The 1,153,433-nt window shown below is 38.7% G+C and overlaps 3 protein-coding genes and 2 pseudogenes across 5 annotated transcripts; 2 read left to right on the top strand and 3 right to left on the bottom strand.

The window, feature by feature from the left end:
• Positions 1 to 125,270: 125,270 nt before the first annotated feature.
• Positions 125,271 to 130,392, bottom strand: LOC308518342 (large ribosomal subunit protein uL11-like; annotated as a pseudogene). Its single transcript has 2 exons — positions 130,344 to 130,392; positions 125,271 to 125,784 (listed from the first exon to the last, which is right to left on the bottom strand). The product of its transcript is annotated as a large ribosomal subunit protein uL11-like (transcript).
• Positions 130,393 to 165,209: 34,817 nt separating this feature from the next.
• Positions 165,210 to 874,664, bottom strand: UNC13C (unc-13 homolog C). Its single transcript, XM_081108846.1, has 34 exons — positions 874,348 to 874,664; positions 852,457 to 852,568; positions 846,821 to 846,919; positions 682,609 to 685,841; positions 566,443 to 566,465; positions 565,801 to 565,865; positions 485,198 to 485,276; positions 482,392 to 482,463; positions 460,080 to 460,299; positions 448,115 to 448,342; positions 446,646 to 446,787; positions 414,147 to 414,316; positions 411,263 to 411,378; positions 409,207 to 409,370; positions 398,120 to 398,276; positions 388,544 to 388,612; positions 385,506 to 385,595; positions 382,803 to 382,931; positions 350,233 to 350,366; positions 330,550 to 330,635; positions 271,046 to 271,172; positions 268,855 to 268,951; positions 267,776 to 267,919; positions 259,122 to 259,199; positions 255,749 to 255,826; positions 241,295 to 241,383; positions 236,578 to 236,727; positions 231,515 to 231,638; positions 228,768 to 228,824; positions 224,044 to 224,124; positions 209,460 to 209,607; positions 170,976 to 171,068; positions 169,408 to 169,567; positions 165,210 to 166,985 (listed from the first exon to the last, which is right to left on the bottom strand). The coding sequence occupies exons 4-34, from the start codon at positions 685,583 to 685,585 to the stop codon at positions 166,700 to 166,702; spliced, it is 6,633 nt and encodes a 2,210-aa protein (XP_080964972.1). The 5' UTR covers positions 685,586 to 685,841; positions 846,821 to 846,919; positions 852,457 to 852,568; positions 874,348 to 874,664; the 3' UTR covers positions 165,210 to 166,699.
• On the top strand, positions 399,580 to 403,518 carry LOC308527450 (GEL complex subunit OPTI-like; annotated as a pseudogene). The gene is made up of 2 exons: positions 399,580 to 399,666; positions 403,043 to 403,518. The product of its transcript is annotated as a GEL complex subunit OPTI-like (transcript).
• Positions 510,087 to 512,044, bottom strand: LOC308520902 (olfactory receptor-like protein DTMT). Its single transcript, XM_081093595.1, has one exon. It carries the CDS (start codon positions 511,918 to 511,920, stop codon positions 510,934 to 510,936), a length of 987 nt encoding a protein of 328 aa, XP_080949721.1. The 5' UTR covers positions 511,921 to 512,044; the 3' UTR covers positions 510,087 to 510,933.
• A 19,920-nt stretch (positions 874,665 to 894,584) lies between the features above and the next one.
• WDR72 (WD repeat domain 72) lies at positions 894,585 to 1,078,530 on the top strand (the record flags this gene model as incomplete). Its single annotated transcript, XM_081108857.1, has 19 exons — positions 894,585 to 894,737; positions 900,994 to 901,100; positions 905,889 to 905,967; positions 907,043 to 907,217; positions 907,889 to 907,965; positions 909,021 to 909,140; positions 910,087 to 910,232; positions 910,619 to 910,715; positions 915,328 to 915,469; positions 916,831 to 917,076; positions 919,627 to 919,847; positions 922,431 to 922,626; positions 946,964 to 947,166; positions 983,031 to 983,848; positions 986,780 to 986,871; positions 990,850 to 990,929; positions 996,459 to 996,654; positions 1,071,405 to 1,071,509; positions 1,076,952 to 1,078,530. 19 exons carry the CDS (start codon positions 894,585 to 894,587, stop codon positions 1,077,005 to 1,077,007), a joined length of 3,309 nt encoding a protein of 1,102 aa, XP_080964983.1. The 3' UTR covers positions 1,077,008 to 1,078,530.
• Positions 1,078,531 to 1,153,433: the final 74,903 nt, after the last annotated feature.

Below are 1,153,433 nucleotides of genomic sequence, written 5' to 3' on the forward strand. Positions count from 1 at the left end.
TTCCTGCCTGCCTGATTGTCCCTAACCGCTTCTGCCTGCCAGCCTGATCACCCCCTAACCACTCCCCTGCCAGCCTGATTGATGCCTAACTGGTCCCCTGCCAGCCTGATTGCCCCCAACTGCCCTCCCTTGATGGCCCGGTTGCCTCCAACTGCCCCCCCCCACCCACCCTCCCGTTGGCCTGGTCACCCCTAACAGCCTTCCCCTGCCGGTCATCTTTGACCACATGGGGACAGCCATCTTGTGTGAGTCATTTGCTTATTACCTCTTTATTATATAGGATTTCTTAAAGAATTATACTATACCATATATTGAATCGTCGCATGCTGATTTTTTTCACTTGAATTATCATGCATATTTTCCCCTGATATTAACTGTTGTTCAGAAGTATATTTTTGTGTGCTTAGTAATACTTAATTTTATTGATGTAGTACAATTCATTTAATCAAATCACTATTTTGTTTCCAAGTTTTTGCTCTCATAAATTATTCAATTTATTCAATTATTACTCTTTTGCACAGGGCTTAGATCAAATCTCTGACGATGGCCTTAGGATACATTCCTTAATGTAGAATTACTAAGTTAAAGCTCATGCATCTCTTTCGTCCTTTTCAAAGACTGGGCCAAGTTGTACTCTCACCAGCACAGTATGAAAAAGGCTTATTTGCTGTTACTAACGTTTTTGTGGCCTGTATAAGAATATGAGATCTCAGTGGTGGGAAACTGAGCAAGCGGGCAGAGCGGACCTTGATGAGTTGACTGTCCTTTTTCTCCTGGGTGGGCCTCCAGCCTCTTAGAAACTGAGAAAGCCCCACCGTATCCTACTGTTCTCTACAGCCTGTCCCCGAGCTACCAGGTAACTGATTCCTGAAGGCGTATGGCTTATGGAAGGCTGTGAGCTGAGGGACACTCTGTCCGTGGATGCCTAAAGCTGGTTGCTCTCTGGCCAAACCTTGGAGTTTCCGACCAGCACCAGTCTGTCCTGCGCCACTGCTGGGAGGGCTGAGGCAAGATTCCCATTGGTCTCGGGTATTTGGACTGCCTTCACATCACCACTGCGATACTCCTTGAGGTGTGCTGAGCCTTCAGGAGTCAGGAAACAGAGTAAAATTAGCCAGTGGAGTGAAGAGATCCCAGGGGCGATGGAGCACGTGGTTTTCTGTGTCTGCTTGGCTTTAGTTTAGCTGTGCATTTGTCACATCTTCTTTGATGCTGATGTTGTTGAGAGTGAAATATTGTAACGTTCCTCTGTGTATTTAAGTATTGGCCACTGATATCACTTCTATGTTATATTTATTTGGTGCAGACGCCTAAGTAAACATTAAACCTGGTACAGTATTAAGCAGTTAGTCAGCAGAAACCCATGAGAGTCTTGTTTGGCAGATTTGATATAATATTTTTCTGCATTCATTTATTAGGAATTTTTTTTATAGGCCACTGTTTTGACAAGCTACTGGTACAACGGTAATTTGCCAGCAAAGTTCACCTCATAATTAAAATGTTCTACAAAGGATAATTTTGTGTGCTGCGTTTAAATATAAACTTTTAGGCTCAATTTTCTTAAAAATATTTTCTGAATCACAAGATTAATTTTATGTTAATTTAGGAAAATTACCTGATCATCATGTGGAAATACAGGTATAACTTTAATTCAGTAGTTTACCAAATGATCTACTAAAAATATGCTGTATGTTTGTATGTTTTATAAATTTGTCAAAATCAAAACCGTATATTTTCAAAATACAGCAAGAGCTCTTATTTCTCTTTTTCCTCCTCTTCTACTTCCCTTCCCCATCTCCTTTCAAGTCATGATTCTGGGTCTATTTGATATAAATAAACCAAAGAGAACAAAACTGATATCACTGTCACTTTTTTCTTTTTCAATAGACTTCAAAGGCATTTTCTAATAAAATTAGATACAAAAAACCCTTTGAATATTTAAATATTATTTTTTTGTCTCTAACCATAATGGAATTTATTTATAGTTTTAAATAACTTAAAAATGTTAGAGATAAAGAGTAGTCTATAGAACCAAAGAATATTTGAGTGGCCTCAGGAATTGTCTAGTTTAAATGTTCTTGTTTTATAGATGTGGAAACCAAGACCTATTTTTGGAACATTTCACATATAAGATCAAAGGTTCTTTTTCTATTGCACAAAACAGATATCACAGATTTGATTGACTCTCATAAATTCTCTACAAAGCTCTTTCAGAATGTGTGTGATGAACTTCAAATGCTTTGTTTTTTCCACAAAGTGTCTTTGGGCTGTCATTAGCCAGCTCAGTTTTATGCACTTAAAACATTAGACATTTTTTCTGGTACTGAAATAGAGTACACACAATCAAAGTGATTTTGTTTTTGTTTTTTAAAATCTATAGTTTTATATATAAAAAACTATAGCCATATATATATATATATATATATATATATATATATATATATATATATAAATAGTCATTTAGAGAAAGGTTTTAAAAGACACTTATTCCTCCCTTAACACACAGATCATACCAATTCCTCAAATTCTTGCAGCAGATTGTAGAGATTTGGCACTAATATCCCAAAGGACTCCTCTGAAAAAGAAGCTTTATAGGTGAACTTGCTGTGATAGATGTTAGAAATTGATTCTTTTCCCTTTTATTCCAGGCCTAGCAAAGAGAAAAATCATGGGTCAATTTAGAAGTACTTTTATAGAAAAGCTGGAGCTTTTATCAAAGAATTACTTGTACCTAAATCCCCTTTAGAGTCTCTTTTCCTGATAGAAACATAAGTTTTGTACAGTAGGGAGTGGCATTTTTAAGAAATATAGTAATATATTTTATTCTCTACAATAGTGGTTTTAGAAAAAGAATTAGCACAGTTCATTATGTAGCTATTTTTTAAAGTTATGCTTTGTAAAAGGGGATTATAAGACGTTTCAATTATATATATACATACACTTGATGAATTAGGAATAGTGGCTAATGGAAGTCTGTGTTTTCAGATAACCAATCATTAAATAACCATGGAGAAGCAGTTCGTTAAATGTTAGAATTTGAGAGTGTGAAGTATTGGGAGCCACATTCTAATGCTGAGGGAGGTAGATGTTGGATTTATAAGTTCTCAAGGTGAATCTAAAGCTTAGCAAAATTTAAGACCTTCCGCCTTCTGTACTTGATCCATCATCTTCCTCTTTTCTGCCCAGGCAATGGAAGGAAAACTGCAGAACTCTTAGGACTCAGGAAACTAGGAAAACCCAAAAGACAAATCATCAAAATGTTTAGAATGTCAAACTATGGCTTCCTCTAACAAAATCCACAAAAAGCAGAGAAAAGCTACTGAGAGTCTAAATAAATGCAAGATAACCATTAAAGAAAAACTAGGCAGAAATTCAATTTATATTTGGACAAAGAACTAAGAAAACAGTGTTAAGTATGCAGTGATTGATGTGCTCATTAAGAGGAAGGAAGGTATGAAAATACATTCAGGTTTTCATATTTTATTTTTTTTTCTACATATATATCAGCTTTGGCAGGACTGCAGCAAAATTCATGCTAATTGTTCAATTAATCACACCTGATTTTTCAGACACAAGGCCATATCTGAGGTCATTGTGATGGCATTTTCCGTTGCCCACCATACTTTCTTCATCTTATCACCACCCCTCTGATGGCACTACCTCCCTTCCTTTGAGGAACTGGTCAGACCTGTTTCAATGGTTCCAATCACGCTAAACCTGTGACACCCTCCTCCTCATACTGTCAGCTCTTAATATGTGACTTCAGAGCAGTCAGTAGCTATGTTCTCTGCCGGAGACCAGCACACAGCAAGAAGCTGAGGGGGGAGATAGGGAGCCCTAATGCTCTTTGAGTCCTTGGATACAACTAATCTTGAAGCCAATGTTACCCCAATGTCACCGTGTCCTTAGGAGTTGTTTGTGAGAACTATGGTGAGTAAGTTACTTTTATAACTTTTTGTCCACTGCAAAAAGAGAGTTCTAAAAAAGGATTCTGATTAATACCCAGTGAGAGCTTACTCCATTAGCACAATTATCGCTTTAGAAGAAATACCAACCTTAGATTAGTAGAACTAGCTGATTACAAAGTAAAGAGAAAATAGAATAAACGCTGCATAAAGCTCCCAGTGTTGGGAGGTGGAACTGGTGCTTATTTCAGGCCGACTCAGTTGCTTCTACATACACTTTGCTGTAAACAGAGGGGTTTTTGGAAATGTGATTTCACAAACTTACATTTGAATCAGTGCAATAAAGGGGTCATATTGTAAGTAAGTTGCTGGACTAGCCAGGGAACAGAAGGTCAACGAGAGACATACGTGCTTTCAAGTGTCTGAAGAAAATAGACACTTGAGAATATTTACTTGAGAAAATAGACCAGTTATTTCCAGTCTCTTGTTTTTTATTTGTTTTATTTGTTAATGGTTTAAACAACTGGCTGGGACAGCTCTGCTTCACCTCATTGTATCATTATCATTATTATTTTTTTGTCCTTAGGAGGAAACGTTCTTTGTATGGCTAGCATTGTCTAGGTAATATTTTCACCAAAGGAAAGGGGTACATTAGACCAAGGGTAGAAATGAAGTCTCCAAAGATATTAATATCCAAGAGCTACTTCCTCTTGGATAATATATCATAAAATCAGTGTGTTTGGCTGGAAAAAAAAAAACCCTCTAGAACACGAGGGGAGGTAGTAAAAGGGGTTTGGTGAAAAGTTAAAAAGTTATAACCAAAGACCTTCAATGATACATTCTTTCTCATTAAGCTGACTTAATAAAAGCCAGGAAATTCTCAGGCAGTGGCAACAAAGGAGGACAGATAGAGAAAGAGATAGGAGAGAGATCATCTGGAAGGAACTTTTCCCTCTGAGGATGCTTTTTGTTAAATAAATATGTAAAGAAAATATGTAAAGTTTTTGAAAAAAGAAGAGTTTTTTTCTTGGCCCAAAGCATGCTTTCTCAATACTCATTTTCATAGGGTTAATGAAGTAGATTAAGAAGAAAAAGAAAACATTTTATTAGTTAAATTTATCTTTGCATTTAAAACCACTCACCCACGCTTTGCCCACCGATGGACTTCTGTTTGCACCTATGGGTTAATGATGGACAGAATTGTATTTGCTAACCCAGAATTACCAATTGTCCTGTACTCCTTCTCCTCATATCAGCTTGGAAACTCCCCGGCCCCCTACACACATGCCTGCTGCTCTGTACTCACACCCATTTAATAAACATTATTTCTGCTTTCATGAAAAGGCCAACTTGATGTGTTCTGCCCTGGGGGTCTCTTATAAGGCTGATAGTCTGAGTATGCCAGTCTTTGTGGATAGTAATGGCAGAAATGGGTTGGAGGGAATTGAATTTGTCACATGAGCAGAGAAATAGAGTAGGATTTAGAAATGCTGAGTAGACTTGGGAGCATGATAGATTGGTTGGTAGGCATGGACTTGAGCAGCAAGAAAGCTGTGTGGGTAGAGGGTGGGGATTTAACTCACAGGGAAACTGATTTGGATGATGAAGTTTGGTAAATGTAGAACAAGTTAGAGGGCCATTGAGCAGCTGGTTCAGAGAATGAAGGAAGATGAGCTAGTAGAGACAGGGAAGGTAGGCAGAAGTAGGTTGTTTGTGTGGGTGGTGCGGGTCATTTATTAACTAACCTTCTGAATATTTAAAACAGTAGTTTGAGGTCATGAATGAAGACTTTTGCATTTTTTGGTAGTTCATGCATGATTTGGTTGCTAGCCTCCCTTTGACATGATAGTGTTTGATTTTATGTTTGGATCATACATCTAGTAGGACCAATATTATTAAGCAAACCTTATAAGTCTTTTAATTCTCAAATGAATTATTTTCAGTTCCCATGGTCAATTACTGTTTTATTTGCTTCTCTAGTACAACTTGTGACATCTTCTGGCCAATATGTGTTAGCAAGACACAACATTTTGGGAGCTGTAACAGCTTTAATGGTGCTATGTAGAAGAAGCTGGTAGACCTATCCCACTCAGGGATGTCAATGTAGCACAGGGAATACATAAAATGCATTATTTTCAAAGTGGTCTCCCAACTACCTACATAAGAATCACCTGTATATGTTTCTAAAAGTATATGTTTCCGGGCTTAAACCCAGATAAGGCCATATTTAGAGATATGAATTTTTTAACAGTGTCTGATTCATGTTATTGTTTGAAAATCTCCAATCTGATAAGTTAATGCATTCTCAATAAAAGAGAGTTTTTTTAATTAAAATAATATATGTTACCATTCATATTGACTCTTTCTACTGTAAAAACCTCAAGTAAGAATTGTGTAATAGCCCTATGTTCAATGCAGAATTATTTTCAATAGCAAGATATGGAAGTAACCTCAGTGTCCATTGATAGATGAATGAAAAAAGAATATGTGTGTACACACAAACACACACACCACACGTACACACAATGACATATTACTGAGCCATAACAAAGAACGAAATTTTGCTTTTGTAACAACATGAATGGACCTAGAGGCTATCATAAAAAGTGAAAAAAGTCAGAGAAAGACAAATACTGTATGATAGCACCTATCTGTGGAATCTATAAAAACAAAACTAATGCAAAAGCAAAACATAAACAAACTTATAGATAACAGAGAACAAACTGATGGTTGCCAGGTGGGAGGAGTGTGAGGGGATAGGTGAAAAAGATGAAGGGGACTAAGAAGTACAAACTGCCAGTTATAAAATTAGTCCTGGGAATGTATTGTACAGCATAGGGAATATAATCAATAATATTGAAATAACTGTGTATGGTATCAGATAGTTACTAGATTTATCATACTGATCACTGTGTCAGTTTTATAAATGTCTAATCACTTTGTTGTACACCTGAAACTAAGATAACATTGTATGTTAATGATACTTTAAAAAAAGAGAATGTTAATTGGCTAACTTTGGCATATGTAAAGCTGGAATGACCTATTACACTAAGTTGTGCTTATCAATGAATCATTTATTTCATGATTTCTAGGCATAGGTTTTTATTAGAATTCTAATTAGCTTGAAGCAATAATTCAAAGGCTGATATGTAAAGCTAGCTGATCCTATTTCCCTGTTGCTTAATTCTTGAGCTTTTAAGTATTCCTCATGGCACAGCTTGTAATACCATTAGTCTTTGCATTTGGGATCTGTCTCCTGCAAAGAATATTCTTTTGACACAAGTTCATATGGTGGAGAGGGTGGAGAGGGTGGTGAGTACGTGAGGATAATGTCAGTACCTACAGGTAGGAGTATATTTATTTTCTCTCCTGAAATTGGTCACAAACTAATGGGTTAATCTTATCTCTAGACCATTTTTATTTTGACATAAAGCCCATGGAGTACAGAAAGGATATGTATTGACTTTGCTTTTATAATATCCCCTCATTTGACTAAAGGATGTTCTTCTTTCTTGAGTTGTCCCAGGAAGATGATCACTCTGCTGGCATAATTTATGAACCTTAATTTAGTAATCCAGAGAGGTGTCTCCATGCAAAACCTCTCAGCACTTTTTCATTTGACTTTCTAAGTCATGTTTCTTTACAGCACTTATCCTTACATTATAAACACAATTTCAATATTTACATAGTAATCCCAAGGGGAAATCCTTGGCCAGAATTGCAGGAACCGCCTGTCTGGTACTTGCCCTGGGTTTGCCTCAGATTGCCTGTTAGAGCAACTGAGCCCGGTGTGGTCTGACTACAGGCCACCTCCATCTCAGATGTGTGTAAACATCTGGCCTGTGTTAGAAAGTTCTGGCTCCATTAAAGAGAAATAAACCATAAGACTCTCTTTCCCCAAGATCCTAAGAAAGCTCTGTGCTCAGCTTGTGATTTGGATTCTTTGATGTCCTCTCTTGTGAAGATTCAGCCTGACAGCGCCTCAGTTTCTCTGATATATTAGTCAGTAGCTTTTATATGCTTTGGTGTGTGTTTTTTCCCAAGGACTTTGCTTAACTTTAGTAATAACATTAGTTTTAAAGGATTTTTCTTCTTTTGCAGTGTTGTTCAAATTAACTTTTCAAAATTTATTTTTCTTCTGTTTTTATACATGGAAGCTATGCTAGTGGCAAGCCCTTGTCCATTGGAAGAGCCAGTATAGACCTTGTTCTCGTTTCCCTGAGGAATAATCTCATATGTTCTCATCTTAAAAAGGTTATTTTGTGAGGAACGAGGATGCCCTATGCCTGCCCTTAAAAGCTCCAGGGATCTTCCCAGTAGTACATGCTAAATATCTCTCACGCAGAGAGCCATAAGGACAGCCTTAAATATAGTTCATTAAAGCGATGAAACAGAATTTTTTTACATTCTATGAATATATCATCAATTGCCTGGGGAAGAAGTAAAGAGGAAGTCCTTGTAATAGAAGGCTCTCGGCGCACTTCTTCCACAAGTTCAATTTTAGAAAAGAATCAAATTGTGCCAAACCTTTCCATGAGACTTGGGGAAAGAGATGCAATAGAGAATCGTTAAATAAGTAATTAGAACAGGTGGTACACTGTTCTGCCTCTAAAACAAACCTGACTTCTTGATCTGCTCTCTTATTACAGGACTTAAAATGGATTATTTTATATTTTGTTTGCTCAATTACTTTCTCTCATCATGAAATGCAAGGAGATATGGAAAGCGTCATGTGCCCTGCCTAGTTTCTCCTACTCAAGAGCAGAGGTAGACTATGCCACGTTTTAAACAAAGAGCCCCAAACATTATCTGATATGTCAAGAGCTGATTGACAAGGTAGGGTTTTTTTTTTTTCCTTTTTCAAACAGATAACCAATTGTTAACAGTATTGTTCATTGAAAAACTATCCTTCTCCCTTGTTGTAAACCATTTGACCACATTTTGGGTGGGCCTCTTTCTGGAATCTATTCTGTTTCATTGGTGTAAATGTTTCTTGCAACACTCCTGTATTGTCTTGATTACTGTATTTCATATTAAGTTTTGAAACCAGAGTATAGCAATTTAACTTCAATCCTTTAAAAAATTGGGGGGAATTATCTTAATCATGATATATTTCCCCATTTATTTAGTCTTCATTAACTTCCTTTAACAATATTTTGTAGTTTTCATTAAAGAGGCCTTGCATGCAGGGGTTCTTGTTCCAGCATCAAGAAGGGTTCAGGAAATCTGGAGAAGGCTGTGCGTAGATTAAATAGGAGTCCAGAGATGAAGTATAATTTTGAAAGGCATTTGAGGGTCAGAGGAGCCTAGTTTAAAGGAAACTAAGATCTAAATTCTAAGGTCTCCTCGTCTCAGGACCCCATGCTTTTTATTAACACAATTTGTCCTGAGGCGATGCAGAGATATACACTTCAAAGGGTATACACAAGCATTGTCAGAATGGGAGAATTAGCCTATGGCTGTTCAGGTGTTTGGCCAGTAGGAGGCAATAACATGGAGATTAAGATGCCCTGAGCTGTCTGGCAGCCAAGCAATCATTTTAATGTATCCTATTCAGGTTTGGGGAAATGCCTTTAGCCATTCCCAACAGGTGACTACATGTATGACTCAGCCCTTGTTGAGTCCCCAAGTTCCATCAACCTTTTGATGAAACTTTTGCAATTATGACATGCTGGAATTGGCTTCTGGCACTTGCACATATTTTGCTTTTTTTGATAGAGTTATAACATTTAAAAAAATTGGTTCTTGACTCTTCATTGCTACCATACAGAAATACAATAGGTTTTTAGTATTAATCTTGAATCCTGCCCTTTTACTAAATTCTTATGTTTTAGTTATTTTTGCATAGATTTTTATTTATTTATAAAAATCTGCAAATTTATTGAAATACTTTTGGTGGTGAGGAAACACATTACACAAGTTACCATGTTAACAGAGCAGCCTGACAGGGTTAAAAAAAGTAAAAAAATTATTAATGTGATTATAGAATCAACCTTGCATAAATTCTTTAGAATTTTCTTTGTGTATGATTGTCATCTGTAAAATTTATACATTTTTCTTCCTTTTCAATGTCTGTCTATCTATCATCAGTATTTGCTTTATTATACTGTCTAGAGCTCCAATACAATGTTAAATAGAAGTAGTGAGAGTGGATATCATTGTTTCATGCTTAGAAGAAAGCATTCAATGTTTGGCAATTAAGTATATTAGCTGTAGAATTTTTTTTTTTTAGATACCCTTTACTAGAATGATATTTTAATTTATTCTTTGTTGCACTTTTTCTATCATAAATGAATATTAAATTTTGTCAAACTTTCTAATAATTGAAGTAAACCTTTTTCTCACTTAAGCTATTAAAATGGTAAATTACATGAATAGATTTTCAAATGTTAAACCAATCTTACATTTTTGATATAAAGTGTACTTGGCCATAAAGTACTATATTTTAACATATTGTTTGATTTTATTTGCTAATTTGTTAAGGAATTTTGCATCTATATTCACGATAGATATCCTATATAATAAAAGCTTAATACACTAAGTGTCTGGTTGACTGGTCAGTCGTTCAACCAGTCAAAGTGTAATATGCTAATGATATGCTAAGGCTGCTCAACTGCTCACTATGGCGTGCACTGACCACCAGGGGGCAGACACTCAACGCAGGAGCTGGCCCCTGGTGGTCAGTGTGCTCCCACAGTGGGAGCGCCGCTCAGCCAGAAGCTGGGTTCACAGCTGGCAAGCACAGTGGCAGTGGCGGGAGCCTCTCCCGCCACCAATGCTGCAGGAAGGTGATAAGGAGTGAGTGGTCCTGGACTGTGAGAGCCCTGGACTGCGAGAAGGATGTCTGACATCCCCCAAGGGGTCCATGACTGTGAGAGGGCACAGACCAGGCTGAGTGACCCCACTTGTGTACGAATTTGTGCACCGGGCCTCTAGTTATATATATTTTTTCTTGATGCTGTCTTTGACTAGTATTGTATTAATGTAATGCTGGCCTCATAAAATGAGTTGGCAGGTGTTCCCTCATTCTCTGCCTTTTGTAAGACTTTATGGTTGGTAGAATTTACTAGTGAAGCCACCTGGCCTGGTGTTAGACACTTTTTTTTTCTGGAAGGGAAGAAAGTTTTTAATTATGAACTCAATTTCTTCAGGGCAATTCAACTTTTCAGTGTGTGTTTGAGTCAGTGTTGGTAACTTGTGCCTTTCAAAAATTGCTCCATTTTTATCTAAGTTACTGAATTTACCTGTATAAAAGTTTTAATGATATACTCTTACTATCTTTTAATATCTGAATAATCTGCAATAATGTTCTTTTAAATCCTGATATCAGTAATTTGTTCTCATTTGTTTTCTCAGTTTAGCTAAAGATTTATCATGTTGTTTAATATTTCCTAAAACTCAGTGAATACTTCAGCATAATTCATTCCCTTTAGTTTTCTCAAGACTTATTTCATGTCCCAGAATATTTAATTTTTATGTTGCTGTTTTATACATATTCCATTCTTGTTGGGTGGTGTGTTCTATAATTGTCATTTAGGTCACAGCCCATATTATTGTCCATGCTTTATTTTTCTGTACTTCCTGTACATTTGTTCTATCAATTACTATGGGAGTATTGTTGAATCTAAAAGTCTAATTATAGATTGCCTATTAAGTTCTGTCCATTTATTTTGAAGTTCTCTTATTGAGAGCATGTGTTTTAGGGGTATTATGTCTTTTTTGATGAAATGTCTTACTTTATCCCTTACAATATTTATTTATTTGAAGTTTTATTTTTTTTCTGATATAGCCATGCCAGCTTTCTTACAGTTAATTCTTTCATAAAACACATTTTCCCATTCTTTTATTTTTAAACTTTTTGTGTCATATTTAAAGTGTGTTTCTTGTAGACAATTAGTAATTCGATCTTGCTTTATCAACCAGTCTGGCAATCTCTGCCTTTCAAACAGTATTCAGAATATTTCTATTTTATATATACTTATCTGTATGGTTAGGTTTTAATCTACTGAATTACAGTATTTGTTTTCTGCTTGTCTTCTTTCTTTCTTTTCTTTTCTCTTCTTTTTTGTCTTCCTTTCTCTCTTTTACTGTCACCTTTTGTATTAACTGAGTAGGTTTTAGAATTTTTTTTATTTCCACTATTGGGTTACTAACCACATCTCTTTGTTTTAAATTATTTTTAGTGGTTGCTGTAGGTTTAGAATATTCAACTGCAACTTTCCACAATCTACCATAAAAATATTAAAATAATATTCTGTCACTTCATGAATAAAAACCTTGCAAGACTATATTTTCATTTTTCCTCTCTCATTTTTGTCCTATAGCTGTCATAAAGTTTACATCTACATATTTTATAAACTTTGTGATACACTGTAATTTTTGCTTTAAACAGTCAATTTTATCTTAAAGAAATTTAAAAATGAGAAAAGGGTTATATTTAATCAACATAATTTTTATTCATCAATTTTGGTTATTTTTTAAAAAATATATTTTTATTGATTTCAGAGAGAAAGGGAGAGTTAGAGAGAGATAAAAACATCAGTGATGAGAGAGAATCATTGCTTGGCTGCCTCCTGCACACCCCTACTGGGGATCGAGCCCGCAACTGGGGCATGTGCCCTTGACTGGAATCAAACCCAGGACTTTTCAGTCTGCATTCCGATGCTCTATCCACTGAGCAAAACTGGCTAGGGTGGTTATCTTTTTTGTAGATCTAAGTATCCATTTGTAATTTTGTTTTTCATGAAAAAATTCCTTCGCTATTTCTTGTACTATGTGTATGTTAGTGAAAAAGTTTCTCAGGTCTTATTTGTCTGAAAAATTATTTCATTTAAGAAGAATATTTTTTTGTTGTTGAATATAAAAGTATAGGTATTTAACTGTACTTTTTTCTTTTAGCTCCTTAATAATGTTTCATTTTATTTTTGCTTGAATGGTTTTTGTTTTGAAATGTGTAATACTTCTTTTACTTATCAAAATGGTTCCACCCCCATCTTTTTATCACTGATTTTTATCAATCCTATCTAATAAAAGAGTAATATGCAAATTAACCATCACTCCATCACTCTGTCACAAAGATGGTGGCAGCCACGGAGCTGGAGCGAGCAGGAGGCTTGGGTTGCTGCCAGCAATGGAGAAAGCCAAGCTTCCCACCTGCCCTGGCTGGCACTGGGCTCTGCTCAAGGCTACAAAATTTCAATTGTAGAAGATAAATAAATCCCAGATACCTGCTGAAAAAAAGAAAAAAGAAAAAAATAGGAGAGGCTGGGAGCTTGTGTCCGTGGGGGACATGGCCAGCCTGAAAACGGCCCTCAACCCCTCACCCAGGCTGGCCAAGCACCCCAGTAGGGACCCCCACCCTGAAGGGGGTGTGGCCAACCTGAAAACGGCCCTCAACCCCTCACCCAGGCTGGCCAAGCACCCCAGTAGGGACTCCCACCCTGAAGGGGCTGTGGCCAGCCTGCAAACAGCCATCAGCCCCTCACCCAGGCTGGCCACAACCCCATGGGGTGAGGGTCCCCATGGGGGGGTGTGACCAACCTGAAAACAGTCCTCAGCCCCTCACCCAGGCTGGCCAGGCACCCCAGTGGGACCCCCCCACCCTGATCCAGGACACCCTTCAGGTCAAACCAGCTGGCCCCACCCGTGTACCAGGCCTCTATCCTATATAGTAAAAGGTTAATATGCAAATTTACCCTAACAGCAGAATGACTGGGAATCACTGGTCACTATGACACACACTGACCACCAGGGGCAAGACGCTCAATGTAGGAGCTGCCCCCTGGTGGTCAGTGCACTCCCACAGGGGGAGCTCTGCTCAGCCACAAGCCAGGCTGCCAGCTGCCAGCACAGCAGTGGTGGTGGGAGCCTCTCCTGCCTCCTCAGCAGCGCTAAGGATGTCCGACTGCAGCTAGGCCTGCTCCCCGCTGGCAAGTGGACATCCTCCGAGGGCTCCAGGGCTGCCAGAGGGATGTCTGACTGCCAGCTTAAGCCTGATCCCCGGGGAGCAGGCCTAAGCCAGCAGGTGGACATCCCCCAAGGGGTCCCAGACTGCGAGAGGGCACAGGTTGGGCTGAGAGACCCCCCCCCCCCCGAGTGCACAGATTTGTGTGCACCGGGCCTCTAGTTTGATTATAATATTCTTTGGTATTGTGTCTGTGTATGTGCATATGTGCATGTATGTATATGTTTGTCCTGCCTGAGTTTCAGTGAGCTTCTTTGGATGTGTTGGTGTATAGTTTTTATAAAATTTGGGAAAAATAAGCTATTGTAAACTTTTTGTTTCCCTTTTCTTTCCTTCTGGGTATCCAATTATATGTTGTATATTAGATTGCTTGAGATGACTCTACAAATCACTGAGGCTCCATTATTTTTTTCAGTCTTATTTTTCTCTGTGCCTCCTTTTGGATAATTTCTATTGGTATATTTTCAAGTTTACTAATATTTTCTCCTACAATTTTAATATGTTATTTAAATCTAATAAAAGTTCATTTCAAGAATTGTAATTTTTCTCTCTAGGAATTAATTTGAAGTCTTTAGTATATCTTCCATTTCTATTCTTACCATGTTAATGTTTTCCTCTAAGTTCTTGATTATCTTTCTTTTATATAGACTCATGGCACTTTATACTTCCCTTTCTATAACATCCAGTACAAATTACTGGACGTTATAGAAAGGGAAGTATAGTTACTTAATTCAAACCTTATGTTTATTGATTTTTCATATTGAGGACACTGACCAAGTCTGTCTTGTTCCTCAAGATACCCTCAGAGTTTAGCACTGTCTGGCACAGAGTAAATTCAGAAAATATGAAGTCAAGGAAGTCTTATTTTCTATTTCTCAAATTCTAACCTCCCTCACATGGAAACTTTAACTATGGCATAAGGCTGCCAGAAAGTCTGAGAAAAAAAGGCCAAGGATGGATAAATAATTCATCCTAATGATTAGAATGAAAAATTACTTTCTTAGCTGTTGGAGAATGAATTGATAGTCTTGGGAAACAGGTTAGCAGGAAATAGGGCTAAAAGGAAAGACAACTTCTCTCATGTGGAAATGAACTGGCACACAGCGAGAGCATATGGGAAAGGAGAGAGATGGAACACCACCAAGCAACACTCTGGAGTCTGGAGCTTGAACTGCAACACAGGCCAAGGGACTTTTTAACAACCAAGATGGCTAGTACAGATTTCTAAGTTGTTCACTTTGCCACAATATAAATACCATCTGTTACACAGAAAGGACTTGTCTAAGTGATGCATGTATACAAGCTGTGTGTGTGTGTGTGTGTGTGTGTGTGTGTGTGTGAGAGAGAGAGAGAGAGAGAGAGAGAGAGAGAGAGAGAGAGAGAGAATGAAAATACAACAAAGCAATTGAAGGAACTGAGTTTCATGTTTAGCAGGTGCATTTGGGAGTAGGAATAGCATACATGGGAGAGCAAGACAATTCATAAACTAAATCAGTTGAGTGATAGTTTGGGGTCCAAGATAACAATAATATAAGCTCTCCCTGTCTTCCTAGGAGTTGTTAGAAATATTGGGAAGTCATAAGACTTTCTACTTATATAAAAGTGGGAGTTTGTGCCAATCTTACCTAGATCTTAAGAGACCTGGTAACTCCAGGCAACATCTGAGTCACACATAATAACTATCAATTGGGAACTTACTACATGTCAGGTTAAGTGCTTTATAAATGATATTTTATACTGTTTTTAAACCCTCCCTCCAAGGAAAATGCTGTTAAAATCCAGCTTTAGTGATGAAGAGATACAACGTAGGGAGACTGTCACTTATTCGAGATCACACAACTTGATAAAAAGATACTAGAAGGAAATATTCTGGCAGATGAGTCAAGGTCAGGTGGTTAAAGCAGTAGAAAAAAGAGGTGAAAATGAAAAATTATAATTCTTTTCTCAGGGGCAAGACCCACTAAGGGGGAATATTTGACAAGTCAATTTTTTAACTTTTTAAATATATCCAGAGAAGAGTCCCAAGGTTGCCATTATTTCATTGCACGTGCCTTGCCCCCGATGCAGGTATCTCAGTGAGGCAGATGGTATGGGGACTGATAGAACAGGTACTGAAGTTAGACTTAGATTTGAATCTTGGCTCTGACACTTATGGGTGTGTAACCTTGTTCTGGCCACTTAACTTCTGAGCCTCAAAGGAGAAGGCACTAATATTAACACGGACTCTTGTGAAGATTAAACAAGATAATGAGTAGAGAGAGCTTAGCGTTATGCCAAGCACATAGTAATATCTTAAAGTTTTTATCTCCCCTACTACATTCCTATTTGATTGAGGGGAAAAAAGGATTGGTAAGAGAACAATACTGAGGACCTATATGAGTCCGGCAACCTTTTAGACCAGCCGTGGGCAAACTACGGCCCGCGGGCCGGATCCGGCCCGTTTGAAATGAATAAAACTAAAAAAAAAAAAAAAAGACCGTACCCTTTTATGTAATGATGTTTACTTTTTATTTATATTAGTTCACACAAACACTCCATCCATGCTTTTGTTCCGGCCCTCCGGTCCAGTTTAAGAACCCATTGTGGCCCTCGAGTCAAAAAGTTTGCCCACCCCTGTTTTAGACAGTTTGTTACATTATTTTATTTGACTAGAGGCCTGGTGCACAAAATTCGTGCACTGGAGGGGGCGGGGTCCTTCAGCCCTCAGCCCAACCTGCGCCCTCTCGCAGCCCAGGACCCCTTGCTCCTTACTGCCCACCTGCTCACTGCTCCTTACTACTTGGCTCCTTGCTCCTTAGCACTGCTGTGGAGGTGGGAGAGGCTCCGGCCACCGCCACTGCACTTGCCAGCTGTGAGCCCAGCTTCTGGCTGAGCGGTGCTCCCCCTGTGGGAGCGCACTGACCACCAGGGGGCAGCTCCTGCATTGAGTGTCTGCCCCCTGGTGGTCAGTGTACATCATAGCAACTGGTCGTTCTGCCGTAAAGGTCACTTAGGCTTTTATTATATAGATATTCACAGAAACCCTATGCTTCGCTCCCTATAAACCACATTGTGCAGTGAAGAAAACTTGAGATAAAAAGATGTAAAGTAATACCCTGGTCAGATAGCTCAGTTGGTTAGAGCATTGTCCAGATATGCCAAGGTTGTGGGTTTGATCTCCGGTCAAGGCGCATACAAGAAGCAACCAATGACTGCATAAATAAGTGGAACAACAATTTGATGTTTCTCTCTCTCTCTATATATATAATCAGTTTTTTAAAAAAGAGGCAAAGTAACTTATCCAAAATGACTCCTCTATGTGAGGTTGGCTATTAACCCAATTTTCAGATTAGAAAACTAAGGCTGAGAGAACTGAAACACATTTATATTCTCATAGTCATTCAACAAAGATGTGTTGAGTGTACATTTGGGCCAGAAGTTCTCTAACATCAAAGCTTATCCTATCCCACTCTTACATGCCAGTTACCGTAGGCTGTATTCATGTTTGAGGGCAGGTAAGTCTGAGCACTTTTGGAATATTAGTGGGAAGCTGGAAAATAGTCTGTTTGCATGAGATATTTTACATGAAGGCTTTGTGTCTGAAGGAGGGAGTTCAAACATGACTTCTTGGGAGACATACTTAAGGGAACAGTATGTTTTCTGTTCCCAAGTCTAGCCAAGGTTGAATCCCCATGGAAAGACCACCTATGGGAATGAAGGTACTTCAGTTCCCAGTTGACAAAGCACAAGCCAGGGCTGAGGAGGTGGACCTACTTGCTGTAACTATGTATTGAGTACAGGGACATTTAGATGTAAAGTTGACTAAAGACAATACAGGCTTTATACCTACTTTAACAGAATTCTCATTCTTCTGGAGGATATTGGCAGCTGTGGCATTGGTGCTGTATTACACATCAGGGCTTTTGTGGGCAATGAGCTTTGAGAGGAGAGGAGTAAGAACCTGGTGAGATTGGAGGAAATCTTGTTTACTAGCTCCAGACTGAATGCCCAAGTGTGTGAGAGGGTAGTTTGATTGGTGTAATGGCATTGTGGTGGAAGCCCTGATAGTATTTCTACTTCTTCCTAATGTGATTTGAAGATTTGTCCTCAGCTCTAGTGGTGGGCTTGAGTGTAGTAAAGTATTTTTGTCTCTCTTATCAATGATTGCTTCAGAAAAGGACATGTAAGTTAATGAGATGCAAGGAAAAGTATACTGAAGCTTCTCAGAAAGTTTTCTTCTTCAAGGAGCTTCATAGGAAACTGCTCTTTCTTCAACCAACATATAAATGAGAAACCTATAGCCCCAGCTGGTTACTAACTTTTAACTGCAAGGAAAATCAGAGTTAAGATGAAGCTGTGCACAGAGTAGGGATAATGTGGTTGAAATGCGAGGTCAACCAGTCTTGAACCTGTTCTACTTCTCCTTTTATAAAAAATTTTTTTTATTAGATAAACTGATTTGAGTTGACTCTTTTTTTAAAAAATATGTTTTTATTGATTTCAGAGAGGAAGGGAGAGGGTGTGAAAGATAGAAACATCAATGAAGAGAATCACTAATCGGCTGCCACCTACACACACCCCCACTGAAGACCGAGCCCGCAACCAGGGTATGTGCCCTTCACTGGAATTGAACCTGGGCCCCTTCAGTCCACAGACTGATGCTCTATCCACTGAGCCAAACCAGCTAGGGCTTGAGTTGCCTCTTTATCTAAGCTGAAAGCATCCTGATTTGGATAATGAAAACTGACAAAAATTTTCCAGTTTTGTTTTTGCAATTTAGGTATTAGCAAGCTTATGGTTAACACATGGGCATAAAACTGGAATAGCTATGATATTTCTACTAAATCAGCAGAGGAGTTGAGCTTGGAACAGATTAAAGAGCTCTCATTTTGAGATGGAAGTAAAAGGGAAAATTATGCTTGGAATTAAAACTGGAAGCCAAGGGGATGACAAGTTAATGTCTTGGTAAATGTTGAGACTTGGTTATTCACTGAGAATGAGAGATGAGGTCTGGAGGAATTTAGGAGGATTATAAATGTTTTAATTGCAGCTGTTTGGAATGAGAAAGGAATATATGAAAGATCAATACTGAGAAGCATGAAGGGCTAAGCTGAGGTTGGAGATCATAAATTTATAATGGAGCTAATCAGTGTCTTTATGAAGTTCTCCCCAGCATTGCTATAACAGAAGCTGAAGGAGACGAAAAGGACAGTGGGAGGACTTCATAGTTGGGGATTGGAGAGCAGGTGCAGTGAAAGGCCTGGGGCCAGAGAATTGAAAGTTGTAAAAATAAAAAAAAAGCATCATCTTTAAAAAAAAAACTTACATTCTTTGGAATTTTAACTTTCAACAAAGTTTTGAAAAATGTAATCTTATTTGGTTGTTACAATGATATTGTGAAGCAGATTATTAATTTTAATTAACTGATGAGAAATTGGAGACTTGGACATCAAATTCAGTCATTCACTCATCTTACTAAGTTTTGAAAACTCTTCTTAAAAATATGCTTTATGCCAGATCCTGCTATAGGCACTAAAAATTCAGAAATGCAGGGTATGGAACCTGCCCTCAAAGTGCTCACTTTTTGCTGGGAATGCAGACAATGTAGGAAAAAAAAAAAATAAAGTACAGAAGAAGCCATGACTAGATTTTTGAAAACACAAAGAATGTTCCCTCACCCAGGTTATGGAGTGAGAAAAGTTTTACTGGATGGTAACATGTGAGTGCGTTTTGAATGAAGAGTGTGAGTTGGCTAAGTGAAGAACAGGGTGAGGAAAGAGGATTTAGTGAGAGGGAGTAGCAGGTATGAAGATATGGACTTATAAGAGAGAAGGATGCATTCCAGGAACCTAGCAGTTCTCTGTAACTGGAGAGTACACTGCAGAAGAGAAAGCATTGGGAGTGAAGTCAGGAAATGTAGGTAGAAACTAGGTCACAGTCATATGAAGGGTTTGGATTTTATCTTAAAGAAACCTGGCATCTTCTGAAGGATTTTCAAAAGGATGTGTAATCATATTTGATAGCAGTGTAAAAGATGAAATGTAGGTATTACATATGAGTTAAATAAATCAATTATGAGATCATTGTATCTGGTGACAAATGAAGAATGGGGTTTAGAAGACTGGAAGACTTTGAGAGCCATTAAATATAATTGGATGTAGATAGTAAGAGAGGGAGGAGTCTAGTATGACTCTGGAGTTATTAGCTAAATTATTGTGCTTACAAGTCAGGGGGAATTTGGAGGCTGATAATTATTTTAATGCTCTCTTCATGGTACCACACTTGATACCTTAAAGGCATCCTTATAGTGTGGTTCTCCCCAAAGGAGCTACATTGATGCAATTTAAAATGAAGGAAAGAACCAACTTTTGTAAAGTCTGATATTATAAATGAATATACATTAGTGTCATTAACCCTCATGTAGAGTTAATGTCATTAACCCTCATGTAGGACCTCTGGTCCCTGAAAAGTCACCTTGAGATTTCTGGTAATTACTCTCAGAGCAATAATACCAGAGACTTGTGTTCTTGCCTCAGCATCCTTGTGCCTCCTACTCTCTAATCCATTTGAAGGAATTTCAGTATGGTTTGAGCTGGAACATAAGAATACCATTGACTGTCTCCAGGGTGCCTTCTCTTGGTGTCCTCAGAACCACTGTCTTCTGTAGGCGGTGGGAGGTTGGGTCTCCATGAAGGTAGCTGTGATCTCTGCTCTGTCTCATGTTGTCATCTGGCTCCTGAGCACCAACACAACTAGTGCCAATGGACTCACATAGTCCTTCAGCCTCTACCCCCAAGTCCTCCTTCTCTTCATATTTAAAACCAGATCCAAGGGCTCTATGGGGGAGCATCTCCCTTTCCTAGTCTACCCTAGTTTTCCAAATTAGACAACAACCCCAAAGAGCCTTTAAACATTTTATCTATTTCATGCAAGGAGATCCCAGAGGAGTCTTTAGGTTTCCACTCGTTTTTTTTTTTAAAACCATACAGGTTGTCTTTGGCTCCACTGAGTCATCCTGGTATATTTTGTTGTCCTTTTTTAATCTCCAACCATCACCCCTTCATGTTTCTACCCATTCACATTCTTCCACTTGTGTTTTCTCCTTCAAAATATACTTTTGTTATATTTTGTACTGACAGTGTTGTTCCCTGAGGGGACTGGCCTTCTCCACTGCAGATTTTAAGAGAGGGGAAGAGTGTCCTTTGTAGCAGTCTCTTCCAAAGCTTCTCAAATTCTTCCTTAAAGATGTCTTTGCTATCTTTTTCCTCTGGGGCATCTGATAAGAAGCTGTAGCTGTTTTTTGGCATGCCCCTGTTTCTTCACTCTTCATAGCTTTGCTGTATTATTATCAGTATGTCCAGCTCACTTACAGTCTATATAGGCTATCCATGCTCTAAGGAACCCCAGCAAGAACACCCTGTTCACCCCTCCTCTTTATCCTCTCTGTTTATAGGTAGCAGAGTCCCAGAGTGAGATCCTTGGGGTCAGAACCACACTTCTGACCCCCATGCCTGTGTATTTCCAGTACATGGGACTGATATGAATCAAGTTGGATCCTTATAATAGCACTGTACGTAAAGAACTTATGAATTAATTTTATAAGTGAGAAAATCATAACTCAGAAACTTTCCTTCTTCAAGTACATGAGTCATTTCAGATCCATCTTCTTTACAGTGGTTCCCTCTGATTTTATGAAAAATTGAGAAACTGTGATTTTAAATTAAACTTGTAACCCAAGGTTCATATTATCTAAGCGTGTTGTGACAGATACACACATATATAAAACCACACTTTTTTGTGTGTGACTAATGCATTTCCTGAAACCTGGAGCTTTTTCTATGAATTTGCTGAAAAAGGAATGAACTGTTAATTTATCTGAAAATCTCAAAAATGCCATTGGAGAAAAACCTTAATAAAAATCCATCAACTTGACAGAAGGATATTTTATTTCTGAAAGCTCACCTGTCATGCTGGATGAACTTTGAGGCTAGAGACAGAGAAAATATTTAAAGTTTATCATTTCCATTTTCTTCCCAAAGATGGCAAGTTTTGTCTGATTTGGTCTGGTTACATCTTTATGACAGGCTGATTGACATGCCTACTTATAAGTAAGGATTTCTATAGTTTTTCATTTTTGAGGGAAATTAGGTCTGTTCCTCAGAGTGTGGAAATGTGCGAACATTTCCATCAGCCTCCCCATACAGTTAGGAAGTCCAACCAGTAAAAGGATCCTGCAAATTTAATCCTCTCTAATGGGACGGAGAATCTTTGACCTTATGCAAGCACTAGTTTGCAATAGAACTGACCTCTTCCCTACACCACTAGCTAGGTTTGTGACCTTGGGTAAACTTGAGGCTCTTAGGGCATCTGTTTTCTGTTCTCAGAAACTAGATAATCTCTGAGGTCCCTTCCAGCTGTAGGGTAGTAAGTTCCTTGCCTTTCTGTGGTGTTAGCAGACTGCAAACTCAGAGTAGAAGGTCTATCTTGCCCAGTTAAAGACTGCATAGTTGTTATCAAGAATAAATAATATAGTGGATATGAAAGATATTTGAAAAACAAAAATCATGAAGCAAATGATAGGCATACTTACTATTTTAAGTAACCAGATTATTTTTCATTTTGTTTCGAAGTAGCTAGCTGCTTAAGTAACAGAATCTTCTAAGAAAACTTGATATGAGATGTAATTTTCTTCTCTTTTGGAAGAAAAGGATTGCAGGGGTTGTGTTCTAATTGATCTATAAAACTCTGATTTTTTTAAAAAATGATTCCGATTATATAATGAACACAAATGAATCCCACCTTCCACTGATAGGGGAAGTGTGTTTTGTGCAGCAGGACTCAGCTGCTGGGAGTATAGTCACACAGAACCAGGTATATTCTGGGTTTCTGGAAGGAACAACAACAGAATTGCCTAGGGAGAGGCCCAGGGTGTGAGAAGACAAGGGTTAAAAAAAAAATTTACAGTAGAAGGAGCCATAGAGATCATCTGATCAAAGGTTCATAAAATCAAGTGTTGTGTGGTCCAGTGTGTTATGTCAGTGTGTGAAGTGGGACAGTGAGGGACTGTGTTGTACTAATGGGGACAGCTGCAACTTACCTCCAAATAACTGATGCCATGCTGGGGATGTGGAACCAATGCTGATGATACTTGAAGAAAAGCTGAAAATCTGGATTTTGGGGGTGAACTCTTCTGATTTCCAAATGTTGGAGAATGTGCTTCAAATGAGGGCAAGATCTAGTGTATGAACTACTAATTTTAGGGCTCTGATCTAAACCAGACTCTATTGCTTAAAATAGTATTTTTCATTCTCTTAGCCATCAAATGTATATTGAGTGCTTAATATGTGTTTAGAAATTTTTCTAGCTCTAGGGTACAAAGAGGAGTAGAGTCCTGCTCTGGGGAAATCAGCCATACAAGAAAGGGTAATCAGCCTGACTGGTGTGGCTACATGGATGAGCATTGGTCTATGAACCAGGAGGTCACAGTTTGATTCCAGGTCAGGGCACATACCCAGGTTGCGGGCTCGATCCCCATTGTGGGGTGTGTAGGAGGCAGCCAATCAATGATTCTCTCTTACCATTGATGTCTCTCTCTCTCACTCTCCCTTTCTCTCTGAAATCAATAAAAATATATTTATAAAAAGAGAGTAATCATATAATATAGGGGGTGCAATAATATGGTGTGTCCAAAGTAAAAACATGAATATAGTCCACTGTATCAGGTGTCCTGTATCTCTCGCCACAATTTGGATTAGTGTTGTTGTTTTTAAAATGCTATTTTTGCTAACTTCTGCCAGTGGTATGAAAATTTAACAAAGCAACTTCAGAGACAAAATTCCTATTTCATGAGGTATGACTATTATTAAAGATAACTTTCCTTCTGCTTGGAAAAAAAATATTTTACCTATTAAAAAATAATATAGGAGAGGAATACCAGGGCACCAATAATTATAAACTTTGGGAAAGAAATGATCAAATAATTAAATGCAGTTAATACTTGTGAAATGCTTCACATTTTAAAAGGTGCTTTTTTTTAAAAAAACAATAATGACAAATAGTTTGTAACTAGTCACAGTTGAAAAGTTTCTGAAAACCTGGTAGCTGAACTGGTGGGTGGTTCTAGCTGAACTATGTAGGGATGAACATGTCTGATATTTCAAGGTACATGCAGGAAAGATTTTTTTTCTCTTTAGATTGGATGAGAAAGGGGAAACTGTATATCTCAACTTCTGGGTAGGATGAAAATAGAGGGACTAAAATGATCAACCTCATGTACTTTTTATTTCTTATGTATTTAGTTCATAAGGTAGAGCTATCCCAAGCAAATCCAGAGGGAGCCAAGCTATTTTATTTTTATTGAAAAATATTTGACATATAACATTGTGCATATTTAAGTTGTACAACATGTAGATTTGATATATTTTCATATTGTAATATGATTGCCATTATAAAAATAATTAACACCTTTTTCATATTGCATAATTATTTCTTTTTGATGGTTGGAATAATTAAGATCTAGTTTCTTATTGAGCTTGATGATTATAATACAACTAGAGGCCTGGTGCATGAAATTTGTGCACTCGGGGGGTCCCTCAGCCCGGCCTGCGCCCTCTTGCAGTCTGGGAGCCCTTGGGGGATGTCCAACTGACGGCCTGCTACTCGTGGGGAGCGGGCGTAAGCCATCAGTTGGACATCCTTAGCACTGCCGTGGAGGCCGGAGAAGCTCCTGCCACTGCCGCTGTGCTCTCCAGCAGTGAGTCTGGCTTCTGGCTGAGCGGAGCTCCCCCTGTGGGAGCACACTGACCACCAGCGGGCAGAACCTGCATTGAGCATCTGCCCCCTGGTGGTCAGTGAGCATCATAGCAACCAGTTGTTTCACTGTTTGGTCGATTTTCATATTAGCCTTTTATTATATAAGATAGAGTCTATAATCATTATATGGTGCGTTAGATCTTCATGCTGTTTTCTTGAGTAGACATTAGCTTGTAGGGCCTGGGCAGATTGTATAGGTCTATCAGGAAACAAAGCATGACAGTAGGGTAAAGCAGGGAACATTTTCCCTGTCTCTTCTAGGAACATAGCATTCTGTATTTGAGGAGTAATGGTTTCAGGGATGTGGAGTGCACAGCTCCTTTGCAGACAGTGGCGCTATCTGGGGATAGGGACCATCAGACAGTGGAAGCCTGAGGTACTGTCATAAAGGTGACTGAGCAAAGGACATCTGCTGTGGCAGAGCAGGAAAGAAACGTCATGGCAGCTGCTTGAGGGTAACTGCAGAATGTCAAACCCCCTAGCCACTTCCAGAAATACTGGGAGTCAACAAGGGGGAAATATTTAGATCACACACCTATAATAATAAAAGCATAATATGCAAATCGACCGAATGGCTGAACAGCAGATTGACTGTCCAGACAACCTTCTGGACGAAGCTGGGGCTGTGAGGGCTGAGGCAGCCAGGGCTGCGAGGGCCTACTCTTGCATGAATTTCGTGCACTGGGCGTCTAGTGTCTTCATAAATGGATGAGGGAAAGGGTCACAATTGGGCTTGTAGTTAAATTAAACATGAGGCATTTGGACTGCTAAATTTCCAGAGTATATTCACTTTTTGCTCACAGCATTGGTATATCAACACAGAGTGCATGAAGCTTTTGTATTTAAATGAAAGACTACATAATTTCCTGGTATTATACTTCCCCGCCTCTTGGTGCAGAGAGCAGAAACTCCCTACTCCATATGGCTGTAAGACTCATCATTTGGAAAATCAGTCTACCTGAATTGCATGGGTGCTGCCTTCTTAGGTAAGATTTTGGTGTGCTCCTCAGGATCACTTGGGAAACTGTCTCAGGGCTGTGGTATCTGCTATTGCCAAGTTTGCACAATCCTCACATCAAAAGATGCTGTGGGGTCAGTCCAGGATTTTGTAGTCATGGTTGATATAGAAACTGTTGACAGGTGGTTGCTTGACAAAGATTTATGAAAGCTATTAAATGCCGGAACATTTACCTAGTAGGAATAGAAGTTATTTGGGGCTGATGTGTTTGTTTTCCCCATGGGATAATGGTGAAGTAAGCAATATATAGATATCCAGTCTATCCTCAAATATGTTCCTGACTCAGAGGCATCGTATTTGGTCTTTCCTTTGACTACATTGCTACCTGTTGTTCCTATCTCATATTTTTCTTACTTAATATATTTGTTCCTTTTCTCTCTCTGATCCCCATAAGAACATGTCTCAGAAAAGTGGACCTGAACCTTCCCTGTTTTGCTCACTACTCTATCCCTGTCATAAGATTATACTTGGCAAATGGTAGACAATCAAAAATAATTTTAATACCATTTGGAAATATTTTAATAGAAGACTTGGTAAAACAAAGTTTCATGTTAGGTTGTGTTTTATTCTTTCTTTTAAAAAGTTATTTTGAACTCATTTTAGAAAAATTGCAAAAATTCTGTAGAGGATTTTCATAAAATTTTAGCCCATCTTTCTCTATTTTAACATCTTACATAAACATAGTATAATTATTGAAATCAGTAATATCAATTTAATACGTATACCAATAGTAACAATGTAATACTATTAACTAATCTACATACCTTATTCAAATTTCATTAGTTTTCTTATAATGACCTAGATTGGTCTAGGGACCAATATCGAATTCCACATTGCTTTTAGTTATTGGGTTTCCTTAGTTTACAATCTGTGACAGTTCCTCAGGCTTTTTTTTTTTTTTTTGTCTTTTCTCACCTCAATCCATTTGAGGAGATTGGTCAGTTTTTTGGAGAATAATCCCCAATTCAGGTTTCCTGATGTCTTCTCATATTAGATTTAGGAGAATGGAGATGGCTTTGGGGAGGAGATGTCATCATTTCCACCTCCCCTCCCTCCACCTCCACTTAGTCTTCTTGCTCTAGAGTCTTCTCTCCCCTGTCTCTAATTTAACCATTGCCTGGCTGTGACTTTGTTCTTTAAGTAGCCCAGGTTTCCCTGATCACAAAAACGTTGAGCTGGCCTGTCACCATTATTCAGGGGGCCCTCAATTCTCCACTGAATTCTTTGTTTTCATCTGGCTGTTTGTAACTATTATTATTTTGTTTATGCAGCGGGAGGGGAGGATGTAAAGCTCTCATCTCTGAGTAGGATATTTAACAAACTCTTGGCTGAATTGTGAACCCATCCCATGGATTAAAGATTGACTGAAGGAACCCTATGAGACAAAGGATATTATCCTTTGTGTCGTTTCAAAATGACAGAATTTTTGGTAGATTCTCCTGGAGGCTGTGATTTGGACTTGAGGTAAGGGGAGATTTTGTTTTACCATTTTAACCCCTAACTTTAGACCTTGGGGGCAGTCTAAAAAACATAAAAAGTACGCTCTTAATCTCATCTCCTCGCCATGTAAATAGAGGTTTGAAGTCTGCCTCATTAGACTTGAAGGATAAGGGAGAAAGTAGATGGACTATTATTTTTTTTCAAAGCATTGGTACTTACCACCGAAATAGTGAGGCCCAAAGCACCTTGTTACCATCCCCTCAGCCTGCATTGTTCTTTTCAATACTGACCTTTTCTGGGGAGTGTGATATAGGAGGGAGACCTACGCAGAAACATGAGGACAGTGGAATATGGCTCACAGCCCGGTACAGCCCGTCTAACCTATCTTCCATGCCTTTGCACAGAGCTGCCTCTGTGTGTGTCTGCCAAACAAAAATATGGCTGAAGCCATAACTGTTAACCTTTCAACCTGTGCCAATACACAGCTTTATTTTGACTTTTATTTCTTACTAGGGACCCAGTGCACGGATTTGTGAACCTTGAAAGGAACTGTAGACTGTGAGGCTGCGGTGGGTCTTGGCCCATCCTCTGCACCCCTGCTCAGCCCCTCCCACTGCTGCCCCTGGTCCCCTGTCTGCTGGCAGCCCTGATCCCATGTGCTGATGGCGCTGGCCCTGCTCGTACTCACTGATGGCACGGAGTGATTTGGGCCGGTGCGAGCAGTGGGTGCGAGCAGCGGCTGCTGCCCTGATCACCCCTCAGGAGCAAGGGGAGGTAGAGAAGCCCTCAGGGGTGATGGGGGGGGGGCTGGTGGTGCCAGCAGCGGGTGCGAGCAGGGCCGGCACTGGCAGCAGGTGTGAGGACCACAGTGCGCAGGAGCAAAGAATTTTCAGTAACCACCAGAGGCTTGCCCGTATGACAGCCACCGTTGCCTCACCTTGGTCTGGCACCCCCGCTCACCTGCTCCACCATCCCGCCGCGGCCGCCACCTGTCATGTTCCGTGCTCTGCTGCCTGCTGCCGATGCCCATGTGTATCCCCTAGTGGTCAGCACACATCATAGCGACAGGTTGTTCAGTTGTCCCGCTGTTCGGTCTATTTGCATATTAGCCTTTTATTATATAGGATAACTCAGATAATAGCTCTTTCCAATGATTTACCTGGCAAATAATTATAGACTAGATCATGTCTAGCTTAATTAGGAAACTAACTTGTGTGTATGAATTTTTTTCTCCAAACACTGGTTTGGAATGTTATGGAATTTGGGGGAGGGGGGGGAAGGAGCAGGCCCCATACCACTTTTAAGATAGCATCATCTCTGAAGGTATTTCATGGAATTTGATGACACTGTGTAAAGCCCCACCCACCTGGTTTTATGCTTTCATATCCTCTGGAGCCAGGGAAAGTGGTCATAATTTCTCATGTTTATAGAGTATTTCTAGACCATAGTCCTCTTTTCTTTTTAGTCCCCAAGAGCCGAGGCTTTTAGGTGTCCCACATGGATGTTTATTTATCTTTTCTAACCCTGTCTCAATTCTTTTTTTACATTTAAATTATCTATATCCTTTTGATTCTCTGGTTTCTCTATCACCCCTTCAATGACATTAATTTTCACTGTCTGACTTCATTTCCCCTCTTTTTTTGTCTTGTAATCTTTTCTTCTCTACACATGAGCATGGAGTCCAGTCTTCTGCACCTTCAGCTAAGTGTGAAAAGAGGGTTTCCTTCTTCCTTTCTTTTTTCTTTTTCAATTACCTAATGTCTGTACACTTTGCTATAATGAGCATTAATGTTTTCCAAAGGCCAGTTCATAAGAGCAGTGAATGTTTCTTCAATTAACACACTCCCTACAAAATATTCACTCTGGTGTTAATATGCTAATGACAGTCACCTCCTTACCATACAGGCTTTTATTATTAAATGTCCCTATTTTGATGGAGAGTGCCTTTGTCTAACATTTTATATCTTCTAAGACAATTGGTACAATCTCCCAATAGATTTCAGATTTTATTTCCTTAAATATCTTCCTTGTTTGAAGATATATGCATGCTTAGGCTTAGATAATCATCCTATGCTGTAAATTACCATTACCAAGAATATATTATGAACTCAGTTTTAATTAAGAAGAAAAACAGAGATTCTTCTCAATCTTTTTGGAAAACCCCAGTAGTTTGATAGGATGGATATAACCAACAAGCATCCAGGGAACTCCACTTGAATAATAATGATTCAAAAGAATTGAATTATTAATGCAAAATAAAGTAACTACAAACCATTTTATTTAAATTATCTAGGAAAGCAGTGTTGCTAGGCACTGAGTCTCATATCCATATATCATTTTCCTGGAAAACCTATTATAATCTGTTGTTCAAAGGTATTTGTGCAGTGTGCAATTCTTTCACTGGAAATTTTGAAATATCTAAAACATCAAGTAATTGAAATTAATGGATTGACTACCTAGCCTGTAAGAGCACAAATTTCTGGCTCATTTAGGAACAGTTTGAGTGATGGTAAAGCATTAAACAACTTTCAGCGTATGATTAATTCTATCCCACTATGCAAATAAAGATAATAGAAATGTTTCATAAGATAAATGTGAGGCAAAAGGAACGCGTTCTTACTTCTCATAGAAAAACTCATCCATGAGTAGTAATGTTCCATGAGTAGTAATGAAAATAGGAATCTTGAGTTCTAACTCTTAGTACAAGGACTTTTCATATATTTCATACCAAATACAGTTTTATAATGTGTTGTGAAAGCTTAAAATGGTAGTATTTTTCCCATTGAAAGTTTGAAAGGTTTATGGTTCCAGCTCATTAGTCAAAATTAAGGAAAAAAAGTGTTCTGATGGTATTTTTCAGTAAGATTGGTAGTAAAACAATAGTGTGCATGAACAAGCAAAAAGCTTGTCAATATAAACTTATCATTTAGGTGAGGAACAAAAACAAGAACCAGAAACAAATAGAAGAACGAACAAAAAACATATAGCCTTCGTGAAAGGTCTTTTTAAAAAAATTTATCATTATTGTTGAAAGTATTACAGATGTTACCCTCCCCCTCTCCCCCCACCATTGACCCCTTCTAGCCCCTACTCTCTCCTCCCCCCATCCCAGGCCTTCACCACACAATTGTCTTTGTCCATGGGTTATGCATATCCTATATATTGGGAGTTCTACCAGGGGGCGGGGCCAGCCAGGGGAAGGAGGGAGGCCCTGGCCAGCTCAGGCAGCCGGGGGAAGGGAGAGAGTACTTGGCCGGCTGCCACCAGCCATGAGGGACCCTACCAGTGCACAAATTTCGTGCACTGGGCCTCTAGTATGTGTATAGGTTCTTTGGTCAATCACTTCCCATTCACCCAACCACCCACGTAAAAGTACTCACTGTCATAAGTACAATATATAAATATCAGTACAATATAACAGAAAAAAAAACTGAGTGCTTAAGCTTTTATTTTTTTAAAATATATTTTTATTGATTTCAGAGAGGAAGAGAGAGGGAGATAGAAACATCTATGATGACAGGAATCATTGATCAACTGCCTCATGAATGACTGGGGATCAAGCCTGCAACCCCAGGCATGTGCCCTTGACCGGAATTGAACCTGGGACCCTTCAGTCTGCAGGCAGACACTCTATCCACTGAGCTAAAACAGCTAGGGCTGGACTGGTCAAGCTTTTCAATGAATTTGGATGAGTCACCTAAACCCTCTGGGTCACAGCTACCTCACTGAAGATAAGTCTGAAGTAATTCCAAGTGGTTCCAAAATGTAGTCCACAAGTAAGTGCTAATTGATGATAAAATCTTCAAGGATAGAAGGTGAAAAATGGGCAGTAGGAAAAACATAATTCTAAAGATTGTTCTCTAATTTGATATTTTGTTCTTGATTTTTCAGGATTAATAATGCCAAAGGGTTTTTTTTTTTAAAAAAAAAAAACACCTCAGATTGCTTCAATAAATGAAAAAAAAATCATAAAACTTTGGGTTATGGGATTTCTACAGGATTTTCTTTGTATGTACTGTGAAATCCTAAAAAGGCAATTGCTATGAGTAATATGTCTACAATGCAAGCAAAATTTTTGGTAATACATTGAAAGTTGAGGTAATGGTAGCTATTGAAATATAAATCTCTCCAAACCTACACTGCTTCTACTCTACAGAATTATACAGATCAAGAAGGTAAAGTAAAACCACACAAAACTTATGCCTTTAAAATACCTAGAATGCAGAGGACACTAAAACTTAAAGCTAACCTGCAAATAGAAAAATAAATACTAATTTTTAGTAGAACTGGGTGATCACAGCCTGGATACAGAGAAGGGTTTAACAAGTTTGTAGGGATTTAGGAAGAAGTCTTAGGGAAATATTTTAAGAGAAGAAGAGAATAGAAATGAAGAAGAAGTAAGTCTATGCAAACTGAGTGACAAAGGGGAAAAAAAAAGCATAAGATGAAAAATTAAAATCTTTCCAGACAAATCTGTAAAAGGTAAGGACAAAAAATTACTTCTCATTGACCCCTCAAAAAAATTCACTCATTAAGGAAAGTGCTATACTGATGGAGGAGAACATTTTCAAACCTAGGCATCTTGAAAACCACCCTAAATGTTAGCTCTGTTCATGCAATGTAAGGATGCCCACAATTTTATCTGTATAAAGCTATCTAAGACAAAACAAAACAAAATTAAAAAGTCAGAAAATAGGAATCAAAACTTTTGAGCTGATGATAAATTTCTCACAAAAGCAACCATGAAATATAAAGAAAAGTATCATAATATCCCAAACTGAATTAAATATCCTCAAATAAACACATGTGAAGTAACACATCAAATCAGAAATTCAAAGATTAATAACATGAATAGATAATAAAGAAAAAGAAATAGAATAATTGATTGGACTCACTGAAAGATAATAAAGAACAAATGTCATAAATGACTAAATTTGCCTAAGAGAGAATTGGTATAGGTGAAAATTGAATAAGGGGTATTGAATGAAGCCAGCAAAAATAGCCAACAGAATAAAAATGAAAAAGATGTAAAAATTATCAGAAAGAAAGTGATTAAATCAGAGTCAGACAAAAGAGATAAAATATATGTATAATTGGAATCCATAAAGCAGAAAGAAAAGCAAAACAATGAAACAATGAAAGTACAAATCAAAGAATCTTTCCAGAAATAGTAGACCTGCATAAACATATTGAAAGGATCTATAGGAAACCTTAGAAAATTCATTGTGAACAACCAACTCTAAGACATACCCTAGTAAAACCATTAGACTTTAAAGACTCAGAAAAATTTTCAGGGCCTGCAGAAAAAAATATTATGTAACTTATAAGGCCAAGAGAATTATACTTGCATTAGACTTCCTAGAAATAGTAAATAAAGCAAGGAATATTAGAGCAGCATTTTTAAGAAATGAGAAAACTGTGAACAGTAGATTTTTACATTTAGTCTTTCAAGTATCAAGAATAGAGAAAAGATTTGAGAAAACAAGCACTCTGATAGATTGCTAGGAACTACTGCTGGTACAACATTTCCAGTAAGCAATCTAGATTAAGATCCTTTTACCCAGAAAATTCAGTTCTGGAAAAGCAAAGCTTAATAAAACAAAAGCTCTATAAAGCTTTGACCCCAGAATGTTCATCTCCCTTTTGTGAAAAGTGGAAAGAATCTATGCAATGACAGGAAAAGTTAAGTAAGTTAAGATAAAACAGAACCACCAGAAGGAGTACTCCAGTAATTGTGGAATAAGGATTGCTGCTTTTTTTTCTTTGTGCATTTACCCCCTAAATGTCTAGTATGAACAATGATACTGCTATATAATCATATAAGAAATAAAATTTTATACTACTCTGGTAAGGAACAATTTGACAACATTTAAGAAAACTAAATATGTATGTGTCATTTGATATAGCAATTCTGCTTATAGGAAACATTCCAAAGGTATTCTTTTTTTTTAAATATTTTTATTGATTTTTTACAGAGAGGAAGGGAGAGAGATAGAGAGTTAGAAACACTGATGAGAGAGAAACATCGATCAGCTGCCTCCTGCACATCTCCTACTGGGGATGTGCCCGCAACCCAGGTACATGCCCTTGACCGGAATCGAACCTGGGACCTTCAGTCCTCAGGCCGGCGCTCTATCCACTGAGCCAAACCGGTTTTGGCTCCAAAGGTATTCTTATAGCAATATGCATAAAATGCATATGCACAAGTACATTCGTTACATCATTATGTGTAATTGAAAAATGTTAGGAACAATGTGAATAGGCAACATAGAGTAGTTCCATAATCTATGCTACATTAACTCAAGGGAGTATCACAGGAGTATAAAAAAATGAGGAAGATTGCTATGAACTCATATAGAGCATTTCCAAGATATGCTGTTAGGTGAAACAAAGTAAAAAAGAGTATTTCTAGTATGCTAACTGTTGTGTAAGAGATAAGGGGAAATGGAAAATATATATGTATCTACTTATTTTTGCAAAAAGTGTCAAAGGAAGGAAAAATAAAAAATGGGCACATTAGATTCTTAGGAAATGCATTATGCTGCACTTATGGACAAGGATTTCATGTCAGCAATTTATTCTCATAGTTCAGGAAAAAATGTGGAGAGGGAGAGAGATAAAAGAAGTAAAATGTCAACAATGGAGACTTTTGGTGAAGGTAAATGGAAATTCTTTGAAGTCTTTTTTTTTTAATATATCTTTATTGATTTCAGAGAGGAAGGGAGAGGGAAAGAGATATAGAAACATCAATAATGAGAAAGAATCATTGTTTGGCTGCCTCCTGCATATCCCCCACTGGGGATATTCCAGCCATGTGTCCTTGGCTGGAATCGAACCTGGGACCCTTCAGTCCGCAGACTGACACTCTATCCACTGAGCCAAACCAGCTAGGGTGTGGGCATCCCTTTTTAAGAGGAAAAACCCCCCACAAATTTGTCATTATCTTTTTAGCAAGAAAGAGAGAGAGAGAGAGTGAGAGAGGGAGAGAGAGAAACATCAATCCGCGTGCATCCTGCACGCCTCCTACTGGGGATCAAGCCCACACCCCGGGCATGTCCCCGGCTAGGAATTGAATGGGCCAGCCTTTGGTGCATGGGAGGACGCTCAACCAACTAACCCACACTGGCCAGGGCCCCAGCATCACCTTTTAATGCAAGTTCATTCAGAATCTTGTGTTCTAAGAGAAGCCTTTGCAATGTTTGTGTCAAAATTCATGTGTTGACATCCCAAGCCCCAGTAAGATGGTCTTAGGAGGTGGGCCTTTGGAAGGTGATTACATCATGAGGGTGGAGCCCTCATGAGTGGGATTAGTGCCCTTTTAAAAGAGGCCCCAGGGTCCCCCTCACCCCTTCCACCATGTGAAGACAAAGCAAGAAGGCACCAGCTGTGAATCAGAAAATGCGCTCTCACCAGACAGCAAGACAGCTGGGGCCTTGATCTTGGGCTTCCAGCCTCCAGAACTGTGAGAAACAAATTTCTGTTGTTTATAAGTCGCCCAGTCTGTGGTGTTGTTGTAGCAGCCAGAGTGGCCTGAGACAGCCCTGGACAAACTGGCCCCCCAGTGACTCCACATGAGCTCGTGTGTTCTACAGACAAGACCACTCACTCGCTGTTCTAGCAACCCCCCGTTTTACCAACTCTGTCCTCTCCCTGCCGGTACATCCTCTGACTAACTCTAGACCCGAGCCCTGTAAGTGCTGTTCCGTAACTGACCCCACCGTGGAGATGCACACCCAGGTCCCCAGGTTGGGCAGCTTGCTGCCACAGGGCAAGCCCGACTCTGTTGGCTAGAGACGGTCCCTGGGCGTTTTTGTCTGAGGGACATCGATGCTGGTGAGACAAAAGAGTAGGGTACACAAATGGTAGCTTTGAGAAGCTGTAATGAAATTTTGATAAATCTGACTGCATAAACCTTCAAACTTCTCTATGACAAAAGACACCGAAACCTAAGTTATAAGAGGACTGGTGAGCTGGGGGCGGGGAGGGGGGGGGAGGGGGGCAGTGTTTGAAACATGTATAACAGGCAAAAGCATTGCTAGAGGAATTGATAAAGGATCATTCCTTAGTAACAGGAAGACTGAGTACCTAATTGCTGGGGTCCAACCCCAGCAGGTCCAGGGGTCCCCAAAGGTGTGGACGGAGTCGGCGAAGAGGGAAAGACTCGGAGGCAGCGTTCAGTTGATCAGCATGGTTAGGTTCTCTTGCCTGGTTCTATTGCCAGGTTCTGTAGCCAGGTTCTGTCTCTAGGTTCTTCAGCCAGGTTCTTTCACTAGGTTCTGTGTCTAGGTTCTGTTGCCAGTTTCTGTCTAGGATCTTTTGCCATGTTCTCTCCAGCGAAGTTCTTCTGTCTCTAGGTTCTGTGTAGGTTCTGTGTCTAGGTTCTGTGTCTAGGTTCTGTGTAGGTTCTGTCTCTGGAAATTCTTTGAAGTCTTGAAGCTTTACTTCAAATTTGAAATTATCCTATATAATCCTATATAATAAAAGGATAATATGCAAATTGACTGATTAGTGGGATGACCGGTTGCTATGAAGTGCACTGACCACCAGTGGGCAGATACTCAATGCAGGAGCTGCCTCCTGGTGGTCAGTGAGCTCTCACAGGGGGAGAACCACTCAGCCACAAGCTGGGCTGACGGGTGGCGAAGTGGTGGTGGTGGGAGCCTCTCCTGCCTCCGCAGCAGCGCTAAGGATGTCCGACTGTGGCTTAGGCCCACTCTCTGTGGGTCTAAGGGCTCCCAGACTGCTAAAGGGCACAGGCCGGGCTGAGGGACCCCCCTCCCGAGTGCACAAATGTCATGCACTGGGCCTCTAGTTTCAATATAAAAAAGTAAAAACCTAATGCAAAAAGTCAATGCATATATCTTTAGTACTTGTGCTTGCAAATAGTATCTGTTTACCATTTTCAGTTATAATATCCTTAAATAATTTAAATTCAGGTGGTATTTTCTATAGATATAATCTTATAAGCCTAGAATGTGCCTATGAATTATATAAATAACAAGAGAGAATATATAGCAGTATTTGCATTTCATATCTAGTTATAAATTATCAGTTGAATAACCTCTGTGTATTCTTCTGCCTTATTTGATTATTGATCAATACTAAACAGTTAAAGACAAAATTAAAAAAGCCAGCATGTGATATTTGCATATGTGCTATCTAGGGAAAAAAGATAACCCTGAAGTTTATACTTTTAAATGAGAGAAAGAAGATTGGTGCGTAAGTATTTTAATTGCAGCTTGTTTTTCTTTATTCTCCAAATTTGTTTTTACTATGATTATTATATACAGTCCATGTTTTTATTTACTGATATGTTCATGATATTTTTGCTCACAATTTCTTTTTCTATTTCAGTTCTTCTTTTGGAATTTAATAATTTTATTTTTTTCTAAAATCTATATGTAGTAATTTTTTAAAGTAACAATCCATTGTTAAACTTCACTTTAGCTTTTGTTTGTCTGAAAAATCTTAATTTTGTTACCATTTATTATCTGTCAAGGTAGTTATAGAATTTGTGCTTAATAATAATTTTCTGTCAACATTTTGAAAGTTCCATTTTAAAAATCATTTTGAAGATATTATCTAGTATCTTCCTGTATTTTATTGCTATCAGTATAATTATGGCTTTCCTATAGGTCAACTGTCTTTTCCTCTGCCTGCTTTAATGCTATTCTCTGTCTTTGGTGTTCTGTGTTTTGATTGTGATGTAGCTAGGCATAGATTTCTTGTTATTTACTTTGTTTTAGATTAGTAGCTTATATCAGAAGTTTCACATGTTTCAACAAATATTGAAGATTTCTCAGGGATCATCTCTTCAAATATACTGTGTGATAGAATCCAGGATCTAACAGGTGGAAGTCTTTTGCATTCTGTCCATCACTGTCTCTGATGTTTTCTGTATCTTTCTGTGCCGCATTCTAGGCAATTTCTTCAGCTACATGTAAACCAGATAATCAAAGCATGATCTGTGGACAAGAGCTGGTTTAATAATTTGTTTGTTCATGAGATAAATACAGAAAACAGGAGTATACAGAAAGTTTTGTACCCATTTGACATTGTGTGACCTTATTGTTGTTATCTATATATATAAAAAAACAGTGACCACAAGGCCGTAACGACTGGAAAAACCAGTCTCTATGATGCCCACTGAGGCCAGCAAACCAGCCTGATCAGGGGGCGGGGCCAGCAGCTAACCCCCCATGGCCCTTCCCCCCGGTCGGCCCTGCCCCATCCTGATTGGCCTGAAGCCCCTCCCCCCAGCCAGCTCTGCCTCTGATCAGCCCCCAACCCCATTTGGGGGTGGGGCCAGCCAGCCCACCACCCACAGTCCCTCCCTACGACCAGCCCGGCCCTCACCGACCCCCCACCCCAATCGGGGGTGGGGCCTGCCAGCCAATCACCCTCGGCCCTACCCCAGCCGGCCTGGCCCTAATGGGCCAGCCAGCCAACCTCCCACTGTCTCCTCCTCCCAGCAGGACCGGCCCTAATCTGTCCTGATTGGGGCCAGGCCAGCTGGACCCCACCCGTGCACGAATTCGTGCACTAGGCCTCTAGTTTTAAATAAAAGTGTCAGCCTGAAGTAGTTCGCTTTACCAGATTTTGAAGTGCACAGCTGCTTATACATTTACACTTTTCCTGGACTATCATTGCAATTATCTTCTTCGGGGAAAAGATTTAGGAATTGGATCTTCTTTGTGTTTATATCTGCTATATTCTCTGTTTTTAACTCTCCCTTGTCATTTATTTTGCTTATTTTTTTTTCTCATTTCTCTTATCCTGCTTTTAATAATGTCTGCTGGACCTTATATTGGTTTCATTGTGATATTCATCTCAAAAATGGTTTTTAATTTTTCCTCCCACATTATTTCTGACTTTGGCATGTTTTCCCCCCATCTTGTTGTTGTCTTATTCACTTATATTTATAGCTGTTAGGCATCTTTTGAGCTATTTTTAAGGAGGCAATTATTTTGATGCTTCTAATTCAGTTGCTGTCTTTTACTTTCATTTTCTCTATGGCAGTATTCTTTATCATAATTTTTCTTCTATTTACTACTTATTCTTTACCTCTAACATTAAAAAAAAATTGTGACCAGCTTCTACAACTCCAGTGCTGGTTTTTTTCACTCACTACTCATCTTTGAATGAGGTGAATTTTTTTCTATACTACCCATTTGAAGAAGGTTCAAGTTGGGAAAGAATCAAAGTTATGTTTTGGCTGGGCACCAGAAATATTCCTTGTTTACAAAGAGGTCAGTTCTTTTTTTATTTTTAAAGAATAGTTTATTATTATTTTTAGAGAGAGAGAAGGGAAGGTAGAAGAAAGAAACATCAATGTGAGAATGTAACATGGCCTCCTACATGCCCCTACTGGGGATTGAGCCCACAACCTGTATGATCCTTGCTTGGGAATCAAACCAGCAACCTCTAGGTGCATAGGATGGCACCCAACCATTGAGTACACTGTCCAGAGCTAGAAGTCAGTTCTTTTGGCCGTCTCCCTGGACATAAAGAATCAGAAGCTGTGGAGCCTGGCAGACATCGTACAGATCAGATTCCTGTGATTACACTCTATCAGCGGTTCTCAACCTGTGGGTCATGACCCCTTTGGCGGTCGAACAACCCTTTCACAGGAGTCGCCTAAGACCATCCTGCATATCAGATATTTACATTATGATTCATAACAGTAGCAACATTACAGTTATGAAGTAGCAACGAAAATAATTTTATGGTTGGGTCACAACATGAGGAACTGTATTTAAAGGGCCAGAAGGTTTAGAACCACTGAGTTTTGCCTTTTGGGTGTGCCACCTATTTGGAGACTTCATTCCTGCCTTCTGTCTCTGAGATTGCAACCTTTGATGTCCTCATAGCATCTTTTTGCTTGCTTGTTTGACCGTGGGACTTTTGGAAGCTCTTTCATATATTTTGTTGTTTGAGGTTGACTTATTTAGTTAGATTAAAGATTGTTTCCATTTGTGTTTCTTGTTATACTTATTTTGGGATGATTTTTAAAAGGAAATTGACACTATTTTATAATTAGAATCTGATAGTTTATTCTTTTCTAAATGTGATTTTTATGGTACCCCAGAAAAGTAACTGGAAAAAGATCCTATCTAATAAAAGAGAAACATGGTAATTAGCCATACGTCCACTACCCTTCCCATTGGCTAATCAGGGCGGTATGCAAATTAACTGCCAGCCAAGATGGCGGCCAGAAGCCAGGCAGCTTGAAGGGAACATGAGTCTTGCTTGCTTCAGTGACGGAGGAAACCAACGTTCTCCATCTGCCTTGCTGGCCTCTGAGCTTGCAGTTTGAAACATTGTTACAAATATAGAAGCTAAACAAAATCCCAGAAACATGCTTTCAGCTGGCCGGGATCTCAGAGCTGGAGTTGATATAGTGTTTTGATTGTAGAACCCAAACAAACCAGATACCTGCTTTCAGCATCAGAGGCCTCAGAGCTGGAGCCAGAGCTAAAGCTGGCCCAGAATAAAAAAAAAAGAAAAAAAGGAGCGGTTGGGACCTTCAGTCACCCGCCAGCCTGAAAACAGCCCTCAGCCCCTCACCCAGAATGGCCAGGCACCCTAGTGGGGACCCCCACCCTGAAGGGTGTGTGACCAGCTGAAAACAGCCATCATCCCCTCATCCAGGCTGGCCAGGCACCCCAGTGGGGACCCCCACCCTGATCCAGGACACCCTTCAGGGCAAACCAGCTGGCCCCCACCTGTGCACCAGGCCTCTATCCTATATAGTAAAAGGGTAATATGCCTCTCAGCACCAGGATCAGCGTGACAGGGGGCAGCGCCCAAACCCCCTGATCGCCCTGCGGCTCTGTGTGTAACAGGGTGCGGTGCCCCAACCCCCTGATTGGCCCTGCTCTGTGCGTGACAGGGGGTGGTGCTGCAACCTCCCCATCGACCCTGCCTTAAGTGTGACAGGGGGTGGTGACCCAACCCCCCAATCGACCCTACCCTGAGCGTGACTGAAGGTGGCATCGCAACCTCCCAATCTGCCCTGCTCTGTGCATGACAGGGGGCTGCGCCCCAACTCCCCAATCAGCCCTGCTCTGAGCCTGACCAGGGGCTGCACCTAGGGATTGGGCCTGCCCTCTGCCACCTGGGAGCAGGCCTAAGCCAGCAGGTCGTTATCTCCCGAGGGGTCCCAGACTGCGAGAGGGCGCAGGCCAGGCTGAGGGTCCCCCCTCCCCCCTGAGTGCACAAATTTTTGTGCTCCGGGCCTCTAGTTCATTTTATAAAAATTTAAAATACACCACATTTATTAACACCTCAGTTAATACAACATACCTATTGTTTTTTAAATTTTTTTTATTACCACCTCTAGGTAGAAGTGATATCTCTATTACCTTTTCAGGGATGCTTCACTACATAGCTATCTAGAAAAGTGTGCCATTTACATTACCACAAGAATTGCATTTGCCGGAGATTTCATAACTAAGAAGCAAACAATTTGATTGGTTTGAATATCTCACCACTAAGATTGTTAGTTCAGTGTATTGAGTAACAAAGTTCTGTCAGTTTCACTTAAATAATTTTATATTTTTTTCTACATGTATCTTAATCCTACTTCTGCTCCAGGTATTCTGCTAACAAAGGCCTATAAAAAGTACAAGGGAATGAAAACTGGCTATCAGATAGTTGGCAACTGGTATAATTATGGTGAGACCAGTGAGACTGGTCAGGTTAGAAAATGTGAGTTGTATAAAGATTCACTAGGAGGGATGACACTTTCTTGTGATAATATTCTGGCACCAGAGTGGGATGACCAGGTATTTGACCCTTATACGAGCATGAATACTGGGTCTCACCAAAAGGCTAGCTTCAGATTCCCAGATTGGGAATTTGTTACATATTTAGAGATTTCACATCAATAACCTTATTTAATTGACATAGTGACTCTCAAGGTAAATTCTGTTACACTAAACGTTTTAAATACTGCACATGAAAGTCAGAGAAGTCATATGATCTCCACAAAGTCACACAGGCCAATTCTTGGCAGGACTGGGCCTGAACCTCCATCCGGAGTCTGGGGGCCTGGTTTCCTGCTACATGATTCATACACCAAATGTACTCTCTTGACTTAGTTCAGTTTCCATTAAACTTTAACTTTCTGACTCTCAGCTTTTGTCTGATCCTCAGTGATGGCAGAAACCTCAACACCACACTGAAGTTAAGTGACTGAATCTGTCCCCAGGAAGCTAGAGGAGGGAGCTGGGAAATGACACTTTTTCTTTTCTGTTCAATCTTGATGTGCCTGAGGCTGCTTAGTTTATTGTTCTTTTCTTAGGCCCCTTCATATCTTGAAAACTGTGTGCATGAACAAAAAAATCCTTTGAGGCACTGAGGGCATTTTAAAGAAATAAGTGTGAAGCTGTCACAGTTTGAACAGGTAACACCCAGGACAAAAGAATGACAATTCAAGAGAGGCAGATGGGATGAGTGCATGGTTCTCAGCAGCAAAGCCCAGGGAAGAAGTCCTTGTTGAAGGAAAACCCGCAAGTGATAGAGCGTTTGCTCTTTTCCCCTCTAGTTTTAGAATCTCGGGGGTGACTTTTAATTTTAATTGTGCGCACAAGGAAGATAGTCTTTTATTACTTCCTCTCTGTTTATTAGCCGATGTGACTTGTGATATAAAAGGTTGGAAGAGCAGTGTAGGGATGCTAAATGTATAGTGACAGGGCTCTGCTTTCCTCCAAGTTTCCCCAGAGGGGTCACGGTCTCACCATGTTTATCTCCCGCGAGTCATCCGTGTTTGAAGAGTATGTTTGTGAGTATGCGTGGCAGTTGTGGGTCCAGAGAAGAAAAGCACGTTGCTTTGGTGATTGTATGGTGGCACACTCCCTTTACCCCAGATGCAGCTTTCTGTGCAGAGGAACCAAATTCTTCTCCCACTTCACTCTGAGTAAGCGCTCTAAGAGATTGGGGGTCTCTCCTAAACTTTTTTTTTTTTGAGATCTGTTAGTTATCAATAAGGAGACATATTTATAAACATAAGGCCACGACCTTCAAATAACTACTCTCGGGCAAGTTATGGGAGAAGATAGAGGGGACTTCAGAAGATGACCTGGCTACAGCAAAGTTTTCTAGGCACCATGAATGGCATTTATCAGGCTCAGCTGTTGTATTGCACCAGACACACTGCATGTTTTGTTCTTTGCTTTCCCTCTTTCACAGCAAGCCCTTCACTGGATTTTTGAGGCCACGAAACTGCTTTTAGGATATTCCTTCTATGGGATGAGGATCACCTACAATTTTTTAAAAATTAAACTTTGAGGTATTTATTTACTTTCCACATCTGCAATTATGGGTGATTATGAGTGAGCCGTCCTGATTATGAAAGGCTATGTCTCCTCAGGAACACACAGCACTACTGAGTGACTGTGGCATCCCATGGAGAACTTCCGTCTTTGGCCGCAGAGTTAAGAGCTCCTGGTGTCACAGTCCTGCAAGCCCTCTTTGAAATGACCTTCATTTATATTTCATTGAAGTCTGTTTGTATAAGGCTATTGGTAAAAACCTGAATTCTTGTGCCAGATGCTAATAAGGCACAGGTGACAAAGTGTCCATTTCCTGGCATCTTCAGACTGTTGGGATCACTCTTTCCGGAAATATTTGGGTAGATCATTGTGGGCAATCCAGTTTCTCCCCTAATATCCCTAACGCGCTTCAGGGTGTTTGTTTCTTCTGACCACATTTTGCTCTGGTCTCCTCCATCCAGTGAATCCTGGATCTTCACATGTTTCTTGTTTTCTGTGATTGCTGTTCTCTTTCTGCACTATCTTGGTCATGTTGAGCACTGTGTCTATACCTTCATTTCTTTACAATACCACCTCTCCCAAGGCTAACCTCTAATGAAACTTTGGGGACTGAGATCACTGATTAATGCACAACACCAATTAATGCATAATCAGATAATATGCTTATTGTTGGATTGATAGACAAGTTAAAATTGAGTCTTAGACAATGTCCTAAAATTTCATCCATCACTCCTCTGTCAGGAAGGGAGCCCTTGCCCTTCTTAGGTCCTGGGGGAAGGGTACCCATTATCTTTTAGGTGCTTCTCTTTTTCTCTTGAGACCTTCTTCCTCACTTCGTAAGCTGCCAACCCACTCCCCTGAATTGTTGTTCTCTTGTTTAGAGGCATTTAGGTCTTTAACTGTTTCTCTCCAAACCATGTCCACAGTTTGCTTTTGTGACTCAAATATTACATATGCTGCTCTGTTTACCAAATGGAATTTTCTACTCTTATTAATATGAAACTTGGATATTAAAACTTTTCTTTAATATATTCCAGAAACATTCTCAGAGCTCACACATTCTCAATGAGACAGAGTACATCTGAGGTCTTGGTGTACATAACTGTCATTTATTGAATATCGATCATGGCATTGTACATCTATTCCATTGAATCCTTTTAAGCCTTTCATTGTGCACTAAGACATATACTTAAAAGTGCATAAAACTTGAGTGCACAGTCTAATGAATTATTATAAAGTAAACACTTATATAATTACTGCTCTGGCCAAGAGATAAAAGTACCAGCTCTCCTCGTCCTGAATCCTGCCATGTAACCATTTCTGATCACTTTCTAATGCACTTCTTCATGACACTGACAGATATATACAACTTTAAATATTATATATTCATTTCAACTGCTTTTGAACTTTATAGAGATGGAATCATACAGTATGCATTCCCTTTGTGTAGTCTTATTTCCCTTAGCATTAATTTTTGTGAGATTTATCCATCTTGTTGCATGGAGGTACATCTTACATATTTTCTGACTGTGGAATTACAATGTGTAAATATACCACAATTTTTAATTTGATTATTAATGTGTGTGTCATAATTAACAAGGCTGAGGGAATTCTTAACATGTTTTCTAGAAAACATATGCATTAAATTTTATTTTTGTGTATATTTAATAGTAAAATTTCTGTTCATCCAATTTAGTCTTCTCAATATCTGTCAGGTGGGTGAGAAATAGGGAGATATTGTTCAAATACAGACTCTGACTCAGTAGGTCTGGGCTGAACCTGAGATTCTGCGTTTGTATAGAGATCACAGGTGATGCTGATGCTGCCTGTTAACAGACTGCTCTTTGAGTAGGAAGGATGAACATAGTATCATTTACATAAATTAAAAAACACAAGACAACAGTGATGAATATTTTGGAACTCATATGTTCCGGTTAACTTCGTGTCAACTTGGCAATGGTACCAAGTTGTTTTTTCAAAAACTAGTCTAGGTGTTTCTGTGAAGATACACACTGTGGATGTGATAAACACAATTGGTTAACTGGAGGTAAAGCAGTTTATCCTCTATATGTGGGTGGGCCTCACCCAATCAGTTGAACACCCAAGGGTAAAGACTGAGGTTTCCTGAAGAGGCAGCAACCACTCCAGGTTGAAATATAGAAATCCTGCCTGAGTTCCACTATGTAGATTTGGGACTCAAGACTACATCAACTCTTACCTGAATAACCAGCCTGCTGGCCTTCCTGATTTCAGTCTTGCCAGATTCCATAATTACTTGAGTCAATCCATATAATCAATCTCAATTCCTATTATCTATCTATCTATCTATCTATCTATCATCTATCTATCTATCATCTATCTATCATCATCTATCTACCTACCTCCCTATCTATCATCACCTCCTCTTTGTTCTGTTTTCCTGAAGAACCTTGACTAATACAGCATACAAACACAAAGGAGAACATTGAAACAAAATGCAATGGTTGCCTTTGGGGTGAGGGATGGGAAATGAAATGTGAGAGAGGAGACAGAAAAATAAGGCTTTTGCATGGGTCAGTGATGAAAGTGTGCCATGAACTGGGAATCATTAAGACAACCACTAAACCTAGAGCTTTAGCAAAAAAGAGAATCAACAGTAAACATGTCCTCAGAAGCCATAGGCAGAAGATTGGCTTTAGGTAAAAGGGGCTGTTCATCTGCTTTAATGGAAGGGAGAACAGGATGGATGATGTCCCACTTTACTCCCATGGAGCCCACTGCTCCCATTTTCATAGTTTCCACAAGATGGAAGTTGGAAGCCCATTATTGTCTGGAGGCCTGAACTGCATAAAGAGGGTGAAGCAAGCCATTACTTGCTGCTGCGCAGTTCTAGATGGCATTAAAAGCAGCAAGTAGCTAACAGAAGGAAAGGAGGCTGGTACAGAAGGCAGCTGATGTTCTTTTATGCACTGAGATGAAACCCTGGTGAGGGAAATACAAGGTGATGCAGGAGGAGAGGTTGCACACCAGGTATTGGAGGAGGGGGGCTCAGGATGCATCCTTACTTAGACAACTGGTATTTATGTGGTGGTTCTAGAACCAAAATCAACAACCTTTCTTATGAGAACAAAGGGCATATGTCAAGCGTTTCCATCCAAAGGTGATCGGTCTAAGCAAAATGTCAGCATTTCCCTAATTGAACCAGACAGTTTTATCCAAATTTTATAGATGAAAAGATTTCACAGTCTTATAGAACCAGTGGCAAAATTAATATTTGACATTTAGTTTAGCTCACGCTAACACTTGTTCTTTTAAGAATGTGAATGGTGAAGTGAAGCAGGCCCAGGTTATTTTTTTTAGCTTTGTTTTTGAAATGTAGAATTCTTTATTTTTGCCTTCTTTAAAATTAATTATACAGACAAAATAGAAAACAAAAAACTCAAATTTTCCAATATTAAATGTTCACATTGATACCATTGGGAGTTTGTTTGTTTGTTTTAAAATATATTTTATTGATTTTTTTACAGAGAGGAAGGGAAAGAGATAGCGAGTTAGAAACATTGATGAGAGAGAAACATCGATCAGCTGCCTCCTGCACATCTCCTACTGGGGATGTGCCCGCAACCCAGGTACATGCCCTTGACCAGAATCTAACCTGGGACCTTTCAGTCCCCAAGCCGACGCTCTATCCACTGAGCCAAACCGGTTTCGGCGGGAGTTTGTTTTTTTAAAAAAATATTTTTTAATTGATTTCAGAGAGGAAGGGAGGAGAGAGAGCTAGAAACATCAATGATGAGAGAGAATCATTGACTGGCTGCCTCTTGCACGCCCCCTAATGGGGATTGAGCCCGCAACCTGGACATGTGCCCTTGACCAGAATCAAACCTGGGACCCTTCAGTTCGCAGGCTGATGCTCTATCCACTGAGCCAAACTCTTGGCTTCTCCAGTTACTTGGAATGATCTTGAACAAACTTTCTATGCTTTAGTCTCTTTATAACATGGGCATGGAAATAGTTCCTCATAAAATTGTTGTTTAAGAAATAAATAAATTAACCCATGCAAACTGCCTAGCTTTGCTTTCAGAATGCCTAGTGCACAGTAACTGCTTAATGCATACTATTTCTTAATGTTAGCTCTTAGAAACAGTGGTCCCAACATTAAGAAACATGGAAATTAGTTTTTTCAAGTGGGACCCTGTGTGTTCTTGTCTAGTCTGCTAGTGACCAATGGCAAGCTTTAGTTTACTGAGACAAGTAACCCACAGTAACAGTTAAATTAGGAACAAAGCTCTTGTCGTTCATAGACTAAATTTCAAAATCCTGAAATACTTGACCTCTTATAAATAAAAAAATGATACAAATCTGTTCCATATTTTCTTTCCCTAAAGCTCTCAGTTAAAAGTACTTCCATCAAGCAAATAATGAGTACATTATGATGAAGGCATTAGGCCTTTTCAGAGACAAAGATGCGAAGGACCAGGAAGTACACTTTTTGCTCCTCGAAATAGTTATTATTTATGCTGAAGGAATATCTACTTTTGAGCTCAATCTATATTTTTTCCTATGTTAAGTTAATGGATGTTTTTATGTGAACCAGGCTTTTAACATTAATTCTCTATCAATTGGATAAATAGAAAGATGTCATCATTTTACCTTTTGTTTTTGATTATATATATATATATATATATATATATATATATATATATATATATGTAGAGAGAGAGAGAGAGAGAGAGAGAGAGAGAGAGAGAGAGAGAGAGAGTTAATCACTGAATTCTTGGTCTCCATTTAAAGGGGTTTTCACCTGTGTGTGGGTTGAATTGTGTTTCTCCCATCCCCTGCCTTAATTAATATTGAACTTCTAACATCTAGTACCCCAGAACGAGGCCTTATTTGGAGATGCCTTCTTTTTTCAGAAGTGATGAGTATGTTCATTACTTTGACTGCAGTGATGGTATCACACATGTATGCATATATTAACTCATCACATTGTATACATTAAACACATACAGTTTTCATTACATATTAATTATATCTCAAAGCTATTAAAATCAGTGTAAATATAAAATCAAAGCAAAAACATCAGGGAAGAACTTAAGCATCCTCTGGGAATTACAATGAATTCATCTATAGCTCAGTTGTTAACATAAAGGACTGGGAGGGGGGTGGGGGATGTTTTAGCCATACTAAGTCCATAGCTTGAATTTAATTTGAACAACTTTACCTTTGGAAAGACATTAAACAGTGGCCAATGACAGTTTTTGAAATTCTTCAGTAATTTATGAACCAGATAAGATGTTAATAATCTTTTATGGTGTAAAGAGCAGTGGGAAAGTTTAAATGCATTATCAATCTCCAGAATGATATATAGGCACCTGGTAACAATAGTTCCTCAGGGAATGGTGACTGGGGTGACTGAAAGTTATTGCATTTGTGACATTTACAGATGTTGGACCCAGAATATAGGGTTTTATAGAGATAGAGCCAAGTTAAAGACTACATAATTGGGATGGACTTGCATCCAATATGACTGATGTTCTTATGCACAGGGGAAATTTAGAGGCAGATACACAAGTAAGGAGAACACCATGTGAAGATGAAGGCAGAGATAAGGGTGCTGTGTCTACAAGTTAAGGAATGCCAAAGTTTTCCAGCCAACCCCAGGAGCGAGGGGAGAAGCATGGAACAGATTCCCCCCCCACCCCCCCCCGGCTCTCAGGAGGAGCCAACTCTACTGACACATTGGCCTTGGACTTCTGGCATGTAAAACTATGAGACTATAAATTTCTGTTGCTTAAGCCCACTCCATACGTGGTAGTTGTTACAGTAGCACTGGTGAACAACCTGTGTACAGTGATCTGAGAGGTGGCATCTTTAGCAGAAGGCCCAGACTTGTGTTCACGTTCCAGCTCTGCTGTATACTAGCTGTGCTACCTCAAGCAACTTAACTTCGAAAAGCATATTCCTTGCAATATTAATAACCTGACCAGCAGTCATTCTTTACATCCTTCTGCTTTTTTTTAAAAAAAGGATTTTTTTTTATTGATTTCAGAGAGGAAGGGAAAGGAAGAGCGAGATAGAAACATCAATGATGAAAGAGAATCATTGGTTGGATGCCTCCTGCATGCCCCCCACTGGGGATCATGCCCGCAACCTGGGCATGTGCCCTGACCGGGAATCAAACCATGACCTCCTGGTTCATAGGTCGGTGCTCAACCACTGAACCACACTGGCCAGGCCCTTCTGCTTCTTATTTATTGGCAGAAATGATACAAGAGTCTAAGGATCTTGATAACTTGCTTTCCCAGCTTCCCTTATGGTCTGAGGGACATAGGAAAAGTTTGCTGGGGAAGACTTTCATGTTAAAATGAGAAGCATGGGAGAAAACAACTTTCTTCTTCTTTTTAAATTTTTTGGGGCGGTCAGATGTCATTTGTACATATGATGCTTGAAACTGTGGCTGCCATCTTGTCACATGAGAATAACAGTCAACACACTGAAGATGGCAGGACAGGAAAATAGGAAGCTGATGTCACAGAAACAGTGAGCCAGCCCTGGGCGTGCCTCACCCTGGGCTTCCTGGTCTTACCGGCTCTGTTCTAATTGCTTTGCATGCATTAACCTTTTCATCCTTGCAGAAAGTCTAGCGTGGAGGTGCCATTATTTTCCCATTTTAAAACTGAGGACACCAAAGCGAAAAGTGCTCTAAGTAAATTGCCCAAAGTTCTGCACATGAGTACTTAACAGAGAGCAAGGGTTTGAAACCCGTCAGAATGTCTTCAGATCCTGTGCTCTTAATCACCACACCAACAATGCATAAGCACTCTCAGTTGGGAATTCTTTTATGCAGAGTGGAAGGCATCCTAATGCACAGCCTCCCCCCTAATATGAAAGCAAGAACCCTACTCAGATTTGCTGTGAGAATTTAATGAGATAATATAGGCTCAATGCCTGGCCAAATACCTGTGCACAGTCAATGCTCAATGAATATTCAATTTGTCTTCCATCCAGGAAGCAAGTTGCCTAGATTGGAGGAACTTTCGCTGCTCCTGCCCTCCTCTAGAATACAGGGCCCAGCACTAGAGCCTGGCCCTGGGTGGGGCTTCCACTTTCCGAATGCCTGTTGGCGTGTGGCACTGGGGCAGTAACAGCGGCTGCTCCTTTTCGGTGTGGCCTGTCGGAAAGCCTCCGGGGACTTCTTCCCCAGGAAAGTGTCTGGGCCACTGGAGCCTCACTGTCCCTCATGGATGGTGGCAACCTGACTGCTGGGGGCAGAGATGCTCTGCCCATGATGACTCAGGAAATTGCCCTTTGATTTTCCCTCCTGCTGTGTGAGCTCCAGACCAGGCTGGGAACAAAGTGGCCTGAAATGGCTGGAGAAATTTGTTTATGGGGAGAAGGTATTAGAGGAACCTGGAGAGGCAGAGGCACCCTGTCCTCACATCCTGGAATTCGTCACACATACTGTCAAACACCACCGTCAGTACGAAAGGGAAGGCACAGAGAGGTTTGCCCTTCACCTACCGTGGGAAATGTGAAACCGTCCCAGGTGCACAACTCTGGTGCCAGTGTGATTGGGGATATGGAACAAAGCCAGGGCTTTGAAGACTGGAAGGGACATTACATCCAGTGACTGTCACTCCCCCACTGTGGGAACCTTGCTCAGAGGAAGGAATTAGTATCTTATTTATCATGTACTGGCACCATGGAGATGATTCCGATAAACATAACTTAGTTCTTACGTGCCAACCCTTTCTGAAAGGGATCTGGAATTTTTTTAGAGAGATCTTTCACAACGGTATTACACAGGGTATCTCAGATTACATTTTTGGGGAGTGATTTCTTATTGCTTGTGTTCTAGTGGAAATTTTAGTCTCTTTCCAAGTTATATGGCTGGAAATGCTCTGGTTATAATTTTTGCAAATTCTAGTTCTTGCATCTTCCAGTTTCAGAACCTAAGCTTTTATCAGTTTCCAGAAGACACTCCACTAAACAACATGTTTGATTTTGGTTGACTTTACTAAATATTGGGAGACTCTCAGGAGGAGTTCTTCTCTGGTCCACCGTCTTGCTCACTTTTCTGTTTTCTCACTTCCTTCGCTGCCTGTCATCCGAATCACATCATTTCTCAGCTAGCAGCCATTTTCTCTTCCTGTCACAGAGAGTAGGTTTTGTTTTGATTTTCCTATTACTCTGCAGCCGAGGAACAAGCTGAAACCCATGCCCTATCACCACTAACCTACCCTTGTTAGAATGGTTGAAACATTTCCTCAGCAAACTTAAGTCTCTTCCTAATGGATATTATTACAATAGTCACTCAAATACATACCTAAAAATTGACTTTCACAGTATGTTCCTGCTTTTTCAAATAGTATAAGCAAAACCTAGTTGTTTTGTCTTAGGCATTAATGTGGACAGCCGTGCTATCCTCGTGGTAATTCTCTCAGCACTTCAGAGACTATTGATGTGTGTGGATTATACAAAAGGAACACAGATAAATAGGCTTTATGAACTCTAGCAAGTTTCCTTCTGTAGTCCTTGATTTATTTTACATATTTAGCCTCCTTTTCTTCTAACGCTTGGCTTTTGTTCTGCTGTGAGGCAGAAAACCAGGAAACAATAAGAACAATAATAGCTGGTCTCAATCAAACAGGTGCCAGGTTGTGCTAAGCATTCTGTCTGCACTAGTGCACAACAGCCAGATGTTCTCATTCATTCTCATCTCCCTCCCCCCCCCCCCCGGCCCATATGATAAAAAGACATAGGGAGTAGCTCCTTCCAAATAAGCTGCCACAATTAGTAAATGGAGAAGCCAGGATTCAGACCCAGGTGCCTGACTCTGGAACTCATCATTTTAACTACTATTCTGTGCTGTTTAAATTGTACAAAAAGTGAAAGTAACCATTTTTCAGAGAAGGTCTAGGAGGTTTTCCTACAAAATAGATTTAGTTTAGTCCATGAAATCTGTGACATTTACGTTATCCATGCAGAACAATTGTTAGCTCATTTATAGGATCTAAGGTTTGGGGCGTTGGGATGGTTGAAAATCAGGGAGGACTTTCTTGAGAATGTGGTATCTGTGGTGACTTTGGTGCTATGATTACTTGAGTTTTACAATGTCATTTATCATCTACTCATTCATTCATTCACTCACTAAGCACTTACTATGTAATGGACACTATAATAGATGTGTCTATTACACTAAAAAATTCTTGATGACTTAGTTGTTGTCTTTTAAGACTTCCTCACCCTTTCTCTACCCTGTCATACAATATTATGTTTTCAGCAACTAGGAGAGTGAAGATAGGATGTGATGAAGAAGAGGTATAAGAATGGGAAGAAGGGTCTACTCAAGACTATAGGTATAAAGAGAGTTTAGAAAGTTGAGTGAGTTTAACAAAGAAGTAAAACTTGAGTTATGTCTTGTTAAGTATATGTATTTTCTGCATGTAGCTTTTTAAAAACTCAACTTATATCCTAGATAAAATTTATTTTTAATAGCACATACTATGAGTACATATAATATATGTATGATACTTTATGTAACCATTCCACTATTGATGATTTTTTTCTTTAGTCATTGCAAAGAATACTGAAATGAAGTCTCTGCAAACATGTGTAGGTGTGTAGGTAACAAAGAGTGGAATTTCTGGGTCAAAATAATTATACATTAAAAATACAAAAAATACCAGCAAATTGCCTTTCAAAATGTTACCTAAAAAAATTGAGAATATTTATTTCTCCACATTATTCAGGACTCCATATTATCAATCTGTATTATTAATTAATTTTTGATAAAGTGATGAACAAAATGGATTTTTGTTAAGTTTGCCTACATATTATGATATTGAGCATATTTTCACGTGTTTATTGGTCACTTGGGTTGTTCTGAGTTTCCTGTTCTCATCTTGTATACATTTTTAATATTTTGTTGTTACTAGTATCTTTTTAATTTGTAGTGTTTTAAATAATATTTAAACTCTTGGACAGAAATAGTTTATTTATGGTGACAACATATTTTTGACTCTATCATTTCTTTTTTAACTTTCTAATAGTATATTTTGAAATTTCTAGTTTTAATTTTTATGTAGTATGGTGTATTGATATCCTCCGTTTAGCTCTTATGTTCTGGGATATGTTTGAGAAACTTTTCTCTTTTCTCATATGTGTTTATTGATGTGACCATATTCCTCATTCCAACAGTGAACTGGAAGCTAATATGAGTAGTTCAACCCATTTTCAAAGCTGTAGAATTCTGATGAATTCCTATTAGCACTTATAAAAATAAAATAGAATGTGAAGAAAGAGGACATAAGGAGATTTAACAAGTGTATGTTATCCATCTGTTTCTATGGACTAATGAAATGTTTTATATTAGTGAGTTGAATTGATGAATCTCAATGTTGAGTTGACTAAGTTTTAAACAACTGTTGAATAACCCAGAGAGAGGAACAAGCATTTCATATTATTTTCAATATTAGTGACTGTGAACTCCCTTCTTTTTAATACTGATCTTCAACTGCTTGGCTTTCTGTTTGTATATTGATCAGTAAAGAGGATAAATCATTTGTAGATTTTTGAGGAGAGGTTTGGCTTCCAACTTCAGGTGTCAATGCTGAATTGACTCTCAGTCTTTCCTGAAAGCTACTTAACAACAAGATGTAAAGTAAATGACATTTTCCACCCCATTATCTTACTATAAATGGGAACAAAGCCTAATTAGACTCTAGCTAAAGTATTTTAAACATGAATTCAAATACTGGAGCAGGTAAGGAAAAGTTCTCATATAAAAAGTATATATATATCAGGTATATACTAGAGGCCTGATGCACAAAATTCATGCAAGAATAGGCCTTCCTTTCCCCAGCTGCCGGCACCGACTTCCCTCTGGCACCTAGGACCTGGGCTTCCCTCGAAGCCCCAGCTTCATCTGGGAGGTCGTCTGGAAGGATGTCTGGTCTAATTAGCACATTATGATATATATATATATATATATATATATATATATCATATATATATCATATATATATATGATGTATCGGTTAATAATGCGGATTTTGTAATCAAAGAAAACACGATAATTTCAAGAGAAATATCAAAAGTGCTTTATTCAAAGTAATGTCCATCACTAGCTACACATTTCCCCCATCTTTCAGGTAATTTGTGGATACCATCCCAATAGAACTTTTCTTGTTTTGAGGCAAACCATTCAGAGACCCAATTTTCCACTTCTTCGTATGTTTTGAAGTGCTGCTCAGAAAGTGCGTGTGCCACCGATCAGAACAAGTGGTAATCTGAAGGAGCAAGGTCTGGTGAATACAGTGGGTGGGTTAATACTTCCCAGGCAAGATCTTTTAACGGTCTTTAACTGGTTTTGAAGTGTGTGATGGTGTGTCATCATGAAGCAAAATTACTTTGCCGTGTCTTCTGGCACATTCTGGTCTTTTTATGATCAAAGCGTTGGTTCAAATTGATTATTTGTTGTCAGTAGCGATCAGTATTAATGGTTTCACCCGCTTTTAGAAGCTCATAATATACCACACCTTCCTGATCCCACCAAACACAGAGCATTATCTTTTTTCTGAAGCAATTTGGCCTTGCAGTTGATGTTGATGGTTGACCTGGATCAACCCATGATTTTGTGCGTTTGGGACTCTCAAAATAAATCCACTTTTTAAAAAAAAATTATATTTTATTGATTTTTTACAGAGAGGGAGAGGGATAGAGAGCCAGAAACATCAGTGAGAGAGAAACATTGATCAGCTGCCTCCTGCACGCCCCCCACTGGGGATGTGCCCACAACCAAGGTACATGCCCTTGACTGAAATCAAGCCCGGGACCCTTGAGTCCGCAGGCTGACGCTCTATCCACTGAGCCAAACAGGTTCTGGCTAAATCCACTTTTCATCACCAGTCACAATTCAATGCAAAAAAGACTTTTGTGCCGTTGAAGCAACATTTTACTGATGACTTTTCGATTTTCCATTTGTCTTTTGTTCAGTTGATGTGGCACCCATTTTCCTTCCTTTAAAATCTTTCCCATTGCTTGTAATTGATTGGAAATTGTTTGCTGAGCAACGTTTAATCTTTCTGCAAGTTGTTTTTGAGTTTGACACACATCTTCATCCAATCATGCTTGTAATTGTAAGTTCTGACTAATATTTTAAAAGGATTACTCTGACACTATGTAGGGGAATAGACATAGGTGGGCAACATAGTGTTGTAACTTGGAGGTTATGAGGTGCTGGGCATCTACAGTAATAAAAGTGTAATATGCTAATTAGACCAGCAGTCCTTCTGGACAACCTTCCAGATGAAGCCAGGGCTGTGAGGGAAGCCTGGGTCCTGGGTGCCTGCTGGCGGCTGGAGGGAAGCTGGTGCCAGTAGCTGGGGGAAGGAAGGCCTACTCTTGCATGAATTTCATGCATTGGGCCTTAAGTCTTTAATAAATGTTAGGCACATTTTTAATGACTTATTTCCAAAGTCCTACTGGACCACAGTTCTGAGACTTAATCAGGAAACTGTATTTACTAGATTATAAGAACTGTGATAGGCTTTAGGGATCCAAAACTGACCAAGATAAAGCAGTTTGTACCATTTTGTTTTCTCAAGAACATTTATAACAAGTGTTTTTATTAGCCACGCACCGATGTGAGGCAGGGTCAAGGCCTTCCTGCCCACCAAGAGCAGGATTCTGAGACACATGGTACAGGGGTTACTCCAACCAAGGCATAGATTTTGTTAATTACCTCAATTTCCTGACTTCTTTATTGTCCTTTTGGGGTGAACTTAAAAACACAACAACAGCAGAAACCTCATTAACTAGAATGACATAATGAAATGTGGGGACATGCCAGCTGTTGTTTCTTGGCCCTTAGCCCCATGCCTGCTGCTTTTATGGTCTCTCTTCTCTCTAGGTGTTGCATGCCTGCGAACTTCCTTTGCCAGCATGGTGAAGAGAGTTACTTGTGTGATGTTTGGAAGACAGGAGGGAGGTGGGCATTCTCCCTTGGGCTGTGTTGGATGCAGCCAGCGAGGGTACCAGCCATGGCTTCCTTAGGCTCTGTGGCTCACTGTCCATCTCCAGTTTGGGGGCAGCAGACAATGGTGTTTTACGGAAGCTCCTTACCGTTTCCTGATTTCAGGGTAGAATGACATTAACTCCTTAACTTACATTCCTCCAGTACTACTAGAAATTTACCAATGACGTATTTCACTGAGTTAATTCCTGTTCTGTTTGAAATATGACTGAGCCTTCCCTCCGTGTCTCAGCGTCTTCCCTGAGGCCTGGGGAAGGCTCCAATCCTTCCTCCCTATTTCCCTTCCTCTGCTCCCAACCCTGGATCTTTTCTCCAAAGGTAAATGGTCTGCACCAAAAGGCCCCATCTGTCCAAAATGAAAGGAAGGATGGGATGTTAGGAAGCCTAGGTGGAGACAGAGGATCATGGGAGAAAGGGGCAAGACTCAAGAGTGAGAGGGAAAGGGGAAAAAAATCCAACCCTGCTAAGCTATCTGCATTTCTTACACCGCTTAAATACTTGCTATCCTAAAGCTCTTGATTTAAAAGTGATTGGAGCCTATCCGGTTTGGCTCAGCGGATAGAGCATGGGCCTGCAGACTCAAGGGTCCCAGGTTCAATTCCGGTCAAGGGCATGTACCTTGGTTGCGGGCACAATCCCCAGTAAGGGGCATGCAGGAGGCAGCTGATCAATGTTTCTCTCTCATCGATGTTTCTAACTCTCTATCCTTCTCCCTTCCTCTCTGTAAAAAAATTAATAAAATATATATTTTAAAAGTGATTGGAAAGAAGTAGAGAGCGGTCTCTTTTATCATCGGCTACACTTTACCTTCTGGATTCTCCCAGACTTGGTGTTTTTTCATCGTGTATGGGGAAACAAACACTATTTCATTTATCCAACATCCTCAGTCATATTGATATACATTAATTCAAATAATTATCACATGTGCTAGGTTTAATGTTTTATATTTAATAGAAAGAAAATTCTGTTACAGAAAAATAGAGTTGGGGGAAACTTGAGAACTTGCATGGGTTCACAAAGTAGATCTAAAGCCCAGCCAGTGTGGCGCAGTGGTTAAGCACTGACCCATGAGTTATGACATCATGGTTTGATTCCCAGTCAGGCCACATGCATGGGTTGTGGGCTTGAACCCCAGTAGGGCGTGTTCAGGAGGCATCTGATCTATGTTTCTCTCTCATGACTGATTGCTGTTTCTATCTCTACCCCTCTCTCTCTATCTTTCTCTCTCAAAAATAAAAAAAGTAGATTTAAGTTTTGGGCCCAGATATCAGACCCTAAACCCAGGCTTCTTTCCATTAAGACAGGGTTGCTTTTCTGGTGGAAAGAGCCCTGTATTTTGTATCCGGGCCAAGAATAAATTGGAAGTAGTTCTGGGATATTTTCTTATACTTTGTGCCTCAAGAAGAGTAGCATAAATAGTGTTCCTGGGGTGCCCTGGGAAAGGTCTTTGTCTATAGAATTAAAATATATTAAAAATTAATCTAAAAAATACAAGATTAAAAACTATATTGCATTTGTTGTAATTCAGAAACTTTGGCTTCGAAATCTAAGTTTGGTCATGCCCTATCTGTGAGGTTGTTTTAGAACTCTTTTTTGGAAGGACAAAATGTGGCTAGGAAAGCAGTAGGATATATGAGAAAAATAGGGTCAGACCCAAGTCATAAATAAGCTTACAAAAACCCTTATCAATATGGTTTTGTGTGTTTACTAAATGAAATAATTAGTACAGCAGAATAAAATTAATATTGCTTCACAAGTCTTAATTTAGTGATAATGGTTAATGTGCAATTAAATTCCTCCTACTCTTCCTTGCCTGCTAGAATTCTTTTTGTATTTCAATAAGTTGTTTTAGAAATCCATTGGGCATTGCTGCAGCTCATGTGCAACTCAGGTGTTTACAGAATGGAGTCTATTTTGTTAACTGTGTAAAGACTTTTTTTTATGGCTATTGTTGATCTGTATTCTAGGTCCCACCTGGTCATAGAAACAAAAGCATCTTTGATGTCTGAGGTGAAAAAAGCTTGAGAGACTCTTATTTTAATTTACTCTTGATAATTATTTCTCAATTTTATTTTTCTTCAAAACAAACCTAAAATGCTTTGAGCATGTATTCTTACTGCATACTGGGCACTATCCTAAGGATTTTACCTGGATAAACTTATTCTGTTATCTCAGCAACCTTTGGGGTAGGTGTAATCAGTACCCCCCTTTTGCAGATGAGGAAAGAGGCACAAAGAAATGAAATAACTTACCCAAGGTCACACACCCAGTGAAGAGCAGACCCGGGATTCCCCATTTCGGCACCTAGACATGAGAGCCTGTGCTTCTAACATGGCTCACAGAGCCGCTGTGTGTTCAGGCGGTGCTGTCCCAGCCCCGCCCAGCCCAGGAGGACTTCATGCCCGGAGCCAGGCCTCCCGCTTCTTACCCTTCTGACGGAAGAGGAGGGTCATCTAGATCTGACCTGGTGGTCTCTGAGCTCTCTGTCCTTCTCTTAAAGTTTCCTTGCAAACATTCTACTTTTGTCGTCTTTTCTATTCTTAAACCCTGGCTATTCTCCCTGCCTTGCTTTCTAACAACCTCTTACAGAAGTGATTCTTGGGTCCTATACACTATGAGTGAAATTGTATTTCCTGAAAAGTCTTAGAGGTAAAACCTCTGTATTGAAGAACTTAATATAAGAGATATTCAAAATTAGAGAGCTCTACTTTTTTTCTCACTGAGACCTAATGTCCAGAGAGTGCTTACTCATAATGCTCAATTTAAAAATAAATATAAAAAGCTTTTTATCTAGTTATAAAAATAGTGTATGGTTGTGTGTTATTTTAAAGTAACATAGGGCTATGTTGCAGAAATTCAGGCAATGCATAAAAGTATAAAGATTGTAAAAATCAGCCCACATGACTACCTCCCAAAGGTATCCACTGTTAGCATCTGCTGATGGAGTCACAGGAAGTGCTGTCCCAGCAGCCTCCCTTGAATGCACACTTCCAGTGACAGGGAAACTTCATCCCAGGGTAACCCTCGCTCTATTTGAATAGCTTTAGTAGTTAGAACTTTCCCTTTGGAAGACAGATGGAAATATGTGATGGGCTTTCATCATTTTTTTTTTTTTTGGGCTTTCATCATTTTTATTCCCACACCTTGGCAGACATCACTAATTGATCATGATACTTCATCATGGGTCCTCTAGACGGCCACTGCCAAACCTTGGAGATGGCATTCCAGAAGAGCCCTCTTTGGCATTCTTGCTCTGTGCTGACACTGGGTCACTAATCTGTTTTGAAGACTTTTATTGAATTTTCTGCTGATATCTAAGAGTTCTGGGAAAGTACTCCAAAGTGTATAATGTGCTTTGTATCTTTTTATAGGAGCAGAGTAGCAACTTTAAGGCTTTTTTTTTTTATAGCAAGATCCATTACCTAGATTTTTATCTTTCTTTGTCATTTGATAATATTGAAAGCCAACAAATAACACCTTTGTGAGATAAAGGGCTGCCTCACCCTAGCTCTGACTTCTCCACTGCTTGCAGAGTGTGTGCCTCTGTTAGATGGACTTCAGATCTGTACGGTGGGGAGAAAGCTGGGTTCTGCTCTCAAAGCCGACAGTCAGGCCTTGTGAATACAGGTCTGCAATGATACGTACCCCTGGCAATGAGACAGAACCGCTTGCTAAGGTGGGCAGCCGGACTGCTCTTTGCTACATGGCTAGTTTACTTGGAGAAGTTCTCACTTTTGTTCACAAAGAAAAGGTTAAAGAACTGACATCTGTAACATGGTAGGTGTACTTCCTTGGGTCCTATCACCCCAAAATAGTATGTGCAGGAGTAAGACTAGAGTGGGTGGAAGAGTTGGAGTCATCTCTGAATCCTCTTTTTCTCACTCCCACATCCAACCCAGTAGCAAGTTCTACCTGCAAATTTTACCCTGACTCTGAGCGTTTCTCACCATCCTCACACCACCCCTGTTGATATCTTGGCTCTTTTACTGACCAGCTGTGTAATCTTGGGCAAATTCCTTACCCCTCTCTGCCTTGCTCATTTATAAAATGGAGGTAATAAAGTCTCAACCTCATAGGGTTGTATGAGTATTACACGAGTTAAGACAAGTACTAAAAAAGAGTAGCTGCATATAGTGTTATTTCTATAACCGTAGTTCAAACTGTTGTTCCTTGTTTTTGCCTGTAGCCTCCTAACTCATCAACTCCATACACTTTCCACCCCCTTCCACCTTACCTTCTCTGTGGACCAGTCTCAAAAATCCCAAGTATTCTCTCAAGTTCACAATCTTTGCACATGTGATTCTCTCTTCTCAGAAGTACCTTCCCCAAATCTTTTGAATAGTGTACTTCTTCATTTTATTCACTTATCTGCTGAAATGTTATCTTTTCAAAATGGCTGTGTCTGGTCATTGAAACTAAACACTGTCTTTTCCTGTTTTATTTTTCTTCATGGCATTTGTCACTACCCGGTGTTACATGGACCATGGACTTATTTGTTTTCTGCTTTTCCTATTGGAATACGAACACCACGAGAGCAAGGCCTTTGAGAGTTTCCCATTGCTGAATCATCTGTGCCTCCATTCCCAGCGCAGACTCTCCAGGTGCATGACTGACATGACTTTTCATGCTCTTACAAATCAAGTATGGATCATAAAATATCAATGTTAGAAAGGACCTCAGGGCTTTTCTGGTGGAAAGAGCTATCTAAAGGGCTCTACTTCTGTAATCACCAGTCCAGGGTTTTGGCCTGTCCAGTGAGATTCCTGACCATCAGTCATCAGGGATGTAGTTTTGAGCATAGCACAGCCCTGCACAACTTTGTAAGAGCCCGCTCCTGTCACCTTTCCTGTGGGATGCCTTGGGGCTCATTGGTACAGATTTTCTGTTTACAGATAAACTCCTGATTAGATGGACCTGATTCATACTTTCTTTTTTTTTTTTTTTTTTTAAATATTTTACTGATTTTTTACAGAGAGGAAGGGAGAGGGATAGAGAGTTAGAAACATCGATCAGCTGCATCCTGCACACTCCCCACTGGGGATGTGCCCACAACCAAGGTACATGCCCTTGACCAGAATCGAACCTGGGACCCTTGAATCCGCAGGCCGATGCTCTATCCACTGAGCCAAACCAGTTAGGACCTGATTCATACTTTCCACCTCAGTTTCTCTATTGCTTTGGTGACAGAGCATATTCCCACTCGCCTATATTCTGATTCTTGCTGAGACCCAGCACTTGGAGCCTCCACACAACTTCAGTCACCCAGGACTCTGTCCCTTAGGGCGGTGTTTCCAGCCAACCTGTCCCCAAAATACAAGTGGGGCCCAGGCAATCTCCTCAGTGTGCCTAGCACTGTGCTAGAAGCTGGTAGAGACAAAAGACCGAGTAAACTTTATCACAGCTTTTGATGAGTTGCCTCAGAAAAAAGGCTAAGTTTTTAGCATGGCTTAGAAGACCCTTTTTTTATGAACTGGGTCTGACTTTGATAGGAACAAGTCACGGTGTTCCCTGAACAAATTATAGTCCCTCCAGTTCTAATATCACAGATTACATTCTAGTCTTTCCTCTTTCCATGCTTGAAACTTCCTCTTCCAACAATAAGAAACTAACTCCCCTTAATAAATTCTTTAAAACTTTTGATTTCAAAATAGTTTTTGATATTTTAGAAGTAATTTTTTAAAACGTTGCAGATAGTATGGAGAGTTCCTATATACTTCTCACCCAATGTCCCTTAACATTATCATCTTGAATAACCCTGATGCATTTGTCAGAGTAAAAAAAAACAAAAAACATTGGTATGCTACTTACAATTTAAGTCCAGACTCCCTTCAGATTTTACTACTTTTCCACCAATGTCCTTTTTTTTTGTTTTGTTTTGTTTTTGTTCCAAGATCTAATCCAGGATGCTGCCTGGCATTTAGCCCTCAATATTTTAAGGTACTGTCCAAATAGTGCTGGTTCTGCAGCCTATAAGTGAGGTATGGGCCAATTTTGTGTGCCCTTTGACATAAAAAATTCAAATCTATGGCTTTTTGAATAAAACTGAATTTTTATCTCAACTTGAAGTAGATATGTTTAAAGATGTCAAGACATGGTAAAAGGAAAAGTAGGCACTTATTTTTCACTAGTAATAGGACATTAAGATTACAATATTATTTTCATTACAAGAACATGACCAATGTGAATGGCGGCTTTATTATCACTGAGGGTTTTCTGGGGCACACTTCTGAGTCAATTCATGTTTTAAAATTCTAGACACAGACAAAGTGGGGTTGGCTAAGGTTGGCAAAGAGAACTCAGCTCCCAGTAGATTGTTACTGGCCCTTTTCCCTAAAATGAGCCAGAAATGGTGCTGGAAAATTCTTTTTAAAGTTTATTTTTCAGTTACAGTTTATATTTAATATTATTTTGTAAATTGGAAAATTTTGTATGTAGTATTTTAATGTGCAAAACATGGTATAGTTAAAATACTTTCTTCATTTGTGGGATGAGAAATTTTAGCCATAAAATATTTTTAAATTCTCAACATTATCTAGCAAGCCGGCATCAGAGAGGAGAGACATCAAATCCAGATTTCCCTTATTCCTAAGCTGTGTCCTTGCTACCTCGTCACTTGGTCACTTCCCACCATGGGACCCATGAGAGCAGCATTTGTGTATGTGAAAGTACTTGGAACTTAAAAATTAGGGTTACAGTTATTGCAAGTGTTAATAATTTTTTGAATCTATTCAAGAACCTTCTTAGATTCTGTTATTTGTGAACTTAGGCATCAGTAAACCATACTTAGGTATCACGCTTTGAAGAAGTTTTGAGCAAATACTTTGTCCTAAAATGTAAACGTCATTGTCTTATGTGTAAACACAACAGAGAGCCTCCATTTTTATGTGTTATAGAATTGTAGAAACTTCTGCTAAAAATTAAACAACAAACTTAATATAAGATGATTTCTGTTCTCAGAATGCTAAAAATATTAAAATCTCTATTAATTTCTTGACTTTTAGACATCATGTTAGAGAATGTGTTACCATAATGTTGTTTAATAGTTTTACTTTTGTTCTTTCCCTTACCAGTGGGCACATAGTTAATTGCTTAAATTTGATGAGGCTCTAGGTGAGGATAAAGACACTTGGCTTCCAGAATATCTAGAGACCTACTTCTGAATTAAATTTATATACCACCTGTTACCGTCAGGAAGGTACATAACCTCTCTGGTCCCATTCATTCATCAGAAAAATGGGATATAATAATCATAACTACTTGATCGGGTTGCTATGATGATTCAGTACAATGATATTTGTAAAGCTTCTTGAATAGTGCTCACTAGGCATATAGTGAGCACTACATAAATCATTTGTTAACTAATGCAGTGAGACAAAAGCTCCATTAGCGTAACACCATTGGTGATAAACCATTGATTTTTCACTATATGCCATATTTTACCTGAGTGCAGTAGAGGAAAGTAACTTGTCTCAGTTGTGCAAATAGTAAATGCTGGGATTCTCATCAATACCTTGAATGTCAAACTTCCTCTCCTTCACTATAAACCTTATACTTTCCTGAGATGATGAGACAATTCGACATGCTTCTTCAGCTTTTTCTTCTCTCTACCTCAAATGTTTCTGTCCTGGCACTTTCCTTTCCACCTCTGCACTCCTTCTCTCTTATCTCAGAGGTGCTGTATCCCCTTTCCTTTCTAAAGGGAACTACTTTTCTTTGTGGGTGGTTCCCTTCTTTGAGACTCTGCCTGACCAATCTCTCCTTTGATCTCTGTCTGTCATTTCACCTGTACCTTCACCTCTTCCTTCCTGTTAGGCTCCCCATCTTCAACTTTCTGAGCTCATAGGAGTCGTGTTCTAAATCCAGGTCTGTCCTGGCTATGTTCATTTAGACACAGAAGGTCAAAGGTTCTCAATACCTGCCTTAAACAGAAAAAGATGACTCCAAGTTTGTAATTTATTTATTGTTTAGAACAATTTAACCTATGGCAAACCTCTCACATCTGAGCTATGCCTGAAGGTGGTGGCCTCACCATTCATAACCAAGCAGTTCTCTTCCTGTAGTTACCTAGGTAAAGTACAGATTCTCTCCCTAAGAGTATTCTGCCCTCCTTCTTTCCTTCCTAGCTGATTCAAACTGCAATCATCTTACCATTGATGAATTTTTCTTCTTATACAGTTTGGGGGCACAAAATTACATGACTTGGTACTTTAGGGTACACATCAGAATATTATTAGATTCAGAAGACAATGAAGAAATGTGCTCTATCTTATTCAAACTAGAATTTCCTGAATGCATTTGTCCACTGAATCATTTTTGGGGGGCATTAAACTAATACAGGGGTGGATAAAAGTAGGTTTACAGTAAGTGAGTATGTGAAACACAGAGTTTATACTTGTCATATTATTTATTATTATTTTTATTTATTTGTATTACAACTATACACCTACTTTTGCCCACCCCTGTATATTAATTAGGGTTCTCAAGAGAAAAACACACACAATGGGATCTGGGAGGAAGGCAGAGAGCCAGAGAGAGAGCTTTTAAGGCATTAACTCTTACAATTAATTGTAGATGTTGGCAAGCCCAAAATCTACAGGTTAGGGTGGGAGGGGAAGAGCTGGTGCTGTAGTTTAAATCCAAAGGCAGTCTGTTGGAAAAGTTCCTTGTTACTCAGAAGAGTTGGTGTTTTTGTTTTTGTTTGTTTTTTTCAGTATAAGGCCTTTAATTGATTGGATGAGACCCACCCACATTATGGAGGATAATCTGCTTTACAAAATCTACTGCTTTAAATGTTAATCTCATTTAAAAATACCTTTACAGAAACAATATGACCAAATATCTACTAGCCAAATTGACACAAAAATTTAACCCTAAACTAATTAATTCAAAAATTGACCCAAAGTCAATGAACCCAAATTAGTATTTTATGGATAACCTATTTTAGAAATACAGAGCAAAGGTCTTTAGTGCGAGGCTAAGGGGATTTGGACTTTATTCTGTAGGTAAAAAATAATTCTAAGTTTTCAGTAGAGCTGTGACATGTACTTTGGATGATTATTTCAAAGGTAGCTATATTTAGGATGGTTTGGAGAAAGAAGAGACTAAGTAGGGAGAGAAAAACAGGAGTCTGTTTTAATGAGCTAGGCAAGGTGGCATTCTGGGTGAGTAGGGGACAGATGCAGAAGTGGGGAAGGCAGAGTGACTTTCTAAAATGTTTTGGAGGTGCAGCTAAGCGATTGGGTCAAAGAACTAAATTTGGATGCCAGAGAAGGGAAAATTCAGCAGTAACACTAAAACTTGAAGCCTTGGCAATTGAGAGGATGCCAGTGGTATTGGAAGAAGCAGGAACATTAGAGGAGGAGCAGACTTTGTAAACATTGGCAGTACTGCATATCTGGATAGATAAAAAACATTTCCACTTCGTTAATTGAAGATATATTTGGTAGTTTATAAGGGAGTTGAGAGCTGGGATTAGTAACTTCATGGGAACTCCATGAGAAGAGTAAAGCTATGCATATCACTTGATTATTTTGTCAGGCCAAGCCTTTTTTATTTATTCCTAGAGATAAGGAATAGAATAGAAATTGTCAAGAAAACCAAATGGCCCACTGCTATCAGATTTTTGCTCACAAGTTGAGAATGCTGATGACCCAGGTCCTCAATTATCAGGTAGGGCTGCCTAATTCATCACAGTAAAAATTTTTGAGGTGGAGAATTGGGGTCAAGAGGCTTGTCATAACTTGATAAAGAAAGCCACTGGCCCATAGTAATAACAGTTCGACTTTTCAATTCGTTTCGCCTCCATTTGTTTTCATTCTTTGTTGCAATGAGCAATTTCCCAGTATTGACTTAATCCACTGGCTGCAACAAAGATACTCATTTTCTACACTGTTTTCAGTTATTTTACTTTTGTAAGGTATCTTTGACCAACTGAAAATCATACTAGCAGATTTGCACAAAGAAACTCTACCAACCCATGTTCTAAGATGAGGCTCAGAACGTAATTTGCATAAGTCTATTACATCAATGAGCATGGGTTGAAGGAATTCAGGAGAGCACAAATTAGAATTGGGAGAGGGCATCTAGAACATTCCCTTCATGGCATAGATGAGCAAGCAGAGGCAAGAAGTTAAAGGACAGTCTTTTTTTTTTAAAAAAAAAATATATTTTACTGAATTTTTACAGAGCGGAGAGGAGAGGGATAGAGAGTTGCAAATATCAATGAGAGAGAAACATCTATCAACTGCCTCCTGCACACTCCCTACTGGGGATGTGCCCACAACCAAGGTACACGCCCTTGACCAGAATCAAACCTGGGATCCTTTAGTCCGCAGGGTGACGCTCTATCCACTGACCCAAACTGGTTTGGGCAAAGGACAGTCTTAAGGGTATACACAAGACTTGGAGCAGGAAGTGTTGTCTGACTCTTGTCTGAGAGTCTTTCGCCGTGCCATGATCTAAGCACCCAGAATTGTGCTAGACCCTATGGAGGATAAATAGAAATACAAGCATGCTCTGCCCTCTTGGAATTACATATCTGAACCCAAATTAACAACAAAATGTTTCTCTAATATAATAAAAGGCACTGGCTCTTGGTAATACTTCAGAAGTTAATAGGAAAGCTTTAGGCTCATTTTTGCCAGATCATCTCAGTCTGAATTTTTCCACCAGACTTACAAAGCATTGTTGCCGGGGTCCAACCCCAGCAGGTCCAGGGGTTCCCAAAGGCGTGGACGGAGTCGGCGAAGAAGGAACGACACGGAGACAGCATTCAGTTGATCAGCAGCCTAGCCAGGATCTCCAGCCAGGATCTCCAGCCAAGTTCTGGTCTGGATCTCCAGAGAGGTTCTGCTTAGGATCTCCAGCCAGGTTCTGTCCAGGTTCTCCAGGTTCTCCAGCCAGGTTCTGTAGCCATGTTCTCCAGCCAGGTTCAGTCACCAGGTTCTAGTCAGGTTCTCTGGCCAATTTCTGTAGTCAGGTTCAGTCCAGGATCTTTTGCCATGTTCTCTCACTAGGTTCTTTCTCTAGGTTCTGAGGCCAGTTTCTGTCCAGGATCTTTTGCCATGTTCTCTCCAGCGAAGTTCTTCTGTCTCTAGAGAACGTTCTGTGTAGGTTCTGTGCCAATTTCTGTCTCTCTCTCTCTCTTGCTGTCTTGTTACATCTGTATTTATACCAGTTGATTCAATCCTATCAATCTCTATTACAAAGGTTAGGGCGTTTCTTATCTCCATTCCAGGGAGTAAAGATTATGTAGCTTAAGCATGATTGTTCATAGTTAAAGTGATTAATTACCCGCCTGGCACTTAGTTAAGAGGTTTTATTCCCTCCCTAACTTCAGGGGAAAATCCCTACCTGGGGAAACAACCTTTCTCAGAGACCTTGGTTAAAACACATAGTGCCAAGAAGGTGAGCAAACATATTAAGAACAGTATGCCATATATGCCAGGTCCCTTGAAACAGCAAGCATGGACCAGCTCCCGGCAAATTCCCCCTTTTTTATTTTTTAAAAGCGGGCATTAAAAAGAAAAAAAAAACCAAATGCTCTCTTGTATCCATTTTAAGAATAGGATTGGCGCTTTCCGCTATTACCTGAGTCCTGATCTATCACCCCAGGGAGAGCTTGCCAATCCTGCACTTTCCCGGGGTGGAAAGGCTGCAGTGGGGTTAAGGATAAGGCTCCTTGGGCCTACCTTCTCCCATGCCTTTACATTTACCTTTCGGGCACCTTTCCTTCCTCAGAAAAGCATGGACATACTTCTTGTATAAAATGTTCCATCTGACTGGGAGTAACCTTAACTCCTCTGCTAGCAAGCATATGTGTTAAAAGATCAATACGAAGTCTTATTTCTTTAGACTCAGTATGGCATATCTTCTTAATGTAAAGATCAATACAGAGTCTTCTTTCTTTGGACTCAGTATGGCACATCTTCTCAATCTAAGAATCAATACAGAGTCTTCTTTCTTTGGACTCAGTATGGCACATCTTCTCAATCTAAGTTCTGTTCTATCCACCTTCTTACCCTACTTATCCTCTATAGGGGGGTCTGTAGCACCCTGGTGGAGTCCTATCCGTCCCGAGTGTGGGGGTTCTCAATGGGGAGGGGGGCTTACCTAGGGGAATCCTGTTTCAGGAGTTCCCAAAGGTGTGGACGGAGTCGGCGAAGACTATCCACCCTCTTCCTATGGTGGAGTCCTATCCGTCCCGAGAGTGGGGCTTACCTAGGGGTCCCTGTTCGGGCGCCATATGCCGGGGTCCAGCACCATCAGGTCCAGGGGTTCCCAAAGGTGTGGACGGAGTCGGCGAAGAAGGAATGACATGGAGACGGAGTTCAGTTGATCAGCAGCCTAGACAGGATCTCCAGCCAAGTTCTGGTCTCAATCTCCAGAGAGGTTCTGCTTAGTATCTCCAGCCAGGTTCTGTGTCCATGTTCTCTTGCTAGGTTCTCCAGATTCTCCAGCCAGGTTCTGTAGCCATGTTCCCTCGCTAGGTTCTCCAGCCAGGTTCTGTCCAGGTTCTCCAGCCAGGTTTAGTCACCAGGTTCTAGTCAGGTTCTCTTGCCAATTTCTGTAGTCAGGTTCAGTCCAGGATCTTTTGCCATGTTCTCTCGCTAGGTTCTGTCTCTAGGTTCTGAGGCCAGTTTCTGTCCAGGATCTTTTGCCATGTTCTCTCCAGCGAAGTTCTTCTGTCTCTAGAGAACGTTCTGTGTAGGTTCTGTGCCAATTTCTGTCTCTCTCTCTCTCTTGCTGTCTTGTTACATCTGTATTTATACCAGTTGATTCAATCCTATCAATCTCTATTACAAAGGTTAGGGCGTTTCTTATCTCCATTCCAGGGAGTAAAGATTATGTAGCTTAAGCATGATTGTTCATAGTTAAAGTGATTAATTACCCGCCTGGCACTTAGTTAAGAGGTTTTATTCCCTCCCTAACTTCAGGGGAAAATCCCTACCTGGGGAAACAACCTTTCTCAGAGACCTTGGTTAAAACACATAGTGCCAAGAAGGTGAGCAAACATATTAAGAACAGTATGCCATATATGCCAGGTCCCTTGAAACAGCAAGCATGGACCAGCTCCCGGCACATTGTGACTATTTACAAATCTTTTTCTCATTAAATTCCTAGGTTAGGGCCAGGGATAGTGACTCCTATTACTTATCTAGCAAAGAATGAATTGCTACATTGCCATGTGCTTTCCCCAGTTTACTACTTAAGATGCTAGCAGATCTTTTGACCTCTGTGCTGCCTGGGATGTATTAAGTCAAGAATTATATTAGTTAGGCAAAATATATTGACCTCCCCTATAATTGTGGCATATTTTTGACTCTAGAGGGTGTTTACAGTTATTGACTTCTATTGACACCTGCTGTTGAGCTGGGAACTTCTCTATAAAATACAGATGGTGAGATGTGTTTTTGTGGGCGGCAGGGAGTCAGTGTGACTGGTTATATCTGTGTGATCTAGAAACAAGCAAAGTAACTCCATTTAGGTGTGGAGAATATATACCAAAAACATTTATTAGTTTTAGGTGGCATTGAAAATGTGAATTATTTTCATAGGAAACTGTGTTGAAGGACTAAAAGGAGCAGTTTTATATAAGAGCCCACTATGCACACATATGCCTGAAAAGGTTGTGTGGAATGTGAAAGTGAAAAGATGCTGAATTCTTTGCAAAGGGTAGTGTTTGGGGCTTTAGGCCACCTGGAAAGCCACAGCCATGAGTGAGAGCAGAAGTGAGAGGGGAGGGATCAGTTTTTATGTCTTCTGAGGAGGATGAAAAACAAGGGCCCAGGAACCAAGGAGAGCTTCTAAGATGTCAAAGCATGGGTTGGATGAGCAGGGAAGGCTATGCAATTGGGGTTAGCAAGACCAAAAGGAGCAAGTCCAGGCTGATGGACCAGCAGAAAGCACAGCTGGAGAGAATGATATGCCTGTGGCTTTATCCGTGGTGGAGGAGGGTGTAAGATGGAGTATTAAGGGTACCAACCTGACTGCAATAGTGGGAGACAGAGTTTTTGGGTGGAGTTGAAGCTCTAGTATATTTAATTGTGTGACTTAAATTTATGATAAATACAATTCATAAAAAAATTTCAATTTATCTGAAACTCAGTATTCTCATTTAAAAAATGTGCATAATGATGCTATTCTAAGTTATTAATAAAATTAATGAGATTATGTATGTAAAAGCCCTTTGTGGCTAGTAACAGACTATATGAATGAAAGATGTATTCTATTTATTATACAGTAAAGGTGAATGATATTCACAGGGTATATGTACCCATTCCTTTTCAATAGGACTATTAGAAAATAATTGTAAATTTGATGTATTTCCATTACATGCTGATAAAGTGGTATGAGAGGCTAGTTACCTGTCCAAAGTCTTCTTACCTAATCAGAAAATAGCTTCTAAATTTTGAAGAGCTGCACTTCTCTTGTAATATATTCATTTTGCTCCCTAAAGTAAGAAGACATAGGTATACAATGGCAATTCAAAAGGCAGGACTTATGGATTTCTTTAGTGCAGAAATCATCATACCCTCACAGCACCAGTAGTATCTATCATCTATGTATTTTTTATAGACTCATTGGGGAAATGTCATGATTTATCAGAGCCATATAAATCAAAGTTTGCTGGATTTAATTTAATCTTTAAATGTCACCTAGAGATGAGAGAATAATATTGAGTCAAAATTTTGTGTGAGATTAAATAAAAGCAATAAAAGTAGTAGAGAAATCAACCAAATTTGAAGAAATTACTTGAGCTAGGAATAGATATCACTAGGTATAAGAACTTGCATTTTTTTTAAAAAAAAGTAGGCTTCACTTTCTTTTTATACACCTTGAGCTAGTGATTTTCACCTGGTGTGCTGCAAGATTTTTAAAAACATGAAGTACCTGACTATTTAGTCAGGGACACTGACCTCTCTTCCCTTAAATTGTCAAATAAAAAAAAATGACAACAACAAACACAATGATAGCCATCCTGTGCAAATGAATCAAAATTATACCTAGTTGTGTGAATGTTTGGCAAAAAATATATTTTTGGTGTGCCGCAGAATTTTAGTAATTAGTTTATGTGTACCATGAGATGAAAAAAGGTTGAAAATCACTGCCTTAAGCAATAACAGTTTTGAATGATTGCTCTTTTTCATAAATATTTCCAGAGTTCCAGAATTATCTCCATTTATCTGCAGTGTCTCTCTTGCCACATATTGAAATCCTGCTGAACCAGACAAGATAAACTATGCTGCAGTCATCAACTGTCCCCAAGTCTCCAACTGTGGTTTATAACAACAAAGATTTACTTCGCCACTCCCATCACAGGTTCATCCATTGTTACCCAGTGAGCAGGAGCCCCCTTGGCGGTAGATTAGGTTTGGGGTCTGCATAAGGCCTGAACTTGGCACACCCAGTCCTGACAGGAGAAGAATGTTGGCAAGTGAGGTTAGCAAACATGGGCTGCTGGTGAGGACAGTGAAAACGAGGAGGAAAAATTGCTGTATGTGGCCTTGGGAAATACTCTCTTCATGGGCTGTGGGTAAAGGGAGAAGCCAGAGGGGAAGAGGAGAGGCCTCGGTGGACATCACTGGTATGTGGTCGCTGATAGAGCAGCCTCCATTTGGATGTCTGGAGGTCTCCCGAGCACAACGGGGAAAGAGCCAAGACCAACAACACACACGTCCACTTCCATTAGTGGCAAAACAAGCCACGTAGATATTTCTGAATTCAAAGGGCAGGGATGTACTAGTGTTCTCCTCCTGTGTGGGAAATTGAGAACAATTATAATTGTGAACAATACCCTGTTCCATCCTGCAGGTATTTTCTCAAGTGGCATTGAATCCATGAAGTAGTCCCTGGACCTTAACCAAAGTTTACCCTCCCTTCTGTAGACCCCTGTAATATTTTCTCCCCTCTTTCATGGGTCATGTCATTTTCCATCTTGTATTATGGTTATTTGTGAATGTCTTATGTTTCCCCTGATAGGTACTGAGTGAGCTATCAAGAAATTATAGATTACACCTTATTCATTGACCTATGCTTAGTAATAGACACTGTACTTGGGACAAATCAGTGTTTAATCTTTTTGATGAGTGAATGGGTCCAGGTAAAAAAATACTCTTTTGTGTCTCTATGCATGTATAATTAAGGCATCTTATGTTCATTACACCCAGGTATTTTGAATTAGGTAAGAGGGCCAGTGTTTTAAAGGGTCGCGGCATTTAGGGGCATTAGGGAGGTTAAGAACCACTTCTGTAGAGCTTTGAAGTTTAACAAAGGGCTCTTCCATTTTGCCTGCAGACATGCCTTGTTTTATTGCCCTTCACTTTATTGCATTTGACCATGTTGCATTTTTCACAAATTGAAGGCAAGACCTCCACCAGCAAAAAGACAACTCACTTAATTGAGGTTCTTGCTTTATGGAGGTAGTCTGGAACTGAACCCACAATATCTGTGACATGGACTTTTATTCCCCTCCAGTAAGAAGTTGCATCATTAAGAACCAGACTTTTGGGGCTATATAGGAAGGGGACTAGCTTGAATTTGGGGAAGATAATGATAAAATGACATTTTAGAGTAGAAATATTCTGAATGTCACACTCTAGAAACTCTGTTGGAATAAGACCTGTTTAATGAGTGAAGGAATCTTGGTTAATGGGTCTTATGGATCCAATTACCCATTAGAAGTATCATTACTTATCCTCCCCTTTCTTCCCCTCTCAAACAGGCTTGGAAAATAATAAGAGTTAAGCAAACAATACATCCTAAAAGTATTGTCATCCATAGGAAACTATTCTGGTTTTCTAATAAAATGGCTTTGTAATCAGAAAACAATTTTATAGTACTGACTTTGAAATTTCTTCCTTTATGTTCTACCACATGATCTAGGCCGGTGGTCGACAAACTGAGGCTCATGAGCCACATGTGGCTCTTTGGCCCCTTGAGTGTGGACACGGAGTTTCAATTGCACTGTACGTGTGTGCCCGCACATTGTATTTTGTGGAAGAGCCACATTCAAGGGGCCGCAGTTTGCCGACCACTGATCTAGCCTTATAAATAAATATTCTATGTGTCATTATAAAAGAATGTGCATTCTCTAATTATTAAATGTGCCAAAAAATCAAAATGCTAATTGCATTGCTTACTTTTTAATATTTGCATAGTTGACCTATCAGTTATGGAGAGATGTAAAATCTCACACAGTAAAGGTAGATTTGTCAATTTCAACTATAGTTTTTGACTAAAATGGCTTCAGTTTCACTAAACTTTAGACAGACCTTTCCCCTAACCCTGGGTCCCAGACCACTTTTCTTCTTAGAGCATTTATTTTAGAAAACATAACTGTAAACCCTTTTTCTGTCCCTGTGACAAAAATTTAAAAATTCTCTTGCCAGTTCTATAACGCAGGGTGTCTTTCTCAAGTACCTGGGAGCCCTCCCTTTGAAATGTAATCATCAGGAAAATAGCGCCCTATGGGAGGGTAGGAGCTTAACTTTGGTGGGTGCCTTGCTCCAAGTTGCATAATTGCCTGAGGATTCCAGAAAACTTACTTTTCCTTTGGGTTAAGCCAGTTAGCAGTCACAGATGGCCAACAATCCTCCCAGCCCACGCCCATTCCTAAAATCTCTCCCTCCTTTGTTTCAACAGAGTTGAATTCGGACTGCATTCTGGTCTGTGTCCCCCATTGCAATAATCTTGAATAAAGTCTTCTTTCTTTATTTAACTTTGTGCAGTACAACTTTTTCTCTTGTGAGGTTTGCAGTTAATCTAATTGCAATTCCTGTAGGAATCTGACTTTTCTCTCTAACAGCTTCTAAGACCTTCTCAGGACCACTTTATGTTTTGACCAGACATTCCCTTCTATGCAGATGATGTAAATTTGGGTTGCATGTCCATTTGAGAGAAGGCTTATGTTTACAATCCTCAGGGGAGACTATTATTATTGCTGTTACTTTCCATGCATAGAGATAAACAGGTTTCCTATGACTATAGGCAGGTGGACTTTTTCTACCCTCTCATAGTGATGTGGCCCCTTTCAGGGTCTTGTGTATAGGTGCTCATCTTAAATTTATCACCTTTCTCCCCCCATATGCAAACACTGGCAAACTCATATCTAGTTTTGTTTTCTTATACGAGACAAATCCCCAGAGCTCTAGCTTCCAGCATCAATGTTGTTCCAAGAGATCCCTAGTGTCTGAGATCACTTATTGTTCTTATTTCAGCTTCCTGTTTTTTGGTCTTTGCTATTTTTGCCTTTTGGAAAATTTTGTTTTCAGGACTTGGCAATGCATTTAAAGTACCTTTGATATAATCTATTTACAGGCATAACTCAGAGATATTGCAGGTTCGGTTCCAGACCACTGCAATGAAGCAAACATTGCAAAAAAGTGAATCATAATCTTTTTGTTGGTGGAGGGTATTGCCTTCAATTTGTAAAAAAAAAAAAAAAAAAAAAAAAAAGAAAAAAAATGCAACATCTGTGGAGCACAATAAAGCAAAGCGAGGTATGCTTGTATTACCTATGTACTGAACACAAAAGTACAGAAATGGACATAATGTATTAAAGGTTTGATTTGATCCAAAAGGTTTTAGGAATCTTGCGAGTGATTTTCTATGGGGAATGCAGTATTTTGGATAAAACTGTGGTCTGGAATGAGAATTTGTGGGTAATAAAAGTTGTAGTGATTAAACTTTCTCTGACTAGATAAGAAAGCATACTGGGTGAAGGTGGCCTGAGGTGCATGTTCCTGTATGCCAGAGAATGCATTGGTGACAAGCTCCCAGGGACAGCAGGGACAATTGGTTCCATTATAATCTGACATTTAGTAAGCAAGTATGATTGTTCTATTTACTTTTCATTTTATTAGCATTAGAATCAAATGCAAAACTGTAACACCCCCCCCCCCCCCCCCCGTTTTGGTGGTGGTTTAGATCCTGTCAAAACACAAAAGAGAATACTGGGCCCTTGGGGTGTTTTACCCCAATACAGGCACAAACTATTTCGAGGCATGAAGTGGGTCATTTTATAACCACTCTCTCCCGTGGGGGCATGTTCATGATAGTGGTCTTGCAGTTCCCATGAACCATGACACTGAGACTCAGTTAATCGGTGACTGACTGTACTGAAGGAATGTGTCTTCTTCCATCTGAGTGCTGCCCCAGAAAATGGTTTATTAGTGAACAGAATTTTTATATTTTTTACAACCAGTCAAAGGTGAACGATGAAAAAAAGAAACAGTCTAGAGTCTCAAGAATTACAAGGACAGAGGAATGAGGCATATTAATTATGAAAGTAGTTCAAAATTTTCTGATGTCTGTTCATGTGACAGGACCTTAGACATTTCAAGATTTGATTGGATTGCTGTTGAATGAAGATAACTGGTAAGTAGATAAAACAAGACTAAAATAAGTCTCACATGGGTTCACTTTTTGCAGAAGATTGGCAGCAGTATATATGAAATATTAGTTCAAAGTGGGCACTGCCTTGTTCTTTTGGCTGATTGCTTTCTGTGGCTTCATAGAGATGCCCATATATTGATGATTTTGATCAGTGTTTCTATTTGGAGATATTAAGAGTCCTTTCAATGTTGGATTGGAAACAGCTTGGAAGTGTCTATGAAAGGAATTTTAGGGATAAAACAGGCAGGTTTAAGGAGTTTTAGGAATAAAGAGGGTCCATGGGGGAGGAACGCGTAGGTGAGGGCGTGGAGCCACCAGAAGGCATACATTCACAGAGAATAAAAAGGTGCCTCAGGATAAGGGGAGAGGAAGGCATACAATCACAGAAGATAAGGAAATGCCACAGAGTATGGCAGAAAGAGGAAACACACTTTCACAGAGGATAGAGAAATGTCCACAAGTGGCAAAAAAAGGAAAACAGATTTTCACAGGAGATGGAGAAATGTTACCAGATAAAGGGAAGGGGAAGAGGAGGGCACCATGTGGGTTTTGGGCTTTGAAGCTGATATTCTGCAAAAAGAGTGACCAATTAGAAGAGCATAGGATCGTAAAGTGGGGAAGGGATCCAGTTAGAGGAGAGTTGAAGAGACAAAGAGCTACAGCATTTATAAGCCTTAGAAAAAGGGGCCTTGTGGGTTACCCCCTTGGGACTCCCTCCATTCGTGGGAGTTTGTATTTGCTTCCAATAAATTTTCACCCTTTTCATCTACCACCTTTTGTCTGTGGCTTCATTCTTCCAATCCATCTGGACAAGAACCTAGGAAAGAAATCACCCTTGTATCCTGCTCAGGAAAAACAACCCGAATCAGTTACAGGTGACTATGATTAAAGCATTACTAGGAACCTTAAATACATGACAGCTAAAAAATTCTTTGTTATGTAATGAATTACTGTGGGTAAAGCCTATGAGTTTCTCACTCCTCAAGTCTATACCAGTGGTGTTTCCAGGATATCTATGGGGAGAGGGCTTTTGGCCATCAAGAGTAGTGGCAGTGGCAGTGGTGGGGTGGCAGGAACTCTAAGGGGCTTGCTCTAAAGCTACATTTGTTTCTTTAACAAGCAGACTATTTTAATATGTTACAGATCAATAAACATAAGAAATGTCTAAAGTTATTTTTGTTCATGTTTAGTACAGGATTGAGGAAACCTCCATGGTCTATATCAACAATGTTATTTTAATTTGGAGGTCTTAGGGAAATAATGAGGATGCTTACCTGCAAAATACTCATTGCTATTAACACTGGCTTAGACATATCTTTAACATTACAAAGTTGTCTTTAAAGAATTTTAAATATATATATATATATATTTTTAAAATACTGGTTTACCTTCACTCATTTCCATATTTTCTTTTTCCTCTGATGGTGTAACCCTTTGAAATACATGTTTTGGCATTTAAATAATTACAAAGTGATAAGCTAAATATATCAAATTTGTTTTTTAACCACCTAAAACTCTACTTATCTTCATGATAATAATTAAATAGGAAAGAATTGCAAGGGTACTTAGAGAACTCCTGGTCCAACCTCTTCATGTTTCAATAAACTAAAAAGCAGAGAAGTGATTGAGTTGGTATCTGATTAGTTTTGGAGGTAGATTGCCAAATGTTCCTAGTATGGATAGAACCCAGAGTGATAAACACCTTAGAATATGTGCTCATCTGACTAAGTTCTAAGTAAGCTAAAGTGATATGTAGTATTTCCAAGATGCCATCTTAAGGGAGGTTCACTTTTCCTTCTCCTCATCCATTCTATTTCTGAAATATGCTAAAACATCAAAGTGATGGTTCGAGTAGTAATTCCGTTTTAAACTATAAAGACAAGAGTCACATCATAAGGATGATATAGCCGAGAGTCTGAAGAAGTTGAGAGCTTGAAGAAGCTGTAGTCCTGATGACAATGATGGTAGAACGGCTCTATTGAAACTTGACTGCCTAACTCGAGACTTCTACTGTAAGAGAGAAACACTTCTAACTTGTTATTTAGTGTTTTCTTTCCATATCCCGTAAGATTGAACCTATTCTTAAATGGTATATCTGCCTAATAATTTTTATCATAGTGCCATACAGCTTCCCAAAAACAGATTTAATCTGTGAAATGATGAGTCATTTTATAATGCACTTTATTTTGCTCAGCCATTAATTCAATATTTCCTTATTTCTTATTTGATGTCGGACTCTATGCTATGTGTCAGCAGTGCAGAGATAAATAAGAATTAGTATCTACCTTCAAAAAGCTTATGGCTTAACCAGGGAAAGTGACATGTGAACAAATAACTGTGAAATAGAGTTACAGTAATTCCAGTGTTTTGGTGGAATAGAAAAAGTGAGCAGTTCTGCTTTTTAGGTGATAAGGGGGGTTTCACCAAGGAGGGAGTAACAGGGTTGGCGCTTAAAAGACTTGTAGGAGTTCTATAGGCAAGACAGGATGGGGAGGTAAAGTTTTTATCAAAGAAATATTTTCTAAAGACTTGAAGGTATGACACATTAGGGATCTCTAAGTACTTCAGGATTGGTACAACTAGAATTACTGGAAAGTGACAGTAGATTATGTTGTAGTAGCCCAGACCATTTTATATCTGCTTCAGTGGTCCATGGAAGGAAAGAGTATCATCTGTCTTCTAAGCAACATACACTCTCATAAGATTTGCACTTTGGAACATTTGATACTTTTGATTAAATTAAGGAGTTATAAGCACTTACTATATGCCAGAATTATGTAGTTAATATAAAGAATTCAAGTATTTTAGAAGTAGATGATCATATGTATATTGGTCATTGAGATAGCAATTTAAGAAATATTATTAAACCAAATTTGGTGATTTATGAAGACATATTTGTGTGTGTGTGTGTGTGTGTGCGTATCTAATCACAAAAAACGTAGATCTGGAAGGAATCTTAGAAACCAATACAGTGAATCTCTCAAAGCTTTAGAAAAACAAGTCTTCCAAGATGACCTGAATTTTTAGTCCTTTGCCATATGGCTTACCATTAATAAACACCTGCAGAGAATTTCCGGGTACAGGCATGATTTATTGGTGAAGGTAACTCATTTGGAATAGCAGGAAGCATTTATAAAGTCATAAATAATGCAATTTAATAAAGATGTTGACTGGATGATAATGATTATTCCAAGGAGTTAAGAGTCACTGCCCATAAAATGACATTTTGGTTTCTTTAGGAGACTTAATTCTTAAACATTTTCTTGGGAAATTGTAACTGGACAAACCAATTCTGGAAAATGTTAGAATCATTTTGCAAAAGGTATGGGTCTATAATAAAGAGGCAGACAACTGAGACTCTGAATATTACAGAATCCGAGAGCTGACTGACACCTGTACTTTTGCATTTATGTTGTTGTAAAATATGTAACTTTTCATTAAACACCATTTTCTAGTCTTCTCCAGTTATTATATTGTGACCCTTATAACTTCTAAAGGATCATAACTTCCTTGAGGGCATTGATTGTAATTTTGTTTGTTCTGTTTTGTATATTTATTATTTTTTATATTCTCATGTTAGAACCAAGCTAAATATTTTTGAATTTAACTCCAAAAAACTTGAAACAGTTAAGCCTTTAAATCCTACAGAAAAAAATATTTACACAACAAGGAGACAAAGAGAAAATGATATTCTTTGACTCCCTACTATTGTTTTCATTTATTCACTTCACAAATATATATTGATAATCCTATATAATAAAGACGTAATATGCAAATGGTCATCACACCCTCATGACATCACGCTGTAATGGGGACACTCAACACTGGGGAGAGAGGAATGGGGACCAGAGAGGCACAAATGAGCTCATGAGGGAGGAATGGGGACCAACCAGGCTGTGGCCTGGGAGAGGGATAAGCCATAGTCCCGGACACCTGCGCCTGCGGCCTGGGTGAAGCCGCCGCCCATGGTCCCCTGTGGCTGCAGCCAGCCCAGGTGAAGCTGGCCCAGGTCCTGGGTGCCTGCGACCGGCTGGAGGAGGGAATCCTAGGTCCGGGGTATAGGGCGAGGCACAGGTGGTTAGGGGTGATTAGGCCAGCAGGGGAGCAGTTAGAGGTGATTAGGCGGGCAGGCAGAGGTGGTTAGGGGTGATCAGGCAGCAGACAGAGGGGTTAGGGGTGATCATGCAGGTAGAGTGGTTAGGGGCGATCAGGCAGGCAGAGGTGGTTAGGGGCGATCAGGCAGGCAGAGGTGGTTAGGGGTGATCAGGCAGGCAGAGGTGGTTAGGGGCGATAAGGCAGGCAGAGGTGGTTAGGGGTGATCAGGCAGGCAGAGGTGGTTAGGGGCGATCAGGCAGGCAGAGGTGGTTAGGGGTAATCAGGTAGGCAGGCAGAGAGGTTAGGAGTGATCAGGCAGCAGACAGAGGGGTTAGGGGTGATCATGCAGACAGGCAGGTGAGCAGTTAGGAGCCAGTGGTCCTGGATTTCGAGAGGCAGTTGGACATCCCCCCCCAGGGGTCCTGGATTGGAGAGGGTGCAGGCCGGGCTGAGGGACCCTACCCCCCCAGTACATGAATTTTGTGCACTGGGCCTCTAGTAAACAGATAATTGTGGTAAGTGCCTGACATCTTCACATAAGATGTAGCATTCACGTTTGATCAAAAACACTGAGCTACAATTTGTCAAGTAGAGAAAAGGATGGCAGTGAGGTTAGGCAAAGGAAACACAGAGAAAATGATAGGTGTGGAAAAGGAGAGAAGTTGACTGGAAGAGAGAATATTGGTAGAAAATATAGGGTGTCCCAAAAGTCACGCAAGAATTAATTTTGATAGAAAACACAGGTTTATAATTAAAAATTGTAATTTTTTTATTGATTCATAAAGTATACAGTATAGGGTTATACAGTGGGGCCTTGACTTACGAGTTTAATTCATTCTGAGACCTAGCTCGTTAAGGAGCTCGTTAAAGAGTTTGTTAACTCAAATTACTCTATCAACTCAATGCAAAAAATCGGCCGAGAAACAACTGGTATCTCAAAAAACTCATTAGTCCGGACACTTGTAAGTCAAGGCCCCACTGTATATGGAATAGCACATCGGGTAAATGGCCTCCACGGCTTTGCTGGCACATACGCAAAGCCGTGGTCTTCATTGGTCTTCATTGTCCCTGCTCCTGGGCCATAATTGGTACTTGGTAATGCTTATCAAATTGAAGGGATTGAAATCAAAGGGCAACAGATATTAGAATCTGATTCAATAAACCAAGTAAAATTAGGCTTTTATTTTTTGCTGTTGTTGTTAATGCTCACACAAAATTCAAATCTTGCGTTAATTTTGTGACACCCTATATTTTAGGTGAAGCACTCTGTTGATAGTTAATGTTGGTAACTCTGGTCTCCACTGTAAATGTGATGGGCAGATTTTTAGGCTGGTTATCTGTGTTTATGCATCTGGAAACGACCTGTCTCAAATTTTTTGACAAAAGTTACTCCAAATTCGTCAATAACATTTTAGAAATACCAAAGTCAAATGGCAGAAATATGAGAATATTCAAATAACTTTTATAATTTGGTATAGTTTTAAATGCATAACAACAAAATTATGTATTCAATTTCTATTCTACTTATTTTCTATTTTAATATCTAAGTCCAAAGTAATAAAAATATTTTGCCTGAAAGAATTCTTGGCTATGCCAATTAATGCCTTAAACTGTGATTAAACATTTACAAATTAAATGTCTCTCCAGGGAGTCTTACACCTGGGGGACATCTCTTCCTCAGGCATCTGTTGTCATCTAAACATATTTTATTATTCAAATACAATGTGGTTTTTAAACCATAATTCTCAAAAAGAAAAACAAGATATGGAAAAGTTTGTTAACTTTTTATTATGTATTTTTAAGTTGCTGAGCTGAGAAATATAATAACAATATAAATATTTAATGAATCCTTCTGCCATAATTAATAATATCAAAGGTTTAGCTTAACATGGCTATATAAGTCTAAAAAATCTTTCTTAATCAACAAATAATGAGAAATTAATTGGAGTAATTGCCATCATACTGACATCTGGACTAAATGAATTAACACAAATAAAACGTTTAGAACAGGATTAGTCACATAGTATATGTTTCATGAATTTTAGTTATTGTTGTTACTCAAGTTATTTTTATCTTGCATCACATTTTATTTTTATAGAATACATTTTTCTTCATACTGCAAAGCTGAAAGATTTTAGATTTCCCGGAAGATGCACCGAGGAGATAATGTAGATACAAAATGATTTGTAAATACAAATTGTATATGAATAAAATTAATACTTTTGATGAATAGAGATACAGTGTGGTAGAGGACAAGTTCAGCTATGGAGTCAGATAAGTCAGGAAAAAATCTTGGTGACCTTTAACAAATTACTTTCAACCTTAGTTACCTATTCTTAAAAATGGAAAAATTAACATCAAAATTCACACATTATCTATGATAATTGAATGAAATAACATAAAATAAGTTTCCAGTATTCCAGCACAAATAAGAATTGTTTCTCTTTTTTTTTGATTATCACGTATCAATAAAATGCCTGTGTATTCATTTTCTATTTTTGTCATAACAAATGACCACAGACTTGGTGGCTTCAGACAACAGAAACATGTTCCTACAGTTCTGAAGGTCAGAAGACTGGTATGGTCTCTTGGGCTAAAATCAAGATGTCAGCAGGTTGCTTGCCTTTCTGGAGGTGCTAGGAGGGACTTCTTTTCTTGTTCCTTTGGGCTGTGGGTGGAATCCTTGCCATCGGAGGACTAAGATCCCATTTCCTTGCTTGGTAACATCTGGAGGCAGTCCCCACCTGCATTCCTTGGGCCATCCCCTTCCTCCATCTTCAAAGTCAGAAATGGCAGATTGAGTCCCTTTTATGCTTTGAATCTCTCTCTTTCTGCCATATGATTTCCTCCTCTGATTTTAATGACTGGTGATTAGGTTGGGCCCACCTGGACATTGCAAAATAATCTCGCTAACTGGAAGTCTGCAACCTTGATCACATCTGCAAAGTCACTTCTGCCATATAAGGCAGCATACTCACAGGTTCCTGGGAGTAGGGGCCACTATTCTGTCAAGCACTAGGAGGTATGATGCTAAGCAATGTGAAAGAGATAAACAATGTAATAATACCGTTAATATTTAATAAGCCCTATCTTAAAAATTCTACCTATACAGTTAATAAGCCAACCCAGTGAGGAAGGTACTAGTATGGGCCTTATTTAGCAACCAGGAAACTGAGGAATGGTAGGACAAAGCACTTGCCCAAAGTCACCAAACCAGTAAAGTAGGGTTTGAACACAGGCAATCTGGTCTTGGAAAGAGAAACTAATGTCCCCTCTCCATTCATTGTCAGATGGGTTTTGGGAAGATGGGGAAACAATAATGAAGTCACACATAAATGCAATGTTGCAATTGTGGTAAGTTCTAGAAGATGCGCAGGGTACTAAAGAAAGCCTGAAGTTGAGGTATTTGGCCTAATTAGAGAAATGCTAGAATGTGGCAGTTGCCTGAATGCCTGTGAAGAAAGCATAGCAATTACCTAAATACAGTCAGCATAGAGGAGCATTCCAGTTAGAGGATTTCTGCAAATGGCCCTTGGCAAGAGGGCACTTAGCCAGCATGGGAAGACTGAGAGGGCTGTTATGGGCAGATGAGAGGGAATAAAGGGGGAGGGGGTGTAAGCATGAAATAAGGCTGGAAAAGAAGGTGGGAGCCAGACCACAAAGGGTGTGAGGCTGTGAAAAAGGTTTGTGTTTATTGTAAAAGCTCTGGGAAATATTTTAAGTTTTGAGTGACATGATCAGATTGAGGTTCCAATGGCTTTCATGGGGTGTTAGCCAAAAACCCCACGGAGCCTATTGCAATAGTGCTGAGGCTTGATGTTAGGAGCTTAGACTAGAGTGGCGACGAGGGGCCAAGAGATAAGTAGAAGTATTTCAAAGATATTTTGCAGGTAAATTTTAAAAAGTGGGTGATGTAATGTATGGGGTCAGATGATGAGGGGAGATTCAAAGACCCCGATGTGTGTTTATTTCCTTTTTCCTTTCTCATCCACTTTGTAGAAGGTACAGATTTCCCATATTCTCCCTGCCCCAGCAAACACACAGCCTCCCCCATTGGTAACATCCCCTACTGGAATGACAAATTTGTTACAACTGATGAACTTACATTAATACTTCATAACTACCCAAAGTCCATAGTTTACATTAGGGTTTACTCTGGGTGTTGTACATTCTATGGGTTTTGACAAATGTATAATGACATGTATTTATTACTATAGTATCATACAGAGTAGTTTCACTGCCCTAAATTCCTCTGTATGTTACCTATTTATCTGTCTCCGTAATTTTGTTTTTTCCAGAATGTTATATAGTTGGAATCAAATGGTATGTAGCCTTTCAGATTGGCATCTTTAACTTAGCAATATGATTTCAAAGTTCCTCCATGTCTTTACATGGCTTGAGAACAAATTTATTTTTTAGCCATGAATAATATTGCACTATACCACTGGCTGTACCACTGTTTACTTATCCATTATCTTACTGAAGAACGTCTTGGTTGCTTCCAACTTTTAGCAATTATGGACAAAGCTGCTATAAACATTTGTGTGCAGGTTTTTGTTGGATATAAGTTTCAGCTACTTGGGGTAAATACCACAGAGTGTAATTCCTGGATCATATGATAAGACTATGTTTAGCTTTATAATAAACTTCCAAATGATCCTACAAAGTGGCTGTACCATTTTGCATTCCCACCAACAATGAATGAAAGTTCCTGTTGTTTCACATTCTCACCAGCATTTGGTTTTTACAGAGTTCTGGATATTGGCCATTCTATGAGGTGTGTGGTAGTATCTTGTTGTTTTAGTTTGCATTGCCCTGATGACATATTATGTGGGACTTTTCATATGCTTACTTGCTATCTGTATACCTGCTTTGGTGAGGTGTCTGTTAAGGTCTTTGGCCCATTTTTAAATCGGGTTGTTTGTTTTCTTATTGTTCTGTTTTAAAGAGGGTTTTTTGTGGGGTATATTTTGGATAATAGTTGTTTATCAGATATGCCTTTGCAAATTTACTTCCCAGTCTATGGCTTGTTTTTTATTTTCTTAACAGTGCCTTTTGTAGTGTGTTTTTAAAAGAATCTTATTTATATCAAACAAGTTTGATTCTTATATCAAACAAGTTTGAAAAACACTGAGATAGAAAGTGTCTTAAGTCAGTGTTTATTAGCATTTGACTGTACATTAGAATCACTCGAGGGTGTCTATAAAAATTATTTATACTATGGCCTTGCCTGAATAACTAAATCAGAATCTATGTGAGTTGGGTCTGTTTCTATTTTGTTTTGTTTAGTCATTTGTTTTTTTGGTGTTTTTTTTTTTTTTTTTTAAGATTCCATATATAAGTCAAATCATACATTATTTGTCATTCTCTGTCTGGCTTATTTCACTTAGCATAGTATCCTATAGGGCCATCCATGTTGTCACAAATGGCAAGATTTCATTCTTTTTTTATTACTTGTGATTGTGTATTTTTATATTCAGGGTGGCAAAAGTAAGTTTACAGTTGTGAGTATGTGAAACAGTTTATTCCTGTATTATTATTTATTAATTGTATTATTTTCCATATAAGCAACTGTAAACCTACTTTTGCCCAACCCTGTATATCTATGTATATCTTTATATCTATATGTCTATGTCTCTATATCTATATCTATCTATCTCTCAATATCTACCTATCTCACATCTTCTTTATTAGCTAAAGTTTCTCAGAGCTCTAGACATAGTGCCAATGCCAAAAGCATTCAGTGCCTGCCAAAGAGTGGCGGTGTCCTCCCTCACGTATGGAGTCCACCAGTCACCCAGGCACTTGGCCATCTCTCCAATCACTCATTCACCAAACATACATCAAATTGCAGGGTCTTTGGCACTGCTCTATGCCCCGGTGATGCAAATGTAAACAGAGCATGCTCTCTTCACTTTAACTGCAGCAAAGATGAGATGTTACCAAAGCTGAAGATGGCACTGCAAATGCTCCAGCATGAAAGCTGTGTGACCTTGAGTTCAAACCTCTCCAATATTAGTTTCTTCAATTATTAAATAGAGATAATACCACCTATCATAATTATTTTGTCTTCAAACGATCAGATAGGCTAATGCATGTGGAAATACTTTGCAATGGGCAGTACAAATATAAGATTAAAAGAAAAGTAACACAGCAGCCTAGTGATCCATAAGACTTACAAGTGTTCCTCCTCAAATATCCAACTTGCTGGAGAACCAGGATAATTTGAATTATGTCATTGGATTGAATGTCTAGTGTCCTTTTTTCTCTCATATTATTATTATTATTATTATTATTATTATTATTATTTTGTTGATACTATTACCGATATCCCCCATTTTCTCACCCCACCCTTCACATTATGGTCCATGCCCATGGGCTATGCGTATATGCATATATGTTCTTTGGCCAATCTCTTTCCATTTCACCATCCCCTCCCTTCTGAGATCTGTCAGTTTGTTCCATGTATTCATGCCTCTGCTCCTATTTTGTTGGTCAGTTTATTTTGTTCATTAGATTTTACATATAAGTGAGATCAGAGGGTGCTTGTCTTTCTCTGACTGGTTTATTTCACTTAGCACAACACTCTCCAGGTCCTCATGCTGTCTCAAAGGGTAAGAGTTCCTTCTTCTTTACAGGTGCTTAGTATTCCATGGTACAAATTTGCCAGAGCTTTTCTATCCACTCATCTGATGGGCACTTGAGTTATTTCCAGTTCTTGGTTATTGTAAATAATGCTGCTATGAACATAGAGATGCAAATATTCTTTCTGATTGGTGTTTCAGGATTCTTAAGATATATTCTCAGAATTGGGATTGCTGTGTCAATCCCAATTCTTTTTCTTTTTTTTTAAAAATATATTTTATTGATTTTTCACAGAGAGGAAGAGAGAGAGATAGAGAGTTAGAAACATCGATGAGAGAGAAACATCGACCAGCTGCCTCTTGCACATCTCCCACTGGGGATGTGCCCGCAACCAAGGTACACGCCCTTGACCGGAATCGAACCCGGGACCTTTCAGTCCGCAGGCCGACGCTCTATCCACTGAGCCAAACCGGTTTCGGCCCAATTCTTAATTTTTAATTTTTTGAAGAAACTCCATACTGTTTTCTACAGTGGCTGCATGAATCTGCATTTGTACCAGCAGTGCACGAGGGTTCCCTTTTCTCCACATCCTTTCTAGCACTTGTTGATTTATTGATGGTAGCCATTCTGGCATGTGTGAGGTGATACCTCATTGTCATTTTAATTTGCATCTCTCTGATGATTAGTTACAGTGAGCATTTTTTCAGGTGTTTGCTGGCCACTTGTATGTACTCTTTGGTGAAGTGTCTATTCAGGTCCTTTGCCCATATTTTAATGGGATTGTTTGTCTTCCTGGTGTTGAGTTGTGTAAGTTCTTTAAATATTTTGGAAATTAGCCCCTTATCTGATATATCACTGGAGAATATGTTCTTCCATACAGTATTCTTCCCTTTTCATTTTGTTGATGGTTTCTTTTGCTGTGCAGAAGCTTTTTGGTTTGATGTAGTCACATTTGTTTATTTTTTCCTTTATTTTCCATGCCCCAGGAGATGCTGGTATATTGGCAAAAATATTGCTACATGATATTTCTGAGATTTTACTGCCTATGTTTTCTTCTATGATTCTTATGGTTTTATAGCTTACGTTTAAGTCTCTGATTCATTTTGAATTTATTCTTTTGCTTAATGTCAGTTGGTGGTCTAGCTTTATTTTTATTTTTTTGTATGTCTTGTGTCTTTTAAGCTAGATTTATCACTAGAACTGTTGTAAACAAAAGCACATGGGCAGCAGAGAACTTAAGCCTGTTAGAAAAAATAATAGAAAAACACTTCTTTTCAAATCTTTAATAGTATTAGGGACTTTAGTCTTATTTTATTTTTCACAAATGTAACATGTTTTTGCATCTTAAGAACTGTATAACTCTTAAGATCATCCAATATGCTCCTGAATTTTCAAGCTATTTTCTATCATGTGCTTTGAATTTTCAAGCTATTTTCTGTCTCTCCATTTATTGCACTTTGGAGCAAACATGAAACTCATGAACACAGAGTAATGCTTTCAGATATCCACTCATTTATTGAGTAACTTGTTCTCGCAATGGTAAAATATTGAACTAATGTGACTTAAACACACACACGCAGCTTGGTAAATTTAAAGGTCATGAATAGATCTGACCCCCGGGATATTTTTATAAATGTTCAAGAAAATAGGAAAAATACATTACTGAGAGGAAAGGATGCTATTATCATGTATTTGATTACAATTTATTAAAATAATATTGCCCAAATTAATTACTGAGTGGATGAATTTTAAAAATATCACACAAATAATGTGTTAGAATGAACTCTTATAATTAAAATGTGGTTTACTAATTCCATTCCTCACAATATAAATTATTGACATTGTGATTGCATTAGTGCAGCTGTGTTAATCTCTCTCATGTTTAAAGTCTGCCCACAGGGATAGATTTGCTTATACCATTAATGAACTAAGAGATGGATTTTGAGACTTCACTGACAGGGCTGATCTGATTTGTAAAAAGCTAATGTGTTTATGTGAATTCAGTGTTTATTTTTCTCTTCTGTATAATAATTCAATAGCTAAATGAATGGGCCCCTTTGGGGGTTGATACCCATACAGAATAGCAAAATTGATTTTCTGGTCACAGGCTGAGGTTAAGTTGGAATGGGTAAAATTATGTACATGGGTAAAAATTAGTGGTGGGGATATGTAAATTGAAAGAATCTGGAAGAGTTGAATATGTAAATTGAAACAATCTGAAACAAGTAAAACAAGTTTGGGGACAGGGTGTCAGCAAGATGCTGCATTTGCACAGGTGAGATCCTGACAGAGGCGAGGGTGAGCTGATCTCATGGTTATCCTATACGTGTCAAACCCATTGGGTCACATTGCATGAATGCACTTAATTTACAAGCAATCAGATATTTATTATGACCAAAACAAATGAACCAACAGAATAAAAACAAAAGGAAAAGAATCATTTACCTTGTGCAGGTGATCACACATAAATTTCCCTTATGGCAGGAATGGCCTTTCCCTCAGAGGGTGTGAAGTCTTATCCTTGTTGTAGTGTAAGCATCTTGCCAAGCTTAGCGGGACTTTAGTATTTAAACACAGTAAAGACAGTCCTCGGGGTATGTCAGACACAACGTAGGTGGTTTCATGGTTATGTCCCCATCTCCCATCCTATATAATAAAGAGGTAATATGCAAATTGACCATCATGCCCTTGCACAAGATGGCTGCCCTTATGTGGTCAAATGTTGGGCACCACAAGATGGCCGGCAGGGGTAGGCAGTTGGGGGGGACCAGGCCAGCAGAGGAGGGCAGTTGGGGGACCAGGTCAGCAGGGGAGGGCATTTGGGGGTGATTGGGCCAGCAGGGGAACAGTTAGATGTTGATCAGGATGGCAGGGAATGGTTAGGGGATGACCAGGCTGGTATGCAGAAGTGGTTAGGGGCAATCAGGCAGGCAGGCAGGTGAGCAGTTGGGAGCCAAAAGTCCTGTATTGTGAGAGGGATGTCCGGCTGCCGGTTTAGGACCCATCCCACAGGAATTGGGCCTAAACCAGCAGACGGACATCCCCCGAGGGGTCCCAAATTGGGGAGGGTGCAGGCTGGGAGGAGGGACCCCCCCCCTTTCCCCAGTGCATGAATTTTGTGCACTGGACTTCTAGTTTATTTATAAAAAGAAGTTCCGTCATTTCGACATATATACATATGTGCTTTATGTTTTTTATTATTTATTTACTACAAGTAAAGGTCAGGAGTTGTTACCTTTATTTTAATTTTTTTTACTGTTTCACTTCATTACTGCTGTGTATGTGTTCCATATGAGTGACATAGGTGCTTATGTAGGTGGGTTCTGACTTATGGCAAAAATCGCATTAAGTCATGCTGTAGGAACGGATCTCCAACGTAACCTGAGGACCTACTCCAGTGTTTTAAGGGTACAATGTGCCCTCTTAAATGAAAGCCTTCATTTCAGAGATTTCAGAGAGGTTGTGCAAATGCTGGAATTATAAACAGCAGTGATGCATTTCTTAAGATGTCTGTGTGTGCGTGTGTGTTCTGTTCTTATTGGATTTTCAAGGGTTCTATTGGTGATATTTTTTTGCCACATGGTTTTATGTCAGCACCTACCCTGGGAGTAAGCTGTGACTCCTCTGTATTATAATTAAGAAGAAATATAGTTGGGAGCCGAGCGCGGCTGGTCAGGATGATTACCGACGTGCAGCTGGCCATCTTTGCCAACATGCTGGGCGAGTCGCTCTTTCTGCTTGTCATTCTCTATCACTACGTGCCCGTCAACAATCCTAGAAGCAGGAATGACAGTGGCGCTTTCTCTGCCCCAGGGTCCCAGGACATAGTCTGAGGCAAGATGGAGGGTGTGAGGGGCCTTCACACTTCACTTCATCCTTTCTACCCATCTCAGCATATAAAGCAACTACACCTGGATTTTTCCAAACAACTTTTATTTCCTCAAAGTCTTCCTTAACCCTATGGAACAAGAAGCTGCCACTGAGTAGGGCCCAGTATAGGGGCTGCTTTCTTTTCTACTCCCTCTCCCCAATATAAAAATATAGATTTTTTTGTGGTCTCCCCCCCCCCCCCCAAAAAAAAAGAACTATAGTTGAGCAGGAGGAGGTGTCTAGTTAAGGCAGATACCAGACACTGCTGGATAGTGCAGGTGTAGGCAGTGGGCGCTTCAAGGCAGAAGATACTTGTTGGAAGGAGAAGTTTGGCAGGTCCAGCCGGGTAAACAGGTTTTAGAGATAAACAATAAGTTCCTGGGATTCAGGCTTGAAACAGATTCCAGAGATTGAGAGATGAGCCAAGACCAGGAGTAGAAAACAAGAAAGAAGAGCTAGCAAGCTCTTCTTTGTACTACAATCTGATTCTGGTATAAAAGTACCTGATTTCTGATCAATTGGATCAATTTAAGTTTATGTGCCAATTATGTATATCAAATACATCACCAATTTGTTTTGGCCACAAAGACCCAAATCTTTTACTCCACAGCTAGATTCTTTTATACTGTTTGTCTTGGTTCTTTAACTTCCTTAACTATGTGACTATATTGATGGTATCAAAAATTATTTTATGGGAATTTTTTGAAAAAGAGTTAAAGGCTTAAAATTCTATTAATTACATCAAGACATAACATTGACCTTTTGAAAACACTTTCCTGCCTTGAGAACTTCCTGCTAAATCACTATAGACAGTGCTTCTGTGAACCATCCCAGGGACACTAATCTGTTCTGGCCATATTGCCTGTGCATATAACATTTCCATTTTTTAAACAAAGAATTTGATTGTGTATGCATCTTACTTTGAAGGAAAGAGTAAAAAGCAGATACTAATTTAGAGTCAAATTTGTCCTCAGCCTGATGATGTTAAAATGTTTAGAGATTTCTTTTTTTACATTACTAGAAATAGATGTCAGTGTCATGCAAAGTTTGTGGACACTGCTCTGTCTATACATGAACCAGTAGGAATGCTAGGAAGAGCTCCCAGGAGCAAACAATTTAAATAGAATTTTCCATTGTTTCTTAAAAACTATTGATGGATACAATTTCCCAGTGCAAATAATATACATTATTTGTCTTAAAAATTTCAACCTAGGTTTGCTCCACAGTAGAATTAGAATTTAAAACACAGTGCCTGCCAATTCAAGGAAGGTAAGTTGTGAGTAGAATTTCTGCTCCCAACTTCTTATAGTACTTCAAAAAAATGATTTGTCAGTTATAAGCTTCAGAAATGTCATTGAAAATGCCTGGGCCAAGAAATATTGCTCTAATTGCTCTGTTGAAAGAGTGCAGACATTACAGGTGATATGGATGGATATTGAATCACTTTGATTTAAAGCAAAATACAGTAGAAGTTTGATGAAATAAACTCATGAACCCAAACTAATAAAAATTCTCAATGAGCTTTTTATTTTTTTTGCCACATTCAAATTTCATGAGGAGGCAAAGAGTAAGAAATAGTTCATACTCAAGATTTATCTCACTCCTGAACAGCTTCTTTCAGGGATGCAGGAGCTCTGTGTAGATTCAGTCCAATGTTAGTTAGCACATCCCATCTCTTCAATCCTGTGCAAAGGTATTGACATTTCAAATAACGACGTGGAGGTACCGCAGGACCTAACATGATCAAAGGAAGATTCAATAATGTTCAGGAGACTGTCCCTATTTAGAAAAGAAAACTTGCCTATGCGTTTTTATTTTATTTAAAAATACACTTTGAATAGTGATGAGTTGGGAGACTAAGTTTTCCAAATTAACTCGCTGTCAATCAGACAATCCATTTCTCAAGCATTCTACATACCTATGGTCTTACTGTGTTTGAATAAATCCGTACTCACTTGGGGGCATCTACATCCTCAGAGGTTTAGGCAAATTTTTCTGAAAACTAAAATTTCACAGTATTTGGGCCTTTCTGACTTTACTTCTCTCCCCTTTGTTGGGGGTCTCTTAAAATTCTGTTGCTACCTGGCTGCAAAGTATTTTTAGAATGCATGGTAAAAAATATCTAACCACACCAAAGATATGAGGATTTCTGTGGCTCTAGGTAGAGAGGTCCTATCAGATAGTCAGTGGCCATCCTTCTGGGCTAGTCTAATTTCCACTCCTCCTCTGGGGCTCTCTCTTACCCTGAACTTTCATAGGCTGGCTCTTTGGCCAGGTGATCCTCACCACAGAGCACAGCCCCTAGTCTAGAAGTGAGTGACTCCCCCAGGCTAATCGGTTTTATGTACATCATGGTCTCCTCCCCTCTCTGCCCCATTGGATTTTAATGAATAATATGCACATCAAATTGAATTTTTATTTCTAGTAAAATAATTATTTTAGATTGCCTCCTCCTCTCCCATTCCTTGAAAAAACAAACAAACAGCCCTTGAGTCTACAGTTCTAACGATCTTAAATCAAAGCTCAGAGAAAACTAAGTGATTTACCAAAAAGTATGGAGCTATTTTAGAAGCAGAGCTAAAGCCAAAACCTCAGTCTTCTGCTTTATTGGCTACTGCCCCTTTCTACATGTGTCATTGTTTGCTCCACCTGGGATTGGGATGATTCTAATGATGAGGGATTGTAGGATTGCTTATATACCTTGCATACCTGTCTATTAGAACTATAAACCTGAATGTATCTTTCCTGCAATATCTAATCATATAATGAAAGGAGGTAATGTGATTTCCTGTGCTATAAATCATAAAAAATATTCCTTCTGTATCTTCTTTTATTAATGTTTGGCATATTGTTATTCTCAGAGTATAAAAATTTTGCCATGTGTAACTGGACAAAAATTATGCCTGTTTCTCTCTTCCTGTTAGTAGATGCTGACATAAAGCAATAATTGGTTACATTGCATTAGGAGAGTAACGATTTATTAGAATACTAGAGGCCCAGTGTCCCCTCAGCTCAGCCTGTACCCTCTCCAATCCAGGACCTTTTGGGGGATGTCTGACTGCTGGGCCTAAACCGGCAGTCGGATATCCCTCTCACAATCCTGGACCACTGGCTCCAAATTGCTCACCTGCCTGCCTGCCTGGTTGCCCCTAACTGACCCTCCCCCCGCCGGCCTGATTGCCCCTCACTGCCTTTGTGTGCCGGCCTGATCATCCCTAAGTGCCCCCCTCTGCCAGCCTGGTAGCTCCTAACTGCCCCCCGCTTCTGGCCTGGTCGCCCCTCACAGCCCCCCCCCCACCCCCCCGCCAGCCTAGTCACCCCACGCAGCCTGCTTGTTCAGTTGTTTGGTTGTCCCTCACTAACCCCCCTGCTGGCCTGGTCATAGGCAGCCATCTTGTGAGGGTGTGAGGGTTAATTTTAATATTACCTCTTCATTACATAGGATAATTTGGCCCTGGCTGGTGTGGGTCAGTTGGTTGTGCACCAAGAGGTTGTCAGTTTGATTCCAGGTCAGGGCACATACCCAGGTTGTGGGTTTAATTCCAGGGTGGGGTGAAGCTAGGGTATGTACAGGAGGCAATCCGTCAATGTTTATCTCTCACATCAATGTTTTTCTCTCTCTTCCTCTCCATTCCTCTGTAAAAATCAATAAAACATATTTTTAAAAAATATTAATGTTGGTGGTTTTTTCTTTTCAGTGGAAAAATTGTTTGACTTTTGCTTTGACACTGGTAGCTTGGTTTTCCTTTTGTGGCTGAATTTATTTTAGTCATCAGATAATGACTAAACCAAACTAGCAGTTAAACAAAACCTAGCAGATAAATTGGAAACTAAAACCTAGCAGATAAATTGAAGACCATGTTTACTCTGAATAAACAAAAACCTTTAAAAATTTCCCAACTTTTAATAAAATTTTGAAGCCACAGAAAAGTTGAAATAGTACAATAAGGATACATATACCCTTTACCTATGTACACTAATGGCTAAATTATTCTGCCATTTATTTCTTCTTCTTCTTCTTCTTCTTCTTCTTCTTCTTCTTCTTCTTCTTCTTCTTCTTCTTCTTCTTCTCTCTCTCTCTCTCTCTCTCTCTCTCTCTCTCTCTCTCTCTCTCTCTCCACACACACACACACACACACACACACACACACACATGCATATGTACACACATGTGTATTAGGGGTCTGTACTACTTGAAAGTAAGTTGCAGACATCAAGACATTTCACCCCAAAATATGTGAGCTATTTTTTAAAAAGAACAAGACATTCGCCTATTTAACTACAAAATAATAACAGAGAAGACATTTGTCACTGATAATTAATATTATGTGGTGTACAGTTTAAACTTAAATGTCTCCATTTGTTCCCAAATATTATTTGTTAGGAATCACACATTGAAGTTTCTTGTCATGTTTTTATAATCCCTTTGATCTAAAACGTAGCCCATTCCCTCCCTTTTTTTCCTTTTGTCTTCCAAATACTAACAGTTTGCAAGTCTGGACCAATTGCCTTGTGGAACTTTCCTCAAACTGGATTTGTCATTGTTTCCTCTGGATTAGATTATGGTTAAAATGTCTTGGCAAAATATTATGTATTTCCCATTGCATCACTTCAAGCAGTTCATAATGTCAGTTTGTTTCAATATTAGTGAAGCTATGTGTGGTTTCTTAATTTTATTTTATCTTTTAAAACTGTGAAACCATGAAAATACATTTTTAAAAAAGTTTTCAGGTATAGTACAGAAAAGCAAACAAGTCTATCTTTAAAAATATCAAGTATCGCATCCATACACTCTTCCTAATTGTAATTACTTCTTAAAGCAACACTTGTCTTTGTTTACAAATATAGCAGCAGGTGTTAAAAACCTAATGTCTCAACAGATTGCTTACTTTTAAATATAGCTTTGCATCTTTGTAATTAATAAAACTTAGATGAGTAAAAGTTGGAAGTATATGACTATCCTTTCTTTTTTCTTTTCTTTAAAGCAATCTTTTAGAATATGGATTCATTTCTTGCCTGCATCTTGTATTGCATTGGTGGTTGCAAAATGGTGATTATTTACTACAGTCATTCTTCTAGATCACAGGTCTGCAAATTTTTAAAGAGTCAGATAATAAATGTTTTAGGCTTAGTGGCACATGTATGTCTCTGTCGCATATTACTTTTAAAATTTTCTTTAAAAATGCAAAAAGGTATACTTAGCTCATGGACTGCACAAAAACAGGCTGCAGCAGGATTTAGGCCATGGGCACTAATTTGCAGACATCTGTTCTAGATGATAAAGAAGAACTTTCCCTTCCCTCGTGTGTGTGTGTGTGTGTGTGTGTGTGTGTGTGTGTGTGTGTGTGTGTGATTGTAGACTCATGGATTCTTTATTTCTTCAGTGTGATATAATCCACTATAATCAGTGTACCTTTGGATGCTCAGTTTGTTCCATTTTTTCCAGTAGGAGCAACAGTCCCTTTGATTTTGGTAGATCTTTGGTCTTTGGTCAATTCCTTTCTTTTTTTTGAGTAATCTAATATAATGATAGAGGAACATGCAAATGAACAAGGATGTCATAATGTCACGACTGATCTACAAATGGCGGAGAGCTACAGGAGGGCGGGGCAGCGAGCTACGAGCGGTGGAGAGCTCCCAGTGGTGGTGAGCAGGGTGGCCAGGTGAGGCAAGCAGTAGTGAGCTACTCATGCAGGGATTCATGCACAGGGCTACCAGCAGTTACACATTATTTCCCTACTCAGGCTTGGAAACACACACATTTCTTTAAGGAACCCACTTTCATTTATTGATGATTGTATTTAGAAAACCAACTCTAGGAGCTCATTTCTCTGAAGTGTCATTAGTGTCATTGCTTCGATGTACTTCCAGTGAACAGAGCTAGGAAGTGTGTATGTGTACATAGTTTATCATCTTCTCTTCTGTATTGAAAATTTTGGTTCTCAACATCATCAACATATTGCTGTCTCCTAAAGGACATGAAAAGAGTTTCAGAATTACTAACTGCAGTAATAATAAAACTACTAAGTTAATTTCAAGATTTCTTTATATCTATTTTCTTCTTATTAAATACCTTACTTAAGCTATATAATCAGAGTACTGTTTTTCTGTGGTTGTCAAATGAATGTACAGCCGTGTTGTTACTGCTATTTCTTTTTTTATTTTTCCTTTTTAAAAACATCTTTATTGTTGAAAGTATCACATGCGTCCCCTTTTAAAAAAAATTCAGGGTTTGTTTCTCTTCATTCTTTTTTTACTTAATTTTATCTTTGGATATGAAAACTATATAGCTCAAAATCAAAACAATAAAAAAAGCATACTCAGAGAAGTCTTCTCTTATCACCATCCCTTTTATTTCTCATCTACTCTTTATGTAACCATGTTCATTACTTTTTGGTTTATCATTACTGTTTCTCTTTGCAAAAACAGCAAAAATGCTTGCAGTTGTGTATTAGGGCATGCATACATATACACATGTACATATTTTTATTTTACATAATAATGACTTTACATGTATGTGTGTATGCTGTTTTATACATTACCTTTCCATTTAGCATATATCTTGAAAATGACACCTAATAAAAATCTTACTCTTTGATGGCTGGGTAATTCTCTATGGTGTTAATATGGCTTAGAAAATTTACCCAGTTTTCAGTGGATAAGCATTTGGGATTTTCAGTATTTTGCTATTACAGATAACACAATAAGTAAGTACATATATATGTTTCATCACTGTAGAGCTATATTTTCAGGGTGAAATTCTTAGAAATGGAATCTTAGGTCAAGCATAAAGACTTATTAGATTTGCTAAATCCCCCCATGGTGGGTGCACCATTTTGAATGTCCACCAGGACTGTATACAAGTGTCTGTTTTCCTTAGGCTCATCAATAGAATGTTTACTAAACATACACATTTTTTTTTTTTTGCCAATCTGATGGGTAAAATTTTATGTTGATGAAATTTTAATTTGTTTCTTTTATTAAGAGCAAAGTTGAAAATTTTTCCATTTTTAAGAGGTGTTAATATATTTTTTTTTCTGTGTCTTGTCTATTTATAGCTTCTGTCCATTTTCTTTTTTGCTCAATTTTTAACAGGTCTTTACATATTCAAGAATTAGTCTTTTCTTGGATGCATAGTACAAATGCTTTCTCAAAGTTTTTTATTTGTCTTTCTGTGGTCATGATTAAGATGGTCATATTTACAAATTGAAGTATAATTGACATAAACATATTAGTTTCAGGTGTACAACATTCTGTATTCGTATATATTGTGAAGTGATCACTACGATAAGCCTAGTTAATTACTGTCGTAGTTACAACATTTTTTTCTTGTTATGAGGACTTTTATGATCTACTCTCTTAACAACTTTCAAATATGCAATACAGTAGTATCATTATCTATAGTCACCATATTGTACATTCCATCCCCATGACTTGTTTTATGACTGAAAGCCTGTACCTTTTGTCCCCCTCAACTCCTTTTGCCTACCCCCAGTACCCACATTTAGCAACCATTAATCTGTTCTCTATATCTATTGCTTTAAATATTTTTCAAATTCCACATATAAGTGAGATTGATCATATGATATTTTATTTCTTTATCTATCTTAGTTCACTTAGCATAATGTCCTCAAGGCATTATGTTGTCACCAATGGCAAGATTTCATTATTTTTAAGGCTGAATAGTATTTCATCATGCCATGATTTCTTTATCCATTCATTCATCACAGACATATAGGTTATTCCCATATCTTGGCTATTGTAACTATGCTGCAATGAACATGGGTGCATATATCTTTTTGAATTTGTGTTTTCATTTTCTTTGCATAAATATCCAGAAGTGGAATTGCTGGATCATATGATAGTCCTATTTTTAATCTTTTGAGGAACATCCGTACTGTTTTCCATAGGGGTTGCACAAAATTTACCTTCTCATCAACAGTGTATGAGGGTTCCCTTTTCTTCACATCTTCACCAACACTTATTTCTTGTCTTTCTGACGATAGCCACTCTAACACGTGTGAGCTGATATCTCAGTGTAGTTTTGATTTGCATTTACCTGATTATTAGTGATATTGAGCATTTTTTCATGTACCTGTTGGCCATTTGTATGTCTTCTTTGGACAAATGTCTATTAAGCTCTTCCATCTATTTTAAAATTAGATTTTTTTTTGCTATTGAGTTTTATGGCTTCTTTATGATATTTGCATATTCATTCTTTTCCAGATATATAACTTACAAATAATTGCTCACATTTGGTAGGTAGGTTTTATTTATCAGTATCTATTTCTTTTATTGCACCTGAATCCTTTATAATTCAAGGTTTAAGGAAGCTACCCATATTTTCTCCTAGTACTTGCATAATTTCAAATTTTTTACATTTAGATCTCTGATTCATTGGAATTTATTATTATTTATGGTATGGAGTGACCTTAGTTTCTTTCTCTGCGAAATGGAGATGATTGTATGTCTGTAAATTCCTCGGTGCTAATGATACACATGACATGGGAGATGTAAAGTGGCTGACATAAAAGTTAGCAGAGACAGACAATACAAGAGGTTACTTGCTTCCCACCACCATCCTCTTTCACCAGCTGATCCTCACAACATGCACAGTGCATGCAGGACTTCCTCTTCATGTGACTCCTTCCCTGTTGCATTCAGTTTTTCATTATGCCCTCGGGGCCTGAGGAAGAGCATTGGACTGAATAATGGGTTGTAAGTAATGGTCTCTATTTTGATTGGGAAGTGGGGATATAAGTGAGAGAAATCCTATGATTTTTGGAAAATCTATTTTCCATGAAATTCAGTTATTTATGTAATGCAAAAACAGTCAGTTGCACTCTATTTCATATTGATTCTCTATTCACTGAAAAAAAAGATTAAGTGGCTGTTTAGCAATTTAGCTGCCCCTAGCAACAGCTCTTGGCATCAGGAACGTCTTTTCTAACAAGGTGTTCCCTGTACAGAATCAGAAATGAATATCATGACAGCGTTCTTGTTTTACAGCCCCACAATGTGGCTGTTCTGTTTTGCATAGTCTTGCTTCTGGTAAAATTGTGAGGCTTAAATATGCAACACATCTCCTATAAGTTACTCGACTTTGTAGTGCAAATGAGAACTTCAGTGTTTCAAAAGGTTAAGTGCCATTGCTTCTTTAGTATTTAATAGACTAGAAAACAGGACAACAGTTGTGCTAATGTCCCAGTGTTTACAACAGCCAGATTGTTAACTGGATTTGTTTCTGAATTGTTGGACTCACCGCAGTTATCAATGAATTGTGAAGTTAATAATAATCCTGGAGGTATTTATGATGAGGGAGGGAGATTAGCTAGTACTATACTTCTGCATGAAGCATGTCAAACTCGCGGCCTGCAGGCGCATGTGGCCCACAACGAATATTTCTGTGGCCCAGCCAATATAACAGTATGTAAGAAACGTTTTAATAAAATGTTTGTAACTTAATTTTTGCAATATCATGTTATACTTAATTATTAATAACAAACTACAACGTTCGCTAATGACTGATTACTATAATTGTGTTGCATTCATTGCCCTTACATGCCTTATACACAGGCACACCATTTCTCTCCACTAATACAAGCAGCGAATATTTTAGCAGCTGATGACCACGCCATTAGTCTTGGACTGACTTGTTTGGTGTGCACAACAGGAAATATTTCGCTTTCAGAGAACAAGAAAAATAGGTTTACTTGTGTTATGCTTATTAATTTGTGCAGCTATTCAGTGTCTGGTGAGTGAATTTTCAAAAAAAAATTTTAATTTTTATTGAAATGTTCTATTATTTTATGTTAACGATTACTCATTTATTTCAGCCCTTTGTATTCAGCATGTCTCTATTGAAATAAACCTACATTTCTATGAAAATGGAAGCTTTTGTTTTTTGCGGCCCACGTAAACTTAAACCTTGTATATTTGGCCTGTGTTAGCCTTTGAGTTTGACATGCTTGTTCTACACCCACATAATCATACCCACCTAGACACCCCCCCCCCACACACACACACACACAATCATATAAGAGAGAATGCAAAGAACCTAGATAAGAGGTATTTATCCTGCCCTTTATCATGCTCTCAGTAATCTGATACTTCATCCTTACTTACTTTAAAATATGGGTTTTCAAACTTGAGGAGTGTGCACCAGAATCACCCGCATGGCTTGTTAAAACACAGGTTGCTGGGCATCACCCCCAGTGTTTCTGATTCAGCAGGTTTGGTGTGGGACCCTAGAATTTGCATTCTTACAAATCCGCAGGTCCAGGACTGCACTTTGAGAAATGCTCATGACAGGAGCCTGATAGAGCTCATGCTTTCAGATGGTGCTGTCAGCTCAGACACACTATACTTTAAATACTCACCATCTGACCTAAGACAGTTTCCTTTCTCTATGCCTCGTTATTTTTCCCTCTGAAGAGCAGGAACAGCACATCACAAGGCTGTTGTTGCAAGTGTCACATGGGATAAGGGTTTAAGCATGGTGCCTGGATTGGTGAGTGTTCTATAGTTCTTATTGTTTTTAAGAATTCTCTTCCATTCAGAGTTGAATTCTCTGTGTGTTTACAGTGTGGACTTTTTATGTTGCTGATGGAGAAAACATATACCTATCAGATTTGGATATCCAACCAACAGGTGGAGAGACTGACAATGCAATAATTGAGACTGGTTTATTTTTTCAGTGCCAGGGAGGGCAAACAACCTATTGCATCTTTGTATTTTTTTTCAACCTAAATTATAATGTTAGCTTTTCCACACACCATACAATATTTTGGTTCAAAGTGAACTGCCCAAGTGCCTTAGCAATTATTAGTTAGATCAATTATTTTCTGTGTATTTTAGATTATCGCATCAAATGTGGGCTCTACTCTAGCCTCATGCATCATCAGTAGGAGTGAAGGGGGAATCCAGGGCTTTAAATTCTTGCTAAAAACCTACCTCTCTCGTCCCTTCTCACCAACATTCCCTGCCTCCCCACCGCATCCTGCTTAAAGATCGGGACTAATCCGATTGTGCCCTTCATTCTTGTTTCTGTCAATACTCTGTCAGAACTCCAACATTTCCAAGTCCCCCCATCATCCATATTCATCCCTCATTCCAATAAATCTGTTTACTTTTTGCAAAATCTTTCTTCCTTCTTAATTCCCCAGACTTTCCAATGAGTACTCCGGGACTGTGTCTATTATCACCAAAATGCTCTGAATTCTTAACTAAGTGCCCCAATTTTGTCATCTCCTTGCTCTCTGAAACCTGACTCTCTCTACAAAAACAGCTTCCCATGAGGCTTCTTAAGGAGGTAATTTTTTTTTACTTCTGCACTCTTTTGCCACTGGGCCTAGAGATAGGTAAATATTCCCTGGGTACCTTTTGGACCATTCTCCTTAACCTCCTATAAATACCCAGATATGAAGTTCAAGCTATCAGATTATGTCATTCATTACTCTACCTTGTTGCAAGCATCTACAGACCCTTGATCTCTCTCTCTCTCTCCCACATTTCTTCAAATTTTTAGTATCTAGCAAATTCATTTTCATTCATTCATTCTCTCTCTCATGCTTTCTCTGGATTGTAAACTGAGTGTGTGTGTAGAGATAGAGAATAAATTTGCTATGTGTAAAAATATATAATTTAATACATGTAATTTATATTTATATGTATATGTTGAGAGAGAATGAAATTGCAATATATATATCTATAATTTGCAATATATATATGTATATATAAAATTTTTAGCAATTTCATTGTCTACACACCTGCCATCTCAGATCCTTGACCTTCTCTCCAGTGATCATGTCCTTTTTCCTGTTCCAGGCCCTCACATCTATGATTATAACCTAGACTTTGGCATTACCAGTAATTGCACTCTTTCATAATTTTCATTTTAAGCATTATGCTCTCCAAACACAACTCCTCTTTTTCCAGCTCACTTCCTCTAATGCCCTGAGCCCAAGAATTTAAACCCTTCTAAGATCTATAATTCATTAATTTTATTACTTTTACAATATTCCCACACACATGTTCTTACTTCCACTTTCACACAGAATTCTTGGTCTAGCTTATAATTACCCCTTTGCACATGACTTCACAGCCTCTTTGCAACTGTATTGTGTGTTTACAGAAAATTCTCAAACCTGACTAAATCCAATTCTCTTGCTCCTTGGCAGAGCTAAAACAATGCTGACTGCTTTTGTGTCTATATTCACTGTTCTTGTTCTTGTTATTGGTGAGATGTCTGCGCCTTTAGTGAAGGCCAACCACTTTTACCCTGGATCTCATCTCTCAAGGGCATGGCTTCAGTAATTGTCCTGCCTCTCTTTCTTGCAGCATCCATTTCCCCCTTTATTGGTTATTCAAATGAGCAAAAATATTCTCAATTAAAAATAAAACTTGCTCAACCTTACATTCCTTCTCAGTTCTTGTTATATTTCTCTGAGCTTCTTTTAGCAAAACTTCTAAATAGAGTTGCTTCAGGATGCATAGTCATCTTTTTCTCATTCTTTCTTGCTTAAATTCACATTAATTACGCCTTATCTCTACCACTCAATAGAAGTCTTCAGTTACTTTGTACGTTGGTAAACCCACTGGTCAGTTCCTAGTCTTTGTCTGACCTGATTTACCAGCACTATAAGATCACTTTGTTTTCCTTTAAAATATTTTTAAAGTAGGATTTCTGGAGACTCACTTCTGTTTTTTCTACTTTACTGGCAGTTCGTTTGCAGGTTTCTTTTTCATTTTTGTAACTTCCTAGACCTCTGGATATTGAAATATTCCCCGGTACTGTCATCACACCTCTCCTATTCTGTTTCCACACTTGCTAACGAGGCAATCTTATGCAGTGTAAAGACTTTACATACTATCAAAAAGCTGATGACTTCCAAATTTATACTTCTACATTTTGCAGGATATAGAATTACACATTTTATGATGTGCTCACCCATCTCCTTGTAGATATGTAAAGCTATTAAAATTTATCATGTCTGTGAACCCAGCCACATCATACCACGTTTTATTCCGCCATCCATCGTCCTCACGCTCCATTGCTCAGCAAAAGCTGTCAGCTCTATCTTCAAAAATATTTAGAATCTGACCACATCTTACCATTATTATGCCAACACTCCAATTCAAGCACCAAAATCTCTTAGCTGGGCTGTCGCAATAACTTCAGACCTAGTCACCAGGCTTCTTTTCACCCCACACCCTGCTATTTACTTCCAACGTGTAAATTTGAGTGGTCCTTTAGCAACATAAGTCAAATCACATCACTTCTCTGCTTAAAATATTGTTCAGTGGCTTCTTATATTTCAGGGTAAAATTCCAAGTCTTTATAATAACCCTCATGGTCCTAAACAATGTAGTTGCATTCTTTCCACTGTAACTCACTTAGAGCACATGTGTTCTGGCTTCTATGATGTTCTCTGAACATAGAAGCATGCTTCTACCTCAGGACCTTTGCAGTTACTTTTTCTCTGATACCCAGATATCTGCATAGCTCACTTTTTCAACTCCTACAGGTATTTTTAAAATGTCACTCTACCATCCTGACAATAAGATAACATCTCTCCTTGCCCACTTCTGTGAGTTCTTTTTACCTTATTTTCTCTATAACCCTTGTCACCCTCTGATAAAATGTGTTTTGTATTTACTTTAGTGCTTATTCACTGTCTGCCTTTTTAAATAAGAATGCACAATCCATGAGGGCTGAAACTTTGAACTCACCACTGAATCCTCAGTACATCGAGCTGTCCTTGGCACATACTAGGTGCTAATTTCTGTTGAGTGAACTGGATGAAATTGGCAGACTTGAATAGACAATTCACAAAAAGAGGAAAGTTGACTCTTAAGCATATAAAAAGATGGTCAATTTTACTCCTAAGAAAAATGCTAACTCTAGGGATCTTTTGATGAGAAGCATCATATTTGTTTACTTTTAAAGTGTTTCCTCCAAAGAATGGTTATTAGTTCCAAGAGGGAAAGGTGATTATACAGTGATCAATTGGGCCAAGACATTAACTAGGCGATAAAAAATTAGTATCAATAATATTAAAGGAAAATTGCATAGTGTGATGCAAGCATTCAACGAGTAATAATAAGAACTGCATAGTGCACCCAATGGGATAATGCTATAAAGAACCAGTGCAGGATGTTAGAAGGGATTCTTGAGTCACTCTTTAAGTGATTTCACCAATTAGCTGTAACTGATTGAATGGGGAAGGAATGGGGGGTCCAAGCCAGGCAGGTCACTTAGAGTACATGCTGGTCATTCTTCTTTGGTCTCTCCCCAATTTCCTATCCCACCACCCTTCTTCATTCTCTGCCCTGTTCTGTGCCCATGGGGCTGGCCCCTTTACACTGGATTCTCGGGGGGTCCCTGGCCCTGTGGCTTTCAGTTCAGAATGGAGGACAGAGGTCTGGATATTTCATCCTTTCAGCCTCATCACTATGGTTCTTACAATGGTTGTGTCTGTCTTTAGTTATAGCTTTGTTGAGAAACCCCAAACCCTATATTTTGGGTGCCTCAATCTCCCTGATGGATTCTTTTCTTTTGTCCCCTCTCATTGCGAATATACCCCTCATTAAATTCTGCTGGAAAAATAACGGCTAAGTCTTGGTTTTCTGTTGGCAACTTGATCAATACAGAGTTCTTCTCCATTGATTTGGAATTAGGAATAAGATTTAAGCAAATTTGCAGAGACAAGAGACAGAAGGTGAAGATCATCTGAGTTCTTATTTCTTTCCAGGTGCTGATCCAGTCCCGAGAACCAGCTACATTCCTACACTGTGTGCAACGAGACATGCCAGTATTATTGTCACAAGTTACCCCCTTTGTTTCCTTAGGATAGCCCAAACTGGTTTTGTTTTTAGAGCTATGACATTTTTCTCTCGTGCTTGAACTTTTGCTTTTTCTTCAAAAATTCTCAAAACTGTGATATTGTTCTCAACATCCTTCTATTAATAGTTTCATTTAGAATAGAAAAGTAAAATAACGTAAAGCAATTTAAAAATAATCTGGGAGGATATATAACAACTTTTAACAGTATTCTATCTCTGTAGATAGGACTAGAGCAGAATTTTTCTCCATATTGTCTTAATTTATTGATAAGAATCCATAGTTTCAAAAGTTAATATATTTTCATTTTAAAATTTATTCAGACGATAAGTCTATATTTATTTGTAAACATACTTTAAATTTTGTTCATGGATGGTTATTATAAAAATAACATTAGACATAGCTTTATTTGATCTGTTCAATTTACAGGTGAGAAAAAGTAAGCAGATATGAGCAAAAATGATAAATATATTTTACATTTTAAAATGAATAAAACATATATTATGTTACAAAATGGTATGTAAAATACATATATTCTCCACGTACTTGAAATTTTCCCATAGCTTCAGTATTGATGGGAATTTCTTATTGCTAATGATGTGTTTTAAAGCATTTTCTCCTTAAATGGTCAGCTCACAACAAGCCTCATGAATCATAACTTAAATGAGCCTGGGAATAAGTTTCATCTATTGTAATTATGGAAAAAGAAGCAAATGTTTTTGTAAACCTATGAACACTTATGGGTTGTTATAAATCTGCAGATAACCTGCTATAAACAGTTGTGGACGTTAATGTGCCGGTGGGAGCTATTGTATTAGGCAGAGAACTGGCTTCTTTGTGTGTCTGCCATCAGCTAATGGCTTCAGCTTCCCCACCAGTACATTTGGAAGGAGTCACTCCCTTACCTATTCCATCCAGTAATTTTGAAACTGCAGTTACTGTATGTGTAAGTAAATTACATGTGTAAAGTTCATTGTAACCAACTTATTATAATGATAATTGTTCTGTTTAGATTAAAATGTAAAAACAATCAACTAGGGGCATTTAGTTTTATATAGCCTATTAATATCTCATATATATATATATATATATATATATTCACATACATACATACATATATAAAAGCTTTATCATGTTTAAGGTGCTTTCATATGCATAACTTTATTTGATCCTTGCAAAAGTTCTGGGAAGTGGGTGCAGCAAAAAAATTTCCCCTCTTGTTTTCCACTCTGATGAAACTGAGGTCCAGAATTTCTAATTACTATGGCAGCAATGCTGCTAAAAGGTAGTATTTTTGAGTATTTGCCAAGGTCTGGGCATCGTTGTGTGGTTACATCATTTGGTCACAGTCATGCAGTCATCCAGTGGTGGTGCCTGGGCCTGTAACAGGATCTTATGACAAGTCTCCTGTGTTTTCCACTAAGCCATTGTGGATTTGGGGTTTATACTCTATATTTGATTATTTATTACATCTATTCATCCAAGTACATTTGGATTCATATTTATTGCAACAGGAGTTTTCTTCTTAAATCCCATTGGAGAAGCAAGAGTCACTGTGTTAGACTGCTGAAGTGTGTGAAGGGAGAGCTGGGTGCGGGGCTGACCCGCAGACCCTGAGCGACAGAGGAACGGTTGCTCTGACACACGTTTCTGTGAAAAAGAGGGCTAAGGCACCACTTGGCTATCGCTGCCAAGTGGCCCTGTTCGCCTGCCTCCTTTGGCTTCTATTGTCATAGCAGCAAGAACTAAAATTAACCTCTAAATACCATCAGCGAGGTAAGCATCCTTAAGAAAGTAAATGCTTACAAGGTGGAGTCTTTAAAGGCTAAACGTAGAGATTCTAGCAAAACACCCCGGGGGATCAGACTTGTTCGGAAAAGTCAAGGTAGGGGCTGTCGCCTTCAGCAAGGTCCCCTCAGAGGCCCCCGACCTTTCGGAGAATCCTCCTCACAGACATTCCAGCCAGGTCCCTGCTCCCCTCACTGGAGAAACTGGCTACAGTGGGGAGATGTTACTGGTGTTCCTGTGCTTAGCCAGGCTGTGCACAATATGGGATACTTGTCTGAGGACCACAAAACTTCCACCATCCTTACCTGCTTTCTGTGCTAACTTCTTTGATCAAAGGAAATAAGTGATAAACTATTTCCTAGGAGTAAATACTTGTTTTTCAACCTTTTGGGAAAAAGTAATAGGTATAAAATCTTGAGGTGCCTTATGGTACTGGGAGACACAGTAAACCCAGTTTAAGATAGACAAGGGTAATCTATTAATGTCTCATATTTGTATTAGACTTTACTATGTGCATAGTCATTCATATTTATATTACTATTTGAGTCTTTCATGAGTTTGAGATATAAATATAGTGGAAATAATTCTTTGAATAGTGAAAATGAGGTGCAAATGTTGTCATTGCTCTATCAGTAGCAATACTAATAACTACTATAAATACTAATAACATTTAATGAAATGGAAGGACAAAGCAGGCAGACAAAGTAAATGCAATGACTCATGATCCATCTTCAGGAAGGAAGAGGTACGAAGAGATAAGTTTCAATTTGTTCCTATTGTTCAGCAGTCTTCAAAATTCTCATTGCACATGCAGACAGGAAAAACATTTTGACCACGGACCTCCATATTTCAATGCAAGTACCAAGCGTACATTTTCTCCTATGTCAGTTACTTTTTTTCACAAAGTAACCAGAAGGTGCTGACTTTTTATATGTTTTCAACAAGTGATCCCAGAATCCACTGAGCATTTGAAAGATGTCGAAATCACAGTATTCTGTTTCTAAAAATTTAGAAAGTGAGTAGATATGAAATTTTAAAATACTCAGCACACTTACTAGTAGATTATGCTAGGCATCAAAATGATATGAGCCTAGAAAAATGTTCAAACATCAGTACTCAACATATTTTTGCTGAAGCATGATTTAATAAAACAGCAACACACTACTTTTTCTTACTCATTATTAAAGCATTACCTTTATCTTGTCATAAAAAAAGGTGAAGGACTATTCTCTCTGATGAAGAATGTATAACCCATCTCTAAGTTTTGTAGGTCTCTTCAGTGCTTTGCTAAGAGCAAAATTTCCTCCGTATAAAACTTTAATGCTATATCCCTGACTCATTATCAGATATTTTAAATATTTCACTGTATTTTAAAATTCTAAATTTTTAAAAATCCTCACCCAGAGATATTTTCCCATTGATTTTTAGATAGAGTGAAAGATAGAGTGAAAGATAGAGAGAAATATTGATGTGAGAGAAACACATTGATTGGTTGCCTCCTGCATGAGCCCCCGACCAGGGCCCAGGCCAGGGATGAGCCCTTGACTAAAATCAAACTCAAGACACTTTAGTCTGCAGGGTGATGCTCTTTCCACTGAGTCAAGCTGGCTAGGGCTAAAATTATTTTTTTTACACAATTAGCCACAGCATGACAGCCTTTAGTATTTAGTACTTTGTGCATTATTTGATTCTAACCTTTTGGCTGAAATTGCTCTCCTATGCAGTAAAATAATATACTATTACCTTGGGATAAATGATTAGATGTATAATTGAATGGGTCTTAATAATCTTATATTCTATTTCTATATTATTTAAAGTTTCTAGTTAAAGTAGAACTCTATTAGCGGGTTGACTTTTGGGTGTTTTCAAAAAGCTCTGTATCTTTTAAAATTATAGACTATATTTACTGTTGAGAATGTGTGTGTGTGTGTTTGTGTGTGTGTGTGTGTGTACTCTTTCGTTTGCTGTTTCACAGAAACTTGTTCATGTGTTCCTTTATCCAACTGCATAACAAACCTCCCATACTTACATAATTTACTCCAGTGCTTGCTTCTTCAGAATTTCAGTAATGGGTCTATGCGTTCTCTGAAAGCGTCATCAGCTAGAAATGCATTTTAGTCACTATATTGCGTTCAGTGTGTTGTTTCAGCCATTTCTTTTTTTTTCTGCTTTATTCCGATAGACCAAGTGCTGCTCCCCAAAGCTATGTGCCCTTTTGGCTTGTACTATGAAATGAGAAATCTTGAAAAGGGCCTTTTATCTTTTTTATTACATTTCATAAAATATTGCTGTATCTTGGATTAAGTATCACACGTCTTGCTGTAACATTATAGAGATTTGTCTTCAGACTCTGGATAATTAAGTTTTCAGTGTGGTGATGGCTTCGTACATCATTAGCTGCTATCTCAAAGCACAATGGATACTTAGGACAAGGTTTGCTTGTAACAATAGTGGATATAGATGTAAATCTATATTTAAAATAATCTTAGTAAATATAAGCTTTTGGAGCCTAGTTTTTGTCAGATGTGATTAGATTTGTCATATTTTTTTTTTTTACCTTTAAGCTTACAAAGAACTTGTACTTAGAGAAGGAAAAGTGTTGGCTCTGCTTTTGTTGCTCATTTGTGTTTTCATTTATTTTATATCCAAACTGTTTTTTATTTTTGCAGAAATTTAAAAAAGTTGTTATTCTCTTTGTGAGGGTTCATTTGGCCAAATCTATACAACATAAACTAAAAGTTCATTTACTCAGTACATAAAATGTAATATATTGCAATATATGTAAAGCAAGCACATGAGTGGGGGTGCTACTCTCATCTACTCTGTGTGGCCGAACTTCCCCTTCTACTTTAGGGAGGATGGTGCTGGAAATGTGGTATCTGACACACTGGTGTGGTGTTGATTCATATCAAATGGAATTTAGTTGTGTCCATTTTATACAAAAGTAACTATAAATGTATACATAAATAAAAATTATGGTGTTTTATCATGTCCAATGAATCATTTTGTTCATCCCGTAGGATAGGATATAACCCAATTTTGGACATGGCTGGTCTAGACAACTTCATATGGGAAAGACCAGCAGCAAGTGCATTCAACTCCAACAAGTCTGGTTCTGAATCTAGAGGTTTCCTAAGGCCGTTTTCTTTGGTCCTACTTTCCTTCCTTCCTTCCTTCCTTCCTTCCTTCCTTCCTTCCTTCCTTCCTTCCCTCCTTTCCTCTTTCCTTCCCTTCTTCTCTCCTTCTTTCTTTTCTTTTCTGTTCTGTCTTTCCCTTTCTTTCTTTCTTTCTTTCTTTCTTTCTTTCTTTCTTTCTTTCTTTCTTTCTTTCTTTCTTTCTTCCTCCCTCCCTTCCTCCCTCCTTTCCTTCCTTCCTTCCTTCCTTCCTTCCTTCCTTCCTTCCTTCCTTCCTTCCTTCCTTTCTTCTTTCTATCTTTCTTTTTAGGTAATAAACTTTTTTTCTAGTTTTATTGAGATATAATTGACAGACAATAGTATGCAAGTTTAAGATGTACAATATAATGATTTGATATATGTATATATTGTGAAATGATTACCACAATAAGTTTAGTTAACATCCATCACCTTACATATTTACCATTTTTTTTCTTGTGATGAGAACTTTTAAGATCTACTTCCTTATCAACCTTCAAATATACACTGAGTGGCCAGATTATTATGACCGGCCAGATTATTATGAACACCCCATCAGTAAAATGAAGTGAATTAGTTATGCAAATAATAATAATAAGAAAACCTTGAGAGTATTTGCTTAGGGAGTTTTCAATATTCAGCATTTTTGGAAGTGTCAATGAAGTATTGATGGGGTGGTCATAATAATCTGGCCAAACATAATAATCTGGCCACTCAGTGTATACAATACAGTATTGTTATCTACTATAACACTGTACATTATATCCTCAGAACTTATTCATCTTATATCTGGAAGTTTGTACCTTTTGACCACCTTCACTTATTACTACACCCCTCACCCCCTGTCTCTGGCAACTACGAATCGGTTCTCTGTATGAGTTTGGTTTTTTTAATTTCCACATATGAGTGAAAGCATACAGCCTTTTAATGCACCAGGGATTCCTCAAGGACCGAGCTCTCAGAAGACAAATAACTACACATTTGTTCTTGTTATGAGTATTCTCCGAAAGGAGGATGTGTGCTTGCGATTTGTAGGAAATCCTTTTCCCTAAACCTGTCATTCTGGTTTCAATTTTATAATAGATTCACTTCATTGCCTCAGCAGGAGGCACGTGCCCCTTAGGGATCATCCCCTACACAAAACCAAACTTATTTTTAACTCTATTCTTTTATTGATATTCATGCATAGGAGTTTTTTCTTTATCTTATGTTGTCTATGTCAGACCAGGCAGAGTATAAAAATGAAGCTATTATAACTAATATAAAGCCACATATTTCCTGCCTGCATCCACCTACTCATCATGAGATTGAGTCTTCTCTCAAAAAATTCTGGTAGCCTCTAAGAAAATGAAGCATCATAGCTACTTTGTAACCATAGCTCTTTTCATTATTTCCTGGTTTCTTAGCTTTAATGATAACTACTCCTGCATAACACTGATACCCTCCAAAAGCACTGCCATCCAGGCCTGACATTGTTGCTTCTGCTCTCTGCCCACAACGATGGTCTGTGCCCAGTGTCCAGAGAGCTGATATCTGAAAAGCGGGCACTAAAACTGCATATTCTCGCGGCAGAGCACTGCTTCTGCGGCTGTTTCCACTTACTGGTGTCTTTACTGAGGCTCTAGAAGATATGAGAAGAGGGTGGCGCCCTGTCCATGGGAAGAAGCTTTGTATTTCACTCTCCTGAGGACTGTAGCATCACAGTGCCTGAACCCAAGTAGGCAATCACAAAGTATTTATTGAGGAAATGAATGAATCTGTGACAAAAATCACATCGTAGGTTTTAACCAACCCCATGCTTCTATTTGTTGAATTTATCAAAATTATAAGTAGTTGGATTTATATGTAATTGTTTACCCACCCTCCAGTTCTAAACCTATCCCCCCGCATCCCAAGTAAGGTTCATGAGTCTGGAGACCAAAGCCTATGGCATCAGTATAACCTTATTTCCTTTCACACAGGCATTTCCTCTAATAAAACCCTTCCATGTTTAATCCCATCCCTGTATTTTCTTCTTGGGAGATCATGACTAAAACAGGAGAGTTAGCAGAATCTTTTCTCTTGGGCTGGCCCACTGAACTTGATTAAATGTGTGTGTCTCAGCTTTTGTTTCTCAGGATGGAGCTCCCCCATCCCCCATGAGGCTGCTTGGTCCTTATGCACATAAACTCCAGAAGTGCTTGCTTCCAAATTTCTCCAGACCTGCTTAGGCCCCCACATCTATGGCCTGAATATGCACTAGGACTATGAATGTGAAAGCACAAACTTCTGTGATTACTAATGAGACAGTGGAAGAAAACAGACAATTTGTCTTGTAGGGCTCTGAAGATAGAGGTGCGAGTTATCCAAAGTCTTATGCTAAGTGCTAGATGACACATTAGAACTGGAAGGTTTGAGAAAGCACATATATACACTTTTCCATAAATTATGACCAGTAAGGATGATGTACTTTTTCTAATCCTTTGTATCTTCACATTTATTGCTTTGAACAGATATAGGCAGTTTTGTAAGAAGAGAAGGGCAAGACAAATGTGCTATGTGAGCAGCAAAGTGACAAAACATTAATGGCCAAAATGAGAATATATGGGGTAGCCAAGGGCAAAGTTAATATGATGGAAAAATCCCAAGTTTTCAGTATTTGTGCTGATAATTTTGTTCTGTGAATTAGAACAGTGTGAGGTAGCTTTCTAATATATATTGATTACTGGATTGTACTGGTCTATTAGTAGTATCTGCTGCTGTAAATTGGACTTCACCATTGGGAACTTATAGAACTGTAGTCTAATAAATTCCAGTTGGATTGGGTGAGCGAGGAACTTAGTCAAGGATCAACACAGAAAAACATGATCAACCGAAACTGGGAATTTTGATAAGGTGAACAGCTAGCTTGCAAAAATGGCTCTCACTCACTGCCTGGAAATTAAGGTATCCTCATTTAATGAGACTGAATGGTCCAAGGTACAGTGCATTTCCAAAATTCCTCAGAGTTGCCCGAGATAGGACCAGTGGCTTTCAATGTAATTGTTATTTTGCATGGTTTCAGTGGATATTCAACAGATGGTGAAAACCTTTGGACTGTTTGGGAGAGATGGTTGATCTCAGTAGAGATATAGCGAGGGTATCCTCTTTAGGCCCAGGAGAAAAGGACTGAGCTATTTTCTGAGCAGGCATAGACCTATTTGGGAGTGATCTGAAGGAAGAGAGATGTGTTGCCACAATATCACTACCCACTTCCCAGATCTAGAAGGGAGCTCTAACTGGCAAATACTATGTAGTATCTTTGGGAAACCATAGCATCATGCCATGGTTGGTGCATTTTAACAAGCTCTAAGTAAAGTGAAATGTGGGCACATAATAGGACATGTGGTGATGCCCAGGACCTGACCTCAAAGAACCATGGACAGGACTAGAAGCTAAGAACTGTGAGTTATAAAAAGATGTAATAATTGAGGGATACTAAGTGTTTTGTTCTTTTAATCCTCATCTGAGGATATTTTTCCCCCCATTGCTTTCTAGAGAGAATGAAAGGGAGTGAGAGAGGGAGAGGGAGGGGGGGGGGGAAGAGAGAGAGAGAGAGAGAGAGAGAGAGAGAGAGAGAGAGAGAGAGAGAGAAACATCGACATGGGAGAGTCACATTAATTGGTTGCCTCCTGCATTCACCCCTACTGGGGCTGGGGAACCTGCAACTGATCTACTTGCCCTTGACCGGGAATCAAACCCATGACCCTTCTGTCTGCAGGCTGATGTTTTGACCATTTAGCAAACCAGGCAGGGTAAGTTTTTATTTTGTTTGTTTGTTTCTTTGTTTTCTGTTAGCCTCTTGGGTTAATCTATTTTTATTTATTTATTTTTTTTTTTAGGTAAGTCTAGGCCTTGATTCTTGCAAAGTCTGAGTGAATGATTTTCACTCAGGCTACCAGGCTGTCTAGAAAGTGGATCAAGCCAATATATATATATGACCTTTTTGAAAGACCTACTTGTTTCTTAAGGCCATAAAATCTATAACAAATAGATTAACTTGTGAATGAAAGCACTTTTTTTCCCTGTATTGCATCTGATGTATTGCTGTGGGCTATAAGAAACAGAGCAATAGAATATTGGTACAAGTACTTGGAGATTCAAGAGGATTGTTTAATTGCGGGTCTGCCAGTAATCCAAAGGATGGTTGAGATTTTAAGATAGTAAAAGTTAGACAAAAAAAGAAATAGAGAAAAGAAGGAAGGAAAAAGCCCTGATCGGTTTGGCTCAGTGGATAGAGCGTCAGCTTGGAGACTGAAAGGTCCCGGGTTCGATTCCAGTCAATGGCATGTACCTTGGTTGCGGGCACATCCTCAGTAGGGGATATGCAGGAGGCAGCTAATCGATGTTTCTAACTGTCTATCCCTTCCTCTCTGTAAAAAATCAATAAAATATGTTTAAAAAAAAAGAAGAAGGAAGAAAAAAAAGGAAGAAAAGAGAACACAAAGAAAATGAAAATTAAAAAGAAAGAGAGCAGAGGAAGAAAAAAATATAATGTATTCCCTTTGGCTCTCATTTTACTGCCTAAATATATTTCAGATTATCAAAAAATTTAATTTGTTTTTTTTACTACTAATGATAATTTTTAGTCTTTCTCATTTTGGGATCTATCCTAAGAAGGTTTTTGTCTCCTGACTACATATAATTTATGATATACTATTTCTGTTGGCTTTTTGATATATCTATAATAATAAAAGCATAATATGCTAATTAGACTGGACGTCCTTCCAGATCACCTTCAGGATGAAGTCACTGCAGCGGGGACCGAGGCAGAGGCGGCCACTGTGGCAGCGGGGCCTGAGCCCCTTGCACGAATTTCGTGCATCAGACCTCTAGTTGACTATAAACTGGGGCCTATTATTTCCACTCTCAGAAATTCTATAGTCTAACTTCTATGTTAGTTTGGAAGTTAAACCCTTGTAGCGGTGTAAGAGATAGCACTGCTAAGAGTTCTCTGGATTTGACAGCATAGGTTGTTGGCCATTGGGCACTGCCTCACCCTGCTGATCATATGAATTTGCTGATTTGACTTGAGCCAGGACCCTTCTGTTCCCCTTAAACAAGGAGGTCTGAGGCAGCAATTCTTTCACCTTTCCCCCTTTGAGTCCCTGAGAGGCTAATTATACTCTCTTACTCTTAGAAATCTTCTCCTTAGCATTCAACATTGTGAAAGTAGGATTTGAAAATAGATAGCTATAGTATTGCATTATTTTTTAAGTAATTATTTTTGTAAGCATGAAAGGAAAATGGATATTTGACTCTTAAAACCACATTTTAAAGTTATATGGCTTCTAAAAAGCAAGACATATTCTAATTTATGTAGTCTATCATGTGTCTGCATTAAATTATTCAGCATATTGATCAGAGATCCTGTGTGAGGTGTAAGTGGATGCTACTGCATTACATCATAGTTATCTAACTAAGGGAAAAATGGCCTGAAGTCACTTTCTCCCGGAAAATCATGAACCCTCGTCTCATTTTAAAATTATTTGATTTTGAAATGAATATTCCTTGCCTCTTTTTTCCACATATTTTTTTTTGTATTTAAAAAATAATTAGTACTTACAACTTTCTTATAGTAAGAGGGAATTTTACTAGCTTATTTAATTATCAGTTTTTTGGTGAAATTAGGCTTATGTGACATTTAAATAAAATAGTAAAAATTTTGGCCAAAATCCAGATATTTTCAAATATTTTGATGTTTATCTTTTAGGAAAAAAACTGTGATAAATATAATTTTAACCTTTTTTTTATAATGTTACTTTTCCTATAATTATCTTGAAATTCAGAGGAATGCTAGTCCAGAATTTTTTGGTAGCTGTAATGATGAAGTTGAAACACACACACACACACACACACACACACACACACACAAACACAAAACCTATATGGCCTTATATCAACTCTTTTTGGAATATTTTGCTTACAATAATTTCCAGTTCAGTAAGCCTTCTTGATGGCAACACTAAATGTTTCATGTTAATTCAATGTGTAATTAATTTCACTTTCATTAATCTTGCCACATGTAGTTCAAGAATAAAGCCAGATGCTGCAAAAATATTGTTTAAAGTACAAAGTAAGAAACTTTCACAAATGAAAAAATCAGTGGAGATTCAGAGGTATATAAGGTGGTGATTGGTTAATGCCATAGTTCTGCATACAATTTTATAAAAAACGAAGTGGTAATTCACTTCACAAAAATAACAGGAAATAAACAGAAATAGAACTTTGAGCAGTTAAAGGTAGAAGAAAAGAAAATGTAGTTGCCTGCTATTAGACAAAATGAGTGTACCTGAACTCCAGATCCTTGCGTATATTTATCATTCATTCATTCCACAGATAGATGCCAGATATTATCCTATCTCCTGATTACACTATATATTAATTCACAAGAGAAATAGCAATCATTTTATTTTATTTACAAATAAAAATAAATTTCCTTAACCTTATGCAAAGTCAGAATTTAAGGACTCCTGTTGGCTTGGAATTATAAAATTTTAGGATTTTAAAAGATCTTACAGTGAGCTGGCTTGGCCATTTTACATTTGAGGAAACCGGGGCCAGAACCGGATGTGGCATGGATCAAGAACAATGTGGTTCTGACTGTCATGCAAACATCCTTCTTTTTCAGTTACAGGTGTCCAAGTGCTCTATGGATTCCAGATCAAACATTCCCCTTCTCCCCATTGAAGTGTATGAGAACTATTATGCACACAAGCACTAAATTATAGACCATAGCCACCATTTATTGGGTGTCTCATAAATACTACCCACCTGAGGATATTATTAATAATTCTAACAAATTGTAAGCTGGTAACTATTGTTCCTCATTTTACTAATGAAAACATTAAAGCTCAGAAAGGCAAATTACTTTGTTCAAATTCATATGCACAGTAAATAACAGTAAATAGCTATGCTAAGGCCTGGTCTGACTATTCCCAACAGTCTCAGAGGAGGAGTCTGGAGGAAGAGGAGATATGAGTCTTCTCACAAGTGTATAAAATATCACCAGGGTGAGAATTCACCTAATGGAAGACTTCCTGTCACTGAGGAAAACACCAATATCAGACAAAATATATTGGTTTTTAAAAGTTGGTTAAGTTTAAATTTAGGACATGACACATTCTATATAATTAAAGATATGTAAAAAGCAATGTATACATATATAGTATTAGAATTTTCTGTTTGCCACATAAAATTTAAAAGTAATATGCACTATGGATATGGAATCTGGTCATATCTATTTCCAGCATTTCATTTGACTATTTTTTAGGTTTTTATCTCTTTAATGAATTTCTCATTTGTTTATGCATACATAGATCATTTAACTTATTAATCATAGATATTTTTAAGTCCTTGTCTATAAGTTCCAACATCTAGGACATCTCAGGGTCTAGTTCGATTGATTGCTTTTCCCTTGACAATGTGCAGTTTGCATGTTAGCCTTTTTTTGTGTCTCATACTTTTTAGTTAAATGACAAACATTGTGTAAAAGAATGGTAGAGACTGAGATAAATATTTACGCCTGGACGTTGGCCCACCTCTTCTATCAAATCATTAGTGTGAAAGTTGAGCGAAAACAGTTGAGCTGCACTTGAGTTTTATTGTTATAGTTATTTCAAATGCTGTGGGTTGCTGCTACCTTGGTTTGAGCTTGGGCTTGGGCTTGGGCTTGGGCTTGGAGTGCCACATTTTCCTCACTGTGTTCATACTTCCCTTTCATGGTCCACTTTGCATATCTGGGCCACAGTGGGGATTTCTCTCCACACTCTTACCCCTCCACCAGCAGCAGACAACTTTTGTTACTTTCTTTCTCTCAGGCTGCTAAAGACAGATAGTATGATTTCCTAGATCTTCTCCATAGCTCAAGGCTTTTGTTTCATGGAATGCTTCAAAAAATAGATATATTTTGTGCTTGTTTACCACCAAGGGGGCTCTTTTGGACCTCCTGCTCTGATCCCAATATCTTTTGTGAGTACCTTGTGGAGGCCTATGGAAAAGAGTTTATGAGACACCCCTTGTGTCCAGGGTTTACAAACTGTCTCACTAATCCACAGCCAGCCTAAGTGTTAGTTATTTCACTGATTTTTTTCTTATTCTCTTTCATGGTAGGTGCCCCTCTCTCCTGTGTTTTCTCGAAGGTGAAACAGTTCTGGTGCCCATCTCGCCTTAGGAGCTCAGGTCACCAAATTGTTCTGAAGCCTTAGCTCTCCTACAGGCTCAAGAAAATTTATGATTTTATAGATTTTCTAACTTTTTCTTGTTGTTAGAGTGAATTACATCTTTCCCAACTTTCTATTATTGGCAGTAGAACCCTCTGCCTCATTCATATTAAAAGAGGTATCTACCTATTTTGCTTATTCTTGGTTCTAGATATTTATGCAATAATAGCTGAATGAACAGTCTAAATTTGGGTAATTTTTAGCCCTTAAGGAGATTCCCTTGTGATTTAAAAAACGTAAGTCTGGGAATGCAATGAGGTTGGATGCTACAGTGAATCTACATACTTGTGTTTGTAGCAAGACAATACTATCTGGAAATTACGGTTTTGCCACTGATTATCAGGGAGCATTGACAAACTTAACCACTTTGAGCAATAGTTTATTACTTTGTAATGTAATTTTAAAAATTGCATCATTTTCATAATGTTGTGAGGAGTAGAATATACTTATTCATTCATACTTGAGAATCTACAGTGTGAATCAGACACCATTGAAGGTGCTGGGGACACAGGGGTTACATAACAGAAGAGATCCCTTGGCCTTACAAAGCTTGCATTCTATTGGGAAGAGACAGACTCTAAACACATAAAATAAAATATGTTCAGATAGTAATAAGTGCCTTGAAGAAAAGTAAAGCAGGGATCAGCATCTCTGAGTAGGTGACTTTTGACTAGAAACTGAATGACAGAAAAGACAAAAACTCCCTCATACTGTCAGTATTTGATTGACCAGGGTTTTTTTTTTTATATATAAAAGAAGTATTTGGTTCCTCTTTTCCTTTGAAATCTAGTCCCTTTCTTTACCCAACAATCTTCATATTGTTATTGAAAATACATCTTCCTTCTTATCCCAATCCCATAAACTCATTATCATTTTTAATTTCTCCCACTTCTTTCTGAATTCCCTTCTTGAGATTTTCCTTTAGCATAGGAGACTATCCTGCATTTATTAGGAAAAAAATTACCTACTGGTTTTTTGTTTTTCTCCTCCTGAGTTCTGAGCCCTGAACAAATATCTGTATCATTCTGCCCTAACTGGTTTGGCTCAGTGGATAGGGCATCGACCTGCGGACTGAAGGGTCCCAGGTTCGATTCTGGTCAAGGGCATGTACATTGGTTGCTGGCACATCCCCAGTAGGGGGTGTGCAGAAGGCAGCTGATGGATGTTTCTCTCACATTGATGTTTCTAACTCTTTATCCCTCTCCCTTCCTCTCTGTAAAAAATCAATAAAATATATTTAAAAATATATATCTGTATCATTCCATGGTCTTTACAACATGAACAGTTCAGTACTTTCCTAAAACATAAGTTATAAAAAATTTTGCCCCATAGTTTTCAGCAATAAGAACAGTGGCAAAGTTGTTTTAAGAAGAGCTGGATGTTATTTACTATATATTATGTTCATTGTGTTTCTAGATCCATAAAACATGGTTTTTTAAATCCTTACCTCAACCTAATTGAAAAGCACCTGGCATTGGTTAATCTCTCTTCTTGCCACAATTTTAGTCTGTCTTTTTTCCCCCCTAGATCCAAAACTGACCATTTTTACTCAGATCTCTCTTACAACAAGCATTTTATTCCAAAGAGAATGAAAAAAAAAAATCTCCTTGGCCCCTTTCTTCCTATTGCTATAGTTTCCAAAATTATGTATGTATTTACTCAATGCTGTGTCAAATGGTTTAATTCCTAAGCATTTTTAGGTGCTGTGGTAAGACATTAGACTTTAGAGGCAACTAGAATGCAATTCAAATAACTCCTGGGTTCTGATCTATGGGGCCTGGATATCTAGCTTCTTCAGGCTTCAATTTCTTCCTTTGTAAAATACAAACAATACCATTCAGAACACTGAAATAATAAAAATTAGAGGCAGTATATATAAAGGGTGATTATAAACACATTTACATTTTAGAGCAAATGTATGTAAAGCATCTAATACAACATCTGGCCCATAGAAAGTGTTCATTAAGTGATCAGTGTTATTTGTTATTTCAGTAAATGAGAGCTCTAGATACATTCCAATTAGGAAATGACAGAGATTACATAATGTCTTGTACCCGGTGTCACAGCTTATTTTTATCCTGTCCCAGCAGTTTTATCGATTTTCTTTACCTTGTTTCTTGGTTTACCCTTTTCACTGGAATTTCTAGGATTCTAAAAAGCAAAACAGGTAAACCAGATCTTTGCTTCAGATTTTCTTTCTTTGACTCCCTTGACTTTTATTTTTCCTTTGTCCTATTTCAGGTTTCTGGAGTTGAACTGTCTTTTCTCTTAGTCAGTTTCCATTTTATGTGACTCTGATCCTTTGCCTTTCATTAACTGGGGTCTGAGAGGATGCGAGGAAGGAACGGATAATATGAGGTCTCAGCACAACCAATCCTCACCAATGTACCTGTGTTTTGTTTTTTTGGTTTTTTTTTTCGTACTGTTTTTCTGTCTCCTTTGGAAAGAAAATTCATAAGGCTCCTTCCTGCACTGTGGCCTTCCAATCTTCCCCCTATCAGTGATCACTTTCGTTTTTTTGTTTTGTTTTGTTTTTTTGTTTTTGCAGGCAAAACGCCTTAGTTTAGAAAACTTACACCCTACAAGTGTCAATGTTACTGTCTTAAATTTACGTATTTGCAACTGGCAAATAAAACTGGCAAACATATCTGAGTCTCAAATGATTCCTATCACAGGACATTTCTACCTGACCAACAGATCTCTCTGAGGCAATGTTTCTGAAACCTGGCTAACCATGAGAATCACCTGGAGAGGTTGTAATCTACTAAATGCCTAAGACTCACCACGATTAGTTCCGAATCTCTGAGGGCAGGGCTCAGGCCTCTTTATTTTTTAAAACCTCCTACTTGATTCTGATGGACAGACAGTTGAGAAACTGCTATAATGCATTTTCTAGTTTCTAAGCTCACTTTTATTTTTAATTTCCATTTCAATGGTTCTAGAGTCAAATAAATTATTTTCCAAAGACTTTTTGTTTTTTTTAGTGGATTTTTTTCTTTAATAAAACAAGAAAAAGTGGAGCTGCTCTGGGATGAGTGTGTGGAGGTCTATCTAACCAGGATCCCTCAGTCTGTATGTCAGAACCAAGGAAGCCACTCACAGAACTTTTTGAAAACCTTCAGCCTAGGATAGTGAGGAGTAGCACTAGGTGTATAGTGAATACATTATGAGGCATCTGGACAACTAGACTTCCTGGCCAATTGGTGTAGAGCTGTACAAACATTCCCATTTTCTATTCTATTCAAGTCATGATGTGAAAAATATTGGCAAGTACTAGTCTACAAAATTGTTTTTAAGTTAGTTTTGTCATCATAGATATGACTACAGATTTACTGCACAAGCACCACAACAATTTATAGCTTAATGAACAATTTGTAGTATCTTTAACAACTTTTACAAGTTTACATGTTTGCCGCTTCTGCATTCTTTTCTGTTGCGTTCTTTCCAGTGTTTACTGGTAGTAATTTCAGAAAAAGTATGTACTGTAATTAAAAATTAATCCACAACTGGTTATAATAGGTGACACTAAATCGAGGAATCTTTTTCCATCACCGTTTCTCAGGATTTCTCAGTGGGTACGAGCCTGTTTATGTGTGTGTGTGTTTTCAATGGAAATCTTTCTACCCAGAGTGGAATAGATTTTTGCTTCTGGCTTATTGCCTGATTTTTGCCTGAGATTCCCAGCAGGCACGCACACGCTGGGCCATTGATTCTCATCTCATTTCATGCATATAATAAATTGCTGTTGGGTGTAGTTTGAGGGTCTGAGTGAATTTCAGCTGTCATCTCTAAGGCAGCTTACCTAGAATTAGATCCTGCCATTTCAAATGCTATTTGTCTTCATTAATCTTCACTCTTGTTCCATTTGTCCTATACAGGTAATGTGACCTGAATAGCTTAATGGTGTCTCTGTACTGGCAGGCTGGCTGGGACTGAAATATAGACATATTCTCCAGACACTGCTACCTGTAAAATCTAAGTAATATGAAATCTATTCTTTTCATAGACTTGTTGTTAATTTAGCTTGGCTTTTATTATTATCTTTTTGGTAATTTGATACCGTGATTGCTGCTGTCCTCTTATTTCATGTTTATAGCACAAGAAGCATGACAGGCTCTTGAAATCTAAACCAGTCTAAAAATTTCTGTTTAATTCAACAAGTATTTAATAAGTCCCAACTATCTCCTGGGTAGTGGTTTTTCTAGATTAAAAGTGCTTTGAGATCAGGGAGCAATGTCTTAATCTCCTTCATATTTCAACTCTAATAGTGAATGACACATAGTAGGCCCTGGAGTAAAATTTAATGATACGCTAATGAAGTGGGGAATACAAAAGAAGTGCATGTTAATTGTACTTGAGTATAGAAATCCCTTCGCAGAGGAGACAATCCCCTGATCTGGAAGCCTTACACATTGGTTTGTTTTAATGCTCTTAACATCACCATGTGGTAGGCATCGTGATTTTCATTTAAGCTGACTAGCAAGACCCAGAGAGGAAGAAACTTATGCAGGTCACATAATGTATTACTTGATATACTTGTTTAATTTGAAATATAATTCATACAGAAAGGCAGGATCAGTTTTTAGATTCCTTAACTTTCCAGCTTTCAGATGAATATGTTGACATCCTGGCAGCCTCCAAAGGGAACTAATAGCTTTAGTTTTAAAAATATTACTATTAATTCATAAGTTTGAACTAATACATTTGCTGCTTCGATCAATTGTAGCCATTATTCTTTTGATGCTTAATTTTTCCACTTTTAGCCACGGTGTTTCTTTGAAATTGCTTTGGTGCCCTTTTGATACTAGCCCAGTAAGTGCTCGGATATTTTTCTTTGTTTCTTGTACAAAAACATGCAGCAGGTTCATTTTGTATATTTCCTGACTGAGATCTGGAATTATATATTTCTCTAAGAAGTCCTGGTTGTTGTTTAGTTTTTAGAGACCATAATTTGAGCAGTTGTGATGTTTTTCTGGCTTTTCATTACTTCTGGGTTATTTCAATGGGAAGAACTAAAAAATACCTTTTTTTTTTTTTTAAAGAAAGAAGGAAATTATGGGTTAAGAATGATATTTATAATTCAGGATTAAAAATGCAGGTTTTTACTTAATAATATGTTTATTTTTTTCTCTTTCAACTGAATGTCTTAGTTCTGAATAATATTAGTATAATTATTTATTTCCATTAAATAAATTATATGTATAATAATTGCAAAATAACAATATTACAAACAATAGGCATACATGCCTACATTTTGTTTTCACTTAAATATATCCTGAAGATTATTCCATATCTGTATATAGAGATATTCCTCATTACTTTTTTCATAATTTATTTTGACATCTTTTCAAACTACATTAATTAGCAATAATAGTAAAAAAAATACCACAAAACATAAAAACCTCTTATACTCCATTATTCCCTTCACATAAATGCCTTGATTATTGATATTTTACCAAATATGGTTTATCACTTATATTCCCTTTTTGTTTCCATATATTTGTACATGTATATACTATATATTTTATGCTTATTATCATTATTTATTGAACCACTTGAGTGAAATTGCAGACATAGTACCTTATTACCCCAAAATATTCCACTCTCTATTCCCCCTACTTTCTCATAAGTATAATATAATTATCCAAAGAGGAAGTCAACATCCAGCTCACAGACCCCATTTACATCATAACAACTATCCCAACAATGTATCTGTTTTTTGGTCTGTCCTTACTCCAATCCAGTATTACATACAGATTTTAGTTGTGGTGTTTCTCAAATCTCTTTTGAATTTATCACTTTCTCATGATTCATGAATTTTATTGATTACAGGCCGCTCAATCTATAAGATGTTATTCAACCTAGATTTCTTCATTGTGTCCTCATGAGTCTTGGCAGGAATGTGATAAAGGTTGTGCTGTGTTCTTCTCAAGGACATCAGGTACAAATAGCTACTCTCATCTCAACACTGGTGATGTTAACCTTCAACATCTGGCCATGGTGGTGTCTGTCAACTAGCTCCACAATGATGTCACTATTTTCCATTTCTAATTAATAGGTATCCGATGGAGAAGAACTCTATGTCAATATCTGGTTCCTTATCAAACATCCAACCACCAGCCATAGCCTTTGTTGATGATTCTGGACTGAATTAACTAACCCTCATCTTAGTTTTAAATAGTGAATTTCTATTTCTATTATTCCTTTTTAAATTCTTTAATTGATATCCTGCTGTAAGGAAAAGATCCTCCTTATTCCATTTATTTATTTATTCGTTTATGTAGTATGGACTTATAGATTCCCATTTTGTCAACATGCTATAATCCATTATTATTATTAATTTTGGTGCTTAAATTATTGTAGATTTGGCCAGTGAGTATCCATTCAAGCTGATTTCACTATCCTTTTTATTTTTTAAATTATTATAATAGTGTGTATTTTGAGTATGCATTAAAAAAATATTGACAAATGTATACATCTGTGTAACCATTGCTATCAACAAGATATGGAACAAATTCCATCACCCTCATGATGTACCCTGTGCCCCATTCCTCTATCCCCAGCCTCAGGCAACAATTTGAAATCTGAAGACATGTTTTAGAAAAAAAATGGCTTTCATTGAAACGTGTATTCCATTTATATTTACTATACTAATGGACATACAAAATTCTCTCTGCATTCTTGTCTCCTTTACAATTCATTTTGAAAAATGTATTTCCCCTTTTTCTCTTCTATTAGCTAGATAGTTATACTCTTTTTTATTTTCTTAAATTGATTAGGGTATTACATATGTGTCCTTATTCCCCCATTGCCCCCTTCCCCACCCCCCTGCTTATGCCCTCACCCCCCTGGTGTCTGTGTCCATTGGTTAGGCTTATAGGCATGCATACAAGTCCTTTGGTTGATCTCTACCCCTTACCCCCACCCTCCCCTACATTCCCTCTGAGGTTTGACGCTCTGATTGATGCTTCTCTGTCTCTGGATCTGCTTTTGTTCATCAGTTTATGTTGTTCATTACATTCCACAAATACACTCTTTTTAAAACTTTTTTCAGTGATTACCATGCATCATTGTTTCATTAAAGTCTAACATAGATTAAAATGTAATTATTTTTGGACAATTAAAAGAATTGAGAATACTTGACTCCATTTACATCTCTCAAGTTACATATTAAGAATGTTCATTTAATTCCCATTAACTATAATCCACACAAGAAATCGTTATCATTATGATTGTTGTTCCCTACAATCAATATTTATCCTTTTCATTATTTTTCCATCCTGCAACTCTGACCTTCCATTTGGTATGATATTTTAATACTCAGTGTAATTCGGGTGTATTGGTAAGCTCTGCACTCAGTTCTATTTATCAGAAAATATATTTATTTATCTTTTCATTCTCTTTTTTAAAAAATATATTTTTATTGATTTCAGAGAGGAAGGGAGAGGAAGAGAGATATAGAAACATCAGTGATGAGAGATAACCAAAGATTGGCTGCCTCCTGCACGACCCCTTCTGGGGATTGAGGCTACAACCCAGGCATGTGCCCTGACTGGGAATGGAACCCTAATCTCCTGGTTCACAGGTCGACACTCAACCACTGAGCCACACTGGCCAGGATATATTTTCATTCTGGAATATTTTTACTGCATACAGAAATGTAGTTTGGCAGCTACTATTTCTCAATATTAAAAAAAAATCACTGGATTGTTTTCCATTATCCATTGTTTCTGTTGAAAAAATCAATGTTATTTTTTTTTCCATTGAAGACATTCTTTATTGGCTACAATGGTTAACATGCTTAAGAGAGACAATATTCTGTGTATTTCTTTCTTTTTTTTTTTTTTTGGTTATCAAATAATCTTTAATTTAAATATTTTCCTCTGTAGTTCTTAACTAGCCCGACATTCCACTGCACCACTGTTGATATCATCTATGATGTCATGAGGGTGGCGGCCATCAACCTTGTAGTCCACAGACTGGGCAGTCCCCAGGATCTCTTTAATGGTTTCAGAGAGTTCTCTAGCTACAGATCGGTGCCGCATCTGTCGGGCAATGCTGACAATCTCATCAAAAGTGATATTTCGACTGTGGTTAATGTTTTTTTGCTTCTTTCTGTCGCTTGGCGGTTCTTTGAGGACTTTGAAGATCAGCGAAAAGGCAGAGGCACTACCTCAATCTGGGCGTGTCTGTTCTGAATGGTCAGTTTCACAGTAATCCTCAGACCCTTCCAATCACTGGTCGCTTTGGTGACGTCATCACCAACCTGTTTTGGAGACAGGCTCAGGGGGTCAGTCTTGGGGTCCAGAGCAGATGTGGCATCCACTTCCCCACCGGTGCACCTCAGGTATACGAGTTTGACTTGAACTTCTGCGGAATTGTGGAGGCAGCTGGTGTCGGATGAACCTGGATCCGGGACGACCAAAGAAAGTTAGTTGCATCTGAGCCTCCTTCGAGCCAAAAGCCTAAAGCTGGCTCTGGAAGCGCTGCCCCAGCTTTCCAGCGGAGCAGACAAAAAGTTACTGGAGAAGCTGCTGAACAAGTTCAAGAGCAGTGTGCACCTGCAACTCACCTGTTTCCAAGCTGCTTCTTCAGCCTTGATGAAAACAGAAATGCCTCCAAAGTAAGGGTCATCCAAAGATAATAAGTGATGAAGTTATTCTCTTTAAGTGCCCTAAAGGTATTTGTATATAAAGCATTACATTTGCAGTTTTTCTCCTTTCTTCTCTCTCCTGAATTAGTAGCTTAGAAAGATGTTGGTATATGTTTTATTTCAACCAAAATACCCTTGTTTGAAATGCCAAGCTTATTAAGAAATACACAGCTTTAGGCTTTTGGCTTGGATCCATGTTACTTTTGTTGTGTGTTTTTTTTTTTTGTTTGTTTGTTTGTTTTCGGATTATCTCTCATTTTATCTTGCTTCCTACAAATATTTGTCCTTGATTTTGTGCGGCTTACTACAATGTGGGTTTATTTCTATTTATCCTTATGGAGGTGCATAGTGCCTCTTGGATGTGTGCCTTGGTGCCATTCATCAATTTTGGAAAATTCTTAGCAAATTTCCCTCCACATATTTACATTCTTCATTTTCTCTCTTGTGATTCCAAGTTAAAATGCTGGAGTTCTTTGTTTTATCATATTTAATATGTGTCATACTTTTATATTCCTATTTTATTGTATTTTCAATTTTAAATATTTTTCTAATAATTCAACATTTGTCTCTTTAGCAATGTCCAATTAATTCAGTTCTTTATTTTATTATTATTATTTTTTTAAAATACATTTTATTGGTTCTTTACAGAGAGGAAGGGAGAGGGATAGAGAGTTAGAAACATCGATGAGAGAGAAACATAGATCAGCTGCCTCCTGCACACCCCCCACTGGGAATGTGCCTGCAACCAAGGCACATGCCCCTGACGGGAATCGAACCTGGGACCCCTCAGTCCGCAGGCCGACGCTCCATCCACTGAGCCAAACCAGCCAGGGCTCAGTTCTTTATTTTTATTAGTTGTATAATTCACTCCAGAATTTCTATTTGACTCCTTTTTATACTTTCATTTCTATGAGAAATTATTGTTTGACATGTCATTTCTAAAACATATTATTCTTCATTATTTTAAAATTTAAATCTTCATACAACCATTGCCTTGATCACCCTTTAATCTGTTTAGTTTTTCTATTTGTTTTACATTACCTCATACATTTCACAGGCCTAATTATTTTCTGTTGTGTGCTGAACATTGTTTAGGAAAAATTATGAAACTAATTTGAAGCTCTGAATGACATTCTTGTAATATGGAGTCACTCTTATTTGTCTTGGAGGCAGCTAGGCATAGAGTATCATAATCCAACCAGGAAATGAGATGATTCTGTACTATGAGGCAGATCTATTTCTACTTTACCCTTATTACACTAAGGTGAAGCTCTGGATGATTTACCAGGGCTTACTCTTTTCATTGGACCCTGAACTCCAAAATTTGTCCAACAGGATAATGATTCCATATGCTCTGTCCTTAGCCTCCAAACTGGTGTTCCGAATCAACACAAAATCTGAGAATAAACATTGGTGCACGTGCAGGGCTTACCTCTCTGTGATTACCTACTCTTCCCTGTCTTGGCTCCACAATTCTTCAATGCCTTGGTAGCTTTCTTATGCCACTAAATATGACTTTTAGAATACATTTCTCCACGTTTCTAATTATACTTTCAGCAGGATGTTTGGTTCAATAATAGACTGCCATTTCCAGAATTAAAGCTCAGAATCTTTCCTTAAAAATCATATTTTTTAAAAAATGCCCCTTGCTAGTATTGAGAAATACATTTTCTATGTTGTTCTTCCTATATAATAAAGAGCTAATATGCAAATGATTGTCAAACCCTAGTGCATTTGCGCCCTCAGGACCTTGTGCCAGGGCCGGGGATTCTGAGGCCGCGTTCCCTGCCCTGGTGCCAGGGCTGGGGGACCTGAGGCTGGGGAACCTGAGGCCGTGCCCCCCCCCCCCACACCCAGCGGGGCTTGACAGGGGATCTGAGGCTGTGTCCCCTGCCCTGGCACTGGGGCCAGGGGACCTGGGGCCACGTCTCCTGCTCCAACACCGGGGCCGGAAGACCTGAGGCTGCACCGGGGGACCTGAGGTTGAACCCCTGCCCACAGGGCTTGACTGGGGATATGAGGCTGCGCCGCCCGCCTGGCACCAGGCCGGGGGACCTGATGCTGCACCTCCTGTCCTGCAGGGCTTGACGGGGGTGGGGCTGGCTGGGTCTGGGTCTCACGCAATTTCGAGGTGCATGTGGCTGGGCAGGGACTTGACTCTGGGTCCCGTGGCGTGCCCCAGACTCTGACAAGAGGTAGATTTTCATATACATTTTATTAATTTTCTTCCAACTGTGACACTTCTATTATAGAGAAAGGGCAAATAGCAATATTAAAATATTTCCTCTAATTAATTCCCTTTTATTGTGCACAAATTTTGTGCACTGGGTCACTAGTATATTAATAAACTTGTTAAGCTTTCTTAATATTTTGTATTTTTATACATTCTGTTGTCTTCCCTTTGCTGGTGATTATAGCTACCTGACTGGTATTCTTTAGAGCCAATTTAGTATATCTATTCCACGCACACCCACACACACACAGTACATAGATATTTAAAAAATAAATTTGATTATGTTACTCCTTTTCAATGATTTATCAGCATAACAAAATAAGACCGAATTTCTTTATTTCCTACATAGTCCTGTGATATCAGGCTTCTGTATTTTCTTGCAAACTAGGCTCCGTCTTCTACAAACTCCAACAAAACAGACTTTTCCCTAGTGCTGTCTTGAGTGCTTCCCATTAGGAAAAAAATAACTCCGACAGCTGAGCAAAGAAGGCTATGTATTCTTTGTATTTCAGCTTAAATGTCATACCTATAAGGTTTTCTTCTCTGATCATCTTATCTAAATTGTATCTAGGTCTCTCCCACTGGCCTTACTGTTTATTCTTTTTCATTAAATCTTGTTTGTTTTCTTTGTAGCACTTCCATTTTTTAAGTCCTATGTTGCTTGGGGAGTTTACTTTTTTAATTTAAAAAATTCTTGTAAGTGGTCTTCTTATTAGAATGCTAAAACCACTAGGGCAAGATTACTGTGTTTTGCTCACTCTTGTGTTCCCAGTATCTGGGATTGTGCCTTGCTCATAGTAGATGCTCAATAAATATTCCTTAAATACATTATTGTGGCTTTAGATTTCTCTAAATATTACTTACTCTTTTTAGAAAGATACAGCTTGTTCATTTAACTCAGGGTTTAAAGTTATGGATGAGTCCTCTTTCTGTCACTAGCAGCATATCACATTCCCAACTTTATCTATAAATAACAGGCTTGGTTTCTCCAGGTACTGGGATCATTCTCCCATTAACCAACTGCCCTTATGGTTGTGGGGAACCATACCGAGGGAGAAAAGTTAAAGTATCTTTTTTTCCTACCATGTAGTGGGAATCAGACTATGTTTTTCTTTTTTTAATCTTTATTGTTGGGAATATTATAGATGACCCCTCTTTTTTCCTCTCATTTTCCCCTTCCACCTGGTTCCTGCCCCATCCCAGGTCTTCACCACCCTATTGTCTATGTCCATGGGCAACACATGTTAACATATAAGTTCTTTGGTTCATCTCTCCCAGCCCCCACCCCACCTCCCTTCCCTCTGAGATTTGTTAGTCTGTTCCATGTTTCTATGTTTCTGGTTCTATTTTATTCATCAGTTTATTTTGTTCATTAGATTCCATATATGAATAAGATCACATGATATTTGTCTTTCTCTGACTGCCTTATTTAGCTTGGCATAATAATCACCAGGTCCATCCATGCTGTCTCCAAGGGTAATAGATCCTTCTTTTTTACTGCTGCATAGTATTCCATGGTGTAAATGTACCACAGCTTTTTTATCCACTCATCTACTCATCTACTCTTTGCTCATCAGACTATGCCTTGATCAATCTAATCCTGTCTTAGAAAGAAGAAACTCCATGACTGTTTTATAAGTTTAGTAATATGATTTTTTTTGTTTTCCTACTAGGTCCTTTTTCCCTTTAAAGCCATATAACAAAGGGTAGAGAAGAGGATCCTGATGTCTATTTTTATCTAGAGCAGTGGTTCTCAACCTGTGGGTCGCGAACAATGAAAATACATCCTGCATATCAGATATTTACATTACGATTCACAACAGTAGCAAAATTACAGTTATGAAGTAGCAACGAAAATAATTTTATGGTTGGGGGTCAAAACAACATGAGGAACTGTATTAAAGGGTCACAGCATTAGGAAGGTTGAGAACCACTGATCTAGAGCCTTGTCTTCTTTGATATTCCGTGATTTATGACTGAATTAAACAGGACAGAGAGTACTCTATATTTATGCCAGGCATCAAAACTCCCAACTTACTTATATTTTACATGTCATAGAGGGCATTGTTCCATCTGTACCTCTGTTGACAGAGCACTGTAATTGGGTCCAGGAAAGGTTGGTCACCATCGTATTCTGTAGAGGTAACAGGCACTACTGAAAACCTTTCAACAAATATATGCCCTTTCAACTCTACAATGCTTTGAAGATATAAAATCAAATACCAAGTAGAGAATAGGCCAAGGGTCAGTTTCTACATTTTTCTGTTTGAGTGCACTCCCATTTTATTTTAATACTTGAACTCATAAGTAATTTGTGAACTTTTCAGTAAGAAGCTTTTGAAATTTCCAATTGTTGCTCCATCTCTAACTTCAAGAGATATTGCTTTTAGATCTAATATTCTTTTATCCTACTCTGAGACATACAGATCAATTTTTGCTAAAATGGATTTAGAATATAAGTTAGGTAATAAACAATTTGTTTACATGCTAACCTGCCAGTTAAACTTTTCAGAAACAAGTCAAATTAATGACTTATTGAGAATTAAAGAGCAGTGTAGGGTACTGTGTTCTAGATTAGAGTGTAGCAATACATATTTATATTGTTGTGGTAACAAAATACATTTCAATAAGAAAAACCTACACTTGAATTTCATTTCTAATATTTTATAGCTAAGTGACCTTGAGATACCTATGTGATACACTGTGTCTCCTACCAGATTCCTAGAGACCTTCCTTCTTCATTTTCTACTGAAAATGTTAAGTACTGTTTTTAGCCCAGGACAAACAACCATCCTATATAATAAAGAGGTAATGTGCAAATTGACCATCACTCCAACACACAAGATGGCCAGAAGAGGAGGGCAGTTGTGGGGGACCAGGCCTGCAGGGGAGGGCAGTTGGGGGGGGGCCACGCCTGCAGGGGAGGGTAGTTGGGGGGGACCGGGCTGACTGGGGAGCAGTTAGGCATCGATCAGGCTGGCAGGGGAGTGGTTAGGGGGTGATCAGGCTGGCAGGAAGAAGCAATCAGGCAGGCAGGCAGGTGAGCGGTTGGGAGCCAGCAGTCCTGGATTGTGAGAGGGATGTCCCACCGGGAGCAGCCAGACATCCCTCGATGGGTCCCAGATTGGAGAGGGTGCAGGCTGGTCTGAGGGACACACAACCCCCCTCCCTGCACTAATTTCGTGCACCGGGCTGCTAGTCCTATATAATAAAGAGCTAATATGCAAATGGTCATCATGCCCTCACGCCATCATGTTGTAACGGCTCAGACACTCAATACTGGGGAGAGAGGAATGGGGACCAGCCAGGCACAAATGAGCTCACGAGAGAGGAAGGGGAACCAGCCAGGCTGCGGCCTGGGAGAGTGACAAGCCGCCCACCCTGCGATCCCAGGTGCCAGCAGCTGCACCTGCACCTGCGGCTCAGGAGAGGGACAAGCTGCCTGCCCCGCGCTCCCAGACGCCTGCAGCTGCAGCAGGTGAAGTCACCCACCCACGGTCTCTTGCAGCTGCGGTTGGCCCTGGTGAAGCCGGCCCAGGTCCTGGGTGCCTGCAGCGGCCAGAGGGAGGGAATCCCGGGTCGCAGGTGCCTGCAACCAGCTGGAGGAGGGAATCCTGGGTCCTGGGTGTGGGGTGAGGTAGAAGCAGTTAGGGGTGATCAGGCTGGTGTGGGAGCAGTTAGGGGAGATCAGGCAGGCAGAGGGGTTAGGGGTGATCAGGCAGGCAGGCAGGCGAGTGGTTAGGAGCCAGCAGTCCTGGGTTGTGAGAGGCAGTCAGACATCCCCCAAGGGGTCCCAGATTGGAGAGGGTGCAGGCTGGCCTGAGGGACCCCCATCCCATGCACAAATTTCGTGCACCAGGCCTCTAGTTATAGTCATATGCTTACGGGTTAATGAGCAGGCTTATATCATTCCTTTCATTGTTTAAATGACTTCTGTTAAATACTGTTTAAATACTTCTGTTAATTTGAGGAATGGCTCCCAAATGTACATTGAATCTATTAGATTTCCATTCATTTCCATAAATTGACCTTTCTTAGAGGCATTATGAATGGAAACGGGTAGAACACTCAAATTCATATCAAACTCGTGCATTTTTAGTAAACTCAGTAGTAACTTGTTTTTACTTAGTGGAAGCTGCAGAGCATGATGCTTGATAGCTAAGACTGTGGTGTGAATTCTAGCTCTGCCATTTGTTGGTTTACTTATTTGTTTAGGATGAGCGACTTGATCCGATGTGGCGGACATGGGCTGAGAGAGGTGGAGTTCTTGTCTGAAATAACAAAGTTGTTACTGACGGTGGGATGGAGCATAAGCATTCTGCCCACTCCACTCCATGCTTTAGAGAAAAGTAACATATTTACCCTTAAGGAATCTCCTATGTTAATCACGGAATCTCACTGAAGGCATTTCAGGCATTATAGTAGTCTGATCCTGGTGGCCCCCGCACGGGTGCTGTGAGTCCTAGGTCCTGGGCCCTTTCTGGTCTCTGTGTTTCTTGGTTATCAGACCCACAAACAGCATTGCAGTGTGTCAAGGCAGGTATGAGGGGTATTTTGCTCAATTGTTTGTCTTGAAAGAGACTTTTACTATTATTGGCACCTCTCGTGGCATCTGAGAGCTGGCTGTGGACATACTTTTTTTGTGGGGGAGGGGAGTTTTAACCTATTTAAGAAGTTTGTCAAAGGCAGGAAAACTGTGCATGATGTGAAGGACGTTTTCCTAATGCAGTTTCTGAGGCAATGAGGGAACTTTTGTCCATTTTTGCTGAAATCGGAGGTTTGTCCTTGTCCTCTCCATGCTCCCTCTTCATCTGGTCGGCACTGGGCACAACCTGAACTCTAGAGCTTCCTTCCTTCCTTCCTTCCTTCCTTCCTTCCTTCCTTCCTTCCTTCCTTCCTTCCTTCCTTTCTTCCTTTCTCTCTCTCTCTCTCTCTCTCTCTCTCTCTCTCTCTCTCTCTCTCTCTCTCTTTCTTTCTTTCTTTCTTTCTTTCTTTCTTTCTTTTAGTTATTGACCTTTTGGAGATTTCTTTAATATTCAGATATCACACAAAATGGCTACTATTATTTGTAAAAATATTCAGAAATGTGTCCAATCATACATTCTTTTAGATGTGTGGGATCATACCAGTATAGTCTGTACATTTATGAGACAGTGGTGGTCAGTGACTGTTTTATTATTTTGCTCACACATTAGGTCCTAAGATCCCTAAGGGTCCCAGTGCTATTTAACAATGTCTGAAACCAGCAGTTTCTTATTATCACTGTCAATAGGCCTGTTCTTCAATTATCATTTCAATTGAACTCCATTTGGAACTCTATGCTTATTCTGCAAAGGTTTGGTCAGATACCCAGAAGCTCACTATTCTTGTACTTAACACATTGCGGACCAGGACCAGTTGTTTTATTGCTAGCTTTACCCAGTGGCCAGATAAGTTTCTATTGAACGAGTACAAAAAGCGTTTTACATAAATGTTAAAGGCACGCTTTAAAATTAAATACCCATTGCACTTTGAAGTTATTTATTACATGTTCTTATAAGCTAATACATTTTTAAAGTATGATACTTTGTAAAACACTGTATAATATGAAGTGGGACTAAACAAAGCTGGCAAATTCTCATGATCCATTTGCAATGTGTTAATTGTTTTTTTAATTAATATATATATATATATTTTTATTGTTCATAGTATTACCGATATCTCCCATCCTCCCCCCCACCCCCGCCCTTTACCCAACTTCTCCCAGCCCCTACTCCCTCCAGGTTTTCACTACCCTATTGCCCATGTCCAAAGACTATGCATATAAGTATACTAGAGGCCCAGCGCATGAATTTGTGCATGGGTGGGGTCCCTCAGCCTGGCTGGTGATAGAGGCCTATGTGGGGGAGGGGCAGCCAGCAGGGAGGAGGGCTGCAGGTGGCCGCCCCTGGTCATTCCGGTTGTTTGATCATAATGGTTGCTTAAGCTTTTATATATATACTAGTAGATAAGTTCTTTGGTTTATCTCTTCTCATCCCCCCACCCCCACATCTATGTATGTCAGTCTGTTCCATGCTTCCATGCTTCAGGTTTTATTTTGTTGGTCAATTCATTTTGCTCATTAGATTCCACAAATAAGTGAGATCATGTGATATTTGTCTTTCTCAGATTGGCTTATTTCACTTAGCATAATACTTTCCAGGTCCATCTACTAAGAGGAAATATATTGAGAGAAATATGCTTTGGCATCATCTCTCTGTACATTAACAACCTCTTGACTGTCCTTCCTAGTTAAGTGGATATCAACTGTTTGGGACATCCCTGATGAGAAAGCATTATATCCAAACTAGACAAGGAAAACCAAGAAATCCCTGGAAAGGAGACATGAAAAATTCAAATCTCACTTGTGGGCTCATGACTCTTATGGTGTTCAGGGATCATGCAAAGTTAATTAAGGCTTTGTCATAAAGAAAGAATAACAATGCCTAATGTTTGGCTGTTGTGTTACCACTTGTGTATGTAGTTACATCCTCTATGCATGGCTAATCCAGTCCTGTGAGGTTAAGAGATTGGTGTTTTACCAGATGGTTCGTTGAGCAGACAAATACAGGATGGCTAGGAATATGGGCATCAGAATCAGCCCAACCTGCATTTGTCCCGACCCGCAGGACAACAACGGGGGAACCAAGAGACACCCTAGGAGAATGAAACAAACAAGGGACACGAAAGAATGGAGGCAAGACAAGTTCTGATCAAGCCTCAAACTTTATTCTCACAGCGGCAGGATATATACTGTTTTAGGGACGGGGGGTGGGTAAAGGGGTCTATTACCTTATCAGCAGGGTTGTAGCAGGCTCCGATGTGGCGGTAGTTGCTTCAGGGAATAGGATGGTTATCTTTAGCTGCTGGCCAAATCGCAGGACACATGTAGTTTCTGGTAATTAGGAGTTTCTGGAAGAACCAGAAACTTATAATTCTTAAGATGGCTTTGTCTAAGCCAATATCTCTAATGGCTCCCAACATGCATTCTAATCCAATAGGGCTCAACCACTTACTGGATGCTTGACTTTGGGCAAGTTATACCACCTTTTATTTTATTTTTTAAAAAATATATTTTATTGATTTTTTACAGAGAGGAACGGAGAGGGATCAAGAGCTAGAAACATCCATGAGAGAGAAACACTGATCAGCTTCCTCCTGCACACCCCCCACTGGAGATGTGCCTGCAACCAAGGTACATGCCCTTGACTGGAATCGAACCTGGAACACTTTAGTCCGCAGGCCGATGCTCTATCCACTGAGCCAAACCGGTCAGGGCTATATCACCTTTTAAATGTCAGAGTCTCAGCTGAGGAAGGATGATACTGCTGTTTGTTTCATGCATCTGTCATGAGAATTAACATAAAGCACCGAAAAGCTTAGCACAGTTTCTGGTATGCAGTAGGTGCTCTTTTAAAGAGGAATAATTATTATTTAGGAAAGAAAATAGCCCAGTCTTCTAAAATATTACTCAGGCTCTATGTTTATTGTAGTTTGCAAAGTAATCAGAGAAAATCTTTCATCCTAACAAATTGCCGAACAAACTCAAAAAGAATCTGGAGGTTTCCCTAGAAATAAATGATAGATTTATTCAAGGGTTTTAGAGTTTGCAAACTATGCGAAAACTCAGAAGTGTTTCAAAGATAAAAGAGAAGTTGGTAAAAAGTGCGTTCCTGAGAACAATCAGTCCTGCATCCTTAGCCCTTGGATTGGTCCAGATGGTTGTCAGCCAGATGTTAGGCAGGGAGGATGATGGATATCCGTTGGTCTGGAAGGTGGGCTCAAGGAGATCTGGTCACTCCCAGGGGTTTGGATAATGGCTGTCAGGTGAGCGTATATCTGAGTCCTTCAGGGACAATGAATCTTTCATGGGGTAGAGGGTTACCTGGCATTGGCTGACATGTTACCACTTGTGTACATAGTTACATCCAGATATAAATCCAGGCATTGATGCAGGACTGAAAAGTTAAAAAAAAATTACATTCTGGGGTGAATTAAAACAAAAATGGAGTTTTTCCTCATGTCTCAAACTGTTATTGGAGAAATTGGGGTAAGAGACTTTTATTTAAGTAGAATTACATTACCGTGTTTCCAAAGTCCCATTTCCCTTAGCCCAGGCATAGAACAAATGCAGCTAGGGTTTCAGGAAAGCTAGAAGCAAAGCCAGTGTCCAGAGTTTCTGTTCCAGCTTGCAGCCGGGTCCAGTTCAGCATCAGGATAATAGCAGTCCACTAGTCATAGCTGTGAAGAAACTATTTTCCAAATCCCAAATATTTTTTTTTCAAAATTGTGAAGGTCAATGGGAGTAGTAAAATATTTGAAAAGGGACTGCCCCAAAGATGTAGCTGGAGTTGATTCCTGGTGGCCAGTTACTACCCTCCCTTCTTAAAGAGAAGACAGGATTGATTAACACCCATCACTGGAAAAAAAACTTAATTTACAGCAGCTACAAATAGACCTCTTCTAATTGCGATGTTGCCCAGTGGATCCTATAAAGGAATGTACTTATCAGTAGTCAGAACAGATTAGACATAATACTAGGCCAGTCACTGGTTGACTGATCCTAAAGTAAGTGCTGAGACAGACCACAGTGCTGGGTGTGTGTTGGCAGCTGCCCCAGAATTCTCCTCCATTTGAAACACACCTAGAGCTATAGTGAAGGCCAAATGCCCAGACATATTCAATCATAGTTTCCTGATGTCCCAAAAAGTACTTGGATAGAGTTATCCAACTATTTTTAGGAGTTCGGATATCATTTTCTAGCATTTTTTTTCTATAGTGAGTCAAGACTGAACTGATAGCCCTACAGACCGGAGCTAAGCAGCTTTTAAAGGAAGAGTAAATGTCACTTAGGGTTTCATTTCAGATCCATGTGTCAATCAGCCTGGCTTAATAGGACCCTAGTAACAAAGTCAAGGAGGAAAAACAGATGTTTTTAGTGCTAGTGGGAACAGAATATCTATTTTTTCAAGTATAGTTCACTTTCAACATTATTTGATACTGGTTTCAGGTACACAGCATAGCGGTTAGACAATCACATACTTTAGAAACAGACTATCTTTAATTTGTGGCTTGCATCTTCATGAAAAAGATGTATCCGTGGACACAGTCTCATTCTGTTCTTTCAAAGCTGGCGATTTCAATGTTAAGGCTTGGAACTTGCGTAGAAATTGATGATGTGCTGTCTTTGCTGAAAATTCTCAATCCGCCCTGTGGGTTTCCCTCTCCAGCTTCCTTTTGCTCTGTGTTTCAGGAGGTTGACCTCTATGCATTGTGTAAACCAAGCTCCATTGCCTTTCAGCTTTGGGTTGGGATGGCCCACGGGAGGAACCAAAAGGAGCTTGAGAAGAAAAAGAGGTTGGAGTGTTTATTTCTTTGGTGCTTTCTCTCTGCGTCTCTCTGTCTGAGGCCACAGCTCCTGTTGAAGGGCCCTTTCCTGTGACTTTCAGTTGTTTCCGGTAGCCATTCCTTCTACTTGCTTCCTGTTGTTGCTTGCCCCAGGGTGCCTCACCATCCTTTGTGACTTCCCTTAACTCTGCCTGCCTTTTGTGAACAGTCCCTTTATCCAACCAACTTCAGTCATCCCTTTTGGTGGAGGTGCTCCCTGCTGTGCCGTTGTTTCTGAAGGAGCTGAAGACGGAAGAAAGGAGGGCTCAGTGTAATCACGGCTTTCTAGCAGTTTTCACTCAACTTCTGTTAGAAATAAGAGAGTTTAGGAACCTCAGCCTCTATTTACTCCTGACTGTTGGCTCACAGCCTGAGAGGAATCAAGCACTAGAATATTTGGCAGTGTGATGCTGGGAGCAAAATGAGGAAAAACAACACATATTTGCAATTTAATACATTTTTAAATAAACCATGGGACAAAACAAATCATGAAGGAAAAACTCAAAATGGAAACAAAGCATAAAATTTATGAGGCTAATATTTTTTTTCAGAATGCAGATTTATTATATAAAAGATCAATTAAATAGTGTAGCAAAAAACAAATGGAAAATCAAATTCCAAATATTACCATTTAAAGTGGCATCAAAAATAAGAAATAATTAGGGAAGTTTTAACAAGATATATGCTTGACCTGTACACTGAAAACTATAAAGCATGGTTGAGAGAAATGAAAGAGTTACATAAATGTTCATGGATCAGAAGATTCAATACTGTTAAAATGCCAGTTCTCCTGAAAATCCTTTACAGATTCATCAGAAAGCCAGCTAGAACACTTGCAGTCTTTTCTTTCTTTTTTAAAATACAAATTTAGCTGCTTCTAAAATTTGTATTGAAAATATAAGAGAATTAGAATATCCTAAATCATTTCTAAAAATAAAAACAATGTTGGAAAACATTTACTATCAAGGATTCCAATACTTTCTGTAATCATATTAATCTAGACAGTGTATTATTGATATGAGAATAAACATAAATCAAGGAAACAGAATAGGAAGTCTAGAAAGACATGCCTGGTATGTGTATATAAGTATATATATATATATATATATATATATATATATATATATTCTAAATTTATTTTTTAAAAATTTATCTTTATTGTTGAAAGTATTACAGATGTCCCCTTTGTTTTTGTTATTATTTTCCCCCATTGATCACCCTTCTAAAAACAAAATCAAACCTCCTTCCAGTCATGGTGGATTTTGCTAATTAATTGAGTTTACCTTAAAATTTTGTTTTAGTGTAGTGTTATTTTTGGGGGCTCGGGGCAAGGGAGGACAGGGACTAAATAGTAAAAAAAATAATGGCATATTTCATGATGTGAAGATATACCAATAAGTTTAAATAACTTGTTTACTCATGGCATTCATAAATCTCTGTGCATAAAAAAATAGAGGTTCTCATTAAAAATGCAAATTTTTGGAACTTACCCACCTCCCATAATTATAAATTGGAACCCAGTACTTTCTACCTTTAAACAGGCATCCTCAGTGGCTTTAAAACATACATTCCCGGAACCAACTTTAGGGAACACTATTCTTAATTATACTGGGCAAGTTGCATAACATTTTTGAGTTTCAGTTTCCTCATTTTCCCGCACAAGAATGTAAAATCCACCAGGGTGAATAGTTTTTATCTGTTTAGATTACTAATGTAGAACCTAGAACCATGACTGGCACATTACAACTGATAGATCCTCCCTCCCCCCAACTGGTGGGCGGGGTATGATGTAACCTGCAGCCCAGAAATACCTGAGTGACTAACCAGGTACCTTATATGGACTATACATTGGACCACCAATCCACACCTGCCAAATACCCTTAGCCCTTGTCCTATATGGACAATGCAGTAAGCCACCAATCAGTGTGCGCCGAGTATACTAAGCCCCCCACCCCTTCCCACTCTGCCCCTCAAAAGGCGTGCCCACCCCTGCACGTGTTGCTGTCTTCCCCTTGTGAGGCAGCCCGGCAGGTGCTTCTCCTCTAATAAAGCCTGTAGTCCTGGTTTTAGGCCTCCGTCTGATCTTTCAACAACACACACATATTTAATAAGTAAATAATGAATAAATGAATGATTAACTTTGTGAAATGGAATTAATACCTACTACATAGGATTGCTTGTAGGTTTCCATGAAGCAATTCATCTAACGTTATTGTATGCTATAGCACGTAGTAAATATGAGCTCTCTTTTTCCCCTTGAATTTTCAGTCATCACAGTACACAAAATGCCAGTTACAACTCAATGGATGGTGTTATTTAAAACAACAATAATGATAATAAAACAAGGAAAATGAGCTTGCCAGTTCAATGGCACAACCATGATATGCTTTATTTTTTTTAATGGAAGGGTTATAAAGATCAGTCCATACGTTGCCCTTTCTTTACCAAAGAATCTATCAAGACAGGAACATTAACTTACTTCAGTAGCTGTATGAAAATGTGAAAAATGAGTCACAGAGCACTACACTAATGTTGCAAGCTACTATAAATCATACTCTGAGTGTGTGCTTATAGAATGCAAGGGGATGTTATTGAGGATGATGGAAGACCTATTTAGTTTTAGAAATTATTTTAACTAGTCAAAATTTAAGGACAAAACATATTCCATATAAACTGACATAAATTATTTATGCAGGTCTTAAATGACATTAGTTTTGTCTAGGCTGTCAAGACTTTCCTTACCATTGTTTACCTTCGAAATGCTTTGGTTTAAAAAGTAGACAATACTTTGCAAAATTTTAGGTCTCCAGGTTATGACCCAGAACTTCCATTTCCCATTAATATCAACTTACTATTTAACTGGGCATTTACCTTTACACTCTGGGAACTTCTGTGAAACAGTCTCCTCATTTAAGAGGTTGCGAATACAATTATATTGCAGGAAAATTACTGGAATGCTAAGTTCCACAGAGAAAAAGTTAAGCTGTAGCCTTAAGAGCTTTGGAGGTCAGCATAGGATTTCAGTGCACCAAATAGGTATTGTATTGAAAAGAGGAAAATAAACTCATAAGTCTCTTTTGTGTGTGTGGCAGTGGGGGAAGGTAAGGGTAGTATGTTTTATCACAAAAATAAAAGATAGTACTTTCAACGTGTCAGCTATTTCTCATCAAAAATTAGATAAAGGTGACTTATTTTAAACAAGTACATAATGTTAAGATCATCTTTTCACAGAGGGACAAAGTGAATATTATGTAACTAGAAGCCCAGTGAACAACATTTGTGCACTGAGGGGCTGTCCCTCAGCCCAGCCTGCGCCCTCTTGCAGGCTGGGACCCCCCGAGGGGTCCTTAGTGTTGCCGCAGAGGCGGAATGAGCCTGGCTTTTGGCTGAGTGGCGCTCCCCTGTGGGAGTGCACTGACCACCAGGAGGCAGCTCTTGTGTTGACCCTGGTGGTCAGTGCACATCATAGTGACATGTTGTTCCTTTGTTCAGTTGATTTGCATATTAGCCTTTTATTATATAGGATATCTTGCCAGGCAGACTAGTTAACTTAGTCCAGGTAATTGAGGGAGTCTTTTGGGAAGATGAGATGATGTAGGGAGTTTTCATCATGACTTATGAAGGATGTAATTTCATAGAGCTGATGTTGGTTAATGTAACAATTCACAAAAAGTAGAAATGAGCAACATTTTTTGCCCTCAGCAGGACTGTACTCCATCACCACATTTTATTTCAGAGGTGAAAGTAAAATCTAATCTAATAAGAGAGAAACATGCAAATTAACTGCACCTCTGCTATGCCCCAAGCCACACCCACCAGCCAATCAGAGTGACTATATGCAAATTAACCCAACCAAGATGGCAGCTGGCAGCCACGGAGCTGGAGCAAGCAGGAGGCTTGGTTGCCCCGGTGATGGAGGAAGCCAAGCTTCCCGCCTGCCCTGGCGGGCTGTGGCCTCTGCCCAAGGCAACAAAGTTTCAATTATAGAAGATAAATAAATCCCAGATACCTGCTTCCAGCCAGCCTCCACTGGGAGCTTGGGTGGCTGGGGGCCATGGCAGCCTGCAAACAGCCATCAGCCCCTCACCCAGGTTGGCCAGTCACCCCAGCAGGACCCCCCTCCCTGAATGGGGTGTGGCCAGCCTGAAAACACCCATCAGCCCCTCTCCCAGGCTTGCCAGGCACCCCAGCAGGACCCCGACCCTGGTCCATGACACCCTTCAGGGTAAACCAGCCAGCTCCCTCCCATGCACCAGGCCTCTATTCTATAAAATAAAAGGGTAATATGCAAATTAACCCTAAGAGCAGAACAACTGGGAATGACTGGTCACTATGACACACACTGACCACCAGGGGGCAGACGCTCAATGCAGGAGCTGCCCTCTGGTGGTCAGTGCACTCCCACATGGGGGAGCTCTGGTCAGCCACAAGCCAGGCTGACGGCTGCCAGTACAACAGTGGTGGTGGGAGCCTCTCCCACCTCCTCAGCAGTGCTAAGGATGTCCGACTGCAGTTTAAGCCTGCTCCCTGCTGGCAAGTGGACATCCTCCGAGGGCCCCGGGCTGCCAGAGGGATGTCTGACTGCCAGCTTAGGCCCAATCCCCTGGGGAGCGGGCCTAAGCCAGCAGGTGGTCATCCCCTGAGGGGTCCCAGACTGTGAGAGGGCACAGGCCGGGCTGAGGGACCCCCCCCCCCCCAAGTGCACAAATTTTTGTGCACTGAGCCTCTAGTTAATGCATAAAGAAGCTAAACAACTTGCCCAAAATATATAGCTCTTAAGAATCACAGCCAGCACCAAAAAAATCCTTGAACTATGATTCCTATTAGCTTTATAAATGAAAATGGCTGCCAAACAACCTTATATCATTTCTTGGGTAGAGAAAGTTACTTTAGTCAGCTTGATATGGTCTCCTAGGTACCTTTCCAGGGGAAAGGTAGGCTAATCTGGACTTGATCTGATTCCACAGATGGTGATTGCCAGTTCACACAAGTAGGGCTGCCTGGTACATTTGTGGGATCCAGCTGCCCTAATCACATTGCCTCATCTAACTCCTCTCCTTTTTTTTTTTTTTTTTTGGTTAGGCTAACTGTCTCAGTTTGCAAACTCTTCTGCATTTGTTTTAGACATTAAATATTTTGATGTTTGGAAAGAATTGTGTGTGTTATATAAAAATGAAATGTATACTTTGAAACTTCTATGTGAGAAAGGAAGTTTGGATTCTTCCTTTGAATACTGAAGTGAATTCTCACACTCATGACAGGCAAACCTATCAATGCTCTGTGCAGACAGAATGTCCATTGGTCCCTGATACATCTTGTCAGAATGTTCTCTATCCTAGTTACCACCACTATGGAATCCGTACACTCAGTTTAAACACAGCTGGGCCAGGTTGAGCCAAGAGGATGAGAACTTGATCCAGATAGACAGGACTAGATGATGCTACCAGCTGAGATAGCACTTTGAACAGAGGCTCTGAGGTGGGACTAAGCGTCATATGAGTTATAGGTGGTGGAGAGGAAGTGGGGAGTGCAAGGAGGAGATCAGCTTGGTTAAAACAAACAATAAATATATGGAAAGTGGACTTATGACTCAGGTGGTGGCACAATTCTGCCAGTATTAAATTTCAGGCAAGGACTTTCAATATGGAGTTGTAAGTAATCCTTCAGAATGATTTGGAAATAAAACAGAATATATGCAGACCAATGTAGTAGTAGTATCATGTTCTAGGCTGGAAGTAATGGGAAGAAAAAGCAAATCTCAAAGCCTTTATTGATAAATAGAGTAAGAATTAGTAGTTCATATATTATCAAACTCATAGTCAATATGTACCATGTATTCATTGGGCCAGCTTTGCTCATCAGTAAGATAGTTATTATTGTGACTTGGAGATTAAAAACAACAGGATAAATAAGCTGTTACTAGAGAAATGACTAGTCCATGGGGGATCTATTATTATACCTAATGCAGACCACAGACAGGACTGCCTACAGGAACTTTGAGAAAAAAAATAAAAAAGGACCTCCCAATTCACTCCTTCCCCCCAGCTGGACTTCAGATGCCAGAAGCCTACTTAGCTATCAGGCCTCTCATCCTGATGAGAGAGAATCGTCCTGAAGGTCACACACTTGGAATGAAAAGTTACTACATTGGCAACTGAGGATTTGAAAGAACTTGACTTGGCTAAAGAACTATGAAAATAATAAGGAGATAGAACTCTTGAAACATATGACTCATATTAGAGTTCTATATACTGGCGGCCTAATAGTGAGTCTTAGGATGTTTCTTGGGGAAAGTACATTTGTCAGGTCACCTCTGGATACTGTACTTAGATAATGGAAAGTGCAAATATTTGGGGCTTCTTAGTCCTGTCCTCTGTACAGATGTGCCTAAGGGGAGCTTCTCATTTGTTCATTTGATATCTATTTGCTGAAAAGAAGCTTTGAGGATGCAGAAATGAAGTTTTAATGGTTGAAATGGGTAAGTAAACAGGAGCATAGGACAAGAAAGAGGCGTGTGTGTGTGTGTGTGTGTATACTAAGGTTTCCTACAAAAATATGAGTTCTGGACTTAAGTTAAAGGAAGGCAAGTGGGAGCTGACCAGGTCAGAAAGGATGAAGGCAAAGACATTCTAGGCTGAGGACAGAGCTTGAAGTCAATTCCTACTTGGACATTTTGTTTTACCAGTTGAGAGAGATGTTTGCAATATCATCAGTGCATTTGAAAGGCATTTTGTTCCCTGAAAGCTTTCTTTTACTCTCATTCAAAAATAAGTGAGTTATGGCTCCATATGAAGGCTGATGGCAGAAACTGTCTGAAGGAGAAGAGCTCCTTGAAACACTAATGTAACAGGTCATGAGGTTATGCTCTCTAGGACATTGGAGGAATTGGTGGATCTGAAGTAGCAATGGGTTCCCTAATAATGATGGAAGACTTTTCTGAAGGGGGAGGAAGGGCTTAACAAGTGCTTTCTTCATTAGCGTTCTTAAACCTACTGTTTGTATCTGTTTCAAAGGAGACACTGTTTATTTGGCGAGGATATGTGGAATTTCTTACTCAGCAGGGGGGGACAAACCCTGATTGGGAATTGGCTGTCCAGTGGGAAATACATGCATGAGAATCTATCTTCTAAAGTGCCTTCACTGAGTTTTTATAGAATCCAGGAAAAATAATCTTTAATAAAGAAAGTTATCTGTCTCTTACACATTATCTCTCAGGACTTTGGATTCGTTCCTTCCATAGTAACAGAATTCTGTGTATCTTCTCCTCTAATCCTATATAAGAAAAGACTAATATGCAAATTGTCCCCTCTCTCCACCAGGAGACTGGGAGTTCGATCCCTCACTATGACACTCACTGACCACCAGGGGGTGACGCAGAACATGGTGGGCAACCAGCAGAGGCGGGGTGCTGAGGGAGGGAGGGAAAAAGGAGGTGGGGAGGCAGGGAACCTGATCAGCCCTGATCGCAGGCCAGGCCTAGGGACCCTACCCGTGCACGAATTTTGTGCACCAGGCCTCTAGTTAATAATAACTACATATGAAAGATTTTTTCAGTCACAAACAGACTGGCTTTGGAGCATTTAAAAAAAAAAAGACAATATTTCCAATATGAGGAAACAGGTATGTTGTATTTGTTCAATAAACAATGTCATTAATTAGCTCATTAGATAATTAGGCTATTAATAACTTGATTAGCTGTTAAAGTTTTATTAGATTTGTCCAATTTGTTCAACAGTAAAAGACAATAAAACTTTGATGGCAATTGTATATATGATATTATATGAAAGGCCATTTTCAAAGTGTTGTGTGATATTTTTTTCTGAGATGAACTTTAGCAATTGTCATGCTCTGTTCTCTAGAAGTTGTAGCTCTCATTAAATACTTCACACATCCTCAACATCAAGCTTCCTATGTTATGTTGTTTGTGACATGTTTCCAATCACAGAATGTTCTTTAAAAAATGCTCCTGTTCTAACATTTCTATCTTGACATCTCCTATTACAGTTTAACCCAAACAAATATTTTTTTTCATACAACAACTAGAAACTTATTTAAATCTCTATTTTAAATGCCTCATAAAATTCTTTATTTAAATGCTACGCAAAATGTAGTGATTTTTCTGAAAAAGGGGGAAGGGAGCTAACATTTACTGAGTGCCTACATGATTTATATGTTTCTAATCAATTCTCAAAACAATTTTATGAGGTGCGTATTATTATGCTGTCTTTTTACAAAAGTGGAATTTGAAACCCAGAGGTAAGACAGTTGGTCAAGGTCACACAGTTAGTTAATTCTGAGCAAGGATCTGGGCTGGAGTCTACATGATACCAGAGGTCATCCTCATTCTCTGACACACTATCCACCAATAGGAAAAACCCCAAAACTTGAGGGTGCCAAGGACTCTCCAACTGCAAAGAAAAGTGTTAACATATATTACTGTTTCAGGAAACAACTTAGTACCTAGCATCTCAAAAAATTAAAATCAAACAACACAAAGCAAACAACAATAACCCCCACTTTCATTCCTCCTGACAAAGTATGAAATTTGAGATGTTTCGTCTGCACAAAACTTTTGATTGGTTTTAAAATCCTTTAATTGATCTATTTTCATTAACAACCCCGAATAAAATTATTAAAACAAAAAAATAATACTCCCACACAATACCCAAAGAAGGGAGAGATTTGTTTGAATCAGTTAGTTTTATTCCACCAGCATTCATATAATTATTTGGCAATTTGATAACATTTTAGTAACTCATATTATGTTTAATAATAAGAATTGTAAATGTTAAAAATCCTCAATGTCATTATGGGCGCACAAGAAACCTAGGCACTCTTGTGGATGCTTTTTAAAAAAATGGATGATAATGAAATATTGTTCTATTCAGCACTTACAAAACATTTACTGAGTATCCAAGATAGATGCTTTTTATGGCAAGACTGCACTGCAGTTAGGAAGAGGGAGAAGGATCCAAATAGAAAAGCAAAGGTCAGAACCATCAACAAAATCTTAGCACAACAGCTGCTTATATGGAAAAAACCCACAAGCTATTTGACTTTAATGGAAGTTCCTGGGGAAGGGTTAAGTAAAGGGGCATTTAAGCTGTGTATATTCAGACAGGATCTCGAAATGTCACTAAGCACTATGTTGAAGCTTTACATGGTTCCTTTATTCCTGAGGAAGTCCTTTTATTCCCTTTTACAATGATGTTGGGTAAAGAAGCACTAAGCGAGTTGTGAAGATACTGAAGGTCTTGTTTGAGAATAATTAAAGCTCTCTTATTTCTAGCTTAAGATTAAGCTATCAAATGTTTATTACATACTAGGGGCCCGGTGCACGAAATTCGTGCGCTGGGTGTGTGTGTGTGGGGGGGGGGGGGGAGTGTCCCTCAGCCCAGCCTGCCCCCTCTCACATACTGGGAGCCCTCAGGCATTGACCCCCATCACCCTCCAATCACTGGATCGGTCCCTTGCCCAGGCCTGATGCCTCTGGCCTAGGCGTCCGGCCTGGGCAGCGGGGACCTGCAGTGGCAGCGGGGGGTGGGGGGGGGGCGCGATCAAGTGGGCTCCGCCCCTGCCTCTGCAGGATGCCTCTGGCTGAGGTGTCCGGCCCGGGCAGCGGGGACCCACAGCTGCAGCGGCCCCGCGATCGTGGGCTTCGCTTTAGGCCCAGGCAAGGGACCCCTAGCTCCTGGGACTGCCAGCTTCGACAGTGCCCAGCTCCCATTGCTGGCTCCACCCCTACTTCCTGCTATCACTGGCCAGGGCAGCAAAGGCGCCTGATTCTCTGATCATGGCTGGGGGGCAGGGCAAAGGCGGCCCCAGGGCCGCCTTTGCCCTGCCCCCCAGCTCTTAGCTCCCCCCTGGGTTTCTGATCACTGTCAGTGGCAGGGGGCTTCTTCCTGCTTTCCCTTTCGCCTCCCTGCATTGTGCCTACATATGCAAATTAACCACCATCTTGTTGGCAGTTAACTGCCAATCTTAGTTGGCAGTTAACTGCCAATCTTAGTTGGCAGTTAACTGCCAATCTAAGTTGGCAGTTAACTGCCAATCTAAGTTGGCAGTTAATTTGCATATAGCCCTGATTAGCCAAAGAAAGGGTTTCGTCGTACGCCAATTACCATTTTTCTCTTTTATTAGTGTAGATTAGTGTAGATGGGAAAACACGTTTCTGTGGACTTTTCTGGTTATTCAGTTTTTCTATGAATTCCTTGACCTTTGCAAAGGCTACTGCTATCAAGGAATAAGAGATAATATTGTTGGTTCAATTATGATTCCCTACCTACCTGATAGATTTCAATTGTCTGGTTCTTTCTCAATTTAGAAAAATAAACTATCTTTAAAAATTACTATTAATACTAATTGTGGGGAATGCAAAACACAGAAGAGTAAGCAAAATATCATCCATAACCTTATTACTCATTAGTATTTTAGAATATTTACTCATTCATTTATTACATTTATTTAACCAACCTATATCTCCACATTTACATCTATATCAGTACCTACTTTGTGCCAAGTACTGCAAAGGAGTGCCATAATAGGCAAAACAGGTATAATCCATTCTCTCAGAGTATCCACTGTGAGTTTTGGGAGAGAGCACAGATAAATATTAACCAAATAATCACATATGTAAATAACTGCCACTGTGATTTGGTGCTGTGGAGAAAAACATATGACATGAGATATCATAAGAGAAAACTATTTTATCAGATTTAAGATAAGATCTTAAAGCTGAGTAGAAAAGAAGAAATAGAGAGAAAGTATAGAGTAAAGAGAGAAAGGAGGAAAAGAACATTCAGGGAAAGGGAACATCCTATGCCAAGACTTTGAAAGGGAGTGAAGAAGGTACATTTGATGAATATAAAGATGATTAGAGAATCTGGGGCATAGAATGTGATGTTGAAGAGGTATTAAGGGCCAGATCATTGCTTTTTATTTTAGGTCGTGTTATTGATTTTGAACTTTATTGTATAGCCAATGTGAAAACATTATGGTGTTTTAATCACAGGCCTTACATGAGGAGACTGATTTTTAAAAAAGTCACACTGGTTGCTAAACTGCAGAGGAGATAGGAGGAGAACGATTAGGTAGAAAGGTTTGGAGTTTTTGGTATCCCATATAATAAAAACACAATATGTAAATTGTCCCCTTGACTGGGAGTTCTTCAGGGAGTTCGACCAGGGGCCGGAGCTGGCCAGGGAAAGGGAGAGAGGCCCGACTGGCAGCCAGCAGCAACTAGGGACCCTACTGATGCACTAATTTCATGCACTAGGCCTCTAGTCCTATCTAATAATAGACAAACATGGTAATTAACCATAACTTCGTTACCCTTCCCATTGGCTAATCAGGGTGATATGCAAATTAACTGCCAACTAAGATGGCGGTTAACCGCCAACATAGATGGCGGCTGATTTTCATACTGCAGGCAGATCCCACTGCGCCGCCCAAGGCGAGATCCTGGCCTGCTCTGTCTTGGGTGGGGTGGGTGGGGCGGGCGGCAGCATGTCCGAGCTGCTGTCTACCCCAGCGTGGATCTGGGCCTGCCGTGTCATGGGCGGGGTGGGCGGCAGCAGATCTGAGCGGCCGCTTGCCCCAGCGTGGGATCCGGGCCTGTGGTTTCTTGGGCGGGGTGGGGGGAGGGGGCGGGCAGGGCGGGTAGGGCGAGCGGCAGGGTGATCTGTGAGAGAGCACAGGTTGGGCTGAGGGACCCCCCTTCCCTGCCAGTGCACAAATTTTTGTGCATGGGCCTTCTAGTCTACATATAAAAGCATAATATGCAAATCGACCGGACAGCAGAACTACCAGTCGGCTATGATGCACACTGACCACCAGGGGGCAGACACTCAATGCAGGAGCTGCCCCCAGCCCACAGACCCTGATCATCCGATGGGGAACGGGGAACCGTGGGTGTGTGGCGGCAGATGCGTGCGCTGGGGCCCCACTAGTTACCCCATACACAGAAGGTGACCAGCAGTGGTGGAGGGGGTGGGACCAGTGAGTGGGTGGGAATGACCAACCTTTTCGTCCCTACCCTCAGCTGGCAGGCTCCAATCCCCGATGGGGAATCGGGAACCAGAGGTGGGTGGTGGCAGATACAGGTGGTGCCAGGACTCCAATCACCTCACTGGTGGCGGTGGCAGGGGACAGGGCCGGCTGCCAGCAGCCCATGAAGACTGACCCTGATCGTAGTCCAGGCCTAGGGACCCTACCCGTTTATGAATTTCATGTTCTGGGCCTCTTGTTAGTACATAAGAGTCATGACAGTCATGTAGACCTGGGTGGTGGTGGAGAGAAAAAAAAAGGGGGGGTGGGCAGATTTGAGAGTTATCTGGGAGCTTAAAAGGGTAGTAGTTAGTCATGGATTGGGTGTGGGAATTCCTTACATTGACCTTTAAGTTATTGGCTGGCTTAATTAAACAGAAGATTATTACTGTGATAGGAAAGAGTTAAGGTAGCCAGGTTTGAAGAGAAGTCTAGTGTTTAAGACATTTATGCTCAAATGTCAGTAAGCAGTTGGGTATTGATGTTTAGGGTCCACAGATCTCGTCTAAGATAGTAAGATATATTTGGGGGTCTTGGGGACAGATGGTAATTGAAGTTAATAGGTATGGTTGAATGTGCACTGCTGGGATTTTTTTTTTCTTCTCCACTCCTCCTCCTCCTCTTCTAAGTCACTTCCTCACTTAAAGTAACGGTGCTAAAAGAAGAATGTCTAATATGCTTCTGATCAGATGCAATTTGTTTTAAATATTTTAAAGTATTTTTGTCCTATGCTTACAATAAAATTTGATTACTTAACCTATGGTATAGAAGAAATAGCACACATCAGTTAGAATTTGATTCTGTTCTGTATAACAGTGACTTTAATGCACAGGGATTATTTTTCTTCATGTAAATGGAGTCTAGAGATTGCTTTCTGGGGCCAGTATACTGACTGCACAGTTATCAGGAATGTAGACTTAGAACATAACCCAGGATCTGAAGGTTGCCTCATGGTTTAAGATGACTGCTACCCCTCCAGCCATTACAGCCAGACTCCTGGAAGCAAATACAAAGCAGAAGGAAAGGTCACGGTCACCACAGCCACGAGGGAAGCTGAGAAATACCACCTTTTAACAGGGACCTTTGCCACCTGATATAATGTCTACCCAGTGGTTCTCACCCTTCCTAATGCCGCGACCCTTTAATACAGTTCCTCATGTTGTGGTGACCCCCAACCATAAAATTATTTTCGTTGCTACTTCATAACTGTAATTTTGCTACTGTTATGAATCATAATGTAAATATCTGATATGCAGGATGTATTTTCATTGTTTGCGACCCACAGGTTGAGAACCGCTGGCTCTATTCTCTTCTTCTTTTAGTGAGAAAGAAGAGGAGAAGGAATAGGAGTAGGCAAGAAGATCATTAGATCTCTTTGTCACAGAACACATTTAATTCCAGAACCTGCTGTAAATGGGCTTTGTTACCTTAAAAAGAATCAAAATTCTCTGAGAAGAATACATGGCATATTACCTGTGAAAATTGTGTTTTGTAAATGCTATAAAATTTTAGTTTTGGGGGTTATTTTCAAAGTGATAGGCTCTGTGGATACTTGAAAAGTAGCAAAGTTTTTATTATAAACTAGAGGCCCAGTGCACGAATTTGTGCATGGGTTGGGTCTGACAGCCTGGCTCTGATCTGCCCTGATTGGGAGGAGGAGAAGGCAGGAGGTTGGCTGGGCTGGCTGTAGGGAGGGGCCGAGGGTGATTGGCTGGTGGGGCCTGCCCCAAATTAGGGTGGAGGGCTGATTGGGGGTGGGGCTGCCTGTGGGGAGGGGCTGTGGTCGGTGGGATGGCCATCCCTACCCTCGAATGGGGTGGGAGGGGCGATTGGAGTTCATCAGCTGGGGGAGGGGCCATGGGTGGTTGGCCGGCAGCCCTGCCCTGATTGTAGTGGGGGCGCCGATTGCGGGCAGAGCTAACTGGGGGAGGGGCTGCAGGCCGATTGGGGTAATGGGGGCCCATTGGGGGCAGGCCAGCCTTGGGGAGGGGCCACAGGCAGTTGGCCAGCTGGCCCTGTCCCTGATCAGGGTTGGGGGTGCCAATCTGGGGTGGGGTTGGGCGGGGGGAGGAGCCACAGGGGGTTGGCAGGCCAGTCTGTTCCTATTGGGGGAGGAGGGCGATCAGGGTGGGGCTGACTAGATGGAGGGGCTGTGGGCTGATCTGGGGTGGGGCCAGTTGGGGGAAAGGGCTGTGGGGGGTTTGGCTGGCTGGCCCCACCCCTTGATCTGGCCAGTTCGCTGGCCACAGTGGTCGTCATAGTGGCTGGTCATCTGGTCGTTCTGGTGTTCTGGTTGCTGACTTTTTATATATATAGATACTAGGGGCCCAGTGCATGAATTTGTGCACCTTGAAAGGAACTGTGGGCTGTGAGGCTGTGGTAGGTACAGGGGCGGGTCTCGGCCCATCCTTCATGACCCTGCCTAGCCCCTCCCATTGTGGCCCCTGGTCCCCTGTCTGCCAGCAGCCCCACTCCTGCCACCGCTCCCACACACTAATGGCACTGGCCCCAATTTCTCCACACCATCAGTGGGTGTGAGCAGGGCTGGCGCCATCAGAGGGTGTGGGCGGCGGCTCCTGCCCTGATTGCCCCTCAGGAGCAGGGGAAGGTGGAGAAGCCCTCAGGGGTGATTGGGGCTGGCAGCCGCCACTCGCATCCACTGATGGCACCAAGTGATTAGGACTGGCACTGGGCACTGGCAGTGGGTGTGAGCTCCTGATGGGACCGGGGTGCACGGGAGCAAAGAATTTTCAGTAACCACCAGAAGCTTGCCCCAATGACAGTGTCCAGCACCCCGCCTTGGTCTGGTGTCTCCACTCACCTGCTTCACCATCCTGCCATAGCCAATGCCCACCATGTTTCGTACACACCTCCTGGTGGTCAGCGCATGTCATAGCAACCAGTTGTTTGGTTGTTCAAGTTGTTCTGCCGTTCAGTCTATTTGCATATTAGCCTTTTATTATATAGAATTGAAAGTCCACTTGGATTTCAAAATTATTGCTCTAGAAATAAGTTCTATTAACTGTATGAGTATTACTTTTTTGTAGCTATACTGAACTGTAATTTTATATCTTGCTTTCCTATTTAAGCTTACATGCTAGGCATGGTCCCATGCTTTCACATAATACTCACAGCCATCAATTTTATCAATAGCTGTATAAAACAATATAATCATTATTTTGTAAATCTGCTGCTATTTCAGTAATTTTTATGAGTTAAGCAGGGAGCATACTTTTTTTCTTTGATTCATGCATTATTGCATTCTCCTAAAATAACAGAAAAGCCAAGGTGGCATGGCTCAGTGGTTGAGCATCTACCTGTGAACCAGGAGGTTACTGGCACATGCCTGGGTTGTGGGCTCAGTCCCCATTGGGGCGGGGGGTGTTTGCAGAAGGCAGCCAATCAATGATTCTGTCTCATCTTTGATGTTTCTATCTCTCTCTCTCCTTCTTCTCCCTTCCTAATTGGAATAAATAAAATATATTAAAAAATAACAGACAGGTATTAAATATTGCTAAAAGTAGGAACAGTTGTCTTTTTCCTCATTTAAAAGTGAAAGTTTCTTATGTTGGAAGATGTTAATTTACTTTTTTTTGTAAACTTTTAACTAGTATTTGTTAAATCTCATAATTTGTAGCATTGAAAGAGATGATCCTTTTATTTTGTATATCAATGTGATACATTTTATTAATGGATTTTCTAATATTTGATCTTTGTATTCCTAAAATAAATTACTCTGCTAGATAATTTTCTTACAATGCTATTGAGTACAGTTTGAAATAATTTTACTTGCAATTAAAATGTATTTAAAATTGTGATTAGTCTATTATTTACTTATGGCATGGTGATAATTTTAGAACTATATATAATATTTATCATGTTGCATTTATTATTTAAGCACTTTAAAAAATTTATTTAATCCTCTTAGTAACTCCAACATTGGGAATATTGTGATCCCTACTTTAACAAGATAGTTGAAATAGTTGAGACACTATTTCTATAACAGTAGAAATCAGTGTTAAAGTAGCTTCATAAAACAAATTGAGTAGTTTTCTTATATTATGTAGCATTTCATAGGGTATGGAGAGGAAATCCTTCTTGAATATTTGAATGAACTTAATAAATTAAACCAGTGATTTTCAACTGGTGTGCTGTAAGAATTTTTAAAACATGCAATACCTGATTGTTTAGTCAGAGGCACTGACCTCTTTTCCCTTAGAGTGACAATTTAAAAATGATAATAGCCAATAAACAATAGTCATCCAGTGTGTATGAATCACAGTTATAATATACTAGAGGCCCAGTGCACGAAATTCATGTAAGGGGTACAGCCCTCGCAGCCCCAGTTGTCTTGGCCAGCCCTCACAGCCCCAGCTGGCCCTTGCAGCCTTGGCTGCCTTGACTGGCCCTCACAGCCCCAGCCAGCCCTCACAGCCTCAGCCAGTCCTTGCAGTTTAGGCAGGCCCTCACAGCCCTGGCTTCGTCCAGAAGGATGTCTGGAAGTTCATTTGGCTGTTTGGTCTAATTAGCATTTATTATATAGGACTAGAGGCCCGGTGCACAAATATTTGTGCACTCGGGAGGGTCCCTCAGCCTGGCCTGTGCCCTCTTGCAGTCTGGGACCCCTCCGGGGATGACCACCTGCTGGCTTAGCCCCGCTCCCCAGGAATTGGGCCTAAGCTGGCAGTCAGACATCCCTCTGGCAGCCCAGGAGGCCTTGGGGATGTCCACTTGCCAGTGGGGAGTAGGCCTAACTGTAGTTGGACATCCTCAGTGCTGCTGAGGAGGCAGGAGAGGCTCCCACCACCACCGCTGTACTGTCAGCCGTCAGCCTGGCTTGTGGCTGAGCAGAGCTCCCCCTGTGGGAGCGCACTGACCACCAGGGGGCAGCTCCTGCATTGAGCATCTGTTCCCTGGTGGTCAGTGTGTGTCATAGTGACCAGTGATTCCCAGTCACTCTGCTGTTAGGGTCAATTTGCATATTACCCTTTTATTATATAGAATAGAGGCCTGGTGCATGGGTGGGGGCTGGCTGTTTTGCCCCGAAGGGTGTCCTGGATCAGGATGGGGGTCCTGCTGGGATGCCTGGCTAGCCTGGGTGAGGAGCTGAGGGCCATTTTCAGACTGGCCACACCCCCTTCAGGGAGGGGGGTCCTGCTGGGGTGCCTGACCAGCCTGGGTGAGGGGCTGATGGCTGTTTGCAGGCTGGCCAAGCCCCCAGCGGGGACCCTCACCCCATGAGGGTGTGGCCATTCTGGGTGAGGTGCTGATGGTTGTTTGCAGGCTGGCCACAGCCCCCAGCCACCCAAGCTCCCAGTGGAGGCTGGCTGGAAGCAGGTATCTGGGATTTATTTAGCTTCTATAATTGAAACTTTGTGGCCTTTTGCGGAGGCCACAGCCAGCCAGGGCAGGTGGGAAGCTTGGCTCCCTCTATCACTGGGGCAACCAAGCCTCTGGCTTGCTCTAGCTCCGTGGCTGCTGGCTGCCATCTTGTTGGGTTAATTTGCATATAGTCATTCTAATTGGCTGGTGGGTGTGACTTGGGTATAACAAAGGTACAGTCAATTAGCATCTTTGTCTTTTATTAGTGTAGATTTTTTGGTGTGACTCCGAATTTTAGTAATTAGTTTACTTATTTATTTTTTGCAGTCGACAACTTTTAATCTTTGAATTTGTGTTTTTAACTTTATTTTTATTGCTTACACTATTACAGATGTCCCTATTTCCAACCCCTTTGCCCACCTTCACCCAGCCTTTGCTTCCTCTTCCCTCTGGCCAATTCCACACTGTTAGAAATTAGTTTATGTGTGCCATTAGATGAAAAAGTTTGAAAATCACTGAATTAGATTGTATCCCCCAGAACCTTTGGGGACAAGATTCTTTTATAAGAATTTTAATGTCATTCATAGTTATAGCTCAGCCATCTTTTCTGAGTTATCAAGACAACGTCGATATGGCAGAAATTGGCTACATGCTTGGTAATTATGGGTTCCTTTCAAGGAACACAGGGTACTGACTTTGTCAGCCTTTTTTATAGTTAAGTCGTCTTGCAATTAGGCCAGATGAAAATGGATGATAATGATATATGCTACCCTCATGACTACCTTGAAATAGTCCTTATAACTTCCATTGTTATTCTTTAACTTGTCTAGGTGTCTGCAAGTGGAGGAAGAACACTGAAGTCATTGCTTATAGAAAAACTGTCCTGGTGTCAACCAACCCACATTGGGATTCTGTAAGAAGTAAACCTTTAATATTTTGAGCCACTGAGACTTTGCATTGCTTGCTACAGAAGTTACCATTATGTACTCTGAGTAATCTATACTAATAAAAGCCAACGTTGTCACAAGATGCCACCACAAGATGGCCGTGCGCACAGTGGAGGTGGGGCCTGGTGGTTGTTCTGCACGGTGAGGCCTGGAAGTCCCACGGCTCTGTGCAGCGTGGAGGAAGCTGGCCCTGGCGTCTCTGCTGCAGCAGGGGCGGGCAGTTGGGGGTGATCAGGCCAGCAGTGTAGCAGTTAGGTGTCAATCAGGCCAGCAGGGGAGTGGTTAGGAGCCAGTGGTCCTGGATTGTGAGAGGGTGCAGGCTGGACTGAGGGACACTAGTATATTTAGAAAATAAAAGTTTGCCAGAAAAGTAGATTTTTTATCACCACTTTCGTACTTATCATTTTTAAAATCATTAAGTCTTGGTATCATTATAAAATCACAACTTTATCATTCCCAATTTTGCTTATTATTTTGCCTATATTTTTATCCTTTCACTTTGCTTAAGGTAAGTTAATTTTATTGTTTATTTTATTACCTTTAGTGTGGGTCCAGTATGGCCTATATTCTTTCTCCTTTCCCCTTTCCTTCCTCCCTTTGTTCCTAGCTATTTAATGATATTTCCTTTGTGGCAAAATATTTGATTATTATTGCAAATGTTCTATATGAAGAAAATACGTGCACTATTTATAATATTTGCAATTTAAAACTGATTTAAGTGTATTATTCAAATATCTTGTATTTTTTATTCTATTTTGGTGTGTCAGTATCTTTGTAAATTACAACCAGGGTTTGCTTTTAGTCCTTACTTCTATGGCCTAGGTTTATTCCATTTATTTTTTAATTGAAATATATTTGAGATATAACATTATATAATTTTAAGGGGTACAAATGTTGAATTGATATATTTTTATGTTGCAGTATGATTGTCATTGAAGCAGTAGCTAGCACCTCTATCACATAATTATTTCTTTTTTTGTGGTGGGATTAATGAAGGTCTAGTCTTTTAACAAATTTGATGTTTATAACAAAATATTGTTATCTATACTCACTATTCTGTGCATTGGGACTCCAGGACTTACTTACTAGTTGCAACTTTGTACCTTTAAACAATATCTCTCCTATTCCCCCTCCCCCATCCCTGGTAATCACCATTTTATTCTCTGTTTCTATGCGTTTATATATTCAATCTAAAAAAAGTAAATAATATTATATAGTATATTTGTCCTTCATTGTCTGGCTTATCTCATTTACCATATCCTGAAAGACCATTCATGTTGTCAGAAGTGGCAGGATTTTCTTCTTTCTCATGGCTAAGTAAATTTCATGTGTGTGTGTGTGTGTGTGTGTGTGTGTGTGTGTGTAGATTTCTCATGTATTTTTCTTTTTTATCCACAGTTATTGGCAGACACTTAGGTTTCTCTCCATATCTTAGGTGTTGTAAATAATGCTACAATAAATGTGGGAGTACACATCTCCCTCCAGTATTTCTTTTTTTGGATATGTACTCAAAGAGGAATTGTGGGATCATATAATTCTCTTTGTAATTTTTTTTTTTTTTTTTTTTTTTTTATAGAGAGGAAGGGAGAGGGACAGAGAGCCAGAAACATCGATGAGAAAGAAACATCGATCAGTTGCCTCCTGCACACTCCCCACTGGGGATGTGCCCACAACCAAGGTACATGCACTTGACCGGAATCGAACCCTGGACCTTTCAGTCCGCAGGCTGACGCTCTATCCACTGAGCCAAACTGGTCAGGGCTGTAATTTTTTGAGAAACCTCCATACTGTTTTCCATAGTGGCTGTACAAATTTATATTCCCATTGGTACCAGTTTTTCACCACTGAGTATGACATTAGTTGAGGGTTTGTCATATATGGCCTTCATTATGTTGAGGCACTTTCCTTCTATACCCACTTTATTAAGTGTTTTAATCACAAATGGATGTTGTATTTTATCAAATGCTTTTTCTGCACGTATTGATATGATTTTTATCCTTTATTTTGTTAGTGTAATGTATTACACTGATCCATTTGTGCATGATGAACCTTGTGTCCCTGGGATGAACCCCACTTGATCGTGATGTGATGTTGTATTGATTTGCTAGTGTTTTCTTTAGGACTTTTGCCTTTATGTTCATCAGAGAAATTAGCCAGTAATTTATTTGTTGGTGTTGTATCTGTCAGTTTTTGGTATCTGGGTAATGTTGACCTCATAAAATGGGATAAGAAGTATTGCCTCTTTTTCAATTTTTTGGAAATTTTGAGGATAGGTATTAAATCTTTGAAGGGTAGAATTCACTGATGAAGCCATCTGGTCCTGGACTTTTCTTTGTTGGGAGGTTTTTGATAACTGTTTCAATTTTCTTACTGTCGATCGGTCTATCTAGGTTTTCCAATTCTTCGTGGTTCAGTCTAGGAAGGTTATATATTTTTAATAATTTATCCATTTCTTCTAGGTTATTGAATTTAGTGGCATATGGCCTTGTATACTATTCTTGTATTATCCTTTGTATTTCTGTGGGATGTGTTCTAACTTCTCTTTCATTTCCAATTTTGAGTATTTCTGTGTGTGTGTTTTCCTGAGTCTAGCCAGAGGTTTGTCAATTTTATTTATCTCTTCAACAACCCAGCTTTCTGTTGCATTAATATTCCCCATTGTGTTTTTGTTCTCTATTTTGTTTAATTCTGCTCTAAATTCTATTATTTTATTTCTTCTACTGGCTCTGGGCTTCATTTGTTCTGCTTCTAGTGTTAAGGTAAAAATGTTAGATTGTTTGAGATTTTTCTTGTTTCTTGAGGGTAGGCCTGTAATAATATAAACTTTTCTCTTACTACCACTTTTGCTGAATCCTCAAAGTTTTGATATGTTGTATTGTCATTCACATTTGTATCTGTATATTTTGAGCTTTTCTTTTATTTCTTTTTGACCCAATAGTTGTGCAGTAGCATGTTGTTTAAACTCCATATATTTGTGATTTTTCCAGTTTTTATTGCAGTTGATTTTCAAACTATTGTGGTCTGAGAGTATGCTTCCTATGAGTTCAACCTTCTTAAATTTGCTAAGACTAGTTTTGTGGCCCAACATATGGTTTATCCTTGAGAATGTTTCATTTGCACTAGAAAACAATGTATATTCTGGTGTTCTGGGGTAAAAACTCTGTAAATATCTATTATGCAATTTGGTTTAATGTGTCATTTAAGGCCAATATCTTCTTACTGATTTTCTGTTTGGATGATCTACCTGTTTGCTGTCAATGAGGTATTTAGATCCCTTATATAATTGTGTTTTTGTCAGTTTTTCTTTTTTGTTCTGTTAGTACTAGTAATTGCTTTATATATTTTGGTGCTCCCAGATTGGGTGCGTATGTATTGATAAATATTATGTCTTATTAATGTATTGTCCCCTTTATCATTATAAAATGTCCATCTTTGTCTCTTGTTACCTTCTTTACCTTGAAATCTTTTTTGTCAGATATAAGTACAGTTACACCAGTTTCTCTGGATGCCATTAGCTTGGAGCATCATCTTCCACCGATTCACTTTGAGTCTATGTTTGTCTGTAGATGAGATGGGTGTCCTGAAGGCAGCATATAGTTTGGTCTTGTTTTCTAATTCATCCAGGTACTCTGTGCATTTTAACTGGTGAATTTAGTTTGTATACATTTAGGGTAATTATTGATCTATGAGGACTTTCTACAGCCATTTTATCCTTTGTTTTCTTGTTCTTCTGTGTCTCCATTGCTTCTTTTCTTTTGTGTTTCTGCCTGCTATTTTCATTTGGTGGCATTCTATGAATTTTTTTTAAAGTATATTTTATTGGTGTTTTACAGAGAGAAAGGGAGAGGGATAGAGAGTTAGAAACATTGATGAGAGAGAAACATCGATCAGCTGCCTCCTGCACACCCCGTACTGGGGATGTGCCCGCAACCCAGGCACATGCCCTTGACCGGAATCGAACCCAGAACCCTTTAGTCCGCAGGCCGACGCTCTATCCACTGAGCCAAACTGGTCAGGGCATATTCTATGAATTTTTATTTTCTTTTTTTTAAATATTAAGGGTCTCAGTTATAGATTTTTGTTTTGTGGTTACCATTATATTTATGAAAAATGTTTCGTATATACACTAGACCTTTTCCTTCTCATTGCATCTTATCTCCATTCGCCTGTTCAAATTTAGTCCTTTTACCCCTCCCCTTTTATGCTTTCACTAGGAGCCCAGTGCACAAATTTGTGCACCTTGAAAGGAACTGTGGGCCATGAGGCTGTGGTGGGCACAGGGGCAGGTCTCGGCCCATCCCCTGCGCCCCCACCTGGCCCCTCCCACCACAGCCCTGGTCCCCTGTCTGCCTGCAGCCCCGCTCCTGCTGCCGCCACTCCCACGCACTGATGGCACCAGCCCTGCTTGCACCCACTGACTATGTGGAGTGATTGAGGCCGGTGCCAGGTGCTGGCCGCAGATGCGAGTGCCTGGTGGGACCGCAGCATGTGAGAGCAAAGAATTTTCAGTAACCACCAGAGGCTTGCCCCGCCTTGGTGTGGCATCTGCACTCACCTGCTCCACCATTCCACTGCGACCAATGCCTGCTCTGCCTGCTATGCCTGCCATGTTCTGTGCTCTGCCGCCTGCTGCTGCCGCCTGCCATGTTCTGTGAGTGCCCCCTGGTGGTCAGCACACGTCATAGTGACCAGTTGTTCCGATGTTCCACCATTCTATTTGCATATTAGGGTTTTATATATATAGAAGATTGTCACAAATGATCTCTTTTTATGCTGTGAATTCATTTTACAAATTGCAGTAGCTATTATATTTAAAAAAAGATGTTTACCTCCTTTAACATTTATGCTATATTTAAGTGTTTAATACCCTATTCTGAACAAGAGTTGCAATTTCCTGCTTTTGTCTTTCATCTTACATTTTTGTGTCTTTTTTTTGTTTTGTTTCAGGTACAAGAGCTCCTTTCAAAATTTCTTATAATGCTGGCCTTGTGGTAATTCACCTCAACTTTTATTTGTCTGGAAAAGCCTTTATTTTTCCTTCAAATGTATAGGATAACTTTGTTGGTTATATTATTCTTAGTTGGTAATTACCCTCTTTCAATGTTTTAAATGTTTGCTTCCATTCTTTCCTAGCTTGTAAGGTTTCTGCTGAAAATTTTAATGCTAATCTAATGGGATTTCCTTTATAGGCTGCAGTTTTCTTTTCCCTGTTAGCCTTGAGAATTCTCTCTTTGTAAAACATTTGATAGTTTTAATATAATGTGCCTTGGAGAGGTATTTTTTGCATTGAGATAATTAGATGTTCTTTTAGCTTCTTGGTTTCCAAGGTCCTGATCTTTCCATATATTTGGGAAGTTCTCACCTATTATTTGTTTGAATAGCCTCTCTGTTTCTTTTCCTCTCCTTCTGGTATACCCATTATTATTTTTATATTGTTCTTTGTAATGGAGTTAGATCTCATAGAGTTCTTTCATCCCCCTGCCCCTCTCAATTCTCTCCTTCTGCCTGAGCCACTTCTAGATTTCTATCTTCAATATCACTAATTCTTTCTTTCATCTAGTCTGCTCTATTTCCTAAGGTCTTCATTTCATTTCATTTCATTTCCTATGTTCTTCAGCTCCAGCACTTCTATTTGTTTTTTATAGTTTCAATCTCTTTGGTAAAGTACTCTTTTTGTTAATTGATTTTATTCCCGAGCTGACTGACTTTCTGAGTTTTTTTGTATCTCATTGAATTTTTTTCAGAACTGCTTTCTTGAATTCGCTGTCATTGAAATCACAATCTCCCATGTCTTTGAGTTTACTTTTTTTTTCTTTTGTTAAAATATGTTTTATTGATTTTTTTACAGAGAGGAAGGGAGAGGAATAGAGAGTTAGAAACATCAATCAGCTGCTTCCTGCACACCTCCCACTGGGGATGTGCCAGCAACCAAGGTACATGCTCTTGATTGGAATCGAACCCGGGACCTTTCAGTCCGCAGGCCGACGCTCTATCCACTGAGCAAAACCAGTCACGGCAACTTTCTTGAAATTTTTCATATACTTTCTGAACTGCCTTGGTACCTTGGTTGTTTGTAGTACTTGATACATTATTTCTTTGTTTTGGCATTTGAGGAATGGAAATTTTTTAAAGTACCTGATGCCTTTAACCATGTAGGGGGTTGATTGGTAGAGACCTTTCTTTTGTTTCGCAGTAGATTGTGCTACAGTGCCAATTTTTTGTTTTCTCTTACATTGCTAGGGCTTCTGAAATCTTGGTGGGGGTGGTATTGCCTTTAAAATGGAAAATGCCCCATATTCCCCAACAAGGTTGGTGTCCTCTATAAGACCTGGTCACCTAGGTCTTAGGGCACCACCCCCATGATGGGTGTGGTGGGCAAGAGGGATCATGGAATGTGAGTTCCTGGCATTGTTTTCCTGGAACCAGAATCCACCAGCTCTGCCATGCTATCTAGGTGTCCCAGATACCTCTACTAGGTTCTTCTCTGATGGTGAAAAAGAGGTGATTGGATGGAGGGAGGCTGGTTCACATGTCTGTGGCTTTGTTTTTTTCCACTGGGTTTAGCTGCAATGAGTACAGGCCACTTAGGCTGAAATGCTGCTTCTGCCCTTTGTGACCTCCCTCTGTTACTGCCACATCTGCTGAAGTCCAGCAGGCCATGGGAGAGAGAGGGGGGATGGATTCATGTGTCTGCAGGTTTGTTCCCCCCAACCCCTATTCACCTGGTGATGGCAGCTACTTGATTACAGCCTCCACCCTTTGCATGGTTTCTCTGTCCTGGTCCCTGGGCTCAGCCTCAATGTGTACCAGTCACTCAGGGCAGAATGCCCCCTCTGCCCCTCTGGCCTTCCCAGAGGAGATTGTAAGCTGACCCTCCACTACTACCATGTCCACTGGGGCATGTCAAGTGCCAGACTGTGTCTGTGGCACCTATCTCTGTCCTTCCCCCGTCCTGCCTGCCCTGTTACTCTGATATACCCATTTTCATATGTCCCAATGCATCAGCCCTTCAGACTTGTTTGTGTGTTGCACAGGGAATCCTTTGTTGAATTATAGTTGTCCAACTTGTAACTATAAGGGGAGAGACCAAAAGGTTTTCTCACACTACCATGATACTGATGTCCTGTTTCATCAGAGGTTTATTTCTAAACTCGTAGAAAGAACCACCAGTAGAGGGACAGCCTCCTTGGGTTGTAATTTTTTTAGCCCTGAGTATTTAGAAGGGTGGAGACTGAGGAGGATTGTTATGCAACCAACCTGTTTGCACCTGGTTTACCAGTTCTTTGACTGTGCTGGGTGGTTCCTGACAACTTCCAAGGTGAAGGCCATGATTATTAGGACTCAGGGAAGAGACCAGTGATGCTGCTAAACATCCTATAATACACAGGACAGGTCCCCACAACACAGGAATGTCCTGATACAAAGTTAATATTTTCATTATTTATTTCTCTTTGCTGTCACCTTCATTACAACGTGTGCCACTTATTGCTTCTAACATATATTTGCTTTAGCTCTTGTCTCTTATAGTTCATAGATACAGTGTATACTTAGATCTTGTTAACAACATTGATGAGGAATTGTTCAAAATATTATGCTGATTCTTGAATCAACTTTTTAACATCTTTGCCAATTTGATGAGAGAAAACTTTTGAATTTTTATTATTTCCATAGAGAATATCTCTACATATATTTACTGTCATTAGTTTTTCTCTTCTGCGAATTGCTTTTCCTGGTGTGTCCAATAATTCTGCCTAGTAGTAATGGGGAAATCAGATATCAACCAAGGATATTTCTTGAGTTCTGTATAAATATGATTATTTTTAATTATTTGAGTGCAAAAATTAAAGCCACTTACTATATTAGTCCATTAAAAAACCAGTATAGTCATATCTTTATATAATTTAGAGAAAAGAAGAAACTAAACCTCGCTTCAAACATTTTTTTAGAAGACCAATAAAAAACATTAAGCTAGCCTTAACCGGTTTGGCTCAGTGGATAGAGCGTCGGCCTGCAGACTGAAGGGTCCCAGGTTTGATTCCGGTCAAGGGCATGTACCTTGGTTGCGGGCACATCCCCAGTAGGGGGTGTGCAGGAGGCAGCTGATTGATGTTTCTCTCTCATTGAGGTTTCTAACTCTCTATCTCTCTCCCTTCCTCTCTGTAAAAAAAATCAATAAAATATATTTAAAAAAACATTAAGCTAGAATTGTCATTTATAAATGCGTCTCATTTAAGGGAAATTAAATATATAAATTATCTTAGAATAGAGCAGATGTGATGGGGACAACTGATTACTTATATTAAATAATCATTTATTAGAGTTCCTTCAAATAATAAATGCTCCACTATGGCTTTAAGCACTTTATTTTGGCCAAATTTGATTTTCACTTATTACTTTAAGAGCTTCTAATGAGAGAGGTTCATCTGTATATGAATAACAGATGCATTTTACCTAAAATAAGATAAATTGCCCAACACTTTAACAGAGCCCATCGTTGATGGAGATTGCTCTGAGCCTCAGAGTGATTACTAATTTGAGTATGTAAATACAACAGGCATTTTTCTGGAGACAAGAGAAATACTTGTCTTGGGAGAAACAACAAGGACTGTAGAATTTATAACTATTCGAATATTAGTACCTATACTTGATGATATTAATAGACTTAATTCATGCTGTGATTAGATATACATTTTATACAAAAAAGAGAATGAATAGGTATAATTAAGCGATTGCTTGGAAAAAACACTTAGCTTAACATTTTAAGTAATCAACCAATGCAAACCCAAAATATAATTTATTCAAGTATATCATGCCTTATGACACTAAATGTGCTCTTAAAGAGCTCAAGTTAATGTTCTGTAAAATCATTATAAGATAAATCTAGAGTGAATCCTTCACTAAAATAATGAAACATTTTTTCATGTTGCTTGTTTTTATGATGAATATTGACTTTCTTATAGTGCTTAACAGCATTGAGAGACACACTGTTAGAGACATCAGTTCTTCTTTGTTTTCAGGGTCATTATTTTATAGTATGTAGCTGTTTCCATGAATACAAGTCCTGGAAAGTATCTTTCAAATTCTAATAAGATATTAGAACCAAACAATGTGAAGATTGTTCTAGCTAGTATAAAACAAACAAACAAAAAACACTGGAGTTTTTATTCCTAAATAATGAAATGATGCTTCTTGAATTAAATAAGAAGGCAGCAAATACAATAAAGTGTTGCATGTTCTCAATATACATCCATTTATTAATGCATATGCCACAGGACCAGATTGCACTATGCATTTGGAGAAGTCATTAACAAAGCAATTGCCTAACAATTTAACATGAATTAGTGGATTTCACTGGTCTGTGTTTTCACATCCAGTAGCAGAATGGGTCTGAGATTCAGGATAATATTAATTTTGTTCTTAACATACCAGACCAGCTTGTTCACAAAACACAATCATTGTAATTGGTTCTTGTTTCTGCAGGTATATGTTGTCCACTAACAGTTATGAGCATGTTTCAAAGTACTGTTCTACAGCCAACTATTTAGACAGACTCCAAAAAGTCAAACCATAAAGATACAGCAAATGCAAATATTCATGAAGTATTTCATATTCAAAATCCAACTTAGTTATTGTTTTCCTATTTCATCTGATGCATCTTGGTCTTATAAATAACATAAATTACAAGATTGTAAGCAATTTCTTTAGATTCTGTTTTACATTTTTCATTAAGTAGATGAAGACAAGGCTTTTCGTTCCAGTGCAATATATAGTAATGCTGTATTTAGTACAAATCGTTGAATATTTTTAAAAGAAAAAAGCATTTAACTGATTACAGTGCTAAGTAATTAAGGAGTTAGTCATATCTGTCAGAGGGAAAACACTAATGGTAGTTACTTATGATAGATATTTTTTTAAAAAAAACTTTCCATTACATGACTTTGTAAAGAATTAAATTTGATAAAGCCAAGACATAATGCTAGGTGGCAAGTGCATCAACTTACCTTTTTAACAAATGTGATGCGGCTGTGGCAGTTTTGAAGAACAAAGTTTTGTCAATATATCAAACATTGTTAACAAACTATTTAGCATTGCTTTGTATAAGTTTGCTTTAATAGCATTTCTTCACAGTGATATTTCAGAAAGGTTGGAAACTGGTCAGCATAAAATATTTTCCACCTTTTCTATTTTAATTTGTATGCAAAAATCATCACAATATATCTTCAACTATAAAATTACAAATGCTTTCTAGTGGTGACTGCATTTCTAGTTATAATAGAAAAGGGTATTTCTAAGACATCTACAACGAGGTAAGTCTAAATAAAACAGAATTTGAGTAACAAATCTTTCTGATCTATGGGCAATTGAAACTAATTTAACGAAAACAACTAATAGATGAACTGAAAAGACTTAATTGTTTTTCAGTATGCTTAGTGGGTGAAAAATTGTTAATGAGATGCAATAAACATTTAAAAAGATCTGGATATTTCACTTTACATCATAAGTTTGGCACTTTATGGAACATTTATTTCCCAAAGACCAGTGATGGTATGTATACAAGTTCAGCAGGTTTTCCACGTACCTTGTAGACATTGTACGTGATTACTGGCAAACACCGAAATGTAGTGAAATAAACATTCCCATGTATTTGCACATGCATGCAGTAGTCAAACAATTATAGTTTATGCATTCTCGAAGATGGTATCTTCAGTATTCCTTTCAAGCACTCTCTTCAGCAGATCTTGTTTCAGATTTAAGTCTTACAAATTCTTTAGCCACATCATCGCTGGTCCTCTGAGAGAGTATTCTAAGAATAGTCAAACCGGTGTCATCCATAGAAACATTTTTCAAAAGGGGATACCATGCCCCATAGCTTCCCTTTTCTGCTATGCTCTGTAGCTGAATCACTGTCATTCCGATAATTCGATCTTCTCGGGCAAAGCAGTAATCCTTAACTGAGAGATGAAGTTCATAGGCTCCTGGGTGGTTTTCATTACCCAGAATACTGTGTGGATTAAAATTATGAATTTTCAGCAAAAATTTTATTTCACCTAGGGATCAACACAGTTCTAAAAGTGCTATACATTTTTATATTGGGAAATAGAGTCTCACTTTATTTTAATTCTGATATGTATATTTTTAAAACTTTACTTAGACTGTCTTTACTTAGATATTACTTATAATGTAACTTAAAAACTTCTTCTTTCCCTAGATATAAAAAGGAACTCCATCTAAATATGAATTTGTGCCCTGATGTTAAACTTGTCAATAGAAGCTGGAATTAAAGCATTGTGCTGTACTTAATCATTGAAGTCAGGAACTCCGCTCAGATATAGGTGTAGGATAGGGTTGCTGGGGATCATGGGAGCTAGGCTTGGGTAAGGGGTATGCTGGAAGAATTTCGGTGTCATCTCAACATCATTTATTAAAACCTCAGGCTCCTGAATACGTTGTATCTAGGAGACTTGTCTCGGGGGGATACACAGCACAGACCACCAAGCACTATTCACAAGATGCTAAATTGGATACAAATCTCCAGAGCACATTAGTTCCAGCAGAGGCTGATTCTTTAATGCCACTTCGTTCATACAGCAACAGTTAGGCTGCCAAGTGTGGGGCTGAGGGTGCCTCTACTATAACAACGCAAGACAGCTTGTCAGGGCACAACTGAGTGTAATGTAGAAGGCTCGGCCCTGATATGCTGAGAACAATTCTCTCCTGCACTTTCTTTCAATTCATTCTCAGATATTGATTTTCTCATAAATGCACATCTATTGCTCAGCAGAACAAGCGTCCACATTCCTTCCTATTAAAGTGACTTTTTCTAATCAAGCATGTTATAGACACAAACTTCCATGAGCTTGACCCTATGTCTCCCTCTCTTCTTTATCTGTCTCTAGTTCAGATTATCCAGATTTGTGGAATGAATTTCATCTATATGCAGATCATTTGCAAGTCATATTCAACTATACATTTGATATTTCCTCTTGGGTGTCCAATAGGCATTTCCAAATCAAACAAAATCTCTGATCTCCGTATCTCTTGTCCCTATGCCCCCATCTCAGTAAACAACTACCTCAAAATCTAGGGGGTATCCTTTATTTACTTCAGTAACTTCCATTTTCCCTAATTGGATGTACTCTCCATCTTTCTTTTTACACTTTATCGTAAATGGAATGCTGGCCTGCCAGGACTATAATAGAGTTTCTCTGTGTTCTGGCTTCCAGTGGTTTTGGCCAAAAGGAAGTCCTATCACGAAATCAGAAGTGATGAGGAGAGTAAGATCAGAGTCTTTGTTTCTGGCTCCTTGCCTGGGAGGCTGTTTCCTGACATGGAAGGCCACTGCTCTTTTAAGGTGGCCCACTGCACTGGAAGTTTTCACTTCCCCAATTTTAATAGTATCTCATTCTCTCCTTTCTCAGTGCCCTAGGGGCCACATCCTGGCCACTACTTGCCCCAGGTTGCATTTCTTGTAGTCCCTCTACTCTTACATCTTTGTAAATTCCTTTGTACATAAGTCTGTCTTAAAATATTCTAAATTGAATGTTCTCAGGAACCTAATCATATTCTCTTTCTTTCATGTTCTACCTCCAGTCCACTGCAAGTTCTCTAGAACCTACTTCCAATACATACCCAGAATCTTTCTACTACTTGCTTCCATTTCCTACTACCATCTCTCCAGTCACTGTTATCTCTTACCTGGACCATTGCAAAAACCTTCTAACTTACCTTTACATATTTGGTCTTGATTCCCTGTAACTTTTCTCTATACAGCAAACAAAATAGTCATTTAAAGATGTAAACCAGATCGTTCCTCCCCTAATCTGAAAATCCTTCAAGGTCTCCTGTTGAACTGAGAGTGTAACCTAGTCCCTTTTACTCTGACCGCGAAGCCTTGTACCCTGACACTCTCTTCAAATTCAGTTCACCTCACTCTCTTGTCCAGTATATACTGTTTCTTAAATTGGCCAGGCAGGCTTCTGCCTTAGGGTCCTGGCACTGACATTTTTGATTGGCCTGAAATGCTGTCAACACTCCTCTGCAAGACTGACGTTTTACTTTTTTTAGGTTTCAATTTAAAACTCAGAGAGGCTTCCCTGAACACCAATGTAAGTAGCCAAATAATCACTCTATTGCATTGCCCTGTTTTAATTCTTTGCATAATACTATCATAATAGGTTTTTGTTTATCATAAGTTCCTCATCTCTAGAAAGTATATTCCATGAGAGCAGAGAAATCCTATTATACATAGTCAATGCTTATAGTATTTCCTGATACGTGGTAGGCACCGAACAGATACTGACTGAGTGGAAGGGACCAAAAACATAGCCTTTTTCATCTGCCAGGGATCAGCAATGCTCAGTAAGTAAGTTTAGTCACACAGTGACTATTGCCTGGTGGAATAAATGAGTTGGGTCATGACTTACAACTGAAATGTTTCATTGTACTTGGGTGACCAGGTGTTGCTTTTTGTCTTTGTGCCTTGTTTTCTCTTCTTGTCTCCAAGACTGGGTCCCAGAATACAAACTTCCACAAAGGGGCGGAACATGGCGGTGGTCTGCCAGTTCAGGTTATTAATAGCCATCACTATAAAACCAAAAAGGGGATGGGATACAGAGTGTTAGCCAATGGATGTGTGGAATCTCTGCCTCTCCCTTTTGGTCCTTACATTGAGTTTTTGTTTTAAAAAATGATGTGTGAAGCCATAACTTGTATTTGATAGTATCCTAACTCCAATGATAATATTCTTGAAGAAAAACATTTCACTCTCTGGAATGCACACTTGATGGGACTTTCAGCTCTTAGTTGTGTGACACTGGAGTGGTGAAAGTTATCATTCCTCTTGTGTGGGTAAAAACATGATGTTTCTCATATTAAAAATAGTGTTTATATCTATCATTAAATATTTAGAAAATAGATTTAAAATCTATAATTTTTCAGAGGCAATCCCTTAATATTTTGTGTATGGTTTCAACATTTCATTCATATATAGAATGGCATCATAATATATTGCAGTCTTATAAGTAGCTGTATTTTTTAAGTTCGTTATGGATATCTTTCTAATTCAACATATTCAATATTTTCCAACTGTAAATAATCCACTATATATATATTCCATCCTATATTTAACCAATAACCTATTGTTAAACACAGTTGTTTCTTAATTTCAAGCATCACACATAATTCTTAAGTGTACCTTCTCATATTTATACTTTGCCCATTCTTTAATGATGATATTCTTAAGGAAGGATCTTATAACTAAAATTCCTATTGCAAAAATTTCATAAAACTTTGAGCATTTGCTCTACAGTGACAAAATATTTTAGGATACTGGCATGTATAGGCATTCACATTTATCTGTATTTTTCTCTACATTGCAGGTAATTTGTTATAGATGATAGATAGGAGTGATATTTTTATAATAAAAAGATACATTCAGTAATGCAATTTTAAATATATTAGAAGGGCATAGTTTTGATTGAAGTGGATATTATTTAGAATATGGTTCTATTGAGCAAAATATTAACCATTTAATTTCATCTTTGAAATGACCCTTGCATTCAGGTGATATTTTTACAATATAAACCAATAGATTAAACTATCATTTAAAAACTCAAATCAGTTGTTGCAAATAACTTAGAGAAATAATTAGGAAGGTTATGTGAATATTAAGCCAACCAAAGCACTAATATTCCATATATATATATATATATATATATATATATATATATATATCTCACAGGATTAACCACAGATAAAATATACATTTTTGAAATGTAATCACCAATGTATTTAAATATTTCAAATTACATACATTAATTATCTGTGGCATATATTTGCTTTTAAATAAAAGTTCCGGTTCAGGAAGACATTCTAAACCCCTAAAATGATTTAATACACATATTCAAACACAGATAAAAATGACATTTTAATATTAATTTTGCAGACATTAAAGTCTGATGAGCTGCTTGGCCTATCTGGATCCAAAATGTACCTTTCACAGTGACTTTATGCTCTCCAGTTCCTGGGGTGGTGGTGATGTCCACATGAACAGATATCTGACCCACTGAATCTTTGGAGGAGCGACCTGCAAGTAAGCAGAAGCTTAGGGCCTGAACGTTCAGATACTTAATAACGGACATCTACATTATCCACATAAGGTGCTTGAAAGTGTTTCTTCCTGGAATTGAATGGTTCTTTGTATTAATAGCAGATAACATTGATATATATTCACCAAATTCAATTTGCCGTGCAGGTTTGAGATTTGGATAAAATTATATTTGCCCAAGGAGTTAAAATTTTATATGATCCTCAGATATTGTGTTACTATTACAGGAAGATGGCTGTAGAGCACCTGCCCTCATGAAGCTCACAGTACGCCAGGCAAGACCAACATATAGCTACAGTATAGTGTGATAAGGTCTGCTGATGGCATAAAAGTTAGTCAACTGTTAAGCATGTTGTATTGAAAAGTACCTGTGATTTAGGGTCAGATTAACTTGAATTTAAATCATGGTTATGCTACTTCTGGTTCTGGGATAAGAATTTGCTGTGTTATCACATCTCAATTTGCTCATTTGTAAAACAGGGACAATAACACCAACCTCTTGGTGTTATTACCCTATACCCTAACTATCCTTTGTCTTATATTTTTCACACACCCCCCCCAAATATAAAGTTATCGCTCATTCTTTAATGAAGCCTGGAATATCACAGCACTAACTACAAAGTAAAGGTTCAAAGAGCATTTGCTTAAAAATAAATTACTGAGCCCTGGTCAGTGTTGTTCAGTGGTTGGAGTGTCAGCCTGCACAATGAAAGTTCGTAAGGGTGCATTCGTCAGGTGGCCAATCCAATTGATGTGTCTCTCTCATATCAATGTTTCTCTCTCTCTCTCTTTCTCTCTCTCTCTCTCTCTCTCTCTCTCTCTCTCTCTCTCTCCTCCTTCTTCCTTCCTGCTCTCTCTAAAAATAAATGGGAAATAATATCCCCAGGTGAGGATTAAAAATAAATAAATAAATAAATTACTGAGCCATTGCTTATAATAATCAAAACAGTAAAATATTTAATGTTTGGCCATTGATCCATTATATGAACATATCATAATTTAACCATATTTCAGTTGTTTCCAATCCTTTGTTATTATAAACAAACTATAATAATTATTTTTATAAGTTTATCTATAGTATAATTCTTAGAAGTAAAATTTGTCAATTTTAATTTTGCCCCAGAGAGATTTTAACAATTTACACTTTTATATGCAATATAGAAGATCAACAAGAAATGTACTTTTCTAAAATAAATGGCTAATAATTGAATCTGAAAATAGACGATTCTAAGAAACCTTCGGTTTCTAATCTCAGATAATTGCTAGTTTGGGGCCTGAACCTCTCCATAGGACCTGCTGATAAGAGCCAGTTCATCACCAGGACCCCTCTCCCTCGATAATAAAAGAATTAAAAGATAGAAAGTGATCACTCAGGCGTTAGTAAAGGAACTATTCTTTGCTCCTGGGGAAAGGAAGAGGGGAAATGTCCCCTTTCCCGGAGGTGAGGAAAAGAAAATCCTCCCCCCCCCCCCGCAAATACTCCTAAACTCTGGAAGTGCCAGAAAGATGGGCATTTCACTTTTGAATTGGCTGCTTACTTAGCAGACAATATGCCCCGAGCATGGTTGAGTGAGGGACAATTAGCCAGAGAGGGGGCCAGGGACCAACTCCTTAAATTTATGGTTGCTAAGACGTATGGGAGATGGTTCCTGGATGGGCTTGAAGTGCCAGAATTGGGGGCAAGAGAGGGAAGATGTGATCATGGACTGTGGTCTTGTCATGGATTGCACAGATGGGGCAAGGAGGCAGGCAGCTCGAAGCTCGTAGCATGCCAGTACCAGCTGAAGTGCAGTGGGAATGAGTAGCCCAGGCTTGAGTTTGGAAGAATCCATCAATGCTCCAGCTGCTATTTGGAAATGAGTCTCACACTGCCAGCTTCACAAGCTTCTAGTTCCCCCAAAACAATAAACTGGAAGAGCTGTAACCCTACTCAATGACCAGCAATGTTCACACAGACATTTAAATAAAGTGTCATTGGTCTTGTTCCTCTCTTTTGTTCCTTCCCAACACCAGGGGACCTACCACCAGGAGGGAGAGGAAAGGTTCACATGAAAGAAGCCCATGCCTTCCTTCTCCTTTTCCCATTTCTGTCTGCTTGCAGAGAGAGAAGGGACCGTGAAGCCAGTAAGAGATTAAAGATGTAAGGTGACCAGGATGAGGTCTTAAACACTGGAATGACTTTATAATCGTGCAAGTCACTGATAGGGCAGGGACCTGGACTGTGATATCAGTGGGGGAGGTGTCTACGCAGTAGAAAAAGGGCTCCTTGCCAAGAGATAGCCTTTCCTAGTTCTACTGCTTTTTCTTCCCTTGTTACTGTTGTGTGAGGGAGGTTAGTTTCCTCTTCCTTCTGTCTTTTTTATATCCTGTTCATGCCTTTGTGTATATGTATTAAATCCTTATCAAAAATCTTAAATTGGATGTGCCATTTGTCTGCTGAATCCTTAGTTTATAGAGTTGACATCTGTGATTTGCTCATAACTTGAATGAAAATGCTCCTGGTATTTTCTCAATACTCTTAGGTTTTATGGAATAATGAGCCAATCTTTTGCGGGGAAGGGCAGAAACTTTTATCATTATAGGTTTCAGAAAGGAGAAAATGCGTAAGGAGGCTCTTTAAAATTGAGTTAGAATTCATCTTTTAAACAAGGAAGCAGAAGAAATAGCACACGTGTGGATGAATAAAACAGAACAGTGTGTCCTGAAAACTGCAAGAAGTTCAGTGTGGATGGAGCATATTGGTGGTGCCTTGAATATAACTTAAAAATCTTCAGACATTATCTTAGAGCTGTTGAGAAGGCTCTTAAATTTTTGGCTATGGGTGGCATAGTCAGATTTATTTTTAGAAAAAAAATTCATTTGTGTAAAGTATGGATTACTCTGACCATCCCATTCTTCCTGAAAGCTTAATATTTGCATCTCATTATTCCATGAATCAAGTCCTGCAGTCCAGCCCTTCATTAGGGAGCTTTCGATTACTTTCTACTTCATCTGCATGGCTGGCCATGCTATCTTTAGTCTGATTCTTCAAAACTTACTTCATATTTTCATCAAGACAAACCACAGGTTTGGAAAATCCTTTGCCCATTAGCCTAGGAAGCCCTGTCCAAGTTCCTCTACCATAAAATAATTTTTAAAAATTCTATAAATAATCTGCAATTATGTTCTTGATTTCCTTAATACTATGACATAGTACGAAAACCCTGGGCAATGGAATTGACTGCTCTGATGAATATGGTCTCAGTCACTTATTACGGGATAATTAAAACTCCACAAACCTTGATTTTATTATTTTTGTAGCACCAACCTGACAGCTTTGTGGTGAGAATAAAAATAGCTAATTTTGCCCGACTGGCGTGGCTCAGGGGCTGAGCATCAACCTATGAACCAGGAGGTCACTGTTTGATTCCCGGTCAGGGCACATATCTGGGTGCAGGCTTGATCCCCTGTGTGGGGCATGCAGGAGACAGCTGATCGATGATTCTCTCTCATCATTGATGTTTCTATCTCTCCCCCTTCTCCCTGCCTCTCTGAAGTCAATAAAAATATACAAAAAAATAAAAATAGCTAATTTAAAAAAATGTACACTATTTTCTACCTTCCTATGTAACAGCTGTTATAAAGCCTATATAATAACTGCCAAGCAAATGAATCCAAGTTTATTAGAATTCAATAATTAATAACACAATGTTTCAAAGTTAAAAAAACCCCTTGAACATTCATGCATAATGCCCACATATAAAAATGGTTTAAAAATCCATGGATATTGTGGTTACCGGGGTCAAAGACTGCAAGAAGACCACTCTGGAGTGACTGGAGTTCTTCCTAACAAATTCAGAATTCCCAAAACTTTTCTGGGTTCAGTAGAATAATGATGGCAGATTTTTAGAACCCTCAGATATCTAAGAGGGAAAACTGCTCCCTTCTATTACAAACATTCATTAACCATGAATCTGATAAAAGGCCTCCAGCATCTCTGAAAATGCGTGCAGGTTGCATAATTGCCTCTGGTGTTATACTAAGGTTCAGAGCCTGCTCAGTGCTTGGGTTTGTTGTTAAAACTTTTATGGGTGAGCATCATGTGTTACTACAAGCAGCAAGGTAGCAATGGCTGGTTTCTGCTAGTGTAGCCATAAAAAAATGGTCAGGCCAGCGCTTGATATTATTTTTAAAGGAGAAAGCCTTCCACCAAAGCACTCACTGGGTGTTATTTCTTCACCGGAGTTTCCAATTGCCAAGGTAATGTAAAGGCTTTAGTTGTGTTGTGATAGAATTGGAGAGATTGCTATGGTAGAGAATGTAAAATTCTAATTAGGGAAATAGGTGAGCTGCTGTTTGGTGTCTTTGGTTATGGATGAACTATCCTGTGCTGTTTTAAAACAACTAACAGCTAAAGTATCTAAAACCTTTTACAAGGTGCTCTTTCAATGCACAGAGGTAAGTGTTCCTCTTTCACAAATTGCTGTTCTGTGGTCTCCCACCTGTACATCCTGTGCGTGCGCTTTCTACAGAAACATGGGCTGCTGCATTGGGAGGAAGAAAACATCAAAAATCCCACCTAGGCACTCCGCAGCGCCTGAACACTGTTGTGAAACCTCCTGGGTGGAAACATTTCCCAGGCTCTCAAATGCACATTTTCTTTTCGAACACACACTGTGAAACTTACTGCTCAATCAAGGCAGAGAGTCTTGAGAACTGACTGCTTAATGTGACACACCCTAAAACTGTGGAATTAGGAAAGTAATAGAGTAGGAACAACTGGTTAAAAGAGTTTATTGTTATTGCAGTTATTGCCTAATAGTCATACTATTAGGCATGAATAGTCATGCTATTCATAATTGTCACTTTAAAAAATGCCAGGTTTCTGCTTTCATGGCCTGGAGTTATACCACTCCTAGCACCATGGTATGCCTTATTTTGCAGTTAATTATGCAGATTTTTTTCTTCCTAACTACCTTCTATAATCAGGAAACCTCTATTAATCCATACTTATTGCTAATTCATATAATAAACTTGTAATATTCTTTTGATATATATTAAATGACCAATTTGTATTTATTTGTTGATTAATTATGCAAGCTGCCCTCATGATGCATGATATTTGTATAAGTGATATGCCTGGATTCCAATTCCCACCGTTTAGTTCAATAATGCCTGTCTCCCAACCAGACATTCAAATTTCAGTCATCGTGGTATATTAAATGCATAAAATAAAAAGTTTGCTACTAGTATTTTAGCACATAAGTCGCTATGTAAAGAACAGATATGTATCATCAGTCACCAATCACATCACTTCTTTCAGAGTCTGTTGGTGATCTAGTCAGTTCACACATAACAGAGGATAAAAGGGCCACATTGAAATGGGTAGGAAAGGCAGAGGCACATTTTCGCCCAAAATACCACCCCTGGCACAGCAACCCACAATGGGGAGGGATCTGAAAATCTCCACAAATACCGCCAAACAGAAAAACAAAACAAAACACAGCTCCCTTCTTTCTGAGGAGCAAAGTGTCTCCCATATCGGGGACCTGCACCAGAGAGACAAACTCCCAAAGCAAAACATTGTTATTCCCAGATTTCAAAATCCCCCAAGACAGACCACTAGGGATCCGAGTCCGATGCAAAAGCATAGAGTCTTGTATTCAAGCCCGGGCTTGGTCCCCCTCTGCCTCCATTACTGGATGCGAGAGCCAGCCCCGAGTCCCAAGAGAACAAAGGTTATATAGGGCTAGTCATTTGGGTGGGCTTAGGTAAGTGACGTGGGTTACAGAGATTGGTCACTCTGGTCAGGGTTTTTCAGCACAAAGGTCAGGAAGTGACTAACACATTCTGAGGTTTGAGCCGTCCCCCACTATAGCTTTATTAGGACCTTAGCTGCGTTCCTGGAGCTTCATTGGTCCACTTAGGTGGCGGCTGGGGGAGTTAGGATATTACTGGCATTCCTGCGGTCACTCTCAGAAAGGGGAGGGGGTTTAGGCTGAGGGTCCAGCCCTACAAGATAAAGTGAGGAGAGTTCGTTTCTGCTTTGTCCTTTTAACATGTGACTCTGAAAACCAATAGGCCAACTGAGCTTACAACCTGGAGAACTGCAGGGCTGTAGGGAACAGAGATTCTGCTCTTCAAGGGCTCACACACACACTCACTCACCCTGGGACTCAGCACAAAAGCAGCAGCTGGAAGAGAGCCTAGATCATATGTGAAAGAGATTTATTTGCTAACTTTACAGCTTCTTCCGAAGGGGCAGAAGTGTTTTGAGACTCTTTCTAGGGATGCAGGTGCTGGCAGGAGCCATTTCTGTGCTGTCCTTCTGCATTGCTAGCGCCAGCACTAGCGGGGGCCACTTTTGCAGTTTTCCTTTAATTTGCTAACGGGGGTGAGTAAGCAGCCCACTCCCATGCTTTGCTCCCAGGAACAGCCCCTCCTGAGGCTGCAGGCATGCAGCTGCAGTCTGCCATGCTGCATTCGCCAGAGGCAGTGGGTGAGCAGCCGGCTCTGCCCACCCTGACCCACTGCTGCAGCCCCACCAAAACCAGCAGGTGCGGGCAGGCGGATTGCTTTCTAGGCCCCGTGACTTTGAAACAGAATGTTCAAGAGACAACTGAGAACTACGGCAAGATTAAGCATTGCGTTTTATCCCCTGTGCAGGGCTACTCCTTCAAAACTGAAAGGGAGAGCTGATACATAGAAACTATCATAGAAAGTTAAGCAAAATAAGGGGAAAAGAAATATGTTCCAAATAAAAAAATGAGATACTGAAACAATGATAAGTAATTTACACCCTCCTTCCCCCAGCAAATAAAGTTCAAAGTAATGGTGTTAAAGATGCTCACCAAACTCAGGAGAACAGATGGACATAGTGAGAACTTCAACTAAGAGAAGAGGAGGTCCAAGATGCTGGAGAATAGGAAGATGGAGAACTCGCCTCCTCCCATGAGTAAAATCAAATATACATGTATATAGGTAGCAATTACTCCCATGAGACAACAGAGCATTGAATGAACAGCTTCTGACATCAAAAAAGAGATGGAATAGAAAAGGGAGGGGAAGCCCTCAGGGAGCTGTGCAAACTCTCCAGTGCCATTATGTCCCCCTCCACTTTGAAAGGAGAGGCAGGTCTAGCTACTGATCACATTGCCTGGAGTCTTTTGCCTCTGAACAAAGGGAACAAGCAGGAACAATAGGTCCCCACGCACCTGACCAAAGAAATACAAAGGATCATAGACCACTATGAGCAATTATATGCAACAAGCTGGACAACTTAGAGGAAAGGGATAAATTCCTTGAAACATACAATCTTCCAAGACTGAATAATGAAGAAAAATAATATCTGAATAGACCAATCACTAGTAAAGATATTGCATCAGTAATTAACCCTCCCACCCCTGGGACCAAATGGCTTCACTGGTAAATTCTACCGGACATTTATAGAAGACTTAAAACCTATACTGCTCAAAGTTTTCCAAAAAAATTGAGGAGGAGGGAATGCTCCCAAACTTATTTTACAAGGCCAGCATTTTCCTGATACAAAAACCAGACAAAAACAACAAAAATGAATGTTACAGACCAATATCCCTGATAGACATAGATGCAAAAATATTCAACAAGATAGTAACAAACCAAATTCAACAATACAGTAGAAGTTAATACACATGCTTAAGTGGGATTTATTCTAGGGATGCAACAATGGTTAAAGGATGCAAAGATGGTTAAACATCTGCCAGTCAATCAATGTGATACACCACATTAACATAATAAAAGATAAAAATCATATGATCATTTCAATAGATACAGAGATGCCATTTGAAAAAATTCAACATCCATTTATGATAAAAACTCTCAACAAAGTCCATATAGACAGAACATACCTCAACATAATAAAGGCTGTATAAGGGACTAAGAAGCACAAATCGGTAGTTGCAATATAGTTATGGGGAGGTAAATAGAGCATAGGAAATATAGTCAATAATATCGTGATAACCATGTATGGTGCCAGTTGCCGTACTGGAAATATCCAGGGAAGCACTATGTGAAATATATGACTGCCCAACCACTAAGCTGTATACCTGAAGCCAATACAGAATTCAAAAAAATAATTTCTCCTAAATTTTTTTTAAAAAGAGTCCTTATATTTTAAAAAGGGCCATATATCACAAGCCCATTTCTAAGACCATACTCAATGGTGGAAAGCTCAAAGCTTTTTGCTCAAGATCAGAAACAGGATAAGGATGCCCACTTTTATTTAACAGCATTGGAAGTCCTAGTCACAGCAATTAGGCAGCAAAGAAGAAATAAAAGGCACACAAATTAGGATGTAAGAAGGAAAACTGTTACTATTTGTGGATGATATCTATACAGAGAACTCCAAAGATTCTACCAAAAAACTATTAGAATTAATAAATGAACTCATCAAAGTGGGATACAAAATTAATATTCAGAAATTGCATGTTTACATACCAATAACAAACTATCAGAAAGAGAAATTAAGAAAATATCCTACTCAATACTGAAAAGCTGAAAGTTTTTTCCTTAAGATTGGGAATAAGACAAGGATGCCTACTCTTGCTACTTTTATTCAACATGCTATTGGAAGTCCTAGAAAGAACAATCAGGCACGAAAAAGAAATAAGGCTTACAAATTGGAAAGGACAAAGTGAAGCTGTCATGTTTTTGGATGGCATGATCTTATATATAGAAAACCCTAAAAACTCCTTAAAAAAAACTGTTAGAATTAATAGACAAAGTCAGTAAAGTTGCTGGGTACAAAGTCAGTCTGTAAAAATCTGCTGTTTTTCTGCACTCTAACAACAAGCTACCAGAAAGAGAAATTAAGAAACAATCCCATTTGCCATAGCATCGAAGAGAATAAAATACTGCCCAGCAGGTGTGGCTCAGTAGCTGTGTTGACCTATGAACCAGAGGTCTCGATTTGGTTCCTGGCCAGGACACATGCCTGGGTTGCTGGCTCGATCCTGAGTGTGGAGCACGCAGGAGGCAGCCAACCAATACTTCTCTCTCAGCATTGATGTTTCTATGTCTCTCTCCATCTCCTTCCCTCTCTGAAATCAATAAAAATATATTTAAAAAAGAAAAAATAGAGAATAAAATACTTAGCAATAAATTTAACCAAGGAGGTTGAAGATGATACAAATAAATGGAAGGATACTAAGTATTCATGAACTGCTCTTCTTCTGTCTTTGTAGCCTCCTCATTTCTTTCAGCTTTCTGTTATGTGACATCCCCCAATATGAATCCCTAGATTCCTCCTCAATACTCCTTTCCCAGGTTTTATACTGACATCTCTCACCTCAGTTCTATTAATTTTTAAATCTATGTTTCTAGTCCTTATCCTGATCTTTATATTGACCCCCATTTCTAATAGTCTAACAGATATTCTTGCTTAGTATTTTCATTTTAGCTTAACCACATCAAGTCAAAAAATTAACTTATGGTGTTCTCAAACCTCCAGTTTTCAACTTCCGCATTTCCAGCCTTGTTCACACCATTCTGCTAGCTAAGCTCAAGTCACTGAAAACCACACAGAGCTTTTCCTCTGCTTTACCTATTAATCCCAACCAATGAACAAATCTTGCCCATTATTCTTTACATAGTTTGATTCACTCTCTACTTCAACATTCTGTTCTTTTGTTTAAGACCTTCTCATTATGTGGATATGTTACATTCTAAGAGTTCACTTTGCTTTCATATACTTTCATTATATTTTATATAATTTAGCAGGACCAAGCTTCCAAAGTTAAAGATTCCATCCTGTTACTCTTCTCCTTTTAATGCCTATTGCTTTGAGGGGAAATTTCAAATTCCTTGAGTAACTTTTGGCTTTAAAAATCTTCCTCCATTAAGGACAATCAAATGTCTCTCTCATGCACTCAACAATATCCCTTTCCGCTACCCTTCCTTTCCTATACTGCCCCCTCCAAGCTCTGCCATCCTTACATAGCGTCCCCAGGCACGCTAGTCCCCATTGGTCACTGTCACTTGGAGCCACTTCTGTGTTCTTATTCATAACACTCATGTTGGCATTTAATAATATTATGTCTCATCTCGTATTGCTGTGATTTTTTCCTACTGATTAACCTTTATTGCATTGCGAAGTTACACCAAGATTAAAAGAGTTGCAGTGTTAAATTTAAAAAACAATATCCACAACTGAAAAAGCTGGTAGATAACTAGTGTTAATTGGGAACTAAGTTCTGGAGATGCAACATAACCATGAGGCAGTGTGCACAGAAGGTAAGAGCTCAGTCTCTAAGCCATATTGTCTACATTTGAATTCAGGCTCCACCACATAGTAAGCACAGGGACATTGGGCAAGTTACTTAGTCTCTCTCTGTTTCCATTGTAAAATAAGAATAATAGTAGTACTGGACTCATTCAAATATTGTAAAGATTAAATAAGTTTTTCCCTGCAAGGGACTTATTAAAAGTACCTGGCACAGAGACAATCTTTCATATTATTGTGGTTGTTGTTTATTAAAATATTGAACTCTTCATCTCCTAGCAATTTCCTTTCTATGAGTCTGTCATACAGAAATACTTGCAAAAATACACAAAGATGTATATAAACAAAGATGTTAATGGCAACATTTTTTAAATAGTTAAAAAATTACCTATAAAATTACCTATCCTATATAACAAAGAGGGACTATGCAAATTGACCATCACTCTGCCACAAAGATGGTGGCACCCACAGTGGAGGCTGAGTTCCCATAATGAGCCTTACGAGCAATCAGCAGGGACCTGAGGATGTGCCCTCCCCACCACCCCCATGGGGCTTGACAGGGGACCCCAGGCCATGCCACCAACCCTGGCGCCAGGCTGGGGTACTTCAGAACATGCCCCCCACCTGGCGGGGCTTGATAGGGGACCTCAGTTCACGCCCCCTACCCCGGCACTGGGCCAGGGGACCTGAGGCCACACTCCCAGCCTGGTGGGGCTTGACAGGGGACCTCAGGCCATGCCCCTTGCCCAGAAGAGCTTGATGGGAGACCTCAAGGTGTGCCCCCCCTACCCCAGTGCTGGGCCAGGGGACCTTAGGCTGCTCCCCTCACCCCAGGCCTGGGACCTCAGGCTGCACCCTCTGCCTGGCAGGGTGTGACAGGGGATCTTAGGCCATGTCCCCCACCCAGCTTGACAAGGGTGGGACCGGCCAGGTCTGGATCTAGCCCAATGGGGAGGGGGGTAGCCGGGTCTGGGTCTCGCGTGATTTTGAGTCACACATGGGTGGGTGGGGACTTGACTCTGGGTCCTGTGGTGCGCCCCAGACTCTGACAAGAGGAAGATTTTCATATACATTTTACTAATTTCTTTCATCTCTGACACTTATATTATAGAGAAAGGGCAAATAGCAATATTAAAATATTTCCTCTAATCCCCTTTTAATGTGCACGAATTTCATGCACCGGGCCACTAGTATATTTATAAGTAGTGAAATAGTAAGTATATCTCATGTTATTATGAAATATTATAACTCCCACACTAAAAAGGAAATCTGTATAAAAGATATGAAATGATGAGTGTGAAAGGTCAAATAGTCTAACAGTATGCATGTTATACAATTTTTTGGGGGGGTCGGGGGAAAGAATGTAAGTTTTATATGTGTATAATTGAAGGTCTGGGAGAATAAACTTTAAAGTACACATAGTAGGGATGGAATCAGCTGAGATTATTAGCTTTCTGATCACACACTTTCACATTATATGATTTGTTTTTAGTGAGCATCTACCACTTCTTAAATAAAATGTTTAAATATACAAAAAGAAACAGAAGATTAGAGTGGAAAATTATAGATGACACGTTCAGTTTATTGATATAGAACCCTGTGCTTTCCCTCTCTGCCCTGATGTGGTTGTCATTTTGACCAGTATGTTATCTATTCTGCCAAGCAGATATCAAGAAGAAATTGCTGAATGCAGCATGTGATCAAGTAATTTAATGCATTGAGAGGGAATGTGTAATGTGCACTGATGGGTAAATGGAGCAGTGTCCATGGTGATCCAGTAATAGATACCTGTCTGATAACAGAATTGACTTCCTTAAATAATCAGTCAAGAATGCTTACCCAGCAGAATATTCTCAAGGAGCAACATTCAAAGCCATTTTAAAAAATTAGCTGTGTTATGGACAACACAAACAGATCCAAGAGATGACTGCAGTTATCAACAGTAGGTCCCAGGGTCAGATCTCCGGCTGAGAGATCATTTAATACTAAAGACATTATTGCAGGCCAAAAAACAAGAACCAGAGGCTGGTGTAGAAATAGTAAAATGTAATTCTCACCATTACTTTGAGGCAGCTACTCTGCAGGAGGCAGCATACACAAATTAACTCTGCTGTAGAAAAGGTGTCAGAGCTTGGTAATAATAGATTGCTCTGACATTTTAATCCAGAATTGCTCTAATCTAATGTAATTTAGCAAGGACAATATATTGACATAGAAGGGATTGTTATGGACAGAATGGATAACATGTGTCAGAAGAGAAATAAGGAACCGATAGCTTCCACTTCCCAGCAGATATGTGAACAGAAAAACTTATTGCAAGAAACCCTGCATTTCCTTTTCTTCTCTTTTTTTAGTCTATTTTGCTTATTGATCATTACATTGTACTGAATAAGACTTTAAAATCTGGAGTATGTAAATATGGAGTTACTGTATAGGTTTTAAAATAAATGAAATAAACATAAACATCTTCATTTTGTTATTAATATATTTAACTTGGCACATTGCTAGCAAAGCACTGAAGCCATGGAGTTATATACGACTGACCAGTTCCTGCTCTGTTCTAGCTGAATCCTAGTTGACTGAAGCCATCATTGAGTCACTCATTCATTCATCCATTCATTCATTCATTCATTCATTCACTCAGGTATCCATCAACCACTTACTGGGCTCCTACTTCTCAGGCACCAAAGGTAGTTTAAGTCAGTGATTCCCACTCTTCAGGTTGTACATTAGAAAGACCTGAGGACTTTTAAAAACATATAGATATGAGCTTCATTCTGGGCCAATTAAATTAGAATCTCTGGGGTAGAGCGCCAGCATTTGTACGTTTTTATAGTTCTGCAGGTGTTTGGATATGCTGCTAAGAACAGGCGCGACAGGTATAGTGGCTCCCAGGCAAGACACACAAACCTTTGTAGACGCTCATAGGCTCATGGAGAGGTAGAGAAGTAGACAGGCACGCACAGTCCAGTGGGATGTGTGCTATGATAGGGAAGGGAGGGAGCTTGGGCAGCACACAAAGGAGAAAGGCAAAACGGAGACTAGACATGGACTTGCTCAGGGAAAGCTTCCTCTGGGAGCTGGGTCTGGAGCTGACCCTCAAAACCCAATTTGAGGGATCTTACTCTGCATCACTGAAACTGCCCTTTTCTAACAGTGGCCCCTCTTGGCTCTCAGCCACCTGATCCAGACCAGGACTGAGAATACTGCCCTGCTTTCAGGCACTGGATGTAGATTATCTGACCCCTTTCTGGGGCCACTGTTTGCCTGTGTCTCCTTTCTTCTCTGATCACCTCTTCCTACCTAGTAGGTCCTGTGGCCTGTGTCTAAGGCAGTGGCTCCTAACCCCCAGCTGGAAACAAACCCCTGACAGAGTCCCCTGTTGATGCAACATTCTTTGGAGATGAGATAATTATTCATCTCAACATAGAGAACAAAGCTGTTTTAAGGTAGGCCTGGGTTCAGGACATTTATTAATCAAGCTTTAGCTCTTCTTTTTCTTAAAGCATGGGAGGACTCCATTTTTATTTTTTTCTACTTTTCTCATGTCATCTATTATAATGACATTTCTCTCCAATGACCTTTCAGAATACTAGCATCTGTGAGCAACTCAATGTCTTCCAGGACATTGCTGCCACAGGGCTGCTCTGTGCTGGCCCCGGAAGATGTTCAATGGAAATATTATCCCGCCAGAAATAACATAGTCTTAAGAGGAATTGTTGACTTTAGAAAAATCAGAGAGGAGTCTACCCTCACAGGAGTGGCCCTGTTAGTTTCTAGAATCAAGAATTAGAACTGGAGAATTAGGGAGTCAGAACCCCTTAAAGATAGAGATATCAGTGATCCCAAAATAACTTATATCACCCCAATCAAAATAAGGAGTTTACAAGAAAATGTGCACCTGAACCTGGAGGTGTTTCTACTGTGACATTTTCTGGTTTAAGGATAAATATATTTCTCTGACTTATTTCACTTAGTATAATACTCTCCAGGTCCCTCTTTCACATGATCTCACTCATATGTGGAATCTAATGAACAAACTAAAATGATAAACAAAATAGATCCAGAGACATAGAAGCGTGGAACAGACTGTCTAATCTCAGAGGGAAGGCAGGGGTGAGTGGCTGGGAATAGATCAACCAAAGAACTTGTATGCATGTATGCATAACCCATGGTCACAGACAATAGGGTGGTGAAGGCCTGGGGCGGGGGTAGGGGTGGACCAGAAGGGGTCAATGGGGGGTGGGGGGTGGGAAGGCCATATGTAATACTTTCAACTATAAAGATTAAAAAAAAAGAATAAATGTAATTTCAAACTTTTAGTTTTGTTTTGTTTTTGTTTTTTGTTTTTTGTGGTTTTTTCCCCCTAAGAGACAGGGTCTCGCTGTGTTGCCCAGGCTGGAGTGCAGTGGCTATTCACAGGCGCGATCCCACTACTGATCAGCACGGGAGCTTTGACCTGCTCCGTCTCCGACCTGGGCCGGTTCATCCCTCCTTAGGCAACCTGGTGCCCCCCCCCCCCCCGCCCCTCCCAGCTCCCGGGAGGTCACCATATTGATGCTGAACTTAGTGCGGACACCCAATCGGCATAGCGCACTACAGCCCAGAACTCCTCGGCTCAAGCGATCCTCCAGCCTCAGCCTCCCGTATAGCTGGCACTACAGGCGCGCACCACCGCGCCTGGCGAGTTTTGGTTTTTTAAAATTGAAAGTAGCCTAGAAGTGTTAGACACATGGTTAAGTACAGTTTAGCCCATCTATATGACAGGAAATTACACATTCTTTAAAACTCACACTTTCAGAGATTTTTAAATGACACATGAAGGTGTCATTTATATCATGTTATTGGGAAAAATCAGGCCACATGGGTTGTATGTGTTTCTATATATCAATGATATACAGTATGGTATATATGATGCTGGGACATAGATAGCAATGAGTGCCAGCTGGTCCAGTGTAGGATGAAGGAAAGGCTGACTTTATAAAGAGATGGGCAGGGATCCAGGTCTCAGGTCAATAAGCTAAGAATGAAAGCCTCAGAAGCAGATCAAAGGTCTGGACACCTGGGCATCAGCATCTTTGCACAGAGAAGATCTAAGACCTATGAGTAAGTGGGCATGAACACTTAGATTTCGGTAATAAAGACAGTGGAGGTGTTGTGTCCAGGAAGGCAGGTAGAGAAAAGTCATGCTTAGGAGTGAGCTTTCTTCAAGGTCTATTTAAACAAAGAAGTTCGCTGTCTCCTTACCATCCACATGTGAAGGGGCTTGGGATGGAAATGGTAACAGATTTGAACTGGAATATTAGCAACTAAAATGATGTTTATATATGGCTAAGAATGATACCTACAGACAGGATTCAAGCAGCAATTTATGGAATGATAAACAATCAGACAATCATATCTCAATATAAAGAATAAGCACATTCTCCCAGCGTTGCCAATAAAGTGATTTTCTGAATATTGAATAGTTTTCTCATTAAAAATTAAAGAATCTATTTATTCAACAATACATAAAACATGATAAAATAAATCACACAGGATTCTCCAAAGATGGCTGAGATAGTGGCAGCTTAGTGTTGGCTCTTCCTAAATTTACATAAAGACATACAGAGCAACTACTAAGGGAAATAAGAAAACTATTTACATGAAACAGGTGCCAAGATAGCCCCATAACCCCCTAAATATGAGAATACCAGAGGCACCACTAACAGCAACAAAGCTTCTGTGTAATGAGTGTCTGTGTGGGAGAAAACATGGGGACATCTTACAGACTTGAGAACCAGAGAACCCTGGATTGGCCAACTTGAGGTTACTGAGGGCCACTTTGAGATAACAGCTGGGAATTGGAGGGGATCTCCCCTACCAAGAATAGGTGAGTGTGCAGGGAACAGAGTAAGGACTGAAGGGGTAGGAGCAACCTAGTTCCTATGAACTCTCCATGCTAACCCTAACCCTAGTTCCTATGAACTCTCCATGCATATTGTTCTGCAAAGGGATGGAACTTGAGTCCACTCAAACCTTGGGACTGAGCAGCCAATTGGCAGAAACACAGAAGGACATGTTAAATCACACTCCACATCCTCAATCAGGAAAATCCAGACTTTGAGAGACTCTATAATAAGGCAACCCATGTTCTTCAAAAAATAAATTGTAAAGAAAAGAGATGGAGGAGGAACTTGTAAATAAAGAGACATTGAAAACATCAGATTAAAAAGAAAGAGCAAGATGAAACTCTAGGGTATAAAACTATAAGGTACAAGGGAGTGATTATTATCAAAGTCAGGACAGTGGTTATATTTGAAGGGAGAGGCAAGTGTGCCTGGGACAGGGCACATGGGGTGACTGATAAAGTTCTGTTTGTTGACTTTTGTGGGCCTCGTCTTTGTTGTATGTGTTTTTATATACCTATTTCCTAAAGGAAAAAAAAATACTTCAAAACATAAAATCTGTTGATATTATATTCTAAAAATCAAATATATTAATATGTTCTACCTACATGATATTAGAATGCTGGTAACCACTTAAAGGCTATGCCTGTGTCTTATTTCTATACAGTTGGCTGGGGGTGGGAGGATTCTCTTGCTTTAACTCTGTCTCACTTTTAGCCCAGTGAAATTAATCTATTGTTCTCATTGAAGACTGGAAATAATGGTGTTTATCACTCTGGGTAGTGTGTTAAAGAGCTATTATGGTAATTAAAGTGTTTCAGAAATAAAGTTATCCCTCTACCTCCAGGCTGCACAGTTCCAGCAAACCACCTAGAGCTTTGCCTCCTTTGGATGCTTTTTTGGTCCCCAGAGGCCAGCAACAAACTAATCTCTTCTCAATGGCTGTTAATGGATGGAGAAAATGTTGCCTGTTGGGTGGAAGCCTGGCAGAAGCAGCCAAGGAAGGGGCTAGTGAGGAGGGCAGGCATAGAAGGCGGGGAAGCAGCTGGCTGTGGGCTCACAGGAGTGAAGCAGGAGAGAGAGTGCAAGTCAGTCCTCTCACTCTTCCCAGGTGGGCAGTGGGGGGAGAAATCACTGCAACAAAACTGCAAAGACAAGGCAGTTCTCATCCTCACCATTTCCTTATCTTTGTCTGTGTCCACTTCTCTGTTTTGAGGGGGAACAGGAGCTTAGATGAATGGAGGTAGCCCTAGAATTGCATCTAGATGATTTTTTTTAAAATATATTTTTATTGATTTTTTACAGAAAGGAAGGGAGAGAGATAGAGAGCTAGAAACATCGATGAGAGAGAAACATCGATCAGCTGCCTCCTGCACATCTCCCACTGGGGATATGCCCGCAACCCAGGTACATGCCCCTGACCGGAATCGAACCTGGGACCTTTCAGTCCGCAGGCCAACGCTCTATCCACTGAGCCAAACCGGTTTCGGCACATCTGGATGATTTTATGTCCTTCTGCCAGTTGTTAAACTCAACAGGACTGGCAAAACTCCGTTAGGTTAGGTTAAGGGGGAAGTGAGAGAGATGTCTGGACTGTTCAACCATGCCCTGAAATGAAAGAGCATTCAGGTCATAGTCAGAGTAAGTCTTGTACTCTCTTGATCAGCAAAACTTTAATACACTTTTCTGCTGACAAAGTCAATGAAAGTCAAAGTTAATTTTTATTGGTTGCCTATAAAATAAACTGATGCAAATAAGGCAATGCTATATCTCCTTTTATGTCTTTTCTACTCTTCTTATTGACGACTATCCAAATCCTACCCATCCTTCAACACCAAGCTAGGTCTCGCCCCTCCTATGTCATCTCAGCCCATTCGCACCATCAAGCGCTCTCTCCCTCCTCTAAACCCTTAGCACTGCCCATAATGCTCTTATAGGCCTGGCTTGGAATTTTGTTTATGGCCTATTCCCCCAGGAAGTTATTTTTTCCTTGATGTTACATACCCTATTATCTAGCCCCCTAAATTCCGTATTGTATCTAGCAGAGTTTCTGGCATGTAGATCATCAAAATATGTCTGTTGCTTGGTTTATTTTACTCATAGCCACTGCATGGCATGCCAAATACTCTTTGAAATTAAAGAATTAATTGCTAGGAATAATGCAGTAATTCACTCTAATATAACTTAATCTCTTAGATTGTTGATTAGTTGAGAATAGGGGCTGACGTATTCAATGCTTTGTCACCAACATCTTGAGTAGTGATTGGTTCACAATAAACATTCAGCTAACTTTGGTACCATCAATAAATGATCAATCAATCTCTGTAGTTCTCTTAAAGTATAAAAGAGCTGAGTTGTGTTATTTTTTAGAGAAAAAATATTCTTGCATAAGAAAAAACCTGATATGATGAGAAGGATGTTCCGTAATTCAGAAATGTTGTTTATCAATAAACATCTGAAAAAATAAAACACCAAAAATGTAAATTGTAGTGAATATTCAGTTGTTATGATTATGATGCATTTAGCACTATGAAAGTACTAAATAGATAAAGAAATCTAATAGGTCTCCTATAAGCTAATTTCATCTACCTGAGCTCATCTTGTTTTCAAACTAGACCTTCTGTTTCAGCCAACCTGGCCTGCTGTCCATGCCTTGAGCACAACCTGCCTATTCGTACATCTTTGTCTTTGGTGATACCATTTGGTGTCCATAGAAAATCCCTTCTTCTCTTAATTATAATCAAGATCCTTCCCTAGACTTCTCTTTTCCACCCAGTGTTCCTTGGATAACGATTTTATTCTTTGAGGATTTATGGAGGCTTCATTCTAATAAGATCAAGAAACAGTCCAGGATCTGCCATATTCCCATACTAATATGTGCTGCCTTGAAATGACCCTCTTATGGTCCTATCCTTACCTATGCCGTGGTGAATTAGATCAAGACACACTAGAGTAGATGTCCATTATTCTCTTTAGCCCAAACCACAGTAGAACAAGGTGTTAATAAATATCATATGCCTACTCAGTTACACCTATTAAATCTCTTCCTAAAAAGAAAGAAAAATAACCAAAACAACAAGTACTGTTTTGGTGAGAATGTGGAGAAAAGGGAACACTCATGCACTGTTGGTAGGAATGTAAAAGGTGCAGCCACTGTGGAAAACAATATGGAGATGTTTGATTTGCATCTCTCCAATGATTAGTGACGTTGAGCATGTTTTTCATATGCTTCTTGGCCGTCTGTATGTCTGCTTTCAAAAAGTGTCTATTTAGGTCCTTTTCACAATTTTTGATAGGATTCTTTATCTTCCTTTAGTTAAGTTGTATGAGTTACCTATCAGTTTTGGAGATTAAACCCTTATCAGATGTAACACTGGCAAATATGTTCTCCCACACAACGGGCTCTCTTGTTGCTTTGTTGATGATTTCTTTTGCTGTGCAGAAGATTTTTATTTTTATGTAGTCCCATTTGTTTATTTTCTCTTTAATATCCATTGTCCTAGAAAATGTTTCAGTAAACATATTGCTATGAGATATGCCTGATATTTTTCTGCCTATGGATTCTTCTAAGATTTTTATGGTTTCCCACTTTATGTTTAAGTTTTTATTCATTTTGAGTTTATTTTTGTGTATGGTGTAAGTTGGTGGTCTAGTTTCATTTTTTTGCATGTATCTGTCCAATTTCCCCAACACCATTTATTGAAGAGACTGTCTTGACTCCATTGTATGCTCTTGCCTCCTTCGTCAAATATTAATTAAACATAATGGCTTGTACCATCTCACACCTGTCAGAATGGCTACCATCAACAAATCAGCAAATGACAAGTGCTGGTGAGGATGTGGAGAAAATGGAACACATGTGCACTGCTGATGGGAATGAAGACTGGTGCAGCCACTGTGGAAAACAGTATGGAGTTTCCTCAAAAAAAATTAAAAATGGAACTCCCATTTGACCCAGTAATCCCACTTCTAGGAATATATCCCAAGAAATCAGAAACACCAATCAGAAAGGATATATGCACCCCTATGTTAACAGTAGCATAATGTACAATAGCTAAGATTTGGAAACAGCCTAAGTGCCCATGAGCAGATGAGTGGATTAAAAAACAGTGGTAATCTACACAGTGGAATACTATGCTGCTGGAAAAAAGAAGGAATTTTTACCATTTGCAACAGCATGAATGGACCTGGAGAGCATTATGCTAAGTGAAATAAGCCAGTTGGAGAAAGATAAATATCACATGATCTCACTCATTTGTGGAATACAATGAACAACATAAACAGATGAGCAAAAATAGATCCAGAGACAGAGAAGCATTGATCAGAACGTCAAACCTGAGGGAAGGTGGGGGGGGGGGTAAGAGATCAACCAAAGGACTTGTACGCATGTATGTAAGCATAGACCATGGACACAGATAGTAGGAGGGTGAGGGCATATGCTGGGGAGTGGGAATGGCCGGGAGAGGTAAATGGGGGGAAAAGGAGACAAATGTAATACTTTAAACAATAAATAATTTAAATAAATAAATAAATAAATAAAATACATCCTCAAAAAATAAATAAAACAAATATTATTGGGGAATCTTATCTTTCAAAACCTGGACAATCTTACCAGAGTTAGAGAAAAGGCTTTTACCTTTTATACAATTGTAGTTAAAAATGGTAAGAATGATTGCAAGGAACTACTGAGGAAATATAAATTACATTGTAGGTTTATAAAAGATACAACACCAAAGCAAAAGAAGAGATAGTCAAATGTAGAGAAAATTGCTCAGGCTTTTAACATTTCCTGCTTGTACCTCTGAACCTGGCATAAATATTCATGTTTAGTAGAGAATGTACTGGATGTGGAAACTTGAAACAGATTTGTGCCTATTGATAAGATAGGAATGACAATATCTCTCTATTTGTGTTTCCAAGAGAATCAAGTAAGATTATGAATACAGATATATTTGATAAACTCTAAAATCTACTACTCCTATAGGTCTGATTATTATTACAAGGAGCTTAAGCGGGAAGAAGTCAGATGGTTTCTCTTTTTGCCATAGCACATTGCTGATTGCCATTCAATACATATTCATTGAGTATCAGCCACCAGGAGTACAAAAAATGAACAAAACAGAAAAATAACCCTGCTGCCATTTTTTTTAAGAAAACCTCTTTAAAGTCATGCGTATGAGTATCTATGTGTGTGTTTTAGTTTAATCAATATTTATAAATGGTATTATGAGTCATCTATAACAAATAAGATTTTAAATAAGAGATCTCCATAAACATATATTTTAAAATATTACACTATGTACATTAGCAAATTAAAATTTAGGGAAAATATTTAACTTTTAATTTTAAGCCAGAGGTCCCAGAACAAATTTGACCGCCTAACCTATTTTTTTGTTTCTCTATTTCCCCCATTATATCCTCTATAATAATCCTAAAGAACAAATGGGAAACACTGAGCTCCTCTTTACCTGGTAGCTCTTAGGTAGAGTAACTCCAGCATCCATTGATTTAGCCTAACAGCCTAACAATCCGCATGTCCTCTCAGAGCCTGGCCTCACAATACAGCAAACATCTTCTGAGCACCTGCTTGGTAACAAATGCTTTATAAATATTTTGACATAAACTTTAGGAGCTGAATCTTTATGCTTAAAGTAGTGTCTGATATGGAAGCAGCCCAATTTTTCTAAAAATAGAAGGAAAGTTTAGGAAATTTAGTAGAAGTTATAATACCAAATCAACAGAAATGGACTTCATTTTTAGAACTTGAATTTTACTGTGCTTAAACTAAATCAGGATATCTCTCTCTCTTTCTACCTTCCAACTTTACTAGCTCTTAGGGAAATGCAAATCACAACTGCAATGGCATGGCTATTAGGTTGGCTATTATCAACAAAACAAATAATGTGTGTTGGAGAGGGTGTAGAGAAAAAGGCACCCTCATCACCGCTGCTGGGAATGTAAACTGTACAGCCACTATGGAAAACAGTATGGAGGTTCCTTGAAAAAATTAAGAATAGAGCTAGCATATGGCCCAGCAATCCCTCCTCTGGGTATCTATCTGAAAAAGTTGAAAGCATTTATTCTCAAATACATATGCAATCCTATGTTCATTGCAGCATTATTCATGGTGACCAAGACATGGACACAATGAAAGTGTCTTTCTATAGATTATTGGATAAAGAAGATGTGGTACATGTATACTATGGAATACTACTCAGCCATAAGAAAAGATGAAATACTGCCAGTTGTGACAACATGGATAGTTCTTAAGAGTATCATGCTAAGTCAAATAAATCAGTCAGAAAAAACTAAGAATTATATGATTTCACTCATATGTGGGATATAAAACTGAAACTCATACACACAGAAAACAGTATGGTGTTTACCAGAGTAAAGGCCGTGGGAGGCTAGTAAACGGGAAAGACGGTCAAATAGATGGTGATGGATGATTTTATTTTTGGGTGGCGAGCACACAAAGCAATAATAATCATAAAAGAAAATAAATAATAAAAGAAAAAATTCTTCCCCAAACAAAAAAACAAACAAAAAAATAAGTAACAGTAACACTTACTTGCTAACCTCCAAATTGTCTTACTCCAAAGGAAAAGAAGACTTCATTTTCTTCTTTTCAATTTTCATTACATCTGTCTTTTCTTCCACTCTTTTGAATTTTTTCAGAGTGCCTTTGCTGCCTTTCATCACCATTTTCTTTCTTTTCTTTAATGATGTATGGCATGTTGCTATATCATAGTTTTACGCTGTTTAATTTGCTTCTACCTCGGGGATTATTATTGCTAAGGGGGATGCTCTATCAAGTTCCCTTGCCTTTTCAGTTAAAGAGAATTCAAGGTGTTTATAAACCAAGAGAATTAAGTGACTTTAAGTAGAAAATAAAAAGAGGCATAACTGCATACTACAAGATAGCAATTCATTTTAGAGCTAGAAATAATCTAATGTATTCTAATTCCATCATAAAAATTTTACATTATAAACACAGGCAAACGCCAAGCTTTCCACAGAAACTGGATTTCAGGTCCTTCACTGAACAAAATCTAAACTGAAAACAACTGAAAATAATTCCTTTTGTTTGAAATAACAGGTAAGGATCAAGTTTCTAGGTCCTTTTATTATATGTAAAAAGTAATGTCATTTTAAGTGAAAGCTATAATATGAGGAAAGTGTGTAAGCCTGCATGTTAACTCCGGCGAGCATGGACGTGTTTTTGTTTTTCTTTCAGAAAGGCCTTCCTTTCTTTTAGCTTTCAGATTCTTTTATTGTTTTCTTTTATTTTTGGTGTAGTGTACAGGAGGATCTTCCTTTGAGGCTGTAAAACACAGGCTTTCATTTAGAAAAGGACATTTTTATTGACTCCACATGCTCTTTGAGTGCTCCTTTTATCTAGAGGTTTCAGCCTGGAAACACATTGCTAAAAAGAATTGCCTGCAGTTATAATTTGCAGTTGATAAGTCAACCTGCAATAGCTACTAGTGGCCCTCACTCATGGGAGTACCTCTGTGTGAGGGTTAACAATGGTCCCCAAAGTGTGGCCCCTGCCCCAGCAGCATCTGCAGCTCCTGGGAACTTGTTGTAAATGCAAATTTTGACTCTCCACCAGACCCAGTGAATTCAAAACTAAGAGTGGGTTCCAGCAATCTGTGATAACAAACCCTCCAGGTGATTCTGATGTGCTAAAGTTTGAGAACCACAGGCTTACTGTTACAGAAATGAGGTGACACTTTTAAGTACATATAAATGGCCAACATCCTTAGGTCCTTCAGATGGTGCTGAAGGCCATTGCCCTGTTTAACAATGAGCCAGGCTAGTTGCCAGTGATGGTCACATTACCCCTCTCCCCTCAATTGGCCCTATTCACAAGCACAATAATTTACTCAAGGACTCACAGTGAGTTACAAACATGTCCCTTCTGAAAGTGCTCACACACAAATTAAAGACCATCTGAGGTGCTAGCAGCAAAAGTGTTTAAATGGCACTGATATTTACCCTGTCCTGATGGCACTGATATTCACCCTCTATTTCCGGGGACTCCTTCTTCGACTCTGCTTATCCTCCCTCTCCGTGTGCCATTTCTCAGAGCTTGCACCCACTCCCCAGAATGCAAACTCACCCCCTAAGTGTAGTTTCAGAACTAAATGCCTCTTAACTCCATCTCCCATCTGCCCAGTGGACAGATGTCCTGCTATTAACACTGACAGAAATAAGTTACACTGAAATGATCATTTGCCTCAAAAAACCTGGTAATTTGCATAGATCTACAAGTTACCTAAGTTTATCACTCTTTCTCCTTGTAATGGCTTGTAGGTTTTTCCTTCATAATATGTCTCATATTCATCCTTTCTTGTCTATTCCTACTATTTCTCTATTTAGACTCTCAATAGTTAAGCTGCAAGTCTGTTTTCCAAAAGGTTTTCCTCCTCTCTCCTTCCTATGCAAAGGTAGGTGGTATAGCATGAGTGTTTTGTGTTACCTGTTTGACCTCCTCTCCTTATGGGCCTCTTTCTAACTACAGATCAGTCTCCACACTCCTGAGCCTGACATGCAAAGCTCTCTAAGTTCTTATCACAGCCTACTTCTTCCCTCTCTCCTCCAATCACTCCTCCTTACAGATTACTTACTCCCCTGGTTCTCAAACTCAGAGTCACCATTAGGGCTGGTTAAAACACAGATTTGGGGGCCCTATTCCTGAAGTTTTTAACTCAGTTGGTCCTGAGGTGAAACCCAAAATTTTGCATTCTTAACAAGTTCTCAGGTGTTAATGGACCAAATGCTTGTGTCCCTCCAAATACCCCCTCAAATTCATATATTGATGCTCTAACTTCCAATGTGACTGTATTTGGAGAGGGGGCCTCTAAGGAAGTAATTAAGGTTAAATGAGGTAAAAAAGAGTGGGGTTCTGACCCAATAGGATTAGTGTTCTTATATGAAGAGATCTAGAGAGCTCACTGTCTCTTTCCGCCATGTGAGGACACCTGACATGTCAGGCATTTGCAACCAGAATCAGGGCTCTCACTGGAAATCCAATCAGCCAGTACATTCAGCCTCCAGAACTGTGAGAAAATCAATCTCTGCAGTTTAAGCCACCCAGTCTGTGGTGTTCTGTCAGAATTGACTGACACACCAGGAGACCCTGATGCTGCTGCTCCCAGGACTACACTAAGCAGCACTTTTTTAGTTGTCCCTAATGGGTGTCTCTGTCAACTTGGCCTCCATGACTTGCTGACATGCCTTTCTCTTCTCCAACCATTACTTGAATCTCAATATCCTTGTAGGCCCACCTTGAGCCATGCTTCTCCTCTGAAGCCTCCCAACTCTCCTGCCCACAGTAATTTCTCCCTCTTCTCAAAGTCCCAGTACCTGTCTTTAGCTTCATCTGTATTTAATGTAAGCTACCTTGTATGATTCCTTTCCCTTCATATACTTGTCTTAGCTTCACTGTAAGCTCCTTGGGGGCAGGGGATTTTCTCGTGTTTCCTACCCAGCACAATGCTTTGTGCATAGCAAGAGTTCAATAAATATATGATTATTAGAGGCCTGGTGCATGAAATACGTGCACGGGTAGGGCCCCTAGGCCTGGCTGGCGATCAGGGCCGATCAGGTTCCCTGCCTCCCGGCCTCCCGCCTCCTCTTCCCTCACTCCCTCAGCACCTCGCTGCCTCTGGTTACCCGTCATGTTCCGCACTGCTCCCTGGTGGTCAGCATACGTTATAGGGAGTGATTGAACTCCCAGTCTCCTGGTCTAACTCCCTAGGGGACAATTGCATATTAGCCTTTTATTATATAGGATTTAGCAACCATGGCATGCATGGAGAAGTTAATAAAAACTGCAGGTGTGAGTTCTTCAGATGTCAGTGGTTTCCCAGTCAGTCTGAGAGCCTCTTGGTAGTGTGGCTTCCTTCCTTAGAGAGCTGCATCCTGAAAGAGTTCCTCTTTTTTGTTGTTTGGAGAAGAAAGAGGTAATTTTTAGATAATACATCTAATGATGATGATGATGATGCAATAAGAATTCACTTTTATTGAGAGATTGCTGTGTGCTAGGTGTCTCACATCTATTACCACTTGTGATCCTCCAAGCAACCAGTGGGCTTAAGAATTATTATGCTACCCATTTTACAGATGAGAAAATTGAGGCAAATAGAGGTTAAGTGACTTATCTCAAGGTCATATAGCCAGGCAAAGGTAGAGCAGGTGCTTGAGCCATGACTGCATGGTTCCCCGCTCCCCTGTCTTAACACACCAATTTCTTGCCTCTTCTTCTCTTTAAATAAGCAGAGACCTTTAAGCCAGAGGTTTATACAAGCTTGGTTTCTAACTATTAAGATTTAGATTTACTATTCCCTTGCCACTTAATACAATTCATTTTTCTTTTTTAAATATAATCAGGCACTTAATAACAAGTCTTAACTTCTAGTGCTAAGGGATAACTGAAGGAGAAATCATCCCATATCTTTTTTGGAAGTTAGTTATAAAGGGCATATGGAGGTTGTGTGGCAACAGTCTGCAATTTTCATTAATGCCACTCACCCCATTGCTCACAAAACCTGTTTTCAGTGAACACAAACAGATGTTATGGCTCAGTGGGTCCAGAGAATTTGTATTGCATTTTGCTTGTTTGACTCAGTTATTTGCAGAATGCTCTTCTGACATCTCAGTTTGTCAGCATTTCCATAAAATTCCTAAACAACTGATTTTAACCTGTTTTTACGTTCCAATCAAACCCAAAACAAGAATAACAGCAATAACCAAAACTTTGGAGAATATCAGTTACCCATAATAAGAAAATATTAGACAACTTTGGGAACACCTAGTTTATAATTGACTTAACTTTTGCTTAATTTCAATCAATGCAGTATATAATCATTCTGTTGGATGAATGTCTTCATAAAATATGATTTATAAATCATTACATCACATATACATACATAATGTATATGTGTGTGAAAATATAATGTGTGTGTAGATCCCACTCCAGATAATTCTCTTACCTACAGAGCAGTTTTGAGATCCTTTGATTCCTAAAGAGAGAGAGTTTAATTGGGCTGTTTATTAAAAGCCCACAGATTTAAATCCAAGGCCTGGAAAGGCTTCAAAATCTACAACATTTAACTTAGTTATACCTTTGTGTTCAATTAAACTAATTTACCTTGCATAGCAAAATGTGTTATTCATATTTCTTTTTAAATGAAAATTATGATTAAAAAAGAAATACCTGGACATTCTGAATAATTGGAAAGTGCAGAAAATTATGAGCAGGCAGAAAAAAACCACCATAATGTTAGCACACAGAAGTAAGTATTGCTTTATTTTGGAATCTAAAAGAAATTTAGTATCCTAAATGTTGATTAATTTAACAAGGTTTATTTCACTAGTGCTTATCTATTCTGCTACATTTTGAATCTGCCCAATTTCTCCATCACTCTTCCCACCAGCCCAACCTCTAATTTGTCTGCCCACTTCTGTCTTGCCTCCCTTCAGACTTTTCCCACACTGCACCCTTGCTGAAATCACTTCAATGACATCTATTGCTTTTGGGTGAAATGATCATCTCAAAAAAGCACCGCGAAGCAGAGTGCAATATCAGGCCAATAATCCAAAGACCTTTGAATGACTTTGCAGGGTTATTCTGAGACTCAGGTATTTGTGAGAAAAAGGTATGTGAAGAAGCCTATAAACTCGCAAGCTGCAAGTGTGAGTGGGTATTGGTTAGACCTTGGAATGGAATGCCAAATGTAAAGTGTTTTCCTTGTTTTGATTTAAATTTTAATGGTTTGGTTTTGTTAAATTTTAGAAAGTTATATACATTATTTTCAGAATTATTTGAAACAATGTTAGCCTTTGAGTGGCAAGTAGCCAAGAACAGCGTAAGTCAGAAAACAGGGTTCTAATACCACTGATAATTCTGCATGGCCTTGGAATGAAACCTGGTTCTCAAACAACTGAGAAGTGAAAAGATGCAACACACACACACACACACACACACATGCGCACGTTGATTTGATATGGGTAATGTTATAAAAAATTAACCTTTCAACTATTCATGGAAAAAGATAAAAATAAACAATAAAAGTACACCTGTTCTGACCTAGACACATACTGAGATTAGTGCACTAAGAGTGACAATTTCCCCATTGCATGAGATACAGCAAACACCTGCTTATTCTGTGCTGTGAAGACTCTTAAATTCTGCAAATGATGTCACCAGTGACTCCCAGTTGTCTCAACTTATCAGGTTTCCAGAGAAAATGAGATGCTGGGCAAGAAAAACTGCATCATGAGAAAGTGAGATCTGGTATTTGATGACATGACCAGAGTATAATGGAAATATCCCTCTAAGTGAAACGCTACCATACCCTTTTGTTCATTCTGGACAGCTTGGCCATCAAAATACAGTGTTTTCCCTCACCCCAAAGAGAGTTATTCTGACTTGATTATTTTAACATGTTAATCTTTGATGACCAAAATGAAAGAGTCATGGATGCAAAACAGAACAGAGCCATGAACATTAGCCTTTGTGTCAGTCAGGATATCAATAACAAATAGATTGAAACTGAAATAAGGGTAATTTGAGGAAGGGTTAAGAGAGACTATTTATGCAGGTTTAGGAAAATACAAGGAATAGTGTATCTGACACTCTTGGTCCATAAAACGTAAGGAGTGGAAGTGCCACTGGGGTCTAGAAGGAGACAGTTTTCTAGGGAAGGTAACTTTGAGAGTTAGAGTCAAAGCACACAGCCAGCTTGAATAAATCAGAGGGAGCCTAGAGAATGAATACCTGAACTCACTCCTTCCTCCCACAGAGCTTTGGAGGGTCTCCCTACTGGCTGAACCTGAATGGGAAACAGTAAGTAAGAGAGCCCATAGCTGTAATCCATACAACCCAACAAGGTGTACTATAGGGGCAAATGGAAGGTATTCAGCATAGCCATTCATTGTAGTTTACCCAGCATCTAGCACAAAGGTTAGCACATGGTAAATGTTCCTCAAAATTAGTCCAATGAAAAGGCATATGGAATCTGTCAGTGGTCTACACTGAACACAGTGACATACATTATTTTTTCCTAATTCCCATTGAGTTTCATGCTTTAGATTGACTATAAACCCATGATTTCAATAATTTTAAAAGAGTAATTTTATTCTCCCTATCTAAGTTTATATACCCCTTTGTATTTATCCAGTGGCACTTAAAATTTTCTTCCTTGTGTGAAAATGGCTGAACAGAATCAGTGAGAAAACGGTAAGTTTTCTCCCTAAGGGGTCTCTCTCTCTCTCTCTCTCTCTCTCTCTCTCTCTCTCTCTCTCTCTCTCCTACACATACACATTTTGGGTGCTCTATAGTGTATAGCGTAGATGAAAGCATACTTTCAATAAATGTTTGTGGAAAGGTTTGTAATTGTATCAATTCAAATATGATGATTACATCAAATCACAGTTTTTAATTTTCTGCATTTACTATTCTAGCATTTATTCTAAAATTTACTAAGTACCTTCTTCATATCTAGCATTGTACTAAGCACTTAGATTTCAAAGATGAGTAAGGTGTCTGTCCTTGTAGGGCTTAACATTGGGAGAAGAGAGACATACAAACTAGCAATCCTGTATGACTCAATGTGTTGGGGTGGGGGAGGGGGTGTTACAAAATGATCCTTTTGCTGGTAGGGAACAAGCATGGAGAAGAATGGGATAGGGAGGGAAAACTAAAGCAGCAATGTCCTATACCCAAACACATTAGGCTCTAGAAGAATGAAAGGCTATATTAGAAGGGGTGTTCTAAAAGTAGGATGCATTTTCTTACATTGCACTTGCATTCCTACAACTTAAGTACTTCATTAATATTCAAAAGGCACCCTGACTACTGAGCATTCTCAATAACTGAGGCCACAATAAGAAGAGACGGGGAAGCAAAGGAAGAAGAGAGAAGTTGGGGAATAGGACCAGAATAGACACTTCTCCAAAGAAGACATACAGATGGCCAATAGACATATGAAAATATGCTCAACATCACTACTCATCAGAGAAATGCAAATTAAAACCACAATGAGATATCACCTCACACATGTAAGATTGACTATCATCAATAAATCAACAAGCAACACCTGCTGGCGAGAATGTGGAGAAAAGGGAACCCTCGTGCCCTGCTGGTGGGAATGCAGATTGGTGCAGCCACTGTGGAAAGCAGTATGGAGTTACCTCAGAAAATGAAAAATGGAACTGCCCAATGACCCAGAAATCCCACTTCTGGGAATATATCCAAAGAAACCAAAACACTAATTAGAAAGGATATATGCTCCCCTATGTTCATTGCAGAGTTATTACAGTAGCCAAAATTTGGATGCAGCCCAAGTGTCCATCAGTGACTGAGAAGATAAAAAGGATGTGGTGCCTTTGCACAATGGAATATTACTTAGCCATAAAAAAGAAGGAAATCTTACCTTTTGCAATAGCATGGATAAACCTGAGAGTATTATGTTATGTGAAATAAAGCCAGTCGGAGAAAGACAAATATCATATAATTTCACTTATATGTGGACTCTAATGAACAAAATAAACTAACAAACAAAATAGAAACAGACTCCTAGAAATAGAGAACAGAGGGGAGGGGAGTTGGGGATGGGTGAAAAAGGTGAAGGGATTAAGTAAAGAAAAAAAACCCCTCATAAACACAGACAACAGTCAGAGGGAAAGGGGGATGGGGGAGGTAGAAGAGAGTAAAGAGGGGATAAACAGTGATGGAAGGAGATTTGATTTGGGGTGGTAAACACACAATAGAAATATACAGAATTGCATACCTGAAACCTATATTATTTTATTAACCCCTGTCACCCCAACTAATTCAATTAAAAAGAAATAATTTGGGGGATAGAGTTTGTTGCAGACATAGAAAAAAAAGTATTAACTTAAAAGATGATCTCCTGAACAGAAGGGCTAGTCACAGTAAAATGAAAAGTGAAGTAAAACCAATTATTCAGAACAAAGGAGAAGAAAATATGGGCCATAGAAAGTTATACTTTTACATTCTTAGTTCTTTGTTGATTAAAATAAGTGAGATTGTGGGAAGGGCACTGTCTCTGCCACTTATCTACATAACTCTAGCACATCTCTCAATCTACTTGTGCCTCAGTTTCTTACCTTGAGAAATATGGATACGTTACTGGCCTCCCAGGATTATTTTGGAGAGTAGCAAAGTGGTAGACGACATGCCTGGATCACAGTGTTGCTGAGCATTATGTAACCTTACCTAATATTTGCCATTTTTACTTTGGGAAAGTATTCGGTGTTTGCAGAACCCTATCACATATCAAACAAATGCTCCGATTAAAGGTATTTGTGCACAGCCTTAGGGCTGCCCTGAAGAGCCTCATCAGGCTTTGAACGTCAGCAGACTGACTGCGACACTGAAAGAGCCAAACCTCATGAGTTCTCCACTTTCCCACTTGTGCCTCCAAGATGTGCTAACCTCTGGTCTTGGAAGGCAATGCTAGCTAGTATCCCAGGGATGCGACAGGCGTGGAGAGTTGCTGGATGGGATTGTTATCTCTGAAAGGCTTATCAGATAAAGTGAGAAACTACTTCAAACAATGCTTTCAAATCAGTATTAAACTGAAGGTGGCCAAGTGGACTTCACTATTATTTCTCTGCATAAGCTGAAGCCATTCCTGGGCCTTTTCTTCCACAGGTGGCACCCAGCTGAAGTTTCAGCTGTAGACTTTGGCTCCAAAGCTCATTTCTTTATTTTGGTGCCAGTCCTTCTACCAACTAAATATTATTAATGATAAGTTCTCCTACATTTCTGGTAAGAAGAGACCAGAGTGAGCCACTTCTGAAAAGAGTTTCTTTTCTACTGTGGACATATTTTCAATAGTTTAAGGAACATAATTAGAATAATTAATACTTTGTATATATAATTCGTATATTGAAGCATATTAATAGATTCCAAAATGTGAATCTGTAGCTCTCTCATTTCCATTTCAAATTAAACTATATTATACTTCACTTTAGCAGAAAATGAGTTATTAAAATGATCAAAAGGATATGATTTAAATTTTTAAAAACTTTAAATAAGCAGGGACTCAAAGTTGTTACAAAAAGTTAAAAAGAGGATAGATCATAGAATTAAAAAATTAATCTCATATACTTTAATTTTTTAGTTGTTAAATATAAAATTTTTTAAATTTGTGAGCCAGTTGTAACTTAGATATAAAATACCCCTTTTGTGTGTAAAGTTTTTGAGGCTTGGAATCCTCAAGCTGTAATAAAAGCTCAACTAAGGAAACAATATGACACGGATAGCTTAGCAATTAATCATTCTGAGCCTCATTCCAAATTGTGTTATCCACTGGGAAAAACTTTACTTAACGTGTTTTTGTTTTATACATTTTCACTGTCTACTACAGCATGAAATATTCAAGAAGCCCTTGGTATAATGAAATAAATGTTAGAAGACTTTTTTTATGATGAATATTATAATCAAGATGCAAGAAATGAGTTTTGTAACAGCTTCTAAAACTATAAGTAACACATTCTTGAGAAACAACTTTTCAAGCTAACTACCCAATTTAAACTGTTGGGTCAACTTTAAGAGGAATAATATGTGATAATTATTATAAATATTAAAATAATTCCTACTCATGTTATACAAAGCTTACCTATAGTATTTCTGTATATGTTAATGGCATAGGGAAACCTAAGGCACTTTTAACTATATATCTTTATCAAAAATAGGTGGTGATATGGTGAGTTTTATTCTAAAAGCAACATAAACGTTTTTGTCTTAATAAAAATATATTGTGGATATGTTTGACATATAGGAACTTTAAAATGAAGAATGCAAGCATATACTTTCCTGCAGTTTCTTCATTCAGAACACCCTTCTCTTTCTACTTCCTCATGACCCAGGTAACCCACTGACTTCTGTGTTCTCTTTCTTCTCAGGTCAAATTTTCCCCTCTTCTAACATGACCCTTGTTATATCACTTCTCACTTGCTAGTCTAGTTTTAGAGCAGGATGTCCCAACCTCAGCACTATTGCCATTTGGAGCCACATGCATTTTTGTCGTAGGGAGCTGTCCTATACACTGTACAATGTTTAGTAGCTTCCCTGATCTCCACCCAAGAGAAAACAGTGACACAACTACCACTCCTAGATGTGACAACCAAAAAGTTCTTATGATATTGCCCAAAGCCCCTGGGTGAACAAAATAACCTTGCTTGAGAACCACTAATTTAGAGCAACTTGTGCATATAACTCCACTAGAGGACCAGTGCATGAAAATTCATACACTGGAGAGGGGGGGGGGTCCCTCAGCCAGGCCTGCCCCCTCTCACAGTCTGGGAGCCCTCAGGGGCAGGAGGTGACCCATCAATCAGGGAAAGTGATGCCCCATCACACCTCTGCTGCTGCCACTGCCGGCAGCGCAAGCCTCGGTCGGCCCTGGTTACCTGAGCCTCAGGCAGCCCTGGGCAGCTGGGGGGCTGAGGGGACTGGGGACTCCGGAGGCAGGCTCGTGGCAAGGCAGGGCTGAGGGGACTGGGCGCTGCTGGTACCACCATCTTGGGGCTGTTGTTACCACCATCTTTGAGGGTGTGGCAGTCAATTAGCATATTCCCTCCTTATTCCCTGTGGTGCTGCCATTTTGAGGGAGGGGAAGTCAATTAGCATATTTTCTCCTTATTGGCTGTGGGCACCTCTATCTTTGCAATGGTGTGAGGGTCAATTAGCATATACCCTCTTTATTAGATAGGATGTTCACCTTTGAATATATACCTCACTGTATGGGACTTTGTTCAGAGGTGATGCTCAGTAAGTACTTGTTAAAGAATGCAGATGGTGTTTTATTGCTGCAGTGCTTTTCTAAAATAATAAACATGCTACTCTTATAAACTGAACTTTCAGTTCATTTGAGGACTTAAGCTTCTACATCCATTTTGGATTTATTTTTCAATATTTGGACTAGAGAGAGGAGAGAAGACAGTGTGTTTTCCATATTGATAGATCTCATTTGTCTCATAAATTTCTAATGGGACTCAATTCCTTATAGTTTTTTTTAATGACTTTCTTTTTTTTAACTACTAGAAAAAAGATGACATAGAAATCTATGTAAAAAGAGAAGAAAGCAAAAAGCAAGGTAAAAGTGAAAAGGAGCTAAAAAAAATAAAAGGAGAGGAAGAAAAAATGCAAACAAGATCATCAGGTTTTTCTATACTTATAAACCCATTTTAAAAAAGCTGAATTCAAATAAAAATACTTTTAAAGAAAAATAGACCATCCAATTTGAATATAAAAATTTTAATTGTAATTGGTTTTTAAAATTTTAATCTTATAGTTAATTTCCTAACACAGACATACAAGGAAAAAACATAACAGAGAAAAAAATGAGAAAGAAAATTTTAACAAAAAGTAGACAAGGAAGAAAATGAAATAAGGGAAGATTTTATGAGGAAAAAAAAAGTAAAATATGAATGTTTCAAAAAGCACACTTATATTTCTAACTAGAGGCCCAGTGCATGAAATTTGTGTACAGGAAAGGGGGGGTGTCCCTCAGCCCCGCCTGCACCCTCTTGAAATCTGGGACCCCTCAGGGGGTGTCCGACTGCTGGATGTAGAAGTTTAAGCCCTCAAATGAACTGAAACTGGCAGTTGGACATCCCTCTCTCAATCTGGGACTGCTGGCTCCTAACTGCTCGCCTGCCTGCCTGCCTGATCGCCCATTACTGCTCGTCTACCTGCCTGATTGTCCCTAACCATCTCTGCTTGTCTGCCTGATGTCCCTAACTGCCTCTGCCTCTGCCTCAGCCCCTACACTGGGACCCAGGCCTCCCTTCTCCAGCTGGCTGCAGGCAACCGGGACCTGGGCTTCCCTCTCTCTGGCCAGCTGCAGGCACCCAGGACCTGGGTCGGCCACAGGCACCTGAGATCCAGGCACCTGGGACCCAGGCCGGCTTCACCTGAGCTGGCCGCAAGCACCCAGGACCCCGAGTGGTGCCGCCAGGGCCCTGGCTTTGTCAGGAAGGATGTCCAGAATGACGTCTGGAAGACATCCAGTCTATATGGTCAAATTAGCATATTACCCTTTTATTAGTATAGATGGATCCCAAGTCCTTTCATATAATATGTAGATCTATTAAATAACACTTGAATAACTTAAGACAAGTATTTCCTTGTAGAATATGAGTTAGACATTAAGGGAATAGAAATTACTTTGTTTTACTGATCATGAGGTAAATGAAAATGTACTTATTTATAGATTGAATTTCATTTAGTTCTGTATTGTTAGCTTGAAAAATCACAGGGAGGGGGGGTGGGGAAAGTCCAAGTAATGTCATTTAGAGTATTTGGCCTTCACACTCATTATCAAGAAGATGAACACACAATGGCTAAGAGCACTGAATCTAGAGGTCTAGGCTAGCTGAGTTTGAATCTGACTCCCTGCTTACTAGGTGTGTGATCTTGGATTTCTGTTCCCCCAGAAGCAGACTCTGAGACAAGCACTCAAGGTAAATGGTCTACCTGGGAAGGAATCCCAAGAAACACTAATGGGGGACTGAAGAGGTAAGAAAAGGAAAAAGCGATATGGTATCAAGCCAGCCTTCCGAGGGAGAATGGAGCTCTGTACTATAGGGGAACTCGAGTCTGTGCAAAACACAAGTTAGAATTGACCCAACTGAGGAAGCTGGATTTTATATTTTTGTTTTTTAAATTGCCCATTTCCTATCTTTCCCTGGTTGTGGGCTGCTTCCTGGTGCATTAACTCGTGGCACTGAGCATGCTCCTGTGGCTTCTCAGACAGAAAGTGGCAGGGTTTGCAGTATGCAGTGCTAGCTTCCACTTCAAATGGTGTATTTGAAAGTTATCATAACACCAGTGTGACCTTTCTAAACTGAATTAACAAAATATGAGATTTTGAGGAACAAAAATTCAATATAATAAATATTAGAATAAATGTTTAGATAACTGAAACAATATTTACACTGGAAACAGACTTCATTTGGTCGTTTTGGACTCTTCATGCCACCAGGATATCAGCTGTTTGAAGGGGATAATTGATCCTACCATTAACCTCTGTTTCTGATTGAACAATGGCTATGTTATATTACGCAGTAGGATTCCTCTCTCCAACCTCCCTCAATTTGGAAATATAAACCTCTATTTGAGCAGGTGGAGAAGAGAACCGTAAAGAGATGGCAGGTGACAGTGGAGAATCCTTCATTATCGCCAAAGATGTCGAAAGAATGTTTGCGTTCCCTCTGGCTCAAGTGAACTCCAAAAGAGGAAGCTGGGCTTCAGCCTCTTGCTGGAGCCCCATTCCAGAGGGCTGGCCACTAGGAGCAAATATCAAAGGAGCAAGAAGCTATGGCATGTGCTGCAGGAGGCATCACTGAGGAGTCTCTGAAGGGAGCTGGAACAAGTTACACTCATCAAGGAGCTGAACTGAACATATACAATGGCCCGTAACACTGGGCCCCTCAGAAAGCCAGCATTTGGATGCAACCATACAGAGAACTCTGAAGACATTTTCCTCCTTCCCTTCCGTGTCTGCCCCCCAACTGCTGTAGCAGAAAGGGATCTAGAAGAGGGCAAAGAAGGGGAGCAAAGAGTACATCAAGCTCCCTTTACCCCTCAGGTCCTTGGGCCTGATCACGCCAGTTTAGGGATGATGAGGTTGGTAGGGATACGTTTCCACAGAGCATGACTGAAGGTACCTATTGGAGAAAATGCAAAGCTGTTTCATATCTATGTCTTGCAAATTTTAACTATGCCCCTCCGCACCAAAAGACATACTCAGTAAAGCCAGAAAAGTAGAGTAAAAAAGAAAAAGGGAGACCAAATCTGAAATAAAGTTATGTTAAATTGGGTGGTTACTGGGATTGCAGATCCTCTTATCTGCCACCCTCCGTTTTTAATGTTGCCATACAATACATAGTATAAAAATAAATACATGTGCCAAATTCCATATATCAAAATTGATATAGATGCAGTTTTTTTGGTGTGACTCTATGCTAAAACATAGGCTGTATACATGTGTATATATACTATAAATGCATACCCATAAAAACAAAGCACAGTTTTATATTCTTAGATTCTCTGGGAATAAAGCTATAATACTATTTGTATGATATATTAGAATTGCATTGATATCTATAAAGTTCAGAAAAAATTCAAAGATCATGGATTCAGGGGAAATGTTCTGAATATTTCTGTATTTCTTGATAAGCTCTCATGAACTCAGCTTATTCTTCCTTTCTGGAACCATCCCAAGATGTAGGCTAGGTTTGCATATCATATGAGGAAAAAGAAAAAGAGCATTTAAGTGGACAGTATCAGAACGCACCAAGTGTGAAAGACAGGCCAAACACCTACATGGCAATTACCTCGGCATTATCTTTGATGTAGTTAGAAAAGTTAAATATCTGTGGAAAAATAAGTCTCGAGCATTTTCATCACAGGAAAGAAAATCTATTCTTTCTTTTCTGAGGATCTCTCATGAATGAAAACCATATCCTTTTATTTATATTTATGATTTCTGTGGTGTGATTTATTATGTTCTAGAGTTTGAGTCTGCATTTGGGTCTTTTTGACTCATACTGACATTTTCAATAATCTCTCAGAAATGCCAGATCATAAATGCACATAATTGCCAAAATATAATCAATCACAAAGCAACTTGAAATAAAGGTTAACAGTAATATCTTAGAAGCTTATGAGGTGGGAACTTTGCCATGTGAAACAGATTTGAGTTTTAAATAAAATACTTACCTCTTGGCCCATTTCAAAGTAGAAGTTGAAACTTTTCTCATATAAAATTAGGATAAGATTAGATTTCCCTTCTGGAAACACTAAAGGAGGAGATTTTACATTTGAAATCAGGATTTGGGGAATTATCACTTTTGGGAAGTTGCCCAAACCAACAAACACTGAATCTTTTATACTAAATTGAAGAGACTATCACAGCTATGGATATTCAAATCTAGGTTTTGCTAAATTTTTTGAAGTTAGTTAAGAAGAGTCAACCATTAAATACAGTTTTAGTATTTATCATACCCTACTCATATTAAAATTATTCATAAGATTATAACTTATGAATGCTAAAAATTTGGTAATTTTATATTAACCATATTCTCCATTCTTAAAGCTTTAATTTATTAAAGTAAAATTATTAATACTATTTATAATAATTCTTATGTTGAATTTTACCTAGGTGTTCACTTTATTATCACACTCACTGTGTTACTTACTCTGTGAGGTTTGAGTGTCTATGAACTTCTTTATCAAGGCATCAGTCGTTTGGGTATAAAGACTGAGAGCATATCTCAGAGATTGAAGATCTGGGCTTTTCTCCAAGAAATTCTTTTTGAGGCCATTTCCTCCCGCATGAAAGTATTGCTAAAAAGGAAATAAGTAATGTAAGCAAAGGCATTTGGAATAACACTGGAGGAGAGGTTTTATTGCTGTAATAATAAAGCCCAAATGGAATGATACAGTAACATCCAATGTAAGGTAGTTACAAAGTGCTACTACATTCTCATTGCTAAGTCATCACCATCTAGTTCAGTTTTCCTCAGTATCTCTGAAATGATGCTCTACACCATGGACCCCAGATCCTTGAGGCTTAAGACTTTTCCTCTCACTCAAAACTTTAAGCATATGAGATCATGAAGATGCAGAGGTCAGCAATCTATAGACTTACACATTTAGGTAATAATTGAGTTGGTTATTGGCTTCTGTTTTCAGAAGATGAGAAAAATGTCCAGGGTTAGCAAAATTTCACAAGGAAGGTAACTTAGTCACATAATTGCAGACACTAATTTGTCTTTCAAGGCCAGATACCTGCTAGTCCAACTTTCCCATCTGTAATCATGCAATGGTGTAGATATAGGCCAATCTAAAGAGTCAGAGTGGACCTTAGAAAATCAACATCCCCTGACCCTTATACCTTATGTCTGATAAAATCAAATAGGTTTTTTTTTGTTTGTTTTGTTTTTTGTATTGCCATCCAACAAACTCAAAAACAGTATAGTTTAGGCAAGATAATATAGACGCTGTAAGCTCTTTGACTATTAATATGGTCATCGAAGGATGTTAGCATTTGCCTGCTGCAAGTATTATGCATGACATCTTTTTGGAAAGCAGAATATGCAGAGATATGTAATAGAAATAAAATTTTTTCCCCTAATGATTTACAGATGACAATACATACTATTTATAATATTCTGTAATTGCTAGATAAATAGTTTGCTTTCTCCCTCTGTACCAACAATGCAAAACTTCACATTCATTGCAACATGGCTCACTATGGTCTGTGATCCCACAAATGACATATTTTGAAAAAACTCAACAAATAATTTTGATACATGTTCTCAAATGAATGTGTGTCATCCCTCTATTCCATTCATAAATATCTCAATTTTCTCCCCTAATCAAGGGGAGATGTAAAAAAAATTCTGTGCATTTATAGGCTTCTGAGTGCACTTTTAAACAATATAATGTAGAGAAGATTCAGGGGATAGATCAGAGAAAGGAGGAATTGGGGATATAATCCCAAGAAAGATGGCTCCAGAGGACAACCAAGATGGTGGCATAGGTAAACACCTGTACTTGCTGCCTCTCACAATCACATCAAAACTACAACTAAAATACAAAACAAAAATAATCCAGAACCATGGGAAAGCTGGCTGAGTGGAAGTTCTACAACTTGAAGGAAAGAAAAAAGCGCATGAGACTGGTAGGAGGTGTGGAGGTGCGGAGATGCGGAGGTGTGTGCAAAACGGTCTGGCAACTGGATGCGTTGTTGTTTTTTTCAATCAGGAGGAGATACAAGCTCCTGATTGCTCTGAACTCCAGTTCCGGGCGAGACTCTGGGGACACAGACTCATATGGGGAGAAACTGGACTGTCTGGCATCGGGCCAGAACGGCTTTATTTCAGAGGTGCTCACAGTAATCATTGTTCCTGCATGGGGCTGCAAGACACAGAGACCTGGGGACCTCTCTGGTCTAGGGCCAACTGGCAGCCATTGCTGTTTGCTTTGCCCTGGTGATTCCCTGAGACCCCGCCCCACCCAATTTACAACCCTACCCAAGCTGTGTGCATCGGCTTTTGCATATGAATGGCCTGTCCTTTTACAACTTAAAACCTAACAAACTGCAGCTGGGTCAGAGAGCTCCAAAGCTTCCAAAAGAAGGCCCAAGGCCCAGCAGCAGCAGCAGCCTGTCTTGCTTCACAGCTGGGCCCCATCTGGGCACTTCCAAACTCCAAACAAAGAGGAGGAATCTGAAGATCTCTCTGTAGCTCCTGCTGGGTGGCCTCAGGGAGTGGCTGACTTTGCACCTCCTTGGAGATCCAAGAGCCAGTGTACCCATTGGTCAATGTGAGACCATACCAGATTACAACTCTTTACATCCATAAGCGACACACTCAAGGGGCAGACTCAGTGAGCAGCAAAGTCCCACTGAAGCAAGTCCTGCCCCATAAGGGTGTCTCCAGTACAGCAGTTCTTCCATTGTAGACATAGCTGATCCTCACAGCCAGTTGGCCTGGAGGTCAATTCCTCTCAGTGATAAAAATAGCAATCAAGACTTAACTACAACAAGGCTATGAACACAGCTCACAAAGGGGTGCACCAAGAGTCTACCTCAGGTGATTGGGGAGGCTGAGCCACTGGCCCTATAGGACACCTAGCACACAAGGCACTCACTCTATCAACACAGGGAAGCAGCCAAAATGCGGAGACAAAAAAGGATGTCACAAATGAAAGAAATGGAGGAAAGCAAACTACTGGATATAGAATTCAAAACCACGGTTATAAGGTTACTCAAGAATCTTCTAGAAAACTCCAATAAATTTAGTGAGACCCTCAAGGATATGAAAAAGGACCAATCAGAAATTAAGCATACACTGACTGAAATAAAGAATATTATACAGAGTTCCAACAGCAGACTAGAGGATCCCAAGAATCAAGTCAAAGATTTTAAATATGAAGAAGCAAAAAACACCCAACCGGAAAAGAAAAAAGAATCCAAAAATATGAAGACAGTGTAAGGAGCCTCTGGGACAACTTCAAGCGTACCAACATCAGAATTATGGGAGCGCCAGAAGAAGAGAGAGAGCAAGATATTGAAAACCTATTTGAAGAAATAATGACAGAAAACTTCCCCTACCTGGTGAAAGAAATATACTTACAAGTCCAGGAAGCGCAGAGAACCCCAAACAAGAGAAATCCAAAGAGGACCACACCAAGACTCATCATAATTAAAATGCCAAGGGCAAAAGACAAAGAGAGAATGTTAAAAGCAGCAAGAGAAAAATAGTTAGTTACCTACAAGGGAATACCCATACGACTGTCAGCTGATTTCTCAACAGAGACTATGCATGCCAGAAGGGAGTGGCAAGAAATATTCAAAGTGATGAATAGCAAGAACCTACAACCAAGATTACTCTAGCCAGCAAAGCTATCATTTAGAATTGAAGGTCAGATAAAAAGCTTCACAGATAAAAAGCTAAAGGAGTTTATCACCACCAAACCAGTATTATATGAAATGCTGAAGGATATTCTTTAAGAAGAGGAAGAAGAAAAAGGTAAAGATAATAACTATGAACAACAAAGTGACAACAGATACTATCTATCAACAAGTGAATCTAAAAATCAAGTGAATAAAAAATTTGATGAACAGAATAAACTGGTGAATATAACAGAATCAGGGTAGAAAGGGAGTGGACTGACAATTCTCAGGGGGAAGGGGGTGTGGGAGGTGTGGAAAGAGATTGAACAAAAATCTTACACCTATGGACGAGGACAGTTGTGGGGGGTAAGGGCATGGGGTGGGTTGGGAACCTTGTGGAGGGGAGCTATGGGGGGAAAAAGAGGAACAACTGTAATAATCTGAACAATAAAGATTTATTAAAAAAAATAAAACTGAAAATATAAAGTGAATATATATTTAAAAAATGCATGATAAACAAAAGAAAAGAGAAAGATTGCTCCAATTACAGACACCCTCCCCAAGGAGAAAAATTATGGCCACTTAAAATTCCAATAGAAAAATAGAAAAGGCCCTTTTCTTTTTAAAAAAAGAATAAGCATATAATATTTAAAGTTGTTTTACACTTTGATCTTCTTATAAAAATGTTAAAATATTTTTCACAAGTATAAGTATTTATTGAGGTCTATGAATCCAGAATTGTTTCAGGTGCTTTGGTGAATAAAAGAAATATAATCATTCCTTTCTTCATGAAACATGATATGCTATTTGAGATGAGAAAATATTAAATAGATATATTGAAAGGGAAAGTTTGTTCTAGACAGTTTGGCTCAGTGGATGGAGCATCAGCCTGGAGACTGAAGGGTCCCAGGTTTGATTCTGGTCAAGGGTACATGCCCAGGTTGTGGGCTTGATCCCTAGTGGGAGGCGTGCAAGAGGCAGCCAATCAATGATTCTCTCTGATGATTGATGTTTCTATCTCTATATCCCTCTCTTTCTCTTTGAAATCAATAAAAATATATATTTTTTTTTAAAGGGAAAGGTTTAATTTGGTCTTGACATTTCTGCTAGAGGAATGATGGGGTTGGGGTGCTCTCTTGAGGTCTGTTTACATAACGGACCATGGAGCCATCAAATGCAATAATTCACAGTAAATTGCAGTGGGGTAAATTGAACCAAGCAGAGGCAGGATATTCTAAAAGAAACACATTCTCCCTCTCAATGTTTCTCAAACAAGCTCCAGTTTTATTAAACCTCAGCATAAATACTAGAAGATTGTAATAAAAGACATATAAGAAGAAGCAGCTGTAATGGTATTTTGTCATCTCTCAGTACTAATGAGAGTTGTTAGGAAAGATTGTAATTCTATTGGGGACTGAGTCAGTAGAGGTTTATAAAGTGGTGACATCTGTGATGTTTATAATTTTATCTGCACTGCCATTTTAAATTTCAGCAGCACCTTGTTAAGTCACTGGAGTGGACTAGAGAAAAAGGACAATGCCCCTGGGTAGCCAAGAGAAACCCTAGGAGTCCCAGAAACACTTAAGAATTGAGGTACTTGTAGTTCTCAGAATAATGTGTTTTTAAAATTTTTATAAGAATTTATTTGGGCCAAACTGATGGCATATGCCTGCCAGGGAACAAGATAAATACTCCCAGAATAATGTTTCTTTGGTATACTTATTTGCTACTATTATTCTATTCTCTGCACTAAACTTGTGCTGCCTTTAAGCTTCAAGTTAAGAGATGACATTGTAGTCTTAAAGATTTATAGTGCTTACTAACATACTAAATGCTCTGAGACTCACTGTGGTAAATAAAGTCATAAACGATGTTTTCCTTCTTGCACCCCTTATTTATATATATAAAAGCCTAAGTGACCATTATGACGGAACGACTGGAATGATGGTTGCTATGATGCGCACTGACCATCAGGGGGCAAATGCTCAATGCAGAAGCTGTCCCCTGGTGGTCAGTGTGCTCCCACAGCGGGAGTGCCACTCAGCCAGAAGCCGGCCTCATGGCTGGCGAGCACAGTGGCAGTAGTGAGGGCCTCTCCCACTTCCACAGCAGCACTGAGGAGTGGTGAGCCAAGTGGTAAGTGTGAGCAGGCAGGCAGGTGAGGGGTTAGGTGCGAGCAGGCAGGCAAGCGTGTGGTTAGGGGCAAGCAGGGAAGTGAGCAGTTAGGAGCGAGCAGTTCTGGATTGCAATAGGGATGCCCAACTGCTGGATGTCCAACCACAGGGATTGGGCCTAAACCAGCAGTCGGATGTCCCCTGAGGGGTCCTGGATTGCGAGAGAGTAAGGCCGGGCTGAGGGACGCCCTACTCCTGTGTGCATGAATTTCATGCACTGGGCCTCTAGTAATTTTATAAGAAGACATGTTTTTAACTAGGAAGGCATTATTTTGTAGGTCTCTGGGACATGGGGGATTAATCATGAAATGAAAATGTAAATAAGGTATGAGTGTGTTCCTGAGGAAAGCCTAAGGGTCTCTCTAGAGTTTTCGGTTATGACACTGAACTGCCTTCTGCTAGAGGCTCTAGCGGGATAGAAAGTGAGCAAAAGATGTGTAAGGGCAGAAATGATGCCTTTGTATTTTGGATGCATTGTATAATAGGGGATGTTGCAAGACATAACCAGGACAGAAGGTACCAAAGTCAAGGGAGAAAACAAGAAAGTAAGATGCTATGGATGAAAGTCTCTATTCAGTGAACACAGACAAGTAACACATGCTATAGGCTCCTTACTCAAAGAGCAAAGGAAGTGACTTCTAGGTTTAAAATGCCACCCTATGGGAAGCCTTTCACAGTGTTCAGAACCTGGCCATGTCTCCTAAGAGCACAGGTCTTTATATCTCACAGCACAGGCAATCAACAGAAAGGAGGATCAGGCACCGTGTACACCTTGTTATTCCGAGATTTCTCATTCAGTTTGACTCTTTGCAAGCGCCCTGAAGGAGCAGGAGAGTAGACTCTGTATTTTGCTGAGGCTTGGGTTTGAAGGATATGAATGTGAGGCTGATATGTGGGAGTGAATGTCTTAGCTATGAACATCCACTGTCCACAGCTCAGTGCAGCTGAGTTGCTCTCCATTCCTTTATAGTAAGCATTTTGGAGGGGAGTTATGTCCTAGAGGGAATTTGTGAATGCAGGGTTTGGAAGCCTTCTCAATGTTCCCTTTATGCACACGGAAAGTGGATTATTCTCCAGTAGTTCTAAACAAGAAAACTATGACTCAGTTTCTTGTTGTTCCTCTGAAACCTGCAAAATCCCTGAACATTTCTGATGTGCTCAGCTGTTTTGCTTAGGCTGGTGCACAGTAGCAGAAAGTAACTGGCAAAGTAGCACATCGGGACAACCCATTTCCTCCTCATTCAAGAAAGGAATTTCCAAGCAGCGAGAGGACCCTGGAGAGGGTGGCTGCTCAGTGCTGTGAAGGAAAAGGATGTCAGCTGGGTGACCTTCTCCCTACCCTTGGCCCCGCCCTGGCTGATATTTTCACCTCAAACATTGACAGACAAAGACAGAAAGCATGTTTTCCAAGTGCGCACTTGAGTCAAAGCTCAAAGTTATTACGTTGAAGGACAGAATCTGGCTTCGGAGAGGTCTTGGCAGCCTGGAATGGTGGGTCAACATTTATATGATCAGATGACAAAGAGGAATAAAAAAGGCCTTTATTTATGATACAATGTTTTCCGCAAAGTACAAGATAGGGATGACTTAGCTTAACATCAGTAAAATTTAAAAAGCGATAAAGCTTTATTTGCTCTCAACTTCAACATGATTTAGCAAGTGATAGGGCAGCTCTCAGAGCTTATGAAATCTTATGCAGTCATATAGGCAATCAGGTCAAGACAAAGGGCCTGAGAGAGCAACAACACTCTCTTCTGGTTAGAACAAAACTGGGATATTCGAGTTATTCCTAATTCATTCCTAGGCTTCATTTTTTTTAATGAAAAATATAAAAAAGTGAAGGGCATCCAAAGTAGATGAGCAGGGTTTTGCAAGGTGTAGGAACATGCTATTTAATATATGGCTGCAACAGCTTCAGGGAGCATGATAGTTTTCTTCTATGACTGAAGGGCTATCCTATACAAAAAGAAATAGAATTTTTCAAAGGACTGGAGAAGGACCAATGCAAAACTACAAGTATCAGGGAAGCAGGTTTTTGGTTCAATATGACAACCTTTCTCATAATAAGTGCATCTTAAAATTGGAGCTGTTGCTTATGGGTTAGTGCGGTCCCGTTACTGGCTTTTATTTTTATTTATTTATTTATTTATTTATTTACTTATTTATTTATTTTCCGTTACTGGCTTTTAATGGTGGCCAGTTGACCACGGGCCAACACTGCAGATGCATCTCTTTGTACGAGTAGGAGAGGGGAGATGTTGGGTTATGAATCCAATTCTAAGAGTTTCGAATCCTCTTCATTTCTTTGACTCTCTGCCCTATATTTTAAGATGTAATTCCTCATCTTTCCTCTGTGCGATGTGATTTTTGCAGAGATGATTTAACCTCATAGATTATCAGTTCATTTATTTTTAGAATGGGAATAAAAATATCCTCCATTCCCGAGTATAGTGTAGTAAAAATGAAATTAATTACTGTAATGGCTTTGTGAACTGTAATGATTTTTCTATTTGTAAGAAAATATACCTAATTGGTAGAATAACTCCCCAAATGGTAGCCCTGCTTTGTTTCCTGAGCACCAGTCCCTGCCTCCAACAGTCCACTGGGTACTTATTTTAATGTTTCTGCCACCATATCTAACTCCAACGTGGCAAGAAGAAAATGACCCTCCTGCCTAAGTTGCCAATTTTCTCAGTGGAGCCATGCTTCCCACTTCCCTGATACCTCGGAGTCACCCTGGGCCCCTCTCTTTCTCTTCCAAGATCCAAGTTCCAGTGATGTCCCTTTCTGGTGCCACTCATGTTCATCTTTTACTTTCTGCCACCCTGGTGATAGCCCTCATCCATCTTATGCACTAAATAACTGTAACTGACCTCTGTAACCATAATCTTGAACCATTCAATCCAGTTTGCGCATTCCTGTAACATCTCCATTGCTAAAATGGTCCTTCTGGCATGCCATATATTTTCAAAAACACCAATGGCTCCTCATTTATAGAATCCACTGAGGGTGTTAAAGGACCTCTGTACTTTCAACCCAAACCTCATTTTACACTGTCTTACTGTACAAATATCCAGTTAAATCCAGTCTGGCGAGTAGAATGTTCTGGTCACTGACTCCTAGCCCTCTGGTCCTATGCCTTACTGTGGTGAAATCCTTCTCCCTGATTATGTTCAAGTCATGAGTCTTTCTCCACTGTTCCGGCCCTGATGTCTTTCCCATCTGGCCTGGGGCTCCCTTCCATCCATCAAGACCACTCCTTCAGCTTTTCCCAATCCTTTGAATTCATAGTAGTGGCTTATTCCTCTAAATCCTTACCACTTTTTTTTTTTAAACACACATATATTTTTATTGATTTCAGAGAGGAAGGGAGAGGGAGAGAGAGATAGAAACATCAATGATGAGAGAGAATCATGGATTGGCTGCCTCCTGCATGCCCCACACTGAGGATCGAGCCCACAACTTGGCCATGTGCCTTGACGGGGAATCGAACCGTGACCTCCTGGCTCATAGGTCGATGCTCAACCACTGCACCATGCCTGCCAACCTCCTTACCACTTTTTAATCTGTGCCCCTTGGTTAGCATCTGTATCACCCTGTTCTACCCCTTACACTGCTGTCTCATAAATTAACACATATCATTATCTAATTTTTAATGTGCCTTTTCCATCGTTAAATCCAGAATAAAAACTCCTTGAGAGAAGGAACAGCCCTGCTTCCCAAAGGGAAGTCTCAGGAAATACTGAAGAATTTCAGGGTGGGCAGAGTCGGGGGGTTGTGTTCTTTATAGTGAGAAGTTGCTGTGCACAGGAAACCCTAAAGGCCAGAGCACAAGGCCTTGAGGACTTGAGCTATTGCTTGAGGCAAAGAATCAGATTTAATAGGTAGCTTCCCTGAGAGAGAATGAAAGGTTATTAAGGAAGGGGGGAAAGTGGTACGTGGGCTCTGTGAGTTTAGCAGCAGAGAGGGGCTCCCCCAAAATAACCCAGTTTCCGGGCAACATGGTAGTTATGTTGAAAGAGCTTTCTATATGACAGGAACCGTTTTCACTTACTTTATATGTGGTAACTCATTTAGTTTTCTGACAATAACCTCTTCAATCCTATTTCCATTCCCATGGGCGAGGGCAGTAATGTGCACACTCGAGTTTCTCCCTCTTAATCACCCACATCCTGCTACCCTAATTGTCCATATAGTTTCAAGTATTTTATTTACATTTTTACTTATATTCATTTTCTGATATTGGTAAAGGCTTCCATCCTTCACAGTAATATGTTGACTTCACTAATGTAAGGGTGCCTGGTGAGGAGCACTGATATTATATCTGAATGAAAAGAATTATGAATAAAGTATCACTTCCTTTTTCTTGATAAGTATCTAGAGATATTTTTCCTTTTTGTGTGTGTATGTTCTGCATGAAACTGCAAAAAATAAACCAGTTCAGATCTGATTTTAATTTGTGAGGGTGAAAAATAGTACTGCTAAATTAAAAAAAAAATCAAGATAAATATTGCCTGCATGCTTAGCAAGACATTCCTTTTATAAACCCAATTAAAACCTTTCTAAATTCTTCAGCTCTTCATGTTTGTCACATATTTGAAGATCTTTCACAGTCTATTTTTACTGACTGGAGGGAACATGATAATGTTTCTTCACGAATTTGCAGGAAGTATTTACTTTTCTGTTACATATACTATTTTGGTAGTGATTTCCCATCATCATCATTTTTTTTCCTTACAATACCTGAATCTCAATTTTGGTAAATTCTGGCAGACAGTTTATCTTGCAATCTTGTAAACTTAGATATAATAGTAGCCTGACTTTAACAGCTGAGGTTTAAGAAAATTATTTGATAGATATTTCAAAATCATTTTCTACTACAACTGGATTCCTTTTTTCCATAACAGGTCAGAAGTTCAGATTCTTTACTTTGATGCTTAAGCCTCAGTATTTTGGCTCCAATCCAATGTTTCTCTTTTTGTCGCTCTTTTCTTTTTTGGATGGGAGCAAACCTGCAGCCTAGGTATGTGCCCTTGACTGGGAGCCAAACCCACGACCCTTCAGTCCCCAGGCCAGTGCTCTAACCACTGAATACAACCAGTCAGGGCCAGTGTTCCTCTCTTATTCCCTATAATATGCAGCCCGTCATGACCTAGTCCTCTTCACTAGACTATGTGGAGATTTCAGGATGACCCACAGCTTCTCGCATTTCACTCATGCTTTTCTCTAGGCCTGCAACAACTTTCCCCTTGTTTTTCCCCAATTTATCTTCTAAACTCCAAATTTGTTTCTCTAGGAAACTTTTCCCTAGGTACCCACGAAGAATTTATCACCCTTTCTGCATCCCTAACCACTTTTTCCACATCTCTTTTATCAATTGTAGATGTTTTTGTTCATAAGTTAAGAGCAAGGTCTCGTAACTTATGATACCTCTTCATTGCTCACCATACTTGCTATATGCAGTAAACCTTCAAATACTGGTAATAATTTTTGAATTATGATGCTCCAAACTAGGTAAGGCATGTGTTCTTTTCATAAGGATTTTAAATAATGCAAAAACTATAATCATAATGATAAAAAATAAGATGCTGAGAAGCAGCCACCAAATTGCCATGCGAAAAACAGGTAACAGGATAGGGTAAGACCTTAGTCAGGGTTACAGCCTCAGGCATGACATTGCATATCCCATGATTTGTCTGGAATCCTGAGTGGCAGAAATGGTGTTATCTAGTATTAAATGAGCAAGTATGTTCCAAAGCTCTATTTGAATAGATATTCATATTTAGTCTAAATTCTTTTCTTTATACCAAGAAATGCAGATTCCTAGGGGCCCTGATCCCCATGTTTGTTATTGTTAAACTCCCGTATCGCCACTGCATGAAGTCAACCACATCTGCAGCACACATTGCAGAGTCATGTCGGGTCCAAATGACAAGTGTTCCACGGGAATTGGAAAGGTGGGAAAAATAAAAGCAGCCAGCTTTTTTTTTTCTTTTCTTTTTTTTCTGAGTATTTAAAACTTCATCATAAAATAACTTGAGGAATGTTCAAGATTTAAGAATTTCCTTAAGCCTGGAGATTCATGTTCAGGTTCAGTATCTGCTGTTGGAAAAATGTCTCCAGTTTATCTTTGAAAGAAACCCACATTTCAGGGAATCCTACAGCAGTCCTGAGTCTTCTGACATGTGGTCTAAGACTCAAAAGTTCAACAAGGACCCTTTCAAACTAGGGTTTCCCAACTGGACTATTAGCTTGCACATGCTGATTAAGTTTTTGGTTGTCTGCCTCATAGCTGTCGTCTTGCTACTTTTATTTTCAAATGCTATTGATTTAGCTGTGTTGACAGGTAATGGAATGTCTCAAAGCCCAAGCATGCTACCTGCAGCATATCATTATAACTTCTGTTACTTGTATCATATTCTAACCTCTGGCTTATAATTAAAACTGCATGTGACTGATATTAGAAAATTTCCAGCCCAGGCCCCGTGGCTTAGTGGTTGAGTGTCGACCCATGAACCAGGAGGTCAGGTTTCTTCGATTTATGGTCAGAGCACATGCCTAGGTTGTGGGCTCGATCCCCAGTAGGGGGTATGCAGGAGGCAGCCAATCAATGATTCTCTTTTATCACTGATGTTTTTATCTCTCTCGCTCCCTTTCCCTTCCTCTCTGCAATCAATAAAAATATATTTAAAAAATAATTTTTTATTATTTAAGAGAGTTAATATTTTGTATTCATACTTGCATAGACATTGAAATATTTTAAATTATTTTTAGATAATTAGAAAATAATTTAATAATTGAAATATGATATTTTAATTTAGAAATCATTAATTACTCTGAAAAAAATATCCGTTTTGGCTTGCTACATTTTATCTACACTTTGTTAACATTTAGGGAAATAGTGTGACATAGAAGCAAGGACATTGACTATAGCGTTTGGAGATTTTTCTCTGCTCTGCCATTACTAGCAGGTCGGTGTCCTTAGACAAATAATTTAAATCCTTTTAGCCTGTTTTCTCATCTATAAAATGTGAATCATCAATCTTGATCTATCTACCACCCAGGATATTTTTAAGAGTCAGGCAAGGTGAATCTGAAAGATATTTGAAAAAACTTAAAAACACGATTTTAATCTATATTCCACAAACTCCATAGCATTCTCCTTCTTCTTTTCTTATTCCCAGCTTACTTGCTTAAATTGAACTAAAGAGAAATAAAGGTTCATCTCGCTGGCAGCCTTTGCGTGTTAGTCTGGCTAGCATCTGCTGGTTCCAAGAACATCTTCCTCCTGAGGTCTCTGCTTGCCTTATGGTATTCCTTTTGCTAGGCTCCAGGCAGACATTAGGGTTACAACTGGGTTACAATTATTTTAAGTACTCTTCTTCTTTCTTCTGAGTTCCTTTGTAGTAAACATGAGAAGTAGTGCTTGCTATGACTGTCAGCAGGTACAGATATCAGCTGCAGGCAAGATAAAGGGAGTCCTAGCTTTGGCTAACTGATGACAGGGCAGGTACCAGGGGAATGACCTGGCAGATGGGCAGGGCACAGGGATAAGAGTCTAATAGCAAGCCTAGCATGGAGACCCCTGAGAAAGAGGTGGCATGGAAGAAGGTGGGGAATAGGAGGACTGGAGACGTGACCTCAGATTCTGAGGCTCAGGAGTACCAGGGTCAGACTCTAGTCCTAAAATAACAAGATAACGACACAGACCCTTTTATTCAATCGTGGATGTCAGATAAGTCCAGAAGAACAAGGCAAGTATTTGGTGGCTGAGGCTGAATCAAAAGATCATCACAGGTGACCCAGACAGGAAAATGGGATAGTTGAGTTGTCAAGATGTAGATTTGTAGGGGTTAAAGTTGTCCCAGAGTTTGGGCAGAGTTCAGCCTACAGGTGTTGGTCAAGTGTCCTGACCACAAAGAATTAGAGAAATATTAGGGTTGTGGGCAGGAGCCAGGTCTGGTAATGAATGTCAGTCCTTTTCACAGAACACATTTTCCTTTCTCTCTTAAAGTCATACATTGACCTAAAAAAATCCATAAAGGATTAGATTCTATAGATTTTACTCCCCCCCCCTTCATGGTGTACTGCAGAGTTCTTTTTTTTTTTTTTTTTTCTACTGGCATTTTCCTATGTCTAGCTCTTAGCACTGCCATCACTCTTATTCACATTTTCCCATTTCTTCTGAAAATTATTTTGTAAAATTTCCATACTTCCAGACAATACTCTTGCTGTTTCTTTAGAAACTCTATTTCTATAATATCACAGCCTAAATTCTCACTCCCCAGCTTCCACCAGGTGTTACAAAGCTTTCACCTCACTGATTTCATTTTGCAGTTTTTGACATTAAAGCCGTAAAAGATGGCCTCTTATTGAATGCTGATCCTGCAAAACAAAAGCCATGAGGTGATAGTTTTGTGAAGGTGTCCAATTGTTAGACAGATAGAACTCTGTTCTAATGAATTATAAAGTCTGTTTCCATCCAGTGAGACTATTCTGTGCTCTGAAAACAGCTCCTGGTAGCTGACACTTTCTGCTGCACTGTTCACTCATCCTGAATAATAGATGCTTCCTACAGTGAAGTGAGGGGACATTGGACACAGTTTAAATTTAGGAGATAAATTGATTTTTCACTTTAACAAACTTTAACATATATGTACAAAATTCATGTACATAAATATATAAGGGATCTATGAAAACAAAGAAATTCTAAGTGTAAATTTTGAGATCGTCCCACATCTAGCCCACACTACCACTTTTGGTCAACCTTTGGCTATGAAAAATTGATGCACACAGCACAATGCCTTTGAGTTTTGAGCAGAAAATTAAATTATTGCACTAAGAGAGAGGGGATTGATCTTTTAAAAACCATTTCAACAAGTATAGAGCACATAAAAAGAAATTCTGTTAACCTCCAATCCCATGAGGCATCTGTGTAAGTGGGCTTTGGGAATAATCCATGTCTTTCTTTGAAAACATGTTACAAGATAGGTTTCACACACATTTTTTAGACATAGACAAAGGAGGCAAATAAAAGGGCAGTAATATGGATGTAATAAGGTGATACGGGATAACTGGACACACTTCAGGAATTCATGTATACAACTGTCCGTGGACGGCACAGCTCTACAGAGATGCATCTGGGGTACATTTTGCTGAGGGCACCTGGGGGATTCCAATACATATCCAGAGGCACTGTAAACTTACCTTGATGGTAGCCAGGACCACCTCCATTATGGTGCACTGTCTTAGCGTCAGACCCTTGGCATCCTCTCGAATCATGTGCTCCTGTTAAACAGGTTAATAATTGCTTATAAAATAACCAGTTCATTAACTTAACAACTATTTTCAAACAAAATCTGTATAATCCCCATATGAAAACATTTTTATTTTAAATACTTTCTTCTTATTGACACTTTTCAGATGATTAGTTTGTCATATATTAAATACCCATTTTGCCAAAAGAAGAAATGCTACTAGTAAATATTTACTTAAAGAATAGTACTTTGATTCATTATGGTTTTTTCCCCACTTACAAGTTAATGTTACAACAAAAGAGAGAAACCTGAAAAATGTGAGTCAAAGCTTTTTCACCTTAATTCCTTGCTTTATGTTCTTTAAGACTAAAGCAGGTCAATTATGGAAAAGATTTAAGATATGAATTTTAGTCTCTCTCAATTACTACTGATAAAGACTATGTATCATGCCTTCAATTTATTCTCTTTCTTGGAGCCCCTTATTGCTTAGTCATTACTAGGAAAAGGTTAACTGAATCTAGGACTAGATATTTCAATACTTCAAAAGAATTTTTCAATATTTTAGAACTGATTTCCATATTTTACAATGGATTTTTCTCATTGTTCAATGTGGACTATCTCAATCCATTAGTCAAAGCTTCTGTAGGGAAATGATGGTAGAAAATTGAAGACAAAAATAAAAATAGAAATTTGTCTAAGAGAAAAATTTTAAAACTACTGAATTCCCCAATTAATACAATCTCCCCCAGGCTGCCACTATTCTAGTCAATAAGATCTAACAAATATTTATTGAGTGCTCATTATGTGCCAGTACTGTTCCAGATGATTGAGACATATGCCGAATAAAGAAAGACTTTTGCCCCTCTGGAACTTAAATTCTAGCTTCTACAGGTGCCTTTGTATGAATTTGAGGAAATGGCCTTACGGGTGTACACAGCTTTGGGAATGCATGGCTTGATGCATGGTCAGTGCCTTTGGTCAGTAATAAAAGGTGTCTTTTTTTCTATGGGGCACAGCTCCACATCAGCACGTATGGCTTGGCAAATGGAGCCTGGGCTTTATTTAGACCATCATTTGCTACCTTAGCCAGGAATGGTTATAAAACAACCAGTTCATTAACTTTGTTCAATTCACAAATTGTGCCATCAAAACTAGCGGCTCATTGCTCTGTTCTGTCCCTTATGCTGTTAGTAGATGCCATGACTTCCTGAAGGTGGTTTCTGTGTCTTATTTCTGCAGCCTTTCAGTACCTATCTTGGCAATCATCACCTGCTAGGCATTCAATATATTTTTTGGGACTGAATTGCACTTCTTTCACCTTATCTTGTAAAGTTCAACATGCTTAAATAGAATCACATTCCTTTGAATATTGAATGTTGAAACCACGGTATAATGTTTCATGGACCCATGGTATACATGTCTGCATCTCACTGCATCTTTCTGATACAGGGATTTCAACTCAAACATGTGTGTCCATTTAATATTTTTAAACATAAATATTAAATAACCATTGAGGCTCAAAGAGTAATGAAAAATGTCTGCTGAATTATAGGGGGGAATGCTTTAGGATAGGCAAGTAAATACAAATCTTTTATATTAAATAAATCTTGGGCTTCATCAGTCTTGACTAGCTTTACAATGTGTTCAAACTGTTTAATAGATGTTAATCAATAATATATGTGATGCTGTAGAAAATCATAATTCTTGCTAGAAAAATTTTTCTGGGATTTAACAATAGCTCATTCAAATAAGGGAGTCTCTGAAAGAGGCTGGCAATGACTTATTGCCCAATGAGTTACCTTTGCTTATGATTAACCCGTAGTCTCAGATGTATTTTTCTCCATTGGTTTGATATTGTATTACCACTTGTCTATAAGATGTATTCATTCAAAACATTATGACAAATCTGATCCCATTAAATAGTCAAAAGTTGGGTATACATAATATCCATACGTTATGAAGTTCCAGAAAAAGGAGGTAATAAATATATATCCAACTGCTGAATAAATACTTGTTTTATGAATCCATTCAAAATTTTAGTTCCCTCATTATTCTATTTTCTTTGATCCTGTGTTCTTTTAAGTAAGCTTGTTTTTTGTTAATATTTCTGTATAGGATTTCTAAATTTATCCATCGGTATAATTATTTTAAATAGTACTTTTCCAGGAAATCAAATCTGCTTTCATACTACCATATAAACAATGCAAAGGCCCAAAGGTTTAAGAAATTAGTAGTAATATTCTAGTGACATAAGGGAAAATAGCTTTGTAAATTTTCAAGTTATTTTTTATGGCTAGAATTTTAAGTTTTTGCATATGATTATAGAGGATTTATTGCTTTGGAATTCAAGTAATAATTAAGTGGACTAATAATTTAAAAACTAAAAAAGCAAGGGTCAGCAATAGAAAAATATGATACAGAACTAAGTTATTTTTCATCACCTATGGATACCAAGATTCTATTTTTAGTTCTTCAGATTATTACAGTATTGATGCACTAACCCTTTTCAGACATATTATTCATAATTTGTTACTAGTTTATTACAATCAAAAGAGAATTAATTGAATTGATAAAATATGGGGGCTCCAAAGGGACCTAACTTAGCATGAACTCTGATTTTTCTCACCTAGCATGCATGTACCCTCTGAGGAGCCAGTCTCCATCCCATGCAGAGTTTATAATATTTGAATAGGCCTGACTGTAAACCAGGGGTGCCTATATGAGTTAAGGCAAATGGCATATGTCATTCCCCAGGCTACAGTTGTTGGTTTGGGAATGGTGATAACACTCCATCAGAGCTGATGATGTGCCAGTGGGCTTTGCTGGAATTCCTTGCATCAAGGTGGGTATTCCCTACAAGATTTCTGGTTCAAAGATGTTAGATACTGAGCAGAGACAGCTATGGTACAAACAAGAAGGGAGGTGTTACAGCAACACATCACATAAGGAAAGAGCAGCTGAGAGGTTCTATAACATCGTTTGAGTTCTTAATCAAGCAGTGATCGAAAACAGAGTTGTCCCAGGACTATAAAGTTTCATGTGGAAATAAAAATCCTTCTTTGCTTATGTTACTATGGCTTTTCATCACCTGAAATTGAAGCACTTCTAGCTGATGTAACGATCCATTCAGGAAATGGAAACTTGGGGAGATGGAGTATGTTTCCTAATATCACACAGATGCTAGCAGCGTGGCCAGGGCCAATTCTTTTGTAATGACACACTATGCTGTTTCACCTTCATGGTTTTATAGGAGCAACTTCAACACTGTAAAATTCATTTTTCAAAGTAGAAACTAGAAAGCCCAGGAAGGTGTACGAGGGATAAAGTAAGAGATCCGAGATACAAAATAATAGTTTGGCAGTGACATCTACCTTCCCTTTGAACTATCGAAATCACTGAATACCTGTAAAAACAATCTTAGGTGATGGTTATGTCTTCTAAATGGATTATTGGATTTTTATTTTCCTGAGGAAGGGGATAATGTAGGTAATAAAACAGGATTCTGAAATTACAGGGTAGCTATTTTTATCAGAATAAGTAATTACACAGTCAAATGGATTATCCTCCCTCTGTGTGTTACACACAAAACAATTCTGTGGTACCTAACTGGGAGCTGCCAGCTGGGGGAGGAGACAAATAGCTGTTTCTGTGAGTAAGAGATGTTATTCTCTTTGTAGTTACTATGCAAAGATAGTATCCCATGATCTCACTTAGCCTCACAACAGTCCCATGGACCTGGTGTTAAACTGTTTTGCATTTTACAAGTCCCACATCTGAACATTAAAGAGGTTAAATACTTTGGCTGGTGTCACCATAGTTGGAAGCACCTGAGGTAGAACTGGAGCCAAGGTGATCTGTGTCTGGAACCCACCCCCATGTGACACTCTATTCTAATCCATAAAAATGAAACAGAACAGCATGTATTTTGACTATAGTCACAATGTTGGCCTATATGTGATCCACTGATGAGTGAATGAATGGATGAAAGAAATGTGGCATATACATACAATGAATATTATTTGGCCTTTAAAAGGAAGGAAATTCTGTCATATGTGACAGACAACATGGATGAAATTGGAGGACATTATAAGTGAAATAAGCCAGTCACAGTGTTTTAACCAGTCAAGTTCCTAGCCTGACTAGTCAGTTCCTATCATAGCTGCAAAGTATTAGGGATCTCAAGAGATAATAAAAGGCAGGGTTACTTAGCAAATTCTCATTTATAATGGTGTTTCATATGTTAAAAATTTAATATCTGCTTTGAGGAGTTTCATTTTCCCAATTAGACCTTTTGCCTATAAGACCGCTAGACTTTATTGGATTTCTATGACACATTGCAATTTGCATTTATTCACATAAAGCCATTCTAATATATGAAAGGAAGTACATTCTCTAACTTATTCCAAAAGCAGTAATGCTGCTACAATACAAAGTCAATTAGTAGTTGCCTTACTAATTGGAAAATGTGAGCAACATGGTGGAAAGGGACAAAAAGCAAAATTCAGTTCCTAAATTTGACCTGATTCCTCCTTCAAGCGACTGTGAGATCCCAGACACACATGTTTAGTCCTGCCATGGTAGATGCCATAACCGGTAGGAGGATCGTTTCTTGCAGAGCTGCAGTTAGCTCATAACTTTTCACAGACAACCAGTAATTTTATGAATTCTTATTACCTTTAGTTTCGATAATTGTCCAAGATCTTTAGCAGTGATGAAAATCATCTGGGGTCCCTAGAGATACACATTAAAAAAAGAGAGAGAGAGAGAGAGAGAGGGAAGATTTAGTCTTAAAAGCTTTAGTAATAGTTGCATTAGAAATGTGGTCAATAGTGAATTTGCTTTATTTCCCTATATTATTGGTGACTTTTATGCCAGATGCCCTTAGTAGGTCTATTTTACAGATTGGGTCAAAGATATCTAGTACTGCTAGCTTATAATTGTCCTCACAGGTACCCTACTTCTGCAGGCTGTGAGTTTCGGTTACTGAATGATTTGTTGCTTCCATAGTCAGTTTAGCATGTGGATTCAATCAGTGATCTTTACATTTCATTAATTTACCTTCAAATGAGGCAACTCCTTTATTCCATTCCTTCCCAAAATAAATCTGCAAAATTTTAAGATACAGAGCTGAGGAAGGTGAGCCGTTACTCCTGAGATGTTGTGCCAATTCTCAGAGACCTGCCCTCCCAAGCCCTCCCTCAGCTGTAGCCTCTTCCTAGAAGCTTAACATCCTGGAAATAAAATACTGGAATAAGCCATCTACCACACTACTAGAATAAATAGATAGAGGAATATCTATATGTAAATGTGACAAGAAAAGTAATAACTTTGACTAAGTTCATTGGTAATCTAGAATATCTTCACAGTAAGAAAAACAATCATTCTGGAGTAACAAATCTCCTTTTTTTTTTAGTGGAGCCTTTATATTCATTAGGAAATTAGAAATGACGAAGTTCATGAACACAGCAACTGATTTATTTTGCCTTATTTTATCTCCAGCACCCAGCACAGTACCTAGTGTACTGCAGTAGAACCTCAAAGAACATATATGGAATGAATCAGTAAGTGGTATAGCTTCATACTGAGAGATCTCAATGCTAGAGAAAATTGTTATGGTCAGCTTTCACAGGGAAGGTCTATATCAAAACTGAAATGTCGTCGATAGTATTTTTGCTATGTCATGATTTATGTCTTCTCATACTCTACAGAATTGTGCACTAGAAACAGTAGGCCTCATGGGGGAAATAGCAGTGGGCAGCATTGCTGAAGCTTATGTAATTTTGTTAACAAATAACTGTCAAAAACAACAAATGCTTCTTTGGGAGGTAGCATGCAGGTTGCTCATTGAGGCTAGTGGCTGCTTCAAGGAATATTAAAAATTCAAAAACATACCCAAACAAAGAACAACAAAACAAGAGAGTACAGTTATGGGCTGAGACAATACCCATACAAGCAGGGGGAGGGTAGCCTGCCATGTGTGAGTCATGAAAGGTGCATCTTTCTGGATCGAAGGCTTATGGACAAGTGGACTCTCCCCCGCCCCAACACTTGAAATTATTATTTAAAATATATTTTTATTGATTTCAGAGAGGAAGGGAGAGGAAGAGAGAGATAGAAACATCAATGATCAGAATCATTGATTGGCTGCCCCCTGTACGCCATACACTGGGAATCAAACCCTGATCTCCTGGTTTATAAGTTGATGCTGAACTACTTAGCCATGCCAGCCAGACAAAATAATTTTTTTAAAATTGGGGATGAAAGGACACTTGCCTATGTAATAACCAAGCTTAGTCCTTTTTTTTTTCTGAAGTTTATAGTTCTTCTATTATATTCCAAAGCCTCTCACCTAGAAAAATTCTATATAAGTCAATTACATGATCACTAACTGGTGTTCTAGAAATGCCTTACATATTGTAGCAGAGCAGGGTCTGTGTGGGGGTGTGGTGTGTGTGTGTATGTGTGTGTGTGTGTGTGTGTGTTTATGTGTGGGGGGTGGGTGTTTACATGTGATTTGGCTACACATATGTACAAATGATGATACCACACATTAATGGCATGAAGCAAAACTTAATTTATATTTTATCACCCATTGTTGGCAGTAAATCAATAAAAACATATGTATCTTTGCATCTTGAAACACTTTACATGAAAATATTTTCTATATAATTTCACTGGATAAATATGGACTGGGTGTGCATAATTAAGGGCTCAACACAGATTTTAGTTTAAATTACACATTATTTTCATCAGCTTGTCTTCTTCACAGAAAAAAAAAAAGAAAACTACTCTATAATGGGTGCTTGTTAGGATTATTTTTTAACTTACTTGGCTCAGGATCTAGGAATTGAGAATCCTAGCACTGTGTATCCATTTGGCCATGGTCTAACTTTGCTGCCAATCGACCTTTCCGGTTCTTTTTCCATTTTACTGTGTATGATACAATTACGTGCTTCAAATCCTCTAAAAGATGTCTCCTCTATTAACCTCCACGGGGGGAGGTAATAGATGAAAGCAAAATGTACAGATGGAAAAAACATCCCATATGGTAGTGCTGAATTTATCTCCTTCAAGAGTGAGGTTTCAGAAAGAAACACAGTGGGGATGTTCTAGCCTAAATCGAATTCTTTGGAGGTTCACAGTAATATTTAAAAAATTATGTGTGTAGACCAGATAACCCTATAAGTTTAACTTTGCTACATTTTTTCAAGAGATGAAGTGTGATTGCTATTCCCATTATGTAAAATTGATTTGCATAGAATAAGGTTATTTGAATGATCATTATTAAGACATTGTATACCAAACACTTTTTCTCAAAGTGGGTTTAATTAATACTTCATCTGGATCAAATCCACTCACTAAAACAGAAATCAATTAGATGGGTTATTGAAAGTAAAATCAAACATAGTTTGAACACTTACTGTTTGATCTGTCAGAGCAGGGAGAACAATCTGTTTTTCTATTTTGTTTAGAACTAGCTTCCACAGCTCTTTCAAAAGTCGCTTCAGAACTGTTTTCTCACAGATTTTTGCTGAGAGACTCAATCTGAAGTAAAATAAGACATATAATCACTTATGAATCTCCTATCCAGGTTTCAACTTATTTTATTGATTAGAGATTCCCATTTCTCAATACTGTGGTTCAAATACCCAAATAGGCCTTTACAGTATCCAAATGCTAAATTTCAAATAAAATATACCTATCAAAAGTCTATTTCATCATATGATACATTAGGTAGAAAATTAGTAGATAGTTAGTAGAAAATGAATTCAGACCATTTCTTTCCTTAAATTGTTTCCCAAATTGACACCAAGGCTCCCAAAGTACATGATTTTCACCCTCATTCCTGACTTGTGTTTACCACCTGCTCTGTGTTCATGGTTCAGGCCAAACACCAACCAAACACATTTGCTCACTACCTGGCTCTGAGCCAACATAACAACATGGCAAAGATGCATACAATTTCCCTCAAGAGCCGATATTTATCAACTTTATTAATTTTCCAGTTTTATTGATATACAACTGACATATATAACATGGTGGAAAGTTTAAGGTGTACAATATAATGATTTGATATATGTATATATTTTGAAATGATTACCACAATAAGTTTAGATAGCATCCATTATCTCACATATTTATAATTTTTTTCTTGTGATGAGAACTTTTAAGATCTACTCTCTTAGCAATTCTCACATATATAATCTATTATTGTTAACTGCAGTCACCAAGCTGTGTGTTATATCTACAGGACTTATTTCTCTTACAACTGGAAGTTTGTACTTTTTGACCACCTTCACCCTTTCCCCCACATCCTCATCCCCACCTATGTCAACCACCAAAGTTATTCTGTTTCTCCGAGTTCAGTTTTGTTTTAAGATTCCAAATTTACCAACTTTAATAGGTTTAAGGCATCTGTTACAAATTGTTCCCATGGTGAGATAATGATGGTGACATCATCTAACATTTATATAACACCATTGTTTGGTAACCTCTTCTACAGATATTTCTCACCTATTGTATACATTTCAGAAGTCAGAAACAGACTCAGAGAGATTAGGGAACTTGCCCAAAGAAGGGAAGCTGGTAAGTGAGGGCTAGATTGAAAGCCAGGCCCTTTCTCTAAATCCACATGCCCCACACAGTCCTTGATAAATGTGTTTGTGTATGAAGGCCCAGCAGTTCATGAAGACACACTGCTGCATAAATATTTACTGAATGTCCCAAAAGATGACAATGAACTGTGAGACTTTAAGAAGAGCTAATCAAACATATTTCACAGTGTGCCAAAGGTGAGTCATAGATGTCATGAAAACTTCACTGATGACAGTGTGCTAAATAGTCTGTATACTTTTGGACTCAGGAATTATAACCTGGGTTCTGGCTCTGAGAGAGGTAGAATTGACTGCTTTAAATATTTAAATATATAATTAACATTTAAGTAATCAAAGTAATAATTAATATTTAAGGGCATGTGACATGTGAGAGGCAAAGGGAGAGATTTCCAAAATGCATTTTCACGTAGAAGTATTTCTCCTAACACTATAGAGTGTGAATACTGAATATATAAAAATGCATGGGCCCTAGTTGGTTTTGTTCAGTGGTTACAGCATCGGCCCATGGACTGACGGGTCTTGGGTTCAATTCCAGTCAAGGGCATGTACCTCGGTTGCAGGCTCAATACCTAGCCCTGGTCAGGGCGTGTGCAGGAGGCAGCCAATCGATGTGTCTCTCTCAAAACGATGTATCTTTCTCTCTGTCTCTCTCCCTTCCTTCCACTATCTCTAAAAATCAATGGAAAAAAGATCCTCAGATGGATTAACAACAACAAAAAATGCATGAAAACACCTCCTCTGGATGAAGAGGAGAGTTGGGAACCCTGAGGCATATTCATGAAACTCTGTAGCCCCTGTCATTTAGCAACAGTTGTTCAAGGGTAACGTCTGGACACAGGGCAGAAGCCAGCAGATGTCTCACAGCAGAACACCAGGATGTCTCTAGCCTCAGAGGAATCCCTAGGATAATGTAAGATGCAAAAAATCTGCCACGTTGTCAGCAGATGTGTAATTTCCATTTTTAAAAGATCCGAGTTTAAGAATTGATATTGTTTTTATGGGCAGCTCATGTACTTGGCATGCTAACTACCTCTGCTTAGACTGGAACTGAATGAATGGGTATAGAATCATTGACATGTTTGCAGCTCTGCGTGAGATTTCTGCCAGCTGGAAGTTTACAGCTCGTTTTAGAGAGTGGTGAGGTTGTGGTAGAAAAAATGAAACATAAACAAATAAGATGTCTTATTTAGAGAAGCTGCACAAAGACAAAGAGAGCCTATACAATTTCTAAGGAGACTTTCTCAAAGCTACCTGGAAGACTTTCAGCTCACTATTGCTGATTTTAAATAACAGGAAAAACAACAACACACCCCAAGTTGGGGCATCTAGCAACTGCTTCCTTAATTTAGTCAGAGATAATCAACTTGATGATTTAAGCCAAAAAGCATATATTTGGAACCAGAGCTGTCTAGATTCTCTGATCACAGAACCAATCAACCAGAAAATTGTCAAATGCCCTGTATATTAGTTACCATGGAGATATCCTGTCATATAGTTGATAAGATTTTCATGATAACATATTCAACTTTTCTCTCACCCCCTGGAAATGTTCGCCCCTCATTTCCCTATATTCAAACCCAATCCATCTTTAAAAACCCAAACCAAATCAGCCTTGGTTGGTGTAGCTCAGTTGGTTGGGCATTGCCCAGGGTACTATAGGATTGCCAGTTTGAAGGCAGCTCTCTCTGCCCCGCTCTCTTTTCCTTTCTCTCTATAAAAATCATTAAAAAACAACAACAACCCAAATCAAATTTATATTGATTGTCTGACCAGGAGATTATTTCTTTAGACCTTATTGTGTTTACTTGTATATCTTCCTTATTTTTCCCCCCTAATCTTGAGAATAGAATTAATATGATTTTTAAAAAATCTCCCCTAATAAGTGGCTTTAGGGTTATGCACTCTGAATTCCCCCTAGAATTCTTTCAACTCTTTATGACTCATATAATAATTCTTGCCAAAATTTTCAAATCTCTGTCACAAATTTTTGAAGCTCATAGGTGTTTTTTCTATCTTTATACACCGTCTTTACTAATACTTATAATTATATGTATGAAGATATAATAAAGTATAATAAGAAATAGAAAATTAAAACTGAGTAAAATAGGACTCTAAAATAAACTAAAGAGAAGGGTTTACTCACTTCATGTATTAGCCCCATTTTATAGACGGTAAAATGGATTGAAGGTCCCTCAGCTAGTAGCTGACAGTATCAGGATAACTTAAAACTTTCTGTATGTCCCACAACTTTTGGTTAAAGTATATCCAAAAACACAAAGTTTTGCTAATGATAAATACATATCTACACACTGCTGTTATAAATCTAAAAACATAAGGCATTCCAGTAGGAGTTTTCAGAGGATCAGAATTGCTTTGTCCTGCTTTTGATTCACCTTCACATGGGCACCCAAATGGTATTGTGTTCATGTGGTTCAATCCTGTGTTGCCCATAGTAGAGATCCATACAATAAAATAAACATTTAGGGGTTGTATAAGGTATTAGGTGGTAGAGTAAAAGTCTACATTAAGAAACAAAAGAAATGAGAAGTCTTTCTCCCTGCCTTTCTTTCTCTCTTTTCTTCCTACCTTTATTTCCTTCTTTCCTTTCTTCTTTCTGCTACTTCTTTCTTCCTCCCCCACTTGCCTGTCTACCTCCTGCTAAGCTAATTACCTACTCATCTGTCTTCTAGACATTTCCTCATAGAGGACAGAAAAGAAGACTTAACATACCTACCAAATACTGAAATCAAAGTGATGGGAACATTAGTTTTACTCATGTGTAAGATTATAAGCAAAGGGAAGTGGAATTAAAATAGAAGTTGTAAATATATAGAAGAGGTTTCCCCTAGGTTTTCCTTTGCTTTTATCTTTAAAGAGAAGTATTGCATCCTTCTCATTTGTCTTGGTCCCTTTGGCATTAATTAATTTGCCACAACAATATTAAATGAAGTAACACATGTAACTACCAGGTATGACACCGGTCCCTTGGTAGGCATTCAAAATTATGTTTTGCCTTTCTCTTCTACCTTCCACTCTGGTTTCAAGTATCACTGTTTAAGAAGTCACGTCTCCGGTCGCTTTAGATCAACAGTTCCCAATTTCGGACACATGTTAGAACACAGGAGCCTGGACTCTACTCCAAACTTATGAAATTAGAACTTCTAAGAGTAGGGACCGAGCAGAAACTTCAAAACAAAACAAGACAAAACACACACACACACACACACACATGCACACGCACACACACGCAAGCAAACAAAACTTTTTGGTTAAGAACACTGTCTTAGTTGGCCATAAAGGCCTCCATTCTCACCCACTCCCACCAACTAACCTGTACTTTCCACGGAGTCAGGGACTCTGCTTCTCTTTTTCGCTATCTAATGCCTAGACTAAGGCTTGGTACAGGTGGGCACTCAATAAATAGTTGCTGGAGGTTGCGTTGGGCAGCTATTTACTTGCCTCTGAGCTGAATTAATTCTAGTCACATTTGTGCTCTTCTCTTCCTCAATAGGTTTCTGACACAAACTCAGATATTCTGGACTTAACTCAGTCTTTTTTTTCAATGTTCAACAGGCTGTAAAATGATATGCTTTCTGAGAAGCATAATATCCTCAATCTTTTCCCCCTAAGAATAGCAACCTCCTCAGTTACCAATATTTAGTTCCTTTCCATGATTCCTTTCCTATTCAAAATCACTCCTGCTTTTTGGCCACTAGTAATGGACTAAAAGTGTTTTGCTTTTTGATGAATTAATATTGTAGGAGCCTTTTTAAAACTGTCCTACACAGAGGAAAACAATTGTTCCCCTTCAAACCATATCAGTCAAATTTAGGGCAATTCATAAAGAGAAAACTGGGTAGAAAACTTACGTTTTGTCCAAGAAGTCCATGAGAGGTCTTAATACAATCTCTGCATCCATTGCTGCACTGTTCTTATTAGATGCAGTATTTCCATTTGTTCTCATTTGATTTAGTTCAAATCCCATCTGTTTTATACACTCCTTAATGATAAGCTGGAAACTAAAAATAAGGAATATAAATACCTGAATAAAAGCATTTATGCCTTTCTTTGCTCATGTTTTTAAATTAAACCCACGGGAGTTTGATCTGTTTCAAGTAGTGTGAATTCCCTTGCTCATTAATTTTCAAACTTAATTGTTCAGCTGAAGAAAATGTTGTTGCAATAAAAGCTTACTTGGAACTCACACATATAAAGAAAGCTCTTCACATTGAATGAATTTGAGCGGGGGTTCGTTTGGCCCTTATCTCTCACAGTAATAGCTGAGGTGTTCGTCTGAGAATTATTTGGGAAAATGACTGTTCTTGAAAGACACTTGGTGTCTGGGTTCACATTCTTCACTTGGCTCCTGGGATGCCACTCCTTCTTGGCTTTCCCCGTGGTTGGCAAACTGCGGCTCACGAGCCACATGCAGCTCTTTGGCCCCTTGAGTGTGGCTCTTCCTAAGCCTTAGGAGTACCCTAATTAAGTTAATAACAATGTACCTACCTATATAGTTTAAGTTTAAAAAATTTGGCTCTCAAAAGAAATTTCAATAGTTGTACTGTTGATCTTTGTCTCTGTTGACTAATGAGTTTGCCAACCACTGCTAACCTCACTGGCTGCTCCTTCTCAATTATTACCTGACTGTTAGCCATTGGAGTAGGGTTGCCAAACTTAGCAAATAAAACACAGGATGCCCAGTAATGTGAATTTCAGATAGTGAATATTTTTTAGTACAAGTATGCCCCATATTCATACTAAAACTTATCCATTGTTTATCTGGAATTCAAATTTGGTTGGGCATAGTCTATATTTTATCTGGCCTCCCTACACTGTAATCATCTAGGCTCAGTCCTTGGGTCACTCCATAAAAATCACTTTCTTGGAAATCATAGCTAATCCCAATGGCTTTTATGAAATCAATACACTGGTAATTCCCAAATATACATCTGGAGACATAACCTGTAATCTGAACTCTGGACTGTTTTTATTAAACTGATTAATAGGGGAAATCTATTATAAATTTTAAACGATCTCAACTTGGGTGTTTTTCTTGTTCCTGGACCTGTTATAGCAGGTTTATAAATATTGGTCCATAATTTTGAGTGCATCGTCAAGGCTTGATTCTACTTCTGCTGTCATGTTGGCCTGTTTCCATCTTTGCTTTGTGCCGTCTTCATGACTTTCTTTACCTTTGACAACATTCTTGCTCCTCTGGACTCGGCATTTGTATCTGGTTCCTTGATTCTTGGATATCAGCATGCCCCTATGGACGTGGCTCATTTCTTGGCTCTCGACATATTTATCTAATTCAATGGAACATCCTCTTTCAGGCTCAGGGCCAAAGGAATTCAAATGCATGACCATCTGCCTTTTACCTGGCTAGACCTGCCTTTGGGGAGGGTCGATGGGAGGGTGAAGAAGGTGAGAAAGCGGGTGGTGGAGATGGTGGTATGCTTATTTAGTGAGAGTAGAGGTGGAGGATATTTGGGGCAATGGAAAAGGAAGGTAAGTAATGTTGGCCATTTGATCTGTTGATTTACCATGGGTCATCAGTGGTCCTGTTGAGCGTAGTGATAATCACTTTTGAGATAGCTACTTTCTTTTGCACCAATTTTCAAGTCAGTAGAGGATAGACTGAGCAAAAGGTATGATACTCACATTCCTAAAATGCATAAATAGATTTCTACAACAGACCCATATGGCAAACCCCCACCAGAAATGAGCTCTGTGTGTGGGATCAGGAATATGGAGGAAGGGGATCAGTGCCTGAGAGATAATGGCCTTCTATCTTGGCATTAGTCCAGGGTGAACTAACATGTGTATTTCAGCTAAAAATCTCATTCTATCAATTTTTGGTAAAGTCACCTAAAAAGATTTTTTTTCTGTCTATTTATTTGGTTGAAAAAAAGTCTTTACTAATCAGCTTGAGTTATTACCAGTTAAAAATGACAGACTCTGTGAGCACCCCAAAAGCCAAACACTAACTTTATAGAAGAATTCCTATAAAATGTTCCTGAATTATTTGTTTACTTAATCCAGCCAGCTGCTGGTACCAAATATTTCATTCAAATAAATATAGAAAATCCAAAAAAAAAAAACCTGAAAAATATATGTGCAAGCAAAAACCCAAGTGGCACAAGCTGTGCAATTTTAAAAACATCTATATGATAGCATTGAAGTGGTATTACTGTGTCTCAGTTCCCAGGTGGGTGCTCTGTGACCATGTCAGGAACCCAGGAACCCAGGAACCCAGCCTTTAGATGTGCGGTTTGGCTTTCCTGCAAAATCATCCTAGTAGGTACATACAGTAGAATTATTTTGTTGTGGGTTTTAATAACAAGAGATAAAATGCAGTTTGGGCAATTAATTATGCACTTAATTTTGAAGCTCTAGACCACTAATTGAGACTCTAAGATTCAGATAAAAGTGTCCAGTTTAACTTCACAGCATGATCTCACTGATCAGTACGGGCTTCCCACCTACCCCATGTGTGTGATGTAGACCTGGTTAGTAGTGTGGGAAATCAAACCATAGCAACAAGGACATAAGAATTACTCTTTTTATAAGGAAAGCATGACATGTGGGTTATTTATTCCAATAATTCTAGCCCTAAGTAAGCAAAGTATTAGATTTTTCCTATTTGCAAAGACTAAGGAAGAGATAGATATTGGGGAAGCAGGAGTTTCACTATCTAGGTTAAAATAGCTGGCTTCATATGAGGAGAGTACTTCAAGTGCCCGCCTAAGGACACCACTCCTTATTTCATAACTGAAGTTTGCTCCAGTTTTTTCAAACAAAATAAAACGGTCCAAAGTAAAAGGTACTTACTCATAAAGATGACTTGGATATATTACAGAAAGTTAATTTAAATATATTTTTCTATTCATATTCTAGTTTCTATTCTGTTTAGTCATCTTATTTCAGAAAAAGTTCCAAACACCCCTAGCTATTCCTGACCACTTTTTTTTCTCCCCTTCGCCTTGCTAAATAATCTCTATTTTTGCCTTCCTAGCTGACGGTAACAGTCTTCCTGCTAATCACAGATTCATTCACAACTGGAATAAAGAGGAAAGCCTGAAGTAGCTGACTGAAGGCACCATCGCTAGGTGTCACCCCCAAGTCAGAGCCAATTAGTTTCCAAATGTCTGGGACAATGTCAGTCTCTCCAACTGCAGGTCAACAAAACCTTCAACTGCCTTATGCACATCGAGGTCAAGTCAGCAGGATCGCCCAGGTCAGCTAGCAACACAGACAGAAGGCAGAGTGGCCGCCCCACGCTGGTACAGCAAGGCTTCTGCTCCCTCAGCACCTGGACTGTGAGGATGGGCTCCGCAAAGACAAAGAACACACCCCTCACCCTGAAGAGGAGGCCAATAGGGATTTTTCTTTACTTTGCCTCATTTCTGTATTTGAGTGAAAATACGATACATTCAAGTGTCATTTACTTTTTGGTCTCTGATCTCAACTGACATAACTAATCCATAAAATGCCCATTGAAACGTACCTTTCCCAAACACAATGAGTAATGAGTGGAGTTCAAAGAGCCCATGCCATAAGAGTAATTTTTAAGCTTCATTGTATAACTGAACGCATAATTTATAATAGTAAGTCAACATTTATTGAGCTAATATTTAAACCAATTCTGGCCCTGGCCAGGTAGCTCCATTGGTTAGAGCATTGTCCTGATAGGCCAAGGTTGTGGGCTTGATCCCTGGTCAGGGTGTCTATGACAATCAATGGAATGTATAAATAAATGGAACAACAAATTGATTTCTCTCTCTCTCTCTCTCCCGCCCCTCTCTCTCTCTCACCCTCTCTCTAAAAATCAATAATCAAAACTTTTAAAACAAATTATATATGAAATTAAAGAACCTCTTCAAAGATGTGCTTGCTTTCTTATCTATTTTAACAGTTGATGATGAGACGGTAGTGGTTTTTTTCTAGAGGACCAAGTGAATCTTATATAGGATAAACTTCTCCCTCTTTAGAACAATGCCATGGACAAGTAGAGCTAATTTTTTAAAAAATGGGGAAAATATGAATGTGTTAGTAATTTCCCACAGAAGAGTTTCATTTAGATTTCTAAGCCCTAAAACCTAGAATCTGGACTTAATTCAATTATGGGGATGCAGTTCAGTTATTTGAAAGTACAACCACATTGAGATGTATGACATGAATGCAACTTGGACTTATGTATGTAAAGGTTTTCTTTCTTCCTTCCTCCCTCCATTCTTTCAATAACCAGTTGGTAAGCTCTCAACACTAGAGTTGCAAATAGGAATGAGATATGGCTTCTGCCCTTAAGAAGCATATAGTAAAGGGAGGGAATCAAGCAGTTAAGCCATAACTGAGCGCAGTGTTGTAAGCGCCACCCCACTGAAGGATGCACAGTGTCCTGAGGATCACAGAGGGAGGTAACACAGTAAGATTGCAGGGTCATGGGAACTTGCCAAAGGAGATGATGCTTAGATTCAGTCTTCAAGTGAAATGGATTTAGCCAGTGAGGGGAGAGAAACAGCACTGAAGGCATAACCACTATGGACTGAAACGTAGTATAATATAATAACTACTCAGGCCACTTACCTTTCCCCGTAAGTGATGCTGAGCTCATCTAGAACCCCACTGAGTTTAACTTGAAGTTCCTTCAGAATGGCACTAGCTTCAGGATCTAACTGCAGAGAGACCACAAGCAATGTTACTTTGGAGTTCTGAGAAAACATGCTTTTCTCCTACAAGAATTCTGCTTGTTATAAAGTAATGTTAAACAATAAAATACTTGTGAATTTTTTCCCCTTTATCTTTGAAGTCAAATGCAAAATTTAGGAAATCCTACATAAATCAAAAGAGTTTTTATACATGAAACAATCGATCGAAATGCATCTCATGCATACAAATAACAGCTAGATAGCAAAGCCTTAGCTGGTTGCAGCAATGGGATGCAATGCATAGCAACATCAGCTTCAAGGGTATGATTATGTCATAACTTTGAAAAACTATCAATGCATTAGTTAAATATATGTGTTGCTTCAAAAAACATTTTCATCTTTATATCTCTGTAAATGAATAGGCCCATTAAAAAAAAAAAACTGGTGAAAATTAATTTTTGAGTACTGCATTGCATCTCATTTAAAATATGTTTTCATATTTTTCTAAGTATGGAATTAAATGTAACAGTATAAACAAATTATCCAAGCTCTTCAATGTTTCTCTGAAAGTGTCAGGCCTGACTTCTCTTTTTGGGGGTCAATTTGCGACTCAGAGTTCAAGATTCAAAGTTTCACACATTTATTTTTTAAAGTTTCTTTTTTAATATTTAAGTACTTATATCTTGGAACTAAGCTGTTCAGCAAATTTGGGGGAAAACATACTAATTAAATCAAAATAGGTTTTTTATATGTTTGTTCTTACAGGACAAATTTTAAAAGCCAACTTGTTTTTTTATTAGAGTTTAGTTTAGTTCAGTTTTTTTATTTCAGAGAGAGGAAGGGAGAGGGAGAGAGAGAGAGAGAGAAACATCAATGATGAGGTAGAATCATTCATCAGCCTCCTACATGCCCCCTACTAGGGTTTGAGCTTGTAACCCAGACATGTGCCCTGACTGGGAATCAAATTGAGACCTTCTGATTCATAGGAAAATGCTCAACCACTGAGCCACACTGGCCAGGCAGATTTAATGTGATGCTCTAAAAATAAACAAACATCAATCTATCATCTTGACAGAATATTTTTATGATTTGTGTTTAAGATCAACACAAAATTTACCAGCATTTAGAATATTTCATCCTGTTTTTAATTATGGTTTTGCAAGTGGGTTGTAAATAGGATGACTTTTCATAGATGTGTTGTATCAAGCTGCTAGAAATTCATATAAAGGGAAATCTAGACTATTCTCTGAAATATAAGCCAATCTTCCTTTGAGTCTTGAGAAATTCAGTTTCCTATTATTAGTACCTATAGCTCTTATAGACGTGGGTCTACTCTTGAAAACAAGAGGATGGGATAAAGCCAACTTTTGAGAATAGAACAAATTAAAGGAGTACTTACAGCAATAGAGTCTAAGGACTATGATTCTACCAAATACATACAGGACCCAACATCAGTTTAAACACTCAGAGCCAGCCCTAGGACAAAGCCAGTATACACTGACCCTGTAATCCTCCCAAGAACATTTTTTAATATTAAATAACTGTTAGGGAAAAGTATTATTTATATACCTTAGCCACTGGGTTGCTTTAGGTTGTAATGATGTGACTGAAAACATTGGAACAGAAATTTAAAAAATTGCATTTGACATCTGATGCTTTATTGGTTATATCAAACTAATCCTTGATGTCAAATTTGACTCAAATCCAGATTATTTCAGGATTGATTAGTTTCTACTACTCTATTAGAGCCAATATGATTAGTTTCTACTTCTCTATTAGAGCCAATATGATTAGTTCCTACTTCTCTATTAGATTCTTTTGGACTCCATTTTTTTTTTTTTTCAGATAGGCTCACAGCTCTTACCTATAGACACACAGGCCACCATAACAAATGTACTAGTAGGCTTTTCTAGGAGTTGGAAAACCAGAACGTCCTTGAGAGTTGTATTCAGCTGCAACTAGTTGCAAGGAGTGGTTCATAAAGACAACTAGAGAGTACCTATGTAATAAGGCCTCCACTAATATGCATTGAAGCACGATCAGTCTAATAAACCATTACTCCTCAAATTTCAACCAAAATAAGTATGTGGATTGTCCTACCCAATCCTAGAGAACCATGCAAACTGAATTTTTTTGTTGTTATATTTTACTGCTATTGTCCTAAGACCAACTTTAATCTGATTTTATTTGGATGAAAATGTTGCAGAATAGGGAATATAAGAGAAGCCCTGGAGGGTTCCCCACATCTTAGAAAAAGTGGGTGTAGGTGATAGTTTCTTACATATCTGCCACCTTCAAGGAAATGGCTCAGATAGTAGGATTCCCTTCAGGAAATGTGGTTGGTTCTTATTTAAAATCAGATTGTGTTTTCATGCTAGTTTGACATCTACTCTGAGGTAGTTTGTTCATCTGTTAAGAAAATGATTTTAAAAATCACACAAAATGATTAAATAGGTCAGTTGGGTAAAATTATGCTTTTTTCCCATAAATTATTTTAGTCCACTTTAGGTATTTTGTGAATGGAGATTTCTTATCAAATAATTGGCTATTACTTGAAAATCTGAAATGGCCTAACGATAGAATTTTAAATATTGGTTGACAGTTTTCATTTCCTGAGAGAAGTGTGGGTTTCTAAGTAGGTGCTGACAGACAATGCTTATAACCAGGTCAAAAGGGGGATAAAAGAAATCTAGAAAATGTTTAGTTTCAGTTAAGTATTCAATGTTTATCTTATCCAAATCATACCATAAACCATTAAAATAGCAACAGTAATTTTGAGTCCGATATTCAAATTTTAGGTCTTTTGCAATAATAATGAGCATAAATACCATACTCTAATTATAAAACAATCTCTTCAGACTGCCTGAAGAGATTGTTTTATAATTAGAGTGTGTTATAATTATAATTAGTCTGGTAGGTTTCACACGCTCCTCAAAATTTTTGCAGAAAGTCCTTTAATAGATGCTCACTATTTACCAATTCTTGAGTAATTTTGCATTTCTTTATATGACCAAATTGAGGAAATTTTCCTTATTCCTATAAACTCCCTAGAGTTTATAAGAAATAATAATTTGGGCTTGGAGAGTGTATTGCCTAAATTAACAAAAGCATATATTATAAACTATTGGCTACTTTGGAAAGGTCAGAAGCTACCTAATTTTTTTCACAAAGGTTTAAACTTCGCCTAGTTCAGAAGTTATATGATGTCAAACATAAAAAATTAACTTGCACCTTTTTTGTTTAATTATGAAATTATTAAAAGCCAAAAAAAAGAAAAAAAATTCAAGCATTCTCAATTCACAGTTAATAAATTTATTTTAAATTAGAAACTGAAGTAGTGTCCCTGAACAACTTAAATGGCTGACAAAAACGAAACAACAAATGGATCCATGCAAAGAGGAATATACTCAATGAAAACTTAAGAATACTGAATCCAATTCTGAGTTTAATAAAGATCACAAAAAGATTTTACAGACACTCTATGAAAAGTTTAAGAATTCCAAAATCTAGGCTAGTAAAGTGTGGCTCTAATGACCAGAATGAACCTTAGTCATATATAACTAATATCTGAATTTTACACCATTGAGATGTTTTATACCATCCAGCCTTGGTAACTTGTCTGGAAAAGAAAGCTAGCAGGAAAGCTATCTTTTAAATCTGTGTCCTTAAAGCTCTTCTACTTTTCTTTTAAAAGAAAATTCACTTATCACCTCCTTTTGCAAATCTTCCTCCACATGTTCACCCTAGGCAGTTAGTAGCTTTAGCTTCTGCACTAGCTCTGCTTTTTCCTATTACTGCCCACACAACACTCTCTTCTGACTGTTCTCTCATAAATCTCTATCTTCCATGGTGGAACTCTATCTTATTTAGCTTTCTATCTAGGTGTCTGCCTCAGTGCCTTGAATGCCTTGGCATTTACCAGATATTTCAGGAGGGAGGCAAGGACAGAAAGAAATAAGTATGCACAGACTCCCTCAAAGAAAATTCTGATGTCCAGAATGCTCCTTTTCCTTGAAATGCTTTTTTGCAGTGACTATTAATAGAATCTTTCATTCCTTGGCAACCATATATTCTGGGGTTACAACTTAGTGAAATATTTTCCTGCTTGCCAGACCATGTCAGAAAATGTCCTGATATTTCTTTGGCTCAAAAAATATGGTTATCATACCCACACTGCATGTTTGTTTTCCAGCACAAAATCTTTCCCTAAGAGATGTAAAGGGAGGATATGTTATCTCAGCCTCTTACAACAGCAATTGTGAAACCAACCATTAAGGTCTTAGTGAGATTTATAACTCATTGGTTGGGAAGTGGCATTTAAACTCCTTTGAAAACTCATTACAAACTCTTGAAAAAATAAAGACTGTATGGAAGAAGTTAAGGATCTTTAGTGTGAATTTCATTCTTTTTCCAGTGTGCATTGCTATCTCATTTCCTTTCTCTGTTCTACAGGCTACTAGACTACCTTTTAGCATGTTCAACTCATCAGTGTTAACTTTCCATTACTTGTTTATTTAAAGCAGTGCAGATTAGGGAGGCCGATTGCCCTCATCTTCACAGGGTCCAAAATTGAATAATTAGTCTAGTAGGTTTCACACACTTCTCAAGTTTTTTGCAGAAAATCCTTTAATAAATGCTAACTGCTCCACTACTTCTCTGAGAGAGTAAGCCTCATTTCCAAGAAAAAATGTTGTTCAACTTGAGCTCTTGGTTCCTTCTTTTGGATTTTGTTTCATCAAATATCCCTTTTTCTGTTTTCCATCTCTCCATCATTATTTTTATTACCCTATTTTATAAATATGCTCAAATAACATTTATGTTAAAATAAAAAGTAGAATAATAAAAGGGGAAAAAACAACTTATTTGGAATTATCTTCCCATTGACATCTTGCTAATATCTTTTCTACTCTTTGAATTGCTCACAACATAAGTGTAAATTTCACATCCTAATTTTAAATATGCATTAAATCTCTGTGGTGTGGCTTCTGTTCTAGATACTCCACAGATATGTTCACATATAGGTCACCAACAATCTCTTGGTTACTAAGTCCAATGACTACTTATCCTATCCAGCCTGCATTCAGACTGTTGTTTCTCAAGCTCTTTATTTTCTTACTTCTCTACAGACTATCTTCTTCAACCACTTTTATTTTTCTGTCCATGATTTGTCTATCTCTTTTATTGAATTCTCTCTATTTTTCCTTAAATACTAATGTCCTTCAATTTTCCATTCACAGTCTTTTTATCACTATAGTTTCTCTTCTTGAAAAATCATACTCTTCCCTATGGCATCAATTATCACCTCTATACTAATGATCCCCAAGACTATGATCTTATACTAGTAGCTTTAACAGGATACCTGCCTGCCATATCATGTCTATATTCCCCTGTATCGATTAGCCTTTTCTACTTTGATGACCTCAAGCTCAACATATGTAAGAGTCATTTTCTAACTTGCCCATCTTTAACTTTTATCTCTTATTATTGTCTTTAATTTGATTGATAGCATACGATTGTTTAAGGCAGAATTGTGAAAGTCATTTTTGACTCCCTTCTCTTCTTCCTTTCACAATCACTTAGATACCCTATACAATTGATAGTATCTCTGAAGTATTTTCTCCATCTTTCCTACCCTCTTTTTTTTCTACTGCAAAATTTTTCTCATTCAGATTATATTGTACTAGTAATCATCTCTGAGTTGTGTTCTAATCCTTGCTTTCCCACTTCTATTTCGTCTTCTTAACTGTTCCTGAAATTGTTATGATAAAGCCCAAATCTGATCATAGTACCTGCTGATTCTCCTAGTAGTTTTCAACCAGAGAATTATTTCAAGCAATTTCTTATAAACTGATCTTAGCTTTGTTATTTCTTTTGTTTTGAAAAGATTACTTCTCTCCAAACCTTCTATTTGACCAAAAATTTACTTATCCTAAAAATGCCTGGCTCAAATTAAAATATATTATTGAGAAAGTATTAAAAAATCCCTTGTGATTCCAGTATGAAGTTACTTGCTTTGGAATGCCTTAAATCACTTTGTAGATCTACAGTGTTCAGCATGGATCACATGGTACATTATCCTATATAATAAAATGCTAATATGCAAATCGACCGAACAGCAGAATGACCGGTAGCTATGATGCACACTGACCACCAGGGGGCAGACATTCAATGCAAGAGCTCTCTTCTAGTGGTCAGTGCGCTCCCACAGGGGGAGCGCTGCTCAGCCAAAAGCCAGGTTGACAGTTGGCAAGTACAGCAGTGGTGGTGGGAGCCTCTCCTGCTACTGTGGTAGTGCTAAGGATGACTGATTGGCAGGCCTAAGCCATTAGTTGAACATCTCCCAAGGGCTCCCAGACTGTGAGAGGGTGCAGGCCGGGCCAAGGGACCCCGCAAGTGCACGGATTTTATGCACTGGGCCTCTAGTCAGAAATAAAGACTATATGTTCTTCTCTACTACAAACAAACATGCCCCAGATCTACCAAAGTTGCCCCGTGTGTTTTTTGTTTCTTTTTGTAGTCCTCTGAGGAGATACCCTCCCAAAGAATGTACAAGATAATTTTTAGAATTAGACCATGGCATTTTCCTTATGCTATTCATAATTAAATGAAGTGTTATAGTAGAGGTATTTCTATAAATTCATGCTTCTAACTTCTTGCTTTCAAAACGTTGAAAAAAACATCACTAGCTGTCTCTCATTCTAATTAAAGAGAGTATGCAGTGAATCCAACTGTCTCTGTGCTTCAAATCAACCAAATGTCTTGAGATGGTAAGCCCTATTTGTTAACCAATTGAGGAGATGGTTAGGAGAAATTAACCAGGCAATATCTGCATACTGCTAAAATAAAAGGCCAACAATGAAAATATTTAGTTCTTGTTATCAGCTGCCATGAAACTAAAAATAACTGTCATTCAGCCAAAAGACATCTCACCTTTGAGCCTTATTTACATAATAACAGGCTAAGGGTTTACAGTGTACTCTTTTGTTAGAATATACCATATAACAACTACAACTTTCATTTGAAGTATATTTTCAAGTTTAGAAAGTGTTGGGGGGGGGGTCCTCCACCAATAAACCTTACCTCTTTAATTGTTCTGACTCCCCATTAATAAACTTCGAGTTCTTTGAGGGTGAGGTCTATATCTTAGTAATTATTGTATCTCTGGTGTCTAGTAAAACTTATAGTTCATAATAGGTGCTCAGGAAATAAATGTGTGATGAATGAACTAATACATTCTGTCTTCATATTCAGTGTGCTCGAACCTCTGTTTTTCATGAAGTGATCAACTTCAATGGAAGTGATGCTTAAAGAGGTGCAGACAGAACAGGGAGTTGGCTTTTAAATAACTCTTTCAGTGGACACTAAAAGGAATATTGGCTCTAACTGTTATTTTACAAGGTCTTACTATTTGTAAGCTTCTTGAGGCACAATGCATTTGGTTTGAGTTCTTTTTATTTTTTATCTCAACACTTATCCCTCTATAGATAAAAGTAGGTAACAATAGACCCTTCAATTACTTAGGAAGAACTTTGGAAATTGCCTTAGGAGACATAAAGGAAGACATAATACAGTTAAAATTGTCTATTCTATTATGTAGTGACATCTAAGAAATATTTTCTAATTTTATTTTGTAATTGCTATAAAAGAGATAAAAAAGCAGATTGATTCTCCTTATGTATCAATTATATCTCTACTAGAGGCCCGGTGCACAAAAATTTGTGCACTCGGGGGGGAGGGGGGCCCCTCAGCCCAGCCTGTGCCCTCTCCCAGTCTGGGACCCCTCGGGAGATAACGACCTGCTGGCTTATGCCTGCTCCCGGGTGGCAGAGGGCAGGCCCAATCCCTAGGTGCAGCCCCTGGTCAGGCTCAGAGCAGGGCCGATTGGGGAGTTGGGGCGCCACCCCCTGTCATGCATAGAGCAGGGCAGATTGGGAGGTTGTGATGCCACCCTCAGTCACGCTCAGGGTAGGGCCGATTGGGGGGTTGGGGCACCGTCTCCTGTCACACGCAAGGCAGGGTCGATGGGGAGGTTGCAGCCCCACCCCCTGCATGCACAGAGCAGGGCCCATCAGGGGGTTGCGGCACCGCCCTCTATCACCCATAGAGCAGGGCCGATCAGGGGGTTGGGGCGCCGCCACTCTCACAATCAGGGCAGGGCCGATGGGGAGGTTAGGACTCTATCCCATCACACACAGAGCAGGGCCCGTGGGGGGGAGGAGTGGGTTAGGGCGCCGCACCCTGTCACACACAGAGCAGGGCCGATCAGGGGGTTGGAGCGCCGCACCCTGTCACACACAGAGCTGCAGGGCAATCAGGGGGTTGGGGAGCTCCCCCCTATCAGGCACAGAGCAGGGCTGATCAGGGGGTTGGGGCGTCTTCCCCAGTCACAAACAGAGCAGGGCGGATAGGGAGGTTGTGGCCCCGCCCCCTGTCACACACAGAGATGCAGGGCGATCAGGAGATTTGGGCGCTGCCCCCTGTCATGCTGATCCTGGTGCCTGGAGGCCTCGTGGCTCCACTGATTCTGGTGCTGGGAGGCATATTACCCTTTTACTATATAGGGTAGAGGCCTGGTGCATGGGTGGGGGCCAGCTGGTTTTCCCTGATGGGTGTCTTGGATCAGGGTGGGGGTCCCCACTGGGGTGCCTGGCCAGCCTGGGTGAGGGGATGATGGCTGTTTGCAGCTGGTCACACATCCTTCAGTGTCGGGGTCCCCACTGGAGTGCCTGGCCAGTCTGGGTGAGGGGCTGAGGGCTGTTTTCACGCTGGCAGGTGACTGAAGCTCCCAACCGCTCCTTTTTTTCTTTTTCTTTTTTTATTCTGGGCCAACTTTAGCTTTGAGGCTTGGCTCCAGCTCTTAGGCCTCCGCTGCTGAAAGTAGGTTTCTGGCCTTTGCTTACATTGTTATGATCCTGCTGGCTGAAGCCCGGGACTAAAGCAGGTTTCTGGGGTTTTGTTTAGCTTTTATATTTGTTACATAGTTGCTTAGAGTTGCAGCTCAGAGGCCTGCAGCAGCAGGCAGGGAACGTTGGAGTCCTCCGTCACTGAAGCAAGCAAGCCTCATGTTAGTTTCAAGCTGCCTGGCTGCCGGCCGCCATCTTGGCTGGCAGTTAATTTGCATATTGCCCTGATTAGCCAATGGGAAGGGTAGCGGTCATACGCCAATTACCATGTTTCTCTTTTATTAGATAGGATGTTAAGGAGTAAAGGTGAGACATCATTTAGGCTGAACATTTAGCCTCTTTGACTACACCACCTTTTTTAATAAGATTAAATATAAAATGTAAGCTAAGTCCCAGATGCTTAAAAATATGCTGGATATTTGTTTATGACTACAAATTGGCTACCTGTATTTTGAGAATATTATATTCTTTAATCCAAATATTTTCCTGCACTATTTCACACTGACTTAAGGTGCATTCAAACAAATAAATCCCATGTTCTCAAGATTCAAAATACAGGAAGAAGGTCAGTTGGGATATGACAAAGGTATTCTGAGCCATTTCCTAAATACCTGATTGCTACTCTAAAAGCAAAGAGCAGTAATTTTCAAAATGTGGTCTTCTGACCAGTACCATCAACATCATGGAAATTTATTATGAGTGCAAATCATCAGACCCCACTCCAGACCAATTTAATCAAATACTCAGAGGATGGAATTCTGCAATGTTTCCATAAGCTCTTCAGGTAGTCCTGATATATGCTGAAGTTCAAGAACTACTGGCATGGAATAGTGTTTCCTATAAAGCAGTGATCTTCAATCCCCTATTGCCCAGCAAGTATAAAGTTGAGAGGATAGTGCTAAGTAAAATATGACAGAAGATAATTTCTGTCCTCTCTGGTCTACGTAGCCAAAGACTGAGTCCATATGGCTAAAATATTCTATAAGGGATTTTAATCAGCTACATGTATATGCTTTGGCAGTCAGATGCGATTTCTAATTGATACATCAAAGTCATCATTGAAAATGAAAAGTAAGCCCAGGCCTGTGTTGCTCAGTGAATTGAATGTTGTCCCATGCACCAAAGGTCACTGGTTTGATTCCCGGTCAGTGCACATGGGTTGCAGGCTTGATCCCCAGTAGGGGGCATGAAAGAGGCAGCTGATTGATCTTTCTCTCATTGACGTTTCTATCTCTCTCTCTCTCTCTCTCTCTCTCTCTCTCTCAAGTCAATAGAAACATATTTTAAAAAGAAATAAAAATGAAAATTAATATAGATATTCATCTCTGAAACAAAACAAGTATTAATTTGCTCAATAAAATATATACATTTTAAGGTAGATGGAGCTATGTTCCAGATTCCTTGGCCCTGTTCAGGAAAGATTATCACAATGAGATGAGTAAAAAAATTCAAATTTTTGAAACACATTAATAAAAATAACATTGTTGTACCTAATTGTTTTCCTCCATGTTTAGCAGAATGAGAGAATTTAGGTAAGCAAACAAACCCCCTCTTTCCTCTAAATGTCTTAATAATGGCTAACTTCTAGAATCTGAAGTGCTGTCAATAGGTTAATAGGCCTGGTGATAATTATGGATTCTACCATTCAAGAAGATTGCACCAGCACAGGTTTGTGAAGGCGTGAAGTGCCTTCTGCTTACACAATACAGTTATAATTCTTCTAAATCAATAAGTTCTGTAGAGTTTCATAATGACTATTATGAATTCCTGAAATTAAATTTTAGATTTTATGATTTTGTTTTTCATGTACTTGTACAAATTATATTGCAGATCAAGAAAGTACAACTAAGTCCTGTCGATACCATTATGCATTTATGAAAAAATGCATACAGACTAGGTATTTATTTGCAATTGATATGTACTGAAGTTATACTCATGAAATAATGAAGCTATTAAAATAACATAACCAAAATATATCTGTTTTGCTTTTGAGCTATTAGTGCTTTTGTAGGATAATGACACGATCATTCACAATGAATGCAAAATATTACCTGGCATCCTGATAATCACTTTATTGTTATTGTGTGATAAAGGGACAGATAATATAGTTTGGAGATCGTGATATAAAAAAATGAAAATTCTATCTTAAGTCACCCCATATTATGGGTTGGCCATTTTATTTGTTTCAGTATAAGGATTCCCAAAACTATATGCACATTTAAAAAAATCACCTGGGGTGCTTTTTAAGGAAAAGACTCTGGGCATCATTCCTAAAGGTTACTTTTGCTCCAGAGTTTGTGTGACATTAAAAAAAACCCACAACTTTTCCATAGTCATCAGAAAGTTGTTATGCCAAAACATGCTCTTCAGTTGTATGCAGGGAAGCATGTTGGAAATTAACTTTATAGGAGAAGGAATTTCATGGTTTGCTTTTTCCTTTAGATATTTTTTTCTAAATTGGAAAAGAATGTGCCAACACGGGGCACAGGGTACTGTGCAGGCAGATGGACTGCTCACGTGACTGCTTTGGGAGCCACTGTCAACAGCAGCCTCCCCAAATTGTCCTCGTGTTAGGCAACGTTTTCATCTTGCACTCCGTACAGAGAGTAACCCTTTCCTCCGCCCCAAAGAAGGTTTCAGGCATTCTTCCGGTTTGCAGGAGGAAAAGGCTCACCCTGCAAAGAAAGAACAGCTGCCCCACCCTTGGTTGGGTTAAAGGGGCTGAGAGCTGCAGCATCAGGAGCCAGGCCTACAAGCGGCCAGCACTACGCAGACAGTAGGGGAGGCAAGCAACACTGTGGTTAGAAGCCAACTAAGTAATACATGGCATCAAAGCTATTTTGAGCAAGTGCACAAGCAATCATTTGCTAATTAGATTTTTGTGGCAAGAAGTGCACATTCTAGCACAGATGGTAGAGGATGAAAATAAGAAGAAACTCCGTAAAGAAGGATAAGATCTAGGTTGGAAAGTTTCCCTTAGCAATGCCAGTCAAGATTTTATAGGCAGTTCCACTGTGAGGAAAAACTGGAAATTGGCACTAGTGGGCCTTTAAAGGCTTGAATAAGCCTGCTTTAAGTGCTACATATATTTTTGATATGAAAGGATGAATTCTGTCATTCTTAATAAAATCCTTTTCATCTTTGTAAAAGTCCCGAGTAAAGACACTGCTGTTTATAGATAACTGCATTGGAAGGTCTCTGCCCGTTATTTTGAGTTTCTGGTGCCCAGGAGAGGCCACGTGTAGCAATGAGCAATCTTAACATAATTCCGTATTAATAATAAAGCTTATTTCTGTCTGGGAGGCTGCATGTTACACTTAGACTTGGGTTCAGGACTTGCTTCCTCTCACATTTTATCAGCCCATGTGCAATACTGACTGGGTCTGCCTAAAGCTTTTTCTTAGCAGCAAATTACAAGATATAAAAATGGAAAAGAACGAGAGAAAAGAAACTTTGTGCAGAAAGGGAGACAGGAGAATAGAAGGGAGCAAAGAAAAGGAGAGGACAAAGAAAAAATTTTTAAATGTTGGAAAGAAAGGAGCTAGGGTCCATGCTGTGCCTCTAACAGATTATATTGTTAGAAGCTAGACACTCATTTACTTAATTGACTTTTCCCTTTAAATTATGTATAAGGAATTTAGCAATGGGCATTGCGAATGTTATGAAGGGAAAAGGCCCCAAGCTCAGTATTTCCAGTTTCATTATCTTCTCTAATAAAGAAGAGTCCTATGATGCAGCCATTAATTTGCAACTAAATTTAGAATGTGAAACATGCACAGTTCAAGCTGGAGATTTTAATCTGAAAGAAGGAATCCATTTTTGATTAGTGAAGAAGCCACCCCACAATTTTCTGGTTAGCAAGTGGTTTGGCCCACACAGTTTATTTAAGTATAGATATGATTCATCTGGTTAATATGCAGCTTAGCAATATATCGCTCACATTAGAGTTCAGCCACAAAGAGTAATAAAATAGTGGTAGGATTAGGAGAGATTTCTGGAAGTAGGACATTTTGTATAACTTCATCCATAAATGATTTGTGGTCTTTCACAGCCGCTAAAAGGAGGTAGAATTTCCCACAACTTATCAGTAATTTCTTCACTGCTTTTCAAAACAGCAAGTGAATTTAAAGTCTGAATATAATACATAGTTAAAAACACAAAGGGAATCTTCACTTTGTATTTGCTTGTGCTCTCCTAGTTCAGTGAAAGAATACTAACAATGAGATTGATTCTCTCAAAATGTGCAAAACCAATAAATGACATGCTTTGGGGAAGAGATTTTTATTTTATACAAATTAGACCCAGTCTGCAGGGGCAGGAAGCACAGTGCATCGAAGTTCATCTTTGAACTGCTTCACCTTCACAGATGTATCCAGTGCTTCTTGCCTGTAGGATGCTAAATAGCAAGTTCATTATTCAAAAGACAGGCTCACGGAGGACAAAAGGACATTCAGGGGGGGTGGGGAGGATGTAGAAAGGTCTCCTTGGAGTCAACCTCACATGGGAAGAGGCCCAATCCTTAAAGCAGCATTTGGGGCCTATAAATTTAGACATAAAAGAGATCTTTTGCTTTGAAATCAACCCACTTTTATGTATATCTCATACAGTTACTCTGGCAAGTGTATGAGATATACATAAGGAAAAATGTAAATAAAATCTTGACCAGAAATATTCCCCGCTCTAGCTACCCTTGGGATATTTTTCTGGAGGGAGGTGGGGGGAGAATGCCAGCCACCTGCCTGCCCTCTTGGCACTGTCTCCGTCCTCATTCCCCAGGCGCTCCTGTGGGTTTGTGAAAGGAACTGCGGCAGCTGGAAGAGGCAGGTACAGAGCGAGCACTGCCCTGTCTGCCTGATCCAGACAAGCAAATGAGAATAAGGAGGAAGCGCGCTGGGCTTTAGGTTTAGTGGGGGCATCAGCCAGGAAAAGGATACGACGCTTACTATCACAAACCTCATAAGAGAATCTTTCTCCTTCCTTCTTCTGCTCATGGGATTGCAAGTCAAAGATGTTGGACAAAGACACGACACATTACAGACACAGCACACAGGACGTTTTTCACAGATATTTTCAGACATGAATAAACCACCAATACCTCAAAACCACCAGCACCACAAAACACATTTCAGAATGAACACTGATATCAAGTTGGGATTGCACAATATGGAAAAAAAAAATCTGCACTTTGTAAACTTTAAAGATCATTAGCATATCTACTTAATTGTGTATGTATATGACTATATATATATATACACACTGTAAAAAGCTATTGACCATCTTCCTCATCCTATTCACACTGCTAATATATTTACTAAAGTATTCTGTTGTGGACATAATAATAAGCTCAGCTATTGAGTTTTATATTATTATCCTTTCCTGTTCTTTAGCTAAACCATGTAAAACTTGATTATGAACCTTTAAATAACAGATATGCTGCTAATGATCTCTAAGTAGGTATTTGGCAAATGTAGGCATAAAAACATACCCACCTCTTTTCCTCCCATGGATTCAAACATTTTTTCCAACTGGACCCGTAATTGCTGAATATTGTTCATCAGTATACAGGGCTTTAAGTAAAGAAAACACAAAACAAATAGTGTGAGAATCCTTTATACACTAAATTATGGGATGAGTTTACCTTAAATGTAAGAGTATACAACCTATCACTGAAGACCTATTGTATTTGGCAAATGTAATAATTCCGTACTTTAAGATTATGCTTTTTAACAGTTAAATGGAAGGAGAATATATAACATCAACTTTAAAGAATGAAATTTAACAATATACTCAGACAATAAAGCATCGAAGAATCACTACTAAAGTTTCTTTTAATTCTTAACATCTTGGTATTTTATACTTAGAAATTAACCAAACTCTGTTTTTTAAAGATTTATTTCAAGGAAAACAGATTCGTTTAAAATTTCATTATTTCTCTCTTTTAAAAACCAAAACACTATCTGAAATTTAAAACCCAAAACAACAACAACAAACAAAACAAGAAAGCCTTAAGTGGATTCTCTTAGGCTACAAATTCCACATGTTGGTTTTCACGGCCCTTCATTAACTGGCTCCGAAGAGCGATTCCTTCTCATCTCCGTCTACTGCATTATGATTATTTCCAACTCTCTGCAACTCATTCCCTCCAAAATACCTGCACTTTCCATTTGCTGTGACCTTGCTGAGTTTGCGGCCTCTTCCCTTAGTCTGCCTACTTGAATCAAATCCATCATTCAGGTTTAAGCCTTCTCTTTCCTGCACTGTATCCTTCGGCCACTTACTTGATATTTGTTTTACTTTACTATACATTTGAGTTGCTTTTCACTCTCTCATGAGCTGGTGTTCAATCCACTGTATGTGTTGCTGTGCCTTTTAGTTTTTTTCCCTCCCAGAGTATTGCACAGAGCCTTAAGTATAAACTTGTTTACAATGTGTTTCTTTTCTTGTTTTTGTTTTTCCAAGAAGGCAGAAATATAACAATAAAAATTCAAAGCTTTGTGATAGGACTAGATGTAACCTTTGAATAGTAAGAATTAATTTATAATTAGTAAAGAGAATTCAGGAACAGTTCTAGAGTAATTTTTTATATATTTTATTGATTTTTTACAGAGAGAAAGGGAAAGAGATAGAGAGTTAGAAACATCGATGAGAGAGAAACATCGATCAGCTGCCTCCTGCACACTCCCTACTGGGTATGTGCCCACAACCAAGGTACATGCCCTTGACCGGAATCAAACCTGGGACCCTTGAGTCCTCAGGCCAACGCTCTATCCACTGAGCCAAACCAGTTAGGGCAAATTCTAGAGTAATTTACTCTTTACTGCATACTGATCCTAAAGAGCCACTACATCAAGGGAAAGAAAAACAGGAAAGAAAGGAGAATGGATGTATCTTCCAAGTTGCTGGGAAATAAGCCAATAATGAATCAGAGAGAGGTGTGCAAAGGACTCATAGGACATCAGGAAGGCATCAGCTCTCATTGGTGGAAAGATTTTATTTTTGCTTTAACCGCATTACTGACCTTTGGAAACTTTCCGCTTTACTCTTCAAGTGACCACATCCTAACTTTGAATTTATGAAAATGATTTTAAACTTCTTTTCTGTTCCCTTGATTACAGTCACATAAATATTTTATTGTTTAAACACAGATATCTATTTATCTCCTGTAGATGCTGTTCAGTAAGCTGAGCCACATATACCACAAGGAGCCCGATCTCCTGCCGTGATTGAGAGCCACTTGATCAGACTTAAGTCCTTTCCGAGGCATGCATGGTCACATTTTCAGGAACTCAGCAGCTGACCCAAAGTCAGCAAACTGAGCTAATCCACTCTTTCCCCAATAGGCAATAAGGTTATTGACATTTTAATTTTCGTTGCAGAGGGGGAAGATTGGCTGGGATTTGGGCAATCCCACCAGGGTGAAAACTAAGATCAAAGTAAGACCATGGCTCTGAATGAGAAGCAAGATATCAGGAATTAGGGGGGGAAGCAGTGAAGAAAAGAAAAAGTTAAGTTCCTAGCATGTCATATTTGCAAGGTTGTTTTTTTTTTCTTTATAAAAATTTGATTTTGAAAATTATAAAATATACAGAAAAAAACAAAATAATACAGTAAACACTGATTTATGATTTTTTTCCTGTTTTTAAAATATACGCTGAAACATTAAAGTGGAAGTCGGCAGGGGCCTTTAAAAAGTAATATTCTTTCTGAATGACAGGAATTAGCCCTGGTAATTCAGAGATACCTTTCAAAATCTTCAGTTTGGCTATCCTAATAAAATCAGAATCTTTTCTGAAATTTTCTAGTGCTGTTTTGATTTTCAGTATGTTACTTTTCAAATGTATAAGCCTTTAATTAAAAATATGTGTTTTCAATAAATAAATGCTCTTTCTTGCCCATTAGAGTATTTATAACTGATGGCAATTAAAGATATCTGCTGAGATATCAGAGTTTTAATAAAATTCCTAGGCAGCATATAAAAAGAAAGAAGAACCTCTGGGACCTTCAAAAACAATCAGAACTGACCTACCTTAATGAGCTGTCAGCAAGAGGTCAACGAGTTTTCAGGGAGAAGACTAGCGACTTTAGACTTGTCTGGTAATACTGATTTTTTTTGAGGGGTTGGGGATGGTTTTCTTCTTTAAAACAATTGCACTGATTTTTAAATACTATTTTCGGTGCTTTCTAAAAAGTTCTATATTATTACCAACATATTTCTTCTAAGACTATGTACATATAGTGAATAAGAAAGATTTCATCTTCCACCATATAAAACACAGTATATTCTAAATCACTTTAGTTTATCTTGCTTCTCTCTATGCCTGTTATTAACTTGCAATGTTGGCTCAGTTTTTATAAACATTCTCAATCATCCCCCAAATGGAAAGCTAAATTAATAATTTAGAGTGGAAATCAGCATCATTCCTTAAATTAACAATCCTTCTCAATTTATTTTAAAACTGAAAGAATAAATTTTAGTTGAAATAGACATGGAACGTTTACTCATTTTAGTACTGGTACAAAACTAAACTAAACTACTTGGTGTCAACACTAAACAACTTTTTAACTCCCTAGTTCTCAGTTCCAATGCTTGGCAATAATGTGGGTTTTCAATGAATTGTCTTGTTCGTTATCATCTTGGAACCACAGGTTGCCTGGCATTGAGATGCTCTCAACCTTCCTCTGAGTTCTGTGTTGTATCCAGCTCATGACTACTAGGGAAGTATTCAAATAACGTCTTGAAATACCTCTCAACTGTCATCCTGTATGGAAACCGAAAGAACACAATGCCTCTTGCTTCTTTACTAGCTGGAAGAAGAGGATCTCAAGGGAAGAATACTTGAAAGTAGAGACAGCTTTACTTACCACATTTTCCTTATCACAGTAGGAACTAAAATCACTTGATACAATTGCAGCATACTGAAGCAGTACTTTATTGATAGTCTAGGAAAAACAACAACAAAAATACTGTCAAATGTATGCCGGTAAGTACATAGTTTTATATACATACAGTAGGGGTTAATGCTCATCTGGCAAACTTTCCATGTCTTTTTCAACTTCCATTAAGCAATGATTAAATTTATACTCTCACCAAAAAGAGAAAAAAAAGAAAAAAGGAACTCAACTAAACTGTTTAGATAAAAATTTATTATATTTATGAGTATATTTGGAAGATATTCCATGTGGATTCATCCCATTTTAATATAATATGCAATATGTACAAGGTTCTGTATCTCTAACTTTAGTAAGTATTCTGAAGATATGCCAACTATTTTTGTGGCAACCTCCTCCAGGGTTGAATACTTATTAACTAATGACCCACAATGCTCTTTTTTTTTTTCTTTCCTGAATAATTGACACCTTATGCTTTGAACCATCTCTTTTGGTTTCTAGTTACCAACCTTGCACACATACACTATGCCAAAATTCTTTGTCATTTTCTCAACTTTCTCCATTGTTCCTAAATACCCCTTTCTAAGTGGGGTCAGAATATTCTAATACATGTCACTTAGCAATAAATATTTTCAATAATTTTCTATGATAAAGAAATTTACTGATTATATCAAAGACCACTTCTTAAAACACAAAACTTCTGCTTCTGTTGTATCACAAAATCTCTATACACTTACCTTAATTTGTTAAGTTATTTATTGATGCATTATTTGCTAAAAATACTGCCTAATCTTTCCCCTCTTTCTGTTCTTTTCACCTAATTTCACACTGTCCTTCTCCATCTAATAACTATTTCTGAGTCTATAGATGCCCTCTGCTTCCATAATTATGCAAAACAAGGAAAACAAACTTTCTTACATTTTATTTCAAGTACTTAAAAATATTGATGACTGCATCCTACTGCTTTTCTTAGACAGCTTGAGTGACCATAAGTCAAATATGGATGTGATTTTCTTAGAAGAGAGGAAACAATAATAACAGTAGATATATGCCATTTCTTTTAATAGAAAAAACAAGGACATAAAAGCTCTTATTTTCTTTTTGTATAATATATTCATCTTAATTTTCTTTATGGCTTAAAATAAGCTCAGGGAAACACTCTAAGGAGTTAAACTAAAGGAGGCATGTTTAATCTACTAAATTGAATTCACCAACTTTAACTATGTACTTGTTTTATAGACTTTTAAGATCACAATGAAAACCTGAAATTAGGGACAACATGAAGAAAGAAAATCAATATTCTGTGGAAGTACAAACTAAAATGATAATGCGTGTCCATTTAAATAGAAAATCAGCAATGGAAAATATAAAATCTTATCAAGCAGCAGACCAATAAATCTAGGGAAACAGATGGCTGATCAGGCTGCAGTATCTTGCAAGTGCAGCTGTTCAAATTTTGCTTTAGATATAATGCTGAAACTTGAGGACTTACCTACGGAGTACTAGTTCACTCATACATATGGACACTACTCTCAATTTATACGTTCTAATGACAATGTAAACTGTAAGAATCATTTCACTAAATTGCAAAAATAATAAAATAAACATCATTTTAGGAGCTTGTTGCAACACAAACATTATCACTTGTTCAAGAGAAAGTTTGGGCATGGAACCCAGACGTATGTTTCTGATCATCTTCAAGGTTTACCCCAGAGGCTAACACTTGACTTTACTTCATAGGACAACCTTAGTCCCTTGAATTTTTGCTGGGAGACAATTGAACCTAGAATCTCACACCCACGTGCCTAAAAATGCCAGTGGTTAGCAAGTCAGCATGAGTTGTAAGGAAAAGTGCTCAGCCATGTAGGATGTGCCCATAGAGTTGTGGGTGCACTGGCTGTAATAACATCCATTTCTTTACTAACATACAAAGTATACCTGAATGAAAATGTATATATACATTTTAGGAGCAACTTTGATTTCACTCTAATTTATTCAACAAAGTAAATCACTATATTACTTCTTTAGTTAATACTAGTAAGTAGTTACTTAAGACACATCTACCTAAGACATGTCTCCAGCAGCAATAGGGTTACCTGGAAACTTGTTTGGAAATGCAAATTCTCTGATTTTATCTCAGATTATAGAGTCAGCAATCCCGGGGTTTGGTCTCAGCAATTTATGTTTTAAAAAGTCTGCAGATGATACTGCTGCAAGCTGAAGTTTAGGAACCATTGTGCTAACTAATCACAGCAGGGCAGAGGCAACTCTTCAGAGAGAAGAGCTGATGGAAGGGGCACCTAGTAAAGCATGGAAGGTAGGACTTCTGAGTGTGTCAACTTAGGTCATTATTTTATCTTTGGGGGCTACTGGGGTTCAGAAGTGGTGACAGAATATATAGAGAGGGGACAGATAGCCTAGCAGGCTGTTTGCATCATGTTCTATAATAAAACAGTATAAATGAAGAGAGAGTCCTGAGTTGGAGACAGTTCTTTTATGGATGCGGCAAAGGAACTGCCATTCAAAGAGCTCCAGATTCAATAAGATGAAATCCTAATAGGATTGCGGCAGTGAAGACAGGGCTTCTGCTGTACTTAATGGATCGGAAAGAGTGACTCAAATATCCACGCTTCAATATACTGTGATTTGACATGTAGCCTCTGGTATTATTGAGTGGGATGGCCATCAATTTCTCAAAGTCATTTATGGTCTCCTAAGCTAATGCCACACTAGTAGGAATAGGCTAAATAGCCTGTCAACACTACCGGTAGCTTCATCGAGAGATTTACTCTTATAATCAGTAAGATAAAAGCTCTGGTCCAAAATCCATTCCTGCAGTCACATTTTAGGCAGTATCAGAGCAACGCAGAGAAGACAGGAAGACTGTTTGGTATCTGTTAAGTGACATTAGAAATGTCACTTCAGGACCTGATAAAAGTATATTTTAATGCATCCATTAAAGATACCCCCCCCCCATAGATTCCTAGGTTTAACCCAAAGGGTAAAAAGAAATGGTGAGAATATGCTCTTTGACTAACCAATTTTTGATGACACAGAATGCGAAAGTACAATAACTTAGTGGTTAAAAACATTTCATATGTGCGTTTATAGATGGGTGCCTTGTTTGTGTTATTTAAACTTTCTGGGTTTTTGTCATTTAAAAAAATAGGGAAAATAACATTATCTATCCCATGCGGTTGTTGTAAAGAATAAGGGAAACAGAATAGGTAAAGTGATCAGTACACAGTGGTACTCAATGAATTATCATTATATATATATTAGAATTAAGTTCCCAAAGAATAAGGAATATATGTGCATCGATCACCATAGCATCTCCAGCCCCTGGCAGCCAGCCAGACTTAGATCAATGAGTGAACTAATAGTTGATTTGTTTTTAAGTAGTACTGAATATATTATTTCATCTCTCTCTCTCTCTCTCTCTCTCTCTCTCTCTCTCTCTCTCTCTCTAACCATTAAACTACCCATACTTGTCAAGAGCAGCAATATTGCCATAGGAACATTCAGTACCTGTATGTCATTTTACCACTTATCACAGCTTCTGGATGTACCTGCTATGAACTTTAAAGCATTGGTTTGGCATCTTATTTAGTCTTATACACACTTTAGTCAGAACAAACTATCCATTTAAGTTCCATTTTAGAGCCCTGACTGGTTTGGCTCAGTGGATAGAGCGTCGGCCTGCGGACTGAAAGGTCCCAGGTTCGATTCTGGTCAAGGGCATGTACCTTGGTTGTGGGCACATCCCCAGTAGGGAATGTTCAGGAGGCAGCTGATCGATGTTTCTCTCTCATTGATGTTTCTAACTCTCTATCTCTCTGCCTTCCTCTCTGTAAAAAATCAGTAAAATATATTTTAAAAAAAAGTTCCATTTTAGAGTTTGAAGTCTTCTAAAATGTCTGAATATATGTATCATTAATATGTCTTCATTACAAGAGATGGTTTACATCAGTATAAGTCCCAGAAAGAGAATATGATTTCAGTATATTTTGATACAAGGAACCCAATCCTTAGAAAGATCAGGTTGTTAAGAACAAAGATCACATCTGATAAAATAAACTCCAGTTGCCTGAATTATTGCAAAATAGCTAACTAGATTAATCACATCTCATTTTTGTGATTAAAAAAAATCATTCCAATAAAATAGAATCTATTTTTCAATGAAAGTTGCCAATTTTTACTTTCCCAGAAAATGTTTACATTATTTCCTTGTGACAATAATTGGGTATTACTGAATTCCCATGGATTAAAAATGTGTTACTTAATTGAAAATAATTTTTGTGCCAATAAAAGCTCACATTTCCTCAGTGACACATGGAGTCTATTTATTTTCTTTTTTCTTTGGAGAATGTGTTTACTTGAATGTAATTCTAATACAACCTTCTTCGTGACCCCCTCACCCCTTTGTCTTCCCTCCAGTCCATTTGATTATATCCCCAGTGGTGTCAACATGGTTAGGTTCAGCTTTACAGCTGGAGAAAGGTCAGAGCTACCAAGAGGTGGATGATGGGCTGGAGCCCAGGGCCTATGAGTCTCAATTCAGCTTTCTTCTTTCTCTCTCTCACCTCACATAACCTGCTACCTCACTATTCTGAGGGTGAATTCTAGTTACTTTTCTAATATCATGTGCAATTATAATAGTATGTTACTAAATATATTAACTCTGAAGTTATTAAATTCTCATATGATCCTGCTTCCACTGAATGTCCTGCAGTTCCAAGAATTGCATGTGACATACCTTTTTAAAGCAGTATCCCTGATGGCCCCATTTTATTCTTTTCTTGGCAGTCACCCAAAAGAAAAAAGTTACTCAGAGAATATTTTGAGCAATTCTCTTGCAGAATGACTGCAAATTTCAATATATTTGGAAATTGAAATCAGCTATTACCAAGAAAGTCCCCTCTAGGAATGATCCCAATAAATGATTTTTAGCTATCATCTTTAAAAGTTGAAGGTTTTTTAGTCTTCATAATTAACAGTCATAAAAACTACAAATATTTCATAGCAGATAAATAATGCAATACTGTTTAGACTGACAGATGATCTCCTGGAAAGCTTTCATTGGCTTTTCATTTTCTACTAAAGAAGTTCAGCCATTTTGCCCATTCTTCAAAACTCCTTACAATTTATGGATCTAGCTTTCTAATCATAGTTGCACCTGCTCTCTCTGAATCCTATGCTCTGTTTTCATTGGGACCTCTCAGGATAGAACCCCTGAGTCACTGAATGGTGGGGTTGGGCGGTGACAAAGATTCTTTTCTTTGACCAAACTCTAGCCAGGTTCCTCCATACCCCAACCTTGGCCTATACAGACTTGAACAAATACTAGAGCTCCTTAAAGTGCCTGCCTGCAAAAATGCAAGGCTGCCAAAATGATTAACTGTTGCAGCCAAAATCTGAAGTTGGGTCCTTGTCTCCCCACCTCTGTGGGAGGGTAGGAACCCAAATTAGATAACCACCAGGGAGCAAACCCAGATGGGTTTTACATAAACCAACACCCTGACTCTACTGAGCCCCACTTGCCCCTACTCCCTCTTTCTTCCTTTAAAATACCCAGTAACCTCTGTATAAATCAAAAGTGAGTCAAATTCATTCTGGACTCTTCTCTATTGTAATAGTATATTACTGATTAAAATCTGTCCTTACCACTTTAGAGTGTGGATTTGTTTATCTTTGATAAACACTCCTCTATAGGGTTATCCAATCCATATCTGATGTTGTATGAGCAGGAACTAAACTAAATCTTTGTTTCAAATCTTAGAGTTTCTTAGTTTACTAGTTACTTCAGCATAAACTGTCCTATCATAATTAATAAACTGTTTCCCAAGAAAGTTTTCTTAATTCCTCTATTAATGAACCAGGTTTATAGTTTTCTAAGAGCCTGGTCAGGCTCAATTCTCCACCCATAAAGGATTTCAAAATTAGACTTTTTGTGAGAATACAAATGAAGTTATATACCCTTGTGTTTGTGTCAGTGGCTAAAAGCATGTTAACTATATGCATCTTTTATGGGTTGAATTGTTTCCCCTCAAAATTCATATGTTGAAACCCTAACCTCCAGAATCTCATAATGTGACTGTATTTGGAGATAGGGCCTTTTAAAGAGATGACTGCTAAAATAAAGTCATTAGTGTGGACTGTAATCTAATCTGACTGTTGTCTTTATATTACAGCGGTTTGCAACCTTTGGGTCGCGACCCCTTTGGGGTCGAACGACTCTTTCACAGGGGTTGCCTAAGACCATCGGAGAAAAAACATATATATTACATATTGTTTTTGTGATTAATCACTATGCTTTAATTATGTTCAATTTGTAACAATGAAATTGGGGGTCACCACAACATGAGGAACTGTATTAAAGGGTCGTGGCATTAGGAAGGTTGAGACTGCTTTATAAGAAGAGAAAATTTGAACACACATAGAAAAGCCAGGGGTTCATATGCACAGAAAAAAAGACCACGTGAGGACACAGTAAGATGGCTGCCATCTGTAAACCTAGAGAAGACTCAGAAGAAAAATACAACACCCGAGATAAATATATGTATATATATGTTCTGGGCTCTTTTCAACCTCTCAGATACCCTGATTATATAGCATTCAACTTGGTCATAGTTGTTTACAGGTTTGGCATTTCATTATAAATTTTCTGAGGTCAGAGATTATGCTTATTCATGACTAATCTCTCAAAGGGGCTAGTCAAATGTGCAAGTGAGGCTATGAATAAGCAAGCATTTGAATGAACAGCTGAGACCTCTGCTATCATCAGACCCAGGTGGCTAGATTTATCCTTAGGACAGTAAAACAGAGGAGTGCAGGTTGTTCCCCTATATTATTCCACTAGAGGCCCAGTGCATGAAATTCGTGCATGGGTATGGTCCCTAGGCTTGATCTGTGGTCAGGGTCATCTTCCCCAGCTGCTGTCAGCCAGCTCCACCACCCACCACCACCACCCTGGTTCACTGTTAACCATCGGGCAATCAGAGCCTGCCAACTGGGGGGAGGGACCGAGAAGTGGTCAGTGTGCTTCATGGCAACTGGTTGAGTGGTCATTCTGGTCATTCTGCCATCCAGTCGATTTGCATATTACTCTTTTATATATATAGTCATATCACTACCTGACTTAAGTATCTATAACAATCTATAACAATAAAAGCATAATATGCTAATTAGACTGGACAGCCAAAAGACCTCTGGACATCCTTCCGGATGAAGCTGTGGCAGCGGGGGCTGAGGCAGAGGCGGTTAGGGGTGATCAGGCAGGCAGGTGAGCAGTTAGGGGCAACCTGGCAGGCAGGCAGAGGCGGTCAGGGGTGATCAGGAAGGCAGGCAAGCAGTTAGGGGAGATCAGGCAGGCAGACAGGTGAGTGGTTAGGAGCCAGTGGTCCTGAATTGCGAGAGGGATGTCTGACTGCTGGTTTAGGCCTAATCCCAGAGGTCCCGTTTTGCAAGAGGGTGCAGGGTGGGCTGAAGAACCCCCACTCCCCCCATGCATGAATTTCGTGCACTGGGCCTCTAGTCTCCAAATGTTTAGTGTTTATTAAATTGTTCAAAAGTCTAAATTTCTGAACCTGGAAAGAAAGACTCTTCAAGATCTGGACCCATCTTCACTCCCCCAACCTTTCCCACTGCTTTTCTTAGAATAGCTGTTTTTCCTCTTTACATGGCAAGCTCAGCTTTACCTCTTCCTCCATTCCTGCTATTTCCTTGGCTTAGAACACTTCTATAACTTCTTCTTTTTTTGGTTGAATGAGTCCCATTTTCCCATAAAACCTCTGGCTATTTCAGCTCTAATTATTTTTCATTACCCTCGACTTACTGTAGATCCCATTATACTTGAGATCAACTTGTGTCCCTCTTCATGTAATCTTCCAATTAGTTCATTTCATATATATATATATATATATATATATATATATATATATATATATATATACTGGGGTCAATTCATATATGTAGATATATGATTTGAAAGGTGGAGACCTCATCTTTTATTCCTTATATTTCTACTGAAACTCTTGGCAAAGTAGTAAGCATTGTGTGAGCCTTCTTAAACTCTAGGAGGAATAAGAGGTCTTAAGAGGAATCTGGTTGATCAATATAAATCTGTCAAGTAAGAATACTAACTTCATAAAATTCAAAGGAACTGCTTAGATCCACACTACAGTTACTGAATGATATTAAATCAGAATGCAGTTGTCATGACTGCTAGTTCAATGTACTTTCCAGTGTGCTGTAGTGTTGGCTAAACAATAATTGCAGTTTGAATATGAAATGCCAAGGCTTATTTTCAGCCCTAAAGCACCACACTTGAGATAGAAATAATTTGAACATCCATGGCAATGTCTTTAATTAAAAAGGACTGAGCCATTCATTTAAATAACACATAGATGTTTTTAAAGATGATAAGTCCATATTCAAGAAACAAGAAGTGAAGGAAGATGACAGACCTGAAACAACAGAATCTCTTAATACTTGAATTAAACATTAAATTGGGATAGTGGTGTCAGGGAAGATATACTGCCAAAGAACAACATTATTCAGGTTCTGTGTAGGTAAGTAATAGCATGGCGCAGTTTCAGCAAAGAAAGGATGCATTCCACTTAACCTACCTTTGCGAATCTTCTCATTAAGTGAGATAATGCTTCAGGGTTAGGGCATTCCAGTTTCTTAATAATCTCAAAGCTCTGATTAAGCTGAGCAAATACATCAACCACGGAACAAGAGAAGAGGGCATGATCAGATGTCTGCTGAAACTGAGGGGAGAAGGTGAAACCATTCCATTAAACACATTAGCAGGACTGTGGAGACAGTCTTCATTGTTTCACACAAACAACTGAATCTCCTATATCATGGGCCTTCATATCACATACTTTCATTTTCCAGTAATAAAGTGCCTATCCATTTTTAAATTATTCATCTCCTTTTCTGGAAGATGTAGTGAAACTAATATCATGGGGCAGGCTGCTATTAATTGGTCTCTCCATTTCTAAATTGGGGAACTGCTTTTTGTTTGTTAGTTAGGTAGTTTGTTTATTTCTCATTCCCCATAAGTATTGGGATGATTTTAGTAAGCAGACTGTGGTTCAAGACTTTTGAGTTGCTTCAGAGGCACAGGGAGTGCATAATTTTGGCATCTTAGAAAAGGTTATAGAACCACAAGGGAGTTTTGTACAAGTCTGTTCAACTTGTAGATTCTGACCGACTCAATAGGAATCTTGGGGCAAAAAGGTGATTGATTATCTTTTATTTAATTTTTATTTAAGCAATTTCCTAGGGTTCCAATCAGCCAATTAAAATTGCTTTAAAAGTGCCCTGACCGGTTTGGCTCAGTGGATAGAGCATCGGCCTGCGAAATGAAGGGTCCCAGGTTCAATTCTGGTCAAGGGCATGTATTTTGGTTGTGGGCACATCCCCAGTGGGGAGTGTGCAGGAGGCAACTGGTCAATGTTTCTCTCTCATCAATGTTTCTAACTCTCTATCCCTCTCCTTCTCCCTTCCTCTCTGTAAAGAATCAAGAAAATATATTTAAAAAAATAATAAAATAAAATTGCTTTAAATTTATTTTGGTCATCAGAGGATTAAAATGAACTTTAATAAATAACAACAGCCTAACAATTCCCAATAGCTTAAAGATGAGTGATGTGACTGAATCTTGACAATAAACAATCTTAAAGTAATTGAGACTCACTCCATCTTTTTTGTCTCTTCCTAGTGCTCCATGAAGAAACTCCATTGACACATCTTCATTTTCATCTAGCCACTGCATGACAAAAGGCTCAAACCACCTAAAAAATTAATATTATAAACTATAAAAATGTTATTTACATCTCAGCAGTGAATGCTGTTCCCAAATCTCTTCTCATTTTCTTTTTCCAGTTCAGCTTCCTTTAGCTTTACTTCATTAAATACATTTCCCTCTCTTTTACCTTCAATCTCTCTTTCTATATCTCTTTTAGTCTACAAAAATAAATGCTTTTTTATTCTTTGCTACATTGCTGTAATTTTATTTTGTGTCATTTTTCCTTCTATCTGAAGCATGGTTCCTAGTATACATTTTTGGTGAGAGTTAACTGGAAATGGGTTATTTCAGATTCTCAGTTAGATCAGTGTCTTTATTTTTCTTTATTTTTGAAGGATATTTTTGATACTTGTAGAATTCTAGGTTGACTTTCGCTCTTCAGCACTTAAAAGATATCAGTGTATTATATTCTGGTTTTAGTCATTCTCATTAAACAGTCAGTCAAGAGTATAGTAGCTCTGGTAAAGTGTTTCCCCTTTCTTGACCCCCAATACATTTAAAGATTTTCTTCTTGTTTTTAAGCAGTTTTCTATGATGTATCTATAGGTAGTTTCTTTGCATTCATCCTGCTTAGGATTTACAGGAATTTTTGAGCTATGCCTCATGTTTTAATTGGTTTTATAAAATTCATACCTAGTATCATTTAAAACATTGCTCTGGTATTATTTTTTTCTCTCTTCTATTTTTTTGTGGGGTCCAATTTTTTGTATATTAGACCTCTATAATTTTACTCATATATGCCTTGCACTAAACCACTAACAGCAAATCATTTATCCACTATTATGACTTCTCCACTAAAAGGACAAGTTGGGCTAAATTCTTCCCCTCAAGGGACATATCAAATCATGGCACATACCATGGTGTTGCATGTTACCCTTCCTCCTAAAGCTCTATGCACATTTTTATATCCCCAGTACCTCACACATGACCTCAAACATTTTTGGTATTCAATGGAACTGGGTTACCCTTCCCTTCAAGATTCAGTTAATGTGCAAAAATTGGAAGAGTGATACATTACGTCAGGCTCACCATCACATTTGCAAAGGCAATAGCACAAGTGGAGGCCCACATGCCGTAGACCTAAATACTTATGATTTCTAAACTAAGCTTATAAACTGCTGTATAAATGTGTTGTGGCCCTGGCCTAGTGGCTTAGCTGGTTGTAGCATTGTCCCAGTACACCAAAAGGTTTAGAGTTTGATTCCTAGTCAGAGCACATACCTAGGTTGTAGGTTCTAACCCCCAGTTGGGGCATCTATGGGATGCAACCAATCCATGTTTTTCTCCCACAACGATGTTTCTCACTCTCTCTTTTTCTCCCTTCCTCTCTCTCTAAAATTCAATAAAAACTTATCCTTGGGTGAGGATTACAAACAAAAATGTGTTCTATGTTCTAACTCAACAACGTATAGCACTTTGCACAGTGCCTGGCATATGGAAGATCTCCCTTGATGGAATAAAATAGAATTCTGATAAATATCAATGCATAGTATTACAAGTCTGATTGTGTGATTACAAATGTATCTGATAGAGATATGTTTATGAAAATGTTACCTGTTTAATAATGACTTCAATTTTAATTTCTAACACATTTTTCAGGTTGAATTAAAGAAAAACATCTGATTGAATAGCTCAATATACAGAGTTGGGCAAAAGTAGTGAGGTCAAGAAACACAGTTTATTCTTGTATTATTGTTTATTAATTATTGTATTATTTTTTAGATAAACAACTGTAAACCTACTTTTGCTCCACCCACTACAAGCATCCTCATTTTCCCAAGAAAGTCTGAGTTCAAGCACTTTCACAGAAATTAATTTCATCATGTGAGCCACATCCTGTCATGTATTTCTTTCTCTTTGAGTTTAGTAATAGCCAAGTAAGACATACTTGAAGAATGCAACACATTTCAATTAAATATGGTTCCCAAAGACCTGAGAATCATTTAATGCTAATGTTATAATAGACATGTCTGTATTCAGAAGACAACTACATGAACAGATTTCAGGGCTGCATAAATCAGGTGTAATTATGTGGGACTTTGAATTGAGAACAAACTTGGGGTTGAAAATCACTACTTACAAGGAGTATTCAGGAATGGCATCCTTGAAGGCAGGAAGTTCTCGCACATATTCATTATAAAACCATTTCACTTTGAAATGCAAATTCATATAATCGGTGCTCTTACACAACCGCTGCTTTTCATGTTCTAGAACAGATAAAATCAAACATTTAATAAAGTTTGGTTTGCCAACAATGCTGCGGTGTTCCAATTTACCTTTATTAGTAGTATTTCCAAAAGGAAGAAAATTGTGTATTTGATATAAAGGCAAAGTGAATGGCTGAAGACAAACCTGAAATTTTATGAAATGTAAAAATCATTATAAATCCTATGCCAATAGGTCAAGAAGTAATGAGAAATAATTTGAATGTCTATTGTGCCTTCATGGAAAAGGTGAGAACTCTGACTTTTTTTTCTATTTATCTGCAAGCTCTCATATTTTTACTACTTTGGGCCTGGTAAAAGTGCCAGAAAGCATTAAAACTCTAAGCATGAATAAAACATGAATTCAACTGGGAGACATAATCCCCGATTAATACTGGATATGTGAATGAGTAGCTCACATTTCTGGTCTGGATATTTAACACTTAAAACACTAAGATAGTTGAAAATGAGAGGAAATATATCTAACTTTTAAGCCAGATTATTTCTTCTTCATTTTTTTTAAGTTCAGCTAAAATTATTTTATGCCCTGTGATCTTTTTGACATTTCTTGAGCAGATTTTCCTAATATGTGATGTTTTTTCTCTCTTGGTCAAAAAGTATAGCTTAAAATTATATTTTGATCTGGACATACAGTACTGGGGAATAGAGACAAATAATATTACTAAACATGTTTATCTATTTTCCTCAGGCCCCCAATATTAATATCTTGGCCCATTGGGGCTTCAAGTGTAGATACAACCAAACCTAAAATATCCCTAACTATATTCAGGCTGAAAGTGTCCTCTGAGAAGCTCTGGTCAAGGTCTGTGAATTTCTTTTAAGCTAAGGGTTTTGACTTACAGTAGAAACATACCAGTACTATACCAGTACTTTATATTCCAGGATAAAAATACCAATTGAAGCAATTATATTGTTGTAAACAAACTAGAGGCCTGGTGCACAAGATTCATGCACGGGGAGTGGAGAGGGGGTGTTTCCTCTCAGCCTGGCCTGCACCCTCTCACAAACCAGGATTCCTCGGGGGAGTCTGACTGATGGCCTACATCCTTAGCAGTTGGACATCCTTAGTGCTGCCGTGGAGATGGGAGAGGCTCCCGCCATTGCCATTGCACTTGCCAGCTGTCAACCTGGCTTCTGGCTGAGTGGCGCTCCCCCTGTGGTGCACACTGACCAGCAGGGGGCAGCTCCTGCATTGAGTGTCTGCCCCCTGGTTGTCAGTGTGCATCACAGCGACTAGTTGATTTGCATATTAGCCTTTTATTATATAGGACTGAGGATATCCTTGCCTCTCAAAACCTGACTATAGAGAGATTTAAATCCAAGTGATAAGCAAAAGAAGAAACAACCCCAAATAGAACATTTTCAAATTGTCTAAACAGTAATTAAAGACAATCTGTAGAACTAAGAGAGAGAACACACACAGAGAAACAAGAGTAATAAACTAATACTCTAGAACAAACTCCCAAACAAAATTATGAACTATGTGATATTTTGCTTCAAGTCCCTCCAAATTACATGCCACCTTTGCCCCTATCAGTGTTGTCTCTCCCCTTGTCCTTACCCCTTCTGATTTCTAGTGTCCTTTCACACCTTATGAGGAAACGTTTATCTGATAAACTCATAGATAATAATGTAATGCAATACAACCCTGAAATCCAGATGAGGGAAGTCTTTTGCCCTGGAGCCCACACATTAAGAGGGTTCTCTATTTATCACAAATGCACACTCAAAAATTAAATAGTTTCTGGCATCCTCTGTCACTTGGGATCCCATACCTGGTGCTGGTACAGAGCAAGTCAGACTCTAAACATCTGGCCTTGTAACTAACACCACCTGCTCTTATGATTAACACCCGCTAAGCCCAAGAGAAACACTTCGGACTGCCTTTTGTTCTCTATCCTAAAAACAGAAGGTGACTGTGAACAAATGCAACCAGACTGCCATTGCTGACAACAGACACAGATACTGCTTTGGAGCATGGGAAGGATTGGAACCATGGAAGCATTTAAGTAAGAAAAAAACAAACTAACTCATCAGGTTCTTCCTCTGGATAGCATCAATACAATCAATTGTTGCATAACCAAGCATTATTTTCAAGTATTAATAACACCCGTTTTCTTTGGTCTAATTCACGCATTCAAAGGCACTCGTCCAGCAATGTGGCATGCTGCAAACAGGGGTACATGCTGCCTGGAAACAGCTTTAAATATTAAATGATTCATATTACTCTCAAAGTTTGTGTGTATATGTATAGTTTCAGACATAACATACATGAAGACTGGTATTGATTCTTTGCCAACTAGATGACTATTGAAGAGTTTGTTTTTGAAATTTAGATTAAAGAAATTTAACTCATTACATTTTAGCTTTATTCAAATAATTTACATAAACATTTATATGAATAATTACTTGCATTTGTCCTCATTTATTGACTAGTTTTAATATTTTAGAGGGCAATAGCTTTCTAAAAACTATTTAGGAACTATATCTAAAAGCACATGGATGTAATTTAAATTTCTAATATTTGTATTTATAGCTTATTTTGAATTGCATCTTTTTATAAAATACATATTCAAATCATGTCCATTTTGAATACAAAACCTTTTTTTTAATCCTTTAAATGTCAAGAATGTGCATAAATTGAGATTGGATGGAAAAAAATAAATGAACCTCAGGAAAAATGCTGAAAATAGAAAAAAGTTCAATAACAAGGTATTCTTACAGAAAAAAAAGAGAATAGAAAGGTTATATTTCAATTATTTTATTATAAGAACAGAATTAGTAATTTTGCTGAAATAAAGGTGAAATATATATTTTCTGAAGGGATATCACATTGATATGAAAGTAAGTTTATGTGTTGAAGTAGAACATTGAACACACTTTATATAACAGTTTATTAGCTTGATTTGGAAATCATAAGCATTTAGGTCTACCGCATGTGGGCCTTCACTGTGCTCCTGCCTTTGTAAATGTTAGGAGTGAGCCTGACTTAATGTGTTACCTCTTTCAAGAGTGTTTGCACATTAACTGAATCCTGAAGGAAAGGGTAACCCAGTTCCATCCAATACCAAAAATGTTCACTGAGCATGTATCTTGTGCCAGGTCATGTGTGAGGTACAGGGATATAAGAATAAAGGACTCATAGAGCTTCAGGAGAAAGGGTACCATGTGACAATATGGCAAGTGCCATGTGCCATGATTTAATATGTACAGGAAACTGGTCCATTAAGGAGATTAATTTAGCCCAACTTTGTGCTTTTAATAAATGATTCAATAGAGAAATGATTTGATATTAGTGGTTTAGTGCACAAAGTAGAATTTGAGTAAAAGGACACGTGTTACATAAAATAAGATTTCTAATTTATAAGAAATACTACTTAATATGTATTTGTCTCTTTGTGAAATGAAATAACTGTGCTTTCAATTAAAACCTTGGGTTTTTTCCCCTTCTCTACTTATATTTTTACATGTTTTATTATTAGGTTTGAGTGAACCTTAAATTCATGCTGTGCCTTAAAAGCAAAAGGGTCACCATCCTGGCCAGGTGGCTCAGTTGGTTGGAGTATTGCCCATACACCAAAAGCTGGCCGGTTTGATTTCCAGTCAGGGCACTTCCCAGGTTCGGGCACATACAGGGAGCAACCAATCCATGTTTCTCTCTCTCTCTCTCTCTCTCTCTCTCTCTCTCTCTCTCTCTCTCTCCCCCTCTCTGTCCCCCCCTTCTTCTCTCTCTCAAATCCTATATAATAAAAAGCTAATATGCAAATAGACTGGACGGTGGAACGACCGGTCGCTATGACGTGCACTGGCCACCAGGGGCAGACGCTCAACACAGGAGCTACTGCCTGGTGGTCAGTGTGCTCCCACAGGGGGAGCAATGCTTCAACCAGAAGCCAGGTTGACAGATGGTGAGTGCAGCGGTGGTGGTGGGTGCCTCTCCTGCTTCCACAGCAACACTAAGGATGTCCTACTGATGGCTTAGGCCTGCTCCCATCAGTCAGACATTCCCCAAGGGCTCCTGGTTTGCAAGAGGGCGTAGGCCAGGCTGAGGGGCCACCCCTCCCCCCTCCCCCCAGCAAGTACAGAATTTCATGCTCCAGGTCTCTAGTCAACTATATTTATACTATGGCCCAGTGCACAGATTCATGCACATTGAAAGGAAATTAATTAGAAGAAATATTTTAATATTGCTATTTGCCCTTTCTCTATAATAGAAGTATCAGAGATGAAAGAAAATTAGTAAAATGTATATGAAAATAATATATAAATTGCTAAATAAATAAATAATAACATGATATAACAACAACAAAAACATGACATAAAAACAAAAACATAATATGAAAACAACAAAAACATAGTATAAAAACAACATTGATAAAAACAATGACTGATAAATTTATTAAACTTATTCTAATATATCCCTGTATACCACATTAAGAGTAAAAAGACTTTCAGAGTGCTTGACTAATTTCCGTTGTGATAAAGTATTTAACTGTAATATCATATGCTCTTTGAACTCCAGAGAAAGCAACATATAACTGCCCATGTCCAAAAATGGGTTCAGGTAGGAATATTCCTACTCTCTCTAGAGTTTGTCCTTGTGATTTATTAATAAGCATCACAAATGCTGGCATCACAGGAAACTACCTTTGAATTAATTTAAATGGGAGGCCAGTGTCAGAAGGGGACAAACATTGTGCATGCATGAGTCAACGTTTATTTTTAAATTGCCAGTGCGCATCATATGTACCAGCCAGTTGGTCGGTCAGATGGATGGTCGGTCACTTAGCTTTTTATATATATAGATCCTCAGGTGAGTATAAAAAAGAAAAAGAAAAAGAAAAAGAAAGGCTCATCCATCTCTGCCCCTTGCAATGAAGACACCTCTATACTTTGGAAAGCAGGTAAAAGGTAGCTCTGAGCAGTGTCCCAGTTAGTTTTATAGGCACGACCTTAAGTTTATTTGCTTAACGCACTTACAATTGACTTTTCCACAATTGCAGAATGTCTTTCCTTCCTCCTTATCTGGGCACTCTGCTTGGAACTTATAGGCCTCCCCAAGCCCATTCTCTAGGACTCTGCAAGCTCCCTAGATTCTCACAGTTCCAGAAAAGAAACACTTGTATATGCCTAATGTTCTGTAGCCACACATTAGCCAGGCCAGGTCCCCTTTCCCCCCAAATCCCATCTAGCCATTGTAAATTGATATGGGAAAGGAGATAGAAAGGATACAGATTGTTTTTTAAAAGAGGAAATCTGGCCCAGCTGCCATAGCTCAGTGGTTGAGCATTGATCTATGAACCAGGAGGTCACAGTTTGATTCTGGGTCAAGATGCATGCGTGGATTGTGGGCTTGATCCCCAGTGTGGAGCATGCAGGAGGCAGCTGATCAAGGATTCTCTCTCATCATTGATGTTTCTGTCTCTCTCCCTCTCCCTTCCTCTCTAATATCAATCTTATCTAATAAAGAGGGAATATGCAAATTGACCATCATGCCATAACTGCATCCACAGTGGAGGCATAGATTCCATAACACAAGATGGCTGCACCCACAGTGGAAGCCCATAGCGAGCTTTAAAGAGCAATCAGCAGGGACCTAAGATTGCATCCCCACCTGGCAGTTCTTAGAGGGGGACCTTAGGCTGCACCTCCTGCCCTGGTGCCAGGCTGGGGGACCTGAGACTGTGCCCTCTGCCCACAGGGCTTGACAGGGTACCTCAAGGCGTGACCCCCACCTTGGCCTGGGCTGGGGGACCTCAAGGTGCAGCCCCTGGCCCGGGCCAGGGGACCTCAGGCCACAATCCCTGCCCTGGCACCAGGCCAGGCAACCTGAGGCCGCACCCACCCCCCCCACCACCACCACCTGGCTGGGCTTGATGGGGGTGGGGCCAGCCAGATCTGGATCTAGCCCAATGAGGGTGGGGCCGGCTGGGTCTGGGTTTTGTGTGATTTCAAGGCTCATGTGAGTGGGCGAGGACTTGACTCTGGTTCCCGTGGAGTGAGTCAGACTCTGACAGGAGGAAGATTTGCATATACATTTTACTAATTTTCTTTCATCTCTGATACTTTTATTATAGAGAAAGTGCAAATAGCAATATTAAAATAGTTCCTCTAATTAATTCCCTTTTAATGTGCATGAATTTTGTGCACCGGGTCACTAGTAAAATTATATTTAATAAAAAAGCAATTCTGGTTTTGCTATAATCTAGAGACCATCCATTCTAGTTCCTAAGACTATACCTGACATAATTTAAACTCTCAGGGTTTCACCCAGTTCCTTTGTGAAAAAATAACTTGGAAGAATTACTAATAGTTTTCTCCTTACAGAATTGCTTTCACACTCATAGCAACTGGTTCCTACCACTTTAAGTCATGTATCTCTCTTGCATTGTCAACTGATATTTACTGCTCTCTGTAGGCAGAACAGGAGACTAGTATCATCTGTTTTCATAGTCTGTCAAGTAAACAAGAGTAATTGACATTTTTACATGCATTATGCACTTCAGCTGATACAGCCAGAGTTATTCAGTTTATTTAGTTGGTGATGTAGGTTTGATCTTAGGGAAAATGGAAACAAAAATGGAAAGGGTATGCAATTGTATAATAAAGCCTGCCTGTAATGCTTGTCCTTAAGTAGCAAATACTCACTATAATCTAAACATTTTTCAGTAGTGGTTTGTAATCATCATGAACCCCAGTATTTGCAGCAGGTTAAACTGATTACCAAATCATGTCCTTTTTCTCCCGGGCACACAACCAGACTACATTTTCCAATCCTCCTTGCAACAGGTATATCCTATAACTGAATTTTGGGCCAAAAGTGACATTGCCACTTCCAGTCATGCCCTAAAACAGCTCCTGTAAAATTCTCCCTATTTTCCCACATTAACTGGCCACATATAGAAGATCCAGCTGAGGACTGGAAGGAACAGAATTACAAACGGATACAAATCTGGGTCTTTGAGCCACTTCTCAGAGGAGCTCCCTAATGTGAAATGCAGTAACCCCCTCCTTATCCACGATTTCACTTTGCATGATTTCACTTACCCGCGGTCAGAACATATTAAACAGAAAATCCCAGACATAAACAATTCATAAATTTTAAATTACATGCAGTTTTTCTTAGCGTGATGATGTCTCACACTGCACTCACCCTGAATAGGAATCATCCCTTTTGTCTAGCACATTCACACTGTCTATACACCCTGCCCACTAGTCACTTAGCAATCGTCTCTGTTATCAGATCACTGTCAGTGCTATCACATGTTTGCATTCAAGTAACCATTATTTTCCATACTAATACCCCCAAAGTTCATGCTGGCAAGTCAAATATTCTAAAGAGAAACCATAAAATGCTTCATTTGAGTAAAAAGATATGTATGTTTAAGAAAAAAATCATCGTATGTACAGAGTTTGGTATTATTTTGGGTTTCAGAAACCTATCCCTAGTGGATAAGGGGAGACCACTGTGCCTACTTTACTTGTACAAGTAAGAAATAAACAAATGGTACAGTGTTAAATTGTATGGAGTTAGGCTACATGGGTTAATGGTCTATTGTATCACAAAGATATTTTCAATTTATTAATTAACCTCCAAATTACTCTTTCTAATTTACACACACACACACACACACACACACACACACACACACACACACACGTTTCCGGCTGTCCTCTTGCTTTGTGATACTATATTAGCATAAGAACCTCTAGCAAACCTCGCTATGAATTAATCCATCATCACAGAGGAAATCAGTTAATAAAACCTGTTAAATTGATGTTAAGAAAATACTAGGTAGGCTCTGAGAGAAGAATAATCATAAAAGTAAAATATATAGACATTGTGGGTAGAATAATATCACTATTTATCTTCCTGTCAGCCTTGTTTTATACTTGTGTGCTCCCAGCTATATTCTCAGTAGTTATTATTATTATCACTTAAATGATTCTATAAAAATAACTATCACTGTTCCAAATCCATGTCTGTTTTTCTTATGTCCTCCTTTATTCCTCCCATGTATAATTATATATTATGAGATATTTTAAATAAACTAAAGTACATCCTAACTATTGCCTACCAAATATCAATGTAAGAGATTATAATATCACATTCAGAAACATACTCTAAATTATCTTTAATTCTACCTAAATTATCTTCTGCTTAGTAGTAGACCACATTGACAAAACTGTATCTACGGGTATCTCATATGATGAAAATGACTCCTAGAATTAATTTAGCCATCAATCCTCCTGCAGTTTTAATTTTGGCAACAAAGATTTAACTAGCTAATTACATTTACTAACTACAACATTTAATTAGTTTTCCAAATAGTAGTATGATAATTTTATACAAAATTTAATTTTTGAATTTCAGTGAGAATTATGAATATGTTACTATCAGAATAAAAATGCTTTATTAAAGTTGTGCCAAAAAAGCTTAGCAATTTAGAAAAATTTTCCTCTTTTGTTTTAGATGGTATGAACCAGTATTTATTGAAAAGAATATATTGTCTTCTGAAAGTTAGTGTTTATGCATAGAGTTTTGTGTAAAATACATAAATCTACAATTATGTATCAGTTACGGAATAGGAGTGGTATACTCCTAATCCATTCTTGTATTAAAAGCAAATTGGCTCTGCATTGATGAGTCTGTTTCTATTTTGTTCTTTAGTTTATTTTGTTCAGTAGATTCCAAATATGAGTGAAATCATATGGTACTTGTCTTTCTCTGACTGGTTTCTTTCACTTAGCATAGTACTATCCAGGTCCATCCATGCTGTCTCAAAAGGTAAGATTTCCTTCTTTTTATGGCTGAGTAGTATTCCATTGTGTAAATGTACCACAGCCTTTTTATGCACTCATCTACTGATGGACACTTGGATTTTAAACAGAGAACAGACTGACAGCTATCAGAGGGGAGGAGGTTTGGGTAGCTGGGTGAAAAAGGTGAAGGGATTAAGCAAAGAAAAGAAGCCCATTGACACAGACAGTAGTATGGTGATTACTAGAGTAAAAGAGGGCTGGGGTAGGTACAAGTGGGTAAAGGGGAGACTTGACTTGGGGTTTGAACACACAATACCATATACAGATGATGCATTATAGAGTTGTACTCTTGAAACCTATATAATTTTTTTAACCAATGTTGCCTCAATATATTCAATAATTTTTTTAAAAAAGCAGTGCACATCTGGCAGGTAGTAAGAGCTCAGTAAATGCTGATGATTGGGATGTGAGTGGTGATAATGTTGGTCTACTTAGTCAAAGATAGAGTGTGTCTTTGAGGGGACAGGAAACTTCAAAACACAAGTCCTTTCAGAAAACAGTTATTTAATTTCACTTTTAATTAATCAGTTCTATAAAATGTATGGATTGTCTATTATATACAAGAGTCTTTCTAGGCACTATTCATGTCTCCAAGGTGTTTAGAAGTGGGGATAAGACAACTCCATATATAATTCTAACATCATGTAGAAATATTTTTTTTTCTTGAATAATTGCTCTGACTAGATTACAGTAATGGCAAACCTATGACACGTAAACTCACTTTTTTGGTTGATTTTTCTTTGTTAAATGGCATTTAAATATATAAAGTAACTATCAAAAATATAAGTCTTTGTTTTACTATGGTTGCAAATATCAAAAAATTTCTATATGTGACACGGCACCAGAGTTAAGTTAGGGTTTTTCAAAATGCTGACACGCTGAACTCAAAAGGTTCGTCATCACTGGACTAGAACTTCTAATACTATGTTGATCCTGGAGAGCATTATGCTAAGTGAAATAAGCCAGTCAGAGAAAGATAAGTATCACATGATTTCACTCATTTGTGCAACATAATGAACAACATAAACTGATGGATAAAAATAGATCCAGAGACATTGAAGCATCGAACACACTATCAAACTCAGAGGGAAGGCAAGGGGGTGGGGGGATAAGAGATCAACCAAAGGACTTGTATACATGCATATAAGCAAAACCAATCGACACAGACAATATGGGGTAAGGGCCTGTGCTAAGCAGGGTGGGCTGAGAGAGATCAATGGGGGAAAATAGAGACATATGTAATACTTTCAACAATAAAGAACTAAAAAAAAATACTGTGGTGAATACAAGTGGTAATAGTGAGCATCCTTATTTTGTTCCTGATCTTAAATGAAAACCTTTCAGCTTTCACAATTGAGTTTGACCTTTGCTACTGTATATGGATTTTATTATGTTTAGGTACATTCTTTTATACCTAGTTTCTTGAGGGTTTTTATCATGAAAGAATGTTGAATTTATCAAATGCTTTTTATGCATCTATTGAGATAATCAAGTGATTTTTATTCTTTATCCTGTTAATTTTGGTATATCTCATTAATTATTTTTTGTATGTTCATACAATGTTGCATCCCTGGAATAAATTCCAGTTGATCATAGAAAAATAGAAGCAAATTGGCTGCCAAAAATCATCACAGTGTCATTTTCTATTTCTTAATTTGTGGCATCATTTTATTGCATAAGCACTGTGCTGTCCTATAGTTAGTAGCATACAATTTTGTAGGACTATCACAAACATCTGTCTAAATGTTTAACAGCCTGGAAGTTCTGGAAGGAATCTACATATATATATTAAAGGCTAATATGCTAAGTGTCCTTCCCACTGTCTGACAGGTCACTATGACGTGCACTAACCACCAGTGGGCAGACGCTCAGCGCAGGAGCTGCCGTGACGCACACTGGCCATTTACAGAGAAACAGCAATGTGGACCTGGCCGTCAAAGCAACACTTGGCTTCCCCCAAGTAGAACACAGGCCCCACCACGACCCTGGAGTGACAGCCCACCAAATCATAGCCAATGCTGCCTTGACCCCATGGCCAGCCTGAAAACGGTTGCTATGGTCACTGGGTAATAACATCACATAGCAACACCCGGCTTCCTCTCCCTAGCCACTAGCCTCCTTGTAGTTTTTTCAGCCCAGGAACACGACTTGCTTTATAGCCAGGTGGAAACATTTACACTGTAACCAAATGTCTGTGAAGTGTTTTCCCATGCCTCATCTCATTTGATCCTCACAGAAGTCCTGGAGTAGATAGATAGGAGACTCGATGGAATCCTATTTTCATTAGCCAGAAAATGAAGATTTAGAAAGCTTAGAAACTTAACCCAACTGAAAAGAAGTAAGAAATGGTGGACCTTGAAAATTACTTCAGGTTTTCTCACTGTGCAGAATATAATCAAACACTGATGCAGTTAAATATTTTACCCTTTGTTCTCCCTGCATGATCTACAATAATAATCTGCTTTGTGTTGATATTTACTGCTGTGTTGCTGACAATTACCTGAAAGAGAAGTTGGGGTGCTTCAATGGGCTGGAAAGAGTTTAACTAAATCAGAAAGCAGGTCTAATTAAACAAGTTTATTCTATACATATAAAAGGCTAAGTTGACTCGTGCATGCACGATATATATAAAGCCCTCGCTGGCACCAATTGCACACATGTGTTTCAAACTGCCATTGTTGATCGTGAATTTGGTTGACACTTCTATTATAGAGAAAGAACAAATAGCATTATTAAAATACTAGTAGCCCGGTGCACAAAAATTTGTGCACTCGAGGGGCGGGGGTCCCTCAGTTATTAAACATTTATCGGCACAACACTGACCACATTGGTGGTGGTGGTGGTCTTGTCAGAATGTGTTATATTATGCAGATGAAAATCTATTTAAACAGATTTGATATAGATATTTTCAAAGATGGAAGAATTGTCCCTGTCAACTATTTTAGTTGATTCATATCTTCACTAATTGTCATCACTGAAAAGTTTTCAGTCCCCATATGGATTGCTGGATATAATAGGCCATGCGCTGCCCCTGTCCTTTGTAGCCTTTGTTATCTTAAGGACTCTAGTTTTCCATTTATATATTTAACCTTACCAGCTTAAAAATGTAAGCTTTTGACACTGCTCTCTCTGTTCTGTATCCTTCCGATGAAAAGTGGAATTGGGTTGCAGCACAGGAGAGAAATTCAGAAGGGGAATATTGAAGTAATGACTGCAGTAGGAGAAGAGGGAGCCTATTTCCCTGGCCACAGGTGCTGGCGACCTGGACCACAGGGCTGGCAGCTTCTCCGGGTGGCTGCAGCCTGGGACCTTCGGTGGGTGGCTTGTCCATCTCCTGGGCTTCAGCCAGTCGCAGGTGCTAGCGCCTGGACCAAAGGTGGGCAGCTTCTTCTTCTGGCAACTTCTTCTTCTTCTGTGCTTCCAGGAAGGGCAGTCAGTTATGTGTATATGTGTGTGCATGCAAACATAGGCGTGTACACGTGTGTATGTGGAAATCTGCTGGGCAAGTCAAAACCATAGAAGAGTTGCCCCCTATCTCTTGAATCTTCTAGAGATATCCCCCACTTTTTTATTCTATCACTACTGGAGAGTCAGTATTTGCAGCCAGCCAGGCAGTGACTCTCTCAGTGTCTATTTCTGACTTCTTCTTTCCCTGTCTGTCTTCCAACCCCTAATCATATTTCCACCTGGATGCATCATTTTTACTTCCAATATGCTGTATAGAGAAGGAGTCAGGATGCTGTCTGCCCATAAATAGTATTCAGTAACAAACCAATTGCATTTTAGTTGAGCAATGCCCCTACCCACCCTTCAAATCCCTTCCACCATGCGTTTCTGTTTCCCTTTTTGTTTGTTGGATTGTTCTGCTGCTCCTTCTCCTCACCCCACCACCCTTGGATCGTAATGTAAAATTATTTTACCATGTCAAGAAATTATTAAAAATACAGGTACTTTGAAAAAAAAATACAGGTATTTCTCTGATCACCAGCCAGGAGGTGGGTAAAGGCGGCCCCGGTTCTCTGATCACAGGCCGCCTTTTCCCTGCCACCCAGCTCTTGCCTGCTGCCTGGGCCACCTTTGCCCTGCCACCCAGCTCTTGCCTGCCGCCTGGGTTTCCGATCACCATCAGCGGCAGGCAGCTTCTTCCGTCCTTCCCCTTTCAAGTCCCAGTGTTGCACCTATGTATGCAAATTAACTGCCATCTTTGTTGGCAATTAATTTGCATATCGCCCTGATTAGCCAATGGGAAGTGTAGCGAAGGTACAGTCAATTACCATGTTTGTCTATTATTAGATAGGATTTCATCTAATTAGTTTCCTTTCAATGTGCACGAATTCATGTACCAGCCCACTAGTATAAAATAAAAAGCCAATAGTAGGCCCAATGCATTGAGGCTTTGTGCGATATTATGTGCTCACCTAAAACCTCATTATCCAGAAGTTTTGGTTCTAAAAACAAATATGGATCAGACTTTTATAGATAACATGCACATATAAACAAATATTAAAGATAATCATAAATTCATATTAATAGTATATTGATGAGATCATGGTCTCTTTATATACTTACAATGCTAAGTCATTAACTAGAAGAAAACAGAATAACAGTTATCTTTTTCCATTTCAGAGTAGCTCTATAAAGGTCTTATAATATCAGCACATCTTTAGAGTGAGAAAGTACCTAAACTCTGGCTTCCAAAGTAAGCTATGGTATTAACAAGGTATGAAGCTTGGAGAAATAAACATTTTAATAATAAATGACTATGCATAACATGTTTGCAAAAGGTAACTTAGACCAATGTGAAATGTCAAAAAAGAAAAATCAGCAAACAAGAAAATAACCCACTATTCCACAATAGTACATTATTGTACACAACTTAGGAATTAATGACTCTGAAGGAACAAATATCATTAATTTTTATAGGGTAAGAAAGAAGATGCTGAAGTTTCTTTCAAGACACATTTCTGATAACTAAGTCTTAGCAAATCACTATTTAAAAAGCCAAGCAAATTAATAAAATATTGTCTTATTCCATGACCACTGAAACTGATGCCAGAGAGTTTTACCCCTGAAAGAAGTAGCTGAGTAGTCCTATTCATTATTACAGCCAGTCTTTCTGCAGAATCCCAAGGTGAAGTCAGGCTCCCAGATTCATTAAACCAGGAAGGATGGGGTCAGGCATACTTCATAGATAGACACCATCTCTGACATATCTGCTTAGAATTCTGTTGGAAATCAATAACTGACAAATCTAGACTAGTGAGTTTAGAGTAAGATCTTTCTGTTGAAAACAAAAAACCTTTGGAATGCTTTTCTATTTCTGAATAAAAATATTCATCAATAAATGGGCTGTAGAATGCTATCATGCTTTTTGACCTCAAACTTTTCTTTGCCAAAATTAAACAGTACAACATGAAAATTTCCCTATAATCCATCTATGACACCAATTCCTACATCTGTGAAGTATTTTGCAGCCAAGCAAAAAACTGGAGCTACTCTCCCATAACACAAGGAGGAAAGAATATACCATCTCATGGTATGACTTGGAAGAATGCTGCATGACTTGTCTGAGCCATAGACCTTGGAAAATCAGAAAGCAGTATGAAGGCAGACCCACATAATCTGGTGCTAGGAAACTAGAGATGGATAATTATAAGGTAAAAAATTGGATGAAATGGGAAAGAGTGTTCAAAAAGATAGAGACAGCCAACAACCTGGAACATAATGGTAAAATAGAGGCATCCAAAGAAGCTATTGTCATTAATTGACAAGTCACTTAGCAAGGGTATAAAAAGAGCAACAAAAAACAAGCTTCACTTACACTGTATTTTTACCCGGAGTCCTAGCCATAGGTGTACTGCAGGGTATTTCTGCAAGAATTAGAACTAGGAACTAAAATGTAGATTTCCATAATTCATACAACTTATATTTATTGTTTATCTAATATGAACCAGGTACTATTCTATATACTGAGAGTACAGCACAGAAGAAAACAGTGTATCCATCACCTTGGAATTTTTATACAGTGAGGAGAGGCAAACAATTCAAACTGTTTAATATAATGTGAGGCAGTGGTAAGTGTTAAAGTGGAAAGTAGGAAAATTATGCATAATAAGGAAGTAAATGAGCTCAGAGTGCCTTTTACGATAGGGCATTCGGGAAAGATCTCTAATGAGGTGACACGAAAGCAGAACTGAGTGAGCATTTCAGGGAGAAAATACGCAAGTGAAGTGACTCTCAAGCAACACAGTGTGCTTAAGTTCAAACAGATGCAAGGAGGCCAGTGGGGCGAAAGCAGAGTCAGGGAGTGAAAGTGGTGAGAACCGACTTCAGAGAGAAGCCAAGGCCAGGACACATAGGACCTTGTGGTCTATGAGACAGACCACTCCCTTTAAGGTTTATATATAACCCTGGAGGATTTTGTAAAACGTCACTTTGGGTGCTGTCTGGGAAAGAGATTATAAGGATGCAAAAGTGAAAGCAGGAGTTGTTTATAGGAGACTATTGAGCAGAACAAGCAATGGATAGCAGGGCAGCTTGGACTTGAGCCGTAATAGTGATGATTGTGTTGGAAGTGAGGAGGCAGAGGGTCTAATCTTGGCTCTGTGTCTTAACATTACATAACCGTGCTTCTCACCGCTTCCCTTCCTTGGTAAGCTCTCTAAGAACAGATATAACAACTTACTAAAAGTTTTATTTCCCACACCACCTTGTCTGGTTAGAATCACAGATGGATAGAGGGAGGGATAGATAGATGGGCAAAAATGTAAACAGCTCTTTTGCCATGTTGATTCCCTTATTTTCCTCACTCTTACTGAAAACAGAATGGTTCATCAATCATACTGGTAGAGGACTTGTTCAACATTGGACTTGGTCTACAAGTTTGCTGGTTTATAATGTCACATGGGGAAAAGTCACTGCTGTGTCTTCAAAGATAGGTCTAATTTTCTGTATTAACATAAAAGGCCCTGTCTATGTCAATAAAAGTCTTATTAAGAATTGCCAATAAAATATAAACATAATTTTTCTTCCATATACACATAGCTCATATAAACTACTCTTAATCAGTTTCATGTATTTCTCAGAAGTATGTAGATTTTATGGCAAAATCATTGTCTGTAACTTTTCCTTTAAAGACTCAAATCTTTATGGATTTCACATCTTATAGTTTCCTGTATATTTTCTCATTACTTATTTAAATGTACCTGTAGTTTAGATTCCTTTTGTAAGATAAAATTGATTTCTATCAATTATTTACAGCATACAAAAATAAAAGATAGGGCTTTTTCTTTGTGGTGGATATTAACAAAGCTATTTTTTCCTCAGCTTCCTGAGTTGGCATCACTTCTTTATTACTTACAGAGGAAATGGAAACAATTGATAAGTCATGAACAAAGGTGAAAAATGCTTTACATAATTTATATTTTAGCTAGAAGTGGTTAAAACATCCTAAATATTTATTACTTTTAGTTTTATTATTGGTGATAATATTTATTTTTAACTTTACTGATTTCTTTAGAATTATCCTTAAACATATGAAAAATGCACATCTTCATTCCTATTTAAAGAAATAAAAATGTATTGAGATGGAATTTCTCTATCAGATTAAAAAAATAGAAACTATATCTTTTGTTTTTTAGGGAATAATTGGCAATATATGTCAAAATTTTAAATGCCAAAACTTTTGGCAATTTTACTTCTAAGAATTCTACTTTTAAATATATTTGCAATGTAAACAAAAAGTATATTCCCAAAGGTATTTATCTTAGTAAAATACTAAAAATAATCTATGTATTTATTGATATGGAAATAAATGTTTTTATGCATCCATTCTATGGAAAATAGAAGTTACTCCAAAGAATGAGGTAGATTCTAAATGTGTTTATATAGTATGAGCCCCAAATTATACTGTTAAGGATAATAGCAAGGTACATTGGAGTATTAGCATAGATAATATATTACCATTTGTGTGAAAACAACAAATATATGTACATACATACATGCATATGCTTGGAACATTTTTGAAAATACACAAGAAACTTGAAATAGTGATCATATTTGGGGACAATGACTGATCAGGTATCCAAAAAAAACTTTATACATAAATTTTTGTCCTAATTTTACATCTATTACATTTTCAAAAATGAATACCTTTTTTTAAAAAAAAAAATACCAGAAATGTAAAGAACAAAACAGAAAATTTAGAAAAACAAGCAAGTAATTTGAAGAACAGCTTAAAATTTTTCAGCATGTAGGAATAATTCTTAGAAGATTAGACAATAAATGACTGACATGGAAATCAGAGAGACTTCTTCTACTGGACAGCAGATCCAACATAAGAGAAAAAGTTAAACAAATGGAGCAGAACAATAAAAGGCACAATTAAATTATTTTGCGGTAGGGGGAGGGGAAGAGCAAAACAAGTATGAAGTTAAGGAATTCTCCACTAGTAAAGATACTCACATCTACATACTAATGAATAGACACATTTGGCAAAATGTTTGAAGGAATAAAATAAGCAATTCTTACAGGATTCTAAACAGGAAGAAAACACATATACAATTACAACAGGCTGGACTGTGATTCTTGTATTCACTAGAAGCTGTGGGATAATGAAACAACATATACAGAGTCATGAGAGGAAAATTAGCTGAGCACTGAAGAATTGTATATTCAGTCATATTTTTGACAGGAAGACAAAGTACACACAGCTGAACTAGCTGGCTCCAATAATAAATATGCAAAGATATTGAGGTATTGGTTCATTATTTTGTAACATCATGGAGATAAAGATTAAAAGTCATACATTTCTATCATGAATCACTATTTTTCATTACAGGAATAAATTTGTTTTTGGGCATAAGGAGTTCTTATGTTAAAGCCTCTCTCTCCCCAGATTCAGAAATCTAATTAAATAGGAATTACACTTATTACAAAAAAATGAAACAGCCACCTATCTTTGCCAAGAAAAAGGATGAAAAAGGTGAAGGGATTAAACAAAGAAAAAAAAAAAACACAGACACAGACAACTGTATGGTGATTGCTAGAGGGTCTGGGAGTGGTGAACACACAATCTATATATATAAAAGCCTAAGCGACTGGAATGACCAGAATGACTGATTGCTATGACACACACTGACCACCCGGGGGTAGATGCTCAATGCAGGAGCTGCTCCCTGGTGACCAGTGCACTCCCACAGCCAACCTTCCATGGACAGCCAACCTCCCCCAGTCCCTCCCCATGGCCGGCCAGCACTGATTGGCCCCATTGGGGGGGCTGGTAACCAACCTCCCTAGGCCCCTCCCTCTGGCCAGCCTGGCCCCCGATTGGCCTCCCCACCCTGATTGGGGGTGGAGCTGGTAGGCCAACTTCCTGTGGCCCTCCCCCACTGCCAGCCTGGCTCCGATGGGCCCCAATTGCTGGCCAGGCTGAGGGACCCCACCTGTGCACAAATTCATGCACTGGGCCTCTAGTAAAATATACAGATGATGTATTATAGAGTTGTACACCAGAAACCTATATACTTTTATTAACCACTGTCATCTCAATAAATTCAATTAAAAATAATATACAAATTCGTGCATGGGTGGGGTCTGGCCAGCCTGCCCCGATTGGGGCCAATTGGGCTGGGCTGGATGGGGAGAGGGGCCATGGGAGGTTGGCCAGCTGACCCTGCCCCCTTAATGAACTCCTAGTCAAACTCCCAGTGGAGGGGGAAATTTGCATATTAGCCTTTTATTATATAGAAAAACATTTTAAAAGGATAAAAACAAACAAACAAAAATATTGAATGGAAAAATCCTAAAGGTTATGTGGTTTTCCCTGGATGATTCCTTTCCTCTATTGTAACTCTGAAATGGAAATTATATGTCTAAAATTGAAAAGTAAAACAATAAAGCTTTTGGAAGAAAACATGGGAGATTATTCCTTTATGTACTTGTATATATTTTAATAAGAGTGATTTTTCATATTTATTTTGGGATGTTCATTAAAAAATAATCATTGAAAAAAAATTCAAACAACAAAATACAAAGAAGAAATAAAGATTATCAGAAATTCCATGATTCACAGATATGATGTTAAACTATGACTGAATACCCTTCAAATAACACTCTCTGAATTTATCTATTTATAAATATGTGAGAATACAATATGTGTAAATATTTTATGTTCTATAGCCCACTCTGTTTAATCAACAATTTTTGTCAATAAAATGAGAATTACCTCATCATTTTAAATTAGCTTTAGATCATCATTATTCCTAAGAAAATATTCTTGGGCATGCAGTTTTACATATGTTATTATTCATTAGATCTGTCTGGCTTTAGGATCTAAGCTTTCTCTTTACATCATACAACTTCCTTTAACATGGTTTGGCACAAAGAAAAATGAATTTTAGAGGAATTATATCTCTAAAATTGCATTTTGGGAGGAAATATGGGAGATTATTTTCATGATCTTGGGTATACAATGATTACTTAAACAGGACAAAAACAGCATTAATTATAAAGGGAGTTATCAGTAAATTATCTTATATAATAAAGAGGTAATATGTAAATTAACCCTCATGCCCTCACAAGATGGCTGCCTATGACCAGGCCGGCAGGGGGGTTAGTGAGAGACGACCAAACAATTGAACAAGCAGGCTGTGTGGGGTGACCAGGCCAGCAGCGGGTTTAGTGAGGGATGACCAAACGACTGAACAGCAAGCTACATGGGGCAACCAGGCCAGCAGGGTCCCATGAGGGGCAACCAGGCCAGCAGGGGGAGCAGTTGGGGGCAATTAGGCCGGCAGGGGGGGCAGTGAGGGGTGACTAGGCTGGCAGGAGGGGGGGCAGTTGGGAGAGACCAGGTCAGCAGAGGGGGGTAGTTGGGGGTGGCCAGGCTGGTGGGGGGGGGGGTAGTTAGGAGTGATCAGGCCGGCAGGGAGGGGGCAGTTAGGGGTGACCAGGCAGGCAGGCAGGTGAGCGATTAGGAGCCAGCAGTCCAGGATTTTGAGAGGGATGCCCAGCTGCAGGTTTAGGCCTGATCTCCAACTGCCAGTTTAGGCCCGATCCCAGGGATCGGGCCTAAACTGGCATTTGGATATCCCCCAAGGGGTCCCAGATTGGAGAGGGTGCAGGCTGGGCTGAGGGAACACCCCCCCCCCATGCACAAATTTTGTGCACTGGGCCTCCAGTACTGTTATAATTAAAAACTTCTATTTATAGTAAGACACAAAGAGTAAAAAGCAAGCAATAGGCTGGAAAAATATTTGCAATACAAATATTCAACAAAATGCTAAAATGCATATTTATGATACATAAAGAATTTTAAAATATTAAGATGTCAGACAACTCAATAAAAATGTGCAAAAAATAGAAAATGTAGTTCACAAAAGAAATCCAAATAGCCAACAAGTGTATTTTAATTAATTCATTACATACCTACTAAAATGGCTACAATGAAAAAGAGACAATACCAAGTTGGTGAAGATTTGGGGTAATTAGAAATTTTATACACTGTTGGTGGGAAAAGGAATTGGTGTAACTGCTTTGGAAAATTATTTTGCAATATGTACTATACTGAACATATGCATCCCTAGTAAGTCCACTCACTGAGAATATCTATGACAGATATATCTATGTATATTGACTGAAAGATGTGTATAAGAACATTCATAGAATCACAATTTATAGTAGCCTAAAAGCAGAAACTATCCAAATAAACCTCAAAAGTAAAATCAATAAATGTGACATATTTTTGCATTGGCATACAATACAATAATGAGAATGAGCAAACTATAATTTGATGTAACAATATGCATCAAATATTTTTGTGTAAAATAACAAAAATAATGTTGAATGTGCAAAATAGAATATATACTATAATTTGATTTGTATAAAGTTTCAGAACAGGCAAAACTATTGCATGGTGTTAAAAGTCAAAGCAGTGAGTAACTTTATTAGAGGGATTTAGGTAATGACTGGAAAAAGAGCATGGTAGGGGCTTCTACAGTTCTGTTAACAGATAAGTTCAGCATGTGAAAATTTAGCCAGCTGGACACCTATGATATGTATGCTTTATATATGCTATCCTATATAATAAAAGCCTAGCAACCATAATGACAGAACGCCCAGAATGACTGCTCGACCAGTCACTATGAGGTGCACAGACCATCTTTGGGTCCTTTCCCCGGAAGGCAGGCTCCCAACATTCAATGGTGAACAGGGACCCGGGGGTGGGTGGTGGGGGATGCGGGAGGCACCAGGCCAAGGCCCCTGCCCCATTGGTCGCCCCACACACAGAGAGCAACCCATGGTGGGGGTGGTGCCAGGGAGCAGGCGGAACAGCTAATCTCTTGGTCTCTCCCCCCAGCCTGTGGGCTCCAATCGCCCAATGGCAAACTGGGAACCTGGATGGGTGGCAGCGGGGGGTGGGGCCGGCTGCTGGCAGCTGAGGAAGATGGCCCTGATCACAGGCTAGGCCTAGGGACCGTACCCGCACACGAATTATGTGTGCCAGGCCTCTAGTTGTTCAATAAAATGTTGACTTAGTAAATTTTAACCTTGTCTCTTAAGCAATGGTCAGTGACTGACAGTCCTTCATGTAGCTGAAGATTAATGACCAAAAATTACATGATGTTAACTACCCTGTGTCTAGACAAGCACTTATCAAAACAGACTGTGTGAAAGACCTAGCGAGCTCCTTGGCATATTTCCCGTATTTAGAACTCACTGTCAATAGAATTCCCACCTCAAAGGTGAAAATACTAGTAAAATATTTTGCATCTTTTAATTACATTTTAAACACTACCTTTATATAACCAAACTTCTACTCATATTCATTTATCTAACTTTTTCTTTGTGTTAGCTAATACATTTTACTCTTTAGGCAAAAGTTCAGACAAATAAACACTACCTTTAAATAATCAATCTTCCACTCATATTCATTTATCTGACTTTTTCTTTGTGTTAGCTAATAAATTTTACTCTTTAAGTGAAAGTTCAGATAAGCAGAATCAATATACCCAGAGAACTAATTCAGGGCAGACTTTTATTCTTTTCTCTTCCCCTTTCTATTTATTCACACTATGTTGTAATATAATTCATTTCAACAGTGTTATTGTTTATTATGTGCAAACCACCATTCTATGACCTATAGGGATGCAAAAGAAGCCTAGGGCATGGTCCCCATGTTTAAATAAAAGTATATAGAAAGACTAATCTGTTTTATGGGTTAAATGGTTACATTGGAGGAAAGACTGCAAAAAGCAAGGAAGCCAGAAGACATGGACTTCAGTCTAGGCCAGGGGTGGGCAACCCCTGTCACGCATGCCAAACATGGCACGCCAGTAACTTTTGCTGGCACGTGAAACCCTCTCTTATAATCTTCCATTTACAACTTTTTTCTTAATATTGACTTTTTTATTTTTCAGATAAATTCAGTGTAGGTGCATCCTAGATAAATAATTTTACATAACAAGTTATCTTAAAGACCATAGACATGGATTGACGAGAGAGGGGAAGAGCAATTTCTATACCTCTGCCTTAACTCTCCCTGCCTTCCTAGATCCAACCAGTGTTTTGGTTTCATCCACATACGCTTGTGAATCTTTGTTCTCAGTGATGAATTTTGTTAAGTCTCATAATAGGAGTAGCCTGACGGATGAAAGTAGTAGCTCATACATATCTCTGAAGGTCACGAAATATCAACCTGATGTAAAATCTCTGTCATCAGTGATGCAGCAACAAAAGTTCCACTGATAATATCAAACGGAGTTTTCTGTTGGACTATCAGTGTACATGTATACATTAAAAAATAAATGTATTTTTCATCATCATATACTGTATTTTTGTCACTCAAACGAATTTTATTATTTCTTCAAGGTTCTTCACATACGTACACCTTAAGAGATATCAAGTAGGCGTAACATGTTCTCAAAAAATTAGGGTTGGCACGCAGAAGAATTTTGAATCAGAGATTTTGCTGGTTTTGGCATGCACTCACAAAAAGGTTGCCCACCCCTGGTCTAGGCTGTATCACTTACTGGTCTAGTCACCATCAACAAGCCATTTTGTCCCTAGAAGGCTCAGTTTCTTCTTATATAAAACTAGTGGCCCAGTGCATGAAATTTGTGCATGTATGAAGTTTATGAGGGTGTAGGCTGAGCAGGGGGAGTCCCTCGGTCCGGCCTACACCCTCTCCAATCCGGCACCCCTTGGGGGATGTCTGACTGCCAGTTTAGGCCCGATCCCATCAGGCCTAAACAGGCAGTTGGGCATCCCTCTCAGAATCTGGGACCGCAGACTCCTAACCACTCACCTGCCTGCCTGCCTGATCGCCCCTAATCCCTCTGCCTGCCTGATCACCTCTAACTACTCTGCCTGCCTGCCTGATCACCCCTAACCTCTCTGCCTTCCTGATCACCCCTAACCATCATTGCCTGCCTGCCTGATCACCCCTAACTGCTCTCCCTGCCGGCCTGATAGGCCCTAACTGCTCTCCCCTGCTGGCTTGATCACCCCTAACTGCCTCTGCCTCGGCCCCTGCCACTGTGGGTTGGTCCGGACGGACATCTGGAAGATGTCTGTTCTATCTGGTCTAATTAACATATTACCCTTTTATTAGTATAGACGGAACTGTAACTCCACCATCCTATCAGGTTTTTTTTAGTGTTTTTTTTTTTTTTTTTTGGGGGGGGGGTGTGGAAAGCCAGTGATGTAACATTATATGTCAACATTGAAATATACTTAATAAATGGCAGTAATAGCGACTGTGGTTGTAACAGGAACCACCAGGTGAGGAGTCTATTATAATAACACTAGAGGCCCAATGCACAAAATTTGTGCACAGGTAGGATCCCTAGTCCTGACCAGTGATGAGGGCCAATCTGTGGGCGACCAGCAGGGCAATTAGGGGGGCCCCTGTTGGCACCCACCCTGGCTGGCCTGGAGCCTGCTGGCTGGGGGCAGCACCTGCATTGAGCATCTGTCCCCTGGTGGTCAGTATACATCACAGCAACCAGTTGTTCCACTGGTTGTTCTGTTGTTTGGTCCATTTGCATAGTAGGGTTTTATTATACAGGACTAGTGGCCTGGTGCATGAAATTCATGCATGGGGGGGGCGGGTTATCTCTCAGTCCGATCTGCACTCTCTCCAATCTGGGAACCCTCGTTGGGTGTCCAGACATCCCTCTCACAATCCAGGACCACTGGCTCCTAACCACTCGCCTGCCTGCCAGCCTGATCGACCCCTAACTGCTCCCCTGCCAGCCTGATTGCTCCCAACTGCCCTCTCCTGCTGGCTTGATCACCCCCAAGGCTTTTATTAGTATAGATATGACCCTTCACAGAAAATTTCACTAACCCTGCTTTACAATAAGGGCTTGACAATGGAATCATTGGGGCCAGACACCAAGATTTCCTTTCTTTGAATAGTGGAGGGAATAATTATCTTGTCTTCAAATTGCCCTGAACATCAAATGAGACAATGACTTAGAAAAGCATAAAAGCACCATATAAAGACAACTGTCTTTTTCATATACTGAAAAGACAATAAAGTGGTAAAATGAAAAACACTATTTTTATTCTCCCCCTTCCTTCCTTTACAGCCTTTATTTAAACTTTACAATTTAGAAAAATTTCACTATTTTCATTTCTTTACATTAAACATTATTTTGTATTAGTTTCAGGTTTTATATTAGTTACAGAATAGTGGTTAGACAACCATATACTTTACAAAGTGTTCCCTGATATTTCCAGTACCCACCTGGCTTCATACCGTCATTACAGCACTATTGAAATATTCCCTATTTAAGTGACAATAGGTTTACAGGTTCCTTCCAATCTTTCTTTTGTGTTGCTCATCTTTCCTTTTCTTTCTCACTTCTTCCCTCATTTTCTTTATATAGTATCTCAGTTGGCCCTCAAAGCTCAGCGAAGGCACTGGGACATGCTTAACCCATTTTACAGACCAGGAAACTGAGGCCAATTCCAGTTGCCGGTGGAACTGGACTCAGCGTGCAGGGAGCCCTCACAGCCGCGCTCTCCGCCCTTCCTAAGGGACGGCCGCGGGGAAAACAGAACAAACCTTCCCATCAGGCTTCTGAGCCTCCTCCTCAAGCACCTCTTCATCGCAGATGCTCCACATTCTTTCCTCTCCCCCGCCCCCTGCCCCCATTCTTTACTGCCCCCCCCCCCCCCCCACACACACACACACTTCTCCAGAGCAGGTGGTAGGCTTCGCACTCGCTGTGCAGGCTTATGCTGCAGGTGGGCAGGGAAGGTGTGGGCTTGCTTTTGGGCCAAGGCGGGAGCAGGAGTTGCCGCCTCTGAAGTGCGGAGGTCACCTGGGCAAGGCCCGGTTAGCACTGGGAGCTTCTCTGAATTGCATCAGTCAGTTGGGTACCCTGCAGTGCGGCACCCCTCCGCTGAGGTGGTGCCACCCCTCAACCCCCTTCTCAGGGCTTCAGGTCTGCACCCCTCCACCCAGGCGTCCTTCCATGCCCCTTGTTCCCCACCGGGCTGACCCGCGTCTTGGGGCCACTGCAGAACCTCCCTCTCCACTCTCTGCAGGTGAGGCAGATCCCCGACCACTGGCTCCCTGCCCTGGCCCAAGCACCCTCCGGTGGAACCCACCTCGCCAGGTTTTTGCCTTTGATCTGTGGCATTGGTGACAGCACACTCCTAGCAAGCCCGGTACCCAGAGGGGCACAGGGTCAGTTCTTTGCCCAGAATGTTAGAGGTTGCAGTTGCATTTGCTGGTGAAGGCTGCGTCTGTGTGGGGTGTCCTCATAGAGGGACGGTGCTGCGCTGCTCTGCGCCCCTTGGGCGGCCCGCCTCCTGGACGGCTGCTTCGCCAAAGCTGTGGTGCTCACCGGGGAGCCGCAGTCAGGCAGCCCCGCAGCTGGGCCTCCTGCCTCTGCTAGGTCTCCACCCTCAGCTGGGTCACCTCCTTTCTTCCACGTTGGACCTTCATCCATCCCTCTCTCCTGCAGTGCTTGCGCTCCAGGCCCGAAAGAAAAGGACCAAGGCCAAGAAGGACAAAGCTCAAAGGAAGTGAGTCTTGAACCCCCACATCCCATTCTCTGGATTTCCTCCTGCACCTCCTCCCTTTATCACATCTTGAATGGGCACCATGTGGCCCAACCACATGCACTCTGGGCGGCCTGATAGAGTCAGTCTGTGGATCTGTGGCCAGAGGCCCTGTCTGGGTCTCAGCAACCACATGCCTGCTGGAAAGGGCTGTTGGAGGGGGACCCGATCCCCTCGGTCATTAGCTTCCCCAACTCCAAATGAGGTACCACAGGCTCAGGTCCTGGCTGCAGGCCCGGCTCCCCCTCCACCCCCAGCAGTTGTGAAGTTACAGAGTCCCAGCCTAATTTGCATACTCCTCTCTTATTATATAGGATGGTTAAAAGGGTCAAAGGCAAGGACTGGATAATAGTAGCAGAAAACATTGCTTAGTCTATTCTTTATCTCCAGTATTCAGAAATAACGAATTTTGTAATATTTTACTGTGATGCAATATACAAATTATAGACAAGTTGTAAGAATAGTACAACAAATACTCAGACAGACTTTACTCAGACTTTACCGTGGCTAAGATTTGCCAATTGTGTGTTATAAATCAAATTTAATATAAATAAAATTTCAGATATACACACTTACATAGACATATAATCACACACAGACATGCAAACATATATAATTCTTTTTATGAACTATGTTAAGGAAATATCCATCAATTTCTACTTTCTTGAATGTTTCTTCAGCAATGTGTATTGAATTTTGTCATATGTTTTTTACACATCTATGGAGATTATCACATGCTTTTTCTTCTTATATCTACTAATGTGTTATATGATATTACTGAATTTCCTAATATTAAATTAAACTAGCCATTTGTCTTAGTCTATTGGCCTGCCATAACAAAATATCAGAGATTGGTGGCTTGTAAACAACGACATTTATTTCAGTCTGGGAGCTAAAAAGTCCCAGATCCCGGTGCCAACATGGTCATGTTCTGGTGAGGGCCCTTTCTTGTTTTTGCAGACTGCTGACTTCTTGTATCCTCACAGGATGGAAGGGGCAAGGGAGTTTTCTAGGATTTTTTTCATATGGGCAATAATCCCATTCATGTGGCTCTTTCCTTCTGACCTAATCACCTTCCAAAAGCCCCATTTCCCAACATCACATTGGTCATTAGGTTTCAACATGTGAAATTTGAGGGGGGAAAAATATTCAAACCATAGTACTTTTCAACCTTGAAGCAAATTCGATGTGAGCATGATGAATTATTTTTCTAATATGGGTTTGGAGTCTGTCTGCTAATATTTAATTTAATGCCTTTGCATCAATATGTCAAATTTGACAACTAAAGGGATGAGAGGTTTAAACAGATAAATTTCCACAAAAGAGATAGAGCAAGTTGACATTTGTATTTTCTAGGAAATTATCAATTTCATTTAGTTTTTAAAACTTATTTGCATATAGTTTTGCATAGTAGGCTCATAATTTTTTTATTTGTTTTATTGCTTAAAGTATTACAAAGGGTATTACATATGTCTCCTTTCTCCCCCGCCCTTGACAATCCCCTGGCCTCCACTACCCCCAAGTGTCTTGTCTATTGGTTATGCTTACATGCATGTATATAAGTCCTTCGGTTGATCTCTTACCTCATAATTTTTTAAAAATTCTTTGTTTCAGTGATTATTTTTCACTTGACATTTCTTATTTAATATAGTGTTGCTTCCTCCTTCTTTTGTTGATTAAATTAGTTGATAGCTTTTAATCTATATATCTTCTTCCTTTGCATGCTTTTGGTTTGCTTTTTTCTAGATATTTAATTTGATGATACAATTTATTTATTTTCATTTATATATTTTTATTGATATAAATATTTAAACCTATATACTTCCTTCTGGTCAGTACTTAATATATAACCTATAAGTAATGTAGACATTATTATTATTTTTTACAAAATTTTGTATTTTGAGTTTTTATTTATTCTTTCATCCAAGAATACAGGTTTTTGTTTATTTTAATTTTCATTAATTTCTATTTTAGTGGATTTTAATCAGAGTATTTTTTCACATTTTAACCTCGTGGAATTTACTAATGCTTTCTTTGTGATCTAATGAGTGATACATGTATGTTCTATATTTTTCTTTGTCAGAACATATAACATTTATGTACTGTTTTTCCTCTTGTTGCTATCTTTATTATCTTTCTTTTAGTCTTAGCTTTACAATTACATTGATGTAGTGCACACCATAAATTCTTTAGCTGGAGTTTCCTCACACGTCTCTTAATGGATAAAGCTCTTTCACTGATAGATTCCTCACGAAGGGCTCCTGGATATAAAATCCTCGGTTCACACTTTCTTGAGTGTCTTTAAAATACTGCTTTATTGAGGGTGCCTTGATGTATTTCTTGAGACGTCTCGGGCAACATAATTTTTTTCCCTTTGTTCTTTGTGTCTAGAGACCCTTAAAATATGTTCTTTATCTTTTAAAATCTGGTAATTTTACTAGGATGTGTTTCATAGTTAACAATTTTAGGTTGATTTTTTTACTATCAAGTGATCCTTCTCAATGTATACCCTGAAGACTTTTTCTTTGCTTTTTATAAAGTTTTTTTCTTTATTACAGTTTTAAATATAAGTTTTATTTGTTTCGTTTTCCTTCTTCAGTGACTCCAATAACACATTTTAGGTTTTCTCTCACTCCCTTCCATTTCAACAACTGCCTCTGACCTCTGTACAGCTTCAGAAACCCCAATTACGTATACAGGGTGGGTCAAAAGTAGGTTTACAGTTGTTCGTATGGAAAATAATACAACAATTCTATATAACAAAAGCCTAATATGCTAAGTGTCCGGTCGCCTGGTCATCTGTTCAACCAATCAAAGAGTAATGTACTAATGATGTGCTAAGGCCGCTCAACTGCTCACTGTGACGAGCACTGACCACCAGGGGGTAGATGCTCTGACTGGTAGGTTAACTTGCTGCTAGGGTCTGGCTGAACAGGACAAGCAAGACGGGCCGGACATTCCCTGGAGCCCTCCCATGTCCCTCCTGTGTCCTTCCCCAGCCCCAACTGTGCCATTGGTGGGGTCCCTTAGCTTGGCCTGCGCCCTCTCACAATCTGGGAACCCTTGGGGGATGTCAGAAAGCTGGTTTTGGCCCAATCCCACAGGCCAGGCTGAGGGACCCCACTGGTGCATGAATTCATGCACCGGGCCTCTATTTAATAAATAATAATATAAGATAAATGGTATTTCACCTACTCACAACTGTAAACCTAGTTTTGTCCCACTGTATTAGAAGTTTTATCACTTGCTAGTACTATTTCATACTGACCTCTTACTCAGCAAGGGAGTCATGCTAATGAAGTCCTCCTATTTCCTTATTAACTCTTACCCTAAACAAGCTATTATGCTGAGATCCCTATTTTTATTATGTCAACCTTTGTGTTTACGTTATTGTCAAAAACTTTGAATAAATGAGTTGGAATTCATCATTCAAAGGACAAAATAATTGGCTAACCAAACTATGAATACATTATATAATTAATTATCTTCTGATGTATTCTTGGTGACTGAATATATACAGGTTAATTTTAAGATGAGTGTTGTCAGGAAATAGTTCAATTCATTTGAAAGCTGGCAATTTATTCTCTTCACTGAATCATTAGTTGTCTCCTTTTGGTTCATTTATGGCGTCTTTCAAGCTGAAGTACCAACAGACATTTTCCAAAAGCAGATAACAAGAGCAACAATACCTATTGATAAATGCAGGATACTGAATGCTGGCAACAGATATGTACTATCAATTTAATATTCAAAAATTATATTGTTTTATATAGAAAATCAGATGCCATTATTATTGGAGGTGGGCAATAAATGAATATTTTAGTGAAACATACTATTATAGAAGTTCTAAGATTTAGAAAAAAATCAATGATGAATTCCTCTGAAATTATTTTTCCCTTAAGAGCATTTCATTTGTGAATCCTAAATACCTTCTTGGCAGTCAAGGTTAAAGTCAATAAAGTTCCATTTCTCTTAGCCATACATTAATTTACTCTCATTTTCTACTGGAAAAAAAAATTCTGAAGCAGTACTATCTATAATAGGTAAATGGTTGCTATTGAGAACCTAAGCTATTCAAATGAAATTTTAATTAAAAGGCTTTCAGACTTAAAATACATCCTTATTCTTGAGCTAACTACAGCCACTACGGGATTTTAAAAAAACATATTTAACTTATACAATAAGTTTGTATCCTTCAGAAAGAAAGATTTAATCCAAGTAAACAAATACATCAATCTGATGCCTTATCGACAATTAGTTAATAAATACATTCATTGCAATGTTTATTTTCAAAAGTGGGAACATTTATTAATACTTTACTAAAATATCAATATGAAAATAATAGGAAAATACTTGTAAGATAGTTGATAGTTCAGGTGGGGTTTTTCTATTCTAGGAGGATTTCCTTCAAATGAAAGGTGAACACACCCACAGAAAAAATGGGCAAAGGTACTGTATGGAAAAGAAAATATCAATGGGAAAAGACGATCAACTGCATTCATTCTTAGAAAAGGAAAATTCAATCCTAAAATATTGTTTTTCACACAGGAGGCTGATAAAAATTAAGCATATTATAACACCTGCTGTTGGCAAGATATGAGGAAGCAGGCACTTCCAAATACCCTCAATGGGACTCTTCAGTGAAACAAACTTATTGGAAATTACAGTTGATATTAGATTCCATAGCACACTACTTCTTTCTCCTCGCCATCACTCCTGTCATCATGTTGTGTGTGTGTGATCTTAATAACCATATAGAGGGCCAATTCAGTGTCCTGGTTCTTAGCCTTGAACCTCTCATTTTGGCTTGTCCTCCATCCCATCACAGTAAAGACTCTAGATCAGTGGTTCTCAACCTTGGCTGCACATTAGAGTCACCTGGGAATCTTTTTAAAATCCTGATTTCTGGGCCTCATCCTCCCAGAAATCAGGATTTTCAAAAGATTCCCAGGTGATTCTAATGTGCAGCCAAGGTTGAGAACCACTGCTCTAGATCATGTCTTTACCAATGAGGGCAGTTCCTCCGAAAATCTCAGTTTCAAGAACTCTACTCTTTGAAAAGCATTCAACTCTTTGAGTATTACCTTATCTCACTCCCTCTTTTATCCACTGAGACTCAAGATTTCTCTCTGAGTGAAGTCCTTCGTGGCTTTATTTACCCTTATTTAACTAAGAGCCTGTGCCCCATGATCGTAACCTGTCTTTTACATACACCCTCAATTACTTAGCCTTGCTTTGTCTTTGTCATACTTACCTGCAAAAGGCCAGATCTGGGTAAATCCAATTCCTTATCTATTCTGTGCCTGTATCCCAGTGCCTCAGCGTGACAGAGACAAATACAAGCATTATGACTGTTCTATAAAGTGATGGTCACAGAGCTCAAAAAGGCTTCAGCACTGACAGCAATCTCCACATTTAGCGAAGTACGTTGTCTCCTATGCGGAGTTATTATTTCATACTCGTTCTTTTTCTATAAATATTCAAGAACCCCTCTCCTCTTTCACTCTCAGTTGACCACTTAGATTCCACATCTCTAACTACCACATTTGATAACCTGCCTTCTTCTATGACAATATGCTTTGCTTCCTCTCCTGCTACTAGGGCTGAAATATTCAGACTACTTTCTAAAGCCACTTGTGTAATGAATCATACTGAATTTGTCCCACTCAAAGGCTTCCCTGTTACAATGGTATACTATCTCTTCTGACTCATCAATTTTCTTCTGCCCAACTGAATTATTCCCACCACCATAAAAACATATGAGATTTTTCTATTACTAAATGAATTTTTAATCCTAAAATCTTACTCTAGATCATGCAATCATGTTAAAAATTAAAAGCTATATTTTATAAAGAAAGCCATAGAGATTAGAATGGTGTTTAGTATTCATTCATTTACTGTAGGAGTTTTTTTGTTTATGTTTTTAAGACCTCTCCTTAAATACAATATTTCATATTATTAGCCTACTCAATGATATTTATTGAATTGAAGAGCAATATTTAAAGGGCAGGGGTATGTATGAAAAAATATAAGAAGAAATAAAATTAGTCAATGAACAAAAAAAATTCAACTTTTTAGCTATGAAAGTCAAAATGTAAACGAACAATGAGGTACTACTTTATAACTATTACAACAGCCAACGTAAAATCATTTCAGTATTCTATTCTGTCAAAGGTATGCTGAAACAAGAACACTGATCCATCTCTGGTGACATGCACAGTTGAAAATTTTGGTGCATTAACAGCAATACATTAGAAGAAATATACAATGTTAATCATCTTTCTCAGTAACTCTTGATAATATGCCCAGGGATCCAAACAAAATGAAGAAAAAGCATACTATAAGAACATTTTCATTGTAGCATTATTTATGTGTTAAAGAATGCTAACAGCCTGATTATTCAAAATTAGAGGATTAGTTAAAAATCTGATGTTTATGGATTTGGTGGGACTATGTGCAACCATTAAAATGACTCAATCTCTGTATCCATATGCCAAAATCTAGAAAAAAGGGGGTGAAAAAAATGCAAAAGTACATTTATGCTGTTATTATAATTATATAAAATTTGTATGCATATGTAGCAGTAGAAAATGGAGTGGTATGATCATGGTTAATTTTTTGTTGTTGTTATTCCTCATCCGAGGATAATTATTTTTCCACTGATTTTTTTAGAGAGAGTGGAAGGAATGGGGAAAGACAGAGAGAGAAATATCTATGTGAGAGAGAGACATCGGCTGGTAGCCTCCTGCATATGTCCCCACCAGAGCTGGGGATTGAACCTAGGTATATGCCCTTGACCAGAATGGAACCCGGGACCCCTCAGTCCTATCCACTGAGCCAAACCAGCTAGGGTGATCATGGCTAATTTAAATTTTGATTTCTGTTATAATAATTAAATAAAAATAAGTTAAGTAAATTAAAAATGATCAACAAAGGAACTGGTTTCATCTACCCTGAAACAGAGAAATTCTGTTTCTATTTTATGTATTTTATTTTTTTAAATTTATCTTTATTATTCAAAGTAATACAGATGTACCCTTTCCCCCCCCCCCCCATTGACCCCTTCCAACCCACCGCCCACCCCCTGCCCCAGGCCTTCACCACACTATTGTCTGTGTCTATGGGTTATGCATATTTGCATTTAAATTCTTGGGTTAATCTCATCCCAACCACCCACCCTTTCCTTCCCTCTGAGATTGATCAGTCTATTCCATATTTCTGTCTCTGGATCTTTTTGTTCATCAGTTTATTTTGTTCTTTAGATTCCACATATCAGTGAAATCATGTGATACTTGTCTTTCTCTGACTGGTATTTTATGTATTTCAATTCAAACTTTCGATTACACAGGGTAATGAAAAGTGACAAAGGCACTTGGTTATGACTGCTGTTTCAAGAGTAGTAATATACATACACATAAAAAGCATTTTCATGAAGAGTTAGGTATCTATTAAATGCAAAATATAGACTTAATATTGTTATTAATGGGATTCCACTAAAGTGTTTTATATTTAGAACAACTGTTGGTAGGGGAGGTGAGGAGAGATGTTTTGAGTTTAGAGAGATTTCATGTAGTAGGAGAGAGGCAATTTGAGAAGCCTGGCACCTAGGAAGGAATCCATGCGGAAATTATGTTGTCCTGAACTAGTGCAGTTGTGAGTGGCTGTGAGAAGAAGAGAAAAGAAGATACTTAAAAGTGAGAATTGATAGAGCTTTGACTTTGGAAGTGAAGGGTAAGAGAGAGGGGAGAAGTTAGTCTGATCCAAGGATGTGACTGGGGTTACTGGGCTCAGAGTGATTCTGTCAAGTCCAATAAGAAATGTAGGAAGAATAAAGGGGACATATGTAATACTTTCAACAATAATAATTTTTTTTAAAAGTACAAATTATCAAGTACAGAATAGAATGGGAATGTAAAGTACAGCATAAGAAACATAGTCAATAACATAATAACTATGTATAGTGTTAGATGGTATGAGATTTATCAGGATGATCACTTTGTAAGTTGTATAAATGTCCAGTCACTGGGTTATGCACCTGAAACTATACTGTACCTCAACTCTAATTTAAAAAAATATTATTTTAAAAATGTAGGAATAAAACAAGATAAATTCTTGATGTGCTTTTGGGATTCTAGAGATAGTTCCCCACCATCAACCCTCAAGAGAAGCTAATTGCAACTCAGAGATATATAGATAAAAGCAGTTCAAAAGACTGAGAAATGATATCTAGATATCAAATCAGAGATCATGTGCTTTTATGGAGAGGGTGTAAACAGTAAAGTATATTCTATTTACCATTTTAGAGTTTAGAAGACAGATCTGATTATATGAACCCAGGAACTTAGAAAGAGGGCTCCTCATAATGACCAGAATAGAGGAGTCAATCACACTTACATCTATAATTAAAACAAAGAACTTGTATTCATATATGTATAACCCATGGAAACAGACAATGGATAGGGTGGTGGAGGCCTGGGGCAGGGGGCAGGGGCAGGCTATAAGGGGTCAATGGGAGAAAAAAAAGGAAAGAATGTAATACTTTCAACAATAAAGATTTAAAAAATAAAATAAAATTGTGCATGCTTACAATTGATGAGTACAATGCCTCAGAAACAAGAGAACTGTATTTTAAAATACAACTCTTTTGTAACATTCCATTTTATACTAGGAGAAAAGCAAAGAGATGGACATCTGTGTATCACTGATCCCCTTTTATTCCTTAATAGAAGAATCATGGCCATTAGGAGACATACTTTGGGGAATTAATGGAGTTTATAAGGATTTAGTCACTAACTTTATATAGTTTAGAATTTACTGTGGGATCACAGCTGCTGGTTGGGTGACTGAAAGCTGATCTGAGTTAGGCCAGTAACCTGGCCTTTTTTTGGGAGGGGCGTGTCTATAGTCCTTAAGAGTAAATTTTATTAAATGTTTTATTAAGGGATTAAACTGGTGATTGCTTACAATTTGCTTTACCCTATTTCCACTTATGAACCTCCTCACTCTGCTAACTAGAGAAATGTAAGGGTTAGACCATCAAAGAATATAAGAGATCTAAGGGCATAAGTGTAGTTACATTCACATGTACCCACAATGTAGCAGGGCCTCGAGCTGCTTTGAACTATCTTAGTCAAAAACAGTTTTTAACTTCATGGGTTTCAAACGTTGATTTTAGCTTGGTTGGAATGGCTCAGTGGTTGAGCATCAACCTATGAACCAGGAGGTCACAGTTAGATTCCTGGTAAGAGGACATGTCTGGGTTGTGGGCTCAATCCCTAGTGGGGGCTTGTCCAATAGGCAGCCAATCAATGATTCTTTCTCATCATTGATGTTTCTATCTCTCTCTCTCCCTCTTCCTTCCTCTCTGAAATCAATAACAATATATATATGTTTAAAAGTTTATTTTAATCATTATCCTATGAAATGTACAATACGATCTATAGTGCACAGATTCTGGAGAAGGAGGTTCATATGCCACACTGTGTTCTGACCACCTGTGTGACCCTCAGAAGTCATTTAATGCTCCTGGTCACCGGTGTCCTTGTTTGCAATAAAACAGAGTTGGGCTAACTTGCTTCCCTCTGATGTGTCTCAAATTCAAACTGACGCTATTCTCCTCATAAAAGCTTCCCTATCACTAACTTCACCCATGGCCTGACTCCTGGGAAAATGGCCCAACTCTGATGAAATGGAACATATGGGAACCCAGAAAATAAACAAACTATCCAGATCCAGGGAAGGGAAGAGAAGGGCTATAATGTGAACAATCGAATCAATCATAAATAGACTCAGATTTTATGATAAAAACACCAAATGTTTTGAGAATTACAAGTTTTATAAAATTTGGAGCATCTGTTGAGTGGGTTTCTTTGTAGCTTATGTAATAGATGCAACAATAATATTCAGATGCTGTTGAATATGTATGTCAAGCTGGAAATTAGTTCATGACTAAAATATCATGAACATAACCAAATAGCTAAAGATGGGCATGAATTTCCCCTTTTGGAATTTTCTGGGGACTTGCCAACACAAAAATATAGTTGAGGCTAAGTGGTAACCAGTGAGAGCAATTATCTAGGGGAAGCTAATTTTGCATTGGGGAAAAAAGCAAGTTTGCCACCAGACCTGCCAAATTAGTGGATGAATATGCACAGAAACCAAATACTCTCATTGCAGGCAGCCAACAGACACATGTAAATTCTAAATTTCACAAGCTATTGACTTATAGCAGCGGTTCTCAACCTGTGAGTCGCGACCCGTTTGGGGGCCGAACGACCCTTTCACAGGGGTCGTCTAGCCATCGGAAAACACATATATAATTACATATTGTTTTTGTGATTAATCACTATGCTTTAAATATGTTCAATTTGCAACAATGAAAATACATCCTGCATATCAGATATTTACATTATGATTCATAACAGTAGCAAAATTACAGTTATGAAGTAGCAACAAAAATAATTTTATGGTTGGGAGTCACCACAACATGAGGAACTGTATTAAAGGGTTGCGGCATTAAGAAGGTTGAGAATCACTGACTTGTAGTGTCTGTGTCTATGTTTATATTTATAATTAGTAATTTAAAGGAAAAGATCTTGCCATATATTTATTGGTTTTTAAAGTTTTTCATTGAAACGGATTTTCCCATTCCTTTTCAATTGATTAACTCCTGCTTATTTTTGATATATCAGCTCAAAAATCACTTCCTTGGGGATTATTTTTCTGAATCGCCTGAAAAAATCAAATGCCCCTCTCAAGTGTTTTTAAAATACAATATACTCATCTTTTATAGCAGGTATCATAGTTACTTTTACTTTAATATGCATGAATATTTGATCCATACCTATCTCCTTGACAGGACTCTGAGCTCCACAAGGGTAGTGATTCCCTCTTTTTGGTCCCAAGTACCTACCACAATGCCTGACACAGAATAAACATTCTATATAAGAAACGGCTAATATGCAAATTGACCAAAAGGCAGAATGACCAGTCACTATGATGTGCACTGATCACCAGGGGGCATATGCTCAACACAGGAGCTGCCTGCCCTCTGGTGCTCAGTGCACTCCCATAGGGGGAGCGCCACTCACCAGAAGCTGGGCTCATGGCTGGTGAGCACAGTGATGGTGGAAGGAGCCTCTCCCACCTCTACTGCAGGCAGGTGATAAGGATTGAGGCGTTCCGGACTGCAAGAGCTCTGGACTGCAAGAGGGATGTCAGACTGCCAGCTTAGGGGATCGGGCCTAAGCCGGCAGGTGGACATCCCCCAAAGGGTCCTGGACTGTGAGAGGGCCCAGGCCAGGTTGAGGGACACCTCCACCCCTAGTGCACGAATCTCATGCACCGGGCCTCTAGTTTAAATATAATTAGCTTATTGGATGGTCAAATAAATGAGTAATTTTTTGTGTAAATGTAAGGAATGCAAGGCAATATAAATCATAACTTAAGAACATTTTTGGAGACTTTTAAAAATGATTTTACAGAATGACATTTGGTACTTTCTAGTATTATAGATATGGAGACCATATGGTCTAAATTTTCTGAGGTTGCTTCAATTTCAAATATGTTGTTCTACTTCATATGGAAGTATTCTCTTACTTGTTAGACCAGGTGTCCTGTTATTGTGGTTTGAAGAAATAGTCAACAACATCACTATAGGATATTCTGAATTCTTGATTGCTACTTTAATAAAAAATGGTAATTTGCATAATATAAAACCAACTGCCTTCAAAAATACTACTTCAGTTGCAATCAACTCATATTACATAGATTGTAGCATGTACTTTTTAAAAAAATGCATATTTTTTATTTATTTCAGAGAAGGGAGAGAGATAGAAACATCAATGATGAGAGAGAATCACTGATCAGCTGCCTCCTGCACGACCCCCACTAAGGAGGCTGCGGGGGAGGATCGAACCTGCAAATAGGGAATGTGCCTTTGGCTGAAATCAAACCTGCAACCCTTTAGTCTGCAGGCCAACGTTCTATCCACTGAGCAAAACTGGCTAGGGCTAGCATGTATTTTAAGTAGATGTTTTATAGAATGTGAATCTTATAAAAATGGTGAAACAACAAAAATTAATTTTACCAGCTTTAGAGTTTAAAATAAATAAAACCAGATGGATGTATATTTTAAAGTAGTGGCATGCAATGACAAGATGAGATATTGCATTAGACATTTTTCAATATTATAGACAGAGAAGATAAATTCTGAGAATTACCCTGTAAAGACAAAGTATTGAATTCCAGGTAGGAAAAAAGTCTTGGGTTTCAGAGAAGTAAAATTGGCAATGGTGGTCCATGGTGACACAGCCTTCAAGCAAATCAGAGACTTAACAATCATAATTGTTCCAAGAAATCTGCTCATGTTATAATGCTTTACACATTACTTTTCTTAAGTACATAATTTAATAAAACCAAATATTCACCGAAATAAACCTCCAAATCTGGTACTTCATTTGCAATAATTCTGAATGTTTCTCCCTGAATAGTGAGTTAACAAATTACTTTCTTTGCAAGGATAGTGGAAAGCAAAAAAAAAAAAAAAAAATGCTAATGTTACTACTCGGGTATTGCTATTTCCTGTGCAGGTTTTCTCTAAAGAGAATTTGCCACATGGTTCATGATATCTGAAATTTCCCATGGGAGGAATTGAATCACTAAGTAGGCAAAATCTGTCCCAACCCACGTTTCCAAGTGTTCCCTTGGTTACATTAGCTATTGGACATAGTTGCCAAATTCCAGAACCTCTCAGTAGAATAAATGAATGAAAGACCTTCATTACCCAGCAGGCTCATTTCATTTTGTTTCTTAAATTTCCAGAGATAGTATTTAGTGTAGTTTATTAATCTCCTGGACTTGCTCTTCCATGTAGTGAAAAGAAAATGTGATTTAAATTCTCATGCAAACAGTATTTATTCAGTTAGTGCAAACTTAAGCAAGATAACTCTTTTAAAAACACTGACAGAGGAAATATGGTTTGACAAGTCACTTAACCTTTGTATATTCTAATCTCTATTAATTGTGGGGAAGTACGGGAGTTGTTTGGAAAGTCTGTAAGGAGGAATCTCCAAAAGGTCAGGAGCTGCTCCTGCCTTGACTTTTCCAAATAAGTCTGAACCCTGGGTGCTTTACTGGAATCTTTATGTTTAGTCTTTAGACATCCTCGATTAACGGACACTGCAGACACATATGTCTTCTCAAGGATGCTTACCCTGCTAATAGTTAATTTTAGTTCAAGCTGTTGTTACAATAAAAGCCTAAGAAGACAGGTGAATGGGGCTATTTGGTTTCTCAAGCCAAGCAGTCCCTTAGCCCTCTCTTTCACAGAAATGTGTGTCAGAGAAATCATTCATCTGTCGCTCAGGGTCTGCGGGTCAGCCCCAGCAATTAATAATATTTAGTACTGATTTACTTCATAGTATATTGGAAAGCTTGATAGGCTAATGAGTATGAGCAAGTAGCACATTATAAAAAATGTCTAAACATCCATGAAAGGATAATTTAATAAGAAGGAAGCATGCAAAGGCTATTAATAATATAATTTTAATATTTCTCTACATTTTATCACAAGTGACCTAAAAAATTTTGTAACTGATTCCTGTTGGGTGTAGTTATCAACTCCTAACCAAAATGTTGAAGAAATTATCATAATTTGAACAATAACAAATATGCCACTGTTATCGGGTTGATATGAGTCTGAAGTTTCACCACAAACCACTCACAGGTAGTTTCTTAATAGGGTAAAGCATATGTGCATGTTGTCTATCATGCTCACAGAACTCTGGTCTAAAGCATAAAGGGACTTTATGTAGTGCCTTTCACCTTCTCCTCAGGTCACATTTATATGTCATTCCTAGGCTATATGATTGGCATTCCTCCCAAAGGAACCAACAGGAGGCCATTCTTTCAATGCTTTCCTTAGAAGGTTTCAAACAAAACAAAACAAAAACCATGGCAAAAGTATGTTTTCCTGGACTTCTCATTAGAAAATAGTTTTTTGAAATCTGATTTCATACCAATTGCATCTCCTTCCCAGAATTCCTTCGTTGCCAAACATTTTCACTGGTTGAGTATCAGCAATCTCCAAACACAAACATCCTTAACCAAAACATTACCAAAATAAGGTGATAGATATTTGTATCTTTGGTTCCATCTATATATCTGCATGCATTGCTGCACTTGTGACTGATTTGATTCTATATAATGAAATTGAATTTACAAGTTCCACAATTAAAGTCAAGTAGTTTAGATAATGTTCATGTACTTCATTAATTCATTTTGTCTTCTTTAATATCTACCAGGGCAGTGTAGCAATTAGCATCTAAGGCCACAATATATTAATATTTTAATTTTCTGTTTAAATTGAGTTTCTCGAAACAGATTTTAGCACTTACTTCTTTTTTTTTAAATTAAATCTTATTGGTGAAAGTATTACATATGTCCCTCTTTTTCTCCCATTGACGCCTTCTAGCCCGCCCCCATCCCCTGCCCCATACCTTCACTGTGTCCATGGGTTATGCATATATGCATACAAGTTCTTTGGTTGACCTCTTCCCACCCACCCACCACAGCCTTCCCTCTGAGATTCCAAAGTCTGTTCCAATTACTTACAATTTGTTATTTCTCTAACTTTTTAAAAAGAAACTGCTAATAAGGAAGAAACAGCTAAGCAAGGTTTTATCACTTCTTATTTATCTCTTAATTTCTTCCTCTATCTTTTCCTAGGTGAGGCATGGCTGAAAAATTAATAGCAGTAAAACAAAAGAGGAAACAATGAAGAGCTTCATACTTTTCTTATAAGTGATAATTTACTGTTATGATATTGGTATATGCATACCCAGTCCTTTGTTTTCAGAAAATGCCAACTTCATTCTTAATTGCACTCTTACTACATTTTTCTTCTGGCAATTATGATCTACTACAGATTTCCATTTACAATTCTCTTTTTAAAAACCTTGCAAAAGAGATGTGATAGTTGTCCAGGAATGTCTTAGTCTTAAGAGAACAAATTTAAAGCTTAAATATAACATCCTATATAATAAAAGGGTAATATGCAAGTTGACCAGGAATGACTGGTCGCTATGATATGCACTGACCACCAGGGGGCAGATTCTCAATGCAGGAGCTGCCCCCTGGTGGTCAGTGAGCTTCCATAGGGGGACCGCCATTCAGTCAGAAGCCAGCTCATGGCTGGCCAGCACAGCGGCAGTGGTGGGAGCCTCTCCTCCCTCTACGGCAGCACTAAGGATGTCCGACTAACGGCTTAGGTCCACTCTTCGCAGGTGGACATCCTCCGAGGGCTCCTGGACTGCAAAAGGGATGTCTGACTGCCACCTTAAGCCTGATCTCCTGAGGAGCAGGCCTAAGCTGGCAGGTGGACATCCCCTGAGGGATCCCAGGCTGCCAGAGGGATGTCTAATGGCCAGCTTAGGCCCAATATCCCAAGGACTGATCCTAAGCCGGCAGGTGGACATCCCCCGAGGGATCCCAGACTGCAAGAGGGCACAGGCCGGGCTGAGGGACTCCCCTCCCCCCGAGTGTATGAATTTTCATGCACCGGGCCTCTAGTTATCATTATAAATACTTAAAAATAAAGAGTTAGGTAACACAAACAGGCCCCAATTGGGTCACATGCCCAAATATTATTATAAAATGTATGTATATACTCTGTAGGTATTGGCAAATTTGTGACTATGCATATTCTTTTGTGGTATTTAAGGCTTACTGCATAGTATATTTTTAAATTATTCAAAAATTATTGTTTGGATAACTACCATTTTTTAGGAGTGAGAATTCAATTGTAAATGGGATTAGAAGGCTCCTGAAGCCATTCAGTTTATTTTAAAATTTAAGAGTAGTGTTTTTAAACTGCTGGCCTCAACTCATCAGTAGATCATGAAATCAATTCAGTGGATTATAACCAGAATTTAAATATATAAATATAAAATTGAGAAAGTAAGATAAGAAAAAAAATTTCAGAATTTATCTTCTCTATTCTTACAAAAATCCACATTTCATAGAAGTTTTGTTTTGGTTTTGTGTATACCTGGGTGATTGTGTATATTGCATTGTTGTAACAATATACTTTTTACTTTGGATTGTGACCCAAACACTTTCACAAACAATATTATAAAAGAAAGGAAAAAAACCACATTGGTAAACAAGTGAACAACTAACTAGGCTAAATAAAATTATTAAGATACAATAAGAGTTTGGGGAGAAGGGGGTATTGTGGGAGTGTAGCGAGGGAAGGGTTGGTCAGGGGGGTTATGAAAAGAGATGACATGTAACTGAGATCTGTAGGATGGGGAAGAAACTGCTATACAGCATGTAGGATAGAACTTTATAGGTAGAAGGAAGAGCGAGTGTGAGCGCCCTGGTGTGGAAATAAATTTGGTCCATTTGAGAAACAAGGATGAGGGCAGTGGGCCTAGGGCAGTGATGGCAAACCTATGACATGCATGTCAGAGGTGACACGAGAACTCATTTTTTTGGTTGATTTTTCTTTGTTAAATGGCATGTAAATATATAAAATAAATATCAAAATATGTCTTTGTTTTACTATGGTTGCAAATATCAAAAAATTTCTATATGTGACACGGCACCAAAGTTAAGTTAGGGTTTTTCAAAATGCTGACACGCTGAGCTCAAAAGGTTCGCCATCACTGGCCTAGGGAGAAGGAAAGAGAACATGATGAAGTTGGAGGGAGGGGTAGAACCCGTCCTAGACTATATATTGCAATATAAGCCATGGGAGGAAAATAAAAAAGGATTTGGTCTATGGAAAGGAAAATGATTTTTAAAACTTTTATAAGTCAAAGAAAGTCTTGATCTAATTTATATTTGTACAGATCAGTCTAGATGCTATGAGAACAGTAAATTATAGGAAAGCAAAGTAGAAATAGGCAAACTATTTGGGCCTATTACTGCTATCACAGCAAATGAGGTCTGTGGCTAGAACTAGTTGGAGGTAATGGAGCTGGAGAGAAAGATACAAAGGCAGACATGTTTTGGAGATGGAGCAGGTAGCATTTATTTATGAATTTGCATGTGTTGTATCACTGGGGATGTTGATACAGTAAGAGAAATAAAGGATCAAAGATAATTTCTAAGCACTAAACAAATGGTAACATCTTTTTCTGAAATAGGAAAGGCCAAGATAGAAATAGGGTTTGGGTAAAGATGTTTTAATTCTAGAGGTTAATTTTCAACATGTTTTTCTAATATACTTTTCACCCATAGCACTTATTAAATTTTATAATTACACATTTACTTGTGTAAGTATTTGCTTATTATACAGTAAAAATAACCTTAAAGCAGAGGTCATGCCTGTTTTGATAATTTTGTGTGTTTCATTGAGTCTTGCATGCCTGGCACAGAGTAAGCATTCAGGGAGTATCTATTGAATAGATGACATATATGTGCTAGTATTAATGAACTAGAGGCCCGATGCACAAAATTCATGCAAGGATCTTGGCCCCCACAGCCACGGCGGCTGCCTCTGCCTCAGCCCCCGCTGCTGTGGCAGCTACCTCAGCCCTCACAGCCCAGGCTTAGTCAGGAAGGTCATCGGAAAGACTTCCAGAAGGGCGTTTGTCTGTCTGGTCTAATTAGCATATTATGCTTTTATTATTATAGACTAGAGGCCCCGTGCACAAAAATTTGTGCACTCAGTGGGGAGGGGGGGGTCCCTCAGCCCGGCCTGTGCCCTCTCGCAGTATGGGACCCCTTGGGAGATAATGACCTGCTGGCTTAGGCCTGCTCCCAGGTGGCAGAGGGCAAGCCCAATCCCTAGGTGCAGTCCTTGGTCGGGCTCAGAGCAGGGTCGATTGGGGAGTTGGGGCGCCGTCCCCTGTCATGCACAGAGCAGGGCGGATTGGGAGGTTGTGATGCCACCCTCAGTCACGCTCAGGGTAGGGCCAATTGAGTGGTTGGGGCACCGCCCCCGTCACACTCAAGGCAGGGTCAATGGGGAGGTTGTGGCATCACCCCCTGTCACGCACAGAGCAGGGCCAATCAGGAGGTTGGGGAGCTCCCCCCTGTCACTCACAGAGCAAGGCCCATCAGGGGAGTTGGGGCACCGCACCCTGTCACACTCAGAGCAGGGCGGATCAGGGGGTTGGGGTGCCGCCCTCTATCACCCACAGAGCAGGGCCTATCAGGGGGTTGGGGCGCCGCCACTGTCACACTCAGGTCAGGGCCGATGGGGAGGTTATGGCTCTACCCCGTCACACACAGAGAAGGGCCCGTGGGGGGGGGGTTGGGGTACCACCCTCTATCACCCACAGAGCAGGGCCTACCAGGGGGTTGGGGTGCTGCCACTCTCCCACTCAGGGCAGGGCCGATGGGGAGGTTATGGCTCTACCCCGTCACACACAGAGCAGGGCCTGTGGGGGGGGTTGGGCACCGCACCCTGTCACAGACAGAGCAGGGCCGATCAGGGGGTTGGAGTGCCACACGCTGTCACACACAGAGCCGCAGGGCGATCAGGGGGTTTGGGCACTGCCCCCTGTTACACTGATCCCGGTGCCAGGAGGCCTCGCGGCTCCGCTGATCCCGGTGCTGATACCCTGATACCCTTTTACTATATAGGATAGAGGCCTGGTGCACGGGTTGGGGCTGGCTGATTTGCCCTGAAGGGTGTCCTGGATCAGGGTGGGGGTCCCCACTGGGGTGCCTGGCCAGCTTGGGTGAGGGGCTGAGGGCTGTTTTCAGGCTGGCGGGTGACTGAAGCTCCCAACCGCTCCTTGTTTTCTTTCTTTTTTTTTTTTTTTATTCTGGGCCAGCTTTAGCTCTGGCTCCAGCTCTGAGACTTCCGCTGCTGAAAGCAGGTATCTTGTTTCAACTGTATCAACTCCAGCTCTGAGATCCCGCCTAGCTGAAAGCAGGTTTCTGGGGTTTAGTGTAGCTTCTATATTTGTTACAATGTTTCAAACTGCAAGCTCAGAGGCTGGCAAGGCAGGTGGGGAACGTTGGAGTCCTCCATCACTGAAGCAAGCAAGTCTCATGTTAGCTTCAAGCTGCCTGGCTGCCAGCCGCCATCTTGGCTGGCAGTTAATTTGCATATCACCCTGATTAGCCAATGGGAAGGGTAGCGGACGTACACTAATTACCATGTTTCTCTTTTATTAGATAGGATACTTAAATGAATACCACTAAATTACTTCCTTTTGGTAATAATCTTTTTTTCAAAGAAATCATGTTTTAACAGAAGAAAATTTTTATTCATATGCTGATGAGCCAAGAACAATGAAGTGTCTATACATAACCTATATAAAACTAGGATTCTCTCATTCACTTGCGTCTACACACCAGACCTAGATTAGTGGTTCTCAAACTTTAGCACGTATGAGATTCATTTGGAGGTCTTGTTAATGCAGGGAGGGATTGCTGACCCTTATTCTCAGAGTTTCTGATTTCATCTGAGGTGGGGCCTGAGAGTTTGCATTTCTAACATCTTCCCTGATGACACTGGTCCAGGAAAAACTAGTTCTCTAGCAAGCCAAGATTCGTAGTCTGGGATTCTTAGACCCTTGGGGAAAAAAATCTACAACTGGGCTGCAAGGGGTTTATATGTGCATCCCTTGATGGATATATGCAAATGTTTTATGTATATGCTTTGTGCATTTTGTCTGGTAATAGAGGTTGCATATTTCATCAGGATCTCAAAGAAGGCCTTCAAAATTTAATTAATGTTAAGAGTAGTGGTTCTCAATTATGAATATATATTAGAACTCCTTGGGCATTTGCCTCTACCATTCAATAATTGTGTGACTTTGAGCAAAACACTTAATCTCTCTTTGCCTCTAGTTCATCTATAAAATGGGGATAATAGTGGTACCTGCCTCATACATTTGTTTTGAGGTTCAAATAAGTTAATGTTTGCATATAATTTAGAGCAGTACTTAATAAGTGCTCATTAGGTGGTGCCTAAATAAGATTAAAAACCTGGGAGTGTTTTTTTGTTTGTTTGTTTGCTTGCTTGCTTGCTTTTTAAAGTCTAGGCTCTAACCCTGGTGATTCTAATGTACAGTCAGAGCTGAACACCACTGCACCACAATGAAGAGGGAACAAGAAATAAATGCTCTTCCTGAGAGCATGGGGTTAGTTTCCTCTCAGGGAACCAGATACATTCCCAATGAATTTATCTTCATAAAATTTCAAGAGTTGGTTCATGCTGATCTCTTAGGGTTCAGCAACTGCAGCCTCACAAGAGACCCCAACCTAGAACTTGCTGTTCACAGAAATATTATATATTTATGTTTTAATTCATGAAATGTTGGGATAATTTGTTACTCAGTGGGAGATAACTAATGTGCTATAACCCTAAACCGTATATTTTTTAGAGACCTGAGCTGACAATTTTACTTTTGGTATTTTGGTGCTACTACAAATGATCTGCTCATTTTATTCTTTTGTGACCCTTTAAGACTACCTAAGATATAATGAAATAATTAGCTGGTAAAGTGGTTATGCCCTGCAAGGAGAAAAAAGGCAGTATCCTGCCTTGTATTTTCCTGAGGCTTCAGTCAGAGAGAAAAAATGTCATAAGACTCTTGAGCTAAACCAAGCTCAACAGTTAGAGGCCAATTATGCTCAATTCAGGGACACTGAATTGAGCCAACAAAGAATTTAAATTCTGATAGCATCTTAGAAAAATGGAGGAAAGCACAGTGTTTCTTTAGGGACACAGGTAGCCTGTTTGCTTATCTAAACCCTTGAATTGTCAAGGTCCATTGTTGTTCTTTATTTCAAAGGAAAATAAACAACAGACTTCTGTGAGGTAGAACTAGAATTTTTTGTTACAGCCTGAATTTTGGGAAAGAGAAAATGACCATGAAGACTTAATGTGCTACTTATATACTGGCCATGGTAACAATTTAAAATAATTGACTAGGTAATGCTCCATCTCTTGGTTCTAATTAACGTGGTCACTGGGCTTTTAAGAAAATCATTTCCATTTACCTGATATTTTGCTAAAGGTCATCACTATGGGAAGACAGGATTACAAACAATTGAAGTTAATTTCAGGACACACGTGAGGTGTGTTTGGCAAATGGATTTACTTATACTGCTAGCAAGACCACATCCGTAGCCTAAGATAGTTTAGGCCTGTTTTTGCCATGCAATAACTTTTGAATTGGGAATTTGGGAAACCACAGAAAGTGACTGACCAGTTAATGATATCCTACTCTGATAACTTATTTCTATAAAAGGAACACAATATATTACTCTGGTCAACATATTTTAATTATCTTTTACTGAAATAGATTACAAGGTGAGTTAGTAGATGGTAAGGTTAAGATGAATAATAGCATTGCAAACACTCCTGAATGCCTATTTTTCTTTTCTGTTATTTAGAAGTTAGATATTTAGTCAGCATGTTCTAGATTGATTACACACACAACTTACCCTCTGTCTACTCCAGGAATACAAAACAAGTAGTTTCAACTTAATTAGGAGGATTAGGGGAGGGAACTGCCAGAGAGGAGGAAACTGAGAAATGCATTTATTATTAAGTGTGAAAAGGCTCTAAGCCTCCCATTTAGGTCATTTGAATTAATATTGATGCTTTCCTTCAGAGTAAAGATGAAAGGAGGCAGGAATCCCTTAACATCTGAGAAACAGCATGTTTACAAGGTGAAAAGCAATGGGTTATAACATTCATTTTAGTTCCCTTTATGTTTGTGCCCACATGGCCATTTCCAGATCACCACTGTAAACAGGATTTGTTTGCCATCCCAACCCTTTCAATTCTTAATTTTAATGCCTTTTCTTCCTTATTTTAATTTCATATATTTTGGAAGAGGATAACCAAGATGTCCCAAACATCTTAGTGTATTCAATCTGCTGGGAAGCCCTGAGTGTACCAGGGATTCAAGAGGATGATAAAGAAGAGAGAAGTGTGGAGGTAAAGACCAACAAGTAGTTAGCATAATAAACGTGAGAGGTCCATCAGAAGGCTGATGGACTTTGGGGCTTTAGCAAGGGCTAAAAGCTACGCACCCATTATTCTGTGGAGACAATGGTGGCCGAAGGCAATCTCCTAACCTGATAATCTTTTACTGTTTACCAAACCTTACCTTTGATATGTCTGTTTGCTTTGCTGAAGGGCAAATGTGTATTCTAGTAAATAAAAAGCCATGGGTCCAGAGATGCAGGGAGCCATTCCACTAGAGGGTGAGTCCTCCGCCTGGCTTTCCCCCATGCCCTTTAAATTTATATTTCTTGTCAAATATATCCATTTGTGCGTGGCCTCTTCTCCAGATTCTGAATCCTTGCTGCAAAAGGTTGCAGCAGGGAAGGCCTGGTTGGTGTTGCTCAATTGGTTGAGAGTCAACCTATGAACCAGAAATTCATGGTTTCTTTCCAGTCAGGGCACATGCATGGGTTGCGGGCCCTATTCCCATTTAGGGGAATGCAGGAGGCAGCCAATCAATGATTCTCTCTCATCATTGATCTTTCTATCTTTCTCTTCCTCTCCCTTTCTCTCTAAAATCAGTAAAACATATTTTAAAAGAAAGAAGCGGGGAGGGAAGCTAGAAAGTAGGAAGGAAAAAGCAGAACTAACATAGGAGAGTGTGGCTGTAGCTCTTCTGTAGACTTTGGTCTTGCCCTGGTTTTTGAGATTTATTCTCACTGATCTCTACTTCCCCATTAAATGCTGTGGGGATTTAATGGGAATGTCTTTTTACGACAGATTATACAGCTTGACAGCTGACTTTTATTAACCAGTTTGTGAAATTTATTTGATGGCTAAAATTTGGCTCTATCTTTTAAAAGTAGAGTTTAACCATATGTTTTGTGTGCTGTGCTTGCTATTATAAAATAGATTGTTACATATTCAAAAGCTTTGGCTAAGGATTGAATCACAAAGGTTATTCCGAGGAAAGGTATCCTGATGAACTGAAGCTTTACTATGTTGTTGTCCACATATCAATATAGACAATTAAATTGATGAATAATGTACTATAATAGAGAATGTAGTGGAAAACCTAGAGAAAGTATTAACATTGTGCCATCCCTGGCTCCTGTCAAGATAAAAATCATTCTGGATTATATAACTAACCTACACATGTGCATTGAGATACACACTAGAGGCCCAGTGCATGAATTCATGGACCAGTGAGGTCCCTCAGCCTGGCCTGCGGAATTGGGCCAAAACCGCTCTCCGACATCCCCTGAGGGGTGCTAGATTACGAAAGGGTGCAGGCCAGGCCAACGGACCCCACCGGTGCATAATCAGGGCTGGGGAGGGATGTGAGAGGTTGGCCAGATGGGAGGGACCACAGGAGGGCCCCAGGGCGTGTCCGGCCTGTCTCGCTCAGTCCCAATCTGTCAGACCCCAGCAGCGAGCTAACCTACCGGTCGGACTGTCTGCCTCCTAGTGGTCAGTGCACATCATAGGGAGTGGTTGAGCGCCCCTAGCATATCATTAGCATATTATGCTTTGATTGGTTGAACAGCCAACAGGTCGACCAGACACAGCATATTAGGTTTTTATTATATAGGATTGTTTTTGTGCACCTTGGATTTCCATTCAATGATTATTTATTAAGCAACTACATGTGCCAGGCTTGTATTAAGGAATGAACATGGTCAATGTGGTCCCTTTTTGCCAAAAAACTCATGTCATATAACTGGGAATGTCACTAGTATAACCATCCCACTTAAAAATAATAAAAACATTTACTCTATAAAACACAGGAGTGGGAAAAAGTAGGTTTACAGTTGTTCCTATGGAAAATAACACAACACAAAGCATGCTGAACAGTTTAATATGGAAAACATTGCCATGCAAAACTATGCAAAGTTTCACCAAAATCCCGTTAATATCTCACTGATAAGATCAGTAGAATATAAATAAATGGTAAAGCTAGTTATCCACATTGTATAATATTTGATTTTTGTAGTATTATGATACAAAAAAAGCATTAACTGTTTTAAAATGCATTGAGTTTTGTTCTATTAAAAAATAATAAAGACAATAAAAGATGTGAACATTAGCAGAAATTTATATGCTCTTGTTGGAATTTGACTCCAAGGCAAAAAAATGAAAAATGACTTGACATAAGTGCAATATGAGTTTCTATTTTTCTTTTAAATAGAAGATTAGGCGAAATAAACAATATTTTCATACTTTTACAATGGAGGTTCATTTTCCTCTATGTTACTGAGTGCTCTAGGGGCTTTTCATAACAAAGGACTTGTATGCCTGCTTGCCTGAGTCATCAACACCTTTCCTGTCATTTCTCTTACACTGAGTTAATAAACTTGGCCTAGTCTATTCCCCTTCTCTCTTTATCTCCTTGAGATTTTTTATTTATCTTCTTTTTCTTTATTACTATTTTATTCTTCTCTCTTTACTTATCTTTTTTAAAAAATTGATAGCCACAATTAATTTGCTTTTTTAACTGTTTTTCTTTCATGATTTGATTCCTTTCCTGGTTTGTTTTTACGTGGTTAATGTATCCATAACAGCACCTCCATTTTTTACTTTCACTAGAAGAGACATTTCTGACAGTTAAATGTCTTCAAAAATCACTGCATGTTCCAAACAACAGTGGAAGAAGGCGCTATGCTAATTATATATTCTCTAGATTAGGAGTACTCAAACTTTGGCATTCATCAGAATCATGTCAAAAAAAAGATTGCTGGGCCTCAATCTGAATTGGCAGTTTTGGGGTGGGACCCAAGAATTTTCATTCTCACATCTTCCCAGGTGATGCTGCTGCTGCTGGTGGAAAACACCTTCTGAGAACCATTGGCCTGGTGAATCAGGAAAACTGAAGTGCCAGTAAATAAATTTTCTTCTTGCCTTTATTTGGGGGTGGGGAGGGCAACTATAACAATTGATTTCTCAAATAAATAGTCTCATCTAAATAAATATATTAATCCAGAAATCATATTTCAGTTCGTGGGTTGATTCATATAACCTGCCACTGAAAATGTAAATGCATAGAACTGCTCCTTTTTGCAGTACTGAGCACTGAGAATTACTAACCACTGGTATCAGCTTTGTTTTCTTTTTTTTTTTTAATCCATTAATCTAGACTTGGAATTCTGTATAAAGATATGTTAATAAAAATTAATGGGATGTTATAAAAACGAAGGTAGGGACTAATGAACAGAGTGTGACTGGAAGAGCTATCTCACAATTTCCCAAGGAAGCATAGCTTATACTTCATGTAAACTTGTCATATTTTGTTATAACACCTGAGTAACACATACACATAGAGTCTCTGTGGGTAAATAAAAGGTATTTGGAGTCTCCCTTCCCCCATATCTATGATTATTAAGCTCTTAAAACTGCTACAACCACATGTGGTGAAAATAATTGTTGGGAGTTGGGACTACAGACTTAGAAATTTTTCTCTGTATGAATGATTGCTTCAGGTTTGTGTGATTCTGTTGAATTGCAACTGGAAATTAGAATTTGGGAATGGAACAGATATCTATGCTTTTGCCTTTTTGTAGACATGGGCTTATATTCATGCAGGCGATTACTGGTTTACAACATTTTCTATTAAGTGTCAGAAAGGGGAAAGAGTAGGGACATTCATAAAAGATGAATATGAGCTTAGGATATTGTGAGTGATGTATTTTATTTGTGAAGTATAATACAAGGATAAATGTTATCATAGGATGAATTATGGGAAAATAGGAAAGAAGTACTTATTTCTGTCTGAGAATCTCACAAAAAATTAACACAATAAGTAACATTTGAATTGGACTTTGAAGAATAGATGTCTTTGCTAGGAATGACAAGTAAGGAAAAGCTTAGGTGAGGTGAGGGGAATAATGCACAATTTCCTGAGGAAGAAACTTATGTAAGGACTTCAGGGAAACTTTAAATCCTTAGATATAGCTAAAGCATATAGTATAGTATGGGAAAAATATTAGCACTAGGTCTAAGATCAGGTACAGAAAGGAGAGTAGGTTACAAGTAAGTCCAGGCTATGCTAAGAAATGGTCAGGGAGGCATCCACAAAGGAAGAACTTATCATTCAAGGCAGAATTAGGAAAGGTGATATGTCTGATGAAGGTCAGTTGTAAGAAGCATAGGAAGAAAATTGTTGAGAAAAGCTTATATAGAGCTTATAGTATAGATTTGCTAAATGAATGCTGAAGAGAAAAAAAGTCAACCATGTCTTCCCAATTTTTAGCTTAGGCCATTGGATTAATTGCAATGCTCTTTTATTATATCAAGAATGTGAATGTTTGCTGAAGTAGCATGTAACTATCTCTGTGGTATTCTGATATTCAAAGTAGCTAAATCTTAGCAAATAACTTTAAGAACAGGAAAATGACTTGATTATTAATCATATGGTATACTGGAGCCCCAGTGCATGAATTCATGCACCTTGAAAGGGAACTGTGGGCCACTAGGCTGAGGTGGGCACAGGGGGAGGTCTTGGACCATCCTCTGTGCCCCCACCTGGCCCCTCCCACTGCTGCTGCTCCCATGCACTGACAGTGCAGGCCCTACTCACACCCGCTGATGGCGTGGAGCAATTGGGGCTGGTGCCAGCAGCAGGTGCGAGTGGCGGCAGCAGGAGCTGGGCTGCTGACAGACATGGGACCAAGCAGGAGCCCCATCACCCCTCAGGAGCAGGAGGAGGTGGAGAAGCCCTCAGGGACAGTCAGGGACAGTTTCTGTACCTCTGAGGTATGTTAGAGCAGGGGAGAAACACCAAACAGGTTGAGAACCAGTGCTGCAATAAAAGGAGGCCATATAAGTCCTTTACAAAGTGCAATCACTCTCTGCTCCCTCCATCCACAGTCTTTGAAGTGAACAGAGATGTAACTTTAATTAATGTCTGTCATTCTGGTTAAGAAAAACTAAAAATAGTAAATAGAAGAAGAAAGCAATTGGTTGTTTCTAGGGAGGTTTTAATTCATTGTAGATATTAGTCAGAATCCAATCTTTTCTATCAAATGAGGATCTACATAAATTGACAACCAGTGACTTATGAGGGTAGACTTGAAAATCAGCAGAAAATTGTTGGTAGGTAGACCAGAAAGATGAGGTGTGAGACAGACCAAGTATGAGGGAGACCAGAAAAATGCTAAGTATGAGAATACTCTAAGTGAGGTGAGATAAATTCATGAGGCAACAAGTCAATTATTTGGGCATAGCCAAGGCAGTCAGGAAGATTAGGAGAGATGTGACCATGCTCACTGTCTTTGTGGCCACAAGGTCAAGGGCAATGTTCTAGATGCACAGGGTGACCTGAGACCTGTATTTGGATAAAGGGTAATAAAAAGAGAGCATATTTCTTTCATAGAAGAGCCAAAAAATAAATGTGAGGAGAGTAAAGAACTTTCTGAAAGTATTTAATATGTAAATATTCAAGTTTATAAGCCAAAAGGAGATAGCTCATAAAAATTGTGAGGGCAGAGTTGTGCTTATTGGAATGATGAGACCAGGAAAACTTACAAAGGCAGTCTTAGAATCTTCACATACTAGTGAGATCCAACATAACTAAGCAGTGGACAATAGATTGGTGATAAAAAGATAGAATGCCCAGAATTATACATTACTTTAATAACAGTGTTAAAGCCTCACTGCTACTCGGTGTGTGGCACACTAACCAGATGCCTAGGCATCATCTCACATTTTGTTAGAAATGAAGAGCATCACCCCCTACACACACACACACACACACACACACACACACACACACACACACACAGAGATCTACTCATTCAGAATCTGCCTTCGAACACTAAAGTGCCACTAAAGTTTGAGGAGCACTGATCTGGGAGACTTTACTAATGCCGGTTTAAAGATGATTGTGTTTTACATATTATAATTAATTCTATCTCTGCCTAAGTCAATTAAGTAAAACAATCATTTTCAATTAATTTATTTTCAGTGACTTTTGTTCATATATTCAAAATTCATCTGAGAATTTGGCAGATGCCTTCAACACCCCTTTTCCATCACCCCTACCCCTAAAGGTGAATGCAATTTCAGAATGCAATTTGAAGATCAGCCACAAACCCCAACTAAAAAAAACCCCAGTGTTTTAAGGCATCCCAAGCGCTCTTTTATGGAATTACTAGAGGCCGGGTGTGTGACATTCGTGCACTGGGGAGGAGGGTCCCTTAGCCCAGCCTGCACCCTCTTGCAGTCCGGGATCCCTTGGGAGATAGCCAGCAGTCGGACAACCCCCAAGCAGTCTTCATTGCTGCTGTGGAGGCAGGAGAGGCTCCTGCTACCACCGCTGCACTCACCAGCGATGAGCCCGGCTTCTGGCTGAGCAGCACTCCCCCTGTGGGAGCGCATTGACCACCAGGGCGGGGGCAGCTCCTGTGTTGAGTGTCTGCCCCCTGGTGATCAGTGCGCATCATAGTGACCGGTCATTCTGTCGTTCAGTCCATTTGCGTATGAGCCTTTTATTATATAGGATCAATGGGAAACCACCTGAATCTTGTGGATCTAATCCATTGTCTAGTGGCTATCTTGAGGCCTTGCAAGATTTGCTTTTAATAGAGACTTTGAAGACAATTATATGTTATACAATCAATGCCCTGGTCAGGAATGTCCTGATATAAGAACTCCCAGGCAATGAAGTTCTGTGGATACCAAGATGATAAATGAAATACCTGCAGTCAATTGGAATTGGCAAGTCAACATTTCAGTCACTTAGAGGCATCTAGACATTTTGATGGTATTATAAATTGCCTCCAAGTTCTTGTTTACTAAATTATAATCCTCAAAATTGTCATAATAAATACTCAATAAATACTAGCCTTTATGTGAAAGGGAAGGAGGGAGAGGTAGTGAACAGATTCACAAGCATTTGTAAACACTCTGCTAGGAGTTTAAACCTTAAATGACCCCTAAAGGAGCCTGCTTTGGAACTCGGTCAGGACATCCTTGCCTTCCTTAATAATAACAGCAATGGTCTCCTCCCACCAGCACAGTGCTTTAGAGTCTGTAAAGTACATTTAATGTGCCAGATGATCCTCACATCAACCTGAAAACTCTTATCACCTTTTTATAGGAAAGAAAACTAAAGTTTGGAGAGATTATGCATTAACTGTCCAAGGTTGTGTAGCTCATACATGACGGAGCTTTCTGAAACTGGTTTTTCCAGACTCAGATCTTTGGCTGCCTTCCAATTTGCAATACTACAAATTGTAAGTCTGAACATGGCAAGTGTTCTGGCCTTGTTTCCAAGGCTCTTTGTATAGGGTTGTCATATTTGAGTCAAATAAACAAGCACCTATTGAATTTATATTAAGATTCAATGAACACAAAGATGACATATATAATCTTTGCACTCAAAAGCCCTCTCATCTGTGTAAGAAGATGCATAAACCATGAACTGCAATCCAAGTACTCCCTTACAGGCCTTCTTGACAATGTGTATAAATAAGCAAATGTAACAACTATTGACTGTATACTTTAAGTAGGTAAGTTATATGGTATATTATTTAAGTATCAAATCTGCTATTTGAAAAGTCAAACTAATAATAAAACTGTCTCCAAAAGAGCTAAGATAATCACAAAAATGATTAATTACCATTGATCTTAGACCTGATTCTTAAAGATATAATCTTTGCATTTTGGGATACTGTTATTGCACAAAATTATTAACTTATAATCCATAAGCATCTGTTCAAAGTTACAGATGCTTTACTTGTAACATTTCTAATTTCATTGTTGTCTCAAACAAATAATAAATTTTTGAGCTTTAAATTTTTTAACACAAACATTACACTTACGTTTCTCAAATTAACACACAGTTTTATAAGTTAAGGGAACATAAAATACCCAATATTTGCACACATGCTACCACATAAGCAAAGATATAAGCCTGCTCAAATACAATGTGCCCTGGCAAGCAGTGCCACCTTGGAATAGTTCCAAGCAATCAATTTTCTCATAAGTGTGGGCAGTAGCCTCCCTGCCCATGGCCCAGCCCATTGATCCAATGTGGACCTTTCATTTTACAGGTGAGGACGATGAGACACAAAGCTGTTGATTTCTCAGACGGTTCCCAAGATCACATAACAAAAGAAGATCAAAGTGGAATTCTTCACCACTGCCCTTTTCATTCCTCCATTGACTTGGAATCACCTGGTAAACTTTTTATGTAACAAATAGTTACCGAGTAGGTTCTATTTTCTAGGCATTGTTCTAAGCAATATAGCTATGTTGGTAAAAATCATAGACAAAATTATACATTGCAGTGAGGAATACTGTTAAGAAATATTCAATTGAACAAGCAGAAACACACAAACAAGCAAATAAAAGATAGTAATTCGTAGCTATGCTAAGGATTCAACTAAGGTTACTCCTGGGAATGATGTTCGATCCCGAGGAGGTGGCATGAAGCGGAGCCCTGCACAGCTGCTGTGAAGATTGGTGGAAAGAGAAGTCCAGGCAGTAGACGACCTGGCATAAAGCCCAAAGCTGGAATAAACTGAGTGTGCTGGGGAAAAGAAAGGAATCCACGGTAACCCTACGTGTTTGACTTAAGTAACTGCACGAATGGTGGTGCCAATGATTGCAATAGGGAAGGGGGCCAGCCAGAGGGAAGGAGCAGGTTCTGCCAGGGGAGATTCAGACTTCTATACTGACCATGTGAAGTATAAGATGCCTGATAGACATGCAGGGAAGGCAGAGGAATGTAGTGGATAGGACTAGGGGAGCAAAATTGCTCTCTGAAGAAATTCACCAGTTAGTCCACTGGTGGTTCCCATTTGACTTAAGAGACTTGTTGGATTCCAAAGAGACAACCAGAGCAGAGTGGTATAAAGGATGTGATTGGTTGGAGGCAGAGAAAAAGCAGGACTGATAGAAACTACAGAGAAGGAACACTGCATTGCAGAATATAGACTTTGCCCCTCTGAGCAGTTCTGCTACAATCTTAAGGATTAGCTAAATCTCTATATTTGTGGGGTGGTAGATTCAAACTTTACCAGAAAAGTCGATCAGATAATTTACTGTGTACCTTTTTTTTTTTCCAAACAAGGAAAACATCTTTATGTTCCTTCTGTGTCCCTTAGTAGCAAGCTTACATTTTTAGCAATGCTAGAAAATGGTGGCATGAACTCTGAACCAGTCTTACCCTGTTTACGGTACTAATCTATTTTCCACCCTGCAGTCAAAATGCTTTATCTGGAAAGACCTGACCCTGATGAAGTCCCTTTATGGTCTCCTGACTAGGCAGAGAGTCACACACCTCACCATGGGGTACAAGGCCTTGCATGCGGGGCCCCATCATTTTCCCCAGCCTCACTCCTTGCTCTTTCTGGCTCATGGGCCTGCTGAGTTCTCGTGACCAGGGACCATCGCTATCTTGTTCATTGTTGTATCCTCCACACTGAGTGCAATTATGTGAATTTAGCTTCTAGGGCAGCCGTGGGCAAACTACGGCCCGCGGGCCGGATCCTGCCCGTTTGACATGAATAAAACTATTGAAAAAAAAGACCATACCCTTTTATGTAATGATGTTTACTTTGAATTTATATTAGTTCACACAAACACTCCATCCATGCTTTTGTTCCAGCCTTCCGGTCCAGTTTAAGAACCCATTGTGGCCCTTGTCAAAAAGTTTGCCCACCCCTATAGGGGCTCAATATATATTTGTTGAAAAAGTGCGAAGATAATTACCTACTAGACTATTAAGTTCCTAAAGGACAGAAACCGTAGACTGGTTTGTGGTTCTATCTCTCACTCTAAACATGGAAGTGCTCAAATAATATTTAGAGGATTTTTAAACTCAGAGCTGCATTCCCTTGCTTTACATTGTATGACTTAGATTTATTAAAAGTGAAGTTTCTGGTGAAGAGCCTTGCTATTGCCCTGTGCAAGCTTCAACTGGACTTTAACCTGCCTCGCCTTGGCTACCATTTCCACGCCCATGCAGATGAATATCCACACTCTCAGCATGGCCTGCTTCAGTCAATAAACTACCATCAGGTAGTCCTGCATCTGAGCATCATCTTACAATCACTGTGATCCTGCACCTTAGACCATTTGATGAAAATGGATGTACTTCTTATCGCTTTTAAATACTTTGAGAAAATTTTCTTACTATATTGTAGAAATACTTTTTTAGAACTAAACTGTTCACAAGGTTTTGGGGTTGTTTTTGTTTTGTTTTATTTTGTGATGATATAGTCGATAAGTGGTTAACACGCAAAATATCTAAGGAACTTACATACTTTATCACCAAGAAAACCAAACAATTCTGATTAAATGAAAAGGCCAGAGGACCTGAACTGATATTTCTTCAAAGAGGACATTCAAATGGCCAATAGACATAAAAAGATGCTCAACATCACTAATCATCAGGAAAACACAAGTTAAAACCACAATGAGATATTACCTTACACCTGTCAGAATGGCTATCATCAGTAAAACAACAAACAACAAGTGTTGGAGAAGATGTGGAGAAAAGGGAACCCTTTTCTGTTGGTAAGGGTTTATAATCCCTATTGCTGGGATTATAAAAGGTGCATCAACTATTAAAAACAATATGGAGTTTTTTCACAAAATAAAAAATAGGATAACATGCTTAAATTCACTAATCATCTGAGAGATGCAAATCAAAACAACAATGTGGTACCATCTCACACGTCAAAATGGCTATCATCAACAAATCAACAAACGACAAGTCCTGGCGAGGATGTGGAGAAAAAGGAACCCTCATGCACTGCTGGTGGGAATGCAGACTGGTGCAGCCACTGTGGAGAACAGTATGGAGTTTTCTCAAAAAAATTAAAAATGGATCTCCCATTCGACCTAATAATCCTATTTCTAGGACTATATCCCAAGAAACCAGAAACACCAGTCAGAAAGGACATATGTACCCCTATGTTCATAGCAGCACAATTTACAATAGCTAAGATTTGGAAACAGCCTAAGAGCCTGTTAGTAGACGAATGAATTAAAAAACTGTGGTACATCTACACAATGGAATACTATGTCGCTAAAAAAATAAAGAACTCTTACCATTCACAACAATATGGATGAACCTGGAAAGAATTATGCTAAGCTAAATAAGCCAATCAGAGAAAGATAAATATCACATGATCTCACTCATATATGGAATATAATAGACAACATAAACTGATAAACAAAACTAGACCCAGAGACAGAGAAGCATCAAACAGACCATTAAAATTCAGAGGAAAGGCAGGGGAGGAGTAAGAGTCAACCAAAGGATTTGTATGTATGCATATGAGCATAACTAATGGACACAGACACCAGGGGGGTGAGGGCATGTGCTGGGGGGTGAGAGTGGCTGGGGAGAGGTCAATGGGGGAAAATGGAGACATATATAATTTTTTAAACAATAAAGAATTTAAAAAAATAGAAGTGTCATATTAAACAATCAATGTTTTAATTAATAAATTATTGCATTTAAAAACAAGAACAAGAAATAACGATTTCAATAAAATGTGTGTTCTAATGTGAATGGATATTTGGAATTACCTTCTAGTGCATATTTCATATCCAGAGCAAAAAGGGTCCACATAATCTCAGCACTTATTTTTCCCATGTTCAGTTCTTGAGGAAACCTAAAATCAAACACATATTAGAGTATCAAAAAGAAGAAAGTGCCTAAAAAACCCTCAAAAAGTGCCTTATGTTACCTATATACCACATTAATTATTATATAGATCATAAATACTTTTATTTGTGTGATTTCTCTTTATGAACTTTCCTAGGTAGGAAAAAACTACGCAGTGGAATGTTGTGATAAAACAATATTGGGTGTCAGGAAAATAGACTCCATTAGATCAGTGACAATGTGATGGTGCTTGTAGCTCCTGAGGGATGTCCTAGAATGTTTGTTTGTGTCTAAAGAGACTCTTCAGTTGTTTCATACACTCCATCTTCATATGTTTCAATTTTGAAGATACATCAGATGAATCTGAGTAGCAGATACCATGTAATACCAAAACCACACCTCACATTCACCTGTTAACAATTTTCTTGAAACAAACTTAAATATTTTCATTTCCTATTTGCTTACAATGAATAATTTCAAGAAATATTCCTCACTCCTCTGATAAATGGCCCATAGTAGACCATTAGTCAGGATTTCAGAGCTCCTTGGAAGTCTTTGTTTTAGATTAAACAAGCGTAGGCTAAACACAAGATTCCTACTGCTGCTGAACATGTACTCTGTATGTGTTTTCAATCTTGCAATAAGGCTCCTGGTAATACAAGCCCAGTGAATATACCAAGCCTTTTTATTACCTTGTAAACACTCACCCCATGCAAATATGTAAGACTGATAGCATTTTCTTTCTAACATATACATACTATATAAATATATAATGCATGCATATGTCAATATACTATATGTAAATATATAATGCATGTATATATGTGTATACATACACATATACACAAATGACAAATGTTAAAAAAACAAAAATAGCCTGGCTGGTGTGGCTCAGTGGTTGAGTGTTGACCTATGAATCTAGGAGGTCGAGGTTCAATTCCAATCAGGGTATATGCCCAGGTTGCAGGTATAATCCCCAGTAGGAGAAATGCCAGAAACAGCCAATCAATGATTCTCTTATCATTGATGTTTCTATCTCTCCCTCTCCCTTCCTCTCTGAAATAAAAAAAAAATTATTAAAAAAAAGAGCAAATAGCTCTCATATCAATTTATATTTTGGGGTCTAAATAAAAAAGAATAATACAATTCTGAATGAGATAGAAACTATTACCTAAGTAAATATGACCTCGATATAACCTCAAATAAGAAAAAAACCATTGATACGATATGAAATATTTCAGCCCAAATTTCCACCAAAAGCAAAATATATGACATCAAATATCCCTTACCAATCACCATCTCCCAATTTATCTAATGATGTTGATTAATATTTTAAAATGTAAACGCAGATGTACGTTCATCAATTATTTACACTCAGGATTTCTTTAAAAATCATAATCACAGTTATTATAACATCTGTCCCAAAATTCCACTATATTATCTACACTAATAAAAGAGAAACATGCAAATTGGTGTCACTCCACTATGCCCACCAGCCAATCAGAGCAACTATGCAAATTAACCCAACAAAGATGGTAGTTAATTTGCATAGACAGGTGCAGAGCAAAGACTGAAGGCTCCAGCTGGAGTGAAGACTGAAGACTGAAGACTGAAGAATGAAGACTGAAGACTGAAGAGGCTTGGCTTCTCTACTGCAGCCACAGCAGAGAAGCCAAGCCCCGCTGCGGCCGCAGTGGAGAAGCCAAGCCTAGCTGTGGCCGGACCAAAGGCCTGGGGCCCGGGTGCCGGAGGAAAACCGATGCCAGCCGCCAGGAGACAGAAGGCCTATTGCGCAAATCTTCATGCAATGGGCTTCTAGTTCTTTTATAATGCCTGCTTCTTTTTTGATTGAATAAAGGACTTTTTGTGTGTGAAAATGTGCATATAATTTGAGTGTTTGGATTATGTTATTATTCTTTCAAAAAGAATTTGTTTTCTTCTGGTAGTAGTGTTTTACGGTTGTGAGAGATAACCTAGAGATGAACTAGGGTCTAGGTCAGGGGTGGGCAAACTTTTTGACTCGAGGGCCACAATGGGTTCTTAAATTGGACCGGAGGGCCGGAACAAAAGCATGGATGGAGTGTTTGTGTGAACTAATACATGTTAACACTGCTGCTGGTGAAGGAGCGGAGGGGAGAGCAAGAGAACCCTCCACTCTTTCGGCTCCGCGGCCCGGATAGAACAGCCGAACGGGCCGGATCCGGCCCTCGGGCCGTAGTTTGCCCACTGCTGGTCTAGGTTCATTCAACACAGGCCAATATTTATTCCTCCTCCTAGGATGTACCCTTCACAACCTCAACTTATGCTTGGGGTGTTCACCTATCTTCACTGCTTTGTAGAGCCTGAATTTTAATTATTCTCCTGTTCTTGTATTCAGCTCTCTCCATTTTCAGCTCCTTTCTGTCTAGCTTCTCACATTCTCAGACTTTGCCTCTAGGTAAATCAGTCAGTGCCTCTAGGGGATAGGTTGGCACATATCTGACATGTTTTTCTAATAAATACATGCACATAAAATAAAGATATAAATAAATTAGGGGAATAAAAATATCAAATCTATTCTCATAATAATGTTTGGGCAAGAAGTAAAGGGAATTGGACTCATAAGGCTTCAATCAAATTTATAATGCTTTATTTATTTTAGAAAAAAGTCTTAAAAACTATAAATTTGTGAGAAGTAAAATAAGAGGTAGTTTAATACAAATGGCTGTAATGCATTTAGCATTTAATAAGTGACATCTATAATAATAAAAGCATAACATGCTAATTAGACTGGATGTCCTTCTGGATGACCTTCTGGACAAAGCCTGGGCTGTGAGGGAAGCCTGAGTCCCAGGTGCCAGAGGGAAGCCAGTGCCAGTAGCCAGGGGAAGGAAGGCCTACTTTTGCATGAATTTCATGCATCAGGCCTCTAGTTCTCTAATAAGTAGTTATTAATTGAAGGCCTAAGATGTGTTGTGTACTGTGCTAAGGGCAGATTTCATACTAATAAAACAGGCATGGTCCTTGACTTTCTGAACTTTACAATCTGGTATCTCACAAATATAAATATACATATATAAATTAAATATAAATAATAGATAGATATAGATATAGATATAAATATCATGGTAAGTCGCATGAAGAAACTACAAGGTGAAAAGGTAGAGATGGTTGTGGAAAACAGTGGTTTTGTTATATCAAGTGTTTGGAAAACAACAACAGCTCATCCTTGGTTCTCAGGAGCTGTGTCAGCTACTTATTTACAATTGAGGATCACTCCTGTGATCTCTGTGGAAATGGGAAGAAGCTGCATGAACAAGTTTGGGGACTCAGAACTTTGCTATCATGCACCAGCAGTGATAGGAAACTGGGTGTATGCTGTAGGAGGCAGTGATACACAGGGGAACAGAAAAAGAGCAACATGGGGAACAGTTCCATGGAGAAGACATAGGAAAGGAGAATGAAGAGCATTAAACTGTAGCTGAGAGGATAATGAGGAGCTAGATCAAAGCCAGGGTGCAAAGAGCCAAAAATATACTAAGTGGATGTTGTTTTTCTATTTGATTTTCTACCCTAAGGTTGATGTTACTTCAAGAAACATGGGTTATAATTAAAAGTATTACAGCAATAAGTGAAAACTACTGAACAAAATGAAGCTAAGAGTATAAGGCGCAGAAGAATATACTGGGGCAGGCATTCCCAGAATTCGCTTGAAAAATGTAAGAGTTGTGTGTACTTTTGAAGGAGGATAAATGTTAATTGGTGGAATAGATGAGCTGTGCTTCTCAGTTATCTGAAAGTGACATAAAATATTTTTTATTTAATCTAGAAGCTTCAATGAGATAACTTCAAAACAAGGGATCTAAAAATAAGCTGTTAGTCTCAGGATTTTCTCAATTGCATAAGCAATGTCCAGTTTGATTTTCATTCCTGGAGAACTGCGGTTTAAGGGCTCTCATCAGTGCTATTAAACCCTCAGCATGGCAAAACCGTAACCAAAACCAAACTATCATTTAAAAGAAAAATGACACATTAGAAAAAAAAACATTCAATAGAGAAGAGGCAATGAGGTAATAATATTCATAGGAAAAGAACTGTCACAAACCTATAGGAAAAAGATGAACTTAGAAAAAATGGCTAATGAGATCAATGGGCAAGTTAAAAAGAAAAACACACACAAAAGCAATGGGAAAGAGATATTCAATCTCTCTAATATTCAAAGAAATTTTGATTGCAATAATAGTGACCTTTATTTTTTCTTTCTTTTTTTTTTTTTTAACTGAAAAAAAAATTCAAACTAGAAAACATGAAGAAAAAATTAGGGCTTGGTTGAACCTGATTTCCAAAAGTTATCTAATTACTATAGGCTTCCAGTTTTTATGCTATTCAAATACCTGTGATATCCCCACACCCTTCTCTCATGTACCCTAGAAGTCCCCTCTATGGGCTGTATGAATACACAGAATAATATACAACTATTAAAAAGAGCTAGTAGATCTGCTTGTATTGACATGAAATGATATCTATTAGGCAGTGTTAAGTCAACAAAGCAAATTACAGATTAACAGTGTGCAGAATGTGTTCCAATATTTTGCAAAAAGAACAATATAAAATAAACATTATTAACTGAATATCTATGCTTGTATGTGTAGAAAATATTAGTTGAATTACTGAAAACTTATAAGGTTTGGGTGAGGGGAGTCTTAGTTTTGTTTTTTACTTATTTTCTTCACCAAAGTGATACATAAAAATTGAAACTTTTACTTTTTATTTTATACAGTCTTATGAAACTGAATAAGATTAGTTTTGTGACCACAAAGATTTTTAAGCAATATCTCTTTTGATATAAATAAATGGAATTTTACTATGCAAGTTTTTTAAAGATGAATTAACATTCATTTATTTCTCACAAAATTCCTATTTGTTGTTGTTATTCTCATTTTACAAATGAGAAATTGGTGGTCAAGATTTGAGACTTGAACTGCCTTTTCAAAGCTCATGATCTCTCCAATAAAGAAGAAAATATTCAATTATATATCTATTATATATCTATCTATATCTATATATTTGATACTTGGAAAAGACATAAAGATAACTTTGTTACATTCATTTTAGACTCCGGACATGGAACAAATCAATGGCAGAATCAGAAATTGAGCTTATGTTTCTTGGCATTATTTCTTATTCTTTTAATGACAATAACAATAATTCCCAAGCATTAAACATATCTTCACAGCTTATATTTTCTTACTTTTTTTGTATTTGCCTACTGATTTTGCCTTAAAATATTTAGAGTTCAAAATACTACCTTTATATTTATGCAAGAGTTCCTATTTAAATCTAAACCTCAATCTCTACCACTTGCTAAGCTCTACTATGCAGAAGACAATCTTTGGGGTCTGAGATATTTTCTGATAGCTGCTTTAGAAGAAGTGTTGCTTAGAGCTCACTATGATATGCTGATTTCAAATTTGGTTGTGCTTGCTGTTACCTATGGAGATAATGAATATTCTATGCTAGAAAAACAGAACTCAAAGCTAATTTATTTACTTAATAGTTACACAAGTTCTTCTGAAGTCTATATGCCAGTTAAAAAAACACACCCACATACAAAAAAAAAAAAAAAAAAAAACCCAAACACCCGTATTTAATCCAAAATCTAGGCAGCAAACTGAGTCATTAACTCTGCCACAGTCCATAGCATCTTCCCTTTTCTACTCTTCTGTGGATTCTTCCTTTGATATACCCGTGGAATTGCCTGTCCCTTTCCTTTTGTTACTGTAACATCCCAAATTCAAGTCTTTACTCTTACTTGCCTCAAGAATTGCATTAGTCTGTTAGTTTATCTGCCTCCATCCCTTCCTCTTCCATCACATCCTTGTATTACCACCTAATTTACCTTTTGAGAACACAGGGTATAATATTTGGAGCCACCATTTAAAACCATCAATTGCTTGCCACACTTTCATTATTAGAGAAAAGTTGCAACTCATTGTGACTTTCCTCGCCAGTGATGACTAGACCCTAGCTTTAACTTTTTAAAAAATATATTTTATTGATTTTTACAGAGAAGAAGGGAGAGGGATAGAGAGTTAGAAACATCGATGAGAGAGAAACATCGACCAGCTGCCTCCTGCACACCTCCTACTGGGGATGTGCCCGCAACCAAGGTACATGCCCTTGACTGGAATCAAACCTGGGACCCTTGAGTCCACAGGCCAATGCTCTATCCACTGAGCCAAACCGGTTAGGGCTCTAGCTTTAACTTTTGTCTCTACTCTCAAACACTGTCCATGCTCTAGCCACCCAGATTACTTATAATTTCTTAATATATCTGAGGCTGATGATCATTTTTCCCTGTCTGTTCTCTCTCCTCCTCAATTTTCATTTGATCATAAATACTCTCTTCCTTCAAATTACAGATCAAGTATCACCTCACTCTAAAGTCTTCTGTTGGACTTAAGGCAGAGTTAAAAGTGATTTCCTTATATCTGAACCACAAGAGCAAAAAATAATGTATACAATGGCTACAAACTGTTTTATTGCTCGCTTAGGATTAAGAGCTAGTAATAGCATTGGAGAACAAATTTTATAATTTTACTGTTGACACTATTATAATTTTATTGGCATTGGTTTTATAGTTCAAAAGTGAAGAAAATATAATTTTGCTTTAAGCAATTTTATATAAAATTAGAAAACATTTTTTCTTCATTTAACAGCTCTTCACTACCAAATAATATGAATTATGCGTACACAGTCATTCCTATATCTACAAGATTTAAACAATTCCAGAATGCAGGATATAACCTGGAGGCCACATCTGCAAAGCTGACAATTTTTAGAAACCTACCCAGGTAGTGGAAAAGAGAGGAGAAACAATTTACAACTATGAGCAAAATACTACAGACGAAAGAAGCAAATCAGTACTTCGAGCAAGAGGAGAGACATCTAGTATTTTTCATAGCAGATTTTTTTCAAGCTGGCTACATTTTGTTTCCAACTTTTAACAAGGCCACAAATAACCATATTCCAGTAAGAGTGCTATTTGCACTGTGTCCAAATTTCCTTTGTAGATTTGCAAATACACAATCTCACTCTGGCATCAAATTTATAAGTTTTATCTGTGCTATATACCCAGTACCAAATCATGATTCAAAGGCAGAGTTGTTTTGTTCCAACACACTCCACAGTGGAGTATTTTTGCCTTTTCTTTGAGTTGGCTAAGAAATCTACACCATCTGCATGTTTGCTAGAGGCTTATTTTCTGCAATTTAACACAGTTCAGGTTATTTCCTCTGCACAATCTACACTAGTATAATGTTGTGGTTAAACCTCAATCCAATCCCAAATGATATAGATTTGATTTCTCCCCTGCTATTTAGTAATTTGCCCAGTGGAGCAGGGAGTAGTCTCTTTAAAACTCAATTTCCTCATCTGTCAAATGGAGGTGATAAAACTTGCATAATTTGGGATTATTTCTAGGGCTGTGGTGAGGATTAAATAGATTTTACATGTAAATACTTTGTACAGCCACTGGAACATAGTGGATACTCAGTAAATGTTTACTGATAATAACATTTTAACTCTAAATGAGATATATAGGAAAGTATTATTTAGATTCCATTGATTTCTAATGTGAAAATTGCCACAGAAACTGAGTGGAAATTTACATTTGTTAGTTTTAATACCTAGAAAAAAAAGTTGCTAATAAAATTAATGGCAATAAATTGATTACAGAGGGAATTTTTATGTTCTCACAGGAGTAAACTGGTTTCACAAACTTCAGAAATCTCTAGCTACACACTAACAGTTTATATGCTAATTATAGATAAATTCCGAACTACCATACAGGCAGGACTGAAAGAGGTTTTAACTTTCCACAACTGTTTCCTAACGCTGTAGGAATTTATATATAAATTTGACACACATGGCAAAACAAGTACATATATACTATGTATACTAATTATCCACATTTAAAAAAAAAATAAGCCATTCTCATACTAGTCTGAATTTGTGAGGTTTTACTACACACAAATTAAGTTTTCAAATGTATAGCTTCATGTGTTCATTTTCAATGCAGCTGTAACAATCTATCATTTATAAGAGGTTTAATGAAATAACCGACCCACACCAACATTATTTGAATGTCTCCTGTTTTTAATTTGCAGCAATTAATAGAAAGCATAAACATTTTAAACCTTGAATCCTGTGAGACACAACAGTTTAATAACCCAATTAGTCTTGCAAATCTCTTAGTGAAATAAGAAAAGCAATCTACCACTCTCAAAATTTGATAATACTGATTCATTATTCACAACAGATAAAATCAGAATTCATTAAATGTGAAGTATTGTTTTGATATGCAAAGTCTGTCTTTGAAGAAAAGTGTGTTCATTGCTACAAATGAGTCATAGATGAGAAAGCAACGGTGTTGTTATAGTGTGTTGAGTATGCAACTGAAGCTTCATTATCATAGCCAGAATTCAAGAGACATTTTGTTTGCTGTGTTTTTTTCACACTATTAAAATTTTAAGTCAGCTTTTGTTACTGTATTCTCCATTTAAGAATACTTGACATACAATTAACTACCAGGATCAGGAAGAGAACAGCCAGGGAGAATGAACTTTATTTAAGCATGACTCTACTACTAAATGATCAACTAGCCTGTCAAGTTAAAACCATATACAAGGAAAATTAGAACATATCATAACACTGCAATTAAGGGTGAAAGTCAGCGTAAGCATTTGGAGTGTGAATTCATCTAACTGAACATTTCCCATGGTGATAATTTTTCCCTTTGTGTTTAAGTTCTCTTGTACCAAGAACAAGTGGATCACCAATGCCATTTAAATCCAATCACTCTTCCTTTTGTTTTTGTTTTTTTTCTTTAATTGTACATTTACAACTAAGGCATTATTTTCACGAACTAGGATATTTAAAGACATATTTAATTTAAATGTGCAAAATAAAATTGTGGATGGATCCAGGTTAACTTAAAATTAGCATTTGTAGGAAAATGAAAATGCCACCTGGCAGTGGCAAAGGAGGTGTAGAGGGCCAGAAATAGACTACAAACCTTAGGTAATATGCCTATGGGGGAATAAGTGGAATTTACTGGATTCAAATAATTATTTCTGAAGCTATCCCAGCACTTCCTGACTAAAGACCTGGGGAGAACAAGTCTTCAGATTCACACTGCAGGGCAGGAAGCTGGAGGCAGTAGAAGAGAGATGAGAATTACCATCTGAGGAGCTTGTAGACAAAGCCAGGGCTAGGTGCTTTGCATGCATTATCTCTTCTTGTCCTGATAATTGTCCTACGGGTTACATTTCACCTCCCAATTTGATTTTGTAACTGTTGAAAACAGTCTTAAATATGTTGTAAAACTTTTCTAATATATGATGGATCAGTCTGTCTCACTCAAATACGTTAGGTCACTAACTAAGCCACTCAAGCTACCTTTATCTTTGCATGGATAACACAGTCCTTTTTCTTTATTTTTACTGTTTACTTATGTATAATAGTCTCCCATTATCCATGTGAGAAATGCTCCAAGACCCCCAGTGGATGCCTGAAACTGGATAGTACCTAGCCCTTTATACACTATTTTTTCCTATGCATATACTCCTGTGATAAAGTTTACTATAAATTAAGCACAGTAAGAGCCTAACAACACTAACTAATAATGAAATAGAACAATTGTAACAATCTATAATAATAAAAGTGTAATATGCTAATTAGACCAGACAGCCGAACAACCTTCTGGATGTTGAGACATCCTTTGGGATAAAGTCAGGCAGAGGCGGTTAGGGGTGATCAGGCAGGCAGGCAAGCAGTTAGGTGTGATCAGGCAGGCAGGCAGAGTGGTTAGTGGTGATCAGTCAGGCGGGTGAGTGGTTTGGGGTGATGAGGCAGGCAGGCAGAGGGGTTAGGGGCGATGAGGCAGGCAGGCAGGTGAGCAGTTAGGAGCCAGCAGTCCTGGATTGTGAGAGGGTGCAGGCCAGGCTAAGGGAGCCCCCCCCCCTTGCCCCATGCACGAATTTCGTGCACCAAGCCTCTAGTATACTATAATAAAAGTTATGTGAATGGTTTTGGGGCCATTATTAAGTAAAACAAGGGTTACTTGAACACAAGCACTAAGCTACCACAACAGTAGAACTAATAACCCAGACAGTAACCAAGTGACCAATGGGCAAGTAGCTTATTCAGTGTGGATCCTCTGAACAAAGATGGGATTCACGTCTGGGGCAGAAGGGAGTGGGACATTGTGAGATTTCATCATGCTACTCAAAATGGTGCACAAATTAAAATTTATAAATTGTTTACTTTTGGACTTTTCTACTTATTTTAGTACCACAGCTTACTGCAAGTAACTAAAACTGCGAAAAGCAAAAATGCATATAAGGGGGGACTACTTTATATACCTCATACAAAAATATTAAGATTTTGTAAAAATGACTATAATAAAATAAGATTTGTCTGAAAAGTAGAGAAATTAAAGAAAAATGAGGATATAAAATAAATGAAGGTAGACATAGAAATGTATGCTGTCAGATTCCATAGAGTTATTAAATGGGGGCCTCAATTCTGACATCTCTGGCACCTAATCCATAAAGGAAATCCCAATTTTTCTGGAAGCAAAGTACTTAAAAACAGTGAATTTTGAGGAAAAATTCTGTAAGGGTGCATACATTTTTTTTTCTATTGGTTTATATGCCACTGTACATGGTACTGTATGGTATGTCTGGTATTTTTATCTTCTTGTGAGTAACTATTATTAATTGTTTATCATGATCAAATCTAGATTAATCATCAAAGCATCAACAATGTTTCAGTTGGACTAAAGGGTTGATGCCCAACCTATCTAATAAAAGACAAAAAGGGTAATTGACTGTACCTTCGCTATGCTTCCCATTGGCTAATCAGGGTGATATGCAAATTAACTGCCAAGAAAGATGGTGGTTAACTGCCAAGAAAGATGGTGGTTAACCACCAACAAAGATGGCGGTTAATTTGCATAAGTAGGCGCCAAGCAACAGAGCAAAGCCAGCTGGCCCCGGGCAGGAGCAGCAAGCAAAGGCTGGCATGGCGAGCGAAAAGCAAAGAGGGAAGCCCACCACGAAGGCCTCGGCCACGCCTCCAGGGCCCACGCGTAGTGAGCCAGGAGCTAAGCCCCTCACCCACTGCGCTGGCCCCTCCCGGCAAAGAGCAAAGGCCTGGGTTCCGGGAGCCGGAGGAAAACTGGTGCCAGCAGCCGGAGGAAGGGGCCCCAAGGGGCCCCAAACTGTGAGAGGGCACAGGCCAGGCTGAGAGACCCACCCGAGTGCACACATTTTGTGCACCGGGCCTCTAGTCATCTTACATATGGGATCTTTTTCTTACAATTAATCATTTTTGTTTATTCAAAGGGTTGCTTAGATTCTGATTCTGTCGCTTACTAGATATGTAATCTTGGAAAAGTTACTTAGCCCCACTGTGCTTCAGTTTTATCACCTGGATTTGGGGATAACAGTACTGATGTCATTAGAATTAAATTTAGGATTAACTTAAACATTAAATTGTAAAAGTGCTTAGTACATTGCCTGGTTCCAGTTAATTCCCTATAGTTCCCTATACAGTGATGATAATGATAACATATAGATGTCTAGTTTTGCCTAAATCATCTAGCTAACATGATAAACATCAAAAAATCCAAGATGAACCTTTTCTTTCTTCCTTTGTGTACAGTTAGGGAGGGAACTAACTGAACACTGAAATCTTCAGAAGTGGTTGACTTAGTACAATTCTTAGTAAGCATTCTTAGAACAGTGTTCTTGTGCTCTTAAAAAAATATTCTTATTCTTTCCAGATAATGTATTATTTGGGGCATTTGTAAAGAAAAACGTGATCTGTCTTAAAATTCAAAAATGGCTGTAGTTAGCATGAAAAAACAACAACTTGATTTACAAAATGATTTACATTATTTTTTTGTACCTTTATTCGGGTAGTTTTAGTGTAGATTTTAGATTTTAAAAGATTTTTTAAAATTATCCATTCTCCCATTGTAAACCTTAGCTCTACAGATTGCTTGTATAATATAAATTGTTTGTCTATTCAAATTAAAGCATTCCTTTATACTTCAATAACAACTTGCTGCAACTATAGTGGAAATATATATGTTGTTCCATATATTATCATGCTGGGTTAATTATTCTATTTTGGTTATAAGTGACATAGACTCAAGTAACTACAAATAATTAAAAGGTAATTTTTGTAAGCGTATTTAGCATAATGGAGAAACAAGACTACACTACAGTTCCATATTGTTCTAGAACCTAAGGAAAGCTGAACTCAGTCTAACAGGTGGGACAACATCTAGTACAGTCAGATCTCATGAAACCATGGACAAGAATCGCCTTCAGAATTGAAGGCAGCCTGGCTAGTGCAGCAAGTGACTGCAGATGGGATCCTCACTCAAGATGTCCAGCCACACCATGACTCAGCTATTCTCATCATGTATGCTTTTCCATTTCATCCTTTCTGTTTTTCCACTGACAACTGCCTTCTCTTTCAACACTGTTAATCCGCTGGCTTCTATCTATACATCATTTTGATTTATTGTTAATTTTGGATCACTTATTACAGCTGTTTACAAACTTGTAAACTTTCAATGCCTATTTGTCAATTGTCTCATTCCCTGGATTTCTCAGTCTAGGTAGAGAGAGCAAATCTAGCTTTTCTCACTAGGTTACCTCAACAAGGGACTGTGAGGGGAGGAATTAAATCCCAGAATGACTTGTGAATGTGGAAGTCACAACGACTAGCCAGCTTAAGACCCATATTTAATTTTGTATTTATCTCTTTCCCAATTAATTTTGGGGCCACAACTTTGCATAGTGCCTGGCATATATAGTATATTCAATACTATTTGTCAAATTTAAATGGTAATATTGATGAAAATGATAAAATAAAAAGAGTAGGAAAAGAACAGAAGGAAAAATATGTAAGATAAAATAAATAATTAAACATTTTCCCTATCTTTCCTGTACTTATTCTACTTCAGGATAACCAACTAAATATCCTGAATTAATGAAGGGAAGTTCTTTTCAGAAAAATCAATAAATGTGGAAGGAATGATATTATAAAATCATAATTTTGTAGTCCCTAATAGAATAACTGATTCTGAAGTGATTATAAATAAATAAGTACAATAGAAGAGAGATCAACAGAAAACTTGGGAATTGAGGGATCAAGCTGTCAGCACTGATCAGTCTTAGCCTCACCAAGGGGAACAGTCAGACTTAATGTGACCCCTGATGTGATGAAGTATGAAGTACAGAGTCACCTGTGATGTATTCTTGGGGAAAAAGAATAAAAGGAACCTGAAAGTTTAGCCTCTAGAGCTATTAATGCTAATTATGTAAATTACCAAATACAGAGGAACAACTTAATCATAAATTGGCAAGCAGAATGATCTAGAATGTGAAACATTCTAAAGGACAATGAACATAGCTTCTTTAAGTCAGTAGCATGGATAAACAAAAAGGGATGGGAGCTGAAGCCCAGGGAGAGAGACTTCTGACACATAACAACCATAGGTAGCATGTGGACCTTACTGAACCCTGACTAAAACAATCCAAATGTAAAAAGGCATTTTTAAAGAAAAGCAGTGGCATTTGATTACGGAACAGGGAGGACATGCTACCAAGGCATTACTATTAATGTTAATTGTAATTGTGACATTGTGATATGCAAGAGAATAGCCACCAATATTTTAGAGATGAATACTGAAGTACATAGGGATAAAATAATGTCTGAGGTTTGCTTAAGATAACAGCAAAGAAAAGAAAAAGAAATCTCAAGAATATACATGAAAATATGACAAAATCTTGGGAATTGTTGAATTTGGGTGATGGATATATGACTTATTTATATAGTCTATAATTTTTAGTATGATGAATACATTTGCAACAATTTTTAAAATATAGAAATAATTTATGGAAGCCATAGTGCAAGCAAATAAATCAATAACTTGAATACTTTGAACACCTTTAGTTCCAAAACAGAAAGAATAAGATGTAAATCCTTGGTCAAAGTAGCTTCAATCCACTCCCCTCACTGTGAAAATGAAATATACTATCTCTTAAGATGTCTAGTTCAAAACTCATGTTCTGACTCATCCCACAGCCATGAGAAAATAAATTCATGATATATTATTTTTTTGCAAATAAAATACCATATTTTAGAAAATTGGAACCTTTTCTAGTTAACACATTGAGTCCTCTAATATGTACTCTTACTCAGAGGGAAACTAAATTGAGTCTTAACTGTATGTATAGCTTTAGAGGAAATGAAAAAAAAAAACTACAGACAATAATAAAATACATGTAAACAAACAGGATCATAGAATTGATTAAACATATTTTTGCTAATATTTTGGTCAGCATTAGAAAAAAAAGTAATGTAGAGTCACAATAATTTAAATGAACTGAGAGTAAAATTTTCTGAGTATTTAAAAAAATAAGATTTCATACTTCCAGTCATATATAGTGAACCCCCCGCCCCTATATTATACATGTGGTTGAAGTCAGTCTAAAGGACTTTTGCATCTAAGTATAAAATTTCCTATTGCATAGAATTCATGGAAGTCACACAGGTAGCCAAATCTCTACATGTCCAAGTGTAGCTCACTAAGTACTTCCTTTTTTTAAAATCTGTACTTTTCAAAATCTGATACCTCCTCCTAAATTTACAATCTCAATTAATGGTGCCTTCGTAACTACAGCATCTTTATTGTGTCAACCTTCTCCCTAAACACTCCATTTAATGCAATTAGCAATAAAATAAAATAAAATAAAATAAATTTTTAAATTTCCATTTATCTCCTTAATATTTCTCAAATGTGATCCTATTTCTCTATCATCTTACATAAAGCCCTTAAATCTTCTTACTGGATTACTGCTGTAGCCTTTTAACAGTTATCTCCACTTACAAATAATAATAATAATAATCCTATATAATAAAAGGGCAATATGCTAATTGACCCTAACAGCAGAACTACTGGGAATCACTGGTAACTATGACACACACTGACCACCAGGGAGAAGACATTCAATGCAGGAGCTGCCCCCTGGTGGTCAGTGTGCTCCCACAGGGGGAGCTCTGCTCAGCCACAAGCCAGGCTGATGGCTGCCAGCAGAACAGTGGTGGTGGGAGCCTCTCCTGCCTCCTCAGCAGCACTAAGGATGTCCGACTGCATCTTAGGCCTGCTCCCTGCTGGCATGTGAACATCCCCTGAGGGCTGCCGGGCTGCCAGAGGGATGTCTGACTGCCAGGTTAGGCCCTATCCCCAGGGGAGCAGGCTTAAGCCAGCAGGTGGATATCCCCCAAGGGTTCCCAGACTGCGAGAGGGCACAGGCCGGGCTGAGGGACCTCCCTGAGTGCACAAATTTTTGTGCACTGGGCCTCTAGTAGTAATAAAGAAGAGAAAAGAAACTGGTTTACTTTAAAACAAAAACAATAGAGTTTTAATTAGCCAAAATGTTTCATTTTCAGAAGATTAATAAATGTCTAGCCAGTTGGACAGGAAAAAATGAGAGGCTATATAAAATATCAATAATGAGGATCAATGAGGGGGGAATGATGGGAAAAATAAGACATTTTTTGGGGGGTGAGGGCTAGTAATCTGAATCTGTGCCAGTAATGTAATGCACATTCCTGTTAGCTTATAGTCTAGTCACTGCCCCTTCCTCCATTATCTGGTCTTACAAGACCTGTTTACCTAAGTACTCCCATTTTACAGAGGCCATAAACCATGAACAATACACAATCCCCAGAGGAGGTTTTCAGTGCTGGTGACAGGCCAGACCTTTAGGTGTGGTCTCACGGCCCCCATACCAACACATGGGGCTTCTTGCAAAGCCCGCAAAAGGTCTGGAAGTCTGATCCTTATCTGGGGGACAAAGAAACCAAAAAGTATAAAGGGAGAGCTTCCTCCATATTGGTTTGATCAGGATTTGGAGAGAAACAGTCTCCCTTGAGTCATTGTACTAGTACATGCGAAACATCTGAAAATAAATGGGTTTTTCCTGTGTCTCCTAGTACTCCTGTGTATATTTCGGTCCCCTGGTAAATTCTGTAACAAGATGAGAAAGGGGAAATTATTCAGACATTAAAAGGGGAAATTATTCAGACATTTATAGACATTAAAAGAATAATACAAAATGTCCTGAGTAATCATATGATAGTAAATCTGACCACTTAGATTAAATAAAAAAATTTTTTTAAAGACACAAACTACAAAAACTTAAGAACAAGTAGGTTTGGGAAAACCAAAATGGTGAAAAGGAAGCTCCTGAACTTCCCTCACCCAGGGATGTACTAAACATATGACTATACATGGAGCAATTCCTCTGAGAAAAATTGAGACACTAGCTGAGTGACTCCTACATATCAGGTAAATGAGAAAATTCCCACGACAAAATGACATAAGGCTGAGACACAGTCTTGCTATTAATCCCTTCTCCCCCACCCCCTCCCCACACAGTGCCATATAGCTAGGAGGGATTCCCCAGCCTCCAGCTTCTCCGAGTACTGAAGTGTTTGGACTGCATACTTAGTACCTCAACTTTTAAGACTCCCATCTGAGGGATGGACTCCTGAAACAACTAGTTCTGAAAGCTAACAGTGCTTGTGTACATAAGACTCATAGGACCATAGCAAATAAAGAAGCTGTTATCAATGTGTGCATGAGCACTTCCTGCAACTGTCCCCCGGAGGCTCAGTCTAGAAAGAATAGGCAAAAATGTCCATCTCCCAGTCTTTCCCTGGAAGGGGCTGGACAGCATTCTTTGCAAGCTGATGCCTGGGGGCTTGGGTTCTAATTTAACATGCATCTAGGCGCAGAGGTTCTCAACTTGTGGTTCACGACCATCAGAAAACACATATAGCATATCAGATATTGACATTATGATTCATAACAGTAGCAAATTACAGTTATGAAGTAGCAACAGAAATAATTTTATGGTTGGGGGTCACCACAACATGAGGAACTGTATTGAAGGGTCGCGGCATTAGGAAGGTTGAGGACACTGATCTAGGGCAGTGATTGGCAAACTCATTAGTCAACAGAGCCAAATATCAACAGTACAACGACTGAAATTTCTTTTGAGAGCCAAATTTTTTAAACTTAAACTATATAGGTAGGTACATTATTATTAACTTAATTAGGGCACTCCTAAGGCTTAGGAAGAGCCACACTCAAGGGGCCAAAGAGCCACATGTGGCTCGCGAGCCGCAGTTTGCCCACCATGGAGGATGGCTGAGATCCTCCCCAGAGCACAGGAATGCCGATGGGCACTTCTTCTGTGTTCTCCCTTTAGCTTGTTCCAACAACAAAATTACAATGCCAGCACCTCCTAAAAGGAGAGTGCCCCAACTTTTCTGGCTACCACCAGAGAGACAGGTCCTCAAATCACCCAGCTCTGATACTAATAGGGCTTGCATTCACAAGTCCCACAGGACTAGAGCAAACAAATAAGCAACTTTGCAGTAGGTGCAGGTGTATCCTCTTCCCCACCTCCTACCCCTGTGGCTGTATTCCTGGGCTCAGTGTAGAGCAGAGCAGGAAAAAGTGCCCATCTTCCAGTTTCTCCCTGGAAGGAGCTTAATTATATTCTTTCCCAGCTGTTGCCCCAGGGTCTGGCTTCTAATTAGCCTGCATCCGGGCTGGCTGCATTCCTCCCCTTCGGGACAGCGATAGGCCTGGGTACACCCTCAGCTGTGGGAGCCACTAAAAACAAAGACAGAAGCTTGGACTATCATAAAGGTTTGAGAGACAACCCAAGCTCGGGCTGCACTGATTGAGAAGACCACTCTGTGAAGTCTAGGTGTTACAGAAGACGGGAGAAAACCAAGCAATGCTCAGAGAAATGGAGTTACACTTTATTATTATTATCATTATTATTACATGTGGGCCCAGAGAAAAATGTCTTTCAAATTCTGGGCAAAAAACATGGAGGACCCTTTCCTATTTATACTTTTTACAGCTCTTTGTCTCCCAAATAAGGTTTTTTTTCTGGTCCCCTTTGCAAGTCCTTAAAGAGCCCTATGTGCTGGGGTTTTGAGACCTCAACCAAAGGCCTTGCCTGGCACCAGCACTGATAACTTCATTTGGGGAAGGTTAATGGCCTCTCTGGAATGGGAGTAGTCTTATTTTCCTTATTATTTAAATAAGCAAACGTTTACAGGAGCCAAAATAGCAGGGTTAGAATTTCAAACAGCAGTTTTTATATAAGATGGATGCTTCATAGGCAATTTTATCTAAAGTTCAGAACTGACACATAGTCAAGAAAAGTGAAGGTGCGAGGGGATATCTAAGACAAAAGAACAAGATAAATTACCAGAAACTGATCTTAATGAAATGAAGGTCAGTGATTTGCCTGATAGGAAGTTTGAGATAATGGTCATAAAAATGCTCACTGATGTCAGGAAATCAATGCATGAACACAGTGAGAATTTCAACAAAGAATATATAAAAGACAAAGAGAGACTTTTACAAGCCGCAAGAGAAAAACAACTTGTTACATACAAGGAAATCCCCATAAGGCTATCAGTGGATTTTCAGCAAAAATTTTGCAGGTAAGAGGGGAGTGAGATGATATATTAAAAGTGCTGGAAAAAAAAATACCTGTCAAACAAGAATATTCTATTTAGCAAAATTTTCTTCCATAATTGAGGGAGCGATAGTTTTCCAAACTAAAGCCAAAGACATTTATCACTACTTTACCAATGTATGAATCAATAGATCAATGGAACCGAGTACAGAAATAAACACACATATACTTAAATTGATAATTTTACAAAGTTGCCAAAGTAATTCAAAGGGGGAAGGATAATTTCTCTAACAAGCAGAGTTTAAGATATTAGATAAACATATGAAAAAATTCCAAAGAATCTTAAACTCTATATCACAGCATATACAGAAGACAAACATATAGAAAAGCACAAATTAAAACCACAGTGAGCTACCAATGTACACTATTTAAATAACTACAATTAAAGTCCAATTATACCAAGGGTTGGCAATGTATAGCCACTTTGTAAAGCATGTTGGCAGTTTAAAGAAATATCAAAAATGTACCTACAACATGAAATGAAATAGTGTGTCTATGCAAAAACTTATAAACAAATATTCAAAGCAACCTAATCTAAAAAACAAACAAACAATGGTGTCACTAACCCTAAACCTAACCCTAATATTTGAATGGACACACATTTTGTGGTATATCCATGTAGTGGAATATTACTCAGAAATAAAAGAAGATGAAATATTGACAATATGATCTGGATGGATCTCAAAATATGGGTGAAAAAAACAAACAAAATAATATATATAATTTATGATTCCTTTGCTAAAAAGGATAAAATCTCTAAACTAGTTTATAGTATCAGAAAGCAGACCAGTGGTTAACTCACAGAAAGAAATGTGACACTAAATCTGACATTAAAAACAACAATAGAAACCAAAACAAAGATATTTCCTTCTGTGTGCCACTGTCATTGTCATGAGATTATAAACTGTATTTAAAATACTTATTTTAATTTAGTTGAATAAAATCAATTCATTTGTAAAGCAGTGTACTTACTGATTCAGGACAGGTGTGTAGGCAGTTTTATCCTCATCAATAATAGTGACCATCAGGGTAATAAGTTGGGGCCAAAAATCCAAATTCTTGGTGGTTGGTCCCTGCTCTTCCCGAGGAATGTCCTGTTTCTTACTCTGCTCACGGGTCACATAACATAAAAAAAAAAGTTAAATGGTGTGACTTTAGTTAGACGTCACTGTCAAACAGGAGGATCAGAGAAAAATGTGATGAAAAAATTCTTAGATCATGTGAGGCAAAACTACAAAATTCAGATTTCCTTTCTACATTAAATAAGACCCCATAAGATAGTGGCCAGGCTTTATTTCAAAATGCTTTGTTTCTGGAGTAATTGTTTCTCTTCTTCTGACTATAGTCTTAAGAATTATTATTGTGGAAATTATCCTTTTTATGGGGCTTCACCCACAGAGAAAGGTTGAATTCTTTGTATACAAAGGTGTGTGTGTGTGTGTGTGTGTGTGTGTTATGGCTGTGTGTGAAAATTTATCCTGCCGAAATATTTTGTTCAAAGTCAAGTTGGTAGCAAGTGGGCAGAACGCAAGGCTGCCTGGTAACAAAGTCAGTACTATTAGATTCTATAATATATACACGTTACATGCATGGCCCATAACTCTCTTATTCCACTTACAAATGTATCTAGTTAACTAAAACTTCGGAAGACTGTGTGTGTGTGTGTGTGTGTGTGTGTGTGTGTGTGTGTGTGTGATATTTGAATCCTTGATTTACCATACCGACTGAATCTCCAACTCTCACCTCTAGAAAGAAGAGTGTAGCCCATGATGGTCTAAATTTACATTGAGATTAATAAAGTACAATAATAATCCTGAAAGTTTCACATATAAACTTCATATTGAATGCATGTAATTCTTTCAAACATACTGAAAAGTTATGCTAGTTATTTTGTTTGGTGGATAATCTTCTTACAGCACTTTTACATTTACTTTTTAAAATTAGGCACAAAAAACTGATAAAGGAAAGATGGCTTCGTTTACTGTTTTTTGCTAAATTATTTACAAGTTTCTAGGTCCAGAATATCTGAAAACTTTAATTTGTGGCTCAGAAATTTCATGGGATTCCTGTTATAAAAGGTAGATTAGATTATATTTGGCCCAACCAATTGTCATATTTAACTACCAAGTCTTATCAGAAAATCTGCTACCCTCTGCTGAATGGTTGTATGTAGATCTTTTAATGCTGCCAAAGACATGTAACCAGATTTGGCTGAGTCATCACCCAATTATTATTCTCACTTAAGTTAAAATACAGCCCTTTGTGGAATCCACTGACTATTACAGACCTCCACACACAGACTATAATGTTCCTTTAGGGACACATAATTTTCTAGGGTGCCTTCAAGTGCTGCTGATTAACCTTTGTGCTCAAAATGCAACAGATATTAAAAGTTGGAAAGCAAAATTAAAATAGTCAGGAAATTAGTGGCTGGCACAAATTATTTCAAATTGCCAGAGTGAACAATACGCAGCGTTCAAAGGATCTTAAGAACCTTGTATGTCTGGTCCCTGCGAACCACTTGAAAGTCCTTGGCAGGCTTCCCTTTACAATTCCTGAGGTACATGAAGGCACATCAGTAGATCTTTTAGAAGATAAAAGCAGCAATGCTGGCTTACAAATATTCAGCCTTGCCTACTTTAAATTTTTATATATTTCTTTTTTAATTGATTTCAGAGAGGAAGGGAGAAGAAGAGAGAGAGAGAGAGAAACATCAATGATGAGAGAGAATCATCAAACAGCTGCCTCTTGCATGCCCCCTCCTGGGGATCAAGCCCACAACCCAGGCATGTGTCCTGACCAGGAATCAAACTGGTGACCTCATGGTGCATGGGTCTATGGACAACCACTGAGCAACACTGGCTGAGCAAGCCTTACCTACTTTTAAATTACATTTTCTATTAAAATTTCTCTTTCTTTTGTGAACAGGACATTGTTGTTGTCATAATAATGTAATTATTTACTCATTACATTAAGATCAATAGATTTCCATCTCTATGATGTAGTTTGAAATCAGAGAGACTGGTGAGTTGTGAAGGTTATAAATAAAATTAGTTCTGATGGCCATGGTAGACTATATTAGAATATTATCATTCATCATCATGATGTGCACATAGCCAAACTGTATGTCTAACTTATGTCAAGTAATATAATTAAATGAGAGGAAATGACTATAGATGACACATTTAACATCACAGTCACTTATCATCATTCTGCAGAGTATCATATGGAAAGGAGGAGAGACTAAAGTACATAGTTGAATATGCATTAATTCTAAAGTCACAAATTATACTCCCATTACTCTTTTTCGTGACATTAGAAGATTTTTGATAGTACAATGTTTTGCATCATATTCTGTATGTTGCACCAAAATAAACCAAATGGAATGCTGAATCACTAAGTTTTTACATACCACAGAGCAATATCATAAATCAGGTTTTCCCTATTTTATTAGTGCATTGTTTTTAAAGATTTTAAATTGAATTTTAGAGAGAGAGAGAAAGAGAAACATCTATGTGAGAGCAAAATATTAATTCACTGCCTCCTGCACACCACCTACCAGGAACCCAGCCCATAACCCCAGCCTTGACTGGGAATTGAATAAGTAACATGTGGATGCATGGGGCGATACTCAACCAACTGAGCCCCACTGGCCAGAAGGACTAGTGCATCTTAATATAATATGTTTAAAATAATGGGGTACAGGCCTGGCCAGTGGGGCTTAGTTGGTTGAGCATCCTCCCATGCACTAAAAGGTCCTTGGTTTGATGCCCATTCAGTGTACATACCTGAGTTGCTGTTCAATTGTGGTCAGGGTGTGTAGGGAAGGCAACTGAATAAAGTTTCTCTCTCATATTGATGTTGCTCTCTCTCTCTCTCTCTCTCTCTCTCTCTCTCTCTCTCTCTCTCTCAAATGAATTAAAACATATTTAAAAATAGTATTTAAAAAAGTAAATAAAAAATTAAATAATAGGGTACAATGAGGTATATTAGAATATATACCTGATATATTAAGGATTACATTTTCTAAGTAAGACTTTATTATTCTCCTTGAGGTCTACTAGGGCATTTGACTTAGGATTGGAAAAATTAAAATAATGATAGTAAACATTTTTAAAAAGATAATAAGTACATTAATATTTATTGAAACTTATAAAAATTAGTACTTATAATAATATAGTTTATAATATATTTACATGATATTCAAGTATTATAAACTTAATAACAACAAACAAAGTACAATAAATATAAAACTATGATTTAGTACTTCAATTTTAATTTTGGTCATCATTATTACAGCAACTAAAATATATTTTGTTAATAGACTATTGAGGAAAAAAACTTGAAAGAAAATCTGTGACAGTGTAATGAGGAGAGGAATTTTTGAAAGTGCAAAGTTGCTGGGGTCAAATGAATAAAGTATTCAATAGTCATGTTTAAAAAGGATAATTTAGCACCAAAAAAAGCGTGTACAGACAAGCTGGTAAGATGTATACGATACCTTCATAATTTCAAATAAGAAAATATGAAGATGCTCCAAGAAAAGATCAACATATAGCAAGAACTGTTATGTGAAAAAAACAAAAGTGTTGAAATAATAGATGATACCTTCATGATAGTAAGACTTATGCAACACTTCTAAGATTGCTATATTTCTGTGACATTCTATCTGTTTGTTCAATGGGCATATGTAATTTTTTAATCCTTACCCTAAGATATATTTTCATTGATTTTATTTTTTAAAATATATTTTTATTGATTTCAGAGAGGAAGGGAGAAGGAAAAAGAGATAGAAACATCAATGATGAGAGAGTATCATTGGTTGCTGACTCCTGTACTCCCCACATCAGGGATTGAGACTGCAACTGGGGCATGTGCCCTGACTGGGAATCGAACAATGACCTCCTGGTTCACAGGTCCACGCTCAACCATTGAGCCATGCAGCAGGGCTATTTTCATTGATTTTAGAGAGAGGAAGAGAGAGAGAGAGAGAGAGAGAGAGAGAGAGAGAGAGAGAGAGAGAGAGAGAATTGAAGAACTGAACAGTTGCCTCCCAAATGTTTCCTGACTAGGTATCAAACTCAGAACCTTGGCATGTGCCCTGACTGGGAATCAAACTCACAACCTTTTGTTGTATGAGATGACATTCCAACCAACTGATCCACCCTGTCATGGAGAGCATAGGTATCAGCATTGCTGGGAAGGCTTGCTAAAATACAGATTGCTAAGCCCTTCCCACAGAGTTCCTGATGCAGTAGGTCTAAGGTCAGGCTTGAGAATATGCATATATAATGAAGTCTCAAGTAATTCTGTCACTGCTGATTCAGATTGAGAACAACTGCTCTGAGAGCTAATACTAGAGCATTAGTTTCTCAAATGTATTTGAACTTGATAAACCCTGTGCTCCCTCCTATTTTCCACACTCCATGTTGCAAAATTTTCCTCAGAATAAATGTGCCTCTGAAAACACTTGGGGGAGGGCGGAGGCTCTAGAGAGAGATGCCTTTAAATCCTGAGGTACTTTGTGTGTCATGTTAAGGAATCTGCATTTAAACCAAACTTCATTAAATGATTTAAAACATGGGAATATTTAATCACATTTGTTTCTTTAAATGACTTGGTAGTAGCAGTAAATTTAATGAAATTAAATGTATAAAAGAGTCAAGTAAAATTGATACAACTCATTGCCTAGTTGGTGAAAAGGAAGAGAGAGAGAAACCAAGTGGAATATTCAGAAGGTAATTAAGTAGATTGGTCTTGCATGAAAAAGTATTCTGGACTATTCAATATAGATAGAAGAATTCTAGGATATAAATGGTAGTTGAAATTATGGCGTAAATAAGATTACTCAAAGAGAGGGAAGAGAATTGATGGTTATAAATAAAACCTTGGGGGGAAATTCTAAAACACAGAAAGAATAAAAACATTTGAAGAGAGGCATAGACAGGAAACGAGGCCTCTGTTGAAATGGGAGAGAATGGGATCTAGTGTGCATGTGGGAAGATTAGCCTCAAATATAAGTGAAAAACATACTATCCCTGGAGTTGATAAAGAGTCTTACAGATAAATCTTGTTGATTGGGAACAAGAAATGCCAGGAATTTCCATCCTGCGAGAAGAGGAGGAGTAGGGAGTAAAGGTTTGAAATAGCTCCTTAAGGAATAGGAGAGAGCCTTGATTGAACCCATAATGACACTGCCAGGCAGCTTGGGGGCTCTGCTGAGAGGGGGTCACGAACGTAGGGTGACACGGCTCTACCTCATCGTGAGTTCTCTCCAGTACTAAATGCAGATGCCAAGGAAAGAGTGTTGGGTTTGCTACTGGAGGGCAATGATGGAGGAAAGGAGAAACAAATTTGAGTGTTTGACAAGAATGGTTGAAATGCTGGAACAAACATTTACTTTGGTCCAGAGGAAGAAAGAAGGGAAATGGAAGGCAAGAGGGAAGAGGGAGTAGGAAGTGAGAAAGGTAGAAAGACAGCAGATGGTGTTAAGCATTTAGATCAGGAGTCCTCAAACTTTTTAAACATTGTAGCAATCACCTACTTATACACATAAAATGAAGAAAACTACATCAAGGCACATCATAAGCAAATTGGTCAACACAGGTAATAAAGAACCAATTTTTAATAAATAAACTTAATTATACTTTGTATTTAATAGAATACTAAAGACTTGGTGCATGAATTCATGCACAGGTAGGGTCCCTAGGCCTGGCAGGCGATCAGAGCTGATAGGGGCCTTTGGTCTGCTGGCTGGGGCCTTCCTTCCAGCTGCGAACCAGGGCCTCCCTTCATTCCACGCCACCCCCTGGTGGTCAGCACATGTCATAGCGAAAGCAATCAAACTCCTGGTCTCCCAGTCAAACTCCCAAGGGGACACTTTGCATATTAGGCTTTTATATATATAGATGTGGTGATTGGGGGAAGACACTAAATCAGGGGTCCTCAAACTTTTTAAACAGGGGGCCAGTTCACTGTCCCTCAGACCAATGGAGGGCAGAATTTATGTGTATAAGTAGGTGATTGCTACAATGTGCATAGGGAGATAACTGGTTCATGGAAGGTAAGTGGCAATTGAAGGTTTTGGCAATAAGGTTTACAGGTATTAGAAATTTGAAAAATCGGGATAGCATGGCTATAAAGACACACACGCGCACACACACATACACACACAAATAGAGGTGGCCTGAATATTTAAAAAGAAAGAAGCTTAAAATATGATAACAAAAAAGGTTGGCAAGATGGATTCATATTAAACTGTTAATTAGATATCTCATATATGTTTGGAACTTCCTATGACTCTGAGTTGGCTGTATACCTCCTTTGAACAAGGAAATCTTAGCCCTGGCAGTACACTGGTTAGAAAAATGGAAAGTCTATCCATAGCTTTTGACGTAGATCAAAGTTTCAGGTGCTCAGAAGATCTGAGATTCTTGTGAAGAGCGAGGTGGACAGTTTATTAGCTAGGAGAAGGAAGGACATTTATACCGCCCTATATCTAGGTAGGCGTGGACCGAATTTCTCTAGGTACCCCTTCCTCTGGCCCGGGGTAACCAGTTGGAATTTTCTTTATGTCAGTGGAGTAACCCTTCTTGTGTCTCTCTCCCAGATACTGCTGCCTTCTCTTAACAATCTAATACTTCACCACCCCCAAAAGCAACAACAGAGGCATCTTTTCAACTCATTTCTGATTCAATTCCTCACAACAAAATCATTAGCCTTGAAGATCGAATATTCAAATGAACAATGGCCAGACCATGTATGACAGAAATCTGACCCACAATCTTTGTAACAACCAGTCTGGGGAGCCAAACCATAGCGTCTGCAGCAGTCAGCTGGGAATGGTCAGGACTTGGTAATGACTACTAGTTTCCTCATATTTTGTCCCCCTCCCAACTTGATATGCTCCCTGAACCAAGCACATAGAACACCCTTCTCATTAGCTGACTCCCAGTTTCCCCCCTCAAACAAGCTCCAATCACATCAGTCCTGATGCTTTCCCTGCTCTTCACTGTAAAGCTGTCCCACTTCCCTGCCTGCCTTTGAGTCTCTGCCAAATAAAGGTGATGTTGGCTGCCTTCCTTCTTATAACAAGATCTGAATAAATAGCCTCTGCTTATTCTCATTTGGATGGTCTTCATTCATTTCCAATATCAAAGGCAACTATTAAAACCCTCATTTCAGAGATAAAGTAACAGAGTTACCTTAATTCCCAGCCATCTTCTTAACTGAAAACAAGCATATAGACCACACTTAAAAAACTCGTTTTTTTGTTGTTCCTTTATAGCCTCAACTCTAAGACTTGGTTATATAGTTTATAGACACATGAGAATCATTACCTCCCACTAATAATATTGAGCTGATTTTTATTCTGAGTTATATCTTGAATGGGAAGGAAAGTATTCAGAGAATAATGTTATTGTTGCTTATATGAAATCCCTACACACTTCCTAGATTCCTGAGACTATAACAACTTCTCTGCACATATTTGCAGTTTGAGAGCTATAGGCACAAGCAGGGTATTCTCCCCTCCTCCACACACACCCAGTTTTAGAGCTTTCTTAATTGACATTGTTTTACCATTAGCATCCTGTTGCCCCCAAAACTCCTACTAAAGTTATTAATAAACGCTTACTGTTCATATCACCATAGTTCCTTCATCTGCTTGTCCCAACTAGTGTCTGTTAAATTCCATTCAATTTTAGGTAATATGGACAATAAGACATTGACATAATAGGAAGTTCCAGAGAAAGCAGTTCTGAGCTCTTCACAGATTTGCTACTCTGCTTGCCCAAATAGAAAACCAGCAGAATACTCTAGTGTCCATAATGACTTTACTGAAATTGCTTGTCTTGGTAATTCTGGAAGGCTAAATTTACATTTGACTAATTATACTTAAGCAAAATGACATGCATTTCTGATCAAAGTGTGAAGGTATAGACAGGAAGTAAAAAAAAAAAAGCAGGATGTGAAAATATTTCAGAGGCTTACACAGAGAAGAGGAAAAAATGACAAAGGAGAATGTTGTTAAGATGTATTCACTTTATGTGAACAACCTGATCACCGTACCAGAGAGTTCCACAGCTCAGACAAAGGCGGTCCTGAGGCAGCATAGAAAGAAGTTAGGGGAAACTCTCAAAGGGTGGAATGAGGAAGTGCAAGTAGATACCTCAGGCCAATAAGCCTCTCGGTTAGTGGTTCTCAACCTTGGCTGCACATTAGAATCACCTGGGAATCTTTTTTAAATCCTTATTTCTGGGCCTCATCCTCCAGAAATTCTGTTTGTTTGTTACTAATGTGGTGGCCTCACCCCATAACAAAGAAATGAGCCCAGAAATCAGGATTTTAAAAAGATTCCCAGGTGATTCTAATGTGCAGCCAAGGTTGAGAACCACTGCTCTAGGTCCTCTCACCACAGCCCCCACCTCTAACAAGTAAACCCCATTTTCAGGCTACCTGAAGATTGTATTTAAAAATGTGGGTTAACATTGCTGATAAAATATATCTTTGTCTTCTAAAAATAAAATAAAATAAAATAAAATAAAATAAAATAAAATAAAATAAAATAAAATAAAAATAAAATAAAATAAATACATACATACATAAATGCTAGAAATACATTGTGGCCAAAACTGAATAGCTCTTCACCATAACTGTTTCTCTCTCCCTGGAGTACAGAGCTAGGCTACTGCGGAGGACAAACGATGACCGCAAATATGGATAACCCTTCTGTTAAAAGGAATGTCTATATTTTCTTCCCTTGAATATGGGTGACTTTGACCAATAGAACATAGAAGTGACATGTGTCATCTTCTAGGCTAAGTTTTAAGAAACTGGTCACTCCCAATGCCTGTCTCTTGTACCATTTGCCCTTAAAATCCAGCCACTAAGCTGTGAGAATGTCCAAGTGGCCCCGCGAAGAGGCCCATGTGGAGAAGGACAGACAAGTGTTCAGATCTCACTAACAATCAGTCTCCTTGGAGGCCTTCGCTTCTGCCTACCACCATTCAATTCCCAATCACTGTCACATGTTTATCACACAGCAGTGGATAACCAGGACAACTATATTTCCTAGCATCCTTTGCAGTTGGAAACAGGACTGAGTTCTAGTCAATAGAATGCAAGAAGTGCTACAGCCTAAAACTTTCCCATGCACAATCCCCTGTGTTCCTTTTCTTTCTCCCACTTTGCTACACACAAAAGCACAGCCATTTCAGTATCATGTTTAAGATGGTAGAATCACAGAGTAGAAGAAATCCAGTTCTCGTAAATCACTGATTGGAGGAGTAAATGGTCGCCTATGGATAATAATCGTGTCGTATTCTGTCAGCTCTCCTGATTTCAATGTACCTATGGTGAGTGATTCCATCTGTGTTACCAGGGTCCCACATTAAGCACCTGTGTCAACCTCTCTCTGCTTTGCTGCCTGGGGCTTTTTATAAAGTCATAAAAGGCCATTCTGTCACACTCCAGTTGTGGCCGAGGGTATGGAGGAATCAATGGCTCGACCTCCCTGTATTAGATTCCTAGGGCTGTCACAACAAATTACCACACACTTGGTGGCTTAAAACAACAGAAATTTATTCTCTCAGTTCTAGAGCTGAGAAGTCAAAAATCAAGGTATTGGCTGGGTTCATTCTTTCTGGAAGCTCTGGAGGATTTTTTCTCCATGCCTCTCTCCCAGCATCCAATAACTGGGGGCAACCCTGATGTCCTTTGCTTTGTGGATGCATAACTCCAATCTCTGTCTCTGATAATCACATGGCCTTCTTTACTCTGTGTCTTAGAACGCCTATCATTGGATTTGAGGCTTACTCTCATCTCTAGATACTTTAATTATATCTGCACAGGTCCTTATTCAATATAAAGTCACATTCTGCGGTTCTGAGTGAACATGTCTTTTGGAGAGGTACCTACTACACTCCTCATCTTCTGTTGGTACAATTCAAAGGTATCTATACTAATAAAAGGGTAATATGCTAATTAGACTGGACATCTTCCAGATGTCCTTCTGGACAAAGCAACGGTGGCGGGGGCTGAGGCAGAAGCAGTTAGGGGCGATCAGGCCAGCAGGGGAGGGCAGTTAGGGCACTATCAGGCCAGCAGGGGAGGAGTTAGGTGGTAATCAGGCCAGTAGGCAGAGGCAGTTAGGAGTAATCAGGCCAGCAGGGGAGCAGTTAGGCGCATCAGGCCGGCAGGCAGAGGCGGTTAGGGGCCACTAGTCCCGGATTGTGAGAAGGATGTCCGACTGCCAGATTGGAGAGGGTGCAGGCCGGGCTGAAGCCCCCCCGCCCCCCACTCCATGCACAAATTTCATGCACTGGGCCTCTAGTATTCTATGTGTTTTCCCAGCAGGTTTCCCAAGGAACAGAACTTCAGATGGCCACAGAGATAACCAGCTCATTGTAGTACCCTGTATTATCTTTCTTTCTTATCTAATTTTCCCTATATATTCAACTTCTCTTTCCTGGGTTCATGTCGCAAATAAACTACCTACAAGTTCCTCTTTCAGGCTCTGCTTCCAGAGGACCAAATTATGACAAAAAGAGCCATTTAAATATCAGGAACATCTATTTGTATAGAATTGACATAGAAGAGAGTAAAACTTATCACTACTATTTGAGCTTTTTGTTTCAGAAGCTGGTTTGAGCTGCAATAATACACACCTATTGCTCTTTATAAAATGTAAACTCTCCACAGGCTTTTTATCTCTGTTTCAGGTGTCATCCACATTTTCTTTTCATGTCTGTTCCCAAAAGTACATTCATCCATGGAAAACACACAATTTCTTTGAAAGGAAGAAATTACTGGGTACTACACTATAGTAATTTGAAGTATACTTAGTGTTTGTTTTCAATGGATTAAGAATTATCTAAATAAAAATAAAGTTTTTCACTCTAATTAGAAAAAAACACCATGATAATGAAAGAGTTAGGTGGAGGAAATAAAATGGTGTTATTTATAAAAAGAGAAATTTGCTGCTAAGCAGGCATATTTGCTTTCCATTTCTTTATAACAAACTAGAGGCCCAGTGCATAAAATTCTGCACGGGTAGGGTCCCTAGTGGCTGCCGGCTGCCGGCTGGGGCCTCCTTTCCCCTGGCCACCTGCTGGCACTGTGGCCGCTGGCCAGCTGGCTGGCCCCACCCCCTGGTCGAACTCACAGTCAAGGGGACAATATGCATATTAGACTTTTATCATATAGGATAACCACAATTTTAGCAGCTTGAAACAGTTTCCATGGGTTTGGAGTCCAGGCATGGAATAACCAGGTAATCTGCTCCGTGTTCCTCCCGGCTGCAATCAGGTGTTGGTCAGGGCTGTGATCTCACCTGAGGCTCAGGGTCTTTATGCAAACTCATGTGGTTGTTGTCCAAATTCATTTTCTTGTGTTTTTATAATTCATGGAAGCTTGATTTTCAAGGCCAGCAGGACAATCTCCTTGACCTCAGAAAATTCCCAAGCTTCCTTTTACAGTGCTCACTTTATAGGCCAGTTTAATCTCTCTTTTCCTTAATTCAAAGAAAAACTGATTAGGGAACCTTAACTGCATCTGTAAAACCCCTTTGCCTTTAACATATACAAATATATTAGAAGGTTTAGGTTTTGTTTTAGACTTATGGTATTTGCCATACTCTAATGGCTGGAAGCAAGTCACAGGTTTTGCCCTCACTTAAGGGGAAAATATTATACTAGAGCACGGCTCATTGAGGGTCATCTTAGAATTCTGTTAACCACTATAGGGTGAAAGTTATTTTAATACTTTACTCAGGAGGGAAGTGATCACATATTTATCACGCAACAATGGATGTGCTATAGCCTATAAAGTTTCCATGTCTTCTGAATAATAGAATAGATAATCTAAATAAACTCCTCAATTGACAGAACTTTGACACTGAGTGAAAAGTTGTCATTTGTAAAATAGACTGCCATTTTGGGAGACATATTGGCATTTTATGGTGAAGTCAAGTATGCACATGTTTTAACTCTCTGTAATCATACTTGTAGACATATTTCCTAGAGAAACTCTTATGCTTACTCACCAGGAGACATACAGAAACGTTTAGAACAACATCCTATATAATAAAGAGGTAACATGCAAATTGACTGACACACCCTTGCATAAGATGGCCACACCCATGTGGTCACAAGATGGCCACGCCTATGTGGTCACAAGTTGGCTGCCCCCATGTCATCACAAGATGGCCATCACAAGATGGCTGGCAAGGGAGGGCAGTTGGGGGCAAACCGGCCAACAAGGGAGGGCAGTTGGGGGTGACCAGGCTGGCAGGGGAGGTCAGTTGGGGGTGACTGGGTCTGCAGGGGAGAGCAGTTGGGAGGGACCAGGCCTGCAGGGGAGTGGTTAGTGGGCACTCAGATAGGCAGGCGAGTGGTTAGGAGCCAGCAGTCCCTGTGGGGATCAGGCCTAAACCGGCAGTCAGACATCCCCTGAGGGGTCCTAGATTGGAGAGGGTGCAGGCTGGACTGAGGGCCCCCCCCTCCCCCAGCACATGAATTTCATGCACTGGACCTCGAGTTGTTTATAATAGCCACACTTCCCCAAACTGGAAATAACCCAATTCTCTAGCATCTGTAGAATATACAAATAAATTGTGATTTATTTATATAATGGAATTTCCATAGAGTACTGGAAATGAGTGGCCAACTGTGTAGGGGATACAGTGGTGCTCTGGTAACATTCCCTCTTTAGGGCCTAGGCATCCTCTTGCTTCTGGTGATACTGGCTGCTGAAGGCTGATAGTTGCTGTGCTCTTCACTGGGAATTGCCTTAGAGGCAAGGATTTGACACCCACAAGGTTACTCCTTCTTCCAGGAGGAAGCACCAGTGACTGGCTTATTCTGTGATACTAAAGTTCAGTTGTTTTGCCTCAATTGGGGACAGGTTTGAAGGTCCATCCAAGCTCCAGACCTTTCCATAGGATTGGCTGAGGTTATAGCTATAACCATATTGCAAGTCAGCTCCTCCCTCTACCTGATCCTGTGCCTGATTGTGCTCTTCTCACTTCTTTACAGGTATGTATCTCTAGAGCTGTGCTGTCTAATACCATACCCCACTAACTAGACATTAATATTTAAATTTATACTTAAACTAATTTAAGTGCTCAATACTCTTATGTAGCTAGTGGCTATGACTACTTTAGTAGGCAATATAGGTATAGAATGCGTTCACCATTCCATAAAGTTCTATTGGACAGCACTGCTTTAGGATACTTACTTCTGCATGCAATTCACTTAGAATCCAGGGAACCTGAGCTAAAACCAACTGTTACATACAGCAGTACATATAATTCTCAAACGCATAATGCTGAGGAAAAAGATGATGGATGACACAGAAGAATATATGCAGTATGCTTCCATTTATATCAATTTAAAAAGAAGTAAAATTATATTAATTAATTTAGAGACATATCTACATGTGTACTATCAAAAGTAAAGGGATCATTAACATAAGCTTCATGAAAGTGGTTATTTCTGGGGAACAAGATACTATCAGGGCAATCTCTTTCTAGATCTGGGTTGCAAATACTTAGGTGTTTATCTTATTATTTTTTAAAAACATAGATGTTCACTTTTTTTTATTTAGGACATTTTTCAAAATAAAAAGAATTTTAAAAATAACCTGGGCTCTTAAGGAAAATGAGGAAGTTGATTCTTTTTGTATTATTAATAGAGAACAGGTATAAGTAAGAGAAAACCCACTGATATGACATAATACCATTATTAAGGAGTTTTTTACTTTAAACAAAGCTATAGTAAATTATAAACAAATCTTGAGAATCCAAAATTTACAAATGGAAATAAGATTAACGATATCAAACAGAATTATAAGACCTACTAGAGGCCCGGTGCATGAAATTTGTGCACTGGGCGGGAAGTGTCCCTCAGCCCAGCCTGCACCCTCTCCAATCTGGGATCCCGTGGGGGATGTCCAACTGCCGGTTTAGGCCCAATCCTGATCCCTGTGGGATAGGGCCTAAACTGGCAGTCGGAAATCCCTCTCACAGTCTGGGACTGCTGGCTCCCAACTGCTCACCTGTCTGATTGCCCCTAACCGCTTCTGCCTGCCAGCCTGATCACCCCCTAATCACTCCCCTGCCAGCCTGATCCATGCTTAACTGCTGCCCTGCTGGCCTGATCACCTCCAACTACCTCCCCTGCCAGTCTGGTCACCCCCAACTACCCCTCCCCGCCCCCCGCTGGCCATCTTGTGACCACATGGGAGCGGCCATCTTGTGTGATGGTGTAATGGTCAATTTGCATATCACCTCATTATTATATAGTATAGTTTAATTATATCTCATTAAAATTTCTATAACACATCTTCCTCAGAACAGAATAGTGAACTAAGAATTGCTAATAAACCTCAGACCAGTCAAAAACCTTTTGAAATAAATTTGGTATGTTTATTTAACTTGGGAACTTGTTAGGGAGCCATGTTAATGGCAAGAATGGGAGATAAGTGCATTTGTTTAATTGGACCAAAGAGCTTCTATTCTATGTATTTCCTTCAAATGCTTGACATTCATTCCAAGTAAGAAAAATAATGATTGGTGAAATTTTGCATTTTTAATGAAGATTGATATTTTAATTTTTATGCTTATGTCAGTGTTGGTTTTCTTCCCTCCAAATTTTAGATTTCTTATACCTATAAGACATTTAGATGCTTATACCTTATCCAGATACTAAGGTGTGAGGTTCTTACTATAAGCCAAAAGACAGAAAGCTTTAAATAGTCTTTGGGATGCTGGCTTAGTTCTGAATCTATAAATAAAAACATGATAAGATGTCAGCTTAGAAATCAGAATGATCAACTAGAAAACACCAAATTCCTGTTTTGTCAAAAGTAGACTGAAAGTCAAGATGCAGTCAGGAGATATTTGCGAAGAATTAGCACTGAGGTACATATAGATGCTGTCATGATGTCATATAACTGTCAGATAGTTCAGAGTCAGAGAGTTTAAAGTTGAAAGAAGCCTTAAAGATTTCAAGTCCTGCCGAAACCGGTTTGGCTCAGTGGATAGAGCGTCGGCCTGCGGACTCAGAGGTCCCAGGTTCGATTCCGGTCAAAGGCATGTACCTGGGTTGCGGGCACATCCCCAGTGGGAGATGTGCAGGAGGCAGCTGATCGATTTTTCTCTCTCATCGATGTTTCTGGCTCTCTATCTCTCTCCCTTCTTCTCTGTAAAGAATCAATAAAATATATTAAAAAAAAAGATTTCAAGTACTATTTTTCTCTAGGCTTAATGATAAAGTAAGCAAACTTTATCTGTATGCTTAAATGTCTATATTTCATTAGGAGGAATTTATTGATTTTATGTAGTGAATTAAATTGCTTGAGAGTTATTAAGGTTCCAAAATTTATGTCAGATTTAGCAAATATAGACAATCACTAGTGCCTTGCTTTTCTAAAATTGACTATTTCTCTGTTTAACAGCCATGTCAAATGTGGTCAGTAAACAATTGGATCAGCTCACTTCGATCACATACTGCATAGGTGCTGCAAGCTACAATACATTTTCTTTGTTTTGTTGTTTTAATCTGCATTTAGAGAGAGATAGAACTAGTTAATGTGGCAATAAGCAAATACTAAGTGGCATAATACATCAGTGATAACAGCACAGAAAACCTCAACAACTGATAGTTTCTTATGAGCTCATACAACCAATGAGCTCATAAGAAACAAATGTTGCCTATTATTTCTTATTACAAGGCCAAACACTGCCCATACAAACTGAGACACTCTAATCCAAAGATTCCAATACAATCAACTCTCATTTTTCTTAAAAATGGTAGGAAATGTTAAGACACACAACTACAAGAGCACAAAACTGGTCCCCATATCCTTTTGTTCTCTTTAGCTCCTCTTTGTTTATTTAATTGACTTCAGAGAGATTAAGGGAGAGAGTGTGAGGGAGAGAAACATCAATGATCAGAACGAACATTGAATGGCTGCCTCCTACACACCCCTTACTGGGATTGAGCCTGCAACCCTGGCATGTGCTCTGACTAGAATCAAACCGTGACCTTCTGTTTCATGGGTCAATGGCCACTGAGAAACACCAGCTAGGCCTTAACTCCTCTTTTAGAGTGAATTTTTAATTGACTAATCTGAGTACCACTTCTTATAGTTGTTTATAGACCATTAGTAAAATAGCAAATCAGTAAAACTGTCATAAACAAAAGGGAATCTAAGGATTTTTTCAATTAGATAATTTATCTGCAAATAACCAAAAGTAGGCTGTGCTTTCTTCATACTCTACCTTAAATTTTACAGATGATAACACCCATCTAGAATTTCCTTCTGGATTTAACAATTCATTGGGTAAGCATAAAATTTGTGGTGCATTTAAAAAATTGTATTGCTTCTTATTAATGTCTGAATCATTAGTTATGAGTTTAGTGTTGCTTAGGGAACAGTGATCTAAATAGTCAATTACCAATTTAGTTATAAGTGTGGCTGTTACTGTATATTGCAATTAGCAAGTAAAGAAAGAAAAAAGCTTCAGAAAAGGCAATATTTTGTTGAGTTAGGAAAGTCTGCCAATTAACCCTACACCAATTAATTGCAGTCCAAAACTACCAACATTAAAATAAAAATGTAATACCCTACCATTTAAATGGTGGACACCAATACTCAAAACTCAACTTTTTTTCTGGCTTATTAAAGCACAAATCCTTTAAAGCACAAAATCCTTTAAAGCACAAAATCCATTTCTGTAATTTACTTTTGGATATAAAAATACAAAGATGTTCAATTGTATCAATTGTGGTGACTAGAAAAAATTTATTGTTTTTTCTTCATTTTTAGTGCTGGGATTTCTTATAAGGTATGTTTAAACAAATCATTCCTTCATGGAACATATGATTCTAATGGTTCTTCCTATATTAATAAACAAACTGAAATAAATCTATAGTTGTTTAACACAATAAGGCTATATGACTTAGTCATTCTCTGGATTTTATGAAATAGACTCTTCAGCTTTAATAATAATCAAAGGGATAATACTAAAACTCAATACTTAAAAGTACCTGTTCTGTTTCAGTTACTAAAACAGAAGCTTTGCAGCATACCATAGACACATCACAACTGCTCATTTAATTATTGACCTAGATCTACTATGTGCAACAGAAGGCCAAATATCCTTTGCTGAGTGAATTATCTGAATTTGGTGCAAATTCTAGGCCTACAAAAGGCACTCATTAAGTAGTTATTAGAAAATAAACACGAATTAGATATATCACCATATTGTGGGGCAGGGAGAGAAACTGAAGCTGAGAAAAGATAAATACTAACTGATTAGATCACACTGCTTATTCACTTTTAAAATCCAATTTTGTCAGAAGTGAAAATACAAAGCACCAAGAGTCACTTCAGAAAGGTGAGATCATTAATTTGATTATAGGAAAGAGATGTGATATTTAAGAAGGCACCAAAAAAATGGATGGGGTAAGAAAACATGTCTTGATTTCCATGAAAGCAGAAAGGCCCTTTCTTAGGTCTGTGAACAATCCATTCTGTAGATGACGTTGTTCTTAACTGTAAAGTAGTGGTGCCCCAGTGCCATCTGTGGCTTAGGAGGGGTCCACCAATATAAAGCAAAATGTCATGGTGAGAAGCTCTTGTTACGTCACTGAAATGCAGGGCTGGGACTAGGTTAAGACAAGTGAGATGCCATGAGTGTAAATTTAAGGGACAACTCTACACCTGCACATTTCAAGGAGTCTTATCCTAGGGCCGTGGTCGGCAAACTGCAGCTCGCGAGCCACATGTGGCTCTTTGGCCCCTTCAGTGTGGCTCTTCCTAAGCCTTAGGAGTACCCTAATTAAGTTAATAACAATGTACCTACCTATATAGTTTAAGTTTAAAGAATTTGGCTCTCAAAAGAAATTTCAATCGTTGTACTGTTGATACTTGGCTCTGTTGACTAATGAGTTTGCCGACCATTGTTAGGGGATCCTGGTCCTTACCCAGCTGTAGCATTGTAACACAGCATGAATTTCAACAGTTGCTTTGAGTTCCAGAGATGCTTTTTTTTTTTCCTAATATGGTAGCCACCAGGTTAATGTGGCTAGTGAAACTTAAATAAAAATTAAATAAAATTGGTTCCTCAATTGTTTTAGCCGCAACAGCTATAATTTGTTGAATCGTTTGCTTTTTTTACTCCAGAAACTTTTAAATATTGTATTTATATTGAATTGATTTGTTGCATCAGTATTTGTAGAATAGATACCATATACAAGGCACTGTGTGTAGGGGAGGGAGGAGGAAAAAAGAGATTCTCAGACATGCATGAGACTCTGTCTTTCCTTTAAAGGGCCTGCTGTGTAATAGGCGATCTAAGACTTGCAAAAAATAACAATAGGAAGTGGAACAAGTTAGGAGTTAAAAATAGAAATTATTTACTACTAGATCTGTCAAGAAATTTTTATTAAAAATATGGCATTGAAATTGAGCCGTTAGGGATAGGTAGGGTTAGGAAATGTGAATATAGTAGCTGGAGATCTATATAAAAAATCACAAGACAGGAGAAAAATGTGAGCCATATATGGGAGGAACTCTGGTTCGCTTAGAATATAAGGTGTGTGGGAATTGTTATACTTTTTATTTTCTTGGTAACTTCTGTTCTGATAACTATTTTTAAAATATGTTTTTTATTGATTATTAGAGAGAGGGAAAGGGAGAGGGATAGAGAGATAGAAACATTGATGAGATAAGAACATCATTGATTGGCTGCGTCCTGCACACCCTCTTCTGGGGATGGAGTCTGCCACCTAGGCATGTACCATGACCAGGAATCGAACAGATGACCTCTTGGTTCATGGGTCAACACTCAACCACTGAGCAACAGTGGCCAGGCTGTTCTGATAACCTTTAAGAAAAAGTTTTAATATAAATAGGCTTTTAATATAAATAGATTTAAATGAATAATTTTCATGTCATTAACAGCTGATCTTATGCATAATTAAATTCCATGAATTCTAAGGCCACTTTAAACTCCTTGAGGTTGATGGCATACAGCCAGTTTTCACATGAGAAGATAGCAGTGCTAGATCCCAATAATTCCTGATCTAACTGGGTTTTGAGAATAGCATCCTGCTTTGTTTTATGGAGACGTTAGTGGATTGCAGGCCTGAGATGACTGGATGTATTATATACATACAATCAAGAGCTGTCCAAATATGCTTTACAGAAAGATTAGCCATTTTTTTAGAAAAATGAAGAATAACATCTTCTTTGGATTTTTCTGTAAAGTACCTTTGAGAGCTCAAGCACATTGCCACAAAGAAACACCATCTGTTTTCAAGATGGTGTTTGATAGAACTATCACTGAGAGGTTTCTTCTTCTCATCAATGTCAGACCTGTTCCTCCTAGCAAGCTGGAATTACAATTACTGACAGTATCCTGGCTCAAACAGTCATCTTCAAAACAATTGAAAGATAATATTTGTAATGCTAGTACACAAACCTCTTAGAACCAAGAAATCAAAAACAACAAAAAGTATATTTACCAGTATGGATGTGTCTGCGTGCATATTAATAGAATATAATAAAATGTCTTCAGACAAGAATGCTTTTTATCCCACGGATTTGACTTTGGACTAGAAAATGAATCTAAGACAAAATACAAAGCAGGATTAAAATCCACACTGCAAAGCCATAGGGGAAATCTGGAAGGGCTACACATAAGTACTCTAAGCTGCCAGCTTCTTTATTATGTTTTGCCATGTTATAAAATAAAAACTGTTGTATAACATGTAGAAAACACATCAATAAAATTATACGTAGATGAAACATCAATCATTAATTCTTAATGATAGATAATCATGATCATAAGATGCTTTTAAAATAAAAATAAGGAAAAAATAAAATAAAATAAAATAAAAATAAGGTCTTTGCACCTGAACAAGAGATTCTTGATTTTAAAGAGAGCCATTAATAAAATTAGAAAATAAGTGAACACACGTAGGCATTGTCCCAAATTGCTTTCCCTCTATGGAACAACTAAACAAATTCTCCTAGAACACTTTTACTTAAAGTTCTGCAAAGATCAGAAATGTTAACATAATTCTAAAGTATCTTTTAAAATGTGGAATTGGAACAGATATTTATTTTTATTTCCTTATAAAAGCCTGTGAAATTTTTACAACAGAATAAGATGGGCACATCAAGGACTGAACCTTTAGGAAGACAGTAACTGAAGAAGTTCTAAAGAATGTTCCTACTATGTTCACAAAGACAGGGCTGCTTCTGGGGGGTTCAAGGTGATGGGGTAGAGCACAGGTGGGGAGTCTAAGAAATCTATCACAAGAGAACTGACCAGAAAGACTCAACCTCCTTTACTATAAAGCTTAAGTCTCCCAGGACACATAGCTGACATATGTAAAATTGTAAATCAACTGGACTTCCGTGCTATCCCAAATTCCTAAGGAGTACAAAGGACATCTTGCAAATATAAAGAAATAAAATTGTGCAAATAAAAAAGAAAGACTACTTCAGTGTAGGCACTCATGTAATGCCTCACTGGGCATTACATGAGGGCCTGTGGGCAGTAACACGAGACTTATCCTTCCCCAAGGAACTATGAAGATGATGGGAGACTTCCAGCAGATGAGGTGACTTAGCCCCTGTAGGTCAGCTGGCCAGAGGGGAAGAAAGCAGAGAAAACAATCCCAGCAAAGTCACCGCATCCAATGAAATCAGGATCAGAGTGGAGACAGGACAGGACTGCAAGGACCACTAAAACAGCCCAGGTTCTGGCTGGCTCTGCTGCTCTGACAGGGACTAGTTTAACTTTCCAGGTGAGGTCTCCTCTGCTGGGCAAGACGAAAGGACTGTCACAATTAGGATGATTGTGGGGCTGCACCATCTCAGAAGTTAGAATTTTTTGTAATTCAATGAGAACTACTGTTCCAGACACAGTGCTAGAGTCAGCATCAAGTATGGAAATGCAGTAGCCAGCCTAGGAGTTATGACCCACTTGGATTGTTTTTACATCCCGCGAAAAGTCCTCCTAACATGCTACAATTAGACTCCTTCATGGTTTCCTAGTTCACACACTCATGATCAATGAGAACCAATCACCAGATAAGTGTGTTGCCAGCACTTTCTAGATGCAAATCACAGTGAATAAGGTCCATTATGTCATTTAATGAGGAACACGGTAAGTACAATCAGTGCCATATGACACTGCTGGTGCTCTGAGGTGAACCTGAGATAGGATAGCTCTCTTTGCCATAAAGTTCTTTGACTTTTTATTTATATTCATATGAGTTTGTTCCCATAAAAATTATTATTAAACTAAATTATTCCTGTTCCTCACTAAAAGTACTGACTGTCATCAGCTCAATCAAACTGCAAAAGCATATGCCACTCAAAAAAAAACAAAAAACAAGAGGAATTGAATTTAAATATGAACAAAATGTCATTAAACCCCACCAGGCTCCCTACCTTTAAGAAAAATAAACATTGAACTGGGGCCCTGCTCAAATACCAAGAAGGCCAGGCTTGCATAGAAGCTGATGCTTTCCCATCTCACAGCAGCCCTGCATGTAATTACTTACAAATACAATACAATTTTTATCTCAAAAACTGAACTGTTTTCATGCATTTAATTTTTTTTTTTTTTTGCATTTCAGGTCAGTTTTGTGCATAAATGCTTGAGTAGCCACCTAATTCACCTGGGTCCAGAACATCACATAATTGAAAACATGTCATGGTTTGTAATCTTTAAATATCAAGTACACATATTTAGTTTTCTCTCATGGATCCCACTTCATTTTCTTTCATACTGCATCAGCTAAGCAAAAAAACTGTTTTCTCATATTTTTGTTCTCTAGTGAGATGTAAAGGTCAAGCTGGAGTTCCTAATCACTATTAAAGAACAAGAGTATCTACACTGAATTGCCCTAACTTCAGCCCAAATGAAAGAAACATGAATTTTTAATTTTGCTTTGACAGAATGTTTACTTTTGTTGGACATTTGAATAAACTGAATATATCATAATTTTTCTTACTTCCTACACACACCTGCAATTGTCCAGAATCCCCCAAACTGAAAGACATTCTTGAAGAAATAAGACTTTAATCTTTCCATATGCATTATTCTTACTCAACATACATTGATGACCTAGAGCACATTTTTGTAAATAAATTATTATAGCAAGAACATGTCAAGTTCTATTACAAAATATAGCTCAGCCAGATTACCCAAATAGCCTTTTAGCTGCTCTTCTTGCTTCTAGTCTTACCCCTCCAATTAATTCTCTGTTCTGCAGCCAGACCCATCTTTATAAAACACAAATCTGATCATGCCATGCTTTGACTTAAAATTCTCAGTGGATTTACGTTTCCTGCAGAATAAATTCAAACACCTTAACTTGGTTTACAAAGCATCTACTTTTCTCTTCAGCCTCATCTATCACCAGTGAAAGGAAACTATCTGTGGTCCCTGTTACTTTCACTATTATTGATATCAAATAATTTGTGAGATTCCTCACACCTTAAGCCTCATGATCAGCTCAGCACTGTGGTTGGTCTGTCACAGTTGCTCCAGCCTTCAGTTCTGCGAGGGGTCAAACCCTCATACATCTCTGAGGTTTTGCATATGTGGAATACTCCTTCATTTGTAAAACTCTTCTGCCTTTTGTCCCTCACCATCCTTCTTTTTCCTAATATCCCCTGTGTGCTCAACTCTTACTTATCCTTTACATCATCTTAGAAGTCACTTCTTCCTGAAAGCCTTCCCTGATTCCTCACCCCCACTGGGCATTACATGAGCCTCCTATGTGCTCACACAACACCCCATCTTTTCTCTCTCAGAGCACTTTCCACACAGTGTTGTACTCGTCCCCTTACTTGTCTGAGTTATGCAGTAGATTAGTGATTTTCAGACATGAGTGTGATCAGAATCGCCTGTAGGGCTTGCTAAAACACGGTTTGCTGGATCCTACCCTCAGAGTTTCTGATTCAGTAATTGCTGGGGGCTGAGGGAGCCTCAGATCTGCATTTCTATCAAGTTCCCAGACGATGCTGATGCTACAATCCATGACTACACATCGTGAACTCTTTAGTAGAAAATAATCTTTGAAAGCAAAGATTTGAATTATTTACTCTAGTTTACCTAGCATCTAGCTTAATGCCCTATCTGCAATAGCAGATACACAAGTACTTATTACACAGATTGGTGAATTTGGGGGCTTAAAGTCACCCTATTTGTGGAGATAATAGTGTAGTAAGGAAAATTTATCCTTGGTGCTTCCCTAGCTCAGTATTGACTATTTCCTAGTCCACTACATTTTCACATGATTAAATGTTGAACATTTAAATTGATTAAGAAAAGAATCTAGATTGCATATTGATTAAATACAGAATCCCCTTAGGCCATTTTAAAAACAAAAACAACTTTAGGAAACACCATAATTAGCATAGTGAGGCCTACATGGCTTTTTATAATAATCAAGGAAAGACAAACATTATTTTTTTTTAAAAAGGAAGAATGAATTTTGCAAGAAAATGCTATGCCAAGAACAAGGGTAATTTACATGTTAACCACAGAATAGTCTACTAAAAGGATGAAAGCATTTGTATTCCTTTGTAGTCTGTTAGCTTGTATTCCCACCTCCACCTGCCATCTTAGTAATTATCTAAGTCACTCTCCTAAAAAGTTTACACCTTCACTTTATCTATTTTTATAGCTTTAGAGCCTTAAAGTATTTTTAAATATAGAAGCTTGATAAAACCTCTTAATTTCTGCTTTATCTTTTAAAAAACATTTATACAAAAGCTATGTGAAAATATGTAGTAATAAATATTAACCTTTTTTTTTTTTTTAGGATTTCAGGTATGGAGGTTAAAATGGAAAAAAACTAATTTTATTACTAAAGCTGAGATTGACAACTATTTTCAAATTTAACATTTCATAAAAACAATTTATAAACAGACCTTTTATGTACTGTAAGAAAACAAGAGTCTTTATACAGTTCTCTAGGCTGTATTTCAGAAAGAAAAGGGAAACAGCAAAAAAAGTGTTATTGGTTGATTTAATTCTACACTATAATCCACTCTTAGCTTTTATTTCTAAACTTGCAGTAAAATATTCTTCAAGATAATGCTTCCATCTTATTTTACATCAAAATAAAAAAGACTTTTAGTGAATAAGTAGTAATATTTATTTGTCCTGGAGCTTTGGCCTGAGTGACAGGCTTGGAGTTTGTCACACTTGTAGAGGCCTACAGAATGCTCTCGGGAACCAGGCCAGGGGTCCACCTTTTGCTCTCTGGCCTCATTATTGCTCACTAGGCTCTCAGAAAGCAGCTTATGCACTTGCTAGAACCTGCTATTTGTAGTTGTCACCCAGGGGACACCTTCAGATCACTTAGTTTGGAGGCCAGCAGGGCTTATGAACGTGGTCCCACAGGACTGTATGTTATTTTCATACTTTAAAAGCTTCTGTCTGAGAGTGTGGCTTCCAATCAGCCTGAATCTAGTTGCTGAGTGAGAGTCCCACCTTTGGAGCACTCACAAGCCATTTTTTAAAATATTCTTTATTGATTTTTAGAGAGAGAGGAAGGGAGAGGGAAAGAGAGAAACATCTACATGAGAGTGGAACATTGATTGGCTGCCTACTGCATTCCCCCACCAGGGATCGAGTCAGCAACCCAAGCATGTGCCCTGACTGGAAATTAAACCAGCAACCTTTCAGTGCCCGGTATGATGCCCAACCAACTGACCCACACCAATCAGGACAATTGATATGTCTTGTCACACCCTCAACAACCAGAAAAAATTAAACATAAAATAGGCTGCTTGGACAATCACAAATGTTTGAGAGATAACCAAAAGCTGTCTAGGTTTGAGAGACAACTTAGGTAGCATAGTTGCATGATGAGGTAGAGAACAAACTGATGCTTGTTAGATGAGAGGGGCATTGCAGTGATGGGTATAAAAGGTGAAGGGATTAAGAAGTAAAAGTTGCCCTGACTGGTTTGGCTCAGTGGATAGAGTGTCAGCCTGCGGACTCAAGGGTCCTAGGTTTGATTCCAGTCAAGGGTATGTACCTTGGTTGCAGGCACATACCCAGTAGGGAGTGTGCTGGAGGCAGCTGAATTGATGTTTCTCTCTCATCGATGTTTCTAACTCTCTATCTCTCTCCCTTCCTCTCTGTAAAAAAGCAATAAAAAATATTAAAAAAAGAAGTAAAAGTTGCCAGTTATAAAAATAGTCATGGAATTTATAGTACAGAATAGGGAATATAGTTAATAATCCTATATAATAAAAGGGTAATATACAAATTGACCCTAACGACAGAATGACTGGAATGACCAGTTGCTATAATGTGCACTGACCACCAGGGGGCAGACGCTCAATGCAGGAGCTGCCCCCTGGTGGTCAGTGTGCTTCCATAGGGGGTGCACTGCTCAGCCAGAAGCCGGCTCATGGCTGGCCAGCACAGTGGCGGTGGTGGGAGCCTCTTCCGCCTCCTTGGCAATGCTAAGGATGTCCAACTAACGGCTTAGGCCTGCTCCCTGTGTGCAGTGGGCCTAAGCCGGCAGGTGGACATCCTCCGAGGGCTCCTGGCTGCCAGAGGGATGTCTGACTGCCAGTTTAGGCCCGATCCCCTGGAGAGCAGGCCTAAGCAGTCAGTTGGACATCCCCAAAGGGTCCTGGACTGCGAGAGGGTGCAGGTCAGGCTGAGGCCGCCCCCCGCCCAGTGCACGGATTTTCATGCACCGGGCCTCTAGTATTATAATAACTATGTATGGTGCCAGATAGATACTTAGACTTATTGGATGACCACTTCATAAGGTGCATAAATATGTAATCACTATGTTGTATACCTGAAACTAACATAATGTTCTATGTCAACTGTAACTAAAAATAAATTTTAAAAATGAGGTTTTTGTATCAAAGTTCCATTAAGTAAGCAAGCATTTATTGATCTCTGCTACTGTATGAGAAGCACACTGTTTTGTGCTATAAATTCACTAGTAAGACAAATAGAGTTTTTGTTCTCATTAAACTCAGTGTTCTTGTAGGAATCACACAAGTGAAAGGGCATTTTAACTCATGAAAAAGTAGAGGGTGTTTTTGGCCACATGACACGAGATGGCAAGTTTATTCTATTTTTAATGGAAATGGGAGAGCAGAGAAAAGGAGGGCACGCTCCTGTTCTTTAAGATTATAGACTGGAAGTTGCACACATTACTTCCACCACAAACCTATTCATTGCACTATTTTTTTGTAAAAATGAGACACTGGAATTGATTTGCAAATTGTGGTGTAATAATGTGATAGGTAGCTGAAAAACTTCAGTAAAATGTAACAAACTGTAACAGCCTAGGTTCTTAAAAAGGAATATTGAGCTTTAAAAAATTTCAGAACTACCAAATAACATTTAGGCAGTCTGGTTCTGGAGTTAGCACATGTAACCATACCACTGTACTACTTGTCTTTATGAGGTAGTATATGAGAAATTGATGGAGATCAGACAGTACCACAAATAGATAATAGATATATAATAAAGATACATAAAGATGAACCAGAAAGCTAATATCAAATTCATAATAGAGATTTCCTCAGAGGTAAGAGACAGGGGAATTTTATTTGGAAGGGAAAAAAAGAGATTTCAAGCAAAAATATGAAATTTTCCATGGATGGATGGATGGGTAGGTAAGCCAAAATATGGATGGATGGTGGTCAGACAGACAAACAGATAGATATTCAGTGCTATTAATGCTAGGTACTAGCATAAGTTCTGAGGACAGCTTAGGGAACAAATTAGTGTTTTTTTAAAATAAAAATACTATACTTGAGATCTGTTTTGTTTTATCCTCCCCTGGAAGATTATCCATATAAAAAGAAAATCTATAGGTTGCTTTAGGAACATGAAATAGCACCAGGGAAATTAGTTGGGTGATCTTAATTAATAGTAATTATTCCAAGCTAGAACATATCCATTTTATTGTCTATACAAAGAGATCTTTTATTTGTGGGACGAGTAGGAAAGACTTGTTAAAACTCAAAAAACAACTTTTAAAAAGAAAAATAGATCAATTTCATTAGATAATTATATGCTATGGCAGACAAAGATAAAGAAAGATGACAGGTTGCGAGAAATCTCTACCATGCCAAAAGTTGACAAATGACTAACAAATGCCAAATATCAACCAGAAATAAACAACACACAGACAGAGATTCTAGTTTTTCAAAATTGGCATAAGAAAAGGCATTTTATAAAATGGTTACTCAAAAAGCTAATAAGCTTATAGGAAGATTATTAGAAGCCATTATTATTTAACAAATATAATTGACAACACTGGTCTAACTTATAGTCTGATCTCTTAGGTTATCTTTATGCAAGAGATCAGTCATGTATGTCCACATCGCCACATTTGAAGGTAAATGTTCTCCATGAGTGAGCAGCCAGCCTTTAGAGACCGAGTTCCTATCCTGTTCTTCTAACTGTGATCATTTTGACTTTCTGTCAAAAGTAATTTTCATTTTTATTCCAAACACTATTTTCATCTGGCTCTTCAAAACCCCTTTGGAGAAAGTATGCTTCTCCATTTAAATAATCAGAATTATACTGTGTCTAACAACCCTGAAATTCTTATTTTTGGGCTTCAGGCATTAAATCATCTAGAGAAAACTCAGATAAAACAGAAGTAGCATGAATATTAAAAATATGTCTTAATGAAGAAAGTGAGATGTGAAGAGGCTAAGTAGCTCATCCAATGCCACAGAACTAATAAGCAGTAGAGTTGGAAATTAAACTTTTGATCAGAGATCAAGTTCTAGACCACAGGTTTGCAAGCGGAGTTGTTGAAGGATACTAAATAACTAAGCAACATAAAGCTATTTTTATAAAATTTATTTTTTATTAATTATTTTATCAACCCTATTCTGTGTCAGGCACATAACTGAATATTGGGGCTACAAAGCTGAAACTCACAGCCTACTTGGAAAGATAGGTAAGACAGATATTACTTTATGCACCTCATAAATTCAGCATGAGCGCACTGGTGGTGATATATCAGTGTATTGTGGGCACTGAGAGCAGGAACACCTAATTCAGGTAGGAGAGGTCCTAAAAGCTTTCTGACCGAACAGTTCAGATGAGCTAGAGTTAGCCATGAGGAGGCTTGAGGAGGCGAAGCAACTTAAAAGGCATCCAAAGACAATGTAGACAAAAGCATCAGCAAGTTTAGTATGCTGAATCATAGAATATAAAGTAGAAACGAGGTTGAAATGAGAAAAGATAGAGCTCAGCTCTTGGAGGGCTTTTGGATACGGCAAAGTTTGGACTTAGTTCCATGAATGAATGGGATTATAGAGCTATAGATAGGAGAGTCATATAAACATAAATAAACAGTAAATAGTTCAGGTGGCAGATTGGAAATAGATTTAAAGGTCTATTAGTCAAAATAAGCCAAGTTGTGCTGTGGTAATAAATCTCTAAATTTCAGTGAGTTAATGCGATAATGGATTATTTCTTAAATATCCAAAGACTAGAACTGGCTGGCTAGCCTTCCTCCATCTGGGAGCTATACCATCTGGAATGTGTGTCCTTCCAGGTTACTGAAGCAGAAGAGACCTGAAGGATATTGCAGGAGTGTTTACAGGTTGGGACTAGATGAGGCTTTCATCAATTCCTCTCAGAGAGCACGTTCTTGCTGCTCTGTTGAGAGTCCAGCACAGAATAGAGTACTTCTTTCAGTCTTGTTTGTAATAGGCCCAAGATACTTGTATGTTCTCATTGCTTGAGAAAAATTGTATACTCCTTTATTCACTTCACTCAATAAATGCCTTTTAAAAAAATATGTTTTCATCAATTTTTAGAGAGAGAGGAGGGAAGAAGGAGAGGGGGAGAAATATCAATGTGAGAAATAGCGATTGGTTGCTTCTTGTACACACCTTGACTGGGGATTGAATCCACAACCTGGGCATGTGCCCTGACCAGGGGTCAATATGGTGACCTTTCGGTGCACTGGATGGCGCTCAATCAATTGATCAATTGAGCCACACCGGCCAGGGCTCAATAAATGCTTTTTTGAGCATCTGCTGTGATCCAGGCACTGCCATCACACCAGGGATACAACATTGTTCATGTTACTTTCCTGTGGGTAAGCTCTTATTTGGCTCTCCACTCACAGGATGATATGTGCAAAGGATAGAGTAATAGAGTAAGTGGGGTGGAAGGTGCAATATGGGCCAGATTCTGTATCTCATAGGCCATTTTAAGGGATTTAAATTTGACTAAAATGAAGGTACTTTAGAATATTCTGTGCAAAAGAGTGGCATGGGCTGACTTAATTTTTTAGAAGGATCATTCTTGCTGCTCTATTGAGAACAGACATAAGGTGGTAGGGTGGAAACATTGAGATCTATTGGGAAATTATATAGTAGTCCAAGTGAGTGATGATGGTGGCTCAGTCCAGGGTGGACACATGGAGCTGGTGAAAAGTGGTCAGACTTTGGACGTATCATGAAGATGTCTAATTTTGTAAAGGTATTTAACTTTGAAGATACCATCATCAGAATTTGAGGGCAATTACATGTGTGACTTAAGTTCCCAGGACAACAAAGCTGCAGTCAACTGAGGAGAGATGAACCTGAATTATTGAAATTGTGCTGAGATGGTTTCAGAAAGGCTTTAGAAAGTATTAGTTTCATAAACTATTCAGATCTAATGGGTGTTCCTTTAAAATTTGAAATAATAACAATGTTTACAAGAAAAATATTTTTATTAGAATTAATGCTTAGCTGCAAACATTCCACACAACTGACCATCTATCCTATATAATAAAGAAGTAATATGCAAATTAACCCTCACATCCTCACAAGATGGCTGCCTATGACCAGGCTGGCAGGGAGTTAGTGAGGGACCACCAAACGACTGAACAAGCAGGCTGCATGGTGTGACCAGGCTGGCAAGGGGGGTAAGGTACAACCAAATGACTGAACAGTAGGCTGTGTGGGGCAACCAGGCCAGCTGGGGGGCAGTTGGGGGCGACCAGACCAGTGGGGTAGGGGGGGAGTTAGGAGTGACCAGGCCAGCAGGCAGGGCCAATTGGGGCGATCTGGCTGGCACGCAGAGGTGGTGAGGGTGTGATCCGGCTGGCAGGGGGGAAACTTAGGGGGTGACCAGGCAGGCAGGCAGGTGAGCGATTAGGAGCCAGAGGTCCAGGATTGTGGGGATCGGGTCTAAACCGGCAGTCGGAAATCCCCTGATGGGTCTCAGGTTGGAGAGGGTGCAGGCTGGGCTGAGGGGACCTCCCACCCCTGTGCATATGGCTAATATGCAAAGTGTCCCCTCAGGAGTTCAACCAGGAGACTGGGAGTTTGATTGCTCGCTATGATGTGACCACCAGGAAGAGGTGTGGAATGAAGGACGGTCCCAGCCAGCAGCCTGCAGCCAGGGAAGGAAGGCCCAGCCGGCACCTGGAAGACCTCAATTGGCCCCGATCGCTGGCCAGGCCAAGAGACCCTATAGGTACATGAATTTCATGCACCAGGCCTCTATTTTACATAAAATCTATAGATCTTTCTACTTACAATGAAAAGAAGTTGGTTAATAAATTGCATATCTTTTTTGAAAGCCAAGTCAGCAAACAGTGCGGTATATTAGATTAGATTCATTTTGATATAGCAATTTATTGACTTTTTGTTAGGGGCATGTTTGCTTTATGGGAACTCCCCTATTTCTATAACTCTCATACAAATAAGACTGTCTATTGTTATTAATTATTATTATATTAGAAAGACACTAAATAAGGTATGCCAATTTACCTTGATTTGATTCATTCGCTGGGTACAATTTAGCAGAATGAGATCATATTTAAGTTTGATTATAATGAAGGCAGAGAATGGAAGAAGAACATTTTAGGCATATAGAACAGGAAACATAAATGCATGGATATGAACTTATGGTAATAATAGACTATAGGGCCCATGAAAGGGATCAGTTTGGGTTTGGAGTTGCAAGGAGTAAGGAATTAGAATTAGTAAGGTCTGGTAAGGTTGATTATTAAGTTATATGTGGGTAACTTATAAGGTATAATAAAAGTTTCAATTTTATATTTTAGGTGAAATAAAGATAATGATGTGAAAATGTAAAAGAACAATTGAAAAATCCTCCAATGGAAGATGGAAAGTAGAAAACAGACAAAGGAAAGCCAGTAGAAAGCCACCCAATGGGAGCATATAAGTGAAAGACAATTTAATCCCTAGAGATCTCAGAGAACCAAGTTTCTAAACTAGAGCTCATCTAGCATGAATGACAAACTAAAGTTATAAGCAATTATGTGGTTATATATTGTTTTGTTTATACACTGACAAACATCAGCTTTATTTTTCTCTTCTATTAGGCTAAGGAATCAATGACCCCAGAAAGATTGAAGGATCTTTTTATAGATACATCATAAAAAGCCTACCACTCAACTTCATATAACATATGCTTTCTAAATCTGCCCCACTCAATTAACCAGGAAGTTCACATATAATTGTACAACTTTTATACCTAGTGGAAAAGCTGCATTCTTTGGGGAAGTAGGCAATAGATATATGTTAAAAAGCCATACTCTAACACTAGTTTTTTAGAAGCAATAGCAATGTATAAATCATAGCATGTGTTAGAAAACTTCAATGCAACCAAAAGACACCACATCTAAAGAAGGAAATAATATATGAAATATCATAATCAACAAACAATATTTAGAATATGTTTTAGAATTTTCTAAAAGTTAATAAGTAAAATATAAGCTAGTCAAAAGAAAAAACAGCAAAGTATTAATAGGTGATTCACAGAAAATAAATCTGAAGTTTTCATTGAGCATATATGGAAAGATGCTCAAAGACCAATATTAAAATAGTGTTCATCTCTTAAGGATGAGGAAGAGAGGGGAATGAAATTTGGAAGAACTGCAAAGTGAATTGCCATTTCTTGTGTAACATTTAATACCTTTAAATAATAAAAAGCAGAGTGAATATTGCTAAATATTAACATGTGGTTATCTAAGTGTTAAATATATGCATGTTTGACTTACTCTTTGTATTTCCTTTTATATTTATAAAATATTTCTTAATAATAAATGTACAAAATATGTATGACAATTTTACCATTGAATTCTATAAAAATTTCTCTATCTATAATTTTTGTGAGAAAGCGTAGTAAGGGAGGCAGTATGAAGTAAGGGAAAAACATACGAGGAGGAGTTAGAATTCTAAATCTAGTCCCAAATCTGCCAATTGCCCACTGTATGACCCTGAGTAAATCACTTAATTCTTTTAAAACTGACTTCTCACCTGAAAACTGGAACAATAAGTCCACCTTTACTACATAAAGTTATTGTAAGAAGTGAATTATTTCATGTATATAAAAAGTGATGTTCAAATATAAAGAAAAAATATATGAAAATTCTTAAAACCTCTAGGTAATTGAAATGAACAGACTTTCCCATGTATTGTCATTCTGAACTTATGGAAACAGACATTGAAACAGAAAGACACACATCTCTTCTTACCGGGTCTATTAGCTGGGAATAGAGTTCATGGCAATTATCAAAAATGTACTTGTATGTAGCATCCAGGCAAGCTCTGACACAGTCCTTTACCACCATGCTGGCCTTTGGGGGGTTTTGCAGCTCCAGAACCTGACAGAGAAATTGTTTTCTTAAATTGCAAAATGGAACATTGCAATCTCATATAAACAACTCAAACCATTTCACTAAAGGCTTTTAGTTGATTTTTCTATGTTCAGGAAAAATGTGGTCATAGAAATGTTACGAATGAGTAAATATCCCCTTTATCTAATGTGACAACTCATTGAAAATGTTCATAGTTGTAAATATTCAAATAGAAACACTAGATGTGACCAATCACATTATTTATTTATTTATTTATTTATTTATTTATTTATTTATTTCAATCATTTGACAAATATTTATCACCTATTATATGCCAGATAATGGTTATATTGCAATGAACAGCAGAAACAAAAATTCCTTTCAGCCCTAACTGGTTTGACCCAGTGGATAGAGCGTTGGCCTGCAGACTACAGGGTCCCACGTTCGATTCCGGCCAAGGGAAAATGCCCAGGTTGCAGGCTCAATCCCCCTCTGTAGGGGGTGTGCAGAGGCAGCCAATCAATGATTCTTTCTCATCATTGATATTTCTATCTATCTCTCTCCCTTCCTCTCTGAAATCAATTAAAAATATTTTTTAAAAATCTCTTTCATTATAGAGCTAAATTTTAGTAGATAAAAAAATCAGTAAAATATATTACACTAGTGATCTGGTGCATGAATTTGTGCACATTGAAAGAAAATTAATTAGAAAAAATATTTTAATATCGCTCTTCACACTTTATAATAGAAGTGTCAACCAAATTCACGATTGACAATGACAGATCAAAACGCAAACATGCAATTGGCGCCAGCGAGAGCTTTATATGTATCATGCATGTGAGAGTCAACTTAGCCTTTTATATATATAGAATAAACTTGCTTAATTAGGCCTGCTTTCTGATTTAGCTAAACTTTTCAAGCCCAGTGAAGCACCTCAACTTCTCTTTCAGGTAATTGTCAGCAACACAGCAGTAAATATCAACACAAAGCAGATTATTATTGTAGATCACCCAGGGAGAACAAAGGGCAAAATATTTAACTGTAGGAGTGTTTGACTATATTCTACACAGTGAGAAAACTTGAAGCTATTTTCAAGTTCCACCATTTCTTCTTTTCAGTTGGGTCAAGTTTCTAAGCTTTTTAAATCTCCATTTTCTGGCTAATGAGAAGAAAATAGGATCCTGCTGAGTCTCCTGTCTACCTACTCCAGGACTTCTGTGAAGATCAAGTAAGATGAGGCACGGGAAAACGCTTCATAGACATTTGGTTAAAGTGTGAAATGTTTCCACCTGGCTATAAAGCAAGTCATGTTCCTGGACTGAAGAAACTGCAAGGAGGCTAGTAGCTAGGGAGAGGAAGCCAGGCGTTGCTATGGGAGGTCATTACCTGGATGGACACTTAGCATTTTAGTCTTTTATATACATAGATGATGATGCATGTTGAGAAGAAAAAATAGAGAAGACGATAAGAGGTATCTCAATGGAGTAGAATAAATACAGAGGATAGCAATAGTATATGAACTCAGAGAAATAAGAGGATGGAACTGGAGAAAAACTATATATATGCTATTGTAAGAACCTTAACTTTGATCAAGGTGGAAAGAAACTGGACTCTTTGAGTGGAAGAGCAAAATGACCTTATCCTTTAAAAGGTCCCCTTATGCTGTCTTAAGGTGGGCTATAGAATAAGAGAAAAGACCAGTGATGTGAATAGTGCTGTAATCCAGTCAAGAGAAGACAGTGCTTGGACTATAGTGGTAAGCTAAAAGCTGGCTGTTATAAAAAATCCTATTTGGGTTAATTTTGAAATGAACAGCAGGATTTGCTGTCAGTATATGATTGATGTGAGAGAAAGAGAGGAGTCAGATCCCAAGGTTTTAGCCTGACTGGTTGTTCCGCTGTTTTGCATATTACCCTTTTATTATATAGGACTATTTACAATATCCAAAATATTGAAGCAACCTATGTGTCCACAGATAGCTGAATGGATAAAGACGATGTCACACACACACACACACACACACACACACACACACACACACACACACGTGTGCACTGAAATATTAGCCATAAAAAGAATAATATCTTGCAATTTTCAACAACATAGATGAAACTGGAGGGTATTATGCTAAGCGAAATAAGACAGAGAAAGACAAATACCATATGATTTCACTTATGTGTGAAATCTAAAAAAACAAAACAGATGATCAACCAAAACAAAACAGAAGCAGACTCATAGATAGAGAACCAACTAGTGGTTGCCAGAGGGATGCGGTGGGGAAATGGGTAAAATGGGTAAAGGGGATTAGGAATACCAATGTCCAATTATAAAAGAAATAAGTCACAGGGAAGTAATGAACAGTATAGAGAATATAATCAATAATGCTGTAGTGACTGTATGGTGACAAAAGGAAATTAGACATTTCATGGTGATCACTTCATAATGCATATAAATATCGAACCACTATGTTGTACACCAGAAACTATTATAACATTGTATATAAACTATATTTCAATCAAAATGAAAGGTCAAACCAGACTTTAACCAGAGAATAAATGCGTTATATCTCACTAAGTCGGTGACAGAAATAAAATAAGGTACCTTCAGCCTAAAAAAGGTGATACTTGTCAGCAAGTCCACAGTTGATTTCAGGTCCTGCAGTCTTTCAGCATTGCCAGCAGGAAAGTTTTCCTGGTCAATTAGGAAACAGAAAATGGGTAAATTGTCAGCAATAATGTGAAACATCACAGAAAGTAAACAATTTGGAAATATACTCTTCTTATTCTTAGGAAGCTATACCTTTTTATTTATTCCCATAATGCAATAATAATATACAAAATGATATTATGAATGCAATATTATTCCTGGTTATTTAATAGTGTTGCTACTAAAAGAGAGGAAGACAGCATATATTTGAAAATATTTATAATTTTCTCAATATAGGTAATTTTTACAAAAATACTCTGGGAATATTTACATGTGCTACATTGGCTTTTAATCACAAAGAAACTTTATTAAAAAAAATAAGACTGTACTGCAAAGTCTCTCCCTGAAGTACTGTGGATTTTAACAAAAAGCTTCTATCAGTGAGAGTTGGTGAGATATGTCAACAAAAATGGAGATGTTTTCAGATTAGCTTCTTAAATGGCGATCTGGAAAAATCATAGGTAACTTCTAGCTATTAGTGAACTGGAGCAGCGTTGGGGTGTCTAAATGATGGAGAATGAGTGAACTCAAGTCCCTGTTTACTCTCAAATATCTTTTCATTGCCTGGCGTGGCAGTTCTCTTCTCATAGTGTTGTCCCCAGTTGCAATATAAAGGGTGAGTTTGACAAAATTTGGTATTATAATTTCTATAAATATGCAATTAAGGTGTCCATCAATAAGGGACTGAAAGTTGAATACAGGAGAAATACATGTGTGCAGATATAAAAAGATGTTTAGGGTAAACTGCTAAATAAAGAATGCAATCATTATTACTATAGTTTAAGATGTTTAGGGTAAACTGCTAAATAAAGAATGCAATCATTATTACTATAGTTTTTATGTGAATAACAATTATAAATTTTTAATAACTAAAACTATATGTGTGTGTGTGTATATATATATACATATATATATACTAGAGGCCCGGTGCACAAAAATTTTTGAACTCGGGGGGGGAGGGGGGTCCCTCAGCCCAGCATGTGCCCTCTCGCAGTCTGGGGCCCTCGGGAGATAACAACCTGCTGGCTTAGGCCTGCTCCCGGTTGGCAGAGGGCAGGCCCAATCCCTAGGTGCAGCCCCTGGTCGGACTCAGAGCAGGGCCGATTGGGGAGTTGGGGCGCCGCCCCCTGTCATGCACAGAGCAGGGCGATTGGGAGGTTGTGATGCCACCCTCAGTCACGCTCAGGGTAGGGCCGATTGGGGGGTTGGGGCACCGTCCCCTGTCACACTCAAGGCAGGGTCGATGGGGAGGTTGCGGCGCCACCCCCTGTCATGCACAGAGCAGGGCCAATCAGGGTGTTGGGGCACTGCCCCCTGTCACTCACAGAGCAGGGCCCATCAGGGGCTTGGGGAGCTCCCCCTGTCAAGCACAGAGCAGGGCCCATCAGGGGGTTGAGGAGCTCCCCACTTTCACTCACAGAGTAGGGCCGATAGGGGAGATGAGGCACTGCCCCCTGTCAGACACAGAGCAGGGCGGATCAGGGGGTTGGGGCACCTCAGCCTGTCACACACAGAGCTGCAGGGCGATCAGGGGGTTGGGGAGCTCCCTCCTATCAGGCACAGAGCAGGGCTGATCAGGGGGTTGGGGCGCCTTCCCCTGTCACAAACAGAGCAGGGAGGATAGGGAGGTTGTGGCCCCGCCCCCTGTAACACACAGAGCCGCAGGGCGATCAGGGGGTTTGGGCGCTGTCCCCTGTCATGCTGATCCCGGTGCCGGGAGGCCTCGCGGCTCTGCTGATCCCGGTGCTGGGAGGCATATTACCCTTTTACTATATAGGGTAGAGGCCTGGTGCACGAGTGGGTGCTGGCTGGTTTGCCCTGAAGGGTGTCCTGGATCAGGGTGGGGGTCCCCACTGGGGTGCCTGGCCAGCCTGGGTGAGGGGATGATGGCTGTTTGCAGCTGATCACACATTCTTCAGGGTGGGGGTCCCCACTGGGGTGCCTGGCCAGTCTGGGTGAGGTGCTGAGGGCTGTTTTCAGGCTGGGGGTGACTGAAGCTCCTAACCGCTCCTTTTTTTCTTTTTTTTCTTTTTTTATTCTGGGCCAGCTTTAGCTTTGAGGCTGGCTCCAGCTCTTAGGCCTCTGCTGCTGAAAGTAGGTTTCTGGCCTTTGCTTACAATGTTGCGATCCTGCTGGCTGAAGCCCGGTGGACTAAAGCAGGTTTCTGGGGTTTTGTTTAGCTTCTATATTTGTTACATAGTTGCTTAGAGTTGCAGCTCAGAGGCCTGCAGTGGCAGGCGGGGAACGTTGGAATCCTCGGTCACTGAAGCAAGCAAGCCTCATGTTAGTTTCAAGCTGCCTGGCTGCTGGCCACCATCTTGGTTGGCAGTTAATTTGCATATTGCCCTGATTAGCCAATGGGAAGGGTAGCGGTCATATGCTAATTATCATGTTTCTCTTTTATTAGATAGGAGATATATATATATATATATATATATATATATATATATATATATATGTGTTTCACCTGGAGAGGCAGTATAGAATTGTTAACAATGAACTCTGTACAGCTTAAAGATCACATTGTACTGATCCAGAAGGAATGCCTTAAGCAGCAAGTATCTCAAAAGTTAAGGAAATATTAGCAGGATATCTCAGAAACAAGGACTGAGTTTTCAAGGTGAGGACTGGGCCATATATCTACTCCATAAATTAACTGACGGCCACTCAATCTGATAGTTATTGAAAGAATCATAAAATTAAGCTACACACACAGTATTGCTGTAGGCTTATGTGAGGCTAGGACGGGTACATGACCAAGGGACAAATGCTTGCTTATTTAGCAGACCCTTCTAATGTGACAGGAAATGAGATCTCATAATCAGGATTTTTTTGCTTTTCCCTTACATAATGAATATCTTTTTACAATATGACAAGAAATCATCTGAGCCAAGCACAATATTTTACTTTTAGTCAAATCGTTTTGTACATACCCTATACTTTGACAGGTCAATCCTTAACGAGTTGTGCAACTGGTCTAGCAGTTTTATGAATCTTTCCCTCTGTCCAAAGAAAACACAAAATAGGAGAATGGAAATAAATGGTCAGTATCAGTTATTGTCCCCACTTCATAGAAATCAAGGTTCAAACATATCAATGACTTGTCCAAGATTATAGAGCTGGTATGGGACATAGCACTGTCTCAAAATAAGGTCTCTTTGACACCAAATTTACATTCTTTCAGTAAGTCACACTGGCTCTCTGTGATGAATGAGAAAGTATCCAGAGAATTATGTACTGTAGAAAGAGAGCAGGCAACTGAATTGTACTGATTCATGACAATATGAGTCAGAAAGAGAAAATATAACCCATCTCTCTACCCACAAACACCAGCCCACCTCCCCAGAAATAAATTGTAGTGTGTGTGTGTTGTTTTTTTTTTTTTAATATTTCTCCCACCTATGGAAGTGGGGACAGCTGCTGTTTTTTCAAAAACCATTTCAAAAAGCATTTTCCTTTTGGTAACGTGTACAGACTTCACAATCTGAAAGGATCTATTGCTTTTAACTTATGTTTATGTTTTAAGCTAAAAAAAGTATAAAATATCGGGCAACAACAACAAAACACTAATGCTTCCCCTTGATTCTGTGTTGGTATTGGACCGACCTCTTCATAGGGATTTGAAGATGATAAGAATAAGAAGTCTTGCTAATAAACATAAGGATAAAGTTGTGTGGATGAAAAACATTGAGTAAAAATATCAGTCTCATGCACGAACTTTATAGGTAGATAGTCCCACAATTCTGAGTCTCAAATTTCTAACCAAAAATTACAATAAAAAATATATGGGGGTAGGAGTAAATTATAGTAAATGTCTCTGCCTACATTAATATTCTGTATATACTAAAATACATTTTGAAGATACTGGCAAAAGTGAAACATTTTTTTAGTGTTTTCACATACAAGGTGGATTTATGGGGTATAGAACTCTTATTCCCTTGAAATTACTGATCTTGATGAAGTGAGCTGAATATTAATTGAGTTGATGAATTGTTCCTAAGTTGAAATTTCAATTTTCTGAATAAAGTAAAAATTTATCAGGTTTACACATTCGTGAACACAGTTTGAATATTGCTTCTGTGTTAACCCTTATGGAGGCAATAAAGCAATCTAATAAATGAGCCTTGCTTTTCATAAGTTTGCCATTTGTTCAGTGGATAAGACTTTCCTATAAAACAACTGAAAAATATTGTTGAGTTGACGGTATAAAATTTTTCTTTTCCATTTCCATCATACCTTCCCAGGAAAGGACCTGGCTTACACTGTCCTTTATTAACCTTTTATTCTTCCCATATTAGTACATGTGGTTCAGTGGCTCTCAATCAAAATTAAAAAAAATAAAAGAGCTATTATAATAATCAGTTTAGTCCATAGCAAAGTTAATTATTCAATGATTATAAAGGAAAATGTGTTGATGTCATATCTCTGACCTCTTCAACTGACCTTTGTGATTGGTACAAATCATCAAGACAGCTGGCGTGACCCTAGTCACTCTCTGGCCCAAATCACTGGCCCTGTTATATACACTGGGACCAACCATTCCGGTTGTCTGCTCTATATCCATTCTTCCACTCTTCCTTGCTAATGGAATCGCATGAGTCAAATGTGTCCATTATAAGATGCCCACTTTCCCAGACCTCTTTGCCTCTAGGAATGGCCATGTAGCCTGGTTTAGGTCAGAGGGTGAACTCAGCCTATTATCAATGAATTCCTATTTGGAAAGATTCAAAAGCGTGCGTGGCAGGCAGTGTTTGCTGTATTACTGTTTGCCACGTAAGTCTTTGTTAGTTTTTTGTCTTTGTTTTTCCCATTTGCTCTTTTTGTTTTCCTTTTCCCCACCTTAAATGTTGACTAGATCCTAGAAGGTAAAGCAGTCATCCTGTGGCTATAAGATGAAAAGCTATATAAATGGTAACAATAGTGTCTGGAGCAAGAAGCTAGGAGTCCCCACACCTCACCCTTGCCATGTCTGCCCACCCTTTCAAAAAATTACAATTCTGAGCAGCTACAGTAGCCCTGGGTTTCTATTACCTCTGTCCTTAGGTTACATGGAGAAAAAGAATCTTATTTAGTTAAGTTTGTTTGAGTTTCTGTTTCACGACGCTGAACAAAACCCTGACTGTTACAGATCACACATGTGGTTCCTACCTAGGTCTTCAGTAACCAGCTGGAAAATTTTACATTCAAGATAAATAGAAAACTGTGGAGAACACTGCCAGGCTTGTCACAAAATCTCAAACAATATCAGATAACGTGAAATTAAAAGTGCACTGCTGATTAAATTTTTATAGAGATCCTTTAAACAGCAGGACAGCTTGAAATTTAATTTTAACTTCCATATTTCTATTCAATTTGAGTGTGATTACCTTTGCAGGAGCAGAGGAGGCCTACTGTCTGCGCAGTGTGATTTGAGGAATAAAAGACTGGGAGATTAAAGACTGTTTCCCCTAAAGGGCATGCCACAGAGTCAGAAACTGCCATATTATCCAGTTCTTTGCTTTGGATAAGGACTCCATGTCTGGCACTTGGTAGGGATAAAATCAATAACAAGAATACTAAGTATTATCAGTTATCAAAAGTGTAGATTTAACTAGTTGATAAGAAAAACTAGATCCAGATAGTAAATATTTTCAGCATTGTAGCCTTTGTCACAGCTATTAAATTCTGTGTTGTAGCATAGTAGCTCCCATAGACAATATATAAACAAATGGGGCTGGTTTTTTTTTTTCCAATAAAATTTTGTGTATGGACATTGAAATTTGAATTTCATATCATTTTTATGTCCCACAAGTAATAGTCTTCTTTTGATTGTTTTAACAGTTTAAAAAATCTAAAATCCAATCTTAGCTCATGAGCCACACAAAATCAGTCGTTTTGGCTCTTGGGCAACGGGGAGATTTTGAGTAGGGGGAAGCTATTGCTACTGCACAACTGCATTCTTAGTAAGTCTCCTTTGGATCCTGGAACTGTGGAAGGAAAAGCCCTTACAAGGAAGGGGTGTAAAAACCTCTGCAGCATCCTGGGCTCTTCTCTCTTCCATTCCTTTCTTCTCAGTGCCTCACCCAATGGCAGGGATGATTTAACTTCAAGATAAAGATACCTAAGCTTTGGGCGCACTCACTGCCCTCAGCTTTCTTGGGAGGAGCCCTGGTCAAGTGCTCACCTGATCTTAGGTTTTTATAACATTTGCAAGAATAGGAGTAAAAATTATTCTGACCTGGATTGACAAATTGTGAAGACTTTTTTTTCTAGATGATACGAAAAGTAATCATTGAATAAGAAAAACAGAAACATTTCAAATAGAAGTAATACAGAGGCTATTTTGATCATTTTTGATAATTTAATGAATGTTGGAATTAACTGATTTGAAGTTAATATGGATACCAACAGAGATTCTATAACATTTTAAAATGCCACTACAATGTTGCTATCAAGGATAAACATCTTAATACACTAGTAAATGTCTTCGATTCAAAGAGCATTTAAGAAGTCCCTTCACAGGCAAACTTGAAAAGCAGTGAGATGTTATTCACTGACCAAGAGAGCTTAGTAGCTTCCCTCAGTTTGACTAAGCTTCACACAGGCTTCTGTTCTTGACTCTAGGTCCTGACCTCCCTTTTTTATTTTTAGAGTATTTTCTTTAGAAACTGTATAATTGCACATTTCTTCTCTACCCTTTTGAGATGTAAATCTTTTTAAATGATGCCTCTTACCAGTTTTATAAGCCGCTAATGTCTTTCTCAAGTACTTGAAAGCCATCTCTTTGAAATGTAAGTATTAAAAAGATAGCAACCCTATCTCCCAGTCTTGGCAGGAGGGTAGGAGACTAATTTTGATGGATGTCAATTAGCAAACACAGAAGGCCTAGCCACAGAAAGACTTTTACAAACTCAATATGCTGAACATATCCTACTGATCATCCTTCCCCCTAATATCTTTATGTACATTTTTTTCTATCTTATTCCAGCCCTTGTTTCAGGGGAGTTGAGCTCCAGCTTGCCTCTCTTCCCTATAGTCTTAAATGAAGTCTTCCTTAACTGTTTAACTTCATTGGGTTCAATTTTTGATTCGACATCACACAAGAAAAAAAGTATAATAAATGTATTCTCAAGTTTGATAAGTCATTAAAAGGTATGTGGCATTATCAATGAATTATGAAAGTGAAAGAAACTTTTCTAAAGTATCAATTTTCAAAGTTTGATCAACTGTGCTAGAAAAGAGTGAATTATCTTTTTATCAATAAAAATAATATATTTCAGAATTTTCTTTCATACAAAGAAGTGATCTAGCATCTGCAGCCAAAAACTTTAAAAAAAACTTTTATAGACATCTGTCAGGAAGTTAATTAATAAAAATATTATGTTGTTTTTCTAGAAATTGTAATATTTGTGGAATTTGTCTTATAATAACTTCTAATTCATTGTGATTCATTTTTATTAGAAATAAATATTAAATGTATATCAAATTTTTCATTGACAATTTTACATTCTTCTTAATGAGAGTCTTACGAAATAGTCTAAGGTTTAGGCAGCACAAAAACTAGAACTAATCACTTAGCAAGTCATACTGAAATAATTTCATCCCAAATGTTTTCCACATTCATTCTCTCTTTTGCCACATCACTTCATTTTCTCTAAAAAATTGTCTACTAGATGCGGCATTACTTTGTCTTACCAGGGCTAGCGCATCAGCCTTCTCACTGATTTCCATTTAGTCCTTCTGTGTTCAATGCCAGGAACTGGTTTACTCATTTCTCCTTTCTTCAGTGTGATTCCCTGTAGTTTTGAGACTAGACAACTAAATGCTGTATTTCTCAAACTCCTTTGCAGCCAGGTTTCTGCAATTATCTTAGTTTCTGCCTATTAGATGCATGGGAGCTACTACCTTTGGAAAGCAGACATTCCTGCTTCTTGGTTTACTTCTGCTGCTAAGTAAAGTCCTGGAGATATTTACTTCTCAGTCCCAGGTCACTAGCTTTGTGGTTTTATAAAGACTGTTGCATTGTAAATAGAAGCAGCCTTCAGGTTCATCTTTCTGACTGTAGGAAAGCTCATAGCTTCTCTTGCAAATCAGTTTCACTGTGATATTTTAAGAATTATTACAGAAGGATCCTCCTCCAGTCCTTCAGATGATAATTGTAAGCATCTAATTCTCTGTGCCAAAACCCTTTCAATTTAAAGTTGCTTGGATGGTTTCTATTACTACAACTGAACTCTCTGTCTCATACTCATTTTATCTTTCCCCTCTGTAATATTTCCTCTAAAGAGTGATCTAAGTAAAAAATTCTATCAAAGTATACCCTTTGCCTCAAGATGAAGCCCAAACATATTAGTGGGCAATTTAATATCAACCCCAAAACATGGCATTGTCTTATACTTCCATTTTTTATTCTATCTGCCATGCTCAGTAGGCAGGCTACCTTATACAAACTTCTTTCAGCTTATTTTACATCTTTACTTCTCCTTTCCTTTCCTCAAATGTCTCCCATGCCTGATATAGTATTTCTACTACTTCGTGGACATCAGAAAATATTACTCATCCCTAAAGCCTTGCTCCCTTTCTACATTATTTTTTATAAGTTTTATAATAAAAATGTGAAAACAAGGGTAAAAGTTGGTGAAGAAATAGAGGTTACTGTCTTATTTAAAGCTTTGTATCCTTTGCTTCATTTATCATTATAACATAGGCATTGCTCAATTATATGAACGTTTCTTTAAAAACTTGACTTTAATGATTACATTATATTTTAGTGAATAAATGAACCCTAGTTCACACAACCATTCACCTCTGTCCTTCACTGAGGAACACTATGACATTAGACTTTAACCTCAACTGTTTCACTAAGCAATGACCTCCTAATTGCCAAATCCAATAGGCTCATTTCTTTGCCCATGTTATTTGAACTTTTTTTGCAACACCTGACAATGTTATATACTCTCCTTTTCTCAAAATAGTTACATTGCCTTTCATAGTATCATGTTATTATCATTTTTGTTCAATTTCTTTAACCATTTTCCTCAGCAAAAGTTGCTTTGCCCATCCTCTCCAGCCCTGAAGATTCTGTCTGTTTCACTTAATTATTGAATATTTTCATCTAAACTATGACTTCAAATAACACCTATACCCCAAAATGGTTTTCTTCCCTTGAGTATTTGTTTTTAAATCTTCATTAGTAAAATAGCTTTTCCCATTGGTTTAACTTTTGAAAACTCAAACTGTCTCAGTTACACCTTTGTGAAGGATAAAGAAGGTCCAATATAATGGTTACAAGTGATAGTATCAGCTTCAAAAGCCAGGTAAATAAGAACGTCAAGCTTTAAAGTGCACGTACGAGACACTTTACCTACATATTTGTACAAATAACCTTATTTTCAATAGGTAGAGAACAATATAGTTGCATTTGCATACCATCTCACCGATGTATCCAGATGCAGTTTGAGATTTTCTTTTGACACCTCCTCTACAATAAATCATTTGATTTACAAAATGAAGTTTGTTATAACCATTTTGCCACTGAAACACTGAAAAGAACTGAAATCAATTTGATTTTTCTTCTTTGGGTCAGCGTGAAGTGAAAAAGCATGCTACTTATTTCCCTCCAGGTAGCGTTTATGTTGGATATTAATCATGTAAACACATCTTCTTTCTCAGTGGTAAAAGGTTCCGTGTTCCACAACGTTGGCTTATTTTGCACAATGTACCCAGGCAGAATATTAAAAGCAAAACAATTTCATAACACTGAATACTTTATGTTTCAGGTAAAATCCTGGGACAATCAGTGCTGTTACCAAAACGAGGTGTTTATAACAAAATTACTCTATGATCTGGTATTACTCATGATCATATTTTCTTGGGCTGGTTAGGGAATGTTCTTTGGTCCCAGCTGTTGCAAGAGTCAAACTGTATAACAAAAGTACCTGGTGGTGTAATGTTTAGACCAAGCATATCAAATTTAAAAGCTAACACAGGCCAAACAAACAAAGTTTAAGTTTATATGGGCCATGAAAAAAGCTCAAATTTTCATAGAAACAGGTTTATTTCAATAGAGACATGCTGAATACAAAGGGCTGAAATAAAAATGAGTAATCGTTAGCATAAAATAATAGAACATTTTAATAAAAAATAATATTTTTTCTTGAACATTAACTTACCAGATACTGAATAACTGCAAATTAATAAGTGTAACCCAAACAAACCTATTTTTCTTTTCTCCAAAAGTGAAATATATCCTGTTGCACACACCAAACAAGTCAGTTCAAGACTAATGACATGGCAATCGGCTGCTAAAATATTCGCTGCTAGTATTAGTAGAGAGAAATGGTGCACCTGAACATAAGGCACGTAAGGAAAATGAATGCAACACGATTGTAGTAATCAGTCTTTAGCGAATGTTGTAGGGCGATATTAATAATTATGTATAACAGGGTATTGCAAAAATTAAGTTATGAATTTTTTTTCTTTTTTTAAAAATATATTTTTATTGATTTCAGAGAAGAAGGGAGAGGGGAAGAGACATAGAGACATCAATGATGAGAAAGAACCATCAATCGGCTGCCTCCTGCACACCCCCCACTGGGGGTCAGGACCACAACCCAGGCATGTGCCCTTGACTGGAATCGAACTTGGGACCCCCCAGTCCAGAGTCCGATGCTCTATCCACTGAGTCAAGCCAGCCAAGTCAAGTTATGAATTTTTTATTAAAACATTTCTTACATACCATTATATTGGCTGGGCCGCAAAAATATTTGTTGTGGGCTGCATGTGGTCTGCAGGCCACGAGTTTGACATGCTTGGTTTAGACTATAGGTAGGGCAGGAGAAATGAAATCTTCATATCTTATTACATAGAGCACTTTCTATGTTTACAAACTGGCTTACCACCTCTTCCTAATTTTAATTTGAGAAACATGTTAAAGAAATAATTATTGTCCACATAGAGCAGATTGAGAAACAGGTTTAAATGACTGAACTGACTAATTTTCTTCTACTAGTGTTTATTTTGACTTGTCATTAAATAACAATCACTTTTTCCTTTGATTCATTCCACCTCATCTTACCCACCTCACATGCATTTTCTTTTAGATGGAAAAGATAAGAAAATAGTAAACACAGCAGCACATTCCCCCGCCCCTCCCCCAGCTTTACACCCTTTTATTTGCTGGTTTCATTTGTTTCTACTCTATGACACATAATGTCCTAAATTTGATTTCTAACACCACAATCAATCACGAATTCTATTCAGTGAACCAATTTGGAAGTTCAGTGGGAAATGTAACTGCAGTCTCATGGAAAAATACCTCTCCCTCAGGGATATTGAACAGAGCTACTGGACTACCCAGGTGCCCTGGCCCAAACCTTGGGAATCTTTCCAGGCATTTTTCCATTTCCCTCACTGTCCACATCCTTAAAGATACTTAATGAGGTTGATTTTATACCCTGAAAAGCTCTGAAATTTGTTCTTCCTTCTTGATCTCCACTAATTCTTTGTTTAGATCTTTACCACTTTACTAAGATTAGTTCATTTATATCCTATTTCCAGTTTTGTCAATTTCAATTTTTTCAAAAAATGTTTTTATTGACTTTAGAGAGGGGAAGGGAAAGGATAGAAAGATAGAAACATCAATGACAGATAGAAACATTCATTGGCTGCTGACCAGGAATTAAACAGGGGATCTCTTGGTTCTTGGGTCAATACTCAACTACTGAGCCACATTGGCCGGGCTCAATTTAATTTATTGCTTATGGAGAATGAGCTACAGTGACAGGGGCAGTAGATAATAATTGAGATTCCACAGGATCCCTGCATTTTTACTTTTCAATGTGTTTTGGATGCATTTGAATACTTCATGTGGACAATCTTAATTAGATACAAGTAGTTTTGTTAGACTCTTTATACATCTACCAGAGGCTCAATGCATGAAATTCATGCACTGGTAGGGTCCCTAGCAGCTGTTGGCTGCCGGTTGCCAGCCGGGGCCTCCCTTCCTTCCCCCTGGTCAAACTCCCAGGAGAACTCCTGTCGAGGGGACAATTTGCATACTATGCTTTTATTATATAGGATTATTATTATTTTTTTTTACTTAGAAGATATGCTGTTCTCCATCAGTACCAGTAGAACGAACAGAAAGTATAAATGAAGGCTAATAGAGAAGTCAACCAAGCTCACATTTACCAGGGAAAAGTGTCTGCAATGGTGAATCCCAAATTTGCATACATGGAGAATTTCTTAAAAAATACCAATGCTCTCACAAAATGTATGTATTCCCCCATTGGAAAAGGTCATTCCAGATGTGGAGACTTCATCTAATGAAGATGCTTACTGACTGTCAAAATTATTTCACTGAATATGTTTCAGATGGACTTTTAGCTTTAGCCCAATTATAGTAATTGATATTCCCTAAGATGTACCTTCTGCAATGAGATTCCAAGAATATCTGGAGTCCAATGCCCCTTTAATATGTAACTCCTATAAGCTACTAGAAATTTTATAATTAACAAAACAATACTTACACCAAAATTGGTAGCGGCAAATCGATCTGAGGCAGAAACCTGCACATTTGTTGAAACTGTCGTGTGAGCATAGAAAGCATTTATATTCGCCAGCAAGGTGCTCATGATGGCAGGGACGCCAGGGCACATGTATTTAGAAGACAGACATGAGAAGTGCCTGCAAAACAAGAACATCGAGCCCTTTAAACAAGAATTACATAATTCAAACAACAGCATAACTTCTAACACCAGTAATTAAATAATTCCTCAACTGCATCTGAAAAGGACCAAACACTCCCATAGCTCTAATTGAAATAGAAAGCAATTTTGGCCCTTTAAAAATTCCTCACTCACAGATGTGAAGTGGCTTAATTAGAATATGATTTGCCACAGGGTGTGTGCATAAACCCTTTCAACTGTGAGAGTGTTGTGTGTAGACACCAAAAGTGCAATTTCCAGAGACTCTAGCACCGTGGGGAAGCAATAACACAGGCGTCTCCTTTTCCCCAGCAGCTGTGCCCTGACTCATTTCATGGGTAAAGCAAGAGGCCGTCCTCAGACTGCACATTGATTGAAAAAGTAAATGTAACATCTGCCTTGAGTCCAGCTTGTGAGCTTTTGTCATAACGGATTAACATCCATAAGCAGTTCTGTCTCCCAAGCATTTTGCTAAAGCCAGGATTTAATTAAGCCAACAGATGAGTAGTGAGGGCAGGTTGGATTACGCCAGCTTTATCCTTAAAGACCATTCCTTTTGAACCTTGAGCGATAGTATCATAGGATACACACATGAGAAGCAATAAGTGTTCAGTTCTGTTACTCCTCTCAAGAGAACCTGTTTCATTGGAATCATAACAAACGACCTGAGCACGGAAAGCACGGCTTAGGGATGAAAGTGAAAGATAAGTTGTACATGGAGGAAGGAAATTTTCAGGACATAATCTGGACCCATGTTGCTGTCCTACCACAGTCATGTGTGCTCCACCTAGACATCAGTGGATTTTGTAGTAGTGAGTGCAAGCACAGAGTGCACATACATACATAAATGGACCGAGTCCCACCTCAAATGAAATGGCTGGTGGTCCTTCAAAGGGTGGCTTCTCTTAGATCTCAGCCAGGCCACTCTCCTAGAGCTTGTTACGATGCTAGCTAATAAAAGTAGGTTAAAGTTTTAAACGTGGATCTTTGAGGATCCTGAATAACAAACAATATATACCATGAGAGTTACATAACTTGTGCAATTTAACCCTGGAATTAAATGATCACTGATTGCTTCTTTTGGGTAAATATTTTGACTTTACTATACACTAAGTTAATTCTCATTACTATCTATTAAATACTACAAATTTACATAAAGATATCAAATATAGAAATTAAAATTCTCTAGCACTATGATTTCGCATTTCTTTCTCCCCCCTACAACTCATAATTATATTTGTTAGGCCCAAATTAGAGGTCAATCCATAATTGTGGTTTATGCGATGCCTGAGGCATCTTTGACTTTCTGCGTGTTCAGCTACCAGGCTTATAATGGGCTTCACTCTGGCAATGTGTCTGCCTCAGAGCTGGTGTGCCCTTTCTTTGTGTGTGGTTACTGCCAAGGCCTGCTTTTTTGCTTCTAACCATCTCTTTGAAAATCATTTCCTTTTAAGAGCTGCAGTTCCAATACTACTTAAATTATCCTAAGGGGAAGAGATGAAACAGGATTAAAAGTACAATTAGCAATTTAAATGACAGAGTATATCCTTGCAGCAAACCACCCCTTCAAAAAGTATACCTTCAAATAAAATAGGTCAAACAGTACTACTATAATTTCTAGAAAAGCATAACAATTCCTACACAGACTTGATTAAGAACAATTAATTAATAATGTTAAAATCACTTGACTTCATTTTTGCAAGAAAGTAGAGTTAGTGTCAAATCAATTTAGCAAATGGAATTTTAGTGCCATGGGAAAAGTTGAAGTAACGAACTCCAAAAAGACAATGCTTGAATTGGCAATAATGAGATTGTTACTAGGCATGTTTTTAGCTCAAGCAACTGCCATAATATTGTCAACCATTAATTCTCAAATTATGACTGGGAAAATATCAGAAGTCATGTGTACTTCAAATAACACATGTGGATTCAGCCCACTTGCTTTTGTTTTGTCAGTATCATAATGGAGAAAAAAATATCTAACTCCCCTGTCTTTTCATGGATAACTGTCCCTAATGACACCCATCTTGTGGTTTTCAAGGGATGAAAATGCCTTTGATTAAAATATTTTAAAATCTCTCAACTATTTTTAATGACCACAATAGCAGGGTGACTAGAAAGCAGCACTAAAAAGATAATGATTCTTAAATCCTTATAAGGGTTTTCAGAGAAACAATACAAGATGAAAGGAAAGAATTTCTGTATTCTTGATGTTAGAAATATACTAAAGCAGTATTTATCACATTTGCTCCAGAGAATTCAGAGTAGCATGCATTTCAGTGATGAATAAATGTTTTATCCATTCTTTTTGCTAAAGACTTTTTAAATATTTTTTATTTTATTGATTTTTTTACAGAGAGGAAGTGAGAGGGAGAGTCAGAAACATCGATGATGAGAGAAACATCGATCAGCTGCCTCCTGCATACCCCCTACCGGGGATGTGCCCACAACTAAGGTACATGCCCTTGACCAGAATCAAACCTGGGACCCTTCAGTCTGCAGGCTGACACTCTATCCACTGAGCCAAACCAGCCAGTGCAGGGGCTTGAACTTTTAAGGATCACTTCTCTTTTGGTCAAAAGCATCAGAGTGTTTCGTAGGTGCTATTGATTGCTGGTGCTCAATTACAGAGGTTTTTGAATTATGTAGGAGAAATCCTATATAATAAAAGGGTAATATGCAAATTGACCTAACAGCAGAACTACTGGGAATCACTGGTCACTATGACACACACTGACCACCAGGGGGCAGATGCTCAATGCAGGAGATGCCCCCTGGTGGTCAGTATGCTCCCACAGAGAGAGCTCTGCTCAGCCATAAGCCAGGCTGACGGCTTCCAGCAGAGTGGTGGTGGCGGGAGCCTCTCCCACCTCCTCAGCAGTGCTAAGGATGTCCGACTGCAGCTTAGGCCTACTCCCCGCTGGCAAGTGGACATCCCCCGAGGGCTCCCGGGCTGCCAAAGGGATGTCTAACTGCCAGCTTAGGTTCAATCCCCCAGGGAGCGGGCCTATGCCAGCAGGTGGACAGCCCCTGAGGGGTCCCAGGCTGCAAGAGGGCACAGGCCAGGCTGAGGGGACTCCCCCCTCCCCCCCCCCCCCCGAGAGCACACATTTTTGTGCACCGGGCCTCTAGTAAAGTAATAAAATGCATAGGGTTTAGAGAAATGATCAAAGTTGGATAGCAAGTCAGAATGGGACATGCAAGCTGCCCATGAGTTCTCTGTCACCTCTCTTCGTATGTGCCTTAATTTGCCCCCATGCCTATATTCTTATAGCACACATGCATATCTCTATTATACTGTTTTATTATTTAATTTCTTCTTCCTTTTCCCCCTAGATTAGGAACTCAGTGGGCACAAGAGCCATCTTTTATTATTGAATCCCCATTGCCCTGTATAAGTCCTCTTTCTTAGATACTTAGAAAGTGTCTATCAAACAAATACATTACATCTTCTGAAATGTGGCTCTGTGAAGAGCTGGACCTTGCCTTCTTGTTCACTGATGTATCCTCAGTGCCTAGAGAACTTCCTGGCACATGGTAGGTGCTCAATAAGTATTTCTTAAAGGAATGAATGCCTTCATTGAGCAGCAATCTCCTTAGAAAGCAGATTCCTGGCTCAAGCAGCTAAAATAGACTAGTGGCATTAAAGTAAACTATTTCCCAACAGTTCTGGTTTAAATATGAATTCGAGTAAGATGATTAGCACCAAAGTATAGGTTGTTAAGCTCACCAATGGAAAAAAAAAATGACCTAATGCTTTTCTCTTATTTGGTATTATAGAGGGATGACTATGGAGCCTAATAGAATCTCAGATTTTGTAAGAAACCTTGGGTTTCATTTTACCATAAATGAAAGACTCATTAAGTACTCAGTTTATATGTATTTGCTCAACAGAGATCACCTCCAGAGGACAATTTAAACCTTAACGCTTGACATGAAATTTCCTGCATGTGTTTAGGGGTGAACAGTTGGTCTGTCAGAACACTGTTAAAATATATGTTTGCATAAATAAATGCAAAGCATCAAGGATTCCCTAATTCTCATAGTGGAAACAGGATCTATGCCCAACCTTATGATGTGAGATACATGGAATAGTGTGCTCCTTTGAAAAATAGATCACATGCTCCTATTACTGTCATAAATTAGAAAACGGCTTTTATTTTAGATGGATGGGTGCATTTACCATCTGAAAACAAATCCCCCAGGTCCTTGATCAATCACTTGTCTAAGAGGAAAACTGCAATCCCTTTTCTCTTTCCCATGAATGCTCCAAAACAAACGATACATTTTTATGCAACAAACAGGGCTAATAAATTGTGCCCTCATAGAAAATGTTCTGTGGTAAAATGAGAGAGCATTTACAATAAGTAAGAGGAACCCTGAGGACGGGGCAGTTCCGCATTAACAGTCAGGTTACTTACTAGCAAAATAGATTCAGCCTCTTTCTTATGATGAGAAATACACAAGAGGAAAAGTCAATAATGTACAACCAGATGCTCTGGGTTAATACACACTTTCTTCTTATTTATTTGTGCTCCAAATTCATCTTTAAAAATATGGGGGTGTGCCTAAAGAAACCAAGCAATCTCTAATGTAAGAGGAAGGTTATGAAGTTACCTGGGGATTTGGCTAAGCATAAGAGGATGTTAAATATTAAAAAAACAAAATAAAACACAAAACAGGCTTGGCCAAAAAACTGCTGCAGCGCGCCCCTGAGGCAGACTGCAGAGCCTCCACTGCTTCCAGGAACGCTGTGACCCAGGACCCCAGGCCCCGCCTCCTTTTGGCTCGGCCGCGCCCCAGGCCGGGGAGGGGTGGCGGGGGCGCGCCGATAGGCTGAGCGGCGGGAGGCGGAAGGAGGAGCCCCCTCAGCCGCAGCTGGCCAAGGGGCCCGCAAAGTCCCTGCGTGGAGCAAGGTGCTGCGAAGCGACGCGGCCTGGGAGGACAAGGATGAGTTTTTAGATGTGATCTACCGGTTCCGACAGATTATCCCTGTGGTCCTAGGTGTCATTTGGGGAGTGTTACCATTGCGAGGTTTCTTGGGAATAGCAGGGTTCTGCCTGATCAGTGCAGGAGTCCTGTACCTCTACTTCAGCAACTACCTACGGATAGATGAAGAAGAATATGGTGGCACATGGCTCACGAAAGAAGGGCTTATGACATCTTTTGCTTTGTCCATGGTCATCTGGATTATCTTCTACACTGCCATCCACTCTGACTGATGGTGCACCGTCCCCACCTGCTCCCGTCGGGTCCAAAGGACTCTCTTAGTTACAGCATGAAACATGGTTATAGGGGCACCTCAGCCACATGGGACCTGGAAGACCCACGTTTCCTGGACCGAGAATCAGTGTGTTGGGCGTCAGTGTTTTCTGCAAGGGTTGTGACCTGAAACTTTTTAAAGAACCATCCACCTTTGGGAAAGCATTTCTAATTGTCCATCACCAATCATTTCTTCTTGGATACCATCATTGGAAACACTTGTTTGCAGATTGAAGCTGTCGTTTAATTTGATGCATCTCTGGATCCGGATGAAACATTAAATTGTCTTCCTCACACACACACACAAAAAACAAAAAACAAACAAACAAACAAAAACACCCCAACCCCCCCCAAAAAAAACCCAATAATACTGTAATTTGATTTATTTTCCTGATCAAACGGTGTATAGAAAAATCCAGAAGAACTAAGCAGTTCTTTTCTTTCCCAACCTTGTAAGTATCTTTACCACACAGAGAGGACACATGTTTCTTTTTTAAAGCTGAATTCCCCAATTTTGTGTTTTTAAAAATTAAGAGCAAATTCTCCTGAGATAAGCTTGCCATGTCTATTTGAGTGTTGTTGTTGATTGTTTGGTTTTCTGGTCCCCTGAAGCGAGGTTTTTGAAAAGCAGAAAAATATTGATTCAGTAGGTACCCAGTTTAAATTCAAAGATATGGTTGGTTATTCATAAACTGTTGTTGAGTTACTCATTGGCCAACAATAGGTTAGGACTCAAGTTATACTTCAAATACAAGAGTATTATATGGAAAATATTGTCAAAAGCTGCTCTTCAAGTTATACTTTGCACCTGACAGAAGAATGTCAGTATTCTGAAACTTATCCAAATTATTAGAAATAATCAACATAATATTTTCTAAAACACTCACATGCAACACAAATGGTAAAACAGATACCTAAATCAACATAAATATAATATTCAGTTCCACTTTGCTTGCTTTTGACAACTGAAAATAGCTGACATGAAAAGAAATGCCAGGAGAACGAGAGAATAAATACAATTTTTATAAACATGATTATACATATAATTATAATGTTAACATCAACATAAAATTTGTATTTTCTATAAAAATTAATTTCAACTAATGATCATCAATGAATAATAAATGAAGACATCATATTTACATTGATAGTAAAACTTTTAAAGTATTATTAGATTGTCAAATTTCTCTTAGCAATATATTTTTGGATATGTCTCCTTGAGCAAGGCTAAAAAAAGGAAAAATATGTACAAATTGGACTAAAAAAACAAAAATTTTACACAGCAAGGAAAATCATTAAAAAAACAAAAGATAACCTATTGAATGGGAAAAGATATTTGCCAATGATGCATCTAATATCAAACATATATAAGCAACTAATACAACTTAACACAAAACAATAACAACAACAAAAACACCCCAAAACAATTTGATTTAAAAATGGGCAGAGAACCTGAATAGACATTTCTCCAAAGAAGACATATAGATGGTCAATAGAAACTGAAAAGATACTCAAATAATCTAATCATCAGGGAAATAGAAATCAAAACCACAATGAGGTATCACCTCACACTGTCAGAATGAATGGCTATCATCAAATAGACAACAAATAAGTGTTGGTGAGGATGTCGAGGGAAGGAAATCCTTGTGTCCTGTTGGTGGGATAATAAATTTGCACAGCCATTATGAAAAGTAGTATGGAGGTTTCTTAAAAATTAAAAACAGAACTACTATATGACGCAGCAATTCCACTTCTGAGTATTTATCTGAAGAAAGCCAAAACACTAATTTGAAAAGATATTTGCATCCCTATGTTCATGACAGCATTATTTACACTATCCAAGATATGGAAGCAATCTAACTGTCCATTGATAGATGAATGGATAAAAAAGATGTGGTATAAGTATACAGTGGAATATTAGCCCATCCTAAAAATAATAAAATCTCCATTTGCAGCAACATGAATGGACCAGAGGGTATTATGCTAAGTGAAATAAGTCAAACAGAGAAAGACAAATACCATATACGTGGAATCTAAAAAGCAAAACAAACTAACAAAACAGAAACAAACTCATAGCTACAGAGAACAAATTGATGGCTGCCAGATGGAAGGGGGTTAGGATGATGGCTGAAAAAGGTGAAGAAATGAAGAAGTAAAAGTTTCCCATCATAAAATTAACCATGGCAATGTACAGTAGAGCTAAGGGAAGAGAGTCAATATTGCAATAAATATTTATGGTGTCAGATGGGTGCTGTCAAGACAAAAATGACAGTGGACAGAATTAGGAAAGTTTTCTTCAACGAAAGAAAATCCAGAATTCAGTCTGAACTCAACTCTACTGACATAAATGACGGAAAAGATTTCAAGGCCTGAGGTGGGGAATGGAGGGTAGGGATTCGGAGTTAGAGTAGAGGAATCCTAGTCATCTGCATTTGCGAATTGGCCTTACCCAAAGGAAAAATAAACGTTCTCTTATCCTCATGTCAGGAGGGAGCATTACAACTTGGGGCAAGGCTCCAACCCAAGTTAGAACCCTCCATGGAGACTGGGCGCAGGGGCCTATTTTCTTGATGATTATATTCAAGAGCTCTGGCTCTCCCACATCCTTGAGAAAGCCAGCCCTGGGTTGTAAAACTGGCAAGTGTCTTTTTAAAAGTTTACATCTTAAAAGGTCAGAGAAAGAATTTACAATTCTAAGGTTTCCGAAGGAAATGCTCTAAGAAAAGGGAGGTTAGAGCCTCTGGGGTTAGGGCTCTGGATTCTGCAAGGACAAAGGTGAGGGGGAGAGCGGGGCCTGACAGGCAGAAAGAAGCCTAGAGTTGTGCCCAGCTGAGGGAAATGTTAAGGCCATTTTGGTTCATATTTAACACTAAAAGAAACATTTTAAAAATAAAATATCAAATCAAATCAAATGTATAACCAAAAGTAGAGATAATCTACCACATTGTGTTATCATCAAAGTGCAACAGTCAATGGTCAATTTATCACACAAAAACCAGGCATTCTTTTTCCTCCTGCCTGTCTGCCTTGCTTTCCCTCTTTAGACCAGCAGCTGGCAATCGAGTGCCCACCGCCAAACCCAGTCCGTAGTTTCTGTTTTAAAATACAGGTTTATCAGGATACAGCCATACCCATTTGTTTACTTGATGTCTTTGGTTGTTTTTGCACTAGGAGTGCTGAGTTGAGCAGTTATGACAGAGATTTTAGGACTCACATAGCAGAAAATATTTATTATCTGGCCATATATAGAAAAAAACATTTGCCGACTCCTGCTTTAGACTAGTTCCTAGAGTGACAGGAGCTTTGTCAAAACTGAGTTCTCAGATATATCATAGAACCCTAGTCACCTGCAGGTCACTTGATATCAATAAGTATCTAGAAATATCATCTGTTGTTGTTTACATATGTTAAAGGGTAAGAAAAATACAAGCGATAAAAACAAAGGAGGGGTGATTCTCCTCTTTTAAACTATCATACATTTACCATGTTTTTCTGTATTAACATGATTGGGCTTCTCAGAATATAAGAAATATAAAACTAAAGAAATCTGAATCAGCTCACAGAGATATTTTATAATAAATATAACTTTCTTTTACTGGGATTATTTCCGGATGTTTTTTTAAAATTTATTTTTAATTTTATTTTAAGCATAGCTCTCTTTTGGCAGAACACTTCACTTACTTTAGAGTGCATTTTAATTGCACTCAAATTTTATAGAAGGTGTCCTGCTGAATTATTACAGCCACTGACCTGGGACAGAGCAGATGGCAAATCACAGACTCCATTATGGCTACTCACTTACAAATAGGTTGCATCTAAAGGAGCAAGAGCCCTGCCAGTGGACGTGAGCAAGCAGAGGGATAATGACTACCAGTCAGGGATGCAGTCATAGGGATTTTGAGGGAGGTTCACCTGGGTAAATTCTAAGTTCTCTTTCATATTGCGGCTAAGAATCTGTAAGTCTTTATTATTTAACACTACAGGCCTGGTGCATGAAATTTGTGCATGGCGGGGGGGAGGTTCCCTCAGCCCTGCCTGCACCTCTCCAATTCAGGACACCTCAGGGCATGTCCGGCTGGTCAGACATCCATCTCGCAATCTGGGACCAATGGCTCCTAATGGCTCACCTGCCTGCCTGCCTGATCGCCCTTAACCACCTCTGCCTGCCTGATCACCCCTAACTGCCTCTGCCTCGGCCCCTGCCACCGTGGCTTTGTCCGGAAGGAGTACTGAACAACTGGAAGATGTCTGGTCGACTCAGACTAATTAGCATATTACTCTTTTAGTAGTATAGACTAGGACATTCTGTAAACTGAAAAAGCACACATTTTATCAGAAATTTTAAAGAAATTTACATATGCTATTCTAGAATTATGACTGGTGTTTAAATGCTATGAATAGTAAACTTTGACGAAGAACACTGATTTTGGTTCAGTATACATCCATCAGTAAGGCGGTTGAAAATTACTGATTATCTGGGCCACCATCTATGCAGCTCATGTGTAAATATAATCAGATCATTAATATAAAAGAACAGCCCTCTACTATTTGTACATAAGTAGTTTATATATTATATACAGTATATATCTGAACAAAATGCAGTTACAAACTTAGACCAGGTTTCAAAAGGTAAAGGATAGGCAAGTATTAACCCAATTCTAAATCCTTACTGAAACACCTCAGTCAGGTTATGTGTCTGTATGGCTCACCTCTGTAGTGCCATATTTACTGTGGCGTTTGGGTTCTATGGGTGCTCAATAAATCTTGGTTTTACTGAATTAGCATCAATGATATCAATGTAGGCAGAAATGATATAGTCTAATGTTAGGGTTAAGGCATTATAAAGGCTCTAGACCAGTGGTTCTCAACCTTGGCTGCACATTAGAATCACCTGGGAATCTTTTTAAAATCCTGATTTCTGGGCCTCATCCTCTGGAAATTCTGTTTCTTTGTTACTAATGTTGTGGCCACACCCAAGAGGTTCTGGGTTGGCAGGAGGTGCCCACTCTTACACCCCTTCCTCGGTAGCTTGCTTGCCTGCTGCTGCCGTTGTGGCCCCACCCCATAACAAAGATACAGAATTTCCGGAGGATGAGGCCCAGAAATCAGGGTTTTAAAAAGATTCCCAGGTGATTCTAATGTGCAGCCAAGGTTGAGAACCACTGCTCTAGATGTATCCTGGACATTAATAAGCTTTATAACCTTGGATCATGCACTTCAATCATCAGGCTTTACCTTTCTCAGATATCAAACAAGGCACTGGTTCTCAAACTTCAGAGTGTATGAGAATTACTTGTAGGGTTTGTTAAGGCAAAGATCATTGGGCCTCACCCTCAGGTTTCTGATTCATTAGGTCTGGGGTAGGGTGGTAAATTTGCATTTCTAAGTTCTGAGGTGCTGTGAATGCTGGTAGTGCAGGGGCCACACTTTGAGAACAAAATAAAAGCCTGAGAAGATAGTGGTAGCGAATTACCACATCATTAATATTTTATAGCTGTAAAAGAGAGGGTATACTAAAATGGCCCATGAAAATGTAATTGTCTTTTACATAAAAATTTCAATTAAATTAGAAGAAGAGCTATGAATGTGTGTGTGTTTTTAAGATCTCAACAGAATTTTTGAGCACATAAATGTTCTATGGTACTTACGTCATAGCTTGATAAATGGATTCAATCCCATAGCGCATGGCAAACTCATCAACTATTTCTTGGGAAGCATCATCAAAGAAAACCTTCCAGGCTTCATCCCCTTTGACCTCTGGGATTTTCACTGCACCATTAGATTTCACTTCAGTCAAGTAATGGAACAGATTCTAAAAGTAAGTGGTTTTCAATTGTTCAGTAATTCATTAGAATAGGCCAAAAGTAATTAACTGTAACTTTCAGTAAATTATACTTGCATTGCGATTACCTCTAATGTTTCATCAGTATCTGTATGCAATAGGAATAGCTTGGATCTTAATTCTAACATCAAATTTATGCAAATTCTGATTATATTTCTCCCTGGGTCTATACAGGATCAATAATTAAAATGTTTCATATGTACCCAATTGTTTTAGAAGAAAGTAAAAGGTTTTACATGCAAAGATTTCTAAATGCTTGAACATATTTTGCACTCATGGGCTCTGAGTAAATTTTAGAGCCCTGGTTGAATAATCTGATTTTGGCTGTGTTAATACAGAATCTAGGTATGTAAATGATACTAAAGGGCTTTTGCTGCAAAATGTTACAGAATCAGGGCAATGAACTGAGGTTGAAATGCGTGTTTGAGAATTCTATCATAGGAAATCTCACTCCATAGAATTCCTTCTGTTTCTAACAAGTTTGGAAACTGTTGCATGGATGTAGCCTGAAGGAGTCCTTCTTGGATTTTAGGTGTTTTTTTTTGTTTTGTTTTTTTGTGGGATTTTTGTTTGTTTGTTGTTATTATTCTTTTACCAGCAGGTAAGTCTCCAAAGAGCAAAGCATAATGCTGTCCCCCTGATCCAAATCTTCTCTGCCCACTTCTGAAGGCTCCCATTTTGCCAGTTCCAGGATTTTTTTTTTTTTTTATTGGTCTGAAAACTGAACCACTTTTCTTGCAGGAATGATAACACTGGATGGATAGTAGTCAGGAAATTAAGCCTATGTCCTATATCTAATTACTGTTTAATATATAAAATATTTAATACTGTTCCTCATTACTTCTTTAGTAAATGGAGGTGCCAATAATTGCACATAAATATTTATAGATATTTAGAAAAAATAATATGTGACAATTCTCTCAGCTTATTTTTCATCTTAGGGTACTTTCTCTTTACCTCTTTGGATATAGAGAAAGGTACATTCCTCAATTTCTCCTGGTATCTTTTTTTAATATATATATGGGACAAGTGTCATTTGTATCAGAGAATGGTTTTGTAACACTTCTAACTAAGCTCTCTGATGCAAAGCATCCAATAGAAGACCAAGATTATTTGTATATCTACACCGAGACACAAAAAGGAACTAGTGAGTCTGCCTGTTAGAATTACATAGGGTGGTCTTCTCTCTAACCCAGCCAGGCCCTACCTTTTGGGTGGGTATGTTGTCTACTACTATGAGTGGGTAACTACATTCTGACACTCTCATACCCAGATATGCTTGTGGAAAGGGTAGATAAAATGCAGAGGATCCAATATGTATGAAGCCCTTTATTGTACTCAGAAAAAGGAAGAAAAAATTATTACACTGCCTCCCAAATCCTTTGGTACAACATCAGCATTTTATATTTCTAGTTGTAAACAGTATTATTAATTAAACCTTCAATAAAACCTAAACACTAACTCAGAGTTCTCAAAAAACGTTCATTAATTAGATCCTCGCTTCATTACTAGAGAACTACTATATCTTTTATGCTCCCAAAATATTCACCATGACTTATTTATGCAATAAGTGCTTTTTAACATTCTTTGTTCTTCTTGCAAGAATGGTAATTTCATTTGGTCTATTAGTTCATTCTCTCATTGCCTTGTTTATTCATACCCATCACATGTGCTTGTTCTAAACTCCCATTAGAGGACACCCACCTGCATCCTTACTCCTAGAGTACAGAGTAAGAACTCCAGAAAAAACTCCACAAAGCTAACTCAATTATATATTTTAAACCAAAACTTTTATTGTATGATTCACAATCCAGACCAGTTTCTTTTCTAGGATTTTCAGTAATACAATTCCAGTTTCTTACCTCATGTAAACATGTATATTGTATATGATATGGAGCAACCTTCTCCTCTCCTTTTATTTCCACATTGATTTTCAATCGAATGGCCCCAGATACAGCAGACTTATCTGTCCGTTTCTCTGACAAAACAAAAGGAATTGGTCAGTCATTTGTGATAATCCCATATGCGCATACAAGTTCTGAGAGGCTTACATTGCTAAACGCCATTCTTCTAGATCAGGCTTGATGATCCCACCATAATGATTCTGCTGAATACAACTTAAAATAATATGCCTATTGTGTCACTGTGATTGTCAAACTACATTATAGATACTTCATATAGAAAAGCTTAATCAGAAGACCTTGCCATTCTGAGAAAAATGTCTGGGTACTGGTTAGAATATCCACTAAAATTAAATTATTTGGCCAATTAAAAGCAATATAACTTAAACATAAAATTAACCAGGAAAGTAATTTATCTAAAATCTTCTACTCTTTCTTACTGTGATTGGAAAGATGAGTCAAAGCTCTGGCTAACAAAAGAAGAATTATTGTTTTCTTTGTTAGTGATTCATCAAGACCTATAGTCTACCACCTGTGTTTGCTCATGAGTTTTGGATTAACTGTTTACTTGAATGAAATTAATATGTAGTTAATTCAGTCAAGAAATGTGTATGTAAGCACACACATATGTTCAATACTAATCAGTAGCTTTGAGAGAAATAAAAGCACAGTCATAAATTTCCTAGAGTGTGAATGGAGGTAGGGGACCTACGTTTGTCACCCACTTCACAGATGAAACATAGAGAGGCAAGCTGACCCATTCATTGCACAAATGAAGTGTCAGGAGGGAGAGTGCCACAAATTGGTGGTGATTTGCCCTCTTTCTAAGTATAACTATTTTTAGTCATGAGATAAATTTAAATTATGAAATCTACTTTTTTTTCTTATGAAATATCTGCTGACTTTTTATTGTTAATATTTAATAGTCACTGTGTTGTGAAGATTCTTCCCTCAGGAATGTCAGAATCATGAGCGTTTCTCTTACTGGCTGAGAGATTGTTGAGTCTCAACAAATATTAAAATAAAATTAAAAAAGTTCTCTGCTGGGGCCAAGAGAAATTCAACTCCCAGGGCTTGCTTTTTTGTTTTTGTTTTTGTTTTGTTTTTTATCACAGAGCTCTTTCCATAGTGCCAGGGAAACACCACTGGTCCTGTAACTGTCATCATCCCAGTGCATTCAAGGGGTACAGGTTCTGCTTGGATGCCCAGATTTTGGCCAAGTTCTCTTCAGCCTGGTGGAATGAATTCTAAGTGATAAGGAAGGAAGAACGCTATACAAAGAATGGAAATATGGTGCTTATGTGGATTGAACCACTGAAGGATTTTACACAAAGCTAAAACTTGTCCTCCATCCCTCCTAGTTTAAAAATTTATAAACCAGGTAATAGGGCAAGAAGTACAAACTGAGGATGAGCAGGCAGCAAAGCCTTCCATGCTGTGTAATATCATGTTTTCCTCTCCATAGATGGGAAGCCTTTTTAGCATGAGAGCTGGGTAGCTGACTTTACTAACAGCACATTCAAATTCCTTGGCAAATAATATACCCATGTATCTTTTGTCAAAAAACAATTTGAGAAATTTCTGTTCTGAATTCTAACTGCCTCAATTCAAGGATATGCTAACTTATTACAGGAAAATGTCCAAGTATAGGCAAACCTCTTTAATTAAAACACAATTTGTGAGTATTGCACAGAGTTAATGGCCTGAAGTTTACCCTGGCTTAACATCTCTATTTTCATATATAAAGCTATTTTATAGTATAAATAAGATGTGGGAAGATGATGACTATAACTGAGGTAAAAATTGTATACCAGTAATGTGGATGCACCAATTCTCTTTCAGGAAGACTTCTTTAAAATAGTTTTTGATAATTAATTCTTAGTGTAGTTTGAATTTTGTGTGCAGATAACTTATATATAGTTCCTTCTTTAAATTATTGTATAATTTAAAGTTTTATTAATTCTATGACCTTATCTCTCTATTTGTCAAATATTATATTACTTGAAGTATGCACATTTTTAAAAACCCAGAAGCACTCTTCAATTTGCTAAAATATATTGATATCTTAAATGGAAACTCTTTGTAATCTTGGAACTGTGTAACCCCTTTGATTCACCACAACCCTTAATAATTTAATTAAAACATTTAAGATGACATGATGAAGAAATTTTGGATCATGTCCTTTACAGAAACTGAGGTGATCCATATTTTTTACTACTATTAAGTCAGCACTGAAGATCCTAGACTATTATTCAATTATAATAAAAGTAAAATTAAAAGTTATCCTTATTTAATTACTGGTTGCAAAATAAAATTTCATTTAACAGCCATGCCAATTAAACATATTCTCAATATTGTCATTATTAGAGTAAGCATAAGTTCACAGATGCACTTGGCTTTGTCAGCTAAAGATGACATTTATATCACCATTTGAAAAATATCTAAAATACACATTTCCTTTATTTCCAAAATTCATTAAGGGACCAAAAGGAAATAACTCAAACAGTATCAAGTCATAGGTTGATTATTAGTTTTTATTACATTTGGCAAAGGTTTTTGGAGCTACATTTTTCTGATTTAAAAATTAAGAATGGGCTAATATTTTTCTCCTAAAATACATCTAGTTGATTCGTTGACTTTCCTCTTTTCATCTCAAACTTACCGATGTCTTCCTATAATACTGAAGTTGAATAAATAATTATCCCATTTTGTTTCTAATGAAACTAGACCACATACAGTCCAACAGAATTTTCTAGAAAGGCATTGGTCATTTTTGCCTATATGGGAATAGAATATATGCCACAGATATTGTGGAAATTTACTTAACTTTTTATCAGATACTCACCTAAGTTGTACCAGACATCCATTTCTCCACTCAGGGTCCTCACTTCGACAATTGTTTGTCCCAGAAAATCATCTGATTCCTTTTTGAAATGTTGCTTGACTCTGGATTTGATATCATCATCTTCATCCCACACTCTGACTTTGATTCGATCTGTGGAGTTATGGCACTCACTGAAAATAAATGTGGGTAAGTTAACAACCACTGATAACTGCTCTAAATGGCATTTGATGTTAGCAACTTATTTTAAGTCTGTATAATCCAGGAAGGCATAATATACTACATAATAAATTATAATTACCACTGACCCATTCAATCCATGGTATATTGTAGGTATCAGAGATATTGAAGAAAGTTGTATTAGTTAAATAATGTCAAGTAGAGAAAAATCGTATCCCATCCCATATATTTCCTTTAACTAAACTAGATACAATTAAATTTGGGTCAGACATATTTGTTTGGGGTATTTTGACTTATTTCTTATTCACAACAGTTGTCTACAACAACATATTTATGCTAAAAAATTCTGCATCATAGATATAAAACTAATTTTATTGCAATGGGTGTTGTAAAAGCAGATATCACACAATCCACTTGGTAAACTAAAAGTCCCAGTAAGTATACAATATATTGTTAAATCAAGTAGACTTACAACAACATTCTTTTGTTTTTAACAATAAGCTGCACGTTTTAGTTCATTCATCATTTCCAGGATTCTTTCTCTCTATCTTGTTGATACAAACTATTTAATATTGGCCATTCATATTACAGTCTTTATTAATACTATGGATTTTGTATATACTGTTCCTTATGCTTTTCTGCTGCTAACTAATCATTCTTTAGGTATCAACTAGTCACCTGCTCTTTATAACTTTTTCTATAGCTTTTGGAGCCAGTTTGGATGATTAACCCTGAATCCCAATTTACTCTGTACATGCATTCACTTTAGCACAGGGGTCTTTAGCTGGGGGTTATTGGCTGAGTTCTGAGCATCACTGAAGTTGGATTTAAAAATTAATAAAACAACATCATCTTTCTTTTCCTTCAATTATGAATATAGGCACCAGACCACAGCAGTATTATCAGTATCTGTGAGATATTTCTCACCATTAAAGCCACAGTTATTTACATATAACATTACATGTGTTATAGAATTTAAACTATTGTTTATAACCATCTTTACTATACTAAAGCTAAATCAACATAATTTGTTTGATTTTAATTCTATGTATTTTATCTTATGAATCTAAAAATAAATTTTGAAAAAAAGTGTTTATAGTCTTCACCAGCTTGCCAATGGGCTCATGGTACATAAATTATTTAACAACTTCTGACAGTATACTCTCTCTCCCATTAACCTATGAAGCAAAATAAGATAGCATATACAAGAATGAGATTTGAGGTCTGACATGTCAATGTGCAAAACTGTAGCACCCTATTTCTGCTTAATGTAAGAGTTTTCAACACAGAACATTCTGCCAATTTCTGGGACATTTTGGTCTCTTCAACAAACCTTGAAGGGCACTCTTGTCATTCAATGGACTAGATAAGGGATTAAGACACCCTACCATCTAATGGACAGTTCACATGATTTAAAGTGACCCAAAGGCATTGATGAAAATGCAAAACCCAAACCTCAGTTTGGAATTTAACTCTTTATATAAAAACACCAACTCTTTTGTATGTTTTACAAGATGCTAAAATTTTCTGGCAAACAACGAGTACATGAAATCAATAGTAAGTAATTGTTATTATCCAGAACTTTACCATGAGTTGTTTTCTATTTTGAGAAATTACATTACCAATGTCAAAACCATGTGAAATATTTGAATCAAAATATTTGTATCAGGTGCACTTGAGATGATCACAGTCATGCTAATTCTACTTACAGATGAAAGTATGTTGTCTACTAACCTATAGGTTAGTTGTGTCTACCTTTATATACTTAAATACATGTTAGGTCAATGGAACAGAATAGAGAGCCCGGAAATAAACACACATCTGTATAGTCAACTAATATTTGAGAAATGAGGCAAAAAACATACAATGGATAAAGATAGTTTATTCAATAAATGGTGTTGGGAATATTGGACAGATACATGCAAAAAATGAGATTAGACAATCTTCTAAGACCAAATACAAGTATAAACTAAAAATAGATTAAAGACTTAAAAGTTAGACTTGAAACCATAAAAATCCTTAAAAAAAATATACAGTGAAACCTCAAATATTTCTCATAGCAATATTTTTTCTGATCTATCTCCTTGGGCAAGGGAAACAAAAGAAAAAATAAACAAATGGGACTACATCAAACTAAAAAGTTTTTGCACAGCAAAGAAAACCATCAACAAAATGAAAAGATAACCCACTGAATGGGAGAACATATTTGCCAATGATACAACTGATAAGGGGCTAATTTACATAATTTATAAGGAACTTACATAACTCAACACCAAAAAAACAAATGATCTAATTAAAAGAATGGGCAGAAGATCTGAGTGGACACTTCTCCAAAGAGTGCATACAGATGGCCAATAGATATATGAAAAGATGCTCAACATCACTAATCATCAGAAAAATGCCAATTAAATCCACAATGAGGTATCATCTCACACCTGCTGGAATGGTATCTCTATATATAAAAGGCTAATATGCTAAGTGTCAGTCTGACCGGTAGCTATGACGTGCACTGACCACCAGGGGGGCAGACAATTGATGCAGGAGTGACATGCACTGGTCATTTACAGAGAAACGGCACCACAGACCTGGTGTCCACAAAGCAACACTCGGCTTCCTGCAAGTGGGACACAGGCACCGCCACCACTCTGGAGTGACAGCCCACCAAATCGCAGCTGACTCTACCGAGACCCCCTGGTGCAAAATGTGGCCCACAACCCAGCCCAGCCCAGAAACAGTGGCGGTGGGCGCCGGGTAAATAATTTTAGCTAAATAAATACAGAAACAGTAATCTGTATAAAAAAATAGTAATAACATTTTAGTATAGTATCAACTCTCCCTCTCTGTATATAATTCATTATGTATGTATGTTATATAGCAAGAGGGAACAGAGATAGTACTATCTTTCTTTCCAAGTGTCTATGAGAAATAGCTTATTTTTGTACTAGGGAGAAGTACACCTTCCAAATGCCCACTTATTTTTCCATTAAGTTTCTGCATTAATTTGGTTTGTATTTTTTTGTTTTTATTATGATATCAAAATATCAAAAGTTCACTATGCCCTCATTCATATATCCATCTATTTATTCTATCACCCACTAAGCAGTTACTTATTGAACATCTACTAATGTGCTAGGCACAATGGAGGCTTATGGAGAGGTTATATAATTTAATCAACCAAACTCTTCCTTTTTTAAGGTCAAAATAATACATATATGAAATTGATTCATTAAAAATATAAATAATTAATAACCTTCCCCTAAAAATATATTTGTGCTTTTGCCAAAGGGAATTTCTATCTCTCTGCATTTCTCATTGATTCTATTTTATTATCATTTTTAATTAAGTAAAACGTAACATTTAGAATAATTTTAGATTTACAGAAAATTTGCAAGGAGAGTACAGAGACTTCTTCCTTGTGCCACACCCAGACTCGCCGATTGTTAACATCATTCACTAATAACACTGGCTCCACTTGTTTCTCATTAAGACGTACTAGTTCCTACTTCATTATGTTTTCTCAAGAGCTATTTTTGAGGAATATTAAAAATAAACAATTTGAGGTTTAAATGGTCAGAAACTTATATTTTGATCTCTTCAGTGTAAAGACAGCGGTGGGACTCATGTTTCTAATACAGGTACTGAAAATTAGTGAGGATTTCTCAGTGGGTATAAAATCAGAGATTTAGTCTAAGATAGTGTGGTGGAGAGTCATCCTCTACAAATGCCTGATATCTCTAAACATTCTCCTTTCGTTTGTCTCTATCCTTAATCCTTTCAATAATTAAGTTGGATAAACTCATGTTGCTAGATTCCTTTGCAACTATGGTCAACATATTTGACCTGCGTTCAAGTAAGATCTGGACTCAAAAGTTAGCAAAGTGAGGCAGTATTCTGGGTTTCGTACTTTGATGTAGAGTGTCTGGTATTTAGTCCTCAGGGGCAAAAGTGTTGATCAGTGGTGGCAGTGGTGTTTTCTTCAAAGAAACCCTATGATATAATTGGACATTGTTTCTGCATAGTAGCTTCAGAGGCTGGTACTCTGACCTCTCTAAAAATTCTCAAACAACCTAAAAGACTATGAAATAATATTTTTCTACATAGGATAACTGAGCAAACTCTGTTATTTGCAACTAAGGATACTGACTAACAGTAATTTTAAAAGAATTAAGGGAGTTGCAATAACAGAACTTAAAATGAGGAACTGACTCTGTGAGAGGATATGGGAAGACAGTAAAGATTTAACTACCTCAGGCTGAAAAAACCAATGCACTTAAAAATGCAATGGCAGAAAAGTTAGTCAAAATGTTGCTCGCTATACCTTGGAATTCCAACATTATGCCAAATGAAGCTTTTTTCTTAGTATGAATGGTAGAAATAAAATCCAGAATGTTGGCGTATGCTTATTAAACCTCTCTGCTTTCAAAAATATACTACAGTAGAGGTGCACTCAAAGTACAGCTAGACAATCTGTACGTAGAGATACAAGGGAGCACAGCTATGCCAAGAGGGGATCACTCTACCTGTGTCCTGCCATGCAAATTGACTGAGAAGATCATGATTTGGAAGCCTGCAGGGGAGAGAAAAGCCAGTTGCTTCTGGATATAAACATGCACTTATACAAGCAGAGGTTTCCAAGTGCAACTTCAAAAAAGAGATAAAATTATTGCCTCTGAGCTTTTCAAACATCTTCCTTTAGGAAGTCTCTCAGTGACAATGAAGGAGAAATTGATGGCAAATATCCAATTAATGGTGTTGTAATTTCATGCTGACATACTATATTGTAGGGCTCGAGACAGAAGCCATTAGATTGAGAGGAATTGGTTAGAACAGAGGAACCAGTGGCAAAGAGTTAAAGTTTCTCAGCTATGTGATTACTCTTAAGATTGGCTTGAAGCCCATCTCCTGGAAGCCTGGTAAATTTTCCAGGGAATTGTGTTCCCAAATGTGCCTCTGCTTTGGCTATAACCATACTTAAAGCAATGTCTAAGTTCTTGAGTCACAACAATAGAAAGTGGGGTCCAAGTACATTATCTTCACAATTAGGAAGACCATACGCCAGGATTTCCTGGAATGGTGCCAATATATAGTTATTGTAAATATATAATGCCTTTCAGTCAATTTTAGAGCCCTCATTCATTTACTGTCACTTCACATGGTCCCTGCTTAAAGTGTGTAAGCATTGCCAAACTGTGCAAGGATGTTCTCCTAAGAGGTACAACCAAGGAATTGGAGGAAAATGGATAATAAAAAATTTACCCTCCCAAAAAGTACCAGGGCCTGCCATGTTGGCTAGCCAAGTAACTACTTCTGCTGCTAGGATAGGAAGTCCTGAGTATATCTGTCCAGCAGGTATATCTATCCAGCAGGACAGATAGACCAATAACAGCCATGAATTTCCCACTTTCCGTCTTACTGAATGAGACTTTTACATGGTTGTGTTATCCTGTTATCTTCCCCTCTCTATAATAATACAATGGGATCATTGCAGGAAGATGTCTTGTCTCTAATTTAGGTCCAAGTATCACAAAGCGAAACATGGAAGTAGTAGAGAGACTACCATAGATTCTGGACTTTAAAACTAAATGCAGTAACTGCATATAATTTTGGATTACCTGCCATGAAAGTGAGGGGATAAATTAATTTGATTTAATTATAGAGGTATAAAGTTTGCATATACATTTTAGTTAGTCAAAGGTGGAAGGTGGCAATACTGTAAGTTTGTTCATACAACAACCTTTCAACCCCTCTTTTCCCTTTCCTACTTTTATGCAATATCCCAGCCTTCCTTGCAACTACAGATGATCACTTGATATAGTTCTTCCAATGAGATCTAAGCAAAATTCTTCTGGTCCTGTTTCTTCTATTTTATTTTTTATTACCCTGGAACATGCATGTAGAGTAGCCTACATGGATTTAAGACAGGAAGATAGAGTAAGCTTTGTTTTTCAATGAAATAATTGAGTTAAGATAGGGCCCTCAAATGCCTATTCCTGGAATTCTTGTTGAATGAAATAAATCTCTTTTTGACTAAGCCACAATTGTGGCTTAATGGGAAACTGGGTGAAATTCTACTCCAATCAAATGGGAAACTAATTTGAAGGACCGACTAAGTTAATTTTTAGTAGTACATAAAGTGATGTAAAATGTGTTTAATTTATGAACTGTTACTATATTTTTCAGGCTTTAAAACTTTTTGCGTATTAAAAATTGTACATTTCAATAATTAACATCTTTTGCATAAGAACAACAAAAAGGGCACTCTTGATCAAACTGCATTTTACACCCCGCAGGACACCTTGGACCAGCTTCATTTTTACTCTAGATTTCGCTGCCTCCCACCCAGCTTCTTCCTTCACCAGCAGGCATGTTCTGTTCCTCCCCTGCCAACCAGACGGGCAGATGAGAGAGGCAGGCGCGGCCTTCATTGTCAGTTCTCTGATGTGAAAAGGGGCAGCAGCGTTATTTAAACCGATTCAACCTCCTTGCAGCTTCCAAAGTTAAATGGCTAAAAGAAGGAAAATGAGAAGGCAATGCTTGTGGGTGCAAGTGCATCTTGCCAGCGTGTGCCTCCTTATGATTCACCTGCTTGCTTCTCTGATTCAATCCTTCCCTTTGAGGGCAGTGGACTTTTTTCTTGCATTCTGTCTTCTTCAGTTTTGACTTAGTGAATTTCCCATCTCAGTCATATCACGTTTGCAGACATGGTTGCACTATTTTTTATCCTTGCCATGTTTTGTATTCTTCCTTAAATATTTAACATGAATGTCACAGACCTTGACTTTTATGAAAATATAAAGGTTTGCATTTCAGTAGGCTCATGTACTAAACAAAATTTAACAAGAGAAATGTCTTCACACACAAGAGAAAAATCTATCACATACAATAGAGAGAAAAAGCACAGTCCCATTAAATCTTAATCTGCTAGACCATTTTCAAGCTGATTTATTAGCTAATCATGACTCCTGGTTTAATTTTCCAGTTAGTGAATTTGTCTTTTCTATTATTAGAGAATGAGGTATTTTATTGTACAGACTCTTGATAAATAAAATAAGTACTGCTAGAACCATTTGCTTTTGTAGTTTTTCTTTCATTAAAAATAATTCCCTTTGAATAGAGTGGTTCATGTCTAGCTTTATGATTTGTCATTCTTAAAGAGAGGACTCGTTTTGTTTATTTCTTTCATTGTTAAGAGAAAACATTTTGCCTTTTGGGACTCAGGATTATTGTGTGTGTGTGGGGGGGGGGGGGCGGGGGGGGGCGACGCACATGCCCGTGCGCTGTTTTGTTTTTAATTCATAGGCACCATATCTCTGCAGAGCCGATCACTATTTGTCCAATTTCCTTTGGGCGGCCATCCAAATAACTAATTTGTAAAAATAATTATTTATTCCAACTTAACAAATGGTTTCACTGCAAATATTTTTATAGTAGAGTTTCCTGGATATGGCCCAAATGCATACCTCTTCAATAAATGGTGATGGGGAAATTGCCCAGATACATGCAAAAAACTGAAACTAGACCACCAATCTATACCATACAGAAAATTAAACTCTAGATACATAAAAGACTTAAATGTAAGTCACAAAACGATAAAATACTGGAAGAAAACAGGCAGTAAAATCTCAGACATCTCAAGAAGCAGTATTTTCACTGATATATCTCCAAAGGCAAGGACGAAATGAACAAATGGGACTACATCAAAATAAAAAGCTTATGCACAGCAAAATAAATCATCAACAAAATTAAAAGGGAACCTACTGTATGGGAGAATATACTCGCCAATTATACTTCTGGTAAGGGGTTCATTTCCAAAATATACAAAGAACTCATACAACTCAACACCAGGAAGACAAATAATCCAATTAAAAAACAAGCAGAATAGACACTTCTCCAAAGAGAACATACATGACCAATAGAAAATGAAAAAATGTTCATGGTCCCTAATCATCAGAGAAATGCAAATTAAAGCTACAATGAGGTATCACCTCACACTTACCAGAATGGCTACCATCAATAAATCAACAAACCACAAGTGCTGGTGAGGATATGGAAAAAGGAGAGCCTTCCTGCACTGTAGGTGAGAATGCAGATGGTGCAACTACTATGAAAAACAGTATGGAGGTTCCTCAAACAATAAAAAATGAAACTGCCTTTTGACCCAGCGATCCCACTTCTGGGAATATATCCTAAGAATCCCCAAATACTAATCGGAAAGGACATATGCACCCCTAGGTTCATAGTAGCATTATTAACAATAGCCGAGATCTGGAAACAGCTCTTGAGTAGAGGAGTGGATAAAAAAGCCGTGGTACATTTACACAATGGGATACTATGTGGCTATGAAAATAAGGAGCTCCTAACCTTTGAGCCAGCATGGATGGATCTGAGGAGTATTATGCTAAACAAAATAAGCCAGGCAGAGAAATATGAATATTACATGACCTCAATTATATGTGGAATTTAGTGAACAAAATAAACTGGTGAACAAAATGGGTCCAGAGACATGGATGCATAGAACAGAATAACAGCTCTCAGTGAGGAGGGACATGGAAGGGGCGGGAAGAGATTAACCAAAGAACATATATGCATGTATACATAACCCATGGACACAGACAATAGTGTGGGGAAGGCCTGGGCTGAAGTAGGGGTTGAGTGGAAGGGGGAAAAAGGGGGAAATAGGGGACATCTGTAACAGTATCAACAATTTAAACAATTATATTTTTTGAGAATATGTAAAATTCTAGCTACATATTATAAGCATAGCAAGGGAAATTCTGTAATATTTTCAATGACCAGGGTTTGTTAATAGGCAAATTAATAAGACAGATATTCAATATGTATACACACACACACACACACACACACACATTGAAATAGTTATGAGTGTATATAAAAATGTAGGTTGTATAATTAGTAAAATTTTTGATTTTTTAATATTTTTCTTTTACATTTAATAAAGTTGTATTTTAAAATATTTAATAATTGTAAATAATTCCATTTTAACTCAGGCTGGAGGGCAGGGCACTGATTAAGAAATCATCAGCCAGAAAACTGCAAGAGCCATCCTGAGGCAAAGCAGCAGCAGTCTTTCAAACAGTAATTTGATTCTCTAGTTACAGCTTAATTCCTTAAACTCTGACCCACCAAATGGAAATACTATTAGATACTCAACATACAAATTTCCTCTCAGTGCCTTATTATAAATTATGTAAACCACTTCCCTTGCAAAAGTGATGTCTGATTTGTTATTGAATCAAGATCCCCAACACTATTATCTTTGAATTCCATGACAGGAAATGGACAAACCCTAAGTTTGAAACCCAGTGACAATGCACAGCAACTTTTCCTACCTGCATTTATCAAGGACAATTTCATTATGGAAGTTAGGAATTTTTAAAGAGACAGTACCTAACATTTTACTTTTGTTTAAGTTTTATTGAGATTTTTCTTTGTAAGATTTGGGCATTGTATATCCATTTTACAAATCAATTATATAAAAGACCATTAAAAATAAAAAAATAAACTTTATTACTAGCATCACTTTTGAAAAATGAAAGTGAAGAGGAATTTATGCATGAGCAGCTAGTGTTGGCTAAAGCAAGTCTTTGTAGTGGATCATAAAACCAAGGGGCAAGTACGACCTTATAAAGTACATCCATTTCCCTGCCCCTGCCAGCTCCACACTTAGATCAGAGTACCTGAAAGTTTCACATTTTGTTTTTATATCTAATATTTCCTCCAGATATTAATGTTGCAAAATAAACTTATTTTAACAGCTGTTTTAGTTATTAAATATTAAAACAATATTAGTATTAATAATTAATGTTTACAAAATTAAGGTAAGAAACGTGTTTGTTTACAAAATACTTTAGTGTTTATTTTGCTATGAAAGAAGAGAAAACTTAGGAAAAGGGAGATCAGAAAACAGGACTATCTGATATCACTCATATGTGGAATCTAAAATTCAAACTCATAAAGATGAGTAAAATGGTCATCAGGAGCTGAGGGTAGGGGGATAAGAGATATGCTGTTTAAGGTACAAGCTTGCAACTAGTAGATAAATAAGTACTGTTGTCTATTTTCACACAGGGTAGCGAAAATAGACAACAGTACTGCATTATAATTAGCAAACCTACTAAGAGATTAGATATTATTTATTCCTACTACCTTAAAATAAATAACTATGTGATGCAATAGAGGTGCTATCTATAACTACAATGTCAATCATATTGCAATATATAAATGTAGCAAATCCATATGTTGTACACTTTAAATTTCCATATTTCCACAAATATGTTTCAAATATATATACATATATATGGAAGGTCAAATTGCTCTCACAAAATATAGGATATCGCTATAGCTATTTGGGGTCTTTTCTGCTTACATATAAATTTTTTGGAGTTTTTGTGATAGATTTGTGAAATATGCCATTGGTTTTTTAACAGGATTGCATTGAATCTATAGATTGCTTTGGGTATTATGGCCATTTTAATGATGTTAATTCTACCAGTCCATGAACATGGTATATCCTTTGAATTGTTTGTACATCTTTATATCTCTTTTTTGAAGGCCCTGTAGTTTTCTGAGTACAGGTCTTTTATCCCCTTGATTAAGTTTGTTTCTAAGTATCTTAATTTTTTTGTTGTTGCAATGGTAAATGAGATTATTTTTAGCTTCTCTTCCTGAGAGATCATTATCCTATCTAATAAAAGAGAAACATGGTAATTGGTGTACAACCGCTACCCTTCCCATTGGCTAATCAGGGCAATATGCAAATTAACTGTCAGCCAAGATGGCGGCTGGCAGCTGGGCAGCTTGAAACTAACATGAGGCTTGCTTGCTTCAGTGACGGAGGACTCCAACATTCCCCACCTGCCGCTGCAGGCCTCTGAGCTGCAAGCAACTGTGTAACAAACACAGAAGCTAAACAAAACCCCAGAAACCTGCTTTAGTCCACTGGGCTTCAGCCAGCAGGATCGCAACATTGTAAGCAAAGGCCAGAAACCTACTTTCAGCAGCGGAGGCCTAAGAGCTGGAGCCAGCCTCAAAGCTAAAGCTGGCCCAGAATAAAAAAAGAAAAAAAAAGAAAAAAAGGAGCGGTTGGGAGCTTCAGTCACCCCCAGCCTGAAAACAGCCCTCAGCACCTCACCCAGACTGGCCAGGCACCCCATTGGGGACCCCCACCCTGAAGAATGTGTGACCAGCTGCAAACAGCCATCATCCCCTCACCCAGACTGGCCAGGCACCCCAGTGGGGACCCCCACCCTGATCCAGGACACCCTTCAGGGCAAACCAGCCGGCACCCACCCATGCACCAGGCCTCTACCCTATATAGTAAAAGGTTAATATGCCTCCCAGTACCGGGATCAGTGGAGCCGCAAGGCCTCCCGGCACCGGGATCAGCGTGACAGGGGACAGCACCCAAACCTCCTGATCGCCCTACGGCTCTGTGTGTGACAGGGTGCAGCGTCCCAACCCCCTGATTGGCCCTGCTCTGTGGGTGATAGAGAGCGGTGCCCCAACCCCCTGATGGACCCTGCTCTGTGAGTGACAGGGGGAAATGCCCCAAACCCCTGATTGGCCCTGCTCTGTGCATGACAGGGGGTGACGCCACAACCTCCCCATTGACCCTGCCTTGAGTGTGACAGGGGATGGTGCCCCAACCCCCCAATCGGCCCTACCCTTAGCGTGACTGAGGGTGGAATCACAACCTCCCAATCGCCCTGCTCTGTGTATGACAGGGGGCGGCGCCCCAACTCCCCAATCGGCCCTGCTCTGAGCCCAAGGGCTGCACCTAGGGATTGGGCCAGCCCTCTGCCACCTGGGAGCAGCCCTAAGCCAGAAGGTCGTTATCTCCCGAGGGGTCCCAGACTGCGAGAGGGCACAGGCCCGGCTGAGGGACTCCCCCCCCCCCCCCCCGAGTGCACAAGTTTTTGTGCACCGGGTGTCTAGTTGGTGTATAAAAATGGCATTAGTCCAGCCAGCATTACTCAGTAGTTAAGCATCGACCTATGAACCAGGAGGTCATGGTTCGATTCCAATCAGGGCACATGCTCTGGTTGCGGGCTTCATCCCCGGTAGGGAGTGTACAGAAGTAGCCAATCAATGATTCTTTCTCATCATTGATATTTCTATCTCTCTCTCCCTTCCTCTCTGAATTTAATAAAATACATATTTAAAAATTTTTCATCTGAGCCACTTACTAGCAATATAACCTCAGCCAAGTTACATAACTACACTGAGCCTCTATGCCCAATCTATTAAATTAGAATATCAATAAACACCTTTAAAGATGATTATATATACATATAGACCAATGCTGAGCACCTAGTAGCTTTTTACTTACTCCTAGCTAACCAGTTGATAATTATATCATTCAAACATATAAATGTATTTTTCCTTTAACAGCAAAGAACAAGTTCCTGAATATACTGTATATAAAATAGGGAAACGATTATCAGCTAATTATCAAAACACAGAAACATGATTAAATAACTAATTCATCAATCTCACTTAGCTATTAATGGTTTACTCTGGAGCTCTTTATTCTGTCCCATTGGTCTATATGTCTGTCTTTAAGGCAGTACCATACTGTTTTGGTAGCTCTATAAATTTTTGTGTCCAGTACAGTACTATTGATTAAAGGTACATGTTGTGCACCAAATCTTCAAAACTTATTTTTCCTGCTTAATTGAAACCTTTTGCCCATTGATTAATAACTCCTTATTTCCCCTTCTCTTCAACCTTGGGAACTACCATTTCAGTCTTTGATTCTATAAATTTGATTATTTTAGAAACTTCAAATAGGTCGAATCATGCAGAATTTGTATTTCTGTGACTGGTTTGTTTTACTCAGTATAATGTCTTTAAGGTTCATCCATGTTGTTTCATATTGCAGAATTTCCTTCTGTTGTACAGCTGAATAATATTCCATTATATGTTCATATAACTTTTCCATCCATTTGCCTGTCGATGTACATTTAAGTTGTTTTCACATCTTGGGTGTTAGTAATGCCGCGATGAACATGTGAGTCCTAATATCATTTTAAGATTCTGATTTCAACTATTTTGGATAAATACTCAGAAGTAGGATTGCTGGATTTTATTGTAATTCTATTTTCTTTCTTTCTTTTTTTTCCCCTGAGGAAACGCTAACTGTTTTCCATAGTGCCTGCACCAATTTGCATTCCCACCAACATTGCACAAAGGTTTGTTGACAAGGGCACCCAGACTAAATGGGAAAAGACATATGGGAACTGGGACCATAGAAGGGGTCCCATCCAATGAGAAATTAAATCATGGAGGAGACCCAGACATTGTTTTAGGTCAGGGGTGGGCAAACTTTTTGACTCGAGGGCCACAATGGGTTCTTAAACTGGACCGGAGGGCCCGAACAAAAGCATGGATGGAGTGTTTGTGTGAACTAATATAAATTCAAAGTACACATCATTACATAAAAGGGTACGGTCTTTTTTTTCAATAGTTTTATTCATTTCAAACGGGCCGGATCTGGCCCGCGGGCCGTAGTTTGCCCACGGCTGTTTTAGGTATTCTCCAGGCAGAGAGTCAAGGGAAGAAATATTTTGGCTTCTCCCATCTTCCCATATTTAATTTTACAGCAGTATTTCCTCATGTCTAAACATAGTGGGCAAGGAAGTCTGGGGAAGGTAGCCTTCAGAGTTCAGGTTCCTGAGATACAGAGCATACCAAAGACACTTTAGGGAAAGAATAGAAGAGCAAACAGGCAGACGACCAACACACGTATATGCCAAACTCACATAGAAAATGCCATACAGAGATACATAAAACTATACACTTAGCTTGTGTTTCTTTTGTTCCCTGTCTTGTTTCTTTCAGTATTTCTTTGTCCTTCCCTGAAAGGCCTTAGAATCTGCATCTAGATAGATACAACTCTTTAATGCTAAAAATAATTTTTCTAGAGTGTTATCATCTAACTTCCTAGTTCAGGAAAGGAAATGAACAAATAAAGAAGGATAAACATTTCTGCACTAGATAACACAATAAGTGATCTAGAAAGAAAATTATTGGCATGAAACTGCTTTGGAAAAATTATAGTGTTTTATAAATATGAACTATTTTGTTACTATTTGATACCTATATAGTCACTGTATAAGTATATGGATGCTTTAAAGACTAAAAATAACAGAATATTTTCAGAAACATGGACCATCCCCATATCCAATTTCTACCTGTTATAAGCATAACTCATATTATTATATATTTATATTCAGTGCATTATCTGACAGAATGTTATTATCAATATTTTAATAGATATTGTGTAGCATTAGTATTTATCTTTAAAAGTTTGAAACATTGTTTTCTCTATGTGTATATCTTTTATGAACTTGCAAAAATATTTTAGTCTAGCTAATTAATAAAAGTGGGTTTTCTAGGCCAAAAGGATTCTATATTGATTACATATATATCAGTAGACAGATAGACATACATTCACACACACATTACTAATGTGTCCTGCAAAAAAACATGTTTACTGTTGTACCTATTTCTCTATACTCTCATTAGTCCTGAGCATTATCACTTCTTAATCTTTGCTAATCATATAATGAAAACTACTTTTTCATATTATACTAGAGGCTCAGTGCACAAAATTTGTGCATGGAGGGTCCCCTTAGCCCAGCCTGCACCCTTTCCAATCCAGGACCCCTCAGGGGATATCCAACTGCCAGTTTAGGCCCAATCCCCAGCAGACCATCCCCCTCACAATTCAGGACTGCTTGCTCTTAACTGCTCACCTGCCTGCTGCCTGATCCCCCCTAACTGCCCCCCTGCCAGCCTGATCACACCTAACCACCTATGCCTTCCAGCCTGAACACCCCTAACTGCCCCCCTCCCCCGCAGACCTGGCTGCCCCCAACTGCCCTCCCACTGGCCTGGTCACCCCCAACAGCCCTCCTCTACCAGCCTAGTGACCCCTAACTGCCCCCCTTGCCGGCCTGGCTGCCCCTTACAGCCTCCCCTTCTGGCCTGGTTGCCCCAACTGCCTTGCCGCCCCTGCTGTCCAGTCATTTGGTCTTCTCTCACTAACCCCCCTGCTGGCCTTGTCACCCCACGCAGCCTGCTGGTTGTTACTGAGATGGTGTCATGGACAATTTGCATATTCCTCTATTATTAGTATAGATTGATTTTTAAGGAGCATATATATTATATATACATTAAACAAAATATGTGTATATGTTATTTGTGCAATACTTTCCACTTTACCATACCAGTCCATTTGAAAAAGGAAAAAAATGCATGAAAAGCACTCTCACCTCCTTCCTGCATATAGAAGAGACCTTTAAAGAACTTATGCCTATTTCATGACAGAGAAAAAGGGTTAAACTAAATAGCCAGAATGTATCCCTGACAAGAAAACAGAATTGTCAGCATTCATTTCTATAGCCACCTAGATTGCCTTTCTCTTAGGTTCTCCCCTCCACTCTTTGCTAGAAGAGCTGCTATTCTCCCAAGAACAATGAGCTGCTATTCTCCCAAGAAACTTTAAAGTAATGATGGAAATGTCAGCAGCAAGTGGCAGTTGCATCAGTTGTCTGACCAACTTCATCTGAACACCATGCTTGAATCAGAAGCAGCAATCATAGAGGCAAATACTACTTATCTAGCATTCCAAATATCAGCAATACAGCATAGACTTATGGAAACTGCACAAATCACCACGGAATTGCTAAAGAAGAGAAGAATTGTGAGGAAACCCTACATTTCAATGAATGTTTCCACTTAAATCAAGCTTCAACCAATTATTAGGAATGGAGCAACTGTGCTTAAGAATTCACAAATAGCCGAAACCGGTTTAGCTCAGTGGATAGAGCATCGGGCTGCGGACTGAGGGGTCCCAGGTTCGATTCCGGTCAAGGGCATGTACCTGGGTTGCGGGCACATCCCCGGTAGGAGATGTGCAGGAGGCAGCTGATCGATGTTTCTCTCTCATCGATGTTTCTAACTCTCTATCTCTCTCCCTTCCCCTCTGTAAAAAATCAATAAAATATATTTAAAAAAAAAAAAAAAAGAATTCACAAATAGAACATCGGTTATACTTCAGTCCTCTCTGAACTCTTCCGCTGGATGTTATAAAAATGCAAAGAGATGGAATTTAAAAGGGAAAAAGTACCAAGCTGCTGCACAAACACAACAAACCACCTGACAGCACCCGTGGTATTTGGGCATTTGGTCCCTCTTTATTGTTAAAATGCAAACTCAAGTGTCTTGAAAACTAAAGTTGAATCTACATCATTATAAATATTTATTCAAAAATTTAGATGAAAAATATAGCCAAACATGTCTTGCAATGTTTTTCAACTTCTAAAAGTTTGTGTAACAAAAATAGTGTAACCTAATTTGATCAATGAAAAACGTGTTTTAAAAAGTACAAAAAACACTACACTCCAGAGGATGAAAAGCTAAGATTTTTATTGTAATAGAAGACATGACTGTAAGAGGGTATAATTTTAAATAAGGGATGAAAAGAGAGTATGGTGTCAGCATAAAGAAAAAGGCACAGTAAAGGCTAGGCAAAATAGTCAGAGGTCTTAGGTCATGGCCAGTTGGCCATAGATAGTCAGAAAGTTGGCCAGTTGAGTACATGGCATTCACATAAGCGGTACTCTTAAGTTCCATGCTGCACTGATCCCCTTCCCATAAACAATCTCCTAAGGGGACTGATTCTAATTGCCAATTGGCTTCTACCTGTACTTAAAAGGTACCTCACTCTATAGAGGGTAGGCCCCGACCTCTGAGAACTCCAGTGCACAAATATATCAGCAACTTAATTCTCCCCAACTTCCCATTATTGCCACAACTTCACTACTGCATTACAAAATAGTTTGGGTTTGAATATTTTATTTTTCATTCCAATCAGTTGTATTTTTCACACAACTGAAAAATAAAACCGGACTGGTTGTTTCAATGCCTCCCTTGGAACAAAGGAAAGTATAAATAACCATTGACTGAAAACTAAATATTCAATTAAGGATGCTTTAAAACACTTTAAATGTGGCCCTTACATTAGCAGTGATAAAAACAAACAAAAACAAAACAAAAAAACAAAAAAAAAACAGTGTCCCCTTTTTGGATGGAATTTTCCCAACGTGTATACATACTTAATTCTCTGTCAACAGTAAAGTTTCATAAACTAACAAACCTCTCATGTAGGAAAGAGCCCTGGAGATCTCCCTGAGGTGGGAAGAAATGCTAAATTCCTCCTAGTTAGTGGTAGTTTTCCATCCCATGTTTTCTTAACTTTCCCCTTAGTTCTGTGAGGACAGAGTGAGAGGATGGCAAGATCTAGTCATAACAATAGCTCAAGAGGTTGCTTCCTACTGCATTTTTCAGTGCTTCACAACTAAGCCAAAATACATGTTGTTCCTTTTATTGTCCCTTCAAGTCCAATTCTAATCCAATGCAGCACCCAAGTGTATTAGGTAGAAACATAACTGAAAGAAAATAACAAACAAATCGTGAAGTCTAAAGTCAAAATTTCATTAGGCAGAAAAAATTCCATTATACTAGAGATGCTAATTCAAAATTGAATATCTGAGTTCACCAAATAATACTCAAGGAGCACACACAGAGAAGAAAGATATACCTTTGGAATTCCTCTGAGAATTAAAAAGAACCTTTTTCAAGTACAATGAAAGGAACATTAAGAGGGGAGAAATAAGGATGAAGCAATAGTACAAAATGAAAAGAAAAAATAACAATGAATGTTTATAAAAGATAGTTTCATTGGTAAAAATAATGTCATTTGAAAAAAATTGATTAGACTTTTAGGTTTACTTTGTACCCAACATTATTTTAGGAGGTTCTCACCCTGAAGGAGATCAAAATCATTAAGGAAAACATGTATTTTTTAAAATATCTGAAATGTTGGATAACTAATGGAATGGTCAATGCACATACATGTGCCTAAGATAGCACATTCTTTTAATTTTGAGTAATGGCTTCCTACATAAAAGTTAATGAGTAAGCTGTGATAAGTGTAGATTTTTATGTGCAAAATAGCGCCTCCAGAAACCTCTAGTGAGAGTCCAGTGCTTAGCGGGAAAGGCAGAGGCTGGGGCTCTACTACTTATAATTTCAGGAAAGTCTGAGACTCATTTTCCTCGGCTGTAAATGTGAGGATACAAATGCCTATGGCGCTGAGTTTCTTCTAGGATTTAAATGATACCAGATATGTAGGCAAACACTGTAAACTACAAACTGCCACAACACAAGGGGCAGCGGTGATGGGGGTCGCTGACACCATCATTGTGTGGTTGTCATCATCATTATAATCCCAGAAGTAGCCGTTCTATATCACCTTAAATTTGTAGAGTATATATAGTTATTGGAGTACTGACTCTATTAACAGAGTGATAATATTTAATCAAAGGTTGATTTAAGTTTATTGAGATATAACTGACATACAATAAACTGTACATACTTAAATGCATAATTTGATAGGTCTTGCCATATGTATTTACCCGTGTAACCACCACAATCACAGTCTGACCCATAACACAGAACTTGTATGGTTTGTCCTGTTACGATGAATTGGACTATTTGGCAAAAAATGCAAAGACACTTCCTGGCAGCAAACTGTGAACATTAGACTTGAAAGACACATGGCCACAGGGCCTCGGCTACTATGACTCACACAGAAGCTCATAATAGGAAAGCTATTGAGTAGTGATTAGGATCACACCAGAATACAGAGGGAAAAGGCAGGAAGAGGGAGAGGGGGAAGGAAGAAAGAGGGGCAGAGTGACAGCTAAGAGAGAGACGGACAGACAGAAACAGAGGGAGAGAGAAAAGAAATATAATGGAGAGGCAGAGACAGAGAATAAGAAATGCATGTGAACAAACAGTCAGAGAAAAATAAAAAGATAAATAAGGGCATAATAATTGCTGCCCTTTGGAGTTCTTGCTGTTTGGATATTCCTGGATTCCTATAGGGGTTTTCTGTGTCCACTCAATAAAATGTGCTCCATGCTATGGACCATTATGGTTCTTTTCCATGGACTATTTTAAATGCAGGCCTTCTCTTTCTTCTCAGTAAGGATTCCTACAGGATAGTCCTCATTGCCCTAAGAGTTTGCTCCCTAACCATTTGGGGGATTTTATTTGAATTCTATTTGATCCTTTGTATAAAACTGTGAATTTCATGTCCCTTACATCTTGGCCAATTGACTCTCACCGTGCTGTTTCAAAGCATTTGTTCTGATCTAAAATTGTATGGTTTGTTGATTGTGAGTCAATTCTCTTTGGTAACCCTAAGTTCATACTTTATTGAATTCAGTCCAGGTCTCTTTTCACACCCGCCTCCCTCTCCTTATTCCAAAGCCTTTAGGTTTTGGTATGAAGCAGTAATGAAGTAAATGATATCTGGCACTCCTATATGGATCAGTAATGACTCAATCCAAATTACTAAGTGAAAAGCAGTAATGGTTATGATAGCTCCCTAGTACCTGGCATATTTATAACATAGACAAGAATCAGTTAACAAATTTCTAATCCCATAAGCTGTGACTAAACTCCGTCTTGCTTTAGACAATTGTGGGAACTTCTTGACAAATGACTTTCCAATGCTCAGACAACTGAGGAATTGCTCCCTTCCCACGTAGCCCAGGAAAAGCCTGTGCTGGAGAGGCAGGCGATAAATCAAACCTCTGATTACATTCAGGCCGTCATCTTAAAATATTAATCTGCAGTGCAATGAAGATATTTGAGTTAAATTGTAATATTTAAATAAGCTATCTCCTAGGAAGCTTAGTTTAGGCTTAATTTATACTCAGCTTTGGGCCCAGCAGCACATGGCACGGTGGCGAGCCATGGGCCTGAGGCACTCTCCATGCCACTACATCTGGGTAGCTGTGAAAGGAACGCAGCCACCATACGCTCCAAAGGGCTGGGGAAATTACAGCCCTCTACGCAACGGCATTATGAATTTCTGGAGCTTATGTGTCAAAAGAGCTTCCATGCACACTGTCTCTTAACAATGCCGCCACTGAGTCATAATGGACAGTATTCTTTTTGCACATTGTCCACTGTAAAAATGAGATTCACATAACTTAAGGGGTTTCCTGGAATCAAGAAACATGTTAGGCCCTAACCGGTTTGGCTCAGTGGATAGAGCGTCGGCCTGCGGACTGAAGGGTCCCAGGTTCGATTCCGGTCAAGGGCATGTACCTTGGTTGTGGGCACATCCCCAGTAGGGAGTGTGCAGGAGGCAGCTGATCGATGTTTCTCTCTCATTGATGTTTCTAACACTCTATCTTTTTCCCTTCCTCTCTGTAAAAAATCAATAAAATATATTAAAAAAAAAGAAACATGTTAGATCCTGAACAATCTGGAACTTGGGTTTATAAACTTGCAGGCCAGGTAGCTCTTTGGTATAACATGAAGTCGCTCTTCAAGTCTGTACTTGCTATGGACCTAGTACAGTCCTTTGCATATAATGGACACTCAGAAAATGTGGGTGGAATTGAACTGATACCCCACTAAGCAAGTGGAGCTGGCTGTCTAGTCAGTTACATAAGTAGAATGTACATGTCTAAATAAATAAGGGCATGCTTGCACTCCTCCCATAGGTGCTGTGTTAACTAGACTTTCTGTTTTTAAAATCATTCTTTACTTCAACGCATAATACCAGTTTTAAAAGAGTAATCGACACATGTCTGCTATTGCAGTTATGACCTACATCCCCTCTAGGTAAGAGTCAGCATGAACTTTTGTTTTTATTTCAGAAATTAGCAAAAATAAAGCACCCAGGATCAACTATCGAGTTCCTTACAAAACATACTATCAATCAATACATACATAAATCATAAGTCTCCTAACACAACCTTTCTTATTGAAACGGGCAGACTACACTGCCATGTTCTCTGTAGAAGCCACTGGGAGAAACTTACTTCCTTTCCTCCTGAGGCAATGAATGATATATGATAAGCATAAAATATTTCATTACCCGCACACAGGAAAATAAAATCAAGTGTCAAATTAATTATGGAATGATCAAATATATAACTTACTAGGACCAAAGAGCAGGATAACAAACACCTTAGATTTGTGTAATACTAAGCACGTTCATATACATTATCTTAATTAATCCTAGTGATATATTAAAAATTACATGAGTTTACAATGCCTCTTAACCCATATTTCTTCAAAGGCTTAATTCGTCACACCTCCATTCTCTGCAAATGCTCTCCAGAGTACCGAAAGGACAGAGCAGGACTGATGGCTGTGTCCTTAACCCCTCTTCCAAGAAAAAGCCGCAGGGTGTATCCGTTACTCAGCCTGCCCTTATCTCGGCCAATGGGAAAGCGGGGGAAACTAGCCCAAGGCCAAAAGTATGCTGGCCACCCCCCTGTCTTTGTGTAACCAGACCCTAGCTGCACCCTGCCCCCCGACCCCAAGCCCTATAAATTCTTTGTTCTCTTGGGATTCGGGGCTCTCTCTTGCACCCAGTAATGGAGGCAAGGGGGGGACCAAGCGAGCTTGTATAAGAGACCCTCTGCTTTTGCATCGGACTGGCTCCCTGGCATGGTTTTTTGGGGATCTTGAAATCTGGGCATAACAAGTACCCCATTTTTGAATCACACAACATTCATAGTTTGTGAAGATTAAAATTTCAAGCTACTTTTTTTAAACCATTGGTGAGTGAGATCAAATTAAAATAGAAATTACTTAGCATTAACTCTTGAGAGCATCAAAGTGCAATTGTGGGGGGTGGGGAGATAATTAAGCTTTCAAACATAAAAAATTAAGAAATTACTTCATTTTCATTACCAGCTCTGTGATTACCTGCCTTGTTCAAATCAAAGGCACCTTTTCCAAGGGAAGAGTTTGGATGCAGGAAAAAAATACACTTCTTTATTTCTACCTGTATCTTATTTGTGGCTTCACAACAGGCAGTAGCTTTCTATCCCTGAGTTTCTATTTTTTTCATCATTAAAATGAGGGAGTTGGCTAAAACAATCTCTCAGACCCTTTGCCTACACTGTTATCTAAATCTTATATCAGCAGCATTGTCTTTTAACAGCACTTTGTTCACTGGTCTTCTCTCGGTCTCACTATTCAGGTTGGAACTTTATTGAAATGAAAGCAATACTGCCAGGTTTGCATTAAAGTATAGAATCTCAGCATAAAGAATGGGATTGTGCTACTGATGCCCAATAATAATAATAATACAACTACTACGTTTAATGCTTACCAAGTGCCATGAGATCTATAGATATTATCTCAACAAACACAACAATCTTGTATTATTATCTCAATTTTTCATATTAGAAGAGCTAAAGTAAACTGCCCAAAATGCAAATTAAAGCCATACTATTAATAAAACACTCTATTTTCAGAATGTTGGGACACACTTTTCCACTCCAGTTCACAGGGCAGAACTGTCAAGGTAATGGGAGGCATGGATGAGTTCATCCGGGATATGTATGCATTTTTATAAATCTGCACATAAATTCACTATGAATTTATTTCCTCCTGCAAAAGAAAACCCTTTGTAATGGAAGATGGGTTTGCAACTGTCATGCCATTTTCATTGTAAAATAAAAATTCAAGATAGTATTACTGGAACCACAGTGATATAAAACCTCAGTACTAAAAATGGAATCTTGTAGTTCAGAAAACTAGCAACAAAGAGAATTACTGTTGAAAATTTAGGCATTCATGTTAAAATTCTAAAAAAAAATAGAAGATAATTGTGAGTGTAACTTCCCTTAAAGATAATATTTTGTCAATAAAGTGAAAAAATACTGTGAAAATTATGTAAATCATATCTACACTAATAAAAGAGAAAAATGGTAATTGGCGTACGACGATACCCTTTTCATTGGCTAATCAGGGCTATATGCAAATTAACTGCCAACTAAGATTGGCAGTTAACTGCCAACTAAGATTGGCAGTTAACTGCCAACAAGATGGCGGTTAACTGCCAACAAGATGGCGGTTAATTTGCATATGTAGGCACAATGCAGGGAGGCGAAAGGGAAAGCAGGAAGAAGCGCCCTGCCACTGACAGTGATCGGAAATCCAGGGGGGAGCTAAGAGCTGGGGGGCAGGGCAAAGGCCCCAGGGCCGCCTTTGCCCTGCCCCCCAGCCATGATCAGAGAATCAGGCGCCTTTGCCGCCCTGGCCAGTGATAGCAGGAAGTAGGGGTGGAGCCAGTGATGGGATCTGGGCACGGTCAAAGCTGGCAGTCCCGGGAGCTAGGGGTCCCTCGCCTGGGCCTAAAGCGGAGCCCACGATTGCGGGGCCACTGCAGCTGCGGGTCCTGCTAACCGGGCCGGACACCTCAGCCAGAGGCGTTAGGCCTGGGCAGGGGCAGAGCCTGAAACCGTGGGGAGCTGGGGGTCCCCTGCCCAGGCCTGACACCTCTGCCGGAGGCCTCAGGCCTGGTCAAGGGGGTGATCCGGTGATTGGTGATCGGAGGGTGATGAGGGTCAACTCCTCTGGCCGAGGCATCAGGCCTGGGTGGGGGGCGGAGCTGGGGATTGGGGGGATATGATGGTCCCCTTGCCCAGGCCTGAATCCTGGGTCAGAGGCCTCAGGCCTGGGCGGGGGCCAGAGCCAGTGATCGGGGGGAGATGGGGGTCCCCTGTCCAAGCCTGAAACCTCTGGCAGAGGCGTCAGGCCTGGGCAAGGGGCCGATCAGGTGATCAGAGGGTGATGGGGGTCTACGCCTCTGGCCGAGGCATCAGGCCTGGGCAAGGGGCAGAGCCAGCAATCGGAGGGGTCTGGGGGTCCCCTGCCCAGGCCTGATGCCTGGGCCAGAGGCATCAGGCCTGGGCTGGGGGCAGAACTAGTGATGGGGCGAAATGAGGGTCCCCTGCCCAGGCCTGACGCCTCTGTCAGAGGCATCAGGCCTGGGCAAGGGGCCGATCCTGCGATTGGAGGGTGATGGGGGTCAACGCCTGAAGGCTCCCAGTATGTGAGAGGGAGCAGGCTGGGCTGAGGGACACTCCCCCTCACACACACACCCAGTGCACGAATTTTGTGCACCGGGCCCCTAGTATATATATAACATTCACAGTAGTGCAGTTGATTTATTTATTTATTTATTTATTTATTTATTTATTTATTTTACTTATTGTTGACATTATTACAGATGTTCCCCAACCCCCTCCTTTACCCACCTCCACCCATTTTTCATGTAATTTTTTATATTGTATGCCTTCACCCCTCTCTCCCCGGCCATCACTACACTATTGTTTGTGTCCATGCTATCTATATATGATATTTGGCTAAGAGAAATAAGCCAGGCAGAGAGAGCTAAATACCATATAATCTAACTTATATATGGAAACTAATGAATAAAATTAATGACCAAAATAGAACTAGAGGCATATATACATGGAACAGACTGACAACTGTCAGAGGAAAGGGGAACGGGGGAGGGGACTGGATGAAAGATTGCAATAGTTTTAAATTAGAATTCTTTTTCTTTGAAAGTAATTCTGTTTAAAAATAGGTACATTGTTATTGACAGTGTAGATGATGCTTTCTAGCAAAAGGAAAACTGCCAATTATAATATAGAATATAGCCTGTCTAGTGGGAACAAACACTATTCTTGCCCTGAAATGAGCACTGGGTACTGTCATATCTAATTCTTTTTGGTAGTAGTTATCTTGGTCTTGCCTCACATGCACTTATTCAGCTGATTTCTCAAGAACCCTTTGCAGGATTAAAAAAAAATAGAATAGATATTTGTACTACTGCATTTTGGGGGGTGGATGCTTTATTTCACAGTTTCAACCTTCAATCTATGTATCAACTATCTCCAAAAGTTGTATGTTGTTTTCATATACATATTGGTTCTCATACTGTTTTGTTTTGCTTATCAATTAAATTCAGATTTCAATATTTTCTATTGTAGTCAAGATGGAATAATAGGGACTAGAGATTTCTCCCATATGAAAAATCAAGAAGTGAACCAAATATATCAAACAATGGCTTTAAATATACTGGGGATCTGTCAATGAAGGACGGTAATAACAAGGAGATAAAAACTAATAAGGTGAGCCTTTCTATTCATTACTTCAGCTTACTGTCGAGAGAATTTCTAGGCACTGTGAGGAGAGGGAACCCAGATGGAACCCACTGAACTCTCTGAGTTAAAAAGACAGAGCTGAAAATCTGAGAAGACAAAGGCACCAGAGGTCACAGGGAATACTATCAAACAGAAGAGAGCTAAGAGAAGAAAAACTCTAACAAGCTGCAGAAACTTCATCTTTTTTTAAAAGTTTTAATATGTTTTTATTTATTTTAGAGAGAGAAGAAGGGAGAGGGGGAGAGAGATGGAAACAGAGCCCAAATTTGGGCATGTGTCCTGACCGAGAATTGAACCTCTTGGAGCATGGGATGATATTCAACCAACTGAGCCACACCAGCCAGGCCAGAGGGTTCATCTTAAACAATCATCTGAGGAATGATAAGTATATGTATGTGGTGAAACTATCCAAGGCCAGGTTAAGAGCCATGGAAATGAATTGCATATAACAGTGCTCAGCATTCCCAAAGGCCAGACATAGTGCTTGTTTCTACTCGGCAAACTAGAAAATCTTGTCATTCATGAGTTAGTAGACTCAGAAGAGTCTTGGTTCAGGACTGAGGGAAAATTTTCCTTTTTTTAAAAGCACTATTTCATTCCCACCTAACAAAGTTCAAAAGCAAGTTTTAAAGTATCAAACTATTTCTATGTAGTCCCAGAACAAAGCTCAAGAATATGCATAGGATGCCAAAAATACCCAGCCACCTTCAGGGCAATATTTGCAATGCCTGTCATTCAATATAAAATTACCAGGCATATAAAGTAGCATAAGAATATGACACATAATGAGAAGAAAAAAATATATCAATCAAAACTGACTAAGAATGGATAGAGACACTAGAATTGGCAGTCCAAGACAATTAAGCAGTTATTAAAAGTTTTGCATGTTGAACCTCATAGAGAAGGCAGAGGAGGGTGGGTGGGAAGAGATAAACCAATGAACTTGTATGCATGTATGCATAACCTATAGAGACAGACAGTGGGGTGGTGAAGGTATGCCAGGAGATGGGAATGGGCTGGAAGAGGTTAATGGAGGAGAAAAAAAAAAAGTCTTGTATGCATTCAAAGAATTAAGTAGAGAAAGAAAATGTCAAGGGAATGAGAAGATAAGCCACAGATGGGGAGTAAACAGTTTCAAAAGGCGCATGTAATAAATGATTCTTATCCAAAACATTCAAAGAACTTGTAAAACTCAACAATGAGAAACAATCTGATTAAAAATGGGCCAAAATTTTTAAAAGACACTTCACCAAAGAAGATATACAGATAGCAAATAGCATATGAAAAGATGCTCCACAACATATGTCATCAGCAAAATGTAAATTAAAACAATGAGCTACCACTACACAGCTATTAGAATGCAAAATCCAGAACTGTCAACACCTAATGTTAGAGAAGATATGAAGCAACAGAAATTCTTCTTCATTGCTTATGACAAAACAAAGTGATACAGCTATTCTGGAGGACAATTTGGCAGCTTCTATAAAACAAAACATACTCTATTCATAAGATCCAACAATCATGTTTCTTGGTATTTATGCAAAGGAGTTGAAAACATGTCCTCACAAAAACCTGCATGTGGCTGCTTATGGAAGCTTTATTTATAAATGCCAAAACCTGGAAGCAACCAAGATACCCTTCAGTAAGAGAATGGACAAATAATCTACACAATGGAATATTAGCCTATATAATAAAAAGTTAATATGCAAATTGACCCAATGGCAGAACAACCAGTCGCTATGGCATGCACTGACCACCAGGGGGTAGACATTTAACGCAGGAGCTCCCCCTGGTGGCCAGTGTGCTCCCACAGCCAACCTCCTGCAGTTTCCCCCTGCCCCCTGCCTGTTGCCCTGAACGGCCCTGATCAGGATCAGGACTGGGTGAGATGGCCCCAATCAGCCCCGATTGCCGGCCAGTCTGAGGGACCCCACCTGTGCATGTATTTGTTCACCAGGACTCTAATTTAGTGATAAAAAGAAACCAGATATCAAGCCACACAAAGACAAGGAGGAAGCTTAAATGCATATTACTGAATGAAAGACGCCAATCTGAAAAGGCTTTCTGAGTACAACTGCAGTTGACATTAGTGGCAACATAGGTTTGAAATGCAAGGATTCACTTATTAGATCTAATAAAGAGGGAATATGCTAACTGACCCTCACACCATCGCAAAGATGGCAGCACCCACAGCCAATAAGCAGGGAAAAGGCTAATTGACTACCCCGCCCTCAAAAATGGCAGCGCCCACAGCCACAAGATGGCCAGCAGGGGAAGGCAGTTGTGGGCAATCAGGCCAGCAGGGGAAGGCAGTTGTGGGCAATCAGGCCAGCAGGGGAGGGCAGTTGTGGGTGATCAGGCTGGCAGGGGAGCAGTTAGGCGTCAATCAGGCTGGCAGGGGAGTGGTTAGGGGGTGATCAGGTTGGCAGGCAGAAGCAGTTAGGGGCAATCAGGCAGTCAGGCAGGCAAGCAGTTGGGAGCCAGCAGTCACAGATAGTGAAAGGGATGTCTGACTGCCTCCAAGGGGTCCCAGATTGAAGAGGGCGTAGGCTGGGCTGAGAGACACACCCCCAGGGCATAAATTTCATGCACCAGGCCTCTAGTATGCCGATATTTTTCCAATAAATACGATTGGCTCTTCTTATCAGTGGGTTTCACATCTGCTAATTGAACCCATCATGGATCAAAGCCGGCATTTTTTTATTCCTAACTGTGGTCTCCCAATTGCAGATTCCTAACTGTGGATCCAAAATACTGTTTTGGATCCTTAGTTGATTGAATTTGCTGATGCAAAGGGCTGGTTATAGAGTCAATAGTTATATTCAGATTTTCAATTGTGCAGGTTCAGTGCTCCTAACCCCCCAGCTGCTTAAGGGTTAACTGCATATGACCTGGAAAAGGCAAAAATATGGGGACAGTGAAACAATCAGTGGTTACCATGGGAGTGAGGAGAGATGAATACGTCAAGCACAGAGGACTTTTAAGGCAGTTAAAATACCATAATGATGAATACATGTAATTATATATTTGTTCAAACCCACAGAATGTACACCAATAGTGAACAAAAATGTAAACTATGGACTTTGAGTGATAATGATGTAGATGCATCAGTTGTAACAAATGCACCACTCTGGTGGGGGAAGGCTATGCAGATGTGGGGGTAGGTGTATTGGAAATAACTATACCTTCCCCCCAGTTTATCTGGGAATTTAATTCCTCTCAATAAATAGTCTTAATAAAAAGAAGAATGCTGCCCTAACCGGTTTGGCTCAGTGGATAGAGCGTCGGCTTGCGGACTGAAGGGTCCCAGGTTCAATTCTGGTCAAGGGCATGTACCTGGGTTGCGGGCACATCCCCAGTAGGAGATGTGCAGGAGGCAGCTGATCGATGTTTCTCTCTCATCGATGTTTCTGACTCTCTATCTCTCTCCCTTCCTCTCTGTGAAAAATCAATGAAATATATTTAAAAAAAATAAAATAAAATAATTTTTTTAAAAAAGAAGAATGCTATGTGGAGACATGGGAAATGCAAAAATCCAATTTGAATTTCCCTAGATTGAAAATAAAATATATGAGGTAAAAAATACAATGGCTTGAATTAACATATTAGATATTATAAAATAAAAAGTTACTAAATTTAAACACATAGCAATAAAAAATAATCCAACGTGAAGTACAGAGAAAGAGAGAAGGAAGGAGAGGGAGAGAGAAAGAGAGAAACCATTTGGGTTGTGGGGCAACCCTAAGAGGTCTAATACATGTGGAATCTCCAAAAGGTAAGGGCAGAAAGGATATTTAAAGAAATAATGGCTAAAAGTTTTTCAAATTTGAAGAAAACAGCAGACCTACATTTTCAAGTAGCTCAACAAACCTTAAGCACAAAAACATAAAGAAAACTACACCATGGCACACCATAATTAAGTTGTGCAAATGAATAAAGAAAACAAAGTCATAAACTGAGGGTGGTAAAGGGCAAAGAGGGTCAAATATATGGTGATGGAAGAAGATTCGACTTTGGAGGGTGGACACACAATAAAATATACAGATGACATATCGTAGAATTATACACTTTAAACATATAATTTTATGAACTAATGTTACCCCAATAAATTTAATTTTTAAGAAACCAAGTAGAGGAAAAAATAAAGACATGTACAGAGGAACAAAAATGAGCACCACAGATTTTTTATCAAAACAAGAAAATAATTCAATAAAGACACTGGAGCAATATCTTCAGAGTAAAGTTTTAAAATGGCATTCAGAATCATATGATCTTTTCAATAGATGTAGTAAAAGCTTCAGATAAAATATAAAATCTATTTCTGAACAAAACTCTTGGCGTATTGGGAATAGAAGATGGCTGTCTTAACTGGATAAATGGCATCTACAATAAACCTACAGCTAATATCATAGTTAATCAAGAATGTTTCCCATCTAAGGTTGGGAACAAGGCCAGGATGTCTGGTCTTATCACTTCCATTTAGCGTCATGCTGAAAATCTTAGCCAGGGATATAGGGCAATAAAAATTATATCAGGCTTTTTTGAATGCAAGTGTGTGAAAAATGGTAAGTCTATTATAAAATTCATATGAAAATAATTCAAAGGTTCTAAAATAGCTAAAACAACTTTGAAAATGTTGGAGGAATAACACTACCTGATTTTGAGACATAAAGTAAAACTGTAGTAATCAAGACCTTGTGGTATTGGCATACAGATGGATAAATACATCAATGGAAGAGAATAGGTAATTCAGAAATAGATACACACATATATAGAGAAATGAATTTCATTAAATATACAAAAGCAATTTAGCAGAGAAAAAAGATGGTACTTTTTAATGTCCATAAACAAATTGATGAGATTGAGCCTATAACTTATACTATATTCACAAATTACATCAAAATGTATCATAGACCTAAATGTAAAACATGAAACTATAACATTTATACAAATGCAAAACCAAAAATTGGTATAATATTTGAACAGCATTTAACTAAAAAAGATAAAGGATAGCACATGAAAAGATGCTTAAAGTCATTAGCCATTAGAGTAATGCAAGATAAAATCACTGTAAGATACCGCTACACACATATTAGAATGACTAAAATTTAAAACTGGTCTTATTAAGTGTTGGACAGATTTTTATGATCTAGAATCCCCATATAGCGGTAGTGGAAATGTAAAATGGTGAAACCACTGAGAAAGTGTCTTAAAAATTAAACATATTCCTATTATATGTCCAGCTATCCTTCTCTTAGGTATTTATTCAAGAGAGATGGCCCAAATAGCCACCATAAGATGAATGTATAAACTGTGATATTTTGATATAACAAAATGCTGCCTAGCAATAAAAAAAAAATATAACTGCTCCTATGGATGGATCTCAAAATAACTGCTGAGTGGAACCACATAAAAGAGTGCATACTGAATTGCCTATTTGTATAGAATTCTAGAAAATGAAAAATTCCCGATAGCATGGGAAAGCAGGTCAATGACTGCCTTGGCTTCCGGGAAGGGTGGGGGTGGGGGGGGGGAGTTAAGTGATGGCTTCAGGGCATGAGAAGCTTTTTGAGGGGGTGGGTATGCTCATCATCTTGTCTGTGGTGATGACTTCATGGAGGTATACATAAATCAAAATGTAAACTTGTACACTTTAAATATGCAGATTTTATGCTTTGTCAGTTATACCTTAATAAAGCTATTTTTAAACTTTAAAATTTCCAGCTTCTCCTGAGAAAGCTCTAGCTGCATTGCATCTGCTGGACTGTGCTGTGACAGAAGCTGTCCCTTTTCTATCAGTCACCGGCTGTCAAGCTTGCCACAGTCCCTGTCCCTCCCCTTTGTTGCTGTTATCTTGTCTTATTCATTTACTTGACTGCCTTAGGAATTTGAATTCATGTCTAGTGATTAGTTTCTTGTCTTCTGTTAAAAAGCAAAGAAATATTATACGAAGTGAAGCAAGCCAGACAGAGAAAGACAAGTACCACATGATCTCACTTATACGTGGAATCTAATGAACAAAATAAACTAACAAAACAGAAACAGACTATTAGACAGAAAACAGACTGAGAGCTGTCAGAGGAAGGTGGGTTGCAGGGATGGGTGAAAAGGCGAAGGGATTAAGCAAAACAAACAAACAAACAAATCCCCCCAAAAACTTTTAGACACAGACAACAAAATGGTGATTACCAGAGGGAAAGCAGGGTGGGGGGAGGTCAAAGGGAATAAAGGGGAGATCAATGGGTAAATGGTGATGAAAGGACTTGAGGTGGTGAAAACACAATATGCAGAGGATGGACTATGGAATTGTACACCTGAAACCAAAGTGTTCCCAATAAATTCAATTAAAATATATTAAAATAGTTTCTTCCATCAGACTTTAAGGGAGAAACAATCCAACTCCCTTAACTCAGTCTATGTTATCCTCTGTTATTTGGTCTCTACTGATTTTCCAAACCCATTTCTTATCAGCCTCTATCTGCAAGATGCTCTATATCTCTTACACACAATTGCCCACATTCCCAAATAAGCTGTTTGTGTCGGGTTTGCTTACTTAGCATGCTAATGAGATCCCTGTTGAAACTATTAACAAAGAGAGTAGGGGGGGAAAAAAGGACTGCCTTTATATTCATGGCTAGGGACTTTTCGTTTCTACCAAATGATTATTGGAATTCATTTTAGGTCTCTTCAAGAAAGAGTTGTAAAAAGAAAAGAATCCTTGAGAGAGAAAAAATGATTTCTTGCTGTTTGGTACAAGACATAGGAGATTTAAAAAGAAATGACCTGGGAAAATGAGAGGTTGTAAAAGTTATGAGCAACCATTTCATCAGCACAGCCTGGCAGAGATGTGATGGTTCAGGTGTTATCCAAAGTCTCTCATTGTCTTTAGCCATAAATCTTCAGATGTCAAAGTATTGTTGAGTCAAGCCTGTAATTCCTAGCTGTTAGGTCAACCTGTTACAGATAAGGTTGTAATCTTTTTTTTTCCCCTGCAAAGTCACCCAAACCCTATCAGATTTTCTTATTTGAAATATTCTTCTTACCACTTGCTTCCAAAGCTGTACAATAAATACTAAATATCATGAGAGTATTAAGCAAGTTCATAACATTCGTTTTATTCTTTTTGTAATTTGCATAAATACTGTCAACATGAGATAACTGCTTGTATATCTTGCATGCCTGTCTCACATGTATACTCAAATATTATATTATTTGTAATAGTTTCACATTGTATACTCACAAATAAAACTTCTCATCCCATACTGGATTCAAATTTCCAAAAATGGTTTTAGTTCTTCTTTTGTTCTTTCCAACTTGAACTGTAACATATGGATCACTGGACCCCGTTTTGTCTTTTGCCTGCAACCCTTGTGCAGAAACCACTGAAATAACAAAAATAAACATTTTAATATAAAGGTTTCCCCAGAAACAAATAATAATGAAGGAAACTTTTCTATCACTTTGTCCCTGGTTTTGAAGATGCATCCCCATTGCTTTTATTCTTATGAGCAGCAGGACTTTAAAAAAATGTTTCATAAAATTATGAATACACTGTACATTAAAGTCTTCTTTTGGACTAATATGCTTTTGCCTGTAGTAATAGTAAAATATATATATTAGAGGCCCGGTCCACGGATTCGTGCACTGGTGGGGTCCCTCAGCCTGGCCTGCGCCCTCTCGCAATCTGGGGGCCAGCCTGCTGGGATCAGGCCAAATCGGCAGCCCGACATCCAGGAGGGATGTAGTAGTGTGCAAAGTGGCAGGCAGCTGAGGAAGAGCCTGAGCCAGGACCAAGCGCCATGCTGCTCCCACTCATGTGGGCCCTGTTGTGCCTGCCACTATGCCAACAGGTAGCACTGCCATGGAGGTGGGAGAGGCTCATGCTGCCGCAGCTGCCCTCACAGCCTTGAGCTGGACTTCTGGCTGAGCAGCACTCCCGGTGTGGGAGTACAATGACCACCAGGGGGCAGCTCCTGCATTGAGCTCTGCCCCCTGCTGGTCAGTGCATATCATAGCGACCAGTTGAGCGGTCAGTTAGGCATATATAATCCAAAGACCTATAATTTAAAATTACTTATTTATTTATGAGTTTGCTGTCAGTACAGATCAACTCAACCCAATAAAAGAATTATCTTTATTCTACCTTGTAAATACTCTGTCAGTAAGTTAAGAGCTTTGGTAAATCTTAACATAATAAATAACACACCTACTGTTAATGTTACAAGCAACCTCAGAAGTTCAAATTACTAGATATCACTAAACTCAAATTTTCTTGACTCAAAGATCAAATGGATGAGAGTTATTGATCCAGGAGTAAGTAAAATGTTATTTGTTTTCTTATTAAGAAAAACTGACTGAGGAGATTATTGGGTACTCTTGCAATTTATTTTTTGCAGGAAGCAACCAAGCTAATAATCTCTTGTAAAGTGCAGGATATTGATGGGTATATTGTAAAACAGAACCTTCTTCCGCTGGAAGAGCTTTCGATTAGACCAAGACACAGCTTTTGATTAAACAAGACACAGATAGGACAAGACATTACTTCAGTTATCCATTATATATTTTAGAAATTTGAAGTACCAACTAGACTTCTTGTCAATATTGACAAGATTGAAAATTATATTTATTTTATCTGCAATTATTTTAAGCAGGGATTCCTAAGACATAAAAACTCAATGCTGAATACAAATTTTAAAGACTTATTTTTACCTGTAATGGTTATTTTTGCTGACCACTTAGATGTCCCATCCAATACACTCTGTTTGGCTGCCTTTGTGTACTGAACAAAATCCTCTTTAGAAATCTGAAACATTTCTTGAATTACTTCAAACACCTCTGGCCTATTTTTTTCCCTGATCTTCATTCTTTCTTTCATAGCTGAAATAATTGTCTGAGTCTTGTCTTCTGCACCATGCTTAGAACTCTTCTCCGCTGCTCCTATAATGGAAACATCAATGGTGGTGTAAGTGTATGTCTGGTTACTTTGAGATGGCCCAAGAAAGGGAGGAAAAGGAGGAGGAACATGAGAATGAATGAATGCTTTTATGCTGAGGAGTCAGAGTGGCTTTTTTGGAAAATAGGAGTACAAGTCAGAATGCTGAGATTCAGGACTTGTGTTTTTGGCAAGTGAATGCACCTCAATGAGCCCTAGTTTTCTCACTTGTATTATTGGACTAAATCAGGGGTTGTGCAAATATTTGGTTTGAGTTTTCAAAAACAACTTTGCAAACCCCCCAAAAGAATGAACATAATCAAATGTATTATATACTGCACACATCTACTAAATGGGTAACCAAATCAAATTGGGAAATATATATGGCAAATGTCACTCAAAATCAATATCACAAATACTTGTGTCCATCCAAAGTGTCTAATATTTTTGCTGATGGAATTTATCATAATTAAATGATTAATTTTTTCTTATAAATTAAAAGCCACCACTATTTGTTGTATTTTGATATACAGAGTAAGATTATATTTGAAATGAAAGTGATTCTGCTTTTTAAAAAAGATTTGAAAAGCACTGGGCTAGAAAACCTCTGAAGTATCGAAGAGACCATAGACTTGACTTATTAATCTATAATAAGGCCATGGTTTTGAACAGACTGAATTCTCACTTTCCACTCAAAACTTTTTTTTTTCTCTAAGACATTGTGTGTTTTTTATGATTGATCTCAAATTTCTGGGCTTTTTTTCCCTGTTTTTAACACAAATCCTTCTGGCAGTGAAGTATTTCCAATAGTTCATTCTTGGATCCCTCACCTTTTCCAATTACCAGGCAGATATTCTCTGTGCTTTGTCTAGCCTCTGGGTTGCTCAGTATTACAGAACAAGTAACTAGTGAACCATGATTTCGACTCTCATAGTTTTTTAGTGAGTTTGAAGTGAGAGAGTTAAAGCCCATCTATAGGAACTGCCACTGCTGAAAACAAATATTGTTTTGGCACAGAAGCAATTAAGATGTAGTGAAAAGAATAAGAAACTTGTGTTCATAGCTAGTAATTGTTCCAATATGCCTCTACCTGACTAAGGATTCCCAACGTGTGTTAGATTTTTTGAAATATTATATTTCAATACTCATACAGTATTTCATAAAACGTTAAGATTAAATGGGATGAATTATCTGCACAATTCCTTCTAAAAGGATAGCCTCACTAAGCTTTTTTCAATCGAATTCTGTGAATCTTAAGCCAATTTAAGTATAGAAGCTAAAAGAGAAAAGGTCAACTACCAACTTTCCTTTTTATAAATTCGTATACAATTCGACAGCGGTCATTTAGTGAAAACCTTTATTAATTTGAAAGTATAACATTTATTCACTAAAGTGGAAAAATTTATTAATAATAATCAAGGTGTAATTAGAGACAGTTAAAAGAGAGGTGCATTGTACTAGTAGAAACAACAAATTCCCAGTCATTATCTTAAATAATAATATTATAAAAAACACACAAAAGAACCTTTGAGGACAAGTCACATTTTTTTAAAAAAGTACTATAAATTAGTGCATTCCATTTAAAGTAATTTGCCATTCTAAATGCCCTAGTCCTCTGTTAAAACATGCCCTAGAACAGCTACACATTTGTACATTATGTACCATTAAGCAATTAAGCATTTTTATAATTTATCAATAACTGTGGACTAAAAGGGGCCACATACCAAACCTCACAAGCTCAGGGAAGGCCTGCATGGCTGCTGTACAAACTCAGAGACCTAAAGTAACCAAATAGGATGATCTGAAATTAACACTCTTTTAAAAGCAATTCATGGCAGTAGTCATGTCCTAGGGCAGTATTTTTCTCTAACAAAAGTCAGTCTTAACTGATCTAGTCTGTCCTGCTTTTGCATCTAGGATAACATACTCGATAAACATGTCTTTGTACCAACAAAGTAATTTCCCCTCAAAGCACAATCACTGTACCAGAGCATAGAACACAAATACCCTCATTCTTACTGTTACTATGTTAATTGTTAACTGTTAACTTTCCTGCACCCCCCTGTGTAAAATAAATGTGTCTATCATTTTACTTTTTATCCAATCCCAGAGGTTTCCTCCTGTCCCTCACTTTACTTTCTCCTGCCTCCCTCATCTATCACCAATAGATTTCATGTAACCTACCTATGCCTCCTCTTTTGATTTTAATGCATAAAAGAAGATGCACAAGTGTCATTTTCTGGAGCATTTTCTCAGTCCCGCGAGGTTTTGCTTCCTGGAAATTATCATGAGTTTGCCTCAAATAAACTCATAAAAATTCTTACAGGTTTGGATGTTGCTTACATTGGCAAAACTTCACAGCACATAATTCTTACACAGCAAAGTTAATTTAGGCTAGACTAAACACCAGTTGCAATAGTCACCACTTTAACTAGCTAGTTAATATTAATAATAGAAAGAGAGCAAAGGAAAGGGCAGACATTGTAAACATAGTCCTCTGGGCAGCTTCGCCAGGAAGCTGTAGTTTTACACACCCCCTAGGGAACCACAGGTCTATTCCCTGTAAATCACTGGGGTTAGGGGCCCAACACAGGGGAAGATGGGCACATGTGCAGTGAAGTCAAGGTGACATATGACAGGTGCGTGCCAGTCAGTGAAAGCTGGGAGAAAGACCACTGACTAGCAGTGATGGCGAACCTTTTGAGCTCGGCGTGTCAGCATTTTGAAAAACCCTAAATTAACTCTGGTGTCGTGTCACATATAGAAATTTTTTGATCTTTGCAACCATAGTAAAACAAAGACTTACATTTTTGATATTTATTTTATATATTTAAATGCCATTTAACAAAGAAAAATCAACCAAAAAAATGAGTTCGCGTGTCACCTCTGACACGCGTGTCATAGGTTCGCCATCTCTGGAATAGAGGAGTGGAGCCACTGCAAGCACACACAATCCTGAAGGGTTGTTTGGCTAGGCGCCCAGTTTTAATCCCCAAGAACTGTGTTTCTCTTGTTTGTTTGCTCTTGCTCTTCTGCTTCTCACTTGCTCTGTAAGCCACACTTGCCCATGCACGCCCCAGCCATGTGGACCCCACGTGCGATGGACTGCAGCTGGGAACAGGAGCTAAGCTGCCAGATGCTGGCTGGACTGTGCTGGAACATGGAGCTGAAACTCTTGCCCTGTGAAGACACCGCTGGACTTTTTCCGCGGGGAGACAAAGAGAGATGGGACCTTGGAGGGGAACCCTCTTAATTTTACACCAATAAAGCTTTCCATGGTACTTCGTCCTCCGATGGGGTTTCAGGGAACTATTTTCCCCGTGGCACGCCAAGAGCTCCACTTTTACCAGTAGCAGGTGGGGACAGAGAGGCCACCCCACCAATAACAGGATTATTCAACGAGCAGATTTTATAAGAACTGGAATAGCAATTCAATAGAAAGAACAGTGATGGCTTGAAAAGTTACCTACAAGATTAAAAGTGTCCCAAATGTTTGGTTTGCAAAGGCCATTCTAAGAATGTTCAAAGAGAAGTATCTTAAAAATGTTGACTCCCTCCAATACTCTGAGCAACTATTATCTTTGTGATAATGAGTGTTTCCCAACAGCTCCAGGAAAAAGTATTAAAGTCTCCAAGAGTTAAATATATTTTTGAAGTGTTTTTTTTTTTTTCTTCTAAATTTAGGAAGAGCCAGTTGACCACCACCACATAATAAATGCTCATTCAAGTGAACACTATTAAATTCAAGGCTGGAATGTCAAGAGATGTTTCATTTAAAGAAATCAAATCTCTGTACTTAACAATTGCTCCTTGAATTCTTTTAAAGAATTAATTAGGAAAGCATCACATTCACAAATACTCTTGATGTTGGAGTAGAAAATCTCTAACTTGTACAGACAATAGACCCACAACTTGTGAAAATGCCAGGCTAAGAGAATAAGTTAGCAGACACATATATTTAAGCCTTTTATCTGTTATTTCTAGGAAATATACAAGGTGTCCCCCCAAAATGTATACACACCTTAATAGCTGATAGCTCAATTTTGAAAATAAAATGTATTTTAATAAAAACTCCCTTTATAATTACCCAAAGTGTATGTATACAGTTTTGGAGGACATCCTATATATATAATTTTTAAAAGTTCTACTTTTATATTTTTGATCTGAAGAAAATAATTCAACTTTGATTTGTTTAGTTCAGAGATACAGAGACAATTCATAATTAAGTTTAGTCACTAACCTATAAATACTTTTTATTGCCCTATTGTGTAAATCCACATATATTGTCTTAAAACACACACACACACACACACACACACACACACTATTTTTTAAATAGGTACAAATTGTCCTGAATATTTCTCTCAAAGTCATCAGAGATAAACTTACATTTGCATTTATATGAGTCTTCCTTCAAAGTGTCTAGTACCTAATTGAAATATAGTAATATGTCAACCAGAGATAAAAAAGAAATCAAATAAAAAGAGATAATGTCCAGTAAAAGCACTTTGTAAAGTATAATACATTGTACAAATGTAATGCAATATTGTTATTTTGAAAAACAATTAATTGACAGATCATTCAATACAATGATGAACAGCAAAACTGCAAAAGAATTTGACTTTAAACAGAGGCAAACTTATCCCACACAATTCTCTTCTACATAATTTAATGAGACAGCCAATTTTTATTTATTACCCAAAATATAAATCTCATGTGAAATTCACAATTTCACCACCTTTATATGGCAATTTACAATTTTAGTGCATCTTCCAAATAATTATCTATCTGTACGTACCAACTGCAATATTCTCCCTGGACTCAGCCTCTTCTCACCTACTTTCCTCAACAGCTGTTCCAAACACTTCAGCTCTCTCCACCTAGCTCACCCCCTTACCCTCCAATCTCAGCAAATGATCTTATATTTTCCTTAACAGATGAAGAGGTTTTCTAAACTCAGTGGTCACATCCACTCCCACCCCCATCGCCTCCACACACAGAAAAAACAAACAAACAACAACAATAAAACAACAAACTTGATCTGTAGCATTAGCAGATGTTTATGGTGTAACTATGCTTAATATGTAGGATTTCAGCAAATGCCTCACAAAATTATTGAATATGTATCAATCAGCACTGTCACAGCTACCTGAAAAATACATATATCCTATATGCTAGCCTGCAAGACCAACCTTAATTAACTTAAGTGGGCTTTCCAGGTCTCTAGCATACTGCTTGGAAAATAGGATACACTCAATATATAAAGAAGACAAAATATTTCTTAGGGGAGCCTAAAATAAAATGATTGCTATATTTAACTAATTTAGTGCTGGGTCTCATTTAATGTGCTAGGCCATAATCCTGCAATAAGCAAGAATAAATGTAGTGTAAAATGATGAATGTGTTGTGGGAGCACATTATGTAGATATAAACTATACCTCGCCCCTGGCTTTGAATTTGGAATTTTCTGAAAACAAAAACTGTGTGCCCATCACTAGAAAGCAGAATTTGGTTGGCCTATATATCTCATGCACTTAGTCATCAGTGTAAAACAAGGGCATAAGTCCAAATATAAATGGAAGGAATATAACATGAAAATCAATTTTAAATAAGGTAAAAAAAAGCATAGTGGCTCATGATGCTTTTGTATAGAGGAAACAGTCTTGGGTGTGAATCCTGGTTTGTCATTTAATAACCATTTGAAATTGGGCTAGTTACTTTGTCTTTGTAAACCTTAATCTCTTCATCTGAAAAACAAAAGGAAAAAATAATAGTATCCTCCTTAACAGAGTCTTTTTAAGGATTAAATGAGAAAATGACTATAGTTTTAATACTAATAATTGGACATGTATAGGGATTTCAGATTGTCAAAAGGGTGAAGATACAAGCACTTATTAAGGAATTTCACATTGAGAAATTTTATGGTTTTGTACTTGACCCATGAAGCAACTCCTTGAAAACTCTCCCAAGTACAGGGCCACACGCAATGTCTACCATATGCTAAATGCTCCATAACTCTGCTCATTGGCAGCCAATGAAGTGCTTGAAGATAAAAGAAAAAAGAGTTCAAGAAACTAGAAAATATAATAGTGATAATAATAATAATAAATATTTATTATAATATTGAGTATTATTTATATTATACATGGTATTTATGATATTTTAAAGGAAATAATACATATAATGGTAATAGTAAATGTAATGATTGTTATTTTACATTCATAAATCCTTACCTGCATTCGGGGCTGGTGAACCCAGAGGAGTACGTTGTTAGCATGCATGAAAAGCACGAGGGCCCGGGACTGAGGCATTTCCCTGTCGAGGACTCTGTATGTGAAAAACTTGGTTGTTTTCATTTCTTTGCCAGTAAAGTCACGTAGGTGGGCTTGCCTTTGGTGCCTCTCTGTTTTTATTTCCCATGCGATCATGTAGGTGGACATGTACTTAGTATTTCCTACCCTTTCCCTTTAGTTGCTTCACACCCAAGATAATCTTAACCCTCCTCTTTGAACATGTCTTTATTCTTTTCAAGGACCAACCTGCCACTCCCCCAGTCTTCAAGGCAGCCACCTCCTTTTTTCCTTCTATAATAAAAGCCACACACTCCACAGGATTTCTGGCAAACCGACAAAGGACTGACAATTAGCAGAACAATAATTGGAGGAACACAGTTCTAGCACAGCATCGTCCCCCACTCCCAAGGGTGGCCCCCTCACTGCCACCTTCTATGAAGTGACTTCACTGTTAGTGAACTTGGGTCCAAAAACCAACAAAAAGCAACATTTCTCCCCCCTCCACCTCCACCACCTCCACCATATTCAATTGTCTCATTAACTGTAAACACTGACATTTAGTATTGCATATTAAAAGAAGGCAAAATCAGGAATCCACTCACAGCATTGTCTGTCCAAGCTACTACATCTCATAAGCATTATCCAGATACTTTCTTTTTAAAAATTTCAGAGTCAAAAGCTATATCCTCTCACTGAGACACTACACAGCTCACCCTGCTCTGCATGCTCCCTTCAGCAATGGGTAATAAACTAAACTTTTAAAACTCTGAGTATGTTCCTGCTAGTCTTTAGCTGGAGGGCCTTAAGAGGTATTACCAGCTCTTTTCACACCTGTGGAAAATGATACTCAGAGAGGTTTTAAAAAATTCCAGTAGTAGCAGGATGAGAAACTAGATTGTTCTTATGTTTATGTTGACACCTGTATGACGTAATATAAGACATAGTTACCCTTTCATCCCCCTACAGAAGCCCCCGCAACTGAAAATACTCCATTATTAGTTTATTCTTTTGGGTTAAGGAACTGGCCATTGTATTAAAGTAACTTAACTACTGATTCCACTTTTACCCACAGTAATGCATCAGGTTATTTCCTCTTTAGTGTGGTTGAAGAGTCAGTGCAATAGCATGTTGTGATAGGGCTGTGCTTGAGGCATCATCATGATGGGAAGTTCTGTGAAGCCAAGATCTGCCTGGGCAGCACGGGATGTCTTACAGACAGGGAAACTCTATGCGAGACTGGAAAAGCACTACCAATAAAATTCAACAACTTTCATTTTCTTCCCTTAGGGCCAACTTTGTATATTTCTTTATAAATTAGGAGAGAATACTGGGCTTGGAGTGCACAAACCTGAGTTCTAACTCTAACTATAATATCCACTTGATTCTTTTTATTTTTTTGACAAGATACTAAATTGTGTGAACTCAGTGAAATCCAATCCACTGATCTTAAAGGCTCCTCTAAAACTCGATGGTTCTATGAAAGAATGATCTTTAAATCATTACATGACATTTCTAACTATAGTTCTTAGGTCCTCATTAATAAACTGACATTTGCTAAGCAGCTACCAGTGCTTAAATGTGTCTAAGTTCTGGGGGAAATAAAGGCTATGGTCTCTTTGTATAGCAGTGAATATGCAGAATTCTACTTCTAAGTTTCTTGAGTATTCATCACATTAGCATATTTTGTATAATTGCTGTTGAAAGAGTAGATGTCAAAAGTTTCCAAGATATGTGTTCACATCTATTCATCTGAATTAAGTTTTAGAAAATAGGTTGGAGTTGAGGGACAACATCAATTACTTCCTTTGGTGCTCTGAAAGCCCAGCATAGAGCTCCCACCCACAGAAGCTGCTCGATACAAATAACCATCTTAAGCTATCACTATTGCAGAATGCGGCAACACAAATTCAAAGAAAGAGAATCAATATCTAGTTTGCAGACAGGAGTACCCGAGCCAGACTTCCCAATGTTATGAACTTGCACTGGGTAATAATTAGGACACATGAGCTTTATACAATGTCAGCGGGGAACACAGAGAACAACAAAAACAAACAAACAAACAAACACGCCCATGAGATGCTGCCTTCTGTAACTTTTGGAGAAATACTTTCCATCCTTATTAGGCAGAATGCTTACTCAGTGGGACTCTGGGATTCCTTCCTTGGAAATATGTAAGAAAGTAAAGGCCCGTTGGGTTAGATACCAATATTTTTTCCCATATTGAAGTTGTCTCTTTTCCACTTTGAAAAGATAAAGAAAATATTTTACATATGATCTCTCCTCTACATATGCTTCATGCTGCACACATCCTCATTCCAGCCAACATATACTTTTTTTCTAGATTAAAGTTGCTACCATAACTGTAATAGCAAGTTTCTTACGGGTTATATTAACATCATTCAAGGTCACTAACATCTCAATTCTTCAACCACCTAAGGTTTTACAAAAATCAGAAAGAAAAAAAGGTCTTTTTAGATAGCAAGACCCAAATGAGTTAATTAAAAAAAGGGGGGGGAAGGGCAGAGAGACCCTGGCTACTGCCACTGTCTGGAACTGAAACAGAAAGAAAAGCCAGTTCTCTTTCTCAGGCCTCTGTTCCCACCTATAACTATATAGCTAAGAGCCTTTGGGCCAGGAAGACAGACAAGTATAAGAAGCACCTCCAAGTAAACTTAGTCGAAGAGGAGCTAAGATGAGACTGTTCGGGGAACTTATTTGATGTTTTTCTATAGCTCCGAACCTTCAAAGAAGTACTGAAGCAGTGAATGGGATTTTATAATAATCTGATTTGATCCCACTTGACTGCAAATGTATAAGTCACAGACCCAACACTTGATGGAAATGAAATATTAAACTCAACTCAATTCGAAGTAAATTTAAATACTCTCTCTTTTGCATGGGTCATTGGTCAGACCATGTGTAAAGTCTTTTTATTTCCTTTGTGCATGTGAGAGAAAGAATATGTGTGTAAATTGACAGACTGCAGAAAAGGATTAACCAATAAATGAGTCCTAGAAACCTAAAGAAAACTTATTTTCAAGTATGTGAAACTGTTATATGCAATGGAATCAGTGTATTAAATGTTTTCTCTAGAGGTAAGATTTGGTTTAAATAATAGAAGTTAAAGGAGGCAGGAAGGACTCTGTTCAAATTTTAATTCATACACTAGTGATGAATTTAGCTGTCTATCAAGGTATTAAATTTTCCTTGGAGGTGTTCAGAGACTGAATGACCATTATGAGAAGGAGGTTGCATTAGCTACACCTTCCAACTCTGATATCTCTTAACTTCTTAATTTTTTAGTCCTTCCTTTTCAATGATGGCATACATGGAAATATCTGACGCAAGGTGTTCCCACTGTAAATATCTAGCTTAAAGCAATGATCAAGAGAAATTTATTAAAGAAATGTCACTAATTCCATAGGGAGAATTTTAAATTTGATAGTTATTGTGAAAAGTGGTAAAGCTGAATTCATATACTTGAAAACCCATTTGTGTTCAATGAAGTGTACATTTTTGCAAAAAAGGGAGGTGTTAAAAAAATACCCTCTTCCTGGAACATATATATCTACTCTCATTTTTCTGAGCTATTGTTGATTTTTCCCATTTATATGTGCATGTATATGAATAACCTCAGTGAAAAATTTGCCTACTTTATTGGCCAAAATCCATTCATATATGCTGTCTTAAGAAAAGGAAATGGATTATGAAAATGTTTCTAAAGCTTAATAAATGGGTGGCATTTCTGTTCTTTAAAAGATTGAAAGAAGGATAAGCTCATTTCTCAGGTATGATCTGTATAATTTTTTAAAGGGATTCAAGCCATTTGTTTCTAGATGGCAATACTTTTCTTATCTGTTTTTCAAACGTCCTTGACCTAATAAGCTTATTTCTTAGATGCCTATTTTACAGTTCATTTTCTAAACAAATGGATTGGATTTTAATTGAATTATGAGACTTTAAGTAAACTAGCTGAGCAATTTTTACTCAGAAAGTTATATGTATAACTTTTTTTTTTCAGTAGTATCCCAGAGGAATACTACTTTTTTTTGGTTAAGAAAATACATTTATTACTATTAGACTCAAACTGATCGGACTGTATAGGAAGAATACTAATCAGGTAAAGAAAATTATAGAATGTATGTTCCTATTACTACAAATGCCAGCCATGAAAGCATTTCTTATTTAATCCTTACTTTGACATTTTCCTCTGTCCCTTAGCAACCCATGAACCTTACTTACATTGACTGCATTTATATAAACAATGAACAGAGGGGACAGTGTTTAAATGTGAAAAAACAAAACAAAACATTATTTGCAAATAAAAATCCATGTTTAAATATATTTCTCAGGCAATGTTTTTTTAACTTATTTAAGGTCAGCACACATGACCAAATAAATAAGGCAGTGAAAGTCAGTAATATGTACTGTAGAGTGTGATATTTTGGCATTTCTGGACTGGATCTAAAGTATCAGTAAAAATAATTATTATTTTTTGAAAACAGAAAATTTAAGGTAGCACATGTCATGAAGGTTGACACAACTAGCACCTATTTGGAAGTGTGAAAGCGTGGAAGGGCCACTAAGAGTCATTGAGCACCTACTGTGTGCCAGACAATTAGAAGAGACTATTTCTAATAACTCTCTGAGGCAAATCTGTGATTCCTGTTCATTTGGTGGAGGAAAATAAAGCCTAAAAAGTTAAAATTCTTGCCGAAACCGGTTTGGCTCAGTGGATAGAGCGTCGGCCTGCGGACTGAAAGGTCACAGGTTCGATTCCGGTCAAGGGCATGTACCTGGGTTGTGGGCACATCCCCAGTAGGAGATGTGCAGGAGACAGCTGATCGATGTTCCTCTCTCATCGATGTTTCTAACTTTCTATCTCTCTCCCTTCCTCTCTGTAAAAAATCAATAAAATATATTTTTTAAAAAAAGTTAAAATTCTTGATTAAGGTCATGTATTTGGTAACATTGGTTTGTCTTTGACATTCAAACACAAGACCTCCCAATCTAAGGCCTGTGCATGGGATGTAGAAGAAGATGGCTCCTTTAATCAGACACAAATAGTCTTGGAAAAAATTCCAGTTGCTGGAATCACGGGGGTGTGTGTTAGCCCCTGTTTGAGGAACATGACTCTACAAATTCTCACTTACCCCCCTGGAGCTATGATGAGGTAAAATGAGAAAATCAACTGGGAGTCCTGTAAAGTTTTCTACTGGATGTCAGTGCAATTGTACTCTAGGTACTCACTCTGAGAAATCTAATTGCGCCAAGTGAGTTCAACACTGTAGGAACTGCACCAAGTTCAACTACATGACCGAATGGGCAGTATGTGTTTCTTTGCATACGTGGTAGGAAAACTAGCAAGAGCTGAAGAGGACTAACCTGAAAATATATAGGATAAGGAGGGCGCCACAAAACCACCTCTTCAGCCTAGCCAAGTACTCACTCTGCAAACAGTCAGCGTTCAAGAGGTCCTGGCACTTTTCATGGCACTTCACTCCGCACTCCAAGCACTTCATGCCTTGCCGGGCAATGCCCCACAGGAGCCCTTCGCACTCATAACAGTAGGTTGGTGTCGTGGCTGTCCAGACCTCAAAATTGTGTGGGGTGGTGGAAGACATGGGGTAGATCAATGCCTGCAAGGTCTTCTTGAAGACATGTATTTTCTGTGAAGAAGAGAAAAATTCCCCAGGCAAGCCAAATCAATGCATTTGGAAAATTTCAACATAAAACAAACTATTTGTATCACTTTTCCCTGAAAATGCTATTTTTGACAGAGTCCCCTGATTACTGATTTAAGTGAAGACAGTGAGCACAGTAATTCTGCTCACTCACTCTTCTCTTAGTGTTCTAGGGCCCAATTCAATTAGATGAACTCAAAGAACTCCCTCATCTACCAGATTGGACTGGGCTCTACTGTATGCGCTTCTTGAATAGCACTAACGAACTCAAATTACTTGACAATGTCCATGTCCCTGCTATACTCTAATCTCAATGAGGACAAGGATGAAACCAGTCTAGTTCAAAGCTACATGGATCCTCAGAGCCTAACCTAGTCTCAGGCTTAAATATGTGCCCAGGAAATATTAATTTAAAAAAAGAATTTATATTAATATCCTTAGTCTAGGTTCATTCATGGTAAATTGTAAAGTGGATGAACTGTATTCTCAATGCTGACCCTTACCTTCTAGAATCATCCTCAGCACTCTTTTGGATCCTACCCAAGCCTCTCTAAAATGACTTTGTACCCTCCCTGACACTTCACACCTCCCCATCCCTAAACTATGTTTCTATAGTTCTTTCTGCAAAGAACTGCTTTCATTGCCTACCCTGTAGGAAAGAGCAGAACAACTAATTCACAAGAAAGGAATTGCAGCAGATAAAGGTTAAATGTGGCACACTCCCATGGTAATTTGTATTTTAAAAGGAGATAGTTTTTCATAGCATACGACTTTCTAATAACAAACCTTTGGTGGGGTGGAAAAATCTGAATGGGTAGCTAGGAGATCTGAGACCCCTAGCATAGGTCCCATCACATGACATTTCAAATGGGCTATGCTAGACAATAACTATATAGTGCCTATCATTGACCCTGGCACATAATAGGGGCATGACATATTATTTTGTGAAGTGAATGAGTGTTCTGCCAAGAGTCTTAAAATCTACAGAACGATTTAAGGTCTCTAAGCTTCACTTTCCTCTCTACCCTATCTATGGTATTATCTGAAGATCCAATTGTATGAGGGTAACATTTACAGACTTCAAAAATCGAGTAAATACAAAATAATAGTGTTGGTGATAAATTTTTCTATCAACAAATGTCAATCAATAGAAAAAGAGGCTTGATTGGATAAGTCTTTCTCTAGACTTCTCATATCCCACTAAGCAGATCACTTCCTGAGAGAAAGACTAGCACTCCCTGAAGTTACATTTACAGGTAATTTCACACAACTGCCTGATGCATAAGAAATAGATATTTACATAAATCCTGTAACAGCCTAGCTGATAAGTAATACTAGAAGTAGGCCATTTATATTTTGCATTTATCATCCTTCAAACTCATTGTGGAATATCTTCTCACAGCATTGAAATGACCAACTTCCCATTATTTTTCAATTCCACATTATGGTAACAGCATTTTTCCCGCTGCCTGCCTGCTTGCCCCCAACTGCCCCCCCGTCAGCCTGATCACCCCAAACTGCCCCCCCTGCTGGCCTGCTTGCCCCTACCTTCCCTCCCCACTGGCCTGCTCATCCCCAACTGTCCCTCTGTTGGCCTGCTCACTCCAAACTGCCCCGCCCCCACTGTCCTGATGGCCTACTTGCCCCCAACTGGCCCCCCTGCTGGTCTGCTTACCCCAATGGCCCCGCCTCCCACCAGCCTGATCACCCACAACTGCCCTCCCCTCTTGGCCTCTAATCGCCTCTACCTTGGCCCCGCCACCATGGCTTTGTCCAGAACATCTGGAAGGTCTCCTAGAAGGTCTCCCAGTCTAATTAGAATATTATTCTTTTATTAGTATAGATTTTTCTTATTATGTGTTTTCCAAGAATATGTTTGGTAATGGCCCTGAGAGATTCTCTACTAGGGAGTTAAGCTTGACTAACAATTTTTCTAACTTTGAACAGCACGATCTAGGTTTGCTACCCATGAGGGTCTAGTCCAGCAGTTCTCAACCTGTGGGTTGTGACCGCTTTTGCGGTTGAACGACCCTTTCACAGGGTTCGCCTAAGACCATCCTGCATATCAGATATTTACATTATGATTCATAACAATAGAAACATTACAGTTATGAAGTAGCAACAAAAATAATTTTATGGTTTGGTCACAACATGAGGAACTGTATTTAAAGGGCCAGAAGGTTGAGAACCACTGGTCTAGTCAGAGCTCTTTATGCTTCAAGTGAGTCTACAGAGCAGCAGGATGGTCAAACAAGGGAGTACATCAAGTGGGAGACCTTGTATTAGGGTTTATATAGGCAGAACAACTGGATCTATCACTTTTCAAAGGTAGTTGTGCCAAGTAAATCTCTTAAGTTCATTTCATAATCAAGATGTGTTGCAAAGAACTGTTAAGAGTTCCTTTAGGTTCATGAAGATGGCGGCCAATGGGACGGCAGGCTGCAAGATAGTGAGTGAGTGAGAGAGTGAAAGGAGAGTGTGTGGACATGCGGAAAGTGTATGTATGTGTGAGTGAGGGACAGCTATATTCCACAGGACTGCTGGGGACTTGCGGACCAGGCTCCACTGGCTGGGTAGCCTTACTACTGCTGAAATCTCTCCTGAAGTGGCCGGCTCTGCCGCAGAGACTGCACCATCTTGAAAGGGAGAGTGGCTGTGATTGGAAGCCCAGCCTTACCTTTAACAGGGGAGACCTCGGATACCTCCCAGGACCCTACAACCATAATGCCCAGTTGCCTCAGCTGCAAACACACAAACACCAAAATTCCAGCCTTCCTGGCCATGGGCACCTAAAATGCTTGTCCAGGGGGAGACAAAATGGCACTGAATACGCAGATGGGCCCTGCGCCTTCTCACAGATCAGATAGAAGGAACACCTGAATGGAATTACATCCACCCAGAATTGGTGAATTAAACACAGCTGGTGAGGCAATCCATGGATAGAGAGGTCAGAGATCGTCTAGAGCAGTGGTTCTCAATCCTAATGCCGTGACCCTTTAATACAATTCCTCATGTTGTGGTGACCCCCAACTATAAAAGTATTTTCCTTGCTACTTCATAACTGTAATTTTGCTACTGTTATGAATTGTAATGTAAATACCTGATATGCAGGATGTATTTTCATTATTACAAATTGAACAGAATTAAAGCATAGTGATTAATCACAAAAACAATATGTAATTATATATGTGTTTTTCCGATGGTCTTAGGTGACCCCTGTAAAAGGGTTGTTCAACCTCTAAAGGGGTCGCGGCCACAGGTTGGTGACCCACAGGTTGAGAACCACTGGTCTAGAGAGAGGTGAGATCTGGGATCCAGGCTGGAGGAAGAAACACGCGTATTGGGGACTAGAGTTTCAGAGGGAGACTGCGCCTCACCAAATGAGTGGCCCTTGGGGTCGGTGTAGCCCTCGAATGTGGATGGGGGGCCAAAGCCTGCTGGCCAAAGGGGACTCTAAATATAAGCTCACAGCCAAACTGTTTCCAGAAAGGCAACCTGAAGTTATATACCAGCTACGCAGTGCTAGGGGAAAAAGACGCAAGTCAGTGGGGTTCCTTTGTTTTTCTGGCTTGTTTTTTTTTACCTCCTTGCTTTTGCTTGCTAAGTCCAGTACATAGGATCTTCCAATTAAAAACACTCATGGAGACTGCAGGAGAAAGTTGTTTTTGTGGAAACTGAGGATCAGAATAAGGAGAGATGAGCAGGAAATCAGCTCTGGATCAGTTTGTTCTGCCAACCCAGTATTAAGTGCAGCAGGAAAAGAAGAATCTAAACACTGGGTAGATGTGGCCATTTAGTTCCAGAAATTAATACAGAAACACCATCACCCAAGGGTTTCAGAAATTGACTCTTATATAAGTACAACTGAAGGCAGGCAGAGAAACAAAGTGAGCAGAGAGATCCTACCTGCTTGAAAACAAGGTTGTGGCTTATGACACAGAGAAGTGGCGGATCACAGGGAACTTCAACACTATGCTTACTACCTGACAGGAAACAGATGAGCCAGGCAGAACAGTAGAGGAAGTGAACAACCTTCACTACTTCACTTTTTTATTTTTTATCTTTTACTTATGAAACTAATTTTTTTTTCTCACTTGATTTTACTTTTTTATTATTATATTTTTATTGTTAATTATTATTAGTACTATTATTTTACCTTTTTAAGTTTTATTTTTTCTTTATTTTATATTATTTGGGATTAGTGTTCTACATTCTATTTTTATTTTTATTTTAGGATTATTTTATTCTATCTCAATTTTTTTTTTGCCAACTCTCTCTTCCTCACTTTTCCCATTTTTGGCCTGTTTCTCTTACACTGTTCCTGCTTTAGTTTTTCCTCTATATTTTCTTTTTACTCCCTGTTAAAAATTGATCTTACTTATATATCTAATTTCCTCTACCCTGCTCTAAATACATGTATACTTCTCCTCTTTCTTCACTAGCCAATTTTTTTCCTTTTTCTTTCTTTCTATCTTGTTGTTGTTTGTTTTTCTCTTTTTTTGCTTCTGTTTTTTCACTCCTCGCTTGTTCTCTTCTTCTACTAATAGCTTAATTAATTCCATTAACCCACTCAGACCTACCTACTCTCTTTTCTCCTTTTCCAATAATAGAGGAATACATAGATATATAGATTAAAGAAAGAGGAAATATTATATATATATATATATATATATATATATATATATATATATATAATTTTCTGATGTATATTTTTTTTTGTATTTTATTTTTTACTTTTCTTCTTATATGCTAATTCTCTTTCTACCCCCTCTATACTGATTTGTGGACATTTCACATTCATTCAATTCCTTAACCTTACCTTCTGGAAATAAGCTCTGCCTCCTCAGATTCATCTGGGTGTTTGCTGTTTGCATTTTTTGGATTAGTTGTTTGTTGTTTGCATACATATCTGGGTGTTTGTTGTTTGCATTTTTTGGATTAGTTGTTGGTTTATTGGAGTTTTCTCCCCATATACATATATTTTTCCCCTTCTTTTTTCTTCTTTCTTTTCTCTTTTGCATTTTGTACTTTTCTCAATATCACTTTTGCACTCTTTTCGCTCCCCTAATTCTCTTTGTTCTGGTGGTCACATTTGTTTGGGGTTATTGGTATAGTGAATACATTTGTGTTTGGTGCCCTGTGCATTGTGTCTTGTCATGTTGTATTTTGTGCCTTTAAGTCAATGCAGGAGAGACAGAGCTACATAACCAGATACACTGAGAGGAGCGAACATGGGGAAACAAAGACACATCGCCCAGACAACAGAAAACGATGAATCACCAGGAAAGGAAGTAAATGAAATGGAGGCAAGCAATATGTCAGAGAAAGAACCCAGAGCAATGGTCATAAGGACGCTGCAAAGGTTGGAAGACAAATTCAACAATATGTGTAAGAATCAAGAAGAAATGAAAAATGACATCGCTGCAATAAATAACACAATAGAAAGCATCAACAGCAGACTAAGAGAAGTGGAGGAACACATCAGTGAGCTAGAAGACAAGGTAGGAAAAAATACCCAAGTAGAGCAGCAACTGGAAATAAAACTTAAAAAACAGGAGGAGAGCCTAAGGGAACTTTGAGACAGGAAACAATACAACGCCCACATAACAGGGGTCCCAGAAGAAGAGGAAACTGAGCAAGGAATATAAAACCTGTTTGAAGAAATAATAACAAATAACTTCCCTGACATTGGGAAGAAGAGAAAACTCACACAAGTCCAAAAAGCTCACAGAGTCCCAAACAAGATGAACCCAAAAAGACTGACACCAAGACACATTATAATTAAATTGGCAAAAACTGACAAAGTAAGAATCTTAAAGGCTGCCAGAAAGAGACAGAAAATTACCTATAAGGGATCTCCCATCAGACTATGGACTGATTTCTCAATGGAAACACATCAGACCAGAAGATAATGGAATGAAATATATTAAGTCATGCAGGGTCAGAATCCAAGAATACTGTACTCAGCAAGGCTAACAATCAAAGTTGAGGGTGAAATCAGGAGCTTCACAGACAAAGGACTAAGGGAGTTTATTACCACCAAACCAGTAATGCAAGAAATGCTAAAGGGTCTGCTGTAAAAAGAAGAAATAGGAAGGGAAGAAGGAACACAGGCATAAAGAATATAAATGGCAACAAACAAGTACCTACCAATAATAACCTTAAATGTAAATGGATTAAATGCCCCAATCAAAAGATATAGGGTAGCTGAATGGATAAGAAAATATGATCCATATATCTGCTGTCTATAGGAGACCCACCTCAGAACAAAGGACTCACACAGACTGATGGTGGAGGGATGCAAAAAGGTTTTTCAGATGAATAGAAATGAAAAGAAAGCTGGGGTAGCAACACTTATATCTGACAAATTAGACCTCAAAGTGAAGGCCATAACAAGAGATAAGGAAGACCATCTCATAATACTAAAGGGAGCAATTCAACAAGAAGATATAACTCTGGTAAACATATATGCACCCAACGTAGGAGAACCGAAATACATAAAAAACTTCCGGAGGATATAAAGGGATAAATTGAAGGCAATACAGTCATAGTAGGGGATTTTAATACCCCACTAACACCACTGGATAAATCCTCTAAACAAAAAATCAGCAAAGAAACATTAATCCTAAATGACTCACTAGATTAGATGGAATTAATTGATATCTTCATAACATTTTACCCCAAAGCCACAGAATGTACTTTCTTCTCAAGCACACATGGGTCATTTTCAAAGATAGACCACATATTAGGACACAGGCAAAGTCTCTTCAAATTCAAGAAGATAGAAATCATATCAAGCATCTTTTCAGATCACAATGGCATAAAATTAGAAATCAACTACAATAAAAACAATGAAAAAAATCAAACACCTGGAGGCTAAATAGCATGCTATTAAACAATGATTGGGTTACCAGAGAGATCAAAGAAGAAATAAAAAGCATCATGGCAACAAATGGCAATGAAAACACAATCCAAAATCTATGGGACACAATGAAAGCAGTTGAGAGGGAAGTTTATAGCTCTACAGTCTTATCTCAAAAAACAAGAAAAAATGGTAATGAATTTTCTAACCCTCCAACTCAAAGAGATATAAAGAGAGCAATAAGAAAAGCCCAGCATAAGCAGAAGGAAAGAAATAATAAAGATCAGAATGGAAATAAATTACATAGAGTTAAAAACAAAACAAAACAAAAAAACAATACAAAAGATCAACAAAACCAAGAGCTGGTTCTTTGAAAGGATAAACAAGATTGATGAACCTCTAGCCAGGCTCACCAAGAAGCAAAGAGAGAGGACTCAAATAAACAAAATCATAAATGAAAGAGGAGAAATAACAACAGACCCCACAGAAATACAAAGCATTATAAAAAAATACCATGAACAACTCTATTCCAACAAAATGGACAACCTAGATGAAATGGACATATTCTTAGAAAAACACAAGCTCCCCAAACTCAATCAGGAAGAATAAAAAAACCTGAATAGGCCGGTAACTACTGAAGAAATTAAAGCAGTGATCAAAAATCTTCCAGCAAAGAAAAGCCCTGGTATGGATGACTTTACAGGGGAGTTCTACCAAGCATTCAAAGAAGAACTAAAACCTATCCTCCTCAGACTATTCCAAAAAATTCAAGAGGAAGGCACACTTCTAAGCTCTTTCTATGAAGCCAGCATTAACCTAATCCCAAAACCAGATAAAGACACACACACACACACACACACACACACACACACACACACAGAACTACAGGCCAATATCCTTGATGTACATAGATGCTAAAATCCTCAACAAATAAGAATCAGCATTACATTAGAAAGATCATACAAGGATGGTACAATATCTGCAAATCAATAAATGTAATATATCACATAAACAAATTGAGAGAAAAAAATCACATAATCATATCAATCAATGCAGAAAAAGCATTTGACAAAATCCAACACCCTTTCTTGATAAAAATTCTCAGCAAAGTGGGACTAGAGGGATCATACCTCAACATAATAAAAGCCTTATATGACAAACCTACAGCCAACATCACACTCAATGGACAAAAACTAAACTCATTTTCCCTGAGAATAGAAACAAGGCAGGGATGACCACTTACACCACTCTTGTTCGATATAGTACTGGAAGGGCCAGCCATAGCAATGAGACAAGAAGAAATAAAAGGCATCCAAATTGGAAAAGAAGTAAAACTGTCCTTATTTGCAGATGACATGACACTATACTAGAAAACCCCAAAGACTCCATCAAAAAACTACTAGATGATTACTAATAAATGAATTCGGCAATGTAGCAGGACACAAAATTAACACCCAGAAATCTATGGCCTTTTTATACAGCAACTAGTGGCCCGGTACACAAAATTCATGCACAGGGGGGAGGGGGTTCCCTCAGCTCAGCCTGCACCCTCTCCAATCAGGACCCCTTGGGGGATGTCAGAACGCCGGTTTAGGGATTGGGCCAAAACCGGCAGTTGGACATCCCTCTTGCAATCTGGGACAGCTGGCTTCTAACTGCTCACCTGCCTGCCTGCCTGATTGCCCCTAACTTCCCTCCCCTGCTGGCCTTATCTTGCCCCCACGTGCCCTCTGCTGCTGGCCTGATTGCCCCTAACTGCCTCGGCCTCGGCCCCCACCACCATGGTTTTGTCCATAAGGAAGTTGGACATCTGGAAGACGGCTGGTCAACCCCGTCTAATTAGCATATTATCTGTTTATTAGTATATCTAGATTATATAGTTTAGGATTGCTTAAATGGGGGGGGGAGCCTTTTTCAGCAGGAGGTGATGCTCTTGGCCGACAAAAACACATATATCTAGACTGATAGCTAGCCATACGCCAAAGCATTCATTAAAAAATTGAACCACTTTCTTACACCTTACACCAAACAGTTGTTGCCCTTAAAACCCTTCCTCAGCCCCCACCTTAGGTTTGCCTACACAGTTCACCCAGATTAGGTTCTGATTGGTCGGTTTCTATGCCAGTCGGCGTCAAAAACTCCACTTCCTAGGCAGCCATTGGCTCCTCACACTTCACCCACATTTGGTTCTGAATGGTTGGTTTCTATGCCAGTCAGCATCTCTAGGCCTGTCTCTGGGCCTGATCAAAGAGGCGGGGCTGATCAGCAGCCCTCCCCCTGGAGGCCTGGAGAGAAACAGAGGTGTGGCTGTTGGCAAAGCCCAGAGAGAAAGAGAGGCAACGGCTGATCAACAGCTGCCACAGAGGCTGTGGATCAGACCCTGCCCTCTTTATGCAGGCCTCTCTCTGGGCCTGATCCACAGCCCCCTTGGCAGTCAGTGCTGGGTCACTGCACCAGCACCGGCTGCAGTCAGTGCTGGGTCACCAAGGCAACCCAGCACTGACTTCTGGTGTTCGGTTGAGCCTTGGTCATTGCAGACATTTTGGACGCTGGCATATATATATATATATATATATATATATATATATATATATAGAGAGAGAGAGAGAGAGAGAGAGAGAGAGAGAGAGAGAGAGATCTATATATATGGCACTCACAGAGAGAAATGAAAAAAACAATACCATTTACCATTGCACCAAAAAAATTAAGATACCAAGGAATAAACTTAACTAAGGAGGTAAAAGACCTGTACTCATAAACTATAGGACATTGAAAAAAGAGATAGAGGGAGACATAAACAAATGGAAGAGCATACCATGTTCATGGATTGGTAGAATCAACATCATTAAAATGTCCATACTACCCAAAGCAATCTACAGATTTAATGCAATCTCCATTAAAACACTAATGACATACTTCAAAGATCTAGAACAAACTCTCCAAAAAGTTATCTGGAATAAAAAAGACCCCAAATAGTCACAGCAATCCTGAGAAAGAAGAGGGATCACAATACCAGATATCAAGCTATATTACTAAGCCACGGTTCTCAAAACTGCCTGGTACTGGCACAAGAACAGACATATAGACCGAGGAAACAGAACAGAGAACCCAGAAATTGACCGAAGCCATTATGCTCAATTAATATTTGACTAAAGGAGACAAGAGCATACAATGGAGGCAAGACAGTCTCTTTAATAAATGGTTCTGGGAAATTTGGTCAGATACATGCAAAAAAATGAAACTAGATCACCAACTTACACTATACACAAAAACAAACTCAAAATGACTAAAGGACTTCAATGTAAGATGGGAAACCATAAATATCCTATAAGACTCCATAGGCAGCAAAATAGCAGACATACATCATAACAATATCTATATAGACACAGATCCTAGGGCAATGGAGACTAATGAGAAAATAAACAAATGGGACTCCATCAAAATAAAAAGCTTCTGCACAGCAAAAGAAACCATCAACAAAACAACAAGAAAGCCCACTGCAAGGGAGAACATATTTTACAATGATATTTCAGATAAGGGTTTAATCTCCAAAATTTACGGAGAACTCACACCACTTAAAGAAAGGAAGATAAACGATCCAATCAAAAAATGGACAAAGGACCTAAATAGACACTTTTCGAAAAAAGACAGAAGAATGGCCAAGAGACATATGAAAACATGCTCAGAGTCACTAATCTTCCAAGAGATGCCAATCAAAACAACAATGACATACCATCTCACACTGTCGGAATGACTATCATCAACAAATCAACAAACGACAAGCGCTGTCAAGGATGTGGAGAAAACGGAACCCTTATGCACTGCTGGTGGGAATGCAGACTGGTGAAGCCATTATAAAAAATAAGGAACTTTTATCATTTGCAACAGTATGGATAGAACTGGAGAGCATTATGCTAAGCAAAATAAGCCAGTGGGAGAAAGATAAATATCACATGCTCTCACCCATATGTGGGATATAATGATCAACATAATTTGATGAACAAGAGTAGATCCAGAGACAAATCGCAGGGGAAGTGGGGGGATAGAGAGCAACCAAAGGACTTGTATGCATGCATAGTAGCATAACCAATGGACACAGACACTGGGGCAGTGGAGGCTTGCCCAATTGGGAATGCCTGGGGGCAGGGGTCTAGTGGGAAAAAGGGGACATATGTAAAACTTTAGACAAAAAGTTATTTCAGAATTAGGAGCATGTATTATTTATCTTTGCTCCCCCTTTACTGCTTAGCAAGGTGGGTATCTTTAATATTATTAAAGTGAATTGAATGATTCTTGGCATTACATTCTCCATGAGCTATCTATACAGTTACAGTTTCCTGTTCTAGCTGAGTTGAGCGTCTGAAGAGGGAGGGAGGGAGGGAGGGAGGGAGGGAGAGAGAGAGAGAGAGAGAGAGAGAGAGAGAGAGAGAGAGAGAGAGAGAGAGAGAGCACATTTCTGGTTTGGCTAAAATAAAGGAGGGAATTTAGTTATATTTGCAATCATATCAGGTAATTTGTTGTTTCTTTTAGTAAAGGAAAAATAATTATAATTCTAACTCAAAGGAACACTGGGTGGAAATACAAGTCAGTGTTACTGAACATAGAAAAGTAAGAAATACATATGAACTTAGAAAGCAGAGTTGAGCAAGAAGTTATTTTTTTAAGATGAATTTATATTTTAAGATTAAATAAATGATTAGTACATGTCATCTAATCCCCATGTCCATTTTCTTTTTATTGAATTCAAGTGATATATAGTCAGTGCTCTACATCCATAGGCTATCATAAGAGTAATAGATATAAGAAACATTTGATAAAAATTAAATATTCTGACAGAAAACAGAGTTTTGGATAGACAGCTGAGATAATTTCATTGAAATGCTTTGTTTGGTTTGGTTTTGTTAAAGAGCCATGATCCATTTTATGAAAAGAGAGTGAAGCTAATTTCAAAAAATAAAAATGTGAAACATTTATTAGACATTGCATTGAAAATCAATTGAATGGAGTATTAAAACAAATGCCAACATTTAAAAGCTGTAAGATGCGGGAGGAAAACATTCAATAATCTACTAGAGGGTATATTTCCATAGTCTCAGGAAAATGATCGTGTGAGTCTTTTTCATTCTTGATTTTTGGGATATTGACATATTGAAAATTACTCTAAAATAAATGACACATAAAACATTTCTTACTCCAGCAAAGCATAAAATGTAATTATGGTCAGCTTAAAAACTTGTTCAGTGAATTGTCAAGGACATCGTTTAAAAATACACCTCAAAGAAGGGGATTCTTATATCTCAGAGGCATATTGCATCTTGGGGGAAAGAAGGTGCTTTCTTAGCAGCAAAATAAGCAAGATTATAAGAACTGAGAGTGTGGGATTTTGTGGAATAAGGCAAAAAGATAGGTTAAGGGGCACTGAATAAAAGCAAGACGGAAGAAAACAAGGGGACACACTAAAACTAGCCCTGGGAAATGGAAGTGTGTAACTCACCACAGGAGCTGGATTAAAGGGAAGAGAAGATAATTTTTAATGTAGCAGTTTGAGCGGCAAAAAATAGGTAGGTACAGCTAATAGGATCCTAGCTGAAGTGAAAGGATAGAACTGGATGTGTTATCACAAGAGGGTCTCTGGCCTCCGAAAACCAGGAACCAAACACATGGAGAGGGTGGCCCCAAGAACAAGCAGAGCTCTGATTACTGAGACTAGGTCCCGAGGACAAAGTGAATTCAGAAATTACGGAGACTTGATGCTAATCTATTTTAAAGGTTTCTAAAGTTTCCAAATCTTCTGCAGCAAGCATATGTATGTACCTTCCGATTATAATAAAATATATGCTCGTTGTAAAAATTTATAATGCACAAAAATTAAAAAATAAAGTTTTTAATTTTTTCAAGTTAGGAATGGTCTTTATCTCTTTTTTTCCTATTTATAGATAGAATGAGAGATTGCAATTAGGAAAAAAGAACATTTTTACATTAATAAAGTGATTCAAAAAAAGGAGGCAGTTTTATGGTGTGCAGAACCCCTTTTAATCTGTAGAAATGAAAGTAAGAGAAATGCCTTAACTCTAGTAAACCTTTGTAGACAAGTACAAACTACAGACTACAAAGTGGAGGATGCTCACATTCTAGAAAAATATTTTGTTAAGGATTTCTGATCCAAGAAATAGAAATATAAGGTGAGTTCCCTTAATATGTCACTTTTTGAATAATTAGGACACTGGAAGGAAATGAATTGATTTTTCTATGTGAGGAAATTAAAATGAGTCCAAGAAGTAAAGCAAACAGGCTTCCTGCCAAGAGTAGTGACTAGTGTTTTTAGACCATCAATATTCCAATCTACCAACTGTTAGTACTTAGGACAGGAACACAGCTCATCTACCTCTGTCTGCCATGTGGCTTTTCTCTTTTCCTCCCCACGATGTTAACCAGTGACTTGGCTAATGAAGGTTTCTTTTCCTCTTCATCCTGTGGATTTCCCTCACGGAATTATAAAAACATCCCTAGCCTCAAAAAATTTTCCACTGTTTTGAAATATTTGTTGTGTGCTTGCTGCATGCTCTTCAGGGGAAAAAAAATCTATTTGCTGTCCTATAGGTATCATGTTATTATTTCTGGACAAAGTCATCAGAAACATTTGCAGAGCAAAGATTAGGTGCGTGCCCTTTAAAATTTGTTATAAACATGAAGACAGAGTAATGGTAGAATACAGGGTGGGGCAAAATACAGTGTAGGCTTACAGTTTAAGTACACAAAACACATAATGTCTTCCTGTATTATTATTCATTAATTATTGTATTACTTTCCATATGAACAACTGTAAACCTACTTTTGCCCCACCCTGTAAGTTCCAGACATAATTTAGGGACGATTTACTCATCAGAATCATCACCTACAATTATAGAAGCTAAAATTACTCAGGTAAATTATTTTTTGTTAGATAAAATACAAATAGAGATAAAAGTTTTGTACCTATCCATGGAAGACTATTAAGTAATTTGTTTTTACTTAACAGATTATTTTATAACGGATACTAATTATCACTGACCTAAGTAACTTGCAGGGTGAGTCCAAATAAAAAAGGCAGAACAATGATAAAGTGGGTAATTAAATAATTCAAGGAGAGTAGAAGTTGGGATGTGCCTTGTATTATGACAGAACATGGTCTGAAAAGAAATTAGGGTAGATTTGTCATGTTCTATAAGTAACAATTTTTCTCCAATTGAGACTTTTAATAAAAAATGTATATATAAACAATGGAGGTGATAAATGATGAGTAATTTATTAAAATAAAGCCAAATATAATGGGAATCCCTCCAGTGGGGACAACTTTAGTCATTTTAACATGGAAAGAAATTTGATTACTTGGGGTAGAGACTGAGTTCTTACAAATATTCCTTTTTTTTTTTAAGCTTTAGGGCATATGACTTAAGGAGGTTTTGTTTTTTTCTTTATTGATTGAGGTATTACATATGTTTCCTTAACCCATCATTGCCCACCCCCCCCCCCCCAACTCATGCCCTCACCCCCCTGGTGTCTGTGTCCATTGGTTAGGCTTATATGCATGCATACAAGTCCTTTGGTTGATCTCTCCCTTTACCCCCCACCCGCCCCTACCTTCCCTCTGAGGTTTGATGGTCTGATCGATGCTTCTCTGTCTCTGGATCTATTTTTGCTTATCAGTTTATGTTGTTCATTATATTTCATAAATGAGTGAGATCATGTGATATTTATCTTTCTCTGACTGTCTTATTTCGCTTAGCGTAATGCTCTCCAGTTCCATCCATGCTGTTGCAAATGTAAGAATTCCTTCTTTTTTACCACAGTGTAGTATTCCACTGTGCAGATGTACCACAGTTTTTTAATCCACTCATCTGCTGATGGGCACTTAGGCTGTTTCCAAATCTTAGCTATGGTAAATTGTGCTGCTATGAAGAGAGGGGTGCATACATCCTTTCTGATTGGTGTTTCTAATTTCTTGGGATATATTTCAAAAGTGGGATCACTGGGTCAAATGGGAGTTCCATTTTTAGTTTTTTGAGGAAACTCCACACTGTTCTCCACAGTGGCTGCACCAGTCTGCATTCCCACCAGCAGTGCACGAGGATTCCTTTTTCTCCGCATCCTCAACAGCACTTGTCATTTGTTGATGATAGCCATTCTGACAGGTGTGAGATGCTACCTCATTGTTGTTTTGATTTGCATCTCTCGAATGATTAGTGACTTTGACCATGTTTTCATATGTCTCTTCGCCTTCCTTCTGTCTTCTTTCAAAAAGTATCTATTTAGGTCCATTGCCCATTTTTTTATTGTGTTGTTTATCTTCCTTTTGTTAAGTTTTATGAGTTCCCTGTAAATGTTGGAGATTAAACCCTTATCGGTGATAATATTGGCAAATATGTTTTCCCATGCAGTGGGCTTTCTTGTTGTTTTGTTGATGTTTTCTTTTTTCTGTAAGAATATTTGTAAGAAGAGAGTCCTTACAAATATTCTGACAGAGGCCATGAAAGAGCAGGAATATGGGTTAGGATATTGCCCAAGGAAGAGAGGGAAGGGAATAACTATCTGCCTTAGAGAAAACTCATTCTACTGTTCTATTGTGTGACCAAGCAAAGCCAGTCATTTAGCCATACAAATTTTTGTGATGCAGTTAATAATAAAAATAATAACTAATATTTACTACATGTTTATGTATCAAAAATTGTTGAAGTGTTTTCTATTTGTTATCTATTTGATTCCCCCAACAATGGCTCTAGAAATAAAAGTACATTCATTTTACATATTGGAAAACTTATCTGGCAGCATGGCAGACTAAGTTAATATAGCCTACTTCAGCAGTATTGGAAAAAAAGATTTAATATGTAAAAGAGCCAAAAAGAAATAGATTCCCCGGGTACCTGGAATGAAAAAGAAAAAAAAAGAAAGAAACAATGTCAGAATTACAAACATTGTTTCTATGGAAACCCAAGAGATGTGCTCGTGATTTAGTTAAAACACATGAACTGGGAACTTGGGGTTTTCAGACCATTTCCAGACATGATATTTGGACTTGCCTTCCTCCTAATGTGGACAGAGAGGGTAGTAATGGGAGCCTAAGCATTTTCAGACCTTTATTTATATCTTTTTTTTCAGAACAGAATTATTGACTATTTTATTTTTAAATCTTAATTGTTGAAAGTATTACATATATCCTCTTTTTTCTCCCCTTGGCTTTTTATAACCCACTCGTGTTCCCTGCCCCAGGCCTTCATCACCCTATTATCTGTGTCCATGGCTTATGCATATATGCATACAAGCTCTTTGGTTAATCTCTTCCCACCTACCTAGCCACCCCAGCTTTCCGTCTGAGATTCAACAGTCTGTTCCATGCTTGTATGTCTCTGGACCAATTTTGTTCAACAGTTTACTTTGTTCATCAGCCTTTAAATTTTGAGAAGTAAAGTATGCTTATTAAACATTTAAGAAATATATTAACTATATTACAAGAAATAGTATAGATAACCCATTTGATGGAGAAAAGGGAAAATAAAGAAAACTCAATCTATACAAAGGAAGATTGGAAAAGAGATAAAGAAAAAAGAGTCAATTTTTTAAAAGAAATAGCACAAAGCTCAAATATAAGTATAAACAGACTGAATTTATCTGTAAAAAGATAACTTCTCAAATGGAATTTTAAAATAAAGCTGTGTGTTTATGAGATACACATATAGCATTAAGATATTTAAAATGGGACTAGAAAATATATCAAGAAAAAATTGACCTAATCAATCTAGTGTAGCTGTATTAATATCACATAGAATATATTTAAAGGAAAAAGCATCTAAAAGATAAGCCTGCTAGCAAAACTGAATGAAACAGTTTATTGGTAGTATAAAACTCCCAAAATTAATGTACCCAACAAGAAAGGCTCATATGGGATATCTACAAAATTGATTATGTAATAAGCCATAAAACAATTCTCAATTAAATACTAAAGACTGAGTATACAGTCCATGTCCTCTGAACACAATCCAGTAACGAAAATTAAACCCATATGACTTATCTTTGGAAGATTAAAAAATATTTCTATGTAATTGAGGAGCCAAAATACTAACCAGTGGATCATTTATGAAATAACTATATGACAATAGTAGAAGCATTATATATACAACTTGTATGATGCAATTAAAATGAACTGAAAGGAAAATGAATAACTTTAAATGCATATGTTCAAAAAGGAAATTATGTTAAAATAGACAAGTGTGGTAAGAAACAGACAAAATATTTAAGGCTGGAATAAAAAAGAAAATGAGGAAGAAATACACAGGATGGAAATATTCTCTTTCTACAACTGAGCCATGGATTCCTAGGTGTATGTGTTATTGCTATTTATTTCCTTCACTTATGTTGTGAATATTCTCTGTATGTATGCAATAGTTGATAACAATGAAAATTATTAAACTACATATCCAACTTAATAAGTTACAAAAGTAGCATCAGAATGAATACAAAGAGAATAGAGGGTGAATCTAAACATTACAAGAACAGAAATAAACAAAATAGATAACAAAGAAACACTTTGGAATCAATAAAACAAATGTCAGATATACCTCTTATAGTACTGATTTTACAAAAGATAGAAAGTATGAAATGATAAGATAATGATAAGATTATTTGAATTGATATGATTATTTGAATAATTTGGTGGTACTAAATTAGAGCATTTAGGGAAAAAAACTTTCTGAGAAAAAAATTATCAAAATTGACCCAAGAAGAAACGTTTAAAAAACATGGATAGGATTATTATATTAAATAAATTGATTCTGTTGTCAAATCGCTACCCTAAGAAAATAAAGATGGTTTTAGTAGCAAGTTTTGCTAGTCTTTCAAGGTATAGCAGCATTTATTTCATGCAAACCATCACAGAGAAGTGACAAAAAGGAAATTTCCCAACTTACTTTATGAAGCTGATTTATTATTGATGCCCAAATTGCTCAAAGACACAGTAATCAAAGGCCATTGGAACACAGATGCAAAAGTCTTATATAATTAGTAAACATATGAGGAAATCAAGGTCAAGAAAGTTTCTGTAACTTCCTCAGGTTACCATAGCTACAGGTGTGGTGGACCAACATCTACCTCAAGCTCTTTGGAAGAAGGACAAAAGCATGACCAATAGCAACACTTGCAAATGAGATGGTGTTTACATTTGGCGTCATTACTGCTGGTTTCCAACTCAGTACTCCCTGGCATCAGACCCTCAGCTGCCAAGTGACAGGGAAACCTTGAACTTACTATATATCCTGGATACCTCAACACAAGTCCCTGTCCTGCTTCCCTGACTGCCACCTGCTCTGCCTGGCAAGGCATTTTTTAATTCCCATAAATTGTGAGATAAGTATTATCACTTTCATTTTCAGGATGAGGTGAACAAGTCTCAGGGAGTCAAGGAGTACTGATAAGAAACAAGCTTTGAGAGGCAGTAAGAGGTGGAGCTGAGGTTGTAATTCAGGCCCATTTCACTTCAACACTTGTCCATGTGGCTTGCAAGGGCCCCTGCTCCTGAGCAATAGTCCAGAGCAGCTGTGTGCATGTGAGCCTACCACATCTGGATTGAGCCCCAGAACAGACAGGTGTTCTCACCGGCTTTAACCCTCCATGTTATCTCTCTAGTATCATGCTAGGAATATGGCCCAGGTCTGATCTCCTGGTTAGTCCCATACCTAGCTCTTGTGAGTCCCTTTTACTGGCCCTGAATCCCATTACTGGAAGAAGGACCCACAGTCTCCTAGACAAACCAACCCTTACTTAGAAGGGAAAATCCTGGAAGCATACCAATAGACCAGACTCCTAAACAGAGTCCTAAACCCAGATAGAAAAAGCAGGGTTCTAGAATCTCTTTTAGGCTTGGTGAATTGTATTCCTCACTCTGCTTGAGTTTCTATAACTCCTGCCTGATAGAAGCTTCCATCATGACCTGCAGCAACAATATAAAACATAGTATCGCACCTCCTCTACCACATATACATATACATATACATATACATATACATATACATATACATATACATATACATATGTATACATACATATACATATACATACACATACACATACATATATATACATATTCATATATATACATATATGATTTAATTGTTCAATTAAAGTTTACATTGACTATTATTTTGTATTAGTTTCAAGTGTACAGCATAGTGGTTAAAAAAATCATATATTTCACAATATCTCCCTGATATTTCCAAGACCCACTTGCACCACACATAGTTATTACAATATTATTGACTAGGTCCCTTATGCTGTGTTTTAGGGAACATGTGTTCCCTGTGACTATTTTGTAACTACCAATCTGTACTTCTCAATCACATCACCTTTTTCACTCAGACCCCCAACTTCTGTCCCCTCCAGCAGCCACCAGTCTCTTCTCTGCCAGCTCCCCTCCTCCTATATTAAAGCCTCATGGAAGCAGGAATTTTGAGCTGAGTTGTTCACTGCCTTATTTCCAGAATCTGAAACAATGCTTGGCACATAGTAGTCAATTAATATTTATTTAATTTTGAATGGATCTACTCTGGTTGTCCCACTGTCGGGTCCACGCTGAAGAAACACGCTGAAAGCAAGGACAAAGCTAGGTAGTGTAGTACCAGGCAGACTATTGTTGCCGTATATGGACACTAGATTGCTATCCCTTCTTGCATTATTAAGCTAGATGGAAATGCTCAGAGACCTTACTCCTGAAGGGTTTCCTAGACTGAGATTCCCAGTGAGCTCCACCAACTCCTCACGGGTGAGTGGGGACTGAGATGGAGGGGCACCTGGCATGCTTGTCCCACTGCCAACAGTGCTAATGGGGCCTGTGCTGCTGACCCCCTGGTCTCTCGCATCACGCTTTACAGCCTTTTCCTTCTTCGGAAGAGATACCTGAGCTTCTTACATACATCTCTTGAACGAAAATAGAAGAGCTAACATTTGATAGTTTCCACATGACCAAGCCGTTTTCCTTCATGTAGAGGCCAGTATTTCAGGCCTTCACTTTGAGGGTGCCTAGGAAGACCTCCAACACCAAGAAATGGACACTATCCTCTTCAGCATTAATGTTAGTTGCCCATGTAATGAATTAACGTGATGGCTTGTCAAGGGTGACACTTAATATGCCTGCTTTATCGTGGCCATATTTCATTTACTTTTTGAGACATGGGTTCTAGGGAAATGGGCTTTATGAATTTGAGAGGGAGCTGATGGATGCTACGTATCTACCCAGCATCTGCACAGAAAACAAACAAACAAACAAAAAACTTTTACATCCATCTTCTAAAACTAAAGAAGTGAAGTGATAGTTAAGTTGGTGAAAAGTAGATCAATAGTTAATTTAACCATAAAGTGAGGGTAGGTTCCCTGTCAGAGCCTCAGAAATTGTGGTAACATTCCTCTAATCTCTATTGCTTTCCTCTTAGCATTTTTTAAAAAAATTTTAGGGGTAGGAAAGGCAAGAGAGAGAAAGAGAAAAAATGGGAGAGGGAGAAGGAGAGGAAGAGAGAAACATCAATGATAAGAGAGAATCATTGACTGGCTGCCTCTTGCACATCCCCTAATAGGGATTGAGCCTGAAACCCAGGCATGTGCCCTGGTCAGGAATCAAACTGTGACCACCACTCTACCACTGAACCACACTGGCTGGGCTCCTCTTAGGTTCTTATAGCAATGAGTATTTTCACTTCAAACCAATTACCATATTTTAAAATATAAAAAAGGAATAGTGTAGGAATATATCAATAGAGGATGTTTACTTTCTCTTAAATCCAAACTATATTCAGAATATTGGATGGTGTCCCATCCCCTGGGGAAGCAGCCACAGTATTTCAATTCCCTGGCACAATAGAAAATGTTTTAACTTGCCTTAACACTCAGATATTCAAATGAACATGTATTGTTTTGCTGATGTACATTGAGATTGGGGAGTTTGCTGATAAGACACAGGAAATGTGAGCTTTTGAAAGATGACAATGACAAGAAGAAGAGAATAAGAAATATAAATAATGTTTAAATGTCAAGGGTATAGAAATTTATAACAAGTAATGTTTTGGGGAAAAAATTCTATAAGAATGACAAAATCACTAACTTTGAGAGAGGTAGAGTATATTAATTTCCATATGAAAGGGGCACGGATACATTGTCTTAAGTGAAAGCCTCAGCAGTGTCTGTGCAGGACGGAGCTACATTTCACAACATCCACTGCACGTTAGAATCACCTGAGAGTTTTCAAAACGATGCAGGTTACACCTGAAGCCAATTAAATCAGAATCACTGGGAATGAGACCCAGACAGAAGGTGTGTTTCAAAGCTCCCCCCAGTGAATCTGAGGAGCCAAATTAAGAATCCCTGACCTAGATATTTGCAGCTTACTTGTATCTTCTTTCATTCAGCAAGAATTACAAAGCTTCCACCTCATGCCAGACAGTGTACTAAGCAACACAAATGAAAATATGGATCAACAAACAAAATATTATGTTACCCTCAGAGATATCAGTCTAAAAGTAAAGGGTTATGCAAGTTGATTATACAAATAATAAAAATAAGTGTAATAAGAAAAATAATAAAGAAAGACACCTGTATTTATTGTCAACTATATCTTAGGCTACGCTGGGTGTTAAACATGGATCCACCTCCTTAATCCTCTTATTGTCACCTCACTATACAGGTGAAAGAACTCAGATTTACAGCAGTTACATAACTTGCCAGATACAAGAATGATAATTTAATGGAATATATGGGACTCACCCCAAATAGCCCCCACTCTTAACTATATTCCTTTACGGAGGTAGTGATTAAACGCTAAAAACAAAACAAACAGAGAAGAAACTAATAGCTCAGCCAGAAAGGGAGGATGGTGTTTTGGAAAGCCTCATAAATGCGACAAAATTTGAACTATGTAAAATTTTAACAGGATTTTTTTCAGGGGGAAAATAAAAGCTAAACTGTGTTAGGATGGAATCACATTTCTAAAGATGGGACATTTTATGCATAGCTGAGCAACAAAGGATAATTTGTAAGATAGTGAAGCTAAGGCCCAGGGGAAATTTGTTTTAGGGTCAGACTCTTCCCATGCTTCCAGTTATTCCTGGAGTGCTGGAGCAAACATTATAAATAACTGCATCAAACAGGATGGCCTTCCCATTGGACTGTGAAGGAGACACAGTAATGGACTTTGCACCTACCAGTTCCTCATTGTTCAGTGACGTCCTAATCACCATAGCCAGGGAGAGTCCAGACTTCCGGGCAGCCAAGGTCTAAAACAGACAGAATTATGAATTATTGGTACATGAGGTGACTGCTCAGCAGAATGTAAACATGGAAGAGTATAAACTATTGTTCATGTTTTGGTCAATAGAGACCTGCCATTTTAAGTAGTCAGCCAATTCATCTAGAATGAGGAATCATAGGACATTAAAGGGGAAAGAGTCCCGTTAGATCATCAAACCCAACCCCTACATTTTATAGAGGAGAACACGGAGGTCCCATAAGGCAGGGTCATCAGCGATGGCTTCCAGGCTAGAAGAGGCTTTTAGGATTTTTCTCCCCAAGGTGGTCATGAGCACATTCTTGCATAAAACATGACCATTGGCACAGAGCCAGCTGATGTGTGTGATGACCCTGAGTCATAATTCGTGCTAGATCATTCTTGAGTTGTTCACAATTCCCTGGAATATTCTGGCAAATCTAGCTAAGATATTTTCTTCCATGGGTCCATTTTATCAATTGAGGACCATTCTACTCAGAGGTTTTTTCTTCACTCAAGCTGGTAACTTAGGTGATTTTAAATAAGAGTCAAGTTCCTTTAGTTTCCCCTGTGAAATAGAACCATTATACTGCTTCTACTTGAAACATATGTAATACTAGAGGCCCAGTGCACAAATTCGTGCACAGGTGGGATCTGGCCAGCCTGGCCCCAATTGGGGTGGATTAGGGCCTGGCCTGTCAGGAGGAGGAGATGGGGGGAGGTTGGCTGGCTGGCCCGCCCCCAATTAGGGTGGGGGGTGGGGCGATCAGGAGCAGGGCCAGCCCAAGGTGAGGGGCTTCAGGGCAATGGGGTGGGAGAGGCCGATCAGGGGCAGGCCGACTGGAGGGAGGGCCCTCGGGAGGTTGGCTGGCCAGCCCCACCCCCACATTGGGTCAGTTCGCTGGCTGCAGTGGGTGTCATAGTGACCGGTCATTCCAGTCATTATAGCATTCCAGTTGCTGGCTTTTTATTTATATAGATAATAAACTCGACAGTACTATAGGAAGTTTTGGAAATCAGAAGTTCTATATGGGAATATTAGATCTGCTCTCCCATTAGAAGCTACAGGAAGTCATAGTAGTCATGCATCTGGTCATAAATACATCTCCTTGTAGCTACAAAGTCAGGCACCCAGATCAAGTTCAGCACAATCCTAAGTGAGGAAGGGGTCACTCTACCCATCTGCACTGCTACTGTGTAAACCTATTCGGGCCTACATCCAATGGTTTATCTGAGATTATCATCCATCTCTGACACCTACTGTCCCTAAAATAATGCTTTACCCTATTTTAGTCTGTACCTGTTTATAGAAGTTGGTCTGTCTTTCACAATTGAACCAGATGTTAAGTTCTTGGAGAACCCAAACATATAATCTTTGTATGTCTCTCTTTATTTTCCTTATCTTGCCCACTTTTATTCCATGAATAAGTGTATTGTACAATTGAGAAAATTGGAAAATAGTAATTAAATAAATAAATAATCACTTACCATGGCCTGAAGATTCCATGTGTCAGAAAAAACAAAGTATAAATAATTAGACATAAGAAAGGTGAGAAAAGAGTATAATGATGTTAAATAAACCTAACACTTTAAAATAACATCCACACTACAATGGCAGTATTCTGAGCTAATAGGACAGACATAGCATGCTTTTCAGTAAAAGATCGTCCCAGTCATGATTGTATCTTTCTACTTTAAAACTAAAGTGATGGCTTTCAGATGAAGGTTTTCATAGCAAAATTAAAAATTACTGATATCATCGTGGCTGGTGTGGCTCAATTGGTTGAACATCATCCTGTACACTGAAAGGTCATGGGTTCATACCCAGGTTGTGGGTTTGATCCCCTATTGGAGCACATGTGGGAGTCAACGGATTGATGTGCTCTCACATCCATCTTTCTCTTTCTCTCTCTTCCTCTACTTTCCTCTCTCTCTCAAATCAATAAAGGCATGTCCTTGGGTGAGGACTACAAAGAAGTTACTGATATAAATAAATTTTGGTTTCTCTGGGAAAAAATATATTTTCATGTCATAAACTATTAAAAATATGCCTCCAGAAAAAATGTGAAGACATTGTGGATGTCAGAAAACACTCTTTGTTATGCTGATGGGCTATTTGTTTTCATAATATAATACAGAACATTATTAATTCTTTGCATCTCTAGATGTTCCCCAGTATGTCTCAGTATAGGAGAGCTTGAGTTACCCAGAGTTCTGTTCAGGGCTAATGAAAGTTACAGTGACTTGGGAGCCATGGTTTTCTTTAGGCTGTGGGAGAGCTTATTCATTTGGCTAGAGTTGATATGAACAGAAGAGAATAAATTAATATTATCAGCTTACTTTATAACTATTAAAGTCTACTGAGTTAAGATGAATAAATTCAAAGCAAGCCTTGAACTGCAAATTAAACTTGTGGTCATTCATAACATGGAACACATCCAAGTCAGTTGCAGCAGCTTGCTTGACATGCTGTGTGACTTCTTTTTGCTCAATTATAGGGTCATTTTAACTCCATTTGTAATTTCAACTAATATCTAGAGCTGTCAGAAGGTTACAGTTATTTTCCCCATCTAATAGATTTTAAAGAAATAATAAATATAACACTTGCTAGAATCCAGCTTCTTATATGTTCTATTCTATGAAATATTTACTGGTCAGTTATTTAATGAGGACAATATGGCATTCAATAAAGACAAAGAGAACACATGCAATCAAAGAGAATTCAACAGGAGTGACTGACTTACCACATCTCGTACAATAGGCAAAGTTTTTTTCCTTCTGAGATCTGGCATACTGTCAATACCATAAAGTCCCCACCCAGCCCTGATGGAGGGAAAAAGAAATGATTTCAATGAGTAATTGACTTCCTAGAAGAGACTTCCAGTGTTCATAATAAAAGAGCTGTGAAAAAGATTAAATAGAGCCTTGGTTGGTTAGTTGGAGCATCGCTGTCTACACTGAAAGGTGGTGGATTCTATTTACAGTCAGGGCACATACCAGGCTGTGGGTTTGATCCCCAGTTGGGGCACATACAGAAGGCAACAGATTGATGTTTCTCTCTCTCCCTTCTTCTAAAATCAATAAACTATCACCTTTCCAAAGAGGAGAGACTCTAGCTACCACACATAGTGATTATTTCTCTTATTAGATAGTTTCATACATTGAAACTTAAAAATATATACAGCCTGTTTTGATGCATTGTTTTATTTTCAGTATCAGAGGTAGGATAATCAAAATTGTTAGGTATATGGATCTTTGTACAAAACCATTTGATGCAATTTTGGTCTGCTTGCAATGGTACACACACACACACACACACTAAAATATATATTATATTATATTATATTATATTATATTATATTATATTCATATATAATAAAAATACCATTGTATACATGTGTGCTTAATTTTCACCGATTAAACTGAAAAGTGGCACCTCAAGGATATCCACTGAAAAAATTAGTGATTACGCTAATACAAGAATTTCTACTTATCTTAATTTATCCATGGATAAAGGCACAGATTAAAGTAATTTGTTATACAAGAATGTTTACAGCAATATTTTTTATAATAGCAATAATACAACCTAAATATTCAGCAATAGCATATTGATTAAATGAGTTATTATATATTATACAATGGGAAGAGCCCAATAATTAAGGTGAATGAAATAAATACTTGTGTTTATATGAAAAAATACTCATAGTATATTATGTAAAAGAAACACACCACAATCTGCATGTTAGTAAATTTAATATGATCCCATGTGTTTATATAGACATAGAAAATATGTAGAGCAATATTCATCAAACTAATAACTACAGTTATCTCTGTAGAATGAAATTAGGTGAGAGAAAATGAGAAGACTCTTACTATGTTATAAATTTGGTTATGGTCAATGTTTTTCTAATAAGCATATGCAATTTAAAATATATTAATAGTTATACTTATTAAAATGAGTTTAATACATTGAATTTAATTTTTATTCCATCAAAACTAGTTTTTTTTATGCAACCAAAATGGTGCTAAAATACAGATGATAGCTTCTCCTTATGCTCACCTAACATACAAAATTTTGCTAACCTCCACTTTAGAGTCAGCCTTTTTTAAAACTGATTTCAGAGAGGAAGAGTGAAAGAGAGAGAAATAGAAACATCAATGATGAGAGAGACTCATTGATCAGCTGCCTCCTGCACACCTGCATTGGGAATTGAGCCCACAACCTGGGCTCTAACAGCGACTAGAAATCTAAGAGTGACTTCCTGGTTCATGGGTTGACACTCAACCACTGAGCCACACTGGCCAGGCTACAGATAGCCTTTTCACTAGGAACAACACAATTCATAACTCTGGTTGTTAGCTGGGCAGCTCTGTCATTGGAACAGACTACCACAACATTCTATAGTCCAGTTTTCCACTGACACAGAGATGGCCTCTTTGCTCTTGCTGCTTGGTTTAATGAAGCGAGACCTTTGTCTTATTGGATATTTCTTAGTAGCCATGGTCTTAACTCCAGTATTCTAGTTGCATTAATTATTACCTTGGTGATGTTGGATAATTTATTAAATGCATCATACAACCCATGTAAAATATTAATAAAAGAAAAATATCAATAAAGATAAAAGGGTAATAAGTAGTAAATAATGCCATAACTTATATGCTTAAAAACAAGGATCAAGTGTGGTGGTAAATGTAAAATGTTAAAACCACTTCCCATGAATAAGATGGATATTAATGATGAACAAATTATGCTTAAGGTCAGGCACTCCAACTAAGAGTTCCCTTTAGTTTAGATCATAGAGTACATAAAAAAAATATTGTGGGGCAGAGATTATGGAAAAGGGAAGAGAAAGAGAAGGAAAGGAGAAAATATAGACTGGAAAACAGTGTACGTGGTGGGAGGAGGTGACATTTAAGATACTGCCCAACACTGATCCTATGAGAAAGGACTTAGCTGGTAATATAGTTTCCATCATTGCCAGAACAATGCCAATTAACGTTCTCTAGGCCAAGTGCTTTATTAGTCACATGACAGCCAAAGGTCAGGAATTGGCATAACAAAAGAGAATCATTGGCAGCATGCTCTTATGGACTGCAAGAAACTGCAGAGTGGAGCAGAAAGAGATACCAGTGAATTTTTATTTTGTCTTCTCAACACCCATCTTCAGAAAATGAACCAACCTCTCTATGAGAGTAACTTCTTGCTTCCCTCCTAAGCTCTCTCCACATTCTTCCCCTCTCCTTGCCAGTTCATGTTTGACCCTCTCACATTCCAAATATTAAATAAAAGGGTAAAGGATTATTGAGGGGGTTTTTGTTCACAGAAAGAAAGGATTTTTCCAGTATTATTTGCTCTAATCTAAGGCTTAGATTCCAAACAGTTTCAACTTTTTCCCCTCTGTGAACAGAAATAATAATAATGGCATAAAGTATGTATTAATAAATGTCTTTCTACATTATTTGGAAATCATACTAACTGCCCTCAAGTGTTTTGAAATATTTTGACTCCTAAATAATGTGAATTTAATAACTATGTAAAGAAACACTGAATTGTGATAATGGTTGAGAAAGTGATTTATACACTGCAGAGTGTTATAGGAGTTGTGCATTTTTTCCCCATCAATAATGATTTATTTTCTTTATGTTTCCTTCTCATGGAACTTAATTCAAACTCACAGGTACACCGAGAGAATCTTGAGCAACTCTGTAGACTCACAAATTCAGGAATCAGTTGAACCTATACTTTGTAATTTATAAAATTGCAATGAAGTAAAAAAAAAGTTCTTTTAACTTTCTGGTAACCACAAAAGTGTTTTCTATCAGGTTGTGTTTTCCTATAATTTTACATTTTCATCACTCCTCAGAGAAGTTAATATAAACAAATACTTTCATGAGCTTATCCATCAATTAATAAGCTTTTCTTTCAACCCTAAATCTTAAAAAAATAAATCTGCCCTTCTCATAGTAGAGAAGAGCTTGGTAAATACTGCAAAGTTCCACAAAATGTATAATATATGTGTAATATTTATTAAGAGACTCCCTAACCAGAAGAGATCTGGGACAGATTAAATAACAAAACATGGTAAAGACTGTAAATGTCAGTAGATAAAGAAATCATTGACTTTCCAGGCAAGAGTTAAATTTCAGGGATATATATCCAAGAACTTAAATCCAGAAGAATTTAGCTAGACCAAATGGTGAGAAGGTGAGAAGTCATCCACCCAAGTAATAGAAGACAAGTAACTCTGATGGTAAGATCAGATTCTCTGAAAGCTATTGATTTCATCCCTTTGCTGTATAGCTGATTAGATTAGGCTGTTCTTAGCTGTAGCCAGCAAACTAGCCAAGCCTAGCTAATATTTATGCGAAGCTTACAAGGAACCACGTATAATGTTAGCAATCATACAATCTTTACATGTATTACCTCATTTAATTCTCAAAAATCCAGTGAGATATAAATACAATTATTTCTCTCAATTTTTAAATGTGGAAATGGAAGCATAGAATAGTTTAGAATCATCCCCAAGGTCATTATCTAAGTGAGAGACCAGTGGCAGGATTTGAACCTAAGCTCTATGGCTTACCATACCCTACTATTGACAGGATTGGATTAGTCCAAATTTATAACAATAAAATGAGTTGAGGCTTCCATTAATCCCATTTTACTGTTAATGAAAATAGAGTTAAGCAATTTACCCAGGCTTAGAACTACATGGCAAAGTTTAATTTCCTTGAAGCCCTAGCTGTTTTTGCTCATTGTTGGCCCAAGGACTGAAGGGTCAAGAGTTAGATTACAGTCAAAGACATGTACCTCTTTTGCAGGCTCAATCCCTGGCCCAGGTCAGTGTGTGTGGGAGGCAACCAATCCATGTGTCTCTCTCACATCCATGTTTATCTCCCTCTTCCTCTCTCCCTCCCTTCCACTTTCTAAAAATCAATTGAAAAAAATATCCTCCAGTGAGGATTAATAAAAAGAAAAATAAATTAATTTCCACTGCAAGACTGTCTTACCTCAAAACTCATATGCTTTTTTTTAAAAAGTGATCTCATAGTGGTTTATCTTATATCTGTATTGTTGAAAGTATTACAGATGTCCCCTCCTTCTCCCAATATCTTAATAACTAAAACAAAATTGTTAGGAGGAAATAAAAAGACTGTCCCAGTTCATCTATAAGTAATTATTTGAAAAATTTTCAACTTATTTCCAAAATAGTATTATCATTGGAAAATAGCTCCAGTCCTTCCCAAATAGTTCTTCTCCAGCCATTAAGATGTACTCCTTAGGAAAAAAAGAGTCTTTTAGACTACAGGGATTGCACATGGGATAAAAAGACAAGAGATCTACATATCTAGAAAGTCAATGATCACATAAAATTGGTAATATGGCTAAATTAAGTGAGATGTATTCTAATTCAACATTTGTTCTATTACATAGTCTTAATATTTTTTATTGCTTATTTATCAGTTCTTTGCATAATTACATTAAAGATTGTTTACTTTAATGAAATCTGAGATAAAAGCACATTGCTATATATCTTGACTCAGGTTCAGTTATAGAACATACATAATACAAATGATCTAAAGCAGTGGTTCTCAACATTGGCTGCACATTAGAATCACCTGGGAATCTTTTTAAAATCCTGATTTCTGGGCCTCATCCTCCAGAAAATCTGTTTCTTTGTTATGGGGTGGGGCCACAACATTAGTAACAAAGAAACAGAATTTCTGGAGGATGAGGCCCAGAAATCAGGATTTTAAAAAGATTCCCAGATGATTCTAATGTGCAGTCAAGGTTGAGAACCACTGATCTAAAGGATATATATTCTGTACTTTTCAAGATATCTGATATTTAGATAGAGGAGGTACAAGTTGATTTTACTAAGTATATTAATTATTATTTTCATCTAAAATTGATCTGAAAATACACTGAATGTGTATAGATTGGAAGAGAATTCTCAGAAGGCACCAGGAGCGGATTGCAGAAAGCTATCAAGCAGACTTTCCAAAGGTAGATCTTTCTGATTATGAGACAAAGGTGTGCTATTTCCACAAGTGGATGGTTGATGGTTAATTAGTCATACTCTTAGACCAGCTAATTTTCATTAGAAATCAGAATTGGTAGACACTGTTTATATCCAAGGGAGTTTTTAAGTTAATTGAAGACTATAGGCCTAAAAGAAAACAAATCATAGTGCTTCTGTTTATTTCAGTGTCTGCAAGACAATTATTGGGCAGGACTATATAACTAATTTTTTTTAAAGCATTGTGGAGCATTAGGAAAAGAAAAAGATTAATAATAAATCACTCTAAATCCCTCTCCTATAATCCTTCAGCTGTGTTCTCTTTCAGACTTTTAAAAATAACTCTGTATTTATTTAGTTACTTAATGGTAAACATAAAATACTCTATTTTGCTTTTTTTGGCTTATCATTATATCATTTTCATACATTTTAAGAACATTTTCATTGTTGAAAGTATTACATATGTTCCTTATTTACCCCCATTGAACTTTTCTAGCCTGCCCCTGCTCACCACCCTGCCCCAGACCTTCATCAGCCTATTGTCTGTGTCCATGGGTTATACATACAAGTCCTTTGATTGATCTTTTCCCACCCACCCACCCACCCTCCCCCGCCTTCCCTCTGAGAACATATTAATATAATTTTCCTGATGCAAAACAGTAATAAAATTCAAAGCATAAAGCTCCTCCCCAATACTAATCATTCCAAATTTCTTCATCTTTTATATATTTTACTTGTTTACCTGCTGCACATTAAGTTATATTACTTAGGACAGTGGCTGTCAAACGACCCTTTCACAGGGTTCACCTAAGACCATCCTGCATATCAGATATTTACATTACAATTCATAACAGTAGCAAAATTACAGTTATGAAGTAGCAACGAAAATAATTTTATGGTTGGGTCACAACATGAGGAACTGTATTTAAAGGGCCCGAAGGTTGAGAACCACTGATTTAGGATATTTTCTTTTCCTCTTTTTTCACCTTTTTAATTTATATTATTGTCAACAATGAATATTTGTGTCTGTGTAACTGATGACACCCCCTACATAAATAAATATTATTTAATTCCATATTTCATCACAATGAAGACATCATCTGTTATAGAATATAGCTATACTATTATGAAAAAAACTCAAATTAATCTCTTGATGCCATGCCTTCTTAGCACTTAGAATTTAATTTTTATGATTAAGTTCTCTCTTAAACTGACTTCATCTATGACACAAATTTCTTTTATATATCAATCATATTTTCTATACATAAAAAGAAAATATAAACAAAATAGCTATTTCTTAAATTTCTCATCCTTAGTCCAACTTTTTAGAATTTACTCTTCAACCCAGAAAAGGAGGAGAGGGCAGAATCATGGCTCTTACCTCAAAGGTGGGCTTCTCAGCACTGCATGGGTTAAAAGGTAAATGTTTCTGACAGGAGGATATCCTACTTTTTGGTTGAACTGGGGCAGAAAAGTCAGAACAGTTCTTCTAAGTCTTTTGCCATCATCCCTGTGATGCATCATATGCATTCTGTTTGTTTGCATGTTTTTCCCCACTAGAATATGTTTTTCAAAAAAAGAAGAAAACTTACTCATCTCTACTTTCCTACAGCCAACTCTAGCATGAAGCAATGAAGAATGAAAAGTAGAGGCGAGATTAGACATTTAAAGAAATCATGGTCTTGTTTTTTGTTTGTTTGTTTGTTTGTGTTTTTTTAAGATTGTAATCTTTAAAATAATACCTGGAAAGAGAAAGACAGAAGCCTGAGGACCAGGAAGAAAGTCAAGGAACTCCCACTAAAGTGGTTTTAATAGGAAAAGGCTTAATCACTGGAAGAAGATAAGTCCTAGTTACTTTTTAACCCTTTTTAATCCCAGTTATCTCATATAGAAATGGAAAAGTTACCTTCCTTGCAGTATTGTTGGGAGCATTGAATGGGATAATATATGTACGTAGACTATAAACTATTGGTAGCAATTAGTTTGTTATAAACTTGTTTAGACAGGAACATTTTTACCCACCGCTGTCCCAGGGCTACTCACATTTCTCAATCGAAGGAAAAGATTAGTGACTGTTACCGGCAGACATGAATATATAGGTAACTATCTACTTAAAGAATTCAAGAAAGAGATGGGAAGAAAGCCACAGTTGAGATTGCATCCTCTGTTGTATTCTATTAGCTTTTCTGACTCAGCTCTTGTCTAGGCTCCTTTCTTCTGATCCCATTTGGTTAGCACTTCAGCCCTGATAACATATCTTGGCTAAGCTTATTATTACTTGCTTAATTCTTATCTACAGTCCTGGTCCCAGTTATTTCATTTAATATCCAACAAGGGTCTCATAGATGCCCAATCAAGTTTTTTTTCTGTTAACACCAATTTCTGTGTGGAGAACAGCTACAGTGTTTGGACAGGTTCAAGCCTTGGACTAATGAGAGGGCACAGTCCTCTCATGGCCATGTGCAAGTCCCAGCTTGGAGGGCAGAGCCCTCCCAGCCCAATTATAGCCAACAGCTATAGTTGTAAGCTTGAACCTATGGTCCGAACACGTGCCTGAGTAATGTGAGCTTGATAGAGTTCAGACACATGTAATTGAGTAGGATCAAAACCCAAAAGAATGTTGTAAACATCTTGACCATGCCCTTACTTTGCCTCTTGGAATCTGGCCATAAAATAAAGACACGGCTTGTAGTCCATGGTGCTGTCACTAGCTCTCCATCAGAGAGGACATTGTCCCAGCCAGACCCAGCTTTTATTCTCTTGTCTGTCTTTTCTCCATCCTTCACCACCCCCACTCAGGCTCACTGAACCTGGCTGAGCTGGCATGGCACATAAGGCGCCCAACATGGGGCTGAGTATGCCATGGCTGTGCCGGCTCGCCACACTCTGAAAACCAGTACTTTTGTACTCTCAAATAATTTCCAAGCCCTGTTGCAAAGAGTAATAAATTTCAAAGCATAAAACTCCTCCTATGTACTAATCATTCCAGAATCTTCTATCTTTACTTTATTTTTTATTTTATTTTTAAAATACATTTTATTGATTTTTACAGAGAGAAAGGGAGAGGAATAGAGAGTTAGAAACATTGATGAGAGAGAAACATCGATCAGCTGCCTCCCGCACACTCCCTACTGGGTATGTGCCCGCAACCAAGGTACATGCCCTTGGCCGGAATCGAACCTGGGACCCTTCAGTCTGCAGGCCGACGCTCTATTCACTGAGCCAAACCGGGTAGGGCCTATCTTTACTTTATTGCCTCCTGGATTCTCTTAACTGTGGCCATTAACTGGTGCGCTTGTTTTTAGTGGAGACAGCGTATAGTTCTCTAAACTACCCTTGGTGACCTCATTAGAGGGATCTACATTAGAGATCAACATGCCACCCCCTAATAAAACCAATACAGCCATATTTCCTCTTGTCTTGGAGTGATCACTAGTTCCTTTGTTGAACATGAGATGAAATAATGTGCTTGAGTTAGAGTACATGGTTGTATGAAAAATTCATAAAATTATGGAGAATGGGACAATACTGTTCATGTCTGAGAGGCAAAAATAAAATAATTATTAAATAGGGTACAGCATATTCATATGTTCAGATTCTTGTGCATTCTGGGCATGTATTAATAAAATAGTGAGCCGGCATGTTGAATTGCCCATTATTTTTATATGGTTTCCTTTTTCTTTCTCTGTCTTGCTTTCACTCTCTTACTCTTTCTCTAGTCCATACAGTAAATCTGTACCTGAAGTGACTCCACTGAAGTAGGCAAAGAACATGTTTGTTCTGCTGAGTGCCTGGAACACACTGGGGATCAAGAATAGTTTTGGTACCCACTGCATTCCAGGCAGAATCAAATGAACAAAAGAAACATACAAATAAAATAATAGATCCAGAGGCATGGAAGCATGCAATATACTGAAGGTTCTCAGAGGGAGAGGTGGGGAGGGGAGATATTAATCAAAGAATTTATATGCATATACATATAATCCAAGAACACAGACAATGTGCAGTGAAGGCCCTAGGGCAGGGGTGGAGAGGAAGGGTTCAATGGGGACAAAGGGGGCCATCTGTAATACTTTCAACCATAAAGATAAAAAAATTTAAAAAATAATAGTTTTCAAATGTTCTTGAATATTTCTACAAACCTATTAGCACTTTTAAGACAAGATATCCATTTTAGAACCAATTTTTAGAACTAAAATTTTGCCTGCAATTTCTTTTGGCTGTTTCCTTTTGATTTATCTATCTTTTATACTATCACCAGTTTCCCAGTTGTAGGGAACTAAAATCTGTACTAATAAAAGGGTAATATGCTAATCAGACCGGGCAACCTTCTAGACATCCTTCCAGACAAAGCCATGGTGGTGGGGCTGAGGCAGAGGCCAGGAGGGGAAGGCAGTTGGGGGTGAGCAGGCTGGCAGTGGGGGGCTCTTGGGGGTGAGCAGGTCAGTAGGGGGGCAGTTGGCAGAGGGGGCAGTTGCGGGTGAGAAGGCTGGCAGGAAAAGTGGTTAGGGGTGATCAGGCAGGCAGGCAGGTGAGCGGTTAGGAGCCAGCAGTCCCAGATTGTGAGAGGGATGTCCGACTGCCAGTTTAGGCCCAATCTTAAACCTCAGGTTCCCCCCTCAACTGCCCCCCCAATGCACGAATTTCATGTACAGGGCCTCCAGTCCTTAATAAGAACTAATCCTAGTTGTAAAAGTCAAGCACCCTAAGAAATTATATATTCCAACATTCTTGTATTTTAGGAATGTGGAAATTGAGCTGCAAATACTTGTCCAAGATTATTGGCGGCAACTTAGAAATACTCAAGGCTCACTGTGGTCTTTTTCTTCTTTGCTTCTAATATCCAAGAGGTATCAGGCCTTTTCACATCCTAACTCATTTGCATATTTCTTTATATTTGGAGGATCATCACAATTTTGTTGTGGGTTTTATTGTGTTATGCCTGAAATGCTTTGACTTTTTTAATTACCAATTTCCCCCTCTCCAGTTTATATCACCTTCAGTTAGCCTGAACAAAACCGCTGCATCCTTATTTCTGTAGGTATGTAGCCACGAGACTAACATGATGAACACGATGTTCTAAGACCAGTCTGGCAGTGCTATTCATGATGGATCAGAGGACAAATAAATGAGAAAAAGAGATGGTCTAAAAAATTTGTTGAAATAATCCTGATTCTGTAATGGATTCCTTAATTCGGGTCTTGACTGAGGTTGGTTTCACCACTTCCTTTTTCGACCCCTTCATTCTACTTCATGAACTCTGGTAGAATTCCCAATTCAAACTGCTATAATATTTTACAGAGTAAATGACCCCGTGTCGGAGAGAGCCTTTGTATTCTACTAAATTACTTTCTCCTTTCCTAGGCATTTGACCTCTTAACACTCCACAACACTCCTGAACACTTTAAGCAGCTTTTTCTTTCAAACACTGGTTCCTTTGAAACCTGGTTTTGGAAATGCTGACTACTTCATTATTCATCTGTACATTATTATTATTTTAAAGCTAATGCTATTTTTAAGTTCTTAAAGAGATAAAAGAGATGTGACAGATTTATTGTGCTGGTGGTAAGGGGGATTTCAAGTTATATTTCCTGTGATTAAAAATAATTTTCAGTGAGGACTGTGATGTTCCTTTCCTTTGTACTTCCCCAAGCATCTACCACTCTGTGCTGCATTTATCACAAGATCAAATAGTGCTCAAAATTATGGATGCAGAGTTATAACAGCAAAAGAATTTAAGGATTAATAATAATAATAATAATAATTTTCATAGGAAAACAACCAAATGGTCCTAGGTGTTATTATAATGAGTTGCCCCGGTAAAAACCTAAAAGGCAGCTGCTAAACACTCCCCTGAAGGTTTCCTCAATGTTAGGTTCAAGGGGACAATGTCAGGTGTCAGGGACTGACTACTCACCACTCAGTTACAGTATGTACCTTCTAGGGTTCATTCCCTTAGTAGATTGTTTATCAAAGAGGCAAAATAGCCTTTTCCAGGACTTGCAATTCCCTATACCGAAAACCTTTCTTATCTCTTCCAGAACATTATCTATACTAAGTTAACCTCAGAAATGATCACATGAGACAGAACAGAAAACAAATTAAAAATGCAGCCCCCAAACTTGCTCATAATTGAGCATCCAATATTGTTTGAAAAAAGTGTCTCTTTAATTAAAATTCATGCTACATAGGATCTCAATTTAGAGTGTAGCTTAAAACTCCTAAACCATGCTTCTGTGGCTCAAAGCTGTAGTAAAGATGAAATTGTGCCTATTAATGTTCCTTGGTTTGAAGCGAATTTTCTTAGTAATCCCTCTCTGGAAAATCTCAACATCCATTTATACATAGTTCATAAAGTACAATTACTTGTAAGTTAATGAAAGACCAGTTTCTTAATATGCTTTACTTAAATGCCATAAACACAACCAAATATTCAATAGCAAAGAAACTACATTTCTCAAAGCTAAACCTCAGGTTCCTTTTAATTATACTGTTTTTTAGATGTATGCTGCATACTTAATCCCCTGAAATATTTTAACAATCCCTCTCCAATCACTAATGAACATTAGTAATAACTGGCGGCAGAGACTAAAGCCATTAGGTGGTCACCAGACTTTCACAGCCCAAGTCCCTCTTATTCTTAGACAATGTTTCTTGAATCCTTTTTATAGTTTGCCTGCTCCATGCTAACAGAAACACAAAACAATATCCAGAATTCAGCTCAGAATAAAGGCACATCTCAGAACACCAGGGGTCTGAGCTTTGATAGACAGTACCAAGGAAGGCCTTGAGGTCCTGCTCACCACAAAAGAAAAGGGATGAAGAGCAAACAGAACTCATGTTTATGTGTATCTCAGGAAGCACCTCATTCATGTCAAGCCCATGGTTGTCTCATTATTTTAAGGCTGTTACAAAATTCTTAGAGTAGAATTAAAATCTAATTTTAGAAAAACAATGAATATATACCAGGTACTGTTTTAATAAATTGCCTACCAGGGGGTGGATGATAAAAGGATTCCAACTGAAGCAAACATGCTGGGATAGAGAATAAAAATATTGTATCATCAATTATATTATTTAAAAAATGTTTTACTAACTACTGATTCTAAGTCTGTTACTTCTCTGCCTTATTAGCTCTGTCTGAGTTCTGAAACCCTGGATATATTATCTCAAGTCTTATAGCTAGCAGACCCCTGGCAAAATCAAACTAGAGAACATTCTACCTCTGAACGTTTCAAGCATAGCTACCTATCATGCTTGGCAAGTTAAAAAGAGGCTTCTGTAACCTATCCAGCTGCTGCAAAACCATTCCTCTGCAACCAATGAATGTATCCAAAGGAGTGATTGCCCAGGGTTGTGCAAGTAATAAAAACTTACTAAATTATACATTTACACAATGAAATACTACTCAGTATTACCCTTTGCGACATCATGGTTTGACCTGGAGAGTATGCTAAGAGAAATAAGCCAGTCAGAGAAAGACAAATACCATATGATTTCACTTGTATGTCGAATCTAATGAATACAATGAACTAACAACAATGTATATGTTAATTTGCCTTAGAAATGAGTGCCTAAAAATAACTAAAAGAAATTCGCTATCTAAGAGTGTTAGAGAATAGACTGATAGCTGTCAGAGGTAGGGGTGTTGCAGGGCTGGGTGAAAAAGATGAAGGAATTAAGGGGGAAAAAACCCTGATAGACCCAGACAACAGTATGGTGATTACTAGAGGGAAAAGAGTGTGTGGGAGGTAGAGGAGGATGTAGGGGAGATAAATGGTGATGAAAGGAGACTTGACTTGGGGTAATGAACACAGAATACAATATACAGATGGTGTATTATAGAATTGTACAAGTGAAACCTATATAATTTTGTTAACCAATGTCACTGCAATAAATTCAATAAAAGGAAAATATTGAAAAGCTTATGAAATAAACAAAACTCAACTACATGCTCTTAAATTAATAGCCAAGACCAATTTGACCATTGCACTCAAATTATTCCTTTTATAATGCATTGTGCTACAATTATTTACACAAATCTGACTTTCCCCAGATTTTGTACTCCTTGAAAAGAGAAAACATGTACAATTTGTCTTTTTATTCTTAGTGTTTATTATAGGATTTTACATGTATTATTACTAGTATGGATATTACTTAGTTAATAAGTAACTGTAAAATTAACGATTGGAAGAATTCCTTTTATTTACTTTGTAGGCACTCATTTCTAAGGCAAATTAACATATACATTTAGAATCTTGAGTAATTAAAAATTTAAAAATTGTCCCAATTTTTGTACCCACCTCAGGATTTAGAACAAAGACTACTGTTCTAACAGGTATGCTTCTCTGAAAATTGAAAAATAAATCGATTAGCATTTTTAAAATCCAAAATGTTGCTTCTACTGTTCTTAGCATTGAAGCATTTTATCTACTCAATGCAACCAGGGGTTAAATAGAGAATTAGTGTTTTCTGTTCTTAATGGCTATGCCTTGCACTTTTAGGTACAGTTATTGGAACTGAAATGGAGCTTTAGAAACATACATCTTACCAAAAGGCAATTACAGTTATTTAAACAAAGGCAAATTCATCTCTGTTTAGCATAATGTGTAATCAACTATGCTAGCAGACTATCAAACTAGTATTCTAGAAACACTCTTTAATCCCAGTATTTGAAACAGAGAAACCAACAAACATAAATCTAACTAGAATGAAAAGAAGAGGGAGGGACCAAACTGTATAGATGAAGGGCATTTGGCTGTGCTGACTGAAGAAGCAGAAAGAGGGAGGACCTAGCCTATTCTACTCAGCCCCTATGAGGAGCTGCTTATCCTGTGCATAATGTGTAGTCTTCTTTCAAATGTGCATGGATATTGGAGCTGGGTTTTTTTTTTTGTGTGTGTGTTTTTTAAAGAACTTATGAGTCTCTGGATTTGGGCAAGAACCATCTGGCTAGAGGTTTTTAAGTAAAGTTACTTGAAAAATGGGCAAGTTTCTGAATATTGTAATTAATGCAAAAATGATACAAACATCTACTTGGCATTTGTCCATCACATGAATCTCTCTTCAGCAGTTGGGCACAATGAGAGCTTATCTACTCATGTTTTTGTGATTGTTTTTTCACCATGGGAGATGAGGTAAAGAGAATATGTGTCAAATTTGTTTATAAATTCCATGATATATGATAATGGAACAAAAGTGGCAAGTGCTGTTTTCTGTTCTCAGTGTCAGAGAACATATTAGCTCCTGGAATCATAACGTATTCATTGGCCTCCCTATGCAAGCTAACACATCGGAGCCAATGACAATTAGGACCCCTTATAAAATAAATAAGTCCTGAGAGTGAATAAGCCATTGAGAAGTAATCTACTGGCTCTATCTTATAACCCTGGGGCAATATATCAGGGAAGGGCAGACATTCGCCACTGATCAGAACAGTGTTGTGGGGGAGCTAAGTTTGCATCTGACCTGAGTTCTACTCATAGGCAAGGGAGATGTCATGGAAGCACATTCTCTTTGATTTTCCTCAAAAACAACTAAGACTAGATCTGTCAAATATAGTATATCCCCCCAGTCCTACTGCCATTGCACTCGTTACCCTCATAACATTGAGGGAGAATATTGGGATAAAGACTGAGAGTTGGGAAATGAGTATTTGGTACTGTTACTTCCATTTTGTCCAATGCAGCTAGTGGTGCACTGAATCTGGACTCATACCTCTGGAGAACAAATTGTGAACATCATTCCCCAACGCCACATTCAGAAACATCACACTGATAGCTTAAAATTGTCCATAATGGAGTAACTTAGACCAGGAAAATAGGCAAACACTAAAAATTAGGGTCTTTTTAACTGTAGGGCCAGCATACACTAATCACAAATCTTGCTAATATTCCCAATAAGCAATTCCTATAATTTGTCATTTCTCTAACTGAATTCACCTTGTTGTTCCTATTCATCTCTATCTTTGATTGATGTCAGCATTCAGTGTCTTCCTTCATCATCTTTGGTACAAATATTTGAATTCTTAATCAGTATCTTCCTCAGCCACTCAATTCAGTACGCATAAATAGTCATGTAATTTATAGCAATGATTTTATGATTTTTTGGTCAAATTAATTCACTTCAACATCAACTGAGTTCCTGCTATGGGCTCTAGAGCAGCGGTTCTCAACCTGTGGGTCGCGACCCCTTTGGCGGTCGAACGACCCTTTCACCGGGGTCGCCTAAGACCAACTTGCATATCAGATATTTACATTATGATTCATAAAGTAGCAGCATTACAGTTTTGAAGTAGCAATGAAAATAATTTTATGGTTGGGTCACAACATGAGGAACTGTATTTAAAGGGCCAGAAGGTTGAGAACCACTGCTCTAGAGTGTTGGGAGACAATTCTTCACGCGTCTTTTAATTTTTTGTACATCTTATGAATGGCACTGACTTTTGTTCTAGACGAACTCTTCACAGATGGCCGTACCATATACATTGATATAGTGTCCTCTTCCGGAGTAGAGGACAAATTTGTGTGCTGACAAGGGTAATAAAAATTGGTTTGGCTTGCTTTTAAAAGATTAAGGTTTCCTAAGCTTGAAAACGGACACAAATGCACTATGTACCTTGCACCCACCTAGGTCTACTTCCATGTTGCCCCAGTGGGGCTGACGCAAACACCAAGCTCATGCTAACCTCCTGTTGTACCATGAGAAAGAAAGGCCTTTGTCTCTGACCCAGAAGTCTCGTGTCTTCCGCTAGCATCTATGGAACTGTGGTAGGCTGGGTAATATCAGACCCTTCCCAGTTCCTGACATGGAGGACATAAAATAGCTTATTCTTGACCTTACAGAAACATATAAAATTGTTGAGAAGATATGTGATGATGTATGAATGTATATAATTACAAATCATAGAATTGCATGTAACCAAAATATATAAAACTATATCACGTACTTCAAAAGGGGAAGATTTTTATCATAAATGATGGGAACTCTCATCATGAAGAAATTTATGGTACTGAATTGCATTTCATTATAGAAATAAATGTTTTATGCCACACAACCTTCTTCATGATAATGTTTGTAAGATAGGAGCATTGATTATCTAATTAGTGACATAGAACTAATTTAAAGAACCAAGATAGAAATGACTTTCAAAAAAATGACTGACTAGGAAAGTTAACACTTGTTTTGCCAGACAAAAAAAAAATGTATTTAGTAAGGTTTTCTTGCTTAATAAGCGATATTAAACATTTCTTCAATTTTTTGAATTTCGATATATGCCTGGTAGTGCATGAGGCTTTTTAAAAGTAAATTTGTAATACTCACAATAACATTTTCAAGTAACAATTATTATTTCTACTAGAGGCCCAATGCATGAAAATTCATGCAAAAGTAGGCCTTTCTTCCCTTGGCTGCCGGCACCAGCTTCCCTCTGGCACCCGGGACCCGGGCTTCCCTCCTCCAGCAGGCTGCAGACACCTGGGACCCCGGGCCACTTCGCCCAGGCTTGACCCTGGCTTTGTCAGGAAGGACGTCTGGAATGATGTCTGGTCTATCCAGTCTAATTAGCATATTACCCTTTTATTAGTATAGATTTTATAGAAGAGGAAACTGTGGTTTAGAGAACCTAAAGAATTTGTTCAAAATTAGTACAGCTACTAAATTGCAGAAAATTGATTCAAGTAATATTATACAAGTAACTATAAAACAGTATCTTATATATACTTTTTTAAAAACATATTTTTATTGATTTCAGAGAGGAAGGGAGAAGGAAAGAGCAATAGAAACATCACTGATGAGAGAGAATCATTGATTAGCTGCCTCCTGTACACCTCCTGCTAGGGATCGAACCCAGGCACGTGCCCTGACCAGGAATCAAACCCGTGACCTCCTAGTTCATAGGTCGATACTCAACCACTGAACCATGCTGACTGGGCTTATATATACTTTTAATAAAATAAGCATAAATTGATTAACATGTGCCACTCTATCTCTGGACTATTTAGGATAGTTTATAATTGGAACGTAAAATTGGGGCTCCAGGTTGCCCATAATCTCCACTCAGATATCAAATAAAGTTAAAAGGAACTTCATATGGGCGTGCTAGCATGACCTCTTGTCCCTTCATGAGGTTTCTAGGACATTCCCCCACTATGTTTCTTCTTCTTCCCTGAAACTCTTCTTCCTCAGGCACTTAAGTCTCCATACAGCTAAACATTCAGAGTGGAGTGAGACAGAGGCAAGGAGGGGTGAGAACAAGGTTGAATACTGGCGAGCAATATCTCACTGACACTTGCTTTCAGTACAGGAGCCAGAGCCATGAGGAGGGCAAGGACAAGGTGCTCAAGGTTCAGGGACTGGCCTTGTTAATGGTCTTGGCAGCGCTACTCACACAGAGTAATAGCCATTGTTCCATTTTGGTTTGACTATGTAGATAAATGCTGACAAGCATGAATACAGGATGTCCCCCCCCCCCAAAAAAAAATGTATACACACAGCCGAGATCTCAATTTTGAAAAGAAAATGTATTTTAATAATGGTGCCTTTATAATGATTCAAAGTGTGTGTATACAATTTTTGGGGACACCCTATATTTTGGGACCAAAATAATATAGAAGTATAACCCAAAAGCAATTTTATTTTTTTCCATACAAAGCAAACACAAGCACTCAAAAATACGATAGCTTAGGGCTATTTATAATACATGGTATATATAGTTTAAATCTCAACTTTTCAGTAAAATTACTTAACCTTGACACTTTATTTAATATCGCAACCTATGGATTGCCCTTTCTACCCCTCCAAAATTCATTCCCACCTCCCCACTCCCAATTCCTTTATTCTGCTTTACTTTTTTTTTTATTTCCACAGATGTTTTGACCCTCTTACACATTACATAATTTACTTGTCTGTTTGTTTGTTTATTTATTTTGGGGGGGTATGTTTTTACTGACTTCAGAGAGAGGAAGGGAAGGGAGAGATAGATAGAAACATCAATGATGGGAAAGAAGCATCGATGGCTGCCTCCTGCACACCCCCTACTGAGGATGCAGCCTGTAATCTAGACATGTGTCCAGACTGGGAATAGAACTGTGACTTCCTGGTTCATAGATTGGTGCTCAACCACTTAGCCACATCGGTGGGGCTACTTGTTCATTTTCTGTCTGTGAACCCTACTAAAATTCAAGTTTAACATTTGTTTCCAAGTGCCTTGAATAATGTCTGGCACGTAGTTGCTCAGTAAATATTATGGGAATGAATAAGTCAGTAAACAACCTTTATTGGTCAATAATAATAATAATTATTTATTAGATTTTACTGTGTGCCAGATACTATCTTAGCTGCTTTATAAGCACATTAATTAATTTAATCAATATAATAAATCTGTGAGATGAAACTACTGTTATCCTCATTTTATAGGTTAGCATACTGAAGTGCAGAGATGTTAAGTATCTTACTCCAAAATTACACAACTAGCAAGTACAGAGCTGAGTTTTAAAACCAGGTAGTACATATGGCTGATTCCGTACTTATCCTTCTAACTACTACATCAGGGATTTATCACAATGGTGACCTGAGCCATTTTAAGAAAAGACAAATGTAATGTTCTGAATATTTTAAGAAGTTAGAGATGTATGTTTTACTTGTTAGAAAGATACTTAATCAAATTTATTCTAATAAAATATTAATTATTTAGGTATCTTTAATAGGTGCTTTAGTTACCTGGATACTTAACTTATACAGATTATCCCATCTTCTCAAATACTTGGTTAACTGTAAAATTATAGTAGGCATATTTCTGTTTCTATAATTTCTTCTCCTTCTTTCCCTCTTCTAATCATTATTCTTTATTGCTTCACACCTATCCTTTCTCTTCTTTAATTCTTTTTAAAAAAATATTTATTGCTAAGAGTTGAGAGTATTACAGATATCACTCTTTCCCTCCCCCCATTGCTCCCCTCCACTGGTTCCCATCCCACCCCAGATATTCACCACCCTATTGTCTGTGTCATAGGTAATGCATACACACATATAATATTTTTTATTAATTTCTTCCTGTCCTTGTCTCCTTCCCGCCCCCCCCCCCCCGCCAAGTTCCCTCTGAGATTCATCAGTCTGTCCCATATTTCCATGCCTCTGATTCTATTTTATTCATCAGTTTATTTTATTCATTAGATTCCTTGTTCATTTATTTTGATTTTTGGATTCAATTGTTGATATGTATTTAATGCCATTTTCTTGTTGGTATTTTGATCTGTTTTCTTCTTTTTCTTCCTCTTCTTAAAGAATACCCTTCAATATTTCATGTAGTACTGGTTTGGTGGTGAAGAACTTCTTTACCTTTTTCTTGTCTGTGAAGCTCTGTATCTAAACTTCAATTCTAAATGATAGCTTTGCTGGGTAGATCTTGGTTGTAGATCCTTGCTATTCATCACTTTGAATATTTCTTGCCACTCGCTTCTGGCCTGCAAATTTTCTGTTGATAAATCAGCTGACAGTCATATGGGCACTCTCTTGTAGGCAACTAACTGCTTTTCTCTTGCTGCTTTGAAGATTCTTTATTTTTAACCCTTGGCATTTTAATTATGATGTATCTTCGTGTGGGCCTCTTTGGGTTCCTCTGGTTTGGGACTCTCTGTACTTCATGGACTTGTAAGTCTATTTCTTTCACCAGGTAGGGAAAGTTTTCTGTCATTATTTCTTCAAATAGGTTTTCAATATCTTGCTATCTCTCTTCTCCTTTTGGTACCCCCATAATGCGAATGTTGGTTCTCTTAAAGTTGTACCAGAGGATCCTTACTCTATCTTCATATTTTTTTGGATTATTTTTTCTTCTTGCTCTTCTGATTGGGTGTTTTTTGCTTCCTCATATTCTAAATCATTGATTTTATTCTCAGAATCCTCTACTCTACTGTTGAATTCCTGTAAATTATTCTTTATATCAGTTAGTTTATGCTCAATTTCTGACTGGTCTTTTTTCATATCTTTGAAATTTTTACTAAGATCCTTGAAAGTCTCACTAAGTCCCTTGAAGCTCTTATTAAGAAGCTTTATCAACCTTATAACCATTGTTTTGAACTCTATATCCAGTAGTTTTCTTGCTTCCATTTAATTTACTTATTTTTCTTGAGATTTTTTTCCTGTTCACTCATTTGTGACATGTTTCTTTGTCTCCGCATTTTGGCTGCTTTCCTGTATTTGTTTCTATGGATGGTAGAGATGCTATGTTTCCTAGAATTGGTAGAGTGGCCTTGTGTAGTAGGTATCCTGGAAGGCCCAGTGGCTCAGCCTCCCCAGTCACCTGAGCTGAGCACTCTAGGTGTGCTGCTACATGGGCTGTGTGCACAGTCTTTTTATAGTTGAGCTTTTATTGCTGTTGGTATTACTGAGAGGAATTGACCTCCACATCAACTGGCTGCGAGGACCAGCTGTGTCTACAGTGGAAGAGCTGCTGTGCAGGAGACACCGTATGGAGCAACACTTGCTTCAGTGGATCTTTGGTGCTCACTGAGTCTAATCCCTGAGTGTGTTGCTTGTGGGTATGTAGAATTGTAATCTGGCATAGTCTGAAGCTGTCCACCAGGTGCACTAGCTCTAAGGACTCCTTGGAGGTGAAAAGTCATCCACTGCTTGGGGCCACCCAGCAGGAACTAAAAAGAGATCTGCAGGTGGCTGCTACTTATATTGGGCTTGGAAGTGCCTAGGTGAGGTTAAGTTGTAAAGAAATGCAGGCTGGTACTAGTGCTTGGTCTTGGAATTCTTATTGATAGGTATAGGGCACACTGATACCAGGAGCTGCTTGTTTGAGAGATTTTAGGAAAGTCTGAAGGCTAAGCCAGGATAGACCATTATATGGAAAACCCACTGTAAACAGCATGGGTGAGGCTGTAAATTGGATGGGGAAGGGTCTCAGGGAATCACCAGGGTAGATCAAACAGTATGAGCCATGCTGATGGAAATTCAGATATGGCTGTGAGGTCTGTGACAGGGGAAGTCCCAGCACAGGAACAATGACCCCTGAAGCACCCCCGTTTGAGAGAAAGCCACCCTGGAGTTCCTGCCCTGATGCCAGACAATCCAGTTTCTCCCTGTATGTCCCTGGATCCCTCAATGCTGTCGCCCAGCACAAGAGCTCAGAGGGAACGGGACATGTAAGTTTGTGTGCCGGCCTTTTAAAAGGAACTCTTTGGGTCTCTAGTAGCCTCCACGTCACTCTGCCACAATCTATTCCCAGCTCTGGAACCCTGAGCTGGGACCCCTTGCTTCTGATGGGAGATATCTTCAGCAGAGATATTCCTCCCAATTAAAAAAAATACCACATGTGTGTGTTTGATCATCCTGTTCTGTGCCTCCACCCCTCCTAACAGTCTCAATGTACTTTTTTACTTCTCTATGGGTAGGACTTCTATTCAGCCAGATTTCAGGCAATTCTGAATGATTGTTTTTCTGTATGGTAGTTGTATTTTATGTGGTTGTGGGTGGCAGTGAGTACCAGTGTTTACCTATGCCACCATCTTGGTTCCTCCCTCTCTTCTCTAATTCTAAATGGTCACCATCATCACTATAACTATCATCGATATTAATAATGTGCCACTGCTACTTTAAGTTGGCTCATTGCATTGGATGTGAATGTTCCCTCTCTGATACTGTGAGATTAAAAATTTTAGTTATAACTTTTATTTAGGGCCCGAATTATTCTTGCTACTTCAGATACCTCAGCTTTTATTAGAAGCAGGTTATATTTTAACAAACCCGGTACAAATAAACATAACCTAGGTCACCACATTATAGGCTTCTGACATTCATGAATTGTATTCTTGCCAGAGCAATTTTATAAGCCAAGAGCCTTTTCCTTGTAGTTTCATTTTGTTGTAATTTTCCAGATCTTATTGTTTGACCATAGTAAGATTTGAGTCCTTATAATCACTCTATTAGAAAGAAACACCATGAAACTCCCATTTTTACCTTGCAGTTGTTGACAAGTGCTGCAAATACCTTTTTAACCCAATTTACTGTCTGGTCTAAACAGAATCATATCTGACAGGCATTTCCTTTACCTATTACCTAATTCTGCTTTATTGCTGGACTGTGAGGATGATCTGCTTTTCTTTAGGAAGTAAAAACAAGGTGATAGAGCCCTTAAATACCATGAACACTGATTTATGGACCGTGCTTTCATAACTATCAATCACTTGAATGTCTGAAGAGGCAATATAAAATTTCAATCACTATTTTTTTTTAGGGATGTTATGCTACATCAAACTGCTTTAAGAAGGTAAAACTGAGTTCAGAATAAGTCCAATGAAAAAATAAATAACCAAGCCCTTGCTATTATAGGCAATAACTTCTATTCCTGTAAATGGACACTTAATTTGATTGGAGAATGAGGGGTAGGAGTCTTAGGGGATCAACTTATTAGGCAGAACAAGTGAATGAATAGCACAAGGAGAAGAAAAAATACTATTAGAGGACTCCCAAAAAAACACAGAAATATATTGATATTTTTAGGATGGTAATTTTTTAGTTTTTGTAAAGAGCATAACAACATCATGATTATTGGTACCTTTAAGTTTTGACTTATCTACAAAACCAATCTGTTATGCATTAATACTGCATCATTGATTTTATTATATTCTGTTATCTCAGATGATAGTAGATGCAGTATACTGTAGTATAGGGAATCCGATATAATAAAAGGCTAATATGCAAATAGATCGAAAGGTGGAACAACTGGAACAACCGATCACTATGACATGCACTGACCACCATGGTGCATGTGTGGAATATGGTGGGCGTTGGCAGCGGCAGGATGGTGGATCAGGTGGGCAGGGGCACCAGAACAAGGCGGGGCGCTGGTCACTGTCATTGGGGTGAGCCTCTGGTGGTTACTGAAAATTCTTTGCTTCCACACACAGCAGTCCCGCCCGGCACTCACACCTGCTGCCAGCACCATCCCCACTCACACTCGCAGCTGTGCCAGAGCTGCCAGGCACATCTGCTGCGAGTGCCTGGCACTGGTCCCGATCACTTGGCGCCATTAGTGGGTGCAAGTGGCGGCTGCCAGCCACAATCGCCCCTGAGGGCTTCTCCAACTCCCCCCAGTCCTGAGGGGTGATTGGGGCAGCAGCCACTGCTCGAACTCACTGATGGTGCTGGCCCCACTCGCACCTGCTGCTGGCACTGGCCCCAATCGCTCCAAGCCATCAGCGGGTGTGAGCGGGGTTGGCGCCATCAGTGCATGGGAGCGGCAGTGGCAGGAGTGGGGCTGCCAGCAGACAGGGGTCCAGGGCTGTAGAAGGAGGGGCCAGGCATGGCATGAAGGATGGGTTGAGACCCACTCCTGTGCCTATCGCAGCATCGCAGCCCACAGTTCCTTTCAAGGTGCATGAATTTGTGTACTGGGCCCCTAGCATAGTCAATAATATTGTAAAAACTGTATATGGAGGTTTTTTGAAAGATCAAAGGGGGCCATTCGGTAAAGTATTATGATTATCTAACTACTATGCTGTACACCTGAAACTAATACAAAATAATACTGAATCTCAATTGTAATTGAAAAATAAAATTTTAAAAAGAATAATTAAATTATGCCCTGATCCCTCAAAGTAAGAACTTAATAGTTCAGCTGGAGAAATTTGTCTTTAGATATGCCTAGCTTAATCCTATGCCAGTCATAAATTCTCAGAAGCACAGCTGTAATTTCAGCTGATTTAATGATTGCATTGTCACCTCACTGGTGCCCTGATTTTGGAATGTTACTACAATACACTCCCTTCCTGTGCTATTGTGCCCTACAATACAGACTGCTCAGAAAGTCGAGGGGCATGCATGCCAAATCATACTGTACATCAGGGGTCCTCAAACTTTTTAAACAGGGGGCCAGTTCACTGTCCCTCAGACCGTTGGAGGGCCGGACTATACTTTAAAAAAAAAAACTATGAACAAATTCCTATGCACACTGCACATATCTTAGTTTGAAGTAAAAAAAAACAAAATGGAAACAAATACAATGTTTGTATTTGCATGTGGCCCGCGGGCCATAGTTTGAGGACCCCTGCTCTACATGGTTGTAAGTGAGGAGTTTGGCTCCTGGTTAAAAACCTATGAATGCTCTTTAAACCTGACCACAAGCAATTCTGAAGGCTTTACATGGCGGTCCTCATGGGAGAAAGCTGCCTCCCTGCATCAGACCTGCTGCATAGCCACTGCATTGTAGTCTCTGGAGAGAATGCATTCAAGAATTCAGGTCCCTGGTGGGACGTGCTCTTTCACATATTCACATTCCCAGCCCTGGTGCCTCATTCCTAGTTTCTTTATCTGAGGTGCCTTCAGGGTCTCAGGGAGGAGCAGAAGACCTTGAAGACACTTCACCCCACTCTGACTCAGTACTTTTCTATTCCTGAGCCTTCCCTCTTGCCTCCTCCCCAAACACTCCCCTCAGGTTCAGTGCTGCTGAGGCCCTTTGGTCTGGACTCCCTCAACTGTGAGGATGACATGTTTGTATCAAAACAGAGGGAGTTAGCATTTCCTCTGGTTTTAGACTCTTGCTTATACCATCACAGTAAGGGATGAAAGTCTTAACTCTCTTGTTTATTCTTTTTTTTTTTTTAGGACACACTGAATCAGATGGATTTAATTGACATTTATAGAACATTTCACCCCAACCTGGCAGAATGTACATTCTTCTCAAATGCACATGGATCATTCAAAAAGATAGAACACATATCAGGACACAAAACGAGTCTCTAAAAGTTCAAGAAGATTGAAATCGTATTAAGCATGTTCTCAGATCACAGTGGAGCGAAATTAGAAATCAACTACAGTAAAAACACCGAAAAACAAGCAAACACACGGAGGCTAAATAGCATGTTATTAAACAATGAATGGGTTATAAGCAAGATCAAGAAAGAAATAAAAAAACTTGCTGGAAACAAATTAAAATTAACAGACAACAACTCAAAATCACTGGGACACAGCAAAATCAATCCTAAGAGAGAGAATTGTGAACACTTGCTGAGGAAGACATATGTTAAGAATTTATAGTCAACAACAAAAAAGTCTAGCTTAGCAGAGGTAATCAAGAGAGTGAGAAGTTTGTGTTTTATTCAATATTGACTTGGGAGAACAAATATTTTTAAAGCAGAGTTTTGGTTAAAAAACACATGATAAATTATTGCTTTAATAACTGGAGACACATAGACCAGTTCAAAGTTTTTAAATAATGCTTCTTCAGGATCACCTGCAATAATAAAAAGGAAGACTTTGCTAACAAGTCACTGAGATCCTGTTTCTGAGTTCAACTATGCACCTCCTCATCATCTCTTTTACTTACTGTATAATTGTTTAGAATGTAATCTCTTTTAAAAACATCAACACCAAAAAAGGAAGTGTGGATTATTACCCCAGTATTAAATTTAATATGTCTACTTAATAAAAGTATGCAAAAATACTAAGTTTTACCATCATACAGAAAAAGAAGTTTTATTTTTGAAAAACACTTTTCCCAGGGCTCCCTTCATGTCTCTGTTCCTCAGGCTGTAGATGAAGGGATTCAGCATGGGTGTCACCATAGCGTACATCATAGCCATGACCATCTCCTTCAAAGTAGAATTATCAGTTGATGGGCATAAATATAGGCCAATAACTGTACCATAGAACAGTGACACCACAGCCAGGTGGGAGCCACAAGTGGAGAAGGCTTTGTAAATACCTCTAGCAGAAGGGACTTTGAGGATGGACAACACAATTCGTGCATAGGACAGAATGATAAGTAGGAACGGGATAACAAGAAAGAGCCCTCCCATGATGAATATCACCAACTCATTGACTTGAGTGTCAGAGCAGGACAGCTTCAGCAGAGCAGACATGTCACAGAAAAAGTGAGGGATTACATTGCCAGCACAAAAACACAACCTGGCCATGAGCAGTGTGTGTAACAGGGCATCCAAAGTGGTCAGCACCCAGGACAGCGCCACCAGGGAGAGACAGAGCTTGGGACTCATGATGGCGGTGTAGTGCAGGGGAAAGCAGATGGCCACATAGCGGTCATAGGCCATGGCCACAAGGAGGAAGCTCTCCAGGTCTCCAAAAAGCATGAAGAAGTACATCTGGGTCAGGCAGCCTGTGTAGGAGATGGATGGGCCTTGGCTCTGCATGTTCTGCAGCAACTTGGGCATTGTGACAGAGGAGAAGCAGAGGTCAGAGAAGGACAAGCTACTGAGAAACAAATACATGGGTGTGTGGAGTTGAGAGTCCAGGCAAATCAGGAAAATGATGAGGAGGTTCCCCAGGACGGTGGTAACATACATGACCAGAAACAGGACAAAGAATAGGTTTTTCCGCTCTGACTCCATGGGCAGGCCCTGGAGGAGGAACGCTGTGATGGCAGTTTGATTCCTTCCTGTCATATCTGTCTCCAGTATCTGCTGTACTTTGGGTTGAATTTTCATTTAGGTTTCTCTTCATTTCTTTCAAAATCCAAGTCTATACCTTTGTCTTTACTACATGAAGTTATTGGACTAAACCTGCAGGTTTCGCCGCCTCAGTCAACGGTCGCCTCAGTCCTAATCAGCTATTCTTAATGCTTGGCAGTTGAGCTTCTCTCTTTCCCCCAGCTCAGCTGAGCTCCAGACAGTAAGAACTACTAATATTTTGCAACAAATAGAAGAAATTCAGAGATGACATAAGATTCTTTAAATGTTTAAAGAAAAGTCCCATAGCAGAGAAAAGGGAACTGTCCTCTGTTGCTCCAAAAAGTAGAACTAGGACCAATTGGGAAATAACAGGGAATTATAAATTGAATCATCAACAATAACTATAATTATAATAAACATAGAAATAGTAACATTTCTATTCTTTACCGCATGCCAGGCATGAGGCACAATGCTAAGAGCTATACAAAAAGTACCTCTCTTTTTTTCTCATTGCTAACACTTTTGAAAAATATAAACATAATGTTAGTAGAATTGCTTAATGAGCTTCTTACCAATGGAAATATACAAGTTGAGACAGATTGACTGCCTATTAAGATAGTACAGAAAAAAAGTCTTATATTGCAGGAGAGGAAGAATTAGAAAACTGACTGATCGTCAGAATCAGAGATCATCAGATTTCAGAGAGAGAGGAAGGTAGAGGGAAAGAGAGGAATACTCAACATTGATTAGCTGCCTCCTACATGCCCCTACTTGGGATCTATCCAGCAACCCAACCCAGAATCTAACCGGTGACCTTTTGGCACACAGGACAAGGCTCAACCAACTGAGCCACACCAGCCAGGGCTGCATGTTTGTTTGTTTGTTTGTTTGTTTTTAATATATTTTATTGATTTTTTACAGAGAGGAAGGGAGAGATAGAGAGTTAGAAACATCGATGAGAGAGAAACACTGATCAGCTGCCTCCTGCACATCCCCCACTGGGGATATGCCCGCAACCCAGGTACATGCCCTTGACCGGAATCGAACCTGGGACCTTTCAGTCCGTAGGCTGACGCTCTATCCACTGAGCCAAACCGGTTTCGGCTGCATGTTTGTTTTTTAAAACAGAGTACTACGTTATCAATCATCACTCTTTTTACCCCATAATCCCCTGACCCAAGACCTGGTTTAGCAGAATGCTGATTAAAAAGATCTCAAGAGAGCCATGCCATCTATACTTTTAAAAACCCCTCTGGTACTTTGGTTATGAATCATGATTAGGAAAAATTACCTCTAATATTTCTCCTAATTCTAAGATTCAAGGTTTCTGAGAGCCAATATTAAAGTAGTTATTAAAAGAATAAAGCATAATTTAATACTAATATTTTAACATGAAATTTAAGCAGTTTTATTATTAAATAATTCATATGTTACAATGTAGGTAACATCATATCTAATAAAATAGTAATAAGTAAATTAACCATCACTCTGACACAAAGATGGCGGTGCCCATAGCCACAAGATGGTGGTGCCCATTCCTCTCAGCCCTGCTGGAGTCCTCCAGTCCCAGGGGGTGGCTGCTGAGAGAAGGGCCTTCTTGGCCTTCACCCGTGGCAACCTGGGAGCAGCCAAGCAGGCCCCCCAGACAGCATAGAACCACAGGGAGTGGGCCTAAGCCATCAGTAGGACAGCCCCGGAGGGCTCCCAGATTTGAGAGGGTGCAGGTCGGGCTTAGGGATCCCCCGACCCATCCTCTATGCACAAATTTCATGCACCAGGCCTTTAGTATTTAACATAAGTAAAAATAAACACTCTTGTATTTACTATTCAGTTCAAATATTATTTCCTTATTGACTGTCCTCCATCTCATTCCTCTCCCGCTTCTGCAAAAGTTATTATCATCCTAAATTTTATAAGTACTTTGATCTCCCAACATTACTCTATTTTAATTACTATAGTTTTAAAATCAGTTAATTATCTGGTAGGATAAATACCTCTATCTTGTTTATTTTATTAAAGATTACTTAGCTATTTTCTCCTTTGTCTTCCATAAAAATTCTATAATGATAGCCCTGGCCAGTGTGGCTCAGTTGAGTGTAGTCCCATGCACCAAGAGGTCACTGATTGGATTCCCAGGCAGGACACATGCCTGGGTTGTGGATTTGGTCCCCAGTAGGAGGTGTGCAGGAGGCAGCTGATTGATGTTTCTCTCATCAATGTTTCTCTCTCTCCCTTCCTTTTTCTCTAAAATCAATAAATAACTTATTTAAAAAATTCTATAATTATATTGAACCTAGAGATCAATTTGGAGAAAATTGATATATTTACATTGGGTCATCCTATCCATCAACATGGTACATAGTTTCATTTATTTTTTCATTAAGTGCTTTTAATTAATTTCTTTAATTTTCAATAAGTAACACAAATATAACCTAATAGATTATCTCTATAGATTATTCTTATACTCTTATTAAGATTCTGAGTTCTTCATTTTTATCAAATTACATGTATAACTCATGTTGCTAATATATAGAAACTCAATAGAGTTTATATATTAATCTTATCCAGTATTTTTTCTAAGTACACTTATTAAAATTAATAATTTGTTTGAAAATATTTTTGAGTTTTCTATGTAGATGTGTGTGTCATCTTCAAGCAATGAAAGTTTTGTTTCCTACTTTCCAAAAATTAATTGCTTTTATGTTTTTTTATCTTGTGGTGCTGTTCAGAATCTTCAAAACAATGCTACATGTAACAGAGATATTTTCTCATTCATGGCCTTAATGTGTAAGTTTTACCATTAAGCATGACATTTTCTCTAAGTTTTTGTTATATAAAATTATGAAGTTAAGATATTTGTCTTTCTGATAGACTAGGATTTTTTTTCAAAAATGACTAATGAGTTTAAATCTTATTAATTAAATTTTATTAAAATGCTCATATAATTTTTCTTCTTTATTCAGCTACTAAACATTTAATAATCTGCTATTAAACAAAACTTGAATATCTTGGATAAACCTTACTTGGTCATAATATATTGTCTTTTTATACATTGCTGTATACTATCTTATATTGTTTAGTAATTTTCTATCTACAAACGAGTGAACACGGCCTGTAACTTTTCTTATTATATTCCAGGTCTGATTTGAATACCAAGGTTATACCAGTTCCATAAAATGACTTGGAGAACATTCCCTCTTTTACTGTTATCCACAAAAATAAATGTAGCATGGGTCTTTCTGGGGTCCTACTTTTTGCAAGAATCTCTACTACAGAGTCTTATTTTTGAAGGTGCCCGATTCTTTTCTCCTGTGGCCTGCATACTGCTGAAGCTAAAGTCTAGGCTTCTGAGATCAGCAGACTGCCTCAGGCAGTGATTCTTGATGCTTGCTTCACTCTGTATTTGCAATCCCACATCCTGTGGGACCTGAGGATTTTCCTTACTTTCTTGACAGCTCAGCTGTACATTTAAGATGGTGATTTTCATATTTTACTTAGGAAATGAGAGCATGTCATATTTTTAGTAGAGAAAAAAGTAAACCCTATCTACTATTCATAAAAAAGCTTTCCTTCTTGGTGAAATATAATTTTGAATGAGTACAGGGAAATATTCTTAAGAGTTGGTAAGTTGGGAATGAAACAAGGAAGATGGCTATGACTGTGCAGTTTTATGAGAAAGGCGGAGAGCATGTGCATTTGCAGGATGACAATAATGACAAAGTAAGATGCAGCTCTGATACTGCAAGCTGTGTAGCTCATGTTAAATTAATTCAACTATAATATAATATAAAACAAGTTAATTTGAACTGCAACAAGGCTCCCTCTGCAGTCATCAGCACTATTTCCTTTGGCTTCACTTCCCTGAAACCTCATACTCTGCCACTTAAAACGAAACAATATTAGTAAGCATCCCTGAAAAGAAAGTACCAATAGGATGGTGATGAGGCTGAACCACTAAGATTATGGAGACTGAAGAACAAGGTGCTGAGGATTTTGAAAATTGAGAGAGAGAGAGTTTGGATTTTGTGACCTTTGACTGGCTTTGTACCTGTGAACCTTTATGATATGAATGCCTGTATCTATTGATCCATCCGTGGTACATAAGGGGCTACTTCTCTCCTCCTCCCACAACTCTACCTCTGTGGTCATAAAGTGTAGGGTTGGCCACTTAACAATATTTACTGAACAAATAAAGGAAAAATTGGCACATCCATGGCTCTCTTCAAAACCATTCTCAATTATTTTATGTTGGTTACATATCAAAGCTACAATGAAATGGTGTCTTGGAAAAGTGGTGATGTTATTTTTAAACTTATCAAATAACTATTCTCCCACCTACATTTTTTTCTCCTAGCCAGGATTCTACTGATACGATGATGTAGAACATAATCCTACCTCCTAGTGAGGGCATAGGCTTTTTTTTTCTCTTCTAGTAGAATTATTTATGGAGTGGTTACCTATTGGAGAAATCAGGATTGAAATATTACCTTGCTTGTATGAGCAATGTGAGAGAATTTGAGGAAGAACAAAAAAAATCATAAACATATACACACAAAACTCTCTCTATGCTAAAAGGCTAACTAAACTCAATATTCTACTCATGAAACAATAGAGAAATGTAATTTTTCATTAATGATGACAAATGACATGGAGAGGAACTTAATGGATTCTATCATTTCCTATTTGTGTTTATTAAAGATTTTGAGCGGTTTCTTCTTTGGTCCCTTTTTCTCAATAAACCTGCTTAGTGTTTAATGTTGTTTTAAAAATATATTTATTTTTTATATTTTTGTACCTAATCTCAAGAGCAGAGCCCCACTCAGCTGTGCCTGTGGGGACAAGCAGGCTGCATGGCTGATTTAGGGCTCACTAAGCAGGGAATGTTTCCTCTCCAACATGTGGGAGTGTATGAATGCCTTCTATTCCTGGACAGCACCCCGCTCCATTTCACCTCTGCACCCCACACTGGACTCCCAAAGCAGTGGTCAGTGCACCCTGAGGCATTTACCCAGGCTTCACATTTAAATTTCACAGACAACTACTGAAGCAGTTTGGATTTAAAAGCGTTTTGCGTCATTTTGTTTTGATCCAAAGAATCAAGTAACATTATCAAATTCTTACATGTCAATGTAGAAAAGTACATTAAAGCATCAATCTTCATTACAGACGTTAATCTAAAAGCTTCGATTTTTTAAATTTCTGTCTTTTATTTAACACTAAGAACACTGTTTAATTAAATTATAGATTGATATTGTTCTTGACACAAAATAGGTCAAAGAACTTTGAAAAAAATTTTTTCAGTTAGACAAATAGAGTTTATCATTATCACAAGCAAGAAATCATCCCTCCACATATGACGCTGATGAAGAGTATGTGTCATAGAATAAAAGAAGTGTTTCATAAAATAGGATATGACTAAAGACCTTAAAGAATTTCAAAATGTGATCAACTATATCCATCACTGCTCTAGTCTAAACGGTCCTTCTCTCTAGTCTGGATTTTTGCATAGTCTCCTACCTGGTTCACACAGAACTGCCAGAGTGATCTCTACGCATGTGTGTCAGATTCCCTAATTAAAATTCCTAATCACTTTCCGCTAAATGAAGACTAAAGTCCATACCCTGTGTGAGGGCACCCCGGCCCCCAGTGTTCTAGCCTTTGCCTTACTCCAAACTCATATTCAGACACTCCTCCTCCGGGGCCACTATATTTGAACTACCTGGGACACTAGGCTTCTTTCTGTTGCCCTGCTTGGCTAGGCTTATTTCCACCCTTGTTCCCTTTGCTAAATAAAGCCTTTTTGGCTCCACATCTAATTATCAAGGTATCAATTCAAATATGTTATCTTGAAAAACATTCCAAAAAGCTAACCTGGCACTCTCTAACACATTGTCTTATGATATTTCCTTATATCGCTTAATATTATCTGTTAATTCCTAGTTTGTTCATTTATGTTTATGTTAGAATTTAAGGTCCATAAAAGATCTTGTTTATGACAGTTTCATGAGAGGCGAAAACAGTGCCTGAAAAATGGCAGGAAGTTAATAACCGCTTGTTGAACAGGTGAATTAAAGAATATTCTCTATTAACCAATAGAGAACTACTGTAGCTTCTGAGCAAGGAGTTATTTGATAAATTGTTCACAAACACATAGCAGTTGTGTGAAATTATGATTAGATTTGGAAGAGATTAAAAATAGAATAGCTAGCGGAAATCCATGATGAATTGCCTTATTAAATTGAATTTAAATGAAGAGAGGCTGCTCAAAAAATGTATACTGTCAGGGAGAAAAGATGGAAGAGCTTAGTAGTACTAGCAGGGTTTTAACCCTTAGGATGCAGGCAGGTGGGGTTACAACTGTTAGAGAAAAAGTATAATTGTAAAATACATTTTCTGAAGATTTGACTTTGGGTAGGGGATACACAATGCAATATACAGATGATGTATCATAGAATTGTTCACTAGAAAGCTATATAATTTTATTAACCAATGTCACCCTTAATTAAAAATCAAAACATTATTTTCTGTGTATGAAAATAAAGTGGATAAAACATTTTAGTTAAATATTTAATTTTTATTTGTTGAATAACTCAATTTTAATTCATTAAAAATAAAGGAGACTTAAGTGGGAATGAGAAATCAAATCCAGAAATGTACATTTAAGGAAGCAGTGTATATAGGAAGATGAATTTCCCTGAGGAGAAGGCCTTATATTGAAGTAAGGTCATTTTACCTCTTACTGCCTCAGTTGCCTTATCTGTAAAAGGAAGTTAATGATAGACACCAGTAGACTGCCTACCTCAGCTGGTTAATTTGTAAAGGGTAAAATAGAAATGGCGGGGTAGACTGAAGAACCAGAGGATATGAGCGCGAGATTTTTGGTAGTTAGGACAAGAGGAAATACTGAAAAGGAGTAAGGCTGATGGTGACAACACAGATGGAAGCTCCTAGGATAGAAGTGAAGAAGAGGGAGAGAGGAAAAGAATGTGGTGGGAAGTGATGGGCTTTGGGGAAAAAGTAAAATGTATTAGCTTTTGAAAGAAAGAAGTTATTTTTTCAATGAGGACTTGTCAACATGTATTGGGTAATGGGTATGATGCTGTGCTGTATACACTCAAGATTCTTAGAGAAGGGATTCCTGTGGTCATTAGTGACCAGTGGTGATTAAAAACAGATTCCTGGTTCTTAGGAGATACGTGGTGAATCTGATCAGAACTTCAAAAACAACAATTGTTCTTAAAAAGTTCAAATCTTTAATTTATTTCTTACTTGATACATATTAAATATCACCTCAGTACTTTATAAAGCAAAAGAAAATAACAACTTTGTAAATACCATGAGCCCCAGTTGAAATGATCATGAATCTAACATGATCGGTTATTTAGAAAAACAATAGTGGGGCATTAATACTGCAGTGTAGTAGTATAGCAGAGTAACTGAGAATATAAACTTTGAGTTACTTAGGTTTCTATGGTGAAAATGGAAAAAAAAATAGCACTTCCTACTTTCTCCTTTCATCTGAAATTAATGAAAGAAAAAAGAGAGAGTCAAATTTGATCTTAGATAAAACCTGGAGATACTGTAACTCAAATCGCAGTATATGAGGAAAGGCTACGAAATATAGTGAAGGTGGAATAGGGTACAGGGAGAAGCTCAGAAAGTAATCCTATAGCTACATCTCTCAGATGAAACCAACAGAACACAATGATCAAAATTAGATATCCCACTCTGAGCAATGAAGTCAATAATCCTTTACAGTGGTGAAAAAGATATGTCCCCAACACTGTATAATGGTCAAGGAAATCAAGAAGAACCAACAAAAAAGAAATTATCTAGACATAATAGCAAAATGTGATCAGTCTGGCAGCTGTTAATCTCAGTTGTCTGGAGAGAGGTAAAAGCTAAAAGAATTTATGAATGCACAGCCCTGTGTCATCAGGTATGTTTGTGAATTAAGGATAAGCTATTCTTGCCTGGGACACTCCTCTATCCATAGATGATTCAAAATAACTAATTTATTTTTTAAATTACTGAATAATAATCATAATAATAACAATAGAAAACTAAGACAAGATCAACATTACGACACTACCAAAATAAAGTTGAAAAGAATAAGAAAAATGACAAGAAAGAATGCAACCAAGATATAAAAAAGTTTCCCTGGATGATAGAAAAATTGTGACAAGCACACTATTTTGTATTCAAGAAATATAATGAAATAATTTCCTGTTTAAAACAAGATTTTACAGGAAACATGCACAAGCTCAGAGAAAACATAACTAAATAGCATCTAGATGTAAATCATTAGAAGACAGAACTAAAGAAGAAAGGAAAAGAAAACAGAAATAAAGAACTAGAATAAAAGGAAACAGACACTGCTGAAAATACAGAAAGAAACAAGGAGAATAAGATGGAAAAGAATGAGATAATTATGGTGAAAATAAATTCAGCATATAAAATAATTACAAGTAAAAAGGTAGATATAAAAGTCCAACACAAAGAGATTCCATCTATGCATATTCAATGCTCCAAAGGTAAAGGAATAGAATAATAATGATAGTAATAATATATTTTAAGATAAATTATAATATCTCAGAAATAAAGTTTTAAAAACATGTTCCAGAATGAAAAAGGGCTCAGAACAATCAATATCAAGGTCTATCTTATTAAAATTACTGAACTAGGAGTAAGTAGGTGAAGACATTAAATTACCAATACAAGAGAAAAGGAATTTTCTGCATTGAATTATGATGAATAAACCAGTTAATGTTCAATTATAAACATAATAAGCAAACATGTTTTTAAATGTTGAGCATTCAGAGAATATAGCTACATATGGAAATAGTAGTAAAGATAAATTTCAATTAACCAAGAAGTGAATGAAGAAACTATGGTAAAATGCATAGGATGAAACATTGACTCATTTTAACTGTCATACAAACACAGCAATGGATAATGGGTATAAACATTAAAATTACCAAAAAAACAAGAATGTAAATATATGCTCTGATGACACAAAATGATGCAATTGATAAAAATTGGGAGGGGAGCCTACCCGGTGTGGCCCAGGGTTGAAACAGATCATAGTTGGATTCTTGGTCAGGGCACGTGCCTGGGTTGCGGGCTCAATCCCCAGTAAGCAGCATGCAGGAGGGAATGGATTGGTGATTTTCTCTCATCATTTAGGTTTCTATCTCCCTCTCCTTCTCCCTTCTTTTCTCTGAAATCATTTTTTTTTAATTGGGAGGAGAAGGGAAACAGAAGCTGAAAAGTGGTTTGTTTGCTGAACTCATCTATAATAATAAAAGGGTAATATGCTAATTAGACTGACATCTTCCAGACATTCTGGACGTCTTTCCTGACGAAGCCGGGCCAGAGCGAAGCCAGCTGGGTCCCGGGTGCCTGCGGGCAGCAGGAGGAGGGAAGCCCAGGTCCCAGGTACAGGAGGGAAGCCATGCCGGCAGCCGGGGGAAGGAGGCCTACTCTTGAACGAATTTTCATGCATCAGGTCTGTAGTTATTTTTAAAATCATGGGTAAGGCTGGTATTCAAAGCTATGTACAACTTCATAAAATATTTAAAATAAATAAATGATAAATTTATATTTGGGTGGTAAGAAAAAATTGAAGGAATAAAATAATCTGGACTAAACTAATTATATGTGATTTATTAGGGATGAATTTTAACTAAGAAGTGAGTGAAGAAACTATGACCAAATGAATTGGAGGAACATTAAACCACTTAAACTGTCATACAAACACAACAATACCTACATACCACCCAGATACACACACTAAAAATAAAAGAAATTATAGGTTAAAAAGACAAATCATAAAATGAAAAAAAATGATAGAACTAGGCCTGTTGTATCAATAGTGTAAATGGTTTAAATATTATAACATTAGGTCAAAATGCAGAATTCAACTCTATTATATGTAGAAAGATACATCTAGAACAAAATTACTAAATGGTATATATGGTATAAAAATCATAGTCCTTGCAACATTGTTACTAATAAAACAAGACTGGAAGCAATGTAAATGTTCCTCCCAGATACTATAACAAATTATAAAATGAAATATTGTATAGCTTCTAGAGATTGGAGCAGCTCTATACCTGTTAGCATGGAAGAACCTCTATGATACATAAAGTTAAAAAAACATGCAGAATAGCATATATGGCATTCTATCATACACTTTTCCACAGACATAAAAATGCCTACATAAAAGCATGTTTAAAATGCTTATAATGTACAGAATATCACTACAAGGATACCTAAGTAAATAGGCAGTAGTGGTTGTCTCTAAGAAAAATGAACTAAAAGTGGGGGATTGGGGGAATTAGTTATCACTATGTTCTTGTGCTGCCTTTTGAATTTTTGCATATGGATGGTAGGGCAAAAGTTGGTTTACAGTTGTTTGCATGGAAAATAATACAATAATTAATAAATAATAATACAAGAATAAACTTTGTTTTGCATACTCACAACTGTAAACCTACTTTTGCCCCACCATGTATGTATTGACAATTTTAAAAATAAGCGATCTTTTAAAGAAATAACTTTTAAGTCGGTAGGTCTTGGGTTTAAGTCTTGATTCTGCCACTTACTCATGCAGCAGTTTATCATAAAAGAATGGAGGTGTCTTACGGAGATTGAGCTGCTACCACAAAATACCATAGACTGGATGGCTTTAAAAAAAAACAAAAAACAGAAATTTATTCTTCATAGTTCTGGAGGTTGGGAAGTCTAAAATCCAGGCACCAGCAGGTATTGGATTTGCAGACAATTATCATTTTCAATAACCTCACATGGTGAATGTTCTCTTTGGGGTCTCTTTTATAAGGACTCTAATCCCATTCATAAGTGCCCCGTAGTAGGGAAATGTATCATATGGTTAAGTATCTCTCTGTCTTTCTCTATAGATACAGATTCATATACAATTGTTTTAACCCTCACAAGTAAGGCATTGCCACACTGGACAAGTTCATAGAATTTTTCAGAATCAGTTCTGGCCCCAAAGCCTTACACATGCAAAACATTAACTAAAAAGTAGACCATTTACCTGAGTGTTACATCACATTTAGATAAATTTTCATTATAAATTATCTAAGTCAATTCTATCTTTATAATATTATTCCTTCCAACATGGGATTGTTTTTTAACTGAAATGGGTATGTGGTGGCATCAAATGCCATAAGAAAACAGCTGTGGATAGCATTGAAAACCTGACTTGCACATGGTATTATAAATTTTGATGTAACTAATATTGACTCATGACCAGGAAACTTCTTGAGCTACATAATTTAATTTTTCTCTTAATGATCTTGCTTCTATTTGCCCCAAATATCTAGAAAATTGCCTCTAATGCTCCTTCATTCTGTCTCTGTTGACATATCTCCACATCCTAATATACTCTTCAAATTTCCTAATAATTTCAATTTAAGTAGGTACTACTTAGGGGACATATTTTCCTAATAGGCATCAAAGATTCAGTAGGCAACTGGTGCTAAGAAGGTATTGTTTTTCTTGAAAGTGCTATTAAAATAAATTGAAATTTTAAAAACGGTAACATCAAAGAGTTCACTTTTTTAATAAAAGAAATTATAAGTAGAATATGAACAGCAAGCTGAACACCCACATCCTTCAACTCATTTTTCTCTTGCATACTGAGGGAATGTTGATTTTCTGGATGAGGAAACGAGATCATCTCCTGCGTCATTTTTATACATTCTACACTCACTTGTAGGATGAAGAAAATGAGTTTCTCATATCTAAAGAGCAGATGACCATATTCTATCTATATTTTGTCGATGCAGAAATCTCTAACTTCTAATAATTGATTTTTTTTGGAATATCATTTAACCAAAAGCAACCCACAAATCAGTAACAGTCCTGGTCATTAATGTAGTTTAATCAAAATAGTATTATGTAAACATTTGCATTGCTGTTAGAGAATTTGTAAACTATAACAATGAAAGAATGAGCTTGCATCGCTTCCTCAGAAAAGCCCCTATTTAGAAAAGATAATAAACATTTAAGCATTGCTCATTTCCACTATCTGTTATAACAACAATTTTAAATTTCTAATACATGCAAATACACAGAGAGGATTCTAATAGATAGGGATAACTTAGCAATGAGGTTTAAGTGAGATCAATTACATAAACCCTTAGCAGAGTGCCCAGCATATAACAGATGTTTAACAAATGATAGTTAATATTATACAAATATAATTGCCATAGCAAAGCAGTTGTATATTTAAGAGCTTATCCTTCCAGAGCCAGGCAACCTGGTTTGAATCCAATTCACAGTTGCACATATGAGGATTAAACTAATATTTGCAAATTGCTTGGCAAATACCAATCACATAATGAACTAAAATAGTTGGCTGTATTCTATCATCATTCTCATAAAATCTTTTTATCAAATTATCCTATTAAAATTACATATCTGATCAGACGATAAATAAAAATTCCTTCTTATAGAATTACAATTTGCCTGTTTCCAGTACATGAATAAGATAAAAGCTCAACAAGTATTTTACTTTCATATACAGCACAATTGAAAAATTAACAAATTTTTGGTTTATCAAAAACAAGGTCATTTTATGCCTTTTTATTCTATTGAATTCACTTCAATTGCAATGCATTTCTACTTAGTTTAAGTGATATGATTAAATATTGTTTACTGAGTGCTATGTAATGACTTTCTATTGAGTCGTAAGAAGATTAAACACATTTGTTCAGTGCTAGTATATACCAGGCACACTCGGATGTTGAGGAGCTAATGGTAAGTAAAAACACACAGTCTGCATCATTATGGCTTAGTGACATGAAAGAGACAGTGTTGTGAGGACTTATAAAAGTTAACTATATTGTCACAGATATCAAGAAAAGCTTTTAATGAAGAAACACTGACTGAGATTTGATGGATAAATAGGAGTTAACTATGCAAAGAAAATAGTAGGCAGACTCCTCTGGCCAGAGGGGAACTGGGGAAATGAGCACAGGTAGAGAGAGCTAGACGCATTTTAGAAGCTGGAAATTCAGTGTTCCTGAAATGCAAAGAGCAGGCCATTTTACGAATGGTTTTGATATTTATTTTAAGACCAGGAAAGGCCATTAAGGAATTTTAAATGGTAGGATAACATGCTCACAATTTCATTTTGAAATATCCCACTCTGGCTAAGGCAGGGAGAACAACTTGGTATGGTGCAAGAAAGGACGTAGGCATGCCACCTAGAAGGTCGTGGCAATCCAGGTCAGAGCAGTGGCGTCGTGATGTAGATACACAGAGATATTTAGGAGATAGTTAGAATTTTGCTTTTATTTGAAAAATTACTCTCAGAAATGGATAGGTACCCATTTTCAGAGACACTTTATATGTATAAATATATAAATACCAGATCAACATTATATGTGTAAAAATGATACCAACTGATTTTTGTGTGTATCATAGATCATAATATTTTGGTAATTAAGGGTGATGTATTTTTAAATCAAAGATCTACTCTTCTTTCTCAACCACCTAATAGAAATTTTCTCAAAAGCTTAAAGGTATTAAGTTGTGTGTTTTTTTAATATGGAGATGGTATTGATTCATTCTTATTACTAATCTACAGCGGTGTGGGTTTATTTTGTTATAAAAATTATAACAAACTATTCACCTTGAGAAAAGTTACATTGTGTGACATGAATTTGTTACAAATTTGATTTTAGAATCCCCAAATATGTTGTATAATTGAGGGGGAAATATTTTAATACAGTCATGTACCATTTAAAGACAGGGGTACGTTCTGAGAAATGCATTGTTAAATGATTCATCATTGTGGGAACATCACAGACTGCACTTACGCAAACCTAGATAGTACTGTCTTCTCCACACCTTGGTTATATGGCATACCTATGGTTCCTAGGCTGTAAGCCTGTATAGCATGTTGCTGTACAGAACATGAGATGAAATCAAACACAAAAGAGAATGATGCAATCAAAAGACACACATGAGATATATGAGGCTGCTGCTGGTGTAGCAGGGCGTACTATGTTAAAGTAAACTTTTTTATATGTAGAAAGAATGCACTCTAAAATAACAAAAGGTATAGCAAATACATAAACTAGTAACAGTCATTTTTTACCATCATCAATGGTTATGTACTGTACACAGTTGTATGTGCTGTACTTTTGTATGCCTGGCAGTTCAGTAGGTTGTTTGCACCAGCACTGACACAAACACATGAGTAATGGATGCATTGCACTACAGTGTCATGATGGTTATGACATCCATCACCAGGCCATAGAAATTTTTCAGCCCTATAATAATTTTATGGGACCACCATCATAGATGTGGTCTGTTGTTGGCCAAAACATTAGTGCTGTACTTGATTGATTCCACACATTTTGTCTATAGCTTAAGACATAACTTTTCAGGTGGCAATTATATACTAAAATTTATTTTCTCCATCCACTTTTAGTGAAATAAATTTACATCACAGAGCAAATGGATAGCAAATCAAACAGAGAAACACTAACAAATTCAACGTAAGAAAACACCTTGACTTTGCTTTCTTGTTACCTTTCTTGTTAGCATCTACTACTTCAGAAACAAAACAAGACTAAGGAAACTAACTCTGTTTATACTGTTAACACTTCTTGCAATGGCTGAAAATTTGTCATACATTTTAATATTATCTTTACACTTTTTATTCAGAACTTTTTAAAGGTTATAAATCTATTTGCAACTTTTTTTCAAAACTGTTAAGTATTCCTTCTCCAACTAATTCATCTACTCAATATTTAAGACACAGCTAAGGTGTCTATCCTTTGTAAAGACTTCCATGTCTCTAACAAAATCAAATTTTCGTTTTTTTAAAAAAAATATTTTTTGAATATATTGAATTTTTTATTGAATTTCTAAAGAGAGGAAGGGAGAAGAATAGAGAGTTAGAAACATCAATGAGAAAGAAACGTTGATCAGCTGCCTCCTACACACCCCCTACTGGGGATGTGCACGCAACCAAGTTACATGCCCTTGACCGGAATCGAACCTTGGACCCTTCAGTCCGCAGGGCGATGCTCTATCCACTGAGCCAAACTGGTTAGGGCCAAAATCAAATTTTCTTTTCTTTGTGCCCCTGCTCAATCTGGGACGTACCTCTCCTGCATTACTTTCACAGTCTGCAATGATGCATCTCCAGAAATAAATTGAAATGCTTTTATTGCCTCAGTATGTCTGGTGCCTATCACAAAGACTGGTGTGTATGTATCAGGTGCTCAATAAATACTCATTGCACGAATGGCTGAATTTTATAACATGGTTCATTACTCTCCTTCTCCAGAATGTGATTTCAATAACTCATGTCAGTCAATTTTGTAATTCTGTATGTGGGTAAATTTCTTTTTTTTTTAACACACAGAAAAGCAATATATTGATCCTTAAAAACCTTGTCATTACATGTGTAAATATTTAGGCAAGGCAAATAATGGTGCTCATTTTCTCAGAAAACCAATGGAGGAATTATATATGCATTAAAAACAAACTTAGAGAAATTATCTTTTGTTTTGTCAAGACAAGCTGCTATCCCTGGTTATACAGATAGTTGATAGCACAGTCAGTATTAGATCCAGTTTGCCTAAATTCAGAAAGTATTTTCTCTTCTCCCCTGGAATATTTAGTGCTAGTGTTTTCCAAATTTGTATAATCTATGTACAATCAGTATCACTTTGTATTTAATATTTTTCTTTAAGTCAACTTACTTTGAAAATTTAAGTAAGATATTTATAAATAAAATTTATTACAATAGATGAAAAACCAGTATATTTATAATAAGTCTTAATATTTTATATTCATTGCCATAAACACTGAGTGGCCAGATTATTATGACCACCTGACGTTTGTAGGCAAATTAGCTATAATTTCCCGCTGAAGTTGCTAGAGGGCCAGACCATTATAAATAGGGAAGCAGGTTGTTTACCACGACAGTAGAAGTGATTTTTTTTCTGAAGAGAAGGGTAAACAACGCGTTTTAATAGCTTTTATTTATTTTTTATTTTTTTAATTTATTGCTTAAAGTATTACAAAGGGTATTACATACGTGTCCATTTTATCCCCCCGCCCTAGACAGTCCCCTAGCCTACCCTATCCCCCAATGTGGGATGAGTGTTGGCGCTGGGTGCCATGGAGCGAGTATCAGCAAAACAGCCGAAGGCCTGTTCGAACACCTTTGCTGTCTGCAGTTACCAAGATAAAACGTCTCCAATTTGCACAGGAACACAAGGATTGGACAGTCGAGCATTGGAAAAAAGTCATGTGGTCCGATGAAACATGTTTCCAGTTGTATCATGCAGATGGCAGAGTGAGAATTTGGCAGAAACAGCATGAAAGCATGCACCCCACATGAATGAGTACAACCCTTCAAGCTGGTGGGGGCAGTGTTATGGTTTGGGGCATGTTTTCTTGGCATGATTTTAGACCTTTAATTCATGTGGAACAACATCTGACTAGCACAACATACCTAAGTATCATTGCTGATCAAGTTCATCCCACCATGTTGATGGCGTATCCCAATGGAGATGGCTTCTTCCAACAAGACAATGCGCCATGCCATGGTGATAATATTGTGCAGGAGTGGTCTCAAGAACATGAGGGAGACTTTACCTTGCTTAGGTGGCCCCCACAAACACCAGATCTCAATCCAATGGAGCATTTGTGGGATGAAGTTAAAAGAGCCATCAGCCAGCTGGTTCCACAACCATCAAATCTCACAGAACTGGGCAGTGCTACTCATCAGGCATGGTGTCAGATTCCTCGCATCACCTTTCAACATCTCGTGGAGTCAATGCCAAGAAGAATTGCCGCAGTATTGAAGGCAAAAGGTGGTCCAAGGAAGTACTGATGGGGTGGTCATAATAATCTGGCCACTCAGTGTATTTTAGTTGCTTTTTTCCCATCTTTCTTACCTTCTTTTAATGAGGCAAATGTTTTTATTATTCCTCTTTCTCCATTTGCTCTTTTGTATTATGTTATTTTATTATAGTGGTTATTCTAGATATTAAAACTGCATCCTTGCTTATTAAAGTCAATCTCAAATTAGCACTTTTAACATTCCCTGAACAATGAATGGAACATAATATTTTAACTCCACTTACACCATATCATTGGCCTTTATTTTATTGCTGTATATGCTATAGATCACATGTGACATTTTATTTATTTTCCATAGCCAATTTTACTTTATAACAAAATATATATTTCCTTTCTGGTGGTCTTCAGACTTTCCTAAAGTTTCATGCTACTGTTGGAATTATTTCCTTCAATATGAAGAACTTATAGTATATCTTGCAGTAAAGTTATGTTACTAAATTCAATTTTGTTAAAGAAAATTTTCTCTGTTTATACTGTTATACAAAATTCTTGGTCAACTTTTAAAATATTTAGGAATTAAAGATGTCATTTTATTATCTGACTTCCATAATTTGTTGAAAAACTGTAAATCTTATTGCTTCTCTTTTTAAGATAGCATATATAAGATATGTATTTATTTTAAAAATATAAATATATAAAATCTACTTTTAAGATTTTATCCTTTTCTTTTGCATTCAATAATTGGACTATAATGTATCTTAGTGAGATTTTCTTTTTATTTATACTGTTTGGGATTTGTTGGGTTTTTGAATCTGTGATTTGATGCTGTTAATCACTTTTGAAAATTTTGTGGTTATTTTATTTTTAGATATTAATTTTTCATCTATTCAATGTCTCTCTCCTGAGATTGCAATTGCACATATATTTGAATTTCTCGCTATAGCTCATATTTTTATGGTTTGCCTTGTTTCTTTAATTATTCATTTCTCTAAAACTTTCATGTTGAAATTTTTATTTTTAAAAAGAGGGGGAGAGAGAGAGTGCAAGCATGATAGAGAAATATCTACTTGTTCCACTTATTTATGCACTCATTGGTTGATTCAATTTACTTGATAGTCTATAGAATTTTTATTCATGAGACTAACCTGCTTTTTTTTACATTTTTAACTTTATTTGTTATTGTTGACACTATTACAGATGTCCCCACTGCACCCCTTTGCCTCCCTGCACCCGGCCCCTGCTCCCCTTCCCCCTGACCGTCACCCACACTGTTGTCTGTACCTATGGGATGTGCATATATGTTATTTGGCTAATTCTTTCAACTTCTTATATCCAGTACCTCCTTCGCCTTTAATAGCTATCAGTCTATTTCTATTTTATTTGTCAGTTCATGCTGTTAATTAGATTCCTATATAAGTGAGATCATGTGGTATTTATCTTTCTCTGACTAGCTTATTTCACTTAGCATAAAAATTTCCAGGTGCATCCATGCTGTCAAAAAAGGTCAGATTTTCTTTTTTTTATTGTTCAAAGTATTACATGTCTCCTTTTTCCCCAGTTAACCCCCCTCCCCGCTACTCCCACCCCTGAGGGCAAGCCCCCACTGCCTCAGTATCTGTGTCCATTGGACATGCTAATAAGCATGCATACAGGTCCTTTGGTTGATCTCTAACACCCCGCTCCCCTGCCTTCTCCCTGAGGTTGGACAGTCTGCTCAGTGCCACCTTGTCTCTGGTTCCATTTTTGTTCATCAGTTTATGTTGTTCATTATATCCCACAGATGAATGAGATCATGTGATATTTATCTTTCTCTGACTGGCTTATTTCACTTAGCATAATGCTCTCCAGTTCCATCCATGCTGTTGCAAATGGTGAAAGTTCCTTCTTTTTTACTGCAGCATAGTATTCCACTGTGTAGATGTACCACAGTTTTCTAATCCACTCAGCTGCTGATGGGCATTTAGGCTGTTTCCAAATCTTTGCTATTGTAAATTGTGCTGCTATGAACATAGGGGTGCATATATCCTTACTGATTGATGTTTCTGTTTTTTTTGGATATATTCCTAGAAGTGGGATCACTGGATCAAATGGGAGTTCCATGTTTAACTTATTGAGGAAACTCCATACTGTTCTCTACAGTGGCTGCACCAGTCTGCATTCCCACCAGCAGTGCACAAGGGTTTCTTTTTCTCCACATCCTCGCCAGCACTTGTCTGTTGATTTTTTGATGATAGCCATTCTGACAGGTGTGAGATGGTACCAGATTTCTGTCTTTTTTAGGGCCACATAGTATTCTATTGTGTAAATATAACACAGCTTTTTTTATCCATTCATCTCCTGATGGACACTTGGGCTATTTACAGATCTTAGCTATTGTAAATAACACTGCTATGAACATAGGGGTGCATATGTTCTTTCAAATAGGTGTTTTGGGATTCTTAGGATATAGTCCCAGAAGTGAGATCACTGATCAAAATGCAGTTTCATTTTTAATTTTTTGAGGAAACTCCATACTGTTTTCCACAGTGGCTTCATGAGTCTGCATTCCCACCAACAGTGCACTAGAGTTCCATTTTCTCCTCATATTTGACAACATTTGTTTGTTGATTTATTGATGGAAGCCATTCTGGCAGGTGTGAGGTGATATCTCATTGTGGTTTTAATTTGCATCTCTCTGATGATTAGTGATGCTGAGCATTTTTTCACATGCCTATTGGCTATCTGTATGCCCTCGTCGGAGAAGTATTTATTAAGTTTCTTTGCCTATTTTTAATTGGACTGTTTTTCTTCCTGGTGTTGAGTTATATAAGTTCTTTAGGTATTTAGGAAATGAACCCTCATCAGATGTATCATTAGAAAATTTGTTTTTCCAGACTCTGGACTCCTTTTTCATTTGATTGATGTTTTCTTTTCCTGTACAGAAGCTTTTTATTTTGATATAGTCCCATTTGTTCATTTTTTCCCGTTTCCCGTGCCTTAGAAGACATCTCAACAAACATATTGCTACATGAGGTGTCGGAGATTTTACTGCCTACGATTTCTTATAGGATTTTTATGGTTTCATGACTTACATTTAAGTCTTTTGTCCATTTTTATTCCTTTGTATAATGTAACTCGGTGGTCTAATTTCACTTTTTTGCATGCACCTGTCCAGTTTTCCCAGAACCACTTATTGAAGAGACTGTCTTTACTCCATTGCATGTTCTTGCCTCCTTTGTCAAATATTAATTGACCATAAAGACATGGGTTGATTTCTGAGCTCTCTGTTCGGTTCCACTGATGGATATGCTTATTCTTGTTTTGATTAGAATAGCTTTGTAGTAGAGTTTGATATCTGGTATTGTGATATTTCCAACTTTGTTCTTCTTTCTCAAGATTGCTGTGGCTATTAGGGGTCTTTTTTGTTTCTCTATATATTTTTGGAATGTTTGTTTTAGATCTGTGAAGTATACCACTGGTATTTTAATAGGAATTGCATTGAATCTAGGCATTGCTTTGGGTAGTGCAAGTATTTCAATAATGTTGCTTCTAATCCATGAACACGGCCTATGCTTCCACTTGTTTGTGTCTTCCTTTACGTCTTTCTGCAATGCCCTATAGTTTTCCAAGAACAAGTCTTTTACCTCCTTGGTTGCTTTATTTTTTGTTGCAACAGTAAATGGGATTCTTTTCCTAGTGTTTTTTTTTCTGATAATGTATTACTGTTGAATAAAAATGCCACTGGCTTTTAAATATTAGCTTTGCTAAATTCATTTATTAAATATAGTAGGTTTTTCTGTGTGAAGTCTTTAGGGTTTTCTATGTACAATATCATGTCATTGGTTGATTCTTGTATGTGCCATGACTGGTGATTGAACCCACAACTCTGGCACATTGGGATGACAATCTAACCATCTGAGGTACTCATCCATGGACCATTAGACATTTGGAATGATCTTTAAGTAAATTTATATATCTTCCTCATGTCCCTCCACTTAAATCCATCCAATGAATTCTTAATATTATATATTATGTTATTTAGCTCTAGATGTCAATTTATATGTTTCAATTCTCTGGTGAAATTTTCCATCTACTCACATACTTACTGTACCTTATATATTTTAATATATTATTATTAGTTATTTTAAAGTCTGTCACCAGTAAATCAAATATTAGATCATTTGTCTGCTTATTTTGTTTGTTTCTTGTAATCATTGGTCACATTTTTCTGCCTATTCATGAGTCTAGTAAGTTTTTATTACATGTGCACATTGTGTACAAAGAAAACCTAAAAGTTCTAATTGATTTTTTTTCTAGATACAGTCTCCATTTTCTTCTATAAGGGACCTAGAATGGGGGTGGTTAATCACTTCCACACAATAGTGGATTGAAATGGGTCATTTGTTGGGTAAATGATTAATAAAAATTTATTTCTGATTTTTGTTCCTCAGGCTTTTGCCTCTAACCACCTTACCTTATGTCTAAATGACTACGAAAGACTCAGTCAGCCTTTGTAGCTTTTGAGATTTGCTATTTGACCTTCCCTTCCATGCTACTTCCAAATTTGGTATATGTCTTGAGAAGATGAACTGTGTGTTTGAGGCAGACCTGTTCCTCAAATGGAATTTTATTTTGTTAATTCTGTAAAACTATGGAAAAATGTCAGACTTACCTTTACAGTTTCGTAGCTTTCATCATGATGCCAAAATTCAGCCAATGAACCAGGGAAAAACAGGGAGACTTTTGGAGTTTCTAGAGTTTCTAAAATGTTGCGCTTACAACCTGCACAGAATATTTGTTCATTTCACTTTGCTATTTGTGTAAGCAAAGTCTGATCTTTAACTCCTACTGAGAATTGGTAATTACTCCCAGGGAGGAAAATAACAGGTGTCCAACTTTGTACCTTGGAAAGGCTTGTCCCTCTAGGCAGTTCTGTTCACTTAATCCTCTGTGTCCCACACTCTCTTTTTAAAATAAACTATGTATTAAACACAGGTTATTTAAGACTTCAAGTGTTACTCTTCTATGTATTAGCAGATGCCTTTTGTTATGAAATTTGGGGATACCTCAAATCTAGCGATTTTTAAACTGATATTCTTGAGGAAACCAAGACTGATTTAAAGCCTTATTAAGGCTATCCTGACTTAGGTAGGGAAGAGCATGGGGAGAAAGGACCCCTATATCTTTAGAATGGATTCCTAAATCCCACTTCAAACAAACTATATCTACTTTAAGTGGTTTTACATATTCAACTTATATGCAGTGACCCATTTAATACAGGATTTTATAGCTTGAAAACCATGCTTGATGATCAAATACATCGTTTACTGTAGGTAAAAAAACATACTATAATATTCCTGCTTAAAATAAAAATATCATGGTGGAAGCTAATTGGAAAGATGGAGGAAATCATAGCTTTTTTTAATACTGAAAACTGTGTTAAAAAATGCATAGTCAGAGAGGTTTAGAGTAATAAATTCCTGTAGAATTACAGCCCACAAACTATTAAAAGAGTCGACTAGCAAAAAAGTAAAAGGAAGATAAAAGATGTTTAACAATACTTCCTACACATGAGAATAAAACAGAATTTTATCTGTGATGAAAGAAAATCATTTTTAAATATTAATTTATCTTAAATATAAAAAAAAAATGTTTATGCATGTCTGAACTTTGGAAGCAGCAAGGGGAGGTTTTTTCAAGGAAAGACTGCATTTTTATCTTCATGGGCTCATGACTTGTGTTAATTATCTTTAGGGTTTCCTACCTCTGCTGTTGCCACCTCCATGTTATCAAGAAACCTAAAAACACAGGTATAAGACCTCTAAGTTAATTTTACCCAGGATCTCTAATGGAATATTCAGAAACACCAGGTGGCTTTGGGGGTGGATGCACTATTTCCAAGATTTATATAAGAATTTACTATGTCTGAGTGGATATATGTGATCCTTAAACAAAAACTTACTTTTTTAGTTATTAGAAACAAAGAACCACAGAAACAAGCATACGTTGGAACAAAAGTGAAGAAATAAGGTCCTGTTTGCTTCATTCTGCTTTTCCTCTGACTTGGTTTATGGCCTCTCTTTAATCTCTTAGTGAGGAGAGTCTGCTGACTCATGTCAGAACTACACCATAGTTATATTTACTTGATCCTTTCATATATGTTTATATTAACACCAGAGGCCCGCTGCACGAAGAGAGTCGTGCAATAGGCCTTCCCTTCCCCTGGCTGCTGGCACCGGTTTTCCTCCGGCACCGGGGACCCAGGCCTTCCATTTGGACGAGCCTTCAGTCTTCACAGCTCTGGACAGAGTCTTCAGTCTTCGCTCTGCCTCGCTGCCCCTACGTATGCAAATTAACCGCCAACTTTGTTGGGTTAATTTGCATACTCTCCTGATTGGCTGGTGAGTGTAGTGGGGGGATGGTTAATTTACATGTTTGTCTATTATTAGGTAAGACTAGAGGCCCAGTGCACAAAAATTTGTGCACTAGGGGGTGGGGTTGCATCAGCTAGGCCTGTGCCCTCTCTCAGTCTGGGACCACTCGGGGGATGACTGCCTGCTGGCTGAGGCCTGCTCCCTGGGGGATAGGGCCTAAGATGGCAATCAGACATCCCTCTGGAAGCCTGGCAGCCCTTGGGGGATGTCCACTTGCCAGCAGGGAGCAGGCCTAAGCTGCAGTCAGACATCCTTAGCACTGCTAAGGAGGCAGGAGAGGCTCCCACCACCACCGCTGTACTGGCAGCCATCAGCCTGGCTTGTGGCTGAGCAGAGCTCCCCCATGTGGGAGCACACTGACCACCAGAGGGCAGTCCTGCATTGAGTGTCTGCCCCCTGGTGGTCAGTGTGTGTCATAGTGACCAGTCATTCCCAGTCTTTCTGCTGTTAGGGTCAGTTTGCATATTACCCTTTTACTATATAGGATAGAGGCCTGGCGCATGGGTGGGGGCTGGATGGTTTGCCCTGAATGGTGTCCCAGATCAGGGTGGGGGTCCCACTTGGGTGCCTGGCCAGCCTGCGTGAGGGGCTGATGGCTGTTTTCAGGCTGCCCGCACCCCCTTCAGGGTGGGGGTCCCCACTGGGGTGCCTGGCCAGCCTGGATGAGGGGCTGAGGACTGTTTTCAGGCGGGGCAAGCCTGCAACTGAAGCTCCCAGTCTCTCCTTTTTTTCTTTTTCTTTTTTAATCTGGGATTTATTTACCTTCTGTAATTGAAACTTTGTTGCGGCTCCAGCTCCAAGGCTGGCTGGCTGAAAGCAGGTATCTAGGGTTTGTTTAGCTTCTATAATTGCAACATTGTTGCTTAGACTGGAGCTCAGAGCCTGCTGTGGCAGGCGGGGAACCTTGGCTTCCTCCACCACTGGATCAAGCAAGCCTCCTGTTCACTTCAGCTGCCTGGCTGCCGGCTGCCATCTTTGTTGGCAGTTAATTTGCATATCACCCTGATTAGCCAATGGGAAGCATAGCGGAGGTATGGTTAATTACCATGTTTGTCCATTATTAGATAGGAAGATAGGTAGCTGCAGGTAGTCTTTTCCCAGAGTATGAGAAGTTGCCTTAGCCCATTTGTGTGTGTGGGTGTTTATGAAATCCTGAATTGTAAAGGACCTCTTCTGGTATGGGAAAATCCAAAGGATTAATGTAGTCATCATCCCAGTTTATAGACACAGTACTGGTACTTCTGGTTAACTATTAGAATCACCATTATTTTTATTACTATTGCTGGTGGGGCCATTAGCAGTTGCATCTTATAGAACAGTACCTGTATAGAATGATTTTTCTTTAACTGTGTTAACCCTTACTCATTTGCTTGGTGTGGTCCTAAAATGTATTATATTGTTAAGCATAGATGATTTTTAAAGATCATTCTTCTGACTGTCTTTGAAACATTTTGTTTTCAGGTTTTTGGGTTATAACCAGAGAAATGTATTCACTTGGAAGGTTAGAGCTAGGCAATCCAATCACATATCCAGCCAGCCAATTTAAAGGTAGTTTAGTAATGTCAGTCTCAATGTTCTTCATTCGATAAAGAATATTATATGCTCTTCAGCTTAACTTGATATTTTCTTCCAAACATAGCATTTATGCTTCTTTTATAGCACTGTAAGACTTTTTATTAAAAATAAACCATTCTTGTTGTTGTTATTGTTGCATAGAGCAAGGTGGAAATAATGCTTGCATGGTGAATCAAAAATGTAATTCTAGATCTAGTATCTTAGTCTTCAAGTATTAAACCCACATCATATTTGTGCTTTTAAAGTACTATTTGATAATATTAAATCTATTCTTCAATGTCAAGCTTTTATGAAACATAGCTCTATAGGCTTAAATATTTTATTTTCACTCTCTTGATCTTACTGTGGATATAAATTATTAGAATTATCATTTTCTCTTTAAGAACTTTTTCACAAAGGGTTTAAGTCTTTCAACAATTGGTCCAACCTTATTATTTGATATAAATATATAAACATTATAATAAAAAGTAAATAGGGGTTAAAGGAGATATTAAAAAGGTGATGGTAGGTTATAGGGTCAAGGTAAGCCAGATCTCAAAACTCAAAAATATTCAGGCAGAAAGACATAGTTTCTTTTATGAAAGTTGGTAATCCCAGAACTTTCACTGTAATTGGCTGTTATCTTCCCAAAGTTCCTGATTCACAGTGTGATTTAGTGATGCTACTATAAAGTGGGAAGCACTTTCTTATACATCGTTGAAAATGTCCATTAAAAAAATGTAATTGAACATTTTAAAATCCACAACTTTGAAGATTATGGGTAAAAAAGAATATTAGACTGCCTATCTGTTGAAAGATTCTTTTCAGGATGATTCAATCTATGATCTCATGAAGTTAAAATAAAGAAGGATAATATAAAAATACTAGAGGCCAGGTGCATGGAAATTTGTGCACTCAGGGAGTCCCTCAGCCCGGCCTGCACCCTCTTGCAGTCCAGGAGCACTTGGGGGATGTCCACGTGCTGACTTAGGCTCACTCCCCAGGGGATTGGGCCTAAGCTGGCAGTCAGACATCCCTCTGGCAGCCCAGGAGCCCTCGGGGACATCCTTAGCCTTGCCACGGAGGCGGGAGAGGCTCACACCACCACTGCTGCGCTGGCCAGCCATGAGCAGTGCTGAGCAGTGCTCCCCCTGTGGAAGTGCAATGGCCACCAGGGGGCAGTTCCTGTGTTGAGCGTCTGCCCCCTAGTGGTCAGTGCTTGTCATAGCGATTGGTTGTTTGGCAGTTAGGGTCAATTTGCATATTACCCTTTTATTATATAAGATAAGCAAAGAAAACAGTGGACATCTACATGAGTCTAAAGGGCAAACAGTCTGTCTAAAGGGTGGGGTAAAAGAAAATCTGACAGACATTCTTTTAGGCACTAATGATATGTTCTATAGTAGTGCTTCTCAAACAAACTATAGCGATAGTCAAAATTTAGTTAAGTTTTCATTTTTCTATCCATGATAGACCACACTGTGTGTCTTACTGCTCAAAACTACTTTAGAGCTTACACCATATGATTCATACCCCTATTTAATAACATCAGTCCACTGATCATGAATTTGAATGTTGGAACAATGTCAAATCTCTATACCATTGTCTAAACGCTTACTCTCAACTTCTGTATATATCCTTGTGAAATGGTAAGGATTCTTTGACCACAATAGGGTTTTTAAAGACAAAATGCCTCTTTTCCTCTGGCCTCTTCTGTTTAACTGCATCCTAATTTCTTCACAAAAGTAGAGAATCTTATGTCATTTTGGTCAACTTCGCAATGTTAGGTTGTATATATTTATAACAGTCTAGAATCATTTTGCATTAAAATATGGCTTCCATGTAATGGTTATATACTCAGGGAATTATTTTATTCTCCCTCCCCTTCTCCTTCTCCACCTCTCTTCCATCCCCTCCCCAATTTCTACTCCATAAGTTGGTGATTTGGTGGATGCATGTCCAGCCCAGCTGGTGCTGTTATCCTCTTGAAAGTCTAAGGTGACTGTCTGTGAAGCCAACACAGAATGGTATGATTTCAATATTTACATCCTGACTTCACAAAGAGGTTGAGATACACTTAGATCTCCAGTTTAAGCTATGTGCTTTATATGAGATTTCCAAAGAATCCTACATTAAGGTATCAACCATTAGTCTACTATGTATTTAGAAAGTAATACCTTGTTTGTATTGGCAACTTGGAATTTCACATAAAGAAAAGCTGATGGAGCCTGACCCGTGTGGCGCAGTGGACTGAGTGTAGTCCCATGTACCATGAGGTCACTTGGTTCAATTCTCTATTGAGGCATATGCCCGGAATGCAGGCTCGGTCCCTGGTAGGGGGTGTACAGGAGGCAGCGCATCCATGTTTCTCTCTCTCTCCCTCTCCCTTCCTCTCTATTTCTAAAATCAATAAAAACATATTTTTTAAAAAAGAAATAAATGCTGATGGAGAGAGAGGGGGGGCTTAAGAATTTTAAAGATTACTAGCTATCATGCCATCAATATAATTTAAAATTAAGTAACATAAAGGTATCTGGACAGCTAAGTTGATGAACTAGCATTTGAGAGCAAATTGTCTCATTGAGAAACAAGTTAAGCAACTTATGACTACAGCTGATATTATATACACATGAAAGAGAATTCTTTTGGCACCAAAGAAAACTAACTTTCAAATTATAGCACTTTGGTCTACTTTTTTTTTTTGGGGGGGGGGGCGTGCGGGGGGTACTGATAGGGAGAGTAAGATATTGCTATTGATGCTAAAGTAGCCATCACGAATTCTGCTCCTCTCGTGTTTGTTTTGAACATCTCCTCCACCTACTTTTCTCAGCCAGGGCTGATGAATTGTTTGCTTTTCCATGGAAAGTTAGTTTCTGTTGCAGCAAAAAAATAAGTGGTAGAAAAGAAAATATTTTGGCCTAATTAAAGTAATGAAGGTTAGTTAGCCAGCGCCTGAGGAATTGAAGAGCTGAACAAAGACAGACCACTTTGCTTCTCACTACCACTGGGAATCACAATATTGGGAAATTTAAGTAGAAGCAAGTGAGTGAGGAAAATAGACCTGAGGTTGGCAAAATGATTTAGCAGCAATTAGCAAAATCAAATTTAATCTTATGTGTGATTTTCTCTAAATAAATTTAAATACAGAGCTTGTGCACTTTGGACAATTGCCATCTTTGTGAAACTGACCCCAAGGATACTGACCCCAAGGACACTATTACTATTCTCACATGCTCTGTCTATAGAGCCAAATTATTCATGACTAGAAAAGTCAACATGAGAATGCTATTTTGATCATTAAATGCTGCACAATTTCTAATCTAACATCCTAAGAGCTTAAGGTACAGGATGCATAATGGATAAAATCCTATAACCTGTTCAAATGAAATGGCTTTCTCTCAGAAAAATAAACAATTTTGGGGGGGGAAAGGTAATTAAAAAATCCTTAGCAATGTGTTTAATCTATTAAAAGGATTTTGACAGTCTCTCAGTACCACATATAATGATAATAATGGCACTTTTTAAAACTATATATATATATACACACACACACTCTTTTTATATACATATTTATACTCCCTCTATCCTAGTTATATTAATAGATATTTCCCTTTGCCAAATGTGGAACTTGGAATTGGTAGTCACTTATGCGGCTATGAGCTGAACAATATTGCTTTTCCCATTTTTCTACTCTTAGCTCCCTGCAGTTCTATGTCTGAACATTCTATCAACAGGACAGCTCTCTATTCCATTAACATATTATATAGTTCTCAACTACAAATGTGTCTCCAGTAGAAATCTATTAAATCAGACACAAATATCATAATAGAGATAAGCTTTTCTTACTCCTTCCCCCTGCCTTTCTAAATAGACAAGGGGAAGCAAGGACTTATCTGAAAGAAATAGGTATAGATTTTTATAGCAATTCATTTTTTAAGAAATATTTAAGGAGCTCCTACTATATAATACAACCGTGCTAGGTATAGAAGTATAGTGACTAAAAGACAAAATATATATATATACCCTTGCTCATGTAAAGCTTACAACCTTGGGAGAGGAGGTAGATAATCAAATACATCCTATCTAATAAAAGAGAAAGATGGTAATTGGCGTACGACCGCTACCCTTCCCATTGGCTAATCAGGGAGATATGCAAATTAACTGCCAGCCAAGATGGCGGCCAGCAGCAGGCAGCTGATGCGAACAGGGAGGCTTGCTTGCTTCAGTGACAGAGGATTCCAACGTTCCCTGCCTGACTTGCCGGTCTCTCAGCTGCAACTCTAAGCAACTATGTTGCAAATATAGAAGCTAAAGAAACCCCAGAAACCTGCTTTACTCAGCTGGGCTTCAGCCAGCCGGACCACAACATTGTATCAAATACAGATGGTAAACAAAGGTCAGAAACCTGTTTTCAGCAGCCGAGGCCTCAGAGCTAAAGCTGGCCCAGAATAAAAAAATAAAAAAGAAAAAAAAAGGAGCGGTTGGGAGCTTCACTCACCCGTCAGCCTGAAAACGGCCCTCAGCCCCTCAGCCAGACTAGCCAGGCACCCCAGTGGGGACTCCCACCCTGATCCAGGACACCCTTCAGGGCAAACCAGCCAGCCCCCACCCGTGCACCAGGCCTCTATTTTATATAGTAAAAGGGTAATATGCCTCCCAGCACCGGGATCAGCAGAGCCACGAGGCCTCCCGGCATTGGGATCAGCATGACAGGGTGCAGCGCCCCAACCCCCTGATCAGCCCTGCTCTGTGTGTGACAGGGTATGGAGCCCCAACCCCCCTGATGGGCCCTGCTCTGTGCATGAAAGGGGGCAGCGCCCCAACCCCCTAATCCGCCCTGCTCTGTGCGTGACAGGGGGTGGCGCCGCAACTTCCCTATCGACCCGGCCTTGAGTGTGATAGGGGGCGGTGCCCCAACCCCCCAATTGGCCGTACCCTGAGCGTGACTAGGGGTGGCATCGCAACCTCCAGATCTGCCCTGCTCTGTGCATGACAGGGAGCGGCGCCCCAACTCCCCATCGGCCCTGCTCTGAGCCCGACCAGGGGCTGCACCTAGGGATTGGGCCTGCCCTCTGCCACCCAGGAGCAGGCCTAAGCCAGCAGGTCATTATCTCCCGAGGGGTCCCAGACTGCGAGAGGGCACAGGCCGGGCTGAGGGACCCCCTCTCCTCGCCGAGTGCACAAATTTTTGTGCACCGGGCCTCTAGTTATTACATAAAAGATATTGATTCACAAACTATAAAATTTTCCCTGAAAGAAAAAAAGCACTGGCTGCAATGAGAGAGACAGGCAGACTTAATATAAACTACAGAACCAGGTAAAGCTTCCTGCAAGGAGGGTCCCATAAGCAGAGATCTAAGGTGTGGACTGGAGATGGTAGAGAGAAGTGAAAAGTTCCAAAGAGCCAAAGAGCACTCCAGACAATGAGAAGAGCAAGTTCAAAGTCCTAAGGCTATCAAGTGCAATTGAGGAGGAAAAAAAAACACAAAAAAACAGGCCAGAATGGTAGGCAGTGCAGTGAGGGAAGGAAAAGAGGGCCATAAGACAAGACTGATGACATAGCCTGGACCTTTCCGGTTGTGTTAGGTGTATTGGTTTTAATTCTACATTCAGTGAGATGCCATTATTTAAGGAGAACGCCCCATAACACCAGTTGCCAACTGAGTAACTATTGGAATCAACAAGATAACTTCGTAAGGTGTCCAGTTATGTGCAAAATACTACAAAATCAATAGTTTTATTTTACATAGAGAAAATCCCATACTTAGGAAGAGATTAGGTTCTGAAAAGATGTTCATAGTTCCATTAGCACATGATTTCAAAATGACTAGGAGGAATTTAAGCTTATGAGATGCATCTCCACCAAATAGTCTTGTGAATTAATCCATCAAAGATGTTTAACCAGATTTAGTCTGCTAAACATTTTTCAGTCTTCCTTAAAAGGACCATTTTCATCTACATAGGGGAAAAAAAAAAAGTTAAGCAAATGCCTACTCCCTCTGATAATCTCTGACACATCTTATTTCTTCAATAGCTGGGTTACCCGCAAAAGTTTCCTTTCCATTTGCTTTGATGTTGTGCCTGTTTGGATGGCCTTTAGCCTGTGACAAAGTTTCATCAGCAGGACTCAATCATGCTTACCCTTCTTCTGAATTAACATTGTTAACATGACCAAACTGATGCAGATGTTCCAGCCACACCTTTAATACCGTATTTTTCCATTTCAATAATCCCGTGTACTGATTCTGATTCCTGCTGATCATTGTTGATTGCATAAACACATGCCTTATGTGTTGCAAGATTCATTCATGTCTCTCCAAATGTTTAGCTTCTCAAAAAATGTATTCCATATGCATGTATAATAATTATATTTTCAATTTTTTAAAAATTAAATTTATTGGAGTGACATTGGTCAGGATGATCATCTGGATTTCAGGTGTGGGTTTCTATGTTACAAGATCTGTATATTACACTGTGTGCCCACCACCCCAAGTAAAATCTCCTGTCACTTCATATTAGGGCCCCCTTCTCTCCCCACCCGCTTCCCTCTGGAAACAACCACACTGTTGTTTATTTTTGTGAGTTTCAGTTTTATATCCCACAAAGAGTGAAGCCATATGATTCTTAGCTTTTTGTGACTAACTTATTTCACTTAGCATAATATTCTCAAGGTCCATCCATGTTGTGATCAATTTTTCTTTTGTTTTCTCCTTTCTTTCCAATTGAATGCTATAACTCTGCTTTCAAAAGCAATAAAAGTGCCAAAAAGTGCATTGCATTGATATACTTTCATTTTATGACAATTCCCACTGCTTGATTATTGCAGCTTTAGCATTATATTATATCTTGAAGTCAGTGCATGTCCTCAAACTTGTTCTTTGACTAAATTGCTTTGAATATTCAAGTCCTTTCATTTCCACATAAATTTTAGAATCAATTTGTCACTTTGTAGTAAAAAAAAAAAAGGTGGATAGTATTATGACTAAGATTGACTAGAAATCTGATTTGAGAAAATTTCCATTTAAAAAATTTGGCATTTTCCAATCCAGAAACATGACATAATCATATTTTAGGTCTTCTTTAACTTCATTCACCCATATTTATTTGGATACAAATCTAGCACATCATTAAAAATTTTTCCTATATATTGTGTGTGTTTTGATGCAATTTGATAAAATATTAAACATTTCATTTTATAATTGTTTACCAATAGTGTATAAAAATAAATTTGACTTTGGTTATATTGAACTTCAATCTCTATTACCTTGCTAACTTTACTATTAGTTCCAGTAATTGTTTTGTAGATTCCTTAGACTTTTCTATATAACCATTCAATTTACAAATAAATAGCTCTCTTTCTTTCTTTCCAAAATTTATGACATTTCATTTTTACTTACATGTCTATAATTTATTTTTAAAAGCTCTGAAATTGACCTTAAAACTGATAGAAAAATGAAATTCCAGAAATAACCAAATATGATTTGGTTACAAATAGATTATGATAAATACTCAAATTTAAAATATCTGGAGAATATATTCTTCATCAAATGTTCTTCATTATATTCTTCATTAATTACACAAATAGTTGAAAAAGTAGCTTTTTCCATCTCTCATACCATACACTTAAATAAGTTGATAGATTAAAGATGCAAATGTTTGCCTTAAGAGGGCTAGAAGAAAATCATTTTATAATCTTGGTATGGAGAATAGTTTTATAATTATTATCCAAAGAAACTAAGGGAATATTGGTAGATTAAAATTTCTTCAAGGTGAATAAGACCATAAATAATATTCAAAATATGATAAAAAGTAAAATATTATGATATGTAAGCCCTTAATCTATAAATGATTTTTACATAGAAAAAAGCCTTAATAAAAATTATAATTTACCAGAGAAGATCAATAGGAAGAGCAATCACAAAATAAAAAAATAAAAAATGCAAGTCACAATGATCATAAGAAATGTGAATTCACTAGTAATATAAATTCAAATTAAAGAAATGAGATGCATTTTGACCGTTGAGATTGCCAAGAGAAAGAATTATGATATAATATAAATAATCTATATATATCAAAGCCTAAGCGACTGGATGACCAGACAGTAGCTATGATACACACTGACCAACCATGGGGCAGACACTCAATGCAGGAGCTGCCCCTTGGTGGTCAGTGCGCTCTCACAGTTGGAGCGCGGACCTCCCCTTGTGCACCCCAGTGCTGGAGGCAGGCCCAGTAGGGCCTGGATGAGCAGGGGATCCGTGGGCGGCACCCAGCCTAGGCTCCGGCTCCTCCCTCTGGCTCCTCCCTGGCTGCCCTGCTGCTTCGCGCACTACTTCCTGTTGTGTGGGATTGACGGGACAGCAGGCTGGAGCCAGATGAGCTGGTGGGTAAGGCTGGGTTGAGGAGGTGCGGAGGTCCACTGATCCCCGCAGGCCAGGCCTCTAGTAATATATCCGTGCACCGGGCCTCTAATAATATGTAATAGTACAAGTAAATAATTGATAAAATCTTCATTGAGGATAATTTACTAACCTAGTAATTACTGGTATGCTTCTAGTAAATTAATTTAGCAAAATTATTTAGGAAGAACATTACTTAGAATAATGAGAAGGAAATAACCTAAATATCTAATGATAAAGTTTGGCTAAATTATGGTATATCATGATATTCTAATGTTATGCCATATTAAATAATAATTGTAGACATTTATTGGCATGAGAAGAAGTCTACAATACCTGAGTTCTGAAATAAGCCAGGGCTGGAATCAGAACACACTTCTATCTTTTGCTCGCTGTGTGACCTTGGACTTAATGTCTAACTCTAAATTTCCTCATCTGTAAAGTGGCAATAATGGGAACCACCTAAAACAGTTGTGAGAATTAAGTAACATAAGGTAAAATAAATACAAATACCTGGAACATAGTTCTTATAACAATTTTGGGTTGTTTTCTATTTTTTTGCATTCTTCCAGAAATTTTCTAAATATATGTTTATAACTATATGTTGTTATTACTAATACCTTTAATGAAAGTAGATTTTAAATATAATACTAAATATAATTCTATTTTGTTAAAAATTATATATATAGATATAGATATAGATATAGATATAGATATATAGATATATACACACACACACAGTGAGAAAGAATAGGGATTTCTGGAAGACTGTGCAAGAAAATGTAAACACTGGTTAATCATGGGAAGTGGGAAAGAGAAATTGACTTGGGCTTTTTATTTATTTCACCTTTGGGCTCTTTGAAAGTTTGAACTGAGAATGGATTATTTTAAAATACATACACACATACATACACACACATCCCAAAATGTCCACTGTAGTTATCTCTGGATGGTAGGATTATGCAATTAATTTTGATTTATTCTTTTTTATATTTTCCATTGTTTAATAAAAACAGATTTAACAATCATATGAGATGTACAAAAACCTTAAGGCAAACAAATTATTCCCTTATTGGTTAAAACATCAAATTATAAATTATCATGGTAAAACCATCCCAAACTAGAGCTACCGGTTATTTTTTTTTTTTCTGCTTGAAAACCATAAAATTCTCATGGTGTTTAGTCCTTCAGTGCCTACCAGATTGGTTGCTAAGAAAATCCGAAACAGTCTGTAGGAATCTAGAGCATTGCCACTGAACTTCAGATTTGGTAACACACATGCAGAACACAGTTATTAGTGACAGTAGCCCCTCAAGAAGGCCCGTGATTCTGGAAACCCTGCTGAGGTGACAAGATAAAGGCTGCTTCCGCTTGCCATACCTGTTCTCATTTAGGAGATGTGAGCCTCACGCTTCCTTTTCAGTTTAGCACTGTCCTCCTGACATTGCAAAGAAGCAAATAACTTTATGAGTAATAACTTCCAGAATGAAGTGGTCTTAGAATTTCCAGTTGAGAACATAATTCTCCAGATAAGAAAAGAAATGTTTTTCTACGCCAGCTAATGGAAAAGATAACTGCTTTTTCAGGTTGCAAGTAATTTCACTCTCCAAGTTTATTTCTCAACTCATGATTGCAAAAGACATTATAACCTCTTAGAGAAGAAACATTAAAACAACATAGCAGAGCACTGAGTACCTAGCAGACACTGGATAAATAGTTTGTTAGATTGATGATAGATGCAATCCCAATTCTCAGGAAGTGTCAGTAGTGAATTTGCACAAGAGGCTCTGCTATAACACAGATGCATACACATATACATACCCACACATCCCAAAATGAGATAAAAGAGAGGAAACTAAAAAGAACAGGTGTTCCAGAAGCTGCACAGTGCTCTGGTGACCAAGTTTAGAGATTATTTTGACCTACTGGAAAAAAAATAGAGGGGTAGTATATCGGTTTCCTATTGCTGCTATAATGAAGTCCACAAATTTAGTGGATTAAAATAATGCAAATTTATTATCTTGCAGTGTGATCAGATGTCATAAAATCCAGGGGTCAGAAGGACTGCGTTCCTTCTGGTGGCTTTAAGGGAGTTTTTTTTGTTTTGTTTTGTTTTGTTTTGTTTTTGCCTTTTCCAGCTTCTAGAGGCAGAAGCTGCCTATAGTCCTGATAATTTCTCCATTTCAAGATCCAGAATTTAATCATATCTGCAAAGTTCATTTTACCATGCAAAGTAAAATATTTACTGATTTCAAGGATTAGGATGTGGACATTTTTGCCAGGCAGTCTGTTGAACATAGGGTAAAAAAGAGAAAAAGAAGAAAATGCTAAAATATGGCAAAACTTAACTTTATCTAAAGATTTCTGACCTGTTCAAAGAACCAAAGTTGAAAAGTTAAAATTGAACAGTGACCTTGGATCACTCAACATGTATTTTCTCTAGATCTTTTCATCATGCTGTCCCTAGCTGAGTTTGAATAAGGGATTATTTAAGTATTTTAAACTAAGAGTAGAATTTTAAACATACAGCTCTGTAAGAGATGAGAGAGCTAATGAATTAAATGAAAACCGAAGAGTATGTTAACCAGAATGTAAGTTAGTTTGCATTGGATGCAGGGAAGGGAGGTGGCAGAAGATTCCTGAGGGCAAAGATCCCAGGAGAACTTTCTCACTAAGAGCCAGAGAACTTTCTGTTTTCTGGAACTGGTATAAAAGGAGAGAAGATGTAATGAGATAAATGGAATTAAAAGCATGACTCTGGTTTTGACAAACAGAACCTTCATTAGATAGTGAAGGTGATAAAATATGAGAATTTATTTGAAAGGACTAGAGGCTTTGAAATCTCCTTTCCAGGAGCCCTTCTGGCATGAGACCACAATAGACCATTGTTCTCCCTCTAAATGCAAAGCTGACCCATTTTGGTGATCTGTCCTGAATGCCCTTTTGTTCCTCCATGATTTCATAATGGCGCAAGCCAAGAGAGTCAGGGCTGTAGATTCTGCAATCACAGGAATGAGCCCTACAGTGAACCAAACAGGGAAACAGATGAGTCCCTACCCTTTTAATGAAATTACCAAGGACTACACTTAGTCACTTGCCTGAACTGATTTTAGCCATTTTGAAATTACAGGTTGTTATTTGCCAAAAGAAAGAAAAAAGTATTGAACAGTAGGCACTTGTCATATACACATGAGACTTACAAACAACAAGAAAACTCTATCATATGTAATTTCCAAGTGACCAGAGAGCAAGGAAGCATGAAAATGGGGATTTGGGAACAACAACATAAAATTTGTGCCTCAGCAAAATCACAAATCCCTCTATGACACAGACATGGAATTTCTTGGAAGAAGCCAAACTTCAAATAACTGACCTACTATACACACTATAAAATAAAACACCAAATAAAAAAGAATAAAACTCTGAACTTATTAAATAATAGTAAGATGTTTATTCCCATCAAAAGAGAAACTGTGGCAGTGTTATTATTAATTCTCCCAATACATTGAAATATTATAAAGTAAATAATTGAATTGGCCAGCCTGCTGGACAAAACCATTGGTCTCAGGAAGTCTTACACCAATGTCAAACTAAGCACATGCCTACAATGTCCATTCTCTGTGCCCAAATTGTCCAACTTTATTTTGTCTGTTTATTGCCCAATTTATACAAAATAACTTTGAAATTGAATATGGATCAAAGAGTTATTTTTTGGAAACCCATTGGGTGCAGACCAGCTGAGCTCTTGGGTTTAATTGTGGGGCTGTGCTGTTACATTGTTGTTGTTGCTTTTTTAGAACATTCAGAATGATGTATCATAGTCCAATTTGAATATGCAGATATAGGGATTTTTTACATTGAAAGGGGTATTCTCTGATGCGAGCACATAAGTTCTCATTAAAATATAGTTTGATCTTGAAAATCTAAACTTATTATCAGAGACATACATGTTGAAGCATATTTGAAAACATGGAATAATTATTAATGTCCAGCTTGTAATGGACATTTGCTTTCTATGTGCTATAAACATTAAGTGAAATGTTTACATATGTAGACTTATTTAAAACTCATAGCAATGGAATGAGGTGGAAATTGTAATTATTTCCTTATACAGATGAAAAAATAATTTTAGAGAAATCAGGTAACTCATCTGTGGTTATACTACTGAATAGCTATTTAGCTGGAATTCAAATCCATGCATCAGAATCTTATACCAGATTTAAAGCTCATGAATTCCATTTCTATATCAAAAAAGAAGATGAAAGACTAGAGCTTCGTAAGTTAATATGGTAACATAAGTAAGTCAAAAAGATCCTGGATCAACAACTTATTAAAGTCCCTACATCACAGCATGATATGGTAACTTTCTGTTACCTGACAGGGAAAATAGTAGTATGCATTTTCATGAGAGTTTAGCAACATCCTTTTTTCATAGTTATTCAACCTATGTTTCTATACTCAATCTGTGCCACTTCCATCTAGCTATCTTTTCTGCAGAGTTGAATCTCAAATTTCTATACTAATCCTAAACTTTCACCAATGATCTAGTCCCTCACTTTTAGAGGTTTCCTTAAGATTTCTGTTAGACTATATCCAGTTCATATTTTTCCCAAACTGAAGATGCTGAAAGCTTAAATCATCATTTATTATGATAAAGGAGTCCCTTTGCTCTCTTTTTGCAAATAATAGTCCAAGTCTCCAAATTGTCTCATTCCAGTATATATTATATACAACTTCCACCCCAATCTTCATAGAACAGAGATTTAATTTTTTAACCGACTGTTCAAATGTCTTCCCTGCCACCTAATTGCCTAAAAATGGTGTTTCATCAAGGAAGAACAGGTGCTATAATATGCAGGTGATACAATACTATCTAAAGGAAGAGGAAGGTACACATGACTCTTCCCTGCCTTCAGAAGATTCTGGTACTTTCTCTAGTGCACCACTGCCATAATAGTAAACCAACAGATTATTTGGGTATTTGCCGTTGGAAAAGTGGGTTAGGAAACAAACAAAAACCCCATAGTTCTTAGCTGTTACTGAAGGCTCTTCCTGGTCTAGCACTGGCCTATCTTTAAAATCCTCATGTCCCAGAAATACACCTTGTGAATTGTATTCATCTACCAAAATCAAACACTAATCCCCATGTCCAAGCATTGTTCGTGTCAGAAGTAGTATCTATCTTAAATATGAATTAAGATAGAGATCATGAATTAACATTTTGGGCATAAGGCCACCTGGTTTTTCTTTTCTGTTTCCTATGATCCATTATGATTCACATGACTGTCTTATCCCCTCAACTATGCTCTCTGCTAAATGCAATATCCACAGGAGATAGATGAACTCCTGCTTCTCCATCCTATAATAAAAAAATGGCCCATAGGATGAAAAGTGCCTCTGCTTTGGTGTGCCCTCAATGAATGTGCTGACTTGACCTTGAATGAATTTATATAGTCTCTCTCCTAAGTTTTTCCTCTTTACTCAAATCCACTGATATTTACATTGTGTTGGATTTTTACTATGTTTATTCTGCCTGGCTCTGCAGTCTCAATAGGATTTAGATGCCAGAGAAACTTGGATCAGCATCTTTATTAGACAGTTCAATTGTAGCCTGCACACAGTGAGCATAAAATAAAGTATAATAAAACATATTTTCATTAGAGAGATGTTTAACAGTGTGATGCAGAAAAGTATCAAGTTTCTGAGCAGTGGTAAGGTCTGTTTTCAGCTTTGACCCTTCAAGAAGTTGGCCCTTCCTGGCAAAGATAATGAAATAAAACCTTCTCATGCTCCAGCTTGCAGTAACTGTAAGGAAAAGACTCATCTCAGTTGAGAAGATAAAGCTAATATCTAGCAATTAAAAACAGAAAACTGAATGTAGGACACACTGAAAGGGGAGAAGTTTGTCAATATCTGCCATAGCTTCACTCAAACATCAAAGATTTTAGAAACTAGAGGGAGCCCTGCTAAATTCTCCTCATTATGGCTTCTTCAAGGTGGAAAGAAAACGAATTTCTGTTCTACCCACGATCCTCTTCCCCACTATCAATTCAGTTCAGAAAAGGACTCTCCATTTTACCTGTTATGGCTCATTTCTTCCCTGTCTCTTTCTTTCTTGAGATATGACCCTTGTATTTTCCAGGGCAAACAGTCATGCCTAATGAAATATACCAAATTCAATTTGTAGGCAATTACCTTACAAGCTTGAATCATACATTTTCTCAGGCAGAAGCCCAGAGATACCTGGATAGACAGAAATATAACACCTAATTTAATTCTCAGAGTTCTAGTGAGCTACACATGTGCTACAGATATGCTAATCTTCTCAGAGAAACCTTCTATGTGGCCAATTAGGACAGCAAGAATGTCTTAGATCTCATAAGGTGGCCAACTAATCTTGGCTTGCTCAGAACTTTGCTATTTTTAGAATTGAAGTCCTGTGTTGTACAAAACCCCTTAGTTCCAGAAAACCCTATTTCTGGCTACCATGACCGAAGCTTTTAATTTTTCTATAACATATCACAAACCTATTATTTGTGCATATGTAGGTGGAAAAGTTTAGATGAACTTAGTGACCTTATGAGCTAATTGTTATAATAATCGGCATTTTTCAAGAGAGGCAGTATGACTCACAAGTTAAATGACTTGTCCAGCTAATAAATGGTGGAGTCAAGACTGAAAACTAGACCTTTTAATTCCGAATTCTGTGTGTTTACCATTTTATCACGTTATTGCCTGTCTTTTTTGCCCAGAAATTATGTAGGATTTCCCCTCCTCAGGCCCCAATGACCAAGTGGAAAGAGGGAAGATATTATTTGCCTTCACTTAGTATTTTATATTTAATTTGTATGTTTTGAGATGCTCACATCCATTTGGCAAGGGCACTCAGAAGTCTTGCTTAGTTCCTAAAAAAATAGCCCAAAGCCACATATACCCTTTTTTTTCTCCTTAAAAGTTACTTATGCAATGAGAGTAGCTGAGTTAAGGATAGCATATTCACAGTAACCACAATTCAGGTCTCACCACTGAGACTCAATTGCCACATCAAGCTCTTTGTTCCCTTATGATAAAACTTCTTACAGGAATCCCACTCTCCTTCCCTCAATTCTGTTGCCCAGCAATTTCATTCCTCTAACCCAGTCTTCCATCAAATATGTCTAAGCTTGGACCCTAATTGGGAGAGCTGTCCAAGTACTCTCTCTCCTCAGACTGTATAAACTGATGGAGGCAAACATGCATTGGAAAGAGCTTGCACAGATTTCATCATGTTGGTCAAAACTGAGTCTCAGCTCTGCCCAGATAGAATGCTCTGTTGCATGCAATCCATTGCTTCAGTCACTCCTATCTTATAGCTTTGGCATTTCTACACGCGATCAAAATAAATGCATCTTATCATTAATCTGGGGGAATCTTCTGAAACATAAGATTCTGTAGTTGTCGCTCCAGAACAATCATTGCAAGTATTGCTTTCTGAAGCTAATTGTATGTCAAGATTATGTGGCAGATGGTGTCACCTTGTGCGAGAAGATTTATACTCAGAGCGTTCTGAGCAGTGATGGCTTCCACCAACCTCATCCTTTGGCCTTTCCTACCTAGGACCTCAGAGTCTAACCATGAAGATAATGAGCAGGAATTACAGTGATGTTTATCATGGCTGACAGAGTTACATAAAAGTACTCAAAGCAAAATAGATGTCTGCTATGCTTGAGTACACTTGCTTCTGCAGACTAATGTCTTTCTGAAAATTAAGTTTCTTGTACTTTTGGCAGGTGAATCTGCACTGGTTAATGAAAACTATATACAATATTGTGGATATAAATTTATAGTTTCTTTCCTCTCATTGTCATTATACAGTAGCTGTTGTTCAGCCACTATGTTCTCAGAACACCTGAGTCATTTTCACAAGACACAGGTATTCAAATTTATAGATATATTACTCAAAAGAGTAATATATTTAATATCTTTAGTCAGGTATTCGGAGTTTCAACTTACCTTTCCAAATACATTTTTCACTTTGCTCCTTCATATACTCTGACACATTATTGTCTAGTACATGCTCTTGCCCATGATGCTATGGACTACTGAAGTTTTTGTACTTCTTCCTGCTCTGCCTTTTCTTTTCTATATTTACATATCAAAATTCTAACCACACTTCAAATCCTGATTCAATGTCATCTTCTCCATAAAGTCTGCCCTGATAACTCCAAGTCAGAAACACGTTCCTTTCTTAAAATTTCAGAGCATTTTATCCACTGGAAAGTAAATCAGCCTGTACCTTGTATGGTAGCTGAGGTAATTGGAAAATGCCAAGTGAGATTCTGATATTTTCATGTAATTGCTATTTTTTTGTAATTCCAAGTACTGAAAATGTAGTTTAATTGAAGATGAATATATGCAATAACATTCTATTTTCGTTAAGTTATGAAAAATATGTAATTTTGAAGAACACCTAATTGTAGGTATACAGGATTATGGTAGATCATAGAAATGGCCTTCGTGCATTCCTCCCATAAATAGGCAGGGTCTACTTCAATGTTTTTGAACCTGTGCAGAATTTATAACTTGCTTTGGACAAGAAAATGTATCCAAAGTGATGGCTGTCAGTTCCAGCCGTGTGTTCAAGTGGCCTTGTATGCTTCCTCTTGCTCCTTTGCAGTCCTCTCACTGCCATAGGAACAAGCTTGGTCTGGCCAGCTGGAAGATGAGTGATACATAGTCCAATCCCGTCTGTTGCCCAGACAACAGCCAGACACCCACAGCCATTTGAGAAGTAGGCCCTGTCCAGTGGACCATAAGTGTGAAAGTGAATGCAAACAAGATCAGTGGATTCATAGTTTTAAACCACTGAGTGTAAGGGTGGTTAGTTGCAGAACAACATCTCTCTGATACAGTGATTATATTAGAATAGGATGGAATATTAGTATATGATGTAATAAAACCTTAAGATTAGGAGAGGTTTTAAGGAATCCAGCATCTAATGTTTAAATTTCCTTTGCAACATTTCTAACAAGCAACTCTTGGGCAACTTCGTTTTTATAAAGGCAACTCTTATTGGAAATGTTTCCTCATATTGAGAAGTCTGCTTACACATAATTTCTCTAATGATCCATGTTTTGCTCTCTGGGAAGATCAGGACAATTTAATTTTTCATACCTAATCTTTTCAACTGTTTGAAGACCTTGAACATACTCTCACCTAAACCTTCTCTTTTCCAGATTCACCATCCTGGGGCTTTGGTGGTTTTTCAGATGGCGTGCTTTGAGACCCCTTTTCAGTCTGCTTGTTTGATGGGCAAGCTTTCTCTGTTGTATAAACCCTGTCCAAGTGCGGTGGCCTGAACCGCACACAGCAGCCCTGAGAGCAGCAGAGCTCCATATGCAGCAAGCTTCCCTCCGGTCTTCCCACACTGTCCTCCTCTCTATGCCCTCTCAGGTCAATTGCTCTCCACCACAATTTTACCTCATTTGCCGCTAGAGTCAATGCATACTTTTGATATTTTTTTATGCCATGACATTGAATTGCACTTTCTCTCTTCTGCAGAGTCTGAGTTTAAGATCTCCACTTATCCCTAATTGTGATAATTAGGGCTGTTCAGAAACATTCCAGTCCTATTCTCCTTTTAGAACATATGACAGGGTAGCATTCCAATCCTCCTCTCAAACCTAGTTATGGCTATGTAATTTGCTTTCTCCAATGCAATATGAACAAAGGTATGCCCTGAGCAACTCTAAAGAAAAAGGTTCATCCAGCTCCCCTGCAACTATATGCGCTTAAGGTGTAGTATGGGTGACAAAAAATGTTTGATTTATACACTTAGATTTGGTAGTTGTGTGTTACTGAACTATAACCTAGCTTATCTTGACTGATACACTATGTATACTTCATCCAGTTTGATTCAGCTTCTTGTTGTATGCTAAGATCTTTCAGAAAATAATTCCATCACCTAACACACTAGTTACGTTGCCCAGCCTTATATCATGCTCAAAGCCTATAATTGCAGCTTTTATGTTTGCATCTGGTTTAATTAAAAATAATCTGTCTGAAGACAACTCCTGAAGCACTCCACTAGGAGATTCCCCATGATACAATCCACTCAGGAACTATCACACTTTGGATCCAGTCATTCAACCCATTATTGACACATTTAGGTAATGTTTTTTTAGGAGGTATTCTGAAATTACTTAGTAAATGTCACTCTGGAACCTAGATAGGAATATATATATATATATTTAGAGGCCTGGTGCACGAATTTGTGCATCAGTGGGGTCCCTATGCCTGGCCTGCGGGATCGGGCCAAAACTGGCTCTCCAACATCCCCAGAGGGGTCCTGGATTGCGAGAGGGTGCAGGCCAGGCTGAGTGACTCCACCAGTGCACGATTGGGGCCAGGGAGGGATGCAGGAGGTTGGCCAGGTGGGGAGGGACCACGGAAGGGTTCCAGGGCATGTCTGGCCCATCTCACTCAGTCCCAATCAGCCGGACCCCAGCAGCAAGCTAATCTACCAGTCAGAGTGTCTGCCCCCTGGTGGTCAGTGCACGTCATAGCGAGCGGTTGAGTGGCCTTAGCATATAATTAACATACTAGAGGCCTAATGCATGAATTCATGCACAGGTGGGGTCCCTCAGCCTGGCCCGCCATCGGAGTCTATTGGGGCCGTCTCGCCCAGTCCAGGGGGAGGGATCATGGGAGGTTGGTTGGCTGGGGGGAGGGGCTGCAGGAGGTTGGCCAGCCACCCTGATAAGGGCCAACTGAGGCTGGCCGACTGGAGGGTTGGGACCAAGGGAGGTTGGACGGCTGTGTGGGAGGTTGGCTGTGGGAGCACACTGACCACCAGGGGGTAGCTCCTACATTGAGTGTCTTCCCCCTGGTGGTCAGTGCACATCATAGCGACCAGTCAACCGGTCTTAACAGTCACTTAGGCTTTCATATATACAGATTACGCTTTGATTCATTGAACGGACGACTGAACAACTGGACACTTATATGTATATGTGTGTGTGTATAATCTCACATTTTTTGATATATCTTTGTAGAAACCTTGTCAAACCAATACATGATGAAACATTAAGTTTAGAATATAATATATAATTACAAAGACCTGATGCAGAAATAAGATTATTTGCAAATTATATCAATTTGGCATAATAGTGAAACAGTCAAGCCCTGGAATCATGTAGACCTAGATCAATTCCCAGCTCTTATCTCATGTCACTGCTTGACCTTGAACATGCTTAATGTCTTTAAGCCTCAGTCACCTCATCTAAAAAATGGAATAATTATCTAACATCTACTTCAAAAATTTGTGAAGATTAGAGGGGATAATGTATGAATAATGCTTAGATACAGAACTGTTATATTGTAACCATTTAAAAAGTATTATTATATTATTACAATAATTTTGAATTTGACATATTATTGTTATTTTTAAATGACATTCAAATTATCTCTATGTATCCTATAATATTTTATACTGTTTCTAAATGCTAAGGTAGATTAAAAACAAAGACCTACTTCATCTGCTAGTTTTCAATTTAGAATTAGTCATACCTGAGAATTATGGTATGGTTTGGACAGCAAGCTGTTTAATATCTAAGAAAGTATTATGGATTGAGCAAATTTGTTACTTTAAATAAGAAGTGAGTACAGGCATACCTCAGAAATGTAAGTTCAGTCCCAGACCACTGTAATAAAGAGAGTATTACAATAAAGTGAGTATTATAATAAAGTGTGTTGTAACCTTTCTCTTGGTGGAGGTTCTTGCTTTCAATTGATAAAAAATGCAACATCTATGAAGCATAATAAAGCAAAGGTCAAAAAATGAGGTATGCCTATAATAACAATGTTACAGAAGCTTGCTACTTTGTTAGCAGTGATTATTTTATTGTTCTACTAGAGGCCCGGTGCACAAATTCGTGCACAGATGGGGCCTCTCTCCCCCCAGATGGCTGGATGATTAGTGTACTCCCACAGCCAACTTCCCGTGGCCGGCCAACCTCCACCCCTGGCCAGCCCCATTTGGCCCTGATTGGGGCCAGTAGGCCAGCGGGAGGGACTGCAGAAGGTTGGCTGTGGGAGCACACTGACCACCAGGGGGCAGCTCCTGCATTTAACGTCTGCCTCCTGATGATCAGTACGCTTCATAGCGACCGGTCATTCGGTTGCTTTGGCATCCTATCTAATACTAGACAAACATGGTAATTAACCGTAACTTCGCTACCCTTCCCATTGGCTAATCAGGGCAATATGCAAATTAACTGCCAACCAAGATGGTGGCTGGCAGCCAGGCAGCTGAAGTGAACAGGAGGCTTGCTTGCTTCGGTGATGGAGGAAGCCAACGTTCCCCGCCTGCCACTGCTGGCCTCTGAGCTGCACTCTAAGAAACAATGTTGCAATTATAGAAGCTAAACAAGTTCCAGATACCTGCTTTCAGCCAGCTGCAGCCTCAGAGCTGGAGCCAGGCCTCAGAGCTGGAGCCAGCTCTCAGCTCCAGTGACAGCTATAGAAGGCAAATAAATCCCAGAATCATAATAAAAACAAAAAAAAACAAACAACAACAAAAAGAAAACAAAAAAAAGGAGAGGCTGGGAGCTTCAGTTGCCCGCCAGCCTGAAAACGGCCCTCAGCCCCTCACCCAGACGGGCCAGGCACACCAGTGGGGACCCCCAACCTGAAGGGGTGTGACCAGCTGCAAACAGCCATCATCCCCTCATCCAGGCTGGCCAGGCAACCAAACGGGACCCCCACCCTGATCCGGGACACCCTTCAGGGCAAACCAGGGGGCCCCCACCCGTGCACCAGGCCTCCATCCTATATAGTAAAAGGGTAATATGCAAACTGACCCTAACAGCAGAATGACTGGGAATGATTGGTCCCTATGACATACACTGACCACCAGGGAGCAGACTCTCAATGCAGGAGCTGCCCTCTGGTGGTCAGGGTGCTCTCACATGGGAGGAGCTCTGCTCAGCCACAAGCCAGGCTGATGATGGCTGCCAGTACAGTGGTGGTGGTGGGAGCTTCTCCCGCCTCCTCAGCAGCGCTAATGATGTCTGACTGCAGCTTAGGCTTGCTCCCCACTGGCATGTGGACATCCCCCAAGGGCTGCCAGGCTTCCAGAGGGATGTCTGATTGCCATCTTAGGCCCAATCCCCCGGGGAGCGGGCCTCAGCCAGCAGGTGGTCATCCCCTGAGGGGCCCCAGACTGCGAGAGGGCACAGGTCAGGCTGAGGGACCCTCCCTCCCCACCGAGTGCACAAATTTTTGTGCACTGGGCCTCTAGTATATAATATATATATATATATTATATATATATTGCACTACTCTTGTCTGCCTATAAGAGGAAAGCTATATTATATACCTTCATGAAATATGATATTCATTTATTAAAAGATACTAAAAAGCACTTAATATGTGCTTTATTGGGAAATAAAATGGTTACGCTCTGATTCCCCCCCCCCCCCTACGATATTTTAAAAATGTTAGATGTACTCAACAGCCCAATCAATTACATCTTGGAAGTAACCATCAGGCTTAGAAACCATGTTATTAATTATAATTGCCACCTTATCTAGTAGAGTTATTTTCAATGTTTTTGTCTAATAACTGGTAATTTTCTAACAAGTGATTATTCTGCTCAATGTGACAGATGACATTTTCCATGGTTATTGAACTGGCACTGTTTTAAGACTGACTACTCAAATACTGTCTTCATAAAGGATGTAGCAGTGATGTTAATTTGCTTCTCCTCAAACACATAACATATCTGGGAGGCATTGGAAGATTAAAATTGATTCTGTGTGATGTATCCATAAAGATTTACAGATTTTCTAATAAATGTACGCCAAACCAGAGACTGAGAGGTCATGATTAAAAATCCATTTTAAAGAACTGAAAATGTATAGTAACATATAAGTATTCAATAAGCAATTTGAACACAGAAAGGCTTTAGAAAAACATAGCATTATTTTCTCCAGCATATATGCTCTCCTTAGGTTTCTTACCTCAGAATTTTATTTTTCTGAGACTGTATTGTCTACTGTAGCTGCTACATTAATTAGCTGGGTCTTCCTGTGATTCTCAGCGAAGAAAGTATGACAAGTACTGGTGTCAGAGTATTTGTTGTTGTTGAGGTGAAGCCAAGAGCAAGAAAAATGATTTTGAATGGGAGTCATGAGAGTAGGGAGGTAGAATTAGCATCGTGCTAATAAGGAAAAGATTTAGCCTCAGCGGCTGGGTATAAAATACAATTTCTATTGCTAAAACACTAGTCTTTGGAAAGTCCACAATTTGTGGTTCCTTTAAAGTGTGTCTCAAGTACTATGGTGTAGAGTTAGCGCTCTTAGAAGCTAGGGAAAGGTAGCCTTCTTGCTGGGTTTGGTTTTAGTTGGCAGTCACCTAAAGGTAAAAAGGGAAAGCAGTTCCTTTCTAAGGAGCCAGTCATTATGTGCAATAATTATGGGTGGCTCCGGGGCCAGGAAATGGCTAAAGGAAAGCTATGGAGAGCTGATGGTGGCTGTGTTTTCCTTCCCTGAAATGAAGACATTATCTGCATCCTGGGTTGATATGTACAGGGATCATATGCATCTTCTGGATCTACAATGTAACCCCATCAGCATAAGGATAAAAAGTAGCCTTTATGTGATGAGTAAAATTTGGAGTTTCCCTTGCCTGCCACCCAGGATGATCCTGAGGTTTCATAATCTTAACTAATATTAAATAACAACAAAAAAATTAGATTCTTCTCTATCCCCTCAAGTAACTTCCTTATTTCTTGAAGAAAGGGCCAGAGATTATCCTAAGCCTAGAAAATGGGTGTTTCTACTGCTGTAATACCTTCCCTGGGTTAATGGTTTATCCTGCACAAACATCCTTTCATACTTGAATAAGTGTGCCAAATATTAAGGAAATGACATAACAGTTTGTGTCAATCTCAGTAAGAGGTTACTCTTTGGAGAAAAAGGGAAATACTTGTTTTTCTTTGACTTTTCAGTCAGTTGTTTTTTATGGAAGAGATCTTTTTCTTCCAGGGGATTTGGTATAGGAGTTCACTACTATAATGGCTATCAGATGCAAACAGGGTCTAGTTTCACAATCCATTATCATACAGCAATTCAATCTTACACTAATAATATTTTAACTTACTGTTACTCATATTGCCATCAGTCTAGTTTTAGTCCTCAATACCTCCTAGGCTCCTAGACAATTGCAAACTGATCTTTCTTCTTCCATTCCTTCCTCCCCATTAAGTCCAAGCTACATACTGTTAAAGATTAATCTCCTTAAAGTACAGTACTTTTCCATTTAAGTGTTTTTAATGGCTCCTCATTTATGCAATGTGAAATATAAACTCCTCTATATGGCTTTAAATATCCTTCTTGATTTCTATTTAACTCTCTTTACAATGGAGAAGTATTAACACAATTTTTATGGTCCTACATGTTTGTCATTCCTATGGTACCTATGAATTTAAATTGTATAATTTTGTAAGATTTCTATCCAACTTGATATTAAACTTAGAGTTGGTCTTTGTGGTTTCTTTCCACAGAGCTATGCCAATGCCTTGTCCATAGGAGGGCCTCATTCATGAATTAATCTCGCTTTAGAATGGCTGTCTCTTAGGTCAGTTGGTTTGAATCACATTTTAAGAGATTCAGGTCCACTGCATTTTAAGAAAAAAATTATTTCTCAAACAATCAAGGATTCAGTATGAGACACACATGAGGAGCACTGTGAGTTTTAAAATAAATACCATATGATTTCACTTATATGTGGAATTTAGTAGACAAAATAAAAACAGAGGCATAGATACATGGAACAGACTGACAGCTGTCAGAATGGGGGAGTCTGGGGAGTTGCATGCAAGAAGGTAAAGGGATTATCCTAAAAAACATATATATATATATATATATATATATATATATATATATATATATATATACACACACACACATACATACAGTGGGGCCTTGACTTACGAGTTTAATTCGTTCCGAGACTGAGCTCGTTAATGAGCTCGTTAACTCAAATTACTCTATCAACTCAATGCAAAAAATCGGCGGAGAGACAGCTGATATCTCAAAAAAACTTGTTAGTCGGGACACTCGTAAGTCAAGGCCCCACTGTGTGTGTATATATATATATATATATATATATATATATATATATAGAGAGAGAGAGAGAGAGAGAGAGAGAGAGAGATCGCATAGATACAGACAACAGTGTGGTGGTAGCCAGAGGGGAAGGGGGATGGGTGGAGGTGGAGGTAGGCAAAGGGGGGATAAATAGGGACAGAAAGAGACTTTGCTTTGGGCAGTGTGTGGGTGATATGGTGTGTAGATGTTTGGTTGAGTTGTACACTTGAAACCTGTATGAATTTTTTTTTATTTTATTTTTTAATTTATTGACTTCAGAGATGGAGAGATAGATAGAAACATCAATGATGAGAATCATTGATCGGCTGCCTCTTGCACGCCCCCTACTGGGGATCGAGCCCGCAACCTGTGCATGTGCCCTTGGCTGGAATCGAACCCAGGACCCTTCAGTCTGCAGGCCAACACTCTATCCATGAGCCAAACCAGCAAGGGCGAAACCCGTATGATTTTGTGAACCAATGGTACCCCAATAAAATAAATAAAATAAAATAAAATAAAATAAAATAAAATAAAATAAAATAAAATAAAATAAAACAAATAAATAAATAAATGAAAGCAACGTAACAAACACCCAAAGTTAATGTTACTAAGTCCTTACTGGGTTGGGGGCAGGATTATCTAGGCATTTTTTTCATATTAGCTCTAACTCCAATTGATAAGGAAACCACTTCGCTTTTGATCATGAATCCTCTTTTTTTGTTGTTGGAGAAACTTTTTAGATATAGATATTTCAATTGTATTTATCTGAAATTGAAGTCAAAACAGAACCTTCTCTTTTTCTATTTGGCACTCAGAGTGTCCTGCCCTTAATCAGTATTTCTTTATTTTTCTCTATCTCTGATTTTTCTTACTACTCTCAACATCACCTCTTGCTTGACAAGGTTGACTCATCCTGGCAGTGCATTGGAAAACTATCACCAGATTCCTGGAATTAAGGAAAGCAGCTAAAGCCTAGTTCAGGACCATGGACAGAAGCCAAACCTTCCTTTATACAGGCTCAAGGAGCTTCGTTCTATGAGAACTATCCTCCAGAGTCCTTAGCAGGCTAGAGAAGAAAGGGAACGGAGGTCAACATCTCTTCTTTCACACTATCTTTCTTTCCCCTTATCCCACCACTGTTTTACAAACTCCTCCCAATTCTGGTACAGACAAAGCTAGTACCTTGAGACTACAAAGTAAAAAAATACATAAAATGGCCTTGAAACCATATTCATCATACAACCAATAAAACGATTATTACAAATGACCAGGGAAGGGTGAGATTATGTCATATGGGTAAGGTGTATCATTTTTATTAATAAAGTGGTTCATATTTGGAGAAGGCACTTGTCTGACTTCATTTACTATTAGTTACTAAAGTAATTTCATCAAACTGACTTATCAAATTCTGGGTAGCCATGAGCACGCATCACTCAAATATCCCTCAGAGAAAATCTCCTCAGAGAAGTGTAGCTGGATGACAGCCTTCACCTACAGAATACACTGCAGCATTAACCCAAGGCCACATTCCTCAAGCTGCTCCCAACCAATGATTGAGCACGTGGAAGTAATAGAAATGTGGGACTTCTGCTCAATGTGGGACACCTCTAACGTGCAATCTCCTTCTAGGACTCCTCATAGATTTGACTGGCACTTTCTTATAGCCTCATTTAAAACTTTTCATACCCAGTCCTTCCTTCTCTCTCCCCTTTTTCCTCTCCCAGATGTCAGGCCCATGTCATGGTCCAAAGGCTCTTCTTGCCTGCTCTTGCTGTCTCTCTACTTCATCTCTGGGATGTTTCCTCCAAAAAGGCTCTTGAACCTCTCTAACACCATTGTGGTGTGTGCTTCTAGTATGCCCTTTAGCTTACATGTTTAACAAAAGTTACCAAGCTACTGTAAAACTACTAATGGATGTAAAATGTTAAATTGAATAATTTCACTGAAACATGCATCCATCCAGTCTTCTCTCTCTTTCAATTTCCTGTTTATCTTTTCTCTCTATATCTCCCAATTCCTTTGCTAGAACGTGTCTAAATTTACTGTGATACATGGGAAAAGTTTGACAGAATAAATTTTGGCATGTTTTTTTTTCCAGCAACATTTACAAGAAATATATGAAGAGATCAGCAGAAACCAGAAAACAGCATGGCTAGCTTCATTATCCTATTTCAATGAGTATAGACTATTCTTTCACTGCCACTTGAGAAAGGGGAGGGAATGATGACTTGGATTGGCTCTGAACTGATCAGGAATGTTGAAGGTAAAAGAGTGAACTATAAAATAGTATTGTCAAGAAGAAGCAATGGCGCCCTATTTTGAAAGTTTGCTCCAGTCTTAGTATCCCAGGACTGTAGACATTATAATATTTAGAAGAATTGTAATAATATTTCATTTTATTAAAAATAATTTTTAATAAAGAAGCAAATCTTTCTGAAAGAGGTTGTGATTGAAGGCTTTACTTAAGGGAAGGGTATCTTCAAGATTCTTCAAGGGGAAATACAGATTCAGATAATGACAAATTGTCCTAATGGCCCCTTCCCCATAGCATCAGAATTTTAAACTCCCTTAGAAAGTCCTTGAAATGAACAGTCTCTGAAGAAAACCATGTGGAAAGGATCTTTTCAAAATGCAAAGATGACCTATTTTAGCTAGGCATTTACACAGCTTGCACTTAACAAAAACATGAATCTAGACTAACTCTGTTGCTCTGACAATAATAAAGTCCATATTCAGACATGAGTTAGGAAAGCAAGTTGTTATGAAATGAAGGATGCCATTGGCAAGGAGGAGTTGCAGGAACTATAAGACCAGAAACTCTATTATTCTTCAAGATCTTGACATACAACATTTTTTTTCATAATTAATTGAAATTCAACTTAATTATTTTCTATGGTAACCTGTCATTCATTTTGTCAAGTTATCATGTCTAGTAAACTTGGAGAGACAGTTTGTGTGAGATAGGGACAAGAGAGTAATCCATTTTTCACTTGAATTTTCTATAGATACTTTATAATAAGCTTTTATGTAAGCTGGTTTTCTTAAATTTAAATCGTTGTGATATTACAGTAAGACTGTGAGTAAATTCTTCACCTATATAAAGACAGAAAGGTTTAAGACATAATAACACCGTAATTACTTTTACTTGAAAAAAAAATGCTATATGTTATTTTCCAGGAGCTTTAAACTTAAAATTTTATATGTTTATTTAGGTGGATGTACTTAACAGAATATTCATTTTCGAAGAATAAAACTATTATAAATATAACTGAAAGTATTTATTTGCCTAAAAACTCCCTAAAATATGCATCTAAATCTTGTTTGTATTTATATTAAATACAAATGTGTTCAAATGTCAACTCTAATAAAGCAACTAATCTGCCTGCCTATACTATGAATAAGCTTTAGTCCACCCATAACAAATTAACAATTTGTTATGTGTTTGCTGCAGTATCATTTACAATAATACCACCTATAAATATCCTTAAAAATCAATGGAAAAATGAACAAATAAATATTACATAAATATTTTAAAATATTTGCATCACTTAGAAATAAGGAAGTGAAAAGTTTCCCAAGACATGCTGTTAGATGGAAAAAATAAAATGAAAGGGAAAAGGAAACCATGAGTTGCAGATACAATATAGCACAGTAAGACTCTGGAACTAGACTAACAGGGTTTGAATATTGATTTTGTCACTTACTGGCCGTATGAAGGGGAAGTTTGTTTTTTAAAACTATTTTATACATAGGTGCTCTCATTTGTAAAATGGAAGTCAAAATAACACTTACCTCATAGGGCCATTGTAAGTATCAAACAAGTCATTATACATAAAACAATTGTAAAAGTACCTGCTACAAAGTCAACACTAAACTAGAGCTTGTTTATTTATACACAAAATAGCCTAATTTATGCTAAATATATAGCGATACACAATATAAAACAATTTTCTTTGAGCTTAGATATGTATGCAAGCACACAGAAAAGGTCTGAGAACATAAATGGCAAACGGATACCAATGTATAATTATGAGCATTCAAGGCAATCTTTTATTTTGTTTGCGTATTTTACATATAGAATATAATTCATACATTATTCTGTGATTCAACTTTAAATACTTTTGATCCATCCATTAAATACCACTCTAAAAATGTTAGTGGAGATTACATTCATTAACTCGTTGACATAGAAAACTGTTTACACACACATCACTAAGTACCAACAAGCAGATCAAAGTTAGTATTAACTGTATGAATATGAACACATTTAGTAAAATTATGTGTTTGTATTTGTGTATGGAATGTTAATGTTAATACCTAATCTGGTTAGGTGATTTTGATATAGAGTCTTTGTATATAGATACACATATACATAATTATACATATATATTTTTTTTAAAAAAAACACTCTAAGAGCTACTTTATGGTGAAAAAAGAAAGCAACAGTGAGGCTATCTAATTAAACCACATGCAACATCCTGCATTCAAAATATATGCTGAGAGCACGGCCAAGTACTACTGACGAAAGGAATACTTTAGAAAGGTTACGAATGTACTTACCCACCAAATGCCTGGAGCGCAGAGAATTTGGAAGCATCCAAACCATTGCCACTTACTATTCGAGCCTTAAATAAAACATGAGGAAGAAAAAGAAAGAAAGAAAAGAAAACAGACTTTTAGCATAGAGGGGAATTTGGGACATGGGTCAACTGCACTAGACACATAACACCTGGTATGACAAATGCTAAGCAGGGTCAGCTCCAAGTCAAAGCTACATGTTTTTGTGAGCGGAGGTTTTGAAATGAGCTGTCAGCATTTAAACAAAGGCACTGGCAGAGTCCAGGAAAGTAAATCATATTACAAATACTGTTCGCCCTTAAAACTCAGTATATGCAGTGAAGATCATGAGTCAGTCCAGGAGATCATGATTAGCCAGACTTAAGAACAGATGCTGAGTTTGACCGTAGCAGACCCCTAGGTTGGCAAGTGTAAGCTAGAGAAGCGCAGCTGGCAAGGTGTAACCTCTTCATAAATGCAACATATCGGGGGCACACTTACAGGACAACCAAAGGATGGAAAGCTGTGAAAACATGCACATTTCACAACTAAAACAGAGGAACCAAAACAGGTCTAATATGTCACAAACAAACATGTACAAAAGACAAGATCCCTCAGCAGGGAAGAAAATGCATGATTGAAAACCTTTTCATCCACAGAACTGCTATCTGAAAGAGAATCAGGAAAAGAAGGGATAAATGTTACATGGAGTACTTTTCAAGAAATCACTTAAGCATGCACATGAACAAAGTGTTACTACGTTACATTATTTAAAATCATAAATGAACAGAATTTCAAGGTTGAACTCCAAGGGGAGATGGCTAGTAGGTCCTCATAATTTCAAAGAGTTGAAAAATGTGCCAGAATGCTTGAAAAGTAGCACAGGGTGATCACGGGATTTAATGAGAGACAATGTGTCATACAAAGTAAAGAACACAGTTGAAGAATCGGAAGTCCTAGGCTCCAGCTGAGGTTCTGCCACTTACTAAGCACACTGGGCACACCACTAAATTCTCTAGAGTCTATACCTAACTTTAAAAAGGCCCCTGATACGATTCCTATTTGCTTCCAAACTTTGCTGAGAGGGTCGACTGAGATCCATATATTCAAAAGTAAACCTCAGACAACTAGATTAATTGAGGATATTTTACTAAGGGGTTCTTTATTTATGGATTCTCATATCAGAGAACCTAAGAGCTACAAGAGTAATTAAATGCATTCCATTTTGTACATAAGAAAACTGATGCCAGGAGGGGGTAAGTGATTTGGTTAAGATCACAAGGCTAGTAAGGGCAGAAGTGGGGCACAAATCCAAGGCCCCTGGTCCCCCATATGCTGCCCTTTAGGTCCAAGGTTTCAGGTGTGTTGAACAGAACAGAGAGGGTTGGCTGGTCCACGCTTCTCCAGTGAAATTTTAGATAAGCCACAAAGTCAACATTTTTCAATTTCAACAGTTCAAGGGCCCAAGTAGAGAACTATACACTAATAATTTTTTTTTTTTTTTTTTTAGAACTCAAGTCTAAATCTTCCCGGCTCATTATGGCATGATCCAATTCCACCTTACAGAGTATTATTGCTCTTAAACTTATTAATTCAGCTTCGCTTATTACCATAAAGCTGAAACTATCTATGAATACAAGTTGACAGAATGAGGGAGCCAGATTGACCTTGGATACATGTAGTCCAAACCCTCATTTTTCTAGTTGAACGACAGAGAGATAAAGATTTACCCAAGTTCACAGAGTTCGGTGATGACTTTTATTGATGAAAATCTGAAATCTATTTGTTTTCTTGAATCATTAAGTATAGAATAATTACTGTAGCTAAATAATTTTGTTCAACTTTTAGAAATTTTACAGTATCTCAGGGTTATATCTTTGAAGACAAAACAACGTAAGCACAATATAAAGTAATACTAGACCACTCTTATTTATGGCCATAAATATTTTAAAATACTAAATAAAATATCAAAAATAAAATTCATCACTATTTCTGAAAAAGAATTATAATACCATATAGATTTTATTTCAAGCATGACTTAAAGTCATGGAATAACTAATGTAATAGGGCATATCAACTGGTCAGAAAATATATATCTGCATTTCAGTAGATCCCAAAAAGTCATTTGATAAAATTTCACAACCTTGTGATTTTTAAAAAATATAATTGGAATGAGTTTTTCTTAAGTTTAATATGTTTTTTAAAAATGAAAGTTATTAAAGTCATCAACTTCGTGTGAAATATTAGGGCATTGTTATTATTATTAAAAACAAAACAAAAATACCTACTACCATTAATTTAACAGATTTTTGGAAATTCTGACCAACATATTAAAACATGAAATAGAAAAAATAAACAATGTAAGTATTAAAAGACAGGATACAATGTTGTTGTTATTTTCAGGAATTACAATTTTAAACCCAGAAAACAAACAAACAAAACCCTGGTCAGCTATTAGGGTTACTAAAATAGTTATTAAAGTGAATATACATAACCAGTTCATAAACAAAATAAAACAATAATAGTATGTTATTTCACACATACTATCAGCAACTAGCTTGAAAAAACAATGACATGAGATATGATTTCAAATACTCAAGAGTTGACATCTCCCACTGAAAACTGATTTCTATTCCCAATAACTGGTTTTTATATCAACCATCTCACTAAAATAAGGATAATCCAAATAAAGTATTCAGTTATTTTTCAGCATCTGATTCTAATCATACATTCCAGTTCTTTCATTCAATGATTAATTCAATGTTTTATTCATTCACTGAACACATTTTTATTATCAACCAACCCTTTTTGTTCATTTCCACTCTTTTCTTGTCTACCTGTGATATTTCCCCCCTTGAAACCTTTCTAAAATACAGGCACAATCACATATCTTCCCTTTTTAAAACCCATCAATGTTATCCAATGCCCACATGAGAGAAAATCAGATTTGTGTATACTGCTGGCTGATGGCTGGTCAGACCTCATTCACAACCTACCTATACTTTTGTCCCAGTTAAATTCTTGCCCTTTCATGTTTATGCCATGCTCTTTGATACTTTGTGCCTTTGTATTTTCATTTCCTTTCCTAAAACAGATACTCCTCCTTTTCAGCTAGCTAATTGCCAGTCTGCCTCCAAAACATAATTAAAGCATAACCCCTCTGTACACTGTGCATTCTTCCTCTTGGTTAATTCTTACCCTTTACTGGTTTCCTTATCTGCAATCCTCCTAGATACAAGCTCCTCAGCCATATTAATGATCTTTTCTTAACTTCTACTACATTTCTGAAATATAGATGACCAATAAATGTTTGCTGAACACTCAATAAACAACTTTAAATAAGGCACATGACTTCATGGAAGTATCTAAAAATCTGAATCAAGGAAACATTTCATCTTTCTGAACAGGGAGGAAGAATTGTCTTCAAACAGATTTGTAGATTTAAGAATTAAAAGCATAATGATAAGTTGTTGCAACTTGAAATTATCCTAATTTCAAGTGTAACTGAATTAATAAGTAAAAATTCTAAGGGTTTTTAAAATTAGAATTGTGAGGAGAGCATATACAAATATTAAAAATTCATAAAAGCTAAAACTTTATGGGCCCAGCAAATAATAGGTCAAAAGCTCAGTGAAACACAAAATATACCTTTGTAATAAACCTTTATACTTAAGAATTCAATGAATAAGAAAGGACATATGTTATTAAAGAGAAGCACTAGTCAATAAATGATGCTTAGATCATAGGTTAAATATCTGTAATATTCATTTGTATCTTTATCTTACACATATCCCGCAAAGTTCCAGATGTATTAAAAAATTAAATACAAAATAAAGAAAAGCAAGTAAAACTAGAAAAGAATATTAACCCTACGGAATGAGAAGGTATGTTTTAAACTTAGAGGTAAAAAAGTGATACCAAAAAAAGTTTGATAAATTTGTTATATTCCTTCATTACTTTTGTATATAAAACAATAAAAAATAAAAACATGTATTTGCTAATATGTTCAGCATATAAAAAGAACATACATGTCTATAAAAATGATAATACTCCCGTAAATAGATGCTTAGGAATGCGACTAGATAATTCACAAATTAGAAGGCAACAAGAGTAAATAAGCACGAAAAAATATCGAATTTATAAAAGACTATCTAATCATGATTATAAAATTAACAGACTTGAATAATGATAACTTTAATGATATTACAAATAATTCCCAAGGCTGTTGATAGTATTGAACTTGACATTATGATGCATGGTTGATGACAAAGAAAATGATAATAAAATAGTCATGAACTTTTGGTGATGTCTAGTGATTGTTTTGATGAGGAAATTCCTGTTTTGGAAGTTGATGCTACAGGAATTATTTTTGTTATGGATTGAATTGTGTCCTCCAAAATTTATATGTTGAAGGCCTAACCCCCTGGGCCTCGGAATGTGGCTTAGATAAGATGAGGTCTTACTGGAGTAGCCTGGTCCCCAATCCAATATAACAAGTGTCCTTAGAAAAGGGAGAAATTTGGAGATAAATGTACACACAGAAAAATATTAGGTAAAGATTGGAATTATGCTGCCACAAGCCAAGGAACTATCTACTGGAAGCTCTGAGAAAGCCCTGGACAGATCCTTCCCTAAAAAGAGGGAACATTTCCCTGTCAATTTGCCTTGATCTGACTTCTACACTCCAGAACTGTGAGACAATACATTTCTGTTATTCTGTGTCACTCAATTTATGGTACCTTGTTACATCATCCCTAGAAAAATAATATAATTTTAAATACTGAAAATAAATGTATGTGTAAAGATCTGTATTGTTTCATAATTTACAATAAAATATTGGAAAAAAGGTATATGTGAACAAGTATAGACATATGGATTGAAAATTATGCTCTATGGTCTTGATGTAATAATTTGAAACTATTAAAATAAATAGATTTAAAAGACTATCAAAAATGTTAAAAATATTTATGGTGTATATACATCTGTTATACATGATACATATATATGTACCCAATACACACACAGGATGGCTTTATTCTCTAATAACTTGCCTTTTATTCCACATTAGTTGTTTTGTTTAGTCAAATTCTGGCTAAACCTCTGAAATGACATACAGAATACTTCCTATAATGCTGCTCCAAATGCTTCTTGTCTTAGAAGTCATATCATCTACCAAGGTCATTTTGTAGTTCAATTACTTAATATCATTAATATAGGACCGTAGTATCTCTATCTACTTTATAGTGAAACCTCCTCTGTAAATGGGATTAAAACTAGTTAAATATTTTTAAACTTAGAAAATATTTATAAGGTGAACATCACTATTCAACCATGCTGCACGAGAACCTAGAAAGCTAAAACTCTAACCTTATAGAACTGCACACCATATGCATGCATCTCCTGAGTATTAAACCTATCAGAGGTTCTTGTGTTTATATCCCTGAGAAATAAATTCAAATGTGATTTAAGATAACATATGACATCCTTAGCTCTCAGTTTATCACCATATATGAGCGAAATCAGAAAGTTTGAGCAGATTATATCTAAAGCTCCTAGCTCTAAATGCTATCATTTTGTATATATAATGAATTTCAGTATAACAAAAAATATTTGCTGATTACCACCAAAAGTAAATGTCTTAAAGTAATACCTAATGCCTAAATTTGAGATATTTCACAATTTTCTAAAATAAAAGTAAAAATTGTGTTCCTTCTCTTGTTTTTTTCCATTATCTAACATACTTTTTGAAGGGAATTTGCATGGAAGAGATCTTGACATTTGTAAAGATTGATTTCTATACTCATGTATTTTAGCAATTTTTCTTAAACTTCTTTGTTCTAAAGTCCTTCAATGATAATATAAATCTTACACTGGGGATAATATTGCTCACTAGCTGCTTTGAAGATAGGTTTGGTTTATCAAAATACATGTGACTTTTAAAGTATGTATAGTATGCCTGAAAGTCATGAGATGGGAGCTGCAAACAGTTCAGAGGAAAACCTATAATGTAATCAGAGGGTTGCTGAGTTGCCATTACTTTTAGTTATTTTTTATTGTTAATTTTTACTTTTTTCTTTATTAAGGTATTATATATGTGTCCTTATTCCCCCATTACTCCCTACAGCCCCCAGCTCATGCCCTCACCCCCCTAGTGTCTGTGTCCATTGGTTAGGCTTATATGCATGCATACAAGTCTTTTGGCTGATCTCTCCCCCTTCTGCCCACCCTCCCCTGCCTTCCCTCTGAGGTTTGAGGGTCTGATCGATGCTTCTCTTTGTATCTATTTTTGTTCATTAGTTTATGTTGTTCATTATATTCCACAAATGAGGGAGATCATGTGAAATTTATCTGTCTCTGGCTGACTTATTTCACTTGGCATAATGCTCTCCAGGTTATTAAAATGTCCATATTACCCAAAGCAATCTATAGATTCAATGCATTCCCCATTAAAATACCAATGGCATATTTCACAGACCTAGAATGAACTCTCCAAAAATTCATCTGGAATAAATAAAGACCCCGAATAGCTTGAGCAACCCTAAGAAAGAAGAATAAAGTTGGAGAGATCTCAATAGCAGATATCAAACTATATTACAAATCCACTGTTCTCAAAACTGCCTGATAATGGCATAAGAACAGACATATATACCAACAGAATAGGATAGAGAACCCAGAAATTGACCCAAACCACTATGCTCAATTAATATTTGACAAAGGAGGCAAGAGCATACAATGGAGTCAAGACAGTTTCTGCAATAAATGGTGTTGGGAAAATAGGACAGATACATGCAAAAAGAAATGAAATTAGACCACCAACTTACACCATACACAAAAATAAACTCAAAATTTATAAAGGATGTAAACATAAGACAGGAAACCATAAAAATCTTAGAGGAATCCACAGGCAGCAAAATCTCAGACATGCCGAAGCAATACCTCCACTGATACAGCTGTTAGGGCAATGGAAACTAAAGAGAAAATAAACAAATGGGACGACATCAAAATAAAAAGCTTCTGTACAGTAAAAGAAACCATAAAAAAAAACACAAGAAAGCCCACTGCATGGGAAAATATATTTGCCAATGTTATCTCCGATAAGGTTTTAATCTCCAAAATTTACAGGGAGCTCATACAACTTAACAAAAGTAAGATAAACAATCCAATCAAAAAATGGGCAATGGACTTAAATAGATACTTTTCCAAAGAGGACATACAGAAGGCCAAGAGACATATGAAAACATGCTCAAAGTCACTAATCATCCGAGAGATGCAAATCAAAACAACAATGAGGTACCATCTCACACCTGTCAGAATGGCTATCATCAACAAACAACAAGTGCTGGAGAGGATGTGGAGAAAAAGGAACCCTCGTGCACTGCTGGTGGGAATGCAGACTGGTGCAGCCACTGTGGAGAACAGTATGGAGTTCCCTCACAAAACTAAATATGAACTCCCATTTGACCCTGTGATCCCACTTCTAGGAATATATCCCAAGAAACTAGAAACACCAATCAGAAAGGATATATGCACCCCTATGTTCATAGCACCACAATTTACCATAGCTAAAATTTGTAAACAGCCTAAGTGCCCATCAGCAGATGAGTGGATTAGAAAACTGTGATACATCTACACAATGGAATACTATGCTGCTGTAAAAAGGAAGGAACACCATTAACCTTTAGAATATACCTCTACTAAGTGCTAAATACTGTGCAAAGCCCTTTATTGCTTTTTTTATTGAATCATCTCAACTGTCTTGAGAGGTATCAATATTTTGTTACATGCTGCCAGTCAGAGAAAGCACTTTGGCATTTCTCACATTTCAGTCCATTCTGGATGTAATGGGTGGGTGCTGAGTGAGAGACTAATGCTAGTGCAATGCATATTTCACTCTTTTGTTCAGTTCTATCCTAGGGGTAATCAGAAAAATTGAGTCAAAATAATGTTTACTATCCTATCTAATAAAGAGGGAATATGCTAATTGACCCTCACACTGTCGCAAAGATGGCAGAGCCCACAGACAATAGGAGGGAATATGTTAATTTACTGCCCCACCCTCAAAGATGGCAGTGCCCACAGCCAATTAGGAGGGAATATGCTAATTGACTGCCATACCCTCAAAGATGGTGGCGCCCACAGCCACATGATGGCAGCACCCAGTCCCTTCAGCCCCACTCTGCATGCCTGCCTCTGGAGACCCCCAGTCCCCTTGGCCCCCCAGCCGCTCAGGTTCGGCCCGGGGCACATGCAAGCCTTGGATGGCAGCTGCCCAGCCACCAAGGGCCGGCCAAGGCTTGCGCTGCCAGCAGTGGCAGAAGCAGAGGTGTGATGGGGCATCGCCTTCCCCTAATCGCTGGGTCACCTCTCACCCCTAGGGCTCCCAGACTGTGAGAGGGGGCAGGCCGGACTGAGGGATCCCCCCTCTCCAGTGCATGAATTTTCATGCACTGGGCCTCTAGTATGATATAAATATGAGAACACAGATCTCCTAACTCTATAGCCAGAAAGGATGTTGGTTTTGAAAAAAAAAATCATGCAGAAGATGATTTATGAGTGGGTGTTTGTCAGGTGAATGAAAGAATTCTTGGCAGAGGGAAAAGAACTTATCTATCCATTGAAGCCTGGCAGAGTATAGAGTATTAGGAACTGAAACATGGAAGTGTGATAGTAAAGAATTTTAAGAAATGAAAGGTGAATGGAGTTCATAGCATTAAAGTCATTATATAATCTATTAAGGAATTTAAAAACACTATAATTGCAATTTGAAATCACAGACTGTTTTCAAGCAACACAGTGACATGTAACATAATCAGACTTTTATTTTCTGTTTTTGAAAATTCAAGCCAGTCTTCTGGATAATAAAGCAGAATAATATATAAAAGTATTCTATGTTCTGGTTCACCTAACCCACAATTCCATACATATGCACAAATTCTAGGTAACAATTTTTAAACTTTAATACATATCCAAGCTCATTAAAAAAGCAAAAATAATCCCCCAATCACTACAAATGAAGTGGCAACTCAAAACTAATGGAGAATAAAATAAATGCCAAAAATGCATTGAAAAGGGTTATTGGAAAAATTCATTCATTCAGCAAACACTAAGCAAGTGCCCCCGAGTGCAAAGGGGTAAGAATATAACATTTGAAAATAAAGATAAATGCCAATATTTTTCATGGAACTTTAATAGTAAGTCCACATCACAAAATCTGTGCACAGGAAAAAGGTAAAACTATTATTAGAGCTACCTGGATAGAGCATGAGTCAATACAGTGTAAATACAATCACAATATAAATTCAAGAGATAAAAATTATCTAGGAGCATGAGAAAAAACAAGAAAAATTTCATCCATCTAGAGACATAAATGAAAAACATTTACCCATGAAAAATGGAACTTCAGGCCTGTACCAAGTGTGGGTTCAGGATTCACATCAAACTTAAATACATTTATTCTTTTCACATAAAATACTATTTAAAATGATGATGCAGGAGGCAAGTCCAAGATGGTGGCATAGGAAAACCCTGAACTCATGCTCTCCCAGACATACTAAATACATAGTTACATATCAAGTAATTCCTTCTGAAGAACAACTGAGAGCTGGTTGAACAACTTCTGCACAACAAATAGGAGAGCACATAAAGAAAGGTAGGAGAGATAGAGAAGCAGTAACCATGGAAACCCTCCCTCAAGGGAACAATCAGTAGTAGGAAGGGATATCACTGAGGGGCTGAGTACAGACTCAACTGTCCTGGGGCACAATGATAGTAATTTAAAGAGCACCTCGGCTATACATGGGGAAAAATAATTTAATCACTCTAAGACCTTTGCCAAACAGATGGGGAGCTGCAGAAACTCAGAATTTGTGGGAACTCTCCAGGATCAGAGGTGTCAAAAGCACAATTGTTGATGTTCCCCTTACACCTAGGTAGCATCATTGGAGCAATATCCAAGAGCCCTAACCAACCTGAAAGCCCACCACAGTGCATCCTGGACTACCTTGGCTAGTGCTTGCACCAGCCCAAGCCAGATGTTCCATCAGGGTGCCACAGGAGCCATATTCCTTGGGCCAGCCCTCCCTCCCCCCACCCGATATGACCTCCAGATCTTGCAACTCCTTAGCCATGTAGCCTGAGAAACCCTGGTGGGTGCCTTGTCCCAGCTCCAGCCAGGACACCATGGGTGCTTCATTTGACTGCTTTGGCACTAGCCAGCTTGCCAAAGCCATCCAGTCCATATAGTCTACAGAGAGGCCGGTCTTATACAAGGCCACTCCTTCAAGATTAGGAGAGGTAGCTATTTGTTTAAATCATAGAAACAAAATGAGGAGACAAAAGAATATTTTCCAAATGAAAGACAAGAAAATACCCTATAAAGAAATGGAGGTAAGTAACCAAGAAGCTTGGGAGAAGAATAAAGGAACACAGTGAGAATAATAAAGAATTAGAAAAAAAATAAAAAAGAACCAATTAGAGCTGAAGTATACAATAACTGAAATTAAAAAAAAAAACAACAACACAAAACGAAACAAAACACTTTAGAGAATCAACAGCAGTCTAAATAATATAGAAAAATTAGATTAGTGACCTCAAAGACAGAATAGTGAAAAACACCCAATCAGAACAGAAAAAAAAATGAATTTTTAAAAAAGTTTAAGGAACCTCCAGGACAGTATCAGGCATACTAACATTTATATTATAAAGGTTGCAGAAAGAGAAGAGAGAGAGAAAGGGGCAGAAAACATACTTGAAGAAATAATGACTGAAAAATTGAAGAAGAGCACAGGCATCCAGATCCAGAAAGCACAAAGTCACAAATAAGATGAACCCAAAGAGACCCACATCAAGACATATAATTAAAATGCCAAAAGTTAAAGACAAAGAGAGAACCTTGAAGGCTTCAAAAGGAAAACAACTAGTCACTTACAAAGGCTCTATTTATATATATCTAAATTTATACTAGAGGCCCGGTGCACAAAATTCATGCGGGGCTGAGGTCCCTCAGGCTGGCCTGCACCCTCTCCAATCTGGGACCCCTTGGGGGATGTCTGACTGCCGGTTTAGGCCCTATCCCATAGGACATCCCTCTCGTAATCTGGGACCGCTGGCTCCTAACCGCTCGCCCGCCTGCCTATCTGATCATCCCTAACCCCTCTGCCTGCCTACCTGATAACCCTAATTGCGTCTGCCTGCCGGCCTGATCGCCCCTAACTTGTCCCCCTGCCAACTTTATGTCCCTTACTTTGCCCCCCTGCCAGCCTGATTGATCCTAATTTGCCCCCTGCCAGTGTGATTGACCCTAACTTGCTCCCCTACCAGCCTGATCACCCCTAGATGCCTCTGCCTCAGCCCCTGGCCTAAGCTGCAGTCTGGCCAAATGACAGGTCACCATGAAGTGCATGGAGCACCTCTTGGGCCCTCCCCCACAGCCCACAGGTTTCGATTGCAGCAAGGCTGATGGCCAGAGGGCAGGTGGCAGTGGGCTTGAGGCTGTGAAGGTCCCAGGCTCAGGCATCCATGGGCAGCTATGAAGAGCCAAGGCATGGCTGCGAAGGGACAGGCTCAGGCAGCTGAAGTCTGGCCTCCCTCTGCAGGAGGCGACCTGGCAGATCAGGGGAAGGCGCGGCCCTCATTACCCTACTGCTGCTGCTACTGTCACTGCTGGCCTGAGCCTAGGCCCTTCGCAGCTGTGTCTCGACCCCTTGCAGCCACCTGAGGCTGCCTGAGCCTGGCACTTCACAGCAGTGCCTTGGCCCTTCACAGCTGCCCATGGCTGCCTGAGCCTGGGACCTTCACAGCCTCAAGCCTGCCGCAGCCTGCCACCAGCCTTGCTGCAATCGAAGCCTGTGGGCCATGAGGGAGGGCCCAAGAGGTGTTCCGTGCACTTCATGGTGACCAGTCGTTTGGTCATTTTGGTCATTGCCTTTGGTCATCCCTCATGGCCCCCCTGCCAGACTGGTCACCCTATGCAGCCTGCCTGTTTGGTCATCCATCTGTTCGTTTCTGTGTGATGACCCCTGGCTCTTTATATATATATTCATATATATGCCTAAGCAACCATTATGACCAGTGGACCAAACAACTGGTCAACCAGTCGCTATGATGCGTACTGACCACCAGGGGGCAGATGCTCAACGCAGGAGCTGTCCCCTGGTGGTCAGTGTGTTCCCACAGCTAACCTCCCATAGCTAGACAACCTCCCATAGTCCCTCCCCCTGGCTAGCCAGCCAACCTTTGCGGTTCATTTTTCAGGACTGGGCGAGACATCCCCGATTGCCGGCCAGGCTGAGGGACTCCACCCATGCATGAATTTGTGCACTGGGCCTCTAGTATTCTATAAGGCTCTCAGCAGATTTGTCAGCAGAAATTTTTAGACCAGAGTGGGTGACAGGATCTATTTAAAGTGTTAAAATAAAGAAATATACAATTTTAAATACTCTACCCAGCATGGTTATTATTCAGAATTGGAAAAGGAGATAAGTGCTTCCCAGACAAACAAAAACTAAAGAGTTCATCAGCACAAAAACAGCTTTACCAAATCCATTAACATTTCTTTTTTTAATTGGAAAAGAAAGGTCATAACCAGTAATAAGAAACTATATGAAAAAAAAATCTCTTGTAAAGGCAAAATATATAGTAGAGGTAGTGGATCAGCCACTTAAAAGCTAGTATGAAGGTTAGAAGACAATAGTGGCAAAATCAACTATATCTATTTAAAATAGGGGATACAAAACAAACATTTATAAAGATGATGTCAAAAACAAAGTGTGGAAGGAGTGGATAAAAATGTAGTGCTTTTAGCCCTAGCTGATTTGGCTCAGTGGATAGAGTGTTAGTTTGCAGACTGAAGGGTCCTAGGTTCAATTCCAGTCAAGGGCACGTACCTTGGTTGCAGGCTCCAGGGTGAGTGGAGGAGGCAATCAATTGATGTTTCTCTCACATTGATATTTCTCTCTGTCTTTCCCTCTCTCTTCCACTCTCTCTAAAAATCAATGGAAAATACCCTCAGGTGAGGATAAAAAAAAATGATGTTGAAAAACAAACAGATAAATAATAAAATAAATTTTTAAAAATGTAGTGCTTTTAGAATGCATTCCAACTTAAAAGCTTACCAACTTAAAATATATATATATTGATATTTATGAATCTCCTGGCAACCACAAATCAAAAACTAATAAAAGATACAAAAGAAATAAAGAGAAAGGAACCCAAATATTACACTGAGGAAAGTCATCAATGTACAAGAAAAGAGAACAAGAGAAGAAAAAGCAGAGAGCTACAATTTTTTTTTTAAATGGCAATAAGTAAATACATATTAACAGTTACTTTAAATGTAAATGGACTAAATTTTCAAATAAAAAATATATTGGGTGGTTGAATGAATTAAAGAAAAAGACACTTTTACTAGTATATGCTGCCTACAAAAGTCTCATTTTAGATATAAAGACACACAGAGACTAAAAGTAAAGAGATTTAAATAATATTCCCTGAAAACTGAAATGAAATAAGAAAGTTGGGGTAGCAATACCCATATCAGAAAAAAAAGACTTTAAAACAAAGACTGTTAAAATACACAAAGGACATTGCATCATGATAAAGGGGTTAATACAAGAAGAGGATATCTATACTAATAAAAGGGTAATATGCTAATTAGACCAGATAGACTGGATGTCATCCAGACATCGTTCCAGACAATGCCACAGTGGCAGGGGCCAAGGCAGAGGCAGTTAGTGGCAATCAGGCAGGCAGGGGAGAGCAGTTAAGGGCAAGCAGGACAGCCAGGGAGAGCAGTTAGGGACAATCAGGCAGGCAGGCAGAGGCGGTTAGGGGCGATCAGGCTGGTAGGGGAGAGCAGTTAGGGGTGAGAGGGATGTCCAACTGTAGAATCCGGCCTAAACCAGTAGTCAGGCATCCCCAACGGGTCCCGGATTGGAGAGGGTGCATGCCAGGCTGAAGGACCCCCCTCCACCCCCGCTCTGTGCGCAACTTTTGTGCACCAGGCCTCTATTAACATTTATAAATGTCTATTCATCTAACATAGAAACACCTAAATATGTAAAGCAATATCAAGAAACATAAAGAAAGAAATTGATAACAGTTATATATACTAGTAAGGGATTTTAATAACTGACTTAGATCATCCAGATACAAAAGTAATAACAAAACAATGGTCTTAAATGATACATTAGATCAGGTAGACATAATGATTATACACAGAATATTTCATCCAAAAAAGATCTGGAAATAGTACAAGTACCCATCAGTACTAGTAGATGAGTGGATCAAAAAGCTGCCATACATTCACACAGTGGAATGCTATGCAGCTGTAAAAAGAAGGATCTCTTACTCTTTGAGACAGCATAGAGGGACCTGGAAGATACAAATGCTAAGCAAAATAAGCCAGTCAGAGAAAGACAAGTATCACCTGATCTCACTCATACGTGGAATCTAAAGAACAAAATAAACTGACAAACAAAACAGATCCAAAGACACAGAAGCATGGCACAGACTGATGAATCTCAGAGGGAAGGGAGGGGGGAAATTAACTAATGAACTTATATGTATATATGCATAACCCTTGAACACTGACAATAGAGAGGTAGGCCTGGAGGATGGTGCAAGGTGGAGGGGATCAATGGGAGGGGGAAGGAGACATCTGTAATACTATAAACAATAAGGATAACTAAATTAAAAAGCGATTCAAGGAAAATAAATGATTCAAGAGGTATGATTATTGGACAGTGTGGTGTTATCACAGAACAACTAAAAATCATTGGAATAAAACAGAGAGTCACACACACACACACACACACACACACACACACACACACACACACACGGACTTATATGGAAGACATAGCAGTAAAAAAATGAGCAATTATTGAAGTTAATTGTGAAAAACAACCATTTTTTCACATGAAAAAAATAAAAGAAATTCAGACTAATTTTTCAAAGCATGTAAATGAATACATTTTTGATATATTAAAACCTAAATATGAACAAAATTTTAAATTTAGAAATATTGTATCTATGGTAAACGTACAGCCACATATATATTGGTATGAGATAAAGATACAGAAAGCATAAATCATGAAGAGTAAGAATGATAAATTTATCACCTCAAAAGGAAAAAATGAACTGGAGAAGACATTTATAACACATATAACAACAGGTAGAAGATTAGCTTAGCATCCATAATAAAAGAACATGAAGAAAAATAACTTAGAAAAAGAAGAAATGCATTTTAACATGCAATTCACTAAGAGGAGTTCTGAACTAACACTATACATTGAAAAAGATGCTAGAATTCTTCAGCTATGAAAATTGTGCAAATATAACAGTGATATATTATTTCACAGCCACTGAAACAGAACAAAATTAAATATCTGAGGCTGCCATGTTTCTATGGCTAGAAACTTCATGAAGAGTTTTTGGTAGTAAAATTTATAAGACCACTTTGAAGAACAAAATCACAATTTCTAGTAAGGTTAAAAGATGCTACCTTTTTGCCCAGCAATTCTGCTAGTTGATATTTGACATTAAGGAACTCTTGCAATATATCAGATTACATGTAGAAGATGTTTACTATAACATTATTTGTAGTAGCAAAAAATAAGTGCCTACTCATAGGGAATGGGTAATTTTGGATAAATTCATATTGTGAAATACATTAAAATAAATAAATTAGACCAGTAAGCATCAATGTGAAGAGTTTTCAAGAACATTACAGTGAGTTTAAAAATTTAGAATTATCTAGTGTGACATCATTTACATAAATTTTTTAAATCACAAAGCTCCACTTCTGTAGTACTTATGGAGAGTAAAATTATGACAACACAGCCTGGAAGGCCACTCTTGAAATGTTTTCTAGTCATGTCCCTGGGAAAGGAAGGGCATGGGACCAGCGGGCCAAAGAATCTTTAGAGTATTATCTGTGTTCATGCCTCGCTAACACCAAGCACAACACTCCTCTCTGCCTTCCATACTGGCCCCCACACACCCTCAAGTGTTCTTCAACTTTCCATTTTCCCATCAAAGGATGGTTCCATTGATGAAAGGAACCTCTTCTGTCAATTTTCCATGTGGTGTAGCAGAGTATAGAGTAAGTAACCTGGGCACATTCAGTAATTACTTATTGGAATTACAGTATATTGGAACCAAAGGGCTTTTAGAGATCATATTGCCTAATGGTTTTCAAAATGTGTTCTGAGAAGTCCTAGGCTTCCCGGAGAGGCTTCTTGGAGAAAGGGGTGTGGCAGCTAGGACTCCATACCCATCACCTCTCATTCAGGTGCGAAAGTTCTGGTTTTATCTGCTTTCTAATTGGGGTACCAAATAAGATTTTGTTTACTAAAACACTTTCTCTCTTAGAAAGGAAAATAAAAACCACTGGGTTTAGTTTATTTTCTTTTTGAAAAGCAAAATAAAGGTTAGTTAAAGTCGTTTTCTAACAAGTCTTCATGCTCCCTCCATGTTTAATTGATTTGATGTTTATAGGATTCTGGGCAAATGAGAAGCTGTTAAGAAAGACAGGTGGGAGCCTTTGGTTTCTATGTCAATCCTGCCATATCATATAAACAGGAGGATGTTCCTCTAAGTATCAAGTCAGAAATGAAAAGATAATTATGTTTAATTTTCCAACCCAGTAATTATGGTATAAACTCAGGGAGGAAGGAGAAGGATAATTTCTCAATTTTTTTTTCTTTTTCTTGGGGTGACACTGGTTAACAAAATTATACAGGTTTCAAGTGCACAATTCCAGAACACATTATCTGTACACTGTTCTGTGTGTTCACCACCCCAAGTTTTCATCCATCACCATTTATCCCCCCTATACCCTCTTCTACCTCCCCAGCCCCACGCCCAGTAATCACCACACTGTTGTCTGTGTCCCTGAGTTTCTTTCTCTTTAAAAAATTAAAAATGGAACTGTCTTATGACCCAACAATTCCACTTCTGGGAATTTATCTGAAGAAACCTGAAACACTAATTCGGAAGAATATATGCATCCCTACATTCATTGCAGCGTTACTTACAATAGCCGTGATTTGGAAGCAGCCCAAGTGCCCATCAGTAGATGAGCAGATAAAACAGCTATTGTACATGTACACTACTTGGCCATAAAAAAAGGAAATCTTGCTCATTGTGACAGCATAGGTGGACTTGGAGAGCCCTATGCTAAATGAAATAAGCCAGTCAGAAAAAGACAAGTACCAAGTCTTTCCACCTATATGTGGAATCTATTGAACAAAATTAACTAACAACCAAAAATAGAGACAGACTCAGAGAGAGAGAGCGAGCAGGCTGACAGCTGTGGAGGCAGGGGACAGGTGAAGGGGTGGAGGGGTTGAGCTCTCTCAGATTTTGCAGTGTGCATCACTCCCTGCTCTAACAATCGGAAGAATTAGAGTCTAATCCATGGATATAACTTTTGGGTTCATTTTACCTAGGAATAACCCTGAAAATAAGCATTATGCATTAAAGACAGTGCAGTGATGTGTGAGCTTTTGGAAAGCAATTGTTTACTATTGTCTGAAGTTGCAGGAAGAAGGACTAAGCCATGAAGATTCATTCCTGCCTCTGTTAGCTTGGTAATCTCTAATGAAGTCATTCATGAGGCTAATCAGTTCTCTTCAAGGAAATCACTAAAAATTATGATAATTATATTAGGCACCAAAACTTGTGAGGAAGAAAATTCACAAAACCAACTTTGATCTTTACTCCAGAATCTGCTTAATGGTCTAGAAAACTAATAATCATTAATTTTCACAAGAGACGTCATATGGCTAGAGCTATAGTGTTCAGATAACATTCAATTATAATTTTTTCTAATGCATGGGAGCCTCTTTTAATAATTTTGAAACCAACTACCACAAAATGAGTTCTTTATTCCTGTAATACCTTCACCACAAGTCTTCAAAACGCAGAAAGCAATCCCACTTCCCAGGTTACATTGAAGAGCCAGAGTTGACCTGCCTTCAGACTCATTTGACCCCACAAATAGAATAATGACAACATCTCTCTCTACTGTTCCTGGAATAGAATATTTGAAAAGTAATGTATGTCTTTTATAGAATTCACCAGGTTAGGGATTATCTATTTATGTTTCTAGTTTAAACAAAAGGACCTGCAACCATACTTGGAGATAATGTTTAGAATAGCCCTTTTCTTCCCTGCTAGAGTCCAAGGAAGATGGTATAGCCACCAAACAGAGTGACACTGATGGGGAAAGGGTTGTCACAGTCTGTCTGAATGGATTTTGTAGGAGAGGGAAAACAGATCTCATAATATTTATCCCAATAATGTACCCAATAATATCCCAAATACACCCATATCCCCATCATAGCAACTCACAGTGTTTCATAAAATCCTACCTCTTATCCAGAAGTACTGTACACACAGAGTTTATAATGTCTGGATTATTCTGAATGAAAATGAAGAAATACAAAAATTATTTGTATTAGTCAGAAAATCTAGTTTATAAAAAGTTCGCCTCTGCTGGAAGAAAAGTTGCTAGCTACTTTTAGCTTTCAGTTTTGTAAAACGTTAGTTGGAAACTGAGACAGCTATAGATGAAAACATTTTTTTCAGCCTAAGTAGGAACCATCTCTCAATGCAGGCAGTGCAGAAAATAGCAGGTGGGTGCTGTATCCCCATGGGCGGGCAGGTGGAGAATACAGGGACTCCACTCCAGGTAAAGGAACTAAAAGCTCGCACCATATTCCAGGTTTGACTCTCACTCCATATATCAGAATTCCTCCCAGATGAATGTGTCATAACAAACCATCCCAAGATAGAATGGCTACATGGAAGGCTTCTTACTCTGAGTTTGCTGAGGAGTGCCTTTGTCTGATGAGTTGCTTGTATGTATAGTATCCCCCACAGCAGACTCCTTCCCTTGTAATCAATCACTAAATCAACCAATGGAGAGAAATTCAACTGGCTCTATAGCTTTACTTCTTTTAAATATACTATTATATTTTGTCTAAAATATATTTTGTATATTTTCGACAAAATAAAAATGGAGAGAAAATGTCAAGTTACAGCATAAAGAAGGACAAGCCCCTTACTATAAACATTAATAATTCTTATCTAGCTTTGCAGGTAAATCTATATGCTATGGGGGGAAATTAAGGTAACTTAGTATAATTTAAATTTTGAAATAAAATCTACCATAATATTATGATTATACCAGATTCTTTTTTCTTGATTTTATATTGTTTGATATTTTAAATAAAGCATTATTTAGTAAAATAAATTTTTTGTTGAAATAACAGAAAAACTATCAAGCCATTATCTCCAAAAATCTGCTACAGATTCTAAAAGAAAACAGTCATTCCTACAAAACAGAATAAAAAAACAAATAATTCTTGTACTTTGTTAGACACTTGAATTTTTCTCTGAAGTATGCATTTTCCTGTTTTACAGTGTGTGGTATCAAAGTCATAGAAACCATCGTGATCTTCTTTGCTCTGACCAGTTTTTGGTAACTTTTAGTGAAAAAAGATTAAAATTTCAATCCTCTCAGTACCCAAATCTTCTAATGGAAAGTTTCATTTTAAAGGATGCTTCTGCCCTTTTTATGTAACCTTAGAATGAAAATAGAGACCTTTATAGATGATCTAATCTATTCTCATGTTTCATTAAAAGTGGAGGGCAAAACCATCCCAAAGTAACAGGAAAAATGCTATCCTAGATAATAATCCTATATAATAAAGAATATGCAAATTGACCATCACACCGTAACAAAATGGAGGCCCCCACAGCAGGGGGGGGTGGGGCCTGCTGCTCTGAGGGTTGGGAGGGGGCACAGCGGGAGTCCCGGTGGCCGCAAAGAGGCCAAGCCAAGCCAAGCCGCCCTGCGGTCCCAGGGTGAAGAGGCCAAGCTGCCAGAGGTCCTGGGCAAAGAAGCTGCTCCACCAGCCGGCCTGCACTATGGACCTGTTCGGGCACATGGTGCGGAGTCCGGGGCCTCTGGCCCACAGCCCTCCGGCCTGGGTCTGAATCGCTTTTCTCTTGAACAACGTTTTTCCGCGCATGTGTGTACAAGTTCAGGGTTTTGTTTTGGTTTGGTTTTACACCAGAGATTGAAGGAATCGCCAGTGTTATCTTACGTGTTTTTTGAGTCATCCTCTGTGCTTCTCTGATTTTTCGGTTGATAGTTTCCTGGGTCATGGGAAGTCTCCCTTTCCCCAGAGTTAGGAGCACCAGCCCAGGTCCACCCATCGGCCCGGTCCTGACTGCGGCGGTGAGTTCCTGCAGGCTGGGGTTTGATTCCCCACGCATTAGCAGCAGGAGACCAGTGCCTTTGTTATTGCTGTGTGTCCAGGTTTTAATTGGACAAATGCTCGGTGGTCCTGGGCGAAGAAGCTGCCCGGCAGTCTTGGGCACCAGCTTAGAAAAATCTTGCAGGAGGAGAATTCTGTCTGGGTTTCCCCAAATTCCCTCAGCCCCTCCTCACCCCGCTGTAAAGGCGCAGAACAAGTGAGGCTCCTTAAATAAAAACCAGAGGTCTCCAGCAACGGTGGGCCTCTCTCAGCACAGTCATGTGGACTGGATGGCATTTGAGTATTTATCTAGGCACCATGACAGGGAACAGACAAGCTCAAGTCATGATCTCTGCCCTTAAAAAATTCACAATCTTATTAGAGCGCGTGGATGATAAAATTGCAATAATGACATCAGAATGTAAGGCAACAATACAGAGAGGAAGAGAGAATATCGCTAGGGTAATTTTCCAACAATTAGTACAAAGAGTATGTGCTGTGAATTAAATTAAAAAAATATATATGTGTGGAAGTAGCTGCTTCATGAGTATGGCATCCCTTCCTATTTTAAAGGAAGATGAGTTCCATGTGAACTGTGTACTACGCTATGATACTTGAGGCATAGGACAAGGGAGGCCCTAAGGGTACTGTGCTTTGATATTTGAGAGATTCTTTATTGTTCAATGTGATTTATTTCTGCACACCTCAGTTTTGTAATAGCTAAATTACTAGAATAATACATCTTGCTATAAAATATTACTAGAAGATCAAATGATCAGGTGACATTTATTCTTATTTCCTATAAATGAACACAATCTCTGGCATGCTAAAGTGAAAGGTATTATAGAAATATTCAGATAGGGAGATCTACAGGCTTGATTACAAGTGAGGTTTACTATCGCAACCTGAATTTATTGCTTATGAAAAAGCAGGGAGCCAACTAGAAACTGAACCAAATATAAGCCCTTGAAGGGCAAATGTAAATTGGATAAGCTTCACTATTACTAGAGCAACAAGAAAAAATTCAGATGCAAGAATGAGAAGCACATTGCATCTACTCTAAGTTGCTGCTAAAGAAAAAGAATGGTATACTACGAAAATACTTAATATACATATAAAGAGATTTGTTCAAAGAGGATTTCCTAGAGTAGGTGGTATTTCAGTTAATTTTTTTAAAATGTGAAGAGGTTAGCTAGATAAGAAAAAGGTGTAGGGGTCCCGGATAGCAGAGGGTGCAGGCCAGGCTGAGGGATCTCCCCCGCTCCACTGTGCACAAATTTCGTGCCCTGGGCCTCTAGTTTAATATAAAAGCTTGAGCAAAGACTCTACTTCCTTTAAGTGTTATACATCACATTAATTCCTTCTAAACTAACAGCTCAGTTCTCATTCCATAGAAAAAAAGGTAGTGCTATTAAAGCCAATTCTGCTCCTGTTTTCAGCTGAGTTTTAAAGTTCAATTAAAAACATAGATTTTTAAGCACTGCCTTATTTCACTGCCTCTCTTACAAGTACAGCTCCTTCAAAAATAGAAACCAGGTGGTCATCTTTATAGCAGACTCTACATTCTAACTCAGTGCCTGGTACACACTTGTGTATATCAAACAATACATAAAAATACTGCATGTGTGTCAGAAACTACATTAAGCTACCATTTTGGAATTATTAAAATTGATATATTTAAGTCACTGTTTAACATATAAATATTCCTGTTTTTGTTATAGCCCTTTTACCCCCTTGTTACCTGGGTAGCTCTTATTCTCAGCTTTATTCTATTTAATTATTTGTGTAAAATTCAGACAATGGATCAGGCATCTAATTGCAATATGGAATTGAGGTTCAAAATTTTTTTTAAAATATATTTTATTGATTTTTTACAGAGAGGAAGGGAGAGAGATAGAGAGTTAGAAACATCGATGAGAGAGAAACATCGATCAGCTGCCTCCTGCACATCTCCCACTGGGGATGTGCCCGCAACCCAGGTACATGCCCTTGACCGGAATCGAACCTGGGACCTTTCAGTCCGCAGGCCGACGCTCTATCCACTGAGCCAAACCGGTTTCGGCTGAGGTTCAAAATTTAAAAAACTGTCAAATATATCAGTCAAAAGTTTTTTATATAAATTAAAATAGATGTTGTAATAATGTGCTTTCTAATTTTCTGACATTACTCTGAACAAATATATATTTAATTTCTACATGGTCAGATGATGCTTATTGCATACTAACCTATATAACAAACTAATTTGGAGGATTTATGTTTCTAGGAATGCAACTTCACTCCAAAAGCAGCTTTCATTACACACACACACACACACACACACATATATACACACACAACGCACAATAGGGAAACATACATAAGCAAGAGTAGTTCCTGAGCCAGAATTTGCAATGTGAAGCTTAGTCTAAAAACTAAAGAAAAAAAAAGGAAAAAGGAAAATTCTCTTTCTATCTTGTCAGACTACCGACTGACAGTATCACACTTCATTCAACTTTCAGTATTGTCCAGTTGCCATTAAATACAGGCTGATTTAATATCTTGGCCAACTTAAGCCTGAGTCATATGGTAGATATCAATTAAAAGACTTTTCAGAGGAGGAATGGAAGAGAATAATGACTGAAGAAAGACATTTGTTGGGCAAAATGATATGAAGAGATAGTACATGGAACACACAGTAAAGAATTAATTTTGTTTGAAGAAAGAATGGTTGATTTTTTTTCTGCCGAATCTAAAGAAAATAAGAAGAAGTATGTATGTGAAATAATGATTATATGCTACTTTTTATTCTGAGCAAGTTCACCTCACGTAATTCTGTGTAAACTCCCAAATCTGAATCACTTTTTCATAGTAAACCTGAAAATATTTTCATTTAGTGTGCTTTCTTAAGGTTGAGAGGATTTTGGTTGGTCACTGAAATATTTCAAGTCCTTGTTTTAATATTTATTCTCTTCAAGATGACTTGAGATTCAGTAATGCTTTATTTTTATAAGAATGGAAATCACACACTCTGACAAACCTAAACTCTAAGCTTCAGATCCTGGTCCATATATATCATCCCTTATTTCTATAAACATGAGTCTCAGAGCTCTTATATTTCTTTCTCATTTCAAATAAAGGCAGATGTTTCTGAAATGGAATTACTGTATTTCTTAAATCTGCTGCTGAATGAGTCAAGAGCTCTAGAAATATTGCTATACTAACAAAATATAATTATCTGAGCTCATCACAACCATGACATTGGGGACGACTAGCAAACACTACAGTCCCTGTCCTTCAAATCTCAAGAGCCAAGTATCTATCTAGAGCTCCTCTACTTGGGTGAGCCTCAGGCATCTCAAATTTAGTAAGTTTAAAATAGAGCTGATCTATTCCTCTGGCAATCTTCCTCCTGTGTTCTCTTTAAAAGATGGTGGCAGCTTCCCGCCCCCCAGTCATTGAAGTCAAAAACCTTAGAATCATCCTTGAATTTTTATTATATTCATACTCATGTTCAACCAGTCACTAAGTCTGGTTGAAACCACCTCCTAAATCCCTCTCCCATTAACACTCTTCTATTCAGTCCTGTCACTGTCTTAGTTCATATTTTCATGATTTCTGCAATAGTTGATATGATTTCCCTGCTTCTGGATTTTCATCACAAGCTGGTAAAGTGGTTTTTTGTTTGTTTGTTTTTTTTCATTTGTGGTAGAGGGTGTTGTTTTGTTTTAATCTCTCTACTCCTTAATTACCCAAGGACTTCAAAATGCAACACAGAACTCATATTTAAACTTGATGCAATTGACCAAAAACATGTATCTCTTTGCCCTTTTGTGACTCTACCAAAGTTGTAATAAAATATTAAAATATAAAAACCCTCCAGAATGAAAGAAGCAACAGGAAAGAGCCCAAAAGTGAGTAGTTACTATCAGAAGTAACTTATTCATGTCACAAGAACCCCTGACAGTATCCAAACTGCAAGGCACCGGGTGGCAAGGGCCACAAATAATCATAGATACACACACACACAGTGTTTGACCCCCCAGGTCCTGTTCACCATCAAGTTGTCACTGCCTCAGGAAGGAGACCCAAGGTTTATACTCATGAGAACTTGAATCTGAGAGGCTATGAACCTAAACATCAGGCAAGTGATGCGAATGAGATAAAACCATCAAAGTTAAGTAAAACTCTAGCTATGAACCGCTGGACTATCAGACCCTATGCTGCCCTTCTCCCAGAACCACACGAGCAGGATATGCCCTCAGTTAGGAGAACTGGAGGCTTCTCTGGGCACAGTGTAGAGCCTCAGAGATGAGATTTCCAGAAAGTGACATTTGCACCCCTTTCAGACACACACACACACACACACACACACACACGCACACGCACACGCACGCGCACGCGCACGCGCACACACACACATCAGTGAAAATTCAGTCTTATGACCATATCACCCCACAGTAAAACCCACCAGTTATCAAAACACATCCAAGGGCAAAGAGCTTTCAGCCATCTTCCCAGCGCCTCATTCTTACACATGCACCCATAGAAAAACAAACAGCTAATATGAAAGACAGACACAAACAACCCAAATGATAAACCCAAATGAACCATAGTCAATATATGGACAAGTCAGGAAGCACAACTTAAAAGAAAACTATAAATATAACTTCTTTAGAGAGAATAAGAAGCCATATTTTATAAAAAATAAAATGTAACTATGAGAGAATAAGTAAGAACTGTTATATATTAAAAATCTGATAGCTATAATAAAATAATTCAATTAAAGTATTGAGGAACATAGTTCAAAAAAGCTCTCAGAAGTCAGAACAGACAAGAAAAAAAATGAAAAAGAACAGATTAAAAGAATTAGACATTAACCTTGGAAGTTCAACTTCAAGTTAAAAGAATTCAAGAGAGAAGAACAAAGAAATCTGTGAAAAAATAAACACTTGAAAACCTTTATAAAAAGTTACTATGGACAAAGACATTTCCAAACATAGTGTGTGTTGGTGGTATGAATATGCTGCCCCCCTCTAAAAACAGACTAAAATGTGTCCAATGAAGACTTTCTCAGAAAGCTACTGATCTCCATAGAAACAGAGTCAAACCCCAAAAGAGACAGGATCCAGGCAGTATATGAAGACAATGAAAGGAACTCCTGGAATGGTTGCCAACACAAGTCCCAGGAAGAACAATAAAGCAGGGATCCAGAGAATCCAGCCCTGGCCCAAGCCTGAGGAGATAATATTGGGAAATAATATTGACGGTTGTGAGCTAGGTAACATAGTGCATGGGGAAAAAGTAGGGTAATAGAAAATTATGGAAATGAAGAAACAGGCAATCAACAATTCTAGGAAAAACACAAGATGTTCAACTAAATAAACTTAGGAGAAGGATTCTACTGGGTTTGCAATAAAAATATGCATAGTGACCACCCACAAGAACTATTTCAATAAAAATGTGAGAAATGGAGAGGGTGAAATAGATGACAATTAATAATGAGAACCGAGGAATGGCAGTGTAAGCACATTATTTTGACATATGGAAGTAAGCCCCAGAATCTAAAAGACTTTTGAGAGATTGTTGTGCAGTAAAGTCCTGAGAAGAAAGAGAAGTAAAGCATATTCTAATTTCACTAAAGATCTTAAAGATCTTTTAGATCACTGATTAAGATAAAAATACATTATTTTAATATATTAATTTAATGATACTTTATTAGGCTGACTTTGCTGAATAATAAATTGCTCCACCCAGCTCTTTACTTCCTAATGAGTTTGAATCCCTTATGAGCAGAGACGCTCTTACGCATTTCCCATAAAACTGACATTTCATTCTTTTGTGTGAATTTATATTTCTATCTGGTATAATTTTCCTACTTCCTGAAAGACTTCAACATTTCTTGGAGTGTGGCTCTGTTGGTGTCTTTTACCCGTGCCTGTTTTTAAGGTTTGTTCTTTCACAGAAGTACAACAAAAATCCTGAAGTTTCTAAGAAGCCGCAAAAGACCCCTAAATAGTCAAAGCAATCCTGAGAAAGAACAAAGTGGAGGCATCGCACTTCCTGATTTCAAGCAATATCAAAAGCTACAATAATCAAAATAATATGGTCCTGCATAAAAACAGACACATAGAGCCGAAACCGGTTTGGCTCAGTGGATAGAGCGTCGGCCTGCGGACTGAAGGGTCCCGGGTTCGATTCCGGTCAAGAGCATGTACCTCAGTTGTGGGCACATCCCCAGTGGGAGATGTGCAGGAGGCAGCTGATTGATGTTTCTCTCTCATCGATGTTTCTAACTCTCTATCTCTCTCCCTTCCTCTCTGTAAAAAAATCAATAAAATATATTTTAAAAAAAATTATAAAAAACAAAACAAAAACAGACACATAGAGCAATGAAACAGAATCAAGAGCCCAGAAATAAACTCATGCATATATAGGCAACTAATATTTGGCAAGGGAGCCAAGGCTACTTACTGGACAGTCTCTTCAGTAAATGGTGTGGGGATCATTGAAGCTTCATATGTAAAAAAATGAAACTAGATGCCTACCTATATATCATCCACTAAAATGTACTCAAAATGGATTAAAGACTTAAATGTAGGATTAGGGTTAGGGTTAAGGTTAAGGTTAGGGTCCTAGAAGAAAACATAGGAAAAAAGGTTCCTTGACATGGGTCTTGGCAATAACTTTTTGGATGACACCTAAAGTACAAGCCTCAAAACAAAAACAAGCAAGTGGGACTCCATAACACTAAAAATGTTCTGCACAGCAAAGGAAACCATAAACGGAGTGAAAAACAACCAATGCAATGGGAAAAATATTTGCAAAGCATATATCTGTTAAGGGGTTAATCCCCAAAATTTATAAAGAACTCCTATAACTCAATAGCAACCCCGTCCCCGCAACACACAAAAAAACAAACAAGCAAAACACAAGAACAAATAATCCTATTGAAAAATAGGCAAAGGACCTGAGTAGACATTTTCCCAAGGAAGCTACACAAACGACCAACTGGTACCTGAAAAGGTGCTTAACGCTCTGATTATTAGGCAAATACAAAGCAAATCCACACTAGATATCATTTTACACCTGTTTGAATGGCTATCTTCATAAAACAAGAAACAGCAAATGCTGGCTGGGATGTGGAGGAAGGGAAACCCTTGTGCATTGTTGGCAGGATTGTGAACTAGCATAACCACTATAGAAAACAGCATGAAGTTTTCTCAAAAAATTAAAAAATAGGACTGTCATATGATCCAGAAATTCCACTTTTGGAAATATATCTGAAACAAAAATTCTATGTCCAAGAGATATCTGCACCCCCATGTTCACAGCAGCATTATTTACATTAGCCAAGACATGGAAACAACTTAAGTATCCACTGATGAATGGATAAAGAAAATAATATGTATATAATGATTATTCAGCCATAAAAAAAGGAAATCCTACCTTTTACAACAACATGGATAAATCTTAATGGGAATTATACTAAGTGAAATAAGTCAGAAAAAAAAAACTGGATGATTTCACTGATATGTAGAATCTAAATAAAAAACAACTACAACAAAACCACTCATAGAAGAAGAAATCAGGTTTACAATGATCAGAGGTAGGAGAACTGGATTAAAGTAATAAAAAGGTACAAACATCTAGTTATAAAGTGAATAAGTACTAGTTATAAAGTGAATAAGGGGTGTAACATTCAACATGATGACTATATTTAACCATGCAGTATATTTGAAAGTTGTACAGTATATATGAAAGATGTTAAGAGAGTAATGCCTAAGAGCTCCCATCACACGACAGAAAAACATTGTTTTTCTTTTTCTTTTTGTATCTGTATGAGGTGATAGATGTTAACTAAACTTATTTGGTAATCATTTCACAGTGTATGTAAGTCAAATCTTATGTCATACACTTGAACTTATACAGTGCTATATGTTAATTCTATTTCAATAAAACTGAAAAAATAAAAATTAAAAAAATAATGTAAGGAAAATGAAATCTATAATGCTGAGTCATTCTTTAAAAGACTGGGATGTGTCCTTCCATTGTTTCAGAACGCCTCCTTACCTATCATACTACATTTTAAAATTCCTTTCCATATGCTTTAGGAGTTGTATTTAGTGTTCAGGAATGTGATAACACAAAAAAATGGAGATAATATATGCCACGTTCTATGCAGAAAAAAAGAGACCAGTATCTTAAATGCTAATGTGACTCCCACAGTAAAAGATGCTTTAATAATCAGTAGGGCTGATGGACCAACGCCTTTGATGAAATTTTATCCATTTCAGCTGCAGAGAAATGCTGGGGCAGCCAGGAAATGCCACAAACACAGGTTTATTTTCTTTCTTGGATCTTCCTCTCAGGGCCCTGCACGGAGCTGGACCTTTCCCACCTAAACCATAAGAGGCCAAGGAAATGGAGGAGGAGTTGAGCCAAAGGGAGAGGTGCTGTCACTCTGGAAAAGATGCTGTAGATCAGGGAGGGGTGTCCCTTAGGTGTAAGTAGGGAATCAACACAGGGAAGAAAGCCTCCCTTTCCATCTGTCCCTTCGCACGTAAGCGTATCTGTTCCCTGCTTTGTCAAAAAGGGAAAACTCATGGCAGATTTTAAAATATCTTTGCATTTTTATTGAAAAGATATAAAAATGTGTTCATGTCTTTGGACAGTGCCTTGTCAATCACAATTCTCCAATTTAAACTCAGGAGTTCTAGAATCTCTTCTCTTTCCTTCTCTGCCATTGCAGTCCTAGACTTGAAAGTATTTGATCACTGATTTCTTTACTAATATTTGAATGCATCCTGATGGGATTATGATTTGCATATACATCTGGCAATAATAATTGGGATAAACAAACATCAATCTTCCTTTATCCCACTTACCTATGTGCACACATTGAGTGATGATTGTGAAAGTTACTGTGAAAATTCCAGGTATTAAGAATCACATTATTAAAGAGAGGAAAATGATTTATTGTTTATTGACAAATCTCAATGACATTGTTCTCAAGTAAGAAGAGAGACCTTTAGAAGTTCCTTCTCTCAGTATGCCAAGGCATTTGAAAGTTCAGTCCTATTAAATGCTAAAATTAGCAGCTACTAATTATTAAGCACTTACTCTGTAGCAGGCAGTGCAGTGTGAAGTTTGAATCTACTATCTCTAACTTTTATAAAGACCTTAAAGGCTTTATCTCCATAGGCATTATCACCAATACAAAAACTGACTTCTCCAGATCACATAGCTGGTAAATAGTAAAGCTAAATTTCTAAGAAAGGAATCTTGTTCCAAAGCCTGACATAAGTCACTTACAATTTTTACAGAATATGAAATAAATCATACTCCTTTAGCCATTAAAATTTAATCAAGCCATTACTGTCATTACTTTAACAATTAGTTAAATCACCTGCAAACAATGTTTCTTTTTTGCTACTTTACAAAGATTTGGGTAAGATATCCTGAAATTTGTTCCTCTGAAGTGGAAGGAAATTATTTTTTGTGAAACATCTATAACAGCAGATGGTGTGCTAGGTTATTTCACATTTATTATCTCATTGATTTTTACTAAAATAAACGGCAAGCTGTGTATTATTGTTTTCATTTACAGATGGGAAAACCCAAGCTCAAGTAAATGATTCCCCACCAAACATAAGTTGCAAAGTCTGAGGCAGAAGTAGAGGCCAGAGATCGCAAGGTCAGAGTTCTTGCAACTGTGTCTACTATGTGTTATTGTAGCAGCGAAAGAGCCTAAATGATGTAAAAGGATAATAATCCCTCAGGTGTCACTCACCAGCAAAGTCTCCTGGCCTCATTTAAGTAAAATAGTGTCCTTGGTTTTTCAGTAATTCTAAAGTACTGAAGGGAGTGGTCACTTTTATTTTATTTTCTTTTTTAAAATATATTTTTATTGATTTCAGAGAGGAAGGTTGAAGGAGAGAGAGAGAAACATCAATGATGAGAGAAAATCATTCATTGCCTGCTTCCTGTGTGCCTCCTACTGGGGATCTAATCCTGCAGCCTGGACATGTGACCTTGACCAAAATAGAACCTGGGATCCTTCAGTCCGCAGGTTGAGTCTCTCTCTCTCTCTCTCTCTCTCTCTCTCTCTCTCTCTCTCTCTCTCTATCTCTCTCTCTCTTATCCTCACCCGAGGATATTTTTTCCTTTGATTTTTAAGGGGAGTGGAAGAGAGGGGAAAAGACAGAGAGAAACATCGATGTGAGAGAAACACATTGATTGGTTGCCTCCTGCATGAGCCCTGACCAGGTTTTGGGCCTGAGGGGGAGCCTGCAACCAAGGTATGTGCCCATGACCAGAATTGAACCCAGAACCCTTAGATCCTCAGGCCGACGCTCTATCCACTGAGCCAAACGGGCTAGGTCCACAGGCTGATTCTCCATCCACTGAGTCAAATCATCTAGGACAGGAGTGGTCATTTTTAGTTAGATGAATTCTGAAACCTATACCATGTGCTTTATAGGGTAGTTATCAGCCTTACCATTTATTGAATACATTAAAAACACATACAGAAATCCAGATCCAAAATGGACCTCCTTGATGAGACAAAAATCATATACTCATAAAGCTGAGAAAAAAATAGATAAAATAAAGAGTTTTATTTTATAGGAAGGTCAGTTTAGAGTGATGAAAATAGTATGAAAATAAAAATGTTCATAGAGTTTTTCATCAAATTTGAGAAGATCCTTAAATTTTTATGAAAGAAGACAGAGCTGGACATATAAAAAGAAAATTATCATAAATATTACTTTATGTGATACTTAATACATAGATAAAGCAAGTAAGACTGTGGATTTGGTTTAGAGACAAATGTAGCAATGGAACAGAAGAGAAAAACTCCAGTTGATGCTAAGTCTATCTTATTTATCTATCTATTTATCTATCTATCATCTATCTATCTATCTATCTATCTATCTATCTATCTGTCTGTCTATCTGCTTACCTACCTATCTACTAGACACAAGACAGAAGTGGCATAAGGAAAGGAAGATCGAATAAATTATACTGAGATAATTATATACACACTTGGGCCCAATGCACGAATTCATGCACCTTGAAAGGAACTGTGGGCTGTGAGGCTGCGGTGGGCATAGGGGCGGGTCTCGGCTCATCCTCCATGCCCCCACCTGGCCCTCCCACCACTGCTCCCGGTCCCCTGTCTGCCAGCCCCGCTTGCACCCATTGCTGGTGCCTTCAGCAGGTGTGAACAGTGACTGCTGCCCTGATCGCCCCTCAGGAGCAGGGGGAGGTGGAGAAGCCCTCAGGGGCAATCAGGGCCAGCAGCCACCACTCACACCTGCTACAGCGCCGAGCGATTGGGACCAGTGCTGGGCACCGGCAGTGGGTGTGAGCGGCAGCTCCAGCGCTGACAGCAGGTTCGAGCAGCAGCTCTGGCAGCAGCTGTGGGTGTCAGTGGGGCTGGCACCGGCAGTGGGTGTGAGTAGGGCCATTGCTGGCAGCAGGTGTGAGAGGCAACTGCCGGGCCTGATCGCCCCTCGGGAACATGGGGAGGTGGAGAAGCCCTGAGGGGTGATCGGGGCTGGCAGCCACCCCTCTCACCCGCTGGCAGTGCTGAACGATCAGGGCTGGTGCCAGGCACTGGCAGCGGGTGCGAGTGGGGCCAGCACCAGCAGCAGGTGTGGGCGCTGGCAGTGGTGCGAGTGCCTGGAGGGACCACGGCGCACAGGAGCAAATAATTTTCAGTAACCACCAGAGGCTGCCCCGATGACAGCAACCGGCACCCAGCCTTAGTCTGACGCCTTCGCTCACCTGCTCCACCATCCTGCTGCGGCTGACTCCCACCATGGTCAGCACACGTCATAGCAACTGGTTGTTCGGTTGTTCCACCATTCGATCTATGTGCATAGTAGGGTTTTATATATATAGATATGAAAAAATAAAAACTGGATTTCTATCTCATTATTCCTTAAAAAACAAATAAATTAGAGATCTATAAAAATTAAAATTCAAAAAATTTTAGAAGAATATTTAAGAAACTATATGACCTCAGGATAGGAAAAAAAAAAATGTCTTCATTTAAACCCCACAAAAACATCTCATAAAGGCAGAAAATGATAAATATTGCTACATTAAATATAAAATTTATAAAAAAGTAACCATAAGAGGGTGAAAAAAAGAGTAAGAAGATATAATTAGCCAATCTATAATAATAAAAGCGTAATATGCTAATTAGACCAGACATCCTTCCGGACAACTTTCCGGACAAAGCCAGAGCTGTGAGGGAAGCCTGGGTCCCGGGTGCCTGCCAGCAGCCAGAGGGAAGCCCAGGTCCCAGGTGCCAGAGGAAAGCCGGTGCTGGTAGCTGGGGGAAAGAAGGCCTATTCTTGCAAGAATTTCATGCATTGGGCCTCTAGTTTAAATATAAAAAAATTATAATCAAATATATGAAGAATTTCTACAACTGGGGTTCAAAATGTACATATCCTTGACTGGGCAATTAAATCCTTCTATAAATTTCTTAGAGGATCTCTTCCAGGGTGACATGTATAAGAATGTTTATAGCAGTATTATTTTAAAAGAGAAAAGGTATAAAAATCCTAATGTAATTGTAATAAAAAGTGGCCTACTAGAAAGTGGAGGAAATGAATTAACTAAGATTACATGTATCAAGATGGGTGAACCTCAAACCTATAGTGTAGGGAAAAAATTAGAAGTAGAAAAATCCATGAGTACTTTAAAACATTTTAAACAAAATCTCATTGTAAGTCAAACACTTTTTATCACTTATACTCTTGACAACCTAATAAAGTAGATATTATTATTTCCATTTTATAAATGACAAACGGAGACCAAAAAAAAACTATGGAACTTGTCAGAAAACGCACTAGACATTGGTTAGAAATCCATACATATGTAATAAAATTTTAAAAATGAGAAAATAATAAACACCAGATACAGAATAGTGCTTGGTTACCAGGAAAATAAAAATAAAAATGGATAAGGAGAGCTATACACAGGGTTCAATTCTATTTACAATATTCTATTTCTTAAACTGAGTGATGTGTGAATGAATACTTGTTACATTATTGTTTTTATATTTTCATATCTGACTAATTCTTATGTTACAATAATCCTATCTAATAAAAGAGAAACATGGTAATTGGCGTATGACTGCTACCCTTCCCATTGGCTAATCAGCGAGATATGCAAATTAACTGCTAGCCAAGATGGCGGCCGGCAGCCAGGAAGCTTGAAACTAACATGAGGCTTGCTTGCTTCAGTGACGGAGGACTCCAACGTTCCCCGCCTGCCTTGCCAGCCTCTGAGCCTGCAGTTTAAGAAACATTGTAACAAATATAGAAGCTAAACAAAACCCCAGAAACTAGCTTTCAGCGAGCTGGGATCTCAGAGCTGGAGTTATACATTGCTTCGATTATAGAACCTAAACAAACCAGATACCTTCTTTCAGCAGCAGAGGCCTCAGAGCTGGAGCCAGAGCTAAAGCTGGCCCAGAATAAAAAAAAGGAGCAGTTGGGAGCTTCAGTCCCAGCCTGAAAACAGCCCTCAGCCCCTCACCCAGACTGGCCAGGTACCCCATTGGGGACCACCACCCTTAAGGGTGTGTGACCAGCTGAAAACAGCCATCATCCCCTGACCCAGGCTGGCCAGGCACCCCAGTGGGGACCGCCACCCTGATCCAGGACACCCTTCAGGGCAAACCAGCCAGTCCCACCCATGCACCAGGCCTCTATCCTATATAGTAAAAGGGTAATATGCCTCCCAGCACTGGGATCAGTGGAGCCGCGAGGCCTCCCGGCACTGGGATCAGCGTGACAGGGGGCAGCGCCCAAACCCCCTGATCGCCCTGTGGCTCTGTGTGTGACAGGGGGCAGGGCCATAACCTCCCTATCGGCCCTGCTCTGTTCCTGACAGGGGAAGGCGCCCCAACCCCCTGATCGGCCCTGTTCTGTGCCTGATAGGGGGGAGTTCCCCAACCCCCTGATCGGCCCTGCTCTGTGGGTGATAGAGGGTGGTGTCCCAACCCCCCCCCCCCATGGGCCCTGCTCTGTGTGTGATGGGGTAGAGCCATAACCTCCCCATCGGCCCTGCCCTGAATGTGACAGTGGCAGCACCCCAACCCCCTGATCAGCCCTGCTCTGTGGGTGATAAGGGTGGCGCCCCAACCCCCTGATCAGCCCTGCTCTGTGTGTGACAGGGGGGAGCTCCTCAACCCTCTGATGGGCCCTGCTCTGTGCATGACAGGGGGGAGCTCCCCAACCCCGATCGGCCCTGCTCTGTGTGTGACAGGGGGGAGCTCCCCAACCCCCTGATCGGCCCTGCTCTGTGCATGACAGGGGGCAGCGCCCCAACCCCCTGATTGGCCCTGCTCTGTGCATGACAGGGGGTGGCGCCGCAACCTCCCCATCGACCCTGCCCTGAGTGTGACAGGGGGTGGTGCCCCAACCCCCCAATCGGCCCTACCCTGAGTGTGACTGAGGGTGGCATCGCAACCTCCCAATCCACCCTGCTCTGTGCATGACAGGGGAAGGCGCCCCAACTCCCCAATCGGCCCTGCTCTGAGCCAGACCAGGGGCTGCACCTAGGGATTAGGCCTGCCCTCTGCCACCCGGGAGCAGGCCTAAGCCAGCAGGTCGTTATCTCCCAAGGGGTCCCAGACTGCGAGAGGGCACAGGCCGGGCTGAGGGACCTCCCCTCTCCCCCGAGTGCACAAATTTTAGTGCACCGGGCCTCTAGGCTATATTATAAAAGGCCAGTGGCCGTAATGCTGTAACACTGTAATGACCAAACGACCCATCACTGGTGCATTGATGGGCCTTGCGGTGCGGTGGGTCTCTCTGGGTCTCACGCAATTTTGCGTGCTGGGCCTCTAGTTTGTAATATTTTAAAATAAAGCACCCTGAATTGGGGTATATGTAAGATACAGAAAGAAAGAGAGGTTTGTCATATAAAATGCTATGTCCTTGCCAGGCTGACATGGATCAGTGGTTGAGTGTCGACCTATGAACCAGGAGGTTATCATTCGATTCCAGGTCAGGGTACATGCCCGGGTTGCAGGCTCAATCCCCAATGTGTGGCATCCACAGTGTGGGGCAGCCAATCAGTGATTTTCTCTCATCATTGATGTTTCTATCTCTCTTTCCCTCTCCTTTCCTCTCTGAAATCAATAAAAATATATTTTTAAAAAATGATGTATCCTTGGGCTTTGTTTTCATTTTAATTTATAAAAATAAAACAACACTCTTGTGTTTTTAAATAAAATAATTAACTTGAATATACTTCATAAACTATAAAATATTCTATAAACACTACCAGTTAGGGCTTTTACTTGGAAGAAATATTATTCATCTGTGTCAGGAAACAGAGCAGGTGTTGTGTCTAAGAAGGTAAAATTTCAACTCTCAAAAGGCCTGAATATTAAGGTGATGAAGACAGGCTGTGCTAAGTCACCCTGGTGCACCCCTAAGGACAAGTGTAAGTGTAGGTGTGTGTGTATGTGTGTGCATGAGTGTATGTGAGAGTGTGTTCCTGTGTGTGTGTGTGAGCACGAGTCATCAAGCAGCCATAATGGATAGTGTCTAATGGTCATAAAACACCACTGCTGAGCAAACACTGTAGAAAGGACTTGCTCTCCCAGGTTTGCACCCTGAGAAAATGCCAGACTATGACCGTCAGGCACAGAGGGCAGAATCTGCCTTCCTTCCCGGCCACCAGAAGCATCCATCTGCTAAAGCCATCAACAGGCTTCCAACAGGAGAATCCGTGCACCTGGCCACGGACTCTTATTTTCCATGGGACACCAGTACTGTGGCAACCACAAAGCAGAGAAGGCTGCTCTGCAGGAGAACTAATCACATTTCCTTTTCATTTTTCTCCCAGGAAGCAAGAGGCACCAGAACTGAGTGAACACCCCGGAGCTCTTGTTCTTGGCATACAAGGAGAGTACAGTTGGAAAGAGATGAAGAGGAGGAAAGACAGACATTTCCTCAATAGTACAATGGCAGAGAATCATATAATTCAAACACTTAAAAGGATATGGCTTTTAAAAAATACTCCAAGCTAAGAAAGTAGAAATATTAGATGTATCCAGAAAAATTATTTACGATAAATTTCAAAATATTTGTTCTGCTCTTGCACTCCCCCAAAAGAAGAGTAGTAAAATCTCTTAATGTATTCAAAAGAGAAAGTCAGTTTGTCTTTATATAACCCAAAACCCAAAGCCACTATTTTACTTATTTTATAATTTATTCAAATAAGAATCTCCAGAAATTATCGTAGAATTCTACACATCTATACTAATAAAAGTGTAATATGCTAATTAGACTGGGAGACCTTTCGGATGTCCTTATGGACAAAGCCATGGTGGCAGGGCCAAGGCAGAGGCAGTTAGGGGTGATTAGACCAGGAGGGGAGGGCAGTTGGGGGTGATCAGGCCGGTGGGGGGGGGCAGTTGGGGGTGAGCAGGCCGGCAGGCAGAGTGGTTACGGGCAACCAGGCAGGCAGGCAGGTGAGTGGTTAGGAGCCAGTGGTCCAGGATTGCGAGAGGGATGTCCCAGATTGGAGAGGATGCAGGCCAGGCTGAGGGACACCCCCCCATGCATAAATTCCATGCACCATGACACTAGTAGTTAAATAAAGCAGGATGCCTTTTCACCAAGTTAGGGTGCAGATAAATTATTTTGCAGCCTGGGGATATTTCTTTATGTTTGTGATTTACAGAAATTTGCTTAACCTGAGTCTTAGTTTTCTATTTTATATACGGGTATGTTATACTCCCATGCCTTAGATACCTCATACAGGCTGCAGTGAGCATCAAATGAGATAATATAAGGCGTCCCTCCAAAAGTGTATACACACTTTAACAACTAGTAGCTCAATGGATATTTCTTTCTTTTCAGACTTAACCCACTGAAATTAATAATTATTCAAAGTGTGTATACATTTTTGGGGGATACCCTGTACACATGCCAAAACTCTGTAATGCAAAAGCACTGAACAAAGATAGGTGGTTTAATATTTTAACCGATTCAGTCTACCAGTGTTTTTTTTTTTTTATTTAATTTTCAGTATATATTTTTTCCAATGTAAAAACAATGATAGAACTATTGTAAAAATCTGTTCCATAAAGCTGTATATTCATGCAATAAAGTGACATACAGTTCTAGGCCCCGAAGAATCTTCTCTTTTTTTTTACTTTCAATTTCTTCACTTATTAAGGTATTACTTATGTGTCCTTATCCCCCCATTACCCCTCCACTCATGCCCTCATCCCCCTGGTGTTTGTGTCCATTGGTTAGGCTTATATGCATGCATACAAGTCCTTTGGTTGATCTCTCCCCCTTACTCTCACCCTCCCCTTCCTTCCCTCTGAGGTTTGATGTTCTGATTGATGATTCTCTGTCTCTGTATCTGTTTTTGTTCATCAGTTTATGTCATTCATTATATTCTACAAATGAGTGAGATCTGTGATATTTATCTTTCTCTGACTGGCTTATTTCGCTTAGCATAATGCTCCCCAGTTCCATCCATGCTGTTGGAAATGGCAATAATTCCTTCTTTTTTACCGCTGTGTAGTATCCATTCTGTAGATGTATCACAGTTTTCTAATCCACTCATCTGCTGATGGGCACTTAGGCTGTTTCCAAATCCTAGCTATAGTGAATTGTGCTGCTATGAACATAGGGGTGCATATATCCTTTCTGATTGGTGTTTCTAGTTTCTTGGGATATATTCCTAGAAGTGGAATCACTGGGCCAAATGGGAGTTCATATTTAGTTTTTTGAGGAAACTCCATACTGTTCTCCACAGTGGCTGCACCAGTCTGCATTCCCACCAGCAGTGCACAAGGGATTCTTTTTCTCCGCATCCTCGCCAGCACTTGTCATTTGTTGATTTGTTGATTTTCTTTGGTTCTTTTGGCTACTAAAGAGGAGTGTGACAGTGAGGAGGATAATGAGGGTCAGTGAATGGTGAGGACTCCATGACCCACCTGCACTTGATCTGAAGTTAGCTCCACTTTCATCTTGTCCATACATTAGAATTATGCATAAGATTTTATGTAGTAAAAAATACAGGCTGTTCTGCTTTAAAAATATATAATACAATCATAAACAACAGACGATGGGGTTGGGGACTCTCCCTAGTGAACAGACCAAAGGAAAAAATCTCTAATCTAATATAATTCAACACAGCAAAGAGAAGCAATAAAAATAATAGTAGGTTGTGAATCAGGAAACTTGTATTAAATTCCGTACCAGCCAAGTATATGATTTTAGATATGTCATTTAACTTGTGAAAACCTGTAGGGAGCAGCTATAGGTTAAGTCTTGGATTGACCTGTGGCAGAACCACAAACAAGTCCCAGCTTGGAGGGCACAGCCCTCTTAGCGTAATTAAGCTTGACCTTATGACATCCCTAGATCCTCCCTAGGTAGCTAATGGGCTGTGGGAGGTGCAGCAAGTGCTGCCAAAACAAGAGAAACCCACAAGAACATTGTAACTATGGTGACCACTACCTTGTTTGTCTCTGACTATAAAATAAAGCCTCAGCTTACAGGTGGGTTCTTTCTGTGTCCTCATCCAGGCATGGAAGATCCTCTGAGCCCCAGCTGTATTCTCTTTGTCTGTCTTTTCTAAATTCTTCACTGCCCTCCCTCAGGTTTACCCTTGGCCATGCTAGCATGACACACAAACCTCTGTTTCCAGACATGTAACATGAAGGTAGTGTTCTCTAGTTTAAAAAGTATACATGTCAGTTCTGGAAACATTTGATTTAAGCAATTCCAGTATACCTATAAATTTATCTTTGACTAATCATTAACTGTTGATGAAACGTGCTAGGAGGAAAGGGGAGAAGGTAAGAAAAAAGAGGGAACTGGTGTGTGAGTGTGTGTGTGTGTGTGTGTGTGTGTGAGAGAGAGAGAGAGAGAGAGAGAGAGAGAGAGAGAGGATGAGGTTGAGATTTAAATCACTACTAAATATAGAGATAAATTCAGATAGTCAGAAGCCTTGTGAATAACTTGGCAGTGATGCTAACTTTGAAGAGATCATGGAGACTTCTTCTATAAAGCAGGCACCTTGGTAGTTACTAGGAACACAAATATTACATTGTTAAGCCCTATATGTTCCATGTCTAGTGATTCTTCTTACAAGTTTCATAATTTGTCTCAGTTTCATCATTTATAAAATGGGAATAGTAATAATACCTACTTTATTAGTTTGTTGAGAACATAATTTAGTATCTATAAAAAATAATAATGCTTGACATATGGTGAGATTTTTGTTAAATAAAAGTTTTAAAATATTAACTCTAATTAGAAATCAGGAAGTGAGATGTCCCCAGTTTTATTCTTCTTGCTCAAGATTACTTTGGCTATTCAAAATCATTTGTGGTTCTTTATGAATTTTAGAATTTTTTTCTATTCCTGTGAAAAATGCCATTGCTATTTTAATATGGATTGCACTGAATCGGGAGATCACTTTGGGTAGTATAAACATTTTACCAATATGAATTCTTCTAGTCCATCAACATGGGATATCTTTACATTAATTTATGTCCTCTTCAATTTCTTTCCTCAAAGTTTTATAGTTTTCAGTGAGTGTACAAATATTTCACTTCTTTGATTAAGTATATTTCTAAGTATTTTATTTATTTATTTTTGATGTTACTGTAAAGTGGATTGTTTTCTTCATTTATTTTTCACATAGTTTATTGTTAATATATAGAAATGCAACTGATTTTGTATATTGATTTTTTTCCTACAATTTTAATGAATTCATTTATTAGTTCCAGTAGGTTTTGCTGGAGTCTTTAGAGTTTTCTACATAAAGATCATGCCATCTGCAAACAGACACACTTTTACTTCTTTTTTTCTGAATTGCATGTTTTTTATTTCTAATTGCTCTGGCTGGGACTTCCAGTACTATAGTGAAGAAAAGTGGCAAGAGTGGACATCCTTGTCTTGTCCTGAATCTTAGATAAATTTAGCTTTCTAGTGTGGAGTATGATATTAGTTGTGGACTTGTTATATAAGACCCTGATTATGTTGAGGCACATTTCTCAATTAAAAACATGGAACTATTATATAATTCAGCAATTCTATGTCTGGGTATTTATCAAAAGGAATTAAAATCAGGATTTCAAAACAGATAACTGCATCATGTTCAGTGCAGTGTTATTCACAATAGCCAAGAGGTGGAAGTAACCTGAGTGTCCATTGACAGATGAATGCATAAAGCAGTGTGGCATAGTCATACAGAGGAATATTATTCAGCCATTTGAAAGAAGGAAATCCTGCCACTTGCAGCACCATGGATGGACTAGGGCGGGGGGCGGGGGGGGGGGCATTGTGTGAAGTGGAGTAAGCCAAACACAGAAATACAAATACTCTATGCTATCATTTAAATGTAGAATATAAAATAGTCAAACCCATAGTAGCAGAGATTAGAATGGTGGGTTCCAGGGGTTGGGGGAGAAGGGGATGATGATCAAGGGGTGCGAAGTTTCTGTTATGCAAGATAAATCAGTTCTGGAGGTCTGCTGTAAAGCATAGTGCCTATAACTCACAATACTGTGCTGCCTACTTACAATTTGCTAAGAGGGTGGATCCTGTGTTGTGTGCTCACCACACACACAAAATAATAGAGTGGAAGGAAACATTGACTGATGGGTACATTTACTCATTGAATTGTACTTGTTAAACATGTACAGCTTTTTCCATGTCAATCACACCTCAATAAAGTAGCTTAATTTAAAAAAAATAATTTATTAATTTAAAAAGACAACATTGAAAAGGAGTGGTTAATGAGGCAGGAGGAAAGTCGGGTAAATGTTGTGTCAAAGAAGGCAAGAGTGCACAATATGTAAAAAAGGAAATAGTAGTCAATAATATTGAATTATAATGAGACATTGAGTAAATACAGACTGATATTTTAATGAAAAGAGGTTCATTATTGATGAGAACATTTCAGTGGGTGGTGATAACAAAAACCTAAAAATAAAAGTTAGCTAAGTGAAAATAAAAGGTGAAGAAGTAGACACAACCAATAGAGATAATCCTAAAGGACACATATGTAATACCTTAATCAACAAAGAAAAAAAATAAAAATATAGAGATAGTCCTTCCATATTGTTAAAGGGAGAAAGGAAATTAGGTGGTAGATGGAGGAGTATAAGAAGAACACTTGGTTTTCTGTGTGTTTTTAAAATATTTTTATTGATTTTTATAGAGAGAGGAAGGGAGAGGGAGAGATAGAATGACAGAAATATCGAGATGAGAAAGGAACATCAATCAGCTGCCTACCACAGGACCCCCATTGGGGATCGAGGAGGAGACCCAGGCATGTGCCCTGACTGGGAATTGAACCAGTAAAGGACACCCAACCAACAGAGCCACACCAGCCAGGGCTTTCTGTTGTTTTTAATATGAGTTATATTAAAGTCTGTTTCCACTTTATAGAAAGAAAATGTTTGGAAAAAATCAGTGAATGAGTGAAGACTGCAAGTGGAGGGGAGAAACAGGCTTTTCTTTCATCTTAATCAGAAGGGAAATTCTGTGATAGCTATATGATGGGTTCCTTATTTGAATGCTTCTGCTTTCTCATTAAAGTTTAAAAATTTTTTATCATTGTGGGGGCATGAATATTCAAAGAAAGAATATATGAAATGGTCATCTTGGACATCTTGGAGAATTAGGAAGGAATTTATTAAGAGATAAACAGAGATGCTGGAAAGGTCTCCTTTGGGATGCATGGTACATAGATTTAGTGATACCACACATTGCGTTTTGCTCTCTTCTCAAAGTTCAATACTGCAGGTGTGGGGCACAGTATGGGAGTCAGGGGATGTTAGATCGAGCCATGGCTTTGATTTTTCCATAGGAGGCATGTGAAAGAAAAGTGGGCATTTTATTCTTTTAGATGCTACAGCTTCTTACACAGATATACTGCAGAAAGTTCTGTCACACGATGCACAGAAAAGCCAGGAATGGAGAATCTGGATTTGCTGTCACTTATCATGGTTCTACTCTAACAGAATTGCCTTTTTCCAAGTAAAGAGCTGTACAAGTTTATCAAGTGATATCAGATTCTTTGAACATCGTTGGTTAAAGCAAATGGACTGCTGAGCTTTGATAAGTCTTCTCTTAGAAGAATTATTTAAGGTCAATAAAATACACAAGGCAATCACAAATTACAAAGTTACAGAAATGACAATCCATTTTCTAACTCTGAGTTCCAGAGGCAATTGTGGTCATACCTAAATCTTGAGTGATTTCATATTCTGCTGACCCACCTTTGCAGGGTATTGCAGGATAAAAATGCCCTTTCGGAACACATTGACATTGGATAAAGATGGAAATCTCTATTAGGAAGATCATTATTTACAAGTTATAATAAGTGAAATATTTAACTTTTGGTTAACACGTATTTTCTGGTAAGATGTTTTAACAATGTGCCCATGAAAAGGTTCAACAGAGTATATCACTTGCCTGCGGTGATATGACTCAGAAAAGTGTAATTCCTTGTGACCTATATATCTACCTTAGGCTCATGTGGCATTCTTTTTCTTTTCTTTAAAAATCCATTGAAAAACACACACGTGGAATAAAAACATAACATCCTTACTCTTGGAAAGAACATGGGGCATGTGTATAAATAAAGATTGGGGATCCAGTGCTTGTTGCAGTTCCAGGAATTTGGGAGGAAAGAAAGGAATCTGTAAGGGAGTCACCACCCCCAACTATCCCTACAGGACCTCCCTAGACCACTCTGTCTGCTGGAGACCATCCACCTTGATGTGGTACTGACCTCTGTACTGGTAAAAACTGTATTCTTCTAGAACAGTTAGTGCAAATTGAAACACTGTCCTAGTTCTTTAGCATATGTGAAATGTGGCTCTACTGGAGAGAGACTTACTTTTTTCTTAAAACTCCAGTGTCTACACATACAAATAAATGTTATTGCCTTCAGAATACTCATTTTGCATACAAGTTAATCCAACAATGATCTCATTGTTATTTTGATGACTACCTCTTAGAGATGGTGTATCAGTCATCTAAGGATGTTAGTGTCATTAGGAGACCCAATTAATCATTTTAAATCCTCTATGGCCCCAACGGGACAGACAGATGAACCACTAGATGAATTACTGATAGACTTGAGGCCACAGCTCCCTCTGGGTCTATTCCTAGAATTTGCTACAAAGATGAGTGGGTTATTCGATTTTCTGAGTCTATGAGATTTTCTGCCTGGAAAATAATCCATTATTCTGTGCCCCAGATTCCTTTATAAGTAAGTTAATTAATTAATTAATTAATGATAAAAGTGTCTGAAAATCATCAGAATAGCCAGCATACTGATTTCTTCTAACCAAGTCTTTTTAAAAATCTAACTTAAAAATTTGCCAAAGGACATAAGAATTTGTTTTTAAGGTGGTATGAAATAATAGAAAATATATATACACTGAGTGGCCAGATTATTATGAACACCTGATGTTTGTAGGCAAATTAGCTATAATTTCGCACTGAAGTTGCTAGAGGGCCAGACCATTACAAATAGGGAAGCAGTTTGTTTACCATGACAGTAGAAGTGATTTTTTTCTGAAGATATGGGTAAACAATGTGATTTAACAGCCTTTGAACATGGGAGATTATATATATATATATATATATATATATATATATATATATATATAGAGAGAGAGAGAGAGAGAGAGAGAGAGAGAGCAGATTATAATGACCACCACAGCAGTACTTTGTTGGGTCACATTTTGCCTTCAATACTGCAGCGATTCTTCTTGGCATTGACTCCAAAGATGTTGAAAGGTGATGAGAGGAATCTGACACCATGCCTGATGAATAGCACTGTCCAGTTCTGTGAGATTTGATGGTTGTGGAACCAGCTGCCTGATGGCTCTTTTAACTTCGCCCCACAAATGCTCCATTGGATTGAGATCTGGTGATTGTGGGGGCTACCTAAGCAAGGTAAAGTCTCCCTCATGTTCTTGAAACCACTCCTGCACAATATGAGCACCGTGGCATGGCGCATTGTCTTGTTGGAAGAAGCCATCTCCATTGGGATACGCCATCAACATGATAGGATGAACTTGATCAGCGATGATACTTAGGTATGTTGTGCTATTCAGACGTTGTTCCACACGAATTAAAGGGCTAAAATCATGCCAAGAAAACATGCCCCAAACCATAACACTGCCCCCACCAGCTTGAAGGGTTGTACTCATGCATGTGGGGTGCATGCTTTCATGCTGTTTCCGCCAAATTCTCACTCTTCCATCTGCATGATGCAACTGGAAATGTGATTCATTGGACCACATAGCTTTTTTCCAATGCTCAATAATCCAATCCTTGTGTTCCTGTGTGAATTGGAGATGTTTTATCTTGGTAACTGCAGACAGCAAAGGTGTTTGAACAGGCCTTCGGCTTCCATATCCCATACAATGCAGTGTACAGCTAATTTGCCTATAAATGTCAGGTGGTCATAATAATCTGGCCACTCAGTGTATATATACTAATATATATATATATATATATATATATATATATATATATATATATATATATATATGTCTCTTCCTTGTTCTTTGCACAGAACTCCTAAAATGCTTATACTTTCCTAATTAGAAAGAGCTCTAAGAACATGTTTTGTTCTAATAAAACATCATCTTTGACCCCAGTTCCTAAAAAAGAGTTCCCAAATCCCTTGGAATTTCCTGGGTGAGAGAAGTGTCTTTGTTCTAATGAGGTGACCCTTGGTGGGCTCCTGAACAGCTTCAGGATCATGGCTGGTCACCAGAAATACAAAGATATGAATAGAAGCTTAAAACTTTCAGCTCCAGGAAGGGGATAGGAGCTAGAGATTGAGTTAACAATCATGCCTAAATGATGACGCCTCCATAAAAATCCCAACAGTACAGGGGTCAGAGAGAATGGATGCTGAAGCACGTTTACATGTCAGGAGAATGGTGCAGCCCAACATCACCAGGATAGAAGCTCCTGTGCTCAGGACCCTCCTGGAACTGGCCCCATATAATCCTCTATCTAGCTGTTCATTCATATCCTTTATAACAAACTGGTAATTGTGTTTCCCTACATTCTGTTAGCCATTCTAGCAAATTACTAATCCTAAGGAAGGGGTTGTGGGAACCCTTACTTATAGCTGTTTTGTAAGAAGTCCAGGTGACAACCTAGCACTTAAGACTGGTGTCTGAAGTGATGTCAGCCTTGCAGGACTGAATCCTTAACTTGTGGAATCTGATGCTGACTCCAGGTAGTGTCAGAATTGAATTGGATTAGAGGACACCCAGCTGGTGTTTCAGAGAATTACTTGAAGTGTGAAAAAACACCCCATATATTTGGTGATCAGATGTGCCATGTAGTAATATAAGAGTAAAGGAGAAACCCAGAAGTGTGTTTTTCCTGTACAGGTAATGAATTAGATTCAAATACAATAGGTAAAGCATTACAGATAGAACAGAACAAAAATTTCCCCCTCTCCATCTCAATCTCTCCCCCACCTCCAAAATAGCCACAATTATCAATGTATTATATATCATTCTCAATAGTAAAAAAAAGTATTTATATACATACATGTACATAGAGAAACATACAGAATTTTCCTTTTCTTTTAGCTTACATCTCTCCTACTGTGTGTTTTATTCTAATTCTGGCCTGGGAGACCAGAGTAGAGTGAATGAGAAGTGGGAATATCTGAGATAAGCGTGGAAAGGAAGGCAGGAAACAGACCATGTTACATTTTAGGCAATGGTAAGAAACTGGTGTTTATTCTACATTGTTTTTAAATCCTTGAAGCAGAAAACTGTCATAATCAGACTATGTCTAAAGAACACTCTGGCAGCTGAGTGGAGACTATCAGAATGGGCTTGGTCCATACTGAAGAGGTACTCAGAGCTGAAGGATTAGAGAGAGTAAATACAGACAATTAGCGAAGTTTTGTTGTGAAGGGGAGCAGAAAATTGGCATTCCTCCAAAGCAGGCTCCCAAACACTTTATTCAGCATGTTCTTCCTCTTCAAATTCCCCTGGGTGTCCTTGAAACCAAAGTTTTTAGTTTATCATGGATTTTTTTTTTTTCAAATAGAGAAATGAGCAGCATCACAAGATGGTGGGGTCAATGCTGGGATCACTGACCTAGCACATCCCAACCCTCATCTCCAGATTGGTAGTTTCTGTCCAGCTAGATTTTAACTCAGAACTTAAAGTCTCGAGCTATTTTTCCAAAACATTAGTATTTGCTGAAGAATCTTCCGTACATCACCTGAATAACCCCTTCTCTTCTTCTCTAAATGAAACATAAATTCCAACTCAACATTCAAAGCTCTGCTGTATTTTCCTTAGTGATGCCCTCAGTATCACCTTCACATACCCTCTCTTTCAGTCAACTATAGCTACTCTCTGTATATGTGCCTATGATTTGCCTCCCTGTGCCTTTGTTACTTGAATCTGTTTACATAACATAACCAGTTCCTCAACTCTACATGGCCAAGTGCTATGTGTTTTTTTAAGGCTTAATTCAAATGATTTCCCTTCTGAATTTCCAGCCAAAAAGATCATCTTCCCTCCTTCCAAATCCTACAGAACTGTATTCTCTCCTAGCATTTTAATTTTATTCTTTGCATTTTGTTTATGTATGAGGCTGTTCACGCTCCCCTTCAAGTTTCTAGTTAAGCCTTTTCAATATGTCATGTATCTAACAGTAGCCAATAAATATTTATTGGATAAATATTAAGTACAGTGGTAACAGAATGTTAAAATAAGATACTTCTTACCCTGTCTCAGTGTGTCCTCTAGGCTGGTGCTTTTCAGAAGATTTTGTGAATACAAATCACCTGGGGATCCGATTAAAACACAGATTCGGATTCAGCACGTCCTGGATGGGGTCTGAGGTTCAGCATCTGTACAAGTTCCTCATGAGGATGCGGCTTGGACTACATTTTGTACTTGGACTACATTTTGAATCTCAGTGCATTGAATGGGTGCCAACAAGTGCACATTCCAAAGTGGGACCACAAAAGCAGGTTCTTTAACACTACAAAGAAGGATGCTTGATGCTAGTGACATGGAACATAAAATGAACCTCTAGCTTGCAAGAAAGGTTAGAGTGGCCAAAGGGGGGCTTGAAGTTTAGAGTAATTTTGGTAAAAAATGTTGCATATGGAGGGATCTGTCCCCCCCACTCACCCCTAACTTATGAGAAATAGAGAAAAGATGCTCTTGAATCGCTCAAGCCTTGGGAAAGGTCTAGAATGAGACTAAAATAGAACTTGATTTGAATCCTCTTGAGTGTAAGAAACACAATGCCTGAGAAAGCCAAAGAAAAAGAGACTGTGTTTGCTGAAGTGGACAGTGTTCCTCAGGGAGCCTGTGATGTTCAGGCAGCTTGCATGCCCAGATTTTGCCAAAGGATCTGTGTCTCCTATGGAGCAGATGTAGACACAGCGATGACAGTCAGTGTAGGGATGTCTTGGGTGTTGCTCAGATGGGCCATCAGAATGTGTCTAGGGACCTCACCAGAAAGCTACTGCAGCTGCTTGGATAGATCCCCCAGAGATGAACGAGGATTTGAGCAAATAACCAGACATCTTGCATTTGACCCTATCAAGAAAACAGGAGTGAGAGGCCTCTGGTACCGACACGGTGCCCCAACTATCATAGAGAAAAAGACTCAGCTTTAAATACTTGCTAAAACTCAAGGATGGCTCCACAGACCTACACGGAAGGGGAGGAAGAACGTTAATAAAGCTCTAATAGATCTTTGACTATTACGTGGGAGTGGGCATGTCAATTGATGCCCTGAGACAATTTGGTAAACTAAAATGTTCAAAGAACTTCTTGGTTATCTGGGAATAACATAGAAGTCAATGACATCTGCCCAACCTTACTCTAAGAGGGTGGGAAGGAAAAAGCCCCCAAAATAAGTTTGAAAGGCTAGCTTGAGACAAAAATAAAGTTACTTTAAAGTTTCACTCTGTGAGTCTAGCTTGTTTAAAGACATAATTACACAGTGACTTCAAAACATGATATAAAATTCACAAGTTTATAAGTTCCAGTTGGCCTTAAAACTAAGCCAGTAAATACCTTAGCTTGAAAGGTGATGGCGTTAGACCAGGTCTTCCACGAAGCAAATGTCAAGATGGGATTCATTAGCTGCATAAAGATTTGTTAGGAAAAATATAGAGGGAGACAGGAGCAGCTGAGAGACCTGTCAGAGATGCACAACTGCCCCTGGGTGGAAGGGTCTTAGACGGCAGTATAGTTCTAAGTGAACTTGGCAAAGCCTTTGGAGAGTCCTGACATCAAAGTCATTTGTCAGAGGAGTCTCCTGTCACCCAGCTAGTAGGTCCGCCTTTGCATCTCTGCCCTGCTCAGTCATTCACTGGCAGAGCCCACAAGAAGCATGGCCTCAGTGGAAACACAGTAATGGATTGCAGAGCACAGCAGCAGGTCAATCATGCTCTTAGTAGTCAGAGATCTGAGAGGTGCATTATCATAACTTCTATAGTGGTTATACTAACTTTTAATTTATTTACCTACTTATTTTTTCCCTGGGACCTTGAACTAAGAAAATAGCATTTCAGGATGAAATATGGCTCATGCTGTCATATTTTGAGAAGGTATTATTGGATTACTCTTGGGAAATGTATTTATAAAGCTGAATGTGACTATTTCTCTTCATCAGAATTGAAAGGGTATTATTACTATGGGCATACATTCAACAGTATCAAGAGGCAGTCATATTGAGTCCAGAATATATCTCCATGATAGCAAGAATCTGAATATGGCTTTCCAAGACTTCCAGATGACTCTAAGTCAGACCAATGAAGCACCCTGTATAGCATTTGGTTATTATCCACTAATATGAACATGATCTTAAAATACAAACTCATTTTAAAATAAAAGATATTCTCACTAAACTGTTTATTTCAAGAGAGTATAATTAATATCCAGCTTTCCAAACATTATAATCTATAATTTTTATTAGTTGCTAATCATCAAATGACTCCTTTACTAAAAGCAAAGAATAATTTAAGAAGTAAGACTGATGCAAAGCAAACACAACTAGTTTAACTCTTCAGTCATCTCTAGAGAAATGTTCATAAAACTAAAGGGCCCAGGGAGAGTAAGAAATTAATTCAGTAATTTTATCTATGCAATAAGAAATAAATATGTTAAATATATTTGACCGACTCAACTATTTGTTTCGAAACTGCCTTTGATTGTATTGTAAAAATAGCCAGATTGACATATTTTTGAAAAACATTTTACCCATAATTTTAGCAGCCTGTAAACATAGCCTTAGGGGTGAATAATAGCAGCATAAATATAAGTTGGAGTAGGACTAGAAGATATGCCAAATAAGGACAGGATCCTAAGGAACTTAGCATAATGGGGCATGAATAAGTGAAGACTAAAGGGAACTGAAATAAATACTCTAATCTTGAAAGCTAGGGGATTCTTACAGATCATTTCATCTTCCTCTGAAAGGAAGATATCATCAGATCCTTACTTTGTAAGCAAAGAAAAAAATGTTCCCTATCTTTGTCATAGAATAACTGGAAATTCAAAAACCATTTTCCTTTGTGGCCTCCCATGAGGTACAGTTGACCCTTGAATAGCAGGAGTTTGAACCGCATAGGTCCACTTACCTGCAGATTTTTAAAATTTGTGGTATTGATAACGACAGTACACTATTATAAGTGTATTTTCTCTTATAATTTTCATTCTAACATTTTCTTTTTGCTAGCTTACTTTATTGTATATAATACACGTAACATACAAAATATGTGTTAATCCAATGTTTATGTTATGGGTAAGGTTTCTAGTCAACAGTAGGCCATTAGTTGTTGAATTTGGAGAGTGGCCAAAGTTATATGTGGATTTTTGACTGCACAGAGGGTGAGCGCCCCTAACTCACATGTTGTCCAAGGGTCAACTGTAATGTCAAAGTTCATACTAAAAACCAAATGTTGCCGAAACCGGTTTGGCTCAGTGGATAGAGCGTCGGCCTGCGGACTGAGGTCCCAGGTTCGATTCCGGTCAAGGGCATGTACCTGGGTTGCGGGCACATCCCCAGTAGGAGATGTGCAGGAGGCAGCTGATCGATGTTTCTCTCCCATCGATGTTTCTAACTCTCTATCTCTCTCCCTTCCTCTCTGTAAAAAATCAATAAAATATATTTAAAAAAAAAACCCAAATGTTATACTATCATAGATAACTAGGCCCTCTATAAGTCCATTATACCTGTATATACTTCCATTTTCAGTATCTTTATTTTGACATATAACATGTTAATTATAAAATGTCTATATCCTCAATAGACTTCTAAATGTATTGACGATATTGAGTACTCCTTTGCATTACCAGCAACTAGTAGTGTTCTTGGTAATTAAGAAGGATTTTTCCAAGTTTAAATTTTAGCTCCACACTAAATGTGTTTTCTTTAACAATTTAGAAACTTCTTCAAGACACAGTTAAAAGTGGGTTTATAACACTACCTCACTGTGTTAGTGTGAGCATAAATGAAATAATGTATGTAAAGATTTAGAAAGTACTATATGTAGTTATTACAAAATGATGATAAATTAATACTATCATCATGACCTTATACCAGGTAGCAGGTAGCATGTAAATAATGATTGAATTCATGGGTTTTGTGACCCTAACTATCAGCCCAATAATAGTCCCTAATTGTAAAGACTGTGGAAGTTCATAATGAAAATAAATCATGTTAAATACCTGACTCTGTAATACCGTACCCTATCATTCTTGAATTATTTGTGCAGGTAGCATCCTAAATCATGCACATCATAGCCAAGACCTTGAATGGTGGCAATGTGGGAGGGTAAAATTAAAAAGACAGAACAGTTCCTAAGAGAGAAGCTGCATGTCCAATTCTTAATTCTAAGAGGTATAGTAAATTTGAATTCCATATAAGCCAGTGCTGATATCAAGTAACTGATATCTAAGGAAAGAAACATGGTTTGATGCATAATTAGCAAAGCTTGTCAATGATGAGAACACTAAAAATTAGGGACTAAGTCTCAACAGGAAAATGCTGGTAGCAGAAATATTACAAAATAAAAATGTTTAAGTCCTGTGAAACACAGATTCAATAACGTGATGCCTCCTGAAAAATCTAGCAACTGAAAAACTTCAAGATCTAATAAAAGTTTTCAGAAGAGAACAAGTTACAAAATAAATATTTAGACATTGATTGTTTCTCTATATACTAGCAATATATAGTTAGAAAAGATAATGAAACGATTCCTCATTCAAAGGAGTAACAAAAATATAAAACATATAGAAATAAATATATCAATAAATACACAGGAACTACATTCCAAACCTACAAAAATTTACAGAGAGACAGAAAATAAACCTTGAGTAAGTGTAAAAATCCAGAATAGTAGGGATGAGAGGATTCACCATTATAAATATATCAACTCTTCCCAAATTAATTCACAAATTTAAAGCAGCTCCAATATTAATCTCAATGAATGGTTTGGAACCTATGAAAACACTCTAAAATCCATCTGTAAGAATAAATGAGAAAAAAAAGTCAAGAAAAAAAATAAATTGAGGTGCTACAAGAAGTGCAGGAGGAAGAAGTGCAACTCTAAGTGAAAAATCAGAGGCAGGATCAAACCAGCATCACAAAGTAAGTTCAGTGGCAGAGGAAATCAATGAGAAGGGCCATGGGAGGCTGCTGGGGCAACCCCTGCTGGCCTTTGTGGAAGGTATGTCATTCTTGGGTATTTGGAGATGATCTTTAGAGGTTAGAAACAAAGCAAACAGGGCACCAACAGCATTCTCACCCCTCTGAACAAAGGCTCCAAATTCTTCTAGTGCTTCTTGGTCTGTTATCATATACCTTCTAACATGCATTTGTCCCATCATGCACTGTCCATCATGGAGGGGCAGAATCAGGTTGATGCTTCCCAGAGTTGAAGCACCTGCCTCAGGCAGCTTAGACCAGCCATAGGATTCCAGCCCCCCACCTGTCCAAAAGGAGCCACTATCCTCCACCATCTCCATAGCATGTCAACATAGAGATGGGAAAAGGGTGAGGATAAGTACTGTCCTTCTGATTTTTTCAAACATTTCCATTCATGTTTGGCAGTGTGCACAATCAACTTCTTAATGACTGGCTGCATATAACATAATTGGTTAAGAGCACAGAATTGAGCCAGAGAGTGTGAGTTTGGATCCCGACTCTGTCACTTACTTTCTAAATGTGGATAATTACTTAATTTTTCTTTTTTTTTTAAAAAAATATATTTTATTGATTTTTTTACAGAGAGGAAGGGAGAGAGATAGATAGTCAGAAACATCGATGAGAGAGAAACATCGATCAGCTGCCTCCTGCACATCTCCTACTGGGGATGTGCCCGCAACCCAGGTACATGCCCTTGACCAGAATCGAACCCGGGACCCTTCGGTCCACAGGCCGACGCTCTATCCACCGAGCCAAACTGGTTTCGGCAATTTTTCTAGGCCTATCTTGGGTTAACTGGGGACACTATCCTATAAGACTGTTGTGAGGATTATAAGCAAATATACAAAGCCTTTAGAAGTATGTTTATTACATCTACACTAATAAAAGACAAAGATGCTAACTGAGCGTACCTTCACTATGCCCCTAAGCCACGCCCACCAGCCAATCAGAGCAACTATATGCAAATTAACCCAACCAAGATGGCGGCTGGCGGCCGGCAGCCACAGAGCTGGAGCAAGAAGGAGGCTTGGTTGCCCAGGTGATGGAGTGCTGGGAGCTGGTCCATGCTTGCTGTTTCAAGGGACCTGGCATATATGGCATACTGTTCTTAATATGTTTGCTCACCTTCTAGGCACCATGTGTTTTAACCGAGGTCTCTGAGAAAGGTTGTTTCCCCAGGTAGGGATTTTCCCCTGAAGTTAGGGAGGGAATAAAACCTCTTAACTAAGTGCCAGGTGGGTAATTAATCACTTTAACTACGAACAATCATGCTTAAGCTACATAATCTTTACTCCCTGGAATGGAGATAAGAAACGCCCTAACCTTTGAAATAGAGATTGATAGGATTGGAATCAACTGGTATAAATACAGATGTAACAAGACAGCAAGAGAGAGAGAGAGACAGAAATTGGCACAGAACCTACACAGAACGTTCTCTAGAGACAGAAGAACTTCGCTGGAGAGAACATGGCAAAAGATCCTGGACAGAAACTGGCCTCAGAACCTAGAGACAGAACCTAGCGAGAGAACATAGCAAAAGATCCTGGACTGAACCTGACTACAGAAATTGGCAAGAGAACCTGACTAGAACCTGGTGACTGAACCTGGCTGGAGAACCTGGAGAACCTGGCTGGAGAACCTAGCAAGAGACCATGGACACAGAACCTGGCTGGAGATCCTAAACAGAACTTCGCTGGAGATCCAGACCAGAACTTGGCTGGAGATCCTGGCTAGGCTTCTGATCAACTGAACGCTGTCTCCGTGTCCTTCCTTCTTCGCCGACTCCATCTACACCTATGGGGAACCCCTGGACCTGCTGGGGTTGGACCCCAGCAATGGAGGAAGCCAAGCTTCCCGCCAGCCCTGAGCCAGCAGTGGCCTCCGCTCATGGCAACAAAGTTTCAATTATAGAAGACAATTTAAACCCAGATACCTGCTTCCAGCCAGCCTCCACTGGAAGCTTGGGGTTGTGGCCAGCCTGCAAACAGCCATCAGCCCCTCACCCAGGCTGACCATACCCTCATGGGGTGAGGGTCCCTGCTGGGGGGCTTAGCCAGCCTGAAAATGGCCTTCAGCCCCTCACCCAGACTAGCCAGGCACCCCAGCAGGACCCCCCACCCTGAAGGGGCTGTGGCCAGACTGCAAACATCCCACAGCCCCTCACTCAGGATGGCCAGGCACCCCAGTGGGGACCCCCAAACTGAAGGGGCTGTGGCCAGCCTGCAAACAGCCATCAGCCCCTCATCCAGGCTGGCCAGGCACCCCAGCGGGGATCCCCACCCTGAAGGGGCTGTGGCCAGCCTACAAACAGCCATCAACCACTCACCCAGGCTGGCCAGGCACTCCTATATAATAAAAGGGTAATATGCAAATTGACCCTAACAGCAGAACGACTGGGAATGACTGGTCACTATGACACACACTGACCACCATGGGGCAGATGCTCAATGCAGGAGCTCCCCCCTGGTGATCAGTGCGCTCCCACAGGGGTAACTCTGCTCAGCCACAAGCCAGGCTGATGGCTGCCAGTACAGGGTGGTGGTGGGAGCCTCTCCCGCCTCCTCAGCAGCTCTAAGGATGTCTGACTGCAGCTTAGGCCTGCTCCCTGCTGGCAAGTGGACATCCCTCGAGGACTCTCGGGCTGCCAGAGGGATGTCTGACTGCCAGCTTAGGCCCAATCCCCCAGGGACTGGGCCTAAGCCAGCAGGTGGTCATCCCCTGAGGGGTCCCAGACTGCGAGAGGGCACAGGCCAGGCTGAGGGACCCCCTGAGTGCACAAATTTTTGTGCACCGGGCCTCTAGTAGTGTTACATAAGCACTTGCTCTTATTTTAAATAGAACACTTAGTACTAGGTAGACAGAGTTTTTTGTCCCTTCATCCTTAAGTCTATTTGTCAACAATTATTTTTCTACAGAAATGGCAGACTCCTAACTGAAAAATCTTTTTTTTTAAACAGTATCAGAAGAAATAATTCAGAATGCCCTACAAAGACCCAGGAGAAGTCCCATACAAAATGTATCCTACCCATGCAGTCCTAAAGTGGTTCCATTTTCACTGATTGGATACCCTTTATCTAGCACAAAATTATCACTTGACACTTGCAGGTGATACACATCCTCAGAGAAACAACTTTAACCAAATATCAGAGTTCTTTGGTACAACAGCAAAGAAACCACCGATGAGCCCCTGGCTATTTGTGTCAGGGCCAAAGTGCTTCCCAAGAATAGGAGTTAGAGCTCAGCTGTGACTTGCACTCTCTCTGTCATACATGCCATTCAAGATCAAAACATCATATTTGGAAGTCCTACTCCCTGCCATGGCCCCGTGCCCACAGGAGCCGGAAGGAGGTGGAAAAGGGAGGCATTTTAATGAAGCAGAGGAGAAAGGTGGGACAAGGTTGCTGAGATGCCCCAGAGCAGGGAGGTGTGGGAAAAGATGGAGCCATGACAGTATTGCCAATCCAGCATCAAGTTTCTGGAACTTCCAAGGCTGTTTTTCTCCCCAGTCTCAAAGCTAGGTGGATCAATCCCCCAATTTTTTGTTTCATTGGTGCAGAACTAGTTTTTTCTTGTCCTCCCCTGCCCCAACACTGTTAGAAAGAAGAGTAAATTAATCATGAAAAAAAAAACAAACGCAAAAAAACAGAAAATGTTTAAGTCCTTATTTATTACTTGCAATAATTGAGTGGAGTCAATTTATATATGGCATTTTCTCTGTTCTCTATATGCTTAGCAATTAAAGATTTAAAAATAACATGAGGGTATTCATTTTCTTCCTAACCCATGATCCTAACTCCTGTGTTGAATTTAACCTGAAGAGAATCTTTTGGAGAAAAGAAGTAGCATGCACCGGTAAGAGTTACAGTCCAGGAGTGGGCAAACCTGTTTGTAGCTGAGCTCTGATCTAAGCAAGGACAGTATCAACAACAAGAAATTACCTTCTTTCCATTTGGTCTACATTTTAACTAGTTTTGTCCCAATAATAACAACAGTGGTTTGTGAGAAGAATTAAAATATCCATACATTAGCACAGCCTCCCATCCACTTAAAAGCCTTTATTGTTTGAAATGACATCTACAATCACAGTTTGATAGATGCTGCCTAAGAATTCTACCCTCCAGTCACAGTCAGAACAACAAGTCCTCCTGCTGCCCAACTTTTCCTGAGATGGAGGGCCCGCTGTGCCTCACACTGAAGGTCAGTGGCATAGGCCAGAATAGGGACAGGGAGGTGGAGAGGAATGATCCCAGGGAACTGGATCCTAAGAATTAGGTCTGTGAAAAGAGATGATCTGGTTAAGAAAAAAAAGATAAGAAGTAAAAGATGGAGCTTACATCTGCTTCTATGTCTATGCCTAATGCATTTAAAATAAAGGACAATTCAGCCCTAACTGGTTTGGCTCAGTGGATAGAGCGTCAGTCTGCGGACTCAAGGGTCCCGGGTTCGATTCCGGTCAAGGGCATGTACCTTGGTTGTGGGCACATCCCCAGGAGGAGGTGAGCAGGAAGCAGCTGATCATGTGTCTCTCTCATCGATGTTTCTAACTCTCTATCCTTTCCTCTCTCTTCCTCTCTGTAAAAAATCAATAAAATATATTAAAAAAAATAAAGGACAATTCAGTTGATACAAACAGATGTATGTAATATTCTGAATTCCTAGAGTATGATCATTTATATATTTTTCAATAATGTCTTAAAAACAGATGGGTGTGTTTTTCAATATTGGATGTAATTTTAATAAATGAAATTATATTCTTTCGACTTGCTCTTCATTTTAACTAGCTTTGTTCTAAACAATATTGGAAATTATCTCTAGGCTTCTCGCTTCTCAATATCCAAGTTCACCAGAATTGATTATCACAGCTGAAAATTATTTGATTATTTTCTCAGACAGGGCAGTCCCTGGTAGAGATGAAAACTTGGGTCACTAGAGAAAATGAGTTGGAAGAATATGAAACAGAAAGTTGTTTCTATTATAGAAAGCTAATCTATAATCATTCTACTCTCTGCCTAGACCAGGCTCTGCCTAAAGCACCTGCTGTGCAGGCGTCTGTCAGTGAAAACTGAAATAGTCTTAGCGCAGGAAATCCACCTGTGGTGTAACATCCATCAAACTAATTTAAGTCTGTAACTGGCACAGGTGTGGACTTGAGAGAATCTTTGACAATCCCTGTCCACCAGTTGCCAAATGCTCATTACTGGAAAAAAAAAAAAAAAGAAAGAAACATGATCACAAATGTTATAATAAGGATTTAACAAAGGGGGTAAGAATGAGGGTAAATTCAGAGTTGAATATTTTTGTTTACTACAGAAGATGATTTTTTCATAAATAGAGCTTTGCAAAAATGCAGAGAGGAAGAGAGAGTACGTTTGTGTTTTATAAGTTAATGAGCTTCCCATATCAACTGTTTTCAAGTATAGGTTAGAAACACATCCGTCATATTTGATGAACTAGAGGATTTCCATGGACTCTCTAAACCTCAAGATGCCATAAAAAATTAAATTGATTTATTGCTCCCTCCCAAAAGCGTAGCATATGCAAAAACAAATAATACACCTCCAGAAGTTAGAATTAACATAATACTTAACTCAGAGAAAATCAGACTTTAAATCTGTTCCACTGTCCAGAGTAACATTTATATAACTAGTGCTTAAAATGGAAACATTAAGAAAAATGCATCAGAGGAGGTGAATGACACTTGTCTGAATCAGGTAAGTTCAATTTTTGTTGCTAGGAGACGAGTAAATAGTGCTTGCAGCAATGGAAAAGCACGGAGGTAGAAAATGAGTAACTCCTGTGGTGCGTTATGAAGTCAATGGTCATGTTTCAAATCTACAACAAGTAAGACAATTTCCATGGCAACATACTACTGAATTTCAACAAATTTATGATTCCTTTTTCACCACCATGCTCTCCCTCTTAAAAACTCTGATTTTAGGGAGTTTACAAAACAACAGCTGAGAAGAGATGTACATTCTTCCTTTGTTAGAGGAGTATCACACCCATCTAATCTCCAGGCCCTTTGACTAACATTTTATTTTGAGGGAATCAGCAGCCTTGATTTTATCATTTTGCTGTTAAAGTTTTAGCTATGCCATGAAACCCTTAAGGAGATAGGAAGCATGGTTTCTGAGAATATTAGAAATAGATCTCTTCAAAAATATTTTTGGATGCTCTGTACAATCTGCATACATTTCTCCAAGAATGTCATCTCATTTGGGATGACAAAAAGGAAAGGCTAAACAACTCCAGAGCTCTCCAATAAGTTTCACTTTTTCAAATTTACTTTTTTTAAGCATATTTAATAGTGCAGACAGAAAAATGCATTGCACAAAATAGAGTTAAAAATGTATCATAGTGTTAAAGCCTGTGTAACCCCTCTCCCCATACACACAGGTTAGGAAATAAAATATTGCTAGTACCCTTCAAACTCTTCTTGTGCCTCATTCAAATTACTATCTCCTCCCACTCCCCCAAAGGTAACTACAATTCAGACTTCTATGCTTATCACTTCCTTGCTTTCCTTTCTAGTTTTACTTCATAAGCTGTAGTAAAGACCTGTGATTTAGATCGGTTTTTGAACTTATGTAAATTGAATCATACAGTTAAGCATTCTTTTGAGATTGGCTTTATATCCCTCAAAATTATGTTTGTAAGAGTCATTCAAATTGTCTATGTAGATGCTCTTCATTGATTTTTATTACCAAAGAACAAGCTTTCTCAAACTTGGTACTATTGACATTTTTAAGCCAGATAATTCTTTGTTAATTAAGGTTGTTCTTTGCATTGTAGGGTATTCAGCAGAGTCTCTGGCTTCTACCCATTAGATGCCAGTGATATCTGCCCTAGTCTGTTATAACAACCAAAACTGTCTTCATGAACAGTATGGAGTTTCCTCAAAAAACTAAAAATGGAACTCCCATTTGGCCCAGTGATCCCACTTCTAGGAATATATCCCAAGAAACTAGAAACTCCAATCAGAAAGGATATATGCACCCCTATGTTCATAGCAGCACAATTTACAATAGCTAAGATTTGGAAACAGCCTAAGTGCCCATCAGCAGATGAGTGGATTAAAAAACTGTGGTACATCTACACAATGAAAGGCTATGCTGCAGTAAAAAAGAAGTAATTCTTCCCATTTGCAACAGCATGGATGGAGCTGGAGAGCATTATGAAGCCAATCAGAGAAAGATAAATATCACATGCTCTCACCCATTTATGGAATATAATGAACAACACAAACTGATGAACAAAAACAGATCCAGAGACAGAGAAGCATTGATCAGACCATCAAACCTCAGAGGGAAGGCAGGGGAGGGTGAGAGTAAGGGGGAGAGATCAACCAAAGGACTTGTATGCATGCATATAAGCATAACCAATGGACACAGACACCCAGGAGGGTGAGGGCATGAGTGGGGGAGGGGCGAGTGGGGAGATAAGGACACATATGCAATACTTTAATCAAGAAAAGAAAAAAATACACACAAAAAAAAACAAAAAAAAACAATGTCTTCAGACATTGACAAATAACCTCTAGAATTCCAAATCACATCCTGTTGAGAACCACTGCTGTAGAGTATCTCACTGTATGACTATACCATAATTCCACTATTAGAGAACATTAGATTGTTTGCAGACTTAAGGTTATTACAAATAATATTTCTCTGAATATTCTTATTCATGTCTGTGTCTTATTAATGGTCTTAAGCATATCTAGGACCAGAATCACAAGGCCATAGTGTATTGGTCTCTTTAACCTTGATGGAGAAAGCCAAACTTTTTCTGAAGTGGTTGAACCTATTGATACTCTTATCAACAGTCCATGAACATTCCCACTCCTCTATACCATCACATTTGCCATTGGTGATCATTTCATTTTAATTTTCCTAGTGGCATGCAAATGTATTTAATTTGCAGTTTTAATTAGTATATCACTGATTACTAATGGAAATGAGTGCTTTTATTTATAACTTTATTGGTGAATTGACTCATTTTTGTGCAGTGCCTATTCATAGCTCTTGGACATTTTTCTATTGAGTTGTTTGATTTGTAGAATTCATCATGTATTATGAATGCAAGCTCTTTTTCAATTACATGTTGTTTAGTCTTTGAGTATTGCCATACAGAATACCACAGACTGGATGTATTAAACAATAGAAATATATTTTCTTATAGTTCTGGAGGCTGTAAGTTCAAGATCAAAGTGCTGGCAGGGTTGCTGTCTGGTGAGACCTCTCTTCCTGATTTTCAGACATATGCCTTACATGGTCTTTATGTGTGGGTATCCCTAGTGTCTCCTTTTTCCTGTAAGGACACCAGGCCTATTGAATGAGGGCCCACCTTTATGACCTTTTTAAACTTTAATTCTTATCTAAAGGCTCTATCTTTGAATATAGTCACATTGGGGATTAGGGCTTCAACATACGGAATAGGGGTGGGGTTGGAGGTACAATTCATTCCATAATGTATGAGTATCAAACATTTCCTGTAATTTTGTGGCTTTTTTCATCCTCCTAATGCTATTTTGATGAATAGAATGTCTTCAATTTAATGGCATTCATCCATCAGTCTTTTCTTTATAATTAGTGCTTCATTGTATTTTTAAAAATATGTTCATAACCAAAAGATGTAAAGATAATTTTCTGTATTAACTTTCAGAACTTTACTATTTTGTCTTTTACAAATAATAAAATTGATTTGTGTGTGTAATATGAGGATGAAACTAAGGTTTATTTTTCCCATATAGATACCCTATTTAACCAGCAGCATTTTTTTTTCTAATATCACCCTTTCCCCACTGCTCTGTAGGCCCTATTCTGTTGTTAATCAAGTGTCTATAATATATTGGTCAATTTCTGGATTTTCACACACACACCCATTGTTCTATATTTTTTTTTTAAATATATTTTATTGAGTTTTTACAGGGAGGAAGAGAGAGAGATAGAGAGTTAGAAACATCGATGAGAGAGAAACATCGACCAGCTGCCTCCTGCACACTCCCCACCGGGGGTGCGCCCGCAACCAAGGTACATGCCCTTGACCGGAATCGAACCTGGGACCTTTCAGTCCGCAGGCCGACGCTCTATCCACTGAGCCAAACCGGTTTCGGCCCCATTGTTCTATATTGTTTATCCTAGGATCAATACCACTCTGACTTTATTACTATAACTTTATCATACGTCTTAATACTCAGAAAGCAAATCACACTTTGTTCTACATCATGAATGTCTTGGAATTTTTTATTAGAGGTACAAACTAGTGTTTGAAGGTGAAATTATCTGATGCCTGGTAATTATAATATATAGGCAAAATGGTAGGGGGATAAATAAAATAAAATTGGTAAATTGGTAAAAATGTTTGAATCTAAGAATTAGGTACCTGGGGGGGGGGTCATTATATAATTTTCTACTTTTGTAAATCTTTGAAAGCTTTTATAATAAAAAAAATTACAATAAAAATCTATCATATATATCTCCAAAATAATATATTAAATATTCTTTGACATTGCATTTCAAAAGAACTCATTAACTAAAAACCATTGCCTTGTACACTTTAAGTAGGTAAATGGTGCATTGTGTTTTATATTTTTTACATATACAACTATATCACCTGTGAAAGATAACATAATATTTTTATTTATTTTTGTATATATTTTATTTTGTTTCTTGCCTTAGTTCATTGCCCAGGATCTCCAGAACAATGTCGAATTGGAGCAGTGATAACAGGCATCCTTGTCCTGTTCTTGTTCTAGGAAAATTTTCAACATTTCACCCCTACATATAAAATGATACTCCCTGTGTCATTTTATAGATACCCTTGAGATTGAGAACGTTCATTTTGTATGAGTTTGCTGGAGGTTAATAAAAATGGATGTTGATATTTATATAATACTTTTTAAATGTTATCTAATGAGAGGATTATTTATTTTTTCTCCTTTTTTTCTGGCAATTTTGAATTCCATGACTTGCTTTTAAAGTCTTCTCAAATGTGTATTCTTAGAAGAACTTCAACTTATTTATGAGAGCTTGTTTGGAGGTTCTAGCAGGGGAGCGCAGCTACTCGTATACCCCTGACCAAACACTAGTCCTTTCATCTGAGGGGAAGGTCGTCCTCTTCAACTGAGCACTCAGCTTTGGGAGGGATGCACATGGATCTGTGAGGGAGGAGGGGGACACCTGCCTAGCCAGCCAGATCAGCCGAATCAACCCTGGTGATCAATGGGGTGACAGATGTCGCAGCCAGATCGCCCTTACAGTGTGTCCTTATTAGATATATTAGGTTTGGTTTGCTAATATGTATTTAGAATACTTGTGTTTATATTTATGAATGCTATTATTCTGTAATTTTTTTTCTCTCATAATGCCCTTGTTGGGTTTTCGTATCAAAGGTGTACTTTTCTTATAAAATTAGTTGGATTATATCCTCTTTTTCAGACTGCAAAGATTGTAAAAATTGGCATCATTTGTTCTTTGAAAATTAGGTATAATTTTTCAGTGTGCCATCTGGGTTTGCAGTTATCCATGTAAAAACATTTAAAATTAAATATTTAATTGGATGGACCTAGAGAGCATTATGCTAAGTGAGATAAGCCAGTCAGAGAAAGATAAATATCACATGATCTCATTCATTTGTGGAATATAATGAACACATAAACTGATGAACAAAAATAGATCCAGAGACATAGAAACATCGAACAGACTGTCAAACCTCAGAGGGAAGGCAGGGGAGGGAAAAGGGGTAAGAGATCAACCAAAGGACTTGTATGCATTCATATAAGCATAACCAATGGACACAGATAGTAGGGGGGTGAGGGCATGTGCTGGGGGGTGGGAGCAGCCGGGTAAAGGTCAATTGGGGGGCCGGGGAAAAGACATATATAATTTCTTAAACAATAAATACTTTAAATTTTAAAAAAGATTTAATTGCTTTCATTGTTACTGGATTATTCAGACTTCCTATTTATTATGTGTCAGTTATAGCAATTGTATTTTTCTAAGTATTTTGTCTATTTTATTTAAATTTTCCAGTTTATTGTTATAAGATAAATAATATCCTACTATAATCTTTTAAAGGTCATGAAAAACTGTGGAAATTCCTTTTTAATTTATCACTTTAATTGTTTTATTCTTTCTTTTGTTCTTGATCAATTTCACCAAGTGTTGAGCAGTTTTATTAGTCTTTTCAAAGAACCAATGCTCAGTTTTGTTAATCTTACTTTTATAATTGTTTTTTTGCCATTAATTTCTACTCCTACCTTCATTTCTTTCTTTGTATTTTCTTTGTGTGCTTTTTCCTAATATCTTAGAGTGAATGCTTATGTTTGTGATTCCAAAAATTCTGCTTTTCTAATATAGCCATTAAAACTATAAACTTTTCTCAAAACCTGGCTTTATTACATTCCAGTTTTATATATCATTTTAAATTATCATTTAGTTTAAATTTTTGTTAATTGGCATTGAAATTTCTTCTTTGATTCAGGGGTTATTTCTAAATAGCTTTTTTATTATGGAAAATTTCAAACATATATAAAAGTTGAGATAATAGTTTCAGGTCCACCTTGGGCTCATAATCCAGATTCAATAATTTTTAACTCATTGGCATTTTTTTCACCTTTATCTCCCATCTATTAGTCCACTTCACTCTCAGGACTATTTTGAAACAAATTATTGATAAATATTGCATTTGTAAATAGCTTAAAATATAAGAACTCTTTAAAAAAAATGACCACTATAATTCTTTAATGTAACCCAACATTGAGTTGATTGAAATTTTTCCAATTTTTATAAATTTTAGTGTAATAACCAAATAAGCCACAATATCCATATTTCACCATTGATTGATATATTAGAAGTATATTTCTTAATTTTTAAACACATGAGAATTTTTAATGGGTCTTTACTTCTTGCTGAATTTCATATTCTCTGAGAACACTATAATTTCTTCCTTTGGAATTTGATGAGATTTGTCCTATATTTGGTTAAATTTTGAAAGTATCTCAAGGACTTAAAATGAATTTGTATTATGTGTGTTATGCAGCCTGGGGTTGCAATGCTCTATGTGTATCCATTATATCTAGTGTTTTTATTGTGTTTTTCCAATCTTTAATGTTGTTACTAATTTTTTTTTTCCTGCTGGTTCTACCAGTTATTGAGAAAGATGTATTCAATATCAACCATTTTGATTATAGCTTCTTATATCTCTATAAAGTTTGAGTTGTATATTTTATAATTAACTTATTAGGTACATATAAATTTAAAATTATTTACCTGTAAATGACCCCAACCATTCTGTTACACATGAGGAACTTAGACCCAACTGACTAAATAAACAGAATAATAGAAAAGAAAGAGTACAGAAACAAAGAAAAGGTGATGGGAAAAGAAAATCACACAGACTTATTTGTTTAGGTAGCAATTTCTTATTTAGAAAGTTAGCTTATAATTATTGTTATTGAATTTAATTAGATATTATGGGAATAATAAAGTAGCAACTATTTGTGCCAATTACTGAATTAGATGTTTTAAGAATTAGTCTAACTGGGGAAATACAATCTGCAAATAAGAAGATGCATTGAAAATGTAACATAAAAAGTAACATGTTTAATAATATGTATTAAGAGGCATATTTGACATTTTCTAAGACAGATTCAGTGAGAAATGGCATAGTCATGCTGGGTGGTCTTCCCTCTTTTTCCTTTATCCTAACCTCCAAGGCTATTTGAAACCCTCATAGAGTGAGGAAAGAAACCTCATGGTCTTGCTGCCTAAAGACGGAACCCTGGACTTGCTGCCTAAAGACAGAAATCTGAAACCCAGTTTAACCACTGACTAAATATGTGAACCTGATAAATCACTCATCTCTCAGATGCCATTTTCTTATCATAAATACCAGAGGCTCGGTGCATGAAATTCATGCACTGGTGGGGGGGGATCCCTCAGCCTGGCCTGCGCCCTCTTGAAGGCTGGGAGCGCTTGGAGGATGTCCAACTGATGGCTTAGGCTTGTTCCTATGGGGAGCAGGCCCAAGCAGGCAGTCAGACATCCTTAGCACTGTTGCAGAGGCAGAAGAGGCTCCCGCCCCAAACTGCCACTGCACTCACCATCCTGAGCCCATCTTCTAGCTGAGCTGTGCTCCCCCTGTGGGAGCACACTAACCACCAGGGGACAGCTCCTGCATTGAGCTTCCACCCCTGGTGGTCAGTGTGTGTCATAGCAACTGGTCTTTAAACCCTTCGATCGATTTACATATTAGCTTTTTATTATATAGGAGGATGGGGTAAAATGTCCAATGTACAGACTAGACAAATATATTAAAATAATTTGTACAGATATATTCAAAGTGAGTGTTTATAATCATTTATTTAAATCACTCTAATAATGTTAAGTTAAACTTTCATGGGGGAAAAAAAAATCAGGTATAAATATTTATTCAGCTATATCCATTTCTTTTCCCTTCATCCATCCTTTATAGCAAAGAATATTCTCACAAGAATTTGACCTAAAACAAAACATGGTAGTGAAGTGAATGGTGTGTGTGCATTTGTGTATGTGTTGGGGTGAGAGGTAATGATTACAATTCCAGTCCTCTTTTCTTTATATTGAAGCAAAATCATAATGAATTAAACGTAGAGTATTTCTTTCCATTGCTGACAGCCTCCTGGGCACTTGGTAGAGAACTGAGCTACTTACATTTCAACTATTCAGTAAATGTGGGATTTTCTAGGAAATTGTTAGCATTTGTAAGATTCTGTCATAACTGTGTGACTGTGAGAAAATTACAAAGCAGCCTCATCTATTATATGAAGCCAATTAATGAGATGTTCTCTAAAATCCTCTTCAGCTTTTAGTTTTAAAACAATTATTATTTGCATGCTTATTCATCTAATATTTGAAAACTATTCTGTGGCAATATTATATCTGGAGATAGTAGTTACACAGAGAATGATTTTAAATATATGTACATATGAAGCCATAAATGAAATGCACACTGATGTGACTTTTAATTGATCTAGATTACCCAGGAGTTATTTGAAATAATAAATTGCAGTATAGTTGGCCAGACTTATATTACACAATGTACTTCTAATAGTACTGACAACTATCATTTAAAGAAAGCTCACTAAGTCTGAGATGCTGGGTGAAGCAGTTAATTTATACCCTCTTCCTTAACCCTCTCATTACTCTGTGAGGACATTCACAGAAGAGAAAACTGAATCAGTCTACTAGCAAATGTTGGAGCATGGGTCAGCCTGACTCCAACTGCACAATATTGATGACCCTGAAAAGCTACATAACTGGTAAGACAGGTCTGTAAGGCAATCAGTTCTTTAAAAAATGTGAATCAGAAGAGGCTGGATCTACTAAAGTTTAAATTGTTGGCAAGCACCTAAGGTTTGGTTAGTAAGTTCATTATTCAATGATATAATTACACCTACACGTAGTAAAATGCCCCTGTATACAGATCAGACTGGAAGACTCAAAAGTGCATATTACCCAAGAGAAATGAGGACAGAGGCCTCTTGTTATGAGTTTCTAGATCATTCAAATCCCTTTCTCAATTTACCTCCGCCTACCCCACGCTGAACCTCCCATGAATATCACCGCTGTATGAAAACAATAAATGAGGTGGCTTGATAGAAAGGGGGGATAAAAAGGCCTGTGTTGTGTGCCAATCAGGGCCCAGGTAATGGTGACATGGCCAAGCCCCACACAGTTCAGGTGATGGGTACAGTTTTCCCTTTCTCCGGCCATATTGGCTCCAGTTAGTAACAACTGGTATAAAGTACAGCCTCAACAGTTAGCGCTTTTTCTATTCATTCTGATGGAGAATTCAGGTTGCCCTAGATTTGTGTTTATCATCAATTTTATCTACAGATAAACTAGGCTGCAAAACACCTATAATGTAGAAAGTTAAGATTTTCAGAACGGGATCTAGCAGGCTTATTTTGGGCTGCGGTTTTGACTTACTCGAAATAACAACAGAAATTGCAGACGGGATTATCCCAGAGTAAATTCACCTCTGCTCCCCACCCTCTGCCTCCAGAGATCAATCATAGATGAGCCATAGATCAGGCCCCTGGTTTCCTGGAACTGGGAACACGGGGGGATATAAAGTCCATGGTCGAAGTGATAAGGAAAGAAAGGTGAAGGTCGAATTCTGCAACGGAGAAAGAGGATACCCCACATTATAACAGAAGCAAACCCAAGGTCATATTAGAAAACCAGGTAGAGTGAAATGGGTTTACTCAGCAAAGCAAGACAAGGGAGGACAAGGGCAACCAAGTCAGGAGCCAGAGAAACTTGGAGCAGGGAATGCGTGACCTGAAGCAGGTCAGAGCAGGGACTGGCTAACTTCTATAACAGGAACAATTATAGACATTTTAAGATTAGCAGGACATATGATCTCAGTTGCAGCTGGGTAACTGCCAGAACCGCCATTGAAATCATGAAAACAGGTAAACGCAGCTGTGTTTATTAAACTTTACATATAGGAACTGAAATTTGAATTTAATGTAATTTTCACGTTACAAAATATTATATTTTTATTATTGTTTTTATCCACTTTGGGTCCATGGGTCACTGTTTCCTGCCAGGGTAAGCATTCAGAATTGATTGTATCGAGTGCCTTGTGAACTTAAAAGTCGATACTTATGGGGTGGTTATAGAAAATAAATCAAGAATCTGATTTATGAAATAAACTTTTAAAACAAAAATACCAATAATAGAAAATAATAATAATTATTAGTTATATAGATCTTATTATATTCTATAGGTTCAGTGTTCTTCATATATATTACATCTTTGATAAAGTAAAAACTATCATTATTTCCTTTTATAGATAGGAAAACTGAGCCAATAAAAGAGTATTAAAATAGCTATAGTGCCCTGGCCAGTGTTACTCAGTGGTTAGAGCAGTGGCCTATGCACTAAAAGGTTGGTTGAAGGTTTGATTTCCAGTCAATAGCAAGTATGTGGGTTACAGGTTTGCTCCCCACCCCCTGTCAGGGTGTGTGCAGGAGACAGCCAATTGATGTGTGTCTCATATTCTCATATCTATGTCTGTCTCTCTCTCTCCCATGCCTCCCTTCCACTCTTTCTAAAAAATAAAAAAAAGAATCAATGGAAAAACATATCCCTGGGTAAGGATAAACAAAAAAACAAACAAAACAAAACAGAAGATAGCTAGAGCTATCTATAAGCCATTTTCTGTTATTCTGAAATCTTAAAAGTTTAGAAATAGAAAAATTTATTGTAAAACCTGGCCTAACTTGAACTGATTTGATAACAAAAACTTACTTGAATAGACATGTAGTTTGGCATCGTCATTATTCCTCACACTTAGGGGTCACATTCATACTTTCAGAGCAGAAATATTAATTTGTTTTATTTAAGATGCTGTCTCACACCCTGCTGGACTTTTTCCACAATAGTTGATATATGAGTAGCATTACCTTCCTAAGGTTTAAAAATTCTGACTCTCCAAATGTACCTGGTCCCATGAATGTTAGTTAAGTAATGCATTGCACACCTGCCTTAAGTCCATATTTTCTACAAAAGAATAGAATGATTGTGATGAATGATGATATGTCTTATAAAAAAGAAAACTAGACTAACAGTCAGGAGTCTCTGAGTCTAAGCCATCCTGTTTCTAATTAGTTGAGATATTAGAAAACTTACTTCACCCTCTCTGGGTCTCCTTTTCCTCATCCTATCAGAGGTTCTAAACTCAATACCCCTCAGGCAGGCAAAACATTAAGGGGAGAAGCAGAGCAGCAGCGGCTCCTGGGAGGGCAGAGGCCTCGGCAAACTGGAAAGCACAAGATTTGACTTTGGCCATGGGAACATACATGGCTCAATCTAAAACTTTAATCAGAGCAAAAACAAAAAGCAGATTTTTATGTGAATTCACCTAAAGTTTTAAAAAATGCAAAATGATGCAGATCAACAACAGGTCTTTAGGCCAAATGTGATGTTCATGAGCTGCCCTCAACTGGCCCTGGGGTGGAATAATGTGATATACTACATCCAGACTCTAATCCCGTTCCCTGCTGATAGCACCTGCAGCTGAAAGTGACTTGCCCTTCTCTCACCTCCGAATCACTTACACATTCCACTTAGTCAGCTCTTGGCATGGGTCGCCTTCAATTTTCAGTTATTTTTTCATATTGTCATGTCTTTTGTCCTTAATTAGATTATAAGATCCTTGAGGGTCCTTGAGGGTGACGATGTATCTGAATTCCATAATAACTGGCACGGTGCCTTGAGCACAGCAAGGGCTTAATGAAAACCCTTGGATTGATGTGAAACTGGCTATAAATAGCTCAAGCTAAATCAGAACCGCCCCAAGTCCCAGTTACTTTGATTCCTCATCGCAAGTGGGAGACATGGTGGTAAAATCACCTAATAGGGGCTTTGGAATCCAGCAGACCTCCACCCGAAAGCCAGCTCCTTTGCTTCAAGTTCTCTGACCTTGAGTTTATCACATAATTTCCCTGAGAATCGGTTTCCCCACTTGTTCATTGAACGGTTAACAATACTTAACTCAGTCTGTGGATTAAATAATGTATAAATTATGCAGCATAAAACAGATGTCAGTATCTGCTGAATCTCCTTCTTGCTTATGTGGCCTAGGAAAGAAACAATTTTACAGAAGATTGAAGACTACCCCCTTCTTATGGCTCTTCATCACCTACAGAAAATCAGGTCAAACAAGTCCTGTGAAATGCCCCGGGGGGTTACCTATATCTTACAAGCAGGTTGAAACATAATCTAACTTTCCAGTGGATCCTGTGTGATTTTTAAATCAGCTACGATTTTCTGAATTGCCTTGAAAAATTATTATTTTCATTCGAAGCAATCAAAATACTCCAATTGCAAGGCCTGTGGCTAGAAGATATTTGTAGCTTCAAAGGACAAAAAAAGTTTGAGGCAAGCTTGGCAAAGCATAAAGCCATGTGAAATTTTCAAAATATGCATCGAGGTATTGACTCAAGGACGTGGATCCCAGGATTATTTTATGCAGGAAGTAATAAATTTGTAAAATAAAGTCTCCTTAGGAAAACATGTGCAGCGGTTCAGTATTCATAGACACACGTGTGATGGTATTAATGTCTATCCACATGGGCTGCATAAACAGAAGATTACCAATGACTGTGATAAAAAGGAGACAGTAAATAGGAGTTGTAAAGTGTCACAGGCTGTTAATCATAGAATCTCAGCATAGAAAGGGCCTTTAACAGCCACCTCATTCAGCTCTTATGGCTACAACTTCCTAATGGTGGTCCCGGAGCTGCTTGAACACTGTCAGCCTGTAAAGGCACTTCCTCCTGCCTGTGGTAACCTTTACCATATTGACAGAAATAAAACCGAGACAAGACCAGCTACCTTGGAGCTGCTACCTAATTTTCCATTAACTGGTCTCTGCTTTAATGTGTACGCATCCATATTTATATGCATATAAAATATATATCCTATTGTGTCCCTGGAATAATTTAAGATGGAATAGATAATACAGAATAAATCTAGTGGGGTTTTTTTGTTTTTTGTTTTTTTTAGATGTTGTCATCTTGATGGCAAAATCCATGCAGTGTGCCTTGGTATAGATTGCCTAAAACAGGCATAAGGTTCTGTGCACAATGATCTCTCCATAAGTCTTCCTCACTAATCATGTAGTTTGCCCTCATTATGGGGTCAAAAATATAAAGGGGGAAAAATCAGTCCTGGCAACTCCAGTGTGTCTTACTGAAATTAAATGTCTTCTACAGTTACAGTAATTCATGTACTCATTCATGATTGTATGCAGCTTATTAGGTTTTGTCATTTTTGAAAATGAAATTCTACATTTAGTATGGTCTGCCTGCAATAATAATTAAAGTGCAAACCTAGTTATAACCTTACAAAAATGGGGTGAAGGAAACCCTTTCTCCTTTGGCAGCAATCAACAGACTGTTTTTGTAAAAAGTCAGCTAAATAAATATTATTGGCTTTACTGGCCATACAGTCTTTATTGCTATGATTCAGCTCTGCCATTATAGAGTGAAAGCAGCTATATACAATATGTAAATGAGTGGTTGTGGTTGTGTTTCAAATGAAACTTTATTTATAAAAGCAGGTGACTATCTGGAGTTAGGTACAGGATGGTGAAGAAAATGTAGTTCTAGCTGTGGTCCTTTCTCTAGCTACCTGTATGATGGCAAGCAGTTACTTCACAACTTTGGGCTTGAGTCTTTATCTCCAAATGGAGCAAATTTATACGGGCAAACAATTTTCAACAAAGGAGTTAAAACCATACAATGGAGAAAAGAAAGCCTCTTCAATAAATGGTGACGGGAAATTGAAAGGCCACATGTAAAAGAATGAAACTAGGAACTAGACTGTTGCTTGTCATGTGAGCGAACTCCTGGTCTCCTGGTCGAACTCCCGAGGGGACAATTTGCATATTAGGCTTTTGTATATATAGATTACTTATTTATATTACAGCCGTAACCTACTTTGCCCACCCCTGTATATATAGAATACTACTCAGCCATAAGAAAAGATGAAAATCTTGAGAACATCTTGCTAAGCAAAATAAGTCAGGCAGAAAAAGTCAAGAACCATATGATTTCACTCATATGTGGGATATAAAACTGAAAGCAACAAATAAACAAGCAAGACAAACTAACAAAAATTCATAGACATAGACAACAATATGGTGGCTAACAGAGGAAAAGGGAGATGGGGAGGAAGTATTAAAGGGTAAAGGTGGTTAAATATATGGTGATAGAAGGAGGTTTGACTTTGGGTGGTAAACACACAATGGATATACAGATGATGTTTTATGGAATTATACACTCAAAACCTGTATAATTTTATTAACCAATGTCACTCCAATAAATTTAATTTTAAAATTATAATAAATTAGATAATTTTTCATTGGACTTCAACTTCAAAATATCTATGATCCATTTCTCACAATCTCTCAAACAGCTGTGGCTACTGAATTATTCAGGTTGCACAGCAGCTACATTCAGAATGGTTTATCAATATTTTCCTTAAGACTGACTAAAGGGATTCCTGAAGGGCCCCTCAGAGTTATCAGTGATCAATGTAGGTGACAGGAAGGACAGGAAATCTCTCTTTCCTTTGACAAGTGATAGAGACTGGCCTGTACAGCTTCTCGATAACCGCATTCTAGAGTTTCCAGATTTACCAAGTAGAAATTATTGGTTGTTTATATAACATTTACATTTAACTGAACATCCTGTATTTCATCTGGCAACATTACTCCAATTCTTTAATTTGAGAAAGAAGTCGGACCATAGGCACCTTTACAGATGTATTTTTACATGGATTGATCACGTTATGTTTCACAAAACTACACGTGCTTGCCATAGGGAGCACTGTCTTTATTCTAATCAGAGAAAAGCTGAGGTACAAAGACATGAATTACTAAAGGTCAGAGAGTTTGTGACAAATAAGTCTGAATAACCAAAGCAACTCCAGACAGATACATACATTTAATTCATAATGGAGTTGCCATCTCCTTTGTACAATAGGGCACTCACAAAGATATACCTACTTAAAATATAAAGCCTTAGTTTCCTTCTATTTTATTTTATCTACACAGTGCCATCATTTATAGTTATTTCTTAAAATAATATTCATATAGGTTATCATTGGGACAACCTTCACCTGTCACAGCATGGCTTACTGACTGAATGAATTCTCCTTCTCTGGGAGAAAGGGCAATTTTTTTAACCAATTGAAGAAAGTTAAATATTTAACAATTTTATAACACATTAATTAAATCTAAGAATAGAGAATCCAAAATTAGGTGTGGAGTGTGTTGCCCTAAAAGACAATCTAATAGATACACTTGATCTCTCAAAAGATTAAGCAAATGATTAAAAGTCATTTTAAATATGGCATTGATCTAAAATATTCAATAATGTTTATATAAAGACAACCTTGAGGTAAAAGTAATTACCTGGGAGAACATCACTTTTAGGAACACTCAATTACAATTAAGAAAATAGTCATCAACTTTAACTAAATAGGAATATGGAGAAAAATTAGTCTTAATAATTTTAGAAATTCATTTACCTTGAGAAATATCAGCAGCATCCAGGACTATAAACTAAAACATTTCAAAACAAACAAATGTCAGATGGAGAATGGTAACACCTTGAACTAGCATGGCAAAATCTATTCTGCCTAGAGTTAAAACAACCAAAGGCAACTCTGTGTATTTCCCTTCAACATTAATGCATATATTTCAGTGATCAAAGTTAGATATTTCTGTGGGAGGAGTTCTGCCTTCTGGAATATTATGCTGAACAAAATCTGCTGGATGTGCTGACACTAACATATCTAGGACTTCTCTTTTCCCCCCTTTTCAATTGTGGGTGCTCAACACCCCCATTTCTGGTTTCTACTTCTCACAAGAAAAAAAAATAGTCTGTCAATTTGGTCGTGATTTCCTGGAAATGGTTATCAGAAGGGATAGAGTGTGACCTCCTCTGAGCATCACAAATGTCACTGCAGTGGGCCTGCTTCCTCAAGAGGGGAACTCTCTGGGTGAGAGGCCCTAGCAGCCACCTAAGGGCGGGGCTGGAGGCTGAATAAAACCCTTGGCTCCTAGCATCTTTCTCTGTGTCTATTTAACATAATAACTGTGACAATAACATTGAATTTCAATATGAACTTCTAAATCTAGCCTTTTTTTTTTTTTTTTTGAACAAACCTACCAGGAAAGGATTTCAAAAGACTACCCCAGATTCATTGGAAAAATTAGTCATCAGAGATGAAGAAAATAAATTTAGTTTTTCCAGTACCTGTTCTGTACCAAGCTGCTGACCATCATGATAAGACACAGGAAAAGCCTTAGGTAAAACCTTAATAAATCTACAATTACTTACTTATTAGACCATCCATGAGCATCTTTTAGTGACACTAACTATAACCGTGACATCAACTATTCCCAGAAGCTGTTCTGGGCGTACTTTGCTGGGTTAATGGGTTTTTGGAATTTTTTTCCCATTTGCTTAAGACTAGCTCAAGTTGCATTAAAATCATAAACAGAGATAAGGTCATTCAGATCTCCAGAACTTTACATGGAACACCCATTCAAATATTGAGTAAAATTTGTGAGTATGGTTAATTCCTCATTGAAGAGGAGAAAATAATGGAAATCAAATTGCTTGCTTTTCCCCTAGTTGGTATTATAATCACTTAATATTACTTCCCATATTGGCAGCTATTAAGTCATTCAGTGGCAGGTGTAGTTGAGAGTGGCTAGATGTTCACCAATAGCATTTCCTCTTCCCAGGCATGTAGGAAGAGTACCTTTCCCCATCTCACTTGTTATTAGATTGAGGTCCTGGACTTTCTCCCACTAAACTGGGAGTAGAAGACTCCGAGACGGTAAAGCCACCCTAGAGAAAGTGCCCAGATGCCTGTGCCCCATCTGGGTGATAGCCTCCCAATCTGCGCTGAACTGCATGTGAACTAGAAAGAAATTCTTGTTGTGTTAAGCCACTGAGATTTTGTCATTGTTTACTACAGTTTACCACCAGCATCACCCTGACATCAAGGAAGGGGCTCGCTTAGACCCAGAATTCTGAGTGATGATAGCACAGCTCATTGTTGTGGAAAAACAGTCGCAGATCCAAAAGGGTGTAGTGAGAATATAGTAAACAGTAAAGGTTGGCAGCAGAGATCATGTCATTCAGAAAAGCAGAGCGAAGAGTGGAGTTGGGAACCTAAAAAATCTGAGACTGTTGGCAAATCAAAGGCAAAAGTAGCAGAGGTTGAGGCAAGCTGGAGAATACATCCTGAAGCCAACTCCCTTGTTAGGCGTGGGAAGGCAGGCTACCATCAGAGAGTAAGACCCTGAGGATTGTCCTGACTGTATTTGGTATTTACATCTCTGATCGGGCAAGAAGGTGAGCATCTGTATAGCCAAACCAACTGGCCTGCATACTGTAGTCCAGAGCTTGGAGAAAGACACTGTGGTCTGCAAATCTAATTTGGAGGCCCAGATATTAGCTCAGAATTCCAAGGGTGCCATGAAATTGGAATGAATGAATCTTAAACCCAGGCCATGTTCTAAAATAAAAGTAATACTAGTCAGTTAGAAATCCTTGTGGAACAAATTTATTTATTTGCATATTTTACTTCTTAGATATTCTCAGCCCTCACCAGTGAAGAGAGCTCTCAACATTGGTGCACAACAGTAAATTCAAACCTCTAAGGTTTTAACAAGCACATCCAAAAATACGGGAACTCTTCAATAAAAGCCTGTTTCCTGGAGGTAAATTAAAAAGTACCTCTAGTTGCTCCCATGTAACTGCTCTTAACAAGGTTTTAGGTGGTGGCTCCTGCTGACAGATTGAGTGCCCAGGAGTGAGAAGCACAGGAAACAGGAGAGGGAAGAGTCTGATGTGAGTAAATATGTATTTGGAAGATTTCCATTTAACTCTTCTGAATAAGCTTATCGCTCATGTTAGCATCACCTCTTGGGAAATCAGTCACATTGCCTTTGTTTCACTGCTCCCATCTGCATATTGAATGAAGCAGTTCAGGCTCAGTACAAATTCTTTCCCTGTTGATCCTAAGGGGAGCACAGATTTTGAGGCACTGATCTGCCAGCCTCCTCTTAAGTAAATTATTTTTTCAAACTTCAAGGATGTGATCATTTTTAATAATGTGCTTTTAGCAACAAACTGACCACATTTATGTAGTACCAGTAGATCTGCTCACAGGCAGAAATGGTAACAGGAATGAAATCGTGGATCGCTCATGGAGCCCTGGATCTCTGTGTCACACAATACAGCCCTGTGACTTTAAGGGAGTATCTCTAAATAATTCCCTTAGTCTTACCTTTGTAGACTATGCATCTTTTGTGAGAGCAATTTCAACAAAAATTAGACACAAAAACTTGTATACCTTAAGAATCTAAAGGAAGGAGATGAAACTGAGGCAGAGAGGATACAGATAAAGGCAAACAAGCCTCCATCTGGCTCCTTTTGTACCTGGCGAAGGAGAAGTTTTCAGAAATTCATGGGTAGCAACAAATGGTAATTGTTCTCTCCATGAAACTCCAATTGCCCTTTATTTCTAGGTTGCAATGGAGTTATTTATCCACTGTCCTTTCCCTCATCCTCAATGACAGATGCCCCAGGGAAGCTCTTGTGTCTCCCGCTTGGTATCCCCTGAATTATCTGTGGTGGATACCATTAGCATTTTTCTGCGCGCGTGCACACACACACACACACAAGTTCATACACACACACACATTTCTGGAGCTCAATGGAAAGATAACATTTCTTTCACACATTGAATACAAAGAGTGGTCATTTTTTAAAGAGAAAGTTCTTCTCATAGTATTTACCAAGTACCTTGAATTTATTTATCAGAGAATTCCCTTTAAAATTTTTCCTCCATGCCACTGCCAGAAAAATACTTCTTTGCTTTCATACTTCTCTATCTTTTGAATCCAGGAAAATAAAAACAAAGTGACAGGGATGTAAGTAGGAATGCTAAAAGCAACAAGACAGAGATATACCGACTGAGAACTGATGGCTTTTAAGAGGAATCTATACGTATAATAGGGTAATATGCAAACTGGTTGGGATGCCATCATGTAATGACCAACAGCAGGAGGATGGGACAGCAATCTACAAGCAGTGGAGAGCTACAGAAGGGCGGGGCAGTGAGCTATGAGAGGCGGTGGGCAGGGCGGCCAGCTGAGGCAGGCAGCAGAGAGCTACTCACGCACAGATTCATGCGCAGGACCACTAGTATAAAATAAAAGTGAGGACCAGTACAGCAGGTCATTTGCTATTCATTTTATTTGTTATTTCCTTATAACACTGATGAGAAAATATAAAAATCAATTCCTGGACCTAACCGGTTTGGCTGAGTGGATAGAGCGTCGGCCTGCAGACTCAAGGGTCCCAGGTTCGATTTCGGTCAAGGGCATGTACCTTGGTTGTGGGCACATCCCCAGTGCGGGGTGTGCAGGAGGCAGCTGATCGATGTTTCTCTCTCATCGATGTTTCTAACTCTCTATCCCTCTCCCTTTCTCTCTGTAAAAAATCAATAAAAAATATATTTAAAAAAATCAATTCCTGGCTTGGGGCCACTGTCTGCCTGGACTTTGCCTGTTCTCCCCACATCTATGTGGGTTTTCTCCCACTTCCCATTTATTTATCAGAGAATTAACTAAAGTTGTTCACCTTTAGTTAACTGCTAAGTCTGAACTGTCTCAGTCTGGGTGAGTGTGGGTGTGAGTGAGTGTGCCCTTGGGTAGAAGGGGGTGTCCTTTCAAGGGCTGGGTCCCACCTCATGCCCTGAGTTGCCAAGAGAGTCTCTGGCATCTATGACCCTGAACTGAAATAAGTGGATTGGAAAATAAGGGTCTTACTTATTTTCAATAATCTTTTAAAAATGTATGTATGACTCACTTCCCCTTCCCCCAGATTAGAGGTGCTTGAGGTCTTTATTTAGAAGTTTGGTGATGTTCTTGTGACCAGAAATATGCCATAGGAACTTAGCCCTTGTTTATATCAATTAACCTGTGGTAAAACTAGTTTCATTATATGTCAGTAATTTGGCTTAAAGTCACAGTTTCCAAGAACCTACTGGCAATGCTAAGTGGGACTTTGCTTTAGCATATACCTTCAGTACCTGCCTCATACCTTGGTGCCCTGTGCTAGCTCACTAAAGCCTCTAATGCCTGACTCCTTCCCCATTACCCTCTCCCAATTCCCCCTGGAAGCCTTGCTCTACTCGTGTATGTCTTGCTTTGGAATTTCTCTTTCCCTAAATCAAACTCTCATTTTATTTTAGACATCTCAGCCAGGTTAGAATGAGAGCTAATTAAAGTAATTCACCTTAAGTTTATGACTAATCATCTCCCCATATACTCTTTAACCTACTCAGGAATATTTTATTAACTCTAATTAATGACATTTTAGTCTGTGTGCAGGAGATGTTTTGGAATAGAAAGGAGAAAATCCAAAACCCCAAACCACAGGTTTTTTTCTTAATCCATCCCCACACCAATTCCCAGCCTACCCCTGATAGGAATGAGAGAGCCCTTTTCTTACCTCTCACCAACTTCCTGATTCAAGACCAGTGAGCTTCCTAATGACAATCTTGTCTCTCAGGGAAAGGGTGGGGGTAGAAACACTGGGATGTCTAGCCTTACACACACTACAGCAGGGCCTACTTATCTTAGTTCCCAATATTTGCAGCTGCCTATCATTAGACAAGAAGTTCTCAAAATGTATGGTTGATCAAAATCACCTGAAGGGCTTACCTCCAAAGTTCCTAATTCAGTATGTTTAGGTGGAGCCAAATTATACATTTCTATGGTGATGCTGATGCTGCTGGTCCCAGGACAACATATTTAAAATATTTATTTTATTGGTTGTTCAGAGAGAGGAAGGGAGAGGGATAGAGAGTTAGAAACATTGATGAGAGAGAGAGAAACAACGATCATCTGCCTCCTGCACACTCCCCACTGGGGATGTGCCCGCAACCAAGGTACATGCCCTTGACTGGAATCGAACCTGGGACCCTTGAGTCCGCAGGCCGACGCTCTATCCACTCAGCCAAACCGGTTAGGGCCCAGGACAACAAATTAAGAATCACTGCCTTTTCAATGAAACTCCCCTTTCATATGGAAGAAAAATAACATTCCAAAAGGAGGGAGAGTATACTCAACAACATTGAGATGTAAAAGAGCATGATATGTTTGGTAATGGTGGCATTTTTCCCCCCCTGGAAATTGAATAAATTTCAGGTACCCAGTAAATGCTATGAGAATAGCTTGCCCTTTAAAAAGTGACCACTCTTGATATTCAGTGTGTGAAAGAAATGCTACTTTTCCATTGAGGCACACAAATGAGTGTGCCTGTGCAGAAAAATGCTATTGGTATTCACCAAAGATAATTCAGGGGAAGGAAAATGAAGTTGAGGGAGTTTGGAGCAAGTAGTGAATAACATATCAATTTAGAAAGTGGTGCTTGGATCATCATCTTAGGAAACAGTGACCTCTAAGTTGTTAGGAGAGTAACAGAGAATGGGAACTGTTAAAATACATGTGTAGTAATCTTGATTCATTGCACATCTTGACCTAAAAATCAAGTTACTGGTGTATAATACCAACAGCCTCAATTCTGAGATGTAATTTTAAATTTATAAACATCCATGATCCTGACTGAACTGACATATCTGTGGTAAGAGCAAAGGGTGAGAAGGTATCTGCCTTGTTTACTTTCCACTCCTTTCCCCTTCCTTTCTCCTTGGTTCTTCTGACATCTAAGGCATTCTAGAACATTATTCATGCTGTATTTACACTAAGCAAGGCCATCATGCATGAAAAGCTTTTGTGGAATGAGATTCTCCTCCCCTAGATTCTCTTATCTCCATGTTGGGGCACTCACACACTCTTTTCTTCACTCTCTTGCTCTTGATTCTTTCCCACCTATGCGTGCCTAAGAAACTTATTGCACCACTTTTGCTAACAAGAGAGGCTATACTCCAAGATCTGGACTTGTACATTTTTGTCTTTTTGCTCCAACCCAACTTTACCAGAGAGAGATCTGGTATCTGGTATTAAGGGAAATTAGGCAGTGGTCCAATTAGTAAAACAAAACACACACACACACACACACACACACACACACACACACACACACACACACACTGATCTACTTCAGGGCAAAAAGTAGGCAAGCTTCCTAGAGCAAAAATAAAGTGTTCCTTCTGTTTGTACAACCAATGTCTACTTAGTAGAGTACTATTTTTCTTCCAACAAACTGGATTCTGAGAGAGCACAGTCATTGGTCACCATCTCAGATTGGATGCTCCCAGAATCAGACCCTGAAGTAGTTTAGTTGGGAGGCAATTCTAGAAAGACATGACAGAAGAGTAGGCAAGTGAGAAAAGAAAGAAAGGAGAAAGCTACTACAGAAAAGTTAGCTCCATGGGGTAATGGGTTTCATTCCTGTTGTGAAATCTAGAAAATGGTATAGAACACAACTCAGAGTTGCCTCCAGTAAGCGCAAGGAAGTTGGGAGGTGTATCTACCAACTTCCTCTAGTCCAGGGTTGGGGAACCTTTTTTCTGCCAAGGGCCATTGGATATTTATAACATCATTCTCAGGTCATAAAAGTTAGCAACTTAAAAATTATGTTGCTGTGAAAAAAGCTCCTAGATTTAGTAAATTTCAAGTCCCACCTGCAGTTGCCTTGGCAGAGCCAGAGTCAATGCTATGGCTCACGGGCTGAATGTTCCCCACCCCTGCTCCAGGCACTGGTTGAGGAATGCTCCCAAGATGTGAACTCACTGACATTTCTGGTTTGTCCTTAGTTGGGCCATGCATGCTCCTACAGCCAGAGAAATGATTGAGATTCACAGAAGCAAATGTGGGGTGTCCAGTGGAGGTGGAGAGAGCACCACAGCTCTCCTACAGTCATTTTGGAATTTCCTCATCTATCATTCGGTTGTCCTCAAGTTTCTTGGTATGAGTTATAAATTGTACCAATTGGAAGCAAAACATTTATTTCAGATTCATGACCTTTTAGTTTATATTAGAATCACTTTAATTCTGTTTTATTCTGTTATTTGATTGACTCTATCAACATTTTCTTCGAAAATGTATGCAGGAATAAATTTATCCTGAAAAATAAAACAGCACCTATGCCAGGATGTCTTAAAAGCCTTGAAAATTAGTTCTATAAAACAGTAAACTGTTGAGAAGTATGCTCAACATTTTCCAAATGCATACTGACAGTAAAAAAGGAAAAAAATCAAATACCCGAATTTGCATTTTGTCTAGACATGGTTACAGACTAAAATCCCTCAGTTGATCAGCCTGAAGTACCAAATAAAATATTTGTCAATACAAGAGTACTTACTTGTGTGTTTTGTAGCAGTACAGATCAAAACAAGAATATGAAAACGAATCTCAAGAAATATATTTCCCCCAAGGTGAATACTTTCCAAAATATAATTGAGTGGTTAGATTGGTATAACTTTACTAGAAAAATTCCAGAAAAGAAGACAGAATAAAGTTGGCAAAGACCAATTCCTAAGCAGTTAATTTGGTGTTCAAAAAAAAAAATCCAAATATACAGAAACATAATTTTTCCATGGGTATCTTGTTCACATACCACCAATATGTTGTTTAAACCAATTTCAAAGTGAGGTGTGAGTATTTTGTTATAACAAATTAATTATATGGAATTGCATTTTAATGAATTTAATCAAATCAATTTGCCTTTGTAGACAGAGTGATTCCAGTACTGGGACATGTGGTATAACCAAGGTCAACCTTTCTAATGCCGTGACCCTTTAATACAGTTCCTCATGTTGTGGTGACCCCCAACCGTAAAATTATTTCCGTTGCTACTTCATAACTGTAATTTTGCTACTGTTATGAATCGTAATGTAAAAATCTGATATGCAGGATGTATTTTCAGGGGTCGCGACCCACAGGTTGAGAACCGCTGCTCTAGAGTGATGTCTGTTTATCTGTGGACTATAACTATGGAACAAGGAAGTAAATAAACCAATCTAGCAACCTTGATCGAACAATGAAGACCACAGTGGGTTTAGATAGTGCAGTAGTTGATCCAACTCATTGGGCAGCACACATCATGATCATTAAAGAAAAAGAAAAATTAACTCTGCAAAAGCCAATTGAGTTTATGCCTAGCTTTCATCAAAAGCCAATGAGATAAAATAAAAAATAAATAAAAAAATCTTGGTGAAAATTTTATTTGGACTCTCATCCAGATGGCAGGGTGTAGAAAAAAAAATACATATTTGAGACAAATAATTGATATTGTGATATGATTTTATGATAGCAAATATTTGACTTAGTACATTTTAGAACTGACAGGGAAAATGGAAAGTTATTAAGGAGTGAAGAAAGTCTACCAAATTTGGATCACACATCCATATTTAGATTATAAAATATAAGTGGATGCTGAAAATTCAGTTTAAGAAGCCTATTTTCTGGATTCTGCAAAATTATCAGAACTCTTAAAGTACAACATCCTTGATTTGTAACATTTAACTCTGTTCACAAAATTCTGTTTGCACCAAATCATACAATGAATATTTAACAGGGTCCAACCCTAAGACAAGCATGTGATGGGAAAATGCAAAGACCCATAAGGAATTGTCATTGCCTTCCAGGAGCTTACAGTCTAAGAGGGAGAAATTGACAAGCGCAAAGGAATGCATGTGTACTTGATGGTAGTGTCTATAGCAGGCGTGGGCAAACTACGGCCCGCGGGCCAGATCTGGCCCGTTTGAAATGAATAAAACTATTCAAAAAAAGACCGTACCCTTTTATGTAATGATGTTTACTTTGAATTTATATTAGTTCACACAAACACTCCATCCATGCTTTTGTTCCGGCCCTCCGGTCCAGTTTAAGAACCCATTGTGGCCCTCAAGTAAAAAAGTTTGTCCACCCCTGGTCTATAGGGTAAGTGGAGACCCTGAGAAGGGAGCTGTAAAATCACAGGTGGGTAGGGAAGCATGTGTCCCAGAAAGAGTTATAAAAATTATTATGCTCTCTCTGGCTGGGTGGCTCAGCTAGTTGGAGTGATGTTATGTACACCAAAAGGTTTCAGATTTTATTTCCAGTCAGGTCACATGCCTAGGTTGTGGTTCAATAGCAGGTCAGGGAGTTTATGGGAGGCAACCATTGGATGTTTCTCTCTCACATCAATGTTTCTCTTTCTCTCTCTCTCAAATAAACACACACACAGAGACATCCTTGGGTGAGGATTTAAAAAATATATAATGCTTGAACTTGTGGGATTTATATTTGTGTACATACTAATCAGACCAAAATTCTTAGGACACAGTTCAGGTTAAAGATGAGAGAGTTTGAGTCACTTGGATTACTAAATTTCCTCTTTATACCTTTTTATTAGATGGTAACTATTTCACTGGCATGTCTATGAAAAATACCAACAAGAATTTTTGAGGTTAACAAACTGAATTTAAAGTTCATATAAACAAGCAACTTACAAATAGATAGAAAGCCAGAAAAAGAAAACCACCTCTCAGGTAAGCAGCAGGCCTTTCCAGATTGTAAAATATTTTACAAAACCTCTATAATGGAAATATTATGATATCGCACATGAAAGAGAGATGAAGCAGTGGTAAAAAATAGAAAGTCCAGAGATAAAAGCCCAAGTACACATAAAGATTTAGTATAGTATATTATAAAGATGTCAACTTAATCTGCTAGGTAATAAAAATACATACTTTAAATAATCAATGCTGGGACACTGAATAGTGATTTGAAAAATGATGAGTCAAATTCATGTCTTGTACCATACACCAGAATAAACTCCAAATGGATCTGGATATATATGAAATCATAAAACTACTAAAAGAAAATATGGGTCCATTCCTTTAAAACCTTGGTATAGAAAAAAAAGCAAAAACACCTTTCCAACTATGACTAAAATACAGACACAATAAAAATTTGATAAGTGTGATTATATAGTATGAAATTTTGACATGGTAAAAGTCATAATAGGAAAAACTAAAGAAAAATTAAAACTAGGAAAAAATATTTGCAACATACATCACAAGTAAAGGAATAACACTCCTATATAATAAAAGGCTAATATGCAAAATGACTGAATGGCAGAATGACCAGTCACTTGCTGCACATTGACCACCAGGCAGCAGACATTCAATGCAGGAGCTGCTCCCTGATGGTCAGTGCACTCCCACAGGGGTAGCGCTGCTCAGCCAGAAGCTGGACTCACGGCTGGAGAGCACAGCAGTGGTGGTGGGAACCTCTCCCACCTTTGAGGCTTTGCTAAGGACCTCTTGGGGGATGTCTGACTGTTAGCTTAGGTCCACTCCCCCTGGCAGTCGGACATCACCCGAGGGGTCCCAGACTGTGAGAGAACGCAGGCCTGGTTGAGGGCACCCCCACCCCCCTCAGTGCACAAATGTGGAAATTAAACTTACATTAAAATGTCTTATACCTACTGATTGGCAAAAATATAAATTTGACAACACATTGTTGGTAAGGCTCTGGCCTCTACTCTACATATATAAGTGTCCCCTTAGGAGTTTGACAGACCAAGAATTTGATCACTCACTATGACATGTGCTGACCACCAGGGGGCGGTGCAGAACAAAGGGAGGCCCCAACCGGCAGCTGACAGCCAGCAGCCACTAGGGATGTACCTGTGCCTGAATTTTGTGCACTGATTCTCTAGTATAAAAAATCCTATTGAAGTGAAAGTGCCCTAGCAAGTTTGGCTCAGGGGACAGAGGGAAGGCCTGCAGACCAAAGGGTCCCAGGTTTGGTTCCGATCAAGGACACATACCTCCATTGTAGGCTCCTCCCCAGCTTGGGCCTTGGCCAGGGTGTGTGCAAGAGGCCACCAATCGATGTGCTTCTCTCACATCAATTTCTGTCTTTCCCTCTCTCTTTCACTCTCTCTAAAAATCAATTGAAAAATATCCTCAGGTGAGGATTAAAAAAAATACTATTAAAGTTAAAGAAAAACAACTATAAAAATGGACCAAAAAGTATGACTGGGAAGTTTACAAAAACAGATCCACAAGTAATTTTCAAATATGTAAAAAGTTGCTTAATTTTATTCAAAATAAGAGAAGTGAAAATTAAACTTACATTAAAATGTCATATACCTATTGATTGGCAAAAATATAACTTTGACAACACATTGTTGGTAAGGCTCTGACAAAACAGGCATACTCAGATATTACTGGTAGCAAAATCATAGTTAAGGTTACATCTCCACACTTGCATTTTCAATAAGTTCACTTGCATTTTCAATGGTAAGTTCCAATGTTCCAATGTGTTTTTATTTGACTATGTCAAACATAAATTTTTTAAAAAATAAAAAAAAATTCTAACAATTATTTGTATCTAGAGCTGTAACACCTGACTCTGTAGTTTGTGGTTTCTTATAATGCCAACTCTATAATACTAAATTGAAAAGTACAAAACCAGGTTTTGAAACATTATAGTCTCCATAAATCTTACCAAATACTCTCTTCCCCACTGACAGCGCTATACTCCAGGACAGACAAGATTCAATAAGGATGAATAACAGAAATGTTCCATTACCCGGAGTGGTGCCCAGCGACAGCCTTTCAACAGATGACGTCAAAGGATTCATATGAAGCCAGGCCTTTTGTGTGCACATGAGGATTCTTATTCCATAGCCTCTCCCAGAACCGACCCCCAAGTTAAAACTCGCAGCTATGAGAGAGTTAATCCCTCTGCCAGTTAAAAATACCATGGGTATTTCACACTGTCGCTCTGAGGAGCACCCTGGAGTAATTGCAACATGTTGAAAAAGTGATTTCCTATGCTTGAATTAGAGAATTCACCCAATTTCTCCTCTGCTTTTATTTAAATATCCTCAGAAACAGTAGGCTAACTTGAAAATAAAAGCCAAATTAGAACTTAGCTTCTAAAATACGCTAAAAGGCATTTTAGGGAGATATAATAAGCAAAAAATAATCCAATAAAAATAAAAATAAATCTAAAGTACAGGTAAATATCTCTCTGATTTCTGAATGAGAAAAATTTCCTAAACTTAAAAATAAAGACTTTATAAAGGAAAATATTAATATGTTACCATATGACACATACAACTTATGGGTATCAACAATTAATAGCAATTTATAAAAAATTTGCCCCAAATATAAAAGATTAATATCCTTACTATACAAATCAATTAAAAAATCAATAGAACATAAAATTCTCAAAAGAGAAAGTATAAACACCAAATATAAAGAGAAGAGCTCAACTTTAAGATGAAACTTTAAAATGCAAATAAGGCAAAAGCAAAGCACTACTTTTTCACTTGTCAATTTAAAAAGGACTCAAAATAATAATAGCTTTTAGCCACATGGAGTTTAGAATGTACCAGTTACTCATCTAAGTGCTTTAAATATATTAAATAATTTAATCTACACAACAATTTAATTAGGTAAGCAGTATTATTTTCATCATTCCCATTTAACAGATGAAGGAAGTAAGGCACAAGTAAGTGAAATAACTTGTCCAAAGTCACACAACTCCTCAGTTAGGGAACTGGTATTCAATCCAAGCCAGTTTACCAGACTTGCTCCTAACCACTATGCTTTGCTGCCTCAGGTCAATAAAAAGGGTACGGTGAGTCAAGCATATTTATTCACTGCTGGTTAGAAATATTTGGGAACAAAATTTCTGGAAAACAATTTCATATGTATCTATTAAGAGTCTTGACAGTAATTTTTAGCCTTTGTCTCAATATTTTGACTTCCAGAAATCCATTCTAAAGAAAACATATTGAAAAGGAAATACATTTAAACACAAAGAAGCTCATGACAGCATTATTTATAATCACACACACACACAAATAGAAAGAACCTAAATGCCAAAACTTTCAAGAATGTTTAGAATAATTATAATTTATAAGGACAATGGAATATTTCAGAGTTAATAGGAATGACACTGATTAGGAGTTTTCATGGTATGGAAAATATTGATTATACAATGATAAGCAAAATGCAGGATACAAAATTTTATGTATACTACTACCTTATTTGTATTTAAAAATACAGACATTTATTCAGGTAAGTACGCAAAACAGTTTTCCACTCTAATGGAGCAAACTTTTTAGAGGATCAGGAAAACAATTAGCATAGTAAGTAAATGGATTATACAGCGAATGAGAAGGATAGGTACAACTGGAAAAAAGAAAGGGAAGAGCAGGATGAGAATTTGGTAATCTGGGTTGATGCCTGCAGATTGCAAAGTTAAATAAAGGAAAGCCTCATTGAGCAGATTTAGAGGAGGGGGAGCATGCAGCCATGTGAACACCTGGGCGGGGGAGAGCATTTCAGGCTGAAAGAATAGCTAGAGAGGAAGCGCAGTAGCAGATGCTGTTGGTACCCTACTCATAATCTGGGGGTGCACCTCTACACACCTGGAGACAGTTTATTGCAAACATCTATGACTCAGTTCCTGCAGGCTCCTATTTTCAAGCCATGGAACATGCTCAGTCAGTATGGCAGGCAACCTGGAAATTAATGGCTCTGAAATCAGGACTCTACCAATAACAGGCAAGGAGCTGATGGGTAAATACCTTCAGAGCCCCTGCCTTTGGGTAGGATAACTCCTAGAGCAGTATTTCTCAAACATCAATCAGGACATAAGAATCATTGGGAGTCCTTGTTAAAATGCAGATTCTAATTCAGTAGGTCTCAGGTGAGGCCTTAGATCAGTGATGGCGAACCTTTTGAGCTCGGTGTGTCAGCATTTTGAAAAACCCTAACTTAACTCTGGTGCCGTGTCACATATAGACATTTTTTGATATTTGCAATCATAGTAAACCAAAGACTTATATTTTTGATATTTATTTTATATATTTAAATGCCATTTAACAAAGAAAAATCAACCAAAAAAATGAGTTCACGTGTCACCTCTGACATGCGTGTCGTAGGTTCGCCATCACTGCCTTAGATTCTCATTTTAACAAACTCCCAGGTAATACCAATGCCAGCAGAATTCACAGACCATACCTTAGGGAGTGAGGTCCGAAAGTTATTTAGTGGGTTTGGGCCCACTTGACCACAGTAATAACACACCCTTTATCAGCTTCCTTCCTCTCCGTGACATTTCTGCTCTCTTACACAGTGTTAACCCGGCATCACCTTTAAAATAAACTAGTTGCACTCACATATCATACCTGAGGCAGGAATGCTCTGGTGAACTAGAGGAACTTTTTAACCTTAGGAATACTGGAAGTCAGTATGCTCAAAGTCACCAGTATCCACGTCTGTGTGGAGGGGTTCTGGGTGGTGGTAATTTTTCTCACTGTCATTAGCTTGGCTTCAGTGTTATGTCTGTGGAGTCAAAGACCAGAGGGACACACCATGTCCAATTCCATGCCATTTATCTCATTGTGGCTCTGCCAGTTGCGAACAATATGAAAAGAATACAGAATTTCAACACAAATCAGACAATAAAGTTAAATGAGATTTCAAACATATTCCAGATGTGTGTGAAATATTGGATGGCATAGGAAAAAAGTGTGTTTTGAACCAGATGGGAAAACATTAAAATGTATTAAGAGAATCAAATAAGTGTAAAACCTAAGCAAGCCATGAAGGGAATTATAATCAATCTCAATGGGAGCTGACAGAAACGTCACGTAACAATGACAATGTCTTCCATAGGACACAGAGTCCCTGTTGTTATAGCAACTATAAAAAGCAGGTCAATTTGTAGGTAAGTGACCCAGGGGGAATCAAATACTGCATCTCGGCCCAGAATTGCTCATTGATTTGTAGCCTCAACTGGCTTTAAACAGGAATGTTTAGGTTTTAGTACAGAGATGATAAATCAAACCCATAATTAAAATATTGGGTTAAGTTTAGAAAACTGGTTTCTGTAAAAATATAGTCAATCTGTCTACCTTTACTAGTTAATGTATTAGAAATATTTAAGATTGTGGAGCTAACTTATAAGCCTCAGGATTCTAAATTTAAATATAATTGATTTTGGAATGGTGATCTTAGTTATTCAAAGAGAATTTAGTTAAGTTTCTAAACAGTGTTGAGATGTTTATGAGAACTTGATATAAGTTTAATTTATAATATTTTAAAGAATTATTCACTTGGGAAGGTTTTGTATTACAGTGCTCAAAAAGGAAATCAATGATTTAAATCTTTAAGTGCAGTTTGTATAGTTTAAAATTGTTTAGCTAACCTAACTTATAAATGACAAATGACATTAATTAAAGCATCCTTGATTTCAACAAGTTATTGCTAAAATTTACTACATCTATAAGTACAATAAGATATACAAGCTGAGCCCTAACTGATTTGGCTCAGTGGATAGAGTGTCAGTCTGCAGACTGAAAGGTCCCAGGTTCAATTCCGGTCAAGGGCATGTAACTTGGTTGTGGGCACATCCCCAGTAGGAGGTGTTTCTCTCTCATCCATTTTTCTGACTATCCCTCTCCCTTCCTCTCTGTGAAAAATCAATAAAATATATATTTTAAAAAAGGTATACAAGCTGAACTTAAAAGCATAAGGAAAGCTATGTCTCTTAAAAATTCATAATGATAGCCCTGACCAATGTTCTAAGTGGTTAGAGCTGTGGGTTCGATTCCTGGCCAAGGGCATGTACCTGGGTTGTAGGTTCAATCCCCACCCTAGTCAGGGTGCATGGAGGAGGCAACTAATCAGACATATTAATGTTTCTCTCCTCCCCTCCCTCCCTCCCTCCTTCTCTCCCTCTCTCCCTCCCACTCTCTCTAAAAATCAATGGAAAAAATATCCTCGGATGAGGATTAACAAAACAAAAACAATTTGTAAGGATAATACTGAATATTAATTTTAAAACACTATATGTACATGTAAATATATTTTTTTCCTCAAAAGATGTCCTCAAAGACACCAAAAAAAAGGGTTAATTTTATACTTCCTCCTTTTTTGGTAAAATGATACATATCCATTTGTACTCATAAAATTTCATATAATAAGCACATATGAGTTTGATTCAGAAAATGCAAGCAATAGGACCTAAAAATAAGTTAACCAAAATGCTGAATGTATACTCTCAAAATATTTTTATGAGTAATAATAAACCTAACCATCCTGTCTCTAACTACTAAGTAAATAGCATTAGAATAGTTATAAAAAATTCATGGGAAAAATGATATAAACTGGACAATTTAAAAAAAAAATGAACACTACATCCAAACACAGGTTTATCTAATCTCTAGTATTAGAAGTCAGGTTAGTAGTTACACTGTCAAATAGGTATCTGCTACCATTTTTGAAATGTATAAAGATGCTAATGTAATTAATGAATTATAAACTAATTTAAATGTATAAATGAATGCGAAGTTGCTTTTGCCATAATCAATAGATGCTAAAATAGCAAACAGATTATTGACATTCTCTGATTACTTACCCAATGACAAGCATTATGCTACACATAATAGATAGAGTTTTATTTCTGCATAATGATCCAATGAGGAAATTATCATTACTACCCCATTTTTTAGCTGAAGAAGGCAGTGATTAGGGAGTTTAAACAATCTCTCCAGAGCACATTCTGAACAAACTCCAGTGGAACACCTAGGTCTTTCTGACTATCAGGCACTTACTTTGAACAACTACTATCGAAGGGCAAGCCTGCAATATTACCTGAAGGCTTAAAACAGCGGTTCTCAACCTGTGGGTCGCGACCCCTTTGGGGGTCAAATGACCCTTTCACAGGGGTCGCCTAAGACCATCGGAAAAACACATATATAATTACATATTGCTTTTGTGATTAATCACTATGCTTTAATTATGTTCAATTTGTAACAATGAAAATACATCCTGTATATCAGATGTTTACATTACGATTCATAACAGTAGCAAAATTACAGTTATGAAGTAGCAACAAAAATAATTTTATGGTTGGGGGGTCACCACAACATGAGGAACTGTATTAAAGGGTTGCGGCATTAGGAAGGTTGAGAACCACTGGCTTAAAAGGATAGCTAGTACTCAAAATACCATAGCTGGAAGCAGTGATGTTATGCTTGAGGCAGCCATTTCTCTTTCAGGAGCCTTCCAGGCTTGGGAACACTGTTTTCATTGCAAAGCACAGAGAGTACACAGGATAGGTCTCCTCTTAATGCTAAACCCTCCGGTAGCCCAAACAATACAAAATAAATCCAATTCAGTCTTCCACCAGGCTCAGTTCCTGGGCAGTTCTGCCCTTCATGTGGGCAGAGCGACCTGCTTCTGGAAATGAAGTAAAGTAAGGGCGGAAAGTTTATTAGCTTAGTGATTCTCCTTGCTGTATCCAGGAGCCTCTCAACCGAGACATTGGCGGTTTTCCAAGTTCAGTCAGAGAAATTCAGAGATAAAAGAAGTTGGTAAATTATCCATTCAGTTCTGATCTTTCACCACCTCAGATTACGTTACAATGAAGCAAACTGCCACAACTCCCTAAGAGGAAGGCCAGATTAGGGAGGTGGGGAGACGAGAGGGAAGAGAATGTCATGGCATCTTGGCTGCGAAGGAGGGGGTAGTGCAGGGATGCAGAAGCCTGGCGACAGTTGCCTGGACAGGTGCAGACCAAGGCAGAAATTACTGGGGCTCCAACCTGCTCCTCTCTTTATATATGGGGAACTGCAGCAAAGAGTGGATTTATTATGCCTAAACAGGTTATTACTGGCACGCTGAAATGTGATCCCAAAGAAGCATCTAAAAAAAAAAACACTAAAAAAGAAGTGTTTTTGAATGTGCTGGATAGGAGATATTTCTTAGTGCCTTTAGGAAATTCCTAAGCTCCCTTCTCTCTGGGTAAGGTGAAGGACTTGGATCAGATCAAGATTCCTCCACCTGAGCTGGAGCTTTCTTTGTCTGGGGCCGTCCTGTGCGCTGTGGGATGATGGGCAGCAAGCCTGGCCTCTGCCCACCAGCACCAGCAGCGAGCAGCCCCACCTCATCACAGTGAGGCCTCTTCAGCTTTAACATATTGGGGTTCTGGGAATACTTTCAAGCTTTTATCAGTAATAACCTTTAACTAGCTTATCAAATCCTGGAATTCCAAGTTTCTATGGGAATGAATACAAGACTGAAGCTATGTAGAGTCCCTGCAAAGGAAAGGGGTTGTGCTATGGTGGCAAAGCTCTCTTCCCTTAGCTTACAAGCCCCTAGCAGGATAGTCATTCTTTGTAACCTCAAATCCTGGAAGGCCAGCCTACAAAATTGCTGAAGTGTTACTACTGGAACTGCTTGTTAAGACAGAGGGATTTATGACCACATCTGCATCTTTTCTGTCTCTTTTCTGGCAGCTAAAGACTTTGTCTAAATATGTAAACCCTCAGCGAGTCCTCGGGCTTTTGGAGTCTTGTTCTGGATTCTCTCCCTGTTTCCTGGCATCGTGCTCTCTCATTCATTCTCATTTATGTCACTGACATCTTGGATGATGAAAACCTTCTCATCACCTGCAGAAAACAGCTTCCACATTCCCCTCTGAGTGATGGTGCACACACGCATTTCCCAGTAAATAAAGTCAGAGCTGGAGCCACCTCCCTAGTGACAGAGGTGCGTGCATCCAGCCATAAAATAGGCTTTAGGTTGAACGCAGTTGCAATGAGGGCAGGGAAACTGGAAGGGAGATCCCATACAGACGTGTCTCTCAACTGGAGACAGTGAGTTCCTATGAGGCCAGCTGATTTATCTGCAGTAAGTGTTTGCTGGGGGCTTCTAAGTTCTCACTACCATCACTGGGCATTACGGTTTCTAAATTACACAAATAATATGTGTTTATGATTTTTAAAAAAGGAAAGGAAAACATAGGGATCTGTCTCACATATAGGGTCACCTCTCACATGCTGTTCTGCATCTTGGGGTTTTTTTTCAACTTATATTTTAAGCATTTATATATCTCAAATTTTTTTAATAACAACAAAGCAATCCATTGGAAACATGGCATTTTTATGGCTGTTGAAGTGCACACTGTGTTTCCTCTGAAAGTGCTGAGATGAACGGACTTACATGTATATCTTAAGCATCATTCATAAAAGAAAAAATAATGGGAGAAAGAATATGCCTATGTGCAACTTTGGTGGGTATTGCCAGATTGTTTTTGAAAGTGGTTGCAGCAATTTATACTCTTCTGGGGGACGTTTTGAAAGGTTTTGTTTCAAACTTCTGGGACAAAGTAAATTGCAGGTCATGGGAAAGACAAGTTGAATTTCTTTTACTCTGATACTTTCATTCTATATTCTCCCTCCATCTTTAATATATCTTATGATACGCACAGAGAAATTGCACTTAACCATGAAAGGAAGTTCTGAAGTTGTGTCTAAGAAGGAAAACCTATGCAGTCAAAGTTACCTTTAAAAACATCTTAAATAGCTCATAGAGTACATAGTGTGTAGTTTTATGTCAACCAATTTGTACGTTAATTATGTATTCAAAATGATAAATGTACAGTCATGTCCATTGCAAATCAAGTAAATACATGCAAAGTAGAATTTCACATATATTCTTAAAGATAAATCTCTTTTAGTTCAAGGAGATGCCGGCAACTGTAAAGGAACTCAAGAATTTAGAATTACTGAGGTAAACAAATAATCTAATTGCCTGCAGAAAACAAAATCAATACCAGTGATTCAATGGGTGTCTTGGAGAAAGGGACGCATTACAGAGGTAAATTGGGTAAAGAAAACAAAATAGGAATGGTAACGTCCCCAGAGACTGGATAGAGTGGGAGGTGGTTACTGTGCCCAGGGTTTAAGGACAAACGGGAGGAAATAGAGTGCCCAGTGCGTGGTGAGGGCTGCTGTGGTGGTTGAAAGAAGCTGTGAACCAGGGAGACAGCTATAAGTACTGAAGTAGGGAGTGAGAAGAGACACCCTGCCTGACCTCCTTTCCCTCCTGCCAGCTGACCTCCTGCAAACTGGACCAGAAGCCAAACATCTTAAACAGCTCATAGAGTACATAGTGTGTAGTTTAAAAGAGAGTGGATGCAGGAACGAAGGTCAGAGAACAAGCCAGAGAAGTCCATTCAGGGGCAAAAACACACTGAACGAATTGGCAAGAGGAGTCACTGACACTATTTAAATCTCTCTCTCTCTCCTTCCCTCCCTCCCCAACAACCCACCAATGGAGTTGTACTAATTCAATGACCCTATAATGAGAGTCCTCTGTATACAATAGAGTTTTTACCAGAGAGCTCATTCCTGTTGGATACTTTTCCTAGCCCACAAAAATAAACGGTAAAAGGACATACAGGCTGCATGTACTCAACAAGGTCAGTAGGAGAATGATCATGAGATTGTGCTAAAAAACAAGAAATGACCCAGGCATGTAATACCTGGATTTTAACTTCTTTTATTTGCAAAACAAGGGGATTGGTTTACCCTGGGAGCTCTCCAACCCAGCTGGTATTCAGAAACTTAGAGAATCCTATTGATAATACACATTCCCAGGTCCTTCTCCAAATTAGAACCCTCAGTAGTGAGATCCCAGAACCTCTGTATGTAATATTCACCTAGTGATGCTGGCCTGCATCCAGGCTTGGGAATAACTCTACTCAATAATCTATAAGATCCATTCCCACTCTCAAATTCCAAGATAATGAGATATAGTTAGAAGGTGATCTAAAGAATCATACAGATGATGTATAATAGAAATATGTAATTTAAATCTATATGGTCTTATTAACCAATGTCACCCCAATAAATTTAATTTTTAAAATAATCATTGTTCTTATCACTCAATGGAGAAAATTAGGAATTAAGATACATCCAAAGTAATGCTGACTCACTAACTAACATAATTCAAAAATGTTTTAACAGTTACTTGTTTTTATTCTTGCATTTTCAGATTTTCATTCTAATATTGGTAAGTAGAAGTGCATTAAGTATTTTGCATTTGTGTTTCTTTCTGTAAATTAAGTGATAAGCTCTGAGGTAATTAGTCGTATTATTAATTGTATCTATGATATTATTAAAGAACAGCTATTTTGTCAGCAGCATCCTTTTAATGCAACTCAGCATGTAGTTTACAAATGACTACATGAGGAGAACCAGTTTCTAGTAAGTTCTTCAGCACAACTACTGTGTGATTCTGGACAAACATTTCACCTGTAAGCCCTTACTTCCTCAACTGTTAAATGACAGAATTGGCCTATAGTAAATAATTTAGAAAAGTCCTTTTTAGCCTAAAATACCATGAGTCTAAAAATTGCAACATGAAATCTACATGTTTTCCTTTGTTTTCTGCTATTGCACTTTAAAAGAGTGAGTCTCTATTTTCACAGTATGCCTTGTGCAAAAGGAGCATGACAAATAAACAACTCTCCAATAGTTATTTGCACTTCAAACCTGAGGAATCATTCCCCGATGCAATGGGGAAGCCCAAGAGGGTGGGCAAAGTTTCTTTGAAGAGTCAATTTCTGGGCCGGTCCAAGCATCCCTCATATTTATGGTCTTATAATCAAAGGAGCATTTTCTTTTCAATCTGATTTTATTTACCTTGACATGGAACTGACTTCCTTTCCCACAGCTTCCCTTTCTAAATCATTTATACTCACACTGAACAATGCCAGAGAAATCAAAGCTACCAACAGAATCTAATTACAATAATAAATGATACTCATAACTTAATACTACTCAGCACAAAACAATCATCTGATTCTGAACTGTAAGTTAGATCTATTTCCTCCTTCTATAGTCTTCCTCAGCCTTTAATACATATAGAGTCTTTTCCATAAGAAAAGAAAATCCTTCTAATTACTAATCCACTGTTAGAGTTGTGGGAGGAACAAAAGTTACCTAAGCAGAAAACAATAAAAATCAAGCAACCGTGTAATAATAATTCAGTGTTGCAGCAAACAGAATTTATGACAAAGTTCATCAGTGATATGCAAAAACTGGTTTTGCTTAATAATTGGTTTTAATAATGTGGTCATGTTAACACACTTAATAATGTACTTGACTGTGATTACGGTTACTTTTATGCAGCCAGATCAAAGGTTTACTGTATGTGATCCTTATTTCTAGATTGTCTATAAAAGGAATCAGTGAAATCCATTTGCCCAGTGGCCTGTACTGTTAGGCCATGATGCCTCCATGCGCATCCACACAGGCAAGCACATGTGTCCCTTCTCAAATATTTGGACATAAATAATTCTCTGATTCTTTCCAACTCGATCAGCACTTTCAATTCCACCTGAGAATGTAGACATTTCACACTGTTAAAAATGCTTTTATTCAGGCCTAGCCTTATGTGTGCTCAGTGGCTAAAATGGTTTGATTTTAGAATAATTGAACAAGTTCCGCCATCCCAAAACTATACCCCACCTGCCTGCCAAAGCTTAACATGCCTTTATCAGCAGGAAAATCTGTCACTGTGTAATGGAAAAGGAATAAAAATGCAAACATCCCCAGGAGATGCAGCTCATTAACCGAAAATCAATTACAATAAATGTCGGAGTCCTTCTACAAAACAACGTCAGACAGGGAAGAAAGGATGAAGCGGAGAACAAGTGGCTACAGGACACTTAATAACCAGAGGACACAGCGCTGCCAGGCCAGGAGGCTGGGCGTGGGTGGAGCCTGGGGGAAAGGAGAGGGCGGGGGAGAAGCCCCATTCCTGCTACACAAGTTTGCCTTCATGCTTTTCAACATATATGCAAGTGGTTTTGCTCGCTTGCTATGTCACTAACAAGAATTTCTAACCCAGTTCACCTCACTGCGAGATCACGTCCACGGCCTCTTAAAGCCTAAGCACTCTGGTTGCAATAAGCTAGGCCTTTTTCACTAGCACCTTTATAGTGTTTGCAAGAGATTGGATGGTGATTAAGAACAGGGGCAGGTATTCAAACCCTGGTTCTGCGTAAGGTGAGCCAGGTAGGGAAGTGACCTTCAGCTGACTGGCCTCTGGCTCTGTTATTTATCTCTTCTGTAAAATGACTATTAATAATCATGACCTCCGGTCTTATTTGGGGCTCCCCCCAAAAGTAGAAGCTGGACCAGGACAAGAGGGCAAGTAGGTGTTTGGGGAGGGGGTCCCTGGAAACAGGAATGAGGAGCAGGGAGAATAAGACAGGAGAAAAAGCCAATTGAGGGGCTCATTGCCGAGGCTGCTGCCACAGACAATAGGGGTTGAATCAGCTGGAACCTCCAGCAAGTGGAAGCTGCGGCTTTGAGCTAACAACCCTGAATGGGTGCCCCTCCTTGAAGGTTGCTGAGGGGAACCCCTAAACTTGAGGGGATTAGGAGGTAGAAATCTCAAAGAATGAAGGTGCCCAGTTGAGGGAGGAGGCTGTCGGTGAAAAGGGAGGCTGGGCTCCCATGCTGGGGCCCACCGCCCCTGCAGCTGCAGCAGGAGGAAAGCTCAGGGGGGTGACCTGGAGCTCCAGAGACAAGAGCTGCACCTCTCGAGGGTGCGTGGAGGCTTCCGTTGAAAATGGCATGCAAAGCACTCACCTCCATCATGTACCTGGGGTTGAATAAATGTTAGTTATTATTATTAATGCTATGCACCATTTTTCTCTCCTAAGCTTATTAAGAGTAATAATTATAGCTACGAATGAAACAATAATTAATAATTAAATAGTAATTGGTGGTAGCCATCTAGTTATAAATTATCTTTTCTGTGTCTTCTCTTCTAATTATAACTGTGCGGTCCTTAACAGAACCATACATCTAGGTAAGTGCTAATAAATGTTGTTAAATGAATGATTGAATAATGATCATCTTTGGTTAAAAGCCACAATGTCTCTCACAATACTTCGCTCAAGAAATAACTTTGAATTGAACCAGACTGTCACCCTGTCAATGAAAGGATTCCTGTCTTTGTATCTTTTGTTTTCTCCCTTTCATGGCCCTAATCTTGAGCTCACCACCCTGCTAGCAACCAAGGAATGTTGATGGACTCACTTGGGTCTCCATGTTGAAAGTGCCCCAAGGCAAAGCAGTTAACAAGCCAGAGAGTTCAGGCGGTTGCATGTTTTTGTGTTTCATGAAAACATTAATAACGGTAGCTATGAATACATACAATGTGGAGCAGCTGGTGCCAAGCTGCCTGTGCCCAAATTCTTTCCAGGATTCAAACCACAAAAATAATCACACAATTGGTCATTTCCCCAAATGCATTCTGGATGGTTATTTTAGTTCAGTTAAGAAATATATAGCTATGCAATTGTAGCATTTGCCATCTGGCTCACATTTTACAGTATTTAAATAGGTTAAGATCAAAGGAAGAAGTCTTAATGCTTTTTAGGTAGGTTGGCTCCCTATGTACTTGTTTGACTGAAAAGCTATCTTATTTTTATTTATTTTATCATATGGAGATACTATTATTATTTGTACTTTGTTGGTGAGGAACCTGAGCCTCAGAGAAATTAAACAACTCGCTAAAGATCTTACAACTTGTAGGCCAACTCCAGAGACCATGCTCTTAACCACTATGCTCAGCTGCCTCATTGCCAGTCACTGGTGGCACTAGGAGAGATGCCAGGGTACAGGGCATCCTGGGTGCTGACTCCCAGGAGCTTACAGCCTAGTGAGGGTGGCAGCAAGGAAATAAGCATTTTCAACCCAAGACTCTGCTTACTTGGAGCTCTTCCTGAAAGTACTATATATATATATATATATATATATATATATATATATATATATATATATAAGTTTTGCACATTTGTATGAATCTCTAGATACAGAGAGATGACAGATTGGTAGAAAGATCAGTGTGGGAGCAGGGCAAAGAAAAAAAAGACTAGTGAGGAATTTCTAGCAATAGTCCAGGCAAGAAATGATTGTTACTAGAATTATGGTAGAGACAATGGAAAGTGAGAAAATTTGCTATATTTGAGAGAGAAGTGTGAATTGAAATTGTCAGGTCTTGCTAAATGATTGATACAAATTCAAAGTCCTGGGCAGAAGCTTTCAATCAGCTAAGTCTATGATAATCACTGGGGAGCAATTATTAAATTACTCAAGCCATGACTGCCAGGGGTTGGGAGAAGGAACTCCCAGCTCCCTAGGGCTTCTGCGGCCGGCACTCCATCCCTCCAAGGGCTCACAAACTCAGGATCACCAATAAGAAAGGAATTCAGATGCTGAGCAACCAAAAAAGGTGGTGGTGGTGGGGGGGGGGGGACAAATGTCCACTACAGTGTAACCAGAAAGGAGCCAAGAAGGGTGACTCTGTGACCTGAGCAAACAGGTGAATGGCATGGATGGCAGTTCCATTTATGGAGACAGACAACCCAGGAGGAGAAGCAGGATTAGGATATAGAGGAAGAACAGAGATCAGTGTTAGATATGATGAGTTTGAGACCTGAGGGAGGTCCTACTTGGCACATGACTTTCCATGGTTACTTGGAGGGGGAAACAATCCCCAAGTGATTCACAAGATTCAGAAAAATTTGGCCTCTGAAAATTGCACCAGATGTGTCTCACAGCGCTCTCTATCTTGTTTGATGTACTCCAGCCACACCAGGCTTTAAGTTTCTCAAATATGTCATGTCACTTTCTGCTTGGGACTCTGGTCCATGCCTCGAATGCTTCTTTTCCTTCGTCTTAGCTAAGTTCACTGTATTCATTCTTCAGAACTCAGATTAAATGTCATTCATTCCCTCAGGGAAGTCATCTCTGACCTCCGAACTATAATACGCTTTCTTAACACTTTGTATTTACTTCTATAGCAGTTATCAAAGTTCAAAATTATATCTGTGTAATTTTTAGATTTTAAATTAATCTCACCCACTTAACAAAGACATAGAGCAAATAAGATTTGGCACTTCTATATACCAGATGCCAAGCCAGGCAATTAGATATTTATTGAAGAACCAGTGAATTAATGACTGAAAGAATAGATGTATATAATAGACTATGTTTGAGGAAGAGACAGTTAACCCAAAGACCCTGATTTGGGATAATCAGTACACAGATGGTAACTCAAGCCAACTGAGCAAATGAAATCACTCCAAAAACATTGAAAGGAAAACAGCACTTAGGATCTATTATTAACTACTAGAGGCCCAGTGCACAAAATTTGTGCATGGGGGTGAGGGGGTCTATCTGCCTGGCCTGCACCCTCTCCAATCCGGGACTGCTCGGGGGATGTCCAACTGCCAGTTTAGGCCTGATCATAAACCAGCAATTGGACATCCCTCTTGCAATCCGGGACCGCTGGCTCCTAACCACTCACCTGCCTGCCTGCCTGATCGCCCCTAACCAATCTGTCTTCCAGCCTGATCACCCCTAACCACTTTCCCTGCCAGCCTGATCACCCCTAACCACTCTACATGCCAGCCTGATTCCCCTAACTGCTCCCCTGCCTGCCTGATCACTTCTAACCGCCTCTACCTGCCTGCCTGATCACCTCTAACTGCCTCTGCCTGCCTGCCTGATCACCCCTAACCACCCCTAACTGCTTTCTCCTGCCGGCCTGACTGTCCCTAATGGTCTCTGCCTTGGCCCCTGCCACCATGGCTTTGTCTGGAAGGACATCTGGAAGACATCCAGTCTATCCAGTCTAATTAGCATATTACCCTTTCATTAGTATAGATTAAGGTTTTCTTAATATGATATCCATGGGTCATCCTGCATTGGAATCAACTGGAAATTGAATTCTGGAATTCATATTTTTAATAATTACTTCCTGGTGATTATCATACATTGTAACATCTGAGAACCACTAACTTTAGAAATCAGTAGAAATATACTCTTGACACAGCCCCAGAAGTTTGTATTACAGCCCAGGTGTTTGAATGTCCAGAAGAAAAGTATAGATGTGAACAAGTTGCTAAGACATGTAGTTGTGCAAAGACTACCAAAGTAGGATTTAGAAGTCCTTGGGCTACCTGGTCCCATCACTTGCTATTTTTACAACCTATGTAACTACTAGTAATTACCTTGAGGGAACAGAGACTTGGAGAGATTGGCAATAGTCTATCTCGTTGATGTTTTACGAGGATTAAGTATATGTAATAGTTAACTTTTAAAAATATTAAAATTGCTGTATGTGTTATGAAATGCAAAGGGAGTATTGATCAACATGGAAATTTCCTATTGGTTTCCTTCATGTAGTAAAATACCACTCTGTTAATTGAGTGAATTCACCTTTTCTGTGTATGTGAACATCCATAAGATTGTATGTGTCTTTAACTAAAATCACTGGAAAACAGAAATAGAAAACTAAAACCAACAGCTTTCCACAAGACATCGCGAAGCATCAGAAGAGGCATTAGAAAAAGGGGAAGCTTAACCTACATAAGATCATATTCAACCTGTCACTTCTTGTCACCACAATTATATACAGTCAACAATTTCTTTTATCATGTTACACAATGATGATGCCTGGGTAATCATATTGCCTGTAAAATGAGAGAATGGTCTGGTAGCTTGAGTGCTGGTTTATAATTCTGGATAATTATATACAGCTTAAAATTGTAGCTCTGTTTTCAAATTGGTACTGTCAGGTAAATAAGCATTTTGCCAACGCAGGTCTCCATATTATAATTTAAATATCAACATCTAATTTCTGAAATCTTAAACTAGGCTGCAGTGAGTAAGCCCATGGAATCTAGGAATAAAATGCCTATTTATGAATCCTGGTTCTGCCACTTCCTGGCATGTTTGTTTTGTTTTTCTCTCATGGGTAAGTTACCGTGTCTCTGTTTCTCATCTAGAAAATGGAGATAATAGAGTTATTGTGAGAATTATATTACTTAATATAGTGTAAATATTTAAAATAGTTGCTGACACTTAATGAAGGACTCAATAAATGTTGCTACCTACCTTACAAGGTTCTTAAGAAACTGTGTGTGTTGTGTCAATGCTACCTTAAAAAAAAAATGTCCACACAAACATCAAATTTTATACTTCAAAATGAGGATTATCCTTTTCAAAGAAGTAATCATGGTTGAATTGGGAAAGAAGTGAGAAATAAGTTGAAGGCAGTGAGGATGGTTGAAGGGAATGGGGAGAGAAGCATTTACTCAAATAAAATGACATTGCACAAAGTATCTTTGGGAGCTTTTAGGATTGCCTACAGAGTCACATCACAGTTGTTTGAATCTGACAAATGTTAGCCATTTTTATTCTCTGAGGGTTTCTTTTATTTTTGAAAGTACCTAAGAGCCAGCATGAACCAAGTTTGATAAATGAGATAGTTGACAAAATTTCATAGTACACTTTCCCTAAATGAAAGGAGGAGGATAAAAAGTGTACCATAGGTTGAAATAAGCCACAGGATGCCCGGGTTGGGGAGCTCAGTTGGTTGGAGCATCCTCCCATGCACCAGATTTGATTCCCAGTCAGGGCACATACTTAGGTTGTGGGTTCAATCCCCATTTTGGTCACGTGCAGGAGGCAGCTGATCCATATTTCTCTCTCACATCAATGTTTCTCTCTTTCCTGCTCTCCCTTCCTCTCACTCTAAAATCAATAAGAACATGTTCTTATGTGAGGATTCAAAAGAAAGAAAGAAAGAAAGAAAGAAAGAAAGAAAGAAAGAAAGAAAGAAAGAGAGAGAGAGAGAGAGAGAGAGAGAGAGAGAGAGAGAAAGAAAGAAAGAAAGAAAGAAAGAAAGAAAGAAAGAAAGAGGGAGGGAGAGAGAGAGAAAGAAAGAAAGAAAGAAAGAAAGAAAGAGAGAGAGAGAGAGAGAGAGAGAGAGAGAGAGAGAAAGAAAGAAAGAAAGAAAGAAAGAAAGAAAGAAAGAAAGAGGGAGGGAGAGAGAGAGAAAGAAAGAAAGAAAGAAAGAAAGAAAGAAAGAAAGAAAGAAAGAAAGAAAGGAAGGAAGGAAGAAGGAAAGAAGGAAAGAAAAAACAAATGAGCCATAGGGAAGAAGTCTATTCAGGCATTTAGTTCTCTTTGTTCTTGTAATCTATGGCGACAGCCTAAGCCAGTGATTTTCAACTGGTGTGCCATAAGAATTTTTAAAACATGAAATATCTAACTATTTAGTGACGGGCACTGACCTCTTTTCCCTTAGATTGCCAAATGAAAAAAAAAAATGACAACAGGCAACACAACAATAGTCATTATTTGTGAATGGATCAAAATTATACATTTTTTTTGTCAAATTGGCAAAATATGTTTTTGTGTGTGTTCGGCAGAAATTCAGTGATAGTTTATATGTGCCATGAGATGAAAGAGGTTAAAAATCTCTGCCTCAGTTAATAACAGCATGGGGAATAGTTCTATTTATGGTTAGGCAATCCCAGCGAACTGGGACTCAATATCACATCATCCTGCCTGCACATTGGGCTCAGTCCTTGGATGCCAGTAGAACAATCAGGCTTTTTTACCTGAACTAGAGATTCATTCCTGACCGTGAGCCCCAGTTCAGGTAACTAGGTCACTCTCTTGATGACCTGTTCAGTACCTAATCCTCTGGGATTTGCTTTCCTCCTAACAATTCTTATTCTGGGATGTTTAGAGCCTTCCCTAGTCCCTAGCCATGTAATAAAGTCCCTATCAGCAAAAAGCCTTCCTAGAAGCAACTTACTGCTCAACCGTAGTCTGAGGGATATGCTCAGGTATAGCCCAAACTATGGTCGCTCCCTTTGTGTGATAAGAGACTAATGCTACAGCTGCTAACGCAAAACTGGCTGACCTAGAAAGCACAACTTACTCCTATGCTTAAATGCATGAGCCATGTCCCTTCATGACAAGACTTGATGTCATGGAGACAGCAGCAAACTTTGGGTTGTGTCAGATGTATATCAGAATCCATCAATACTCTTTTTTTTTTTTTTTTTTTTTTTTTTTTTTTTTTTTTTTTTTTTTTTTTTTTTTAAATATATTTTATTGATTTTTCACAGAGAGGAAGGGAGAGAGATAGAGAGAGTTAGAAACATCGATGAGAGAGAAACATCGATCAGCTGCCTCTTGCACATCCCCCATCGGGGATGTGCCCGCAACCCAGGTACATGCCCTTGACCGGAATCGAACCTGGGACCCCTCAGTCCGCAGGCCGACGCTCTATCCACTGAGCCAAACCGGTTTCGGCCCATCAATACTCTTATTAGCTGCGTGAACTTAGATCTGCTTTGGCCTCTGGGACTCAGTTGCCTCATTTGTAAAGTGGAGCTAATACTACTTTCTTCCCAAGATTATGGTGAGGTTTGAATAGGTACTTAATTTTCCAGATCTGGATCTGATAGGAAATCCTTAGATATGCTTGATTGCTCTTCCTTTCTCTTAGTTGCATTTCACACCAGAGTATACTTTAAGACCTTTGGCTGTACCTGCAACTAACCTCCTATACACAGCCCCATTATCTATCTCCCATCTCAACTGATTAATAGACACACATGTTCTTTGAATCTCAACCCTGTCCCCTAGAAGAATTGTGCCCTTGGGCCTTTTGGGCTTTATGCTTATCAAGAAGTAGAGACACCGGAGGGAAAAAATGGCGGAGGTATAAGCGGACGTGTCCTGTGCCTTGTCCTGGAGCAGATAAGGGTGAGCAGCTGAAACGGGTAACATTCAGCCCGAATAGGTAGAGGATTTTCAGCTGAGAGATTGTCTGCAGCTAGGAAAGACTGAGAACCCCCCAGGGAAAAAAAAGGACGGTTGGAGACTGTGGCTGAAGCCTCTCCTGGTGCGCCAGCTAAGCAGCGGAGACTGCGCCATCTTGGGTGATTGTTGCCGGCATCCAGAGACCAGCTACTAACCTGGAAACAAGGGATCTCAAGCAGCGTGACTGCGTGAACTCAGAAGAGCACTGCTTCTTCTCACAGAAAGGTTGGACATCCCCTAAAGGTGCGGTTTGCAGTTCGGGTTGGAGGGAGGACCGAGCTCGCGCGCGCAGGGTGGAATCTGCGCCCCACAGAGTCCGCAGCCGTTGGGATCAGCGTGACCCGTGAGTGGGGAAGGGGCCCCACAGGGCTGCTGGCAGAAGGGAACGCGAAAAATGAGCCCATAGCTGGACTGGATGTAAAGGAGCAGCCTTGGACTTTGCCAATCTGCTGGCTGCTTGGTGCCAGGGGCGAGTGGGCGCGCGGAGACTGCGCGCGGAGACTGTGCGCAGACCTGGAAGGTGGAGGCTTGCGAATTCGCACAAGTATCAGGCTCTTGTTACAGTTCCCCTTAGATCCGTGCATTTGATTATTAAACCCAGCGCATGGGATTCCCCAGTTGGGGTCATTCGCAGAGCCTGTAGGGGAAAGTTCTTTTTGGGGAGCCTGGGAAACAGCGGACAGTGGCAAGGAACCAGCTCTGGGCAGTGGTCTTTCCTGAATCAGTTCGGAAATACCATAGAGGACAAAACCCTACTGATAGAGAGGACTTAGAGCCTCGGTGGTAAATCCAGACACACTGCCACCCAGAGGCAGAGCCACGAACTGTCTCTTTTGCGATCACAAATAAAGGCAGTCTGGTAAAAAAATACAACCTGCCTTAAAATCAGGTCTGTGGTTTACTGCACGGAGGGACAGTGTATCGCAGGGAAGTTCAACACTCCCCTGAATGCCTGGCAGGACTGAGGCGTGCCAAAAAGAAGAGTGGAAGATCTGAAGCACCTTCACTTCCGAATATTTTTATATATATTTATTTTAATTCTTTTTTCACCATTTCATTAAGAACCTATTTTATTTTTTTTTTATTTTTTATTTTTTTCATCACCTGATTTTACCTTTTTAATTACTACATCTTTTAACCAGTATTACTGCTATCCTTTTACCATTTTTTCAAGTGTCATTTTATTTTTTATTATTATTTTTTTATTTTTCTTTATTTTATTTTGGGATTAGTGTTCTACACTCTATTTTCATTGTTCCTTTAGCATCATTTCTCTCTATTTCACATTTACCCTTAAGCCAAAACTCTCTAACTCACTTTTCCCCTTTTGTTGTCCTGTTTCTCTTACCCTATTCCTGCTTTGGATTTTACCTATTCCTTCTTTCTACCCACTGTCTAAATTTCACCCTACTTATATATCTAATTTCCAATCCCTCGCTCTCCCCATACAAATAGCCTCTTCCCCACCTCTATTTCATTCTCTTAATTTTTTTTGGTTTTTTTGTTTTTGTTGTTGTTGTTTTTTTTTGGTTTTTTTTTTTTTTGGTCTTTTTGTGTTTTTTTTTTTTTTCTCTCCCTTTTCCCAATCTCATTTCAGCACTCCTTTTTGTTTTTTATTTTTCTCTCTAATATTTTTCTCTTTTTTCTTCTTTATCCCCTAATTCTCATCGCTCGGGGGGGTCACCTTTATTTGGGGTTATTAATATTGTGAATGCATTTAGTTTGGTGCCTTGTACGTTGTGCCTTGTTGTGTTGTATTTTGTGCCTTTGAATCAGCGCAACAGAGAGAGATCTACATAACCAAACACCTTGAGAAGAGAAATCATGGTAAAACAAAGAACCAACCCAAATATGAAAGAAAAACAGGCATCTTCAGAAAAGGAAGTAAACGAAATAGAGGCAATGGAGGCAAGCAACCTGTCAGAGAAAGAATTCAGAGTAATGGTCATAAGGTGGATGAAAAGAATGGAAGACCAATTCAACAATATGTGTAGGAACCAAGAGGAAATGAAGAAGAACCAAGAGGAAATGAAGAGAAACCAAGAAGAAATGAAAAACGACATCACTGCCATAAAGAACTCAATAGAAAGCATCAACAGTAGACTAGAAGAAGCAGAGGACCGTATCAGCGAGCTAGAAGACAAGGTAGAAAAAAATACCCAAACAGAACAGCTTCTAGAAAAAAAAATTAAAAAGCAGGAAGAGAGCCTAAGAGAACTCTGGGACAATGCTAAATGAAACAACATCCGAATAATAGGGGTGCCAGAAGGAGAGGAAACTGAGCAAGGAATAGAAAACCTGTTTGAAAAAATAGTAACAGAAAATTTCCCTGATATAGGGAGGAAAAAACTCACACAAATCCAAGAAGCTCACAGAGTCCCAAACAAAATGAACCCGAAAAGACCGACACCAAGGCACATAATAATTAAATTGGCAAACACCAACGACAAAGCAAGAATCTTAAAAGCAGCCAGAGAGAGACAGAAAGTTACCTACAAAGGATCCCCCATCAGACTAGCGACCGATTTCTCAACAGAAACACATCAGGCAAGAAGGGAATGGAATGAAATATACAAAGTCATGCAAAGGAAGGGTCTGAATCCAAGAATACTATACCCAGCGAGGCTATCAATCAAAATTGAGGGTCAAATCAGGAGCTTCACAGACAAAAATGGTCTACGGGAGTTTATTACAACCAAACCAGCAATGCAAGAAATGCTAAAGGGTCTGCTGTAAATAGAAAAAACAGGAAACAAAGAAGGAACGCAGCGGTAAAGAACAAAAATGGCGACTAACAAGTTTCTATCAATAATAACTTTAAATGTAAATGGATTAAATTCCCCAGTCAAAAGGCATAGGGTAAATGAGTGGATAAGAAAACATGACCCATATATCTGCTGTCTACAGGAAACCCACCTCAGAAAAAAAGACGCACACAGACTGATGGTGAAGGGATGGAAAAAGGTTTTTCAGGCCAATGGAAGTGAAAAAAAAGCCGGGGTAGCAATACTTATATCTGACAAATTAGATCTCAAAGTGAAGGACATAAAAAGAGATCAAGAAGGCCACTTCATAATACTAAAGGGAGCAGTCCAACAAGAAGAAATAACTCTGGTAAATATATATGCACCCAATATAGGAGCACCCAAATACGTAAGAAAGCTTCTGGAGAAGATCAAGGGAGAGATTGACAGCAATACAATCATAGTAGGGGACCTTAACACCCCATTATCGCCACTGGACAAATCCTCTAAACAGAAACTCAGCAAAGAAACATCAATCCTAAATGACTCACTAGATCAGATGGAATTAATTGACATCTTCAGAACATTTCACCCCAAAGCCACAGAATATACATTCTCCTCAGGTGCACATTTGTCATCTTCAAAGATAGACCATATATTGGGTCACAGACAAAGTCTCTTCAAATTCAAGAAAATTGAAATCATATCAAGTATCTTCTCAGACCACAAAGGCATAAAACTGGAAATCAACTACAACAAAAATAATCCAAAAAAATCAAACACATGGAGACTAAATAGCATGCTATTAAACAACGACTGGGTCACCAGTGAGATCAAAGAAGAAATAAAAAACATCATGGCAACGAATGACAATGAAAACACAACAATCCAAAACCTATGGGACACAGCAAAAGCAGTCTTGAGAGGGAAGTTCATAGCTCTACAAGCCTACTGCAAGAAACAAGAAACAATGAGAATAAATGACCTAACTCTACAACTCGAAGAATTAGAAAGAGAGCAACAAAAAAAGCCCACTGTAAGCAGAAGGAAGGAAATAACAAAGATCAGAGCGGAGATAAACGACATAGAGACCAAAAAAACAATACAAAAGATCAACAAAACCAAGAGCTGGTTCTTTGAAAGGATAAACAAGATTGATACACCTCTAGCCAGGCTCACCAAGAAACAAAGAGAGAGGACCCAAATAAACAAAATCAGAAATGAAAGAGGAGAAATAACAACAGACCCCATAGAAATACAAAGGATTGTTAGAAAATACTATGAACAACTCTACTCCAACGCACTAGACAACCTGGAGGAAATGGACATATTCCTAGATAAATACAACCTTCCAAAACTTAACCAGGAAGAATCTAAAAATCTCAATAGGCCAATAACTATGGAGGAAATCGAAGCAGTAATCAAAAAGCTTCCAGCAAACAAAAGCCCGGGGCCAGATGGCTTCACAGGGGAGTTTTACCAAACATTCAAGGAAGACCTAAAACCTATCCTCCTCAGACTATGTCGAAAGATCCAAGAGGAAGGAACACTTCCCAGCTCATTCTATGAAGCCAACATCACCCTAATCCCAAAACCAGATAAAGACAATACAATGAAAGAGAACTATAGGCCAATATCCCTCATGAACATAGATGCCAAAATCCTCAACAAAATCCTAGCAAATCGGATCCAGCAGTACATCAAAAAGATCATACACCATGACCAAGTAGGATTTATCCCAGGGATGCAAGGATGGTACAATATCCGCAAATCAATAAACGTGATACATCACATAAACAAATTGAGAGAAAAAAACCACATAGTCATATCAATTGATGCGGAAAAAGCATTTGACAAAATCCAACACCCTTTCTTGATAAAAACTCTCAGCAAGATAGGAATTGAGGGATCATACCTCAACATAATAAAAGCCATATATGACAAACCCACAGCCAACATCATAATCAATGGGCAAAAACTAAAACCATTCCCCCTAAAAACAGGAACAAGACAGGGATGCCCCCTCTCACCACTCCTGTTCAACATAGTACTGGAAGTACTAGCCATTGCGATCAGACACGAAGAAGAAATAAAAGGCATCCAGACTGGAAAAGAAGAAGTAAAACTGTCCTTATTTGCAGATGACATGATACTGTACATACAGAACCCTAAAGACTCCATCAAAAAATTATTAGACTTAATAAATGAATTCGGCAATGTAGCAGGATACAAAATTAATGCTAAGAAATCCATGGCATTTCTTTACACCAATAATGAACTTACAGAAAGTGAAACTACAGAAGCAATCCCATTTACCATTGCACCAAAAAAATTAAAATACCTAGGAATAAACTTAACTAAGGAGGTAAAAGACTTATATGCTGAAAACTACAGGACACTGAAAAAAGAGATAGAGGAAGACATAAACAGATGGAAGAATATACCGTGTTCATGGATTGGTAGAATCAACATCATCAAAATGTCCATACTACCCAAAGCAATTTATAGATTCAATGCAATCCCCATTAAATTACCAACGGCATATTTCACAAATCTAGAACAAACGTTCCAAAAATTCATCTGGAATAAAAAAAGACCCCGAATAGCTGCAGCAATCCTGAGAAAACACAAAGTAGGTGGGATCTCAATACCAGATATCAAACTGTATTACAAAGCCACTGTTCTTAAAACAGCTTGGTACTGGCACAAGAACAGACATATAGATCAATGGAATAGAATAGAGACCCCAGAAATCGACCCAATCCACTATGCCCAATTAATATTCGACAAAGGAGGCAAGAGCATACAATGGAGTCAAGACAGTCTTTTCAATAAATGGTGTTGGGAAAATTGGACAGATACATGCAAAAGGATGAAACTAGATCACCAACTCACACCATACACAAAAATAAACTCAAAATGGATAAAAGATTTAAACGTAAGACGGGAAACCATAAAAATACTAGAGGAATCCACAGGCAGCGAAATTGCAAACATATGCCGAAGAAATTTCTTCTCTGATAATGCTCCTAGGGCAATGGAAACTAAAGAGAAAATAAACAAATGGGACTACATCAAAATAAAAAGCTTTTGCACAGCAAAGGAAACCATCAAAAAAACAACAAGAAGACCCACTACATGGGAGAACATATTTACCAATGATACCACCGATAAGGGTTTAATTTCCAACATATACAGGGATCTCATGAAACTTAACAAAAGGAAGATAAACAATCCAATAAAAAAATGGGCAACAGACCTAGATAGACACTTTTCGAAAGAGGACATACAGAAGGCAGAAAGACATATGAAAACCTGCTCAAAGTCACTAATTATACGAGAGATGCAAATCAAAACGACAATGCGTTACCATCTCACACCTGTCAGAATGGCTATCATCAACAAATCAACAAACAACAAGTGCTGGAGAGGATGTGGAGAAAAAGGAACCCTTCTGCACTGCTGGTGGGAATGCAGACTGGTGCAGCCACTGTGGAGAACAGTATGGAGCTACCTCAGAAGACTAAAAATGGAACTCCCATTTGACCCTGTGATCCCACTCCTAGGAATATATCCCAAGAAACCAGAAACACCAATTAGAAAGGATATATGCACCTCTATGTTCATAGCAGCACAATTCACCATAGCTAAGATCTGGAAACAGCCTAAGTGCCCATCAGCAGATGAGTGGATTAGAAAACTGTGGTACATATACACAATGGAATACTATGCTGCGGTAAAAAAAAAGGAACTCTTGCCTTTTGCAACAGCATGGATGGAACTGGAGAGCATTATGCTAAGTGAAATAAGCCAGTCAGAGAAAGATAAATACCACATGATCTCACTCATTTGTGGATTATAGAGAACAACATAGACTGATGAAAAAGGACAGACCCAAAGACTGAGAAACAGCGATCAGGCTATCAATCCCCAGAAGGAAAGTACGGGAGGGCGGGGGTAAGGGGAAGAGATCAACAGAAGGACTTGTATACATGTATATAAGCCAAACCAATGGACATGGACAACGGGGGGATGGGAGCATGAGTTTGTGTGTGGGGGGGAGGTTGGGGGTTAAAGGGGGGGATGAGGACACATTTGTAATTCCTTAACTAATAATAATAATAAAAAAAAATTACAGAAAAAAAAAAAAAACAAAAAAAAAAAAAGAAGTAGAGACACCAGCCAAGGCCGGTTTGGCTCAGTGGATGGAGTGTCGGCCTGCGGACTGAAGGATCCCGGGTTCGATTCCGGTCAAGGGCATGTGCCTGGGTTGTGAGCATGTTTCTGGCTCTCTTTCCCTTCCTCTCTGTAAAAAATCAATAAAATATATTTAAAAAAAAATAAGAAGAAGAAGTAGATACACCAGCTGTTTCTGCTGCTTCAAAGGGCCCTCGGCTATTTCAGCCCTCATAGGTCTCCTTTCGAGTCATAGATTCTTTCAAAAACTAAGACAATCCTTTTATATTATAGATAATTCGAGAGTACATAGAAGCAAACAAGACTAAGCCAAAAGTTTATGGCTACATGCTTCATTTGCATGGAAAATTTTACAAATGGGTTGCCTTATACTATTACTAGTACTGCTATGTTTGCTTTGAAGAAAGATATAAGTAATAATAATAATAATACAAACTTCAAACTTGCAAAAACAGATAAAATTTGGAATATGTTGGATGATGAGGATTTATTCATAGGCAAAGTAATGCATTCAATGGTTCCTAGAAGAATCTCTGAGAACTTTTAAAATAGTTGATTTCTAAAATTTTCAATTTACACACATCTTTCAAAGATGCTACAAACCCCATCACTCCTGACCTGAACTCTCTGAAGGTGAGACCCAAATACACTTCAGAGTTTGATAGATTTGGGCCACCAAGGCCTAAACATTTAGTCAAAATATGTATTCTTCTTAATAAATTTGACTAGGTTTTTGGGGATGTGTAGGTTATACCAGCAGAAAGAATAGCTAGCCTTCTCATAGATGTGATTAACTGAGCCAAAGGGAGGGCATGTCATGTTTTCATTTTCAACTATGTTGTACTCATTGTACTGCACTACAATATATAATCAAAAATGTTCTTTTAATTGAAAGAAATAAAACTAAAGTTATTTGGATTCTGAACATTCTCTGCCTTATACGGAACCACATAGCCCTTTAGAGAGGAGGCTAGCATTTTTTATTTATTCAACAACTCTTTAATAAAGATTTACTCTATATCAGATACCTGGGCAGGCTCTGGCATTATAATAGCAATAGAATGAAAAATTCACTCATTGAATTTGCAATCTAGTATAATAGCAGAGATCTACAATAATCAAAGAATCATATACCTACATGTTTGCATTCATGAAAGGTGCTATGATATAAAGTACTTGGAATTGACCTAGAATTCATGAGTTCCTAACTCTCCTAAATTGGATTAAATTCATTGACCCAGTAATTCTACATCTAGGAATTTATCTTACATATATGCTATCTCATTTTCTTAAAGATAGGTGATGGAGCTGTATTGTTTGTGAGTTTGTAAGAAATTTAACTGTTCATGATAGGAGACTATGCTATTAAATTATGCAATAACTATATAGTAGAACCATTTGTGTCATTAAAAATATAGTAAGCAATAAGATGAGTTCTTCTAAATATATATTACATGAAAAACATTTCAAAACAACATGAATACATCACAGGTTAATACAACGTATATTAAAAGGAAAAAAAGGAATGTATAGGTATTTATACTTATAGTCTGGAACAAATTATCTTTCTCTGAAGAATGGGAGGAGCTATTTTACTTTCACTTTTAATCTTTAGCATTTGGTATTATGTTTTTTATTTGTATATGTGTGATGGTGGTGGTTGTTTTATTTACAAGGGCACCTATAATTTGTTAATTATAGTAGAGGCCCAGCATACAAAATCGAGTGGTAGCCCACCACGGCTCACAGCCCTGCTCACCCGCCCACCGCACCGCCCCACTTGCAGCCCCACCCGCCTGCCCTCATGGTGACTGGTTGCTTGGTCATCACAGTCATCATGGACACTGGCTTTTTATATATATAGATACAATTTTGGATACATAATGGTCATTTAATGAGCTCCATTACATGACCATTACAGAATCAAAATGTTCAGTGAGAGAATCCTAATAATTTATAATTTTACACCATCTAGGGGACAAAAATTACTACCTAGAGTTCCTTAGATGAATAGAGCAACTAGAATGAGAACCACTAGTCTAAATATCAACTTCAGGAAAAATTTTTATTTTCAAGTTCATATAACTATTCAGAAAACAAAATGTATACCATGATAAAAATATTAGTAGTTATTTCAATTGCTGATGTCATAGTCCTTTTCATAATCTACAGAAGCCCGCAAATGACATTTGAAGACAAAACAAGGTTTTGTTCTTCTGCTAGAAACATTTACTTCAAATTCATCATCCTTCAAGCAGCTGATTGTACAGTATTACTAGGGCTCTACCAGTCTTAATTTATAAGATGAACCAAGGATTTGAAGTAGAAAAACTGAGAATTAACTATTTCATATCAATACCTCATTGCTTTTCATATTATTACTAATTTCTCATGAAAATCCTTTAGTTGAAACAAACCTCAGAGTCCATGATAACTTCCATCTTTAATCATGTTTCCCCACCTTAGAACGTGAATAAAACAGCATTTGAAGTGAGTAAGCATTTGGCTGCTTGAAACAGCCAAAATAAGTATCCATTTAATTCTAGATCCACCCATTACTAGCTGTATGACATTAAGTTACATAAGTTTGTAGCATCTCAGTTTACACATCTGCAAAATGACAATAATGGGATTAAATTCACAGTGGTGTTGTAAGAAGTAAAATAAAACAGATAAACTGCTTAGAAAACCCCTGGTCTACAGTAGGAATCAGTAAGAAGCTTTTATCTCTAGTCATACTTCTGAACTCTCAAAAAGACATAAAGTCATAGTCTTAACAATTAAGGCCACAGCTTGGATTTGCCTTTGACTTTGAAGCTTGTATCTTTTACTTAGTATCCTACGTCCCTTAATTATCTCAGTGCCATCTCTGGATAAAGCATTGGTCTAGGCACAGGGCATATGAAAGGATGAAAAAGATAAGACATCTTTCCTCTTAATTAGAGTTAAGTAAAAAAATAAGAAATGTGCATAAATTATCATTACATAGGTAGAAAGCCATGCCATCAGAGGCAGGTATATGGGACACAACAGTTCATTCCAGTTGATAGGTGGTGCAGGGCTGGAGGTGGGAATCAAATAGTAACCACCACGGTATGGAGTCCAGGCCAGCTACACAAAAAGGCACCACTCAGCAGGGTCTGGCCATGAGCGAAGACTATGACCTCATAGAGTTTCTGGCTACACACACTCTAAGTCTCTTTCCACACAGGCATGCTGTTCAGGGTGAAGTTTCTCAGAAACACCAGTGCCAAATATCTCAGTATATAAACATGGAGGACTTTCAAATTCCTCTGTACCAGGACCCCACAGATAAAAGTTGAAATAAATAACTCAAATCTATGAGTTTAATCCCATAAAGCTAGGTCAGCATCCCGGCTGTTTACAGTGAGAGCTCCGCGGTCCATCTCTCCAGGTTAGTAGTGGAGAAAAGCAGCACTGCTACCAAACGGTGACTGGATAGTCATAGAGAGAAAAATATGTTGACATTTATCCAAAGCCCAGCAAGCAGATGGCAGTGGGCACAAAATCTATCATGACAATTGGCACCTCATTGGGGTACTCTGAGCAAGGAAGGGGACAGTAAAATGCCTGTTTTTGGCTGCCCTTCCATGAGGCATATTGGCGGCACAGGAGGGGGACAACTGCCTGACTGGTGTCAAGGGGAGAAGAGATGGCCTTTAAAATCTAGGCTACGGCAGCCTCCTGGGTAGTCAATCTGGTGCCTTTTGAGCATCCAGAAAGTGACTTAAAGATGTGTATCGGACTTCCTCTAGGATAGATGATATCCAACAGATTCCATTCAACAGTGGCTCACAGGATAACAAACAAAGCTCTGAGATAGAGGGGGTCTGCATTTTCTGTAGCCAGGCCTAGTATGTCAAGTAAATCACATAATATTTTTACCTATTTTAGAATTCTTAAGCTGCTGGTATGTGGATAACCAGTGCATTTGTGTTTTCTAAGCATAAGTGCCAGTGGATGACTAGGGTTGATAGCTAGTTGAATGAGAAGGGTCATTACCAGCAACACTCTACTTTGCAGAGGCTTGATAATTTGAAATTTTTTAAAAAGTTGATGAAGATCCATTTTTTTTTCTGAATCATGTAGTCTTGTTGTGTTTATACTATTGCCTAACATGCAGATACCTTAACCAATTGGCATTAATACATGTATAGATTGCATCACAATACACACACACACACACACACACACACACACACACACACACACACACACACACATTGCTTAGTCTTAAGCCTTTGATTGGACTTATCTGAATCCACAGAAGATAAAATATAATGCCAAACTGCTGGCCTATATCCCAAGAAACTGTCAACTAAGTTTTAGTAGTAAGAATACCTAACTTTTTAAGTCACTCTGAAATAAAATAGATATTATTCCAATAAGAACTTTACACAAAATTTGACTACTTTGAATTTTCAAATCAGTTTTTAATATAGAACTCTACCCTCAAAAAAAGAAAAAAACCCAGTCAATGCACCTAAGATCCCCTTGACTTATAGTGTTCTTTAAATAAATTACATAGAATGTGCAGTTTTATATAGACAGACTTTTAGGTAGGAGAACTCAAGTTGTTATTTCAATTGTCTTAGCACTTACAACAGTTCAACAATAAAGGTATCTGATTATTCAACAACCCACCCATATCAAACAGAAAATGGCCAGTTTTGAATAGTTTCTGATCCCAACTGTGGTCAAGACAAAGAAACCATAATCAGTTACTGGCTGCAGAAATTATTATATTATTTCATAATAGCAAGTAACATAAATATCAATATCAATATTACATAAATATATACCTTTATGAAATATCATGATGAGTAAATATTTTAATTAAAGATAATGCTATAATCAAGGAAAATATTAACAATATATAATTCATTAAAATTGAGATATATAAAACTATCCCAAAGATATAAAATGATAAGCATGCAAATAAAATAAATGGTAAGGGATTAAAGTAAGTGAAGATGAATTTTGGTTGAGAAATTAAAAGTCAACATATCATTTATTTATATGCAGCTACTTTTCCCAAGAGTATGATCTAAAAATTCCCCCCTCCCCCCAAAAAATCAAGTAAAATTTTAGGTAAGGAACTCCTTTCATTTCCATAATGGGCAAGAGACTTCTGCTCTACTCTTTATGAGAAAACTTCTTGACTCTGCCACCTTACTGAGTAGTGGAGTGAACTGTGACTGCTCAGGCATGGCCTAGGGTTTGGGCCCTATTACACTCACTCAGCTGCATCAGTGCATGGGAAGGGAGGCTGTGGTCCTCCATGGGACTGGTTAAGGTTGGTTCTGCAGACCCAGCTCTTCCTACTGGCAGCCCCCACAGTGTAGCGTTGATGGGACAAGGAATGGTAAATAAGGGAGTCCCTCTTTCCTAACTATTTAAGATTATCTATACCTTTTTCTTCAACTGTAAACCCACTAGCACCAAGGAATAGACCCCAGGCTGCTCTTTTATTTAAATCATCCTTTCCTTGGTAACTGATGCCACACCGCTGGTTAATATGACATGGGGTTTATATATAATCCTGGCAGAGAAATATTGATCTGCAGAGTGCAGGGTTCATTTCAGTATGACCTGTTTTGAAACATTTTGATTTTAAATCATCAATCCCAACTTGTTGGGAGAGCTGTCTGAGTAAAATAAAATCCTTGCCAGAATAAACATGCACGTTCCTTGCAATAAATTTTTCTCCCACAAATAAACACAGGACATGCTCTAAAAAAGCACCACCCAATGTTAAAACACAATCAGCTAATAATGTATCATTTAAACATGAGTACCTCCAGCCAGGATCTTCTCTTCCAATTCTGCCATTTGCTTCTTATAGGCTTTTAAAGCTGCTTCTTTGAAAGAGGGACGGATTCTCTTTGGCTTTGTGATTTCCACGGGCTGTTCAGGAATGTTTTGGTTTTCATCTTCTTTTATTTCCATTTCAGGTACTGTTTCATTTAAGGGTTCCAACCCTCCTTCACTAACTACATCATCTGCCTGCCCATCATATCCCTCATCCTGTGGGGTTTCATAAGGTGTTTCATAAGAAGAGTGATCATATTCCTGCATTGGCTCATCTGTTTCAGTAATACTAGTCCTGTTTTCTAGCTTAGCAAGAACTTGTTCTATCACTTCAACATAATCTGTTTCATTATCTGCCACTGGTTCACTGTAGTCCTCCTCATCTTCTGCTTTGTAGTAATAAGGTTCTGTGTAAACATCAGAGTCCAGGGTGGTACTTGATTCATTTGCAGTTGATTGTGATAATGTCCGAAATCTCCCCATTAAGGAAGAGCCACTGTCCTCATACCCACTGAGACTCTGTGTGCTTTTGTTCCACACCACCTCCAAGGCCGATTTAGCCCGCTGTAGTGTAGATCCAAATTTTGGGAAGCTGAAAGCCTTATCAGAAAGGTCAATGCTTAATCGACTATGCCAAGATTTGGGTGGAGCATCCTCTGAGTCATCGCTTTGCAATTCACTTTGACTTCGATACATTATGGACAACTGGCTTTGATTTTGGTACAAATCATTAGAATTGGCTTCCTGATAAGAATCATATTGGCCAACCCATTGGCCTTGTGGTTCATTATCCAATCCAGGGCATGGAGATGAGTTGTCATCTTGGGTTAAATCATAGCTCTCAGAGTCATCCTGAAGGTCACTATGGCACTTCCCCGAGTCTTCTTGGTCTTTATTGTAAACATCTAGTTGTTGATCAGATAGACTGTTTGTGTCATAGTCCAAAGCTTCCTGAGTGGATGAATCCAAACCTAAATCAGCTCCTTGCTCTATTTGATTCCATTCCTTCCATGGAGAAAGATCCGCATGCAAAGAGAGCTGAGAATCGCTGTAATGACTCTGGTCTCCAGACGCACATACCATGCCATTACTCATCCCACTATCCACAGTTTCTGTGTTCCCTTGGACACCCTGAGCAGCCCCATCCAAAAGCAAGTCCTGAGGACTGTCATACAAGGTAGGCGTGCCCTCCTGCTTCCTTTGCCAAAGTTCCCGGTCTGAAGATGACAAGAGGGAGCTTCCATTCGTCCTAGTGAAAAACTGATTTTCTGAAAAATCCTCAGAGTAAGATTGACACAGTTTGGAAAAGTCTGATTCAGAACGACTAAGCTTTGCAGTAAAAAAATCACTCTGTGAATGCCAGAGGGGTGTTGCATCTCCATAGTGGGCTGTAGTTTGCTTTTCCAAGGTATCTGATTCTGGCAATTGTGAGGAAATTTTATTATAATCTGATTTATTTGAAATTTTGCTGCTACTAGCAGTTTTATTTTTGGCTCTAGCACTGTGTGATTTTGAACTTGACTTGGAAATACTTCCCTTTGTTGGAAACTCTGACTTGGAAAGCACAGCGTAACTGTTTCTATTGAGGTCAGATTCCAGCTCTCCATCACTGTCATCTGGTAGCTGCCAATTATTCTTCTTGATTTGGGGCTCTGGAGTAGACAACTTTATATCCATGCTCTCATATGTCTGCGAAGATGGTATCCCTTTCTCTTTTCTTTCTCTGATGTCATGAGTAAGGATATCTGTTGAGATTCCGATACCTGTTCCTTTGAGTTTATATGATTTTTTTAAGACGGAATCCCTTTGCTTAGGAGTTTCAAAGTACACCAGTATGGGCCGCGGCTTTGCATTTGGGCAGTCCCTTTGGTGTCCTATTCTCTGAGCAAATTCAATTTTAATTGCATTTGGTGCATCTGAAAAACCCATTTTATCTACTAGAATTTGGTACACCACAAGTTCAACATATTCAAATCTTTCTTCAGGCACATTTAGAAATCTCAGGCTTGCCTTGCTACCCATATGGCCTAAGTGCTTAATATAATCATGGATGTCTCTGGTTTCCCTCCGAGACTGGACGAACCCTGTACGTAGCTGTTCAATTTCATTTTGTACAACCTCCACACTGCTGGAGATCTCATCGATGGAATGCTTGAGAGCATTGACATGCCCTCTTAGCTCAGAAAGTTCTGTCTCAATCTGACTTATTCCCTGAAGTTCCTTAAAGATCATTTCCATGACATCATGTGTTTGACTAATACAGCCAGAGGAACTGAATCCTGGCTCCAGGGCATTTGTCTTTGGGTTTCGGGCAGTTCTGTCCAAAGATTTGCTTCTTATTCCCCAGGTTTTCTTCATTGTGCTCAACTCTGAATCTGAGGAGACACAGTCTTGACTCTTTTTCCATTTCCTCAGTTTACGTAAAGCTCCTAGTTTTAAGCTGTGCAGAGTGCGCTCCCCATCAGAGCTGCCCTCCGAAGGAGCCAGGCTGCTTGAACTCTTCCTATTGCGTTTAACCGGCATCATGAGTGTTGACTGTGGCTGGTTTTCTGCACTACTCCTTAGTTCATTGAGGGATTCTGAGTAGGAACTCTCAATGGAAGATAACTCTTGAAGCAGATCTTCATTATCACTGTTGGTTACATTAATATTTTTTTGTAGGCCATTGGCAATAGCTACTCGGTAACTGAATGTTGGTGAGAGGGAAAATTCTTTGTTAGCTTCGTCTTCTTCAGTGGATAAGTTGCGAGTGGATGAACACTTGGCAATCTTCTTTACGGTACTTTTCAAGGTATTAGAAAGTCTGGGGGTTTTGGTGTGGCCGGCAGCAGGAAAGTCTTGATCCCTTTTCTGCTCACGATTCTCTTTTTTTTTGTTTGTATTTCCCAATTTCTTTGTAAACATTCCTTTGCAAAGCTTATGTATGTAAGGTAAAATCAGGCTCTTGAAAAGATTAGCCACCATGGAGAGCAATTAGCGCAGGCTTCTCTACTCCAAAAACATAAACAAGGTGTCAGGATGAAAATCTGTAAACCCAAGGCAGGCATCACTGTTCAGATGTTCTGTGAATCATTGAAAACAGCTGGAAGGGCAGCGTGGCTCTGCCACAAAGTCAATGTCCTGTGAAAACCAGAACCAAAGTTCCATTTATGAAAGACATTCTCTTTTGGAGGAGGGGTTTCATGAGTTGCTCTCATTTCCGCATGACTTCAAGTATTGTCTAAAAGAAAGCAATGTAAAAGTGAATATCAGAAATTAATTCTAGACATCCCATTTCTAACATTTTTCAAAAGTATTTAAGATACATAATGTGTGAAAAATTGCAGGGGGAGCAGGGTAATATATTAATTTCAATACACTGTTACTTTTAAAACAACTATAAAACAAATAAGTAGCAGTATCTGTGTTTGAATTATATTTTTTTCTAAATTATTTATGGGCAGACACAATTGAATGGTAATAAAAGATAATGATAATTTGCAAAGTTTTGTATAAGGTGACAAATTTAAAAGCTATATTAACTGCATATTATCATTTCCCCATTCTTTTATTTCCTAAATTGCATTTACTTAGAAACACATAAGCATTTAAATTTAAATGTATAGCCCCTACCCCAGACATTTAAAATTAATCAAATTAATATTATCCATATATGTAAGACCTTTTCTTATCCAAGTAATCTTTTACTTTTCTAGGCATTCAATGACTTGGAATTGCTTAAATAATGATTAAAGTAATCCAAGTAAGACATATGTCATATGCTGAAGTAAATACTAAGAGGAAATACATCTTTTACAGCCATCAAATTTGTCAATGAAATATAATGGTTGAAAAGAAATAGAAGGTTATATAAAATTAGGTATTATAACAACAATAAATCCCATTAGAAAAATATATTTGAAAATGCAGAAAGCACATCCAAGTTTTGAAAGGATGTGACTTGAGAGAGCAGCGCCATGCTCATCACCCAGTGCAGCCCTGCGGCAGATGGCAGGAGGCTCATCCCCAGGGTTAGCACCAGGAACAGCCATAGGTTATCAAATCACAAAAAGAAACTGTGCCACAAATAAAATGTTCCTACGGAGAATCAAGAATTGGTTGGATACAGAAGGAGGAGGAGGAGGAAGGAGAGGGGAAGGAGGAGAAAGAGGAGGAGAAGGAGGAGAAAAAAATTATACGAATTTTGCTGGTTCACTAGCAGTGTGACTTGTATGTAATTTCATTCAAAGAAAATGTTGTTACATTTAACTCACTGTTTTATTGTTGAAATAGATCGCAGAATAAGGGTAGCAGCCAAAAGTCTGTGCTGACATTGGACTACATATGTGGGTAGATAAATAATCTATTTAATTCTTTAAAGTTACATCATGAACTGCATATCGTTTTAGGAGTCAACTGACTCCTTACCAGCTCCCTTCACTTGGAAACCTGCCATTTCTCTTCACTCAGGCTCTGCAGGGACTTAGAGAAAACATGCTCTGGCGGGAGCCAAGCTTCAGGAGAGGCAGGGCTATGGAATGAGAAGGGGAAGCGCAAAGATGAAGGAGAGAAACAGAGTAACTCTAAAGAAGTCCAGGTTCATGGGTTTCATATGTTGTCAGAGACCAGCTCCTCTTGTCTGAAACAATTTGCTGTTCATTCAAAAGTATAAGCCTGAATCTGTTTTCTACTAATAAAAATGTCAAGGAGCCGAGGCCGGTTTGGCTCAGTGGATGGAGCGTCGGCCTGCGGACTGAAAGGTCCCAGGTTCGATTCCGGTCAAGGGCATGTGCCTGGGTTGCGGGCACATCCCCAGTGGGAGATGTGCAGGAGGCAGCTGATCGATGTTTCTCTCTCATCGATGTTTCTGGCTTTCTGTCTCTCTCCCTTCCTCTCTGTGAAGAATCAATAGAATATATTTAAAAAAAAATGTCAAGGAATTGACTCCTGAATTAATTTAAAATAGTATTTATTGTACCCCATGTGACCTCTCCTTGTGGAGAAAAGACTTTGGAGAGTTAAGTAGTGGGATGGTAAATAAATTACTTTCAAATCAACGTTGATAGAATAAATTGTTCTATTTACTAATCACTCCGTCCAAGATCCCGGGTCTCCCAATTCTAAAAACAAACACCTACTTTTTGTTTAAATGAAAGCAGTAATTTTGTCAATGCTTCTGATATTTTCATGAAATTATGTCTGGACTTCCTGACTTTTATTACTAATTCAGTACTATTACTTTACAAAATCATTGTTGAAAAAAAAAATTTTGAGCAGAAAAATTCAACCCGAATTGAAATCCCATTTCAGAAAACATGAACCCACGGGCATGTATCCACGTTTGCACACGCCACCACTTGTTCTATACTCCAGTCACGTACAGTGGCTTGGTACTCACTAAGGGCTCCACGCTCTTTCACACCTCAGTAACTTTTCTGTTCCCTCTCCCTAGAATATCACTCATGCCAGCAACCCTGTCTGTAAAAACTGTGTTTAAACTCCAAAATCATTTGTCCTGTGAAGACTTCACCAACCGCCCACACTGAGCTTTTGTCTCTCTTTGCCACATTGTCCCCACAACCTAGCTCATAAGCAATTAGAATTCTGTAGTATAATCTCATTTCTGTCTCCACTTGATGAGCAATGTCCTCTTTAAGGGTAAAAAAATATGACTTATCCTATTTTAAACATTCTGAACCCAGCATGCATGATAAGCACTCAAGAATCATTTGCAGAAGAATTGGCCCAAAGGGTACAAAGTTTCAGTTATGCAAGATGTATAAATCTTAGAGCTCTACTGCACAGCTTAGTGCCTCTAGTTAATAATGAGACTGTATTGTATACTTAACGTTTTTGCTAGGAGTGTGGGTTCATGTAAAGTATTCATGTCAAAAAGTAATAATAAAGCAAGAAGGAAAGGCAGGAAGAAACTTTTGGAGATAATAGATATGTTTATGGCATAGACTATAATGATGGTTTCACAGATGTATACTTATATCCAAAGTCATTTTAAAAGCTAAAACAATTGTCACTTACTAAATATCTTCATCTGGTTGCTCCAAATCAAACTCTATTCAAAACTAGTCATTTTTCTTAATTATTCATCTCCATTAATATCATAATAAGTATCTGCTTACTCAAGACTTATACCCAGGACTCATTCCTGGGAATATTCTAGATTTATATCATTCTAGATTCATATAATCTATACCATATCCATATCCAATATATGTTATCTCATCTCACTAGTAATGCCTTAGTTCTGAACTCCATTTCTTATCTGGACTATTAAAAATGTATCTTATGTGGTCTTCCTAAATCTAATTTGGCCCTTCATTCAAATCCTCCTCTCTAAAATTAATATATTTTCCTTTTTATTGAATTTATTGGGGTGACATTGGTAAATAAAATTATATAGCCCTGGCCGAGTAGCTCAATTAGAGATTGACCTGGTGTGCAGCTGAAGTTGCAGGTTCAGTCCCTGGTCAAGAAGCAACCAATGGATGCATAGTAAATGAAGCATCAAAATTCTCTCTCTCTCTCTTTCTCTCTCTCTCTCTCAAAAAAAAAAAAAATTAAAAATATATTATTAAAATAAAAAAATTAAATTACATATTACATAGGCTTCAGGTGTACAAAAACATGAATATATTCTTAAAAGATAAAAATTGTCCCACTTAAAATACTACCTGTCTTAGGAGACTCATTTCCTATCACTCCCACAAGCACATCTGCCCCAGCCACATTGAGGTAGTAACAGTTTCCTGATTACCACATAGTTGCCTCACAAATGTGCCTTTTTTCAAGCTGTTCTCTCTGCCTCCATTCCTTCTGTGAATATCTCTAGAATTAAGATAGATCTTCATTCAACTACAGTCCATCTGTATTTTTTACTCACTTCCATTGCTGCTCTTTGATTTAGTAGTAAACAATGACACTAATACTTCTACTAGTACTTTGGGATCTACAAAATATTTTTTTGTGTGTAAAGTTATATGATCTTCATGGTAACCTTACAAGTGTATTATCTACAGTTATTGTTATAGACAGTGAGTCTCTTAGATGCTCAAGTGGTTGCTGGTGTCTCCTGACTTTAAAGTTTGGTTTCTTCACTATAATAATTTTTTAAAATATATGTATATATTTTATTGATTTCAGAGAGGAAGGGAGAGGAAGAGAGAAATAGAAACATCAATGGTGAGAGAAAATCATTGATTGGCTGCCTTTTACACACCCCCTACTGGGGATCAAGCCCATAACCCTGGCATGTGCTCTTGATCAGAATCAAACCCAGGACCCTTCAGTCCTCAGTCTGATGCTCTATCCACTGAGCTGAATCAGCTAGGGTGACTTTAATAATTTACATTCTCCTTACTTTAGACCTTTAATAGCTTACTGGTCTCCTAAAGTAATATTTTCCACCATTACAAACCATTCCATGGACTGATTTCCATCTTACCTTCCTTAAATGTCATTTTCCTTTTTTTTTTTTTTTGATCTCCTACTAAATACTATTGCATACCCTGTACTCTGGACCATTCATGGATCCACTAAGCTTATTTTTTGTGGTTTATTCACTCTTCTTAGAATGTCCCCTGGTTTCAACCATTGAGGACAGATCAAAACTAAACTTTTCCATGAAAATTTAGCTACTCAAGTCATCTTCCTTTTTTCCTGTCCTTATTGTCTGAACCATGAAATTTATTCCTTAATTATTCTTCTAAACTATTTATCAAAAATAGTCTTTGCACATGTTTTTCTATTTTTTTGTCTATTATGTGCCAGACACTTTCTTGAATGCTCTGTATAGACTATTACATTGATATTTGACCATAATCTCTGCAGTAGGTACTGTTATTAATCCCCACTTTATAGATGAAGAAACAGAACCTAGGTAACTAGCCCCAAGCCACATAGGTGGGAAGTGATGTGGCAAGAACTGTAACCCAAACTAACTGGCTTCAGGGTCCATTACACTAAATAAATCTATAACAAGAAATTATGAATATTGCTGGCAAATTGGTACATTGATTAGATGTCCACACATCTAATTAATGAAATCTAAAGAGCTCTGCACTTTCAGCGTCTCAATAAAAACGTGTTCACAAAGTATGCTTCACAGAAGATTAGGCACTGCTAGCTCATTTTGCTCAGTTTTATTATTTCTACCTGCCCCAAAATTAACTCTAATGCCAAGAGCACATCCTTAAAAGCAACACAACAGGTAATAATTAGTAATAACGTCAGACTAACTTCTAACTGACCAATAAGCACATGGAAATGTGTTCTATGGTATTATTTTAATTACCAGAAAAAATGCAAATTAAAAAACAAAATGAGATACCATTTCATACAGACAAAAGTAACTAAAATATAAAAATACCAGCTACCCCAAATGCTGGAGAAGCTGTGGAACAACTAAAATTTTATACAGTACAGAGAACAATGTAAAAGAATATAATCACTTTAGAAGCTTTTGGCAGTTCCTTATAAAATTAAACCTTCATTTACACTATGACCCAGCAATTGCATTCCTAAGTATTTACCCAAGAAAAATCAAGGCATATTTTTTCAAACAAACTTGTATGAGAATTTCCATGGATACTTTATTAATAATATCTCAAAAGTAGGAAAATATCCCTCAGGAAAAGAATGGATACACAAATTACAGTATATTAAAATAATGGAACAGTAATCAGCATAAAGAAGAATGAGCCCCTATTACACGTGGATCTCAAAGTATTACATAGAGCAAAAGAAGTCAGATACAAAACAGTAAATATTCTATGATTCTGTTTATATTAAGTTCAAATCAAGACTAAGCTATGATAATAGAAATCTGAAAAGTTGTTGCATATGAAGGGTGGGGACTGATTTGAATAAAACATGAGAAAACATTTAGGGATGATAGAAATGCTCTATATCTTAATTGGGGTAGTAGGTATATTTTCATTTATAAATTCTTCTAGTTATAAATTTGAGATCTCCCCATTTCACTGTTTATAAATCATATTCCAGTGAAATAATATAAAAAGAAAAATGAAAAATGGAACATGTACTTTGATAATGGAAGTAGCACATGAGAAGCAATTTCCTGGAATGGTGGAAACCGGTTTACTTGTTTGTTGTATAAAAATTAGGTCCTCTTTCAGTTGCTGAATTTAGTGCAATTTCAGAACATGCAGAACACATAAAAAGTGTTGAACAATGCACTCAAAGTTCTAAGCAGAAGACAATATAGTTAGGGAATAAAGCTTCTTTAGACATTCAGCTTCATCAGAAAGGCCAAGCCGCAAATCTCATATCTGTTTGGAAATCCTCGAGCTGATGCAGAAAAGCCTCCATGACTGGGGACAGACTGAAGCTGTCCAGAGGTTCCCTGTCATCCAACTGGAACAATTATTCAGAAAGATATTCATTTTAATGCTCTTTGTTTGCTAAGATACAAGAATCTCTTCTTCCCAAGGGCCATATATCCTCCTGTGCTCTTAACTGTGTCCCTTCTAAGATGACGCTCCAGAAAGTATATCTTCTCTTGATCACATCTGAAGTTTCTTTCTCTCTAGCAGTGGTTCTCAACCTTCTGGCCCTTTAAATACAGTTCCTCCTGTTGTGACCCAACCATAAAATTATTTTCGTTGCTACTTCATAACTGTCATGTTGCTACTGTTATGAATTGTCATGTAAATATCTGATATGCAGGATGGTCTTAGGCGACCCCTGTGAAAGGGTCGTTCGACCGCCAAAGGGGTCGCAACCCACAGGTTGAGAACCGCTGCGAGGGTCCATCCAACCCAAGCAATAAGCATGTTCACATCGTATTTTATTGTAAATAAAAAAAAACCCAAACAACACAGACTTCAGCCTCCCTTCAATGTTGTCACCGTCTCAGGCTACTGCAACTTCCAACTGACTCCTCCAAAGCACAGAGGAGACCCACTGTCTGCACTTTCTCATGAGTCTATTCATCTTCAATCTCTTGATGTCTGGCTCCAATCCCAGAAGTCTACCAAAATTTCTCTTTTCTGAGATATGGATAATATTTGTATAATCTTCCCCACCCTGCCTACTGCATCTGAAACTATTAACCATGTTGTCTTTCTTTAAACATTTCTATATACTTTTGTGACAACAAGGCCTACTTGAGCCTCTCTCTGAACACAGTTATTTTGACTAGAGTGGTCATATAATAAAATCTGGGCCAATTACGTTTTCTTTCTTGGGAATTGTAAGTTGAAACAGGCATTTTGACAACAGAGCAACATAAAATTCTGACCTGAACAGCCAACTTTTAAACTTTATAAAAATTTAGCAGTAAAAAAAACATTTAAAAAAAGAAAAGTGTGCAGACAAATGGTGAAAAGCAGGAATGAGAGAAAATATGGGAACAGAGGAAGCGGACCCCTTTGTTTCTGATTGCTGTTTAGGCCTCGGTGTGGGGCCATTATTAATTTTGTCTAATTATGGAGAGATATCAGTCTAAGTAAGTGTTTTTCTTTAGAAACAAGTCTTAGCAACACCCTCCACTGGCCTCTCTTCCTCTTTTCAGACTTCTTTTACTCCCCTTTCTTTTAACTACCAAATACATATACTTCCATCTAGCTCAGTAGTTCCCAACCTTCCTAATGCTGCGACCCTTTAATACACTTCCTCATGTTGTGGTGACCCCCAACCATAAAATTATTTTCGTTGCTACTTCATAACTGTAATTTTGCTACTGTTATGAATCGTAATGTAAATATCTGATATGCAGGATGTATTTTCATTGTTATAAATTGAACATAATTAAAGCATAGTGATTAATCACAAAAGCAATATGTAATTATATATGTGTTTTTCCGATGGTCTTAGGCGACCCCTGTGAAAGGGTCGTTCGACCCCCAATGGGGTCACAACCCACAGGTTGAGAACCGCTGATCTAGCTTCTCTTTTTGTATTAGTTCCTATTTGTGTTTTGACCAGCTTTGTCTGAAAAATCATTATCATCTCAAATTCAATATTTCAAATTCATCTTCATTACATGACAATCTTCTCTAACTTTCTCATATAGTACTTATTAACAAGAGCAACTGTTCTTATTTATACAAATGGGAACTCCAGTTTCACCACTAATTCCTCTATTGCTTTGTCCCAAACTTACCTTACAGGCTTTAAGTTTACAGTTTCTCCCATCCCTATAGCTCCTTTCCACTCCCAGAGCCACCATTTTAGTTCAAACCCTCATCAATGTTCACCTCAGGTCATTACCTTCTTTTAGAAAATAAAATTCGCCAAAAATTAAACATTTTTAATGTAGGTCCTAAAATATTCCAATCATTATATTATATTCATTAAAAAACTATATTACTTAATCCTCACTGCAGACAGTTACACTTGATTATGAATATGACTTCCTAGCTGTTCTCACCTCACTGATTATGCACAACTCTAGATGTATCTTTGTTCTGTAGTAAAAGCAAGAATTTAAAATTTTAATAAATTTTGTGCAGCGTGGCAATGGACCAAAACTCAGATGCTTAGATAATTAGTACCCTCCCCCCTTTCCATTAGAGTATCCAATGCAATTCTCCTCACACAATGGAACTTCACTTGATTCTAACTCTTGGGTGAAAGCCAATTACTCATGCTTCAAAGCCTGCAAGCAAAATGGATGTGATACTTATAGCTAAAAATTAAAATTAATGTCTCACTAAACAGAGCTGCAAGTTCATCCTTTTCCTAAATCACAGGGTGCTTTTAAAGAAATTCCATAAAGAACTCATTTTAAAATGCCTAATAGCAATACCTATTTTAACTTGTTCAGCAAAGATATAGCCCATTCTATATAATGACAGGTAATATATGTGCCATGTACAAATTCAATTATCAAACTTCTTTAAAAATTCTTATATTTTATTATGGAATACTAAATTATATGTGTAAAGTCTCTTCAACTTAAAACTGAACATGCTTAGCATCAGTCAGCTCTTACCTCAAAGTGCATCTGGAAATAAATAATCACAACAAATGCATTTGGTAAGTTGATCAATGGCAAGTCAAGGTGCTGTTGTGATTGAAAAAAAATAGGAAGAAATTAAGAAGGCTACACAAAAATTTGTATATCTCTAAATAACCACAGAGTTAAACATATGTAATGTCCATATATCTAAATCCAGGTTTCCCAAAGCCCCTTCACACAGCAGAAGGTAAGTTCTAAGATTCAAGCTCTGATTGTACCTGTGTTTGTCTCTCCTGATCCTAACTCAGCCAGACCCTTCACTTAGGTTTTGATGACAGTTAGAAAACAAAGATGCAGAAGAATGCTGTGGGAAATGAGATAGTCTATTGTTGACACCATCTGCTAATTTTTTAAAACATTTAAAATATTTTAATAAAGTAACCAGTGAATAAGCCCTCTAAATACACTTCTGTGCCTTAGGAGGGAGAACGACATACAAGGGTACCCCAGGGAGCATGCAAGTTCTGTATACCCTTAAGACCAATGTAATTTCAACACTTCAGCCTCCCATCCAAATCTACCCTTAGCCTTCACTCCAACTGTTTACACTTCAGCCTCCCATCCAAGTCTACCATCAGAATCAATGGAAATATATTGTGTGGCATAGCTGTAAGTGTGCCACACAGGTACCCTCTTCAGGACTGTCACTAATTTCTTCAACTGCTGAGTGTTGTATTTATTGCCACAGACACATAGCTGAGTCACTATGAGAATGGTCCATGGCCAAAGGGTTATTCCCCTCCTCTGGGGCAGCCCAAATTGAATGACTAATTGATAAGTGCTCAAATGCCTAGCGCTAATTGATAGATGTTCAAATGCTCTGTTGATTTAATACAGGGCCATACCCGCATCAGAGTTTTCTGTCAGATTGGCTGAGGCTTCTGTTACAAATACATTGCATTTCAGCTCCCACCTCTAACTATCCCAGAGAAATTCTATACATATATCTCTGTTTCATAGTCTGTTTCCCAGGGAAAATTACTTAAGAAAGTTGGTGTCAAGGGAGCACTGAGGAAGTGACTCTAAATTGAGATATTTTATCTGGATCCTCCCTCTTGGACTAGCAATGAGAATCTAATCACTGATGCTATGTGGAAAATTGAATAGCCTGTGTGTACTGTAGCAGTCCAACTGCTAAAATATGCACTACTGATAGACTGAGTGGGATACCAGTGTAAGGGAATGAATTCATGCATAAAATGTCCCATGTTATTTGATAGGTTGAAGAGAGAGGAAGTGATTAGCATTTTGGAATAGAATAGCTGTTTCTGGAATCTCTTGATGTAATAAACAAAGACAACAAAAGACTAAGAACAAAAGGCTAAGAGTGATGAATCACCAATTTATGGCTTAGTGTAAAGACGACTGGAAATCCATGTCATCAGCTAAATAAATTCTCACCTCTTGCAAGAAATGCAGGAAAAGCTGAGCACCAGACCCAGGAATTGATTATCAGAGAGGCAGAGCTCCAGAGAAGATTCCTCAATTTAAATAGGATGGCTATGCCAAGTTCAGGCCTTAATAGGGAAAAAATAGGACTGTGAGTTATGGGATGAGGACATGTGGGTTAACTCACTTAGAACTTTTTTTAAATATATTTTTATTGATTTAAGAGAGGAAGGGAGAAGGAGAGAGAGATAGAGACATCAATGATGAGAGAGAATCATTGATTGGCTGCCTTCTGCATGCCCCGCATTGGGGATCGAGCCCACACCCTTGGCATGCGCCTTGATTGAAATCAAACTGTGACCTCCTGCTTCATAAGTCGATGCTCTGCCACTGAGCCATGCTGGCCAGATTTAGAACTCTTGAATCCTCAGCTTCCCTGAATCCCAGACTGCAAAAGTGACTTGCTTCTTCCTTTTAGTGATTAGTACTCCACCTTCATTTGAAGACAATACAGAAGTCTCTGACTTGCAAGAAAAGCTGTGCATCCTCCATCAAGATCTATGACAAATATCCCCATGGGCCTCCAGAACAATAACAAGAGCAAAGTCACCACATAATCTAGCTGAGTAAATGTACGGTCTGTTAAGGAAGGAAAGAGACTGTATGTTGAAGAAACTATAGGATCCCACCAACATATATGCACCAACAGGAACTAAGAAAGTACTTATGAACTGAATTCTGTGGCTGTTAGATCAATGGGGAGGTATATAAACTTAATTAGGGAAGAATTTATTGCTATGGAAGCACTGTCCTATTATATTGAATTTAACACCTGACAAGGACTATGGAAGACGCTATTAACACAAAGCTACGTTGGTTCTTTGAAGCTTGGAAAAAACAATGGCCTGCACTCAGTAGAAATAGTATAGCAAATAACAGAGAAAGATATCACAAGTCTCTGAGAAGTAGTTGTGATGGAGTGGATATACTACATAAAACCATAAAACTCACCAGCTGAAAATGTTCCATGAAAGGACATACCATTTACCAATGTGATAAGTAATGGTAAGTTTCTCAGTGACATCATTGAGCATCTCAGTGGTGACTATCCTCTATAAGTCAGGGATGCTATAGAAACAGGCTCTAATAACAATGGAAATAATAGGATACCAAAACCACTGAGGTTAGGTAGTATTTAACTACCAGAAAAAGCTGGGTACAATTATCATGATGTGGCACCAATGAAGCAACTTAAAGGCAGCTTTTTAGGGTTAAGTAGACTAGAGAATATGTCAATATCACCTCCAAAGTAAAAAGTAAATCACTGCCCCTCACATCCAAAGTGTGGTTTCCTTTTCAAGTTTGGAAATCATATAATCCATACGTGAGAATGCTATTCTGACTCATATGCTGGTGATACAAAAGGCTGATATAGTTCACACTCTGTGAACAGAGGTATCTGTGGTAAGAAAGTCACCTTGTGGAATTTATGGTGATATACAATAGGGGAATCAAATGTTGACCCGGTTTATTGGATAGAGTTTATGCCATGTGAAGTGGAAACCTAGTATCTATTCAAAAAATATTTCTCAGACTGCAATTGGATTTGAATATCGACAGAAAACTTGAATATGTGGCAGCCACTAACCATGCTGCCAGAACTACCTATCATGAATTGAGTTCTGTCCAACCCATCAAATAGTGACACTGGGTAAACCCAATAGCAATCCACTGTAAAATGGAAATTGTATAGCTGGGACATCAGGCATGGACAGGGTCACAGGGCACAGGTAAGCTGCATGAGGATGTGGCCTAGACCTTTGTCATCCATTACAATTGCAGCAGTGGCTCTCCCTCAGTGTGTGTGTGTGTGTATGAGAGAGAGACATACACACACAGAGGTAGGAGAGAGGGGGAGAGAGAGAGAGAGAGAGAGAGAGAGAGAGAGAGAGAGAGAGAGAGAGAGAGAATGTACAGTTGATCTTTGAACAACTCAGGTTTGAACTGTGTGGGTCCACTTATTTGAGGATATTTTTCAATAAATACTTGTACAGTTTGGGGTTCATGGTTGGAATGTTATGAATGTGGAAGGCTGATGGCATGCATTATGCCATTTTACATAGAGGACTTGAGTATCCTAAGACTTTGGTATCTGCGGGGAGTCTTGGAGAACAACTGCAGAACAACTAGTTTTGGGGGGAGTCAAATATATCCCCTATAAACAGCTAAGGGAAGAAGGAAGAAGTCTAAACTTAGTGGTTTAGAGTCTGGACAACTTATCCCAGTATGTGGGTGTCTCAATATGTGAGAGTACATGAAAATGGACTATGATACACAGTCCCACTCAACATGTCACTGAAACACAGCAGTGAAGTAAAATCCGCCCAATGGACAGAATCTGAGACAGGTTATCTGGGCATCCACTTTGTGTGGAAAGAGAAGTGGCCCGTGGTAAGAATACATGTGGACTCAAGAACAATGGTGAATTGCTTGTCTAATCTATCAGGAGCCCATAAAAAGAAAAATTGGAAAATCAGGGTCAAAGAGAGCTAGAGAAGAAGCAGGTGGATGGCTTTAAGGGAAAGGTTCAAAATGTGAAATTTTCTGTGTTTGCATATTGAGGCTCACCGGAAAGTATCCACCTGGAAGTAGCGACAAATAACCAATTAAACAGAATAGGTTGACCAGTTGTGGTTGAGATGGAGAGTGTGCATGGACTCAATAGCATGGAGTCCTATTCACCACAGCTGATCGAGGCACAGCTACTGCTGAATGTCCAACCTGACAGCAACAGAGACCGACGCTGAACATTTAATACAACAACATCTTTCAAGAAAATCTACAAGCCACTTGATTAGATGCAGCAATTGATTGCATTGAACTTTTACTCTGGAAAGGGCAGTACGTCATTTTAACTGGACCAACACAGTTCCAGATATAAATTTGCCTTCCCTACCCACATACTTCCATCTTAGACTAAGGGGACTATTTCACAGTAGTGGATGTGCAACAGGGAGCTCCTGGTTTCCATGGGGGGAACTGCTTCTATGAAGACACATAATGAAAGTATCATGAAATCTTAAGATAGAATTGTCATCTGGTCACTTGAGACTTACAGCAGGAGAAACTGACGCTGATTATTAGGAGAACGTAGGACTGAACTTACACTTAGGGCCAAGGAGAAATATGTTTAGCACCCAGATAAGCCACTGAGAAAATTCTTCATAATCCTTTTCCTAACTTGATGGTAAATGGATAAAAATAGCAAAATGACGAGGGCCTCATTCAGGAATGATAATCTTGGTCACTCCAGGCGTACCTGAAATGGGAGGTTTAGCAGGGAGATGATGTCTGTGGTCTGGACAGCAGCTACAATTACAAGGGCTCTAGTTCCTGCCAATAACCTTCACGTAAGAGACCAGCCAGCCATCCCAGATGGTCTTAACTTGCCATATAAAACAAGTGGGTTTGAGTGGCATACAGAGCAGACTTGTGGATGTCAAGGTGTGATACCTTCAGCACCAAGGTACTCAATCCAGAGTTCACCTCTGGGAATGGCCCTCAACGGAAGGTGGTCTTGGTTTCTGGATTGCCACAAAAACCAGCCCACAGCTTTTCCATACTGTCTTTGAATATGCTCTAGTTTTGACCTGCAGACTATATAACTTCAGATCTACACAATATATAACCTTTATTTTCACAATATATCACAAGTAGCAGAGATAGCTAATGGTTAACAAAGAAAAATAATTATAGTTGTCATTTAATATTTGCTTGCTTTGTTCCTCCAAAAATTTTACTATAAAATTCCTGTCACAGAGAGAAACTATTTTGGGCTGGCACAAGTAAGCACCTTGCCTAACACCACAGTTCTAGAAAGTGGTAATATCTACATCTGAATGCAGGATGTTAAACTCCAAAGACTTCACCTTCCATCACTAACCTGCGAAATGGAAAAATAATGCATACATATGTCAGAGAGAACAAACTTTGAATTTAAACTGCCTGATCATCCACTTAAGTATACTACTCAATATGGTAAATAAAATGTAGTAAATCTTCTATTGAAAAGACCCTCTTTTGTACAGAACTTGAGAAACCATTCTTGATGAATCTTTATTAGAAATTTCATTTCCAAGGCAGATTCTCCATCTGCCAGCTGTATTCAAATATGGAATTTAGAATAATCAAACATTTTTCTAGCCATCCAATGGAACTATCAGTTGGTTGGTCTGAGCCTAGGAGCTGAGAAGTACAGAAATGCCTTGCCCTAAAAATACAAAGTTTGTGAAGTAAATAAATGTTGTTCCCAACAGCCTGGTCTACTCTTTGGTCACTTTTTCTGTCTTACTTAATGATTTTTGGTATGTTTGGGAATTGTTAAGACTAAATAATATTTTTTTCCATTTTTATCCCTGAATTATATTATTTTAGGTAGAAACCAAGAAAGACTGCTAGTTTTCTCAACAATTAAGTAGTACTTATTAATCAGAATTTGTTGACAGTTTTCCAAGATTGTAATTGAGGTTGCATAACCCTGTCTTCATTGATAAATGCAAATTGAGCCATAATGTTCAGATAAGAAACATGTAATCACAATTTGAAGAGGAGCTATTTACCTAACGAATTCTAAAATATTAAACAATATGCTGGCATTAGGGAAAGAGCTCAGTTTGCTCTGTTTTATTCACACCAAGCATGGCATCTGTATCTGGCTTCTCTCCCTCATAAGGTTATGAGCCCCTCCTTTGAAAGACAATTCTTTCTAATCCCCGTATCTTCACGGTGTTCTACACAGAATAGGTTACTAGTAAAGAAGTGAAAATTATATTCAAGAAAAATCAAACCAATTAAAAATTTAGATTATAATTCAAAAGTTTTTTAAAAATAATTATATTGTGGAGATATCAGCACTTTACTCATTCCCCCAACAAATATTTATTGATCACCAGCTAAGTGTTGTTACCTGCACTAGGTTTGGGAGAATACAATGGTGAGCAAAACATAAATAGTCTCAAAAACAAATAAACAACCAAAAAAAAAAAAAAACCAGCAATATGCTCTTCCCTCTGTAAGAGCAGAATGAACAGGGAGAGTTTTTTAAACAAAATATTTCAATAAGTAAGAGTATTTTCTTGCTAACCATTTCCACCACAAAGTGACTCTTTGGTGCCTATTCCATGCATTTCAGACCTACCAACAGCCCTAATCCTCACCCCATGGTCTCTGCTCTAACCCAAGACATCTCTTTCCCTCTCTGCGTGAATAAAATATACTTTTATTGCCTCCTCGCCAGACTACCTCTGTTGCAATCTGAATCTTATATTTCATTCCTTCCATTTGTAGTTCATACTTAGTCCACATTCACTATTTCGGCAAATGCCCCCCTCCTTTAATTCACTCTTTGTATAATAATTTGTGTTCCTGTTTTTCTCCCCCAATAAATATAAAAGCTTTTGATGGCAGGTCCTCTTTTTATTCATTTTCACTTTTCTTTTGTGGAGCCTAGCAAAGTACCCAAAGTCATCTTAAACATCAGCAAAAACAGTTTGTTGTTCTCCACTCACAAACACTGGTTATTTCTATTTACTCACAAGCATTTCCTCTGCCTAAAATAGTCTCTCTGGCCAATCATCATAATCTATGTCATTCTTTTCCTTTAAAATATGAAGAAAAACTCTTTTAATCACTATTTTTTGTTACTAATAATGTCAAACACAGGAAACTGTTTTGTGTATTCCATCAGAATCACTATAATTCTCCCGAGGTTTTGCTTTTTGTTTGTGTTGTTATTTTTCACTCTGCAAGTAATAAACTACCAGTTTTGCAGTACAGAGAATAGCACAGCCTTGCCCTCAAGAAGCTCACAATCTAGTGAAGAGAAGACAGGTACACGCTCTGGAAACTCAGAGCGGACTAGATGGTGAAAGAGAGAGGCATCAGAAAAGCCCAGCCTTTGGGCCTCTGCACAGGTCATCACACATTACAGCACACAGGCACATCTTGTCTGAAATTGAACTTGCTTTACTTCTCCAGCAAAGCTGCTCACAGCCCTGTAATTAACCCAGAAGGAATCCCCTGGACTCCAAGGGTTTTCTAGCTGGTCTAATTAGGACAAAGGCAGCAGCTCAAGAGGCAGGATATACAGCTCTCCATCAGCTAGGTAGAACAAGAGAGGTCCCTCAGGTAGTCTAAGGCGTACAGCGAAGTAGAAAATGTAAACACGGTCACCTTGGTGTGCTGGGATTTCTGAAATGTAAATTTTGTGGACATGTTTCAAGTCCAAGCTTGGCTTTCTTCCATTGTCTATGACACTCCACCTTCTTCTATAGCCACCTGCTGAGTCCTCCAGACCCTCAGACTAATGTCAGTAGTAATCTAAGCAAAATGTAATTAAGATAAAAGTGCCAGCACTCAGAAATATAAAAAGTGTACTTTCTTTCTAGCATAGACTTGATGTTCTAGTTTCTGCTGTCTTTGAATTGCTTTTCTGGAAAAAGAGATGGATTCTGCAAAACAGTAATTGCTGTTCTATTTCTCTTTATGACCAATTGTTTTCCTCTTGCAAAATTAAGTCTTGGGATCCAGTGCTGTGATCTTGGGTCAGAATATTTCAGTGCTAATAATCAATCCATATAGAAGTTAACTTACTTTCAAAAGGTCATTTCTACTACCTCCCATACCAAATCAATAGAATCCTAATTACCCAGGCAGCCATCCGTCATCACTAACATGGTTATTTTACTAAATAAAAAAACACCCATTTCTCTACAATATCTACTTATGAATTTCAAATAATTTGAAAGTAGTGACTAATGACCAATTATACTAAACATAATTTAATAGTTTAAAATGCAGAAAGCACTAAACGGAAACCTTGAGAATATGCCATGCCATCGTAATGAATATAATAATATTGTACAGATAGGAAACTTAATCTGTAAGTCGTATCATCACCCATAAATATCTATTGTGAAAGTTATTGCCACAAATTAGTTAATTGTTTAAAAATTTTTGAATTCCTGATAAATAGGAGTTCACCGTATCTCTCCATTAGATATTGCCTGGTTTTACCACTCATTAATATTCACAGACATATGGTAACAAATGTTTTGCATTAAAATATGAACAGCTTTACTTTGTGGTATATTTTTATCTGGTATTAAGCAGTACAATAAATCATCTGTCCTATAGGAGTTTTAGGTAACCAGACTAAGAGATTGGGTTCACAATGAAACATAAATTAACTGAGAAATAATTGAAAAACAGACATTCAGAAACTGTAAGTACTTTGACAATTACTTTTTTGGTGCTTCTATAATTTTCACAGTTGTAATTAAATTTGAGACTTGAAACTTGTGTCACATCTGATAGACTTTTTTAATTTTCTGCATTCTAAGAAACATCTTCTCCATTCTCATGGAAGGAAGTTTTATATTCCATACACAACAATCAGCAAGTAATATCTTGTGGGTAGGGCCTAAAGGACAGACAGCTGGAGCCAACTATGAGAGAAATTAATGAAGTCTTATAGTTTCAAGTGTCTTAAGAGGAAGGTAATATAAAATCCAGACACTCACAAGAAAAACTTCAAGGCCAAGCTCAAGTTTTTGCTCAATAGATTCTAGAGTTGATATATATTGTCCCAACTAATGGATATTCCCTCCTCTTAACATCATTATTCAGGAATTTAGAGACTTCAAGCTTAACCAAGAAACTTAGGGAAGATTTTTCTTAGACTCCTCATTCTAACTTTTTGGGGAAATTTTCCTCCAATTGGAAAAATTGCAGATGAAAGCATCTATATAATCATCCACACTGCCTCTCACCTGAAAACTAGAGGCCCGGTACATGAAATTTTGTGCACTAGAGGAAGGAGGTGTCCCTCAGCCAGGCCTGCGCCCTCTCGCAGTCCAGGACCCTTTGAGGGATGTCTGCACCCTGCAGAGAGTGGGCCTAAGTCGGCAGGTGGACATCCCTCTTGCAGTCTGGGAACCATTGCTCCTTATCACCAGCTTACAGTGGAGGTGGGAGAGGCTCCTGCCACCACCGCTGCGCCCACCAGCCATGAGCCCGGCTTCTGGCTGAGCAGCACTCCCCCTGTGGGAGCATACTTACTACCAGGGGGAAGCTCCTGCATTGAGCGTCTGCCCCCTAGTGGTCAGTGCATGCCATAGCAACCGGTCATTCCACCATTAGGTCAATTTGCATATTAGGGTTTTATTATATAGAATAAGCAGATACACTAAGAATTCCTTCTAGGAAACCACAAAAGACCATGAGGGATGCTCTGGATTCCTTCCCACACTGTGGCTATTGCTTACTTTATTGGGTGCCAGACGCAATAAAACAGGAGCCAGGATGATAAAAACCAATAATGTGGACGGAAGTTGGATGTGCTTCAGGACTAAATAGAAGAGAGGTAAAACACATACTAGACTATCAGCTAAAGTTAAAAGGGGAAGATTTAGATCAAAGAAAGTGAGGGAGGCTATGGACACAGAGCTAGTGAAGGAAATATTTTTTCTAGAAACACCAAATTGAAAAGGTAGTACATAGTCTCAAAACCCCAGATCGAGAATAGGAAGACAAACCACTGCAAATTGACATAGATCTATATGTGATATGGTTCCGTCCTAAAGGCAGGCAGGCTGCTCCCCTCTATAGTTTGTCTTCCACCCCTCTTGAAATTACACTTCCTTTGCCTTACAGTAGATGTTTGACTTTTCCTCTCTTATTTTTTTTTATTATTTCCTACTCTGTACACCAGTCTCTCTCCTTCCTTTACTAGTCTTTTCCTCTAATAACTGATATTATAGAATTCAAATTATATATAGAAGTAAAAAAATTTTTGAGCACCCACCGTCTATACACAAGATAGTGAAGAATACTAACATAACTATAATTAGTAATAGGCAGCATTCTTTGGGCACTTAATCTATGTTATTTAATTTAATGCTCATGAAAACTGTGAAGCAATGCTATTTTATAGTTGAGAAGATAAAGAAATTTTAAGTAACTTGACAAAGTTTACGCAGATACTGTACTTAATGGGTTTATAATCTTGCTAGGAATTTTTTTTAAGTTACTTACAACAGTAAAGGTTTAAACTATAGGTCAAGACAAAAGGAGAAATCTCCCAAGAAAGTATATAATATATCATTAAATGAATAATTTGTGCAAATAACTTGGTATTATAGAATTGCATAAAATTTCAGGATTTGGAAATTGTGAAGACTCTTTTGATTGGAGCAGAGAGTGGATAAAGAACTAGAGTAAGAGAAAGTTAGAAAGGCAGTCTGGGATCTCGCTATACAAGGTGGTGTGTTGTTTGTGTTTTTTTTTTGCCACACAAAGTAGATTTGGATTTATTTCATATACAAGGTGGTATACTTGAAAGTTTTTGAGCAGGGAGTGACATGTGCCATGATTAAAGCATTTTAGGACAATGGGTCTGGCAGTAGGATGCAGAACAGATGCTCAGAGGAGAAGCTCATAACAGATAACCATTGGAAGATTAGAGCAGTATTCCAGTCATAAAGTGATAAGAACTTGAACCAAGGTGGTGCCAGTAGGAGCAGGAAAGAAGGCATGGCTGGAAAAGATGTATAAAAGAGGAAACAAGATCTGGTGAATAATTGAATAGGGGTCATGAGGAAGAATAAGACAGTAAGGATGACTACAGAGATTAAGGGAAGGAGGAAATCAGAAAAAGGAGCTGTTTGGGGGAAACTAGAGAAGTAGTATCTCTTGACCCTGGTGAGGCATGTAACGTAAATCCCCTCAGTGAGAGTAGACAGAGAGTATCAAGAGAATGCTCCCATTCAAGGCTAAATGGAGAAAGACAGCAATTGATGTATGTAGTTATTGCAATTTGTTGTGTTTACTTATCAAGATCTATGTCTTATCATTTGCTATTTAAAAAAAAAGAAAAAAAAAGTTGTTCTTGCCCAGCCAGTGTGGCTCAGTAGTTGAGCATCAACCCATGAACCAGGAGGTAATGGTTTGATTCTAGGTCAAGACACATGCCCCAGTTGTGGGTTTAATCCCAGGAGGGGGCATTCAAGAGGCAGCTGATGGAGGCTTTACTCTCACATCAATGTTTCTCCCTCTCTCTCTAAAAATCAATTAAAATATTTCTTAAAACTATTCTATGGAATGACTAGTAAAGTGAGTGGCTAACTACCTAAACACCCATTTGTTTCTTGTAACTAAATGGCAGCATTTCAACATCTTTCAAAGTGCAGCAAATATTTTATGACCCACATATACAGGGCCTTATACAAAATATTCAGCTAAAGTGAAATATTATTCAGTCAATACTTATCATTGCCTAGTTGTACAAAGGAAAAAAAGTTGACAAATTTATGAAAATTTACAAAAAGATTAATATTGTTTCTCCAGCATCTCAGGCAGCTCAATGATATTTACAAACCACTAGCCTCGGGAGAAGCAAACCAGAGTCAAGTAATTCTGTAGTGACATTTCAAATTGAATCAACCCTATAGAGGCTGCAGCATGTAGATTTTATAGAATTTCTGAGTCTAAAAACTATAAGGGCTTTTCATGACCATCAAACAAATAGTATTCTTTTACAGATGAGAAAACTAATGCTTAGAAGGTGACAACCCACATTCATGCAGCCAGTTGGAGACAGAGCCAGTATTGACTAATTCCAGTGATTTTCTACTAGATAGCAAAAGCACCAGACTCCTGTTGTAGTGTGTGCATGAATTCTCTATTTTATTTCATTGTCAATTTTGACTAAATAGTTCTCATTGATAGATAGGGGAATTGCTTAGGTTTTTCTCAGCTATGTGCCACTTAACAATGACATGATTCAAATCACATCCATTCTTTCTCCAGATTTTCTATGATCAGATCAACAGTGTCCCTCTCTCAGAAACATGCCTCAGTGATCATGCCTATGGTAAGCCATCGGTTCTTCCAACCTGTGAGATAGAAACAGTCATCCTGTCTTATAGTTATTTTTTTTTCTTTTTCTTTCTTTTCCCTTAGGTTCAATATACCTGAAAAAGTAACTTCTAGAATAAGTCATTTCAACTTATAAAATACATGGAGCAAAATATTTTCACTCAAAACACTTTTTGTCTATAAAAAACACACAAACACATTGCACCCATATTCTCAAGATCCAGAATGCTGAGAAGCAAAGCATGTTTCACCTGGAGCGTAGGAGTTGGACCACTGGAGACTGGCTGTTGGGAATAGAGATAGGCTAAAGGTGAGGTTGTAAAGGTCTAAGAAAGATAAGAAAACATTGGATTACGTCTCTGATTACTTTTTTTTCATACTTGGAAAGCTCTGAGTACAATTTATAACGTTGAGTTTCTATCTTGCTAACCAGCATTTATTTCACATACTATTTTTTAATATCCTATGTAAGAAAAAGAAAATATTTTCCTGTATCAAGGTTACAATAATTTCTATAGGCTGAGTCCAAACTGTACAATATAACTGGGATATGCAAGAGATAGGAAAGATTTATGTCCCTTGGATCACAGCCATTTTCACAAGAGAAATAATATGATTTTGTGTCTTCATTGCTACTTCTACTCTGGAGGACTTTTGATCTAGAGGTCACAATAACATCTGTCCTCCTAACATTGCCTTAAAAGACGACAAGTGGAGCATCCATTATCTCCATAGAGACTACAGAACTGAGTGCTTAAAACCTGCAGACTGAGGGCTATTAATAACTCCCCACCTTTTTGTTAATCTGGAAGGGGATAGGAACCTAACCATTCAAGCAGAGACAACTTAAGATCCAGATATTACTTGTAACAACAAGCACCAACAAATTTAATTCCTTAAATTTACCATTAGTGCTTGAGTGATATTAATTTAAATGTATGTTTTCAAATAAGTTAGCATTAGGTATAAACCATAATATAGTCAGAAAGTGGCTTCTTTCTTTCAAAGTGCATTTTGGAAACAAATTTGGCATGTATTGAAAATGTCCAAAATTTCTAGCTGGAAAGCAGAAATATTTTTCCTCAGGTGAGAAGGTGATTCCCATTTTTCAACCATTCTAGAGAAAGCCTTTATGTAGTAAAAACGATGGGATAAAAACAATGAATAAGAAGCAGATAGTATTGAAATGGGAAGATAATGTACAGGTGGCATAATGCTCCAGAGAACTCAAAGCAGGGTATGTGCATTGCATTAGCTGAGATGGTCAATAGAAATGAAAATGCCTGGAGCATTGGGAAAAATATATTATGCCAAAAGTGTACTGATATTCAAAATCACAGATTTTCCCTAAATCAACAAAGACAAGCAGAACATTCCCTTCTAAGCTGGCCCTTAAACCCCCCTCCCTACACACACACACACACACACACAGATTTGTCTGCAAGAGGAATCACCACAATTGTCATCTGTTTTTAATGATTAATGGGTTCTGAAGCAAGTAGTTCTATGTATCACAAATAGGGTGGGGCAAAAGTAGGTTTACAGCTGTTCATATGGGAAATAATAGAATAATTAATAAATAATAATCCAAGAATAAAATGTTTTGCACACTCTATAAATGTAACGCTATTTTTGCCCCACCCGGTATTTCCTTGCTTCATGTTTAAAGACTAGCAACCATAGAAAGGTGTTAGATGGCCTAGAAAAAAAAAGTTTACTTTGTTAATAATAAGCACATGGAAAGTGAATTATTTTGGCTATCTAACATGTTTACTTCAGAGTTCACCCAGGCATAGATTTGTCTAAACACATGGTGATGATGATTTCTGGAAGAAAATTCCAAATTTTGATGATTGAAGTCTAACAACAAATAATCAAATGCTAGAAAAGAAACCCCTACCTGCTTATCGACCTTCAAGCCCAAGTACACATTGCTATTGAAATTACTCTCAACAGAATTCCACTGTGGTTTGAAAAGGCAACTTTGTGTCTGAGTGTTTCAGATATTCTTTAAGAGAATCTTAGCCCAGTTTATTTATTAGTTTGAAAGCAATCATTTGATGGATTCCGTAAAAGTACTGTTGTATCATTGCTATCGTGTTTCATCTACAGATATTAAAGCCCTCCTCATACATCAACAGAGAAGACAAATATACAATGTTTTCCACACCCTACTAATGAATGTAAACTCGACTCTGTTCATCTTTCAAACACTCTGCTGGCCCAAAAACTGCTGGCAGTTACTTATAACAATTGTGATATTGTTGTTGTTATAGTAATGTATAGTAAACCACTGATTTCCTGATGGCCCAATTCAGTGCTCCAGATAGCTACCACTTGGCAAAAATAAGGTTTTCCTTTTAAATGAGCAAGTTGGTGACTTACTTTACAGTGTGCACAAATTATAATTACATCTTATTTGCCTCTATTGCATCTTGGGCTTTTAAATCATAAGCAAGTAGGTCCCACAATATTTAAAACTCAGGGTCCTAGAGTTATGGCATCAACTATTTGTATTAGTGAAACACTTAAGATATCTATAAAATATTTTGACATATATAAAAATGTAGCAAAATTTCTCTCCTATTTCTCCTTTCCTATAAAGCACATTTAATTTCAATACATGTTTAATTTATTACCAATTTTACCCACTTTATGAAAATAATGTATTGAAGTGTAAAAAATAGCATTATTTTAAAAGTACTACATTTATTATTAATTCAAAAATGAGACAAACTTATCTCCTTGGCTTTTTAAAGAAATGCAGAGTATTTCTAAAAATGCATTTCTATGTGTTATCCACCCACCTCTTTCCTTTTTCTCTTTAAAAGCCTCAGAAGGAAAATTGACTTTAAGCTTTGTCATCTCAGCCTAGGTCCTAAAGGCAGCCAACATCACTATTGTTTCCATATCTTTCTCTTTATTATACAAGTATATCGATGATGTAATTGCAGAAGTTAGGGTTCATTCAAGCTGTTGGAGCAAAGGGATTTTTTTTTTTAGACTGCCTCCTTCGGCACCACAGAACAACTGTAAAACAGTGCCAAGTTCCCAATTTAAGCAATTCATCTCTTGAAAGCAAATCTGCAGGATCTTCATCTTAAAGGACTGATCAAGGGGTCAAAATGCAGAACCTCCGGAAAAGCTCAATTTGCTCCAGACTCAATGCTGAGCTGGAAAAACACTTGGGTGATACACAGCTAGTCTATGACATCTTGGCTTTTAACCCCTTCTGAAAAGCCCTGAACTTTTCTTTTTCTGTTTGGCTCTAATTTTCCCCCCAAATCCCAAGAGATTGGGAAATATCCCAGCCTTTCATCCCATCCCTGTTTTCCCCGAAACAGACATTCCCCTGAAAGTTGAGCGGAAACTAAGCAATCATGTATTACTCTGCATTCAAAATAAAGCAATGACTGAGAAGTCCGTGATCCTTAATAGAACCATCCTTATTATAAACACAGGGCAACTAAGCATTTTACAAATGCATCAGCTACATTAGTAGAACCCCGGGGTCTATGGTGTGATTCAAAGTGCTACCAAAAAGAAGAAGAAAAAATCAGCAAGAAAAGGCAAACACACACACACACACACACAAATTCACATGCAGATAAGGCAGCGCATACCGGGGAAAGAGAGAGAACATACCTGAGGGATTCGCCTTTAAAAAAAGTGTACACACCAGCTAGGCTGTTCCTCCCCTCCTTTTGGAGTATATGTGTTTTCCTTTCAGGAATACCACTTGCGATTCCTGTTTCTAGTCTGCTTGCCTTTATTCGGCCCCAAGGAGTTAGAGCAGGAGCAGAGGCTGCGACCCAGCGATCGATGGGACTCAAGTGCAGCCAGGCATGCCTTTGGTCTGCAACGGTGTCTGTTCTTTTCAGCGCTATCGTGCTCCCCGGGCAGCCTCCAAAGCAATTTTACAACTTAGCTGCTGGCACGAACCTGCCTTTCCCTCTCCTCATTGCCAAATTCCTCCGGCAGCTCATTGCTCATCCCTATCTCTAAGAAAGCAAAAATCAGCTGCTGTGTTGACGAGCGCCAAGGCTCAGCAACAACTGAGGGCGCGGAGCAGCGCGCTGAGTGCGTGCGGGGAAGTTCCCGGAGCGCGGGCCGCGGCCAATGCTTTGGGGAATGCAGCACCGACGCGGCGACCGCCCGCCTCCTCTGCCCGGAGCTCCCGGGCTCCCTCTGCCGCCGCCGCGGCTGCAGCGCAGAGCCGCTCGCCAGGCGGGGACACAGCCCGGCTCACGGGAGATGCGCTGCGGCCGCTGCCAGGTGTGGCCGTCACCACCGCACTGACAGCTAACTGTTCCGGGCGTAACCTCATCACTGGGGAAAACGCCCGGAGGCTGGAGCTTTCTCGGCCTAATTTTCCCTTTATCGCTGAGCGATGACCCCGAGGAGACAGCCCTACGGCCCATTCTGCTGGCCGCGTTCGCAGCCTCTTGGATAACATGGGTAATTTAATAATGACTTGTCTAGGTGTAGCTGGCTGTGCTTCAGATCATGAAAAGCACACCGCACACGGTATAATTCCCAATTAGCCACGGAGAGGCAGCTAACGGGGCCCGTGTTTCCACAGAGGAGATGCTGATATTTCATCCCAGGTGGCTTTCTTTTTTTCTTTTTAATGTGTGGAAAGCCATTTGAAGGTGATTCCTCAAATATCCGAATTAAAGACACACACACACACACACACACACACACACAATCAAAGTGGGAAGAAACAGTGGAAAACTTATAGGGATGCAAAGCTTTTGCTTCTCACTTGGAAATAATGTCTACTACCCATTTGATGTTAGCACGTTAAGGAGCTGGCTAGGAATTGAATGGGCTTGCTTTCTTTTTTAGTTTTGCTGAGGTGAGGGGAGTAGCAGCTCCCACTTTCCATCCATAAAGCTTTTTTTTTTTTTTTTTATCCTCTTACCCTCCTGTTGAAACAAGCAAAACAAGTACTGGATCTTAAAATAGAGCCTTTGGGAAGCTGAAGTCCTGAGATGATGTGTAGGTTGTTAGATGCATCTGGTCTGTTGGCTTACTTCAATTCACTTGTCTTTGCTTTTAATAGGATCTGTTTAGGACTGAGGAGCAGTCAACTATCAGCTGAGACCAAACAGGACAAGAAGCATACACAGAGATTTGTATGGCATTTTCCTGTACATTAAAGGATGAACAAGAATTTAGAATTGACTCTACTTTACCCAGATAATATATAACAGCTGCCAGCAAAATGAACCGTGGAGCCTGATAGAACATTTTTGGCAAAACACATCCCACCGACTATCTGTGTGGCAGGTGCTGGTACTGAGGCTTCTTGTTCCCGGCTCTCAGCCCCACCTTTAGCTCCTAACAGCACAGCTTCCTCAACCTGCTGCTTAAGTGACTGTTAATGGACTTGAGCAGCTGCTCAAGGTCTAATGAGCTTCATCAGCAGGCAAGCACGCAGCAGAGTGATCACCACATTCAGCAGCCACCAGCGTGGCAGGCAGGACAAAGCGCTGCCGCCCGGCTGTAAGCACGCAGCAGTGGCAAAGGAAAGCTGGTTAGACCTCAGAGTAGATGATGATCTGGCCAAACCTGGCTAGCCCACACACTGTTTTGAATTCTCTTCAACACACAGAGGAAAAAACACCCATTCAGAGTTTTTTGGGGGTTTTTTGTTTGTTTTGTTTTGTTTTGTTTTTGTGAGCAATACCCAGGCAAAAAGATATGCTCAGCTAAGAACCCCCAGCACCCCAAATAGTGTAATGTATACAAGTTCTCAGGAAATTGAGATATAATGTCATTGGTTTAAATCAGCGGTTCTCAACCTGTGGGTCGCGACCCCTTTGGCGGTCGAACGACCCTTTCACAGGGGTCGCCTAAGACCATCCTGCATGTCAGATATTTACATGACGATTCATAACAGTAGCAACATTACAGTTATGAAGTAGCAACAAAAATAATTTTATGGTTAGGTCAGAAGATGAGGAACTGTATTTAAAGGGCCAGAAGGTTGAGAACCACTGGTTTAAATGTTTAAACCTATAGAAGGAAATACAAGTAAGATAATCCTAACCTTGAGCAGCCTCCAGGATGTGTATATGATGTAATAAAAAGAGGTGTGAAAATATTGCTCTAAATCAAATACTCTCACAGGAAAAGTAACAACAGGGATGATGGTCAGCAGTCTTTGCTTTTTAAGAAGAAATGTTTCATGAATGCTCCAAAGCAGTGTGTACTGGTAGATTCACTGCTCAGTTCTAATTATCTGTATTCTGGTTGTATATTTCAAAATGGAAATAGTTTACACCTCTGAAAAGGGCAGGACTCGTGTATCTGAGGGACACTGGCTGCTAATAAGTTATGTCACTGCTGGAGAGAGTGACAGAACTTTATGACTTGATTGATGTGCAGGGACACCAAAATCCCTCACAGAACTTTCTTGTCTCTAGATGGGTAGTTTTCACCTGCTGAGCACCTGATATGATCTGATATAGCATTCAGAGTACTACACATTCTTATCAATAAATCACATTCTATTTCTGCAAAGAGCTTTTCAAATAATTGGATTAATAACATTAACAACACAGGATATGAAATTAATACACGGATATGCTCACAGCACACAGGTGCATGCCCCAAACTTACAGAATGATTGATTAAGAAATATGATCATTTCTCCTCTACATCTTTTAGCAGCGATTTTAGGAGGAATAAAACCTCTAGGGTCCCATTCACCTCCCATACCCCAAGACATACACTGGGGCCGGTCATTTGTTTCATTTATGGTTCGGGTGGGAGAAAACCAAAGTGTCTGGGTCATTGGTCATTTTTTATTGGTAGGAAAGCTTGACTAAAGCAAACGGATCAAGTAAAAGGATCATTCTTAAATAATTCTATTACTGCCTGTGCACTTGGCTTTAAGCAATAGAGGAATTCTTGAAGAAGCATAAATCAACCTTGTGTACACTGAATTGTATTTTCCGCATTCTAGAAGACCCCATTCTTTATTTCAGGGAATAGGTAACCAATCATTAGGCCTCACTATTTTTCAAAAATTGTGACCAGCATTGGCTCTCTGCATTAATTCAAATGAATTGGTGAAATGGATTTATTTTCAAGATAATTGAGGACAACAACAGGATTACATCCAAAATAGGAAGTTGGTGTGTCTAGCTCTGTGTAATTGAATAATGGATAAGAGAACAGATAGTTGGGAATAAAGCATCCAATGCAATTTGGAAAGATTCACAAAATGTTGATTTCATGATAGTAAAGAACGCACTGATTTCTGTTCTTAAATTAAAGCTTTCCATTCAAATGGGGTTACTTAAAACCAGTGTTAACTTTGGAGACTAGATTGTACACAGCACCGCAGCTTTCTCTTTGCCCACTCTCCCTTGGTTTGCTTACTCTGGGGAAAGGCAGCTGCCATGACCTGAGAACATTCAAGCAGTCTAAGAGGAAGCCCATAGAGCAACCAACTAAAGTCTCCTGCCAGCAGCCAGATAGGAACGGAGACTCTATGCCAACAGTCATGTGCATGAGCGATTTTGGAAGTGGAACTTCTACCCACATTCAAGCTTGGAGTTGATTGCAGCCCCTACTGACCATTGTATGAACCCCCCTGAGCTGTTTCCAAATTTATAACCCACAGAAACTGTGAGGTAATAAATGTCCATTGTTTAAGTAATAAATCAATCAATCAATCAATAAAAATCCAAAGAAGAGTTCTGGCCTGTGTGGCTTATTTGGTTGGGGGGGTGAAGGGGGGGGGAGTGCATGCACACCAAAAGATTACAGATTCAATTCCCAGTCAGGTCACATACCCAGGCTGAGGGTTCAACCCCTGGTAGGGGTGCCTATGGGAGGCAACTGATGTATGTCTCCCTCCCTCTCTCGGCCATTCTCTCTAAAATCAATAAAAACATATCCTCAGGTGAATATTAAAAATAAATAAATAAATACATGAATAAATAAAATCAAAAGAAGAAAAGAAATATATCTTTGGAAATTTCAGTCTGCAGTCCGACGCTCTATCCACTGAGCCAAACCAGCCAGGGCTTATCTTTGGAAATTTCAAATGATGAATTAGATGAACTATTATTTAATATGTAGATTTAAGTGCACCTAAATGTTTTAAAATGTAAAAAAAATTTGGTTCAACAAATTCAGTAACAAGAGGAGAGTTCTACCCTTCTCTATTCAATATTGATAGTTCTCTGTGTCCTCATACACTTTTATAAACCTCTATTGTAGCATTAGTTTATTATAAAGTACATTTACTCATCTGCCTGCCTTCCCTGCTAGACTGTGATCTCTTTGAGGACAAAGATGATGGTTCATTCAGCTTTGTATCACCAGTGCCTAGCTGAAGGCCAGACTCATGAAAGGTAGGTTGAGTGAGTGAATAATGTGCTTAGTTAGTAGAGCACCGAGTTAATGAGGCTAAGGACATGGGTTGCATCCCTGTGTAGCCAATTAGCTTTGTTCTATTTCTTGGTCCACATGGCACCCTTAGTTCACACCAGCTGTCTCATAAATGTCCGCCAGAACAATCCTTCTAACTACATAGCCCAACAGTGGTGAGTCAGTAACACAATAATAGTGGCTAAAGTTTAACACCCTTATAAACTGTTTCTGCATATGTATATTCTCATTAAAAACTTATCTTTACAAAGCAGCAAGACAGAGCTAGCTGGTTTGGCTCAGTGGATAGAGTATTGGTCTTTGGACTAAAGGGTCCTGAGTTTGATTCCAGTCAAGGGTACATACTCGGTTGCGGGTTCGACCCCTAGTAGTGCAGGAGGCAGCCAATCAATAATTCTTATCCTTGATGTTTCTATCTCTCCCTCTCTCTTCCCCTCTGAAATCAATAAAAATATACTTTAAAAAAAACACAGCAAGACATTATAGTAGTCTTATTGTTGTCCCCATACTAAATGTTAAAACAGAGACTCAGAAAGGCTACATGACTTATCTGCTTGGTAGAACCAGTAAGTGGTGGATTCTAGATCAGAAATCAGGCATTCGATGTCTACTTCAAAACTGATTCCACCATAAATTTAGCTAGTGATAATTACTATATCAAACTTCTTACCAGGTAATATTTACTATTACTAACCAGCCCTCCATTCATTGTGGTCAAGTTTTCAGGAGTATTTTGAATTTTCAATAATACATTTTTAATCAAAGGTTTAGAATGCCAAAGGACATGCCTCTGGTTCACAGCTCTGCTGCTTTGTCCCTCCATGGCCTTACACCAGACCTGAAACCTTCCTGAGCCTGTTTCCTGAGTTTGTATGTGCTGCGTGCTCTCTATGGCTATAGGTCAACTCTAAACTAAGCGAAGCTGGTATATTTCTTTTCTCCTTTTCCATGCTTTACGGATTTCCAAGTGCAAATTTCAAGTTTGGTTTAAAAAAACTAAAAATGATCATTTTAATGGTTTATATTTGCTTGCTAAACGTTTTATGCTCACTAGACATTTTTACTAGTACATAATTAAAGTGCATATATAAATTGAGATTTCTTGTTCAATTTCTGAAGGAATAACTGTCTCAGATAAAATATTTATGTATACAGTGATCAATTATTTGGGGGTTTTCTTTCTTCAAAGAAAACCCAGCAATGATGTCTTTTATCTTGAGAAGATTAATTTTGAATCATATTACTTGCCAGTGTTTCAGAAGTTAATCAATATGTGCTGGTCATGCCAAGAGAAGTGAAAATGACCCGAACAGAAGCTCCATGCTGTGGAGGTAAAAATCATTATTGACAAGAAACTGCCTAGATTTAAACTTTGTGAAGATACATACTTTGTCTAACAGATTTTGGAAAATTGTATTTGCTCCTAAAGAGATGTTAATTTCCCAGTTTCTGATTATAAGCAGTGGTTCATGTCTCATACTCAAAGCCTTTTCACCCAACTTAAATAACTATCTAGGGCAAATACAAACCACGAAGCAAGTCAAGAATATATTCCTTTAAATTTGTGTAAAATACTTGCATCAAAAATAGACGCACTTAGAACATTTTGTTTAATACGATCAGACATCAGATCTTTCCTCTTCATGGTATTTCATATTCTGCTCAGGCTCTTGGTTGTTTTCTCCGGAGAGCCCATCCACACTCTGCAGAGCCTGGAAGTGAGGAAGCAAAACCACAAACCCCTCCTGGTTCCCATCAGAGGGTTGGCTCCAGGTCAACTGTGAACGAAGCAAAGCTTGTCTTCGGAGCCGTTCATTTTCCAGGTCTTTGCCCCTTTTTGTTGCTCCTTCATCCGCTCTTTGCTTACTTTGGCTATCCTACAGAAAAGGGGCTCTATGAGAAAAAATGCTATGATGTAAATTAATAGAGTGTATCACATGAGAGAAAGAGGAAGTTAGGGCAATGAACCATAGTCTTTTAAAAATAATTCTGATTTAAGTTCAGTCAGTAATTTATATTTAAGGAGCACTTATAAAATGTGGGACAGTAAAGAGAAGCTACCCATTCCTGTGTTTGTATTGAGAATTAAATGTGTGAAAAATATAAAGAGGTTGGTAGAGTGTCAGCCATTATTGTTATCATCATTGTCATCATTATCATTTTTAATGGGTGCTGGAGGAGATGCTATACTGCTGGAAGTGGTGGAAGGAAGTATCCAAGAGCATCAGATACGAAATAAAGGAAAAGAATACAAGCCTTCCTCATGTAGATGAATTTTTAAATATATTTTTATTAATTTTAGAGAAGAAGGGAGAGGGAGAAAGAGATAGAAATATCAATGATGAGAGAGAATCATTGACCAGTTGCCTCCTGCACCCCCCCTACTGGGGATCGAGCCCACAACCCGGGCATGGCTCATAGATTGACACTCAACCATTGAGCCATGCAAGTGGGGCTGTGGAGGAATTTTTAACCAGTTAAAAATATATACCTAAGAATAAATATATATATACCTAAGAACATAAGTATGTTATATGAGAACATAAGTATTTTTAAAAGAATTCCAGAAAGATCTTCTGCTTAAAAACATTACTCTCTTATAATACCTGAAACTCCTACAGCTAATGGAGATTTTTTTAGATTAATAAATCACCCTATATTAAAATACTGCTACCTGAAAATACTTTCTCCCATTCTGTATGTTGCCTTTCACTCCATTGTTTTCTTTGATACTGAGAAGTTTTTAAGTTTTATGTAGCCTCGTTTGTCCACTTTTTGTTTTGCTGCCTATGCTTTTAATGTCATATCCAATAAATCATTGCCAAATTCAACATCTTGAAGCTTTTCCTCTATGTTTTTCTCTTAGGAATTTTAGAGTTTTGGGCCTCGCATTCAGGTCTTTTATTCATTTTGAGTTAATTTAATCCATTTTGGTGTAAGGTAAAGGTCCAGCTTCATTCGTTTGTATGTAGAGATTTAGTTTCCCTAATACAATTTGTTGAAGATACTGTTGTTTTTTTGTTATTATGTGGTCTTTGGCACTCTTGTCAAAGGTCATTTGACTATATATGTGAGACATTATTTCTGGAATCTCTATTTTATTTCATTGGTCTATATGGCTTTATTTGATGAAGAGTTAATATCCAGAATACATAAAGAACTCCTAAAACTCAGCAGCAACAAGAATAGCAACAACAAAAATAATCCAGTCTAGAAATGGGCAAAAGACTTGAATAGACATTTTGCAAAAAATAATAATAATGATAATAAATTAATAAATACAAATGGCCAATGTATGAAAATGGCAAAAATATGAAACATATACAAATGGAAAACATGAAAATATACTCAATATCATTACAAAATGCAAAGCAAACTACAGTGAGATATCACCTCGCATCTATTAGGATGGCCATCATCAAAACAAAAACACAGAAAACAGGTGTTGACAAGGATATGGGGAAATTGTAGCTCTTGTGCACTGTTGGTGGGAATAAAGAAAGGTGAAGCCTCTATGGAAAATGGTATGAAGTTTCCTTTAAAAAGTTTTTACTCAAGGTAGAAAATAAAAGACTGAAACTGCCTCCATCCTGAGATTTTTAAGAGGAAGGGTCATCCTGAGGTGCCTCATATTTCTCATAATTTGCAAACAGAGGCCCTTCTAAAGGTCAGAAAGGTCACAGGGATGGTTCAGGTAAGTTTAGTGATAAAATTCAGAGATAAGCATGTAGGACACTGCAGAGTACAGCGCTATGTAAAAGGGAAAGCTGCTTAGTGACAGAAGTATTAATGAAATCTGATTCTTTTTCAAAATAGGCCAGAGATATGGAAATTTGTGTAAAAACATGCAATTTTAAGACAATCTTCATGCAAACAACAAACACATACAAACATACAACAACAACAATTCTGTAGGTTCTTTATAATTTACTGGCCACCAGCATTTAATTATTGCTATTAAAGCTCAAAGAGACAAGGAATTCTGATCCTGTCCTAATTCCAAATTATATACAAAGAGAGGACTGACTCCTTTTCTTGTGACCCAAATATGAGACCTTATGGGATCCTTCCTTAGCCCAAAATCCTTTCTGATGTTTCATCTCATTATCAGTGACTTCCACGGTCTATTGTTAGTTGATAGGCTTTAATTCCAAAAGATCCTCCCTTCCCTGGCCGGTTTTGTTCAGTGGATAGAGTGTCGGCCTGCAGACTGAAGGGTCCCAGATTTGATTCCAGTCAAGGGCATGTACCTTGGTTGGGGATGTACCTACTGGAGATGTGCCAGAGGCAGCTGATCTATGTTTCTCTCTCATTGATGTTTCTCTCTCATCGATGTTTCTAACTCTGTATCCCTCTCCCTCCCTCTCTGTAAAAAATAAATAAAATATACAAAAGCTCCTCCCATTGACTTTCTCTTGTTATACTGAGGCCATCTTTCCTTTATCAGCCAATGTCCTGGTTGTATCTGCTTCTCTCACTTTGCTCCCTGGGTCCTTCCTCATCCTGATAAACGATTGATATCTTCTATTTTTCCACTATTCTTATTGATGTCTGAGAATCTAAGACTTAGATCAAGAGAACGCTTCCACTCACAAGGGCCACTGCATTATTCACTAAAGGCCACTAGGATTACCTTAAGACATTAGCTTCTGCAATATAACATAATGCAATCTCTATTCTCCTCTATAAATTACTGTCTGATTTGCAATAAGTTGGGTCACATACCCCTTCGATCCAGAGCACAAGTTTAGTTTTTCATCTTTGAATCCAGACTCCATCTCCAGAGACATGAAAACAATCTTATTTTACCATAAGAGACATCTCTCATTATGCACATTTGCATGTACAAATCCAAATCCAAATATGGACTTCCAGTTAGTTTTTCCAAGTTAAGTATGCAAAATATTTTGAGATATATAAGTCAGAGGGGAAAAAAATGAAGCTACTTATTTAAGAACAAAAACTTTATAGGAGCCACAGATATATATTTTTTCCAAAACAACCCATCACAATAGATATTATTCCATAGTATTACTATCTACACAAAACCACCAAACTAATTTTAACAAACTGGCTTGTACCAAATATAGTTATTTAATTTCAATAAAGGCAAATATTTCATTAAAGCAAAAGAACTTAATATAATTTATGCTTATTTTCCTCCTGCCCAATCTATATGATAAAAGCTGTCCTTTAAGACTAGTTGAAGAGAACACCAGTTAAAACTAGACAGAGTAATAACAATAGTAATAATTAATTAATAATAAAAATAAAAACACACAGAAAACCAATATGCAAAAATAATTGACAAAATATTATCATTCTAAAATATAAATGGCTATAAGACCCTCCTGGTACAGGTTTTTGTATGAGAGGAAATAGAAGGAAGCAACAGAAATATAAAAGACCTACTATTAAACAAAGGTACTCACTTGAAAGCACATTGAGTCATTTGAGAACAGTAGCTGAATACTTCAACTCAGGATGATTGAAAAAAATCTGTTCTTGAGAATTAATTTTGTGAAAAAGTGAAAAATAGAAAAGAAATCTATCAAATCCCATACAGAATTATTACAAGAGGAAATAAAGTATATATGAAGCAATAAATCCCTCTATAAAAGCATGACAAGCTCACAAAACAGTTCTAAAATAGAAAAAATATTTCAAAAAAGTTTTTAAAATGTTAAGACAATGATATAAGATATAAAAGAATAAAAAATTAGAATTATAAATAAGGTTATAGAACTAAAAATGATTAGAAATAGAAGTAAAATTATTTCAGAAATGAAAGAACACAAAGTTTATAAACACAACTGATATTACCTTAACAGAAGAAGAAGACGAAGATGAAGAAGAAGAAAGGAGGAAGAGGAAGAGGAGTAGTAAGGTGAGAGAAAATCTTTGTGAGATAATTGAAAATTTAAGCATTCAAATGCATATCCTATATAATAAAAGGGTAATATGTAAATTGACCCTAATGGCGGAATGACCAGAAATAACTGATCGCTATGACAAGCACTGAACACAAGAGGGCAGATGCTCCATGCAGGAGCTGCCCCCTGGTGGTCAGTGCGCCCCACAGGGGGAGCTCTGCTTAGCCACAAGCCGGGTTGACAGCTGCGAGAGCAGCGGTGGTGGCAGGAGCCTCTCCCACCTCCTCAGCAGTTCTAAGGATGTCCAAAACCGCAGTCAGACATCCCCCAAGGGCTCCCAGGCTGCCAGAGAAATGTCTGACTGCCAGCTTAGGCCCAATCCCCCAGTGAGCAGGCCTAAGCCTGCAGATGGACATCCCCTGAGGGGTCCCAGACTGTGAGAGAGCACAGGCCAGGCTGGGGGATGCCCTCCCCAAGTGCACAAATTTTTATGCACTGGGCCTCTAGTTCAATTATATTAGAGAATCAATGCTAACTTATGAAGCAATGGTATAGAAGGTTGTATTAAAAAGAGGTCAAATTTTAAAAATGTATACTAAAATACTTAAGGGTAAAATTATGTAATGTCTGAGATTTGCTTCAAATTAGGCTGAAGAAGCATGGATAGAGGTATAGATGAAAGATTGGTCATGGATTCATAACCATTGAAGGCAGTTGATAGGTACATAGGAGTACATTATCATAATCTGCCTAGTCTTTATGTTTAAAATGTTAGCCCTATCCAGTTTGACTCAGTGGATAGAATGTCAGCCTGTGGACTGAAGTGTCCTGGGTTTGATTCTGGTCAAGGGCACATACCCATTGTGGCTTGAACCCCAGCCCTGGAGGGGATATAGGAGGGGTACAGGATAGATGTTTCTCTCTGTCTCTGTCCCTCCTTTCCACTCTCTCTAAAAATCAATGGAAAAATATCCCTGGGTGAGGATTAACACACAAAAATGTTTTTACATAATAAAACACAGTTCAAATCATCTTATGCCTAATGATTACATTGTAACTAAACCAGCTTATTTTGGGCTATATTGCCCTTTAAGTAAATATACAAAACATTTATATATCTTCACAAATAAACGTTATTTGGGATTGATTAGCATAATCAGAGAGATAACATATAAGATGTTTAGTATTACTTTCCTGTGCCATTGCATTTTTGTTGTTGTTTAAAAGAGGTACATCTCGGGGCAGAACATAGGCCAAACTATCTCAACCTTGAAAGGATCAGAAAATATTTCTAAACACCATGACACATGACTTCTGAGGGTCCTGATGCAAAATTTAACAAGCTTCACAAAGAAAAATCTTAATGCCAACTATATCATGACAACAGTACTGTAAATGACGAGTGCCCCTCCATCACTGGAGGGAAAAGTCTTTTCCAAGAGGCTGCCTCCCAGAAAGTGTGGAAATTCAGAAATCATGTTAGCACGCAGTACATGTGGATGACTGTGGCTGACAACATGGCTTTAAGCTGTACTACATCTCCCTCCAGCGACAGAGGCTGCTGTCAGAGCCTCTGAGGAGCCAAAGGGCTTGTCAGAGCTTCCTCTGACGCTGACTCTAGCTGAGATGCTCTTCTAAAACACTACCTGGAGTTTCAGGAAAGTATGGCATTTCCTATGTCATCTTTAGCAATAAAATTGAATTCTTGATTTAATGTGGTAGATGTGTGGCTCACATAAGAGTGTAGGCCTCTTTTATTTAGATGTGTATTTAAATACCTCCGAAGAATACCTGAGCATCACTGCAGAATTTATTTTGCCTGATTAAGTTGCATTACATGCCCTCAGAGTGCACAGAAATATAGACGACTCAGTTATTATTTGAAGAAAGACCATTTTTATCTACTTTTCACAGATACCCATAGGGATAGCTCTGGACAAATAACTGTAAAAAATATAGTGCTTGTACTAAATGTAATTCTTAGACTTAAAATACTGCTTCTACAGAGTGTTCAGGATTTAGGGAGGCAGATCAACTGTATCGACTCTTTCCAGCAAGTAGGTGAACATCCACGCAAAATTGTTAATTTGCTCCCAAACCCTCTTTATCAAGCCCTGTGATTTAGTGGTCCTCTGAGTACACTGTGCAGGATGAAGAGGTAGATACGGTCTTTCCCGTGAGATGTCTCAGTGCTTATTCTACTCCATAAACATGTTGGTCCTTCCTGATGTTATTTCCTGCCATTGTAGTCCATCCTCGCTCCCCAAAGCTGACATCTTTCATCTGTCAAGCTTCCAATCGGTAAAAGAGCAATGGGGAAAGACTATTTCCTTCCAGAACAGATGGGCCTATTTGGGATTTGCCAAACTCCAAAAGATTTGTTCTTCCCCAAATCCTGCCAGAAAGAACTTGGGTGCTAAACTAGATGCAGAAAATCCCTGTCCTGACACAATTGCTGGACTGTAAATTCTGTTTCTGGATATAAAACCATCCAGCCTGTTTTATTTCCATTTGCATGTGCAGCACTCAATACCCCTGACTATTCTTTAGTCATTTTAGGTTTGTGAACCATGAACTTGAGTCCCTGGCTCCATACTCCTGGAGATTTACTTTTGCTGACTGAAATGTGCATCAGGTTTCCTTGAGCACCTTGTTTGTCTTTCATTTCTGCAGACTCATCTTCCCAAAACTCAGTCTTAGCAGGGCTTCTCTAACAGGTACTATTTATGTTTTTATGTGTCCACTCTTTCCCAGGATCTGTACTCATTGCTAGTGATATACAACACCAGGATTTTACCACGTGGCTGATAGAGCTAAATCCTTTGCACGTGATATCTGATTCAAGCATCTCAGCAACACAATGAGGTAGATGCCCTCAGCATCCCAATTTTACCAGTGAGGATGCTAAAGTTCAGAGAAGTCACAAAATTCACTTCAGGTCACACAGCTCCCAGGGGTTTAAATCCAGGCAGGCTTGATTTCATTCAAAGCTTTGTGCCTTCAGTTATAACAGCCTGTTTTCCAAAAAACTGAAAGAAATTGTACAACAAAAGTTTGGGTATAATTTGGTGAATGAGGAAGACACCAGTTGAAGGTCTTCATTAACAGAGAAAATATAATGCATTAAAATTTGATATCTTTTAAAATAAGGCCAACAAAATAACCTAGTATAAATGTGTGAGTACACCTAGGAGCAGCAATTTTCAACCTTTTCATCTTGTGGCACACATAAACTAATTATTAAAATTCTGTGGCATCTCAAAAAAATATATATTTTTTGCCGATCTGACCAAAAAAATATAGGTATACTTTTTGATTCATTCACACCAGACGGCTATTGTGGTGTTGGCTGTTGTCATCTTTTTTATTGGGCAATCTAAGGAAAAGACAAAATATTCAGGTATTGCATGTTTTAAAAATTCTGGAGGCACACTAGTTGAAAACCTGCTGCCTAGGTGAGAGTGTAAGTCTGTTGGCCTTTATAAACGGGAATGTCAGCCAGAGCCTTTCTTGTGGCTAGTGCCCTGGCCCCGCCCCCTGCTGGCGAATCTAAATTGTGTTTCAGATTAAATATAACTTACCTTCTCTGTTTATAATTAGGACAGCAAAATCAGCTTTCTGACCTGCATGAGCCAATATGAATAATTGTGAAATTCAGAGAACTGCACAAATATGCACTATTATGATTTCTTTGCAGGTGGGGACATTTGCTGTCTTTGATTTCTAGGCAATCTGAGTTTTGTCATTTACAAAAGATGGCAAGTGAACTCTTATTAGTTCTTCCCTTCAGGTGACTCTGATGAGGGCAGCAGAGAAAGATAATATTCTAACTAAGATAAGAATTAATTAGAGCAGAAGCTCACCTCTGTGATTCCATTTTATTTCTGAGGCGAAAAAAGACACTAAAAACCTTGGCATTTGTCCCATCTATTTCTCTATCCTCTTTAATAATGCAATATTCTTTTTTTGCAGCCAGTTACTTGATTAATGCTGCAACACTGAAATGAAATAGTCAGCATCTTTTAGTGTTGTCTGCTTCTTGAGACAGATAACTGTTACTAAATTTGCTAAAGTCTTCATTGGAGCTAAGGGAATCAATCAGACATGTGCTCTCCAAGAAACAGGAGTGAGCCCAAAGTGTAACAAACTAACTCTCTCTCTCTCTCTCTTTCTCTCTCTCTCTCTCTCTTTCTCTCTCTCTCTCTCTCTTTCTCTCTCTCTCTGACACACACACATGAACCATTGAAAAATATTAAATCACATACTTAAAAGAAATATATATATTTATAATGAGATAGTGAGTATATAAAAATATTAATTTACTTAAATATCATCAATATGTAAAAGGGCAATATCTAAAAATAATTAACAAATTAGTAGCTTTCAATCTGTGCTTCCTGTTCTATCTTTCATCTAATAACCTCTTCATTTATTCATCTGATCTGCTCACTACATTTGTTAGTGTATAAAATGATATTCCTTAAACCAGCAAAATGCTTAGCATTGTGAGATATTAACTCATTCCTAGAGTTTAGACAAAATACAAGCAAGGATCTAAGATTACTCCTAAAGTTTGATAATATAAACATTAGTGAAGAAATAAGGAAAAGCATTAACAATAAGAAAGAGGAATAAATAAAGAGGAGGAAGGTAGGTTTGTATTCCTCCCAAATTCTTGACACTGTGAGGTTGGTTTATAAATTCTTCATGCTGATGCATCATACAAAATACAATGTATCCTGCTCCAGCACATCCTATATAATAAAAGCCTAATATGCTAAGTGTTCGGTGACCGGACAACTGTTCAACCAATCAAAGCGCAATATGCTAATGATATGCTAAGGCTGCTCAACCACTCTCTATGACATGCACTGACCACCAGGGGGCAGACACTCTGACCAGTAGATTAGCTTGCTGCTGGGGTCTGGCTGATCGGGACTGGGAAAGACGGGCTGTACATGCCCTGGAGCTCTCTGCTGGCCAACCTCCCGCGTCCCTCCCCGGCCAGCTGGCCCTGATCGGGAATGGAGAAGATGGGGCTAGACATGCCCTAGATCCCTCCCATGGCCCCTCCCTGGCCCTGATTGTGCACCGGTGGGCTCCCTCAGCCTGGCCTGTGACCTCTCACAATCCAGAACCCCTGGGGGGATGTTGGAGAGCCGGGTTTGGGCCCAATCCCACAGACACTCGCATTTGGAGGGTGCCAGATGCAGGGGTCAGTTTGAGCCTCTCCCTATTGGGACTGATTGGATGCAAGCCCCCGTGGCAGGCGCAGCGGGGCTGGGATGAGTGGGAGTGGCAGGTAGGAGCTGCAGGCGGCGTTGGACTGCGGGTTTTGGCCTGATCCCTGCAGAGCACCCCAAGGAACCCCACCCATGCATGAATTTGTGCACCAGGCCTCCAGTATTTGTATAAGGAGCATGATCTCAATGTTTGTGGTAACTAATTACCACATAACTCAATGATCAATACTATATGCTAGGCACTCACATGCATGAACCTTGTTTCATTGTCCGGGGTGCTCCGAGAGCTCCAGGGAATTGTTCACCGACTGAGCTGTAGCAGAGCCTCAGGAAAGGCTGAGGCCAGGAGACTTGGAGGCCATAAGAAAGTAGTCCCTCAAAGGGTGATTGTTTTGCCCACCTATACATTTTAGGTAAATGAATACACACACATGCACATGAATAGAAACTTTTGAACTTTTAAAAATAATTTTATAACTTATCCATCACTAAGGATAGTTTAAAATACCTGCATCATGTTCTTTGCCTGTTATGTACTACATAAAACTAGGGAATCTGCCGAAACCAGTTTGGCTCAGTGGATAGAGCGTTGGCCTGTGGACTGAAAGGTCCCAGGTTTGATTCTGGTCAAGGGCATGTACCTTGGTTGCGGGCACATCCCCAGTAGGAGATGTGCAGGAGGCAGCTGATCGATGTTTCTAACTCTCTATCTCTCTCCCTTCCTCTCTGTAAAAAATCAATAAAATATATATTTTTTAAAAAACTAGGGAATCTCACTTCTAGTGGAATCTAAACAGCTGAAATCATAGAAATAGGGAGTGGAATGGTGATCACCAGAGACCAGGGGGTGGGGGAAATGGGGAGATGTCACTCAAAGGGTACAAACTTCTAGCTATAAGATGAGTAAGTTTTGGGAATTAATATACAGCATGTTTACTGTAATTAAAATACCATATTATATACTTAAAGTTGTTAAGAGAGTAGATCTTAAATGTTATCATCATGTAGAAGAAAATTGAAATTATGTGAAGGGATGGAAGTGTTAACTAACCTTATTGTGGTAATCTTTTCACAATATACATGTGTATCAAATCATCACATTGTACACCTTAAACTTATCTTAATATCTCAATAAAACTGGAAGAGGGTAAATGCAAAACAAACAAACAAAACTAGGGAAGATCTGAGGGTAAGAAGTTGGTTGCAGAAAACGTGAGAATATCTGTGGCATAAAGCTCAATGGACACACTTAATTTAAAATTAAGATTAGTTAAAATGGATATGGAATGATTCACTACTAAAATAATAAAACTGGGCAAATATGCCACACCTTCTACAAATAATCTACTTTGAGATCTAATTGTATGGGTAGTTAGTTACTGTTGAACTCGTAATCTGAGTCATTTCCAGACCACATTATACCAATACATGTTCATAGTAATCTTGAATAAGAAGAATTTTTGTCAGTTTCCATGTACATTCCAGTGTATAGCTTTTGGGCCTCTTATTTACAAAAATTTTCTTTAAATGGTGCATTAATGGTCTAAGAAGTTTAATCAAACTTTGAACACGACAGAGTATGAAACAATCTCTCAAAAAATCGCTACAGTCCAATTTCATTCCTGTGATCTTACAAAACCCAGGCCAGCAATTAGAGGAAAGAGATACAGTGTGGTGGGCTCCATACTCAGAAGTTGACTGTAAAATTCTATACAGTGTTCACAAACCCTCTAAAGTAGTTGATAGCCCATCACACAGATAAAGAAAAAAAGACTTAGCTTATTCTTTTATTGAAATGACATGGCAGCATGGGGCTCTCAACCCAGGCTTGGTTCTACTCAGATGCAAATGGCCCTGAAGCAACTGCATGAAGTGGGTGAAAATGGCACCAGTACTTAGCGATAGTACATCGCCTCATCGCCTTAGCGATCGCGATTAGGCTAAGAAGGTGATTGCCATGTTCTCAATAAGTATAAACTATTTTTGAAAATGGGAAAAACAATGCTTATCTAAGAAGTTCTAAATGTCACCTTCTGGCCACTTCATTACATTTCCTAAAATGTCATAATATGCCCTAACCGATTTGGCTCAGTGGATAGAGCGCTGGCCTGTGGGCTCAAGGGTCCTATGTTCGATTCCGGTCAGGGGATGAACCTTGGTTGCGGGCAAATCCCCAGTGGGGGGTGTGCAGGAGGCAGCTGATTGATGTTTCTCTCTCATTGATGTTTCTAACTCTCTATCCCTCTCCCTTCCTCTCTGCAAAAAAATCAAAATATATATTTTTTAAAAAGTTTAAAATGTCATAATATTTTCTCTTCTACTAGTAAAAGTGATCTGTAAAGATGTGGGTTTTTTTATTTTTCAATTATAGTTCACATTAAATATTTTTCTGTATTAGTTTCAGATGTACAGCCTAGTGAGTAGTCCCCCTAATATTTCCTGTACCTACCTGACTCCATACATAGTTATTATGATATTATTGACTGTATTCCCTATGCTGTAATTTTTATCTCTCTGACTATTCTGTAAGGATTTGCTTCTTCCGTTTCATTTTATTACAGGGATACCCAGCTCAGATTTTGTAAGTCTATAGAAAAATGTAAATGGAAACATATTTGGCTGTAAGATTTATTCTGATTAACATGTACTATTGAGACCATATTGAGTTTCTATTTTAATACTGAAGCTTGGATCTGTTTTCTGTTGTGAGACTTAATACACAAAATATTGCCAGGAAATCTCTCTTAAGTAACACTGCATACAATAATTTAGCAAACTGGGTTAGAAAGCCTTTGTTTGATTTCTGAAAGCCTTAAAAAACTGTGGGGAAGCTACTAGGCGTGGGTGAGAAATCAACAGTGAGGGTTAAACAAAGATGCCCCCCCCCCCACTCCCGCATGAACACTAACAGGGGCAGGAGACAGGAGGCAGGGGTGGCAGGAGGAGCCTCTGATGGGTATCAGAGAACTAAAGTCGTATCACAACTCATCAAAAGAATGGATAACTTCAGGCAAGTTAAGAACTCCGTTTCCTCATCAGTAAGTTGAAGCATCTGTATTCGGTGCATTTTAACTTCCCTGGGAGCATGATCTCTGTCTCTGAAAGAAAGACAGCACAAACGATTCCAGACCAGGCGAAAGGCAGCAAGGGTGAGCGCAGGCGCTCAGATCAGCCCGACCTTGGCGGTGAAGGAAACAAGAATAGGAGTCCCCCTAATGAATCATCATTGTGGAACCCCGAGGCTGAGCTGGTTTGAAGTTTAGATTGAACTTCTGGAGAGAAAGGAGGACACTGTGATGGGTCTCCAGAGTTTGTATATATATATATATTATTGTTTTACAGAGAGGAAGGGAGAGAAATAGAGAGTTAGAAACATTGATGAGAGAGAAACACCGATCAGCTGCCTCTTGCACACCCCCCACTGGGGATGTGCCCGCAACCAAGGTACATGCCCTTGACCGGAATTGAACCCGGGACCCTTGAGTCCGCAGGCCGACGCTCTATCCACTGAGCCAAACCGGTCAGGGCGGTCTCCAGAGTTTGATGATGGTCCAAGTTTGAGGTGGTTCAGATTCTAGAAGCCTAACCCCAGTCCTTTAAGCATTGGTATAGCTAGCTAAAAGAAACGGGCCTGAATGACAAACCCTGTCTGAATTCTCTATAGCTCATCAGTGCTCTGTAAGCATTGGCTCTAGAGATTTCATGCTCCTACTAATGCATATGGCAAGCATAGAACTGTTTCGCCACCTCTTTAAAAATGCTCTGAAAATAAGGAACAAGGTCATCCTCAGGCTTCGCCTTACCCACTCACCAAAACACGCTGTTTAGGCCCGTGTAGGAAGCTTGAATCCTAGGTTGCTTCCTAAGAGATCTGTGTATTGACGCCTCTTTCTTTCCCAAAAGACTGCGAGCTTCTAAGGGGCAGGTACTCTGGTATTTCCTCCTGCCTTCTGCACAAGGCTTAACACTGTTTCTGGCATCTCCCGGGAAGTTCCCTACATGTGTATTGACTGGAACCAAATTTAAAATAAGGCCAAATTCCCCTCTTTCGCATATTCATGTAATATGCTATAATTGAAGGTTGACCAATAACTACAGAAAGAAAGTGGTGTTTATACCAAGCTAGTTAGAATCTCTGGGATATCAAAGAAAATGATGGAATAGGGAGGATCTATTTTTTTATATATAATACAATACACATAACAAAATATAACATTAACTCGATTTAGTACATTTACAGTGTTGCGAGGATTTTTAAGATTAAACTTAAAGTCTATTAAACAAAAAAGTATCTACAATGAAACACACCACCACCTTTAAAAACACAACTTTGAACATTGCCATGTCTTTGAATTCTCACATTGCATATGCTAGAATTTCAGAGTAAGGACTGGTATAATTAATACACATGTAGTAATATATATGTTCTTTGACATTTGTTTTAGTGGTAAAATATTTTTGTGAAGGCAATAATAGAGTGTTTCGAGCCTTATGGGTAATATTCCGAGTTTCTAAATTACTTATAAACCTGAAGATGCAGAGCGTCCATGTCTTACACACCCACGTATGCACATATGTACACTCTGCAGTGTAACTTTACCAGCACCCCATGAAAAGCCCAGCCCAAAATGCTGCCCCACAGTGCCATGACCTCCTTAACCCTGACGATATTTTCCTCCATGCTCTGTCCACCATGCATTGCCTGGGCCACACCATGACATAGTCATCATCCACAATTCTTCCAGCTACACCAAGGCCGCGAATTTGACATGCTTGAGCTACACAATCATTATCTGCTCACAGTTTCCTTGGTTCATCTGCTCCCAGTATAACCAGTGAGCTATCCATCTCTTTGAATCCCTAATTTTATCCCAATCCACAACTTTTCCCTTCCTTTTTCCCTAGCCAACTTATGCAGTTTATATATTTTTTTAACTTAGGGAGTTTATATTTTAAGACCCATCATACCTTGCCAATACCCTAAATTTCTTTGTTCCTATATTTTGTTTTGTATACAAACATTATCTAAGACACATAATACTTCAGGGGTCTGGAGCAGGATGGTGCCCCCTGGTTTGCCCTGAAGGGTGTCCCGGATCAAGGTGGGGGTCCCGCTGGAGTGCCTGGCCAGCCTGGGTGAGGTGCTGATGGCTGTTTGCAGGCTGGTCAAGCCCTCCCCAGTGGGGACCCTCACCCCATGGAGGTTTGGCCAGCCTGAGTGAGGGGCTGATGGCTGTTATCAGGCTGGCCACACCCCCTTTAGGGTAAGGGTCCCCAATGGGGCACCTGGCCAGTCTGGGTGAGGGGCTGAGGGCTGTTTTCAGGATGGCCAAGCCTCCTGGCAATGGAAGCTCCCAGCCTCTCCTTTTTTTCTTTCTTTTTTTTTTTTCTGGGATTTATTTACCGTCTATAATTGAAACTTTGTAGCCTTGAGTGGAGCTCAGAGCCGGCCAGGGTGGGGGGGGCAGGGGGAGGAAGCTTGGCTTCCTCTATTGCCAGGGGCAACCCAAGCCTCCTGCTTGCTCCAGCTCCATGGCCACGCCGGCTGAAAGCAGGTATCTGGAGTTTATTTATCTTCAATAATTGAAACTTTGTTGCCTTGGGTGGAGCTCAGAGCCAGCAGCGGCAGGTGGGAAGCTTGGCGTCCTCCATCACTGGGGCAACCAAGTCTCCTGCTTGCTTTAGCTCCGTGGCTGCTGGCTGCCATCTTGGTTGGGTTAATTTGCATATAGGCACTCTGATCGGCTGGTGGGTGTGGCTTAAGGTGTAGTGAAGGTACAGTCAATTTGCATGTTTGTCTTTTATTAGTGTAGATGGGTGAAATCCTTTTATTTTATTTTTTAAATATTTTCATTGATTTCAGAGAGAAAGTGAGAGGGAGAGAGAGATAGAAACATCAATGATGAGAGAATCATTGATCAGCTGCCTCCTGCATTCCCCCTACTGGGGATCGAGCCTGGATCCCAGGCATGTGCCCTTGACCAGAATCAAACTGGGAACCCTTCAGTCTACAGGTTGACACTCTATCTATCCACTGAGCCAATCCAGCTAGGGCTGGATGAGATCTTTTTAAAATAACTAGCATGAGGATGTATCAGGTTGGGGTAGGTAGGTGGTTGTGGGAATGCCAGACCACACAGCGGATGGTGCGTGTGTAAAGCACTGCGAATTTTAGTTCCAACTGCTTCTCTCTCTGTGTGTGCACTCTGCCTTCCATGTATTTCTTGATCTGCTGCCACCATCCACTTATGCCTCATCACATTATGACTACGCTAAATTTCTGCAGAGAATACTCTAATTGTATTTAAATGTTTGGGAGGTAAAATTTCAACAGCCCTGTCACTTTGATTGTGTTTCCACCAAATGCAGATGTCTCTAGTTACCCACATCACGTTGGCCGGAGCAGTTTCAATTTTTCTCATTTCCTAGTTCCTTTCATTCTTAATTGAAATAACAAGAATACAGCCACTGAAAAATTATATCTCTTACTGACCCTGTCTCTTAAATTTTGTATCCCTTCATTCAACATGTTCAATATTAAAGATTATTTCTAAGTTGCTTTTTTCTCATTATGACTTTTTTCCTAATTAGATTGGACATATATGACTCTTTGAAAAAATCATAAATTTTGATTCCATTGTATGAAAAGAAGTAGAAATCTTCACAGAGCAGCCAACATCTATATCTACACAGAAGAAATACTATAGATAATTGAAGATATTGTCTAGATAATTCACACTATATATATAGATAGATAGATAGATAGATAGATAGATGATAGATAGATAGATAGATAGATAGATAGATAGATAGATATATGCTTGAAATTGCCTTATGCTTAATAACACTGATATTTTGGTGTTTCTGTGATTAAACATACTGTATATACTCCAATTCTCTTTTATTGGCCAAAATATCAGAAGTAGAACCAAAAAGTTAAATTTCAGATGTTCTAATCAGCTCACCTTAACATCATAACTGAACTGTGAAAATATAATTATTTCTTAATCACTTTGACCTTTAGCATTGACCTTTCATCTTGACTTCGGTATCACCATAAATCATAATAAAAACCGTAAAGCACTAAAATAGCAGTACAATGGCATTTCATGTAAGACTAGAAACATATTATTTATTTATTATAATGTTTGAAATATAGTCTTACCCATAGAATTTTATCACTTACATAGTTTCTCCCTTAAGTTTGAGAGAATGAGAATGTCCTATTCCTTAAACATAAAGCAAACCATCTAGGAGAAATCTTACTATTACTTTCTAAGCGTGCCTTGGGAGCCATCTACATTTATATTTTTGTAACTGATGAATCTAACTCATAACTTCCTTTGAAGCCTACAGATGGAAAGTTCATGCAATAGCATGTTGTGAAAATGTACAGTAACATCTACATTTGGATTTCCTCTTCATCCAAAGAGCCTGGATGGTCCTGGAAAAGCCCTGAGGCGTGAACCTGGAGCTTTGGGGTCTGAATCCAGGTTGATCAACTTATAAATGTGTGTTACCTTGTGCAAACTACTTCAAAAGTTCTTGGACTTTAGTTTCCCTTACTCATTTAAGTAATACTTTCTTTGCAGATATCAGTCACTGAAATTAAAAATAAATTTTAATTATACTAAATATCTATTATGTGAATTTTCAATGCTAAACAATGAGGGTTCAATGGGAAGCATCGTCTCTACCCTCAAGAAGCACACAGCCTACGGAGACACTGTGCCAACAGAACTTTAGACATGGAGTAAGTTGTGGGGATGCAGCAGGAACACCTGGCACAGACAGCGGCTGAGGAGGCGATGATGATAATCGCTCCTGACAGGTTTATTTGAGCTAAATGACATGGCATATGTAAAACTGACGGGCATGTAGTAGTCATTCCTCTTAGAACCCATCTCTACAAGAAATCCAGGCTCTTTAAACAACGAGTAGGAAATGGCAAATGAGAAAGCCAGGAGGCAACGGTGGAGGACAAGGAGAGCGTCGCTGCCCTGGTGCTCCTTCCACTGGAAGCTCCGAGCCATGCAGCCTTTCCTGGCTGCCATGTGTCCCTCCACAGTCACAGCGTCTGTTCACACCCAGTTGGCATCTGCCAGCTAGTTAACAGGAAGCTCTGGAATCTGCTGACATTGCTTCCAAGAATGTAAGAGCAAGGAGAGATTTGTGATAAGAAAACCTATCATTCCTGAATGACTAAGAGGCAATTAGCAGGATACCAGAACGTTCTAAGGTCTTTTCATATCCCTTTCAATCCTATGATTTCACAAGCAAAATTAATACCTAATGTGTTGACAAGTATATTCAAAAATGCTATGGGACATGTAGATTTTATCTAAATATCTGTTTGGCCTCTGAGTCACTGCCTCCAGTCCCTGCCACAGAGCACCTGCCCCAATTTGTAATGCATCCATTTTTAGAGCAAACGTGATTAAGCTTCAGCCAAGTCCGAAAAGGAGAATGTTATTTTGCTTGTCTTGTAATACTCTTGGATGATGTCAAAATATTGCTGCTTCAGAAACATCCCTGGGTCTGAAGATTCCCTAGGGTTGAGTCGGACAGAAGCTGAAAATTTGCTGCTACTGTGCCTTGACTTTGGGGCCATCCTAAGGGGAAGCCCCTGGAGCACCACGCAGTGCCCACTTATAGGCTCAGCCTAGCTCCCTTCCTTAGAAAGAAAGCCATCAATTTCTCATGTCCCTGGGGATTCGAGAGTGCCTGCTCTGCATCAAATTAATGGAGGCTTCCCATGTCGAAATAAAATGTGATCTCTGATCATTTAGCCTATGAATCTGAGGAAAAGAATTCTCAAAGGGCATTTCAAAATTCTCTCAGCACCTCGAAATCTGAAGCATGATACAAAAAGAAGCCTAAATTACCCCCTGAGAGCAGCTGTTGGGAGGTGCTCATTCTGCTCTATTCTCTCTACTATTTTCCTTAATAGTTTGAATGTAGAAATGACACGTATTTCACATTTCACACTTCACATAAATGCAAGGCACTCCAGCAAACCTATTTTCATTTTCTATGTTCTTCACCAAACCTTTCTCAAAGAAAAAAAATCAGACATTCTAAGAGATTGTAAAATTTTCCAATTTTTATTATATTTGCCCTGAATGTTTTGAATATTTGGTCCCTGTGCTGTAATGATCTCTCTGTATACGTGGGGTAAGAAAGATGGGGTTTGAATTCCTATTTCACTGCAATTTTTAAGTGTATAAATTTGCCTACATTATCTTTTTTATTCTAACTAAGTTCCTAGCACAGTGGACCTCTAATTTGATTATACTGTAGAATCACCTGGGAAGCTTTTAACACTCCTCATCCCCAAAACACAGCCCCCCAATTATATCAGAAAATCTAGGTTGGCAGCCAGGCAAGAATCAACATTTATAAAAGATCCATCATGTTTCAAATAGACATCTACAGTTGGAACCACTGGCCTAGCTACAAAATCAGTAGTCAACAAATGTTTGATAATAACTGATGATATAGATTAATTGATAACTGGGAAGGTGGATTGATGAGGAAAGAGAGAATGAATGGCAGAATGATTTAGAGTTAGAAGCCCTGGATTCGAGATCTAGCTTATTTACTTCTAGCATTGGGCACCCAGGGCATGAGTTGTATGAACCTATTTCCTTTTCCATATAATTGAAGTAATAATATTATCCTAAAAGTAACACCGTCATTATATTAACCACCATTACTCCATTTACTTCTTCACCACCTTATGAAGCTCCCACTTTCGTTCAAATATGCACCACTTTAGGGCAATGACCATGCTTCCCCAGGCCATTCAGATCTTTAGAATCCTTAATCTTCCGAAAAGATTCCTTTCTTCTTCTCAGAACAGTGACTGCTCAAGGGATAGCTTACGCATCATTTACCTTCAGAATATCACGTTAGCCCACCGTTACAAGCCTCGACATGGCCTAAGCTCCCACATGGTCCTCGGGCAGATATGTAAACCGAAGGGGTATATTATCCTATGCAATCTCTACCCTTTGTTCTTTGCAGCCAAAGTCTTCCATTTACTGAGACTTAAGAGATAAAAATACCGTGAACAAAGATGAAATCCTTGAGACCAGCTGGTCTCTAGCTCTGCTGGGTCAGAACCATAGAATCACTTGAATTTGCAACGAGGTAGATTTGAGTTTAACATGGGTGAGGGGGGAGGGGGTGTCCTAAGGGTGAAGGTTATTTGTACCTAAAAAATAATAAAAACAAAGAACGAAATACCCTTTTAGTGTCACCTTGTAAGTAACCATTTTTGCAGTGTTTGGTAGGGAAAGGAATCCTTAAAGGCAATGGTGAAGAGGATTGGTCTTAGCATAAGGCAGAGCTGATTTTCATCTTGGCTTCACTAGCTGCTAGCTTAAGCACGCTGCGTAACTTTTCAATGCCAACTACATTTTGTGTCTGTGGGATGAGGAGACCAAGACATACTTTACAAAGGTGGTGTAAGAAACAGAGTGATCATGTAATTTATCACTGAAACCAGAATGCTTTATGAGAGTGAAAAGGGATCATAAGTAATTAATGGGTTTTAACTAACCGGTCACAAAGTTAAACAGGGCCTGTCCCTGGCAAACTGGGATATATAGTCAACCTGTCCACCCCACATAGTGGGCATCCCAAAAATGTTTTGGTAATTCACATTACTGTGTTAAACACCAGGAAGAGGTCTTCATAGATAGACAGATGTGCAATCAGGATGAAAATGTTGAAATGAGTCAAGTTAGAATTCAGTCCTCCTGGTTCAACTTGTATGTGGACTCCTTAACAAGGCATTTCTTATGCCAAGTCACCCATCAATGTAGTTTTACTGAGTTAAATTGAGGTAAATCAGGATTAAGAGAAAAGAAAGATTTTCACATTTGTTATAGACATATATAAATAGTCATTAAATAAGTATTGACAAAAGGGACCTTAGAAATTATCCAGTCCATTGCTCATACTTTATAGTATAGGAAACAGATTCAGAGATAAGGTATAATCTTCCCATATTCCAGAGAATGGAGAATACGCCAGGGTTTTATTTATTTATTTATTTATTTGTTTGTTTGTTTAATTGATTTTAGAAAGGGAGTAAGGGAAGAGAGAGAGAGAGAGAGAGAGAGAGAGAGAGAGAGAGAGATTGATTCTGCCTCCAGTATGTGCCCCAACTAGGACTAAACTCACAACCTAGGCATGTGCCCCTACTGGGAATCAAACCCACAGCCTTCTTGTACACAGGACGGGATGATGCTCCAACCAACTGAGCCATACCAGCTAGGGCTCTAGGGTTTCTTTTTTTTTCTTTAATCCAATTATTGTATTAAATGTGTCTTTATAATATATTTTTAAAATGTTGTTACATAAAATCCTAAAACTTTTGGAAATATGTTTATGAAGGAAATGCTTTTGCCTTAGCTGGCTTCCTAAAAGCCTCTTTGAACACAAATGTGTCTTATATACTAGTATACTCTAGAGGCCTGGTGCACGACATTCATGAACTAGGGGTGGGGGGGTCCCTCAGCCTGGCCTGCACCCTCTCACAGTCTGAGACCCCTTGGGGGATGTCTGACTGCCAGCTTAGGCCCGTTGTGGGGAGCAGGCCTAAGCCGGCAGTCAGACATCCCCTGAGGGTTTCTTAGCGCCACCGCAGAGGCAGGAGAGACTCCTGCCACCACTGCTGTGCTCACCAGCTGTGAGCCCGGCTTCTGGCTGAGCAGCTCTCCTATGTGGGAACACACTGACCACCAGGGGCAGCTCCTGCGTTGAGTGTCTGACCCTTGGTGGTCAGTGTGCATCATAGCAACCTGTCATTCCACCATTAGGTTGATTTTCATATTAGTGTTTTATAATATAGAATAACAAAGTGTTGTAGTCTAATGCTAACCCCTAGCTTTCTCTCTCAGCTAAGAGAAAAATACACAATCCCTGGCTGCTAATCACTCTTTCTGTGTCCCCAATCCAGAATCAGACATGGCTTTCTTCAATCAGTTTCCTGTCTTATAGAAGCATTCCATGTTTTGCAGTATGGATGCATACTAGAAGTAGACCTACTGTGTGTCATCCAAAATTAAATATAAAAACTTGGTGTGTCATTTGAAAACTTTGATTTCCCAACAGTTGTCTTTTATTGTCAAAGATGAGATATTACTACAAACTTAGGTAACTGCAGAATGACATCAGAAAAATTAGCATCAAATTAGCTACTGGACACAAATACTACAGAGCAAAAGTCTTTGTTAGCATCTGTTTTTGTTGTTGCTGATACTTTTTTAGATGGGCAAAGAAAAAAGGAAAAGGCTATTTGTTTTTGTAAAAAGGAAAAAAACAAAGAGACCTTCTCTGGGCAAATGACTTGACCTCTCCAAGTTTAAGTTTTCTTTTTAAAAAATGAGAAGAAATTGTCTATCTTATATGACTGTTGCAAAAATAAATTCATAAACATAAGGTGTGTGCCACATGGTGGTCTCTCAGTACCTGAAAATCTTTACCCAGCCACTTTTTTATATTTTAAGTTGCCTTCGAGATGACTTTCAGGGCCTGAGTAGGACTAATGTGAATATTTGCCTTCCAATGTGTACTGATATAATATACTGAGGTAAGAGTGTCACAGATGTTTTTCTAGATACATTTCTGTATATTGACGTTTGTATCTTCTTCCTGTGAGTGTTTCTGACATTGATGCTAGTGGTGCCAAATATATGAAAAGAACAAAAATAGGTAGTGGGGATTTTTAAGGTCAAAAATAATTTTAGCTAAACCTGAATTCATTATAACATACCTTGTCCAGTCAAAAAGAATACGTTCTTGAATATCAGTTCAGCAACCAACATTTTACTGAGTCTTTATTCAATGCTTCTCAGACTTTAGAATACATCACAATATTGTGAGCACTATATTTAAAATGCAAATCCCCAAGGCCTTCTCATAAAATCTAATTCAGTACTCTGGAGCAGGGCTCCAAGAATCTGCATTTTTGAAAGCCCCTCAGATAGTCTTGGTATGATACTTAGAGAATGATATCCCTTTGATATCCAAGGTCCTCTGCTGAGGATTCACCTTAGAGTCCTGAAGTGCTCACAGTAGTCCAACCCTGGGATGTGTAATCAGAGATCACGGTACTGGAGCAACTACTAATGGGCATCTGCACAGGATGCTATGGGGAAATGGAGGAAAAACCGACTAAGCACTCCAGATTGGAATTAAAGGAATTTTTGATAAATTAGTCTACAAAAATTACTTTAGTTAAGTTTTCTTCCTTTTTTCTCTCTTAAATGACAGACATATAAGCACAATATGAAACCAAAAGAAACCTGTATGAATTTTCTGGGTTATCTCCACTAATAATTCCTAGTCAAGTTAATTTTTTGAAACATCTGCCAATCTCCCTTCCAACAATTAGGAGGTGGCTAGGATTTGGGGCATTAACTAAGTATCTGCTATGTAGTAGCAGATTCTTTACTTAAATAACATTAGCATCTTATGCATCTCATGTGTGCCAGCCTGTAGCCATCTCCAAGCTGTACCAAGAGTGAGCCATCTAAAGTACCCATAGCTCCTACAAGGTGCCAAGTCTCTTCACTGCAGACAACAGTAACACATTTATTATATTTTAATTGCCTATTCATTTCTCCATACCCCTCATTAGAATATAGTCCCGTGAGGAAAGGTACTGTTTCCTGCCCTCTGCCATATCCCTAACACCTAGAACAGTACCTAGCACAAAAATAGTTATGAGTGGATAAATGAGAAATACCTTATCTGGTTTAATAAAACATAGACTCGAAGCTCTTTAAGCACCTCTAAGGCTCTGAATTTATCTCTCTCATTTTATTTCATGTCATTCCCCTACCTTTCACTTCAGTCTGAGGTCTCTTTGTACATCATACCCTGTATCTGCTATATAATTTTACTCTCCCCATTTCTTCCGGTTAAAAACCTACTTCCTCACCTGGCTAATTCCTACACATCCTTCTAAAGTCATTTCAGTGCCCCCAACACACACACTTTTTAAAAATCTAAGACCTCAGAAAATAAAAGGCCCTGGTCCTAGGTTGCTGGAATATAATAAATACATTGCTGTTTGTCTACTATGACTCTTTCTTAGGTAAAGGCTTCTTTTACAGAGTACATTCTTCTGAAAGCAGTATCATTTCTGTCCTTAAAATTTTCAGGAGAACCTACTTCAAAAAATAACATTCAGTAAACTGGCACTTTAGACAATTAAAAATAAAAAGAGTAAACAAGAATAATTGTGTTAAAAAGTCTAAGTAGTTTTTGCCTGGTTAGTTTTTGAGATGGATAGTTTTTTAAAATCCATATTTTGGATTTAGTCCATAACTCAATCTTTTTAAAATATATATTTTTATTTATTTCAGAGAGGAAGGGAGAGGGAGAGAGAGAGAGAGAAACACCAAGGATGAAGAAGAATCATTGTTAACTGCCTCCTGCACACCCCCCAGTGGGATTCAAGCCAGCAACCCGGGCATTTGCCCCGACCAAAATCTAAAGGGCAACCTCCTGGTTCATGAGTGGATGTTCAAACACTGAGCCATGCTGGCCAAGCCATAACTCAGTCTTTTTGTTACTTTCAGTTCTTGCTTATTTATCTTTATGATATAGCTACCAAGTTTCACTACTGAATGACATAGCAAACCAATTCTGCTGACAAAGTCAAAACTGCAGTTGACATCTTATTCTAGAGATACTGTCACCTTCCAAAATTTATGTCATAATATAGTTCTGAAGACAAAGCCATTGCAATGTCATTGACAAAGTCTTGTTTTAGATGTTGTTCTGACCATCTGTTTCTTTGCAGATGAAACCTGAAGGGTCATCTTCTAACCTTGTCAATCCTTCACCATCATCACGGAACAATTCCAAGACAATAGCAGCATCCACCTCATGCAGTCACAATTTTCAATAGGAGACATTCAACAACAGCCTCGGAGGGGCACACAGTACCAAGGGCTGTGGTGATAACAGAGACGGATGCTTATTTCAGGGACTAAAGAGAGCTGCAGGGTCATAACAAGACATGTGCATAAATATCTCCAACAAGAGGTAGAAAGTGATGTAAGATTTCAGGAAGGGTAGAGACTCCTTCCAGTTGGGAGAAGATTCAGAAAACGTGAAGGAATTGAACTTTGAACTGTGCCTTGAAGGATGGGGAATTGGGATGGACAAGAGAAGATGCAAGGGTATTCTAGCAACAGAGGACTGTTCTTGAGCTGAGGGCTAATAAATCAGTTCTCTGCTTCATTTGTTCATTGAGTCACTCAACATATATTAATCAAATGTCTTCTATAGGCCACACTATACTATGTTTTCAGCATAAAATGGTAAATGCAAGTGACACAGTTCTTGCCTTAATGGAGATCAGAGTCTAAAATCCTCTATCTCCTCTCTGCATTTCCGCTTTGAAGGGTTGAGACGATGTACAGCCCTGGGAATCAGAGCGTAGATTAAAGAATCCATATATTTTATTTTTTTTAATTTTTTTTTTAATTTATTGCTTAAAGTATTACAAGGGGTATTACATATGTGTCCATTTTATCCCCCCGCCCTAGACAGTCCCCTAGCCTCCCCTATCCCCCAATGTCTTATGTCCACTGGTTATGCTTATATGCATGCATACAAGTCCTTTAGTTGATCTCTTACCCCCCTACCTCCTGCCCCCCAACCCTCCCCGGCCTTCCCGCTGCAGTTTGACAATCTGTTTGAGGCAGCTCTGCCTCTGTATCTATTATTGTTCAAAAGTTTATAATGGTCTCTATTATCCATGAATGAGTGAGATCATGTGGTATTTTTCCTTCATTGACTGGCTTATTTCTCCTAGCATAATGCTCTCCAGTTCCATCCATGACGTTGCAAATGGTAGGAGTTCCTTCCTTTTTAGAGCAGCATAGTATTCCATCGTGTAGATGTACCACAGTTTTCTAATCCAGTCATCTACTGATGGGCACTTAGGCTGTTTCCAGATCTTAGCTATGGTGAATTGTGCTGCTATGAACATAGGGGTGCATATATCCTTTCTGATTGGTGTTTCTGGTTTCTTGGGATATATTCCTAGGAGTGGGATCACAGGGTCAAATGGGAGTTCCATTTTCAGTTTTTTAAGGAAACTCCATACTGTCTTCCATAGTGGCTGCACCAGTCTGCATTCCCACCAGCAGTGCACAAGTGTTCCTTTTTCTCCACATCCTCTCCAGCACTTGTCATTTGTTGATTTGTTGATGATAGCCAGTCTGACAGGTGTGAGATGGTACCTCATTGTTGTTTTGATTTGCATCTCTCGGATGATTAGTGACTTTGAGCATGTTTTCATATGTCTCTTGGCTTTCTGAATGTCCTCTTTTGAAAGGTGTCTATTTAGGTCCTTTGCCCATTTTTTGATTGGATTGTTTATCTTCCTTTTGTTGAGTTGTATGAGTTCCCTATAAATTTTGGAGATTAGGCCCTTATCAGATATGACATTGGCAAATATGTTTTCCCACACAGTGGGTTTTCTTGTTGTTTTGTTGATGGTTTCTTTTGCTGTGCAGAAGCTTTTTATTTTGATGTAGTCCCATTTGTTCATTTTCTCTTTAGTTTCAAGTGCCCTAGGAGCTGTATCAGTGAAGAAATTGCTTCGGCATATGTCTGAGATTTTGTTGCCTTTGGAGAAAGAATCCATATATTTAAAAAAAAAAAAAAAAGCCGAAACTGGTTTGGCTCAGTGGATAGAGCATCGGCCTGCAGACTGAAAGGTTGCAGGTTCGATTCCGGTCAAGGGCATGTACCTGGGTTGCGGGCACATCCCCAGTAGGAGATGTGCAGGAGGCAGCTGATCAATGTTTCTCTCTCATCGATGTTTCTAGCTCTCTATCTCTCTCCCTTCCTCTCTGTAAAAAATCAATAAAAATATATTTTTTTAAAAAAATAAAGAATCCAGAGCAGCCACATAGATTGCTGTTGATCAGACTGCACATCAGTCATCATTATAGGTTTTAGATGAACTTTTCATACTTACATTTGGAAAGATATAAAAGAAAAGAAAAGAAAAAAATTGCATATTTTATGTTTGTCCCCATACAAAGAATAAAAATCTAGAGGCTTTATTACAACCTACTAAGCTTTGTGCTAATGAAATTTTTTTTTAAATTAAGCCAAACAAATTAAATTGTAAAAATCATAAAGTAACTAATTTCTTTCTTTCTTTCTTTCTTTCTTTTTTAAGCTTTAAGAGACAACAATTAGTAAGGCTAGAGCCATCTTAGTATGGCAGACATAAGCCATTTTATATTAAATATAACTGTAGTAAATGTAAGTCATCTAAATATACCAATGAGAGACAGATATTTACAGAGTAGATTAAAAAACATGACCCTGATTAAAAACAAACAAACAAAAATCACCCTGGCTGGGTAGCTCTGTTGGTTGGAGCATCATCCCATACACTGAAAGGTTGTGGTTTCCATTCCTAGTCAGAGCACATACCTAGGTTGTGTGTTTGGTCCCAGGTTGGGGCAGGTACAAGAGACAATCAGTTGATGTCTCTCTCTCTCTCTCCCTTCCTCTCTAAGATCAATGAACATATCCTTCAGCAAGGATTTAAAAAACAAAACAAAAAGAAAATCAAAGACAATTTACACAGAGACACATATACATATACTAGAGGCCTGGTGCACAACAGGGGTAGGGGCCCTAGGCCTAGCCGGCAATCAGGACCAATCGGGGCTTTCTGGCTGCTGACCAGTGCCTTCCTTCATTCTGCGCTGCCCCCTGTGGACAGCTCACGTCATAGCAAGCGGTCAAACTCCCTGTCAGTTGAACTCCTGAGGGGACAATTTACATATTAGCCTTTTATTATATAGTATACTTCATAATACAAAGTTCATGATTAATAATCAAAAGAAGAAAAAACACCTTTATACCGGAGATGGCAAGCTCATCTCGCTAAGCACAAGTCACTGTCATTAATGGCATTAGACAGTTGTCATGCTCTGGTTCTTTCCCGGGGAAACCTCTTGATTAAACACCAGTTAGGCACATTCAATTTAGAAAAAATCCATTAGACAATGACTAGATAGTATTTTTCATTTGACATGATAAAGTGCACTCTGCAGGGGTTGATGATAACTTTATTTGGGTTTAAATCTTGCCAGAGAAATTTTAACAGCTCTCAGAACTAAAATGCATGAGGGCAGCAACTATGTCTGCATGGTTCATGGATGTTTCCCCAGCATCCGACCTAACATTTAATAGGCCCTCAGTAATTGCCAAATGAAGGAATTAGAGTGCAGCCTTAAATCTGTAAATTGTATTGATTCTGTCAAGTAATGAGTATAACACATGAGTACAGAGGGCAAAGAGACAAATAAAATTCAGCAAAGATTACTAAGAAGCAATCCTCCCCAGTACATATGGGCCAATGTGGTTCTTTTTAAGACCAGTATTCTATTTATTCAGTGTACGGCCGCCCTAAGAGAAGTCTTAGCAGCCTCTTCCCAGAAAATCTGTGTTTTTATGATGTGGCTGATTGTCTCCACAACTGGCCGCCAACAATTCCTCCAATCCTTCTAGACACAGGGTACTCCTTCCACCAAGAGACAGAGATTATTTTCCCTCCCTTTGAGTCTGGTCTTGTGATTTGCTTTGATAGATCTAATCCAATGGCAGGGAATGTGTGAGTTTGGGACCTAGTCATTGAGATGACTGGTAGCACCCGCTTTTGCTCACCAGCCATGCTATAAAGAAGTCCATGCTGCCCTATGGAGAAAGTGGTCACGTGGAGAAACCCTGGGAGATAAGAGGCCGTGGAAAGAGGCCATATGAAACCCTGAATGAGAACCAATGTGGCCCAGCTGACAGTCACCTTTAAGGCCCAAGCATGAGACAGGCTTTCCTGGATGTTGAAGCCCAGCCCAGATTACAGATGAACACAGGGAACTGAGCGACTCTACCTGGAGCAGAAGGAACCCCAGTCAACCATAGACTGGTGAGAAATAATAAAACCATTGTTGTTTTAATCCCCTATGTTTTAAGTGGCTTGTTACATAGTAATAGATAACTAATACAAACGACATCATAGTCCCCTCCTTCTACCTCACCATTGCCTGCCTCTCTCTCTCTCTCTCTCTCTCTCTCTCTCTCTCTCTCTCTCTCATACTTTTCTCATAGAAATTCTACCCTGTTTTCTTCAGCTGTAATGTTGAAACTAGTTTCTAGAATGAAGAGCTATACTTCGAAAATGCTGATTTCTAAAACTTTCTAATGGGCACAATGCCAGATAACATGACTTTTAATATAATGGAGACTGTCTCGGAATAGTTTATAATAATATTCATTGTACTTGAAATATTCAAATGGATAGAAGTTTTGTTCTTAATATCCGGTTGATATTTAAATAGTCAGTTCAAGAAGAACAAGGCCCTAATCTAATGTAGCCTGCCCCTCCTGCATGCACCTATAAAAATCATTGTCTTAAGGTGATCCATTATATAGTTAACTACATATTTAAATACAAATTTTTTTTTCTAATCACAAATATCTTCTCCTCTGTTATTCTAAATTTCAGTATGAGATGCTTTAAAATTACTAGGATAGATACACTCAGCAAAAAAGTCTCTAGTCCAGCCAGAGTGACTCAGTTGGTCGAATGTTGTCCTATGCACCGAAAGGTTGGTTCCCAGTTCTATTCTATCCCCAGTCAAGGCGCATATCTGGGTTACAGGTTCAATACTCAGTTGGGGTGCATAGAGAAGGCAACTAATCAATGTTTGTTTCACATCTATGTTCCTCTTTCTCTCTCTCTCTCTCCCTTCCTTTCTCTCTAAAAAAAAATCAATGAAAACATATCCTCTGGTGAGGATTAAAAAAAAAAAAATCTCTAGCAACATCACCTTACCTAATGGTATTTTCAAATAATATGGCATGCTGCGGTAAACTCTCTATCAAACCCCCTGGTGAACGCTAAGCAGGATCTGCTTTTTAAGGACTCGTGTCCCGGTGTAAGAGTCCTCATCCCTGTTTTTTTCAGGCTGAATTTCCATATGAAGGCTTCCCAAGCAGAACATAAAAGCCATGAGCCACTCCTGGAATAACTTGGTCTCCCACACTCGTAAAGACACTTTTGTACATTAAGATTACTGACACAATAGGTGAAATTCTAAGTTACTCTTCCCTGTACTGTGAGAAAGCAGCATGCCTTAGGAAAGCGTCCTAACCTGCCCCTAGAAAGCGATTCACTGCAAACCTCACTACATTACAAATCCCAACTGCAAAAGCCTACAGTGACGCTTTCTTAGAACAAATGTAAAAGCAGATAAACCAAGTGTCCTCCCCGGGGAGTCTAAATAGAACTTCCCTTTTGACTAGTCAGATATTCGATGTCCATGCTGAAATGCTCAACATATAAGCATGCTTCATTCCTTCTTTTTATAAACTACTAGAGGCCTGTTGCACGAAAAGATTCGTGCAATAGGCCTGGGTCCCAGCTGCCGGAGGAAAACTGTTGCTGCTCCGGCCGGAGCCGCCTTCACAGCCCTCCCTGCTCCAGCCAGAGCTGCCTTCAGTCTGCGCTCCGCTGCTTCATGCCTATGTATGCAAATTAACTGCCATCTTTGTTGGATATTTGCATATCTCGCTGATTAGCCAATGGGAGGCGTAGCGAAGGTATGGTCAATTTCAATCTTTGCCTATTATTAGATAGGATTATTTCTGCAGTTTTCAAGCTCTAACTGAGCGGTTGCATCTACCTGTTTAACACTCCAGAGCCTGTGTTGAAACCAGGTTCTGTCACTTACTACCTGTGTTATTTTGGCAATGTTACTTAACCTATCTATGCTTCACTCTGCTCCGAAGTTAACTGGGAATAAAAATAATATCTACTTCACCTGGTTGTTATGAAGAAAAAATGAATCAACATCTATAAAGCTCCTGGAACACCACCTGGCATATAGAAAGTTCAATGTTAGCAATCCTATCTAATAAAAGAGAAACATGGTAATTGGCGTATGACCACTACCCTTCCCATTGGCTAATCAATGAGCTATGCAAATTAACTGCCAGCCAAGATGGCAGCCGGCAGCCAGGCAGCTTAAACTGAACATGAGGCTTGCTTGCTTCAGTGACGGAGGACTGCAACGTTCCCCGCCTGCCTTGCCAGCCTCTGAGCCTGCAGTTTAAGAAACATTGTAACAAATATAGAAGCTAAACAAAACCCCAGAAACCAGCTTTCAGCGAGCTGGGATCTCAGAGCTGGAGTTGATACAGTGTTTCGATTATAGAACCTAAACAAACCAGATACCTGCTTTCAGCAGCTGAGGCCTCAGAGCTGGAGCCAGGCTAAAGCTGGCCCAGAATAAAAAAAAAAAAAAGGAGCAGTTGGGAGCTTCAGTTCCAGCCTGAAAACAGCCCTCAGCCCCTCACCCAGACTGGCCAGGCACCCCAGTGGGGACCCCCACCCTGAAGGGTGTGTGACCAGCTGCAAACAGCCATCATCCCCTCACCCAGGCTGGCCAGGCACCCCAGTGGGGACCCCCACCCTGATCCAGGACACCCTTCAGAGCAAACCAGCCAGCTCCCACCCATGCACCAGGCCTCTATTCTATATAGTAAAAGGGTAATATGCCTCCCAGCACCGGGATCAGTGGAGCCATGAAGCCTCCAGGCACTGGGATCAGCATGACAGGGGGCAGTGCCCAAACCCCCTGATCTCCCTGCGGCTCTGTGTATGACAGGGGGCGGGGCCACAACCTCCCTATTGGCCCTGCTCTGTTCCTGACAGGGGAAGGCACCCCAAACCCCTGATCGGCCCTGCTCTGTGCCTGATAGGGGGGATCTCCCCAACCCCCTGATCTCCCTGCGGCTCTGTGTGTAACAGGGTGCAGCGCCCCAACCCCGCCACCCCACGGGCCCTGCTCTGTGTGTGATGGGGTAGAGCCATAACTTCCCCATCGGCCCTGCCCTGAGTGTGACAGTGGCGGCGCCCCAACCCCCTGATCAGTCCTGCTCTGTGGGTGATAGAGGGCGGCGCCCCAACCTCCTGATCCGCCCTGCTCTGTGCGTGACAGGGGGGAGCTCCCCAACCCCCTGATGGGCCCTGCTCTGTGCATGACAGGGGTGATACCGCAACCTCCCCATTGACCCTGCCTTGAGTGTGACAGGGGGCCGTGCCCCAACCCCCCAATCAGCCCTACCCTGAGCGTGACTGAGGGTGGCATCGCAACCTCCTGATCTGCCCTGCTCTGTGCATGACAGATGGTGGCGCCCCAACTCCCCAATTGGCCCTGCTCTGAGCCCAACCAGGGGCTGCACCTAGGGATTGGGCCTGCCCTCTGCCACCCCAGATCGGGCCTACGCCAGCAGGTCATTATCTCCCAAGGGGTCCCAGACTGTGAGAGGGCACAGGCCGGGCTGAGGGACCCCCCCCCCCCCCCGCCCCGAGTGCACAAATTTTTGTGCACCGGGCCTCTAGTTGTTAAATAAATGGGTGCCACTTACCTGCTGAAAAACTTTCTCGAGAGGACAGTGCTTACTTGGGGAAAGTGACCCTCCAAAATCAAATCTGCCACCTGCTCACCAGTCCAGCCTCAGTTTACTCTTCTTATTCCACATAAGAGCGGGGTTTCAGGCACAGGGCACTACTGGCAGATCCGTAACCTGCCCTGCCATCTCATTCTTCTGTGCCTTTCTCTCTGGAATGCCCTCTTCCCCACAGAAACCCGAGTTAAATCTTACCTATCCTTCAAGCTTCAAAGGATTAGGTATCTTCTTCCTTTGAAAGCCCTTCCACACTCACTCAAACCAAACAATTCACGTCCTTTTTGTCCTGTTCTGGAATCTAGTAGACATCTCCATTATTCCGTTTACCACATGGTCTTTCAATTATATTTTTGACAAGCCTGCTTCCCCTACCAGGCGTGCTCTCTGAGGTCAGGGATTGTGTCATGCGTCCTTATGTCTTTAATGGATAACATAGTATCTAGTATGGAACATAGGATACAACCAATGTTTGTATTTATTTACTTTCTACGTTCTCTTCTATCCCAATGGCATTATTAGTAATAGTTAATAATAATAATATCTTGCTGCTTTAATAGTCATAAAACACTTTGAAACCACATTATATTATTTTATTTTGAGCCATAGAATAAAATACAAAAACGTTATTCCCACTTTACTAGTGAGAAAACCAAGGTCTCAGGAGTTATGTGGTTTCCCTGGGATTGTGTAGCCATTATTCAAATGCAGGGCCTTCAATTCCAACTTGTATGCTTTTTGTTTGTTTGTTTGTTTGTTTTTTTCACAATCATCCCTTCAAGATGACCAGTTTGTACTAGTTACATCCTGGGAAATCAATGATACTGCCCCTCCACCTCTTTCAAAAAAATACCTCTGCCTTAGTGTCTGTAAGACACATACTAGTACTTCACCATAAAAAAAAAAAAAAAATGACTATCTTGTTTTAATCAGGAGGAAAAGTATTGTTCCTTGTCAAATGCATTCATCTCTTACAAGTATGTCCTGTAAATTCCCAGATGGGTGTCATTTTAATATACAGTGTGTCCCCCTGGAGGTGATATCAAAATCCGTGGGTTCTATCCAAGGGCACCAAGTCCTCGAGCCAGATAAGGATGCCTGGTCTGTGAAGTCATTTCACATTTTGTATCCCAGGCAGAGATGTTCACAAAAGACAGAGAATCTGGCCAGGCATGGAGGTTTCTTATAAGATCTAAAAAAGGAAGCTCTTTCTTTAAAAAACAGTTTTTGGAGACACCTGAAGATTAGGCTCAGAGCCAGTGTCACTGGTGAATAATAGTCAGGTGTTTATGTTTTCACTGGGGATTGTTTCTCCTGACACCACAAATTAAACGAGGCAGCCAGGGACTCTCAGAGCCTGCAGTTTTACCTGGAGAGTTGTGTGTTTGAAATCTAAACAAAAGGGCCTTTGGTTGGGGGGAGGGGGGTGTAAGAAAAGCCATAAAGGCATAAATGTGTATATTCTGCTTCTATCCTTATACCAAAGCCCCAAAATGTGTTGTTCTTTTTCTCCCCTCACATCAAAAGTCCTTCCAAATTCACATGGCAAAGGCTCATCGCCACAGAGAAACCAGCCTTTCCCTGGGGGAGGGGAGGCTGTATTGCCAGACACAGAGCCTTGGGGTTTGAAACGTTCACAGGCCCCAAACAAGTGTCTTGTTTTTGTCTCTCTTGATATAGATTTCAGTGTTTAGCTTTTCGTAACATTAAAGGATATGATATGGCATGCTTTATTTTAAGAGAGACTACTGAAATGTGATTGCCATAAAAGTCCATGATGTGCAATAACCAGGGGTGCCTTTACCCCTTCCACTGGATAAGCAGGATTATGCACATGGATTTCTTTTCTTCTGGGACATTCCCTGTGAAACTAAGTGCTACTTTTTCTTTATAAAAACCATTGATTGAACCAATAGTCTGATTCAATATTTGGCCCCCTGAACAGCTGTGAAAGCACAATTTTCAATTGATAGCTTAATTCCCATCTCACCCTGTGATTCTTAGTTATAAGCAGGCTTGTAAACACATATAGCCATTTGTGTTTATAAACATTCCATCTTCAAGGGAAAAGATTTTTTAAATCAGCAGAGTTTACTTGTGCTGAAAGAAGTCAAATTTTGACTGTGACAATACTCAGATGATTCATGTTCAAAAGTCTATGATGTAGTCAAGTGAAACACAGGATGTTTTGGGAATTAGGAAAGGACCTCTCTTACTTTTGACGTTTCTGATTCAAAGCCAGTATATATGGCACACCAAGGCCTCCCAATTCACAGTGAAAAGTGAATAACTATTTAGAGTAAACTGAGCACAAGATTATAAGCCAGTATTACTGTCTAAATTATCCCAAACTAGAATCACCCTTAACCACAAGCAAAAAATATAGCACAGTGAATTATTTTCTTAATTCACGAAAGTAAAATATGAACAGGAGAGGTAAATAATATCTTACATTTTTCAAATACTTACCTGTTTGTTTTTTAAACAGAGCCTCATAGCAATTCATTGAAAGGGAAGAGAAGGGATCATTACTCTCTTTTGAGGAGCTGAGTGTCAGAAAGATGGCACGGCTCCTGTGTGGTCACCCAGCTGGTAAAAGGCAGAGCTGGAAACGAACGCATTCTATTGGCGCTGAACTGCACCATGCAGCCTCTCTCGAATAAACTTTACGGATACCAGCTAATCCACTGAGCACCCAAACTGCTATTGGTGGCCAATCTGCTCGAAGTGAACTCCGGCAGTAGTTCTACAAATTCGGTGAGCATGAAAGAAAAGTTTCTGAGGAGCAGCGGAGGAGCACTTGTGAGCCAAGAGAAGATGCTGAGGGGGATAGTTCCATTCCAAGGAAGAACCGCACCCTCCCTCCGTATGCCCCAGGCCCTCTGTGCACTCATCTCTTTCCAACAGAATCCTATTCGCCACAGCACTACTGTTGAATCGTTCCCACCAGAAAGCAGATAAACAACGTGACCTTTCTAGTGACAGCTAATTCTGAGGCACATGCAATGCATTGTGTTACAGAGTTGCTCTTTGTGTATCAACCAAGGGTCACAGGGGCAGTTTCCTGCAAATCATCAGGGTTGTCTGTTTACTCCAGTTGTCACACCCTCTTCATTTTTGTTTTTACCACAAACATCACATAGTATCAAATATGCAATGAAGATGATCCTAGAATAATCTGAAATTTCTTCCGTTTAGGACAGTCAGTGACAGAGAGCTACCGATTTTTCCAGAGTCTTCATTCAAGCAGTAAATAGTTATTGAGAATCTATGTGCCACGCTCTGGACTAGATCCTGGGGATACATGAGTCCTGTATAGGAGAGAGACATAAACAGCCACAGCGCCCCATGCTTCTTGGTGGATGTTGTAACTAAGTGCTTTGGGCGTGATTGCTTCCACTTGGTGAATGGGAAGGCTTCACAGAAATTATGTCATTTTATCTAGTTCTTACAGATTAAGTAGTAAATCAGTAAACAAGAAGTAGAAATGGTAGTATTTTATCCCTGCTGCAGTTCACAAACATCTGTAATAATAAAAGTGTAATATGCTAATTAGACCGGCCGTTCTTCCAGGCGTCCTTCTGGATGACCTTCCGGACGAAGCTGGGGCTGCGAGGGCCGAGCCCCTTTGCACGAATTTCGAGCATCAGGCCTCTAGTACAAATATAAATGAATGCCAGTGGGAAGTCTCTATTAAGCTAATGCTGAAATATTTTAATAGAAAGAAAAGCCTCCGGAACAATGTACTGAACATCTTAGTAACTAATAACTACAGAAACACATCTCATACATTTCACTGTGTTACTACATCTATGCACAGATTCTCAAAATATCAAGGGTAGAAAAGTTCTTAGTGGCAGGCCAGCAGAGGACATTTGGCTCAGGCGGAATAGAAAGTCCTAATGAGAAAGTGGCGCTAGCCTCATTTCGTGGAACAGCCAGCGGCCACCCTATCCGGCACAACACGAGGCAGCCGCACCAAGGGCGAGACAGCAGGCCAGCGATACAACAGCCACATACAGCCCACAGCCTCAACCGCCAGCACTCATCGGTCTGAAGGACAACGAACTCCATCTAATCAGACTAGGACCCTTACACCCCCCAGCCTCCTCCCCTTGCGGTTTTTACGCATAAAATTCAACCCCAAGAACAATGGAAACTGAGTCCTATCTGCCCGGGTTGGGGCTCCATCTCCATTCCAATTACAAACTCCCCTCTTGCTCGCTGTGTCTGCCTATATCCTTGAGCGACTCCAACCTTACTAGTAATTAGCTCTAGCTCAGTCTGGTTTTTTGATAAGTTAAAGAAAGGTTAAGTGTCTTATTTAAAAGCACACAGTTAATCACTGAAATTTTAAAGAACAAAACACTAAAACGTTGGTTTCCTGTTGTCTACTTTAGATTCTTTCTGCAACATTGTATGCCCTATTGTTGTAAGTCAATAGTTTATAGTTAGAGGCGGCTTTTGTAAAACATAGGAGGAGTAGTTTGAGGTAAGAGGGTCATGAAAATAAAACTCATAGATGTTATTTATTACATACTTAATACAAAAAGAAATAAATGCCTGAAGAAGAGAACATGGGGAAGAAAAAGAAATTCCAAAGGTGAAGGACAAAAATGGAGGTAACTGTGAATGAGCAAGAGTCGGGAAACCTGGATGGTACTGCGACTCATGTTAAGCGGTTTGACTGAACAGCAGTTTTCCCCTGTCCTTTCCTATTTATCACCCATACAATTGAGCCCTTTCCTGGCTGGGAACCATTCACTTGTACATTTCCTGTCTTTGCGTATGAACATGTGTTGCATTTCTAAACCTATTTATGTAGATTAAACATCTCCTGAGAGCCTTTTTTCATGTATGCACGCAGTGATTCCTCAGGCGAGTCTCACACATTTCATACGACTTAGCCCCAGTGTAGAAACGGGCAGACTCTGCTCCAGGGACTTGATGGGACTTACCAAAGCCACTGCCCTAGGAGGTTACAGAGCTTCAATTTGAACACAGCTTTAAAACTCATTGCTTTTCCGTTAAAACCATCTTCAGACTGAAAAAATCCTGAAAGTCTGTCCTGGTTCTACAACTGGACTTTTAATACAACAAGAAAAAGAAAAATAATTTAGAAAATTTAGAGTCATGAAAATATGAGGCAGCCATAACAACCCCATAAATCAAATGGACCCAAAGCTGTACAAATTTCACCCACCAGTGTCCACATGCCAGAGTAAGAGGGCAAGCTTTTTCAGTTCTTTAGAGCCCAGAGAAAACTAAGTCATAAATAGCCATAATTTGTCCTGACATTTAGGAAGTTGATATCCCAGTGAAGAAGTTATTACATTGGAAAACTCTAAATATAACAGACGTTTAAGCAATTTGACTTCCTTTCATAGGCAATATATAATCTCTACAGTGATTTAATGTCAACTTTAATGTCAACCAGAATATTTATATTTGCTTTGATTGGTTCGGAAGTCATCTTGAAAATGAAATATCTTTTATTGACATAAAGTCATTGATGTGAGTTTCCTCTCTTAGAAATAATATGGCCACTTTTTTACTTATTTATTATAAATGGAATGTTATTGCTTATCTATATATATATATAAAAGCCTAAGCGACCATTACAACCAGTCTCTATGATGCGCACTGACCACCAGGGGGAGGACGCTCAATGCAGGAGCTGCCCCCTGGTGGTCAGTGCACTCCCACAGCCAACCTCCCATGATCCCTCCCCTGATTGGCCCTGATAGGCCCTAATTGGGACTGGGTGAGACGGCCCTGATTGGCCCAGATCACCAGCCAGGTTGAGGAACCCCACCCATGCATGAATTCGTGCACCAGGCCTCTAGTGCTAAATAAAAGGTAATCCAAACACTGACTCACTTTAGCCAGCTTGGCATCAACCTGCAGACTGAAGGGTCCTGGCTTCAATTCTGGTCAAGGGCATATACCTCAGTTGCAGGCTAGATCCTGGCCCTGGTTAGGCCTCATGTGGGAGGCAACTAATCAATGTGTGTGTCTCTCTGTCTCTTCCCTCCCTTCCACTCTCTCTAAAAATCAATGGAAAAATATCCTCAGTTGAGGATTAACAACAACAACAACAACAAAACATTGACTCTGTTCTCTCATTTACATCCAGAGTAAATATTCTAGAACAGGGATGGGAAACCCTTTTTCTGTCAAGGGCCATTTGGATATTTATAACATCATTCAAGGGCCATATAGAAGTATCAACTTAAAAATTAGCCTGCTCTATTCCGCCAAACATTTAATTAACTCACGTCTAGTGCCTTGGCGGGGCCAGACCAAACGATTTCTTGGGCCTTATAGGGCCCATGAGCGGGACATTCCTCATCCCTGTTCTAGAGCAATATGCCCTCCTATCGCAGAAAATTAAGGATGCCTCAGTGTCTGTGCTCTAGCTTCCCTGGCATGGCTTTCTTATCTGCAAAGAGCCCTGCTCCTCCCGCCCCAGGACCAATCCAAATGTCCTCCTCTCTGCTCAGAAAACAGCCTGCCCGCCTCATTTAATTTCTGTTCGCACTTCACCACTGCACTCAAATATTACTTCCTCAGAAAATTAACCTGAGCCTCAGGTCTTGGTCACTGTACATGGTTAGACCCTTATGGCATATACACATTTTATAGTTGCAACTATTGTGCAAAATTGTGATTTATTATTTATTTGTGTAATTATTTGATTACAAATGACTTTTTCACTAGATTCAACTCTAACAGGCCAGGGACCAGATCTTTTTTGTTTTTTTTCCACCATCATATCCTCAGGGCCTAGCAGAGTGCCTGAGACATGCAAAATACTCAGTTAATATTTTTATTTTTGAGAGAATAAAGGGTTTCTCTTGGAGAAGACTCCACCCACCCGTCCCCAGTTGACATGCTTGGTATACTCCTTCAAACTGGGGTCTATTTCTAAAGCGCCCAGTACACCGAGGAGCTAATGCTTTATAAGAATAAGAACACGTAGCTAATAATTATGAATATAATATTACTTTTTAAGTTGATGTCTATAGAAAGAATCCAAGAGAAGGGAGAAAAGGTTATGCACAAATATGCTGTAGTTTTATCATGACAATAATATAAAAATTACCCCAGTAACCAATAAGGAAAAATGGTTAAACATAATACCTAATACATAACAGTCTATCTATACATTAAAATAAATATTATGAAGATTATGTTATAAAAAGAAAAATTTTCAAGTAAAGAAGGCTAAGCAAATAAGAACAAAATATAAAATTACTTATTATCTTCTAATATGCAAAGATTATATTTATTTAAAGTTTGGAAAAGAACCTGGAAAAGAAAGGCCACCTGATACAGAAGTGTCATATAACCTTATAATAAGATTATGTGTGGTAAGATTATAATGATTTTATTTTGCCGTAATGTTATTTAAATCACGTTAATCATTTAAACATTTACGTAAAGTAATACTCAGAGGCTGACTGCAGTATGTTTTCACCAAAATTTTAGATAATGATTTTGAGATACTATATCATGTTATATGAGGCATATTTTCCAGTGTAAAGAACAATTGGATTATGTCTTTGAATGAAGACTACAATACATGCCTACTCTGATTCTCAGAAACTCTGTGATTTACAACTACTGAGCATGCTTGGCTAGAATCTAAAATGAACATTGTTTCAAGACTAAAGACTGCGCCAGCTTCTCAAGCTATCACAGTGTGCCTCCAATCACATGTAGATATGATTGTAGATAAGCTCAGTTGCTTTCTCTTTAGAAATCACCCTAGCAGCCACAGGGATCCATCTGCTGGGAACCCCTGTCTGGTTCCAACCAGGGAGCTAATTTATATCCAACTAAGGAAGCTCTCCCCTAAGAGCACCGACAAACTGCAGGGTGTACAGTCTCCTGGGAAAACAAGCACCCCCTTCTATATTCACACTAAGGTCTGCTATGTTTGCTTATTATGGGCCAAACACATCTCTCAGCACACCAAACATGCTACCCCATTTCTCCCTCCACAGGTTAGGCATTATTATCACACACACACACCCCCCTTTTTAAACAAAAGGAATCCCAAGACCTTAAGGGTTACATAACCTGCTCGAAAGCACAGCACCTGTAGGTGTCCTGGTGAGGAACTGGACGCAGAGCCATGTAACCATTGCACTGTGCTATATATTGAAACTGTGCGGTTTTCAAAGTTCAGAAAAAAATGGCAAGTTAGAAAATACCTGCTTCAACTCTATATTATTAAATTTACATAAATTATAGCGTTTCTTATATCTCTACACATGAAAAAAAATTAAACAGATAGGAAAAGAAAAGAAATCCCACAGCTCACGTCTCCCTCCGTCCCAGTCAGGGAGGCACATAGGCTGTGACTATAGAAAAGTCCCTCGTGCTCCTGTCTTTCTCAATACTCTAAAGCACCATGCAATCCCCACACACAAATTCGCAAGCCTATGACTGTACTACAGACAAATCCATGGTGTGTGCGTGAGAGGCTCTCCGATGCCAGGCACTTGCAGACAAGGATCTGGCTCCAATATCCTTACTTTACCACTAGCCTTTGTCTTGGAAAACGGCCAGTTGCCAAGTCCCTGTGGGTCCCAGCAGTCACCAGGCAAGGGGTGTGTGTAGCTTCCAGTGGCTCCAGACAGTGTATACTCTCAGCTACAAGGGCTGGGATAGTCCCTGAGCTCAGCATGGCCTTGGGTGTCATAGCAGGGAACAGACATAAACAAGACTCACTAGCCAGAGACAAAACCATCAATGTCACAGCCTGATGCTCCTCGGGGGGGAGGGAGGAACATTTTATGAGCTATGAAAGGTTGAAGGTTAAGATATGATGTTCACCTCTGCCTTAACCAAAAAATAGAATAAAATTGTTAACAAGCAGTTATTAAGTGTGAGTTGCGACAAGAGGGTGAGAAAAAGAATCTTAGCAGGGAAATAAAATAAACAGTTATTGACAGAGGGAGGAAGGCAACTGGGCCTGAGGCCAAATACCTGCTCATCTCCCTGGAGCCCACATGGCCTATGAGAGCAGCTCAGGCAGGGCAAACAGGGCTCCGCACACCACTGATTCATTGATCCTGTGGCTTCTGCTGGTGAGTGGCTTTCATAAGCAAAACAAAACAAGCAACAGCAACAACAACAAGTCAGAGTAGAAAGTAAATAATCAATCATCCTTATTAAAACAGAATTTAAAAACCACTCACGTTTTAAGCAAATACCATTCTGGTGGGAGACTTATTGGGGCAGAGGGAGAATTTGCTGTGTGAGCACCGTATTCAGTCCCTTCCTCCTAGTCTTACTTCCCCTCTGGATTCTCCTCTTTTGACCCTTCTGGGACCACCACGCCCAGCACCAGGATTGTCTGACCCTCCTCAAAACATGCTAAACGAAGGCATATGGAACAAAATCCTTTCATTCTCTTCTCTCAGCTAAGACAGGTGACCCTGTTTTAAGTTAAAAAACAAAAAACAAAAAACTTAGGAACAGCAAAAAATGAAATAGTAACCAAATAATAAAAATCAAATGCTATTTCTCAAAATCAATGACAGCAGCCAAGCACTTCATACAGCCTCCAGTCCTGTTGTCCTAAGCCCAAGGAGCTAGCTCTGCTTACTAGTAGTGCGTGCCTTGTCTGCTCCACTTTCCTCTGTTCTGGAGGAAAATAACAGTGCGACCAAAATGCGTGAGTGAGTGTGTGGGGCGGGGCGGGGCGGGGCGGAGGTGAGGGAGGAAGGGGGACGGAGATGGAGATGAGGCCCTTCCTCTGTGTTCCATTCTGTCCACAGTCAGAATTGCCATCGAGCTAGAACTGGTGGACTCACTCAGACACGTTCCCTCCTGGGGCTACTAAGGGAACTAAAATTGTTTTTATTCCTCCCTTTAGCATTTTCTTTATTAAAATCTCTGACAGCATTGTGCCTCCCCCGCCCTCCAGCCCCCAATCCTAATGGCATAGCCATTAAGCAGGGTGTTCAACACCAAGGGGCTAGCCACCTTCTGACTCAGGCATTCACGGCAGCCACCTGTTAAAGAATTCTGGGAGGCTCCCCTGGATGAAATCACTTCTCACATTCCAGAAGTGAGCTCATAAAAATAACTGCTTTGCATGATAACCAGTAATGAGGGTGTGGGGATGAGAAAGGACAAGATTCTCTTACAAAGTTATCATATTATGTTTATTTAAATAAACAAAGTTAGCAGAACTAGACCATCAGATAGATAGGCAGGTAGGTAGGTGGGTAGATAGATAAATAGATGATAGATAAGGAACTTAGATTCCATTCTTTGTTTGGTGGTTGGTGACAATTTTTACTTTATTCCAAAACCCTATAACATTGTTTCCCTAAGTAATTCGTGAACCACCTGCCTCAAAGCCCCAAGGTGCTCGCTTTAAAAAGCTGCAGTGCATCGGAATCTGCAGTGATAGAACTGAGAGATGCGTAGGTTTTATAAGCTTCCTGACAATTCTTAAGCATGCAGCCGTTCGATAGTTCTCACAATTTAAAGTGCATGAAGCCTAGCTGGTATGGCTCAGTGGTTGAACGTCAACCTATGAACCAGAAGGTCAGGGCACGTGCCCGGGTTTGGGGCTTAATCCTGAGTGTGGAGTGTACAGGAAACAGCCGATCCATGATTCGCTCTCTCATTATTGAGGTTTCTATATCTCTCTTCCTCTCCCTTCCTCTCTTAAATCAATAAAAATATGTTAAAAAATAAATAAAGTGCATGAGAATCACTTTGAGAAGATGTATGAAATGGATACCCTCAGGACTAGGATTAGGTTTAACACCCTGAAAGTTTAGGAAAACTGGTCCTCCTGAAGGAAGGGCCCACTTTTCACTATATGCACAGAGTTCCTAAGAGCTTGACAAGGCAGCAGCTCCACTTCCCAACCCTCTGAGGACTGGCAGGTCTCAGCGTCCTTCTGTCTTGCAAGCTCTGGCCTTTACCATTCTTCTTCTGGTTCCTTCCCCAGCACTGCTTTCCCCCATCCTTTCTGTCCCAGGACAGCCTACTCTTTGATTCAAATGCAAACGGAAACTTCTTTAGAGAATGGGGATATTTCAGGGAACATGCAACTATAGTAGAGACGAAAGAGGATTCTCATTGCTCAGGATGTCCTCCCACGAATCATGGTTACCACCCTCACTGAACCTGAATGCTTTGTACAGGCCCTAATCTGGGACAGACTCGGTAAGGCTAGCTCCCCAAGCAGCCTTCCTGGCTCAGGTACAGCTAATGACAGGTTGTACTGAAGGTCCCTGCCTTGGGCTGCCAACTCTTCTATTACCATTCCCTGAAATGTGAACAACCCTAATCTTAGATAACCCTGCTCTACTGGCCCCTGTTACAACAATCTATGTCTAATTTAGACAGAGATACAGATAGAGATAGAGATAGAGATAGAGATAGAGATAGAGATAGAGATAGAGATAGAGATAGAGATAGAGATAGAGTTAGATAGATAGATAGAGATAGAGATAGAGATAGAGATAGAGATAGAGATAGAGATAGAGATAGAGATGGATGGGATATGGATATGAATATACATATACACATATATTTAGTTCCAAAGCCATTATTTTTATAGATTTTTCTTTCAAACATATAAGAAATATAATAGTATAACAAAATTTGGGAAAACAAATTAAAAGAAGAAATATTAAAAGTAACACACATTACTTTTCCTCTATTTTACAGCTAAGGAAACTGAAATAAAGAGCAATGAACATCGCTCCATAAATATTTTTTCATAAATATATTATTTTATTTATATGCATAGATTTCTTAGTATAAAATAATTTGTATCTTCTACTTCCCCTATATTCACCAATCCACCTTGTCATTTATTTATTCATTCAACAAATACTTATTTTATACATTACAGTGTGACATTATTGACTTATATGTTTATTAGAGACCTGGTGCATGAATTTGTGCACGGGTGGGGTCCCTCAGCCTTGCCTGCAATCAGGGCCGACTGGGGTCAGCCGGCTGGGGGGAGGGACCATGGAAGGTTGGCCAGCTGCCGGAGGTTGGCTGTGGGAGCACACTGACCACCAGGGGGCAGCTCCTGAATTGAATGTCTGCCCTCTGGTGGCCAGTGTGCATCATAGCTACCAGCCCATCATCCAGTCATAAGGGTCGCTTAGGCTTTTATATTCATAGGTCATTTTTGCAGATGTAATAAGCAAAATATGATACAAACTTGCTTAATTTGCATTACTCTGCTGGTTAGTAAAGTTGAACACAGTTTTCAAATATTTATTTATTAATTGTATTCCCTCATTTATGAAATATCCACTTAAATCATTTTTGTCCATTTGTCTTTTGAAGCCTTTCTGACTATTTATAATTTTATATGGACACTTTATGTATAAAAAAGGTAATTCTTTGTTGGCCATAGTTGTTAAAATATTATTCCACTCTATAGTCTATATTATTAATTTTGTTTGAAATTTTTCATATGCGTAAGTGCAGTCTTTTGAAAATCATAGTATTTCCACTTATAAGTGTTTTAATTTATGCTCTGATTTTTTTACATGATATGAAAATGTATTTTCTTTCCAAATGTTTGATAAATATACAGGACTTTTTCCCCTCTAGTTTTCATTTTATCTGCTAGAATCTGAGGTAAGGTTCACCTTTGTCTCACAGTTTCTCTTTCTGTCTCTATAATACCGGAGAACCTGTCTTCTCTACAGCATGGCTATTTTATCCACTTTTAAAACCCAGCAGGCAGAAACTAGCATGAAGTGTCCTCTCTGTGTTACACCTAATTATTCATGGCTTGGACTCCTTGCTTGAATGTGAGCTCTGTGGAGCAGAAACTATATTATATTAATTATTCACCCTGTCCACCAAGAAACTTATGCCAAGTTATGTGCTCAAAGTTATCTCGAAGTTAAAAATAATGCCATTAATGGAAAGATATTGAGTAGCTCAAATGCTTGAAGAAAAGGTTCAGAAACAGGCTTTGAATAAAGCAGAAAGCAGAACAGCTCAGGGGTTCTCGGGTGGAAAAGAGAAGAAGCGCACAAACACACAAACACACAAACACACAAACACCACCTCTCCGGGTTCCAGGTACTGCCGTCTGGAAGAATCAGCGACAACCTTTTCAGCCCTTGAATCAGTCCACTCAAGATTCAGTATCTGGAGTAAAAGTTTAACTGCCCTGGCCGATCCCTCCGCTAGAGAAAAATGGGCCATCTTGATTGACTATTCTATCTACATGCCATGCATAAGGAATGAGGAAGCCATTACTAGAAGACTGGAGAACAGTTGCCAGACAGAATCTGCAGATGCAGCCTAAGCAGATGTTGCTAACATGGACGTTGAACACCAGAATTATGTGGAAATGCAAGGCATCAATTAAAACAGCCCATGTTGCATTGGTAGACCTGGAGCAGGAGCAGGGCCATTTACATAACTCCATTAGAGAGACTTTTCATGGTTTCTCATGGTCCCTCAGCCTGTAGCAGGACTTTGGGACAGTGGATATTGACATGTTCTCTACGTCTGTATTACAATGTTTGCCATTTCAATCTGCTTAATGTGTCAAGGGTAGGGCATGCCCTATATTTTGAATGCCTCTACCCCGAAGCAGGGAGTTCCATGTTAACCAATGAATATGAATCATGAATCATTTCTGCTTGTGATTTCCTCTCCAGGCACGCCTCTGTTTCAAGGCCATTGGAATACATATTTCACTTAGAGATATTTTTTAATAAGAAATATCTAACATTCATTATATAAAATTACTGTTTTATTTTAGTTCTTATTTCATTGAACCTCACAACAACACTTATAGGTTGGAAGGACCATTATAACCACTCTTCAGATGAACACGAGGCATCATAAATTAAGTGAAGAGAGTGTATAAAGCCAGGAAGCTGATTCCAAAATTTATGCTCATGAACATGAAAATGTAGTCTTCTCTCAATGATCTGATTTGATTTGAAGTTGGTGAAAAGAACATTTGATTTAAGAATAAGAATCTGCTGCCAGAGGCGAGGGAGCAGGGAGACTGGGTGAAAAAGGTGAAGGGATTGAGAAGTACAAATTGGTAATTAAAAAATATTCAGGGACATAAAGTACAGTGTAGGGAATGTAGTCAATAATACTGTAATATGTATGGTACCAGGTGGGTACTAGAAATATTGCAGGGAACACTTTGTAAAGTATATGATTGTCTAACCACTATGCTGTACACCATAAAGTAGTACAAAATAATATTTAATATAAATTATCATTTAAAAATATTTTAAAATATATTTTATTGATTTCGGAGAGAAAGGGGACGGAGCGAGAGATAGAAACATCACTGATGAGAGAGAATCATTGATCAGCTGCTTCCTGTACATCCCCTACTGGGGATCGGGCCTGCAACCCCAGCATGTGCCCTCCTGACCAAGAAACTAACCATGACTTCCTGGTTCATAGGTCGATGCTCAACCTCTGAGTCACAACAACCAGGCTGAAAAAATATTTGTAAAAAATTTTAAAAAAGAATAAGTAAAGTTTAGTTTCCCCCAACCAATGGTCTCTTTATTGAAGTGTTAAGATTTAAAACCATAATTCTAATGCTTGCATTTGGTCAAGTAAACCAATCAGCCAACTAATCAATTAATATTTATTAGGTATGAGGATATTCATGTTAAAGACCCACTGAGGTTCACATTTTATGTACCTGCACAACATCATCTCTCCTTCATGTTATCTTGCTTTTCTTATGTGCTTCCAAGGTCTAAAAACTCCTCTCTATCTCAGAGGGAAACTGCATTATCTCCCTTTTCTTTCACTATCCCACAACCACCAAAGCAGCTCTCAGAGAGGTCTTCAGTCACTAAATCCGTTTGTCATTCACAGCCAATTTGCTTGTACATATGATTTCCTGCCTGATCTAAACTTGAATACAGCCCTTCAATTTTCAGTTTCCCCATGTCAGATTATTCCTCCTGCTTGTTTTCCTCTGCCCGCTCTCAGGTTACACATTGCTAGAAAAAGTCGCTGGACAGCAGTGAACTTGGTCAGGTCACTGTGAATAGCTTGGAGACTGATAGGATCCAGTCACTGTTGATTTAACTGAAGGCAACGGGATTGAAGACAGGCTAATTATCTGGTCAGCCTCGTGGCCATTCCGTTCCACATGGAGATACCATCACAACCTTAAATTAGTGAAGAGGACTCTGATTGGATTTGTCTTGCTCTGGGTGGATTTCAGCTTCAGGAAACTTAATTAGAATGGAAATTATTTTCTCTTGAGAGATTATACTCTGAAATATTTCAAATGACATTTGATGAATGTGCATCTCATTTATTTTGATAGGCGCCATCAAGAAATCTTGTGATGTAGAACAATGTGTCTAGGCCTTTTTATTTACAGTAGGAAATTCTAATGTGTCACATCTGTTTGGGTCAAGGCAATCTTGAAATCTGAGTTGATTTGCTGTCATTCAGTTTGCATTAGATTAACAGTTCCAAAATGGAGACTTATATCTACATATCATCATAACTTATTTGAATTTTTTAATAAAACCATGTACTAAATTTTTTATTTAAAAAACATGTTTTGAATTATATAGTTCACATTTTCTATCATTCTATGTTAGTTTCAGGTATATAGCATAGTGGTTAGACAATCACATACTTTACAAAGTGTTCCCCCTGACATTTCTGATACCCAACTGGCATCATAGATAGTTATTATACGATATACTAAAGACCCGGTGCTCGAATTCATGCACCAGAGGGGTCCCTAGGTCTGGCCTACGGGATCAGGCTGAAACCGGCTCTCCACCATCCCCAAGGGGGTCTCAGATTGTGAGAGGGTGCAGGCTTGGCCACAGGACCCCACCAGTGCATGATGGGGGCCGGGGATGGACGCGGGAGGTTGGCCAGCTGGGGAGGGACCGTGGGAGGGCTCCAGGGCATGTCTGGCCCATCTCGCTCGGTCCTGATCGGCTGAACCCCAGCAGCAAGCTAACCTACCAGTTGGAATGTCTGCCCCCTGGTGGTCAGTGCAGCCATAGCGACTGGTTAACTGGTAGACTTTCTGCCTCCTGGTGGTCAGTGCATGTCAGAGCAAGCAGTTGAGCAGCCTTAGCATATCATTAGCATATTATGCTTTGATTGGTTGAATGGACACTGGATGACCAGACACTTAGCATTATATAGGATTATTGACTATATTTCCTATGCTGTACTTTACATGCCCATGACTATTTTGTAACTACTAATATGTATTTCTCTTTGTTTTTTATTGGATATAATGTCTCTATTCTTTTTTTAATCATTTTTTTATTTTTCAATTATAGTTGACATACAATAGTATTTGAATTTTTATGAAGACTTTATCCCCTGTGTTAGAGAATATGTTGTAAGCAAACAAATTATTGCATCAGCATTACCTTGTCTTTATTTCAAACAGAATGAAACTTCACACTGACTATGTGATTTCCATTGGCATCTGCCAAAGGTACTTTTATTAGGACCCATGTTCCAGCATTCTAGCCTTGCCACTGCCACTGTTAAAGCTTCTACTGTCTCTGCTTATTTTTTCTCTATCTCTCCTATAATCTCGTCTTAAACCATTATTCCCGTCCTTTATACCTTATATTATTGTACTAAAATGAGTTTCTCTTGCCGTCTCTGCTGCTGTTGATACCAGGATCCAATTATGCTACAGTCACTATGTGTCTTTGTCCTCCTAAATTCTATAACTGCAAATTTCTTGGTTCTGCTGATATTGGCAATGACTTATCTATCCATGGAAACATGGTATCTCCTGTGCTTGGCATATAGGAAGTGTTTAATATGAGTTAATTAAGTAAATGAACAAGTAAGTAAGTCAGATTTGTTAGTCTCCACTATTTTCTGGTGTCCCTTCTGTCATTACTAGTAGGTCTCTTTTCTTCCTAATAATTCTCCTGGTACTATGTTGGATTCCTGCTACCCCGTTGGATTCCTGCTACCCCAAACTACTCATTAGGTCCTCGTGTTCCACAATCACAAGCTGATAGCACAATTCCTTTCTTAGTCCACTTTCTAAATACATCAGTCTTCTTTCTCTTCCATTAGTGCCAGTCCTTGGCCACACCTGGCAACCTTGTTGAGGTAAAAATGTGGCTGCACCTTCCCTCAATCTGTCTGTCTGCCATCTCCAAAAAAAAGTACATTTAGAAAAGACTAGGGTCAGAGGGTATTAAAGAATCATAGCAGACAAGTAAGATGAGTTCCAAACAGAGCCCACTTCGATGTTCACATAACTTGGTGCCCAGGAGAATGTGGGAGGCGGAAAAAGTAAAGGAAGGGAGTTGAGACCACTCTTTCAAATAAACTTGGCCAAAAAAGGAAAAAGAGAAATAAGAATGCAACTAGAAAGAGAAACTAGAATGAAGAAAGGATTTATTAATAAAACAAGTTCTTGTATGGTTATATATAACCTATGAGGAAAGAACCATAAGAGTGGACGATACTGAAAATACTGAAGACAGAGGTTGACTGAGAGAGTATGATCTTGGAGGATATTAAAGGGTGTCCCAAAAGTGTATACACATATTTTGAATAATTATATAGGTAGTATTTATTAAAATAAATTTCATTTTCAAAACTGAGCTAACAGCTGTTAAAGTGTGTATACATTTTTGGGGGGACACCCTATAGAATAAGAAGAGCGCTAAAGCACCCGTGGAAGTATTAGTCTAAAACAAATAGAGAATTTCTTTCATTGAGGCAAGTGGAAAGGAACAAGAGTGAGTGTGGCTATGGGAAACTTTATAGATGAAGGGATAGGAATCCTCAATTTTCACTTTAAATAGGAGTAAAGGTCATCTGCTAAGTCAGTGGCAAGAGAGAGAAGTTGAGAAGAGGAGAGAGACATGAAATCATCAATTACCTTTACAATTTTTTAATGGAATTATCCATATGTTTGGGGTACAAGAAAACAGACACCAAAACTTCTGGCAGCACTGTAAATTGGCAAAATGCTTTTGGAAATCAATTTGGCCTCAAAAATATTAATATATTTGAGCCTAATGACACCATTTCTAAGAAAATAATTCAAACTATAGATGAAAGTTTACGTATAAAAATGTTCACAATATTATTTATCACGGGGGATAACCTGGAAACAACCTAATTGTCCAGAGAAGTGACTAAATTATGGTAAATCCAAGCAATAGAAATCTATGCAAACATTAAAATAATGCTTACCAAGAATTTTAATTCTATGGCGAATTTCTTTTATGAAAAAATAAACCCAGTGATTTCATTATGTTAAATAAATAGGCCATTGCCGGGAGCCAGTCCATCCTTGCTGTTTCAAGGGACCTGGCATATATGGCATACTGTTCTTAATATGTTTGCTCACCTTCTTGGCACTATGTGTTTTAACCAAGGTCTCTGAGAAAGGTTGTTTCCCCAGGTAGGGATTTTCCCCTGAAGTTAGGGAGGGAATAAAACCTCTTCACTGAGTGCCAGGTGGGTAATTAATCACTTTAACTATGAACAATCATGCTTAAGCTACATAATCTTTACTCCCTGGAATGGAGATAAGAAACGCCCTAACCTTTGGAATAGAGATTGATAGGATTGGAATCAACTGGTATAAATAGATGTAACAAGACAGAACTTAGAAGACAGAACCAAGAAGACAGAACCTACACAGAACCTAGAGACAGAAGAACTTCGCTGGAGAGAACATGGCAAAAGATCCTGGACAGAAACTGGCAACAGAACCTAGAGACAGAACCTAGCGCGAGAACCTGGCTGAAGATCCTAGAGACAGAACCTGGCTACAGAACCTGGATAGAACATGGCAAGAGAACCTGACTAGAACCTGGTGACTGAACCTGGCTGGAGAACCTAGTGAGGGAACATGGCTACAGAACCTGGCTGGAGAACCTGGAGAGCCTGGCTGGAGAACCTAGTGAGAGAACCGAACCAGAACTTTGCTGGAGATCCTGACCAGCACTTCGCTGGAGATCCAGACCAGAACTTGGCTGGAGATCCTGGCTAGGCTGCTGATCAACTGAACGCTGTCTCCGTGTCATTCCTTCTTCGCCGACTCCGTCCACACCTTTGGGGACCCCTGGACCTGCTGGGGTTGGACCCCAGCATCTGGGGCCCGAACAGGGACATGAACCCTGGACCCTCAGATGCCATATAACTTTTGTTATCAGAAAATGCATATACATGTTTTTAAAGTATTTGGTAAAGTATTGAGACTACTGCTGCAGAATAGAAAAAAAGGAATATTTGCTAAGCACACATGAAAAGGAAGATCAAGTGGGGGAATACAGTGCTGATTCCTGGATCTCAGCTAATTAATAGAACATTGCCTGAGTCAGCATTGCAAAAGTACAAAATAAAAGTTGCAGATTTTGGTCTCAGATATGTTGATCATTTAAAAATTGGGTGATTTAACACAAAAGATATGAATTTCTGATCCCCTTGAAAGAAACCAAAAGTTCAGTGAGCACTGGGCTCTGTTTTTCTATAGTGAAAATCAAATCCCCTGGCATGTCCTGTGCTGCCCTCCTTAGGTGAGTTACATGATTGCAGTTGTCCATAACCTCCACCTGCATACCCTGTCATTTTCCTGACAATTACGTCAAACGTCAGTTGCCTTTTGTCATCACCCTTGCCCTGTCCAATAAAACTGGGATTAAATAGATGTACTTTCTGTGGAACGTTGTGCTAGGAGACTGAGATGGCTTTTTTATATTTTATTGATTTTTTACAGAGAGGAAGGGAGAGGGATAGAGAGTTAGAAACATCGATGAGAGAGAAACATTGATCAGCTGCCTCCTGCACACTCCCTACTGGGGATGTGCCCGCAACCAAGGTACATGCCCTTGACCGGAATTGAACCTGGGACCCTTGAGTCCACAGGCCAACGCTCTGTCCACTGAGTCAAACCAGTTAGGGCTGAGATGGCATTTTAATAATTGGATTCAGTCTTCACTTTCAGGAGGGTTACTTACACATAAATAAAATAGGCTAAGAATGTATTAGACCAACCTGATGACAATATAAAAGATTAGATACATGTAGCAGAAAAGGAAGAGCTTTGCACAGGCTTGGGTAGTGCTTGGTGGGGAAGGGGACATTGAACCACGTGGAATTGGGTAATAATTTCTAGTAAGAGAGAAATAGCAATGGTAAGAGACTGGCAAGGGATGTTTCCCAGGACAGGGAAAATCAGTTTTCCAGCCCAGGGTTCATGTAGGAAAAAGTAACTAAAATGTAAACATGAGAAGAGTTGGTTAGGAAAATTAGTATATTGGAACTTTAATATTTGAAGAAGCCATTGTGTGCTTTGAACACAAAAAAATAATCTTTCAAGAAGTTTAATTAGGAGAAAAATGATTTGAAGAAAGAGATTATAAACAAAGATGACGATGAAATGCCCATAAGGATACAATTCATTCAGACAGTGTACTTATTATGGGACGCTCTCTACCAAGCACTGGTGATGTTAAATAATCAAATTCCTTGACCTTAAAGATAGAGTTCAGTGGACATAGACAGATAACAAGTATGCTCATAAAGAAGTAAAGGAGTGCAACAAAATAGAGTGACTTATGTGCACAGAACCTACTGGAGGTAATGAGATCAGAGGAGACCTCTCTGCGAAGTAATCTTGATCCTGGGTCTTCAATGGTGAAAATGAGACCGCTACATGAGAACACATCAGAAGACTATTCTAGGCAGTGGAAATAACAAGCCAAAAGGCCCCGAGAGGAAATGAAGAAGAAGGAGGAGGCGGAGGGAAGGGAGAGGAGGAAGAAGAGGAAGAAGAGGGGGAGGAGGAATGGGAAGGGGAGGGAAAGGAAGAAGAGATGGAAGCGGGGGAGAAATCTAAAATTTCTTATATATTGAACTGATCAACACAAATCTCACAGCTGGAAGAGTTAGCCCAATAAGAGAACACTTACATAGAGCAGGGTTTTTAACATCAGACACCGATGTTCATCAAGGCTTTTATCATACAAAATTGATGGACACAAATTACCCAACTAGAACTACAGTGGTCAAGACCCACAGTTTTTCAAAGTATAACATTAATTCCTTGGTATTTTTAGAAGGGGTTAGCCATAAAATGAAGATAAGGCAGGGCATTTTTTAGAGAAAATCAATTTGGAAAGTGTTAAGCTAAAGTTAAATGGACTATTTTTTTTTATTATACTACATATCAGAATATTTAATATGCATGTGATTGTGATTTTTCCAAGAAATGGATCCACATATAGAGTCCTTTAAGGGATAGTTTCTAGCCATGGCAATCCAAGAAAAGTGGAAAAACTGCCGTTATATGAGTCTGAAGAGATGAAGCTATAAGAGTTTAATGACATAGTGAGTAGATTCAATTGAACTGTAAAGTGTTGTTGTTTAAGTGTGTATAGAATTTTCATTGCTATCCAAGGATTAGAAAGAGCTCTCAGAGCACCAAGTAGTATAATGAAGGATTACTGAGCTAGTTATAAAGGTATTGATTTTCATGCCTATTTTATCATTTTGTTGATCCAGTCACTGGAACCCGGGCTCACTGATTCATTAATTTATTGAATGAATATTGAGCATCTCTGCTATGTGAGACTGTACACTGCTCAAGGTGCTAGGGATATAGCAATGAACAAGAAAAATCTAGTCCTTAACCTCATAGAATTTACAGTAAATGAAGAAGATAGACAGTAAGTAAATTAGTATATAATTCCAGTTGATTTTAGGCACCTTGAAAATAATATAATTGGATAAGATGTTGCAAAGGGCAAGAGGAGAGTCAGGCTCAGTCTCTCTGAGGGCTGGACTCCATCACAGCCTTTAAGTAATTACATGTACTGAAATTCAAACAAATGAACCATTTGTCTTTCCCAAAAAATATTATTTTTTCTCCTTTAACAAAAAGGTAAACAGTATGTAGCCTAGGACTTGTACAAAGTTTCTCGACATCCCTAGTGTCCTGGTGCCTTCAGTGTTTCTGTTCACTGTCCTCAGGTTATAGTTTATATACTCATGACCATCATGCAAGACAGCTATCTGACATTCATGCTCCAGGCATGGCAGGAAAAGGTGTGCCAAGGATTTCAGAAGAGTGCTGCATTAGGAAAGCCTGAGTTTCCTCAAAATCCCCCACAGACACCCCTTGCATCTTCAGGGAGGCTGGGAAACATAGATAATTTTCAGCTGCCTGAGTGTCTCTGCTGAAAAAGATTTCGTTGCCCTAAACCAGGTGCACTTAAGGAAGAGGGATAAAGGGGGAATGGGAAAAGCAATTAGTCTGCTGTAATTCTTAGGTGTGAAAATGTATATCTACTTCAGTATCCAAACTATTAATGTAATTATATTAGATATTATAATAATACTAGAGGCCCGGTGCATGAAATTCTGCACTCAGGAGGTCCCTCAGCCCGGCCTGCACTCTCTTGCAGTCTAGGAGCCCTTGGGGGATGTCAGACTGATGGCTTAGGCCCGCTCCCCACAGGGAGCAAGCCTAAGCCGGCAGTCGGACATCCTTAGCACTGCCACGGAGGCAGGAGGGGCTTGCACCACTGCGGCTGCACTTGCCAGCCTGTGAGCCTGGCTTCTGGCTGAGCAGCACTCCTCCTGTGGGAGCACACTGACCACCAGGGGGGCAGCTCCTGTGTGAGAGTCTTCCCCCTAGTGGTCAATGCATGTCATAGCAACTGGTCATTCTGCCATTCAGTTGATTTGCATATTAGCCTTTTATTATATAGGATTATTATACTGGTATCTAGCATGAAAAAGGAAATACTGATTTATATACAAGTATGTACAAGTGATACCTTTGAAAACAAACAATCCATGAAATCTCAGAGAAATCTTCCACTAAACTGAACCAGAAATGCAAAGTAGCACAATGAAAGAGTCAGTGCGAAAATTAGGATGAAAGGTTAAGACACAATTTACTATTAGATTTAGACTTACTCTCACTTAACTGGGTTTGACACATATGGCCCCTAGTAGTATATTGCTCAAGTTTATCACAACTAAGTTAAAAATAAAACAAACACTAAATGAAACAATGATAATTACATGCTCTTCAATCAAGAACATGTTTATAAGGTACTCAAATGTATTTCTGTATATGACTAGAGAAGTGTTGTTTTTGAGACTTCACAAAAGTATATTACATTGGCAACTCAAATTAACCTGATGATGGGCATAATGGGCCATAGTTGACAAAAGCATACTTAGATCATATGTTTCTTTTATTTTCTCATTATAACTTTAATCTGTGTCAGATGTAGTTTTAAGTAAACTTCAAATAAAATGTTTGCACAACACTGAAAGACCTCAAAGAAATGCTAAAAGGAAAAACACTGGACTGAATGGCCTCAACCTCACCTTCAGATTCAGACATTCTTAATTTTTTTGCAACTTACAAGAGCCCTATCTTTGTTAAAGACATCAAGATTAAACCATAGGCTAAAATTTGTTCATGCTTTCAATGCTCGTCAAAGAGCAGTGATTTTCAAATCTTTGAAGAAATTGAAGTAGATGTGATAAAGCTGGTTGAAAATATTAATGATACTAGAGGCCTGGTGCATGAAATTCATGCATGGAGGGTGTGTGTCCCTCAGCCCAGCCTGCACCCTCTCGAAACCTGGGACCCCTCAGGTGGGGTCCCTAGGCCTGGCCAGTGATCAGGGCCTATCAGGGCTTTTCTTCCCCCAGCTGTGGGCAGCTGGCCCTGCCCTTGTCACTGCCACTGCTTACCTTCTGTGTGGTGCTGCCCCCTCTCCCCTGCCACCAGTTGCCTCCCTCTGTGGGTGACAGGCGTGGGGTGCAATCGCTTGGCTGGCCTGGGCCTCCTTCTGTGGGGTGATCACTGGCCTGCCCGCACACCTGCCAAAGTGTTGCTGGCTGGTGGTCTGGGCCTTCCTCTGCAGGGCGACTGATCACAAGGCTCCATGATTGATCACCCAGCAAAGGGAAGCCCCGCCCACCCAGCGGGGGCTCCATGATCAATTGCTGTGCAGAGGGTGGCCTGGGCCTCCTTCTAGGGGACGATCGTGGAGCCTCCCTTCGATTAATTACCCACCTGGCTGGTGGCCTGGGCCTCCCTCTGCAGGGCAATTGTGGGGCGAGGGCGGGGCCCCCTGACCAATTGCATCGCACCCGCGTTGGCTGGCCTGACACCAGTGCGTTATAGCATGGTCGTCTGAAAATCGGCCAAAAGGTCGTCTAGACGGTCATTCTGCTGTTCGGTTGTTCAGTTGATTTGCATATTACAGTTTTATTATTGTAGATAATGAATTCAGATATAGATAAACCCTTCTCATCTACAATTCCTAAGAAACACCGAAAGCAGTGTTCCTTCTTCAGCTATCTGCACACATTCTAATCTCACAGACAGTTGGAGAACACAAAACTTATCTACAAGGGATTATACATATTATTAGTTAGATATATAGCTTACTTAGGCTACAATAGATTTTAATTAGGTTATAGAAGCATTCTGAAATTTATTTTACAGAAAATGCTTTTATTTGTCTATTTAATTACATATCTAAAATTTAAACAGTATCATATCATGCCTAAATCTTCAACAGACAAAAACCATTATCCATTGACCCAATAATTTCATTTCTAAGGAAATACCTTTAAGAAAAAATTCTAACACAAAAAAATCTTTATTCATGAACATTTTCAGTGGAGAATGATACATAATATTTAAATTTGGATGCATTATCATTATCAATATAATTACTCATATTCTACTGCATAGAACAGAGTAAAAAAAAGAAATATTATGTAATAAAGTATTGGGAGAATGTAGATGATAATGGACATTTTTATAATATACTTCGTTAGATTTATATTTAAGTATATCTTTTTGGTGCTATAACAATATAAGTGGTATTATGTTTTTAACTTAAGATTGCAATTATGGCCCTAGCTGGTTTTGCTCAGTGGATAGAGCATAGGCCAGTAGACTGGAGGGTCCTGGATTCAATTCTGGTCAAGGGCATGTGCCCGGGTTGCAGGCTCGATACCCAGTAGAGGGCATGCAGGGGAAAGCCAATCAATGATTCTCTCTCATCATTGATGTTTCTATCTCTCTCTCCCTCTCCCTTCCTCTCTGAAATCAATAAAAATATATGTTTTTTAAAAATTGCATTTATGTATTGCTGGCATATAGAAGAGCATTTCACTTTTATATATCAACTTGTGACATTGTAACACTTACTCTTTAATTCAAGGAGGTTTTGTTTCATTTCTGTCTATTGTGTCATTTTCTTCATAGACAATCAATCTGCAAAGACAATTTTATTTCTTTTCCCCAATCTGTATGTATTTTTGTAACATAGTTGCTTAGAGTGCAGCTGAGAGGCCAGCAAAGCAGGCAGGAAAGCTTTGGCTTCCTTTGTCACTAAAGCAAGCAAGCCTCATGTTAGTTTCCAGCTGCCTGGCTGCCGGCGGCCATCTTGGCTGTCAGTTAATTTGCATATCTCACTGATTAGCCAGTGGGAAGCGTAGTGGTCGTACGCCAATTACCATGTTTCTGTTTTATTAGATAGGATGTTTTAGTCACTAGTAATATTGATCAGTTAGGTATTGAAATCTTGCTCAAGCCTAATAGAGATCCTGCTAAAAAAAAAAAAAAAACTTTTAGGCTAAATGAATACTTTTAAACAAAAAAAGGATTTGTTCACTTTAATTGGAAGATGTACTCATGATTAAAACATCATATATATATATATATATATATATATATATATATATATATATATATATAAAAGCTTAAGCGACCAGCCAACCAGCTGGTAGCTATGATGCTCAATGATGCTCAATGACCACCAGGGGCAGATGATCAACTCAGGAGCTGCCGAGTGACAGCAACTTCACAGAGTGTCCTGTTGCACTCTGGGACCCATTAGGGGATGTCGGACTGACAATTTTGGCCCAATCCTTGCAGGCCAGGCTGAGAGACCCCACCTGCCAGAGGGACCCCGCTCACTCTGCAGGTGCCCTTTGAGCCCCAGCACTGCCCCAGGTGTGGCCAGCCAGGGAGGGACTGCGGGAGGTTGGCTCCAGGGTGTGTTTGGCCCATCTTGCCCAGTCCTGCCCTGCCGGCCACCCTTCTAATTAATTTCCTTTCAATGTGCATGAATCCGTGCACTGGACCTCTAGTAGTTATTATAAACAAATTATTGCCCAATAATAAAAACATTTAAATTCAGTGCATTTCTGGCCCTGGCCAGCTAGCTCAGTTGGTTTGAATGCTGTCCCAATAAACCATGGCTGCAGATTCAATCCCTGATCAGGGCACATTCAAGAGTCAACAAGTGAATGCATAAATAAGTGGAATAACAAATCTATATCTATCTATCTATCTCCCTTTCTCTCTCTCTCTAAAATCAATAAAAAATTAAATGCAATGCATTTCTGTATTTTATTCACATTGCCCTAGAAAACACTAACATCATAATTTAAAAGCTTGATGCTGTATATAAAGTACTTCAAGCATAGGCAAACATAAACATAGATTCTTACATTGGTCATCACAGAAGGCAAGATGATATTGTGCTTTATAATTCCTGTTGGGGAAAAAACTTACTTGTTATTTCTACGAAATGTCATCTAAAAATTTAGTAAACCTTTCACAAATTTTTGTAGATGATGTTATAATTTATCAGTTCTCCAAAAAAGTTCTTAACATTTAGGCTACTTACAAATATTATCATGTTTATGAATGAATTATTTAAAAACAACACTTGTAGCTTTGCATGTATCTAATAATCTATTTCACTTTCTACTACATTTAAATTAGGCAGGTGGTATCCTTGAGAGAATTGTAAGAAAATTCATCCTTAAAAATCTCTAATTCTATCATAGATAATTATTTTAAATCATTTCATAAAATTAGAAAAGCCCTCCTACTTTGGTCAGTTCTCTAAACAACATGCTTATTTGTAACTCTAACAATTAAGATATTTATGGCTTTCCATCTTATGTATCTTTCAGAATATACCATCGAAGTTTACCCAAAGCCCACATTACCAACTGGGGGTTGAGGGGAGGAGGATATTTGAAAGAGTAAAAAAACTTGTGTATTAGATTGATGCTACAAAATACAACTCAAACAAAAGAAGAATGGCAATCCCAAGTCCTAAATCTTATAATAACTACTAATTGGAAACTAACTTCAATTTAATTCAACAAATATTTATTGAGCACCTACTTATGTGCAAAGCAAATGTTTGGATTTTTGCCCTCAGAGTACCTGGCATGTTCAAGTGATAGCAATAAGGTTGACTGGCTGAAACAGAATGAGTGAAGGTAAGAAGCAGAGAGGTGACAAGGCAAGTCTGGAGTGGTAGTAAGGGAAGGAGGCAGGTCATTTAGAGGCTAGTAAATCATGTAAGGACCGTGCCTTTCACTATGAGTGAAATGCAGAGCCACTGAACGTTTGGAGCAGAAAAGTAGCATTATCTGATCCATGTTTTAAAGGGGTTACTTTGACCACTTTTTGAGAATAGGAAATAAATGAACAAGAATAGAAGGAATGTGATTTTGTTTGTTTGTTTTGTTGGTGGTGGGGTTTTTTTGTGGCCATTATAGTAATACAGGTAAGAAATAATGGTGGAGTGATCTGGCATGGAGGACCCGGGAATGACTCCATGCTTTCTGGCCTGGTCAGATGGAAAGATGAAGTTGCCATTAGTAGAGATGAGGAGGTTTTGTGGAAGAGTAGACCAGTGGTTTACTTTTTGATATGTGAAGCTTAAGATGGCTAAAAGAGATTGAATGCCATACTGGATAGGGTCAAAAATCCAATATCCATATAATTTTTCCCAAATAAATCTCTATTGTAGGGAAAGCACATAATGCCAATGAATCCATTTATTCCACAAACACTAATTAATTAAAAATAAGTAAAAACATAAACAAAATAAAGACCACTGATTTTGAAACTCTTAAAAATGCTTCTCTGGACATAAAATCACATGTGGTTTTGAAATTTTGAGGGCCATTTAACTTCACCACTGTAATGAGATAGAGCTTGTTTCTGAAAAACTAAAGGGAAAAAAGTGTAGACTATTCAGATACAATGGTTTTAATTCTCACAAATTAAATTCTATATTATAAAAACCTCATTAGAATCTGAAAGATTAATAGTTGGTCTGAGTGTCTAAAAAGTATACAAATGCCTATAAAATATTGAAATAGAGAAAATTTTTAAATTGCATAATTTGAAATATATAGAGTGTTAATATTTTCAACTTTTGTTAATTTTTGAATTATAAAAATAGCAATCTAATCTATAATAATAAAAGTCTAATATGCTAATTAGACCAGACAACCGAATGACCTTCCAGACGTCATTCCAAACGTCATTCCAGATGAAACTGCGGTGGCAGGGGCTGAGGCAGAGTAGTTAGGGGCAATCAGGCAGGCAGGTGAGTGGTTAGTGGTGATCAGGCAGGCAGGTGAGCAGTTAGGGCAGCCGTGGGCAAACTACGGCCCGCGGGCCGGATCCGGCCCGTTTGAAATGAATAAAACTATTGGGGAAAAAAAGACCGTACCCTTTAATGTAATGATGTTTACTTTGAATTTATATTAGTTCACACAAACACTCCATCCATGCTTTTGTTCCGGCCCTCCAGTCCAGTTTAAGAACCCATTGTGGCCCTTGAGTCAAAAAGTTTGCCCACCCCTGAGTTAGGGGCATCAGGAAGGCAAGCAGAGTGGTTAGGGGCAATCAGGCAGGCAGGCAGAGGCAATTAGGGGTTATCAGGCTGGCAGCAGAGTGGTTAGGAGTGATCAGGCAGGCAGGAAGAGTGGTTAGGGGCAATCAGGCAGGCAGGCAGGCCAGAAGTTAGGAGCCAGTGGTCCTGGATTGCAAGAGGGATGTCCGACTGCTGGGAATCGGGCCTAAACCGGCAGTCGGACATCCCCCAAGGAGTCCCGGATTGTGAGAGGGTGCAGGCCAGGCTACGAGACCTCCGACCCCCATGCATGAATTTCATGCACCAGGCCTCTAGTATATTATAAAATTAAAAAGAAATAATCATGTGATTAGACAAAGGGCATGCTTTGTCCATTCTTTCTGAACTATAAATATTGACTTCCCATTGCTAACACACTGGTACCAAATAGTAACTCAATAATTCATTTTAGCCAGTGTTTGTTGAGCACTCATTGTCTGCAAGGTCCATGATAGATGCTGCTGGGCAAACTAAGACAAGGGAATATAGTGCTCGAGAAGCTCACAATATAATTAAGATAAATAGGGTAACTATCAAAGTAACTGCACCAGAAGTTTGAATAAAAGGAATGGGGTTTCAAAAAGAGAACTGTCCAATTCAATGGATAGTTCAAGAATGTTTTTATATAAGAAGTGATATTAAACTGGAAGGGGGAGGGTGCTGCAAAGCTGCCAACAAGACATTAAATAAATCTAAGAGACAGCAACCCTGAGCTTTAAAACTGTATTTAAGGATCTTTCAGGAAAGAAGGAAGAGGGGTTTTATGAAAGAGAAATTTCCAGGATGTGTTTTGGCTTAAAGTGGTAATAAACAAAACTAAGAGTGAATATCAGGACTGAGAATCGCTTATTTACATATGCTAAAGAATTTCCAATGCTTTATTTACTTGTTTCATCTTAGTCATTAATTATTCTGTGTTTCTGGAATTACTGTGGTACCTAGAAGGCAAGAGTCAACAATTCAATTGCATTGCTTTTGGAACAAATACCAATTTAGTAGGATAATCCTACATAATACCTTCCAAGCTAATTAAATTACTAAGCATCTCATTAAAACTTGGAGAACTAAAATGGCTAAAATGGATTTCTTTGAGCAAAGAATGCTTTATTCTCCTTTAATTTAAGATGTGCAAACTCTTACTGACTTTCTCTTCATTTAATTGGCTGTCTTTACTATATTATCTTAATGAGTATAAAATATATTAATAAATACTTTCCTAATTCATAAGCAACCTCAATTATTTAAGCATGTTTTTCCCTATAACACAAAATTTCTTAAACACAGAATGGAGGCTTTTAGAATACTAAATCTTGTGACTGGACATGGATACTTTTGAAAACAATATAAAACTCAGTAGGTAAGTATGTTATTTCTTCCTTTTGGGTGACTAAACTGGATAACTAACATGTCATATATATATTTTCTTATTAAAATTCTTATTAATCTATAACAAAGAATACTTTCAAAATCATATTTTATTTGCACATAAAACAAATACAATAAAGATCCTTTCAAAAGGGGAGACAGATTAATAAAATTACCTCAGGCTTCTCTTTCTACAAAATTTTCTACTTGATGAGATTGTACCACCAGAATGGAAATAGCAACCATCACAGGCCTTCACATGGTTGACACTAAACAAACATTGGTTGAATTTAATATGATCTGATGAAATTTATAACAAGTTTGAGCAGCACCAGCCTTAGTAGGAAAATCAGGAGAAAATTGGGGTCATAAGCCCCTGAGGGCAGAGGCAATGAGAACTGTGTGACTAGAAAAGAATAAAGGAACGATAGAGAGAATGGATGGCTATGAAGAGGACGTGGAAAGGAGGCTCTGTAAATAGAACCTGAGAGAAATGGCAACAACCCTCTGCCCCACAGCAGTGGACAGAGGCATCACCCTGTGGCTGGGGAGCCCACTGCTCACATTTATGCTGGGTAAAGAATTCAAATTGCTCCTTAAGGCTCATTTATCTTAACCTGTTTTAGAAACACATTGAGTCCTGAAATGCTTTCAACTTAAACCTTTTTATTTTAAAAGAAAGAAATTCACGTTTAGAAAGGTTACCTACATTATAAAAAAATAATAATAATAATCTAGGTTCCACTTCTTAGAAAGGAATGTCTTTTAAAAGAAGGCTCGATGCATACTGGCCCTGTGTAGGGGCTCAGGTGTTGTGGAGATGGAAAGAGCTTGTCATAGAGGATGAAACCAGGAGGGGATCTGAGGGGAAGAGAAAGATCACAATGGTTAGGAATAGAGTTCTCTTTCTTTTCAAGTTCAGGCATGGAGCTATCGATCCAGAGTAAGAAAAATTTGTCAGCCACTCTAGTTAGATGAATTTCTTCCCTTGGGACTCAACACATAGACAAAACAGATATTGCCTTGGTTTTTCATCAAACCACCAGATGGAAGAATCCACTGGGTCTTTGCCTACCAGGGTATCATTCTTCACCATAAGTCTACACAGTCACTGAGTGGGGTGTGGAAAATAGAAACTATAGGAAGTTACAGATTTTTAATTTAGTTTGTCTATGACAACGGAAATCACCATTCTTTATTAAACTGTGATAAATATTTGAATGATTAGAGAAGAACCTTTTTAGGATTTATGAAGCTAGGGTCCCTGTCTAACCCTCATAGGGTGACAGTAATGATGGACAGGATGACAGACACCTGGGTCCAAGCCCCTGGGAGTATTCAGGGATAACTTAGTCATATACATAGAGTCAGTCTGACCCAGATTCAAATGCCAACTGTACTCATTTCTAATTATGTGATCTGGAATAAGCCATTTAATGTCACTCTAAAATGAGAATAAAATTTCATATTTCATATAATTACTGGGAAAATGAATTGAAATAATATATGTGAAAATTTCTAGTATATTTATATGCACATTATAGGTAGTCAATGAACATTTTTTCCCTCCTTTTCCACTCATGCAATGAAGTAATTTACCAGGAACTCCTTAATGAAAGGCTGTCACATGAGAGCCTTCTAAGTCCCTTTAACTCTCAGGTAGGGAAAAGTAGGTAGATGCAACCTGTTTTAGCTACAAGACAGCGGATATGCTTTGGCAGCTATTGGAACAAGGGCTGCCAAGACCCCTTCTGACCGTGCTGCCTTCAGGATAGTGAATGTGAAATGATTAAAAAGAATTGTTCTCTTGAGCTGCAGAAGTGGCAAGTAGGGAAGAACATGAAATCAATTGTGTTACCTCAAATATATCACAGCATTCTATAATCTGTCCATTGAAGGGTCTGTTTTCAGCTGGGGTTTCAATCAGGAAGTTACTGTTTCAGCAAAAAGGAGTTCCTGTTTTTGTTCAGCCAATAGAATGACATGTAATATGGAACAGAGCCCTAAGAGCGGAAAGCTGGGAAAGACCAGCACCAGACAAGCCCAATGATGGAAGCCTCATACAACTTGCCATGGTTTGTTAGTCATGATCTGAGCTGTGAGCAGGTCAGAAGGGATGAAGGTGTCCTGGAGAGGGAAATGGGATTTGGACATGCCTGGGTTTTGATCACAGCTCACATTTACCACGCTAAGTTGATGGGAACATGATCTAACCTCTCTGAGTTTTTATTTCCTCAACTGCAAGGTGGTAAAATATCCGCCTAAAGTGCTGTTGTGTGGAGTTCAGAGCTTGTTTTTACAAAGTGCCAAGCACAATCCCTGACAGAGGGTAGTAACTGAACAAACCATGGTGGTGGTGGGAGCAGACACAGCAGCAGCACAGTAGTAAAAGCCCACAGATGAAGAAGGAGTCCTTCTCCAGGTCGTCAGGAACTAAAACCGCCAGAGGCGTTCAGTCCAAGACAAGGACAGCTCAGAAAACGCCACGGAAATCCCACTGAGTAAGTATAGCCAAAGGGCAGGGCTGAGGCCAAAGCCACATCGTGTCAGAATCAGGGACCCGTGGGATGGAGAGGGATGGAAGCAAATCAAGAGGGAAGTAAAAAGGACTCTGGGGAGTTACTGAGAAGATCACTAGATGGAGAGTCAGTTTGCCCGGATCACATCTCTGACACTCGCGAATAACAGGACCTTGTCAGTCCCCTTCATCTCCCTATATCCCAGTTTCCCATTTGAAAAGTGACAGAATTCTACATTTGATTTGGACAATCCCTTCCAGCCTTAGGCGTTCAGTGAATCTCTTTGATTAAACACTGACACAACAGCAATGGTCTCCACTGGTCAGTGGTCTCCTGGACTTGGGTGTACACAGGACCTGAAGCCCTTCGCCCAGACTCTGCATCAAGGCAACTCAGGGAAACTGGGAAAGTAGAGAGAAAAGAGAAGACATCTATCCTCAGACTCTCCCTAGGACTATCTGGAAAAAAAAAAGCATTGACACCAACACCCTGAAATATTGTGTGTGCCTATTCCAAATGTTATACTGCTCAGAGGAAGTCTGAACTTGCAAAGTCAAAACAAAATCTATTCTGAAAGAAAAGCCTTACTCTTCAGGTTTATGTACTTCTTAAAAGTACAATGGAGCCTGGGAATTTTCCCTCTGAGATTTCTGCTACAGCCACAAACAAATATAACCTCTTTGACAAATAACAGCTCTGTATTATGACTTAAAAATATCTTGTCATAAAATTTTAATCTTGGGAAAACACATACTCTGTCTGCATAAAATGGCAATAATGGAACCAGTATCTACCATGGCTGTCATTTACGAAGTTAATTGCTTTACCAGCAGCTCTCTGAAAGGACATGTGATAAACTGGAACTGGCATTTGGCTCTCTCCTTTTAGGTTAAGAAAAGCAAAATAGCTCAACTCTGATGCAAAAAGACAGTTGTCTTTTAAGAGTTATCTTTTGCTTGTGACTTCACCCAAAAACCAAAGTTTGCTCCATTTGTCAGTCCTTGCAGGGCCATGACTGATAGCAAGAGGAAAGATGTCAAAGCAAAAATACTCAAGGTCAGAGTGAAAAGAAACAAATTCTCCATTTTTGAAAGCCCCAAAGTTACAGCCTGCAGACCATATTTACCACTGGCTGTCTTGTCTTTTTCTAAGGCTTGTGTTCATCTATGATAAGATAATACATTTGTGTTATTGTAGTTTTAAAAAGTCAGTTGCTGGTTCTCCATTATATCTTTTCCTACAAGACTGGGTTATTTAGATGCTATAGCTACATAGCTCTTCCCAGATTCTGTGAGGACTAGAAAATGATGACCAGAAGCTATCTACTAAAAAAATAGTAATATCATTATTAGTGGAGAATAGCATTTTTCTAAAGGCTGTCCAACTAATGCTTAATAATCTCTGTAGAGATTATGCCAATCCATAAATGAGAATCTCAGGAATATTACCTCCCACAAAACTATTTCTTGGATGTATTGGTTGAACATAGTTTTGGGAAGAAAGTGGGCAAAAATCAGTAAATCTATATTCCATAAATGTAAATTATGTCTCAGTTAGCTCTGTTATCCTATCAAATGATAGAAAAGTGTTGAAATGTAAAAAAAGGGGTAAAATATCTTTTACTGGAGGGCCATGGATGCCATTAGGCTTGCCAATATAAATGATTTTGGTTCCCTGTCACGAGACATATGTCAGATGCATTTAAAATTAATTGTACACAAACACAGATACAAATAGAAATAATTACTTGGGGTCACACAAAGTGTCATGAACAATGAATTACAATATGATTACCTTAGGTATACAAAAAAGCTATTATAAGCACAGGTACTAAAGTTACTGGTACATTTCCAGGTGTGCAAATCCCAAAGACTATACCATATTTTTAAACAGAACTGTAAATAAAAACTAAACAGAACTGTAAATAAAAACTAAACAGTAATGATATGATGAAAGATTCTGAAGTTCATAAATCAAAAACGTATTCAATTATGTGAAATATTTTACTATCCTATGTAATAAAAGGCTAATATGCAAATTGACCGAAGGGCAGAATGACCGGTCGCTATGACGCACACTGACCACCAGAGGGCAGACACTCAATGCAGAAGCTGCTCCCTGGTGGTCAGCGTGCTCCCATAGGGGGAGCACCGCTCAGCCAGAAGTCCTGAGACAGGCTCATGGCTGGCAAGCGCAGCGGTGGTGGCGGGAGCCTCTCCCGCCTCTGTGGCAGTTGGACATCCCCCAAGGGCTCCCAGACTGTGAGAGGGCACAGGTCGGGCTGAGGGACCCCCCAACTGCATGGATTTCATGCACTGGGCCTCTAGTTTTTATTATAATAGCAATGTCTGACATTTGCTGAACATAAAATAAGTGGTAGGCACCATTTTCAATACCTTAATATGTATTATCCCAGTTAATTATCAGACAATCCTCAGAGCTAAGTGTTATTTATGCCCATTTTATGGAAGTTAACGTCCCATAATCATACATCTGGGCATCTACAAACCAAAAATTTATTGTTTCAGGAATGATCCTTGTTTCAGGCCTTTCTTTTCTTTTGCAACTAACCTGTGCTGATTTTTCTAGCAAGACTCAAAGATATTGATAACAGACAGATAGCTACTGTTAAAGTTATCACAGAGGTTAGATAACTGATGTGCAGTCCTTTTCAATAATATTTGTATTTTAACAGGGTCCTTTATTGTTTGATGCAACTGTTATAGAAATAGTTCTTATTCAAATTCATTGAGGCTTTTGAGAACATAACTTCTATAAATATCCCCCAAATGAATAAATGTATTGCCCAGGACTCTGATGACAAGGGACAAAATCAACATTTAAACCTCACAATTTCCTTGAAGAGAGAAAACTGACTAAAGAACTTTCTAAACAGATGTTTAAAAGTTCTGGTTGGCAAGTGGTCACCCAGGAGCCCACAGCTGGATAATAGGACTGTGACCAGGAAGAGGATTGAGACAAAGCTGACAGCCCCTCTTCATCCTCTACAGCAAGCATGTCAAACTCAAAGGCTAACACGGGCCAAATAAACAAGGTTGAAGTTTATGTGAGCCGCAAAAAAACAAAAGCTTCAATTTTCATAGAAACGTAGGTTTATTTCGATGGAGACATGCTGAATACAAAAGGCTGAAATAAACGAGTCATCATTAACATAAAGTAATAGAACATTTTAATAAAAATTAATATTTTTTCTTGAACATTAACTTACCAGACACTGAATAGCTGCACAAAATAATAAGCGTAACACAAATAAACCTATTTTTCTTGTTCTCCGAAAGTGAAATACTTCCTGTTGTGCACAGCAAACAAGTCAGACCAACACTAATGACATGGCCATCGGCTGCTAAAATATTCGCTGCTTGTATTAGTGGAGAGAAATGGTGCACCGGTGCATAAGGCACGGAAGGGAAATGAATGCAACGTGATTATAGTAATCAGTCATTAGCGAACGTTGTAGTTTGTTATTAATAATTATGTTTAACAGGATATTGTAAAAAGTAAGTTACAATATTTTTATTAAAGCGTTTCTTACATACCGTTATATTGGCTGGGCTGCAAACATATTCGTTGTGGGCCGCAGGCAGCCTGTGGGCCATGGGTTTCACATGCTTGCTCTAAAGGATGCTCTTTACATTATTTCTCACTCGCATTAACATGGCTTAAGGTGGCTGCAATGTTTGTATGTGTGGGTGAGCAAAACTTCTTAAAAATTTGCATAAATTTGATTTCAAATGTCTTCCAGTCCTAAGTTATGATCCCAACACAAGATGAAGCTTTTTAACTTTAAGATATTTAAAATGGCCACTCTGACGTCGGGATAGGGATAGAGTACAGTTCCTCAAACATGGATGCAATGTTCAATTCTAACGTTCCCTATAACCATGACAAGTTGGGTAAGCAGCAATGTCTCCAACCAGAGAGGCTATTTTGAGGTTCAGAAGAACTTAGGCACTTATTAAGTTCCATGTCTCCTCCCTTCACAGAGCAAAACAAACAAAATGAATTAGATTGAAATTCACACACACACACACACACACACACACACACACACACACCTTCTCCAACTAGCTTAGAGCAGTTAATGCAGCCCTTTAAGAATGGGCTTCTTCCTTGCTGTGGCTGAGATACTGCTGAAAACCGTGATGCATTTGACAAGGCCAAGGTCACCGGGGGTGATACAGAAAAAAGATTACTTCCTTCCTATTCTACTTCTTCAAATTCAGCCCAAAGTTCCTTTTCCCTCTTGATACTTCTCTACTGCCTTCCAAATTCAGACTCTTATTCGCTGGCTCCTTCTTTTATTCATGAACATTAAAACCAAGCCATTGTTACCCTAAAACCTATCTGAGTATTCTCTAAGGGCATTCTCTAAGAGTATTCTCTGAGCAATGATGCAGGGAGGGGCAGTGAGCAATTGCCTACAACTCCTTTTGTCTATTATCTGCGGCACCTTCTTCAGCAGAACAACCCTCTCAGACTCTTCTTTTGTGGCAGTTTCAGTAAAGGAAGGATGACAAAGCAGCTTGCTTTGTAAAGAGAAGAAGGAGAGGGTGTGGTTCATTCCTGTTAGAAATCTCATTTCAAGAGCAGACTGGGTCATCCTGGTTAGAGATCAGGATTCGATCACTGGAGAGCCAGCACCCAACTAACCTCACAGAAGCTTCTTGACTTTAAAGGCCTTTTGTGCTGTCACCAAAATGCAGACCTCTAAAGCACGGCACACAATGCTGTCTGCAAACCAAACAGGATCAGCCCATGTCTTCAGCCCTTTGGAAAACATCTGCAAAGCTGCTGCAACACACATTAACTTCTTTGAAATTTAAGTAATTGGTCAATAAAGTTTATTCTGGTTAAATATTGATTTGCCATCCAGTTTCGTCAATCTTCACACTGCAGTTTTTCAGCCAGCTTTCTAGTTCTCAGATCTGAGTAAAATTACTGTTTATCCAGAGCTTTCATAATGACATTTGCAGACTCTTTCTGTTCTTGGCTTTGCTCCTGAACCTCTCCTTGGGTGGCTATATCCAAAACTGAAAGGATAAGCGGAAAAAGTGTAGCAGGGAAAACACTGGAAATCTCTTAGAGGGGTTAAATTTTAATTCCAGTCTCACCTATTTCTAGCCATTTTATACAGGGTGGGGCAAACATAGGTTTACAGTTGTTTGTATGGAAAATAATACAATAGTTAATAAAAAATAACACAAGAATATGCTCTGTGTTTTACATACTCACAACTGTAAGCCTACTTTTGCCAACCCTGAAATGCAGGGTTGTCTTTCTGTCCTGGAAAATGGTAGGAGTACTTGTCTTGTCTACTTCACAGTTTTATAGAGAAAATGTATGGTTTAAACAAAAATGCCAGTCATCCTTAATAAAATGTGTTTCCTGAAAACAAAAAATCACAAACACACACACACACACACACACACACACACGGATGCAGCATAAGAAATGTATTTAAATGTATTATACCATGTGCATTATATTATATGGTCTATATATAATTTTTATTTAAAAAATCAGGATTTATTTTTTAAAAAGCCATAGGTATAAAACTAGACCACCTTCTTACACCATCCACAAGAATAAACTCAAAGTGAATTAAAGACTGAAACGTTAGACTCAAAACCATAAAAGTCCTAGAAAATAACATAGGCAATAAAATTGCAGACATTTCTCATAGCAATATTTTTTCTGATATATCTCCTCAGGCAAGGGAAACAAAAGAAGAAATAAACAAATGGGACTACATCGAACTAAAAAGTTTTTGCACAGCAAAGAAAGCCATTAACAAAATGAAGAAGAAAAAAAAACCACACTAAATGGAAGACCATATTCACCAATGATACATCCAAAATTTCTAAGAACCTATACAACTCAACACCACCACCCAAACAATCCAATTTAGAAATGAGCTAAAGATTTGAACAGACACTTCTCAAAAGAGGACATACGAACGGCCAATAGACATATGAAAAGATGCTCAACATCACTAATCATCAGAGAAATGCAAATAAAAACTACAATGAGGTATCCCCTCACACTTGTCAGAATGGCTGCTATCAATAAATCAACAAACAAGTACCGGTGAGACTGTGGAGAAAAGGGAACCCTTATGCGCTTTTGGTGAGAAAGCAGATTAGAACAGCCACTGTGGAAAACGTTATAGAGTTACCTCAAAAAATTAAAAAAAGGAACTGCCTTATGAGCCAACTATTCCACTTCTGAGAATATATACAAAAAGACCTGAAACACTGATTCAGAAGAATATATTCACCCCTTTGTTCCTTGCAGCATTATTTATAGTAGCCAATATTTGGAAGCAGCCCAAGTGCCCATCAGTAGATGAGTGCATAAAAAAATAAGTTGTGCATTTACACAATGGAATACTACTCAGATGTAAAAAGAAGGAAATCTTACCCTTTGAGACAGCACAGATAGACCTGAGAGCATTATGCTAAGTGAAATAAGTCAGTCAGAGAAAGACAAGCAACATATGATTTCACTTACATGTGTGCTCTAATATATATATATATATATACACACACACATATATATATGCAAATAGACTGAACAGCAGATCAACCAAACAACAGAACAACCGATTGCTATGATGTGCTCTGACCACCAGGGGGTGCATGCGGAACATGGTGGGCATCGGCTGCAGCCGAATGGTAGAGCAGGTGAGCAGGGGTGCCAGACCAAGGCAAGGTGATGGTGCTGTCATCGGGGCAAGCCTTTGGTGGTTACTGAAAATTCTTTGCTGCCATGAGCTGCAATCCTGCCTGGTGCTTGTACCTGCTGCCTGCGCCAGCCCCACTCACACCTGCTGCCAGCTTCAGAGCTGCCGCTCCCACCCACAGCTGGTACCAGAGCCACCGTTTGCACCCATTGCTGGTGCCAGCCCCACTCACACCCACAACCGGTGCTGGAGCTGCCACCACACCCACTGCTGGTGATGGTCCTGCTCACACCCGCTGCCGGCACCTGGCACCAGTCCCAATCGCTCGGCGTCGTCAGCAGGTGCAAGTGGTGGCTGCCGGCCCTGATCACCCCAGAGGGATTCTCCAACTCCCCCTGATTCTGAGGGGCGATCGAGGCAGCAGCAGCCTCTTGCACCCACTGATGGTGCCAGCCCCACTCACACCTGCTGCTGGCGCTGGCCCCAATCACTCCGCACAGTCAGTGGGTACGAGCAGGGCCAGCACAGTCAGTGCATGGGAGCAGTGGCAGCGGAAGTAGGGCTGCCAGCAGAGAGGGAATGGTGGGGGTGTGGTGGGAGGGGGCAGGCAGGGGCACAGAGGATGGGCCGAGATGGCGCCTGTGCCTGCCGCAGCCTCATGGCCCACAGTTCCTTTCAAGGTGCACAAATTCGTGCTAATAAGACCAGACAGCCGAATGAATGTCCTTCCTGACATCCTTCTGGAAAAAGTCACGGTGGCTGCGAGGGCTGAGGGCAGATCACCATGGCAGCCAGCAGCGGCAGCAGTGGCAGGGTGATGGGGGCGGCACCTTCCCCTGATTGCCTGGTTGCCTTCCACAGAGGAAGGCCAGACTGCGGCTTAGGCCCTCTGCACCAGGCCTCTAGTCTATAATAATAGAAGTGTAATATGCTAATTAGACAGGACAGCCGAAAGACCTTCCAGATGAAGCCAGGCCTGCAAGGGCCAAGGCAAACTACCATGGCTGCAAGGGCCAGGGCAAGTTGCCACAGCTGCGAGGGCCAAGCCCCTTGCACGAATTTCATGCATCGGGCCTCTAGTGAATAAAATAAACAAAAATAACAAAATAGAAACAGACACTTAGATACAGAGAACAGACCGAAAGCTGTCAGAGGGGAGAGGGCTTGCAGGGCTGGGTGAAATAGGTGATGGAATTAAGCAAACACAAAAAAACTCAGACACAGAAAACAGTCTGATGATTTCCAGAAGGAAAGGGGGCTGGAGGCGGTACTAGAGGGAAAATGGGGGATAAATGGTGATGGATAAATGGATCTGACTTTGTGTGGCAAACACACAATACAGTATCCAGATAATGTATTATAGAATTGTACACTTGAAACCTATATAATTTTATTAAAGAATGTAACCCCAATAAATTCAATAAAAATGTCACAGGTATACTTAATAGAACTAAATGCACCAAGCTCATTACTTACTTATAGGGTCTATAAATGTTATTTCCACACATACATTTGACAAAAATTGAACCTATTTAAAATTATGGAGGAATGTTTTCTGTGCTACAAAAAAGTTTGTACTTTCCAGCATGCTACTTTTCCAAGATAATCAAGAGTACAAGGCATCTCTTCTTTATGAAAAGAGGCTGGTGGTGACTCTTTTTTTCCAGTGGAACCATGACCAGATTTGACTTCATTGTTCACATCAAAAATTGTTTTACAGGAGCCAAAACCGGTTTGGCTCAGTGGATAGAGCGTCGGCCTGCAGACTGAAAGGTCCCAGGTTCGATTCCAGTCAAGGGCATGTACCTTGGTTGCGGGCACATCCCTGGTAGGAGATGTGCAGGAGGCAGCTGATCGATGTTTCTCTCTCATCGATGTTTCTAACTCTCTATCTCTCTCCCTTCCTCTCTGTAAAAAATCAATAAAATATATTTTAAAAAAAATTTCTTAAAAAAAAAATTGTTTTACAGGAAAAGTCAAAGAGCTCATTACATAAGATAGCACATTTTCTAAAGGTCATCACCCTCCAGGCATCAAATGATTTGTACAGGCAATAGGCACATTCATTGCTCCAAAGGTTCCTTTATTGGCTGGTCCCATGAACAAAGCAGCAGTTGTCTTTCAGTAAAGCAGTAGGATACTTAAACAAAAGTTATTTTTTCCTTAAGTGATTATAGAACCAAATTGGATTAAAAATATCTTGATTTTAGGGAACCAGCTCTCCCATCCTATCTAATAAAAGACAAAAAGGGTAGTTGACCTTACCTTTGCTACGCTTCCCATTGGCCAATCAGGGTGATATGCAAATTAACCGCCAACCAAGATGGCGGCTGGCAGCCATGCAGCTGAAGCAAGCAGGAGGCTTGCTTGCTCCAGTGATGGAGGAAGCCAAGGTTTACCACCTGTCGCGGCCTGGCTCTGAGATCTGAAAGCAACAAAGTTTCAATTATAGAAGCTAAACAAACCCCAGATACCTGCTTTCAGCAGGCCATGGCCTGAGAGCTGGAGCTGGCTCTCAGCTCCAGTGACAGCAACAAAATTTCAATTATAGAAGGTAAATCCCAGAATAAAAAAAAAAGAGAAAAAGGAGAGGCTGGGAGCTTCAGTCACTGGCCACCCTGTAAAAGGCCCTCAGCCCCTCACCCAGACTGGCCAGGCACTCCAGTGGGGACCCCCACCCTGAATGGGGTGTGACTAGCTGCAAATAGCCATCAGCCCCTCACCCAGGCTGGCCAGGCACCCAAGCAGGACCCCCACCCTGATCCAGGACACCCTTCAGGGCAAACCAGCTGGCCCCCACCTGTGCACCAGGCCTCTATCCTATATAGTAAAAGGGTAATATGCAAACTGACCCTAACAGCAGAAAGACTGGGAATGACTGGTCACTATGACACACACTGACCACCAGGGGGCAGATGCTCAATGCAGGAGCTGTCCCCTGGTGGTCAGTGCGCTCCCACAGAGGGAACTCTGCTCAGCCACAAGTCAGGCTGATGGCTGCCAGTACAGCGGTGGTGGCGGGAGCCTCTCCTGTCTCCTCAGCAGCGCTAAGGATGTCCGACTGCAGCTTAGGCCTGCTCCCCGCTGTCAAGTGGACATCCCCTGAGGGCTGCCAGGCTTCCAGAGGGATGTCTGATTGCCATCTTAGGCCCAATCCCTCAGCGAGCAGGCCTAAGCCAGCAGGTGATCATCCCCCAAGGGGTCCCAGACTGCGAGAGGTCACAGGCCGGGCTGAGGACCAGCCCCCCCCCCCCCACTGAGTGCACAAATTTTTGTGCACCAGGCCTCTAATCTATATATATAAAACCCTAATATGCAAATAGACCAAATGGTGGAACAACTGAACAATCGGTTGCTATGACATGTGCTGACCACCAGGGGCATGTACAGAACATGGTGGGCAATTGGTGATGGTGAGATGGTGGAGCAGGTTAGCGGGGGCGCCAGACCAAGGTGGAGCACCGGTTGCTGTCATCAGGGCCAGCCTCTGGTGGTTACTGAAAATTTTTTGTTCCCGCATGCCAATGTCCCGCCTGGCACTCTCACCTGCTGCTGGTGCCTGGCGCCATCCCTGATAGCTTGGCACCGTCAGCGGGTACAAGTGGTGGCTGTAAGCCCCAATTGTCCCTGAGGGCTTCTCCATCTCCCCCTGCTCCTGAGGGGCAATCAGGGCAGCAGCAGCCATTCGTATCTGCTGACACCACTGGACCATCTTGCATGTGCTGCTGGTGCCAGCCCCAATTGCTCCATACTGTCAGCAGGTGCTAGCAGGGCCAGCGCCATCAGCACATGGGAGTGGCAGCAGCGGGAGCAGGGCTGCCAGCAGACAGGGTACCTGGGGCCACGGCAGGAGGGGCCAAGAAGGGGTGCAGGGGATGGGCTGAGACCTGCCCCTGTGCCTACCACAGCCTCACGGCCCACAGTTCCTTTCAAGGTGCATGGATTCATGCACTTGGACCCTAGTTTTTTAGTGTCCAAATATTCCTCAATTTTATTTTATTGTTTATTGGTTTCAGAGAGTAAGGGAGAGGGAAAGATAGAAATATCAGTGATGAGAGAGAATCATGGATCGGCTGCCTTCTGCATGCTCCACACTGGGGATTAAGCCTGAAACCTGGGCATTTGCCCTGACCAGTAATTGAATCATTACCTCCTGGTTCATAGGTCAATACTCAATCAATAAACCACTCCGGCCAGGCAAATATTCCTCATGTTTAAAAAGCAATGTGTAAAATAACAAAGGACAGCACACACAAGATGCACGTGCCCATAAACATGCCCCTCAGCAAGCAGTAGAGTTGGATGCACTGAAACCCTAGCCAGGCCCTATGGCCACACAAAGAATTAGAAATTCCTTTTACGGGTCCCAAAGAAACCTGACTGAGCATCACATCCCAAAATTTTAATATGGGGGGGAAAGAAACAGAAAGTCCGTGTATGTGACTCACCATTTCAAAGTCTGGTCCCCAGAAACACTCAATGCTGACCAAGGTAAAAGAAAATGCTGGGTATGAAAATGCTTAGTAAACTGTAGAGTCTGGCATAAATGTGACATATTATTCCCAAGTGGAGCCAGACACTTCAGAGAACCCCAGCCTTGGTTTAAAGTTTGGTAGTGAGGAGGTGATAATAATGGGCAGTTCAGCAGTTTCTAAATTGACTGCAGATTTTAATTATTATTAAATAGAGGTCCAGTGCATGAATTCATGCACCAGTGGGGTCCCTTGGCCTGGCCTGCAGGATCAGGCTGAAATCGACTCTCCAACATCCCCCGAGGGGTCCCAGATTGCGAGAGGGTGCAATCAGGGTCAGGGAGAGATGCAGGAAGTTGGCCAGCCGGGGAGGGCTCCAGGACGTGTCCAGCCTATCTCACTCAGTCCTGATCCCCCAGCAGCAAGCTAACCAACCTACCTGTCAGAGCGTCTTCCCCCTGGTGGTCAGTGCATGTCATAGCAACTGGTTGGCGGGTCAACTATCTGCCCCCTCGTGGTCAGTGCACATCATAGAGAGCAGTTGAGTGGCCTTAGCATGTTATTAGCATATTACGCTTTGATTGGTTGAACGGACAACCGGACGACTGGACACTTAGCATATTAGGCTTTTATTATATAGGATTTCCAAATGATCTGGTCTCTCTTTGTGTTCAGTGTGAATAGTGAAATTGCAGCAACCAGAATACAATACAAAAAGCTCAAATAAAATGAAACATAAAGACATGTTCCATGGATAAATAAATATGGTAATTTATAAAGTGGAATCAAACTCACCATTGAAAAAGAAAGAATTATGATGCAAATCAAACAACATGGATGAATCTTTAAAACATTATAAGAAACTGAAAAAGCCAGACACAAAAGAGAACATACTGTATGATTCCATTTATATGAAGATCAAGAACAGTCACAACTAATCTATAGTGACAGAAATTACCAGAGTTGTAGGGAATAGGGGACAGATTGGACTGGAGGTAGAGCGAAGAAACTTGTCAGAAGTGAAGAGAATATCTCCATCTTTACTGGATAGTGTGTAAACATGTGTATACACATGTTAAACCTCATCCAATTCTACAGTTGAGATCTGTCTTCCCTAAGCCTGAGATTCTCAGAGGCTCGCCCTAGGGGAGGGGTTGATGGGGCAGGAGACCTTGGAGAGGGTCAGGTGAAGGAGAACAGGACTCTTTTCCAGCTCTGCTACAAACTACTCAGGGAACACTGAAACATTTTTTTTCTTGATTCATCTAATCAAATTGAATAATTATCTGGAAACACATTTTTTAACCTGACTTTATTATCCCAGAGGAAACTTATCTTGGCAACTTCCTAAACTATCCAGGGAACCCACTTGCAGAATATTCATGGCCAGATAAGTTATCCACAAAGTCACCTCACCAATAATGTAAATTACTGCCCAGAAGTGCTTAACAGCCTGAAATCTAAAACTCTAGTCAGTGGGCAGGCCTTCAATAGCCACAGTGTTATATAACATCCCCCACTGAAGTGGTTGGATCTTAGACCAACATAAAAGTCAGAGATGAAACAAATTGAATTATTCCTGAATAATATATCATAACTGGACTTACAGAAATACCATTTCCTTTCCTTTTGGTCAATGCACTAAGATTCCCATTTATCTGTTCCTCTAGACCCGTGGTCGGCAAACCACGGCTCGTGAGCCACATGTGGCTCTTTGGCCCCTTGAGTGTGAGTCTTCCACAAAATATCACCACACTCAAGGGGCCAAAGAGCTGCATTTGGCTCGTGAGCTGTGGTTTGCCAAGCCGCAAGTTTGCCGACCACTGCTCTAGACAAAAACAGTGGAACAGTTGACAGTGGTTACATCTGGGGAGAGGAACACAGGCAGCCATCTCTTTCTTACCCACCTCTGTGTTTGTTTTTAAAATTAGTATGTTGTTTTTATAACCACAATAAAAGGACCAAGGATATAATAAATACTTCTAGGATAAGACAGAGATGACTAGATAATTATTACAGTCAACACCCACTTTGTTGTCTATATTTTGTAAAAAACATAAACCTGGACAGATTTGTCCAAAGATAATGTTATAAAAACCACTTAGAACAACAACAACAAACAACATTGACAGCAGTTTCTTTTCTTCTCATTCAATTTCTGAGACAAGTTGTTATGTGAGTAGTATGAAACTTAAGGTTTTTATAGAAAAAAAAAATCAACCGATGTCCATAGGATTTTCTTGCTATTTTGACATTCTAGTTATATAATGTAGCAGATAACATCAGGCAGTTGAATTGCCAGGCTTGTTCATTCACTATTCCTACAAAGATCAACAACATAACAATGAGTGAATCCTTCAAGCCTTTACTTTAAAATATAATATTGAAATAAAACAATTCAATTTTGAGTAAGACTCAATTGAAAAGGTGCCTCCCTGAAACCCAGTAGAAGTTTTGGTACTTGGGCTTTTACTAGTATAGCTTTGAACTTTCCACCAAATTAGGAGCACAGACTCCAATGTATTAATGAGTAAATTTAGCATCACAGTATGCCAAGATCTCTGTGCATGTTGAACTTCAAAATGCAACATGAGCAAAAGCTAAAAATAATCACAAATAACTCAGATCACATCATATATGTCAGACTAGAAAGAAAGATATTTTATCTTGAATGAGAAAGAGTACTTAACACAAAAGGTTGTTATATGGGATCAAGCCAAACAAAAGCATTTTAGAACACATGCCCTGTACTCAGGCATCTGAGATTACTTCTTTAATAATGTCAAATTATATAATACTAGATGCCTGGTGCAGGAAATTCCTGCACTTTGGGGGGGGAGGGGGAGTCCCTCAGTCCAGACTGTGCCCTGTTGTAGTCTGAGAGCCCTTGGGGGATGTCCGACTGACGGGGAGCGGGCCTAAGCTGGCAGTCGGACATTTTAGCATATCAGGGGGCAGCTCCTGCATTGAACATCTGCCCCCTGGTGGTCAGTGTGTGTCATAGCAACCAGTCGTTCCGCCATTCAGTTGATTTGCATATTAACCTTTTATTATATAGGATTAATGAATGTTCCTTCCTCACCACCACTTCTTACTTCCAGAGAAGTAACATTGAGTATGTGGGCAAACAGCTCTCCATGGACTGCCTGCCATGGGTCAGCACTCTGTGATACGCAGAAGACACAAGGCACAACTACAGATCTCTAGTGCTTGAGTAAAGAATGCTACAACAGAAAAACATTAGAAAACCCAGGACAGTGCGGAATTCTGTAACGCAGAGCGCAAGAACTCTAGGAGCTGTATAACAGCCTGTGACATGGGCTTCCAGGGAACAAAGGGAGCACTCATTTCTTCGTTCCCACTTTTTTCTGCTCAATCTAGAGGCTGAGGGGAGGGGTTGGCAGGGGAAGTGGAACAGGAATAAGGAGGTCCTAAAGACATTCTAGGAACCATATCATAAATACAGGGGTTTGGAAATGAATGCTTTTGTAAAGGTACTTGACAAGGAATTCAAGGGCAACACACAGCAGCCAAATTTATTTTGGGCGCAGGTAACTTTGGAGGTTCAGTGAGAATGAGTTAGAATTAGAGGAGGCTGTGACTGGCAGCTGTGAGCCTAACTGGGAGAGAGACGATGGCTGATGGCCGTAGAGCTGGGGAGAAAGGAATCGATTCCAAGAGCGACTTGCAGGCCTTGGCCTTCCTTGCATGTGCGGAATGGGGGGAGGGATGGAGTCATCTGTGAGTGAAGAATGGCATGGTGCTTCAGAGCAGAGGCTCTGGTTTTCCCATTTGTTAGTGTGTGGCCCTCACCAAACTCCTCAAACCGCTGTCCCTTGGTTTATTCATTTCTAAAGTGTAAATAATGGCAAGGCCCGCCTTATAGAGAGCTTATGAAGATTCAAGGTGATAATGCACATAAGCAACTCAACTATTACCTGGTGTTCATTAGCCGCTAGGACATAGGCTCACTTGCTGCAACAGGAGCCTTAAACTAAGGTGGCTTCAGTAAGGTAGAGTGCATGTTTCTGATACCCAGGGGTAAGCAGTCCTTGCAAGGCAAGCTAGATGGCCGAGGACCCTTTGATCTTGTTGTTCTACCATCATTAAGATGACACACTTATCCTAATGGCCCACGACCTCTCCATCTCAGCCATTGGGAACAAGGAAAAGAAAGGTAAGAAGGAATGGCGTGTACAGCTAACATGCAGGAGTTGTGTCACTAGTAGAAAAGGGGAGAGTGCATACCAGGAGGAGAGTTGGCAGCTAGCGATATTCAATGTATGTCAATGTTATTTAAGGCATAGAACAACTGCTTGAAGGAGAAAAGAAAAGTAGGAAGAAAGCATTTCTTGTGGGTGAGACTTGGTGAACTTAAGACCAAATATTTCCAATGTTTTATTGAAGGAGAAGGATTCAGACAAAACTGTATTACATAAGAATAATGAGAACCCAAAGGGTTTGATCTCCATGTAATTGGATATTGCAAAAATTAAAGTAGTTAAAACAAAGCTACAGGAACCCCCAAATATTATTCATGAACCATTTTCAAAGAGAGAGGGGACTATATCCTAATATTGAAAAAAAAAAGTGAGTAAGGGAGTTTCTATAGATACTCCTCTTATGATGCAATGCATGACAACATCAGGGAAATATTAATGATTTTCTTCTTCTCATGAAATGTTTTCAAAAAGTCATGAATATTTATGCCAGTGTATGAACGCTTGACTTGTTTTTAGGTAGCTCATGACATATGTGATATCTCATCTGAGTCACAGATTCCAAGAAAGTGTGCCGGCCATTGCATGGTTACAAAGGTTTGCTGCCCCCCTGTGGCTGTCACCTATGACTGCAGGGACCATTGGTCATCCACTACCTTATATATGCCTTCAAACCCCAAACTTTGATCCAATCTTTATCTCTCATCCAATATAGCAGACTAACAGTTAGCTTTCTGTGTTTATGATTATTATTGCTTTTAAACCTGGCCCTAATTTGAGTCTATAGAAAGTTTCTTTTTCATATCCCTGAGTGACGGAGTCAAGTTTCTATCTCAAAATGTAACTTACTTTCATCCCTGCAGACTGTACGGGTTATTTTTAGCTCTTTATGGTTTAGCCAAAAGCAAAATCAACAATCCTCAATGCCTGCTGTTTCACAAGAGGAGAGAGATGATTTTCTGGACAGGGCACTTCCCCAAGCAAGAATGTCCTGTAAGTAAGTCCAGATAAGCAACAGCAGCTGCACAGGCCCTTAAGTAGGTCTCCTAGGTACAGCCGCTCAAACCCCTGCAGCGCAGTTGACACAAGCTCAGCATCTAGCCTCCTGATGCAGGACAGATAACCCAGGGCTGATCCTCAGGTGGGTCATTATACCTACTTTCTAACTTAAAATCAGTCCTTTTGTTATAAAGACCCATAGACTACAAGTCCAAATGGCCCCTGGCTGCGTTTTTTGTTATCAGTACAAGCGCGTAATACAATTGCTTTTCCAATTTCCAGTGAGGTGGGAGTGCATTGAGAAGTCCTCCACCACTCCCTGCCTACTGCACATCCATCCAGTCAGGTGGTCAGTGGAGCTTTCTGGGGCTCAGAGAGCAGCAACTTGGCCATTTCCTATTCACAGATAGATTAATGTGGTGAAGGTTTTAATGTAAACTTGAACAATGGAGCAAAGATATTATTAGCAAAATAATGTAAGGGTTATTATTCTACAGGAAATAGAATACAAATCCTATTAATGGGCAGAACGGAAATCAATCTCATGGTCGCAAGGTGTGTTTATTCCTCAATACTTTAGGAAAAAACCACCACCACCCACAGGATCAGAGCTCCTCCCCACCCCTCCCCCCTCAATTACTCAGACACAGAGGTTTGTTTTTTTCCAGAAGACAAAGCCATTGACTTTTAGTGGGTGCCTTGAGGCTTTGGAACTAAACAAACACACAAGCGCAGCTGGTGTGGCTCAGCAGTTGAGCATGGGCCCAGGAACCAAGAGGGCACCGGTTTGATTCCTGGTCAGGGCACATGCCCGGGCTGTGGGCTCAATCCACAGTGGGGGTGCATGCAGGAGGCAGCCTGTTGATGATGTTCCTCTCTCATCTCATGGATGTTTCTATCTCTCTATCCACTTCCCTTCCTCTCTCTCTAAAAATCAGTAAAAACACATAAAAATAAATAAAAATTAAAACACACACACAAACTAGTAAAGTTTTTTCATTAATCCATAAAGAAGTGAGGGCATTAGGAGAGAGAAGCACATATTACTTTTTTTTATTTTTAAGTTATATTTCTTTAGAGTTTCTACCAATTCTTGAATCAAAATTGTTGGTTTTCTGGTTTTGTTTTGTTTTGGTTTGGTTTTGGTTGTGTGTGTGTGTGTTTTCAGAAAAGTTAATTCATCTTAGCTCTCTTTTCAAATGTGTTGGTATAAATACAGGGTGTCCCAAAAAAATGTATACATATTTTAACAACTGATTTTCTGTTACATTTTGAAAATTTCAAACTACTAAAAAGTAAGAAGTGAAAAGTGGTTTTTTTACTATCTCTACTACACTGTTTTCATTTGCCTTTCTAACCTCAGTTTTTATGAGTTTCTTTTTAAAAATGACTTCTTTGTGGTTATTTTACTGTCTTCCTTTGTTCCCTGCTTTTACCACCTTTTAGTGACTGATTTCTTGCTCGGTGCTTTGTAGGTTCAGGATGTCTACTTCAGGGGACGTATTGATATTTTTCTTTTGCCCTAATATGTAATCAATATGTGTGTGTTAATCCTTCATAGTCAACTTACTTTTAACTGGAGCCAATTTTTAGCAAATTTATATATTTACAATTCAAAAGAAAGTAGAAAAATAGATACACATTTTCAAAGCAATATCAAGAAAAATAGAGCCTGAACTTCAAAAAAAGATGTTGATGGATCATTAAATTATGGAGTTCAGTGGGTTCCAAACCTGAGCCTTCATCATTCTTCCACCTTCATTCCTAAGTCACTGTTATGGGCTGAAATGTATCCTCCAAAAATTTGTCAATTGAAGTTTCAACACCCAGTACCTTAGAATGTAACCCTATTTGGGCATAAGGTCCTTAAAGTGGTGATTCAGTTGAAGTGAGTCCATTACAGTGTGGGTTCCAAATCCAATAGAATGGATGTCCCTTTAAGGAGAGGAAGAGACACCACCGTGCGTGCACAGGGAAAAAGGCCATGAGAGGACACAGTGAGAAGACGGTCATCGGCAAGACGAGGGGAGGGTCCTCAGGAGAAACCACACATGCTGGAGACTTGATCTTAGACTTCCAGCCTGCAGAGCTGGGAGAAAGGGGTTTCTGTTGTGCCACCCAGTTGCAATGTGGCAGCCCTAGCTAGTTAGGTCAATCACTCACAGACCGCAGTTCCCACCACGCCCTTCACGGAGGCCAACAGCATTTACATTTACTATTTATCAGCCACACTTGCACTGTCGCTTTCCTTAGGGCAAAGAAGTATTTCTCAGGATCCTTGCTTTAATCTTATGTAAAAAAATGCCCCAGTTAGATCACTTCACTCATTATGGAACTTGTCTGTTCCCAAAAGACATTAACTCATTCCTGTAATGTGTTCATTCTCTTCTCTCTGCTGGAAGTTTACCGCACCCACAGCTGAACAAACAGGGCAGGAGCTCGTCCAAGGCCATGCATTCAGCTCTCTTGACTACTGTTTCAATGTCTTTTTCCACTCACTACACTACCCAGTTCCCAACTTCAAGGGTTTGTGTAGGGAACTTACTCTTCTCTTCGTCCCTACAAATAGAATTGGATGATAGTCCAAGGACTATTTTGTGAAAATAAACATTCCTGAAGCCCATCACAAGGTTTGATACCTTTTCATCTAGAAGGATTCAGCGTTACTTTATAGTAAATAATACAATGTAGGAAGAGGATATTCTGCATTTCTGAAAATACAATGGTGTCTACAGGTCATTCCTTTTCTGGTAAAAAAAAAAAAGAATTTTTTAGTTCTGGCAAATTTAAAGATGTTGCTAAGACAGAGAGAATATTGAAAGTTTAAAACTGAAATTCACTTGCTATGGAAACTGCTTGAGGCTTGTACTATCTTTAAATGTCTTTGACTGAAAGTCATTATATAGTTATGTAATAAGTCATTGCATTATAAATCAATGGAACTCGTAGCTTTCCTTTGAAGGGATTGAAATGAGAATGGGATTGATAGTGAACGGGAGAAAGTATTTGATTTTTTCTGTTTAAAAAAACACTTTTGTTATTTTTTCCATCTTCCAGGTTCATTAAAGTTAATGTAAATACGTTTTAAAAAAAGAAAGAAAATACCCATCTACACGTCGCCACACCCAGCAATGACCAATATTGCTAATTTGGTGTATATACTTTTAATCATTTTTGTATAGATATAAATATTTTTAATGAGAATTATTTTTAAATTAGTGTTTTAGGTTTTTTTTTTTTTTAGAAGAAAGCCTTAAGACAAGGATTTGAGTGTACATAATAAACTTCAGTGGTGATGCCAGGAAACACAGGTAGGAGAGGAGAGATGTGAGAGAGGGAAGGAAAGCTGCCAATAAGAGGGTAAACCCCTGGGGAGTTACTCCTGTGAGTAACTGAAGCTGATCTCAATGAGGAACTCTGGGAGTCAGTATGGAACATGGGTCTCAACTTTATTTCAACCAAGGGGTGAATGACCTAGGTCCTTTGTACGCGAGCTCCATCAATTACTGGGCGAGGGGCATCATTCTTCATCACTTCTGGCCTGGTAAGCACATGGACGAAGCTCAGGCAAACAGAAGCAGATGCTAGTAACTGAAAGTACAGCAAGCATACGCTGCAATAGTGAGGGTGAAGGCATTTGGCTGTGGCACACACAGCATCCACCACAACTGGAATGCTGTTTGATAACCTGCCTCACTCACTTATGTGCAGAAAGCGGCCCATTGTCTTCACTAGCAGAGAAGTGCAAACAAGGATCCCAGAAGGCTGGTGAACCTTGAACCCATGGCAAGGGCCAGAGTTTTGCACCGATTGTCTAGTCCTGGAAATGGGGGCTCAAGCTATTTCCTGATCAAATAGTCTCAGAGTAAATCCTTCTAATATTTACTGACCTTTAAGATAGTCTGTCTGTTACCGCAATTACCTGCCTAATAGCTAGATGTGTATCCAAAATTGAATAAAAGGCAGGTGAGGCCTGGGCACCATGGAAGTCCTTCCCCTTGATTTGGGCTTCCCCCCTGGCTCCCCAATATTTACAAATTGTCTCTTGTCTCATCACTTTCATTTGTGTGTGGCCCCTCCTCCAGATCCTGAACTCTGAACCACGCAGGAGGTACACATATATGTACATTGAATTTTTTTCAAGATATGAAGTGGTCTCAGTATAATACTAATCGTCACTTCTTTTGGTTGCAAACTAATCTATTGAATGACTACATCAATCTCTATTTATGGGCACTTAGGGTTTCCATTTTTTCATTATAATATAAAAATTGTGATAAACATTGTATTGAAATATTTTGTGCAACTATAGCAATATCATTATTATAAATAATTCAAATGTGAATTACTGCATCAAAGAATATGCAGAATTTTATGGCTTTTGATTTGCATCGCAAAGCTGCTCTCTGGAAAGATTGTACTGATTTACACAATTAACAATGTATGTTATTTCTATTGTTTCCTGCCCAATATTGAGCCAAAGGAACATGGTTGCCCCAAAGAGCCATGAGGGTGATGCTGCCTTCTCAGGGAGCTTGGATGTCAGAGCATCAAACCAAAGGTGAATATTCTTGAGACTTATGATCTAATGAAATTTGCCTTGTCTGGTTTAGACTTACTTGGATCTGTAACCCTTTTTTCCTTCATCTTTCTCCCTTTTTGAATAGGAATGTTTACCTGTTGCCTGTCTACTATTGTATTTTGAAAGCACATAACTTGTCTGGTTTCACATGTGTAGAGTTGTGAACTGTGCTCAGCACGGCCAGGTTCAGTGAGCCTGAGGAGGGGCGGTGAAGGATTAAAGACAGACAAGAGAATACAGCTGGGGCTATGTGTATCTCTTGTGCCTGGATGAGGACACAGAGCCAAAGCTTTATGTTATAGTCAGAGCACACAAAGCAAAACAAGGGAAGTGGTCAACATGTTTACAATGTTCTTTCAAGTTTCACCTTGTTTTGGCAGCACTTGCTGCACCTCCCACAGCCCATTTGCTACCTAGGAACAAGGGAGGACTATAAGGTCAAGCTTTATTATGCTAGGAGGGCTCTGCCCTCCAAGCTGGAACTTGTTTGTGGCCCTGCCACAGGTCAGTCTGAGGCTTGACCCCATGGCTGCTCCCTCAAAGTTGGAGAAGAATTTTGCCTCAAGATGAATCATATCTTGAATCTCATTCACATCTGATTTAAATGACATTTAGGTGAGACTTTGGACTTTACACTTCGGAGTTGATACTAGAATGAGTTAAAACATTGGGGTCCATTAGAATGGAATGGATGTATTTTGCATGAGAGAAGAACATAAACTTGGGGAAAGGGGGGCATTGGTCAATGCTATAGACTGAACTGTGTCCCTCTAAAATTTATATGATGAAGCTTTAACCACCAATGTGATGATAATTAGAGATGGAGTTTTGGGAGGTAATTAGGTTTAGATGAGGTCATGAGTTGGAAGAGACACAAGAGGTATCTTCTCTGCTCTCTTCTTTATTTTCTCTTTTCTTCTTCTTCTTCTTCTTCTTCTTCTTCTTCTTCTTCTTCTTCTTCTTCTTCTTCTTCTTTCTCTCTCTCTCTCTCTCTCTCTCTCTCTCTCTCTCTCTCTCTCTCTCTCTCTCTCTCTCCATGCCCTACAATGTAAGGACACAGCAAGAAGACAGTCATCTGCAATCTAGGAAGGTAGCTCTCACCAGGACTCTAACATGCTGACACCCTGGCCTTGGACTTCCCAGCCTAAAGAACAATTAGAAATAATGTTCTGTTGTTTAAGCCACCCAGTCTACAGACTGTGGTGTTCTACCATGGCAGCTTGAGCAGACTAATACACCTGGTTTAATTCCAGGCTTGAGATCTGATGCCTCCTAACCATGTACTGGCTAGTGCAGGTAGACCAGATGAGAACTAAATTAGAGAAACAGGGTAGTGGAACTGGTGGTAATACAGGGAGTTAGTTTATTGACTAATGCAAAGCAGGAGACAGCACAGAGCGAGGAAAATATATTTTTCCCTTTCAATTCTCTTCCATAGACTAAGGTGTGATTTCCCCTTACGATCCTCTGGGAAGTTAAGAATACCAAGCAAACATGCCCTTTGAACAACCTGCTGGGTCTGTTGCCAGCTCACTGTGTTTCATATCTTTTTTGACTCACTTCTCTTTTATCCTCTATCTTACCACACAAGTGTTTGTACCTCTTTAGGCAGCAACACCTAATTGTTGCCTCAGGTGCTTCTTTTCTAAGGGACCCAGAATAAGAAACATATATTTATAAAGACACTATATTTTATTATGATAAGAATAAAGTTCAATAAACTTCTAGAAAGCAAAAATAATATGTGTAAAAATTATTGAATTGGGTTATTTTATGTTTGAGATGGCTATCCAGATACCTTTAAACTATAAGCACTTAAGTTTCCAATTATACCCTTGTATAAAAGCATGATCTGAATAATAACATATGCTCAATTAGATTCATGACTTTTAGAGAAGTATACCCAAATAATATGAATTAATAACAAAGTATAAATTTAGTGGGAGACCTCAAGTATAGAGTCTTAAACAGATTTAATATTTTTACTGACATAGATTTATTTAAAAAACTAAATTGAATGTGAAAATAATAGAAAATTAAGAAAAATAAATAATATTGTAAACAATAAATTGAAATTCCAAAAGATCTCATTCTATAATGTAAAGTATCTCCATCTTACAGTGAATACTGAAATATGTTGCCAACATTAATTATAACAAAGATAAATCTGAAGCCCTGAATTTTGGTTCAGAAAATTAAGGGTATAAGAACCGTGTAGAAAAAAACTGTTTTGACCAAAGGTTAATACTAGGGATTTTAGTTGATCACAAAATTCATGTGAACACCTTTAAAAGTACAACCCAATCTTATGCTGTATTAAGGTGCACTTCATTCCAATAACCCAAAAGGAATGATTCATTATTTCCTATTTTGTAAGGCTTCTTAGGAATATTATATGCAGCTCTGGGAGCCACTGTGATTTGGAACACTGTTAAAATAGTCAACATATTTAGGGAAATAAAGTCTGAAAAATTAAGAATCTAATAAACAACACAAAAAGTAAATCATTGAAGGGAGTAGGATTACTTAATCTAAAGAACCAAAGACACCTGGGTTATTTTATAGGAATATTTATCTTCCAATAGTTGAAGGACTATTATTTGTCTTCAGATAGTTGAAGGACTATTATTTATCTTCAAATAGTTGAAGGACTCTTATTAGAAAAAAATATATAGACTTGCAGATTTCAAATAATTCTAAGAGAAATTTCCAATGGCGATACCCAAACTTAAGTAGTGATGACCTCCCCATAATTAGAAGTTTCCAAATAGAGGCTGGATGACCATTTGATGAGATGTTACTACCATGCATTGTGGGTGGAATGGAGGCACAATGCCCTCTATGATCCTCTTCAACCCTGTTACCTGCTGGAAGATCCTCAAAACATCCTTCTTTAATGGTGTAATTTTGAACATTTTAGGTCATAGAAACAACCTGTAAAATATCATTTAAAACACATTACCATTGAAACTCACCTCAGAAAATTAGTTTTTAAGTAATAAAAAGCTGTACTCATCTTCAAAGCCTAAGGCAACTAGACACCTATATTACACTATGAACAAAATGTATTCTTGTGTTAAATGTAATGGGCAACTAAGAAGCTTTAATATCCAGGAAAAGAAGATGCAGGGTGCTGATATAACTAGAACTGAAATATGATTCGGGGGAAAGATATGTCTGGGGGTTTTATTGTTGTTTGTTTGTTTGTTTGTTTGTTTGTTTTTATCAAAGCTGGGGCTGTCACAGTGAGGGTGGGAATTCCTAGGGGCAAAGGGTAGCACAAGGATCTCTCACCCCGAACCGCTGAGAGTGACAAAGCAAAGGAGTGCCCAAAGCCTTTAAAGAAAACCTGTCAGCAAAGCCAGGAGTTGACTCAGAAGAATTATGCAATAAAAAGACCACACAAACAGGTATGAGAAATGAGGTGTGGAGCCAAGAATCTGGCCAGGGAGATAAAAACAGGGCCTGGTAACAGCAGAGAATTGTGTTCCCTTGATACCCATTTAGATGAAGTTTTCTGGACACGAGGATGGACGTTCATAGCATGAAAAACAAAAAGTAAATATAAAAGAAAAGAAAGAAAGAATTTGTTTTATAACCTGTTACCAGAGACTTCTTCTGAATGAGATTATAATATTTTTTTTTCTTTTTTGGAGGTGGGTAGGCAGTGATGTTTATATATCCTTTATTTTATAGGAAATTATAATTGAAAATAATTTTGTTGTGTTTAATGCTCTCACTGGCAATAGGAAGTACTAACAAATCTGGGCCAACCTCTTCAATTGTTTTCCTTTTAATTTCACCAGTCTGTGAAATTTTAAAATCTGGAAACAACTGGCTCAGAAAATCCATTTATGTTTGCAATTTAATTTTGTGAGGTAGTCAAGGTACTATGTTAAGTTTGGACTTAAAAAAGGTTTAAGAGTCAATTCATCTGGCAAATGCAGCCAATAACGGTACAAATTATTTTCTTCATGCCTTACAATTTTATTCATGTTGAAATATTCAAAAATTTAAAATAACATTAAAATATTATAAAAACTACTTAGGGTTTTTTAAAATTTTGTTTTACTGTGTTTATTAACTGCTTTGATAAATGCTAGGTAACTAGCTGTTTTTTTTTCCTGTGAGTAGTACATATTCGTTTATAAAATGCAAGTAAGGAAGAAGAAAAAAACAAGTTAATAATTTTTAATATTTAAATTTAGCAGACTTCAAGTATTAAGCATCATTACTCAGAAATATTTCTAAGTGCATACAAGAACTTCTTAATATTTCAACCTCAAATAAAATATGCCTTAGAATAAAATTATAGTTGAATTATGCAACTATGACTGAGTCCTGCTGGGTACTTATTCCAGCCATTATATCAGTTCTTTTGAGGATTAAAATAAATCATAAATATGAACTCTATGCATATTTACACTTGCAAAATTTAAGAGGCAATGTGTTAGCCATTAGGCCACAGACAAACATTTTTCTGAGCCTGAATCCAAATAGCATTATGAGGAAAATGATACAATGTATGATAACTGTGAGTTATTTTTATCATTTAAAATTATATCAGTCATGTCACAATACTAAAATGAAATCAAGCATAATTTAATTTAATAATATTCCTAAGCAAATAATTCAAATGCCTATCAAAATCTTCTAGTGTTTTACATCATCTTCAATTTTCACTGTGTGCAAATATGCTATAAAACATTGCCAGTTGATAAAATACTAGTTAATATATTGCCTACTCTCCTGTCTATCTACCCACCAATATTATATATGTACATATCAAACATGAAGAAATCAAACATGACATGCAACATTCACATAGAACATAGAAATGCCATTTCTGCAAGAACTAATTAGAAGCTCCAAAATAATGTGTCATTTTCTTACACTAACATGTTTCAAATTGAGAAAGCAGCATATGAACTGTAACTCTTAATTTGTGAACTGCCTTTGGGAATTAAATAAATTCTGGGTGACATAGGTGTTTTAAAATAACTTTGCATTTATTATTTTAAGTAATATTGAAGAAAATCTTCACACTCACTCACCACTATACTTTCAGCCTGATAAGGCAAGTGTCACCCAATAAGTGCTCGTTTATTATATAACATTTACATTAAATCATTCTGTTTTTCACATAATTTTTCCCTAGTCTGCTGCCTAAATCTGAGAAAAAAAAAATGGAACTTTCTCCCTGCATTATTTCCTTTGGCAGACAGCCATTGCCAGCAGCAGTGGGTTAAAAACATGCTCTGTGACTCTTAGAGTATTACTGGTGTTAGGCAGCCCAAATAGAATAAACATAAAGAAAATCACCTGAAGGCTTATTATAATCAAACTGGAGGCCTGGTGCATGAAATTTGTGCACAGGGTGCGGGGGAGGGTCCCTCAGCCTGGCCTGCATCCTCTGGCAATCTGGGACCCCTCGGAGGATGTCCAGCCACCAGCAGTCAGACATCCCTCTCACAATCCAGGACTCTGCATGCACTAGTGATCATGCTTTTCATACAGATGAAAGGCATCTTGCTGTTGTATGGGCAGCTACATTTTTTTGTCCTGATTATAAAAAGTATTGCATAACATGATCCTTCTCAGGCAGTAGTACCATTTTCCCCATCTTATGGGTGGAAAAACTGAAGCAGAGAGAAGTTACTGGTAAGTAACTTCATCCCCATGTAGAAAAAACAAGATGTGGACAGTTTGGAGATTCTTCTAATGAATTAGGGTTAAGCAGCCACAGATCTCCTTTTCAAATACTGCAGGAGCCACCTTCCTTGTTTAACTGTGTGTGGGATGTAGAAGTTTATAAGCTATGGCATAGTCACTTGTAATTCGGGACCCCGTGGGGGATGTCCGATTGCTGGTTCAGGCCAGATCTCCATGGAGTCTGCCTCCTGATGGTCAGTGCACATCATATTGACTGGTCGACCAGTCATTCCAGTCATTGCGTCATAATGGTTGCTTAGTCTTTTATATATATAGATTGCTAAATCTAGTGACAAAGAGGAAAAAACTTGAAAGGAGCCAGAATAAGAAATAAATTATTTCAGTGTAACAAAGAATAACTGCTGGTTTGTATCAGACACTGTGCAAGATAAAAGAAAATCAAATGGCAATCTTTAAAGAGATTAAGGGGTGAGAGAAGTACTCAATCTATAATTCTATATTCAGTCAAACATCTTTCGAAAATGAAGGCAAACAGAAAACTATAACAGACCTGCACTATAAGTGATGTTGAAGGAAGATCTTTATGCAAAAGAATGACACTAAGAAAAACAAACATATCTACAAAAGAGACAGCATCGCACGATAAGCGATGTTGAAAGTGGTAAATATTTGGGAAAATATAAAAATATATAGATTTTATTCGTTATTAAACTCTTTAAAACACACAGCACACCTTCTTTATTGTTCCTACATGGCTACACTATGTACTTTACACGTGTTCACTTGTGAGTATGTGAGCATAATGCTTATTCTGCTTGGTCTCTTGCAGTAACCTCCATGGCTCCCAACGTTCCTTGCTGCCAATGTCTCAGAAGTCCCTGTTATGGCATCTTTTGGAAGCTCAAGGGGTGCCCTGTAGAGAGAATTGTGGTTGCTGCTGATCAGGGTTCACTTTGTGTTAAAGAATGTGAAGCTTGTGACTGAGCATCCAATGACTTATCTGAATTAATTAATAGGGAATCCATGCAATGAGAAATATATATATGCTTGTTCAAAGTAAAAACAGTAACAATAGCAATGTATTGTAGAGTTTATAATCTATGCAAATTTAAATATATGGCCACATTGTTAAAAATTGGATGGATATTAAAGTATAATGCTGTAAGATTCATAGTTAGAATATGAAGTTATATAATATTATTTGAAGGTAGACTATGAAAGTTAAAAGTTTCATATTATAAACCCTAGAGTAATCACTAAAAAAATAAAACAAGGAAATGTAGATAAAATACCTATCTACACTAGTAGTGGAGATAAATGTAATCATAAAAAACACCCATTTCAAAAGGAGGTAGGAAATAAAGGAAAAGAGACAAAAACAAATGGGGCAAATAGAAACTAACCAGTAACATGAGAGATTCAATTCTACCTTATAGGTAATCACCTTAATTTTGAATGTTCAGAAAACACTAACTAAAAGGCAGAGGATATTGGACTGGATGAAAAGGCTAGACTCAAGTATATGCTATCTACTAGAAATTCACCTTCAATGTAAGACATTGGTTGAAGACAAGGGGAAAAGTTATGTAATGCAAACATTAATTATAAGAAATTTGGAGCTGCTGTTCATATGATAAAAGGTAGATTTCATAACAAGAAATACTACAATGAATAGAGAAAAAAAATCTCATAATGTTAGAGGGGTCAAATCACAAAGAAGGGATAAAAATGCTAAATATGTGCATGACCTAGTTCCAAAACAAATAAAGTAAACAGTGAAAGAATTATAGAAGAAATACACAAAATAATAAAATTGTGTTAAAGCCATAACTATGTTTGGAAATGGCAATATGTTGGTGGAACAAGAAGGCAGAGAAATCCATGGAAATATATGAGATGTGAAAAATAGCAAGAACCAAATTGGCCTAATTTACATGAACACTCTGCCCAATAACTGCAGAATATTTTTTTTTCCAAATTCGCCAACATACATCATATATTGATCCATAAAACAAATCCCAATAAATTTAAAAGGAACAACATCATACCAAGTATGTTCTATAACCATGTGCAATTAAATAAAGTAATGAAATGGAACATTATCTGGAAATTCCCCACACATTTGGAATTAAACAATACTTTTCTAAATAAGAAATCACAAGTATACAAAAAATTTTAAATGAATGAAAATAAAAACTCAGCACAATTTAATTTGAAGTTATAGCTATTGACTAAAAGTAATAATCTAAGTGTGACATGAAGAAGATGCTAAATAAAAAAAAAAAAAGAGCAAATTAAACCCAAGGTAATTAGAAGGGGGGGAAATAAGAAAATAAACCAGTAAAATATTTATCAGAAAAATTATAGATAAAATCAATCCAAATGAAGGATAAAACCTTTAGCTAGGCTAATCAAGAAAAAGGAGAGAGACAGAGAGAGAGAGAGAGAGAGAGAGAGAGAGAGAGAGAGAGAGAGAGAAAGAAGAAGAAGAAGAAGGAGGAGGAGGAGGAGGAGGAGGAGGAGGAGGAGGAGGAGGAGGAGGGGGAGGAGAAGGAGGAGGAGGAAGAAGAAGAGGAGGAGGAAAGAAAAGGAAAGGAAAAGAAAGAAAAGAAAAGAGATGATGATAGATAGATAGATAGATAGATAGATAGATAGATAGATAGATAGATAGCGATAGAAGCATAAAGAAAGAACACAAATTACCAATATCAAGGATGAAATGAGAAGACATCACTAGATTTCCTACAGACATTAAAAGGTTGTCAAGTGAACACTATAAACAAATTTATAACCATTAATATAATAACGTAGATGGAATGGCATGTGCCCATACTTTACCAACCACCTTAAGATTATGTATGTCTTGATTGGCCCAACTTTTCTTATATGACTACTTCTGTCATTGGAGGTTTAGTTCTCTAAAACCCTATGGATTATTAATACAAAGGTGATACTAAATAGGAAAAGAAAATATATGTCTACTCTACCACATGGTCCATGTTTAACCTTACTATTTCATATTTGACATTTGTATCATTGGTTAGTCCCTCTCTACAAATCAGTTTCTCTATATTTAAAAGCTATATCCTTCCTACCTAGGAAGAATGTAGAAAATTAGCCAATGAAATGCCTTGCCTAGGTCAAGCTCCATGATCTTTCCAGTGTCCTTTAAAATTTTCCAGTTCTTGACACAAACCCATAAGTGATGAAAGTTAAAAAAAATTGCAAATCTAGCTCCATCAAATTCTAGAGTCAGTTTTGAATTTGGCCACTGGAAAGTTAAGAAATTTAAAACTTTTAGCATGAAGTCTTTGGATCTTGGGTCCAGGTACATCTTTCCTGGGTATTTTCTTTGTCCCTGCCATCATGACCTGACACTGCACTCAGGTCATTGTAGGCTAGGATAATGGCTCTGCCCAATATTTCCAGTACAGCTCAGCCCTGGGCTCTATCATTGAGCCCTATCAGCTGAGACTTGACTCCTCTTAAGTGGCTCATTCGCTCAGTTACTGAGCCTTATTCTCCTGAGATTGTCTGGGATGTTTTTACTTTTCCTCAAAGTACAGTTATTATATATCACCAAGAAATAGCTGAAGGCTCTTCCTAAAAGAGCTTAGAATTATTAAATGACCTGCCTCCCTGAAAACATTATTTTTGAAAATAAGTTGGGTTAGGATATAAGAAATATGAAGTATCTTTTCTACACAGTAAAATCCGCACTTTTAATGCCATTTTTAAAAACGACCTAAAAATGTCTTACAGCAGATAATTATCACCATATTAATACATGAATATGCCTGGCTTTGGCTGTGTGAGCAGTTGAAAGCACTATTTTATTTAATCTTTATACAACTCTGCGAAGTAAATACTAAAACTTTCTCTTCATAAATGTGGAAATTAAGTAACTTGCCCAAATACATAGCTTGCTGAAACGCAAACTCTGTGGCATCATTAAACTTGTGGATTCAGTAGTTATTTTTAAATTATTACATAAATATAAGCAACAAACAAACAAACAAGAAAGAGTCTACCATAAATTTGAATTCTATTTACCAAATGAAGAGCATTACTACATGCTATGGACTGAATGTAACCCCAAAATTTCTATGTTGAAAGCCTAATCCCCAAGTTGGTGGTATTAGGCGATGGAGCTTTGGGCGGTGATTAGATTGTGAGGGCAGAACCCTCATGGGTATCAGTGCCCTTATAAACGGGACTCCACAGAGACCGCCTTGCTCTTATGGCATGTGAGGACAGAGGGAAAGACGGCCACGTATGAACCAGAAAGGCAGTCCTCATCACACACTAAACTTTAAACTTCCCAGACACCAGAACTGTGAGAAATAAATTCCTGTTGTTCATAAGCCACCAGTGTATGGTATTTTGCTATAGCAGTCCGAATGGTCTAAGACAGTGATGGCGAACCTATGACATGCGTGTCAGAGGTGACACGCGAACTCATTTTTTTGGTTGATTTTTCTTTGTTAAATGGCATTTAAATATATAAAATAAATATCAAAAATCTAAATCTTTGTTTTACTATGGTTGCAAATATCAAAAAATGTCTATATGTGACACGGCATCAGGGTTAAGTTAGGGTTTTTCAAAATGCTGACACGCGGAGTTCAAAAGGTTTGCCAACACTGGTCTAGGACATCTAATCTCATGGATTCGTTAGCTATGTGTCAACCCTTACCACATTACATAATGCTATGTGAATGCAAAGGTCTTATGGAATCACGGCAGTATATAGATTCTGCCCAATAAGGCGCAGACGGTGCTGCTGGCAAATGTTAATTGGGTCTGCTCCAATTCAAACACATCTCACTGAAGATACCAAAAAATCTCTATGAATTCAGGACATTACAGGAAATTAAAAAATCCATTAATAGAACTTCAACACTTTATGGCCTATAACATACAATGTACTCACAAATTAAGCATAAATTTGTACAGTACACAATAAATAGTGACAATTATATTGAGCTTTTCATTTTAGACCAGTTCTTGGCATAGAGTAGGCATTCAATAAATCTGATGAAGGATGAAAACATTGAATGTATGGCGAAGTAATGTACTGTGGCATTAAAAACCAGCTCCATATTACAAGATACTGTTGTAGTTTGTAGACAAAAGTGGAGGGTTGTGCCTGTCTTCAGGCTCTGCCCCACAGTCCTTTCTGCTGACTCTAGTTATGGGTTGTGTCCTTTAACCTATTTGTCTGTTTCAGTTTTCCACATTGCACTTAATCAGGGGTGGGGAACATCCAGCCCATGGGCCACAGGAGGCCCATAAAATCATTTGGTCTGTCCCTGCAAGGGCATTAGGGGGGAGTTAATTAAATGTTTGATCAGCCCTAACCAGTTTGGCTCAGTGGATAGGGCGTTGGCCTGTGGACTGAAAGGTCCCAGGTTCGATTCCGGTCAAGGGCATGTACCTTGGTTGCGGGCACAACTCCAGTAGGAGGTGTGCAGGAGGCAGCTGATCAATGTTTCTCTCTCATCGATTTTCTAACTCTCTATCCCTCTCCCTTTCTTTCTGTAAAAAAATCAATAAAATATATTTAAAAAAATAAATGTTTGATCAAATAGAGCAAGTTAATTTTTAAGTTGATAATTTTTTATGACCTGCCAATCCTATCTAATAAAAGACAAATAGGCTAATTAATCATACCTCCGACACACTTCCCATTGGCTAATCAGGGCGATATGCAAATTAACTGCCAACCAAGATGGCGGCCGGCAGCCACACAGCTGAAGTGAACATGAGGCTTGCTTGCTCCAGTGACAGAGGAAGCCAAGGTTCCCTGCCTGCACGGCCGGGCTCTGAGCTGCACTCTAAGCAACAATGTTGCAATTATAGAAGCTAAACAAAGCCAGAAACCTGCTTTCAGCAGCGGAGGCCTCAGAGCTGGAGCTGGCTCTCAGTTCCAGTGACAGCTATAGAAGGTAAATAAATCCCAGAATAAAAAAAAAAGAAAAGGGGAGAGGTTGGGAGCTTCAGTCACCCGCCAGCCTGAAAACAGCTCTCAGCCCCTCACCCAGACTGGCCAGGCACACCAGTGGGGACCCCCACCCTGAAGAGGGTGCGACCAGCTGCAGACAGCCATCAGCCCCTCACCCAGGCACCCAAGCGGGACCCTCATCCTGATCCAGGACACCCTTCAGGGCAAACCAGCGGTCCCCTCCTGTGCACAAGGCCTCTATCCTACATAGTAAAAGGGTAATATGCAAACTGACCCTAACAGCAGAAAGACTGGGAATGTCTGGTCACTATGACACACAATGACCACCAGGGGGCAGACGCTCAATGCAGGAGCTGTTCCCTGGTAGTCAGTGTGCTCCCACAGGGGGAGCTCTGCTCAGCCACAAGCCAGGCTGATGGCTGCCAGCACAGCGGTGGTGGTGGGAGCCTCTCCTGCCTCCTCAGCAGCACTAAGGATGTCCGCCTGCAGCTTAGGTCTGCTCCCCGCTGGCAAGTGGACATCCCCCGAGGGCTGCCAGGCTGCCAGAAGGATGTCTGATTGCCATCTTAGGCCCAATCCCTCGGGGAGCAGGCCTAAGCCAGCAAGTGGTCATCTCCCAAGGGGTCCCAGACTGCGAGAGGGCACAGGCCGGGCTGAGGGACCCCCCCCCACCAAGTACACAAATTTTTGTGCACCAGGCCTCTAGTCCTATATAATAAAAGGCTAACATGCAAATTGACCGAACAGTGAAACAACCGGTTGCTATGACGTTCACTGACCACCCAGGAGCAGACTCTCAATACAGGGGCTGCCCCCTGGTGATCAGTGCACTCCCACGGGGGAGCGCTGCTCAGCCAGAAGCCGGGCTCATGGCTGGCGAGTGCAGTGGTGGTGGCAGGAGCCTCTCTTGCCTCCAAGGCAGCACTAAGGACCCCTCAGGGGATGTCTGCCTGCTGGCTTAGCCTCATTCCCAGCTGGTAGGCGGACATCCCCCAAGGGGTCCCAGACTGCAAGAGTGTGCAGACCGGGCTGAGGGACCTCCCCCCGCCCCTCCCAGTGCACAAATGTCCTGTCCCGGGCCTCTAGTGATGTTATAAATATCCAATGGCCCTTGGCAGAGAAAAGGTTCCCCACCCCTGCTCTAAATGGAACATTGTGTCATCAGTTTTCATGTGATCAGTTCGGAGAGCTTTCTCTGATATTGCTTAAATGTCAGTTTATACATGAGGCTCCCTACTTCATCACCTGGATTCAAAACTGAATCCTCCACATCAGAGTGATCTTGAAAGTTGAACATCACTGTGGTGACAAACACTCTCTTCTTGGCCAAACTCTAGCAAGTCTGCTACCAGCTGAAGGCTATGCCCCCAGGATGTCAAGTTCAGCCCCTTTAAAATGCCTGCTTGAGGAATCTCAATGCTACCAAAAGAATTTGCGGTCTGGTCAAGCTAAATGGACTTCTGACCTCTTTTTCCTCCGTTTACTTTAGAAAATTTGCAGTTGTAAATCATTTCTATATCCTTTTAAGGTAAATCTCCTACAACTCAGGACTGTCTTTCTCCAAGACCTGGGGGCCATCCGCTTGAAAGGTCATCATAAAGATCAAGATGGATAGGGCCCCTGTCCCTCAATCTTTGTGCCAGGGTTGGAGCCTAACTTTGATAATTACCAGTTAGCAAACACAGCCGCCCTCACCACAGATGTCTTCAGGACTCTTCCTTTAGCACATCCCGGCATTTAAAAGCTCCCCACCTTTTGACTCAGTAGAAATGAGCTCAGTGTGTACTGAAGTCTCTCCTCTATTGCAGAAGCCTGAATAGAATCTGTGTTGTCACCTTTAATAAACATCTCGCTTCACTCTTACCGTGGCCAGATCTCTCTCTCTCTCTCATATATAACCTTGCTGTGTTGCCAGAACATTCATCTATGATGATACTTTTTACCTGAAAAGTGCTTTTTAAAATCTTCTCAACAATAGACATTACTCACACTTTATGCCTAAATGAGCAAAACCAAATTCCAGAGAAGGAATTCAAAGTCACATAGTAAAAAACAGTATGATTTTAATTTCTATTTCCCAATCTAAGATCATTATTCTTCCCACTATGCAATGATTTCAGTTCTCCTACTCAATAGAAATAAGAGACTACATTTTTTTAGAGTGGAAAAGAAAAAAAAACACTTTACTGAAAACTAAGATTTATGAAAATATATAGTTTGGTGTTCTCACTCATGTTCAGAATATAACAATGGACATCAAAATTGAAAGAGCTATTAGGACAGTCACAGAGTCAACGTTTTAAGGACCAATCCTCTACATTTACCCAAGCTTTAACATATTATAAAAAAAGAAAAATCTTTCCCAAATGGTCCAGTAATTTTTGCTACCCAGCTTATGCCAAAGTCTACAGGTAAGAAGCAGCAATCCTCTGCATAAAGCTTGGTGTCATAACATCACCATGGCAACAATATCCCTGCAGAAAGGAGATGCAAATTTTGTCCTGAAAATTAATCAGCTACAGAGACAACTCATTTACTATCTCTGGCAGGTAGTGCAAATCCACATAAGATCCCTGACAATTTTCCAGCACTCGTTTCCACTAAATAAGAGCACAGATATTATTAAGAAAACATTTTTTTCCTAACCCAAATCACAAACCTTCTACTTTTAGGGCATTTCATGGGAAGCACTAGTTTATCACATATACTAAAAACTTTTTAAAACTGCATATAGGAGTCAAAGTAAAACATAAAGTGTGAGCAATAAGGGATGAATGCGAGTGAAGCTATATTTTATTAGACAACATAATCTTTAAAACAAAAGGATTCTTAGTGATAAAAAAATTATCACTAGATAATATAGTGACCCAATTCTAAAATTAATTGAGATGTATTATAGAATTGAACAAATAAATCAATGTGATGATTTGGGGAGCCAGGTTTCTGACAATGGAAGAACACACACATGCCACACAAAAATATACGTATACAAATTTACACTTGCCCATATAGACATGCATATACACACTTTATGCATAATTTAGAAATTATTAGGGAAAAGAGAAGCACAAATATAAAGTACTTGGGGTTGAAAAGGGTTACAGCACAGATACAATCACGTTTAGGAGATAATAAGAGAATATAATATTTTGAATTACTATGCCAATGACTTTAAAAACCTGGACAAATTTTAAGTTTTCCGGAAAATTACTTATCAAACATAACTTAATAAATTAAAAATAGGGATTTACTTGAAACCAGAAATTTAATTAATAATTAAGTTTAGGTCCGACTTGCAATTTATTCCAAATGTTCAAATGTTTCTACAAACTTTTCCAGAGAACAGAAAATGAGCAAATTGTCACTAAATTGTTTTATGAGAATAGCAAATCTTGACCTAAAATCAGTCAAGAACAGTATGAGAATTAAAATTTTAAGTAATCCCTCTCATAAAACAATGCATATATCCTAAATAAAATGTCAAGACAAATTTAAATATATAAAAACATAGTTCATAATAATCAAGTCAAATGTATATTAAAAATGTTAGAATGGTTTAATGTTAGAAAATCAATTAGTATAATTTTCTACATTAAGTTAGAAGAAGAAAACCATACAGATATCTCAACAAATGAGTTAAAGCAGTCAATAAAATTTAACATCTATTCATGGTAAAATGTAAATCTAGAAGGAAACTTAACCTGATAAAAACAAATCTATACAAACCTATAGTAAACATTGCAGACTATATATATAAAAGCCTAATATGCTAATTGCCTCTGGCTGTTCCACCAATCACAATGACATGCACTGACCACCAGGGGGCAAAGATTCTGACTGGTAGGTTAGCTTGCTGCTGGGGTCTGGCTGATCAAGACTGGGCAAGACAGACCAGACATGCCCTGGAGCCCATGGTCCCTCCCCAGCCCCATCGTGCACCCCATGGTGGGGTCCCTCAGCCTGGCCTGCACCCTATCTCAAATCCAGGACCCCTCGGGGGATGTCAGAGAACCATTTTTGGCCCAATCCCCTCAGGCCAGGCCAAGGGATCCCACTGGTGCACAAATCCGTGCACCGGGCCTCTAGTCAATGATAAAAACAAAAATCCATAGTTCTTTAAAATTGAGAATGATATAAGTATGCTGGCAAATTTGCTGGTTTCAAAAATAGGTGAATTGATACCATGAATGGCAAACCTGGACTCTCTCATTGCTGGTTCTTGTCCTATGAAGTTTGAAGAATAAAATTTTCAGACTACAAGATTTTAAGAAGTGTGGAAGTTTATTGCAAGTGTATACAAATTCCCTCTGGGGAGAGGCCCCCAAAGGGGAACCTTCTCAGGAGGGGACCCCAAATTGGGAAAAACCTGCTCTCTCCTCCAAAATTTGAAAAGAAACCTAGTCTAGTGAGTCTCTTTGTGTACAGGTTTATAAATGCTGGCTGCTTTCTTGTCTGTTCATCCCACTTTCTAATTGAATCCTTCCTTATTTTACTTCCCCAGTGCTTTTCCTAATGGCCACTTTCCCCCTTTTCCCTGCATGGTATCAGTTTCAAAGCTCAGCCGGTACCCCCTCTTCTTCTCCCTCTTATCTTGTAAACAATCTGGCGGCTTGGCGCTGTCTCTGCCCATCACATGGCATTCCTCTCCCGTGGCCCCCACTTTTCCTACCCGCCTCTCCTGTCTCTAAAATCCTTTCAGAATGAACAAATAATGGAATGGTATAACATACATGTGATATTTTTATGGAGAAAATGATAAAACGTTTTGAAACTATTAAAGACAAATAGTGGGTAATTATATCAGGCTTATAGATAGAAAGATAATAGTTAAAGATACTGATCCTTATCAAATTGCTTTATAAATGTATGTAATTCCAATCAAAATTCTAACAAGACTTTTTCATGGAAAATTATAAGCTAATTTAAAAATTTATTCAGAACAGCGAAAAATATTCCCCCCAAAATGATCTCTAACAAAGTGGCATTGAAAATCAGTGCAGAAAGGGTGGGCTACTCAATGAATGGTGCTGGGGAGGAATCTGTATTTAAAAAGTGAAATTGTATCCCTACCTCATACTACACACAAAAGCCAATTCCAATTATATTAATACAGAAATACAAGATTAAACTTTCAGAGAAGACTACTACCTCCCACTCCTGCTGTCCCCTAATGCTGGCTGCATTCTACTTTGGGTGCTGCCTGACACCTTTTTTCTAACAAGGCAGCGGAAACCCATCAGCATTCACCTTGGCCAATGAAAAACCTGTGAATGGAGTCAGGACTAAGAAGGAGGATCAAGTTAACTCAAGGCGGCAGGGCAGGTGCTGTTTAAGATTAAGATGCTTATACCACTTAGCAAACTAAGGAAAACACTGTGATTCAGAGCTTCGCAAAGAGGCAGACCAGCTCCTGATTTGGTGGGCAGCCAGGCAGTAACACAGACACACCAGCCGAGCTGGAAATGGAGAAAGCAGATGCTGCCGTGTGCTCCAGCAGCTGGCTGGGGGGCTGCTTTTCTCCAGAACTGTGCTCCGGTGCAGGGCAATGTATTCTAAATCACAAAACTGTGATTTGGCTTCAACACTCACGGACAGCTACGGTAGCTTTTCTTTAGTCTTTTATTTTCCTCTCATTCATTCATTTTAATTGTACATAAAATTACTGATGTATACACAGATGCTCTGCATTTTATTTTCCAAAGAAATGATGATATGCAAAGTTGGGCATGAAAGGAGTTACTCAGCTCTTAGAAATTCTGATATCACCATTTGTTAATTAGTTCCTCACATATAAACCCTCTTCAGATTATCCTAATTTGAGTGTGACATCTGTTTTCTTGAATTCTGATTCATACATCTATTTTTCCCAGGCGTGGGCACCAACTCACAATGTTTGGTGGCAAAATCAATGATAGTCCACTGGTCAGTGTAATTTGTCTTGGCTGAGGTCTGGAATTCCGAACCATCGGAGAAACGACCAGAATTAGGTAGCTGCCAGCCTCACAGCCCAGGCAATATAAGCCCTTAGGGGTATTACCTCTTTTGGTAGAAATTAGGATGACAGGTAATGAAGTGAGGTCTGGGGAACCACAGTTCTACACACAGAATATGTTTGCATAAAACTTACCTGTGACCCACATATAGCAGAATGGAAGCAAGCAAATTAAGCACCTATTTATTCCACAGTCAGATTTATTATCGTCTTGCATAAACTTGAAAGATTATACAAATAAACTTTCTAATCTGTTGATGTATACACTATTAATGAGAAATGTATTCATGATGTAAAATTACAAAATATTTATATATTCTAAAATGAATATGTGAAAACTAGCCAAAACTTTAAAGAATAAGATGCTATATTTCTCTGGTCTAAAGGTCCCTTTACCTTCAGACATTAAGATGTGAGTAGCTCTGTGATTATAAGGTCAGGCGCAAGGACACCAGACCATGGAGGTTTTAGTTCCCTAGATCCTTCAGCTTTTCCAAGTTTAATATCCTTGAGCAGCTCAAGATCCTTAAGCATGCTAATCACAGCTGAAAGGATTTGTTTTGCTCTGTGCTGCTTTTCTGTGCTGTCAGATAATTAGCGGTATTTAAATTCTATTGTTTTAAAGCTCTCTGCTCTAATCCAGCCTGTGTTTATTTAAATTTGTTTATAATATTAATGACAGAAAACATTTCACAACTCAGCTCCCACCACCTTCCTAATGTTATCTCCTAGTTTCCCCACCTAACAGCCTTTTCCCAGCATCTCTCTGTTTCTGGTACAGCCATACATTGATACACCTGTGGCAGGCGATATTTTGCTCACCTTTCTTAAGTATGCAGCTCATGTCTCCTTGTCTGGAATCTCCTTCTTTCTCACTGAACCCTTTTTAGCAGCTGCCCCTTGATATTTTCATTGCCCTCTTTTTCACACTGAATTGCCTATGGCTTTGGTATATATCCAGGAACCAGAAGTCTCTTCCTTCTTCCCCACATTTTCCTGAGCAAGTGTCTGTCCTTCCCTGAAATATTATATTAGCTTTTAAGCCAACTTGCTTGGTATGTTGTGAGCAACTGTTGTGTGTAGATACCCAGGTGAGCTCCAGCACTACAAAGATTGACAGGGTGACGGAGTAAAGAGGGTGGTAGACTGTGGGAAACTGATAGAGGGTTAAGCCTCGGACTGACCTGTTGGCAAAGTCAAAAACAAGTCCCAGCTTAGAGGGCACAGTCCTCTTAGCATAATTAGGCTTGACTTTATAACACTCCCTGGATCTTATCCGGGAAGCTAAGGGGCTGAGGAAGTGCAGGAAGTATAACCATGGTGTAAACAAGTGAAACTCACAAGAACAGTGTAACTTTGGTAACCACTACCTTGTTTACCGCTCACTATAAAAAGCTTGGTGAGGCCTGAGCACAGTGGAAGTCCTTCCTCTTGAGTTGGACTCACCCGCCTGGTCCCCCAATATTCCCAAATTATCTCCTGTCTTTTCTTTTTCATTTGTTGTGCGGCTCCTCTTCCAGACCCGAACCCTGCACCACGCAGGACGTGGAGGGAAACACTTACGACAGTAGACAACAGACATCTGGGCGAAGAGTCCAGTCCCAAGGTCCATCCTGGAGACACGTGTAAAGGCACAGCGGGCCCAGGAGAGATAAGGATGTTTCCTGCTGGTCCCAGTCTGCATTGTTTCACTGCAAAGCCCCATACGTAGAGTTTCTGTTTATTTGGGGGAAAAAAATTTAACAAAGGACCTCAGGGAAAATCATGTGCTTTCTGGGGCAATCTCCGTGCAGGCCTCTCATCTTGAGCAGAGTCGTAAGATCCGTAGCCTCTTTGCGAACGTAAGAGCCCCTCTGCACCGCATCACATCCCCTGTGACAGGCCTCACTGAACCAGGCCTCTCTCCCTCCTGGCACGTGGATGTTTTAAAATTGTGAATGTTTTAAAACACGACTGCTTGATGGTTTTCTATAATGTTGGACTGTAGAAGCCACAAGGCCAGGGCTGTGCTTATTTTTCCTGTCTTTGGCACTTAACCGGATGCTTGCCACATTAAAATGCTCAGAAAATATGTCTCAAACATGAGCCAATAAATAACAACACTATAGCCAGCTAAATAGCTACATATATTTGGATACACTGCCTTGTTTAATCCTTATCAAATACTCTGTTTTCCATATGAGATAACGGAGCCTTTGGGAGCTGGGAAATGGAAGTTTTAAGATTAGAAACCTGTTCTGTCTGGCCTTGCTACAGGCATACCCTCACCTATACCATCCTATATAATAAAAGGGTAATATGCAAATTGACCCTAACGGCGGAACGACCAGGAACGACCAATCACTATGATGCACACTGACCACCAGGGGGCAGATACTCAATGCAGGAATTGCCCCCTGGTGATCAGTGAGCTCCCAAAGGGAGAGCTCTGCTCAGCCACAAGCTGAGCTGACAACTGCGAGCACAGCGGCAGTGGCGGGAGCCTCTCCCACCTCCTCAGCAGTGCTAAGGATGTCCGACTGACTGCTTAGGCCTACTCCCCAGAAGGAATTAGGTAGCTGGCAGCCTCAGGGAGTGGGCCTAAGCAGTCTGTTGGACATCCCCTAAGGGGTCCCGGACTGTGAGAGAATGCAGGCCAGACTAAGGGACCCCCCTCGCCCCAGTGCACAAATTTTTGTGCACCGGGGAGCTGCCCTCTGGTGGTCAGTGTGCTCCCACAGCCAACCTCCCATGGCTGGCCAACCTCCCATGGTCCCTCCCCTCAGCTGGCCAGCCCCATCAGCCCCTATTGGGGCAGTCGGCCAACCTCCCATGGCCCTGATGGGTCCTGATCGCTGGCCAGAACAAGGGACCCCACCCATGCACAAATTCATGCACTGGGCCTCTAGCCTTATAATAATATCCATGCTCTTCACAGAAAACTGCGAGATGGTTGATACTTTCCAGAAACAGCAGGGGATGGAAGCAGGAGAATCATTTTTAGCAAGTCCCTCTGACACCAAATGTTGAATTTTTGCTATTTTTTATCTATCATGACATATCGGAAACCACTTAAATATAAAAATAAGAACAGTCTTAAGTCAATTATGGCATATCTGTAGATACAATACTATTGATCTAGTCATAAATGTCATGTTTCATAAGAATATAAAAAAATGTTCAAGGCACATCATTAAGTATAAAAGACAAATTATAAAATAGGCCATATATATAACTCAACTTTGTTAAAGTATATATTGCCATATGTTTTACAAATGCTTCACACAGGCACACACACACATTTTAGAAGGATTGCACCAAAATGTTAATAGTGGTGCAATGAGTAGTAAAATTATGGTTGATTTTAATTTTATTTCTATTTTTAATTTTATTACTTTCTATAATTATCATACACTACTTTTAAATTCTTTCAAATATAGTTTATGGTAAATATATGGATAAAAAACTAAATCAAAATATTAATAGTGATTTTTCTCTGTATGGTAAATTAATGGTTTTATTTATTTATTAATAGTATTTCCGGGTTTTTTTAAATTAAAGAAGCAATAAAGATTTATGAAACTGAAATCAATTAAAGTTCTCCTTCAATATGATTTGACAGCACTCAAGTTCTAAGTAGAATTCTCTTCCATTCTCTCCCACTCCTCCATGTAACTCTGCTAGCCAAATTGATGTTTTTAGCAGCTACGTACAACATATGTTCTCAGTTGTATTAATTTTAAGGTTCCAGTAATTTGTCTAACATATGGACCAAAAAATGAACCCTAAAATAAATGAAGGTTTGCCTCCATAATGCTGCTAACATCCCTGATTCCCTGAGGAAGCGCTAGGTTTATTTTCACAGCCAATTTTTGCCTTTTGGCTGCCCTGGGTTCTGGCTTCAGTCCCAGATTAGGTTTTGGCTCCAGTTAATCAACTGCTGAAAATGCAGATACTTAGAAGCCAAAAGGCTGGAAAAGAAGAGCTTGAAGAATGAGCTTGTGGCTCAGATAGCCAACAAGCTACCTCTGGTGAAGGAAAGCAGACCAGAGACGCCTGCCAGCCATCAAAAGGATTTCAGGGTGGACCACAGAGCATCTGTGACAAGCTGCAGGGAGTTCAGGGGTGGACCTGTTTCAACCGACTAGTAAACCCTGACGATAACCTAGCTACAATTTTTCTCATTTGCTTACGTTCCATGAGGGTCTTATTTTTATCCCCTATCTCTTAGTGCTTTCCCTTTTCACACCTTTCCATAATAATTCTCACTATTAGCAAGGAATAAATTTCTCTCTGCCTTTTTTACTGCCCCCGTAGAACACAAGCTAACCTACTTACCCTAAAAGTCTATAGCCAGGGTAGAGTATAAACCTGAGTTTATACATCCTAAAAAGATGAGCAGGATGGTCCACAACCCTCCTACAAGCTCTATGGGAATCAAAGCTCCTAGGAAGCCTAAGAGCTTTACTAAAATATGAGGGTTGTCTCGGGTCAGCTTTCCTATGTGCATAGACGCAAAGTATTGGGCAATAGAGAACAAAAGGAGCGTTGAGTAAACAATATATAAATGTGGAGTGTTGAGCAGTAAAGAGCAGAGACACAGCCTGACCCAGGAATCAGAGGAAATAGAAACTCCCGCAATCCCCGTGTATAAATAAAATATATTTTATCCCCCTAATTTTTAAAATGTGCTTCATAACTACCTAGAATTCCAAGTTCAAATTTCATAGTCTCTCACTTCTGAGAGTATTGCACGGAGTGTAGCTACTCTAGGGTATCCATTCCAGGAGCACCCCTCTTTTCCTACCCCCCAGGCTTCACCTACACTGCACAAAATGACTGAACTTGTTATAGAACAGAAAGAGTTCATCTACCTGGTACCAGCAGAGCCAAACACTAGACACCAAGATTTGCAGTGGGGAAGTTTGGTTATTTTCTTATAGATGGCGCCATTTAAGAGAATGAGAAGATAATAATCAAAAGCTCAAACTCCTCAATGAAACGTAGGTTACAGCTTATATAGGGCGAAAATTACAAGAAACTCTAGGTTAAGGGTTCCGATTGTGCTGGGAGCTGAATTGGTCAGAGGTGAGGTAAGGGTAATGAATCGTTTCTTCGGGTCTTGAGGACAGTTCTGGGGTCTTTTCTGGTATTCCTGTCTGGTCTCATGAGAAAGTTGTGCCACCTGAGGGCTCAGGAACTGAAACATAACTTAGGTCAAGACCTTATCATTAGCCTGCCGGAGGTCCAGACTGTGGGGGTCTAATTATTGGGGGTAAAGGCTAGTTCTCTGAGGAGTATCAAAAAAGAGGGATATGATTTTTAGAGATAGGATTTAAACCTGAATTTAATCAAAGTCATAAGGACCCTTGGTTTCAAAATGCACATAATGGATCCCCAATGGAATATATAAGCTCCACCTACCCCCTCCCTGGCCATCTTGGGCAGGTTGAGTCCCACCAACTTAGCCCTAGATACTCAGAAGTGGCCTGTTGGGGGAGCCAGGGCACTGCGGCCTCTAGGTGGGCACATTCTCCTGTCCCTGCTAACTCTTCACTCCTTGCAGAGGGGCTCAGTCAGGAAAGGGCTGGAGTGGGGTCCAGAGCAGGGGCCTCTCTTGTCGAAGTGCAAGGGCAGTGTCCATCGTTATGACCATCCTATAGCTAAGAAAAGTGAGGCAGAGAAAGTATGCCTCTCTCAACTGAAACTGTTAGTAGCAAACATCAAGGCAGATCTGCTGGGATGAGGTCTATAAGAAACCTGAGTAAAATGTCCAATTTATTGTATTTAAGAAGTCTAACAAGAGCCTTCCTGTCTCCGCACAGCTGTCCTAATTATGAGTCGGAGATACTAGTTGCCTTTCTCAGGATTTATATCATTCATTTAAATGGGGCAGATTAGTATTGAAATTGAATCCAATTCAACAAGCATTCATTGAGAAGCCATGCCACAGTCACTTAGACACTGATCATTATCTGCAGGGCCAGCTCGTTAATCTTGATTCATTTAGGTGCCAGCTCTGCAACATAAAAAAATAGACGCTGAGCTTAAATAAATGCAGTATGCAGTCGCCGTAATAAAGAGTAATGCTTTAACGGGCACCTATACACATTTTACTCTATTTTTTCATGATTTCCAGAAATTCCTCTCCAGTTCTTTTTTTTTTTTTTTTTTAAATATATTTTATTGATTCTTTACAGAGAGGAAGGGAGAGAGACAGAGAGTCAGAAACATCGATGAGAGAGAAACATCGACCAGCTGCCTCCTGCACATCCCCCACTGGGGATATGCCCGCAACCCAGGCACATGCCCCTGACCGGAATCGAACCCGGGACCCCTCAGTCCGCAGGCCGACGCTCCATCCACTGAGCCAAACCGGTCTCGGCACCTCTCCAGTTCTTAAAGAATGAATAGATTACCTAGAATGATATACAAAACCCACCTTCCCTTCCCCCAAAGATGAAAAAAGAGATACACAAAGTGGAAGAAGGACAAAGAAATGAACTTGGAGGAGAAAAACAGAAAGCTAAGAGTGAGAAACGCTTTCTACTTTGTCAACAGCATCCCTGTCAGGACCTGTCATTTCTAAACTATAAAAATGTCAGCTGTCTCTTTGCTCCATCTGGTTAGAATGCCCTCGTCTGTTCCTTCAGGTGTCCTTAACGTTTTCTACTGATGGGGTGGTTTAGGCGTGTGGGAGTGACTGACTTCACCTCCAGCATGCGGAGCGAGCTTAACGGTCCATCCGTGGGCTGGGGAAAACGAATTCTCCTTCACACGCAGTTGGATAATAACTGGGATCCCCAGAAACAAGAAGGGAGGGAAGCCTCCTGCCACAGTGCACCATGGACACTTATCACCTAAATGGCCACTGGTGGAGATGAGGCCATGAGAGGAAAACGTGGGCTTTGGGCACGAATTTGCATCATATTTTCTGGCAGCGCAGAGGCGTATTTTTCTAGATTCTCTTCTATATTTGATTCGGATAAGACATTGGAATCAGAAATCTTCAGGTAAGGCAAGTGTTACTTTAGTAAGAGAGACTCATACAGAATGAGGAAGTCATTCTTAAAATAACAAATGAAATCTGCAGAATCCAGGAATGTTAAGCTACTTAAAAGATGTGAAGATCAGTCGCCTGCAGTATTTTTTCCAGGACAAAGTATGTTGGAAGTGAATGACATCAGTCCATGACATGGGCTGGATCACAAAGGACTAAATAAGTGAAAAGAGAAGTGGGATAACGCTGAACAAGGGGGCCAGGGCAAAGGCAAGGAAGCAGGAATGCGGGTGATACATAACGCACTGAGATGGGTCTCCAACACTGGATGTCTGCTGTCACCAAGAGGGCCGCCTGTCTCCACACAGACCTCCCACCTCCCAATCTCCACACAGCCGCCGAACCCACTGCGGGCTTCCTATCTACTCAGAACTCAAAGACTTACCATGCCCTCCAATCTCATGCAATCTGGCCCCCGGCTGTGTCTTCGGTTACATTTGCTACCATTCTTTCCCTGAGTTCATGCCACTCACCCACTTTGGTCAGCTTTCTATTCAGCAAATACCTCAGGTTTATTCCCACTTCAACAACTTTTCACTTATTCTCCCCTCTGCCTGGAATGTTCTTTCCCTAAATAGTCAAATAACTCCCTCCCTCAATTATTCGAGTCCCTGTTCAAATGCCCCATAATCCAAGAAAATTTCCTTAACTAACCTGTCCGAAATAGCCCATGTATTCATCTAAATTGCTCTCTCTCTCTCCTACTATCCCTCTTATTATTTCTTTACAATAAGGATTACTGACACCATGTTAGTTTGTTTACTGTCTGAATGCCCTACTGGCTTTAAAGTCCGTGAGAGCAGGGCCTTTGTTTAGATGGCCTCTGTAAGCCCAGTGCCTACAACACACCCAGCATGAAGAAAGCACTCAGAATCCTGTATACAACGGAGAAAGAAAGTGGGTTGAGTGGTTCATACTGGAGAACTATGTGAGAGATAAGTGTGGCCAAAAGATGAGATAAAATCATCAAAAGGTGATGAAACAGGGTGTGTTTAGATATGGAGGCAACATCTTTTCTGTAGCACAGAGTTCAAGCCCCAGGACCCAGCACAGTTCCTCACTCATAGTCAGATGTTCACAACACATTATCATGGTGACATGTCAGATCTTAAACCAAAAAGAAATTCCTTTTCTGTCTTTGGAGGAGAGATTGTTTCAATACAGGGGTGCTACCTGATCCACGAGGTAGATTCAGGCTAGAAGAGGGAGATTGCTTCCTGAACCCCCGACCCCCCCTTGGAGATTCTCATCATAATTGATGTTTATTTTGACATAAACTATGTGCTGGCTCCTGGGACAGGCCACTGCTCTGACCTGGTCATGCATATAAAGTAATTTCCTGTATTTGGTGGCCTTTCTTTATTAGTCCCATGACTATTCCCCACTTTACCCTATATAATTTTTTTGCTTCTGCCAGACAGGGATCCATTACAGCCCCCCTGAGATATGCCTCATATATAAGTTTCTCTTAATACACTATTAATTATAAGACTGGAGTAACCAGCTTCTTTCTTAGATCTTTCCCTGCCCTCCTCTTACAGAGGTAGCTTTTCAGTGCCACAACCTTTCCCTTGGTCTGTGTGTACAAATAGGGCACGGAGAATGCAATCACCCAAATAATAGGATTACCAGTCCCTGAATTCCTCCTCATTGGTACAGAACTTGGGGGCTGCTATGGACTCAATTGTTGTCCCATAAAAATTCATATGTTGAAGCCCCAATGTAATTATATCTGGAGATAAGATCTTTGGGAGAAAGTTAAGGTTAAATGAGCTCATAAGGGTGGAGCCTTAATTTGATAGGCATGTGGTCTTATAAGAAGGTGAAGAGTCAGCAAGAAGGTGGTCATCTGCCAGCCAGAAAAGGAGCCCCCACCTGAAACCAAGTTATCCAGCACCTTGATCTTGGACGTCTCAGCCTCCTGAACTGTGAGAAGTAAATTTTTGTTGAAATTACTCAACCTGTGTTATTTTGTTACAGCAACATAAGCTGACTAAGACAGGAGTCTTCTGATATTTCTGTTCCACAAAATGTTAGAGCTTATTTCCTGCTGAAGAACTCATCTGGGAACTGTATCCTGAGTGAAACAAACTATTCTGGTGATGGGTGGTAAATGGAACTGTTTCTCTTCAAGGTACTGACACTAAGTCACACATCCATCCCTGAGGCAGCCAGAGTAAGGACCCCTTTATAAGTTCCTTCTGAAGATGTGTTATGGGGAATGAGGTCTAATTTCCCTTAGGACAAGCATCCAATCTTCAGAGCTGTATTGTGCTTTCTCACAGAGAAAGAAGGATGTCCTCAGCTGTTTATACCAGTGTTCTCAGGCACTCCAGAAAAAGCATTCTAAATAGCTTCCATGATCAAAACAGTATTTCTGAGCCCGTGTGGTATCTGCATTTGTTACGACAAAGAGTAACAATTTTGTAGTTATAAAAACTTTAAAATTTAATTTTAAAAGAAAAGCAGGTTGCACATATATACATAAATATATTATTATTATTATTTCAAATTTAAAAACACATGAGAAAGAAGCATAACATCAAATCACGAACAATTGTCATAATAGATGATGTGAGCTCATGCTTACTGAATACTTTCTGGAGCCAGATGTTTTTGTTTATTTGTTTATGTATTGATTTTAGAGAGAGAGAAGAAAGGGAAGAGAGAGATGGAGAGAAAGAGAGAGAGAGAGAGAGAGAGAAAGAGAGAGAGAGAGAGAGAGAGAGAGAGAGAGAGAGAGAGAGAGAGAGACTTGTTGTTCCACTTATTTATGCAGACATTGGTTGCTTATTACATGTGCCCTGACGGGATAGAACCCAAAATCTTGTTGTATCAGGACAATACTCTAATCATATCCTCTCCATTTTATGAATGAAGAAATTGAGGCACTGACAAGAAAATAACACTTCCAAGGTCATACAGCTAGTTGGTGGCACAGGTGGGATTTGAACCTAATTTATTACACCCTAAAAACCTACATATTGGCAAAGATATGGTATGTTATTCCTTCTACTTTCCCTACTTTTTTGTATGATAAGCATGCTTTACTTTTACCAAAAAAAATGTTTAAGATTCTCCATATTTTTGTCATGTAGAAAAATAAAATAGTATTAAAGGATTAACATACCAAATTTGAGGCGACTACAAAACCTATCGTAAAATTACAACCTGTTTTTTTTTTTAAATATATATATTTAATGATTTTAGAGAGAGGAAGGGAAAGGGATAGATAGAAGGATCAATTGGCTGCCTCTTGCATGCCCCCTACTGAGGATCGAGCCTGCAACCTGGGTCTGTGACCTGACGGGAAATCAAACCCGTGACCTCCTGGTTCATGGATGGGCTGACACTCAATCACTGAGCCACACTGGCTGGGCACAACCTGTTTTATAGAATTCTGTCTTGCATGAATAAATTTCCATTGCCCACTTCTTGCTGAGACTGTTTTTATAGAACAGGCAGCTGCATATTTCCTGATGGAATGACCCATACCTTGGAAAGATAGCCTGCTTGATTGCGTCTGTAATCTGAATCATAGTTTTCAAAAGAATTAAACTAGAAGAAGAAAACTGCAGTGGCATGAAGTATGTGATTTGAAAAAGAAATTAATGGTGAACCCATTTTCACTTTTAAAAATCATTATTAAGATCTAATTTTTAAAATTCTTTTTTGGAGGGAATACATTATTTAAAACATGTGAATTTTTAAATGTTCTAATTTTCTGAAAGATACATTAACCCTTTAAGTAGGAAAAAATTAAACAAGATATGGCATTCATTAAAACTCAATAACTATAAGCACTTTTAGAAAGAAATCTAAAGAGTACACTGAAATCTGTATGTGATATATACTCTTAGAATCAGTGACTATAAGTTCTGTTTTACCCAAGACCAGTTAGATACAGATCTAAGGAAGGCCATAATTTTGAGTGAGTTCTGGTAATACAGTCAAAGCAATTTTATTCACGGTTACTATCTGTCTCAGTTGCACATTTTACATTATCTTTTTAAAGAGGTCAAATTTTATATAGAGAGAGACAAGCATAATGAGAGAGAAACATCAATTGGCAGCCTCCTGCACACCCCTTAATGGGGATCGTGCCCTGGCATGTGTTCCAACTGGGCAAGAAGAGAATCAGTGTCTGCTCCTTGCATGGAACGGCACTCAGCCAACTGAGCCACACCGGTCAGGGCAAGGGGGTCTGATTTTTAAGGTTACTTTTGATCAACATTAGTTCATTAGAAAAATACAGTGATTGGAAATAGGATGGAAGTTTTAAATGTTTTTCCTTAAGTATTTATTCAGAGATGAAAAATATACATTTCATTTAATTGTTGCTAAAAGATCACTTATTATTTTAGTTGAATGAAAGCCTCCTGCTTATTGTCACTCAGCCACTTATCCCCTATTTTATGTATTCTCATGATTCATTTATTAGATTTAAATTAACATAAATATGTTATATATTTTTCTGCAAATTGTACATCCTTTATAAGCACACTAGAGGCTCGGTGCACAACATTTATGCACTGGGGGTGGGGGACCCCTCAGCCCGGCCTGCACCTTCTAGCAGTCTGGGACCTCTCAGGGGATGTCCACCTGTCGACTTAGGCCCGCTCCCCATGAGCAGGCCTAAGCCGGCAGGCGGACATCCCCTGAGGGGTTCTTAGTGCTGCCACAGAGGTGGGAGAGGCTCCTGCCACTGCTGTTGCACTTGCCAACCCTGAGCCTGGCTTCTGGCTGAGCAGCACTCTTCCTGTGGGAGCGCACTGACCACCAGGAGGCACCTCCTTCATTGAGTGTCTGCCCCCTGGTGGTCAGTGTGCATCATAGTGACTGGTCATTCCGCCGTTAGGTTGATTTGCATATTAGGGTTTTATTATATAGGATGCTTAATGACTAATTTTTAGCTTCTTTTTTGCTGTTAATTTCTACAAAGTTGTAAAATTGCACACTATCCACTTTAAGTAAGGGTGTAGAACAAAATGTTCCCAATTACCTGTTCTGAAGTATAGAATACCAACTTGGGTCAATTAGGATGGATTCCTCCCTCTCAGATGTTGATAGGATGCGCTTGTTCCATCAAATTAATTATAAACTAATAGTTTCAACCATGAAATGAAATTACAAATGTGACCATGTATAATCAGTGTTCATCTTTCTATCACACTTATTAAGGCATATTGAAACAACCTAAACAATTAAAATTTGGCTTTGTAAAAAACATCCTAAAGTGCACAATAGAAATGAAACTAATGCTGAATCTTGAGCCCTTCTTATTCTAGTATAAAAATGTTAATCTACAGAAGTATAATTTACTAGAAAAAAAGGGTTGTGAAGCACTCAGGGATTATTTTAGTAAATGATTGTTCTTGTTATATTTAATTATTAGTAGAATATATTTAGGAGAATTGTGTAACCTTTTTATTTTAAAATGTATTTTTTAAATGCAAGGGATTTTTTTTCTCAAATTTTACTCTTGGTTGTTCATGTTTAAATATCTAGGGGCATTTAAACAAAAAGTATAAAAAAACATTCCAATAAGGATTTTTAATTTAGTTCTAAGAGCAACAGGAAGTTCTTAAAGGTTTATCATGAGATTACCAAGTGATAATATTTATTTCCTTAAAAGACCATGGTGGTTATATGTGGGGAAAGAGGTTAAAGAGAAAAGAGAGAGACTGGTAGAAAGGTAGTTTCCCATCCTTTTCTGAGAAAAGATGGTGGTATGGAGTGGGGTGGCAGCTATAAGAACTGAGAGAGAGAGAGAGAGAAAGGCGGGGGGGGGGGGGCATCAAATATATTTGGATGTGGAACAAACAGAATTTGCTGATGGGTTTGCTGTGGGCCATAAAAGTCAGTGCAATGACTCTCAGGTCTATGTTTTGCTTTGTGTTTTGATTGAGCATCGGAATGGATAATGGCATCATTTGTTGAATTAAGAAACCTGGAGGAAGGGCATAACCGGGAGACATCAATAATTCTATTTCTACATATTAAATGTGAGTTGCTTATTAGGTCGAGCTATGGGATATAAAGGTTAGCAACGGATAGGAAAGATCTGAGCTGTAGATATAAATGTGGTCTTATCAAATCCATCAGACGAGAAGAACCCACCTATGAAGTGATGGTGAATAAAGAACTTTTGACTCCCATCCACTCCTTCATTTGGGGTCAAGCAGAGGAAGAGGAGCCTATAAGGAAACCAAAAAGTGGAAGCCAGTGAAGTAGGAGGAAAAACTGGAGCATGAAGCATGGTGGGAGGCAAGAGATAAAAGCTTTTCCAAACCTCTGAACCATACCTTCTATTGGCCAATACTTGAAATTTGCTATGTGGAGTAAAAAAGTTTTAAATAAGAAAGTATAACAAATAATAATTTTGTAAAGGAAAAAAAAGAGAAATAATTTGAATATTTATTAAAAGGACATTTAATCCCTTTATGTATTAACCTGGTATTTTTATTTCCCAGAGGTTAGTTTGGGGGCTTGTGAACCTGAGACCAAGGAGAAGGAAGCTGAGAAAGCTGTGTCCAGATCTCTCAGCATTCCAGGATCTTGGAGAACAAACTTACTTCTTCAAGATCTAAGTACAATAGTCATTTCAGGTCATAACTTGGCCAAAAAATGCCAAGTTTATTATTCAGAAACATGAGAAAGAGACGAACTAAAATTCAAAACAAAAGACAGAAAAGAGTGAGATGAGAGCAGTGTTCCGCTCTGTCTTCACCACGCCCACTCAATTACCATAGATATTTGCATAAAGCAGCCAGATAGCAGATACTGTAATGATAGATACAAATTAAAAGTCAGAGGTTTAATTTTCTCTGTTGAAAATAATTCCTCTCTCCTTTTCTTTCCTTTGAGCATTTACCTTAGAAAACATAAATATGAGTACTATGTTCTTTCTTCGAGACAGATAAATCCCTCTGAAGACGAGACTGGCATTTTGTCAGCTTTAGGGCCTAGGAATGACTTTCTCAAGGACCTGGAGCCATATGTGTGAAAGGTACACATCCATCCAGGGAGACAGCACTCCTAGCTGTCAGCTTCCCTGGGAGGGTAGGAGCCTAACCTCCTGTGCATCTTGCAAAACTACCTCCTGTCATAGACATACGACATTTGGTTTTCCTCTTGAGAAAGATAATTCCACAGCACGGATGGTCACCCCGATAACCAAATATGGCTTGGATAAATTCCGTATGACAAAAGGTGTTGCCAAGACCCCTTACTTGAGGACCGGTTATTGTTTATTTTGTGAACAGGTACGTTATGGGTTGTATCTGCTTGGCTTATATAAAAGGGGAAGATTTCTTTCTGTCTTTGAGAACTTAGTTGAACGTCTGTGATGCACATCACATCTCACTTAACTTTGTGGAGACGATTTCTGGGTTGGGAGAAAATTTTGTTTTGAAGTATATTTTTCCAACAATACCCATTTACCATTTAAATTAACCATCAGCCTTAATAAAAGTTAAAAACAAAAAGTCTTTTATTTGTGAAAAGTGTTTTCTACCAAGTGATAAAGAAAAAAAAATTTTTTTTAAAATCTCTTAGAGCCCTAACTGGTTTGGCTCAGTGGACAGAGTGTCGGCCTGCAGTGAAGGGTCCCAGGTTCGATTCTGGTCAAGGGCATGTACTTTGGTTGCAGGCACATCCCCAGTAGGGAGTGTGCAGGAGGCAGCTGATCGATGTTTCTCTCTCATCGATGTTTCTAACTCTCTATCCCTCTCCCTTACTTTCTGTGAAAAATCAATAAAATATATTTTTTAAAAATCTCTTAGAATAGTTACATTATGTACAAGGAAACTTGGTGGATCTTCAGTCCATTGATTCTGACCAGAAAGCTTTAATATTTTTTCCCCAAAATAATACATTATGTGACATGGAAAATATATAATGAGATGAATAAAGGCTTTTAAATTTAAAGAACTTAAATTAAAAAAAAGTCAATGTTATTCAACTATTGGTCTGAAGGTTACTCAGAGTCTAGCTGGGAAAATACTATTGCACCTTAAATTAGTTTTCTCTAAATAAATAGTGATAACCAAGAATGTCTTAATTCTTGGATGAATAATTTGCAATTCTATCTACAGATTGCCCCATCATTTTTTCTTTCACTTGATATTTTAAGTGTTTTTCTAATTATGTCATGAAAGGAGGCCAAAACACTTAAGTTGTGAGTAGTAATTGAAAATGTGTAATTTTCTATGTGTCTACATTATGGAAAAAGAATATTTTTTAAATAAAGTGACCATCTTGGACAAGAGTCAGCAAGAAATGAAAAGAAATTTTAATTCCAAATCATGTCAAATTCAAACCTTTGCCCATAAGTTATGGTGAAAAATTGGAGGAAATACAACAAAAGAATTATCTGGGTCTTCCATTTGTCCTCCTGGTCCCAAAATGTATCAAGTCAACTTGAATTCCTATTCTAAGCAGGCACTTTCTTTTTAAATCAAGGATGGAGCCATATTTGAAACATGTGTGTGTCCTGAGCTAGCGCCATAATTGCTATATATGGGTCCCTTGAATTGTTTCATTCTCGGGAACTACAAAAAGCAGTCTCTGAACCCATCTCTATTCACATCACAGTTGCACAGCTCTGCACATTTACATATGTTATGTCTATCAATATTTACTAATTAGGAAATAAACTGAGAATTTTAAAAATAGTTATTATTTACTTTAAAATAATAAACCAAGACATTTTAACATTAAAAACTTAATTTTGAGCCGAAACCGGTTTGGCTCAGTGGATAGAGCGTCGGCCTGCAGACTGAAAGGTCCCAGGTTCGATTCCGGCCAAGGGCATGTACCTGGGTTGCGGGCACATCCTCAGTGGGAGATGTGCAGGAGGCAGCTGATCGATGTTTCTCTGTCATCGATGTTTCTAACTCTCTATCTCTCTCCCTTCCTCTCTGTCAAAAACCAATAAAATATAGTTTAAAAAAAATAAAAAAAAATAAAAAACTTAATTTTGAAAATTACCTATATTTTCAAAGCTAGTGAAAATTTGGTGACATTGTTTCACAGTTTTGGGAACCCCTTGATGTTGAAGAAAACTACGTTCTCATATCTGCTTCTGCATTCCACCTGTTTAATATACTCTTTGGGTTGATGTATATAAAGAAAATCTGGCCTCACACAGATATGTAGTTAGAAAAAAAATACTATTTTAATGGCCATGCATACAATTACAGATATTCTTCTTTAATATTATACCAAAATCCACAGATGGTAGTGTTTTAGACTACTTCCAACATGAAATATAAAGCCATACTCTTTTGTGTTAATATCCATTGGTCTATCATCTTATACTTGTAACAAACTGTTTACTCATATATGACTTTATAATATCATACTTTGGTCACTTGTAGAACATTGATGTATGAAGCGGTGAAGATGATCCAAATTAATGCATTTTTACAATGAAAAAAGTCATATTTGTTATTATGGCCAAAGACCTCATCAGAAAATTATCTAGGTTTTAGGAAGCTGTCAACTTCATGTGACACATACCACAAGGTAAAGTCTGGTAAACTAAAAAACTATAAAAATGTAATGTATCATTTTATTATGCTGAGGTATACTAATGCTAATCCTAGATGCAACCTTTTGTATTAATAGGGAAAAAATAAAAAGATCCTAATATATAACCTAATCTTGAAATAATATATTGTTTCCTACAACCTGATACCTCTTCTGTTATCAATTTAACTATCTTTTTATTTTGTTTGGATCTTTAACTATTGAAGGGAATTTGTAATTATAAAGTTATACAGGAGTTCATCTTAGTAATAAAGTTCAAAGGAATCCACCGACGTTTTCTTTTAATTTCAATGATTTTTTTACACTGATACCATTGATACATTTGTTTATTATTATGTATGATATAGACTATGGATCCAATGACCACCAAGATGTCACAATAGCATTTATTTAAAAGCACATCTTTCCCCTGGAGATTTGAGTGGCTACATATAGGGAAAAAAATTATATATATACTAGTGGCCCGGTGCATGAAATTCGTGCACATTGAAAGGGAATTAATTAGAGGAAATATTTTAATATTGCTATTTTCCCTTTCTCTATAATAAAAGTGTGAGAGATAAAAGGAAATGAGTACAATGTATATGAAAATAATACATAATTTTATTAATAAAGAAACAGTAATATATATATTAGAGGCCCAATGCACGAAATTTGTGCAAGGATAGGCTCTTGAAGCCCCAGCTTCATCGGGAAGGTCGTCTGAACAGTCGTCCTGTTGTTCAGTCTAATTAGCATATTAGCTCTTTATTATATAGGAGATACACACACACACACACACACACACACATACACACACATACTACTTTGGCCTGTTTCTGGATTTTATGTTTTCTTCATCAGTCTATTATTCCCCAGAACCATGATGTTTTGATCATAGAGGCTTTATAGTGTGTTTTAGTCCTTGGTAGGGTTAAGCCCCCTCATTGTTCCGTTTTATTTAAAACAGGACTTTCATAGATATTCTTGCAATTTTATTTTTTATACGAAGCTTAGAATTAATTTGTCTTGCTCCAGAAATACTTGTGTTATTTCAGTTGGGATAGCAGAAAATACACTGTTAACTTGGGGGAACTGACGTCTACATGTCATTGGCTCATCCCGTCCATAAAGAAGGGATGTCTTTAATTTGCTCATGTCCATTGTGTGTCTTTCAAGACAGCTGTAAAGTTCTCCCCGTGTGGGTTTGGCATATTCTTGTTAGGTCTATTCCTAGGCATATTGTCATCCTTGTTGCTATTCTAAAATAATGTTAAAATTTTATCTGTTAGGACTCACCCTACTTTGAATATCAAAAGTCATCTATTCCTTTCTCTTGGTAGTAAAATAGTTTTATTTCAGTAAAATAATTTTAATCTTCCCCCAGGGCAGATGGATATCCAAGACTGACTTGACACAAAAGCCTTATATTGCACTTAACAAGGCAAAATAGACCCTCTCTCTACCTTCTCAGTAAGCTCAGTTTTGAGACCTTTTAGATAATTTCTGTGCTAGAGCGACATCTAGTGGCCCACTGTGGTATAATCATTGGTAGAGAAGGGTGAGAATTGGGACTAACTACATAGTTGCTTTGCTCATATTTGAATGTTAGATGATTTTACATATAATTAACATTTACACAATACATAGTAATAATATCTCTAATTAATGGACCTTGATATAAAAATCATTTCTCTGAACAATGAAAATTTCCTTTTGAAATAAGAATTTATAAATTCTTACCATTTTAGATAGCCTACTATCTCACAATAAATCCATTTTATTTATTAGCTCCAAACCCACTGTATATAGTTTGCAAACATTCTGGAAATAAAGGTAAATAGGAATAGTTCTGGTTTTGGAGGCAAACTTGAAGTTATGTTCCTGTTCCATCACTGTTCTCTTAAGGAAATTACTTAAATTTTCTGAATCTTTTTAAGACCAGGGTTTGGAGAAAAATTGAGGGGAAAGTTTTCTGTTTCATATTGAGTCTTTAGAGAGAATAGGAAAATCCAATTATCAAAAATAAGATACAAGTGAGATAAAAAATTCAAGACAATGGAGCCAGAGGTGATGAGCAGAAATGCCAGCCATCCAGGACTCTCTCCCCCATCAAAAATAATCAGGCAGGTGGTATTGCTTACTATGCATAGAATGGGATTTCTATCAGTCAAAAGCAAATCTTAAAAAGGACAAAAAGAATTTAAGCAATATCTAAATCACACATCCAAAGTACCTGTCATATAGTAGATGCTACAGAAATGTTGGCTCTTTGTTCATATTAACTTAATTTTTCCTAATAAATAAAATTTAATTTTGGAAATTGTCGTAAATGTTTCCCTCCACATCCCGCGTGGTTCAGGGTTCAATATCTGGAAGAGGAGCCGCACACAAATGAAATAGAAAAGACAAGAGATAATTTGGAAATATTGGGGGACCAGGAAGGTAAGTCCAACTCAAGAGGAAGAACTTCCACCCGTGCTCAGTCTGCACCAACCTTTTATAGTCTGAGGTAAACAAGGCAGTGGTGACCATAGTTACAGTTCTTGTGAGTTTCACCTGTTTTGATCATGTTTACACTCCCTGCACTTCCCTCAGCCCATTAGTTTCCCAGGTAAGATCTGGGGAGTGTTATAAGGTCAAGCCTAATTATGCTAAGAGGACTGAGCCCTCTAAGCTGGGACTTGTTTGTGACTTTGCCAGCAGGTCAGTCAGTCCGAGGTGCAACCCTATATCAGTTTCCCACAGGGAATCATTTGTCTTAAGTAGAAAATTCATGTAAAAATTAAAATATCAAAGAACAAATTTTGGAAGATGGTGGAAGATCGCTGATGAAGGATGCCAATACTGACTTATCATTATAGAGTATGCCCACACATACACATCACTTAAAGTTTACACTGGAATAGAGTGAAAGTATATTAATTTTTGACAGTAGAAATACTGTCAATAATAACAGAGACTGACTAATGCAAAACACATATTATTTTATTTTTGAGATGATCCAGTATTCTTATCTGATTGCAAAATTATGTCTATAATTGTTAAATTACAGTTTATATATGCACTAGCAAAAATAACCTAATTATAAAAGGAAGGCTGGCTGTTTTATTTTTTATGGATCCTAAGATGCCAGGGTGACACCTGGTGGACAAACAGTGGTAACATGTCTAGCAAAACAACATTTCTACCTGACTCCCACTTCTTTAAAAGTTGTGAAAATATTACAAATTTCAAAAGGAGGCAGTGCCTCAACTGGGCATAAAACACACGCTTGATCCTAAACACAAACTTTTCAGGGTGGATTCTCATAATTTAATGATTGGTCTAGAGATCCCACAAATACTGCCTATTTCTAGGAGGAGGTATGGCTGTGAAGGGAAAATGTTTGCATTTATCAAAGGGTAGTTTTTCAAAGAGAGTATAATCCTATAAATGATCCTGTACCAAATATTTTACTTAACTCACTAATTAATGAGGGGACCAGTACATTTTTATAACCAGTTCAAAGAAGTCAAGGAACACATGGATATAGAAACATAAGAAATTCTAAAATGAAATGGGTCAACAACCAATTGCATTTCACCAGATATAGCTAATTTGCATTTTATGGACAAAATCATTTGCATTATTTTTAATCTTCTATAACTTATTGAATTGAAAAATAATAAAAAATATTGAAAGCAGAAAGGGTGCCCATTTCAAATACTTTCATTAATTTTTCTGATACTCCTCAATCAATGATTAATTTTAAATACCTGTTATACTCAGGGTCAGACTAACTGAATGGTAAGGAAAGGAAAGTTACATATGCTGAAGGAATTTAAATACTCTTGATAAAATGAGGCCAATGCCTAAAACAGATCTTTTGGAATTTCAACACGTCCTTTGTAATTCCTTTCCTACTTCCTTCCATCCATGAGTACTTGGAGCACCTACTTGATGTGTGCTAAACATTTTCTAGGCACTTGATGTTCAATGTGAAAAAGAGACAAGTTGCCTTCCCCAATGGTGTTTTCCTGCTAGCGAGGAATGTAGACAATTAATAGGTAATAAAAAATACAGGTCAATATTCTTCTTTATACTTTGACACTACGATTCATCAAATTTTTCAAAACCAACAACCTTTGTTTTCATGCCACAGAAGTTCTTCAACTACATTGTACTTCAAAGCGGTATAATATGCAAGTTCTGGAGGTATTTGATGGTATTCAAGTCTTTTTACTCCACCTTTTGCTGGCCAGATTGATGTAAGCAAGTTACTTAACCCAACTATGCCTCAGTTTACCTTTCTGCTTGATGGATACTACTCATGTGGAGAAGGGATTGGAACTTGGAGAAAACCAGAGGCAGATCCAGGTCAGAAAGTTGGCACAGTCGTCCAGGTAAGAGCAGACAGTGATACTGGTGGAGTAGCTTGGAGAGATCAAAGTAACCACAGATTACAGCTGTAAAACTTGAACTACATTATTTGAGAAAACTCATTGGAAACACTGGAGAACAATCAAAAGAAAGTGAAACTAAAAGGATATCTGATCTGGAGAATCAGGAATTGCACCTGGTGAGATTGGAAAATTTGTAGCTTCTTCACTGAGGACAATCCCCACTTGGTACAGCAGCTTACGGCAGCAAGACAAAGACGAGCTGCTCTGAAGCATAACATGCCAGAGTTCAGGGTTTGGAGAGCAAACAGAGCTACAGAAGAAAGCTTGGAAGGGAAGAGCCGGGTAGGGAATGAGTCCCAAAATATGCAACCAAGATTGGCCTGCAATGTTGGCTGGCCATTAAACAACATTTGCAAGGGAAACTAGAGAGGAACTAGTTAAAAACAAACAAAAACCCAGAGCTTAACACTACAGATCTGAGGCAAATATCAGCTACTGACTACAAAGGAGACAGAGTATGAAGTTTTTAGTCCAGCCAAGTTAAAGTGTTAACTAGAATAAAAGTCACTCTTCCATGTGTCTACTATGTATCATTCATAATATCAGGCATCCAATCAAAACTCAGTAGATTTGCAATGGACAGAAATGGGTGACCTGTACTCAAGAACAAAAGGAGTCAAATAAATTCACATCCAGATTATCTAAATGATACTATTAGCAGAGTAGTTATTTTTTTTTGCTTAAACTAACACATATAAATAAAAGGAAACTGTACAAAAAGTGATTCTCTTGGCTGTAACCGTTTTTTCAGACTTTCCCTGTTTTTGATAACCTTGCCAATTTTGAGGAGTACTGGTCAAATATGTTATAGGATGCCTCTCTGTTAGAATTTGTCTGATGTTTTTATCATGATTAGACAGAACTTGTGGGTTGTTGTTTTAAGTATAGTTGACCATACAATATATTAGTTTCAGGTGTACAACATAGTGATTTGACATTTATATACCTTACAATATTATCACCACAATAAGTCTAGTAACCATCTGTCACCATGCAAAGTGATCATAATATTATTAACTATATTCTCCTTCAACTTTTTCATCCATCCCCACCCCTCTCTGGCAACCATCAGACTGTTCTCTGTTTCTATGGGACTGTTTTTGTTTTGTTTTATTTTTAGATTCCACATCTAAGTGGAATCATATGGTATTTGTCTTCCTTTGTCTTTTTTCACCTAGAATAATACCCATGTTAGCTGTCACAAATAGCAAGATTTTGCTATTTTTTATGGCAAATTTTCCATTATATGTATACATCTTCTTCATCTATTGATTGCTTTCATATCTTGGATATTGTAAATAATGCTGCAATAAACATAGGGTGGCATATTTTTTTCAAATTAGTGTTTTTGTTTTCTTTGAATAAATACCAAGAAGTGGAATTGCTGGGTCATACGGTAGTTCTATTTTTAGTGTTTTAAGGACTCTTCATACTGTTTTCCATAGTGGCTATCGGAATTTACACTCCCACCCACAGTGCATGAGGCTTTATTTTCTGCACATCCTAACCAACACTTGTTGACTTCTTGATAATAGTCATTCTGGCAGTTGTGAAAGGATATCTCATTGTGGTTTTTAGTTGCATCTCCTTGATGATTAGTGATTTTGAATATCTGTTGGCCATCTGTATGTCTTCTTTGGAGAAATATCTACTAATGTCCTTTGCCCATTTTTTTTTAGCAGATTGGTGTTTCTTATTATTTTTTATTGAGTAGTATATTTTGGATATTATTGAGTTATATTTTGGATATTAACCCCTTATGAACATCTCTTTTGCAAATATATCCTTCCATTCAGTGAACTGCCTTTTTATTTGTTGATGGTTTCCTTTTCTGTACAGAAGCTTTATAATTTTATGTCCCATTTGTTTATTTTTAGTTTTGTTTCCCTTGCCCAAAGGACATATCCAAAAATATATTACTAAGACTAATTTCAAAGAGTTTACTACCTATTTTTTCTTCTAGGAGTTTCATGTCTTCGGGTCTTACATGTAAGTATTTAATCCATTTTGAGTTTATTTTTTTATATAAACCCTCCCTCATATGGTCAATTAATCTATGACAAAGGATGCAAGAATATACAAGAGAAATGGCAGTCTCTTCAATAAGTGATGTTGGGAAAACTGGACAGATACCTGCCAAAAAATGAACTAAGAGCTTTTGGTTTTGAGGTGAAAGATAACAGAGGTAAAGTGCCATCTTCATTATATCATAACATGATTGATGACTGCTGGTGCTGACTTTGATAACCTGGCTGACATAGTGTTTGTGAAGCTATTGCTTTCTTCCTCCTTTCCATGTGTTACTTCACACTTATGGAGTAGGGGGCTACATTCTACTTCACTGAGTTGGGGCGTAGCCACATAATTTATTTGGAATGAAAGGCTTGTCTCTTCTTCCCCATTTACAAATTTATGTAATAATTTACTTATATCAGTATGCATTCATTGATATGTATTTTATACTTTGAGTTATAACCTGATACTATTTGTTTTATCTTGTTACTAAAAAGTTCTGGCTTCTTCCATTGACAGTTTTTTCCATTGCCAGTTAACCATATTTTGTCATCCCAAACATAGCCTGTTCTTCACCTAGTTTTCCAGGACTGCTACGCAAATTACCACAAAGTTGATGGCTTAGATAGAACAACAGAAATGTATCCTCTCACAGTTCTGGAGGCCAGAAGTCCAAAATCAGTTTCATTGAAGCCAAAAGCACCGTGTTGGCCACGCCGGGCTCCTGCTGGAGGCAGAGAACCCATTCCTCGCCTCTTCCAGCTTCTGGCGGATGCCAGCAACCCTTAGTTGTGCCAGCTGCCTCCCTCCCATCTCTGCCAACCTGACCACACTGCCTCTGCTTCTCTGTGTCAGTGCCAAAGTTCTCTCCGCCTCCCTCTTATAAGGTTACATGTGAATGTATTTAGGAGGCAACTGGGTTATCAAAGAGTCTTCCTTACCGAATAACTCAGCCAGGGCCATTTTCCTTACAGAGTAACATTCCCAGGTTCCAGGACTTGGAAATGGATATCTTTGGGGGCCATTAGTCAGCTTGACACGGCTCCTGTGCCCCTTCGTCACAACCTTATTAATGTAGTGCTTGCTTATATTTTTAAGCACTTTGGTACACTCTGACACTACAAGATGCTCCAGGCTCATCTTATATATTCCTGTGCAGTGCTAGAATCAGGTATTTCTCTGAAAAGCCCTGGTCCCTCCTTCAGAAAAATGGTATTAGCAACCATGATCTTGATGGTAGATAGGCTTGTTGCTACTGGGGTGTTGTTTCTTTTAGGCACTCAAAGTTATGGGCAAAGAAGTATATATCTGTATAATAACCTGTGCATACACACATCCAAAAATATTTCTATATTTAGCCATGTGTATCTATATTAGGTTAAATGTGAGTTCTTACTGATGTAATCCATTACCACATGAATCATTCTAGCCTTCTCCTCTTGATTACCTCTAAATTTCCACAATAGTGAGAAACCTGGTTCTCACTATCTACCATCTATTTGTTAAATTGTTTAATGCCAAAAACCATGTATGGCAGTATAAGAATTATCAACCTATACCCCCATGGGAAACAAAATTTATCAACTCGAGTACAGTGCTATGTGCAGCTCCCTTTTCCTTCATTCTTAATACTCCATTTCCAAAGTTATTTAGTTCAGCATTCTTCCCCTAACCTCTCAGTGAGGTAGTTTCATACATCTGTAATACAAGTAGATTCTTTTGTCACAATCTGAATTTTTTCCTATGAATCCAAGACATCCTAAAAAATTCTATATAAACTATATGCAATATTATACCTTTTATTGTAAAGTTTTATGAGTTTTTACAAATGCATAATGTTCCATATCTACCATTACAACATTACTAAAAAACTAGAGGCCTGATGCACGAATCCGTGCAAGGGGCTCAGCCCCCACGGCCACCGCAGCCACCTCGGCCCTCGCAGCCCTGGCTTTGTCCGGAAGGTCGTCCAGAAGGACATCCGGTCTAATTAGCATATTATACTTTTATTATTATAGATAGTTTTGTCATTCTAAACATATCCTGTTTTTCACCTATTTATCTCTTACCCCACCCAAACCCCTTCCTACTGCTGATCTTTTCCTGTCTCTATAGTTTTGCCTTTTCCAGAATATCTAGTTATAATTATATGTTATGTTGCCTTTTAGATTTGTTTATTTCAGTTACAATATGCATTTAAAGTTCCTTCATGTCTTTTCCTGGCATGGTATTTCATTTCTTCTCATTGCTGAATGAAAGTCTAGTGCAGGGATGTATCACTGTTTGCTTATCCATTCACCTATTGAAGGGCATCTCTGTTGCTTTCAGTTTTTGGTGATTATTACTACAGCTGCCAAAAACATTGGCATGCAGGTTTTTGCATAAATAAACATTTTAAAGTCAACTGAGCAAATAACTAAGATCAAAATTGCTGGATTGTATGGTAAGACCATGTTTAGTTTTGTAGCAAACTGCCAACTATGAACAAGAGTTCTTCTTTTAAATCCTTACTCAAGGGAGATGGGGAGACAGAGGGAGAGAGAGACTTCATGCCCTACATGCCTGCCTGACCGGGATAGATCCCACAACCTGGGTATGTGCGCTGATTGGAATCTAACATGCCACTAGTCGGTGTAAAGGATGATGCTCCACCCAACTGAGTCACACTGGCTAGGACTGAATGAGAGTTCTTAATCCACATCCTCATCAACATTTGGTGCTGTCAGCATGGTGGCTTTTAGTTGTTCTAACAGGTGTGTAGTGGTATCTCATTTTTGCTTTATGTTGCAATTCCCTAATGACATGTATGGTGAACATCTTTTCATACACTTATTGCCATTGTATATCTTTAGTGAGATGTCTGCTCAAATCCTTTTTTAAAATACAGAGAACTTTTACCAAGTATGAAGCTACCTACATTGACATATCATAATCACCCAAAGTCCATAGTTTACCATAGTTTCAATCTTAGTTTGTACATTCTTGGTGTTGAACATATGTGGTTTTAGACAAATGTATCATGACTTATGTCCATAATTATAATATCATACAGAGTATGTATTTTCACTGCCCTAAAAATCCTCTGTGCTCTTCTTACTCACCTCTCCATCTACTTATGGCAAACACTGATATTTTTATTGTTTTGCCTTTTATAGAAAATCATACAGTTGGAATCAGATAGCACATAGCCTTTTCAGATAGGCTTTGTTCACTTAGTAATAATCACTTAAAGTTCCTACATGTCTTTCATGGCTTGGTAGCTCATTTCTTTTTAGCACTGAATAATATGGCTGTTTGACATAAGAATTATTTTGAGATGAAGGCAATTACGAAGCAGTAAATACAGGAAATGCCCTCTTTATGCTTCCTTTTTCTGCCTAAAGGCAGGATATAAATTTTACTTTACTGAAGATAAATCTAGACCAGTGATTTTCAACCTTTTTCATCTCATGACACACATAAATTAATTACTAAAATTCTGCAGCACACCAAAAACTATATTATATGTTTTGCTGACATGACAAAATATAGGAATAATTTTTATTGATTTATAAAAAATATAAGAGCAATTACTTACCTTTTTTGCTCCAAGGTGACTTTTACAAAATCAGCTACTTGTATATAAGAATTTCTGGTACTGCCCTGGCTGGTTTGGCTTGATGGATAGAGCATCAACCTACAGAGTAAAGGGTCCCATATTCAATTCTGGTTAAGGGTTAAGGACACATGCCTGGGTTGCGGGCTCAATCCCCAGTGCGGGGGAGGGGCTAGCAGGAGGAAGCCAATCAATAATTCTCTTTCATCATTGATGTTTCTATCTCTCTCTCCCTCTCCCTTCCTCTCTGAAATCAATTTCATATATATAATTTCTGGTACCAAAAATTAACCAATCAGACACAAACTGATTATGTAACATGACCAATAAGATGCAACACTGTTGCCCTATCCGGTTTGGCTCAATGGATAGAGCGTCGGCCTGCGGACTGAAGGGTCCCAGGTTCGATTCTGCCCAAGGGCACAAGCCAGGTTGTGGGTGTGATCCCCAGTGGCGGGGGGGGGGGGGGGGGAGGGGGTGTGCAGGAGGCAGCCAATCGATGATTCTCTCTCATCATTGATGTTTCTCTCTCTCTCTCACTCTACCTTCCTCTCTGAAACAATAAATACATAAAAAAAAAAGATGCAACACTGTTATATGACCTATATATTTATGGTTCAAGACAGTACATTGACACTGGGTGTCTATTGTTGTGTTGGTAGTTGTCATTATTTTATTTGACAATCTAAGGGAAAAGAGGTCAGTATCTCTGACTAAACAGTCAGGTATTGCATGTTGTAAAAATTCTTGTGACAAACAGGTTAAAAGTTGTTGATCTGGACACTTAGCCCAGAGATGTCACCAGAGGAGTCAGTAGAAAACCATTAATCTATTAATTTCACCCCATATATTTACTTTCTCACAGGTTAAACCACTAAAACTATTTTCTTTGTCTTTTCACTCCTCTAAAAATCATTGTTTCTTTAGTTAAGATGCTATACAAGCCAGAGTTCCACACCACCTCTTTGAGTTATTGACCTTTGAGTTTCTCCCATGTAAATATGAGATATCCTATATATTAAAGAGCTAATATGCAAATGGTCATCATGCCCTCATGCCGTAATGGCTCAGACACTCAACACTGGGGAGAGAGGAATGGGGATCAGCCAGGCACAAATGAGCTCATGAGAGAGGAATGGGGACCAGCCAGGCTGTGGCCCGGGAGAGGGACAAGCCACCTGCCCCGTGGTTCCAGATGCCAGTGGCTGTGCCTGCGCCTGCGGCCCAGGGGAGGGACAAGCTGCACAGCCTGTGGTCCCAGGTACTAGCCCCTATCGTTGCGACCCGGGAGAGGGACAAGCTGCCTGCCCTGCAGTCCTGGGTGCCTGCGGCTGCGGCCTGGGGGAAGCCACCCACCCATGGTCCCCTGAGGCTGTGGCCAGGCTGGGCGAAGTCGGTCCGGGTCCTGGGTGCCTGTGCCTGGCTAGAGGGAGGGAAGCCCAGGTCCAGGGTGCCTGCAACTGGCCAGAGGAGGGAATCCTCAGTCCCAGGTGCAGGGTGAAGCAGAGGTGGTTAGAGGCAATCAGGCCAGCAGGGGAGCAGTTAGGGGTGATCAGGCTGGTAGGGGAGCAGGTAGGGGCGATCAGGCAGGCAGGCAGAGATGGTTAGGGGCGATCAGGCAGGCAGAGGTAATTAGGGGCAATCAGGCAGGAAAGCAGAGAGGTTAGGGGCGATCAGGCAGGTGGGCGAGTGGTTAGGAGCCAGTGGTCCTGGATTGCAAGAGACAGTCGGACATCCCCCAAGGGGTCCTGGATGGCAGAGTGTGCAGGCCAGTATGAGGGACCCTGCCCCCATGCACAAATTTTGTGCACTGGGCCTCTAGGTTAATAAACTTGTTTGTTTTGCTCTTGTCAACTTGTTTTGTGTTGCAGACTCCCAGTGGATAATCTAAGATGAGTAGAGGAAAAGTTCTTACTCCCTTATGTCATTTAAGTTAACAGAATATTGGTAATAGAGTTGTTCATATATTCTTCTATTTTCTATTCAATATCCATGATATCAGTAGAGATATCTCCTCTTTCATTATTGATATTAACTAGAGGCCCAGTGCACAAAAATTTGTGCACTCGGGGGGAAAAGGGGTGCCTCAGCCTGGCCTGTGCCCTCTCGCAGTCTGGGACTCCTCGGGAGATAACGCCCTGCTGGCTTAGGCCTGCTCCCGGGTGGCAGAGGGCAGGCCCAATCCCTAGGTGCAGCCCCTGGTCGGGCTCAGAGCAGGGCTGATTGGGGAGTTGGGGCGCTGCGCCCTGTCATGCACAGAGCAGGGCAGATTGGGAGGTTGCGATGCCACCCTCAGTCACGCTCAGGGTAGGGCCAATTGGAGGGTTGGGGCACCGCCCCCTGTCACTCTCAAGGCAGGGTCAATGGGGAGGTTGTGGCACCACCCCCTGTCACGCACAGAGCAGGGTCAATCAGGGGGTTGGGGAGCTCCCCCCGTCACGCACAGAGCCGGGCCCATCAGGGGGGTTGGGGAGCTCCCCTCTGTCATGCACAGAGCAGGGCCCATCAGGGGGTTGGGGAGCTCCCCCCGTCACATACAGAGCAGGGCCCATCAGGGGATTGAGGAGCTCCCCCCTCTCACTCACAGAGTAGGGCCGATAGGGGAGTTGGAGCACAGTCCCCTGTCACACACAGAGCAGGGCCAATAAGGGGGGTGGGGCACCACCCTCTATCACCCACAGAGCAGGGCCAATCAGGGGGTTGGGGCACCGCCACTGTCACACTCAGGGCAGGGCCGATGGGGAGGTTATGGCTCTACCCCATCACACACAGAGCAGGGCCCATGGTGGGGGGTGTTGGGGCGCCGCCCTCTATCACCCACAGAGCAGGGCCGATCAGGGGGTTGGGGTGCCGCCACTCTCACACTCAGGGCAGGGCTGATGGGGAGGTTATGGCTCTACCCTGTCACACACAGAGCAGGGCCAATCAGGGGGTTGGGGCGCCACACCCTGTCAGACACAGAGCCGCAGGGCGATCAGAGGGTTGGGGAGCTCCCCAGTATCAGGCACAGAGCAGGGCTGATCAGGAGGTTGGGGCGCCTTCCCCTGTCAGGAACAGAGCAGGGCGGATAGGGAGGTTGTGGCCCCGCCCCCTGTCACACACAGAGCCGCAGGGTGATCAGGGGGTTGGGGAGCTCCCCCCTATCAGGCACAGAACAGGGCTGATAAGGGGGTTGAGGAGCTCCCCCCTGTCACAAACAGAGCAGGGTAGATAGGGAGGTTGTGGCCCCGCCCCATCACACACAGAGCTGCAGGGCGATCAGGGGGTTTGGGTGCTGCCCCCTGTCATGCTGATCCTGGTGCCAGGAGGCCTCGAGGCTCCGCTGATCCCGGTACTGGGAGGCATATTACCCTTTTACTATATAGGATAGAGGCCTGGTGCATGGGTGGGGCTGGCTGGTTTGCCCTGAAGGGTATCCTGGAGCAGGGTGGGTGTCCCCACTGGGGTGCCTGGCCAGCCTGGGTGAGGGGATGATGGCTCTTTGCAGCTGGTCACACACCCTTCAGGGTGGGGGTCCCCACTGGGGTGCCTGTCCAGCCTGGGTGAGGGGATGATGGCTGTTTGCAGCTGGTCACACACCCTTCAGGGTGGGGGTCCCCACTGTGGTGCCTGGCCAGTCTGGGTGAGGGGCTGAGGGCTGAAGCTCCCAACCGCTCCTTTTTTTCTTTCTTTTTTTTATTCTGGGCCAGCTTTAGCTCTGAGGCTCCAGCTCTGATGCCTCTGCTGCTGAAAGCAGGTATCTGGTTTGTTTCGGTTCTACAATCGAAACAATGTATAACTCCAGCTCTGAGATCCGGGCTCGCTGAAAGCAGGTTTCTGGGGTTTTGTTTAGCTTCTATATTTGTTACAATGTTTCAAACTGCCAGCTCAGAGGCCAGCTCAGAGGCGGCAGGTGGGGAACGTTGGAGTCCTCCGTCACTGAAGCAAGCAAGCCTCATGTTAGTTTCAAGCTGCCTGGCTGCCGGCCACCATCTTGGCTGGCAGTTAATTTGCATATTGCCTTGATTAGCCAATGCGAAGGGTAGCGGTTGTACGCTAATTACCATGTTTCTCTTTTATTAGATAGGATAATTTGCATCTTTTCTCATTTTTGTTGTTGATCTTTTCAAAGTATAAGCTTTTGACTTAGTTAATGTTCTCTATTAAGTTACTGTTTTCAATTTATTTGATTGCTGCTTTAATTTTTATTATTTCTTTTCTACTTGGATAGGTTTATATTACTCTTTTTTTCTATATTTACTTAATGTGGAAGCTTAACTTGATTTTATACCTATCTTATTTTCAAATACATGCATATTTAGTGCTATAAATTTTCCTCTAAGCACTGCTTTCACTGAATCCCCTAAATTTTTTCAAGTTTTATTTTCATTTAGTTTAAAATATTCTAATTTCTCTAAAATCTTTGATGCATGTTTTATTTATTTAGATATGTGTTGTTTATATCTGTATGTTTCCAAATAACTTGAGCTTGGTTCCACTGTGGTCTAAGAACATAATTTGGATGATTTCTATTATTTAAAAATTTGCACTGTGTTTTATGTCCTAGAACATGGCCTATTTCTATAAATTTTCCATGTGAGTTTGAGAATAACATGTATAATACTGTTGTTGGAGGAAGTATTTTATAAATGTCAATTGGCTGATGGTACTGTTTTGTTCAGCTATATCCTTACTGACCTTTTTTCTACTGTATTTACCTATCACTGAAAAATGGGGTGTTGAAGTTTACAATCATAGTTATGGATTTGTCTATATTTCTTTGCAGTTCTATCAGGTTTTGCCTTATATATTTTGATGCTCTATTATTAGATGCAAACATTTAAAGTATTATGTCTTCTTAGAGAACTGACCAATTTATCTTTATGTAATACCCTCTTTATCCCTGATAATTTTTCTTGTTCTTGATTCTGCTTTGTCTGAAATTAACATAAGTACTCCATCTTTCTTTTACTAGTGTTACTGTGGTATGTCCTTTCACATCCCTTATTTTTAATGTTACCATCTTGCAGAAAACATAGAGTTGGGTCATGTGTTTTATCTACTACTACAATGTGTCATTTAATTGGTACATTTAGAACATTCACATTTTAAGTGATTTTTGATATAATTGAATTAATATATGCTGTTTTTAAGTGTTTTCTATTCATCACATTTGTTCTTTGTTTCATTTTTTTTTTAATCTTCTCTCTTTTTCCCTTCTCTGGTTTTAACTGAGCATTTCACATGATTCCATTTTCTCTCCTCTTTCAGCAAATCAATTATATTTGATTTCCCCTGTGTTTAGTGGTTTCCCTAGAGTTTGAAATATACATTTACAGCTAATCTAAGTTTACCTTTCAAATACCATGTGCCATTTCATAGGTAGTGCAGGTACCTTTTAGTGGCTTATGTACCTGAGCTGTGACCTTCACAAAAGTTGTTGCTGTTTTTTTCCACAAAGTTTATTAGTCTTTTTTCCCCCGCCCCCTCCCTTTAGGTGAGACAGGAAAGTTAGGTTTCTGAAGATAAAACTCCAAAAAGTATGGAGACCCTAAACTTGAGGCTCTGGCAGTTTCTCACTCTCAAGTTATTCAACACTCAGATTCCAAACATTCAAATTTCCATTTAAATGCTCTTACCTGTTTATGGCTCCAGTGGCTTCTGCTCCATGTAAGCTGATCTCAGTTAAGATTCTGTCTTCATCTGTCTCTCCGGACTTGGAGTGGCAGTTGTCTTGGGACTGCAGTATCTCTACAAGAAAATAACTGATTCTTCAGTTTTATCAGCATTTTTTTTTCCTATTGCAAGAATAGGGGTGATGATTTCCCAGCTCTTCATGTGTCAGAACTGAAAGCCAAAGTCTTACATATTATTTAATCTATAGATTTCCCCTCACTCTTCCTCTTCCCTCATGATCTCTTTGTTGAAGAAAGTAGATTCTGATATTCTAAGCTTTGCTGATTGCCTCTTTTATGGGGCCTTTTCACATATTCTTCTGTTTCCTATATTCTCTGGAAAGCTAAAAGCTTGATCAGATGCAGCTGAGATTTATGACATGGCTATTTTATAAGGGTGTTGTATAGTTCCATTAGGAGACATATAATGTCTAGTTCTTTCTCATATTGTGTGGGTGACATTAATACTGGGCAATGGGCTTGCTGTTGTCAGCCCGATCCACCATTAGAAATCTCCCCATCAGCAATTCACCTAATGGCTTTAATAGCCGTTGATGATCATGGCCTAAATCCATTATTTCATTAGGAGTTCAATGGTGATATTCCAATTCTAATATTGCTTCAATATTTATTCACTTTTAAAGGATCTTTCCAAAATTAACCATTTGGCACCCTTAAATACTATTTGTACAAGAAATGTGATGTAAATGCTTTACTGTATCACCTCACTTACTAGTTTTCAGAATAAAGTGTTGATTCCATAGTATCTTCAAAAGGTGACTAATGAGAATTTTTGTATGTAGTATTAAGAACTGGTGGACTTTAACATATTTGATTTGTCTCAATCCATTCTCATTATCCCCCCCTCCTTTTTTTTTTTTTTTTTTTTGCTAATATTATCTCTTCTTTGGCAAGTGCAATCAACTTCAAATTGGCTCTGGTGTCCATTTGACATGAATCCAGCTGTCTCTAACAGCTTTCTTGTTTTTCAGTATAAGATATTTCAGACACATTTTATGCCTTTCCTGGTCCAGAATTGGTATTAGCCATTTCTCTAAGGATCCCTACACTCTCCTAGCCCTACACTCTTAATACAAGCAACACATACAAAACAGTTTGAAATATCAGTGATGATAGACTACAGTTTGTTAATATTTTACACCAGTGGTTCTCAGCCTTGGCTGCACATTAGAATCACCTTGGAATCTTTTTTAAATCCTGATTTCTGCGCCTCATCCTCCGGAAATTCTGTTTCTTTGTTATGGCGTGAGGCCACAACATTAGTAACAAAGAAACAGAATTTCCAGAGTATGAGGCCCAGAAATCAGGATTTTAAAAAGATTCCCAGGTGATTCTCATGTGCAGCCAAGGTTAAGAACCACTATTTTACACCATTCTGTTGGTTCTTGACCCTTAACTATATGTAGGATGTTTTTCAGGATAAGATATATCATTACTGCAGATAATTCTGTAAAATAAAGTTAATGTCCTAATTATCTACTTGCTTTAAATAACATTCCATACAACAGTATTCTAGTGCATCACAATAATATTTATTGATCTCTGAACACTAACTTGGTATTCTTCCTTTTGGGCTATATTTATTTAAATACTATTGTTTGTACTTCTGCATTATCGGCTCTCCAGCCTATTTCAACTATCATCCTCTGTAACCGCACCTCCTCTCTCCTGACACTTTTAGATCTTATCCCCAACTCAATTTCACCCAAATACCCAACACTCATCCTAGACATCCTGGTCAATGAATGCATGGAACTTTTACTATTTAGTAATTTCCTTATCCCACTTATCTTCTATTACTGTTCTATAAAGGAGGGTACATGGTCTGCTCTAAGTGTGTACACGGCAATAATTTTTCCTCCCTTTACTCTACATTTTATTTGACCTCTTCAGCAGTGCTTTTCAAACTTTATTGCACGTAGAAATCCCCTGTGGTCTTATTAAGATGCAATTCTGATTCCATAGGTATGAGGTAGGGGCCAAGCTTCTGCATGTCTAACAAGCTCTCACTGTACAAATGCTACTGGTCCTAGTCCACACTTTGAGAAGCAAGGTTCTATTTTGCTGGGGTTATATGCCCCTGTGAGGAGATGTTTTAAACACACACCTTTCTCTGTTCCTCTCTGCCCTTATGCTTGAAGCTCTTTCCCCTCACTTCATCTGAAGGAAAAGGTTAAAAGACATCCGCTTGGATGACTGATACACGACCAGCTTTATGACAGTGAGAAATCTATTACATCGTGTAGTAATTTTAAAAGATGCTTCAGATTATTTGGCGTTTTCTCTTTTCAAAAAGGGAAGTCTAAGTCCCCTTACCTTGCAAACAGATCAGCCTTAGAAATTTGCCTCTAAAGAACCGCAGAGGAAATGATTCTGAGTAATTCCATGTCTAAGGTCGTAAAGGGAATGCAAGTTCTGCTTGCTGCTCCTTAGACCCTGTACCTGTTCTGTTTATTAATAGTTTTCTTCCTGTGTCTTTTCTCGGAAGCTGCCTGAAATTATTTTAGAAAACAGAGAAGGTATAAATAAGCAATGATTTTCTTGTTTCTCAATCATTTGCCTCTACATTCTCATGCCTCATTTTATTTTGTTTCATTCTTTTGTGTTGTCTCAAAAACATTTAATGTCCTATTTCTTTTTTCTTCTCCAGTATTTTTACTCTCTTGTCACCTGACTTGTTGCCATCTGTTTTAAATAAGTACAAAGTTCTATCTTGAGAAAACCTTTACTCTTTTACTACTGCCATGATTATTACTTTTTTCAAAGTCAATTTTCTGAAGAATGTTTCACTTCTATTTTATTGATGCTCAAACTGAGTTTTCACTTGCATATCACTATGCAAAATTGAACAGCTCCTCCAAATTAAACCTGTGAGTATGGTTGGTGCTTTAATTTAACGCGGAAGACTATCAATAGAATTCTACTACTATTACACAAAAATATTTCTTGATCAGACTGGAAAACCACTCTTTAATTATTGCATGTATTGTCTCTAGTGAACACTTTTTGCCAATCTACTCTTTAGCAATTTGTAAAATCACATTATTTTTCAAAACACTGTAATCACATCTCCAACATTCACTCAGACAGAAAACACTATTTATGTATTGTTCACCATTTGGTCCAGTAGATTATCTTTGCAAAAGAAAACCTTGGTAATGATAGGAAAAGTGGTATTTTTCATTAATAGTTGTGCTGTGTGTACAATTACGTGATAAATCTTTCCTCTTTGACACTGTCCTCAAGTACTCTAATGTCTCCTCTTTATTTACTTTGATGCCATCTCCCCAAAACTGATGAGCACTGATTAGGATTATTTTGGGGGGTCAGGGGCCTGCCACTGGATGTAGAAGGGAGGACAGGATCTGTGTCAGAGATACTCCAGGGTAGAAACATGTTTACCACATCGATGGGAGTGGATGTGATGAATTTCAACAGGAATGTTAGGCTATATGTTCTGCATCTAATGAGAGTTGTCAATGAAGCCCTAATTTTTAGAAGCTGATTATTTATTTAAAACTCTAAGCTCTACCCTGGATTAATAAGACCTGTCCTATCCAATCTCATCCTTGCCTCTTTATTCCTTCCATCCCCATTTCTCAACTGTCAGACAAACTTATCTATGTTTCTGCCAAACTAAACTATTTGCTTGTCCACAATTGTGACACATTTACTTGTGTAACCTAAGCTTTGCAGACTCTGTTCTTTTTATCTAGATTTCCATCTGCTATTCTTCTTATCCAACCACCTTCTTACTACCAGTTGTCCGACTATCACCTGCTACCCTTCAATTCTCAACTGGGATATCAAACCTCCAGAAGGCCTTTCTGACTACCCCTGTTGGGGTTAAGTGCCCTTTCTGTACAGTCATATAGCATCCTATCATATCAATGTGACTACTATATTGGACTCAGCTTCTCACATGTCTGAGGGAGGGATTATGCTTTGTACTGTTAACATTATGTCTCCCGCACTTAAAGAACCTAGCACAACGCCTGGCACATGATATACTTGGAATGAATGTTATATGTTGAATGAGAACTGCACATTCATTCCTTTCAATACTTAAAAAGAGTAGGTTTGGTTTTCTAAAGTAGTCAAAAGTAGGAAGTTAAAGCAAATGATCAAGGTTAATAGAAGTATTTTTATGTGATAATGTAACACCTCCCCTCCCTTAAACATCACAACTACAGAATGAGACATTTTCTTATACCACTAAAATCACACCCAGAGAAGGATTTAGAGTGTGAGAAAATATCTTAGAAGAAGGAGAACATCAGACCTTAAAGAAACTTTGGAATGGGACAATTTCCCTTTGGCTGTGTAAGGAGAAGTTATGTAGAAAAGTGGTTCCAATTTTTAAAATTCTGGAACAAAATTCTAAGTTCTGTCTCCAGCTCTGGCGCTGGCCAGGCACACAGCTTTGGGGAAATAAGTCCACCTTGTGTTTCCTTTCCCTTGGCAAAAGAATGGCCTGACAGTGCTGCTGATCAGGGCACTGCTACACTGTGGGTATGTGGGACCCCTGGCATTAAATGCCAGGAGCAAACCCAGGCACTGACACCACCAAAAATGCCCTCATAGAGAACTGCTGCCTGATGACCATTCCTGTCTTTACTGTTCTGTCATTGTACAAAAGAAGCAGAGGCCTCCTAACTTGACTCGATTGTTACCACCATCACTTTTATTTGTTTCTAGGAGGGATCCTGGGAGGTTCATTCAATTGGGTTCCTTTTCTGAATATGAATTTTTATCATTATTTAGTCCCTGCTATGATATCTGAAATTTCATCCATAGATTCTTAATCTGGATTAAAACACTGACATTTTAGCCCTGGCTGGTGTGGCTCAGTTGGCTGGGTGTTGTCCTGTGCACCAAAAGGTTGCTGTTTCAATTCCAAGTCAGGGATTAGGGCACATGCATGGGTTGGAGGCTTGATCCCTGGTAGTGGGTAAGAGGCAGCCATTTAATGTTTCACTCTCACATTGATGTTTCTCTCTCTCTCTCTCTCTCTCTCTCTCTCTCTCTCTCTCTCTCTCTCTCCCTTTCCCTTTCCCTTCCTCTTTCTCTAAAACTCAATAGAAACATTCTTTTAAAAAATAAAATAAGACGATGATATTTTAGGAATCTTGCACAAGACTTAGATCTCTGAGAGACTCAAATTAATGTCTTTAGTTGTTATCTGGAAATGAGTAGGGAAGAAAGGGCTAATCAATAAGGAAAAAATAGCCTAAAATTAGGAAGATCATGATAAGGTTTTGGGAATTAGAATATCTGCCTCTAAGGAAGAGAGATGAACGTAGTAAGCACAGTGATCAATTAGTGCACCAGCTACTGATACTTTAATCCACTGTTAAGGGATACAGAAAATTTCAATACCTCTGGCTTTTCCTATGACACTAAATGGGGAATCTATATATATAAAAGCCAAGCGATCAGAACGACAGGAATGACCAGTCACTATGACACCCACTGCGGTTGGCCAACTAGCCAGATGGGGGCAGGGCCGGCCAGCCAACTTCCCTCGGCCCTCCCCCCAGCAGCCCTTCCCCCCAAATGCCCCCCTCCCACTCCTGATCAGGGGCGGGGCCAGCGGCTAACCTCTCCCCCAGTCCCTCCCCCCAGCCCCCATCAGCCCCAATCAGGGTGGGCCGGCCGGACCTCACCCAAGCATGAATTTGTACACCGGGCCTCTAGTAAATAATAAAGATGAAAGTAAAGAGAGAGAACATTAGTAAGAGAGGACAAAAGAAACACTGGAACCAAGAGGTTGATTGTAGAGAAATTCTTCTTAGACTTTCAGACTATCAGTTTGAAAGGATATGTCTTCATTTATAAGACAGAAGTAAGGTCTTATAGACTGTTCATTGCCTTTTTACCAGCACCTAAAATATAATAGACGTTTACTAAATATTTTTGAGTCAATAATAAGAGCCAACACATTTATTAATTATTGCATTTAGATGTACAACAAAATGGGATAACCCATCAATACCACTGGCCTATCAGCATGGGTTAATGAGATAAATTGGGTCCCAGTGCCCTCTCTGATGAAACAGGATTTTGGAGGGGGGAAATTAGAAACAGTGTTTTCTCAAGGAGATAACACTGAAGTGACAGCCATAATAACTAAACTGTCTGAAAGATCTCAATAAAACTACACCAACTTCTCCCACTTGACAAGTTTGTCAACAGCCAGACCTGTAAATAAATCATTACTGGCAGTGTCACTGTGGTAACCAAGGAGATTTGAGCTTCCCATTATTGTTATCTCAGGAGCCCTAAATTGACCCCAGTGATATATTTTAATAGAAGTGAAAGCCTTTAAATCAATGGACTAAGAAAAAAATTTAGAGTTAAGCAGCCGCAGGTTAAATCCCAGAGGAGAGTAGTTTGAGGAACCAGAGAACATGAAAAGAGTGAACCAATGGGAACTGATATGGATTATTTCTGAGAATGGAAAGTTGAGAATTGAAGGAAGTTTATAGTATCCATGGAATGTGCTGGATTCAGTTAGATGGACCAATATATAGCCCTGACCAGTTTGGCTCAGTGGATAGAGCGTCGGCCTGCGGACTCAAGGGTCCCAGGTTTGATTCCAGTCAAGGGCATGTACCTTGGTTGCAGGCACATCCTCAGTGGGGAGTGTGCAGGAGGCAGCTGATCGATGTTTCTCTCTCATCGATGTTTCTAACTCTCTATCCCTCTCCCTTCCTCTCTGTAAAAAATCAATACAAATATATTTTAATAAAAATAAATGGACCAATCTAATCTAATAAAAGAGAAACATGGTAATTGGCGTACGACCGCTACCCTTCCCATTGGCTAATCAGCAAGATATGCAAATTAACTGTCATCCAAGATGGCGGCCGGCAGCCAGGCAGCTTGAAACTAACATGAGGCTTGCTTGCTTCAGTGACAGAGGATTCCAACGTTCCCCGCCTGCCTTGCCGGCCTCTGAGCCTGCAGTTTGAAACATTTTAACAAATATAGAAGCTAAAAAAAAACCCCAGAAACCAGCTTTCAGCGAGCTGGGATCTCAGAGCTGGAGTCAGAGCTGGAGTTATACATTGTTTTGATTACCTACTTTCAGCAGCGGAGGCCTAAGAGCTGGAGCCTCAGAGCTAAAGCTGGCCCAGAATTAAAAAAAGAAAAAAGAAGCGGTTGGGAGCTACCATCACCCGCCAGCCTGAAAACAGCCCTCAGCCCCTCACTCAGACTGGCCAGGCACCCCAGTGGGGACCCCCACCCTGAAGGGTGTGTGACCAGCTGCAAACAGCCCTCAGCCCCTCACCCAGGCTGGCCAGGCACCCCAGTGGGGACCCCAACCCTGATGGGTGTGTGACCAGCTGCAAACAGCCCTCAGCCCCTCACCCAGGCTGGCCAGGCACCCCAGTGGGGACCCCCACCCTGATCCAGAACACCCTTTAGGGCAAACCAGCCAGCCCCACCCATGCACCAGGCCTCTATCCTATATAGTAAAAGGGTAATATGCCTCCCAGCACCAGGATCAGCGAAGCTGAGAGGCCTCCCGGCACCGGGATCAGCATGACAGGGGGCAGCTCCCAAACCCCCTGAACGTCCTGCGGCTTTGTCTGTGACAGGGGGTGGGGCCACAACCTCCCTATCCACCCTGCTCTGTTCATGACAGGGGAAGGCGCCCCAACCTCCTGATCAGCCCTGCTCTGTGCCTGATACAGGGGAGCTCCCCAACCTCTGATCGCCCTGCGGCTCTGTGTGACAGGGTGCGGCGCCCCAACCCCCTGATCGGCCCTGCTCTGTGGGTGATAGAGGGTGGTGCCACAACCCCCACCCCTCCCACGGGCCCTGCTCTGTGTGTGATGGGGTAGAGCCATAACCTCCCCATTGGCCCTGCCCTGAGTGTGAGAGTGGTGGCATCCCAACCCCCTGATTGGCCCTGCTCTGTGGGTGATAGAGGGTGGCGCCCCAACCCCTGACCCGCCCTGCTCTGTGTGTGACAGGGGGCAGTGCCCCAACTCCCCTATCGGCCCTACTCTCTGAGTGACAGCGGGGAGCTCCTCAACCCCAGGATTGGCCCTGCTCTGTGTGTGACAGGGAGCGGTGCCCAACCCCCCAATCGGCCCTACCCTGAGCGTGACTGAGGGTGGCATCCCAACCTCCAGATCCGCCCTGCTCTGTGCATGACAGGGGGCGGCGCCCCAACGCCCCAATTGGCCCTGCTCTGAGCCAGACCAGGGGCTGCACCTAGGGATTAGGCCTGCCCTCTGCCACCCTGGAGCAGGCCTAAGCCAGCAGGGCGTTATCTCTCGAGGGGTCCCAGACTGTGAGAGGGCACAGGCCAGGCTGAGGGGTCCCCCCCTTCCCCCCCAAGTGCACAAATTTTTGTGCACCAGGCCTCTAGTATAGAATATAATCCAAAAAAATAAAAACTCCTTAAGATGACAATTAGAGTTCACCTCAAAATGGCATCATGCAGAATTGTCAAGAGCAATGAAAAGTCACAAGCAAATGATTTGCATGTAATTTTTTTGGTTACTTATGCATCTTCTCCTTTCATTCTATCAGTTAAAATAATATGTATGAAAGTTTGTTGAAGAAGCACTATCTAAATGCCAGGTATTGTAACTGTTATAAATTGAAGTTCAGTCCTAGTCTGTGAATTGATTTTCTCAGGATAACATGTATAGTGCTAGGATGCTTCTATAGACTACTCTGTTCCTTGACCCTTTCTGGGATGTTAATATAATTAAGTTCTGGGATTAACCTTCCTTTCATGTCAGAGTGTGCTTAAATCTATGGGACAGTTTTTCTTCTGGAAACTTCCATTTGCTGATGATTAAGTACACAATGTCACAATCATTTATATAGACAGCTGAGCAGAATTCACAAGGAGACTGCAAAATCCAAACTGTATCTGGGTCATTCATTCTATAACATTGTCTCAGATAATTACTCTTCTTCTTGCATGAAGCAGTTAGAGCATGAAAAATAACTTGGTTTGGTCACTGCTGTAGTAATAACTTCAAATTGCTTCAATATCTACCTTTTCTAAGATCCAGAATTCTACCATAAAAATATGTTTACTTGTCTTTTCTAATTTTGTTTTCACTGTAGGCATTTCAAAAAAAAACATGAAGAGGTATATTTGACCTTGAAATCAAGTGCTAGAAAAATAACCTGTCTAACTGTTACTTTTCATCTAAAATATTATATTTTAGAGGCTGCTCAATGGTACTGCTGTAATCAAGAATCTGCCATCATTTTTTTAAGCTCCTAGTTTCACAGACATAACTTCTTTAAAAGTCACCCAAGGATCTTCAATCTCACTGTTAGTTCAGGAAAGAGCACACACACACACACACACACACACACACACACATACACACACACACTTGATTATTCAATTTTAATTTTTCAGCCTGTTTTCCCAAATATGTGTTTATAAAACCATTAAATTATTGATTTAAGTAATAAGCAAGAAGTTACTACCATGATCTCAATATTCACAAAGATGGTGCGGGGGGGGGGGGGGGGAGGGAGGGGGCGGGGGGTGACGGTGGGAAGACCACTGGGCTGAAAGGTTAATATTTGATCCCAGCTCTGTCATAAAAGAATGCACAACCTTTAGTGAATCCCTTAACTGCTTCATTTCCACGCAGAAGCATAAGACAATGGAGGGTTTACTTTTTTCACTCAAACTGCATGTACAGTGGGGCCTTGACTTACTATTGTCCTGACTAACGAGTTTTTTGAGGTACCAGCTGTCTCTCCGCCAATTTTTTGAATTGAGTTGATAGAGTAATTTGAGTTAATGAGCTCCTTAACGAGCTCAGTCTCGGAATGAATTAAACTCGTAAGTCAAGGCCTCACTGTACTCTTTAGGTCAACTGAAAGCCCATTTTACCTTAAAATATACATAAACACATAACTACCATAATTTTCGGTATATGTCAGCATAAGCAATTTCATACATTACAGTGCACAAAACAACAGAACAGTGGTCAGCAAACCGCGGCTCGCGAGCCACATGCAGCTCTTTGGCTACTTGAGTGTGGCTCTTCCACAAAATACCACGTGCAGGCGTGCATGTACAGTGCAATTGAAACTTCGTGGCCCATGCGCAGAAGTTGGTTTTTGGAAAGGAGATAGATGAAACAAGTATACAAGACGAGTGTGGATGGGAGAGTTGGAAGGGGTCAACCCCAGTGAACTTACCTCAATCAGATTGAGGACGTTTTTAGCAAAGGCCAGCTTAGGAGTATCCTAATTAAGTTAATAACAATGTACCTACCTATATAGTTTAAGTTTAAAAAATTTGGCTCTCAAAAGAAATTTCAATCGTTGTACTGTTGATATTTGGCTCTGTTGACTAATGAGTTTGCCGACCACTGGACTAGAAGAAAAGAAACTCTGTTAAGAGTGACCTAAAGGAATTTTGCAAAAGGTCTCAATTTCTTAAGGCTTCCATTTTCCTAGCTAAAATGTTATGTTGACTTGATAGTGTTTAAAATCCTGCCGAAACCGGTTTGGCTCGGTGGATAGAGCATCAGCCTGCAGACTAAAAGGTCCCAGGTTCAATTCCAGTCAAGGTCCTGTACCTGGGTTGCGGGCACATACCCCATAGGAGATGTGCAGGAGGCAGCTGATCGATGTTTCTCTATCATCGATGTTTCTAACTCTCTATGTCTCTCCCTTCCTCTCGATAAAAAATCAATAAAATATGTTTTAAAAAAACCTATCATTGTAATAGTTAGAGCTTTACCTGAAGAGCATAAAAATTGAAAGTCCTGTACTTCTCTCCCCAATAACCGATCAGAAGGATATTTTTTCAGTCTCTATAGGTCTTTGTCACTGTCCAGTATTTTCATAGTTTTTATATTACACAGTATTAGTTTAAAAGATTACAATCTATAATAATCTATAATAATAATATGCTAATTAGACCAGATGTTCTTCCGGGATGAAGCTGGGGCTGCAGCTGCAGGATTGGGGCAGCTGACAGGGCTGCGAGGGAGGGATCTAGTCAGCTGCAGCTGGGAAGGCCTACTCTTGCAAGAATTTCGTGCATCAGGCCTCTAGTCTGGTAATAAAAATGCATATGAAGTGTCAACAATAAATGCTAAGTTCTTACTATGCATTTCTGGTTTAAGTTGTAAATGATAGAAACCTACTCTAGAAGTTGCAGCAGAAAATTGACTTATTAAAGTTTTTGTGAGCACTGCTAAGGGCAGCTAACAGTTTAGAACTGTCCTGCGGAGATGTGAATGCCATACTATTGGGCATGGCCAGCAGAACTTTCATTGCTGCTGCAGGAACTGGGTCCTATCACCAGAACCACCTCCATTCTTCCTTTTCCTTGCTGATTAATATTTCATTATATGGCTATAACACAACTTGCATATTTGCCAGCTGAAGGACATTGAGTTGCTACCATAAGCATTTGCATATGTAAATTTCCATTGCTCTTGGGTAAACATCAGGGAGTGGGATTGTTAGATCACAAAGCAAGTATATGTTTCACTTTGGAAGAAACTGTTAAAGCGTTTCCAACATGTCTGAACCATTTTTCAAATCTACTAACCATGTATAAGAATTCCATATTCTCTGTATCTTCACCAGCATTTATCAATGTCAGGTTTCTTTGAATATATTTTATTGATTTTTTACAGAGAGGAGGGGAGAGGGATAGTCAGAAACATCGATGAGAGAGAAACATCGATCAGTTGCCTCCTACACACCCCCTACTGGGGATGTGCCTGCAACCAAGGTACATGCCCTTGACTGGAATCGAACCTGGGACCCTTGAATCCGCAGGCCGACACTCTATCCACTGAGACAAAACGGCCAGGGCACAATGTCAGGTTTTTAAAAAAAATTTAGCCATATTAATTTGTATGTCTTTAGTAACTAATTAATGTTGAGCATGTGTTTCATATATACATTTTCTATCCATAATTTTTTGGTGAAATGGCCAAATATTTGGGCATTTTAAAACTTAGTTGTTAGTTAACTTATTACTGAGTTTGGAGATTTTATTTAATGTTCTGGATACAAGTCCTTTATCAGATATTTAATTTGAAAAAAATTTATCCTAATCTGTGATTTTTTTTTAACATTCTCATGGTGCTTTTCATAGACCCAGAAGTTCTTAATTTTGATGACATCTAATTTTTTGTCTTTTTCTTTTATGGATCATGCTTTTTGATGTTATATCCAGAAAGCTTTGCCCTATCCCAAAAATTACAAAAAATTTTCTCCTATAATTTCTTCAAGATTTAGCTTGTTGTTGTTGTTTTTTTTTTTATGTTAATCCTCACCCCAGAATATTTTTCCATTGTTTATTTATTTAGAGAGAGTGGAAGAGAGGGGAAGAGACATAGAAAAACATTGATGTGAGAGAGCCACATCCATTGGTTGCCTTGCACATGTGCCCTATCTGGGGCTGAGGATTGAACCTGCAACCAAGGTATGTGCCCTTGACCAGAATCAAACCTCTGGACCCTTCAGTCCACAGGCCAATGCTCTATCCAGTGGGCCAAACCAGCTAAGGCAAGAAAATTTAGTTTTATGATTTATGTTTAGATCTATGATTCAGTTTGAGTTAATATGCAAGATATGTTAAAGTTAGTTCATTCATTCAACGTAGGGATGACAATAGTTCCAGTACCATTTGTTGAAAAGACATCGCTTCTCGGCCTTTTGGCTAAGATCAAGTGTGAAAAGACTATCCTCCATTTAATAGCATCTGCATCTTTTTTTATTGTCTAAAGTTTTACATATGTCTCCTTTTCCCCCAATTAACCCCCACCCAAGTCATTCCCACCCCTGGCAAGCCCCCACCGCCCCAGTGTCTGTGTCCATTGGTTATGCTAATATACATGCATATAAGTCCTTTGGTTTCTCTCTATCTGCACCCCCACCCCTACCATTTGTCTCTGGATCTATTCTTGTTCATCAAAATATGTTGATCATTATATCCCACATATGAGTGAGATCATGTGATATTTGTCTTTCTCTGACTGGCTTATTTCGCTTAGCATAATGCTCTCCAGTTCCATCCATGCTGTTGCAAATGGTAGAAGTTCCTTCTTTTTTATAGCAGCATAGTATTCCATTGTGTAGATGTACCACAGTTTTTTAATCCACTCATCTGCTAATGGGCACTTAGGTTGTTTCCAGATCTTAGCTATTATAAATTGTGCTGCTATGAACATAGGGGTGCATCCTCCATTTAATAGCCTTTGCATCTTTAAAAAAATATCAATTGAGCCCTAGCTTATTTGGCTCAGCGGATAGAGCATCAGCTGAAGGGTCCCAGGTTTGATTCCAGTCAAGGGCACAGGCCTGGGTTTCGGGTTCGATCCCCAGTGGGGGGGCGTGCAGGAGGCAGCTGATCAATGAGTCTCTATCATCATTGATGTTTCTGTCTCTCTCTCCATCTCCCTTCCTCTTTGAAATCAACAAAAATATTTTAAAAAATAATAAAAAGAATCAATTAATGTCTGACTCTGTTTCTGAACTCTATTATATTTCACTGATCTGTATGTCTGTTCTTTCACTACTGCAACTGAAATGTAGTGTTATTTTATATTTAAATCAGAGAATGTGAGCCCTCCAAATTTGTTCTTTTTCAAAATTGTTGACTATTCTAGTTTCTTCGCTTTTTCATATAATTTTAGAATCAGTTTGTCAATTTGTATACAATTTTCTTATGGAATTTTGATTGAGATGCACCAATTTTATACATTAGTTTCGGGAACACTTTTAAACTATTGAGTCTTCCCCTTGGTGTATGTGGATATGTTAGAGTTTGTATACTAACCAGTTGAAGGCCATTTAAGTTATTTCTGGTTATAAATAAAGCTGCAATAAATATTTGCCTACAAGGTTTATTTTTATTTCCCTGGGTGCTCAGTAGACTCTTTCTACTTAGAAATTCATGTCCTTTTTCTTTTCTATTAGATTTTCTTCTGTTATTACTTTTTTATTAGTCATTCAAACTCTACCTTTTCTCTATTCTCTCTTAGGGGAGTGGTTGGTAAGGTGTTGGAACTCCGGATTGATCTAGTTTTTCTTTCTCACTGTTAATTCTTTATCTTTTTTTTATTTTCAGGCAGATTGCCTTGACTTTGTTCTTTAATCTTTCTATTGAAATGTATACATTTTAGCATTGCTTTAATTCAAAAGAATTTTTCATTCTCTATTTCTTTTTAAAATATAGAGTGCCTTAATCTTGTTTCATGTATTCAAATTCTTCTATCTCAAAAAATATTTTCTTTTTTTTAAAATATGTGTTTATTGATTTTAGAGAGAGAGGAAGGATGAGAGAGATGCCTAGATCAGCTACCTCCTGCAAGCCCCCTACTGGGGATTGAACCCACAACCTGGTGACCAGGAATTAAACCAGTGACCTTTCCCTGCTTAGGACGAAGCTCAACCAACTGAGTCACACTGCCCAGGGCTGAAAATATTATTTTCTTATTTGAAATTTTATTCTGATCCCTGAATGGCCTGTTTTTTAATTTCCCTTTTCTAATTGATGTGTTTTCATCTCTTTCATGCTGGAGGTTTCCACATAATTCTGGTGACCCTTTGTTGCTTGCTAAAATGTAAAATTGACATACGAAAAATCTGAGTGGACACTATTTGTGTAAGTGCTAGACTTGTAAAATTGTGACCTTCAGAGTCAGATGGATATTCACCCATTTACTTGAGAAACTTTAAAAAGTCATTTTCTTGATGCTTTTTTTCCCCTAGAATCATTTTCTTTTGAGAAAATGTCTCCAGTAGACTGCATAGGGCTACATGCTTAGTTGTCAGCATTCTTTCAGTTGATGGAATTAAAGCACAGGGTCCCTGTTCAGTAAGTAAACTTTTTCCTAGCCCAGTGATGGCGAACCTTTTAAGCTCGGCGTGTCAGCATTTTGAAAAGCCCTAACTTAACTCTGGTGCCGTCTCACATACAGAAATTTTTTGATATTTGCAACCATAGTAAAACAAAGACTTATATTTTTGATATTTATTTTATATATTTAAATGCCATTTAAAAAAATCAATTAAAAAAATGAGTTCGCATATCACCTCTGACACGCGTGTCATAGGTTCGCCATCACTGTCCTAGCCCCTAAATTTTCAGGACATCCTCTATTGCTTGGGCAGAGTCTGGATTCTTTCTGTTTCTTTTGTTGCCATGACATGGGTTTAAGACAGGTAAACAAGCAGAGTTAGTATTTTATCATGAATAGCAACAGAATCCTGGGAGAGCATGAGTGGGTGAGAATAATTAGGGCTCAGAGAGACCGCAAAGAGGAATCATCTCTAAATCTAGGTTTTGAAGAAGAGCCAAATTAATTAAAATGGATGGGAGGCAGTGATGGACAGAGAAAGGCATCTGCAGAAAGAAATATCTGTGCAATATCAAGGAAGCTTGAAAGAGCATGGTCCGTGCAGAAGCAGCAGGGGGTTCAATACCATAATGTTGACATTTAATATGTGGGCCAGGGCAGGAAAGCAGCATTTCATCTGATGTAAAGAAAAACATATTTTTAAAGTGTGTAAACCCTTTGTCTTTTAAATGCTAAAGTTAAGTGTTTCCTTAGCTCAATCTGTACTAATTAATGTATTCCAATTCTATCAGTTGCTACTTGTATCTCAAGATACATCATTTAACAACTTTGGTCCTCAATGTTCTCATCTTTAAAATGGAGATAGTATCTGCCTCTTGCAGTCAGGGTTTTTAGTTGTATGCAAAAGAAAGTAATATTTGCTAACCGAAATGCAAAGGGAAATAAAAAAATAAACAAACAACTAAGATTGGATATTACGTAGTCATGACAAAGTCTAGCAGGGGTGGGCAAACTTTTTGACTCGAGGGCCACAATGGGTTCTTAAACTGGACCGGAGGGCCGGAACAAAAGCATGGATGGAGTGTTTGTGTGAACTAATATAAATTCAAAGTAAACATCATTATGTAAAAGGGTACGGTCTTTTTTTTCAATAGTTTTATTCATTTCAAACGGGCCGGATCCGGCCCGCGGGCCGTAGTTTGCCCACGGCTGGTCTAGAATCACACTGCAGCACTGTACCATGGAGGCATCCCTGCCACCAGCATCGGCACAGACATGAGACCTCTGCTGCTAGTGGTTGGATGCAGCTGCCAGCAGCGTTAGATTGCTGCCTCTGGAAACCAGATGTGGCTGTGGTGCTGCCACCTCTCTCACCAGTTTGGATTTTGTCTGGGGCTGTGAATCTGACTGGCAAGGCCTAGAATACGTGTCCACATGCTGCGTGCAATGGAGTGTTAAAGAGTAAGCAATGGCGCGGTTTTGCAGTTTCTCCAGGAAGATATAGGCTCTGTCTCATTAGGAGGGTGAGGATTTTGCAAACATTAAAAAACAGGGTCAAAGACTGAGTAGTTAAGAAGAATGGTAAGTGTCCACATAGTTCCTGCTATCAAAAATGTCTTTGGAAGATACATACATCATTATACGGCAGAAACATCTAAAAATGCCCAATATTATTAGTATCATCATGTTTAGCACATCATCATCAGGAAAGTTTCTTATATAAGTTTTGTATTAGTTTCCTATTGCTATATAACAAATCACCACGACATTTATTATTGCAGAGTGTGTGTGGGTTAGGGATCCAAGAGTGTCTGAACTGTATGGTTCTGGTTTAGGGTCTCACACGAGGTTGCAGTCAAGATGTCAGCTGGGATCGGAGGATTCATTTCCATAATGGTATCTTCATATGAGTTGGCCTCAGTTCCATAATGGCTATTGGCAGGAGGCTTCACTTCCTAACCACCTGGGCCTCTCTGTACAGCTACTTGAATGCCCTAAGAACACGTTAGCTGGCTTTCTCTAGAGAGAGTGATCCAAGACAGAGTGAGAATAAAAATGGAAGTTACAATGTCACTTTAGGATGTAGATGTGACTCTTCATCATTCCTAACTCACCATATTTGTTAAAAGTTAGTTACTAGGTATAGCCCACACTCAAAGGGAGAAAAATTAGGCTCCAGCAAAGGGAAGAATATCATAGAACTTTTGGACATGTATCAAAACATCACAAGTTATTTTTTCCCCAGAAATGACCAAATTAATTTCTTTATGCATTATTTCTATTCATTTTTTGGTATTATAATATGCCAGAGAATCTATTCCAATTTAAAGTTAAATTACAACACACCTCCAGGGATGTTTATTTTATTTGGTAAAAATCTTTCAGAGCTTAAAAATGAGAGAGGGTTGTCCTGGATAGCATCTTATTACCAAAGAAACACATTTCAATTATAAATGAAATGTGTCCATTTATTCAAACGCCCAATCCTACCTATACCATGTAGAGATTAATAGACATCATTGTATCACTGCCTAGCTATCTCTGTTGATATGGAGGGAGGAGAGGGAGGAGGCATTTTTGTAAATTTCTGAGAGCACAAAAGTATTCTAGAAACACAAACTAAATGTCTTCAGTGGCCAAACAGATAATATAAATGGTAAAGACTATAAAGAGAGGTGAGACCTTTAATATTAAAATCCAATTTTAAAAAATAATGGCAACAATAATGCCAGGCTAGTCAAATAAAATACCTGCAAGTGCCCAGTTTGGCTCTTAGCTGCAACCTCGCTCTTCTGTTGAGGTCTAAAAGGTCTGACTTTCTCCTTCTTCTTCTTCTTCTTCTTCTTCTTCTTCTTCTTCTTCTTCTTCCTCTTCTTCTTCTTCTTGAAATTTTGCTTTGGAATTCATTATTTTGGGAGCCAAAAAAGATCTTGGTCTATCTAATCCAACTTCTCCATTTTACAGATAGGAATCTATAAATATATATAAGGCTAATATGCAAAGTGTCCCCTCAGGAGTTTGACTGGGAGACCAGGAGTTCGATCACTCAATATGACGTATGCCGACCACCAGGGGACAGCGCAGAATGAAGGAAGGCCCCGGCAGGCAGCCAGAAGACCCCGATTGGCCCTGATCACCAGCCAGGCCTAGGGACCCTGTCCATGCACAAATTTCGTGCACTGGGCCTTTAGTGAGGGAGTAAAAAAGGGGGGATTTGAAGAGTCTGTGAGTAGCTTATCACAGATAAACAAAGTAAGTTTTGTCAGTAAGTATTATGGAAGTCATTTCAGGAAGAATGATTCTTTGCAGTAAACCATCTTCTGAACACAAAAGGGTGGGAAGATTTCTTGAACTTATTGTTTTCCAGGATTACAGGGTTTGAGTAAAGTTGAACATTGTTAAGAACCACACTCCTATACAGACCAAATAATCAATATTATATAACTTTCTTCACCCTAATAGTTTTTTTTTTAATCTTTTTTACAATTTGGTAGGCCCTAAAAGTATCTAGGACTTTGACCTAAGAATCAGAGAGATTGAAGGCCTCTAAGATCACAGAGCTAGTTATTGCAGAGTTCAGACAAGAGGAACCAAGTCCCAGGTTCTTACTACACCAGCACCTCTATGAAAATGAACATGACTCTGCTCAGAGGTAGAAGGAAGGCATGGAAATATCAACTGTGAGATAAGGTCCTGCAGACTTATAAGGTACAGATAGGCGAGGGAATTTCCTTAAAGAACTGGGCCAGGGGTGCTTTAATAGTCTGTTACATGCATGTCATCATTCAACAACATTTATTATGCATTGGTGGGAGGCAGTGGAATAGGCATGAGCAGAGCAAGGAAGATGGGCTAGCTAGATTCTCCAGGATGGAAAGCCCCAGGTGCCTAGCAAAGGACAATTATAGGTTGGGACCTGGCCCCCAGGGTGACTTTTCCCTCCCTAGCATAAGGCCAATCTTGAGGTTTGGATCCCAGGCCTTTCCTCCCTAGAGATAACATCTGGTCACCGTTGTATTTCAGCTCCAGGCCCAGAAGAGCAACAAAACCAGCCAAAGCTGACCTCAGGATCAGCTGCACTGAATACTGATCCCCTGCCCTGGTGCCCGCCAATCAATTAGTGGAGACCACAACCCTGAAAGGACACATCAGGAAAACTGCTGAGTACAGTGGGGCCTTGACTTAGGAGTGTCCCGACTAACGAGTTTTTTGAGATACCAGCTGTCTCTCGGCCGATTTTTTTTTTAATTGCTTAAAATATTACAAAGGGTATTACATATGTGTCCATTTTATCCCCCCGCCCTAGACAGTCCCCTAGCCTCCCCTATCCCCCAGTGTCTTATGTCCATTGGTTATGCTTATATGCATGCATACAAGTCCTTTAGTCAGCCGATTTTTTTTTTAGTCGGCCGATTTTTTGCATTGAGTTGATAGAATAATTTGAGTTAACGAGCTCCTTAACAGCTTGGTCTCAGAACGAATTAAACTCGTAAATCAAGGCCCCACTGTATTCTATTGAGATCTTTTCCTGGGGCTGCCCCTAAAATCTCCACCTTTAAAACCCTTAGGACAGCAGTTCTCAACCTGTGGGTCGCGACCTCGTTGGGGGTCGAATGACCCTTTCTCAGGGGTTGCCTAAGACCATCGGAAAACACATATATAATTACATATTGTTTGTTTTTTTTTTTTTTTTTTTTTTTGAAATATATATTTTATTGATTTTTCACAGAGAGGAAGGGAGAGAGATAGAGAGTCAGAAACATCGATGAGAGAGAAACATCGATCAGCTGCCTCCTGCACATCTCCCAGTGGGGATGTGCCCGCAACCCAGGTACATGCCCTTGGCCGGAATCGAACCTGGGACCTTTCAGTCCGCAGGCCGACGCTCTATCCACTGAGCCAAACCGGTTTCGGCACATATTGTTTTTGTGATTAATCACTATGCTTTAACTATGTTCAATTTGTAACAATGAAAATACATCCTGCATATCAGATATTTACATTACGATTCATAACAGTAGCAAAATTACAGTTATGAAGTAGCAACGAAAATAATTTTATGGTTGGGAGTCACCACAACATGAGGAACTGTATTAAAGGGTCGTGGCATTAGGAAGGTTGAGAACCACTGCCTTAGGACATCATGAACAGACTGTTGAACCTCAGAGGGAAGGCAAGGGAGGATGGATGGGAAGAGATCAACCAATGAACTTGTATGCATTTATGTATAACCTCTAGACCCAGACAATGAAGTGATGAGGGCCTGGGGGGAGAGGTGGGGGATGGGAGCGTGTGGGAAGAGGTCAATGTAATACTTTCAACAATAAAGATTAAATAAATAAATAAAATAAACCCTGTAGCTCTCCCAGAGCACACCTGCCAGGTGCCTTTCCCTTCCCCCCACCCCATTCCAGGTGCATTCTTATTGCCTTCCTCACTCCCATGCTCCTAAGGCCTCTCCTTTGCCTCCATAGCTCCTTTCCTCAGCACATTTCTTCTAGGAATTACTTCTTCTACGTCTGTGATTTCTCAAAGACATGTCCTCTTACGGTTGGGTCTTGGCTCTGAATTCTTTCATAGCCAGGACCCAAGTACCCAGGTTGCTGAACCCAGGACCCCACCTGTCAGACACCTGGTGCCATTCCTGCTGCCTAAAACACCTTTACTATGTGACTGAGCTCAGGGGTAGGGAAGCCAAGCAACAAGCAATTTCAATTAGTTGTGACTGGTGTTGCCTATGGGCAGAGGAGGTGAGGAAATCTTGAGCGTGAACCACAGGAACACCTAACCCAGGGGAAAGTGAGATTCCAGATGAACCAAGGACAGGACCTTTGGGAAGGTGCCAGGAGTGTCCTAGTCTGAGGGATTCCACACGGGAAGATCCAGGATATGCGAACTTTGTCCTCAGAGCCGACCTAAAACTTGTACCTGACCAAATGTCCTTAGTATTGGGAAAGCCTGGTATGAGTGAACAGGGAGTGGTTAAAATCTCTCCCCACCTGCTTCCAGAATCCAAGACTAAATTGCCCAGAGGGTTTGAAGGGTCAAGTAAAAGAACTGAGAAACCTGCAGAAAAACAAGCTGCCCTCTCATTTTTCTAAAGCACCCAGTCAGTCCTGGTCCTTGGGCCACTCCTAGGTTAGGACGCCGGTTTCCCTGTTGAATTTCCCACCCACTCTAGATCCCTGGGGTCTCACTCTCCCCTGCGGGAGGGTGCAGCTTTGTGGGGCATTCCTCTTCTGCCTTTTGGAAAGTCTTGGGGGTCCCAGTCCCTGCTAATGCCTGGGCGAGTCCCTGCCACCCCACCTGGCCTACCTTGAATTGCCAATTAATGCCAATTCTCTCCAGCCCTGGAAGGACAGGGCACCTCCCAGCTGTGGGTGGGCCGGTTCCAGCCTCCAAGGTCCCGGGGAGAGGGAGGGAGCGGCGGGACCACAGGGCGGGGCACGGGGAGCCCAGGCCAGGCCCCAGGGGCGGAGGAGGGGGTATTGGAGGTGGGGGTGGGGCAGAGCTGGGGAGGGGAGGGGAGGGGAGGGCCCGTGGGGGGAAGGGGCGTGGTCGGGCCGTGGCCTCGCAGTCCAGAAGGGCGGTCCCGCTGTCCGGTTGTCCAGCCCTTCGACCGCCAGGCTGCCGGGCCGGCTGCTCCGCCGCACGGAGCCTCGGGTGAGGCGGCCGCCCCCGGCCCGGCTCGGCTCGGGCTTCGGATCCCGGGCGGGGCGTCTCCGGCTGCCCTAGCGGTGCCGTCACTCGGCTCCCGCACCCGGCGCCCTCGGGGCGGGGAGGAAGGTGAGCGCGCGCAGCAGGTGGTTCCGCCTCTTCTGCTCCGAGCTTCTGCACGTGGACAGTGTCCTCTCAAACTTGTGCAGATGTCGCAGCAGTAGTGACCCGAGCCGCGCATCGGCCGGATGGTTCTTTCGTGTGTGTGTGTGTGGGGGGGGGTGGGGGGGGGGTAGGGTTGGGGGGGTGTTGGGGGGCGGGGGTTGGCAAAGGGTCTCAGTATTCCTACCTGTAGTCCTGGGAGGAGCTGCTTGCGGAGACTCAGAGACCCGCCTGTTTCTTAGGACGGTTCCCTGAGACTGGGAAGTCCGGCTGCCAGGGAACCTGCGTCCATTACATTAATTCCAAATTGATTTATGTCCGTAGCCCGGTGGGCCCCAGCCAGAGCAGGGGTGACAGGCTGCGGGCTGTTGGGGAGCGGGCCTGGCGAAAACCTCCCCCAGCGCACCTGGGGCTCAGCCAGCACTAACCAGTGCAGACACAGGACTTCTGTCACCTGTAAAGGTGGACAAGGAGCAGGGAAAGGGGAATAAAGTGTGTGTGTGTGTGTGTGTGTGTGTGTGTGTGTGTGTGTGTGTGTGATGTCTGCACTGACGAAAATCTGGAAAAGGTGAAATACTAGGAATACTGCCTTTGCGATGGGCGCTTCCTTATCCCTCCCTCATTCATTAGAGCATTTTGTGGTACTTAGCTAAACATTTAACTAAGGTGTAAAGAGAACGTTGCAGTACAGCGACATTAGCTTTGTCTTCCTCTTCCAGTTTTATACTAAATGAGTTCAAGGTCACCTCCTGGAGACTAGGTCACCTGTTGGGAATGCTTTTACCTGAAGAAAGGGTTCAGAAAGTGTTCCTCCCCCTCCCCCCTTCCCCAGTCCCCTGGTACACAGTGCAGCTCCTCTCTGCCTGGGGAGAGGAATGCAGCCACTATTGCCATGCAAATGCCTGTGGTTAATTTGGTCTTGTGACTTGTTCCTTAGCCTTCCTTTATTTAGCTCCTTCATTATTAGAATGTACCAGTAGTGTTTCCTGTAAAGAAAGCCCAGGGATGGAGGAGAAAAGGAAACTGGACATGAAGTGGTCTAGTAAAGTGATTATTTTTTTAAGCTGCAAAAGTTGGAACTCCATTGAATTCCAATAGTTTTACCTCTTTGGAGGAAAGATGTTTTAAAATTAATTATAATATCAACAAAATATTAACAAAATATCCATTGTTACCCAGCTGGTGTGGCTCAGTGGTTGAGCGTCAACTTATGAACCAGGAGGTCAGGGTTCTATTATGGTCAGGGCACATGCCTGGGTTGCCTGCTGGATCCCCAGTGGGGGTGTGCAGGAGGCAGCCAATCAATGATTCTCTCTCATCATTGATGTTTCTATCTTTCTCTCCCTCTCCCTTCCTCTCTGAGATCAATAAAAAATATATTAGAAAAACAAAACAAAAACATTCACTGTTAAGCCTCTGTGTGTGTGTGACATCTACCTAATGGAGTGAATGCCTTAGAAATATGAGGTTCTGGTTAACATGGGGTCAACTATAATAGAAGTTCATTTAAATAAAAAAAGAACTTTATGGAACCTTGACAATAATGATATTAGGAATATTTTAAAGTTTCAAGATTTCTACATTCAGATAGATGTCTTTGTGGCTTGAAAATTCACCTATTCTTGCTGGTATTTAATAATGTTATAACATGAGGCATCTCTTATTAATAATTCTGTCAGTGTATTATAAAGGACATCTCTCCATAGCCCTGTATTGAGTAAATAGTTATTTTTTTTCTGAGTGAGTTGGCAATATTTTTAGATTTAGTTCTGCTCTAGGCTGAATTAGAGGCAGAGAGAGGAGGTGAGGAGCAGGACGAAGAGAACCTGTGCACTGAGTTCCAGTTCCAAATCAGCTTTGAAGTCTTGGCAAGTTCCCAAGTTAATTCTGGCAAACTTATATATGCCCTTTTTTTCTTCAAAATGAGGTTCTCATTGTTCTTACTAAAAGGACATTCAGATCTCTTTGAACTCTTCTATAAAAGTCAAATCCTATTTCTAGAGGTAGGTATCACTGCTCTAGAGAAGTCTCTTCTAGAGTTTCCTGAGTGTGTCCTAACTTGCTGGGCACTGCCCCTACCCCACCTAAGTAAGCAGTGTGGTGCCATGGTTAAGACCATGAGTTCTAGGATTAATGGATCTCTCCATTTTCCAGCTCTGATCTCGGGCAAGCTACATATATTCTCCAATCTCATTTTAAAGTTTAGAATAAAGATAATAATAATAATTACTAGGGTCCTGAAAGTCGAGTGAAGCAATGTACATAATGTAAGTAGCACAATGTCTATAACTTAATAAACAGTACAAAACAAAATTCAAATGAGTATATTTGAAGATCTGATTGGTTTTATTAGGTCACAGTGAGGGCGAACCTATGACACCCGTGTCAGAGCTGACACGCGAACTCATTTTTTTGGTTGATTTTTCTTTGTTAAATGGCATTTAAATATATAAAATAAATATCAAAAATATAAGTCTTTGTTTTACTATGGTTGCAAATATCAAAAAAATTCTATATGTGACAAAGCAGCAGAGTTAAGTTAGGGTTTTTCAAAATGCTGACACACCGAGCTCAAAAGGTTCGCCATCACTGTATTAGGAGATTCATGAATGGGTCAGCATCCCATCTAGCAACTAGGAGCGCTCTTAAAGGTTCTCAAAATGGAAGGTCTTTATGGGAAGAAGGGTAGAGGGAGTTATTAACAAAATAAAAAAGGGAGTACTCTTGGGCAAGGACAAGGTTTCTTGGGGAAGGTTTTTATCATGCAAATTGGCTCTGTCCACACTGTGGTGGTGGTGGTGGGGGGGGGGGGGATGGAGAGGGTGCATATAACAGATTACCTCATTGGTGTTGACCAGAAAATTCCAGACTGATTAATATTATGTGTCTGGGAGTGTTGAAACTTCAATTAGATTAGGTATTAAATCTAGGCTTGGTATTTGGGCTTTTCAGCAAGAGTGACACCATTTTGGGCCTGTGGTTTTCTCTTCACAGTAAGAATTACTTGTTTTCAACACTGACCTCTCCCCTCTTTTACTTTAACAAGATGACAATTAACCTGAAAAATGTCAAGTTCTATGTATGAGTTTTTAAAAAATAAGCAAGTACAGGATGAGGAAGTTGTAATTAATCAACCTCATGGTTAATTGACTGTATGTTTCCCCTGAGTCAGCAGTGGGTTGTGAGGGCCCAGCAAGGTTTTTGGCTGCTTTAGTAGAAATTAGAATGCACTGCTATAACCGAGGATTTTTTTTTACATTTGTCTTTTGCTTTTTGTGCAGACCTTAGAGCCACACTCAAGATGATCATTTACACACTGACTTGTTTGTTTAATCCAGCGGTTCTCAGCCTGTGGGTCGCGACCCCTTTGGCGGTCGAACGACCCTTTCACAGGGGTCGCCTAAGACCATCCTGCATATCAGATATTTACATCACGATTCATAACAGTAGCAACATTACAGTTATGAAGTAGCAACGAAAATGATTTTATGGTTGGGTCACAACATGAGGAACTGTATTTAAAGGGCCAGAAAGTTGAGAACCACTGATATAATGGATGGGTGATTTCAAGCCTATGAAAATGAAAAGCTTCCATCTGTAGAGACCTGGTTAGAGACGAAGCTTACCTTAAGCATCTTTAAATGTGAATGTAAATTACCAGCTGACTATTACAGTAATTAAAGTCCTCCCTGAGAAGCCCTCTTTGATCCTCTCCCTAGCCGGGTTTAAGTCCAGCCTCCCAGGAGTGCTCCATATACCTTGTAGGAGTCAGGCCTCAGCCCTTCTCACTGTGAGTTGATGGGGACTGGAGCCTTCCTCTCAGTCAAGGGGTGACCAAAATTAGGCACATAGTCGGTGCTTTGTAAATACTTGTTAAGCAAATTAACCACTATGTTTGGAACCACTGTTGAAACAAAATTGACTTATTTTTTGTAACACATTTTATAATGTTCTCTTTAAAAAAATGCTTTTGTTGATTTTTAGAGATAGAGGAAGGGAGAGGGGTAGACAGTTAGAAACATCAATGAGAAACACCATTGATTGGCTGCCTCCTCCTACTGGGGATTGAGCCTGGGCACATTCCCTGCCTGAGAATGAAACCTGGGACCTCCTGGCTCATGGGTGAGCACTCAGCCTCTGAGCCATACCAGACGGGCTTCTCTCTTGTAAATGTGAAAAACTCTGTGCTAATTCTAGATGCTTGCTTTGAAAAATAGTGTATTCAACTGCCATCATTATTTAGAAACTGAAAATAAAAATACATTTCAGTAGCATTATATATACTTTTAGTTAAGAGAAATAGTGACTGTGATTTTTAATGCCCCATCAGGTCACATGAGCACAAGGGTACTTATTTCTCCTCCTCTGAGGCACTGGTAGGTGAGCATTTGAAGCATCTTTTTTTGTGCATTTTGTTTTCCTATTGAACAATAAATACAGAAAGAGTGATTTTTTGTTGTCGTTTTTCTTTGTTTTGTCTTATTGTTGTTGTTTAAGTTAGATCACAGATATAATCCAAGCCAGAGAAACTCTCTTGAATAGCTAATGTCTGTGTACTGAAGGAGAAAATTATTTTCTGCCCTCCATGTTCATGTGTATAGAACATATGTTCTGAGTAGCTGCTATTTTCACTGCCCCTCTTTCCAGTTGAAGTCCAACATAAACTATTTTAATTAATATTGTGTCACCAAAAGGGATTGAAATAGCCAATTGAATTCTACCAAGATAGAGTCTTTTGATGAAAACATATCTTTATTGATTGTGGATGAAGAAAATCATTCTTAAAATGAAATCCAGAGAAAAATCATATCCCTCAGAGAAAATTTCTGAGTGGCAGGCTGAGATTAACATCATAAAATTGAATTTGTGCTGCAAGCCCTTGATGTAATCAGCAGCTGGGAGATGGTGTTGCCCTCGCTGTGCTCCCTCTGGTGAATTATTGTGTGGAATGAAATAAGTGTTTCTGGTGTCCCTCCTCCAAGAAATACAAACCAGGCATTACTAGCTGGTTTCTTGCTAGTTAAAATGGCTTGGATCTTTTCCAGACCTTTCAGTCTCACATATACCCATAAACTATGGGTGCTGGATATTTATGTCTCAGGGAATTTCTTTATATCACTGGATAGTGACTTCTTTGGCCAGCAGAAAGTGAGCAGAGCAGAGACGATAGAGGTCCCCCTTGCCAGGAACTTTTTTTCCCCCTTTAGAATAAGCAGAGGCCGGGAATATTAGAAAGTGCTACATTTGCCTGGTTTCTGTTGGCCTGTAGGTCCAGTCAAGCTCTTCCCTGTCACCCTTGGCTACCTCTGTGACATTCACGGCATTAAATCATCGCAGTGTGGAAATTCAAATTTGTACTGTGAGTCTTGTTCCATGGCACTGGTGTTACTATGGGCTTTGTTGTTGCTTTATGCCCTGATGCTTTGAAAACAGTCTTGCCCATGCATGCACTTCTACACTTGTAATGAATAGGTCTTGTAGATTAGTAGAAAAAATCTACTTATACATTTACCCTCAGAGTAAAGAGTGATTTGGCATCTTAACCACCACTGTGGTTGAAACTCAGTTGTGTTTGTTTTGTTTTGTTTTGATTTTAAAAATAATTGGGCTGGCCTGCCTGCAAAGAGGAACTCTAAGCTATAACAGGTACTAGTGTCATTCTTGAGTGAATTCACTCACTCTCAGCCCCTTTGAGAACTAGGATGGGCCCTGAAGTCAGACAGATCTAGGATGTCATCAAAGCCAAGGGATTTAGGTTTACCAAGCATATTTTCCCAATAACACTGATGGTGGGTGCACAGGTTAAGTGATATGATGCATGGAAAAACAGCACATCTGGAATACCCATGATTCTACCCATTCAGAAAAAAACACTTGATGCATTGAACTTATAACACTATGTCTTAAGACTAAGAAAAGGGGAAAGGACAATTAAGGCAGAGAATGGGGATGTGTCTGGAATAGGGAAAGTGGGAGGAGCCAGGACTAGGAAATCAATTATAAAGCAGTGGGGTAGGGGCGTATCAAAAGGAGATAGGACTTGCCTTTGATCATGACAGAAATTCACAAAGATGATAAGAATGGTTGCAAACAGCTCACCTCCCTTGTCTTGAATTAATGTTAGGATGGGCTGGAAGTTCCAGAATATATCTTTTAAAAAATTGAATATTCCAGTAAGGCTAAAGTTCCATTGGATTCTGACCTTCAAGTCCTATTCCTCCCTCTACTACTCTTTCTAAACTACCATGAAATTCTGCATCCTTAGCCTTCTCAATGTAAATCTATTTTACTCAAGCTTCTGCCAGGATCCTGGCGTATGAGAGGGAGGGGTTATTGGCAGAGGATCCCTGTTTTCTGTCCAGTCAGAAAGCACCAGAATCAGGGGCGTTAGGGAGGCTTCTCCAAATAGGACTGTCTAAATAAATCCATATGCCTGCCTGTGGGTGTGCCTTCCATGTTTATTCTGGGAGGAAAGGAGAATTGTCATAATGCCTGTGGACTGACTTCCAGTGCCAGCTTGTGTTGAAGTTGGGAGAAGGGACATAGATGTCAGAGCCAAGGTAGGAGACAGTGGCCCATGGAAAAACACAGAATATTTGTAAGAGAGAAGCCTCATTGTAAGGGATACGCCATCAGCAACATTGGAAATGAAGTGAGCTCTGCCCTTGTTCTTTGATAATACTCATCTCAGCCCACTCTGTATCCGTTATTTATGTATTTATGACTTGACTTATAGGTTCTGAATTCCTAGAAGTTAGAAACTGTGTTTTTTAAAAATTATTTTACTTTTCATTTACTAGGGCTTTTAATAATAACCTGTTGAATGATTAAATGAATATATTCTTTTCACAGGGAACTTATAATGTGGATAGTAGGGAGATGTATTCCTTGAAGCCAGGGTGTCAGCATGGTTGGGTCCCTGTGAGGGCTCTGAGGAGGAATCTGTTCCCTTCCTGCCCCCTACTTTCTGGTGTTTTGCTGGCAATATTTGGCATTAGGTGGCTTGTAGAAGTATCATCTCATCTCAGCCTTCATCTTCACGTCACTCTCTCCCTATGTGTGTCTTTCTCCAAATATCCCTGCTTTATATGGATGCCAGTCATATTGGATTAAGGGGCACCCTAATCCAGTATGACCTCATCTTTATTTAATTAATTATATTTACAATGACCTAATTTCCAAATAAAGTCACATTTTGAAGTTCTGGGGCTTAGGACTTCAACATATGAATTTTGGAGTGGGCTCAATCCAACCGTAGACTTTGCTCTACTTTGCCAACTTGATACCTATATAATTCTACCTTCATCTCCCCTGCTTAATTTGCTAGTAAATAGACTCTTCTATAAATTATGAATAATAAAATGAAGCATTATAAATGACAAGATTCCGTTTGTTGTACTGCTATTTACTTAGCAGGATTTGTACACAGATTTTGAGATTAAAAATACCTGCTAATAACAGCAGCTAACTTCATTGAATGCTCACTCTCTAAAAATTTATCTAGATTGTCCCACTTTCATATCAACCCTATTAGATTGATATTGTTACTTACTTATATTTTATTGAGGAGAAACCAGTATGCAGTTGTAAAGTAAGCTACCTACCCAAGGACATAGAGTAGTAGAGTTGGCATTCCAGTCCAGGCTGATGACCTCTAGGGCCTCACCAATGGGTACGTATTTTCTCTTCAGTCTTACTATAGCTGGATAAGATAGATATTATTTGCGTTTCATGGGTGAGTAAAATAAAGTTTAAATTAACTAGGAACTTGCTGGGTCACAAAACCAGACAGTATATAACATTTAATTTTATCTCCCTGGGGGAATTTTTCCTTGTTTGATTTCAAACTCCACCCATGTTTTCTCCCCAAACACTCTTGCATTTAGTTTACTGATCACATGTGTGGTGACTCAGGACATGCCTGTCTCCTTAGATGCCAGTGAGCTCCTTGAGGTTTGTGGCTGTCTTTAACTTTCAGGTCCACACCCCTAGAATTTTGCATAGTCTCTGGCACATAGTAAATACTCAATAAATATTTGTTAACTAAATGTATAAAAGTAAAGGCAAAGAAGCCAAGGAAAAGGGAGACCAGTTGAAGATACAAGAAAGGGTTAATAAATGGAGCAACTGAAGTGAGAGAAGATGAAATTTGGGGTAAAGATAAAAATGTTATTATGGAAGATTAGCATGTCTATCTTAGAAACTAGGCTTAAAATAAGGAAAAGATACAGAGTATTGAAGTGATGAAAGGAAGTTTACTAATTTCTAAGTGCTGGATTTTCTTGGTTAATTGGAAGGAAGAATCATCAACTGAGAGTGCTTTGGGGCAAGGAATTGTTTGTTTAAAATTGGAGGAAAAGAATTCACTATGGGGATGGATTAGAGATATGTTTCCCAATATGATTTTAGGTAGTGCACAGCAAACTTTTACCACAAGTAAGGTAAGTACTTACACAAGTAGTTGTTTTAATTTGTATTTTGAAAAAATCTATCCAGCACATCATATCTCTTGGTTTTGTGAACAATAATGATTGAAATAATTTTAAAGAGACTCTTAGATATCTTAATTTATTCTTAAATAAGTTAATACTTAAACATTAAAAAAAAATAAGTTAATACTTAAAATAAAGTGAGTTAATTTGAAGTAATGTTAGGCAAATAGTTTTACAGATTATACTTAAATACAGCAAAAAAAAAATCACTCAAGATTGGAAATGGGTTTACAGAATTCACACAAAAATGTGTTGTTGTTTTTTTATCTAATAGTATGAATACTTAGTTAAAATGAATCATACGATGACTCAATTTAAATACTTTGAGGTCAGGGACTATTTTTTTTCTGTTCTTTGTGCTCTCTGTAGCCCAACCCACTTCCTTCAATACATTTGGTTTTCAATAAATATTTATTGGATTTATTTAAGAATGGACTAGAATAGTGGTGTTTTTGGTCATATTATATGCTTTTCAGTTAAAAAAAAAGATTTTATAAAATTCAGCATGTTTCTTGTGGAATAAACTAAAAGAAAACATATTCACTTCTTAAAGCCTACAACTAAGATTTTAGAAATAGATTAGAAATCCATGAAGTTGTTCACTGACAAATAAAGGAGCCACCCAGAAAGAAATGAACTCTCCTCATTTCTCTTTAATTACCCTAGTGCTATCTCTTTAACAATGACTGTCAATGAAACACACTTGGTATTAATTTGGTTGAGTGACCTCTGTTAAACTACAGCTTAATGAGCAAGGAGGCGGAATTTGAAGGTAATTCAGTACTTTGTGAAAATCTCTCACAAGCCTGAGTGTTGCTGAGAACTGTGATGGAAATTTCACCTGTATAGTGAAAGGGATTGTGATCTCATTTGCTTTATACATGTTCCAGATCATGGGTGTTTTGAGTTCAGGATTAATTTGCATATATGTTTAATTCTTCCCTTGCTCTCTGGGTTATTTTACCTATTCTTTACCTAAAATACATTCATTTCTAAAAATTCTTAAGTACCAGTTAAATCACTCAATAACATTTTTGGAGGAGTGTGGAGTTGGTACTGGTTAAGGGTTAATTCTGAAATAGTCATGCTTCACTGGGCAGACCAGGTGGAATTTTATGTGTTATTCAAATATGCCTTGGGCAGCCTTTGACTTTGTAGAAACCATAGAGTGTTTATTTATTATGTATTTATCTATTTTTTTACTTTTTCTCAGGAGTGATCTGATTACAACCTGTCTTTTACTTCCAGAGCATCTGCAGACAGCTTTTGGGGGATAGGGCTTCCTTCTTCTGAGACCACACCCAGCTGTGCTTGGAACCCTAAGGCTGTTTGCTTCATATTCCCTTGTAGTTAAAGTAGCCCTTACTCTGCCTTATCTTATACCCAGATACTTTCTCTCCAGCTTACTTCTACTTCTTGTTCTTTGCCCTCCCAATTTATTAACACTTACACTGGCTAGCTCTGTGACAGTATCCAAACTTTGGTCTCCTGTCTCTCTATTTTTTCAACTTTATTAAGGTGTAATTTACATATAATAAACTACACCCATTTAAAGTGCACATTTTGATGAATTTTAACACTCCAAACTCTTTTAACCTAAACTCTACACTTAGAAACAAAACTCTCTCTGACCTGAAGTCAGGAACATGAAGTAATTTGTTTCCCTTACAACATTCAGGTCTGAGTTTTGAAGAAGCAGTTGGGATTTCTCTCTAATTTCAGAGCGGTCACACAACTCTTAAGTAGCAGATCTGAGAATTTAACACAGATCTTATTTCAGAGCTTGTATTATTAACTGCTAGGCTATTTTTACTTTCCTCACAGGTGTTACCTTGTTCAGGAAGTTATTGTTGTGCCTGGTAACTGAGGTCTCGATCCATTGTATCTTTTGTTTGGCAGTCTTCAGTCTATGGGGGTTGAAATTTGTCTGTGTCTCTGAGGCTGGCGAGGCAGAGACTCGATGTCTGGGTGTGTCCCTGAAGAAAGCTATTTGTAACCAGGCAAACAATTCCAATGTCCAGTAGACGCCAGCCACAAAACCACATTTGCATCATACTCAGCATTCTGTTAGCCTCACCTAAGTCAGGGAGATGAAAACAAATTGTGCCAGGGAAGAAGATGAAGGTGAGAAGGAGGATAAGACTGTAATTAATGGTGCGCTATCTTTTCTTGCACTTGCCAGATACTGTATTTATAGAAAAAGGGCTAGAAAGTGTTAGTCTAGGTTTTTCAAAGGTAACGGTGGCTATATTGGAGCCTGAATGCATAAGAAGTTTTATTGTTGCCGTTTTGCTTGACTTTTTGTTTTTTGTTTATTATATTTAAACAATTGTTTTAGGTAAGAACCAAAATAACAAAGCGTTTTGCTTAGCAGATCACTAAGACTGTCTGGTGGGGAAGTCTGGTTTGACTTTGTCATGGTGTATTGGGGAGAGTTCTGGGTGGGCTATTAGTAAACAGCCTAGTTCTGGTTCTTGCTCAGCCACTCTCTTCCTGGGTTACTTTGGCCAAGTAACCAACTCTTCCAGCCTTCATTCCCTCATTTGTAGGGGGGGAGGGATGATAGTGATCTCCAAGTCTGGATTTTGGCTGTTGTTTAAGGTATCCAGTGGCCCTAGGATGTCTACAGGATACCCAGCTAAATTTGGATTTCATATAAACAATAAATAATTTTTTGTAAGCATGTCCCATGCAATAGGAAATAGTTTTTGCATGTGTGTGTACACATGTCCCAAATATTTCTTAGGACAGACCTATACTAAGCGTTATTTACTAAATCTGGAAGCAGTTAATGGCTATTTCTAGTTGCCAGTATGTTTTTTCCAACCATGTTATGGTTTGGGCTCTCTATACCTTTAAATAATTTATGTTCCTAGTCAAGTTTTACCTAATTCAGTGTTTCCCATTCTTTTCTACATCAAAACACAAATATAGAAAAAAGACTGTCTTTGTACACACACTGGGTTGAGGGTGTCTATTTCTCTCACCCTTAGTATCAACTATTTATGATGCAGTATGTGCCATGGCATAAGGTTGGGAGGCTCTGATTTATTTAATTAACATCATAGGTTATAGGAAGGAAGCACAAAGACTTCTACTGTTGAAATCCTGTTTCAGTGAAAATGAAAATAGTAAGTGTTTTTTTCAGATTCACTACAAGGTGTTCCTTCAATCTATAAGGTGCATTCATGTGATAAAAATCCTTTTGTAAAACATCAACTTGTAACTAGTACTTTAAAAATCAATACTAAAATGAGGAAAATCATAATGATTTCGTTGAATATGGCTTTTTCTAGAAGCAAAAAAATTCACACATTCATGTATTTTGAATGACTGAAAATCATTCAAACAACGATTGGCAAGTAACAGGATGAAACCTCTCTTATTTAGAAAAAAAAATGTGGAGATTATAAAATTGATTTTTGACTTTATTAGCCATAAAAGGGAATCTAAGCATTATGGCACAAATGCAGTTCTGGTCTTATTTGATATGTACCTTAATTTCTATCTATATTTAAATATGTAATATTTAAATAATGTTTATATTTAATATTATGCTTTTATTTTATAGTTAGATATAAATTGAATTTGTCTTTATATAAAATTAAACTGTATCAAAATCAACTTTATCATATACACTTTATTAATTACTAAATGTTAAAGAATGTTTTCTCTTAAAATTATTTTTCATTACACTATTAAGAAATAACAAAGTAACAGGTATTTATATGAAAAGAGTTTTGAGAGATTACATATTATTGAAGAATGGGACAAAAGTCAAATGGATGGGAAAGTTGATGAAACACCAGATACTCTTACAGGTCACAACACACTCTTACCTGTGTTCCCATAGCGCTAACACGTGCCCAGAGCACCAGACTATGCTGTTACATAGTATTAAAGCCACTGCAGGAAAATTGGTGGAATATACACCGAGTGGCCAGATTATTATGACCACCTGACGTTTGTAGGTAAATTAGCTATAATTTCGCCCTAATCCGTTTGGCTCAGCGGATAGAGCATCGGCCTGGGGACCGGAGGGTCCCGGGTTCGATTCCAGTCAAGGGCATGTACCCCGGGTTGCAGGCACATCCCTAGTAGGGGGCGTGCAAGAGGCAGCTGAATCATGTTTCTCATCAATGTTTCTAACTCTCTATCTCTCTCCCTTCCTCTATGTAAAAAATCAATAAAATATATTTTTAAAAATTAGCTATAATTTCATGCTGAGGTTGTAGAGGGCCAGATCATTATAAATAGGGAAGCAGGTTGTTTACCACGACAGAAGTGATTTTTTTCTGAAGATATGGGTAAACAATGCGATTTAATAGCCTTTGAACGAGGGATATATTTGAATGTGAGTGGCCAGATTATTATGACCACCTGACGTTTGTTTGTAGGAAAATTAGCCATACACTGCATCATATAGGATATGGAAGCCGAAGGCCTGTTCGAACACCTTTGCTATCTGCAGTTACCAAGATCAAACGTCTCCAATTCACACAGGAACACAAGGATTGGACAGTCGAGCATTAGAAAAAAGTCATGTGGTCTGATGAATCACGTTTCCAGTTTCATTATGCAGATGGCAGAGTGAGAATTTGGCAGAAACAGCATGAAAGCATGCACCCCACATGCATGAGTACAACCCTGCAAGCTGGTGGGGGCAGTGTTATGGTTTGGGGCATGTTTTCCTGGCATGATTTGGGCCCTTTAATTTGTGTGGAACAACATATGAATAGCACAACATGCCTAAGTATCATCGCTGATCAAGTTCATCCTATCATGTTGATGGAGTATCCCAATGGAGATGGCTTCTTCCAACAAGACAATTCGCCATGCCACGGTGCTCATATTGTGCAGGAGTGGTTTCAAGAACATGAGGGAGACTTTACCTTGCTTAGGTGGCCCCCACAATCACCAGATCTCAATCCAATTGAGCATTTGTGGGGCGAAGTTAAAAGAGCCATCAGGCAGCTGGTTCCACAACCATCAAATCTCACAGAACTGGACAGTGCTATTCATCAGGCATGGTGTCAGATTCCTCGCATCACCTTTCAACATCTCCTGGAGTCAATGCCAAGAAGAATCGCTGCAGTTTTGAAGGCAAAAGGTGGCCCAACGAAGTACTGCTGGGGTGGTCATAATAATCTGGCCACTCAGTGTATATATTTCCCACGTTCAAAGGCTGTTAAATCTCATTGTTTATCCATATCTTCAGAAAAAAATCACTTCTACTGTCGTGGCAAACCACCTGCGTCCCTATCTATAATGGTCTGGCCCTCTAGCAACTTCAGCGCGAAATTATAGCTAATTTGCCTACAAACATCAGGTGGTCATAATAATCTGGCCACTCTATATATATATACACACACACACACACATATATATACACACACACACACATATATATATATATACACACACACACAAATATATATATAAATGTATATATAAATAAACTTCTTTCTTTATGATTTTAAGCTCTATATTCCAAAAGGGAGGGAGTTAAGAATATAAACTTTCTTGGGTTAGAATTAATGTGAGTTACTTAAGCCCTTTGAGCTTCAGTTTTCTCATCTATATCATGAGAATAATAACAATTCTTATCTCAGTGTATCATGAGGGGAAATGAGAACTGGTGTATAATGAGAATACAGAGTGGTATTCATTAAGTTGCTAATATTTTAATTTTAGCTCCTATATATATGGAAGTATATAACCAGTGAGTAACGTATTTACATTGGTATTCAATTTGTAGACTGTGAGCTTCTTGAAGGCCATCTGTCTTCTCACCCTGAGAATCCACTGTGATATCTGGGTAGGCTGCGGTAAAAAATGTGTGCAGAAATTATTTGAGAGTCACTTAAGAGTACAGTTTGTGCATTTGTGTCTTTATATAACTACTAGGGGCCCAGTGCATGAATTCATGCACCTTGAAAGAAACTGTGGGCTGTGAGGCTGCTGTGGGCACAGGGGCAGGTCTGGGCCCATCCTCTGCACCCCTGCCTGACCCATCCCACCATGGTCCCCAGTTCCCTGTCTGCCAGCAGCCCCACTCCCACTGCCTCCATCCCCATGCACTGACATCGCTGGCCCCACTCCCACCCACTGACTGTGCAGAGCAAATGCTGGCACCAGCAGCAGGTGGGAGCAGGGCCGGTGCTGTCAGTAAGTGCGAGTGGTGGCTACTGCACCAATTGCCCCTCAAGAGCAGGGGGTGGTGGAGAAGCCTGGAGGGGTGATCAGGGCCAGCAGCTGCCACTGGCACCTGCTGCTGCCCCAATTGCCCCTCAGGAGCAGGGGGTGGTGGAGAAGCCCTGAGGGGCGATTGGGGCCAGCAGCCACCGCTGGGACCCACTGCCGAGTGCCAGCAGTAGGTGCGAGTGGCAGCTCCAGTGCCAAAAGCAGGTGCAAGCATCAGTAGCAGGTGCAAGCGCCTGGCGGAACCGCGTTGTGCAAGAGCAAGAATTTTCAGTAACCACCAGAGGCTTGCCCCGATGACAGCGAGCAGTCCCCTGCCTTGGTCTGGCGCCCTGCTCACCTGTTCCACCATCCCGCGGCTGATGCCTGCCATGTTCCACACTCTGCCACCTGCTGCTGATGCCCACCATGTTCCACGTGTGCCCCCTGTTGGTCAGCGCACGTCATAGCTACCGGTTGTTCGGGTGTTCCACCGTTCGGTCTATTTGCATATTAGGGTTTTATATATATAGATTCTAATAGCTATACTGATTATATGATAAAATGTTGATTATATAAGATACAAAATACAATTTATCAAAATTTAAAGTGTTGTACTTGGTACTGTGACTTGCTACTATGACTAGACCCAAATGAGAAAAATTTATTTTACTTTTATAATATACTCTGTGTCTTCACCCTGTCTGTGGGTAAATATATTGATTTCAGAGAGGAAGGGAGAGGGAGAGATAGAAACATCAATGATGAGAGAGAATCATTGATTGGCTGCCTCCTACATGTTCCTACTGGGGGTCAAGCCCACCACTCCATGTGCCCTTGACTGGAATTGAATCCAGGACCCTTCAGTCTGTAGGCCAACACTCTATCCACTGAGCCAAACCAGCTAGGTCAAGTTTTGTTTGTTTGTTTGTTTAATGTCTATTTTCCCCTCCAATGCAAATGTTTATTTTAAATTGCCATTAAATGGACCAGATTTAAAAATTATGTAAGGATCTGTAAACACATCCAGAGCATTACTATTCATAATCTTCTTTTAGACATTGCAAAATATTACTCAGGTGCTCATTTTAGGATACAATAGTTATAAATTGAGGGTTGTGATAGAGGTTTGCAATCTTTTTCCAAAGATTTAACAACTTATCTGAATACAGAATTATTTGAAATGGGACAGTATACTTCTGCCAGGGGCACAACTTAACTGCTGTATGTCAGAGTTTCCCTCTAACTTAGAGACTCTACAGTAGACTGCCTTTCCCTTTAAGATTTATTTTTGATTAGAGATTTCTGGGCAATTGTCCAGGGTCTCAGAACACATGGATTTACTCTCTTTCCTATTGTTAGCAAGGCACAACGTTTCTGGGGTGATTTTTGAAATTTTGGTGCAAAAAAAATAAGAGAGAGTCTTTTAAAAAGTGACTTCGAAGATGTGCATCCTTTTAATCAATTACTCATTCTCACTGCACAATTTGTTTAGTGTCTCAGAGTCTCAAATGATCTTAATAGTTATCTAGACCACATTTCTCATTGTCAGCTTTCTTATAAATTATGGGGATTAGATTAATGATCTCCAAGGCCACTTCTTGCCCTGAGTTCTAGGTTATACATGCAAGGTATAATGATAGCATACCATGTATATTATACCCATATGCTTTTATTTACATTATGAATTTATTCCTCATAAGAATACTGAGATGTAGGCAACACAGGTGATGGTAACCTCATTTTACTACACATTACCTGCATAATCTAGATATAAAGGTCACAAGGGTAATAGCCACCCTAGGACAGTATCTGAATTCCATGTCTATTTCCACTACATTTAGCAATCCAGATTGTTCAGGGTCGATTCTGGTTAAGATCTGGTTTCTTGAGGGTTTGGTCTTGGTGCTTTTTGTTTTCTGATTGGGATATTAAGAATCCTATGACTATCTATGGTTTTAATCTATGAAATGTTTTGACTTATTTGATGTTCTAAACTCCAAATGCCTTGTATTTTGTTAGGTATTTAAACATTTGTCCATATTTGTATGGGTGGATGCTTTATCAGATGGGGGTCTTCAGATGATAATGTATATTTTTATTCATTTGTTCAGCAAATAGTTACTGAGTGCCTGCCTGTCCTACACCCTCTCTGTGTCCCTGGGATATAGCAGTGGGCACGTCAGAAAGAAGTCCCTGTCTTTGGAGGAGAATTTAAAATCTAGTGAAGTTGAGATCAATTTCATATGAATCAGAATAAAGCAAAAGTGTAATGGTGAAGAAGTTTGCTTTGGCCCTGACCGGTTTGGCTCAGTGGATAGAGCGTCAGCCTGCAGACCAAAAGGCCCCAGGTTCGATTCCAGTCAAGGGCATGTACCTTGGTTGCGGGCACATCCCCAATAGGGGGTGTGCAGGAGGCAGCTGATCGATGTTGCTCTCTCATCGATGTTTCTAACTCTCTATACCTCCCTCTCCCTTCCTCTCTGTAAAAATAATCAATAAAATATATTAAAAAAAAAGTTTGCTTTGAGTAACTATTGCTATTATTCCAAGGTATGGAAGCTAGAATTAAAACAGTAGTAATTTACTGAGTACATTCTGTTTTCTACATTGTATGCATGTTCTCATTTCATCCTCACAGCACCCTGTTCTATGTATAGCTATTATTCTCATGTTACAGATGAGAACGTTGAAACTCAAAATCTTAATTTTAAAAACATCTAAAACTCACAGACAACTAGTAAGGATAACACACAAATCTATTTTCATAAAAACTATTTGATAGGAAGTTGCCAAAGTGTTACCTCCCCGCTCCAATCTTTTCAGAATACTTTAGTATATAGAACAAGGGTATTAACCCTTGCAATCACAATAAATCCTTCAAAATTAAGAAGTTAATATTGATATACTAGAGGCTCAGTGCATGAATTCATGCACCAATGGGGGGTTATCCCTCGGCCTGGCCTGTGGGATCAGGCCAAAACTAGCTCTCCAACATCCCCCTAGGGCAGTGATGGCGAACCTTTTGAGCTTGGCATGTCAGCATTTTGAAAAACCCTAACTTAACTCTGGTGCCGTGTCACATATAGAAATTTTTTGATATTTGCAACCATAGTAAAACAAAGATTTATATTTTTGATATTTATTTTATATATTTAAATGCCATTTAACAAAGAACAATCAACCAAAAAAATGAGTTCGCGTGTCACCTCTGACACGTGTGTCATAGGTTCGCCATCACGGCCCTAGGGGTCCCAGATTACGAGAGGGCGCAGGCCAGGCCAAGGGACCCCACCGGTGCACGATTGGAGCTGGGGAGAGACGTGGGAGGTTGGCCAGCTGGGGAGGAGCCGTGGGAGGGCTCCAGGGTGTGTCCGGCCTGTCTCACTCAGTCCAGATCTGCAGGACCCCAGCAGCAAGCTAACCTACCAGTTGAAGCGTCTGCCCCCTGGTGGTCAGTGCTCATCCTAGTGACAGGTCAACCAGCTGACTGACTGCTCCCAGGGGTCAGCGCACATCATAGTGAGCAGTTGAGAGGCCTTTGCATATCAGCAGATTATGCTTTGGTTGGTTTAGTGGCTGACGGGTTGACCAGACGCGTAGCACATGAGGCTGTAATTATCAGATAGGATTGCTATCATTCAATCCTTAGACCTCATTCAAGTTTGCCAGTTATTCCAGTGAGTCTCTTAGAGCAAACTAATCCCGTCTAGAACAAGGTTTCGCACTTAGTTCATGTTTCCTTAGGCTCCTTCGGTTGGAACAGTTTCTTATTCTTTCTTTGACTTTCATGATCTTGAGACGTTTGAAGATTGCAGACCAGTTATTTTGTAGAGAATCCTTCAATTTGTATTTGTTGTGATAAGATTCAGGTTGTGCATCTTTGGTAGGAATATCACAGAATTGATACGTGTTCCTCTCATTGCATTTTTCCTGCTCATTGCATGTTGTCAAGTGACACATGAATTTGTTTTTGTCCCATCACTGAAGATGTTTACTTTCATTATATGATTAGGGTGGCATCTGCTAGGTTTTTCCTGTAGATAGCATTACTTCTCTGTGTTTGAAGCAGAAGAGGTTCAAGTTGGGATTATAGTGTTATTGAAACCAGAACTCAGAACTCCTGGGTTAGTTTAGTACTAGGATTAATGTGTGATCCTGATATACTGAATTGCAATGCTGAGAATATTTCCTATAAATAACTCTTGTTTGCATGGTGCTTAGGTACTGTAGTAAGATTAGTGCAGCTCTATTATAGGTTACATACTCTTAGGCCAGCATACTCTTGTATGCTGGCCTAAGAAGAGAGCCATGAGAAATTAGTTACTAAATTCCAAATAAATGAACTACAAATAAAATTTTGAAGGCACCTGGTTTGTGGGCTAAGCACTGCCTATATTGATTTTATATTCATGGTGTCAGTGAGTACTCAAGGTTATGTGCCTGTGTGTTTATATGTGTAACTGAACATTCTAAATAACATATGCCACAGGTTTTTAAATTTTATATTGGTTCTTACCTTTGTAATGCTTTGGTACCAGAGGTCTTGCAGGACAGGTCTTTACTTTTATTTTTTTAATTTTCTCAAGCCAAATGTGGAAAGTAACGTTGGTATCTTCCTCCTCTCTTATCTTTGATATTTTTTTTGAGGGGAAATATATATTATTAAGTCACAGGAGACAACTTACTAATTTACTCTGAGAACTTAAAGCATTATTCACTCCCAAATTATTTGTATTTCTGAAAAGAATGCCTATTTGAGGGGAAACTTTTAACTAAATGTTTCACAAAATGTAATGTGCGTCTCACTAGATGATTTCTCAGATCATTTTGGGTGGTACACAGGTTAAAATGATAATTATGTATTCATTTTAACCTTTGTCACTAACACATGAAGTAGAGATTTCATGAAAATTACTGTTTAAAAAGATTACCAAATACAAAATTTAGTCAAATAAAAATTATTATTAAAGTAGTATAGATGGAACATGAATATGATGGAAATCATGACAGTCATATAGCAATCTTAGATGAACAGGAAACACTGATTTTATGGAAAAGATTTACTTTTTAATAGCAAAATTCAAATAATTGTTAATTAGTTGAGATGACATTTCTGGGGAGAGTCTGCAAAGCTGTCTTCAAGTTTATAGTATATAGACAGCTCTATTCTTTAGTTTATTTTTAATTTTTTGTTATTTTTAATATTTTTTTAATTGATTTTAGAGAGGAAGGGAGAGGGAGAGAGAGATAGAAACATCAATAATGAGAGAGAATCATTGTTCAGTTGCCTCCTGCATGCCCCACAATGGGGATCAAGCCTGCAACCTGGCATATGCCCTGACTGGGAATTGCACCATGACTTCCTGGTTCATAGATTGGTGCTCAACCACTGAACCATGCTGGTCGGGCTGACAGCTCTAGCCTGGAGAGGCCTAGCTGGGCTTTGGAGAGGTCAGGATCACCTAGCATCAGAGCTGGGTGTGGAGTGGGCAGACTGTTTCTATCCTTTTCTTCATCAGTATCAGTTATCAAGAATTGGAATAAAAGTCATTCATCTTGGACAGACTAACACTAAGCATGGTCATTTCAGTGTCTCCTGACTACCTCCCCTCGAATGGATGGCTCTGGTCGAACATGTTCAAATTTGTGTCATGATAAATCCACTTTGTGGTGTGATCAGTTTCCTGAGTCTAAGACTGATTACTGTGTACACTTCTTTCCTTCTCCGTGTTTCCAGGATTCTCTCAACATGAGGTCCTCCCTGCAGGCAGTCACGCTCTGGGGGAAGAAGGCCCCTTCCCACAGCATCACCACCATCATGATCACTGATGACCAGCAAACAATTGTGACTGGGAGTCAGGAGGGTCAGCTCTGTCTCTGGAGTCTCTCACCTGACCTAAAGGTTAGTGAAAATATATAGAAATAGACAACACTCACAAAATAAGCACAGCCTGCGTCCGTCGGCAATGACTGTGGAAGGTTGGCATGATTGTTAGGGAGATGCTTCTTAAAGTCATAAATTGGTTTTACTTCTGGATTTGGAGAGAATGAAGTGTTACATGGTGGATCAAGATCATATTGGAAATTATATTATGACTATTGCTATTTTAGTTACTAGATATTATCACCCTTTAAGCTATGCTGAGTTTTACTATTTTATATCCTGAATTATATGTTTAAGTAACTGAACTACAGACGTGTAAGTGTAATTCTAAAAATGATGGCTCATTAATCTAAACAAAGGGCACCCTTGAAAACCACTATTAACTAAATGAGTAATATCTTAATTATCTGGGTGTTTCTGTCAGTTGGCCTTCCTGCTATTCTTTTAGTCTCCACTTGCCTGTAATTGTCACAGATCATATCACAAAGCCCTAAATCCAATTTACTATTGTCGTCCTTCTGTTTCAGAACCTGACCTCACCTAAGATTTGGCCCATTGATTAGCGATTAATTGTCTATGTCCCAAGTCATAAACATTTAACATATTGGAAGAGATATTTGCTTAGTGCTAGCAGCCTGTGGACCCAATTTGAACATTTAAACTAATGATGTACTTAAAGTATACTGCCCTCATTAAGAAGCCTTTTAAAGATCAAAGACTATTTTTAGCCTTTAAAGTTTGCCACTTTAAAACCTAAATTAACAATTAATTGTAATTCTATTTTATAGTGTGATTAGTTAACATCTCCCATCACTGAGCAGTTTCACTACAGGACTGCCAAGAACTGCATAGCAGAGCAGCTCAGCTCAATGTTAATGAGTATTCCTGAGAGAAGGACCTGGTATTATTTCAACAGTTGAGCTTTGAAAATGGTGGCCCTCACACTTACTATCTCATCTCTCATGATTTAAACTCAGATTCCTAAATGGCTAAAAATGTCTTGCTATTCTTTTTAATATTGAAGTGTTGTGTTTTCTGGCTGGAATAGTTGTCTTATAATATGTAGATTGCTATAGCTTAAGACATTTCAAATCCTCACTTCTGTATCTTTTTAGGTACGTTCCTGGTATTTATTTAACATTTATTCAACATGCATTTGTTGAGTGGATATTATAAGTGAGGCAGTATGCTAGGTACCTGCGTTCAAACATGAACAAGAAGACCTGGTGCTGGCTGCCCAGGGGTTGCAGCAGAGGAAGGATGCCGGCGAAGGCAGTGCTGTTGTGTTATAATACAAGGTATTCTAAGTAGGGCGTGGTCTGCACTGCATCGTCAGTGGGGAACTAAGCCCTGCTTTCCTTAGAAGCAGGTCTTTAGCTTGGGGTTAGAGCAATGGTTCTTGCCCTCCCCACACCCCAAGAGACATTTGGTAATGATGGCAGAAACTCTTTGGTTGTTACAACTAGAGGAAGGGGGGTGCTACTGGCATGGAGTGGACAGAGGCCAGGGATGCTGTAAACATCCCCTAAGGCACCTGACAGCCCCTCACAACAAAGAATTACCCCATCCAAAATGCCAACACTGCAATAATGGTATTGAGAAATCCACAGTTACAGATATGATGTAGGAACTGGAATCCGATCAGCAGGGATGGAAGAAACATGGAGAACCATTAGGGAGTTTTAAATAGGAGGTTGTATCAGCTTTGTGTTTTGGAAATCTACTGTGAGGACAGGTTGAGAAAGTTAATAACACGAATAAGGGACTGATTAGTATCAGTGTGAGATTTTCCACATGAGAGTTCTCCTTAACATTTTCTATGGCTAACCATACGGCCAGAAAGAGTGAACATCTCTTATTTTTCTCATGAATCTCACCCAACAATGTATCAACTATTGGCAGGAAAAAAAAATCTAGGTTTTTCAAAAATCAAGGACATTTTTTAATCCTTTTGGGATCAGAAAGGCAGTCAAGTGAGTGGTCCATCATTGATATTTTAATACTTAGTGGTTTAGTTTAAAAAAAAGAAAGAATATAAAAAGGCATAATTTGGGCAAGGGAGGTAGAAGGGAGGCCTTAAGGACATGGGAGATTGTAAGAGAGAAGGGACATAAATATGTGGGTGACGGAGTGGCTGTTGGGCAGTTTGAAGCTTAAGGGCATATCAAGGTGAGGACAGCAAGTAGAAGAGAAGGAAGTTGCAGAGGGTGGAGTGTAAAATAATCTGGGAGCATTTATTTTCTCTTTATACTAAACTTAGAAAGTGCCTTCCCCTCTCCAAAAGGATTCAGGTAAGAAAATACATCAGGTTCTGGGGCAGTGATGGCGAACCTATGACACGCGTATCAGAGGTGACACGCGAACTCATTTTTTTGGTTGATTTTTCTTTGTTAAATGGCATTTAAATATATAAAATAAATATCACAAATATAAGTCTTTGTTTTACTATGGTTGCAAATATCAAAAAATTTCTATATGTGACACGGCACCAGAGTTAAGTTAGGGTTTTTCAAAATGCTGACATGCCAAGCTCCAAAGGTTCGCCATAACTGTTCTAGGGTCTTAAACACTCACTTGCCACCACATATGGTTGTAAAACAAACTTAAGGACACTTACTTATGCAGTCATTAGGTTACACAGATGTGGTGTTTTGTTGTTGTTGTTGTTGTTTTTCTAGCCGTAGATCCCTCCTTCAAGTTACTCAGTCTAATGTAGGAGACAGACTTTAAGTTGTAAAGTAGTGGGATCCCCTCTGTTTCTATAAATATGACGTATATCATATAAGTGAATGCATACAGTACTTATCCTTTTGCGACTTGCATTTTTCACGTAGCACAGTGATGGCAAAACCTTTGAGCTTGGTGTGTCAGCATTTTGAAAAACGCTAACTTAACTCTGGTGCCGTGTCACATATAGACATTTTTTGATATTTACAACCATAGTAAAACAAAGATTTATATTTTTGATATTTATTTTATATATTTAAATGCCATTTAACAAAGAAAAATCAACCAAAAAAATGAGTTCGCATGTCACCTCTGACACGCGTGTCATAGGTTTGCCATCACTGACTTAGCATAATGTCCTTAAAATTCACCCATGCTGTAGCATGTATCGGAATGTCCTTCCCATTTAAGGCTCAAATATATTCCGTTGTTTGTATAGACCACATTTTGTTTATTCATTCACCCATCAATAGACACTGGGGCTGCTTCTACCTTTTGAGTAATGTGAATAATACTGCTGTGAATCTGGGTGTACAACTATCTGTTTGAGTTACTGCTTTTACTTCTTTGGGGTATATATCCAGAAGTAGGATTTCTGGATCATATGGCAGTTCTATTTTACATTTTTTGAGGAATTGCCAAACTGGTTTACATAGCAATTTACATTTTATATTCCTCACCAGCAGCGTGCAAGGGTTCCAATCCTCAACATTCTCATCAACACTTGTTATGTTCTGTTTTGTTTGTTTTATAATAGCCATCCTGATCAGTATGACATGCAATTATTGTGGTTTTGAAGGGAAAAGCTTTCTGAGGATGATGGTTGAACTGAACTCTGGAGTATGCACAGGATTTGAAGAGGAAAAGAAGGTCAGAGGAGAATGCAGACAGAATAAGTGTGTATAAGAAGCGGAAGTATTTTGCTTTCAGGGAACTGGTAAAAGTAGTTGAGTAGGCCTGGAACAGTAGTTGAGTAGTTGAGTAGGTGAGTTAATGGTGATAGGTAGGTTAAGGGATGGAGCAGACTCAGTTTGGAGTTTGACATGCTGAGGGGTTTAGATTTTTTTTTAACTAACAAGAGCTAACACTACATGTTAATTAAACATGGTGCTATTGAGAGGATTGAAGATGTTTTATGCAGAGAGATAACATAATACTATAGTATTACATTTGTGATTTAGAATATCACTGGGTATTAATGTGAAGGGCATTTTGAAGGGAGGGGGAGATAAGGGCCAGGGATTATGGATAGCAGAATTCTACAGCACTTTAGTCAGGCGAGTTTTTGAGCATGAACCAAATCAGTGGCCCTGGGAAAGAAGAGAAAAGGAAGCCTGGACAGTTGTAAAGAAGAGAGAACTGGACAACAGTTAGATGTGGGGTGGAGGAGCAGGAACAGTTAAAGAATCCATCCTTTCAGATTTGGGGTTTGAGTGATGGGTGGGGTGGGTGGGGTAGGTGGGATAATGGCATTGTGTACTTGTATAAGGAATAGAGGTGATCAGAGAGTAGGAGTAGGGAGGGAAAGAAGGTTGTTTAAGTTCTGGACATTGTGGAGTATCCAAATATTCATCAGAGGATTGGGTGCCTATCTCAGTGTTTCCCTGTCTGTGGGTATAGGATGGCAGGGCACAGATTATGCAGGCTGTTTCCAGGCTCAGGGTCTCCCCAAAGACCTCTGGTTTCCCTGGAACTTTTGTCTCCTAACAAGGAGCCTCTCCAAGTCCCACGCTAGGAACTTTCTCACTTGGGTTTGCTGGTGTTGATTGCTGGTATTCATCACACCTTTGAGCATAAAAAGGGTGAGCTGAGCATGTATTTCCTTAGTATTGGAATGCTCTATTTTCCTTCTGTTTAATACTCACAAGGACACGTAACAATGACAACATGAAGAAAGAATGGAGATACCTGGATAGAATTCTAGTTCATATTTACCAACTTTGTATTATTGGGCAAATGACTTATATTCTTTGAACCTTGATTTCCTTACCTTTGAAATGAAGATTAAGCACTGTTCATAGTGTATGAGTGCCTGGGATTTGGTAGATGCTACTCAACTTGTGTGTTCTTTGCTTTTTATCATCTGTGCCCTTGGAGGTAGCTGGGGTGGGGGTTGGGGTGGAGAGACAGTGCTTCATAGAGGGACAGCCAATGGACAGAAGCAAAGATCTCCTGGCTTTCATCATGATAATGACTAGGTGTGATTGCAGAATTTTTAAATTATTCTTCACAGCAGTTCTAAAGTATGATAAAAATAGAAGACTAGTGAATTAACAAGCTTATTCAACTGCATGTGGGAATTTAGTAGCAGAATGAGAACTTCATATGAAAAGTAGTGGTGTTCCATTCTGATATCTTGTCCATAGTGGATTTTTTCTGGAGGAGGGAATGTCCTAGTGTGCCCCAATTTATTCTTTAATTCGGTCTGCAATATGTTGGACATGGGGTTAAATTCCTAGGGGTAAGCATTCCAAGTACAATGATGGGGACATTTATTAATGTTGTTCTGAGTTGGAACCTTCTGAATTTCCCAGGAGTAAGGTAAAGAGTCAGAACTTGGATTGAAAGTGATTCTAATCAACTACAAAACCCTCCTTGTAGCACTTGAAATGTAGTCTGATAACAGACTTTTTAAAGAAATATTTTTGGTTATGATAGAAATAAGATGAAGGCAGAGAACAATTACACGATGAAATAATTTGTTCTCATTGATATGGTTGGGTTATCATCCACATACATCTATATCTGCAGAGTTCAGGAAAAAAAACATCATGAACATTAATTCATTAGGAAATTAGATCTTTATTACACATGAGACAAGTTTTATTAACCACACACTTTCTAATTATTCAAATTAAATTTTAGTCTCTTAATACAACTTCTCCATTTCAGGGGATCTTGCATGTTTTCCATTTTGTAGTTTGATTTTTATAATCAAGTTTTACAAAATAATGAGGAATAGACTTCTTTCAAAAATGAAATAATGGAAGGATTAGGCCTCAGTGCCATAGTTTTAAATTCACAGATTAGAAAAAAAACTGGCATTTTAAATAATAGCTTAGTTGCAATTTCATTTTTAATATAGAAAAGTTTATTTCAAAGGCAGGAAGTCAAGTAAGAAATTATAATGGTTAGAAAAGGAAAATATTTTTTTGTGTGTTTTGTAAACTCATTTCTGAATTCTGAAACGAGCATATTAATATCCTACTATCATATGAGGCACATTTTGTGCATAATAAACATCAACACTGACTTATTTGTATTCAAAAGCCAGATGTTGCAAAACTGGTCTGGCCACCTTCTAGGTTTCATAGTGGATACAAAACCAAAAACAAACCAAAAAATTTATACAACACAGTTCCTTTACTTAGAAGTTTATTGTTCTGTGGATTTGGCTATGCCATGTATCAGCTTTCCTGATGTATGTAACATAACACAGCAGGAATTCCTGAGCAGAATTTTAAGTATATACGTGTCGTGCATATTGTTATATGTCTTTAAATGAAATGTTTCCAGCTCTTTAAAAGCTTCCCCTCATCATTTTCAGATTTCAGCCAAAGAACTTCTGTTTGGTCATTCAGCTTCAGTAATATGTGTGGCGCGAGCCAGAGACTTCTCTAAACAGCCCTATGTCGTTAGTGCTGCTGAAAATGGGTAGGTATGATGTGTGAAACTTTATACGCGTCTCCATTTCCTCCCTATTTGTAAAAACTGATGGGGCACAGAGTTCTAGGGTCAAAGGAAACCTTAGTGATTAAGGTGTTCCTTTTGTACATAGATTTTGAGTGGTTGAGTCATTTGTGTGATGGTCCCGAGGAATGTAATCAGTACTATGGCTCCCAATATTGAAACATCCCAGCGCGTGTGTAGCCTGCCTTCCGGCAGCCTCACTGTGTAAAGGATACTGGCAAATGCCAGCCATTATAGAATTGAAAGTGGAAAAGTCGGGGCGCTTGTCTTTTTTCATGTAGCAACTCACTTTGAGCTCTTAAGCAAACCCATCCAAGCCTTCGCAGTTCTGTGAAACAATTCAGTTGTTACAATCCTCATGTTGTACACTTGTCTGAAGTCATTATAAAATGAACAGAGGAGAGGATTCAATCGTAAGTGGAATGGTGGGAGAGAGAAGGGAAAGGAACATAGACAGTGATTTGGGTCTAGGAGAAGCTAAACCCCACTGATGAGTTATTTGCCAGATTATACTCAGGAATACAAAATGGAATTAGCTTGCATTTGTGAATGAGGGATTGGGTTACTGGTTGAAACAAGAGAACCCCTCCTTTTTTGGTTTTAATCTGAAGAGAAATTACATGGCTCTAATTTCTGAGAACCAAAATAATGAGGAATCAAGGGTCCAACCTGGAGAAACTAAATAGTTTATGACAAAACAGCTAGAGGAACTGATATCTAAAAAATACTTATTTACATAGCTTGTACCAAAGAAGTACCTATTCCCATAATTGCTATACTTAGAGAAATTGAATTTTGGACAAGGCTAAGTAAAGTGAAATGTCTTAGTACCTTCTTTTTTAACAGTTGCCAGTAATTCTCATACAATAGGGCTGCCACAAAACCTGCTACACATACTGAAATATGTATTCCCACTCTAGAGAGTTTGGGTGTATGTGTGAATTTTTCCTGAGTCTACTTGGAGAACTGAAAGAAATCATAGCTATGTGAGAAATAGATCTGAAATGTAACTGAGTTCCAGATTGAGGTTTTTGCCCACAGTAGTCTAGCTCCAAAAAAAAGTCTAAAGTTAATAGGCATATTCTTGATGATTGATGAATTCAGTTGTATGAACCCTATGACTATGATTATTAAACAGCCAAGGAGTCTAGTTTGGTCTTCCTTTTCCAATAGCATTTGAGTTTTCTAGAACTCTGTGTATTTGGTGTCCAAAACGTATCCTGCATCTATAATATATTTCTTAGAGCTACTGCATATTTAACATTCTAATTTAATCTCTTAGAAATTATGAAAATTACTAGACTTGGCTTATTATTTCCCACACAACAATGATTTTGTATAGTTTTTCAGAAGTCCTAGGATATGGCTGGGTGCTTAGCCTTTTTGCCTCCAAGATGATCAGAGGGGACATAAAATTGCCTCATAACCCAGTTTTTCATGTGTTTCCCCCCCCCTAAGTATTAAATGTATAAGCATAAATCCTAAGATTCAGGAATCCCAGTAAATTCTGGGGTAAATGAAAGGAAATAGACAATTTGAGACCTGATTATGATACAATAGAGTGCCAAAGAGAGAGAGAGAATAAGAGAGAGAGAGAGAAAGAGAGAGAGAGAGAGAGAGAGAGAGAGGAGAGAGAAGATCCTAAAGTAGTCAGTGAGAAAAAGCATTGTTTACAAAGGAATGCTAATTAAACTGAGCTGACTTCTCAACACTAAGTGAAAGTAGACACAGGGAAACATCTTCAGATGATATCTATCAATTTAGAAGTGTATCTCTAGCAAATATACCTTCAAAACACAGGGCAAAATAGTAACATTGAAGTCAAATACTAGTAAAACTTTCCTTCACTGCCAACAGATGTTCTATAAGTAACAAAATTCTAAATTATCTTCTTGAGTAAGGACAGTGATTTCAGAAGGGAAATCTGAGATGGGAAAAGGAATATTGAACAAAAAAAAGAGCAAATATTTTAAAAATGCAAATAAACATAAACTGTAAGACACAATAATATTTATTTACACTCCCCACCCCATCGCCTCACAATCCTAATCAGCAGTTTCATATAATAGTGTAGTGATCAGATTCCAAATGTTCTGGTATTTTAGCAGTATGTGAAGATGTTGATTAACTTTAGACTTTAAGCCAGATGAACATGGTGACATTTCTAGGGCACCTGCTAAAAGAACACACAAAAGAAATAAAAATAAAACAAATAGAATATATAACTTCCGACTTAAAAAAAGAAAAGAACATCATGTTGTTTAATCCAAAGAAGACACAAATTAAATGGGACAAGTAGAAAGCACAAAAGAAGATAGTTGAAATAACTTGGAATAGAACAGCAATCTAAATTATGTGAAGGTTCTAAGCCCTTCAATTAAATTACAAAGATTGGCAGACAATTAAAAATAAAACACGAACCGGCGTAAGGACATGGAAAAGTTAAGTGTAAGTGGATAGAAAAAAAATATTTATCAGATGAATAACAACCAAAATAAGATGGATATGGTAGTGTTAATATTTTGTGTTAATAAATATTTTATATTAACACATATTCCTTAGGGCAAAAAGTCTTGTCATTGGTAAAGAGGGCTTTTGCATATTAGTAAAACTTTTAAGCACCAGCAAGAGATGAGACTGAAGAGATCAGCAAACATCCTCACTGGAGCTGGCATCAGATTACCTGCACAGCTTGTCGAACTAAGGTGTGTGGGCCCCACCTTGGAGGAATGAGTTGAGGTTCAAGAATTTGCATTCTCTAACACCTTCCTGGACATTGCTGGAATATTCCAGGACATTGCTCATGCTGCCGGTTCAGAGAACATATTTGGAGTAGAGAGGGTAGAAACATCAGCATCACTAGGGGAGCTTTGCCTGATGCCCAGGCTTCAAGCCTGGACAATACGATTTAATTAGCCTGGCTTGATGTCTGGGCTGGGTCCCAGATACCAGTAATTTAATATATATATATTATTGTATTCAGAGAGAGAGAGGGAGAGGGAAAGAGAGAAACATCAGTGATGAGAGAGAAATCATTAATCGACCGGCTCCCAAATGCCCCTCCCCTCACTTGGGATCCAACCCGCAACCTGAGCATGTGCCCTGACTGGAAATTGGACTCTGACCTCCTGGTTCATGGGCTGATGTTCAATCACAGAGCCACTCTGGCCAGGCCAGATATTAGTACTTTTGAAAACTCCCTGATAATTCTAATGGATAGCCAGAGTTGAGAACCACTAGTTTAGAGATAGACTTACCTAGGAACAGGCTAACTGACCAGGAGATGTTCGAAACTCCACGTGCTTGGACTCCAACACAGAATTATGAATTTAAAATTTCTGAGGGTATTTTTTGAATTATTCCCAGAAGAATTGAGAACCATGCTGATAAATTCAAATTCCTTTAGAGATAAAAATTTTATATTGATGACTGCTTAAGATTCTATTTTTTTTTTTATTTTTTTTTTTACTTTTGGCACACATTTGTTTTTTTCGTTTTGTTTTGTTTTGTTTTTTTACCTTTGAGATACATTATTTCACTTTCCACCATTCTTTTAGTCTTTTTTTTTTTTCAGATACACACAGATACTCTCACTCATGACTCAAGTTATTTTTGGAATAAGGTTGGATATTAACAGAGATGAAAAAACATGAATATTTTCTTTCTAGAACATGGTTTCTTAACCTTAGTACTCATGACATTTGAACCACTAGAAAATTCTTTGTTGTGGGGATCATCTTATGCATTCAGGATGTTTAGCAGCATTCTGGTCTTTCTCCACTAGATGCCAGCCGTGTGTTCCTAAATTGTGACAACCCAAACTATCTCTAAACGTTGCTAAATATCCTTTGTGGGGCAAAGTCATCCAGGTTGAAAATCACTGATTTAAAAATTGAGTCCTGGTGTCTCACTAGAAAAGCAAAAAAGAGCCTGCAAATCACAAAGTACAATTAATAATAGTAGTCCATATCTTGTTTCTTAATAGCTTCTCCCTTAATGTCAATAACATTTTCATTTCTTCCACAAAAAAATGTGTCAAAAATAGAAGAATATTACAGAACCATTCTGAAACAGCTACTTTGGTTTTTGTGAACAGAAACCATAGAGATTTAAACTGCCTTACACTAGATGCATTTTACAGCTGTATTTCATAACTGTGTTTATCTTTTTGTAACATATATGTAATCAAGTCAGTTTTCTAAAAAACGAAAATTTTTTAAACATTAAGTTGCAAGGATGATTTCAGGATTTCAGAGGCAAAGAAATAAACCCCATCGACGTTAGGCCAAATGTGGCCTCTTGGTGGCACTGTTCATTTTTGCAAAAATGCTACCTGGGCTCCACAAGGCACAGCGGTCTTGATGCATTATGCTTTTCAGAATATGTAGTTTAAGTTCAGTGAAATCAACCATTTTCAAGAGGAGGCAGTTTCCATGGAAAGGTTGTTGTACTGTCAGTCCAAAAGGCTGTGATAGCTGTATCCTCACAATCTGTTGCAGGTCAGGTTGGCACTAAGGGAAGGTGTGCAGGCTGGCGGCAGGGTGTAATTACCCAGACAAAAAGACACAGATACAGTATGTCATCCCTGCTAATGACCACGACATTTTCTTGCCCAGTAATCTGTAACAAAAAGGCCCATAAACGATCAGGCCGCATTTAAGTGCAGCGCTAAAGAAAAACTTAGTGGCACAAAAATTATTCCAGCCAATTGAGTGGAAATGACAGAGAATAATACGAGGTTATCTCTGCTAGGGAGATGTGTGTGTGGAATGTCACCAACGGGCAGTGCGTGGAGAAGGCCACCCTTCCCTACAGGCACACTGCGATCTGCGTAAGTACGGGCGCTTCCTTCAGCACATTTCTGGGTTCTGCAACTCCTTCAGGGCATCGCCATGCTCACATTCGAAGAAATGTCTTTGGAGGATATGTTTTTTTCTTGAATGTTTTATTTTTGTCATTGGACTATAATGAGGTCAGTTATCATCTTTTATTTTGCCATTTTTCTTCCTCCAAAGTTATTATTCAGCCAATTTTTTTTCCGATTCTTAAAATAGATAAGTTTGAAAGACAATTTTCTTTTTTCCTTAGGTACACTCACAACACACACAGACATACACATACACACACACACACAGAGAAAAGTTTTAATGATGTGCTATTTTATAAAGCAGCAAGAGGTATTTGTTTTTCCTGGTTTCCAATTTTAACCTTTTTTGGCTGGATAGATTCTGATTTTGTTATCCATGAAGAGAGCAAGAGGCATAGTCATAACCTTTGTAATCACTTCCCAATATTGAATATGGGTCATGGCTTTTGGTAGACAGACTCCAGCATAGATATAAGGTAGTCGCACGATCTCAGTGGTACTGACAGATTTTCATATTTCACTCATTGCTTTTAGCATCCATGACCTGCACTGCAACACGTACAAACTCTCTTCAGCAACCAAAACTGGTGCAGTGAGAGAGCCTCAAGGGTAGACTATACTACACAATCTTTAATGAAAGCCATTCTCAAAACTTATTCAGCACCAGAATTCCTCAAACGCTTTTATCTCTTCTTAACATGTAGCCATGTTGCTAGAATAAGGAATCTGTGTTTGTTGTTGTTGTTGTTGTTTAGTTCTACACAGCACTCCAGAAATAACAGACTTGTGAACTTTCCATGATTTGGAATAAGATTCCCTCTTCACGAAAGATCCCCCTTTCTATAAAGAAATTATGAAATACAAATGAGACTAAAGCACAAAATCAACACTTTAGAAGTAGGGAATAACTTCAGTCAAAGAAATTTCAGTTGCTCTTCAGTCTGATACCTTAATTGAATAGATGATAAAATTAACATCCAGAGAATTTATATTAATTGCTAGTGATAATTACATTTTTGCTTGAATTCCATTTGCACAGTATTACCACTGCTCATTCCGGATGACAGGAGAAGGCTGGCTTCTATGCTGTGGAGAATATCAAGACATTCTTATAATTGACGCCAAAACCTTGGTTCTAGTTCACACTTTCACATCATCCCAATCTCCTGATTGGATCAATTGCATGTGCATCGTTCACTCCATGAGAATTCAAGGTAATGGTTGGGTAATACTTAACACTAAGAGATTGTATAGAAAAATATCACTTTGGAACTATTTGTTAAGTTATTGGGCAAGCATTTCAAATGCTCTTTCTGTTTACTTGGTAGTGAAGATAGCTCCCTAAGCCAGATTAAGAAAAACTGGGAACACCCAGGCAAGTGGTTCAGGGTGTTGTTGGAAAATCGGCACAAGGTTAAAATGTGGAAGAGGAGAACCCGTGTGTCCACCACCCAATTTTGCTTGGTACATTTTTAAAAGTGACAAGAATGGGTATCTTGTGGATTAGCAGGACTCTTGGAACTTTGATCCTGCTGTATCTTCTAGCTGTGCTAGTGAAGAGAATTTCATTTCTATCATGAGCGACTGCCCAGGAAAAGGAAGGCTGGCTCCATACTGACATCTGGAATAGGAAGGTGTGATACTGCCAACAGGATGGCTTTTATGTGGTTCTGCTTTTAGGGCGGCTCTCCTTTTCTATGGGGTCACTTTGGAATTTTAAAATCAATGTAAAACCTAATCTAAAATGTTTATTTAAGAAAATAACAAAGCTGAACATTTTCCACTGGCATAGACCTGCATAATCCCTAAAAGACTATGAAATGATCTTTACATCAGCCAGTCACTGAAGTGGTTGGCTGATATGCAACCATTGTTGTTTTTGCAGAAGATTCTCTCTTGGTGGTATCAGTTACTGGTGAACTCAAAGTGTGGGATCTCTCTTCATCTATCAACAGCATTCAGGTGGGCTTGTGAAACTTTTCCCCCCTCCATATGTATGGACATATTTTAAATTACAGGGATAGTACATGCTTATTTTTGGAAGTTCAAATCATATAGAAGAGTTTACATTTTATCTCTGTGTATCTCTGTGTGCTTCCCCTATTCTTCCTGCTTCCAGTGCCAGGGGTGGGCATTGGAAACAGTTGAAGTGTGTCCTTCCATCCTTTTCTCCATGCACATGCAAATGTTTTTATCTACACACACACACACACACACACACACACACACAGATTATGTTTTAATTAAAAATACAAATTGTAGAAGAATCTCATTCTGTCCCTTACAGCAGGAGACCCTCTTTTTCTTCCGGGGGTGTGTGAGCAGTGGCAGGGAGATCGCTATGCACAGCCAGGGGTCACATACCCTGGGGGTCCAGTGTATTCCCCTGCTCCCTGGCTTTAGGCTACAAGTTGAGGTGATGGACAAAAGAACAGTCATAGTGTTTGTTGTGTTTGCTGGCGGGCGAGGGAATTGTTTTGGCTGCCCCCTGGGGCTCTGGGCTCTCCTCAGGAGTGTCTTGAATAAGGAAGCCTCAGAATTGTATTGGGTCCTGAGGCCCAGAAACACACACCCAGCAATGTCAGATTGCGAATATAGTGTTCTGGCCACTCTTCGATCTTTTCAAAAACACTTTGTGTATTTTTCTGTGATAGCAATTAAGATACTGCAGGGTTTAAAAATTTTATTTTCCTTTTTTTTTTTTTGGTTTGTCTTTCTGCCAAGTCTGAATGTCAGTAACTCAATCTTGACGTCCTCAGCATCCAGCCTAGTGCCCCACAGAATGTTTGTTGAATGAGTTTACATGATGAATCCTTGAGTCCAAGTGGGTTTCCTGCTCATGGTATTTTTTGCAAAGTAACTTCATAGTTCAGAAGACTAAAAAGGAAACTGGGGGTACTTTTCATTTTTTAATAATGGTGTGATCTACTTCAAGCGTTCAGAGAAGCAAATCTTCGGATACAGTTGCATGTAAATGACCTAGAACTAGTACTAAAATGTTTTCATTCCTTTTGAAGGAAAAGCAAGATGTCTATGAAAAGGAATCCAAATTTCTTGACTCCCTGAACTGCCGGACAATACGATTTTGCACATATACAGAGAGACTTCTATTGGTGGTATTTTCTAGATGTTGGAAGGTATTATAAAATAACATAATAAATACCAAGGATATACAAATATAAATTTTTAATTTTTTTCTTGTTCAGTGCAGCAGTTATAAGAATATGATTTAAAATATGTTACAAACTCTTTATAATGTTATTACCACAGCATGGATGACCTGTCTTTTCTGACTGACTTTTATTAGTTCTGCTGTTTTGCCTCTCAGGAGATTATACATGTAATAGTAAATGCTCATGTTATTAATAACAAACCATATTAATAAGGGGCATTTATCGCTAGATTATTTTAAAAAGTTGATGCTTGCTCTTTAGAATTAAAAATAAAACTAATACTTTCACCTACATAAATTCGTCATATATATATATTTCTTTGTTTGCTTTGTCACTACATTTGTTTTTTAGGGAATGTATATTTCTTTTTTGTAAATATATTCACTGATGTCTCCAAGAAGATTTTTTTTTAAAAAAAAGCAAAGTTACCATCACTTGATAGCACTCTCTTTTCCTTTGATGTTTAATATACGGGGTTCAGTTAATGACTCTATATTGTCTTATGTATATGCTGATATGTTTTAAAACAAAAATACTAAGTGTATGGTCTAACAAATGATTTCTACTATTTAGATTTTTTTGTGTAATAAATTGTCAAATGTTAAAGTGGATTACCCATATAGGAAGAATAAAATCATATAGAGATTTTGGGGTTTCTAGTCTCTGTGCTTAATGGACACATTAGCCAAATAAAGTTTACCTACTCAAACCTACCTTAGGACAATAAGAAAAACTAAATACTAGTAGGATAGCTTAATACATGAGTACAGTGTGGGCTATCATCAATACTTAATATGTTGTATTAATACTGTCATCTAAATAGTCTTGATGAGCACAATTTATCTTTCACCTCATTGGCAGATTAGATTGGACGCTTTTGTTAATGTGCATCCTTCATTTTGGGCTTTAGGTTTATGATTACTGCGATTTTTCCCTTCTGCGGACTGAAGTCAGTGGAAGTGGGCAGTTCTTTGCTGGCGGAGAGGTGCTTGCTGCTCACAGAATCATCATCTGGACAGAAGATGGTCACAGTTACATCTATCAGCTGCTGAACAGGTGGGCTCAGATGGGAGCGGCATACAAAACATTCAGGTTGGAAATGAACTTTGGGAGGTTTATTATGGAAAAATCCCTGCATGCTGCCCAAGATCAAAAACCAGAACAAAACAACTTTGGCACTGGAAGATTTACTCTGGGCTTGGTAGGCTCCGGCCTTTGTATAAAACAGCAGGGGATGAAGGAATGAGATTAGCCATGTATAACTTGTACAGCTGGTGCTGGGTTTTCAAAAAGTCACTTGTAATTATTAACCCAACAATTTCTAACTAGAGTTTAGAAACTTGAATGGTACCATCCGGCTTTTGAAATTGGGGAGGGGAAAAAAACACACGAATAAAGAACCCCAAAGTTCTAAACTTCGCTTTTTATTTTTTGCCACGCAGTGGGCTTTCAAAAAGCATATACCCTGCTGATGGAAGAGTGCTTAAAGAGACCATTTATCCTCATTTACTGTGCTCTACTTCTGTGCAGGAAAATACGGTAATGCAAGAAAAGGGGCTGCTCAGTGCTGTTTCACTCCCATTCTCAGATAAGTGTTGCTTTGTCTGTAACAGAGTCAGGCTTGAAAAATTGAATTGAAGATTCACATCAATTTGTTAATGAGAAAATCAAATCTAACGGTTAATGGCTACTAAGGAGAAAACTTTGCATTTAAAAAATCTGTTTTCAAGTCTGATTAAGCAATACATATTTATTATAGAAAAATTATAAATGTTTTTTAAAAGGAGGAGTTAAAATGCCAACTCTGCCACCATAAATATTCATTGTAAATATGTTTTATTATGCGTATTTACTCATTGTAATTGGAAAACTTTTTAAATATTTGAAAAGTTGCAAAATTATTACAGTCATCAGTCATTTACCTCTTGCCTAGATCCACCAGTTGCCAACATTTTACTTTATTTAGTCTCTCTCTCTCTCTCTCTCTCTCTCTCTCTCTCTCTCTCTCTTCTTTCTCTCTGCACACACACACACACACACACACACATACACTTTTCACTGATCCTTTTAATATATGGTTTGATACAACATTAACCTTTTAATGTATCTTTCCAATTTTTAAACTTTATCAAAATATTTATAGCCCGCTTTTTAAAAAATATTGAAATCATTTTCACATGTATTTACCTCTTTTTATGAATAATTGTTCTAATTAAAACAAATTTAATTATGATTCCAGACAAATTTGAGGATATAATTGTGAGCTTTTACTTGGCTGAATTGTATCTTTGACACGCTATGAAGCCTGAAAATTTAAGCAGTTATTTTATTATAGTAGTGTTAACCAAAGTGGTGTGTTGTTTTTTTTTTAACCTATTGGACTTAGTCATCAGTTAATTATCCAAAAGGCATTTCATGGAGAATGGAGGAGTTTTGAATTACTGATGTGTCAACCAAGGAAGCATGTTAATTGTTACAGAATGGTGGTTTGCATAATCAGACAGCATAGCTGTCGGAAATCCTTCAGTCCAGTGATTGTTCCACTGACATATCTGTGAGGTTTTGTTGCAAAAAGTTGATTAAGAAGCTGTCAGCCAAAAACTAGAACTGCTGGTACTGCTGGGGCGTAGGCAGACCTCAGAATTATGGCATTCAGCGGTATTTCTACAGCCGTCTGTGGGCAGCAATGGGTCTGTGTCCGTTGATTGCAAAAGCAGCATTGTGGCTGACTCAAAAGGCGTTTTTAGTTATTTTGAAAGGGCCTGCCCTTTTTTCCTTTTTACCTCTAGATTGCAATTTTACAAAGCACAGTTCTCCCTAAAAGCTACATGTAAGTAGTGTCCTTTAGGAGCTTCTAGTCTACTGCAAGTATAAACACTGTGCACATAATTACAAGGAAAAAATACAGCAATTACAAAGCAAGTTTAAAAAATACTAATCTTGTGGGAAGCTACCTGGTTTTGTTTCTCAGAATGTGAAGATACATATTTATGGGCTCTCTATCAGTGATTGTTGTTTAGACAACTGCAGTTGTGTCTGTATTTGAAAGGTGGGAAGTGCTTGTGAACCAGTGCAATATGCCAGAATAATCTAAAACTGAAAGATGATGGTCTACCTATTCTTAGACCCTTGCTTGCCCTTTATCCAGCCAAGAAAAGGAAGTCAGATATTATTTACGTTATTCAAAACATCATCACTATTCACTAATTATAAGACTTCTTAGTCAGGCATGCTTTTAAGTAGTGAAAGCATTTTGGTGGAAGGGGGAGATGATTTTTTTAGACCTGGTGAGCTTAGGAAAGGGTGCCGTGTAAACATTTAGTATTTGGGGGGAGGCGGGGATAGATACCATAGAATTTAAATCTCAGGAATTGATAGTAATATGCTCTCAGGGTTACCCTTTAGGATGTAGGGGACATACCTGCTGATAGAGTTGTAGTAGCAAGAATGGGCCTTCCCTTCCTTTCAGCAGCTTTCTTAGAGTTTTCCAAGCTTTAAGTCATATCTGATGAGGCCTGTGGCAGGGCTCCTGGCTGTTACAATGAGGAGCCGGGCTTCCCAGGGTCTTAGTTGAGGAGTAAGGCTGCTGTGCTGAGGGGGAGCAACTGGGGTAGAAACACCCTGAGGGTTGCAGGTAAGACATTTGAGTGCATGAACTGAGTAATGACAGCAATGGTGATGATAGTTCTTACTATTGTCAGACATACACACAGCTTCATTTACATGAGTACCCACCATGTTCCCATGTTAAAACAGGTGTTCAGAGAGATTAATTCCCAGGATTTGAACCCAGGATGTTTGGCCTGAGAGTCTGGTAATGGGTCTTTGGAGTGGGTTTCTCAATTGTTCCGAAAGTGGATAATAAGACTGGTTAATATTTGTTGAGTACGTACCAACTGCCTGGCACCATTCTAAGCACCTTACCTTATCCACTCAGTCCTGACAGTAGTCCCACATAGTAGGTGCCTTTATTTTTTAAATATATTTTTATTGATTTCAGAGAGGAAGGGAGAAGGAGAGAGAGATCGAAACATCAATGATGAAAGAGAATCATTGATTGGCTTTCTCCTGCACGCCCTATACTGTGGACTGAGCCCGCAACCAGGCATGTGCTCTGACTGGGAATCGAACCGTGACCTCCTGGTTCATTGGTCGACGCTCTACCACTGAGTCACACAGGCTGGGCCATAGTAGGTGTCTTTATTAGCTTTCATTCCATAGCTAGAGACCATGAGACATAAAGAAGTTAAGCAAATTGTCTAAATCAAGTAATTAGCTCCTTTAATAGAGTTAGTATGATTTAAAACCAGTATTTGAATCCAGGCAGCCCCCAAGAATTCACTCTTAATGACTATTTTATTACATCTTGGAGGATGGATACTCCTTGCGATGGGTACTGTATTCTGGGATGATCAATCAGAATTCATATGGTAAGAGACTCTGAGCAGGCTTTCAGGTGAATTGCAGAACTAGAGAGGGAACAACAGCACATGGAGCTGGGAGGGAAGAGATGTGCTGCCCCAACTTGAGTAGCCCACCACCCTCTCTAGAGCTTCGTTCTCATCAACATATCGAGGGAGGCTGGACTGGTCAATTCTAAGGTTCCTAAAGGCTGAGAGTATTTGGGAAGTTAATTTAACCAAGTTTTATCAACACCATTCTAACACCATGATGGTGACTATGAGAACTCTATGATCGCACATTGCCTTCTGAATCTTAAAAACAAGACAAAACGAGGTTTATTCAGAGAACTGACTTCATAGGAACTGTTTTTCTTTTCATTTCTTAGGATTTTAGAGGATTACATATCTTCTTTGAACTGTCTTGGATTAGTTTCTTATTTTCTTTCTATTTTAGTTTCCTTATCTCCATAACAAGTAGAATAACAATATTTACTTACTTTGTTGTGAGGATTGAATGTAGCAGTATTTTGGCCCCTAATATTTTCTAAAGATACATTATAGAATTTTCCCACTAATTTATTTAAGTTTGGACCTTCAAACATCTATTTTCTGATGAGGAAATTCACTTTCTTAGTCTTATTTTTTTAATTAAAATTTTTACAGTTGACTTTCAGTATTACATTACCTTCAGGTGTACAGCATACTGGTTAGACATTTATATAACTTACGAAGTGATGCCATCAATAAGACTTTCTTAAGCATCTTTCATTCTAGCACCAGCAGTTGGCTTTCTTTTCAGTGCTCCTTTTATTTATAAATAAAAGTAATTTTTTATTTTGTTTTTCTAATCACCTGATCATTTTGATCCCTTGTGCATAATCCCTATCTATCCAAAGAACATCTACACTGCACTGAGATCCTGGGGAGATTCTAGCCTCATTCACTAATGGAAACCTATCTTTCAGAGCATTGGTGCCCAATATTCATACTCTGCCTCAGCAAAATTTTAACTCTCTCTAAGCATATAACATTAATATAAACTATACCAATACAATATAAGATTATGTATATTAAAGTCATATAGTAATATATATTTTAACAATTTATGTACTCATTCTTATTTTTCTTTGTGGCCACTTAGGAAACTTGATATCATGTTGAATTTGAAAAATGTTCATCAGAAAGTATATTAATTACACAAAATTATTATACAAACATTAGTTATTATTTTAACTGACAACTGGAACATAAAAAATGAAGCCTTCTTATTGGACAGTAGAGTATTGTTATCAAGATATGGGCTCTTGAGTCAGAATTACTGGACTCAAGTTCACTACCATCTATATCCCCTTTGATAATCAAATCTTCACTCTCTGTTTATTCATCTGTACAGTGAAGACAATGATAGTACTAACTTCATATGATCATTGAGAGGATTATTTAACTGAATATGTACATGCAATGCTCCTAATAGTATATGTAATACATACACAGAACATGTTCAATAAATGTTAGATATTCTTATTAACTATCTGAAGACTAGCTGATGGCATTTCTTTCTACTTTATAAAAACTTTTTTGTCTTAAATAAGAGATTATAAGTACTTGAACATTTAGAAATAGTGGGAAATAAAATGGAAGCAATTTAGTTCATCTATGAAGTTTTGTTCCTTCATTTAAAAACAGTGGCTGTCGTGTTATACTTAGATATTTTCCTGCATAAAAGCTAACTTCTTGTTTTGGACCAGAGCCTTCCCTGTGTAATGGGCTACATGAATGAAAGGAAAGAGCCTTTCTATAAGGTACTTTTCTCTGGAGAAGTCTCAGGAAGAATTACTTTGTGGCACATCCCCGATGTTCCTGTATCCAAGTTTGATGGCTCTCCTGGAGGTAAGATGACTTTCACATGTCTCCTGAGAACTAGTTTATAATTAACTCCGTGCTTTTCTAAGTTGAGTAACATGGGCTACAAACAGGAAGAAATTTATCATGTACTACTCTGCACTAGATGCCAACATAAATCCCTTATGTAGATCTTATGCAGCTATACAGCCAATATAATACAAAATAGCAGTAATTTAACATGAGTGATGTCTTATTGAAGTAAAATGAATGCTGGCAATAACAGTATAGAGCAGGCTGCTACACCATATTCATATTTTGTATTTTGTCGTGTCCATATGTTGTACCCCTTTTTCAACCAATTCCTCTATGGGGATTATTACTGCTGCGTGGAACAGAAAGCGCATAAATAAACGAGGGCACTAAAACGTCTGACAATTTGAATGATTAGATGATTTCACATTTGCTTATTTTATTGTTTCTTAGAATAAAACACTGAAATCATCAATATAAATGTTATTGTGGAGAGCTTTCAAACTTCTGAGAGAGTGTGAGCTTGGTGCAGTGTGTGGAAAAGTTTCTTACAAGCCAATCTTAAGAGTTAAAAACGCATGCCATGCCCACTGCTGGGCCACTCGATGGTGGCTCTAGGATTTTTCCCGTCTGTTCTGCTTACAGCAGCAGCATTAAATGTCCAGCCAACCTTCTTTGTACTTAGAGCCATAGACATTTACGACAACACTTGGTGCTAGTCTAAGTTTTGGGGTAGAGGTTTTCATCGTCACTGGAGCATGTGTACCATTAGGCCAAGGAGGCCAGTGCATAGCGGGGTAGGTTGGCTTTAGCTTGCCTTCTGCTGTCCTGGATGCCAAGCCTCTCTCACTTCCTGAGCCTGCCCGAGGCCCAGTTCTCATGCTTGGGTGCTCAGCTACTTAAATTGGTAACCGGCACTTTTGGTAGCCATAGGTAGTTGCCTAGGCTTGTGGTACAATTTTGAGATGTTCCTATCCTTGACACTGAAAGAATAAATTTCTTCCCTTTACCTCACACAACTATAAAAACCCCAATTTTCTTTCTGAACATTGCTAAGGCAGGTAGGGAACTCATGAGATGGGTCTTACCATTTACATCACTGCAGTAGTTCCCCAGTTCTGTTCAGTAGACCTAAGTCTAAAATGAATGCATTATTACACATTTATTCTTCAAGGCTCTTCGAAGGACAGAGGATCAATAATGTTGCCTTTGAATGAAGACAGTGGATTCAGGAGAACTTTTATGCCTATAGCCCACTATGAGGATAGCAAAGGAGCCTCTATGTATCCCCCAAGGGATGGTGCCTTGATAATATTTTCCCAATCTATGCTGGCTAGATAAACCCAAATTTTTCTTCTTGTATGTTTTCCTCTTAGAGATACCAATAACTACCACCTGGACCCTTCAAGATAATTTTGATAAGCATCATATCATGTCACAAAGCATTATCGACTACTTCTCCGGGTTTAAAGACGGAGCTGGCACTGTGGTGGTCACTTCATCAGAGTATGTCCCAGGTCTTGATAAACTAGTATGTGGCTGTGAAGACGGGAACATTTTCATTACACAGGCTTTGAGTGCTGCCAAAGCAGGACTTCTGGAAGGAGGTTCTCTATTGAAAGGTCATTGAATTTTACTTAATCCTACTTATTTAATTTATCTAAGTTTCAACTTCAACAAATTGTACTAAGAAGATTGCTGAAGCTTAAAAAGTTTGCTGGCATTTGCTAATAAATTTGTTAACTTTAAAACAGGTTTTAAAGTTAAAGTAATATGTTTTTTAAAAAGTCAAACAGAAGATTATACAATGAGAAGTGTTTCTGTCCTTCCTTGATTTTCCTGTTTCCTTCACCAAAGGCAACAGCTAATGCATTTCTCTATTCCTTTCTCAAAAAATTCTGTGCATCTATAAGCATATACCAGCATAGCAATATGCATTCATTTAATTAGTTTACACAAATGAAAACATATTCTGAACACTTTACTGGAATGTTCTTGAACAAATCTCAATAAAATATTTTGGAGTACATTATTTATGAGCTCATTTTAAATGATTAATAATTATCAAATTTTAATTTTTTAAAAGATCTTGTTCAAAGATGTTTAAGTTTTTCTAGGCTTTGGCTACTGAAACAATGCAGAATTAACTATCTTTGCACATATATGTGAGTATATCTATAGTATTAATTCCCAGAACTACTGGATCAACATTTATTTGAATTTTTAATTTCAAAAATTTATCTAAAAATGTTCTCCAAAGAACATGCACCAGTGTCTATGTGTATTCACTAACAGCTTATGCAAATGCCTTATTCCTCAAGTCTTAGCCAACCTTGTATGCTAGTAAACTTTTTAATATTTGCCAGGCAGTAGAAAAAGGTATCTTCCTGCTTTAATTTTTATTTCTTTGTTAATAAAATCTAAATATGCTGTTCTACATCTTTGAGCATTGCAATAGGGAATACCTATTAAATAAAGATTTATGTAGTAAGTTGTCTTAAGTAAACGCAGGAAATGTAGGAGGTGATTGGGATTTGGAGATGTGTAGATGAATTTGTATTCTATGTTTTATTCCACAGATCCTACTTGATTGCAAGGTCCTTAATGGTAAAGACCAAATCTCATTGAAAAAAAAACATACACACAAAATAAACTTTTTGCCTTGTCTGCTAATGTTCTCAGCTTACTTTGGCTTCTTACTAACTTGTGACTCAGTAATTGACTGAAATAGAGCTGTGAATAGCAATGAACCCAACTGAGGAGAAGTAATGTCCTGCTATACAGCTCAATGGCTGCTGTTAGAGTTAGTGAAAAAGCTTAAGACCTTAGCAGTTTTTACCAGGGCTGTTTGGTCTTACCCAGAAAACAAGCAGAAACCTGCATTTGACTAGTAGGTTTAATTTTCACTCTTTTTTTTTTTTAATCCTCATCCAAGGATATTTTTCCAATTGATTTTTTTAAAAAGAGTGGGGGGGGGGGGCCGTGGTGAAGAGAGAGAGAAAAACATCGAAGTGAGAAAGACACATGGATTGGTTGCCTCCCACTCATGCCCAACCTGTGGCCTGGGATAGAACCTACAACCGAGGTACGTGCCCTTGACTAGAAATCGAACCCAGGACCCTTTGGTCTGTGGGCCAAGGCTCTTACCACTGAGAAAACCAGCCTGAGCACTAACTCTTAAAATGAATTCCTATTTATCTTGGTTTGCACAGGGGACGTAAAGTGAGGGCATACCTGATGGAATAGAAGTAACTAATGGTTCTTTAAAGACGTAATAAAGACTTTTTGGGACTCATTTTTAATTTGAATAAAGAGAGTTTGTGTTCTGCGGTCCTTTCAAATTTTTCAGTTAGCTAATGAAAGAAGAAACAGTGTGGGGACTGGGTGTCAGTGGCCGAGTTCTAGTATAACTATGGAATAAAATACCATTTTCTACCAAGTGCCAGTATTAAGAAATCATGGCCCCTTTCTTATTTATTTCACACCACAACAGTCTTGTGGGAAGATGTGCTATTATTATCTCAAGTTTTTTTTTTAGGTGCCGTATCTGTGGCTTAGAGAGGACAAAACTACTTGTCCATGGAGACATATCTATTGAGTCATAGATCCAGAAAAGCAAAGTCATATTTCTTTAGCAGAAAGCTATGCTATTAAACATTATGCTGTGCTTTTTCATTTGGATTCAAGTCACTTAACCTCTCTGAGCCTCAAATACTTCATCTGTAAAACTAAGAGTTGGAACTAGGTAATCTCTGATATCTTGGAAAGCAAAAATGTCCTGTGAAAGTTTGTTTTCCTTTTATGCATCTGGTCATGCTAATTGAAAGTACAGCAATAATGTTCTAAGTTTTTTCTGTAGAGGCAAAACTTTCAAAGTTGTTCACTCTTTCAGTATAGCATTTGCCATTTCATGGCACTGGTGTTGGTAACTTGCTAACGTCCTTAAAGAATCAGTAGACTTTGAACAAACAGCGTTAGTGCTTCACCAGGAATGACCTGGCTTCTGAGGAGGCACTTGCCTTTGAGATGGTCTAAGGATTGTTTAATACTTTTGTTAGCCAATTGCCTCACTTTTGTAGTTTTCCTACATTAAAAATTTATAAAAGACAACCTCAGGACTATTTCTTGAACAAAAATAACTTTTGTATTATTTGGTGTTGGTTGTTTTTCAGATTCCCTTCCTTACAAAGTTCTCAAAGGCCATCACCAAAGTGTTATTTCATTACTTTACCCACATGGCCTCTCTTCAAAATTGGACCAAAGTTGGCTGGTGTCGGGGGACCAGGATTCATGTGTCATCATGTGGGATATCTTTACTGAAGAAATTTTGCATAAATTCTTTTTGGAAGCTGGTCCAGTAACAAGTCTTTTGATGCCACCAGAGAACTTCAGAGTAAGTTCAGACAAATAGTAAAAATATATCACGTAAATTTAAAAGTTATTTAACATTAAAACTAGATGATTTTATGCGTTCCTTTCTAACCTTTTTATATGCATGTCATTATTACAGCTTAAGTAAATAGTTTGATTTTAAAGCAAAGGTTTTCTCAACTCTTGACTTTCTAAAAGCCAGTTAATTCTAAAGTACTTACATTCTTGTCTGTTTTCTCCTAGTTTTTAATTTATAATGGAATAAAATTATAAAAGTGATGACAATGTAAAAAAATTCAAATATATAGGAATTTACAAATTAGAAATTAATTTTTGCCGTCAACAATTTACTTTTATAATACTATTGATAGTTGCATTTTCTTTTTTTAAATAAATTTTTGTTTTTTCTTCCATTTTTTTAACAAATAATTAACTTTAAAAAATTTATGAGCATCTGCCTTGTGTGGGTGGGACAAATGGAAATACTTTCAGGTATAATTTTATCATGCAATGTAAATTTAAATTCCACAGATCTTATATATTTGTTAAACTCACCTTTTGAGTTCCCTGAATTTTTAAGTTAGTTAATTGGCTTGTAAAAATTATTTCTCCATAGTAAGATTATAAAAAATCAGCTTCAAGTAAACATGGACAAAACTTACACTGTGTTTTTTTTTAATATATATTTTATTGATTTTTTACAGAGAGGAAGGAAGAGGGATAGAAAGTTAGAAACATCGATGAGAGAGAAACATCGATCAGCTGCCTCCTACACACCCCCTACTGGGGATGTGCCCGCAACCAAGGTACATGCCCTTGACCGGAATCAAACCCTGGACCCTTCAGTCCGCAGGCCGATGCTCTATCCACTGAGCCAAACCAGTTACAGCTACACTGTGTTTTTGGAGTAGACAGAAATAAAGCAATATTTCAGCAATACAAATAATTTAATAAAACAGTGAAATAAAGCTAACTGGCTTAAAATAATAAACTTCCATGTGCTGATTTGGGATCTCTTGCTATGTCTTTTATTTCTGAGGTTCCCTTCCTTTATCCTTTTTTTTAAGCTATTTTTTTTTCTCAGCTCCAGCATGGTAGTCCAAGTCAGTTCCACTCCTGACCCCTTTTACCTCTGCTTCACTCAGAGATAATTTAACTCTAAGGATCAGAACCCATTCAAACCAAGTCAGATTAACAAGGGAGGTTACCGGAAGGGCATAAGAGGCAATCGTTATACATACAATATGAAACACTATAGCAAGGCCAGAGCTTGAATTGAAATATAGAAACCAAGGTTACTCCTCGAGTCTCCCTACCTCAGAAGTCTACTTTTCTGTGATTGCTGACTCCTCTTGCTCCTCCCTATGCCTTCTTTTAGCTTTATTCAAATGCCCAGAGAAAAGATTCTTATTGGCCTCACGTTTACATTTGTATGTTCATAGCTGAAGTACATTGGACTGTCCATTGTAGAGGCTGTGGGTTGTGCACATTCTCCAGGAGGTTATCTTGGGGAGGCAATGCCATCTTCCCCATTCTCAAGGCCAGGCTCTCCCCATCTATTCACCTGCCATTTTGTGCTTTTGGTTCCCTCAGGATTTCTGTAGTCTCCTTAAAAAGAACGTGCCTCCCAATGCCCTGTTGAATGTGGTCAATGATGGGCACTGGGGGATTTTCAAGGGATCCGAGCTGGTGCTTTAAACATAGCAGCTGAAACGCTGGCCAGTTGCCTTTGTGAAAGTGGGAACATCCTAATTGCAAGGTGATTAGAAAAGAAACAGAGAAGGTAGAAAAGCCACTACCTGCTTTCCTCCTGCCCCACCGGCCTCACCCCAGCCCACCCCACCCCAGCCCACCTGCATCCACAGTCTGACTATTGTATGAATGGTGGGAAGGCACAGAGCTGCTATAAACTCCTCCCTGATTACCTTCACCAGCACCAGCATGGATGGTGTCTACCCTAAACTGTGCTCCAGGTAACCACAGGCTGGCTTTTTTTAAAGTATCTGAAGACTCTTTATCCTGTGAGCCTATTTTTGGTCCGTGTGTCTTTGAGACGGAACATTAATTGGGAACTATCTAATGCTGACTTCTTTTAAATTGTGTCTACACTGAGTTTCCTGTTTGGATCAGAATCTGTATAGTTCTGGGAACAGCACCAAATCACATTTTGAGGCTTTAAGTGGAAAATACCAGCTCATGATTCCCTTGCGCCTAAGCTTCTGTCTACAAATAGCTTCTTTTTGTGGCAACAAATTAGCTCTGGGGTTTATTTTACTCTGCATTGTTTCCGACGTCTGCCTCACACTGCCTGAATTTGCTGAGTGATGGTCAAGTCCTTCATTTACCTTACAAGTGGATCTGGCCTGGAATTCTCCTTTGTACTTGCATCTCTTGACCTTCCCGACAGGGTGTTGGGTTTTAAATCTACGCGGTGTTTAAAGCTCTCCTCCAGCGTGTTAGGTGGAGGGGTGCTGTAGAATGTCATTTGACAAAATGGGGCTTTAATAAACATTTGACATTAGCAGGGCGAGGGTCTGATTCAATTTTAAAGAAAGCATTTGCCTGTTTACTTACAAAGGATGTTGCTTGTTTGTTCCCCCCACAGCTGAGGAGTGGTCAGGTGGTTTTCTGTGTGTGCGGCGACCACTCCGTGGCCCTCCTCCACCTGGAGGAGAAGCGGTTCCTCTTCTGTGCCCGGAAGCACCTGTTCCCGGTGAAGATGATAAAGTGGCACCCGGTTGAGAATTTTTTAATTGTTGGATGTGCAGATGACTCCGTTTACATCTGGGAGATTGAAACAGGTAAATTGACATTTTTACTGCTTTTTCATCCTTTACGTTTTTATGCATCCAAACATTTGGCTAGGTGGAGAATTCCAGAGAATAAAGCTGTGGTGGCCTCACTTGCTTAACTTTTGGGTGGACTGCGTTTGATGGCTTCAGGGGAAGGTGGGTGTGGAAAATAAAACACAGTGGCCCACGTCAGGTCCTGACCAATGATGATTAGCTGACAGGGCAGTGCACAGGAATGAGCCGGATATTTCTGGAAGCTATAAATAAAGGCATACGTTATCTACTTTAATTATTAACAAGAGAGAAATTTAGTGTCCTACCAGTCTCAAATTATCATTCAATTCTGCCTCCTTCAGCACACTCACCATCTCAGAAACATTTTGAGTTAATTGATGACCAGTAACAATGGAATATAATTAATTACAAAACTCCAAAAAGTTGAGTCAGGGAAACTGAAAATTGAGTGGCTCACCTGAACTTTTGATGTCATAGTGAATGTATAGTTTGAACCTTCAATTTTTTAAAGAAAGTTTTGATATATAACTCGAGAGTAACACATCTCAGGCAAATGCTGGGAGCATATCAAATAAGACAAGGTAATTAGTAAATGAGTCAGGGGAGTACCCTGGAGAGTACATTTTACTGAAACCATTGCATGATATTTATTGATTAACCAGTGGTGGTTTTATGTCAGGTATTACTAACAGATGGATAGTTTGTAATATTCTAGTTTAGAGCTGTATGTCACCAAAATAATTGCTACTTTCTTTACATTTGACTCTCCTGTGTTAATAATGATGGCTAATGTACTGGTTTACAGTGGGTGCAACATAATACACCTTATATGTGTACCATGCTTCATAGTTTGGACAGGATTTCATGCTTGTTTTCACATTAGCTTGTCACAATTCTAGGATAGAAAGGAAAGGTCTTATTCTCCATTTTATTGATGTGGAATTTGTAGCTCTGATGTACAAATGTGCAACCAATATGAGGGCCCTTGCTGTTCTTTGCACGATATACACAAAATTAGGAGAGTTTTCGAGTTCTTACATAACCTATCAACCTGAGAGACAGTTAAGAATAATGCATAAAATAGACTGTAAAGTCCAGGCTTGCAAACGGGGCCTGATAGCAAAGATCTATAAGACCTTGGCAAATGACTTGGCTTCTTCACATGTCAATTTTCTCATCTGTGCAGTGGGAGTCATAGTTCTCCTTCCTGTTAGGATTAAGTGCAATTCTTGCAACAGTGCCTATAGGTGCTAAGCCCTTAGTAATCTATATATATATAAAAGCCTAAGCAACCATTACGAGGAGTCAACCGAACGACTGGTCACTATGACATGCACAGACCACCAGGGGGCAGATGCTCAACACAGGATCTGCCCCCTGTTGGTCAGTGCACTCCCACAGCCAACCTCTCGTGTCCAGCCAACCGCCCGTGTCCGGCCAACCTCCCACAATCCCTGCCCCCAGCCAGCCGCCCCGATCGACCCTGATCAGGACTGGGCGAGAGGGACCTAATCGGTCCCAATCACCGGCCAGGGAGAAACCCCACCCGTGCACTGGGAGAGGGGGATGCTCCCTCAGCCCAGCCTGTGCCCTGTTGCAGTCCAGGACCCCCCAGGGATCGGGCCTAAGCTGGCACTCAGACATCCCTCTCACATTCCGGGGCTCTCGCAGTCCAGGACCCCTCACTCCTTACTGTCTGCCTTCCATGGAGGCAGGAGAGGCTCACACCACCTCCACTGGGATCGCCAGTCCTGAGCCCAGCTTCTGGCTTGGGGGAGATGGGGAGTGCCACTCAGCCAGAAGCCTGGCTCACTGCTCCTTAGTGCTGGCCCTGCCCCCACCCACTGGTGTGGGGGGTGATCTAGGGCCAGACGGGCTGTGGGAGGGGCCGTGGGAGGTTGACGTGCCATGGTCTCACCCTGTTCCATCTCTGTGGAGGCTCTGGGACCATGCCTCCTTCCCCCCCCCCTCGCCCCCCTCCACCCTCCGCCTCTGCGAAAGACGTGGCGCCAGAACCTGGACCATGCAGCCCCCTCTCCCGCTGCCTCTGTGGAAGAGGTGACAAAGGGACCAGGCCATGCCTCAGCCTCTCCTGCCCACCTCTGTGGAAGGGATGACACAAGGACCCGCAGCTGCATGGGCCCAGTCCTGGCGCTGCCTGTCCCATGGCTTCTGCGGAAGGGGCAGTGCTGGGACCAGGCCTGCGCTGTAGTCTCTCCCACTGCTTCTGCAGAAGTGGGGATGCCGGGACCGCCATGGCTGGCCTGGCAGCACAGCCTCACTGGCCCTACCCCCCGCCCACTGGTCGTTCCAGTTCGGCTGTCCGGTCTAATTAGCATTTATTATGATAGATTATTATTGTCATTAACATCATAAAAGAATGTGGCAAAATCTTGGACTTCTGCTTGTGAAGTCTGAGTCTATAGAACACATGCACTTACAAATATGTGCAGTTGCATTGTTTTCAATCGTGGATACTGCTAATAAAATATTTTCCCTGGAAAATGGAGTCAAGCTAAAATACAGAGATCTGTCCGCTGGACAGAGAAGAGGAGGGAAAGATGGAGTGGACTGTCAAATGGACAATAATCATCATAGTGGCCATTATGGATACATCATGCTTTAACTAAGGAATCTCCTACAGTTGGTTATTTATATTGCTTTTTATAGAACGGTTTTAGCCTGGCCAGTGTGGCTCAGAGGTTGAGTGTCGACCAATGAACCAGGAGGTCACGGTTCAATTCCTGGTCAGGGCACATGCCTGGGTTGCAGGCTCGATCTCGGGGGTGGGGGGACATGTAGGAGGCAGCTGATCAATTATTCTCTCTCATCACTGTTTCTATCTCTCTCCCTCTCCCTTCCTCTCTGAAATCAATAAAAAGTATATTTTATTTTAAAACTTTTAGAATTGTCATATCAAATAATATGCACATATTTTGTGTGCATTGTTTAATATTAATAGTTAATTAATGTGCCATATTAACTTATAGAATATTTGTTTCAAATGAGACAGTGAGGCTGTTTATCTCTTGGTTATTTACATTGTTTATAAACAACTGTAGCTAAACCTAAGATGGATCTTATTATAGGTGAAAATATTATTAATCATTGTATCAATGCCTTCCCATTTGAGATGTACCTCTTCACTTTTTCAAAGCATCCTCTCATTGACGGTCTCATTGGAGTCCCACGACACACTGTGGAGGTGGCTGGCAGCCTACATTTTCTTACCACACTCATTCCTTTTAAATAAGTTTATATTATTTCTTTAATCTTGTGCTTGGTATTAATTTTGTTTTGGCTTCCCTTTAAACTCTGCAATTCTGATTTTGCTTAAAATTTAATGATCTTTTTTTCTTTCCCAAGCTGGATTTCAGGTAGCTATGATGCTTTCATCATGTTTATTGTACTTGATTTCTATTTCATCTTTTTCCTTAAAGGTAGAAAAATCTAGGGTCAGGAAGCTTATAGTTTCATAAACTGAGGGTAGAAATATCAGCTAAAGACCAAAGACAGTTCGTCTGGAAAGAGTGTTGTGAGGGCATAGAATGTGTTTGTTCATTGGTGTGCCTGGCACATAAATTAATTAATTAAGTAAGTAAGTAATGAACAAATGAATTAACCCAAATATTCTTGGGTCTCAGTAGATTGAGTACAAAAATGAGTTCATCTTAACCTTGGCCAGTTGTGATGGCTCTTAGATCGTGGCTGCTCAAACGTAGATGTGTTCTTAGCTTTCTCCTCCAAGTCTCTGCTGGAGTTCCTAGATTTGCAGAGCATATTTCACCTCAGGTATAAGTCTGTGTGTTTTCTATTCTTGCCAGTGTTTTCTGGGCCTTTGCCTTTCAGTTTTGCTAAAAGGTCAATCTTAGTTCTATGTATGAACAGACCTATTCTTTGCTCCTCTTCTCCAGCACCCTGCCTCCTCTATATACACAAGAGGAATACATTGACACTAAGGCATTTATCAGATCTTTCAGCACTAGAGCAACTTCAGAGCCCACAGAGGAAAACAGGAGGTGTCAGTGGATAAGGACTGGGAGAAATGGGCCTAGAAAGAAAAGGCTGGGCGGGGAGGGGGGAGGGAGAGCGGCTTGAAGGCAAAGTAAGTAAGTTAGTAATTCTCAACTGTGCCTGTGCCAAAAGTCTGCTTTGGTGAAAAGTTGAGAGAGAGACTGGGTATAGGTCAATCCCTTTGACACCTCTCCTAGGTGCTGAGAATGGGCTATAAAACATCTTCCGTTTTTCACAAACACTTTACAATAGCCTATTCCTGCTTTATTCATGAAACTCTTTGGTAGAATATACAAGCATATTCTAGAGCAGTGGTTCTCAACCTGTGGGTCGCAACCCCTTTGGGGGTTGAACGACCCTTTCACAGGGGTCGCCTAAGACCGGAAAACACATATATAATTACATATCGTTTTTGTGATTAATCACTATGCTTTAATTATGTTCAATTTGTAACAATGAAATTGGGGGTCACCACAACAGGAGGAACTGTATTAAAGGGTCGCGGTATTGGGAAGGTTGAGAACCACTGGTCTAGAGCCACTTACCCTCATGCCCATTTTATATTGAATCACAAGAGATGTTCCTTTCTGCGACAGGTGGCATGGTCAGGTGCAGGCCGGGGTGAGGTTCGGGATCATAGCTGGGCATGTCATCTCAGGGAAGAAGCAAGCAACCGAAGTAGAGGACTATTTATGTCACCGTGAGGGCCCTCATCTTGTGGCTCTAAAAATGCAGTGCTGCCAGGTTGGGAGTGACGAGGGCATCCAGTTATGCTTATTGATTTGCCAGCTGCCCCATGATGGTTAGGCCTGATTAGGAAGGAAAAAGAATTGGAGATGTCATTTAGATTCATCTTTCAGCTCCCACAGTGTGTTTGGCACCGGCAACTCTGGGCAGCGCCGTGGCCCTCATTGCTGTGAGACACAATAGGGATAATGTAATACTGATTCCCACCCCCTTAAAATGCACACCAGAAATAAGTCTCGGCTCTGTGCTTATTGTTCCTTTAAGAATTAGATTTAGATAATTCCAAGGACGTTTCTGTTCACAAGTAATGGATTTACAAGCAGAAAACTTGTGTAATGAATTTCTTGTAGGTTACTAATACAACATTATTCTTATGGAAGGCCTCCTGTAAGCTTATGGTTCACGTTGTGAAATACGCCATATTCAGCAACTGGATTTTTGTGTGGGGGAAAATGAAACCTGACTTGCTTGAAAATAAAACACCCCCTAAGAAGATGGATCAGAAAAACTTTTTGTAAAGCGCTGGATAATTTCAACTTTGTGGGCCATGCGATGATCTCTGTTGCAACTACTGAACACTGCCCTTGTAGCGCAGGAAAAGCCATAGACAGTCCTTGAAGAAGTGGGCAAGGCTGTGTTCCATTGAATATTTATTTACAAAAGCAGGCAGCAGGCTGGATTTGGCCCGCAGATGTCGTTTGGAGGCCTTTAAGACTGATGATAATCTTTTGAAAGATCATTATTTTTATAATAGCTTATTCTAAAGCAGTTTACAGTTTTTAATTTATCACACTTCACTGACTATATGCTTATACCCATTTTGCTAGTGAGAAAGTGGAACAGAGAGAGATTGAGCCTGAAGGTTCCCAGGTTAGGTGCTAGACACCTGCACTAGAAGGTTCCTCTCTCTCTCTCATTCTCGTGTGTTCTCCACTGTACCATACAACAGGACACCTTGCAGGTGGAGGTCAGCTTTGTGAGACTGTCAAGGATGGAATTGGTTAAGAAAAGCTCTGAGAAGAAACGGCTGCCAGGAAGCCTGCTGCCTGCTCTCCTGTAGGAGATGATCTCTGTCTATCTCTCAGCACTCGGCTCTCCATTTACACACAGTTCTAACAGCTCTGGTCATCTGATTTCCCAGGTCACAGACTGGAAACAGCAAATCACAAGCGGGGAGGGTGTCAGCGGCAGGCACTGTGTCAGCAGAAGCGACAGCTGACAGGAAGGGAGGGGAGGCAAAACTGTCTCACTGCTCAGGGCCGTCTTTCCTGTGCTCACGGGAGGACAGTCACCAAACAAAAGCTGGAATTGTTTCCACCGTTCAGGAAGCTCTTGGAGATGCTACACAGGTTCTGGGCAGCCTCCAGTCCAGGTCCCGTGACACCTGCTGGAAAGCTGGGCTTTCTCCTTCTTGGGCATTTCTGGCTTCAGTGGGCACATTTAAATGTATTCATTATATCCATGGTGGACTGCAGACCTAAGGCGATATCAGAAGCAGCCTGGGACCTGGAGGTCAGGGACACTGAAGTCTTGGGCCAATGAGAAGGTAGAACTTAGGGTGGATGTGAATGTATTTTTGTTCATTTCTTCCTGTTCTTGCTCAGGTAATGGGAACTATGTGATTCGAGCAGGAAAGCTTTATTCCTGTAGCGTGGCTTGGGGACCCAGCCTCTGTCTATGATGTGGTTCTGTGAGAGAACACATTCTGAGTTTTAGAACAACCACCTTATGAACAGGCCGCTGGAACCAAACCTATGTATATGCAATTGAGGAAGTAATAAAGCAGATAATACATTTTAGAGTTATTTTCACCACAAGGGTTGAATTTTCTTTCTTAATTTATTTTTTCTTAGTAAAATCAGTAGCAGTTAGCTAGAAAATTAGTCAATCCACTATGACTCAATAGAAATGAAACATTTGTTCTTCTGTGGTTTCAAACTACACAGTCTTCAAAAGACAATTAAAAAATAAAACCATATACCTGTATATGTATATGCCATATGGTTACTCTAATAAAAAAGAAACCAGAGCAACAACAAAAAAATAGATAAATGGGACTTCATAAAAATTAAAAATTTTGTGCATCAAAGGACATTATCAAGAATATGAAAAGACAGCCTACAGAATGGGGGACGTTACTTGCAAATCACATATCTGATAGAGGTTTCATATTCAGAATATATCAAGAACACTTAAAACACAACAAAAAGTCAAATAACCCAATTTTAAAAAGCACAAAGGACTTGATTAGATATTTGTTCAAAGAAGATACGGAAATGGCCAAGGAGCACACAAAAAGATTATCAATGTTATTAGCCGGGAGGGAAATGCAAGTCAAAATCACAGTGTGATACCACTTCACGTTCACTAAGATGCTTAGAATAATAAAAAAAGGAACATAAGTTTTGCCAAGGATGTGGAGAAATAGGAACCCTTTTATATTACTGATGAAAATATAAAATGGTGTAGCTATTGTACAAAACAGTTCTGCAGTTCCTCAAACTTAAACATAGAATTACTGCGTGAACCAGCAAGTTCACTTCTAGGCATAGGTCCAGAGAAATGAAAACATGTCAACACAGAGCATGTACACTGAGTGGCCAGATTATTATGACCAGCCCATCAGTACAATGAAGTGAATTAGTTATGCAAATAATAATACAACTAATAGTAAAACCTTGAGAGTATTTGCTTAGGAAGTTTTCAATATTCAGTATTTTGGAAGTGTCAATAAAGTACTGATGGGGTACTGCCTTTTTTTAATACCAGAGAAAAATTCTATAATAATAAATACGTAATATGCTAATTAGACCAAATAGCCAAATGACCTTCCGGACATCATTCTGGATGTCCTTCTGGATGAAGCCACCATGACAGGGGCTGAGGCAGAGGTGGATAGGGGCTATCAGGCAGGCAGGCAAGCGGTTAGGGGCCATCAAGCAGGTAGGCAGAGTGGTTAGGAGCCAGTGGTCCTGGATTGTGAGAGGTATGTCCGACTGCCAGTTTAGGCCTGATCCCACAGGGCCTAAACTGGCAATTGGACATCCCCTGAGGGGTCCCGGATTGTGAGAGGGTGCAGGTCAGACTGAGGGGACCCCCCCACACACACACACACAAATTTTGTGGCCCGGGCCTCTAGTACAATAATAAAGAGTTTAACCTTATTTTCAACCAAATTAAATAAATCCAACTATTAACACTGGATCACTAAAGAAAGGCATATAAGTCTTACTGTATAATTTTTAAAATTTTAATATATAAAGTATTTGTAGACAACTTTACATGCATGTGTGCTCACCCATACGCATGCACGCACACAGAACAGGAACACATTCTCCCCCTATCCCCCCCCTGCCCCCAACACAATACTCTTCCATAATTCCATCTAATGAACATGGACCTTCTCTTTAGCAAAACTATATAAATGTTAATTTAATCTTATAATTTTACAAACTTTTCAAAGTGAGGAAATTCCAAGGATGTAGAAAAATCCAAGAGAATAAAAGATCTGCATGGGGTAGTTTCTGCTGTGCTCTTTAAAATCCAGATGTCACACTGAAAGGCCATTAACAAAGGAAGCACAAGTAATTTTCTTTTCCCAAACATGAATTTGCTTCTTTCTCAGTCCTTATTAGTCTAAATATCTCAACAACTATCTACATATTATTATAGAACTATACTTTTTATGAACATGGTTATAGTTTTTAGATACCCCAGACTCATTTTCAAAATTCTACATTATATGATTTATTTTTATCTGGTAAAGCACATATACTTGTCTGTGTCTGTGTGGATTTTAATTAAGGAGTTAATCTCTGGCATCTTAATATATGTTAGGCATATTATTGAGGTATTTCTAGGGTGTCTTTGGAACATTTTGTATGCTCAGAAACAAATATCAGTATAATCTCATTCTAATGATACAATAAATATTTTCTGCTCTTAAAATTACTTTTGCCAATTAAGGTGCATCCTTGGCTGCCTTTGTTCTTTCCCTGTTCAGTTGCTATCTTCCTGGGTTTTACTTTAGTAAAGAAAACATTTTCGCTGATTCCTGCAGCCGATGGCACTTCTGGATCCAGTGCTGGCTGGATCTGCTTGTTACGGATCTGCATTTAGTGATCTCTGGGGCTTGCTTTACAGCAGAAGAAAGAGAAACAGGTCAGGATGGCTGCTCTGTGGCTCCTCCTTACTTTGCCCCCCACCCTTCTATAAGCATTTTATAGGGACTTTTGAACGTTAGTGGGTTTCACAGCTGCCATGTTTGGCAAAATAAACCCAAAGGAGCCATCTGCCCCTCCCCATGCTGCCTCCTTTTAATTCCCTAGCAACTTCCCAGTAGCCAGCTGCCACAGAAATTATTGGAAAAGCAAGACTCAGTGGACTGTAATGATTGTTGTTCTCTGGGAAAGCAATTCTTTGATTTGGCTGCGAGATAAAGGATATTGGATGCACTTGATTCATTCAAGTGTATCAATAATATCCAACTTGGACCTTTAACTTACTTGTTAGGATTCGATGGGAAAGATCTTTCGTGTTGCTAGGGATGAATCAGGTGAAAACAAACCCAAAGGTCAAGTTCTAGGCTTGGGAGTGGTGAGCAGGGAATCTGACTGTGGGAATGGTGTCATATTTTATCTTGTGTGCTACCAAGAATGTGGGTTGCTCATCTCAGCCTTGTCAAAAGGTCCTCAGCATGGATTGACCTGCTAATTTCTCCATCTTTTTCACATTCAGTGTAAATAGATTCCATTCTACTCTAGACCCATGCGCTGGGAAAACAAGGGCTTGTTTTGGCCACAAGGAAGTGTCAGAGTGCCTGCGGCTCCCCTGAGGGACACGGGGTGTCACCTGAGAGTTAGTTCAGTAGTGGACAGATACCGAGTTGTTTTTGTAAATTTAGTTAAATGAATAGTACTTTATCCCAACAGATCAAAATTAAGAACATTTATGCCTTGAAATGCCGAGAAAAGAACTGGAATAAGATCTGACAAAACTATTTACTTTTGATTCATGGTTTACACTAGATTTACACTTCCTAAGTGTTCACAGTTTCTCTTTCCTTCCAGAAGCGTCAACTGTAAGTCTAGTTTTAAAATCATATTGTTACATATTTCTAATGCTCTTGTCTTTATTTCTTATAACCATGTTGTTTTCCCAAGACTGGTAGGCTGGCAAAGCTATCCCTCATCAATGATTTTATAAGTGGTGCTTTTGTTAAAGCATTGGAAATAAAAGAATCTTTAGTACATTATAGTCTACTCATAAGTGACATAGACAAAGCAATCAGAAAAATTAAGGGTATGGAATTAGATAACTTAGCTTATCTACGTCATCTAATAGCTATAAGGAGAGGTCAAATGCAAGAGCAGATATCCTGTATTCTGCAAAACTGAACATTCTACTAACTTACCTCAGAGAATATCTTTTTCATTAGCTGTGGCCTCATGGCTACCAATTATTTTGAATACATGTCCACATTTTTTAGCCCTAATTTAAAACCTAAAAAAAGCTTTTTTTCCTCTTTATTTTAGTTTGTAGTAAAATAACAAAACTGAACCTCACATGAGTCCATTTACTTCACCATATCTAAATTTTCTTTTCATTTGTTGCTGCAGATATATGACATGTTTGATTATTGTCTGCTCTCCTAGGCCCTGCTATAGCTGTTAAAAATATGTGCATTGTCTTGTATCTCCAAAATCTGAAAAATCATGAATTCTAAAACCCTATGGTCTGAGATGTTTTGGATATGGGATTGTGGGCTTCGATTATATTTCTTTGTTATCCTCCCCAAGTAATTGATAGTGTTCTACAAAATACCATCTCTACCCCATGTCTTTGTTTTCTTGCCTCCCATTTATTTAACACATTGTAATCTGGCATTTCCCTACACTATTCCAATGAAACTGTTCTTTTTTTGAGGTTTCTTCACTTCCAAGTTCAGTTGTCATTCTCTGGGTTCCAAGTACTTGACTTGTCCAAATTGACCTCTCTCTTCTCTCTCTCCATCCTCACCCTTCCATGAGACTGCCTTCTCCTGATGGCCAGTGGCCCCTCTTTCTTGGGTGGTTTTACTTCTGCATGTGCTCTCTATATTATTCCCTGGGTTTATTCTTAGTGTACTTCTCTTTATTTCGCTTTCTTGATTTGAGAGAGAGAAACATCAGTTTATTGTTTCACATATTGATGCATTCATTGGTTGATTCTTGCATGTGTCCTAACTATCAAACCTGCAAGCTCGGCATATTGGGATGCTCTAACTGAGCTACCTTCTCTTTTTATTTGTGTTTTCCTTGGGCTGCTTTATCAACAAAGATATTGTATGTATGTGTGTGTAATTGTGGTAAAATAGATATAACATTAAATATACAATTTTAACTATTATTACATGCATATTCAGTGGTATTAAATACACTCACTTCATTGGGAAACCATTACTGCCATCCATCTCTGGAACCTTTTCAGCTTCCCAAAATGAAACTCTGAACCCATTAAACATTAAGTCCCATTCCTCAGCCCTTGACAACTTTCTGTCTCTATGAATTTGACTACTCTAAGTACCTCATGCAGCATTTGTCCTTTTGTGATTGGCTTATTTCATTTAGCATAATCTCCTCAAGGTTCATCCATGTTGTGTCAGAAATTCCTTTTCAAGACTGAACAATATCCCATCATACATATATACCACATTTTCTTTATCTGTTCATTTTTTAAAATATATTTTATTGATTTTTTTTTTTTTTACAGAGAGGAAGGGAGAGGGATAGAGAGTTAGAAACATCGATGAGAGAGAAACATCGATCAGCCGCCACCTGCACACTCCTTACTGGGTATGTGCCTGCAACCAAGGTACTTGCCCTTTGCCAGAATCAAACCCAGGACCCTTCATTCCGCAGGCCGACGCTCTATCCACTGAGCCAAACCGGTTTCGGCCTCTCTGTTCATTTTTGACGGACACTTGGGTTGCTTCCACAGCTATGAACATAGATGCACAAATGTCTCTTTAAGACTCAGTTTTCAGTTCTTTTGGGCACACACCCAGGAGTCAACACAGGTCTTTTAACTACTATCTGCACATCCTGAGAGGTGGGTTGTAGCAGATTGTGGCAGAGGGTAAGCAGCCACCCGCAGTGGGATCTTTCCTTGGCAAAGGACCACAATACAGTATGGAGGAAACAGAACAAAGACTGAAGCCAAAAGAACCTATCTATTCTGTAAGGCTCCTTCCATGACATAAGGTATATGCAACTACATACAAACTGCCTGCAGGAAGTTGCAGCAGATGATAAACTATAGGAACAGTGTTGGGGGTGAGAGGAGTAGGATAAATGAACTGGCTAAAGAAGAAGAAGGGAATGGTTCTATAATGTTAAGAACCTGCCAGAGACCACTGGAACCTAGACAGCCATTCTGTGAGAGTCCTGATCATTAATTCCAGAAGGCATTGCTGTTTCTTAGCCCCAATGCTATCAACAATATCTAGTGAGGTACTTGGATCAATTGAAAGATAAACTGTGTGCTACATTTTTGTAAGCCTCCAGTAAAACATGGGAATATGTAATGTAGTTCAGAGCTACCAAAAACATTTAAAGTTAAAATGCCATAGGGCCAGTTGGATTGGGATCTTCATCATCTTTTGCATAAACTATTGAAAATTTTCCTAACTGATTACCTTGCTAGTCAAACCCTTTCATTCTCTTCTCTGTTTTGCCAGACAAACATTCTTTACATTAAACTCAGCCCTGAACATGGATTCCCTATGGTGTAAGGTGGAAATGTAACTCCCTGCAGGAAATTGCCACCCTTTCTAGCTTTTTAAAACTATTCAAAAAAATGAGGGTAGAAGAAGGGGTTATAAAAAAAAGTATGAAATGTTTAACCAGGCTTCACATTTATTTGTTTTTATGATTTTTTTTGCATTTATGTATTTAGTCACTTTGTTTAAGAGGCAGGGCTTGCACTAGGAGAAAAGAATAAAAGAAGAATCCTGTCTGGTGGCTCGGTTGGTTGGAGCATCATCCCATATACCAAAAAGTTGCAGTCTGATTCCTGGTCAGGGAGTGTATGGGAGGCAACCGATCGGTGTTTCTCTCACATCAATGCTTCCTTTTCTCTCTCTGTCTCTCTCTCAAAATCAATTAGCAAAAACATATCTTTGGGTGAGGATTAAAACATAAAACAATAAGAATAAAAAAAGAGATCTAAATCTATGGGCCAGAGTAAAAGTACTGCTGCCAAGTCCTAGTTGTATTACTTCCTTATCTACACTAATAAAAGAGAAAAATGGTAATTGGCGTACGGCGATACCTTTTTCATTGGCTAATCAGGGCTATATGCAAATTAACTGCCAACTAAGATTGGCAGTTAACTGCCAACAAGATGGCGGCTAATTTGCATATGTAGGCACAATGCAGGGAGGTGAAAGGGAAAGCAGGAAGAAGCCCCCTGCCACTGACAGTGATCGGAAACCCAGGGGGGAGCTAAGAGCTGGGGGGCAGGGCAAAGGCGGCCCTGGGGCCGCCTTTGCCCTGCCCCCCAGCCATGATCGGAGAATCAGGCGCCTTTGCCGCCCTGGCCAGTGATAGCAGGAAGTAGGGGTGGAGCCAGCGATGGGAGCTGGGCACGGTCGAAGCTGGCAGTCCCAGGAGCTAGGGGTCCCTTGCCTGGGCCTAAAGCGAAGCCCATGATCGCGGCGCCCCCCGCTGCCACTGCGGGTCCCCGCTGCCTGGGCCGGATGCCTAGGCCAGAGGCGTTAGGCCTGGGCAGGGGTGGAGCCTGCAACCGCGGGGAGCTGGGGGTCCCCTGCCCAGGCCTGACACCTCTGCCGGAGGCCTCAGGCCTGGTCAAGGGGCCGATCCGGTGATTGGTGATCGGAGGGTGATGAGGGTCAACTCCTCTGGCTGAGGCATCAGGCCTGGGTGGGGGGTGGAGCCGGGGATTGGGGGGATATGATGGTCCCCTTGCCCAGGCCTGAAGCCTGGGTCAGAGGCGTCAGGCTTGGGTGGGGGTTGGAGCAAGTGATCAGAGGGAGATGGAGGTCCCCTGCCCAGGCATGATTCCTGGGCCAGAGGCCTCAGGCCTGGGCGGGGGCCAGAGCCAGTGATCGGGGGGAGATGGGGGTCCCCTGTCCAAGCCTGACACCTCTGGTGGAGGCGTCAGGCCTGGGCAAGGGGCCGATCAGGCGATCGGAGGGTGATGAGGGTCAACGCCTGAGGGTTCCCAGTATGTGAGAGGGGGCAGGCTGGGCTGAGGGACACTCTCCCCCCACCACCACCACCCAGTGCACGAATTTCGTGCACCGGGCCCCTAGTTGTTGTATAAAAAGTTACCATAAGTTTAGCAGCTTAAAACAACATCCACTTATCTTACAACTTTGTAGGTTAGAAGTCCAGGCCAGCTCAATTAAGTTCTTACAGATCAAAATCAAGGTGTCAGCCAACTGGGCTCTTAACTGAAGGCTCAGGGGAAGAATTTTCTCCAAGCTCATGCAGAATTTAGCCTTATGCTTGTAGGTCTGAAGTCTTTGCGGGCTGTTGGCCAGCTGTCACTCAGCTAGAGGCCATTCTGATCCTTGTACATGGCCTCCTCCATCTTCAAAGCTAGCAATGGCACTTTTAATTCTTTGTATGCTTTAATTCTTTCTGACTTTCTTCTACCAGTTGGAGAAAACTCTGCTTTTAAAGAGCTCACCTATTTAGGCATGGCCCACCTGAATAATGTCCATATTTTATGATAGACTGTTTAGAAACCTTACTTATATCTGCCGTGTCCTTTTTTTTTTTTTTTTTTTTTTTTTTTTTTTTTTTGCCATGAAGCAATACAATCCCTGGAGCGCTATTCCATTATATGCACAGGGGAAGGAGTCACGTAAGGATGTGGGTTATTAGGGGGTATTTTTAGAATCCTCCTTATCACATCAGTACTCAGGTAGGATAGTTTCTGGGTAAGGGAGTCTATGGAACAGGAGAGTGAAGAGATGCCAGAAGCCTTTTGGGTCATTGGAACAGAAACATGATACGAAATTTCACAAGTGGCCAGGGAAGCCTCACTGTAGTGAGGGTAGCAAGAGTAGGTGCTTTCAAAGCAAAACCCTGATGTTCCTGCAGGAGCTTTGCTTGTCCATTATTTCTCTAAAGAAAACCACTCCCAAGTCCCCTGGAGATTAAGTGAAATTAAAATATTTTCCTCCTTTCATCTCCACCATGTCCCCCCAGCCTCCTGCAAAAAAAGTGAACTTATATATGACTTCAATCCTCATCCAGCACTTTATTCAGGAGACTGTACCCCAATTTCTTCTTTTCCAATTCTCTCCCCTTTTCAAGGCAAAATGCCAGATCAACTCAGCAAAATATTTAAATTAATTGACACCAGAGTGAATAAATGATGGAGTCAAATCTCTCCTAAGGTACTTAATGTTCAACTAAGACAGTGGTTGTCAACCTGTGGGTCTCAACCCCTTTGGCGGTCGAACAACCCTTTCACAGGGGTCGCCTAAGACCATCCTGCATATCAGATATTTACATTACGATTCATAACAGTAGCAACATTACAGTTATGAAGTAGCAACAAAAATAATTTTATGGTTGGATCACAACATGAGGAACTGTATTTAAAGGGCCAGAAGGTTGAGAACCACTGAATTAAGAGCATGAAGAAAGAAAAGATCTGTGTTTGAAATATTTTAAAATTTAAATATGAGCATGCCTGGTGTCAAAAATTCAAACAACAAAGTGAATGATATTTTCAATACTTTTTCATGTTTTATATATATTAGGTATTTACAAAGTTTTTATATAATTTTAATGTTTTGTATATAAGTAATTATAAACTTAATTATATACTTTATATCATAATACAGAAACACTTTTCAATATACATGCACCTCTTAAATTGGTTACAAATTGTATTAAGTTTTAGAGTAAGGTTAAAAATTAAAATTTAGTCATAGTTGGTTCTATGGTATTAGCATGTTTAAGAAGAAGGGTTATTTAATAAGTAAATGCCTCATCCAGAAAACTATGGTTTAAAATTAATGCATTATTTCTATTCCTTCTATATCTCAGCAACTTTAAACCTCTATGTGTTTTGATCCTTATTTTTTCTTCCACCCCCGCACCCCCATATGCTGTTTTTCTGGAGGTCAATAGTCAGAATTAGATGTGAGGTGGAGTGTGGCCCAGCTGATAAATCCCAGGTTGCTGTGACTGCTGGAGGCAGTGGCAGTGCTGGGGTTAAGGTCGCCGTGGTCAGGGACTTTGTAAAATGTATTCTATATACCCTTAAGGTATAGAAGGTCGATATAAAGCCAATCCTGAGTTTGTTATCATATTAGGATCTTTTTATAGAACAAAATGAGCCACATCCTTGGCAATCTTTGTTACAGCTGACTTTATTATATTCACATGCATTTAGGAATGATGGTATTTTTTTAGCCTTTATGCCTAATTTAATATTTTCAGATTTATTCCCTCCCCCCATTATTTTCTACTAGCTAGGTTTGATACCTCTAGGATCCCCTACCCCTGGTCAGAACTCCCATCAGTGATACATTTTCTGGAGTAAGATGCAGTAACTGTGAAATGGCTTTATTAGAAAGAGGGCACCAGGTCCATCTCCATACACTTATGTGAGCAAGACAATGAACTTCATGTGTAACTGAAGATAAATGATACATCTTACAAAAGACCCAGTGGTCAAATTCCTTGATAAGTGGAATTTGATTATAGCTGTCTATCAGCTGATTTGTTGAAATCTGATTTTACAAACTTGACTTCTAAATTTGCTAGATAAGGCCATTTTTTTAGCCTATTCTGTTTTAGAGAGAACCATTTTGAAATATAACTGTCCTCTTAATCATCGCCTAATATTGTGAATTCAGTTAGGAAATGCCGGCCTCATGGAGAAAAAGGCCTAACTCTATAATGTATCCACTCACATGTTCTTGCTGTTATGTTATGTAAGTGCAAATTACATTTATTCATTCCTATCACATATTAGGAATTGTTTATTTATATTTTTACACAATCCTATCATATATAAAATACTTAATTGGAAATATTTTATTTTTTTGTGTGAAACAAATTGTTTAAAATTTATTGGTTTGCAATGTATGTGATTTTAGGGAGTTAGGAGGATTTTACATTCCTGTAGCAATGCAATTTCTATAATGTGCTACTCAGGAGAAGCAACATGGGTTACAGTAAGCCAATTACTATCTCAAATGTATTTGTGTATAATTTTAAGTTAATAAAATGTTTTTGTGCAATATGTGTTCACATGGCACACATAAGACATGTTTTTAAAAAAATATATTTTTATTGATTTCAGAGAGGAAGGGAGCGGGAGAGAGAGATAGAAACATCAGTGATGAGAGTGAATCTTTGATAGGCTGCCTCCTGCACACCCCCTACTGGGGATTGAGCCCACAACTTGGGCATGTGCCATGACCAGGAATTGAACAGTGACCTCCTGGTTCATAGGTTGACACTCAATTGTTGAACCACACCTGGATGGGCTGGGAATTGTTTTTGAATCTTAATTTACTCCAGATCATTTGTAGATGAATTCATCAAGTAGCTATGATTTTTTAAACCATTTCCATACCTTTTGGTATATTAGCAATTGCTTTTTCTACATTAGTAAACCTAGTTGTTAAGTTGCGAGATGGAATTTGTCTGGGTAGGGCTTTTCAATATGTAATTGAAAACTATTCATTAATTAATAGTAGGCTGTGATAATGTTATTGATTGTGAAAAAATGTTTAGATAGAAGTTTACTGATCATTTGCCCTCTTTAAAAACAATACAAAAATAGCTGTAGGTGCCCTATGAATATTGACAACCCCAATGCATTTACAGCACAGCTGTACTTTAGCAACATACTGATTTTCAACAGTTTCTGAATTTTCCTCCTTTCCTTTCCTCTTTATGTGCAGAAACTGGTGAAGGTTTTGTGCTGGTCTCTTGATACATCTCACTCCAAACTCTCTTGGAGATTGCATTCTTTCCTTAGGATGTAATCCTCACCCATCTGCTAACAATGCTTAAGCCTTTGCCCCTGATCTCTACCTAGAACTCTGCATAGTAACATTGCTTGTCTGTTTGGGTGGCTTCAAATTTGGCCTTTACAACAGTAGAAACATCTCTTCCCTTCTTTCTTAGGGGCCTGTAGGTAGCTAGAAGGCTGCAGAAGCCAAGTGAAGTTGGTTTTATCAGAAAGAGGTATTTATATCAGAAAGAGCCGTGTTGCAGAGACCTCAGGGGCAGGAGTCCCTAGGAAAGAATTAAAAACAGAACTAGAAGTTGAAAATCTCTCTCTCTCTCTCTCTCTCTCTCTCTCTCTCTCTCTCTCTCTCTCTCTCTCTTCTCTCTGTCCCTCCCTTCCTCCTGCCTCTCTCCTGTCTCTCTTCCCTTTTCTCCTTTTCTCCATCCTTGCCTCTCTCTCACTCCCCATCTCTGCTCCTGTCTCTGCATTTTCATATTCTTTTCTCTCTGCTCCTCAGCCCGCAGGTTAAGAAATGGCTACTCCTCGCCAAGCTGACATGTCACATTCAGAGACTGACTTGCTGTTTCCAATTCCAAATTCTTGGGTCCTCAGAACCCACCTGGCAGCAGACCTGAGAGTTAGGATTGGCATGGGCATGCGAATTCTGCCTTTCCCTGTGTGCCCCCCCCCCCTCGCCCCCACTGGGCACTAGGGTGCAAGTTTATAAAGGGTGCGGTTTGGTGGGAACACCTGTCACACCGAGACCTTGGTAGGCTCTGATGCTTCATTGGCTGCCTCTTTCCACTGCTACAGGGAAAGGATACAATTTAATTTATTGATTCTGAGAACATGTATTAAGCCTTGCTTTATATCAAGCTCATAGACTACATACTTATCAAAAAGAATTTAGCACCTAGCAGGGAGGCAGCTCTGAATTTAAGCAAGCAAATAAAAATATGCCAATTACAAATGTGTTAAGTTCTTCAGAGTAAAGAAATTGAGGTAGAAAACAATGCAAGATAGGAGAAGGATTTATTTTTAAAAGGTGAAAGAGGTGAAGAGGTGAAGAAAACAAAACAAAACTCATAGACACAGACAACAGTATGGCGATTACCAGAGAGAAAGGGGTGTAGGGAGGCAGAAGAGGGTACACCGGAAATGTGATGAAGGAGACTTGACTTGGAGTGGTGAACACACCATACAATATACAGATGATGTATTCTAGAATTGTACACCAGAATCCTCTATAGTTTTATTAACAAATATCACCCCAATAAGTTTAATTTTTAAAAAAGAACGAGATGGAGTTAGCAGTAGAGGATATATTTTCAGGGAAGTTTTAAAGAAAAAAGATGTAGCTTGTGAGCAAGGGGAGGATGACATGGGAGGAAGTAGGGGCAAGAATATGATTTGTAGGTCACGGATTTTGGATTTAATCCCAAGTGTAGCCACAGCACACACTCATTAGCCAGGATGCTGATGTCATATAATCCATTAAGAAGTATTTATCTAGCCTTTAATTTATGCCAAACTTCAGCCTGGTTCCCTGAGGAGATTTAAAAAATAAGTTAAATATATAATCCTACGCATTTTATTGAGGAGGTTCGAGTCTCAGGTAGGAGGCAGGGGGGCCCCCACTGGGCCTGGGTATCAGGCATCTCAAAGTCACAGAGCCACAGAGCCAAGAAAGTCTGTTAAACTGCTCACAGGGGCTGAGTAAGAAGCTGCCCTATGCCAGAGGGCGGCTGCATAGCGCAGCACTCATGTGTGTCAAACCTCAGGAACCTTTTCAAATATCTGCTCAATTTCATCCTCGTAGTAACCCTATGAGATAAGAATTCTTATCCCCACTGCCCAGATGAGGAAAGTGAGGCACAAACATAGAAACTGGCTGACCCGAGGCCACACGGCAGGTAAGGGTAAAACCAGGATTGGAGTGCAGGGCGGGCTGGTGTCAAGCCTGCTCTTACCCACCACACAGTGATGTCTTGGCTGTCAGCCTTGACAGGTGGGCAGGACATCTGCTTGGTACAGGCTGGCAAAGGGGGTCGTAGAGAAAGTGCTGATTTAAAAAATTGTGATTAAGTATTCTCTGGACTGTGTTGAGTTGGTGGTAAAATCAGGATATACAAGGGGAACTATTGTCCATAGGGGCCTGCAACCATGATCTTGGCTGCTTATTATGATTCTGTGTCTGACTTTGGAGGAATAGGCGATGTTGGATCAGTGAAAGCTGCTTCGGATGCTTGCTAGCGCCCTCCTTCCTTCACTTTCTGTTAGAAAGCGATTGTTCTAAACTTCCTTTTCTTCTAGATTTATAACATCCTCTAATGTACTATTATACAGTTTAGGACAAAACAGATTATATCAAAACTCATATTAATAAAATAATAGAAAATGCAAGATATTTACTGGAATACATTTCAGACAATGAAGAGTTTACTTGGGATAGATTTTGTGGTATTTTTTTGTACAACATTTGCTTTGAGGGAGGAAATGCAATTGTCACTTTCAATAATATTTAACTCAAATATGGCTCTACATCTTTGCTTACCATGATCAGATCGATCCAAATGGAGAGTGTGAGTTAACTCATCTTCTTGACATAGCACAGTACAAAAGGGGAAAAGGATCTAATTATCATTGCATGCACTTTGGAAAGCAAAGGGTCTCCTTAAATTGGAAGTTGAACTAAGCAGTTTTGTTACCCTTCACTTTCTGTTATTTATTTAATATCAGGAACAGTGGCTATTCTGCCTGTTTGGACTAGAGTTGCAAAGGCACTCCTGGGACCTTCTTGGGGTCATGCCCTCCCTCCTAGGTTACTGTTTTTACTATTTACTTTCTATTTAACTGTATCTCTGAAGTTATGTAATTCCATAATTTTAGGGATATGTTTAGTGGAACATTCTGCATCAAAAGGGATTTATTATGGTATATTAATCAGGGTCTAATCAGGAAAGAGGAATGATGCAGTATTTTGAACAGAGCAATTTTAACATAAATAATTATTAATAGTCACAAAGAATACCAGGGGCTGGTTAATAAGAACTAAAGATATAGGAATAAAAGATTAAGGAGCAACCACTATCCCTAGAGCTAAGGTAAGCTTCCCGAGGCACAGGTTCCCCCAGCACTAAGATCCTGACCTTATAGGAGATCGCATAGCTGTGGTCAGGATGGTAAAGAAGCCGCTGTGATGTGGGGTGGTATGGTGTTGCCAGAAATGTCTTTCTGGAGGCACTCTGTTACAAAACCATCCCGAGTGTCCCCAAGGAAGCTGCTGTCTGCTAGGTGCTGCTGCCTGCCATGCCCTGCAGGAGGCAGGTGCTGGGGAGCCCCCCGATGCTGCTGCAGTAAAGCACAGAACTGAGAAGAAACAGTCCTTTCTTCTGCAGGTCTTTCCAGCACCTTTTATCCACACAGGTTAACACTGCAACAGCTGTTAAAAACTATTTAAAGAGACCATATTTATTTCCAGAGCAGGCAATGAGGGGTAGATTTAGAACTAAAAAACAATTAAATAATAAAAGCCTAATATGCAAATAGACCGAATGGCGGAATGACCAGTGGAACAACTGGTTGCTATGATGCACAGTGACCACCAGGGGTTAGCTGCTCAATGCAGGAACTGCCCCCAGCCCGCAGGCCCCAGGACAGCCAAGGCAGGTGCCAGTGGGGGCCACCCTGATCATGCCGCCAGACGCCCCACAGAGGGAGGTGATTGGTGGTGGCAGCAGGGTGATTGGGGGACGGGGCCAGCCGGTGAGTGGGCCGGCAATGCCCCCCCTCCACAATCGCCCCACTGGTCTCCTCCCACAGAGGGAGGCAACTGGCAGCAACTGGCAGCAGCCGGCGAGCAGGTGGTGCCAGGCCAGCCAAGGCAGGTGCCAGTGGGAGCCCCACTGATCGCCCTGCCGGTTGCCCCACAGATCAGCCCTGATTGCCGGCCAGGCCTAGGGACCCTACCCGTGCATGAATGTCATGCACCAGGCCTCTAGTCTATAATAACAAAAGTGTAATATGCAAATTTCCCGAATGGCTGGACAGCAGAACGACCTTCCGGACGAAGCTAGGGCTGCGAGGGCTGAGGCAGCCGTGGCTGTGAAGGCCTACCCTTGCACAAATTTCATGCATCAGGCCTCTAGTAAATTAATAACTGGCACACGTGGGAATCCCTACCTATTCCCTGTCAGGGTTTGACCAAGGGCTTTCAAGCTGTTGGCCTGAAATTATTAGAAAATCAACTTATTTTTAATATGTAACTTATATATTTGATAACTTTTAAATAAATTGACTCACTCTAAGCACTCCTTAAGTCACATTTGTGTCACAACCAGTACTTTGAAACAAAATAATTTAATTATTTTTCTAGTATTTTATAATAAAACAAGATGGAAACTATTCACAAAGCCATGTGTCCAATATTGTGTTAGAATAAATATTAGTTTGTAGTGAAAATAGCTTTTGACTTACTTTAAATATAGCAAATCAGTTTTTAAATGCTTTCGAACTACAATTAGATTTTTTTTAATGCTCACATGAAGATATGTTTTTATTGATTTTTTAGAGAGAGTGAGAAAAACATTGATCAGCTGCCTCTGTATGCACCCCAATGGGGCTCAAACCCATAACCTAGGTACATGCCCTGACCGGAACCTGCAACCTTTGTGTGTGTGGGGGTGTGGGGGTGTATGGAATGATGCTTCAACCAATTGAGCCACTGGGCCAGGGCTGAACTACCATTAGATTTTGGGTAAGGTCCAGGGGGGGCAGGATTGATCATTCTTACTTACTAAATGTTGCCAGCATCTGGCAGCGAGTGAGTGGCACATAGTAGATTCTCAGCTGGTTGTCTATAAATGAAAATGGATCACTACTGCCCAAGTTTGTAGGCAAACTCTTTTTGCCACTAAAGATATAAGAAATAAAATAAATAATTGTGTTTGTGTAAGACTTGTGTATAGAATAATATATGATTATAGAAAATTATGTAAGGCATATTTCCTATTTATTATAGTATAATGAATTATTTCCCAAGAACTCTTAAAATCTTTTAAAAACTACGATAGTTTGAAAAACCACAGAAAACCTATGAGAAGAAAATATCCATGGTGACGCCATTATTCAAAGAGTTATTTCTCATAAAGACAGTGAATTTTACCAGATGCTGCAGTTACAAGTTCATTTTCAGGGAGTAGTAATAACTATTATCTTTAGTTGGTAAAGCTCTTCTTATTGTCATCCTTGAGAGAGGATTTTCCTGATGTTGCTGCCAAATTCATCTGTTGAAGACATATCAATCTTGATGGAAAAGGAAACCTTAGAGAAAGAGCATGCTGATTATTTTTTATGTTAAAGATGGTAATATATGACTGTAGGAAAATGAAACAAATATCATTGCTAAGAGACTAGGGACTACATTTTTGCCCAGTATTTTAGCATAATAATTGTTACTGATTCAGAATCCAGAGCACCGACTAATGGTAGTTTAGTTGCTGTAAAGGAAGATATAGAAGACAGGAGGAGAAATGAGGATTGGGTAGTCATAATCTTCAAATCTGTCTATCTGTCTAAAGACAGTGGTATAGAATAATTATTTTTATTGTCTGATGGCAATTACTTTAAATTGGTATTTTCTTAATATCATCAGTAAGAATGATCTTTTTCCTTCTTAGCAAATAGTACAACTACTTTGTTCTCATTGATAGGAAAAGAATAATACAAAATAAAATCTGTATTTAGATTGTATGTCAAGTGAATTTTCTTTATTTTGTAGTTATATAGTTTGTACATTTAATAAGGTATGAATAATGCAACTGAACTCATAACTGATAGAATACAATGATCATAATTAGTTCATATATATTGAGATTTCACTGAGCATATGGCACTGTATTTCATAAAAACACTCTATAAATTGTTTCCTGATACTTTTGCTCTGTTTTATATTTGTTCCTTTTAACTTTAAATTGAACTTCCCAACGCCTTGAAATTCTGAAACTGCAAGAATGGCAGAGAAAAGGGCGAAGGAATTTTTTCCTCTTCTAATAACATAAGAAATAAAGGTCAAATGTTATAACAGCTACAATACCAGCAATACCAACAACAACACCCTAGAGTGGCCTGCATTCCTGAAGCTGTGGGGACACTTGGGTGAGGGAGGTAGTAATAAACATGTGAGTTCTTGCCCTATTCACTTGAACTATATCACCAACACAAATCTTTTACGCTTAGGAACCCAAGCAAAGCACTGCGGATTCTCTGTTGTTTTCGAGTTGGTACACTAACTAAAATATTCTATAGTGGTTTTTTTTGTCATTGACCACTTACTTATTCTATAATAAGTAAGAGCTTTTACTGTTAAAGACTATTGAATGTCATGTTGATTTCAGTGGATGAAAAAGCACAAAGAGGAAGATAAGCTTTTCAAATCCATAATTTCAGCCTTTGTAAGACGATGATTTGAATAATTTAGAGAAAGCTTAAAGAACTGTGATTTTCTGTTCAAAGTATTTTTTGGTTTGCATTCTTTTGGGACAAATATTTTTCATACATTTTTATCTCTAATCTTGTTTTCCAGGCACTTTGGAAAGACATGAGACAGGAGAAAGAGCAAGAATTATTCTTAATTGTTGTGATGATTCACAGTTTCTAAAGCCTGAGTCAGTACTTTCAGTTGCCTCAGAGACACATAAGCACAAAAGTGTAGAGCAGAGACCCTCCAGCTCCTACCAGTTTGGGCCAATACCTTGCCCTAGTCTGCAGGTGGAGTCTTCATGTAAGGTAAGTTCAAATCAAGCTGCTGCTTAACAGACATCATCAACCCTGGCTAAGAACTAATATGCCTTCATAAATGTGTGGTGAGTAAATATCAGTACAAAAACAAGAACTCATATGGTCTGCATCTACCACACTTATCACCAAGTGATCTTGGGTTAATCGGGATATCTTTTTGAATGATTATTTCTCTTGATGTAGCATTCTTTTTGATAAAATAGGTTGTAGCTTGTAAAAATTGAGCCAATTTTATATTAACTCTTGAACTCTAGATGGATAGTTTTCCATTGATAAGAGGAAAGAAACCTCCATTCTGTGGTCTGGGGTTTTTTGTTTGTTTGTTTAGTTGAGAGTATTTTGCCTCTTTTTATAATGCTAATTACAAGTAAACCAAAAATGTTTCAGAAAAACTGGATCATTGTGGGGACAATTATTTAGATGCACTCAGCATCACTAGGATCACCAGCTTTTTAGGTTCCCAATGTCTAGTTTAATGCCCAGAAGGTAAACTGGTTACTGTTTCTCTGTTTCTTAAAGGACCTCAGAGCTACCCTTTAGCTAGTGATAATAGTATATATAGATTTTATTTTCTTTAGATAATTTTTGAAGAGTGCACATAGTTTCGGGGAAAGGTTTTAAAGAGAACAACAACTACAATAAAACATTTTAAAAATGAGTCCAATTTGAAATGCTGGAGGAGTTGAGTTTGTGCAGCTACCCAAAGAAAAGTCTTCGGGGAAGGAGAGGGCCAAGGTCTCAAAGGCTGATTAAAGAAACACAATATATTAGTGATGGAGAACAGGTTTTTCTCAGATTCTGCTGAGGACAAAACAAGATAGAAACTGTTTAAATTGCAGTGGGAGGAAATTAGCTTCAAAGTAAGAAATAAACAGTCTTACTAAAATCATCTCTACAAGGCAGAAATCTTGATAGCTTCATTATATTTTAAAGAAAGAAGGCCTGTTTTGTCTGTTGGCTTGTTGATTTTAAATTCTTTATCTGCATTCCTTGTCTGTAAAATGAGTAAAAGGAGCCCTAACTGGATTGGCTCAGTGGATAGAGCGTCGGCCTGCGGACTCAAGGGTTCCAGGTTCGATTCCGGTCAAAGGCATGCACCTTGGTTGCGGGCACATCCCCAGTAGGGAGTGTGCAGGAGGCAGCTGATCGATGTTTCTCTCTCATCGATGTTTCTAATTCTCTATCCCTCTCCCTTCCTCTCTGTAAAAAATCAATAAAATATATTTTTAAAATATGAGTAAAAGGAGAAACTGGATTATTTTAACTGCTACAATGTAGACCCATGGTACTGTCCTGGAAATGTTTGTTTAAAAAACTGATTTTCTAGAGAATGGGTGCCCAAAGGCTCCCCCTGTTGCTTATTTAGAGCTTCACTGTTTAATATGGTAGCCGTGAACCACGCATGGCTGCTGAGCACTTAAAATCTGCCTCGCACCACATGTTAAAATAAGATTTGGATATACAGGGTTCACCTACACAATAGCACCCTTCGTAGTGATAGAATAGAGAAATACACAATACAAGGGTGAAGAAATATACGAGGCAATTTGCTTTTTGAACACATGTGAAGTGATACAAATTTTTGACAGAGGATACCCATTTCTCAGAAGGATGTATTTTACATAGATATTTTAACTATCATGGAGTTAAATAAAAAATTTTGTAATACTATTTTTTTTTACATCTGCTTAATGAAGAATGTTCCTCTTCACACTTTGTGGTATGGGTTTAAATATATTTTTGGTACAAAGTTGCCTCAGTGTTGAGGAACACTCTGAAAAGCCTATCACAGCTTTGTTTCCGAACTAATTTAGGAGGTCTCAGTGTCACCAGGAAGAGTAGGAAACACACCATTCAGTGACTCCAGCTGTCCTTTTGCACACAGAAGCAACCTTGAATTTCCTCACAGGACTTCAAAGCCTGGCTTGTAGCAAAACATTCGTTGGACGTAAATCAGAGGCACAAAAGGAGAATGCTCGTATTTCATGGTGCGTGGCCGGCTGATGCCCTGCATTGTGCCGCACGTGCCGGTGGGAAGAGCCAGCAACAGAAGGGCACTGTTCTGACTCGTGTGACAAATGTAGTTAACACCAGATCCATATTAATGTTGTCAAGTTCCCTTGATGTATTTAAACAGATTTTAATTATTTTCATCGTCCAAAGGCCTGCAATATATAGCCTAATAGTTCTTCGAAGAAAGCTCACTTAATGTGGGAATGTAAAAACCTCTCATAAAAATGAAACTTTTATATTGGCCTTAGTCATTGACATAGGTTATTCATCAAGTCAGCAATTTGTGTGGCAAAGTGCCATTTGAATAGTGTATTGTTAGGATACTTATGGTCCACTTGACAAGGGCTCTTGCTGTAAATAGTGCAATTTGACTCCAGCTGTTAAAGAGTGGCTTTGACAGCAGCCCAATAGAAAGGAGATGCCTTCCTGCACCGCCGAAAATCAATATTGGGTTCTTGTTCCTAGTAACCTGTTCTTTTCTCTTCTGTACATATATAAATGGCCATCAAGGGTTTAGAAGTGGAAGTTTAAATATTATTTTAAATGTAATTGACTTTGAGTTTCAAATGAAGGCTTGTGATAAAATGGTACAAGTGCAGAGTTTTAGGATATTATTTCCACCTCCTGGCTCGTGTTCAGTCACAATTACAGTCCAGCTGAATTTGGATTCTCCAGCTTCAGCAGAAAAGAATTAGCGTGAAGCATGGACTCAAAATCGTGTGCCTATTCTATACGGCCAGCGTACGCGTTCTTTTTGGTTCCTTTATTAATTTACCGTCTGCGTCCCTCCCATCTTCTCTGTGTGTATACCTTTTTGTAGAGATGGCGGGGTTCTTTGTGGCTGTGCCCATGGCAACACCCACAGATGTTGACAACCAGGAATGTCCTCAGTGTTGTCCAGGATTTCCCTAAAGCAGACTCTTGCTGGTTTTGAAGAGTTTCCTAGCAGTTTACAGCAATACAAGGTTGTTATGGCACCTGACTGTCAGTAACAGATTTTGAAGCTGTTAATTATAATAACTACATGCAAGGAATCTTTTTTCATTGGGTTTCTCCACTGTGTTAGCTGTTACATTTAAGACAGAGTGCAGGAAGTGAAATTATATACTCAAGATGATAAAAAAAAAATGTTTCAAGAGTTGCATTGAATAAAAAATATTCCAGGTATAAAATCCTTTTAGTTCACTGTTGATTTCCCAAGATTGTAGATATGACTTACTTAAATCATTTCTAGTTTTGACGGAATTTGATTTTGAATTTTATTGTTGTTTGCCTGAGATATCATAAATCTTTGTCTAAGGTGTGCTGAGCAGGATTTGAAAGAGCTGTCATTTTTAACATGGAAAATGCTGGTAAAATGTGAACTTTTTCAAAAGCCTTTTCCAGTGAAAGCTGTTAAAAGAGCCATCTTCCTATTAATTGCCAACTCTGAATTTATTGAATTTGTGGCTGAGATTGCAACTGAAAATTCATAAAGCTGATAATAATAATTGTGTACAGAGACCTTTAAGGCTGATTTAAGGTCAGTGTTATTGTTTTTATAATTGCTGATAGGCAGTTGTGATTTCTACCAGAGAAAGGATTTGTTCTGCTTTGGTTTTAGCTGGTTTCAAAAAATGTTAGCTCTTCTGTTAACTCCAAAGTAAACCTCTTTACTAAATGAATGCTTATGTCATTTTTAGTACTAGATTTAAACTAGGTTTATCTCAGTTTCTCCTTCTAACCCCACAATATTCATTAATTCTTAAGAAACATGAGAATTTTAAGAGTATAACTTTCTTTTTGAATTAAACATTCTGATTATAGTCATCAATTGACTTGTGGGCTGGGGATTCTAGTGTAGAAATATGAATAAAAGGCACTATAATTTTGTAGTTAGTTTAACATAGGGACAACGTTGCATAATTTATCAAGCATATCTTTAAAATTAATAATTTTATGTAGATATTTTAAAACTATGAATTCTATAGTCATCTCAATCCTATATAACCTACCCATAACTGTTTACAGACATTTTCCTCCCTCGCTTCTTCTTTTTTCCCTACTTTTTATTCTTCTTACTTGTAAATTGTTTTTGCTTTTTAAAAACCTGTGATGTTTCTAAGTTGGTTAAGAACCAGCTATTTGTAGGACACAAAGATGAACCTATTCATCCCACTGAAAGGAGTTCGTAAAGGCTGGGATAGAAATTCACTTCAATGGACTTGAATATTCTGTTATTGAGCAACTTCATGGTTCTGATTAAAAGGTGATGTTAAATGTTACCCATTTACAGAGACTTGGCATTTCCTTGGTAACCAACTTGTTGTCCTGCATCAGTAATATCTTGTGTTTATATCCTATTTTTGATGACTACCACAGTGGCTGATACTGTCAGGTGTAAAAAAAATGAAGTTTGTAGAAATTCGGATGTTGAGTTACCTAAAAGGGTTAGTGGCTTATACCAGGAAAGAAAAGAAGGAAAATAAAATCTTTCTTCTTGAAAGCTGGTAATCTCACTTATTGACTGAGAGGGCCATCTGGACCCATTTAAAGGAACCCCAACAGGCACTCCTTCTGTTCCAATGACTTATGTTGAAGCTGGTCCTAAGAGAGCAGCAAATGCAAAAATGTAACAGGAAGCAATTCTCAGGGAAAAAAAAGGCATTTATTCTAATGAAATATTTTCCCTATGCTGGTAAAAACAAAACGTATTAAGACATTTGCTTTATTCATTGATACTAGGAGCATGAACTTATTGAAAAAGATATCCAACTAATATCCCCATCTGTTTTTCTGAATTGCATTGAATAGTGACATCCTGGAGGCACAGCCAGTTCCCTGAATCCCCAAATGGCATTCATGACATTAAATACAATTTATGAGTAAGTGACATTATTTGTAATTTTCTACATACTATTAAGCTTATGAAAATGGCTGCTTTAACCCTAAATTAAAATATTCTGCATAAGCTTGTAGTCTAAGTATGCTTATTCATACCAGGTATAAAAAATGCTCATAAGAGGCTGCTAGAAGCAGCTGGGGCTTCTTATACACATGTTAAACTCTAGGCACGTCCACATAGCACTGATCATTTTAGTTGTTTTTTCTGCTTGTTTTTGTTTTTTGTCTTTACATGTTGTCCAAGACCTGATGGTTTTTCAAAGGCCATTTGAAATGGAATACAGCCGTGCTAACGTTTATTCCTTTCTTCCCAGCTCCCACTAGAGGTCTCTGCTCATTATACAAAACTTGGCCTCCATTTACTCTCAACATTTTTTTCTTTTTGCTCCTTGAACTAAAACATGAATCTGGGTGCATAATAAGTAGTAATGGAGGGGTACGGGGTTTGCCAGAACCTTTCTTTTTAGCCGTAGCATGTTAGAATGCCAAGTGGTCAAGATACCTGTTCTCTCCTTTCCTTTCTTTCCTTTTGGAGCCCAGTCTTGACTGAATCATAGTATATAGGTTCCTTTCTCTGCTGTCTTAGCCCCAGGGTAGCTGAATCCACTGATGGATGGCCCCTGCAGCCATGCTCCGACCTGCCGGATTTCTCTCCCTGCTGGGTTCCCATGTTGTCCCATCTTTATCTGCCCGCCTTATTTTCTTGAACATTCATTGCCAGCTAAGCTTGGATCTGATGCACTCCCAGGTAGTTTGGGTTATTTCTGTAGTCCCAGGATTTCAGAATTCCTTGTGTTTGCTGTGATTAATTGATGAGATTTAACTTTTGCTGGGTCTCTGATTTTTAGTTTCTCTGTCTGATTACCTGGCTTAGTATACTTCTTCCTTCCACGTTGCCTCTCTAGGAACTAGAATCCTCAATCTCCATCCTCTCTGATGACCACTCGTGGTTCTTCTGCCTGCACCCTTCGAGGTGGTGGAAGTTTAGTGTTAATTTGCTGTGTAACAAATTACCACAAATGTAGGTATGAGCTTAGAACAATACACATTTATTATATCACCATTTCCCATGTTCTAGGAGTCTGGCATAGCCTGACTGAGTTCTCTGTTCAGGGTCTCACATGGCTGATATCCAGGTGTGGGCTGGGTTGCTATGTCATCCGATGCTGAGGGTCCTGTTCCAAGCTTATTCAGGTTAAGGGTGGAATTCAGTTCCTTGTAGTGGCAGGACTGGAGTCCTATTTATTGGTGGCTGTCGGCTAGGGGTCACACACTCCTTGCCACATAGTCCCCTTTATCTTTAAACAAGCAGTGGAGAACTTCTTGTGTATAAAGTCCCATCATACTTTGAATCTCTACTTTCTCCCTCTGCCACCAGCTGTAAAGAACTCTCTGCTTTCAAAAACTCCATGTGATTAAGTCAGGATGACTCAATCTCTCTATTTTAAAGTCAACTGGTTTGGAACCTTAATTACATCAGCACAATCCCTTCAGCACAGTACCTAGTGTTTGGATGACTAACTGGAAGAGGGTATATTTCACCAGGGTCTGGGGTCTTGGAGGCAACTTTATGATTGTGCCTACAGACGGGAACTGCTATTTGAGGATCATTACTCTCTTCTGATTCTGGAACATTTAACCTGTGCCTAAATGCTCTGATTAGCTGTCATGAATCAAGACTCCTGTTTGTCTTGGGACCTCTTCCCCCTGTCTGATCCTTTGAGGAATTGGCCTGTGGTATAGCAGATCTGTCTCTCTTGACTCTGAGGCCAAACCCTGTTATGCAAAAAAGCATAGTGTGGTATTGATCATGTGATTCTGTGGCAGAGTATGAAATGAATAATGGGAGTCTTGTCTCTGCCTGCATGATTATCATGAGGCTTAATTAAGAAAATAATTTTATAGTTGATAGCGCTCTCCAAATCTGAGAAGTTACCTGAATCCAGAACTTTCACAAACTTTGTGATCATATGATTGGCAGTCCAGCATTTTTTATTATATTTTATTCAACTCTGCCATTTATAGTTAAAATCAAGTTCATAGGTAGTAAAAATTTGTTTGTATTTAAGCCCTCTTAAGCATATTTTTTATGCTTTAGTGTTCAATTATACTAATGATCAGCTTAGCCAATCCTTAGAACATTCTTTGACCTTAGGCATGAAATTTCTGGTGTTATTAAGAATGTCTGGAATTAGTAATTATAACAGAAAACTACCAGTGTTGAGGATATTTTATACAAATTGTTATGATAATCCCATTAATCATAAGTTATGCCATTGAAATATACATCTACTTAAATGATCTACTCTTCTTTCTATCTTACTCAAAAGAGCAGTTAGAATCAGGTACAGAAAATTCAATGGGTGTACCAAGGAGAGAGAGTGCCCAGATAACACATAGCACCCCAGATGATGGTTTGCTTTACTAGTATTGAGGCCCAGTAATGACTTTTTTTGCCTTAAAATAGTATTCTCTGTTCATTGATTCTAGAACTAAGCTCTTGCATTCTAAAACATTATGTTATTATTCTTTATTAAAATTCATTTTTGTATCAGGAATTATCAAAAATATAAGGATTAAACCTAAGGATTTGGGCCCTTATTTTATCTATCTGCAAAAAAAAAAAAAATAAAGCATTGTAAGTAATGCTTAATTCATAGGTAAATCATTAAGTACAATAGAATTAAGCAGTATAATCTATAAGATACTCAGTACTTCATTACCTATAAATGATACAGCATATCCCATAAAGCTTTTGCCTGATATCTTCTTGATAAATCACTTAATATGGTTGTTTCTAATTCTCATTCTCAGGAGATGCTGAATTTCATTCAGAGAAAACATGCAACACCATATTATAATTAAAAGTTTCCTCACTTGAGAATTAAAGCAGGTGTAGCCAGTAGTCAAAGATTGATACCTGGAGAAAAATTTTAATTGGTTTTCACTATTGTCTGGTGACATTTTGTTTGTTTCCAAATTTTGGACACCTTAACGCATAATCAAAACGTAGAAAATATCCGCTTTAATATTTCAAAATGTTCATAAAATTCAAATGCTAACTAGTATTATTGCTGTGTGATTTTTATTTTATCTCCTAAACTGGAAACCGAATCTACTCTTTTCTTAGCAAGAATGCCTTCTGAGTTTTAAATGTGATTTGATACTATATTGGGGGTAGGGTAAATGTCCTATAAAGCTTACACACACTCTTCAGCCACATGATTTTCCAAACTGTTGAACTCACATCACAGTTTATGAATTTGGCTTTTCAACTTCCACTAGCATGACCTGGATGAGAAGAAAAGAGGCTTGGAAATGGACATTCAATTATATAACCTGTGTTGTATTCATCCTTGGAATACAATCCAAAATTATGAAGCATACATGAAAAATACATTGAAAAATGTTAACTGTATATTTGGCACCATCACCCAGATATTTAATTCCCAGCTACCTGGCCTCATTAAAGAAACACATATTCCCCCTGCTGCTGGTCTTCCGCCAGACTCTTTTCCCTCCGAGTCTTTACTGTGAAGTCTAAGTGCCGATGGCACTTCCCTATCAAGTGAGAAGCAGCCCACCTTCCATTCCCTTTCTGGCATCCTTTTTATTTTACTTTTTTATCTTTTCCACCATCTTGCTTGGAGGCAAGTGGACAAGGAAGAGCAAACCCTCAATTCAAAGGGGTCACTGATCTGCTTTACTAGTTTATCACAGTGTCATCACCATCTAGCATATGTAGGACACAGGGCAGGCATTCAGAAATATTTGTTGAATAAACACATGGACTAAATACTACTAAAGTCTAGACATGAACAATAGGTGGTAAGAAAGTGGAGGATTCTTCCTTTTTTGAATTGTAGGGGAAAAAATGAAAAAATAACTGCCAAAAAATACATATTTAGTCAGTCATTTGCTTTCAGTCAAAATTGGGTTTGCATGTGACTTGATCTTACAGAGGAGCGTGACCTAGTAAAAATAGTCAATAACAGCAAAGAGGCTGTTAAAACACAAAGCTACCCCTACTGATATTTAGACACCAATCCCAATCAATTCAAAAGTTTATAAGGCATATTGATAAGTAGACCAGTCCAAATCAATTCTAAAGTTTATAAGAAAAGAATATATTAAACATTGGTGATGAAATTTGGTATGTTTGGTACATTGGGGAGAAATGATTCACTATAGGTAAGATGGGCACAACATCGAGCTGATATAAATTTATAAAGAAAGATTAAAAGACAGTGTGGTTATATGGTTTCTTATACCAATAACCTTTATATTATTGCCCCATTCACTTGTCCTTAAATCTCAGACTCCTTTTTCTAGTAACAAAATTACCTAAAATAAGCACTCAAAAATAGCCTGAGGATTATATTGTATATCATGGGCCCTCTGCTTCCCTTAAATAATTACTTTACTAAGACCTCTCCTCAATGCAAAAACCCTGAAGCCAGCTACAATCTAATCAATGGGTTTGTAATAACTTTTAGAAATGTAAGTGTAATAAATATGAAGAGGCCTGATTTATGTTTTATTTCCCAGATGCGGAGTCTTTGGCACAATTCTGCATCCCTCCAGTGGCAAGCATTGCTTCCTACTTTCCTAGATTATTTGAAAATTGCAGAAATCTCCCTCTCATCACAGGTTGGTGAAGAGAGGACTGATTCTATTCTGTGATGTGTAAAACAGCAAATGCTTGTACGTAACTCCTTATTGCAGGGACATAGGGTAGCATGCTGGATTAGCAGTCGCAGGAGGTATCGAGCCTCATGGGGATTCTCTTCCTTGTCTGCTTGCCTCCAGGGAGGAGGTGACTCAGTGACAGTGGGTAAGCCAGTGCTCCTCCTTGTGACTGTCCTGATACTCTGCTCTCTATGCATCTCTTTCTGCCCAATCTCATGTACAGGACATGGCCTACTCTCCACCTGTTTAAATCCCACCCACATTACAGCGTCTGTCTGCACTATTTAACATGCAACTGCTAATTAACTATGAATTACCTGGTTATTTTTCAAGTAGTTATCTGTCTTATCTTCTCAATTAGGCCTTAAGCTCATTGGAAATACAAAACTGCTGTGTCTGTATGTTATGTGAATTTTGTAGCATGGAATAAAGAACAGAATACTTCATTTATTCAGCAAATACTTAATGAATACCTAGTATGTGCCAGATACTTTTCTTTAAAAAATATTTTTTGTAGATTTCAGAGAGGAAGGAAGAAGGAGAGAGAGGTAGAAGCATCAATGATGAGATCATTATTGATTAGTTGCCTCCTGTGCACCCCCCCACTGGGGATCAAGCCAGCAACCCGTGACCTCCTGGTTCATAGGCCGATGCTCAACCAACTGGGCCAGGCCTAGATATGTTTCTTGATACCAGTACTTTCAACAAAGTCCTGGAGCTCATGCCACTTAACATTTCTGGGGAGAGGAGCTGATAGACCATAATTTAAACAAAACAAAACCATGACAATGTCAGATAGTGATAAAGCCTCTACAGGGAATTAACAACAGGTGGTGTGATAGACATGCCTAGAAATTTAGTCTAGACCAGTGGTTCTCAACCTGTGGGTCGAGACCCCTTTGGGGGTTGAACAACCCTTTCACAGGGGTCGCCGAAGACCATCGGAAAACACATATATAATTACATATTGTTTTTGTGATTAATCACTATGCTTTAATTATGTTCAATTTGTAACAATGAAATTAGGGGTCACCACAACATGAGGAACTGTATTAAAGGGTCGAGGCATTAGGAAGGTTGAGAACCACTGGTCTAGACTGAGTGGTCAGAGGATAAGGTAGCATTTATACTGTCTGAAGGAGAAGAAGAAGCCAGCTAATCATGTGACTAGCAGAGGGGAGAATATTCTAGGCAAAGTAAAGAGCCTAAAGTAGCAATGAAGCCAAAGCCAGTGTGACTGGAGAGAAGTGCATGGGGAGAGAATTAGAAGTCCATATTCAAGAGTGAGGTGGTGTAGACCATGCTGGGTGTGGTAATCCAAAGTATGGAGCTTGACTTTTATTGTAAGTAATAAGGGGAGTCTTTTCATTTTACTCAAAAGAAGTGATGGGATCTGATTTATTGTTTTGAAAAGATCACTTTGGTTGCTATGTGAAAAATTATATTAGCAGAGAGGAGTGTCCGAAAGAGGAAGCTATTGCATAGTTGCATCAAGAGGAGGAGATTATTGGCTAGGTAGAAGAAGGTAAAGGGGGGATAGCTAAATGGTGACAGAAAGAGATGACTTTGGGTGGTGAACACACAATACAATATGCAGATGATCTATTATAGATTGTACATTTGAAACCTACATAATTTTATTAACCAATGTCACCCCAATAAATTTAATAAAAATTTGAGAGAGAGAGAGAGAGAGAGAGAGAGAGAGAGAGAGAGAGAGAAATTGTTAGTTGTTGAGATTTTGAACACCAAATTGGTAAAGACCCTGATAGAATATACATGCTCTGGTAGACCTACACCCCAAAGTGCCGGGAGAACCCCTGTAGATGGTGAGCTGATGCTGCCCACGGAATGCTGGAAATAATGTTAGGTCTGAAGCTGGATGGATATGCTTTTGCTATGGGGAAACATCAGATCCAAAAACCCAGTAGGGGATTAATGAGAAGCTGTTATGACTGGAGGTAGAATTTACAGTTGCAATGGTGGAGGATGACTGTGTCTTATACTCCTGCAGGAAAAGAAAGTCTTTGAACCTGGCCTTGGACATCTGAGAGCAACTTATATTTGTAATGAAAAATAAAATAGGTGACATGCAAACAACCAATATAACCTTATAGTAGAATCCTTTATTAAAATAAAACTTTCCTAAATCAAGGGGATTTAACACCTTAAATTGCATGATTTATATTTACATTGTGGTTTTTGCTATAAAAATGTTTCTTTATACATTTAAAATTTCTGTTAATTTAGAATAGGCCAAGGGTTGGCAAACTTTCCCTGTAAAGGGCCAGTTGTAAATATTATTGGCTTTGTGGGCTATATGGTCTCTGTCACAGCTACTCAGCTCTTTATAATATCCAAATAGCCATAGATGATACATTTTTCTGTGTTAAAATAATATATATATATATTTTTTAAAAAAGGTGGTAGTCAATATTTAGCCTGTTGGCCATGGTTTTCTAAACTGCAGTAGGCAGGACTGTGATTAGATTCCATTATAATTCAGTGTAATAGGCCATAAAAAGAGGACTAGAAACTTTTCACTGGAAAAATTATATTTGGTTTTTGTTATTAACAGATAATATTGTAATGCTCCCTCTTTGCTAAATTTTATAAATGTTTTCACTCAATTTTTGAGCCCTGATTTATAAAATCTATTTGGGGTTTTTTGGATATTTTTATTTCCCCCACTCTTAGTTCTTTAAGGTAGTCTTCAAACTTGATCTTTTTGAGCAATTACTGGATATGAGCAATTTATAGTTCTATGGTCCTTTGAAAGAACCCATGTCTTCAGGCATTTCATTAACTTTAGTTTAAATTATACACTTTTTTTTTCTTTTTTACATGAGGGTATTCTCTAGGTATTGATTTCAATGTAATACATATGTGTTAAATTGAATTGACTAAGAAATCTGGTGACTACATAGCAACATATACCCCAAATCTATATTTGGCTGGTTATTCTTTATGTAAATACACATAAGAATCACTCCAAAGAGAAAGCACTGTTTTGTTGGTGGTGGTGGTAGTGTTTTTTGTTTATTTGTTTGGTGCTTTTTCGTTCTTTGGTCTATTTTGTGGCAGACCAATTCTAAGTTATTTTTTCTTCAACCTACATCCTTTCTGACCTCTTGGCTAATTATAAGCTTATTAGTATGATGTTTGAAAAGCATCAGCGTGATGCCACTGACATGTCATAGTTGGGAAGCAAAGGTGTTAGCCATAAGTCAAATTAGCATATCTACAGCACATGTCTTTTAATTAGTTTTCATCTCTAGGGGATGAGTACAGAGTAATTTAGCTACCTTACTTGTTATCTTAATTGACAATTATATACAGAGAGAAGTACAAAAATTGATGAAAACAGTTGCAATTTAAGGAGAGTAGATGGCATAGTACCTTTTTGCCACATATAATTTAGCTGCTTAATGAAATTGCTTTTGAATTTGATATTGAGTACCTTTTCCTTAGTGTCACTGAAGCTTTTTATAGGATGAAAATCAAACCAAATTTTAATTATGATGTGTTTGTTCAGCTACGGCAGCCTTTCCGAAAAGTAGTGGGAGGGGAAGTGGTTTCAGTGTCTTCTAGTAATTTCTAAGAGAAACAAGGCACATAAGCATGAGAGATCCCATTTTATGTGGTGGAAAGAGCATTGGAGTGGGATAGTCAATTTGTGTTCTAATTTAAACTGTGGCCCTTAAGTAGTTGGGCTAATTAAATCAATGGCTGTATGAGTTTGAGCCAGTCACTAAGCCTCTCTTTGCTACTGTGATAGTGTGATATAATAAGAAGTATATATTTTTGTCTTCATCTACGGTTCCTGACACACAGCTCCTAAAACCCTTGGAATTCCCTAAGCTATAAGAGCCATAAGGGTGTCTTCTGTTATTCATATCAAGCCTTTTCAACCACATGGGAGTTCATGTTAATAAGATGATTTTTGGAATGGCCCTGAATAGCCTCTGGATGGGGCCTGGTTGCAACCAGCTGAACTAGCCATGTCCATTGAGGGCTAGAACTTCTAGCCCTACACACTGACCTCCAGGGCAGGAGGGGAGTTGGAGGTTGAATTAATCACCAGTGGCCAATGGTTTAATCAATCATGCCTATGTAGTGAAGCTTAATAAATACTGAAAAGGAGAGGGTCCAGAGAGCTTCCGAGTTGTTGAACACATAGAGGTCCTGGGAGGGCGATGCACCTGTGATTTCGGAGGCTCATGGGGAGGCCGAGAGAGGCCTCAACCCTGTGGCAGTGTCTAGGTCCTTTACTGAAACAGAAAGACTCCGTAAAACACAGAGGTTTGATCAACGTGAAAGCACACACAGATAAGGGAGTGCAGGCAGACTCCAGAAGCAAGTTGCTTCACAGAGCCTGGGGCCTAGGCTTAAGTTTTGGGGCTAGAGAGGAAGAACTAAGGAAAGGGAAAATTTTGGGTGGTCCTGGGTGGAGTTGAGAAGGAGTAGGTGAAGCCCTTTCTTCACAATAAGAGGAGGGGTTTTTGTCTTCATTTGGTCTTCTTGGGAAGTATCATGGCATTGGTGCATGTTGGGTACTGGTCTATCTGCAGTGCTAATCTATATAATAAAAACCCAGTGGTCATAACGCTGTAACGACCAAAGACCGGTCACCAGAAGGTGCATTGATGGGTCTTGCAGCACCGGCGGGACTTGACGCTGGGTCCTGTGGTGCGCCAGGTCTGGGTCTCTGGAGATTTCGTGTCCTGGGCCTCTACTAGTATTATAATGGCATTACACTTAGCTATAGGTCATTCTTCAGTCTGGGTTCCTGGCCTGGCTGGACAGAACTGGTTTTTGTTTTTCTCTGAAGTTTCTTATAAGACTGTTTCCTCTTGCAGGTCTCTTTCCATGTAGAGGGGAGGGAGGAGGGCCAGGTACCCTAGTCTAGCTATCCTGACTCACCCCGAGAGGGCATGGAAGCACCACGCCCCTTTCCATATACTTTGCTCTTTATACAGGGATAACTCAGGGATACTGCCATTCTTTTCCAGACCAATGCAATAAAGCAATTTGTAATACAGCCAGTAACACAAATTTTTTGGTTTCCCAGTGCATATAAAATTTTTGTTTATACTGTAGTCTATTAACTATGCAAAAGCATTATGTCTAAAAAGAACAATGTACATACCTTAATTAAAAAATAGTTTATTGCTAAAAAAAAGTGCTAACCATTATCTGAACCTTCAGTGAGTCATACATAATCTCTTTGCTGGTAGATGATCTTGCCTTGATTTTGATGGCTGCTGACTGATCAGGGTGGAGTTGCTACAGGTTGGGGTGTCTCTGGCAATTTTTTTTTTAAAAAGACAACAATGACAATTGCAACATAGATTGTTCCTTTCATGAACGATTTCTCTGTAGCATGAGATGCTGTTTGACAGCATTTTACTCAGAACTTCTTCAAAATCAAAGTCATTCCTCTCAAATCCTGCTGTTGTTTGTAAACTAAATTTATGTAATATTCTAAATCCTTTGCTGTCATTTCAACAATTTTCACAGAATCTTCACAAGGAGTAGATTTCATCTCAAAAACCACTTTCTTTGTTCATCCATACAAAGCAACTCCTCATCTGTTAAATATTTTTATCATCATGAGATTGCAGCAATTCAGTCTCGTCTTCAGGCTTCACTCCTAACTCCAGTTCTCTTGCCATTTCTACCACATCTACAGTTACTTTTTTCACTGAAGTCTTGACCTCTTCAGTCATCCAGGAGGGTTGAATCAACTTCTTTCAATGTTGATATTTTTACCTCTTCCCATGAATTGCATATGTTCTTAATAGTATCTAGAAGGGTTAGTCTGGAAAGTTTTCAAATTACCTTGCTCAGGTTCATCAGAGGAATCACTATGACAGCTTTAGTCCTACAACATGCATTTCTTAAATAATAAGAGTTGGAAGTAAAAGTGGTTCCTTGATCCATGGGCCGCAGAATGAATGTTGTATTAGCAGGCATGAAAACAACATTAATCTCTTTGTCAGTCTCCATCAGCACTCTTGGGTGACCAGGTGCACTGTCAATAGCAGTAATATTTTGAAAAAATTATTTTCTGAGCACTAGGTCTCACAGGGGGCTTAAAATATTTAGTAAACCAATTTTTAAACAGATGTGCTATCATCCAGGTGTTGTGGTTTCATTTATAGAGCCCAGGCAGAGTAGATTTAGCAAAATTCTTAGTGGCCCTAGGATTTTCAGAATGGTAAATGAGCAATGGCTTTAACTTCAAGTCATCAGCTGTATTAGTCTCTAACAAGAGAGCCAGCCTGTCCTTTGAGGCTTTGAAGCCTGGAAGTCAGGCATTGACTTTTCCTCTCTAGCCATGAAAGTTCTAGATGGCTTCCTCTTCCAATATAAGGTTGTTTTGTCTACATTATAAACCTGTTTTGCCCTGGCTATTGTGGCTAAGTGGTCAGAGCTCTGCACACTGAAGGGTCCAGGGTTGAATTCCTGGTCAAGGGCACGTATCTGGGTTGTGGGTTCTCTCCCTACCCCTAGTCAGGGCTGGGGTGCATTCAGGAAGCAACCAGTGAAACCAGTGAATGTATCTCTCTCACATCCATGTTTCTCTCTCTCTCCTCGCCACCTCCCTCCACTCCACTCTCTCTAAAAAAAGTAATGGAAGAAATATCCTCAGGTATGAATTAACAAAAACAAAACAAAACAAAACGTAGCCACCTTTGTTTATTATCTTAGCTAGAGCTGGATAACTTGCTGCAGCTTCTATGTCAGCACTTGCTGCTTCACCTTGCACTTTTATATTATGGAAACAGCTTCTTTTCTTAAATTTCATGATTCAAACTTTTCTTTTTCAGTTTTCTCACCTCTCTCAGTATTCATAGAATTGAAGAGAGTAAGAGCTTTGTTCTGGGTTAGGCTTTGGCTTAAGCCTTAAGGGAATGCTGTGGCTGGATTAGTCTTCTCTACAGACCAATATAATTTATTCCTATCAGCCATGAGGCTATTTTGCTTTATTATCATTTGTGTGTTCACTAGAGTGGCACTTTTAATTTCCTTCAAAACTTTTTGTTTGCATTCACAACTTGGCTAACTGGCACAAGAGGCCCAGTTTTCAGGCTGTATTGGCTTTTGACATGCCTTCCTCATTTTTAACTTTTTATTTAAAGTCAGACATACAACTTTTCCTTTCACTTGGACAGTCAGAGGCCTTTGTAGGGTTATTAATTGGCTTAATTTCAATATTGCTATGTGTCAGGGAACAGGGAGGCCTGACAAGACGAGACAGAAAAAATGGCCAATCAGTGGAGCAGTCAGAACACACACGGCATTTATTGATTACGTTCACCTTCTATATGGGCTCAATTCATATAGGAAGGTCACAGACCTTCAATTTGTAAAAAAAACCCCAAAAAACGCAGTATCTGTGAAACTCAGTAAAATGAGGTATGCCTATATCTCTTTATCAGGCAGCTCATTCTTATCCTTTAGTACTCTTGGTAAAAAACTGGCAATCTAGTAAGTAAAGTGTTTTCCTGAATTCTGTGAGCCATCCTAGCAAACGTTGGAACCAGAGGAGAGGGTTGTAGGAACCTGTGATTGATCGTCAGATGGTCAGAAGCACAGGCAACAACCTGGACTCCGTGGGTGTCTGAAGTGGGGCAGCCTCGTGGGGTTAAGCTCTTCACTTGTGGCATCTGGTATTTTCTCTAGGTAGACAGTGTGAGTTCAGTTATTATAGGACACCTACCTGGTTTCTGAGAATTGTTGGGGTAAAACTCCCACCCGTGCACTGTCAGGGTATTGAGAGGACGAAAACTTGAGTGATGATGATAGAAGAGTTAAGAAGGGTTTTCCTTTGTAATTAATCTGTCTGTTTTATCTATTCATCCATCTACTGAGATCAAGTTGCATAAAGTCTAGAATAGGATAGGCTAGCAACAAAGAATGCCTCAAAAGTAAAAACAGTCAACGTTTATTTTTTTGCTCTCTCCATGCACCTATCTGAGGCCAAAAGAGGGTCTCTGCTCTTGACCGTCACAGAGATCAAGCTAATAAAGTCAAAGCCGTGTGCTGGGAAAGATGGAGAACTAGAAACATTTGGTAAATATGCTAAGGACTACACAGGTATAATTTCTAAGATCCAGATATCTAGAAAAGTCTATGAACTTTTGTGGGAAAGACTGTTGCGTTTTTTTTCCAGATTTCTGCTTTAAAAAGTTAAGACTAGATGCTGTGATTATGAGTGACTTTAATTTTCTTTTTGTTTATCTGTATTTTTAATATTATGTAAGTAGTATTAGCATTGTTTATTAAAGGCCAAGCAATAGAGCAAAAGTTATTTTTCTATATTTAAGTATATCATTCAAATGTCCCTTGTTTGCTTTACTAATTTAAAAAATCTATGAGTGTATATAAATATCTTCACCCTCTTTAATAATTCAGAAATTGATGCTTGAGTTAACATTTCACGTTCTGTATTATTATGATTTCATAACAATGAAGTATATCTTTTCAACTTTCCAGACTAAGTCACGTTATTTTTCAGTCTTTCTGTCTGCAGAAGTAATCCCACCCCTGCGCATTTTTTTTTTTTTTTTGAGATCTGGCCAGATTTATCCAGCATTCTGATGGAGTCCTCACCATAGCTTTGCACCATCATAGAATAATTCTTTCCATGTTGTCTACAGTTCTGGTGGTGCCCTACAATTTGGAAGAACTTTGGCTTCAGTAGAATGTTAAGTAAGTTTATCAGCAACGACCCTTAATTACTCCTAGATTTTTAAAAAATCTTAGCTTGGGATACTATAACAAAATACTATAGACTGGGTGGCTTATATAAGAGAAATGTATTTCTCAGTTCTGGAGTTTGAGAAGGCCAAGATCAAGGGGCTAGCCCAAGGTCGGCAAACTGCGGCTTGAGAGCCACATGCGGCTCTTTGGCCCCTTGAGTGTGGCTCTTCCTAAGCCTTAGGAGTACCCTAATTAAGTTAATAACAGTGTACCTACCTATATAGTTTAAGTTTAAAAAATTCGGCTCTCAAAAGAAATTTCAATCGTTGTACTGTTGATATTTGGCTCTGTTGACTAATGAGTTTGCCGACCACTGGCTACCGATTTGGTGTTTGGTGAGAGCCCTCTTCGTGGCTGCAGGGGATTTTATTGTAGCCTTACATGACAGGAAGAGTTATCTGGCTTTCTGTTCTCCTCTCAGAGGGGCACTAATCCCATTCTTGAGGACTCCATCCTCATAACCACCTCTCAAAGTTCCCACCTCCAAATACCATCACATTGAGATCAGGGTTTTAACAAGGATTTGTGGGGAACACAAACATTCAGTCCATAGCATTTGGTTACATGAATTATTTTCCATAATTCCTATTTGGCCACACCTCCACTTACCATTTCTTTTTCTGAATCTCTCAGAACCTTTCCCTGAAGTTGATTTCTGTCACTTAGGTATTTCATTTCATGGAAAGAAGACTATGTTGTGTATTTGCTTTTCAGAATTACTTATAAAACCCTGAAACTTTAAATGAGTTTGCCAACAGTTTGCCTGAGTTGGTCTTTATCCCTTTACTAAAGGTGGGGATACACTTCTGGTTATGGTTCTTCTTTGTTCGGGAGACTGCATTGGTCCACAATTAGGGGACACTGGTCCTGTCCATAATGCCACAAAAATTTGTAGCAAGTCTCCTGAGACAAGAAAGGTTATTATTGGCAATACAACCACAACACAAGTATTGGGACAATAAAACACACTATTTTTATGTATTAATCCTGTAAACCAGCAATTCTCAACCTGTGGGTCGTGACCCCTTTGGGGGTCGAATGACCCTTTCACAGGGGTCACCTAAGACCATCGGAAGACACATATATAATCACATATTGTTTTTGTGACTATTCACTATGCTTTAATTATGCTCAATTTGTAACAATGAAAACACATCCTGCATATCAGATATTTACATGACGATTCATAACAGTAGCAAAATTACAGTTATGAAGTAGCAACGAAAATAATTTTATGGTTGAGGGTCACCACAACATGAGGAACTGTATTAAAGGGTCGCGGCATTAGGAAGGTTGAGAACCACCGCTATAAACCAAAAGTATAAATAAACATTATGGGCTATTTGAACCCAAGGATATTTTCTAACTGGATGTTTCTGGCAGACCGAATATCAAGGACCATCTGTCATGGACCCATGTGCTCATGGATGTTCCTGATAGGGCCACGTTTGAAGGACCTTTTGGCATGGGTCAGATGTCTCCATGGGGTTCTGGACAGGACCAGATGTCCTGAAAGGGTCCCTGAACTTTGTTTCCAGTTTGTTAGCCAGTTCCCAATCCAGGCTGCCCTGAAACATTCCTTCTTACCCCTTGGTAATTTTGTTTAACTCTTTCTCTTCCTCTGTCTTTCCCGCTCTCCCTGAAGTTGTAAGTTTTTCACAAAGTAGTGAGTGGTTTGTTTAACTCTAAAGCCACTATATCTGTTGTTTCTCACTTGCCTGCAACCAAATCTTTTTACCTTACAGACATCTAGTTGATTGCTGAGAGAACATTTTGGATATACCATTGCAGAATACTAGCTGCATCGACTTCACAAGCAAAAAGTATAGAAATAAAAAGTTTGAATAATTTTCTGATTGGGGCTTTGTTTAATTTTTTACTTGGCACCAGTAAAAGTTTTTAAGAATTGGAACTAAATATATTGAACCTGAAAGTTTAAAAATAAACTTCTCTTTTTTTAGTTACATACGAAATAGAATTATAGAGTTATAATTGTGATTTACAGAAAAATAGTCACATTTCAAGAGTGATACAGAAAGATAGATTTTTTAAAAAATAAGCATACTCATTGCCATATTCCTTTAATATAGGGTTATTTACTATACAGCCAGTTTCACTGGGACAATTTTAGTACATGCCTATTGTTCCAGTGCAATTATTAATAGTGCACTATTCTACCCTCAAAAGTGGCCTGGTTTGAACAATTATACAGTTATTTTATTTAAAGGAAAGTTCAGTTCTAGTGAATAAAATTATATCTATCTTCTACTTTAGGTTAAACCAAATATCTCAAAATATTAAATAACCATGATAATATACTAACACAAAGAGATTAATAAAGTATAGAGTTGATGGTTAAACATTTCCCCTTCACATTCAGATATGAAAAAATTCTGGACTCTCCTTCTAGTAGGTGAATGGCGTAATTTAACCTACAATTAATTATAAAAGAAGCCTGCAATTTTGTTCATTAGCCCAAGTCAGGGTGTGCACTTTAAAAGTGAGATTCTGTAGGATACACAAACAATATTTTACACCCATAAACCAAGTTGAGGCCTGAAACACAGTTTCATTTATCTTTATATTCTAAGCTTTATAGTGTCGCAGAGAGTGTCCATCTGTTCAGCTGAGATTGCTTTAAATAGTGAGAGGTCAGAAAGACTTAGATGATCAAGGTCAAAGGAGCCTCTGGACCCTGTGATACTTGCCAAAGCAATTGGAACATCGGGACTGATAGGCCGTTAGATGCCGTTCGCTAAAGCGGGCTCCGCTTTAATTGGTAATGATAGCAAGAATGCCCAGTGAAGTTATTGCTGAAAGAAAACAAAAAGTATCCAATACAGTAATTTATTACCAGTCCGTGGGTTTCCCCCACTAGGTTGTTTTACCCCTGCAGTGGTGAGAGAAAGCAAAAAGGTACTCTCGCACTCAGCTGAAAATGGATGCCCTGCTGGTCCCAGGGATGAGTGGCGGCCCCGTGATTGCCTGTGCCATTAGCTTGGTAGTGTCGTCTCTATTGTAAACTCAGCTCCCCAGGTTCTTCCTGTGCATGGGCTGCAGACTGAAGGCTTTCTCTTTTGTCTTCTATTTGTGCTGCCAGTCACACTGCTTCCCACTGGCCCTTGGGAGGGGGACAGTTTTTACTACCAACAACTATCTCCAGCAACCCTTGGGCTCCATGGGTCTAAAAATGAATGGCTGGTACTTTCACTTACACCTTGTTGCTTGATTTATGCACTGTTGGGACATCTGTCCGTTCCTGTCGTTCCACCAATGGTTTTTCATATCTTTGTAAGATGTATGCTTTTCGTAAACAGTATATCCCTACCTGTTCATGGTTTCTATGAAATTAAGTCATTTGTTATAAATGTTGAAATGTATTTGGTGCCATATGAGCAAAGCCCTTTGTAGATCTTTTTCATTTAGTCAATCAATAAAAAAAAGTCCTTTTAAAAATAGTTACTGGTTTCTGTCAATGAAGATGAAATTCCCATGGAGAAATATAAATGAGCTCTTTTGAACATCCAGACTTTTTTTCCATAAAAATATCTTAAGATAAAGTATATCGCACTGAAGAAAGATAGATTAAAGAAGAGAATTTCCTAATTGCCAGCACAGACATGGTGAAATAAATCTTATTTCACATTTCCAATTATATATGGAAGGTGCGGCTTTTGTTTTTGGTTTGTATATGTGTCTGCTTTAAAACAGCCCCACCCTTATAGAAAGAGTGAAAGGCAATAAGCAGGTGGATACTCCCGCCTTCCTTAGACATTTGTGTTTACTTCCAGGTCTGCTTCATCTCATGAGTTAAATTTATTTCTGAAATAATTATATGTAGAAAGCAATGTTAAGTAGCAGTTATAGTTAAGCATAACAAACTTGATTTTGTTTTCATAAATGAGGGTCCAGATAATGTACTAAAGGTTTGTTACTGTATGCATGTTTAATGGCTAAAGTACTCTTTCATACATTTAGTTTGCATATTTAAAATTAAATGATGTGCTATTATAATGCTTCATGGAATTATCACTTTAATTAAAGTTTAGACATTTTGGTTTGAATCATGAAAATTAATAAATCGTTGAAAATGTTATTTTCTCTCCACACACACACACACACACACACACACACACACACACACGGAGTTTCAGCTTTTAATTTACGCAAACATTATCTACACCTAGATCTGTGATGAGTAGAAAGCTATAGACTAGAGTCGGCCTCTCCTCCACCAGCTGCTTTTATTTTGAAAGGTTCTCGGGACTGTGTCTGAGTATTCCAAAGGCAGTTTGATGGGAAGCATTTCCCGAGCTACCTCGAATCAATTTTAGAAACCACAGTGCTTTGCACTTCAAAACAACTCGGAACTTCAGCTCTGAAGGCCAGCGTGGAGCGGCATCATCTTTTCCAGCATAGGTAGAGAAAGGCATTTCAGAAAGAAAAAATAAATCATAATAACCTGTTTCTGCACTTTGAGGAATTGCTTGACTTGCTGAATTAAAATTTTAAACTCAATAAACATGGGATTATTATTTTTATTTTTTTAAATACATATATTTTTTAATTTCAGAGAGTGGAAGGGAGAGGGAGAAATAGAAACATCAATGATGAGAGAGAATCATTGATTGGCTGCCTCCTGCACGCCCCCTACTGGGCATTGAGCCTGCAACCCAGGCATGTGCCCTGACCTGGAATCAAACTGGTGACCCTCAGATTCATAGGCCAACACTGAGCCACTGAGCCACACTGGCCGGGCGACATGGAATTAATTAATTAATTAATTAATTAATTAATTAATTGCTGATATGGAGATTAGGCATTCGTTATCCCCCATGTCACTTAATATTCATAAACCAAAGAATCCTTAAATCAATATCTGCTTTAGCTCTGAGTTTGAATTTTTAGAACTAAAATTTTAAAGTGAAATTGTGTGAAAGATTTCAGCACTGGATAAATGTTAGCTTATCATTACATTAATTAATGATACTTTCTAACCTGCATCTTCTACCCTGGAATCAGCCAAAGAGCAAAGCGCAGACAATGCAGGAGCTTGCTCATCAGGAGTGTGTGTCTTGTTAGAAAAATGACCAGTGTCTCAGGAAAGAGGGTAAACCAATGTGGGATTCTCCATCAGCTAATGGAAACGTGTCTTCTAAGGGAGGTAGCAGAGTTCCCAGAATAAGTTGAATCCCTGTGGTAAACAGCCTTTGGAGACAAGAAGGTAGATAGGTAAAATAGCATTTAAGTTGTACTTTCCATGAAATTTTTATGTGGTTCTGTGTATTAAATCAGTTAAAGTAGATGGCATGTCTTGATATATTTGAGGGGGGGAAATATAAAAGCATTTTCTTTTCCTGGACATCATGTCAGTAATATATATACAGTAATTTGACTTTTCAGGTATGGTTTATGTTGTAACTTAAGACTTTCCAAAATACGATGTAGCAGTATTGGTTTTCATGTATCACTAATGGATCAAGGCTGAATTTTAGGAAATGAGTGCTTGACAGTTCAGGGAGGACCCTGACGTTTATGGGTAGTCAACAAGGCTCTCTCACTCTTCAAACCACTGCCTTTGTGTTAGTCTCCATTATTATGATGCTGTGGATGTGCTTCTTTCTAGGCCATAGAATAAAGGCTTGTGTATAGATCTGTGTGCATATGTATAACTTTGTTTTCATATAGAAATGAGATTATATTATAGATGCTGTCCTACAGGTTGCTTTGTCAAATGAGAAATATTTGGTGCACATCCTTCTATATCAGTATCCTGGTTAGATTTTTAACTAAGCCTCCAATAACTACTGTTTTATTTTTCTCTTTAAGAAATCTTTGATGGGGGAGCTATTTAGAATTACATGTTAATATGTAATTATTGCTAGTTTATGCTGTTAAAATGGTATTCTTTCATTTACCTGTATAAATCTAATTTAAATGTCTAGGCATGAATATTTCTCTCTTCTCTGCGTCCAGTAGGGAGTGGTCTGGTTCCTGAGTAGGGGCTGCTGGGGATTGAAAAAATGAAAGAAAGAGACAGACACAGAGATGGAAGGAAAAAGCTGGGCCAGGTGGGACCACTGTCCTCTGACGGAGCCAATGCAGCGTGTCTATTTTATACAGCAAAAAACAGGAAGTTTTACTAAAAGTCAAGACAAAGGAGATTATGTGCATTCTTGGGTGGGCCCCAGTCATATTTATTCCTGATGCTTGGCTGGATTTAAATAACAAAACCCACCCCCTGGCACCTGGGCTGAAGGTAAAGCTGACAACACTCCTGTCTTTCGGCAAAGTGTGTTTCCAGGACATGGCTTTGCCAATGCCACTGGATTCAGCTGACAATAATTAAGGAAATGCCCATGTGCCTTCCCAGGCCCTCTCTAAATCCAGGGATTAAGGAGGAGTAGCTATTCACATACATGGATTTAGGAAAACATTCCAACTTATCCAATATTAGGAAAATGTATGAATCAAATGATTTAAAATATTTTTAAAAAACAGCAATATTCATACTGATTTAATTAATAATAATATGCCATTCCTACTATTATTGAACATATTTTTAACATTTTAGCAAATGCCAGGGGTTAAGAAAAATAAATATGCCCTAACTAGTTTGGTTCAGTGGATAGAGCATCGGCCCATGGACTAAAAGGTCTTTGGTTCGATTCTGGTTAAAGGCACATACCTCAGTTACAGACTCAGTTCCTGGCCCCAGTTGGGTTGCATGTGGGATGCAACTAATCAATGTGTCTCACTCACATGAATGTTTCTCTCCTATCTCACTCTATCTGAAAAAGCAATGGAAAAATATCCTCAGGTGAGGATTAACTAAACACAAGAAAAAGAAAAAGAAATATAAATAATAAGGATGGGAAGAATGGAACAAATTACCTTTATTTAAATATAGTAATGGTAGATACTCTATATAAAAATATGAATAAAAGAGAAAACCTAATAGCACAAAAATAAAGATAAGCATGGGAATGCTGAAACCAAAATTAATATAATAATACAAAAAACAACTTTTTTGAAAATATAATAAATATAAAAATGCTCTTCATAATTGCAATAAAAATAGAAAATAAACAGGGATAAATTTAATAAAAAACATGTAACACCCATATGAATACATGTTTTAAAAATCACTAAAAGACATAAAAAAATATTGATTTACTAATATGCAATCCCAGAGAGAAAGCAAAGCATTTTTAAAATTAACATAGTAACAAATTTATACATTTAATAACAATAACTTTCGAAATCTCCTTGGTGGGTTTTTGGAAACTTGATAAGTTGATTACAAAGTTCCTCTGGAAAAATAAATATATAAAATGATCTAAGAAAAATTAAGAAAAAGAAGAATCTTGGGCATGGGACTCCCTTCTAATATGTCTACCTCTCTATCTGCATTACAGTGCATAGTGGTTCAAGAACAGACAAATAGATAAAAAAGAATAAAAGAGTCCAGAAAGGTGCTGTTATATAAATCATAATTTTCTCTTAGGAAAAAGATGGCACTTAAAATTCTACAGAGAAGTTAATAAGTGGCTTTTATATAATTGAGTATAATGTTTGAAAAATATATAAAATAATACCCTTTCTTTCTCCTTTAACAAAAATAAACTTCAGATGAATAAAAGTTTTAAATATAAAATGATAGGTCACTAGAAGAAAATATGTGGCAATATTTTTACTAATTTGGTTAGGAAGGGCCTAGGAGTAGCAAAACTTAAAAATGAAAAAAAGTGATAATCTCTACTATTAAAAATTTTTTAAAACTATATTGCAAGCTCCCCAATCTATAAATATGAAACTTAATGAGACTTGAAAATTATTTGCAATATATTCAATACAGGATTAATATTTTTACATACAAAAGGGCTCATACAAATTGATAAGGAAAATATAAATAGGAAAATAGGAAAGTGAGCAAAGATTCATACTTAAATATCACAGAAAAATACAAATAATCATTAAGGTGTTCTCACTAAAATAGCATCAATGCAAATTTTCTATTATCAGATTAATAAATATTTTTAAAATGCTGAACTCTTTAATGGTATAACAAAATGACATATAGATTCACGCTTGGTTGAAGTGTGTTTTGAAACAACCTTGGTGGAGCACATTCTAACAATTGAACCAACATTTTAAAAGTTTCACCTTGAAATTCTATTTCAAAGAATTTTTAAGAGAACCAGGAAAGTGGTCTATGATTTTAGGCACAGGTGTGTTCAGAGAAGGGATAGAAAATAGTGGTTTCATTTGTGACTATGGAGAAATGGCTTATTTATAGAACACTTTTGTTCTTTTCCAAATTACCCCAGCCTCTGCATCAATAAGATTTTGAAGAGACATAGTTCAAATTCAAGGCAATGATATCTGAATATATCAGGAGCCAAGGGTGGGGGCAGCCTGAGTGAAGCTCTGGGCAGATCGGAGCCCCCTGACCAAAGCAATCTGTTACGGAGCAGGTTGACTCTTGACTGACCCTGTAATTAGGTGCTTAAATGGGCTAGTGTTGTGAGACACTTATTTCTCACTTAGGCGACAGTTTTTTAAGTGAATTTCTCTGGTCACACAGAGGTTAGAAATGGGTTTACGGAAAAGTGCAGAACTAACACCAAAGGCCGAATTCCAAGTTACTGTAAACAAAAGTGAACTTGATAATGATTTTAAAAAATGTGCCCAGTTTTATTTGTGTGTTTTTTTTCAAGAAGACCTGGAATAACATCTTCAATCACTATCTTTCAGTACTTTATAGTTACTAGAGAAAGCCATGAACTCAGTACATTTACCCTCAATGGTTATGTGACTCAGCTTATCTAGCACTTTTAGGCTCAATAAAGTATTTTGTAAAAATCCTCATACTCTATGTAATCTTACCAGAACAAATTTTGCTGATGTCATGCACTGAGATTGAGGCAGGCTCAGCTTTTTAGAGATTGCAGACAATGAAAATAAGGATACTTATACATATGATGATGACAGAAGGTAAATGTTGGGGGAAAAACATGTCAGGAGACATCCAAGGAAAAAGCAAGGTTACAGTTAGAAGGGGGCATTAGAAAAGGTTTATGAGGTCAAGTCAATTGGGGGAAATGAGCTTTCTTTCTTTTTTTAAAATAGATTTTTATTGATTTCAGAGAGGAATGGGAGAGAGAGAAAGAGATAGAAACATCCATGATGAGAGAGAATCAATGATCGGCTGCCTCCTGCACACCCCCCACTGGGGATTGAGCCCACAACCTGGGCACATGCCTTTCACTGGAATTGAACCTGGGACTCTTCAGTCCGCAGGCCGACACTCTATCCACTGAGCCAAACCGGCTAGGGTGAAATGAGCTTTCTTTAAGGGTAGAATTTCTGTTGATGGTGTTAGGACATTCTCAATGTGAGAAGATACACTGAGGCAGAGAAATCAGAAAAGGCTGAGAGGCCAAGACAAACTATGAACAGCAGAGGAGCCAGGCAGCAGTGCCAAGTACTGATTGCAATTAGGAGAGGAGGCTGGGAAAGTATTCGAGTGAGAGGAACTAGCCAGCCGTGGGCAAACTACGGCCCGCGGGCCAGATCCGGCCCATTTGAAATGAATAAAACTAAAAAAAAAAAAGAAAAAAGTACCCTTTTATGTAGTGATGTTTACTTTGAATTTATATTAGTTCACACAAACACTCCATCCATGCTTTTGTTCCGGCCCTCCGGTCCAGTTTAAGAACCCATTGTGGCCCTCCAGTCAAAAAGTTTGCCCACCCCTGGGACTGTCAGCTGCATGCTGCAGGCACTCTGTCTTGCTCACCATTGAGTCTTTCACACATGGCACAGCAGCAGCATTTAGATGTTTAGTAAACATTGGATGGATGGAGGGATGGATGGAGGGATGAATGGCTGAATGATTGATAAAATGTTAAGGTGCGGACTTGGTGTGAGAGGCATTGAAGAAAGAGAGAACTTAAGAAGAGAGGAGGGAAGAATGCTATCCAGATTTAAGCCTGGTTCCCTGGGAGAATGCTGCCAGGCGTGTCAGGAGATGGAGTAGATTTTCTTAGCTACGAGGCTGGTGTGGCAGTAACCATGGTTTAATAAGCATGCTTTAGAGCACAAATAATACCTTCTTGGTAGTTACAAAATTTTATGACTTTTCAATACGTTTCCCTGTAATTTGGTGGAAAGCATTGGCAAACAGGAAACTGTGATGAGTAGACAATATCAAATCCTGATCACAAATCTATCTGTTGTACCAGTGACTGTCACTTTTCCTGACTTCCAGGGCCATGTTTAAATAAGCCTTTACCATGATGCAATGGAGTGGAAAGGTCATGGTTCCTGGTGACATTTTTCTGGCTTAGGAGAATCCTCTGTTGTCTGACTGGCAGGACAGGAAAGCCCTGCTGGTCTGGAAATTAGACCTGGGCATCTCTCTTCTACTCCGTATGGCACAGGGGACATCAGGCAGTCTCGGATCTGCCTTTAGGGAGCCCGCACGGTGGTGCTGAACTTTTCTCATCTCACCCCTGTCTAATGCTACAGTAAGAGATTGGACATACATAGCTTCAGAATTATTCCTAGCTTTTTGTTGGTGAGGTGAGAGTGAGGCCGAAGTTTACTCTTACTCCTTTTAGTCTTCAAGGGAAACAAACTGCTTTCATTAGTGTTGTTTTCCTGGTTGTGTAGGAGATATAAGGTCTTATGAGTTTTCTTAAATACTACTATTTGTAAAATAATTGATTTTATTAGTAGCCAAAAGAATCAGACGTGAATCCTGCTCTCAAGTAAGTCATACCAGAAGATATAGGCTATCATTCCTGGATTGAAGCTGCCTCCCTCTTTGGGGAAGATTAAATTTCACGCATGAAAATGTTCATGACTAAGGCTACAAGTGAATTGCTAAAGAGTTGAGAGAGGAAAGAGAGAATATGGGACTGGAGTGGGTGAAAATGCAAACCATAGGAGGTCGGACTTGGGCTAGAGCTTGAGACTAGGATGCTGTTAAGGTAACAAGTAGAGGCAAAGACTCACATGTGAGAATGACAAGCACGTAGGAGGGTCAGCTAGAGAAACCTGATCAAATGCCAGAAGAGGGTGGTAAACTTAGCCAGGAAAGAGAGAAAGGACTTGACTGGACACCAGAACTTGTCTAATGAATGAGGATGGGCCTTTATGTTAAAAAGGGAGGAGGATTTGGCTCTGATTTTATATGTAACCAGTTCATTAGTGAATATGTTCATGTAAGGATGACTCTTCCGTATATATCACAGTGAATATGCTCATTAAATAAATGCTTAGCTAATGAGGACTCCTTATATATCTTAGACGTGACAAATAAGAAATATTATTCCAGTCTTTGAAAACTTTGAGTGGATACTGTCATCTGAAGAATCAGAAAAAATAGGCTTGAAACACTGACTTGGTTATTTACATATAGGTAATTGTGAACAAGTTAGTTGTCTGTTCGTTATTTTCCCTTCATTAGAGGGGAGGGGATCAGATTAGATCATTTTTAAACTCTTCTTGCTCTAGCATAACTAAATATGTAAAATGTTTTTGTAGCTATTATCTATGATTTCTCACTTAGTATTTAAATATTTGTACTAGGTATTGTACAAAGTCACAAAAGTGAGATGATGAAGGTAGTTTTAAGCAACAGTTTTACCACATGTGTTTTATGGTTGTGGTAGGTTGGGCAGGTGAAATCCTTTACAACTAATTCAGTGGGGGAATCCACTGTGTTTTCAGAAAGAAGTTTTATCAGAACATGGTGTGAGTGCATTTCTACCTCCAAAAGCAGGGGTTAAAACCAGCCAAGTTTAACAATTTTGTCTTTCTGAGACAGAACAGGAAGAGGTGCAAGCTGAACACCATAGAATGAAAGAAAAAAAATGAATAGTCCTCTCTATCTACCTATCTATCTATCTGTATATATATATATATATATATATATATATATATATATATATTCAGACCTATTACATTTTTCCTATAAACTTCTGAGCCTTTTGTTGTTCCTTGTTATATGTATATTGCCTTGTTGAGAGTTTGTATTTTGTCTTGTTAACTTCAGTTTTACTGGTCATTTATTCTTGAATCTTGTGGGGAGTAGAGAAGTAATGTCTATCCACTGGCCATCTGGGATTCTACTTGCTGACTTTCTGATTCAGAAGCTTTTCCCAAAGTATGTGCACTCCACAGCTCAGCTCTGTGTGCCTCTTCCTCCTGGCCACCTGTTGTTCATAGCATTCACATGTAGCTATGTCAGTACCCATTTCCTCCCCAGCCTCACCAACGGTCAGAGGTTGGAGTGGAAGGCTGTCCTTTCCTGCTCCTCATGAGCTCTCAAGATTGTAAAGGCATCCTCTCCTGCCTCAACCTGGAACTTCAGAGTAGGACTCAAAGTGATGTGATACTAAGCAAAATACCAGCACCTTCTCTAAGAGCCTGAACAGCACATTTTGGGTAATTATCTATAAGGCAATCAGAGAGCATTCTATATATAACATGTGAACCAATACAATTTATATTTAACCCTTACATTACAATTTTTCTAAATTAAACTTATTGGCTGAAACCGGTTTGGCTCAGTGGATAGAGTGTCGGCCTGCGAACTGAAGGGTCCCAGGTTCGATTCCGGTCAAGGGCATGTACCTGGGTTGCGGGCACATCCCCAGTGGGAGATGTGCAGGAGGCAGCTGATCGATGTTTCTCTCTCATTGATGTTTCTAACTCTCTATCTCTCTCCCTTCCTTTCTGTGAAAAATCAATAAAATATATTTTTTTAAAAAAAATTAATTAATTAAACTTATTGGAGTGACATCTACACTAATAAAAGACAAACATGCAAATTGACCGTACCTTCCCTATGCCTTAAACCACACCCACCAATCAGAGCAACTGTATGCAAATTAACCCAACCAAGATGGCGGCCGGCAGCCACGGAGCTGGAGCGATCAGGAGGCTTGGTTGCCCCAATGATGGAGGAAGCCAAGCTTCCCACCTGCCGTGGCCCGGCTCTGAGCTCCACTCAAAGCAACAAAGTTTCAATCATAGAAGGTAAATAAACCCCAGATACCTGCTTTCAGCCAGTGTGGCCACGGAGCTGGAGCAAGCAGGAGGCTTCCCTCCTGCCCACCCTGGCCAGCTCTGAGCTCCTCTCAAGGCTACAAAACTTCAATTATAGAAGGTAAATAAATCCCAGAATAAAAAAAAAAGAAAAAAAGGAGAGGCTGGGAGCTTCCGTCGCCGGGGGGCTTGGCCAGCCTGAAAATGGCCCTCAGCCCTTCACCCAGACTGGCCAGGCACCCCAGTGGGGACCCCCCACCCTAAAGGGGGTGTGGCCAGCCTTAAAACAGCCATCAGCCCCTCACCCAGGCTGGCCAAACCTTCATGGGGTGAGGGTCCCCACTCGGGGGGGGGCTTGACCAGCCTGAAAACAGCCATCATCCCCTCACCCAGGCTGGCCAGGCACCCCAGTGGGGACCCCCACCCTGAAGGGGATGTGACCAGCTGCAAACAGCCATCATCCCCTCACCCAGGCTGGCCAGGCACCCTAGTGGGGACCCCCACCCTGAAGGGGTGTGACCAGCCTGCAAACACCCATATGCCCCTCATCCAGGCTGGCCAGACACCCCAGCGGGACCCCCATCCTGATCCGGGACACCCTTCAGGGCAAACCAGCCAGCCCCCACCTGTGCACCAGGCCTCTATCCTATATAATAAAAGGGTAATATGCAAACTGACCCTAACAGCAAAACGACTGGGAATGACTGGTCACTATGACACACTGACCACCAGGGGGCAGACGCTCAATGCAGGAGCTGCCACTTGATGGTCAGTGCACTCCCACAGGGGGAGCTCTGCTCAGCCACAAGCCAGGCTGATGGCTCCCAGTACAGCGGTGGTGGTAGGAGCCTCTCCTGCCTCCTCAGCAGCGCTAAGGATGTCCGACTGCAGCTTAGGCCTGCTCCCCGCTGGCAAGTGGACATCCCCCGAGGACTCCTGGGCTGCCAGAGTGATGTCTGACTGCCAGCTTAGGCCCAATTCCCCAGGGAGCGGGCCTAAACCATCAGGTAGTCTTCCCCCAAGGGGTCCCATACTCTGAGAGAGCACAGGCCAGGCTGAGGACCCCCCCCCTCGAGTGCACAAATTTCTGTGCACCGGGCCTCTAGTTGGTTAATAAGAGTATAAGTCTCAAGTATTTGCAGTGACATACATTAAATGAAATACTTATATTCTTATATTTAATCATTTGTTCTAGACTTTTTTATTATAACTATATTGATGAATGTCTCTAAAATTCTTCCATTATATTGATGGTTTAGATATGTTTTATCATTGTAGAGGTAATATAATCATATTTATATTTTTGTAGAACATTATTCAGTCATGACTTAGCAGCGGGATACTATTAATAGAATTCTTGTCTGAGGAATATATTTTATATAGATATCATAAATATAAATAAGCATAAGATTTACTATACCCTTTTCTAGACATTAATAAATATTGTATATGCCCAATCTATAATAATACAAGCATAATATGCTAATTAGACTGGACATCCTTCTGGATGACCTTACGGACGAAGCCAGGACTGCGAGGGAAGCCCAGGTCCCAGGTGCCTGCTGCAGGCTGGAGGCTGGAGGAAGCCTGGGTCCCGGTAGCCTGCCAGCGACTGGAGGCAAGCCTGGGCCTGTGTGCCAGAGTGAAGCCGGTGTTGGCAGCCAGGGGAAGGAAGGCCTACTCTTGCACGAATTTCATGCATGGAGTCTCTAGTCTATCCTATATAATAAAAGGCTAATATGCAAATCGACCGAATGGTAGAATGACCGGTCACTATGACATGCACTGACCACCAGGAGGTAGACGCTCAATGCAGGAGGTGCCCCCTGGTTTTCAGTGTTCTCCCACAGGGGGAGTGCCACTCAGCCAGAAGACCTGAGCTGTGCTCATGGCTGGTGAGTGCAGTGGCGGTGGCGGAAGCCTCTCCCACCTCCATGGCAGTGCTAAGGATGTCTGACTGATGGCTTAGGTCCACTCGTGGGGAGTGGGCCTAAGCCATCAGTCAGACATCCCTAGAGAGCTCCTGGACTGCGAGAGGGAGCAGGTCAGGCTGAGGGACCCCCCCCCCCCCACAACTGAGTGCACAAATTTTTTTCACCGGGCCTCTAGTAATACAGCATATAAGAACTTAAGAATTAATATTATGGGCATTTATAGTTATTCTTTGTTACTTATGTCAAAATAATGGTAAATACTCTTTTCAAAGTTGTTTGATGACATGACTTTAACAATACACTCACTGCTTTTTAAAAGAAAAAAAAATCAGTGATGACAACTAGAGTTATAATATTTCATCATTTTAGTATAATAAAATATAATAATGTTTTATATTTATAACTTAATAGAATTATTTCCAAATGGGAAACAATGCTATAGTGTGCTAGATAAATTTGGAGTAGCATTTATGATCCGAAAAGAATGTGAAATGTCCAGTTGCTCCTGAGGCTTATGGGACCATATTTCAGGACAGATGTGTTTATAGCAGTGCCATGGGCCTCCTGTGGCTGTGTGGACCACCAAATAAGAAGATGAAACCCAACCAAGCAAGGTGTGGTGTTTCTAGAGTCATTGCTATGGTTTTCATTGGCTCAGTAATTGCGGAGGGTCAGCTACTACAGCCAGAGAAGGTGATAGCTTTAGGAAAGTAGAAGTTTATGGGAGAGCTAAATGCATGGCTTATGTGTTTCTTATATGCATTAGACATTGCATAATAAGATAATGTAAGAAACTCTTTTTACTAAATGAATAGGTAATGAATGGTATTACTATCTTAATTTCACTTCTTGATTACTACTGGTTATAAACATTTTTCACATGTTCATTTTAATGTGAATTGCTATTGATGCCATTTGTCCATTTTCAGTGTGTATAGTGTTTATTTTTAGTTTTCAGAAATTATTTATTAATAATTATACTAACCCTTACACTATCTTACTGGTAGAAAAAATGTGTTTTTGTCCAAGTAATAGGATTGTATAAAACCAAAACCCATTCTGGACTTTTATCTTTGAAATTTTTTAATGATTTGTTTTTCAAATTTTCTTTTTTATGATTATAAACTAAATGTCATCAGTGGAAAAAAAGAAATCCAAAACCTAAATTTGAAAAACCTTAACATATAGAGATTATTTTAACTTCACTTTCTAATTAAGTTATTAACATTTTAGTGCATGTCCTTCATGAATATAAATGTACATATTATATGTATAAATTTATATATGTCAATACGTAAATATATCAGTACATTCATAAACACATGGCTTTATTAGAAGGGTATTACTTCTCTGCCTTATAGAACACATTTTTCCCAGTAAATATAGTTTTACACCATTATTTCAAAGTATTTGAATGGTATGTTATTATATACATATGCTAATTATTTATTCAAAAAATATTTATTATGACACTAATAGTGGCCCAGCTGGCATGGTGAAGTGGTTGAGTGTCAACATATGAACCAGGAGGTCATGTTTGATTCCTGGTCAGGGCACATGCCCGGATTGTGGGCTCGATCCCCAGTGTGGGCCATGCAGGAGGCAGCCCTCTCCCTCTACCTTCCTCTCTGAAATCAATTGATGTTTCTATTTCCCACTCCCTCTACCTTCCTCTCTGAAATCAGTTTTCTTTAAAATACCCTAATAATGCTGTCGAGGAGCACTGGGAATAAAGCAACATACAAAACTCCTACAAAGGTGAAGTTGGAATGCTATTGGAGAAAATGTACAGTAAACAAATAAATATTGTATATAATATAAGTACTAGGAAGGAAAAAAGGAAGATGATAGAAAGTAGTAGGTTGGCATGAGGGGATGAGGTACTTTAGGAAGGCCTTTTCAAGGAGCAGGAACCTCACTGAAGTATGGGATCCCCCATGCCAATATTTAGGGCAAAATCATTTTAGGCAGAGAAAGAACAAGGTGTACCTTTAAAAAAAATAAAAACAATTTGACATTGATTAACATTTAGATTACCTCCAGCTATTTAAAAATTTAAATAAAATGTTAAACAAGTTTGGAGAGACCATTCTTCTTAAAGATTTTCTAAATTTTTACATGTATTCTAACTGTTCTCCTTAATTTTCAAACTTATTTTTCCACTGTTGTATGTCTTCATAACCATACTGATAGGAAGATGTGAAAGTGTATATGAAAGGATGTCAATCTAATGCCATTATATTCCATGGGTTCTAATTTATATTTTTTAAAAGAAAAACAAAAGTTTAAGAAAGAAAAAAATGGTGTAAGTATATTAGAATATAGAATGTTTAGAGGGGAATTTTTATAAGTAATACAAAATAATCAAAATGACTTGCCATTACTTGTACTGCTACTTAATACTTTCTGTTTATGCCATTTTAACCCCATGGGACTTTTAGTAAAATCACTTAAGAATAAGGACTTCAACACATAAAGTTTTGTGTTTCTTTCAATCTCCTTCAGGTTGCTGATGTCAAGTCTTTCTCAGGTCCTTTTAATGTCCTGCCTGTGAAGACAAAATGGAGTAACATTGGCTTTCATATCCTTCTGTTTGACTTGGAAAACCTTGTTGAACTTCTGCTGTCAACGCCAGCCTGCGACAATGACCCTTCCAATTCATTCTATGGCAGTGAGATCCTGAGAAGAGCCAAAAGTACAGTTGAGAAGAAAACATTGACGCTGAAAAGAAATAAAACTGCCTGTGGTTCTCTCTCAGCAGAGGCACAAGCCAAGCCTGTGAGTGAAGCCCCAGAACAAGGAGATAATTCCATCGTGGTCTTAGAAGAATATGATGGAATTAAAAGGCAGAAGAAAATGAAGAGCTCCAAAAAGACACACCCTAAGCCATCAAGAAAATTTGATGCCAACCTCATAATAGATGCAGCCAAATTGCTCCTATCTTGCCTTTTGCCGTGGGGAGTGGATAAAGAATTAGATAACCTCTGCATTAAGCATCTCAATATTTTGAAGCTTCAGGGTCCCGTGTCTTTAGGACTTGCTTCAAATGAAGATCACTTCTCACTGATGCTGCCAGGTTGGGATTTATGCAATGCCGAAGTGAAGAAAGACTACTCAAAAGTCAATTTGTTTTCCAGAAAAGTGTTGGAATTGTCAAACAAATACACATCCACTCTTTCAAATCAAGCTGGGATGCCAAGAGGGCTGGAAAATAATTGTGACGCTTTGCATGAGTCAAACACTATAATTTATTTATTGAGAAGACTATTTTTAGTTAACAAATTAGTTAACATGCCTGTAGACTTGGCATATGGAATTGATAGGTAAGGCATTCCTAGAGATTTTGACTATTCTTATTTGGGATATTTTAAAAATTATCATTATTTGTTGTATTCAACTCTTTAGCCTTTCTCCTTCTTTTCTTCATTTACACGAAGAATGAATATGCAACAACTCCTTTAGCTCCAAACACATTTAAAAAAACCTTTCTTTTAATTTTTGGGTTTGGAGGATAATTTGAGCAATAAATTTGTTTTAAAATATATTTGTTCAACAAATAACCTTTGTTCTCATAATATGTGCCAGGAAAATCAGAGTGCTAGATGCTGAATGATTCAATAAATAGATGATATATACTTACATACATACAAACAACCTTGAAATACATTGCTGTTGCTATGAATTAAATATGAACAAAGAACATTTAAGTAATCGCCTATAATGACATGTTTTATATATCACTAGAGGCCCGATGCACAAAATTTGTGCAAGGGGTTTGGCTCTGGCCCCCACCTGCTGTCGCAGCCAGGGGCCTCTGCCGTGGCCCCCACCCGCTATGGCTTTGTCCAGAAGGAATGACGTCCAGAAGGATGTCTGGTCTAATTAGCATATTACACTTTTATTATTATAGATAAGGAGAGGAAAAATTTGAAAATTTAATTCCTCAAATCCCACCATTTAATGTATACTTTGGCATTTTAAAATAGAAGAGACCATCAGTAATTAATTTGTAGAAAGTACAGTTTAGTAATAATAACTGTTGGGTTTTTTTAGTGCTTCGTATCTGCTGGTCACCATGGAAGCCCTTTACATACATGATTTTATTTAGAATTCACAGCAAGCTGTGCTATAGGCCCTATTATTTTGCTCATTGTATAGGTGATGACATTAAGGCTTATGAAGAGAAGATACCAACCCCAAGATTAATTCAGCTTCTTGGAGTCTGATTCAAGGCTGAGTACCAGTCTCATTCCAAAGCCTGATTAATCACTCACTTTGACTCTGAATGTCTACCCTCTCCCACTGCTAAAATGCAATGCAGTTTTTCATAGTCTGATATTAGAAGATTTAATTCAATCATCAGCCTATAGGGGAAATAAACATAAATTTCTCATTTGGGTATGAGCTCATTTAAATGATAAAAATAATGCACCTGAAATACATAGAAAACATTGAAGTAAAATAAAATAAAATAAACTAGAAAAAAACATTTGTAATACAGGTGTTTTAGGTGGTCTGTGTAAAGAGAATAATTAGTGTGAGATAAAACCATCTAGGAAGCCGTTCCAGAAGAGATGCTGTTTGATCTACCCAGTACGTGGTGGTAAATGGTCCTTGACATTTATGTTCTTTGATAAGAGCTCAATTCAACAAATACCTGTGCCAGGCACTGTATAATGGCCAGAGTTCCTGCCCTCAGTGGACTTACAGTCTGGTAGCAAAGCAAGTCCCTATGGATTATGCAGAATTCAGTATTATACTTCCTTCCATTATAATGCTTTTGTGCTACTGGGTTTTCCATGTTCTGTTCATAGCCCTAACAATGAGAAAACAGATCGGTAAATTTTAGTTCTTTACTATCCTCTATTTCTTCTACTTATTTATTTATTTTTAAAAATTCAGATAGGCTTCATTTACTTTTCTTTCTATTACTAAGAAAATTACATAGTACCTAAAGTCTGGTTAAAAATAAAATGCAGGCAGCCAGGAGCCCGAAAACCCAGGAATTCATCCTGATTTTATTGTTAACTAGCCATGTGCCTTTGTACTAGCCACTTAACCCTCTGGGCCTTGCTTTCCCCATTTTAAAATGAGGCGGGTGGGATAGGTGATCGTTAAGGTTTCTTCAAAGTATTAAAAACTTGGGCTGCTACAAAAGTATATTTGTTTGCCTAATTGTGATCCCACAGAGCAGGTGAGGGACTTAGTTATTGTTTGTCAGAGATGTTTATTCTGAGTTTGTTTCTGATTACCAAGTACAGAGTACAGGATGTGCCTCAAGCCCACTGGGGGAGATGATAGACTGGCACTAGGCCTTCCCTTAAAATCGGTAGCACAGCCCTGGACAAGTGGCTAAGGTGGAGCATCATCCCATACACTGAAAGGTTGTGAGTTTGATCCCCGGCCAGCACATGTACAGGAGGCAGCTGATCCATGTTTCTCTCTATCTCTCTCTCTAAAATCAATTTAAAAAGCCATATCCTCAGGTAAAGATTAAAAAAAAAATTGTTAGCACACATTAGCAAATTCTTTATAGAATTCTTAATTTAAACATTATCCAATGGAGGTGTCAGGATTAGAGACTGCTACCCTCAATCAGTCGCTTCAGATTTGATATTTTGTTAGAGACTGCATGTCCTTTGTCAGGAAATCAAAATAATGTGCATTAGATGTGTCACCAGATCCTTCCAACAAGTTTGACCATTTCACTAACATTTCCCTGTGGTTGTGAAGGTTGAGAAGTCCTTGTCTGCTTAACAATCGGGTGCATGATGTAGCTGGATTTTAAGGAAACAGCTAACTGCCTCTGAGCACACACTTGGGCAGTCTCTGAAAGCTGCTGAGTCACCGCATTGGAGCACAGCCTGCCTTCCTCACATCCCCACGGCACCTGGGGAGAAATCTTTGGCTGATGTCAACATAGTAGGATTAAAAATAAATGTTTATTTTGCATTAGCCACAAATTGCAAGACCTAAATTAGCAAGACCCCTTCTGTAAAAGTAGATCACAAGACAATACTAATAAACTAAAATTCAGAATTCAATTGGGATTAAGGTGTTAGGTAGGAGAAATATGAGGGAATACGATTCATCAAAGAGATTAATGTGTAAGACATTGCTAAAAATAATTTGTGTTCACTTCCCAAATTTGTTAAATTGGTCATACAGTCATATGTTTCATTTATTTAATCTATTTTTCAAAATATTTTTATATATTTACAATAATATACTTTAAATCTTTTTTTTTTTAATAGCTCTTTCAAAATGGATTCTGTGCATAACAAAGTGAAAAGTCCTGGGAATGATATTTTGCATATTTCAAGCTTCTACAGTTACTTACGAAATGGTAAAGTTACAAATATAGTCTGTTTTGTTTTTATTTCTATGACATAAAATAACTAGTATTTCTATAACTGAATAGCACTCTACAATTTAGAATAAGCAATGTGTCTTCATTATATTATTTAGTCTACATTTCACATGGTTATATTTTTGTATTCTGCCAATATTGAAATATATGTGAACATTTTTAAAAGTATATCTTTTTTTTAAAATTAGCCTTATGCATGTCTTCTTTTTAAAATACTATTGTATTTTTTTATTGATTTCAGAGAGTAAGGGAGAGGGAGAGAGAGATAGAAACATCAATGATGAGAGAGAATCATTGATTGGCTGCCTCCTGCATGCCCCCTACTGGGGATCAAGCCCGCAACCTGGGCATGTGCCCTTGACTGGAATCAAACTCGGGACCCTTCAGTCCAAAGGCCGACGCTCTATCCACTGAGCAAACCAGCTAGGGCACATCAATATCTTTATTACCACATAAGTGATTATTACACTAGAGAATGTTAGAGCTATTTCAGAAGTCATATAATGGTCCTTGAAATCTGTGACAGTCTTGTTCTTTAGATTCATCCAAAAACCTGCTTCTTCACATCTTTGACATCTCAGTAAGTGGCAATTCTATCCTTCCAGTTGTTAAGGCCAAAAACTTTGAGGCCATTTTGATGTTTCCCTTGTCTCACACTCCAGATCTAATCTTTTAGTAATCACCTTGGTTCTACCTTCAGAATATATCCCAGGTTTTGACTGCTTCTCTCCACTACAGAACCACCCTTCGTGATCCTTAATCACCTCTTGCCTTGATGACTACAGAGGCCTCCTAACCACCCCTCTGCTCCTATTTTTCATTCCTACATTCTATTCCCAACCAGGCAACCAGAGTGACCTATCAGAAACAAAGTCAGAACCTCATGTTTCTGCTTAAAAACCTTTCAGTGGCTTCTGTGTCACTGTGAATAAAAGCCACAGTGTTTAGGATAACTCACAAGACCCTATATATAGAAAAACCTATATAACCTGGCTTTTCTGCCTACATCATTGCTCACACTCCCAACTGACCTCATCTCTTTATACTCATTTCCTGCTTCCCATAGTCCAGCTACACTGGTCTTTTTACTCAGACCCAAACATGACAGGCAGGTCTAAGGGCCTTTGTATTGGCTGTTTCCTCTGCCTGGAATTCTTTCCCCAGATTCCAGAGGTCAGTCTGCTGCCCCTCACCTCCACCACACATCCTTCAGTTCTTGCTCAAATGCCATTTCATTGAAGGTGTCATCCTTTCTCCAAGCAACTCTACCCCTTTCCCTGTTTTACTGTTTTCCACAATCCTTTTCACTACCTGACATACTATATATCATTTTTTAAATTTGTCATCCATATCTGGCTAGTAAAATGTAAGTTCCATAGGTTTTCCTTTTCTTTTTGTGACAGCTTTATGCACTGCTATGTTCCCAGTTCCTAGAGCAATGCCTGCAAAGAATTAGGTAAATATGCTTGAATTAATGGATGAATAGTTAAAAGGACAGTGGTTTTGGAGATAGCTAAGGTTCAAGATCCAGTTCTGCCACTTACTGTTTCTGTAACTTTACTTCTTCAAAAGCTGTATTTACTGCATTTGTAAAGTTGGAATAATAGTGTGCATGTTGCCTCCAAAGTCATATAGTATATTATTGCTACATTGGAATGGCCTGAACAGCAACACATGCGGACCCTCATAGGGCTACTGAAAAGAATATTTGGGATATTTTAGAGTGGGAGTTTATTAATAGCTTCAGTTACTGAGTGACTGGTATTTTGAAAGAATTATGCTAATAATTTTGCATATATTATCTCAATTAATATATAAAGGACACTATATAGTAGAAGGAACTATCTCTGTTTTACCCTTAGAGAAACTGGAGGTCAGGGAACTTAGATGACTTACTTATCGTCATAAGCACAGGGGCCAGATTCTAGTCCAACTCTGTCTGATTCCAAATCCCTTGCTCTTTCCAGTATGTCAGGCCACTTCTCACATCTAAGGTTACTAGTAATGTTCTCCCTATATGGCCCCATTCTGGGTTGCCTATTTTTTTCCTTCGGTAGTGGTTCTTGTTAGGGTATTTATTCTTGTTTTCATTTTTTTTATTAGACTAGGAAATGGATTAGAATTTGAGGCATAACATAGGTGGTTTCTGCAGAGACCAAGAGACTTGCTAACCAGAGCCAGGGAGCCCCAGACTTTCCTGTGGCTGCCGAAACAACACAGCCCGAGCAACTAGTGCTATTTCTGATGCATCCCTGATGTTTGGAGTTGGCCTTTATAGCATTTACAACCCAGTTAGGTAATAAGGAAATGTTGTTGTGTGTCTTAATAATTGAAAGATGAAAGGTAGAGGGAAAGGAGGGATTTTCTTCGTGTTATTAATTCTATAATCAACGCCTGAAGAATACAGTTACACTGTGGCACTCATTCTAAAGGGTTGATAGGAACCAATACCCACTTCTGTCAGCAAGAATGGTGACTAGGTAATAGTGGTAAACCTGGGATGTTTTCTTTTTATCTATCCCCCTTCAGTTGCAATTAATTCTTTAACTCACTGACATTGCCAAGAAAAGTTGGCTCTCATTTCCACCTCATATTAAAATTTAATGTCACATTAAAGTGCACTGTGAAGTACCCCCTGATGCCAGTAAGCAGTTACAGTTGAGACCAATACTTCGCTTTGATGGTAGAGTCACAAGGTCAACAAAAGGAGAGAGATCAAAAAAGTGTCCTCTTACCTGCTGTGCTCATGAAGAAATGGAAAATATGACTTCAAAATCATAGTGCTCTCTCTACTTGCATGTTTTATGCCCTGATCTTGGTCATTTCAAATTCACATTATATGTTCCATCAGGAAAAATAATAATATTAATGAGTTATAAGTTTCTTATGTATATATTTCTTTCATGTTCTCAATTTATATTTTATTTAATACCTTCTAGCACATTTCCCTTGATCACCGATGTAATGCACACATACATATATGTATTAATATTTAAAATGGTGATTTAATGAAATACATGTTAGACTAGTACTAATTTTAAAAGTTGATAGCAGGATTTCAGACCTATATAATACATTTATTTAAATAGACAATCATAGTCATTTTTCTCTTCAGCGCAAGCCCTCGTTGTTTTTATCTCATTCAGGGATCTGGTACCTAGATAATATATTTTACCCTTCAGAAAGCCTTAATTCATCGATTTTTCACTTAGATGATAATATGTACATTTTCAATTAATGAAAAGGTACTTATTAAGTGCTTTTTGTGTAGGAAACTGCTGGACACTCTATAGATCAATTTAAATAAACCAAGCCCTAGCTCACTCTTAAAATTTCACACTGAACATTAAGGCAAATGGATAGAAAGGAGACTCAAGAGGGCAGCCTTAAAAGAAACAATACATAACAAAATGAGGCAAATTAAAACCGAAGTGCTGTACCTATTGATCAGAGTAGCAGAGCTGGGTGAGGACAAATCAAGAGAAGTCTTTTATATGATTTCTGCATGATAGATGCAATGTACAATTTCAGGAACTGTTTGCATTAAGAAGGAATTATAAAATTTGGTGACCTGTTTGGGTGGGAATATTAGTAGTCATTGCATTTTGTTGGCAAAAAAGGGTACAAAGATGGGTTTAAGGTATAAAGATGAATTTGATTTAACAAAGATATGTATTAGTATAATTATTATAAATACATAAATTAATGAGTGGTTTTTGACTCTCACTGTACATGAAAATCATCTGAGGTACTTTTTCAGAGTATTAATGCCTGACCCACTGTCATCCTGAGACCTATTAAATCAGAATCTCTGTAAAGCTGACCCTGGGCTCCGGTGTTTATGAAAAAAAGTCTCCCCAAGTGATTCTACTGTCAGCAGCTGGAGTTGAGGACCATTGAGTGCATCCATTTTGAATACTTTCAATATATAAAATGTGTTCTGTATATTTCTAGGCAAGAATGAACCCCATCTACCTGAAGCTGACGTTTCTCTTTTGAAGCTAATTTCCTGTTGGAGAGACCAGTCTGTGCAGGTATGACACAGCTCATGTTCTTGATTATGGAAGACTTTATTGATGCTATGGTTCATGCAACCTCCCCTTTGCTTGAAAGTACGTGAGTAGGTATGCTTGTCCTCACCCAATGTCCTCCCAGGGCATTTCATTCAACGGGACTAATGCAGAGAATAATAATGAGGGGGAAAGTGGGAAATAATATATACGAGGGTGCACCAAGTTAGGGGGGTCTGAATGGAGGGAGCTAAGGAAGGGATGTTCATGGTATCAGTAACTTACTACTCATTGAAATTTCAGTTTGTGGCACAGTTGTCTATTTTTCTTTTTATTTCAAAATGTCCCTAGGCTTAGGAATTTGTTAAGTGTAATTAGAAATTCTTTTTCTATCCTGAGAGTACTTCATTTGGGAGCTAATTTAGAGGGCTGGTTTCCATGTCCAACTGAAGTCTTTTCTTTTTTCCGTCCCTTTTTTTAGGTCCTAAAAGTAAGTGGATAGTTTAGTACATACAAAAAATATCTGTGCATTGATTAGATGAGTACTTATTGGAACTTTGTTCTTCTTCATGAGCTTAAGGCATAGCAAATTTGCAAGACAAGAATAGCAGTAAAGACAATTAAAAATGACTATTTTGGGTACAGGGAACAAAAGAAAATTAACTCAGAACGAACTGTGGGGGTTGACACTATAAAACCAAGTAAACTCAACTGGAATGGTTATTGAAACTTGGCCATGGGGGGTTACCATGGCCAACAAGTTTCTATATGATTTTCCCTTCGCCTAACCTCTTTGCTTATCATTCTCCTTCCTATTTTTGTCATACTGAGCATCTTTATATTTCCAGAACATACAAAGCTCATTTCCGCCTTAGGTCATTACTGTTCTCTTGAGCTGGAATTTTCATTTTTCCATTCATCATTTGCTCAAAAGTCAACTTCTTACAGAGGTCTACCCTGATTACTCCATCTAATAGTGCCACCTCCCCCTCACTGACCCCATGCCTCCAGCCACCATCACATTACCCAGTTTTCTCTTCTTTTTGTATGTGTGTTTGCTGTTTTTAATGGAAATTATACCTGCATTTGTTAATATATTTTTTATTATTTCAGAGTAGAAAGGAGAGGGAGAGGGTGAGAGAGATAGAAACACCAATGATGAAAGAGAATCATTGATCAGCTGCCTCCTACACACCCCACACTGGGGATGGAGCCTGCAACCTGGGCGTGCGCACTGATCGGGAATGGAACTGTGTCCTCATGGTTCATAGGTCAATGCTCTGTCACTGAGCCACGCTGACCAGGCTACACCTTTATTTTTTGCTAGCTTATCTTCTGTTCCCTCGCTGTTATAGCAGCTTGCTGAGAGCAGGGGCTTGGTCTCACTCACGGCTCTTTGACCAGTGCCCAGAAAAGCAGTAGTGACAGCAGCCAGTCAATAAGTAATGAATGAATGAATGAATGAATGGCTATGCAAAACCTTCTGTGATAACCAAATGGACATCAGTACATGTTGACTAGCAGCATATTATCAATAAAGGAGTCTATCTGTTAAAGGTATGATTTTTTTTCCCTAGTAGCCAACTAATTCCACAATGGGGAAAAATCCTTAAGAAAATTAATTCAACAGACCATTTATCCTGAATTGCTCTAACTAAAGATCTTTTGTAGTTGTTAAATTGACTTTCAGGTAAGTTTTAATGTGGTTTGGACATACTTGGACTAGTGGATCATTAAGGTTCTATGATACTATGACTTTGTGCAAAATGCTGGGAGCAGGTAAAAATATTACCAGAGCATTTATGACTCACACTACAGGAAGTCCAAGCTTCACAGTTTGCCTTTCATCTCTGCCACGAGCCTGATGAATGACTCTGGAAGATAGGGTTAACTTGACTATTTTCCTCATGCGTAAAGTGGGAATGAGAATTTTTGCAAGTATCCATTTAAATGCTTCATTAAGCAGTCCTCAAATTACTAACAAAGCTGTTTATTTAAGCAGTTTGTCACATCATGTTAACTTGAATCTACTTTTCAATGTATTTTAGAAGCACTAGGTGGGAATGGAATGCTTTTGTAAAATAGAGCAAAATCCTTCTTCAGAAGTTGAATGGGGGAGGGTACCTTTAAGGGAGCAAGTAAGAAGGAATATATTTTTCAGATGAATAAGTTTGTCTGGAAATTGTCTCTTTTGCTTCTCAAACAAGAAACATACCCATATTTTATCCCTGCTATCTATAAAATTTATCTTATTGGAATAAGGGCTGGAAAAGCAGCAGCAAGGATTTGGGGTTGCTAATTTGCATGTTTCTGAAGCTGCACTAACATACTTTGGATTTTCTAATCGAACTCTAGTGAGTGAAATATGACATCAGCACCTCTAAGGCAGAGGTGTTGTGGCTTTTTTCAGGAGATGCTGCAAAGACCAGTGTGAGCCAGGTATTGGGAAAATGCTTCTATACCAGAAAATCCGGACATTGGAACTATAAGCAGGCCTTGGGGGCTCTTATGAGTCTATAACATTCTGTGCTATTTCACGGTCTTAGTAAAAAAAACACACATTAAATTTTTTAGTTTGCCTATGGCACTGTAATACTTCTAGTAATAATTACCAGTATATGGCCCAGATTTGTGGCTATCTCTTTCCAGCTAATGGATTAGTGAACCTTTTTTTAAATCACTGCACAGTCCCTCATAAGAGTTTAATACTTTGTATATCTATTTCCAGAGAAACTTGCATTCAGAAGACAGCTTGATACCCATAGTGCTTCCAATTCTAGATCTTTATTAAAATCACAAATGCTGTATAAATTTTACATTTTGGGGCATAAATTTTATCCCTATAATCTATAAAATTTATCTGCTATATTTACATAGTAGAGAAACTGAAGTGTTGGTAGTTAGAAAGTATCAATAAATTCTACTTTGCAAATTTTATGTTTTTAAAGTGTTCAGGATCTATTTCAATTCCATTAGTATTTATTTAGTGCCCACTGTATACCAGATACAGTGATAATGTTATTTTAACCTGCTTATAAGCTGTACAGTTTCTCTGAATTGGAACCATGCTTTATTGATTTCACACTGAGCATAAAGTATATATTTTGAGTTTGTCTCCAGCTGGGTATGCCATTCAATATTCACTTTTAAGTTTTGTGGCTCTGAGTATCCTATTCATTATGATTAGTATGTTTCATTTTGTTATTTTTACTTCCTCTTGTTTTCAATGATACTATTAATTATTCTTTTAATATGTATTAATAGTGAAAAATATGTCAAAAACCCCAAAATTCAACAGTTAAAAAATATGGTCATGATATATAAACCCAATAATTAGAAATGTTAGATGAAATTACATAAATCCCTATAGGTTTTAAGAAAGAATATTGATCCTGGTCGTTATAGACTTTTGTATCCACTGGGATAGAGGACTTTCTAAGTCACAGTTGTGGGTGTTCCTAGAGATGACAATGATCCCGGTGAGAGGCAGCCATCCTTCCCTGGGGCATATGGCCAAACTGCTCATTCGGAGGGGTAGGCCATAATCTGGATGGACCATGGGTCTGAGGATGTCCTCCAATAGTCTTCTGAATTACAGTTATGGACAGAAGAAAGTTCCGTACAGGATCCTGTGATTGGAAGCTCTCATTCTAGACTCTCTCGGTATCAGAGACTTTGTTTTATAAGTGAGGACGTAAAGTCCTAGAGTAGTACTGGCACTTGTCAAAGGTTGCATTTGTAGTTACTGTCATAGTTGGATCAGAAGCCCAGGCTTTCTCATTTCTTATTTAGAGCTCTTTTTACCACATCATCCACATCTTATAATCAGTGCTGTCAAATAAAATGTGTGACAAAATTAAAATAAAATTCATTGATGTGAAATTGTTCATGAATAATTAATATAGTTTGGTCCACTATATGATACACATAAATAAGAATGGATCACCTATATTGTTATACAGGGTGTATGCTAGTAAACATTATTTAAAATAGTTAATAAAGATCACATATTATAACATGTAGATATTAATATCATGATTCACTAGTATCTTGATTTGTAGAACTGTTAGATTCATGGTATGCAATAACTGACACAGTGTTGAGAATCTCATCACGTGATATGCATGAGTGAGCATTGTGTACCTGTACTGTGGCAGGCAGTACTACAGCGTTGGTAGACATGGTATAGTAAAATCACTTCATTCATTATCCTTTTTTTCACAAGCTAACCAAGCATTTGAGTGTGAGCATTTGAATGAACAAGAACAGAGAAATGATCAGTCATCAGGAAGCCTCTGATACTTTTAGGAAGCTTCCCATATTGGAAGGTCAAGGGCCCAGGTCCTTCTGCCACAGTAGCTTAATAAGTATCTGCCATCAGCAACAGCTCTCTGAGTGTCCCTGGAGCCTGAAAGTCTCATACGCTGTCATGCCACATAAAAGAGACTAAATAAATATTTAGATGAATACATGTTCTGTTTTTGGCCTCAGCCTCTCTCCATCACCCTCGTGTTGCCCCAAAGCCCACGCCCAGGCATCGTAAGAGTAGGCTGGGGATAATGCAGAGGGGGCAGTGGCAATTGTGGAACCTGAGTCATTGGAGGACAGGGTTTAGAGGAGAAAGGAGCAGGCATGGGTGGTGGCTATATGAAAGGTTTAACTGTCAACCAGAGAAGGATAATAGGAAGGTGTTCCAAGTTCACCTAGATCAGCAGTGCCCTTCCTTTTCCCCTCACTTATTCAGGACTTGGCTTTCCTTGAACTTGACCTAACTCCTAGACTTTATCTCATTCCTTTCCAGAAAGAGGCTAAGGTACACCAGCTTTTTTACTCAAGGGTAGGAGGGGAGAACCTTGGCACAAGATATGCAACAAGGACAGAGGAGCAAAGCTCAGAAGACCTGTCTACCAAGCCTGTGTAGAACTTGGGATGTCATATACCAGATTGTTTATTTTAAAAATAAAGATAGTGGGTTAGATGCCATGTGACAAGTATTCCCCCATCCCCTCCAGTCACCCACAGGTCCTGGAGTGGGCATGTACAATAATGGGAAATTGTGCCTTGCAGTATTTTGATCTATATAAAGCCACATGCACATACACAGAGTTTAGTAAGAGTTATTATTAAAGTCTTGTCTTTAACTTTTCTATATTAAGCCTAGTTTAAATCATGTGTTTTTAGCTAAATAGTGCTTTCGAGCTAGACATCGTGTGAGGAAATACACTTGTCTTTAAGAGCATTGTGACATATTCAAATTAATTTCCTTTATTTTCCAGCAAATGTTAAAATATCTTAAGAGAAGGAATTCAGAACTCCTTTCAAATTTCCTGTATAGCATTTTGCATTTATGAAAGATCAGTGTGATGGTGTGGGTGCCAGTTCTCAGTATCTGCATTTTAATTATTTCAGATGTTAATCCTAGTGGAATGGAACATTGCAATTTATGTGAAACCTTCCTAATCGAAATTTCAGGCTTTGGGTTTTTTGCAAAACAGATTATTATTATTTGTAATAATACTAAATATAATTTGTATGGAAACACAAACTCAACAGGTAACTGAAGCAATACAAGCTGTTCTCTTGGCGGAAGTTCAACAGCACATGAAGACGCTGAGAAGGACACCAGCCAACAGTGAACCAGCGTCCATGACTGAGAATGATAACTACCAGATGATGCAGACCAGGCCAAAGATGGAATGCACGGAGGAGCTAGAGTTACAGTGTATTACAGGCAGTTTGTCTCTGCAAAGTAAGTGCAACATTTATTGGCATGCTCTTTCCTCAGGATTTTTTCTACTACTTAGAACTTCTTGAGCATATGAGCTCACAGTATATCATTTCTGCAAAATCCAAGCCAAGTGCCCTGTATCTGACCTGTTCTGCCATCGATCTCCTCTTATAATTGTCAGATTTTTAAAGAACTTCTAAATTCTATTATAATAAGTAAATATTTCTCCAAAACAAAAACCTGTTATCATTTATAAAAAATGTTTTGAAATTAAGTGATTAAAATGAAAACTGGCCCTAACCGGTTTGGCTCAGTGGATAGAGCATCGGCCTGAAGGGTCCCAGGTTCAATTCTGGTCAAGGGCATGTACCTTGGTTGCAGGCACATCTCTAGTGGGGGGGCGTGCAGGAGGCAGCTGATCGATGTTTCTCTCTCATTGATGTTTCTACCTCTCTATCCTTCTCCCTTCCTCTCTGTAAAAAATCAATAAAATGTATTTTTTTTTAAAATGAAAACAGGATGAACAGTAATAGCTTAATGGGATATACAGTATAAGAATACTTCATCATAATGGTCTTAAGTTTGTTTTCATTTGCTACCACGATAGTACCCATGTGCCAGATTTTTTCTTTTCTGGGAATAAGAGACATAATAGAAACTAAAATTAAACTGGTTTATAGTTAGACCACTTGATTTTATAACACATTTTATCATTATAACTTTATAACGGTAATGTTTATGGCTTATGGCAAGCAAGTGAATCTAAATTTCTGCTGTAAAACATTAACTGATTTTTCAGTCATTAGCTGTGACTTAAAAAAAAAAACAACCAGTTAAAAAATAAGTACAAATTTGATTTTCAAATTTACTAGTAAGCTTTTGATGAAAAATCGATTTATAATATGACCAAATGTATATTTTTGTCAGGAAAACATGTTACAAATTTACATGTTCCAGGTTGTTTAAAATTGTTAGGTACTCAAAAAGAGATTTTCTTTTTATTTATTTGGGACCCTGAAAAATGTTGCTACAGTTAAAATGTTTAAATCTTAGAAGAGATGTCATTCTTAAAAATGCATTACATTTTTTTCCTTCTTAATACTATTTTTATAAGATTACTGATGGGAGAGCACTATGCAGTGAAAGAAGATCTATAGCAGGAAAAAAGGCTTCTTCAGTGAAGGCCAAAAATCAAAATAGAACATTTCCTGATACCAACACCGTTACTGAGGATGGAAAATCCAATAAGTAATTTGATAAATTTCAAGTCATTTGTTTGTTAGTTGTCCAGAAATTAGCTTAATTAACTGATAGATTCACCCAGTTGAAGGAGCTCCTTTTTGATTACATCACATAATTGTAATTGTGTGACGCATTCAAGCAAGAAGCATAAAAATCCCTTTTTAAATTCATTTTCAATTTCTGCATTTGAGTTCTCAGTTCATTTGAAGAGGCACCCATAGTGCCATTAATAGGTTTCTTCCAACTCTCCAGACACGGCTAATGCCATTCATCATGTGTAAATGCTCCTCAGGAGGCGGTTCTGTGCCCTATTCCTCATCGTGCGAGTCTAACTTATCCATTGGCCCAAAGACCTGTTTTCTAGGTGAGAAATTCATGGCAGGCGGTCAAGGTGAAACTTCTGATGGGTTTTGTTGTCACATGAGCTACCTATTACTTGAAGTTTCCCTGAGGCCCTCTGTCCCCAGTTAATTATTGGGTATAAGAACTATTAACACTATACTATTTAATCTTACTATGACTAGAGACACCCAAAATTCATGTTAGATATTAACTATAAGTTATTTTGGAATGAGCCTTTGCTAATGTTAAAAGAAAATGTAGGGTTTGTTTGTGATAAGAATTGGAGCACAAAAATATTACAATTTATATGTTGTAGTATGTGTTGGTAGATGAAATTTAGAATATTTTAACTAAAAAAAAATACTCAAAAAATGCTGAGCATATATTTTTTGGGGGAAATGCTGCCTGTAGGAAAATATTAACTGCAATTACAAGTAAATCAGAAACACATAACATGCATTGAAGAGAAAAATTTCCAAGTAATTTTTTCAAGTAAATTTCCAAGCTATATTTATATTAACACTACCTATTCAGAGAAACTTAGAAAAATGACAGGAAAAATTTTAGACTTTTATTACAGTAGTATGTACTGCATTACTTGAAGGAATTTTAAAATATATTTAAGTAAAAAAGCTATTTTATTTATTTCAAATGTCTTGATTCAAAGGTTATGGAGATGGTGTGGTACTCTTCATCAGTGCAATTATTCCTCAAATTTTGTAGGCAGTTACTTAGGCAGAATGCCATTGCAACATCTATTATTTTACCAAATATTATTATAAAAAGTTGTTTATGTCATTTAATTTTATCGAGTTCTTGTTCAGTTGTCGTCTGTGAGCTCCCCTCCACACCCTTTAAAAAGTATTTTTTCTTTTTAATTGAATTTTTTAATTCTTTCGTGGTTACTTGATGCATCCTCTTTGTTAATCATTTGGAAAGTAAGAGATGACAGTTTTTATGATTCACAGATACTCAAAAACTCCTTTTATGCCAGGACATAGTATATTTGGTTTATTAGTATGATAGTAATATAGCGATAATAGATATGGAAAATAATAATAACAACAATTATCATATTCTTAGTACACTCCAACACAATTACAAATGTTCTCTCACTTTTTCCTTTGATTCATACATAATTCACATGAACCTTAAGTCTGTTTTCAACATTTGAGTCATCTGTGTAATCAATTTTATAGTTTTTAAATGTCCATGTTTATGGAAATGAAGTTTTAAAGTGCAGCTGGAAAAAAAAAAAAACACTCTCTGAGAAAGACAGATCCTGAGAAATTGCTCCTGTAATTTTCTTATTTGACACACTAATGATATATCTCCCTCATATACATGAAATGAATAATATTTGAAAATAAGACCACCACCATACCAGCTATCTTGAATGCCACCAGTGGTGTATATCTTGCACCTTGAAATATGCTTTCTTTTATTATACTTTTTTTTCAATGAATAAATCTGGGATTTAAAAGAGGGTGAGTGTCTTGTCTACAGTCAAAATATTACTGAAAACATGGATGCATATTCTCTTAAACACTGTTCTTGTCCAGTAAACTGCATTTTCACACTGGCAGCTTGAAGGAAATTTGCTCTAAATCAGCTCAATCTGAAAATTGAATAATTTATCGAGTGGTTTTCTTAGATTTTTATTCCTCTCTCATAAATCATACTTTCTATTACCAAAGAAAATGCAGAGTGTTCAATCGCTGCCCTCTCAGCCCTTATACTAAAGAAAATCACCAGATTTTTTTTTTTTAACTATTTGTACGTGAGATGCATCTAGAAAGCAGTGGAAATGAGTGAAATAAAATTGAAGCATAATGTGTTTGAACTTTATAATTCTATATCTTGTTTATTTCCAGTGTTTTCATTTCTTACGTTTCACAGCATGTATTTTATTTGAGGTTTTAATATTTGTCTATTGGTATTTTATGGGAGAGTGGTGGATTTTATCTGAGTTTACTTTTTTATAATGATTACATTACTATCTTCTTTAAATCTCTTTATTGAGAAATTATATAAATAAAACTCACATTTTTAGGCTAAGATTCATTGATTTAAAAATAGTAGTGTTTCCTATTATTAAAATACATTTGAAGGTTATTTTCCTTTATTTTTTTTTTTTGAATGTTATTTGGATCAGTTTAGACAAGTGCTCTCTAAATTGTTCCATTAAATAAATTGGTTTAAATAGAAATGGAGATTTTGCAGATAAAGCTGTCACCTGGAATTATTGGCTGAATTTAAATTCACATTAAACTGTAGTTGTGAAGACCATGCATCAAATATGGGTATTGCAAATAATCTTTATTAGATGCACCATTTTCAAAGACTTATCTACAAAATTAAATAATGAAAATGTGCTCTTTGTTTATAGTAAATCAAAGAAATAAACATTGATTCACCAGAAAAGTTTTGTGGTTCTTGGTGGCCGATAGCAGAGGGACTGGCTTGGGATGGTCTTCCATTGCCTGCTGAATTTCTCAGAAGGAAAACAGTCTAGTTGTTAAAAGGCTTTGAAATACAATTGACAATGCTTTTTTCACTGTCTTTATTTATAGTAAATGCATCTTCCACCGCCCTCTCTGAGGTCTTCAGGCTAAATGAGAAGACCAAGACTTTATTCTTTCTGGCCACAGCACTCATTTAGGAAAGGTCTGTGTGACATGAGTGAGCAAGGAGCAGAAAAGTAATGGTGGGGGCACATCACAGAAGGCCTTGGTTGTCACAGTGAGATCCTAGGGTTTCTCTCTGAGATGGGAAACCATTTGAGCAGACAAATGGCACACATTTCCATGGAATCACATTGTCTGAGGTTCAGGGGCCAAGGACAAAAGCAGGGAGACCAGTTGGGAGCCATTATACTAATCTTGAAGATGGCAGCCTGGCTCAAACATGGTCGCCTGGATGAAGATGATGAAAAGCGATCAGACTCCAAATGTATTTTGAAGGTAGAGCTGACAGTATTTGCTGATGGGATAAGTATGGAGGAGTGAGATGAAAATCTATACTTAGATTATTTCAAACAAAAAGTATTTGATACAAGATCGACCCTATTGTTCTGGCTTGATTTGGTAGTGCAGCGTTGCTTATGGTATCCCAGGTTTGCTGAAGGAAGAGTGGAAAACCCACTCCACACTCCCACCTGCCCCTGCTGTGTTCAGTTTCAACTGTCCTTGCTTAGATGACTTCTAGTATTAACTAACCCTCAGAAAATGGACAAGAGTTTCCTGCCAAGAAAATATGGATAGAAGACAATACCAATAATGCAAGCTTAAGCAAATAGGATATAACTGACATTGGCAAACTTATACTAAGTTATGTCAGACGTGTGTGTGTGTGTGTCTGTGTGTGTGTGATACTCTTTTGAAATTTCTACTTTCATGTATATTTTATAATTAGACATAATTTTGCTATACAAATTGCATGTACGTTGTTTGTAAACAAAGGTATACATTGATGGTGCGTGCTTCAGAGCTCCGCCTTGTTTATTCTGCAAGAAAGTATCCCAACCACAGCCTTTGGGCGGATTGAGCTAAGTAGGCAGATGTGATAAGCTTTTGGTTATGTGGGGCTGGTAACTTCATAGTCCATATTGCACACTGTTCTATCCCTAAAACTTTTAATAAAGTCTTTATGCATAACTCCTCTATATCACTTGTCTCTGCCTCTCTGCACTGATCCAAGAGTCGGGGATACCACAGAGAATGAATTGGAAATCTTCAGTGGAAGACACAAACTAGTGTCAGGTAACCATAGATGCGTGTCAGACAGCCCAGAAGAGCACTTCAAAGAGGCACCTAACTCAGTCTTTGGAATCAAGGAGGCTTCTTGGGAAGAAGAGATGCCTAATCAAAATCCTGAAATATGAATACGATTTAGCCACTCAAAAAGTTGGAGAGGGTGAAGGTAGCTACTTGTGAAGACTAGAGAAGCCATCTATGCTCTTTTCTTCCTCCCAAGAATTATCTGATTAACACATGCATGAAAGGGAACTTGGACATTAGAGAGAAACCTATGACTTGAATTTCCTCTCCGGGACACACCTGTGCTCTCTTTGAACCTCACTGTGCCGGTGCTGCTCTTTTCCTAACTCTCAGCCTTCCAGAATAATGATAACAATAATGGAAATGACAGTAAGAGCTTACACTGATATGGCTTAGTTGGTTCTAAGTGCCTTACTTAACTTAAAGCATTGGATCTAAGCAACAATTCTGTGGAGAGAGGTAATATTGTCATGCCGATTATATTGATGAGAAAATAGATAAAAGAAGTGAAGAAACTTGCACAGAGCCTTACTACCAACAGAGCCAGGAGTTAAACCCAGGAAGTCTGGTTTCAGTATCTGGATTCTTTGTAACTATCTGGCATTGCATCCCAATTAACCAATTAACCTTCACTACTTCTTAATTCAGCAAATTCTTGCCAGTGCCTCCTCTATGATTGTTGAGATAGGTATTACCCATGTTGTAGATTATAAGGCAGCACAAACTGAGATATTTGGCATAACCACACAGGAAAGATTGTCTTAAAGAAGTTAGTCAGCAAATATCAAATACCTAATTTCTACTAAACTTTGGCGTGGCACTATAAGCTATTCCACTCAAAATGTACTTAATACTAAAGATTTTTATATGGAATATAAATTTAGATAATTACAAGTTTCAGTGGTTAAAAGATAGAATGTTTTATGACTGGGAGCTGGAAATGCCAACTGGTAGATGGTAGAAATGAAAAAGACTTGGCATACATATTAGTTGCAGGAGTTAATGGTTAGCAGTGAGCAAGGAAGAGACGAGGAAATTTAAATTTTTAGCTTTTGCATTAATTTGAATCATGTACTAGACCAGCAGTTCTCAACCTGTGGGTCGCGACCCCTTTGGGGGTCAAACGACCCTTTCACAGGGTTTGCCAAAGACCATCGGAAAACACATATATATTTACATATTGTTTTTGTGATTAATCACTATGCTTTAATTATGTTCAATTTGTAACAATGAAATTGGGGGTCACCACAACATGAGGAACTGTATTAAAGGGTTGCAGCATTAGGGAGGTCGAGAACCACTGTACTAGACAGTCTTACTCAAATATCAAGTTATTCATATTAAGTGAAGACAAATTTATGTATGGTAAGCAAATAAATTATTGAGCACCTAGAATACATTGCATACATTTCAAAAAACACTGTTGTCATTTGAGTTTAATATACATCCTATTTTATTTTTAGCTCCTCATAAAATTGATGGAGAAATCTCATCGTTTCCCTTATCCCCCATATAAATTCCTCTCAACTTCTCCACTGCCTCTGCCCTCTCTGTATCATCTTAAAGATCACATTGCCTTAGAGAGACTGATAGAGTTCATTGCTCCTTTTCCAAAAGTAGTTTCACCTTTCACAGAGATTGAGATTGATGATTTTCATCTTGGCATATGAAGAACTCGAGTATTTCATCATCTTTTTTCCTCACGAGCAATCAGCATGCCAACCTGGCCCGACTGCACAGAGACCGCAGCATCAAGGGATTGAGTTAAATATTTCCTTGGTAACAGTTGTGCAGGCACCACGTATTGATTATCGTCTGCATACCCATTTAAATGTATTGACAAAGAAAAAGTGATCTAGATTCTGTCGCTGAAATCGATGTGTTTTGCGCTATTGTTCTCCCACGCTGAGACTGGCCTCCCAATATTGACCCCTCAAGGACAAGGGTCGGGTCTATTTATCTTTTTTCCTCCCGTCACCTAGGATGGTCCTTCACCCTGTAGCTGGTAATAAGTGTTTATTGAGTGGATGGATGAATGGAAGGACCGGGGGATGGCTTGCACTAAAGATTCAGTTAACTCCTAATTAGTAAGAGAAAGAGGAGACAAGGAAAATCAGCTGATTGCTTTTCTTTAGCAGCCAGATATCGTCTGGAATATAAACTAAAATTATGCTTCCTAAGCATCCTCACCCGAGGATCATGTGGTACATACACAGCAGGCTCACACACAAAAATTAAACATAGACACATGAATGAATCTCGTTTGTAACCATCCAGAACATGGCTCTTTACTGATGGCTGATTATGTGGCTCTTCCCTCCTCATTCTGTCACGGTCTGGTTTCAGTCTGTGTTTAGAGAGACCAAGCCTTGCCTTAAACTTGCCTTTGCATTCTTATTCAGCTATAGCTTCTCAAAGAAATATTTAAGGAGCTGCTACGTCAAACACTATCTCCTCAGCATCTGGACTTCTGGCTCATTCCTGATCTCTTGCAGCCAGGACCCCTTAGGCTGCAAACCTGGGGCCCTCTTTCCAACCCGGCTCACCTGGGTCAACCTCCTCCCCCTGGACTCCTTTCCTACTTCTGAGCCTGGGATTTTGTGTGATACTAGTTCCTCCCTAAAATGCGATTCCATTAGCTGGTATGGATATGCATTCCTCATTCTGGAAACAATTCCGGTATGACTAAATTCCTTGAGTGGAAAAGCAGGGATTCAGTCAGCAGATAGCACTGTGTCTGGCACATGGAAAGGCAATTGCTAGAGAAATGGTGGCTAAAGGAAAACTTACCCAGTTGCCCCCTTGGCATTGCAATGTCTCATTCCATCAGAGTGCCATTCACCTTGCTGGCAAGAGCCTTATTTTTCCATTTTAACTCCTCAAAATATTGGCCCAATTTTTAGTCTTAGGACAATTTGAATAACTTCAAAACAGCTGTTATTGAGGGCCTACTATGTATAAGGATCAATGCAATGTGGGGACATTTTTTATTACATCATTTCTATACTTCTTTCACATCCTTCTAAAATAGTATGTATCACCGGGCATGCTAATTGTTTGTTTATTTGCCTTTTCTCACCACGTCTCTGAACACCTTCGGGGCAAAAAATGGGGACATATTAATCTTATGCTCCTAGCAGCTAACGAACCACGTGGCTCATGATGGGTGCTCATGAAATGTCTGCTGCCTGGCAAGCGGATGGATGATAAATGATGGTGACAGACATGCATCAGAGAATTCTGATCTCAGGCAGAAGGAAAGAAATGCTAAGTAACATGTTAATGATCTGTAGGTAGGAAGAGAATAAAAAAAGATTATTATAGGGATGTTGGTTTTCTTCTAAAGTGTTAATCCAAAGGCAGTACTTCAAATTTATCTGTTTAGTTCAGGAGCAATTTATCTGTATAGAGAGCCACCAGGAAAAAATAATGCTGATGTTTTAAGGCAAAAAAAAGAAGCAAAGTACTTGATTTTTAATCCCTGTGAATAAGTTTTAAGAAATGAAGACCATTCAAAGAAGAGTTGTTAATTAGTTTGTTTCTTATTTTTCTTTTACCTGTTACTGGGGAACATGGGCCCCTTATTTATATCTGTGCAGGAGCACCCAGCCAGGCAGTCCTGCTAAGCTGGGACAGTGTCAGAGCGCACCTTAATAGCTGACTAAACATAAGCATGGTAATTGTGAACACTCTACCAGCTTCTTAGGTTTCTTGTCATACAATTGAGGCCGGTCTTGACATTTCAGAAAAATTAAGTGTAGTGTTTCTCAACTCTTCTCAATCTCAGCACTAACTTCATAGTCACTATTTATCATCCTAAAATAAAATTCTGTAGTAATACAACTTATCTACACACATAATTTACATAAAATTGAAAGGGAAAAACAAAGAGTAAGTAATTTATAATAATATGTGTCTCAGGAGATAAAAGCTTGGACATGACTGTACTAAAGGATTTAATAAAATGCTGACAGGGACACATCCCATTGTGAGAGGACAACAGTTACCAATGCATATCGCTGTGCGCATGAGCGTGTGTGTGTGTGTGTGTGTATGTGTGTGTGTGTGTGTGCTGGGGGGGGGATGGGAAGGGGGGAGGGTGCTGTTTGTGACACAAGTGTCCAGATGGATTTTCATGGCAAAATTCTAGACAACAGCAGCAGCAAAATATGGCCATTCCTTAATATACAGGGCTAGTGGTCTTTCTAGAAAATTCAGGGTATATTAAACACCTTGAACTATTCTTTCGTGTAAAATAAAGTCAGATTCTGGGCTCAGGGAATTACAAACAGAGCTTTCACTTCCACGGTTGGCCACTGGAATATTTGGAAACCATGTGAACTATCAGGACAATTATTCATTGTCAAGGACTGTGCTGAGTATTACAGGACATCTGGCAGTTCTGTTCTAAATGCCAATAAGTGTCTCCAATATCACTGGGGAACCAAATGTCCCTGGCCTCAGCAGTTTCCAACGCCTTCCCCTAGGGGGCAGTACCAACCCTGCTGAGAAGCACTTATTTCAGGAAAGGGACTGTGTATGTTCTGAGGCCTTCATTTGTTTCTGTCTCTCTCCCCTTTTACAAGTGCACACAGGGAAATGAAACCAAATTAGTAACCTTCAGCTAACTCAGGAAGGTCCTTCCCTAACGCCCTGTGTTGGTTCCATCTGTGTTGATAATACTTTGATTGCAGTATTTCCCAGGCCGTGCAGTAAATCATCGGATCGCAGTTCTGTCTCCTCCATTAAAAAAAAACAAAACAGCTTCTTGTCCTATTTTCTCACTTTCATCTTTGGCCTGGGCCTAACATAGAGTCAATGTTGTTGGCTGATTAAATAAACAGTGCACGAACCACTAATTCCTCTCCACAGAAGCCATTAAGGAAAACTCCAGAATTTACAAATTGAAATGAAATTATTTTACAAAACAGAACAAATACAGCACATCTTAGAATTTAAAAATTAAATGATGACCTATTTCCTAATCTGTGAAATGAGGAAACTGGGAATGAGAAAAAAGGGTGGAAAGTGTTACACAAGTAGGTTCAATAAATAATTGGGAACAGAACAAAACCTTTGGCTTAGCACATACTAATTTCTGATACATTTTATCCTTAACGGTCAGTAGCCTACTAGTACTTAAAGTATATTAAAGTCATTTTTGAGAAGTTCAGAATACCCTTTGACATACATAAGGTACACCTCTCATTGTGGCTGCACCAGAGCAGAGAATAACCAACCTGACAGATCATCTGCTGGTAGGGCCACCCAGCAAGCTTCTTTTGAATGTTATATGTTAGAACTAGTGGCCCGTTGCATGAAGATTCATGCAATAGGCCTTCCTTCCCCTGGCTGCCGGCATCGGTTTTCCTCCGGCACCCAGGACCCAGGCCTTTGGTCTGGCTGCAGCAGCAAGGCTTGGCTTCTCCGCTCAGGCTGCTCCCAGCCCCTCCTTTTTTTTCTTTTGTTACTAATGTTGTGGCCCTATCCTATAACAAAGAAACAGAATTTCCGGAGGATGAGGCCCAGAAATCAGGATTTTAAAAAGATTCCCAGGTGATTCTAATGTGCACCCAAGGTTGAGAACCACTGGCATAGTGAATCAAAATCTCCTTACTCAATTCTGCTTTTGCTCTTTTTCTTTCTCAGGTGTTAACTCCCAATACACCCTTTTCTAACTCCATCTTAACACCTGTATCTGGTGTCACAGCTGACACCCAGCTGAACCAGTGGAAAAGAGCTTGTAGTGAGGAGCATATGTCAGGCAAAAGGGATGGATGAGGACAGACATAGGGACATGCGTGTCTTCCGGTCAGGAAGTGGGGATAAGTTTGGTGTGGGCAGCATATAGGAAGTGAGGTTGGCCCCTCCAGTCTGGATCCAGAAGGGGAGACACCTAAAAGGTAAAGGCTTTGGTGGAGTTTTATTCCTGAAAGATAATGGGAATCATTATTAATTCCTCTAAAAAAAAAAATGAGTTCTTTCCAGTGAAAAGTAGGGAATTACTAAAGCAGGAGATAACAAAGAATCTCTTGTGTCCAAATTTTGTCAGAGTATTTCTCTGTTTAGTATTTTACTTGTAAAGCAATACTTTTTTTTTCCCTTAGTTTTTATTGCAAGGTTATTTACATAGACTACAGTGCTTCTTGTCCCTCCTGGAGAAAGTACCTTCACATTACATAGAGGAGGGGGGGTTGCTTTCATGCTTTCAGGCCAGACACTGCATATTCTTCAGAATCATCAGTGTTGCTGTGGTTCTGGGTGCTAATTTGAAATATATGTGGCCATTATCTCAATCTCCCGAATCAGTTCTTAAACTTTTCCCAGCTTGTATGCACTAATATTTGGTCTGACTTCTTATTTCCTGTGGATACATTTCTATCACTTACCATTTATTGACAAGGTTAGGTGTTACCATCCTGTGTGTTGTATGTGTGTGTAGGTGGACATTATTCACCTCTATTGTTTGTTTGTTTTTACAAACAATCTTAACTGAAACATTAAGTAAGATCAGGCTTATTAAGTGTTTGCTACTAGCTATTTTCCAGGAATAGAATATATTATTTCTCTTTGTCACTTAAGAAAAATCTTGACTTAGTGAATTAAGTTTTAGCATAGCAAGATAACTTTGAAATGTGCTTTTCTCTGTGTTTATATTAATATCAATGGATAATTTCAAAGGTTAAACTTTATGATCCATCTCTTTGAGTCATCTACTTCAGTCTAGAGTCATTACATCACTTGCTTCCCTTATGCCATTGATTTATGCTTCCTTCAAGCTGCTGAGTTTGAGCAGTATCATTTATTTTTTAATATGACATCCCCTGCACTCTGAAACAGTATTTCAGAAGGTAATGGCAAAATACCTGTAACACAGTGTAGAATTGCCTGCTCACCTGTGTGAATCAGTAACCTAGCTGTTCACATTGGTCTGGGATTCTCATTAGACTGAAAGTGAATGAAAGGTTTTGATCAGTCATTTTTTTCTATAGTAAAGATGGTCAGGGGAATCTCTGGATAATAGTACTCAGATACCATAATCTATGTGTTTAAAATTATGGGATGCAAAGGAGTTTTTCAAATTTTCTTAGGTATTTCATATTCCAAGCTCTCCCAAATAGCTATGGTCTACTCAAAATGTACTCTGAAGAAATGGCCATTTCGGGACCCTGGAAATATCTATTTGAACATTATTTTCAGAAACTATATATATATAATATATATATATTAGGGGGATTATTTTCAAACTAGAGTCCCAATGCACAAAATTCATGCAAGGAGCTTGGACCCCCATCACCACAGCTTTGCCTGGAAGGTCGTCTGGTCTAATTAGCATATTATTATAGACTAGAGGCCTGGTGCACGAATTCATGCACAGGTGGGGTCTGACTGGCTCGGGGGAGGGGCCAAGGGCAGTTGGCCAGCTGGTCCTGCCCCTTGGTTGAACTCCCAATAGAGGGGACAATTTGCATATTAGCCTTTTATTATATAGGATGATCCTTTTCTCGTAGTTACATAACACATTTATCTTTTTTCGAACAGATTTCTTCTTTTGGCATGTCTTTTTATTTCTCTTTGCAAACATTAAATGAAGTGAGCCTTTGCCAGTTTCTTTGAGAGAAAAACTAGGACACGATAGACTTAAGTACCTTTACTATATTGATATGACTTGTTGGAAAATGGCCTTAGACTAGATTGCATGCTCCTAGTTGCTACTCTCAGATTCTTTTATGTAAATCACACTATTTCATCAGCATTATGTAAAGGACAGAATCTAAAAGAGAATAAATTCATGATGTATTTCCCTCTAACTAAATGCAGGCCTTTCCCTCGAAGGATATTGCCATTTTTATATTTTCAATGGATCATTTTAAAGAAAATATATTACACATATAAAAATTAGTTAAACTATGTCTACTGTTAATGGCAATCCACTATCATGACATTCATAATATAAAAGCCAACTATTAGTAAAAAAATATAGTTTGATGAATGTAGTATGTTTATAAATTAAAGATAGTCATTTCATTTTTCTATAGTAAATTTGCTTTAAATATTAGTTTTTATATATGTTTGCTTGTATTACAAATATTTCCAGTAAGCAAACACAAATCATTTTTATATTTAGCATTTAAAATGCATCTCAACTTGACCATTAAATCATCTATTAAATATTCAATTAAAGTGGGTTTTGATCCATTTTTTAAAATTAGTGGTCAGGTATTCGGGGAAACAAGCTTGCAAGATATTTCTAAAACGCAATTCACTTCATTTCTTGTTCTGTATATTTTGTCAGAGAATGCCTTAATGTAACAGAAATCAGATTTGGTGTGTATTTTTACACCAAATCAAATTGTGCAGGCGCCACCCTCAGCTTTCTCCAAAACAATATGAAGGATAAGATTCCACAGTGGTATAGCTCAAGAAGGCAGTGCAGCCTGGGAAGAAGTCCACGTGTGGAAAGTGAAGCTACAGGGGTATGTTTTACTGGAAAACTATGTGTCTTAAAACACCATTGCAGAACTGGATTTAAAAAAAAAATAAGTTTACTAATCTGAGTTGTGTCTCCTTCTGGAATCTGTATGGAAGGCATAGATGGTTTTTCCTAGTTATTCTCTAGGCATAAATCATAAGTATAAAAGGTACTGAAAAAATGTAAGAATGAAACTGCAATATAGTAGTGACTAATGGTAGAAAGCACTTAGATTGCTCCAGTTATAACAACTATATGAAGAGGGTGAAGGCATCATAAGTCATTTTATTTATTACAATTGGCAGATTTCCCTTCCTAGTTGTATTGAATATAGTCTTACTTCCCTTGTCCATTCTTGCCCAATCCTCCTTTGCCTAAATTCACAAGGCATAATTATAAATTTTAATATTTTTAATATATTCTTTTAATGTGTAGCAGTAATCCAAGATTATTCTTTTATCAGATCAACCATGGAATATGTCCAGTATCCTTCATAGGCTTTTTCTAGGTTGAAGTACTTTTTTAGAGCACAAGTTCTAGCATTTTCCATTTCTGATCCTCAAGGAAGGGGCTGTGTGCTGTATACATGGATGCTTAAATATCAGAAGTTCCTATAAACTAATTCCTACACTATCAAGTGAATTAGGCTGTTTCCCCCTTTGTGTGGCATCTTCTACACAGCAGTAATTTAGAATTTGCAAAATATTGGAAAAATAAAGCCAAGCTTCACTGATAACTTCTATGTCATATGCAAAGCATCAACATTTCTAAAGATTTTTACCAAAGACTAGCTTTCTTTTGTTAGTTGAGAAATGATCTAAATTGGTGTTTTAAAATTTTTGTAAGCATCTAAATCCTTTGTAAAAATGAAGTAACCAGTCACATAAAACTATCTTATTAGTTTAATGATAATAATTTACATATTATAAAGTTAAACACCGATATCAAATATATTTCAATGAATTATGAGCTTTGAAATTAGATAGATGGATGACAGTCATGTAAACCGTTGGTCTCAACATCTAATTCATTTTGGTAAATTGCTTTGGATAAATTGTCATGAAAATATCAGTCATCTGGTAGGTACAATAGCACTTGTTTGTAGAACATTACATGAGGGGGATATCTACCACTAGCACAACCTCTTTAATCAATGATATCTTTTTAATATAAATGTAGGCATAGAGGTTAATCTTGAATCTGTACAGAAACAGTTATATGCCAGCATAAATCAACATGTTTATGGTTTCCAAGTTTATTAAAACTTTGTATAAAGATCACAGTTCTTTAACAATAGTTACACCATATACATTTAAAAAATTCTGAATCAGACAATTATGTAATTCCCTCTGAGACATGACGAGATTCCCTGACCTGAAGTTTAGAAACCACTGGACAGGTTATGGGGAGAGAATCGACATCATTTCTTCTGTCCACCTAGTACAAAACGGTGGCAGTGCAACAAATATATGCAAAATTATTACACCAATTACTTTAATGACCACTTTTAATTGTATGTTTGATTTTTGTTTTTTTTTAAGAAGGCTGATCTCGTGATCCGAGTAGTGTGAGCTGTTGTCTGGCTGCCATGTTTTAAGACTCTAGTTATAAATCACATACTGCATCACCCCAGAATGTGCCCTTACGTTTCTCAGTGCCTCAGCTTCATGCCCAGCTGGTGCCAGGCAAGCTGCTGACTGGCACAGAGAGGAATTCCAGGAAGTCGGCAGCGTGGGCCGTTTTCCAATACTGCTCCCCGTGTGGACTCAGTCCAGGGCTCTGTTACAAATGGCTATTGCACTGAGATCGTGATGAGATTTCCTAGAAGTACCCTCAATGCTTTCACTAAAATTTCCTAATTCAAAACTTTTTGTCAAAAGGGAGGTTTTCCTCTGCATTCTTCCTGTCACACAACCACATATCAGTACATGTTTGTGTCCCCTTAAGATATGAAAGTGCTCAGATCTCTCGGAGATATTCTTTTAGAAATTAAATTATTATTAATTTCACTTCGCATCATTTTGTTTCAGATGTTAGGCTTAAAATACCGTATGTCTTATGTCAAGATGGTTGAAGAACATAGGAGTACTAAATTATTATATTACTAATTTCTATTACTTCTGTCAATCATCACAGTCACTGAGAGTTTATGGTGGGCAAATGTTGCAGTAAGTACTCTAGGCATGTGGGCAGCTATCTTGGGTGATCTCAGATTAGGCTGGCTGATCAGAGCCCACCATAGCACCTGCCCCTTGAGGAATCTAAAGCAACATACAGTCCTTCAGTGATTGATGTGATCACCATGTTTCCCAGGGTGAAATTCAGGTGTAGACACATAATGGAGTCCTCACCTTGGACTAAGGACTCACTCCAGCTATCCCCATTCCTTGATCTTTCTATCATAGGCATGTGGTGTTTACTTGATTTTAAATGCCTTTGAGGGGAGGCGGGTGCGGGGTGTTAGAGATTAATTACTACAGCACTTGGAATAGGAGTGGTACTCAGATAAAGGACTCATTCGACCTTTGAGTCAAGATCATCTTGAGGTCAGTGAGTCTAAGCCTTTTGTTTTCCTGCCTAGGAACCTGATGCTCAGAGAGGCTCAGTAGTGACTTACTTAAGGTCACACAGCAGATAAGGAGAGAGCCAGTATCCAAACCTATCCCTTCTTAATATTTGTGACTTTTATAAAATGGCCTGGTGGTCCCCATTTAGTTTTTCATTCATTTCCTCTAGTTGTGCTTCTTTGCCAGTCAGGCATATTGTTTTCTCTGGTAAGTGGCAAATGAACTGCATGCACAAGAAGGTATGGAGGCAGGTTGCATTCCTGTAAGTCCCACTTGTTGGTATTAGTATCTCTAGATCTAGATGAAGCTTAGAGGGTGCTTTCCTCTCTTTTCTCCCTCTTTATAGGCTTTCACCTTGTTTCAGCAATACTAATTTTGGTTAATGTATTATAGAGTAACCTTCCCTAGGGGCAATTGTTTTCAGTAGCTAAAGTGATTCAATAAAAAACAAACTGTTCATATGAACTATCCTACTTAAAACCCTTCAGTGGCGCAATGCCCACCGAGCGTTCTTATTTAGGTCCAACTCAACATTCAGACTCACGAGGTGACCCTGCATCACACCTGACACCTCTCTCCTCTGAAGGACAGAGATTAGGAACCAGAGTTTGCCTGCAGGGCAGCAGCAGGCCTTCCTCATTGAGCATCTTTGCAGCCATCCAGAGTCATCTGGGGAATTCACTCTGCTTACAGTCTATCTTTTGCAGCAATTCATAGGCATAGCTTGCCGGGAGCATACAGCAATGAAAACATCAGCTCTGTGGAGTCCATAGACACCTCTTGAAAGCCTTTCCCCTCTCCCACCATTGCCTGAAACCTTCTTGTCTCTAACTGAATGTTACATCCTCTGAAATGCCCTCTGTTCACTCAAAATAGGTTCGGTGGCCCACCCTGTGCTTCTGTCACAACACTGACTGCCCTGGATTGTCATTGCCTGATTTCTTATCTACTCTCCATGAGATTGTGAGCTCTGTGATGGGAAAAGAATATGTCTAACTTGCTCACCATTATATCCCCAAAGCCTACATCAGGGCCTGGTTCCCCACAGATAGATACTCGAGAAATACATGATAAAGAAATAGGTAGGTGACAAGCCCAGCTCCTGTGGCTTAGTGTTTGAGTGTTGGCCCATGAACTAGGAGGTCCCAGTTCAATTCCTGCTCAGCGCACATGCCTAGGTTTTAGACTCAATCTTCAGTAGGGGATATGCAAGAGACAGCAGGTAAATGATTCTCTTTCGTCATTAATGTTTCCATCTCTCTCTCCTTCTCCCTTCTTCTCTCTGAAGTCAATAAAAACATATAAAATATTTTTTAAAAATATGTAGGTGACAATTCTAGGAATTCTAGAATTGCTAATCTCTTCTTTCATACAACACAGGGATTTTAGAATTTCAATATGCATTTGAAACCACAATTAATATATTTCTAAAGTTAAGATATTAGGCCCTGTTATAAGTAATGAAGAAGATATTTTGGGATCAGATGCCCACCAAAATCTATGATATTAGTGACATGCTTCTTATTTTTTTAAAAAATTGTATCTTTAAATAAAAACAAACAAAATATCAATATTATAGAAAATAGACTAAATAAATTTTAAAATGTTGATTATCCACAATCAAATAACTTGAATAAAAATGAACTACTACACCTGGGTTAAAATCCAAAGCCAGTGTTAACATTAGTAGACAAATAATGAGGAGAGTCAGTAAGAACCTTAAAAACTCAGAAACAAACCTAGGATTCTTATTCTCAGGTAAGGCAGTTTTTGAAGTGTAGGTTGGCCCCAAAGAAAATAAATTGTTCCCATTAAGATATCACATACAGATGCAGCTGTGAGGATGAACATCCTTTCCTGGAACTACTTTTCCTGAACTTCATCACATGAGTTCCAATGTAAAGTAGTAACAAGCCACACAGTAGAATATACCTCTGACCAACTTTCTAAAAGGTACAGAGAGTACACTTAAATATGACACTTTTAAAAATCTTTATTGTTGAGAGTATTACAGATGTCCCCCATTTCCCCCATTGACCCCCTCCACCTGGTTTCAGCCCCCAGACCTTCACCACACCATTGTCTGTGATCAGCCATCTATAAACTCCAAGAGCATGACATTAAGCCATAGCTCAGAAGCCATGTCTTTGATTGACTAAGATAATGTGGTTCAAGACATTATTTTCTGATGGTCTGAGAGTGCAGGGATAGAATTTGGAATTGTGTAGGTAAATGGATAGTTAACATGCCCATTTAGGCCTTTTCTCTCAAATATCAAATATCTTAAATGAGCTTCAGAGAGGTGCTGGACCACATTCAATTTGAAATCAAATTCCCTTAATGAGATTTTACAGTGCAGAAATTTCTTCCTTGCTGATTAAAATGAGAGCCATAATTTTATGAGTCAGGTACTGACCAAACTTCTTACATAAGGAAAGACAGCATGCTGGAATCCAGCCATGAACAGCCTGGGTGCTTGCAAGTAGCATCCTAATCTTTTGGAAGGAGGGTGGGTCTTTTCAGGCTCTGATGCATAGTAGTAATTTCTAAAGACTGCCAAGTCTTAGAGCTCAATAGCACAGGTTCAAACTGGCTCTCTGTATATGGATTCTGCCTGAACTACGCAGTACCTCTTGGCATAAAAACCACACCTCCCAAAACACCTCATTATCGACATTTAAAAAATCAGGAGATCTCAGAAAATGATCTGGATCTCTGGCTTCACATAAAAATTAGCAACAGGGGACACACTTAGTTCTCATTCAACGTGATAACAGTAGACTGGAGCTGAGAAGCAGATGGTTATGAGCGACAACCTTTCCAGAGTGAGTGTGTGCTCTCCAGGTCATCTCGGTATCAACCAACCTGCTTTATTCATTTTTACTCGGTTCTGACAGGAATCTGAGTTTTTGACTTGCTCAATTCCATCAAGTGTAGCTTGAAAAATCCTGTATGTCTCCATTTGTAGGGATGGGAGAGGAAGAGGAGAGGAAAGGAATTAACATTTGAAGGGCATCTACATTTCACGTAATAAGTAATAGGCACTGTACAAGTTTCCATACGTATACAAAAAGGAGTAAGACGCAGGATTACTTTAAGGTACATCCTTTGCTTAGGACAAAGGAAGTGGTTGCCCTGAACCCACCTGCTTAGGGAGAGCTTCAAAAGGGTGGGAGGCACTATATTTTACTCCTCTTTTCTGAATATCCTTAAAATTTAATTTCAAAATGTTCATCTGCTGATAGCTCAAGGTGTCTGGAGAAGATGCTAACCACTGGGAATCCTTTCAGGTGTGATTGTCTTGGGAGACATGGAGAGGCGTACCCTGGGTGACTTGTCCCCAGCCAACTCTGGTACTTTGCGGTATAGCCCCTGACACGCAGTCTAGAGAAGGTTAGGTTCCTGATGAACTCACAATAACTCAATGCTCTGTGGGCTACTTTAGGAGTGTAATTAGAGCAAATCTTTTGGGTGTGTAGAGCAGGTTTAGAGTGGGGAGGGGGCACTTTATGAAAGGTTTTGTATGCTATCCTGTAGGTACTAGGACGTTTTGGGGTGTGTAATTTAGACATTTCTCAGTATGGTAGATGGATCAAAGGGACTAATGCAGGGAGACCAGTTATTAAATATCTGTGTTAGGGGTATTGATAGCAGCTATTGAAATGCACAGATCAAAACTAATCTAAATATGAATATCAATACTCAAATTCAGGTTTTTATCATTCTGCAATTTTAGTGGCGGCCCCCAAATTCTATGTGCTTAGCACATGCCTAATTTAATTTTGGTAACAACTTTGTGAGCTGGCAACTATGACATCTATTTTACAGATGAGGAAACTGAGTTCAGTCTCACTCCTAAGATGTATGATCTTTTGCATAAAAAAAACAAAAGCAATACACAGGCTCAGGTTTGTACCTTTCAAGTATCAATATTTTAAGACTTTTAATCATTAGCTTGATTTTTATGCCTAGTAATAAGGTTGTGTTAGAGGATCCACAGATTTACTACATTTCAAAACAGGGATGTTTGTGTTAGTAATTAAAACTTTATTCGCAGAGCAATCACAGTTTCATTTCAGTGACAGAGCATGTAGCCAATAGTATTGATTATAGCCTAATACATAAAGTGTCAGTGCCGAGATATAAAGCATTTCCTTGGCATATTGTGAAAACTGGCCGTGAATCACCTCCCTTGAACATCAAAGATTAAATCCACATTTACACATGAAAGTACATGCTCACCGGGCAGTTTTCAAATACAGTTAGGAGTGATTTTCCTGTTGTGTAAGGCACATATGATATGTCAGTACTGACATGAAAAAATTGTACTACTATATTGCTTTTTAAAATATGTATCAAAACATACACATATATAAACTATAATGCACATATATGTACATGTAAGTTTAAATATATATGTATTTTTAATTTTTAGAAGCCTGTTTAAATGCATTCTGGGACAGCATCTGTTGGAATTTTTCCTTGCTTTGAAGTGAAAGTTTGATGTGTGAGTTGTTTTAATTTTACCCCGCACCACTACCATGAATACTTATGTATCTCCTTCTCCACTTCTTATATACACTTTTTCATATCTGAATTCAGAGAAAATATATGGACTATATCCAATGGACTATATCCTATGAAATCTTCTGTTAATTTGTTTTATCAAAGTAAAAAAAGCAGGAGGAGGAGAAGGTCTGGGTTTTATGTCACTTATATACTTGTAGTATTTTGCATTAGAAATTATAAAGTGAAAGAAACATCTTTTCAAGGAAAATATTTTAATACTGAAGCAGTCTCTTTAGGAAAAGTTTTTGATAAAGTTGAATTAGAATATCCAGAAGACCATGAAGCTACATGATTTTTTCCCTTTATTCTGAGATGCATATTTTACGTATTTCTGAAATCTGAATGCCTCTTATAATTGAAGAACATAAGCTTAATGAGAGTAAAGATTTTATCTATATTATTCATCTTCTTTCCCTTGTACCTAGGTCAGTACTTGTCAATATTAGGCTGTACATAACATAAATATTTGTTGTATGAATGCATGAATTTAAGTTAAAAACAGTTACCACCCAAAGAATTAGTGTCATTGCCTATACATGAACTTATACTCGTGTTGAAGGCATCTGTCTCATCATTCACATTTTACTTCACTTGAATTATTTGCATTTGTAGCACTGTTTGTGGCTAAATTTTAAATTAAGTTAGGATTTTCAGTTATTTATAATATATTCAGAAGAATGACACTGTGATATAGCACTGAAACAAATACTGCTTTGTATACAGAAGACTGCCTGTCACACATGAAGAGAGATGATTGCAGACAGTAGAAACAAGTAATCCTTTCATAAGAAATCATCAAATTTTCAATCTGGAGATATCCTTGTAACTGACTCATGCACCATAAAGGACTAACAAGTTTCCAGCAGACTTTGAAAAGGATCTGTTTAATATTCTAGATATATCATTCAATTCAAGAAATATAAGCAAATACAAAACTATATAATTAACAATTAGAAAATCACATGAAACAGTAATGTTAAAATTGATAAAGGAATTAAAATTACAAGCAAGAATTAGAAAAAGCAGTTTATCAAATGACATTGTATAAAAAGGCAACAGCCAAAAAGAATCAGAAAAATCCTTGTCTCTGAACACACACAGGATTATAGCTCAACATTATTAGGATATTGGAAAAGAAAAGGGTATGTATTCTATGAATAACTGTATTGTGAATTGAAACAAAATATGGGCAATTCATGTGGAATCTCATTCGGCCTAAAAACATTTAGAATTGATCGTAATTTGGAACGAAGGAACACACACACACACACACACACACACACACACACATTCACATACACGGTTTTTGGGGGTGTCATTTGAACAAAATGAGGCATTAAGTAAACAGGAATAAAGTTCTCTCAGTTGATATTTGAATGTTATAGGAAAAGGATAAACAGTTTTTTGACAACATTTGCTATCAGCACTATTTGGAGTCTGAGACCATGGGAGAAAGTCTCCTGATTGAAAATTTGCCACCTCTACCTTCTCCCAACTCCAAGTCTAAGGTCACTGGTTTGCAATATAGCAACATAATGGTGCTTTTCTTTGGTTGTATTTCCAATTAATAAAAACCCAGTGACTGTGGACAATTTGTATTTGTGGTGAAGTAAGAGAAAATGAAATGTGATTCCCTGGAAAAGAGTCTTAATTACTGCTGGATGCTGGTGAAGGTCAGAAGTGTTTCCAGAAGAGCAATACCTGGAGCACAGCAAGGACAATGACAAAAGACATGGGTTTTGTTTTTGTTTTTGCTTTTTTTATCCCAATATCAGTCCATCATTGACTGCAGTGTGGTATGCAATGTCCCAGCAACTCTGGTCAAGTTGTTGCCCATCTACTAAGGTCAGATTTCAGAAATAGGCCAAGAGTTTCTTGTAGCAGTGCCTCTATTATCTCCCACAGGAAAAAATAATAATTTTGATGAAGTCCAACTTATCAATTTTTTGGGGTTGCATTTCTGGAGTCAAGTTTAATCAACAACTCTTTGCCTAGCCCCAGATCCTGAAAATTCTTCTATTTTTTGTATTAATAACCTTTTTAAAAATTTAAGTTTTCAGTGTAAGAGAAAGATATTATAAGGGGAAATATATCATAAGGAGAAAGATAAAAAGAGAGAGAATGTATTCCTACAAAAGCATATTGTCCCAGGTGGAAGATCAACTCATTTATACTGAATTGTTGAGTTTGAATCACCTTTATACACCTTTCACTAAAGACCACAAAGACCACCTACTTTAAAGGTTCATTGATTTCATACCTTATTTTTTCCTAATTCACTATTAATGCAAAGATAAATAAACCCAAAATAAAAAACATAGAAAACAACACAAATTATATTTACTCACTCACATAATGGCATCCTGGGGAGGGGAGCATGATGAATGAAGTCACTCCTCCTGTGAGAGCATGCGCACTCAGAGAGGAGGGGCTTAATTTAAGCTACAGCAACTATACCTCTGTAAAGGTGTCCAGGTGGCTCACATTTTGTGATACCCTCATTGTACACTTGGTCTTGTGCATGCAAATAAATAACTGACAAGTGTATGCCAAGGTATTAGCTGGAATTCCTGATTCATGAAATTCTCCTGATTTGCATGGGTGATTCAAAGTGTGACTGTCCTATGATGCTAAGTATCCTGGCTCTATATTTAATACTGTGGTTTAGCCAAATAGGCTCATGCTTTGATAATATTACAGTACACAACTCTCAGGGTGCCTGTCTGGTTGATGCTTTTCCCAAAACCTTGTCCATGAGCTTTCAGATGACCTGGATCTACAATGCAAATACATGAGTTACGGGGCCTGTGTCCTTGTTACCCTCATCTTTAACTGGACCAATGGTGGGTAGAGACCTGGGATAGAGGAGATTTTTTGTCCCCAGAATTGAAAGGTGGGAATGTAGAGGAAATGCAGTTTCTATTTTATGTAGATCAGAATGACCACATAAAGACAAGGATGGGTTGGCTACAGTAATTCAAAGCATTGCAGGCCCATCTGCAGAGAGAGGGAAAGAAGAATGCTCACATGTGCAGAAAGGAGCAGACCATAGCCCTGTAAAGAGTAAAGAACACGTTGGACTTGTGTGTTTCAATAAACTCCCCATTAAGCTTAAGTATTCTGATTTCTTCCAATTCTCCTAGTTCCCCTTAAGACAAATTGGTAAATTAAATATTATTTTACAATTTAAATATATCATAATTAAACATTTCCCTTGTTCTTTGTGCTAAACTCCAAAAGACAATGGAAATTTGTATGTGCCAAGAGTATGTTCGAGTTATATATGCTTATAATATCAGTTCCATTGATAGAAGCTAAGTGCCCAACACCTGGGAAATAATAGCCCTCCAGGTGGAGTTGTGTGATATTGGAGTGAGATGGTCTATATTAGTGGTTCTCAACCTTGGCTGCACATCAGAATCACCTGGGAATCTTTTTAAAATCCTGATTTCTGGGCTTCATCCTCTGGAAATTCTGATTTTTTGTTATGGGGTGGGGCCACAACATTAGTAACAAAGAAACAGAATTTCTGGAGGATGAGGCCCAGAAATCAGGATTTTAAAAAGATTCCCAGGTGATTCTAATGTGCAGCCAAGGTTGAGAATCACTGGTCTATATAGTCCTACTAGTGATGACCAGATGCTTTTAGAACAGGAGTTGATGAGTGACTTTTAAAACTATAAGGTTGAAGAATGACTAGAGAAAATAGGAGTATTTTAGCTCAAAAAATAACACCTTTGCCTGAGAGACATGATTAAGGGCCATCCTAGTGAAAAGGGGGAAGACTGGTTTGTTCCAAAAGCCAGCGGGCCACTGCTAGACATACAGGGAAATTTGTGTACAGTATTTAAGCAAAAAGATTCGAGTTCTTGGATCTGTTGAATGATGAACAAACAAGCTGAGTCATTAGGTGGTGAACTTCCTGTTACTGTTCTAATAATGGGGATCAGGAAGCCAGAATCACTATTTTGGGTATGAGATTGGTTAGAAAATCCCTATTTTCCACTCCATAGAAGTTGATTTCACTATTCTGAGCATTTTTTAAAATTTCTTTATTGATTAAGTTATTACATGTGTCCTTATCCCCACATTACCCTCCTATCCCCCCACTCATGCCCTCACCCCCTGTTGTCTGTGTCCATTGGTTAGGCCTATATGCATCCATATAAATCCTTTGGTTTATCTCTCCCCCTTACTACCACCTTCCCCTACCTTCCCGCTGAGGTTTGATGGTCTGATCAATGTTTCCCTGCCCCTGGATCTGTTTTTGTTCATCAGCTTATGTTGTTCATTATATTCCACAAATGAGTGAGATCATGTGATATTTATCTTTCTCTGACTGGCTTATTTCACTTAGCATAATGCTCTTCAGTTCCATCCATGCTGTTACAAATGGTAAGAACTCCTTTTTTACCGCAGCGTAGTATTCCATTGTGTAGGTGTACCACAATTTTTTAATCCACTCATCTACTGATGGGTACTTAGGCTGTTTCCAAACCTTAGCTATGGTGAATTGTGCTGCTATGAACATAGGGGGTGCATATATCCTTTCTGATTGGTGTTTCTGGTTTCTTGGGATATATTCCTAGAAGTGGGATCACTGGGTCAAATGGGAGTTCCATTTTTAGTTTTTGAGGAAACTCCATACTGTTCTCCACAGTGGCTGCACCAGTTTGCATTCCCACCAGCAGTGCACGAGGGTTTCTTTTTCTCTGCATCCTCACCAGCACTTGTCGTTTGTTGCTTTGTTGATGATAGCCATTCTGACAGGTGTGAGGTGGTACCTCATTGTCATTTTGATTTGTATCTCTCAGATGATTAGTGACTTTGAGCATGTTTTCATATGTCCCTTGGCCTTTCTTCTGTCTTCTTTTGAAAAGTATCTATTTAGGTCCATTGCCCATTTTTTTGATTGGGTTGTTTATCTTCCTTTTGTTAAGTTGTATGAGTTCCCTATAAATGTTGGAGATTAAACCCTTATTGATGATAACATTGGCAATTATGTTCTCTGATGCAGTGGCTTTCTTGTTGTTTTGTTGATGGTTGGATTTGCAAGGATGGTACAATATCCGCAAATCAATAAATGTGATACATCACATAAATAAATTGAGAGATAAAAATCACATAGTCATATCAATTGATGCAGAAAAAGCATTTGACAAAATCTAACACCCTTTATTGATAAAAACTCTCAGCAAGGTGGGACTAGAAGGATCATACCTCAACATAATAAAAGCCATATATGACAAACCCACAGCCAACATCATACTCAATGATCAAAAACTAAAACCATTTCCCCTAAGAACAGGAACAAGACAGGGATGCCCAGTCTCACCTGTTTGACATAGTACTGGAAGAACTAGCCATTGTGATCAGACAAGAAGAAGAAATAAAAGGCATCCAAATTGGAAAAGAAGAAGTAAAACTGTTCTTATTTGCAGGTGACATGATACTGTACGTAGAAAACCCTAAAGACTCCATCAAAAAATTATTAGACTTAATAAATGAATTCGGCAATGTATCAGGATACAAAATTAACACCAAGAAATCTATGCCATTTCTATACACCAATAATGAACTTACAGAAAGAGAGACTAGAAAAGCAATCCCATTTACCATCGCACCAAAAAAATTAAGATACCTAGGAATAAACTTAACTAAGGAGGTAAAAGACCTATATGCGGAAAACTACAGGACACTGAAAAAAGAGGTAGAGGAAGACATAAACAGATGGAAGAACATACTGTAATCTGAGCATCTTAAGGATCTGTAAAAACAAAGCTTACATGCTTAACAGGAACTGCTCTTTAAAGCTGCTGCTCTTTGTTCCAGGATTTTAGTATCAAAATATAATAATAATAATAATAATAATAATAATAATAATAATGCTACTACTTCCACATACATATAATCCACACACCAGTGATTGACATATTAAATGGTGAAGAATTCTTTTGCATTTAATATAAGTAAGCCCACCTGCTTAAAAATCAGATATTTGTTGATTATTAATGAGGTAGAGTTTACTTAAAGAAAATTAACTTAGGAAAAAACTTGCCTAAAATAAAAACTTTGAAGCATCCTAAATAATTAATAGTTTTGCTTGTTTGTTTCTTTGTTTAAGATGACTGTACTTATTACTTTTAGGATAGTGAGCAATTGATGTTGAAGATAAAACTTGATAGAATGAAAAAATATTGACATTTAGATATTTCTAATAAATCTTAGAAATAATTGTTTCAGTACTGTATTTTTATCTATAAAATATAAAATCTGGCCTAATGATTTAAAATTATTTATTAAAATATTACCTATTAATTTGACTTAAATATTAATATTATATACTAGGTATTTAATTGTTTTTCCAGAATATTTTAATAATATTATAATTTTATTTATATACTTCTCAAGGCTTCTTTTCCTATAAAGACCAGTTTAAACACATAAAATGTTTATATTCTATACTAGAGGCCTGGTGCATAAAATTTGTGCGGGGAGGGGGGTCTCCTTAGCCCAACCTGCACCCTCTCCAATCCAGAACCCCTCGGGCCTAAACTGGCAGTCGGGCATCTCTCTCACAATCTGGAACTGCTGGCTCCTCACTGCTCACCTGCCTACCTGCCTGATCACTCCTAACTGCCTCCCTCTCCCCCTCCCCCAGCAGCCTGATAACCCCTAACTGCCTCTGCCTGCAGGCCTGATCGCCCCTAACTACCCCTCCTGCTGGCCTGGTTGGCCCCAACTTTCCCCCCATCAGCCTGGTCACCCCCAACTGCCCCCCCTCCAGCCTGGTTGCCCCACACAGCCTGCTGTTCAGTCATTTGGTCATTTGGTCGTCCCTCACTAACCCCCCTGCAGGCCTTGTTGCCCCACACAGCCTGCTGTTCAGTCATCCATCTGGTTGTTTCGGTTGTGACGGTCCCTGGCTTTTTATATATTAGGATTTTGGTCCAATTATAAATTTTTAGGTGAGGTTTATTCAGAACCCAAATTTACAAGATGGGTTCTATAAACTGATAAACATGAAAATAGGTCCCACACACTAGATATGCCACAGAAATTGTGCTGCCACTTTCAGAGAATGTACCTCCCTTTTCTTTTTCTTAGGAGGGAACTGGGGAGAGTGGGCAGGTTGGAACATCTTGAGACTGAATCCATCAATTGACTGACAGCACCTACATATTCTTCTCCTCAAATATATTGTATGAACTGCATATTACACAATCTAGGCAGCCTCAGAAAATCTATACTCATTTCTCGATTCCAAATGTGAAGGTCCCCCTTAAACCTAGAAGAGTCGTGGAAGGATTTACAGGGAAAATATAAAGAGACTGATTTTCTAACACATGTTAGACACACAGCTCACATAAACCTCCGGGTAGCCCTCTTAGATTTATGCGAGGTGGTGCAGGAGAATTCTAGCCATTGAGTGTGACTCTCCTGCTTCTGAGTTATGTCAGGTACATCGGAATCACTCCCAGACATTCTCTGGAGACTATAACCATTGCCTTTAAATCCTCAATTTGACACTTTTCTGCATGGTTATTAGAGCTTTAAAGAAATGTATCAGAACTCTCAGCCAGCGTAGGGAAAGTGATTTTCCCCCGGACTGTCACCTCCACGAGACAGTACTGGTGGGGATGTGTTAGTAACCTTTTCCTGTGTTCGGGAACATTTCATGAGCATTACTTTCATAATATATGAGAGATCTTAGAAATAAGAGGAAAAAACAATAACTTATTTGGAAAGTAATTCAAAATGTTTTTTGTTTAGTTTGGTTTTAGCTGACTCTGGAGACAGCGCCGTCTTCTGGTTTTCTTTCCTCTCTTCTTTCCTCTTGGCTTCTTCTTAATCCCCTGCATGTTCTTCCCATCTTGGGCCTGTTCCTGAAACATTGCTCCCCAGGTGAGCTCGTCCATGCTGGTGACTTCCCAGCTGTGTGCTGATGGTGCGCCATTGACATCACCAGACCGGGCTGCTCTCCTGATTCGCAGTGGACATCCTCTACTTCACCTCCCACCTCAAACCCAAAATCACTGTACCCCCACCCCCTTCCTTGTTTCCAATTTTAAGTCTTCATGAGTTCCCAGTCTCATAAGCAATGCTGATACGTCCCTATGCTCTGCATCCAGTCAGTTGCCAAATTCTGTCAGTTCTACTTCTTTGATAATTCTCAAATGCATCAGCTTTCCTCCATCCCAAATAGGATAGTTCAGTGGTTTAAAAAAACTTGCTGGGAACTAATACTTCCATGGATTTGAATCCCAGCTTTTCCATGAACACCCGGCATAAAAACGCACAACTAATGAACCTGAGTTTCAGCTTTGTCGATTTTTTTCCCTCTGAAATAAAAAATAACAATCACTATGCATCAATGCAGCCATAAGTAAAAACTGAGATAATACAGTTTATATGCTCAGCACAGATGTTGGCCTATATTTGCTTAATCAATATCCTTGTCCTTCCACATCATCCGTACTGGGTTTTCTCTTTTTGGCTAACTGCCTCATGCTTTCTCACTGCTTTCTCACAGCTTTCTCTTGCTTCCTGTTTTACCTACTCCCATCCATCCATTCTCCACATGGCAGTGAGAGCATGCTTATCTTTCTAAAATATAAGCCTAATGAAGTCATTCGTCCTATAAAGATCCTTGGTTTACTCCCCAGTGTTCTCAAAGTAAAAGCCAAACTCCTCGGAGAGTAAGGAAACAGTTTTCTCCTACCTTGCAGATGGGATTGCACATTAGTACAGCCTCATGGAGAACAATTTGCCAAATATACTAACTTGTTAAATGCTAATGCCCCTTGACTCCAGCATTCTATTTCTGGAATTGAACATATGTACATGTTTGAAATGACTGAGGTATAAGTTTAGTCTTTACAGCATTGCTTATAAAGCAAAAGATTAGAAATAAGTTAGTTGTCCATCAGCAAGTGAATGGTAAAATAAATGATGGTGTATGTATATAATAGATACTATGTGGGTATTTACAAAGTATGAGATGTGGTTCAGTCTCTAGAATATATTATGTCAAAAAAGCAGGGTGCAGAACTGTGCATAGTATACCTTATTCTTTGATTTATTAAGACAGGGCATCAGGGATATACAGGGTGTCCCAATAAACTATATGCACAGTTTGAATGATTACAAGTCAGTAGTTATTAACATACAGTTCATTTTTAAAATTTATAAGAATCTACAGAAATGAGTAACTTTTTTGTCAACACCTGTTTTTAAACTGACGACTATTCTGGTACAGGCATTGCTGATAACACCAAGCAATGGAATCACAAACATCAAGAATCATTTTGTGCAGTATTTGTGTGCCCTCAATTCATAGACTGTTGCCAATTTTGTATCATGAATTTTATCTTTACGTATCCCCATTATAAAAAAAGTCTAGTGGCACTTTAAGATAAATGTTCTTTCTTCAAAGCTTAGTCTGGCTTCACCAATTATTTCAGTCATTTAAGCCTGAAAAAGAGTGAAAATTAAGTGAGTTATCAGCTGTTAAAGTGTGTATACATTTTTGGATACCCTATATATTAATACATTTAGTATCTATGGAAAGACATACAAGAAATGGATAATGGCCTCTTCCTTCCAGAAGGAGAAATGGGTCGCTGGGGAGAGGATGGAAGGGAAACTTTTTATTGTGTAGCCTTTTACACATTTCGTTCCATCAACAACATGTCCAAAAACAAATTATTACCCAAAGAAGCAGATGCCTTTCATAATAGGCTCCTTGCAATTCCTTCAGATGCAGCCCCTGTGTTGGCCTCTGGAGTTTTGTAAACTCAGCTGCTACAGTCCCCACGCTCTCTGATGCAGGTCCCTCGCTGGCAACACTTCACTCCCTTCCCAGATTATGCCTGTGAAGTTTCTATTTCTCTACCACCTTTTCCCAAAAACTTCTCTGGGCTTTTAAGATTAAGTGAAATGTTTTTCCTGTATCCCAAAGCACCCAGCACTTACTCCTTGCATAAGGAAACTCTCTTGTAGCCCATGGACTGTCTGCATTGGAATCATGTGGTGTGCACGTGAAAAGGGCAGGTATCTGAGCCCAGCGCTAGGTCTGTTGACTCCGAATCTGAGCTTTGGGACCCCTAGAATTTTCATGTGATGTAAGCACCTGGCTGGTTTGTCTGCATTCTAAGCTCTCTATTGCACTTGCCTGTTTTCCTGTCTGTCTCCTTCCCCTGGGCGGCTGTCGACAGTCCTTGTGTCTTCATCATTTTATTCACTGTGCAGTGTGACTGAAAATAGGAGTGAAAAATAGGGTAAAAGTATTTCTTTTTCTCCTGATTAAGACTTTGGCTAAACCAGCAAATATCATTCTTATGTTCCCAAATGTGGGTACTAGTGGTAAGAGCAGCCACATGCTTGCCTAGGGCCGCATGGGAAATTCAGACACAGATGCTGGATCAAAGCCTGGTCACCTCCCTATGCCAATCTTCTTGTAGGCCTGTTTAGTTGACCTGGAGATAATGTCTTTAAAGTTGAATTTCAAATTCCAGATTCTTTAATCTTGGGAAGGGGAGCAAACAGGTAATACATAGCATGTCTGCAGGTGATTTACATGATATCTTTAGACAGTTCTGAGATATGAGAGCATAGCACAGCACAGCACACAACTAGACATTTTAGATAGGCATTTAGAGAGATTTAAAACTTTTTAAACATAGAAATTTTAAATTATGGGGAACAGTTGACATTTTAGGTTTATATTCCTAATAGGATATAACTCCTCCCATGTGAGGTTGATGCCAAAATATTAATTATCATATTGGGGAATTCTGGCTATGCTGAAGGATAGCTATTAGACACCTTGTTTATTAAATTCTGCTGCAGATAAAGGTGCCAGAAATAAATTAATGACTGTTATAACAGCTGGGCTTTCTTGGTTACAAGAAAAATACCTTGACATATTTTTTGACTCTGTGATTGGTCTACATTTCAAGGGTATAAATTAATCTTCAGAAGATCCTAAAGAATATCTTCCCTAGACACTTCACTTATACATCAAGTTGGCCATGTTAGCAATCTAATCACAAACCTGTAATTCAGTGGACAACAATTTCTTATTGTGAACAGCATAGTGGCTTTTACTATCATTTAGGTCAGCCCAAGATTGCTGATGCACCGTATGTTTCAGGCCAGGGATGATGGATGGCGAGCTCTGATGCCCATCCCTAAGTGATTGGAAAGATTGAAGACACACAGTTCACTTAAGCTTGCTTACTATTACATCAAGTAATCAGTGTGATAGGCAAGCCTGTGCTCTTCATGTCATCCAACCAACTTTCTGCAGGAACAGTATTTCACATTTAAAAAAAAACCCTTAAGAATTGTGTTCTAGCTGACAGTCCTATTACCGGATCAAACAGCTTCACCTCAAACCTGGCTGTTAATGGACATTTTAAAAATACCTTTGTTATAACAAGTGGATCTTGCTTTTCTTTAACAGCTCAAGTAAAGTACATGTGTCGTTGAAGTTATAGGGGAAAGATGCAAATTTGTTTCTTTTAAACTTTCCTCCGGCCAGGAAGAGAAAGAAGCCATTAAAATAATTGCATATTTTCAATCCCTAATTTTTAATTTAATAAATTAGTCTGCTTGTTAACTTTAAGTCATAGAGAACTGTCTGCGAAAAATGATTTATGTAAATAGCATTCTCTGAATCTCATCTGACCACTATTCAACACAGTAATTAAGGGCATCATCCTAGCTACTATTCAGTTGTGTGGAAGATTTCTTTCCAAAAGTGCTGAAGAAAAACCAAGTGTATATCTTAAATTGTCAATTTTGCACTAAGAGCATAAATCACTGAGTGAACTCAACAATATTCCCTTGCTTTTATTGTTTCAGACACTATCATTTATAACTTGAAGCAAAACATTTCATGAAATAATTAAATGTATCCTGATATGATTTAAGTAACTTAGGGAACACAAAGCAGAGAAGACCTTAAAATTGTTCATAATTGCTCATTTATTTTCTAAACAATGTCATAATGTAAGTTTCTTTGACTTTTAGAATACTTGCATTGCCTATCATCACACACCAAGTCTAATTTTAGCTTTGTAAAGAAAACAATGTTGAAGTCTATTTATCTCTTGGGAAGGGCTCACAGTAGGGGATAGGAAATCACTTCTTACTTAAAGTTTTATGATCAATTCTACCTGACATAATTTATATATCACCAGCCCTCTGTCCCTTATTTTCTATTTTTATTTGTATGTACTTTTTCTATTTACATAAATGATTTTATGATGTTCATAGTTAAGACAGGTAACATAATAAGATCCATTACAATTAAACCAGCCCAATGATCCTTAGAGCATGGACCAGGAATCGCTTAGAAATACAAATTCTCGGTGCCCCACCCAAGACATACTGAATCAGCAACCTATGTGTGAACAAACTCCCAAGTTTATTCTCAGTCACACTGCAGTGTGAGACCCACTTTCATTCTGAGAGTCTAAACCAAAGCTAGGAGCTAAGAAATAAGTAGGACGTGTGTGTGTGTGTGTGTGTGTGTGTGTGTGGAGAGAGAGAGAGAGAGAGAGAGAGAGAGAGAGAGAGAGAGAGAGAGAGAGAGAGAGAGCCTGGGGAAGGGAGGGGGTAACTAAAAGAAAGCCATTTTACAGATTCTAAAAGCTACAAGAACTGAATACTCAAAGAGATTTTAGAGTGTAAGCTCTGTATTTAGGCACAGGGGATTTTGATTCTTAGAGGTTCTGCTACTGATGAGCTATCTGATCTTTTATTCAATTTATTCAACCCCACCTAGTTTCAGTTTGATTAAATATAAAATGGGGAAAATAACATTTCTTTGAGAGTTGAATGAAAAAAAATGTGTAAGAAAGCATACTGTGGTGACTAGCATGAGATATATGCATATTGCTTTTTAACTTATTGTCTGTTGCTCTTAATATAAAATAATAATATTTTAACTTACCCCATTTATGACAGTATGGATGAACTTTAAGAGCATTATGCTAAGTGAAATAAGTCAGATAGAGAAAGACAATTACTGCATGGTACCACTTATATGTGGATTCTTTAAAAAAAAATATTCAGTAGTCAAACTCATAGAAACAAAGTAGAAAAGTGGTTGTCAGGGTTGGGGGGGAAGGAATAGGGGGAGGTTGGTAAAAGGGTACAAACTTTCAGCTATAAAATAAAAGGTCTGAGGATCTAATGTAAGACATGGTGACTATAGGTGATAATAATGCTGTATTGTGTAATTGAAATTTGCTAAGAGAATAGAACTTAAATGTTCACACACACACACACACACACACACACGGGTAAATATGTGAGTTGATGGATGTGTTAATTAACTAGATGGGGAAAACCCTTTGTACATATATCAAATCACCAAGATATGCAGTAAATATCTTACAGTTTTATATGTCAATCATCCTATATAATAAAGGGTATATGCAAATAGACCGAACAGCAGAACCACCAGTCCCTGTGACACACACTGATCACCAGGGGGCAGATGCTCAATGCAGGAGCTGCCCCCTGGTGGTCAGTGTACTCCCACAGGGGGGGCACCACTCAGCCACAAGCTGGGCTTCCAGACTGCGAAAGAGCGCAGGCCAGTCTGAGGGACCCTCAACGCCAGTGCACGAATGTCATGCACCGGGCCTCTAGTATCACAATAAAGCTGAAACTTTAAAGTATATTCTAATTTATAGAAAAAAAGACTCATGTTAACTACTTGAGGTTCCTAGAAGCTGCTCTAAAAAGTTAAACACAACAGATTACAAAGCTTTGATTGGAATGGTGGTCCCTATCTCTGAATGCACATTTGAATCACCTAGGGAGCTTTTAAAAATGCCAGTGCTGGAGTCCTACTGTCAGACATGCTGATTTAATTGGTCTATAGTGGAATGTGGGCATCTCTATTTTTAAAGAGGTCCTCAGGTTAACGTAAAATGCAGGCAGGATTGAAAACTACTGCATTAAAGCAGGGCTTTCCAAACTTGAAGTGTATATGAATCACCCAGGGATCTTGTTAAAATTCAGAGTTCTTGCTTTTGTGGGGTGAGGTCTTAGATAGTCTAAGAATTCCCCAGGTGACAGGTACTTTGAATAACAAGGAATTCAGGCACTGGGAAATATGTGAGGTCCTAGGGAGAAACAAACTTCTGTGAGAGAAAATAGAGTCAGAATGTGCTAAAGCACTTACCTGTTTTATGTAGAAGAATACTCTCATTGCCCTCAGCTTAAACAAAGTCAATCTGTTACACTTTGATTATATTTTAATAATGACTTTGCTTAGTATTTATATTTGGGATACAAATTTTGGCTCTGAATAGATTAATAGATTTTATTATCATCGTGTTGTTTTTTTCCTCAGGAAATTTTACAATATAGTGCAATCGCTAATTTTCTTTAGGGGGAAGAGTTCTAATATTAGGTTTTGGTCACATACTTAGGTTGTAGAAATATATCCTGATCCGAATTAATTTCATATGAAGTCCTTTTTGTTGAATGTGCTATATCAGTTTAGTCATTTATTAAAGACTAGAGGCCCGTTGCACGAAGAGAGTCGTGCAATAGCCTTCCCTTCCCCTGGCTGCCGGCACCGGTTTTCCTCCGGCACCGGGACCCAGGCCTTCGCTCCGGCCCGAGCCTTCAGTCTTCACTGCTGCGGCTGGAGCCTTCAGTCTTCACTGCTCCGGCCGGAGCCTTCAGTCTTCGCTCCGCTGCCTTGCGCCTACGTATGCAAATTAAACAGGATCTTTGTTGGGTTAATTTGCATACTCTCCTGATTGGCTGGTGAGTGTAATGGAGGGATGGTCAGTTTACATGTTTGTCTATTATTAGGTAAATAAAATTTCAAGTGTTCAGAACAATGCAGTTTTTGGTACTCAAAATCAAATAATACAACTAAAAAATGCCAATAAAGAATTAGAACTTGAAGATTTATGATGCTCTAATCTCAAACAAAGCAATATAGTAATAATACCTTTGGAGCAGTGGTTCTCAACCTGTGGGTCACGACCCCTTTGGCGGTTGAAGGACCCTTTCACAGGGGTCGCCTAAAACCATCCTGCATATCAGATATTTACATTACAATTCATAACAGTAGCAACATTACAGTTATAAAGTAGCAATGAAAATAATTTTATGGTTGGGTCACAACATGAGGAACTGTATTTAAAGAGCCAGAAGGTTGAGAACCACTGCTTTAGAGAGTAAACTCTGGGAATGATGTATAAAGAGATAGTTGGAACAATATAATCTTTAAAAAATTATTCTAGAGCAAGTTTCTTCTTTCTCTGTATTCTCTCTCTCTCTCTCTCTCTCTCTCTCTCTCTCTCTCTCTCTCTCTCTTTCATACACACACACACACACACACACGAAAATTCTAGAAGAATACAGAGTGGTTATTTTGAGATTAATAAATTTAGTTGGCAAAATCAAGCTAGAAACTAAGATTAAAGCATTTTATTATTTCCTGTTAAATGCCTTAGCAAAATTTCAGCTACCAAAACCTACTAAAGGCGACTGAAAAGTTGATGGCCTTCTCTTAAACAATCCTCCGAACACTGCCCTTTCCCTAATTAAAACTCATTCCCTATTTTAAAACATAAAATGAAAATAAGAATAAATACAGTATCCTCAAAAATAAATAAAGGCAGCACCTTGATTCTCGAGGGGGAAAAATCACCTGGCACGCTGGGCCAGGAGTACTTCCTTGCTGTGTCTCTTTGGAATTACAACATGCCAATGAAGAAACAAGTGGATGAACTCAGGAAACCCACCATAATACTCTTCCTTTACACCATGGCCATTAGAAGAGCTGTTGGTAAGGACATGAAGAATCACAGCTTTTAGCCAGTGCCGTCTTCTGCCCTTTATAATAAACCTTTAAAAAAAACTGAAGATGGGAGACCCCCTTATGTTAAACACATGGCTGGTTAGTCAAGTCAACAGTGTGCACCAGAAAGTGGCAGACTGTGGAGCAAGGTGTAACCTCAGTCTGGGCCATAATGAAGTAGCTGTTCATCTGTGGTCAGAGAGCGCCATGGAAGACCTTGGGTTCCTTCATTTTATTTTGCAGAAAGCCATCGGACAGCTTTGCATCATCCAGCTCTATCAATCAAGGACCTCAACCGCTGCTCGCTGTTGAAAGCTTCCCTGGTTGGCTCTGTTTTTTCACAGACAGCTCAATAACTTGTCTGTGGAGCTGTGATAAATGTGCCACGCGCTTCTAAACTGTCTCTTTAACACGGGACTGCATTTCCACTTGTAATGCTCGTGACTAATTGCTTGTATCAAAGGCTTTTTATTTATTCGTAATGATTATCCAATAGGCTTACCATTTATGTTTATCACTTCTCTTCGTGGAGTGGTTTTATTTTAAAGTTGCACACAGAAGACTGTCGGGGAACTATTAATGTAGCAGCTCCTGCTCAATGAATAAGCTGTCAAGTGAAGAGAACATAATTGGCAAACCCTGGCATATAAGCAGAGCGAGTGCAAACTCCTAATGATTTCTCTTTCTCTTTTTGTGATCGCTGCACATCAGCCATCGTTTTAAACACCAACTTTATGGCCACCTACTGTGGCTATGGGAACGGAAGTTTCCTAGTGGTTTTGTCCTCTTGTGTAAGGACAGTCGTCAGGATCACAAAACCTTCTTATTTGGGCACAACTGCCAGTTCCTGCTAAAGAGGCTCAGAATTGAGCTCTTATGGTAAATGAATAACTTCTCACTTTGAAAGAAGGTGGTTCTTTGAGATCAGGTTGGAGGTCAATGACAGGGCAAGGAACGGAAGCTCATACTGCAGCTGTCTGCAAATGAGCTTTTCCTGCAGATACTGTAAGGAAAAATAAGAGTCTATTGGGGAGGCTGATCGCCACCTAATCTTTAAGACACATATTTTAAAAGAGAGGAAAATCTGCATGTTTTTTCTTACTCTTTCATTGTACTTCTGGAAAAAAAAAATCCATACAATTACCTCATGAAAGGTTGCTCATATTGGGAATGAAAACTCCTTTTGCTTTCTAGCCCATGATTAAAAGGAAAAGAAAATGCTCTACAGGAGCAGAGTCCATGTCTTTCAATCCTAAAAAAATAGTGCTGATAATCAAGGGGAAAATATACTGGCAAGTTATGAGTAAATACCCACTTAAGGTTGCTGTTGCTTTTGAATTATATTTCTTTTGACTAATTCTGGGTTTAGTTCATACATTGATAAACCAAACGGATAACTGCTTGTCTCCATACATAAGATTCTAACTCACCAAGAAAGTGAATTTAAGTAAAATATATATATATATAAAGTATGCAAATAGAGTAGGTTAAAAAGCAGAATGCCCCATTTTATTTGAAAGGCAAAATATTTTATTGAGACTTTAATTCTGAAACTGGTTTCTTGCTTCACTATTAAAAAAAACCTATCACACTAATGAAATCAAAAGGCAAGTAACATTTCCTGCTGTGAATCAGAATAAGCCAGACACACTCATTGGCTCCACTAGAAGAAAGCAGTTGCACATAAAATAAAAAAGTCATCTGCATAAGGTTTTGGAATGCATTACAGGGTCCTCTTTTATAGAGCAACCTAGTTTGTGGTCTTTAACTTTTTTGAATTTATAAATTAGGAAATCAATCGACATTGCATTAAACATACTTTAATGGATGTTGAATTGCTAAATCATCATTTTGAGGGGTAATCAAATAATCCTTGTTTCTCCTTCACTCCATCCCTAAGCCATTTCCCTAAAGATCAAAGACAAAGGGTAGTATATATGAAATAATATTCAATGAAGTTTCAGTTGTCTAATGAAATTTGGTATGTGAAATTTATAATCAGGTTTTATTATTATTCTTTCTTCTTCTCTTTTTTTTGATGTCAAGACTACTATGTTATACTTGTAGTTTGGTTTGCTTGAACAATTAGTGTCTGTTAGAACAGTCCCAAAAACCTGCTAGGTGATAGGAAGAGGTAATCTGGAATTAAATGTTTAAAATGTGGACAATTAAGGACTAGTATAGGATAATAGTTTGCTATCAAAATACATCCAAACAATATTAGAGTTTATGAATTCCTATTATGGAAAGAGCAATAGATTCCAGGTCACATTTATGGTAGAAGTGGAGCCATGTCAGTCAGTGTCCTTGGGAAGACAATGGATTGGGATCTTGCCCTGAGCTCTACCCCACTGTGCCATGGTTCTACCATCACCACTATTTTATCATCAGCAGGGAAGAAGCTATTCCTACCCACTATTTCATATATTCCAAGTACAGCAATGAAGGTACTAGAAGCATTTTCTTTTTCAGGTTCCTATACCACCATTGTCTATTTTGTTCAAGCTAATCTCAGCAAACATAAACTGCTTCCTTTAATGCTTCCCAATGACAACCTTATGTCTCAGCTCATTGGTTTTTATGCCCCACAACGCAGACAGCAGGATCTTGAGGGGAAAAAAATATCTGCTGCTTCCCTCTCTCCTGGGGTTCCAGGCTGGGCTCCGGCTAGAGATCGTTAGCATAGCAGGGAAGTCCGTGGGTCTGGTCCCTTCTGAGGTGGAAGCCCATCAACAAGCAGTGGCTCCAGCAGTAATGTATTGAGGTCTGGGCTAAGCAAGAAAGGCTGCCATGATAGATTTGGGATCTCTCCCCTGCGGCTCCAGGAGGGAGAAGCCAGGAGAGGTGCTGGAGTAGGAAATACAATTGACATGTCCATAGAAATGTACACTTGTATATGTATGAGGCAATGTGTTCACTGGATAAAAACTAAGTCTGAATCCCAGAACCATTGATATGTATCTCACTTTGGTAGCCTCCTGAGCTTTAGTTTCTTTATCTATATACTAGAGGCCCAGTGTACCAATTCATGCATGGGTGGGGCCCAGCTGGCCTGGCCCCAGTCTGGGTGGATCCGGTCCAGGCCTGTCAAGAGGAGGAAACTGCTGGAGGTTGGCCGCCTGCCTGCCCTGATCAGGCCCAATCTGGGGTGGGACCGGGTGGGGGGAAGGGGCTGCAGGATGTTGGCCAGCTGACCCTGCCCCCTATTGGGGGAGAGGGGGACGATCAGGGGCAGGGCCGGCCAGGGGGAGGGGCTGCAGGAGGTTGGTCACTGGCCCACCCTGATCAGGCCCGATCTGGGGTGGGCCTGGGTGGGGGGAGGGGCTGCAGGAGGTTGGCTGGCTGGCCCTGCCCCCTATTAGTGTGGGGCAGGCCAATCAGGGGCGGGGCTGGCTGGGGAGGGCCGTGGAGGGGTGGGGGAAGGTTGGCCACCTGCCCACCCTCGATGGGGGGTTCACTGGCCACAGTGGGCGTCATAGCAACTGGTCGTTCTGATAGTTAAGGTGTTCCTGTTGCTAGCTTTTTATATATAGATGAATAATAAGAATACAAGAAATTAATATATGTAAAATGTTTTTGAATTTAATATCATTGTATAAATATTAGGTACTAGTAAATTATCTTAGGGCTAATGAGAACCTTGAACATTATTTAGTAGCACCCCCTTTATTAAGAGTTAAAGAAATTAGCTTCATGATGGTTGATGGCCACTTTCCCAAGCTCATAGGGCTGGATATCTCTTGACCTCAGCCCAGATCTCATTACACATGATCACAACAGGTGCCCTATGAGCTTCCTCTTCATTCCTAGCTTACAGCACACATTGCTCACTGATCAGGGCACTGCTTTTGTTAGGTCCACATACGACATTAGAAATCTTCTGGACATATCCCTCCAAGAAGTCGCTACACTTTTCTTGGATGTGGCATGTGAGGTGAAACTCTTCATCATCTCCATGTCTAAGCAACACGGAAGCTCACCCAAAATAAGTTTCCATATAGTGCTCCTTCCTTTCAGGGCCCCTTATATCATATTAAAGGGACAGTCAACTTGTTTCCCCAAGACTGCCTGACATTTCAAGAGAATGTAATAAATGCTGAACACAGTATGGCTCTCTTCATTTAGAAAAGAGGAAAGAACTTCCTAACCTTAGAAAATTCAGTGTAATGACATTATAATTGTTCATTTTGATCTGATTGTTGTGCCCCTGCCTCTTGGCATCTACACTCTCTGGATAGCCTGATATACTAAGCGCTAATAAAGTAAGTTACCTTTCAGAGTGCAGCTTCTTATTCTGCCTGAGACAACCTTGGCAATACCCATTGTTTAGTTGTTGCAGTCAGACGTCTCCTGTTTTACCTATACAGAGCGAAACTCTTTCGTGATTGCCCTATTAATCTGAATTCTTCATTCAGGTTATTGTGAATGCGTGTGCAATATAAGTATATGTGTGCATTATGTTGTACGTGTAATGTATATGTTGTGACATTAGCGAGTAACTTTTATACATGTACTCACCATGACTTATACCAGTAATTTACATTTTATAAAGATAAGATTTATGCTATGTTTTAAAGTAGGTATTAAAACACCTGTAATAGCATTCTGTACTTTTGTCTGATTTTAGATGGCTTGATTGGCCTGCTGTTGTGAATTGAATGCAGTCAAGATATTGCATTTTGAACCATCAGAAAGGATTCTCCACAGTTTCCCAATGCAGTTATGTTTATTCTTTGAACTTTTATCAGTCTAGGCAGCTTACTGGCTGGGTTCACCAGATAATTGCCAGCACGGTGCCCAGTCAGCCTGCTTCACATGGATGATTTGGGTGACATAGGTGACAGTTGATGAGTCAGTTCCATCCATCCATGCACAGGAGCACTGCGAATGTCACCCTGCTGATTCCCAGACCCTACGAGGAGCAGCGCTTCTCGAAACATTTAAGTGAATTCTGTGAACTCACAGATTAGAGAAAAAAGTGACTTCCTTGCAACATAATGGAAACTAAAATAAATGAGGAAACGTGAATCTTTAGTTCTAAAAAGAATACATATTTTAATGCCGTAAAGTTTCATCATCATGATCCATATCCTCATACTAATGTTAATCTATTCAATCTTATTATTTTACTGCTCGTAAAATGTTTTCTCCAAGAGATGGGTCCCATTCACCCATTTGCCTCTTTATTATACCTCTGTTAAACATTTACATTGGCAAGTAAAGGGTAGCATTATTATGTGTTTTCTCTATAGAGAAATGGTGGAATATATTTTTACCCAAACATTTATCTTTAAAGAAAAGATGTTTAAATTTTTAGTGTATATTTTGATTTTGAAATAGTGTATCATAGTGAAAAATAACCTAAAATAATAATTTATAAGTATGGATTCAATCCTGAGTTCATTTTGCTATTTTTAAAAGAAAATTACCTTATTTGCTTTGTCTACTGTATTTTGTATAAAGAAAATAAGTAATAGATCATTTTTCTGAAGGGGTGCTATAAGAATATTTAGGTATTATATGTAAACCCCCCTATCTTTGCAAAGTAATGCTATCATGAAGAGTCAGGAAACATTTTGTTGTTGTTAGTTGCAAAGCAGGTATCAAGCAAAAGAATCAAATAAGTGGTCTGATTATAAAACAAATAAACCAAACATTATTTTAATTTACTTACATTGCGAGTGATAGGGTGGAAGAGTGGGGGAATGAAACATAGGTGGTTAGTTATTATATTAATAGGGATTCAAAACTGGAAAGAATATCACAAATAAGAAATATATTTATTACAGCATGAAGGAGAGGAGAAATAAAAATGGGAAAGAGGGAAATGAGCCAAAAGGGAAAAATTAATATACATCCAAAAAGAGAGAGAAAGATGAAATGTTATGGAATGATAGCCCTACACTTGTGACATTTTAATATATTATAGATGACGACCTTCAGCTACACTTTGCCTTTTACTAATTATAGGAATAAATCAGGATATTATATTTAATCTGCCTTATTACCTAGATGAAATTAAGTCAAAGGCCAGGGGTGTCTTTCCCTGACATAAGACTTTTTTTTATTATGATGAAAAACATATAACATACAATTTTCCATATTTTTTCCCCATTATAGTTCACATTCAATATCATTCTGTATTAGTTTCAGGTGCACAACACAGTGGTTAGAGTTAGACAATCATACTTTACAGAGTGGTCCTCCGAATATTTCAAGTACCCTGCCCATACATAGCTATTACAATATTTTTTCCTCCATTGACCTCTCTCCAGCCACTCCCACCCCCTTTTAACCCCTAGAGAGCCGGGGAGCACAATCGCGCTCCTCCTGTCTTTCACCAAAAGTGCCAGGAGCACCATTGCGCTCCTCCTGCAGTGTCACTATTAGATGCTAGTAGTTCACTCTTCATGTGGGAAAAAAATTTTAAAAACCTTAACTCAAAATGCCTTGGCAATTTTAGCATAGTTCCTAGGATATTGGTTGGCACTCAAAGGGTTAATGTGGACTTCTTTTCACTGGTTTTCAAAATCTAGTAAATGAAAACCTACTAAACAAAGCCATTTGGAACTTCTTTTGTTTTTTGCAGTTTCATTTTGCTTTGTTTTTCAGGAAGTGGATTGGACTATTTACCTCCCCCTCCCCAGCATCCTCACACAGAATAGTTCATCTGAAGTACAACCTCAGATGAGCTTTATAGGAGAAAGAAGGAATTCTAGAAAACAATAGACTATATTCAAGGATGAACTCCGTGGTCTACCACAGGATGGCCAGAGATGTAAAAGTACTTTATAAATGGGAAAAAGAGACCAATGCATCCTCAGCATATATGTTCCTATGAGTACCTGCTTAAACAGGGACAAACCAATCCTTATTTAGGGAAAGAAGGCAAATCCAGTGGAAGGAGTTTGGGATCAGAGGTGCCTGAGGTAGGCTTTGTTCCTGTGAGACATGCTGGTTCACCCTGCTGCTCTTTCTATCTAGTTCTCTCTCTCTCTCTCTCTCTCTCTCTCTCTCTCTCTCTCTCTCTCTCTCTCTCTCTCTCCATAGGAGAGAGAGATATTTAGATATATAGATATATCTATATTTATTTATTTATCTGTGTTTCTCCCGCTACCTTCCTATCCTTGTCCAGCTCTCTCTACCATTATTTCCTCTGTGTATGAGTCTTTATCTCCTACTTTCCTGTCCTTTGCATGTGAGATCTCCATGTGGCTGTCCTGCCTCTCTCGTCTCTATGGAGGGTACGTGCTTCCCTGCATTGGTGTACAGTTCTCTTACTCTTCTGGCACTTAATGCTGCTTCCTTCTTTCCCCCCCTAAATGTACAGAAATGGAGAAAAGCTCAGAAACTGGTAGTAAAAGACATCTAGTGTTAACCCTGCTGTTCTTTACCTCTTTATCTCTGATCAGTGCCTTAATCTCTCTGCATCAGTTTTCTCAATTTTAAAAGGAGGATACTGATGCCTGCCCTGGATCCAGTGGTGTGATGGGGCCGGCCAGCACCAGGTCAGGAGGCCCGTTGCACACATCTCTTCCAGGCATCACTGGTAGCTTGGACTGGTTATGGTGGGAATATCTGCACCATGAAAATCAGCAAATGGTACAAATTAAGATTTTTGGATTTGGGGTGGTTTTTTTTTTACTTTTTAAGAGCAGATTGTTAAAAATTTGCCAGCACATAACTGCATATGTTCCACATCAGGTTTTAGTGAGGCCAAAATGAAAAGAAATGTGAAATGCTCTGGTGGGACAAAGAAATGCTCCAGACTACCCATGAGGAGTCATTTTATTCTCCTCAAGCCTGTGAATTCACTCATTTCTTCTCCTGTGTCGCAGTTCAGCAGGTGCAGTACTATTCCATAAATTAACTAGAAGGTGACCTCACCATAAATCCAGGTCAAGTGCTTTTACTTGAAAGTGTGTGAGTTGGTAGAAAAGCTCAATATGCAAAAGACAAAATGTTTTCACATGCTGCAATGATGCTTATTAAGACTTTGCACCAAAAATGTTCAATGTGCATTTATTCAGTTGAGTGAGTCAATCTGAGTAAACTTGAAACAGATTGAATAACTACTAGCTTTGGCTGCCATTTGCCTTCTGTGCTTTGAAGATACAGGGAATTGTGATGAATATGTGATTGGCTTTTCTCCAAATCCTCCATTGTTCAGGTTTGTTTGTTTTTAATTTATAATAAACAACAAACTATTGGTTTAAAAATCCCCTACACTCCTGTATTATATTACTGCAAGGAGAGATAATGATATTTTACTAAGTGATCCTTCTGCAATTCACACATTGGCAAGAGTTTTATATGAAGAGTGGAAAAGAATATCGTTTTCCGTTGAAAGCTGAAAGGGGGCTTAGCAAGAAAAATGTAATTAGCTAAACTAGAATTTGGCCAGACTCCTGACATTTTTTTATTTAAAAGAATACCAAGTAAACACAAATTAAATGTACTGTGCATTGTCTTAATCAAAGATGTCAAAGTGATATTCATTAAAATATTATAAACATTTACTAAGTTGACTTTATAACATCTGTTTTTCCCAAAAGCAATAATGAAATTTTAAAAGATTAATATCATAAGGATGGCTTGTTTAGTTTGAAGCCATATTTATGTTTTTATTTTTGTTGAAATTTTTTAAATTTCTATATTAGATCACTTTGTCATATAAACAAACTTAAAATTTTTAATTACTATATCAGAAATATTCATATAGCTTAACTGCTAAATATCTAAACACGAGGACTATTTGCTATAAAACGAAGGGCAAAAGGTCACATCTTTAAAGATAAGTAGGCTCATTCCGATCTTCAGAAAATCCTCATGCAAACACCTTAATAACATAACTGAAATAAATATAATAAAAGGAGCTCTTTTTTTCCCATAGTTAAAATAAGAAAATAAATTAGAATATAAACCTTGACCAATGCTTAGGTATCTGCTAAATTTTACAGCTAAGTAGAAGCATGAGGAGGCAGGAAAGGATCCTCCTTAAAAGAACAATAGAACTATTTCTATGATATCTTTTTACATGACACAACACCTTTAAAAAGCGATTCTCTCTTGTGCTACAGAACCCCGCAATACTGCAGCACCTACAGCCTGGACTGAGATGGCTCATTAGCTGAGCTGTCTGCGAGTATGTGTCTGCCATCAGCATCTGGTGAAAGGGGAACACTGACCCTGCCAGATTTGGGTCACTAGGTCAACAGGTCTCATTTATTATTCAAAATTGCTTTCTGACCTTTTATCTACTAGGTCAAAGGACGTTGTATTCTCGTTGGCTGAATTTTTTAATGATAAAGCCACTATTTTGCCAGGTAATAAAATTACTTCTACCTTCTACTGGGCAATAGGATTTTCTCCTCCCCTATCTAATCCTGTAATATTCCGTGAGAAGGCCTCAAAAGACTGCCATTAGTTTTAGTTTTTCTTTTTAAGTAAGATTTCTAGAGATTTAAATGATATTGACTGTTGACAGTGGTCGAAGTCATTTTCTTGGCTGTGATTTGAACCTTTCAATCCACATTTGGAATTCCATCACTTTGTGTAGGGCTTCTGTACTCCAGAGAAACAAAGACTCACCCTGCTGACTCTCCCTGAATTTGAGTAGCTGTAGCTTTCCAAAGCAAAAGTGGATGAATCAACTGGCATTAGGTATTTACTGGTTAATATTTGCGATGGAAAGAAAAATAAGGGAGAAACAAATGTCTTAACATGTCTTCCAATGCAGAATATATTTGTGAGCATTCTTCTATATTACACAGGTTTTTCAGCCAAGAAAGAGTTTTCTAAACCACCTTGTTATTTCCAGTGTTTCATTTCATAAAACATAAGGAAAGCGAAACCATTAAGAGATTAGAAAATATTCAGACACCTAGTCTAGCCTATAAAATTAGCTATAAACATTTAACAAGCAATATTGCAGAAAATTGAGACTCCATTTAATAGCAGATTTGGTAGCTGTGCAAATAGACAATGTTTCTAAGGAATGATTTTATCTTTTGTAGAACAAAAAGTCAAAGGTCATATTGGTCCTGCCCTTGAAACAGACATATGAGATGTGACCACGTGCTTTGTGACACTGTATATGATGAATAACTCTGGCTTAAACAAATAGTGGAGAATATGTGGCATTCATGAGCCCAGTGAGGCACTGTTATACTATACAGCTGACGCCAGAACTCTAATCTTAGATGTATAGCTTTATCACCCAAATGAAATTCCCTGATATTGACTCTGTGTTTTGGAATATTTGTACATAATAGTACACACACAAAGGCAGAGATAGATGTAGAAAAATTCATTGGGGATAGTCTAAAATGTCAGGTGACAGTTATGGGGCATTCCAAACAACCACACTCCTTCCATTCTCTGAATCTGCTCAGCAGCAGATGGCCGAATGGCCACTTCCCTTCCTTCCTCACCCTCATCTCACAGGACCATGAACTAAATGGAGACCAACTGCCAGGCAGGGTCAGGAGCTTCCTGCCCAGCAAATAGTGTTTGAATGTCTGTGAGCGTGCGTGCGTGCGTGCGTGCGTGCGTGTGTGTGTGTGTGTGTGTGTATCTGTCTATTTTAAGATGTCTCTCCCTCCTTATCAGAATTATCACCCTACGTCTATTGTTACCACCCCTAATTAATGCCTTTCTTTAGCAGAGTCCTCTTTGAAGGAGTTTCTGCCTCTGGTCCCCTGCTTTCTTCATCCAGACCATCTAATGGTCGAATCTTAATTGTTTTATATGGTGACTCTAGGATTTATAAATGGAATTCGTATATAGCAATATGATTGTGTGTTTGCACAGGGAAGCAGATTTATGGTAATAAATGTTTCCAGTTATACCTGGAGAAGAGAGATATGAATTTCTCCCTTTACCCATCTCCTTACTGTGTACATAGTTGCTTCAAGGCACTTTCTCCAGAGAAGGTGCTAAAGGAGGAAGGTACAGAGTGAGTTTGATCAAATTTTCTTTCTAAGTCATTTTTTACACAACATTCAGAATGATCTTTTAAAAATGTAAGTCTAATCATGCCATTCCCTCATCAATTATTTCAGTGTCTTCTCATTGGAAGTAGGATATAACATAAAACCCTCAACAAGTTCTATTAGCAATGGTTTGACCTTCACCTCTCCAGCTTCAGTCTCTTGCCAGGTGCTTCCCCCAGTTTCCTTACTCCAGTCCTTCTGGCCTCACTCCAGTCCCCAGGCTGGGCCACGCTCCTTCCTGCCTTAGGAAGGCATCCATTCATCCTGTGATCTTTCCCATCTTCACCCATTTCTACCCATCTGTCAGGCCTTACTGTAAAGGTTGTTCTCTTGGGGAAGCCTGAGCTCCAGACTTCATTATGTTCCCTCCATTATTCATTCTCAACACCCTGCGACTTCCTTTCAGATCACTTCTTTTCATGTGTAATTAGTAACTATTTCCACTTTTAATGTTTATGTATGTATTATATGTCTCCTAGTAAGTTTCTAATCTTTATGTGATGGAGATCATGTGTGTTTTGTTTGCTATTCCATCTTCAAGACCTGTATTCCAGGACTTCTCTCTTAGTAGGTACCCAATATATATTCCTTAAATTAATGGTGATTTAATTCTTTCTACTTTTTGATTTATAGCACTTCTAGAATGGAGTCCTATTTATCTGATAAGACAGTGTGTATATAGAAAGTCTCTATCCATTTTCTTAACCATTCCCTATGGAGGAGATCAAACATCTTTTTCTCTGCTGGACTAGGGTGGTAGTTGGATGGGGCTTTAAATGAAAAGGCAGTAAGTTTACTTTAATGCTTAATAAGTAGAGGTATAAAGAGCTCTCTATTAATATTAACACCATCATTGTGCTGTGGAAACTTGGGCTCAGCTGGTGGTTAGATGAGTCAACCAGAAATTATCAAGACCAGGAGTTTGCGAACTACAGCCTGTGGGCCAAATCCAACCTGCTGTCTGTTTTTGAAAATAAAATTTATTGGAATACAACCACCACAAATTACTTCAGTTTTTCTTTTTCAGTATTATTAAATTTATTGGGGTAACATTGGTTAATAGTATTGCATAGGTTTTAAGTGTACATTTTTATGATACATAATCTGTATTTTGCATTGTTTTCCCACCCCCCAACAGTCAAACCATCTCCATTACCATATATGTGGCCCCATTTACCCCTCAGTACCCCTCTACCCCTTCCTTCTGGTAACCACCATACTGTTGTCTGTGTCTATGAATTTTAGTTTTATATTCCACATTTGAGTGAAATCATATGGTTCCTAGCTTTTTCTGACTGACTTATTTCTCTTAGTATAATATTCTCAAGGTCTATTCATATTATCACAAATGGCAATATTTCATCTTTTCTTATGTCTAAGTAGTATTCCATTGTGTATATGTACCATATGTTCTTTATCCAATCCTGTATCAGAGGACAATTTGATTGTCTCCATGTCTTGACCACCATGAATAATGCTACAATGAACACAGGGGTGTATATATCTTTGCAAATATATGTTTTCAAGTTTTTTGGGTAGATACTCAGGAGAGGATCATATAGTAACTCATTCTTAATTTTTTGAGGAACCACCAAACTGTTTTCCATAGGTCTGTATGAATCTACGTTCCCACCAGAAGCCAATGAGGGTTCCCTTTTCTTCATGTATTTTTTGTGGCTGCTTTCATGCTACAACTGCAGAGTTGTGTAGTTACAATAGGAACTGTATAGCCCACAAGTCTAAAATATTTAATATCTGGCCTTTTCAGAAAAAATTTGCTAATCCTGGTCAAGACCCTTGCGAGGGGGGAGCAACTGTGAGACATAAATTATGTCTCATCATGCCTACTTCCTCAACTCTTATCACAGTGCTTGCCGCCAAACAGTATTCAATGAACAATAATTGTGTTTAATTAAACTTGGATTTTTCTGGTTTAATTGAAACTCTGATTTGTGGATCTTGTGTCACTAAGGAGAACACCAGCAGTCAGGAAGGTAACTTGGTATCTTCTTGAATAAAAAGTATCTGCATGAATGAAGTGAAAAGCAAATTATGACAGATGAAACAGATAACTCTGGGAAATCCTAGGGCCTAATTCTAGGGCCAGGGTTTAAGTACGTGACTTTGGGAATATATTATGGAGTTGAGTTCAAGAATAAGGCAGAAATCTTGTATATATATAAAAGGCAAACATGCAAACTGTCCCCTCAGGAGTTCAACCAGGAGACTGGGAGTTTGATTGCTCACTATGATGTGTACTGACCACCAGGGGGTGGCGTGGAGCGAAGGAAGGCTCCAGCCAGCAGCTGGAAGGCCCCCATCGGCCCTAATCGCCGGACAGGCCTACATACCCTACCCATGCACGAATTTGGTGCACTGAGCCTCTAGTATGGGTAATAAATCATGATTCAGGCTAGAGTATATTCAGTAGGAACAAGCAAGTTCTGGGGTCAGGAGCTCTTGTTGTAGGCACTGGAAAAAGCGGGGAAAGAACAGAATGATCATGAGCATCAGGTCCTAAAAAGAGGGAATTATTATAACAATAGACTCTTTGCCTTCAAGGAGTTTACATCTAGGTTGAGTAAACAACATACAGGTAGGAGAATATGAAATGTAATAGTTATGTAATTAGTTATGTAAAACTTTTGGGAAAGACAAAGTGTTATGTGAGTTCAGGAAGTGGAGAGAGAGGTATATGGACTCTAGCTGCTTAGAAAAAGGTATAAATTAGTACCTTTTATTCCTACAACTTTTTTGTTGAGCATAGAAAAGATTTAGGAGTGAACATTTGCTAAGCACCTGCTCTATATGTCAGGCACTTTATTATTATTTGAAAATATATTTTTATTGATTTCAGAGAGGAAGGGAGAGGGAGAGAGAAACAGAAACATCAATGATGAGAGAGAATCATTTATTGGCTGCCTCTTGTGGGATAGAGCCCACAACCCAGGCATGTGCCCTTGACCATAATTGAACTGGGGACCCTCAGTCTGCAGGTTGACGCTCTATCCACTAACCAACTAGGGCAGGCACTTTAAATAGATCATCTAATTTAATCATATGGATTTGCACAGTTCAATAGTTCCCAATGCTGGCTGCTAACTGGAGTCACCTGAGCTTTACAACCCCATCCCTAGCCCCATTCTGATTTAATTATTGTGAGTTGGACCAGTCATAGGCATATTCATAAATTATGCCAAGTGATTCTAATGTATAGTAGGTTTGAAGCCTCTGGTGTTTATGACAATCTTCTCACCATTGCTTTTGTGGAAGTACCAACATTTGCTGTGGAGGAGAGTGTGACACTGGGAGATGAAGGGTATGTCTAAACCTCAAATCAGAATTCAAGTAGCCTTGTCAGGGTGGTTAGAACTCTGTCATTCAATTATTACATTACCAAAAATAATCTTCCCATGATCTCTCTTAATCTCTTACCTCATTCACTTGGATAGGAGTCACTAGCTCCTCCTAACTCAGTGTTTTTTATGCTAAAACAGAAATGCAGATCACTGGATTCTTCGAGTATTGGTAATGTAGAAACAAAACACAAACCAGGATTTTAAGGTAATCTCTGCCTGCATATCTCTTCACACTCATGTATACAAAGCCAGAGGAGCACTTAAAAATAATGAGACCTCCAGTAGAAGTTACTCTGAGGTTGTCAGATTCAGAAAGGCTTGTTGAAATAGATTCTGGGCCCACACGCTGAGTTGTTGACTCAGGAGGTCTGGGGTCAGGCTCGAGATGTGCATGTCTCTCAAGTTCCCAGGCGATGTTGATGCTGCTGGCCCAGAGACCACACTTTGAGGACCAGAGATGTGGTGCCTAAGAAGTCCCTAGAAGCAATGAAGACTTAAGTGGACTTCCTTCCTCATCTCATCTTTTCCCACTAACCACCTGAAACACATGCTTGTTCTAAGGCCTCCTGATTTCCAATTGGGCCATAGTTAGGATAGGAGCACACAATTCCCGCCCCACAAGGCAGGTGGGCTGTGCTGTGCCCTGCTTGCATGGCTTACATTGCTAGGTGCACTAGGCTAATATGAATCCTGACAAGATCATTTCTTTCCTTTCTTTGTCAGCCTATGGCCTCCATATCTTTAAAAAAGTAATAATAATAAACTTTTCAAATCAGCTTGTTTTTGAAACCAGATCCCTTTTTACCGTGTTGGCATTGATTTTGTGTTAGGGCATGCTCCTTTAACTACCTGAAGTTTTAATTTCCTCCCTCCCTGATAAATGGGGAAATGTGGAGCTACTTGGCAGGGTTGTTTTAAGGGTTAAAGGACATCTATAATAATAAAAGTGTAATATGCTAATTAGACCAGACATCCTTCTGGACAACCTTCCGGGTGAAGCCAGGGCTGCGAGGGAAGCCCCGGTCCTTGGTGCAGGAGGGAAGCTGGTGCTGGCAGCCCGGGGAAGGATAGCCTACTCTTGCATGAATTTCATACATCGGGCCTCTAATTATGTATATAAAGAATGTGTGTGTGTGTGTGTGTGTATGTGTACACAATCAAATCTTCTGAAAATTGACTTAACAATGTTTAAACAGTCTTTCTGCTATATTCTACTTCTGTCAAGAAACGAAATGCTCTAATGTCCTCTTGCTGAATGCTCCAAAAGCACCCTAGTCCCCCAGCATGACCTTCATCACATGTGCATGATTGCAATTCCTTGTTCAGTGTCTCTTCCCTGGTAAACTATAAGATCTATAAGGACACCAACCATGTCTATCTAAATGGTGAACAAAATTAAAATCCCTAAGAATAAAGAATGCGCTGTTGTTCATACTTACTGCCACACACGGTGCGTAGCTGTTTATGTTTGTGTTCTTTATGCTCGGGGCACAGCGTGGGTTCTCTTTCTTCCTTAAGTTGCCCCGGATTCAGTTGCCTGTCCTTCCCAGCCTTCTCTGTGTCCGTTAAGATGATGAACACAAACATGTAAGCACTATTTGCACTGCTGACTATGCTAATCTCTCCTGTGGACTTTGAATTCCACAAATGTCTTCTGTAACAACTTTGAGCAAGTCCCTTCTAGCAAATGGCTCTTCCATTTTCAGTGGCCAGAACTGTTTTTTGGTTTTTTTTTATCTGATAATCACTTATAAACTACCAAATAATATGTAATGTTTTACAGTCAAGCTGTGCATCTTGCCCCCTCCCCCAAAAAGAAGCACAGTTCATGACATGGTTGGAGAAATCATTAGCATTCACTACAAATATTTCCTTCCGAGCTTACTTTTTCACCCCACTCCAATTCCCAATGCCTTTATAAATTAGTAAATGGGGCTGATCAAAGATTAATACCTGGCTTTCTCCTTTTGGTAACTAACTCACTCTTCTCAAAATCGCTTTCTTTGAAGTCAGCTGAAATTCTGCCCATGGTCGGAGGCACGACAGGAATTCCAAGCCCAGTGTGCAATGGAAAGTAACCATGTTGCATATTAAGAGTTCAAGTTCTCACACCAGGTTTACTCTGCTTAATCCGCAGGAGCAAGGTGGCACTGGCCATTTCTCTTCTATTTGGGAAGTCTTACCTATTTAAGATACTATATCATAGGTACATTTAGAAGGAAGGTCAGGAATATGGTACTTTAAAGAAAGGAACATTTAGGTAGGAGATGGTCAGCATGTAGTTCTAAATTACTATAGGGAGTGAGCTAAATTGATGAGTGTCCTATGACCAATTTTACATTTGTCATTCATTGGAAAAGATTAATTCACATTCAGTATAGACTTACACAGCAAACAAACCCAAGTGGTCAATTACAAAGAAGGCATGCAGCTTATCATGTCAGCCTTGGGAAATCAGTGGCCTCTGTTCTTTTTAGCTGCCTAACATTCATTGCTGCCCCAAGAGCATCTCGTTTTCTTCTGTGCATTTCTGCAGGGACAATAAATTCATTTGTCCTTCCACTTCAGACGCCATAGGCATGCCTGAAGCATCTACCGCCAGATTAATTCTTCTATCTTTTCCCCCAGTATGGCCAATGGGTAGCAGGTGCCTGTAGCTCAACCAATCAATTAATTTTCCGAGGCTCAAAACTTTACACTGAGCAAGGCAAGGGCAGAACCAGTGGATGAAGTTCATTTATTCCAGGCATGGCATCTAATAGAGACTAAGGCATTCTTTCTACAAGGAAATTTTGGATGCTCCCTGTTCCTGTCTGTTCTGGACCTGGCTTTTCAGCCTGCCCCTTTACCCTTTATTGAACATTCTTCTTGTTAATGGTTGATTTTTAGTGTCTACCACCAAAACCTGAAATACAGATATTACCACTGAAGTACAAAGATTTTCAGTGAATTGTAGAAATTGACCACCACTGTGTACCTGACACCTCGCATAGCAGCTGATACCCAGCCACCACTCATTGTTCATGGAATTAATGATATGATATAATGCTTCAGTTATTTTGCAATACCAGAGCATGAATGATTTGTGCAACTCATTTCTAACAAATAATTTCTAGATGTTTTAATGAAAATAACCACTCCTTTGTTTAAATTTTATGTTTAAAAATTTTACAATGAAAATATTGTTTGTTTGTCTTCTCATGTGATAATTACAATTCTTAGGAGACCGGGTGTAGTCTATTGAATCATGAGTTTAGATAAGGCCATGCTCTTCCTTATCTTTAACATCACTGGACTTGTTTTTTATATTTTTGATTGTTTTCTAATGATATTAGGCTATAGGACTAGATTCAGAGAGTTAAATAATTTAGTTAGTTACTCAAAGTTTTTCTTTACAAGAATAAGGTATATCTTGCCATTTGTTCAAATCTTTTTTTGTGCGTTTTAAGAGTACTTTAGAGTTTCCTCATATAAATCTTGGATATTTCTTATTATTTATTAAAATTACTGTAAATGCAGCCTTATTTTTCATTTTATCTTCTAACTGGTTTTGTTTGAATTTTTGAAGACTATTGATTTATAGGCCAAACTACTTTACTAAATTCTCTTTTTGCTTGAAATGTGTTTTTCATAGATTCTTTGGGTTTTCAAGATACATAACTGTATCTTATAGTAAAAAATTGCTTTGTTACTTCCTTTTCAGTTACCACGACTCTCATTATTTTTGTTTGGCTAACTGCATTAATGAATACTTCAAACACAATGTTACATAGTAGTTGGAAATAGTAGGCATCCTGCTGTTTTTCTTACTTTGGTGAGAAAGTCAAAATTTCTATATTAGGTAGGATGCTGGCTTTGGGGTTGAGGCATATATATTTTATCACAGCAGAGTATTAAATTTTTTCAAATGAGTTTTCTTTCCCATTTCTGCTATGGTAATTGTTCATTTGCCCAAAGGTTCCAAAAATTGCTTAATCTGCTTTTCAGATTAATTTGTACAGATTTGAACACTGTCATCTCATGACTTTTTAAAGCTCTCCCTATTGATAGCTATTTCCCTCTCTTTTTTTTGGATTTTGTGTATGTATGAATTTTCCTTTACTTCTTAATTAGATTTGCTGGTGGTTTGTTGGTTTTATTGATTATTTTTTATTTTTAAAAATATTTTATTAATTTTTAGAGAAGAAGGGAGAGAGAGAGATAGAGAGAGAGAGAGAGATACATTAATGTAAAAGCAAAACATCAATCGGCTGCCTCCTGCACCCGGGATTGAGTCTACAACCTGGGCATGTGCCCTGACCAGGAATCAAACCAGCAACCTTTCAGTGCTCAGGAGGATGCCCAACCACCTGAGCTACACCTGTCAGGGCTATTGGTTTTTTGTTTGTGGTGTGTGTGTGTGTGTGTGTGTGTGTGTGTGTGTGTTTAATAACTTTTGGATCTCTGAGTTTTTTCTTCTGTTTTCTAACTCATTTTATGTATTTTTTTCCTCTTAGTTTCTTTTGGTTTACTTTATTGTTCTTTACCTTTTTGAGTTGGGTATTTAATTCATTTTCATTTTTATTAGATTTTTAATCTTATAAAATGTTCTTTCCTAGATGGATTAATTTCACTGATTCTGTTATGTTAGACTTTCATTATTGTAATTTTGTAAAAGTTCTTCAGTTTTGTATTGAATTTCCATTTAAAGCCAAGAGTTACTCAGTATAGTATTTTGAAAGTTTTAAAATTTCTAGGTAAAAAAGATCATTTTGGTTTCTGATATTACTAATTTCTACTATTGCATTGTGATCAGATAATATTGTCTATGCTAATTCTCTTTCTTGGACTATTGGTGGGTTTACTTTGGAGTTTAAGATATGGCCACTTTTCCTGAATGTTCTATGTGCACTTAAAAACAATGTGTTCTGCCGAAACCGGTTTGGCTCAGTGGATAGAGCGTCGGCCTTCGGACTGAAAGGTCCCAGGTTCGATTCCGGTTAAGGGCATGTACCTGGTTTGCGGGCATATCCCCAGTAGGAGATGTGCAGGAGGCAGCTGATCGATGTTTCTCTCTCATCGATGTTTCTAACTCTCCATCTCTCTCACTTCCTCTCTGTAAAAAATCAATAAAATATATTTAAAAAAACCACAAAAAACAATGTGTTCTATTATTGGCATTCAGAGTTTGATTATTAGATCTACCTTCTTGATTTAGTTGTGTGAGTTTTCTGTGTACATGTCAATATTTTGTTTCCATAAACTATCTCAGGTTGAGAAAGATGTGTTAAAGTTATCTATTATTAATTTTTTCTTTCTGTACTTCCTAGTATCTTTTTTATTAAATGACTGTATTATATTAATGTGAGTTATATCAGTAGTTGAAATAACTTCATTGTGAATTGTCGCCCTGAGCATCATAAAATGCCCTTCATTGTGTCCTTACTTAGTGCTTAATTAATGGAATGATTTCCATTCCACCATGTTCAAAAATATTGTGACCACTGCTTTCTTTTTATTTATTTATATTCTGCCCATTCTTTTATTTTTAATATTTTATTATTTAATATTTTAATATTATTTTTAATATTTCTTAATCTCTGTTTTTAGTGGGTCTCTTCTATACAACATAGTGTTAGATTTTACTTTTTTAGCTAATATGATCATTTTTCCTTCTAAGAGGTTAATAAAGTTTACAGTATTAACTTTTATTGATAATGTTTCATACAAATATGTATATTAAAACGTATGCCTTCTTTCACTATATGGTCAGTTTCTCAAAATCTCTTATCTCTGTCTTTTTTTGGGGGAAGAATGGGAGACTATTGGGAAAGTTTATTTTTGTTCTAATGCTTACCTTTAGGCTAATACCTTTACAAATACATATATTTGCCATTGCCGATTGGTTCTCAACTCTGAGCAATATTGAAATAACTTTGCTAGTAATACATCAGCTCCCTCTCTCCCAGCATCTAATTTGAAATAATATTTAATCCCAGGTAATACTTGTAATCAGTGAGTTTATCTTGCTTTCTATGCACTCTCTGTATCCTTCTAATCCCTCCCAGTTTTTCCACAGTTCTGTCCCTGCATTGTCAGAGCAGATAGTCATGTTTCTATGGACATCATTTAGACTTAGTCCTACAGGTAAATGTATACAGGGGTGGGCAAAAGTAGGTGTACAGTTGTGAGTTGTGAAATACAGAATTTATTCTTGTATCATTATTATTTATTAATTATTATATTATGTATTTGTATTATGTAAACCTACGTTTACTCACCCCTGTATTTAATGCTTACTGCTTGTTCTTACGCAAGTGTCTCTTTAAGTCTGCTGGTTGTCTAAAGCTGATTCTCTAGTAGGCTCTTAGGAAAGGTTTATTAAAATCATATTCCTTAAGTTATTGCATTCTCATATCAGCTTGCCTTTATATCTAAAGGTCAATTTTGCTGGATAGAAAATCTTAGCTCAAATTTTTTCTTTTCCTGAATTTTTAAAGCACGTTACTCCTTCATTTTCTGTGGTAAACTGTTGTCATCAAAATCTTATGACAATCTTATTTTCTTTCCTTTATGAGTAACTTGATCCACTTCTTATTCTATTTTGAAACTGTTCAAATTTGTAGTAGTGCTATAATAGTAAGTTCATGTTAATGAGATTTCATGAAGTATGTGTTGTAAAAGACCGAAAGCAAGGCACTACTTAATGTCTAATGTACTTGCTAAGATGTTTCCAAACACCAACTCTCTGATACGGTTATTTCAGCTGCTGTTACAAAGGTATCAACCATGTAGTGATTTGATCAAACTTTTTTGTCTCCTGTACATACAGGGGCAAGAGAAGCAGCAGTAAAAAATCTGGTCAAAACAGATGAGTTTTTAGTTATGGCCAAAGGTGGATATAAGGCAATCTTAACATAGGATTTATGTTTATGAAACATAATATGGAGCTGAAATGAATAGGTTTTTCAACTTTGTGCTTAATTAAAGTGGGTGTAAGCATGCTTTTGATCTTGTTTAACTTGATGTTCAGGCAAAGGTTTTCTTGTTATTATTTGATACGGTGCTCTCTATCCTAGAAACCAGAGAAGGGAAAGTCAGTGACAAGCCACTCTGTCTGTGTTTTAGTTTTGGAATCCATCCAATGACTACCCTCCATTAATGGTTTTGCCTTTGATGGGGCTGAGCTGGATTAGACTTTCAGTTTCAATACTAGCTCACAATACATGAATGGAAACCAGTAGAATGACTGGCAATCAAAGATCACGCATAAGTGATGGTAAAAGATATGTACTTAGTTTGCTTGCACTATCAGAAACCAGTAGATATTACTGCTTTTTATATTTAGCATATTACAAATGACCTGGTGCAGGATTTTATCAAATGGATACAAACCCACATGCCTCCTTAAACTATTTTTTAATAAACCACTACCATTCTCTTCTAGATTTCTACAATTTAAAGTGAAATTCAAAATTACATAAGTATTTGAATTTTTTATTCTTAGGTCAGAGAAATTTCTAGGCAAAGTCATATAAATAAAAGTAATAATACTTTTAGGTAATCCTCACCCGAGGATATTTTTCCGTTGATTTTTAGAGAAAGTGAACGAGAGAGGGAAAGTCAGAGAGAAATATCAACATGACACATATGGCTGCCTCCTGCACACACCCCTACTAAGGCCAGGGTCTGGGAGGAGCCTGCAACCAAGGGAAGTGTCCCTGATCAGAATCGAACCCAGGATCCTTTGGTCTGCAGTCCAACACTCTATCCACTGAGCCAAACCTGCTAGGGCTAAATAAAAGTAATAATATTAAATTTATTCAGGCCTTCTGATTCTAGCCACTAGTCTAAGCACTTTTTGTGTTTTAACTCATTTAATTGTACAACAATTCTATGCATCTATTACTATCAATCATTATTACTACTATTATTATGTTGATACAAAAACTGAGACAAAAAAATAACAACCTGAATAAAACTACCCTGTTTGTGGATGAGCCAGGATTTTATTTGAATTGTCTCTTCAATAGGGATAAATTTCCATAACAATAAGCTATTTGCCTTCAAGTTATGAAAGCTGTCTCCACTCCCCACCCCCCCAGCCCTAAAAATGAATAGTGATCTTAAACCGTGTTTGTTGAAGGAAATACTTACAAGAAACTAGCCAATTACAAAAGAAAGGCAATGTATGTAATTCAACATCTAATCATACTATATCTTTCAATTAAATCATCACTCTTAGAAGCAGAAGCTGTGTATTGCCAAGTACAATCCTTGCCAAATACCCAGACACAATCATGGGCTTTAAGGATTACAAGTCACATAATAAAGGATAATGACCTAAAATTAAGCACACCAATATAGAAAGCAGGGACTGCCACACTCTGTATAAATCAGCAATCTATGAGATTTAATGTGAGATTAAGGCGCTGTCTAACCTGCAATTATGCTGTTTTGCATTAAGAAAAAATGTGATGATTGTGCTCAGTAAAATTCTTCCTCCTATTTACCCCTGTTTAATTGGATTTGGGGCTGCTTAAACATCTTTGAGTTGGAGCTTATAAGAAGGTGATCCCAGCTGTTTTTCAAAGCTTATGGCAGCAGGCAGACAACACGATCATGTCAAGGCTCATGCAAAAGCCTTAATCCTACTTTTTTCCATCAACCAGTTATGGCAGCCCAGTGTTTAACCTTCTAAATACTAAATGTGCTTTGCTACTGCTTTGGTAGATTTGCCACTAAATGGTTATTGTTTAATTCTGTTTGCCTCCCTGCCATTAGATCTTCTCAATTCCTTCTGACGCTGGATACTGACCATGTTACCATTAGGATTCCCAGTATTTTACACCTTAATTTAAAAACAGTGAGTGGTTCCCCACACTTCTAAAATGTCAAATAAAGAATAGTGACTTGGTTGTGCACTCATCCACCCATTTATTCATTTGACACCAATATGGAGCCCTTTTGTATGTTTCCCAAGCCCAATGGTAGACATGGGAGAGCAGGCATCAAGGTGGTAACCACCTAGCCCCACAATCATGGTGTCTTAGCCAGCTCTTTGGACTCACTGATGAAAGTAAATAAAATAATTGGGAGTTCACTTTTACTTATTTTTTTCTAGCTACATTTGCCTAGTCCAATTATCCAGCATGTTAACCTTAGAACTATCAGCTGCAGTTTTACCGAGATCAGCAATATCACTGAATTTAAAGAGTAAAGGTTAAATGGTCAAATTAGCTTTCCCTACAGCTGCACATGCTGCTTGGAGGGTGATGCACTTTCTCATTTCCTTTGGAGGGGGAGTAGTGAAGGAAAATGGGAGTGGCTCTCTGATTTGTCCCAAAGGCAGTGAGCAGTCCACACAAAAGCAGACAGTTAATGCTCAGCTGCTCAGACCAGTCAAGCAAGCTACCAAGTCCCAGCTGTGCCTCTTGATGTTTTCTGATTGCACCTACTCCTCAATCTGTGAACTGTTTTCTGGACTCAGATTCATCAAGCACTGCTGCTTTAAAAACGCATGCAGGCAGGCATCCTAGGATATGCCATTATAAGCTGCTGCCAGGGGATCTTCTAGGAGATAAATGGAATCTGTGTGAAGTAAATTAGTGTGAACCAGTTAATCTGAGTGTCAGCCTTGAGCCACTTCCGCGGATAACTAGCTGGCTGACTGGCGGCCAGGGCCTTCTGCCACGTGTGAGCTGGAATCTCTGAGATTCTGTTCCACAGAATGGGGACAATGTCGGGGCTGCTTATTCTTGGCGGAAGGCCAATTTGACCTGTGTTTTAGATTTGTCAGTGAAATGGAAAGCATTTTTGTTTACCTCCCTACTCTGACTGTACTGAATGGCTCGAAGTTGGACTTCTTTCCTGGGAAAAATCGAGGAGAAATGCCCTGGGAAGAACGGCTTCCCCCTTGCTCAAGCTGCCATTTTGTGTACTCCAACTTACTGTGTTGGGCTGAGCCTCCTAAGACCTGTGGGATTTTTAAACAAAATAATTACCATCATTAGTCAAAACAAGTTCCTTCCAAATCTCTCTCATTTTTTGTTTGTTTGTTTGTTTTTAAGGAATAAATCTGTATGATCTTTCATTCATGACTAGATGGAGGTTCTATGCAAAGCCTATGATCGTGGTTCCCTTTAGATGCCCCGCATGGGAAATCAAATTTTGGCTATTGGAGGACATTGGAAAAGCCCCTCGATAGCAATAGAATGAGAGAACCTTTTAAAATCATGTAACTGATGCCTAGAAAGAATGTAGGAACAAAAAAAGCATATGAACCACTAGATCCATAAGAATTATTATTTAATATTATTAAATGGTAAGTGTAAATGGTTCTATTAAATAAAAATCATGTTTCTATAATTCAATATTTCTTTAGAGAACATAATCTATTCTTACATTAAGACCACAAAAATTCATTTTATCTAGTTAAATTAGAACAAATTTATCATTTCTTTTTTCCTTTATTACATTAATAAAGCATTTTTTTATCACTAGTGAGATGGTTAGGCATAGAATAAAAATATATAAAATAGAATAAATGTAAGCCTCATATTTGGGGAAAATGTATAAGAGCATTTTTACCTCTATCTCCATGGAAGCATTTTGCCTTTCATAAAAAGGAAAAAAAAATCTATCTTAGAATAAGAACTTGGGCAAAACAAAAATTGTTTATTCAACAAATAAGTGTGTTTCTTTTTCTGGTCCCCTCTCCCAGACTCCTGTGTCTGTAAGGTAGCTTTTGCGTATTTTATGTGAAGGTACAACCATTACCAGGTCCATGGAGACACATTTTATATATAAGATACATTTCAGTGTATAGTAAGTCTATGGATGCTAGATGGCATGAATCATAGCAAAGATCAAATCAAAAGCTTTAAAAATTGAGTGACCCTTTCCTTGAACTAATGAAACAAAAATGGGATGTCCTGTGAGAACAAAATTTGTTTTATGCCTGTACATTGAGTTCAGAGAAATGAAATCCCTAGGGTAAATTTAACTTTATGATTTATGAGGGAAAAGAAAAGAGAGTGAAAATCAGTGAATTTTCTCTTCTGTTGTAAGGCACAGGTATAATATTTTACAATGTAGGACTCTTAGTTTACAAAATTCTTTGCAGGGAGGGAAAGTAGTGTTATAATGATGCTTTGACCTAGCTAGAAATCTTGCTCAACATGGTTCACAATGTCTACATAATCTCATTCAATACAGAGAAAGACTTCCATAGCAATTGCTGTCCTTACCATACGGAAGCTGTCCTCTGAGCATGAGACTCACCATGTTTGTTTGCATACCGTCTATGAATTTCCAGCTATCTGAGACAAGCTACAGATGACAGAAATTGACACATTAGGTCACGCCTATGATTCTTCCAGTTCAGTCTTTTGATTGTGGCACTAAAGGTTTGATTGTAATGAAGTAAAGTTGTCCTCACAACATCAGCTTCAAAATTTCAAGATGTGCCTAAAATATCTTTCTTCTTTATTAATGTAGCTCAATGAGAAAGAAATCAGACACAATAATCAAAGAATGGGATAAGAATAATAACGCAGGCCAAATAAACTGCTAAGAAACACAGAATAGAGAAGAAAAAATAAAGTTAACTTGTAGGTTGATGAAAACTTTAGGAAAAGGTAGCATTTGAGTTGAGTCTTGAATAAGGAGGAGTATTTTGGCAAGCAAAGATTTGGAGACGGGGGTGAGAGAGGATATATCAAACTGGCGATCCTCACAAAAGCACCGATGTGGAATATAAATAGCACACCTAGGGGACAATGAGCAATCTCATCCAGCTACAGGATATGATATCAGAATTTAAAAGGGGGAGGGGGATGGGAGTAGCATCCAGTGAGAAACCTCTAGATATGAGTTGAGAGTATATTATAAAAGGCCCTCAATTCCATGGCTCCAGAATCTCTCATTGCTGACAATAGAAGTGATTGTAGGTTTTTCTAAATAAAAGCTACTTGTGATTAAACCTTGGTTTTAGGGATATGACTTGTCTGTTTAACGAATTACTGGAGAGAAAGATATGTCTTATCAGGCTATTCAAATAGAGGAGTGACTCTGGTAATGGAAAACAGGGTGAGAGGGGTTGGAGGAACTAAAGGTTAGAAAATGGCAGTCATAGCATAGGTATATATAACTTCTTGGCAATTTTATAAATATCAGGTACATTCTTCTTTGTAATGGAGTCTTGGTCTTCCTAATTTCTTCCAGAGATATTCTGGTACTATATTAAATCTCCTCCCAACCCCTACTTCCTCCCAGACCTGTAGTTGGCCTTAAATTCCACTGTATCCTGTATTGGCTACCATCACTGGAGACACACACAGGATTCCGGGTGTGGAGGCATCCTGGGCTCACTTGTTGGTTTTCTTGTGGTTGTTTTTTTGTGTTGATCATCCCCTTCCTAAAGTGCCAGCCTTCTCTTAACCATTTGCCTACATTTTTACATTGGCTAATGTCCTTGAGTCATAGCAAATGGTAGCTAAGAGACATGTTCTTGTTACATATACTTTGGACCATGTTTTCTTTTAATGTTTCCTAAGATTTGCTATACTGAAATGTGTATATAGCAGGTATTCTCACTGATTTGGATTTAGAAATTCCTTCTGTAGTTAAGCTCATCAGTCTAACATTTCACAATTCAGGAACCCTTCATGTCCTCATAAATCCTGGAGATTTCACCATGTATTCTTGCAAAAGATTTGTGAAAATTTATTAAGAGGCATGTTTTACACTAATCTAGGAGACTATTTTATTCTGTCTTATCTGAAAATATTGGCCCTGGCCAGGTGGCTCAGTTGGTTGGAGCGTTATCCTGTACACCAGAAGGCTGCAGGACACATACAGAGGCAACCAACTGATGTTTCTCTGTCACATCAATGTTTTTCTCTCTCCCTTCCGTTCTCTCTCTAAAATAAATAAACATACCCTCAGGAAAGGATTAAAAACATAAATAGTAAAAATATCTGTCTCTTAGTTTTTGTTTTCTATTCCTTATTTCTCTATGATTCTCTTTTGTATTGAACCTAGTTTTGTGAAAGTCTGGTTATAGTTGCTCATTTCCCTTAATTCATATCCTCATTGTTCTTTAAAAGTTTGCTTTCTTTAAGTGTGTTTCTTTTATCCTTTATTTATAGATGCACTGGTTTATCTAGTATCCAAATGAGACTCTACTACTTACCAAGGTCATTTCTATATTTTGGGAAACCATCTCTTTTTAAACTTTACTTATTGTTGACACCATTACAGATGTCTGTCACTCCCCCCCCCCACACACACACACCCCACACCCACTTCACATCTCTTAGAGATATTAGTACAATTACTGACGATAATACAGTGACACAGCATAAGGATTTGAGAAGGCATCTTTTAATTATTTATCCCCCAGCAAAATTAGTATTTTGAAACGAATGGCTGCACTTTATATGTGTGACCATAAGAAACAATCAATTCCAACAGACCACCTGTGCTTTCTGTGTTTGGCACCAGTGCATGTGTTGGATGAGGTGTGCAAGAGAGATGCTTGCTGCAGAGTACATTATAATACAGTGGTAAGTCACAGTATTAGCATCCAGACATGTCTTCCATTCCAGCAAGTTCTCAAGTATGCTAACATACCCTTTTGATGTTATTCAAATAAAAATAAATCAATTCAGAGTAATGATACACAATATGGTAACTCAGACCTATTCCTCCTTGCATCCTTCTTAATGTTGACAAAGAACTAGAAGATGAAGGTAGACTCTAGATAATTTGATTTTCTTATTTTCCATTTTCTATCTAGGAGATAAAAGTGCTCTGACACTGGACTAACCATCTGAGACAAAGGTTTTCCCTTGAGATAGAGACAGCTATCTGCTGGGAATCTGAGACTACCTGCCAACCATTCTCCCCACGCTGATGATGTCATCTTAGGTTCAGCCTCTGGATAAGTTGCTGCTCTTAAGAATTCCAATGGTGGTAGTGCCATATGACAGTTTCTTCTCCCTCCAATTCAAGAGGAAAACGTTTGGTATTTTTTTCTTATGGAAAACTGTAAACTTTGCTGTGGTTTAAATTGCCCTATGCTGTGAATCCTTATCTTAAGTTTCTACATAAATCATCTTTATCTCTAATCTCAATGCTAGCTTGATGCTCTTTTGATTGAAGGATCTCTTTTGTTTTCCCGACTTTCTTCTAAATTTTTAAATGCAAGCTGGGAAGTTTGCTATAAATTCTTCTTAGGATTCTCCCTTTACTTACCATTCTTCAATTTGTCAATACATGGGGATCTACTTGTTTTCTTCTTTGGAATACGTTCCTGCTCTCAACTTCTTGGATTTCTGAACAGTAATGCATTTCTGTATTTACCATAGGATTTGGCCATTATGAGAAAAGTCAAATGACTTTTGCAGAAAACCTCAACTACGTGAAGAGTGTGGGAGTTAATTTCCATGCATTCTTAGAACTCATTCATCACCTATACTCCCTTATAGTAATGAAGAGGTCCTTTCAGATAAGATGTTCTTGAGTCCCTTTGTCTTGAATAATTCTCTCTATGGCTTAAATGAGAAAACATTTAAGCTTGCTGATTTGACCAGTTTATTTCTTACACCTAGAAATTCTCTACCAAATTATAGCTAAGTAGAAAAATGATGTTAAGTAATGTTTTCCTGAGTTATTTCCACTCTGAATTTACTCAGAATAAAATAAAGGACTAATGTAGAAAATGCTCAGGGACTAAAGTAGTGGAAATTATTTTGATTTGATGTTTAAAAGGGGGGGGGATGCTCTTCCACTGATCACCTCTCCTTAGAGCACCGCTTGCCTGTGAAATGGTACTCTAAAGGGCACATGCAGAAATTCAAGCAATTCCCTTTTAGTGGGGCGGGGGGTGAGGAAATGCAGCAGAAGGAGGAGAAATAATTGCATCATTCCCTGTTATTCTCCCTTCCTACTTCTCAACTTACATGTTTCCAATGTCATACTCTCTCCATCCTCCACCCAATATGTCTCAATAGTCTGTTTCAGTTGGAGAGTTTAAATAACTTGATTAGAGTTGGTTTTCATGCCAGGCTAGACTTAGACAAATGACATCATGGGTTCCATCCTTGCACATAAACTAGAGGCCCGGTGCATGACATTTGTGTACTGGGGGAGAGGGGGTGGTTCCCTCAGCCTGGCCAGTGCCCTCTTGCAGTTCAGGACCCCTCGGGGGATGTCCACCTGCCCAGGGGGAGCGGGCCTAAGCTGGCAGGCGAACATCCCCTGAGGGGTCCTTAGCACTGCTGTGGAGGTGAGAGAGGCTCCCACCCTGCTGCTGTGCTCGCCACTCGTGAGCCCAGCTTCTGGCTGAGCTGGGGAGCGCACTGACCACCAGGGGGCAGCTCTTTCATTGAGCATCTGGTGGTCAGTGTGTGTCATGGCTACGGGTCCTTCCACCTTTAGGTCGATTTGCATATTAGGGTTTATTGTAGAGGATAGAATGGAAAGAGTTCCACTGATTTTCCTTTAAGAGATTTGACTGAGGAAACTACAATCCCACAGGAGCACCACACCTCTCCATGAACCTGTCCATTTACTCGACAAACAATAATTGAGAACTTTAAAAAAAAAAAAGTATACTTTTATTGATTTCAGAGAGGAAGGGAGAGAGAGAGAGATAGGAACATCAATGATGAGAGAGAATCATTGATCGGCTGCTGTATGCATGCTCCCCACTGGGGATTGAGCCCACAACCCAGGCATATGCCCTTTGCCAGAATCGAACCTGGGACCCTTCAGTCCACAGGCCTATGCCCTATCCACTAAGCCAAACCAGCTAGAGCAATTAAGAACTTCTTCATGCCTGGAGCTCTGAAGACAGGACGGACCCAGACTTCAAATGACTTTAGTGCACACACAGCCTAACCTAACCCAGACCACCTCACATCCAGGCCAGAGCGAGCTTGTCCATGGCAATCGTGTTTCTTGTAATTATTACATAGACCCAATTAATTTAGTTTAGGATGATTTATCTTATACTGAAGGACATATTTGCCTAATTGATGGATGAAGAGAGGGGTTGTTTAAAGGAATTAATTGCATAAACATGATTCTAAGAAAAGTTAGATTTGGTTTTAAAGATTTTGTTTGCACCATTGGCAAACATCTAGTGGATGCTTTTCTCTTCTAAAGATTCACTTTGTTTGTTCTCAGGAATAGTAGCCTCAGTCCTTTCTTGGTCATCTTTTCATAGGGCTGCCTCACACTGGCATTGCAACTACCCAAGTATCTCTCTGAAGCTGCCCTGGTATCTTCTGTCCCTCAGTGAGACTGGACACTGCCACTTGTAATAAAGTAACAATCTCACTTAATTCAGAAAGTGCCTCAGAAGTTCTCATTATTTACTACAAGGGTAGTGTAGTAGCCATTTATGCTCCTAGTATCCTGTTCAGTGATATATTGAATGGTTGGTTGGTGTTGGATTCTGAGCTCACAGAATATATGTCTCAGGGCCAGAAAATGTCAAGGAGGTTGTGCTATCCAACTGTCTCATTTTATTAATGAAACTAGAGGCCTGGTGCATGAAATTCATGCATGCGAAGGGGGGTTGTCCCTGAGGTTGGCCTGCACCCTCTCCAACTCTCCAATCTGGGACAGCCCTCTTGCAATCCGGGTCTGCTGGCTCCTAACCACTCACCTGCCTGCCTGCTTGATCGCCCCTAACCACTCACCTGCCTGCCTGCCTGATCACCCCTAACCACTCTGCCTGCCTGCCTGATCGCCCCTAAAACCTCTGCCTGCCTGCCTGCCTGATCGCCCCTAAAACCTCTGCCTGCCTGCCTGCCTGATCACCCCTAACCACTCACCTGCCTGCCTGCCTGATCACCCCTAACCACTCTGCCTGCCTGCCTGATCGCCCCTAAAACCTCTGCCTGCCTGCCTGCCTGATCGCCCCTAAAACCTCTGCCTGCCTGCCTGCCTGATCACCCCTAACCCCTCTGCCTGCCTGCCTGATTGCCCCTAAGCCCTCTGCCTGCTGGCCTGATCACCTCTAACTGCCCTCCCCTGCTGGCCTGATTGCCCCTAACCACCTCTGCCTTGGCCCCTGTCACTGTGGCTTTGTCCTGAAGGAGGACTGGACAACGGAAAGATGTCCAGTCTATCCAGTCTAATTAGCATATTACCCTTTTATTAGTATAGATTCCAGGAAAGTGAAATGACATGTTCAAGGTCATACTGTTATGAGTACAGGTGGAATTAAAAAAAAAAATCTTCTGGGTCCTGTTAATTGAGCTTTCTTCCAATAAAACCAACTACTCCCCCACACACGCATACACCCAGGAACTCAGAAGTTCCTCTTTATACTAAAATTATTGATACTCATTTTTGTTTAAATTAATACATATATTTAGGTGCTAAACAATGAGGAATTATATTTTCCATTCAGAAATAAGGTAGACAGGATCTCCCTCATTTTGTAGACTGTTGAAATTAATAATAGATTTGGGGGGATGTTTGGATATGTTTGAACTATAACCTAGGCCTGACCTTAAGAGTTCTCCCTTAAATTACAAGTGAAATTAATCATTGCTTTTTAAATTCTTAGGAATCCTTGTTAGTAGTTTCACTCAGCTATTTCATAAGTACCCCGAGTACCTGCCTTAGGCTAGAGATGCACTTGCTTGTTTATCGGCCTTACCAAAGCAGTCCATTGTTCAAACACCCTGGATAATGGAGGAAATTTCTGTACCTGAGAGGCATAAGCTATGTTTTAAAAGATTTAGTAAATAATTAATGCCTCTTTCTCATTCACATTTATCTTCTCCTAAATTATTTGGGTGATCTAGCCATTCATCTCACCTATAGACACTGGCTATAGACAGATATTTTTTTTCCTCAGACTATATATAGTCAATAATTTGATCCAGTCCCAAATTATTTAAATACAATAATTTCAATTCTATACACCTAGTAAGGATACCAAAATAGTAGTTATTCTTCACAGTATTTTGGAAAGTTTATTTCTTTACCAATTAAAAGAACTGTCATCCTTAAAGCAATTTATACTAGAAAATGTCATCCAGAAAATATCCCATATATTATAATTGCAGGAAGATAGCAAAAGCTTACAAGTCTAATGTTAATTCATCTTGCTGAACTTACTCATAAAATAATTATTAGTTATAAAGAAGCCTTAGATAGTTTATTAATTCTAGGGATCTCTATATGATTTTTCCTGTTTCTAATCTATGCTGAAGACTGAAAGTAACCTGATGTAGCTACTGCTATTCAAATAGAATCAAGAGATCCTATCACTTTATTATCTCAGTATAGATATTTTTAAAGTAGGGGTAATACGTATACAGCTCTTTAGCTAGATTTGTTTTCCTGATAAGACATCTGTCCAGACAGAACTATTCTGTAAAATAAAGTCAATTAGGGGCCCATTCAAATGACATCTCCTTTGTTTATAAATTTGTATTATCACTTAACAAGTATTTTTACTGTTTATACCTCCATCTAACTTAAAATTTTTGTGATCTGTGAGTATTGCATTAGTATTAACTTCTACTTGAACTTAATGTAATGTTTTTCTTTTTCTTGTAAGCCTCTGGAAAGATTTTTTTTTTAGTTGATTTCATACTGACTCCTTAAGATTAGGAAGAGACCTAAATTATCAACCAAGGAAGTGATCCTCTTGGCCACCATATTGAGCTAGTAGACTTGAACTCAGGACTTTGATTTCTTTCTTTCCCCTGCTCATCCACAAATCTTAGCAGTCTTTTAGTCTTTCTTAACCTCTGAAAACTACATTATTTTTAAAGTGTGATTAAGATTTTTGTCTGAGTTTTATCTGCTACTACAGTGATACAGTGATTTATTCTGTTTAGTTGACCAATATTTCAAACTGTTATATGTTTTTATTAATGATTTTCCTATCAGTATCTACAATACTTCCAAAAAGTCCATACATGTGATGAATGGGATCTATTTTTAAATCATATATAAGTCATTGTATTGAAAACATTATTTGGACTGCAGATTTTATTCACACTGTAAATGATATGGATTTTTAACAAGGGCTCTACATATACTACATACTGGCCTAGCTTGGAAAGACAAGTTACTATTTGTGAAGGAGATGGAGATTTTTGTCAATGCTCATCCTCTTGTGGGGGTGAGGGCATATTTCTTGGAGTTGTTTGCTGCCTAGGCCTAGCCACCTTTACAAGTTAATACCATCTATTTGCAAATGAGTTGAAAAGGAAAGGGAATTTTTAGGGGTTAACCAAAATCAAAATAGAGACCAGAGGGAAGTGAAGAAACATAAATACTGTTGACCCTGTCATCACATTTTTATAGTAAATTGTTCTATAGAGCCTTTGTTATGCAATCTTCTGGATATATATATATATATATATATATATATATATATATATATTCCTATTGATTTTTAAAGACAGTGGAAGGGAGAAACGAGAGGGAGAGAGAAAGAGAAAAAGAGAGAGAGAAACATCAGTGTGTGAGAGAGACACATCAGTTGGTTGTCTACCGCATGTGCTTGACCCGAGCCTAGACAGAACGCAGGTACATACCATTGAATGGGAATGGAACCTTCAACCCTTAGGTCCACAGGCAGAAGCTCTAACCTTTGAGCAAACTGACCAGAGTTTGTTAGGTATTCTTAAATTTGGTTTAATAATTACTGATTTTAGCCCAGTCAGTATGGCTCAGTTGGGAGCATAATCCCATGCCCCAAGAGGTCACCAGTTCAAATCCTGGGGCACATGCCCAGGTTGCTGACTGGTACTCAAGCTCGATCCCCAGTAGGGGGCCTGCAGGAGGCAGTTGATCAATGTTTCTATCTCACCCTCTCCCTCTCCCTTCCTCTAAAATCAATTTTAAAATTTACTGATCTGATATTGTCTACAGTTGAACCATTCATTTGTTTAGGATCTAGAATTGTACTCATTAAACACACACCCTAATCAAACACATCCATACAGAGTGCATGGACTTCTCCCTCTCTATAGCTACCAAAGGTATCACAAAGATATTTAGAACACTGGCCTTTTAGTTGTCAATATTTTGAGGTGTGTGATGAGTAAATGGAAGAGCTTTACATCTTTAGTAGTAGAACTGTCAAGAAGAGTTCATTTTTTTTGACCCTTGCCTCCCAAATGCAGACTATTTCAGAATCCATTACAGAGGAAATAAACAGTTGATTTTAAGTTAAGGATGAGCCTAGCAACCATTTGAACTATATTGATGTCAAAAGTATCTCTTTGCCAAGCACTAAAATGCATCTTCAAAAACTACTGAAAATATCCAAGAACTTTAGTGATGAGCTACAAATGGACTTTGGTATTGATAAATAAAAGTCAATATGTATAGTGAAAGGACAACTTACTGTGATAAATGGGCCCACCATCTGTAAAGATCAAATTATTGACTATCTAGGGCTAGGAAAAACCTGTCCATAACTAACTTCTACAGGTGAGAAGAATTAGCCACAACAGCAGTTCAGAAAAAGCTCAAAGAATTCATTAAAAATACATACAAAAATAGGCAGCAACATTTTGTTAACAAATATATTTGTGGAACTAAGCTAATATGTTTCTTTGGTCATACCCAGCCAGGTACACAACTTTTTCTTTTGCCTGAATAAGCTCCCATTTGGCTAATCGTTTTTCCTATCAAGAAGATCTAATTCAAATTTTACTTTCAGACTACCCTCTTGCAGGGATATTACCTCTCCATTCCTTAAAAGCATATCACTCTTGAAATATTCTCTCTAATGCTCCTACTAGTTACTTTTCATTATACCTCAACTAGATCACAAGTTGTATGAGGGCACATAAAAAGTGCTTTCATTTTTTTACCCCTCATATTGTCTAGCAAGGAGCTCTATCCATAATAAGCACTAAATCAATAGTTGTTGATTTCATCATTTTGGAAATGATTCATTAGAGAAGCCTTGGTCACACATCATGTCAGAGTTTAATGATGAAATATCACAGGAAACACCCAAAAGAACAATTGCAAAGATTAGTCTCTCAAAAAAAAAGTAGAATGGTGGTAATTAACCTTTCCAATACCTGTTGTTCCCCATTGACAGAGTGTAGGTATTTCTTCTGCAGTAAATTTAATTGGAACCTCTATAAACTATCCAGTAAAAATGGCAAATCTCGTACCATCTCATATTTGAAGCTAAAGTGTAATGAAGCAAAATATCTGAAGAATTGCTTTCTCCATTCTCCATTCTCCTACCTCCCCCCCACACACACACACACACACAAACCACACCCTTCAACATCAGTGGTGAAGAAAAAAATAGCTGCATGGCTCCCACCCGCGAGTGTAATGAAGCTAAAAACTCCCGGGCTTTCTTGAGATGTCAGTTCATCCTGGGCCACTTGATTGCCACTAAAAGTGTTTGCAGGTATTTACTTTGCTGTTCTAATACCATGCTCTCTTCCTCTAGAAGAGAACAGAGTTTTATGGGCTGAATGAATGAATGAAAGAATGAATGAATAGGTGAACATTTTAAATTATGAAAGAACAGTGTATGAGGTGATAAGGGCTATGCATTTGCCCAAATAAACACAGGTTCTACCTCATTAGCCATTCGTAATAGATTTCCTTATATGATTAATTCCCTATTATAAATACTAATATCAGTATTTCAGAAAATTAGCAAGATACACAGAGATAAAAATTATTAAAACAGGCCAAGAAATCTTGACCAATGTCATATTGTTCTGCAATTTTGATGCATTTAATTATCCCACTGAAACAGTTCACAAAAACCTTTGGATTCAAAAATAATCTGTAAGTATGATCTAAACTGGGGGAAATTAAAGGCATCTACACCAATAACGACTTAGGCCATGTGTGTCGTGTTGCTCCTTTCAAGTCACAGACTAACCCAGACCACCATTTTTCAAATAAGCATCCTTCATACCAAGTGGGCCTAAACAAGAGACAGTTGACAGTAGCACATATCCTCTCGGATCAGGAGGACAGCTAGCAGGGTACCTCTGCTTCATTCATTCATTTTGCAAATCCTTCAAGAATACCTTCTATGGCCCATGATATACAGAGGTGAATAAAACAGGCTACCTACTTTCTTTCTTTTTTTTTTTTTTTTTCGAAAAATTCCAGTGTACAACATAAAAAGGTTTTATTCATTTAAAATCAGAATTTCATATATTTTCCTCATAATTTGTTCTCAAACAAAAGGTTTTAGAGATGCAGTGAATCCAAACTCTGCTGGCACTTGCACAGAACAGAGTACTGTCCGTTCTGAGGGGTGCTGAAACGGGGGGACCGGACTCTGTGGATCAGAAGTATGTTATTAGTCTCCTTTAAAGTGTGCATATGTGAGCCTCAGGCTGCGATCGCCAGCACAATGCATACACCACACAAAAACAAACAAACAAGAGCACTACTAAAGCTGCTTTGGGCCTGGCCATTCCCTGTGCCACTCATGGAATGTGTGAAGTAGCCTGGCCTCAGCCTCTGCACTTGCTCTCATCTCCTAACGGAGGTTTGGGAACAGTGTCCCCTGTGCCAACAAACGTGTTATTTCATGTGTGAGTTATAAATATATATTTTCTTTATTGCATTTATTGCTTATAAATGTCTCGTGTGTTATCAAGACCTGAGGAAGCAGTGGTCGTTCTTGCCGCAGCCATTTGTAAGAGATAAAATTCCAATGTAGTAAAAAATATACATATTTATGTTGTTTGACTTCAGAGAAGTGTGACAATTTATATTATTGTAGGCTTGCTTTGTTTTATTATTCACTGGGTTTTCCTCATGAAGACATGTCCACTTTTCCTGAGATATGATTCAGTGAACAAATGTAATATGGAAATATGTTTCTTATGGAGATAATTTAGACCAAGTATTACAACCTGTGGGAAAATGTGGAAACTTGAGTCTATATTTTCTCTAATGAAACCAGTGGTTGTAATGTGCTTATAGGAAATTTTAGGTTCCTGTGATAGCTTCTGTTTCTGTTCATAATTCCTACTCAGAAAATAACGTCTCATGACAAGTTTCCTGGAGACCTCCCATGGAGAATACCAGCCCTCTTCATTATCATGTGCAGTGTATTCATTCTATATTTTAAAAATTATTTTATAGGGCTTTTTTAAAGATAATTGGTACCGTAGTTTTTTAATTTGATGGAGAACAACAATGTATGAAAAATGTTCATCAGCGGTGATTTGTGCGACAAAGGGAACCATTCCACCAGCGAAGCACTGGTCTTTCTAATTGACTAGCCTGATGTCCCTCTCTGTGTCCTATTGCCATTAATTGACTATATTGTTTTAGATTTATGCATTAAAAATACGATTTCTACTTCGAAGGGATCACTTTGTTACTTTGTAGCTTTTAAGCTGATGCCATGAACTTATTTTTCTTCTAAGATAAAGTCTCATCTATAGATTTTTCAACTAATTACATGTCTGCCAATACATACTTAGAGGATACATTTTATTTCAATTTATTGTTTGTGTTTACATCATGTGTCCCTGGAAATCACTGTGGAACTGAAAGGAAATGTTTTAATGGTGTTTATTATTACTTTTGCATCACTCTTTCTTTTCTCTCTCGCTCTCTCTCTTTCTAATAGCTTCAGCCAGTCTGGTCAAGCATGACAGCGACTCAAACTCGGCAAACTTCCAAGACACTGAGGACGTGCCTGACAGATGTGTCGTGAAAGAGTCTGAGAGTCCAGGTGAAAGCCATTTAAAAATAGTCAAGTATAAAATGATAAATTTGACACAGCTTTGGGGTCCTTGGAAGGGGGTGGGGAGACAGGACATTGTAATGCTGTTTTCTCTTAGCAGCTGCACTGTCAAATTAATGGTCACCTCCAGGGGTCACGGTGTGGAGCTGTTATCTTTTCCTCTTTCATCAAGAATTCAGTTGGAGGAAGTACAAAGGCTTTATGACTGAAAAGGAAGCTGACACTATTAGTTCATTATCATCAATTTTAGGCTAAACTGGTTAATAGAGGCAGAGATTGGAAACTGAAGAAATGGCAATATTTTAAATATTTCAAATAATAGGATCGAGTGGAAAGGGAGAATTAGGGACAAAAGAGACGCAAATTGTCATGATTACAATCTATTTACCTTTCTAAATACAAACAGGACTGTACCTGGCATGAGAGGATTTTAGCATAACAGTAATAGACTAAAGGATGTTGTCAACTGTTTAGAAAGAAAGAAAAAGAAAATAATAATCCTTCCCCATGCAATAAAATTTACCCAATGTCCAACTTACTTATGTTTGTATTTTCTTTGTAGAAAGAATAGGCAGAAATGTATTGGAAAAATAAGACCAGAACACTGTAGCATAGATTTTTGTTTCCGTTTTTGTTATCTTTTGAAGCATGCCTAGTCTTAACAACTAATGAACTAAAAAGAGAAAAATCTCTGTGAAAGTTGAAGGGCATTCCTGGATCACTACAAAGCCATCAGGTGCTAAAATGTACCTTATTATCATGAATGAGTTAACTATCTTCCTCCACTAACATTTTTCTTTCCTATTTTCTCTGGCTCCTGGGTACCCTCTCTCCTCTCCCATCTTTGTGTGCTGATCCATGTATCAGATTTTTGATTCATCCTCTCTGTGGCCTGTCAGCTTAGTTAAGAGATTTCCAAATCTTGTAGCTTTCGCTGACAGGGGGCAGCTGCAAACAGTCCCCTGATCCTTCCCCGAGGAGAGCTACTGAGATTTAATTTTCAGCGAAAGGTGCAGCCTGCAATCTATGTCAGGTCCCCTAAGTCATCTCGGAACCCCAATAGGCCCAGTGGCGATGGCATTGTATTTCAGTCCCTCCACTGCACGAAGATTCCTCAAAAGATGGACTGCTGCCCTGTGTCTGCTCTCAGCCGCACTTCTGCTCTCCCGCAAACGGAGAAATGACATCTTTAGCAATGACAGAAATTTCTCATCAGTACAGTAAACCCGTCCCCTGCCATATCTAAAAGACAAGTGTAGCTCTATCCTATTCTAAAAGGGAGAGGATAGGGGTAGCATTAAATTTCCAAAATAAAAATTAATTTAAAATAAACTTTTTGTTTTGACTCAAATTTTTAAACTGTCTTAATAATTGGTTTTCTATCAACCATTTGTCAGGCAGTTAAATCCATGAGGCATATCTTTACCTAAGGGTTTATTGCTTTGGCAAGAATAGATTCACTTTATCCCATTTCCAAAGTCGCATAAATTTCCATCCCTCTGTATGAAATTGTAGTGAGATTCAAATATAACCTAGTCAAATCTGATTGATATCAACAAAAGGAGGTATCAAAAAACAGAAAGATTAATTAGAAAATATGGGTGCTGATAAAGAATCTTAACTTAAAAAGTGAGTACTGTCTGTACATCGGACATCATTAAACTGGTAATAAAGAATGAATTACTCTGGCTTTTTCCTCTGTCCACTCCTGCATTTTAAGACATCTTGCCTTATAGGCCTGGAAACCTCTGGAGAGTTCACTACTGGTCTCACTGCCTTCCACTGAGAATTTGTGGCTTGGTTGTCATGGAGACATCGTATTTCTCCAAGAATTTCTCATATTGATCCGTGGCCAGGCGTAAATGGCCAAGCAAGTGTGAGGAATAAAGGGGGCTGGGCAGTCCTATAAAATGACCAGGGCTTGTGGGTTGGAAATAAGCTCATTGCAAACACTTAGGTAAAAAGAAAGACGCAGTTTTGTTTTGTTTCAGGATTCCTTTCTGCACTTTGGGCCATTGTCTTCTTTCACTATGAACTGAAAGAAACTTGTTAGTCACTTGTCATGTCAGATCTTTGGCGCTTGTCCTGACACAGCTGTCAGCCTTCCAGCTCCGTGCAGTTCAGGGACACACAACACAGAGGCAATGGCATGAATTATTTATTGCTCCTTGTGTGGATAAAATTCTGTGATAAGAAATTAAGACACTTCTGACAGAGGTGCTTGTTTAGTAAGAAAGATTTTGATGAAAGAGTGCTTCTTTTTTTGAAGTATGAGCATCCGAGAAGCAAAATTCTTAAAACTGAACATGGAGGGAGGTATGTGAAATCGGTGGCATAGAGGGACTTTCTAGACCTGTGTAAATATGACTGTCTACTTCTCAATGTCCAAAAATTAACTTCAAACTATTAAGTCATTCAAATATTCAAACTATTAAGTCATTCAAATATAAGGACTCCAAAACTAGAAATATTACTTTAGTGACCTAGTTAGCTCTATTTACCACGTAAGAGGGTGTTTAGCCACTTTTGTTAGAAGGAAAAGAAATTGGGGGGTTTTAAGTGATAAGCTTTGGTAAGGTGTCTTCAAACCAATACATGTGCTTCAGTAGCTAAGCTTATAATTACATTCATATATTTGTTATTCCTTGTATAGAAGGAAGTGAATTTAAATCATGAATGCATCATTCCTACCATTTCACCTAGAATATTATCAATAATTTAAAATTTCTTTTAACATTTTCATTTACGTGCAAAATCCCCCAGTTACAAAATTGAATGTGGCCAGTCTTTAAGCTTTAATGGATAGTGACCTTATATAGTTTTATCTATGCGATTCTAAATGACTAACATATTTATTACATCATTTTTTAATGAATAGACCCATTGTTGGGACAGCATATAGAAAATGAAAACAAACAAAAAATCATTTTCCCATTCAAGCACAGTTGAAGAATATTATCTCATATATTGTTCTTTTCACATAAAGTCTTTTCTTTGTAAATCCTCTAAACATTTCACTTTAGTTCTTCTAGCTTCATATTGCTGCTACCAACTCATTTGCACATGCAGAGTGCAAAGGGGCATTGACGATAGAAAAACTAAAATAGCTTTTTTAAAAGGTGAAGTCGAAGTTTTTTAAATATTGATAGAACATTTAAAAAGTTACTACTAAAACCAAATTCTTAGAATTTATATAAGACAGTAAGATTGCCTTCATGAACTGACTATATTTGAATACAATGGGTTTTGAACTTCATCCATAGAGTGTTACTTTTCCATGGACATCACTACTCTCTGGCGCTGGGGAGAGTGGGATGACCGTTGGTAAATGGGCTGGAGTGTGCGTGTAGGTCACGATTTAGAGGTGTGGTGGGTGGTTGTTCAGCTGGTCTGCAGAGCGCTCTACCTGATTCATCCCATGCCATTGTGATGTCTTGATTGGGTCAAGCTGTATACCCAGGTGAGTGACTGCAGTCAGGCCATTAAGGTTGGCAAAGCAACTTTAGACCAGAGAGTTCTTGTTACTCTGACTCAGCTAGTGAACCTGAGGTCTTGTCTGATAGGTTAAGGTCTCCCTCCGCTGTGTCTTTCCTTTGGAATAATTCCTTAGCAAAGAGTTTTGCCTCACAGGTGAATCCCAGATTGAAGTTTCTGCCTTAGAGTCTGTGAAGTCTACTTTCTCCTTCACTGGCATTTATACATCCCTGAAACCTGTGGGAATAACTTGGATGTCTGGTAATAGAAGCATCGAGACCACATCGTGAACTTACAGCTCCCTTTTTTTTTTTTGAGGTTTTAGGGCTGTTAGGCTTCCTTTCTTTGGCTCTTTAAGGCCTGGTTACTTCTGAATCTGAAAGATGCTATCCCCAAAATAGTTCAGTTTAGTCCTTTGCTGGTTAACTTCTTGTTTTCTGTTTCATGCAGTGATTAAAGCTCGGTTCCCATTCTCTAGGATTTAAAAGTCTTCTTGCTGCTCATCTTTGCACTCATGATGATAAAAAATTTAGTGTGACATTCACAATGTTTATCCAAGTGTTAATGAGGGACCTTGAGCTTTTATCACCTTATTGGCTTGGAAAATGAAGAATTTTACTTCCTGGTGCACTTAGGGATAGTACACATAAATATAGCTTCAGCTGAAAATAGTAGTGACAATAGAGAAAGTACCAAGAAAGCATTCAGACAAGCATTTTCACGTCATTCTGAAGTAATTTATAATCAGCATGCATTCTGCCATTAATAGAACATTTTAGTGATTTCTTATATAGCACATTATATGTGTAGATTTATATACATCATTGTCAATCAATATAGCATTTGCATGAATCTGATGAACAAAACTAGATTTCTCATAGTTTCCAGGAGATACTGCATTGTGAAGTGCTAAGGTGGATTTTTCTTTTCTTTTACTATTCTGGCTCATGAATCACCAGCAAAAATCAGGTAACAGAAAGTAGGACAGATTCAGGACTGGAGTGTTGGAAATGGCTGATGATGATGCATGAAGCAGAAAAAATGTGGAATGTGTGAGCAGCCCATCAATCATAGCCATCGAGAACACACTTCTTATGGTTGCTGCTAAAAAAAAAATGTTCTAGAAGGAGTAAAAACAATTTCAGTAGTAAAAAACATTTAAACTCTTTCTAGTTGTGCTTAAAATATCAAAATTTTATTTACCCAAAGGGAAACATTTAAAGCATTACCTAATAACTTTTAAATAATGTAAAACTTCTTGGCAAATATATTATTTTATGTAGCATATATTATACAATATAGAATATGGTTTAACTAAACCAAATAATCAGGTTTTTGAGTTTTTGCCAGTAGGAGTGGGAGTTAGTATGTATGGTCACGTCACTGATATAAATGTGTTTAGAAGGAGTTAACTAAGGCACCGTGCTCCAATTAGTTTGATAATCAAAGTAATTGAAAGCAAGTGATATATTTTAGACTGCAATAACAATCATCTAAGTAGTCTGAGAAATAAATGTTTTTCTTTTATTCTATAATTCAAATCATATTTCAACTAAGATTTAAACATTTGACCGTAAAACTGCAATTGTGGGCTTTTCTAAAAATAATTCAGCTCCTTGAAATTTAAGAAAAATTGCTAATTTCTAATCTGTTTCATCTTGTTGAAAACCTTCAGCTTTTTGGCAATGAAAAAACAACCTATATTAATAATGTGTGTAATTAAAATATACCTGGTTTATAAGATAACAATATTTTATTATACTAATATATTTAATATAAATAGAAAAAATGCAGAAATTATAGGTAATTCCTTTTTTTTCCTTCCTTCCTTTCTTCTTATCTTCCTTTATTTCTTTCCTCATTCCTTCCTTCCTTTCATCCTTCCCTCTCTTCCCCCCTTCCATACCCCTTTCTTTATTTCATAATGTAATGCAAGATAATCTGTTTTCTTTTTAGGCGAGCCAAGGCATCGTTCATGGATAGCAAAGATGTGCTTCTGCAAGCTGTGCTAAATGAAGTATCATCTATAGGAATTGCATTTGGACACATTAAGAGATCCAAAACATGCCATTTGTTTATCGTTGTATGTATGCTATGTTGTTATTGATTAAGATATTTGGTTGTAGTAGATTTGCTAATACTTTAGCCAGAGTATATTGAAAGTGTAATTACTGATAGAAAATATCCAAATTTATCTAATTTTAGAAAACCGTTATCTAATTCATTCTATACTCCTATTTCTTACTTTTATTTTAATATTTTCAACAAGAAATGTCAGCCCACATAGATTTAAATACCATTTTAGATTTCTTCCGTATTTTCAGTTCCTGAATTATATAATAAGCAACATTAAAACCACATTGCTTTTAAACAGTGTAACGCACAATGCTTTTAAATTTAATGTTGCTTCAATGTATGTAATCAAACTTTACCAAATTTGTTTGATTTGTTAGGTTAGGACGTTTTGTTTTAGTAGAAGTTTTAAGTCAGATCAATCACCCTGCAGTAAATCTAATCCCTAAGGATGAAATGTTGTCAACAAATAGCCAGTTTCAGTTAGTCATCAATTAGCCCAAATAAGTGTAACGGAGTATAATCGGGACCAAACTTGTGCAGTTAAGTTGGATTTCTAATAACATAGAAGCTAATGTCTCTAGCCAAAGGTTGATCTTGTTGGCCATATAGATGTGAATTTGGGAAGGGGACCATACTTATAGCACATCATAATTGATCCTTACGGAGTATAAACTCTTGCAAGTCTTTTTTCCCAGAAAGAAGCTTGACTAGCAAGAATTCTTAAACTAAAATATGCAAAGCAATATAAATAGGAACAGACATAAAGTGCTCATGTATTAAGGCCCTTGGTGATCTGATCTATTTGCTGTATTGTGTATTATTCTCTTTTCAAAGAAGAATAAAAATAAATTTAAACCATTGCCAAATTTAGCATTTTTTTAGGTCTAAGGAAACCATACTGAAACCTTGATGAATATTTTATGATGTCCCTAGCCATAGGAAATTAGAACTGACATAATCCTGACATTACTAAATGAGATTTTTAAGATTTTTGGCATCATTTTTAGATGCTAAAATTAATAATTCATATTACATGTCTAATTAAAATAGTTTATCAGTATGAATTCTGGAGGCCAACACCAACAACTATCAAACATTTTAATTCCTAAAAATGTGACTTTATATAATACTCCCTAATATCCATGTGCAAGTTATTAATAAAATCTAGTCTCTTTAAAAATGATTTTTTAAATATTGACTTACATTCAACATTTCAGTAATTTCTGTGGTAAGGAGAACTTAAACTAGCAAGTTTTCAGACAATTATTTGGATCAACCACGTGGCAACCCTAACCACAGCTAACAGCTCAAAAGTTAATTTCGTGTCTGTCCTTTTTGATAGCCTCACCTTAAGTAACCAGTAGATGAATTGTATTCGTGAGCAAACGTGTTTGTATCCAGAGTCTTCCTTGTCATTGTAATAATTCATTAAAAATTATCTTGTGCTATTTTTCCTGACAATAATCTTGGTGATATTTATGATTATATATTTCCCTCCAAGGAATATCATATTTTCCAGTTCGCAGGTAGGAATTCTGTTCTTCATTGCTGAGTTACACCCGGGCTATCCCAAGGAGGACAGAGTCTGGAAAGAACGTAGGTTTCACTGCCACGTGCCCGGGCAGCGTGTCCCTGCTGTGCTTCTCAGAGCCTCACTTCCCCGTCCATGTAGGGAGCTCCTCACAGGGTCTGTGCGAGGGCACTCCGCAGGATGGGCCATGGGAGGCAAGCTGAACACTGTCAAGTCCTTCAAAAAGAAGGTGAAATGTATAGCATTGTCACGTAAAACTACGAGGTGGCCTTAGGCCTGAAACATTCTGTTGCTATTTTAGAAAATAAGTTAAGGCTACTTTGAACAAGTCTCATTAGAAACATGATAAGAAAACACTTTGCTAAATAGTACCATTCTACCGAGTTGGGGGTATTTGGGGGTAATTTTTATTTCCTTGTGCATTTTTCTCCAATGTTCTGCTCCTTTTTTAAACCTTTTATAATTACTCAAGTGAGTAATTACTCAAAAAATAATGTTTCTCTTCAATCTTTAGAGGGCACATTATAATAATTGAATTTTTAAAAACTGAGTTTTATGCCATGTGTTTAAAGTGAAGGCTCAGAATGCATTAATCCAATTGATTTTTAAAGCCTTATTTTTACAGAATGGACCATTCATGCAATTTTTATATTGCAGACATTTTGATTATATGGTTATTTAAAAAGAGTGCTCTATACCCTTTGATTCTCCACAAAATGTTGTTTTACGTGTAAACTGCCCAAAGTTTTATCTCATCACGTAAGGAAGTCATTGCTTGGTAAATGTGTACATAGTCAGCATTGTAAAATACTTTCAAAAGTAGCTGTAACCAAAAAATTGCAAAGTTAAAACTTCCTTGAGTAGCTATCTTTCTGATGAAGTTCCCCATGGCTTCATGTATAGTGAGTGGTTCCCAGGCCACTTCGCTGTGACTTCATCAACAAGGACACAACAGATGGCATGCAGGAAAATATATAAACTGGAATTGAACAGTTTCCCAGGGCAGAGCTCGGGGGAGGCCTGTCCTGGCATAACTTCTTACTCCTCTCACCTTCATTCCCAGCTTCTCAGATCCCATCTTTATTTAGAATTTTGACATCATTTTTTTTCATTCAATTGATTTTCATTAATATTGCATTTAAATATATCTTGATTGCTGAGTTTTTTGCCACTCCCTAGTCTTAGACCCTATTTATTAAATCTGGGAAAAATTTACCTTTATCTCAAAAAGCAGACTGCAGATAAGTAGACTTACCATTGCATCATTATGAGCATGATTACAATGATACAAATGGTAAAGAATCATTTTTAATACCCTGTGAAAACTAAAGCCACAGATCACTGCCAGTGTTTGGCATGGCTTCTGTTGGAGTCCAGGGGAAATATATGGTTCTTTCTTTTGACACTGTTTCTCCAAGTGCCTTTTGTTTTCAGTGCACAAAGTGTATTTTTCTATCCGGAATTTTAGGGATCCTTTAGGGATCCTTCAGCACATGGCTGATTGTAAACGCAGCAGTGATTTTTTTTTTCTTACTCAAGGATACAAGGTTTTTAATAATTAATACAGATTTAGTACAATACTGTGCCTAAATCTTCAAAGTGCCATATGCCTGCAAACTGCCAATATTCATAACATTATGTAACAGCAATAATTGGTTGGTCCAAGCTCACAAAACCTATCATCTATTCACTTAACAATCATTTTAATTGCTATTATCTATGAAGTCATCAATCAGCTTTTCGATCTTGCTCGTGTGTTTTCTAGGGAGAAAGTGTTTTCACACAGCCTCCGTAACTGAGCTTGGTGGTCTCAAATGATGCCATCTCAGATAAGAGGACAGTCTATGATGTGTTCGTGACATATTACAAGTTTCCTTTAGACTTTAAAGAGATGTCCTGATAATTCTGCAGTGGCCATCACATTTCCTATCAGAAGTAACCACGCTTACCTACATCAAAAGAATTCTTACATTTATATTATCTCCATTTACATCAATTGATAGTTATAATTAACTAAAGAAACATTCTTTAATTTTCCTTTTGTATGGTAGAGTCTGCCAGGAAAGCAAACCACAACAACAAAAACCCTATAGCCCAGTGACATTAGGAGTTTTCATCCTGTTCCGGAGACAGTTACAGCCACAGGGATCAAGTTACACTTAGGACTGTTTTTATGATAAGGAAGATTTTATTGGATCAACTTCTATTTCAAATAATCAGTGTATTCCCACCAATCATAGCAAAACCATTTGCTACAATTCTGCAAGAACTTGAGACAGAAAATGAGGTGAAAATAATAAATACTATTATTTCGATTGTCATTGGCATAGTCAAATTAAAGAAACGAATTTGGGGATTTCTAAAGTATGTCTTCATAGAACGTACATATACTGCAATGCATTCCTGTCCAGAAAGGTGTTGGGCTTTGTGTGTAGTCTCCCTGCCATGTAGGTGGCAGCAACACTCAAGGCTAGAAATGTTCTTTTAGATTCTCTTAGCTCTTGCCCAAAGCATAGTCTTACAAAAAGTCTTTGTGGAAGAGAAAAGGCTTAAAGTGTACAGACAAATTTCTCTATGTCCTCACATATCTCTAAAGCACTATTTTAAGGTTGTGCTAAAGTGGTTCCCATGATGTGAAAACATTCATCATTCCCCTTAATACAGAAGTCATATTCTGCTCTCGTACACGTTGGTAATATTAGGTTTCTGTTTCTTTATTTACTAGGATCTTAGTTCTTACTGTTTCTCAGGCTAAAGCCTTTTTTCTGATGAAAAAGGAAGAAAACTGCTTCAAACCACTACCACCTGGGAAATAGTAAAAGTCTGTCCCTTTATTCTTTGTCAACAACCAAGGAGCAGAATATTTAGTAAATGTGGACAAATTTTCCTTTAGTCTTCCAAATGAAGCCATTTTCTCTGATTGTCCTAACTAGAGGTGACTGCATTCAATTTACTGCTATGTGCAAATCAAATGAAGTCCAAGCAGAGAGGCCCAAGACACCTGACAGTCAAGACAGGCAGGATAGGCACCCTGATGCACAGGTGAAGAAGATAATTAAATTCCTAGATCTGGAGAGGTCATTGAATGGTTTGGGGAAGGTGAGGATTCTATCTAATATATTTCACTCTAGTTTTTAATACTCCTCACTTCTTTTGTCCTTCATGTCCTTGATCACCTTCCCCTAATATCTATATATATTTTGCATATTAGGAGACATTGAAGATAGGGTCTTAAATACAGTCATCGTGTCTACGCTCCTTCACTTTCTTACTAGCTATTTGGCATTAGAAAAGCAATTTCAAGCTTCTGGTCAAGATGGCAGCACAGGTAAACATGGTATTTGCATTCTCTCACAACCACATCAAAATTACAATTAAACTACAGTACAAACATCATTCAGAACTGCATGAAATCAAAGCTGAATGAAAGTCCTATAGCTAAGGATATAAAGAAGAAGCCACAGACAGACTGATAGGAGGGGCAGAGGCACAGAACAGGCTGGTCCCACACCCATGTGTGGTTGTTAAACATTAGGCTGCAGAGGTCCCCCTAAGCAGTCCCAGACCCACACCTGGTACCCCAGCCCAGGGTTCCAGTGCCAGAAATCTAGGGTTTCACAGCCAGACTTCTGGCTGTGAAAGCCAGCAGGGATTGTGGCCGAGTGAGTCAGAAATTAAGAATACACTAATTAAAATGAAGAATACTTTACAGGAAATCAACATTAAAGTAGACAAAGCAGAGGATCAAGCCAGCAAGTTGGAAGATAAAGAGGCAGAAAACACCCAATCAGAACAGCAAAAAGAAAAAATAATTTTAAAAAAATTAGGATAATTTAAGGAGCCTCTAGGACAGTGTTCTCAACATTCCTAATGCCGCAACCCTTTAATACAGTTCCTCATGTTGTGGTGACCCCCAATGTCATTGTTATAAATTGAACATAATTAAAGCATAGTGATTAATCACAAAAACAATATGTAATTATATATGTGTTTTCCGATGGTCTTAGGCGACCCCTGTGAAAGGGTCGCTCAACCCCCAAAGGGGTTGCGACCCACAGGTTGAGCACCGCTGCTCTAGGACAAAGTCAATCATACCAATATCCACATCATGGGGATGCTGCAAGGTGAAGAGAGAAAACAGGGAATGGAAAACTTATCTGAAAAAATGATTGGAAACACCCCTAACCTGGTGAAAGAAATAGACATACAAGTTAGGGAAGCACAAGAGTTCCAAACAAGCGGAACCCAAAGATGCCCACACCAAGACACATCATAATTAAAATGGCAAAGATGAAAGACAAATAGAGAATTTTAAAAGCAGCAAGAGAAAAACAGTTACCTACAAGGGAACTCACATAAGACTATCAGCTGATTTCTCAACAGGAATTCTATATGCCAGAAGGGATTGGCAAGAAATATCCAAAATAATGAAAAGCAAGGACCTACAACCAAGATTATTCTAGCCAGCAAAGCCATAATTTAGAATTGAAGGACATATAAATTAGCTACCCAGACAGGGAAAGCTAAAGGAATTTATCACCCTCAAATCGGTATTACAGACATGTTAAGTGATCTTTAAGAAGAAGAAGAAGAAAAAAGACAAAAGGTATGGACAATAAAATGACAATAAATGCATATCTATCATTCACATGTTCATTGCAGCATTGTTTACAATAGTCAAGATATGAAAGCAATCACAGATTGAGTATATACAATGGAATATGACTCAGCCATAAAAAAGAATAAAATCTTGCCATCTGCAACAATATGAATGGACCTAAAGAGCATTGTGCTGAGTGAAAACAAGAGAAATGAACAAGCATAACAGAAACATACTCATAGATACAGAAACATTTTGATGGTTGACAGATGGAAGAGGTATTTGAGGGAAGAGGGGGGAAGTGAAGGTATTAAGAAGTACAAATTTGTAGTTACAGAATAGTCATGAGGATGTAAAGTACAGCATAACCAATAATATTGTAATTACTATAATGGTATCAGATTTATCAGGGAGATAACCTCATAAGTTATATAAATGTCTAACCATGGATTGTACACCTGAAACTCATATAATATTTTACATCAACTGTAGGTGAAAATAAAAAATCTATACTACTAAAAGGGTAATATGCTAATTAGACTGGATATCTTCCAGACATCCTACTGGACGTCCTTCTGGACAAAGCCATGGTGGCGGGGGCCAAGGCAGAGCAGTTAGGGCACTTAGGGGGATCAGGCCAGCAGGGCAGAGCAGTTAGGGGGATCAGGTTGGCAGGCAGAGGTGGTTAGGGGTGATCAGGCAGGCAGGGGTCCCAGATTGGAGAGGACACAGGCCGAGCTGAGGGACACCCCCCCCCAGTGCACGAATTTCATGCACCAGGCCTCTAGTGTGTGTGTGTGTGTGTGTGTGTGTGTGTGTATTTAAAAGAAAAGTAGTTTCATGGAATACCCTGAACCTCAATTTTCTCATCTATACATTGGGACTAATTATTCTAATTTCTCAAACACCATATTGTGTACTATTATTATTGAATATAATATCACAAATAATTGAAATTACTACACATACAAGAAATACCTGATTATAATCTTAATTATAGACCACCATATGGCACTTCAGTGGTTGAGCAAACTTTTCACTCAGATTAGAAAGAGCAGTTTGTCATAAACAAGCTAAATAGGTTTTTTTAATAAAAATTTCTTCATTTAAAATGTTTCATGTTAGCTGAGTACTCCCAGGATCAAGAGCTAGTTTCAAAGTTTTCAACAGTTTATTTAAAAGACAAGGCTTTCACTAGCTCAGTGGGTAATAATAAATAGTAAACAGCTTTAATTCTGGGTCCTGAAAGATAATTTGCTGGGAACGTTTTATGTCAGATTGGGACAGGTTCTGTTATAAAAAATGACAGATAGCTTCCCTCTAGATTTTTATCATTCTTCATATTATCAGATGACCCTAAAAAGCATGTTTCTATAGCTTTATATGAGTGTGATGAAAGAGACCAAGCCAAAATACATAGGTTCTAAAGAGGTACCCTGAAACTTAGAAAGTCAATGAGTGAGTTCCTGAGAAACTGTGTGTAAAGCAGTGTATATCCCATTCTGTCTTCCCACTGAGGATGGTATGTTTCAAGAAATGTTTTCCTATTAGACAAAAATCTGGAAATGGATGCACTGAGTGGAAAAATCTAAGTCAAGAAAGGGTTATGGTGGGGGGTGACTGTGGCATCAGGGGCATCAAACATCTGAAGAGGGATGCTCATCTTTATTTTTATTTTAATACATCCTGGTAAAATATCTGCCTCTGCTTCTGTCCCCTTCTTTTCCCTCTCTCTAAGTGGAGAGAAAGAACATTGGTTAGAAAGAAGGAGGAGGAGGAAGAGATGGAGAAGGAGAAGGAGGAGGAGGAAGAGGAGGGAGAGGTAGGAGAGGGGGAGGAAGTAGAGAGGAAGAGGAGGGGAGGGAAAGGGGGAAGGAGGAGATAAATAGGACAATGTCAATGACTATGGAGGTTTTCAATTTAAGTGGAAAATTAAAGACATATTCATCTCCACTCTCTTCTGAAGTTCCAATGAAACAATGGGATAAAAGACATAAACCCAGACAAAATAGAGAATGGGAAAAGGAATAAAAACAGCAAAAACTTAAAAACTGGAAAGCAAATAAATGCCATAGGGTATAATGCCAAGAAATGAACTGATTGGTGTTACAGAGCTCCTTAAGCCTAAGAAATTAGAGTCAATTGTGATCTCTTTAAGTTGGGGTATAGGTGTTACTGAAACAGGAAAACTATAATAACAAAAGCATAATATGCTAAGTGGACCAGACCGCCGAATGACCTGCTGGATGTCATTCCAGATGTCCTTCTGGACAAAGCGGCAGTGGGGGCCAAGGAAGAGGCAGATAGGGGAGATCAGGCAGGCAGGTGAGCAGTTAGGGGCAATCAGGCAGGCAGGCAGAGTGGTTAGGGGTGATAAGGCAGGCAGGCAAGTGGTTAGGGGCAATGAGGCAGGCAGGCAGAAGTGGTTAGGGGCAATCAGGCAGGCAGGCGAGTGGTTAGGGGTGATCAGGCAGGCAGGTGAATGGTTAGGGGCGATCAGGCAGGCAGGCAGGCCTGTGGTTAGGAGCCAGCAGTCCCAGATTGTGAGAGGGATGTCCGACGGGTCCCGGATTGCGAGAGGGTGCAGGCTGGGCTGAAAGTATCTCCCTCCCATGCACAAATTTCATGCACCGGGCCTCTAGTTTAAAATAAAAAATTAATATCGTTGATTCCCACCTCCATTTCCCTACCCAACTGATGTCTGGAGGTTCCCTCCCTGGACAGGCGAACAGGAGGGATTCTGGACTCAGGAAACCAGTACCAGGTAAGAGTTGGGGCATCATCCTGAAAATGAAGGATGGATAAAAATCTTCACACCGATGGCCACACTCCCACTCTAACTCCCTTCTGCTTTGCTTCCAACATGTTGATAACCATTCTTATTAACTCTGGACAAAAGGCATATAATTTTTTTCTGATTAAAAAAAAGACTGAGGTCAGCAAGCTCATGAAAAGATGCTCAATATCATTAATCATTAAGGAAATACAAATGTAAACCACAATGAGATACCACCCCACTCTCTGTAGGATAGCTACTATTAACAAAACAGCACCACAAGAATCACTAGCCTTGGTGGGATGTCAAGAAACTGGAACCCCTGTGCACTGTGGGGATGTAAAATGAGACAGATGCTATGGAAAATAGTATGGTGACGCCTCAAAAAGTGAAAAACAGAATTATAACCCAGCAATTCTACTTCTGGGTATATTTCCAAAAGAATATTTGAAAGCAGGATCCTAAAGAGATATTTGTACATTCATGTTCATAGCAGTATTATTCACAATAATCAAACCCAAGTGCCCATCAACAGATGAATGGGTAAACAACATGTGGTATATTAATTCAGTGAAAAATTATTTAGCCTTAAAAAGAAAGACAATTGGAATACATGCTACAACATAGATGAACCTTGAAAATATTATGCTAAATAAAATAAGCCAGTCACAAAATGACAGATGTTGCATGATTCTACTTATATGAGGAACCTAGAGCACTCAGATTCAAAGAGACAAAAAAATGAAATAGTGGTTACAAGAAAGTGGGGGAGGAAGAGGAAAAGGAGGAATGGGGAGTTTTTGTTAATAGGGAAAAAGTTTTATTTTGCAAGATGAAAACATTCTGAAATCTGTACAATGAGAATACACTTAACACTAGTGAACTGTACACTTAAAAATGGTTAAGATAGTACTACATTTGACACGATGTGTACTTTACCACATTAAATTTTAAAAAATCACCCTGAGAAAAATAGATCTACAGATGCTGACCACACAGGCTCCTCCAATCAAACTAATAGCCAGATAACTGGATAGAGCAGCCCAGCTCTCTAGCCTGACCAGGAACACAAAGAATTCTTATGCCTCGCCAGTTGGAAAGCCAAATATCAACAAATATATGAAGAAAGCTTACAATATGAAAGAAAGCGAACAAAATAAAGGCAATATACGTAGTTTCTTATAAGAAAATTCTAAAACATGTATATTAATATAATCATGGAGATAAGATAAAAAATTATCTTAAAGAAACAAAAATAGGCTACAACGAAGAACATTCATAAAGTTAAAAATATGGGTAGCATTCACTTATTCAATCCATCACATCTTTTTTTCTTCAATTTCTATTATGTGCCAGGCATTAATCTAACCATTGAGAATACAGCAGTAAACAAAACATATACGCACATACTCAAAGGCTAGCAATTTCTTTTTCAGAAAAGAAAGTTTGGAGACATAATTGCAGAAATCTCCCAGAAAGTAGAAAATAGGAGAAACAATAAAAATTTTAAAGATAAATTCAATTACAGAAAGTCCAATATTAAAAATAACATTAATGAGACTTCTAGAAAGAGAAAACCTCTAGAGGGGAGATATTATGTAAAATAAAATCTGGCAACTTTCCAGAAGTGATAAAAACAAATTCCATATTAAAAGAACTGATGTAGTGCTCAGGAAAATTTATGAAAAAGACCTACATCGAGGCACATTTTAGTGAAAGTTCGTAACACTAGAGACAAGGAGATGGTCTTAAAAACTTGAGAAAGAGAAAGTGAACTTTTGCCCAGTAAGAATAATAGGGAATCAGAATGGCATTTACTTCTCAATTGCAATTAAGGATGATAGAAGAAAATGGAGCAATGACTTAAGCATCCTAATGAAAACCATTTCCACTCTGGAATTTTACACATAGCCAATCTATATCCTTTACTCTTTCTTATAAAACTACTGGGAGGTATGATCCAATTTCAAGATGGAGTAAAGCAAGAAAGAGCAGCACACACAACATAGGAAAGTAGAAAAATTCCCCAGAGAATGGCGAAGATAGATTGCACGTCTACTGCTGTATACAGGGCCAGTTGTAGCAAAGAGTAGAGGATTCCAGGAGAGAGGTCTCCAGGATAACAATGAAACTGGGAGATTACCTAATAAGTCTGGCTGTACTGAGAGTCATTTCAGAGTGCTGTTGCTGGGATTGGTAATGAATTAGTGACAGGTATTGTGTATGACAGAAAACTAAGCAAATAAAGAGAGCGAGAAGAAATGTAATCATAGTGCATTATATGGTCCAACTGTGAATAATACAATAATTTTTAGAAAGTAATTAATACTCTAACAAAATAAGAGATAATAAAAGTTTCAGGAGGATGAGAGAATTGTGAGGAGAGTGGGGAATGGGAAAAAGGAAAGCTAAATCCTTATCTCCTATAATTCAATAGAATGACTACATATAGAATCTACATATTATATAGAGAGAATGAAGAGAGAGACAGACAGAGAAGAGAACTCGATTAACCTAAAATAGTGAGTAAATTCCAACTTTATAAATTTTGCAACAGCCAGTGTTGGCATATTAAATTTATTTACCAAAGAGTTAGCTACCTGGAATCTTTGAGTGTCTCACCTCTGCTTGCCCTGTCTGAGGTCTCTGGTTATTGAAGATCATAGCTCAAGAAGTTACCTGGGTCCTGCGGTTCCTCTCAGCTCCACAGCAATGTCACCCATTTGATGCTGTCCTACCGCAGTTGGTGTGACCCAGTTTGCAGAGTGATCTAGCAGGCCTGGCTTCCAGGCAGGGATCTCCTCCACACCTGGCCTCAGTTGATAATGACCCTCCTTTGTAATGTGATTAATGAGTGCAGTGTGTGATTAATGAGGGTGAAATAGTGACACTGAACAGTTGAAGATGATATTGAGTATGAAGCTGTCATTAGGTTACTGTGGATAGCAGCTAAGAGTATTGGCCTAGAAAATATTCTAGGCCTGGATAGCTGTCCAGAAGCCTAGGACACACTGTATGCTTCTCAAAAATTTACCCAAGTGTTCATAGAAGAAAAGCCAAATAGTATACAAAAGTGGCCTTACAATAGCGCACTGTACATGTGAAATTTCTCTGGCATCTCATAGCTGATCTTTAAAGAGTCACTTAAATTTTGCATGCATATACATATATGGTTGCTACATGCTTAAAATTTAAATAGCTAACATTTACTAAATATTTTCTGGTTGTGTTTTGCCCAATACTTTACACAGAGTTTCTTATTCAATCTTTATAGCCATTTTATGAGGTAGTTGGTATCCTTAATTTATAGATAAGAAAAACAGAAACACAGGAAGGCTAAGTAATTTTCCAAAGATCACACAGCTAGTGAGCAATAAAAAAAAAAAAAGAATTTAAATATAGCTGTGGTTTATATGCATGCAGGCTCTGCATTTAGTCTCTTTGAAATCACTGAGTCTTTTATAACTGCCCCATTTTATCTGTGGTTCCCACTTTTTCGTTAGGGGTATAAGAACTACAATTTGAAAAGCATAAATCGAATTTATTTATGCCCATTCCTTATGGTAGAAACTAGTGGAATCAACTTTCAACAAATATTTATCAGCAAATTATTGGTTTGATTTAAAATGAAACAATAGGTGTTGTCAGAATCCCAGCATTAATACTATCAATGACCCGGAAGCCCTTAAATGGAGGGTCACTTTGGAAGCAATGGACTGGGACTAGTCTTCTTTTGCTCCATTGATAGCACATCCCACCAGCTCCCAAAGCAAGTTATTACCATGGGCCAATCACTTCGCCAGCTTTGTGTGTGATATTGGACTCACTCTCACACATAACTCTTTGAAGTGGGCATTATTTTTATTCCCATTTTACACGGAAAAAGACTATGCTTAAGATCACCCAACTAATGAATCATAGAACAAAGAGTCTTGCAAGCCCAGACAGTTGAACTCAGCAACCTGTGCTTTTATCCACTATCTTCCTATGGTGCTGACCACTGTCACCATCTTCTGTCCTCATATCTGACAATGTAGTAGCCAAATTTCATGGTCATTTTCAACCCTCTATTTCTCAGATGACTTTAGTCAAAGATGATGTCCCATCTGTTCCCATGTGATAGAACTTACCTTTGCATCAACTGCTAACCTTCGTTGTGGGGTCAGTGGGTGAAAGGGCTGTATGTTCTCTCTTGGAGACCTCAATGTGGTGCGTACCCAGAGAGCTCCTGTACACACAAGGGGTTCTGACCAGATAAGTTGGCTGTTGAGTTAGAAGATCGAACTGAAATGGACTTCCCAGCCAGAATATCAAGATTCTGTCATGCATTACATCAGTCTTCCTGTGGTGTTTCTTGATCAGAAAAACAATTTAAGGATGATTTCAGCTCTTTCAACAAAATTGTTAGCTCAACTGTCTAAAGCAGAGGTTTCTCACCCTCGGCACTATTGACATTTTGGGCTACATAATTCTTTGTTTGGGGGGGTGTCATCCTATGAACTGTAGGATATTTACTGGCACCAGATGCCAGTAAGAGTTCCCATACCCCCTTTTAGTTATGACAACCAAAAATGTGTCCAGACATTGTTAAATGTCCCCTGAAGGGAAGGACAAAATTGCCTCCATTGAAGAAACACTGGCTAAGGAAAAATTATTTCTACATAAATTTCTAAACAAAAGTTCATAAATTATTATGTTGTTTTATTTATTTTACAATAATACCATCTAGTCTGACTTTCACATAAAGCTTATGTGTGTTAAGTTTGCGAGAGACTAAGATAAAGTGCAATATAAAATATAACATCATCTTATTAATTATTTTTATATTGCTTACATGTTCAAATGAGATTTTAAATACATGGTTTAAATAACATATACTATTAAAATTTATATATATATATATATATATATATATATATATATATATGTGTGTGTGTGTGTGTGTGTTTTGCTTACTACTTTCTCTAACTCTTACAGTCTGGTGCCTCCAAATCACATGTCCTTCATACACATCTTCATGTCAATCTCTAAACCCCAAAATGCACCTGTGAAACCACTGTCTCCCACTGAGCATCCCTCAGGACACTGAAGCCAATGTGTCCCATGCTAAACTCATTCCCTACTTCCACAGATTTCGCTGTTCCTTACTCCCAGTATAAAATTGGTCTCCAAATATCCTCCATCAATTTCCTAAATGGCTGTCAAATCTGTTCTCAAGGCATTCCCACTGTTACTTCCTCAGTTCAGACTCATTTCCCATCCATATCCCCTTGGGAGTTTACTGGCTATTCCTTGAGCCTCCTCCCATTGTCCAAAGTGTAGCCCAAGCTAATTTGTTAAAGCACAAATCATTCCTTCACTCTCTTGAATACAGTCCAAACTCCCTTTGCTGGGCTTGTGAAGTCCTCCATAAAGTATCCCTTGCTTTCCACCATTTACAATAATAAATTGGTGAGGCTTACATTTGCTGTTAGAAAAAAAGACACTATAAGAACTTGAACCTGAAATTAAATATATAAAATATTGAAATTTTATACGCATTCAGGTAAGATTTGTGCATAGCATAATGGATTTCAGGATGTAAACTAATGTTCTGGTGCCTTTTAAATTAGAAAAGTTAAATTTCAGCACAGAGTCTCATGTATGCCCAAAGTCAATCTTATGTTCTCTATAAATCAATTTAATTTCTATGTTAGATTCTCCGCATTACTTTTCCATGTAGCATAAACTTAATCTCAACTAGTTCAGGCTTCCCACTTTCTCTCCCATGTTGCATCTAAGTTTTGAGGATTTAGGTAGATGACCACATAGTATTTAGTGCAAAGTAGGACACTTTCCAGAGGGAGAAGGGATGATATTTACCAATTAGGCACAAGGCAACAATATAATCAAGAATATCCTAGGCAAATGGAGACATATTGTCACCGTTGACTTTAGTAAAATCAGTCTAGTAGTAGAGGGGTATGGGTGTCTGGGTAATATTCAGTCATCATCTGTCCATACTAGATAGACACATAATACTATATTCAGAAACCCAGTGTCTAGAAGTTAGAAAATGTTTTACCTCATTCCTATCTGGTCTTTGGTCATCTATCCATAATATCTCAGCTGCTTCCAATCTCTTTTCTAAGAACAAGCATCTCTAGTCTGGCTCATGTTCAGGCCCCTTCCAAGCCACGCCGAGGTGAACAAAAAATATTGTAATCTCCTGCTCTTCACAGACATGGGGCATGGCTGTCCCCACCATTTCTGTGTCATGCCGCATGCTGGAACATTCTTGGGCTTGCAGTCCTCCTGAGCTCCACCCAGAAATCCAGGTAGAGCTCTCCACTGTGCCTGAATTTTGAATTCTATCTCACATTTCTGTTCTGCACCCCAACCCTAACTAAAAACAGGCGGTGGATGAGGCACAGGATTGTTTTTTAGAAATCCATCTACATCAAGCTTATTTGTCTTCTCTTTGCCCTCCCCATGTGATCTTTACCTCTTCTGCAACAAGACAGCCTGACTTGTTGTCCATTTGCTCAGATTTATTATTTATGACATAAACATTATACTCTGGTATTGTAGAGCTACGGATTTTTAAATGCAAATGCCTTATTGAAACCCAAGGGTGATTTTTTTCATGTATCTTATCACTTTTCCCCTAAGACAATGAATGCTGCTGACAATAAGGAGATGAGGGGTGGTAAGAAACTACAGAGCATTATACAACCCAAACCCTTGATAAGCATAATATCATATTAAATTTTTTTCATATACTGAAGGCAAATGAATTCTAAAGTAGAAGGAAAACACTATGGAAGTTGAGATGGGTAATTTTATGTTAATGTGGTTAGGCAATGGTGACCAGTTATTTGGCCAAACACCAGTCTAGGCGTTGCTGTAAAAGTATTTTTTAGAGACATTTAACATTTAAATCAGGAGACTGTATGTAAAGCCATTTACCTCCCATAATGTGGATGAATGCCATCTAACCATGTGAAGGCCTGCAGAGAAATGACTGAGATTTCCCAAAGTGGAAGAAATTCTCCCCAACACTGCAACTTAGGAACGCTGGCTGAGTTACCAGCCTGCTGTCCTTTCCTACAGATTTCAGTTATTAAAAAAAAAAAAAAAGATTGCAGTACTTAATGAGTAAAAAGAAATAAATGAAATTAATTTTAATAGAATATTTTATTTAAATTATGTATTCAAAATCTCATTTCATGTAAGAAACATAAAAATAATTAATAAGATATTATATTTTATATTCCACTTTTTATACCAAGTCTTCAAAACGTTATACATATTGTATACTCTTAGCACATCTTAATATGGACTAGCTACATGTGGCTAATGGCTAACATATTGGACAGTGTGAGTGCAGACTAAATGTGTTGCCAGAGAGAAGAGGCATTCTGTGCATTATGGTGGACTTCTAGATTATTAGAGTGGGGAAAGATATTTAAAGTTTAAGCTTTTGATCTCACTCTCTCATTACATGAATAGAAAAACCAAAACTCAGAAAAGTAAAATGATTCTCAGGAAATCATTCAGTTGACTAGAGTGGCAGAATCAAGATAGCAAGCCAACATTTCTCATTTTTATCCTTAGCCTTTAAATAAAGTTACATAAAAATGATTAAAAAAACAATATATTAGACAAAGTATCAGGACTTTTGGAATCAAACACTGCAATCAAATGAGCGCAAGCAATCTTGTAGGTAATCTTGTCATCTAACATAAGGTTCCCAGGTTGGTTGGTTCAGAGGCTCAACAGAGTCATCAGAAGTCCCAGTTCTCTCCCTCCTCCTGCTCTGCCTTCCTCCGTGTCAGTTTTGCCTCACAGCCCCTCACAGTTGCAAGCTGACTATGTCAATTCCAGACAAAGCCTCCAGCAAGAAGGATGTGCGGATGAAGAAAGATGGAGTCCCTTATTATACTTCCTTCTTAGGAGGAAGAAAGGTTTCCTTTTTCAGAAACCTCCAAACAGCAGAATTCCTCTCTTATCTCAATGTCTAGGACTGTGAGATATGCGTGTTCCCAAAGCAATCACCAACAAGATAAATAAGATTACCAGGATTCTCCTATTAATCATTTGAGAGTAGAAGGGATGTTGAAGGAACCAACCACAAAATTTACCACACCTCTGATTAAAATAAATAACTGAACAAAAAAAACACAATTGTAGTGGAAATATAATAATATCCATAACCCCAGATTTATATAAAAGGCTGCCTTTTATTAGCCCCAAATTCCATTTGTTGAACTAATAGCTCAACAAATATGCAAGAAATTACTTGACTGGTATCACATTCATATTTCTTGGCCAATACTCCAGGATTAGAAGACAGAAAGCTGTCATCATTATATTAAACAGAAACTGGACAAGTCTTATTAAGGGCTTACTACACAGTGGGTACTGGTGTACACATACAGCATATTTAATCCTGAGGAACACCCTGTGAAATGACTATTAACATAATATTCACATTAGCCTGAATCTCAGAAAAATTAATTGCCAGAAGCCGGTCCATCCTTGCTGCTTGACACAGTCGCGGCAGGGAAGAAACATCTGCACAGCATATGTTTCAAGGGACCTGGCGTATATGGCATACTGTTCTTAATATGTTTGCTCCCCTACTTAGTGCTATGTGTTTTAACCAAGGTCACCTCTCTGAGAAAAGTTGTTTCCCCAGGTGGGGTTTTTCCCCTGGAGTTAGGGACTAACAGGACTAAGGAAGGGAATAATCAGTAAAACCCCTTAACTAAGTGCCAGGCAGGTAGTTAATCACTTTAACTACGAACAATCACGCTTAAACTACATAATCTTTACTTAGGATAATCTCCTTCAGTTACTTCCTTGTAGCTTAACAGAACAATAGAGTAGTGATCTTGGAATGGAGATAACAAATGCCCTAACCTTTGGATTAGAATGGATAGGATTAAAATCAACTGGTATAAATACAGATGTAACAGGAGAATAAAGACAGAACCTAGCTAGAGAACCTGGTGGGAGAACCTAAGGACAGAACCTGGCAGGAGAACCTTGCTATGCTGATCAACTGAACGCTGTCTCCGTGTCATTCCTTCTTCCACACCTTTGGGAACCCCTGGACCTGCTGGGGCTGGACCCCAACAATTAATAATTTGCTTAGGGTCACATATCTTTGAGGTTATAGATAGACCAATTTCAAATTCAAGTTTTTCACTGTTAAGTCCCATGCTATTTCTACTCTCTTAATAGACTATTATGCTAGTAAATTTTGTCAACCTAGAAGCTTAGGTCAGGAAACATGTTCTCTTCTTTTCTAATCTTTATTAATAAACTTTGTAAACAGTTAACCTGAAAAAAGGTCCATAAATAAGTCTCAAATGGAGTAGAATTACAGGGGAAAAATATAAAGCAGAGATTGACAAACTACAGATCAGACACTGCCTGATTTGTAAATAAAGTTTTATTAGAACACAGACATTTGTTTACATATTATCTATGTCTGCTGTCTCTCAACAATGGCAGTGTGGAGTAGTTGCAATAGAAATCCTATGGCCTGCAAGGCTGAAAATATTTACTATCGAGTCTTTTACAGAATGTGACCAGAATTTGATATCTTGTTCTGACTAGATTTAATGACAATATACTCTTAGGTATTTCATTTAACTTCTCTGAATTAAGTTTCCTTCTCTGAAAAGTGTGAGTCATGTGTAACTCAAGAAATTTTGAGAATTAAGCTAATGTACATGACAATGGTTTGTAGTTGCAAAGTTGTAGTCAGTGTATGTGAATATGAAGAGTTGTATTGCCAAATCTTGAGAGAGAGAGAGAGAGAGAGAGAGAGAGAGAGAGAGAGAGAGAGAGAATTCTCATTTCTATGTCATACTGAGGTTTTCCTAACACTAGAGTGGAAATCTAGCTTGTATCTAAACTGAAATAAAAAGACCTGGGATGGTTTGCTTCCCAAGGTAGCACTGTTTGCTCAGCTGAACAATAGCTGATTGTGAAGAGTTCACTGACACCAGGGTAAAGTGATGGGCATATCTCTTTAGTGGCTTCTTACAGATGCTTGATAAATAGATAGGAAGCCAGTGAACACAGGTGGATAGCACAATTAACCAAGCCAAATAACTCAGGGCCAGGTGATTGTCCTAAAAGGAGATTTTAAAATTAAATTGAAAATATAAAGACAGTGCATTATACTGCATTTTCTACCAATAAAATGTGCACATTTCCAATTACAATGGCTGTATTGTCAGAAGATAAAGTAAGTCTTAAAAGCAAAAATGATACACTTTAGCAATTTTTAAAACTTTTTGTGGTCTTTGTTTATGATGCACTCATGAAAATTCCTTAACCTTGTTTGTTGACCTTGACCACAATTTTAAAAAAAAAAATAGTTGTCTCTCTATTTTTAAGCCTTGTCAGCAAATATCTTTCTATCCTGTTCTAGGCACTCTGGATTATAGAGCAAAAAACGATAAAATATGGAGCAAAGTATCGCAAAGAGTGCCACTTATACCGTATTCTGACTGCTATTACCAGTAATAACTATCATCTCTAAGCTGTTCAGCAGTGAGTTCACAACAGCAAGTGGAAACCATTTTTATAAGTGCTGTATAGTAATATCTGACATGTATATAGCACCTTTCATCTGTAAGAATCCCAAAGTGTCCTCTGGTATCCTGGGATCACTTCATCTAGTGAAGAAATAAAGTAGTCGCTGCAATACAGTGGCAACCCTCTGTGCGTGCAATATTCCACAGCCTGAGTATTCTTGGGGAGAAGGCCAGAGTCAGTATTTTCACTTTTCTAGCCCCTCCAGAGCCTACATGACTCACCCTCTAGTTTCATACATATGACCTGTGGATCCAAAAGATAAACTTCCATTTTCACATTTTCAGCTTTAGTGGGAAGGCTGATACTTGAGCAACTGTGGGGAACTGAAGAAACCTTCCCTAAGTGCTGATTTGTTCTGACTGCTCCTTATTTATAGAAGAGTTTGTGAAAATTAACTAAAATACAATAATAAAAATCCTGTTTTAATACCTGTTTCTGCTACTTTCTAGCTATAGATTTGAAGCAGGTTTCTTAATATCACTCAGCCTCATTTTATAAAATGGAGACACTACTACTCATTCCAAAATGAGCTGATAAATTTAATGTGCCTATCAGAGCAGCCAGAATAATGTAGACACAAAATAAATGTGTTTTTCCTCATTTCCATAATGTCTGGTCTATAGGAAACAGTCCAGTTCATTGATTAAATCAAGGTGGGGAGTTAGACAGTAAGGGTTCCATTATTTCCTAATAGAGAAGTTAACTTTAGTAATGGTAATGCTATGAATTAGAGCCAGGAATTTGATTGAATAATCTTTGGGTGTGTCAGTTACTTGATGCATCCAATTAACCCTGTCTTCTAAAAGGAAAAAATAATATCCCCTACTCTCCTCACTAAAGACTTAGGATAAATTGAATAGTGTTTGTAAAGAGCTCTACTTCCTCGGAAAATGGTACCGTGTAAAGATAATGCAGCATTAGTCTGGTTATGATTGTTGACCAAGACCGGATGAGAATAACAACAACAAAAAAGTGAATGAAAGGAAAAAATCCAGAAAGGTTACACAAATGCCATCTTAACCTGACCCCTTACCATCCCCTTAGCCCTCATTGTAGAAGTACAGAGTAATGTAGAAAACCAAGAGGGTAAGCTACCTAGTTTTTCTAGACTATGTAATATATTAATTTAGCAAATATTTATTAAGAAACTACCATGTGCAAAGTATGACAATAGTTTATTCTCAGATCAATCAAAAAGACATTCAGTTCAACTAGAATTCCTTGATACCTATTATAGGCTAAGCACCATTCTTAGTCTTAGCACTACTGAGCTAGCAAAATAAAAACCCTTCCTCCTCCAAGAGAAAGGTGTGCATAGATAGATATAGCTATGCCATAGACGATAAGATGTAAAATATATGACATAACTTCAAAGGCATGAGCTTGGGAAATGGCTGTTTTAAAAAATGCTTTACCATTTGCTAGCTATTTGATTCTAAATCCTATTTTTGTTTTCTCATACATAACCCATAAGTCTTGTAAGTGCAGAATAAGTTCATATGTGAAAGTTGCTTTCCGAAGGACCTGGCTTACAGTATTTACTCAATGTATATTAAATTCACTTTTTTCATTATTATTTAGTAATAATTTAGAGTAAAATGGACTTACAACACTGATTCTGAACTGGTGGCGATTTTGCCTCCCAGGAACATTTGGTTATATCTGAAGATATTTTTTATTAAAAAACTTGGGGGGTTTAGGGTTGGAAAGGCTACTACCCAGTGGGTAAAGAGAGACCAGGGAAACTGTGAAACATCCTGCAATAAACAGAAAAGCCTCCACAACAAAGAAATATCTAAACAAAAATATCAATAGTCCCAAGGCTCAGAAACCCTCAGAGAAAAGCATCTAGCTGGCTAGCTAGTGGTCTTTTCATCCATCTATCTATCAATAAAAATTGGTTTTGAAACAGCTACACTAATTGAATTGCTGTTATGTTGGTTGATAATAAAAAGCAAACTACATCTCTAAACAGAAGTTCACAGTAGATATGAATCCTAGAGGATGGGAACAGAACATAGAATTCAGAAAAAAAATCTTGGTACTGCTCGTGATCAAAAACTGAAGTCCATTATTATCAAGTCATTAAAGGTAGAAACCAGGGTATTGCTATCAGAAAGTAGAACAATATTAATATCACTTGCTTCTCTGTCAATGAAGGGATAACAGAAGAAAAAAAGCAGTCAAAACAGAGACCTCTAAGGCTAGTGAAACTCATATGGAAAGCGATGTCTTTAAAACCCAGGCTCAGGATCCTGCTGCTTTACTGAAGGGAAAATGAGAGAACCTGAAGTGCCATGGAAAGAATTTCTGGTCTGTCTCCTGGGGGAATGAGCCTCCTGTTCAAGTAAATAACTCTTTTGTGATATATCGGGTGAGAAAGAGAAAAATATAGCAATACAATCAGTCTCCCATGGGGCAGTTGGTAGGTAGAGAGACTGCAGACAACTGGTAGCCAATGTCTGGCCTGAGGAGGGCAGGGAGCCCCAGGGAAGCAACCAGGAGCCAAAGGGCGGCCTGTGGCGTCTAAGCTAGAGAAGGAAAGCGTGTGGAGGAGACAGAATCAGTGAAGAAAATTACAGAAGAGAAAAGGGAATCTGACTAGGGTGAGGAGTGCTGGACACAGCGAAGGAACCTATCTGAGGAGGATTTGTAGCCAGGGCTGAGTGCCCTAGTAATATGATGCACATTAAGTAGATAAACGTGGAGGGAATTCTGAAGGGCAGTTAGATACACAAAGACGAAGGTTCATTTCAACCATCTGAGACAGCAGGACTGAGACACGCCTCGGAGTATTCCGGCCCAGAGACTTTACCCAGTCACTGTGCTTTTGGCGGAATTGGTAGTCAGACTTAGCAGGTTTGATCACATTTCATAAGAATGTTCACATGCAGCAAATATTGAGCTTTTGCTATGAATTTAAACAGATTCTAGTATTTAAAATTAGAGTTGGGGGGTACAGTGGGACTGGGTACAGTGTTGGTAGTAGCATAGAGTAGGGCACAGGCAGACAGGCACACATAACCTATTGAACTGCAGGTACAATATTTATTGAAGGTACAATAATACAAATATTATAAGTATAAAATTAATATGCTTTGAATCTAGAGAAGGAACTTGACTAAAGGAATTGTGGAAAGTATCATGAAGGAGATGATATTTGAACTAAACCTGCACATCCTATAGGTTGGAGATATTCTCAAGCAACCTATTTTTGATTTCAGCTTAGTGTAAGTACTTTCACAAGTCAGTGAGTATGACATGAATGGAGCCTGATTCACAGTCTGGAACCTGGAGAGAAGAGAATTCAGAGAACAGAAACACCACCCATATGGCACAAAAGTACTCAGATCAAACAAATCCAGCAAGTATCCTGATGGAGTCTACCTCAAAGAGAAGGGCAGGGCAAGAAGTTATCACAGACAGGAGTACTGATGGTACTCTTTACCAAGGAATCTTTTGTCCACTTAGCTTCCTGTTAGGAGAGGGTAGAAAAAGCTACTGGCAGGTTTCCTATTAGCCACCAAGAGCAAGGGAGGAGGTAGAAAAGCTGGACCACTTAATATAGAGGCAAACGAGCCCTTTATGCCTGCAGGTCTTCTGTTATTTCATAAATTGTGAATTAATTAATGCTTCTGGTAAAGACTCTGAGTCATTAAGAAAGGCTTAAATATTAGGCAGTGATTTCTATTGAATAGCTAGGGTGATATGTAATAAATTTTAGAAAAATAGGGAAAAGAAACTTTTAGTTTCCAGTTCCAATGCAAGAAGCTTGGAATTCACCATTTTGTTCTCACCAGTCAAAAGCTGAACAGACTGAAAAATAAACAACTCTTCTTGGATCTACTCTAGGAGAGAAAACAGGGCGAGCCTCTGCTCCTGAGATTGGAGAGACGGCCAATACAAGCACAACTTACTGAAGCAGAGTGAACGCTGCCGGGGGACCCTGTGCTGGGGAGGGAGCCTGAACTATAATGGACGAAGGGCTGGAGGCTCAGTGTGGACAAGTCTGAGAGTTAAAAACTCCGGGGGTGGGCGCACAATATGGTGAGACTTAGCACAATCCCTTCATATTTCTCTCAGGCAAAGGGGGAAAGAAACTATTTTGAAATACACCTGAGCATTCTTTTCTCCTTAACAAGGCCTGCCCGCAGGAGGAAGTTCACCAGAGCCTCATCTGCTGGGGTTGGATAAGACCCTGACTGACCTGAGAAAGAAACATACAAATTCCAGACCTTCTAGCCATTTTGTCCCACATAAGGGAGGGTATGAGGGAGGGGACTGAGACACACATAAAGGTCACAGTCGGGGGCATAGGCTCACTGAAAGACTCTGGCCTAATCACAGAACCCTAGAGCACTTCCTGTCCCCCCACACGCTTGTTAAAGATCTACTGACACTACTTCCTTTTATTAGTACACCATGTCTCACTATCAAGAAAAAAATTACAAAGCATAAAAAGGCTTTGAAGAGATAGAACAACCTCAGAACCAGACATGGCAAGGATGTTAAAGATGTCAGACTGGAATTTAAAACAACTATGATTAATATGCTAAGGGCTTTAAAGGTCCAAGTAGATAGTATACATGTATAGATGGCCAATATAAGCAGAGATAAAAATCCTAAGAAAGAACAAAAAAAAAATACTGAAACAGAAGTGAAGAATACCTTCAATAGGCTTATAAATAGACTGGAAATGGCTGAGGAAAGAATCTTGGAGCTACAGGATATGCCAATGAATCCTTGAAAACTGAAAAGCAGAGAGAACAAATATTGGGGGGGGGAGGTGGGGGAGGGGAACCAAAGAATACTCAAGGACTGTGGGTCAACTACAAAAGGTATAACATGTGCATAACGAGAATATCAGAAGGAGAAGAAAGAGTAAATGAACAGAAGAAATACTTGAAACAATAATGACTTAAATTTTTCCTAAATTAATGTCAAACAACAAAGATATTCAGGAAGCTCAGAGAACACCAAGATGGATGAATGGCAAAAACTACCCCTAGGCATTTGGCTTTCAAATGATAGGAAATCAAGGATAAAGAAAAATCCTGAAAGAAGCCACAGGGGGGAAAAAAAACCTCACCTATGCAAGAACAAAGATAAGAAGGATGCAAAAATCCTCAACAAAATATTAGCAAATCAAATAGAAGAAATTATAAAAATAATTATTCACCACAACCAAATGGGATTTATCCCACCTATGCAAAGTTGGTTCCACATCTGAAAGTCAAGTAATGTAATACATCATATCAATAAACTAAAAAAGATAAATAACATCATCATATCAATAGATACAGAAAAATATTTGCAAAATCCAACAGCCATTTAATAGAAGGGAGATTTCTCAACTTGATAAAGAATATATATTTTAAAAAACACCTACAGTTAACATTATACTTAATTGCGGAAACATGAAGCTTTCCCACTAAGATCAGGTACAATACAAGAATGTCCCCTCTCACTACTCCTTTTCAACAACATATTGGAAGTCTTTACTAATGCAATAAGACAAGAAAAGGAAATATGAGGCATACAGATTAAGAAGGAAGACATAAAACTGTGTTTGTTTGCAGATGATATTATTGTCTGTGTAGAAAATCGGAAAAAAAAAAAAAAAAAAACCTCCTGAAACTAATAAGTAATTATATTAAGGTTGCAGGATAAAAGGTTGATGTAGAAAAGCCAATTGCTTTCCTATATACCAGCAATGAACAAGTGGATTTTAAGATCAAAACTCCTCAATATCATTTACATTAGCACCACAAAATATGAAATACTTAGGTATACATCTAACAAAACGTGTGTAAAATCTATATAAGGAAAACTACAGAATGGAATGAACAATATCAAGAAAACTAAAAGGAAAAATATTTCATGTTCATGGGTAGGAAGAGCCAATATTGTCAAGATGCTGATTCTTCCCAACTTGATTGATTGATCCAAAGCAATTTCAATCAAAATCCCAGCAAGTTATTTTATGGATATTGACAAACTGATTCTAAAATTTATAGAGAGTGAAAGTCTCAAAATGGCCAACACAATATTAAAAACGAACAAAATTGGAGGATTGACACTATCAAACTTTGACTTACTATAAAGTTATAATAACCAAGACAGCATGGTATTAGTGAAAGAATGGACAGATAGATCAATGGAACAGAATAGAGCAGCTATTTTCAACCTTTTCCATCCCATGGCACACATAAACTAATTAGTAAAATTCTGCGGCACACCAAAAAATATATTTTTTGCTGATCTGACAAAAAAATAGGTATAATTTTGATTCATTCACACCACATAATTCGTGTTGTATTGGCTGTTGCTAATTTTTTTTATTTGACAATCTAAGGGAAAAGAGGGCAGTACCCCTGACTAGTCAGGTGTTACATGTTTTAAGAATTCTTGCAGGACACCAGTGTCCCTGAAAGTCACTGGAATAGAGAGTCCAGAAGTAGACCCTTATAAATGTAGTCAACTGATTTTTGCAAAGAAGCAAAGAGAACACAATGGAGCTAATAGTTTCTTCAACAAATGATGCTAGAACAACTGGATATCCAAAAAACTGGCACAGACCTTATACCCTTTACAAAAATTAACTCAAAATGGATTACAGACAGAAATGTAAAATGCAAAATCAATAACATTATATAGTTTCTGGTGTACAATTCTATAATTCATCATCTGTATATTGCATTGTGTGCTGAGTCTAGTTTCCTCTCATCACCATATATTTGACCCCCTTCACCCTAAGTGTGGCTTTTGTTGCCCACCTTCTGCTATTTTGCTCTATGTCCTATTTCAAAGGACCCATACCCATTTTGTGTTCAAAGTGCTCTCTGCCCTTGCCCATTCTACCTGTTCTTTCAGATGTCCTATGTGCCAAAAATCTTTGCAGTTTTTGAATGTTTCTCTCACATATAAGAAGCACAGCAAGGGACAATAATGACATTACCTAGCATTTATTAATTATTTACCATAACCACAAAGGTGAGAAATCCTCCTTTAATCCTCTATTTTATAGATGAGGAAGCTGAGACACAGAGAGGTATAATCATTTGCTCAGGGTCATGGATGAGACCAACTTTGGCCCCAGGCAGACTGAGCTATTTCATTTTTAATGACCATCAGAGTAATATCAATTGGGGAACATTGCAGTTGTTTTCCAAATGATGATGGGGCTGAGGTTTCAACTAGAGTTACATTTAGTGTAGGTGTGTATGTAGAGTGTATGTAAGCTCTAGATTTTGAGGGGCATAAATATATAAAATCTTGGAAAGAAAAAAATTCCATCCATGAGCCTTTTCTGCAGCACTACAAAACCAGAGGTCAAGAGTGGGGGAAGGGAGGCACTGTCATAGAAAAAATATATATAACTGCCCATTTCTCTTGGCAGTACCTGGATGATTGCTGGCTCCTTGGCATTAATCACATGTCAGAAATTACCTTCCCCACACCTGACACTCCTACCTTGACAATTTTTGCCTCCTTGCTCATAACTGATGGGATGATGGTTAGGCCCTATCCATCATGCATTTTGATCAGACTGTCATCCTTGGGTGACTCACATCTCCTGGCTGGGACTGGCCCCAAAGATGTCATCCCCAAAGTGATATCTTGTGATGGTTGGGTAGATGGTTCTGGAAGCAGATTGATGGCAGTCAGGGCTTGCTGTATGTCAGTACCAGGTTGCCTGCTGTGACACATGAGCTGCACTCATATAAAAGTGCAGCACAAAGGGGCTGCAGGCCTGCGTCTACCTCTTAGCATAAGGATGAGCTTAATTGGATAGGTGCTCAGCTGTGCTTCATCTGGGGTCAAGGACGGGTCAGAGAAGAACAGAATTCTAAACTAGTAAGAAGGCAGAGTATCTATGTTGTGTGAACAAATGACTCAGAACACCTTGCTGACAACCTGGGAAACAAAAGAATTGGAAGCATATGGAAGAGAATGTTTCTAGGGCTCTGAAGACTGAAGAACTCCAAAGCAGAAAGATTGGGAGAAATCATGAAATATCTAAGGAGGCCTCTGCTTTCAGAAGAAATAATAGTTTGTGGTTAGCATTATACTCTCTGGGTAATTTCGTAATTCAAGGTCAGTTAAATCCTTCTCCAATGGGGAAGACCAGAGGCCTTTTTAAAAAAACCTTTTACAGTTTCCCTGATCTTTTATCCACATTAGATGCTGCTGCTTCCCCTCCTTGGCATGCTCTTCTTTACATCACCCATTGCTTAATAATCTGGACCCATCGAAAATTATTTCTCTAGTCCTGAACCTGTAGTGAGCCATTCTTACTCAATATTGTTCTGCACTTTGGTCTTTATTATATAATTCATGAACTATATTTTCCTATTATACCTTTATAGGTATGTTTTATGGAAGCAGCAGGTTTATAAACCTGGTGTCTGCATGTAGAGCTGTGTTTATATCATCTCCCTCCCAGTTGATTAGGAGGTGTTTGAGAGTAGGGATTAGGGATTATATCTTATTTATTTTGGGTTCCCTAGTATTTAGCACTAGTGTATGCTCTGGGAATGTTTACTGACTGATGATATTTATGCCTTTGTCCTCTGATGATGCCTAGCACAGGGCTAGGTACCTAAAAGCTGAGTGAGAGCTATTGACAGGTTCAGGTAGGGACTAATGTCTTATTTAGAACCGTCAACAAGCCTTCTACAGGACACATTCTGTACCTCTTTCTGGATACACAGATGCTATTTCTATTCTTGAGGTCACAGAATCCAGCAAATTGAAAACATTTCTTGGGCCTCACTCAGTAAATTCTTTGCAGTTGAAATGGTATCTGTTTCAAATGTCACTTATAAGAGCCAATAATAATACAAGAGCTGATCATCTTGACAGAAGAGATATGTGTTAACTTTCCCATTGTGCTATATTTACTGTAATCTTGAGTAAATTTCACTCTTCTTTACTACCTCTACTTCAAACTCTCTCGTTTGAAGAGTCATTTCTTTGGAGGATTGCCCAGGTTAACAAATGACCACTTTTCCTGTTTTTGCTCCTAACGTTATCCTTAACCTGAATGCTTAATTTCCTTTTCTAATGTTTACCACCCATCTTCTGTTCATTCATTCTGTTCACTCAGTCACTCATTCACTCACATATTCCGTCAACATTTATTTACACCGCTGATGTCACTGGCCCTCCTTGTGACTTTGGCCTTCTCTGTGACTCAGTTTCCTCATTCATAAAGTAGAGATAATAGCCCGGCTGGTGTGGCTAAGTAGTTGAGTGTGAACCTATGAACCAGGAGGTAATGGTTTGATTCCTGGTCAGGGCACATGCCCTTAGTTTGGGGCTCTAAACCCCATAAAAGGCATGCAGGAGGCGGCTGATCAATGATTCTCTTTCATCATTGATGTTTCTATCTCCCTCCCTCTCTCTCTTCATTTCTTTCTGAAATCAAAAATATATTTTAAAAAAAGAGAATAACAGTTGCTTCTTATAGGGTTATTGTAAAGATAAAACAGTGTGTGTGTTTGTGTATGTTTATGTATGTAGCACTTAGAATAATACCTAGTATAGCCCAAGAATTTGCCATTTTTGTCTTCAGAGAAAATGGTGCCAAATGCATTGAGAAGGACATTCTAAGACTCCAGAGCATCATTTTTATCCTTTGAACCTAAAATATATGCAAAAAACATATTCCTATTTCCCAATACTACTGCTATGACACTGCTCTCTCATGAAGCTTCTCCCACAGCATAATGGGAGAGCAATATGGCGGAGGGCTGGCTAAGGTGAAAATCAGCATAAACAGGGTTTCCATGGAAACTTACTCATCTATTGACCTGCTGAACTGATCATCATCAGGTAACTTACAAGTACTTTTGTCCGTGATTGTGATTCCCCACTGGGTTATAAAAAATGAACAACTTGAGATGCAGAAGGATGTAAAGAAATAAAATAAAAACATTTTAAAAATGAGATGTTATGTCAGCATTCCCCAAACTGAGTCCTGAAAAATTTTTTGATTATATAAGGAGAAAAGAATTCTTGGTGAAAACATTTGGGAAACCTTAAATTCCACAGGTCAGGCCATAGGGTGAGCATTCCCCCTAGTCCAGGTTTTGAGTCCTCTCTCATGGATCACTACTGTCACCTCCTGCCTGTACCCTCAGCCTCTCATTTTCTTTCCCTGATCACACTACCCCCCGTTTGAAATCCTTGGCAGTTCCTCATTCCCAGTAGCACAGAATCCAAATGTCTTGGTGTGGTTTGCAAGGCTCTTCAGGATCTGGGCCACAAACCATGTTCCAAAGTCCCCTCCAATGTTCTCCAAACCCACCCTGCAGCCTGTTCACACCGGAGATTTGTTCTTCCCTGACATCCCTTGGACGCCCATCACCTTTGCTCATACTATTTCCTCTGCCTGGAATAACATGTTCATGTTCATAAGCACAGACTTATTTAATCCTCACAGCAACACGATGGGACACAAACTCTTATTAGCCCATTAACAGCTGAGGAAGCCGAGGTGAAGCGTTGTTCAATAATTTGACAGTTGGGACACAGGCCATAACAGAATGGATGTGAACATAGTTGAGCTCTGGACCCAATGCCTTTAAGCGTTAGGCTTCCCTGCCTCTGAGAAGTTGACACACACACACAGAGATTAACTCCTAGGGATCCAGCTCAACTTAAGCTTCTTTCTGAATAAGTATATACTCTCTTCTTCCCAGAAGAATGAATAAATTATACTATTATGCTTTCTCCACCAGGAATATACATATGTTACACATTATAACTCAGCTTTTTCAATTGCAATGCTCTTTTAGTTGTTTCCTCTATGGGACTGTGAGTCCCTCAGGAACAGAGATACCCTTTACAAATATCCTGACATCCATCTCTGTCCTAACAGCCAGGCACAACCCCTGGTTTGTGTGAGGCACTTAAGTCTTTATGGAGAGGAATCTTTATGGAGAGGAATTAAAATGAATCTGTTTGAAGGTAATGGGAGGCTGTGGTGACAGCTTGGCTATGATTTCTGTCCAACAGTTTCCAGGCACATGACTGATATAAATGCAAACCCCTTGTCAAAAATGACAGTGTCTGCTAAACTATGTGTTGCAAGCAAGAGATTCTGAACTGCAATTGTTGCAGCAGGATTTAAAGGGAACCCGAAGTACTTTGGAGAGTTCACCTTAGTCAAGAACTCCTTCCCCTGAAATGGCCATGAAAAATCAATTTGGCTTCCTGTCTGATTTCTTGGTCACTTCGTACAGTTGTAGGTGTTCTTGGTATGCAGTGGCTCCTCCACAGTCCTTTCACGATCGGAATCAATTGCAAGCCCTTAGATCTGGCTCCCACTCAGTGTTTCATGCCCCGGGAAGAGCTCACCCACAGTCCAGAGGGCAGGATTCCCACACGTTAGACACCTCATGCATGGGGCTCTGGGCTCGGGCCAAGAGTGCAGGAATGGGCAAGACACAGCCATTGTCTCAAAAAAGTTCAGTCTTTTAGGTGGCAGGCAAAGCAGCCAATATTATAGTATGTCACATTGTGGAGTCATGTGACAGGCTGCTTAGAGAACAGGAGGGGGTCTCGAACCCTGTGGGGATTGAGGGCTTTCCATCCCCTTTGTAAGGGATTAGCTTTGTAAAGGAGGTGATGCTTGGGCTGGGACTTTAAGGTAGTAATCAGTCAGAAAAGAGGGAACCTCAATTGCATTGTGAATTCTTGAATGCATCCACTCTGCTCCCTTTTCTGGTCTTCCAGAACAGTCTCCTAAGTACCTGTCCCACTCACTTTCTCTCTTGTCATTCTCTAATTTGTCTGTCATACAGAAGCTAGAGCATTTGTTTATAAACATAAATTGAATCATGATCCAACTTTGCTTAAATCCAACCAATAATTTCTGATTTCACTGAAACAAAACTCCTTGCTATGAGCTGTAAGGCCCTGCTTAGTCTGACAACTGGCTACCCCTTCATCTTTACTTTGTTCTGCACATCCCCTCCCCTCCCCACCACACACACACCAACTATAGCTACACTGGCCTTTATTCAAGTCATTGAACCTGAACCTGAGAAAGTCTTTCACACTTAGAACCTGCCCATGCTATTTCCTCTCTCTCAGGAATCTTGGCCCTAGGTTCACCTGGTACACTTTAAACATCACCACCTCCTCCCCCACATCCCCATTCAGTCTCTGTTAACACTGGGGTTTTTGTTTTCCTTCCCAGCACCTAGCACCATCTGTAATTAATTAATTTATGTTTGTTTGTTTGTTTATTTATTTTTGGCAGAGAGTGGGTGTTTTCTTTGTTAACAACACAAGACCATAAATTCCAGGCCTTAGATCGTGTTGCCTTATTCCCTATTTATGCAATTGCCCTTGGTATGGTGTGTGGCTATCCCCACCCCCAAATATTTATTGAATGAGAAAAGAAAGGCATGGGGGTTGAGGAAAGAGTCCACTTAGGGACCTCAATAGTTAATTGTGATACACTATGGTGATGAGTAGATGTGTGGGCGTCAGGATATGAGGCTGAAGAGGCAGGCAGAGGTCAGGTTGTAAAGTATTTTGTATGCCATTTGGAGTGATGAGACTGGCATCCCCAAATGACGGGAAACTGCTGGGGAGTGGTAAAGCAGTGTCTTGACACATAATGAGGTTTTGGTGTTTTGACCAAGGTCACCCATGGAAGAAAGTATGACCTTGGGAACAAAGAATGCTTAGTCTCTGCTCTGTGTACATCTACAGGATTTTGAAAGGAAATGCTAAAACCATTGGCCTAAGCACAATATTTATATCCTGTTTCTTGCTAATTGCTAACTATTTTATTGCTTTTTTCGTTCTACTAATTGAGAGACTACTTTGGGGAAGTAAGCAATGACTGATCTTATTTCTTAAATGGTACAATAATTTAAGAGAAACTATGATCATTGTACACTATTTTCTACCTCCATTCCCACCTGAAATATAAATATATGATCATTTGTCATTTTCACACTCTGACAAACCCTTTCCATATTTTTGTTTTTATTACCAAACAGTGTAAGATGTACAAAATGCACATGATATAGTAAAACATTAAAAATTATATATTGCTTCCCAAACTGATTCTATTGCAAAAGAACTAAGCAGGACATCTCTCAGGATATATTTATACAATTGAGATCAAATGCAATATATTCTGGATTCTCCCTCTGCCTAACCCCCAATTATTTGACCAATGGGTAGCTTTTCATGTTTCATACTGAAAATGTCCTTTTGATTAATCTGTACAAGTTCCAGCTTTACCTAGTAAAGGCATCTATCCGCTTAGAATATTTTTATAGAAAAAAAACAACATGTTGAATCTGAATAAAAATATTCTCACTACACAATAGTTATCAAAAAGTAAATTGTAAGAGAGTCATATATTAATGACCTGAACTGAGTCCCATTATATTCTTAAATGTAACTGGTATAGAATAATTGAGCAGTACTATCTAAAAACAGATTAAACTAAGACCACAAGATAGATTTTTTTTTTACCAACTTTATATCTAATTCCTGACAATGAATTGTATTTTTCCTCTTAGTCTTTCCCCAAATTTTTTAGGAATTCTAACAATAGTTTTATTTTCTATCAAATGTAAGCATAATGGAATTCCAAAGTATTAAACATATTTGATTTTTAGTTTTTATTAGCTACAGTTTTGTACCTTTAATCCCTCTTGTATCACCAACAGAATCTAAGCAATCTGAGAAAATGTCTCCAAATACTCAGTTCAACCACCTTCTTCCAACCCGGTCCCTCAAATGGAGAACTTATGCTAACTCTAAGGAGATGATTTCTTTTCTAGAGACCATCTAGATCTCTTCTTTGAGGGCAGCACAGCACACCTTTGCTCTGGTCTTTTCAGCTTTTCCAGTTGGATGCATGTCATAGAAAACCCTTAGATATACAAAATTAAAGAAATTCAGAATCAAAATATGGGACTCCATCAGGGCTTATTTACATATATTTTGTTTGAGTCCAGAAGCATGTTAGATTTTACAGGAGATGAAATATGTAAATCTACAAGGTTATGCCAAGCTTTTGCTTTTAGTGCTATGAAATTCTCAGCGATTTTCAGACATGTCTGCTGCAGTAAACATTGGATTGCACTGAAGTATTTCCCGCGAGGTATCTCACTGTGTTTCCATCAACATTGAGCACGCTCTTCACTCTGGAAGAGGCTGAAAGTCTACAGCAGGGTAAGTGGGGGTGGGGGTGTGGGATCCAGATTTGTCTTTGCACTTTCATTTTTCAAGAGCAAACCTGTTATTGTCAAGTAACTCTGAAATTCCACTTTGAGATGAAACTGAAATTGAGCTCTGAAAACCTCAATTGAAAAGCACCAAATTACAGGCGAATTTATGTTTAAACACCAGACTCACTAGCTTTCTGATAATTTCTTCTGGGTGAGGAGGGGGATGTATGTGCACAGAATCTGGGATGGCCAGCTAGCCCATCTCCCTTTCTACAGTAATAACCTCATTGATTTCCTAACACTGTGGTATTTCATATCCCATAAACAAAGTGTATATCTTCTCTTGGCAACTTGTTAGATGCTCTACAACAAATATTAACATTGAAATTATGTTCTGTACATCTAATAAAAGGGAATATTTTGACTATCTAAACAAGATGATGAAATGTTTCATTGAATATGAATATTTAGAATGAAATTAGATGGGATATCACAGATTTCACATCAAAGACAATACCAGACGGCTGTGGGGGGAAAAAACAATAAGATGTCCATGGTTTCCTGAGAGAATGAGCCATTCGATTCTGATAAAGCATTTTCGGAAGCTGAAGATTTTATATATCTCATAGGTGGACTCAAGTATTTTATTGCCACGTAAGTATTTACTATTGATAAATTTGTTAGCTCTCATAGAAGATAGAATTTTTCTTTTAAAATGACTGCTTTTAATCTCACTTTAGAGCCAACTGCAAGTGTTCATCAGTTAAACAGGCGTGGCTAAGGACGTGCGTTCCAGGCAACAAGGAGAGCAGATAGTGATGGCTACCTAGGTGGCTGCTCTGAAAGAGGGCAGAGCTGGAAACTTCCCACTGGCCTCTCCATGTCCACTCTGCACCCTTCTCCATCCTTCTCTATGCCCTGCGACACTGACCCAGGTGGACAGCACCAACAAGCGCCCTTGCCCACTGGCTTCCAGTTGGTTCTACAGTGACAGATTCTATTAGGTGACAGAGGATGGACGGAAAGTGAGGATGAGGGAAGTTCCCCTCAGCTCGATCCCTGCCAGGTCAAGGTGGTTGGCTTGGTCTCTCTACCAGGGGCCCAGGTCCAAGCAGTATTTCTTTTTTTTTTTCTTTGTTCATCCTCACTGAGAATATTTTTCCATTGATTTTTAGAGAGAGTAGAAGGGAGGGGGAGAGACAGAGAGAGACCGGCCGCAGATCAAGCCTGCAACTGAGAAACGTGCCCTTGAATGGAATAGAATCTGTGAGCCTTCTGTCCTTGGGCTGATGCTCTACCCACTGATCCAAACCAACCAGAGCTCCAGGCAGTATTTCTTTCCATACGGTGACCCGCTCCTGTCTCTTGCTTTTTCAAGGTGGTAATCTCACCAATACTATTAGACCCATCTGCACCATTTATTTCCTAAACCCTGTCCATATTTTTAAAACATTTCCTATATTACACTCAACTCAGTTGTGAAGTTTGAGTGCGCCAGTTCTTTCTTGCTGATCAAAAGATCAAAAGAGTTCATGGAAGAGCAGCACAATGCCCTTCTCAGGAAGGTGGCAGATCGAGGTCTTTTTATATAAATACTATTGGTTTTTAATATATATTGGCTTTTTTGGTAGAAATTTTAGGAAACAGTAAAATTCAGAGAAACAGAAATTTCCCATATACCCCTGCCTTCACATATGGGCAACCTTCCCATCTTTCACCAGAGCGGTACTATGCTTTCTATAAAAAGAAACACTATAATAATGGACAGATGTCATTATACATTTGTCCAAACCCTTAAAACGTACAACACGAAGAGTGGACCCTGATATAGAGTACACACTTGGGCTGCGGATGATGTGTCAAGATAGGTTCATCACTTGCAACACATGTACCACTCTGGTTGGAATGTTGATAATGGGGAGGCTGCGTCTGGGTGGGGCAGGGGCTAAATAGGAAATCTCTCTACTTCACCCTCAATTTCCCCATGAACCTAAAATAGCTCTAAAAAAATTGTCTCTAAAACATAAAAAAGAGAAAACTGACATTTATTTTAAATTTCAGAGTTTATAAGAATTTCAAGTATGTCCGTATTTCCACTATGGAGCAAATACTTTCTGCCTAAATGAGGAAAAAGTAAGGAAGAATTGAGAATAAATCCAAAGGGGTACCAAAACAATATACATATTCCTGTTTGCCTGTTGGGGAAAGTGTTCAAGAAGCTGGTTTCGGTTGTGTGAAGACAAGAGAGTGGGTTCTAAACAGTTTGCTGTGCCGTGAGACCCAGGGCCCAAGAATATCTGGAGTAAAAGGGAGCTGAGATGTTATTTCTTTAAATGCTCTCTAGTGCTGGACCACCTGCAGTGACTGTTCTGCCAAAGCATAGCTCAGTACACTTCTGGTACCAGGGAGCTCTTACCTCCCAAGGCAGCTCATGCCAATGTGACCTGATCTAATAATTTAGATGAGTCTTCCTTCTGTGGAGCCTCAGTCTGCCTCTCTTCACCTTCCACCCATTGATCCTCCTATGGCCCTAAAGCAGCGGTTCTCAACCTGTGGGTCGCGACCCCTTTGGGGGTCGAACGACCTTTTCACAGGGGTCACCTAAGACCATCGGAAAACACATATATAATTACATATTGTTTTTGTGATTAATCACTATGCTTTATTATGTTCAATTTGTAACAATGAAATTGGGAGTCACCACAACATGAGGAACTGTATTAAAGGGTCGCGGCATTAGGAAGGTTGAGGACCACTGCCCTAGAGGGCAGCACAGAGGGAGACTAATCTGTCTGCTGGGACAGACTTTCCAAATGTGAAGAAAGCAATCATGTTCTCCCTACATTTTTTTTCATCCCCAACCTAAGTCCCTAATTCCTAGTGATAAAGACACAATTATTGCCCTAGCCGGTTTGGCTCAGTGGATAGAGTGTTGGCTTGTGGACTGAAGGGTCCCAGGTTCGATTCCGGTCAAGGGCATGTACCTTGGTTGCGGGCACATCCCCAGAAGGGAGTGTGCAGGAGGCAGCTGGTCGATGTTTCTCTCTATTCCTTTCCCTTCCTCTCTGTAAAAAATCAATAAAATATATTTAAAAAAATAAAAAAAAGACACAATTATTGGACACAGACAATATTTCTTTGATCAATGTATGTGACATTTTTTTAACAATATATACTATATTTTTTCATCAATGTCCTGAACTGAAAGTTATGTTTGAGAAGTGGCCAGACCAGCATAGAACTGTGCTATCCCCTTCTACATCCCAAATACCGGCTTTCTAACAATGCAGCTTCAGAGTACATTGTTTATAAAATAGCCCCATAGGAGTGTTCAATGCCAGGGGTGGGAAGGCATGGTTTTTAATATGATGGATTAGAGTAACTTGGAAGAAGTTTTGCAATGTATCTACATATGCAGTGCACCCTATCAAGGTAGACAAAGTGCTAAAATGATGGCCAGGGCTGTAGTAAATAAGTTGTGAAGTTTGGGGATTTCTTTGTGAATTCCCATAAACAAAATTGGTGACTCACATCCAAGGTGCTGTGATAAGTTGTCCATCACCCAGTGCTAGCTCCCCTTTCCCGGCACACAAGCTGGCTCCAAAAGTCACCAGCAAGGTCTTGGGAGTCAGGAGGCCTGAATTCTAATGCAGGTCACTGAGCCCCTGAGGATCAATTCATCCTTTGGAAGGATCCTTTATAAATTTTGGAATAATAAACCTATCTGAGTTGCTGTGATGATGAAATGAGAAAGGGCCAAGAACTATGCTCTGTGAACTCTAAAGCTCAGTGCAGACAAGCTTGTCACATGCAAGGGGGAGAGCAGCTACAATTCAATGGGCTTTTTATGAATATGGGGTCAGGAAAGTTCTTTTTGATTGGTGATATTGTGACCCGTCCTGGTCCAGGCCCTGAGAGACATTTCTTTTTCTCTGACTTTCCATGAAACACTAAAAACTTGGTAACGGGGTTAAAGTTATTCAATATAATTATGGGATATTTCTCCTACCTCCTAAACGGCCTGCTTATATGCAAGAAGGAGCTTGGTCATTGGTGAGAAATGAAGTCAGAAAAAAAGACAAAGTGATTATACAGGGTGGGGCAAAAGTAGGTTTACAGTTGTTCATAGGGAAAATAATATAATACATAATAATACAAGAATAAATTGTGTTTCGTGTGCTCACAACTACAAATCTACTTTTGTCCCACCCTGTACATTTCATTCTCTCATTAATGTGCAACCACCTAAAACCATCCGTGGGCTAGAAAGATGCACTATGCTAATATCCTGGCTGCTGTAGCAATTGAGTCTATAACAACCCAGAAGGAATTTTTAAATAAGGCCCCTTTGCATGGAGAGAAGAAGTGGGAGGCATCATCATACCGCACGCTGAATGCTGCCCCAGTGCAAAGTGCACGTGAGTGTGCCCGACACAATGACGAGGCAGGGCTTGCCAGATGACGAGTGTCTGTGCCAGGGAGCAGTTCACTGAGCCTTCTCTGCTACCGTCCAGACCTGTTTATGCACAATTAGGACTTTTTTTCTTTTTTGTCATGTGATAGATTCTGAAACTGATATTTTTCTATTTAACTGGGTGAAGAGATCAATGGAATCAGGCTCATCTCAATTGATATTTGACAGTTTTCAAGTAAAATTGAAGCCCGTATGCAGTGTTGAAAGCACTCAGAGTGAGGACTGAGTGCTGCTCCTACTTTCAATCGTGGCTCAGGAGATCACAGGTGCTTCTGCCGAGTAGGGCCAAGATAATCCCCACAATACTTAGGCCGGGTCTAAATCAGAAAGGTGACCTTATGCTCATTTTTCAGAAAAAAAGTTATATGTGTAGTTCAGCTCCTTCTCACACTATCTCACCTGGTCCTCTGTACACTTTGTAAACTTGTCAGCATAGGAGTTGTCATCCCCATCTTACAAATGAGTGTCCTGAGTTTCAGAGGTATAAGAGAGTTACATAAGCTCACATCGAGACTAAAATATACATAGGTTTTTACAAGTTTTGTTGGAATGATTGAATGGCTACATCAATGAATAAATGAGCATTTAGCGATAGGCATAGATAAGACTTGAGGCTAGTTCCCCAACTCCATTATACCAGCATTGTTTAAACTTGAGGAATATATGAACTGTTTGCAAGAAAGGACTCTCCATTAGAATCATGTGTATTAGAATGTTACAATGGACAGCATAGCTCTGGTGTTAACTCTCCAACTTTCCTGAGTAGGAAATTGGGGAAACCTTGTTACATTTTCTTTTGTCATTACGGTTGTTACATAGCCCTTGTGCTGTATTGAATTTAAAGGCAGTCTGAATTCATGTGTCCCCAGACTTTCCATTTTGTGCATGCAGCCTCAGAACAAGAACAAGACGAGGGCTAGGGACTTATTTCTAAGGGGGCATGAGGAAGGGAAAGTTGGACATGGGAGACTGGGGTGAAAGCAAGACTGGCTGCGGAACTTGACTTAGGATAAAGAGGGAAATGACAAAATGAGATGGACAAAGGACAGAACAAAGTGAAGGTGATAGGATCAGTAGATTAAAGGTCCTGATTGGTTCAAGATTCATGGGAATAAGTTAGAGGGAGTGACTAGAAAAAGTAGGTCTGCTTGAAACTGATGTTCTGGGGGATGCCGTGGTTGAAAATGACAAATCTAGCATGGACCATGGGAATGATTGGCTGAAGGAAGGTAACAGACAAGATTATTGAAAGGCAAGAGGTTAAGAAGCTGAGAAGGACTGCCTAGGGCGGTGGTCGGCAAACCGCGGCTCGCGAGCCACATGCGGCTCTTTGGCCCCTTGAGTGTGGCTCTTCCACAAAATACCACGTGCGGGCGCGCACGTACAGTGCCATTGAAACTTCGTGTCCCATGCGCAGAAGTCGGTATTTTTTGGAAGAGCTGGTATTTTGTGGAAGAGCCACATGCAAGGGGCCAAAGAGCCGCATGTGGCTCGCGAGCCCCAGTTTGCCGAGCAGCAGTTTGCCGACCACTGGCCTAGGGGGACACTGAAACACTAAAACTTTCACAGATTGTGTTGGAGAGAGCAGTAGCCATCCAGATGCTAAACACCCTGAAGAAATGGGGGGGCGGGTGACTGTGGGTTTGTAGATGTCACTCACAAGGAGAGGTGGCAGGTGCCATAGTCCAACAGCTTAAACTTGGAAGAGGGTGGATGGAGAGAGAATGGTCTGGAACTGGCAACAGGGAGCAAGGAAGACACCTAGCCCATCTTCAAGAAGTGCAAGGTTAAACACAGGCACAGCTGAGCGGGCTGCAGGGAAGCAGTGCTCTCAGGGAAGAGCTAGGTTTTAGTTGGCGAGAGCAGGAAGGGAAGAGTGGGCACCACTCTCAGACCTGGCCACGGAGTTCCTGTTCTTGGCAAAACAGCAGAGGACTCTGCTTTTGTCCTTCAGTGTCTACACCCTGACACATGGACAAGGGGTCCACGGGATCACGGACAGGTGCCCACTCAGAGATTGTGCGCTTCTTCGAGACTGTGCTCTAGGTACCAGGATCCAGAATCTCCTGCACAAACATCGTTGAGCTCCATCCCTGGGCCTGTGTGTACCCTTCCCCACTCCATCTGCCTCAGGACTGACCAATCTGCAGGTTCCGAGGGTACACAGAGACTCTCCATGATGCAGGACACAGGCAAGATGGGAGAAGATGGGTGGATGTAAGCAGGAGCCAGGAGCTTGGGCCTGCTCACCCCAGGACATTACATGAACTCCAGAAGTCTAAATTCAAACTTGGTCTTTCAGGTGGTGATTCAGTAATATTTTTTCAATGTACAAAGATAAAACATCATCTATTTATCAGTCTGTTAGCTTGATTTATAAATTTTCAACACTTGGACAGTGCTATGTGGGCCTCTATTTTTGCTCTTGTCAGGGGTATGTGGCCCTGATGAAAGGCTTAAGAAGATAGAGAATTTGGCTGATGTCAAAGTTCAAGAATCATTTTTTTCTATCTCTCCAAGCAGAATTAATGACACATTCTTTAAGGCTCCAATTAAATGGTGATTATAATCAAACTACTAACAAGGCTCTGAATCTATTGTATCATAGTCATATACTTATTATCTTTCCAGTCAACCATGAGCTCCAGGAGGAGAGAGACAATACCATCATCTCTAGGGCCCTAGCCCTTGGATACTATGTTTGGCACAATAATGATCACTAAAAAGGGAAAAAACGCTCATATTAATATGAACCAGATCAGATGAGACCAGAAGCATTTAGGAGTTCAGCCAAGGTGTGTTTCCATTTTCCAGATGATACTGACAAAATAGCTCAAAAATAGAACCTGAAGTCCACATACACATTTGGTTCTGGCCACCATTCTTCAGGTTTTCTGTTTGAATTAGAACTTGATCACTGCTTTCCATTTTTATAGCAGATACAATTTTAAAAAGGAAAACTCTGGATGATTTAGACCAAGCCCCTGAACTGTTGCTCTTCTTGAAGTGTCTGATGCATGCTGCCCTTTCGTGGGCATCCCTACTGTGGTACTTCTGCTGGTAATTGATGTTGCCATTTCAGATTAAGATGAAATTTCGGATGTCAACTCTGGACTGCTGCAATGGCTGCCATCAGTTAGCTCTCAGTTTCCCAATTTGTGTTCCACTGAGTTGAACAGTAAAAATCCTTGGTAGTTTACCTGAAAGGCTATTGAAGATGACTTATGGGCCACAGCACACAATATTTCTTTTCTGTACTTTATCTAGACAAATAAGTGCTTATAGCTCTGGATTCAGGAAAGACTGTTTATTCTTCAGAACTGACATCCCATTAAAAAGAAAATAAAGTAAGCATCAGGATTAGTCCCCTAAGCTTCCATCAAGTCTTTTGCCATGAATGTCTGTGTGCTTTCCCCCTGTCAGCTCCTGACACCCAAAATGCACTTTTCTGTAGAAGATAATATCATGCTGCTCTTTTTATCCTCTCTACATTTGCCATGCTTCCCACACCTCTCTCACAAAAATCAACCCATAGATCTTAAACATAATAAAAGAATAAGAAATAAAATCTCTTGTGAAGTAAGAGTGACGGCAGTACCTTTAGAAAAGAACTCCCCGACCCTGACTCTCAAGAACTATCCATCCATTGCTTTTAGGAGAAAGGGCCATGGGGCACAGTCAGGCTAAGCACAATGTTACAGTGACTTTAGGGGACAAAGGAGAGGAAAGAATTGAGGGAACAACTTATGGTGAAATTCATTGGACTGAACAGCTTTTTCCTTAATACCTCTTACCAATCAAATCAACCTTTTAGTTATCATTTATGTCAAATAAAGCCAAAGAGAAAGAGAAACAAGAACACATTTTGATCGAGTAACTATAAAGCAGGATGTCTAGATCTTCAGTTGTAGGGAAAAAGAGAACAGGGAAAATTGTGCGTTCTGGTAGGTAAGTCACCAGCAAGATCTGGGGGTTAGGTGGCTGCTTAAAGGTCTGGATCTCATCTGGAGTGACCTGAAACCTACCCTCTGGTTTTCTGAGATACTTTAATGGCAAATGGAAAGTTATCCACCAGTCAGAGTTAGGGTTATTGTGATTTCAACAAGAGAAGTCCTTTGAAGATTTGTATCTTGGGGGAGAAATAGGTACCTCTCCCAATATTACTTTCGAGTCCTCACCCTCAGACTCCAAAGTCAAGGAAGCAGTGTTATTGTGAGGGGTAATATTATGTGCCATCTTGATTGGGCTAAGTGATGCCCAGATAGCAGGTAAAACATTATTTCTTGGTGTGTTTGTGAGGGTGTATCCACAAGGGAATAGCATTTAAATGCACAAACTGAGTAAAGCATATGGCCCTCCCCAATGCAGATGGGCACCATCCAACCCACTGAGTATAGGAATAAAACAAAAAGGTGAAGAAAGGGTGAATTTGTCTTCTCTCTGAGCTGGGACATCCACACACCCCTCCCCCTTATACCTCCCCCATGCCCCAAGCATCAGTGCTCCTGCTTCTCAGGTCTTCAGACAAACTTAGTTGCACCACTGGCTTTCCTGGGTTCCAGCTGGCAGATAGCAGATTATGGGACTTCTCAGTCTCCATAATCACGTGAGCTAATTCCTATGTAAATATATATTTATTTTTATAATATAGGTATATTCATATTCAGTTTCTCATTATCCAGCAGTGATTGGTAGCTGAGAAGCAACTGGTATGGAGTCCATAAGGCGATTAGTAATGGGGGTGGGGAGTGCTTACCTAACTACCCCCAGCCCATACCCCTCTCATCCTTCCTATCACGGAGGAGGCTGGCAGGTAAGCTGCACACACCTTATACACGTTGCCTTTTTAATTTCTTTGACTGAGACATAGCATTCTTGGATTGGAAGTGACCCTAGTTACCACCTGAGTGATCACCTTCCCTTTTACAAGGAGGCACTAGAAAGGCACACTGATGGTTAGTAGCAAATCACCTGAACTTGTTTCCACTGAACAGTATGAGGCAGGACACCCTTTTACTTAGGAAACAGAATACAGACTTTATTATGCAAGAGGAGTAAGTCCTAGAAGTCAACTGTAAGAGTAGAGACAGGTGTTTCTGAGTGGACTGATTCCAAATGGTTTGAATTCATTAGTTGTTATTCTTATTGCTCATGTGTACTCCCCAATTCTTCTACAGTGAAGATTGTTTCTTACGTTATGCTTTTATGAAGGGTAGAGAAATCCAAGTGGATATTGCAAAGTGTGTCTATCAGGCTTCAATAGTAGTGCCAAACAGGGAGAAATATTTTTCCAATATTACCAAATAAGAAGTTACTCTGACATTTGCTATCATGAAAACCAAAAATCTGAGTTTGAGATCTGGCTCTGTTACTTTTCAATAATTTCACACAAAAAATTCCAAGCAGCTACTATGTAGGAGATACTTCGCTGAGCCCTGGAGGTCTGATGGACATATATTGGCACAGTGAACTTGGAACGGGTGTGCATCACTCATTTCTCTGAGCTTGTGATATGGAAATATTTTTGACTTAGTAGGTCATTGTTAAGATTAATTTATTTAACATATGTGAATTCTCTAAGAGCAGATAAACTACTCAAGTAAATGTAAGATCTGGGAGTGTTCAAACGCAAAGATGAACTATTAGAGTTTTGGGAGACAAATATTAGCTGACTAATAATAGACATCGTGTATCAAACCCATGTTTCTATGTTACTTATTATGGGTTTAAGAGAAACGCATTAACTTGTGCAAATATAAGCTGTTGAATTTAGCTCTCGCTTTGATTTACCTTTCCCACAGAGCTGTTGGTACGCAGATCCAAGTGATAAAATGCCTCAATACTCACTTATTCTTGTCACCTGAGGGGTGAGTCAGTTCCTAGGCATCCAAGCTCTGCAAGGCTCTATCTAGAAGATCAGATAGTTGGGATGGAGAGATGAAAGTGTACTTAATGACCCATTCAACCAATGCAGTCTCATAATTTTAACCAGAGCTATCTTGCAGGTCACTTTCCGGAAACTTACCACATTAATTTCAAACACATTTTCCTCAGTCCTTACACAGAGCCATGCTCATGGCAGACCATGAAGAAACGAGTGAGAGAATGAAGGCATATAAAAAAGCAAATCCATAAAAGGTAGCTATGAAAAAAGGAGGTTTAGCTTTCCCATTTACATGAAACAGTTTAATTTCCCCAAAATAACTAATTCCACCCTGAAAAATTCTCTACCATGTTTCCCCTGAAGTTCTCCTTTACAAATATAAATAGAAATGATTTTTCTTAAACTGACTTACATAAGTAATTCTCCACCCAAACCTTCCTTCTCTGAATCTCCTTTCCAGACTGAGTTTCTTAGAGCAAAAAGGTGCTTCCCAGCTCCCAGGAAGCTCTGCCAGGCCCTGCCCTCCCACCCCTGTGGGGCCTCAGGTACAGGCGGAGCCTGCCCCCATCTCTACCCCCAGGGCCTCCAGCACAGGCTGAGCCCCCATCCCAGGTTGCAGAGCCTTCAGGACTTGGCCAGGCACTGAGGCTAAGGTGTGGGCAGCTCTCAGGCAGTGCCATACAGTACAGAGAACGTTGGAGCTGGGGTTTAAAGGAAAATATGGATGTAGCAAGCATGGACAGTTACTAGAGAATTTAAAAAATCTTAATGTTGCTTGGTACTATAGACTGAACTTTGTCTCCCCCAAATTTATATGTTGAGGCTCTAACTCCAATGTGACTATATTTGGAAACAAGGGCTTTAGAAATAATTAAGGTGAAATAAGGTAGTAAGGATGGTTCTTAGTCTAATAGGACTGGTGGTCTTATAAGAAGAAGTAAATACTTAATATAAGATCTACTCTCTTAGCAAAATTTTCAGTATATACAATTCAGTATTATCCTCTGCAGGCACTACCCTTACAGTAGACTTCTAAGACTTACTCATCTTGCATAGCTGAAGCTTTGTACACTGACAAATATCTCCCCATTGCTCCCTCCCCCTACTCTTGGCAACCATCATTCCACTCTCTAGTTCTAGGAGTTTGACTATTTTACTTGTGTTCTTACTAAACACACATAAAATAATAAATCAATGATAAAGTGGGAGGAAACTTTTGCAGGTGACCAATGTGTTTATGGCATAGATTGTGGTGATGGTTTCATGCATTCACAATTTCCTCCAAATTCATTGAGTTGTAAACATTAAGTATGTATATGCACAGCATTTTTGTATGTAATTCATACCACAATAAAGTAATTAAAAAAAACACAGAGGGAGGGAAAGAGCAATAGTGGGAGAGAGGTATCTCTCTCTCTCCATGCACACCCGCCAAGGAGAGGCCATGTGAGGACGCGGCAAGAAGGCAGCTGTCTTCAGAGAATCTGACCATGCTGGCCCCCTGATCTCAGGCTTCCAGCCTCTAGAGCTGTGAGAAATCACTGTCTGTTGTGTAAGCCCCCCCACTTTTTTTAGATCAATTTTGTTGTTGTAGCCAAAGCTGATTCAGACACCTGGTCTCTGCAGCCTTGTAATTGCTGACTCCTTACCAGTCCTCCTTGCCACACACACCACCTTGAAATTCTCCTCTTTCAGCTCTTACAACACTGTAATGCAATAGTTAAGAGAACTCCAGAAATTTACTAGCAGGGTGACATTGGGCAACATGCTTACCCTCCCTGTGCCTCAATTTCCCCATCTGTAACACAGGTTAATACCAGAGCCAACCTTGCAGGGCTGTAAAGATGAAATTAGTTCATGAACAGTAAGAGTCAATGGCAGATAAAGTGGGTTGTCATTCCTAGAATGTAAATTCCAGAATGGCAGGAATGTTCATCTTGTTTGTTCCCTGATGTGTTTCAAGTACCTGGAACTGTGTCTGGCATATAGTCACACTCAATAATATTTCTGGAATGACTGATTAAATGGTACTCCCACCTGAACTACACACATGTCTGCAAATATTTATTGCATTTGATAGGCCATCTAGAAGATTTCTCAGCTCCCCTCCACATACCTCATCTCCTACAAAGGTGAATGTGCAACAGCCCCACCCCTGCCATATAAATAGTCACAAACATTCCAAAGGTTCTTCAAGAGACAAGAAGTGAGATTCTCAGGTCTTATCTTCTCAGACCTTATGAGCCCTCTCTGCTCTTAAACTGAAGCATCCTAAAGCATGGTTTGGTTCCTCCCAACTTCCCCAGGAAGTTCTACCTAATCAGGAGAGAACAGAAATATCTAGGCAGGATTATCATTCATTAGAATTCCCTGCTTCAATTTGGGGAGGATTTTCCCAATACCACTTGAAATAGGAGGCCTGGGTGACGTGAAGGCAGAGCTGATTCTCGGTGCATTAGAGGCAATGCTCACAGATGAAGGGGACACTCCTGAGGACACCTTCCTTCTTTTCTCCACGCCCCACAACAAGCTCATGCCTGCCTACCCCTCCCTAGAATATGAGTCGGGTATATTCTGCACAAACACAAGTTGGAGAGTAAGCACAGCTCTGTTTGTTCTGTTTAGGAGATTAGAGGTTCTTCCCTGACACTTGCCCCCAAGGAGAGCAGTGATGCCATCTCTTGGTTCTCAGAGCCTTTCTGGCTCTTCACAGTTGTGAATGAATGCACTCTGAGGGTGTGATGCCACCTACTGCTGTCACACATGCCTTCCCCCCCCACCACCCCCCGTTGTGAATGGATTGCAGTACATCCTCCTGGCATCCTAAGACCTGAGGCAGTGGCTACCACATCACCCCACTGTCCCTCCAGTTTCGCCTTTCTTTTGTCTTTTATTTCTGAACTAATTATTGCACCGGCTAGCATGAGTATCCCAATTAAAGCATATAAATTTTTTTCCTGCCAAAATATTCATACCAACTCTCTGTTAACTCCCAGAGCAGGTGGACATCACACGTAAGTAGGAGTATTGCAATCATGCCTACCTACATTGATCTTATGTATTCCAGTGTACAAGGCACTTTCACACCTATTACTGTAGATTATAGTTATAATTATCAACCCTATGAAGAAAGCTTGTAGACTATAATTAGCCTTTTTACAAAGATTCTACGATGGGTTGGCTAAGTGATTTTGCTTCTAAGTGGCAGAACCAAATCCTCTGTTGAATAAACGGAGGTAACAGGCTATTAGGAGGGTCCTGGGCAAAGGTAAACAGGCCCCACTAGGAGAATTATATGGTGTGTTAGACAAAAATCAGGATCTGACTTACCTCATAAGGAACAGACTGATTTAATAAATGTCTACAGGTTTCTGAATAAAATAACCTCCACCAATCAGCTTTCTGGTGTCTTTCAGTTTATTGATAGCTCGCCTATACTTCTGTTCTTGTCACCACTGACACACTACAGGCAGAGAAGTCCAACCTCATGCTATTATGTCATATCACATCATATCACATGTCATATCATATCATATATCATATCATATATCCTTTCTCTTGTGTAAAACCTTCCATTGCTCTTAGATAAAGCCAAGCCTTCATAGGACCCTTAGTGAGGATCTGTGTAATCTGTCCCTGCACCATCTTACTTCCCATCCATCCTCACTCCCCAATCCAACCGCACTTTCAGTTCCCTGGAGTTACTACTGCTCCCTCACATCCAAGCTCAATCAACTTCCCCAGGTAAGTATTCCCTGACTAGGCAAACCACCCTAATAGGTTTTCATTGTCCCATGTCCCTCTCCTTGGAGGGCTTGGTCATTTCATGTTTATTTATGGGATTAGTTAATTAACATCTTCCATCCTCTCCATGGAGAGCTTCAGGTGCCTGGTGCAGCTCGCCGTTGTCTCCCCATTACCTGCCATGTAGCTGGCACTCAATAATTCATGTTGAATAAATGAATGAACAAATGTGCAAATGGACAGTCAAGATGATTCTTCAAACTAATTAATCCTCATTAAAATTTAAAGTTCAATAGAAAGCTAAGCCCCTCTTAGTAAGTGTCCCAGAGAGGAAATGGACAGTGTGCAGAGATCACCTGTTTCTGTGTTTTGCTGCAAAATTTCATACATAAGATTTCAGTCTCGCAGAACTACAGAGGAGTTCTTAGGTAAATACCTTCTCTTTTTCATTTCCATTGGACATGATCTCCCCCAGGCCCTTTCCTTCTCCACACCCCTCCCCCCACCCAAATAACAGCATTATCTTTTTTAACTGGCAGTTAAATACTGGTGGTGAATTATTCTCTAGTAGGAAGTGCTTAAAGGTCAGAAGCTCTGGTCAAGTGCCTACCTGTGTGCAGGGCAAGAGTCACTCCTAACACAGCAGTGGGGACGCCAAGGGGGACAGATGTTGAGCCTCTGAGGGAATGACCGCCTTCCTCTCCCAACTTCCCCAGCTCTTTGTAAGAGCCCCACCTTGAGCTTATTTACATGGATAAAAGCTTTTGCAGCAGACACACCTGTTCCCGATCATCCCCAGGGTAAACTGTGGGGTTTCCTGACAAAAGGGTTTGTTTTTTCTTTCACATTTAAAGTAATCTTTTGAGTAAAAGGACACGCTCGGTGAGTCTGACTAAGAAAGAAAAATGAGAAAAAATAACATTTTTTAAAAACCAGCTAGGACCAAAGGAAAGTACTGAGCGAAGAGATTTTTAAGCTCAAAGAGGCAAAGCAAATAAGAGGTAATCATTGAGAAACCACGTTGAACAGAGTTTATTTCCTAAAGCAGAAATAAATGTGTTTTCCTCTTTATCAGAGAGAGCACTGTAGCCCAACAGACTAAACTGGCATTTGCACAATGGTCTTTAAGTCACTAACTCCTGCTGGGGGCAGAGGGGCAGGTGGAAAAGAAGGCTGGAAATTGGCTAATTTGGGGCTGTTGTTGGTTGATGCCAATATATTTGTGTCAGGAGTCAGAAAAGGATTTAGCTCTTCACTTGATCTGTGGATGTGCCTGAGGGGCAGCGAAGTTTTGAAGGAAACAAACCAATGGAGGATTTGTGTTTCGCTCCATCAGTTTGGACCTAAGAATCTAAGAAGCCGCTTGTAGCACTGTCTTCCCTTTTAGTGGATTTTTTGCTCCGAATCATCGCAACATGTAAAGCCCTGACACCCAGGATATCCTGAGGGGAAAAGCAAGAGAGAAGGTTGTAATTGTGCCAATTCATCTGGCCAGGAGACTGAGGGCACAGTGTCCTTTGGGCAGAATAAATTGTTATTTTGGGACCTTGTGTTGATCATTTTGGCAGTAGTATCCTGGAGGGACAATTCCAGAGTTGCAGAAAGACGTTTGGGTGCCTGGGGCAGGGAGTCAATTAGTTATGAGGCTCTCCTTTCTTCCACACGTACTTACACAGGGTGACTATCCATTAAAGTTCCAATTATTTTTTATTTGGATATTGTATGAAGGATATTATCTTCTTTGGGGAGAAAATAATATGATTTTATAAGTCCAGAAATACTGTGTAATAAATGTGTATTTTCCCAATTCAAAGGCTCAAATAATAACTGACCCACGTTCTATCAATGAATTAATCATTATTGTTATTTGGCTCTAATGCTAACTGGCATTAGTGATGATTTCTAGCATTCACCCATGAAACATTTTGGGGGGAAATTGTTTTTTTATTGAGTCATAATTCATCAAGTTCTTTTGCTGTTTCACAGAACTATCATATGCAAGGTTATTCTTACTGCTCTTCTTGGTACCTCATCACACACAATATTGAAGGGGACTGAAGTTTTGCCACCCTAATTGGGATGTTGATTTTAAGCTGGTTATTAAAAAATAAAAGATGCAAAAAAAAAAAAAAAAAGGTTAACCCTCCTTTTCTGCCAAAGAGATTCAGAGGAAAAGGCCTGCTCCAGGAAGGAAATCTTCAGATGTACGCCTTACCGAGTGTGAATTTTTAATAAACAGTGATTTATATTCTATAGCCTAATTTTAAAAGCTTATGATGTTTTTAATTTCATTATTTGTCATACATGTAAATAAAAATAACTACATTTTACATCTTGCAGTATTTAACACCCAGCAAAATGCTGAAATAAAAAAATGTATAGCCCTAGCTGGTTTTGCTAGTGGATAGAGCATTGGCCCAGGGGACTGAAGGGTCCTAGGTTTGATTCCTGTCAACAGCATTACCTCACTTGCAGGCTCGATCCCTGGCTCTGGTTGGGGTGCATGCAGGAGGCAACCAATTGAAATGTCTCTCTCACGTCGATATTTCTCTCTTCTTTGTCTCTGCCTCTCTCTTCCACTTTCTCTAAAAATCAATAAAAAAATGTCCTTGAATGAGGATTAACAAAATAAAACAAACAAACAAACAAACATACATACATATGTCTGGTCTATAGAAGCCCAATGTCTTGTGATAGTCAAGTTCTGGTTCTCTTTGCCCCTCAATTCCTCTTATTATATTTGAGAAAAACCTTCACATTATATTTTAAAAAGAAACATCTTTTTGTTTTGTTTTGTTTTGTTCTCTTTCTGTAAGGCCATCTGGGCCTTATTTCCAATTACCCTTGCAATGTAACCTGAATTTCCAGCTGTCATCTGCCAACACTATAAAATTAAATACATTTCTCAGATTTAAAAAGCAAAGAAAATTCATAACGTAAACACATTCAACTCTTAAAACAAAGAACAAATGTTCTACCAACAAAATCGACCAGAGAACATTTTCTTTTCTGGAAAGTGGTATTACATTGTTTAAGTCCATCAGACCACGGCAGCCGTCCCTTCCTCTCCAGCAAACCCGCTGCAGTTCTGCTGAGCTCTGGCCCTCATGCGTGGCCCAGACACGAAGGCCTGAGGGACAGCAGCAGCATGCAGGGCACGGACTAGTGTCCTGGGCCATCAGGTTCACCAGGAGGAAGGGGAGTGTGGAAATTGGAGAGTGGGGGCTGTGCTACTCTCCTTTTTATTTGTAATGACTTTTGCCTCCCAGCTTACACTTCTCTTCTCTCCCTCTTCATTTAATTAATAGAATAAAGGATCCACCACAAGAGAAGTAGCCAAGTGGCTCTGGACTGAACGCCCCTATGCAAAAGTAAAGTGCCAGGGACTGAGGAGGGAGAAAAGTAAGGTTCTGCCCCTACAGAACCTGGAGAAACGTACCATTGACAACAAAGAGAAGAATGGAGGTGACCACAGGAAGGTGGGCTATTTCTTTTTTGTGTGTTAGAACATACCTTTCATACATAATCAACTGAAGTAAATAGTATTTGTCTCACATTTTCCATTATATAAGTTAAGTTTTTCCTTATGTTCATTTAGAAAATGTGTTACCTTCCTGGTTGGCATAACCTGCCGAATGCAATCTCTCATCTGTGTTGATACTGACCTTTCACCTGAGCTATCTTCCTCCTTGTGTGACTCATTCCACGTGTCATTAGAGCACCTCAATAGTTAAATTTTTACATGATGGGGAATGCATCATTGAAGAGCAAACATTTTTGAGATTTTTTTGGATCTGTTTTAAAACGGCAGCTTGAATATTATCAGATTCATATGTTTACACTGCGCTGTGTCCCACGTAACTTGTAAATATTTGATAAATGTTACCTTTTAATTCCTGATAACATTATGAAAGTGTTAAGAAATGTTATGGCTGATAACCTCTTTCTGAGCCTAAGATTCCCATTTGCCATGTGGAGTTATCGATTGACCAGAGCAAAATGATCTTGTTTTCAGGGAAACAAAGTCTCTCAGAGGCCACATTCAAATGTCCCCTTCATTTAATTGTACGTTTTCCAAGGACAGAGATAAGATTTTTTCCCCCTTCTGATTCTCAAGCAGGTCAACCCGGGTCTACCAAGACCAAATATTTATGGACATATGTGAGTATGCAGTTCCCTAATGACAAATGTGTGATAATGTGTCAGAATGAAAGATTTTTGAGACAGTAATGTTGACTGTCTGAGTTGGGCATTTACTTAAGCTGTGTTGCTGGGAAGCGAGTACCGAGCCCTCGATCAAATAAAGCGTTTTTCTAAAGAATTAGTTCACATTCTGAAGTGTCACCTCCAAGATCAGAATATCCAGGTACAAAGGCATCAGCCTGTGCAGAAAGATTTGGCCATTTTTATGCAAGCCAGGTGATACTTTATTCCAGGCCCATGCTTCACAATGGATCAAACTCTGCTGGTTTAGTTTAATGAAAAAGCATCAAATAATGAATTGAAATTGGATGGGAAATGTTTCCAAAGTCTGCATTTTAAAGCCTGATTCTATTTATATAAAATACGGAGACACAAAAATGCATTTCATGCTAAGAGTATAAGATAATGGTTATAAGATCTTGGTTACCCGGGGCAGTGACTAAGTGAGACATGCTGGGAAATTCTGGGGTGCTGGTCAGGTTCTGTTTCTTATCTTCATACATAAGTATGTCCAGTTTGTAAAATTTCACTGAGCTCTATATATATTTAACAAAAAATTATATCTTCTATTTCCCTGTATATGTAATAAAAATTATACACCCTCATATTAAAATCTATATACACCTTGGTAGCTTTTAGTTATATCCTTCTTTAAAGAAAGATGTTTTTCTTTTACATTTAGAGGGATATTTTGAGTAAACATACTTGTATTCTCCTTGAAGTTGCCATGTGCACACTTATGCACAATTCTTGAAGGAATCTTTTATTACATTCCACTTAGTATTTGTGTAACTTCATATAAGTGAAAACTCAGTCTCACTGCATCACCAAGTTCTGAGCTCCCGGAGGCGGGGGGGCATGTCCTGTTTCTACCCCCGGAGCCTGGCATATGGTAGGTAATCAATAATTAGTGAATCAGATGCAAAAGATCAGGTAGAACAGGATCCCTGATAGTCTCCAACTCTGAGCCCCGCCCCCCCCCCAGTCCCATCAGTCTCTTTCTACGTGATCGTTCCTAATACTGAGCACAAAAGGCAGTTAAAGCATAACCACTTCTGCTGAGACTGGTTACATGACCCGCAGGGATCCAGCCTCCAATCAGGGGATATTGCACAAGGGCCAGGAAGTAGCCAAGGACAAGAACTGAGTAACTTCACCAGAATTAGGTAAACAGCGACCAGCACAATGGCCACACTACCCAGGACAAGCTCAAAGTGCAGTGTCATGGCCAGGTGTCTCCTTTCATGGGAATGGGCACAGGTGCCCCTTAGAGGCCTGCCTTGCAGGAAATGATTACAATGACCATTTACCAAGTGATTTATCACTTCTGTGCTTTGTCTTGTTAAAATCTTACAATAATATTGTGGTATAGGTGATGTTATTCTCGTTTTATAGATGAGGAGACCGAAGCTCAGGGAGGTTAACAATTTACTCGTAGTCACCAAGTAAATGACAGAATTGTAACTCAAACCTAGGTCTGGCTGACTCCAAATGCCATGAACTGATGGATTTGCACCATTTAAAAAGAAAAAAAAGTTTGAAAACTCAGAATTATTCTGATTAAGCTCAGAAATTAAAAAAATTAAAAGGTAGGAGTGGGTATTGGAATTGTGGATGCCATTTTTTTATTTTTCTGGATGATTTTGCAATTAGAAAAGGGAGTTAAAGAGGCATTGTTCTTGTTTTCTTTCCAAGGTAATTAATGTCTATTCAGGTCCTGTGCTGTATGTATCTCATTTTATCTCTCACATCAACTCTGGGAAGAAGGTGCTATTGTCATCTCTATCTAATAATGGCGTGATTGAGAATCTTTAGAGTTAAGTAACATGCCCAGGGCCACTCAGCCAATGAGTAGCACTTCCAGGGCTGGGAACTAAGTCTCTTCCTGTCCATAGCCTACAACGTCTAATAAGTTCCCTGATCAATGGGCAGTGGCCGCCTGGAGTGCTTGCTGAAATGCACTGTGAAGCCACTGCAGATCCCAGAGGAAAGAAGGCCGAGACAGATTAGCTATGCTGCTTATTTGCCATCCTGTGCTATAGTGTTCCCTCAACCCACTTTTCATGTCCTTGGGGATCAACCAGCATGGAATTATCACAAGTCCTATTTTGCTTCTCAACCTGCAAGGCACAGACGTGAAGACTACACTGTCTGAGTTGTCTTTATATTCACATGCTCCAAAGACACTACATCCATTCCACAACCAAGTAGCAGAGATAGAGGCTGGTAATGTTTCTACTTAGGCTTTAATTTCATGTAAGGAGACATGGAAATCACTAAAGTAAACACAGACTAAAATTATTCTTAATATAATACCAGCTCACTTAAAATAAAAAGGCATTAAATGCCTATACTATTTTGTGAGAATCAAAAGTAGACTAGGGCACTGAAAATGAACTCGATTGGAGTCAAAACTGTCAGGTTCCGGTTCCAACTTGACTCCTCACTGGTTCTGCAGCTCTGGACTAATCACTCTGACGCCTGGGGTTTGGAGTCAGGCCTGGGTATGAATCCTGGCCCTGCCCGCTTACAAGTACTATGAGCTTATGCAGTTTGCTGCTTTCTACAGCTGCATTTTCTCACCTTTTCAATGTGAGTAACAAAAACTATCTCCCTGGGCTGTTAATGAAATTCATGGAGAGGCTGCCTGCTAAGTGCTTACCACAGTCCTTACAACGCTGATGTCCTCAATAAATGCTAGTTGTCATCGTCTTTCTTTTTCACTCAGTTTCCACATTTGTAAACTTGGCTATAAAGCAAATCTCCCTATTTCTCGCAGTCTACTGACATGTTCAGGCTCTACAAAAATATAGAATTTTATTCATTATAAATTGTTTACACCCCTGAAGAGTATTCAGTCTATTAAAGGAACAAGACACACAAAAAAGAATGCAATGATTACACATAATAGACATTTTCAAAGCAAATGAATAATACATGGGTGTGGGGGGGGGGGAATCTTGGAGTAAATGAAATAATTAGAACTAAAATGTTTAGTTAAAATGTGGATCTTGAAGGAAGAGAAAGACATGCCTTGTCACAGAGCAAAGGGGATTAAGTCTCATTCTACTGGAAGTAATATTCTGCTCAGATTCAGAAGATATGATATTGAGTTCTGATTCTGACACTCTCTAACTTTCCTGGGACTCAGGTTGCCTCACCCTTATAGACAAGGGAAATAATAATATTGGCATGTCTAATGGTAGAGAGGATATGGTTAGATCATGTGTGTGAATTTGCTTTGAAGAGCTGAACAGCAGTAAAGATTTTTTATTTGACTAGAGTCCCGGTGCACGAAAATTTGTGCACTGGTGTTGTGGGAGGGGTGTACCTCAGCTCAGCCTGCGCTCTCTCACAGTCTGGGAGTCCTCAGGGGATGTCCTACTGATGGCTTAGGCCTGCTCCCACAGCAGTCTGGCCTCCCTCTACGGGAGGCAACCGGACGAGCCAATCAGGGCACAGCACCAGCCCACCCCCCCATCGCCACTCTGCTGCCACTGCTTGCCACCCCCCCGCCCCCCGTCATCGCCATTCCCTCCCTCTGCCCACTGGCATGTGCCTTCGCATGCTCGCCAGACCCGCCCCCCCACTGACTGGTCATTCCGCTGTTTGGTCAATTTGCATATTAAGCTTTTATTATATAGGATGGTACAAGGAGAGGCTGCAGCTAGAATAAGGCAAGTGAGCTGTTAGGGTGCAAAATTCAAGGAGACACCCAGCATGACTCTGAGAGTGCGCCTTTTTAGATTTTGTCTAGTCTCCTCACTTGCTTCATCCTCATCTTGGGTCTAGGCAAAGACACAGCTGGCAGGTCTCTCTAAATGGGGTAAAAATGTGAAGATAGCCGAAACCGGTTTGGCTCAGTGGATGGAACGTCGGCCTGCGGACTGAGGGGTCCCAGGTTCGATTCCGGTCAAGGGCATGTACCTGGGTTGTGGGCACATCCCCAGTGGGAGGTGTGCAGGAGGCAGCTGATCGATGTTTCTCTCTCATCGATGTTTCTAACTCTCTATCTCTCTCCCTTCCTCTCTGTAAAGAATCAATAAAATATATTTTTTTTAAAAAAAGTGAAGATAAATAATGAGGCTCGGTGGCACAGTGATAAATCCAGCAAATAAAATGCTTACAAAGCACAAAGCAATGAGTTTGGACTCAGTGAAACAGTGGAGCGACCGCAGGTTTTGAAGAAGGAATGTGGTATGTGTTTTCATAGCTTGAGCATGTAATGCAGCAGCTTGGATGGATTCTGAGACAGATCTATGGAAGGAGTCAGCATTGCTCTGTTTTATAATGGATTTGGGGAGAAAATAAAGTTATGTAGAACACTGTATGTCAACTATTAAAATTATAAATTAATGAATATCATCCTGCACTTAGAAGAATTAATAATGTATGCTTTCTTACCATAATGTATAGAATACATGTGGTGGGGATTGCCAGGTAATTTATGCCACACAAAGCAACACTTGCTATCTGTCATTGGTACAAATGGGCTACTAACAAGGGAAATAACATTGGCATAAGCTGGTCCTTTTAGCACAATAATTCTTGAAGCATACAGTTGCTTGGATGTAAGTTTGGAGCAAAGTTAATCTGGAGCCTACAGAGTGTCAATGAACTTGAGTGTCTAGATATCTAATGGAAGAGGTCTTAATCTGCTCTGTTGAGGGTTGAGAAAGAGCTTATAAGGTCAGGGAGGGCAGGGACCTAGGAACTCATTTTTCCCTGTAATGGGAAAGTTTTATCCATTATAACTAAACTTATCAATTAGTAATGGCTGCCAGGGGCACTGTCAAATGAAAGATTCTAAGGCCTCAGCCAGGATCAGCAGGAAAGAGCCACAGTGATTAGCCATGTCTATGACAGTGTTGTGCAGATGAGTGGTGGTTTATACTAGTATTAGTCCCATGGTCTAGTTCAACCTTTTTATTTTACAATGAATAAAGCTAAGGCTTTAATAGGGGAAGACCTAAAGCCACACAGATAGATGGTCAATGAATTAGTCAAAAATCAAACTGAGGTTTTCCAACCCAATGCAATTCCTTCACAGTCCTCTTCTCAAATAAGTCACAGAACAATTTTGTTTATAGCTGAGTTTATCTGTGCTTTGCATTTCGGTGCATATGGAAAGACTCAGCATCTCAGTGTAATGTTTTCCTTCAAAAGATTTTACTCAAGCTTAAAAACACATCTTTTCTAGGTTACTTGATCAGAAATGCAGCACAATGGGAGCCTTCGCTGAATATGAAACAGATTCCTAGAAAACAAGTGGACATTGATTTATTTTTATCGATGTGCTTTTACTTACTGACAGGAAGTGTTCTTTGAACACCTCTCTCCCAACCATTCCACTCCAATAAGCCACTGAGTTTGATTTTTTCCAACACATGGTCTGTCCCGCTGTCTGGCGAGCTGAGAGCCTCACCAGTCACACTGCTAAGTGGGCCACAGACACCCATGTCTCCCCCAGGAGGAGGAGCATTTTCCTGATGCCAGACTTGCATCCTGACCTGAAGGTAACCCACCCATTTTGGAAGTGCGAATGGGAACTGGGCTGGGATATGGATATATCAGAATAATCTTGGCAGAGAGAGAGAGAGAGAGAGAGAGAGAGAGAGAGAGCTAGAAATAAACATGCAGATGAACTATTCACATATCCAGTGTAAAAAAATCAGGGTTAAAAAAAGAAGCTATAAAATGGATGAGAAAACCCATCAGCCTTTCCCCCATTTGAGTACAGACATTATGTACTTACATGCAGTGCCTAGTGCAGTGATGGCGAACCTTTTGAGCTCGGCGTGTCAGCATTTTGAAAGACCCTAACTTAACTCTGGTGCCGTGTCACATAGAGAAATTTTTTGATATTTGCAACCATAATAAAACAAAGACTTATATTTTGATATTTATTTTATATATTTAAATGCCATTTAACAAAGAAAAATCAACCAAAAAAATGAATTTGCATGTCACCTCTGACATGCATGTCATAGGCTCGCCATCACTGGTCTAGAGTCTCCAAATTCTGTCACTGTCTCTGTGAACATCACAGCACAGAGGTGCATGGCCTTTAGAAGATTGGCTTGGGAGGTACTGGGGGTTTTGTTAGCAGCAGAATAAAAGAGCCTCCTCTGGGCTAGATGAGACCACTGGTCCTTTAATTCCCAATTTACTGCCTAACCACTGGACAAATGTGGTATTAACAAATTCTAATAAAATCTGAAAAAAGTATTTTTTGAATGATGTTCTTGCCCACCAAAAAACAGCTTTCTCAGGGCCTATTTCTGCCTAGGTTTCTTCAGTTTGTTTTATTTTCTTTATAATCAAAACAGTATCGCCCTAACCGGTTTGGCTCAGTGGATAGAGCATCGGCCTGTGAACTGAAAGGTCCCAGGTTCGATTCCAGTCAAGGGCATGTACCTTGGTTGCAGGCACATCCCCAGTAGGAGGTGTGCAGGAGGCAGCTGATCGATGTTTCTCTCTCATCAATGTTTCTAACTCTCTATCCCTCTCCCTTCCTCTCTGTAAAAAATCAATAAAATATATTTAAAAAACCCAACAATATCCAAATCACTCCTAATTGAAATAGAAGGGAAAACAAACTTCACTCATAATATCACCATCCTAACACAACCTTAACATTCTCTTTTGTATGTTTTCCTAAGCAGGCATTGCTCCATACCTGTAACTTATTATTTTTTACTTAGACCATAGTATATACTTTTCTCCTATTTCTTCAAGCATTATTTTCTGAAAACCAATGTTTCTAATAACTGCAACATATGTTATCAAGTGTATATGCCATAGTTTAGCTTTTTTAAATCATTCCTCGTTAAATGTATAGGTTTTCAACTCTAAAGAATACTTTTATGGGCATCTCTGTGCAGTCACATTTACCATATCTGTGAGATTCCCTTTTCTAGATTTCATAGGTTAGTTTTCCCTCTCATTCTTACTGTCCTCTCTCATTTTCACTCTAAAACAATCAGTTGGTTTTGTCTATGTGTTTCCTTGCCAGTGGTTCCATTATTTAAAATATCTGAAGTTTTACCAAAATCTCGCCTGATTTTTTTTCTCAGGTCTGATCTTGGCCTGAATTAACAGTTTTAGCTTTTAGCTTTCCGTGTTCACGTGTGGGGCCAACTTTCCTATAAAGAGCGGTGACGTTTGGACCTTCTTTGAAGACATTCTAGGTACAACACTCCTTTGTGCGGGTAGCCACGGCAGGGACCGCACTGAGAGGCCTTCCTGAAATAAAAATGGCACTTTATAGCTGTGGATGTGTTTGTCCAAAGAACACTTAATCACTCTGAAGGTTTTTCCCCGCTTCTGTAGTAAGCAGCATTTTGTAACTGTAGAGTTCGGCTAATGCACACTTCTGCCGGGAAGCTTCCCGGGGTGGGGCACAAAAGATGCTAAGTGGCAGGGGCGATGGGGAGAAAGCCATTAACACTCCAGCAGTGAGGTCAGATTTGATGTTTCCTTTTGTTTGCAGGATCCAAATTAAGAAGCTGCTTCTGTACTTTCCCTGTTGCCTCCCACCTAAACACACTCTTGGGTCATCTCACTCTGGTCACATCTTTTGACAATTAGCCACCCATTAACAGGAAGATTGAAAAGGAGCCAGAGTGGTTTACACATAAAGTGCTTACTCTTTTCCAGGAAGAACACACATCACTACAGTTTCATTAATGCTCTGGCTGATCAGGACACAAAATAAAATTCTTCTACTCCAGAAAGCACCAGGGAAGGGAAGAACATGTGGCGGGAAGGAAGAAAATTAAAAAACAAAAAAACAATACTGGGACGTTTTTTTCTTTCTTTTCCTTAGGCAAACACGCTCTAAAAAAAAAAAAAATGGGTGGGGGTTTTATCTTGCTTCTATCTTTTTCTACCTTTAAAGCCAGTATTACCAGCTATTTTACTTGTACTTTCCTGTTATTATCTAGGTGATGGCTGTGACATGTTGATCATATATGGCAGTGAGAAAATTGATTTCCCCGAACAGAAATGCTTCCAATTTTCCCAGGGCCATAATTTTATGTCCACAACAAAATAAAAGGGTCATTTTCCTTAAGATGAGGGGAATTGAAATCTTTGATAAAAGCTATGGTAAATGTTATACTTTTGATTGTGGAAACTGCAGTTTTCACAAACATCTGGCCTGTCTGATTTAGGGGTGTGGACCGGGGGCAGGGGAGAGGGATTTGAAGGCAAAGAATTGTTATTTTTCTTTAAAGAGCTGAATTGGCTTTAAGAAAACCCTGGAGGTCCAGGGATTCCCTCTCAGTGTTCATATTCCCATTAAAGAGAAGCTACGGGGGTGCCGCTTTGAGCAACCTGCCACCAGGCAAGAGGACTTGAAGAAGCCACAGTCACACAGACAGGGACTGCTCAGAGAATGAACACCTGTGAGTCCCATGACTCATAGCGAGCCTGTCCAAAAATGAATTAATAAACTCACTGAGGTTGCTTTGCAAGCCAAAGACTTTGGATCCCCAAGACAACGAAGGGAGGGAGCATAGAGGCCAAGGACAAATTAGCTGGGCATAGGGCACAGGCACAGGAGTAAGCAAAGCAGAGGCTGTTTTCTGACTGGAGTCCTAATTGCTGCTTTGTTTGGTTATCAGGCTTTACCCAATCTGGTGGCAACCGATTTCCAAGTAGCTGATGGAGCAACATCCACCAACAAATATTTAGAATTAGAGACCTTTGCTTCACCCTGAATCTACACGCAGGGTTAAACTGTAAGCTTCCAAGCCAAACAGTCAAGTGTTTTGTTTGACATTTGATTCACCAACAGAAAGTTTTTTTAGGTCATAGCTATAGACACATGAGAGAAGATTTTTAAAAGCTTTTGGTTTTAAATGGCAATCATTCTTAAACTAGAAGTAATCTGGTTTTTATGCATTTTCCATGTAGTCTAAAATTAAAAAAAAAATGCAGCTTTTGTAATCAGAAAAAGTAATTTTTATTATGTGGTTTTCCATGACTGTGGATAATAAATATTTATTATTTAGAGAGCAAAATTTAGAATATGTTATGTATGAATTTAGAATATGAAGAGTATATTCTAAATTCTGAGAAAAAAATTAACTTTAAAAGTAATAAAAGTATAAGAAAAGCACAGCCATCTTTCTCAAAGTATGTGTTGTAAGAAACATAGTCTTGATGCCTCTTATTTTTCTGGATATTCCTCTGACTCTATAAAAGTGAAATCTGCAATTCCTGATATATTATGCACATTGCAATAGTTCTATATGTGTTTTTTATTGTTCCATTGACCTTCTCATTGAATCAGATGGGGTGAGTTCATGTTGATAAAGAACTAAAAAATAAAATGTAAGCAAAGAGGTTATATGTCTTGTTTTCAAAGCTACAGGTTAAAGCAATGGTCAATAAACTATGGGCTCTGGGCCAAATGCAGCCCATCACCTGTTTTAGTATGACCCTGCCGGTGAAGAATGGTTTTTGCATTTTTGAATTGTTGAAAAAAAATTTTAAAGACAAATATTTTGTGAAATAAAATCCATGTGAAATTCAAATGTTAGTGTTTTCCATAAATAAAAATGTATGCAATATAGTCATACTCATTCATTTACACACTGTCAATGGCTGCTTTCACATCACAGTGGCAGAGTTGAAAGTTGCAACAGACCATATGGCCTACAAACTATTTACTACCTGGCCCTTGGTGGGCTTTTTTTTTTTTTAACCTATTAGATGATTATTACAAAGCACTGTGTGTATGAATTATCATATAAACACACCAATGAATATTGCTTTTATACATGTATAAGCTTTACCTTTTGATAAAGATTAAACTCACATGTAGGCATGAAGCCATTAAGAAATCTTATAATTTAGCCTGGCTGGCATGGCCCAGTGGTTGAGCAGCTACCTATGAACCTGGAGGTCACGGTTTGATTCCTGGTCAAGGCATATGCCCAGGTTGCAGGCTCGATCCACAGTGTGGGGAGTGCAGGAGGAAGCCAATCAATGATTCCCTCTCATCATTGATGTTTCTATCTCTCTATCCCTCTCCCTTCTTCTCTGAAATAAAAATAAATAAATAAATAAATAAATAAATAAATTTTTAAAAGAAATCTTACAATTTGGACAAAGCTGAGATCTGTAGATCTTACATCTGTGGTATAAATCACATCTATGATAAATCATGTTACTCAGGAATTAGTCTTGAAAAGTGAGTGATACATTTTCAAGGGGATCCTTCAAATAATAGAAATTCTTCAAGTATTTAGAAATGTCTGTTCCCAAAAGTCTAAGTGCTCATACTTAGTCAGCTAACAGTATTTGGGCAACACTATTCAGACGTGAAGCTAATAGGGAAAGAAAACTCACTTTATTTCATGGGAGCTGTGCTCTTTGAATGTCCAGTTATTTTTGGTGCAGTTTGGATTACAACAATTTTAAATGGCTCTGAGGACACTGGCCCAGGCAGGTTGAGTGACAGGCTATAAGTGATGCTCATTTGAATCCATGGCCCCACCTCTTTAATGTGAAAAAGTCTCTGCATTTAGAATAGTAACAATGAATTAGAGTAACTTGCCTGCCTCATTAACATGTGGTCTGATCTAGGTAAATCAATTTGGAGGATGTCAGTGTATTTAATCCTTCCCAAGGGTGAGCTGTGGCTTTTTCCAATTTGTTGACCTTACAGTCATGCCAGAAGAGTTTCCTCATCTCCTCTCCAGCCTGCCGTGGATACTAAGCGTTTCTGTGCTGAACCGGGGATGGGACTAAGATCCTTCACACTTATTCTGGTAAACAGGATGGACCAGTGCATGCAGCAATGCCGGGGAAGATGCAAGTGTTCTCTTTGCTGGTGTAGAATAATCCTCCTTATATGATTGCACTTCTAAAGGGTCAGCATCTGAGAAATTGCAAAATGTGGTTATGTCTTTAGGACAGAAATATTTGCAACTACACTATAATCTGAGAGGCCAACTGGATTTTTCAGAGTCTCTACAATACCCTGAGTTTGGTTCAGTGAGAATGCAATTAGCATGGGTGGCCACATCTCCAAATCAAAATCTTTCAGACTGTCATGCACATCTACTCAGCCTCAGCCCCTGTGAGAGGATGAATACATAATGCCTGTAATCACCAGTGGAGTGTGGCACTCTGGGATTTCATGTTTCCTTGGCTGACGGTGCCCCACCCACTTGCAAAGTGTTTACAAATCATGTTTTCTCAAATCAACGCTCCATGATATGTTCATAGGAATTCCATGGGGAGGGGGGGGGGGGGGAACCTGCGCTATGGACAAACAGTTTTGGGAAATGTTGAACTAAATAATATAAACAAATTTCTTTACTGTACTTTAATATGGTTATACCCATAAAGCAGCTCTAAGAAGACAATATTATATGCATTTCCCAAAATTATTTGTCCTGAAATATTTCATTTAATCAACAATCATATTGTCATGGTACAAAACTTAGAAAATGCTGAACTAAGAAGAACGATAAACTTTGTCTAACATGTCAGTGGAAATGACCTATACCAGTGATTTTTTTATTGAATTTATTGAGATGACATTGGTTAATAAAATTATACAGGTTTCAAGTGTACAACTCCATCATACATCCTCTGTATATTGCATTGTGTAATCCCAGTGATTTTCAACCAGTGTGCCCTGGTAGGCACCTTTGTGTGCCACAACAATTTTAAAAATATGCAATGACTGACTATTTAGTCAGGGGCACTGAACTCTTTTCCCTTACATTGTCAAATAAAAGAAAATGATAACAGCCAACACAACAATAACCATCTGGTGTGAATGAATCAAAATTATACCTACTTCTTGGTCAGATCTGCACAAAATATATTTTTTGGTATGCTGCAAAATTTCAGCAATTAGTTTATGTGTGCCATGAGATAAAAAAAAGGTTGAGAATCACTGACCTATACTAATAGAATCACAGAATGTCTGCAGTAGTAGAATGGACTAAAATATTAATGGTTTTCTAACTCAAAAAGTTCTCAAACCCTGAGCAGTTCTCAAGCCTGGGAGACATTATAGTTATTGCAAGTTTATGTGCCCATACATCTCATGCATGGACGTACTAAAATTTTTCAAAAGCATGTAAATTGCTCCTGTGACTAATAATGAAAAATTTTATAGGAGCTTCTTTGTTATCTATCAACCACAACACCATACCTCTTATGGGAGAATTTTGAGATATTTTTGCTGGGAAAAGTTCTCTTACTTGGAAAGGTTTAGAGCAGTGATGGCGAACGTTTTGAGCTCGGCGTGTCAGCATTTTGAAAAACCTTAACTTAAATCTGGTGCTGTGTCTCATATAGAAATTATTTGATATTTGCAACCATTGTAAAACAAAGATTTATATTTTTGATATTTATTTTATATATTTAAATGCCATTTAACAAAGAAAAATCAACCAAAAAAATGAGTTCAGCATAGGTCATAGGTTCACCATCACTGATTTAGAGCTTCCTTATTCTGTATACAAAGGGATTGACATGCGTATCATTATTATGTAATTAAAATGGTTCCATTCTCTTTGTGGTTGGACCAGAGATCTTTGAATTGTATTTTTAGAACAGTTGGGAGTATAATGGTCTGCAGAACTGGTCACTCCGCAGACAGATTGGGGTTTTAGCTGACCAAGGAACAAATTGTGAGTTGGTTCCTAGCTTCTCTGATGATAACGAGGGTTGTTGATGATAATGGAGTCGGATATTTCAGCAACCATGCAGACACCTGTGTCATTTGGACTGCTTGCACCAGAACAAGAAGCATAGGAAACCCTTGGATAGTTGAAGATTGTTTAAGACAGAGTCAATGATAGGTAGATGGATTAGAACACCATACCCATAAGCCATAAGCCAGTAGGGGTCAAATACAGGTCATGAAAAGAAGTGTATTTGCTATTGTGAATAGACAGAACAAACCACCTAACAAGCATGCATCAAGACATTTAAGTTAGCCCTAGCCAGTTTGGCTCAGTGGATAGAGGGTTGGCCTGTGCATTAGAAGGGCCCCAGGTTCGATTCTAGTCAAGGACACATGCCCAGGTTGTAGGTTCGAGCCCCAGGAGGCAGCCAATCAGTGATTCTCTCTCATCATTGATGTTTCTATCTCTCCCTCTCCCTTCCTCTCTGAAATAAAAAAAATATATATTTTTTTATTTTTATTTTTTTTAAATATATTTTATTGATTTTTTACAGAGAGGAAGGGAGAGAGATAGAGAGTTAGAAACATCGATGAGAGAGAAACATCGATCAGCTGCCTCCTGCACATCTCCTACTGGGGATATGCCCGCAACCCAGGTACATGCCCCTGACCGGAATCGAACCTGGGACCTTTCAGTCCGCAGGCCGACGCTCTATCCACTGAGCCAAACCGGTTTCGGCTAAAAATATATATTTTTTTAAAAAGAAAGGGGTTAAAAAAGAGATTTAGGTTAGATATTAAAAATTTAGCTCCTATTAGGATATTAAGAAGCCTCATGTTAATAAAGACAATAAAAGGGACAAAATGTACTTAGAAACACAAATCTATACTTAATCTGTTACTTCAGTAACAATTACCAGTTGTCTGTGTCATGCATTGAGGCTTCAAGGGTACAAAAGACACAGTCCTCTCTCAAGCTTATAAACTGGATGAAGAGCTAACAAAGGAGACATTCGCAGTGGAGTAAGACAAGTGCTAGAATAGATGTAAGTACAGGCTGCTCCATGTACATGAGAAAGAGTCTTCTCAATGATGAGATGAGGAGGAAGGATGGGAAATAAGGCAAGGCTTTTCAGAAAAAGCAACAGGCTAGCTAAGATCTGAAGGATGTATGGTGTCATCAAATAAGGTGACACTGACAGCAAAATTAGTTTAGAAAACTGAAAGTAGTTTAGAACAACTATAGGATGAGTGTGCTTGGGGTAGTAGGGGAGAGGAGATGGTATATGACAGGTACACCAGGTAAAGCTACTGGGTAAGCAGCAGTCATTAAGGATATGTTAAGATGAATTTTGTTGCAAAGGCAATGGGAAACTCTTAAAGGATTTCAAGCAGAGCAGTAACATGAACATAATGTCTTTCAAAAAGATCAACCTGACCATGAAAAGATTTTAGTTTGGTAGGTATTAGGGAGTCAGTTGGAGAGAGAACAATTAGAGATCAGCAGAAATAAAGATTATTTAGTGTAGTGATGATGGGGCTGGAGAGAAAAGAACAGGTTTCAGAGATAGAGGTAAACTTGACAGGACCTTATAGTGATTGATTAGATGTGGAAAGTGGGAGGCAAAGGTAGAATTAAAGACAGTACTCAGGTGTCTGTCTTGGGAACATGTGTGGATAGTACTGCCATTTACTGAGCCAGGCATGGGGAGAGAAAGAGCAGGTATTTCCTCTGGGGTGTGGTGTGGTTGGGCTAGATAATACATTCTGGTTATTTTTATCTTTAATTCTAAATTAAATTGGGTATAGTATATTTGAATACAGGATTCAGAGGTGGAGAAATTCTAACTATAAAAAGGCCCAGAGCATGACCTTGGCCATTAGTGGCTAGAATGGATGTGAAGGTTACTAGAATATAAGAGATTAAGAAGTGGATTGGCTAGGATAGGTTATTCTAAAGAATTTTCAAATCCTCCAAGATGATAGCAGAGCTTGGTGCAAAAATCCAATTAAGTAATTCAGGTTTAAAATCTTCAATAAATGAAGGGAGGTTATCATGAGGATAGAAGATAAGAGTGACAACAACCCAAGAGTGATATGGCCAAATACCATCGGTAGCCTAGAAGGCCCACAGATTTTCAGACAAGGGGAGAAGAAAATATTTGGGAAGTTGCATATTTTGGGGAGTGAAATACTTGGAATGTAAGATAAATAAAAATGTATTCTTGAGGAAATTTCAAGGGTACTGGTGTCCTCAGGAAAGATCATTTACTGTAAAAACCAGTAGTTAGTAGATGCATTTGGTGGAGAGCCCAAGAACACAGGGGAGTGTGTGTGCAACATAACAGAAAACCTAGAGAACTTAGTGGAAAGATTTGAAAAGGAGAAGATCAGTGAAAGGTTAGATCAGAGGAAGCACAGAACAGTTGTAGGATGAAAGTCTGGGGGAAATTGATGAACATAAGGGTGAGTCTTAGGCAATGACCAGGATCATAGAGAGGCAATGTTTGGTGCAGGGGATTAGTAGGTTCTTATAGCTGCTATCACAAATTAACACAAACTTAGGGGCTTAAAACAACACAAATGTATTACCTTATCATTCTAAAGGTCAGAAGTCTGAAAATGGAACTTCAGGGTTAAAATCTGTGTCAGCATGGCTGAGTTTCTTCTGGAAACTCCAGAGGACAATGTTTCTCGTTTCTCCCAGAATCCAGAGGTTTACCCCGCTTTCTTGACTTGTGGTCTCTTTACAGCAATGTCACTTTTACCTCTGCTTCCATCATCACACCTCCTCCTCTGCCTTCCTCTTTCTCTTATCAAGACCCCTGTGCTTATGTTGGATCCATTCAGTTAATTCAGGATATTTCACATCGCAACATATTAATCACATTTGTAAAATCTTTTTGCCATTTAACCTAACATAGTCACAGGTGGACATCTTGGGGAGGCAGACATCATTCTGCCTACCCCAGGGCCTGGTAAAGGGATGAAGAGAGCAGGAAATCACAGAAGAGACTTGGGTCTCTTAGCAGATACCAACCAAAAATTAAGCAAGCATGACCTGAGATGATTGTGATTCTGAGGGTGTTCTGACATAGATCATAGGTCGCTGATGAAAGAATCATGTGGATTTTAGATTCCCATCACAAATCAGAAATAGCAATGGTTTCCAAAACTTTTCTGAAGAGCCCGAACTGAGAGAATGAGTATTCAAAGCCGCTGGTAGCCACTGGAAGGTCTCCTTAAGAAAGTTTGAATATGAAATCCATTCATTGCATTTATTCATTCTTTTAACAAATACGTATTTAACCTATTGCTATAATCGGATCTGTAGAGAGTAAAAATAAGAAAGAGTAGTTTAAAAAAAAAACCTTAGCTAGTTGAGGAAAGGAATGAATAGCAGGGGTCCTCAAACTACAGCCCGCGGGCCACATGCAAATACAAATATTATATTTGCTCCTGTTTTGTTTTTGTTTTATTTTTTTTAATTTTTAATTTTTTTAAAATTAAATCTTTATTGTTCAGATTATTACATTTGTTCCTCTTTTTTCCCCCCATAACTCCCCTCCTCCCAGTTCCCGCCCCACCCTCCGCCCTCACTCCCCACCCACTGTCCTCATCCATAGGTGCACGATTTTTGTCCAGTCTCTTCCCGCACTCCCCACACTCCCTTCCCCCCGAGAATTGTCAGTCCACTCCCTTTCTATGCCCCTGATTCTATTATAATCACCAGTTCATTCTGTTCATCAGATTATTTATTCACTTGATTTTTAGATTCACTTGTTGATAGATGCATATTTGTTGTTCATAATTTATATCTTTACCTTTTTCTTCTTCTTCCTCTTCTTAAAGGATACCTTTCAGCATTTCATATAATACTAGTTTGGTGGTGATGAACTCCTTTAGCTTTTCCTTATCTGTGAAGCTCTTTATCTGACCTTCACTTCTGAATGATAGCTTTGCTGGATAAAGTAATCTTGGTTGTAGGTTCTTGGTATTCATCACTTTGAATATTTCTTGCCACTCCCTTCTGGCCTGCAAAGTTTCTGTTGAGAAATCAGCTGACAGTCATATGGGTATTCCCTTGTAGGTAACTGAGTTTCTTTCTCTTGCTGTTTTTAAGATTCTCTTTGTCTTTTGCTCTTGGCATTTTAATTATGATGTGTCTTGGTGTGGTCCTCTTTGGATTCCTTTTGTTTGGGGTTCTCTGTGCTTCCTGGACTTGTAAGTCTATTTCTTTCACCAGGTAGGGGAAGTTTTCTGTCATTATTTCTTCAAATAGGTTTTCAATATCTTACTCTCTCATATCTTCTGGCACCCCCATAATTCGGATGTTGGTACGCTTGAAGCTGTCCCAGAGGCTCCTTACACTATCTTCATATTTTTGGATTCTTTTTTCATTTTGCTTTTCCGGTTGGGTGTTTTTTGCTTCTTCGCATTTCAAATCTTTAACTTGATTCTTGCGGTCTTCTGGTCTGCTGTTGGGAGTCTGTATAATATTCTTTATTTCAGTCAGTGTGTGCTTAATCGGTCCTTTATCACAACATTGAGGGTCTCATTAGATTTCTTGAGGATCTCACTATATTTATCGGCGGTCTCACCAGTCTTTTCGAGGGCCTTACTAAATTTATCGGCGGCTTCTAGACAGTTCTTGAGAGATCTTAAAAGTGTGGTTTTGAGCTCTATATCCAGCATTTTGCCTTCCTCCATTTCTGTCCTGTTTCTTTGTCTCCGCATTTTTTATACTTTCTTGGTGCACCCCCTAGTGGTCTTTGTGTGCCGTCTTGTTGTAGTTAAGCCTTGATTGTTGTAGGTAACACTGGGGGGGATTTGACCTCCAAGCCAACTGGCTGTGAGAATCAGCTGTGTCTGCAGTGGGAGAACTTCTGTCCTGATCTCTAGGGAGGTGCTAATCTAGCCTTTGCCTGAGGCTAACCAGCAAATGCCTCTATACAGGGCTTGGGCAGGGCGGGTCCCAGGGGATCAACAGGGCGGCCTGAGTGAGCAGTTATGGCTGCTCTCAGTCCCATCCCCAGAGGCTCTGCCTCTCAGTGTCCCAGCGACAGCTGCAAGTACCTTGGAGAGAAAGCTGCCCTCGAGTTCCGACCGATGCCAGTCAGTTCCGTTTCTCCCGTTTGAGTCTAGGTCCCCATAGACTTGCCTGGAACTGGAGCCCCGAGCCTGAGACTCCCTGCCCCCTCAGCTGCCAGCCCGCTCCGCACGCACCTCCGCACCTTAGTATTTTACTTCCATACTGCGCCTCCTCTGAGTCTCGGTATGCTTTTCTCTTTCCTTCTAGTTGTAGAATTTCCAGTCAGCCAGCTTTCCTGTGGTTCTGGGTGATGTCCGTTCCATCTTTTAGTTGTATTATTGAAGCGGTTGTGCGTGGTAGCATTCTCCGGCGTTTACCTATGCCGCCATCTTGGTTTCTCCCCTGGAAAGCTGTGTTTTTTTTTACTTCAAAATAAGATATGTGCAGTGTGCATAGGAATTTGTTCATAGTTTTTTTTTAAACTATAGTCCGGCCCTCCAATGGTCTGAGGGACAGTGAACTGGCTCTCTGTTTAAAAAGTTTGAGGACCCCTGGAATAAAGAATGGAGTTATGCCAAGCCACAGTGGCTCAGTGGTTGAATGTCAACCTCTGAACCAGGAGGTCACAGTCCAATTCCAGGTCAGGGCTTGTGCCTAAGTTGCAGGCTTGGTCTCCAGTAGGGGGCATGCAGAAGACAGCTGGTCAGTGATTCTCATTATTGATGTTTCTATCTCTCTCCCCTTCTCCCTTCCTCTCTCTGAAGTCAATAAAAACATACTTTAAAAATACATTTCTCCACTTTATCCCAGTTAACTTTACTCTCCATGAAATAAAGACGTCTGTTCCATACTCCCACCCTTTAAAAAAAGTGACTTGGAATCTGTTGCAGGGACACTGAGCTTATGATAATAGTTTATCATTGAATCATTTCTTATCTCTCACCAGTCATTAATCACATTTGTCCCTTGAAAATTTCTTAAAAGTACATTCCTTTCTTCTAATTTTGTCTACCACCACATCAATCACATCCACTTAAACTGTACATCTTAATTTTTCTCATAAATGGAAAAATCAGTACAAAATTATTTGGGGAATAAATGCTGGGTTACACTTGGTATATACCGACCTTAAGAAAATGGTAAGATAGGAATATGGCACTAAGTTGGACAGGCAGATTTGAAAATATCTTCACAATAATAGTACTGAACTCTAAGATTTGGTAAATACTCTTAGGGTAAAAATTTGGAGAAATAAGAGCTGATGATCAAGAACTGAGGTTCTTACAGAAGAGAAAAATCAGAGAGGTGGGAGAGAACCAGGAGAAACGGGATGCACCATTCATTCAAAAAATTTTGTCCTAAGACTCAAATAAATAATCACCAGTGTGAGAGCTGCACAGACATAGAAACTATGGGCCAAATGACATTCCTTGGTTTTAATCAGAATAAATCATTGTAATCTTGAAAAAAAATTACTATGGCAGATCATTGAGGACCACGGGTAATAGAAAAAACTTTAGGTTCCTTGGGCACGGTGGTGTTATATGTAGAGACAAACTATGTGTTAGCTAAATCAGGATGCTGTAACAAAATACGACAGATTGCTTAGCCTGTAAACAACAGAAATTTATTTCTCACAGTTTGGAAAGCTGGAAGTCCAAGATTAATGTGCCACCATGTTCAGAGTCACAGGCTTCTTTTGGTGTCTTCACACGGTGGAAGTGGTGGGGGATCTCTGTGGTGTCTCTTTTATAAGAACACTGATCTCACTCATGAAGACTCCACCATCACTATCTAAGCACTTTCTAAAGACTCTGCCTCCTAATACCATTATCTTTGGGGGTTAATACTTCAACATGAATTTGGGGGTACCCAAACATTCAGACCATAGCAATCCCAGTTCACCACAGTCCATACTCTTTAGTTATTTAGTTATTTTTAAAAATAGAGTTATTTGTAAGATATGATTACACATGACATGGGATAGCAAGTAGTTAGAAGCCTGGGAGCTTCCTGTTTAAGTTAAAAGCATTTTAAGGGAATTTTCTATCTATCATCCCATTAGTCAGAAAGAACACTTGAAGAGGGCATTTTTTTTTTTAATAATAGAAAAAGAAGAAAAGAAATGGAAGTGTCTGGACCTATATCATAGTTTTAGGTTCAGAATGGAAAAGTGGAAGGATATTTCGGCCATAAGTTTCTTGTGAAAACCATCAGCAATGTTAACTCCAACATATTCTTGAGTCTCTTATGGAGAAATTTAGTTGTAATGTGCTTCTCATCACTGTGGTGGGAAGTTAAATTAGGAAGAGTATCATAGTGACAGAACTCAGGAGCCTGGTCTTGCTCTGATCTACTTGACACTTGGATCAAAGTATCTTACATAGAACTTGACATCTCAGGTTCAGACTTAGTTCAGTTTCAGGACTCACTGATGTTTTCCAAAAATTTGGGTTACTGCAGAAGATCAGGAATAAGGAGCTCTCACAGAAACTTTAATCAAAATATCCCCGTCACTACCGTTAGCATCAGTGAGAGTAGCTGATATGCAGCCTGCAGTGGAGGCCCTGAAGAACTAGCATGAAGCAAAGGAGAAGGATCACATGAAACAAGAAGCCTAATTTCTAGAGACAAGATGTTGAATAGGAAATTGTGACTCACTGAGTTGAAAGGTGCACAGAAGTTCTCAGGAAGATTCCGATACATCAGTAATGATAACCAGGCAAGTGGAAAGTGCGGATTACACAGGCCGGCCTGTTCAAGTTGGATGATATCCTTGAATGGACAGACACTTAGGTGTTACCAGGTTACAGACAGAGAACAAGCCTGAGTGAATTGCGCGTGAAATGGCCTATTTCATCTTATAAAATATAAACCCACTCTAGAGCCCATTCCTTCCTACTTCAACATTCACTGGTCTGTCATAATGTAATCAGGAGGGAGGGTAGGGAGAGAAGTTTTAAGTTTATATGAGTAAGAGTATTAGTTGAATAGTTGAATCTTAATTTTAGGATTTAAAATGCTATTTTTGAAAAAGTATGTTCATACATACTTATTTTACCCACACTTTCCCATCTTCTCCAGTTTCTCAGTGGTACCTGACATGAGAAACTACATAGCACTGTGGTTTAACACTTTTGCGTGGTTTGTAAATTCATCTCTTTTACTTACTAGCTTTAGAACTTTGTCACAAGTTACCCCAACTCTCTGTGCCTGAATTTATTTATTTATAAAATAACACAAATAATAGTGTCTACTTCAAGAGTTATTGTGAAGATTAAATGAGATAACAGAGGTAAAGTGCTTAGCACATTACATGGAATAAATAATCAAATGTTCAATAAATAGTTTTTATTATTAATTAGGTAATAAATAATAGAAAGAAAATTGAAACAGAAAATGAGCCTAAGCTCTAATTCCCAATGAATCTCTTCTAGCCTTTTGATGCCTATATTTTAAATGGGAATAATATCTATACCAATAGGTTTCCCAGGCTTGTTCTGTGAATAACTAGAATAATGAATATTTATACTTTGAAAAATATATTTAAGTGTAAGGTATGGAAAATAAATAAAGATTTACCCAAGATAGCTCTATTTGTACTTCCAAAAATAACATAAGGGCAAGTAAAATATAATGAAAAATATCATATTTAGTTAGTTGAAACCTTATCTAGCTGCCATCATTTACCCAATGGAATGGTTATTATTCTGCCAGAGATTTTCAAATCAGTTAAATGAATCTGTTTTAACTTAGTCTTGGATTTTTAACAAAAGCCTTGAAGTTGCATTTTATTTAATTGCCTATTGATAATATAATAAAGTCCAATGGATATTTTCAAATACCTACTATGTACTATGCATGATCTAGTGGTAAAAGTTAAATATGGAGAGTTAGGAACCTTGAATTGGACCTGTTGTAATAATTTGCCGTGACATTGACCTTATAATGTATGTGTTTCTGTCAAGTCATCTATTAAAAGACTATTATGATACTTTCTACTATGCAAAGGAACTATAAATTGGTTTGAATGTTAAGCTTTACTCGGGAAAAACACTATCTAAGCAAAAGCCTCACCATTGTGTCATTCTTGCATTTGGTGCCATGGTTAATAGATGCAAAGTACAAACCACTGAATTATGCATTCGCCAGTACAATTCTGCCCCAGAGCAAGGTACTGTTGGAAGCCAGCCCAGTGTAGGGAAGCAGAAAAAGTGCCTGGTTTTGAAAAACTGATGAGAAGAGGATATGATGAGAGATGACAAACAGACCCAGAGCAATACATTCTCAGGCTGTGTCCACTGCTACCTCCCTGTCATTGGTTAGGAGCCAATATTTTTACCAAACTGATTGATTAAGAATGTTAAGACAGGATCTCACAGGCTATGCACACAGACAAACCACTCCATGAAAAGATGTTCTGACTGAAGGTAAACAATCCAGGTGTGGGATAGAGAGCAAGATAGGGTTCAGAAGGTTGTTTACAAGTCTCTGCTTTATGAATAGAAGTCCCAACACATAAACACCACTTTATAGTTTATAAAGTCCTCTCACACACAATCACATTTAACTCTTATTACTCCCAAGACTCATAGCTCTTTGTATGTGCCCTCATCCTGAGCCACAGAGGACACAGGCACTGTTCCACTTGTTTTTTCAGGTTCACTCTGGTTTGGGTCCTTACCAAAAACTCCTATATGAGCTGCCGCTTTCCTCCACAGGCTGGACAGTATACCTCCGGACTCCAGCGGAGGTCATGGCCCTTCACTCTTGTTATCAGACAGGGTCATAGTATTGGAACATGAGCTATTCTAGGACTGCATTGTTGGCACCTTCAATTTACCTGTACATATACTTTCTCCTGCCCCTTTTCTTATATGCCGCAGGGCTATATAATCCTACTCGCCAAAGTCATCAGATTACCTTGCTCAACTGACCTTTTCATAGTGTCATAGAATCTGAGACTTGGAACGTCACTTAGTCAAGTCTTCTGCCTAGAGTAGAATCCCTTCTACAGCACCATTGACTGCGGCGATCGCTGATTTGCAAGGCAGCCAATTCCAGCAAATTGCTGTTCCCTAAGAGACCACAATAATACCTTATATCCCAGCTGTTCTTCTTACAGTGATTCTGGAGGCTTCTCCCACCGAGAGGAGCCTAGGGCTTCTCCACTTGAATTTGGACAGAGTCTGGTATTGCTCCAACCAACAGAGTGCAGCAGAGTGATGCTCTGGGACTTCTGAGGCCAGCTCACAAAAAGAGCTTCCAGCTGGGCCACTCTTCGGGATGTTTGTTCTGGGAAAGCTGTGAGGAATCCCAAACTTACCACACAGAGCAACCTCAGGGGGAACGCCACCTGGACAGAAAGTGAGGCCTCCAGCCAATATCCAGCATCACCTACCAGACATGTGAGTGAATGACACTTCCTATGATCCCAGTCCCAAGCCTTAGCTACCTATCTGATGCCAGTGGAGCAGAGATAAGCTACCTACTCTGTACTATGTCTCTGTAGTTCAGAGGGCTGCATATCAAGAAGACCTGAAACCAAGGAAACAAGCTTCTCACCAGGAATGAGTTATATGAGATCTTGGACTTCAAACTGATGCCTCAATGGGGTGAGACAGGGCTCAGAGAGAAGGCATGAGTATATTTTGCATGTGGGAGGATTTGAGTTGTTGTGGCCAGAAGGTAGATTATACAGATTGTATTTTCCTATATACAACAATATATCCATTCCATTTGATCACCTGTGACATCACATAATGTTGAGGCACCTTCCACTGAGAGGTGAGGTCTACTCCTCCCTTGAATCTAGGCAAGGGCTTGGGATTGCTTCGACCAGTAAGAGCAGACTAACCCTGCATTGGGGGCAGAGCCTTGTACTAGGGTAGAGTTCTGTATTGGAACAGAACCTTGCATTGTGGTAGAATTCTGTATGGGGGATACAGCCTGCATTAGGGGTAGAATCCTGAATCCAAGCACAGCTCTGAAATGAGGATACTGCTTTATATGACGATGAAGCTCTATATCAGGAGGCAAAACACAGAGTCCATTCTGCCCTGTACCCCTAGCTGGGAGACCTTGGGCCAGATGTCCAAATGTCAGGATCTTATGGGCCTCATCTGAAAAACTGACATGACAAATTTATTCACCTAAAAGAAAACACTCTTAAGATTAGGTTATATCCTGCTCTAGACTTTATGACTCAAAATTGCCACTGATTTATTTAAACTAGAGGCCCAGTGCACGGATTTGTGCACCAGTGGGGTCCCTTGGCATGGCCTGTGGGGATCAGCTGAAACCGGCAGTGCACAAAGTGGCAGGTGGCTGGGGAGGATCCCGAGCCCAGGCCAGGCACCGCACCGCTCCTGCTCATCCCAACCCTGCTGCGCCTGCCGCCACCACTCAGTAGGCTCGCTGCCGGTTCCCTGTGGTCTATGCACACCTGTCCTAGGGGGATACCGGCTCACCCATGACCAAGAAGCGGCCACCTGCTCATGCCCAGTCAGTCCCGATGCCAGTCTGGATCTCCATCCTGGTACGGATGGGGGAGGGGTGTGCAGGGGGAGTGTCCGTGGGAGCCCATTGGTCAATTGAGTGGCACTTCCACTGTGGGAGTGCACTGACCACCAGGGGGCAGCTCCTGCATTGAGTGTC

Source organism: Myotis nattereri (genome assembly GCF_964212035.1).
Source record: "Myotis nattereri genome assembly, chromosome: 1".
Classification (NCBI taxonomy): Eukaryota; Metazoa; Chordata; class Mammalia; order Chiroptera; family Vespertilionidae; genus Myotis; species Myotis nattereri.

What these genes read in the sequence shown, in the direction of transcription:
- UNC13C (XM_081108846.1), bottom strand. Translation starts at nt 685,585, where the DNA reads ATGGTGGCTAATCTTTTCAAGAGCCTGATTTTACCTTACATACATAAG. An exon ending in ATTCCCAGCTAATAGACCCG is followed by an intron (nt 350,367 to 382,802) that starts GTAAGAAGAGAT and finishes ACCCGTGAGCAG; the next exon opens with AGTAAGAAACAGGACATTCC. An exon ending in GCCATTCCTGAATACTCCTT is followed by an intron (nt 268,952 to 271,045) that starts GTAAGTAGTGAT and finishes TTAATTTTTTAG; the next exon opens with GTGGTTTGAGCCTTTTGTCA.
- LOC308520902 (XM_081093595.1), bottom strand. Translation starts at nt 511,920, where the DNA reads ATGAAAATTCAACCCAAAGTACAGCAGATACTGGAGACAGATATGACA.